This window comes from Schistocerca americana, chromosome 1 (genome assembly GCF_021461395.2).
Source record: "Schistocerca americana isolate TAMUIC-IGC-003095 chromosome 1, iqSchAmer2.1, whole genome shotgun sequence".
Lineage (NCBI taxonomy): Eukaryota > Metazoa > Arthropoda > Insecta > Orthoptera > Acrididae > Schistocerca > Schistocerca americana.
In genome coordinates this window covers 267,158,618-268,312,050 of record NC_060119.1, presented here as the reverse complement: position 1 = coordinate 268,312,050, position 1,153,433 = coordinate 267,158,618, and the positions used below count along the sequence as shown (strand labels likewise).

Below are 1,153,433 nucleotides of genomic sequence, written 5' to 3'. Positions count from 1 at the left end.
GATGTAGGACTTTGGATATGACTGAAACTAATATGGTAAAGAGGGTTTTGGTGGAACATTAGCAACAGTGTTCAGAAAGGTTTCAGCTCTATATTTTGTGGGGCATTGGTTTGGTGTCTTGGGAGATGAGGCAAGATGAAAAGGTCAGCTAGGGCTTGGGTGAGGAAAACTGGGGTTTTGGATAGTGCTGCCCTGAAGCAGCAGTAGGATGTCAGCATTTTGAAAATCTGTGGATTTTTGTCTGAAATGCTCCTCCAGATGTTAGAGAGCAAGGGACTCAGTTTCAGAGATGTAATATTTGAAGCAGGTCTTGCACAGTAGCTATCTCCTTCAGAGCTCTTGACACAGTCACATTGATTAAGTATTTGGCCGTAACATTGCAGAGCGATATGAAGTGGGACAAGCATGTAATGGCAGTTGTGGGGAGGTATTAGTGCTTATACAACACTAATACGACCTATTCTTGAGTACTGCTCGAGTGTTTGGGATCCCTATCAGGTCGGATTGAGGGAGGACATAGAAGCAATTCAGAGGCAGGCTGCTAGATTTGTTACTGGTAGGTTTGATCATCACGCGAGTGTTACGGAAATGCTTCAGGAATGTGAGTGGGAGTCTCTAGAGGAAAGGAGGCGTTCTTTTCGTGAAGCTACTGAGGAAATTTAGAGAACCAGCATTTGAGGCTGACTGCAGTACAATTTTACTGCCGCCAACTTACATTTCGTGGAAAGACCACAAAGATAAGATAGAGAGATTAGGGCTCGTACAGAGGCATATAGGCAGTCATTTTTCCCTCATTCTGTTTGGGATTGGAACAGGGAGAGAAGATGCTAGTTGTTGTACGAGGTACCCTCCGCCACGCACCGTATGGTAGATTGCGGAGTATGTATGTAGATGTAGATGTAGATGAAAGGAACGGACAAGGTATGGGAGTATATGTGTGTTGGGGGTGAGGGAAGAGAGGGGATCGGGGTCGGTTAGGTTGATGATCACAAGTTCGTATGGCACAGGTGGGTGTGGACAATATAATGCTTTAAAAAAAATATATATATATATATATGCTGCGCCAACAATCCAAGCAGTAACATAGCTATGTATTGTGTGCAGACAATCGTAGATACCTTGTAGCTCTGAAGTGTATGCGGTTTGGAAGGCGGTGAATAAATTCAGGAAGAAGAAGAGAAACAATGGACACTGAGAAGAATAATGCTATAGGAATGGTAACAAAGAAAAACTTCACTGGGTTGTGTGATGGAATAAAAGTTGTTAGGTGAAATCAAACAATGGAAGCTCCAAGTTGTAATATGAACAATGTAAAAAAGATATATAGATTGTTCTTACCACAGAGATGGCACGTTAACCAAGAGCAGCATCGGGAGGCTGTGGGGCAGGGAGGTCGAGAGGGAAAGGGAGTGAAAATGTAGAGGAATGGGGAAAGATGGGTGGGTATGTTGGCAGAGGACAGCAAAGAAAGAGGGTATGAATCAAGAAATTGGAGGAGGTGATAGGAGAGAGAGGGTGGTACCTGTTGGGTGCAGGGTGTTGGGACAGTATGTTACAGCAGATTGAGGCCAGGATAATTTTGGTAGCAGAGAATGTGTTGTAAGGATAACTTCCATCTGTGCAGTTCCATAAAGCTGATGGTGGAGGGGAGGAGCCAGATGGCTTAGGTGGTGAAGCAGCCATTTATGTTCTGCTGCATGTTGTGCCACAGGGTGGTCTACTTAACACTTGGCCACAGTTTGGTGGTGGTCATTTATTCAGGAGGACAGCTGGTTGGTAGTCACAGAAATACGAAACGCTGTGCAATGATTGCAGGAGAACTGGTAAATGACATGGATGCTTTCACAGATGGCCTTGCCTCTGATGAGCCTGTGACAGGACTGGAATAGGAAGTGCTGGGTGAGAGGATTGGGTAGGTCTTGCACCTGGGTCTTCCTTATGGATTTGATCCTTGTGGCAAGGGGTTGAAATTAGGAATGGCATATGGATAGACTAGGAAGTTTTGGTTGTTGGGTGTGCAGTGGAACACCATTTTATGGGATGGATCTTGGGCACATTTCAGGGCTTGATGGTAAGTAGTAATCAAAGCCCTGGTGAAGGAAGTGGTTCAGTCGTTACCGTCTGGGGTCATACTGTGTGATGGAGGGGGCATTCTTTTGTGGCTGGTTCTTTGAGGAGGGGGGGGGGGCCGGAAATGAAGATTACGGGGTGTGAGAGGGAAATAGCACGAGAGATCTGTTTGCACACTAGGTCTGGGGGATAGTGCCGTTCTGTGAAGGCTCCAGTGAGACCCTCAACATACTGGGCAAGAGAGTTCTTATCACTGCAGATATGCCATCTCCAGTTGGCCAAGCCATATGGGAGGTATTTTTTTGGTGTGGAGGGGTGATGTTGTTGGTAGTTAATGGGTTTAATTTTGTGAGCGGAGGTGTGGATAGAGCCATTAGAGAAGAGGATGTCAACGTCCATGAATGTGGCACCCTGGGCTGAGGAAGACCAAGTGAAGTGGACTGGAGAGAAGGTGATGAAGTTGTGAAGGAATGAAGAAAGGGTATCTTGGCCCTGAGTCCAGATCATGAAGATATCATAAGTGAACCTGAACCAGACTAGGGGATTGACATTTTGGGAAACTTAGAAGATCTCCTCTAGATGGCCCATAAACAGGTTGTCATAGGACAGTGCCCATGTCTGTGCCATGAATTTGTTTGTATAGCTTCCACATCCAAAGAAGTAGTTGTGAGTTAGGATAAAGTTAGTAAGGCGCATGAGGACTGAGGTAGTGGGTTTGTAGTCTGAAGGACATTGAGTAAGGTAGTGTTTAATAGCAGTAAGACCAAGGACACGAGGGATGTTGGTGTGTAGGGAGGTGGTATCAACAGTGCTGAGTAGGGATGCAGGAGCTAAAGAGGGTGGGGATGGTGGACAGTCAGTGAAGGAAGTGGTTTGTGTCTTTGATATTTGAGGCTAGATTATGGGCAGTTACTTGGAAGTATAGATCAAAGAGGGCTGAAATTGCTTCAGTGGGGGCACAGTAACCAGCCACAAGGGATGTTCAGGATTGTTGGGTTTGTGAAGCATGTAAAAGGTGGGTGTGTAGGGTGTCTTAGGGGTGAGGGGGAAACGTATTCTGGGAAAGGAATAAGGCTTTAAAAAGGGATTGGAGGTTATGTTGAATTTCAGGGATGGGTTCACTGTGGGAGAGTTTATAGCTGGAGGAGTTGGATCATAGGCAGAGGCCTTCCGTGAGGCAGTCACTGTCTGAAGGTGGGATGACTAGATCAGGATTTGTTTTGAGGTTGTGTGTGGCTGTTCTTTCATCTGCTGAAAGGTTGGAGTTCTGAGGAAGGAACATGGGCAAGAATAGTAAATAATTCCTAGGTGACCAACGGGTGGTCAGGTGGGAAGGGGGATCGTGGGGGAGGCTGTCGGGGGGGATCACAATTTGATGGTGCTATGAATTGGGAGGGGCACATGGGAGTTATCCTTAGAACTCATTCTTTGCTCCCAAAATTATCCCAGAGTCAGCCTATGGTAACGTACTGACCCCACAACCTCTGCCCAACAGTTTCCACCCCTCTGTCTTATGACCGCCTCCCTATCCTTGTCTCATACCCTGTATGTGTACCACAGTTGCCCAAATGTCTCTCCTTTTACACTGACTTTTCCTCTGCCCTGAGGGATGTTGGTGTGTAGGGAGGTGGTATCAACAGTGCTGAGTAGGGATGCAGGAGCTAAAGAGGGTGGGGATGGTGGACAGTCAGTGAAGGAAGTGGTTTGTGTCTTTGATATTTGAGGCTAGATTATGGGCAGTTACTTGGAAGTATAGATCAAAGAGGGCTGAAATTGCTTCAGTGGGGGCACAGTAACCAGCCACAAGGGATGTTCAGGATTGTTGGGTTTGTGAAGCATGTAAAAGGTGGGTGTGTAGGGTGTCTTAGGGGTGAGGGGGAAACGTATTCTGGGAAAGGAATAAGGCTTTAAAAAGGGATTGGAGGTTATGTTGAATTTCAGGGATGGGTTCACTGTGGGAGAGTTTATAGCTGGAGGAGTTGGATCATAGGCAGAGGCCTTCCGTGAGGCAGTCACTGTCTGAAGGTGGGATGACTAGATCAGGATTTGTTTTGAGGTTGTGTGTGGCTGTTCTTTCATCTGCTGAAAGGTTGGAGTTCTGAGGAAGGAACATGGGCAAGAATAGTAAATAATTCCTAGGTGACCAACGGGTGGTCAGGTGGGAAGGGGGATCGTGGGGGAGGCTGTCGGGGGGGATCACAATTTGATGGTGCTATGAATTGGGAGGGGCACATGGGAGTTATCCTTAGAACTCATTCTTTGCTCCCAAAATTATCCCAGAGTCAGCCTATGGTAACGTACTGACCCCACAACCTCTGCCCAACAGTTTCCACCCCTCTGTCTTATGACCGCCTCCCTATCCTTGTCTCATACCCTGTATGTGTACCACAGTTGCCCAAATGTCTCTCCTTTTACACTGACTTTTCCTCTGCCCTCCCCCCCCCCCCTTCTCCATCTCCCTGCCCCACACCATCCTGACACTGTACCCGTTGATAGTCTAGTCACTGCACACTATACCAGGTAGCACTCTTTTCTTCCCCCACCCGTACACTGCTATCCCTTCCTCTTCCAAGCCTTCTCCTGATTGTTCCTTCACTCTAAATGACATTTACATTTTGGTCCAAGCTGCCAGAGATGGTGGTCTTGTGTTGTGTGAGGTGTGCTGGCTTGTGTGAATGGATGTGTGTGTTTCCTTTCCTGGTGGAAGGCTGTGGCCAAAAGCTCATGTGTAAGAGTCCTTTAGTTGTGCCTGTTTGCAATTTAATGAGTAACCTTTGTGGCAAGTAGAAATCTTATCTTTTCCTTACATTATAAATACATTATATAAACAGAGGAGGAGAGAAGGGGGCAGACAGGCACAAGAGTATTACAATCAACATAATAAAATGAAGCAAATATGAAATGCAGTCTACATTAGGTAACGACAAGGCTAGATATACAAAAGTGGGTCATTCAGTGATGAGACACTGTCAAACAAACCAATGTAGGCATTGGGTACAAAATCTCTGTGCCTAGCGAGCTCTCCTGGTGGGCTTTGTTCTTTTGCTTTATAAATTTCAAGCTCTTCTAACATGACAAGAACATAGCCTTTTTGCACCCTGTGGAGAATACCTATATATGACCAGCATCTGCTAATTGCAATGCTAAGACAGTTTTGCTATATGACTGCAAATGCTCCTCAAGTTCTACATTAAAAGAGGGTCAGGTTTGGCCAGTATAATATTTATCACAATTATTACAGTATACCTCAGAGCCATCAAATGTGTCATATGCACTTTTCATCTAATGCATATGTTTTGTGTGAAGGTTTAGGGTGTTGTTAACTTGAAAAATACATCTAATCTTAGATTTTCTTAAATATTTCTCTATTTGGTTAGACATATTGTGAAATTTCATTGGAATGGTTTTCATTCTTTCTTTATTATTTCTGTTTCTGGATGAGTGTGCATTTGCTTTCTATTTGTTTCTTTAGCATATTGTATTGTGCATAACATTGGCTACAGAAAAATCATTGGCAATTATAATTTGCTTTAAATGCTGGGTTCATTACATATTTCAAAGTTGGCCAAAGGTGCACAAAAGAGGCAGTGAAGCATTGAGATGAAAAAGTTTTTTTTTTATATCATGTTGTATAGCAAGAGCTGGCATTGTTGATGACATCTGTACATGTATGTCTTCTGAAAATGGAAAATGAATGTTTGTTGTCAACTTTGTTAACAGTAATGTAAAGGAAGTTTGTGGACTTCCTTTCTTCTAATTCCATAATAAAAGTTATTTTTGGGTGCATGCTGCCTACCGTTCGGGCAAATGCGTTAATCTCACTGGTGTCACCCTCTAACAGTTAACATTTATCCTAAATAGTTTTTTCTTTTAGATGTGGAAATTTGGCAAACAAATTCCATTCTAAATTGCTCACAAAAATATCTTCTAAAGTACAAGCCAGACTATTAGCCATCTTGTTGATAATATATTTCGTCACTAAATTTAAAAAAAAATTTAAAAATTCAATTAGTTGTGAACATTCTGCAGTGCTAATCATGTTTTTGCATATATTACTATTTTCTATGTAAAATCATTACAAGAATTCCTCAGAATGATATATAGTCCTTACCCATTTCATTGTTAATAATTTTAAAATTTAATTTTATACATGTTTTTAATTTTTTCCATTTTATCACTGTCATGACTTATACACATTATAAGACCACTACTGTATTTCTTGATTTTATTGAATTCTACAAAATTATGTAATTGGAGAATACATATTTTGTGGCTACTCTAACTCAGTTTGTTGTGAACAGTAGCAATGTTAACAGGATGACTCTTCCAGTACTGTCACCTAGTTTAGAACATATTTTAAATTGTGCAACAATGTTAGCTGATTTTGTGTGTATTTTTTGATGCTGCTATTATAGCTGCATTACATTATGATTGTTTTAAAACCTGTATGCCTTATCAGATTTTAAGTGCATGTCTTCCACATATATGAAAACAGTAATTTTCATTTTGGCATATTTCATTGTTTTAAGAAACAGACTGTCCATTAATTGTTTTGGTTGTTCCATGTTTTGCTGCAGATCCGAAGATAGTCATCACTGATAAAAACCAATATTCAAAACACCCAAAAGTTTTGTGATCACAGGTGTAAGTAAAAGGAATTTATTGTACACTTTCTGGATAACTGTTCCATTCGCGACTGTGTCGCAGCTTGTGAAAGAAGTGCTTGGTGTGGCCTACAACAGAGTCTAAAGGCTCTTGAAATTGAACTAGCAAATCAGTATTGAGGCAATATGTTACGTAAATAAACATTACGTTCAATAAGCAGTCTTTTGTAGGAGGCGTCACACCAAACTATGCGAAAGTGAAAATTAAACAGTGATCAGCCCTTGCCTTATCAATAAAAACCACAAGTGAGATCAGCTGGACTGGGGCCCAGTTAGTGAACTTATAAATACCTGCTAAGCAGAAAAGCTTTTGAATTATGTTTGGAAATAAGTAACAAATTTCGCAGCACTCAGTTTCAATTTGTATGCCAAGAGATTTCTAATAGGGTCAGAAATGATGTTGAAAAACTGAAAAAGACCCATAATAAAAATTTAGGTAAATTGATCAAACCTGAGAATCCAAAGATGGCGAAACGCAAGTTTGGCATTGGACAATATTGCTGTAATGGCAAGATAGCTGACTTAACTGACACATAATTGAATGATGAAAATTTTTTGCTCAGTAATGCACAATTAGAAAAATATTAAGTCAGTCATAGTTGAGACTAAAGTGGCATGTGAAGCAGTGAAGATGACAAAACTCCAAAAAGTTTCTTAACAGTAACCTTAGATCAGTTTACATGTTCAGTACCTACTTTGAGGTCAGAAACAATGCAAAAGCAGCTAAGGATATACACATACCAAATCATGCGACACTAGCATCCAAGGGTGTCAAAAGCCTCTAGTAACATGCCGATAAAAGAAACTATTGATATTATTAGATTTAATCTGCTAACCCATAATGAGGTTAGTACTGCAGAATGTATACAATTAATTGGATTTTTAGATTCTGTTTTAGCTTACAGTTTTTTTATGGTTAATGGCAAAATACATTACAAAAAAAAGATGGTTTTGGGATGGCTAATGGTCTGCCCTGTACTTTAGCAGATATTTTTGTGAATGAATTAAAATGTAAATTTTTGCCAAGTTACCACCAAAGTAAAAACTAGTTATTATAAATGTTATGTTGATGATGATTTAGTACTGGTAGAGGGTGACTCCAATGAGGTTAACGCATTTGCCCAAGCTATAGGCAGCATGCAGCCAAACATAACTTTTACTTGGAAATTAGAAGGGAACACCATGAACTACCTAGACCTTGCTATTAATAAAACTCATAACAAATATAAATTTTCATTTTTCGGAAGACGTACATGTGCTGATAGTATCATTACTGCTAGTTTATGCAATCCACAACAATGTAAGAGGCATCACCTTTGGCTGACAGTACAATAGTAATGAACTCAATATTTTAAAGAAAATTGCAATAGCCAATGCTTTTTCTGTAAATTATGACATGCCGAAGTACAAAAGACTCAAAAAAGAAAAGAAACAAATAGTAGCAAATGCACTCTCACCCAGAAAACAGAACTAATAAAAAAAGAATGAGAACCATTTCAACGAAATTTCATGGAATATATCTCAGCAAGCAGAGAAATGTTTCGGAAAATCTAAGGTTATATATGGGTTTCCAGTTAACAACACCCTAAAACTTGGCGTAAAACGGAAGTTGAAAAGTGAACATGAAAAATTTGGTGGCTCTGGGGTGTACAGGATCGACTTTAATGACTGTGATAAATATTATATCAGCTAAACCAGCCATTCCTTTAATGTAGAGTTTAACGAGCATTTGCAGCCACATAAAAAACTGCCTTAGGTTTGCATTTAGCAGAAACTGGTCACATTGTAGGGAGCATTGAGAATGGTTAATGTATTCTCCATAGGGTGCAAAAAGACCTTGCTCTCATCACGTTAGAAGAGCTTGACATTTATAAAACCAAAAAACAAGAGGCAGGAAGAGTGCTAAATGTCACAATGATTTTGTACCTAATGCAAACTTCTATTTGTTTGACATCTTAGTCGTTGAACACCTCACTTGTGGAAATCTTGCCTTGTTGTTACCTAGTATAGAGTGCATGTTGACAATTGTACTCTTATGTCTGACTGTCCCTTCTTTGTTTATATAACATACTTCATTGACTATATAATCTTCATAATTGACTCGTACTATGTTTTACTATCCTTTTCTTGGCGTGGGGTATGAGAGGCTCTCTGGTGGTTATGTTCCTCTGACCACTTGTCGTCTATGCTCCATTATGGTAGCTGCATCAACAGAGGGAGCTGATTACTTACTTCAGTCTTTTCTTTCATACATTTGGCTTTTTCCCTCATTATTTTATTATTCTTATTTTATTTTGTTAGCTCAGTAAGCTTGTTCTTTTGTATATTATTATCTTTTATCTGAAATCATCACAAGAATTTCTCAGAATCACATAGTGTCATGTAACCATTTCCTTTCAAGTAACTTTAAATTTTAAACTTTATTCATGTTTTCAATTTATTACATTTTATCACTTATAAACCTTTTGAGACCCTCCCTTGATTTTACCTACTGTATTTTCTCATTTTATTGCATTTTGTAATATTATATAATTGATGAATGTCTATAAGCTTGCAGTAGTGACAACATATTTTAAATATGTCCAATGATACTAAGCCGATTTTGTGTGTGGTTTTTGATGATGCCATTCTGGCTGTGTTATATTGTGACATATTTTTGAAACAGGTATGCCCCATCTGTTTTAAGTGCATGTTTAAATACTAAATAATACTTTGCATTATGGCATATTTTATTGTTTAAGATGTTTACTGTCCACTAGTCATTTTGGTTTTCCTTTGTTTCTCCACAGACCTTAACATGGTCCTAGCTGAGTGAAGCCAGTCATCTAAAGGATCAAAAAGTTTTGCGACCAAAGGCTGAAATAAAAGGAATATTTTCTTTTCTAATTATCTTGAGAAAGGAGCTTATTAAATGAATTGCTTATGTTACTGATATTTTAACCATGGGGAAAGATTTGGAGGAACATATTGGAGTGTTAAGGGAAGTATATGAAAATTTACAGTAAGGGGGTGTATCATTAAAAATTGAAAAATTTACATTTTCTGTGACAAACTTAAATTTTTGGGTCACAGCATAGAGGATGATATTTTAAGTGATAGGAAAAAAAGGGGCAATTGTAAAATTTCACATTTCAAAAACTAAAAAGCAATTGAAATAATTCTTTGGACCCCGTGGCTTTTATATGAAATTCGTTAACACTTACAGTTTAAATGCACCTTCTTTGAATAATTTGTTAAAGAAAAATATTATCTGGAGTAGGGGTAATAATTGCCAGGAGGCTTTCGAGAAGGTTAATAAATAGCTTTGTGACAGTAGAATTTTACACAAACTGGATTTAGCAATTCTCTTTTGTCTTACGACAGGTACAAGTGACATTTGTTTCAGGAGCAAGTAGTTGATGTGAATGTTGAACATAGATCCACAGTATTTGCCCATAGGAAGGGATGGGAAAATGTCCACTACTACAGTAAAAGAAATCTTAGCTTAACATTGGGCTTGCAGTTAATTTAGGATTTTTTTATTGTTTCTCAAAGTCTTGGTTTACTTAGATTACAAAGCACTGAGTCATCTTCAGGAGTGTAAACTCTATCATAGCAGACTGACTAGGTAGTCATTATTTGTCCAGCAATTTGACTGTACTTTTAAATACATAAAGTGGGAGTAAAATATAACTGCAAAATTACGCTTTGCCTAGGTTACCAATGAGGGGTGAAGAAGAAAATGACAGTGAGGACAGTGAAAAGAGACTCAAAATTATGTGCTTAAAAGCATTAAAGATGAGAACAAAGTTAGAAATATTTGCAAATCTATAAAGAGAAATCCGAACTTGACCAAAACTGGCAGTTAGTAAAATGTTACACGCAAAAGAATAGACACAAAAAGGCTGATCAATAATACAAAGTGTACAAGGGAATTCTTTTTGGAATAACCAATGTTGATAGTGATAATTGTAAATTCTGCTGACCCCTGACTTTGTTTAAGTACTTATATGACAGTTTTGTCATTGTGGGGCTCAACTAATCTGACAGAAAGATATATGAGATTGGCAGATTATGTAGAACTTAAAAACAATTCAAACTGGAACAAATTTGTTAACAACTTTGAAGATATCTTGAATAGTTACAACACACTTCCACTGGGTTTTTCCCATATGAGGTTTTGTTTGACAAAAATCCAACTGATCTTATCTGAACTAGCTGAGTATCCTGCATGCAAAAGCATTACACCACGGGACAGAGTTATGCCAAAGTTATGAAGTCATGTGTAAGAGTCATTTCTTTGGTAGAGCAGAAGTGTTTTCAAACTTACTGGAAGTATAGATTATGTAGAAAAGCTTTTACTGATTAACCTGCTCATACTTTGAGGTATTTGTTAGCTGTTGGAAGAGGAGGGAAGTTCTGTGTATAGCAAGACCATGCAAAGCAGTCAAAATATTGAGTGAAATAATGTTTATTTTTTTCATGGTCAGGATAAAATATTATCGGAAATACATTATTAATGACGGTGAGAATGATCTGTCTGTAGTGAAGCTTAGATGAGATGGATATTGATGCCCCAATGATATCATGATCTTGCTATAGGTGATAGGTATTACGTATGTTACTGAAGTATTGTGAGGAATACAATAAAGAGTGACATGTATGATGGATAATAAATTTGTGGAAATGACTGATCCAGCAACAGACTGTAATGTGTGTTACCTCTCATAGAAGGGTATGTGAAGTGTAAGCATTATCCAGATAATTGCTGAACTCAACAATGAAGGAACAGGTATATGCTTAGACAGTTTATTTTGTGGGCAGTTAAAGTAACTGCTTGCCATCAACAATGAGATTCAAGAAATTTGCTATGAAATCCAGTTTTTGGAGCTCTTCCTCCCTGCAATGCAAAAAGTGGACACAGTGTAGTGTAAAGAAACAAATACTGAAACAGTACACAACCCCACACTGGTTCAGATAACAATGCCAATTACAGGCCAGTGTGCAGTTGGTCTTTTGCTACCTCAGGAGGTCATTTTAAAACAGGTTTGAAGTGATGAATTTTCTGGTGATGTATTCTACATCAGAACTGCACTTAGGAGCAGTGAACTGTCTGCCAGATGAAGTGGTTCTTCCATGTGACATCTGTAGATACAGGCCCTATCGTTTACGCTTGACTTAACACAAATCTGGTTCGTGAATGCGGCAAATATTTTCATACATCAACAAGTTACTGCTGATCGTGAACAATTTACACCAGAGATCAGCAATTTAGACCTGTGGTCAGTAGCATTTGTGTCGGACATTATTTTGCACCCATCACATCATAAAGCTTACCTTGCTTTAAAAACTGATGTAACTGCTCACTGCACAAATCGCCAGAAAAAATACTCAAACAAGTGATTTATCAAGAAAAATGACGTTACAAAACCCTTCAGAATTTATCGGCACCTACAAAGTGTAAAAGACAAAATGACAGTTGTGCTCAAACAATGGCAAATCCAGGATAGAATGTAACAATACCAGAGAAGGAAAGTTGCTACTCACCATATAGCGGAGACACTGAGTCGCGAAAGGCACAATAAAAAGATTCTCACAATCATAGCTTTCGGCCATTAAGGCCTTTGCCAGCTGTAGACACACATACAAATAATTTATGGTCAAAACACTTAAGTCTCTGCCACAACTGCAAGAATTTAAACTTTTAATTATATGAGCTGGTATTTCATATAAAGGCTATGCATTAATTGCTTTCAGTTTGTGTAGGTTAAAATTGATAATGTAAAAGTGTTGTAGTTTTAAAATCCTAAGAAGCACTCATCACTATGGGGGCGGGGTGGCGCGGGGCATGTGATGTAAGATATGTCTTTTGATAAAGTAATGTGTTACCCAACATCTGCCTAGCTGACGAATGATGATTGCCACAGTGAAAGTATTTTTTATTAGTTGAGCAGTTTAGAAATATAAACTGTTCCAATATTTGTTACTGCCTGTGCATGTACTCCAGCCCAGATGGATGTCATGCATCCTCAAGGCAAGACGATGATGGGCCAGCTGGGAGAAGTGGAGCACACCACTGAATAAAGGTACCTTGACAATGGTGCTGTCATCATGGAGGATATACAACAATTCAGCCCGTTTGTCAGATTCATACAGAACAGTCATTGGTACTGTCAGATTTAGTTTATGTATCATCAGATTGAATGTATGAACATTTGTTGTAGATGTGGTGTTCCTTTATACCATTAATTATAACAAAAGACATACTGTAACTGTTCTAGGAAGAAATTCTTCCTATTATTTTGCAGAAACTGAGAACATATTAAAGCTTCCAGATTCTAGCACAAGAACAGTAGGAGCAGTGGAGAGATCCATATTGATAATATTAAGAATAATTTCAAGATTTGTTCAAATAGCAAAATAGCATTTCAAGAGGCAGCAACTGACAGCAACGGAGTTTGTAATCTGAATATGTATGAGACGTGTTCAAAAAGTAAGGTGATTTTATTTTTTTGTGAAAAAATGTTGTTTATTCATCAATATTCATGTTGTCCCATTCAAAGTAATCCCCCTCAGATACAATACACTTGTGCCAATGCCTCTTCCAATCCTTGAAGCACTTCTCACAAGCACTTTTTGTTACAGCCTTGAGTACTTACAGCAATGCAGTTTTTATTTCATCATTCGTTGAAAATCTTCGTCCTTTCGTAGCTCTCTTCAGTTTTGGGAACAGGAAAAAAAGGCTGGGGGCCAAATCCAGTGAAAATGGTGGCTGAGGCATGATTATCGTGTTGTTTTTGGCCAAAAAATCTCTCACAAGCAATGATGAATGAGCAGGTGGATTGTCATGATGCAAAAGCCATGAACTGTTTTTCCACAATACTGGACTTTTTTGTGTATTGCTTCTTGCAAAAAGCACATAACATCAAGTTAATACTCGTTACTGACAGTAAGACCAACAGGCAAAAATTCATGATGCACTATGCCACGGTAATTCAGAAAGCAGTGAGCAAAACTTTGACATTTGATCAAACTTGGCAAGCTTTTTTCGGTCTTGGCTCTCCAGGATGCTTCCATTGGGACGACTGGGCTTTGGTTTTGACACCATAAACAGTAAATCCATGTTTTGTCACCAGTTATGACCTGTTTTGAGCTAATCAGGACCATCATTGATGTCATTTAAGAGTTCCTGAGCGATGCTCATGCAATGATTCTTCTGATCAAAATTGAGAAGTTTTAGAACGAACTTCACTGACACACGTCTCATGCCCAAAACATCCGAAAAAATTACATGACATGAGCCGACGTATATGCCTACATCCTCAGCAACTTCTTTTATGGTAATTCGACAATTTTTTTCACAACTTCGAATTTGTCATCTGTTGTTGATGTGCTGGGGGTCGACAGCAAGGTTGTGTTTTTGAATCTTCTCAGCCATCTTGGAAGAGCTTGTACCACTTGTAAACTTACTTTTTTTTTACTTAGAGCAGACTCACTGTATGCCAATGTCAACATTTTAAGAGTTTTAGAGTACTTTATTCCATTTTCTACACAAAATTTGGTGCAAACTCTTTGCTCCAATTTTTATAATAATCAAAAATCACCGAGCATACTAAAATACATCTAACCTTTCTATATATAAAAGACAAATGAAGTATGCTGTACACTTGAAACTGTGAACATATATTCGGGACATGTGCACCAACATAACAAAAAAAAGATCGATAATTGAATGTATGTTGCCTGTGCAACAATTTCAAAAGTCACCTTACGTTTTGAACAGCCCTTGTACACTCTCTTTCAGACATACGACATACTATCTGAATTTCTATTTATGCCATTTGGTCTCAAAAATGCTACAAAGACATGGCAATGCAGCAAGATGATGTATTAAAGGAGCTTCCATTTTGCTTTGCACACCTTCATGACATACTAGTGTCCTCACCAAATGCCTGGCTACATGAACAACACGTACAGGAGCTTGTCAGCGGCGCCGGCCGAAGTGGCCGAGCGGTTCTAGGCGCTACAGTCTGGAACTTCGCAACCACTACAGTCGCAGGTTCGAATCCTGCCTCGGGCATGGATGTGTGTGATGTCCTTAGGTTAGTTAGGTTTAAGTAGTTCTAAGTTCTAGGGGACTGATGACCACAGCAGTTAAGTCCCATAGTGCTCAGAACCTTGTCAGCGGCTGAATAACTGCGGCATATTCAGCAGAGTGGAAGTGATCTTCCTAGGACACACTGTTTCGGCAGATGGTATTTGTCCATTACCAGAGAAGACAGCAGCTCTACCAGTGCTGAAGCCCAGAAGACTACCATAAATTATGTTGTTTTGTAGGAATGGTCAACTTTTATTGCCACCATCTCCAAGCAATGGTGGCTATACAAACACCACTTCCAGATACAATCACAGGGCACAACACCACAAGCTGATGGTGTCTCAAGTGAGGCATGGAAATGGAATAAGTTTTCTGTGATCTTCATGCCAGTCTAACTAGCGCATCACTCCTTGCTCACCCAGTACCATCTGCACCTATGGCAATAGTTGTAGACACTACACACACTAACAAATAACTCAAACAACACTGGGAACCATTAACTTTTTTTCCAAAAAGTTGCAACGACCACAACATCAGTAGGGCACATCTGACACAGAACTGCTTGCAATTTATGAAGCCATTAAGCATTTTTGACGACAAATTGAAGCTTGCCTTGTGACAATGTACACCAACGACGAAACGATAGCCCTGCCTTTCTTGGAAGGTTCTACTGACTACAAACAATGCATCACAACTCAGCAGTCCGTAAATGTGTCGGCCATCAAACCAATTTTCAGTTTCCTTACATTCCAGGCACTCCATGCTCCACTCTATATGTGGAGGGAGGGAGGGAGGGTGGGGGGTGGCAGGATGTATGGGAATAATCAGTCCAACAACCAACTGTAGTGTGTGTTACCTATGGTACAAGAGGTGTCTTTGATGTTACTCTCAATATCCAGTTATCTGTGGTCTTTTACAGACTTGTATTTGTATTGCTAGAAATAAAAAGTAGTTCTGCATATGTAGCATTGTGTGGTATGTAAGCCTTACCCAGAAAGTAATGAACATGAGATGTTGATGTTTGTTGTAAAAAAAAAAAAAAAAAAAAAAAAAAAAAAAAAAAAAAAAAAAAGAACAGGGTGTTTATTTTAACATGAGGAAACTAAATATCTCGAAAACACATTGTACAAAAGAAACGTTCTATGTAAAAAGTTGATATTAGTAAAGGGGGCCTCTGTCTGTACTACAAATGACTTCCTTCTAACCACCTCTCCTGTGTGGGTGGGGTCAACTTTGTATTTTCAAATGGGGATGCCCCATTTTTCCTGCATATTTACATTCTGCACCAAAAAAATATCTATGGTTTACTCAAACCATTGTTTCTAATTTGTGGTAGATGGTGCTGTAATTGACAAATATCAAGGGTGCCTTTTTTGCAATTAAGAACTGGTGCATTTCAGTCTACATTTCATTTATGATGTAAATGTAAACTCATGTGTTCTAACAGTTGATATTTATGTTCAAAATTTACTTTAGAGCTGCAGCTTTGATTGTACAGTACAATTTGGTTAATCGTTCCAGTGTCTCATTGAAAGTATGTTTAGTGTGATCCAGGAACAACGATGTTGATGTATTGGGATGCTTGATATTGGTGAGTCACCTTGCCTGTCACCACTGGTGTGCTTGATTTTGGTGTTTTCCCGTGCCTATCACCATTGTGGTGGTTGATTTCAGAGAGTATCCATGGCAAGTGCACCCATCGCTATAACTTTGCGCATATTCTGTCTTATTACAATGGTTGTGGTTTGCATTCTCCTGTAGCTGCATAGCAACCATCCCTAGAGTTGTGAAGGTTGGCTGGAAACACACTGAAATCAACCGCACTGATGGCGGCCACTGAAATCGAGCATCTCAATGGTTTTGGGGCTGACAACAATCATCCCTTTAGGGAGCAGAAAACTATGTTACCATAAAAATAGCTTATTTTTCAGAAATTAGAATGTCTACTTTGTACTATACAATCATACTTGTAACACTAAAGTAATGTCTGAACATCAGAATCAACTTGAACACGAAGATTTACATTTACATCGTAAATGAAATGTAGAATCGATGCATTGGGTCTTAATTGCAAAAACAGGCACACTTGATATTTGTCAATCACAGTGCCATCTACCACAAATGGGAAACAAAGATCTGAGTAAACCATACATATTTTTTGGTGCACAATCCAATATGCAGTAAAATGGGGGGTTACCATTTGAAAATACAAGATTGACCCCACTCATGCAGCAGGGGTGGTTAGGAGATGGCCAGCTGCAGCACTGACAGATGTTCCCTTTACTAATATTAACTTTTTGTGTAGAAATTTTTTTGTGCACTCCAAAATTTTTGAGATATTTAATTGTCTGTATATGAGCACTTAGTCACTATTTCTAGGATTATTTTTGCTCAAGAACATTTCATTTTGTTGACACAATAGCCCGTAAGAGACACATGGAGATTTTTAGACTCTGTTTTAGTATATTATAGAAACCACTATTGTTTGTTAATGCTGTGAAGAATGGACTTGCATACACAAAGATATAGGAGAGAACATTTCTGAAAGGTAATGTAGAGAGCTACAAGGGCTGTCAACTAATTTATTTCTTATGACTAAAGTAATGAACATTTTCTTTCTTTGTCAGTAATGAACACACTCATCAGCTATTTTATTTCAGTCAGATAATACATTTAATTTAACACACTGAGACTCGCCTATTGAACATTAATATATATACTACTAATTTACATCACAATACAACAGTTGTGTTATGTAAACATATGTGATTGATGATGTTTTAATTGTTCAGTTTACACTAGTCTTTGTATTTCCTAAAAGAAAGTAACTCAATGAAATTCTATGTATTGATGAAACTGATTGTTCATAACGTAAAAGTTTTTTAATGTATTTGTTGTCAGCAGAGATTGGAGTACTGTATTTTGCATAAAAAACTTTAGCATTAGATTCACCGCTATTGTAGGTTAGTAAAATTTCATTTATTTTTAATGATACTTTACATGTTGCAATGTTAATTGCAAAACATATTCACATTACAAAATTCAACATTAGAAAGCTCTCCATTTAATGAAACAATTTATTTAAATTATGTTTTTATTCTTTGGTGACCTTGATGTCACATGTGAAATGACTCGTTTGGGGTGTGTCAGGAAAGTAAGTACTGTTTTGGATCAAAACTCAAATTTTTTTTTCAAACCAAAATTTGTTTTTACAACAAAGAGCATTTCTTAAAATATTTTTCTGCATAGAGCCACCAGTGTTCAGACATTTTTCATAGCAGCAAACTAACTTTTCTATGTCCTCTTCATAGAAAGATGCTGCAAGTGAAAACAGCTATTCGGGGACACCATTTCTTGCTTTGTCATCTTTGTCGAGCACCTTACTCCAAAATCATGCTTCAAGTGGTAATCAGAAGGAGTGAGATCAGGGCAGGCCAAAATAAAAGGTGTGGAATGCTCAGTCAAGGCAATGTGTGTTGCTTCATGACAGTGTCTCCATTCTGCTGGTGTCACTAAAACCTTATTCAACAATTTGTTTGGGAGCACTGTGATCACCCACTGCACAGCCCTGATCTTGCACCTTCTCACTACCACTTATTCTTGAACTTGAAGCTTGATTTTGAAGGAAGGTGCTCTGACCATAATGACGACGCAAAAATGGTGTTCAGCAGTGGCTGTCTTCACTGACAGCATCTGTCTATGAAGACGACACACAAAAGTTGGTATCGATTATGATAAATGTCTGAGCAATGTGACAACTATGTAGAAAAATAGCTTAATAAAAGCACTTTCTAGTAATTTTTTAAAAATTTTTTATGAGTTCTGTTCCAAAATGGTACTTATTTTCTGGACTCGTTTTTCATTGTAATTTTCACATAACTTAAATTGCAATAATATCTAAAACTGAAAGCACTTTTGAGATGTTATATATGTGACTGTGGCTGCAACCACATGGGCAATTCAGGTTGTGACAGATTTTGCTCAATTTTTTCACTGTTTGACATGGTTATGTCTCAGTTTGACTTTTAATGAAAATTTTTGTAATGGAGAAATGAGAAGGAAAGAAACTACAAATAAATTATGGATGTCTGAAAATTTTGGTTAAGGAAACATTGTTTGTAATGGCATAAGGATGCAACATGCTCCAAGAGAATCATACCAATACTACCTCCAGTGAACAAAAAGGATGTGGCAACATGATGAACAATCCTCAACACTTCTAATTCATCAAAATAAATACACTGCCAGAAAAATATGGTACATCTGGAAAGACAACATCAGTTTCGATCCGATGATGCCACCTGGGGGGATAGTAGATATACTGATAATCATCTGCCAACTAGTGTAGTGGCATAGCTACCAGAGTGCCGTCCATGTCTACCCTTTAATAGGGAGTGGTCACAGCCAGGTGGCTCAGTGTGGTGCAAATATATGAAGTAAGTGGGCAACCATGCCACTGAGATGCACTCATATTTCCTACAGCCAACTGAGTGAGTTTGAAAGGGATCAAATTGGTGGGCTTCTGAGGGGTGGGATGATCTTTTTGAAGAATTGGCACACAAGTTGGACGTGTTGCACCAGCTGCAAAATGATGCTGGTATCAGTGGTCACATGAACATTCTCACACCTGTGGAGAAGGTTTTGAATGCCCACATGGCACAGACACCCACAAGAATTTTTGTTGTATTGAAAGGGCAGCAGTGGCAAGTCATACTACAGGACAGATAAGAGGGCTTGTGAGTGCAGACGTGTCAACACACATGCACATCTCTAGCCATCTTCCAGTCACACCACTGTACTGACATGCACAGCTAAACTGGTTCCATTAAAGGATCATTTGAAAGATGGACTGGTATGCCATGGTCTTCAGTGATGCAAACAGATTCTGCTTGCAAGTGATGGTTGTTTGAGCATACGACATAGACCTGGTGAGGAGGGCTGTCTCATAGGGTGCATTTGTCCAAGACACTGTGCCCCCACCCCAGGCCTTATAGTCTGCGGGGGCGATAAGCTACAACATTCATTCACATTTGGTGTTCTTGGAGGGGACACCAACAGTACATGCACAATGTTGTTAGACCTGTTCTTTTGCCATTATTGCAACAGGAAGGAGCTGTATTGTTCCAACAGGATAATGGTCGCCCACACACTGCCTGTGAAACTCAATGTGCTCTACAAGATGTGCGGCAACTTCTTTGGCCAGCATGATCTTTGGGCATGTCTCCCGTTGAGCACATGTGGGGTATGATGGTATGTGGCATAACATATCCCAGGACAGTATTCACCATTTGTGTGATCAACTGGATGCCAGAGTCAGCAACTGTACTGCTGCCCATCAAGGCTACACCACATACTGATACAGATATTTCAGCCTGGGTCAATACTTGGTAACTCAGAATCACTTGTGCTATTGATCTATAAATGTAATCCTTTCATGTAATCCATACACACTGTTGCAGCAGTAACTCATGAGTGAACCAAAAACTTTTAGAAGGGTGTACTGATTGTTTTCCAGCAGTGTATTTGGATATTATTGACTCATTACCTGTTCCAAAACATTTTTATCTTTTGCAACAATCTCTGTCAGTTAAGAAGACGACTGCAATTTTTGAACTTAAATTTACAAGCAGTTACATCTTAGTTGTGAGCAGGGATGTTTCACTGAGGAACAGTTTATGATTTCATCCTACATGCTAACGCTCAACCACAACGCACAACAGACTGTGAATCTCACAGAGCATGTGTAGAATGCTCTCAGGATGCATAATGCTGCTTGAAATTCTCCTACCCAGAGCCTTGCTACACTGAGAACAGCTTTGCAGTAGGAATGGAATTCACTTCCTACGGAGCTCATACACATTGTCATGAACAACACTGCCCATCAAAGACAGCATGATCACACTCAATATTGATATTTCTTGCGCTACACTCAACAACTTTATTGAATGCTCTTAAAACATGTTCTCACTTCAAACATAAATTGTCCGTCTGAAATTATTCACGAATAGTTGATATGTACATGATATATGGTGCTTGAGAGAGAGAGAGAGAGAGAGAGAGAGAGAGAGAGAGAGAGAGCTGTGATTACACTATAGGCTGAATGAAAACGGTGTTAGCGGAGTTTCAGAATAGGGGGATTGCAGGAATGATTTATACGCTGCACAGACAGTTCCTACCTGTGTAATTCAAAGGAACTTAGTACTGAGAGAGGTGGATCGAGAGCTCAAAGAGCGCTTGTACCGAAGCAACTGTTGAGGTCATTGGTGTTGTGTGTAACATGTTGAGCCACTTCAATGTCAAGTTTGCAGTTAGCAACAGTTGGCATTGACTATTTATATTTGACATACTCTTGTAACACACCAAAGTTGCTACATTACACACCAAAGTTGCTACATTACAGATATATTTAATAGCTGACTTTAAATGTGGCCTTCTGTCTGGTATACAGGAAATTGTGGGTGGATGTAGGGGACAGGGCTTGCACCTGGGTTGTCCACAGATGAATGACATGTGAGATGCAATGCTGGGACAGAGATGACACTGAAATGGGAAAAGATATTGGTGTACTGCATTGTTTGATGGACAGCAGATCATTATTTTGTGTGATGAAGGTGAGATAATACCTCATCCCATAGCACAATAAGAGTAATTGAAGCCCTAGCAAAGGATATGGTTTTTCACAAGCTGGCTGATGTTGGATCAGAAGAGAGTACTTTCAAGAAGAGCTTTTCACACAGGAAACAGCAGATGGGAAATCAAACTTATTTAACTATGGAAATTTATCACACATTCTGCCTTTATTTGCAATTACCACTAATACTGGAGGTCAGCTTTAAAAGAAATATGGCATGCACAGTGAAAGATATAACAATCTTTTTCACACTGCCTCAATTTCACACTCAGTAATTTGTAACACACTAATTCCCATTTCATGTAAATATGCAGGAATTCTCCATAGACAGTTACAATTTTTGGCAGTAGTTTGAGATGGGAACAGATAAAATTCTTTTCATGTAGCACTTATAATTGATGTACTGATAAAAACCAGTTTAACTACTCTCCAAATAGCCAGAAAACATAACTCAGAGTAACCATTACATTCTAATTTTTCAATAACTCCAAAGAATAGTAATTTTTGTGCCCTCCACACATTCCTCAGATATATTAGTACAACATTGCTCATTTGTCTCTTAATACTCATTGGAGAGTGTCATATTACAGGATGTAATTTAAAAACTTCAAAACGTGTGTTAAGTAATTCAAACTTAGAACATTACTCCCTCACAGTATTGATGGGAGAATTAGTCTCATTTAGGCACACATTAAGCTCAGTGTATGTCTGAGTAACAGGTTTTAACACTGTACCAAAAGGAAAATCCACTTGAGAAAACAATAAAATTATGAGTCATTACTTACCTTCATGAGGTGGAATATTAGTACTGCCAATAGCCCCCCGCCCCCTTCATCTTTCCCTCCCTTTGTCCTCACAACAGGTGAGCCCCTATCATCTGGGGTCTGAGTGACATGCCCTTCCTTTTGTACCTTCCCCAACCTATCCCTCTCTCTTCCCCTAAGAAAGAACTAATAGTACCAAAAACAAGGATATTTCATGAATATTTTTATATGTGGCTGTCAGTAGTACAAGTATTTTCCATCCCAAAATATTGTAGTACTGCATAATAATTTAATGATAGCACTGAGAACAAATAAAAACAGACTTCCAGTCATTCAAGAAACAAATTCCACTTTCAGACCACACCACAGGTGATTATTTTTAATAGTGACTTTATTCTACACACTGCAAGGTATATAGATAAATAAGATATATATAAAATGACATTACTAAAATGCAACAGAATATATCCAAAAGATAAAACAGTCAAAAATAAAATAACAAAGTTTAAAAAAATCTTAATTAACATTCAGTCTTTACATTCCATTAATATTTCATTTCTGCTGTTGGTTCCTTATTTGTCTTGATCCGTATGGAAATTCTGGGTTGTTTCTCCAATTTAATTCTTCCTATATATGTATTGTATGGGGATCCAAAATAGAGGGCGTCTTCAAACTCAACAACATCACTGATTCCTGAGAGAGTACCATCCAAGCAATGCATGCTCTCTAATACTTTTCCATCCTTACCTAGTCTCAATAAGGTAAACCGTTTTGGTTCCATAAATCGTACAGATTCAAAATGTCCAATCTGAAAAATAATTTTTATTAATAAATTAATCATCTTTAACTGACCATTTGAAAAGTTGTTATTTCAATGAAACAAACTACATCTTTTTAAATGACATTTATGTCAAATGCAACTTAATTACACCAAAATGCATGCACTATAGATGCATTTTAAGTAATTCCTTGTGGCTTCAGATTTAACACTGTTGTTAGAGCAACATGAACACACAAGAGTAGCAAGAGATCTACATGTTTGTAGTCTTTTTGTAGAACAACACTAAGACAGTACTTATTTTTCAGCACTGGTACGAAAGAAAGAATATCCCACCACCATCTCCTTGCAAGTGCAAATGTGTCCCAAAGTCTGATTTTTAAAAGCTGTGAATTAACTCTGGCAAAGAGACTGTAAGTCAAACATCATGACCACTAAGTTCTCTTAACTTATGTGAAACTCTCATCAATTGTTTATATTTCCACAGGATGCCTAGAAAACAAGCAACTAAATATAGAATACAAAGTTAAACATAGAGCAGCAGCATTAACACTCTTCTAGCAATATACTGATGATGATGATGATGATGATGATGCACTTTTTTTACCATGTTACCACCTGAGAGAATATAGGGGGATCGAATCTCATGCAAAAAAATTGAAGACTGTGGCAACTAAATACAGGCAAATGGTGTCCACCAACAAGATAGTATACATAAATTCCAGGATGGTACTTTTTATGTAAACCAATGTAGTAGACACATACTATGAGATTTTGTGGCAAACATTAGTGACCTCTGACTAAATAGTATTTAACACTTCCACGTGTATTGGTAGCAATGGTGATTCACTACAGTATGGACCACACAAGGTACTAGACATCATCAATGTCAAATTATTCCTGTCACAGACAACTCATGAACATGGTACATGGTGTGGTACTGTCTCCAACATTTGGAGACTGTTGAAGGAAATCCTGAGATTTTCCATTGGTTTCAAATCTTGAGACACTCAGGCCAGTCCAGATGTGTGATTGCTGCAGAATTTTCCTCATACCATACTGCTACAGTTTCAACTTGGTAGATAATGTTACAGTCCTCACTAAGGTGTTGAGAAAATAGCAGAAGAAAAATTTGGTTGTTTAACACCTCAATGTTCCCATTTGACTTCAGGTACCTCAAAAATCAACAAAAGAAGATTAAACCATTCCTAGAATATCAAAAATCCTCCATCAGCATACACCAACCTTTGAACTTAAGCCCTTCCAGTAGGCTTGCTGAGATTCATGAACTTCACAAATGTATTTTGTATGTCAAGGTAAGATGTTTTCAGTTCATAAAGGTTCACTTTTGGTTTCTCTCTCTTCAGTCCAATCACAAAAGTTAGTGATCAGGTGTAAGCAAGAGTTTCTATCATTCAACTCTGATTCACACCTCAATGCATAATGTTCATATCAGATAGCATTCTTTGATAGAATTCTTGAATACAGAAGATGAAACACTCATTCACATTCATGAAAGTTTGAAAAATTTGTACATTGATGCAACAGTGGATATCAGCTCTGTCAGATGATGGGTTCATCACTGTAATGGAGCTGAAGGGCAAACACCTTTGGCTGATGAAATGCGAAATGGCAGGCTGGTTACTGCAGTCACTCCAAACAACATTCAGTGGGTCAATGACATCATTTGTGGAGACGACTGTGTGACTGCAGATGATTTGTGTTGCATTAACTCCCTCAATAAGGGCAATGTTATGATGATTCTTCAACAACTGGGATACTCAAAGTTTTGTGCAACTTGCATACCAAGAATGTTAACCAACCAAAATAAAAAGAGGCAAGAAAAACAATTGACTCCCAACTCTTGCAGCACTTCTGTTTGAAGGAAGAGGAGTTTCTGGAAAAAATTTGACCAGAGATAAAACATGGGTTCATTTTTTAAAAATCAGAATCAGAGAGGCAGTCAACGGAATGACGTCACAGAAACTCACCAAAGAGGAAAAAATTCAAAACTGTGCCGTGGGCATGGAAAGTTAAGGGGGAAGAAAAAGAAACAGAAATAGGAGGCATTACTTTTTTACTGAAATTTGTACAACATGCATTAGACAAGTAAATGCTGAACGAGGTGTGAGGGATAATAAAGGACCACCACTGAAGAGATTATCGGAACTGTGTTTCTCCAAACTAGCTCGAATGCTTCTTTAAGGATTTGGGAGATTCCATAAAATTTTGAAACTTGAAATTGTCATCATATAGAATAAATAAGTCAACAAACCAAGCATTTCACTCAGAGATAGAGGAGCAGAGGAGATAATATCAGTGTCAGCAGCACATGATGCAGCAATTTGTCCATATTACCTGGTGTAGGTGGGACTTCATGGCAGACTGCATCTTTAAGAGTGCTTCCACAGGAAAATAAATCAAGATGAGTCAAATTGAAGGACCTGGCAGGCCATTTTACAGCATCCTGCCCAGTAGTCAGAGAATTTCTCATTAGTGGTGTTTACACCAAAGTCACACATTCTGGCTCCCTTACATCTCAGTTTAGCACATTCTTTAGATACTTTTGTGAAAATGTGACTTGGCTCACCCTGTATACAGTTCTCTTTCAAAATGTAACTACACAAACAATAAGCAAGTAGTAGCAGTATATAAGCAGCTATTACTCAATATACCTGAGAAAAAAGAAGCAGTATTTTTGTTCATTTTATTATGCTAAATTGAGCCTGATTAAGCAGAACAGAATTTATTACTGATTGATGATACTTAATTATTAATTACATGAAACAAGGGAAATGCAACCATTTATGTATAGAGGACACATGCGTTTTGCACAGGAACACATAATAGAAAACAGATGACACTAGCTTTCGAGCTCTACCTAGCTAGCACAAGTGTGTACGTTTGGCTGTCTGTGTGGTTGTTTGTGTGAATGTGTTTACTCTCAACAGAAAAAAAGAAAGAGCTCAAAAATTAGTGTTAATTGTTTTCTATTACATGTTTCTTTGTGCCATGCACCAGTCCTCTATATGTAAGTGGTTGTCTGTCCCCTGTTTTACGTAATTTTCCATCCATAAATTTCTGTTATTAATTTTGAACAGCTGCGTGTGTCTGTTAATGTGAACCTTAATTTGGGCCATATTTCTGAAAGTTTTTCACCACGACGGAATTTGTACACTACCACTGAATGAAAGGGCTGTTGATCTTCAAATAGTTAATACAAAATGCTTACATAAAGAGTGTACAGCTATAAAAAAACATACCCAGTGAGTGGCTCTCTTGACGTAATAGTTAGGATAAAAACGTTCAATGAACTGAAATGGCATCTCCAGCAAAGCCAGCAACCTGGCAAGAAATTTTCTTAGGACAGGATATTCACTAATGATGTGGTTAAATGCTGGATGGTCTTTATCTGCTGGAAATGCTAGTGCAACAAAGTAGCTTCCTTTACCATCATGGCTCAAGTTGTCAGGAAAACCCGGTAATTTATCCACAAATATATCATTTGACCCTTTCTTTGCACCTTTAAGATAGTATCTGAAAAAGAAGGAAAAAATTAGCACACAGTAGCACCTAAAAAAGAAGGAAAAAAGTATATAATCAACATTTCATGCCTGCAAGTAGAACAGAATAGGAAAAAATCAATATTAACTGAGTGTAGCAAGCCTTCTATATTGCATCTGGTAACACCTCACAATTCTCTCTGTGCCATCATTATGGTGTTTTTTATTATCACACAAAAAATACCTTTTAGGTTCTCTGTTCCTTGGGCTGTTTACCTGATATTTAAACAATGAAAACTCCACATAGTTTGCTACTTACCATAAAGGAGATACAGGAAATTGCAGACAGGCACAACTAAAAGACATTTACACAAAGCTTTCAGCCACTACTTTCATCAGCAAAAGAGAAAAACAGAAACACACACCATCTGTATGCACAAACAAGCACACCTCGTACACTCGTGAACCCCAATTCCAGCAGCTCAGGCCAGGATGCAGCTATCTGTGAATGGCAGCCAGCTATCTGTGGATGGCAGCAACAATCTGGAGGGACCAGGGAAGGTTAAGGGGAAGGGATAGTAGTGCACTGGTAGGGGCAGGGTGGGGGGATGGAGGACCACTGTCTGGCAGAGTGTACAGGGACTAGAATGCCAACAGGTGCAGTGTCAGGAGGTTGTGAGGTAGGGAAATGGAGAAAGAAAGGAGCTAAAAGGAGAGGGGTGAAGAAAGATGGGTGGGTGCATTAACAGAGGGCAGCAAACAGAAAGGCTAGGAGACGAGAATGGGGAGGAGATGATATGACAGGAGGGGTGGAAACTGTTGGGTGGAGGGTGTGAGGACAGTATGTAATTGTAGGTTGAGGCCAGGATAATTATGGGAGAAGAGGATGTGTTGTAAGGATAACTCCCATCAGCACAGTTCAGAAAACTGGGTGGTGTGTGAGAAATCCAAGTGACTTTGGTAGTGAAGCAACCAGTAAACAAGCACGTTATGCTCAGCTGCATGTTGTCCCACAGGATGGTCTACTTTGCTCTTGGCCACAGTTTGGCAGTGGCCGTCATCCTGATGGACAGCTGATTGGTAGTCATACCAGTATAATAAGCTGTGCAGTGGTTGCAGCAGAGTTGGTAAATGACATAGCTGGTTTCTAGCCTGATCCCTGATGGGGTACAATAAAACTGTGACAGGACTGTAATAGGAAGTGTTGGATGAGTAGAATGGGCAGGTCTTGCACCTGGGTCTTCCACAGAGATATGATCCTTGTGCCAAGAGGTGGCATGGGAAGGTATATAAACAAATCCGCAGCACTGCCATTGGCACCACATGGTATCCTCATATGCCATCCTGTTTATGAGCTATCTACTGGAGACCTTCCTAGGCCCCCAAAACGCCAAACCTTTGGCCTGGTACATGTCCACTGATGATATCTTCATGATCTGGACTCAGAGCCAAGACATCCTATCTAGATTCCTTCAAAACCCCAACACCTTCCCTCCCATCCGTTTCACCTGGTCTGGGGCTTGTGGTCTATGTCAAGCCTTGCTACTTCTGGATCATGGGGTCCTGGGTTCGATTCCCGGCTGCGTTGGGGATTTTTCTCTGCCTGGGGACTGGGTATTTGTGTTGTCATCACCATTCCATCATCATTCATGAATGTGGCAAGATTGGACGGTGTACAGATTGAGAATGTGTATGGGTGCTGATGACTGTGCAGTTGAGTGTCCCACAAACCAAACATCATCATCATCATCATCATCATCATCATCAGCTGCTTCACCTGGACCTCCTCTACACAGTGTTCCATGTGCCTAGACGTTGACCTCCTCCTCTCTGGTGATTGGCTCCAACTGCACCACTGTCCACATGAAAACCACCAAGCGTACCTGCATTTTAACATCTGTCATCCCTTTTGCACTAAAAAATCCCCCTCCCATATAGCATGGCCACCCAGGTGTGGTGTATCTGCAGTGACAAGAACTCCCTTGCTCAGAGTGCTGAGGGTTTCACCAAGGCCTTCACAGAAAGGCACTATCCCCCAGACCTGATTTGCAACCAGATCTCCCATGCTGTTTCCCCCTTGCATCCCCAGTCCTTCAACCACCCCCACGAACTGGCCACAAAGGAGTGCCCTCTTCATCACCCAGTACCATCCCAAACTGGAACAAATGAACCACATCCTCCACCAGGGGTTTGATCATCTATAATCATACCCTGAAATGAGGGACATCCTATCCCAGATCATTCTCACCGCTCCTAAAGTAGTGTTCCAGCGCCCACCCAACATCCGCAACATCCTGCTCCATCCCTATGTCACTCCCAATCCCACAAGGATCATATCCCTGTGGAAGACCCACGTGCAATACCTGCCCAATCCACCCATCCAGCACTTCTTATTCCAGTCGTGTCACAGGTTTATCCTACCCTATCAAAGGATGGGCCAGCTGGGAAACTATCCATGCCATACACCAGCTCTGCTGCAACCACTGCACAGTGTTTTATAGTGATATGGATACCAATCAGCTGTCCACCAGAATGAATGGCTACCACCAAACTGTGGCCAATGTGTGTTTCTCTGTTTCTGTTTTGCCGTTGAAGACTATGACCAAAAGCTTTTTTACAAATGTCTTTTAGTTGTGCCTATCTGCATCTCAACATTTCTTCTATACAGTAAGTAGCAATATTTACCTGATATTTATTTTTATTTGTTTATTTAGTAGTGCACTATGGGTGTACAAAAGGGGTGAGGTTTCAAATCTCTTGCGCCATCACGCCCCCCCCCCCCCCCCCCCACCCTGCAGTATTATAAGTAAGAGCTGGATTTTCCATTACATTAGCATAGGTCCAGCAGAACAGTGACACCATTGGATGTGTAGAACCAGCAGCCCCAGGTAACAGACAAATGCATTAAGGAATCTTCTTAGTGTGCACACACAAAAGATGCGGGCTATGTGCATACTGACAGCAGGTGGCCAATGACACAGACCATCATTACAAATGAGGCTTTGCTGTCACAAAGAACAGCATGTGAGCACTTGCGGTTGTGCCCACAGGTGGTGGTCAGGCTGCAGGAATGAGTGATTCATTCTTTGCACTATGACTCCTCCAACCACACTTGAGGCCATTGCTCTAGATACTGCAAGCAAGAACAAATTTGTCTTGTTGTCTCAGAACATGCTTTTCTAAAACCGAGAGAGAGAATGGATCACCAGAAGCAGAACCATTAGATTTACTTAGACAAACACTGCATACTGCACCAGCAGACATAGTTTGGCAAAATCAGCTGTAAAATTATTCTCAAAAATCATTAGGTCACAAAGAGAAGAAACTCTTCTTTTTATGTTGGTATTTCAAACAAAGTACTAAAAAGACTGAAGAACATGGGATAAACAAGTGACCTCTAATTATAAAACTGTTTCCTTCTTTTCTTGTTCACAAACATTTCTGAGTAGGTGACTTCCAACAAATTACTTTCCTGAGAATAACTCATTAACAACAGCAAGCTTAGTGGTCAATGCAATAACCTTTTGACAACAGAATCCTTATAAGTGGTCAATGTATAATGCAAGAATGGCAAGATCAATTTATGAGGCAGAACTGCTGGCCTTCACATACCTTCAGGAGGTGAAATGTGTCCTATTGTCAAAAGACACACATAAAAGTAAAAGAAGAACTAACAGATCCTTCTTCTGGAAGAAAAGAGGAATTGGTTATAGAAGGATAAAATGAGAGATAGGTCACACAGATCCAGAATGAGAATGATCCACCTGTAGTGAGAACAAGGGTGTACATAGATGAAGGGGAGTGGCAAAGGTCATACACAATGACATGTGTGAAAAACTGCCATGTCTTGCATGGTGTTTATATGTGTTACTTCTGTGCTGCTAACTTTATTTGCAATAAATTTTGCACCCAGTATCCACATGTGCTGCTAAATGTACCTATAAACATATATCATGGTACCACACACAGTTAAGGAAATATGACATCATAAGCACTGAGATGCATTTAAAACTGCTGCATTGTGCATGGTGTTTAAATTTATTACTTCTTTTCAACTGTGTTTGCAACAAATTTTGCATACAGTAGCCACACATTCTGCTGAATGTACATACAAAATTATATCATTGGATTGAGAGATATGAAGTCATAAACGCTAAGATGGATCGAAAACTGCCACATCGTATGTGACATACTTCTTTGCTACTAACTATGTTCATAACATATTTTGCCGACAGTGACCACAGATGCTGCTGAACGTACCTACATAAATTTATAATTGTGTGACATACAGTTCAAGAGATATAATATCATAAACACTGACATATGTAAAAAAATACCACATCGTCCATAAGGTTTTAATACATTTATTCTTTACTACTAAGACACGCCTAATGTTGAGTCAGCTTAAGAAAATCCCTGTCATCTGGCAGCACTTTCGACAGCTTTTAACTGTGAAGCACAAATGGCTGTAGGTGCAAATGATGATCTATGAAGAGGCATTGTCGTAGAGATGCTTATAAAATCGCATTGTAACAAGCAAAGAAGCTGAAATGGAATCATGTTCCTTAATATCGATACTGTACTTAAATTTATGCACATTTATTTCTGCAGCTGTTTCATAATTTAAACCCTGTTCTCACAAATACATGGAAAACTGTCAGGAGAGCAGTGTACTGATCATATGCCTCTCTATACCACATCCACATGACAATGCAAGGCGGAGGATGACATGGCAACTGGCAGACATCTCTTGGGCCTTCAAGGCCCCTTAAGGAGCTCATTTCAAAGTGTTACATAGTCTGGTGCTACAAGGTTATATACTTGTCACTGCAGTTTATTTGTCTACTGGATTTTAAATTAACATCCAGGGTTCCTAAGGCATTTTCAATACATCACTAACCTGAGCTTTGTTTGGAGAGATACTGCCTACAAAAATCGTATGTACATGTGGTCGGAGTCGTCTTAGGTCTTGTTGACTTCTGAGTGGTTTCTGCTCCTGGGATAGCAACCCATGTGACTGCCTCATTAGTGCTATCATTGTTGGTTTTTTGCACCCCCATCATTTCTACAGATTTCCTTAGCTTTCTTACGATTGTATGGTATCTAGTGAAACTGATGAGGTGTTTCCAGAATATAATTTTCTCTCTGCTGAAGAGTGTGCACTGTTATGAAACTTCCTGGCAGATTAAAACTGTGTGGTGGACCAAGACTAAAACTCGAACTCAAATCTTGGTCCAGCACACAATTTTAATCTGCCAGGATTTTCATATTGGTGCACACTCCACTGCAGAGTGAAAATTTCATTCTGGAAATATACACCCCGCTGTGTCTCAGCCATGTGTCTGCTCCTTTCTTCCAGGAATGTCTGTCCCTCAAGTTTCACAGGAGAACTTCTGTGAAGTGTGGAAGGTAGAGGATGAGGAAATGGTAGAAGTAAAGCCATGAGGATGGGCTGTGAGTCTCGATTTGGTAGCTTAATTGGCAGAGCCTAATTGGCAGAGCACTTCCCTGCGAAACGTAAAGGTCCCAAGTTTGAATCTTGGTCCTCCGGCACACAGTTTCAATCTGCCATGGAGTGTGATGATGTATTGTTTACGATTTGGTTTTGAATGTTGTAATGAGGATGATTTTGTTTCAGCAACAATAAATTTCTTTTAACCACAAAGCAATGCTAATGTGAATCAGAGCAGCCATCAAAATATAAAAATGTGGAACTGCTTAAATGTAACACTAAAGATCTAATGTATTCGACTAATATGTTGAGCCAGTAGGAATTTGTGCAGCAGCAGAAGTACAGAAAGACAGAACATTATGAATAAATGGTTTAGCACTATTCAGGATAACATATAAAAGTTTTGTGCTCAGTGCAATTATTTATGGAAATGTTCAACCTTAGTCAAATGTGTTATGCTATAGCCCATTCAGCCACTAGTAAAATGGATTAAAGTTAAGATACAGTTGGCTACAGTAAAGTGTGTGAAAGAATCAAGCGAGGTTTATAATTGCACTGCCCTCAGTCCTAAAAGGAAGTAATGATTTTAGCTAGTGATTTTTGTCAGTTGTGTAATGAGAGTAAAGTTTTCATATAATAATAGGATTTATTATTGAAGAAAGGTTATTCTGTAGATTCCTTATTTGAATATCAAGATCAAAGTAAGTTTATTTTTTAGTTAATGGAATAATGAAGTAAGTAAAGAAGCAAGGATAGATGGTAGTAATGATGCATTGATGAAATAACGAAGCAATAATGAGAAGTAATGAAAAATATGTTAGATAGGACACCAGTGGTTAAGAAGCCTGACTTTGCGTTAGGGTAATTTTGGTGAATGCACTCCTCTAGCTCACAAAGTTCATAAAGAAATTCTATGATGAAAATGGAGACTTGAGTAAATATGACATGGTAAATATGTACAGACACATATCATTTTTGTGTAGTAGGACCTTTTTGTCAGTTAGGAAGCACATTAAGTATTTGTTATGTGAAGTGTGACACTCAAAAGAAAAAGTTAAATGAAAGAGTAATGATCTGAAAACATAACAGCTAGGTGCAATATAAACTGCTGCTTATTTTGTTTTACATGATATTGACTTTGTTAATTAATGATATGAATATAATAGAAAGAAACATTCCACATGGGAAAAATATATCAAAAAACAAAGATGCTGTGACTTACCACACGAGAAAGCGCTGGTAGATAGACACACACACACACACACACACACACACACACACACCTGCAGATATACAGACACAGGCAGACATACGTAAAGGCAAAGAGTTTGGGCAGAGATGTCAGTCGAGGCGGAAGTACAGAGGCAAAGATGTTGTTGAGTGACAAGTGATGTACGAGGGGCGGCAACTTGAAATTAGCGGAGCTTGAGGCCTGGTGGGTAACGGGAAGAGAGGATATATTGAAGGGCAAGTTCCCATCTCCGGAGTTCTGATAGGTTGATGTCGGTGGGAAGTATCCAGATAACCCGGACGGTGTAACACTGTGCCAAGATGTGCTGGTCGTGCACCAAGGCATGTTTAGCCACCATCCTCATTACCAACAAACACTGTCTGCCTGTGTAGTTCATGCGAATGGACAGTTTGTTGCAACCATTACACCAACAACCTGAAAACAGCTTTCGCATCCCGCAACTGCCCTTCCGAGCTGGTACAAGAGCAAATAACCAGAGCCATTTCCTCATCCCCTCAAACCCAGAACCTCCCACAGAAGAAACCCAGAAGTGCCCCACTTGTGACAGGATACTTTCCGGGACTGGATCAGACTTTGAATGTGGCTCTCCAGCAGGGATATGACTTCCTCAAATCCTGGCCTGAAATGAAATCCATCTTTCATGAAATCCTCCCCACTCCAGCAAGAGTGTCTTTCCGCCATCCACCTAACCTTTGTAACCTCTTGGTTCATCCCTATGAAATCCCCAAACCACCTTCCCTACCCTCTGGCTCCTACCCTTGTAACCACCCCCGGTGTAAAACCTGTCCCGTGCACCCTCCTACCACCACCTACTCCAGTCCTGTAACCCGGAAGGTGTACACGATCAAATCAGAGCCACGTGTGAAAGCACCCACGTGATTTACCAACTGACCTGCCTACACTGTGAAGCCCTCTATGTGGGAATGACCAGCAACAAACTGTCCATTCGCATGAACGGACACAGGCAGACAGTGTTTGTCGATAATGAGGATCACCCAGTGGCTAAACATGCCTTGGTGCACAGTCAGCACATCTTGGCACAGTGTTACACCGTCCGGATTATCTGGATACTTCCCACTGACACCAACCTATCAGAACTCCAGAGATGGTGGGAACTTGCCCTTCAATATATTCTCTCTTCCTGTTACCCACCAGGCCTCAACCTCCGCTAATTTCAAGTTGCCATCCCTCGTACATCACTTGTCACCCAACAACATCTTTGCCTCTGTACTTCTGCCTCGACTGACATCTCTGCCCAAACTCATTGCCTTTACATATGTCTGCCTGTGTATGTATATGTGCGGATGGATATGTGTGTGTGTGTGAGTGTATACCTGTCCCTTTTTCCCCCTAAGGTAAGTCTTTCCGCTCCCGGGATTGGAATGACTCCTTACCCTCTCCCTTAAAACCCACATCCTTTGGTCTTTCCGTCTCTTTCCATCTTTCCTGATGAAGCAACCGTGGGTTGCGAAAGCTTGAAATTTGTGTGTGTGTTTGTGTGTTTTTTTATTGTGTCTATCTACCAGTGCTTTCTCGTTTGGTAAGTCACAGCATCTTTGTTTTTTAATATATGACTTTGTTAATTGTATTTTTTGGAACTGATAGCTTAAGGTAAAGATGATACAATAAAAGAAGAATATTTTTGATAATTAAATTGATAACAGCAACTCGAAATTAATATGAATATTCTGACAAGATCAAATGGTAATTGATAATTTGGGAATTTTGTGAGAATTTATATTTCAGGTTTTACGGAGGTAGTAATCAAATTTCAGTGAAGTAATGTAATAATTTGAGACAGTTTCCATCCCCTTCTCTTATTATAAGCAGTAATTATGTAACAATGTTATGATAAGTAAAAATATATGTTTTGTCATGTTGAAAAGTGAACTGGATCAAACTGTTGGTTATACGGGCACAATTTCTATTGTTTTTGTATTATTTTAGGTAATTTTGTATGTCAGTTTGAGAAGTAAGTACTGGGTCTCCATAAATAAAAGTTCCAGTTTCAAAATGTGGGGCTGTAGGGGGAGGGGAGGGGGGGGGCAGGAGTGGAGAGGAAATTGAGGGAGAATGGGAGGAGTTGGGGTGGAAAGAGGATTTAGAGGTGGGCATGGGTACTGGGTTGAGAGAGGGGGCGGATATAACATGGTACACCACCAAGCTACGCTGAAGTGCAGGTATGGGTATTGAAATACAGAGACATGTACACAGGCAGAATATGGCGCTGTGGTCGGCAAAGCCTATATAAGACAAGAAGTGTCTGGCGCAGTTATTACATCAGTTACTGCTATTACAATGACAGGTTGTCAAGATTTACGTGAGTTTGAACGTGGTGTTATAGTCGGTGCATGAGCAATGGGACACAGCATCTCCAAGGCAGTGATAAAGTGGGGATTTTTCCCATACCACCATTTCGTGAGTGTACTGTGAATATCAGGAATCTGGTAAAACATCAAATCCCCAACATTGCTGTGGCCAGAAAAACATTATGCAAGAACGGGAACAACGATGACTGAAGAGAATCGTTCAATATGACAAAAGTGCAACACTTCCACAAATTGCTGCAGATTTCAATGCTGGGCCATCAACAAGTTTCAGCGTGTAAACCATTCAATGAAACATCATCGATATGGGCTTTCGGAGTCGAAGGCCCACTCATGTACCCTTGATGACTGCACAACATTAAGCATTACGCCTTGCCTGGGCCATCAACACTGACATTGGACTGTTGATGACTGGAAACATTTTGCCTGGTCAGACGAGTCTCATTTCAAATTGTATCGAGGAGATGGATGTTTACGGGTATGCTGATAACCTAGCCCGTCCAGCTAGCTGTGCAGTCTAATGCGCTGCTTCCCAAGCAGGAGGGCATGCTGGTCCCCGGCACAAATCCGCTCGGCGGATTAGTGTCAAGGTCCAGTGTGCCCGCCAGCCTGTGGATGGTTTTTAAGGTGGTTTTCCATCTACCTCAGCGAATGCAGGCTGGTTCTCCTTATTCCACCTCAGTTACACTATGTCAGCAACTGCTGTGCTAACACTGTCTCCACATACGTGTACACCGTAATTACTCTGCCACACAAACATTTGGGGTTACACTCATCTGGTATGAGACGTCCCCAGGGGGAGGGAGGGGGTGAGGGGTCTGAAGGGGGCCGAACCACACAATAACCCTGGGGTTGGTGTGGGGTGGCGGTGGAGTGGGTGCACTGCTGTGAACTGATTTGGGTTTTGAACCACTGAGGGCTACAGCGGGACGAAGGCTCTCTATCGTTTCTAGGTCCCCTGTTTAATACACAATACAATGATGATAACCTCATGAATCCATGGACCCTGCATGTCAGCAGGGGACTGTTCAAACTGGTGAAGGCTTTGTAATGGTGTGGTGCATGTGCAGTTGGAGTGATATGGGACCCCTGACACACACGTAAGCATCCTGTCTGATCACCTGCATCCATTCATGTCCATTGTGCCTTCCAACAAATGTGGGCAATTCCGGATGTGGGCAATTCCAGCAGGACAATGCAACACCACACACATCCAGAATAGCTACAGAGTGGCTCCGGGAACACTCTTATGTGTTGAAATATTTCTGCTTGAGCATATCTGGGACATCTTCCGATGTGCTGTTCAGAAGAGATCTCCACCCCCTCGTACCCTTACGGGTTTATGGACAGCTCCGCAGGATTAATGTGTTAGCTCTCTCCAGCACTGTTTCAGACATTAGTTGAGTCCATGCCATGTCGTGTTGCGGCACTTCTGCGTGCTTGCGGGGCTCTACATGATATTAGGCAGGTGTACCAGTTCCTTTGGCTCTTCAGCGTATATTATGTACTTAACCAAATACTTCAATATTACATGAATATCCATTAAATTCATATTAATGTAGTCTAACTGCTCATAGCATGTGAATATCTGAACCAAACATAATACATTCTATATACATTTTCAAGTATGGCACATGAGTGAACTATATTATGTACCTAAACTACATATTGCAGTATTACACAAATAACATTAATTTCATATTTCTGTACTTTTATTAAAGACAGTGTGTGAATATCCGAACCAAAATATAATGGGTTCTACATAGATTTTCAAAGTGACTTACCTGTACAGTTATTTTACAGATAATGAAATATTACATCCATCAAAGACTATTAGACATTATTAAAAATGACAAAATTACTATCTATTGTTGAAAGGCCCTATGAGACACATCTACACGGTCATTTTTGAGTTCAAATTTTGCCGTACATCCAAAAATATTTTATTTGTATTCTGTTTTCAGAGTACTAAATTGTATCTCTGTATGAGAGTGTTATGAATGTGTATTTGTGGATATGTTAAGCACCTAGCCAAATAAATATCCACCTTCCTTTCCTGGTAATGCCCTGGTAATCCAAAAATCATGTGGCTCACACAATAGTGCCAGTTTGTTACAATCTCTGCCACTGTTATGACAAGTGTTAACATCTTTTGATGCAAGAGTGTGATAACTGCAGGTCACAGCAATGTATCGGCTGCTAAATATGTCCTACTGTGTGTTAATGGTTATTCACTGAGCACAGTGTCAGATATAGTGAAAGTAATGTTTTCAAATACTCAATGACTTATTGTTCCTTTGCCCTGCACTGCATGATAACAAGTTTTATTAATTTTCAGTGCAACACGCACTTGAGAATGATTATAAAGCAAAAGTCATGATTGTGTGAATTAAATGAACAGTAATTTACATTCAAATGGCAGAAATTTCTTTCAAAAAGTTCTAAATCACTAGTTCAAAAAATGTTCAAATGTGTGTGAAATCTTATGGGCCTTAACTGCTAAGGTCATCAGTCCCTAAGGTTACACACTACTTAACCTAAATTATCCTAAGGACAAACACACACATCCATGCCCAAGGGAGGACTCGAACCTCCGCCGGGACCAGCCGCATCACTAGTTCCCCATGAAGGAAAAATGGATAGTGCTTTCACCAGCATTGTGCTCTTTCAGCAGAGATGCTATGGACCGCTGTCCATCCTACTTTACAAAGCAGAGAAGCCTCTGAACCCTGTGTTCTGTGAAGAGTCATCGACATCCATTCATTTAGCACATAGTGGTAGTTTCACTGTCCTTCTGCCTCTTTCTGTAGAAGCTCACAACAGAACCACATGAACATTCAACCAAATTCATCGTTTTCAAGATAATCGTTCATAGGGTCTCCTTAATAATAATCTGCCCTTTGTCAAAGTTGCTTAGCTCAATGGATTTCCCATTTGCAATCCATATCCTCACTAGGGTGATCACCTGCCCATGTCTGCTCCACTTACATACTTTTGTTACTGTGTCAAGTGCCAGCAATGCCACCAGGTGACATGCAAGGTCATAGTGAGCACTGGTCATCATGTTTTGGCTGATCAGTGTTGACAGTGTACATAACAGAAATAAACTTGGGGACAATATTATATAAAGACAAGAGCACGTAGATGAAGATAAGATGGCAAAAATGATATTGGGAGAAGAATTTATCAAAGCACTGATTGACCTGAGTACAAACAAAGCCCCTGGAGTAACTCATATTCCTTCAGAATTGTTGAGATCCTTGGGAGAGTTAGCCTGGTGTGTAATCTATATGAGACAGGCAAAATCTTCTCAGACTACATGGAGAACACTCATTCTAATTCCAGAGAAACCAAGTGCTGTCAGGTATGAATACTACCAAACCATCTGTTTAATAAGTCATGATTGCAAAATGTTGACACAAATGTTTAAGGAAGAATGGGATTTTCATAACACCAGCAGGAGCTCTGCTCACTTTGTACACATGTAGTCAAAAGCTGTCATTATGTTACCAAGGAAAACACGTATGAGCTAAATCACAGTTTAATTTTAGTTTATTTAAACAACAATATGAGAAACTTATATTACATTGCCAATTTACTATTTGATTAAACAAATCAGAAACTTTCATGTCATTTTATTACTGCAGCTGACATATCAATATATTACAACACTTTTTTAAATACATACTGAACAAAAACACTCTTTCATTGCAATATATCAGTTATCACAAAGTTCCTTCCATCTACACAGTTAGTTGTTTTGCACATTTTCGGAAAATGCTTCACACTTCTCACTGTATGCACTGTTTTTACATGTCCTTTGCAAACAAAGCTATGGCATGAATTACACCTTAAGGTAGTAGATGTGTTTCTTGCTTGTCCACATGTCACACACAGACCTCTTTTCTTGGTGGTAGGCTCCTCAGTTCTTTCCAACACATTTATCTTTGTATTCCACAAGGAAAGTTGCAGTGTTGGCAGGAAGTGAAGGTATGTCAGCTCTTACCACTAGTTGAGACTTCATAAGAGACTGCTAAATCTTTAAAAAAAAAAATCCTCTCTTCTTTTTTGGATTTGCCTCATTTGCAAGAAAAATCATTTGAGCATTGATTCTTGCTATATCCATAAGAGCATAGGATACAACCAATCACCAGCTTCTTGTCACCCGTGCGATAGTACACGCACCTCCCAGTTGATCGGCTGTGTCGACTCCTTCCTTTGTTATATTTCAATCCAAATCTATCTCTGGTTTATGTGTAACTTCATCAGTGGTTCCAAAATTGTGTATAGTTGAAAGTAATATAACTGCCTTGTTTTGTTTCAGCACATTCAAAACTAGTGTCATATCATTCTGAAAACCAAATAAAAAGGAGTGGTTAGCCCTACATTTCCCAGGTAAATATTCTTGTCAGATCTTGCATTTGTTTTTTCTCAATGTGTTAATGCATGTTAGTCGCTTATTCAAAAGGGAGTTGGCTAAGGAATAGCTAGTGTACCAATTATCCATTGTAACACTTCTTCCTCAGCCTTCAGTGTGGGTAACTAGCCTTCCTACAATACCACGGACCTTTAGGTTGACTTCCACAATATACTTCAAAATTACTAGTGAAGAATGTTTTAGCATCTTCTAAAGCAAAACTCTTTATCCCGTACTTCACTGGTTTGTTTGGGATATACTAAACAAAAGAACAGCGACCTCGAAAAGCTTGCACCTTTTTGTCTACTGTCACAAATTGTCCTACATTATAAGCGTTCTTGCAATTCACCATAGAGGCATCCAATATTTGCCTTATTGCAGCAAGTCTATTAGTTACTCTTCTTTCTTGCCTTGTACTCTTGTCGTCAAAACAGATACGTCATAAAAGGAACAGAAATCTTCTGTGCCTCATCACAGCTCTCATAATCTCCATGCCAGTAGCATCTGCTGTCCACAGTTCAATGACATTTGTGTGGTTTGTTTTTTTAGTCCTATTGAGATACAGCAATCCCAACGATGCCATTATTTCACACCTTGTAGTTTTTTAGCATCTCTTTCTCTGGAATATTGGACACATTCTTTCTTAGATTCAATGTATATGTTCGTGTATTTTACAATTTCATCAATCATTTCCAGGCTAAGTATAGTTCATAGAGCCTCTGTTTCACTTGTGACCCCTCTGGTAAAACGTGCAGGCCCATGGAATATTTTCACAATATTTTTCTTTCTGTTTTTGAAGTCACAGTAGGACATATTTTATTCCATTTACATGTTCTGTCCCTCCTAATAAAAATATCACCAGTGGAGAGTGTCTCTTCACAGTCATCATCTCAATTGTGGACTTGATCAGAATCTGAATCGTGGTCACTTTGTGTGATAAATTCCTCTTCTTCTTCAGAGTTGTCACCGTTTTTGTTGTCTGACACAAGGCTGAACTCTGGATCCCCAATGAGTAACCAATCAAACTCATTGTCTGTCAGCTTTGATCTCACCCTGCACAGTGATATACCTGCTTGTTATGTGTGACCGTTTGATTCAGTTAAAAAGGAACAAAATAGAAGTGAAGGAAAAATTACTTACATGACTTGGAATGTGGCATACTTTGTACACTAAGATGACACACTCGCAGTTTATTTTAAATAACTGTAACTCACGAGAACCTATAACAACACAACTTCTCACTGTGCTATCTGAAATAATAATGCAGGAATAGGTAGGGGCTTGCTATTGTAAAACAACAATGGAACCGTGCACGACAATGTTCTTTGCGGTTGGCGCACTTTATACAGAGGCGCGCCTGCTTGAGAGTTAAATTCACTCTTGTTATTAACCACAAATACAGTTAAGGGTAAATGTATTGGTACATAACTGTGGAGAATCCCAAGGTCCCAGAAGAGGCTACAATAAGATGTATGGTTATAAATTTTACATGCTATCCTTACCAAGCAACTTTACAGAATAAACACTTCTTTGACCTTTGTTGTGTTGTCTCACAAGACTATGCCACAGCAAAGAACTGTGTAAAAGTATGCTAGCAAGCCCAACGGGAGGTCCACACAATGACTGAGACTTCTAAGTGTAAAGCTGTCAGAAGTGAGCTTTTTGGTTAGGTCATCCACATGCTGGTGTCACCGCAGTTTACTACACATCTGTATGCCAAGGGAATTTACACATCGAGACTTATCCAATGTGTGCCCATTGATCACTACTTCAGGTATGTGTATGTCATTTTATTTGTTTGTAATTGCATACTATAGGTCTTTGTAGGATTATAGATCAACTATTTGCTGTGAGCCAGTTGTAAATTTGCCCCATTATTCCCCTGGCTCTGTCTGCTATGGGTGTGCAAACATCAGACATTTTCAAGAGTTGTCCACCATACTGGGCAAATCACTGTCTTAATATATATGCAGCTTAGACTATGTTTATATACCTGAAAACTCCTGCCAGGCCCCTAGACCAAAGTGGACCAAACTCATTTCCCCCAAGGAGACCAACACAGGGGCATTTATAACGCTCTAGCTCTAATACTTGCAGAGATACAGACATATAATAGCATCGACCGGCATTATCCACCTACTCTGCAGGGTAGCCTACACGTCAGGTCCCTTATGGGTAATCAGGTAGGTAATCTGCCATATGTGGATGTATTGCCTCCCCCCTAGCATATGCCCATCAATTCCCTTCCTTCCGCAGCAAATAATGTGTCGTTTCCAAGTTGATGACCATCAGTACATCATAGTAAGAATACTAAATGCAATGTGATTATACACCCAGAGCATGCCCCACATTGTGTGGTCGCTGGACGTACACCATGCTCTTAGTGCAGGTGTAGACCGCTGTATTAACCCAGTTTGAAACACTGTATCATTATATTCATCCAGTATGAAATAGCTATTTGCTTCCATCACCATTATACTTATGTACAAATACTGCATTCATTATGTATCTGACAAGGATGTGCGACATGGCTGAATAGCGTTAATACGTTCCAACAATAGACATGTAGTTGACAATGCCTGGGTGAAGGGTGAGATGGAGAGAGAGAGAGAGAGAGAGAGAGAGAGAGAGAGAGAGAGAGAGAGAGAGGGGGGGGGGGGGGAGGTAGGAGGGGATGAGAAGGGACAGCGGGGGCAGGAGGGGATGTACAGAGAGGAACTGGGAAGAGGAGATGGACAGAGAGAGGAGAGGACGAGATGGGCAGAGAGAGGGGGGAGGTGTAGATGGACAGAAAAGAGGGAGGGAAGAGCATATGGGCTGAGAGGTGGGAGGGAATGATGGGCTCATAGGAGTTGTGCACTTTGTATAATACATACGTGTACGCAGGTAGAGCAGGGGAAAAGTCTACTGTAGATATGAACAGGAGTAAGCCAATCACTAAAACTTTTGAGATCTTGCATTTAATTTATTCTCTACTCCTAATTTAGTCTTATACCTGTAGCACCATTTGTTTATGTGGTCATCTCTTATGTATGGTTATGACATTACTCCAAAAATGCCTTTAACACCAAAACACTTTAGTTTTGCTGGTATAATTTTTAAGGTACACAGCTGAAGGCCTTGGCAAGATCACAAAAAAGATCAACAGGGCAATTTTTATTGTTGAGTTCTATCAGAATTGCATTTGTGAGATTAGATATTGCTTTCTCAGTAGAAAATATTTATGGAAGCCAAACTCTTGTTTCACATACTTGCATTGACTACTGATAAGGATACTATTAGAGCTACATACTTAGGGTACTTTCATGCAATTTGTAATATCACATCATTCGTTGGGGAAAATGACTATTTCTTGTTGCTTAGAAATGAGTAATCTGAATTCTTCGTGGAGTATGTCCACAACATTCATGCGAGATTCTCTTCTGAAAATTAGAGATTCTTATAACAATATCACAATAAATGTTTCCCCTTAAGTAGTAATCAGAATTATTCCCTAAAAAATAGTGCCTATAAAAAGTCACGATACAAGATCAAAAGATGGCTTGCACAACATTTCAAAAAAACAAATGTGAGACTTGTACACTTCTACATCTACATCTGTGCTCTGCAAACAGCTGTTAAGTGCATGGCAGAGGGCATGTAGCATCGTACCAGTTTTTAGGATTTTTACCCATTCCATTTACGTGTGAAGTGCAGGTTATCAAAAGTGTTGTTAATGCAACACCTCAATTTGACAGCCAATTGAAGAAACATGTTTTTGAAGAATCTATTTTTACTTGGTTAATATTTAAGGTAAATAATTAAGCAGATGGAGTTCAATGTATTACAGAAATGACACATTAGCTAAAACTTCATCCAATCTAGCATGTAACATAACTTGATGAAGTGCTTAATTTTCAATTGTAAGATATTTTAATTTATTGCAATTGAGATATGCATGAATTATAATAAGTCATTTCATGTTCATATCACTTCATTGGAGTCTGCTACATGGTCTTTTGTTTACAGCATTGTAATTCTGCCATGTAAAACTTCGCTCATTCCACATTTTAGGAATTCATTGCATCAATGGACTGGATATAAAAATAAATAAAATAAAACTGAATGATGTCTATAAAATTTTTCTGTATGTTGCTTTTAAGTAACACCCGGTATGAACCTTATTCCTGTTTCCAGATTACATCTGGTTTGTGACAGTTTCTAGCAATTAGTATGCACTCTACAGGATATTAGCCTGATCAGATCACAGAGATGAATCACATAATAATCTTAACAGTGTTTATTTATATGCCTAATTTTGGTTCTTCCGCCTTCAGCATTGTTTAGTTCCATTTTAAGTGGACTTAAAAACGTGAAAACAATAATCTCATGCTGTGTGCACTCTTTTTTTTTTTAATTTCTAGATATACTAGTTACAATATAAAAAAGCATATTGTTTCCTTTTACCTGCGAATTTGGGAACTGGGTGTCTCAGAAACCAACACAAAATCTTCATCGTCTGATAAAAGTACACCATTGGCAAAATGCAGCTTTTCAAGCAATACTTCACTTGTATTCGTTGTGGGGCTATACTTCAGCAACCTGTATTAAGAAGAGACAAGTGAAAATGTATCTGACATCACAATTAAAAGACTCATTGAAATAATTATGTGGAAAAATAATGAACATGGCCTTATCTTACACAGAATGGTTATTACTGCCACTGGTGAAACATAGACTACACTCATTTAAAATGGGAAAAATATATCTAAAAACAAAGATGATGTGACTTACCAAACAAAAGCGCTGGCACGTCGATAGACACACAAACAAACACAAACATACACACAAAATTCAAGATTTCGCAACAAACTGTTGCCTCATCAGGAAAGAGGGAAGGAGACGGAAGGACGAAAGGATGTGTCTGTATATGTGTGGATGGATATGTGTGTGTGTACGAGTGTATACCCATCCTTTTCTCCCCCTAAGGTAAGTCTTTCCGCTCCCGGGATTGGAATGACTCCTTACCCTCTCCCTTAAAACCCACATCCTTTCGTCCTTCCCTCTCCTTCCCTCTTTCCTGATGAGGCAACAGTTTATTGCGAAAGCTTGAATTTTGTGTGTATGTTTGTGTGTCTGGCACGCTTTCGTTTGGTAAGTCACATCATCTTTGTATATATATATATATATATATATATATATAGTTATAATAGAGGGAAACATTCCACTTAGGAAATATATATCTAAAAACAAAGATGATGTGACTTACCAAATGAAAGTGCTGGCAGGTCGACAGACACACAAACAAACATAAACATACACACAAAATTCAAGCTTTCGCAACAAACTGTTGCCTCATCAGGAAAGAGGGAAGGAGAGGGAAAGACGAAAGGAAGTGGGTTTTAAGGGAGAGGGTAAGGAGTCATTCCAATCCCGGGAGCGGGAAGACTTACCTTAGGGGGAAAAAAGGACGGGTATACACTCGCACACACATACATATCCATCCACACATATACAGACACAAGCAGACATATTTAAAGACCAGACTTTAAATATGTCTGCTTGTGTCTGTATATGTGTGGATGGATATGTGTGTGTGTGCGAGTGTATACCCGTCCTTTTTTCCCCCTAAGGTAAGTCTTTCCGCTCCCGGGATTGGAATGACTCCTTACCCTCTCCCTTAAAACCCACTTCCTTTCGTCTTTCCCTCTCCTTCCCTCTTTCCTGATGAGGCAACAGTTTGTTGCGAAAGCTTGAATTTTGTGTGTATGTTTGTGTTTGTTTTGTTTGTTTGTGTGTCTGTCGACCTGCCAGCACTTTCATTTGGTAAGTCACATCATCTTTGTTTTTAGATATATATATATATATATATATATATATATATATATATATATATATATATATATATATATATATATATAATGGAAGGAAACATTCCACGTTGGTCTTTAAATATGTCTGCTTGTGTCTGTATGTGTGGATGGATATGTGCGTGTGTGCGAGTGTATACCTGTCCTTGTTTCCCCCTAAGGTAAGTCTTTCCGCTCCCGGGATTGGAATGACTCCTTACCCTCTCCCTTAAAACCCACTTCCTTTCGTCTTCCCCTCTCCTTCCCTCTTTCCTGATGAGGCAACAGTTTGTTGCGAAAGCTTGAATTTTGTGTGTATGTTTGTGTTTGTTTGTGTGTCTATCGACCTGCCAGCGCTTTTGTTCGGTAAGTCACCTCATCTTTGTTTTTATATATATATATATATACAAAAAACAAAGATGAGGTGACTTACCGACGAAAGTGCTGGCAGGTCGATAGACACACAAACAAACACAAACATACACACAAAATTCAAGCTTTCGCAACAAACTGTTGCCTCATCAGGAAAGAGGGAAGGAGAGGGAAAGACGAAAGGAAGTGGGTTTTAAGGGAGAGGGTAAGGAGTCATTCCAATCCCGGGAGCGGAAAGACTTACCTTAGGGGGGAAAAAGAACAGGTATACACTCGCACACACACACATATCCATCCACACATACATGTGTGTTTGTTTGTGTGTCTATCGACCTGCCAGCACTTTCATTTGCTAAGTCACATCATCTTTGTTTTTAGATATATTTTTCTCCTACGTGGAATGTTTCCCTCTATTTTTATATATATATATATATATATATATATATATATATATATATATATATATATATATATATATACACACACACACTCCTGGAAATTGAAATAAGAACACCGTGAATTCATTGTCCCAGGAAGGGGAAACTTTATTGACACATTCCTGGGGTCAGATACATCACATGATCACACTGACAGAACCACAGGCACATAGACACAGGCAACAGAGCATGCACAATGTCGGCACTAGCACAGTGTATATCCACCTTTCGCAGCAATGCAGGCTGCTATTCTCCCATGGAGACGATCGTAGAGATGCTGGATGTAGTCCTGTGGAACGGCTTGCCATGCCATTTCCACCTGGCGCCTCAGTTGGACCAGCGTTCGTGCTGGACGTGCAGACCGCGTGAGACGACGCTTCATCCAGTCCCAAACATGCTCAATGGGGGACAGATCCGGAGATCTTGCTGGCCAGGGTAGTTGACTTACACCTTCTAGAGCACGTTGGGTGGCACGGGATACATGCAGACGTGCATTGTCCTGTTGGAACAGCAAGTTCCCTTGCCGGTCTAGGAATGGTAGGCCGATGGGTTCGATGACGGTTTGGATGTACCATGCACTATTCAGTGTCCCCTCGACGATCACCAGTGGTGTACGACCAGTGTAGGAGATTGCTCCCCACACCATGATGCCGGGTGTTGGCCCTGTGTGCCTCGGTCGTATGCAGTCCTGATTGTGGCGCTCACCTGCACGGCGCCAAACACGCATACGACCATCATTGGCACCAAGGCAGAAGCGGCTCTCATCGCTGAAGACGACACGTCTCCATTCGTCCCTCCATTCACGCCTGTCACGACACCACTGGAGGCGGGCTGCACGATGTTGGGGCGTGAGCGGAAGACGGCCTAACGGTGTGCGGGACTGTAGCCCAGCTTCATGGAGACGGTTGCGAATGCTCCTCGCCGATACCCCAGGAGCAACAGTGTCCCTAATTTGCTGGGAAGTGGTGGTGCGGTCCCCTACGGCACTGCGTAGGATCCTACGGTCTTGGCGTGCATCCGTGCGTCGCTGCGGTCCGGTCCCAGGTCGACGGGCACGTGCACCTTCCGCCGACCACTGGCGACAACATCGATGTACTGTGGAGACCTCACGCCCCACGTGTTGAGCAATTCGGCGGTACGTCCACCCGGCCTCCCGCATGCCCACTATACGCCCTCGCTCAAAGTCCGTCAACTGCACATACGGTTCACGTCCACACTGTCACGGCATGCTACCAGTGTTAAAGACTGCGATGGAGCTCCGTATGCCACGGCAAACTGGCAGACACTGACGGCGGCGGTGCACAAATGCTGCGCAGCTAGCGCCATTCGACGGCCAACACCGCAGTTCCTGGTGTGTCCGCTGTGCCGTGCGTGTGATCATTGCTTGTACAGCCCTCTCGCAGTGTCCGGAGCAAGTATGGTGGGTCTGACACACCGGTGTCAATGTGTTCTTTTTTCCATTTCCAGGAGTGTATATATATAATAGAGGGAAACATTCCACACACACACACACACACACACACACACACACACACACACACACACACACACATATATAATAGAGGGAAACATTCCACACACACACACACACACACACACACACACACACACACACACACACACAGATATATATATATATATATATGACATCACTAAATCAGCAATAACTGTTTTGTGTAGGTGATCTATGGTCATCAGAAACTTTACAACTACAACTCATTTTAAATGCAGTTGACAATGGCAAACACAGTGGGATGTAATTATAACTCATATTTGATTATTCATAACATATCGCCAAGTCAGGATCATTACTTTTCTATAAATGCTATAAATTCTTCAGAAACTGTACCACTGAAATATAAATATTTACCTAAAGGGAACATCAAACTAACAAAACCATACTGTATCCAAAAAATTGAGTATTTGCAGAAAACTGCTGGTCTGTCAAGGACAAAGAAAGAAAGTACAACTGTAGGGTAATGAAGAACTGACAATGAGTTGAAGGCTAAGGGAAAAAAAATATGCACTCGGCTTATTGAAGGAACTATCCCTACATTTTCATTATGTGATTTAAGCCTGCCATGGAAAAATCAAGGTAGGTACACAGGTATTGGAAACTCACTTACCCCAAGTGGTGTCCAGTGTCTTAATCACTTTGCCTCATCGCTTACTATGATACAATAGAAACAAAACCAATATCTGAATCAAAATGAAAACTCTCAAATTCAAAGAGATGCCTGTGTAATGTATAGTTGCTATACTATGTAATCTTGATGCAGCTATAGTTTCACCTTGAATGTGTTAATAAGAAGAAATGTTTGTTTTCATTTGTATTAATCATAATTTGCGTGAGTTAGATCTGTTTCACCAGCAAAGTGACATAGAAAGTTAAATGTGCATTCAGGTACATGTGCTCTTACTGGTATGAGTGGTAGCAGCAGCTACACGGACCCTTATAGATACAAGTCCATAATTTAAAGCTATCTGAATGTAAAGATTTCCTTTGTCTGGAGAAGCCAAGTAAAAATAGAATATAAAACTTCAGTAATAATTGTATAAAACAGAAAATTCAGTTAAAATGGTTACAATTACACAGAGATGGAAAGGGTGACAAGCACTTAATATCAAGAAACATAACTCACAGCACAGGCAACAGATACGCTTACAATAGATAATAATAATACTCCTATTTTGCAACTACACAGTTCTTTTTCTTCAGGGATGAAAGAGGGATTGACAAGAGAGGGTTGAAAAGGGAGGACAAAAGGGGGCAGAGGAAGTGATGAGGCACACATCAATCAGCCTCTCTTGAGGAGCTAATTCCTAAGTCTAGAAGTATTATTTTCTATTTTAAATTATTCTATTAGGTGTAATGTGAGTTACTCCTTCTTGAGGTAAATACTGGTCAGCCTTTTTGTTGATTTGCAATTTTAACCTCAGTATTAATCAAGACACTTTCATATGATTTGTTGACTCAAAAAAAGTGTTCTACAATGTAGAATGATACAAGATGTTTGAAATTCTCAGGAAAAATGAGTATAAGCTATAGGGAAACATGGGTAATATACAGAGGAAACAACACGAATAGAAGACCAACTGAGGGTGCTCAGATTAAAAAGTAAGATCAGGGCGCAATTTTGGCTCCTGTTGTTCAATCCATTCATTGAAGAAGCTATAATAAATAAAAGGAAGGTTCAGGAATGGAATTAAAATTCAAGGTGAAAGGATGTCAATGATAAGATTCATTTATGACATTGATTGTCTGAATGTAAAGATTTCCTTTGTCTGGAGAAGCCAAGTACAAATAGAATATAAAACTTAAGTAACTGTCAGTGAAATTGAAGAAGAAATACAGCACATGTTGAATGATAGAAACAGTCTAAAGAACACATTATATGGGTTGAGAATACATCAAAGAAAGGCAACAGTAATGAGGAGTGACAGAAATGAGATCGTAATAGGGATCAGTTAAACTGCCAGCTACTGCTGAGGGGTATATCAGTTCCTTCACACCTCCCCTTCCTTTCATTCAAGTGCCAATGAGAAGCCTTTGGGCTAGTCAGCTTGGTCCTTAAAGTTTTGCCATCATGCCATTTCTGTCACAAATGCCTTTCAGGCAGCATTGTAAGAAGCAAAAGCTACTGAAGAGACACTTATTGTTAACAGCTTTGTTGGTAACCATTGCTTGCTTACACATTTTCTGTATGGAACTGTTATACAGTTGGGAAGAGAGCTGTAATTTTCATCACATAATGTAGCTATTCTTGTGTGCAAATTAAAACGAATAAGTTACAAGACACATGCAACCAAACATAGGGAGTCATGCATAAATTTCTTCATGACCTTAAAGAAGAAATGAAATCTAATCAACACTGTAGACTGCAATGGCAAATGTGTGTGGTATTTTACTCCTAACAGTACAGAGAATATGTGCAGCAGCACAGGGAATGGAAAACTGCAGATATGAAATGAATTTTCAATCTCCAACAAATCCAAGACTGCCATTGATTTGGAACACATCCAGAAATGTTGTTCATTGAACTGTATTGGAATTTTGTGACTATGATAAGGAACCCAAAAGGCAAAATAGGCAGCTGATGTTTTACACAGCAAGACTGCTTTCACAGGTGGTCACTTCCAAACTGGCAAACCAAGAACTTGACCATCCAATTGCTGAACATGCTGTGGTCCACAACATGAATGACATCAGCAGCTACTTCATTGCATGAGACATTTTGATGCTTCCTTCCAGCACTAGTTTCTATGAACTAGCAGGTGGGATTTGTCTCTACAGCATATCCTGTGCTCTTGCAATCCTGCTGACCTAAACATCCACCACCTTGTTTCCCATTGCCTCACCTTTTTCCTTCTCTCTTCTGCTCCCACCAGTCCTTCCCCATTTAGATTGTGTAATGTCTTCTCCTACACCCCCCCCCCCCCCCTTCCAAAGGGCAGATTTTCTCTCTCTCTCCCATACTCTCCTTAACCTCTCCCTCCGCCTCTCTCCTCCATTTTCCATCCTCTCTCCTCCCACATCCCTCACTGTTTCCCCCTTCATCTGCACCCTCATCTCTTCCCCCCATCCTTTCCCCACCCCTCCCTCTCTCTACCTTCTATATGCTATACCCTCTGAACTCATTCTGTCTTGTTGTGCAGCCACTGATTCATCTGTTAAAAGGCCTGCCTTGTACCATTCCGATGCCCCCCCCCCCCCTCGACTTGTGCATCCTTCCCTACCCCCTCCCCAACCCCAACAACCAAGCAACTACCCTCAATAACCGATAACCAACAGTCAGTTTCATCATGGCTGCAGGCATTATGGGTGTCATTGAGCTAGTGTGTTTGAATGTGAATGTGTACACTTTTACTACAGATAGAGCACCAGCTCGAAATCTAATGTAAATACTACATTCTGTTGAGTGTTTCTAAGCACCATCCATTATTCAGCTATAGTTGAGTGGTTGCCTTTCCTCTATTTTATATAAAAATAGTAGTATATAAGTCAATCACTTCATCTCTAAGACAGTACGTCATTTTTTCCAGACAGGCTACTATTTCACTGCAGTATTTTCTAAATACTTTCTTGGCACACAGTTTCGTAGCCATCATAAACTGTTTAAAAGAAGTCATCATACTCTTCTGACTGTAAGACCTTTATTGCTATTCACTGTCTGTCGATCTAGGTTATCCTGTCATCTTCAAATGAGTGCCTTGTAATGCATTATGTATACAGGTACCAGACAGCATTGTTTGATGGCATAGTTTCTAGGTTTGGCTCGACATGCATGATACTTTGGACTGAAGCCTTATAATTTGGGACAGCTGAAGTACATGACAGGGACACGAGTGGGGGGGGGGGGGGGGGGGGAGAAGTATGCAGAAAATGTTGAGGGGCGGCTTTCTATACTTGACTCACTAGCCACCAGTTTTGCTACTCTACATCTACATCTCCGCAAGCCACCCAACGGTGTGTGGCGGAGGGCACTTTACGTGCCACTGTCATTACCTCCCTTTCCTGTTCCAGTCGCGTATGGTTCGCGGGAAGAACGGCTGTCTGAAAGCCTCCGTGCGCGCTCTAATCTCTCTAATTTTACATTCGTGATCTCCTCGGGAGGTATAAGTAGGGGGAAGCAATATATTTGATACCTCATCCAGAAACGCACCCTCTCAAAACCTGGCGAGCAAGCTACACCGCGATGCAGAGCGCCTCTCTTGCAGAGTCTGCCACTTGAGTTTATTAAACATCTCCGTAACGCTATCACGGTTACCAAATAACCTTGTGACGAAACGCGCCGCTCTTCTTTGGATCTTCTCTATCTCCTCCGTCAGACCGATCTGGTACGGATCCCACACTGATGAGCAATACTCAAGTATAGGTCGAACGAGTGTTTTGTAAGCCACCTCCTTTGTTGATGGACTGCATTTTCTAAGCACTCTCCCAATGAATCTCAACCTGGTACCCGCCTTAGTACAATGATAAAATTAACATAAAAACTGATGACCACGAAGTAGACAATGTAAAGAAATTATGCTACCTGGAAAGCAAAGTAATGCATGACAGAAGAAGTAAAAAAAAAAAAAAAAAAAAAAAAAAAAAAAAGGGGGGTGGGGGGGGGGGGCAGACTAGCAATGGCAAAGAGGACACTACTTGCTAAAAGAAGTCTATTATTATTAAACATAGGCATTAATTTTAGGAAAAATTTCTGAGGATATACATATGGAGAACAGGATTATATAAAGTAAATCATGGACCATGGGAAAATTAGAAAAGCATTTGAGATATGGTGCTATAGAAGGATGTTGAAAATTAAGTGGATTCATAAGATAAGAAATGATGTGATTCTCTGCAGAACTGGCAAAGAAAAAGTATGTGGAAGCCACTGGATAGAAGAACGGACTGGATGATGTGACATACTTAAGACATCAGGCAATAGCTGCATTTGTACTAGAGGGAGCTAAAGACAGTAAAAACTGAAGGCTGAAGGGGAACATATTTTAAGAAATGTCACCAAAGATGCATCATGATAGTGTAAAAAAGAAATTAAATATAGAATGCAACACATATCATTCAAAAACCTGAGAATACAGAAAATTGCTTTGACACTGAGTGCATTTCACAAGTCAGGGATAAAGACTGAAGAAAACAGGAACAAAAATGTAAACAGACAATCACAGACTGTAAAAGAAACAAGAGAAGAGAATATAAAAGAGAAGAACGTATATAAAAATACTAAGGCATGTTAGGGAAGTGAGGAGACTTGAAAAACAAGTGATAAAATTTAGCAGAAGGTGAAGCCGGATGTATAATGGGAAATACATGCTTGTGAGAGAGCAGGTTTACAGATGCAAAAGCACTGGAGGAGAGGATCCTAGGTGTCATCATGATCCTAGTTAAAGTGTTGTAGAGCTTCATTGCTGACTGGCTAATACCGATTAATACTTGTGCTATCATTTTTGCTGGCAATTGTTATTCATGTCAATATAATATTGCAGGGTATTTGTCATTCCATGGAGTCTGGAGCTTCAGATGCCTCCTCTTTCTCGTGGTAATTCCTCCCATCAATGATTTCAATGTGATATTCCACAAGATTCCACAAGGTACATGTAGTGAAGGGTAAAATTGCAAGAACAATGTGACAAAAAATTGATTCTGATGGCATACGAAATCCATCTGCATGCCAAATTGGGGGAACAGTTGGGAAGCATTAAGAGTGAGATAAGTTTGGTCCTTTATTAGTACAGAATTTGTGTGATGATGACAACAAGTCTTTACGGAACATAGCACTCAACATAGAAGGGATGGTATTTATTTATTTACATAGTTTACACCCACATTGGAGCACTAAAATCAAATGTAATACAATAGAGTCTACCATTAAGTTTGGGTCTTAGCAGTCAGCAATTTCTTTGTTTCCCAAAATTTCTTTATTCACTGTGATCTGCTTGCTTGTTCTTCTGAAGATATGACATACTTTTTCCATTCTGATGGCTTGAATGTCAGCCATATGAATTTGTTCTTCAGAAGCAGTTTCTCTTCTCTGTGTTGAATTTGGTCTGTAGTGATGTTCAATTCATCCAGATCACTTTGTACTTCTTTAAACCAGATGTTTTTGGTTTTACTGTTCCAGAAGTAGTCAAAAAGTTGCTTCAAGATCCTAGTATTTGGTAAGCAAGATATGTGGCCGAAAAATGCAATTCTTCTTTTCCGCTTTGTATCAATAATGGATTCACTTTCTTTGTACACTACTGAATTGGGCAAAAGTTTCCACTGCCCATTAACTTGATGTTTTTTACTGATAATTGTTCGGAGTACTCTTCTATCAACTTTCTGCAATTTGTCAGTTTTTGCTTGAGTATTTAGTCTGAATAGTGTTTCACTTGCATATGTTGCTTCCGGTTTAACGATGGAGGAGTAATGTCGAAATTTAGCATTTATTGAGAGAGACTGTTTTTTGTAGGTTGGCCATGTGGTTCTCTGTGCTCACTGTAGTTTTAATGTTCTACTACCTATTGGTGCTCTTTCATTATCATTCCACCTAATAATCTCTCCAAGATATTTAAACTTTTTTACTACTTTAATTTTTTGATCATTATGGAGTATGATATGGAATATGTCAACTGGGAAGCTGGACATCATTTCTGTTTTCTCAAATAAGATTTGCAATCCAACCTTTGCCATTAATTGTTCTAGTTGTTCTATCTGAACCTTTGCTTCATCAATATTGTTTACTAACAACACCAAACCATCTGCAAATGGAAGACAGTTAAGTCGAATCTTTCTTCCAATCTTACCAGATGGTGGGCATATCTTGTTCCATTCACGGATGATTTTCTCCAGCACACAACTGAACAATAATGAAGACAATCATCCGTCATCTTTTTGAAGGTCAATATGAATCTCAAAAGGTTCAGAGAATTCATCTCTGAACCATACTCTATTGTAGCCTTTTTTTAAATCGACAAAGGTGATCACTAGCTTCTTGCTCCTGACCCTTTGATGTTTAATTACCCATTTGAGACTAATAATTTGATCAGGACAGCTTTGTCCTGGATGAAAGCCTCCTTGATATTCACCTAGTTCACCATCAAGCTGTTCATGAACTCTGAAATATAGAACCCTGGAAAAATTTTTACAAGTAATAGCCAGCAGGAATTGTAGAGAGTAAAATAAATGGTGGTTATAATTAAAGTTCCAGTTTCAAAACAAAGTAAAAAAGAACCACTACTCAGCATGCTGTGAAATTTGAATGGAATATTATAAAAGTAGGGGGAAACATTACAGTGACAAAAAAAAACTTAATGAAAATTTTACCACTAGACAGAACTGTAAGCAGCACAATAGGCACAACAAAAGCTGCAGGGTACATAGCTTTTCTTCAGTTTGCATCTGAGATGCTTAGCATAACTGTCTGAATGCAGGATCACGTGCTGCAGGTAAAGGCCTTGTACAAGAAGGGCGACTGTGTTATAGTAGCTCTGCAGAAGTTCCAGATGGGTATAAATAAAGGTGTCGGTCTGATGTCTGCTACGGGTCTGGAGAAAATGTTAACAAAACTTAAAAAGACATGTTCTTTTCAAGTGTAATGTGGAAGAGGGAGAAAAACAACTGATACAGCATCAGTAGAAGATGTAGCCACAGCACTACAGGAGGGGTCGAGCGGAGGTGTGCAATCATGCAGCGCATGGGGAATTGCCTGAACTTTGGATATGCTTATGAACATGTGCATAAAATTCTCTGAAACATCCTGCATTATTATCCATACAAAATTACCCATGTTCAGGACCTGCCAATAAGACAAATGTTTGCTCTAGAGTTTCTTGTTTGCATGGAAGTGGATAATGAATGGCCATGGACATTCTGTGGACAGAAAAAGCCCATTTCCATCTCTAGGGACATGTAAACATGCAGAATTGCAGGATATGGCTAACAGAAAATCTGCTCACACATCAACTGGTACCCCTTCATCTGCAAAGGATGGTGTGGGTTGATGTCATCAGTATCATAGGGCCATATTTTTCATGGATGTGCAGGTGGGATCATTTTTATGTAAGATGGCATTCCTCCACACATTGCACAGCCAGTGAAGCAGCTGCTACAGATGCATTTAAAAAATGCTAGAATTATCAGCCACCATTTCCCTACAGCCTGACCGCCCAGATCACCTGATCTCAATCCGTGTAACTTCTGGCTTTGGAGTTACCTGAAGGATTTTGCATTCGGTGCTCTGATTACAAACATAGCTGAACTGAAGACACACATTGCACAACACATTCTGAACAGGACCCCTGAGACACTCCGATCTGTTGTGGAAGATGCTGTTCCTGAATTTCAACTTATGGCAGAAAATGGTGGACAACGTACAGAACATGTCTTGGGCCAATCTCATGATAATTAAAAACTGATTTCATTGTTGCTTTTTATGTGGTTTCTTACCTCTGTACAATTAAAAACTGCTTTGGTAGATGAGCTTACCTAGCTAACAGTGCTACAACTACTGAATGCCAAACCTGTGCTGTCATACACATTGCACAGTATGGTTGGTTTAAGGTGCAGCTCATACCATAGCTGAACCTTATGATGCTTACACCACCATCTAGTGGGAAAATTTTCATTAATTTCCCCACCATGTGACATTTCCCCCTTCTTCATAACATTCCATTCAAATTTGACATCATTCTGAGCAGTGGTTCTTTTTTCCCAGTGTTTTCAAACTGGAACTTTAATTATAATCACCCTGTATTACCATTTACTGTTATGAGGGCTTTCAGTAAGAAATGCAACAAATTTTCCTGCTTGGCCAATTTTGGATGAAAAAAATGTCAAACTTGATGGACATCATGGAATATACCTGCTTTTAACCCCATAGTTTCATGAAGTTCCTGCATGTAGTGGCACTATACATAGCCTTCAAAATGATGTCTGTAACGGGAGGTGAGCAGAAAGCTGTCATTGAGTTTCTTTTGGTAGAAAACCAGAGCATCACACTGGCAGAATGTCTACACAGATCTGGAAGTGAACAAATGCATGGTGAGGCTTTGAGCGAGGCATCTATCATCACAGCAACAAAGTCTTGCAAACCTTTTCTCTCTCTGTATGCAGCCAGCCACACACAGCTGTGATACCTGCACTGTTAGAATGTACAGACACTCTCATTCAATATGACTGATGGATCACAATGAAACACCTCACTGCTCAGCTGGACATCTCTGTTGGTAATGCTGACACACTCGTCCACCAGTTGGGGTACTCAAAGGTGTGTGCCAGCTGGGTTCCTCTCCACCTGACAGAAGGCCATAGAGAGTAATGAAGGTACATCTGTTTGGCCCAATGAAGGATGCACTCCATGGGAAGCACTACATGGATTAGATGGAGGTTATTGAGGAAGCAAGACATTGGCTCTAACATCGACTAATTGTGTGGTACCATGCAGGCGTACAGGCCTTCCCAGTAAGGTGCCATATGGCCATCGCATTAAATGGAGATCAAGTTGAAAAATAGGTGTATTGGACTCCTGAATAAAACCAAACTGCTTTCAGAAAAAAATGTGTTACATCACTTATTGAACTCATAGGTCACTCACTTACAGACTTATCCATCAGTTACAAAAACCTCAATCTCAAGGAAAATGGTTAAGAGCTTCACATAAGATCAAAGAGCTTTGCACTCTATATGTAAAGCATTTTTAGAGATAAGTTAAGATTTCAGGTTTACAATGGTTCCAGATGACAAAGAATACACTGGAGTAGGAAGACGAATGTCGATGGTGCCCACAACAGCAGGGGGGGGGGGGGGGGGGGGGGGGGAGCTTATAATTCATTTGTTGGTTGTTGGATACAGGCTAGGTAAACATGGATTTGCTGAGCTGGACTGGTTAGTGCCGCCAGCCCTCTGTCACTGTAACTTCTGGGCATGCTTCACTGACCACCACGTGATGCTGCAGTGGAATATAAGGTGTTACATGGACCAGGGATCTTGGATTAACCATTTCACTTGGGAAGATGAAATGAACCTCGCTAAAAACCCTTCAGTCTTAAGGTGTGCTGCGTGCCTGACATGATGCGTGGCTGTTGAGGGAGAACAGTGGTTGTATGGCCATCCATGCTGAAGGAACTACTTCTGGCTCCTATAAACTTTGTGTCATTGCTCAGGTCTGCATTTAACTTGGAGCAGAGAGTGTAGGATATTCAAAGAAGAAAAGAAAGTCCAGAAATTGAAGGTGACTAAATGTTTCCACAAAGACATCACATACAGATTCTGATACCAAGAAATGCTCTTGCAAACACACATGCAAAATAGCAATGCTGATGAAACTGCAGCTGTCTCCATGCAAACTCCAATGGCAAGCACTGCTTTTGCACTGACATGGATGCCACATTGGAAGGCCAATTGCTGAACATTAATTTACCACAGCCAAAATCAGTGTCATCAAATCTCAAGGAGAAGACTAAGGAGAATCGTGCTGTCCAGAAAGTGGAATCAAAGCAGGTGGACCTTCAGATCCAGAAACACTCAGAGGATGATGACTCAATCATGGACTTTGATGTTTGGTTCAATGAAGCCTTGATACCTTTTAGTTCTCCCTCTTCTGAAGTGGGCTCTCTTACTTGAAGAAGAGCATGGGAAAAGCATGAACCTCCCAGATAAATGACTCCTGTGCTTCAATAGGACATTAAAGGGTACAGAACACATATGGAGGAGCTGAAACTGTTGGCGCAGGAGAGACCCCTCCATATGTGTCCACAGCAAACACATTTTAAACACAGCAACACCGTTGTGCTCAGGGGATACAAACTCCATCAAAAGAATGACCTCAGTGGACAGAGGGATAAAGATGGAGTGACTGCCTTTGTGAACAACACTTACCACTCCACCTCTGTCTTTCTCAGAACATATATTCAGGCAGTTGCTGTCACTGTGTATATTTCATTCAATGTTACAATTTGTAATGTGAAAACTGTCACTCAAAAAAATTTTGGGTAGAGTGGCTCGTTCTGAGCTGATTTCACAATGTCTGCAATCTTGCAAGAGATTTTAATGCACACAATGTGCTATAGGGATCTACACTGACCTGCTGCAGGGGTCAAGTTATCGAAAACATCATTGTGTCAGAAAAGTTATGCCATTTTAATGCTGGTGGTAGTGCACAATTTAGCAGTGTCATGGGGTCATTTTGCCCATAGATCTTGCTTCCTGTTCTCCTGCCCTTATAGATCCTGCTCACTGGGAAATGGTCAATGACATGGCATTCAAGTGACCACTTCCCTATCTGGATCCACCTTTCAGACACAGGTGTCTCTGAAAGGAAGCAAGTAGGTGGCTGATGTTATAAAATATAGGAAATAAAATGAGTTATTGCACCACATGTTGTTTGAAATTAAGTGAAAAGTAGAATTCCCCTTCCAATTTATATTGTATAGGAAGGGTAACACTTTCTGAACTGAGCAAGCATTGTTTTACTATACTAGTGTTGTGTTCTGTGACTACTTTGAATGTTATATAGCATCTGTCAAAACAATGATGCTTTGGAGAGTCTGATTCTTCAGTTTTAGAACATAGTCTCTACACCACTACTTTGAATATTCATTCATGAGTAGTGCTCTTTTCATAATTTTGTGACATCTTAATGCGATGCCTGGGCTCTGTGGTCCACATTCACTAGTATTCTCCCCTGTTTTTGCAATGTTTTTTTTTTTTTTTTTTTTTTCGTTCTGTTATTTAGCTACCACTCTATCTCTCCCTCTTTCTCTTACTTTGTAGGACCATAATTTCTTTTGTTTTCTTCTCATCACAGGATCTGTGTGTGTGCGTGTGCGTGTGTGTGTGTGTGTGTGTGTGTGTGTGTGTGTGTGTGTACATGATGTGGATGAGATTTGATAAAATGTGTGTTTAAAAGCTAAGTTTAACACTTTTGTATATTTTGTATATGAGCACGTGGGCTACTCAACAGGGCTTACAGGGAGAGTGATTGTCTCCTCTTGTGACATTTTATAGGCACTTATACTAGTTAATCTGGCAGTAATTAAACAAAGTGAAATGCTAAAGTGCACAGAAAATAATAAGAAATCTACATAATAAACAACCATATATATTTATAGGGCATAACACATAAATAAAAATAGCACACTGCCATATGTGAGCTGCCCCTAAATGTTTATTATGATGACTTCTGACACTTCAGAAACACACTGTCATGATACCCCATTCTCACATGAACCTTACACTATCAGTCAGTACTCCAATGTTGCATTCAAGACGTTGAAATGCATATAAATGAATACAAAATAAACTCTTGCAAATCACTTGGTTGTACCGTGATATTATTTGGCTTCATCCTTTGTCACTACTCAAAGAGAAGCCTACATTTAATGAAGGAATACCTGCCACTCCCATCTCCTAACAAAGTATATACACCATCTTGGAGAGTTACATCTGATGAAGAATGGCTCCAGTAGACAGTACCATCACGGGCAACATCAACACTATTTATTATTAATGGTTTTTTCCCATTTATAGGAATATCTGCAGATACCAGTTTAGTAACCAAACCTGCAAAAAAGTTAATAGAAACATAATACAATAACACTTCATACTTGACAGAAAGTGACATTACAGTCTCTGGTATAGGGAGGAAAAAATTTCCAAAGAATATGCAATACCTACATGTTGACTGCACCTAAATCTTTGTGTCTTTTATCAGATTCCAACCACAGGCATGTGCTACAAAGTCAGTCAGTAAGAAGGTAATAAGGGTCTTTTTCAATAAATGTACTCTCTACGTGGCCATTTCAGAACATTTCACTGTAATTTTTATATTTTATTTATTTATTTATTTTTTAACAAAAGGTTTGAAAGGAAGAATGGTACCAGGTTTATTCTGAGAGCACTTGATGAAATAATAGTACACGCACTATTCTCTATGAACTACAAGGGGCAGACAGAATTATCTGAGTTCTTGGCTCATACCAGCTCATGCCATGAGAACATATGAAGACAGGTCATTTGCATGGTCTTCTAGCAAGATGTAAAAAGGCATCCAATAAAACCTTTGAATGTAGCCTATGTAAATAAAGAAGCTTCAGCTTGGAGGTAAATTGTCTAACGTTAACCTCAGACTTAAAATGTGGTCAATAGAAGTGCTTCTAGACAGACATTTACTCTCATTGGTTTCCGTCATCAGATTGGTAATGTATGCTTGTCTATTCATTTAAGGACTTTCTGAAAAATGCACTGTGAAGAAAAGTTAACTTTACGTTTTGAGTATACTAAGCTTTGAAATGTTACATTACATGAAGTTTCCATTAATATTCAAAAACAAAAAAGCACTCCGTCTTCGGGCCACAAGTGGCCCATCGGGACCATCGGACCGCCGTGTCATCCTCAGTTGAGGATGCAGATAGGAGGGGCGTGTGGTCAGCACACCGCTCTCCCGGTCGTTATGATGGTTTTCTTTGACCAGAGCCACTACTATTCGGTCGAGTAGCTCCTCAATTGGCATCACGAGGCTGAGTGCACCCCGAAAAATGGTAACAGCGCATGGCGGCTGGATGGTCACCCATCCGAGTGCCGGCCACGCCCAACAGCAGTTAACTTTGGTGATCTCACGGGAAGCGGTGTATCCACTGCGGCAAGGCCATTACCAATATTCAAGAACAGCAATCAAAAATTAAAAGTGGGCATTATTTGTTTCCATTTTGCTACTACTTCAGGCAGTCTTGCAGATATGAAGTTTTCTTTTTCAAATGATGATATGGAAAGGATAGATTCCTTTTCACTGCATGCAGGAAGTGTTGAGTTGCAAACAAGCACATTGAAACATAGTGTTGTTCATGACACTGGTCATGTTTATGTGTGTTGTTTTTGTGTTTGTGTGATTTGTGCCTGTGTAAATGTCCGCTTGTTTTCTGGTTTGCAAGAAGGACTTCATCCAAAAGCTATATCTATTTCTTTCATTGGGCCTGTCTGCAATTCAATAACTCCTCTATGTGGTGAGCAACTATCTATCCTTTCCATATTGTAGTTATTCCATCCTGGTCTTTCCAGTGTTTCTTTTCAAAACAAAATATTTCATATAAAATCTTGTTTCATTTCATAATTAAACTTTCCTTGAATGTCAGCCAATTTTCAATATGTGACAGATAACAGACATTCTGTTTTTTGTTAAATGAGAAGGCTGTTTTGTTTTTTTTGGGAGGCATGGAAGGGGATGATTATTTTTGAACTGTTTTGATCACTGTCATGAAGTCCACAGCTAAAGCATTAGGAGTTTGTGCTGTGTTCAGATCAGAAGCTACAGATAAAATTTTCGTAATCTACAAAATTTTCATTACTGGACTAGTAATACTGCTTTCACTTGGCTCAGTAACAATATCAGTGAACCATTGGACAGCTTAGCACTGTTAAAAGTAATAAAAGTGACAGATTTGGCAGAGAGAAAACACAAATGAAGTTTTGTAGTACAGGAATCATTATGAGAAGGTTTTTCTTATAGGCTGAGCACTTATTCACTATTATTACTGAGATCATAAGTAGCATTGCAGAATATCAGCTTTACATATTTTGGCTAATTCTCCAAGGGTGCCACAAACATGAACTAAAGGTTGCTACACTACACTTTACATACGAATGAAGTATGATTCTGTCACAAAACAAGATGAATTCTGTCACAAAACAAGATGAAATCTGCCGAGCGGTTCTGGCGCTACAGTCTGGAACCGGGCGACCGCTACGGTCGCAGGTTCGAATCCTGCCTCAGGCATGGATGTGTGTGTTGTCCTTAGGTTAGTTAGGTTTAAGTAGTTCTAAGTTCTAGGGGACTTATGACCTCATCAGTTGAGTCCCATAGTGCTCAGAGCCATTTGAACCATTTTTGAAGATGAAATCTAACCATGGGTTCATGTTTAGAGACAAAAAGTAGTAAATAATTTAGGAATAAAGGTAATGAATCACCAAACTGTAAAGTTCTTGAGTTCATTGAGTTGTCAACAGCTCGTAAATGTGACTGAAAACTTAGCTAGTTGTCAGGCATACACACACACACTCTGGTATGGCTACATTATGCTGGCTGAATACACTCTGTGAATACTTAGGTCTACATTTTTGACTGAGGCTACAGGTAGTGTTTGTTGGAGAAAGTGAGGGAGTGAAGAGGCAGGGACTGGGAGGGAGGGCAGCAGGTGCACATAATAATAGTGCAATAAGGCCACCAGCACCAGTGAGTTTGTGCAGTGCACAATGATGATGACATGCGTTGGGAGGCAAGGTGATAGAGCAGAGGAAAGAAAGACTGCAGGGAAGAGGATGTGGGTTGAGGATAATTGAAGTTAGGATTCTGGTGCAGGGTGGAGGTGGTTGTGGTACTGGGTGTTGATGGAGACTGAGACCAGGATGGTTACATTAATGAAGAACATGCTGCAAGAAAAACTCCCACCTATGTAATTCAGAGAAGATGATGCTTGGGGGAAGGACCTAGATGCCATGGGCTGTGAGGGAGCCAATGAAATCAAGCATGTTGTGCTCTGCAGTATGATCTGCCATTGAGTGGTTCACCGGCACAGTTTGGCAATTTAGCATTCTATTGATTTTACTTACATTATTAAACCAAAAAATATATTCTGTACAAGTTGCCCATTTGGTACCTTACATGATGATAAAGCAAACATAAGAGTGCTTCTTATAAAGGTCCTGTTCATGATATCATGCTGTGATGTAGAATGATTCAAGTAATTTACAAAATAACACTTTTTTCCTGTACAATTCTCTACTGTCAATTTACATGAGTGGCTCATACTTTTATTTTGTTGTTGTTGTTGTTGTTGTTATTGTTGTGGTCTTCAGTCCTGCGACTGGTTTGCTGCAGCTCTCCATGCTACTCTACCCTGTGCAAGCTTCTTCATCTCCCTGTACCTACTGCAACCTACATCCTTCTAAATCTGCTAAGTGTATTCATCTCTTGGTCTCTCTCTACGATTTTTACCCTCAATAGTGCCCTCCAATACGAAATTGGTGATCCCTTGATGCCTCACTCAGAACATGTCCTACCAACCGAACCCTTCTTCTAGTCAAGTTGTGCCACAAACTTCTCTTCTTCCCAATTCTATTCAATACCTCCTCATTAGTTATGTGATTTACCCAGCTAATCTTCAGCATTCTTCTGTAGCACCATATTTCGAATGCTTCTATACTCTTCTTGTCTAAACTAATTATTGTCCATGTTTCACTTCCATACATGGCAACACTCCATACAATTACTTTCAGAAACGACTTCCTCACACTTAAATCTATACTCGATGTTAACAAATTTCTCTTCTTCAGAAACGCTTTCCTTGCCATTGCCAATCTACATTTTATATCCTCTCTACTTTGATCATCATCAGTTATATTGCTCCCCTAATAGCAAAACTCCTTTACTACATTAAGTGTCTCATTTCCTAATCTAATTCCCTCAGCATCAACCGACTTATTCGAATACATTCCATTATCCTCATTTTGCTTTTGTTGATGTCCATCTTATATCCTTCTTTCAAGACACTATCCATTCCGTTCAACTGCTCTGACAGAATTACAATGTCATAGGCGAACCTCAAAGTTTTTATTTCTTCTCCATGGATTTTAATACCTACTCCGAACTTTCCTTTTGTTTTCTTTACTGCTTGCTCAATATACAGATTGAATAACATCGTGGAGAGGCTACAACCCTGTCTCACTCCCTTCCCAACCGCTGCTTCCCTTTCATGCCCCTCGATTCTTATAACTGCCATCTGGTTTCTGTACAAATTGTAAATAGCCTTTCGCTCCTTGTATTTTACCCCTGCCACCTTCAGAATTTGAAAGAGAGTATTCCAGTCAACATTGTCAAAAGCTTTCTCTAAGTCTACAAATGCTAGAAACATAGGTTTGCCTTTCCTTAATCTATCTTCTAAGATAAGTCGTAGAGTCAGTATTGCCTCATGTATTCCAATATTTCTACGGAATTCACACTGATCTTCCCCGAGGTCGATTTCTACAGGTTTTTCCATTCGTCTGTAAAGAATTCGTGTTAGTATTTTGCAGCCGTGACTTATTAAACTGATGGTTTGGTAATTTTCATATCTGTCAACACCTGCTTTCTTTGGGATTGGAATTATTATAATCTTCTTTAAGTCTGAGGGTATTTCGCCTGTCTCATACATCTTGCTCACCAGATGGTAGAGTTTTGTCAGGACTGGCTCACCCAAGGCTGTCAGTAGTTCTAATGGAATGTTGTCTACTCCACGGGCCTTGTTTCGACTTAGGTTTTTCAGTGCTCTGTCAAACTCTTCACGCAGTATCGTATCTCCCATTTCATCTTCATCTACATCCTCTTCCGTTTCCATAATATTGTCCTCAAGTACATCGCCCTTGTATAGACCCTCTATATACTCCTTCCACCTTTCTGCTTTCCCTTCTTTGCTTACAACTGGGTTTCCATTTGAGCTCTTGATATTCATACAAGTGGTTCTCTTTTCACCAAAGGTCTCTGTAATTTTCCTGTAGGCAGTGTCTATCTTACCCCTAGTGATATGTGCCTCTACATCCTTACATTTGTCCTCTAGCCATCCCTGCTTAGCCATTTTGCACTTCCTGTCAATCTCATTTTTGAGACGTTTGTATTCCTTTTTGCCTGCTTCATTTACTGCATTTTTATATTTTCTCCTTTCATCAATTAAATTCAGTATTTCTTCTGTTACCCAAGGATTTCTACTAGCCCTCGTCGTTTTACCTATTTGATCCTCTGCTGTCTTAACTATTTCATCCCTCAAAGCTACCCATTCTTCTTCTACTGTTTTTCTTTCCCCCATTCCTGTCAATTGTTCCTTTATGCTCTCCCTGAAACTCTGTACAACCTCTGGTTTAGTCAGTTTATCCAGGTCCCATCTCCTTAAATTCTCATCTTTTTGCAGTTTCTTCAGTTTTAATCTACAGTTCATAACCAATAGATTGTGGCCAGAATCCACATCTGCCCCTGGAAATGTCTTACAATTTAAAACCTGGTTCCTAAATCTCTGTCTTACCATTATATAATCTATCTGATACCTTCTAGTATCTTCAGCCTTCTTACATGTATACAACCTTCTTTCATGATTCTTGAACCAAGTGTTAGCTATGATTAAGTTATGCTCTGTGCAAAATTCTACCAGGCGGCTTCCTCTTTCATTTGTTACCCCCAATCCATATTCACCTACTATGTTTCCTTCTCTTCCTTTTCCTACTATTTAGTTCTAGTCACTCATGACTATTAAATTTTCATCTCTCTTCACTATCTGAATAATTTCTTTTATTTCATTATACATTTCATCAATTTCTTCATCATCTGCAGAGCTAGTTGGCATATAAACTTGTACCACTGTAGAAGGCGTGGGCTTCGTGTCTATCTTGGCCACAATAATGAGTTCACTATGCTGTTTGTAGCAGCTTACCCACACTCCTATTTTTTTATTCATTATTAAACCTACTCCTGCATTACCGCTATTTGATTTTGTCTTTATAACCCTGTATTCACCTGACCAAAAGTCTTGTTCCTCCCGCCACCGAACTTCACTAATTCCCACTATATCTAACCTTAACTTATCCATTTCTTTTATTTTATCAATCTGAATTAAATGAAAAATTATTAACTGGAACTTGCACATACAAAATTGTCTTCAAATGAGGTGTGCTATGACCTGAGTTGGTGATGATGCTGATAATTATTTATTTTTACAGCACAATTATCAGTGCCCAAATGTCATGAGTTGATATATCAAACTCATCAAAACTGGCGGGTCCTCTCATTCTAGGGTCTGAGTGACTTGCACTTCATTTCTATCCTCCCAAATCTATTCCTCTCTTCTTCTTCCCAAAGAAAGAACTATTAATTCCAAAGCTATGATAGTGTATGTACTTTTATATGTGTTTATTGGCAGTTCAGAAACTTCTCCTGAAGATAATTCTGTCTCATAGTTTTATAACTACCTTCTTCTAAGCTGTCTGCCTCTGTAGTTGGAGGTTGATGCAGTTGACTGTCATGTGGAGCTCCTGGTTTGATTCTCGGTATTTCCAAGGATTTTTCCTTGGTAGGAGGACTGGTAGGGGTACTCTCAGCCTCCTGAAGCCAACTGTGGAGCTACTTAACAGATTAGTAGTGGTTCCAAGGCCAAGACAATGACACATAGTGTTGTGCGCTGACCATATCCCTCTGCATAACAAATCCAATGATGCTACTGGAAGAGGATGGTGTGGCGGTCGGTCAGGCCCAATTGGCTTGTCTAGGGCTAGAATGCAGAATGTCTAAGCTGTTTGCTGTTGCTGTTTTAGGAGACTTTAAAGTCTGTTGATGGTGATCATTACCAACCATTGAGTCCTTATTTTGTTTATTCATTTTGTAGAACTACAAACATGAGAGTATTGCACAAATATATCAATGAGACCAACACATCGTTAACAATTTGGTATGGCTGAGAGTGGTATAGAGGGTTGGAATCTCTGTCAGCTGCATACTTGTCTTTGCTTACCTCACACAGTACTTCTGCTTGTTAGCAGGGGAGGAGAGGAGGAAGTACTGACAAGTGCAGAGTCAGCTAAATTGTGCTGTTTTGGTAGAGTAACTGCTAAGGCTGTTTGACAACAAAACACTTTTATATTATATTTGTAATGCTGTTAAGTAAATACAGCTGTCCTCAGCCTAAATATTGGTTTGAACACTGAAGTACTAAATTAGACATGGCCCTGTTGGAGTTGTACATGCTTGCATTCCTGTGACTTTTGAACTGCCTTACACAGCCAATTTTAGGGGTACCTATAGTTTTAAGGTAAACTGTGAACCACGCTGCAACTTGACATCTTTCATTAACAAATCAAGAACTGAAAAAAACTATCAGTGAAAAAAACAGTCCAAAGAATAATGGGAAATTGAGTTCTATACCTCTCAATTTGTAGTGTGGAACTTACCTACTATGTAAAGCATTAATAAGTTATTCATCAAATAGAAACTGAATCACAGGAAAAATATTGGTTATATGTGAGAGAGTGCTGATCAAGAAATATACAAATAAAATATGGTGATACTTTATGTCATTTGTTAGTTAAGTTATGATTATGAGTAACATACTGAAGAGCCAAAGAAACTGGTATACCCATCTAATATAGTGCAGGACCCCTCCCAGCATGCAGAAGTGCCACAACACGATGTGGCATGGACTCGACTAATGTCTGAGGTAGTGTGGTGGGAAGTGACATCATGAATCCTGCAGGGCTGTCCATAAACCTGTAAGAGTACGAGGAGGTGGAGATCTCTTCTGAACAGCACGTTGCAAGGCAGCCCAGATATGCTCAAGCGGAAGTGTTTAAACTCCAAAGAGTGTTCCTGGAGCCACTCTGTAGCAATTCTGGACATATGTGGTGTTGCACTGTCCTGCTGGAACTGCTGAAGTCCGTCGGAATGCACATTGGACATGAATGGATGCAGATGATCAGACAGGATGCATACATATGTTTCACCTGTCAAGAGTCATATCTATATGTATCAGGGGTCCCATACCCCTCCAACTGCACACGCCCTACATCATTACAGAGCCTCCATCAGCTTGAACAATCCCCTGACGACATGCAGTGTCCATGGACTCATGCAGTTGTCCCATACCTGTACATGTCCGTCTGCTTGATACAATTTGAAACAAAACTTGTCTGACCAGGCAACATGTTTCCAGTCATCAACAGTCCAAAGTTGGCATTGACAGGCCCAGGTGAGGTGTAAAGACTTGTGTCGTGCAGTCATCAAGGTTACATGAGCGGACCTTCGGCTCTGAAAGCCCATATCAATTATGTTTCATTGAATGGTTCACACACTGACATTTGTTGATGGCCCAGCATTGAATCTGCACCAATTTGTGGAAGTGTTGCACTTCTATCACACTGAATGATTCTCTTCAGTCACCGTTGGTCCGATTGTTGCAGAATCTCGTTCTGGCTGCAGTGATGTCAGAGATTTGATGTTTTACCAGATTCCTGATAGTCACAGTACACTCGTAAAATGGTCATATGGGAAAAATCCCCACTTCATTGCTACCTTGGAGATGCTGTGCCCCACACTCACGCGCCGACTATAACATCATGTTCAAACTCACAAAAATCTTAACAACCTGTCAGTGTAGCTGCAGTAACCAATCTAACAACTGCACCAGACACACGTTGTCTTACACAGGGTGTATCATAATTAATGGCGTAAATGCATACAGTTGAAAGTACATGATACTAGAAGGAAAAAAGTTTCAGTAAACATAGGGTCAAAAATGCATACCTCAAGAACATAGGGTCGAAAATGCATACCTTAAGAGCTACTAGCAATTTTTCATCTTCGATACTGTGGAACAGATCTCTTCTACTGCAAATTCTTTGCTTTCCATATTTTTGGAAGTGGTAGTATGGACCAAAATTCGAAAAAAATGTCCAGCGACATGTGCTCTAAAACGCATACCTTAAAAGTTACAAGCACTTGATCATTAGAAGAGTTGTGTTCCAAAGTAGCAAAGATGATCAAGTGCTCATAACTCTTAGGGAATGCATTTTAGAGCACATGTTTGCTGGACTTTTTTTCTTGTTTTGGTCCATACTACCAGTTCCCAAAATATGGAAAGCAAAGAACTTGCAGAAAAGGAGATTTGTTTCACAGTATCGAAGATGAAAAATTGCTTGTAGCTCTTAAGACGTGCATTTTTGACCCTATGTTTACTGAGAATTTTAAGCTCTAATATTGTGTACTTTCAATTGTATGCATTTATGCCATTAATTGTGATACACCCTGTACAGGCACTGCCGAACCCAGTGCCATATTCTGCACTTTTACATATCTCTATATTTGAATATACATGCCTAGTCCAATTTCTTTGGCACTTCAGTGCATATGTTAACTGAATTTTCTGCCAGTGCTTGGCAAACATGATAGTAATATTAAAAAGGATAACATTTCCTAATGTTCTGCAAAATTATATTTATTTGATCACAAATAAAGATGGCCTGAAAAGCTGAAAACTGGTTCATGACCAAATAAAAACAGTTCTGCATATTATTAGGAAGTGTTATCCTTGTCTCAACTTGTCGCCTGAAGATAGCCTGAGAACCCGAAAGCAGGTTGTGACTGAACAAATATAATTTTGCTGAGCATTAAGCAGTGTTATCCTTTTTAATATTAATAATATATTAATATATTTGCAGTGAGGAATAATCCTTTCACCTGAGAATGATTTATCCACAATTAATTTTTTGTCTATTTATTTGAAAAAATACCCAAATGTAAATTTATTTGAATAATGCCCGTCTCTGGACTGTAACAGTAAAACTTGAAGGTCTGTAACAAGAAGGCCTTCAAGAAGACTGGTATATGTCATCTACAAACATACACTCTTCAACTTTGGCAGAAGCTATCCATTACAATTGGGGGAATCAGTAGGGCTGTAACGAGAGGGCCTTCAAGAAGAATGGTGAGTGTCATCTGCAAACACACACTCTTCATCTTTGTCGTAGGCTATCCATAATGACTGGGGGCATCAGTAGGTCTAAAATGTATTTTTTGTAAACACAACACAAGGGGCTTCCCCATGACAGAAGTTGGGTTCTTCCACATATCCAGAATCCGTTAACACATCGCTGAAGCATGCGATCCATCTTAGGCGTGAGGTTTTTCCTTTTCCCTTCCCTTTTGTCTCCATTTATTTGGGGAGCCTGTGATGCGGAAATAACATGAGGATAGATTTGCTGCCTTCCTCTGGTAGATTCTACTTCCAAGGACTGTGTGGAAAGACTGACATTCAGTCAATCAGCCAAATGAAATATGGCATGCGTTGATGGCTTTAGGGACATACTCTTAGTTTTGATATTGTTTATTATTGTATATTCACTACAAACTGCTTGCCCATTTTCATCATGAGCCATTTCTTAGCCATGTAACTGGAGGAACTCAAAAGTGTTGGGCTGGTTCACTTCTGCAGCTACACTTGTTACACACAGTGGAAAGTCAAGTATGGAATAACAACAGTATGGAAAGTATAGAATACTACTCAACACACAGAGGAGGTGGTGAATCGCAGACACGCACAATGAAAAGAACACTAGAAGTATTTAAGCTATCACACAAAGTCCTTCCTCAGCTGTAGAGCTCTCACACATTCACACAGTAACTCACACACCTAGTATTCTTTCAACTGTGCCTGTCTGCTATGTGACGCCTTCTCTATGTGGGGCACAAAAGTAACTTGTGTTATACCACAGAGTAGTGAAGGGGAAAGAATTAAAATTTTACTATAGTTCACACAAGCACTGACACACACAACTCCAGGAAGACGTGGTTGATATAGCTATGGAGCTGAAAGAAACAATCAACACTGTAAGTCAGTGTTGTATGTGTGTACACCATGCTACAATGGCATCAATCACCAGGCACAAGTTACACATTCAGCAAAATGTCCACTGAGAGAGAGAGAGAGAGAGAGAGAGAGAGAGAGAGAGAGACAGACAGAGAGAAAGAGAGTTCACCTAACTGTCTCCCTCCTGTCTCCATTAAAACTGCAGTTCTTCACATCTGAATTCAGTTGGTCACTAGGATCGATGGCATTTGTACCGAACTACTTTGATTATTGTTGCACAGTGACATATATGTGTTAGATGTTCCAGAACTTCATTTGAACACACTGCTTGCTGTTCCTGAGATGGCAACATGCAAGTAACCATAACTTGCAGCTCTTGGGACTTTGCACTGGCCGCTCACATTGGCGATGGAGAGCTTCAGGGTCTTCCAACACCAGTACATCTTTGTCACTTTAACATCATCATCATTGCTGGGTGAGAGGGCCATCCAGTGCCTCTGTTACTGATCATCACTACAATCACTTCCAGGTGCCAAGATCTGCCTGTCCCATGGGGTGCAGTACAGCCAAGAATGCTCTGCACTGTGTGGAGGCATAATCTCATGCTACAGTTACTTCTTGTCATCAGTCTTCTGACTGGTTTGATGTGGCCCGTCATGAATTCCTCTCCTGTGCTAACCACTTCATAACAGAGTAGTACTTGCAACCTATGTCCTCAATTATTTGCTGGATGTATTCCAATCCCTGTCTTCCTCTACAGTTTTTGCCCTTTACAGTTCCCTCTAGTACCATGGAAGTCATTCCCTCATGTCTTAACAGATGTCCTATCGTCCTGTCCCTTCTCCTTATCAGTGTTTTCCACATATTCCTTTCCTCTCCAATTCTGTGTAGAACCTCCTCATTCCTTACCTTATTTGTCCACCTAATTTTCAACACTCATCTGTAGCACCACATCTCAAATGCTTCGATTCTATTCTGTTCCGGTTTTCCCACAGTCCATGTTTCACTACCATACAGTGCTGTGCTCCAGACGTACATTCTCTGAAATTTCTTTCTCAGACTAAGGCTGATATTTGACATTAGTAGACTTCTCTTGGCCAGTCATGCCCTTTTTGCCATAGATAGTCTGCTTTTGATGTCCTCCTTGCTCTGTCCATCATTGGTTATTTTTCTGCCTAGGTAGGAGAATCCCTTAACTTCATGTACTTCATGACCATCAATCCTGTTGTTAAATTTCTCACTGTTCTCATTTCTACTGCTTCTCATTACCTTCATTTTTCTTCGATTTACTCTCAGTCCATACTGTGTGCTCATTAGACTGTTCGTTCCATTCAGTAGATCACGTAAGTCTTGAAACTTCCCGGCAGATTAAAACTGTGTGCCAGACCGAGACTCGAACTCGAGTCTCGAGTTCGAGTCTCGGTCCAGCACACAGTTTTAATCTGCCAGGAAAATTCATATCAGCGCACACTCCACTGCAGAGTGAAAATCTTATTCTGGCATGTAATTCTTCTTCACTTTCACTCCGGATAGCAATGTCATCAGCAAATCGTATCATTGATATCCTTTCACCTTGAATTTTAATTCCACTCCTGAACCTTTCTTTTATTTCCATCATCGCTTCCTTGATGTACAGACTGAGCAGTAGGGGCAAAAGGCTACATCCTTGTCTTACACCATTTTTAGTATGAGCACTTCATTCTTATTATTATTCTTATTCTTATTATTCCCTCTTGGCTGTTGTACATATTGTATATGACCCGTCTCTCCCTATAGCTTGCCCCTCCTTTTTCAGAATTTCGAACATCTTGCACGACTTTTACATTGTTGAACGCTTTTCCCAGGTCAACAAATCCTAGGAACGTGTCTTGATTTTTCTTTAGTCTTGTTTCCAATATTAACCACAATGTCAGAATTGCCTCTCTCTGGCCTTTACTTTTCCTAAAGTCAAACCGATCGTCATACAGCGCATCCTCAATTTTCTTTTCCATTCTTCTGTATATTATTCTTGTAAGCAACTTGGATGCATGGGCTGTTAAGCTGATCGTGCGATAATTCTTGCACTTGTCAGCTCTTGCCCTCTTTGGAATTTTGTGGATGATGCTTTTCCGAAAGTCAGATGGTATGTAGCCAGACTCATACATTCTACATACCAACATGAATAGTCCTTTTGTTGCCACTTCTTCCAATGATTTTAGAAATTCTGATGGAATATTATCTATCCCTTCTGCCTTACCTGACTTTAAGTCCTCCAAAGCTCTTTTAAATTCTGACTCAAATACTAGATCCCCTATCTCTTCTACATCGACTCCTTCTTCTATCACATCCGACAAATATTTCCTCTCATAGAGGGTTTCAGTGTATTCTTTCCATTTATCTGCTCCCTCCTCTGCATTTAACAGTGGAATTCCCATTGCACTCTTAATGTTACCACACTTGCTTTTAATGCCACTGAATGTTGTTTTGACTTTCCTGTATGTTGAGTCTGTCCTTTCGACAATAATTTCTTTTTCGATGTCTTCACATTTTTCCTGCAGCCATTTCATCTTAGCTTCCCTGCACTTCCTATTTATTTCATTCCTCAGCGACTTGTATTTCTGTATTCCTGAGTGTCCCGGAACATTTATGTACTTTCACCTTTCATCAATCAACTGAAGTATTTCTTCTGTTACCCATAGTTTCTTTGCAGTTACCTTCTTTGTACCTATGTTTTCCATCCCAACTTCTGTGATGGCCCTTTTTAGAGATGTCCATTCCTCTTCAACTGTACTGCCTACTGAGCTATTCCTTATTGCTGTATCTAAAGCCTTAGAGAACTTCAAGCATATCTCGTCATTCCTTAGTACTTCCGTACCTCTCTCCTTTGCATATTGATTCTTCCTGACTAATGTCTTAAACTTCAGCCTACTCTTCATCACTACTATATTGTGATCTGAGTCTATAGCTGCTCCTGGGTACACCTTACAATCCAGTATCTGGTTTTGGAATCTCTGTCTGACCATGATGTAATCTAACTATAATCTTCCCATATCACCCAGCCTTTTCCAAGTATACCTCCTCCTCTTGTGATACTTGAAAAGGTTATTCACTATTACTAGCTGAAACTAGTTACGGAACTCAATTAGTCTTTCTCCTCTCTCATTCCTTGTCCCAAACCCATATTCTCCTGTAACCTTTTCTTCTATTCCTTCCCCTACAGTTGCAGTCCCCCATGACTATTAGATTTTCATCCCCCTTTATATCCTGTATCACCCTTTCAATATCCTCATACACTTTCTCTTCATCTTCAGCTTGCAGTGTTGGCATGTATACCTGAACTATCATTGTCGGTGTTGGTTTGCTGTCGATTTGGATAAGAATGATCCTGTCACTGAACTGTTCCCAGAAACCCACTCCCTGCCCTACCTTCCTATTCATAATGAATCCTACTCCTGTTACACCATTTTCTGCTGCTGCTGGTATTACCCTATATTCATCTGACCAGAAATCCTTGTCTTCTATCTGCTTCACTTCACTGACCCCTACTATATCTAGATTCAGCCTTTGCATTTCCCTTTTCAGATTTTCTAGTTTCCTTACCACATTCAAGCTTCTGACATTCCATGCCCTGACTCATAGAATGTTATCCTTCCATTGATTAGTCAATCTTTTTCTCATGGTAACCTCCCCCTTGGCAGTCCCCTCCTGTAGATCCGAATGGGGGACTATTCCGCAATGGAGAGATCATCATGACACTTCTTCAATTACAGGCCAAATGTCCTGTGGATACACATTATGTGTCTTTAACGCAGTGGTTTCCATTGCCTTCTGTATCCTCATGCTGTTGATCATTGCTGATTCTTCTGCCTTTAGGGGCAGTTTCCCACCCTTAGAACAAGACAGTGCACTGAACCTTTGTCTACTCCTCCACACTCTTTGACAAGGCCATTGGCAGAATGTGGGTGACTTCTTATGCCGGAAGTCTTCAACTCTCAATGCTGATTATTAATCAAAATTTACATGTTGGTAGGATTCGAATCTGGGACCGGAGACGTTTTGATTATGATTCAAAGACACTACCCTTAGACCACGCATGCTGACAGTTAGAAACATCAAAATCCCTCCATTTCACTAGCGTGAGACGTCAGCTGAGGCTGACAACAAAATGCAGAACTGTAAATCTGAAAAAATAAATATTTACTTGCTAATCATGTTTGAATAGTGCTACAAGATACTCTACAGGTTCCACAACACCATCCTGACAACATAGAGGTGTCTCCATTTGGTGCCCTCACACTGGTCATGACATGCTTGTGAAAATATTATTAAGTGGATATACGGAACAGCAATTTCTGAATGATTAAATGATTAATCCAGAATGTACATTACACTGTTACATTACTGCCCCCTCCTCTCCACCCCAAAAAAGTCATTAGTTGTTTAGCTTTCAGAAAATTTCTAAATTTAAAACATATCTAGTAGTGAAACAAGCAAAAGTAATTTCACAGATATAGACTTTGTATTTTCATTTTTTTATATTATTTTATGCAATTTTTGCTGACAAACAATATTGTAACAGGCTGTAAATTCATGTGAGAGGTGTGTAACTGTCAAAGAACACAACACAATATAATTCATTTTTAAAATGACATTTTGTAACCCTCACACAAGAGAAACTGCTGCACCAAAAGCTTACATAAAGAGATCAAAAATATTTAATACAGTCAGATTTTTCATCACTGAGAAGTGGCATAAAGTTAACTTCAAAGAAAATTTAAAATCACCATATTTTCAGTATTGAATTCAGATTTAGTTTAGTTTGCAGAACACTTACCAGTTTCAACGTTAACTTTGAACAGTCCATAATAAGTATCGGCAACATAAAGATTGCCATGTTTGTCAAATTTTAAGCCAAGTGGGCGTCCACAAATACTCTCTTCCCAGTAACCACCTGAAATGCAGCAAACTAATAAGAGTAACAATAATTTTAAAAAAATTAAATCATTTTTTCTACCGACTTTACCACTTGCACTTAAGTTACTGACCAGTGAAAGAAACTGGTTTCTTGGCACAAATCCTTTGCCTCTGTTTCACTCAATGCATACACTATAAGGTTAAAATCATCTGGATACCTATATCTGTTTGCCACAACTGTGCAGCTAAAAGAATACACAACTTACTCAATTCTTCACGAAACACTAAACATTGATATAATGAAGACAAATTTCATTTCTGTTTTTTCTTAAGCATTTTGGTTAATTGCTGCCAGGGTTCTGGGTGAATTGACTTATCATGTAACAAGTTCTACTTCATACCAAAGATGCTTACATATCTACAGTTGTAAATTCTTCCATAGTGTGGGGAAACATACTGTTGTGTAAAACGGTTTTATAAATTATTTTATTCGTTTTACGACTGACTTAAATTAACGATATGGTATTGAACAGGAAAAAGCTCCAGTTTATCACATCACTGTCATGAAACTTTCCAGTTAGCCCTTATATGCTTTAAGGAAGCGTTCCTGCTACACCTTACACAGTTTAAGAAAGTTTTCCTGCTAATCTTTTCACACTTTAAGGAAGCTTTCCTGTTACCCATTAGACTCTTTAAAGAAGCTTTCCTGTTACCCATTCCACACCTTAAGAAAGCATTCATGTCAACTGTTACACACTTTACAAAATGTTTTCACTACTCTATATGCTAAAGGAAAGTTTTGCTAACACAATGCACTCTTATAGGAAACTTCCATCCTGCTGAGATGAGTATCTGTCTTTGGGGCTATCTTCTTTCCTTCTTCAGTGTTATCATTGCTGATTTTTTCTTTCTTCTCACTTCCCTCTTTTGGGTACCATTTCTATCATCCCCTCGTTTCATATTCAATAGTCCTCATTGTGAGACTATTCTCTTTGTGTTACAATTTTATTTCCAATTTTTTGGGAATTAGTCAGGATTACAAGAGCACTGAGAAAAATGTTTCCTTAGCCACTCATTGAGTCATTATTCACAGGATTATAACAATACTGTATCACAATATTTTTCTGTATGAAGATAATAATTATGACTGATTTATTGTGCACTTCTGTTCAAGGATGCTAGCAATGCCAGTTTTATGACAGGAAGAACAGGTGCATACATTACAAAAAGCATAATTTATGGCTTGCTAGCATCAATGTAATATTAGACAATAATTATATGCTTTCACAGCAGCAAAAGTAACATTATGGTAACGTAACATAAATTTATATTGAGTGCTAGCTAAAATAATATAACTGCAATTTATATGCAAGGGCTGCTGGCTACAGTGGTACAAATGGGTACTTAGAAAATGGATATAGGATAAACTATGCATAAAACCAACCAACTAAGTGTGTTAGCTGATAAAGTAGGAGTAAGGATACAGATATTTGTATGTGTATCAATGAAGGAGGAGCTACACCTTTGACAAGGAAAGGGAGGAAGAATGTGAATCTGTAGAAACATTTGATTAAACAGGAGAAATGTGTATGAGAAAGGAGGTGTAAATGATAGTTTCTACAGAAGTCCAACATTTAATATTTTGAGACTTACTTCAATGTTGTGTGGAAATAAATTTATCTAACAAGGGGTGGCCACAATATTGGGACCATGGATTTACTTCAAACTTTGTACACCCTTAGAAGGCCATTAAAACAACATAATGTGCAAGTAGTAAGGTGCACTAGCCTGGCAATTCTGAGAAAATTTCAGGAAAGGTTTATGTGTCTATTATGTAACTGATGTATCTGTGCGAAGGTGTCGGTCATAAGAATTAATTGTGGTCAAACAGTTAGTGTTCACGCCTTACAAGAGAGCCGTGGTCAAGGCAATGGTTTGAATCCAGCTAACACTTACTTTGTAATCTATTTTTTTCATCACTGGCCCCTTTAATCAATTTATATGACATTTGACCCCCCATGAACCATGGACCTTGACGTTGGTGGGGAGGCTTGCGTGCCACAGCAATACAGATAGCCGTACCGTAGGTGCAACCACAACGGAGGGGTATCTGTTGAGAGGCCAGACAAACATGTGGTTCCTGAAGAGGGGCAGCAGCCTTTTCAGTAGTTGCAAGGGCAACAGTCTGGATGATTGACTGATCTGGCCTTATAACACTAACCAAAACGGCCTTGCTGTGCTGGTACTGTGAACGGCTGAAAGCAAGGGGAAACTATGGCCGTAATTTTTCCCAAGGGTATGCAGCTTTACTGTATGATTAAATGATAATGGCGTCCTCTTGAGTAAAATATTCTGGAGGTAAAATAGTCCCCCATTCGGATCTCCGGGTGGGGACTACTCAAGAGGATGTCGTTATCAGGAGAAAGAAAACTGGCGCTCTACGGATCGGAGTGTGGAATGTCAGATCCCTTAATTGGGCAGGTAGGTTAGAAAATTTAAAAAGGGAAATGGATAGGTTAAAGTTAGATATAGTGGGAATTAGTGAAGTTCAGTGGCAGGAGGAACAAGACTTCTGGTCAGGTGACTACAGGGTTATAAACATAAAATGAAATAGGGGTAATGCAGGAGTAGGTTTAAAAAAAGAATAGGAAAATAGGAATGTTGGTAAGCTACTACAAACAGCATAGTGAACGCATTATTGTGGCCAAGATAGACACGAAGCCCATGGCTACCACAGTAGTACAAGTTTATATGCCAACTAGCTCTGCAGATGACGAAGAAATTGAAGAAATGTATAATGAAATAAAAGAAATTATTCAGATAGTGAAGGGAGATGAAAATTTAATAGTCATGGGTGACTGGAATTCGATAGTAGGAAAAGGGAGAGAAGGAAACGTAGTAGGTGAATATGGATTGGGAGTAAGAAATGAAACAGGAAGCCGTCTGGTAGAATTTTGCACAGAGCACAACTTAATCATAGCTAACACTTGATTCAAGACTCATAAAAGAAGGTTGTATACATGGAAGAAGCCTGGAGATACTGACAGGTTTCAGATAGATTATATAATGGTAAGACAGAGATTTAGGAACCAGGTTTTAAATTGTAAGACATTTCCAGGGGCAGATGTGGACTCTGACCACAATCTATTGGTTATGAACTGTAGATTAAAACTGAAGAAACTGCAAAAAGGTGAGAATTTAACGAGATGGGACCTGGATAAACTGACTAAACGAGAGGTTGTACAGAGTTTCAGGGAGAGCATAAGGGAACAATTGACAGGAATGGGGGAAAGAAATACAGTAGAAGAAGAATGGGTAGCTTTGAGGGATGAAATAGTGAAGGCAGCGGAGGATCAAATAGGTAAAAAGACGAGGGCCAGTAGAAATCCTTGGGTAACAGAAGAAATACTGAATTTAATTGATGAAAGGAGAAAATATAAAAATGCAGTAAATGAAGCAGGCAAAAAGGAATACAAATGTCTCAAAAATGAGATAGACAGGAAGTGCAAAATGGCTAAGCAGGGATGGCTAGAGGACAAATGTAAGGATGTAGAGGCTTATTTCACTAGGGGTGAGATAGATACTGCCTACAGGAAAATTAAAGAGACCTTTGGAGATAAGAGAACCACATGTATGAACATCAAGAGTTCAGATGGAAACCCAGTTGTAAGCAAAGAAGGGAAAGCAGAAAGGTGGAAGGAGTATATAGAGGGTCTATACAAGGGCGATGTACTTGAGGACAATATTATGGGAATGGAAGAGGATGTAGATTAAGATGAAATGGGAGAAACGATACTGCGTGAAGAGTTTGACAGAGCACTGAAAGACCTGAGTCGAAACAAGGCCCCCGGAGTAGACAAAATTCCATTGGAACTACTGACGGCCTTGGGTGAGCCAGTCCTGACAAAACTCTACCATCTGGTGAACAAGATGTATGAAACAGGCGAAATACCCTCAGACTTCAAGAAGAATATAATAATTCCAATCCCAAAGAAAGCAGGTGTTGACAGATGTGAAAATTACCGAACTATCAGTTTAATAAGTCACGGCTGCAAAATACTAACACGAATTCTTTACAGACGAATGGAAAAACTAGTAGAAGCCGACCTCGGGGAAGATCAGTTTGGATTCCGTAGAAATGTTGGAACACGTGAGGCAATATTGCCCCTATGACTTATCTTAGAAACTAGATTAAGGAAGGGCAAACCTACGTTTCTAACATTTGTAGAATTAGAGAAAGCTTTTGACAATGTTGACTGGAATACTCTCTTTCAAATTCTGAAGGTGGCAGGGATAAAATACAGGGAGCAAAAGGCTATTTACAAATCGTACAGAAACCAGATGGCAGTTATAAGAGTCGAGGGACATGAAAGGGAAGCAGTGGTTGGGAAGGGAGTGAGACAGGGTTGTAGTCTCCCCCAATGTTATTCAATCTGTATATTGAGCAAGCAGTGAAGGAAACAAAAGAAAAATTTGGAGTAGGTATTAAAATCCATGGAGAAGAAATAAAAACTTTGAGGTTCGCCGATGACATCGTAATTCTGTCAGAGACAGCAAAGGACTTGGAAGAGCAGTTGAACAGAATGGATAGAGTCTTGAAAGGAGGATATAAGATGAACATCAACAAAAGCAAAACAAGGATAATGGAATGTAGTCCAATTAAGTTGAGTGATGCTGAGGGAATTAGATTAGGAAATGAAACACTTAAAGTAGTAAAGGAGTTTTGCTATTTGGGGAGCAAAATAACTGATGATGGTCGAAGTAGAGAGGATATAAAATGTAGACTGGCAATGGCAAGGAAAGCGTTTCTGAAGAAGAGAAATTTGTTAACATCGAGTATAGATTTAAGTGTCAGGAAGTCATTTCTGAAAGTATTTGTATGGAGTGTAGCCATGTATGGAACTGAAATGTGGACGATAAATAGTTTAGACAAGAAGAGAATAGAAGCTTTCGAAATATGGTGCTACAGAAGAATGCTGAAGATTAGATGGGTAGATCACATAACTAATGAGGAAGTATTGAATAGGATTGGGGAGAAGAGAAGTTTGTGGCAAAACTTGACCAGAAGAAGGGATCGGTTGGTAGGACGTGTTCTGAGGCATCACGGGATCACCAATTTAGTATTGGAAGGCAGCGTGGAGGGTAAAAATCGTAGAGGGAGACCAAGAGATGAATACACTAAGCAGATTCAGAAGGATGTAGGTTGCAGTAGGTATTGGGAGATGAAGAAGCTTGCACAGGATAGAGCAGCATGGAGAGCTGCATCAAACCAGTCTCAGGACTGAAGACCACAATAACAACAACCTGACATTTGAGAGGTATTATAATTTTTTTTAAAAAAAGTGCTTTTTCACAAAGCTGTAGTAAATTTCATATGTTATTTGATTATTTACTCTTCGTAATTAAATTTTCAAGGATGAGGGACACGCCTGGAAAGCCCACATCAAATCTCGATAAATAATTATGCGAGTGACATTGTTCACAATCAATAATACAGTATGTCACTATGTGCCACACCACATGAGTAATGTACAATTACTTGTCGGATGTACTCTCGATATCACACATTGCAGGATGGTATTTGTCATACAGACATGGAAAACATAAACTGAAACTTCATGCAAATACATGTGTTTTTTTGCATTGTATTATCTCTCAAGTGTCATATCAACTAAATAATATAACTAGTAATGAAAAACAAGATTAATAATTAAGTTTGAGTGGTAATTTAACCGTCACCTGGCAGACATTCATTTTACAAAGCTCGAATGGTTATCAGTTGACCACAATGAACTGTAACGTCTGGTACCTATGCACAGATACATAAGTCAATTAATAGATTTTTTTCAAATTGTGCATCTTCCTATTCCCACATTATGTTGTTTTAATGACATACTGAAGGTGTACAAGGTTTGAAGTAAATCTGTGATTCCAGTGTCATGGCCTCCCCTTGTGAGTTGTCATAGTACAATGAGATAATTGAATAAGATATTTTTGCAGGAGTAAAAAGTGTCAAGTTTGTACGGTGGAAATAATGAATGTTGAATTACAATACACACATGTTAAGAAAGCAAAAGGTTTCTAAGTACTACATGTCTATTACAGAAACTTATGGTAGCCAGAATCTGTTGTGTTAAAAAAAATAAAACCAACTTGCATTTCTTAAATTATTACAACTTTATTACAACAGCACTACAAGGAAAATACAATGAAGATAAAGTAGGACTAAACAAAAAACACAAGCACATTGCTTGCAACAAGTTTGTTTTAGTAAATATTAAGGTTATATACTAGTCACATTCAAAAAATGTTATGTGCATTAATAAAGGCACATTACTTTAATTACAACAGAGACATAATCACTGGAGTATTGTAAATCACAGCAAGACATCCAGCAAGGAGAAACACAATCTTAATATGATACTGATAAGATGAAAGTTGTTAACTTTATACAATGTTCAAATGTGTGTGAATTCCTCAGGGACCAATCCGCTGAGGTCATCAGACCGTAGACATACACACTACTTAAACTAGCTTATGCTAAGAAAACACACACACCCATGCCCGAGGGAGGACTCGAAACTCCGGTGGGAGGGACAGCGCAGGCCATGGCATGGTGCCCCAAACTGCGCGGCCACTCTGTGCGGCTATTAACTTTATAATGTAGCAGTAGGCAGAGATTCGTATATAAAGGATTTATTGCAAATATAAAAGGCATTGATCCTTCACAGAAATTGACACCTGAGTTAAGTAAAGTAGCTGAATGTGTCATGAGATCATTCGTCTAAGCAGGGGTCTTTAAGCTGTTACATATCATTCTGAAAGAGTGATGTGTATGCCTATGTATTTCTCACTGACAAATGATACTCATGAATGAAAGAATGATAAAACTGAAACTTCCTGGCAGATTAAAACTGTGTGCCCGACCGAGACTCGAACTCGGGACCTTTGCCTTTCGCGGGCAAGTGCTCTACCATCTGAGCTACCGAAGCACGACTCACGCCCGGTACTCACAGCCTTACTTCTGCCAGTATCTCGTCTCCTACCTTCCAAACTTCACAGAAGCTCTCCTGCGAACCTTGCAGAACTAGCACTCCTGAAAGAAAGGATATAGCGGAGACATGGCTTAGCCACAGCCTGGGGGATGTTTCCAGAATGAGATTTTCACTCTGCAGCAGAGTGTGCGCTGATATGAAACTGATATGGAAGTTTCATATCAGCGCACACTCCACTGCAGAGTGAAAATCTCATTCTGGAAACATCCCCCAGGCTGTGGCTAAGCCATGTCTCCGCTATATCCTTTCTTTCAGGAGTGCTAGTTCTGCAAGGTTCGCAGGAGAGCTTCTGTAAAGTTTGGAAGGTAGGAGACGAGATACTGGCAGAAGGAAGTTTCATATCAGTTATTTTGTTGTGATTTTACATTTTATGGACATTGTAGGACCATCTTTATGGTGTCCTGCAGGGATAGCTTAACAACTGCAAACCAAACGATGCAAATGTGAATTTCATCAGTGAGATAACACATCCCTTGATTTATAAAAAATGTGATTTTGCCGTGTCAAAAGTTTTTGCGTATATATTTGTTATTATTCCTGTTTTGTTGTGACAGATCATTCTTTTGCATTCTGAGGGCACTGCACACACATATTAATGTATTTTGTATAATTTTGTTCTTTATAAATGGCTTTTCAATTTGCAAAATGCAGTGAGCACTTTGTTGTTGTGTTCCCTAATCCCGTTGCGTTCATTTGTTTCCAAGAGAATTTGGTGACAAATCTGAATTTGGTTTACTTTTTGTCTCCATTTCTATGTATGTATGTGTGTTTGTGTGTGTGTGTGTGTGTGTGTGTGTGTGTGAGAGAGAGAGAGAGAGAGAGAGAGAGAGAGAGAGAGAATGTGTGTGTAAGCTCCTTTGGCGTTCATTTGTTCCCGAGAGAGTTTCCTGCCAAATATGAATTTTGTTTACTTTTTCTCTCTTTTTCTGTGAGTGTATGTGTGTGTAAACTCCTTTACTTGTTTGTGTTGCCTTTTCTGTGAAGTTCTTTTAATGTGTTAAATAATGTGCCTTTACAGAGTGTAGTGTTTTCATTTAAAACTTGTTTGCCTTGTGCTATTGCCTTCTGTATGTAGAAGTTATCTTCTATTGTCAGTTTGTGGTACAGTACATTTGCTGATCACTTAACAGCCAATAACCACCACCCAACTACAATAGCAACAGATTTAAAAATAATGAAATCCAGCCACAGCCTCTGTTCTTCAGTATGTTGCCTATTCTGTGGATAATTTTGTTATTGTAGGTGATGACGAGCCATTTTGTTTTGTGTGTGTGTTGTTGTACTGTTGTGTCTTGCATGTGGTCATTGTTTGTATGTTGTGTTGATACGTGATGTGTAAGGTTTTGTATGTGTGTGTGTTTTGTGTTCATTCATTTTCTGTTTACAGATTTGTTGGTTTAATTTCTCTATCATATGGGGCTTGTAACCATTTTTCTCTGCTACCTGTTTTATTGAATTTAGCTCTTGTGTATAATTCTGTTTGCTCACAGGTGTTCTGTTCAATCTGTGGAGCACGAATCTGAAGCTTGCTTGCTTGTGTGCCACCAGGTGGTTTGACAGGTTGTGAATGGTGATGCTTGTGGCTGTCGGTTTCCAGAATATAGTGAAGTAATGGGTGTTGATTGTTTTTCGTATGGTGAGGTCCTGAAAATTTAGTGTATTGTCTGTTTCTGTTTCTAACATGAAGTGAATTTTTGGGTGTAAGTAGTTTGTTTCATTGTGTAGCTGTGCGCGGTTCATCATTCAGTCATATTATGTCACCAACCTAAAAGTAGCAGTATATGACTTTGTAATTTTTAGATGTTATTACGTGTGTGAACATCCTTTCTGTAAGTTGTTTATGAATATATTGGCTAGGATTACCAATTAGTGGCCCCCTAGTCAACATATCTATGAACAAATTATAGAACAGTATATTCACACACATAAAAAGACCAAAAAGAAAAACAAGTACAACAACACACACAAATCAAAATGGCACATACTCACCCACAATAACAAAATTATCCACTGAATAGGCAACATATTAAAGAAACAGGGAATTCAAATAGGATACAGGACAGCCAACACAACACAGAAAAAACTCAAAACATAGGAGACTTCATTTCACATTTGCACTTGGCAGTTTTTGCTGTTTTGTAGTATTTCCTGTGCTGCATTATTTGCAGTTCACTTTCTTTAACTGTTTCTCATTCTGCATTCTGCAGAATGGCAAGAACTGCCATGTGCAAATGTGAAATGAAGCCCTTTGAGGCCAACACTTCTAGCAAGGAGGTAAGGAGCAGAATATGTAAAGAAACACCAATAACTACGGAGGATGCTTTATAAATAAAAGCGAAACACTTCTGTGTAGTTCTCTTAGTTAAATTGCAGTCAGTGCAAGATCACATTAAAGGAACTTCACATAAAAGGCAACATGAACAGCTAAAGGAGATTACACACACACACACACACACACACACACACACACACACACAGAAAGAGAGAGAGCAAGTACGCAAAATTCAAATTTGGCGCAAAACGCTCTTGGGAACAAATGAACACCAATGGGATTAGGAAACACAACAATGTAGTGTTCACCGCATTTTGCGAAGTGAAAAGGATTTTATAAAATATTAAATTACACAAAGTAAATTAACATGTGTGTGCAGTGCCCTCAGAATGCAAAAGAAGAAGGCTCAATCACAACAAAACATGATTAATAACAAACATATACGCAAAACAGTTTGACACGCCAAAATCACATTTTTTATAAATCAAAGGATGTGTTAACTCACCGATGAAATTCACATTTACATTGTTTGGTTTGCAGATGTCAAACTATCAGTGCAGAACACCACAGAGATTGTCCTGCAAAACCATATAATGTAAAATCACAGTAAGAAGCAAACTGAACAAAAATTCATTTGGGCCCCACTTTTTAGAGGGGTTACAAACTAAAATATTTTCACTTTTTATGGTTTTCAATAAACAAAACCTACACAGGCACAGATGAGCCGAAACATGTTTGGGAGAAAAGAAAAAAAGTGTTCTTGCTAAAAGGAAAACTCTATATCCTATAATTTAACTGCAAATACAGAAAGAAAGACAAGACCTGTAGATCCAAAAGATGAATATGATAGAAATTGATTGGAAATGGTGCACTGACCTTTTTCGGTGCTCATTTTCAAATCCCGTGGTTGGATCTGAGAGTTTATTGAAAGTAGTTACATTGCTACAGGGTAGTGATTAGTGGTATAGAAGAAGTGGCTATATTAACTGTGTCTCATGAGTCAAACCAAGGCTGATGACCCTTATTTAGCATGATAGTATATTTTTAGCAATGCACAGAATTAATATGAGTCCACCAATAAATGTTTGGGAGGAATGTTACAGAGGAATAGAGGAATACATTGCTTCATTTCTCTTGCACTGCACAGAATATTTGCACTGTACATAATTAAGAATATGTGGACTTCATCTGCACTCACAACTGGGACATCACCAGACACTATGGCAGCTCTCTGCGCAAGAAAAGGTGGAACATTTCACTTGCCATAGCCTTTCAGGATTGGAACCACCATCCAGAATTTCACCTTCACCGGGCCCCGGCATTGACCATTGGCTGCACAATGCAGAAAACTCCAAAGGTAAATCCTATGGTTCAGCATACTGCAGTTTTCAGCAAGCTTTGGGTGCAGTTGATTCCTTTTGTGTTTGGGTTTGCTGTTTCTCTTAAGCGTGCCGGACTGCTGCAATGTATTTCTAGGGTACAACATTTAGATGAGAAATGTTGGAATAAGTAGCTAGGGATATCTATTCTGACTAATTTTGAGAAATGTGAAACAAGGACAATGGAAGAAAATCAGTTAAATATTCGGGAAGTAAGCCAAAAGAAATTAGTGGAGATAAAATGGATCTACGAGCAAAATAGTTGGCACAATTGGAGGCAGATCAGAAATAGAGGAAGGTAGAAAAGAAAGAAGAAGTAGCTGGGAGAGCACAGAATGAGGCCAAAAGATAAGGGACAGAGAATAGGAGAAGACTGAGAAAGAACATAAGAGGAAGTAACTGAAAGAAGAGAAAAAGAAGTGGCTTGAAGTTGTATCCAAGCAGTTTAGATTAGAGCATGAAACATGAAAGAGATATGGAGGGAACAAGTTAAGAGATGAAACAGAGAATTTGAAGAAGGGAGTTCATCACCAGATGGTCATGACTATGACTGAAAAGTAGATGTCCGCCTCGATAGCTGCGTGGTCAGCGCGATGTAATGCTAGGCAAAGGGGCCCGAGTTCAATTCCTGGCTGAGTTGGAGACTTTCTCCACTCAGGAACCGGGTGTTTTGTTGTCTTCATCATTGTCATCATATCATCCCCATCAATACGCAAAGTCACCAAAGTGGCATCAACTCGAAAGACTTGTTCCAGGCGACAGGTCTACCCGACGGGAGGCCCTAGCCTCATGACATTTCATTTCACTGAAAAGTAGATGATCGTTCCCAAAACAATTGGGAGAAGGATTATGGTTTTTTTCACGAAGGAAGTGAAAGAAGCCTTGGTCTTGCCTCTAAAAGCAAAGGAATGGAAACTGAGGGAGGGAGAGGTTGTCCCAATATACACCTGAAAAGAGGATGCCAGATTCTAAAATTATTGGGAGATAATCAGACATTACTAAGGAGTTGGCAACAGCAGTTAATAATAACCCCTGATAAATATATTCTCTACTGAAGCCAGAATTACAAAATGAATTGGAGATCTGGGGCAAAAAAGCTGTCAACTTGTTATCAGGTATGGAAGAGTCTTACAGAAATAGTCCAGAACGAAAAACAAGTAGGAAGAAGAAACAAAGAAAATGGATGAAAGGGGATCAACATTTTCCAGTAATGCAGGTACCACAGGAAAACAAAATGAAACTCAGGAATCACTATAATTCCAGTATTGCAAGAGTGCTGAGAATGCCCAACAGGAATTGCAGTCACAAGCACTAATGCAATTTTTTGTCATGGCTGTGACATCAGTGACATAGAGAGCAGGGATCACAGCTAAGTCAGTGGTGAAGCAAGATGAACCTTTAGCAAGTTTCTCATTGGTGCATCATCTATCAAAGAAATTGTAACGTGAAATATCAAATCTTCCCCGATGGCCTTTGTGGCCTCCACTACATCAGACACTGTGGCTCTCGAATCCTCCATAGTGATCCCATTTAGTGACTTCAACGTGCAGTAAGTTTGCATATATTATATCAGTGATACATGTATCCAAATAAATGTTCCAAATGCAGACACATATTGTATTTAAAGTTTTTAGTGAAAGTGCATGTGGATCACGAATATCATGTGTGTTCAGGTGGCCTCTGGGTGCCAACATATTCATGCTGGAAAGCTGCTTGGTGAGTGATGTTCAATAATGAGCATTTTTCTTTGTGGTACTGGTACATTTACGTGTTGCTGAATGGACTGACAGCTACAGTATCCATTTTTAACACACATGTAGACTTAATTTTAATGTTGTCTTCATTAAACACAGTAATTTATTTGTACTGAAATCTCTGTCTACTCACTTCATATGCATTTGGCTTGCAGTAATGTGGAGGACAGGCAGATCTGTAAATTTCACACTCTAGTTACTTATTGTTTCTTTTTTAGTGTTCTGTGGATGTTAATTTATCTGAAAGCTTTCAGAAATAGCTGCAATTAGTCACCTTTTATGATGGTTCAATTTCTGTTTTTGACAGACTGATTTCAAGTTGCCTAGTGACTCATCATCAGATGGTTCACAGTTTTTAGTGACTGTTTGCAGTATTGTGGAGGTCACTATATAGAGTTATTATCATCCATGGGTTTAATCCTGGTTAGTTACATTGAGTACACAAAATTACATAAACTTTGCTATGCATAACAATTCCCATGTGTTTTTAGTTTGCTGGAATTTTTTGTCAGTTTTACTTATCAACGTGAAGGTGCAGTAAAACTCTGTTTGCTTCTTTGGTTAAGTGAAAATTGTTTTGTTTATTATGGCACTTAATGACTCTTGTGTGTATGGACTTCAGAAAGTTAGTCTTCCCAAGCTAAGGCCATTGTACAACAAGAGTGGCATATTATCACAAGAGAGCACATGTTGTGGTTTTCCTGGGGGGTGCAGTTCTGATGTGGTAAATATAATGGGTGCCTCACAGTAGATGACTAAAATGACATGAAACTGAAAATATACTCCAAGATTGAACTGTGTGGAGCAACACAAGTTTTGTAAGATAATCATCTAAACCCATACAGATTCACCACAAAATTCTGGTGGTATATGGATCTAATGCAATGTCATGTCAAGGGGAGCAGAAAAGGAGAGAAGTAAAAAGACTGTGGGTGGGTTTGTGGAACATAGGGCTGTGTAATGATGGACAATGGCTAAAGAAGGGTTTTGACTACCTTTTGCCATGCCCTGAAAAGAGGAATGTCCTACCCACTATCCTTCCCACCCTCCCACAGTGGTATTCCGCTACTCACTGAACCAACACAATATCCTCATCCATCTCTATACAAACCCTGTTCCAAACCGCTTGTTCATGGCTCATATCCCTGTAATACACCTAGATACAAGACCTGTCCCGTACTTCCTCCCACTATCACCAACTCTAGTTCAGTGATAAGCATCATCTTATCCATCAAAGGCAGGGCTTCATTTGAAACCAGTCATGTGATCTACAAGCTAAGCTGCAACCACTGTGCTGCATTCTACCTTTGCATAACTACCAATAAGCTGTCTGTCTGCATGGATGACCACTGACAAACTGTGGTCAAGAAGCAGCTGGAACATCCAATTGCTGGGTATGCTGCTTCATTTTAATGACTGCTTCACAGCCTGTGCCATCTGCATTCCTCTGTATCAGCTTTTCTGGACTGTGCAGGTGGGAACTCTCTCTGCAACATATCCTACTGGTCTCAATCTCTATTGTCATTGTCCGTCACCCACCTATCCCCTTCCCTGTTTCCACTCCAGAATTACACAGCCCTCTATTCCACCAACCCACCCACAGTCTTTTTACTTCCCTCCTTTACTGCACCCCCACCCCCACCCCACCCCTCCCACCCTCTGTTCAACCTCCTGACTGCACCTAGCTGCCCTACCCTCTCTCCAGCTTGTCCTCGTATGCTCCCACAAGCAGCACTTTACCGCCCCCCCCCCCCCATACCCTGCTATCCCTCCCTCTCCCTGCTCAAGCCTCCTCCTTAGTCCCACCACCTACATTGCTTCTCCCATCATGCACAGCTGCTCGCAGTCTGACCTTGGCAGTCAGAGACAATGGTCATGAATGCATGCACACATTTGCATGAATGTGTGTGTGTGTGTGTGTGTGTGTGTGTGTGTGTGTGTGTTGTGTTGTGTTGTGTTGTGTTGTCTAATTCAGAAGAAAGCCTTTCGCCCTGAAAGCTTACTTGTTGTGCCTATTTGTGACTGAACATCTGTACTATATGGTGGGCAGCAATCTATCCTTTTCATACTATCATCATTATTCCATCTTGGGTTTTCCAAGGAGAGTTTTTTCTATTTCCGAATTTTCAATTCTTCATGAGTAATGATTGCTTATTAATTACAATGTATAGTTTAGTTCAATTATATTGCACTGATTTGCTGTTTTCTTTGTTCCTTTCTTGTTTTATAGATGACTGGTTTTAAGAAGTACTATAATTTTTACTTTTTCAAGTATTTTACCTTTACTTACTTTTCTTAGAAAGATCAGGCATCTGATGAAAATCTTTTTTGTTCAATATAGAACTGCATGTCCACTTTGACTGTGGTTCTAGGGATGACCAAATATCTGCAGTTCTACTGCTAATGCTGCAGTTAAATCGGGTGGCCCGGCCTAACCCAACTACTTTCAAAGATGACTGACTTCCACAGAATGGCTGGTGTTTCCTAATACCCTTCCAGAAGAAACTTCTGAAATGTCAGCAGGCAACAGCACTTGACAGCTGTACTATGTGAGTTAACAGTAATGGCCAAAGGGTCTACATGGTGCTCTGGAGAGTGATTGGCCAGAACAGTCTTCATGTAAAAATATTTCATGGAGCAGTTTGGAGGATGCAAATTCGAGGAGATGGCCAGCAGCCATTTTGGGTTGCACAAGGCTATTTTTCTGCCTCCTGGGGCAGAAGCTGTGTCGTGGTAAGTATTTCACAAGTGTAATAAGTGATCAATAAAGTTATTCACTCTGTCTGGAAAGTTGTGAAATTATCTGGAAGTGTGTTCCTATACGTGGGCTCAGGAATTGGTCCGGTGAATTGGCATTGTTGTTACAGAATTTATTTATGTTCAATAAACATTGTGGGCCAAAGTGAGGGTTACAATGTTGGCAGTAAGACAGTTGTAGTACTTATTTAACAAGTGCTACCGTGGACGTTTGTGATTTATAGACCTACTGCAGCAACAGCTGTCGCAACGGAAAAAAGATAAACTAGCAACATCAACAGCAGCAGGGGGTGTTACTACTCAGTGATAATATATGGACTCTCTAAGAAGAGGCAGCCTAGTCAGAGAAATGAAAAATTCATACAGTACAGATATTTTTAATATGTCAAACAATGTATTGAAAGAAATCATATGTTACATTGCAGCACCATTAACATATTCTATAAACCTATGTCTCATAGAAGGGTTTTTTCCTGATCCTCTCAAACTATCCAAGGTAACTCCAGTCTTTAAGAAGGGTATCAAATCAGATCCTGCAAACTACAGACCAATTTCACTAATTCCAGTACTAGGAAAAGTCTTTGAAGGCATAATATATCGGCAGATGTATGAGTACCTGGAACTAAATGGTATGCTAAATGCATCACAGTTTGGTTACAGAAAAGGAAGGTCAGCTATACATGCCATAGAGCTCTTAGTCAGAGACATTTTAGCAGCGTTCAAGGACCATGCTCACACACAGGTAACCTTATGTGATCTGAGCAAAGCTTTTGACTGTGTTGACCACTCACTTTTGTTCTCTAAACTTGAGTACTATGGAATATGTGATAAAAGCTTAAAACTCATCAAAGCATAACTCAATAAAGGGAAACAGGTGGTGAGTTCAGGGAGTCATCTGTCAAACACACTCAATGTTCAACACGGAGTGCCACAGGGATCTAAATTGGGACCACTTCTTTTCCTTGTACACATAAATGACTTACCAGGAAATATAGATGTAAAGACATATATGTATGCAGATGATACAACTTTTCTATCTGTAAACCATGTACTTGATAACCTTGTAAGTGATATGAAATTGGCAAAAGAAAATGTAACAGCATGGTTTAATGCAAATGGTCCACTATTAAATGAGGAAAAGACTCAGAATATGTGGTTCAGTCTATCAAAGACTACAAAAATAGAAAAACAAAAGGCAAAGTTTTTCGGTATCGTACTTGACAACAGTCTAACATGGAACTCTCATGTTGATCACATAGTGGTTAGGTTGTCAAGAGTTATATATTTGTTGAAGAGACTAATGTGTTGTGTGACATTTGAGTACATAAGGACAGCGTACTTTGCCTTTTTTCAATCTATTTTAAGGTATGGGTTAATACTCTGAGGAAACAGCAGAAAAATAAATGAGATTATGGTGATCCAGAAGAAAGCAATCAGAGTAATGGCTAAGGTAGATAATAGAACACATTGTAAACCATTGTTCATTAAATATAGAATTTTAACAGTTATTAATTTATATATTCTTGACAGCATTAACTACATACTTGCTGAACTACCTAATTTAAATAAGTCTAACAAATGAAAGGCATGACTACTATGCAAGAACCTGTACTTCTCTGCTGTTGCCATAAAATAGATTAGCTAAAACTAACGATAGTCATAAGTATATGGCAATTAAAATATATAACATACTGTCTAAAAATGCATCAATAAAGCCTGATAGATTATTTAAAGAAAATGTACATAAATTCTTGTTAACTAATCCATTCTATTCATTAGAAGAATTTTTAGAAATGCCCAATTTCAACTTAAATATGCAAAAATTTATTTTGTAAAATTAATAGGTTAAGTGAACTGACGAAGTCTATTGCATGTAATAATGCTGAATGACTAATAAAGAATCTGAATCTGTGGAGTAGTTAGTTAGCTGGTGGTGTTGCCTGATCACAATAAGGGACTTGGCAAGGTTTATTAGAGGATAATAAAATCCATTTGGCTCCAGGGGAAATTTGAAGTGTAGACTTCTTATGTGTGTTCTTATCTCTTTTAACTGTTATCCTTTATAGTTTATAGAGTAGAAAATAGATGCTAGAAATAGGGTGGAGATGGTGAAGAGTCTGTTTGCGGTGTTTTTCTTCCAAATTGGTTGGAGATGGTGAAGAGACTGTTTGTAGTGCTTTTCTTCCAATCACGTGGCCACATCTGAAAGGTTTTTGAAAGTGTTTTGATAGCTAAGGGGCAAGGAAAAATGGCATGGAAAAATGACTATTTTAAAACTTGTCTTGCTGGTCAAAGTGAGGTTGGTGGGTCTTACTTAGCTTGATAGTATATGTGTAGCAGTGAAAAGACATAGACTGGGTCCACCATTTTGGGAAAAATCTACAAAACAATACATCACATGACTTATTTTGCACAATGCACACTGGTAAGAACATATAAACTTTGGCCATGGTCACATATGGGACTTCACCAGGTGCTACAGAAACTCTGGAGACAAGACAAAGGAATGTTTAATTAATTACTTAATTAGTTAGTTAGGTATTTCAGGGCTCATTTGAATCATTCTTTTCTTGAGACGATGTGGAACAAGTCAGCTTATACGATATGTATACATAATTAGTGATAACACTGATAAACGTATTATTTTTCCATGGACCAGAAGGAGTTGTTCAGGAAAAATGATTTTAGGTTAGATTTGGAGCAGATCTTCATAACAGAGTGTGCAACCCACATTCTGATGATGACAAATGGTTCTCAGTTCGCAGCTGGTCATTCCAATAGTTTTTCCACTCACAGTTGTATTATGCAGCTGACCATGCCCCCTCTCCATCAATTCACAAATAGTGTAGCAGAACAGTTTGTTCGCACCTTTAATGTGCAAATGTTGAAAGCTTTAGGGTTTGTTAAATTGGCTTCAGCTCTAGACTTCTTCTGGCTTCTTGCAAGTCCACATCTATCAATGGTCAAAACCCAGCAGAATTCCTATAGGTGCCCTCACTGGATCTTTCTGGTTTTCCAGTGTGCACTCCCATAGTATGAAGTGGGTGCAGCTACACCATTCTATGTGGATGCCCAGGTGTGGTCATGCACATTTGGACAGAGTTGTTGGTGGATCCAGGGGCCATGGCAGAACAAGAGGGGCTCCAAATGGTGTGAGTAACCAGATTGCAGTACGTTGTGGTGTGAGGATGTAAGGGACATGTCATCTAGGTCTATCCCTCCTTTTCTACCCTCTCCCCTCCAAACATCTGAACTACACTTAGCAACCCTTTCCTGCCCCACCAAGTCCCCACACACTCGCACAAGCAGTAGTACACCTCCCCTCACTCTCAGGCAGCCTTCCTTCCCCCTCCCCAACCTAGCACCCACCCTACCCCCACCACCCACACCAGGTTGCTCCTCACATCAGGCACAGCTGCAGTCCACGTCTGGCCATGATGGCCAGAGGCAGTGGTCATTTGTGTGTGAGTTGTGTTTAAGTGAATGTATATGAGTTTCCTACTTCAGAAGAAGGCCTTTAAGCTGAAAGCTTAATGGGCAGCAGTTTTTTGTTGTGCCTAGCATGACTCGAGGTCTCCTTTATATGGTGAGTTTCAATCTATCCTTCTTTTAATATTGTTATTATTCCATCCAGGGCTTTCAATTGTTTGTTACAATTTATAAATTACTTACACTGAGTTTACATCCAGGCCTGAACAAAACAGAAAATATCAGCAATACTTCAGTAATGCATTAATCAGTATTTATTTTAGTATCAGTTAAGACTGAATAATATAAATAGTATAAAGAGAGAGAAACATTATACAAATGGCAATAATGGTTGATTCTATCAATGTGAAGCAAACAGTTTATTCACAGGTTTAACGTATTTTCAATAAAATTATGATCTATCTCCAGTGATTATTCAAAACAGGAATGTAATTTGTGACAGCAATGAAGCATACAAACATTTGATCCTAAAAGCACTGCAACACAGTTTACAAATACTGTAATTCCAATCCTTCAAGACCTGTTTGAAAGCAAAAGCAAAAACTAAAACATAATAAGTTTAAGTCTATTGGGGATATTTAGATGGTGTCATCTAAAGAGCAAGGTGGTAAAGTAACCACAAGAAAAGATAACCTCTGGAAGCTACATTGACAGATAAGTAACAATGGTGTAGCCACATCCAGAAACATTTTGCTACAAGTACACTGCTGCAACAGATCTTCTACTTACAACCGCGCAAAGTACCGCTCACTCTAGTCCGTGGTCACTGACTAAGATTACAGTTTTGTCTTCTAGAAGGCCAACTGTGTGATCAATGTATTAAGCAGGCTACTACATTAAAATTATTGTCAAATGTACTCTGAGTGAGAGACTTGTATTTTGTCTGTATCAAGTGGTACGTTAATGTTCAGACAGTTGTAAATACTCATAACATCCCTGGGGAAATGGGTTTACAAAGTTAAGTAGTTCTTCTTATTCATGTTGTAATAAAGCAAACTAATATTTTATGTGTTATAGTATCCACTTGGTCACCTCCCAGAGCAAGCCAAAGAACCCACCGTTTTACAGATGAGTGTATTTTCATCCAGTACAACAATTTTGTTGTCCTCAAATTATTCTTACAAGTTAACTTTATTTCGTTCTGAGCACTTCACTGTAATTGTTTGTCCTTATCTGTGCTACATATTCTGCTTCATATTCTTCCAGCACAAATTTCTCACATAAGAATGGAAACAAAGGGAGTAGATAAAATCTTAAATCAGAATATTAGTTACCATGAAAAATACATGCAGCAAGAACAGTGACGGTACTCAAATGGTATTAATATTAAATTTTTCCATTCCCACACTGCAACTGGTAACAAATCAGTACAGTAAGAAAAAACTGCAGGATTCAATGATGATTTTTATTCTTTTGTTGCCAATTACAATATTGATTACAATTTGGAATGTACGTACCACATGGTTTTCCAAACTTTGCTACATGCACTAAACTGTTGTTTACAATTTTAACTACTTCTCCTCCATGTATTCCTGTATAAATTTCTCCATTGTGTACAGCAAATGCTTCAGGCCCCTTAAGAAGATCAACAAATAAATGTTCTGCATTGTTTAATCTATCATTTAGCTGTAATGGTCCTTCAAATGGCATGTAAGTAGGAGCACTGCAAAAAAAAGTAACAAAGCTTTGTAAATGACAAATTAGAGCAATTTCTTCACTAGCAATTTAACTCATAAATAGACTCATTTTAACACTTCTGGTAACATCTTGTGTTCATTCCATATCTCTATTCATTTACCTTATTTGGCTTTTTTACCATGAAACAAAACAAAATTTTCAGTTGTACATTCAGTAAAAAAACTGCTCACTGCTGGTTTAGATGTTGTAATGAATTAATTTCCTGCTTCTGAACCCCACGGTTTTTATTTTATTAGTTATAATGTGAAGCTGCCAACTGCCTTGCCACCATGGTAACACCGGTTCCCATCACATCACTGAAGTAAAGTGCTTTTGCACTTGGTTAACACTTGGATGGGTGACCATCTGGATGTGCTGAGCACTGTTGGAAAGCCAATTGAGGAGCTACTTGACTGAGAAGTAGAGGCTTCAGTCATAAAAAATGACAACGGTTGGGAGAGCAGTGTGACCACATACCTCTCCATATCCACATCCAGTGATATCTATTCGCCAAGGATGAAATGGCGTCCGGTCAGTACCATTAGGCCTTTTGAGGCCTGTTCAGATAGTAAAGTAGTAAGTGGGTCAAAAACATCCACACACTGAGATACAACATGCATGAAGTTGCTATCATGAGTACACTATATGGCCACAGTACCAGGGTTATATCTGGTCACATTCTCAAACTAGGTGCTGCCTTAGTTTCCACTGAGTACATACAAAATGAAGCAGTAAAACCATGTAACAAATTTGTATTTTATTATTGACTTATTTTCAAAGCATAAACAGACTGAAGCATACAGTCATTAAGGGTATTTAAAAATTCATTAAGTTCCCTTTTATTCTGTTCATTGTTTGTGAAACAGGCTGTTCCAGCACCAAATTTGTAAGCAACCAGTAATTTTCTTTTCTGTAAAGAGTAATGACCATTATGTATTTGGCACCTTACTTATTTCTTTTATTATTTTTTATTTACTTTTTTTTTTCTTCCTTGGGAAGTGTAGATGGTACATGGTGAGCTGTAAAGCAGTAAGTCACAACACTGGTCAAGACTGCTTCCAGCTGTCACTGCCCAACCAGTGGAAATGATGTATTACTTGCAATTGCATAATAAAGTGTTAAGGAACATGCTACTGCAAGATCTGCTCTATGCACCCAACCAGTATTCCATCCAGCATATCCTATTCCAATCTCGTCATAGGCATATCTTACCCTATCAGAAGAGGGGACATTTGTGAAAGTAGTCATATCACACAACTTCCACTGTAACTTTTCTGTATTCTTGGGATTGGGCCACTGATTATCTCTATAATTTACATGTGAGTCTTGATGTGAAAAAACATTTGCTGTCAAGAGCATATGACACCACTTACACCAGAAATAAGAGATCCATCATTCATAGTGCTGTACACTGCTTCTTGATCATTTGAATTTCAAAATAGATATTCACCATCATAACTGATGACAAAATGTGGCTGTTATAATCTGATTCAAGGAAAAATCAGTATCAATGCATCTGGATCATCTGTGATGGTTTTTCCCCAGCATGAGAGGAGTGTGTGGAAAATGAGTGTGCAATTTCTTGATTGTAGGAGGACACATTGCTATATTCACATTCAAAGAAAGTACAACAATAACAACAAATTGGAATACCATGGAGTTCCTTTGAAAAGTTCTTGAAAGAATTCGTGAGAAGTGATTAACGAATGGGCTTGCGTCATATCTTGTCTCACTATGGCTACAGGACAGTACCCAAGACATTCAAAATACGAGCATTTCTTGGCTAGTCCTAAATCTGGACAATTCTATGACCAATTTAGGGCTGTGACGGGCCCCAAATAATTTCTTCCTTTTGCCAAAAATTAAAGAAACTTGCTATTGGCATCATTTAGAATTTACTCACATGAATGTATCTGCATATGTAGCATTTTTGACCAATGTTCCTAAGCATACATTGTGAAGTTTTTGCAGAATGGTTTAGGATGAAGAATTAGTGTGTACAACCATAAGTAATGTACACTGAAAAGAAGTGCAGAAACGTTTGTGAGAAAGTGAGATTGTGTATTACTTCCTTCAAACTATCAGAGTCTCTTTATATAGCATTATATAGCACATTTAAATTGATGAGAGCTGAACTACAATGTAATATGATGAGAGCACTAACAAGTCTAATATGGCATTTACAAGATGCTGAATAGAAGATTGATAACTCTAGTACCCTTTAAAGAAAAGGCCATTGTTTACTGGTAGCTATCTTAAGAGAGTAGTGTCATATGTTCCATGGAAATGGGTACAAATGAATATCATTCAGTGACAAACGATTTTTGTTAAAATGTTGAACTGCACTCCACTATGCTGAGAAAAGTTCAAAGAGATACTGCAACAGCACTCAACACAAATTATTACTGGTTACATGAATTTAAATGTGATTGTATGAGCAATGCATAGGTGGCACATTCCATACACCCTATTGAGCTTTCTTATCTATAACTGATACATGAACCATTTCCACCCAGTCCATTCCCCATATTGCAAGCTATTGTTTGTATAGTCCTTATGTTAGCTTCATGGGTACTTTTGTGAAACCAGCTCTAGGCTGACTTACTGCAACAAGAGTTGATTTTTATTTAAATTTATATGGTGTATCGTAATTACTAACCTGCTCTTCATTATGTTTCCAACTGTTAAATAAGCAGTAAAATATATATGGCAGCTAAACAATTTAACCAGAAAATCAGCAGTATTTTTTTTTTTTTTTCAAAGTAGAACCTTTACTGTTGATCATTAAATACATTATATGAGTCAATGATGACAAATGTCCTTCAAAAATAACATTAAACAACATCCTGATACTTAGCTTTTTGCTAGAATGTGGGATTAGTCCATCATTATATTTTATTTTGATATTTCCCACATCCTTGAGAAATTTCCTCACAACTGGATCTACATAGGTAAGTAAATATTGCAGAGTTCAAAACAGAACAGCTGTCAACATGAGTCACTTAATAGCAGCAAAGCAATTTAATCAATTAATAAAAACAAGTCTTCCAGTCCAGAATGTATACAAACTGGGTTCTTTTCAGAGTAAGCTGACATAATAGCTCCATACTTAGCAGTCATACACAACTGCTCACTTGGTGGAAGATTCACACATATAGACTGGAAAGTTGTACAGGTCACATCAACACACAAGAAAGGAAATAGGATTAAGCTGCTGAAATACAGACCCATATCCTAAAACAAAAATAGAGGGGTATTATGTGAATGCTTAATAAACTAGTAGAAGGCTACGTATGTAGTATGTAGATCAAATTTAAAAAGTTTTGGCTGTAGCTCCTCTACACAGAAATGAAGATGGCAGAAAAATGTGAAGACTGGAGGTTTGCTATTATTGGTACTGCTGCCAACCTGACTACTGTTGACCTGTCCTTGGACTGAGTGCAAGAGCAAACTATCTTTGTTTCATGTATCACAATTGGCCATGAAATAACTTGTTTAAAAAATGCTGACTACAAAAATATCATCAGTGAATATATATAATAATACATGTGCATAAATATCCTGACTGTCCTGAAGAGGCAATAATTGCAAGGTTTGTAACTTACAGTTCTTCATTGTAGTCTCGAAGCTCTTTTGTACAATATAAAAATTTTGTCATTTATTGCAATATTTCCTCAGGTTATCCTGTAGGACAGCACAAAAAGAATTCACACAAAAATACAGATGTACCCCACACTTGTCACCAACATGAATTTCGCATTTACCAGCGCCAGAGACAAGGAAATGAACACACTGACCTCCAGAGTAATTACAGTGAAATTGATTTGTGATGGCAATAGTTTGCTTTATGCCCTCGAAGATCACTGTACATCACAGCAACATGGTGTGAGATGGGCAGCACCTCTTGCTATTTAAGCAGAGCACCAGCCACAGTCAAGCAGATCTTTGTACTCTATTAAGCTGTGTGTTTTGCTGAATTCATTGTTTGCTTTACTGACTTTCCTGATGTATTTTGATTTCTCTTGTTTTGGATTATTCACAATAGCTCACAATTTCTTGGATATTCCCACACTTCTTTGAAGTAAGAGAATCATACCTGGTTTTCTCGAGCTTTTTGTAAAAGTATGAAATTGTGACCTTAGTGGCAGCTTTATTGCACTTCTATATGTCATATGCTTGAACAGTGTGTGTGTGCATCTGAAGGAATACAAAAGTGATCATAATAGTTCCTGCAATGTTTCATAGTTATAACTGGTGATAGCTTGATTGAGATTCCTTAAAATTGTGTTCATATATAATAAACATAGCTCAAATTGATGAAGACTACATAAGAATTCTATATCTGCCGAAGATTTATTTTCTTCTGGCATACCAAAACTGTTGTTTGTTTATTTGTTATGTATTGTGGTGATCCTTGTGCAGGCTGCCATTATACAATGATGGGAAAAAAAAACAGAAAAAGAAAGCCTCTCCAACATTCGTGAAGATAAAAGAAGTTATCAGTCAGCTACTACAACAAAATGTCAGACAAACATAATCAAAATTAAAATGGTAACTTAAATATAATATCGTGAAATATAGTAATATACAGAAAGGTTGAGCCAACAGATGACTAAAATGGAGTCCAGAACTATTTAACATAACATTATATTAGTAGCCATAGCAAGTACATGTGAAATGATTAATAACAGATCAGAAAATTCATTGCAGATAAAAAATGTTATCAAAGCACATGGTTTCTTAAGTAGCCCATTATTTAGAAATGAGTTTATAATACAGTCTTCATATAAAAATAGTTAAATAACAATCCTAAACACAGTCCTCTTAAATAAGCACCCAACTGTTACTAAAACAATTCTTGATATCTCATACATTCCTTTTAGTTTATTTAACTTTTTTATTTTTATTTTTTACTTGAATGGGAACCCCAATTACAAGAAGTTACACAAGTATCTACTACCTTGTTGTTTACTATCTGGTCCTCTCAATATCAATTTTGATAATTCACTACTAAATAAACTTCCTCTAAGTCTCACCACTATAAGAAGTTTGAGTGAAGCTGATATACAGTATAGATTTACAGTTCTTAAGACAAACCTGTAGGCCGTAAATTCCATGTAAGGTGGCAGAGGCAGCACTGTAATAAGTATGAAGCAAATAGTGGCTTCAAATAGTCTGGCACCAATGAATTTTATAAAACCCATTTCCTGAAAAGCAGATTATGCAAAAATTACACATTCGTGTAAGAAAACATTGCATTACACCCAAAATTCATACAGATTTTATTTCTCACTGGTTTATATGTCTGTGGATAAATAATCATCAAAGGAATTGCTACAACATGCTATAATGTTCTACAAATGCATGCTTCACAAGAGTAACCACATTGTTTATATGCAATATGAAGGTAAAAATTAATACTAATCATATTTATTTATTAATCTTTATATCAGATACAACTACATTCAGGCAAAACAACAATAAAAAATTAAGAATATGACTGAGCATCCAGAGTTCAGATATCTTTTAAAATTACTTCAACAGGAGCAATATAAATTATTTAGAATAAAGGAATAATCAAGAGCAGGGAAAGGACTCCCAGAGTCCAACCCCTCGTCCAAGTAGTGGGACATGGGCAATGGCAAGAAGTCGTGCACTACCAGCTGGAGTGCAATACAGTGGTGACATGTGCCCCATTATCATTCCAATTGCTGGAAAGACCTCACAGAAATCTTGGGAAGTGATGGCAGGGCCACCCATATGAGGGAGGGGAGGGGGACAGGGGAGGGGGGGATTCTGACAAGTTCGGGAGGGGGGGCCATTGAAAAAAATTATCTCTCTATATCTATTTTCGCTCACTATTCAACTGTGATTCTCTTTAATATTGAAATTTTCATCAAGCTGTCTGTGCTGGGCAATTGTACAATCATGTAAAGTCAATGTTGCTAGTGATGCTTTTGCTAGTTTATAAATTTAAAATAACAGAAAATCAACACAACAAAAAGATATTATACTTTTCTTGGGGCAATGCCCCCTAGTACTGCTTGACACTTGTCAATGGGATTCATGAGTTTTTGTGATGCTTAACACTGCTGCCAATTTATGCATTTTATGCAATTTATGCATTTGTACTTCTGTGTGTTACTTTCTGTATGGCAAATGGTCACAATAGAGCGTGAGCTGCAAATGTTGTCACCACTGCCAGAGACATCCCTGCACAACACTTCTGGCCTTGCAGCCACCAAACTGCTTACCTCTTTTTTCCCCATACTGGCATCTGACACGACTCAAGAAAAGTAGAAGAAGTGATAGTCAACTAACTATCAAACTCAATTTTACAACACATATTAATAATGAAGTATGGCAACGACTGAACACCCCCTACTGCGAAATTAAATAATAAATCCCCACAGCCATCATTTGGCTCATTTGTGAGCAAGAAATAATCGAAACTTTTCTGGAGATTAAATTTATTTAAATATGGACTGACTGATTTTCTTTCGATAGCTATTACTACTATTATTATTATTATTATGTTATATTAAAATTTGTAACTATTTAAAGACAGTACATTCAATCAATAAATAAATAATTGACAGAGGACTGTGCAGGCAGCATTTATTTACCACTGATGTGTAAAACAACATACTGAAGAATTAATATTTGTGATAATTAACTGCTTTGGGCTGAGATGGCCTAGGGACCCCCACAAAAATTTGTCTAGGGGCCCATGAAATCTATGGCGACCCTACGTGTCAGTAAATCATTGAAAGGTGAACGTGACTATGGAAGGTAAAAAGAAAGAAAGGTTGTTGTTGTTGTTGTTGTGGTCTTCAGTCCTGAGACTGGTTTGACGCAGCTCTCCATGCTACGTTATCCTGTGCAAGCTTCTTCATCTCCCAATACCCACTGCAACCTACATCCTTCCGAATCTGCTTAGTGTATTCATCTCTTAGTCTCCCTCTACAATTTTTACCCTCCACACTGCCCTACAATACTAAATTGGTGATCCCTTGATGCCTCAGAACATGACCTATGAACCGAGCCCTTCTCCTAGTCAAGTTGTGCCACAAACTTCTCTTCTCCCCAATTCTATTCAATACTTCCTCATTAGTTATGTGATCTACCCATCTAATCTTCAGCATTCTTCTGTAGCACCATATTTCGAAAGCTTCTATTCTCTTCTTGTCCAAACTAAAGATCGTCCATGTTTCACTTCCATACATGGCTACACTCCATACAAATACCTTCATAAACGACTTCCTGACACTTAAATTAATACTCGATGTTAACAGATTTCTCTTCTTCAGAAATGCTTTCCTTGCCATTGCCAGTCTACATTTTATATCTTCTCTGCTTCGACCATCATCAGTTATTTTGCTCCCCAAATAGCAAAACTCCTTTACTACGTTAAGTGTCTCATTTCCTAATCTAATTCCCTCAGCATCACCCGATTCAATTCGACTACATTCCATTATCCTCATTTTGCTTTTTTTGATGTTCATCCTATATCCTCCTTTCAAGACACTATCCATTCCATTCAACTGCTCTTCCAAGTCCTTTGCTGTCTCTGACAGAATTACAATGTCATCGGCGAACCTCAAAGTTTTTATTTCTTCTCCATGGATTTTAATACCTACTCCGAATTTTTCTTTTGTTTCCTTCAAAATGGTTCAAATGGCTCTGAGCACTATGGGACTCAACTGCTGAGGTCATAAGTCCCCTAGAACTTAGAACTACTTAAACCTAACTAACCTAAGGACAACACACACATCCATGCCCGAGGCAGGATTCGAACCTGCGACCGTAGCGGTCGCGCGGTTCCAGACTGTAGTGCCAGAACCGCTCGGCCACCAGCGGCCGGCTTTGTTTCCTTCACTGCTTGCTCAATATTCAGATTGAATAACATCGAGGACAGGCTACAACCCTGTCTCACTCCCTTCCCAACCACTGCTTCCCTTTGATGTACCTCGACTCTTATAACTGCCATCTGGTTTCTGTACAAATTGTAAATAGCTTTTCGCTCCCTGTATTTTACCCCTGCCACCATCAGAATTTGAAAGAGAGTATTCCAGTCAACATCGTCAAAAGCTTTCTCTAAGTCTACAAATGCTAGAAACGTAGGTTTGCCTTTCCTTAATCTAGCTTCTAAGATAAGTCGTAGGGTCAGTATTGCCTCACGTGTTCCGATATTTCTACAGAATCCAAACTGATCCTCCCTGAGGTCGGCTTCTACCAGTTTTTCCACTCGTCTGTAAAGAATTCACGTTAGTATTTTGCAGCCTTGACTTATTAAACTGATAGTTTGGTAACTTTCACATTTGGCAACACCTGCTTACTTTGGGATTGGAATTATTATATTCTTCTTGTAGTCTGAGGGTATTTCGCCTGTCTCATACATCTTGCTCACCAGATGGTGGAGTTTTGTCAGGACTGGCTCACCCAAGGCTGTCAGTAGTTCTAATGGAATGTTGTCAACTCCCGGGGCCTTGTTTTGACTCAGGTCTTTCAGTGCTCTGTCAAACTCTTCACGCAGCATCATACCTCCCCTTTCATCTTCATCTACATCGTCTTCCATTTCCATAATATTGTCCTCAAGTATATAATTTCCATAATATTGTCCTCAAGTACATCGCCCTTGTATAGACCCTCTATATACTCCTTCCACCTTTCTGCTTTCCCTTCTTTGCTTAGAACTGGTTTCCATCTGAGCTCTTGATATTCATACAAGTGGTTCTCTTTTCTCCAAAGGTCTCTTTAATTTTCCTGTAGGCAGTATCTATCTTACCCCTAGTGAGATAAGCCTCTACATCCTTACATTTGTCCTCTAGCCATCCCTGCTTAGCCATTTTGCACTTCCTGTCGATCTCATTTTTGAGACATTTGTATTTCTTTTTGCCTGCTTCATTTACTGGATATTTATATTTTCTCCTTTCATCAATTAAATTAAATATTCCTTCTGTTACCCAAGGATTTCTACTAGCCCTCGTCTTTTTACCTACTTGATCCTCTGCTGCCTTCACTACCTCATCCCTCAAAGCTACCCATTCTTCTTCTACTGTATTTCTTTCCCCCATTCCTGTCAATTGTTCCCTTATGCTCTCCCTGAAACTCTGTACAACCTCTGGTTTAGTCAGTTTATCCAGGTCCCATCTCCTTAAATTACCACCTTTTTGTAGTTTCTTCAGTTTTAATCTACAGTTCATAACCAACAGATTGTGGTCAGAGTCCACATCTGCCCCTGGAAATGTCTTACAATTTAAAACCTGGTTCCTAAATCTCTGTCTTACCATTATATAATCTATATGAAACCTTTTAGTATCTCCAGGCTTCTTCCATATATACAACCTTCTTTTATGATTCTTGAACCAAGTGTTAGCTATGATTAAGTTGTGCTCTGTGCAAAGTTATACCAGGCGGCTTCCTCTTTCATTTCTTACTCCCAATCCATATTCACCTACTACATTTCCTTCTCTCCCTTTTCCGACTGACGAATTCCAGTCACCCATGACTATTAAATTTTCATCTCCATTCACTATCTGAATAATTTCTTTTATCTCATCATACATTTCATAAACCTCTTTGTCATCTGCAGGGCTAGTTGGCATATAAACTTGTACTACTGTGATAGGCGTGGGCTTCATATCTATCTTGGCCACAGTAATGCGTTCACTATGCTATTTGTAGTAGCTTACCCGCATTCCTATTTTCCTATTCATTATTAAACCTACTCCTGCATTACCCCTATTTGATTTTGTGTTTATAGCCCTGTAGTCACCTGACCAGAAGTCTTGTTCCTCCTACCACCGAACTTTACTAATTCCCATTATATCTAACTTTAACCTATCCATTTCCCTTTTTAAATTTTCTAACCTACCTGCCCGATTAAGGGATCTGACATTATACGCTCCGATCCGTAGAACGCCAGTTTTCTTTCTCCTGATAACGACATCCTCTTGAGTAGCCCCCGCCCGGAGATCCAAATGGCCAAATGGGAGACTATTTTACCTCCGGAATATTTTACCCAAGAGGACGTCATCATCATTTAACCATACAGTAAAGCTGCATGCCCTCAGGAAAAATTATGCCTGTAGTTTCCCCTTGCTTTCAGCCATTCGCAGTACCAGCACAGCAAGGTCGTTTTGGTTAGTGTTACAAGGCCAGATCAGACAATCATCCAGACTGTTGCCCCTGCAACTACTGAAAAGGCTGCTGCACCTCTTCAGGAACCACACTTTTGGATGGCCTCTCAACAGATACCCCTCCGTTGTGATTGCACCTACAGTACGGGTATCTGTATCGCTGAGGCACGCAAGCCTCCCCACCAACGGCAAGGTCCATGGTTCATGGAAAAGCTAAACGGACAATATCAGCAACAGAAGAGCTAAAAGAACAATATCAGCAGAAAGTAAGAAGAAAAAAGCCCTAGGTGAGTTGCAAACTGTGGAAGAAGAATGCAGGAGTTTTAAAGAGCACACTGGTAGAAGCATCATAGGAGGTGCATGGCAGAACTAATTAACAAGAGAAGATACAAGAAGTTAACTTGGTGAAATTCTCAAGTTAAAGAAGTGCTTTTCAATAACAATAAGGTGTTTAGAATATGGATTTTAATAAAGGATGTCAGAAGCAAGTGAAAAATATGAGGGCTATCCACAAAGTACGTTTTGGAATTAAAAATAAATAAAGTATTGGAATTTTTTTTATTATATACAGATGAAAGCCACACTTAAATACTACTTTTCTACATAGTTGCCATTTAAATTAAGACACTTATCGTAGCGATGGACGAGCTTGGAAATTCTTTCGTCATAAAATTCGGCCGCCTGCGCCTTCAACCACGTGGTTACCTCTTCTTTTGGGACAGAAAAGGTGTGATTTTTGTGGATTTCCTGGAAAGAGGCACTACAATAAACTCTCAAAGGTAGTGCCAAACTCTGCACAACGTCAGAAGAGCAATACAAAACGAGCGCAGGGGAAAGTTGGGCTCAAAGATATTGCTGATTCACGACAATGCCCGGGCCCACACGGCAAATGCCACTCGTGAAGTTCTCGAATCTTTTAAGTGGGAGTTGTTTCCTCATCCGCCGTACAGTCCCGACCTGGCACTGAGCGACTTCCACTTATTCACAGCAATGAAGTGGTTGGCTATGCAGCGTTTTGATGATGACGCACAGCTTCAAGAAGAGGGAGTGGAGGCAAAATTTTCAGAAGCCAAAGAGAAGACAAAGTCATTTGAAGCTGTAAATTAGGAGATACACAAGTCAGAGGAAAAGATTAGGACATATCATTAAGTAAAACCTAATTAATTCTTCAAGAACTACAGATTTTAAAGGTCCAAATGTAAATGAAATGAAAAGAAGGAAGATTACCATTTATCATCTCATTACAATCAAATTCATTTGAACTGGGGCCCTATCTTAGCTGGCGAAGAAATTGGCAATAGCCTTTTCAAACAATCATCTCAGTACTTGTCTGAAGCAATTTAGAAAGGCCGCAGAAAACATACCTTTGGATGTACAGATAGTGATTTGCACCCTCCCACCACAAACATGAGTAGAGAGGAAAGTAAATCACAGTTAAGCTTTGAGGATAAAAGTGGAGGAAGATGAAGAACAGACATAAGTAATGTATAGTATATTGCCACCAGATGAGTGACAGGGCTGAAGCACACAATGGAAATCAGTTCCCACTTCATGAGCTCACAGCAAGTGCTGCTGAAATAGATACCCAGATAGTAAATAATCAAATATCCAGAGCCCTGCTGTTATGATCTGCAGAATTATCAGCAACAGGGTAATAGAATATTGCCACTTACAGCAATTTGTATATAGTTATGCATTATGACTTGACAATGCCCACTCAAAACAAAACCTTGAACAGAACTTACATTTCAGATATGCTTCAATAGTTTGCCTTTCCTTTAGTAACCTTCACTCTGTTAGAAACGGAATATGAGTATGCCTGCATGTGGTAACAATAGAGTACACTGACCATGTTTTACTATAAGGCAGCTCACACAGGTAGCTTCCATAGTGGTAAGGTATATAATTATGGGTAGCACAGGACCTAAGATGTATACTGCAGTTGATGCCTAGGAAAATTATTTTGGAAATTTAGGATATATTTATGGCATAACCTAAAGATTTCATACCTCTAGCACGTAACCTGATTAAAAGATCATTGTCCACAATGTTTTAGTGCAATAAGACTAATACTTATTTTATTTGGACAAAGCCTCAGTTACATAATAGATCCACTTTCCACTGCTCCAAGTCTTTCTGTTTTAATTTTAACTGTAGCTGCTAAGTGGATATTTCTCTTCCGAAAACCTGTTTCATCCCTTTCTCTTGACTTTCATTTCAAAAGTAAGTCACACATACTGATTTCCAATGTTAAGGGTTTAGTGCAAAAATTTTGCAGTATTATCCTTAAAAAATATAAACAATTTCTTAAGTTGGCTATTTGAACTGGTGCCCTCATTATAAATGGAGTGAATAGTTTGTTATCAATAAGAAGTGTGAGCATTATCGTTGAAATGTGCCCAGCTAGTATTCTAGTATAATACTGAGAAGCTTTCTCATGTCAATTCTGTCATTTCTAATTGCTCTTCTGGGAAGAAAAGGTAACCACTAACTGTGAATACCAAACCCAGTTTCAGGACAAAAATAATGGCAGTGGAAGAATTGTAAATACCTTGTTCAAATAACTTTCGGGAATATATCTGGGTGATGTCATCAACGGCTGCTGATATTTGGACAGGAGCGTGCCCTGCCATTTCCAGTGCATAACTGCTGCTAGTAAGCACTGTGCAACGGAACTACTTGCTGCAGTTATGCCTTGAAAATAGTAGGATCTGCTCCTGTCAAAATTTCGGCAGCTGTCGATGGTGTCATCCGACTGTATTTGCGTAAGTTCTTTGAACATTGTACAAACATTCATTGCTTCACTATCATGAACAACAAATTTAAATGAGAAGATCAATTAATAAGATCAGACATAATCAATATGGGAATAAACTGGCATACCTGATTGAATAATCCTTGTGCATACTACCTTCCGCTACTTGTATGATCTTGCAAAGATTGTAAGATAGGAATAGTATGACAGAAATTCCTAAAAAGAGTTGACTTTTGGAGAATCTTCTTTGCAGATTCAATGGAGTTCTCCAATTGAGACCTTTTTCAGAGTTCCAGAATTGCGGACCATGTGCATTGAATTGAACATAAATCTATCACAGACTAATGAATAAACAGAGGAATGTCACATTATTTGTGAGGCGATTCTACATCTACATCTACATCTACATCCATACTCCGCAAGCCACCTGACGGTGTGTGGCAGAGGGTACTCTGAGTACCTCTATCGGTTCACCCTTCTATTCCAGTCTCGTATTGTTCGTGGAAAGAAGGATTGTCAGTTTGCTTCTGTGTGGGCTCTAATCTCTCTGATTTTATCCTCATGGTCTCTTCGCGAGATATACGTAGGAGGGAGCAATATACTGCTTGACTCTTCGGTGAAGGTATGTTCTCGAAACATTAACAAAAGCCCGTACCGAGCTACTGAGCGTCTCTCCTGCAGAGTCTTCCACTGGAGTTTATCTATCATCTCCATATTGCTTTCGCGATTACTAAATGATCCTGTAATGAAGCACGCTGCTCTCCGTTGGATCTTCTCTATCTCTTCTATCAACCCTATCTGGTACGGATCCCACACTGCTGACCAGTATTCAAGCAGTGGGTGAACAAGCGTACTATAACCTACTTCCTTTGTTTTCGGATTGCATTTCCTTAGGATTCTTCCAATGAATCTCAGTCTGGCATCTGCTTTACCGACGATCAACTTTATATGATCATTCCATTTAAATCACCCCTAATGCGTACTCCTAGATAATTTATGGAATTAACTGCTTCCAGTTGCTGACCTGCTATTTTGTATCTAAATGATAAGGGATCTATCTTTCTATGTATTTGCAGCACATTACACTTGTCTACATTGAGATTCAATTGCCATTCCCTGCACCATGCGTCAATTCGCTGCAGATCCTCCTGCATTTCAGTACAATTTTGCATTGTTACAACCTCTCGATACACCACAGCATCATCTGCAAAAAGCCTCAGTGAATTTCTGATGTCATCCACCAGGTCATTTATGTATATTGTGAATAGCAATGGTCCTATGACACTCCCCTGCGGCACACCTGAAATCACTCTTACTTCGGAAGACTTCTCTCCATTGAGAATGACATGCTGCGTTCTGTTATCTAGGAACTCCTCAATCCAATCACACAATTGGTCTGATAGTCCATATGCTCTTACTTTGTTCATTAAACGACTATGGGGAACTGTATCGAACGCCTTGCGGAAGTCAAGAAACATGGCATCTACCTGTGAACCCGTGTCTACGGCCCTCTGTGTCTCGTGGACGAATAGCGCGAGCTGGGTTTCACATGACCGTCTTTTTCGAAACCCATGCTGATTCCTACAGAGTAGATTTATAGTCTCCAGAAAAGTCATTATACTCGAACATAATACGTGTTCCAAAATTCTACGACTGATCGACGTTAGAGATATAGGTCTATAGTTTTGCACATCTGTTCGACATCCCTTCTTGAAAACGGGGATGACCTGTGCCCTTTTCCAATCCTTTGGAACGCTACGCTCTTCTAGAGACCTACGGTACACCGCTGCAAGAAGGGGGGCAAGTTCCTTCGCGTACTCTGTGTAAAATCGAACTGGTATCCCATCAGGTCCAGCGGCCTTTCCTCTTTTGAGCGATTTTAGTTGTTTCTCTATCCCTCTGTCGTCTATTTCAATATCTACCATTTTGTCATCTGTGCAACAATCTAGAGAAGGGACTGCAGTACAGTCTTCCTCTGTGAAACGGCTTTGGAAAAAGACATTTAGTATTTCGGCCTTTAGTCTGTCATCCTCTGTTTCAGTGCCATTTTGGTCACAGAGTGTCTGGACATTTTGTTTTGATCCACATATCGCTTTGATGTAAGACCAAAATTTCTTAGGATTTTCTGCCAAGCCAGTACATAGAACTTTACTTTCGAATTCATTGAACGCCTCTCGCATAGCCCTCCTCACACTACATTTTGCTTCGCCTAATTTTTGTTTGTCTGCAAGGCTTTGGCTATGTTTATGTTTGCTGTGAAGTTTCCTTTGCTTCCGCAGCAGTTTTCTGACTCAGTTGTTGTACCACGGTGGCTCTTTTCCACCTCTTACGATCTTGCTTGGCACATACTCATCTAACGCATATTGTACGATGGTTTTGAACTTTGTCCACTGATCCTCAACACTATCTGTACTTGAGACAAAACTTTTGTGTTGAGCCGTCAGGTACTTTGAAATCTGCTTTTTGTCACTTTTGCTAAACAGAAAAATCTTCCTACCTTTTTTAATATTTCTATTTACGGCTAAAATCATCGATGTCGTAACTGCTTTATGATCGCTGATTCCCTGTTCTGCGTTACCTGTTTCAAATAGTTCGGGTCTGTTTGTCACCAGAAGGACTAATATGTTATTGCCACGAGTCGGTTCTCTGTTTAACTGCTCACGGTAGTTTTCAGATAAAGCACCTAAAAAAATTTCACTGGATTCTTTATCCCTGCCACCCGTTATGAACGTTTGAGTCTCCCAGTCTATATCCGGCAAATTAAAATCTCCACCCAGAACTATAACATGGTGGGGAAATCTACTCAAAATATTTTCCAAATTATCCTTCTGGTGCTCAGCCACAACAGCTGCTGAGCCAGGGGTCCCAGAGAGACATCCAATTACCATGTCTGAGCCTGCTTTAACCATGACCTTCACCCAAATCATTTCACATTTCGGATCTCCATCAATTTCCTTCGATACTACTGCACTTCTTATTGCTATAAACACGCCTCCCCCTTCACTGTCCAGTCTGTCTCTGCAGTATACATTCCAATCTGAGTTTAGGATTTCATTACTGTTTATGTCTGGTTTCAGCCAACTTTCTGTCCCTAGTACTATATGGGCGTTGTGACTGTTTATTAATGAGAGCAGTTCTGGGACCTTTCTATAGACGCTCCTGCAGTTTACTATTAGCACATTAATATTGTTATTCCCTGTTGCATTTTGCCTACTCCTACCTTGTCTCAGGAGGCGTCTTTTCGGGCCTAGGGAGGGAATTCTCTAACCTAAAAAACCCCCATGTGCACTGCACACGTACTCTGCTACCCTTGTAGCCGCTTCCGGCATGTAGTGCACGCCTGACATATTCAGGAGGGCCCTACATTTCTCCACCCAATAGCAGAGGTCGAGAAATTTGCACCCCAGATCTCCGCAGAATCATCTGAGCCTCTGGTTTAAGCCTTCCACTCGGCTCCAAACCAGAGGACCGCGATCGGTTCTGGGAACGATACTACAAATAGTTAGCTCTGATTCCACCCTGCGAGCGAGGCTTTCCGCCTTCACCAATTCCGCCAACCGCCTGTACAAACTGAGGATGACCTCTGAACCCAGACGGCAGGAGTCATTGGTGCCGACATGAGCAACAATTTGCAGTCGGGTGCACCCAGTGCTCTCTATCGCCGCCGGTAGGGCCTCCTCCACATCTCGGATGAGACCCCCCGGCAAGCAGACAGAGTGAACACTGGCCTTCTTCCCCGACCTTTTCGCTATTTCCCTAAGGTGCTCCACCACCCGCCTAATGTTGGACCTCCCAATAACTAATAAACTCCTCCCCCCGTGTGCCTGCTCGGACCTTGCTGAAGGTCCACTGGACCTGACGGGATTCCAATTCGATTCTACACAGAGTACGCGAAAGAACTTGCCCCCCTTCTAACAGCCGTGTACCGCAAGTCTCTAGAGGAACGGAGGGTTCCAAATGATTGGAAAAGAGCACAGATAGTCCCAGTCTTCAAGAAGGGTCGTCGAGCAGATGCGCAAAACTATAGACCTATATCTCTTACGTCGATCTCTTGTAGAATTTTAGAACATGTTTTTTGCTCGCGTATCATGTCATTTCTGGAAACCCAGAATCTACTATGTAGGAATCAACATGGATTCCGGAAACAGCGATCGTGTGAGACCCAACTCGCCTTATTTGTTCATGAGACCCAGAAAATATTAGATACAGGCTCCCAGGTAGATGCTATTTTTCTTGACTTCCGGAAGGCGTTCGATACAGTTCCGCACTGTCGCCTGATAAACAAAGTAAGAGCCTACGGAATATCAGACCAGCTGTGTGGCTGGATTGAAGAGTTTTTAGCAAACAGAACACAGCATGTTGTTATCAATGGAGAGACGTCTACAGACGTTAAAGTAACCTCTGGCGTGCCACAGGGGAGTGTTATGGGACCATTGCTTTTCACAATATATATAAATGACTTAGTAGATAGTGTCGGAAGTTCCATGCGGCTTTTCGCGGATGATGCTGTAGTATACAGAGAAGTTGCTGCATTAGAAAATTGTAGCGAAATACAGGAAGATCTGCAGCGGATAGGCACTTGGTGCAGGGAGTGGCAATTGACCCTTAACATAGACAAATGTAATGTATTGCGAATACATAGAAAGAAGGATCCTTTATTGTATGATTATATGATAGCGGAACAAACACTGGTAGCAGTTACTTCTGTAAAATATCTGGGAGTATGCGTACGGAACGATTTGAAGTGGAATGATCACATAAAATTAATTGTTGGTAAGGCGGGTACCAGGTTGAGATTCATTGGGAGAGTGCTTAGAAAATGTAGTCCATCAACAAAGGAGGTGGCTTACAAAACACTCGTTCGACCTATACTTGAGTATTGCTCATCAGTGTGGGATCCGTACCAGGTCGGGTTGACGGAGGAGATAGAGAAGATCCAAAGAAGAGCGGCGCGTTTCGTCACTGGGTTATTTGGTAACCGTGATAGCGTTACGGAGATGATTAATAAACTCAAGTGGCAGACTCTGCAAGAGAGGCGCTCTGCATCGCGGTGTAGCTTGCTCGCCAGGTTTCGAGAGGGTGCGTTTCTGGATGAGGTATCGAATATATTGCTTCCCCCTACTTATACTTCCCGAGGAGATCACGAATGTAAAATTAGAGAGATTAGAGCGCGCACGGAGGCTTTCAGACAGTCGTTCTTCCCGCGAACCATACGCGACTGGAACAGGAAAGGGAGGTAATGACAGTGGCACGTAAAGTGCCCTCCGCCACACACCGTTGGGTGGCTTGCGGAGTATCAATGTAGATGTAGATGAGCAGCCACATGTCCACTCACAGGCAGGGCGGGCGATGCCACACGGCCAGCCTCCACATTTACCCTCCACCTTGTGCACCGCGAACGCCGCTGAACCCGCCACTCCCCTTGGGGAGAGGGTGGCCCAACTGCGCCCGGTACCCGCGAAGATGTCTCGACAGCAGGGACAGTGGGTGAAGCATGTAACACCTGGGGTGTACCTTGCGACGCACCAGACTCCCCACTGCCGCTACACACCGAGGCAGCAGCCTGAAGACGGCTGACTGCGGCCATCAACACGTTCAGCTGTTCGCGAACAGTGGCCAGCTCCTCCTACGTCCGTACACAGCAGTCACACGTACTATCCATCCTAAGGAATCAGTTTACTGAAGAGAGTTAATCAACCTTTAACTAGACTGCTAATTCACTAAAGGCGGCTGATTATTGACTAAACTGTGATTGCCAGCCACTTCTTGTAAAAAACAATGAAAATAGCACTACCTGTCTCTCGACTGTATTGAAAACAAACACTAGCACTACTGGCACTATGGTTGACTAAAGGGACTCTCTCTGACTGTATTCAAAACAAACACAAAATCTATGGAACACTATTAATGGCACTCAACAATTAAAGCTTTCTAAAAGCAAAAACACACATGTGAAAATAAACCGAAAAAATTCTGTGAAGAAACATGCGTCCGATTTTTTATCATTACAAAACTAGAGCAGGTGGAAGATTACACACATCCACGAATGAGTATGGAGAAAAGTGTGAATATTACTTACCAAAATGCTGTGCAGGCATTGTGGCGGACAGAATAATGTTGGGACAGATGACTGATCCTTCCTAGAAGTTTGGGGTTTCTCCAACAGATGGCAGAACTGTGACATCGCACCAAGGCAACAGACGCAATCATACCCAGTGTGCAGTCACAGGTTGGATCAGCGAGCAGTCGTGAGGCTGTGTACATGTTGTGCCTGAGTGTTGTTTAACTGAGTAAGTCCAACAAGTTGAAAAGCGCATTGAGATGGGTAGACGACTTCTTGAACACCTCTTGCACGATGGATTGATTGCCTGTCCCACCACTATACTGCCCACCACAGTGCTTCCACAGCATTTCAGTAATATTCACAGTCACACTTGTCTTCATACTCATGCATGGATTGTGTAGTCTTCAACACCCTCCAGATCCATAATGATTGAAAATCGGACACATGTTCATAGGATTTTTGCGGTTTATTTTCACAAGTAGAATCACCTCACAAATTATGTGACATTCCTTCTCAGTCACCTTGCACACAGTATAAATCATACAAAATATCTTTTACTCTCTAGTTTACCAGATAGCAAAAAAGGTGGTCATTCCCTGATATAAATTTTGTACTGCAGATAAGTTTATCATATTAGTGTTCAACTCTTTTATTTTTTATTGGAAGCATCTACATTCATATAATTTACAAAAATACTGTTTAATTTTGGCAGTACATTTGGTCACATCTAAGAATAGGGTTGCAATGTTTTACATAATTAAAACATTCCTTTTGTCATGCCACTAGCTCAAAGAATTTGAGCACCCCACATGGAAAAATTTTTGTTTGGATTTAAAATTTGCTTTACTATTTGTCAGAATAATAATGAATAAAAAAAATAGGAGTGCGGGTAAGCTACTACAAACAGCATAGTGAACGCATTATTGTGGCTAAGACAGACACGAAGCCCATGCCTACTACAGCAGTACAAGTTTATATGCCAACTAGCTCTGCAGATGATGAAGAAATTGATGAAATGTATGATGAGATAAAAGAAATTATTCAGGTAGTGAAGGGAGACAAAAATTTAATAGTCATGGGTTACTGGAATTCAACAGTAGGAAAAGGAAGAGAAGGAAATGTAGTAGGTGAATATAGATTGGGGCTAAGAAATGAAAGAGGAAGCCGCCTGGTAGAATTTTGCACAGAGCATAACTTAATCATAGCTAACACTTGGTTCAAGAATCATAAAAGAAGGTTGTATACATGGAAGAACCCTGGAGATACTAAAAGGTTTCAGATAGATTATATAATGGTAAGACAGAGATTTAGGAACCAGATTTTAAATTGTAAGACATTTCCAGGGGCAGATGTGCACTCTGACCACAATCTATCGGTTATGAACCGTAGATTAAAACTGAAGAAACTGCAAAAAGGTGAGAATTTAAGGAGATGGGACCTGGATAAACTGAAAGAACCAGAGGTTGTACAGAGTTCCAGGGAGGGCATAAGGGAACAATTGACAGGAATGGGGGAAAGAAATACAGTAGAAAAAGAATGGGTAGCTTTGAGGAATGAAATAGTGAAGGCAGCAGAGGATCAAATAGGTAAAAAGACGAGGGCTAGTAGAAATCCTTGGATAACAGAAGAGATATTGAATTTAATTCATTAAAGGAGAAAATACAAAAATGCAGTAAATGAAGCAGGCAAAAAGGAATACAAACGTCTCAAAAATGAGATTGACAGGAAGTGCAAAATGGCTAAGCAGGGATGGCTAGAGAACAAATGTAAGGATGTAGAGGCTTATCTCACTAGGGGTAAGGTAGATACTGCCTAAAGGAAAATTAAACAGACTTTTGGAGAAAAGAGAACCACTTGCATGAATATCAAGAGCTCAGATGGAAACCAGTTCTAAGCAAAGAAGGGAAAGCAGAAAGGTGGAAGGAGTATATAGAGGGTCTATACAGGGGCGATGTTCTTGAGGACAATATTATGGAAATGGAAGAGGAGGTAGATGAAGATGAAATTGGTGATGTGATACTGCGTGACGAGTTTGACAGAGCACTGAAAGACCTGAGTCGAAACAAAGCCCCCGGGAGTAGACAACATTCCATTAGAACTACTGACAGCCTTGGGTGAGCCAGTCCTGACAAAACTCTACCATCTGGTGAGCAAGATGTATGAGACAGGCGAAATACCCTCAGATTTCAAGAAGAATATAGTAATTCCAATCCCAAAGAAAGCAGTGTTGGCAGATGTGAAAATTACTGAATTATCAGTTTAATAAGTCACAGCTGCAAAATACTAACATGAATTCTTTACAGACGAATGGAAAAACTGGTAGAAGCTGACCTCGGGGAAGTTCAGTTTGGATTCCGTAGAAATGTTGGAACACGTGATGCAACACTGACCCTACGACATATCTTAGAAGCTAGATTAAGGAAAGGCAAACCGATGTTTCTAGCATTTGTAGACTTAGAGAAAGCTTTTGACATTGTTGACTGGAATACTCTCTTTCAAATTCTGAAGGTGGCAGGGGTAAAATACAGGGAGCGAAAGGCTATTTACAATTTGTACAGAAACCAGATGGCAGTTATAAGAGTCGAGGGACATGAAAGGGAAGCAGTGGTTGGGAAGGGAGTGAGACAGGGTTCTAGCCTCTCACCAATGCTATTCAATCAGTATATTGAGCAAGCAGTAAAGAAAACAAAAGGAAAGTTCAGAGTAGGTATTAAAATCCATGGAGAAGAAATAAAAACTTTGAGGTTCGCCGATGACATTGTAATTCTGTCAGAGACAGCAAAGGACTTGGAAGAGCAGTTGAGCGGAATGGACAGTGTCTTGAAAGGAGGGTATAAGATGAACATCAACATAAGCAAAATGAGGATAATGGAATGTAGTCCAATTAAATCAGGTGATGCTGAGGGAATTAGATTAGGAAATGAAACACTTAAAGTAGTAAAGGAGTTTTGCTATCTGGGGAGCAAAAAAACTAATGATGGTCGAAGTAGAGAGGATATAAAATGTAGACTGGCAATGGCAAGGAAAGTGTTTCTGAAGAAGAGAAATTTGTTAACATCGAGTATTAATTTAAGTGTCAGGAAGTCATTTCTGAATGTATTTGTATGGAGTGTAGCCATGTATGGAAGTGAAACATGGATGATAAATAGTTTAGACAAGAAGAGAATAGAAGCTTTCAAAATGTGGTGCTACAGAAGAATGCTGAAGATTAGATGGGTAGATCACATAACTAATGAATAGAATTGGGAAGAAGAGGAGTTTGTGGCACAACTTGACTAGAAGAAGGGATCGGTTGGTAGGACATTTTCTGAGGCATCAAGGGATCACCAATTTGGTACTGGAGGGCAGCGTGGAGGGTAAAAATCGTAGAGGGAGACCAAGAAATGAATACAGTAAGCAGATTCAGAAGGATGTAGGCTGCAGTAGGTACTAGGAGACGAAGAAGCTTGCACAGGATAGAGTAGCATGGAGCGCTGCATCAAACCAGTCTGAGGACTGAAGACCACAACAACAACATTTGTCAGGCCTTTTACGATATTGGGCAAATGAGCAAAGATTTTTTGCAGCATATCAATCACCTTTCTTATGGCATTAATAACTTTAATACCAAGCAACTATGGTACATGTTCTTATAGACATGTACATCATTATTCTTTTAGAATAGTATTTGAACTAGCTATTACCCATAGCTATACTCATGTGTCAGTAGTTTTGTTATAAAGAGTGATGGTGAGTAAGTAAGCAAGCTATTGTACGTGCAATAATGTCAGCTGGCTTCACATATCTGCCTCTTCGGGTAAGCATAGTTCTTGATGGGAGTCCCCTCGGCCCCCCTCGATGCATGACGACATGGTGCATGCAGCGTCATTGCCAAGCAGAGCATGCAGAGGGGCTTGGGCATCTATAAATTATACAACAGGTGTACATTAACAGATTTAATAATTTTTTTGACATGGTTCATGTTCACTCAAGAAAAAAAAAGATGTTCCATTCCTTACTTCTTACTTCGTCCTCTTAGGGGGTCGGCTTCTTTCTTTTTACATCCTAAAGTAGCCTGATTTCTTTCACAAAGTTCAAGCTACCTCCATAGCAAATTTCATCAAAATTGGCTCAGCAATTTGGTTGTGAAAATGTAACTGACAGAATTACTTTCACATTTAACAATATTAGCATGGAAATATAGATAAACACACTGAGGATTGTGTAAGAATTGTACTCTAGCTGTTACATGCAATTGTGCTCCCACACCAGCAAAATGAAATGAAATGTGCCTATGGCTTTATTGGCAGGAAGATTTCGGATGTTCAGCTGCTTGGTGCAAGTCTTTTATTTAATGTCACTTTGCTGCCTTGCATGTCCATCATGATAAAACGATGATGAGGACAACACGCACATACCCATTCCCCAGAGGGGAAAATCCAACCCAGCCAGGAATCAAACCCGGGACTCCATAATTGAGGGGTAGAAACTGTAACCACAACACCAAGACCTCTTGATCAACATCAGTAGTTTTGTCATGAAGAGTGATGTGACTAACATAAAATTGGACTTTCTAAAATTATTAAGTAGCTTTAAACTGACAACAACAGAAAATAAATAATTTGTAGTTTGGTGCAGTGCAAATTTTATAATATTTGTTCATGCAATAAAGAAAGCTACCCCCACATGTATGCCTGTTACCCATGGCTACGTTCACATATCATAATCGAATACAGTCTCACTAAAAGTCCCCCATGTTCTACATCTAAGGACACAACATTTCTCTGTTTGTCATACAGCAATTCAAACGATGCTGTTGTTGTGAGTCCGCAATCATCTCAGAAACTAAAAGGTGCGGCACCGTTCATAGTAGGATATTAAAAACACACCATCAGGCAGTAACTGTAATTTATTTATTACCTCTTATGTCAATTAATAATTAAAGGTATGCCATTTACTAACATGTAAGTCACTGTCCATTCCATGGATTACTTTTTGAATATGACTCCTGTCAAATGATGCCCCCTCTGCACAACACTTTCATCTAGGTGGTGTTGGAAGCTTTCCATAACTCGGCATAACGTATTCCCTGGGACATTGCCAACGGCAGTTCTGATGTGATCCTTCAACTCAGGAATAGTGGCACAACGTGTTCAGAACACTTCTTGCTTCAGGTAGCCCCAAAGGAAAAAGTCTGCACATGGAAGGTCAGGTGAGTGAGGTGGCCATGAAATGTCACCAAAATGGGAAATTACTCTACCGGGAAATGTCTGTCACATTCTGGCTGATGCGAGGTGACTCTGTCTTGTTGAAACCATAATTGTTCCACATTCACATCGACCATACCTAACTGGGGAAGAACAAAGTATAGCAGCATCTTTAGGTAGCATTCACTGGTGATAGTTACAGCCACACCGCTGTCATCCTCAAAGAAGTAAGAGCCAATAATCCCAGAGGACACAACTACACACCACACTGTGACACGAGAACTGTGCAAGGGCTTGATGTGCAGTTCATGTGGGTTTACATCACTCCAATAACACATATTCTGTTTATTCACTGAACCACATAACTCAAAATGAGCTTCATCTGCTATCAGGATGGTGTGCAACATTTGTGAATTTTGGCTATGGAGATCACACATGGTTAAGCAGAATGTTTCATGTAAAACCCAATCATGAGGCCTAATTTCCTGAACAATCTGCAGCTTATATGGGTGAAAATGGAGATCTTCGTGCAATATTCTCCTGAATGAGCGATCGGATGCACAGTTTGTGCATGATGACAAGCGGTGCACGTACCCACCTCACAATGGTCTGTCCATCTGCAACTTTCCCATGATGTCCCTAAGTTGAAATGTTGCTGAAACAGATGCTGGGTAGCAATAACAGAGTCATTATTCTTGAAATAACTTTCAACAGCAAAGGCACGATGCTGTGCACTCCACTGCTCCATATCACTGTCACATTCGAAATGGCAGCTCTTTAGTGCACAAATGCGGCACAAGCTAGCATGCATTCCTGCAGTACATCATTGTACTATGCAAGTCAAATTATGCAATGAACACTGCCATACCCTGTATAAGAGGCACCTGACACTCAGCGGCTAAAATGTGATGGGCATGTGACTGGTTTTAGGATGGAAATGTGGACTAAACACATTCAAGAGTGTATAAGCTTTGTATTCATTATGCTGAATCTTATTATGTAGAACATATCAAACACGAAAAGCAGTCATGATAAAGTTCGAAAATCATAAGTCAAAACTTTCTCAATGAGTAATTATTGTTCCATGTTTCGCTGTACATCTTCAAATCAATAAATATGTCACACTACACATTTTCTAAAGCAACCTATTTTCTTCCTCAGTGTTCAAATTATCGCCAAAGCAAATTTCATCAAAACCAATTCAGCAGTTTAGTCATGAAGTGTAACAGAGTTACTTTCACATTTATAATATTAGTGTGGAAGTATGGATTTCATTGGTGAATGTGTGTGTGTGTGTGTGTGTGTGTGTGTGTTTTGTTTGGATGTAATTAGGATAGCCTAATTAAATCCTTGAAGAGGTTCAAATGGCTCTGAGCACTATGCGACTTAACTTCTGAGGTCATCAGTCCCTCCCTGAAGAGGTATATTGCGTTATGGAACAATACATAAAATAAGACAAAAGCAATCACTCACCTATAGTAGAATGATGTGTGGTGCAAGACAAATGTAACAGAGAACAGTGTTCACTTTGAGTTCTGGCTCTAGTTCTATAAAGTGGATACATTCACACATATAGCCACATTGAAAAAAAAAAAAAAAAAAAAAAAAAAAAAAAAAAAAAAAACACTATTACATCATGATGTAAGATGTTAATGAGTCTAAATACCCAAGCACGTTAAGGTGATTCTTTTGTTTCAGATACAAGCAGTTATGCGTGGATCAAAAGATGAATTTGACAGCTTGAGCAGCTTAATCTGTTTCCCCTTGCTCAAATACCCGCCAATACATAGTTCCAAAAATTGGAACATTCTGTTCTATTTGGTGATTCTCATTCATCATGTACTACATTTATTGTTGTTTTTACTCCACTGAATATACTTTTAAAAAAATTGCAGTACAGACCATTTTCTGAGAACCACAATGCAACTCCATGAGAAACGTGTGTAACAGTTTCTTCTGTTTCTGTAATTCCAAAATTAAATATGTTTGTGTCATCTTCAGAGAGTACTGAATCTGCTTGATGTATTTTAAGTGGATAGTGGTTCACCTAAACAATGAATAAGAGGGGACGCAACACTGAACCCTGTTAGATGCCACTCATGACTTCTACCCAGTCATTAAAATTTTCCCATCTCTATCTCTGATTCTATTTTCTCATAAGAGTCACTAGGTGCATCTTGTCCTTTGTTTTGCCAGGTAACTGTAATGGGTAGATGGAGTCAGCTTAAACAAATACTGCTCATACTATGTTTCATGAGATGCTCAGTGCCAACACGAAACACGTTTCTATCTTGTTACAATTCCCCACCCCCCACCCAATGCAGTTTTATGTTCCATTTGACAGAACAGTACCAAATCACACTCATCTAATGCAATATTGCACTATTTGGTTTAATAGTACAAGGCCTATCTTAAAAAGTATCTGACCTTTGGCCCTAATCCCCTTTAAAGTAGGCCCCTTGTGCTTGCACACACTGCCAGAAACACCTCTGCAAGGTTTCTTTTGGAATGGTGTTCAGCTCCGTCAGCATGTTCCGTATTATCTCTTCTCTACTCTCAAAATGGGATCCTTTCAGTGGCATCTTCAATTTTGGAAACAACCAGAAGTCACATGGAGCCATGTCTGGAGAGTAGGGAGGATGGCGAACGGCTGTAATTCCATGTTTGGCAAAGAAATTTTGGATCAATTGGGATGAATGTGTGGGAGCGTTGTCGTGATGCAGTTGCCAGTTTTTCGCCATCATCTCCAGTTATCATGGTGTTCAGAAACCCAGGATTAGTGTTGGCAGTGTCCATAAAGTCCTGTGCAACGTCAAAATGGAGGTCTTTTTATTCCAGCGACAACAACTTGGGCACGAATTTCACAGTCACTCAGTGCATGTTCAAATCATCATGCAAAATTGCATGTGCAGAATCTTTACTCACTCCAACCTCTTGGGCAATCTCCCGCACGGTCAAAAGACGATCTGCCATCACCAAATTTTACACACTCTCAACAACAGCTGCACTCTGAGCAGTTTGGGGCCTGCCAGAATGCTGGTCACTCTCCGCTGATGTGCGGCCATTTTTGAATTGGTTGAACCACTCCTTAATTTGTGTTCACCCATCACATCTTCTCCAAACACCTGCTGAATCTTACAAATTGTTTTGCTTTGAGAATCACCAAGCTTTTGACAAAATTTTATGCAGTATCTTTGCTCAACACGTTCAGTCATCTCGAGAGAATTGGTAATCCAATGAACACGTTGTGTAGCACCTCCCTCAGTGACCGACAGGCAACGACTGGCACGCTAGAAGGCGTGGACAAAATTCATGCATGTGCATAAAGGTCTCTTCCTTTACTGTGTACAGTGGCACTGCACTATTGTCTCTATTTTATGCGGGAAAATCAAAGGTCAGAAACTTTTTAGACAGTCGTATGTGCCAGTAGGGCAGCAAAACAAGGAGAGTAACTATTACTCCAGCCATGAATGAGTAACCCTGTTACATGGTGGCAACAGATAGTATGTTGCAAGCTGGCACATGTGACATATCAAGTTGAGGAAGGAAAACATGGCAAATGAGTTTTAACCAATCCTTCACTGTCTGTTGTTATCAACTATTTTAGATACTGACTGAGAATTAGCCATATAGGCACCATACTAGCAAAGTCTGGTAAAGTATTCAGTCGATGCTGGAGTACTAAGTTATGATAAAACTATGCCTAGATAATACCCTTTTAAACTGTCATACAAATTCAGTCCTAGGAAACAAGGCGCCTCCTGTTGTCATCTGCAGTGTTGTGACAGTGACAATTCACCAGCCTGGTGTATAATACTTGTGATGAGATCTACTACGTTCATGATGCTGCCTCATAAACATGAAAAGGGTTTAATATGCCAGGAATTCTGAGGTCATTAAAAATGAAAGGGAGTCCAATTGCAGAAATAAGAGGGAGAAACTGATTGCAGCTCAAGTAAAGGAAGCACCTCAGCACTTTTCTGAAATCATTTTCAGAAGTCACAGGATACAGAAATCAGGAACATCAGTCACAGAGATCCTATTCACAAAAAAGCAATTTGCTGTTCAGTGTGCAGTTTGCTCTGCTAGCTATCCATCTCTATAGCTTTCTCTCATGAACTACTCTGACCAAATAGACAAATTCTGACTGGAGAATGGTTAATGGAATGAAAATCATTAAAAACTTCCCACTACGAAGAACCTACAATGATGGGGAAACAAAATTGTGGCAGAGGAAGATTCTGTAGCAACACCAAATTGCATGTTGTGTCACCTATTGCACATACATAGCTTATAGGACATCATGGGAATTTCATCAACTTGACACCTGAGAAAATCAGATGTTGGGTCTCCTAGCATATCAAATACATTAAAGGATGCGAGAAAGAGTAATAGAAGGCACAGATGTGTTACAAGGTCATTGATTAATTCATAATCTGTAGCCTCTTGTGTTGTAAACTAACTGAGATATACTTTGATCCCAAAAAAAAATACAAGCATTAGCAGCCACTGTTTGGATGCCTACGACATGTAAGGGGCATTAAATGTTTTTTTTTATACAGGAAGCCATTCCACATTTAGACATATTCTCTGTGAGGTCAACCTTTAAGTAGTGATAGCAGCCTCTTAGCTCAAGTGTGTTACATGATTAAAAATGCACTTATTCTAGAGAAGCAAACATACTTGTAGGTCTTCCTTGAGTTTCAGTTTTTTGAGATGTGTGCTGAACCTGCTCATTTCCCACTGCAATGTGAGATCTATTTCACAGATGATTTTTTTATCCTGTCCACTTACTTTCCTGTTGAGTTTGGGTCCTCTGATAACCTTGTGTTACTTGAGGAACCAGATTATTCTTTTATGCATACTAGATACTTCATTGTTTCTGTACAATGGCTGTCACATAGAGTACCTGATGAATAAGTTTTGTCTGATGTTTTACACCCGTTTTTGTTTTAATCTCTGCCTGACCTATAGCAACACAGTGGAAACTTTATAACTGGTTGCAAACCAGTTGATTTCTCCACATGAAAACTTCCATTTTGCAGCAGACTGGCCACTGTTGGGAAACTTTCTCTCAGAATAAAACAGTGTGCCAGAATGGGACTCACATGTGAGCCCTATCCTTCTGCAGGGATTCTTCTTACCAACTAAACTGTCCAGACATTTCTCACGAGCTGCCTTAAAGCTTCCCTACACACATCAAAAAAAGTTTTGCATCACTTCAGTTCCAAGAGTTCCGGAACCTGTATGGAAAATTGGAATAGAGATCTGTGGTGTCACCACCAGACACCACACTTGCTAGGTGGTAGTTTTAAATCGGCCGCGGTCCATTAGTACATGTCGGACCCGCGTGTCGCCACTGTGTGATCGCAGACCGAGCGCCACCACAAGGCAGGTCTCGAGATACGGACTAGCACTCGCCCCAGTTGTACGGACAACGTAGCTAGCGATGCACACTGACGAAGCCTCGCTCATTAGACTAGCAGATAGTTAGAATAGCCTTCAGCTAAGTCAATGGCTACGACCTAGCAAGGCGCCATTAGTAACCTTGCATGTATCTAAAGAGTCTCACTTGTATCGCCACAATCTCCAGATGTACCAAAAGGATGGATTAAAGTTAAGTATTCCAGAAGCTACGTACTTTTCTTTATAGCATTTCCTCTCATTGTGTCTAGGCTATCTTGTCTAGACACAACAATTTTTGGCGACGAGTCAACGGAAAGGGTCTTGTTCTTTCTAATTGCTTACATTTACTTGTGTCATGGCGTCACCAGATGTACTGTCCGAATTTTATCGCTTGCAGAATCAGCAGACGCAGGCGTTATTGGATGCCCTTGGACAGCTCGTCCAGGGTCAATGTGCACTGCAAAACGATGCGGCCGCCGCCGCTTCACCACTACCGCAGCCACAACATGCAGTTGCACCACCATTCCGTAATTTTCAAGCAGACGTGGAATCCTGGACGGAGTGGTCACGCCAGTTTGGATTTCATCTCGCCGCCTACAGAATTCAAGGTAATGAGTGGCAGCCTCATTTATTGGCGTGTGTAGGGGTGCAAACGTACCGTGTGATAGTGAAATTATTTCCCCGACGCGACATAGCAACTCTGTCCTACGACGAAATTTTGTCGGCATTGGACGCCTCTTTCAAGGAAACAGTTAATGTAGTTGCAAAAAGGTATACTTTCTTTCGTACCACACGTACGGCCGGTCAAACTAATAGGGAGTGGGTTGCAACATTGCAAGGCCTTACAAGGGATTGTGCTTTTGAGTGTGAATGTGGACTCCCTTATTCAGATACTATGGTACGTGATGCAATAGCACAGAACGTTTCTGATGTTCGCATACGGGAACAGATTTTGAAACTCGTCAATCCCTCCCTTCAACAAGTGATAGACATATTGGATAGACAAGACACACTTGACTTTGCTCAGGAATCATTTGCAACTTCGCCAGCCGTGTGTAACATTAACCGGCCCGCCGGGCGCGCTGCAAGGCCTGGTAAACTGCCCTCGCACACGTCCACGCAGCTGCCGCCACGCTCTAAACCAGGTGTGCCGCGCCAGCATACAAATGCAGTGAAATCATGCCCGCGGTGTGCTACTAGACATTCGCGTGAAAATTGCCCGTCACGCGAAGCTATTTGCTTTTTCTGTAATAAGAAAGGACATGTTCAAAGTGTTTGCCAGAAATAGCTCAGATCAGACAATCACAACCATTCCAGGCCCTTTGCTTCACGCCGGAATCGAACCTTGATGTCTTTGCTGCATCCGCCGCATCAGGTTCCAGTGCAGCGGCAGACTTCTGCTTTTGCTCCAGGCGACGTTGTATTCTATCGCAACTATCGAGGTTCACGGCGTTGGCTCGCAGGGCGCATTCTTCGCTGCCTCGGCCGCGCGATGTATTTGGTTTTGGGGGCCTCTGGTGAGGTGCGTCGGCATCTCAATCAGCTGCGCCTCTGTCGTCGCACGGGTTCTGCCACTCCCCGTCTGCTTTCAGCGATGGTGCCGTCCGGTCAGTGCCCTGGGGACCCATCTACTGGCTCGCCTCATCCCCAGGTGTTACCGGCGATGCCTTCCATTTTGCCCCATGGCGACGTGCCGCCGCCGCCACCTGTCCTCCAGCCGGCGCCACCCGCAGTGGACGCTTCGCTGCAGCCGCCAAGCGCCTCCCTGGGTCACGCGCCGCCGATCGCTTCCCGTGACCAGCTGTCCTCCGCCATGGAACTCTTCCCCGCTCCGGACCACATGACGTCATCGCGCGTCGGATACCTCGACGCAATGGAGGTCGACCCTTCGGCCCCTCCTGTCTCTTTACAGGAGCATACACCGCATGTTGACGTGCACCCTGGACTAGGTTTTCAGGCGTTTCCTAGATCCTCTCGGACCGAATGGCCAGGCGCGGGTGGCACAGCCTCGCCTGTTGTTAGGCTCCCCACCTCATCGCATACGTCAACATGGGGTCCTCCCCACGGCGGGCGGAAGCCTTATTACACAACCGTTCGCCGATTTGCGGGGGAGGAATGTGGTGTCACCGCCAGACACCACACTTGCTAGGTGGTAGTTTTAAATCGGCCGCGGTCCATTAGTACATGTCGGACCCGCATGTCGCCACTGTGTGATCGCAGACCGAGCGCCATCACAAGGCAGGTCTCGAGATACGGACTAGCACTCGCCCCAGTTGTACGGACGACGTAGCTAGCGATGCACACTGACGAAGCCTCGCTCATTAGCCTAGCAGATAGTTAGAATAGCCTTCAGCTAAGTCAATGGCTACGACCTAGCAAGGCGCCATTAGTAACATTGCATGTATCTAAAGAGTCTCACTTGTATCGCCACAATCTCCAGATGTACCAAAAGGATGGATTAAAGTTAAGTATTCCAGAAGCTACGTACTTTTCTTTATAGCATTCATTACGTATCCTGTTTCAGACCTCACGCAATCCTGCTTTAACTTGGCGTGTGCCTTTCGGCTTCCTCTCATTGTGTCTAGGCTGTCTTGTCTAGACACAACAAGATCAACATAAAAATCATTTTTTCCATTTTTATTGCTGATGAAAACCACACATTGCATGTTGTACCACCATACAGCTAGATCTTCAGAGGTGGTGGTCCAGGTTGCTGTACACACTGGTATCTCTAATACCCAGTAGTAAGTCCTCATGCACTGATGCATGCCTGTATTCATCGTGGCATACTGTCCAGAAGTTCATCAAGCCACTGTTCATCCAAATTGTCCCACTCCTCAACAGCGATTCGGCGTAGATCCCTCAGAGTGGCTGGTGGGTCATGTCGTCCATAAACACGCCTTTTCAAACCATCCCAGGCGTGTTTGATAGGGTTCATGTCTGGAGAACATGCTGGCCACTCTAGTCGAGCAATGTCATTATCCTGAAGGAAGTCATTCAGAAGATGTGCACAATGGGGGCGCAAACTCTCATCCATGAAGACGAATGCCTCGCCAATATGCTGCCGATATGGTTGCACTATCGGTCGAAGGATGGCATTCACATATCATATAGCCGTTACAGCACCTTCCATGACCACCAGCAGTGACGTCAGCCCCACATAATGCCACCCCAAAACAGCAGGGAACCTCCACCTTGCTGCACTTGCTGGACAAAGTGTCTATGGTGTTTAGCCTGACGGGGTTGCCTCAGAACATGTCTCCGACGATTGGCTGAAGGCTTATGCAATGCTCATTGGTGAGGAGAATGTGAGGCCAATCCTGAGCTGTCCATTCGGCATGTTGTTGGGCCCATCTCTACTGCGCTGCATGGTGTCATGGTTGCAAAAATGGACCTCACCATGAATGTCGGGAGTGAAGTTGTGCATCATGCAGCCTATTGCGCACAGTTTGAGTCGTAACATGACATCCTGTGGCTGCACGGAAAGCATTAATCAACATGGTCACGTTGCTGTCAGTGTTCCTTCGAGCCATACTCCATAGGTAGCGGTCATCCACTGCAGTAGTAGCCCTTGGTCAGTCTGAGCGAGGCATGTCATCAACAGTTCCTGTACCTCCAAGTCTGAACAACATCACTTTGGTTCACTCCAAGACACCTGGACAATTCCCTAGTTGAGAGCCCTTCCTGGCACAAAGTAACTACGCGGACGCGATCGAACCATGGTATTGACCATCTAGGCATGGCTGAACTACAGACAACACAAACCATGTACCTCCTTCCTGGTGGAATGACTGGAACTGATCGGCCGTCGGACTCCCTCCGTCTAATAGGCACTGCTCGTGCATGGTTGTTTACATCTTTGGATGGGTTTAGTGACATCTCTGAACAGTCAAGGGAACTGTGTCTGTGATATAATATCCACAGTCAACATCTATGTTCAGGAGTTCTGGGAACCGGGGAGATGCAAAACTTTTTTTGATGTGTGTATTTCCACTTTCCAAACTCCAGAGAAGCTCTCCTGCATTCTACACTGAACTTACGAGCCCTATGAAATAGGATATGGCTATAAATGCTTTGCCAAAAGCCTCTGTGGTTGTATCAGTATATAAAATTTGGCCTTGCAGCAGAATTCACACTATTAGGAAGGCTCCTCAGAGATTAGTGCAGTGTGTTGGACCACAGGGCATAAACTTCAAGGCAGATCATAGTATGTGGATGGATAGTTCCGTAGAGGATGTATATGACCCCTACTGTGGTAGATGGATTAGTTGCTACTGTGTTGTGATGGAGTGCTATTTCCCCTACCTGGACCTGGGTGCAGTTGTGGCAGTGAGCTGGAGTTGAACAGTAAACTGTCAGTAAAACATACATGGTTAAGACAGACATTAATTCATGACAGTTATACATACAGAATTGTAGCTGGAGAGGAGATAGCTGCCATCGGTGATACTTGTTGGCCACAGTCGCTGAAGTGCGCCAGCTTAGAAGTAGTCTGCCAGGAACGTGATGCATGCTTGGGTCATCATATGTTAGTAGTAGCACAGTAGCAGAGAGCTGACGTAAGGTGGCGCAATTGTTGGCAACACATGAGAGAGAACAGCTCATGCAGCTGACCGCTCCCATAGTGGCAGTGTGCTAGATTGGGCAATGCTAACTGAATCCAGGCTCACCAGGCATGTGGCCATCAACAGGAGGTAACCACCCAGCAGATGACACAATGGTACAAAGGCACAATATTGACTACATGCAGACTTCACCTGAGGCATATGCCTGCAGCTGCTGACATCTAAGAAGTAAGCCAACTGGCTAGTGTTTCTCCTACAGTGGGACTCCCACTCTAGAATGCATAGCAGGTTGGAGTGCCTGGACATCACCGTTGGGCAATGATTACTACATTTCTTCCAGTTTTTCTACCTAGTCAGCTCATTCAGAAGTACAACCAGAGCTGTAAGATTTAACAACTTCAGCTTTCAGAGGTGCTGGATTACACCTATATTGTCAGCATCCAGAATGAATGTTCTTGGTACTAAACATGTCCTGCTGTTACATAGCGCAAGCTTGGTCATCAGGCTGATGAGCACCTCTCCTCTACGACGTCATTCTGCTAATCAACACAGGAACAGTTCATCGACCCAGCAAAGCCATGGTCCAACAGTTCAAGTGGCAAGAACAATGTCCTCAAAAAGCAATGTTATCTGTTTAAAATAAAGTTTGATTTTGTCATGTCTTCTCTCAACAGAACTAAACCAGCATTGTCTGCAGAAGGATCTCTGCGGAACATGGAAAAGAGGATAGCTATTCCAGTGGACAACTTTTCAGGCTGGCTGAAGGAGAGAGTAGTATGGAAGCAAGTGTACCTTTGTAGCGGCACTTGCAAATACAGATATTTGTGCTACTGTTACTTACCTGCCTCTGTCAATGCAATACAGCTAAACCTGTGGTATTTCTTCATAATATATCATATTACTTTGAGACATAAGCCAGTCTTAATATGGTCTGGGAGAAGTAGCTTATTATATGTCAAAATGAAGACACCTATTTTCATCAACTCCTAATTTTCTTCACATTTTTAAGCTTAGTCATACACTTCTCCTGTAATTGATTGACAGCCATTTCTTTGACATCTTTATATGAAAGAAAATCCCACCTAAAATCTAGGGTATTGACCAGCAAATGACAGTTAGATATAAGCCACACAATTTTGCATTTCAGAGGTTTCTGAATTTTTCCTATTAAACAGTTGCATTTCATAACTTTGGCACAGATTTCTAAATTGCACCTGGTACTTGAAAAATCTTCTGGGTATAGCAGGTTTCCGCTCCTTAAAAGTTCAATCATCTCATTTAACAATGATAAATACATTTGGCAGTTTGCCTGTTCTCTTAATATCAGTACTGTAATTCTTGCCATTTGCTTATCCGAAACATAAGTCGGGGTGAACGCTCGTGGGAGTGTTGTACAGTTGAACTTCAGTCTCCATGGAGTAACTACAAAAAGATAATGAGGCGAAAACAGAGTCCACACAAACAGTGCATCATGTGCCTGAATAGACTTAATAGGACACTGCTGCCTCAGGAACATCTACATCTAAAACAGAGGTCAGGTAACATGTTTCGCCTCAACACTCCTTCATCTGCCAGCATGTAGCTAAATCTAAGCTTGAGGAATTTTTCTGCCTTAATATAGTTGTTTTTGCAATCTTTTCCATTAATTTAAGCCAAGGTCCCAATTCACTGAAACAGAAACTGATCAATAAGAATACAGTGGTGGGCACAGAAGTATGTACGGAGCTCACAGTAATACAGGAGCATTAGCCAGTCCCAGTTCAGCAATTCCACATTTGGTAACCCATACCAGCCTCTGCTGACAAGGTCGATGAGTCTTTAATACTTCTTCACTACTTTCCGCTCCCAGTAGCTGAATGGTCAACATGACGGATTGTCAATCCTCTGGGCCCGGGTTCAGTTCCCAGCTGGGACGGGGAATTTTCTCCGCCCAAGGACTGGGTGTTGTGCTGTCCTCATCATCATCCTATCACCCTCATTGACTGCAGGTCACTGAAATGGCATCAAATTGAAAGACGGGCACCCGGGGACCGGCCTGCCCAATGGGGGGGTCCTAGCCATATGGTTAAATAAAGAAAAAAATAAACTACTTTAGTGCTTTTGGTAACTCTGAGTCTGAGATTTCTTCAGTAAGTGAGCATGTATGAAACTGTTAACCATTCTATGAAATTAGAGGCCGGCCTGAGATCTGTAGTTGAGGTTCCGCACAGAAAAGTCAGTCTTCATGTCTTCTCATTCAACACCATCAATTTTTTACGTTCTTATTTTTACAATATACAATGTTCAGTAAATTAGTGTATTACACAATAAACAACCCACTCGTGAACTTTAATAAAGCATATGTCTGTATCCATGTCTGCTTCCTTCAATGTTAAAAATCTTAAGAAATTTTGGGCTCCATATAAAATTAATCAAATTGATAGAACTCACCTTAACCAACACTGTACCAAAGTCAAGTTCAGGGGGGAACTCTCTGAGCCATTCATCATAAAAACAGGTTTAAGACAAGGAGATTGTTTGGCACCCCTGCTGTTCAACTGTGCTTTAGAATAAATAATGAGGGAATGGTACAAGATTAACCCAAAGAACATCCAAACTGGAAGAACCAAAGACAACAAAAGTTTAAATTGTCTAGGATTTGCTGATGACCTTGCTCTCTTGTCCAACAATATTCAGGAAACCAAACAATTTATCTCACTACAGGAAATAGCACAGAAAATTGGTCTTGGAATATCCTCTGAAAAAACAGTCATCATGTTAACTGACCCACCAATCATAAACAAAACTGCCTTAGGAAACCAAGAAATGAAAATTGTAGATAAATTTAAATATCTGGGAGAAATCATAACATATAACCTCAATGAAAAGCCAACATGGCATAACAGAATAAACAAATTTATTAGAGCACAATATATCACCAAGAACACCTACAACAAAAAGAGCCTGTCAATAGCAACAAAATTAAAACACTACAAAACAGTCACTCAACCAGAAACAATGTACGCAAGTGAAACCATCTTCAAAACAACTAACACTGCACAAATAGAAAAAATACTCAAAACAGAGAGAAGAATCATCAGAATGCGCATCAACAAATTGTACCAGAAAGACGGACACTGGAGAGTAGCTACAATTGAAACAGTCTGCAAGGAAATAGAACCAGTAATGAGAACAATCAGGAAGAAAAGCATTTCACTTTTCGGACATCTAATCAGAACACCAGAGAAAAGGATCATCACGAGATTTATAGAAAAATTGTGGAATAGTAAGTGCAACATTAAATGGATTACAGAAATCAAGGAAGGTATGGATGAGCTACAGGTTACGTTGGAAGATCTAAGAAATAAAACTGACAAAATCAGGAAACTCACAGACAAACAAACCAGATTGAAAACAAGAATCAACAAACAGACAATAGGAAGGGTGATTTCCGATGAAGAAGGAAGGATGAGATCCGAAAGAATTAAGAAGTACTGGGCCGACAGGAAACTGAAAAATTCTTTGTATAAATTTGGCTAGAGTGGACCAATGGAGGCCGTAAAATGTAAATAAATAAATAAAAACAATCCACTACCTGTTTTAATAAATCAGTCTTTTGAACAAGTTTGTTTTCCTGATTTCATGAAATGTCCAGGAATAAAGTCATTCTTCAAGAAGGGGTCTGTGGGAGATAGGGTAATTTATTACTCAAACACTTTTCCTCCTGTCTGATCACAGGTGTTTGGGGAAGTAATTGCAAGTAACATACAACATTTTATTGGAAAACACAAGATTAGTTTGAACAAACGAAACTGATTTCCAGAGCAGAAACAGTACTGTAGATGTCTTTTTATGACTTCTTTCTCAAGATCAGCAACTCACTAGTAAAGTGGAAGGTATCTTCTGAGACCTCGAAAAGGCTTTCAACTCAGGAAATCATAACTTGCTAATACAAAGGTTTAGGGGGCAGTGTGCTACAGTTCTTATATTGTACCTACATGACACAAGACAAAGAGTAATTCCCTCTTCAAAAGCAGCAAATTATCCTTCAAAATTAAGAAAAGTGACCATAATGTATCTCAAGGCTCTATTCCATCCTACTCTCTTCTGGTTCTTTGTTAATGTCAACTCTCCATCAGTTCCATTTCCAGATGAAGCATTTGTTTTAATGAAAATTGTGAAGCAGAAATAATCTGACTGCATCATTAATATTTTCTGTAACATGGTAACAGTTAAACAGATTGTCTCTGAACACCTCAAAAATGCATATGGTACTTATAGCTCAGGGTGCAACTATTAACTATTGAAATCACAAAATTAAAATAAGTCATAAAAAAGGGTACAGCAGAAGTGGAACTAGTCACGTTACTGGGTCTAAATCTGGATAAAAATGTATACTGGAATATGCAAAGGGAGTACATATCAACTAAATATGTTAGCTTTGCATTTGCAATGCAATTACCCAGTGCCACTGACATTGTCACAAAGACAATTGAAAAATAGACTTATTTTGAATCAGTGCTGGTATGGCATTGTATTTTTGGGAAATGCTGGTAATATATCATATATATTTAAGTTCCAGAGAACATGTCATCAGAAATACATGTGCTGCATGTCTAAGAGAATCCTGTTGCTCATTTACTCGCAAACCTGGTAGTTTTAACAGTCCCTTGCCACCCCTCCCCCGCAACAACTACAAAACAATAATCTTTTAATGTAACAAACCAGAATTATTAATGAAAAATCATTTTGATTATTCATATAATACAATAAATAAAGATAAATTTATACTTTCTACCCAAGGATTAAAATTATATAACAAGACTCTCCAGTACTTGAGACTGAAAACTTTCAGTAGAATAAAAGGCAAGAATATTCTGAACATGCATCAAGTCTAGTGAAAAAGAAACTGTGTCACTCAGTGCAGGAGTTTATGAAAGATGAATTGATAATTTAGGCTCAATGTCACTGATCATTAGCCTTATTATGCAACTATAGTTGTACATACTCATAAAAAATTTTAAAAAATAGAATACGACTCCATAGCACTAGCTATTATCTTTCATAAGGCTTAAGGAATTAAATAACTATTTTTTGACATTTTTCCTGTATCCTGATCATATGATTAATAAGTGTATGTTATGTGATGTATAAATCACTAATCATTGTAACGTGAAAGAACATGCAGCTATGCTGACATTTTCTGCGTTCCAAACTATTGCTTTCCTAAATCAAAAACAAAACGCAACTTAAAAATTAGGATTTGAGCATTGTCCAGGAGAATTCGGGATGAGCAGGGTGTCCAGCTGCCATGACTTAATTTTGTAATGATTTCCATAAACAACACAGGCAAATGTTAGGTGGTTCTCCAACAAGACCATGCATGATTATGCCTAATTTTCTCCACATTCTTGTCCATTCCATGCAGAAAATTAAAACCTGAAACTTCCTTTGTTCCGTCTTTATATAATAGTTGGCTAACCTTCTGCATAATTCTGCTCGTTATACAACAATATGAATGACTGCATTCACAGTGCAGCAGTTCAGTTTGCATGCTTCAAGTATAACACAGAGGATGCAAGGCAAAGGGAAACCATGTGACGAATACTACAAAGATAGCAATAGCTTTTACATAGGATGATGAATGAAGAGGAAAGTGCATGCACACAAGCATATGCTTACATATGTGTGCGTGCGCACATACGAAACCGGGTGCCCCTTTGCGCGAAGTTTTAAAAGACTGTGAACATTCTTTGAAGCTGGGAAGCAACTGTCTAATAATAGGAGGTGCTAATGATGTTTATAGGAACGAGGGCAAACTCGCCACAAGAGCTCTAAGAAGTACATTACAGAAAATTACAGATGTCAACTTCTTCATTGCCAGTATCCCACAAAAACATGATCTTATAGAAGAATCCTGTGTCAACAAAGAAATCACAGTTACTAATAGGAAATTTGAGAAAATCTGCCGAAGCCTCCCAAATGCCACATATGTGGACGTACCATCCGCAGAGAGAAGTCATTTTACAAGGCATGGGCTTCACAGAAATAAACTCGGAAAATCATTCATTAGTCGAGAAATCCTTAATGCAGTGAAGGCAGTTAAGGACAATAATAGCACAACCATACCACTTCCACCACCAAACACAGCAACTGAAAATTTCCAACAAGAAAATGAAACTGAATCACTGACAACAGGTCCAGCACTAGAATCTCCACTTTCTTCAAAAACAGTTGAGATAAATGATTCAACTAGCACTGAAGTTTCCAAAGCAACTTCAGCAGATGCAGCTACATACTACGCAACTGCATCATTAACAAGAAAAAAATGCCTGATGTGCCAACAGCCAATGACCTTTCATCAGTATTGGCCGCTCCTCAGTCTTCAACAGTGAAAGACTTTTCACCAGCTTCTCCATCATCAGCAGTAACAGAAGCAAACAGAAGAAGCACAAGAACCAGGAAACTTACAACTCTGCAGGATTTTTGGTACCCGGCCTCAGTTACAAGACTAACATAAGGCAGATACCTTCAGATACACGAACTTCCAAGTCAAACTGGCAACAGACTCACCTCCACTGTCATCAACAGAAGAATAACCATGCCACCAGCTCATCTAAAGGATTGTTTAGCATCAGGTCTAAAGGGAAAGGCGCCACCAAGATAAGTGAAAACAAATGCCTAACAGTGTTTCACCAAAACATTCAAGCCATAAAGAACAAAGCACAACAGCTAGAAGTAGAATTGGAAAAATTTGATAGCCAAATTTTGTGTATCACTGAACACTGGTGCAAAGGGAAGCAAATTGAACACATTGCATTAGCCTCATTTGACCTAGCATGTTACTATAGCAGAAACTCAATGAATGGGGGAGGTTCATGTATCTATGTAAAAAAAAGGTATGTCATTTAAAGTAAGATATGATCTTTTAGATCTAGGTGAGGACAAACATTTCGAACTTTCCGCTGTTAAAATAATAGGACCTGGCATAGCAAAAAAATTTGTCATATTTTGTGTGTACCGCTCTTCCAGTGGAGACATTGATATATTCTTCTCAAAACTGAATCAAAGCTTAGACAAGGTTTCTGGACCAAAAGCAAATGTAATTATCTGTGGTGACTTAAACATTAATATGATGAAGCCTGATAAGGCTAGCAACATATACGTGAATATTCTAAGCTGTTATGGAATAGCCTCCCTTGTTAATTGTCCAACTAGAATAACGAAAGAATCCTCCTCATCTATAGATCATGTAGCTACAGATATTGATAGTAAAAAATGTCATATTGTTGTCCAAAACCTGGGCCTAGCAGACCACCTCTGCCAGATCTTAAAAACTAACATTCATGTAGAAACTCCTCCTAAACTTTGTACATATATCTACATCTACATTTATACTCCGCAAGCCACCCAACGGTGTGTGGCGGAGGGCACTCTACGTGCCACTGTCATTACCTCCCTTTCCTGTTCCAGTCGCGTATGGTTCGCGGGAAGAACGACTGTCTGAAAGCCTCCGTGCGCGCTCTAATCTCTCTAATTTTACATTCGTGATCTCCTCGGGAGGTATAAGTAGGGGGAAGCAAAATATTCGATACCTCATCCAGAAACGCACCCTCTCGAAACCTGGCGAGCAAGCTACACCGAGATGCAGAGCGCCTCTCTTGCAGAGTCTGCCATTTGAGTTTATTAAACATCTCCGTAACGCTATCACAGTTACCAAATAACCCTGTGACGAAACGCGCCACTCTTCTTTGGATCTTCTCTATCTCCTCCGTCAGACCGATCTGGTACGGATCCCACACTGATGAGCAATACGCAAGTATAGGTCGAACGAGTGTTTTGTAAGCCACCTCCTTTGTTGATGGACTACATTTTCTAAGCACTCTCCCAATGAATCTCAACCTGGTACCCGCCTTACCAACAATTAATTTTATATGATCATTCCACTTCAAATCGTTCCGCACGCATACTCCCAGATATTTTACAGAAGTAACTGCTACCAGTGTTTGTTCCGCTATCATATAATCATACAATAAAGGATCCTTCTTTCTATGTATTCGCAATACATTACATTTGTCTATGTTAAGGGTCAGTTGCCACTCCCTGCACCAAGTGCCTATCCGCTGCAGATCTTCCTGCATTTCGCTACAATTTTCTAATGCTGCAACTTCTCTGTATACTACAGCATCATCCGCGAAAAGCCGCAAAAGAATGTTTTCCAAATCAGCCCTGCATCAGTTTAAATCCCAGCTAGAATATGAAGATTGGAGGGAAGTCTATGCAGAAACCAATGCAAATCAGAAATTTATCAAGTTCATGTCAATTTTCAAACTCAGATTTGAAGAGATGTTTCCCAAAACTCTTCATCAAATTAAAACTACAAAGAGAAATCAGTGGGTGACTACAGGTATCAAAAAATCCTCAGAAACTCTTAGATATCTCAACTCCATAAAAAATAATCAATCTAACCCAGAAGTTCTGCAATCCTACAAAAAGTACAGGAAAATTTACAGAAAGGTGTTGCTAGCCGCAAAAAAACTTTCAAACAACAAAATTTTTACTTGAAGCTGAAAACAAGAGCAAAGCAGCCTGGAACATCGTCAAACAGGAAACATCTAACTCTGCTAAAAAGGACCTCAATTCACATATTAAAAACAAAGATGTACCAGTAGGTAACCCTAAAAAATTAGCTGATTTTGTAAACTCATATTTCAGTAGTATTGCAAAAAAATTACAGCAGAAATTTCCAGATACGTATGATTTACCTACTTAGAACCAGCCAACAAACTCAATGGTGCTCTTGCCAACTACAGAAAGGGAAGTGGCACTAGTAGTACACCAAATAAAAAATAAAACTTCAGTAGGACTTGATGAAATCCCAGTCTGCGTAATTAAAGATTGTATAGACTCCATAAAGGGCCCATTAACAGACATAATTAATGAATCTTTCGAATCTGGATACTTTCCGGAGTACCTAAACAAGTAAAAGTTATACCTATCCTTAAAAACGGAGATGTGGAAAATGTAGAGAACTACAGGCCGATCTCTATACTGTCTATCATTTCTAAAATAATAGAAATACTAGTCGAAAAGAGACTGCTAAATTACCTGAATAAATATAATCTTCTTTCAAATGACCAATTTGGTTTTAGGCCCGGAAAAGGCACACAATATGCTATAGCACAGTTCACTAAAGTAATTTTAGAAGCACTGGACAAAGGTAAAAATGTAAGTGGTATCTTTTTAGACTTGTCCAAGGCCTTTGATACAGTTGACCACAAAATCTTACTTCATAAATTAGGGCAAATAGGAATAAGAGGTGTGACAAAGAAGTGGTTCAAATCATACTTGGAAAACAGAGTTCAACGAGTTGAGATATCACAAGTTTCAAACAATTCCCTTATAAAAGACCTGTCTGACCCAGAAAATGTGAATATAGGTGCCCCACAGGGAAGTGTATTAGGCCCAATATTGTTTCTTATATACATTAACGATTTCCCACAAAGTATCAGACATGGCGAAAAAATACTTTTTGCTGATGACAGCAACATAGTAATAACAGGTGAAAATCCAACACAACTGTCAGAAAGAGCAAACGAGGCTCTCAATGATGTCCACAACTGGTCATTAAAAAATAAAGTAACCCTAAATGTAAAGAAAACTAACTATATTAACTTCCAATTGAACAAAAAACACAATGCCACTAGAATAAAAGTTAATAATAATGAATTAGAATGTGTAACAAGTACCAAATTCTTAGGGATGAATGTAGACAGCCAACTGAAATGGACAAACCATGTCAACATTTTGGCAAAGAAATTATCCACAGCATGCTATGCTCTTAGAATCCTTGCACCGGTATGCAATAATACCTGTCTTAAAATAACATATTACGGATATCTACACTCAGTCCTCAGCTATGGGATCATGTTTTGGGGAACAAGTGCCAGTAACATACAAACTGTGTTCAAAGTACAAAAAAGAGCCATAAGGATAATAACAAATAGCAACAACAGGGCCCACTGTCTAGAATTATTTAGAAAGCTAGGAATTCTAACTGTTTCTTGTGAGTATATCTTTCAGAACATAATGTTCATTAAGAAAAATCTCAACATGTACAACACAAACAGCCTAATACATGACCATGAAACAAGAGCTTGTCACCACCTCCATCTAGATAGCAATAACAAGGCAAAGACACAAAAAAGTATATTTTATAATGGGATAAAACTGTATAACAAATTACCACAAGAAATTAAAGAAATAAATGAGCCCCTCACTTTCAGACAAAAGCTTAAAACCTTTTTAGTAAGTAAAAGTTGTTATACTGTAAAAGAATATTTAACATAGATGTAGATTATTAGCAACATATGACATTATCGCCAAAATATTATGAAACTATAAATATGTGTATGACTAGTTATAAAAACTACACAAAATATGAGAAACCTGTTTAATTGCAAATGTATGTGTGCTCATGTGTTGTAATCTGACGACATCCATACAATATTTATTGTTCCACGGATGAATAAATACGCATGCCCCCCCCCCTCCCTCCCACACACACACACACACACACACACACACACACACACACACACACACACAAAACAGAGTAGAAGGGGATTGCAGCAGGACTAAAGAAGAATGCTAAGAAAATACTGTGGATGGTGGCTAGAAACCACAATATTGATAAAAATATGGAAGTTGCGTTAAATGGACAGCAAGCATAGTCTGTCATGACATGAAAATTTTTCTTCTTTTTACAGAGTATATATTAAGTTGATTACATGTAACGAATTAGAAACTATGTACAGAGTGGGGTTAAAACACAAATGTTTGTATTTCATGGATAGTGTACTACCATTTGTGCTATCCATGTATACCTCAAGGGTCAATTCAAAGATTCAACCGTCCACTATAGTGTAATAAGACATCCTCTGCAGTGTTTGCAAAGGCATGCCTCTGGCTTTCTGTCAGTCCATCACGCACACTTGAATAGTGCAAAAAATTGCACACTCCTTACAGATGGGAGAAACCATCTCCGTTAAAGCAGTCTTACAGCCACATATAACCAAAACTCTAATGTTTAATCTCTTGGGAAAACACTATACTTTTAACGTAAAATAGTATGAAGAGCTTTCTAACAGCAGCCTATTTAATTCCATAAGACAGTCCACACTTTTTTTTATTGTAACCCAGCACTGTGAGTGACTACTTCTGGATATAGGGCTATGTGTCATCAAGAAATTGGTTCTTCTTTGCAGCAACGAGTGGCTACACAATCCAACACTGAACATACTGCACTCACAGAAAGCCTTTTGCAGTCTTGGTATGTCATCTCAGTAGTTTTTAACACCAACAGATTCAAAAAATTTAAATACTTGAGCAATAATTGATTGGTGTGTATGTCTATCATAAATTAACCCCCACTGGCATATGACCTCTCTTCAGCAAAGGAAATCGTAAAGTTTTAAAAGAGAGAGTAAGAGGATGAGTGTCCACAGAATGTAAACAGCATGTGAAACTCTTAATAGGGGTGGGTTACTAAGTTATTTTGACAAGTTCTAAATTCGAATTAATGATCTGAAGTGCTGAAGGGACGTTGTCTGTTCCTAGGTGCTATTTTTATTTCTTTGTGTTTAAGGGTTTGTTAAAACACTGACAGCTCAGTTATATACATATTGGGGAAATTCATCACAACTGGTTTTGTTAAAGAACCAGCCTTGGCAAATGCTTGAACATCTTCAGATGAAATGGTGATAAAGATCTGCAACAGTTCTTGGTATTTGTAGATCATTTATAAAATGGAGTGGAAACAATTCTGCAAAACGAATTCATTCTGGAACATGTAACAATCTGCTGCTTGCCTTCCTCGAAAATGCGTTCGAAATGTTACAGATGTTTAAAGATACCGCTATACGATCGGTTAACAACACAGCAAATAAATGAAAGTGAAAACTTTTAAATGATTTTTTTTAAGATTGCAGTTATTTCACTAGACAATACTGTAAATTGTTGCGACGTAATGTGTGGCTGTCTGAAGACAATTAAGAGGGTGCTTCCATACCCAAAAGCTTTTAACAGCAGTTTCAGGCTCGTATGTGGCATTCCGATAATATATTTCTGGCAAACACGCCATTAAGAATTCGTTGTTACATTTGGGATGAAAAGTCTGCTCAGATAATCAAGTTGCAATAACAAGAGTGATCTAACTCCTATATAGGTACACTGCTTTCGCACTTTCGCAATTGTTGTCCCATGGACTAGTGATCTCGGCGTTCTTGTTAAGAGCTGACATGTAAATAATACATTACTATATGAAGCGTCTAACCTTTGGATGAAGTACTGCGAAAGGAGGCAGATAAACATTCAAAATCTTTTCGCCGCACGCACTACCTCCGCACTTCCACGTAACTAAATACTCGTTAACAGGAGCGTGACTTTCCAATTCTCCGTATGGCCCGATGACAAACAAGTTCTTACATTGCTTCTGCTGTATCTCATTAACAACTCGTGTTGACAGGAGAGCTAATCTAATGCAGACGACGACGATTTAGTCACGCTGTGATTATATACATTTAATTGATAATTTCGTATTGAGATAGTGTTAAACAATGTCGTCAATTTGTGACTTATGTTCCGAAGTCCATGCTGATGTTAAAGGGCAGATCGTCGACTTCATCAGCTAGTTAAGTGTCCATTACAATAACTACTATTGAGCGATGCCTGTTTCGTCGCAGTTTCGCTACACTTCTTTTTTTTTAAATTCGACAGATACGGTACACCTGTCTTAACTGCTTGTTATCTCCCTATGAAGCATCCACGAAACCAACAGGTCGGCAAATTAACAATTCGGTAACACATTCCTCTTTCGTAGTTATTTTTAATTCCATGTTACGCACGCGAGTGCTTCTGCGTTTTCTGCTATTTCCAGCACGTAACAGCTGGTGGTGACTTAGTACTATCGAAAATTGAAAATATCCACCCAACCAGTAATAACGCGACCATACACATAGATCGATAATATCGACGAATCGAACTGGTCAACCATGGGTAAATCTCTTCGTTTATTTCAAGAGCAGTTCACAGTTCACACACTATGACTTTCTGCGCAAAAATTCTGAGAAGGCAAATCATAGGGTTTACACGGAAATTTTCGCAAGTTGGAGCAAATGCACTCTAATTTATGGGCGCAGTTTACATCTATGCAGACAAATCGTCGCGTATGGTCAGGAAATTGCCGCTAAACTGGTGAGCGAAATGTTTTTGAAGCCTGGTTTCCACACACTCACATGTCCATGCCCCCCATCACCGCTTGCGTAAAGCCGGGTGTACACTGAATTTGAAACATGTTTTGCAACAATGTTTGCAACGTTGTTTGCGGCCACTAACGGGTTGTCGATGATTGCAACGTGTTGCAAACCCAAAACAGTCTTCCATGGCTGTGTCGGAACAGATAAAAGGAAACACTGTTTCTGAACTGTTAGAACTAAATGCAGCTATACTGCGATAATGTTCATTTATGTTCTGTCTTCTTTATGTAGTGTTGTGTGATCCGTTTATTCTTCATCAACGTCACTATAAGTTCTTCAGTTAAAAGTTACATAACTCCCGTATAAATAATGTCACACCTCGCCATTTTGAAAAACACGTACAAAGAAAATAGGCTCTCTAAGGTAGGACATTCGAGGTGGGCCCGCTGACAAGGTTCCCACGGTGCCCCTCACGCTGTGACATCATTCAGCAGACAGCCGGCTGCGTGCGAATGGCGTGTGCACAATCAAGACGCAACGCGAGGCGCAGTCTGCGAGCTCTACGCTATGAAAACAGAGATGGGCGAAAGAGGCAGTTGGTGTCTTGGAATCTGTATCGCAAAAGAAGAGGAAATTAGCCCAAGTAACAAATGCAGTGCCCAACTGTGAACCCAGTGATTTAAGACTTAAGGTTCAAGAAATCAAAAGACTGAATAAAAAAAACAGAAGTTTTTATTAGAGTCGACTCAGGTGAATAAGTAATAGTGAGAAAAATACATTTAGTGCCAGTAACTATATTTGCATTTCCAGGTAAAATACATTGAACACAACAACCAAGGAACATTTAATTACATATGTAAAACTGCGAGCGTACAATAGCACCAGAGAGGTCTATTACATTCCACATGATGCACTTTGCTGCCATTTCATACGAAATATATTATTCACACAATTCCAACATCCCCCTTTGAACATATATTTTGTGGTTTGCCTTCACAAGGTAAACCAAATAGTCCTACAATCTTTTCAAACTTCTCTATGTCTAAGGGTTTTGTCAGATCAGCCAACACGTCTTCTGTGTGCAGGTATTACACGGCGATGTTCTGTCGCTCTATGTGGTCCTGAATAAAATGGTGCCTTATATCAATATGTTTTGTTCTAGCACTAGTGCCATCATTTTTAGCTAGGTTAATGGCTCCTTTATTGTCACAGAAGGTCGTTATGGATTCCACTATTAAATTGGGTTCTATTTCACATATTAATGTTCTTAGCCACAATGCTTCTTGTAAGGTGTAAGACAGCGCCATATACTCGGCCTCTACGGTACTCAATGGAACAGTTTTTTGCTTTTGACAGGACCATGAAATGAGGCCTCTCATTAATTTAAAGCAGCAACCCGTAGTGGAGTGCCTATCTCCCAATTCACTCTCCCAGTTTGCATCGCTGTAGCCTTCTAGTTTTGCATTACCTCCTCTATGGTATCTTAATTCGTTGTTTGAAGTTCGTCTTACGTAATTTCCTTTTCACGGCTTTCCAGTGTTTTTCCTTTGGGTCTCTGCAATATCTGCTCACTGCACTAGTAGCAAAAGCAATGTCGGGTCGTGACATTTGAGACAAATATAACAGACCCCCTACTCCTTCCAAATATGGAACATTTTTATCACATTCCAATCTGTCTCATTATATTTAGCTTCACTTCTACTTCCATTGGAGAAGTTATGGGTTTACAATCACTCATGCCAAATTTATTTAAGATTTTTTTCTGTATATGATAATTGATTTATTCTCAATTTTTGTCTCTCTTCATCCTTAGAAATCTGCATACCTAAATAACGTTTATTTTTTCCCAAGTCATGCACCTTAAACTTGGTTTGCCTCTGTTTCTTAAATATTCTCATTTGACTTTAATTTTTAGCCAGGATAAAGAAATCGTCCACCCATATTGCCATTATTATTATCTCTTCTCGTTCACTTTTATGGTATATACTGATCTGCCTTAGATTGTTGCATATTCATATTGATTAGAGTTTTATGTAGACATCGATTCCAACAATGTGCACTCTGTTAAAGTCCATAAATACTTTTCAGCAAACGCCAAATCTTTTCCCTTTCCGATCTGGGTTTCATAGCTTCTCTTGGTGGAATGTGGAATGACATATATCTCCTCCTCCAGTTTCCCATTTAAATATGCTGCTTTTACATCCATGTCAAATTTCGTTTTGCTGCCAAGGCTAAAAGATATCTCAACGAGGCATACTTGACTACGGGTGAAAAAGTTTCTTTGTAATCTACCCCCTATTTTTGCGAATATCCTTTTATTACAAGACGTGCTTTATATCTTGGTAATTAGTTTTCAGAGCTCTTCAAAGTGAATACCCATCTTCCCTGTAATGGCTTCTTATCTGCTGGCATAATTACCCATTCAAAGGTTTCGTTCAGAGATAAAGATTCCAATTCTCTCTCCATCGCTTCTTTCCTTTCTTGAGAGTTTGGACTGCTCATTACTCCTTCTACTGTTTCTAGTTCATCATTAAAAGATTGGGCTGCATACATTTAAAAATCTGGATATTCTTTCGGTGTTGGTACGCGATACGAACGCCTTAGATTGTTCACTCTATTTTGTTTGTCCTCAAACTAATTGTCATCATAAATGGTCTCCATTTGCCTTTGACTGTCCTCTTCCTGTTCTTCACTTTTTCTTTCTTCACATAAGGTTTCACTCTTGGAACTAGGTGCAGTTACTTGGTAGTCTTGCCCTCTTCAGAGTCCTTTCTATTTTCAAAGAATGCTACATCTCTGCTTGTAACGATCCTTTTATTCAATGGATCCATTAATCGGTAGCCCTTTGAATTCTCATAATAGCCTACAAAAATATACTTTTCAGCTTTTGGGTCCCATTTTCCTCTTAGCTGTTATCGAATGTACGCCATTGCACCACACCAAAAAACCCTTATATTGCTTAGGTCAGGTTTCCTTCCTATCCATATCTCATAGGGGGTTTTATTCCTTAATTCTTTTGTTGGTGATCTGTTTTTCAGGTATATGGCCACTGATATCGACTCTGCCAAAAAATCTTTTGATAATCCAGCATCAGTTATCATGCTACTTGCTTTTTCGATAATGGTCCTATTAGTCCTCCAGCAACCCCATTTTGAGATGGGGTGTACCTTATCGTAGTTTGATGCCTGATTGCCATTTTTGCCAGAAGTGCCTTGAATTTCTGGTTAATGTATTCTCTCTCATATCAGACCTGATGATCTTATTCTTCTGTCCCGTCCACCTTTCGACCGTATTTCAATATTCCTCAAAAATGTCACTGACTTAGTCTTTGGAACTAAGGAAATAAACAAGAGTATATCATGAATAATCATCAACAATCGTAAGAAAATAATGGCTCCCACATATGAATTCGCACTCTATCGGGCCACATACATCTGTATGGATTAACTGCAAGATATCCATAGATTTACTTTTACTAGTCTTAAAAGGTAGTCTCGCTTGTTTTCCTTTTATGCATATCTCACAAGGGTCCTTGGTTACACTATAATTCTGTGTTCTCTTCACACTATCCCTCATTAAAGACATACTCTTTCTATTTAGGTGTCCAGGTCTGTGGTACCATAAAAAACCTTCTGCTGAGTATACTGAATGACTAACATTTCTATGTTTACTGTCAATGGTATCCAACTTAAAAATACCCCTTTTGTTACTGGCTGTAGTTATAACTTCACCATTTTCGTCGATTACTCTAGCTCCGTACATGTCAAAAATGACTGTATTTCCCTTCTTGACAATTTCCCCTACAGACAGTAGGTCAGTTGCAACATTTTTACATAATGAACATCATGTGCTGTAACTATATCGGGTTCACCATTTACACTTACATGTAGGTCTAGTTGCCCAGCCAAATGTAGTAGTAGTAGTATCTTTATTCATCCTTAGATCTCTTTTTACGAGGATATAGGAGATGTCAAAGTATTTACAAATTTAGATTAATTTAAAATAAGCTAATTCGTCTACACATACATTTACAGACTTCTAGTTAGAGAAAATCATTAGTTTTACTTCTGATATACAATATTTTTTTTACAAATAACTTATTAAGTAATGTAATGCCACATTGTTCACTCATATATCACTATCAGTCTCTGTACACACTGTACACACATTGTTTCATAACACTTCACTCACTACAACACCAATACACACACACACACACACACACACACACACACACACACACACACACACACACACACACACTGGTGATCTCTGGGGCATTTTCTGTACCTCAACTTCTCATTTGCTATTCTGAAAAACTGAGTCAGCATCCTTCCATATTGAGTGAGATGTTGAACTCAGAAAGAGGAAGAGGTGTTAGTATTGTGCACCATAGTTTGGGGGTAAGTATTTCTAGGAAAGAAAAAAAGAAGAAAATAACATAAAGTGAAGGTGTTATGTGGAATGCTGAATATTTTATAATCATTATTATTTATTTGTATAACATTTTTTATCAAATCCCTACTTTGTTTCAGCTAAGTAATCCTTCAATGTATAAAATGTATTGCATAATAGATATTTTTTAGCTGCATTTTTAAATAATTGTATTTTTGCGATTTATTTATTCTCTCATGGTATTTTATTGTACAGTTTTATTCCCTGGTAGAAAAAGCTGTTTTGAGTTGTATGTTTATTTTTTCTTGGTAAATGTAAGTTGAGTCTATCTCTTGTTGTATGGTCATGGACAGAGCTGCTTGTGCAGTAATTACCAATGTTATTTTTGATGTGTACAACTGACTGACCGTAAATGTATTCACATGGAGCAGTTAAAATCCCCAGTGTTATGAACAGATCTTTAGAATGAGCTCGACTAGTATTTTTGGTTATTATTCTTATGGCTCTTTTCTGGACCTTGAAAATTGTGTTCCTATTTCGTGCATTTGTTCCCCAAAAAATAATGCCATAGCTAAGATTTGAGTGTATATATGAATAATATGTAACTAAAAGACACTGCATGTTACACACTGATGATAGGTTTCTAAGGGCATAACATGCTGATGACATTCTATGTGCAAGTACCTTTGTGTGTTCACACCAGTTCAACTGAGAATCAATATTCATTCCTAGAAATTTTGCATTTGTTACTAGTCTAGAGAGGTGACACCTACATTTAATTTAACTTTGCTAACATTCCTTATATTAATGCATTTCGTTTCTGATAAGTGTTTTACTAAATGTTTAGATCTATTTGAAGTATGTGTTATCTCTACTCTTTGACCCTATCTGTTAGTTATGATCGGAACCACTCATCAAGTACAACTTTAGTGAATTCTACTATGGCTGACTCTGTATTTTTGCCACTTCGGAAACCAAACTGTGATTTGCTTAAAAGATTGTTTTTATTCAGGTAATTCATTAATCTGTCTTTCATAATTGCTTCTATCATTTTTGAGAATCCTGACAGCAGGGAAATGGGCTGGTAATTTCCTATGTCTTCTGCATTACGTTTCTTAAGCAAAGGTATAACTCTTGCCTGTTTTAACTGCTCTGGAAATGTCCCTGATGTGAAGGATTCATTTATTATATTTGTTAAGGGACCTTGTATAGCCCCTATGCATTGTTTCAGTACACACATTGGTATTTCATCTAAGCCTACTGACTTTTTAGTTTTTGAATTGTTTTACTGACTTCATTCTCTGTGGCTGGAAATAACATCATTGTATTTAGTGCAACAGTATTTACAGGCATTATACTTGTTTCTCTGCAATACTTGAAAAATGCTCGTTTACATAGTTTGCCAAGTGTTGTGGATCATTTATTACTTTATCCCCCTCCCTTAGCAACAGAAGCGTCTGATTCCACCCATTGGTTTTGACCTGTGATGAAAGGCTGTTGTGTTGTGTGATGTCATGGCAACGCAGAGTTTAGTTTGTGAGAGTGGTGTGTTTGTAGTTGTCGTTTTGATGTGAATGGTGGTGCTCTCTGGTGGTGTGTTTATGGTTAGCGTGTTATGTGGCATATGGGGTTCATTTGCGTGGTAGCATTGCACGTGTGTGATATCAGTGGTGTCTGTGCTTTCAGTGGAATATTTTTCAGTGAGTTAACGATTTTGATTTTGTTATGTCGACGTTATAGTAGTTTTTTTCTGTTTGTCGTGTGAATTTTGGTACATTGTTTTGTTTATGTCTTTGGTAGGTATGGATATGACTGACAAGGTCAACAGTTTTCGTTTGTCGGCAATGATGGGGGACAGTACGTCGTCTCTAATAAAATTTCTTCAACTATTCGGATGTTTGGATGAAGTCGTGAAGTGTGCAGTGTGTCGTGAAGAAATGAGGCTTACTAAAGTTCTAGAGTTTCAGACCAGGGACGGCTATTTGTGGAGATGTCGTAAGGATAACCGCTCAAGGGAATTGTTCGATTCCAATGTGAGGTTGTTGTGAGTGTTCCGGTATCGGTTTTTTTCGTCGTTTTGTGTAGGTTGGTATGGTGGTGTGTGTCTAATGGCTCTGAGCACTATGGGACTTAACTGCTGTGGTCATCAGTCCACTAGAACTTACAACTACTTAAGCCTAACTAGCCTAAGGACATCACACACATCCATGCCCGAGGCAGGATTCGAACCTGCGACCGTAGCGGTTCCGCGGTTCTAGACTGTAGCGCCTAGAAACGCTCGGCCACTCCTGCCGGCGGTGTGTGTCTAAATTTGTTTATATTTACTTTGTCTCCACTCAAAAACCCCCATTTTCCCACTCTTGTCCCGTTAGTTTCATTAGGTTTTTGTGGAATGTGTGTAAGCTGGTTTTTCAATGTATTTTCGTGTTTGTGGTCATGTTTACGTATTGACGTCATAGGCGCCATATTGGAGTCGCAGTATATGGTCCTTTCCGCCATATTTGTGATGTCATGGGAAAAGCAGACGGGTGGAATTGGAGGCTTCTGTATTTCCGTATGTTACTCTGTGCCTGTTTGCCTCTCCCCATTTCCTTTTTTATAACATTCCAGACTGCTTTGCTTTTATTCTCTGCATTATATATTATTTTGTCATTAAATGACTTTTTTGCATCAATCAGCACCTTCTCATAAATTTTTTGTATCTGTGATAGAAATTTAAGAATTCAGGATCATTGCGCATCTTCTTCATGGAGCTGAGTTGTTTAATTGTTTGGGAGGACTTCTTAATACCTGCTGTTAGCCATCTGTTTTTCTGAGATGTTGATAGAGACGTGCACTGACACTGAAGCTTGCTGCCATCAACATTAGATATTCCCACACGAGTCTTATCTTTAACATCATAAAGAAGAGATTTTTCTTTAACAATATGCAGAGATACACCTGAGTTTAAAATCCATTCCAGTTGACGATTATCCACATCTCCAAAAGAATAAAAACATGAGAATGCCTTACCTTTTCATTGGTCCCTCTCTCTAGGCTATCAGCAACATACTTCTTTTGCTGCGTGTCTGGCCTTGGGTTTACTTTTTCTCTGCACTGAGATGCAATACGCCCTTTCTTCTGACATCTATAGCACCTCACTGATTTCTTTCTCCAATACATGATAGCTTGAAGTACTCTTTACATCCTGTACGATTTTCACTTTAACACTGTCACCTGTGATCGGACCGAGCGAGGTGGCGCAGTGATTAAACACTGGACTCGCACTCGGGAGGACGACGGTTCAATCCCACGTCCGGCCATACTGATTTAGGTTTTCCGTGATTTCCCTAAATAGCTCCAGGCAAATGCCGGGATGGTTCCTTTCAAAGGGCACGGCCGACTTCCTTCCCCGTCCTTCCATAATCTGATGAGACCGATGACCTTGCTGTCTGGTCTCCTTCCCCAAAACAACCCAACCTGTGATCGGTATACCTGTGCTTTCCAGCCCTATAATCATAGGCTTACACCACTCGGGCAGTCCTGCCAACAGTAGTTTCCCTAACCATTCGTCAGCGATCGCAAATCCAATGTTTCTCAGTCTGTTCGATTTGGCTATTATTTTGTTGACGTATTCGTCTGCGGTCTTGCATTTGTCCAGCTGGGTGGTAATTAACTAACGTAATAATTCTTCTTTCCTTGTAAGACCTCCATCCTCAAACACACGTCGTAATTTGTCCCAGACTTCTTCCACCGTTGCTGCTTTTTAACGTGAACATATTTCACTGGGTCAGCTAGTAATATCAACATTCATTTTGCTTTCCTATCCTTACTTGAATAATTATGATCTGTGGATTTCATTGCCCCATTCACCACATCCCATAGATCGTCTAAACGTAAAAATGTTTCTACTACAAATTTCCACTATGCATAGTTTTCGCGCCCCTTAAATCTTTCAGTCTGCAGAATTTGTACCACGCTCATTTTAACGTTTCTTTCATGCTGAAAAGAATAATACCGAAGAATAATACACAAGAGTTGCGTTCGTCTTGTAAGGATAGCTCGCACTTCACGCAAGTGCACTACATGGAACTTTTCCAATACTTTCTCACTACAATGTTATGTATATACTTATTCCAAATGCATCGCTGGGCTCATAACCTAATAGAGTCGACACAGGTGGAGAAGTAATAGTGAATAAAACACACTTAGTGCCAGTAACTATATTTGCACTTCCAGGTAAAATACATTAAACACAACAACCAAGGAACATTTAATTACATATGTAAAACTCAGAGCATAAAATGGCACCAGACAGGTCTATTATATTCCACATAATGCACTTTGCCCCAGCTTCACACGAAATATATTGTTCACACAATTCCAACAGTTTTGAAGAAGAAAAATGCAGTGTTAGAAATTACCTTAAAAGAACTCGATGCAGCCCCGAGAAAAATCAACACTGTAAGCTGCGTCTTGTTGAAAAACCGAGAATTAAGTAGAAATTTTAAAGAAAGTGTGGTGATCAAGAGGGTAGAAAATTGTTTTCTAAATGTTTCACTCTGGGACAAATTCTCTGTTTGTTACATAGCAACATACGGTTTAAATGAAGTTCCCAGGATGTTGGCAACAGACTAACTATAAAGTTCTTTTCTCGAAGACCTTGTACGTATTTCAGAAAGCACAACATTCCATTGCCCTGTCGTGCAACGCTCCAGAATTAGACTACAGAATTTAAGTGCAATCCAGGTGTTTCCGAAGAAGTTATGACTATTTTGAGAGCAAAGACTCATACATTTATTATGTTAGAAAAAAAAACAGTGCTATGTTTTGACGAGATGAACACTGACGGCTGCATCTGCTACGATGTGATGGAAGACAAGATTTTAGGACGTCACAGCAATATAATAGTTGTGATGATTCGTGGTTTATGTAAATCTTGGATACAACTATTTTATCGTGATTTTGATGTGACAATGAACAGTAACCTACTGCAAGATATAATAATGAAAGCTGAATGTTCAGGGCTACATGCTGTAGCCATAACGTGTTGTGTGGGAGGAACAATATCAATAGAGTGTGGAATGAGCTTTGTGTTGACACATCCAAAACATTTTCCACAAATCCAGCGGACAATAAAAGGAAGATCGTGGTTTTCTACGATGCGCCTCACTTCCTGAAGCTTCTTAAAAACAAGTAATTCTACCTAACGTTCGTTGAGAGTCTTTTAGACAGTCAGAAAAGTGGCCTGAATATAACATGTCTCTTATCAGCGCGATAAACCGTTAGCATGGCTGCTCGTTATTTTCACACTACTCGGCTAAAGCTCTGTTGTATGTTCTAGGAAAAGAACGTGAATGTATTTTTTTTAAATTAGTCAATGATGTGTTCGACGTTTTGAATTCTAGAGTTCCCTTTGAGCATGGCACCCCTCTATGCTGTGGGCTCATTGTAAATCTTCCAAACCTAGAGAACATTTTAAGAAAGTTTCTAGACGTTTGTCATGATATACGCTTTGGAAACAGAAAGGGGTTTATCATATCTCCATCACATCGCCTCTAGGACTGTTTGAAGAAGAAAGGAAAGATAAAGGAAGGTAATACCTTAACATCCCGACTAAATGAAGACTGTCTCGAAAATTTTTCGAGAATTCGAGATCTTAGTGCTTTCTATAAAGAGCCTTCAGCAGTCGAGATCAAGCACAGAATTGGGCTTCTTGTTTTAACAGGAAATGCAGACGATGTGCATCGGTTGCTGATGAGATAATCAGTACAACTGCTATGGGCATCGAAACGCATGGTGATGAATTGACGAAATTCATTACCAGAGAACTTTGTATTGACGTGATAGAGGAAAACCAAGTGAAAGCCAGTGTACAAGTATGTGTTATATTGCGCACATTATGGAAGAGGAAGAAGAAATCTTGAGAACAATCCACGAAATAGAGGAAATAAATTCTGATGCAGAAGACGTTTCGTCTGACTTTGTCCGCTACATGGCAGGCTATCTTGCATTTCCCAAGTGTTGAGCCACTGACAAATCCTTGGGATTGCGAGCTTAAAAGTGCTCAATTCCTGGAGTAGGTTCTGATTCCTGGATATCTAGTGTTTCTCAAGGAGGTCTTCTAAATCTGACAAAAGACTGGGTGAACACAGTAAAACAGTTTGAAATTATATTTTTTGAGTCTTATGAACATGGTACACGAAGATGTAATCAGTTTGTCTGCAATAATGAGAACATTAATTTGCATTAGGCATTTGACGAAAGAGCGTGGAAGAAGAATGTGGCATAGAAGAATTTAATGCGGACAGCACCTTGACCATGTAAAAATTGAAGATTGTCCTTTTACTCACGACAGGAAATTCACACACTTACAATTACAGAATGAAGACATGTTCGTTTTCCGAACTGAAATATTGCATCTAGTGCAAAATTATTTTTATTATGCACTTTTTTGGGCCTAATATTTATTTGTGTTTCTTTAACACCTTTCATAAGCACTTCATTTACAAAGGGCACATTCTATGTAAACCTTCCCTCAACCCTCATACAGCGAGCTGCCTGCCACAGTTTGTTGACGTCACGTGAGAGCAACAAATCACAGTTCCTTTTTTGGACTGGCCCCCCTTGGAAACGTAAGTAATATTTCCAACTTCAGCGTGTGGAAACGCTATGAGTAGTGAAGGTGATTGAGGAGTCGGTGGGGAGGGGGTACAACTGTACATAGGGTGAATCACCTAAAACTTGCACGGCACGTATTGTAGAAATGGAAAGTGCTTTTGATGTGCAGTTTTCATTGAATGGATTGGTAGTCAGCGGCTCGTATTGTTAACCAATCAAACAGATTGTAATAATATTAAGAAAGTGTATTTTTTGTGAAAACATACACTTTTTAAATTGAACAATGTCTATTGAGATTAACATATTAAAAGTAGGGTAAATTAGAATGTCAGTGGTGTTTATTGCAGGGTTCTAGTGACAGTCTTCTAAATCGGACAGCAGACTGTGCGAACACAGTAAACCAGTTTGAAATTAGTTTCTTCCAGTTTTATCGACATACCACTCCTCTGGTACATGAAGATGCAATGCGTTTGTTTAGGAGATACCGTATTTTGAAAAGTTTGTGCTTGTTTGAGCCATTCAACCTGCATTGTTGCTAGGTACGATTTTGTTATATTTGCTTACAGTGTGCTGGTTTGTCCCTTGAATGTATTGCGACTTGCTTGTCAGTGAGTCGTGAGTAGGTGATGGGATTTACCAATTCAGAAAAAGCTGACATGCTCGTCGAGTATTGAGAGTGTACGGAAAATGCAGTCCATTCTTGTACAGCGTAAGTAGCAAGATAGCCCAATAGACATCAACCATGTCGGCAATTATGTATCAGCCTCTTTAAACAATTATGTGAAAGTGGTAATACCTAGACAACGTGACAGAAGGAAACAATTGACAACCAAAGAGAGGGAAATTAATGTTGTTGCTGCTGTTGCAGTTACCTGCACATTATCTCCTGCACTATCACATGAAGAAGTAGTATAAATCAGGCAGGTGGCCTATGCAGTCACCAATGACATAGGTTCCATCCATATCACATCTCTCGCCATTTAGATCTGCATGGAAATGATTATGAGAATCGTGTTAACTTCTCTACATGACTATTAACACAGGATATGCCAGATGTATCACGTGTCTTGTTTAGTGATGAAGGCACATTTTCCAATCATGGCCAGGTAAGCCACCGAAACTTGCACTATTGCCCTGTTGACAACTCCCGGTGGAACATCAGTGTCGACAGAGTGTAAACGTGTGGCATGGGATGGTGAACCATCAGCTTATAGGCTTGTTTCTCATAGATGGAGCACTGAAAGTGCACAAGCATCACAGCCTACTAACAGGGCATCTTCCACAGACGCTAGAACATGTTCCTCTGCAGACTGGGAGGAACCTGTAGTATCAACATATTGGCTGTCCAGCCCATAGTGCTTGAAGTACTACAGCATGTCTTCACCAATTGCTTTCTGATCGTTGGATTGGACTCAGAGGATCTGTATCTTGGATGACTTGTTCCCAGATTTAACACCTGTAGAGTTTCTTATGGGGGAAAAGCTAAAAGACGCTGTCTATAAGGACATACCAGCTATACTCAATGATACACAACGATGTATTAGTGAAGCCTGCTCGTATATCTCCGTTGAGATACTAACATGTATGCAGCAGTCAGGCTGTACCAGATTGGAAGTGTGTATTGCCACTGCCAGTGGTCATTTTGAACACTACCTGTGATGGCCAGTTGTCTTGTTAATGGCCAGAATCCATATAACTAGTGTATGCAACTGTGTTGTTCTTTGCTTTGTGCAAACACAGGTACAGGTGTCAGTGTGGGAACAGTACAAAATATATCTCGTCAACGACTTGCACTAGAATCTTGCAACAAACACCACTAACATTCTAATTTACCCTGCTTTCAGTTTGTTACTGTCAGTGGGAATTGTTCCATTTTAAAAAATGTGTGTCTGCAGAAAATATACACTTTCTAAGAATTATTAAAATCTGTTGATTGGCTGATAATACAAGCCACTGACTGCAAATCCAATCTGTGGAAACTGCACATCAGTAGGACTTTCCATGTACACAATATTTGCACTGTACTGCATTACAAGATCCCACAAAACTGGAGACCAATGAGACTGTTCATTCTCACAACACAAGGAACAGAAAACAATTGTGATGCATTTCATGTAGTTTTCAGATTTATGAAAGAAGACCTAAATACTGTGGTATAAAGTTAATACATGCATTGCCAAGGAACTTAAAAACCCTCAAAACTGAGATGTTTTCTGCATCCCTAAAAAAGTTTTTAATAGCAGAGGAATTCCAAAGTGTGACTGAGTACACGAGCAGATGGCGAGAAAAAGTTAATACCGTGAATTAAAAATGTCATGTTCAACATTAAGAGAAACTAGAATTACAAATTAGTGCAAGAAACTAAACTAGAATTCAAACTACTCTGGTGTATGTATTGTAAACCGTTAATATATACTGTGCTAGCTGTTGTATGTTTTTATTGTGTAACCTATTATATGTATATTGTTTAGGTGTAAGCAAAATGATGTGTCCTATATTACAGGTAAGTAATAGCATTTGCATGGACCCTGGACTACCAGGCGAAGTCATAGATGTATCTGCAGTCTGCTCTTGTGCTTTGGCCCTTTCTAGCAGGCCTCCACACATGACAGTTGGATTGCAATAATCTGTCACGTGTAGATATGATGGCTTTGTAGATCACACGATGTAAATTGTATTGATCAGGCACTGACTGCATAGAAAACCCAGGCAATCTGATGGATCACATGTGACTCATGCAAGGAATATGGTTGCTTGGCTGTGCCCCATTTGTATAGTTACTAAGCATGATGGTGTGGTTTTATTTTGTTTCACTTTAAACTAAAATTTACACCTATTCAGAGACGATCTCCACTCTGAGAAGTGTAGTTAGTGTGGAGTTTCCATTTAAATTAATAAGAAATGCAAATGCCAAAAAAATCGACACCATCTAATTTTGCAAAGGTTAGCATTTTGAATTGATGAGGATTTCTAATTATAAAACATCTACATGGATTAATAAACTTTTAAACTTCTACACAGAATGATGTAACGGTACTATAATGTTAAATGAATAATTTAATTTGAATGTTGAGGGCATGTCTATTACAGCTATACTCAAGTCCCCTTTCATAACATATAATCTAACTCTTCCTTACACAATTTACAACAAGAGTTATGGAAATCAGCAGTGCTACTATTGACAACATTTCTGATTATTAAACAAATTGTGTACATACTTGCAGTTAAACTATATGACAAATTGATGGAAAACTAAATGAGGACTAATAAATAAAAAACCAAACTGTTAGTACAATGAAAAGATGTGCACAACTTACATAGCATGTACACTGTTGTCCAAAATTAAAGCAGCAAATTCAATTTCCTCACCCTGAATTTAATTCACATTATAGTCATACAAACTGTCAACAGATCTCTTTGCGATCGTGTTCTTCATGGAAGATGGCATACCAACCAATGGACAGCCACACCAGCAATGACGTCGGGGCACCTATCAAGCGGGGTAGACGTTGCAGGATAGTCCCACATCCATAATCACTGTGTAAACACTCACAGATGGTGCAGCATGGCACAGAGAAGACGCCTACAGACTTCCTGCTGTGGAGGGCCATAGGAAGGGTAGAAGCAGTAGAGACACAAACTGATGTGGTCTGGTGGCTTAATGTGAATCGTTCTGTCATTTCTTGCATGAGGCGACACTTTATAGAAACCGAAACTGTATTTCACACAATGGTGAAATGATCACAGTTCATCACATCTGCAGTTATCAAGTACACTAACGTGGTTTGGTGTGGATTAAAGGCTTTAAATGACCTTCATCAAACCCTGAAGGTTTCTCTGAATGTGATAAGTCACTAAGTCAGCACGATCCTCCTTAAAATGAGAAAAACAGTTCCTTACCATACTCTGTCCAATGGCATTACCCCCACACATGGTGCAAATATTGCTGGCTCCTTCCACTGCTGTCAATCGTCTACTGAATTCAAACATAAGAATATGATGGAAATGTTCTGATTTCTCTACTTGGCACACCCTTTCCTAGTGTTCACAGCTTCACTCACTATATCCAAATGGCAATAAGTAAACTCAAATAGCAACAGTGAACTACAAATAAAAAATGACAGTCGATAAATAAACCTTCAGCAACTGAATACAAACATGGAGAACGAAAACGCTATGAATTTATGCACCAACCTAATACAAACAAGGTTTAAACTATGTGCATACCTCGAGAAGATTATAAAAGACTGTGGAAAACACTACATTTATGTTAAGAATAGACAACAGTATTATGGTTGAAGAAGACTGATAACTGCAATCTTTGTGTTAAAGAACAAGTCCACAAAATCCTGAGAATTGTACTAAATTTAAGCCACATCATTTATTTATTTACTTATTTTTTATAGAGCCATCAAAGAGATAGGATTTTGCAAATGTGAGTTTAAAAAATAGTAATATTAAAAATTATAACCCATGTTGCAATATGTTGTACAATTTTTATGCGTTCTATGTGTAGTACTATGTCACAGTTGAAAAGCTGCTCCTCTTGCATTGTAGACAATAAATCATCAGTTATATTTTATTTTTGTGTTAATTCTTTGATTATTGATTTTGTTTCTGGATTTCGAACATGTGAATCAATGATGTTACAATAAATATAAATTTTAACAGTAGTGTCTTTCCAAGGACAGGCACAGAAAGATGTTTCTATGGACCGAGTATTGTGATCCTACATGGCAGAAGCATTTCTAGCAGACAAGGTAAATCAATAGCTCATTATAACTTCAAGTAGGACTTTTGGAAACTATTGCTGTCTTTTCTTCCTTCATAAATCACAACCTGCTGACTTCATTCTTACAAGTTACACGTTTTTTATGAAAAGTAACTAGAAGTTCACAACTAGTAAACGACTTTATAAATATGTTTAGATAGCAGGAATTGTTGGGCTCTGTCACTCAGTCGACATGCTAAACCTTTAACCTAAAGCTCTGGGGTTCAATCGCACTTTGGTGCAAGGAGTTTTTTTCACTCCATCGTCTCTGACAAGGATTTGTTAATGTGAACAATTCCAAGCTACACCATGACATAGAATCTTTGTTAAACTGAATGAGACAAATCTAAGGTTGGAAGAAGGCAAAGGCATACCCGAGGCAACAGGCTCATTCTGGTGGTGGCAATATTCACTTATTTGAGTGACCTCTGCAAACCACACTCACATACATGGGAAATTGTTCTTCCCATTGTGAAACATATTAGGATTTTTTCCTTTCCATTCACATATAGTGCATATAAATAATGGCTGCTGGAATACCTCTGTATGCACTGTAATTAGACTAAAACTCATTGGCACCATTCCTACAGGAAAATGCATAGGGGCAGTGGTATATTCGTAAATTTGCTAATCTGCACCCACAAATTGAGCAAAATTCAGTTATTTCAAATGTGTTGTCCTTCCAACACACTGAAAAAGAGAAAAATATCATATTGATTCTAATTAATTCTATAAAGAAAACCTTCACTACAAATGATGCTCTGATAGCAACGAAGAATATCGTGGATCTGTTTAATATGCGACATAGTTGTTTGAAAAGTTGTCAAACTCTTTCAGCACTTCTCACTCTTAGTTTTGTAACCCATTTTGAATGTTAAGTAATCTGTCGCAAGTGATTATTGTGCAATCAGCTGCTCATTTCAACCCTGCCATGCACAAGCGATTTTCCAAGCAATTTCAGCCAGTATTATGAAAACCATTGTACTGAGAATTTCTCCTATAAAAAAATAAACTGCTGTATTTAACACCAGAGGAAATTGACGTCTGTATCTGCATGATTACTTGCAAAAGCTAGAAATTCTGACATTTCTGTGTTAATTCATATATAACCACATAATTTATATAAAAAAGAAGTCTTAATCTGTAAACCACAAATATCACAATATTGACCATGGAACCAAATCCAGACACTATTTACATCTAAACAGAAGAAACAAGTCAAAAACTCAAAATAGTTTATTACATAATGGAATAAAATTGTTCAAAAGACTGCCACATGAAGTAAAAGTTGTAAAAGTTCGCCACACTTTTAGCCAGATGTTAAAAACACTGTAAATGAATTCTTAAAATAGCTACAAATAGTGGCTTCATGTTTATGAACATTATACTATGTAACAATTTATCACATGATTAGAAAAGTTGGACTCAGTATAAGAGCTATAAACACTGTAAGAGACATGTTTATTTTAGTAAGTAATATTGTACAAACATTTTAAAACATTCATACAAAGTGTATTGCTCAAAAAAATGAATAGATCAATAAATCAAAGCATCAGTCAAAATATATATTTAAGAATATCGGAGCTGTAATTTATCAAACTTGTTTTGAAATGTACTTTTTGGGAATTCTGTTTTACTTTACAGAAATGTTATACTGGTGTCCAAAATTAAAGCAACAAACGGAAATTTTGTAAGGTTGCGTTTATTTTGCCATGAAACAGTATAAACAGGTGACAGTAAACCAGAAACAATGTAAAGAGTACAGGACATAATCAACTGCAATATGCGTAATGGTAGACGAAAATGTTCTTCGTTTTTTCAGCTTAACCGATTTTTTGTGCGCTCAGGTTGGGGTGTGACCACCTCTATTAGCAATATAAGCCTGACAACGATGGGCTGTGCTGTGAATCATGTCATCAGTTGTAAGGTGTCAGGCAAATCCAACATCTTCCATGAAAACCCTGACATGATAGCAAATCCGGCAGTATGTTACATAGCTCCAAATATATCCTGACATTAAATCAACCAAAGTAATACGTTCAACGAGTGAGCAAATGGAATACCACAGACTAACACAAGAGCGCCTAAATGCATGTTATACCTTCCCACCATGAAACAGACGCAGTTCCGAGGGGAGAAACGAGAACAGAAGCCAAGAGCAGAGTCGTGTAAGTTAGAAGGCCCTACGATAAAGGACACCCACATCGCCGGCCAACCCCCAAGAGCAGCCCCCACCCCATGTTAAAAGATAGAGCCCTCCAGAAGAACAGTATAGATCTTACGATAACACCAAAAGGGCCACACTAGCTGCAAGTTTTAGCGTGAGACTATACGCGTTTCTGTTACGTTGCAAACATTAAAAACATTGCCCCACCACGAAAAGTATAACGTTTCTCATTGGATAGACGGAATTTTTGTAGGCAGAGCTTAAGGTTAACATTGAGACCCTGATTGGTCAGTTGGAAACACAGCCAGATACCTTTTTCTTAAACCAACTTCGGTAAATTCTAGTAAAGAGAGGTTAGAAAGAGTTGCTTCCGAGACGGCGAGGTGTGTGGAGGTCCGCTGCCCCCTAACGCTGCCTAACCACAGACAAGGTAATGAACGCACGTCATGCCGCATAAGAGCGCACAAGGCTTCACTCAGAACTGCAAAAGTCTCATCTGTTACATCCCCATTCTGCGTAATACTAGTGTCGATCGTCAATTAAAGCTCATGGTATTCACATTTGCTAATTGAAGTTAAAATCTGAAACGCGATGATTTTTCTGTTATATAATTATTGAGAATCCACTTCAGCTACTGTAATTTACGACAAGTTAAATAAGTAATTAAAGATAATTGAGGGTAACTGTAGACCATTTTGATAGTTTTCTCTTTTATGAAACTTAACTTAAACCTAGATTATAGATGTCATATGGCATAGGTCATCCTTCAATCCATTATAGATCTTGGAAACCCATTCAGGGAATATTCGTTCACATTTTTGTTGAACGCAGTTGGATTTTATCATCCTGTATTAAAATATTTCCTTTCATCAATAGTGCAATTTATAAACAATGTTTTGTGAGTAGAATAAAAATTCCAGTGGTAAAATTAACTGCTTTTGTCGACGATATTTTACCAGCTAACTAAAAATAGGAAAGCCTTGAACCACTTCCACTAAATTTAGTTAGTATTAAGCTTCTTTTACAGGGAGTGCAGTGGAGCTGACGCTGAAATCATTAAGTATTTGATTATATCATCGCTAGTCTCACTGAACTCTTCTGAACTCTACATGTCATGTGTGGTCTGACGTCTCCTTACCAGCAACAGGTCCCAGGTTCAAACTAGTCAATTCCCTAAAAACACGCTCAGAGCGTCGTTGCGCGAAAGTGGTAGGGAGGCACGACTTAGAACAAACAGACACCATGCAGAATGTTAGACAGTCTCATAGTGAGACAATAACGCACATTCTTCCTACAGAGGTGCTCGCCATTCTTATAAAGTGGTTGGTGGAAGCTGACGTGATGCAATCTTTCTCCTTAGTGCATCCCAGACATACTCTATAGGATTCAAATCGGGAGAGTGAGCAGGCCACACCATGGATGCAAGATCTTCCATTTCAAAGAAAAAAACCACGAGATCGAGCTTTATCATTCCTCAGTACGAAGTCTGGGCCAACAGCACATCGCAACAAGCATGCATGATATCCCAAGATCTCCTCATGGTAACTGACAGCAGTTAAATCTTGTCGATTCACCTGTAAAATTTCATAAAGAGGTGTTCGAGTGGTCAACATAATCGCTTCCCACATCATTAAGGATCCTCCTCGATATTGGTCTCTTGCCTCAATGTTTGGGTCCCAAAGTTATGTTCCACACGCCCTCCAGATGCGAATCCGTCGAGAATCACTCGCCAGATCAAATTGGAACTCATCTGTGAAAAGAATATTGGCCCACCATTTGAACACCCAGGTGGCGTGTTTGCGGCTCCACTCTAGACGTTCTTTTCTGTGAATACACAGCAAAGGTAAACGGACAGCGGGTCTCCAACAATAAAGGCCACTCTGCTGACGCCTTCTGTTTAGTGACTGCCTCAACATGACACGTCCAGGGGATGCTGTGAGGTCAGATGCCAGTTACAGTGCAGTATTAGTACCGTTGTGCCCTTACAGCCAAATAACGGTCCGCTCTTCCTGATGTCACATGTGGTCAGCCCTGTTCCAAAATCGGGTAATCGGTACTGCACCAACCATTTTATCCCGTATTGTTACTGGTGACGAGAAATTGTGTTTTTATGCTAACATGAGGAAAAGAAGGAATGGTTGACTCCAAACAAAGCAGCAACTCCTCACACATAGACCTGCGTACACCCGTAGAAGATAATATTATGCATCTGATGGAACAGCGATGGTCTGTTATATCACATCTTTCTGCTGATTGTTAACTTAGCAGACACTTTTTTCATTTGATGATCACTTTGTATAGGGGAAGCAAGTTAAGAGCTGGCAAACAAAAAAAGCGATTTTTCACACCTGTCTTTCGAAGTCTTATTTGTTTGCTTTCTTTCTCTTTTTTCCTCATTTTTTTCGTCCTGTTAGCTAGCTCTGGAAGAATATGAGACTGTCTGTTTCATGAAGTGGTTCCTTTCGTGTTGTGTGATTGAGTTTCTGGTTCATGTGTAAACAGAGTCTCAGACAAAAGTATAAACTTCGAAGCTGGTAAAAAAGGGGTTACTGTGATTACTGTCGTAACCAGCTGAAATAGTTGTAAATACTTTTTACTTCAAATAAAATCAAGTTCATTTGCTTCACTAACTGGAATGAAAATTAAATTCAGGATAAAATGGTCAGTGTTAGTTAACAGCGCACTTGTTGATGAATGACCGTGTACACAGTTAATGTTTATACAGAAGAGATTATTTCGAAAAAAGATAAGGGTTAACACCACTGCAATAGCCTAAAAGAGCGTTTTCTTGACAATTTTTTGGATGGAAGGAATGTTTGTAGGCAAATAATACCTGGAGTAGTTACTGAGCAGATATTTAAGTTTATCACAAAAACTTTTTGTCAGAAAGTGTTTCAGTGTGGTGACACTACAGCAATTTCCCTGATGTATGTTGAATTTGAGACAATCTGCAGCACACTCTGTAACTAGTGACAATTTTATGCAGATAAAAGAAGAAAACAATGTTATCTGCATGAGTGCAGCTAGTGAACCACTTAAAGAATTTTAGAAATATTGATTTTTATTCAATTGTGCAGTGTATGGGTAAAGTCGTTCAATTTTCACCAAAAAGGATAGTCATTTGTTTATAAATATAGTTTAAAGTAACTAACTGGAAATTCCTTAGGTGGATTACTTTGGAATGTTGTTTCAAAACTGATGTTAAATTTTCAAATAAAAAGAGTGAAAATTGTTGGAATTATGCTGTGTGACATTTTGAAAAATCACATTCTCAGAAAATCTCTTTTTGAAATGTGTCACAAATAGGAACAAATGAAAAAATTCAACTTTTAGAAAACTCTTACCATTACCCTATTATCTCAGGACTGACCTATCATATTGGGGTCATTTCGATTGAAAATAGTAGTTCATCAGATAACGATTGAAATATCAGAAGTGATAATTCTATGAACGCACAAACTAAACAACATACCTCCTGCTGAAAAGGCACCTAATAAGATATCCTGAACTAAAATTAAGTGATGTGACTATTAGGAGAAGCACAATAACGAGATATCTAGGGGTATTTCTGGACGAACATCGTAACTTTGCACATAATGTAGAGGAAGCAGCCAGAAACGGTACAAACCTGATGAATATAATTATAACCATTGCAAATAGGCAATTTCGGCTTGCCTTGAAGACAGTCAGAGTATACCACCAATCTATACTAGCATCAGTCGCATGATGTGGTGTGAGCGTTTGGGCTCATAGACTGCAGTTAGTGAAGCCAGCCTCAGTAGTGAGAAGAGTTCAACAAGGCGAGCTACTGAGATTAACGGACGCCTACTGCACTACCCCAAATGATGTTTGGTTAGTAATTCTAGGAATATGACTAATGGACTTGGAAATTAGGAAAAGGGGAGCTTTCTACTAGTTAAAGAAAGGTAATCAAATGGAAGTACGAAGGGTGCTTGAAGCTGAGGCCAGTTCGAAAATGGCAGTAAAAGGTCGCATATAACAAATGTGGCAAAATAAATGGAACATTTCAGTTACAGGCAGGAGAAAATACGAATTTCTCCCTAACATCAGGGAGAGATTAAAAATGAAATTTCTTAATTCATTGTGGATTGATACATTACCTGACTGGTCATGGCCTTATGCCACGTACCTGTACAAAATCAGAAAACAGATGATTGATAGCTGCGCCTGCAGCAATGTGGGCCCATCAGAACACACATTGTGGGACTGTGCACTCTAAGAAGATGCAGCTGGTAATACACGACATGTATTAAGAATATTGGATCCCAAAGCAGCACTAAGGAGTGAGTCGACCTGGCACATCTCGGACGATACTGCAGCCGCAGTATCCAGAAAGGCCATGGAAGACTTTATGAGGTATTCGACCCTAAGGCATCATGGTGCCATCCACGCTAGACAACATATCTTGTAGATGGAGAGAAGATAGCTGAAGTCAGTGACTACCAAGTGAAATACTATCCCAAGAATCTACATTGCGTCAGTGCAAGAGATCGTGCAAGTGTGGAGTTTAAGAAGTAACAGTGAAGTGTGGAATTACTTGCAATATTGGAAATCCTGCTGATGTGCTGCTCAATGCCTGAGGAATCTAGAAGATTATGGCTGTTACCCAGGGCAGTAAGGGTGGATCCAGTCGCAGAAACAACCATTTACAAGTTAAATGCATCAAAATAAATAAACAAACAGAGAACTCGTCCTGTAATGTATGTAGTAAATTAGTAACTGGGTAATTGGTTAAAGCTTTAATGTAGTTTTGTAGTAGGAGATGTAGTTGTAGTTTTTTTATATCTATGCATATTTTTAATTATGTATCAGAAATAAATAATTAATACATAATTTGTTACTATCCAAGGAAATGTGGTTTGTATGGCATATTTTGGGTTTTCAGATAATAGGCCGTAATTATGAAATAAATAAAAATAATGCACAAAAATTTGCAATTCCGTTTAGCCCTACTCCATGCAGGTGCATTACTAGGACGATTCGATGATTTATGTCATTTGCATTCTATATAAAAATACTACTTGGTATAACAACTTCTGGACAGATTGGACAAGCCCGGTCCACACGCAACGATCTGTCTGCGCAGACATCGGCGCAGATGTCTGTACATGCAAAAGATCGCTGCAAATGTGGTGTGTTCACACGACACAAACCCCAATCTACTACTCGCCCGCCATCTGTCGGTGTAGAAAAGAAATATCAGTGGCAAGCGACTACGCTCCCCGAAAACGTCAAAATTTAATTCAGTTATTTTGAAAAATAGAAATGGAGGAAGTTCTGTTGTGGTCTGTGTTCGCAACTTGTGTTGCAAAAAACATTCAGACCAACCGCAGCAAACAGAGAAAGCGGTCAAAATGGTGCAGACAGTGGCTGCTAAAGCGAAAGCAGTTTTGTCACGTAAATTTACTGCGAGAGTTGCAGGGCGAACCTGTTTTGTTTTACATAACCTCGTGTTCCATTTCCTCGCACATTGGCACTCCAATTTCATCTTCAATTGTACTCCTGCTTGGTCTTGGCGTTTCTTGATCACGAAGAAAGCCAAGTAGATCAAAATACCATAACGTTGGCTGGTATACTTGATCTACTCCTACACCAGATCTTCTAGATTTCTGAACTTTGGATGACTCTTTTCGGTAAACAGTTCGCTGACAGACTAATTTACTTGACTTGCCTTCATGAACTCATCTTTCAGGAAAGCGTAAATAGCTTCACATGTGTTGGGTATTATTTCACTCAATGCTTGTTTCGACATTGCAGATGAAAATTCCAAATCATTGTAGCTCCTTCCTGTTGCTAGAAATCTTAATGTTACTGCCAGGCGTTCATGAGGAGAAATTTCCCTTCTCATACAAGTATTTTTCTCATAATATGAGGGGTTACATGCTTTAAGAGATAATTATAAGTTTCGACATCCATCCGCAAATAATTTCGCCAGTTCGCAACGAAATTATTTTTTTATTACCGTTTCTCTATTTGCTGAGGCGCCAACTGCCCGCAATTTTTCAATTAGAGCATTGTATGCTGCTGTCTTTTTGTCTCGGTCACTATATTCTTTACTTTTAATCTTCCACAAACATGGGTGGTTTCTGTATATTTCAATGAATTCACTTACAAACTCTCGAGAACACTGACGAGTATCAGCCATTTTAATGCCCTGTGCACACAAATACAAACACTAGACTGAGCAAACAGCTGTTTCGCGCCAGATTTGCGACGATCTCCTGTCCACACGCTCCAACTTGTCTGCGCAGATGTGGTTTGAACCGACAGATTTGAGAGGTTTCGCTCAAACCTCCAACTCCAACTTCCAGGTTTGCACACACCTCAGGTTGGTGCAAATCTTCTGTTCACACGCAACGATCTGTCTGCGCAGATGTGATGTGCGCAGACATTTGCGCAGACAGATCGTTGCGTGTGGACGGGCCTTAAGCCTTTAGAACTTAGTACATGCGAATTGTGATATCTGCTTTGTACGTTTTACATTTTGTGTGTGAGAAAAAACAGTGCAAGAATAAAAATGGCAAGAAAAATTACAACTCTTCAGCTCAACCCATAATTCACAATGGACTCACATTTGTGAGGAAGATTATTCAAACCTGCATCTGGCATCATGATTTAGGTTTTATGTGATTTTCCTTAATAGCTTCAGGCAAACGTGAGGATGGTTCCTCTGAAAGGGCATGGCCGACTTCCTTCCCCATTCTTCCTTAAGCTGATGGAACCAGTAACCTCGCTGTTTGCCCCCCCCCCCCTCCCCCAAATCAACTAACCAATCAACCAATCATAATTCACATCAAAATCCTTGTTACTGTCTTTCAGTTTCTTCACAGACACATTGACTCGTTTCAAAATGCTGTCAGGTTCATATCTATGCTTTAGACGCTTTGATGACTTACTGCTTTGGCACCGCATTGGATATGCCGCTTTCGTACTTTTTCTGCCAGAGTAAACTTTCTCACCATTCATTCTTACTTGAAAGATAGAACTATGTACAATAAGATCACAAATAAACTATCAAAAGACAATACCGCAAACAAAAACAAATATGTGAAGTGAAAGAATTGTCTTTTTCGTACACATATTGACGCTTGAGGCCTCCAATCTAATGTATTATATTTTTAAAATGCTTCTGACTATCCTCAGACACTAAAGGGGGTATCAAAGTGGCGCAGGTAGGATCATCCGAAGCGCTAAATGAGCTCGAAATTCCATAGAACAATTTTTTTCAGGGATTTGACTTTTCGCCTCATATTTCAGAAGTTTCAATGCATCTTTTAAGTCAATAAAACAAACTATTTTTTGCAGATTCTACAGTGGTTTTAGCCCTTAATTTAGAAGCAAGTTCGACTTTTTTATACAAAATAAATAACAGTAGAGGGTAGATATAAACGACCAGGAATTACTTGGATTACATACTTAAAACAGAAGAACAAAGAGGTTGTTCATTTTACAAGATAAAACTAAGTTTGAAACGTAATCATACAATTATTATTGGCAACACCTTTGAATGAAGAAACATCCCTATCATGTCACTGCCAGAAAGGGAAGAAGGAAAATTCTAATGTCGCTTTTTTCATTGTTGAAACAGGTACAGGTTTGTAAAATAAAGAGTAGCATAACAAAAGGGTTTTAGAGGTGTTACATTTCTGAAGACTTTGCTTTTTATAAATGTAGATAAAAGAAATACTTTTTCTGTTCATTCAATGTAGTTGCCGTGATTCCACAAACATTTTAACTGAAAGAAACACTAGGAATTATTATGTAGACGTCTATAAGCTGGAATATCAGTTGCCATTATTATTATTATTGTCATGACCCTTAAGGTATGAATCCAGCACAGCAATTCACCTCTGTGGTTTTATCAAAAGATATGTTATACAGCACAGACAAGATCTTTTGCTTTGTGCAAAGTTGCTCTCTTCTTTATAAAAGAAATTGGTGGCCATCAAAATTAGCGTAGCTTTAATAGGAAATGTTTGTACACTAGAAATAGTTTCAGCTAGTCAGAGATGAAGCTTTACCACTTTTCCGTGTTGCTGCATTCCTAACAACTGAAAAAAGCTTCACATCGGTAAGTTCGGCATGAGTCAGACTCCACTGCGGGGTTGCTGCATGCTCTCTCGACTTTTCAGAGTTAGTAATCCTGCAAATACGGTGTGTGCTTCGACCAGTTAGTGGCGTTGCAGTTATGGGATCGCCTGATGTCACTAGATCTCACGTCAATTTGTGGTGCAGCGAGTTCAGTGCTGGCAGTCGACTGTGGTGAACAAGATGCATAACCGACTGGCACTTCAGCCTCTTCAGGCAGAGACTACATCACTGCTCAGTAGGCAGCTGGTGGGTAAGTGGTGGGCACTGCAGTATCACGTCAGTTCGTGACTGTGTAAGCGAATAATATGCAGATGCATTTTATAAAGTAAATAAACGTTCCTATCCTACTGCACATGCTTTGGCGGTTTGACTCAGCTGTGGGGAGAATTGTTCAAATCTGAGCAGCACAGGGGACAGCAGTGGTGGTGTAGGGGGCGACATGTAGGTGGAGTGGGTACAGTGCCAAACTGCCTGGAGTGGTGTTGGCAGTTGTTTAAACGAATAAAATACTGATGAAATTTTTCGTATACTACCCTACTCCAGTGGTGGTCCAGTTGTTTAAAGACCACAAGTATCCTGGCAGTGTTGTGGGAAAACTCTTTAAACATTAAATATGAGGATTTTTGAATTTGGAGGCTTTTACACTTAGGACAATTGGTCTTGCAGAGATCTAGTGGAGTTTTTGAATTCCCACCATTTTTTATATTTCTCGCCATTTTACACTGAAGACCCACATCTGACATGTAGAACTGTGACATCAAAGCAATGGAAGGAAGAGGAGGGAGAAATCTGGCAACGTTACATGACATTATCAGGTGATGTGATCGGTAATGTAATTGGAAATCCGGCAATTACCTAGGTTGCGCCAGTACTCCCTGGGTTAGTCGTAAGCTTTTAATTATCACCTCAAAAAAATTAAGTTGTGATCACAAAAATCCATATGGGAGCCTATGCGATCGTCAAGCGCCGATATGTTTGGGCGATTCTCCTGTGTGGAAGATATCTTGAATGTGAAATTTAAAACTTTGGCTTTACTTTTGCTATCTTCAGCTGTTGTACCAGACTGTTAACTTTCGCTCGTCATAATTTGCGAGTTTTCTTTTGAACTGAAAGTGTAATAGCCACTGCTTCCTCAGCATGTTTCGAATTTCATTTTTAAACCATAGTGGACCTTGTCCATCCTTAATCCACTTACTCATCACCTACTTCTCTATCATACGATTTACAATCCATTTCAACTTTGCCTATATTCCTATTTTCAATCGCACTAGCACTAAATGATCTCAATTCATTGTGTAAGTGAGATGCTACCAACTATCTATCTGCTCTTTCTAGCAGAAGCATTCTGCTATCTTTCTTGATTTATTAACTTTAGTAACCAAAGACTTATCAAGAAGCGTCCTACAATTCCTGAGGTGTTAATGCATGTCCATTAATCTGCAACTAAGACCATCACAGACTCGATGAAGCATTTGGCTGAGACTCTCCACGTTGCTCCAAAACCAAAGGACCCGATCGACTATGGAAACATTGCTGCAAACTGCGAACTGCACTTGTACCCTGCCTGCAATGCCAGCAGCCCTTTCTGCCTCTGCCAGCTGCCCGTATGAAATGAGGATTTCCTTAGAACCCAAACAACAGGCATCATTGATACCAAAGTGTGCCACAACTTGCGGATGACTGCACCTTCCACACTCAATAGCCATAGGCTCCTCCACGCCTCAGATGAGACCCCTTGGCAGACTTACCACACTGGCTTTCTTTCCAGCCCTAAATGCTTTTTGCCTAAGGTACTCAATAACACACCTAATGCTGGAGCTTCGAATAACTAGTAACGCTTTCCCCCCCCCCCCCCCCTTGTGCCTACTTGGACCATGCTGAAGAAGTGGTCAGCTGTCCAGTCACAGGGTGAATGGGCCAGGTCAGATGGCCAGCCACCACATTTGCCCTCTGGTTCAAGGAATGCAAACACATTACCACCAGCCACTCATCCTCCAGTGACGGTAGATCCACCACATCAGGTACAGAGGGAAGTCATTTGTCAGCAAAGCCCATGGGTGGATTAAGTGACACCTGACGTGTCTCACTCGACATACCAGATTTTCCGCCATCGTTACATCCTGAGGCATCACTCTGAAGACAACTGACCACAGCCAAACAATATTCACCTGTTCGCAAACTGTGACCAGCTCCTCCTGCACCCACACACGGCGTGCACATATCCTGCCCATACCACTATTACTTACTTGAGAACTGACTATTAAAGCATAGACAGAAAACCAGGTATGCAACTTGCTAACCGCCTGACGTGTCGCAAGTGGAGGTAAATTCCTTATGAGCTGCGAAGCTTACTGTTCAGCAGAAATGAAAACTGCACTACAGAATACTGGACAACACATTACAGTTTCAAAAACGCTAGAATAGCCCTTTTAAATAGAAGAAAAAATGTCCACGAAGTTAAAGAACTATACTACAAAGAAAACATAAAAGAAGCTATATATAACTTGCCATTTCCATGTGTGTACCAGGCGACAGCAGGAGCCTGACTGACGCTTGCTATGCTGTAACGGACGGTCCCTATCTCTTCAAAACAAACGAGTAACTAGAGTGCTACTGACTGCCTGAACTTACACCTAATTACAAAACGCGAGAATAAATCTCTTGAATAGAGAAAAACATGCGCGAAACACAGACGAACCTAAATATGTAACCTACCCTTTCCAGATGTGTACCAGGCGGCAGTAGGAGCCTGACTGCATTCTTACAGTCAGCCTTCTTGATAATTTTTTACTTTAGAAAGTTTAATGATCTGCTATACTCACCGTATAACTGATACAAGCAAGATTTGTGTTTTACAAGAGGAACATATCAAAACCCAGCTTTCCTTAGTTAAAAGGTAAATTTGATTTCCATTCCAAGTGATACTGCATATATGAATGCCTAAGTGATACTCACTGAAATAGACTTTCAGAGAGATGGAATCTGATAATAATCCAAGAGCCTGCATACAGTCAAAATTTTCCTGGGAGAACTTTATTCACGACAAGATCGTTTTCCACCTTTTTAAGTTTTTAGTAGGACGGAAAGTGCTTACCAGAAACCACTCCCGATTCTTCTCTCTGCATGGAAAACGTCTAAATGGTCTGTCACGAGCATTCGAATATATTTATGTGCTGTAGTCTATGACGAACTGACCAGCGAGACGTCGGGAAGCCAAAGCTGCAGGGTTCTTGATAGCAACTTTCAACAACAAACAAAAGTGACACTTCATAAGGACAGTACTTCATACAATAAACTTAACATAAATGCTTTTCTAATTTCTCAACGAGTATTTACAGCATTATCACAATCATTAATTACAGAATTAATTCTTTAATCTTTCAGAACATTATTGTGATTCAGATTTCACATTTTAAAGTAAATAGTAAAGAACATTGCATTTTCAGTCAGATCAATTTACAATTTACTCACACAGAGATTCTCTTTGAGACTTCAAGATCAGCAATTCAATTAAATAAAAAATCACAACAATACAATTTAGTCAGACAGTTTATATCCAATGAATCAGAACATAAAATTGTATGGTAAGTTAATAATAACATTTCAAAAATAAAATCTCCCTTCATACCTCAACTGAATCAAAATTTAATTCAGCAATCAGATCACAATAAAATTTCAAAGGTGTGCAAAGATTTGCAACTTGCTTTCAATGTTTGAGAAAGTAGAACATTGCAATCCACAAAAAGCAAAGATGCAATTTCCAGTGACTACGATATCGGGGGCAACTGGAATAGTTGACTAATACAAATACTTAGGTGTTACAATTTGTGGGATGAAATGTAATAATTACAGAGGCCCTGTTGTATTTGCAGAGAGTAGCAGACATCATTGATAGAATACTGGGAAGAACATTGTTTGCAAAACACTTGTGTGATCCAGTGTAGAACATTCCTTAAGCCTTTGACATTCATACAAAACAGAACTGACAGGGATATTGAATTGTACAAAGAGGATCAGCACGAATGTTCTCATGTTTGCTTGACCCATGTGAAAGCCTCGCTGAAATGCTGCAAAATTTGAACTGAAGGACGCTTGGAGAGAGACGCAAATTATCCAAGAAAGTCAACTTACAAAGCTCAGGGTCCAGTATTATATGAAATGTACCACAGGCACTTATCTATCGTTCCCATAGGGACCACAAAGCTAAGATTAGGCTAATTACAGTGCACACAGAGATGTTCAAGCAACTATTCTATCCATGAGCTATATGAGAACGGAACAGGCTGAAATCCTAATAATTAGTTGAATGAGTACACTCTGCCATGTACATCACAATGATTTGTAGAGTATAGAAGTAGAAGTAGATGTAGAACAGAAGGAAAGAATGAACATCATAACTACATTGCAAAATAGCGTGATCTTTTTTCAGCATGAGTATAGGAATAAAAATATTTCATTCACTTAAAAAAAGGGTATATGCGTTCAAGAGAAACGTTTGGTAATGACAGAACCCAGAGGTTATCCAAAATCAGAAGAAGAGATGGGGCTTCTTGTATAAAAGGCTGTTATTCCGTCTATCCCGTAGCCCAGTGTGAAAAGAGTTAGTGAAAACATTAAATTACATAAAAATGGTAGGAAAAAGAAACATAGAAAATTGTTGGGATAGGCTAGAGAATTTTCTGAGAAAGGTTAGGGCTAGAAGAAAGGAAAACTTTTATTTAAAAAAAAGAAGCATGTGATCCAGGTGTCGAGTGCGAAAGGAATATGTGAAACATACGATAATTCTGTACCCTGTAAACTGCTATGAACTGTATGGCGAAAGGACTTTCATTTGTACCACTTATGGATTCTTCTTACGGGCGTCCACGGAAATTTTCACTACAGAGGGCAAGTTTTTAAAACTGCAAGTTTTAATACAACTGGTTCTGTGGATGTGGAAAACGTGATGTCCCAAGCTAGCAGTGGAAACACATGCATTCACTACCAACAAACAAGACGCAAAATAACTCCACATTTTCAATGGAAATTAATTGGGGGTAACAAACATTCCACAAGTGTTCATGCACGTGTGACATCATTTACACGTCCAACACTCCTCATTAGGAACTATTTCTAGTCGACTGTGGACGTGACATGCAATATCGAATACAGCATGAGCTCCAATCAACTTTCCCTTGCGTTCGATGTGGGGTGCTTGGGACTTGCCATATCGGATATCATATAATACTTTGCAGGTTGTAAAAGTGTGCAGTTTCAAAATAATGGAAAAGAGAAGATTTATAAAAACATGTCGTTCTTGGTTCGATTTGTTTAATTAAACACTGCATAATGACATATCAGCACTTAAAGCTTTCATGAGCTCTTAAGTTATAGGCTGATCTTCCATTAGGTCCTCATGGTATAATGGATGAAATTGTGGACATATGAAAGCATTGATTAAAGCGTAAATTGGCGGCTTCGCCCAGCTGTTCTCAATTTTTTTTTAACCTTCTGAAATATTTTGTGACTTTCTTAGTAATTTAATAAGAGTATGTTGGTGTTACATACATTATATGTAAGAGTGTTCTCTCAGGAGTAAGTTGTCACTGGCAGTACCTTATAAATTAAGTGTGAAACACAAAAATGCTAATAAATTGTTCAAAACACGATGATAATCTGGCAAACCAAACTATCAGCCTGAATAAGAAGCACAGAAAAGACTGACACATCTGCAAAAGAATTGAGAGGTTACTTAATCTCAGCTATCTACAAAGTGCAGAACAAAATTTACAAGCTAGTTCTTTTAGGACACTTCCAGCCGCTCTTATAATGTAAGGTACACAACCTTGTAACAAAATTACTTTGGGACAGCATTTATCAGAAACTAGTCATTGAATTAGTAACACTGAGAACAGTGTTCTAACTTGTTAGAAGAGCTTCAAATTAGTAATTAAGCGAAAAAACAAGAGCCAACAAAAGTACTAATTGGTAAAGAGATTTTGTACAAAATGCCTACTTTTCTTTGTTTGACAATTCCACTGTAAGCACTGAACGCCTCTGTTCTATATATCTTGCTTATGGCTTCACCTAGTATAGAATGCTTTACACATATACTTCGTTTTCTTACATTGTGCATGCAACTATAGTGTTTTCTTGTCTCTTCTCTGTTTATATACACTAAAGCGCCAAAGAAACTGGCATATGCATGGGTATTCAAGTGCAGAGATATGTAAACATGCAGAATAGGGCGCTGCGGTCGGCAACGCCTATGTAAGATAACAAGTGTCGGCGCACTAGCGGTGGGACATAGCATCTTCAAGGTAGCGATTAAGTGGCGATATTCCATACGACCATTTCAAGAGTGTATCTTGAACATCAGAAATCCGGTAAAACATCAAATCTCACACATCGCTGCATGTCAGCAAGGGACTGCTCAAGTTGGTGGAGGCTCTATAATGGTGTGGGGTGTGTGTAGTTGGAGTGATATGGGACCCCTGATACGTCTAGATACGACTCTGACAGGTGACAAGTACCTAAGCACTCTGTCTGATCACCTGCATCATTCATGTCCATTGTGCATTCCGACGGACTTGGGCAACTCCAGCATGACAATGCGACCCCACACGACCAGAATCGCTGCAGACTGTCTCCAGGAACACTCTTCTGAGTTTAAACACCTCCGCTGGCCACCAAACTCCCCAGATGTGAACATTATTGAGCATATCTGGGATGCCTTGCAACGTGGTGTTCAGAAGAGATTTCCCCCTTTCGTGCTTTTACCGATTAATGAACAGCAGGATTCATGGTGTGAGTTCCCTCCAGCACTACTTCAGACATTAGTCGAGTTCATGCCATGTCGTGTTGCAGCACTTCTGTGTGCTCGCAGGGGCCCTGCATGATATTAAGCAGGCGTACCAGTTTCTTTTTCTCTTCAGTGTAACACCCTTCATTAACTAGGTGATCTTGCTCATGCACTGGTAAGGTGTTTTATCATTCATGTTACGAGGGGCCCTCTGGCGGTTACGTTCCTCTAACCACTTCCTGCCTATACACTATACAGCGTTCTGACAGTAGTGCCAACAGAGGGCACTGATTACGTGCTGCTGTCTGTTTTTATTCATTGGGCTTCTTTAGCTATTCATTTTGTAATTTTTATATTATTTTGTGTACTCAGAAAGCCGTTTATTACTTACATCATTATCTAAAATATCGCCACTTGAGCGTGTCTAAATTACTGTCACTTAATCTTTTTCCTTTTTAACAATCTGGCTTTTGTCGTGTGTTAATTTTTGACATTTTATTACTGTAATGACTTTTACAGCTTATAAGTTCTCTACAGACCTTACTGATTGTTCCCTCTTTTTATTTTACATCGTACAATTATCACTGAAGAATATGTGTACGCCTACAGTAGCAACACCTTGCGAGCTCACAGCACAAACATTTCGTGGCTACTGTATGGCAGTTTGCCTTGAATAATCGTGCTGCTACCAAGCTGACGCCTGTGTTTACTAATGTTTATAAATGTGTGACGATGCTGTGTTTAGCTTTTAAAGACGTCACTATGGCTCCAGTATATTAGGACATGTTTTTATAAAACAGGAATGCTTCATTATATTTAAAGCGCATAATTTTCATATGTGTGTCAGTAATACTTTTCATCGTTGTCTATTTTATTGTTTTAAGCTGTAGGCAAAGTGCTAGTTGTAATTTTTCCCATACTTGGCTACAGATCTGAAGATGATTATTGCTGACTGAAACTGAAACTAGATTTGGTACTGGTAGGCTTGATCATCACGCGAGTGTTGCGGAAATGCTTCAGGAACTCGGGTGGGAGTCTCTGGAGGAAAGGAGGCGTTCTTTTCGTGAATCGCTACTGAGGAAATTTAGAGAACCAGCATATGAGGCAGACTGCAGTACAATTTTACTGCCGCCAACTTATATTTCGAGGAAAGACCACAAAGATAAGATAAGAGAGATTAGGGCTTGTACACAGGCATATAGGCAGTCATTTTTCCCTCGTGCTGTTTGGGAGTGGAACAGCGAGAGATGCTAGTTGTGGTACGAGGTACCCTCCGCCACGCACCGTATGGTGGATTCCGGAGTATGTATGTAGATGTAAATGTAGAGCTACAAGTTTGTGACCATAGACGCGATTTAAAAGAAATTTATTCTGCGTTTTACATAGGCCTCAACATGTTCATGTTTTGGAACAGCATTTATACATAAATCGTAAGTTAAATTAGCCACCTCTTTAATTCGTCTGCTAGAATGGCTGTCCACCCTTTTTAATTAGGAACAAACTCGTGAAACCAGTTTTCATAGTTGTAAAAATAAATTAACATTGTTGAGACACCTTAATAAAATTTGTTGAATATATATGGTATGTCAAATGGATTCATTGTTGGCTGTCTTCAGCTTGTTTTTTGCTTGTAAGTCAGATAGTTGTCTAACATTTGGGGTTGATGTAGGCATATTAGAAAAAATAGTTAGTACAACTTTTTCAGCAGGTTTTAGAATTAATTCTCGCAAACACTCTCCCTTATCCGTAGCCTGGTCCACATGAATGCAGAACTTGAGACATTTACAAACAATGTAAGTCATAGGATCAGTATCTCCACGTGTGGGTCTATATTTCTTAGGAACCCAGACTGATCTTCCCTGAGGTCTCTTATAGAGATGATAACTTCATGTAAATTTTTATTCTTTGCAGTCCCATACTTCAGAGATCAGTTTTAAAGTGAGTATAAAATATAAGCGAAAAGGTATGCTTCAGCTGTTGACTTTACTTCCAGGACATATATATATATATATAACATTTGAAATTCTATGCATGCCTTTATAATATATATCTTCTCTTTTTCATGTTCAGACATATAAAATATCATGGAGGAATCTACAATGCCTGGAGGAAAATTAAATGAAGTAGGATCGTGTTAAACATACTGTCAAGAAACAGCAGAAACCTCAGAAGAAGATTTTAAATCATAAAAAAATCATTGACTCAAAAAAGAAATTACATCACTACAACAGAGGTAAGATCATCATTGTTCGACTTCATATATTTGTGTTACACAAATCTTAAGGCATTTCAGTAGATGGTTATTTACCCATATTAATTAGTTCAGTTCTAATTTTGGAAATTTAAATGCATTAATTACATTTTACTTGAAAATCACATACATAATACAGCGAACTTCACGTAGTGCAAAGCAAAGATGGTGTGTCATTGTTAGCTTGTTTTGTAATGTTCCACAGTCCATGTTACATACTTATTTCTTGAACTGCTATTATTGAGTATATTCTTTTTGCATTGTTATAAGGAAAGTGAAGTTTTAACATAAATTTTAATTATTGTCTGTGGTATTGTAAAATCTGGAAAGTGCGCAAAATGGATCCTGTTGATAACAGTGAGATTGAATCCTTTGTTAATCGCAACCACACAGTTGATCTGACTACTGAAAATATAGGACCCTTCTCAATGGAAAAATGAAACACCAGTACAGTCAGAGATCAACAAAGATGTTTTGCAAATGAGTGAAATATCTAACCCACCGACACTACTGTATCGAAAATTTTCAGCTATCGAATTGCATCTGACAAGGACATGTGAATGAATGAGTACAACAGAAATGTAAATACACACATGAAGGATCTAGCTGCACAAATGAATGAGTGTAATAAAGATTCAGCTACACAAATGGAGGAACATGATAAAAAATTTGCTACTCAAATAGACAGTAGTATTTCGAATACTTAAACAGAAATTTCTAGACTAAAAGAAGCTTATAAAGGTATTGTAGAAGTGATTACAAAATTGTCAACTGATGTGTAGTCTCTTCAGGCAGCACAGGCGACAATACAAAGTATTGTTCAGCAGTTATCAGCTCTGGTTAGCAGTATGGCCCTTGGGCAAGATACAATGTTACATATGCGTGTTGAGGCTCAAGGAAAAAGATTATCTGATGACTTTAGAGAGTGGATAAATGATAACTATGTGCAAATTTGCGAGAAATTATACAGAATTGAAATGTGCAGTACAACGAGTTAGCATGAAAGTGTCATGGGAATGAAGCACTACCAGTGAAGAAGTTAACCATGATTTAAGTCAGGTAAAACTGTTTTAACGAAGGACATCCCTGAGTGGCCAGGAAACACAGCTGCACAGATGAATGATTTGTATGGAGAGTTATTCACAGTTAAAAACAATGTTATGGCGCAATGCCCTTAATTACTTAACCAAGTGAGATGTATACAGCCACAGGTCAGTACAATAGTAGGTACAGAGACAATATAGGTAAGTTTAGCTCACTAACTAATCACTTAGCTTGTAGTAGGGAGCTGTATCCATTATATCATCAATACTTCTGGAGAAAATCTTGCTGGAATAACGGAAATTTCAGGTCTTTTCTCCTGAAAAGAAGTCACCATATACCAACGTACTTATAAGAAAACTTTGTAGGTATACTTCCTAAAACTTGTACTGAGCAATAAATGGTTCAATTTACTACAGCTCACATCCGAGGAGAGTCTACCTGACGAGTCTGCAAAATGAATCATCAATTCAAAAGAGCTTTCCTGGCGAAATTTTCATCATCTTGCGTTCAGGAATGACTTAGTCAAGAGGTTTTTAATCCTGAACAATATAACAGTTGATTGCTGAGGGCAGTAGTTTGTCACTGTAATCAACTGTAGCCACATTTGAGTTGTAATCTACAATACATTGGGGTTTATTGATCGTTTCACCTATATTTCTGCTAGTCTTCGCTGTTTCAACCATTCGTGTTGTGGTTCGTGAGATCAACTTCACACTTCTCTTTCATCGCCCCACTTAATAGCAAGCATTTTGTCAATCGACTGAAACTCAGTTCTCCTTTTTTCAATTTCCTCTGCAGTTTTGGCATGTTGCACCAATTAATATGGACAGTGCCATATGTTGTTGTTCTGTGACTGTGAAGCCAAGGAATCGGTCTGAACTGAAATACCAGTTGTCATCACATAGTAAATGTCCTGTTCCAAGTATGGTCTCATTAGTGTTGATATTACACACCACTTTTTCATAAATAATCGAACCCAATTTCGCTTCTTGTGCCTTCATACTGTATTCAATGAAATCCCAAATGATACTCGTGTGACATCACATACCACAAATGTCTTTATTCCGAATCTATTTCACTTACATGGAATAAACTGTTTAAAAGATAATCAGCTTTTTAACTAGAAGCTACTATTGCCAACACAATGCTTCTGATGTGCACTGGTAAGCTGCAAAACGTTGTATGAACTTTGTCAACAATGTTCCTAGTTGTAAAAAAACTGTTGCCTCCAATACTCACTTGGTTATAACTAAAGTGTATCATTTTCACAAGTAAAATAAAGTCGTCTCTAGACATAACTCCACTGATAACTGAAGTGTATAAAAGGATATCCCGAAATCAACTTTTAGAAGATAAATAGCAAGAAAACAATATAGCTACTTTCCACTTTGAATGTATGGATTATGGAACATTTGTCCTGGTATATACACGAAATCTATTCTTTTCGTTGGCTATAAATTGAAACAGATCTCCTAACAGAAGTATCATAAAATAGGACACTATACTTGAGTTATTAACCAGGTGACATTCGTGGACTGATATCAACTCATCAAACACATGTTTAGTGGCTGCAAATCGGTTTGGTTACAATCAAAAGTACCAGTAACGCATGCTCTTTCCTGAAGAGTTTTATTATCACTTTCTGATTCCTCGGATTTTGAATATCTGCCAACATGTCCTATTGTAGAAGTATCAAACTAATATACTGTACCAGCCAATGAACAGGGCTACTACTTTGAGAATCCACTAAAGACCTATAACAGCTACAGACATCAGAGAATTCACACTCACTGTCGTTCCTTTTGAGTATTTCCACGATCACTTTACTTGTGTAACCATGGCGACATGACATTTCTCTCATAGTACAGAAAAATGCAAAGCTAATAATGTCGAAAACGTACAAAGCAATGTCAAAATTTGCAACGTGTAAGGAGGGACCACAACGGTAAACATGGATGCACACTATATCTATGCAGGTGGATCTCTGAACAGTTCTGGATGAAAGATGTGGAAATTGAATTCAATATGTTAACGTTCTAGAGCACACTGGTATCTATGGATCACGTGCTTAATCTCGTCCACCGTAGTGAGTGGGGCAGTGGGACTGGATATGTAAGCATATCAGCAGCCCTTCAGGAAAATTCGAGGCTGTGATTGAGCTTGTCCACAGCACCTGAAGAGGGACAGAACATGACAAGTTAATTCATTTACAGTCAAAGTGCTAAGACAAGTATGTTATGAAGATATTATCAGTATCTTCATTATCGTGGTATGTAGGTGCAAACCAATGACTCAGTAATTTTATTTGAAATTTTCATTTTAAGGTTGTTATTTTTAAGAAGTTTGTATTTAGTTAAGTATTTGTTATTTTAAATTTAAATGATTGTTATCTAGCATCTACCTAACAAACATGATTGTTAACAGATTCAATATGTTATTTTTAATGATGAAATACTGATTTGAAATTTTCATTTTAAGGTTGTTATTTTTAAGAAGTTTGTATTTAGTTAAGTATTTCTTATTTTAAATTTAAATGTTTGTTATCTAGCATCTACCTAACAAACATGATTGTTAACAGATTCAATATGTTATTTTTAATGATGAAATACTGATTTTTGGATGGATATTTATTTCATATTATTGTGTTTAAAAATTGTTCTTCACGTCACTTTTAATGAACTGATTTGAATATATTTGTGATTTCAATTCTTTAAATTTTTTGATCTCATAAGTTTATTAAATAATACATTAGGGAGGTTCCATGCCCTCTTTTGCATGTCCCCTCTAATTTTCATCAATTTTATTAATGCTCTATGTCATTGCATTGTAGTAACAAACCGCATAAGGTTATTGTAGTGAGAGTATTTGTACTGATAGCTCAAAAAATTACTTTTCACTTGATTCCTAAACAAGTTGTTTTACTTCCGTGGGTGGCCTGGGCGAGGCGAGCATCGTAGGACGCTGCACGCTGCGTTTCCGGTAGGGAGCTGCACTTCCCTGAATTCTGAGAGGTTCGTACTTTAGGCTTAAGCGCGTGGCGGAACGACTGACGTCGGTGGAGTTTCGAGTATTGTATGCAGGGCGAAACGACCTGCGAGACGTCTGAGTGTCGCCGCAGTTTATGTGTTTACCACTCCGGCGCGTCCGGAACGAAGATTCCTGGCACCAACTGACTGCATTGTCCTCATGATTCTGAGAATACTTGTGGACTGTGCTCTGCTGGGTGCGACTGTCTGGCAATGGATGGTCTGTGGTCTAGGCAGGTTGTTTTGTAGCTGGTCAAATGACAACTTAAGTGCCCTCAGCTGAATAGCAGAGGCATGATTGGTCAACTTAAACTGAGGCTAGTTGACGTCATAAAGCCCTGCTCGAAATTGGAGAGAACGGTCGCTATTGGTGCGAATGGTGTTCTGAGACAGTGTGGGGGAATTTTGGAATCAGAACTGAATGCTGATTCGCGGTTTTCGAGGAGGGTAGGGAGTTGAGCAATGCTGGCTTCGTTCTTGGATCGCATCCCAGAGGGGATTCGGGATTTGATCTTCGTCGGAGTCGGACGGTCTTGCGACTTGGTCGCTTTTTTTCGGAAGAACTTGGAATTCTCGGATAGCCTTTGAGGCCAGGGGTTGACATAGAGTTGCTGCACAGCAGAAGTCGGCGCCTACATCATCAGGGCGCTGCCTACCGACGACATGCTGCAGATTTCAGTACTGGTACAGTATTTTTGTGGCTCCAGCATTGTAGGACCTTATTAATTTTATACTGAATCCCTCAACAGCACGCGCGTTTGCTTTGCTACAACTTCACCTTGCTTGTTTCTCCATGTGATCCCATTTGAGCTCTCACTACTAATTACAATACTGCTATATACTTGGGAGATTAATATTTGATTCATTAGGGCCTCCGGTCATTATCGTCAATCGTTTGTATCACAAAGAGTAGGAGCCCTTGTTCTCGAGACAACTCTTATTCTCATAATATTTCAGTATACCTTGTCCTTTAACCCACTGTTTGTGTCAATAATCATGTACATTTATGTTGTGATGTGTAATAAATTTCATTGTAATATTTATTCTGCATATCATTTCATAATGTTGTTTATTATCATAAAGTTCTCTTTTTTCTGTGTAGATCACGATTTTTGTTAAATTATTGTGAGTGTGCACTCCATATTTTACCATTTAGCAGGGTCCACCATCATTTCCTTCCATTACCATTGCGCACATAATCAGTTAGGTGGTATGTAAGGAGGGGGTCGAGTGCATGTCCAGTTCTCATGCGAAATTCGTCTGAATTAAAGAGGTACAAACTCTTCTCCACCCCCGTCTGTTGATGGTTTTTAGGCGGTTTTCCATCTGCCTCAGCGAATGCGGACTGGTTGCCCTTATTCCACCTCAGCTACTCTATGTCGGCGATTGCTGCACAAACAAGTTCTCCACATATGCGTACACCACCATTACTCTACCACACAAACATAGGGGTTACACTTGTTACAATGGGGGTTTGGTCTGGGGCGGCGGAGGGGTGAAGTGGACTGCGGTAGCCGTCGTGAGGTTGTGGACCACTGTGGCTGTGGCGGGGATGGAGCATCTCAATCGTTTCTGGGCCCCTCGTTAACATACAATACAATCGTCCAAAGACTTCAGCAACTGTCCTAGTCAGATTTTTTTTCATTTTACATTTGTCAATTTGGCAGTATGCATCCTGAATCGTTTGCTCCATGAAGAGTTGGTATCATGACCTAAATAAATGAACTTTGTATTCTTTGTAAATAAAGGCTTTGGAAAGCAGTAAGATGTTCTTAATTTTTGTGACAGAATCTTAATTCAACACTGAGCATTTCCCTTTAGTCACCGAGTAGCATTAAAGTATCATAGTAGCATCTGCAGGGTGCAATGTGTTCAAAAAAATTTTGTAATACAGAGTATGGACTTTCTGAGGTTTGCATTATTTTTTGTAATAGCTAAATTTTTTTTTATTTCAATTAAATGATAGCAAATTTTTACTTTGATCTCTGAGTGTAAATACTACTAACAGCCGGAAATAGAAAATGTATTTGTGCCTTCATTGATTTGAAGCTACAATTGATCTGAAACAAAATCCAGTTCTAACACAATGGAAATCTTATTGGTACAACCACTGAATGATGACTGGTTCTGCACAATGGTACGAAGAATGTTTTTCATAATATATGCACGAATATACATTTATTTTAGATGGAGTCGGTTGGTCAATAATGCCATAAATCATTTCCATTTATTTTATATTTACATCAACAGAAACCTCTCAGAAATTTAACTAAGGAAAAAACAAATCAGAACTGTAGAGATAAGAGATTTGTTTTATGATGTACCTCCATAGAATTGTAAATAAGACGCGAAAACTCAGAAATAGTGATTTTAGGAATGTGGGAAGTATGGAACAGAGTTATTAAGAGCGTTTGCAGTTGTCAAATACATAATGTTTCTTGTAACTTAACTTAACCTAACATGACATATCACATAATATTTATGTAAAGAGGAGTAAACAAAACACAAAAGCAATTCAAAATTAGTTTTACACATTGGAAAGTGGTTTTCAGACGTCACTTTTTACTTCCTTCCCTGTTGGTAACTTTTTTATTAGTGTCTTTGATTTCCATAAATAATTTTTAAGGGGATTCTATTTTCCTACCCAGTATTTAGGGGTGCGTTTCTCTTTCTCTTCGTTTAAAACGTCTATGACAGCTCTTGAGCTCAAATCTGCCCATCTGTGTTAATCGCGTCCACGAGCTACTGCAGGTTACGCTACCGCGAAAAATAGAAATTCATACTGCCCATGGAAATAGTTCCTTGTGGCTGAAGACAATACGGGTGCTATTTGTACAAGTTTTCATTGCCTGTGGAAGCTTAGATTTTCTTTATGGTTTAGAAAACCACAGGTAGTAATATGGAAAGCAAATCCACCAAATCTTCAACCCATGGAGGTAAGAATAAGGAGAGATGGCGCTACGTATCCCAGCCGTACTACGATTTTGAAGCCATGGGGGCGTGGCTCGCTGTAATGACACTCTGACCAAAACATTGCCAGTGTGCTATAGCGCTGCGTGTATTAAAGTCGCTAATTGCACCATATACGCATGTAACGTCATCAGATTGGTTGTTTCAAATAAAATCTCGTAAACGCGAAATTCCGCGTTTCTTCTGATTAAAAATAGTTTTGAATGTAATATTACGAATGGCTAGTCTTCAATGTAAACGATACAATTTGGCTAATTCATTAATCAACGTGTATCACAAACTAGGGTTCTTTCTTTACTTATTCTTACGATCATCTTATTGGACGAAGCAATGCCAGATTTCCGAAAAGTGACGACGTCTTTTCCGATTTTCGTGACATACCGTACAAACCAAAACTATTCAGTTGCTTGAGTTCAGAATGATGTATTGTAGCAGCTATTTACTAATGTGTAACAGACTAATTGCGGTTCTGACCACCACCTATATCTGAAGAGGTAACCAAATGATCTGTCTTTGTTGTTAATTATTTAAACAATGAAGCAGCAGATAAAGAAGTCTGATAAAATAACTCAATGTGAGTTAATGTTTAGCCAACAATGTGTCACATTGTGCTCAACTTCATTCAGTTGTCAAGTGGAATATAGCTGCGGATAATTCCAAGAAATATAAATTAGGTGTTTGTTATACACAAAACAGTTACTTTCAGTTTGGATAACATTGACCCTGAGGAAGAAAACAAAACACTTTGCCAAACAGTTCATACATACCCACATTTCTTCTCATAAGTGATATGCAGCAGCTCTAATATGAGACTACGTCACTTTTTTTAGTAACTAACAAATCAACTGCAGCAGCAGCACTTAAATGACATGTCTGTTACCCAAGGCAGTATTGAAACGTCCCCTTTGAACAATTCTACATGACTGTGCTTAAACTGACACACGATATTTTGTTCGCGCAACGCAATCTGACTTTCAAAATTCCCTACAAAAGAATGGCCCTGACTAACATTAAACTATACCTTTCACAAATCACTTACCTCACAAAAATCTTCGCTGCTCAAGCTACTGCAATACAGCGAGCGCCACTACTGCCAGCTAAATAAAAGATTCAAACTATGGAAGGCACTAACTACTGATAGGGATAGTTAGCAAATGAAAGATATTAATAGAGAACAAACAATGTATTTACCTTGATATCATCATATATAAATATAGCAGTTCATGACAAATTTCAAAACTCCACCATCTCTCTCCCCACATCCACCACTGCTGGCGGCTCACCTCCAACTGCGCAACGCTACGCGCTGTTAACATCCAGCTGCCCCTCTACAATGGCAGACAACAATGCAAACTAGCCACAGACTGCACACAGCACAGCCAGTGATTTCATTTTCATACAGAGAGCGCTACGTGGCGGCGGCGTTACCAATATAAGAACCTAAACAGCCTACTTACATAAAGAAAACATAAACAGCCTACTTACATAGCCCCCATGCTCCCCACAAAAAATTTTTACAAATGGTGGTGGGCACTGGCCAATACAGATTTGACAAAAAATTTTCACAATTACAGTAACAAAGATATAAAATGCACACACTTATTGATACAATGTTGGTCAAAAGCTAAAATTTTCTCACAGTCCATAAAGATAGTCCTGATCATTCATCATAATAGTAATTACAGTTTCTCATTAGTAAAAGAAATTGCACATAGAAGTAGTGGATTTCCATACAGTCTTGAAGAAGTAGTGTTGTCCTTCCAATGGAAAGACAGTGCTGACTCTCGACATGCAGACAGGTAATGGGCCACAACAGAGCAAACCCACAGCAGAGTCAGTCGAAATTTTGAAGAGTATTGGTAGGTAGGTCATCACAGAGCAGACCCACTGTAGTCCTGGTAGAGATTACGGTATTGGTGGGCCACCAGAGGTGCAGACCCACTGCAGTCCTTGTAGAAATAATGGTATTGATGGATCATCAAAGATGTAGACCCACTGTAGTCCTTGTAGGGATAATGGTACTGGTGAGTCATCAAAGATGCAGACCCACTGTAGTCCTTGTAGAGATAGCCAGCAGCCATCTGTTGTGACTATGCAGGTGCACAATCACCATTGAAGAGTCTTGCGGATAATATAGCAAGTCCATAACCACCACTTGTGCACTCACAAAGTTTTTGGAATTGTCCTTAGAACCAGCAATGCTGTTATCCAGTCCCTTGCTGAATTATTAACACACGTGCAAACACTAACAGTCCCAACTTCTCACATATTGTCCATATACTATGACCAACAGAAACGTGTGCAGTGAAATGTAACTAACAAGTTAATAATATCATGAACTGGTGACAATTACAATTTTATAACATAAGAATACAATAAAGGTACAAAATACATCATTAAAAACATAACAATATAGATAACATTTGTAGTACAGGCTTTACGAAAGAATAGAAATAGACATATACGTCAGTGTTACAGGAATTATGACATGAGTACATACATAGAAGATCAGAATAACTTGCGAAACATCAACTTCACACATGAGCATTTAAACAGAATGAATAATGTCTAACATCTTTACAAAGTAAATAACATATTATTAATGGCAATTATATTTGAGGATAACAGTATTCCTCATCATAGTGAATGTAGCTTAATATTAAAAGAAGAAAAAATTCTATGAAACTACACAGAGACAGGAAGAAAACAAATACACAAGGGTACACAAACACATAGTGGGATAACACCAATAGGAAAGGACAGGGTTCGTTTTCGGTGTAACATGTGGTACTGCAGTCCAACCCAAAACTTCATATATCTTTCCTCTTATTTCATCCTTTGTTTCCACCAAAAAAAATTCTATCTAAGCATGCTTTCTGTATTTATATGTTCACACATTTCTTACCTCAACATTTATTTCCAAGAAAATCCTACCTAAACCTGTTTTCTGTACTTTTTTTTCGTATAACTTCTCAATGCATTCTTTACCTATTCTCCATAGTCAGTTTCTTATATAGTCTACCCCCTCTTAAGCTAACTTAAATCTACTGAGCTCAGATGCTAAACTAAGGGACGAGGCAATGCAGCAGCACATAAAACAATTAATATAAACAGCAATGGAAAAAAATGGAAAATAGCAAAGCAAGCTACAGTAAATCTAAATTACTAAGCAATTCAACATTACAACTAATATGAGGCAATGCGCAGCAAACAAAAAAATAAATCTGGCTTAGCAGAGTAACACAAATTAAAGTTCAGTAGCACTATGCCTGGCAAACAGCAGCTTATATCTAAACATGACATAGCTCAAGCAAAAAAAATAGTACACTAAAGATAACAATGCAGATAAGGGAAATGTATAATCACATCTTAATGTGTAAGTAATTAAAGTGGTGCAGCACAACAACTTATTGTAAAAGAAATATTACCATGTACTTGAAAAGAATATTATGTATGCAGTTACTGTTACTAGTCCCTTCTTATTGTTCTTTCCTTTCCAAGTGCTCCTTTTTTAAAGAATGTGGATCATAAAATAATTATTTAATAGATCTGTTGACAGAAAGTGTTCACATTAGCAAATGCATTTCATTTTATAAAAGCAATGCTGCAACACAGCTGGAAACCAAATATCAAATGAAATAAGCAATTACGCAAACCAAAGCATAAAAACATCCTTCAATAGTCATGTGGCATTTCGTAAGTCAGTAGCTCTCAACTCTCATAGAAAGACACTTGTCATAATCAGGTGTGCAGATGTACGAATATTTCCCATCAATTCATAAGCATTGCAGTAATTAGCACAAAGTACGAGTAATCATATGTTTTCAGGTAATGAGCGTGTAATATTTGCGATGCTTTCTACAAAGGAATGTCAATAGCAAGGTTAATGGAAGTAATGAGGGTGTCGCATTTGCAATATTTTCTCTAAAGGAATGTCAATGGCGAGGATAAAGGCCTGCCTTTTTTTTTTCTACCTGTGCTTCCGGAAAGGCACACCCTAATGGCTTGTTCTCCAGGTGTTTGACACAGCTGCGTGCCCACAACGCATTACGTGCAGGTGGTCACTTAACTTTCTTACGGAAATATTTACGACACCAGTTTCCGCTACAGTGACAGTCTCACATAAAAATATTTCACAGGTCAAGAATTAGTGTTGCAAATCTGTAGAAAGAAAATCCTATAAATATAAGTGTCCAAATAAAATATTCGTCAGTATTGTGATACAGTCACGCATTTACGCACATTTCATAACTCTTAAAGTACGATTCTTGGTTTCCAACATACTTCTTATTCCTCATATATGGTAGCATCATCTTATTGATCATAAACATATCTCAACAGCATAGTACACATCGTCGTCGTAATAACAACATCATAACACCTCAGTCAAATCTCAAAAACGTCGTAGCTTTCTGCAATAATTTCAAAACCTAAAAAAAATTCTCTGCTCATTTCAATAGTGTCATCTACCTCAAACGTACTTTAAAATCATGCTCCCTTACCAAATATATCATTCAAAGCTCTCATAGTATCACAACGGTTCCGAAAAAATATGAACAGATCACACAGTACAGACAAAATACAATTTCGTAAGTGTGAAGTAATCCAACTCTGTAATTGCGTAAACATATGTCACTGATGTAATAAAAAAAGTTTATCTCTCAGTTACATGATCAGATAGCTGTGTAATTTGTGTGTTAGAGAAATATGGTACCGATGTGTAAAGTTGTATAAGCAAATACCATAATAGCTAGGGTTCCTTGTGGTTGCCACACACATGGTACACAAAGTAAGCATGTACCCCCCTGAGGATAAATGTAATTATACTCCCAGGTGTTACAAATTACAGCAATGGAATAAAATGTATCACGGAAAACTTTCTTTGTAATTAAAAAAAATCTTTAAAAATAAGTGTTTTAAGTATAAGATTAGTCACTCAAATGCGTGTACTGTAGCGCTAAACTGTGCATCTTGTCGCAACATAATCTCTGTGGAAGTGTCGTAGTTATCGTCCTCCGAAAGCTAAGTTCTGCAGAAGTCAATGTACTTACCACATGATAAACAAAAGTGAAATGCTTTGCGTATAGATATCGTAGTTATTATGCTTGTTGGCGTGATGAAGAAAGTACTGTACAGTAACGTATTGTTATGCCACGAAAGAGGCTGTCTCATTGTTGCTATACCACAAAAGTTACGACTAAAACATGTTTTTCTTCCTAGAAGAATTCAGAAAACTGTGCAGATATAAAACAGATACGCTGCAAAAGCAACATTGTGAATTGTCACTCATTAGTAGCGTCGTGATAACATCATGTAGCTGTCACATAAACTAACCACTGTGTCCTCTGGTATCTCACAGAAAGTACTTTAAACCCAGAATGTATTTTCAAGTAAACCAAAAGTTGCATTAAAATCTCATTAGCAGTACCAGTATGTGTCCTAAGTATGTAAGCCTGATAGTCGTTACGTAATCGTGCAACTAACAAGCAAGAATGTACAATTAACAACACTGTGTCGTCTGTTCATTATAACAATGCATTCGTAATTTCTGTTTACATAAGTTCTCTTGGTTCTTGACTGGATATTTCACTTCAAACATTGTTACATGTTAACAGATTCTAAATCTGACAAAGCATACTAGAAATGTGAAGTGAAAAGTTTTATGGCAAAGACAAAGTTAAAAAGCAGATTATCTTTCAATAAACGGTTTTACATGTGAAATGTGGTGTAAACCGTTACTCTTCCTAGTACGCAGAGTTTCAACTTCAACGCAATTATCATGTGGTATACGTCGGATTCTGTAAGGTCCATTGTAAACTAGAAAGAATTTGTGACTCAAGTGTTTCTTCTTATGTGACAATGAATGAGCTTTAATGAGAACTTTCTGACCAATATACAATTTCTTTGCATTTGCTTTACCGTGTAGTTTTCTCCTTTTGTCTGCTGCAGATTTTATATTTTTAAGAGCCAAATCAATTATGTCTTTGTGTCGAAGTTTACGGGTATTTGGGAAAGGTACAAGCTCTCTGATTCTGTTCGGTGGTTCTTCATTCTTTAGTACAAGAGTAGGTGGTAAAGCAGTGGAATCATGAGGCATTTCATTCAGCACATTTTGAAATAAGTGTAAATATCTGTCCCAATGCTGATGCTTTCTGTGACAATAAAGTCTGCAAAGCTTATTGATTTCTTTCATAATCCGTTCAGACGGGTTACAATGTGGTGAGTACAATGAAATAAAAACAGGTTTGACTTTATGGTTGCGAAGCATGCGTGACCAAACAGCAGATCTGAATTGCGGTCCGTTATCTGAAATGACTTTACTAACGTGTCCAACTTCACGTAAGAAATTTTTAAGAAAGGCGTTGGATACAGACCGTCCAGTGGCTTTACGTAACGGTGTGAAAGAAACAAATTTTGAAGTAAGTTCAACAGCGACTAGAACGTACTAAAATCCATTAGATGTTCTGACAAGCCGTCCCAAGAGATCAACAGCAGCAAATTCTTTTAATTTAGAAGGAATGATAGGAAACAGCGGAGCACTATGGGAGATAGTAGATGGTTTCGCCTTTTGACAAAGTTTACAAATAGACAATACTCTTCGAATTCTCTTTTCCATATTGTTAAAATAACAAGTCGTTCGAAGAATATGATAACATTTTCGTGGGCCAAAATGTGCGTAGCTGAAATGAATGTACCAAATGAGCTTATTAACAAAATCGTCTGGAATGCAAAGTACCCATAGCTTGTCATCAACAGTGCAGCGTTTGAAGAGTATGTTGTTTCTAACCAGGTAATAATGCCAAATCTGAGTGTGTGTCTTTTCATGCCATTTACTTTTGATGTCTTTCCAAATCGGATCTTTATCTTGTTCATGAGCAATGTCCTTTAAAGATGTGGTGATGAAATTTTCAAAGGCGACTTTCTGAATGTAAAGAATACTGAAATTTTTCTCGAGGTTGCCTTCTTTGTTACTTTTCTCAAGCCCAGCCGGTGCGCGTGACAGCGCGTCCGCAACAATGTTCTCCTTGCCGGGAATGTAGACTATTGTGAAGCGGAATTCTTGCAGAAACAATGCCCAACATTTTAACCTGTCATGATTTAATTTTGAAGACATAAGAAATTGTAATGCACGATGATCACTGTATACTTTTACGTGCTTACCAGAAAGAAAGAAACGGAATTTGTTAAATGCCCAAACGATAGCTAAAGCTTCTAATTCAGTAACGGAATAATTTTTTTCAGATTTTGTTAGCACTCGGCTAGCAAAAGCAATGGTTTTCTGAACGGTAGTGTCATTTTCTATGGCTTCTTGAAATAAATGGGCACCAAGACCGACTTTAGAAGAATCCGTGCTAAGGCAGAAATCTTGTCACAGATCTGGGTGAGCTAGTATTGGCGCGTTAAGTAGCGATTCTTTCAAAGAATTGAATTCCAACTGTGCTTGTTCGTCCCAGTTCCAAATAGTATTTTTTCCAGTGAGAGAACAAAGTTTTGGTGTAACAAGAATTTGCATATTCAGAAAACGACGGTAAAAATTTACGAGACCTAGAAAACTGCGGACTTGTCTTTTTGTAGATGGAACTGGAATGGCTCTGATTGCTTCTAACTTTTCAGGATCCGGCTGAATGCCTTCAGAAGAAATAATATGTCCCAAAAACCTCACCTTTGACCTACCGAATTCAGACTTTTCCAAGTTAACTGTAATTCCAGATTCTGCAAAAATATGTAACACGCTGTTGAGGATGCGATTGTGTTGTTCCCATGAGGCTTCTGCTATCAGAATATCGTCTACATATAAGGTGATGTGACGTTTTAAGAATTCAGGTAATATGGAATTTAGCCCGCGAATGAATGCTGCTGAAGAAATGTTCAAACCAAAAGGAAGTTTCCGAAACTGATAACAAATGCCGAAACAAAGGAAAGCTGAGTATTTTCTACATTCTGGATGAAGTTCGATCTGATAAAAGCTGGATCTGAGATCAATGGAAGACAACACTTTTACACCATTAAAATTTTGAAGAAGTTCTTCCATCGTCTGCGGCCTGTCTGTTTCAGGAATAATGATAGTATTGATTTGTCTCGAATCTAAGACAAGCCTGATCGATCCATTTTTCTTCTCAACAACATGTAACGGATTGTTGTATGAGCTTACTGCAGGCTCAATAATGCCCTCGTCAAGCATAGATTGTATTTCTGTTCTAACACGTTCCCTATAATGCGCCAGAATTACGTATGGTCTAACACAAAATTTAGTATGCTCACGAACACGAAATTGGTATTGAAATCCCTTGATTGTTCCTGTTTTGTGAGTAAAAACTGTGGAATGTGCTTGTAAAATTTCAAAAAGGTCTTGCCTATCATTGTCATTACAATTCTCAATTGTTTGAATTTTATTCTGAATTAACTCATTAGTATCAAATGCGCCGTCGATATCACCCCTGTCAGTACTTGCAGAGTGATTGTTAGTGTCTAGTTCCGTAGAAAATTCCGAACTGTTGTCTAACAGAACGTAAAGCCGATTAATTTCCTCATCATGGTTTGAGAGCCAGTCTTCAAATTTCAAAGCTATTGACTTACCTTCTTTCTCTAAACTTATTTCAGCATCGTGAAAGTTTAAGATTGCTTTGTATTCATTCAAAAAGTCTACTCCCAATATAATTTCCGTCGACAATAATGGAACAATGAGAAAGTTCATAGAGAAGCTGTGGCTTTGACAAAAGAATTCTAAATTGGTTTGTTGGCGTACATCTACACTTTTTCCAAAGATTGCACCTTGTAATTTAATCTTACGTAACGGAAGTGTGGGGCAATCGTTCGATTTGTTGCATTTGTTAAAGGCTGTTTCACTGATTACTGAAATGGGACTGCCAGAGTCAAGTACTGCCGTAAATTTTACGTCATTTACAGTAATGTGAATCACAGGATATGCAATGTTGTTAAGTTTTACGCCGTGTTCCTGGAGTAAGATGTCCCTAATGTCTTCCATTTTTACGTAATTACTAGCTACGGCAGCTGCGTCATCAGTTTCATAAGTACGTTTTGTTGCTGCCAGCGGTGGGAGTCATTGCCTATTGTCTCTTTGTTGGCGAGCGTCGTTATTGGGATTTGGAGACCTAACTTCTACAAATTCACCGTGACGAGAGGGCCCTGCTCTGTTTGAATCCCGCCAGTTCTGATGCAATTCAGGTCTGTCGTTACGATCATATCGTCTGTCGTCATGTCGGTAGATTCCATAGTTTCTTTCTTGTCGGTCACGTGGTGGAGAATTTCTCCCTGAATCGTAACTGCGCGCTGGTCCGTTGCGTCTAAAGTTATTCTGTCTCCCTTGATAGTATTTATTTTGGTTCCCATATTGTCTGTTTCTCTTATTGTCTCTGTGATAGTCATTACCACGAAGAGGTGATCTTTCCCTGTAGTTATTACTACTCTGCCAACGGTTGTCATACGGGTGGTGTCTGTTTTGGTCACGATTTGTGTTGTGAGAATAGCCTTGTCGTGTCAAGCTATTACTTCTTTCATCGCGGAATTGCGACGGATGTGACCTGTAATTGTTGTGTTCCTGGTTTCGCGTTCCGCGATTGTCAGTGTCAATTTCTAATTCTTGTAAAAGTCCCTGAAATGCTTCAATGTCGTCTTTGCAACGTCCTGCCAAAATAATATGCCGTAAATGTTCAGGCAGTTTGATTAAGCAAATGCGGATGAGTTCTGAGGGGCTGTATGGGTTTGAAAGATACTGATTCTTATGCAACATGTCTTCAAAATATTTCATAAGACTGGAAAATTCAGATTGTTCGAAACGTTTCATCATTATGATGCTATGTTTTACTCGGTCTTGTGTGGCTTGAGACCAATATGCTGAGAGGAAGGCATGGTAAAACTCTCCTTCACTGTGGCAATCGTGAATTACCGATCGCATTCTTACAGCTGGTTCATTCTCCAAGTAGCCACACATAAATTCTAATCTGTGTTCTAACGACCAGTTGGGAGGAAAACAATGCGAGGATTGATGGAGCCATGCTTGTGGATGAATGTCGTTGCCAGAATTCTTAAATGTTTTGAATTTACGTGTTGTAATGAACAGCTTATAGTCAAAATCATCATGTCGGCGAGTTGCATATCGGTCATTGTTAGGTCGTGTCGGCCGTTCCATATCAAAATTCGGTGCACATTGCCAATTTCTTTCATAACTTCCGAAATGCCCTGTGTTATTATTTTGTGGCTGTTCCGTATTTCTGTGTCCCTCTTCCCGTATTGGGGCGCGAGTATCCTCTGAAATACGTAATTCTTGAATTACCTGTATCAGCTGATCTTGTACTTCCCGGATTTCTCTTTTGTACTGTGTATTGATTTGATTTTGATTCTGTTTGAATTTTCTAATTTGTTCATACTCTTCTGTGTCAGTGAAGGCTACAGGTCTTGTGTCATTCAGATCATCCTCTACCTTTGTAGATAAGTTAGTGACCTGATCCGAAAGTTCGGCTACTTTCTCCGATAGTGAACACATTTCCTCAGTGTGTTTTTCTGAACCAAGTTTCAGAGTGTCCATTTGTGTTGAAATCGAATCTACTGTGTCCTTTAAGTTTTCCTGAGTTATTGCAAGTTGCGTAACCGAATCGGTAGATGCAACTGAGTCAATTTTAGCCCACAAGGTCTCATGATTTTCATGAACAATGGCTTGCAGTTTTTATGGCTGCTTCGTGATTCTGTAATGCATTTTCATTCCGCGAAAAAATAGGTTGAAAATGCTCACAAATTTGTGTTTTTACGTCATTACAGACTTTTTGACATTTCGATTCAATGTTATGTAACTCAGTAGTTAAATCTTCACGTGTTTGTTCAAGTGTTTGTTCCAATGAGTCTAACTTTTTAAGATTTTGTTCCATTGTGTCTAACTTTTGAAGCTTTTGCTGTGTTTGTCTCTGATTTTGTTCCATTTGTTGCATTAATTGCAATAATAATGTATTAGTGTCTGGAATCTGTTTCTCTACGCTTTTCGGCAGTGCATTTGCACCGGCAACATTCACATTTTGACAAGCAGAAAATGTGTCTTGACTTAATTGAGAAAACGGTGAGGACGCAAAACCTGAATCTACAGTATTTGTAAAATTGTGTCCTGTCATTTCGGATTCCTGAGGCGAGCTGTTGCCGACCGATCGATCGATAATGCTTCCCTGTTCACTACCTGTTTCACTGTCTACACCATTATTTGCCGCCCGCTCCATTTCCCTATGCGCAATTACCAAATTACTACTTTGAACATTAGTTAATTTATTACTCTGCTTCGGTAACACACTGCTTTCGTCTTCACTGTCATTTCTCAGTTTACTTTGGAGCCTAGTATTACGTTTTTCACACGCCATAATTGTCACAATATTTCACACGATAACACAGAAAAGCACAATTTGAAGAGCAAAATAAAATAACATAGCAATGGAAATAATGTCTACTTAATTGCCAGCGCAGCTGCGAAATACTTGGTGCAAATCTACATGCATGCCACAAGTGTTTTACTGTACAACAATGAAAAACTACAACTACAAAGGAAATTCTCTCTATGATTACGCGCTATCAATAAACAATAGCTACACCAATTACACAAACTACAAGAAAAAAATCAAAAGATTCCAGTGAGGTATCCTCGGCTAAGGGTCGACATATGAAACGTCCCCTTTGAACAATTCTACATGACTGTGCTTAAACTGACACACAATATTTTGTTCGCGCAACGCAATCTGACTTTCAAAATTCCCTACAAAAGAATGGCCCTGACTAACATTAAACTATACCTATCACAAATCACTTACCTCACAAAAATCTTCGCTGCTCAAGCTACTGCAATACAGCGAGCGCCACTACTGCCAGCTAAATAAAAGATTCAAACTATGGAAGGCACTAACTACTGATAGGGATAGTTAGCAAATGAAAGATATTAATAGAGAACAAACAATGTATTTACCTTGATATCATCATATATAAATATAGCAGTTCATGACAAATTTCAAAACTCCGCCATCTCTCTCCCCACATCCACCATTGCTGGCGGCTCACCTCCAACTGCGCAACGCTACGCGCTGTTAACATCCAGCTGCCCCTCTACAATGGCAGACAACAATGCAAACTAGCCACAGACTGCACACAGCACAGCCAGTGATTTCATTTTCATACAGAGAGCGCTACGTGGCGGCGGCGTTACCAATATAAGAACCTAAACAGCCTACTTACATAAAGAAAACAAACAGCCTACTTACAGTATAACAGTGTTCCAATTTTCATCTGCTATGGGACTCATTTTAATATTAGTAAGGAGTTCTACTTATTGTTTACTTACCTTAGGTTCCAATTTCTTATTTTGGTATGGAAGAGATTTCTTAACAGGGCAACAATGCCCCAGTGTTTTTAGGTAGCTTAGGCATAAACCATTCTACATTGAACTTTGTTTATGTCATTCCGTATTTTATAATTTTCATTCTTTTAAATGCAAGCCTTTCTTGTCAAGCTGACAGGTATTTACAGTGGTACAAAATGAAATGATGAAGGGATTGAGACAGATCATGCAGCAAAACTTTACATCATAGTTTGAGAAGTGTGGAATGTCTCAATCAATAAGCAGAAGCTTCATTGCTTGCCAATGACAAAGTTTTACTAACATTGAAACTAGGATTTGCTTTTGAAATCATTGTTCTAATAAAAATACAGGCTATATATTCCTTATTCATTCATAAAAAGTATGGGAACTGGGAATGAAATAAAGCATAAATATTAGGTACTGTATTCAGAATTTTATCCCAGCAAAAAAGCTTTTCTTGATCTGTTATCCACTTTGTTGAACTGCTTGTTACAGGTATACAGAAAAATTATTACAATGTGACTTTTCAGTTAACTGCCTTTTTCACAAGATTGTGGAATTTAAAAATAACAGTTCTATGTAAAAAAAATATTATATGAAATTGTAACAAAGTCCACATCATTGCTTGTTGAGAATGAAAGAAATGTCTCAGTCTCCTGACTGATACAAATGTAATGCTATTTACCATTCCACATACATATGATTTATCACAGTGGTCTTGCACAAACCAGGAAAGTAGTCAAGCAAACAAACATTAGAAAATATGCATTCATTTATAAAATATGTCTTACTACAGGTATAAATGTTGTGGGCTGTAGTTTCTGTGCAACACATGGGTTACATTTCAATGGATTAGGGGAGAGACTGCTAGAAAATTTAGTGCCCAATGAAGTAGTGAAAAACCAATAACGCTCACCTGTGAACACTACTATCTCGCATTTTTTGAGGGTAAACCACTGTTGGACTAGATCACAAAAAAATATAATTTGTAATGACACACAAGCAAAAACCATAACATACCACACAATGATGGGAATGTATTTCAATGTGCCAAAAATGAGGCAATTCTATTTCTCATTAATATGTTGTCACTTGTGGAAACTTAATTAACAACACTGGCCAGAACATACTACAGCATACTCTGCCAAACAATGGCTAAATATTTCAAAAAGAAATGTATGTCCCATTTGGAAGCACACAGATCACAAGCTATTGCAGAACTAGTACTGCATACTGGTATGGTGGAGTATCAATCACTTGGAAACACTCTACATATAATGTAGTTCCAAATGTTGGGTTGAGGAAGATATATTTGGAAGGTATTACACACACACATAAAATTATAATTGTCTGAATCCATCACACACCAGGAACAAATTTTCCTAGATACCCTGAATATGCTAGTACTAATAGTTTTAAGATACAGACGTCACAAACATTTTTTAGCTGGTTATAACAACATAGACATAATGGAAAAGGAAGAATGTGCATCATTTATTAATTACAATAAGGTTACATTCCCAGTTTGCCTCAATATAATGAGGCAATGGCTAAATATTTCAAAAAGAAATGTATGTCCCATTTGGAAGCACACAGATCACAAGCTATTGCAGAACTAGTACTGCATACTGGTATGGTGGAGTATCAATCACTTGGAAACACTCTACATATAATGTAGTTCCAAATGTTGGGTTGAGGAAGATATATTTGGAAGGTATTACACACACACATAAAATTATAATTGTCTGAATCCATCACACACCAGGAACAAATTTTCCTAGATACCCTGAATATGCTAGTACTAATAGTTTTAAGATACAGACGTCACAAACATTTTTTAGCTGGTTATAACAACATAGACATAATGGAAAAGGAAGAATGTGCATCATTTATTAATTACAATAAGGTTACATTCCCAGTTTGCCTCAATATAATGAGTGCTTTATACAAGATGCCTCACACACTAGACCTCTGTGTACAATTATCAGTTACTGACCTTTAAAGAGTACCAGTTTTGTATAGGTTGTCCTGATTTTATTTTCATGCAATGCATCACTTATTCTCGTGGCTGCATGTTTTTGCCGTGTCATGAGGTATCGTGTGGCAATTGCTTTAATCAGCAGTACCATACGATTGTCAACGGGATGCTGATTTTTCATGTGGTCTGCTAACTCCTTAAACACTGGCTTGAATATGAATTCACTAAGCACCTCAGACACACATTTGGAAAACTGATTTTTCAAAGGAACTTTAGAATTACCTGTAGTATAGCACCTGAACACTTTTTCTGCACACACACACACACGTCAACAACATCATTCGATGGTAAAACCAACCACCCCCTACTCTTTCTATGAATGAGAGAATAAGCAACATGGCTACCATCCCCTCTCAACACAGATAAACATGGTTCACATTTTAAGGTTTTCTCTAAGTGACGCACCACAAATCCAGCTATATATACTACAATATGGACTGCCACTTCAGAGAGATAAATTCCAGTAGCAAAGTAATCGTGGTCGTTGTCAGTTGTCGCTGCACTATTTTCCATGCTTAGTAACTGCCACCGTTCCGAAGTGTTAGCCACTTTTTTCTCAAATCGTCGCTTAGACTGCTGAAGAGTTTTAATTTGTTTTTTGTACTGATCAGTTTTTCTTATGAGGTGTTCACACTTTGTCTTCAGTTCCTCACTTTCAGAGGATGTCTGACTATGTTCTGGTGGTCCTGCAGTGTACTCAGGAACAAGAGCAGGAACTACTTCATCCTGCACTCTTGTGACGGCAGCCAAAACTGAAGATGGAAAGGAAGAGCTCTCCTTCCGCAATGGTGGCTTTCTCTTCTTGTCTCCCTAAATGAAATAAACGGATGGAAAACACTAAGAACTGTTTTTAACAGATGGTTGAAGGTGTTACAGTCTTTGTCATCAACAGCATGTTACAGCCTACTAATTACTCCTATTCTTAGTCCTTTCCAGAAATATAAATTCTATTTTTCCAGCAACTATTTATCTTGTTCATAAAATACTCATTACTCTAACAAAAACCGTTGTTGTGTTCAGCAGACAACTTGAAATGCCTCCAATGTGCGAAGCTACAATTAATACACACTTATTGAAAAAACATAAACTTTGAACATGTAAAATATTTCTGCTGGGGTGTCTTGTTTAACTATCACACTGTATCGCTATGGGTGCAGTCAGTTAACAAGTTCTCGATACAACTGGTCCAACAGTTAATGATATAAAATTGTGTGTTATATCTAATTTTTCATTAGTTGTTGGTGCATATTCAATGTTCCACAGTAGTGGATAATGTTAACAAGAAGGTACAGCCAGAGCTTTTTAATCAATGATATCTTTCAATGGAGAATGTCAATGATTTGTGCATCAAACAAAAGAAATGTTCATTTGCTGTGCTTAACCCAAATACAGAGTTATATTTAACACAGCCCAAGTGTTAATTTCTGTGACTTCACTAAATAATTATACCAGACAAACTTGTTAGCTTCAGTAGTCTCAATCTAAACAGCGAACCTGAATTTTCTTCTCAAATATTCCCTTGTGTGCAGAGGCTGATGCTCATCAAAAAGGAGTTTCATAAATTTGCTTCTACATGACAATGTGGAGAAACAGATTATCTCTTTATAACATATTGTGTAGCTGCAGAAACACTTCAGTGTTAAAGCACCTCCCCTCTTAAATTCTATATACAGCATGGAATCATTCCTAGGCAAAAGCTATGTGTAAGGACCTAATCAGGTGGAAAGTGAAATTAATGTGTTCAAATGACCTGAAGGAATCCTCCCAAAATCAACATATATAAGTAAAACTAGAGCTGTATCAATTACTCCTAAAACATAACTGCCATTAACTAGCAAAGACAGTGCAATAAAAATGTTGTACAACACAGTAGACCAGACAAAGTGAGATGTTCACAAACTACTGCCTTAAATATTCATATAACTGATATAATTTACTTCACACGTGTATTCCATTACTTTCGGAGTTAGAGCTAAATAATAGAAACTGAAAACTAAGTTAGCTATACCCTCCCTCCAAAGCCCCATAAATACATCTTGTTTGTAATACGTACTGGGACATTTCAGTTACGTTACACTACTGGGAAACACTGTTCATTACCACCAATATTTACTGAAATACGGTACATAGAATGGCAAATCTACACAGTGTTCTGTTTAGGCCTATACTTTACGCCAGTTAATGTAGTGTTAGCTTTTAATTTGGTACATGACGAAGACAAAGTGAGTTACTCAACACTTCGATTATCGACGATTCGTACATATTATACTGAAACGTGAACTTGAAAACTAAGAATTTAATTCTTTGAATCAACATACCTTTTGCAAATGTTTTGGGTGTGTAGGGAAAACTGATGGTACAGCATTTTCTCCGAGCCTTACTGTTGAAAGGGAAGTTCGGTCTATGTCCTCTTCTCGGAAATGCTGAGAACATATAGTGCTCCATTTAGACGCACGCCAATTCTTCCTCCTCACGGCATTCTCCCACAGAGCTTTCCGACTTTCATTTTTAGGAAATCTAAAATCATACAGGAGAAAAACACGCTATAGTACAAGTACCGATGTAGCACACGTTCATTCACAATGAAGTTGTAAAATCACACTTAAAGGGACAACTTACACATGAAATGTTATTCCCTTCGATTTCTCATCACAATCAGAGCGATTCGTACATCCGAACACCACACAAGTCACCATAATAGCGCAAAATCCTTCCAAAAGCGAGCGACAAGCCTACGCACACAAGCTTACAGCATCAATGTTTTGGTCGGACTGAGATGGCTACCCTCGGCTTCACATAGCTTCGCAGCTGTGACGTCACGCCGTCTCCCTCTATTCTTCCTCCATGCTTCAACCAAACGATAATAGTATCTGTGGAGTGTGGTCGAAGTGTGTATACAATGCTGTAACTAGTGTTTTTCTGAATGTTTTCGACAGGCGTCTAAAGCTAGCAAAATGAGGGATGCTCAACTACCGGACCTACCGATAGATGGCTCTAGCGCGTGCCGCCAAGAGATTATATCATTGAGTGTCCGCCATATCTGAATTTGGCAAAAAAACGAAGTGTCAAAACACGGATGAAAATGTTTTTCCTTCTGCGCCCTCATAAGTATTTTATATTGGATGTTCTAGATACCTACACATCAACATAATGAAGTGTTTCTAATCTAGCGAGAAAAAACAGTGACAGTTCTGCTATGAAATTCCTAAATTCGAGTGTGTTTTGAAAGTTTGACAAGCTGACCTATAAATTGTTTACTATTTTATGAGTGCTTTACTTATTTGCCCGTTTTAAAACACTATTTAAGATTCAATGGAGGTCAACAAATTACCTTACTTGCCGAAGCTTTTAACTACTGGTATAATTCGGAAAATCAAGTGTGGACAACAGTGAAGACGTCTCTTGAAAAAAAGTTGACATCGTGTGCTTAGGGGTATCTTTACTGACAACAGAAATTACAACTGAACTATTAAAGTATTACTTACGTATAAACAGAAAAAATCGTTATTTTTTCTTTATCTGAAGTGATGCATTACCGATCTGCATATATGCTGACACTGTAATTGCAACATGCACTTACGAATTTGGCACTCTCTTTGGTCAGTAATTTAAATGCCATGATTTTATTAACGCCTGTACATGACACGGTGTATTTAAACTGAGTGATATGGTAGAAGCACCAGTTTTTAACAGTGCTACAGTCTTTGATACGAGACAAGAAATACATTTAAATGAGATAAACACAAAGCCCAACGTTAAGGCTCCTCTTAAATGCTTGACTTGTATCATTTGGAAGTTAAGTCTAGTAATAATATTATATTGGACTGATCCATGATGATGTAGGAAGTGAAGGAACTTGTTGAAAATAACCTCGATCACAGCTGTTAATTTTAAGGTTGGGGTGTCTTAAAACTGTAATTTTCCAGTCTGACACCCAAACAATTTTAAAATTGAATTCAAAACATGTCAGTGAGCAAAATTAATTACACTTTGAATTACAACCATAGAATTCTATTTCTGTGAATCTTGGCTCCAGTCTTTGACATGGTGTCAATCACTGGAATGACTGGTTGTCAGTATACGGCCCAAGCAAAAAACAAACCTGAAAGTGAAAGCTGCAGAAGCTGGCCAGACAGGCACCCCAATGGCTGCTACAATCTGTGTGAGACAAGGGTGACATTATATTGCAAATTTAGTGTAAGAAGTTCCATATTGTCTGAATTTGTCATATACTGACAGGACAATCTAGTCCAGTCGATTTTCTTATCTGCAAAAGTACACTAGCCAATACCAGTGGCACGAAGGTAGTGCCACATTACAAACTATCTGGTAATAACAGAAGTATTGGTGGACAATGTACAGTAAATAATATGTAATAACCTGAGAAATTCAAAATTGGTTTGAAGAAATCGGACAGTATTTGGAAAGAGAGTAACATTTTGAAAATAACAAATGACGCAAGTAGAGTTTTCAGTTATGAAGGCTCGCTTAAATTTTTTTTTCCCCCCTCTCTCTTTTCAATTATCAAGGGAAAAAATGTGATAACATAAAAGTGCAAGAAAGTTGTGTACAATGTTGGAAATGATGAAAAAGAAAATTTCACTATGCTTCCTCCTCCATGTGAAGAGTATTCCTGTAATAATAGGTAATAGCATACCAAGAACATAAGAGTGTCACAGTGGAGATTTGTTTTCTGGTACAGACATCTGATACAACTATTCCACAACAAAACGTACTTTCAATAGGTGTGGTACCAGTGCACTCCCATGGGATAACAGAATATTATGTCCTCCAGGAATCACATTGGGTACACCACATACAGCATAAACTGTACAGCAACTACAATGCTTTGTGAGCAAGTAATAACAGTCAGTATCTTTAATTTTAACATAACTCTTGACTCCCATAATTATCTGCTTATACGTGTGCTTGTACTACAGGTTATTGGTAAAGCAAATACTAATTGAATACGTCTTCACACTTTTAATACTTAGCAGAAATTCTGAAAAAAGTAAATTGTTTTATTACTGTATCACCTCTATGGCGAATTAAGAGGTACTGACTGGTTTCTTTGAACATTTAATAGAAGCCTTCTTTTTTACCTGCTATTGATAAAGAGCCATTCCAAGTTCTGTACAGAACAATCTCTCGCATTTTTCATGAGGTTTGTTATTCTGTATACTAATATTTCTTCTTCTAAATGGTAAATAATGCATTCAGGCAGTGCTGGTATTAAAGGTAATTCATGAAATAAATTATATTTAAACCAGAAAATTAAAGGTTCCACATGGCACATGAAAAGTACCTTGATACACGCATGTATGTACAGATTCCAGAATGTCTGTGAATTTTGAGTTACAAACTTTTTTAAATAGAAATATGAAGATCACAATACTTTGGGTCTGCAATAACTCAAACGTAAAATACTTTAGTTTCCTATGGGAAACTTTGTTCTTTACGTGACTTGTGCAACTGCTTTCACTCTTAATGGAAAACTAAATGGTTTATGTTAAAGTTAACTAGCAAAAAGTGTAACGATTGTTACATAATTTCTGTGAAGTAAGATTCCTTAATGTTATTTCCTTCCTTTGTCATCATAACTCGATAATTTCAGTTCCGTATGGGACATATGAACTAACAAAATGATGCTTTTATTACTATGACCAAACAAAATCTTTTTAACATGTAGTACACAGTTCAAATCAGCAAAAAGTGTAACCGTATAATTAAGGTAAATGTTAATGAAAATTAGGCATGTAACATTACTGAAATTTCCTAGATTTCCACGTGTACCTGTAATCACTGTATTCTGCACTTTGTAGTGCTAGAAAGATAATTCTATATGATTATTTGCATTCTCTTCTCCCCCCTCAACACAGGAAAATATAATAGAAAGACATCCTAGCAAAATAAAGACAAAATTCAGAAAATTAGGTTTTGCCTGACTCAGGTCCCCTTATTCTAGAATGGTTATAAAGTAATAAGAATGCTTATGATCAACTGGAACATTGTGTTCATTATAGGAAGTATTAAAACAACTGTTTTCTTAAAGTGAAACATTCAAGTTAACATAGTTATTGAGGGACATATTTTCTCACACTGAAAGCCATCTGTCAAATAAGTCCCAGAACATTTTTTTTTTTCATTAATTTTACACAAATCACCCGTTTTTAATGCAAGTGCATATTTTGTAACACCAAACACCTTAAAATAAGCTTATATAATGAACAATTATAATTTTGTTACGATATCTACACAGGATGTAAAGACTTAATTTTACTTCAATGTGATTCATCTTTTGAAGTTCATCATCACACAACAACAAATCTATGGACAAAATAGTTTTAAAAAATCTGTCAAAATGTCACACCCATCTGCATGGAATGTCCCATTACATAATTTTTCCAATTTGAGCACTATACATGATTAAACAATATGAGTTTATTTAACTTCTGCCTTATACTTGATTTGTTGTTTAAAATTTTCTCAGCAGGCTTTTTTTCCACATGTTTTTAAGCGTATGCAGGAGTATAGGGATGCAATCTTACAAGCAAGCTGAGTCTGATGTAAGTCCTCAATCCTAATTTCATAACGGTAATCATGACCAAGAGCTCCTCTACTTCATTTTCTGCAGCACTTTCATCACTTTCTACTACATGCTTTCTTGCATGAAAATCATAAACAGGTGGCAAACAACACACATTAAAATTTGAGCAATTCCCATTCATTGCAGTGACACTGTTACCCAAGAGCAACTTTCTCATGGCACATTTGAACTGGTATGCATTTGGATTGTTGTTCCAACCACATCTGGACCGAATGCAGGGGAAAAAAAGCTCTATGTGGTCTTGTGACAGTTTATATGATAGCAAATACTTCAAAGGAGATTCAACACGAAGCATACTTGTCAGAGCTATGTGCCTTATTGATTGCATATTGAAAATTATCCCAAAAGCAAAAGTATTTCTTGCATGGAGCAGCAATGGAACACCAATGATTTTTAAGCTTTTGATATAATTTTCAGTGTGTCTGAAAATACTAACGTGTTGAATGGGTGTTGTGTGATGTCCTTAGGTTAGTTAGGTTTAAGTAGTTCTAAGTTCTAGGGGACTGATGATCATAGATGCTAAGTTCCATAGTGCTCAGAGCCATTTGAACCATTTTTTTTTAAAATTTAATTTTTTTTTTTAAATACCAAGCCAATAAGATTTGTTGTCAAGTCTCAGGGGGCTCTTATACCCTTTACCTAATGGATTTCTGGAGTTCAGAATATCAAAAATCCTATCAGTATTATACAAAAATTCTACTGTTGCTTCGCTTCCTTTAATATTTGGATCAACAACCCTCCTCAAAAACCCTATACTATCTGCCACACTAGAACTCAAAGTCTGTGGAGCTAATGAAACATTCATTTTTCTATTTACATAACTTATATGTTGTCCTGATAGTTTGTTGGCAAATGTCATACCTTCTTCTTGTTGTACCTTGTTCAATTGCTCAATGAAATGCCATCTAATAATGCCAGTTGGAGACTCAATAGCAGATACTTCTGCTAGAGCATTTCTGGCAAACTTCATCATATGACATGTCCAACATACAATAAACATTGTAGCTCTTAAAATCACCCTTGGAAAAATTTAAAGTACAGCCAAGTGTACATAAAGTGCTTATATTTACCTTCCAAACCCTAATGCCAGAACTATGCAGCCTCTCTAAAGCAGATTTCATCAGTGTGGCCTGATTATTTGCCTGTACACCGTTGATAAAGAAATATGCAATCGGGCATATAAATTTGCCTTTAATAGAGACAAGCATGAAAACCAGAGCCTCAGATGCCTCTATTACCTCTTTTGACTGAGGCACTTCCCCACCAAACTCTAAAAAACCTGTGTATTGCTTAGTTCCTTGGTCCCAAACTACTTGCTTCCTAAGTGCCACACTGTCTACAATTAGACATGAATCGCTGAACTGGTCCCTTACGATTGGGTTCGAATCAACGTACTTAAAAACATCTTTTAAGAAGCCAGTTTCACAGTCGACACTTGCCACCCATTTGGAAATCAATGATTTATGGGTCAGAGGCATTAATTTTTGCAGGTATTCATATGCTGCTGGTGAATAAAAGTACACAGTCATTGCAAACATTTTCACATTTGTTGTGTATCTATTACCCTTTGACGAGAGAGAGTTGTCCACTAAATTGCACACTAATTCCACTTGTGTTCCTTTCTGATGATTGAAGAAGTTATGTAACTTCTCAGGAAGATGCCCCTTCTCCTTCAATGAACTTATGATGTCATCCATGGAAAACACTTTCTTCTCTCTTCTTCGAAGTTTTTCACGGACACACTTCACATTTCAGTTAACGTTTTAATTCGTGCACAATGTCTGAGAAAAAGTTTTGGTCGCCTTGTCTTCCATTTCTACTTTCGACTGTATACCACATCAATTACTTGAGAACCAACTGCACTCTGAAATAAAGAAATAATTTCCTTATATATGATTGAAATAACTCAAGGCTTGATGAGAAAATATTATAAGAAAACTTTAGGGGTGTGAAAACATCCTTATACAAACGAATTCGACACAATTCGCAGCTTCTGCATTGGATAAATGGGAAATGCTTTCCACGGAAGAATTCTCATTGACAAAATTCTCCACGCAATCAGTAGCTTCTGCAGAGGGCAAATCAAGCACGGATTCCAGGACAGAACGCTAAAAACAAAACTATGGAACTGTATTACAACATTGCTTAGACCTATGTAGCCCATTTGTGTCCGCACGAAATAAATTCACAAAAGTCAAAACCACACACATAGCAAGGAAATTAATTAGCTACCTCAAATGGAGAAGCATCGTTGTCACTCAAAATCCTAACATGTCGTCGTGGCTGTTTATTTGGTGGCATCAAATGTGTCGGAAAGTCAAAAATTGATGGCACTGCTTCGCGTCTGAGACGTTTCTTCCACGTTCCAGGGCTCACTACGTAATCATCTTGCCGGAAAAGGTTTCCGCAAAGAAAACTGCAAGACGTAGGTTTAAAATCTTTCCGCTTCACGGAAGTAATCCACTTCTTTAGTAGCTCTGGGTGCTTTAGAGGAAACCTGTTCAAAAACATCGAATTAGCAAACGCACTAAGTCTGTATTGTTGTCGTATTGTATCGGTAGTCCTATTACCTGTGAAATGGTAAGTCACTTTCCTTACTCCATCGCTTCGTACGCTTGAAAGCGGAACAAGAAATCACCATTTCGATAATCCTTAATTCCTTATACACCGTACAGACCGAAAGAAACTTCTTGCCAAATTCGAATATGGCGGGCAATACAGACGACAGTAATCAGCTGGTAGAGCCATCTATCGGTAGGTCCGGTAGTTGAGCATCCCTCATTTCGCTAGCTTTAGACGCCTGTATGTTTTCGGATTATGTGCATGTAATTACAGTGGAATGAATGGATCCAGAAATACTTGCTCGACTTATACCACAGGGAAAGGAGACGGTACGCCCCGCGTGCAAGAAATGTGGCTACGCAGGACATTTGACGTATCAGTGTAGAAATTTTCTTAAGGTTGATCCAAACAAGGAAATTGTCCTCGACATTAGTAGTACGAGTAGCGACAGTGCTGATGATTACTTGACACCGTTAACGGAATTACGTGAGAAGGAACTAAAGAAAAAGCTGAAGAAAGCCAAGAAAAGTGCTAAGAAGAAAAAGAGGAAGAAAAAGAAAACAAAGAAAAAATCGAAAGAACGTGACAGATCCCGGTCTCGTTCTAGATCAGAGAGTGACACCGATAGTGAATCAGAAAGTGACAGTGATAAGAAACACAAAAGACATAAAAGAAAGAAGCATAAAAAACATAAGAAATCAACGCACCCCTCAGATGACAGTGCAAATGAATCCGACTGATTTACACCATTAGCGTCGTGCAAACTGCCTTTGAGACTTATCGACGCAGTGAAGCATGGTGTTAAATTATTTTTTGTTCAGTTTGGTTGTTGCATGCAACGCTTTCATTTCGAAGAACCAGGTGTGTTTAGTTCACGAATGACAGACGAAAAACCTACACGGTTAGATTACTAATGAATGGTGCAGAACTTGTGTGCAAATTTATTTAGATTTTTTTAAAATTTACCTCGTTCAACAAAGTATGATGTGCCTTTTTTGTATTGATCAGTGTTTTTGAAAACAAACCTGGTTTTGAATGTATCTTGAACGCAAATTACTGGCCTTTTTTAATCATCTCCGTACTTCACCCATTTTCATTTACAAATTGATTCAATGGGAGAGTTTTTTTAAAACGAGCTATTTTGTTGTTTCTAAAACATTTTTGATGCGATGTGGTACATACGTCGCATAGCTGAAGTTTGGCATAAATTCCGTACTGTTTCCTATGATTTATAAATGTGAATTTCACGTAAACGGTACTTTTACTATGTTTAACGGTACTATGGATCCGTTTTTACATTCATTTGTAGTTGCCCATCTAGCTGAGTGAACAGTTGATGCAGAGGGAAGATAAGATCATAGCAACTCCAACAGGACAATTGCAAATGTGTCATTGTGAGCCAACGAGGACCTTATAGATAATTAGTCAGATGTCGCTGTTTTTTTATATTTTTCTTGCATACTGTTTGAAGGAGAATGGCTACTTTTGTATCGTAATAAAGTAGTATAAACTACCATTTGTTACCAATCCAGTGTCATTAACTAGTTAGGGCTGAATACTGAATGAGGTGGCACAGTGGTTAACACACGATACTCGCATCCAGGACAATGACGGTTCAGTTCCCTGTCTGACCATCCAGATTTAGCTTTACTGTGAGTGTTGTAGATGGGTTATGGAAAATGCCAGGATGGTTCTTTTGAAAAAGACACGGCTAACTCCCTAGCACATTCTTGCCTAACTCGAGCGTGTGTTCTTTCTCTAATGAACTCATTGTCACCAGGATGTTAAAACTCTGGAGTTCCATTTTAGTTAGGATTGCATGGACTGTGTCGGTATTATGTATAAAATCTAAGATAATACAACAATAAAATGAACTGTGTTACAACATAAAGTACAATATCAGTCAGTGTTGGTGCTTGTGTCTCAGCAATGAGTTGCAAGTTAAGTACTCATTGTTTGCTACCATTAGGGGAAGAAAGTTCATCCATAGAATGGAAAGAATTCATCCATATACAGGGTGATTCAAAAAGAATACCACAACTTTAAAAATGTGTATTTAATGAAAGAAACATAATATAACCTTCTGTTATACATCATTACAAAGAGTATTTAAAAAGGTTTTTTTTCACTCAAAAACAAGTTCAGAGATGTTCAATATGGCCCCCTCCAGACACACGAGCAATATCAACCCGATACTCCAACTCGTTCCACACTCTCTGTAGCATATCAGGCATAACAGTTTGGATAGCTGCTGTTATTTCTCGTTTCAAATCATCAATGGTGGCTGGGAGAGGTGGCCGAAACACCATATCCTTAACATACCCCCATAAGAAAAAATCGCAGGGGGTAAGATCAGGGGTTCTTGGAGGCCAGTGATGAAGTGCTCTGTCACGGGCTGCCTCGGGTAGTTTGGTTTTCAGCCTAGTCAACAGCGCCTCAAGCGAACAAATGTACAACTAAATGAAACTTTATAGCTCCCTTAATTCGCCGACAGATAGTGCTTAGCTCTGCCTTTTGTTGTTGCAGAGTTTTAAATTCCTAAAGTTGTGGTATTCTTTTTGAATCACCCTGTATTGTAATGTTCTTGTAGGTCTTGTAACATTTTTGCTTTAAACAGCTCCACTGGTGAGGAATGGTAGTGGTCACTGTTAGGATACTATTGTGTGTTTTGTTCAGTTGATATCTTGGACTGTCTAGACTGTTGCGATTGCAGATGTGATGGCGAATTTGCTGTGTATTGCTGTACATATTATAATTCGGCTCCATTTACTACTTTTTTCCAAAAGTTTTTAGGTTCCTCAGAAAATAGAATGAACAAAAAAGCTTGACACACGCAAGTGCAGTGTACTGTTTCCAGGTTAGTATAATGTCAAAGAAAAAGATCCGAAAGCTTAACAGTGCCAATATTACCAAACACTCTAGTGTCACTGATGCTTCATGCAATCTTCTGTGACCTTTTTTTCCCCATCTTCTTTGCATTAAACCACTCCTTGCCTCACTAAACAGAACATCTGCTTATTGTACACCCTGCATATTACTAATGATCAATGTTGTCATCTGTGAATTGTAGGATGTGTCCATTTGATCGTAAATCTTCAACAAAAATGAGAGAGAATAGTCCCAGTATGGATTCTTGGAGTACACAATGTTGCAAATTCTTTCTGCGTGAGTCTGTTCAATGAACTGACACCAGTTTGACATTTGTTAGATATCAGATATGATCTAAGGGTTGCTGGGGCACCTCCCCCAGTTCCGTAGGATTTTAATTGGGAAGCAGAACCTTATGTGGGGTGCGAACAAGGGCCTCACTAAGGTCATAAACTACCAGTGCTGTCTCATCAAAAGCTTGATTTACATTTGTAATTAGATCCAGAACTGCTGCCATAAAAGAATTGCCCTCCTAAAAACCATTTTTGCATCACAAGAGAGGTTATTAATGAAAACTTGTTGGGTTTCAAGCCGCGTCAAGTGGTTTACTGCCCACGAGCTTTCCTCTACCGAAAGCTCGTGGGCACTAAACCACCTGACGCGGCTTGAAACCCGAGAATGTTTTATTAACAGATATCACCGCGAAAGCATGCATTCGTACATAAGAGAGGTTATTGTCTTCAAAATCACCTAAATCAGTACTAAGATTATGGAAATAGGCCTGTAGTATGAGAGTCCACTGGGTCTCCGTTTTTTGAAAGTGGAGCTGTGCATAATAGCTCTAGTAACTTAGGTATGGGGATTTGCCAGTAGAGAAGTACTCATTATTTATTCAGTTAGTGATTGATCAATTATCCTTAAATATCAGGGCTCATTGAATATTGTGCCCTCTTTTTTTTTCTTTCTTTTTTTTTTTTACATTATCATTTGCAATTTTGCTTGCTGCACTGGTTTTTAGGATTCATGGAAATTGCAGGACATTTTCCTAAGTTGGGAACTCCACCTACATTTTTTTCAATTACCCTGATAAAATCGTGATTAAATTAACATGTATTTGATAAAGAGATGTTTTTTTTCTGTATCCGTTGACGAGGTCCCATGCTGAGTCAATATATATGGCAAATAGTGTATACAAGGGGCGTATAAGCAGCCTACGGTAATCATACCACTTGACAAAGGCCAAGGAATAATTGGCTGAAAGCTCAAGTAGTTTTAATTACTTGTTGTGGTTTGAAGCCTGAGATCTTTTATATTCAGGTCCTATGCTGCCTTGCAGGGATTGTGAGTGCTTTCAATAAAGCAGTGCCATGCTTTGTTTTTTCCACTTCCTCTCTGCGGGTCCTTCTGTCTGTAGGTAACTGAAATATAGTGCACTCTTTAAAGTCAAAATTTGCATTTAACCCAGTATTCAGTATCCAAACAGTGCATGTCATGCTTGCCAGTCTAGGGAAGTACCATGACTTTTTCTTGAATTTTTTAGGATATTTATTTTTTAAAATTTTGTTTCAGTGGCAACATCTCACCAGATCTTTTTAAGGCTCTGAAGCAAGCAACTGAAATGGTATATGCGATGTTTTCAAATATGTATTACCATTCAGTAACAGAAATGCAGTTTCGAAAGCATCTGATTTTTTCTGTTTGATAACTCTGCTACAGAACATACAGTTTAGGTGTTGGTTACTTACACTCTATAGCTCCTGATAACTACTCTGTAGTCTGTTGATATTGGTTCATCTACACTTATTGTGTAGTCTCAACTACTTAAATTTGTTAGAACAGCGTCAAGGCAGGCGTCACCCCAAGTTGGTAAACAATTTGCCACAGTCCATAACTGCTTATTAGGCTCCTGAAGGCTGCTCTGGGAAAAGGAGGTGGGGCTTATCTCGGCAGCCAATGTACTATGAGCTGATTGTAAGCTTCCATTCCCAGCACGCTCTTCACAGAGGCCAAGTAAAAATGTGAGATCAGTACTTCTTTTGATCCCAAAACACAGTTGCCATGACATTACTGGTAGACCATGTTTTTATTTTCATGACTTGGGTGAAGAAGAATGATGCCACTCACTTGATTGTTTAGATCTCTGGTGTAAAGTGGAATGCCTAGATTTTGCTCCCCTTGAGAATCAAGCTCAAAAATTTAGCCTTTCATCTGCATAGTGGTGAAGCATCAACTCATTGTAGTTTGTGAGCTTCCATCAGCATTTGTGGTAACCATCTACGTAGCACAAATCTTGTGATACTGCAGTTTTCTGTTAAAATGCTGTGAATGATGTTTCAGGAAATCTCAGGAAGAAAAGTGCAGAAATCATTCGGAGTGATTTGATGATCAACATTCATGACCGTCTTGGAAATAGTCTCCTACTCCTTTATTTGTTATGAATTTTTGTACAACCGGCTGTAAACTCTCTACATCACTTGTGAACGCTTTGCACCTCCGTTAATGACTGTCCGTGCACTTCCATCGTTTAGTGATGAAGTTCAGTTAGTTCAATGCCTTTTGTGTTTAAAAACCTAGTAACTGCACCGGCTTAGGACTTGGCGTACGTGCAGTCAAAATGACTACAGTACCACCAATTTGATCTGAAATCAACCTGTTAAATATGGTGTGAACATAAGTATTAGGCCATGCTACGTATCCGTCTCTTACAACAACCTTTAGTTGGAATTCACATTTGTTGGCTTCGCCAACTCAACATAACCTGCTACAGATTAGACTGTCGCCACAGGCAAATGGATTAATTTGAGCTGAATGTCAGTTTTTACATACTCATTTTAGGGACTCATCTTGGTTGTAGATTCCAGTGGGAGCTCCATTCTGAAACCCTGCTCCCCTTGGAGACTGAGCGATTAGTGAGGTGTGCATGCTTTCTTGGGGAGGCACCAATGACAAAAGTGTGGCCAACAGTGACACAGTTTCTCTTCATTTCCAATGCTTGGAGACCTTCCTTTTGGGATTACCTCATGTGTAACACATCTGGCCTCACTTATGTAACCAGTTGCATTGAATCAAACTTGTTTGTGAGACACTGTACATTTGAGTTGGCGGGTCAATGGAGGCGTCCGATCCCACCCATCAGCTTTGGCCTGTTGATGTAAGGGTGTTGTGTTGTGTGACATCATGACAGTGCGGAGTTTAGTTTATGAGTGTGTTGTGTTTGTAGATGTCATCTTGTTGTGGTTGGTGGTGTCCTCTGGTGCTGTGTGTATGGTCCGCGTGTTATGTGGTGTATTAGGTTCATTCGGGTGTCAGTGTTTGAAGTGTGCGTTTATCGGTCGTGACTGTTATAGAAGAACAGAAATTAGTTTCAGTGAGTTAAGAATTAAGTTTCCATTGTCTTTATGTTATTGCGGTGTCATTTGATGTTATTGGTTTGCCGTTTGTTGCACAGTAAGTCGTTTAATTCAATTTGTGGCTTCTTTTGTTAGATATGGATATGACTTGTAAATTTAATAGTGCACTTCTGCGGGCTGAAATGGGAGATGACATGTTGTCCACCATTAAGTTTCTGCAACTTTTTGGGCTTGTGACGGAGATAGTGAAATGTGGCGTATGCACGCAGAATATTCGAGTTCGGGGTTAGTCTGTAGCGCCGGAAGTTTTTTATGGTAAGTAGTCGTTATTTGTGTCTATTGTTCGCGTCATATGATGTTCGGTGGGGTTTTTGTGTGTTGTTGGGTCGTTGATGGTTTGGTATCGGCACTTGTGGTTCATTTATATATCTTAAGGGAAGTACTCAATTTCAATTTCTTTGGTATAGTCAGTTGTATTTGAGCTGTATAGGTCAAGGGAAGTGTTCGATTCCAATGTGTTCTCGTAGCTATGTGTTTTGGTATTGTGAGCTGCTGTTGACCTATATACATCAAGGGAAGTGTCTGATTCCAATTATTGTTGTTTTAGGTGTTGGTTTTGTGGTATCAATAGTTGCGGTCTGATCATAATTTTTGCAGTAGTGGGTTTTTATTTTGTGGTATCGACAATTACGGTTGAGTTATGTAGGTGAAGGGAAGTGACCGATTCCTGTTGATATTGTAAGTGTAGCGGAATTTGGGAATTTTGTGGTGGTTTTATGTCGTCGTTTTGTGTGGTTTGGGATTGTCGTGTGTGTCTGTATGTGTTTATATTTAATTTGTCCCCACCCAAAAACCCATAATTTCCTGTGCTGGTCCTGTTAGTTTGATTATATTTTTGGAGAGAGGTGTGTTGGTTTTATATGTATTTTCGTGTTTATTTAATGACGTCATAGGCACCATATTGGTGACTTCATGGGTCAAAGCGGGCAGGTGGAATCGGACCCTTCTGTAATCCTGAGTTGGCCATAACTGAGACTGAACTCATAACAAGGGCCCTAGAGTAGACGAAATTCCGTGAGAGTTATTGAGATGCGTAGGGGTGTCAGCCGTGACAAAACTATTCCCTGGTATGAAAGACTTGTGAGACAGACAAAATACCCTCAGATTCAGGAAGAAAAATATTTCCAATAACAAAGACCGTAAGTGCTGACAGATGTGAATATTACCGCACTATCAGTCATACTGACATGAATGAGTTTCAAATAAATGGAAAAACTGTTAGAAGCAACTCTTGGGGAAGATCATTGTGCATTATGAAGGGATGTTGAAACATGAGGCAATATTGTCTCTACAATATACCTTAAGAAACAGAATTTAAAAAATGGCGAAGTTTATAGTGTAAGGTATGGAGAAAGCTTTTGACAATGTTGCCTGAAGCAAACTCTCTGAGTTTTCTACAAGTTGTACAAATACCAGACTGTGGTTAATGGTAATCTAATGCTGCTGACAGTTTCAAACATGGCTGTTACTCAACAACCGTATACTAGTTCATGCAGCCAACTGGTTACACATAACCAGGGTTTTGACGGCTATTAGGGTGTCTTAATTAGATTAAAATTTTGATAAATCTTATAAAATAATATGTAGAAAATTAGGTATGACCAAAAAAAAAAAAACACATTAACAAAGATGACAATTTTCATGACGTACAAAGGTTACTTATGTAAAATTACATTGCTAAAAAGCAGTGATCAGAGTTTAGAACAGCTGTGCTCAAGTCAAGAGTGAAATAAAACATTCTAGCCTTTGCCCACGTGTGCCCAACTGGGAACATCATCAGACTGATTGGCCTAGTGGTTTACATTCCTGCCATGAAAACAATATGAGTTGCACTGCCTGTCAGGCATGGACAGTGACATGTGCCCACTTGAAACATTATAACAGAAATAATTGAATAAAATAACAATGTACCTACCAGTTAAGTGCAACTGGTTGTCTGTATAATCCTCTGTTGATAATGCTGTTGAATAATTAATTCAGGTGATGGTGAAGGAATTAAATTAAAACGTAAGATACTAAAAGTAATAGATGAGTTTTGCTCTAACACAGAAAACTGTCTAATGACAGAAGTAGAAAGGATATGAAATACACACTGTAGCAAGAAAATCATTTCTGAAAAAGAAATTTGTCAAATTTATGTGTTACGAAGTTTTTCCTGAAGGTATGTGTATGAAGTGAAATTTGGGTGATAAAAAGTACAGACATGAAGAGAATAGAAGCCTTTGAAATGTGGTCTACAGAACAACTGATGATGTTATACAGGATCAAACTGTGAAAAAAAGAAATTTTTGGCACAGACTGCAGTCTGTTGACTGAAGACAACAACAGCAATAATAACCACAACATGGTTATATTTTTTTCCAGTAGTATCTATTGCTTTTCTGATGGGATGTTCTTTTAAATGAACGCTTATAGCACAAGGATTTTCTTGAATAAACAACATTGTAAAACAACACACTTGAGCCATATATTGTTGACCATTATTTTATCTTTTAGGGAGAAATCAATTCCAATTTTGAAGCTGTTATTCAGTTCATTTCCAGCTTTTTGTATGCAACATTTTTGGGACATAGGAAGCTCTTTTGTAAAAAATGAATTACTTTTTCAGTTTTGGGGTAGCATTTTCATTTTCTATGGTGGAACTAGGCTCTTTTCTCAGTTTACAGCATTCCTTTCTCATCACGAGTTCCTGTTGTTAGTGTAAGTTGGTTTTTTGTGCTGTTTGCATAGTACAATTCTGAGGATACTTTTCAGCAGCTGTTTCATATCACCATGTTTTATGACTGTATTACCTTTTGCTGTGCTCAAAAAGGTTCAGATGGCTCTAAGCACTGTGGGACTTAACATCTGAGGTCACACACATCCATGCACGAGGCAGGATTCGAACCTGTGACTGTAGCAGTAGCATGGTTCCGGACTGAAGTGTCTAGAACCGCTCGGCCTCAGCGACTGGCTTTTGCTGTGCCTGTAGTTGTTTTGACAAGTTCATCACTTTGTTTTACTGCAGCCAAGTATACTCTGTTTCCCTGTTTGTTGCTTATTTTCTGACAGTTTCTAATTATGCTTTCTGGAGAGTTTTGTTATATAAGCTAATAACGTTAACGTTGGGTTTCTGTTTCAATATTGGATTTTGTTGTTCTAATGCATTGGTCGTTTGCACTTGGAATGGGCATCATAGTGGTGATGTTTGGAACTTCACCATTTTACTAAGAGAAACTAATAGTGAAAGATGGAAGTACTCTCTCCAAAGTGCCTGCATACACTGTGTTTCAGTAGGAATTTATAAACATTGTGTACTGTTTACTAGCTAAGCTGAGATTACACTGACCCATATAAGTTCTGATATTAACCAATTCATCGTTTCATTTGATCTGGCATTCAAGATAAAAGGTTAGCAAATGTTTCCTTTGTATTTCACATTTTTCAAACTGACTGTAATAAGGAATGTAAATGGAATCATCAGATAGCTTAATACAAGATGAGAACTAGATTGAGAATGTTATTTGAAAAGTACACAGTAAATTTGTTTTTATTTTTTAATATCATACACTGGCAAATCATAATAAACCATGCACTCTGTATAATATATTAATTTAATTGTGTTGGTGAATGGTCAGGACTAGATTCCAGTAGCAGACAATGACTTGAAATACACAATTGTATTGCACTTTGGTTTAAGAATCTCTGCATCAAAAACTACTGGCATTTATTTTTCAGTGAGCATTCTTTTTACATCAATATGCAACCATTTGGTTCAGTTGGACACCTAATCTCAAGTATTTGCTGTGCATTTCTAAAAGACAGTCAGTTTGCAGGTGCAAAGCATAATTGATTTTTCCCTTGTCGTCCTACAAAGTACACTGGTTGCATGATAAAACCATGTAAATTATGGCTGCTGTACTTAATAAGGAATTGGCAGAATATGATATGTTAGCTACACACCTTTCCTCTACGTTTTAGTTTCATAGTTCTCTGTCAAGAGAAACTGAAATATTTTGGCAATATGTATTTGATGCACCTTTACTCATGAAGCTCTCACCACCACTCACAATCAAGCGGCATCTGCGTGCTTGCGGTGGGTTACTCCTCTGTCAGTGCAACCATTGCCCTTTCCAGCCTATGACAAATCGGCTGAAGATTGGGACTCATACAAGACAAGGTTACACCAACATTTCCAGGTTTTTCGTGTGGGCAATGCAAACCTGTGTAGGGCTTTCTTTTTTTCCTGGCTTTCACGACTCGTGTATCAGTTGTGGTGCCAAGTTGCCCCTTTGCAAGAACTGACCAGCTTATCATTTGATGAAATGTGCAAGCTCCTGTTTAACATATTACTGTGACAGAATGCATGTCGTTACAACTTGTGTAGAATTTTGCTATTGTCATAAATGTCCAAACCAGTCTTACAAAGCCTGGGCTGCAGATTTGTATGGTTTGAGCCATCGGCGTAAATTTGTCACTAGTACCCATCACGTATCCTAGGCCAATCACATGGTGTGTGATGTTATTAGTCTGGCACTGGATAGGGAAGTCCATGAAAAAACACTTCAGTGTGACATTCCCATGCATACAGATGTGCTCAATATACCACAATACTTTGAAGTGTCATGGGCCGGAGGCAATCAGATTGCTGCATGGGGGAGGTATCAGAAGTTGCTCAGTCAACCTGTTAGGCACGCTGCAAGTGTTTAGTACAACAGGGAAACTGTTGCAGCAGTACAACCTTTGACTCTGCGTTGCGTGGGGCCATGTCGGTTACAGCCACAGCAGCAACAGCCCATGTCACAACAGTGGCCGCATGTCCTCCTTTTGTCTTGCCCGTAGTGCTCCATCCATAATGCACATACTGCGTACCCAATGCGTTGGGCCATTTGCAGCAAGTGTCTAAAGTAAGGACACTTCGCATTAGTGCGTAACCCCTCTTCAAACGTGCCAGACACAGTAGTACCAACGGACATAAACAGTATGTCTGCAGTGACTGTCTCCCCCAAACAAATTGTTTATTGACGTGTGTGTGTTTAATAAACTGCTAAAAATGCAAATGGACACAGGAGATGCAGTGACTTTAGTTGATGCACAAACGTATGTGGACTTGTGCTCCTCACCCCTCACATAGGTTTCATAGAAGTTCGTAAGCTACAATAAACAGCAGATTCCAATTGTGGGTCAGTTCTCCATTCCTATATCTTATAAATCTATTGTTCACCCCCTCATCTTCCTTGTTGTGGATCATTCCCATACTGCTGACCTAACATTTTTGGTTTCTCCATTGCCATTGCGATAAATTTAGTATCAGATCAAGTACTCTTATCAGCAACTGGAGTCCCTCTGCTCTGAGTTTTCATTGCTGTTTGCCCCTGGGCTGGGTTGTGCAATCAGTTTCCATGCCCTCATTACCGTGAAAGAGTCCCCTGCCCTTTCTTTTGGGTGCACCAGGTACCTGTTGCGCTGCATGACTTGGTCAAAGCCAAAGTAAGACCATTTGATGTCACTTGGAGTCATTTGACCTACTTCTTCCAGGAAATGGGCTGCACCACTGGTCTTCGTTAACAAGCTGACAAGTAAGCTTCACCTCTGGGGCGACTATAGTGTCATGATTAATGCACAGTCCATGATAGACACTTACCCTTTGCCCTGCCCTGATAAGTTCCTCACAAAATTATCAGGTAGCCACTACTTTTCCAAGATTGATTTGTTGGAAGCATACCTCCAGCGCCTCTTGGGTGAGGCCACTAGGTGCCTTCTCATTGTCAATACACCTATTGGCATATACCGATATCAGCACTTGCCTTTTGATGTCGCTAGTGTGCCTGCAATTTATCAGTGTTTTCTAGATCAGTTGATAGCTTCTGTGCTTGGCTGCATCAATTACCTTGACAATATCATTGTTGTCAGTTCTTCCACCAAAGACCATCTTAACAATCTTCAATCGTTGTTTTCTGTTTTGCAGATTTTGAGTCTCAAGTGCAATCTTGCCGAGTCTCAGTTTTTTAGCCGTCAATGGAGTACCTAGGTTTTGAGATTTCTCGCACAGGGGCCAGTTATGTTGACACAATTGCGACTATGCTACAGCTGACCTCTGTTAATGAGCTGCAAGTGTTTCCACTTAAAGTTGTGTACTACCATTGGTTTTTACCAGACTCATGCACTGTTGCTCAGCCCCTGTGATGCACTTTTGTGTAAAATGTGCCTATTTCTGGTCTCCAGCTTGTGACCGAGTGTTTGCCTTACATCTAAGCTTCAATCTGCCTCGTGTCTGGCAACTTTTCAGCCAGGGCAGCATCTCGTGTTGGCTACAGAGCCTTTCAGCATGGTCTTGGTGCACAAATACAAGGACAGGTCTGGACGACCCATTGCTTACACTTTTCAGACTTTAACTCCCGCTCTGCAGCAGTATTCTCAGACTGAAAAGGCGGCTCTAGTAATTGTGTTTGCCCTCAAGAAATTTCACATCATCTTGTTCAGTTTCGGGTTCCCGTTAATCACAGATAACAAGCTGTTGGTTGCTCTTTTTAACCCTTTGGCTTCCATGCCAGACAAGGCTGCGCATCATTTTCAGTGGTGAGCTCTCTTCCTTTCCCGTTATAAAGATCAGATCCATTATCCACCTATGGTGCAACATGCCAACACCAAAGCCTTATGTCACCTTCCGATCGGGCTGGACCTGGTGTTCAATCAGGATGAGTTGCTTTGTTTCTCTTTAGATACTGAGAACCAGAATGCGATTGATAGTTTCCCCATCACTAGTGCCACAATAGCATTGGCCATCATTGCAGATCCTGTACTCAGTCAGGTCCTCTCTTTCGTGCAGCACGGGGGGCCAGAAAAACCCCTGGGCTGTGCCACAGATTCCTTGTGTAATTATTTCTTCCTTGAGCACTGCTTTTCTGTGTTTGAGGGGTTCCTTTATTAGCTATAGAGGACGCTGCTCCTTGGGTTGTGATTCGCTTCCTTATGCTGTGGCTTTGCATGTCGGTCATTGGGGGACCTCTCACACCAAAGCTTTGACCCACCTGCACGTGTATTGGCCAGGCAGAGATGGGGACATTATGCAGCTTATCACGGCTTTACTCACTGGCCGACCCCACAGCACCCGTGGGAGCGTCTACATGTCGATTTTGCTGGCCCCTTCCTAAATCAGTATTGGCTAATTATAGTGGATGCCTATGCCAAGTTTCCCTCATGGCATGTTGTCCATCCACATCTGCAGCAGCCAATATTTCGGCTTTGTCTAAGATTTTTGCAATTGAAGGACTTCTGTATACCGTGGTTACCAATAATGGACACCAGTTTGTTTCATAAGAATTTGCATCTTTTGTCAGGCTAATGGTGTTGCCATCTCACAGCTCCCCTGTTTCTTCCTCAACCTAATGATGAAGCTGAATGCATGGTTTGGACATTTAAAACATGGATGCGGTCATATGTATCTGGTATATTCCATGAAGCTGCTTTAGAGAGTTTTTTGAGCTTGTACCATTTTACTCTGGTGGTGTACAAGAGCCAGAGATCTATACTACATGGACACCACCCATAGACCCTCCTTTACTTGCTGCATTCAACACCGCATCTGCTGGCGCTGCCAGCTTCGCGATGGTTCTGGCCAGGTGTGCCTATCTGGGCTCGTGATTTTGGCTGCAGCCTGCACTGAATTTCTGCCATCATTGAGTGTCGCCGGGGCTGATGCCTGAGAGTCACCCACACTCTTGACTGGCAGGCATTCCGTGACTTTGATCAGCTGTGGCCGTGCATGGCGGGGTCTGTTCTGGAGGGCCCATCACCTCAACTAACCTCACTGCCGCCAATGCCTGTTCCTGTGTCCCAGACAGTGCGGTTCACGCCGCAGTGGGGGAGCTGCCTGGTTTTCTGCCTCTGCCCCCATTCGTTGTCTGCCATTTCCCGGCAGCACCTGACGCCGTGGCCTCCTCTGTCATGTCTGACACTCCCACTGGTGCCTCTGGCGCCGACTGCTGACTTCGATGAGGATGTCGCTATGGAGATGCCATCCCTGGTCCTGCTGTGTGGCCTCTCATGAGAGGGGGGGCGGGCAGAGTGCCAAACTGCCCACCCCATCACTTCTGCCCCTACTCGCCAGTGCCTGCGTGCCACATGCTGCAGCAGCAGCAGCCATCATTGGCTGATGAAACGGACTTCAGCACCATCGTTGGTGTATTCCGTGACTAGTAATCTGTGCCTTATGAGATCAGTACTTTTTCGGTACTGTGCATTTTTCAGTACCATGCATTTTTCTGTGTCTAGTGTTTTTATGTGTGTATGTGATCTTCCCACCCCTACAAGGGAGGAGCGATATACCTTCACTCATGAAACGTACAATTTCAGAGATCACATGTACATGCATTTCACAGGCCCACTTATCGAGGCCACCTGGGCCAGCTCCTGGCATGCTCTGGTGAGCCGCCATAGAAACAGCATTGTTTAAGCGATATCAAACAGTTCCTCAGCCTATTCTGTATTACTGTTATCCATTCAATGTGTTCAGTGCTACACACAACCAGTACTTCATCGTATGTTATGCTGGCTCTATAAAGTACTACGTTCCATAAATCATGCTTGTTCTTGCTATAACAGTATTCACCAACCATTGTATCAGAAGTACATTAATTTGTAGCAGCTGTTGTTGGATATCTCTATGTTCAGTGTTGTATTTTATGAAAACTGTTGTATATACAATATATACTGATAATTACTGGCCAGTCTCACTGCTTACTACATCTGCTACGGTAGCAGTGAAGATATGTACGCACCTACCTCAAATTGGATTCCAAAGGTGTTTTTCATAAATCTTTACAGTTCGCAAATTAACAAAATATTGTCAAACTAATGTTTTCGGTGACATATCAAAAACATTCATTTGTGCAGTTAACAACATTTTCTTAGATAAGATCAAATATCACGGTATCTGAAAGTCAGAGCTGCAAAATAAATATAACAAATTAAAACAGCTACTAGCAGAACAAATTCTGCAGTTTGTCCAAAGTCACTGATATTACAGAAAACATATTAAGTAGCTAAAGAAGCTGCAGTACCTAAGAGAATGAATTTCTCCTACTGAAAGAGGCAAATGAAACGGCAGACAAAATATCAGTATATGAGTTTGTGTATCAGAACATTATATAGAAATCACTGAAATCGAACAGGATTATGTTAATGGGATGAGCTAGTATTGTACTACTAAAGAGCCAAAGAAACTGGTACACCTGCCTAATATCATGTAGGGCCCCCGCGAGCACGCAGATGTGTTGCAACACGATGTGTCATGGACGCTATCTTTCTGAAGTAGTGCGGGGGAACTGACACCATGAATCCCACAGGGCTGTCCATAAATCCATGAGAGTACAAGGAGGTTGAGATCTCTTCTGAACAGCACATTGTAAGGCATCCCAGATATGTTCATAATTTTCTTGTCTGGGGAGTTTGGTGGTCAGTGGAAGTGTTTAAACTCAGAAGAGTGTTCCTGGAGCCACTCTGTAGCAATTCTGGACGTATGGGGTGCTGCATTGTAATGCTGGAATTGCCTGAGTCTGTTGGAATGCACAATGGACATGAATGGATGTTAGTGATCAGAGAGGATACTTTCGTACGTGTCGCCTGTCAGAGTCGTAACTACACATATCAGGGGTCCCATATCACTCCAACTGCACAAGTCCCACACCATTACAGAGCCTCCACCAGCCTGAACAGTCCCCTGCTGACATGCAGGGTCCGTGGATTCATGAGGTTGTCTCCACACTCGTACATGTCCATCTGCTCGATACAATTTGAAACGAGACTCGTCCGACCAGGCTACATGTTTCCAGTCATCAACAGCCCAATGTCAATGTTGACAGGCCCAGGCAAGACATAAAGCTTTGTGTCGTGCAGTCATCAAGGGTGCAGGAGTGGACTTTTGGCTCCAAAAGACCATGTCTATGATGTTTCGGTGAATGGTTCGCATGCTGAAACTTGTTGATGGCCCAGCATTGAAATCGGCAGCAATTCACAGAAGGGTTACATTTCTGTCACATTGAACAGTTCTCTTCAGTTGTAGTTGATCCCATTCTTGTAGGATCTTTTTCCGGCCGCAGCGATGTCGGAGATTACCCGAACTCACTTAAATCTTGATAACCTGCCATTGTCACAGCAGCAACCAGTGTGACAAGCGCCCCAGACACTTGTTGTCTTATTTAGGCATTGCTGACCGCGGCGCCGTATTCTGTCGTTTTACGTATCTCTTTATTTGAACATGCATGCCTATACCAGTTTCTTTGGCCTTCAATGTATAAACACGTATTGTACAGCTCACATAATGTTATGGCACTTGTGGGAAATGAGAACATGCAGCAAATGCAATATTACATCACCAACAGTTTTGATTATTTTTGTGGTTTCAAATAGTGAAGAGGAGAAACATTTGATGAAAATGATTTAGAGTCCTTGATAAGTCTATAGATTATGAAAATAAACTATTTGATGAGGATTCTGATTACAGTTCTTCTGAAAATTGTAGTAATTCTAGTCTTTTTTGAAGATGAGTTGCTAATATACTTATTGCATTATTTTCACAGATTGTGTTTTTATGAAGGATTCTCCTTCAGGTACATCAGGAAAAGTTTGTAAGCATAAGATAAAGTGTGTTCTGAATTTAACGTTGGACTGTGTATCTCTCCATGTTTCTGTTTGTCTTGCACTGTACTTCACTATGAGTGCAAAAAAATTTGCTTTGATCTTGTGTTTTGTGTGTTCCTTTAGATGTAAATCAGCAGCAAAAGAAACATAAAACAGAAAGATGACATGTTTGAATACCAGAACTTCTTTTCAATTTTTTTCCTGTGATGATTAAGGTTAAACCAAAGTTTCATCTGCATATTCAAGATTTAATGCTAGCAATACCAAAATATGTGTATTTAAAGTAGAAAGTCTAGTAATAAATCAAAAAATGTTTTGAAATTCCAACTACATGCTTGTACAAACAATTATAACTTTAAAAACAGCTTTTTGTCTGCTGTGCCACAGTAGATGATTGGGAAACACACAAGCTTGTAGTACTGACAGTGTACAGGCCACCAGTAAGAAATATCTGAAGCTTTAAGAGGACATGCCCCTGAATCGGCTGCATTTTTAGCATTATCTTCACCCTCATAGTGCAACTGATCTATAAATGAGACATAGTTCAAAATTCTTACACACAATTATGGTCATTAGTCAAAGCATTTCCCAGAAAATCATTGAGATAATTATTATATTTTTGTACTGACAACAATATTTATAATAGTGTAGAAAACAGAACTCAATTTCACTCCGGTACCATTTTCTTTGGAACCACTGACTGCACGGCTTTTAAAAAGTGTCAAGAGTACAGACAACATTCACATAAGTGTTTTATGCCTCCAGTTTCCTTCCCTGATGCTGATCTGTGAAAAAGACAAGTAATTTATTTTACTACAACAAAAATATTTAAAGATGTAGCTCAAATATCACCACCATCATCATGATGTTGTAAATTTTTCAGAAAATAGTAGGCAAGGGAGGTAGAGGTGGTCTTTCTAAATATCTGTACCAATTTTTGTAAGTTTAACTTAAATCTTTTAGGAGAAAAGTGTGCCTGTATGATGAAAATTCAAGTTTTCAGTAAATCGCTAAAGAAGATTTAGATTTATTAATTCACTATGCTCATTTAGAACATTCCAGATGCATACTCCAGTTGTCCCCATGTTTCCTTATCCTCAAAAATACTCTTTCTCTTCATTCTTTTCTTTATCCTTGACTCCTTGGTAGCAGCTTCTACAGCTGTCTCTGCTTCGCTTACCTGCCACTTATCAATAGCAGTTAGAGCCGAAGCCATATTCCTTCCCATCTGGATGTTCAAGTTCTTTGAAATTGCACCATCATTGAATGTTGTTATTGCATCCATTACACCAATCTTCAGCTCTGTCAGCCCAACAAATACAGTTTTGGATTTCTCTCCCATATACAGCTTAGAAGCTTTCATTTGCATTCTTAGAGAGACCATGCACACATTTCCTAAGTAGATTTTTATTTGCCAGATCCCTATATATAAGTCTAACTGCCTCCATTACAGCAAGTGGTAAAGAATGCCTGTAGCATTGCTCAACCAGTACTTGCACTATGAATCTTCCCCTTTTGGACACAAACCATGATGAGGGGTTTTATCTGTTGACACTCTGTGAAACCACGTTCTCCAAATCTCCTTATTGCTAGTCCATAATATTGAGTCAAAGAATCAATTTCACTTTTTGTAAGATGACCTGGGCCACCTATGTGTGTTTCGTCTGACAGTTTTTTTTCCAGTTAAGTATTTACATAGTTTTCATAGCCGAGCTCCCATTCTTTTTTTTGTATGTGCCCAACACATTCAAGCTTTTCTATCAGAGTGTCCCCATATGGTCTGTCATTAACAACAGCAATGTGCCCTTTAGAGTCTCCATCCCCAAGGTAGCCTACATACCTCACACCACGGCTGACCTCTGATCTTCTAAAAATGTTTAGAATGCCTTTTGTTTCCATATGGGCCATCGTCTTTACACAAACATAGGTGCCAATAAATTTACTTGAACAACCCTGGCAGTGCTTTGTTAGACATTCATAATCTAGTATCTTACCAGTTTCAATAAATGTGGCAGTTACAACCCCATTCAGAGAAGTATGACTTCTCTTCTGCCAAGATCCACCAAATGCTGCTACAATGTCTGGATTCTCAGACAAGGCTACTGCTTCTTCTGCTGCTCTTTTCATTGAATGTTCACTTACACCACATGAAGCATTATGTATTGATTTATTGTATCTGTCTGTTAGTGGAGGTAGATTCCTCTGTACAAAAAGTCTGGGCACCTATCCTTCCCCTTTCAATACTGAACAGTCCAATACATCACATTGCATAAGCAAGGTGAATATTTACACTGTAATGTCGACTATCAGTTACTGGCACTGTCAAAGAGCATCTTTCATGAGTTACAGGCAATTAATAACCAACTAGAAAGACCCTTCCTTGCTGAAATGTCCTCAGAAACGTCAATACTACCTTCACAATTGCAGTACTTACACAGTTGTGTTTGGAACTGGGTGCCAAGAAACTTTTGTTTGGGGCTAAATTTCTTTACTCTCAGCATTTGCAGCACAGGACACACACACACACACACACACACACAAAAGCACAATAACTACAACACCACACGCATATGAAATTCCGAAACCATATATTCTCAGATCTTTGTTTACATTCGAATCATAGCCTTCTAGACATACCTGTACTTTGGTTCCGGGAATCAGTGCCTTCTAGAATACACCTGTGTTAATGATCCGTAACTAAAGATGGAAAAAAACGGAAGAACAAAATAATGCATCATGTATTCTGACTCACTTCAAACTGACAGATGGGCGTGGCCCTGTGCGACATTACGTTCAATGTCAATTTTAGAATGAACGAAAAATGATAATGCCTATAAACCATACATTTTTGAAATCAGCATGAAAAATGCTCTTTTCTATAGACCAAGAAATTTTTTCCAAAAGTTTTGGTCATTTCACGAGCATGTCCCCTTAAAATGCAACTAGATATGTCAATAAGATAATTCAGACTGGAGAATCATTGTTTGTGGCATTTTTATGTTGCTTTTCTATCAGACAGTACTGATGGAGGATGTTTAACGGTATCACTGCTCAGCTCAGTAAAATTCCAAAGAACTGAAAAACATAGTGCAACTACCATAGACATAATTTTTTTTTCAAATGAGCAAATCTGGCGATGATGAGTAAATGTTGCTAAAATGTAGTGACCTGTTACGTATGGACATAATAGAAGGTAAGTACTGTATCATGAATAATGACTCACTTAAGAGACTTAGAGAGAATTTATAGGAGAATGGTGCTGGGATGGAAAATTTAAAACTTTCTTAAATATATTCCTACAGAACTTTGAGTCTGGATTCCTCTAAAATGGACAAGTGTTAAACTGATCAGAAGCAAGGATAAGGGATGGATAACTCCTGGGATTAAAGTGACTTGTGCTATGAATAGGGAATTCTACCTAAGTAATTCTATCTAAGTAAGAAGACAAGCTAATGCGAATCACTTGCACTAAGCTAAAACATAAAACCCCCAAGAATGAAGAAAAAACAATTTAGAGCATCATTATAACAAGAACAGCAATAAAAGTGAGCACCCCTCCCACATTCATATCATTCACCACCAAATTATGTTATTACTTTCACATAGTGGCTTCATAAGTTTCACCCAATAATAAAGTAACAAATACAGATGCATTAGATTTATTTCACCTCATCACACACTGAATGCAGGACCAACAGAAATTAGTTTCAAGAGTACAACTTCTATGGAGATTACAAAATTCATCAGGTCACTAAGAAGTTTTAATTTTGCTACCCATGATAATGTCTCTTGCATAATATTGAAATTTTGTGCTGGCCTGACAGGATTACCCATAAGGATATAGGGTACTTTTCTGGCTCAATATTATGTAAAAATCAACACCTATTTCTTTCAGGCACCATTTATAATGTATATGTTTTACAGATTTTTTGTTGATACCAGGTAATGCAGCAAACTTTCTAAACAGATTAGAAGTATTTTGAATATTTTTGAACCTGCTGAGGGTTATTTAAAAAAAAACTACAAAGAAACTGATGCACTTTTTTCCCAAAATGCTTCCTCAAATTGAGGTACCATTTAATCCAATGTTATATATTTGAAGGAGACCAAATTTTCACCAGACATGCGTGACATGATGGCTGAGGTACTAGACGTATTTAATTCTGCCTATTATGTATAATACAAGGATAAAAAAAAAAAATCACACCTTACATTTTAATTTTTATATTTTTTTTCCTAATACAAATGTAATTTTACCTATAATTTAGTTGATTCTGCACTAAAGCTTAGGTCTACTACATAAGTATGGACTATTGCAAGTTAAAGAAAAAAATTAGAGCAATGCCTTATAAACTTTAGGAAAAATTTGTACCTGATTTCTGAAAAATACAACTTGCAGGAAATTGCGAATGAAGATATGGAGTCCAATTAAACTGTGCCGCAGAACATTCCTGAAGCATAGTCTTCATCCTGCTGCTTTTCTTCATTTTCAAGGTTCCTCTTGGCATTTTTTTTTAGCATTTCTTGCTTCTTTGGTAACTTCAAGAGTGAATCTTTCAGCAATTGATCTTCCATATTAGAGCCACATTTTATGCCTAAATTTCTCATGATGTCCAACCTTCCTATCACTCTATCATTGAAACATATCACTGCATCTAGTACACCAACTTTTAATGTATTTAGTCCTACAAAAACATTCTTGGGTAATCTTTCCCACATGCAATGGTTGAAACTTTCATTTGTATTCTGAGTGCCCCCATGAAGACATTTACTAAGCAAACAGGGTCACTCAGGTCTCTAAAAAATTGGTTTTATTTCATTCAGAACAGGCTCAGGAAGAGAATGCTTATGATGGTATATTTGACCACTTTCTTTTACTTTCTGGCAACCACACCAAGAATCTGCTCCTTTAGGGCAAAGTCCGTGAACAGGGTGGTCATCTGTGGACAACTTATGACAGCAGGTGGCCCATACAGCTTTTCTCATTGCTGTAACATCTTTCACAGGTGCAGTTCGTCTAATGGCCGGACCATAATAATTCTGAAGGAGGTCTATTTCAGTTTCTGCCAATCTGCCTTGGCCAGACAGAGATCTTCCCTCAGATAGCAACTTTCCTTTCGTTTCTCTTTGTACCTTCCTCAGTCTAGCACATGTCCACAACACTCCAGTTTTGTTACCAAGGTATCACCATAAACATTGAACTCATTAATTTTATTGAAAGCTTTAGAGTCCCCATCGTCTAGGTACTTCATATATCTAACGTTATAAATGGGCACTGACCTCTGAAATATTTGTAGAGCTCCATCACACTCCACACCTCCACTGTCACCATCATAATTCCTAGAACACTGATGTTCAGTATGTCCTTCAGTGTTACCATGGCAGTACTTAGATTAGCACTCAACATCAACAACTTCTCCATTCTCCAGAGTAGTAGTACTTACAACACCATTGAAGGAACGATGTCCTCGACGTTGCCATGTCCCTTCAAGTGCAACAGCAATGTCCCTGGTTCCACTAATATATGCAGTTTCTTCTACTGCACATTTCATGGATGCTTTAGACACAACCATCAAGGCACCTAAAAGTATTTTTATGTACTTGCTGAACCTACTGGGAGGAGGAGGAAAGTCTGGCAAACCACAAAACATTTGAGCAGTCTTTTTTCCTTTTCCTATTACAAGCATTGCATACACTAAATTCAAATTCACATCATATGAATAATGCACAATGTTCGAAGTCATTTTTGAGGTAGATTTACTGCAGGACCTACACAGAACATCTAATTTTGATGCTAAACCCTTCCTGCTACTTTGTTGTTCAGTTATTTCCAGACAAACTACATCATCATATTGTTTACATTTTGCCACTTCCTTTGTCAAAGAAGATAAGATGCCTACATCAACAACAACAGATCCGTTACAAACAGCGACATTGTCAACAGAAAAATTTAAATCACCACCAACAATAGTGGGGAATTCTTACAGTCTCATCCCAATACACTTAACTCCTTGATGATTTTTGTTGCTCACAAACTGGCTTCAGCTGAACTGTGATCTATGATCTACACGATAACAAAATGTAAGACAGAGACAATTTATATGACTTCAATCATATATACTCAGTTAACATCTACTCGATAACTTCCAAGCAGATATGAGGATTTGATCTCCCAGGTGTTAATGGAGGATCATGAACCAGATTCAAACCATGCAAAGTAGATGTGGTTATTTAACCCTCAAGTTGGGATGGGCAAGTTCTGCACATTGTGACTGTGGTGTCTTCTTACAGTCAATCCGCCATATTTTTGCTGAATACCTTGGAGTGTACATAGGAAAATGTATGGTAATTCACCATATATCAGATGACATGACTGAATGAATCAGGGAACTAGATCTGGAGATGTCAGATTGTTGAGCTTGTGATTTGTCCACAAATGTTGTATATATGTATTTGTTTTTGTCATAAGATGTACAAAAAATTTATATGTAGTCATTGCCTCCTTATGTAGGGTTCAGAGTGGAGTTGTGTCCAGTGGTGCAAAGATATTCAGCATGCACCCATATAATTTAAGCAAGAAATTTGCAATCTGTCAATTCAAAATAAAATTAAAAGCATACTTCATTAGGAACTACTACTACAAACTAAATATCTAGATTCAAGGACTGAAAAGTTCTAAATAGCAAGTCGCAGTTTTTGTTAAGTTGCATGATAAGCAGTAATGCATTCTAAACAGAACTCTGCATTTACAAATAGAGGCACATATTTTCTTTGAAAAATACCAATGCAATCAAATAATTATTAAACTAGCTATAGGAGATAAACAACTCATCATATGGTAGGGAGGAGGGGCACATAAAATGGAATAAATTATGAAGCTTTTGGACACCGTTATTCAGAACTAACAGCAGCTCAACCGTGGTGAGAGGTTGTTTTGTGAGATATGGGTGACAGAAAAAAGTATGTGGGCTTGTTGAGTAAGGGGTGGAAGGGAACATAGCTGATGGCTGGGAGGGAGAAAAAGAGAGGGACAGGACAGGACAGGACAGGACAGGAATATGGCACCAGTGGGTTCACACTAGTCAGGCAGAGAGAGAGATGTGTGTGTGGCATACAGAGAAGTGTGGGAACATAGAAAGGAGATTGCACAGAAAAAGAGTTGGACTATGGAGAAGAGTGTGCAAGTGTATAAACAGTGAAGTGGGGGTCACACACAGGCAGGGGTAAAGATGGAAGTGAGATGGAGGATATTGGAAACTGTGGCTAGAAGTTTTGCAGGACTGAAGGATAACTGCAAGGGCTATTCCCAATTATGTAATTCAAAGTAGCTGGTACCTGAGGGGGAGGGGAGATGCAACTTACAATGGCATGGGCATAAAGCAACCATTGCAAGTTTGAGTACGTTTTGTGCTCAGCAATGTGTTCTGTTGATGGAGTCACATGGATCCTTTCAGTTTTGTATGTGATGGGTGTGACTAGACTTTCTGCTCAAGAGACAATTATATTAGACCTAATGGCAACAAATAGATCTGACCATGAGCAGTTGCAGAAAAACGATTACCAAATATAAAGGACAACTAAGCAAGATGAACTTGAAACATTTAAGTCTGGGTAGGGGCATGTACAGGAACTACGGCTCAAGTGTAGAAAAATAGTTCAACCAAGCACCTGATAATGTGTACCTAGTAGAACAATTAATGACAGAAGGAGCACTTCATGGTATGCAGTCTCTGTGATGAAACTTTTTAAAGGGCAGTGACTACTGCACAACAGATGACACAGGTACTGAAACTGAGGGTAGTAAAGAACACCCAGCACTATTGCACCACTGCAAAGATGAGTAATATTTTGTGGCAGCAGCACTGAAACTAAACAATACTTGTCGATGAAGCTGATGCAGACTTAAATTTATCAATAGGATACTGGGAAAATGTAGACAGTCTACAAAGGAGATTGCTTGAAAGGCACTCATGTGACCCATCCTAGATATTGCTCAAGTGTGTAGGTCCCTTACCAAACAGGAACATACTAGGTGTGGAAAAAAAATACGCCATATTTTAAGAGGTGGTAGTATGGATAGAAACAAGACAAAAATGCCCAGTAAACATGGGCTCTAAAATGCATACCTTAAGAATTATGAGCAATTGTTTGGCTTTACTACTGTGAGACACATCTCTTCTGCTGCGAGTATTGCAAGATCTTTGTGATTACAAATGACCTACCACAATGCAGTAAACAAAAGAGGACACATTCAATGGATACAGCATGCAGTAAATGTCTGTTAATATTATTACTTTAAACTATAGACACAGTCCTGGGTAAGTGCAGTGTTTTGATCAGTCTATGAAATGCTTTTATAGTATATTTTTATCTTCGCACTTCCCATTATAATGGAAGCCTAATATTCCACATGGAAAAATGACAGACATAATATACTGTTACTGTGTGGCAAATGGCAGCAAGTGTCAAGTCTGTATCATGCATGCTGAAAAATATTCAGAAGATAGGGCAACATTTGCACAATTATTCAGCTATCTTTTCCAGTGACTAGCAGACTCTCGCCCTGTAGCTCCAACAACGGCAGATTGTGGTACACTCACACCATTCGAACTCCTGTTGTGGAGGAGCAAGTATCACTATGAGTGAAAGAAGACCCTGGAACTACTGTACCGATACATAGAGTTTCAATATCTAGGGGTGCGTTAGTCAATCTCTACCGTAGACAATCCTATATGAACAGTTGCTATACTGATATTCTGTACAAAGTTTCCAAGCCCTCTGACAAAAGATCAGCCAGTCTGAATACAGTTCTGCCAATGGCTGTTCCAAAGGTGTGCTGAAGGTCCACTTTTCACAACAAAGATGCTGTTCACAGAGGAAACTGGTTTCACATGAGTTGGGATTGTCAATTTTCATAACCAATGTTGTGGACTGTTGCAAAACCACATACAGTTGAAGAAGCAAGGTGTCAAGCACTGATTTTCAGTTAATGTATGGGCAGGAATTATTGACAATAGACTGATAGGATATTACTTACTATCAAACAGATTGACTAATGCAAGGAACACCAGTTCACATCAAACTACTTGTCTGTCCTACTAGAGGAGTTCCCATTCCAACAATGGCTGAAAACAGGGTTCACATATGTTGGAGCACTAGCTCGCTTTCTCCAAAATGTCTGAGAACACTTCACAGAGACATTTACTGGGGAACAGATAGATTGGGGATGTCAAATATGTTGTCCTGCTCATTTCCTTGTTCTTAAACCTTCTGGGGGTTTTTGGTTGTGGGTATACTTGAAATCTTTTGTATATGCAAGCCCCACTAATGATGTGCAGGCACTACGAGAACACATCATCAATCCTGGCCATGCACCTGTGATGAACCTGGAGTTATTCAGAGAGTGTGTGATTCCCTGAGATGTTGGAGAGAAGTATGGCTTACTATGATGACACCACACTGAGCACTATTGTAGCGAAGGCTCACAAGTGCAGAGCATTTGTAATAGCAAACAGTTTCTGTTAGAAGCTCTGCTGTTTCGCAGTAACAGTATAATATGTTTTCACTCATTTACTACAGTCTGCAGGTTGTTCATAACAGCAAAGGGATTGCAGTAGAAAAGATGTATTTCACAGTAACGAAGATGAACAAGTGCTTATAGCTCTTAAGGTTTGCATTTTAGAGCTCCTGTTAAGTAGATATTTTTCCTTCTTTTTTAAAACACTGTATACAAAGGACAGATTGAATGGTCACAGGTTTGTCTGACCCACAGAAGAGGCTCAAAAAAATGCTGAAAATCCTAAAGTGGCAGACAGTATTAAGTGAAGAATTTATTACAATATGCTGGCCCCCTAAGTATCACTCCCATAGGGACTATGATGACAAGACTAGACTATTTTCAGTGCATGCAAAGGCATTTAAGCTATCATTCTTCCTGCCCACCATTTGTGAATATAACATGAAGAAATTTTAATATGCAGTTGAAAGATAAGTACCCTCTACCAAACACTTCAATGTTTTTCAGCGTTTGGATGTAGATGTAGCAATGAATCAATCTTTCCTCCGTGATGAATGAACATCTAGTTTTAAGAGCTAAAAGTGTTGTATCCAATTTTAAGCATTTCTGTCCGCATGCCTATCATTGTGCCACATGAAGGGAAATATTGGCCAGCCATTCTCTCTCTCTCTCTCTCTCTCTCTCTCTCTCTCTCTCTCTCTCTATGTCCTGTATGTACTTGCCTTAAGTAGGGTTGTATGCTTTGGAATTAGGTTGATGGTACCTTACAATTAAGGTGAGTTTCAAACATTCCATTACTTAGCATTTACAATTTTCTGAGAAAAAAATGCAATCTTGATATCGCCAGACCACAAGAAATAACCACTACAGGACTTAAGTACAGGTAGACAGATGTAACTAATATTTACTATTTATTAAGAAGTAGAGCCCAAATTAAGCAGAAGAACTATTTCTGTTGAGAAAATGTATGCAAATGATTACAAAGTATAAAAAATGTTCACCATTAATTCCATTAATGATGTGAAAATTCTTGTTATTTTATGAACTAAATCAAATATTCAAGAATCACAAAGCTCTCTGGTGGCAGTTTTCAAAAGTAAGAAAATCAAAATTTGTCATGAGACAAAAGACTATAATTAAGCTTCAGTCACGTAGTTCAACAATCTGCCAATGACGAGGTCATTAGACATGGAGTAAACACATATTCATATTCAGTGTATGTCCTTTCTTTGGTAACATTTCAAAAATTGAAACTAATTTTGTTTTTGTTGTCTAGTGATCAATTTGGTCTACAAGTAACAAAACATAGCTTTTGCCCAATACATGATTTTGCACAAGGTTGTAACATTGGGGATTATTCTTTTTTTTCGTCTTCTTCAGCCGATGTGGATAAAGTTCTAGACTTCTCCATCTGTTACAGTTTTTAGCTACACACATCTACATTGCTCTTGCATACTTTTAGTGTCATTTAACTACCTTCTTTTAGGCAGTCGTCTTAGAATTTCTTATCTGTTGGAATCCAGAAAATTACTTCACTGGTCAGTCTACCATTTATTCACCCTACTCTCTCTAACTCAGTAATTATTTGCTCTTAAACTAGATAATTGTCACAAATAGCTTCCTTTGTGCTTGTTTTGCTTTTATTCAACATCCCCCTGGCCACAACCTTATACTTTCCTCCTAACCTCTAATGCAGCTAACTCTCCATCCTCAGCAGTTTCATTTTATTAACCATAATGTATTTCTACCATTATTCATTAAAAATATTCATCATTTCTGGGGCAGTAGCTATAGTTCCTTTTAATATTACACATAAACCCTGCTAAAGGTTCTACCTGAATGACAAGGGAATGGTCCTACCCAATGTGTTGAAACCCACTATGAAATTTTTACAGAAAGAATACACCAAAATAAATGCACTGTCATAATTTTAGCTGCTAAGGGCACTGCACATATTCAAAAAAGTTAAAGCTACTCTTTTTGCTACATGAAGAACTGTTTCTAAAGGCGGTTTGTTCAGCCCTTCCTGCCTAGCATGAGATCGGCAAATAAGCAGATGCAGCAGTGACATGAGAACGTAGCGCCACATAGCGTGAAGTCCATAGTGCACATATGCAAATTGAAACCATACTGATCGTGTCTCCGACTGTTAGTTTTTTCACACCTATTCCCTTGATATTAGCAAATAAACTGTTGCAGATGTATTTCTTACACCAGTGTATGACATTTCATTACAAATGACTTCTGTCAATCAAGATTTCACAACTATTTCATAATAATTCCTTTAGCACCATTCCTTGTGTATTCCCTGTAATCATCACAAAAATGCAAAGCATCTATTGGATGATGAAAACAAACATTTTCCTTACACCAGGCACACCTGACAAAAAATTTATGTTGTCAGGCACTTAATAATATAATAATTAATAGTTTTATTTATACAGAACTGGTTAATAATAATTACTAGTTTTAATTTATACAGAACTGGAATGGAGTAAGTTAGATGAGATTAGATGATATTCGATTCGTTCCGTAGACCCAAAAATGAGATGACTCTTGCAGGTGTGGAACAAGTCAGAAACTATAACATAAAACATCTGAATATAATACTAACTACCCTGATCATTTGTCAGGAGATTGTCAAAATAGGTGAAAACATTACAATAAACTGGACCTGCTATTATTTACAGAATTAACAATGTCAGAATGAAACATTGTTATGCAATTTTTATAAGTTTATCACACACAAAACACCTAATCTCAACCGCTGTGTTATCAAAACTGAAATCTAACACATTTTTACTTAAGCTGGTCTATCAGCAGGCTATGGGGGATATACTTCCCACTAAACGTACTTCTTCACAGCATTTAAGGAAATATATGTTATCACTTATGTACGCACCTGGCATATAGTGACAGTCGTTGCCTATCAGAAAGTCTTCAAACTCTGTTTAGACTGTGCTTTACCTGAAACAAAGTTTTTTTATGGTTGCTGGCAATTTATTGAAAACGTGCATTCCTGAATACTGGATACCTTTCTGGACCAATGTAAGTGATTTTAGGTCTTTGTGTAGATTGTTCTTATTCCTAGTATTGATACTATGTATTGAGCTATTGGTTGGAGATGGAGATATATACTTACAACACATTTCATGATGGAATAAATACACTGAGAAGCAGTGGTTAGAACACAAAGTTCCTTGAACAGGTTTCTGTATGATGTTCTTGAATTTGCACATTAAAATATTTTGCTCGGTTTGACGAGTTACCCCAGAATATGATACCGTTTGACATAATATAATGAAAGTAAGCAAAGTATGGAAGTTTTTTTATATTTATATCTCCTACACCTGACGTCATTTCACTGCAAATACAGACTCGTTTAAGCCCCCCCCCCCCCAACTGAATTTATTATTGAGTTGTAATGGCAGAAATTTAACACTGTCAATCTCTTCAATCTGCTTGTCTTCATACGTTATGCAAATGTTGGAATGAAATCTCTTACAGATTCAGAGCTGCCTCTAGTGAGTCTTTTCAAAGTTTAATGACAGTGAATTAGCTTTAAACCATTTATCAATGTCAGTGAAATTTTGATAATAAGCAGCCATTTCTAAATCTGTACCTGACTTGCTGCATAGCAGGCATATTTGATCAAATTCGTAAAGTGTGGTGATGGAAATTGACAGTGAGAACTGTCTCAAGTTTAACAACTCTTCCACTAATAAACCTGGAATGACAAAGAGCTATCGGAAATTATATTATTATATTAAGTCGTTTTGTTGTCATCCTAAACAGAGGTGTCATTATGTCCAGGCCAAGAATCCAACAAAAACAATGAATTAATTTCTGCAACTGATACGAAGACTTTTCGGATATAGTATTAGAAATTATTTTCTCCAATTTTTTCAAATTTTGCTATGTCAGCTCCAAGATTTTTGCAAGTAAACTGTCTTTTTGCCCTGATGTTTCTGAAGACAGAGACAAAGCAGCAGAAACAGTAATCACTGGCATTGTTGAATATGAATATGTCATAGCATTCAGCAACTGCAGGTAACTCTTGTCTTTTTTTCGCTCAAAATGATAAACTTCTTCAGATGAGGCCAGTGATTTCAATTCTACACCATTCTTCATATTTCATCTTTGCAGGGTTGGATTCCACATTCTGCAAAACTCTGCAACTTGCACAAAGACTGATGCTGTTAGCAACCACTGCTAATTATTATGGATATTAAATAAGTTGCAAATTGAAGCAAATAGTAACTGTGAACAATTGTGTCAGAGGAACTACCAATGGAAACTGAAATTCGCTTTACAAGTTATGGCTGGATCATGCCATGTTATCTGTTTACCAATGTGCAATCAACTAGAGCCCCTATTACATCATGTGTGTAAACTGTACACCTATGCACCAGCACCTCAAACATGCATATCTGTAACTACAGGCTGGTTCACATAGACTTATTACACCATCCACGTGGGATATACCCGGCACTCATGCACAGTAGAAGGTAATAACGCGCGAAATTCAAATAGAAGCAGCTGATCTCTTGTAAAGTCATTCGTTCTACCGTGCGAAACACAAGGGGGAACCATATGATATATTGGAATGTCATTCGTTCAAATTATTTATGTAAGCTAAAGGTTCCTATTTAAAAGAAATTGTTTATCATGATTATTTATTAAGTAATTGTAATCTATTATGTAGGTTATTACTGTTCTGAATTACAGACTCAACAGTTAGTTTTATATTACGACACTTGGTTACACAGGTACACGTATATCATATATCGAAATTTACATTTTACACATGGACGACCTACTTGTTTTTGGAGATATTGCCCTGGCAGTGACAGTAAATCTTTGGATTAGGGCAGGACAACAACAACAAAAACGAAAAGCCAGACGTTGTTGAGTTCGAACCTGGCTGAAAAGAAGGAACAAAGGCAGGGGATCATAAAGAACCAAGGCCCTAAGATCCGCAAGAATTTCGGAACTTCATGAGGGTGGACATGGCCTGTTTCTAGAAGCTGCTGTCTATAATAGAAGGTGGAATTAGCAAGAGTGACAGTGTCATGAGGGAAGCTCTCACCTTCTTGAAAGTAAGAATTAAATCATATGTTTTATGATCATACCAGCCTAGATCACTGATAAAATACCAGTACATGCCCTGTTATGTTGCAGGCTGGTTGTAACATTATGTTTCCAGGTGAGTGGGAAATCATTTAAGAATGTGGCTTTTAGCCACAGAATAGCACAGCCCACCATTTCAAAAGTAGTTGTGGGTGTATGCACTGCAATTTGCAAAACTTTGAAGGACCAGTACTTAAAGGTGCACTTGTGTTATTTTTCCAAGTTTGGAAAATGGAATGCAATGTGCTACTGAGAGTTTTTCAGTCATCATCTGTCGCACTGGGCGAAACTGCACGGACTTTCTCACTATCACTGCCAGTTTCTCTTTTCTGGCATGCTGAAATAAAGCAAGAGATGCAATCAAATCAAACATGAACATTTGTAAGCTAAGGCATTACGATACAAACCTAAAATCGCCATGTAACTATCTATCGCTTACGCCTTAGTTCCACAGCGATCACAGGGTCGGCATGGTTACAATGGAGTTGGCAAGGTTAGTTTTTAGGCGTGGCCGGATGCCCTTCCTGCCACTACCCCGTAAACCCCCCCCCTCCTTTCCCCAGGGCGGAATCAGTGTACCCCAATTGTCTGTATCTAGTGTAAATTGTAAAATAGTGTGAACGTGTATCAAATGTCTGCAACGCATGTAACTGAGGTGGAACATGGGGACCAGCCTGGTATTCACCTAGGGGGATGTGGAAAACCTCCTAAAAAACCACATCCAGGCTGGCAGGCACACCGGCCATCGTCGTTAATCTGCTGGGCAGATTCGATCCAGGGCTGGCGCACCTACCAGAGTCCAGGAAGCAGCGCGTTAGTGCTCTTGGCTACCCTACCCTGGTGGGTGAAAAATCACCATGTAACATTAAACGCATATTACTCAGAAAGAAACAATTGAACGATTGCCAACGTACCATATTATGATACAATGGGTCGTATGGACACCTTTCCTCGCTGTATGCCTGAATTAAGACACTTAACACGTCTTTCCACAATTTCATTTCTATAATGCAAAGTAATTAAAAGAAAAAAAATGCTTTCACAAACAGCTAGTATTAGTCTCCTGGCATAAAAAAATCTGCATTTATGAAAACGTAATTATTGAAAAAAACACGGAAAATCCCCAACACAAAAGCTGAAAATAACTACTAGCCATCGAACAATAAGCAAATAACAAGCAGAAAGCACCTGGTTAACGTGTCTGGTAATTTTCGTAGTTTCGCCCATTCTACCATTAGACGGCTGTAGCGCTAGACCAGCACCCTTTGTGGCAGATCGTTGTGTAATACCTGCTTAAGGATATGTGCCTGCTGTGTTGCACATGTGCAGTCTGCTACATCCACGGCAGGGGCATATATTTCTCCAGATACTTGGTGAGCTAAAAAATTTGGCAATTTTCAACATTTTTAAGAAATATTTGCAATGTGTAGTAGCAGCTAAAATCTTGGCCTTGTGTTACTTTTGGTGTATTCTTCCTACATAAAAATATTCTGGGGCAGGTTTCGACATGTCAGATTGGACCGTTCCCTTGTGGGTGTTGTTGTACGTAATATAATGCTGAATGACGGCAACTCTTAGAAGAACAATCAACATTTAATTGTACATTTTTAACATATGGATATTCATAATCTTAAATTTATATTATGATGAACTTCACAGCTCTCACTTATAACAATAAGTACAGTATTCAAGTTTTATTAATCACTTGTGTCGAGGCCCATAAATTTGTTGCTATATCCAACTGCACCAACAGACTCTTCTTCTTCATCATCATCTTCCTCCTCTGAATCACCCTCACTTTTTTCTCCTGTATTTTCATGACTAATCTGCTTCTCAGATGTATCACTTTCTTCATCAGATGACTCAGTTCCATCCTTCAGCTCTGTGTTCTTCTCTTGTCCTTTTGCCTGAACCCAGTGCACAGTTTCAACATACTCATGGTTTTCCCATAATTCTAAAAGAAAGAAAAGTTATTCGTTACTTTAGAAATGATGTTACTTACTATCAGAAATAGAACAGAACACAATGTTACAGAGGAATAGCGGCTTAACATGCATAAAAATAAGTTAAAATACTATCAACCAATTGTAGAAAACTAAGGCCAGGCTAACAGCAACTGAAACAAAACAAGGGAATTACCAGATATTATCTGCTAGGGTCTACAGTTGAGAACTTCAGAAATATTAGACAACAGAAAAGAAGACTGACACAGTTCTGCAGATATGAGAGGATGAAGATCACCCATTAACACACATGTTGGGTCAACATGACTTGTGTGGCTTTTTTTCTTTTTCTTCATTGGGTGTGATCACCTTTGTTGTCTAGCATCTACTTTTCTCCCAGTTTTAGCACATCACCCAACAGGGTATGTGAGTGCAAGAAAATTTATGATGTGTTACACATGCATGAGCTTCTAGGAAAATTCTTCAGTATTAATATCCTGAGAAGCTATTGTTTCCTTAATATCTGCATAAGAATGCAGTAAATGAAGCAGGCAAAAAGGAATACAAACATCTCAAAAAGGAGATCAACAGGGAGTGCAAAATGGTTAAGCAGGGATGGCTAGAGGACAAATGTAAGGATGTAGAGGCACATATCAGTAAGGGTAAGATAGATATTGCCTACAGGAAACTTAAAGAGACCTTTGGAGAAAAGAGAACCACTTGTATGAATATCTAGAGCTCAGATGGAAATCCAGTTCTAAGCAAAGAAGGGAAAGCAGAAAGGTGGAAGGAGTATATAGAGGGTCTATACAAGAGTGATGTTCTTGAGGACAATATGATGGAAATGGAATAGGATGGAGGTGAAGATGAAATGGGAGATATGATACTGCGTGAGGAGTTTGACAGAGCACTGAAAGACCCCAGGAGTAGACAACATTCCATCAGAACTACTGACAGCCTTGGGAGAGCCAGGCCTGACAAAACTCTACCATCTAATGAGCAAGATGTATGAGACAGGCAAAATATCCTCAGACTTCAAGAAGAATATAATAATTCCAATCCCAAAGAAAGCAGGTGTTGACAGATGTGAAAGTTACCGAACTATCAGTTTAATAAGTCACGGCTCCAATATACTAACATGAATTCTTTACAGACGAATGGAAAAACTGGTAGAAGCCGACCTCGGGGAAAATCAGTTTGGATTCCGTAGAAATATTGGAACATGTGAGGCAATACTGACCCTACGACTTATCTAAGAAGATAGATTAAGGAAAGGCAAACCTACATTTCTAGCATTTGTAGACTTAGAGAAGCTTTTGACAATGTTGACTGGAATACTCTCTTTCAAATTCTGAAGGTGGCAGGAGTAAAACACAGGGAGCGAAAGGCTATTTACAATTTGTACACAAACCGGATGGCAGAAATAAGAGTCGAGGGGCATGAAAGGGAAGCAGTGGTTGGAGTGAGAGAGGGTTGTAGCCTATCCCCAATGTTATTCAATATGTATATTGAGCAAGCATTAAAGGAAACAAAAGAAAAAGTCAGAGTAGGTATTAAAATCCATGGAGAAGAAATAAAAACTTTGAGGTTCCCCGATGACGTAGTTCTGTCAGAGACAGCAAAGGACGTGGAAGAGCAGTTGAACGGAATGGACAGTGTCTTGAAAGGAGGATATAAGATGAACATCAACAAAAGCAAAACGAGTATAATGGAATGTAATCGAACTAAGTCGGGTGATACTGAGGGAATTAGATTAGGAAATGAGACACTTCATGTAGTAAATGAGTTTTGCTATTTGGGAAGCAAAATAACTGATGATGGTCGAAGTAGAGAGGAAATAAAATGCAGACTGGCAATGGCAAGGAAAGCGTTTCTGAAGAAGAGGAATTTGTTAACATTGTGTATAGATTTAAGTGTCAGGAAGTCGTTTATGAAAGTATTTGTATGAAGTGTAGCCATGTATGGAAGTGAAACATGGACGATAAATAGTTTGGACAAGAAGAGAATAGAAGCTTTCGAAATGTGGTGCTACAGAAGAATGCTGAAGATTAGATGGGTAGATCACATAACTAATGAGGAGGTATTGAATAGAATTGGGGAGAAGAGAAATTTGTGGCACAACTTGACTAGAAGAAGGAATTGGTTGGTAGGACATATTCTGCAGCATCAAGGGATCACCAATTTAGTATTGGAAGGCAGCATGGAGGGTAAAAATCGTAGAGGGAGACCAAGAGATGAATACAATAAACAGATTCAGAAAGATGTAGGTTGCAGTAGGTACTGGGAGATGAAGAAGCTTGCATAGGATAGAGTAGCATGAAGAGCTGCATCAAACCAGTCTCTAGACTGAAGACAACAACAACAACAACAACAACAACAACAACAGGAAGATACAAGATGACTTGGACAAGATTTATGATTGGTGTAAAGAATGGCAGCTAACTCTAAATATAGATAAATGTAAATTAATGCAGATGAATAGGAAAAAGAATCGTGTAATGTTTGAATACTCCATTAGTAGTGTAGCGCTTGACACAGTCACAGTCATGTAATGTTTGAATACTCCATTTGTAGTGTAGCACTTGACACAGTCACGTTGATTAAATATTTGGGCGTAACATTGCAGAGCGATATAAAGTGGGACAAGCATGTAATGGCAGTTGTGGGAAAGGCGGATAGTCGTCTTCAGTTCATTGATAGAATTTTAGGAAGATGTGGTTCATCTGTAAAGGAGACCACTTATAAAACACTAATACGACCTATTCTTGAGTACTGCTCGAGCGTTTGGGATCCCTATCAGGTCGGATTGAGGGAGGACATAGAAGCAATTCAGAGGCAGGCTGCTAGATTTGTTACTGGTAGGTTTGATCATCATGCGAGTGTTACAGAAATGCTTCAGGAACTCGGGTGGGAGTCTCCAGAGGAAAGGAGGCGTTCTTTTCGTGAATCGCTACTGAGGAAATTTAGAGAACCAGCATTTCAGGCTGACTGCAGTACATTTTTACTGCCGCCAACTTACATTTCGCGGAAAGACCACAAAGATAAGATAAGAGAGATTAGGGTTCGTACAGAGGCATATAGGCAGTCATTTTTCCGTCGTTCTGTTTGGGATTGGAACAGGGAGAGAAGATGCTAGTTGTGGTATGAGGTACCCTCTGCCACACACCATTTGGTGGATTGCGGAGTATGTATGTAGATGTAGATGTAAAATGTGTAGATGAAGATCCAACACTGTTACTTAATTATTTCAAGAAAATCACTGTGTTGTTAAAAGTGAGGACATAATGTTTGGCAAACAGTCCATCTGAGGAAATTCAGAGGATGATGACACTGTTGACTTATGGAAACCAATGAATGTGTTGTGTAGCAAGCAAGAGGTACACAACAAATACACCGAGAGGCCACCACCACACAGGTGCAACAGCAACCTTTCATTTGGTACCTCTCAGTTCCATGCAGCAGCCTCCAGATGACACTCACATACCTGGACATCTTTCTGCTTCTGCATCACGTTTTTCTCTGTGTCACACATGTCCGCCAAAAGTGTGGACAGACAAAAAAGAGAGTGCCGCCAATCGTGGTAACATTGTACCTGCAGCCAGCTCCATATAGTTCCCGCAAGGCTGCTGTACATCCCGACTTAGCAGTCAATATTTACAGAGTAATAAGATGATGAAGAATGTCTGCAATATTACTTTCAGATGGAGTGACAATATCAGACACTGCAAAGTTACCTAAATTTCACTGAATTAGTGACAGGACATCAAGGGCCATACATTAAACTGTACTAAAGTAAAGTACCATTTTGTAACACTTTCTTAACAGATGTTATTGGTTATTTCTAGGGAGAGGAAAGAATTGTTTTATTTTATGCCCAAATTCAGTGCTATTTTGTTGCCTAATTCATTTTTTACACTTTTAATATCTTTTTGGTCAATTTCAATATTATTTCATTCCAATTGTAATGTTATTTTTTCCAATTTCCATGTGTTTTTTTTTACCAAATTTGTTATTATTGTTCGCCAACTTTGCTGCAGTTTTATGGCAAATCTGGTGCAATTCTTCTGCCAAATGCAGTGCTATTTTTTGCCAAATTCAGTACTTTTTTGCAGAATACAGTGTTAGTTTCTTACAAGATTTGATTATATTTTTTGTCAAATATGGTGTTACTTCTTTGCCAAATTCAAAGTTTTTTGTCAATGTTTCTGTTATTTTTGCTAATTTTGGCATTTTCCCGATTTTGGCACTGTTTTTCAACATTGCATCGTAGTTTGTTACCCGGGAAATAAAATGTCACTTTAAGATTATGCATGAACCTTGGTTTCGAGGAAAAAGGAGGCCAAATGCATGTTTTAGCATTCAATAACTACCAGTTAAAGCAACAAATTCCACAATATTTCATAAAAATCAATGGCTTTGGAATGTCTGCTGTAAATGGTGTAAAACTGATACAAGTAGTTAATGCAACCCTCCACTTCAAAAGTAATTCATGACAGTGAAGTAGTTTGTATGTGACAGTCAGTTATATGGAATCAGCACAATAAGACGGGTTGACATGGAGATGTGACAGGATGGCAAAAAGAAGCTACTGTGTTTGACATCCTAATGACAACATATTGACTGAAGCTGCTCCATTTGTTGATGTATCAATGCAGACTGCTCAACAAGGAAAGATATATCACTCACAGACATGTAACACAGTAACAGTAGTCATAAAAAGACCCTAGCTGTTATGCCTCATCACTTACTATCATTTTCAAATGCAACATGAATTGCTGCTGTCAGTGAATGCAGGTTCACCTCAACAAGTTTTCAAAGGAACATTACAGAGGAACTGCATGTAGTGGTCATATGCAGTCAGTTAATTGGCATAAGGCCACTGCTCACTGTGGCAAATACAGCTGTATGTCTTCACTGGGTGGACGATGCACAAACTGGAAAGTAACTGACTGGAGTTGTGTAGTCTCACAAGTTGAGATTTTGCCTCTTTTCAAACTACACAAGTTTCGGCGGCATGAATAACCCAATGAGTTATTTATTCTGTGGTGTGTGGAGGGTGTAGTTCAAGCTGGAGGTTGTCGTGTGGCATTTTGGGGACATTTACATATCATATCTTATAGGCCTACCTGGATCAGAATTTAAAAAAGTGATAAGATGGCTCATTACTTACAAGACACTACCATAGCAATAACCAATCAGAGTACAAGTTTGGTCACACCTTCTGTGCACAGCTGTCATATTGATCTGCAGTCACAACTGCATATAACAATTGTGATCTGCGACATCATGTGAAATTTCTTCGAAAAGTGCTAAGACTATTAAGATGCTACAACGTGAACTCAGTACTACACGATAACACGGGAAGCATAAATACTTTAAATAGAACTGCGCGGCTGCTGCTGTACTGGAGCCATATGGCGCTTTGGTGTAATGGCAAAATGATAACATCCGCTCCTTTCCTGCTGTAGATTACTTTGTTATTCTGACCCAGGTATAGGCCCACTCATTGAGGTTACTGTGAACATGAGCCAGGATGCTTATTTCAACACTGTAGGTGCCCAAGTGTAGCCCTTTCTTCTGTATCTTCATGATGAGTATGCTGTGTACCCTACTGTCTTCCAGTAAGTCAATAGCCATGTTCAAAGGGCTGCACACATACAATCCTGATTTGACAAACACTTAGCCACCATATCTCATCTTGACTAGCCCATTAAATCACCCAATCTTAATCCAATAGAAAATGTCTTGTACCATTTGTAACAGTGAATGAAATGTATGAGCAACACTGCATGATGAATTAAACCAAAAACATCACAACAGCCAAGTGGTGTTAAACCATAAGCATAAATGCGGACATCAGTTTCATGACACTGTTTGTCACCATTGCTATTATTGTTTAATATGAGCTGCACTTCATATGCTCACCACAGTTAAAATGTTATTTTAGGCTTTTTGAGAGCAACAGAGACATGCAAAAATGAGTTCACTTCCCCAATTCATGTCACAAGCTTATTAGAAGTGGACTCAGTTAATTCTCTACACTGTGTGAAATGTAAATTTTAAAGAATGCTCATGTGCTACAGTTTCGCTTCATGCTATCTATCACTGCTGCCAATCTTTGTGATCTACAGTGTGTGGTGCAAAGTACATACATGAGTGGTGTACATAGTTGCTGCGACTGTATCATGTCAGATTTGAACATGAAAGTCTTTAAAATGAACTATTGCGAAACCCTCGTTCTGTTTCCATATCACATCTCTGTCATAGCACATCATCTGCATGAAAAGTACATTTTCAGCACTTTACAAAATGCTTTCACCCCCACCTGCAATCACATCAACAACAGGTAACTCCCACCCTACACGTATTCAGTAGCCCATTTTACTTGTGTTAGTGTGGTGTAGTGACTTCGCTGGCTATTGGGTGACTTAACAAGTCGCCAGCCAATAACACTTCACTAATCAGAAATGGGCGATGTTTCCTCGATCATGATTAAGCATATTCTTTGAGACTCAGCATTTGAATTTACAATGTTGACAATTGCTATTGTTGCAGAATGTAGTACATCGGATATACATGTAAAAAGATGAGACTTAGTTATAAGTGGCACAAAAAAAAGGTGGTAGTTGGACCCCTTCCTCATTTATTGGTTCAGTCTGAACACTATGCATCAACTGTCTTGTTTTACCATTATCACTGCAACCTAGCAGTAATTGTATCATAGTTCCGCAGTGAAGTTAAATGTTGCAACTTGTGTTGGCAATACCGATCGAGGATTACATCAGCATTCCCTCTCTCACATCTCTTCTCTCCACAATTGCCTAAAAGATTTCCTGCATTCCACCACCAACCGTGGTGCAAACCATCTGTCTTTTGAGCCATGAATTTATGGTGTAGAATTGCAAAAAACATAAAATCAGAGAATGTAAAATTGAAGTTTCACTGTATATGGAAAATACTATGTGCCTTACTCATAAAAGGTGAAATTGTTTAGAATCATTATTTTTGCTGATTACAAATGAATATTCCTAAGAACTGTCTTAAGTGGCAAACCAGTTCTTTTTCTTGCTATACTGAACTAACTTTAGTTGTCAGTGGGATTCAGACAATGGGGAAATTACCTTTATAATGTATAGGATATGATATGCCCATTTAGTTTATAACTGATCCTTTTTTCTCCCCAATACCTACTGATTTAAAAATACATGTCTCTAAATCATGCAACTGTTACAAATATTTATAGAATCCTTACCTTTATTGTTGCTGTAGCCTGCTGGCCGCATGCAAAGACATATTTTTCCATCAAGTGCCATACGTAACAGATGATTTGCTGCTCGATATGAATCGAGGCGTGATGTCCTTGCTGTGAAAAAACCACGTTTCTGAGCCCACCCTGAAACATGAAAAATAAGACCATAATGTAAGCAAGGAGTAATTCAGTCACATCTGTTAAAACCTTTAATAATACACTACTGAAAACAATTCTCATTTGCATCAAATTACATTGGTAGAATGAATTAACTACAGCCATTCACATAACAAAAACAGAAAAATTACGCAAACACAGCACTGTTTCATGTTTGGGTCTTGTCATTTTAGTTATTTTATTCTGTAATAACACAGCAAATTGCCAAAAGATATGACATTTCATGACACTCAATAAATAATAATGTAGCTGCAAAAGATTAATACAGAGCATGGACTATGAATGTAAATTGGAATTCATGGCTGTTAAAAAGCTGTATAGATCCATCTCATCTATCAGCCATTCAAGATTTTCTTTTTTATAGGAGGAGTGCCAGGGATAGTTTTCAGGAGCACTGGTATATCGTAGTAGATTCTTACCATCACAGATGTCCACTGCAGACCACTCCTCATCTCCCTCAGGATGCTTAATTTGTAGTAAATGTGGTAAATCCATTCTCTCCCCAAGAAACTGAATTGCTGAATATGGTTCTCGGAGCTGAGCAATTGGGTAACTCCCCATTAGCACCTTAAAAGAACAAACATAAAGAATTGATTGGCGACTCCATGTTGTCTTGTGCACTACGACCAGGTAACAGGTATACTTGAAAAAAGAGACAGCATTGGTCGTATATTTTTTACTATTGCAAAATCGATTTTCTGTCACTGAGTGCCCATTTTCAGTGCTATATTGTATAACTTAAATTGGGATGCACTGTTGTCACTAAGCTTACGGCAATCACATAGACTATGTGATTGCCGTAAGCTTAGTGACAACAGTGCATCCCAATTTAAGTTATACAATATAGCACTGAAGATGGTCACTCAGTGACAGAAAATCGATTTTGCAATAGTAAAAAATATACGACCAATGCTGACTCTTTTTTCAAGTAAACATAAAGAAGTTATTAAAGAAATTGAACTTCATCAAGCTCATTACTAAGTTAAGCATCTTCAAATGCAGTTAACTCTTGACAAGTTTGAAAACAAGTAATTAAGGTACCCACAGTTCAAGCAATTGATTATCATGGCAAAATGGAGAAATCAGGCAGAATTGTGGATATCAAATTACTGAATAGAACCAGTCTTTACAGTTTACTGAAAACAAGCTATCCTGTGTTATACACCCTAAGTTCAGAAAAAAGTTCAGTAATTAAACACACACACACACACACACACACACACACACACACACACACACAACAGCAGACACTCTTGCTACAGCAAAACGAAACAAAAGAAATTCATTCCGCACATAAAAACGAATTGCAAGAATATATTTAGTATTAGCGAGTGTGCTTTGTACTTGAATCTACCATATAAGTGTAGAAGAATGTAAAGAATGGTGCAGCAAACAAAAACTGTGAGTAATGATAATAGTTAATACTGCTTACAAATGCAAGGTAAAGCATGAGAACTGTTCACGATCCCTAGCCCAAAATTATAAGAAAAACTATTGGGTTGGTGCATAAGTTTGTAACATTTTTCTGTGAGTTTAATGAACACAACAGATATACATCACAGAGACTTTTAAGTCATCAATTTTCCTTGCCTATTTATAACAGTCTGCTGACGTAGGATAACTTTTCAATTCAGTGACAGTAGAAATCACATGGTTTTGAGGTGAAGAACTCATCGAATCATGTTCGGAGCGCATTTTCATCAAGAAAGGAAACCCCTGAAGGTTGTTTAATAGGCGAAAATCTGAGGGTGAAAGATCAGGTGAATAAGGTGAATGGAGGAAGATTTCCCAACCCAACTCCTGTATAGTGTTTTTTGTCACTCTAGCACAATGTGGGCACACCTTATCATGGAGCAGCATCAACTCACAAGGTCTTCCTTGTCATTGTTCTTGGATTGCTTCTGCTTCTGCTGTTGACAATACAGGCCAGTAGTCATGGTCACATCTTGGTGAAACCATTTATAGTACAGCACACTGTCGCTGTCCCACCAGATGCATAACTATCTTTTGTGGATGTGCACAGGTCATTGTACAGGGAGTTGTTGCTTTGTTTTGTCTCAACCATTCCTTTCTTTTCCTTATGCTAGCATAAAGATACAATTTCTCGTCACCAGTAGCAATACACGATAGGAATGGTTGGAGTTTTCACAAGCCAATTGATGGCAAGCAAGCAGAGATGCATATACGGCCACCCGCTGATGCGGTATGCACACACCCGATATTTGAATCTACCCTAGAACATGCAAAACAAAAACCCTCCATACTTATGCACCAACCTAATATATTGTTATACTGGCTACTAACGATAATTTACAATAAAGGCTTTATTGCAGTCACAATTGATGGTATTTAACCTGTATCACTTGTAACTCCAAATGTACACAGTTTTTTTATGAAACTACCACTATTCTCCCAAAACATACATGTAATATCAGGACAAACAATACCTCTGTGGAAAAATGAATCCTTTAAAGCATCCTCCTTCACCAATTGTCTTTCTGAACTAATCTAGAACAGCATGTTTCAATTTCACTCACCACTGCACTCAACGCATCTCCTCGCCCTTAAAAACTACTCCTCAAACAATTTATTTTCCCCACACGCCTTCTGAAAACTAGGCACGCTCACTGCCTCAGGCCTGCATAAGTTCTTCAACTTCAGTTGTGCAAGACAGGTAATGTCATATGAGAGTGGCTGCTCAATAACTCTGAAGCTTATTGCTGCTGAAAAATCACTACAAATTTTGTCTATGTCTTCGAACAATAATGTAATGAAAGATCCTTCATCAGTGTTTTGACTTGAAACATATTAAAGTGTCTCTGCATCTTGAGCAAGGCTTTATTCTATATACTTTTTCTGAATGGATATCTGCTGAAATCTGAATGCCAGTACATACTAACACACATCTTATAGTGAAGAAAATTAATGTCATTTTAACTTTACAGTCGGGGCTTTCAGATTAGTTTTTTGACTTGCTTAAAAATTACAAAAATAAAGCCAAGTTCTGTTGCTTGTTTGGTGATATAGTGGTGAAGTGGCAGAGTGCATATCAAAGATCACAGGTTCGGTACCCGGTCAATCCTAGGATTTTTATCTGTCACTTGTCACTTTTTTCACCTCTTGCAGCGTTTGCTGATGTGTAAAATGTTAGTTGCACAGTAGTTTGGGATCCATGTTAAATAGTAAGTGTCCCTGTAACTGGCTAAGTTGGTTCAAAGGCCAGAGGAAGACAGCAGCCAACAGGACTAAAGCACTGCAGTGTTCAAAAAAATCTTCAGGTTGATGACTGCTTGACTCATTTTGAAAATAAAGCTGTTTTGTTGCTCGTAACAACAGTATTCACATAGTGAGATGTATCATTTCCACACTGTTTGAGGATTTCTTTGCACCACATGATACAATGTGCCATTTAATCCTCTAGTAATGAGTTTGGTACCAATAAAAGACAAAGACTTGCCATTTCAATGTGTTCTTGCTGACTTGTGTGAACTGCTGGTACAGAAAGTGTTAAGAACTTCTCTTTATGGTGGTATGAAGTACCCTGGCCCTCGTTTCCTGATTCCATAAACAGTAACATTTTCCTCTGTAATATATGAAGGAAGTTAGCCTACTAAAGAGCAACACTCGGAATGAAGTTAATAGTCACGAGCACTCTGTAAATTGTCTACATAGCATGGACATGTGAACAGCCTCCTCCTCCAAGCACTGAAGGTTGCTGTGGTATGTTTTTATATAGGCTAGCATTAGTCTTCATGCTTTACATAAATTCAACATAAATATACAAGAGAAGTGATGTAACTACCAATAATTATTCTGGCACATATATAATGGTTATGAACGTGCAGTATCTGAAATTGTGCAGCCCAGCTAATTACGGCAAACTCTCGAATCTGATGATGGTCCATTCCAAGACTGTAAGTACTAGTTAATAGAGAGAATCTTGACATACAACTAAGGAATTAAATCATCAACTTCATAAAATTTTAATAAAGTATGAGTCCACTATCAACTTCTAACAATTTATTCAATTGAGAGTCAATTAGTGAAGCTCAGCACTCTGGAAGTTAAGTTTTAGTGAAACATGTCTCTGATTTGGTCTGTATATTTTAAGTAAACATTTTTACTCTGGTGCAAGTTGCTAAACCTATATGTCCTCAACATCAATGAATGCAAATTGGCTTTGGCTGGTGGGAAAGTGAAGGAATCAGGAGTGAAATAAGGTATATTTAGTGCAATGTTGTATCAAACACCAAACAGATGTTAATTATTGCAAAACTGTTTATTGTGTCCCCCCCCCCCCCCCCCCCCCAGTCGAAGGAGATCATTGTTCATACATACAGTGCAGGTCAGTCTGATTCAGTACTATATATATATATATATATATATATATATATATATATATATATAATGGAAGGAAACATTCCACGTGGGAAAAATTATATATAATTATATATAAAAACAAAGATGTCTGCTTGTGTCTGTATGTGTGGATGGATATGTGCGTGTGTGCGAATGTATACCTGTCCTTTTTTCCCCCTAAGGTAAGTCTTTCCGCTCCCGGGATTGGAATGACTCCTTACCCTCTCCCTTAAAACCCACTTCCTTTCGTCTTCCCCTCTCCTTCCCTCTTCCCTGATGAGGCAACAGTTTGTTGCGAAAGCTTGAATTTTGTGTGTATGTTTGTGTTTGTTTGTGTGTCTATCGACCTGCCATCTTTGTTTTATATATATATATATATATATATATATATATATATATATATATATATATATTAAAAAAAACAAAGATGAGGTGACTTACCGAACAAAAGCGCTGGCAGGTCGATAGATACACAAACAAACACAAACATACACACAAAATTCAAGCTTTCGCAACAAACTGTTGCCTCATCAGGAAAGAGGGAAGGAGAGGGGAAGACGGAAGGAAGTGGGTTTTAAGAGAGAGGGTAAGGAGTCATTCCAATCCCGGGAGCGGAAAGACTTACCTTAGGGGGAAAAAAGGACAGGTATACACTAGCACACACGCACATATCCATCCACACATACAGACACAAGCCATTTGTCTGTATGTGTGGATGGATACGTGCGTGTGTGCTAGTGTATACCTGTCCTTTTTTCCCCCTAAGGTAAGTCTTTCCGCTCCCGGGATTGGAATGACTCCTTACCCTCTCTCTTAAAACCCACTTCCTTCCGTCTTCCCCTCTCCTTCCCTCTTTCCTGATGAGGCAACAGTTTGTTGCGAAAGCTTGAATTTTGTGTGTATGTTTGTGTTTGTTTGTGTATCTATCGACCTGCCAGCGCTTTTGTTCGGTAAGTCACCTCATCTTTGTTTTTATATATAATTTTTCCCACGTGGAATGTTTCCTTCCATTATATATATATATATATATATATATATATATATATATATATATATATATATATAGAGAGAGAGAGAGAGAGAGAGAGAGAGAGAGAGAATGTCTTGCAGTACACCTTGCAGGAGCGTACCAGTCACTTAAAGTAATATTCTGAACAAGAGATTTCCTTGTACAAAACATAACCTCCAAATTTTAACAGAGGCAGTGCTTATGGCTCATACTATTTAAGAGCATATCTTAATGGTGTTATCTTTAAACCACTGAAACTCAAAGATGGAAATTATTTACTCTACATTGTGACAAAATTAATGAATCTGTTGACAGACTTTTTTGTCAGGTCTGAAAATATGTACAGTTCTTACAAACCTTAACTTGAATGAAGAAAATCATTGTGTCCATGAATTCATTTAGGAAAGGTATAACTTATTAAAAATTCAAACAACAATTTTGCTTTATCTGAATGAGTGAGGAGAAACCCGAACAAAAGCATATGTTACACAATGTACTGTATATGAGAGATTAACTTTTGCTTTGGGACATTATACACTTTTGTCTTCTTCAGCTCATGTTATAATCCATCAATTAAAAATAACCAATTTCTGAAAATGTAATATGATTGGATGGTTAAAAAATCTATTCACCAAGCAGTGGCAGCAGAAAACACACGTAAAAGTTATAGAAATGTTCAAGCTTTTGGAGCCAGTGGCTCTTTGTTCTGGCAGAAGGGCTGGAGGGGAAAGAAGAGGGGTGAAAGGAAAGGACTGGTCATATTTAGGAAATGGGGAGAGTTACAGAAAAGTCACGAGAACCCTGGGTTAGGGGAGACTTGTCGGATGTGACTTTTTCATAACTCTCCTGATTTCCTAAAACCTACCAGTCCTCTTTCTTTTCCGCTTCAACCCTTCTGCCAGAAGAAGAAACCACCGGCTCCGAAACCTTGCACATTTTTGTAACGTTTGTTTGTGTTTCCTCCCGCCGCAGCTTCGTTAGTAGATTTTTTATCCATCCAATTATATGATAATCTGTTATTCATCTCACTTCAACTAACTAACTTGTCTAGATACTCCGGCGTGCAAATCCAACTAACTTGTCTTCCTCTCAGTATCTCCATTTGCCTACGCCTGTTATGGTTTCATAAATTCCTGTTTCTTAACATTCTCTTTTCTTCATTATCTTCTTAAGAGGTTATTCTTTCCACTTCCGGCATACATTTCTCTCCCCATCAACCACATTCATAGGAAATTATACTTAGTTGAACTGTAAAAATAAGTTTAGTATCATAAGAATGGTTTAAATGTAAATCCGAATATTTTTGGTTGTGCTTTACTGCAACTTATTGATATTGAATGAAACAAAAAGTTTACTGTTACCAGTCACTGTTTATTTATTACCACAATGTGTTTTGACGGTTTAAATATATGAAATGTATGAGTTCTGTTACGACTTTGGACTAACCAGTGATACTGTCTAGCGTAGAGAGAGAGAGAGAGAGAGAGAGTGGGGGGGGGGGGGGGGGGGCAATATTTCAGTGTGGAATAACACAACACATACCTGCCGTATTAAGACACATAAATTGATCTGATGATGGAAGTTTAAACCTTCAAACACGTTGTAATAAATAAACAGAGACAGGCAACAGTGAACTTGATGTTTCATTCAATAAGAATGGATTATTTTACACTACCCAGAGAAAGGAGTTGAGGCATGACAAATTGATGCTTTGAGTCTGCCTGTCACGCATGCACACAAGGCATAATTAGCATTGCATTGTAATCGAGAGAAAGAAATCCAAGTTCAAGTCTCAGACTGGTACACAGAACTTCACTGCAACATACAACTGTCGCGTCCCGGCACAGGTCCCGGATACCAATACAGAGTTGGGCGAACCTGTGTGGCGCAATCGGTATGTTGACGAGAATTATGGGTTTGTGGTTCCCTTTAACTAGCCTTTATTACGGAGGTGAGAGGGAGTACAATCTCCTGGACTGTCTAAGGGCATGTAGGAGGTGTAGATACATTAGACAATACTTTCAATAGGTAGTGGGTATGAGGGGGGAATTGGCAGCACTGAACTGTCAAAACAGGAAGGTGAGATTTCTCCTTTAACGCAATTTATTGAACTAATATCACAAAGGACATGTGAGGTGTCAGACCCTTCCCCTTACTCTGTACACTTCTATAGATTCAGCCAGAATCTCCACTTCTCACTCTATGTCGGAAACGACTACTCACGAGAACTACAACCTTTGAATTCACTCTTCGTATAAATAATGGACCCTTGTCCTATCTCACAGGAGACAAGCACCAGCCAGTGGCTTGTTCCTTCTATTGCTGAAACTAACTGTAGAGGCTACTTGAGGCAGAGACAAACTGTCCCTGTTCAAAACTATTCCAATGCAAAACTTCTACTTAGCTGACAGTTGTAGTTGCTTCCACCAGAGCATCACCGTCTTCTCGTAGTTGCAGTTCCTATAGACTCATCAGTAGCGGCTGCTACCTTCTCGATGCTGCCGGGCCTCGTCTGCTTGTGCCCTCTTCAACTTCTGCGATGACTCTGCTTCTTGCTGCTTGTGGATGCCCTTAAATACCCATTTTGAAGGTCTGCCCTGCTCGGACGCAGCCCTCGCATCCTCTTTCTCTAACTTATTTTTCGGTCTTCCTGGACATTTCGTCGCTGTGGACCTATATTGGTTTCGATATGTCCGACAGAGTCCCAGGGCAGAAAGCTCCTTCTCGCCCTCCAAGGTCTGGGAGACGGGCTGTCCGTATCCTCGACGTGTTTACTAGCTGAGGCTATTTGTACTGTGTGACACTTTCCCTTCCGTGTCTGCGGAACTCCGGGTTTCGCTGTGCGGCATCCGCATAAGATATACTGGCTGAACCTTTACATTATGCGTTGCTAAGAATTGCTATGTCATTTTGTTAATTAAATCCTATGGGAACATGACACCTCCTCCCAAAAGTACATTAATGTGCACTACTCAAAGTGCTGTTAATACACCAAATTGTTACAATTATTATTTTTTTTTATCTGGAGGAGAAACAACTTTACATCACAGTATTACAAAAAATTGTCCTTATACTACCCTGAAAGAAAATGACTACTTGCTATGTTCTATCGCTTATTCTTTATAAATACTCTGTCATCTGCATCTCGTGGATGCCTTTCATAGATTACTATTTCTTCGTCTCTGTCTCCTGATCTTACAGGTAGTCTAGATGTTTCAGTTGCATTAACTACAGTTGTCCTTACACAAATTGAGTGACAACAGCTCCCTCCTCCCTTCTCATCAAACAACTTCTTGTATAAATATTTACAACAATTACACTTCACACAACACAGAAATACAATGACTATGATAATTAAACTTATACTGATATACATAGTAATTGAATATGTTTGGACTCTTTTCTCTCTCTCTCTCTAATTCAATTTGTTCCTTGTCTATGAATTTACTAATTTCGTCCAGTCTTTTACCTGCTACTCTTAAATCATCTAGATTGGAAGTGACGTGCTTCAAAGGTAAATCAAATCTTATTTCCATCTCATTAATTTTCGTTTTCACTTCCTCACAACAATCTAAATTAATATCTACATTAGGTATAATATCTTTCTTAGTATAATTGCTTTGAATCACTTTGTCTGAATGGATGTGTGTCCCATATCCTTCACAATTCTTTTTGAATTTTATTATTCCTCTCCCAAGAAGTTTTACATCCTGTGACGGATGCGAACTGCATAAAATCGTCATGTCTTCCTCCTTAGGTACTATATACAACCATTCATTGGTACTTAACCGAGTCCATAAACTTTGTTCAAAGGAAATCATTTTCTTAACACAATTAGTTGGGATCTGTGTATCTTGTAGTAACTTCACAGTCCTCTTGGTCATACATTGATATTAGGCCAAACGTGTGTTTACATATTTTCCTATTCTTATCTATTTCCTTACATTCTAAATGCTCATAGGATACCTTAGCATAAAACTTTTTAGAGCTATCTAACAGTAAATATTCTTTTTCCAGCTGTATGTAAGTAAACTGTCCTGTGCCAGCTGTTACTTCCACTTATTTTCAATTAGGGGTATATTAATCACATAACCTAATACTTCCTTGGTTACAAATACATCCAGATTCATAACTTTTAAAAGTATATATCCATATTCCTCTACTAGAGGGATGGGAAATCATACGTCTCTTCAGTTGTCTTGAATTAATCTTAAATTCTGAACCATTTCCACTGGATTCACAATAAGAGGTGCAAGGATACCCTTCTGTGCATTAACTATGGCACTTACTAATTGTTCATATTGCACACCTATCTCATTAAACAAGCCTTGCAACTGTAGGAGCTGCTCATTGATCGTCATGAATGCTGCCATCCATCTCAAACCATGATCAGTTGTTTTCAATGAATAAGTGATAAATTGTTCCAGCTTGGCCATTCCGTTCTTGAGCAATTGCTCATTCGAACTGATTGATTCTACCGTTCTATTTAGACCGGTCAGCGTGGCTCTGACTACAGCCAGCCTTTATCGGGTGAATTTCTATGACATTGTCTGCTTCTCCAAGCGCTTGAAAACAGTATGACCACCCCACGCAGATGACAATCCAAATCCAAAACGTCACTGGTCTGGGCACCCTGCTGGGTCTGTAAGCGAAATTTTATAGCCTAATAATATGGCTTCAGCCTGTTAGCATGTACTTTTAATTATTCCTTTCTATGCGTTTTCAATACTACATTAGGTAAATCTACTTCCACTACTTTGTAGGGACCTCTAAATTGGATATCTAGTTTCTTTGATTTCCCATGTCTTACAGTCTCGTCATGTACCAGCACTCTGTCACCTATCTTTTAAAGTTTCGGGAATTCTCTGTCTTGTCATAGTAAGCCTTGTTGGTTAATTTTGCCTCTTTTATTTTCTCTCGTGCTATCCTATGTGCTTCCTGCATTCTTGTTTTGAACTGGTCTACATAATTGTCATAATTGTACCCTATTGTGGCTGTCTCTTTCTGTAAGATTCCTGGTACATTCACAATTCTCCCAAACAGTAACTCGAATGGGGTATACCCGGTGCTGCTATGAGGGGTAGTATTAAAAACAAATGTACTGTAAGGAACCCACTTATCCCAATTGCTGTGGTCCTCGTTTATAAAGTGCCTTAAGTATTCCACTAGCGTTCGACGCATCCTTTCTAACGCTCCATTAGTCTGGGGACAAAAAGCAGTGGTCTGGATCTTTTTGATTCTCGATATTTTACATAATATCTTAAACACTTGACTCAGAAAGTTTGATCCTTGGTCTGTTAACAATAGTGATGGAATTCCATATTGTAATATAATTTCTTTAACGAATTTCTCAGCTACTGTATCTGTGTCTTGCCTCTCCACTGGAATAGCTACTGTGAACTTACTCGAATCATCCTGAAATGTTAAAATATATTTATTACCTCCTGTTGTTACAACTAGAGGACCAACTATGTCCATATAACACTTCCCAAACACAGTTTCTGCCATGTCTGTAAAACTAATGGCATCTTTATCTTACTCTGCGTAAACTTATTTCGCTGACATTTATCACGTGTTCTAATGTATTGCTCAACATCACCTTTCATTCCTTTCCATGAACCGTATTTCTTTAAATGTTCTACAGTTCGGTGAATACCTTGGTGTCCGCCTAGTGGATTATCATGTACCTCCTTCAAAATTTTGGCTTTCTGTTCCTCACTTAGCTCTGCCTCCTCTTCCTCTAACTTATTAGTCTCGGTTGTCATTCTTATTAGCTCTTGGCTTTCCTTCGCCTGTGCCTCTTCGTCACTTTGTCTCAGTCTGCTTTTTTTTTATATATATATATATATATATATATATATATATATATATATATATATATATATATATATATATATATATATATAAAAAGCAGACTGAGACAAAGTGACGAAGATATATATATATATATATATATATATATATATATATATATATTTTTTTTTTTTAGCCTCCATTTTAATAAACACGATGATGGGTCTTTCACACTGAAAATCCAAGTTAGTGGCTTATGGTCTGTGACAATTGCAAATTTTCTCCCATATACATATGGTCTGAATTGTTTTGTTGCCCATACTAACGCTAAACACTCTAGCTCAGTTGCTGAGTAATTCCTCTCTGCTTTATTTCATGATCTTGAAGCATATGCTATTGGCAAATCGCTTCCAATCTTCCCCTGAGATAAAACTGCTCCAATCGTGTCACCACTAGCATCTGTGGTAATAACGAACGGTTTCTCAAAATCTGGATATTGTAATATGGGGGGATTGATTAACTTCTCTTTTAACTGTTCAAACGCATCTTGCTGCTGTCCTCCCCATTCATAACTTTCATTTCCCTTCAGCAATTTGTGCAAGGGTGCTGCAATCTTACTGAAGTCCTTCAGAAATTTCCTATAGTAGCCTATTAATCCTAGGAATCCTTTTAACTCTTTTTTGGTTTTTGGTACTGGGAACTTCTTCACTTTTTCTATGTTCCTTTCATCCAGCTGTACCCCTCTGTCTGTGATTTTATGTCCAAGAAATACTACTTCTTTACGCAAAAATTCACACTTAGCTGGCTGCAACTTTAGCCTGTGTTCCCTTAGTCGATCGAAAATTTCCCTCAATTTTTCATTGTGTTCCACCAATGAGCTTCCATTAACAAATTATATCGTCTAAATACACCAAGCACTTGGTTCCTAGTAACCCCGTTAGTGCAACATTCATTAATCTCTGAAATGTACTGGGTGCCCCTTTTATTCCCATTGGCAGTCTCTTGTACTAATAGTGCTGATAATTGGCACTGAAAGCTGTTTTCTCTCTGTCCCGAGGGTCCATTAATATCTGATGGTAGCCACTTGCCAAGTCTAACGTGGAAAAATACTTGGCCTTTCCTAACTGGTCCAGTATTTCCAATATATTCGGTATTGGGAATGCTTCCTCTACTGAAATCTCATTTAACTTTATGTAATCCGTCACCAACCTGTACTTCATTTGCCCACTAGCATCAATCTTCTTTGGAACTAACAATACTGGTGCGTTCCAGGGACTCTGACTTTCCACAATAATACCATCAGCCAACATTTTCTCTATATGTTCCCTCAATATCAGTTTCTGTGCTTCTGGAATCCGATACGGTCGAACACTGATAACTTCGCCTTTGTGCTCAGGCAGTATCGGAAGGATATGCTTTACTGTTTCTGTAAAGAATAACCTGTCCCCCTTTAAATGAAACACATCACACACAATTTCTGCAACTCATGCTTTTCTTCTTCGTTTAAATGCTCCATTCGTAAAGCTTCTCGGACCTGTAAGCTGTGATTCCTATAACTTTTTGCCTGTTCGGCGTGTCTTGCACTCTTCGTACTGCGGCTTTATTGCATATCTTTTCTGCCACTAATTGTATGGAACTTAAACCACATTATTCCTTTCTTGTATTCAGTACACTAATGATACACTTCCCTTGTACGTTTCATACTATCGCTTCTGGAACATAAATACCTTGTGTTATCTCTTGTTTCGGTACAATAATCTCTTCACCTTCTGAAATAGCTTCATGTCCCTTGACGCAAATTCTCATAACTTTCTCCTCCCTTGGTCCGATTGTTCCACTTCTGTCACGACTTAAGCGCTCCTGGCTTTGCGTCATCCCGCCTGATCGCTGTCTCGGCCCGATACTATAACCGACGACACTCTGCTCCTTTAAATTTTTGTGGTACGGCCTATAACATCGTTTCTTCCCACACTTTCCATTTGTCGGGTCCTTACCCTTCTGATGCGCATTTACCTCTCGCATGCTTTGTACTTCTCTTGGTTCCTTTGTTGCTTCCTCTTTGGGCACTGCTAATAATGGTGTTGTCCATCCATTTATTTCTAACTTTCTGTTTCTGTAATCAATGACTGCTCTTTGCTTTTGTAGAAAATCTGTGATTACCAAAACATTATAAGGAACATCTATTCCTTTCCTTAACACGTGAAATGTGTGTTTCCACAACACAGTTTCGACTATTCTCAAAGTTAATATCACAGTGCCAAGTGTACTTACTGTACCATTTGTTACCCCTTTTAACCTCCGCACTTGTGCTCTGTCAACTGGTAATCCTGGGATCATAGCTTCTTTCTTAATTAGACTAATATGTGCTCCTGTATCTATTAAAAACTTCAATCCTCTACCAATTTCTTTGCAATGAGTCGTCGTAACATTGTTTTCTGCCTCGCAGTCTATCACCCTAACCTTGGGTCATTTGATGGTGGTAACATGTGACTGCTCCGTATCCCACCTCCTTAGTTTCCCGAAACCACTTTCTTTTTTCCCGAGGCTACTCCTAATTTTTCCATACATCGGTATGTGGTATGTCCATATTTATTACATATAAAACACTTGGGGGTTCGGCAGTCTGTCGCCTTATGCCCACGTCTCTGACATTTCTCACCAGTTATAATTTTACTACACTTAGTATCTGTATGCCCTGACTCATCACAATTATAACAAAAATTCTGGAACCTCCTAGCTTCCTCTGCCCTAGTGGGTGTCTTTACCCATAGTACTTTACTAATCATCTTTGGTTTCCTACATTCTCTAGCAATGTGACCCTTTTTCCCACAATTATAGCATTTTTCTCCCTAGTTATTTCTAATTTCTGTCTATCTACGAGCCCCTTTATGAAATCGTCCCTTTTCTTTCATCGATAGCAGTGCACTTTCCTCTGGCTGTGCTATTTCTACTGCATCCCCAAGACTTATTTCTTCCCCTCTGCTGTGAACAATTGTCTGTATTCTATCATTTACTAGTCCCTGAATAAAGCATGCACAACCTAGTGCATAAACCAATTCTAATGCACCTTTCAGCTGTGCCTTTTCTGTTACTCGTGTTATGGCAACTCTGAACGATTTGGATAGCTCGTCTATCCTATTACCCCAAGATGCTACAGATTCTCCCAGATATTGCCTTGCTTGGAACATGCAACATGCATAGAAATCTATGGTTCTCTTATCCGAATAATTCTCTTCCAATATGCTTCGAACCTCCGGCCAATTATTTGTTTGATCCCTCACTAATAGTTTCGACCTGGCCTCCCCTGTTATTTTGGACTTTACATATTGGACCAATAACTTCTCATCCTCACTTTTAACAACATCGAATGAAGCATTCAAATTCTCAATGAACTCTTGCAATTCCATTTGGTTATCCTCAAAAACCTTAGGAACTAAAACTAACGCATCTTTCGCACTTATGCCACTCTTATCACTACTGGAGGATGTCATTGTTTATAATTACAAAGGACCTTATTACTACTTCGACACGCTGTCTTGCCTGTGTCTGCTGCTAGCTGCTGGGCCACTCGTCCCGTCCACTGGGCTCTGCTAGGCCTCCCTATTGCTGGCTCTGCTGCTCGATCTCTCGCTGGGCTGCTGGGCTCCTCTCTGGTCTGCCGGGTCTTGGGCGCTGGTACTCATACGAGCCTCTTCTTCTTGCGGTGATACTCGGTGGTACAACTGTCTGCTGCTCCTTATCTTTCCCCCACTCTGGTATTATGGATCTACACATATAAGGCACCACTCCACATCTGATATCAATTTTTTTTTTTGCGTCCTGGCAGGGGTCCCGGATACCAATATAGAGTTGGGTGAGCCTGCGTGGCGCAATCGACACGTTGATGACAATTATGGGTTTGTGGTTCCCTTTAACTAGCCTTTATTACGGAGGTGAGAAGGAGTAGAATCTCCTGGACTGTCTAAGGGCGTGTAGGAGGTGTAGATACATTAGACAATACTTTCAATAGGTAGTGGGTATGAGGGGGGGAATTGGCAGCACTGAACTGTCAAAACAGTAAGGTGAGATTTCTCCTTTAACGCAATTTATTGAACTAATATCACAAAGGACATGTGAGGTGTCAGACCCTTCCCCTTACTCTGTACACTTCTATAGATTCAGCCAGAATCTCCACTTCTCACTCTATGTCGGAAACGACTACTCACGAGAACTACAACCTTTGAATTCACTCTTCGTATAAATAATGGACCCTTGTCCTATCTCACAGGAGACAAGCACCAGCCAGTGGCTTGTTCCTTCTATTGCTGAAACTAACTGTAGAGGCTACTTGAGGCAGAGACAAACTGTCCCTGTTCAAAACTATTCCAATGCAAAACTTCTACTTAGCTGACAGTTGTAGTTGCTTCCACCAGAGCATCACCGTCTTCTCGTAGTTGCAGTTCCTATAGACTCATCAGTAGCGGCTGCTACCTTCTCGATGCTGCCGGGCCTCGTCTGCTTGTGCCCTCTTCAACTTCTGCGATGACTCTGCTTCCTGTTGCTCGTGGACACCCTTAAATACTCATTTTGAAGGTCTGCTCTGCTCGGACGCAGCCCTTACATCCGCTTTCTCTAACTTATTTTTCGGTCTTCCTGGACATTTCGTTGCTGTGGACCTATATTGGTTTCAATATGTTTGGCAGAGTCCCAGGGCAGAAAGTTCCTTCTCGCCCTCCAAGGTCCGGGAGATGCACTGTCCGTATCCTCGATGTGTTTACTAGCTGAGGCTATTTGTACTGTGTGACACTTTCCCTTCCGTATCTGCGGAACTCCGGGTTTTACGGCGCGGCGTCCGCATAAGAAATACTGGCTGAACCTTTACATTATGCGTTGCTAGAATAGCTTTGTCATTTCGTTAATTAAATCCTCTGGGGACCTGACACAACCATCTGAGACTTAGACCTTTGTTTTCTAAGGAATTCTTTAACTGTCCTGAGATTCAGTCAGCTGTGTTAACACAATAGTGTGTTGTGTGAACATTAGTGCACAGATACACAGTTCGCACGATAAATACAGTAAACTGCATTTGTAACTGTGCCAATGAACTGATGTAAATGTTTCACAATTCAAGCCCATGTGTCCTCTAAAATGAACACAACAATTACTCTTAGGTGAATGAGTGTTGTTATCAGGTGTTACAGAACAAGTAGTAGTATAATCCTGAAAAGAATGAAATTACAATGACTTACTTGCAATGTCTTTGGGACTTTTGATGGAAAAACCAGACCTGGACAATCACAAAGTCTGACATTTGATGTGAGGTAAATAGTTTGGAAGTGTTTCGTGTGACCCGGGGTCCTAGAAACACTCACCACCTGAAATATTATACAAGTAGTTTATTTTACACAATCTGCACTGTTACTTACATTACATGAGATCATTATCAATATAGAAAATACAGTAAGATAATTATTACTTTACCTTTTTTCCCATTATGGCATTCATTAATGATGATTTCCCAACATTTGGTTGCCCTATACAGCCAATAGTAAGAGCTCCCTCTCGATACCTTACATGTTCAATATAGCTCGTGTCTACCTTTTTCATCTGGGGGAGAAAAAAGGAAAAATATCATTTATTAGATTTATTTATTTCAGTTGTAGGATATGGATTGCAACAGGATTTCATGTGGAAAAACAATATTTTCATCAACTTACTTCCACAGTTTCTTCTATTTCTAAATCATCACATTCGTACTCTGTTTCCATCTCCTCGGAGATTTTACTTTGCCAGGAACTAAGGTCAACTACAAAGAAATACAACAGAATCTGATACTGATCCAGAACTGTGACAAAAATTGTCATTGTACATTAATATGATTCATTTCTATTTCGCTCCAAGCTCTGCATACCAGAAACTACCACCTCATTCTGTTATGTGAGTAATATTGTATCATCCCCAAGTGTTGCTGAAATAACATGAGGAGCCTAGATTCCAATCTAAGTGGAAAACTGTGGATGCAATATTTAATAACAAATGATTTTAGGAAAGACAACAATTCCTCTTGTACAGGCAGCAATAAGCATTCTGAGCTCCTGAGAGCTTGCTAAAGATGCAAGATTTCAAATTCATAGTAAATTGCAATGTTCAGATATACAGTTATTGACTATTTACAATATCTCTAAATGTCTTAATGGTGTCAAATAATGCTTACAACTGAAAAAAGTGTCAGAAACTCACATACTTAATTATCTCACAAAGCAATACGCATATCACCATGCATTTCTAACATACTAATTAGCTTCATTATTAAATTATTAATTATATTCATATTTTGTGAGCAGTCACTACGAAAGGAAAAATAAGTGAGGTATAATGAGACAACACAGACGTAATTATTGTCTTGGCATCTCCAAATAATGAAATGAACAATAGACTATTTAGCCAACAAGTACATTTTATTCTGCCACTGAGCAGTTTTTCTTACTGAGGATGCTTACCAGCATTACTGGATTCTTACGAACTGGAACAGTAATGGTTAAATTAAGATTCATATTGTGACCAATGTGATTAGGAGTTTAATGTCTGACTTCACAATGAACCACCTATCTACATAATTGCGTTAATACTTCAAAACTGTTCCACCAGTTTCCTGCCACAATTTGGAGTTTCAACGTAAGTCAAACAAAAGATGTTTCAAACCAAATATACTACTTCAAATTTGTTAATAAAATTAATTTTATTTTATAGCACCACTGAAACACAACAGTTATTAATTCAGTGTATTGATAACTGCTGTGTTTCAGTGGTGCTATAACACTTATATTTCATAATTAATTTTATTACCTGACAGTACAAGGTATAGTTCAAGCCAAAAAGATAACTGAACTTGTCTCATATTTTACAGCTTTGAATAAGATACTCAGGAAAGCAAACTCTGATTGTAATAAGAGCTCAGTCAACAGATCTGTGTTGAGTGCAAACTTTTCACCAAGAGCAGCTTCACTAGCTATCAGCTGCTGAATAGTTTTGGGCCTCAAAAGTAGGATGAGTAACAGAGTTAGAGACCAATCACATACTGAACCTCTTACCGAGCTGTATTACCTAATGCATCTTTCTCCTCCAGTATGAGTTTCCTCCTACTTATAAATCTAGATACTATCTTTTTAGTCCATGCACCCTTATTATCAACTACATCTTTTGTTACTATACATTTCAGTGCCCAGGACGCAATAACAGCACCATAGCAAGAGAATGGAAAGGAAAGGAGGAGAAAAAAAGGAGAAGCATTCAACCTGAATTTAACTGTTTCCAGAACTGAGCACTTCTTCCATGTCCACTGATTCCTTTTTCTTTGTAAGTAAGTTTGTTTTACACTGCAGAGCCGCATCACACTTAGCAAAATGAGGGGGCACCCAAGTGAATTTTACGTATTGGGAAGTAAAAATGGAAGACTAAGGTTTATCATTCTGTCAATAACAAGGTAATGAGATATGGAAAACGAGCTTGGTTTTCTTTCGAACTGAAACACCCCAAAATTTTTCCCCCTGCTGAAACTTTCAGTCATTGCTTCTTTGCTGTAAAGATGGCATTGTAGGTGTGTGTGTGTGTGTGTGTGTGTGTGTGTGTGTGTGTGTGTGTGGAGGTAGATTGCATCCCTGCCCTGTTTTATGCCCTTTTTAATCCAGGCACTTTGTTCTTGGTCTTCCAGTCTTACTCTTTCTTCTTGCACATATCGCATATTACCTGCCTTTCTCTATAACTCACTACTATTTTTCTCAGAATTTCAGACATCTTGCACCACTTTACACTGTCAAATGCTTTTCCTGGGTCAACAAATCCTATAAATGTGTCTTGATTTTTGTTCAGTCTTGCTTCCATTATCAACTGCATCGTCATGAATGTCTCTCTGGTGCCTGTATCTTTCCTGAAGCCAAGACGATTGTCATCTAACAGATCCTCAATTTTCTTTCCCATTCTCCTGCATATTATTCTTATCAGCAACTTGGAAACATGAGCTGTTAAGTTAATTATGTGATACTTCTAATGCTTATCTGCTCTTGCTATCTTCGGAATTGTGCAGATTCTGATAATCTGATGGTGCATCCTGAGTCTCATAGATTCTACACACTAACTCAAAAAGTTTTTTGATTACCATTTCCCCCAATGATTTTAGGAATTCTGATGGAAAGTTATCCATCCCTTCTGCCTTATGTGATCTCAAATCTTCCAAAGCTCTTTTAAATTCTGACTCTAGTACTATCATGTCATCAGATAATTCCTCCCCTCACACACGCCTTCAATGTACTCTCTTTACCTTTCCACTAGCTCCCTCTGCACTTAACAGTGAAATCGCCATTGAATTCTAAATGTTGCTGCCTTTGCTTTTAATTTTACCAAAGGTTGTTTTGACTTTTCAGTAAGCTGAGTCAGTTCTTCCAACAACCATTTCTTTCTCAATTTCTTCACATTTTTCCTTCAACCATTTCATCTTGGGTTCTCTGTATTTCCTATTACTACGTTCCTAAGTGTCTTATATTAGAGTATTCCTGAATCTCCATGAACATTTTTATACTATCTTCTTTTGTCAATCAACTACAGTATCTCTTCTATTACCCAAAGTTTCTTCACAAATTACCTTTCTTGTATCAATGTTTGTCTGTATGGCATCTGTGATTGGTCTTTTTGGAGATACCTATTCCTCTTCCAATGAACTGCCTGGTTGGTACCCCTTATAGCAGTATCCATATCTTGGGCGAACTTCAAATGTATCTCATCATTCCTCAATACTTCCACGTCCCACTTCATTCCACAGTTATGTTCAGGACAATTCTCTTGAAATTCAGTATACTCTTCACCATACCTAAATTGTGAGCTGAGTTTATATCTACTCCTGCATATACCTTACAATCCAATATATGATTTTGAAATTTCTGTCTGGCCATGATGTAATCCACCTGGAATTTTCCCATGTGTCTGTGACTTTTTCATGTGTAACTACTCCTCTTGTGATTTGAGAGTATTCACTGGAATTTACTGCAGACTCACTCCTACTATCAAGCCCATATTCTCCTGTAATCAATTCTTCTACTCCTTCCCCTACAACCACATTCCAAGCCCCTATTACTAGTAGATTTTGATCTTCCTTTACATACTGAATCATCTGTTCAATATCCTCCGTCTCTTCCTCTTCTGCTTGTGATGTTGGCATATTTACCTGAGCTACTATTGTCAGCACTGGATCCTATTGAATCTGACGAGAACAACCCTGTCACTTACCTGTTCACAGTAACACAGTCTCTGCTCTACCTTCCTATTCATAATGAATGCTACTTCCGTTATGCCATTTTCTGCTGCTGCTGATATTATATTATATTATATTCATCCGACCAGCAATCCTTATCTTCTTTCCATTTAAATTCACTGACCCCCTCTATATATAGATTGAGCCTTTGCATTTCTCTTTTCATATTTTGTAGCTTCCCTACCATATTCAAACTTGTGACATTTGACACTCCAACTCATACAATGTTGCCCTTTCATTGGTTAATCCGTATTTTTCTCATGGTCGCTTCTTCCTTGGCAGTCCCCTACCAGAGACCCAATTGGCAGACTAATCTGGAATCTTTTGCCAAATGTAACATGCCGGGCTGAATCCTTGTATTAGCGCCACTTAAAGTTCACGTCACAACCAGATGTAGTGAAACATTTCGTCACCCAGTAGATAGTGTGCAGTGTTCCTGACCTACCTTGCTTTGCTTATTCAATATTGTCTTCTCGGCAGCCGCGTCCGTCTCACCTAAATCACACTGCAAATAAGAAGCCAGGATCCTAGATTATGTTTTCCACAATCAAAAGTCAAGACTGTATTCATTGTTGAACACTTATGACAACCACAGTGCGATTTATTTGTTATCATTCACACACACAATATTCATGTGACTAGACCTCTTACACTTAATAATCGTCACATTAGGAAGGTCAAAAACCTCCAGTCTTTAACAATGTTCACAATACGCGTTACATGTTCAAAGCCGAATACAATTACACTTTTTTGGCACGGACCGGAAATGTTAAGTTTCTGTTTCAAGTATTGTCACATCACATTCTGGCACCGACTTGACGCACTATGAGGCTGAAGGCCACAGAATCTGTAGTCGGAATCTGAGAAGTGACAATGAAAAAAAAAAGTTCATTGCTTAACTAAGTTACTGAAAGAGTGTAAAACCAAAACAGGATAGCAGTGGACAACCCTGCTTCATTACACAATGGAGAGGACACTTTTCTTAATTACAGTGCAGAAGTTCTGTGGGTACACCGGATGTTGTGTCTTTAATACAGCGGTTTCCATTGCCTTATTCATCCTTATGCTGTTAATCATCGCAGATTCTTCCACCTTTTAGGGGCAGTTTCCCACCTGAAGGGCAAGAGGGTGTCCAGAACCTCTATCAGCTCCTCTCATCGCTGATGATTTTTCTCAAAGTTTCAGCTGTGGTGAAGGTGAACCTGGGACCCAGGACATTTGATTACTAGTCAAAGATGCTATTCCCTGGACTACAAGTACCAACTTACGATCCCGGCAAAGGCAAAGGCTCCACTGCTGTGGTTATGAACTACCGGAATACGTCCATTTACAAGTCCTGCCACAGAGACCCCTTTTCAGAAATCCAGCAGGAGCTCCAGTCCCTCTACAGACCCCAAAGCCCATCCCAGAACCTCTCCCTCCTCACCCCCATATTCTGACATTCTACACGCTTCCTGAAGTACGTAAACCCAACCACACAGGATGTCCCATTGTGGTTGGTTACTGTATGCCCACAGGGAGAGTCTGTGCCCTGTGGACCAACACCTTCAGCATATTAACCATAACCTATCCTCCTACACAAAAGACACTAAGAATTTCCTCAACTGATTCTTCACATGTCCTATTCTTCTATCATCCAGCACCCAGCTCATCACTATCAATTCCACTTCCCTCTACACTATGTCCCGAATGCCTAAAGCTTGCCACTATTGACAATACCTTTCCCATTGCCTGATTCCAAACCTACAACCTTCTTCCTGGTCACCACAACCAACCACTTCCTCATCACAATTACTTCTCCTTTGAAGGCACCATCTACAAACAAATTACTGGCACAGCAATGGGCACCAACTTGATGTGATCCTATGCCAACCTATTCATGTGTCAACTAGAGGAATCCTTCCTAACCACTCAGACTCCCTAACCACTCACTTGGTTTGGATACATTGACAACACCTTCACGATGTGGACTGAGGGTCAGGCCACCCTATCCCATTTCTCGAGAACCTCAACATCATCTCCCCCATCTGCTTCACCTTTTTCCTCCTCAGCTCAATGATCCACTTCCTTGATGTCAACCTCCACCTCGAGGATGGCTACATCTGTACCTATGTCCATATCAAATCTACTAACCACCAACAATATCTCCACTTCGACAGCTTTCACCTGTACGACACCTAGCAGTCCCTTCCATACAGCCTAGCAACCCATGCTGACTGCATCTATAGTGACAAGCTGTCCCTCTCGAAATGTGCGGAGAGTCTCACTGAGACCTCTACAGAGTGAAATTACTCTCCCCAACCCGCCCCGAAACAGATCTCCCACATCTTGTCCAATTACCCACTGTAGAGCTCCAAAGGAACACTCCCCTTGTGACTCGGTACCATCCAAGACTGAAGCAACTGAGTCAAATTCTCTGCCCGAGTTTTTATTCTCTCTCGTCTGGCCCTGAAATAAGAAATATCGTCCCTACTATCCTCCTCATCACTCCCACAGTGCTACTCCGTCTGCTACCCAAACTACACAACAGCCTTTCTGTCCCTACTCAAACCCTGTTCTCAACACCTTACCCCATGGTACACCTGTGATAGACCTAGATTCAAAATCTGTCCCATACATTCCTTCACAACCACCTCCATCATTCCTGTCATAGGCATCTCCTCCCTCATCAAAGGCAGACCCACCTGTGAAAGCTGCAACCAATGTGCCACATCCAAAGTGAGCATGACCACTAACAAGCTTTCTGTCCACATGAACAGGCACTGCTAAACTGGGGCCAAGAGACAGATGGAACACCCGACTGCTGAGCATGCTGCCCACCACAGTGCACTTGCTAATGACTGCTTCACAGTCTGTGCCACCTGAATTCTTCCCACTAACACCAGATTTTCTGAACAGTGCAGGTGAGAAATCTCCCTGCAACATATTCTTCATTCCCATAACCCACTGGCCTTAACTTTCACTAGTCTCTGTCCTGATCCTGCACGTCCCCTTCCCCCTCCCAAGAAAGCCCTACATACACCTTCTATTCCATCAGCACACCTGCATAATCTTTTACTTTTCTCTACTCTACTCTCCCCTTGTCTCTCCCTCCCCCCTGCCCCCTCCCCATGCAAGTGGATAGGCCTTGAAAAACTGAACACAGATCAATCGAGAAAACAGGAAGAAGTTGTGTGGAACTATGAAAAAAATAAGCAAAATATACAAAGTGAGTAGTCCATGTGCGACATATGTAACATCAAGGAAAACATGAGGTCAGGAGCTCTGTGGTCCCGTGGTCAGCGTGAGCAGCTGTGGAACAAGAGGTCCTTGGTTCAAATCTTCCCTCAAGTAAAAAATTTATTTTCTTTATTTATGATCTGTCCGTTCGTTCATTGACGTCTCTGTTCACTGTAATAAGTTTATTGTCTGTTTTTTGCGACCGCACCGCAAAACGCTGCGATTAGTAGACAAAAGGACGTCCCTCTCCAATGGGAACCGAAAACATTTGATCGCAAGGTCATAGGTCAACCGATTCCTCCGCGGGAAAACACGTCTGATATATTCTATACGACACTGGTGACAGATAATAATTGTCTGAAAATGAAAAATTAAACTCTTCACTCAAGGGAAGACTAGAACCCAGGACCTCTCGTTCCACAGCTGCTCACGCTAACCACGAGACCACGGCGTTCCTGAGCTCGCATTTTCCTTGATGTTGCCTATCTTGCGCATGGACTACTCAGTTTGTATATTTTGCTTATTTTTTTCATAGTTCCACACAACTTCTTCCTGTTTTCTCGATAGATCTGTGTTCAGTTTTTCAACTTATAACTAAATCTGAGGTAGGGTGCGATAGGGAGGTTCCCTTGTTAGTACCCAGAGACCACAATGGCCATGAGTGTGCGAGTTATGGAATTATGCACATGTCTGAGTGGTTCTCTTTCCTTTTCTTTTCACCATGTGTGATGAAATATTTGTCTGATAGCTAATAATATGATTTTTTTCTGAGTCATTAGTCATCAGACTGGTCTGATGCGTCCCATCACAAACTCCTCTCCTGTGCCAAACTTTTCATCTCAGAGTAGCACTTGCAACCTACATCCTCAGTTATTTGCTGGATCTATCCCACACTTTATACAACTACATAGTTTTTACAGCTCCCTCTAGTACCATGCCAGTTATTCCCCTACGTCTTAAGAGATGTTGTATCATCCTGTCTTTTCCTCCTGTCAGTGTTTTCGGTGTATTCCTTTCCTCGGTGATTCTGCGGAGGACCTCCTTATTCGTTAGCTTATGAGTCCACCTAATTTTCAACATTCTTCTACAGCACCACATCTCAAATGCTTTGATTCACCACATCTCAAATGCTTTGATTCTCCTCTGTTCCAATTTTCCTGCGGTCCATGTCTCAGTGCCATAAAATGCTGTGCTCCAAATGTACTTTTTCAGAAATTTCTTCCTCATAACCTTTGTTTGACACTAGTAGACTTCCCCTGGCCAGGAATGCCCTTTTTGTCATTACTAGTCCACTTTTTATGTCCCTCTTGGTACATCCGTCATGGCTTATTTTGCTACCTAGGTTGCAGAATTCCTTAACTTCATCTACCTTGTGATAATGAATTATGATGTTAAGTTTCTCACTTTCCCATTTCTGTTACTTCTCTTTACTTTTGCCTTTCTTCAATTTACTCTCAGTCCATATTCTGTACTCATCAGACTGTTCATTCCATTTAACAGACACAGTAATCCTTTTCCATAAGCAAATCTTAACATTAAAATTCTTTCACCTTGAATTTTAATCCCACTTTTGAATTTCTCTTATTTTCATCACTGCTTCGTCAACGTATAGATTGAACAGCAGGGGCAAAAGACTACATTCCAAACTTACATCCCTTTTAATCCATGTGCTTCATTCTTTGTCTTCCACTCCTACTGTTCCCTCTTGGCTCTTGTACTTATTGTATATCATCCATCATTCCCTATAGCTAAACATATTTTTATCAGGATTTCAAATATCTTGGACCATTTTACACTGTTGGACACTTTTTCCAGGTCAACAAATCCTATGAACATGTCTTGATTTTTCTTCAGCCTTGCTTCCATTACCAATCGCAATGTCAGAACTGCCTCTCTGGTACCTTTACCTTTTCTAAAGTCAAACTCATCACGATGTAACAGTTCCTTAGTTTTCTCTTCCATTCTTCTGTGTGTTATTCTTGTCAGCAACTTGGATGTATGAGCTATTAAGCTGCTTTTGCGGCAATTCTCGCACTTGTCAGCTCATGCAATCTTCGGAACTGTGAGGATGATGTTTCTCCGAAAGTCTGATGGTATGTCGTCAGTCTCATACATTTTACATAACAATGTGAATAATCTTTCTGTTGTCACTTCTCACAATGGTCTTAGAAATTCTGATGGTAAGTTATCAATCTCTTCTGCCTTATTTTATTTTAAGTCTTCTAAAGCTCTTCTAAATTCTGATTCTAATACTAGATCCGCTATCGTGTCCCTAGTGAACACATTATTGTGGCCACGATAGACACAAAGCCCACGCCTACCACAGTAGTAGAAGTTTATATGCCAACTAGCTCTGCTGATCACGAAGAGATTGATGAAATGTATGACGAGACAAAAGAAATTATTCAGATAGTCAAGGGAGACGAAAATTTAATAGTCATGGGTGACTGGAATTCGATAGTAGGAAAAGGACGAGTAGGAAACGTAGTAGGGGAATATGGAATGGGGGTAAGAAATGAAAGCGGCAGCTGCATGGTAGAATTTTGCACAGAGCATAACTTAATTATAGCTAACACTTGGTTCAAGAATCATGAAAAGAGGTTGTATACATCGAAGAGGCCTGGAGATACTGGAAGGTTTCAGATGGCTTATATAATGGTAAGACAGAGATTTAGGAACCAGGTTTTAAATTGTAAGACATTTCCAGGGGCAGATGTGGACTCTAGCCACAATCTATTGGTTATGGACTGTAGGGTAAAACTGAAGAAACTGCAAAAAGGTGGGAAATTAAGGAGATGGGATCTGGATAAAATGACAGAACCAGAGGCTGTAGAGAGTTTCAGGGAGAGCATTAGGGAATGATTGACAGGAATGGGGGAAAGAAATACAGTAGAAGAAGAATGGGTAGCTTTGAGGGATGAAATAGTGAAGGCAGCAGAGGATCAAGTAGGTAAAAAGACGAGGGCTAGTAGAAATCCTTGGGTAACAGAAGAGATACTGAATTTAATTGATGAAAGGAGAAAATATAAAAATAAATGAATGAAGCAGGCAAAAAGGAATACAAATGTCTCAAAAATGAGATTGAAAGGAAGTGTAAAATGGCTAAGCAGGGATGGCTAGAGGACAAATGTAAGGATGTAGAGGCATATATCACTGGGAGTAAGATAGATACTGCCTACAGGAAAATTAAAGAGACCTTTGGAAAAAAGAGAATCACCAGTATGAATATCAAGAGCTCAGATGGAAACCCAGTTATGAGCAAAGAAGGGAAAGCAGAAAGGCGAAAGGAGTATATAGAGGGTCTGTATGAGGACATTGTACTTGAGGACAATATTACGGAAATGGAAGAGGATGTAGATGAAGATAAAATGGGAGATATGATACTGCGTGAAGAGTTTGACAGAGCACTGAAGGACCTAAGTTGAAACAAGACCCCAGGAGTAGACAACATTCCATCAGAACTACTGACAGCCTTGGGAGAGCCAGGCCTGACAAAACTCTACCATCTAATGAGCAAGATGTATGAGACAGGCGAAATATCCTCAGACTTCAAGAAGAATATAATAATTCCAATCCCAAAGAAAGCAGGTGTTGACAGATGTGAAAGTTACCGAACTATCAGTCTAATAAGTCACGGCTCCAATATACTAACATGAATTCTTTACAGACGAATGGAAAAACTGGTAGAAGCCGACTCGGGGAAAATCAGTTTGGATTCCGTAGAAATATTGGAACATGTGAGGCAATACTGACCCTACGACTTATCTAAGAAGATAGATTAAGGAACGGCAAACCTACATTTCTAACATTTGTAGACTTAGAGAAGCTTTTGACAATGTTGACTGGAATACTCTCTTTCAAATTCTGAAGGTGGCAGGAGTAAAATACAGGGAGTGAAAGGCTATTTACAATTTGTACACAAACCGGATGGCAGAAATAAGAGTCGAGGGGCATGAAAGGGAAGCAGTGGTTGGAGTGAGAGAGGGTTGTTGCCTATCCCCAATGTTATTCAATATGTATATTGAGGAAGCATTGAAGGAAACACAAGAAAAAAATCAGAGTAGGTATTAAAATCCATGGAGAAGAAATAAAAACTTTGAGGTTCGCCGATGACGTAGTTCTGTCAGAGACAGCAAAGGACGTGGAAGAGCAGTTGAACGGTATGGACAGTGTCTTGAAAGGAGGATATAAGATGAACATCAACAAAAGCAAAATGAGTATAATGGAATGTAATCGAATTAAGTCGGGTGATGCTGAGGGAATTAGATTAGGAAATGAGACACTTCATGTAGTAAATGAGTTTTGCTATTTGGGAAGCAAAGTAAGTGATGATGCTCAAAGTAGAGAGGAAATAAAATGTAGACTGGCAATGGCAAGGAAAGCGTTTCTGAAGAAGAGGAATTTGTTAACATTGTGTATAGATTTAAGTGTCAGGAAGTCGTTTCTGAAAGTATTTGTGTGGAGTATAGCCATGTATGGAAGTGAAACATGAATGATAAATAGATTGGACAAGAAGAGAGTAGAAGCTCACGAAATGTGGTACTAAAGATTAATGCTGAAGATTAGATCGGTAGATCACATAACTAATGAGGAGGTATTGAATAGAATTGGGGAGAAAAGAAATTTGTAGCACAACTTGACTAGAAGAAGGATTCGGTTGGTAGGACATGTTCTGAGGCATCAAGGGATCATCAATTTAGTATTGGAGGGCAGTGTGGAGGGTAAAAATCGTAGAGGGAGACCAAGAGATGAATACAATAAACAGATTCAGAAGGATCTAGGTAGCAGTAGGTACTGGGAGATGAAGAAGCTTGCACAGGATAAAGTAGCATGGAGAGCTGCATCAAACCAGTCTCTGGACTGAAGACCACAATAACAACAACATCTCTTCCCTATTGACTCTGGTTTCTTATTCTATCATGTCATCAGATAAGTCCTCCCCCTCGAAGAGGCCCTCATTGAATTCGTTCCACCTATTCACTCTCTCCTCTGCATTTAACAGTGGAATTTTCAACGTGTATGTCTGTCACTAAACATCTCCTCTGTGTAGCAAGTCTCAGCATTTATCCTTTTCAAATTGTTGTTAATCATCCATATGACATATAAAAACTTTTTAGTCTTAGATGTGGATCTTCTTTGACAGCGTCTATCATCCTCTCTACATAAGGATATCAAATAGTGGAGCAGCACTGTGGAACAAGTTGTACAAGTATCTTATATGCATTCACTGCCCTTTTCTGTACACCTCTAAAAAAACAGATTACACAATCTTTCGGTAGAAAATATTCCACCAGGTGGCTGGAGGGAACAAAACTATTCACAGTTCAGATAGCAAGTTACTTACAAACACCAAGTAACACTAATTATGATTACTATTACAATTATTTCTAGCCTGCTCTGGTTGCTGGTGTATTTTAAACTCCTGTTCGAATTCTTTCCCCCAAAATCTCACATCTTGTTTTATTTGGGATTTTTGTCAAGTTTGTATTCTGTCACCAGACAATGAGCCCCACTATCTTGGTCTTGAATAAGTTCTTTGTTCTACGCCCCCCCCCCCTTTTTCACCACCTACTGCAAGATCTAGTGTTTTCCCATTACTTCATATTCATGTCTCTTCATTTGCTCTTCAACTCTGCAACATTATGGCCTTTTAATTCATGATTTTAATTTAATTCATGTGTGTTTTTATTAATCAGAACACACTTACTGGTGGATGTGCTTATTTAATTCACTACATTCTTAGTGATATGAGCTACTTCCTACATTTCCAGTTTTATTTTATTTGTGCAACCAGTTTCAGTATTACCTTATGCCATCTTCAGGTCCCCTGACCAAAGTGCAGGAAGAATCCCACCTCTGTACAAAAGGTGGAATTCTTCCTACATATCGATCATGGGGCCTGAAGATGGCACAATATAACAAAAAACTGGTTGCACAAATAAAATAAAAATGGGAATTTAGATGACTGAAGGTGTTTTGATATGACCTTTCATTCCTTATACATCTTACTGACTATTCTCACACCTAACTACATTTCCTTTGAGGGGGAGATATCCAAACAAATCTGCCACACTCCCATGGGCAGCAGCATGGCACCCTCCTATGCTAACCTGTTTATGAACCATTTAGAGGGAAGCTTCCTAATGTACCTCCGTTATCTGAACCAAGGGTCAAAATACCATAATCTCTTTCTCTGTAGCCTCAACACTTCTCCCATTCACTTCAACTGAACCTTCTCAGCTAAATGAGCAACCTTCCTGGACATTGACCTCCACCTCTCTCATGGCTCCATCCATACTTCTGTCCACACTAGTCATCAACAATGCCGACAGCCGTAATCCCTTCTATAACAAAAATTCACTCCCATATAGTCTGGCCAACTGTGGATGGTTTATTTGGAGTGACAAAAAAATAATTCCCTTTCCCAGTAGGCTGAAGGTCTCACAAAGGCCTTTACAGGCAGGCTAGCCCCCAAACTTATTCCGCAAACAGATTTCCCATGCCATGTCTCCAAACACCCCTAATCCTCCCGTCACACCCTAAGAACAAGCTGCAAATGACCACCCTGCTGCCCCCCTCCAATATCAACATGCAGTGGAGCAATTTAACCATGTCTTTTGCCAGGTCTTTGAGTATCTATCAGCGAGCCCAGAAATGAAGGACATGCCACCCATACTCCTTCCCACCCATTTTAAAGTGGTATTCTCCTGTCCACTCAACTAACCCAATGTACTGGTCCATCCCAATGCCACTCACACTCTCAATCATATGTCATGAGTCAGACTCCTTTGGGAGACCCAACTGCAAGACCTACAAGCACATTCTATTCTGGTCCCATCACAGGATTATCCTATCTCATCTCGGCACGAGAACCTGTGAAAGTAGTCATGTCATGCGCTTGCTCTCCTGCAATTTCTGTACAGCTTTTTATGTGGTCAATACCACTTGAATGAATGGCCACTGCCAAATTGTAGCAACGAGCAGAGTTGGCCACCTAATAGTAAAACACACTGCTGAGTGCAGCATGCTTGATTACAATGGCTGCTTCACAGCCTGTGGCATTTGGATCCTTCCCCCCAGCACCAACTTTTCTAACTGTGTAGATGCAAGTCATCCTTGCAACTCATCCTTCATTATTATAATCCTTCTGGCCTCAATACCTGCTAATCTCCTGCCCCATACCCTCTCCCTATAGTTCTTCCTCTCTTCTGTCACCCCGCTCCCAATCCACTCACTCACAGCATCATCAATGTGTGCTGTACGAACTCAGAAGCCGTGGTGCCCATGTCTCTCATTTCTGTCCTGTGCACCAGCTACCTCTCCCTCCCACATTTGTATCTTGCATACCTGCTGCCTCTCTCCAAGCTGTCACCCACACCTTCCCAATTCCTCCTCCCTCTCCCACTACACCAAATTCAATCCTTCACCACAGTCCACCTGCAGTCCCAGTATTGTGTGTTTGGCCAGCAAAATGGTGTGTGTGTGTGTGTGTGTGTGTGTGTGTGTGTGTGTGTGTGTGTGTGTGTGTCAGCCAGCAGCACTGACTGTGTATTTGGCTGGCACAATGTATTGGGTTGGCACATATGTTCGTAGCGTTTTCCGTAAGTTTCATAAACACAACCAACACACATAACACATAACTTCAGTGATCAGTGATATATTCTCCTTCACTATTTACAACAGTCTGCCAATGCTGGGGTAACTTTTCAATTCCGCAACTGTAGAAATCTGTGGACTGCTGAGGTGAAGAACCTGTCGAGCCATGTTTGGAGTGCATTTTCATCAGGAAAGGAAGGCCCTGAAGGCTCTTTGATAGACTGTGGAAGAGGTGAAAATCTGAGGGTGATAAGGTGGGTGCAGAATGACTTCCTAACCCAACTCCTGTATCGTGTTCTTTCTCAGTCTAGCAGAATGCGGGCGGGCATTATCATGTATCATGGAGTAGCATCACTTCCTTGTCAATATTCTTGGACTGTGTCTGCAAGACATCTCGATTGTTGACAACAAATATCAACATCATGGTTACGCCTCAGGGAAGCAATTCATAGTACACCACATTGTCACCGTTTCACCAGATGCGTAACTTTATCTTTTGTGAATATGCACAAGTCATTGTACAGGAAGTTGCTGCTTTGTTTGGGCTCAACCATTCCTTTTTTTTTCCTCGTGTTAGCATAAAGACACTTTTTGTCATCACCTGTAATGACACAGGACATGAATGGTCAGTGTTGTTCATAAGCAGAGATGCCTAAATGGCCATCTGCTGATGTGGCACCTATAATACAATACTTGAATCTTCCCCTGTGCATGCAAATGTCACACAATGGTGTGACAAATCTCGAAGATCCTTCTAAATGTGGAGAGTCACTAATGTCACAACAATCCTCCTTAAAACAAGAAAAACATTTTACTTCTGTGCTCTATCCAATGCCATTATCTCCGTACATGACACAAATGTTTCTGGCTGCCTCCCTCTATTGAACTCAAACAAAAGAATATGTTGAAAATGTTCAGATTTCTCCACTTGGCACTCCACTGTCTAGTGTCCACAGCTCCACTCACTATCTCCAAATGACAAAATGACAATATGTAACTCAAACAGCAACAGTGGACTATAAATAAGAAATGGCAATCAATAAATAAAGCCACTGCACCCAGAATACAAATACGCAAAACAAAAACACTATGAACTTATGCCCCAAACTATTAGGCACGTGTGTGTGTGTGTGTGTGTGTGTGTGTGTGTGTGTGTGTGTGTGTGTGTGTGCACGCGCACGTGCGCACACACTCTTGCTCAAAAACAGGAGACACACAAAAGCTAATTCTTTTATATGTATCTATCTGTGGCTGAATGACTCTACTATTTGATGAGTTGTTATCTTTACTTTTAAATTATTCATCTGTTACTTCAGCAATGGAAGCACCAGGTAGGAATATCAACAATATATGAAAAGACAGATTGCTACTTACTGCAAAGAAGAAATGTTATGCTGCAGAAAGGCACAATTAATTGAGCTTGTCTGCAACTTAACGTGTCCTCTTTACGGTAAGTAGCAATCTGTCTTTTCCTACATTGTTCATCTGTTACTTCTAAAATTTTAATATTTAGCTGTGAAAATAATACGGTCACAAGCCCAAGATTGGTCTTAAAACAATATGCTTCATTAGGTATGGTTCTTTAGCTTCTTGTACGTACTGAAGTTATTCCAATCAAAGGACTAATTTATGTATCCAGGTACAAAAGGATATACAATTAAAACTGTCTATAGTCATAGTGCTGCTTGAGTTTTTCATACACATAAGCCACAGGCAGAGACCAACGACATACTAAGTATCAGAAAATTTCCTAAGACTTTTTGGAATCAATGTACCTAATCATTGGATTTGGGGGTCCGATACATACCAACTTAGTCATCATGCCATCTATGGGAAATGCAACCATTCATCTATAACTTACTGTCATGTGTCACATAGACACATGTAACAGCATTAAGACTTAACTAATTTTTGATTTACCACCCATTTTTTTAGTATTAAGTACATTCACTCATCTGGATGGCTACAAGCTAATACCATACTACTACAGAATCAATAAGAAAAAAGGAGGAGCGACTAAATATACCAAAAATTGAGTTACATCCCAGACCCTTCACTTTACCAAATGTGTTGAACAGCTTTCTCATACACATGCTACAACTGTGGATAAGAAAATAAGCAGCTTGTAATATTGGGAGTTTACGAGCAGGAAGTATCATATGCTTCATAAAGAAGCTAGAAACAATTTTAATAAGTTTATGTAAACTTAACCTGAGAGTCACTGTTTGTGGTATATATAATGCTGATTTTCTACCAGTTGGTACTGAATGAGGGCACCTACAGTTGTTGACTTCCAGCTCTGGATTTGTCCACAGCAAAATTCCATATGATACTCGGTGGATATAGGGCAACAGCCGCTGACAATTTGTTTTAGCCCCCAACAACCTAGACTAATTTAACTGTAAAACCAATAGTCAATGGTTTATCTGACCAGGATGGTCAAATGTTAACAATAAAAATTACTGACCATTTAGGTCCAAATCAGTGAAGTATATCTCAGAATCATAAGCAATGACTTGGTATTTAGAGAGAAATTATGGGAAGAACACATAGGAGACATTTATAAAGCAGATGCCATTAATGGAAAATTTAATTCTCTCTTAAAACTAATTTCTACAGCACTTTGGAGTCTTGTTTCCCCCTAAAGCAAATAAGGACAAAATTGAACAGAGACATGTACAAGGGATGGATAACTCCTGGTGTAAAAGTGCCGTGTGCTTGGGAGAGACAGTTCTACAGTAGTCAAGGCTTGAAACTCCATTACAACCAGTATTGCAAAATCCTCCAGCAAAACTATGTACTATACTCAAAAATACAACATTCAAGAACAAGGCAAAACCTGTTTGGAAATTTATTAGACCAGAAACAAAGTAAAACAGAGATGCAAATGAAACTGAACTCCCAGAAAATAGCTCTGGCAGAAATGGTGCACTTTCAAGTCACTGGCCACCAAATTCAATGATTACTTTCTAGCAGTGGCAACAAACACTGCAACTAATAATGAACAAGCAAATAAAAGTGCATTAGACTTACTTGTGCAGAAATTGTATGCACCACCAGCAGACATTAGTTTCAAAAATACAATGCTTGAGTAAAAAATGAAGTACCCTTAATGGGACAAGAAAATGAAATGAAATTTTATGCGTTGAGAGGCTATGTGCCATTATTTCAGTGATTACAAAACCAAGTTAAAATTACAAAGAACTTCACAGTATGAGCCCATTTATCAGTACGGTGTTGCATCTTCTGTGGCCTGGGTGTCTACACTGATTCCATTATGAAAGATGTCAAAAAGCCTTTGGATCTTGTCCTGAGGCAAACTAGGAGTTAACGTCCAAGCTGGTGCTATACATATTCTATCTAGAACAGATCTGGGAATCTTGGTGAACAAGAGAGTGTCTCAACATCAAGTATACAGTTGATAGTCATGTACCGTGAGCGGACAACTGTTGTCCTGTTGAAAAATGGCACAATTATACTAGAAGATGAGATGTTTGTTTCATACCAATGAGCTGTCAGAGTTCCCTCCACCACTACCAGCTGTGACCTGAAATCACGCCCAATGGCTCCCCACACCATAATGCCAGGAATAACACGCCTCCAGTTCTCCAAAACACTGGAAGAAAGGGACCTCTCCCAGGTCACCACCACACTCGTCAACGATGGTCATCCACTGTATTGCAGGACTGCAATTCATCACTGAACAGAATGAAATGTCATTCATCAGCAGTTTGTGGTGCTTCTTGGTCATGGCAGCACTCCAGGTGCAGCTGTTAGTGCTGTGGTGTTAATGGCAGCCCACATGTGGGATGGCAATTCCCTAATCCAGCTGCTGATAGTTTCCGATTAATGGTGTAGGGCGACACAAAATGGGAAGAGCTGATATGAAGGGAGTGCAAAATAAAGTGATACTCTATTGTGGTGGTCAGACATGGTTGACCAGAACCTTGATGATGAATATGCCTGTTCTCATGTTCTCACACAGTAAACATGGGGCCACTGTCACATCCAAAGATCCCACAAATTTGGATATTGTGCAATTCAACCAGCCACCTAAATGGGGACCACAATGAGGCTTCCCTCAAACGGTCTGATGCTGATGATGCTGTCGCATACTAGTGCACAGCATCTCTATGTCCTTCACAGCATTCATGAGTCAACCAAATGTCAGCTGTGGCCTAAAGGCTACAAATTAACAGAGTTTGCCATTCTGAGGAAGGCCAGACACACTGGTCAAAACCAGCCAATAATAAAGTGCTTACTGCATCCTGGTTGCTGGCCTTGTTTCAAACATAGCATAAAGATGGACAATGACAATATGCGAAGCCATTTCACTGTCACTTGGATATGAAAGTACTAACCTCCTCATTTTATTCCATCATTTCCACTCATATCTTATATATTCTCTGTAAACACACTTTTTGAAATCAATAATGGAAATAGTGTGTCTGGTAGTTGTATCAGCTGACCGCTTTGCATGTGGGGCACTGTGCACACTGTGGTGCACCGTGCCAGGTGCGCTATCATCATGTGTCTGCCGCTGTAGTCACTTGTTTTCGATTGGCTGGTGTGAGGAAAGAAGGCAACATGGCCCGGGTACCTCAGGAGCCAAAACAACTCACTTATGGAATTTCATGGAGGCTCGATTGTGGTAACCTTACTGTTCAGTGCACTCACTAACTGAACCGATTGGAAGAGCGAGCGAATGACACAGAATAGGTCTACTGGTAGCATTAAACATACACAACATTAATGAACTGCGATGGCTGTTTACTTCAATTTCAACTCAAATTATTTACATATCCACCAATGGTGTGCAACTTTCCAAAGTTACATTGACATTCAACAATATTTTCTGGGGGCTTCAATTTTCTTGTCAACCAGCGAACAACCTCTTAAGCAAATGGCGGAATTCATCACGCCATTAAAAAGTATTAATTCCACTGGCTAAGATGGTGTTTCCAGCAGAATATTAAAATCTTAGGCTGATTTGGTGTGATTATGCTTAACCTTCATTTGTACTCAATATATTTCCCGACAGACCTAGGTGATACTAAGTTAAGAGTGGAGTACTCTTCACTTACTAGTTCGCAGTGGTTACATATTTGTTTTATTTTCAGTCTGGGAGACGGTGATTTGATAATTCAAAAGTCTCTGGCTGTTAAATGTGTCTATGTGCCACATATCAATTGTCAGTAATTGTGTGGTTGCCTCTCCTCATTAAAATTCATTTAATCATTGAATAAATTATACACTTGTAAAATGACACTGTGATCAAAGCTGTCATTCAAGAAGATGGTTCATCTGCCAAACAAAGAGAAGGGTTACAGGAAATGTAATTTGTTTTCCCTTATCAATGACCCTTCCATTTTGTCTTTGTACGCCCCCCCCCCCCCCCCTTGAGCAACAGCATTGGGTGATCTTTTCCTACTTTATTTCTCCAACAATTTTTTCTCTTTTGGCAGATGGAAGAGCCTCTGATTACAAAAGATAACATTTGTATTACCTACTTTTCATACCCACACCTGATTCTGTCCAGCAAGCAACAATTTTTATCTGCCTTTGAAGTTCGGATGTACATTTTATAGGATCTTTCCTTTATACACTGGAAAACATTTCCATATGTTTAATATAAAATGTGAGCACTAATTAAATATTAAAACATTGGCTCTATAAATATTCAAATCTTAAACCATTTTGACATGCTGAGTGAAAATAATACCTTCATCTTTAACAATGTCTTTGCATGCCTCAAGGAGTTTCTGTGCACCTTCTGCTGCCATACGTAGTTTGCCACGTCTACGGCGTGTCTGTAATCCTGTAAAGTTTGTTGTACAATTTATGTTAAAGACAAACAGCTAAACCACTCTAAGTGGTCAATGAAATTCATTTAACATATTACAAATAAATGTTACTTACCTGTTCTATTTTCTTGATTTCCACGAATATTGTAACTTGGAAAAGATGTAAATATCAAAATGTGCAAAGAAGGATACCTTTCTTTGAAATAATGCATCCATGCTGCTACAACAGGAGCAGGACACAGATCAATTTTGTTCAGTACTAGTATCATACTTTTGTCAACTTTCTGAACATGATGGTACAATGATGGTGGGAACATTAATGCCTGTAATAAGAAGAAATATAGTAGCACAAATCTGTATAGTCAATTACAGGAATCTGATAAAGCATAAGGTAACAAATCATTATCAAACGTAAAGCAAAACTCACAGCATATCGGATATCCACAATTATCAGGATAATATCAGACATTTCAAGAACCCTCCACAGCTGTCTCCAGGTTTCCAAATTCAGTTCAAAATAGCTCAGCTCCTTCCTATCATATTTCTTCTCAAGATCTGAGAGATATTCCTGAAATCGTGAGTCCTTGTTACTGTTAGGACTGTTACAGGATTAAGTACAATAGAGCTTCTCTATTTTTAAAAATTAGGACATGAAATTTACACCAGTTATCACTGAAAAATAACAAGCAATTTGTAGATTAGAACAATTCACACCAGTACTCAACAGCTTGTAGGGGAGTGTTACGCGTATGCAGACATCTACCTCTACACCTACAGAGATACTCCACAAGCACTGTATCACTACCAGTCATTTCCTTTCCTGTTCCATTCGCAGACAGAGTGAGGGAAAAATGACGGTCTCTCTGCCTCCGTATGGGCCCTTTCTTGTATCTTATTGTCATGGTCCTTAAGTGCAATGTATGTGGGGTGGGTGGCAGCGGAATCATTTGAGTCAGCTTTAAAAGCAGGTTCTCTAAATTTTCTCAATAATGTTTCTCCAAAAGAACTTCATCTTTCCTCCAGGGATTCTCACTTCAATTACTGAAGCATTGTTGTTCGAACCCCTTCGATGTCTTCCTTCAATCTGACCAGGCATGGATACCACACACTCGAGCAGTACTCAAGAATAGGTTACACCAGCATCCTACATGTGGTCTCCTTTACAGGTGAACCACTCTTTCCTAAAATGATCTCAATGAACCGAAGTCAACATTTTCCTTCTCTACCACAAATCTCACATGCTCGTTCCATTTCATACCCTTTTGCAATGTTACGCCCAATATTTAAACAACTTCACTGTGTCAAGCAGGGCACTACTAATACTGTATCCACACATTACAGGTTTATTCTTCCTACTCATCCACATCAACTTACATTTTTCTGCTTTTAGAGATAGCTCCCATTCATCACAATAACATTACGTTTTTCCCAATTATTTTATCGTGTTGCTCTGCTTTAGATTGCGATAATTGTCAACTGCTGGCCTACGCAGTAAGTTTTCATCATCTGCACGACTTTCTATGTCTTATCCTTATTATGTGACTGAAATTCTGTTGATACTTCAATAAATAAACTTTGTAGAATTTATTTAGTTATTTTTATACTTAGAGGAAGTTGACTATTCAGCACTGACAGCTATGTGATGTAGCATCTGCATCTGAAGAGCAGTCAGTCAGCCAGTCAGTCAGTTACATGTTCCATAGACCATCAAATGATTCTTTCATCAAAACGATGTGGAACAAATCAGTTTACAGAATAGGTATACCTGATTAGTGTTAACACTAGTGAACACACTACTTTTTAGTTCTACTCATTCACCTGCAATTAAAAACAATCACTTTTTCCTAGGATACTAGTTTTTGAATAGACATTTGTCCATGAACAGAAGAAGTCATCCAGGGGAAATGATTGTGGGTTACATTTAAAACTTGATTTCCTATCTGTCAGACATCTTATGTTATTGGGCACTTGATGAAACATTTTGTTTTGCATACTGAACTCTTTTCTGAGCCACTGAAAGCTTTAATAATGGGCAATAAAAAGTAATTTTTTCCTCCAGTATTGTAGGTATGAACATCACTTTCTTCTCAAATTACGATGGATTATTTATGACACATTTCATTAGCAAATACATTTATTGTGATGGAGCAGTTAAGATGCCTAACTCCTTCAAGAGGACCTACATGATGACTGCGGATGAACACCCAATACTAGTCTTACTGCTCACTGTTTTGAAATCATGTTTTCTTTTAAAGGGGGTCAAAGGGGTAATATGTGCATTTTTCAACTATAGTCTTACATGTGGTCATGCCCCATCTGAAGAGAAGAATGACGAAGAGGATGGTTTTTATGATGAGTTAAATGAAGTATACACTGAATGTCCTAGAGGAGACTACACGATAATTGTTTGGGGATATGAATGCTAAAACATGAAAAGAAAATGAATGTCAGTCTAACACTGGAAAATACAGCCTACATGATAACACAAATGACAATGGGATCAGACTTGTACGCTCTGCCTCTTCAAGAAATAAGGTAGTGGACAGTACAACTTTTAACCACAAAGATATACATAAAATGATATAGAAATCTCCAGGTGAAAATATTTTAACCAAAATGACCATCTCTTAATAGATGCAAGACATCTGTCCAGTCTAATGGGTGTTATAAGTTATAAGGGTGCTAATGTTGACCCTGACCATTACTTTGTAATAGCAACAATCAGAAGTCAAATATCTAATGCAAGGCACGTACATGGATCTCGTCCAAGAAACTTTCATATTGATAAGCTCAAGAAGCCCAGGTTTGCTCAAAGATTCTCTGACTCACTCAAGGAAGACCTGTCACACTTTCTTGACAGTGAGAGTATTGAGGAAATATGGAAAAACCTAAACAACACCCTTACAAAAACTGGTGGTTAAGGTCTAGGAACAGTAGATTACAATGGCTGGTTTGATGAAGAGTGAACACAAGTAACAAGAATTAAAAATGAAGCCTACAGGAGAATGCATGAAGTAAACCATACCCTAAGAAAAAGAGAGGGCATGAAAGAATAGCTTTTAACTGGATGTTAAATTAGAGCTTGAAGGATTTTGAACCACGGGTGAATTTATGTAGAAACACAGGTGGTTCAGTTTTGAGTAGTGATGAAGCAATATTAGACTATAGCCTCCACCCTTTGATGAACTGATGAATGATGGTACAGTGAGACAAATTAATCTTACACTCTATAAACACAAATAACTCAGAAACAAAGGAACCAGTACCAACTACTGGGGAAGTGGATGCAGCCATCAAGAATCTGAAGAACAATAAGGCACAAGGAATGCATCTAATACAAGCAGAACTCATTAAAAATGCAAGGTAGGAGTTTGTTAAACATTTCCACAGGCTTGTAGTTAAGATCTGGGTGATGAACTTATACCTGATGATTGGACCATAGGTATCATATACCCAATACACAAGAAAGGTTATAAAATGGTGTGCTGTTACCTACAGCATATAATGTCCTTTTTAACAGACTTACACACTACGTTGAACAAGCTGTTGGTGACTATCAGTGTGGTTTTAATTGGGGAAGATCTACTGTTGATCACATCTTCCTGCCTTCTGTTTAATGATGCCTTAGAAAAGGTTATAAGAGACGTGGGTGTCGTATTGGCCCCTTATTGTTAGAGGGCCCACACAACCGACACACAAGATGGGTTTGTATTTGTATTTGTATTTATTTATTTATCCCGTGGATCACATATTGTACAAAGTACACATGATATAGGACAAGTCATTTTTCTTAACAAGTATGTAGTTTGGAGAAAAAATTAGGCAATGGACTGCCATTTAAAAAAATGTATACAAAATTGTTCATCGATGAATATAGTAACTTCACATACAGAGAATACAAACAATTTACATGGGGAAGTAAGAAACATGTAGGCAATGTAGTGCTACTTTAATTTTACACAAATAATCACTGAGATTACAGAATAGTGAAATGTCAACTGGAAACACAACAGAATGACAATGTCATTTAAAAACTACATTAAACATGAAATTAACATTGAGATTTAACAGACAATTAAGTTCTAATACTAATAGAATGTGTACTTGTACATTCAAAAAGCGAGTTAAAAAAATTTTGGGAAGTGAAACTGAAACATAGTTGTGTATAGTAGAAATTAGGTTATTATTTTGCCTACAGAATGTTTTACTCTAATAACAGTATTTTACAAAGGAACTTTATAATTTTTCATTTCCAGGAATTCTTGTACTGAATAGAAACAATGCTTTGTCAGAAATGCCGACCCCCTTACAGGAGTGCGCAGAGAAACATCGCCAGTGGACAGAAACACTAACAAACTTTCAGAATACACATGGAACTACTTTGCCAGACAACATGTGACAGTGTTCCACCAATTGGAACTCATATAACTCATGTAGCACTCTGCCGACCTGGCTTTATAATCATGCCTAGACCGTCAGACTGGCAGTGTTTACCAACCACTAGGAACAGTTCTGGCTAGTACTTACGCCAGCCCAGACTTTGTATTCATTCGCCGTAGCACTGTAGTAGTACATTGTATTTTGCACAGTACATTTTGGTCAGTATTTTCTTCCACTGTCTTGTTTCCTTATCTGGTTTGCCACCACAAGAGTGGTGGGGTTTTTCAGTTCATTCTTGAGTTTACCACTTAGTATATGCCAAGACGGCATTTTTCTTTAATTATAATAAAGTGTGTTCAAATTGACTGTTAGTTCTTTCCTGCCAACTGCAGGACACTACAGTGGGCATCAATCCTGTATAATCGGTTCAGGTCCTGGCATGTGCGGATGATATTGATATAATTGCAAGAACGCCAAGAGCAATGAAAGAAGCCCTTACAAGTCTTGAAAGGGCTGCTAGAAAGATTAACCAACAGATAAATGAAGGAAAAACTAAGTGTATGCCTGTAACTAAGAAAAAATTATCCAAATGAGTCCCTACCCATAGAAATTTGTTCATGTTTTTGATATGTATAGTTTCATTTACACTGGATCAGAAGTAAACTGCAAGAACAATGTCAGCTCTAAAGTGCTACCATGGCCTCAGAAAACATCTGAAATCCAAGTTGCTCTTTGTGAAAACTAATGTTATAATGTATAAAGTTTTAGTAAGGCCAGTGTTAACATGCAGTGCAGGGTCCAGAACATGGGCATCAGCAAAATTTGATGAAAGGCAACTGGGTGTATTTGAAAGAAACATCTTAAAGACAAATTCTTGGGCCAGTGGAAGAAAATGGTGTCTGGAGGAGGAGATTCAACTATAAATTATATAATCTGTGTACTGAACCAGACTTTGCCAGCCACATTAAGATTAAAAGGCTGGAATGGGCAAGACATGTACCGACAGCAAACCACAGAATAATTACATGAAAATATTCAGTGCAGTGCCTGAAGGAAGATCAAAGCTAACATGGGAGGAAGGTGTGAGAGAGGTCATAAGGAAAATTGGAGGAGTTCGGCACTAAACAGGGAAGAATGGAATAATCTTCTACAGAAGGCCAAGGCTTACAGATGGCTATTGTGCCAATGATGAAAACGATGATGATGATGATCACTTTCTAAGCAGTGAGCTATTCCATATGATATTATTAAGTAGAAATGTGAAAAAAAAGTCAGGAGCTTGATTCATCTGTTTCCGAGACTAGCAATAATACAAAGACCAAAAATAGCAGTACTTAACTACTGAATAGACACAATAGGCATGTTTCCTCTCAGAATGCATCAATGAGGAGATGTGAATGAATAAAATGGGGTCTGACTGAAAGGTTTCACAAATTCAGACATTTCATCAGAAAATTATCTTTTCAGCTTGTAGGGCAGGTACAAATGTCAATGACAGATTTATTAACCATGAACCCTGGGGTTCATGCTTGTCCTGTTGTCCAAAAGTCACTGACGAGGTAAGAATGTCTGCTTGACGTCACTTACAGCAACACAAACAAAGCCTCATTTGTCTGTGGAACAGCAGATGAAAGTTTAAAAGTTATGGATCACAGTAAATGCTAATGTACTCGGTTCAGTGTGACTAAAATGGAGAAATTTTTCCGTTCTGGCATTTACAGGCCACATGAAAAGGGGTTACACTACGAGTACTCATAATCAAAGACCATACATAATCAAAATCTGAATCAGTTTATATTTACACAGATATTACTATCTCGTAAAATACTTTATGTAGGTTATTACATTGAAATATCTGTGTTCTCGTGCTTCCAGTTCTTCACGGGACATATCAAAGTTCCATGGTGGTCTCTTAGGAAAATCTAAATCTGGTGGAAAGTAAGTGTTACCATCTATTTCCAATGAAGTTTCAGGAAGAGATAATAGAGCATGGCGTGCAGCTTCCTTCCTCTCACGAATTTCAGCTTCAGTTTCCCGATGGAATTGCAGTGCATACCTAGGACAGAAATAATAATAATAATAATAATAATAATAATAATAATAATATGTGGCATAAACTATGAATGTAAATATTTAAGGCTATAAAAGAAGATTATTTACATATAACCATCATTGCTGAGAGACATGCTGTGACATCAACACACTTATACTGAATCTCAAAGTTCTAAATCAACTTTTTTGCTTAGGGGAGTTAAACAGACATTTAAAAATAGAGAGACAAATGACACTCTTTTACACTTTTTGGTGACATTTCTACACAGAACTAATAATAAGGGCACTTCAGATAGCATATCAAACTAGGACAGACTGTCAAAGAGATACCTCAGCTTTACTGGACTGATTAAAGAAACCATAAGGAAGCAATGAGAGAAATATTTCCCTAGGATTTGAACTGTACTTACTTCTCCAGTATCTTACCACTGAACTTCTTTGAAGTTTGAAGCTGTTTAGGTAGAGGGAACAATAAACATTTCACATTAACTTATAGGTGAAGCAATGTAGCTACTTTACACAAACTTTACGATTATTTTCATTGTGCGTAACCAAATTTATACTTACAATGGCCTGCTACTACCTAGAGTCTGCAAATATGACACCTACAATAAGAAGACAACTTACAACAGTGCATGCATTTTCTGTTGAGTGCTCAGCCCCATATTTGTGGATTTCAAATTTCAATTTCAGCTTTTGTTACGTCTTATGCTTTCATGGATACCTGGCTTGAATATTAAGCATACATAAAGTAAATGCACTTCAAAGGCAGCACATGCTCCCTTCACATTGTTCCTCTCTCACTGGTAGTCTAGGTGTGAGACGCAGCTTGCTCCCTCTTTTCCTCACACTGCACTCTAACTTGGATTACAAGATCCTTTTTTCCATGTAGAACATTCCTTCCCAATCAGTATAACATATTTCTGGTCTGACACTGAGTCTCAGCAGCACAACTGAACTCTGCAACTTGAACAGCAGACTTTTGGCCATTCACAGCTAACCAAGCCTTGGCAAATCTAGCATCAAGTTATCAGAGCAGCATTGTTCTTGAAACCCAACATCCTGCAACCATGCTTTTCCCTCATAATGTTAAATTAATGTAATTCAGTTAAATCTATGGTATTTTTCCAGATGGGGCCAGATCAACAGATACTGTATATGATGACCAAAAACATTTTGGACAGGACATCTTCTATCAGATATTTCAAAATTACATAAATACCTACACTCTACAATGCCAGCAAAATGTCTTTTCTTACATCACACTTTACATGCAATTGATGAGTATGAGCAGATGTCATATTCGCAAAATCATTCACACTCACATACTCTAAATGTTTCAATAGCAAGAGTTCTGCACCTAGCTTACAGCCGATACGAGAACAGCAACCTGAGTTAAGCCCACATGAAAAAAGCTTTGTACTGACCAAAAATGATGGCACTGGGGTTATATTACTGGTCATATAGTTTGGAAAAACCATGGTAAAAACCCATCCAGATTTAATTTTTCTGTAACATTTCTAATTCCTTCCAGTGAATACAGGTGTGGTTCATTTAAGTAAGACATAGCCAATTTCATTTCTCATCTTTACCGAATAAATAAATAAATGTATAAGAATATAATAGAGGGAAACATTCCACGTGGGAAAAATATATCTAAAAACACAGATGATGTGACTTACCGAACGAAAGTGCTCGCAGGTCGATAGACACACAAACAAACACAAACATACACATGAAATTCAAGCTTTCGCAACAAACTGTTGCCTCATCAGGAAAGAAGGAAGGAGAGGGAAAGATGAAAGGATGTGGGTTTTAAGGGAGAGGGTAAGGAGTCATTCCAATCCCGGGAGTGGAAAGACTTACCTTAGGGGGAAAAAAGGGGTATACACTCGCGCGCGCGCGCACACACACACACACACACACACACACACACACACACACATCCATCCGCACATACACCAGGTGAACTAGAAAGCAATTGGAGATCTGGTGTGAAAAAAGGCGAAAAGGTGTTGGTTATAGCTGGGCTATGTTGATCCTGTGGTGAACTGGGGTTGGTAGACAACGATGTGCACAAAGATTATGTGGTTGTGTTGCCGCCAAAACACGTTAAAGGGTGGAGCAATTCGGGAAAATTTCGAAAAAACTGCGTGTAAATGTATTAAAAGGAGTGGTTTTGTGGTGGCAGATTGTGAAAATGAAGCTAACAATTGTCTGACGAAGAAATAATGACGTTAAAACCTGTGGGAAGCGGCTAAAAAAGATCAGTGATGTGGGAAAAACGGAAATGGAAAAAAAGCGAAAGTTATAAGAATATAATAGAGGGAAACATTCCACGTGGGAAAAATATATCTAAAACACAGATGATGTGACTTACCGAACGAAAGTGCTGGCAGGTCGATAGACACACAAACAAACACAAACATACACATGAAATTCAAGCTTTCGCAACAAACTGTTGTCTCATCAGGAAAGAGGGAAGGAGAGGGAAAGACGAAAGGATGTGGGTTTTAAGGGAGAGGGTAAGGAGTCATTCCAATCCCGGGAGCGGAAAGACTTATCTTAGGAGGAAAAATGGGGTATACACTCGCACACACACACACACACACACACACACACACACACACACATCCATCCGCACATACGGATGGATGTGTGTGTGTGTGTGTGTGTGTGTGTGTGTGTGTGTGTGTGCGCGAGTGTATATCCCTTTTTTCCCCCCAAGGTAAGTCTTTCCGCTCCCGGGATTGGAATGACTCCTTACCCTCTCCCTTAAAACCCACATCCTTTCGTCTTTCCCTCTCCTTCCCTCTTTCCTGATGAGGCAACAGTTTGTTGCGAAAGCTTGAATTTCATGTGTATGTTTGTGTTTGTTTGTGTGTCTATCGACCTGCCAGCACTTTCGTTCGGTAAGTCAAATAAATGTATAAGAAAACACATGTGCTATAAAATGATCATGTGTTGATTTGGGCACGTAACAGCCATGTCGTACATGCATAACATTACGTACATGGAGGAATGAAGAAACATGTTGAAGTGTTCATGGTGCCATGGATTCAGAGACCCCTGTGTTTGCAGTCAGATATTTCTTTAATGATGAAGAATCCACAGTGAGTATCGAACATCGCTTCAGGCAACATTTGTTCTTGTACAACACTCAGCAGTATTCAATGTACAACAATGAGCAGTATTCAATAACAACACTCAACTAGGATTGGATGACATGTTCCCAATGACATCAAACATTGTTGTTGTTGTTGTTGTTGTTGTTGTGGTCTTCAGTCCTGAGACTGGTTTGATGCAGCTCTCCATGCTACTCTATCCTGTGCAAGCTTCTTCATCTCCCAGTACCTACTGCAACCTACATCCTTCTGAATCTGCTTAGTGTATTCATCTCTTGGTCTCCCTCTACGATTTTTACCCTCCACGCTGCCCTCCAATGCTAAATTTGTGATCCCTTGATGCCTTAAAACATGTCCTACCAACCGATCCCTTCTTCTAGTCAAGTTGTGCCACAAACTTCTCTTCTCCCCAATCCTATTCAATACCTCCTCATTAGTTACGTGATCTACCCACCTTATCTTCAGCATTCTTCTGTAGCACCACATTTCAAAAGCTTCTATTCTCTTCTTGTCCATACTAGTTATCGTCCATGTTTCACTTCCATACATGGCTACACTCCATACAAATACTTTCAGAAACGACTTCCTGACACTTAAATCTATACTCGATGTTAACAAATTTCTCTTCTCCAGAAACAATTTCCTTGCCATTGCCAGTCTACATTTTATATCCTCTCTACTACGACCATCATCAGTTATTTTACTCCCTAAATAGCAAAACTCCTTTACTACTTAAGTGTCTCATTTCCTAATCTAATTCCCTCAGCATCACCCGATTTAATTTGACTACATTCCATTATACTCGTTTTGCTTTTGTTGATGTTCATCTTATATCCTCCTTTTAAGACACTGTCCATTCCGTTCAACTGCTCTTCCAAGTCCTTTGCTGTCTCTGACAGAATTACAATGTCATTACATTCTGTAATACATTACAGAATTACATCAAACATTATTAAAGTGAAATCACACAGCTACCTTAAAACATACAGACGCACAGAAAAATGGAGGCAGTGTAGGGCAAGTCCACAATATTCTGTGCACCACTATGCAGCAACACTCTCAACGTTAAATTGGTCCTTAAGGTTAAAATTTCAAACTAAACTGAACTTTCATATTTGTAAGTAGTGCTTTTGTTAAAGCTGAATGTCAGGGACTTCACAAAACACAGACTGTTCCACCAGAAACGGCTTACCATTGGGACCAAAGATGATAATTCTAGAGTAGTGATGTGTGGAAAAGCACATTAATGTTGTAGCTAACTGAGAGAGTCTTAGGTAATGAGAGACAGATAACCAACAATCACTGCATAACAGCTTTGTGCTCACTGTATGTTGCAGTGTGTTTACATCACAAATCTGAATTTATTTTAATGAGGTGGTTACTATTTTAGTTACATATCATCTGCTACTCAAATCCAGCTGTTGAATTGTGGATTTATCTTTCAACTATAACTTGGATCAGTTGTCGCCAAAACTGTAGTAACAATTCTGGCTACAATACAAAAGCATGGGTGTCATAGCCCACTACTTTTTACATTTTAAAAGCAGTAGATAATTACAAATAGAGCTCCATATGTCATACAAAATTATCAATTACCTTTTGTTTGTCTGCACAAATTCTTATTTTGGTAGTGAGTCCTATATCTGCCAGTGATCATATACAAATTTATTTCATTGTACAATTTTATCCCTTCTCTTCACTTTGTTATTCTGTATTCCTCCACATCTCACATTCTTGTTACATTCCTCCTTACTTTTAGTTTTATTTCTATATTCCTCTTCAATTTTATTTATCTAATATTTCACAATGTAGTCTTGTTCTAAGATCTGCTACAAGATGTGCCCCAGCAGTGAGCATCAAACCAAATTAGTTGTAATATCTAATAAAAATAACAATATCCAACAATACATGGAAAAGAAAGGATGAATTATCTGAGGATAAAATTCACACTGATGCAGTCTTTTAGAAATGTGAAATATATGCCTCTCAAAGTTGTTCACACACTTCCAGATTAATGTAGTAATGAAACTAATTCACCAAACTACAGCACTGACAGTAACGATCAAAAACTTAGTGAGGAGAATACTTTTGCTGCTTGGCATTTAAGTCAGACCACATACACACTCAGCATATGACTAAGGCATCAACATTTTGAAAAAGTTAATTAAATAGTTCTCAGTTTTCATTATGGCCAAGTCATGAAGCTATACACAATCAATATGAGATAAGCTAGATGGGTAGAAATTTATTCAGGGCAGAGACAGCTGATCCAGCCACAGTGTACATTGTTACACCCACACTGTTAACATAAATAATATCATATGATTGATAACCAAATGAACACTGCAATAAATTACCTATTTGCATTTCCTCGGCCTTTCTGGCTTGATGGCTGCTTGTTTATTGTATTTATACCAGAAGTTTCATCCTCAGAGTCACCTCGGACAACAAAATTTGGAACACCTCCTAGATTAAAGAAAGAAAACTTTGGCATAGCATTTGGTTAAAATCAACTACTGTACAGCACTTTTATTTGTACAGTGGCATCCATAAAAAGTAAAATTTCAGTTTTCAACAACACAGTAAATCTACAGGGTAAATTCTCTTATACAATTACAGAAAATATTTCTGATGTCAGACTCCAAATGCAGTCAACTGGCAATGCCCAAGTCAATTACCAGCTGTTGTGAAAATTGACTTGAACAAAAAACATTTCTATGTCACAGTGGACCCAGTCTTATTACTAAATGCAACAAAAGCTTTCAATTATTTTCACAGCCTATTTCTTCAGATTCTTGTACTTTATAGTACTTGAAAAGTAATTGAAAAGTCTTCTGACCAGGTGGTTATAAATAAAACGTAGCTATTCATGGAGGTCCAGTGTTGGCTTTAATTATTGTATTGCAGCAAAATTTAGTAGATATCTTAATGTGTTAATGTGGTTACACTGGAAAAAAACTAGTTCAAATTTTGGTCACCAGGTGCAAATGTGAAGATGTACACTGTTTCTATGATGGTATGACAGCCATAAAGTCATTTGACATGCCATAATGTGAGTGAATACCATGGCTACCGAGAAGAGAGACCGTGCGCTGTTAGTAAAACTCTTTTATGTGAACACCAGCAAATACAGTGCTGCACTGACAGATTATCACCAACTGAAATGTCTAAGGAGAGGCCTGACATCATTAAATGGTGTAAAGAAGATAATAATGAAATTAAACAAAAAACATGGGTGAGCTTTGTGTGGCGCCTGGAAGAGAAACGTGTCCTATCCTGGTGGAAGTTATTGATGAGGTTGCTAGTGCTGAAAGTGACCATACAGCATGTGCCCCGGTTAGTGCTAGTGCTCATGCAGTGTCCAAGAACTGTTCATCCCATGGTCAACAGTGTGGAAATTTCTGTGGTCTATTTTACAGTGGTTCCCATATAAAATCCAGACAGTGAGGCAGCTGAACCTGATGATCTGCAACAACATTCTAAAGTTGCTCTTAAATTTCTGGCGTGGATGGAAATGGCCGGGCAATATTCTATGTAGTGACGAGGTACATTTTACACTACAGTGTGGAGTGAATACACAGAACTGCTGAATTTGGTGTACTGTTAAACCGAGTGTTATGCACAAATTACCATTGCACTCACTGTATGGGAATGTGTGTTATGGATTCACAAGCACCTTTGTTCTGGGTCAATTCTTCTTTGAAGAGAATACACACAGAGGGGCAGTGATGTGTACCGTAATGTCTGCATGTTAACGAGATCATCTTGTACAGCATGTGATACCTCACCTGAAAGAGCACGACTGATGTAAACCACTGTTTTCATGCAACATGGGCAACAGCTCATGTCACTCATTCAGTGAAAGATCTGATTAACGCAATAGTCCACGAATGTGTTATCTCCAGAGGTTTTCAGATGTATAGCCTGCAAGATCACCTGATCTGAATCCATGTGACTTTTGGCTCTGGTGGTTCTAAAAGAATGTTTACCATGGACACATTTTGTGTCTACCTGATACGAAGGCCCAGTATACAGCAACACATTGCTCAGATTCCACTGGAACTGCTCCGAGCAACTGTTGATCATGTCGTTTTACGGATACAGCATCTTTTTTTATGTCTCTGGTGCTAATTTCGAGCAAACTGAGCAAACAGTGGTTAATGATAAGATCAACATTGCGCCTTCCTCAGTTGTTTGACCTATCTGCCCACATCCCGTTCCTAATCCATTACATATAGAAATATTTCCATACGTCTTTATTTCATTCATAGTCCCAGATTTGCACCTGGTGGCCAAAACTGGAACTATTTTTTTTCCCAGCGTACATTAGTTTCACATTAACACACTAGAAAATCTACCAAGTTTCACAGCCATATGAAAATTACAGCCCACACTGGACCACTCTGAGTAGCTGCTCTTTAGTTTTAGCCACACGGTACTAGCACTGCAATGGACCTCCACAAGAATTTCTTCATGTTATAAATTAACAACTCAAGAAGCGTGAGGTCATGAGAAGCAGACCAGAAATGGGGAACTATACATTAAGGAAAAGTAAACACTCATCGAACTTGACTGGTGTGTGGCACATACAGATGCGCAACAGAAAATAATATTCACACTAGCTTCTGAGTTCTTGCTCTTTTTCCAGCCAAAGTTCACTTGTTCACTCACACAACCGCACAGACTCCCAAGCGCACAATTTTATATTTCTGTACATTTAAAGTGAGTTGCCAATCTTGGCACAACTTTAAACCCTTATCAAGATTTGATTGGATATTTGTGCAGATTTTTTCCCCAGAGGGTACTTCATTATAGACAAAGCACCATCTGTAAAATGTCTGAGATTTCAATTAACATTGCCTGCCAGATCATTAATGAACAAAATGAACAGTAAAGGTCATAACACACACATGAAGTCACCTCAATGTCTGTTGATGATTCTCCCTACAAGATAACATATTGCAACTTTTGTACCAAGAAATGATATTTGTTCTTCCATATGGTCCTACTTCATTAATAAGTGTCGATATGGTATTGAGACAAAAGTTTTTTGGGAGACAAGAAATAACTTATTGTATCTACCTTTTTGCCTTTCAGGGTTCCACATGAGAAGTGAATAAGTTCTCTTTTGTACGACTTATGTTTTCAGAATCCACTCTGCTTGGCAGAGAGCGGGTCACTGTGAGTTATTGCTTTATCCTTTAGCTCCAATTATGTCTGAAATTCTGAAGCAGATGGACACCAATGAGACTGGATGGTATTTTTTTGGATCACTTTTCCTGCTCTTCTTGTAGGCATGTGTGACCACCACTCTCCTTCAACCCCCAGAGACATATTTCTTTTCAAGGAACCTATGGTACATAATGGGCAAGAGTGAGGGTACCAGCTGCAAATTCTGTACAGAATCTGACAAGTATTGTAACAGGCCCTAGGGTCTTTGTAATTTCAGCTGTTTCTCTATGCAACTAACATCTATGTAAGTTCTCTCTGTGCTGGCACAAGAATTAAAGTAGGACATTACTCTTGGATCTTCCTTTGGAATGAAAATTTTAAAAATGGAGTTTAGCATTTCTGCATTTGCTTTGCTAGTTCCCATTTCAATTTCTGTTTATCCATGAGTACCTAGATATTAATTTATATGCCACTGATAATCTTAACACGTGACCTCAAGTTCTTTTGACAGTGAAATGCATTTAATTCAGCATCTTTAGAGGTATAACCATGTGCTTTGTTTCACCTTGTCAATGTTTCTTTATAGAGACTGAGTACCATGGAGGGTCTGTACCATTACTACGTACTGATCTGTTTGGCTACATAACCATCCAGCACTTAGTCAACTGTTCTTCTTACTTGAGCCACAATTCCTGCACATACTCCTGTAACAAGCTAAACATTCCAAATTCCTCATTGAGATAAGACTCTATTGCTTCTTTATCAAATTTATTGAACATGTATATTTTTATACTTGCTTTTTTCGATCTTTGTAATTTGGTGATCATTGTTGCTACAACTGCAGCACGATCACCGAAGCCAAGTTCAACTTCAAAGAATTTTAGTCTATTTGTTGATTGGTTAATTTTTATTTTGTCCCATTTGATTACATTATGTACAGAGTGTGTACTTGTAATATAGGAGAGGGCAATGTAATCTAATATCTTAAAATATTTACCAGACTTATTACAATATAAAATGATGTACTACAAGTTATTTACATACAACCTACTACAACATTTTCATCTGATTACAGTATACATATGCAAGTAGTAAAAGCACTTCTCATTCTGTACACATATACTCCTCTACACTATATGATTATTTTTTCCATTACATAATTCCTTAGGTCTACAAGTTTCTGAAATGTCTTTTCACTCGTACTGTCCTGTAGACTCTTCAGAAGATGCATTACTGATTGGATGCCCAAGTATCAAGGACCTTTTCCAGCAGCTCTTAAGTTTTGTGTGGTATGCTTCTCAGCTGACCTTTATTTCTTGCGTCATAAGAATGCCATCTTTTTCCAGCAATGTATTGTGTTTGATTAATGAAATTATTGTTCTGTATATGTACATCTATGGAAAAGTCAATATATTTTTAAATTGTGAAAGGCAGTTCTGCACGAGTATATTTTTTCATTCAAAATGGTTCTAATGGCCTCTTTTTGCAAGACAAAAATTATTTTTGTACTACTGCTGCTGCTGCTCATGTTTCCCAAGCAATAATTCCATACTGAAAGTATAGATCAAATAGAGCATGGTACACTGCTGTACATAGAAGTTCTTTGTCAGTATAATGTGCTAGATGTGACATAATAAACATTACTGTGATTAATTTACAACAGACACTGTTTACATGTTGTGTCCACTGGAACTTATTGCCACCAGTAATTTCCAAAAAGTTTATAGAAATAACTTCTTCCAGCTTTGTTCCACCTATGACTATATCTATGTGGCCTTCCTTTTCTCTATTTGTGAACACCATGCACACTGTTTATTTACTTATAATTACATCAGTTAGTATGAGCAACTGTAATGTATTGTTTGTTCACATAAATGCGCTTATTTCCACATAATCTACTGCAGTCAATAATGTCGTGTTGTCAGCATATGAGGGGTGGCAGCAGACACTTACAAGCGACACACCCTTTTCGACTATTACATAAAAGGCGCAACATACATACAACTGAAAAACAAACATGAAACTAACAGCTCCTGCAACTTCTTTTAGACAAACATGTACACCTTTTCTCCCTACCTCTAGAAAAAAACTTCAGCAGTCTTGTTTCTCGTTTTTTACAGTCGTCAAACTACATTGCTCAAAGTATTTACCTGAAACTTTGGCAACAGAACTCCCCATAAGTGCACGCATGCTTGTGTGAGACAAGATTGTCCCTAATTATTGGTGCCCCGAAGTAAACTATCAACATGTCATACGTTGTTAAATGACTGCGAACACAACACGAGTAAAGAACAAACACACGGTCTGTGAAAATAAAAACTGTATCACCAGGCTTGCAATCAGAACTAAAATAGATTAAAAAGTCATTAGGATAGCTAGCGCACAAAACTGTGGCAGTTACATGCATTCTCATTGAGTCCTTTCTTTAGTGAATTAAATAAGTTATCCATTTTTTCTTATAATAATAAATAACATTGTTTTCAAACACATATAATGTCATTATGACATTAGATGACTACAAAATACTGACTTCATGAATATGGCAACACACCTTTCATCTTCCTCTTGTTCTGCAGCTGCATTTTCTTGGCTTTCGCGCTAAAAGGAACCTTCCTCCTTCCTTGCGGCATGTTACTTTTTTTTTTAAATTATTTTTGCAAACGCGAAGTGTAAACAATCAACACCACCACGCGCGACTCAAAATACACCACAGATAACACACACGTAAATACAACAGAGGCGCCTCGTGACTTGAAATAATATCAATGTTTCTCTGTTGACAGTCTTAAAAGTAGATTTTGGTTTGCTTTAATTACAGTTTCACACACGTTCAAGGGGGAAACAGTACTTTCGTTCCCCAGCTTAGTTTGCAATAACCCTTACGGCCTCTGCGCCAAAGTTGAACAAAAACAATTACGCTGAATAGTGCCGTATGAATTTAATTAATTACAGTTTGTAGATATTGCGTCGCGTTCTTCTAAGAACTGCTGTTGGAGACTGTTTCTCAGTCTTCCATAGACATGAGTTATACAAAATAAAATATATAATATGTTCATGCGCAGACCTAGTAGTCATCATCACCCTTATACAAAACCTATGTACGTCTCGTCTTTTTCTTTTTGCTCGAAATATTATTTTGAGTATCAGCTACAGCAAGATTTGTTTTTCACTTCATTTTTATTTTACGTCAGCGTTATTGCAACTGGCAGTTAGAACTTAATTTCCTCTTGTTCACTTCCCAGTGTAACAAAAAAAACCATACGTGTGATTCTTGAAGCTTTCACGGGGTACTGAATGTTCGACGAGGTTTCGGGATTGCAGCCGGATTATGTTGAGTTCTTGCCACGATATTTCGGCTGGAAATTGTCCAGACATCTTCAGGTGAGTGTCCGTCACTAAAAAAAAAAAAAAAAACTTTCTGTCTCCAGTGATGGACACTCACCTGAAGATGGGTGGACGATTTCCAGCCAAATATCGTGGCAAGAAGTCATCATGATCCGGCTGCAATCCCGAAGCCTCATCGAACAAACCTATATGTGCTTGTTTGTACTGATTACAGGATGACTTACTCTTAAAAATAATTACATGTTTTTCCATTTCCAGAAGCAATACCGATGGAATAAAATCGAACACTTAATAGTTGCCAGGTGACTAGCTCAAACGAATTGTTGCTGTAACAGTATAACAGAATAGGACATCTTAGTAACATGTTGATTTTTTTATATTTAGATTTATGTATTATCTGACTTTAAACATTAAAAAATGTAATCGATGTCGTGTTTTGTGCACCTACATACACACTTGCAAATATAATTTCATAAATAACAAACACCATGAAACTTATATTTGTGATAATTGTTGTTTATAATAACACTAAACTGTCCATCATACTGCACATGATACACTAACGCTCATAAATTATGGATAATGCTGATATATGGTGAAACAACGCTCTAGTGGGCGGTTTGCGGGTTCAAAACACCTCAGGGTATGACCATGCTGTGCATTTGATCTGCGGTCGTCGCACGATAGCGCTGGTAGCAGTCCACATACACAGAGGTGTGTTGGTCCATGTCAAAATACGGTGCAGCGAGTAAGTGTGCAGACGTTTTCAGACATGCTAATGGTGACTGTGTGTTGAAAATGGCTCAAAGAACACATATTGATGACGTTATGAGGGGTAGAATGCGAAGGCGACTGGAGGCTGCTCAAACACAGCAGGTCGTAGCACAGGCCCTCTGTGTGTCAGAAAGTGTGATCTCAAGATTATGGCAACGATTCCAGCAGGCGCTACAGTACGGGACGTCCACTGTGTACAACACCACAAGAAGACCGATATCTCACCATCAGTGCCCACAGATGGCCATGGTTATTGCAGGTAACCTTGCTCGGGACCTTACCGCAGCCACTGGAACAGTTGTCTCCAGACACACAGTCTACAGACGACTGAACAGACATGGTTTAGTCGCCTGGAGACCTGCAAGGTGCATTCCACTGACCCCTGGTCACAGGTGAGCCCGTAAAGCCTGTGTCAAGAACACAGTACATGGTCATTGGAACAGTGGTCCCAGGCTATGTTCACGGACAAGTCCAGGTGTAGTCTGAACAGTGATTCTTGCAAGGTTTTCATCTGGGGTGAACCAGGAACAAGATAATAACCCCTCAATGCCCTTGAAAGGGACCTGTATGGAGGTCATGGTTTAATGATGTGAGGTGGGATTATGACTGGTGCACATACAGTCCTGCATGTCTTTGACAGAGGAAATGTAAGAGGTCAGGTGTATCGGGACGTCATTTTGCACCAGTATGTCTGCCTTTTCAGGGGTGCAGTGGGTCCCACCTTCCACTGAGCTGCCATCGTGGAGGAGTACCTTGAAACAGAAGATATCAGGCGAATGGAGTGGCCTGCCTATTCTCCAGGCCTAAACCCCGTCGAGTACGTCTGGGATGCTCTCAGTTGATGTGTTGCTGCACATTTTCAAACCCCTAGGACACTTCAGAAGCTCCGACAGGCACTAGCAACTGTTCGACCACCTGATCCAGAGTATGCCAACACGTCGTGTGGCCTGTGTACGTGTGCATGGTGATCATATCCCGTATTGATGTTGGGATACATGCACAGGAAACAGTGGCGTTTTGTAGCATATGTGTTTCGGGATGGTTTTCAGAACTTATCAACAATACTGTGGACTTACAGGTCTGTATCGTGTGTGTTCCTTATGTGCCTATGCTCTCAGTGCCAGTTTTGTGCAGTGTCACGTTGTGTGGCACCACATTCTGCAATTATCCTTAATTTATAAGCATGAATGTATATTCAGTATATTCACATACATAAGTTTAATTTAAACGAAACTATATTAGCACTTAGGACTATCTTCAGGGCAAGTTTTGAATCCTATTGTATAAAATGCTTTTTCTCCAAGTCATCTCTGTGTGGTGTTTTTAAACATGCTCAGTGACACATTGTTTGCCAATAGTGGCAATACGTTAAATGCTTTTACCACCATGTGCCTGTAACTATCTTGAGTTTTCTTAAGTCTAGTAACTGTGATGTCAATCTGCCGTTTTGGGCTTTGGGATTGTCATAACTTGTGCCTGTCTTGGTTTTCTTTTGTATATCTAATGACAACTCTGTATAAAGAGGGATGCAACTGTTGATATTTGTAGTTTCTGGATCATGGTCTACAAAACACTATTTCTGACTCCACACATTTATCTGATTGCATTCTTTTACCAAATCAGGGCTTTTTTGCTCCAGGGGAATTGCTCACAACAAAATGGCATATGTCAATTAGATGTGGAAAATTGCTTAGTTTGCTCTGAGCAATAACTTACCACTAGTACAAGACCTTACTTTACCTAACAAATATGTCAAATGTGCAATCCTAGTATAGATATAATTGGTATGATTCTTCATTCTTAATTCTGAGTCAAAATGGGTCCCAAGTAGTTTAGCTGAAGCACAGTCGTTGCTATCAGCTTCAGTACACAAACCAAAGACGATATTTACGATTTTTTCATGATTAATAAGCAACTCACTGATTTGGAATCACTTACTGACTGTTACGAGATGATTCCTACTTTCCTGATTTCACATTCCTAAGTCTTTTCCAGCAGTAACAGAAGTGGTATCATCTGCAGAGAGTATGGATTTACACAATGTAGTGTCAGGTATGTCATTTACATATATTATAGAGAGTAAATGTCCAAACACAGAACATTGGGACACACCCTGCATGATTTTCAAGACATTTGATCTCATACTGTTGAACTGCAGAATTTGTTTTCTGACACTCAGGTAGGACCCGATCAGAGATAGTTCTGAGCCTCTAAAACTATAACAGTAGAATTTTTCTACAAGAATGCTATGTTCGGTAGAGTCAAATGGCTTGCTGATATCCACAAAGGTAGCATTAACAGATAATACTGAGTCAACTGACTGTACTATAAATGACACAATATTTTGAACTACTTTTTCTGTTGACAAACCAGATCTGAAGCCATACTAAGAGTCACTAAGAATATTATTCACAGACAGATATGGATTGATTTGGAGCTGTACACAGTATTCCACTGCTTTCAAAATAGTATGTACAAGAGTGATTAGGCAATAATTATCAGTGCTCCTAGTCTTTGTATTTAGGGAACTTTGCAATATCGTTTATATCTTCACAACTTTTTATAAGCTGAATCTAACAACTTTAATGCTGTTGAACAATATATCTATTCCATAGGCACTACAATAGCAAACCAGAAAGGGCTGCCTTCAGTGATGAAAGAGGAATGTACCTTGAAAAGAGAATAATTTTAGTTCTAATGGTATTGTAGCTATGATATGGATGGACAACAAACCTGTCACTATTTTGATAACTTCAGTTAACCCTAGAGACACCATAGATGTCTCAAGGAAGAATAAGGATGGCACCACCAGTATTATTACTTGTCCAATGGCTGTAGTAGCATACGGTAATATGATGACAGGTGTAGATCACTCTGATCAACTTACAGAACATTATGCATTAGGTCGACATTCATGTAAGAGGTGCACTGGATTCTCAATATCCTACTGGACATGAGTATTGGTACCAGGCCAGTTCTGGCAAAAAGTACCATTATCAAAGATGGCGACGATGATGTCATCCAAGATGCCAGCATGACGTCATCCAAGATGACAGCCATGATGTCAGCTGATGACGCAAGTACCATTATCCAAGATGTCGGCTTTTGGTGGGAAAGTGCCATGCCCCCCTCCTCTCCTCCAGAAAAATGGCGGGAAGTTCAAATTCCAACAGGATAAGGCATCACACCACAGTTATCTCTATTAACCTAAGAAAAACGCGAGAAGATAGGTCACTTGGGCTACCCCCACTAACCTAAGTCACCCGACCGCCACCTCCTCCGAGGAACTGGGGCCAAGTTTGAATTTTGGTGGTAAAGAAAGGACAATTTGCATATCTCTGCTAAGCTAAGAAAATGCCGCGAAAGAAAGGAGTCTTGGACTAACCTCAGTCACCCGTCCGCCACCTCCTCCTAGCGATTTGTGGGAAAAGGACTCTACTTATTTTGGAACAATTTATTTAGGGATGGGGTACATTTATCACAGAGATACAGAACACACGCTCTGACATACCACACAACATACTGAACTGCAAACTACTCCTAAATAACTCATGTATAATGCTCTACACACATGCTTGCTAATTGTAAAGTGTCAAAATAACGCATTGCACAGCCTACAGACCTGCAAAACACTCGTAAACAATGCACTACATCTACACCCAGAGAGCCAAACAACTCGTAAATTGTCAAAATAATGATCCATCTAAAGGACTCTGCAAAGATGCTTGCTAATCATCAACTGTCAAAATCAACACCAGTCTTTATTTAAACAATTAGAGACAGCACCACCATCCAGTGTGCTGGCCAGGGGATCCGCACTCCAACTGACCTAGTACACAGTACTGCCACCAAAGGATACTGTCATCCCTCCTGTGACGAAATCCAAGATGGTGGTCTGGAGGGTGAAAATGGCGTGAAAACTCACTCAGACTGCGCAGGGCTGCTGGGGAGAGTAAGGAAGGAGTGTACTCTATTTATTTTGGAACATTTTGTATAGGGATGGAGTATATTTATCACAATGACACAAAACACTCGCCCTGGTGTGCTTGGGGTCACAGTCTGCAGACCTGTAAACTACTTCTAAATAACGCTCTCCAGACACACAAACAACTCCTAATTTACCAAAATAATTTCAGCACAGACATGCAAATTCCTCCTAAATAATGCAGTGCACTGATGTGCAGACAAGAACTGTCCAAATAATGCATAGCACAGCCTACACACCCACTCTCAAAATATTTGAACAGACACACAATCAACATGTACAAGCACCTTCCGCCACCCCCTGTCCACCGGACTGCACAGGAGCTTAGCAGCAGCCCCCCCGAGTGACGTGGCTGTCAGCTGTCAAACTACACACAGGTGCCCTCAAGCATGAGGTGGCGACATCCCTTTCATACTTGACACCTGAGAAATTCCTCTCGAAATACATGTTCACCTAGACACCATTGCTGACACAACTGGATGGGGGCGCAGACGCTCCAGGGGGGAGTGCGCCCGCTGTCACAACTGCGAGCCGCTGCTGGACGCAGGTGAAAGCTGCCTCTATTTTCGGGTATACAGTCAGCGTTATAGTGACGTAACAGAACTCCAAGGCACACTCACGCAGCTCCCATATGCGAGACGCCTCTGGCCAGCACGTGTCTTTACCATTTATGACAGTGTAGCACAGGGTACATTGTTCCTAGTGCGACATGAGAGAAGTATCTAACCATACTTAACTGTCCAGTGTGACTGATACAACACTGTGCGTAGCTACATACCCTCGTAAGTGCATCTAGCAACATTCCCACTGCTATACTGAAGCCAAATGGCTATCTAAAATAATAACCAAGTCGACCTCACGGAAATTGTATAGTGTACCAGAAATAGTTAACGCTCTCTTTCTTGATGTCTCAGCTTCTACACACAGAAATTCTTGCTCTGACAGAACCTGTTTACGAAAATAGCGCAGAATAACGTCGAATGCAGTCTTCCTCGTGGACCTAACATGGTACTCAGTCCATCCCGTGTTACCATTCCTTCTTTCAACACACACAAACGTTCCCACCGCTACGTAGAGGCTCCAATATCCCATCACAAAGGATATGAATGAATCGAGCATTATGATTGGCTCTTACCGAATTCATTCACCTGATGAATTACTGACGCTGCCGGTATTGGAGCACCATCCACTTTTTCTTTCTTTCTTCAGACAGGACTTGCAGCAGTAAAATTATTTTGCAGAGATCGTTAAATTGCTTTCACAGGTAAACACGCAAAGTTGTCTACAGATCATCGAATGCATATGAGACTCACAAGAACATTGGAAACCAGGAACATATTTACCATTGTAACTACAACTAAATACTACGATTGCTGCTACAGTCTGACACCGATTGATATACAGGTAATGGCTCCTCTTGACGACTGTGCATCTGGAATGGATCTCAGTATCTATAGCACATATCATTTTCCACATACAAAATCTCTCTCATACCCTCATGGTTATCGATGTGCTGATATATATGTCCCTCATGTTAGGACACACAGTCATCCTCCCTAGTCATGCCACAACATAAACCGCAGTAACTTTACAATGCAATATATACATATTTTACACAACATAAGTCACAGTAACTTTACAATACAATATATACACATTTTACACGAACAGTGCAGTTATCTTTTATATCTGTACAGCACCCAAAAAAGTTATGGTATGCCTACACTCAGACCGGCTGTATGTCACGATGCTCCTCAGTCCTAGGGAAGAACTGTCAGCCTTTTCTTTCTTTCTGCAGATGTGACATTCAGCAGCAATTAACTATTTTACGCTGATCACCATATTGCACTGACAACTAAACCTCGCAAAGTGCTATACATATCGTCAAATACGGAAAGACTCTTACTCAATTACACTGCTGTCCAACTGAGGACAGGAGATTGAACATTAGAGTGTGAAACCGGTCTCCAACCCAGCAATATATCTTCACGTACTGTGTCGATGTAGTAAACATACAATTCATATCCACCACCACACGCCGGCCGGAGTGGCCGAGCGGTTAAAGGCGCTTCAGTCTGGAACCGCACGACCGGTACGGTCGCAGGTTCGAATCCTGCCTCAGGCATGGATGTGTGTGATGTCCTTAGGTTAGTTAGGTTTAAGTAGTTCTAAGTTCTAGGGGACTTATGACCACAGCAGTTGAGTCCCATAGTGCTCAGAGCCATTTTTGAACCACCACACAAAATCACCCCTTTTACATCAAAAAGCCATCAGTGGATCGAAGTCACTCTCAGAACTGTTGTGCAAAGACTGGCTCGTTTCCCCCCCCCCCCCTCCCCCCCTCCCCCCCCCCCTCGGTACAAACGCATTACTGTTTCTGGTCCAGACCTGCCTACAGACTCTGGGATTACAAGAACATATCTAATTTCACATGGTTCGCACACAGCACAGGTTCCGAAGATATAGACTGAGAATTATTTCTATAGAATCTTGAAACCTTAGCTAGGTGGAGTGTGCTCTAGACCACTGAGTACCTAGAAACAAACCGACGAAAAATGATATTTCCACCCGTGAATACTGATCTTGGTGATGTAACAGATTTGAAATCATCCCTATAATTTATAAGCTCAACTAAGGTATTTCTCATATCTAGAGAACCGGCAAACATGTCTTCCACATGCTAGAAGCACACCCCACAGACGATCTTCTCTCAGCTAAATAAAGATGCGAAATGTGCAGAAGCAGTCAACCAAACAATTTACATGGGAGGGAATAATGGTCCAGCGCAAATGCACCTCCATATTCATTCTCAAATTTCCACGCAATCACGAAAGCTATCCAACGCACACTAAGTATTAGTTCGCTATTCGGTAATCTAGAGAACAACAACTCATCTACTTTCCTACACTCCAAGAGGCCTCTCCATTCTGACAGCTCCTACCGTTAAAGGGAAACGTGAATCACCCCCACACAGGTCACCAGCGCTGCAGGCCGAGCATGCACAGGTAGAATCAATCATCCTAAGAAATCAGTCACATATACATTTCATCCCTGTACTTACAACTAAATGTAATGATCGCAGTCTCAGTTGAACGGACATTCGACAATGAGCGAAGTATCGGAAATACACTCTGTTGATGGCTATGGCTCTAGAAATAGAAATATCACTACCATTCTTATGACTTGACATACTACTGAGCGAGGTGGCACAGTGACTAGGACACTGGACTTGCATTCGGAAGGACGACGGTTCTCCAGCCGGTGTGGCTGAGCGGTTCTAGGCGCCTCAGTCTGGAACCGCGCGACCGCTATGGTTGCAGGTTCAAATCCTGCCTCAGGCATGGATGTGTGTGATGTCCTTAGGTTAGTTAGGTTTAAGTAGTTCTAAGTTCTGGGGGACTGATGACCTCAGATGTTAAGTCCCATAGTGCTCAGAGCCATTTGAACCATTTGAATGACGGTTAAATCCTGCATCTGGCCATCCTGATTTAGGTTTTCCATGATTTCCCTTAAAAATGAGGTACGACATTACATCTGAATGAAGTGGTTTTTCTATCTGGACAAATACCGTGACAGTGATCGCCAGAGTGTATATTATCAGACCAACACGTTGGCGATGGTGCAACCTCGTAATAAAATTACCGTCCCAGCTAGATATTTCTATAGTACTTGTAATGTATTCTGGCTTGATACCATATCAGAGGTTACGCGATATAACCACTCAGTTAAAGGCGATGACTGATTGAGACGGAACACAAATAGTAGTGGTAGACGATGTGCTGATTTAAGTTGTAAGAAAATGTACACTAGCTTCTCAGATCTCTAGTGTTACACTATCTGCTAGAAATGATGTCCATTATTTGGAATTGGGCCTTTCCATTCAAGCACATATCTGCGTTGGATCCTATAGGCAATTCCTTTAATGATTAGAACCACCACTCAATCACATTTCAGGCACTCCCATATCTCAAAACAAGTAACCCTTCCCGAACCTTGCTGCTACAGTAAAATTCCAATGTGGTTTTATTCACCCCCTACGCATCTTGCAACTGATCCCATTTCTACAGCTTTCCACATGTGATCGTTCCAATTTAAATCTGAACTGAGCAGAAGTCGGAGAAAGACATATCCACCATCTTCTGCAGCCAGCGTGGAAACAGAACGACCTGAGTTAGTGCAACAGGACCATGTTTTGACCATTCGGCGGAAATGCGCGCAACTGTGTGGTACATCTCCAAACTAGATACAGATACTACAGTCTGAAGCAGATCCGTGTCCATTCAAATCAATCAACCCAACATGCTATCATCATTATTCTTTACCTCCCATCAGAGAAAAAATTACGAACTACAAAAGCTCCACTAACTTCACCTTTCACCTAGGCACCAATGCTCTCGCAAAGACGCATAGCTGCAGTGTGGTCCAACGCGGAGAAAGATGTTTCGCAATGCTACCCAGAATAGTGCAGTGTGCAGCCCTCCAAGCATTCCTCATGCTATACCCCGTCCGTCACCGAATTTACACCTCAAACTGCTGCTGGTACTGCTGCCTGTGAGGCACAATTCTATTAAATATACACACACTGTAGAGGCCGCTTTAAATTTTGATCACCTATACTCTAGGTGAATGATCGTGTCCCACAGACTACACTAACAAGGGGAGGCCGCCAATTGTGAAATTCAGATTCGATTCATACTGCGCATAATAAAAGCTCATGGCCAGAGGTGTAATGTGGCAAAGCACTAAGAAGCACTTCTCAGCCGTTGTCGAGACAACCGACTGTTAAAAAGAAACCGTTGCGGTGAAATACTCTCTACGATTTACAAATTTCTACAGCGTTGTGGCGCAGCGGTAAACGCTGGGGTTTGTAATCCGAAAGTCGCCGGATCGAATCTCGCGCCATGCAACTTTTTTTTTAGTATTTGTTTTTTGTAATTCAAATGTGTATATATATACACACACACATATATATAATTCCCGGCAATCAGTTGCAACAATTATGCATATAATAAGTTGTTGAAAGTCGTTTGTCGTGGAAAAACTGGCGACTTCGAACATCATTATGTTTTCCGCAAACAGAGTTGTATTTCACAAATGTTATTAATTGTCTTCATAATGTTTACCACATATAGTTAACGGAAGACGTAGAAACGATATTCCGAAACGAATACGTATAGCGTAAGTCAAACGTTCGAATTAGAATAGAGACCCCACGAACACAAATTTGCTGTGGCAGGTATGAAATATAAACTCCGTTACTCGCTCGTTACACATGATGGACAGATGTTGAATGGGCCGAAACGAGCCGCCGCATAACAGCGTAGTTGCCTGCTAACTTCGAAAGAAGGTAGATGCGGTCCCTAGCGCAACTTACAACATCGTCGAAAATCAGTGCGGGCGTGAGAGCTTTGGTACACCCTGTTAAACAAACGGAAAAATGGAGGCGGTACAATTGGAGAGCGATCCGCCTTCACCAACATGCATAAGCAATTCATTAATTCGCGGCTTGCAACTTATATATATATATATATATATATTTGAATTACAAAAAACTAATAATAAAAAAAAAATTGCACGTCGCGGGATTCGATCCGGCGACCTTCGGATTACAAACCCGAGCGCTTACCGCTGCGCCACGACGCTGTGAAAAATTATTAACCGTGGAGAGTATTTCACCACAACGGTTTCTTTTAACTGTCGATTTTCTCGACAACGGCTGTGAAGTGCATCTTGGTGCTTTGCCACATTACATATCTGGCCATGAGCTATTGTTATGCGCAGTATGAATCGAATCTGAATTTCACAATTGGCGGCCTCCCCTTGTAAGTCGCAAAAGACGCTTCCTCTGGTCCTGTTTAGTTGTTTGAAACACTGTTTTCTAACACGATTTTGTACAATGCCAAACATTTTGTTTTTCTGCCACGACTTTGAGGCCTGTGCCAGGTTCTACACTGACATTAAGAAGTTATGATCCACGGCCTTTCTCAGGAAACTAGACATTGCACAGTGTAAATCATGTTCTTATGGTGGATACCATAACACGCCACACATCGGCTGATTTTAAATAAAAGACAGTTACAACATAAGGAAACCGGAAGAGTTTGCTTGCGTTGTGTAGAGTCTCCAAACCGATGTCCGAAAGTGATTGACGACCTCTACATTTAGACTCATTTGTCACAGTGACGGAATAGATGATGGCTCTGCGTTCCCTTTCGACTGATTCCTTATATTGCACTTATGTACGTGATCACTGTTTCTGTGCTATGCACCTCAGAAGGTATAGCCCAGCCGTCAAAACTCTCTCTCCAACTCAAACAAGCGATGTCAGTCAATCATTATGTGATAACCAACAGCGCGCCAATGCACAGTTGGGGTGGAAAAGACACCACCGATGTACTGTAATAATAAGCGTCACAGTTGATAGCGTGAACAATTTTAGCAATTTTACAGTAATTTCAACACCAGCCATTGATATGGTAGGATGTTTCCCCAATTTCAGTATCATAGCTAAACCGCTCCTTCTATACTTTGCTAGCATCATTGCAAATGCAGATAGATGACTGCGCAGTATGTCCATTCCGTGTCAATTCTCGAATACATAAATCATCAAAGTGCACCAGCAGCGCTCTACATATTTCCAACACTTTGAGCACAGTGCTTAATTTACCATTTATCTCTCTGGGGATGAGAGTCACAGAGAATTCTCGCTGTCTAAGGGTAAAATTAGAGTTTGAAAGACCCTCATCACACTGTCACTGACCAACCCGACTTGCAGCACCGTTACCGAATTAATCTGCAACCGATCAGAAGTATACTACTACACTCCACGTCTCGTGAATGAATAGAGCTTTCCGAGTCCTCAGCCATCCAAGTACATGAGATTTCTCGAGATGTGCGCATGTTGATGAGCCTAGCACTCCTTGTCGATGGATGGTAACAGATTTCAAAGTGTCGTGATGTAATAGCAGACAGTTAAGAAGAACAAGAAACGAATGAAACTTCCTGGCAGATTAAAACTGTGTGCCCAACCGAGACTCGAACTCGGGACCATTGCCTTTCGCGGGCAAGTGCTCTACCAACTGAGCTACCGAAGCACGACTCACGCCCGGTACTCACAGCTTTACTTCTACCAGTACCTCGTCTCCTACCTTCCAAACTTTACAGAAGCTCTCCTGCAAACCTTGCAGAACAGCACTCCTGAAAGAAAGGATATTGCGGAGACATGGCTTAGCCACAGCCTGGGGGATGTTTCCAGAATGAGATTTTCACTCTGCAGCGGAGTGTGCACTGATATGAAACTTCCTGGCAGATTAAAACTGTGTGCCCGACCGAGACTCGAACTCGGGACCTTTGCCTTTCGCGGGCAAGTGCTCTACCAACTGAGCTACCGAAGCACGACTCACGCCCGGTACTCACAGCTTTACTTCTACCAGTACCTCGTCTCCTACCTTAGAAACTTTACAGAAGCTCTCCTGCAAACCTTGCAGAACAGCACTCCTGAAAGAAAGGATATTGCGGAGACATGGCTTAGCCACAGCCTGGGGGATGTTTCCAGAATGAGATTTTCACTCTGCAGCGGAGTGTGCGCTGATTTGAAACTTCCTGGCAGATTAAAACTGTGTGCCCGACCGAGACTCGAACTCATTCTGGAAACATCCCCCAGGCTGTGGCTAAGCCATGCCTCCGCAATATCCTTTCTTTCAGGAGTGCTAGTTCTGCAAGGTTCGCAGGAGAGCTTCTGTAAAGTTTGGAAGGTAGGAGACGAGGTACTGGTAGAAGTAAAGCTGCGAGTACCGGCCGTGAGTCGTGCTTCGGTAGCTCAGTTGGTAGAGCACTTGTCAGCGAAAGGCAAAGGACCTGAGTTCGAGTCTCGGTCGGGCACGCAGTTTTAATCTGCCAGGAAGTTTCATATCAGTGCACACTCCGCTGCAGAGTGAAAATCTCATTCTGAAGAAACGAATGATTTTTATACACAATGGATCTCTTGACGGATGGAGTTCGACGCATTTTTACGTAAATTAACCAAGCTATCAACTCTAAAGTATTGTTCTAGAGTCTAGGATCGGTACCTGGAAGATATTGGTAAGAGAGAACATGAACATACGCACTCCTAAGGCTACAATGCTGCGCACTTAAAACGGGCTATAATGTTAGATCGCTTGCGTTTCCAACCTATCAGTCGTATGGAATGTAGCGCTGTCAATATTCCAATGTAAGAAATGTATTTCAAGCACAGGACATACATCCTTCTTCCCGGTTTAAGCTATGCTATCGAACTGTAAAACGAAAAAAACTACTTCTTAAAACTTCAGCTCTGTGTGATACGAGTACAATACAGCTTTCCAGATATGTATAGCGCCCACTGTTCACATCCGATCACGGTTCGGAAGTTATACTGTACCTACATCATCCCGATATAAAATGATAGTTGGTAATGACGAATACCTCTTACAAGGAAACAGATAAACGCATAGCAGCAGCGTCCGACATGCGAAAATGACAAGTCAATACGTCACTAACTCTGTAAACAGCACGCCTGTCAGGCAAATGTGCACATGGGGATTGCACTCCCTCACAAGCACCTTTCGCTAACTTAGTTATGACGCTGAAGTCTCGATTTTACATCCAAGATGCGACGGAGGGGATGGAGTACATCACATAAATCAAAGTTCGTTTAGAGGAATGCGCCATGTTTCCTCACAAATGAGATGGAAGTCCTCTGATGACCGACAGGTTTACTGTTAACGATAGCAAGTAGACAGTGCTTCAAACCACATACAGAACACTTGGCTGTATAAGAGCAGAATGCAGGCTATGTCACGCGACTGATGCATCCTGACAGAACAGTGGAAAAATTGACCTCCAGCAACTTCTCCTTCTCCAGAATGCATCATCAGTCAACCATTAAAAGAATCGTACCTCGTTACAGCTCCATCTGAATCTATCACCCCCTCCACTCTCTGTTATCCTTTAACGCAGATGCAAGTAAGTTTAGAGGCGAATGGTTCTCTGTCTTCCTGAAAAGCATCAAATACAGTGGTCAACTCGCATGTAACACTGCTACCTCAATAGACATACAGTATAACGCTGCCTCGACAGAGAAAAATTGAGTGCCTCCCTGATTCCCTTAGTTTAGATGTCGACGTTTTCTCGGATTCCTCTTACTGCTGCATACTTTTTCACATGTACAAATTGTTCTGCGCGAACTAGAAGATACGCAAGTACTTCCCCAATTTCTCCGCATTTCGATGTATATTCAGTCAATTTATATCTATTCACCCATCATTTTTCGCAATTCTATCGATTTTATGTCAGATCTATTCACGCGATCATGACATAACCTCTCGTTCTGTGTTTTAATATTGCTTGTAAATGTAGCACACCTGCCAACACCTAGCCCAAATGCACTGATCAGGAGGTGTAATATGGCACTGTACTCGACTGTATGCAGTCACCTCCACTTTTGGAGAGCGTTTGCTCTGTTTTCTGTGTGTCTGTGTATATGCGTGCCTCACGGAAGGCTCCCAGGAACCAGTCTCCTCCGCTGGTGGACCAAACTTTGAACATAGAATATGTGTCATGACATAATGTGTGGTTGGTCCACCCACGAGGTCAACTCGGTTATTATTTCAGATAGCCATGTGGTTTCAGTGTAACATTGGGAAACTTGCTAGATGCGGTTGCGAGGGTCACGCTAGTTAGTTAAGTACAGTTAGGCTAGGCGCAAATTGAGACGTGTATAGTGCGTGTGGCGCGATGCAGCGCAGCGCGCGTTTTTGTAACATCACAGGTTCGAAAGGGACCGCGCAAATTGCGACGCGACGCGACTGGAACGCGACACACGCCTGCGCCAGGTCGCGCGGCGTTAGACGCTTCTCTCATGTCGCGCTAGGAACAATGCACCCTGTGCTACACTGTCATCAATGGTAAAGACACGTGCTGGCCAGAGGCGTCTCGCATATGGGAGCTGCGTGAGTGCGCCTTGGAGTTCTGTGACGTCACTATAACGCTGACTGTATACCCGAAAATAGAGGCAGCTTCCACCTGCGTCCGGCGGCGGCTCGCAGTTGTGACAGTGCGCGCACTCCCCCCTGGAGCGTCTGCGCCCCCATCCAGTCGTGTCAGCAATGGTGTCTAGGTGAACATATACACTCCTGGAAATGGAAAAAAGAACACATTGACACCGGTGTGTCAGACCCACCATACTTGCTCCGGACACTGCGAGAGGGCTGTACAAGCAATGATCACACGCACGGCACAGCGGACACACCAGGAACCGCGGTGTTGGCCGTCGAATGGCGCTAGCTGCGCAGCATTTGTGCACCGCCGCCGTCAGTGTCAGCCAGTTTGCCGTGGCATACGGAGCTCCATCGCAGTCTTTAACACTGGTAGCATGCCGCGACAGCGTGGACGTGAACCGTATGTGCAGTTGACGGACTTTGAGCGAGGGCGTATAGTGGGCATGCGGGAGGCCGGGTGGACGTACCGCCGAATTGCTCAACACGTGGGGCGTGAGGTCTCCACAGTACATCGATGTTGTCGCCAGTGGTCGGCGGAAGGTGCACGTGCCCGTCGACCTGGGACCGGACCGCAGCGACGCACGGATGCACGCCAAGACCGTAGGATCCTACGCAGTGCCGTAGGGGACCGCACCGCCACTTCCCAGCAAATTAGGGACACTGTTGCTCCTGGGGTATCGGCGAGGACCATTCGCAACCGTCTCCATGAAGCTGGGCTACGGTCCCGCACACCGTTAGGCCGTCTTCCGCTCACACCCCAACATCGTGCAGCCCGCCTCCAGTGGTGTCGCGACAGGCGTGAGTGGAGGGACGAATGGAGACGTGTCGTCTTCAGCGATGAGAGTCGCTTCTGCCTTGGTGCCAATGATGGTCGTATGCGTGTTTGGCGCCGTGCAGGTGAGCGCCACAATCAGGACTGCATACGACCGAGGCACACAGGGCCAACACCCGGCATCATGGTGTGGGGAGCGATCTCCTACACTGGCCGTACACCACTGGTGATCGTCGAGGGGACACTGAATAGTGCACGGTACATCCAAACCGTCATCGAACCCATCGTTCTACCATTCCTAGACCGGCAAGGGAACTTGCTGTTCCAACAGGACAATGCACGTCCGCATGTATCCCGTGCCACCCAACGTGCTCTAGAAGCTGTAAGTCAACTACCCTGGCCAGCAAGATCTCCGGATCTGTCCGCCATTGAGCATGTTTGGGACTGGACGAAGTGTCGTCTCACGCGGTCTGCACGTCCAGCACGAACGCTGGTCCAACTGAGGCGCCAGGTGGAAATGGCACGGCAAGCCGTTCCACAGGACTACATCCAGCATCTCTACGATCGGCTCCATGGGAGAATAGCAGCCTGCATTGCTGCGAAAGGTGGATATACACTGTACTAGTGCCGACATTGTGCATGCTCTGTTGCCTGAGTCTATGTGCCTGTGGTTCTGTCAGTGTGATCATGTGATGTATCTGACCCCAGGAATGTGTCAATAAAGTTTCCCCTTCCTGGGACAATGAATTCACGGTGTTCTTATTTCAATTTCCAGGAGTGTATTTTGAGACGAATTTCTCAGGTGTCTGGAGAGCGTTATTTAGAAGTAATTTACAGGTCTGCAGACTGTGTATTGTGACCCCAAGCACATCAGGGCGAGTGTTTTGTGTCATTGTGATAAATATACTCCATCCCTATATAAAATGTTCCAAAATAAATAGAGTACACTCCTTCCTTACTCTCCCCAGCAGCCCTGCCCAGGCTGAGTGATTTTTCACGCCATTTTCACCCTCCAGACCACCATCTTGGATTTCGTCACAGGAGGGATGACAGTATCCTTTGGTGGCAGTACTGTGTACTAGGTCAGTTGGAGTGCGGATCTCCTGGCCAGCACACTGGATGGTGGTGCTGTCTCTAATTGTTTAAATAAAGACTGGTGTCGATTTTGACAGTTGATGATTAGCAAGCATCTTTGCAGAGTCCTTTAGATGGATCATTATTTTGACAATTTACGAGTTGTTTGGCTCTCTGGGTGTAGATGTAGTGCATTATTTACGAGTGTTTTGCAGGTCTGTAGGCTGTGCAATGCGTTATTTTGACACTTTACAATTAGCAAGCATGTGTGTAGAGCATTATACATGAGTCATTTAGGAGTAGTTTTGCAGGTCATTATGCTGTGTGGTATGTCAGAGCGTGTGTTCTGTACCTCTGTGATAAATGCACCCCATCCCTAAATAAATTGTTCCAAAATAAATAGAGTACATTCCTTCCTCTCTCCAGCAGCCCAGTGCAGGCTGAGTCCTTTTCCCACAAGTCCCTAGGAGGAGGTGGCGGACGGGTGACTGAGATTAGTCCAAGACTCCTTTCTTTCGTGGCATTTTCTTACCTTAGCAGAGATATGCAAATTGTCCTTTCTTTACCACCAAAATTCAAACTTGGCCCCAGTTCCTAGGAGGAGGTGGCGGTCGGGTGACTTAGGTTAATGGGGGTAGCCCAAGTGACCTATCTTCTCACGATTTTTTTAGGTTAGTAGAGATAACTGTGGTGTGATGCATTATTCTGTTGGAATTTGAACTTCCCGCTATTTTCCTGGGGGAGGGCAGGGGATCGTGACACTTTCGCCTCCAAAATCCGCCATCATGGATAACAATACTTGCATCATCAGCTGATGTCATGGCCGTCATCTTGGATGACATCATCGCCGCCATCTTGGATAATGGTACTTTGCGCCAGAAACGGCCCAGTACCAATAGTGACAAGGCAATTGTAAATGCTTTATTACTATGCAAAATGAGTAAATGGCAAGAAGAATACAAAGATCAAGTGAATTTTCTGTTATGATTCGCAAAACACTTAATTGATGGTTTCACATCCTGCTCAGAGAAAATTCATCTAGCAACCATTCTAATCAAGAAGAAATTCGCTCCAAATGATGATAGACTGGCAAAAGTTGGGGATCATATACCTGTTTTGGAAAAAAACATACAGATGGTGCCGAAAGTGTTCCACAAAAGCTCAAGGCAAGAGAACAAAATAGATATGTTGCTCCTGCAAAGTGCCTCCGTGTACTGAACAATGTTTGCTCCAATTTCATGGAAAGTAGAAAAAATGTGACAATCATTTGAACACTTGTTTTCGAAAGAAATATTACTTGTATGCAGGCGCCAAATTGTTCACACAGTATATAAACCATATAAATAAGAACCGTACATTTTTTAAAAACAAAGTAAAATAAAAACGGAAAACACTTTCTTTTGTTTTTACGTGTAATGGCAACACACGACAGCTCACAAAAGGGAACTGGGAACTCCATATACCAGAGCAGTTTAATAGCTCAGAAATGTGGCATGATGATATATGTAGCCCATACGTTTTGGTCCTAAGTCAAAAAAATAAAATTAGAAAAAAATATCTGTAATGAATTTATCATAATTCATATGAGATAAAAAATTGTCTTGGCTGAGTCGCTAGAAAGAGATACACCCACAAATGGGTTGAATCTAAAAAGTAAATAAAACCAGCGGTTAAAACCATTAAATCTCTACACAAGTTAATTTTCAGAGAAGCTCCACATGACAGAAAAAATCGGAAACGCGTGACAGAATTTTCTGATTTTACCTTTCAATCAATAACTGGTGAACTTGAAGCTAAGAAGTCATTCACTGAAGTATAATTTTTCAGACATGGTGTTGAGAGGAATCTGCAATATATTGCGCATAGATAGCAAGACGAGAAACGAAATGACTACCAAAATTTGATATTTATGCAATATTGTCAAACTTGCACATACAAATTAACGACAATATAGAACATGAAGAGTATGGTAATGATACTGATGATGAAAAAGAGGATGCATCCCAAAGGGGTAGCATTAAGAGATTGACTTTAGTCGAAAAGAAGGTGGAAAAAGGTTCTGATTTATAAACAGATGACAAAAGAGAAAAACGATTCTAATTACATCCAAAAGATCAGTTGTAAATTTTCTCTATCATTTCGTGACATTGAGGGTGGTCTTGAGTCATTTAGCGGCAGTGATGGATATCGAGTTAAAAAGTGGATCATGCATTTAGAGGAAACAGCGTATTTAATGTTTTCGTTCAAAAATCTATTTAAGATTTGGCTAAGCTTTTTATTCAAGGTAAGAATGGCATTGCGGTGTGGGCTGCACTGTATAATGCTTTGCAGGAAGAATTCGGCATGGAAACAAGTGCTGTGGAGATCCACCAAATGCTGTCTCGATGAAAAAGAAACAGGAAGAATCTCTTCCAGAATATTTTTTCTTAATGAAAGAAATTGCTAGGCGTGCTGGTACTGGTAACGACTCGCTATTTCAGTTTGTGATTGATGGGATAGAACATAATTCAGGTTCATAACTTCTACTTTTTGACCCTGGAAGTATGAAAGAGTTTAAGGAAAAAATGAGATGATATGAAAGAGCTGCGAAGTCAGTGCCGAAAGAAAAAATTAGAGTTGCAACAACGAAAATTTCGGAAACTCCAGTAGGTAAGATGCTAAAGGCTTCAGTAAAAAAAGTGCTAAAAGTGTAGCTTCGGATCCAAACAAGAAGTGTTTCAATTGTGGTGTCATTGGACACAGGTTAACTAATTGCAGCCACAAGGGCAAGGACAAAGAGATGCTGTAATTACAATACATTTTTTAATATATCTCATCTGTACGCATAATGTAGAGCAACGATCAATAGGCAACGATTAATGCAAACCCATTTAAGAAGAGTATTAACAATGGCAAATTAAAAAATATACAGATAAGTAGCAGAGAGGTGAGGGCGCTAATTGGGGTGGAAGCCGACTTAATAACTTTATTATGACAAGATTATGAAGTTTGCAAGACACATATGTAGTTCTGACAGGATTTGGGAAAAAATTCATCTCTCTAAAAGGGTATTTTACAAGCATTGTTGAGACTGACGATTGAAAATTGAAACAGATATTTATGAACTTAGAAAGGGCAGTCTAGACCAATCTGAAATTCTAATAAACAAGGACAAAATCACTATTAGGAAGCCAGAAGGGGAAACTCGTGTGTACCCATATAGCAGAAAAACCGGAGTTAGATTCTGAAACCTCTGTTAGTGATGAAACAACGGAACATATCGAAGGTCTAGCGAGTAATTGCACCCCAACAGAGACAATGTCCACTGATGTCAGAACGAAAATTTAAGTATTTTTGGAAGTGACTATTAACACCTGTCAAGTAATGTATTAACTGCATGTTTGACCATCAGTTGCTTTTTTATTTAAAACCCAAATATCGACTGGTTTCAATCACAGACTAACTTCATGGCTTAGGGTTAAAACAGTTTTAGCCACATCATGTCTGTCATTACTTAAATAATGGCTACATCTCATATGTAGAACATGTCATGAAGTCCAGTATGCCCCACAGAACTGTTAAAGGGAAACGTACTAATCATTAGTATGACTGCATTAATATCCTTGAATTTAAAAAGTCTTGTGTGGTATACTGGAAATCACGACATGATCTACATATGAGATGTTACAATTATTTAAGTAATGACAAACGTGTCATTGTGGCTTAAACTGTTTTAACCATAATCTCAGAATATGACCTGTGACTGAAACCAGTCGATATTATGGTTTTAAATAAAAAAAGCAGCTGATGGTCGAACATGCATTTTATACAAAATGAAGATTGTGGTGAGAGAAGAGCAACCAACATGTAGGTGACCCGGAAGACTCCCACCAGGAGAGAAAGAAATTGTTCATAACCAAGTCCCGATGTGGCTTGATCAAAAAATGTTACAACAAATTTCATCTGAATATGCTACTCGTTTTGCAATAGCAAAAAAAAAAAAAAAGACATAGAGAGTACCACATCTGTATAGTGTGATACTACAACTGATTAATCCCTGATCTACTCTGCAACGTAACGTCTACTTCTTTAAAAGAAAATGACTTTATGAGCACTTGGTACAGTTGAAATGATATAAACTCGCTTCAGTTTTAAACTCGATAAAATGTGAACAGTCTATATGGTTTGGTGCATCTGAGGACATTTGTATCAGCTCTTTGTCCTGGAGTCCTTTCTGAGAACTGGATTCATATCTTAGAACTATTAAACATGCTACGTGGATTTAGAAACACTTACGTTTTTATGTTTTTCATTGCATTTTTATTGCACAAAGAGCACAAAACCTCTGATCAACAATGATGCCCAGTGAGCCTACTTTCACTCTTATGTAGCGTTTTAAATAATTCTTTCACTGTGAACGTTACGTTTTTGAATACTATAATTAAAAAGTACCACATCAAATCGATCTCACATACGTACAAAATAGTTTACAATACTCTTGTTAGTTTTAGACATACAATTCCACTAAATAACAATGTTATCACTTGAGTTTACATAAAATATGATGGACGTTCAATAAGTAACGCAAGAGATTTTTTTTTCTGAAGGTACGTTGGCTTTATTCAGGATTCCAATACACCATATAATTCTGTCTATTTTTGCTGCAAAACTCTATTTTTCAACGTAATCTCAACTGAATGTGACAGCCTTATGCCATTTTACTGGGAGGGTGTGTCGCCCACATGGTACCATTCTACTGGACGACATCAGAGCTGCATCAATAACCTTCCCGTCACCTACGTGCTGCTTCCCGCAGAGTGGGCGAAACATGTGTGAGACGAAAGGTGCGAGATGCGGGTGGTAAAGTGGGTGTGGAAGAACAGTCCAATGGTGTTCTGTCATCTCTCGGGTGCTCAGAGTTGTCTGAAGCCTTGCGCTGTCACGGAGGAGGAGAAGTTAGTTTGCATTTTCTTGGTGACGAACACGCTGAAGTCCTTGCTTAAATTTCTGAGGGTAGCACAATACGTTTCAGAGTTGATCGTTGCACCATGAGGAAGGACATCAAATAAAATAACTCCTTCAGAGCGCAGAAGAACATTGTCATGAATTTGCTGTCTGAGACAGCGCCTTTGAGCTTTTTGTTTTCTTCAATTTCTGAGGGTAACACAATACGTTTCAGAGTTGATCGTTGTACCATGAGGAAGGACATCAAACAGAATAACCCCTTCAGAGCGCAGAAGAACATTGTCACGAATTTACTGTCTGAGACTGCGCCTTTGAGCTTTTTGTTTGGCACAGAGGTCGAGTTGCGCCACTTCATGGATTGCCATTTTGTTTCCATTTCGAAGTGACGAACGCATTTTTCATCGCCTGTGACGACGTTTGACAAAAAATTATCACCATCAGCCTCATAATGTGCAAGAAACTCCGCACAAGTGGTCCTTAATTGCTCTTTATTGTCTTCTGTTGGACGGCGAGGGACCGCACTCGTGGTCTTGAGGTAGCGTTCTCGTTACCCGCGCACAGGTTCCCGGGTTCCCTGCTACGAGATGACTGGGTGTTGCTGTGTCGTGTTCATCATCATCATTCATCCCCATTATGGGCGGAGGAAGGCAATGGCAAACCACCTCCTAGCGGAGGTGCATAGTACGGCGGTGCTGGTCTTCCGCATCGTCCCCTCCGCTCCTCGGAGTATGGGACATCATCATCATCAGGCAGCGAGGAAGCCACCTGCACACATTTTTGGGTACCGCAACTCGTGGACAAGTGTGTCACCACTGCCAACACAGGCGTCACTGCAGCGAGTGTGTCATTATGATCCACCGATCACCTCAAATGAGACTGTCTTCACGTTCCAACACTGCATGAGCCACAACAGTGTGAGGCCGGCTGGCACACAGGAGACTGAACAGGTTTGTGCAACCTTATTGCATTGATGATAGGCGACTCGGCCAACGACACATCATGCTTCAGGTCTCTGCAGACATTCTGCAAGCGCCCTTGAATATCTGTGCTGCTCTTGTTTTCCGCCAAAATAGACTCAATATCAGCTCTCTGCTTGGGACGCACTTCTGTTACAGACGCCATTTTGAAGCCTATGTTTAGTGTCGTCACCTATCGGAACTTCAAGAAACCATAGGCTGAAGCAAGAATATTTCACGACGTTCTCTAACAAATTCCGCATTTTTTCATCCGAAATTAGCCGAGAAAAGTTGTGTTGCAGTACTTATTAAACACATCTAGTATGTAAAATAAACAATGAACTGATTTTCCTAGTGTGCTTAATTATATGACGATGAAATTAGATTTGGCTTTCTATCATGTGTCTTATATATATATATATATATATATATATATATATATATATATATATATATGATGACAGGCGACTAGACCATATATATATTATTGGATATTGGATCTTACTATTAGAATAAACAGTAATTCTGTCCTTCAGACTAAAGTACCTTTTTATAATTTTTTGACATATTTTAGGCTGTATTATTTGACAAATTACTTTCATTATACTGAAAATTAAAGACTTTGGTTACCTACATTTGTTTTACAGATTGACATTAGGAGTTCACATGCTATTTTTGGCTAACAGGCGACAATAAGCAACATTCTATAAAATAATTTTATTTCATGTCAGTTACAGCTGAATACGATACTTTCCATTGTTCCTACCAACTAAAGAAATTCTATAGATTAGATTGCAAAACCCCAAATAAGATCTACCTTTTAAATTTCAGTTGTACACGAAGTTAGGCGGATATCATGAAATTGTGGTCATCAACGTAATCCTCAATTTGAGGAATTTGGATTAATCTCATTCTGGGTGACGCTGTCTGACAGGAGTAATTTATTTGCATATGATTTACTATGACTGAAAGTATCTCCCTGAACACTGTTTATTTGCATCTAAATTGAGTTACTGAAGGTACCAAACAGAAACACTAATTAGTTGAATACCCAAATTTATTCACAAAGATATCAATTTACAATATATATAAATTTTACTGTGAAAATCGTGCAATTCTGTTTTGGATAGCAGTGTTACTTGCCCATCTAGGTATTATTACTTGTCCACTTGTCCACTTGTCCACTTGAGAATTTACACTTAAATAAAGTACAACGATAATTCCGCTCTGTATAGCCCTGCAAATTCTCGACTAAAACATTGACTGGAAGAAGGAGGTTATCCCCAAAATTCCGCACTTTCACATACGTGTGGTGAGCTTGAGACAGGCGATCGTCCTAGATTCCACAAGTGTGAAATCGCATTGAACTACTCCGCCGGTATTGCATACTACGCTCACAATGAGTACTGATGTGATGCGCCATGCTGTACGCTGCAGAGGAGCTGGTCCTTCGTGAAGACAAGGTCATCAGCACCCAGTCGCAGCTCGAAGACGTTGCAGGCCCAACCGTGATGCAATGCCTAGTTGATTGGTCCTCCGTAGCTACCATCTACGGATTCGATCCGGACACTTCCATGACCAAAGAGCAAGAAGATGCAGATATTGCCATGACCAAAGGCCTAGTTTCTTCGTTGTGGCGTTCACGCCCTCCCAATTCCTCCCGCCAAAACACTGCTAGTTGACAATCGCGAAGTTAAGAAGCACTGCCGCCCAATCTCGAGTATTCCCTTCCAATAGTGAACCCCGCCAAAATAGCTCGTCTCTTTCAGACGCCAATCATAACGAGAACATCCCCCCTACTACCAAAAAACACCGATTTCAGAGGTGAGTTCTTGACATCACACATTACTAGGTGAATCGCGCGTTCTGCTGCCTACACCGTTAGCTCGCACCTCACGGCTCGAGAAATAGAGCAATAGATACTATGAGGCCAGATTTTGTTTCCTGTAGGACACACTTTCTACAATTGGCAGTGGGTTACCTTCAAAGGAGGTCTACAAAACATGGAAAGGCGCTCCCATCTCCTGCAACTGGCACCACACTGCTAGCATGTGCAGCCGTATGGATGGAGAATAGCCTGCTGTCCCTCCTCCTCTGGAAAGACGTTCCGTCTTTCATTCTAGACGCAGAACACGTACCTTATAGACTAGACGGCCAACCATTCATTAGCCGAAGGTTATGTTTGTATGAAAATCGAGTAATGTGATCTGTGGCAGACAGCAATTAGGAAGTTCTCTGTGAGAAAGTATAGGTTATAATGATGATGTTGGTTAGCACAGAAATATTTGGTAACGGAAACTGGCTGCAATATATTGAGTTTCACCAGAGGAAGCGGATATTAGGGTGTCATGTTGCAGCTGACTCATTCTATCCTGATTGCCGACTACAGCAGGGTTATGTGTGGCAATGTACCAGCATACCAGCGCAAACAGGACATGAGGGTTGTAGGAATCCCTTTGACGCCACACTACGCCATTGCAGATCGGAGTATGTCTTGGCCATCACATCAGTCACCTGCTGGTCACCAGCATGTCCAAAGGGACCGCTCTATTGTGTGTTGTTCCACCCCTTCTGGTTCAGCACCCACTGCAGGATGTACTGTGGCGTGTGACATCTGGCCACACCCCCAGCTCGCCTGCTGCTGTGATGCCACTGCCTTCTTCTGCATTTCCCTTCTATTGCGACCAGCACTGTGAAGCCAAAGGCTCCTCTACATTGCCACATGATCCAACACAATCCTTTCCTACCAGACTCGCTACATGGAGTGTCTTAATATCTAACACATATTCATAAATATCTTTTCTCAATGATTTCTACTAGGAGTAACCGATGAGAGGAAATTATGGCTTGAAAAGACCACATTTGGTCCAAGACTGTTAAGTTAAATTGTCTATTTAAATTGAGATATATAAATTTTTAGGTGAACTGATTTGCATGTCTTGGCAGTTCTAAAATCGCACCCTATATCTCTTTAAGTTAATGGTCTTAATTATTAATTGATTTCTGCACAGTGTGCCACTGATGGCGACAAAATTTATCATTAATTATTTAATGACCATGTTCCTAAATAAGGATCAGCTAGTCCCATGTTAATTCTCTCCATATATCATGATTAGATATGATGACAGGCAACTTACATTGATGAGCCAAAACATTATGACCGCTGTCCACTGCGAGTCTGAATGCATCCTGGTGGTTTTGTGGGCACGTGATGCAGTAAGGAAACAATGTAAGCGGAGGAGAGACGAGTGGGCAGTGATTATGGCGAAGATACGGGTCGCAAATGCGCAAATTCACTGATATAAGCGGTTTTGACTAATGCATATTGTTGTGGCGCTGCAACCGGAAACGACGATCTCTGAAACGGCGAAGCAGGTTGCCTGTTGGCGCACTACTGTCGTGAGCACGTTGATATAGGGGTTGAAGGATGGCGAAATGACGAATAGGCCGTGTGGTATTGGAATTCATGACAAAACGTAGAGGTCGGAGGATCCCCCAACTGTGTAATCCAGGACAGGGAGCGATCTGTTACAAATCTGACGACAGAGTACAATGCTGGTGCAGACACAAGTGTTTTGCAGCACACTGTTCAAAGGCCGTTTTTGAACATGGAGCTCAACATTACATGTTCCTATGTTGACCAATCGACGTCGTCAGTCATGATTACAGCAGGCACACCATCACTGAGTTGTCACTGTGGATCAATAGAAACATGTTGCTGTCGAATGAATCGCATTTCTTGTTGCACCACATCGATGGTTGGGTCCTTACTCGTCGTCATCCATGAGAATGGCTGCACGAAACATGCACCACGTGCAGATGCAGGCCTGTGAGGGCAGAATTATTCTATAGGATGCATTGAGTTGGGTTTTCATGGGATCTGTGGCGGTAATCGAAGGCATCATGACATCAGTGAACTACGTGGACATTGGCTTGGACCACCTGCATTGCCCCATGCTTCCAGCAGGATACCTTCCTGTGTTGCAAGGTCACACTCGTGCTCCAGTGATTTGAGAAGCGTTATAATGAACTCACATTGATGTCTTGGGCTGCAAATATGCCTAATTTGTACCCATTGGAACACATATTGGGCGCCTTCCGCGTTCCCATGAATCACCATCCCATAATTTGTTGGAATTGCTTGATCTGTGCCACATACTTCTGGAATCCTATCAAGGAACTATAGAATCTATGCCAAGCAGAATCTCTGTTATATTGTTTGAAAAGTGGAACAACATGCTGTTAAACAAACGGCAATAATGTTTTGTGTCATCAGTGTACATCTTACATCTAAATTATTCAGGATGGTTTCCATACACAGTCTCTAGGTAACAGCAATTATGCAAATAATCCTAAGCAACCTAAACACGCTAGTAATCTTACATAATTCTCGCATGTAAAATACCTAATAAACCTTAACATGCAAATACACTAATCTGAATGCATAAAATGTCTTCCATTATATCGGCTACCCACAAATCTTACTCGACCTTCCAACTGAGGCTCTCTTTCTGCCACAAAGTTCTTGTATCTCTTATGGGCAAAAAAAATCTCAGGCACAACTATTTATCATATTTTAGTTTATACACACTGATTTCTTTTACATTGCGTAGTTTGCAAAGTCGTGTGCAGATCCTATAATTACCTCCTGTCCATAATATTCCCATACCATTATGCCCCTAATTGGCCATTATTATCTTCCTTTACTGCTGAAATAAATTTCACAGTTATTAATCAATGCATCACCCCCTCCTCCGTCATCTGTTGGCTCCTGGGGTCTCCAATCTTCTGAATGCTATTAACAGATAATATGAATTAAGAACAACACATCATAAACATTATTACATGCTGTCATGACTATGGAAGATCTGTTGACTGGTCATCAATTAAAAGTTCTTCCTGTTATCATTCTTGTCCATGTTATCCTTCAATTGGTATCAACTAACAACCTCGTTTGCCACTCCAACATGGCGCCATGTGATTCTATAAACAACAAAAAGTTTTTCATTTCGAACATACACTACCTTTGTATGTTATCTGATGTCAGACCAATATAACAAACTGACCACCTCAGCTACATCAGTTCGCATGAGTGGCGAGGACAACAGTAAATGAAACAATCGTCATCTATGAAGCAGGTCTGCCTCAATACAATAAACAAGAGCAAAAATGCCAGTCACAAGTTCCCCAACTACGAATTGATAACTAGACAGTGTTAATGACCACAGAAGAATGTGTGCATCACAAGAGGAACAGTCCTCACGTTTTCAACCCATACACCAGTCCTCCAATATTGTCAACTTCAGATGTATAAAATATTTTGTGACTACCCTCTCCTCCTATAATGGATCTGTTCACATGTGTGGTTGTTCGCTGTTTCTAACATACACCTATTCTTATCTAATCCCTTTTCCATGCTATTTGTTGATGTTTTATAAATAGTTGTTCTTCTTGCATAGCATGTATTAATTACATTACATGGTCTTCTATTCCCAGTCCATAGTACTTACTCCACCTTTTCTCGCTTTGACTGCAATTATCTGCCTATTTATTCAATTAAGGATTTGATGTGTCAGATACGATGCACACTTACCGACTTTTTGGATTTTGTTGCCTCTAATTTATATACATTTGCATGTGCGATCCTGCATATACACAAAGGTCCGCCATAGACAGAACAGGCCTTGAACAGACAGAGAGACTTGTCCAGGACATTCTGTCCTAGATAGTATTCCCTCACTAGAGCCTTCTTGTGTGCCCTCTCTTTCCTCCTTGTTGCATCGTCATACGTTCTGTCCAGAGCCTGCTTGATGACACCCTAATGATGTGCCCTCGTACATGATGGGAAGTCAATCAACTCTTGAATCTTTTCAGGAGGCCTTCAATTTCTTAAAACTGTTAATGGTGGCAACAGGATAGAGCTAAATGGCATCTCATGTAGCACATCCTGAAATTCCCTGAGAGGAATGTCCCATACAGGGTGATCAAAAAGTCAGTATAAATTTGAAAACTTAATAAACCACGGAATAATGTAGATAGAGTGGTAAAAATTGACACACATACTTGGAATGACATGGGGTTTTATTACAAAAAAAAAACAGTTCACAAAATGTCCGACAGATGGCGCGTGAAAGATCTCTTGCTCGCGTCCTTTGGTGATGATCGTGTGCGCAGCCGCCACTTTCGTCATGCTTGGCCTCTCAGGTTCCCAGACCTCAGTTCGTGCGATTATTGTCTTTGGGGTTACCTGAAGTCGCAAGTGTATCGTGACCGACCGACATCGCTAGGGATGCTGAAAGACAATGTCCGACGCCAATGCCTCACCATAACTCCGGACATGCTTTACAGTGCTGTTCACAACATTATTCCTCGACTACAGCTATTGTTGAGGAATGATGGTGGACATATTGAGTATTTGATGTAAAGAACATCATCTTTGCTTTGGCTTACTTTGTTATCCTAATTATTGCTATTCTGATCAGATGAAGCGCCATCTGTCAGACATTTTTTGAGCTTTTGTATTTTTGTGGTTCTAATAAAACCCCATGCTATTCCAAGCATGTGTGTCAATTTGTACCTCTCTATGTAGATTATTCTGTGGTTTATTAAGTTTTCAAATTTATACCGAATTTTTGATCACCCAGTATATATATAAAAGTACAACCTAACTTCTGCACCATTTCAGTGTAGTAATGTGTTCATTGTAAACAAGTATTGTAGTAGTTCTATTATACATTTATTACCTTATAAATAAAAAACAACATTTTTTTAAATTTTAAATTCAGTGCATTAATGCGATCTTAGTAAATGAGTGTTTGTAAAATGATTCTTTCATATAATGTTCATTAAAAAAAATGACGATCATTCCACATGGGACCTCTGGAAGGTCCATTAGCTTATTTGTTTCAGTTGTAAATATTTGTCATGTATTATTCTTTTTCTGACATGGTCTACATCCTGGAGGACCTCCTCACTACAGATCAATTGGAATGAAAGTAAATCTAATCTAATCTAATCTCGGTGCTGCTTGTGGCAGTGTATATGACATAAATTTCCGATTTCCCTCATGATCCATTCGGGGGAGTTCGAACTCTGATGATACACCAATATGTAAAGGGGCTCCATTCTGAGTCTTCGTGGTGTGGCCCTCCATTGTTCTGATTTCAACTGCAGTTCATTGTCAGATATAATTCTGTCCACACGTCGTACTTTTGAGAGGAAATCCTTGTGCCTTGGACACAGTGTGTATAGTATTACCACTCTCCTGCTCAACATGATGAGAGTCGTGTAGTTAGCTGTTAGCTCTAAGACAATGAGAAATGAACCGATGTCCTTGCCTTGTTATGGGTAATGGTCCCATTAAATCATCTGTGGCTATATATCGTAATTTCCTTGGTACTATATAGTAAAGTGGTGCCTGCGTAGTCTGGGTGCTTGGTTTAGCCCTCTGACAAGTGTTGCAGACAGAAAGGACTTTCCAGATTCTGCCCTCCATGTTGTTGAAATGGCATAACGTTTTCACAATATTTTTTGTTTATTAGCTCTTTGGGATGCAGAGTGCCCACAATGAATCTGTAACACTCCTCCAGTGAAACAAGATTCCCTTCCAGACCAGGTAGAACAACTGGGTTGATGCATCTTCGTGTTTCACCATTTTTCCTTCAGTTGTTGGAGAACTGTGTCGTTATCTTGTTCCTAGTCCGTGTCCAGTAATATTACCATTATGTAATTTCAAATGCCCCATTACTCAGATAGTATAGTCTTAAATGGTAGTCTTTGATGTCCTCTGCTATTTCATGTTTCTTCCCTACCAGCAAGCATGACAGTGGGTCAGCAATGATATTCGCTGTCCCAGTACGTGCATAATGGATGCATGATGGAGAAGTCAAACTCTTGCAGATAGAGTACCTATCGTGGTAGTCTGTCGGGCTTAATTTACGTGTGAGTAGAAATTCTAATGCTCGGTAATCAGTGTATACCCGCATCTTTTATCCAAAGAGGAAGTATCGGTGAGCCGGGCGACGTCGTTATTTTTATGGGTCGTGTGAGTGGGTCAGTTCGGTTGGGGACTCAGGAGGAGCCAGGTCCACACAGTGCGAAAACACACCGGGACCGGTGGTGGCACGTATGGACTGCCGGATGGAAGAACTGTGCTCACCAGGGTGCGCGAACTCGTCGTAAACCGGATCCCGCAAGCCTTAAGATGAGTGCATTTCAATCCAAGTAGAGAAACCTCCACCATAGTGATATCTCGCGATTCTCCAGTGACTTGGGTTCGTGTTCCTGCTCGTAGTGTCGCCAAGGCGAAGAGCAGCGAGTGGAGTGCTTGGGAAAGGCGGATCTGATTAGCTTTCCTCGACTTCTTATTACTGTTTACTGCGTTCAACTTGTTACAATTTGTTAAGTTTAGCCAGCGGTAATTTTTCTTGCATGGTGGCCGCTAACACCCCAGTTACCTGCCCTGGGGGGTTAGTGTATGTAACGGAAGTGTGCGTTTCCTAAGCGATCGGTAGGTTATCGATGTAATACATGATGTCCTCCCCTACTGCCTCATTGAGAATCTAATTCAGTCCACAGATAAATGCATAACTGCGCCAAAAGATTTTTTAGGCCAACGGTCACCCATGAAATTTGTAACAGCGCCCAAAATGAGGAACGCCGTGTACTACTGACAGAATGGGTGTATCTCTGTTTACCAGAAGCTCGATCAAAGGAATACGGACAAAAAGACCTTGACACTATGAAACATCGATAACAGTTCCTCCAGCTGTTCAAGTCTGCCTGTTTCCGATTGTATTATCATATTAATTTGTCTGGTGTCCAATACCAGGCGTAAAGGTCCATCATTTTTCTCGACAACGCGTACTGGGCTGTTGTACATCGAACCAGCATGTTCTATTATCCCCCTTCTAACATTCCTTTCTCATCTTTGACCAGTAGACCAGTGAGGTAGTGCTCGAAGGTACAACAAAGATGTACCGTTCTTTCATTCTGAAGCTGTATTGGAAGTCGTCAACTGCGCGTTTTTTCGTCAGGAACACAACACATTTATCTTTCAGGAGTCTGCGGAACTCTTCTCTGTCTTCTGCTCCTATGTTTGTGATTTGATTCACATGTTCTTGGATGGTTAGTCGAGTTCCCTTCTCTATCATCATATTCTTCCTCCCCATAGGTATTCTCGTTCTGCCTATTTCCATGGTCCACATATAACCCCAAACTCCCGAAATCCCTTATTCTCAGATCGAAGATGCATCCTCATTTCCTTCACCATTTCCCAGGTCTAATAGGGCACCACAATCATTCAGCAGGTCCATCCCTATTATAAGCTCCGTTGCCAATTTTGGAACTACCAGCAAACTTACTATCAAAACGTGTCCTCGACACATTAATTCAAGTCTGACTTGTCTATGTACCTCAGTGATTTTTCCTATTGCGCCCTTACTTCTGATTATCGATAATGATACTTCCAGCTAACTTCTTACATCTGTTGAACATGGTTTCTAACATCACAGAAATTTGGCTTCCACTTTCCCGAATTCCGAATGTTTCCAACTCACTAATGGTCATTTTTAGTACTGCATGGATGTCACTTGTACTAGTTTCCCATCCATCTAGTAAGGCTTCCAAAATGTCATCATACTGAATAACATTAATGAAGATGGGTCCAATTGCTGATGTGTGTTTCAAATTTGGCTTCACCGGGCCTTCCAAACGTCAGCGTCATTATTTCGCTTTTCCTCCGTTCCAATCCCCATTATTTGGCCAATGATTGTTTCCGAAGCCTGAGTGTCCTTTTATTCGCTGCTCCCTTCGTGACTGTGCTGCGTATTAAACGTTAATTCCACTTCATGTAGCATGTATCGGAAAGTATTGATATCCGCGTCGCATCTCCCTCAAAATATTTGCTCGTAGTGAGGCGCAAGTTTCGAGTAGCAGTACGTGATTATCTCCCCTAGCGTGCATGGCTCGTCTATAAACTGATTTTGTTTCCATTTTTCTCGAAAAATTTTACTAGGCTCTTGAATCCTACTCCTTCATCACCTTTTGCGACAATAATCCCACGTTTTATTTGTACTCGTGTCTTCCGAGAGCAGTAGCTCTCCAGAAATGCAGCATTAAACTCTTGGTAAGAGGGGCACGTTGTCGCAGTTACGCGCATCTTTTCGACTGCTATTCCTTCTAACTGTCTGCAGATGAAATCAAATGCATAACGTAATGGCCAAGACTGTGGTGAATTCCCTTCGGAAATTTTTGAGCTGCAGAAAATGTTTGAAATCGAACTGTACTTCTGATGTTACATTTGTCCGGTCACTCGCATCTATCCTTTACACATCTTCTTGCCTCTACCCGACTTCCGATCTTTTCCTGTTGTCAATTCCGAAGAATTCACTAGTGGTCTCATCGTGCCTCCTACAAAATGGTACACAATTGCGTGAATCGATTGATACTCCATCTGCACTGACCGTCCTATAGTTCTCATGCCGTTGAGCATATTTCCTGAACTCCTCTTCTGTCTTCCTCTCCATCCCCAAACTGCTTGCTTTTTAAACTTTAGTAGCACACGCATCTCCTCTGTTTGAGCTAGTGGTATCGGGGTTTTATGTCCGATCCCACGACAAGTTCCTGAATCGTGTTGTTGATTCTGTCCTGGGTTCCGTTCGCAAGAGATTCGTAGTTTCTTCTAATGTCACGTCGATGAGCCACTCTGCACTCTCGACTCTTTCGTCCATTTTTGATATGTCCCCACGACTGTTCTTATCGGTTTGTTTACTTTCTATTAGCGCCTCATTTGCCAACCTTTTGCCGGACGAAGTGGCCGTGCGGTTAAAGGCGCTGCAGTCTGGAACCGCAAGACCGCTACGGGCACAGGTTCGAATCCTGCCTCGGGCATGGATGTTTGTGATGTCCTTAGGTTAGTTAGGTTTAACTAGTTCTAAGTTCTAGGGGACTAATGACCTCAGCAGTTGTGTCCCATAGTGCTCAGAGCCATTTTTTTGCCATCCTTTTTGCTTCCTTGGATTTGTCCATCGCCTGATCAGATTCCTCCGCCACTTTGACAAACTTCTTGGTTTCTTGCCTTATCTCCCGAATTTCATTCCATAAACTCTCCCCCATGTCTTTATTTTCTTGTCTGATCTTATCCCCATGACATTTCCTTTCCTCATGTCTATACTTCCATTTCTGATCTGCTCCCCCAAGGCCTTAATTTATTTCCCCATGTCTTTGTTTTCTTTTCGCATTGCTCTTCAAAAGTCTATTATGTTAAATTCGTTAGCTCCTCACTCACTGTCTTCATCTGGCGATGTTACTCTTGAATGTGTTGGGTCAATTGCTCCTTCATTCTAGTTCGATCCTCGTCTCTCTTCCGAATTATGGATGACTGTCAACTGCCCCGACGTGTTGAGGTCAGACCTCCGCTGTTTCCTCTGGCGTACTTCCACTCGTCGACCTGATATTATTCGCAGATTGTCTGTTGTTCGCTACGCTATTGTCCCGTCACGTTCGTCACCTATCGGGCTTGATTGCTACATGTGGTTAATTACCTGTTCCTCTTGAGACTGACCAGAACCCACTGTCTCATGTAACCCCATAAAACTGACAATTTCAACGCATTTCCGTTCTGATTCGTGTTGTACCTTGCTCCAAAGTGAAATTACAGGTGCCCACAAACTACGTTAAGTGTACCATTACTGTCACTGACTACTTTCCAGAGATCAGAAACTCGATCCTGACACGGGTTGGCAAAATTACGCAAAAATTCCAGTGAAGGTTATATTCCCAGCACTTCGATATTAACTGCAGGCAGATCACTCCATTAAGCTCCACCTTTTGAATTACAACTGTGGGCAAAGTTAAATGGATAACGCGAAATTATATTAATCGGCGTAGACCTTAAAGTAGGGAATATGAATAAATCTCAGTATGATTGATGCTATCTGACTGGAATAATTTATTTGCATATCATTTACAATGACTGAAAATATCTCCCTGAACACTGGTTAATTGCATCTAAATTGACTTGCTGAAGCTACCAAACAGAAACACTGACTAGTTGAATACCCAGATTTATTCACAAACATATCAATTAACAATATATAAAAATTTAACTTCTATCGTCACTTGTTTACCACTGTTAAGTTGTCTAGGTGTTGCACTACCACTTTACGTAACTGACTGAAGAGGTTGACAAAGAATTGGCTCCTAGCACTATGGGACTTAACATCTGAGGTCATCAGTCCCCTAGACTTAGAACTACTTAAACCTAACTAACCTAAGGACATCACACACAGCCATACTCAAGGCAGGATTCGAACCTGCGACCGTAGCAGCAGCGCGGTTCCGGACTGAAGCTCCTAGAAACGCTTGGCCACAGCGGCCGGCTACCAAATAGGGTTAACAGGGGATATTGGACGTATACAGAGAAGAGCAGCACGAGTAGTTACGGGTTTGTTTAAGCTATGGGAGGGTACCACCGAGATGCGAAAGAATGTGTCTCAGCAAACACTTGGAGATAGATGTAAACTTTCCTGAGAAAGCCTATTTACAAAATTTCAAGAATTGGCTTTAAATGATGACTCCAGAAGCACACTACAACCTCCTACATGTCACTCCCATGGGGATCGTGAGGGCAAGATTGTAGTAATTGCAACACGCTCAGAAGCATTTAAACAATCATTCTTCCCACACTTCATACGTGAGTGGAACAGGAAAAACCCTTATAACTGCTACTGAGACGTACCCTCTGCACTGCACTTCACTCTGGTTTGCAGAGTATAGATGTAGATGTAGATTTAGATCAAGCTAGGCTCACTCAGGTAAAGTTTCGTACACAATGGCTTTCGATATACATAAAGACCAAAACGTCCAAATGCCTTCCCTTCAACCAATATGTCTAAGAAACGTAACTTCCCGTCCTTCTCCATCTCTGATGTGAGTCTTATGTTGGGATGTATACAATCAACGGTCAATGGACTGAACATCTTGCTTAGGCCACGGTCAACAGCAAGTACAAATTTCACAAAATGAATGACACTGTGCCATCTGTAATTATGCTATTTATTCTGCTACCGGTTTCGGTTCTAAACCATCATCAACAGCAAAAAATTTATCACAGATGTATCATATGCCATACATGCTTTGACATAAGTTACCACTGAAAAACGTAATTGCTAATAAGAATAAAAAACGCTGACAAGATTAAAATATGATGGTACATTGACAGAAGGACAACATGTGATAGTAATACAACAGGTCGAATCACCAGTTTGACGTACAATTCTGCACTCAGGGTGTGTGGGATAACCACGAGAGTGCTCCTGGTGTCATACGAAATCGCACTGCGGACCATAACTCCAGCATAGGTTCAGTGTGTCTAGCTTGCAGACATATTGGTTGCAGACCCACAACTGTCCTCCTTCTAAACAACACTTGGCCATCACTGGCACCGAGGCAGTACCAGCTTTCATCAGAAAGCACAACAGACCTCCACCCTGTCCTCTAATGGGCTCTCGCTTGATACCACTGAAGTCACAAATGATGGTGGTTTGGGCTCCACAGAATGCACGTTACAGGGCTTCTGGTTTGGAGCTGTCCTTGAAATAACCTACTTGTGACAGTTCATTGTGTCACTGTGGTGCCAACTGCTGCTAAAATTGATGCTACAGGTGCAGTACAATGCATCAGAGCCATATGTCGAACACGATGGTCTTCCCTCACAGCAGTGCCACATGGCTGTCCAGAGCCGGATCTTCTTGCAACTGTACATTCTCGAACCGGCCGCAGTGGCCGAGCGGATCTAGGCGCTTCATTCCGGAACCGCGCTGCTGCTATGGTCGCAGTTTCGAATCCTGCCTCGGGTATGGATATGTGTGATGTCCTTAGGTTAGTTAGGTTTAAGTAGTTCTAAGTCTAGGGGACTGATGACCTCAGATGTTAAGTCCCATAGTGCTCAGAGCCATTTGAACCATTTTGTACATTCTCGTGACCTCTGCTACTAGCAATCAAGTATAGTGGTTGCATTCCTGCCAAGTCTTCTTTCGGTATCGCAGAAGGAACAACCAGCTTCTTGTAGACATGTTACAAGAGCTTGTTCAAATGCAGTGAGGTGTTGATAATGACGTCTTTGTCGCCTTAAAGGTATCAACTCACCATGTCCAATCTCAAAGATAACTAACGCTCACGACTGTTGCAGCGTGTGTTTAAAGCAAACCTGATTTGCATCCTCACTGTGGCGCTACTAGCGCCACTCTTTATGCGACTGGCTCGATATCTGAATAGACATCATCTTTCAGATGTAGAAACATATCACTTTTTCAAACCAACAGCTCAATTCATGGAATCAATACTAGAAATAAGAATAATCTTCACAAGGATTTAAAGTCCCTTACTCTTGTACAAAAAGGTGTGCATTATTCAGAAACACACATTTTCAATAATTTGCCAGCAGCCATAAAAAGCCTAATAACCAGTGAACTTCAATGTATGAGAAGCCTAAAGGATTTATTGGTGGCCAACTCCTTCTACTCCATTGATGAATTTCTCAGTAGAACCAACTGATTTGTGTGTGTGTGTGTGTGTGTGTGTGTGTAAGTACAATCTAACTTCTGCACTATTTCAGTGCAGTAATGTGTTCATTGTAAATAAGTATTGTAGTAGTTCTTTTATTATTGTAACTATTGTTCCCCTTTAGGAGAGCGATTGAACTTGAATTCATAATTTCATCTTCGGATGTTTTTCTTCTTTGCTTCCTAAAACCTCCTCATCCTCTCAGAACGCTCCTTCTTCCGTTCCTCTGACCATTTTTTACCAGGCTGACGCGATGTTCTTTCCCCAAACTTCACACTTGTGATTTTATGCCGGCGCTCGGTGCGATCTTCGAGATTTTTTATGTTGATCTGCTGTAGGTCCCTCTGGACTTCTTTCAGCCATTCCGTGCCACATTTACTCCTTGTTATAATATTGAATAATTTCTTTGCTGTTCTGGAGTCTTCATCCTGTAGATGTGTGTATAAAATTTGGCTCGGCGCTTTCTGATTTCATCTGTTACTATGCTGATCTTTCTATAGAGCTCGTTTTGTGGTCTCTTCATCCAAATGCAATTTTTGTTGATTGGACCGTAAATCTTCCCGAGAATTTTTCTTTCCTGCTTTTCTATTTCCTTAATTTTAGAATGACCATCAATCACCATTGTTTCAGCTGCATAGATTGCTTCTGGAAGACTCACTGTTGTATAGTGCCTTACTTTTGCGTCTGTCGAAATGCACTTCTTGTTGCAATGCGTCCATGTTAGCTTGTAGGCTTTCTGGAGCTTGGTGATTCTTTGTTCATTGGCAATTCGGTTTAATCCTGAGGACTGTATAGTTTCACCGAGGTATTTAAAATGGCAGACTTGTGCAATTTTACCATATTTTGTTATTAAAGGGGATTTATTTTCTGGCTGCCTTTCCATATATTGGGTTTTTTCATAAGATATCTGTAGTCCGGTTTTTTGTGAAATTTCATGTAGTTTTTCCACTGCGTGAATCGCTTCTGTTCTGTTATTGGTGATAATTGCAATATCGTCAGCGAAAGCAAGGCACTTGACTTTAATTCGGTTCTCTTTCTTGATACCAATTTGGATACCCTTTACGTGAGGTTCCCATTCCCTGATTATCTTTTCTAGAACAATATTGAAAAGGATTGGGGATAGTCCGTCCCCCTGTCGGACTCCAGATTTGATTTCGAAGGGTTCTGATACTTCGCCCATGAATTTCACTTTGGCCGTTGTTCCTGTAAGTGTCTGTTCTGTGATTTTTCGTGTCTTTCGGTCGATCCCAAATCCTTCCACGATTTTAAACAGGGTTTCACGGTCCACTGAATCATATGCTTTCCTGAAGTCGATGAATGTAACTACTGTGTTTCTGCATTTCCTCATTTGTAATATGGTCTTTAAGCACCAGATCTGTTCCGCACATGACCGTCCTTTGCTGAATCCGGCCTGGTATTCACCAATTAGTGTATCTGCTTGGGATTCTATCCTGTTTAAAAGCGCTTTGGAAAGGATTTTGTAAGCGACTGGGAGCAGGGAAATTTCTCTGTAATTGTTCATGTCTGTCTTGTCGCCCTTTTTGTGTAGCGGGTTAATTAGAGAGCATTTCCAGTCCTCTGGTATCTGCTCCGTTATCCATATGTCTGATATTATACGGTGTAATTTCTGCATAAGTATAGGATCGTTTAGTTTCCAGAACTCAGCAATGATCCCATCTTCTCCTGGTGCTTTGTTATTTTTCAACTGCTTGACTATCTCCATAATTTCTTCAAGATCCGGGGCATGTGAGTCTGGGTGTGTGAATACTGGAGAAGAGAAGACAAGTTTTTCTTGGGGTGGTTCGCAGTTGTGGAGGGAACTGAAATATTGGGCTAAGATTTTGCAGTTATTTTTCGTGTTGGTTTCCAAAGAGCCATCGTGTTTCTTGAAGCACACGCTAGGCGCTTGATATCCCTGTAAGTTTTCTCTGAAAGTCTTATAAAAATTTCTTGTATTATTTTTGATGAAATCCTGCTGGATTTCAGAGAGTCTGTTGTTGTCATATCCCCGTTTTTCTTTTCTAATTATTTTTGAGGTCTGTTTTTGGGTTTTAAGAAAGTTCTCCCAGTTTTCTTCAGTTTTGTGACTGCTAAATTTTTTCCATGCAGTTATTCGGTTGTCAACTGCCTCATCACAGGTTGCATTCCACCAGCGATGTTTCCTGTTGCGAGGGGGTTGTACTAATTTGAGGGCTTCCTGAATTTTCTCTGTTAGTTTCTTCCAGTCTGTTGATTTTTCCTGATTAATTTGCATGATGATTTTTTCTTTGTTCAGTTGCAGATATTCCGGATCTGGTTTGGTACTTTTGGGTGGCCTTTTTAGCATTCTGTTGGGTTGGAATTTTGTTTTTATTTGGAGAAGATGATGATCTGATTCAAAGACACCTTTGCGGGTTCTGATGTTTTGAATTTCTTTTATCTTTTCTTTGGAAATTGCGACATGGTCTATTTGGTATTCACCCTGTCTAAGACTGGGTGATCTCCATGTGGTTAATTTATGTGCAGGTTTTTGAAACTGGGTACTCATTATTTTAAGTCCAAAGTTTCTGCAGAAGTCGATTAGTTTTTCACCATTCTTGTTGGTACGTTTGTGTTTGGTGTGGGGTCCAGTGGTATCTCTGAATTTTTTTTCCTTCCCTAATTGTGCATTTCACGTGGTGCTTAGGTACTTTATTTGTTGTTTCTTCTAGTGTTTCCCAGAAATTGTCCACTGTTTCAGGGTAGATTTTATTGTGGTGATTTGTGGGGGCGTGCACATTGATCAGAGTGTATGCTTTATTAGCTGATTTTACTGATAACAGGGAGACTCTTTCATTGGGAGACGTGAAGTCAATAACTGAGTCGAGTACGGAAATGTGTACGGCGAATCCTGTTCCGAAAAGTGGTAGTTTGTCTCTTACTTTTATGGCACGTTTGCCCTTGTAGATCCTGTAATTCTCTGTGTTAAAGTGTCTTTCATCTGTGAATCTTGTCTTTTGCAGTGCAGTGATTTTCAGGTTAAATTTTCCCATTGCGTTGGTGAGTTGCTTTAATTTGCCTGTTTTAGTGAGGGTGTTCACATTAATTGTACCAATAAAATTTTTACGTTTCGTTTTGAGAGTGTGACGAGTTTTTGAGAAGTTCCGATTCTTCTCCGCATGGTGTCCCTGATCCCCCAGAATCTGATGATCAGGTGAATCCAGTCTATCGACTGGTGCCTGGGGTAGTGACTCTGTGGTCACCTTTTCCATCATGCGTTCAAGTTGAATTTTAGTTTTTGTGGTGATCTCTGTTGAGACCACAGGTATACGACTCGACTTTTGAGTTCGAGAAGATTTTGTACAACCGCCTCAACTAGAGGAACAGACGCTGACCACTGGCCGCCAGATGCTGAACAGACACCACTGGGTTTATTGGTTTTTGGTCCGCCCTGGGTATTTCATTTCCCCAGTACCACCTATATCTAGGAAGCTTTCCCCTATCCGCCACCCGGGGAGGCGCCCGATGGGGGTACCAACAACCCCACACGGGGTTTATTACCTTATAAATAAAAAGACCATTTTTTTAAATTGTAAATTCAGTACATTAATGCGATCTTAGTTAATGAGCGTTTGTAAAATGATTCTTTCATATAGTGTTCATTAAACAAATCACGATCATTCCATTTGGGACCTGTGGAAGGTACATTAGCTTCTTTGTTTCAGTTGTAAATATTTGTCACGTATTATTGTTTTTCTGACATGTTCTACATGCTGGAGGACTACCTCACTACGGATAAATTGAAGTGAAAGTAAATCGAATCGAATTTTTTTTTAAAAAAAAACACGTCTACCAACTTTAGTTTATCTCGCGCAACTCCTTCTTGGTGTTGTGATTATTTTCCCGTCAGTGTAAATGCATAATTTTGTAAATGCCTGTACATGTTAATTACCTTTTTGATTCTTATATTGCAATACCATGACGTGTTGAGTATCTGTGTGAATTTAATCCACAAATGAATAGAACTGCATAACTACCGCTAAACTCACCAGATAACACATTAGTCAATCCCTTAAAATGGCACGTTGGTCACTTTGGAGCACTATAAATGGCGTAGAACTGGTACCATATTGCCATGTGACCCTCCACCTCTGACTTAAGTCATGACAGTGAAGTGATCTACAGGTGCCAGTCGGTTGTGGGGTACAATTGCAATCAGATGGTCCGAGGCAGAAACATTACAGAATGGAAGAAAGATGCTGTCGTGCTTGCCCTTGTCCATGATTGCATCATGAATGAAGCTGTCCGATTTGTTATTATCTACCTTGACGTGCCTATTACATATTTGTGTAATATGGTGTAAGAACAGTTGGCATATGAAGATCCTAATCAACAGAGATCGGAAATGAGAGTCACGTTTTGTCAATGGCAACCGGTTTTAAACCATACAGGAACTCATGTTCACTGATTCTCCGTCGCTTCTTGGTAGAGCAATACAATAATAAATGAAAAGCACTATATTGCGTGTATTCTACAGAATTAATTTATTCAGGTTAAGTGGTTTTCGGCTTACATATGGATTGCCAGTGTACTTGAAATATTCTGTTGTTACAATAATATTGTTAATTCTTTCTTTTACTTGATTTCTGTATGACGTTTCATGTGTAATGCCTCTTGAAGTAGTCTTGTCAAGTACTCATTTTATTTTACTTCACTGGTCTCGTTTATTTAACGCAAACTATTATATAGGCTCTGTTTTTTTTTAGTTTAGTGTTAATGTTTTTCTTGACTTGCTCTCTTTATATTTATTTATTTTTCAACTTTTTACGTTTTAAATTACATTACCACTATTCTGTCAAAGATAACATTTACTGTGTGTTTCTGTCCGTGGAAGTATAATAAGGGGAACTGTCATAATGTGAAAAACTCTGCCTTATTAGTAGGGTCAAACATTAGCTTTGGGTGAAAGTGTTTTGATAAAAAATGCCAGCCTGCATCATTTACAGGTGTTCTAATCGTTCTGACTATAATGTAAAGTGTAAAGGAATCATATTTCATTCAAAAGTGGACTTGTTCAAGTGATGTTTCCTTTTGTGTACATGAGATTTAGTTTACTTTTACTATGGTACCTTTATTTCATTAATTTGACTTTAGCGCTCTGACTAAACGCTGTGAGGAGGGAATACTGTAAACCGTCCACGTGTAGCAAAATATGTTCTCAGCTTTTTTGGGAAGACGGCATAGAGAACATCACTTTCATCATTCTGTATTATGGAAACTGCTGGATTACGAAAGCAGCCTTTTTACAATACATACGACGCTCCTTGGTTATTCGAAACGTGTAACAAAAAGAAAGATACATCAACAAGGCTAAATGCGTCGTAGTACAACATCATCGAATGTGCCTTTAAGCTCAGAAAAACGTCTCAAAATGTCTTCCTGACACTGTGCTATCTACAAAAGCGCCGTAATATTTACTGTTTAAAGGAACTGTTACTTGGGATGTCAGAAATTAAGAACAAGAAACAACTGTAAACAGTAGTCTGCTAATGTTTAGTTGCTACTAACATAGCGGCATCGCATTCAAACCAATGCACAAAGTAAGTCTGCAGCACCACCTCCTCTTCCCCCAGGGTGCTGATCACTCTTTGGTGAGTCCGTGCTTAGCTACCAAAGGGGCCCCAGCCTTTGCAAGCGCCTTTCCCTTCTGTGCTGCATGTCTATCCTCCTGTTATTCTTTTTTTCCTCCGTTGGGAACATGTCTGGAATATTTTTGGGAATAAATATTGAATTTCCAGTACTTTGACATCAGAACAGTTCCTTCTCTATTTTTTCATTATTTTTTTTTTCTTTCTGCACTTTCCTTCTCCTTCCCTTCCTTCACTTCGGCTTTTGAAGTTCCTCTTTTTCTTCTTCCTCCCTGTCCGTTCCTGAAGGCTGGCCCATGCATCTGACGCATAACAGGTAACTGACTAACTCGTAATTCCCAGGACGGGGGTTGACAGGTAGAGATCGCCCATATCCCTTGGAGCACCCAGGGAGGGGTGATTGCCTGTTTCCTTCCTAAATTGCCAATTGGCCTCTCTGTCAGGAGTTTGGGAGATGTGAACAATCACCTAAGGAGGGTAGCCCCCCTCTGAGGGGGGACCTCAGTTGGAAAGAGCGCGCCATCGGAGTCGCTGGCTATCATGGGGGATTTTCTCACAATGAGCTATCCGCTTTTTCACCATCAACGTCTACTAAACATAAACGAAATGAGGTTAACGATTCAAAGACCCTTCCAGCTGCACACTAGTTCCTCATGATTTCAGGTAGTGAAGATGGTCAGTTCTTTGCTGCAGTTAATCCATTTATTGTTGAGAAAGATGTTGTGTTGATGGAATTGCTGGCGCTGTGAAATCCTGCTCTCGTTTACACAGTGGCATTTTGCTTTTGGAGACTAACTGTGATTTTCGAGCACATCAACTGCTTGCAGTCTCGCTGCTACACTGCTATCTTGTTAGGTTCGAAGCCTATAGAACGCTAAATTCTTCACATGATGCTATTTACACTAGGCTGCTCGACGATCTGACCGAGGCAGAAATTCAAACTTACCTGTCTGATCAAGGCTTCACTGCAGCTCATCGAGTGATGAAAAAGGTTGATGCATCCTTAGCGCCCACGCATGCTTTTTCTCACATTTGATAGAGTTGTGCTTCCGTTGAAGTTCAAAGCAGGCTATAAAGTCATCACAGTCCGACCTTACATACCAAACCCGATTAGCTGTTACCAGTGTCATCATTACTACCACACTCCAATGTACTGTGGAAACATAACCCAGTGTGTACTTGTGGTAGGGATGTTCATGAGGGCGATTGCCCAGCTCCTTCTCCCTGTTGCATCAACTGCAGTGGCGACCATACAGCCTCCTCTCGCGAATATATCGTGTATCTCGATGAGCAGGCCATCCAAGAGATCTGGATGAAGGAAAAAGTGTCTCATCCTGCGTCCACAAGTTGTTGGCTAGTCGGTAGCCCTGTGTTTTAACATCTGGCATTTACAGTACCATTCCTGCTGCATCTCGATCCACGAAAGACTTGGCCACGCAAGTGCGACCTCAAATTCAGCACTGCAGTTGTAAAATTGGCCAGTGTCCGACTTCTTCTCCACCAGCTGTGCAACAAGCCATTACATTTCGCCTCACGTGGCGAAATCACCTGATACACAACCAACAGGTTGAATAGGACAGAAAGAATACTATTGTGAAGACTTTTTACGTCTCTCCAGTCAACAACCATTTGAATCTTCATCTGCCAACCGCAAAGGTTCCAAGAAATCAAATAAAGGCAACCGGTCTTCTCCGTCACTAACTCGGAGATCCTCTTCAGTGGTGTCGCCGCGTGATAACCTCAACCGCCCGACCTCTATGTCGGCAGTGCGCATCGCCAACCGTTTTTCCGCCTGAAATCCGCAGGCCAATCGAGGGTGAATGCTAACGTCTTTCAAGATCTAATGGAGCAGGATCCTCCAGCCTCTGCGCCTTGTAGCAGGGAGTCTTTAAAGGCTGGCACTTGGCAGCCACCGAGATGACACTCCTTCAGTTTTTCCCTTCTCCCCTTTCCCCATCTCGACTCTCCTCCAATGGAACGTTTGCGGCCTTAGCTCCAAGAAGGAGAAATTATGGCTGCTTTTGAGATTGCAGCATCCACTTCTTCTCTGCCTCCAGGAAACAAAATTGTGTTCCCACGACTGCTTTGACCTCTCGAATTTCTTTCTGTTATCTTTGACCTCGCCGTCCCTCCCTGAGGATGGCATTCCATCTCATGTGAGAGTCATGCTGCTCATCTAGGATAATGTTCACAGTCAAACCATCTCGATGAACACCCAACTGCAAGCTGATGCAGTCAGCATTTATCCTTCCTCACTTCACCTTTACTCTTTGAACCATTTACATCCCTCCATCGTTTAGTTTCACCAGGGCAAACTTTCTCTAGCTTATTGAGCAACTCCCTAACCCCATTTTTGCCGCTCAGTGACTTTAACGCTCACCATCCCCTTTGGGACTCTCCTAGAATCTGTCAGAGAGGTGCCCTCTTGGCTGATATTCTCAATCACTTAACCTTATCTGCCTTAATAATGGAGCATCGACATTCGTTTCAGACTCCACACACTCCCATTTGGACCTCTCGTTCTGCACTGCTCAGCTTTCCCGTCATCTCGAGGGTCCATTCTCTCTGACATGTACTCGAGCGACCATTTCCCATGTGTTGTCCATTTGCTGACTCCTACCCTACCTATGTGCAAACCAAAATGGCAGCTTTCTAAGGCTGACTGGAGGCTTTACTCCTTCCTGGCGACCTACGATGAACATTTCCCCGGTTGTGATGACTGGTTGAATACCTTACAAACGTTATCCTTACCGCCGCAGAAAGTTCCATTCCTTGCACTTCATCTTTGCTGCGTCGTGTCCTGGTCCCCTGGTGGACTGAGGAGTGCCACGAGGCAATTCACGAGCGGTGACGTGCTCTCAACGTTTTTAATCGTCATCCTACATTGGCGAACTGCATTAGTTATTCACAGCTGCGTGCAGAGTGTCGTCGCATTCTTCTGGATAGCAAAAAAGCTAGCTCGATTTCATTTACTAATTCTTTTAACAGCTCCACTCCCTCTTCTATAGTGTGGGCCAACCTCCGACGGCTCTCTTGGTCCAAGATCCATTCCCCAATTGCCAGCCAGACCATAGCATATGATGCCATAGTGGACCCTACTGCTATCTGCAACACCTTTGGGCCGCTATTTTGCGGAGGTTTCGAGCTCCACCCACTATTGGCCTACCTTTCTCCGTCAGAAATGAGTGGAAGAGGCTTGGGCATACCCTTCTCCTCTCAGAATCATGAGTGCTACAATGACGCTTTTACTGTGATAGAGCTAGATCATGCTCTCACTTCATCCTGATCCCCTGACCCAGGGCTGGATGATGTTCACATTCAGATGTTGCAGCACCTTTCTCCTACGGGCAGGCACTTTCTCCTTCATAAGTATAATGACGTCTGGCAGACAGCACGTTTCCTAGACGCTGGCGTGAAACCACTGTCATAGCCTTTTTTCTCACCAGCTATTTTTGCAAGATGATGGAATGTTTACCGGGCTGGTATGGTGGATCGAGTATTTGTATTAATGTGATGACTTCCAAGGAATAGTTCACACCAGTTTATTTGTTATTTTCATCTCTGTGAGTCAACTATGTGGTATCTCGCCTGCTCTCACTACTCATCAAATTTACTTGCGACAGTAACATATTCTAACAACATGACTCATATTCTTTAACTAGTGTATAGCATGACAACTGCCAAGACTACAGAATGAGCACAAACAGTTCAATCACTGGATGGACAGTTCATAACATTGTGAAAAATAAATAAACGGTGAGAGGACGTTTTGAACACGGGACGCCCGTTTGGCAGTCCACACCATGACCACTTACCCACCACACCGATGCCATTTGAGGATGCTCTGTATTGCACTTCTTGTTCTTCGACATTCACTGCTTCTATTTCGCTTTTTTTCATAGTTCAGTACACCTGCTTCCTGTTTTCATGCTTGATCTGTGTTCAGTTTTTTGACGGGCTATCCATTAGTCAATCTTACCGCTAAATCTGACGGGGTACGATAAGTGAGAACTGAAAGTTGTGCACACAGTCTGTTTTTACTTTATGCTTGCGAGTTCTGTTTCTGTGAAGATGTTCTGGTATATACCTAAGTGGGGGCGGGAAACTGACAAATGCCCACATAAAGGCTGGTCGGTGTATCAGATCGCCCGTCATTAATTCACCGCGTATGTACAGAGTGGCACACATAAAACCGGCCCCTAAGCTGAAAGGAATATGAATGAAGAAAATCAACGTACATCATCGCTTTCTTACATTTTTATTGTACAGTTTCATTATTAACTATGTAATTAACAGTTTAAGTAACAGATTAACTTTTATTAGTTTAATAAGCATACTTTAGAAAAGAATTTAAAGTCTGTGTTCAAAATGTTCTCCGTCAACACCCGAGCAAAGTTGTGCACGTCGAAGCATGTTAAGGAAAACACTTTTCAGTACTCTTTGAGGAATATTCGAAATTTCTTCACATGTGTAGTTTTTTAATGTGTCAAGTGTTATGGGATTGTTGTGGTAGACTCTAGCCTTTAGAAATCCCCAGACGTAAAAGTCACAGGGTGTCAAGACGGGAGAGTGGGGTGGCCACAAGCCCTTACTAATGGTCCTCTCTTCTGTAAAATCATTATGTATACGAGCGAAGGACAAATCCGACGTATGAGAAGTTGTCCCATATTGCTGGAAATACGCACAACATTTTTCGTTTGGAGTTAACAGAGCCGAAAATTCATTGTAGACTTACAAGTAAACATGTGTGTTGACAGTTTTGTTGAAGAACAAAGGCCCGATAATTCTGTTACCAGAGACAGCACACCATACACCAATTTTTAAATCGTGTAATGGCTTCTGCTGTATGCCATGGGGATTCTCTGTGGCCCTGTGTCTTGGGTTTTGTGAATTAACGTAACCCGACAGATGAAAAGGAGGAAAGGATCAAGATGTCTCCCAGCGACATTTTCCAGTAACCAATTACAGTAATGTGTACGCTTACTCTTGTCCGCTTCTTTTATTTGTTGAACAACACGCACACGGTAAGGTTTCATTTTTAAGCCATGAAGGATGCGTCGACATGACCCGCGAGACATTCCACATTGATGTGATAATCGTCGTGTTGACCTGTAGGGACTTCTTTGAATGTTCTCTGAATGTGTGCCGTCATGTTTACCACAACTTCAGGTGTACGTAAAGTCGGTGCCTTATTTCTCTTTGAATTAACAACACTGCCTGTCGAAGGCCACTTTCTCACTAGACCCTGAATCGTTGATTTTGCAGGAATATTACTTTCAGGAAACTTTTCAAATAAAGTGTCACAAACAACTTTAATGGATTCAGACCACATTTTTTTCAACAATGAACACACATTCTTAAATGGAGTAAGGCATAACAATGAAGTACACTACTTTCCGTAGAACTACCCACACGCTACTGCTGTTGGAAGGTGGCAAAGAAACTGACAAGCTACTAATGCTACTCACGCGCGTTCGCAGTCCGGTTCGGGCCGGTTTCACGTGTGCCACTCTGTATAATCCGTGTCTGGATCGTCTTCGTTCTCGAAAGATAAAGTTATACTGATTAAGCTTCGACGGCTTATTGTTAACTCAGGTGAACAAATATGAAAGCCCGGGATGTTTTTCCAAACCGCACTAGTATTGATGTGAATGATTCTGACAATGCTTTCGTATGAAGCATCCTAGGAGGTTAGAATATACGGGAGAAGGCGTTGTCAGTGCCGAGCACAGTTATCAGTTGAAGCCTATCCGCCGTCTTGGTGGGTCTTAGAAGTCGGTTTCTCCATTAAAGCCCTGTGTTAAAACTTACCTTCTTAGCATTAATGCGCTGACCTGACAGTCAGTTCTGAACATGCGCTTTGAAACAATATGCTTTCGTGGATGAATATTCATCTTGAGACAGGTGAAAACAATTCGCACACAACGTGCACGGTGTACATAGCGGTAAAACAGCGGAACGTTTAATTGCTGTTATAAGTGAGAGCGATGGGCAGCTCTGCTGTATGAACACTTCACCAAGACTCAGCAATATGGCGGAAGCAGGCTTCACTTTTACGGCCTAAGGGCATCTCCCTATATTTGGAAAAATCAAATGGGTTCTAGCACCGCCGTCTGAATTTTGACGAAAACAATGAAAGAAACACAAATATTTCGGTATTAATCGTTTGAGTTATGTCGGTATATTACGCAGGTAAGAGTATTAACACTCGTTTTCATTGTTTCTCAACATATTCTTAGTTAAAATTGACACATTTTTGCTTGCGTTTGAATAATTCTGGGAAGTTTTATTTTTGTTGTACACCATTAAGCATGGTTTCTTTCGACGATCTAAAACAGTATTGGTAACATGTACAGAGTAACCAAAGGAAGAAAGTTCTTTACGAGGGAACATCTTTTACGGTTTCAGTACATCTTGGAACACCTAGATAGGTGACTGCAGCTTATTTCCGGCTCACATGAATAAATGCAAGTTTTGTCTCACCATGTCATATGGATGTAGCAGTTCCTCGTTAGTATTTTTTAAACATTTCCCAACACCGTTCGACGTGAGCCTCATTTTAAACTTAGGACCAGTAGTGAGGACTCCGTCGGGAATATCGCAAGTATTCGGACACACTATGTAAAGCGGAATCGACCGCTATAGGTCACTACATGCCGACTCGTCAGTATAAAAGGAGGTGGGAAGTTTAATTGGGTTCAGATCGGGACCCTGGGCAGACCAGTCCGTTCGAGGTGCGTTATTGTCCACAAATCATTGTCTCACAGAGCTGCTTTATGACAGGCTGCGTTATCATGCTAATACAAACTGTCGTCGTCTAAGATCTGTTCTTCTACTATATACAGTACACAATGCTGTAAGACATGTTCATATCCTTCCGCATTTAGCGTTTTCTTGAGAGTAATAAGGGACCGTAACCATAATCACGGTGGCTGAGCGGTTCTAGGCGCTTCAGTCCGGAACCGCGCTGCTGCTACGGTCGCAGGTTCGAATCCTGCCTCGGGCATGGATGTCCGTGATGTCCTTAGGTTAGTTAGGTTTAAGTAGTTCTAAGTTCTAGGGAACTGATGACCTCAGATGTTAAGTCCCATAGTGCTTAGAGCCATTTGAGCCATACGGGTAATCACGGAAAACACCCTGCTAGGGAAACAACACCTCCTCCATACTTCCCTGTTGGCATAACACATGATGGCGAGTAACGTTTTCCAGGCTTTTGCCTCACCCAGACGCTTCCATCGGATTGCCACAGGGTATAGTGTAATTTTCGCTCCATATAACACGTTTCCAGTCACCCATTGAGCAATGGCCTCGCTCTTACATTTCCTCAAACGTCACCTAACACTGGCTACAGATATGGGTGGCTTTCGAGGAGCTGCTTGACCTTCCACACCCCCCCCCCACCCCCCCTCATTCTTTTTAAGTCCCTACTCACAGTCATTGTGCTAACTGGACTACTGGTAGGTCGTTGGAACGCCGAGCGATTCTTTCTGCTGATTTCATGTTTGCACACCCTCCGCAATCTTCGATAGACCGCGTCTGTCGTTACATGAAGCCTGCATAGTCGTGGTTTAGCTGCGGTTGTTTCTTCGCGTTTCGACTCTACAATGACGTCACCAACAGTCGACTTGGGCAGCTTTAGAAGCGTTTAAATGTACCTGATGAATTCGTTACTCAGGAGATATTCAATGACTGGTTCACAAATCACGTCTCAAGTCACTGAGCTCTCCTGACCTAGCCATTCTGCTGTTACTGCTGCTCTAGTGATAACACAATAATCCTCGGCGTTTTTTTTATACTGGCGAGTCCATATCTCGTGGCATGTAATTCCACGTTACATGGGAAGGAATCTGGATTCTTTTGACCAGATAGTATATATCTCGTGTAGGTATGCTTGGACGTATCGGCATGTGGAGTCTCCGAGGAGAACGAATATTGCTAGATTGCATTCCGTCATACCCAGAGGAACCCACCATCTCCACTAATGGTACAGGGTGCCATTGAGCACACAATAAGTTCACCTCTGCTTCGCACAGCTGGTAATTTAGATAACAGCCGTTACATTCCTGACGTGATAAGGCCTCAGGCTATTCCCTACTTCCTAGGAATCTGTAATGCTACCTTTTAACAAGACAATGCAGTACAGTGAACGAAAAATTTGTTTTATGCCGTGAGCCGTGGTGCGCCTTTTCTGGCACACTAGCTCTTTGGCAGTACTATCGATTACCCGGCTGTAGTACAATCTTTGCCTCTGTTGTGGTCTGGCGGCGGGTTTTTGCGGTAGGGGAGTTGGTCGTGGGACTCGCTACGACGCGCTAGGACGTGCTTCAGGGGACCAAGGAGCAAAACACGCGGGCTCGGCTAGCAGCACTTATTGGTTTTCTTAAAATTATTGTTTATTGGTTCTTAACTTATATTGATTGATGTTTGCTTGGTGTTTGCCGTGTTTTCTGTGGTCTGTTTGTGTTCCAGTTTTTCTGCGAGTTGGGGCGTGTGGGTGCGGCGCCACGTCCCGCTTCGGTGCACAGAAGCTGTGACGTGCCATCTAATGGGAAATGACTCCTGGTTGGGCCCCGGCGTTTAGGTGTTGTTTGGACTGCTGGTCTGCTGCTTCCGGCATTTTAAGTTAAGTCATCTTTCGCCCAGGTCAGCCTGGCGTCACTGCCCGTTTGATAAAGTCGCATGTATAATTTAAAAAAATTAATTTGCTTGCCAATGAATTATATTAACTGTAACGTCTTACTTGTGTTATTGCTGCTATATATATGTTTGGTGCCACATTTCAACACATTTATCAATGTGCTCTAAAATAAATTGTTAATTTATTTCTTGGATTGCTAGTTGTTGTGTTTAAGGAGTGACTCTACAGAGGCCTTGTTGACTTTCCATCCCAAGTATACCCTTCACCCCCACTTCCTACGTTACATGTCAGAATCCGTCCTTTGTTAAGCTTACGTAATTTCGTACAAGGGTATGTCTTACACTTATGTATACATGGTAATGTTAAAACCAACTGTTGTGTAACAATCCAATGTTGAGATGGCTATATGAACACATTCCGAAAGGCAATAATTTAAAAATAAATAAAGAAAAATATGAAAAAAATAAAATACAGTGCAATGTGAAGTATTGCTAATAACGTTGAAAATTAATTTCGTACATCCGAAAGCTGCCACATTGGCCGCTATAACTCGAAGTATTTACTCGTTCTGGATGTATTTGCTCTGTTTGCCGTTTCGCGTTAAGTAGGACGATGCTTCAAAAATCTCATTACGTTTGATTTTATACTGTTAAGAGTAGATGTTTTCGATGTAACACCACACGGCCAACGAATCCCAGTGGCTTTTATGAGACTGACTGCGTGTACTCGCTTCTGGTCAATCTGGTTTCATGATAATTGATAGGTACTACAGATATACTAAGCTTAGAGAGGATAATAATTATGGATGTAGAATGTGCCACATTTATCCGGTGAAGCCTAACACACTTTGGTTGTGGTTCAAATGGTTCAAATGGCTCTGAGCACTATGCGACTTAACTTCTGAGGTCATCAGTCGCCTAGAACTTAGAACTAATTGAACCTAACTAACCTAAGGACATCACACACATCCATGCCCGAGGCAGGATTCGAACCTGCGACCGTAGCGGTCGCTCGGCTCCAGACTGTAGCGCCTAGAACCGCACGGCCACTCCGGCCGGCCTTTGGTTGTGGCAGGGCCTCAGAGGTCGTTCGCTGACAGCTGTTATCATATCAACAGCCAATCATTCCATTAGTCAGCAGTTCAGCTTGAGAGAATTTTGGGCACCAACTGTACTACATGCTTGGATGTGCGACACCACACAACGAAGGTGATACTGACGCCGTCTACATTGTGTATGTAAGGAAAGATTACACAGTGAGTTTCTTATTCAGAAATCACATCTGAATGTTGCCTGTTTGTGAGAAGGCCGTGTTTTGTCTCAGGTAAGAAGGATAAATGTCTGTCAACTCTTGTGGGAACTCGCTAGCAGTAAGATCGTGGCGTACTGAAACTTCCGTCGTAGTATCATGGAAGTGTTGTCAATAGGTCTCGTGTGCTGACCGCTACTGACGAGCCTTCGCTTCTGTGTTGCTGTGCCGACACTCACAGTCATTAATCCAGAAATAATCCTAAATACCTCTGCAGAGTTCACATAATATTAGTCCAATGTGATTTGATCTGTGTCTATGTAAATATGCCACAAGTTGCCGTACAATGCACGGCGGAGGATACAGCGTACCAGTATTATCAGATTTCTTCCTTATTTCCATACGCTTATTGAGCAAGAGAAAAATTGCTGCCTATATGACTTTGTGTGCGCTCTAATTTCTTTTACATCTTTTGACGTTTGTTGCAAGACATCTTCAGTATCGTAATCGTAATGGCCAACAGTAACTGCTCGGTCTCCCCAAAACACCGACAATGCGGGAAGGCACGTTGATCGATTCTGAGGAAGGAACCCATATCCGAAAACACACGGCATGGGCGGTGGAGAGTGTCAGGCAGGTGTCCGTTCCAAATTACGTCAATAAAATCAACTTGAGTAGCACATCCCGCTGTCTACATTAAAAACACGCTTCAAACTACATACGTCCTATGTCAGTGCAGAGCTTACATCGGCATTGCTGATCCTCATTTTCGTGAGCCAATACGTGCTGCTGTCTTTGAAGTATTTCAATAGCTCCGTGGACTCGAACAATAATGTGCTCCGCTGACGTTATATGTGTGGCATACACCATAATCTTCACAGTGCCCCACGGAAAACAGAAGAGAGGTGTCAGATCTGGCGACAGTGGTGGCCTTGGAATTGGTCCACCTCTAGCAGCACATCGATTGGGACATGCGACGTTGAGGTGTTTCTGCACATCGACATTGAAGTGTCCTAAAGCCACATGTCCGTCCGAATATTTTGTGGCACTACATCCAATAGGGTAAGCAAAACATCTCTAATAAATGTAAGGTAGATCAGTGTTGCCACTCTGTCTGACAGTAGATATAGTCCAGTGGTATGGCCACCAGTTATCCGGGCCCATACGTTAATACCGACACTGTGTCGGGATTCTGAAAAACTTGCGCACGCTGATTTTCATCCTCCCGAACATGCATGGTGTGCAAGTTTAATATGCCGTCTCTAGTAAACGTACATTCATCCGTGAATATCACCAGGCTTGGGATTGTGGCTGGAGTATTAATTATTGTAAATACTACTGCACAAACAGTTCCCGTTGTGGGGCGTCCTCGTCCCGTAATGCCTGAACCGCCTGCAGATGATATGCACGGAGCCGGTGTACGTGGGCAACATGCCACATGACACTTTCACCTGTGTGCAGTGTCTGTAGCTGGGTCGTCTTCTAATATATTCAGCACATCCTCCTCCAGTTGTAGAGCTGGAGCCGAACGTGGACGACCCGCATCACGTTTCGGCACATATCAGAGGACCAACAGTAGACTGGGGGGTAGTGTTCGCAAGTACCAATCACGAAATGCTACTACTTTACTGTGCAGTGGGCATACCTCAGGCAGAAAATACCTACGTTCAACTTTCTGGCTTCTCTGAGGCGTCTCTCGATGGCCGCCAACGTGGAATGATAAGGCGTACGTCTTTTGAAAAACATTCTACATATAATCTTACAGCAGCTCTCCCATTAAATCCACTTTGCCGTTCATTTCCGCAGCTGTGCTCTGGTGTATGTCGCACTGCTGTCAACAACTTTACTGCACTCGCAGAACACACAAGGTCCGCAGTAGCATGCGCACAAAAGCTGTGTAGGAGAGTGGAGCACATTCGCAGAAACGTTATTGGGCTCAGATCCTCCATACGCAGTACATAGATGGCTGATGGGTTGCAAACCTTCTGCATTCAGACCCGAAGAGGAATAGGAACAACCCGTCATAACCGCTCGTTCTCAGACTTCGACGTACTCCAGCGCCCAAGCCGTCCGTTTCCGGATAAGGATTCCTTCCCGCACAACATACTAAGCGTGGTGGATATTTTTTTGGGACACACTGAATATACTCTTCTTCGTGTAATTCTTAAAATTTACCTTATGCTGTTTGTCATGCGACATTATTAAAGACCAGTACACCCCCGAGTCTTTAAAAAATCGAACTCCCTTGTGTACAACAGCTCCAAACTCCCGATTGTCTTACAAATGAGTTTTTACGTATTAAATGTATAACGTAAAGCATGCAAGCCAGAAAAAGCTTAGAAACGATTCGAGATTACATTAAAATTTCGTTGGAAGTCGCTAAGTGGTCTCATTATGAAGGATTGGATGAATATAGCCGGCCGAGGTGGCAGAGCCATTCGAGGCGCTACAGTCTGGAACCGCGCGACCGCTACGGTCGCAGGTTCGAATCCTGCCTCGGGCATGGATGTATATGCTGTCCTTAGGTTAGTTAGGTTTAAGTAGTTCTAAGTTCTAGAGAACTGATGACCTCAGAAGTTAAGTCCCATAGTGCTCAGAGCCATTTGAACCATTTGATGAATATAGCTTGGATACTTCGCTCACCATTTTAAGGAAAACTTAGTTTTCAACGCTTCTCAATGTTCGTGTCTTCATAACTCCTGAACTACGAGTAGAGTATGTCGTACAGTGATTTAATGCAGGTAAATTCGGTGACATATATGGTTACTATCTGCAAAATATGGTGCAAATAGAGTCGGTAGTAAAGGAGTAATAAATTAAAACGTCATTCATGGTGCTAAAGTTTTAGTGCATGAACAGCGAAAATGTAGTAAGCGATACTCATTTTTCCTTAAATCGTTTTGTAGGACGTCAAGAAGACAAAGCTTTGTAAAGGATTGAAATTGTATGTTAACTTTGTTGGAAGTCTCTATATGCACTTAGTCTCAAAACCTGATGACTATAGTCTGGGTAATTTGTGCACCGTAAGTTATGTTACATCACACAAGATACACAAAGTTCCATACTGTATTATTTGTATAATTGCGTTAAACCTTTCAACACAACATTATACATTGTAATGAGCAGTTTAGTACAGGATCTTAAGTTCTCAAATTTGCGCAATAATTACACGAAACATTCAAAATCATTTGTGTAAATTATCTTCCGTGAGCCCCTCGTTCAGAGATGTCGTGTGGCCAATGGGCAAGAGTTGCCTCTGGTCAGTGAGGTGCGCCCTAGTTTGTCCATGTGTAATTTCTCGTGCCCCGTTATGCTCTTGCTTTTTAAAGATGTAGCGCTCCATTTGTTGCTCAGGTGTGAGTTTATTCAGAAAACTGGATTAGTTCTCGACTTTTGGAGCCGCACCTTCTCTTTTAGGTTTTCGCCTCGTGACAAGATGGCGTTTTATTCTTTTCATTGTGTGAGGGATTCGGTAAATTGTAGCTCTGGAGAATTTGGTGTGGCCTATCTTGAGCCGGATCAGGCAGGGCAGCTGTTGAAATCATTAGGGGAATTTCCCTGGTTTTCTCTAATAAGTTTGGAGTCACTAACGACATACAAACCCACATGCGCTTGGCTGGCGATATTCCGGTGCGACAGTCTCCTTATCTACTCTCGCCACCCAAAATAAAAATCTTAAGACAGAAATTGGCGAGTATGTTGAAGGAGGGGGTAATTAGGCCGTCTACATCTCCCTACGCGTCACCGACTTTTCTCGTTACTAAAGCTCAGGGCCAGGACTACAGGTCAGTGGTTGATTATAGACTCCTTAATAAAAATGTTATCTTAGAATCTGCCCTTTGCCGGATCTTCTCAAGTGCTTCACCTGGATTTCGGGGGCTAAGTGGTTCATGGTGCTTGACCTCAATCAAGCTTATTATTAGAGTCTAAATGAAACAGGTGTCACTTTATGGGCCATTTAATTTATGCGGGTGGCATTACGATTGACCAGAAACGAACTAAGTTGTTGAAGCAATTTCCTCAGCCTCGAATTAGGAAGGAGGTAGCCAGATTTACTGGGATGGTGAATTATTTTCGCTGTTTTGTCCCTGATCTTGTCCAGATGGCCGCTCGCCTGAATAAATTACGAAGAAGACGGAGAAATTTGTCTGGGGTGAGAGCCAACAGGCGGCTTCTGAAGCTATGAAGCCCTCTCTCATGCATCCGCCGGTCTTAGTCGTCCTGGATTTCGGCAAAAGATTTGTCGTTCAAACTGATGCCCCCAATGCTGGTATTGCTACAGTGTTGTTGCAGGAGGAGCAAGGTATAAGACGTCCATTATCTTTCGCGTCTAGAAGGTTGTGTGGTTTCGAGATGATCAGTGCGAGGCGCTAGCTACGCCTTTCTCCTTAGTGAAGGTTCTCAGACAGGCAACCTACAACTAGGATCGTGCACCATGAACCACTAACCATGAATCGAGTTAGCTGTTTAGTACTGTACACTGCACAACATAGTGAAAGGGTCACTTTTCCCGAACAGCGTAATTGACTCCCTTTGTGACGCAGAAGTTTGAAATTTGGGTCAAATCTGCCAACAATTATTCTCTGTAACGGTGCAAAAACATGGCTCCCTGCAACGTCGCCTTTGGACTCGGCGACACTTCAAGCAGAAGGTATCACTATGTGCGGAAAAAAGACCAGAGCTCAGAAGTTCATATGAGATGTAAGGTGTATTAATGATGTCACACTGGCACCAAATTTCACCACGGATCTGCCCAACGTTACTGCGGACGTGTCACACAATGGGAAGGTCGTCAGACCCTTTCTTACTTACATTTCACCATTTCTTTGACGCCTCTGGGATGGAGGTCAGAACCTTGAAGACCAGCGTTGAAATCACGCAGTTTTCGCTCAGAATCGACTCGAAAAAGCCTAAGGGGTGGCATAAAGGGCGCCACTGAAAGCTCCCCCTCCCTTGAGGCGTTGATTACCACGCAGTTCGCGGCCGTAAAAGATAGTTCACAGTGCGATTAGAAACAGGACGACGTTCTTGACAACTTTTGAAACCGCTGACCCTCCACCCCCCCCCCCCCTCCAACCCACACCCACCTCCACCGCCACGGACGAGCCAATCCTTCTCTGACATCGTGGGTCTGCAACCCTACAGAATGTCATTGCACGCCTTTGAAGTGTAGTATGATCGCAATACAGTGTGGAACATCTGGGGACCATTCCAAACCATTCGACGAAATTTGAATGTGGTCCGAAGCAGCAAAGGGTTTTTAGCTTTTTCAGCCATCCTGATTGGCGCCATCCTGCGGCATGATCACAGGGGGATGCGACATTCACACATGCGTGAATAAAACGGCAAAGGGTCCTTCTAAGAAACTCCAGTTCGGCAGCAACGTCGGTGTCACCTGCACACATTTGTTGGGGACTTTAAAAATGTCGCTCAACGGAGACACCCATTCTCTCATTCCCAAGCGCAGGTGGGGCGGCAAACCATTTCGACAAACCTCAACTGAGTGACACTACGTCAGTGAACTACCGCCTGCTGGTGTTCGAAAGGGATGGCTGTCACGCCGGCGCCTAGGAGTCAGTGACTGGCTGTCTCTGTGCAGCGACATTTCTAAAGTGTCCGACAAAACTGCGCGGATTGCATCGAGGGTGCTGCCGAAATAGTGGGTCTTAGAGGACCCTTTTGCCGTTTTATTCACGCATGTGTCAATGTTGCATCCCTCTGTGACCATATCGCAGGCGGACGCGAATCAGGAGGGCTGAAAATGCACAGACACCCTTTGCTGCTTTAGATCACTTTCAAGTTTCGTCGAATGATTTTGAATGCTCCCTAGTGGTTCCACACTGTACATCAGGTCAAAAATTGCAGATGCGCTACCCTTCAAACGGGTGCAATTCTCTCAATAGGGTACAGGCCCACGATGTCCTTATAGAAGGATGAATCGTCTGGGAGTGTGGGGGAGTCAGCAGACTCAAAGAACGTCAAGAACCTCTTCCTGTTGCGAATCGCATTGTCAACTATCGTTTTCGACGATGAAACGTATGGTAATCAACGTCCTAAGGGAGGGGATGGTTTCATTTACGCCATTTATGCCACCCCATTAGGCCTTTTCCTGTTGATCCTATTGTGTTGGTGTCTGAAACATTTTCGTCGAAAAACCATAAGAGAACCGCTGGATTTCAACGCTGTGCTTCGGGTTCTGACTTCCGTCCCAGACGCTCAAGAGAAGGGATGCAATGTGGGTAAGGGAGGGTGTGATGACCTTACTATACGACCTTACCATAGCGTGACATGTTGTTAGTGGCGTTGGGCAGAAATGTGGTGGAATTTGGTGCTAATGTGACGTCAGTAACAAGCAGTACACGTCAAATGAACTTCTGAGCTCTGGGCTTTCTTTCGCAAGTATCGACACATTGCTCTTTGAAGCATCTTCAAGCCCGAGGGCAAAGTCGCAGTGCGCCAGACTTTCGCACCACTACAGAAGAAGGTTGCACAAGTAAGCTCCTCTGAGCCAAATATCAAACTTCTACGTTGCAATGGGAGACAATTAGGTGCTTTCGAAATGTGGCTCTTTAATCATTTTGTGCAGTGTAGATCGTTATATTCAACTCATGGCTCTACACCTCTGGTTACTTTGCATTAAGAATTAATTATTTAACTTATGTGTAAAGAATCTCTGGCGTTCATTGCTTAATGCCAAGTATGTACTTTTTCTTATTTCCCTTTATTAGTTGTCTTATAATCTTCCCCATTGTCATTTGTATAAAAAATCTTCCCACATGTTACCGTCTTAGGTATATTCTCGTGACAGTTTTCATCAAATCAGTTACTGTTACAACCCTCCATATTCTCTGTAGCTGTGCTAATATCCATTGACTTGCGTAATCTCCTTATTCTTTTAACAAACTTTTCATATAGCCTTTTTTGTTATCCTGTTGACACACGAATACGGAGCACCTAGACTTACATTAATATATTTATAGACATTATAATTCTGGGATGCAATGAACTACTGCATGTAGTACAGAATTAAATTAACACGACAGCAAAATGTTTCGGTATGCATCTTTAGGAAGGAGCAGCAGTGGTCATCAAAGCCTCACACAATATCCCAATCAGATTAAAGCTGAACAAATTGCAAAAAGGCAACAATTTAAGGACATGGGACCTGGATAAACTGAAAGAGCCAGAGGTTGTAGAGAGTTTCGGGGAAGCATTAGGGAACGATTGACAAGAACAGGGCAAAGGAATATAGAAGAAGAATGGGTAGCTTTGAGAGATGAAATAGTGAAGGCAGCAGAGGATCAAGTAGATAAGAAGACGAGGACTAGTAGAAATCCTTGGGTAACACAAGAGATATCGAATTTAATCGATGAAAGGAGAAAATGTAAAAATGCAATAAATGAAACAGGCGAAAGGGAATACAAACTTCTAAAAAATGAGATTGACAGGAAGTGCAAAATGGCTAAGCAGGAATAGCTAAAGAACAAATGTAAAGATGTAGAAACTCATATCTCTAGGGGTAAGATAGATACTGCCTACAGGAAAATTAAAGGGAACTTTGGAGAATAGAGAACCGCCTGTATGAATAGCAAGAGCCCAGATGAAAAACAAGTCCTAAGCAAAGAAGGGAAAGCAGAAATGTAGAAGGAGTATGTAGAGGGTCTATACAGGGGAGATGCACTTGAGGGCAATATTATGGCAATGGAAGAGGATGTAGAGGAAAATGAGAAGAGAGATATGATACTGCGCAAAGATCTTGACAAAACACTGAAAGACCTAAGTCGAAACAAGGCCCCGGGAGTAGACAACATTCCTTAGAGCTACTGATAGCCTTGGGAGAGCCGACCATGACAAAACCCTTCTGTCTGGTGAGCAAGATGTACAAGACAGGCGAAATACCATTAGACTTAAAGAAGAATGTCATAATCCCATTTCCAAAGAAAGCGGGCGCTGACAGGTGTGAAAATTACCGAACTATCAGTTTAATAAGTCACGGCGGCAAAATATTAACACGAATCATTTACAGAAGAATGGAAAAACTCGTAGAAGCCGACCTCGGGGAAGATCAGTTTGGATTCAGAAGAAATGTGGGAACACGCGAGGTAATACTGACCCTACGACTTCTCATAGAAGGTAGGCTAAGGAAAGACAAACCTACGTTCCTAGCATTTGTAGATTTAGAGAAAGCTATTGAGAATGTTGACTGGAATACTCTCTTTAAAATTATGAAAGTGGTAGGTGTAAAATACAGGGAGCGAAAGGCTATTTACAATTTGTCCAGAAACCATATGACAGTTATAAGAGTAGAGGGGCATGAAAGGGAAACAGTGATTGAGAAGGGAGTGAGGCAGGGTTGCAGCCTATCCCCGATGTTATTCAGTCTGTATATTCAGCAAGCAGTAAAGGAAAAAAAAAAGAAAAATTTGGAGTAGGAATTAAAATCCACGGAGAAGAAATAAAAACTTTGAGGTTTGCCGATGACATTGTAATTTTGTCAGAGACAGCAATGGACCTGGAAGAGCAGGTGAACGAAGTAGACAGCGTCTTGAAAGGAGGTAATAAGATGAACATCAACAAAAGCAAAACGAGCATAATCGAATTTAATTGCATTAAATCAAGTGATGCTGAGGGTATTAGATTAGGAAATGAGATACTTAAAGTAGTACATTAGTTTTGTTATTTGGGGAGTAAAATAACTGATAACGGTCAAAGTAGGGAGGACATAAAATGCAAACTGGCAATGGAAAGAAAAGCGTTTCGGAAGAAGATAAATGTGTTAACGTCGAGTGTGTCGGAGTCCCTTCTGAAAGTACTTGTATGGAGTGTGGCCATGTATGGAAGTGAAACATGGACGATAAGTAGTTTAGACAAGAAGAAGCTTTTGAAATGTGGTGCTAAAGAAGAATGCTGAAGATTAGATGGGTAGATCACGTAACTAATGAGGAGATACTGAATAGAATTGGGGAGAAGAGAAATTTGTAGCACAACCTGACCAAAAGAAGGGATCAGTTGGTAAAACCCATTCTGAGACATCAAGGGACCACCGGTTTAGTACTGGAGGGAGCGTGTGGGGTAAACATCGTAGAGGGAGACCAAGAGATGAATACAGTAAGAATATTCAGAGGGCTGAGGGTAGCATGGAGAGCTGCATCAAACCAGTCTTCGGACTGAAGACCACAACAAAAACAACAACCGATACATCGATAAACGCAGTGATGACACTATTTAAAGTGGCAGAGATACCAGTCACAACATATTTAACAGGGATCATATGGGAACAACTTAAGATTGGTGATATGAAAAGAATAGATAACGTCCAGACGATGTTCATGAAGCAGATCCTAGGACTACAACTAATGCATGAACTCATGAAAGAGAATTATTTCGTAGATGACGTCAGATTACAACACTGGCTATCTGCAACAGAACGGTATCAGGAGCTAATCGAAATGATGGAGTTCTACAGCACATCAATCACATCGTGCTGGATAACAACTGGGCTAGAGAATGTAGGAACCAGTGACATGTCACAACTAGGCATTCAATACTTGAGTTTCATCATAAAATACGTATTAACAACAAATTTCACGAACCGAGAGAATGTCATAAATGTGTGTTATGTGGAGAAGGGTGCAAAAAATACCGCATTAAAATTGTACGAAAAGGGCAAAAACTATAACAAACTATAGTGAGTACTAAAAGAATTTGTAAAAGACTTGTAAAAATATTGTGTAAGCTTGTATATTAATGCTCAGTTTGAGCGCATTTTTCTCATTAATAATAATAACAATAATATTTATAGAAATATGAAAAATAAGGAAAAGGGAAATGAAAAAGGAAAAGCAGAATTCACTCTTCGTTTCATTTATCACTTAAGATCTTTCTCGTTATGGAACCCAATTACAACAGAATCTAAAGGAATCTCTCGTTCCTTGCACTCACTTGATACACACATAAAAAGACAAAACTACTTGATAGTCTTCTCCATTCACGTACTACTTCTATGAGCTTTTAGTGGTCTTTTTTTCTTCAACTTAATAATTTGGTACTGGAGCTTTCTGATAATAAGCGTCGTCCTTTTAAGATTCCAGCTGATAACTTCTTTTAACGGATCATCATTCCCAGTGACTTCCCTTGCGCCACTTAATTTTCAAAATGGTACACATTCGACTCTGCCTTTTATCACTTTCTTTGGTGAAACTTGAGTTCCTTTTTTTTCATTCTCGGTTGACATATACTGGATGTACCATAATTACTAGCGAGAACTGACATGTGTGAACGAACACGATAATAACGACAAATGATTCCAGTAAATACAGTCCCAAAAATGAGCCATATGTAATACAAAAGCCAACATGTGGTTACGAGTCGCCATTTGCTTCAGTATAAAGTATTGTCCTAGCTAGTACAAATATATCTCAAATGTAAACTTTTCGATTAATTCATTTGGTCGTCCTGTGTCTTCTCTCATGAGAGTATACTTGATCTGCCTACCATCTAGTCGCCTGGCTACTTGTCCTGCCTATCTCCATGCACTCATAATTGTATCTACCACTTCAGTGACCTATTCGTTTGTTTTTATATCTCTCCTAATAATTCCCAACATGCATCTCTTCTTTGCCTTCTAGGCAGTCTTCAGTTTTGTATAATTTTCTCAATAAAAGCTCCAAGTCTCAAGACAAAACAAATTACACACATTGATTATAAACTTTCCTTCTCAAGCGATCGAGAGGTTAATTTTTGTAAACTCTATTTAGTTTTATCGAAAACGCTCTTGGCAATTCGTACTCTTGCTTTCACTTTGCTGTCCATCCAAATATCTTCATCTGCCCCCTACAAAAATACTCGACAACTGATTCTACGAATTCATTGTTCATTTGTTCTACTTAATTTCTGATATGCTGGCCGATTGTTATCTTAGTCTTATTGTAATTGATTTTCACACATGCTTTAAAAATGGTTCAAATACCTCTAAGTACTATGGGACTTAATATCTGAGGTCATCAGTCCCCTAGACTTAGAACTTGTTAAACCTAACTAACCTAAGGACATCACACACATCCATGTCCGAGGCAGGATACGAACCTGAGACCGTAGCAGCAGCGCGGTTCCGGACTGAAGCGCCTAGAACCGCTCGGCCACAGCGGCCGGCACACATGCTTTCATATTTGCTTTATTACGTGTTGCTTAGTATAACATTTTGTGCTAATTGTATTTTAATGCCTGTGTGCAGGTATAGTCTTTGTGGTTTTAGTGAATTTGATGTACTTTTATCTTCGGCGCTTCTGTCCGACAGACTGTCTTTTATTCGTTTACGTACTCTATCCCTATCATCATTATTAACTGTAAGTTTTCTGTGTTTTGTACTTAAGTGCCTTCTTTTTATCGAAGAAATAAAACCAGTTCATCGCAAGGCGTTAATATTTGTTCACAGTCTGCTCAACACAAAGTTTTCCCATTCTTTACTGAAGTTCATACGAACTAGAGACATAAAGTAAAATGTTATTCGAAAAGTGAAGGCATTTCTGTCGTGATCCGTTAACACGCAATCCTTCTTCCTTCCCATATCTGGAAACTTCCTTAGGACTGCTGGGGATAGTTTTGACGATCAGGAGACTCATTGCCAGACTCCTCTTTATATACCGGATTTCTCACGATGCTATTTCAGGCTAATGGAAGTTTAATATTGCTGCATATATTCTTCGATATACTAACAGAGGTTGAGTTAACACTCCCTTTCTCGAGCGCTGTCAATACAGATTTTGTGTTAACTGTGTCGAAAGTTTCCTTGAAATCTCTGAAACCGAAACACAGCTTGCCTACTCTTTGCTCCGTTCTATAAATTTATCCACGACGTCCATTAGTCAATTCTGATGTAACCATTTCTGGGGCCACCTTTTTACCTTTGCCCTTTTTTTGCTTCAGAATGGTCAAACAAGGACCACGTACCAATTTTTATCCCTTATTAATTGTTCTCTTCTTTTCTTCCAGTGCTCTCTTAAGTGTTCACTAAATTTTTCTTCCTGTCTTCTGACCACTTCGAACCAGTTTTCATACAATATATGACATAGCTCCATTCAGCAATACTAAACAGTCCTTCGAAGTAGTACGTTCAGTCAACAATTTAACAATTGCAAATTTCAGGGAAAGCCTACAGCAGTTAGACTGGGATGAGGTGTACCGTGAACCTGATGCCAATTTAAAATATAATTTATTTCATGACATTTTTGTGAATGCATTTGAAAACTGCTTCCCCAAGAAAATAGTTAAATATACTCGTAAGAAACCTTGTAACAAACCATGGCTTACTAAGGGTATAAAAATATCTTGTAACCGGAAAAGGGAAATGTATCTGACAGCAAGAAAGAGTAGTGAACCAGAAACTATAAAAAATTATAAAAACTACTGTGTTATATTAAGAAAAGTTATTAAAAAATCCAGGAGTATGTGTATCATGTCTGAAATCAGCAACTCTGATAATAAAATTAAAACAATTTGGAATATTATTAAAAGAGAAACAGGTCAACCAAGAGCAGAGGAAGACAGTATTACCATCAAATTGAATGAAAACTTTACGAACAAAAAGTCAGAAGTTGAAAATATTTTTAATAATCATTTTCTAAATGTTGTGGATATAGTAGGATCCAGGTGTTCATTAGAAGATGCTAGGCTGTTAATGGAAGAGGCCATACCTATGCAATTTGATACAATTGAAATCTCACCCACTTCTCCCTCTGAAATTAGGAAAATAATAAACTTGCTTAAAAGCAAAAACTCACATGGAATTGATGGCATTTCCAGCAAAATACTAAAAGCTTGTTCTCAACAGATAAGTAAGATTCTCAGCCACCTGTGTAATAGCTCTCTGGAACAGGGCATTTTCCCTGATAGACTGAAATATGCTATTGTTATACCTTTGCATAAAAAGGGGGATAGATCTGATGTCAACAATTACCGTCCAATCTCCCTTCTAACAGCTTTATCCAAAATTTTTGAGAAAGTAATGTATTCAAGAGTCTGTAAAAATGAAGTACTAACAAAATGTCAGTTTGGTTTCCAGAAGGGTTTCTCAACAGAAAATGCCATATATGCTTTCACCAGTCAAATTTTGAATGATCTGAATAACCGAACACCACCCATTGGGATTTTTTGTGATCTCTCAAAGGCTTTTGATTGTGTAAATCATGAAATTCTGCTAGACAAGCTCAAGTATTGTGGCATGAGTGGGACAGTGCACAAATGGTTTAATTCGTACCTAACTGGAAGAGTGCAGAAAGTTGAAATAAGTAGTTCTCGTAACATGCAAAGATCAGCACATTCCTCAAACTGGGGAACTATCAAGAATGGGGTTCCACAAGGGTCAGTCTTGGGTCCTTTGTTGTTCTTATTATATATTAATGACTTGCCATTCTATATTCATGAAGAGGCAAAGTTAGTTCTCTTCGCTGATGATACAAGTATAGTAATCACACCTGAGAAACAAGAATTAACTGATGAAATTGTCAATACTGTCTTTCAGAAAATTACTAAGTGGTTCCTTGTAAACGGACTCTCACTGAATTTTGATAAGACACAGTACATACAGTTCCGTACAGTGAATGGTATGACGCCATTAATAAATATAGACCTTAATCAGAATCATATAGCTAAGGTAGAATATTCCAAATTTTTAGGGATGTCCATTGATGAGAGATTAAATTGGAAGAAACACATTGATGATCTGCTGAAACGTTTGAGTTCAGCTACTTATGCAATAAGGGTCATTGCAAATTTTGGTGATAAACATCTTAGTAAATTAGCTTGCTACGCCTATTTTCACTCATTGCTTTCATATGGCATCATATTTTGGGGTAATTCATCACTGAGGAATAAAGTATTTATTGCACAAAAGCATGTAATCAGAATAATAGCTGGAGTCCACCCAAGATCATCCTGCAGACATTTATTTAAGGATCTAGGGATATTCACAGTAGCTTCTCAGTATATATACTCTCTTATGAAATTTGTTATTAACAACCAAACCCAATTCAAAAGTAATAGCAGTGTACATAACTACAATACTAGGAGAAAGGACGACCTTCACTATTCAAGATTAAATCTAACTTTGGCACAGAAAGGGGTGAATTATACTGGCACTAAAGTATTTGGTCACTTACCAAATAGTATCAAAAGTCTGACAGATAACCAACAAGTATTTAAGAAGAAATTAAAAGAATTTCTGAATGACAACTCCTTCTACTCCATAGAGGAATTTTTAGATATAAATTAAGAAAAAAAAGAAAAAAAAAACAAAAATATTTAAAAAAATAAAAAAAAATAAAAAAATAAAAATAAAAAATAAAGAAAAACAAAAAACACAAAAAATAAAATTGTTATATTAACTTAAGTATGTTGTTAAATTAACCTAATTATGTCATGTATTGGAAAATTCGACTCGTTCCACATCATTACGAAATATCGTATTCATGATCCATGGAACTAGAATTAATCTAATCTAATCTAATCTCCCACCTTGGAATCCTTCCATATTTTGTACATTCCCCCTAAACGATTCTCTGTCTTCAGCTTAACCTTACAAACATTCGAAAGTCTTTTAGGTTAATCTACTGTCTTTTATCTGGTATAAACTACAAAAAAACACGTCTTCTTTTTCTATGTTTCGATACATTTCATCATTATTACGTGATCTCCAACATTCCAGTCTTAAAGTCCTAATATTTTCCTGACCATTCGCCTTTCCAGTGCTTCCCATTTTCCTAATTTACAGTTTAATTAATGCTGGATTAAGTCCTAATATTTTCCTGACCATTCGCCTTTCCAGTGCTTCCCATTTTCCTAATTTACAGTTTAATTAATGCTGGATATTCGCTTGCATATAAACTTTCTAACATCATTATTGTGTTGCAATGTCTTATATTTGCATTTATAGATAGGTATTTTTTGTTGTTGTAAAAGGCTTTAGTGATACCATATGGCCTTCTCATTTTCCATATCCTTTCATATATAGCAACTTTTCCCAAACCAGTTGTTTGGATTTTCTCCTCAATACAAACGAAGTTTTAACCTTTTCAATTTGGCGAATATCTGTTTTCATAAATTTCGATGCATTTCTAATGTTTATAGAGCATTTATTTTTTCTGTCGAAACTGTTAAGCCCATCCTGGAAATGTCTTCTGAAAGATCAATTTTTGTTTCAGCATATGTCCAGAAAATAAAGCGTTGTCATCTGCAAATGCGTGACAGTTTATTGGTGACGTTATCTGTTCGTTCAGTTTTCCATTCTACATTCTCACCGTCTTTTCCATAACCCAGTGACAAGAATTGGGAAAGGGCCATCACATTGGCGTACAGCTGTGTTTATTTCGAGAGCTGAGATATTTCTCCCATAAATTTCACTTTAGATACGGTGTCTGTAAGTATTCCACGAATTAGATTTGCTAATTTAGACTTTACACCAAATTCTCGGATTATTTTATCTATAGTTTATCTACCAATAGAATCAACGATCTCTTTGAAATTAACAGACTTACTACAATATCCTTTGAATTCAATAATCTGTGGCGAATGGTTGGTTTCAGATTAAATGTTTGCTCAGAAAATGATGTGATATTCAGCTAAATGATTGCCAGCTGTTGTTTCCACTCAACGTAGTAAAATCTTGGAAAATATTTTATATGCAACTTCTAGCAAAGAAAGTCCTCTGTAGTTGTTAGCATTTTTAGTACCATGGAAGTTACTTCCTCGATGTCTTAACACATGATCTATCATCCAGTCCTTCCATCTATTCAGAGCTTTTCCGCATATTCTTTCCTTCGCCGTTTCTCTGGAATAGCTCCTAATTTCTTATTTTGCTTCATTTTCAGCATCACATCTTAAACGCTTCTATTCTGTTTTCGGTTCTCCCACAATCTTTAATTCTCTCACACACAACGCTACGGTCCAGACGTATATTGTTCATACTACACTCCTGGAAATTGAAATAAGAACACCGTGAATTCATTGTCCCAGGAAGGGGAAACTTTATTGACACATTCCTGGGGTCAGATACATCACATGATCACACTGACAGAACCACAGCCACATAGACACAGGCAACAGAACATGCACAATGTCGGCACTAGTACAGTGTATATCCACCTTTCGCAGCAATGCAGGCTGCTATTCTCCCATGGAGACGATCGTAGAGATGCTGGATGTAGTCCTGTGGAACGGCTTGCCATGCCATTTCCACCTGGCGCCTCAGTTGGACCACTGTTCGTGCTGGACGTGCAGACCGCGTGAGACGACGCTTCATCCAGTCCCAAACATGCTCAATGGGGGGCAGATCCGGAGATCTTGCTGGCCAGGGTAGTTGACTTACACCTTCTAGAGCACGTTGGGTGGCACGGGATACATGCGGACGTGCATTGTCCTGTTGGAACAGCAAGTTCCCTTGCCGGTCTAGGAATGGTAGAACGATGGGTTCGATGACGGTTTGGATGTACCGTGCACTATTCAGTGTCCCCTCGACGATCACCAGTGGTGTACGGCCAGTGTAGGAGATCGCTCCCCACACCATGATGCCGGGTGTTGGCCCTGTGTGCCTCGGTCGTATGCAGTCCTGATTGTGGCGCTCACCTGCACGGCGCCAAACACGCATACGACCATCATTGGCACCAAGGCAGAAGCGACTCTCATCGCTGAAGACGACACGTCTCCATTCGTCCCTCCATTCACGCCTGTCGCGACACCACTGGAGGCGGGCTGCACGATGTTGGGGCGTGAGCGGAAGACGGCCTAACGGTGTACGGGACCGTAGCCCAGCTTCATGGAGACGGTTGCGAATGGTCCTCGCCGATACCCCAGGAGCAACAGTGTCCCTAATTTGCTGGGAAGTGGCGGTGCGGTCCCCTACGGCACTGCGTAGGATCCTACGGTCTTGGCGTGCATCCGTGCGTCGCTGCGGTCCGGTCCCAGGTCGACGGGCACGTGCACCTTCCGCCGACCACTGGCGACAACATCGATGTACTGTGGAGACCTCACGCCCCACGTGTTGAGCAATTCGGCGGTACGTCCACCCGGCCTCCCGCATGCCCACTATACGCCCTCGCTCAAAGTCCGTCAACTGCACATACGGTTCACGTCCACGCTGTCGCGGCATGCTACCAGTGTTAAAGACTGCGATGGAGCTCCGTATGCCATGGCAAACTGGTTGACACTGACGGCGGCGGTGCACAAATGCTGCGCAGCTAGCGCCATTCGGCGGCCAACACCGCGGTTCCTGGTGTGTCCGCTGTGCCGTGCGTGTGATCATTGCTTGTACAGCCCTCTCGCAGTGTCCGGAGCAAGTATGGTGGGTCTGACACACCGGTGTCAATGTGTTCTTTTTTCCATTTCCAGGAGTGTATATTGTTGTGCTGTGCGTTGTGGGATCCGCATCAGGTGGGGCTGGCGGATGATATCGAAAAAGTACAAAGAAGGGCAGCTCGTTTTGTACTATCGCAAAATAGGGGAGATAATGCCACAGACATGATACGTGAATTGGAGTGGCAGTCGTTAAAACAAAGGCGTTTTTCGTTGCGACGGCATCTTCTCATGAAATTTCAATCACCAGTTTTCTCCTCCGATTGCGAAAACATTCTGTTGGCACCCACCTACATAGGGAGAAATGATCATCACGATAAAATAAGAGAAATCAGGGCTCGCACGGAAAAAATTTAAGAGCTCGTTTTTCCCGCGTGCCGTTCGAGAGTGGAACGGTAGAGAGACAGCATGAAGGTGCTTCATTGAACTCTCTGCCAGGCACTTTATTGTGAATAGCAGAGTAATCACGTAGATGTAGATGCATTTGATACTAACAGAGTTCTTTGCTCTCTTTGCTTTTGTCTGTTTGCTCCTTATATCCTTGCTTCCTTCGCGCGTGAAGCGTTATTTTGTTACCAGGGTAACAGAATTCCCTCTCTTTGCCTACTACATAGTCTCTAATTTTTCTGGTAACTTAATCACTCATGTCTTTTCTGCAGCTTGTCATTACTTTCGTCTTTCTTCGGATTACTCTCAACCCATATTCTGTACTCATCAGATTGTTGATTCCATTCAACAGATCCTGTAATTCTTCTTCATATTCACTAAGGATAACAGCGTCGTCAGCGAATCTTATCATTGATATCACTTCATCCCGCGCTTTAATCCCACTTCTGACCTTTCCTTTATTTCCTCTGCCTACTAAAGTCTAAAGTTTTTGATATGCATCTGGCGACTATTTAGCGAATATCTTGCATGTTACGGTAAGTTTCTGTGATTTTCCTAAATCGCTTAAGGCGAATGCCGGCTGGTTCGTTTCAAAGGGCACGGCTGATTTCCTTCCGCACCTATCCCCAATCCGAACCTGAGCTGCATCTCTGAAGACTGTGTCGTCGAAGGGACATTAAACTCGTATCTTCTTTCTTATTATATTTTTAGTGTCCTGTCAGTCTCCTTCCTTGTGAAGTACAAGTGGCGATCAAAATTTTTCCGTTCGAAGACCGTACAGTCCAGAATCTGTATGCCAATCAGGAAAAATCGCGTGTGCATTTGAGACAATCATCCCAAAGACGGGGGACTGATGACCTCAGATGTAAAGTCCCATAGTGCTCAGAGCCATCCCAAAGACGCACCAGGCAGGAGGTACCCGTTTGGAAAGACACTGTGTCCTGCTGCGTGAAGAAGTTCGCAACTGCCTGCAGCACATCCTCGTCCGATAGGAATCGTAGATCCATCAAGGCCTTCTTTAAGGTACCGAAGGCGAGATAAGCGCATGGGGAGAGATCGGGTCTAAAGAGCGGGTACTCGAGTGTCTCCCACTTGAGTTGCGCAACCTCTGCGTTACATTTGCGAAATCGTAAGTGCGTTATTATGAAGCAGCAGTACTCCTTCGCGCTCCCTTTCACAGTGATGGTTTTTGACAGACATTCTGCCACATAAACGTTCTTCATTCTCCTATGAACGCCTTCCAGCGTTTGTCCTTCAGCAGCCAAGAAAAGAATAACAGCACGTTGGTCCTGTTTGGAGGCATTTGGTAATAACATCACCATAGTTCACGTTTCCGCATTTACCGCATCCTCGCGTGAAAGACGCAAATGCCACACTAATCCCTTGCCTACTTGTCGGTGCTTATACAGGGTGTTACAAAAAGGTACGGCCAAACTTTCAGGAAACATTCCTCACACACAAAGAAAGAAAATATGTTATGTGGACATGTGTCCGGAAACGCTTACTTTCCATGTTAGAGCTCATTTTATTACTTCTCTTCAAATCACATTAATCATGGAATGGAAACACACAGCAACAGAACGTATCAGCGTGACTTCAAACGCTTTGTTACAGGAAATGTTCAAAATGTCCTCCGTTGGCGAGGATACATGCATCCAACCTCCGTCGCATGGAATCCCTGATGCGCTGATGCAGCCCTGGAGAATGGCGTATTGTATCACAGCCGTCCACAATACGAGCACGAAGAGTCTCTACATTTGGTACCGGGGTTGCGTAGACAAGAGCTTTCAAATGCCACCATAAATGAAAGTCAAGAGGGTTGAGGTCAGGAGAGGGTGGCGGCCATGGAATTGGTCCGCCTCTACCAATCCATCGGTCACCGAATCTGTTGTTGAGAAGCGTACGAACACTTCGACTGAAATGTGCAGGAACTCCATCGTGCATGAACCACATGTTGTGTCATACTTGTAAAGGCACATGTTCTAGCAGCACAGGTAGAGTATCCCGTATGAAACCATGATAACGTGCTCCATTGAGCGTAGGTGGAAGAACATGGGGCCCAATCAAGACATCACCAACAATGCCTGCCCAAATGTTCACAGAAAATCTGTGTTGATGACGTGATTGCACAATTGCGTGCGGATTCTCGTCACATTGTGAAAATTTACAATTTGATCACGTTGGAATGAAGCCTCATCCGTAAAGAGAACATCTGCACTGAAATGAGGATTAACACATTGTTGGATGAACCATTCGCAGAAGTGTACCCGTGGAGGCCAATCAGCTGCTGATAGTGGCTGCACACACTGTACATGGTAGGGAAACAACTGGTTCTCCCGTAGCACTTTCCATACAGTGACGTGGTCAACGTTACCTTGTACAGCAGCAACTTCTCTGACGCTGACATTAGGGTTATCGTCAACTGCACGAAGATTTGCCTCGTTCATTGCAGGTGTCCTCGTCGTTCTAGGTCTTCCCCAGTCGCGAGTCATAGGCTCCCTAAGACGCCGATCAATAGCTTCGAACGTCTTCCTGTCGGGACACCTTCGTTCTGGAAATCTGTCTCGATACAAACGTACCGCGCAACGGCTATTGCCCCGTGCTAATCCATACATCAAATGGGCATCTGCCATCTTCGCATTTGTAAACATTGCACTGACTGCAAAACCACGTTCGTGATGAACACTAACCTATTGGTGCTGCGTACTGATGTGCTTGATGCTAGTACTGTAGAGCAATGAGTCGCATGTCAACACAAGCACCGAAGTCAACATTACCTTCCTTCAACTGGGCCAACTGGCGGTGAATCGAGGAAGTACAGTACATACTGACGAAACTAAATGGAAATTAAGCGTTTCCGGACACATGTCCACATAACGTCTTTTCTTTATTTGTGTGTGATGAATGTTTCCTGAAAGTTTGGCCGTACCTTTTTGTAACACCCTGTATACACGCATCGCAGTCGCGCTACGTTGCAATATTGGCTGCAGCAGCGCCTTCAAACTGGAACTTTCTGTTCGCCCCTTGTACAACAGTTACAACATTGTTCCAGTTCTCGGAAGTTGTTTTTACCCACACAATTTCTGCATAAGGTTTTGCAATTACATTTGTTTATTTTTCTTCCAGCCTTAACCATTTCTAACGGGGCATCGTAGATACTGTGAGTAACTGAAGTTATGTGGAGGACTGTGCCGTCGTCGTGTGGGAGCCAATGCGCGCGCGTTGCGTTGGCTGCACTGCACGTCAGCACATTGCTCAGTGATTGCTGAACCGACAACGGGGAACGGCGCCAGCAATACGGGCAGTCGGTATGCATACGCAATGTGGTTGGCCGCTCTCTGCCTGTATGCCACGAGTACTGGTCCTGAACAATTCGAAGGGCAGCCAACGACGAGCAATGTTTCACACCCAGCTGCGTCAATACATATCAAAATCAAGAGCGAACTTTGTAAAATAACAATATTAGCTAAAAACGTAGCACCCTAGCTTTTATGACAAGGAGGCGAGCCAGAATAGGGGCGAATCCGCACCGGAAGATTAACTACCGTTGTAGCTGAAACGAAAGCTTGTTTGATGGTGCTAACGACAGCTTGCACTAGACGATGTTCTCGTTTCAGAATTATCTTTAAAGTGTTTTTACAACGAATTCACGCATGACTTTAAGTCGAAAGTTTTGCGATCGCTCGCCGTATACCGATGGTTTGATGACTTGGTAGCTTGTGGTCATGCACGCCAGTTGCCACTTGACAATGGCGTAACAGCCGAAAGTGGGCACTTGTGGAAAATAAATAAAAATTTCATTCCAAGACGGAAAATGTTGTGATTTCATAGATTGGAGGACGCCCATTAATTACTTGGGTTCAAATGGCGGGGTTAGGGAGGTCTGGCAAAATCTAACCAAATCTCATTTAACGGTGGGGAACAATAAAAATCTCACGTCGAGTTTTTAATTAAGAGAACGTACATTATTCTAACGAATAACATTTTGTTTTATAAAATTAAGTCCAAGCATCGACAATACTACAGTGAGCACGAATCTTATGGCCTCTCTGAACTGAGCTGAGTGCTTTACATGTGTGCATGCCCGGGATTCCCTCATTTTGAAAAAAAAGTTTCGCATAAGTGTCAGATTTCACTCGGGCAGTTCTCTACTGCGCAGTCGAAATCACTTATCTATCCTTCAGCGAGTCAGTCGTCATATTCTGCAACACTTTTAAAGCCAATGTTACTGTGTTCTGCAAGAATTTGTATCAAAACTTGAACAAAATGCATGTTAAGCGGCATGCCGACAGGTCGAAACGAAGATGCCGGCAAGTTAATCGCTTGTTAAAAAAAGGTAAGTTGAACTTCACCGGCAATAATTCTCTTAGTGATCATATAAATCAAGAGATTGAAAAGCTACATAATCATACGATTTAAAGGAACAAACAATGATTTCTTTCATCTGCAAAGTGAGTAAACGTTCAATGAAATTTAATGTTAATGATTACCGAAAACTACCTCAGCTCTGTCATTACACATTTATTGTGTTACTACCGGTTTCCTTCGTTGGAAATCTTCACTTTGCCGAGTTGTGTTGAAGTCATGACTCAAATGGTCTGGTTGTCGCATGTAATGTTAAAGGTCAAATTCAAAATCAGTGATCATGAATATCCCGCTGAGCGCCTGACGGAATTGTGGCGAGCAGACAATTATTTTAACTAAAGTTGTTATAGGTCACCTTAAACACACTTATCATTTCCATCTTTAATTTCATAGAAAAAATGCATTACATAGAAGATATGCTTTAAATATTTCTATGGGTGTGAAGCAAAAGCATGAACATATTATATAAATTTAATAATTTAAAAAATATAGGGTAAACCTCACGAGCGAATAGAGATGCATCTCACCAAATCTCACTAAGAGGGGACAAGGGGTCCAAATTAAAAATAATCGTCACATAATTAATGGACGTTTCCTTAGTTAAAACGTCTATAGGCGTGTATAAAGACACATGGAGGAGAAACTGAAAATTTTAAGGTATACACTAGACTGAGAGAGGATGGGATTTTATCTATTTTATTTAACCTCGTGTTAGAGAAAAGGGATAGAGACCTCATTAAAACTGATCCACGAGGGATCTAACTGCAGGGGTGAGCATTACTAGACTTGCCTACGGAAATGATGTAGCATTAATAAGCAGTACTAAAACAGAATTAACCTCAATGATGCAAAATTATCACAAAATCGCTGAGAAAACAGGATTACATGCTAATGAAGAAAAGCCAGAGTATCTGGTCATAAGCAAGTAAATCCGAAGAGATTCCTTTGGCTGTAGATGGATTCGCTTTCAAAACAGTTGAAACTAAGGAGCCTTTATACTGACAGCAATAGAACAGATGCAGAAACGGATGCCCGTCTAGCAACAGCTAACGAAAGGCGTTTTAGTTTATCAGTATCTTAAGGAAAAGATCTCTCAGTACTAACTTCAAAATACGCCTGTATCAATCGACTTCTGCACCGTCAACATTATACGTGTGTGAAGCGTTAATATTTAGAAAGAAAGAAGAAGGGAAATTGTTAATATTCGAAAGAGAAATAATAAAGAAAATTTTGACATGTGTGTGATGAAAATAACGTGAAACAGAATAAGAAAAACTGGATAATTACGAGAGCTGCGCAGACGCCGTAACATCGTCCAAGTGCCAACGGAGAGAAAGTCGAATTGGGCCGACCATATAGTAAGAATGACGAAGAATATAATACCTAGAATAGCATTCTGTAGGACAGTAGATGGAACGAGAGGAAGTTACGAGATAACATTTGGTAGGACACAGCTAGAATGAACAACACCAAATGGACAAGCAAAGCGCTGGATGCTAACAAGGGAACCTCCCCGTCTCACCCCCCTCAGATTTAGTTATAAGTTGGCACAGTGGATAGGCCTTGATAAACTGAACACAGATCAATTGAGAAAACAGGAAGAAGTTGTGTGGAACTGTAAAAAAATAAGCAAAATATACAAACTGAGTAGTCCATGGGCGACATAGGCAACATCATGGAAACCGTGTGGTCAGGAGCGCCGTGTTCCCGTGGTAGCGTGAGCAGCTGCCGAAGGAGAGGTCCTTGGTTCAAGTCTTCCCTCGAGTGAAAATTTTACTTTCTTTATTTTTGCATAGTTATTATCTGTCCGTTCGTTCATTGACGTCTCTGTTCACTGTAATAAGTTTCGTGTCTGTGTTTTGCGACCGCATCGCAAAACCGTGCGATTAGTAGACGAAAGGACGTGCCTCTCCAATGGGAACCGAAAACATTTGATCGCAAGGTCATAGGTCAACCGATTCCTCCACAGGAAAACACATCTGATATATTCTATACGACACTGGTGACGACATGTGCGTCACATGACAGGAATATGTTGTCGACCCACCTAACATGTACACTAGGCGAATGGGTAAAAAGATTCTTCTACCTTGCCCGATTTAGGTTTTCTTGTGAATGTGATAATCACTCCCAAAAAAGTGATGAAAACATAAGAGTTTGTCACATAAACTGAAAATAAAAAATTAAACTTTTTACTCGATGGAATATTTGAACCAAGGACCTTTCGTTCCGCAGCTGCTCAAGTTACTACGAGACCACAGCGCTTCTGCGTTTCCAGTGTCCTTGATGTTGCATATCTTCCCATGAACTACTCAGTTTGTATATTTTGCTTATTTTTTCACAGTTCCACACAACTTCTTCCTGTTTTCTCAATTGATCTGTGTTCAGTTTTTCAAGGCCTATCCACTGTGCCAACTTATAACTGAATCTGAGGGGGGTGCGATGGGGAGGTTCCCTTGTAAGAAATGCAAGAGGCTCGTATGGTCGATAAGGCCTTTGCTACATGTAAAGAAAGTAAGTGGTTTCGTCCAGAGAAAAGTGATCGAAAGACAGTTCTATTGTGGGCGACAAATTCAGAAAGATGTTAGATTGTTTGACAACGATCTCGCTGAACACACAGAGTTACGGTTGAAGAAGAAAGGACACTGCTACGCGAAAAATTCTGGACGTTTAGCTGGTCACTCACAATAGTTAGAGGGGACAAAGATATTCAGGTTCAAAAATGGTTCAAATGGCTCTGAGCACTATGCGACTTAACTTCTGTGGTCATCAGTCGCCTAGAACTTAGAACTAATTAAACCTAACTAACCTAAGGACATCACAACCATCCATGCATGAGGCAGGATTCGAACCTGCGACCGTAGCAGTCGCTCGGTTTCAGACTGTAGCGCCTAGAACCGCACGGCCACTCCGGCCGGCAAAGATATTCAGGTCTGAGTTAAGGAAACTGAGCACACTGTCTCACGCCCGCCTCATGAAAGCATACCTGCGTGTGGTAAACAAAGTAAATCTACTTGTGTCTTATTTAATAATTTGGAAGGAGAATTAAAGTTCAGCGAGAAGAAATAAAAAACTGAGGTTCACTGACGACACTGCAATCCCGTCAGAGACGCAGATGGCTAGGGAGATCAGGTGCACGTGATGAATAGTATCTTGAGAAAAGATATATGATGAGCATCAACTAAAGTAAGTCAAAGGAAATGGAATGCAGTTGATTGCATTCAGGCGATGTTGAATGAATTGCATTAGGAAATGAGACACTACAGGTAGAAAATAAGTTTTTTTTTATTTTGGTAGCAAAATAAGCAGCAACAATAAAAAAAAGTTCAAATGTGTGTGAAATCTTATGGGACTTAACTGCTAAGGTCATCAGTCCCTAAGCTTACACACTACTTAACCTAAATTATCCTAAGGACAAACACACACACCCTTGACCGAGGGAGGACTCGAACCTCCGACGGGACCAGCCGCAGCAACAATCGAAGTGGATATAAAATGAGACAGGAAATAGCAGGAAAATATTTTGATACAAATTTTGATGAAAAGAGAAATTCGTTAACATCCAATATAAATTTAAGTGATCTGAAGTATAAGTATTTTTCTGGAGTTTAGCTTCGTATGGAAGTGAAACATGAATGATTAACAGTTTGGACAAGAGAACACAAGCTTCTGGAATGGTATTACAGAAGAATACTGGATTAGACGGTTATATTGGGTAATTAATGAGGAAATACTGAATGGAATTGGGGAGAAAAGAAATTTATGGCTCATCTTCACGAAAATAAGGGATCGATTAATACGACACAGCCTGAAGTAACAAAGAACCGCCAATCTCGAAATGGAGGGATGTGTTGGAGACAAACAATTGTAGCTGGAGGCAAAGACTTGTGTGCAGTAAGCAGAATGAGGTTCCAGTAGTTAACAAGAGATGAAGAGTCTTGCACCAGCCTGGAGAGCTGCATCAAACCGGTCTTCGGACTGAAAACGACAAAAACAACAGCAATGACTCCTAGAATATGCAATAGAACAAACGTGATTTTTCATTTTGCTATACGTGTTTTATCTTTCTTTACTGAGGCATCTTCGATGGCCTGAAATACATACACAATTTCACTTAAACGCAGCACTTTTACTTTACGTATTTTGGTATTGTTCTTATTATATCACATGCTATTAAAGTTGCCTCAATAAAGTAAGGCGAAACTCTCCTTTATTCAGTTTCATACAAACGCAGGTATCTAGGAACCACAAATATAATATTGCTAGAAATTGATACAGAGAAACTAACAACAGTTAAGATGATACTTTTATTCTACTGCTGTCACATTACATTAATATTTTTATTTTATTACTTAGTGAGGGACCGGCCGTTGTGGCCGAGCGGTTCTAGGCGCTTCAGTCTGGAACCGCGCGACTACTACGGTCGCAGGTTCGAATCCTGCCTCGGACATGGATGTGTGTGATGTCCTTAGGTTAGTTAGGTTTAAGTGGTTCTAAGTTCTAGGGGACTGATGACCTCAGATGTTAAGTCCCATAGTGCTCAGAGGCATTTAAACCATTTGAACTTAGTGATGTTTTGCGTATTCTTAATCCTTTCCTGGTTACCATCTGTGATTTTTTGTGACGGGAAGTTCTGAAACGGGATATACTTAACCTCGTGAAGCTAAATGAGTAGCTGAAACTTCTTAACAGATTAAAATTGTGTGCCGGACCGAGACTCAAACTCTGGACCTTTGCCTTTCTCGGGTAAGTGCTCTGCTGACGGAGCTACCCAAGCATGATTCAAGACCCGGCCTCAGAGCTTTCCACAAATACATCATCGCCTATGAGGACGGATCGTGAATCATTCTTGGATAGCTCGGTAATTAGAGCACTTGCCCGAGAAAGACAAAGGTCCCGAATTCGAATCTTGTTCTGGCACACAGTTTTAATCTGCCAAGAAGTTTCATATGGCGTACACTCCGCTGGAGAGTGACAATCTCGTTCTGGAAGTGAGAAGCTGCCTGATAAAATAAACATCGAAACTTGACACTCGAGCGACCTAAATGACGCTAAATCAAAAGGCTGGCAACGTGACGCTGTTATTATTACAAGTACTTCAATAAACTACGGTTAAGGGTCACAGTTTCGATAACTAATATGGCACACATCTTTAATTAAGTTTCTCAACAGCGAACATTTTTCTACAGAGTGGAACTGGAAGCTACTAATAATTATGACATTATGGAACATAAACTATGTCATATATTCGGTAGACACAATGATATGTTTCGCAACTGCATAATTAGTGGTCTTATGGTGTAGCTTGCAATGGGCATGCATTGCCCTCTGAAGATAAACAGTACACACTCTAAACACTTCGCTATGCAATAAAACAAAACATAGCATAAACATAATGTAACTAGTAACATTTGAACACAAATGGTTCATAGCATTCACGGTCTTCTATAAACAGATGCTTGTACATGTAAAGTTTGCTCCGCGGTATCTCTTTTTCTAACTCTGCATTGAAGAGTTTTCAGAATAGCGGCTTCTCTAGCATTAGGGAGACTACTTTCTTGTACCCTATTCGGTCTAGAATTAGAAAAAGTAATGCATGAAAGCTAACGGCACAGGTAACATAAACTGTATTTTCATAAGCACACAAAATTCTAGTTTTTGCATACACCAATATTTATGCCAAAATACACAACTGGCTATTGCTGGACGATGTGCCAGGAAGACTGCATTATTTATCAAATGAAATAAAACCAAGTACTTAAAACTTTCGTGGACGAGAAGGTGATACAAAGCCAATTGAAAAATGCACATAATCCAACAGTGTTGAACAGCGCAAGTATCTCAGTCTAGTTTAGCAACAAAAATCGAATAATGCGTGTAACTGAGAACACAATTAACACACGATTAAATCAAATGAGGAGGCTCGAAGGGTGAGATATCAAAACTTGCACCGTAGGGGAGAGGTATTCCAAACCCCACGTGGGCGTTTCGATTTAGGTTTCTCGCGTTATCTTTGTTTCGCTTAATGAAAATGATGTGTGTTGTATTTTTTAAAACTGTTGAGAAATACTTTTTTTCCGCTTCATTGCCTAATCCGAGCTTGCAAACCGTTTGTAATGTCGATGAGACAAGAAACTGTATCTTTTTGTCTTTTAGCAGTATGAAGTTGAATTTCCGATCATAACGGTTCTCTTCTCTCGCAAGCTTTGTCTATTGCTATCAGAATTAGACTATAATGTACAACTCTCTGCTGATATTGCACTAATGTCCAAAAGTTTTGACAGCTGTCATACGTGACAAGTTTTGTGTTTTCGGAAGAAGAGTAACGGGACGTATCACGGTACCAGTACTAGATATATGCGTATTAAAAATTAGAAGGAACAGAGAGATCTGTGCTATGAATTTATGAAATCACCTTAAGAGAGTTGAAAAATTAGAAAGCGAAAGTCTGGAGCGAGCAGCACAGTAAAAAAAAAAAATCTATAAAACGGGATTCCTAGCACCTTGTTTAACGATACATTTGCCACTGCACGACGACTAAGTGGGCTATGAACACGAGAAGGGGATGAAATAACCAGAGATTACTCTTTATGTGCGATTGTGCACATCAACAGGCACGCAGGAAAAAGCCTCCAAAAAGAGTCAGTGAAGGCGAATCGTTGGTGTGGCATGTGATCACTAGGTTCTAGACAAATAAATCAGATAGAAAAGTAACACAGAAATTTAATTGCCATTGTTAACAACTCACAAGCGTAACTTTGGTAAAGCAAGTCCACAAGACAAGGAACATAGCAGTTATGAAACTTAATCAGTGAAAGAGTGGTATTAAAATAGCAGAGCACCACGGAACCGAACGAGCGCCCAACAGGTTAGGTAGCTGCAAACAGCATTGCGCAGTTACAGTACGCCAGTACTTAACATCTTTACGTAGTCAAATAATTTGGTCAGTTCCTTTCAGCGAAGCTGCGGAACCTACTGCAGCCTTCATTTTATCTCAGTGCCCATAATTAAAGCTAACGAACCGAATAAGCATCTATCTACGTCAGACACTAACGTAACTCTCAGTTTGGATGCTACACTACAACCGTAACGACTTGTTCCGATAGTCATTTTAGGCACACGTGTCGCGTTTATATTTATTTGACCCAGAAAAATACTAATGAAACAGATTTTATTTTTTCTTCTAACGTCATTGAACAAGTGTTTAGAACAACTTACATTACAGTTTCTAGTAAAATTCGATGGGTATGTGCCTAAACTATTTATGTTTATATACACTAAAATAATGTATGATTCCAAAAACAGATACACAAATAATCAAGAAAAATATACGGAATATGGGAGATGGGGCTTTTACCTTAAAATTAAATAGATTTACGTGGTTACGATGACAGCCCAGTTTACCCACATGTCGCTCCTGTGGTTTCCTGTGAAATAAATCTCACCAAAATGAGTCGAGGCATTCCCTTTAAAGTTCTTACTAATGACGCAAAGGAAGAGGTAGATATACGTGTAATGTATTTGATGGGAAGCTCATTCCTCTGTCCGCTAGTATTATATAGAGCTCTAATAAAATCAGTACTGGGTTATGAAAGCTTTCTTTATGGCAATGTATAAAAAAACCCTGTCTGATCTCGGTAGGTTACAATATCGTTGTCTGCAGATATGTCTCGAAGGAATGCGATTTGCATCTACAAATTCATTGTTAGTCGAAGCAGTGGAAAAGCCTCTCTCAACCGGAAGACAGCGGTTAGCAAAGGAGTACCTCCTAAGGAAGATTCAAGACTCAAGTCATATTTTACAATGACTCCTCTGTCAATTTCAGTCAATGTATAACGTCAACAGTCGAAACTCAAATCAGTTTCCTACGAGGTTTTTACTATTATTAGCAGCATCCCCACTTATCAGATGCAATGTAGTATCAACACTACTGATGTGGGTAATACCATTTCAATTCCCATTCAGTTGTCAATTGAGCAATATTATGAATCATTATTTCATCTTGATTAGGCATTCTTTCTATTCTTGGAACAAGGAAGTTACGAATTGGATCTTTGAAGTTTCGTCTAAGGCATTATTAATATTTACAAATGGTTAAAAAATTGGACCAAATTTATTGGTTGCATGTGCCTTTATATGTCCTCAACTACTCCATTTTCACAGCGGAAATGACATCCACCCCCGGTAGCTGAGTGGTCAGCGCGACAGAATGTCAATCCTAAGAGCCCGCGTTCGTTTCCCGGCTGGGAAGGAGACTTTCTTCTCTCAGGGACTGGGAGTTGTGTTGTCCTAATCATCATTATTTCATCCCCATCGACGCTCAAGTCGTCGAAGTGGCGTACGGTGTACCCGACGGGAGGCCCTAGTCACACGACATCTTTTTAGCGGAAGCGACAGCCATATTAGAAGCAATAATATTTGGCAGAAGTGCAGGACATCGCAACATAACAGTTATATCAGATTCCAGAATGGTTATTCAGTGTACTGAAAGTCCATACTGGAATGACAGTACAAACATATTCATAGCCGAAATTGTTCACATGGTGATACGAAGCAATGATGAAGGAATCGTCTTTTCTCTCATTTGGATCCTTGCTCACTCGAACATCACTTACAATGATCAGCTAGGCCAGTTAGTGAAGTCAGCCGTTACATAGTAAATTTTCTATCACACACCAGTCCCTAAACCAGATCTTAATCCATGGATCGAGGAGAAAATTAATATGTATTGCAAAGAACATTCGAATTTTTCTGTATCTAGCAAGGGTAAATGGTATGCCTCGATAGAAATAATTATGCCATCTAAACCTCGTTTCTATAATAAAAGATTCTCAAGGGAGTTAATAACATGTGTAATACGGATGCGTTTTAATCCTAGATGTTTCCCAGCATATCTTCACCGAATAGTAAACGTGAATTCTCTTTGTTGTGATTCTGATAATACGTCCTATGCTCTTCTCAATCATATTTTCTTCACTTGTGCCAAACACAGCGGGTACATACACGTTTTTATGGTAGATTTGAGAAAAGCTGGCGTCCTCTACCTTATCGTTTTCCCAGAATACTTTACAGGAGTGATTGTCAAACTGCGGCCCTGCGATCCCAATGAAGTATTTGTGCGGCCTGCTATTGTCAGCCGTATTTTATAATACAATAATATGCATATAGCAACTAAGAGCCTAATCCAAATGCGTCAACTTACGATAAGAGCTCCAAAGGGGTATAATTTTCCAGCTCAGCAACAAACAAAAATACGTATAGAGACAGTAATATTTTAAGATATGCTTAATTCTAATTGACGTTGGTGAACAGGGGCGATTCTAGATGTCGGTCAAGGTGGGGGGGGGGGAGGGGGGCTAATGGGGGGAGAGTGGAGAGGGGTTTTGGGGGAACGTAATATAGCTTAAGAAAAGGAGGGCTGGGGCCCTCCACCGACAAATTGGTAAAATTTGGTTTTGCTTAAAGTAGTTTCATGCAACTGTTTTGGAGTTCAGGGTAAAAAATATGTATTAATAAATAATAAGACTCCCATTTTAAGTTAAATGATATTTCTTGGTTTAGATAATAAGCTATTTACTGCTCTTATTCTTTTGTTAAAATGTGTTTGATATACATTGCAATCTATATTGCTACATAATTATAAAAAATGAATGAATCTGCTGGAGTAATATATTCGCTGATTTCTGAAGTCATTTTATCCAGTGTAATATGATGCTCCATTTGGGGGACGGGGAGCTATAGCCCCCATAGCCCCCCCACCCCCCTTGCCCCATCCCTGTTGGTGAATTCGGCCGCGAGCTAAGTAAAGATGGCCATTTACCTTAGGAGCAGAGATGTAAATAGCGCTGCCACTGTGTGGTTAGAGGATCTGAAAATGGGAATGTTTTATTGTGTGTTTTCCAGTACTGACAATACGCGCGCGTGTGCGAAACGTACCGGTCAGATACAATGGCATAAATTTTGACACGGAAGTGACATGGATTCGTGAATGTGCATTACGGAGACAGTCACTTTCAAATTCGATACATGAAACTAAATAAGACTTCTGCAGTACAACATATTCAATAGAAGCAAAATGACATCCAAAACATGTAGTACAAATTTCTGATGGTGTCTGATATTGCACAATACGTTTAGAAGTAAGTACAATTACTGTTATCAACCAGTTGATCATTTGTCTGCACAAACAACACAACAACATCGTCAGGCAATTACAGTGTCACAACTTTCGAATCGCTGAGGGTGGCACCAATCTGAAACAGAGAACAGACGACACGAAGTGTTCCGAATGGTACCGACTTTTAACGGTGAGTAGCTAAGGGCCGGCGGTCAACTTACCACGCCATTACTATAGCTAGACGGTTGGGGGCTCGTAACATACTAATATTAGTCCGTTACCAATTAACAATAAAATAAGTACGTTTGCGGCCCGAGATGCCGCTCCACGATGTCAGTACTGGCTCTTGACCAAAAAAGCTTGATGTGCAGTGCTTTACAGCAACTACGTTCACATACGAGACGGCGCAAGAATCGTCCGTTTGTATGCCAGGAGAAGGTGCCACTTCCTCCCCGGGGCGTAGGTTGCAGGGGTGCGCCAACTCGGCAGCTAGCACAGCACGTGGGCAAAGTTGCCACAAAGTGTCTCAGATGCAGCTTCTGGGAACCTGACTAATTTGTGGGCGCCGTGTACCATTCTGGGATTGACAATGCTTCAACCGTAACTACGAGCACAGGCAAAGATGAAGGCGTGGCCCACACTGGGTGGCGTTCAGCGACGACGGAGACACTCAGGAACTGGTGTACAGCAACAGAGAGACTGGGCTGCCCTAGCCCAGGCGCGAACATACATCCCACTAGGGAGGTGGACGCCAGCAGAAAGTAGTCACCCAGCAGGAGGTACCGTGGCGCGAATGCGCCAAGGCATTGCATGGGGTTACCAGACCAGGCGGAGGCTGTTGACGCTGGAGACGAAGTCCCTGGTAGGTGACTGCGTGCTTCAACTGGCACTGCAGTGGCCGCTACCTCGAACTCAGCATCTGCTGGAGATGGCAATAGTCGGCCTCACGTCCGCACTTCTACATAGTCATGTACATCAAACGTAGACGAGCATATGAGAACATCTGAGGATGAGCGTCTGATTTTTTTGTGTGTGTGTGGCGGGGGGGGGGGGGGGCGGTAGTGATTTATGAGAGTCTCCTGTCAAGTACTTCTCCAACAGCAGTACTCCTGGCACGGAAGGGACAAGAGGCAGTAGCAGTCGAGAGTCCCCATTCGGTGGCGATAACAGTTCAACTTGCCTTGTTTAGCCATCTCCCACAAGAGTCTAGCACGAGCTGTAGAATTGCCCCTCAGAGACTCTGGATAGCTTCCTCCGCTTCGTCGGCTTCCTGAATAAGCGCTCTTTTGTTTTGAGTACGTCTTCTTGTGAAACTGTGTCTGGGCTTGAGGATGGCACTGGCTTCCCTCTGTATGACGTTTTGTTGGGCGTCGCAAGAGCACTTCATCACGTGGTGTGTAACATATGCACTGTAGCGACAAAAGTCATGGAATAACAGTATGAACATACGGAGCTGGCCGTAGTATCGCGTACACAAGGTACACAAGGACAGGGCATTGGCGCAGCTGTCATTCGAACTCAGGAGATTCATCTGAAAAGGTTTCCGACGTCATTACGGTCGCGCTACGGATATTAACGGACTTCGAACGCGGAATGGTGGTAGGAGCTAGACGCATGGGACACTACATTTCGGATTTCGTTAGGGAATTCAGTATTCCAAGATCCACAGTGTCAAGAGAGTGCCAAGAATATCAAATTTAGAAATTACCTTTCTTCCGGATACTGCATTGGCTGACGGTCTTCACTTAACAACCGAGAACAGCGGCGTTTGCTGAGAGTTGTAAGTGTTAACAGACAAGCAGCACCGCGTGAAATGACCGTACGATCGTACGACCGTACGACGAATGTATCCGTTAGGACAGTGTGGCGAAATTTGGCGTCAGCGGGCTTTGGCAGCAGACGACTATCGCGAGTGCCTTTGCTAACAGCACGACATCGCATGAGGCGGCTCTTCTGTGCTCGAAACCATATCGGTTGGATTCTACACGACTGGAAAGCCTTGGTCTGGTCAGATGAGTCCCGATTTCAATTGGGAAGAACAGATGGTAGGGTTCGAATGTGGCGCACACACCACGAAGCAAGCTGGTGGCGGCTGCCTAGTGCTGTGAGGTGTCTTTGCATGGAATGGACAGGATCGTCTGGATGTTCGGCTACTTGTAGACCATTTCCAGCCATTCATGGATGTCATGCTCCCAAACAACGATGGAATTTTTATGGATGACATGACAGCAGACCACAATTGCTCGCGATTAGTTTGAAGAACGTTCTGGACATTTCTAGCGAATGGTTTGCTCACCCAAATCGCTCGACGTGAACCCCATCGAACATTTATGGGACACAATCGAGAGGTCAGTTCATGCGCAAAATCCTGCACCGGCAACACATTCCCAATTATGGGCAGCTATTAAGGCTGTGTGACTCAGTATTTATGCAGAGGACTTGTTGAGTCCATGCCGCGTCGCTGCACTACGCCGGGCAATAGGAGGTCCGACGCGATATTAGGAGGTATCTCGTGACTTTTGTCATCTCATTATATAAGATAGTATCTCCATTCTTGAAATCTTCTCAAGTTACAGTGTAGCTTATATCTGCAATACTTAAATGTTATAGAAATTAATGTTTAAGATAATATTTGTAGTAACTATTTGCAATGTGTTGTATTTGTAATATGTGTGGCTGTGCTACCTTTCCACCAAATGAGAAGTAAAATAATTAAAAATGTAGTATATAGTACTCGGTTGATACGGGCGACGCATTACCCTCTAGTGTACATTAGTAGTTGTCAGTTAAAGTGCATTGAAACCATCTATTGGCATTTTAAGATAACGTAAAAGTTCTCATTCTGTGAAAGAAGTATAAAAATAAACTTACTTTAAAAAAGTTGGGTTACGAAAATTTTATCTTTTGCTCAGCGTCTGTTTTATCTCCTAGCTAGAGAGAACTTGTAGAGACTATCGAGAATAAACTTTGTATAAAATATCGGAAAAACACAAAATTCCTTGGCTTGAACACAAAAGAAAATCAGAATTATTATACTATAGATTTTTCCTTGGATTTAGGACAAAAGTAATTTGTCGTAAGACAGAAGAGCCGACAATAGCCACTCCACACAAAAGTAACATCTTGACGTATTTGATATTATACACAGGCATCCCGTGTTTATACCGTCAGATGCATTAGAATTGACTGGTATGTTCTCAGGTGACTGGAATACAAGAAGAATATTTTGAAGCCAGCCGAGTAACACAGCAAAGGTGAAGCTGCTCATATAATGACTATTTCCCGGTAAGGAGTATGGTCACCATAAACGACAAAACCGCTTCACATGAAATGATTCAAGAACCCCTAAGAAACACTTTGTACATCTTCCTATGGCAAATGATTGTGCTGGAATGTCCAATTGATATCTCTCTTACAAAAGCATCACATTGATGTTCAGTGGGGTTTAAGTTCGGAAAACATGCTAAATGTGGGTTAGAATCGTATATGTGCCGTGTAGCATAGCGTCTAGCAACCGCTAAGCCCTATCGAACGACTATCGTCTTCTATTAAAAATGTAGAATTACCAACAGGGCAAATTTACTGCAGTATAAATGGTCAAGGAATCTTTTGCCTTTAACTTCGAGTAGTCAGTCCATCGTTTGTGATGACCTGGAAGTTCGGAGGTCCTCCAATGCCGATTCTCGCCACTGGAATCTTATAATTGTAATTAACTAGTGTATAAACTATAAATTATGACTTCCTTTGAATGAAATATGGAGTAGTAAAATTTACGATGGTTCAGTAACAATGTAACATTATTCCCCCTTTAGTGTTCTGGGGTTAACTGGATCACGAAACATCAAAAACTAAACCGTGGCTCCACTGTGTGAGCCCCGGTTCGCCAGCTTTTGCAAAGACGCCTACGCGCGGATTGGCTTGCTAGTCTGACTTGTCTGTTCGAAGATTCACTGAAATTAATTTTAATCTGTCACATAGTCCAAAGCGTTGTGATCAAAACCATGACTCCAAGATTATTGCAGCTCGTTGACTAACTTCATTTCACATTGTTTGAAGATGAATTTAGATCACTGATGAAGAGAAATAATTCAAAGAACAGTACAAACACAGTATGGCTACACAATGGTTTCCATAAGGTAAACATTAAGCAATACGTTGATACGGCACGATTACCTGACAGACAGCCCTGCTTCTCGGCAGAATTGCAGGTATGCCCTATTATCGTAGTACCAACAGCTGCTTCCATGTCTGAGTCGGTCCCGTTGCGTTTGGATTGACAGCTGCCGTTTATTCAATTATCAAAAACTTCCGCAAGGTGACATGAATGCTTTTCTTGGACATTCCATCCACTGGAACCTTCGAGCAATTTTTTGACTCCTGCTTATGTCTCACATAACACGTAAGTAAAGTTCGGTATAAAATCAGTGCATGTCTCACTGTTTCTTTTCAGTTTTGTTTACAGGTACCCAATGAAACACTTATTACATTGGGAAGTGTAGCACGTTAACGTGATTGAGTATTGTGATGAGCCGGCCGATGTGACCGAGCGGTTCTAGACACTTCAGTCTGGAACCGCGCGACGCTACGGTCGCAGTTTCGAATCTTGCCTCGGGCATGGATGTGTGTCATGTCCTTAGGTTGGTTAGGTTTAAGTAATTCTAAGTTCTAGGGGACTGATGACCTCAGATGTTAAGTCCCATAGTGCTCAGAGCCCTTTGAACCATTTTTTTTAATGTTCCGCACAAAAATTTACAAAATTGGTTTCATTAGTTGTGACAGAAACATTAATTTGTGGAACGTTTCAAGAATGTGCCAAGCTATGTTATACTAAAATATGGCCACGATCGCCTTCTATGTCCCTAGGCAATGTAATGTGACTTACGATGTACGACTTCAACAGAGGAAAAAGCGCAAGCTGTTTAGAACTCCGTCGTACCGAACAGAATAAAGTAGTTTAAAAAATTTTAATATTCGCTTATGAGGATAAAAGATTTGCAGATGAAAATAAGGGGCTTGTCTACCCACCCAGACGTCTAACTTTCAACGGCTCGTCATGTCCGAGACCCGGAAAATCACTTTATTGACACATTGCATAAGCTTTCCTCCTATCGAAGTCAACGCTCGCACCGGGCACTAAAGATTCTTGGAGCTCGAACATTTGTGTAACGTTATCGGTTATGTGTCCAGTTGAAGAGTCTGTGTGAACTTCACGACTTTTCCTGCTTCCTGTAGTAACGTTCAATCGTAATTTTTCAAGGTGTCCGAGGCACAACCATCTGCTTTCGGAGTAACAGAATATACTGAGAGATCATCTAATTACTTTGTCTTCCCTGTCACAACTTCTACACCACAAACTTAATGAGTAATTACGCCACCCTCTATTTTGTTTTAGGACATATCTGAATTTTCTTTTTCAATAGTTGTACTTTCTTGTTACTACGTTTTTATCCCCACAACAGAAGTGAAACTTAAGTTGTCAAAAGGGAGCGAGGTAATACAAAAGTTGATGATGATGATGATGTTTGGTTTATGGGGCGCTCAACTGCGCGGTATTCAGCGCCCGTACAAAGTCCCAATTTTTACACAATCCCATGTAGCCACTGTCACGAATGAGGATGATGAAATAATGACAGGCCGGCCGAAGTGTCCGCGCGGTTCTGGCGCTGCAGTCTGGAACCGCGAGACCGCTACGGTCGCAGGTTCGAATCCTGCTTCGGGCATGAATGTGTGTGATGTCCTTAGGTTAGTTAGGTTTAACTAGTTCTAAGTTCTAGGGGACTAATGACCTCAGCAGTTGAGTCCCATAGTGCTCAGAGCCTTTTGAACCATTTTTTCTGAAATAATGACAACACAAACACCCAGTCCCCGAACAGAGAGCAATACAAAAGTAATCATACCATTTGGTAGGAGCGAAGTTCAAACCCCCATCTGGGAATCCAGTGTCAGGATTTCTCTATGTAACTTAATGAAAATATGACACGAACGATTTCTTTCCCCATACTCGTCTAATTTGATTTTTGTGCACCGTCCATTATGACAATGGTTTCTCTGAGACGTCAGTCTACATTATTGCTTTTCCTTTTCCAGAGCTACTGAGCCATACAGAATCGATTTTCCGTATCTAGATTTGCATTCATAATCTGCAAACCAACGTGAATGCTTTGCACAGGATACTTCCTTCTGTACCAGTTATTAAACGTTCTCCCTTCCATTCACATACGGAGAGCGGGGAGAATGATAACAGAAACACTTCTGTGCGCGCAGTGAGTAATCTTATCTCGTCTTCGTGACGCCTATACGAGCGATACTTGAGGATGTCGTAGGTTTTTTTTTTTTTTTTTTTTTTAAGATTTATTCTTGAAACTTAGTAAGTATGCTTTCACGGTTTAGCTTTCGTCTACCAAGTGTTTACCAGTTCCGCACTATCAGCACCTACGTGACGTTCTCTCATGCGTCAAACAAACCTGCGAACTTGCATGCTGCCCGTCTTTGCACCAGGTCAGTATCTCCTGTCAGTCCTGTGTGGTACAGGTACCACAATCTCGAGTAGCGTTTTAAGATGGATCGCACGAGTGTTGTGTAAGCTCTCGCTTCCCACGCCAGGGTTCCCGGGTTCGGTTCCCGGCGGGGTCAGGGGTTTTCTCTGCCTCGTGATGACTGGGTGTTGGGTGATGTCCTTAGGTTAGTTAGGTTTAAGTAGTTCTAAGTTCTAGGGGACTGATGACCATAGATGTTAAGTCCCATAGTGCTCAGAGCCATTTGAACCATTTTGTTGTGTAAGCAGTCTCCTTCGATTGAACACTCTAAGACAGAAACAAAGACGCACCACGAAGGAATTATTTGAAAGGGACGGAAATCGGTAGATGTGATGTATACGTCCAGACAAACATGATTACCATTTCAGAAAACTGGATTAAAAAAATGGTTCAAATGGCTCTGAGCACTATGGGCCTCAACTGCTGTGTCACAAGTCCCCTAGAACTTAGAACTACTTAAACCTAACTAACCTAAGGACAGCACACAACACCCAGCCATCACGAGGCAGAGAAAATCCCTGACCCCGCCGGGAATCGAACCCGGTAACCCGGGCGTGGGAAGCGAGAACGCTACCGCACTACCACGAGATGCAAAACTGGATTATTTAATCAACGGAAAGAGCTGCACAGGTTGAGCAAGTCAACAACGCTTTGGTCCATTTTGGTATCCTACAGCTGTTTGGGGCGTCTCCAGATACGTCTTTGTTAGTCATCGGGACTCAGTTCGAAGCGGGACTCATCACTCAAGACAATTCTACTCCAGTCAATGAGATTCCAGGCCGGTGACGCGTCTGGAGACGCATCTGACTGTCACCCGCCATACGGCCCTAGAACCAGGATGGTCCGGGGAGCCGTTTCATTTCATAGCAGGACCTCTTTCGTTGATATCCGCAGTACCCTTACAGTACAGTGATACCTCACCGGTATTCTATGCATCGTTTTGTTACCCTTAATGCAAGCCATCTTGGGCTTACGTTTCAGCAAGAAAATGCCCGCCTGCAGACTGCGAGAGTTTCTACTGCATGCCTCCGTGTTTGCCAACCCCTACCTTGGCCAGCAAGGTCGTCGGATCTCTCGCCAATTGAGAACGTTTGTGGCATTATGGGCAGGGTCCTCCAACCATCTCGGTATTTTGACGATCCAACGCGCCACTTGGACAGAATTTGGCACGATATCCCTCGAATGGACATCCAACAACTCTATCCATGAATGCCAAGCCGAATAAAAGCTCGCATAAGGGCCAGAGGTGGACCAACGCGTTACTGACTTGCTCAATTTGTGAAACTCTTTCTCTTGAATAAATCACCCAGTTTTTCTAAAATTGTAATAATGTTTGTCTGTACATGTACATCACTTGTACCGATTTCTGTCCCATTCGGATAATCCCTTCGTGGTGTGTCGTTTATTTTTTTCTTATAGTTTATTTTCCTGGTCTTCTGCCAATGAACCGAAGTCCGCCACCTACTTTACCTATGGCTGAGCTTATGTGATCGTTCCATTTCATATTTCTACAAATAGTGACAGGTGATGTATGACCCAATCAATCGTGACTCGTTAATATTGTAGCTGTAGAACGTTACGCTTTTTTCCCATTTTGTGCAGTGCAAACGTAAATGTTTTCGAACATGTAACGCAAGCTGTCAATGTGACATCCCTGGCTTTCCCGGCGGATTTGTCGTAAATAAAGTTCCCGGTTTTGCCACCAGGTATCATTGTGAAAGTCTCACAATATTTCGCCGGAACAGTTGTTCGCCATCATCGGGTCTTGCAGCAGCGACGACAGCAGTTAACAGCACCTAAGTAAATGAAATTTAATGTCATTGTCAGCTTCATCCCACGGGGTGGGCTCAGCCGCCTGTCGGAAAGAATGTTCGTCCTCCGCGTACACTTGCCCCTTTCCTTGTGGATCTGTGAGTTGTGACGTATGCGTATTTTTGGAATGTAGATGCGTGTAACGGATAGATGTATAGTGTAGTGTTACGTTTGTGTCGTACAGTGTGATGACGATGAGAAAGGGAGAGTATGACACCTGGTGCTGGTACGTAGCCTTGTCCTCTCGAATAACACCAAGGAGGCCACCGAGTTTAATGTCTCCATCCAACGGATGTAACGTACCCACACATCACGAGACACTGCTGAGAGGCTCAGAATTTAATTGAAGACATTTTCACAAATATAATCAGGAACTTTATTCGACCACACCTCCGCCATTTGTCCCCCATATACTGGCAGCGAAAATTTCACCAACTGCTAGGATTCGAATCGACGTACCTTCGAGTCTGGTGTCACCGAACAGCGACCTCAGCTATGGAGGCGGGTACCACTACTTGATAATGAAATCTTGAACAGTGTTATCCTTTGGTAAATCCAAGAAGAGTTTTTTCAAGTTACCAATTTCTGCTACATCTTGACGTCTTATAAAGATCTAACTGAATATTTGTGCAGTTTTTTTTCAGACAGTGCATCATTATAGCTACATGTATCATCAGCGAAAAGTCTGAGGTTACTACTAATGTAATACAATCTGCATCACGATTAATCAGTGGACAGTGGTTCATTGCTAAAAGCGCGATGCCGAACGTGGGTGGCTTCTACAGTAGAGAATAAGTGTTTGCACTGTCTGTCGTGTTCTGGGTATCAGATGCGACCGAGTACTTACATTTTGCTTTACAGGAACAGTTCAGAAATACTGGCGTGATGCTAATGATGGAATTGCGATTAATATAAAAATGTTATTACCAGAAGGAAGTCGAGTTTTGTTAACTGTCTCTGTCTGATTCTAAGTAAACGGCAGTCGCGTGTCTAGTTTGGAGAACTATTCATTCATGGGTCCTCACATCACACATTGAATGTCAGTGTTGTACAAGCAACGCCAGTTTCAATGGTAACATTCTTTTCTTGTACATCATTCCTTCACTTAATTTTATCTTAATGAGTGTTTGTCTCAATGAATTGCTCGGTTCTGAATTCGAGACGTATTGTTTCCTGAGCAGCACAGAATCATTTGACACGGTGCCCCACTGCAGGCTTTTAACGAAGGCACGAGCATATGGAACCGGTTCACAGATATTTGAGTGGCTCGAAGACATCTTCAGTAATAGAACCCAGTATATTGTCGTCGACGGCGAGTGTTCATCGGAGACGAGGGTATCTTCAGGAGTGCCCCAGGGGAGTGTCATAGGACAGATGTTGTTCTCTATATACATAAATGATTTGGCGGACAGGGTGGGCAGCAATCTGCGGTTGTTTGCTGATGATGCTGTAGTGGACGATGACGTGTCGAAGTTGAGTGACTGTAGGAGGATACAAGCTGACTTAGACAAAATTTCTAGTTGGTGTGATGAATAGCAGCTAGCTTTAAATGTACAGAATAATGTAAGCTAATGAGTATGTGTGGGAAAAACAAACTCGTAATGTTTGGATAAAGCATTAGTAGTGACCTCCTTGACACAGTCACTACGTTAAAATATATGAGCGCAACTGTCCAAAGTGACATGAAATGGAACAAGCATGTGAGGACTGTGGTAGGGAAGGCGAATGGTCGACTTAGTTTTATCGGGGAAATTTTAGGAAAGTGTGGTTCACTTATAAAGGAAACTGCATATAGGATGCTGGTGCGACCTGTTCTTGAGTATGCTCGAGTGTTTGGGATCCGCACCAGGTCGGATTAAAGGAAGACATCGAAGTATTCAGAGGCAGGCTGCTAGATTTGTTACCGGTTTGGTTCGAACGACGCGTAAATGTTACGGAGATTCTTCGGGAACTCCAATGGGAATCCCTGGAGGAAGGCGTAGTTCTTTTCGCGGAACACTACTGAGAAAATTTAGAGAACCGACATTTGCAGCTGACCGGCGAACGATTCCTCTACTGCCAACATATATTGCGCGTAAGGACCACGAAGATAAGATACGAGAAATTAGTGTTCTTACGGATGTATAGACAGTCGTTTTTCCCTCGCTCTATTTGCGAGTGGAACAAGAAAGGAAGTGACTAGTAGTGATACAGGGTACCCGCGTCTCGCGCCGTACGGTGGCTCGCGGAGTATTGTGTAGATGTAGATCTATGTAGATATTTCATAGAGTTTCCTTAGTATTTTAGTTTACGGTTTACTGTATTCATTTGTCTGTGTTGATAATTGTGCAATCACCGCTCAGGCCAACTGTTTTGAGAAGGTGGAGCAAATCATGTTTAAGGCTCTGGAAGAATTTACCATCTGCTATAAGGAAACACGCGTGTAGCCGAATCTTTCCAAAACTCGGACCTATGTATTCCACCTCGGGAAAAAAACAAGCAACTAAAACTCTTCACGTCATCTCAGAAGGAATTTCCCTTGAACGCTCTCCGACTCCGAAATATCTGACAATGACTGTGGACTGTGCGCGTACATTGAGAAACTCTGTCTAAGCATGAAACTGAAAATGTCTATTAGAAACACAAGAAACTGGGAGATACAATAGGGAATGCATTCAGCACTGGCAAATATTTCCGTAACTGGAGGTTACAGTCAAGGGCTGCCAAAACAGTAGCCACCAGCTTCCAGCTGAACAACAAGTTCTCAAACAAGAAAATAATTCAATACTCCGAGATCCACAGTGTCCAGAGAGTGCTGAGAACCCAAATTTCATTAATTATCTTTCACCATGGGCAGCGCAGTGGCCGATGGCCTTCACTTAACGATCGAGAGCAGTGGCGTTTGCGTACAGTTGTCAGTGCTCATTCACTAGCAACACTGCTTGAAATAACCACAGAAATCAGTGGGGGACGTAAGACGAACATACCCGTATGGACAGTGCGACGTTACGGGCTATGGCAACAGCCAACTGACGCGAGTGCCTTTGTTAATAGCGCAACTTCGCCTGCAGCGCCTTTTCTGTTTTACGTGAGAACAAATCAGTTATCTTTCATGGAGGCTACAAAGAGAATGGAAGGTATGAGCATGGAGCAAGATTTGTGGTGAGTGACCGTATGATAAGGCAAGTCAAGAGCTTCAGTGCCAAACAGCAACAGGCTAACATGTCTCACTACAAGGCATATGTGTGGAGAAATGCACCAACAAATGTAAGTGACAAGGAGGAGAAAGTGAGTTTTATGAAGAACTAGACAGAACAGCGAGAAGCATTGGTACCAGAAATATAAACATCGTTTTGGGGCACTTCAATGCTAAAGCTGGACAGGAAAACATGTATAGGCCAACAATTGGGACAGAAAGAATATGGGGTGTGGCAGAACCGACTAAGCAGTTTTAAGGAGCAATAAAAAGTAAATGTGGATGTATAGAGAAAACATGCTTTTATTTTCTAAATTAGTACAATATACCATTTTACAGTCATTTAGTTTTGAAAATAATGTTCTCAAGATGGCGGCCGTTAGCATCAATACATTGTTGTAGACGATCCCTGAAGTTTAGAGCAGCCCTTGCACACATATCGCGGGGTATGGCATTTGCTTCGTCAATAATCCGCTCTTTTAGCTCTGGTAGAGCTTATGGGCGGCTTTTCCTTCAGATATCCCCAAAGAAACGAGTCACAAATGCTGAAATCTAGTGACCGTGCAGGCCACCCAACATTACCCCCCCCCCCCCCCCCCCGAAGAGACGAGGCGTCTCCGAAACATTTCTCTCAAAACATCAAGTGAAATTCGAGCTGTGTGAGCACTAGCTCCATCCTATTAAAACCACAATTCCCCTAGTCGATGTTCTTCAAGAATCTCGTCCATTCTGGGTTGCAGAAAATTTTGCAACATTGAAAAATAACGTGTGGGATTCACTGTCACGGTCACTCCTTCCTCCTCAAAAACGTAACGGCCTACCACGCCAAATTGTGATATGGCATAACAGAATGTCACTTTAGGGGAATGTTGCAGTCTTTTATGAATAATTCACGGGTTATTTTCAGCCCAGTAGCGAAAGTTTTGCTTATTGACGCACCCACTAAGATGAAAATGTGCCTCGCCACTACTCAAGAATGCTGCATTTGGAGGGATCTGAGCAAGCATTTGCTCACACAGATTTTGACGGTTGGCGTAGTCTGCTGGGCGTAATTCTTGAGCAATCATTGTTTTGAAAGGATGGAACTTTAAATCGCATTGCAGAATCCTTCTCAAACTGTGGTCTGAAATCCTCAATGCAACAGCATGTCATTGAGCAGAACGTTGCGGCGATTGTTGAACTGCTGTTCTCACCCCCTGTACATGTTATGGCGTTCTGATGGATCTGCGTCGGCCATGTGTATCTATTCTTAGTGTGCTACCAGTTGCCTCCAACTACTGAAACCAGGGCCGAATTGTGTTTGCATTAGGAATGGCATTGTTGCATGGAATGTTGACCTGTCGCCAAAAAGCTCGTTGTGCAGCGATAACAGATCTGTTGTTTTCATAATAAGCGCGAACGGCAAAACCATGATGTGCACCGGTCCAGACCACGTTGGCTACTGAAATGAGGTCAACGACTGAACAAAGGCAGACCACGTGCAACTGCATACCCCCACCCCAGCCCCAGCGGTAATCGATAGAAACTGCTTAGTCGGTTCTGCCACCATGTATATGCGAAATCAAATGACAATGGGCTGTGTCTCATTCAGTTTTGCGCTAAGCTAAAGACTTGTGGTGAGCTCCAACTCCTTCTCCCACAAACAGATGCACTAAGGGACCTGCACTTCCCTAGGTAGTTATACAATCAATCAGATTGATCATATACTTATAGATGAAAGGTACAAGAAGTACATGACAGATATCAGATCTTATAGAGAGACTGATGTGGACACAGCCCACTACCTAGTAATCATAAACTATAACTACAGCTGTATTATAAAATGAAGAGGAACAACATGGCCAAGAAACAGACTTATGTTCAAGCTTAAGGATCCAGAGTTGTGTCACCAGTACAGTATCAGAGTCGGTAACAAATTTGAAGTCCTGGGATTAAATAACAGTGATGAAAGGAGTGTTAATGATCAGTGAGATGGTATAAAGACCACTGGAAATAAAACATCAAAAGAAATTCTAAGCAAGAGAAAAAACAACAAAGAAGAAATGGATTAATAATAAATGTGAACAAGTTGTGAGTCGAGGAAGAGAGTTATGGAAACAGTCATGTTGTAGTTGTTGTGGTCTTCAGTCCTGGGACTGGTTTGATGCAGCTCTCCATGCTACTCTATCCTGTGCAAGCTTTTTCATCTCCCAGTACCTACTGCAACCTACATCCTTCAGAATCTGCTTAGTGTATTCATCTCTTGGTCTCCCTCTACGATTTTTACCCTCCACGCTGCCCTCCAATACTAAATTGGTGATCCCTTGATGCCTCAGAACATGTCCTACCAACCGATCCCTTCTTCTGGTCAAGTTGTGCCACAAACTTCTCTTCTCCCCAATCCTATTCAATACTTCCTCAATAGTTATGTGATCTACCCATCTAATCTTCAGCATTCTTCTGTAGCACCACATTTCGAATGCTTCTATTCTCTTCTTGTCCAAACTATTTATCGTCCATGTTTCACTTCCATACATGGCTACACTCCATACGAATACTTTCAGAAATGACTTCCTGACACTTAAATCAATACTCGATGTTAACAAATTTCTCTTCTTCAGAAACGCTTTCCTTGCCATTGCCAGCCTACATTTTATATCCTCTCTACTTCGACCATCATCAGTTATTTTGCTCCCCAAATAGCATAACTCCTTTACTACTTTAAGTGCCTCATTTCCTAATCTAATTCCCTCAGCATCACCTGACTTAATTTGACTACATTCCATTATCCTTGTTTTGCTTTTGTTGATGTTCATCTTATATCCTCCTTTCAAGACACTGTCCATTCCATTCAACTGCTCTTCCAAGTCCTTTGCTGTCTCTGACAGAATTACAATGTCATCGGCGAACCTCAAAGTTTTTATTTCTTCTCCATGAATTTTAATACCTACTCCGAATTTTTCTTTTGTTTCCTTTACTGCTTGCTCAATATACAGATTGAACAACATCGGGGAGAGGCTACAACCCTGTCTTACTCCCTTCCCAACCACTGCTTCCCTTTCATGTCCCTCGACTCTTATAACTGCCATCTGGTTTCTGTACAAATTGTAAATAGCCTTTCGCTCCCTGTATTTTACCCCTGCCACCTTTAGAATTTGAAAGAGAGTATTCCAGTCAACATTGTCAAAAGCTTTCTCTAAGTAACGAATATTCATGACTAATATGATTAATTAAATGGAGAGAATGAATATAATCATTGACAGCAGAAAAATGTTTCAGAGGTTGAAACATGTGACGAACGCTCAAAGAAATGAGGCATTAGTTATTAATGACCAGACAAGTAAAAAATTCTGAATAGGTTTTTGGGAATATTTTGAGCAGCTGCTGAATGCTGAAAACCCTGAAAATGTCTTCCCAGTAGGAAGAATTGCAGAAGTTGTAGAGGTAGAAGAAATTGCAGTAACTCAACAGGATATAGATAGAGTGATAAGAAACTGAAGAATGGTAAGGTACCAGGAGAAGCTGGATAATGGCAGAGACACTGAAGGGACTAGATAGAAAACTTCAGAAAGGGATATACACTCTCATAAGTGAAGTATAGAGAAAGGAGGAGATCCCAAAAGCGTCTACTATACAATGTGTTATCATTAATAATTTTTGAGAAGCATAAGTCTTTTGCAGAAGATATGTCGGAGAGTACCAAGTAAGAAGATCAACCATGGCTGAAATGTTCATCATGAGACAAATCTGGGAGAAGGTCTGGAAATTCAACTATCGGTTGCTGGTAATATTTGTAAATTTCTCAGAGGTGTATGATAGTATACAAAGAGTAAGTATGTACAAGATCTTGAGGGAGACTGGCATACCAGGGAAATTAATTAACTTGATAAAGGTGTGCACAGCAGGGACAAAAGCCAATGTCAAATACCTTGGGGAGCTAGCCAAGGAATTCAACATCAGAACAGATGTGATACAAGGTGACGCCATTTCACTGTTGCATTTTAATTTAGTATTGGAGAAAATAATTTGGGAAACTAAAAGAGAAGGTAAAGGGATGACGCTAAATGGAAGAACATCGCTATTGGGTTATGCAGACGACAATGTAACCATAGTGGAGTCAAATGAAGAGGTGGCAGAAACAGTAGAAAACTCAGAAAAGCATGCCAGTAAGACAGGACTGAGGATTAATATGGATAAGGCTGAAATGAGAAGTATCCAAAGAAGTCCCTAATAATGTCCCATTAGAGGTTATAATATGGAATGCAACCAGAGTTGAACATTTTAATACTTTGCTCATGGTTCGACAGGCATAATAACCTTAAATATGGGAAATAATCAAAGTATTGTCAATAGATCCAAAACTTATTTCTGACTGAAGCAGATAATGTCGCAAAATAATTTTCCAATTTAGATCAAACTTAATGACTGTAACTCAGTGATAGTATCAGTGTTGTTAAATGGGACAGAAACGTTAACCACCACAAAAAAGATGAAGAGAACCTGGTTATCTTTGAACAGAAAATCATGAGAAAAACCTTTGGCCCAATCTGTGAAAAGAACACATGGAGCCGTAGACAAAACCATGAACCGTACAATCTAATGAAACAACCAAACATCAAGCAGAAAATGAAAGCACTGGGAATAAGCCTAACAGGACACATTGCCAGAAGGCCAGAAGTGTGCTGTCCTAAAGCTATGCTTATTGGGAAGCCTGATGGAACTTGTCCAGTTAGAAGATCTAGGAAACTATGAGAAGATGAACTGGAGAGAGACCTACAGCAGGTCTGTGTCCATGGCAAATAGATCCAAAGTGCACAAGATTGACATCTATGAAGGAACACTATAAGATCGATGCACGATCTTCAGGGCTCGTGATTGCCAATATGTATGTATTTAGAGAAGAAGTAAGACGTTCATATAGTGCGACGCCGTGTTTCAATGTATTCCACGTATGTTAGTTGTAGTATTTGAAAGATATATTTGTACTGATTACGTTATTTTAGGACTTCATTCTGTATCGTGTATTTTTCACTGTTAAGGGACAGATGGTGTTGCATTACCTTGATGTATCTGCGCCATTTCGCTGGTGTACCCATTTGAACGATCAGTATACTTGAAACAATATACATGGTGTGGAAAAAAGTAAGCTAGCTTTATCTTATCTACTTCTCCCCATCCTTCGGCACTAATGATAGTTATTGTATTTTTTTATATTATATTTACCTTTGGGACAATGACTACATGTAACACTTATATCCAGACACCAAGATACATTCTGTTAATTTCTTATCCATGTTAACAATGACCTCGCTGAAGACTTTTATTTCTACAGCCATGTACTTTTCTACAAGACCCCATTGCTGAAGAGATCGATTCTCTATGTAATTCCTATGTTCTCTCATGATTGATTCTTATGGGTAAGGGTAATTACAAGAGGATGTTCTGGCTACTATGATATCTCTAGTAGGAAATCTCTCCCCTTTTTATCAGTTAAGTTCTGAAAGTAAGATTGACCATTTTGCTGTGTTTACACATGCAAAATATATGAAAGAGCTCAGTCTAATGCCCACTTGTTCCTTTAATCTAGTCTAAAGCAGTAATTTTAAAACTGAATGAAACACTGGGGATATGTAGCTATTCAGGTGACTTTGTGTGCAACATTATGACAAATTAATTATATTTACTTTGTGCTAATCTTCCACAGTTCCCAGAAAGAGACACCAATTTCATGACTTCCATGTTTTCATTGCTCTTCTTAATGCAGTTACTGTATCAACAAAAAATCTTAGATTATCATATTCCATAGCCCTCGCTGTATGATGATAATGTAGTACATCCCCAGTCACTATGTTCATACAAGTTGTAGAAATTTTGGCTCACCTCCATGTAGCTATCAGCCAATACCAGCCTAACGGCTACTCTGTCTTGTCTATCATATCTTTTGCACTGCCACACTACAGCCAGTACTCATTGGAAGGCCAGTCACTTAAATGTTATTCTTATTGTTCTCTTTGTGGCTGTCAAAAGTTTCTTATTGTAATGTAGCACCTTTAAACTTTTCATCTTCTTTCATAATCTCTCCAAAAGTTATTAGATCCCAGTCGGAGAAAAATCACCATATCATGATGACGTTTGTGAAGGGGGAGGAAACTAAAACGTATAATTATTATTACGTATTCTAACAGTCTAGATATCTTTGATTCTTCTTCTGAGGCTTGTGCAGGGAAGCAGGTGTTCATGTGCCATGCAGCCAGGTCTGACACTGTGGAGTCAGCACTGATGTTATGGTACTTCCCATGCGACCAGTCAGCTTCTACCAATCAGATGAGGAAAGTTTCGTTTATAGCGGACCTGGTAGACAGCTCTCTCCCTCAATTACTGGTCTTGGCATGCATCAGATCAGTTTTGGAGAGACTGAAGTTTTTCACAACGCCTCGCCCGTATTTCTTTTCAGTAAATCACTTGGATGTTATTACCCCTAAATTCACAGCTCGTCCTGTTGTTCACACTACCTTACATTGTGTCTAAAGTTTCACTGACTTTGTCCATCATTGTCTTCATGTACCTCTTAGTTCAGTAGTTAATTGCTGTACCATCCAAGCAGTGTTCAATATGCTCTGCTCTATATTTGCCAGTTCTGTGGTATGTGACTCCAAAGTGGCCTTGTTGCTGTTCACTATTTCTCGCATTTGGTCCAATTTGATATTTAATTCCCTTTCATCACTACCCTTTATTCTCAATACTATCTTGAATAATTTTCCATCTGCATCCAGCCATCACCTCTTTTATTCAGCAATGTGCACAGGGCCCTTTGGATCTCCTCCAATACTCTTTCTCTCCCTGGCTTCAAGATACAATCTGGTAAACGTCTCCTCCAGCATCCATACATCATTCCTCACCTCCCATGTGTTGTAAATTCATTCTTTCAAGACGTTCTTTAACATTTTTCACAATTTCGTATTGATTTTTCCGAATGTTAGTTTTATTGGCTTTGAAAGGTGACAGCATCTTTTCACTACATACCACCTCATGTGGCCAGAGCCATAGACCATCACACACTTTTGAGTTGCATGTGGCTGTGGCATAGTGCAGATAAACGTCCCAGTCGTTTTGGTGACTATTCATATAATAACTTAACATTTTTCTCATAGTACATTGAACACACTCAGTCCTCCCATTTCCTGGGGGTGGGAGGAACTGGTTCTTAGGTTTCAGATATGCAGTACATGACATAATTGCTTAATTAGTTTGGATTTGAATTTGATGTCCTGATCCATGATTAATTGTCAGGTATGCAAAAATTTAATAAAATTTAATAACCATTGCTAGTGTGCTCACTTTTAATTCAGGAATGCAAACTCTGTAACAGTAGATGGAAAATGGACTGTAATGGTAAACATGTAGCAGTGACGTACTGGTGTCTGGTTAAATGGGCACAAAATGACCATACCAACCATTTCAAATAGCTTAGACAGTCCCATAATCTCTGAAGTGATATTTGATGAGGACTCAAATTGGTATGTTGTGCACGTGGCACACATGCTGCTCAACATTGTGCCTTCACATTCCACACATCCACAAAAATTGTTCAGCTATTCTATAATCTATTGTCCTTCACTCTTCATGTCCTGCTTGCATATGATCATGGACATCTTTTAATACTACTTCTTTCCATAATGTTGCAGATACAATGATGTGTGGCCCAAACTTCAATTGTGGTTGTGTTTTGAATAGCTCACAGTCTGCTGCATCGTCAGTCTGTGTCTCTGTCCATTCTACAAGGCTTCAGATAAGTGCTCTCGCGACTCTGATTTTCTTGCTCAACTCATTTGCATTGCTGTGCTTCCTGATGGACTTATACACTACTTCCAAATCAAATTCGATTTATTTTAATGCCCAAGTCAATCTGCTTGATAAATATTTTAGTTCTAACAGCCACTTTAATGCTGCAAGGTTCATTAAAACTTAGAATTTCTTATGGTAAAGGTAACAGTTAAGTAAGTAATACCATAGATTAAGCTCAACATCTCCTTCTTCATAGCTGAATAATTGTGTTCTGTTTTATTACATTGCCTTGAAGCATATACTATCATCTACTTTCTTTTCTAAAAAGCATCTTACCATCCAGTCGCTAACATCGGGGGAGAAGATAACCTGTTTCTCGTAATTCTGAAATACTAACACAGCTAGTTGTTAAGCCTTTTTCAAACTCTCAGTTTTGACTGATAGTCATTGGTTCACTGAAATTTCGCACCTGCCTTTAACACAAGCATTAATGGTCTCACAGTGTCAGCAATTCCTTTAACAAATTTTATACAACCATTACACAACCCTAAAAATTATAGTAATTGTTTCACAGTATGTGGCAGTGAGGAATCATGGATTACACGTACTAATCTCTGGCTCGTTTTCACGCCATTGTGGCTAATTACATCGCCTCAATAGCTCTCTTCCACCTCCACCAATGCAAAGTGACACATTTCAGTACTTAACGTTAAGCAGGTCAAATGCAATTTCTTGAACATTTATTCCACCCACTGTGTGTGCTCTTTCAGATCCTTATAGTAAACAATAATATCACGTTCTAACATTCTGCGTGGTGTCTGATTGTTCTAAGTCGTGTCTCCCTACCACTTTCGCGCAACGACGCTCTGAGCGTGTTTTTTAGGGAATTGACGAGTTTGAACCTGGGACCTGTTGCTGGTAAGGAGACGCCAGACCACACGTGACATGTAGAGTTCAGAAGAGTTCAGTGAGACTAGTGATGATATAATCAAATACTTAATGATTTCAGTGTCAGCTCCACTGCACTCCCTGTAAAAGAGTCTTAATACTAACTAAATTTAGTGGAAGGGGTTCAAGGCTTTCCTATTTTTAGTTAGCTGGTAAAATAATGTCGAAGAAGCAGTTAAGTTTACGACTGGAAATTTTATTCTACTCACAAAACATTGTTTATAAATTGCACTATTGATAAAAGGAAATATTTTAATACAGGATGATAAAAACCAACTGTGTTCAACAAAAATGTGAACGAATATTCCCTGAATGGGTTTCCAAGTTCTACAATGGATCGAAGGATGACCTATGCCATATCACATCTATAACCTAGATTTAAGTTAAGTTTCATAAAAGAGAAAACTATCAAAATGGTCTACAGTGACCCTCAATTATCTTTAATTACTTATCAAACTTGTCGTAAATTACAGTGGCTGATGTGGCTTCTCAATAATTATATAACAGAAAAATCATCGTGTTTCAGATTTTTACTTCAAGTAGCAAATGTGAACACCATGAGATTTAATTGACGATCGACACTAGTATTATGTAAAAAGGGGATGTAACAGATGAGACTTCTGCAGTTCTGAGTGAAGCGTTATGCGGTGTTATGCGGCATCACGTGCGTTCATTACCTTGATGGTGTTTAGGCAGCCTCAGGGGGCGGCGGTCGGCGCAGCTCCACCCAGCTCACCATCTCGGAAGCAACTCCTTCTAACTTCTCCTTTCTACAATTTACCGAAGTTGGTTTAAAAAAAGCTATCTGGCTGTGTTTTCAACTGACCAATCAGGGTCTCAATGTTAACCTTAAGCTCTGCCTACAAAAATTCTGTCTATCCAATGAGAAAAGTTATACTTTTCGTGGTGGGGCAATGTTTTTAACATTTGCAACGTAACAGAGACGCGAAAAAGTCTCACGCTAAAACTTGCAGCTGGTGTGGCCCTTTTAGTGTTATTGTAAGATCTACACTGTTCTTCTGGAGGGCTCTAGCTTTTAACAAGGGATGAGGGTGGTCCTAGCAGTCAGCCGGCGATGTGGGTGTCTGTCCCTTATTGTAGGGCCTTCTAGTTTATCACGGTTCTGCTCTCGGCTTGTGTTCTCGTTTCTTCCCTCGCAACTGCGTCTGTTTCACGGTGGGGAGGTATGACATGCATTTAGGCGTTCTTGTGTTAGTCTGTGGTATTCCATTTGCTCACTCGTTGATCGTATTACTTTGGTTAATTTAATGTCAGGATTTATTCGGAGCTATGTGACATATTGCCGGATTTGCTTATCATGACAGGGTTTTCATGGAAGGTGTTGGATTTGCCTAACACCTTACAATGTAAGCAGACCATACGCTGCAGTGGTTTTAATCCCCTCAACATTCCATCCAGTAATGCCTTGAATGTGGGCAGTGCATTCTTGAGCCCAAAAGGCATCTAGTGATATCGGTAATGCTCTAATGGGATGTTAATTTCGTCTTTCGCACTATTTCTAAATTGTGGTAGTTGTTGAAAAATACTTGCACTAATGTCCATGTGCCTTTGATATTTGGTACTTGCTTTGCATCCATCAGAGTTATCACAACAGAATATGTATTTCCTCAGCCCACCCAAAGATTTTTTTTAATGCCATGACAACTTGTGTTCCCCAGGGGCAATCACTGTCTTCAATAATGCCACCCTTCAAATGTTGACTGATGAATTCATTCATTATCAGTTGAACTCATTCATTATCAGTATTCTGAGTGGCTTCTTATAGACAGGAAGATTATCCCTCCTTGGGATCCTGCAAAGCATCATGGACATTGCTGGTAATGGTCCAGTACAATTGAACAAAGTCATGAACTGTATGAATAACATTTCTATGGCCACCTTATTTTTCTCTTTCAAAGACTGTGTTTTTTCGTGTAATGCAGCTGCAATGGCAAAACTCCACACTGGACCTGTCTAAATTGTCCTCATCCTGGACATCCAGATTGACTATTAACAACCACTTTGGCAAAACTACTTTGTCAGTGCCAAAACTGTCCACACTAAGCAGAACCATGTGTTCTCCATTCACTTCCTACACACATGCCACGCCCCTTCCTATACAACACTGTGACATGTCAAATTAGTCATCATGTTCCAAAGGCTCTATAAAACACTCAGTATGTCAGTACCTGCACTTACCGAGAGTAGTTTTCCTACAATTTTCAGCACTTTATCATGCGAACTGAGCCTCAATGATGCTCTATGTATTTTAATCGGTCTCACCTTCTTGCTAGGAGAACCTTACACCAAAATATCTTTCGCAGTGGTGCCTCTCAGTTGGAATAACGTTCCTCCAATTTCGACAGTGTGCTGTAACAGATCAGTTTTTGCATGATACTAATTCAAGAACACAATTTCAGGATTGCGAAGTATCCCTCAACGACATATGGCAATGAATCCATATGCCGACCGAGGTGGCCGAGCGGTTCTAGGTGCTACAGTCTGGAACCGCGTGACCGCTACAGTCGAAGGTTCGAATCCTACCTAGGGCATGGATGTGTGTGATGTCCTTAGGTTAGTTAGGTTTAAGTGGTTCTAAGTTCGAGGGGACTGATGAGCTTAGAAGTTAAGTCCCATAGTGCTCGGAGCCGTTTGAACCATTTGAATCCATATGCTCCCAAAAGTACTTCACTTCATTAAAAAGCCTGAGCAATTTTGTCCCCAATGATGCCACTTCATTGCCTCTAACTCCACATACTGTATCATATAATGTGAGGAATTCCTCCGCGAATAGGTTTCAAACAGATTTTTCGAATCAATCACAGGATCCACGAAATGATAGGTTCCACCAAGGATGTGGTCAACATTCTTAACACTACAGGTGTTTACGAACTACGGTGTGAGTGCAGAGCTACTGCAGGAGAAACAGGGCGACCTGTCAGCTTACGAGTAGCAGAACACGAACGCTATGTACGATTACAACAACATAACAAATCGGCGTTAGCGGAACACCACAGTGACTGTGGACAACCTATCAGGTTCCAGGAGGCCCGAGTACTGGCGAAAGAATCGTGTATGCGAGAACGCAAAATACGGGAGGCGATCGAAATTATTAAACAGCCTGACAACATCAACAGAGAAGATGGCTACAAACTCCCGGCGTCCTGGCTGCCGGCCATCCCAATTCAACGGGCCGCGAGCGGTCGCGGGGCAGAAGCTACACGGGACACGGACGTATCTGCACAAACAGCTGTAGAGCAACTGTCAGTCCACTTCTGCGCACACCAGGAGGAAAACTTGCCGACCAGAAGCCGAACGCTGATTGACAGACAGCTACCTATCGTTGACGACATGGACATCCACGAATAGCCTCTTTCTGTCAATCTTCCCTTACGTCATGACTAGCCAATCATATTAGAGGGCCAATTAAAGGTTTTACAACAATGACATCACACATCGATAGTCTGTAATAAATAGAAGCACCTAACCCCATGCAAAATCAGGCGTACCCTGCGGAAGGCTTTTGCAATTCGGCCGAAACGTCGGTTTTAGTTTATTATTGTTGTTAGTTTTTTAACAATGACGGGCCATAATTCCCAGAAGAATTTTAATCACTATTACACCGGCAGCGGAAGCCTACGTTCTTATATTTGGGACAGTACTTGGTCGTTTATGTTTACAATAGAAGAAAAATATTCAATAAAGTGTAAATGATGTTTTGGTCCAATAGTACAAATTAAAAGTTAATGTTGTTCAAAAAATTCAGGATTGTATGCTGTTTTTTAAATAAAATATTACAGAGATTTTGAGCGTGCCCTTCTGCGTGCGGTATATCTTGAAGTTGGTCCTGTATATCCGCTTGTTACCGACAACAATAGCAAAGAGGGAACAATTCTTGAAACACGGTATGCGTCCCCATTTTGCAAATTGTTCTAAAATACTCCCAGAAAGGACCCCTTCCTGACCGCTACCAGAAAGTATTCAGAAAGTGATATCAGCGTTCTAAATGTACCGATTTTTCGCGTGGCCGGCGCTCTTCCTTGTAACTGACATGCAAAGGTTCGACTTTGAGATACAATGCACGCAGTAACTACCATGTTTTTATTATTATTTGATCTTGCATATTTCGACACTTTTCATGGCTTTTAAGCATTTTTCATGCATATTTGCATGCATATTTTAAGATTTTTATATGCATATAAACCGGTCTCTATTCATGAGTAACCTCCTCGTCGTCCACATACTGATTCTGGCAAAGTGAACCCTTAATTGGCTAAACAGTTGGAAGTCGCAACGTGAGAGCTCCAAGTCGTAGGGTGGATGACGAAGAACAGTCCAGTGAAGTTTTGTGGCCTCCTCTCAGGTACACAGACTTGAGTGAGGCCTGCCACTGTCATGGAGAAGGAGACGTTCATTTGCATTTTTGTGGTGACAAACAGTTCCAACAAAGCAGAAGTCACAGCTGTGAGCAGCTGGCTGACATGCGAGAGATCGGACATGTTTGAGCGACTTTGTTGTGATGATGACAGACGCCTCATCCAATACCTCACCATGCTTTTATTCACTTCCAGTTCTCCATCGACATTCTGTAAGCGCCTAACCGGAAGAAACTCAATGACAGCTCTCTGCTTGGAATGGAGCTCTGTTTCACACACCATATTGAAGTCTTCATTTAGCGCCGCCATCCATCAGAAATTCATGGAAGCAGCAGGAATATTGCACGATTTCCAATAGAGCAAATTGCGTATTTATTCAAGTAAAATACGCTAAGAAAAAAAGTGTTGCATTACTTGTTAAACACCCCTTAAACATTATGTTGGAGGTTAATTTTGAGGGAGGTACCTCCAAAAAAAGTACAAAATAATTATAGAAAATAGTAATAAGTATGATAGCTAATGCTGAATGAATAAAATCATGTAGAGCAGCATTTCTAGCATTTAAAATACTCACACTGTTTCATCAAGTGGTATAACGAGTGTAGGATTCGTTATGAATAGGAAGATAGAGCAGAGAGTGTGTTACTGTGAAAAGTTCAGTGATAGGGTTATTCTTATCAGAACTGACATCAAAACAACAACGACAACGATAGTTTGGGTATACATGCCTACGTCGCAAGCTAAAGATGAAGAGACAGAGAAAGTATACGAGGATATTGAAAGGGTATTGTAATACAATACGAAAAGGGAGATGAAAATCTAATAGTCATGGGGAACTGGAATGCAGTTGCAGGGGAATTAGTAGAAGAAAAGGTTACAGGAAAATATGGGCCTGGGACAAAGATTGGGATAGGAGAAAGACTAATTGAGTTTTGTAATAAATTTCAGTAATAACAGCGAATACTCTGTTCAAGAATCACAAGAGGCAGAGGTATACCTGGAAAAGGCCGAGTGATGCAGGAAGATTTCAGTTAGATTACATCATTGTTAGAGATTCCTAAATCAGATTCTGGATTGTAAGATGCACCCAGAAGAAGATGTAGACTCAGATCACAGTGTAGTAGTAATGAAGAGTAGGCTGAAGTTTAAGAGATTAATCAGCAAGAATCAATAAGCAAACAAGTGGGGTATGGAAGTACTAAGGAATGACAAGATACACTTGAAGTTCTCTAAGGCTGCACATACAGCAGTAAAGAACAGTCCAGTAGTCAGTACAATTTAAGAGGAATGAACATCTCTAAAAACGGCAATCACAGAAGTTGGAAAGAAAGACATAGATACAAAAAAGGTAACTGCAAAGAAACCATAACCAACAGAAGATATACTACAGCTAATTAATGGAAGAAGGAAGTATTGGTTCTGGGAAACTCAGGAATACAGAAATACAAGTCGCTGAGGAATGAAATAAATAGGAAGTGAGGGGAAGCTAAGATGAAATGGCTTCATGAAAAATGTGAAGAACTCGAAAAAGAAATGATAGTCGGAAGTACTGACTCAGCACAGAGGAAAGTCAAAGCGCACTTAGATGAAATTAAAGGCAAGGAAGGTAACATTAGGAGTGCAACTGGACTTCCACTGTTAAAAGCAGTGGAGAGAGCGAATAGGTTGAAAGAGTACATTGAAAGGTTCTGTGAGGGGGAAGATTTGTATGATGTGGTAGAAGAGGAAACAGGAGTCGATTTAGAAGAGGTAGGGGATCCAGTTCTACAACCAGAATTTAAGAGAGCTTTGGAGGACTTAAGATGAAATAAGGCAGAAGGGATCGATAACATTCCATCAGAATTTCTAAAATCATTAGGGGAAGTGGCAACAAAACGACTATTGACTTTGGTTTCTAGAATGTATGAATCTGGAGACATACCGTCTGATTTTCGGAAAAATATCATCCACACAATTCCGACAACTGCAAGAGCGGAAAAATGCGAGAATTATCGTACAAACAGCTTAACACCTCATGCATACAAGTTGCTGAGAAAAATAATATACAGAAGAATGGAAAAGAAAACTGAAGATGTGTTTGTTAGATGATGTTCAGATCGGCTTTACGAAAAGTAAAGCCACCAGAGAGGCAATTCTGACGTCGCAGTTGACAATGGAAGTAAGATCAAAGAAAACTCAAGGCACATTTATACCATTTGTCGACTAGAAAAAGCTTTCGACAATGTTCGAAATTCTGAGAAAAATAGGGGTAAGCTATAGGGACAGACGGGTAATAAACAGTAAGTACAAGAACCAAGAGGGAATAATAAGAGTGGACGACCAAGAACGAAATGCTCTGATTGAAAAGAGTGTAAGACAAGCATGCAGTCTTTTGCTCTTACTGTTTTATTTGTACAGCGAAGAAGCAATGATGGAAATAAAAGAAAGCTTCAGCAATGGAAATGAAATTCAAGGTGAATGGGTACCAATGATATGATTCGATGATGACATTGCTATCCTGAGTGAAAGTGAAGAAGAATTTAATTATCTGCTGAATGGTATGGACAGTCTAATGAGTAAAGAATGTGGATTGAGAGTAAATCGAAGAAAGACGAAAGTAATGAGAAGTAGCAGAAATGAGAACAGTGACAAACTTAACATCAGGATTGACAGACACAAAGTAGATGAAGTTAAGGAATTTTCCCAGGTATACACATTCTGTAGACACGTTTTTACTCTAAACTCCAAAACAGTTACCAAAAACTAATTTGTCGGTGGAGGACCCCATTTCTCTTTCCTTAAGCGATATTTCATTCCACCAAATCCCCTGCCCCCCCCCCCCCCCCCCTTGACCGACTTCCAGAATCACCCCTGCTAGGCAGAAAAAAACTTACAATGGACAGAGCAAGGAGGACACCAATAGCAGACTAGCACTGGCAAAAAGGGCACTCATGGCCAAGAGAAGTCTACTAGTACCAATCATAGGCCTTAATTTGAGGTAGAAATTTTTGTGAGTGTACGTCTGGAGTACAGCATTGTATGGTAGTGAAATGTGGAACAGAAGAGAATCGAAGCAGTTGAGATGTGGTGCTACAGACGAATGTTGAAAATTAGGCGGACTGATAAGGTAAGGAATGAGAAGTTTCAGAGCAAAATCAGAGAGGAAAGGAGTAAGTGGAAAACACTGACAAGGAGAAGGGACAGGATGATAGGACATTCGTTAAGACATCAGGGAATGGTTTCCATCAGTGGCGTAGTGTGAGGGGAGACTTTGAGACTTAGTCTCCCCTGTATTCCTGCTTAAAAAAGATGAAATAATAATTCATAACAAAAATATAAAAAACTTTCTGCTAAGAGCTCTAAATGTGCGAAGACATCAGTTTTGTAGCCCGCACCGCACCCTGAGTATTGGTGCATTTGCCTGCTTCAGACTCGACTGCTCCCAGTCTCTGCCTCCCTTCCCTTACCTGGGTGTGTGCGCCTGCGCGCTTTAGTGGCTTTCTCAGCTACCCCCCACTTTCCCTCTTCCACGAAGGTTGGTGCCCTACAGTTGCTAGCAGGTATCGAGACTAGTCTCTGCCGCTTCTATGCTGGCTTTTAACACGGAAGTGAACAGTAGCACGGTTTGTGTTCATAGTAATTCTTGTGTGATTTTAGCGCATATTTTCGTTGCGTCGCCAACATGAGTGAGCCAGCAACTGAAGACCTTATAGAACTTTTATTAAAAACGCCTTTTTACACATTAACGAACGAAAAAAGTGCGAGTTGAAGGACAAACGACCTATTCCTATACTCAGTGTAGTTTTAAGTGAAGCCAAACAAAAATGCACTTTTCAGACAGCCTGGTACGACAAGTATACTTGGCTGACTGCGAATGCAGTTAATGACAGAATATATTGTTATATATGTGTTCTGTCCGGCGGTGAAAAGCAATGGTGCAGTGAGCGCATTTGTACAATAAAGAACTTTGACAGGAAAGCACAAAAGCATCAGATATCAAAACGTCACCTGCAGAACAAAGAATCATTTCAGTTATTGGGAAAAAGTAGACTTGAGCACGCCCTTTCTGAAACCGCTCGTCTGATGGCTACAAAATAAAATGAACAAGTTGCATCCAACAGGAGAGTATTGGCTCGTCTTATTCAGGCAATTGTATTTATTTGTAAACAAGAACTATCCTTTTGCGGCCATCGAGAAGAGTAATCCTCTCGCAACTATGGATTGAATTTGCAAATTGTTCAGATGGAAAGAAGACTTAAAGAGTTTATCCCAAATTCAGTTTGTTGAACTTCTGATCGAGAAGTGTTTCCCAAACTATCAAAAAGAATTCCCAAAGTTGAAACTGCTTCAGTTATTAGAACAGTATCCATTTTACGAACAAGAACAACTTGAGCATGTACTGTGTAACATATATGCTGATGAGAAAAAACACTTATCTCCAAGAATCCTCTTAAAGTACATTGTCAGCAATGATTTAAATTCAGTTTATGAAGAAACAACGAAGTTCTTGCTTTTGGTTTTGACCCTTCCCGCAATTATAGCAAGCATAGAACGGAGCATGAGTACTCTTAAACGAGTGAAGAATTATTTAAGGAATTCAATGTCCAACACCCGGCTGTCGTGTTTGAGCACGTTAGCAATAGAAAAGACACTACTTGGAGAGCTATCCAGTGGTCAGATCTTTGTAGACCGAGTTATAGACTTATTTGTGTAAAGAAAAGACAGGCGCATTGAACTTGTGTACAAGAAAATGTAAGTGCTTCTTCTCTTGCTGCTAGAGTTCTACAAATTTGTCATCCTTTCTTGAACAAGTTAGTTATTATTATTATTAATATTATTATTATAAGTGGCGGTGGTAGTGGTATTGGTAGTAGTAGTAGTAGTTGTTGTTGTTTTATTTGATGCATTTTGTTTCATTTGTTTAAATTATTGTTTATTGTACTATTTTGTCTCCCTATAATAACTGTAGAGTCTCCCCAACCTTTACAACTACGCTACACCACTGGTTTCCATGGTACTAGAGGGAAATGTAGAGGCAAAAATTATAAAGGAAGACAGAGATTGGAATACATTCAGCAGATAATTGAGGACATAGATTGCCTGAGATGCAGATGTTTGCACAGGAGAGTAATTCATGGCGGGACTGCAACAAACCAGTCAGAAGACTCATGACTCACAAGGAAAAGAAAGCCTACAATATTGATGTATATGATGATATTAACCCTTTCACTGCTTTGGACGTGAATACACGTCCCGCTCCACTGTTCCCCAGTCGCTGTGGACGTGCACACGGACGCCAAGTGGCATTACCTATGGTGCTATTGATGTCTGTATGCATCCTGAGCTGCCAACTTCTCTCTCTCTTCTAAGGACAAGTTACTTCTGTAACAAAGCAGTGCGCAGGACAGAAGCAAGTTTACAGCAGCGAAAGGGTTAATTTGAAACGAATGTCTTGGCATCAGCTGCGTTAGGCATAGATGTACTAGCTATTAGTGACATATGAAAATTTATGCTGGGCTGTGACTGAAGCCCGTATTTCCCAGTTATTGCGCACAGTCGCCTTAACTACTTCAACAACCCATGCAGGCCTCACAAACTTCCATATCTACATCTACATTTATATCTATACTCTGCAATCCACCATGAGGTGTATGGCAGACGGTACATTACATTGTCCTGGTTATTGAGGTTTCTTCCCTTTCCATTCATGTATGGAGCTCTAGAAGAATGATTGTCTGAATGCCCCTGTGCATGCTGCCTTGTCCTCATAATCCCTGTGTGAGCAATAAGCAGCTGTAGTGTCTTCCTAGAGTCATGATTTAAAGATGGCTCTTTAAGCATTGCTAGCAGACTTCTTGGGTTAGTTTATGTCTATCGTCAAGATTCTGCTAGTTCTGTTTCTATACCATCTCTCTGACACTCATCCACAGATCAAAAAAACCTGTGACCATTCATATTGCCCTTCTCTGTATACATTCATTATCACCTGTTAGTCCTATTGGTATGGGTCCCATATACGCCATACGTCATGCAGTCTACATCCCTACACCATACTGAACAGATCTTCATGATCAGTTTTGTATGAGGAATTGCTGTGAAGTGAAACAACATTTCAAAACACCAACATTTATTTGCTAGCAAAACAACATTTATATGGGAAGACAAAACTCCTGTTCAGTATCCTTGACATATATTTGTTGCAAAATCTTAGAACATATTCTCAGCTCAAGCAACCAGACAACCAGGTAGATGCAGATTTCTGAAAAGCGTTTGATTCAGTACCACCTCTACATTTGTTGTTGAAAGTATGATCATATGAGGTATCAAGTGAAATTTCTGACTAGATTGAGAACTTTTTGGTGGGGATGACACAGCATATTGCCTTGAATGGAGAGTCATCGCCAGATGAAGGAATGTGCCCCAGGGAAGTGTGTTGGGACCCTTGCTGTTCATGTTACATGTTAATTATCTTGCAGACAGTATTAGTAGTAAAATAAGGCTTTGCAGATGATGCAGTTATATTTAATGAAGCACTATCTGAAAGAAGTTGCATAAATAGTCAGTCAGATCTTGATAAGTTTTCAATGTGGCGTAAAGATTGGCACCTTGCTATAGATGTTCAAAAATGTAAAATTTTGCACTTAACAAAACGAAAAAACGCAGTATCCTATGACTATAGTATCAAAGAGTAAGTGTTGGAATAGGCTAACTCGTACAAATACATGGATATAACACTTTGTGGGGCTATGAAATTGGAGAGTGTCCCGAAGATACTAAAGGAACTGAGCTGGCAGACTCTTGAAGACAGACGTAAACTACCGTGAGAAAGTCTACTAACAAAGTTTCAACAATGGACTTTAAATGATTAGTCTAGTAACATACTACAATCCCCTACTTATCACTCACATAGGGATCATGTTGATAAGATTATAATAATTACTGCATGCACAGAGGCATTCAAACAATTATTCTTCCCACGCTCCATACGTGAATAAACAAGAGGAAAACCTAATAACTGGTACAATAGGACGTACCCTCTGCCATGCACCTCATTGTGGTTTGCAGAGTATGGATGTGGATGGATATGTAGACATCTATTGAGGTTTTTTATTTTACATAGCAAATGACGTCACAGACAACTGTATTTTTCCCCTTCAGTAGAGATGCATTTTCCACATTATAAGAGGTAACTTAATGAAAACAGCTTCGTCAGTTTATGTTCTTATTTATACACAGTGCAGGTGTGAGCTCAGTTTTGTTACTGTAAAATCTAAATCAGTTTTCGCTTTCAGATGTCAGTCGTCACTTATAGAAGAACACGCAATGGGAAAAATTTCCAGGTTATCAAGGGCTATTCGCAATTTGTAACGATAACACAGCAAATTAATAAAATAAAGATTAAAAAGATAGAAAAGTGCAAAATTCACTACTATAACTCAAATGAGCGAGGCGAAAATAGGTTAACGCCCTTTGTCAGTAAACGACGCCACAGTAAAAACCTGCTTCCCGAAAAACTTTGAACGTGATATGACGCTGATAATATGGGAGAGTGCCGCCCTTTGAAATGCACTGTGGAATATTTTGACATGACTTGGTGGCCAGGGTGAATTGGTCTTAACTGTTTTCTAGCAAATGCATGAAACTAGTTGCATAGTCATATCTTCCATCCAGCCCTGATTTTACATTTTTTTTTCTTTTGGTACTAGTTTGTCATTGCGCTGATCACTCAGGTCCAAATTTCGACCAACTTAAACGCAGAACTAGCGATTTTGAGTTTTCAGTCGCTGATATCGAATCAGCCTACGTCGAAAGATCGCTGAAATGATGCGTAGCTTTGTAAACATGTTTACTTCGCACCTATGCAGTGTTTATGCAATGTGATCTGTGTGCATGGAGACCGTAGGCACTAGGCAGTACAAGGGAGTGTGACACAATTTTACAGAAACACATCTTGATTTAATATGCAATATGGACATTAATAAGTGCAAACAACCATTTCTGCAGTAAAATGAGGGAGTACGTGAGGTATCAAGCTACTGCATCAAGGGATCCCATTTGGACGAGAGTATCAGACGACCCTCAACGCGAACAGTTGTCAGATGGTAACCGAAACCGCAAGGTACGTGGTGACAGGGGAAGCTGAATTCCGTAAATGACACCCACTGAGTCCGATAACATTGTTTAATTGCGAACAGTAAGCTGTTAAGTTTTCCATGACTATGACCAGTTAGTGTCACAGAACCGCCGTACTTGACATATTGAGGAATATTATTCGAGTATGCCTCAAGAAAAGTGCGTCATGCGTAACAACAGAGGGCAGACGTTACCAGATAACCTTGGAAACTGGAGCGAGACCATCAGTAGATACGGTTGCATGACAGGTCAGGGTGCGGGCTAGAGTCGGAGAAGAGTACGAAAGGGAAGTTCAGTATATGCCATGAGTGTCTCGCGAGTGGACCACACGGATGAGGAAATAAACATTAATAATAAACTTGGTTTTGGGGTTAGTATTGCTTGCTAATTTTCATTTCGAAGCTATCGACAGCACACAGTGCTGCAGATATAAATTTTTGGCATTGTCATGGATCGTTATATCTCGGTCTTACAGTGTTCCGCGGTAATGACCCCAGTGGTGTGCCTGTAATATAATTATGTTACAGTGAATAACAAAATAATTTATCTCGTTACTGTGTGGTTTATGCATCGAATACCATCTACAAATTGAACAGTAAGATTATGTCATTTTATATTAGACTGTAAAAGTTAAACTACTCGTAGCAACAAACAGTATGAAGTTTGTAAGTAAACTTAAAAGGTACATTACCAGGAGTTTGTCACTGAAATTTTTGACGATGAAGTAACTTGGAATAAGGCAGTTCTTAAAAAACAAAAAGAAACAGTTTCCTTTGTAGTCACCAGTCATGCACATTTTTAATCTAATTGTGTAAAATATATAATGGCACTCGAAAAAAGAGATTGAAATAAATACTATGAAAAAATTTCAGCCAGCCATTTAGTGGGATAATGTATAATTCTCTTATTAATACTTGTTAATATGAAATTTTCCATATGGGTATACAAAGAATTCTTCTAAATGAAGAAAATGGGTTTGCTGACATGAGGTTGTGCAGATTTTTTACAACCTGCCTGGCATACTGTAACCTGTGTTGGGTGTATTAAAAAAGTGTGTTTTACACTTTATTTCCTATAAAAACTTGGCTAATGCTAGTTTATGCTAATCAGTTGTGTGGTAAGGCTTAGAGGTATACAGTTTCTAGTACTTTACATGTCATTGATTTGCTACACTTACGCTACGTCATTCACTAGGCATGTAATAATAATAAGAAACATTTCGTAGAAAAAGACGTTTTCTCTGTGTATATTGTCAGTTGTTGAGAGACTGAACGTGTGTGTCACTTTTCATTTTATAGTAAATTATTGTGTTAAACCAAGTAACTGCACTTTCTATCAAATTCATGTTTTTGAGATCCCCCAATACAAGATTTACAGGAAGGATGTTTCATCTGCATATATACATATATGTTTACATCAGTACTTTCTGATTGTCCCTAAGTCATTTATTTGTGCAGGGAATAGAATAGGTCCTAATTTTGAATTCATTCATAATCCGTTTCCACCTCAAGTGGGTTTTATAGCTGACCTCTCAACATAACAAGCTGTTTTATTTTAGATGTAATCTGACTAGTTTCAAACTGTCCCCGCATATTCCTCAGTGCTACTTTTTAAAGAACAAACCAGAATGGTACAGAGGGAAAGCCCTTGCTAAGATACCAAAAGGTGATCTTTGTGTGCTATTGGTTTTCACATGCTGATGAAAAGTCTCTCAAGATGATTTTTGTGGCAGATACAGTTGACCTTTCCTTCCTTCTAAACAAACAGTAGGGTGTGCATCCATAAAGGGTACTAAGTGATCAATGTGATCATCAATTCAAACTCCAATCATTTGGTCACCTTCAAATAAATTTCATACTTTCAAGCTGAGATACTTCTGTATCTCACAATCTCCATTGCAAGTAATATACTGTTGCCCCAACTACCTTCAGTTTGATTCTCTCATTGTATTTCTTTTGTTATTAATTTCTTCAGTTTTGTTTTTATCAAAATTTAAAATATTTGACTTGCCTTCTTATTATGTTCATTTGACAGGCCTACAACACACTGTTCTTGCTACCATTGCCATCATTACTCTTCCATTAGGCCTATCTGACATATGCTCTGTCAACTACATATGGTATCATTTCTTTTATTGCACTGTATCAACTTTTACATGAAGTTGTGTATTACTTCGTTGTAACCTAATTTACTGGTTGCTTTGTGATCTGTAGCGTTGTTCTTCCCAAACTGCCACCCTCTCCTCCACCCCTCCGTATATTAATGAATAATTTGATTGGTTTTCCTCTTTCACATAGTGTCCTGGAATCATGGTTTTCAAAGTAAATATTGCCTGCTAAAGATCCCATGTCATTTTCACTATTGACTTACCCTCCTTTCTGTTTTAGAAGTCTGATCTAGCCTTTCATTCAGCCTATGTATTTATATTTCTTATGGGAAACATTGAACCCACTATCTACTGTGATCCTTGGTACCATCAAAATGGTCTACATAAGCAACTTATTGAAATCCAGTAAGCCTTTGTGTAACATAGCCCCATAATAGAATCAGTTATTCTCATTACACTGAATTTGTTGGGTCTGACAACTCGAAACCAAACTTTCGCCTTTTGATGTAACCCAAGCCTCAGGCTGCAGATCGGTCGGGATTATAAAAGTGTCCGATTCCACCCATCTGCTTTGAAAACATGACATTATCAGAACGAGATTTTCACTCTGCCAGAGTGTGCGCTAATGTGAAACTTCCTGGTAGATTAAAACTGTGTGCCGGACCGAGAGTCGAACTCGGAACCTTTGCCTTTCGCGGGCAAGTGCTCTTCCAACTGAGCTACCCAAGCATGACTCACGCCCCGTCCTCACAGCTTTATTTCTGCCAGTACCTCGTCTCCTACCTTCCAAACTTTGCAGAAACTCTCCTGCGTACCTTGCAGAACTAGCACTCCTGAAAGAAAGGATATTGCGGAGACATGGCTTAGCCACAGCTTTGGGGATATTCCCAGAAAGAGGTTTTCACTTTGCAGCGGAGTGTGCGCTGATATGAAACTTCCTGGCAGATTAAAACTGTGTGCCAGACCGAGACTCAAACTAGGGACCTTTGCCTTTCGTGGGCAAGTGCTCTTGGAAGGTAGGAGACGAGGTACTGGCAGAAGTAAAGCTGTGAGGACAGGGCGTGAGTCGTGCTTGGGTAGCTCAGTTGGTAGAGCACTTGCCCGCGAAAGGCAAAGGTTCGAGTCTCGGTCCGGTACACAGTTTTAATCTGGCAGGAAGTTTCATGACATCATCAGTATGGCAGAAATGGCTATTCTAAGTGTCTCCAATGTGGTGCCTGTTATGTCACTACATACACACGGCAACAAAAACGAAAATACATACAAATAACACAGTAACATCTCCCTCCAAAAATACAGTCAAACTGATGGGAAAACCACGGGAAATTGGGGGTTTGAGGGTGGGGAAAACCCAAATATAACATTTTAAAGAAAAGAAAAACCGCAATCTCAAATCACACAAAATTACGAACAAAAAAAACTGGGTAATGCATAATTCCCAGCCTCGGGTCGACAAGTAGGGGGTCGCATGTGCCACCTGGTATAGGCCAGGCCCAGGGAGGGGTGATTGCCTGAGCTGCTGCCTTCCCAAATTGCCAGTTAGTCCCTCTGTCAGATGTTCAGGAGGTGTGACCTGAGGTGTGTACAATCACCTAAGGTAGGTGCGGCCCCTTATGAAGGGGACCTCCAGTTGGAAGGAGCATGCCATCAGAGCCACTGACAATCATGGGCAATTTTCTCGCATTGAGCCAATCATCTTCACAATCAATGTCTATGAAATGTAAACAAATGAGGCTACTGATTCAAAGACCCTTCCAGCTGCACCACAGTTCCTTGTGGTTTCATGTACTGAAGATTTTCAGTCCTTCGCAATGGTAAATCTGTTTATTATTCAGAAAGGTGTTGATGCAATTGCCAGCTCTTTGAAATCCTGCTCTCGGTTGTGGAATGGCACTTTTCTTTTGGAGACTACTTCTGATTCTCAAGCACAACTTCTGCTTGCCACTATGCTTCTCCACGGCTATCCAGTTCGTGTCGAGGCCCATATAAATCTGAATTCTTGCCAGAGTGTTATTTACACTCAGTTGCTCAACGGTCTGACTGAGGCCGAAATTCAATCATTTTTCTCTCATCTGGATGTCATTGCCATCCATCAGGTGATGAAAAAGGTAGATTCCTCCTTAGTGCCCACAGGCACTCTTTTTCTCACCTTTGATAGAGTGATGCCTCTGTCCAAGATGAAACCAGGCTATGAAATTATCACTGTCCGACCATACAGTCCGAACCCAATGCACTGCTACCAGCGTCTTTGTTGCAACCACACTAGACTATCTTGTCAACACCCAGTTAAATGTGTAACCTGTGGTCGGGATGTGCACGACGGCAATTGTCCACCTCCTTCTCTCCTCTCAATCAACTGCTATGGAGGCCATGCCGTCTCACCTCGAGTTTGTCTCATGTATCTTGATGAGAGGGCTGGCTAGGAGATCCAGGTAAAGGAAAAAGTGCCTTGCCCAGGTGTTCGCAAGTTATTGGCTAGTTACAACCCTGCATTCTACTGTCTGGCACTTACAGTTCTGTTCTTGCTACATCTCGCTCCATGAAGGACATGGCCACATACACATGCGACCTCAAATTCAGCTCTGAGGTTGGGAAGTCCCCCAGTGTTAAGGTAGTATCGCCACCCCTCGTCCAGCTGTGCAACAAGGCATCAAAAACTCGTCTCAGTGGGCAAAGCCATCAGCTACACTACTGGCAGGCTGGAAAGGACAGAAGGAGTACTCCTGTGAAGACTTCCTACATCCCTCCAGCCAACCAACACCTGAGTCTTACTCTGTTAACAAGAAAGGCTTGAAGATGTCAAACAAAGGCAAACGGTCTTCTCCTTCGTCGACTCGAAGATCCTCTTTGATGGTGTCACCATGTGATACCTTCGCCTGCCCAGCCTCTGTGTTGCCGGAGCACACCACCAACTGTTTTTCTGTGTTGGACTCCACAGAGCAACAGCACAAGAAAGCCGATGCTTCTGTGGAGCTCATGGAGCAGGATCTTCGTACCTCTATGCCCTGTAGCAGCGAGTCTTCGCAGGCTGGCACTTGGTAGCTGCCGAGGTGACATCTCTTCATTTTTTCCTCATCATGACTCTCCTCCAATGGACAGTTCATGGCCTTCAGGAAACAAAATTGCATCCTCAAGACCGCTTTGAACTTTTGCATTTCTTCCTGGTCCATTGTGACCGTCACCATGACATCAGCATTCCATGTCATGGTGAAGTCATGATGCTCATACAGGATGACGTTCATAGTCAGCTCATCTCCCTGACTACCCACCTTCAAGCTGTTGCAGTTCGCCTTTTCCTCCCTCACCTGATTTCTACCCTTTGTACCATTTATTCCCTACGTCACTAGATGTCAGCAGGGCCGACTTCCTCCACCCTACTGGACAGACACCTCAACCATTTCTATTACTCTGTGACTTTAATGTACATCATCCCCTTTGGGATTCTCCCAGAACCTGTCAGAGAGGTGCCCTTTTGACTGACCTCCTTAATCAATTAACCTCTTCTGCCTTAACACAGGAGTACCCACATTACTTTTCGACTCCTTGCGCACCTATTCCCTTTTGGATCTTTCCTTCTGCATTTCCCAGCTTTCCCATCATCTCGAGTGACCATTTTCCATGTGGTGTCAGTTTGCTGACTCTTACCCCCACCTGCATGCTCACCCAAATGTCAGCTTACTAAGGCTAACTGGTGGCTTTGCTTCTCCCTGGTGACCTTTGAAGAAGAAGATTTCCCCAGTTGTGATGACCAGGTGGAATATGTTATAAATGTTATCCTTACCACATTCCTTGCACTTCCCTGTTACCATGCTGTGTTCCAGTCCCTTGATACACTGAGGCATGCCGCGATGCAATACACGTGCTGAGGCATGCTCTCTGCAGTTTTCACCGTCATCCTACGATGGAAAACTGCATTCATTGTAAAACAGATGTGTGCACAGTGTTGTCACGTTCTTTGGGATAGTGAAAAAAGCTAACTGGATTTCATTCACTAGTTCTTTTAACAGTTCCACCCCTTTGTCTGTCATGTGGGCCAACCTCCGACTGCTCTCTGGGACCAATATCCGTTCCCCAATTTCTGGTCTGACAGTAGCATACGATGTCATTGTGGACCCTACTGCTATCTCCAATACCTTGGGCTGCCATTTTGCAGAAATTTTGAGCTCTTCCCCCTATCATCCTGCTGTCCTCCACTGGAAATGAGTGGAGGCAGCTCGGGCGATACCCATCTCTTCTCAAAATCATGAGTGCTACAATGCTTTCAGTTCATTGTGATCCTCTGCCTAAGGGCCAGATGCTGTCCACACACAGATGTTGCAGCAGCTTTCTCTTGTGGGCAAGCTGTTTCTGCTTAATATGTACAACTGCATCTGGGCAGAGTGCGCGTTACCTGGACACTGGTGTGGTGCCCCTGTCGCTCCCATACATAAGCCTGGTAAGGACAGACACCGTCCTTCTAGCTGCCACCCCATCTCTCTCTCTCTCTCTCTCACTCTCTCTCTCTCTCTCCAGCTGTGTTTGTAAGGTGTTGGAATGTATGACTCGTGCCCAGTTGGTGTGGCAGCACAAGTCTTCCAGTTTACTATCCACTGCATAGTGTGGACTTTGAGCATGCCATTCTGCATTTGACCACCTCATCACCTTGCCCACCCATGTCATGAGTGGTTTTGGAAATCCCAAACTGTGGCTGTGATCTTTGATTTTGGGATGGTCTACGGCACCTGCTGGAGAACCAGTATCCTCCGTACTCTCTACACGTGGGGCTTCCGTGGCCGCCTGTCCCATTTCCTTGATGAATTTTTAAAAGACAGAGTTCTCAAGATGCATGTGGGTTCTGCCCTGTCAGACACTTTTACCCAGGAAAACAGTGTGCCTCAGGGTTCTGTCCTGAGTGTTGTCTTCCACCTGGTGTCTTCGGCTCCCTTTTCGTTGACAATTTTGTCATGTATTGCAGTTCTCCATGGATCTGTCTTATTGAGCAGCGTCTTCAATAATGTCTCGATCATCTTTACTCATGGAGCATCGACAGTTGCTTTAGTTTTTCCTCTGGAAAACCATTTGTATGAATATCTGGTGGCGCAGTTGGTTTCTCCCACCATCTTTACATCTTGGGCATGTTGCTCTTCCGTACATTGAAACTATGAAATTCCTGGGGCTCATGCTTGATAGAAAATTCTCTTGGTCATCCCACATGTCTTACCTGGCCGCCCACTGTATGCGGTCTCTCAGTGTCCTACATGTCCTTGATGGTAGTTCCTGGGGTGCAGACAAAAGTATTCTCAAATAGAATAAGAAGATTTGGCCATTATTTATGTTCTTCATAAGTTTTGTGTTTTTCTTTATGGATCCAAATTTCATCTTGTTACGGATCATAGACCACTTGTTTCCTTGTTTCATCCATCAACGTCACTTCCCGACAAGGCTGCACTCCGCCTCCAGTGTTGGGCTCTTTACTTGTCTCGTTTCAATTATGAGATTCATTTCCGGTCGACGGCTCAACGTGCAAATGCTGATGCACTGTCTCGCCTTCCCATGGGTCCTGATCTGGCATTCGATAGGGACGAACTTTTGTGTTTCCACCTGGATGTTGCCGAGTAGCGGGTTGTGGACAGGTTCCCCATCACCGGGGACCAGCTGGCAGCTGCTACGGGTTCTGACCCTACCCTCTCCCGGGTTTTAAGCTGTATTCAGAAGGGTTGGCCAGATCGTCCGTCCGCTAAGACTTCTGATCCATTGCGGAACTACTACGCTTTGCGTTACCGCCTCACGGCTAGGGATGGTGTTATCCTCCTTTCCACCGAAAATGCTTCGCTGCGTGTTGTGGTACCTGCATCTTTGCGTGCTTCGGTCTTGCACCTTATTCACCAAGGGCACTGGGGTGTCTCTCGCACAAAATCTCTGGCGCGCTGTCATGTGTACTGGCCCAGCATCGACTCTGAAATCGCACACATGGTCGCTGCTTGCGGCCCTTGTGCGTCACAGGCCGCCACCCCGGAGTCATCTTTGTCACAATGGCCTTCGCCTGAGAAGCCCTGGGAGCGTATTCATGCTGACTTTGCGGAACCTTTTTTAGTTACTTATTGGCTTCTTGTTATTGGCAGCTACTCTAACTTTCCTTTCATTGTCCGTTGCACGTCGCCTACCACTGCGGCAATCACCAATGCTCTAGCTCGCATTTTCTCTTTGGAAGGCCTTCCCTCTACTCTTGTTACTGATAATGGTCCGCAATTTGCCTCTTCCGATTTTGCGGATTTTTGTGCCCGTCACGGCGTCATGCATGTCACAGCCCCTCCGTTCCGTCCACAGTCAAGTGGTGAGGCTGAACGACTGGTCCGCACATTTAAGGCTCAGATGAGGAAACTCTTGACTTCTTCTGCTGCTAATGATGCGCTTCTCCAATTTCTGGCTTCTTAGCGTTTCATCCCCATGGGCGACCACAGCCCGGCTGAGCTCATACATGGCCGACAGCCCCACATACTACTTCATCTTCTGCGGCCTTCCACCTCACGGCCGCGAGTGCCTTCGCTTGGCCGGTTCACCGCCGACGACTTTGTATGGGTACAGCGATATGGCAGGTGGCCAAAATGGAGTCATGGCCACATCTTACGGCACCGTGGCCGATGCCTGTATGAAATCCAGACGGACACAGGTGTTGCAGTGCATCATTCCGACCAGCTTTAGCCTCGTGTGCTGGCAACACCTGTTCCAGATGCCGCTACACCACCTTCAGCTCTACCTGACACTCCAGATACTGGAATCTCTCATTACTCACAACGCAGTCCTCTCACCATCATATCGGTGCCAGCACAAGAACTGACATCACCAGGAGATGTGCCCATGCAGGAACCAGATGACCATCATCTGTCGGAGCAACTCTACTCGCCTCCTTCTCCTATGGGCACCAACACATCGCTCATGTCTTCTGTTATAACAACCGGACTTACGGCAATGGGCAGATTGGCTCACGAGGCCCCAGCAGATTCGACCCCCACGTCTCCTGTCATCTCGATCCGTTATCATCGGGGACACTTCTGTCCGTACGGGAAGCCTCCTCCTCGAGACTTTACGACCAGTCAAACACCACCTATGGACGTTAGTAATCTACAGGCCACCTCCATCAAGACCTGTGCAAAAAATTTAAAGGGGGGAAAAGTATTGTGACTCGCCAATCTTTCAAAGTGCCGCCACACAGTTACGCGCGTTCTCTACATGCGGCACTGTCTGCCAGCCATGCAGCAGCAGCGCCACCTAAACAGCCAGCCAGCCAGCGGCCACTAGACTTGGACCCAGTTGTGATTTGACTGTTAAAGTGTACACACGTCTTACTCTGTTTACTTGGTCTGTGACTTTCATGTATTGCGTCTTCCTTGAAATAATTTTGTTCAACTTGAAGTTATAACAGTACCCTGGTCTAATGATGCCATAAAGTAGAGATAAAATCATCATATAATGAGAAACCAAGCTGAAGTAGACCAACTAATCATTTTATATACCACCAACCATCTCTGTCCCATATTTAAGTTCTGTGTCAACACACACAGAATTATTGAAACTTCTGTGATAAATTGTGCAAGATAATGACATATTTCTTTAAACTTAAGTATTTTTGACTCATATTTTATGTCTTTAAATGGATAACTTACAAATATACATTGTATTAACTATGTTAAATAATATGTATCATGTCAGTGTGACATGTAAATGGTTTAAGATGTAACTAATGCACTAAACACTACACTATATCTTTTTCTGCTTTGGTATTCACTGCAAGCAGCTGTGCTTCTAGGCCATTCTCAACTAGCAAAAATCATTTCTGCAGTCCTCTGAAATAGTTTCATTTTGATAATCATTTATTTTTTTCCTTAGCATGTTCTTGTGTGTTCTGGGAGCTTGTTCTGTGAAGAATTCACCAGCTGTGGTATTCACGTGCAAGTAATTGTTATAATTGAAAATTTAATTAAAAAATTTCAAATTGTATGATTGAATACAGGACAAACAATGAATTTCAGGAGGAGATGTGATAGTTGATTCAGCTTATCCCTATCTATTTTGCCTCTCAGTAGTCACATGAAATGGTGCTTTTACAAATGCAATCTGATACAGTCACATAACACTGTATGTTTGGATCTACCCTAATGTGAATACTGCAGATTCAGAGTAGTTTTCAATTTTATACTTTCTCTTGCAGAATACACCCTCAGAGGATAGATATGGCTCAACAGGTGTATCAGATGGTGCAAAGAAAGGCCTTACGGTGCTTTCAACTGCGATTTTTATTGCTGGGGAAATGGCTGGCAGTGGAGTCTTAGCATTGCCAAGAGCTGTTGTGGATTCAGGTATGTTTTGATCAATGCATGTATCACAATAAACTTACTGCATTCTCAGCAATGCTGTGCATAATTTGCATGGGTTAGACTCACCAAATAGAAGCAGTGATTCTGTTTGATGAATCGTGATCCATCCTGATATACCTACTACAAGGGTCAGTAAAATGAAAACGAGACAGATGGGAAAAAGTAAATAAACTGTTGATTATTTTGAAAGTACAGTAGAGCGTCGATTATCCGAAGTAATTGGGGGACATGGGTGTTCGGAAAACTGGTTTGTTCGGATAATCGAACTGAACATGCTTATTGGCCAAAAAGAAGTACTGTACAGTAAATTTATTTGTAAAAACAGGCATCTCTTTTAGTATTACAAAATAACATACAAAGGCAACTTCAGTAGTAATATGTAGTATGTGGCACAGTTGATTAAACAAAAATATATACATATTACATACACATTTTGCATGAACAATAAACACAGTATACAAAATTAAAATTGGGTAAAGTGGTTGCAGATTCACCTTCTTCTAACCTTTTGATAATCTTGTACTTGTCCCTCATAGAAAGGACAATACGTTTACGTTTAAGCATTTTGTATCGTGAAGTTCACTTCTTCACGCAGCAGCACACAAGTGGTCGTAACAGAGAACAGAAGGTGACTGTTTGCACCGTGAGAAGCTCTTCTTGGGGGCGCGCAATCCTTCAAACTGCGTGTTGCCAGTGCCAAGCCAACAGAAGTGTGCTGATTGTTGAAACACAGCGACTGGCGGCTTGGCCGGTCAGCAGCGCCTTGTGAAGGCCCCATTAGAAGCAATGTTCCGCCAGCGGTGGCCCAGTGCGGTGACTACTGTGGGAAACTTGATTTGGGAGTGAGGGGGATGATGGACGGTAGGGTGGGAGAGTAACAGGTACAAGCAAGTACACAGTTCGGTTAAGCGGTCGTTCGGTTGATCGACGTTCGGATAATCGACGCTCTACTGTAATCACTATAACTGTTGATACATTTATCCCACTGTGAGACAAAATGGTCAATGCCTTCATCTAAAAACCTTTGCAATTGACTATGGATCCATGATTATACTCAGGTGTGCACCTCTTCGGCTGACGCAAATCAGTGGCCACAAATGTTTTTATTCAGACCTCTAAAAATATGTAAATCACCTGGGGAGAGATTGGAGCTGTATGGGAGACCTGTAAGGGCATCCCATTCTAACTTCTGCAGCATAATCGAGATAACTGTGGCAACACGTGGGCCCACATTATACTATTAAAAAAAATTATGTGGTGTTAGGTTGATGGATCCGTTAGTAGCACTGTTTGCATGACTCATGATGCAAGAAGCTACTGCCTGCATGTAATCTTAACCCTATGTCTGCTTGCTGCAGATATGCTTGATAAATATTGAGCTGAGTGCTGTGTCATTATTGCCAAATGTATATACCTGTATTAAATAGCCTATATTTGGATTTTTACCTAGGCTGGGATTACTTGAGTGGCCTGCTTCATCCTGTGCTGAAAATTTCTGGAGTGCTTTATGCCTTATCCCCATCTGTAACTTTAAAATTTGTCATTGTTGAGATGAAAATTATTGCTTTTATTGAAAATAACATAAACATAAAAGTGCTGCATCTGCTGATTTAGACAGGTTAGGGCTGTTGCTTTCAGGATCTGTGGAGGAGCACTACCATTGACATCAAGTAATTGGTACTCAGTGTCGATCTTTGAGTATCTCTGCAATCTCTTCCTCAGTGCAGCCATGGCACCTTGTTGTTTTCTTCTTAGGTTAGATGGTGAGAAAAATACTGTGAAGCCAATCTTGAGGATCAGTAAGATATAAAGCAAAATCAACTTCTAATCAACCTGTCCTCTCCTGGTTGTGAAAGCTTTACAATAAGAAAAAGTGTCAAGTTCAAATTCTTAAACACTTTTGTGTCAGAATAACCTGACATCGGAGGTGCTAGGCAAAATAGCTGAGAATTTCATTGTACCGGTCAAACCAGCAGCAGTACAACATTCTGCACTAGCAGCCTCGAGACACACTTCTTGCTACTGCAGCAGAAAGTTGTGTTATCTTCAGTGCATGCAGTTGTGAGTTGCATTGGTGTTTGTTTCAGGGCGTGTTTCAGTGCTTCTGCAAATTGTAAATGGATAACATGAAGGAGGAACAGATTTGCATCAGTTCTGTTTCAAATTGAAGAAACCTGCAGCTGAAACCCACCGCATGCTGAGAGAGGCATTTTTTGAGAGTGAACTAAGTCAAACAACATCATTTGAGTGGTTCCGGTCCAGATGGTATACCAGTCAGGTTCCTCTCAGAGTATGCAGACACAATAGCGCCCTTCTTAGCCATCATATACAACCGCTCACTTGACGAAAGATCTGTTGCTAAAGACTGGAAAGTAACACAGGCCACACCAGTATTCAAGAAAGGAAATAGGAGTAACTCATTGAATTACAGACCCATATTACTGACCTCAATTTGCAGTAGGATTTTGGAGCATATACTTTACTCGAACATTATGAATCACCTTGAAGAAAATGACTTATTGATACATAACCAAAACGGATTCAGAAAATATCGTTCTTGTGCAACAAAGCTAGCTCTTCATTCCCATGAAGTAATGAGTGCTGTTTACAAGGGATCTCAGATTGATTCCATATTCCTAGATTTACAGAAGGCTTTTGAGACCATTCCTCAAAAGCAACTATTAATCAAATTGCGTGCATATGGAGTATTGTCTCAGTTGTGTGACTGTATTTGTGATTTCCTCTCAGAGAGGTCACAGTTCATAGTGATAGACGGTAAATCTTCGAGTAGAACAGAAGTGATATCTGGCATTCCTCAAGGTAGTGTCATAGGCCCTCTGCTGTTCCTGATTTACGTAAATGATCTAGGTGATAATCTGAGCAGCCCTCTTAGATTGTTTGCAGATGACGCTGTAATTTACCATCTAGTAAAATCATCAGATGACCAATTCCAATTACAAAACGATCTAAAGAGAATTTCTGTATGGTATGAAAAGTGGCAGCTGGCACTAAATAAAGAAAAGTGCGAGGTCATCCACATGAGTACTAAAAGAAATCTGATAAATTTTGGGTATACGATAAATCCCACAAATCTAAGGACTGTCAGTTCGACTAAATACGTAGGAATTACAGTTACAAGGAACTTAAATTGGAAAGACCACATAGATAATATTGTGGGGAAGGTGAAACAAAGACTGCGCTTTGTTGGCAGAACACTTAGAAGATGCGACAAACCCACTAAAGAGACAACCTGCATTATACTTGTCTGTCCTCTGCTGGAATATTGCTGCATGGTATGGGATCCTTACCAGGTAGGATTTACGGAGGACATCTAAAAAGTGCAAAGAAGGGCAGCTCGTTACGTGTTATTGCACAATAAGGGTGAGAGTGTCACTGGTATGATATGCGAATTGGGGTGGCAGTCACTGAAACGAAGGCGGTTTTCTTTGCGGTGAGATCTATTTACGAAATTTCAATCACCAGCTTTCTCTTCCTAATGTGTAAATATTTTGTTGACACCCACTTATGTAGGGAGAAATGATTATCATAATAAAATAAGAGAAATCAGAGCTCGAACAGAAAGATTTAGGTGTTCCTTTTTTCCACATACCATTTTAGAGTGAAATGGTAGAGAAGTAGTGTGAAAATGGTTCGATGAACCCTTTGCCAGGCACTTAAGTGTGAATTGCAGAGTAACCATGTAGATGTAGATGTTAAAGTGCATCGAAGAAGACCGAGAATCTGTGGGAGATGACATTCTGGTCAACTGTCATGCACAGAACCAGAAATGTTCATGAAAGTATGTGACATGGTTCCCAAAGACCATAGGCAGATAATTCATGATGTTTGAAACACCTTCTGTGTCAACAAATTCTAGCCGATGCAATGAACATGAGATGAATTGCAGTAAAGTTTGTCTCTTGCTTCCTTACCACCAGTCGATGAAACTTCAGGGTTCAGACTTGCACTGTTCTGCAAGAAACAGTTTGAGGGTGCCCACAATTCTTATCCAGAGTAATGACCAGTGATGAATCTTTGGTTTACATTACGACCCAGAAACAAAGCAGCAATAATCACATTGGAAAACACCATCTTTTCCAAGGCCAGAAAAAGTTCATCAAGTTTGCAGCCACATGAATTCAGTGATCATCATTTTTTTCTGCGTTCAGATAATAGTACATAAGGAGTTTGTTCCAACTGGTCAGACTGCCAACAGGCAATTTTACTGCAAGGTTTTGAGGTGACTGAGGGAAAATGTTTGATGTAAACAGCCAGAGTTGAGGGAAAAGAAAGACTGGTTGCTGCACCATGCCAACACATCTGTGCACACCTCACTCATTGTGAAAGAATTCCTGGCCAAAAGCGACGTGGTAACGGTCTTTCATCCTTCCTACTTGCCAGACCTAGCCCGTTGTGACTTACACCTGTTCCTGGAGATGAAAATCACATTGATAGGGTGATGTTTTGATTCTATTGAAGACATCCAAGTGGAATCGCAATGGGTCCTGAACACCATTCAATCTGCGGACTTCCAGGAGTGCTTTCAAAAACGGAAACAAAGCTGGGATCATTGCATAGGTGCCCAAGGTGACTACTTTGAAGATAATGGAGGACATTAGGAAGTAACTATAGTTTTCTGATTTTTTTCAATGAAATTCTTGGATATTTTTGATGAGCACATCATGTAAAAATGTGCCTAATGATATTTAGTAGGGAATGAAGTTGTAGATTTTCTGTAAACTGGTTGTTATGTGATGGGGCAAAAATGTGTATACACATCTTAATTTCATGTTGAAACAATGGCTCAGCTCTTCATCCAGTTTTTCTGTGGGGGTGGGGGGAGAGGGGTGGGAGGGGGTGAATGCAGAGAGGCCCAGATTTTTTATCACATTTCTATGAAGACACTTAGTTATAGAAAATAATCATGATCAGTGTAAGTGCCATTCTTGGTCATGTACAGTCAGGATGAAAATGATGATGACCAAAAATTAAGCTCTTGCTTTCCATCTCATATAAAGTATTCTTTCCAAAATTGATGGGGAACATGCGTACAATACAAACTTCCTTTCACAAGATAAAGTTCCACTTTTACATTAATGGATGCCATTGTTGGCCATTCCAAATCACATCAGACTTCTCCCAGTACCAAACACAGACATATTGACTTCCTTAGACTACTTAACAACTTCACTGGTTGTCAAAGCAAAGACGATACATTACTAGCTACAAAGAAATTAATACTTGATGGAAATATTTATCTGTGATAACATTTATGTAAATGACAGTATTTGAGTTGTAAACATGTTTTGTAAAATACAAAAGATTAGGTAAAATTTTTTATTACTTCCATGTAACCAAAATTTTAAACTTTCTGTCAAAGCATGTGACTGCAGTAACAAGCTCAGAGTTCAAGTACAGAAAATATAGACAAACATGGATATTTAAACAGAGGTAATGAAAGTCATGGAATAGTGATATGCACATTTGAAGACAGTGATAGTATCACACACACAAGGTGTAAAAGGGCTGTGCATTAACTGAGCAATCATTTGCACACACATGATTCATGTGAAAAGATTTGCTATGTAATTATGATGGCGTGATGAGAATTAACTGACTTAGACTGCGGAATGGTAGTTGGAGCTAGACAAAGGGGCATTCCATTTTGGAAATCATTAGGGAAAACACAGTGGCCAATAGAGCAGCAGCACTTGTATATAGTTGTCAATGCTAACATTCAAGCAACACTGCATGAAATTACCACAGAAATAAATGTAGGACATAAAATGTACATATCTGTTAGGACAGTATGGCAAAATTTGGCATTAATGGGCTTCAATAGCAGACGACCAATGCGAGTGCCTTTGCTAGCAGCACGGCATCGCCTGCCGTGCCTCTACTGGGCTCATGACCATATCGGTTGGATTCTAGAGGACTGAAAACCATGGCCTGGTCAGATGAGTTCTGACTTCAGTTGGTAAGAGCTGAGCTTGTTACTGCAGTCACGTGCTTTGACAAAATGTTTAAAATTTTGGCTACATGGAAGTAATAAAACATTTTACCTAATCTTTTGTATTTTACAAAACATCTTTACAACTCAAATACTGTGATTTACATAAATGTTATCACAGATAAATATTTCGAGAGTGGTGCAAACCCCAAGAAACCATGGACCCAAGTTGTCAACAACACACTGTGCAAGCTTGTGGCAGCTCCATAATGGTGTGATCTGTGTTTGCTTGGAATGGACTTGCCTCTCTGGTCCAACTGAGCCAATCATTGACTGGAAATGGTGGTGTTTGGCTACTTGGAGACCATTTACAGCCATTCATGGACTTCATTTTCCCAAACGATGACTGAATTTTTATGGGTGCTATGCCACCAGGTCACTGTTGTTCACAATCATTTGAAGAACATTAAGGACAATTTGTACGAATGATTTGACCACCTAGATTGCCCTTCATGAATTCCATTGAACATTTATGGAACATAACTGAGAGGTCAGTGCATACACGACATCCTGCAACGGCAACACTTTTGCAATTATGGACAGCTTCAGAAACAGCATGGCTCAATATTTCAGCAGGGAACTTGCAAGAACTTGTTGACTCTATGCCACATCAAGGTGCAGGGCCAAAGGAAGTCCGACATTATGTTAGGGCGTATCACATGACTTTTGTCACTCCAGTGTAATTCATAAAATGATAACAAACAATGGAAAATCCAGAATGTAACAATATTATGAGAAGGAAAGTTGTTACTCACCATACAGCACAGATGTTGCGTCGCAGATAGGCACAACGAAAAGACTCTCACAATTAAAGCTTTCGACCATTTAGGCCTTTGTCAACAATACACACACACACACACACACACACACACACACAGCTCATATACACGACTGGAGCCTTGGGCAACTGAAACCCCTGAAACACACACCAGTGTGTTGTCTCTGTTGCCTGAGACTGCAGTTGTATGTGCGAGTTGCATTTGCGTGCAACTTCCCTTCTCATAATATTGTTGCATAAAATTATAATACAGACAGAATTTCAATTGGTTGTTGTGAAGCATCATAATATACATGAAAACTTGCTTCCTGCACGTAAGTCGTGCAGATATCGAAGACACAGTAACAAAACAGAGATGGTACCAAGAGACTATAAACACACATCTGCATCATCATCCAACACTAAACAGAAGTCACAAATGTAAAGCAGCATGTCAGACTGCAGCAAAATGAGATGACAACAACGGATACATGTAGTGGCAAGAATTGTGAAAAGCTACTGAAATACCACTGTACACTAAACACATCCCTAACACTCATGTATGTGAGTAGTGGTGCGTATATACTTATCATTGGCAATCACGATTGCCAAGAAATCTTGAGTTAACTCATCAATAGTGCTCAGGGGAAGCCCAAATCAGTTGCTTAAACTTTTCAACATCACCTAGGGACTGGAAGAGTGTGATGAGTTAGCTCATCAACAGCACTCAAAAAGGTTAATGTCATTAGTTCTGAAACTAAATCTTCAGAATCTACTATCAAAAAGGGATGAACTGACATATTATAGGAAGGTAGTAAAGTGAGATGAAATGGCTTACAGCCACAGTCAGTTGTATTTAGAGCTAATATGTGGATCAGTTGAATGACAAGTATGTGGGAGTTCCTGAGTACTATGCGACCTTTGGTTATCTCCAGTATTATCATGGGAGGTGACAAGCAAGTCCGATGCCAGTTCATGTAAAATGAGAAGGCATTCTTTTGACCAGAACAAATGCTGCAATCAGATTCGGGGCTAACAACTAGTGCATTCCCAAACAGTATTTTTAAATAAAAGTAAAAATGATCACACTCATTCGAGAAAAATGAACAAATTACCTTCCTCATTGAGTGTTGTACTGTTCCGCATAGAGCAGGATTTTGTGTGAGAATACTTCTGCATGTGAAGGCACTGGTGCAACAGCCAGATACATCCACTTTTGACCAAAAATGAGATTTTACTATCATTATGTAGTTTGAAAATTGCTCTGTCATGTCACACAAGAATGAAACTGCCCATAGTACCAATTTAGAATAACATAGGAAATGGACTTGTTAACATCAGGAGTTTGGAGCATGAACTGGACATTTTCAGAGCTTGCTCTGTCATTGCGCCAAACACTAGTCAAATTCTGACATCTGGGTCCGCCCCCGGTAGCTGAGTGGTCAGCGTGACAGACTGTCAATCCAAAGGGCCCGGGTTCGATTCCCGGCTGGGTCGGAGATTTTATCCGCTCAGGGACTGGGTGTTGTGTTGTCCTAATTGTCATTATTTCATCCCCATCGACGCGTAAGTCGCCGAAGTGGCATCAAATCGAAAGACTTGCACCAGGCGAACGGTCTACCCGACGGGAGGCCTTCGTCACACGACATTTCCATTTCCATTTCTGACATCTGAAATACATCCAAGTAGTTCACTGTGGCTGATGTTACACAGGATTTATTTTTAGATTTCTTGTTCCACCTAAGAAAGCTACTGCAGCCTAACATGAAGAGTGCTGATAGTAAAAAGTTTACTGTTTCAAAGTGCAGGTTCTTTGAGTACTCCATTGCACACAAGCACGTAGTTTGCTGTAGTACACTATTATCACAACTTATCTAATATGATTTGATCATTCAGAAAGCCTCAACTACAATGACTTTTCCTGAGCTTGCCTAGAAGTATGTGTCAGCATCAGACATGGAATTTTATAATAAGATGGCCTGTGACAGGATTGTTACGGATGGTATATACAGTTCATTAGAAGGAGAAGCACAGGAAACTTCTTATTTAACCTCCACACCTACAACTTTTACTAGGGCATCCATTTTTAAAAATAATTGTCAGGCTCATCATATTCAGTAACCTGTAAATTGCTATTACTTGTTGTTTTTATTTTAGTTACTTGTTTATTTTTGGACACCATAACCATAAAGGAAAGTTGCTTGGTGCAAGAGCAAGAAAAGCCCATTTTTAAAAAAGAAATCAATAAATGCCATAGTAAATCTTCATTTGGGTATATAATAAGTTATTAGGATGTGTTGGTGGCTTAATGAAACGCTGGGAAAAGTCAAGACTCATTAATAAAGTTTTCCAATTTCTTGACAGTTTTTTGGGTTTACTAAAAAATATGTTAATATGATTTATGTGGTTATTGTACTAATGCCTTCATTTGTAATCGTGCAGTATGAGTGCTTAGAGGTAGTGCTGTAAAATTCCCAGAATTTAAAATTGAAGAAATATTCCCAGAGAATATTGCCAGCAGTATTCCCAAAATTCATTAATTCCTAGTAATTTATGATTAAGTAGCATCATAGCTCAAAAAGCTGTTAATTGATAGTTAAAAGCAGTAATCGTATTGTTAAATCAAACTCAGAAACTGAAATATATTTTAAGATAAAATTATAATTGACTAAAATTCCTGGGAATTTATAATTTTAAAAATGAAATTGCTTAAATTAATAGGTCAATGTGGTAATAGTGTGATTTAAAAAAAAAACACCACAAACGCTCTTATATGTTCAAAATATATTATAATTTAATAAAAATATCAGAAAAATAACCAGAATGTAAAACATTATGCTTGTTGTTAGAAATAAACTCATTTTTTTTGTTTTCATTGTTTTAAATATCAAAGAATTAGCCCTAGAACTGCCAAGTGTAGAAATTTACGACTCTTGCGTTTTCCTAGAACTGCCAATGTCAAAGTAATCAACCTTTAGAAAAACTGAGTTTATAATATTGATATGCCATCTAGTGAGTAACTAAAGTTACTAAAATACACAGAGAAGTTTGTTTATCTAATTTGTTAAATTTTCTGTCAGTGTTAGAGATATTTTAGGCCATGAAGTTTATTTTAAACTCGTGTGAACTTTGTAAACATTAGTAGTTGAAAATGACATTTTGCGGAAAAATTATGCGAATAAACCAGCCAATATTTGTGATTTACTTGAAAATACAAGTGATTTTATCAAAAGAGTACATGGTAAAATATTAATTAATGATTCTAAAAGTGAAAGTGATAGTGATATTTCAGAAAATAAATTTATAAATCATAATTCATTGCAGGAAATGAGGAGTCTTTGAGTTCTGAAAGTGAAACACCTCTAATAATTTGTTTGGAAAAATTAAAAAATACTACAGATGACAGCCGGTTGAGAATTATGCCTCCAGAGAAATATTTTGTAAGTTAGGTTTCATTCAGAGAAATGTGGGGTTTCAACTTGCCTAAAAATAGGAGGCCTAGTGAATATTTTAAATTATTTTTCCCGTCAGAGTTATAATAAATGATGTTTTGCATGGAATTTGCAAGGAAATTAATGCAAGGAATGCTAAATCTTGGATTAAAATGTATGAATTTACTTAGTTAACCTAGTTTTAAGGTTCTTTAACTGTTAATAAGTGTCGAAACATTCAAAATCTAAAAATTTTCATAAATTCCCAATATTTGGGAATCTTCCCCGGCCAAAAAAATATTCCCGACAATTTTCCATTTTATAAGTTCCCTCTGACAGGGAATGTACCCAGCCCACACCACTAGTTAGAGGTAAGTGGTTGGAATCAATGGGCAAGTGCTAAACTTCAATCGAAAGGTCAGAGGTAAGGTTCCCAGTCACTCCTGGAATTTATTTTTTCATCAGTTATCACTTCATTTACCTCTGGCAGTAATTTGTTAATGTGAAAAATGCTAATTTGCACTGTGTAACTGGATAACCCAGTTCTAAGATGGCAAAGACATACCAGATGCAATGGGGCCATTCCTAGTAAAGCAGTGCAGTGCTCAGACCATCAGGATGAGGACAGCTTTACTTTATTACACTGCCTGACGAAAAACATGAAAGTCCCCAGTAAAAGAGGAGAAACTTTATTTAATAAAATTGCAGCCGAATAGCCATATACAGTTACTTTGCTTAACATTTTACATTTTTGTATGTTAATTTATAAATTTCACTCTTTTACTACACAGTTCACACACACATGTGGTTGAGTCATGATAATTTTTGTTTTTGCAAATTAGATGATGAAAGCCATGAACAGATAATCTAGTTACGACATGTCGCATTTCGAGGTTTGGAGCTGTCCATGAGCGGTTCGTCATTGCTTCGGTGCCATAGAACACAGGCCATACTTTTTCTTGTTTATCCTTGATGACCTTCAGGTGATTTCTGGAAGCCCTGGTGTGTGGCATCATAGATCAAAGTTTGATATCTTTGATTAGAAATGTCTCTCGCTAGCAGGTACACTAGTCTAGATCTTGTTGTCCTTGAGAGGCCTAGTGCTCTTTTTAGATAAGTCGATTTTACCTTTTCTAGTGTTTCTAGATTTTTTTCTGCCAGGTAGTCCCATATAACCTCCATCCCGTAGGCCGGGATTAGCAATATTTTTGCACATTGAATAATTTCATGGCTGTTTTTAGACTGAGTAGGCTGATGTTTTTTATGTCCTGTATTGCTATTATTGCTTGGGCTGCACATTCTGTTGTATGTTTTGTGAAGCATTTGGCTGTTGGTTGCAACGTCACCCCTAGGTATTTAAAGTCTGATGAGATTTTTATTTTTTGCACTCTGATGTTGATTTCCGCATTCTTGGGTGTTTTGCCTCCCTTTCTGAAAAAAATTCGGTCTTTGAAATGAAGCATAATGGCTTGGGAAGGTTTGTGAAGTTATTCCAGTGATCACAAAACTGAATCAAATTTACAAAGAACTTGGCAATATGATTTCATTTATCAGTATGAAGTTGTACCTCCTCTGGCCTGGATGCATGTCACTGATTTGGCTGGCAGCTACATTGTATCCTCCCCTAAGGAAGCTGCCGCACAATGGTTGTAATTGATCCTTGATACCATGTATACTGACACCAGGACAGAGTTGACGCCCATGCTGATCCCAAACTTTCTGTCAAGGACAGATCTGGGGATCTTGGTAGTCACAGGAGTACATAAACATCATGAATGAAGTTCACAGAGCCATGGGATGTGTGCCAACTAGCATTATCTTGTTGAAAAATGACGTCACAACATTTTTGCATGAGATTGTTATTCCCAATTCCAGCTGCTGCTAATCCCAGTCCAATGGTGTGGGATGCCACAGAATATCACAGAAGGTCCATTACTTGTAATGGAATGGCAGGTGCTACTGTGAAGGGGTTACAATGTGCTTGGTGCACAATATGGCTATCCTCCATTGTGCTGGTCAGAAGTGGTCAGCAGGAACCCTGATTACAAGTAATCCACATGTTTGCATGTACTGGACCACTCTCTCATCCAAATGCCCACAAATCTGTATATTGCAAGGTTCAACCAGGTGGCCAAATGGAGGCCCACAACAAGACTCCTCTCAAACTCTGTCAGGTGCTGATAATGCTGTATCACACATGTTCACCAATTCCACATGATCTTCACAATGATCACTCGACATCTGGTACTATTCGTGACCCTTATATACCCTACCAGGAACACTAATCGTGAAAAACACTAATGCTCTCTGGTGGTCATATTACTTGTCAAGGTATTGCAACTGTATTCATTTATATACCCACCGATGTGTGTATGTGTATAATGTCTTCTGTTTGCTTGACTTTTTTTGTCAGGCATTGTACATCAAAGTAAAGATCAGATGTATAGCACTTGTTCCAAAAAGTCTAATTTTTTAATGATCTTTTTTTATTTGTGGAAATGTAGATTGCATGTGAATCATTGCAAGTTTAATCACAGTAAAACATTTTCTTTAATGCAGTTGGCCAGAACAAATAATTTTTTCTTGCTACTTTGAAAAACGGGTATTTCATTGTACTTGATTTATTTTTTGTGCTTATTACATCGAAACTAACAATATTACTGCTACTTTAAATTAAGTTGAAATCATCAAACATTTTTATACTTTCCAACAGTATGAGCCTCTTAGAAGACATCATCTGCTTATATCTTTTTAACCACAAAGCTAGTTTTATACATAATTTTTTATTGTGAATTTGTATATTTTATTCTCTTGCGATCAAAATATAACAGTGAATTTTAAACAATTTTCCCACTGAAACAAACACAAATATGATACTTGCTGAATATTTTTGTATCAAAATGTATAAAAAACTACTGATGAAAACAGAAGGCAGTCAGCTCGATCCACTTATTTAAACATTCCATGCTTTTTGTCAGATGGGAGCAAGTCAGAGTCTCCATGGGAAATGATGCAGAACTTACGGCTCTGGTAGGTCTACTGTCTGACTGGCACCAACAGTAATGAAAATAACTATATATGACCTAAAAAGCAAGTAACTGAAAATATTCAGCCATCAGTATTCAATCAATAACATGCTTATTTTCATGAATCTGTGTCTTTGGTTTGCAGTCTTTTCCACTCATTCTTTCTTTCTCATTCTCTGTCAGTAGTGACCAAGATATTGTAAGGAATCTTGTTTGTGGATAGTAATTTGTTTATGCAATATCCACATTTTGCAAGTAATTTTCATATTAAATTACTTGTTATTTAAAACTGCATGTCTTTGTTTTAGGATGGATTGGCCCCATACTTGTCATAATATTCTGCATTAATTCTGCATATGGTGGTGCTCGCCTTGGAGATTGTTGGGCAATTTTAGAAGAAAGGTATCCAGAGTACAGAACACCTGTCAGGAATCCCTATGCTACTATTGCTTACAGAGCTGTTGGCCGGAAGACAAGGTTTGTATATTTCCTTCACATAGGAAAGCATCAGGTATTCGTTAAAGGAGAACCACTATTATTACTTGTAACTGAGTGCCACATTTCCACTACGGAACATGATTTACCCTGTCTCATCTTGACTGCTGCATGTGACCCTTCAGAAAGCTCTATTTAAATACTAAGATGCCATGTCATGGATCATTCTACAGTCTGGAAAAAAAAGAAAAAAATCCAAACATACTGGGAAAATTCACTGTATGTAAACCATGCACTGCAATTCTTTTGCCCTTACTACAAATATGTCTATCTGGGATCTGTTTATAGAAAAATCAACACTTAATTTGACACTGGGAAGCTGATTTCATATTACAACAGTATAATTACATGAATCCTAATTTACATAGAAAGTTGATAAATATTGTCTTTGCACTGACATTGCATCACACATTTGATTTGTAAATCCTACTTATGATAGTGAAATAAAACATCATTAACTGCATTCTAGAGCAACCACTGAACCGTGTATTTGTTGATCTTCACTGCCTGAAGGCTATTCAGCTGAATATGTATTTCACATCAATGAACTCACTTGGAAGCCTATAAACCAACAAAAACACTAATGTGATCTCTCACGTTATATTGGCATGACTGATTAATGGTGTACTTGTGGGTGTTCTGCTAAGTCGTTGTTTTTTCATTTTATGCACACTACTTTGAAGACCAGTACAGCTGTCTTCTTCAGGTGCTACGAATTCTGCTGTTATGTGTACTTGGTACCAGAAGTCCTACCAGTTGGAGCCAGGCAGCAGATACAAATAACAGCAAAACTCGTAGCACCTGAAGAAGACAGCTATATTGGTCTTCGAAATATTATGCACAAAATGGAAACACCTTAACCATGTCACAACATTTGCATTTAAGTAAATTTGAAGACTATATAACATGAAATCATTTTGATGTAATATTTTCTGACTGATTTGAAGTGTGTGACTGTAAGTGTGCATATTAAAATACCCAAAGACAGTGGATTAATCCTATGAAAGTAGTTGCATTATTAATAAGATACACCATATCAGGGATAGAATTTTACTTACTACATTTGTGTTTTTTTTAGCCGTAAATATAATTATATTCCAAACTGAAAATAAAATAGAAAACTTACTATTATTTTTAACAGTAAAGAAAAAATTAATTTCAGCTTGCTGGTATCAGGATGCATACAGTTCACCCTTTTTGGTGCTGGTACAGTATACTTGTTACTTGCATCACAAATGGTGCAGGAACTGCTGGAAGATTTTGTAACAAGCATCAACTTCTGTGTCTGGTTCCTGGTTATTTGCATCATACTAACTCCAGCGATGTGGTTGGAATCGCCAAAAGATTTTAGGTAAGGTCATTACATCTTGCTGTTGTGGTCTTAAGTGCAAAGACTGGTTTCATGCATCAGGTCTACCCTGCGTAAGCCTCGTCATCGCTGTGTAGATATTGTAACCTACATCCACTTGAATCTGTCTGCTGTAGTTAAGCCTTGGCCATCATCTACAATAATTATCCTCAAGCTTTCCTCCATAATCAAATTAAAAATTCGTTCATGTCAGCATGTGTCCTATGAAACAACTTTTAGCCAATTTTTGTTGTAAGTTCATTTTCTCTACGATTCCATTCAGTACCTCTTCATAAATTATCTGATCTACTCATTTAGTCTCCAGAATTCTTCTGTAGCCCCACATTTAAAAAGCTTCTGTTCTTTTCTTATCTGCACTAGCATTGTCTGACTTTCACTTCCATATAAGGCTGCACTCCAAGAAATACTTTCAGCAAAGACTTTCTTCTAACTCATAAATTTATTTCCAATGTTAATATATTTCCATTTTTGAGAAAAGCTTTTGTCACAGTTGACACTCTGTATTTTGTATCTTCTTTACATCTGCCACCATGTTTTCAAGTCCTCCGACCAACCAACAAGGTTAATGAGTCCTAGATTCTACACTCCAACTGATAGAAAGCCAGATTTTTTTTCTATCTGATTACATCATCTCCCTGAATAGTCTCCACTCAGAGAACTGATTGGAGGACTATTTTATCTCCAAAACATTTTACACAAGAGGAAGGACAAAATGACACATAATTCTTGCATAAAATGATTGTTAATAGAGGAATATCAATGGAAAAATGAAAAAGACAGAGGTATCACCAAACTCTGTTCTAATCGAAACATAAGAACGTGTTGTGAATCAGCTTTAAATGGTGACTCTAGGAATATACTACATTCCCCAAGCTATCATCTGCACAGGGATCATGAGAATAAGATTAGAATAATTACTGCTCACAGAGGCATTCAGTCAGTCATTCTTCTGGCACTCCATACGTGAATGGAACAGGGAGAAACTGTAATAACTGATACAATGGGACATACCCTCTGTCATGCACTTCATGGTGGTTTGCAGAGTATAGATGTAGATCTAGATGCAAAAATTGTGAGGTATGGGGAATGCTGAAAGGTGGAAGGGGTGGCTAATGAGAGTGTGTGGGTGGGAAGGGAAGGAGAGGGAGAGTACAGAGGATGATAACAATATATGAGAAAAGGAGCAGCTCCAGTACTTGCAATGCTGCACATGGGAGTCAGAGGGGGCAAATTATAGTAAAAAGAAGACAGTAAATAGTATGTTGAAGCAGCAGTAGTCCAAAGAGGGCAGTAAGATGTGTTCTCTTAGGCTGAGAGAATTTTAGAATATGTATGCAGTTGGGAGTCATGTGAAATGAAACTTATTGAGAGGAGGAAACCGGGGGGGGGGGGGGGGGGGGGGGGGGGTAGAATGAAGATAAACAAGGCTCCAGTTGCCATGATTTGTAAAGCAGCTGCTAACATTGCTCACTTTGTGCTGAGCAGCATATTCTACAACTAGGTGATATGTTACTCCTGGCCACATTGTCATGATAGCGATTATTTGCTTAAGTTCACGGTCACCACCACACAGAAAGTTATGCAGTGGTTACAGCAAATTTGGTAAAGAATATGATGTCTATCACATGTTCCTCTGCCTCTTTTGTTATTAAATGTGCTGCTGTCCTCATGACATGACTGGAGTAGTTGTTGTTGATGGATATAAGTATGAATGGATGTACCAGTGGATGGGTGGGAGATGAATCATTTCAGTTGTGTATTTTACAGGTATGTGACTAAGGGTTAAAGAGCCAGAGAGGGGCAATAACTTGAGACCTCCAAAGAGTTCAGTAATTATGAATTCAACGATAGTACATGGATAAGACTGTACCAGCTTCAGTCCATAAATGATGAGTGTAATCAATAGAAATGCTAAATTGTTTGTAACTATCACATTGTGTTCAGTTTCTTTACTATCTGATACAGTATAATTATATTGTTTAATTTTTAGTTGCACTACAGCAGTGTCATTTGAAATTAGTTGTGAGATACTTTTTTTGAGAGGCTAGCATGGCAATAATGTCTTACCTGTACAGTAACTCATCATTAAATAATTCACTCTGTACATTCTAACTTGTGGTAATATATAACATTTTTCCTTGCAGCAGCTGCATTGTAATAAATGCTCTTTCTTTTTCAGCATTGTAGGTGTTGGTGCTCTGCTTACCACAGCATTTGCATGTGTCTTCATCTTCTCTCAGATAGTAATAGAGGGAATGGATAATAAATATCCAGTGCTCCACAAACCTCATAGTTTCCACAGGTTTTTCCTTGCGTTTGGCACAATTTTGTTTTCATTTGGTGGAGCATCAACATTTCCTACTATTCAAAATGACATGATAAATAAAAGCAAATTTTCCACGAGCATTGTAGTTGGTTTTTCTGGTAAGAACAATAATTATTTATCACACCAGAAGTTTTTTATGAATGCATTTCAATGTCATTAAGTTTTACTGTGCACCTTCATGTGAGCTACACTGGCTAATTATTTTCTCTGAACATTTGGTAGAGTGGGAGGAGATTACCTCCATCCAGTAGAGATTCTTTTGACTTGTTGCTGAGAAGTCAGAGCTTCTTTGCAGCTCTCATACCTTCTATGACAAAGTTATCAATTCAAATACTGGTTGGAAGCCCACTGTGCTTTACTAGATGCAGTATTTTTGGTGAAGGTTTTGGTGTCAGTGGTGATGAGGTCTCCAGTGATCCTTCAACTAAAAAACTGGCCCTCTTAGCCCACAGTGCAATTTGATTTGGGGGCAAGACACAGCTGTGAGTAGAGTTGTGCTCTACCAAAACTACAGTTGGATAGTTTAGGTACAGTACATAAATGATGTGGTAAATGGTAAGATTTCTGTTAGTGTTGGTAGCATTGGTAGGGAAACAAATGTTAACAGAGAAACTGTGAGCCGATGGCATCTGTCTTGTTTTGGACCTAATTAGAACTGGACGTCATTCAGTGTTAGTCCATTGCACGTTTTATATCCATATAGAGTGTAAATTGCATTTTATAAGTAATAAAAATTAGTTGATCATGTAGCTTATGCACTTTTATGTCACCAGAGCAGTTACTTTTGATACGAGCACAGTTCACAGGCTCATATATAAAAAAATATATACGTAATTATTGTTGTTATCTTGTACTCAATAGAACTTTTTCATCATGATCAAAAACTAAAGTTCCCTCTTGTTATTGATAAATACAAAAATTGTTACAAATAATAAAAACCTATTTTATGTAAGTTCGACAAAGTATTGAAGCAATCAAGCAACCACTGATGCATCTGTATTGTTTTCTTTATTTTTACTGCAATGTATCTCTGTTGAATGTTACAGATCATCAGATTTTCAGATAAAACCTGAATTAAACAGTGAAAATGTCAATTTTGCTATAAACACTGTTTATTTTTTCATAATAGACAGGTGTATATGATATAGCAGTGCAATGCATGTCCAAAGCTGCTATGAAATACATGAAATGTATTTGCAGTTGCAAATATGGACAACCTTCAGCTATATAATGAAATGACGACATTGGAAATATGTATTGAACTGTATGAATGTATGAGGTTGTAGGTAGATGGACAATGACATATGGAAGCGTGGGCCTGGCTGTCGATCATGCTCGGATAGCCCGCTCAGATAGCCTAAGTTGTTATGGTGACTGCTCACAACAAGCAGGAAATAGGGGTTCGAGTCTCACAAGGGGAAGGCCTCAGACACGGCCAACCGATTCGGTTCAAATTTGGCAGGTCGCTTGTGTACAACCTAAAACGAAGGAATCCAAAATATTTTGGGTCAACACCCCCGCGTTTTTGAGAAAATGACCCCTAAAAGTTATGAAGAGCAATCGACTCAAAATTGGCTGGATCAATAGATAATTGTAAATAGAGCATTTTTCATAATCAGGTATGGGGTCTGCAAACGCATACTATTCCAGAAATCGAGGAAAGAAACTTTTACAACTGTCGCTTCTGTACCCATGTGGTAAACACTTTTTGCCGACAGCACTGATAGCCCAATGGCTAAGGTAACTGGCTGGGAATCGGAGAACCCGGGTTCGAATCTCGAAGAAACCTAGTGGATGTTATTATTTTCGTTTGTATTTTTCCATATATCAATTGATAGGGATAGGAGGGTTAATGAGGTAAGTAAATCAATAAGGAATGATGATAATAAGGTAGGCAAATAAATTTCTCAAACCTCTTGGGGTAGTAAACAACTAAAATGTTACTCCAGGTCACTTTACAATGGCTCTTCCAGTCACTGTTACGTGTCCTCACTGTTCGTCGAACTACTAGATGGATGGTACTTGTCATATAAAAATTTGAAACAAATATACTCACGGCACCAAGAACATCTAGTGAATGCAATCTTTCGAAAGCTACACTGTTCCTTCCAAAGAGTCGGCGGAAAACAAACTTGATTTACATTTAAAAATATGTCTTTTTCAGGGATTAATTTTGATGCGTACCATGCATATGATATCATTGCCTGAAAAATCGGTGCTGAAAGTTGGTTATGAATTATGCTGTAAATAGTTATTGCATCTGTGCGGTTGTGCAATTCCCGCTGGGTTTGCAGAAGCACACTGCAATTCTGAAGCCTGGAAATAAAGTTTTTAACCTGATGATAGAAATAAACATCACACGGCTGGCACACAGGTGTGCAGTTTGGCGGTAGTACTTTTACTGTGCATGTCGGCTGACCCTCGCCATCTATAAACATTGTGTCATATATTGTAGTATTACTTTGTCCACTCCAGGAATCCAATACTTGACAAAACTTGTTATCAGAAACATATGGTTTTAAAACATTCTCAAGAATTGTTCTGTAAATCGCATTCGTCAGTTTCCCGGATTTGGAGCAGGTAATGTAAACATTTTTCAACTAGTCTGTTAAAGATTGACGTCTTCTATAACCTGAGGACCAAATGTAACATTTGTTTCTTGTAAACACAGGAAAACCTTAGGCAACACTTTTTAAGAGGCAGTAGTGGCATATTGCGCCGTGTACGAATGTGTTAGTATGTTTTTACTACCAACTGCCACAAGGGTTCGTTTTTCTCTGTTATGCGATAGCGTGCGTCAAATGTTCGCCCGATACTCGCATCATGTTTGATCGGTGTTGATCACCGCTATTTGCGTGTTGAAAAGAGTCGCCACTTTCTGTATATCTTCTATATTTTGTACCTCTGTATGAGAGACGTATTTAGTGACGTGCCGTTGACGAATTTTATACTCTGATTTGAAATTTCTTGCCCAAGATAATGATGCAGCAAACGTAAAATCTTTGTTGGGCGTATACTGAAGAGCTGCACCTGCAGCCCACTTCTGAAGTATTCTGGTTGTTACATTCTCGTTATGTCAATGAGATATGACAAATCGGTCGTATGTCCACTTATTTATCGCCTGGTATTTGTCGCATCTTGTCCCTCCTTTAACGATATCATTTTCCCACAATTTCAAGTCCTCCTTCCTTTTCAGGGCTGTTGTTGCTCCATTCTTTTGCAGTGTTTGTAAGTTCCTATTTGGATGATTCCTGCTAGCGCTACTGCATTAACTTTTACTTCAAGGGGTATAGCACTGTAGTTAAATCGTTTAGTAAACGGTTCGTAATACTCATCGGGAACAGATGAAGCACATATTCCCAGTGACGTAGAGATTTCCGAAGTGTTATGACCATTTTGCAATTCACTAGTCGGGATATCTTCCACTGAATCACTTGCTTCGTCTTCATGGTATAGTACTTCAGTATCAAGAAAAGACATTTCATTCGTCAGCTCCAAAAATCTCTCGGTGATAGCTGCTCCTATTAATCTGGAATGCCGAGAAACAGACCTGGCTGCTTCCGGTAGGCACTGATAATGCATCTGTATTGAAACACTTTTACAAACCAAAACACAGCGATGGTAACTTCCCGCTTGCCATCGTCTGTGACAGGCTCCCAACTATATATTACAGCACTAGTCGAAGGGTGTACATCCTCCATTACTCAGATTATGCACCTGAAAGATATGACAACAAATAATAACTAGTTACTACGGCATAAACAGACAAGCTAATTACTACAAACTACATACAGTACTCATCATATGTTACTTACGGAATAACACTGTATTCATTCACAAAACTTATTTCATTCGGCACATTAATGATGGAAAAATCACTACATGTATCTGCGAGGTTCGCAGCAGCCTAATGACGGAAACCAACTCTTTCTGATTGACTTCTATAAGAATCGTGCTGGACACCTTCTCTCTTCCAGATTCACAACTATGATAAGGCGAAGATGCAACCGGGACAACATAACTCTCCCCGCGTGCATTCTGTCCCAAGCCTTGCTGTAAACAAGCGTCGTGCGTTTGGCTATCTGTGATCCCTCATGAGGAATTCGAAGCACTCTTATTCGTAGTTGTTTTCATGTGACAAGGCTTAAAAGTTTAATACTTTACTAACTCACGGCGTTTGGGAAATTAGTTTGCCTACCTTATTATCATCATTCCTTATTGATTTACTTACCTTATTAACCCTCCTATCCCTATCAATTGAGATATGGAAAAATACAAACGAAAAGAATAACATCCACTAGGTTTCTGTGAGATTCGTACACTGGTTCTCTGATTCCCAGCCAGTTACCTTAGCCGTTGTGCTATCGGCGCTGTCGGCGAAAAGCGTTTACTGTGTGGGTACAGAAGTGTTTGCGGATCCCATACCTGATGATGAAAAGTGCTCTATGTACAATTATCTATCAATCCCTCCAATTTTGAGTCCATTGCTTGTCATAAGTTTTAGGGGTGATTTTCTCAAAATTGCTGGGGTGTTGACCCAAAATATCTTAGAGTCCTTCGTTTTAGATTGTACACAAGCAACCTGCCAAATTTGAGCCGAATCAGTTGGACGTGTCTCAGGCTTTCCCCTTGTCAGCTCTACACAAATGTTCAATTTCGTAATTCCATTATGCTGTAGGTTTCCCATGTTTGCAACTGGAAATGTGTTTCATGAAAACAAGAGGATAACTATCTAGAACAAAAATTTTATGTAAGTTACATGGCCCATATCCTCAGTTCCTAGACAGTTCACCACTCCTGGTTTATAGGGGAATCTAGTAAGACACTGATTGCATACGTAAAGAGAGTGATAGTTACAAGGTAATACCCGATAGGTATGCAGCACACCTAACATACAGGTAAAATGGTATGATCTTAACTGACAAAAGCTACTAGGAAAACTGCAGTAGTCTACACTCACTTATGATAGTCTGATGTAGCCTAAAGTAGTTTTACAACTCTAGTTGTGAGACAAAAAAGGCTGACCACTCTGCCATCAGTGGCAGGTACTGAAAGGTCAGAGAACAGTGAGAACTGTCAGACAAGTGTGGGTCCTGAATCCTTACAGACAATGTTGCATTGGTAGACAGACTCAAGATGGTGTCCAAGGGAGCAGGATGTGGCCTTGGTATGAAGTACATGTGTCTCTCACCTTCCTTCCGTATTGATACTCAGGCTAGGCAGCAATTCAAATCACTTTTGGATACTAAAGCATTCTAAATATTTCATATATAAATGATTTGACAGACAATGTTTCTTATTGTGACTAGGCGAAACTACTTTTGTCCAACCTTAACTGAGGGTTCTTAGATTGCTTGGTGAGACGGCATATCAAACTAGAACACAAGAAATATTAGTTCCCTTTATTAAGTAAATGAATAAAACATGCACCTAACTTTGACACACTTCTTTGCAACAGGAGTATTGGATAATTTACCCGCAAAGCATCACTTGATGCACTAGTTAAAAAACTGTTCTCTTAAAGTACAATGTTCAACATTGACAAAAGTATATATTCATCTGAAACTTTTATCTCTCACTGTCCTACTCAATAATGTTGAGTGCTGTAGCTGATGTCTCAAAATGAGGAGAGCTCTTTCTAGCTCAATTCTGTATTGACCTCAGCATGAGTGTGCTGTTATGCTGAAAGAGGAGGCGGGGCCTGCAAGAGCACCTCCCATACTTTGTTGCGGGTGGCAGTGAGCCCTCGCTAATGTCTAATGTCCATGGTGTCAATTCACCCACCGTTGATGTGGCAACGTGATCTCTGTATGATACCACATTTCTAGCTCTTAGATCTCATTTGCAGACAGCATAGTCATATGCTGGGAGACTTGGTGATCATTAGCACAGGATGAGAATACTGAAAACTGATCTTTAACATATATAAAAGTAATGAAATGCATGCAGAATGATGGAAACACTTGCAGACTTTAAAGTACACATTAGCAATAAATCACAAACTTAAAGTATCTAGGAGAGGAAAGAATTGTGACAGTAGGAAGAAGGGGAAGATAAATGGTAAAATGCGGTCACAAGGAAGTATTGGAAAGTTTGAGAATATCAATTAGACGGCGCACACAATAGTAGTGAAACAGTAGATTACTGGTGGTAACAAGAGTGAGGGGGCAGTGTGCAAAAAAGAAGGAAAAAATGTAGATAGAACATCAGAATGGGAAAGGTTTGGGGAAAGAACTTAAAACCAACATGAGAGGACACAGTGAAAGGCAAAAATGCGAGTAGATGGTTGGCGAAATTAGGGGACTAGTGAATATCTACGTTAGAGTAATTGCTGTAACAGTGGAGTAATTGCAACAATGAGAAGATATAGTGCTGGAGTGGAGGACCCTAATGGAGCAGATGTTGAAACAATTGTTGTAGGCTTTCTCTGCTATAGAAAGAAAGAAATCTGTAGATTACAATCCTTCAATGAAAGAAATCTGCAAATTACTGCACAGATTTTATGAATGTGTGAAATTAATTCCAGTTATAGCCGAAATTTTTAAAAAGTTTGTCTCATCTTTTTTTTCCACAGTGATTTTGATGCTGTACTTTCCTGTGGCACTTGCTGGATATATTGTTTATGGTGATCTTGTCAGCGCTAATATCACTCTGTCTGTCAACAAGTCCTATCTGATCATATGTGCAAATATCCTTATGGGTATCCATTTGATATTGGCGTTTCTCATTGTTATCAATCCTGTGTGTCAAGAGCTGGAGGAAGCATTCCAGGTACCTCATAGTAAGTAAATCTTAATATTCATGCTACTTGTACTGTATAGAGTTTAACCTGTGTTGGTACGAGGGTGGTTTGAAAAGTTCTGGAACGGAATAGAAAAAAATACCTACATCACTGAAACTATTTTTAGTTTTCAATGTAGTCTCCTTGTAGATTAATGCACTTGGTCCAACAATGTTCCAGTGTTTGATCCCATCTTGAAAATGAATTACCTCCAGGCCTGCAAAATAGTTGTCAACTCTGATCATCAATTCTTCATTTGAAGTGAATCTTTGCCCACCAAGAAAAATTTTCAGTTTTGGTAAGAGATAGAAGTCTGATGGAGCCATATCAAGTGAATAAGGCAGGTGTGGCAACAATTCATACCTTAGTTCAGGTCATTTTTCCATGGCAACGGCATGTGTGCGGGTGCGCATCAAGAGTCGCGGCATTCATCTTGCAGATAATTTTTTCATTTCTAATTCTTCAGTTAAAATGTGATATACCCTGTCAGATGATATCAGGCAAGTGTGAGCAATTTCACTTACTTTCAATCAACGATCATCCATGACCATTTTGATTTCTAGAGTAGTGAGACTGCTTTGATACCTTTCTTCACGTAGTACTTAATCACTGCACGAATCTTTATATATTTTCTTTTTCCATCTTCGCAAATCACTATGCAGGAGCAACAACAGAGCCATGTCACTGCCACAGCTCTCTTCCAAGTGCACTGACTTGGCACTTCTTTACAGGCAACAGTCCAATGAATATCATGTGAACAACTAGTTGCGCTAGCTCTGACCTCTTGTGGTGATTCCGAGAACTTTTCAAACAACCCTCATAGTGTATATTACAATATTCAGATTATAAGCTGCACCTCTGGAAGACAATCTTTTTCTGTACACCAGTGGATTTACAACTACTAATTTAAATGAGGAAAATACAAGTCAGAGAAAAATAGTTTCAAGGTACACCAATGTGCAAGCACAATATGTTAACTGTAATACATTTTCTCCATTAAGATTCAGTGGCATCTATGAGATCACAGTTTGGGAATTTATTTCTAAATGCTTGTTTGGCCAGTTAATTAGACATAACTATTACTATTTTTCTGGTTTCACTTCAGTACTGTGCGTTTACATGTAATCACATTCTTAGTGATACAAAGCTAATATCTAAACTACAAGACACCCACTGGAGCACAACTTTGTGTGTGTGTGTGTGTGTGTGTGTGTGTGTGTGTGTGCGCGCATTCGTGTGTGTGTGTGTGTGTGTGTGTGTGTGTGTGTGTTTGTTTGTTTTACAGAGCTATGAATTACCTCTGGCATTCTTATATCTCTTCCCACTTTGTGAAACATCCAACACCCCTTTAGTACTACTCCTCAGGGAGGTCAAAATTCTTTCATGAGTTTGTGCATGGCAACCACAGGATCCCAGGCTATTGACATATCCTGTCAGATGGAAGTAGGCTTCATCTGTGCACAAAATCTTCCACGGCCGATCATTGTCCACTTCCAAGCGAGTAAGAAATTCTAAAGCAAAGATCTCTCTTGCTGGCAGGAGCAACTCATGCACATGGGTAATTTTGAATGGATGGCAAAGAAGGATGTTTCATAGAATTTTAAGCACGATACTCACGGATATGTCCAAAGTTCGGGCAATTCTCCGTGGGCTACACGTTTGCACACCACCACTCGTCTCCTCCTGCCTTGCTGTGGCCACTGCTTCCACTGACATTGAATCAATTCGTTTCCTCCCTCTGTCAGTTTGCACACCAGAAGAACCTGTCTTTTTGAATTTCCAAATCATTTTCTCCAGACCCACAGCAGGCATCAGACCAACGCCTTTTTTCAAACCCCTCAGTGTCCGGAACTTCTGCAGAGCAACGTGTACATAGTCATCATTCTTGTAATACGTCTTTACAAGCAGGGCGCGATCCTGCATTGAGACAGTCGTGGTGAACGTCACGTGAAAGGAAGAAAAGCCGTGCACCTGGTGTGTTTGTACAAACTTCAGTGGGTCGTGTGCATGACAGGTGTTTTCATTTACATATTCTGACACATACAGTGCCATCTATTGACCAGTTTTCATGCTATTTTTTTTTTTTCTTCTGCCATACGTTTTCCTCCTCCAGTAATATTCCATTGCAGTTTGTCTTGATTCTGACCAGTGGTGTTATTTCTACAGCATTTTGAAAGTTAAACTTTAATTATAGTCACCCTGTTCTTAACCAGACCCACAAGTTTATGGATTTTGCTGTGTTATACATGGAAATCAAGCAGCTCACGAGTAACCATGGGGTCTCCCTTTAGTTACTATGCAAAGACTTGTGCAGTAAGATACTGTAATATGGAGAAGTTTATCTTAATTTTATTTTGACTATTTAAGTACCTGATTTAGGTGACTGCTCTTTTCGCTGGTCTGTATTTAATGCAGGAGAACATACTCAACGTACAACTCTGACTGGTACTTTATAATTTGGTAATAGAAAGTAATTTTTCATCCACATTCTCTTTTTAAATTAATTGATGCTGCTACTCAAGAATCAGGGGCATTTCACGAGATATTTTCTAATCAAATAATATGATTGCTTGGCTTTTCTTGGAACATACATTCTCTGAATTTTAATAGTGAGCCTTCATGTGGTATACAGAGCCAGTCTGGTAGCGTCTGCCACTGAACTAGGATCTCTGGGACACTTTTGCAGCAACTGAACGAATCCCTGATAGTACTCACAACTTTTGTTTTAATGTTGTGTACCTTCTATATTAATCCTGCCTAGTTAGATCCCTATTTGACAAGCAATATTAAGGATCCAGAATGAAATTTTCACTCTGCAGTGGAGTGTGTGCTGATATGAAACTTCCTGGCAGATTAAAACTGTGTGCAGGACCGAGACTCGAACTTGGGACCTTTGCCTTACGCAGGCAATTGCACTACCAAGCCAGGAAGTTTTAATATTAAGGATCATTTGACTGATGTTTTGTATTATATCTCGTATTATATAATGTAGTTTCCTTTTATTACGATGGATATGTAATGAGACGCGGATGACAGATGTTGATATGTTGCCCTAGCTTTTAATATTTGTGGCCCTGTGTAATTTGAAAAAAGATAGTGCGTGATACAGCCTTTGGGGGGGGGGGGGGCAGCTACTACAACTTTAGACAGTTAAATAAAAGTTCTACCATTCTAAACTCACAGCCATCATCAAGTAATAATTACTTGGCAAATAGATTGCAATTTTTAACCTCAAAAATATCTCAGCAGAGTTTGCATGCTAATGATTTTTTATTAGGCAACTAGCTGCCATAGTATTACCTGTACTTCAGATATATCACAGCACAGCCAGTTACTTGAAAGAAATTGAAAAAGAATAGTAAAAAAACAGAGCAAATCCTACACATCTCCACCACTTTTCAACCCAAAAAGAAAAAAAACAACAACAAGAAAAACAAACTTATTTCCTTCTTGGGCATTGCCTTCTACCTTGCATTGAACTGTCCCACTATAACTTTATACAATATTTTGCAAATTATACTCAAACAGCCCTGCTGACTTAAGAGAATCAAAGCACATCTCTTATCTTATGGTCTGTTAGCATATAAGTCAGTACCTTATATTTCACCATGTTCATTGTTCCTGGTCCAGGCTTAACTACCTCAATAAATCAAAAAAGACTCTCCAGTCTAAGGAGCAGTGCTTTGATTCTTTACATTAGTCGTAATAATAATGACCTTCAAAATTTCAGTGATAGCTCTGTACAGAATGCCTACATTGGTGCCTGACAGCATCTGTGATGTTGGTGTCATTGGTAGTTGGCTATGATGTTGCCACATCTTTCTCAAGTGACATAATATACATACAACATAATTATTACCATCATAATTAAAATACATTGTGCTGATAACCTCGCAATTGAGTGCCCAAAAGCTCCTAAAATACATTCCAATACAAATTTGTCCTTTACACAGCTCTTAAAAAATATATTTAATCGCTGACTTGATATTCTGGTGGGTGAAAATTGTGTGTGTGTGTGTGGGGGGGGGGGGGGGGGAGGGGGGAGGGGGGGGGGATGCACTGAGATGTGCAGATCAATTTGACATCTCATACTCATTCTGGGAGCTGCCTTTCCTAAAATTAGTGTAGTGTGCTCATTGCAACCTTAAATCAATCCAAGTGCATAATGCTACGAGCTGTACTGCAAGCAGTGTGGCATTGCGGGTAGTGTCAGTACTTGGTATGCTGGAGGTTACCAGTTGAAACCCAAGTACCAGCAGTTGTTTAGTATTTATCATTCCTGGGGGATTCTCAAAATTTCTTATGTTCACAAAGTTTGCATATTCTGCTAGCAACACTCTCCATCCAGGAGTTGTGTTTTGTTTGCTCTGTGCAGTGTTTGTTAAATAAACACGCTTTGAGTGCTGTGCTTCATTAATGACCCTGCATTTGGATTTGATTGTGGTTTCATGTATACTTTTACTTGGACTGTACAGCCTAGTAGTGATTTGAGAAAAATGAAGAAAAGCTTGATAGTTGGAACTAATCCCAGTCTGTACTGAAGAAAACATTTCACTTCAATCAGCAAGTCTGCTTAGCAGAGCAGTAGTTGAAGAGCAGGGACCAATGAAATGAGGAAATGACACATTCTTACATACAAAATGTTTTGTCGCTGTCCCACATTGTGAATTTGAATACCACACCTATCCTAAATCTAATGTTTGATGAAAGGAGTCACAGAAGACATGTACCAAGTCCTTCTCATAAAGGATGTCACAATAGCACAAGTGGAGCCAGTGCATCAAAGAGCTACAGAAAAAGAGTTAGACGAAAAAGTATGACTAACTCCTGAATGTGATTCTAATGGCAGTTGTGGAAGACCGCCACAGTCTCGCCTCTCTCACGTGCCAGTTGGTAAGAGTAGAGATGCAGCAGTTTATGGCAGTGAGAACTGTCAGCCTGAATAAGCAAGAGGTAGCAGCTGTGAATGTCGACTCCATACTTCAGGAGGTAATAGAGAATGCTGAAGATAATCTCCAGCACCAGTCGAATATGCCAAGAAGAATGAACTCTGCCAACTCAGACTTCTGCAGCAACTGTCAAACCCCAACCACCATCTGACCAATGCAGGTACAACAAATTCCTCTGCCAAGTATAGTGCCCCACATAATAGCAGACCTTTGGGTGATAGAGGACAACATGCCAGTATGTTTCCAATGTAGAGACCCTGCACACATTCTACGCTACTGCAGAGAAAGGAGGTGAGTGTTCGATGACTATTGTGCTGCCAGACATCAACTATTACAATGGTCCTATTCACACCAGTCAACTGCAGATGATTATAGTTGATCTATAGGATGAAGCCCATCGTCATTCCCTGGACAAGGTTGCTTCCCAGCATGACCTAGCCAGTTGCTGTACAAGAACCAGCCACTCACCTAGCCACTGAATTCAGAAACACTAAATGAGGTGACCATATATGGAGGTGAGGATGCCACAGATGAAAATGGGCAACAGTCACAAAGATGCCATGAAATTGCATTGACGTTGTCATTGTCCAGGTGCGAGTTGACATGGGCTTCTTTTTCTGTAATGTCATATGCTTATTATTACTAGTTAAAGAATACTATGATCTGTGATATGCAAGTAATTGTACTGAAGGTCACAGATGGAAAATACATCCATCGGACATAAGCATGTACTGCAAGAATAAAATAATAACTATCAATGAGAAAGCACTGCCCTTTGAACTTTTTTAAAAAGCTGAATGTTGTCATAATATTCTTCTCAAATGGGACTTCTTGCAGGTTTCACCAACAGTCGTAACTCCAGATTGACAAAGTGAGTCTAACACGATCAGATTACAGAGATTGCTCTGAGCAGTTGGAAACGTTATACCCCCATTATCACGACATGTTCCAGTTGTCTAACTAAATGCAGGGAAATTGTGAGGCTTCTGTTGATTGTAAAAAGCAACCCAGGCTCTCAAAATAAATCTACATACCAATGATCATAAGTGCTAAAAGTGATCAAGGAGAACTCTGGATCACTAATCATCAGGAGCAGCCATGACTGATCCTTAAAGGTATGTGCATAGGAACAACCACAGCAATAAACGACTACCACTACAGACAACACAGTGGATGCAGCTATTACCAAACTGTCAATAGGATCTGGTCTGACTGAGGAGTGACAGCAGTGAATGTTAGCCGTCCCCACTAGTTTTCAGGTGCTTCCAAATCTAGGATGGAGAAAAGACTGGCCAAGTGGCCCAGTGTAAAACATTAAACTGGGGATCATCCACTAACTAGCCAGCACTCATAAGGGTGTCACTTGCTGAACAAAGCATAATTTGGGCGGAAGTTGAGAAGATACTACCAGGTAGATTAAAACTGTGTGCCGGTCCGAGTCTTGAACTTGGGACCTTTGCCTTTCGCTGGTAAGTGCTCTGCCATCTGAGCTACCCAAGCATGACTCACGCCCCGTCCTCTCAGCCAGTACCTCGTCTCCTACTTTCCAAACTTCACAGAAGCTCTCCTGTGAACCTTGCCTAGTTTGAGTCTCGGTCCGGCACACTGTTTTAATCTGCCAGGAAGTTTCATATCAGCGCACACTCTGCTGCAGAGTGAAAATCTCATTCTGGAAGATACTACCAGTTGATATCATTGAATCTTCAGAGTGTCTTTCATCCTCTCTGGTAGTCCTGTAGTCCTCGGCACATGGTGTTTCTGCGTCAACAACCAAGTACCAATGACTGAACAATACCACGTAGAAGATGTCTATCCATTGCCACGCATTGAGACCCATTGCTTGAAAGGAATACAGCACTTCTAAATTATGGAAATGCAGAGCCACTGGCAGATCAATGTTGATGAGCATGACTGGAAAAAGATTGCCTTCACAACTTCTGATGGCCTCTAAGATACAGAGTTAGGCTCTGTGGACTATGTAATTCTCCAGCCACATATGATGGACAACTTCCTCTGACACAAAACTGATGACATGTTTTTGCTATCTTGATCACATTGTTGTTTTCTCAAAGACATTTCAAGAACATCTAAACCATCTGACAATTGTGTAGAAATGTATTCAGACTACAGATCTCCATCTGAATCCATAAAAGTGCACCTAGTTGATAGCGATGGAGGCTGTCCTATTTAGAGAAAATAAGAGCATGCACAGATTTTCTGACTCCTTGACACATTTGTGATGGGAGGAATTTTCTTGGAGTGCGTTCATTCTACCAGTGATTCATAAAAGACTTCTGTAACAACACATGTCTCTTGCAAGAACTATTGCAGGGAAATGCCTAATTTTCCTGGAACTTGGTGCAAGAAGGATCTTTTCTTGTCTGTACAGAGGCACTAACTTCTCTAGTTGTAACACTGTATGATGAAAATGCAGAGATTGAACTCCACATTGACAGTACTGGTAAAGGGAGTGGTGCAGTTAGTACAATTCAGGAAGATGGTGAAAAGGTGATAGTTCATGGTTCCAGAGTACTCTCAAACTTCAAGGTGAACTACTGTACAATCTATAAAGAGTGCCTCATAGTTGTTTGGCCTTTCAACAAGTTTGGGCCATATTTATTTGGCAAGCTACTTACCATCGTGATGGACCAGCATTCTCTTGGTGACTGAGTAACCTGAAAGATGTACAACAACAGCTACATACATAATCCACAAGCCACCTTACAGTACATGGCTGAGCATACCTTGTACCAATACTAGTCATTTCCTTTAATGTTCCAGTCACAAATGAAGCAAGGAAAGAACTACTGCGTACATGCCTCTGTATGATTTGAGCTCTAATTTCTGTTATATTTTTTGTATTCTTGCGAAATGTATGTTGACATCAGTAGAATCATCCTGTAGTCAGCCTCAGATGCCAGTTCTCTGAAGTTTCTCAGATGCGCATTGCAAAAAGAATGTCATCTTCCCTCCAGGGATTCCCATTTGAGTTCACAAAGTGTGTGCTGACTGGTCCTATTAATAATAAATTGGGCCAGGTTAACTAATCAGGTGGGTGCTGAGACTTCTCCTGCTGAATACCTTTCAAGGAATCCTTTGGCATAACATGCAAGTGTGGACAAAATCTGTCATCGCTGCACTGAATGTCATTGCTGCTGAACAGGAGGAACTGCTGAAAACCATAGACCATAAAAGCATTGAAGAAGGAAGAACCATTTGAAGAAGCATTCAAACAAATAAATGGAACATTGTATAAGAGAAACTATAATCTGAAGGGACAGAAATGGTTGCTCATCTGTGGCCAGCTATCCTGAAGTTTTTCCATGAAATGTCAATATATGGTCACCTGGGATTCATGAAGACTGTAAAGGAATCAGATGCAGATAATACAGGGCAGGTCTCTACCAATCTATTGGACACTAAGTGAGCCACTGCAATGACGTCAGTGACGGAAGCACATGCCCAGTTACCTCCAGGGCATCCAGTACCTATCCCGTCTGCAGCAGCACTGTTCCGCTGAATTGATCTCTTGGGTAGGCTCCCAAACTTGACAAACAGGAGTCAGTAGATAATAGCATGCACAGACTAGCCCACCTACTGTGCTGTCACCAAAGCTGTGCTGCTGCTAAAGCTTCAGAAATTGCGAGGTCCATTGTAGAAGGCATCATTTTAAAGCACACAGCACCCCATGTGAAGATTTCTGATCATGAAAATGTTTTCCAGCCAAGACTAGTATCAGAGGTAATTTCGTATTGTGACATCACCTCCAGGACAACGATTGGCAATCACTCACAGATGAATGACCTCAGAGGATGATTTAGTAAGACATTGGTGGATATGCCCTCATACGTTGAGGTCAGAGAGCCTGGAGTACAATACTGCCTGTCATGATATTCGCATGTAACACAACTAAACAAGACACTACAGGCTTCACACTGTTCTTTGTGCTCCATGGTCACAGGCTGAAACAACAATGGATACACTGTTCCTGTTTCATCCGGACAATACTCAGGATGACTGCATGAAATTTCTCGTCACCAGGACCGATGAAGCAAAGCAAGGCAGCTGGCTTGCATGTAGACCTTGGACAACCAGGAGTGGACTGAGAATGTTATAATACCAAGTACCAACTGATGAGATACCACCCAGGGATATGGTATGGGTTTATATGCCATGCAGTAAATGATACTATCAGGAAAGTTACTAAGTAGCTACTGTAGGCTGTATCCTACCCTTCATTGCTTGTCGGATGTATACATACAAAGTCAAGGATTACAACCCTTCAAAAGAAGACAAAAGCACAGAGACATCGTTAATGTCCAACATATGAAAGCCACTACAGTCCTGAGGCACAGATCGTTGATGGTGGCTTCTTGTTCAAGGGAAGTCAAGACTTGCTTGATAGCTGTGAAGTTTCAATGGGAGGGGCTGCCTTCGATGCTCATCATAGTGAAGAGGATATAACAACATGAGCAGAGTGCGAGGATCTGCCAATGTTGCTATACAGAGGACCATTGATAAGATCTAGAGCCTGGAGGTTGCAATTGGCTCCAATGAGAAGTTCTGAAACAATGGTTCAATGTTTCTCAAGGAGACGGGAAAGTACCGCAAGCTATGTTCTACGCAATGTGGCATAGCAGTTGACATCACTGGCGGACTTGCTGTGGGTCACCAGTTCAAACCCAACAACTATCAGTTATATGTTATTTTGAATTCATAATTTTTGGAAGGTTCTTGAAATGTCTTATGTTTGTTATGTTCGTACATTCTGAAACATGCAATATTTGTACAGATAGCAGCATTCTCTGTCCAGGAGTTGAATTCTGTTCTGTCTGTACATTGATGTTTGTAATAATGTGCTTTCAGTGCTAAGTACTGTACTTCATTGACAACCCTGCTTTTGGATTTGTACATGGTTGTGGTTACAACTTTAACATTGTTCAAGGCTGTAATTGTAAAAGCGTTTGAAACTAATGTACAACTCCTCTCCTTCCGAGGAATATGTTTTAATTTTTTGACTGTTGTCAGTGGTTATGTAATAGAGCAATTTTACCACACATTTCTAGTGTTGCTATTTCTCTACATTCAACAGCCTCAATGAACGCATTCACAAATGTGAAATTTCTCTGTATTAAAAAAAATCTATGCGGTAATTTAATCAAAAGCTATGTAAAAAATTCAAGGAACAAGACTTCCAGTCAGGTGAATAATACAGGGTTATAAATACAAAATCAAATGCAGGAGTAGGTTTAATAATGAATAGGAAAATTGGAATGTGGGTAAGCTACTACAAACAGCATAGTGAACGCATTATTGTGGCCAAGATAGATACGAAGTCCACACCTACGACAGTAGTGCAAGTTTATATGCCAACTAGCTCCGCAGATGCCGAAGAGATTGATGAAATGTATGATGAGAGAAAAAAAAAAAATTCAAATAGTGAAGGGAGATGAAAATTTAGTAGTCATGGGTGACTGGAATTCGATTGTAGGAAAACGGAGAGAAGGAAACGTAGTAGGTGAATATGGACTGGGGGGAAGAAATGAAAGAGGAAGCCGCCTGGTAGAATTTTGCACAGAGCGTAACTTAATCATAGCTAAGACTTGGTTCAAGTATCATGAAAGAAGGTTGTATACATGGAAGAAGCCTGAAGATACTAGAAAGTGTCAGATTCTATAATGGTAAGACAGAGATTCAGGAACCAGGTTTTAAATTGTAAGACATTTCCAGGGGCAGATGTGGTCTCTGACCACAATCTATTGGTTATGAACTGTAGATTAAAACTGAAGAAACTGCAAAAAGGTGGGAATTTGAGGAGATGGGACCTGGATAAAATGAAAGAACCAGAGGTTGTAGAGAGCTTCAGGGAGCGCATTAGGGAACGATTGACAAGAATGGGGGAAAGAAATACAGTAGAAGAAGAATGCGTACCTTTGAGAGATGAAATAGTGAAGGTAGCAGAGGATCAAGTAGGTAAAAAGATGAGGGGTGATAGAAATTCTTGGGTAACAGAAGAATTATTGAATTTAAATGATGAAAGGAGAAAATATAAAAATGCAGTAAATGAAGCAGGCAAAAAGGAATACAAACATCTCAAAAATGAGATCGACAGGAAGTGCAAAGTGGCTAAGCAGGAATGGCTAGAGGACAAATGTAAGGATGTAGAGGCACATATCACTAGGGGTAAGATAGATAGTTCGTACAGGAAAATTAAAAAGACCTTTGGAGAAAAGAGAACCACTTGCATGAATATAAAGAGCTCTGATGGAAAACCAGTTCCAAGCAAAGAAGGGAAATCAGAAAGGTGGAAGGAGTATATAGAGGGTTTATACAGGGGCAATGTTCTTGAGGACAATATTATAGAAATGGAAGAGAATGTAGATGAAGATGAAATAGGAGATATGATACTGCGTGAAGAGTTTGACAGAGCACTGAAAGACCTAAATTGAAACAAGGCCCCGGGAGTAGACAACATTCCATCAGAACTACTGACAGCCTTGGGAGAGCCAGGCCTGACAAAACTCTACCATCTAATGAGCAAGATGTATGAGACTGGCGAAATAACCTCAGACTTCAAGAAGAATATAATAATTCCAATCCCAAAGAAAGCAGGTGTTGACAGATGTGAAAGTTACCGAACTATCAGTTTAATAAGTCACGGCTCCAATATACTAACATGAATTCTTTACAGACGAATGGAAAAACTGGTAGAAGCTGACCTCGGGGAAGCTCAGTATGGATTCCGTAGAAATATTGGAACACGTTAGGCAATACTGACCCTACGACTTATCTTAGAAAATAGATTAAGGAAAGGCAAACCTACATTTCTAGCATTTGTAGACTTAGAGAAAGCTTTTGACAATGTTGACTGGAATACTCTCTTTCAAATTCTGAAGGTGGCAGGGGTAAAATACAGGGAGCGAAAGGCTATTTACAATTTGTACAGAAAGCAGATGGCAGAAATAAGAGTCGAAGGACATGAAAGGGAAGCAGTGGTTGGAGTGAGATAGGGTTGTAGCCTATCCCCGATGTTATTCAATCTGTATATTGAGCAAGCAGTGAAGCAAACAAAAGAAACATTTGGAGTAGGTATTAAAATCCATGGAGAAGAAATAAAAACTTTGAGGTTCGCCGATGACATTGTAATTCTGTTAGGCAGCAAAGGACCTGGAAGAGCAGCTGAATGGAATGGGCAGTGTATTGAAAGGAGGATATAAGATGAACATCAACAAAAGCAAAGTGGTGATAATGGAATGTAGTCGAATTAACTCGGGTGATGCTGCGGGAATTAGATTAGGAAATGAGATGCTTAAAGTAGTAAATGAGTTTTGCTATTTGGGGAGCAAAATAACTAATAATGGTCAAAGTAGAGAGGATATAAAATGTAGACTGGCAATGGCAAGGAAAGCATTTCTGAAGAAGAGAAATTTGTTAACATCAAGTATAGATTTAAGTGTCAGGAAGTCGTTTCTGAAAGTATTTGTATGGAGTGTAGCCATGTATGGAAGTGAAACATGGACGATAAATAGTTTGGACAAGAAGAGAATAGAAGCTTTCGAAATGTGGTGCTGCAGAAGAATGCTGAAGATGAGATGGGTAGATCACATAACTAACGAGGAGGTATTAAATAGAATTGGAGAGAAGAGAAATTTGTGGCACTACTTGACTAGAAGAAGGGATCAGTTGGTAGGGCATATTCTGAGGCATCAGGGGATCACCAATATAGTATTTGAGGGCAGCATGGAGGGTAAAAATCGTAGAGGGAGACCAAGAGATGAATACACTAAGCAGATTCAGAAGGATGTAGGTTTGCAGTAGGTACTGGGAGATGAAGAAGCTTGCACAGGATAGAGTAGCATGGAGAGCTGCATCAAACCAGTCTCTGGACTGAAGACCACACCACCACCGTGTAAAAAATTATCTTTTAGGGAGCAGCATTTCATAGCTGAAAATGCTGTGTAAAAAATAAATAGGTGTCCACTGTACCTGTATGCACATTATATTTATACAGGGTGGAGAAAAATTGTCATAAAATTTTAACCCTGGATAGCTGATGCCAGTAGGAACTAAAATTACTAATGTTTTGTAGGTCAACAATGCAAAATTTTTAAACTACGGAAATTTGGTGCCACACACTCCAATTGCCCTGTTGCCAGATGCTGTGGCCAATGCATGACCTTGAATGCTTTGCCAGCCAGAGATCGTGATGTATCAAAGGTGGCCTGCAAGCTCGGTGGTAGCACACCAGTCTTCCACTCTGGGGGCGAATCCGCCAGGGTCCTGACACATCCATTGTAGTTTTGTGATAAGACATACTGGGACCAAACCCATCAACAGCTGTTAGTTCGCATACAGAAAGTCTTTTACAAATTGTACCGGCCCTGAAGAAGGCCTTTTTTTGTACCAAGGACGTTGTTTACTTAAATCACATGCTCGAACTGGTGGCCATATAACACAACACAAGCTTGGTAACGTCAAACAGTGTTTTGACGAACTCTTTTAATGATTCCTGGCATTGCCCTGATGTGATTGGCGGCATGTTGAATGCGATCCATTAATTCCTCTTCATTGCTACGTGGTTTGCGTCTGTGTGGGTGAACTAGAACCTTGAAGAATCCCCACAGGAAAAAGTTCGGTGGCATGAGGTCTGGTGATCGTGGGGGCCATGTCCTAGGAGCACCTCTGCCAATTACCTAGCCGTCAAAGAGTTCATCTAAATATCCGCACACAGCACGACTGTTATGTGCGGGCGCCCCATCATGCTGCAACCACATGCATTGCCGTATGTCCAGGGGAACAACTTCCAGCAGGGTGGGTAGAGTTTCTTGCAAAAAGTGAAGGTAATTTGCCCCGGTAAGTCGAGGAGGTAGATGGAATGGCCGAATCAGATGATCACCCACAATGCTTGCACAGATGTTGAGCGAAAATCGTTCCTGGTGTTCATGGACGTATGTGACATGAGGATTTCCCCTTGACCAGTAATGAATCTTTCGAGTGTTGGAAAGGCCATCCCCATGGAAGGTGCTCTCATTGGTAAACAACACAATGGTGGGGAAGTCAGGATCTATGCAGCACATCACAGAAACCACTGGGAAAACCCTAGCCTGTGTTCATAGCCTGCCACATGATTTAGGTGTTGGACAGGGTGGAAACTAAATGGATGCTTGCCGTCATCTCTCAAAACCTCCCAGACGAACCAACGAGTGACCACCATGACGTGTGCAACCGCTCAAGTACTTTTCGTAGGTGCTTCCTCGAAGCGCTCGAGAGCAGCCTCTTCAAATGCAGCATCCCATCATGTTAGAGGTCTTTCAGCACTGCCATGATATCCTGCTAACGAGCCTGTTTTGCCAAGTCCCTGGTAAATTGCTGTAAATGTTTGTGGGTGTGGATGGTGTCTTTCTGTGTACCGTTCCTCATACAACTATTGATCTTCTTGTGCATGACCGTCAGCTGGTCCATAAACAAAAACCATATCTCGTTGTTCTTCAAACAAATTCTGTGCCGCAATGCTTACTACATTACTAAATCGTAGGTGACGTGTATGTGTTCCAAAGTGAAGCTTACATGCGAATACCCTTGACATAAGGTGGGGACAAACAGCAAGATCTATTTGACTCGTCTGTGTATCATGTTGGGGCAATGATACGGCGAGGGACGGTCGTACGTGTGAATCGCCAGCCATAGCGCTGCCTGTCAACTGACGAACGGCAACAGGGCAATCCCATGGCCAATCGGAGTGCACGGCGCCAAGTTTCTGTAGTTTAAAAATGGTGCGTTGTCGACCTACACAACATTAGAAATTTTGGTTCCTACTGGCATCAGCTATCCAGTATTAAAATTTCATGACACAATTTTTCTCCACATTTTACTTACTTGGACACTGTACACCAAAGTGTGACTGATATAAATGATAAATATATTGTCTTCTATTTTCAGAATACAATTGGAAACGGTGTTTATTGCGGAGCATCATGATGCTGACAATGCTTTTTATTGGAGAAAGCATACCAAAATTTGGAAAGATCTTATCTCTTGTGGGAGGTTCAACTATAACGCTAATGACATTTGTTTTCCCATCATTCTTTTATATGAAGCTTTGTGACCAAAAATCAGTGGAATGGACTGAAAGGTATAGTAGTTGAAAACTGCAAAATAAATACGTAAAATAGAAGTGTTTCTGCTATTTGTGATTTGAAGTGCTGTAACTTCCTCAAAAGTTGGAGGTAAGTGGTGAGACATTCCATTTGATTGTTTCTGTCAGTATACTCTACAGTTTATCACATCAGGGATGTTCCATAATATATAATTATTACTTATTTATTCTTGCAAATGTAAATACCTGTTGATGCTATAGTACCGTGAACTTTCTGCTGCTGCTTCGACATTTGTTACACATCAAATTGATCACCATATCCTACAGTTGAGGTTTATGAATGTTGTGGTGGCCTGTTATACTAAGTTTTTAACAATATTTTAAATTAAATTAAATTTTTATAAAGCTCTGAAGCTTTTTGTTGTAAAGAAGTGCATTAACTGAACTATGTGTAATGAAGCTGAGCTATATATTCTTAACCCTACTTACTGCAAATAAGAATTGTAGATGCTCAAATGTTGGAAGTTCAACACTATAATTTTAAAAGGGGTGCAAGAGTAATGTATGACTGCTCTCCTCCTACGGCTTGTCATATTTGCCACAGATGTGACTCTTAGACCATTATATTACATGTACAACATGAGAAAGTAGACCTCAGAGCCATGTATGCCTCAAAATTGATTAATTGTGAACCTGTACATAACTTTGTTAATAATTGTAAATGTTGTACTGAAATTAGGTGAACGAATAATAGTTACTAATTCGTTGTTAATAGCTTATAAATGTGAATGGTGGCCTTAAAATAAATGCTGAAGAACAGTCAACTGATTTGGGTCACAGTGAGGTCCCATAACACATATTGAGCTCAAAAATGTAAGTAAAAGACCGATTGCTGCTTACTATAAAAATTATACGTAAAGTTGCAGACAGGCAAAATTAAAGGCACTTGCACAAAGATTTCAGACAACTTCAGGTGTCATCTTTATGGTAAGTAGCAATCTTATCTTTTCTTCACATTGTTGATATTCCAACCTGGAGTTTCCATTGTTTTGACATATCGAGCTCAAAAAGACAAAAAGTTGTAAGCATACAAAATTTAACTGAAATTTGTTACAGTTCCACTAATACCACTGCTACCTGTCTGCCAAAATGCTGAAAAATTCTGTTGCACCTTAATAATGCGAGAATCAAACTCCGAGCTGATCTTAATCATGGAAATATTAAAAATCCAGTGAAAATTTCAATTACTGGCTGTGCATTCTGACTGACAACAGTTCTGAATCAGAAATATTTCACAAATGAATAGTCCAACACTTGAAATTAAAACAAGACACCAACAAGTCACATTGTTCAGAAAATGTGAAAAACTGTTAATTCCAAAAATTCCTAAGTACTGATGCTTAGTTACACCAGCTGCACTGTCAAAAAACATAAATTATCAGTCATTCAAGTTTTTATATATTTATACAGAGAGTAACAAGCCAAATTACTCCCATTTTTGAGCTAGTCGTTTTGAGACTTTGCAAGGAAATTTTTGTTTAATGATTCATTCTTAAACAATAAAAAACATAGAATGAAATTTTCGCTCTGCAGTGGAGTGTGCACAGGTATGAAAGTTCCAAACAGATTCAACTGTGTGCTGGACCAAACTCGAACTTGGGAGCTTTGCCTTTCACAGGCAAGTGCTCTTCTGATTGGGCTACCCAAACATAACTCATGCTCCTTGCTCACAGCTTTACCTCCACCAGTCCTGAGTTCGTCTCGGTCGGACATATAGTTTTAATCTGCGAGGAAGTTTCAGATCAGCACAGTGAAAATTTCATTCTGGAAACATCCCCCTGGCAGGTTCTTAGTAGAGTTTCTGTGAAGTTTGGGACATAGGAGATGTGGTACTGGTGGAAATAAAGCTCTGAGGACAGGGTCCGAGTTGTGCTTGGATAGTTCAGTTGGTGGAGCATTACACTGAAAAAGGCAAAGGTCTAGAGGTTGAGTCTTGGTCCAACACACAGTTGTAGTTTGCCAGGAAGTTTTAATAAAAAAACATGTTTGTTGTTGTTGTTGTGGTCTTCAGTCCTGAGACTGGTTTGATGCAGCTCTCCATGCTACTCTATCCTGTGCAAGCTTCTTCATCTCCCAGTACCTACTGCAACCTACAACCTTCTGAATCTGCTTAGTGTATTCATCTCTTGGTCTCCCTCTACGATTTTTACCCTCCACGGTGCCCTCCAATGCTAAATTTGTGATCCCTTGATGCCTCAAAACATGTCCTACCAACCAATCCCTTCTTCTGGTCAAGTTGTGCCACAAACTTCTCTTCTCCCCAATCCTATTCAATACCTCCTCATTAGTTACGTGTTCTACCCACCTTATCTTCAGCATTCTTCTGTAGCACCACATTTCGAAAGCTTCTATTCTCTTCTTGTCCACACTAGTTAACGTCCATGTTTCACTTCCATGCATGGCTACACTCCATACAAATACTTTCAGAAACGACTTCCTGACACTTAAATCTCTCCCCCCAGGGGATCCACAACTCTTTTGTGGATACGTGCGTAGCGAGCACGGGGCCCCGAGCTAATGTGGCCTTCCTTCCTTTCCGGGCTGCATCCCTTCCCTTTCCGCATCCTTCCCCATCCCCTGTCTTCACCCCCCCCCCTCACCTCTTGCTCTTTCCTTCACTTCTCCCCCTCTGGGAGTATGGTTTGCGCCTACGTCCGGAGACGGACGCTTGTAAATGTACCGCATTCTTCTTCTTCCTTGCTTGTATGTCTTCTTCCTTCCTTTGTCCATCTCCTTTCCTTACCTCTTCTCTTTACCCTTTTCTCCGCTGCGGCGTTTGAGACCCCCTCTTCTTTCCTTTCCCTTTCTCTTTCTTCCTCCCTGTGCGTGTCTGAAGGCCGACCCACGCACTTCCATGCGTAGCCGGTGACGGGGGTAACGCGTAATTCCCCGCCCCGGGTAGACAGGTAGGACACGTACGTACCCCCTGGTAAAGGCCAGGCCCAGGGAGGGGTGATTACCCGAGCTGATACCTTCCGAAAGTGCCGATTGGTCCCTCCGTCCGTATGTCGGGAGGTGTGACCTGAGGTGTGAACAATCACCTAAGGCGGGTGTGCCCTCGGTGAGGGCCCCCACAAGGGAGGAGCGCGCCATCGGAGACGCCGGTAATCATGGGGGATTCTTCCGCAATGGTTTCCTCACCTTCCACTATGTCTGCTCACAAACGTAAGTTCACTGAGTCTCAGCCACAGACGGTTCTTCCATCGTTGCCACAGTTTCTTGTTGTTTCTCGGTCTGACGAAGGTCACGACTTTTCCACGGTCAACCCTTTCATTATTCAGAAAGGTGTCGACGCAATTGCGGGTCCTGTAAAGTCTTGTTCCAGATTACGGAATGGTACCCTGTTGTTAGAAACACACAGTGCCCTCCAGGCTCAAAAATTGCTGCGTACTTCTCTGCTCCACACCTTCCCTGTCCGGGTGGAACCGCACCGTACCTTAAATTCCTCACGTGGAGTCGTTTATACACGCTCCCTCGATGGATTGTCTGACGAAGAAATTCAGCACTACCTGTCTGACCAGGGCGTCACCGCTGTTCATCGGGTTATGAAAAGGGTTGACTCGAACATCATTCCAACCCGCACTGTCTTCTTGACTTTTGACAAAGTTCAACTCCCATCAAAAATCAAAGCAGGCTATGAGATAATTTCCGTTCGCCCTTATGTCCCAAACCCTACGCGTTGCTATCGATGTCAGCGGTTTAATCACACCAGCCAGTCCTGTTCCAATCCGGCCAAATGTGTTACGTGTGGCAGGGATGCCCATGAGGGTGCTTGTCCACCTCCATCCCCTCGCTGCATCAACTGTATGGGTGACCACGCTGCTTCCTCTCGAGATTGCCCTGTTTTTAAGGACGAAAAGCTGATCCAGGAAATAAGAGTGAAGGAAAAGGTGTCGACCTTTGCTGCTCGAAAGTTACTCGCCAGTCGACAGCCCACCGTGCCTCAGAAAGGAAAATACAGCGCTGTCCTTGCTTCTTCTCGGCCAACAAAGGAGGCGGCCACGCAGACTTGCGACCTCACATTTAGTACCACGGTCGTCAGATCGGCCAGCGCAAAGATCGCCCGTTCAACCTCACCTCTTTCGCCTGCCCACTCTCTGGCTCACCCTTCGTCGGGTTCTGCTAAATCTCGAGCCCAAAAGTCAGACGCCAAGTCTTCGAAAAAAGAGCATTCTCGTGAAGAGTTTTTACGTACTGCAACTTCACAACCATCGGTTCCTCCTTCATCTAAACATACCTCCAAGAAGGCTACGAAGAAACACAGTTCCTCTCCTTCTCCGCCAAGGCGTGTCCCATCTACAGCACCACCTGGCGGAAATCGCCCTCGGCCATCTTCTGTGTCGCCGAGGCGCACTGTTGGTGGCCGGTCAACTGGCCGATCGTTGGTGGCAGGAGCTGCTCCTGACCAACCTATGGATCAGGATCTTCTGCCTTCGACTGAATGCCATTCCCTGCTGTCGGTCGCAAGCTCTGAGCAGTCGTTGAGTTGACAGCACCCTTGGTGCCGTTCCTCCATTTTCTGTTCACCCTATGTCCATTATCCACTGGAATATCCGCGGCATTCGCGCCAATCGGGAGGAATTGTCGATCCTCTTACGATCCTACTCGCCGGTCATCTTCTGTCTTCAGGAAACAAAGCTGCGTCCCCATGACCGCTTTGTTCTCCCTCATTTTCAGTCCGTCCGATATGACCTCCCCTCAGTTGAAGGCACTCCAGCCCATGGAGGACTCATGATTCTGCTCCATGATACTCTCCATTATCACCCAATCCCCTTAAACACTTCCTTCCAAGCTGTCGCCGTCCGTCTTTCCCTTTCTGGATACACGTTCTCTCTTTGTACGCTATACATTCCATCGTCTACACCAATGGCACGAGCTGATCTCCTTCATCTTCTTGATCAGCTTCCACCCCCCTATTTGCTGGTTGGGGACTTCAATGCCCACCACCCGCTTTGGGGATCTCCACATCCTTGTCCACGTGGCTCACTATTGCTAGACGTCTTCCACCAAGCGGATCTAGTCTGCCTCAACACTGGGGTCCCTACATTTTTGTCTGCCTCCACGGCAAATTTATCCCATTTGGACCTTGCGGTCGGTACTGTTCCGCTAGCTCGGCGCTTCGAATGGTTCGCCCTTGACGATACACACTCGAGTGACCACTTTCCATGTGTTCTTCGACTGCAGCCTCAACTGCCATATATGCGCTCGCGACGCTGGAAGTTTGCCCAAGCCGATTGGACACTTTTTTCGTCTCTAGCGACATTCGATGACCGTCGCTTTCCCAGCGTCGACGATGAGGTCACACATTTTACCGACGTTATTCTCACAGCTGCGGAACGTTCAATACCACGCACCTCCGAATTGCCCCGGCGCCCTCCAGTTCCTTGGTGGAACGAGGCCTGCCGTGACGCAATACGTGAGCGGCGACGTGCTCTTCGCATTTTCCGTCACCATCCAACTTTGGCCAACTGTATCCGATATAAGCAGCTCCGTGCGCGATGCCGTCGCGTCATCCGCGATAGCAAGAAGGCAAGCTGGAAATTCTTTACTAGCTCATTTAACAACTTCACTCCCTCCTCGGAAGTTTGGAGTCGGCTTCGACGGTTCTCAGGCGCGCCTAGTTTCTCCCCGGTCTCTGGGCTCACTGTCGCGCATGATACCTTAGTGGACCCCGTCGCAATTTCTAACTCATTGGGTCAGCACTTTGCTGAGATTTCGAGCTCTTCAAATTACCCGCCAGCGTTTCTCCCGAAGAAACGTGCAGCAGAAGTGCGGCATCTTGCTTTCTCCTCTCAAAATCGCGAAAGCTACAATACTGTTTTCTCCATGCGCGAACTCCAACATGCACTCTCTACTTCTCGCTCATCCGCCCCAGGACCGGATGGTATCCATGTCCAAATGTTGCTGCATTTATCAACCCATAGCCTGCGTCACCTCCTTCGCCTTTATAATCGAATTTGGACCGACAGTACCTTTCCCAGGCGATGGCGGGAAGCTATTGTCGTTCCCGTTCCGAAACCTGGAAAAGACAAACATCTCCCCTCTAGCTATCGCCCCATTTCTCTCACGAGTAGTGTCTGTAAGGTTTTGGAGCGTATGGTGAATTACCGTTTAGCTTGGTGGCTGGAGTCCCGCAGTCTTTTAACACCAGCCCAATGCGGATTCCGAAAGCATCGTTCTGCTGTTGACCATCTTGTTGCTCTCTCCACTTATATCATGAACAATTTTCTCCGGAAACGCCAAACGGTAGCAATATTTTTTGATCTGGAGAGAGCGTACGATACCTGTTGGAGGACAGGCATCCTCCGCACGCTGTTCTCTTGGGGCTTTCGAGGCCGGCTGCCCCTTTTTCTTCGCGAATTTATGGCAGAGCGCACATTTAGGGTGCGGGTGAACACTACTCTCTCCCGTACTTTCTCCCAAGAAAACGGGGTACCCCAGGGCTCCGTGCTGAGTGTTGTACTGTTTGCCATCGCCATTAATCCAATTATGGATTGTCTCCTTCCTGATGTCTCGGGCTCCCTCTTTGTGGACGATTTTGCGATCTACTACAGTTCTCAAAGGACCAGCCTTCTTGAAAGACGTCTTCAAGGATGTCTCGATCGCCTCTACTCGTGGAGCATCGAAACCGGCTTCCGTTTCTCATCCAGTAAGACCGTTTGTGTTAATTTTTGGCGACGTAAGGAGTTTCTTCCGCCCTCCTTACATCTAGGTCCTGTCAACCTTCCGTTTTCCGACGTCGCTAAATTCTTGGGTCTTATGTTTGACAGAAAACTGTGCTGGTCCTCCCACGTTTCCTATCTTTCGGCTCGCTGTCTGCGTTCCCTTAACACCCTCCGTGTCCTGAATGGTACCTCTTGGGGAGCGGACCGGGTGGTCCTTCTCCGCCTCTATCGCGCCTTAGTGCGCTCGAAATTGGATTATGGAAGCATAGTCTACTCCTCTGCTCGGCCGTCTATTCTTCGGCGTCTCGACTCTATCCACCACCGTGGATTACGTTTAGTGTCTGGAGCTTTTTACACTAGCCCTGTGGAAAGCCTTTATGCTGAGACTGCTGAACCTCCGCTGTCCAATCGGCGGGCAGTCCTTCTGAGTCGTTATGCTAGCCATCTGTCTTCCATGCCTGCTAATCCAGCCCATAACCTTTTTTTCGACGCCTCCTTTGATGTCGGGTATGCAGGCCGCTCCTCCTCCCTACTACCCCCGGGAGTCCGCTTCCGTCAACTGCTCCATTCTCTTTCCTTCCGCTTTCCTAAAACCTTCTTGACAACTTGGGGTACAGCACCGCCTTGGCACCGTCCCCGGATCGACTTGCTCAGAGAGCTATGTCAGTTTCCCAAAGATGGTACCCCTACACTTGTTTACCGTCGGGCATTTGCTGCTCTATGTGCACAAATGACGGAAGCCACATTTATTTACACCGATGGCTCGAAAACATCGTTAGGTGTAGGGAGTGCCTATTGTGTTGGCGACACCCCAAATCACTTTCGGCTTCCCGACCAGTGTTCGGTTTATACTGCAGAGCTTTACGCTGTTCTCCAGGCTGTCCACTACATCCGCCGCCATCAGCGGATACAGTACGTAATCTGCTCAGATTCTCTCAGCTCTCTCCTAAGTCTCCAAGCTCTTTACCCTGTGCACCCTCTGGTCCACCGGATTCAGGACTGTCTGCGCTTGCTCCACCTGGGGGGCGTCTCAGTGGCGTTCCTCTGGCTCCCGGGACACGCTGGTATCTGTGGAAATGAGGCGGCCGATATAGCGGCCAAGGCTGCAGTATCTCTTCCTCGGCCAGCTCTTCAGTCTCTTCCGTTTACCGATCTACGGAGCGGTTTATGTCGCCAAGTTACTCATTTATGGCATGCGCATTGGTCAACACTTCCCCACAATAAATTGCGGGAAGTGAAAGCCGTTCCTTGCGCTTGGACCTCTTCCTCCCGAACGCGTCGTCGGGAGGAGGTAATTTTAGCTCGACTCCGGATAGGGCACTGTCTTTTTAGTCATCGACATCTTTTAAGCGGTGATCCTCCCCCACTCTGTCCCCACTGCTCTCAGCTGTGGACGGTCAGACACCTTTTAATTGAGTGCCCCTACTTTAATCCATTACGCTCCCGTCTACAGCTATCGCCTGATCTATCGTCGATTTTAGCAGATGACACGCGCTCAGCTGACCGCGTTCTACAGTTTATTAGTGACAGTGAAATGACGTCAGTCATTTGAAGCTTTTTTTTTGTGGACAACCAACCCCTTTCTATAGTGGACTTTTAAGCATTCCTTCTGCCTTTAGTTTCTCCAATTTTCTGACTATGTTTCCATTGCTGCTGATTTTAAATTTCGTTTTTTTCCTGTTTTCTACGTCACGGGCTGGGCGCTAATGACCATAGAAGTTTTGCGCCCTAAAACCACAAACAAAAAAAAAAAAAAAAAAAACTTAAATCTCTACTAGATGTTAACAAATTTCTCTTCTTGAGGAATGCTTTCCTTGCCATTGCCAGTCTACATATTATATCCTCTCTACTTCGACCATCATTAGTTATTTTACTCCCTAAGTAGCAAAACTCCTTTACTACTTTGTGTCTCATTTCCCAATCTAATCCCTCAGCATCAGCCGAGTTAATTTGACTACATTCCATTATCCTCGTTTTGCTTTTGTTGATGTTCATCTTATATCCTCCTTTCAAGACACTGTCCATTCCGTTCAACTGCTCTTCCAAGTCCTTTGCTGTCTCAGACAGAATTACAATGTCATCGGCGAACCTCAAAGTTTTTACTTCTTCTCCATGAATTTTAATACCTACTCCGAATTTTTCTTTTGTTTCCTTTACTGCTTGCTCAATATACAGATTGAATAACATCGGGGAGAGGCTACAACCCTGTCTCACTCCTTTCCCAACCACTGCTTCCCTTTCATGCCCCTCGACTCTTATAACTGCCATCTGGTTTCTGTACAAATTGTAAATAGCCTTTCGCTCCCTGTATTTTACCCCTGCCACCTTCAGAATTTGAAAAAGAGTATTCCAGTTAACATTGTCAAAAGCTTTCTCTAAGTCTACAAATGCTAGAAACATAGGTTTGCCTTTTCTTAATCTCTCTTCTAAGATAAGTCGTAAGGTTAGTATTGCCTCACGTGTTCCAACATTTCTACGGAATCCAAACTGATCTTCCCCTAGGACCGCTTCTACCAGTTTTTCCATTCGTCTGTAAAGAATTTGTGTTAGTATTTTGCAGCTGTGACTTATTAAACTGATAGTTCGGTAATTTTCACATCTGTCAACACCTGCTTTCTTTGGGATTGGAATTATTATATTCTTCTTGAAGTCTGAGGGTATTTCGCCTGTCTCATACATCGTGCTCACCAGATGGTAGAGTTTTGTCATGACTGGCTAGTAGTTCTAATGGAATGTTGTCTACTCCCGGGGGCCTTGTTTCGACTCAGGTCTTTCAGTGCTCTGTCAAACTCTTCACGCAGTATCTTATCTCCCATTTCGTCTTCATCTACATTCTCTTCCATTTCCATAATATTGTCCTCAAGTGCATCGCCCTTGTATAAACCCTCTATATACTCCTTCCACCTTTCTGCCTTCCCTTCTTTGCGTAGAACTGGGTTGCCATCTGAGCTCTTGATATTCATAAAAGTGGTTCTCTTCTCTCCAAAGGTCTCTTTAATTTTCCTGTAGGCAGTATCTATCTTACCCCTAGTGAGACAAACCTCTACATCCTTACATTTGTCCTCTAGCCATCCCTGCTTAGCCATTTTGCACTTCCTGTCGATATCATTTTTGAGACGTTTGTATTCCTTTTTGCCTACTTCATTTACTGCATTTTTATATTTTCTCCTTTCATCAATTAAATTCAATATTTCTTCTGTTACCCAAGGATTTCTATTAGCCCTCGTCTTTTTACCTACTTGATCGTCTGCTGCCTTCACTACTTCATCCCTCAGAGCTACCCATTCTTCTTCTACTGTATTTCTTTCCCCCATTCCTGTCAATTGTTCCCTTATGCTCTCCCTGAAACTATCTACAACCTCTGGTTCTTTCAGTTTATCCAGGTCCCATCTCCTTAAATTCCCACCTTTTTGCAGTTTCTTCAGTTTCAATCTGCAGTTCATAACCAATAGATTGTGGTCAGAATCCACATCTGCCCCAGGAAATGTCTTACAATTTAAAACCTGGTTCCTAAATCTCTGTCTTACCATTATATAATCTATCCGATACCTTTTAGTATCTCCAGGATTCTTCCAGGTATACAACCTTCTTTTATGATTCTTGAACTAAGTGTTAGCTATGATTAAGTTATGCTCTGTGCAAAATTCTACGAGGCGGCTTCCTCTTTCTTTCCTTCCCCCCAATCCATATTCACCTACTATGTTTTCTTCTCTCCCTTTTCCTACTGACGAATTCCAGTCACCCATGACTATTAAATTTTCGTCTCCCTTCACTACCTGAATAATTTCTTTTATCTCGTCATACATTTCATCTATTTCTTCATCATCTGCAGAGCTAGTTGGCATATAAACTTGTACTACTGTAGTAGGCATGTGCTTTGTGTCTACCTTGGCCACAATAATGCGTTCACTATGCTGTTTGTAGTAGCTAACCCGCACTCCTATTTTTTTTGTTCTTTATTAAACCTACTCCTGCATTACCCCTATTTCATTTTGTGTTTATAACCCTGTAGTCACCTGACCAGAAGTCTTGTTCCTCCTGCCACCGAACTTCACTAATTCCCACTATATCTAACTTTAACCTATCCATTTCCCTTTTTAAATTTTCTAACCTACCTGCCCGATTAAGGGATCTGACATTCCACGCTCCGATCCGTAGAACACCAGTTTCCTTTCTCCTGATAATGACGTCGTCCTGAGTAGTCCCCGCCCGGAGATCCGAATGGGGGACTATTTTACCTCCGGAATATTTTACCCAAGAGGACGCCATCATCATTTAATCATACAGTAAAGCTGCATGTCCTCGGGAAAAATTACGGCTGTAGTTTCCCCTTGCTTTCAGCCGTTCGCAGTACCAGCACAGCAAGGCCGTTTTGGTTAATGTTACAAGGCCAGATCAGTCAATCATCCAGACCGTCGCCCCTGCAACTACTGAAAAGGCTGCTGCCCCTCTTCAGGAACCACATGTTTGTCTGGCCTCTCAACAGATACACCTCCGTTGTGGTTGCACCTATGGTACGGCCATCTGTATCGCTGAGGCACGCAAGCCTCCCCACCAACGGCAAGGTCCATGGTTCATGGGGGGGATAAAAAACATATTCAGTCGTAATGTATATAAAGTACTTTGGTGAAAGAAAACATACATCAAAATGTTGTTTCTAGCTGGAATGACAAGTGAATATTAAGTGTCCCCGCACTTTTGGGTGGTACCCGTAAATGTAAATGCTTCTTGCATCAATTTCAGTGATAAATAATTTTATTTAGTGCAATTTTCATTGATCTCTAATTTATCTGCTTAAGAAATCTTAACAAATAAACGTTACCTGTATGGATGGTGTTGGAGAAACAACTGGCTGTCATCAGGCTGAACGTTGATGTACAGAATTCGATAATTTTTCTGAATTTGCATTGCACAAAGTATTCGTTTCTACTGTAGCATATGAATCAGACTGTAAAAATATGTTAATCACATCAATACATTTTTCATGGTGAATGAATTTTTCTAGGTGCTGACACAATTATTTCATGAAATCCGCACAAAAACCCCTGTAACTAGTGTGCTGGTCCAATCATTGTCCTAAGGGAGGTGGCAAGGACGCTTAAGAAAGAAAGCTGGCAGTCCGTGTGCTGACACAGTCAGGCTGTCAAGTGCTGCTATTCACACAGAGAGAGAGAGTGCTGTTTAGCGTGCTAGTCAAAGTGCAACAGTGTCATTATTAGTAAACCATCATGTGTGCTCTGTTAACCACGTAGTTTTTTTCATACGATTTTACAATAAGTAAAGTAAAAAAAAAAAGATTTTTATGTTACTTATAGCGTTATATGTCGGCGTCATGGCAAATTACCCATCATTTCAGAATGGTCATAGTTGTTCTGATTTTTCACATGTAAGTAGCATAGTGCCCAAAATTTGAAAACGTTGCAATGAAAAGTAGGGATCACCATAAGTTTGTATTTGGTGCATGTTGTACAAACTGCTGTGAAGGAAATGGAGCTAACATTTTGAATTTTTTCTTAACTGTAGGAGGGGATCAGTATCTCCCTCCAATGTCGGGAAAATACGTAGCACATTCACTTCTGATCGCGCACACAAGAATGAAATATTCATAACATAAAGGGAACACCAATTTAGTACAGGAGTGAAAGGGGGGGGGGGGGGGGGGGGTAGAATTCATAGAGAAAAAGCAAGAGATATACAATACACATATTCAGAAGGATGTAGATTGCAGTAGTTTCTCAGAGATGTATACACTTGCACAGGATAAAGTAGCACGGAGAGCTGCATCAAACCAGTCTTTAGCCTGAAAACCACAATAACAACAATATGTGTTCCAGCTACTGTGCCCTTGCTTCTTGGTTGGTGCCACTTAATTATTTTGTCATCTGACGTTCTGTTCCACCTCAAAGTCATACTAAGTGTCCAATCTTCTGATTGCCGTCATTTAAGCTTCCGGCGGAATCTGCTGTTCTCTTACTATAGCTGGCCATGTCGGGTGCTCTATCCGAGGTACGCATCCAATAAAGCGGCTATTGGATTATTTTCTGGCCACTAATGTTAAAATTGCTTAAATGATGACAGTCTGATCAAAACATGAAGCTAAAACAGAACATCATGTGCCAAAATTAGTAATGTGCAACAGCTGAAGTGTGTACAGCAGTTGGAACAGCTATGGCTATAAAATACAATAGTTGCTGCTATCCTGGCATGTACCTGGGATGGAGCACCTGGCATGGCGAGGACCGATGACTGCGCACCTAGCCCCGCATAGGCATAAATACAGGACCTGTTCCACACTGACCTTAGCCTCAGGGAGCACCTGATAAAGATTGCGAGCCACGCAACTGAAATATTGTGCAAGCGCAATTTTTCAAGGAGATGACATCTCACTGGGAAAGCCCGAAGACCTACACCTGAAGATTCTACAGGGAGGAAACGTATCTGTGTGTAAGAAAGGTGGATCAGCTGTGTCAAACTAGAGGGAGAATGCTCAGTTCTCTCATTTCCTGCTGAGATGCCGAGAAGGGTATGTTATTTCAGTATTTGCTCAGACTAAATATCATGTAAATCCCAGAGGAGCCAACAGGATTAAGCACCAGGCGAGTCGAGCTTCAGTAAGGGAGAGAAAATATATTATGCACCACCATTTAGATGTCACTACCAGGGAATTACTATCTCAACACCTGAATATTGCTACTGCCTTAACCAGCCAAAACTGAGACAGACTGGATGGCACTTTATGGTTTCTTTTCAGAAGGCATGAAGAAAAGATCAGCGGCTTCTCAACTAGTCAGGTTTGAATGTCTCAACAACAAGGTGAAGCAGAATGAGAATATTTGTATGGTTGTCAACTTTAGTACGAAGTACTCGACAAGACAACATTGAAGGTACTTAGCAAGGATATCAGTTTTGTGTTGTTGCCCAGAAATATCCCTGTCACAGCCTTCATCAGTGCTTTTGAGCATGTGGCTCTTAAACATTTGTCCTCTTAAACAACCTCCAAGTGAAACGAAAGAAATCCAATAAGAGACATGCAGGACACTCACGAAGACCAAGCTGCCTAAATCCGACACCACAGGTGATGTGAGGCTGGCTGTCGGACAACTCCGAGAAGATGACAGCATTGTTATGTTACCAGCAGATAAGGGAAATGCTACCATCATCCTTCAGAAGGCTGACTACAGCAGCAAAGTTTGACAATTTCTGGATGACCCAGCACACAGGCCAAAAGAAAGGGACCACACAAAGGAAGAAGAAGCCTCTTCTAAAGGAAAATGGGATACTGGAAAACGGTGTGAAGCAGCTGTGGCTGAAAGCTCCAGTATCACCCAGGCTTTATGGCTTGCCCAAGGTGCACAAAGAAGGGGTTCCTCTGCGTCCAATAGTTAGTAACAGTGGTGAGGCCGCCTACCCCATCACTCAGCATCTGCAGAAGATGCTCTCGCCACAGGTGTGTGTGTGTGTGTGTGTGTGTGTGTGTGTGTGTGTGTGTATATATATATATATTGTCAACAGTGGCATGGGAGATCAGCTTCGTTCTGCCAGGAATCCAGCACTAGATCTCCTAAAGACGCAACGGCAGCACCATCCAAACTCTGGCGAAAATAGATTTGGAAATGATGATAGAACATATATATATAAGGACGGGTATACACTCGCGCGCGCGCGCACACACACACACACACACACACACACACACATATCCATCAACCACAGAATCTTGTCAACAGTGACATGGGAGATCAGCTTCGTTCTGCCAGGAATCCAGCACTAGATCTCCTAAAGACGCAACGTCAGCACCATCCAAACTCTGGCGAAAATAGATTTGGAAATGATGATAGAACAAATAACCCAGCACAACCAGTACATGGTGCACAGTACCTGAGGATGATCATTTTGAGAGCAAAAAGACATTTGAACTCCAGTTGCCAGAAAATAATCAGATGGCTGCCATAGCCGGTACGTACCTCGGGTTGGAGCACCTGATGTGTCTGGCTACAGTAGCAGAAAAGCCGAGTCCCCAGGAAAATTAAAATGACAGCAGTCAGAATACATTATGCCCAGTACAACTAGGAAGTGGAACAGAATGACAGATGACAGAATTATTAACTGACAACAGCCAAGAAATATCTGCGCAGCAGTTGGAACAGCTACAGTTAGAAAATATAAGGATTGTGCTGCTACTGTCTGGTGTGGTCCAGTGACTGAGTGACTAGCCCCACACAAGCATAAATAATGGACCCTTCCCACACTGATTTGGGCCATAAGGAGCACCTGATGAAGACTGCAAGTCACACTGTCGAAATATCGTGCAAGTATTACCAGCAGAAAACACAATTTTCCAAGACGACAACACTTTGTCGGAAAAGCCTGAAGATCTGCAAAAGAAATTTCAAGTTTATTATCATGTTCTCTTTTTACTAGCTGAAATTATAGTATGGATTGGAAAAAAAAAAATTTAGCTTCTGCTGTATCATCATAGATAAGAAAGTTCTGTATGTTAACCAGATGGTAAAATATTCTTCTCATTGTGTACTGTCATTTGCCAAAATCTTGTTTTAGTGTCTATAAAGGCTTAGGAGATTTGAAGGCTGTGAATATTTCACTCTCTTTTATATGTGGTCAAAAGTGAACGACTGCATAAAATCTGTCTTCTCCAGATTGGAGGAAGATATTGATCCCCTCCCAAGTTTAAAAAAGAATTCAAAATGTTAGTTATGTTTTATATGCAGCATTATATGGTCTAATATGCACCAAATACATTTTCATAGCAACCCCAATTTTTCATTACATCATTATTAAATTTCATGCTGTGTGGTATTGACACTTCAAATATCACAATAATTATGACTATTAACAAAATGATGGGCACTTCACCATGAAACTGACATATAAAGCTACAAGAAATGTAAAAACCGATCTTTTTTTACCAAAGAATTTCTGTACAGTTGTTTGAGAAAGACAGCGGGATGTGCACCTCAGTTCTGTCAGTGCAGCACACAGCTATTTGTCACGCCAAAAACAGGCAAAGAATGTCTTGCAAATTGTGGCTCGCCATTGGGTGTGGGTCTGCATTAGTTGGCGCCACCAACCTGCAGCCATTGTGTGCTGTCTCATTGTATAACAAGGAAATATTTTTCACACTTGTTCAAGCCACCTTATGTTGGTCCCTGCTATGCAAGTAACCCTCTATCTTTTTGTGCTCACCCTAAAGTACAAACTCAGATACAGGAGGGTTGAGCTCTGTTTTGTCTGTGTATAACATAAACTTTGCATGCTCTCCAGTTACTTCAGTTTCCACATGATGTTACCACTAATGATTGAAGAGACTGTAATGCAGATTTGGATTTCGAATTTTTAAGATTTGTATTTGCCGTTTGATGGATAAGGTTAAGACTAATCCTTAGTGCACTTATTATCATAGACTTTCTGCAGCCTTATCTCTGGTGAGTATTGCAGACATGCTTTCAGTAGAGCACTGAGACCATCCGCTATAGAAACATCAATAAATCGGAGAGACAAAAGCTCTTGCATGAAATTGTCAGGCTTTCAGAGAGAGCAGAAATATGTGCACTTCGTGTTTGAGCAATGTAGATAGGTAGTGCTTACCTGAATAACAGTCATAAATTCTCATTAATCCACTGTCACTTATGATTCTCAAAGTAGGGTAGAGCATGGCAATTTTTTTTTTTTTTTCCCCAGTTTACAAGGACTCGAAAGTTCAAAAACTCTTTGCCCTACACAGTCTTTCTGTGCCAATATAACATGTTAGTAAATGACCAAGTGTCAAACATTTCTTGTGAAGAAAGTAATTTATGCACATTTTGGAATTCTTCATAATATAAACTTGGAGAAAAATGTCGTGTCTATTCAGTTGTGGCGGTGGTGGTCGCAGTGGGCGGTGATAGTTTCTGCCACTGTAAAATGCACACATAGTGTTTCACAGTTTTCAGTAATCCATGAGATAAAGCCAAAATACTGCAATTCACTGAATTTGCACAATTTGTGAAAATTTTATGACGTCTATAGCAGAAAGGGTCAACTGTCTCTTGGCGTAAATCTTTTTAGCATATCGCTGTTCTCATGACAATGGTTATTGCATTAAATTTTGTGTTGATCAACAGTCACTGCCTAGAAGTCTGATATACACGTTATTGAAAAGGTTTCCATGCTGTACATTCTTATGTAAATTTTCTTTCGCATTGTGTGTACTGCTGTTGTTACTTGCTTTATCAGTTAAACAATAATCTTTTGGGTGAAACAGGCATTTCCAATTATTTCAAGTCAGAATGGTCATACTAATGAAGATATTTTACATAATCTAGGGTAATTAGATGGTGAATCGGAAAGTGAGTAATCAGATTCTGTTGGTGTCTTTCTGCCAGAGACAATTGACAATGATGAAAACAAGACTGAGGAGGAATTACTGTCAGACGGTCTCCCCATCTCAATTCTTTCCCCAACAGCCTGTGGAGTTGGCTGCCACAATAGTAAAAATGGAAGCTAAAAATGGAAAGTCGCTAATGTGCAATTGACTGGAAATACTCGCTAATACGCAGTTGTCTAGAAGAAGGGCTGTTTCGAACATCCTGAAGGAAAGAGGAGGTCACATTGCATATGCCTGCCACACAGAGAACATCTCTCATATAAGTGCCATCTGCCATAGTTTTGATGAAGTGTTTTGATGAAACAATGCTGGGTATCATAAAAATACCACAGAGACTCAGGTGTATGGAATACATACAAAATACCACTTGGACCATATTGTTAGAGGAATTGGAGATAATAATTGGTATCATGTATGCCAGAGGTGATTTTTGTGAAAAAGGTGTTTTCTTGAATGACCTTTGGCCATGTTCATGGATCCCTGATTATATTAGGGACCGAATGACAATGAACAGGTTCCATGAACTTGTCAAATACCTATACTTTAATGAGAGATCATCCTGACCTCATTACACCCCTACAGACAAATTCTCTTTCAGTCCTGAAATGGGTTGTGCAAAACTGTTTCTGTTGTTGCCAGCCTGGTTAAGAAGAAGAAGGAAAAAATGCAGGAAGTTGCCCTACGCTGTTTGAATAGCACAAAGAGGGACACCACATAGTGTACACAGTGAGAAAATTATGAAGATCATTTCACAGGGTCCTCTTGATCTAGTATACCAGTAGAAGGGTATTCTTAGGTGTGGTTATTGATGAAAATTTAAACCATATAGTAGGTGTGCAAAAATGTTTATTTTCAGCTACTTATACCATTAGAATAATTACTAACTTTGGGGATACAGAAGTCAGTAAGTTAACATACAAGGGATACCATTTGACTCATCATTACAGTTGTATGTGTGTAGTACTTTGGTCTAATGGTAGAAAGCAGGAAAATCACTAGCATTGTAATCCCTGCACAGAACAGCCCATTTTGGCATCTACAGTCATAGCTTGGAAGAACAACGCTGAGTGTGATCATCAAGGACGGTGCTGGATGGTGTGGTTTCTGTGGATATTCACAGACAGTTGGTGGCAGTGTGTGAAGAATGTGAACCATTGCGAAAAGTGCCTTTGCAACATGACAACGCTCATCCCAATATGAGTCGGAAAACTATGGCTGCCATGCTGTAATGGGGTTCCTGGTGCTGTCACAACAACTGGTTTCTCCTGACTTGGCCTCTTTGTGGCTATGAAGAGACCTCTGCACTGATATCATTTTGCAGACTCTAGGAACTGTGAGCAGCTGTCCTGTGGTGGGTGTGAAAGATTCCAGAAAAGTTTTATGAGGAGGGCCTACAAAAGTTAAAAGGAACAAGTCAGGTGAATACAGTGGGTATAGCAGTACCTGTAATCCCATTTCAGCAATGGCAGCTGTGATTTTCTGACATGTGTGGGGGTTGCATTGTCATGTTACAAGAGCACTTTTCATGATGGTCCACAATCGCCTGTGAATATCCACAGTGTTTGCACATTCTTTACACAGAAACCGCATCATCCAGTGCTCTCCTTGATGTTCACACTCCATGTTGCCCTCAAATAATGACAGCAGTTGGGGAAAATGGGCTGTACATTGCAGAGATTGCACTTCTAGTGATCTTCCTGTCACCTATGGTCAGACAAAAGTATTACATACTTGCAATTGTAACGATGAGTCAAATGACACAACATGAACGATGGAAAAAATAAAGTGGAAATCAATATGGAACACCCTTTGTATTTCTACAATATGGATGACTGTGGTGTTTGCATGATGTCACGTATCCTGAGCTGTAATTGACTTATAAGTAGATAACCAGACAGACACCATATTGATTTACATATTTGCAGTTCCAAAATGTTGTACATGGTGGTTTTCAGATTTATGCTTACATACTATGAAAATATGTAGTTTACTTTATGTGCTGCATCCAAGATCTTTTGACAAGATTTGTGGTGCAGAAGTGTTGGGAAATGTGACAGCGACAGTTAAAATTGTACTGGTGCAAGGTTCGTTGGAGATAGGGCATTTTTGTTTGCAGTGGCAACCAGACCTATAGCACTTTACAAGGTAAATGAACTGTCATTTTGAGATTATATGCAAATCCCTGCCTTGGAAAACCTGTCAAAATACAATTTCGACATTCAGTAACTATCTGTTACCAATATTTGCAAATAGTTCAGATTTTTGACAGTTTTATACAGGAATAGGGAAAATGACGAATTTTGTTGGTTGGTTTGTTGATTTGGGGAAAGGGACCAAGAATTTTGTGACATTTTATAAAAGAGTTTCACATTATCATTACAAAAAATTTTCCTGTCCTTAACTGTATGTTAGTATGGTAATTTGTTCGTTAATTTGACTCATTCTACATCCTAATGTTTGTCAAAAATAAGATCTCTGGAGCACATAATTGACTGACTTACTTTTACGCCAATTTCTGCTTCATTCCGTGCAATATCATTTTTACTAGTAATACAAGCAGTGTTGTTATGTCCATCCTAAATTTTGTGTTTTAGCCCAATCTCTTCTAATATACTAATAGTTATGACACCAGGCTTTATCATACTGCTCACTTGCATGCGTTCCTTTGTGTCTTGCGAATATGTGCTAATCTTCTGCCATGGCTCTTCACGAGTGTAAGTACACTGCACTTTTTGCCTGTTGTTTTTTATCCATTGTTACTATTCATTCACACCTTGAAGACAGTTGGTGCACTGGCTGATCTCCCCCCACCCCACCCCCACCCCTAATGTGTCTTCAAGGAGAATGCGAATAGTAAAAATGAATCAATACAAAGTAAAGATCCTCCGTTGGCACTGACAGCTGACCCTCATTGCCACTCTGACGTTGTTCCCAGATAACATTGAACTTAAGATGCCTTCACACTAAATGGAACAGAAATTACAGCAAAGACAACAACAATGCCAGTGTAAACTGCATTATATGTTGGACTAATTTTATGCATCCAGGCCCGAGCTGCTGGAGTTGGTGGTGATGTGTGTGTGAGGTGTGCTTGCTTGTGTGAATGAATGGTTGTATTTCCCTTTTTCTGACCAAGGCTGTGGCCAAAAGTTTATGTGTAAGTGTCTGCAACTTAACATGTTGTGTTTACAGTTCCCTACATTGTTGATATTGATACCTGGAGTTTCATTGTTTCATAACTTCCTGTTCGTCTGAGGTACCAGTGCATACTGTCACAAATCAAGCACTGGAGTTACAGCTCTCTTGGTGATAAAACCAACTTCACCTTATTATAGTAGTATGTCCCAGGAAACAATTGTACTCATGATAAAGGCCTACAATTACAGGGTAAATTGTTGAAAAGTATTTCTAGACATGAAATGGAGAAATATTTGTAAGGACGCAAAGTACTATTTAGTATCGCACAGGACGAAAACGTGAAATTTGAGTATTTCAGTTTACTATTATTGGTAGAATGAGGGCTGCTTTAAGGCAAAAGTGACAAGCCGTATCTTGGGGCAACCACAACAATAAGATTTCTGTACACAATGTTCCACAGTTATTAGTACTTGTCTTAGGTGTGACAAACTCAGGTAGGTGCACTACTGCAAGATTTGTATACAGTGCCTATCACAATTAGTAGCAGAAACTGGCACGTATGAAATTGTATGAGGGGAAAAGGGGGCACCAAATGATCAGTCACTTGTGTGGAAGAATGTTCTCAAATCAGCCCTGGCTATATTGTCATCTTAGGTATGAGACCAATTTAGGAAAATATAGTTCAAAGAATGGGCTCCTGATTACTTCCTTTAAAATGTGAACTGAATTTTCCTTGAGACTATAGATCATGCAGTTTCTGTTGTTTGTTGTACTGTTGCTGCTTCTTCTATTGCTTACTGTAATGTCTTTTTACAGGTATATCCCGATACATCATCGTATTTATATGTGGGAGCTAATTCTCATAGGAGTGCTAGGTGGAGCTGCTGCCACATACAGTGCCATCGTGGACATATTTGGGGCAGGTTCTATGACAAAACCATGCTATGTTTCTTGGAAACATTAATGTTTGAGTGTTGAATATCTGGATGTCTGTTGTGAAAAGAATACAACAAAGCTTATTAAGAATTTACTATTACTCAGTTAAAAATATATTTATTTGTTAGAGGAAATTTCTGCAATTTTTCCCCAAAGAGTGAGTTTAGTGCAGCTTTTTGTCATATGCAACAGTGTTTTCTGTGATTGAGCTTATAGTTATGGAAGTTTGTTCATGAATTTTGGTATCTCTCATGGCTTTAAAGAATGATAATGAAAATGTTTTGTAATTTGTTGTGTTACTGATGAGTGTTGTAACACTGACTGGCTTGTTATGAAAATGTTGTGTTATAAAAAATGTAAATACTATCTTTTCCTGTTAATTCAGAAGCCAAAATTGAAAGTTTTGTATCTGAAGTTACATTGTGCATTCCACAGGCTGTGATCTGTTGCTACTATGTGCCTGAGTAAGGCTGTGTATTTTGCGTAGAATTCCACGATTTTAGTAGATTTCTTTCTGCTAAGGAAGGGAGGAATTTAATGCCGTATTTCTGACAATTAACCAAAAATTAAACCTCATTGAAGAAAATATATTTAAGTTTATTCTTACTGTATTGCATGCAACTGTATGTTATTTGTCATAAAAGACACAAGCATCTTTCCAGGTATGGAAGGTAAGAAATAAAAAATGTTTAACCATACATCATTTGATAGTATTTATTGAATTTATAATGAAAATGTCATACATAAGATTTGTCTATGCACATAATTTATAAATGGCATTGACAAGATGTGTGGTCTATATGTAGAATTTGCTGAACATGATTGGAAGTATTGTCAGTTTTGGAACTAACTGATTCTTTCTCATATATGAGAAAATGATACAACCAAATACAAATTTGGTGGCTTTGCAAGCATGTTCTCTTTTGAGCAGTGACTTAATATACAACGAGAAATAATTTATCTTTCATAAAATTATACATTTCATGTCAATGTCTACTTTTTGAAACAGGAAACAAAAATTTATGAAGTGTGTTAATTTTTAAGCCCAACGAAAATGTACATAAATTATTATAACCGGTGATCTGAAAAGTCATTATCAACTACCTCTTCATGTATGTGATTTGCATTTTTATAATTTATTTACTGTGCATGCAAGAGTGTATTTAAGTGCACAATTTTACTGTATTGCTACATTTTATACACAACTGTCAGTAACTAAATGTAGACTATTTTTGTAATAATGCAGCTTACACTTGAACAGTAACTAAAAAGTATTGTTTAAGGTGAAATTGTGATCATTATTTGTATTGTTTTAATATATTTAAATTGGTGTTTTATACCTGCTTGAGTTTAATATTTGAATTTCCTTTGTATTGTATCCCTCTGAATTAAGGATGTTTGAAAGTGATCCTGAAATGGAGCTATTGTGAACTTCATGTCTACATGTCAGAGGAAATTGAGCTGATTATGCAAGTACATGTACATAACCTCTAATATTACAGAACATGCCTCTATTAAATCAATAAGAAAGTCTCAGGATCTTATCAAAAAAATGTGAAAGTGAATAAAAAAAAACTGTAGAGGGCAGGAGATGACCCATGAACTTAAACTCTGTGGTCCACAGCTATATCCACTACACTGGCGTGATCCAGCAAGCTTAGGTGTCTTATATTGTATGATGCCCAAATCACTAATAAGTCATTAACTGAATTTTAATTATAACAAATCATACCAGTAACAACATCTTTGTGATATGTCATAAATGCAGCATTGCCTTGAAACATGATGCTGCAATAAAGGCAAGTTAAAATATCAAAACAACAAAAATTCTATAACCATTGACAGGAGCTTTCCTGTCACTTTCTTACAACAAATTTTACTAATAGTGGTGTGTTTTCAAGAGATGCTTGATGTGCTAGTGCTTTGAAACTACATCTATTTATAGGATGTAAGTTGTTGGTGTTATCTTAGTTCTGCTTGTGACGCACATGACGTACAAGTGATGTATGATGGCTAACCTAAAATGACTGAGCCTTCGAAAGACTCATAAGAGCTGCACTCTGTTGAAGGCAAACCACCAAACCTTTGCTACATAAGAACTCGACCGACAATTCAAGATGAGACTTAATTACTATCTGTAAGAAAAACAGTCAATATCAAAAGTTCAAAAAACAAAGACTGTCTGTATGTAAATTCATTTGAAATGCCTGCTGATAACTTGAACTCTGTAATACATTTTTGAGAAACATATTTTAATACTTATTTCAAAGCAGCTCTGCCTCTTATCCTTTAGTTACAAGCCATGTCTGCTTCTAACTAAACTAAAACAAACTGCTACAGTTATTAGTCCTGCCAAGTATTTACGAATCTAATATATTTCAACATGTCCCAAAGAATGAAAATTACGATAACTTGAGACAACCATAAATTCTTGTACAAAATAGGACAACATTTGGTTGTTTGTTCCTATGAGTCCCCTTATTCCCAGTCAGGGTGCATTCAGCCAGTTAATTGGAATCCTTTTTAGAAACTGTGTTGTTCTTCATTTGATCACTGGACACACTTATAACTCTCCTCACATATGTAGTATTTTATCATCAACCCACAATTCTAATTCAAGATGTAATAGATCCACATTATTTGACATACCTATGTGTAACTCTAATATCTGTCTCCTGCTCCATTACAGGCAAATGTCAGAGAACAAACTATCAATAATCTGTATGAAATCCAAAATCATACTGCACTCGAGAGGAGATTAAATGTTTGCCACTTATGTTTGGGAATACATCATTTGTCTGCTTCCTATCAATAAACCAACCTCTCCCCCTTCCTTTTGCCTCTGTTGCTTTTTCTTTCATTTTCTATCCCTGTTGTTTCTCATTCTTCTTCATATCAACTAACTTCTGTTGCAAGTTTGATTCTTGTCATACTGCCGCAATCAGCGTCTTCCTCTTCGTATATCATTATTCCCTTTTGATGAAACACTATATTAGGAGAAACATGTCAACAGCATGTTATTGTAATTGTAGTATCTCATAACGTATTTTTTTTATATGTAACACTTTCTATACGTGATATGTAATCATATCTGTAAACACACTATGTGAGAATGTTCCTGGTTAAGGGAGCACTCAAGACCTTATCACTGCCAGATAAAATAGTTACATAAATAAATATGATTACAATTGGAAGTGTTATCAAAGCAAAACACTGTAGCTGGTACATTACATTTTGGATCACCTAGAACCCTCATTTTGTATTCTCCACCAAAACATTAATTTTCAAATGTTTAATGTTAGTGCTAGTAATGTAATATCAATACAGGAGTATTAAAGGGCAAGTGGAATATCAGACATGGTATGCTTATCATAAATGAAACCAAACAGAAACTGTGGGTAAAAGCTAACACTGTACTGCCATAGATTCATAAACTGAAGCAGATGTGCTCTGGCTACAATCTACTGATTAAAAAATAAATAAATAAACAAGTAATGGTATTCGCAGGAGAACACTGTCATAGACACATCATAATTATTGGTAATAAGTCAGTCAAACAGTTTTCTCATTTTGACTATTTATGCTGGGCAATCAGTTATGTCTGACTGTGATAAGCAGATAATACACACATCAAAAAAAGGTTTGCATTACCCCAGTTCCCAGAACAACTGAAGATAGACGTTGACTGTGGATATTGTATCACAGACACAGCCTCTTTGACTGTTCGGAGATGTCACTAAAACCACCTAAAGATGTAAACAACCATGCATGAGCATCACCTATTAAATGGAGGGGGTCTGATAGCTGATCAGTTCCAGTCATTCCACTAGGAATCAGGTACACTGCTTGTGTCGTCTGTAGTTCAACCATGCCTAGACAGTCAATGCCAAGGTTCGATCACATCCGCATTGTTACTTTGTGCCAGAAAGGGCTCTCAACAAGGGAAGTGTCCAGGCATCTCGGAGTGAAACAAAGCAATGTTGTTCGGACACGAAGGAGATAGAGAGAGACAGGAACTGTCGATAACGTTCCTCGCTCAGGCTGCCCTGGGGCTACTACTGCAGTGGATGACTGTTACCTACGGATTATGGCTCGGAGGAACCCTGGCGGCAATGCCACGATGTTGAATAATGCTTTTTGTGCAGCCACAGGACGTCATGTTACGACTCAAACTGTGCGCAATAGGCTGCATTGTGCACAACTTCACTCCTGACATTAATGGCAAGGTCCATCTTTGCAAGCACGACACCATGCAGCGCAGTACAGATGGGCCCAACAACATATCGAATGGACCACTCAGGATTGGCATTACTTTCTCCTCACCGATGAGCGCCGCATATGCCTTCAACCAGACAATTGTAGGAGACATGTTTGGGAGCAACCCGGTCAGGCTGAACAAGTTTAGACACACTGTCCAGTGAGTGCAGCAAGGTGGAGGTTCCCTGCTGTTTTGGGGTGGCATTATGTGAGGCTGACGTATGCCGCTGGCGCTCATGGGAGGCGGTGTAACGGCTATATGATACGTGAATGCCATCATCTGACCGACACTGCAACCATATTGGCGAGGCATTGATCTTCATGGACGACAATTCGCGCCCCCATCATGCACATCTTGTGAATGACTTCCTTCAGGACAACAACATCGCTTGACTAGAGTGGCCAGCATGTTCTCCAGACATGAACCCTATCATACATGCCTGGGATAGATTGAAAAGGGCTGTTTATGGATGATGTGACCCACCAATCACTCTGAGGGATCTACGCCGAATCTCCGTTGAGGAATGGGACAATCTGAACCAACAGTGCCTTTATGAACTTGTCGGTAGTATGCCACGATGAATACAAGCACACATCAATGCAAGAGGACGTGCTACTGGGTATTAGAGGTACCGATGTGTACAACAATCTGGACCACCCCCTCTGAAGGTCTCACTGTATGGTGGTACAACATGCAATGTGTGGTTTTCAGGAGCAATAAAAAGGGTGGAAGTGATGTTTATGTTGATCTCTCTTCCAATTTTCTGAATAGGTTCCGGAACTCTCTGAACTGAGGTGATGCAAAACTTTTTTGATGTGTGTATTAAAAAGTGACCATTGTATGTGCAGATCAGTTAAACGCAGTCTAAAGTGGAAAAATGATATAAATTCAGTTTAAATTTATGAAGTTACAGCTGTGCAATGCCACATCGATCATATTTTATTTAGGGACAATAAATTCCAAACCCATATTATTTGAAGTTATGTTGTGGACTTAGAAGAGGTGTCAAATAATGTCAAGTAGTGTACAGAAATACGGGGAAGAAATGAAGGCCATATGGAATTACAATGAAGTTGTGTGTTTTATTATATAAGGTAGGACAAGGGCTGTCTAATTGTTAACTTTACTATAAACCAGAAAATTAAACTGTGTGCCAAGCTTGGGCTTGAATCTGGAAACTTGCCTTTCACAGACAGTGCTCTTATCAGTTGAGTTAGCTAGGTATGACTTGTGACCAGTCCTCACAGTTACGATTCTGCCGTAACTGTTATTCTAGATGCCACTGGAGTTTGTTAAGAGTCTCCATATAGATCTTGTAGCAGTTAAGCATTTCTGTGACAAAACACTTAGCTTTTCAGTGGATCTTGTCAATTTCTTCAATTAATAGAACATGGTAAGAGTCCCAGAGTGCTGAGAAAGATTCAAGAATAGTTCAAACCAATGTTTTGTAAGCCACTTCGTTTGTGGATAAATTACATTACCTTAAGATTCTTCCTGTGAATCAAAGCCTGATATCTGCTTTTTCTCCTAATTGTTTTATGTGTTTAAATCACTCTGGATTGTTACTGTTTTCACCCATTGTGTAACTGTACTGCAGTAGATTATTTTCTTCTACATATGGACGATCTGTTACATTTATTTACATTCAAGGTCAACTGTCAGTTCCTGGAACTTTCATCAATCCTCTGCAGGTCTTCTTGTCATTTGCTACAGTCTTCTGACAATCCTATCTTCCTACGGATAATTACATCATCTACAAATGACCTTATGGAGCTTCTGACATTTTCTGCTAGATGATTGGTATCTATTGTAAGAACTATTCAACAACACTTCTTGAGTTACCCCTGAAATAACCTTTATATCTGTTGATTGTGTTCTGTTAAGAGCAATGTGTTGAGTTCTGTGTGCAAGAAGTCTTTTTTTGTTGTTGTTGTTCATTTGACAACAGTAAAAAACTTTATCAAATCCCTTCTTGAAGTCAAGAAACACAGCATCAACTTGAGCACTGGATGTCTATGGCATTTTGGCGTGCGAGTATTGTGGTTTGATTGCGTGTTGTACAATTTCAGCAAGATTACATAAAACTGGCTACTTATTATCAATGTAACATGAGGTTTTATTTAAACACTGTTTTTCCTGGCTAATGATCATTATTTTGTAAAAGAAACCTCCACCTGGGAATGTGTAGCAGTGTTGACTGTCAAGCAGCGTAAATGGCACTAAGGTACAGATTGTTTAACGAATTTAACGCTACTATTATTTGAGGTGGCAGCACTTTTCTTTGACGAAAATGAACAGTTTTGTCACACAATACTACACTCGCACAACACTAATGTATTTTTCCTGTCAAAATATGGCATAAAAGTTTTTACGAAATAACCAGGCTTCATACATCATCAGATAAGAATTTATATCACGTAAGATTCTGTTTGCACTATACTTAAAGATTATTCACAATCTACATCGAACTTACTTCCTCAGAGTGGGTTCTGGGCCACCAATACACAATTATTATCTCAATTTTGACTAACAACATTTATTTCCTTATAGAAAATCAATTTAAAACTGCTGCTGCAATATTTCACTAAGATGGCAGCTAACATAAGACAATCAATTATCGATTCTGCTTCAGGCCCTGTTTTACTACTAACAAATAACATACATTAAATCTTTTTGTACTTTCATTATATACATTAACATTTGAAAATATTTCTCAATGATAATCATTTATCATTCAGCAATAAACTGTGCTGTAGATCAACAGCTCTAATGGCTGCGCTCCTTTGTAGCTGAGCAGAAAACTTAAAATTTATATAGAACGAGAATTACAATGAAATAAAAGTTTAAATAAAGAAGATTCATTTCAATCACACAGAAACTCTATTTATCAAATATTAATTAACAATATAATAAAGTTTCTTATAGACCTCTATATTACGAGACATCAATCATGTCCGGTCGTTAAAACAGTTCAAACAAGAAGAAGAATTATTCTAGAAGAATCACAGATAACAAAAGATTAAGACTTCCATTATCGTTTTCCATGAGTATTGTCTGAGATATGATTTTCACAAAAATTTAAATTATGTCACTGACAATAATTATTTATTATTATTTTAGTATCGATGAAGTCCTTTGTTATTAATATGACGATAATGTTTGCTCAAATTCCACACACAATGCTGTCGTGAATAATGTTTCCCATTAAAATATAGTCATGGATATTACAGCATTCTGGATCTCATGGAGGAACAGAGTGAGCTAAGTTTTATAAGATCTCTGTTTATTATACTGGAAATTGTCTTTATCGTTAATGCCATAATATGTGAGCATAAAACATGTTCCATAATTCAAGAGATAGGCATCATTTGCTTTAGTTGTATAATTATGTGCATCTGTTCTATGAACCTTACTGAGAACAGGAATGACATGCACTCTTTTCTTGTCGCTAGGTACCCTCCATTGATCCAGTTACCTGCAATCAACTTCTACTAGATGGGGAGCAAGTTCTTTCACAAAATCTTTTTAGAATTCTGCACATGCCTCATCTGGTCCAGATGTCTTTCCTTTACTAAGCCATTGTAGTTGCATGATCACTTATCTAAATATCTGACATTTCAACATTCATGTGATGATTGAGAGGAGGGACCATATTACAGTCTTCCGCAGTGAAACGATTTCAGAAGACCAACTTCAGTATTTTGACCTTCTTGCTGTCATCTTCCATTTTGGTGTAAGTTCGGTCATTGAGCAACTGAATAGATGATTTCAATCTGTTTGTTGTTTCTAAATAAAACAAAAACTTCTTAGGTCTTCAGTCAGATCAAGGGGCAAAATTTTACTTTTTAATTCATTGAACATGCCTGTCATTGCCCTCCTTATGTTTATTTAAGCTTTGTTCAGCATTTGTCTGTCAGCTAGGTTTTGATTTAACTTAAATCGGTGGATGAAACTCTCTGCACTTCTATAGCAACTTTCCAGCATGGCTATTAAAACCATGATGGGTGTTGTGACTTGGCAAGACAGCCAAGTCACTAGGCGAGGAAGCCGAAATGCACGCGTTTACGCTCACGCAGACTGGCGTGAGGTCTGGAACATTACAAGGAATTAGAGTAGCCAAAAATAGTACATAGCTTCTGGAATACTTAACTTTAATTCATAATTGTAGAACATCGCTCTTGATTGTACAGAAGTATAATAGCAATATAACAAAGGATAATGGCGCCTTGCTAGGTCATAGCAGATGACGTAGCTGAAGGCTATGCTAACTATCGTCTCGGCAAATGAGAACGTATTTGTCAGTCATCCATCTCTGGCAAAGTCGGCTGTACAACTGGGGCGAGTGCTAGTACGTCTCACTAGACCTGCCGTGTGGCAGCGCTCGGTCTGCGATCACTGACAGTGGCGACACGCGGGTCCGACGTATACTACCGGACCGTGGCCGATTTAAAAGCTACCACCTAGCAAGTGTGGTGTCTGGCGGTGACACCACATTGGGTCTTTTCCATCTCTTAAAATCTTACTCAGAACATACTTGTATGAGGCATGTTTGACGATGCTTTTGAATTTCATGCATTTGTGCTCCACATTTTTATTTTCAGAACTGAACACTTGATGTCGACTACTCAGATACCCTTGAACTTGTATGATGTCTCTCTTTCCAAACAAAAATATTTTACTTCCGTTGCAACATTTCTTACAATACTTATAGTCACTGGTGTTACCTCAGCCTCCTGTACATTAACTGAATCAATTGATTCAGGTCTGTTCTTTGTAGGAGGTTTAAGACATCACCATCATGAAGTAGTTCTCCATCTGCTCAAAGTAGTTTTTGGACAGGACATTTGGAATAATGTCACACAAATCCCTGTTTCTGGCACTAGTTTTGACTGGATGATTATCCCATTGTGTAGATGGCAAATTGAAGTCTCCCTCTATTACGATAGCATGATCAGCAAACAGTCACGATATTCAGTAATGTCTCTGTGAGGTGCCCTGCCATTACAGCTTCTGATGCAGTCTGTCTATAAAAGCTTCCAGTTACCATGTTTGACCCACCTATGATGCTTAACTTCATCCAAATTAATTCACATTAAAGATTTATAATAACCTCACTAGATATTATCGAATTCTATACTGCAACAAATATGCCACCATGATTGCCATCTAATCTCTACGTGTGAGATATATTTCAATTTGTATTTGCGGATTTTGTTGCTGTTCAATTCAGTTTCAAGCAACTTCCTGCTCATAATACTATATGGGAATTATTAACTTTAATAAACCTGCCTGGATAGCCGAGTACCTCTAGGATTAGGGGAGTTGAAAGCAGGACAGGCAGCTAACTGTGACAGAACTGACATCAGACTTGAATGCTCAGCAGAGTACACCTGTGTCTGAACACAAGGTGCACCGAACTCTCCTAATGATGGACCTCCGCAGCTGAAGCCCCTTGCATATGCCAATATTAACATCCCGATATTGGCAACTATGACTGGAATGGGCACATGACAATCAGCACTAGCTGCTGGCACAGTGGCAGTGTGTTGCATGGTCTATGAATCCTGATACTTTCATCATCATGCTGATGGGAATCAATTCATCTCCCAGGGGAATAGCTCCTAGATACCTGTACTGCAGGACAGATACAAGCCAGCAGCAGCTCCATTACGCTCTGGGGAGTATTCATGTGAACATCCATGGGTCCAGTGAAGCTTGTGCAAGACACCATGAGGACCGAAAAGTGTTGTAAACTGGTTGTAGACCATGTACACCTTTCATGATGATTATGTTCCTGATGGCAGTGGCACTTTTCAACAAGATAAAGGGCCTGTCACAAGGCCAGGAGTGTGATGGAGTGGCTTGAACACTGTGATGAATACCAATTGATATAATGGAACCCCAGTTCGCAAGATCTGGACCTGATCGAACACATCTGGGATGCAATTGAAAGTGGCGTCATAGCTCATTGCTGCCTCCCCAGAATTTAAGGGCATTAGTTCACTTGTGTGTGCAGGTGTGGTGCCAACTCCCTCCAGCAACCTACCGAGGCCTCATGGCTTCCATGCCATGCTGCATCGCCACTGTTATCTGTGCCAAAAGTGTACTTTTGGGATATTACGTAGGTGGTCATAATCTTTTGGCTGATCAGTGCGTATTTGATCTTAACAAATTTCTCTTAATCAGAAAAGTTTTGCTTGCCATTACCAGTTTACATTTTATAGCTTCTCTGCTTTGACCATCATCAGTTATTTTACTGCCCAAATAGCAAAACTTTTCCGCTACCATTAGCGTCTCATTTCTTAATATAATTCGCTCAGCATTGCCTTATTTAATTTAACAATGTTCCATTACTCTTGTTTTGTTTTTGTTAATGTACATCTTATATCCTCCTTTATTCCATTCAACTGCTCTTCTTCCAAATCCTTTGGCAATGCACAACAGAAAGACTGTCAAACAAGGAAGCCTTTGGCCAAAAAGTCTTTTACGGGAATTAGACAGTACACACACACACACACACACACACACACACACACACAAACCACAGTCCCCTGCTGCTGAGGCCAGACCGCAAGCAGCAGCACATGATGGAAGAAGCAGTTTTGGTGGCGGGGGTAAGGAGGAGGAGACTGGGGCAGGGGGGAGAGATAACAGGGTAAGGGTGGGGAGTAGAAAGTGCTGATTGTGGGAGCTTACAGGGGCAACATGGAGAGATGGTAGCGCAGCTAGGTGCAGTCAGGAGGTTAGACGAGGTCGGGTGATGGGGAGGGGGGCAGCGATAATGGATAGAAGTAAAAAGAATGTGGGTGCATTGGTGGAATAGAGAGCTGTGTTGTGCTGGAGTGGGAACATGGAAGGGGATAGGTGGGTGTAGGACAATGACTAACGAAAGTTAAGGCCAGGAGGGTTATGGGAAACATAATATACTGCAGGGAGAGTTCTCAGCTGTGCAATCCAGAAAAGCTGGTGTGGGTAGTAATGATCCAGATAGTACAGGCTGTGAAGCAGTCATTAAAATGGAGAACATTGTGTTGGGCAGCATGCTCAGCAACTGGGAGCTGCAGCTGTTTCTGAGCCACAGCCAACAGACTGTTGGTGGTCATTCATCCAGACAGACAGCTTGTTGGTTGTCATGCCTGCACAGAGTGCAGCACAGTGGTTGCAACTTAGCTTATAGGGATGCTTGTGACCAGACTGGAGCATGTGGTGGTGGTGGTGGGAGGAGGATGTATGGAACAGGTCTTGCATTATGGTCTATTTCATGATTATGAGCCATGAGAGAAGGGGTTAGGAGCAAGGGTCATGTAGGGATGAATGAGGCTATTGCACAGGTTTGGTGGGCGGTGGAATACCACTGTGGGAGGGTTGGGAAGAATAATGGGTAGGACATTCCTCATTTCAGGGCACAATGAGAGGTACTTTAAACCCTGGTGGAGAATGTGATTCAGTTGCTCCAGTCCTGGGTAGTACTGAGTCAAGAGGGGAATGCTCCTCTGCAGTCAAACGGTGGGACTTTGGAAGGTGGGGGGGGGGGGGGGGGGGTTAACTGGAGAGATAAGGCATGGAACATCTGTATCTGTAAAGGTTGGAAGTGTAATTACAGTCTGTGAAGGCCCAGTGAGACCCTTGCTGTATTTCAAAAGGGACTGCTTGTCACTTAGGATGTGACGACCATTGGTGGCCAGGCTGTATGGAAGGCACTTTTTGGTATGGAATGTGTAGCAGGTGTTGAAGGGGGGTATTGCTGGTGGTTGGTAGGTTTGATATGGGTAGAGGTAATGAGGTAGCCATCTTTGATATGGAAGTCAACATTGAGGAAGGTGGCTTGTCGAGTTGAAGGGGACCAGGGAAGTGAATGGGGGAGAATGTGTTGAGGTTCTGGAGGATTGTGGATAGGATGTCCTCACTCTCGATCCAGACCACGAAGATGTCATCAATGAATTTAGAGCAGGTGAGTGGTTTGGGATTCTGGGTGATTAGAAAGAATTCCTCTAGACAGCCCATGAATAGGTTGGCATAGGATTGTGCCCACTGCCTTACCCCGGATTTGTTTGTGGGTGATGCCTTCAAAGAAGTAATTGTAAGTTAGGATATGGTGGGCCATGATGACTAGGAAGGAAGTTGTACATTAGGAAGCCATAAGGTGTTGGGAAAGGTAGTGTTCAATAGCAGCAATGACATTGGGCATTAGGGATGTTAGTGTAAAGGGAGGTGACATCAATAGTGATGAGCATTACACTATGTGCTAAAGGAACAGGAACTCTGGAGAGTCACTGGTGGAAATGGCTGGTATCTTTTGTAAAAGAGGGTAGGTTGCGGGTAATAGGCTGAAGGTGTTGGTCTACGAGGCACAATAACTAGCCACAATGCGGCATCTTGGGTGGTTGGGTTTATGGAGTTTAGGTCCCATGTTGAAAGTAGGAGTGTGGGGAGTGGCAAGGGTGAGAACGGAGATGGACTCTTGGGAGAGGTTATGGGATGAGCCAAAGGATTTAAGGAAGGACTGTAGATTCTGCTGGATTTCTTGAATGAGGTCACTGTGGCAAGGTTTTGTACGTGAATGAGTCTGGCAGCCGGTGGAGTCTTTCTGCCAGATAATCCTTACAGTTCAAAACAATAGTGCTGGAACTTTTTTCAGCAGGAAGGACTGATCATAACATTGGGATCAGTTTTTAGGATGGTTTTATGGTTCTATCTGCAGATGTAAGGTTAGCCTGCTTATTGAGTATTTGGGGAATGATGGTGAGACAAGGTAAGAGGTTAAGAAATTCAATAAAGTTGACACGGTGGGACTTGGGAGCACTAGGGGTGGATCACAGTTGGTTGTGAACTGAGTCGAGCAGGGTTCAACATTGGTCTCTGGTTGAGTCTGATTGGTAGGGTTGGTGGCCATAAAGTGTTCCCACTGTAAGGACAGTGAGAAGGAGAGGAAGTCCTGCATGACTGAATTTGGGAGTGAGGCAATAGGTGAGGCCTTTGGAAAAGACATAACACTTCTGTGGGGCTAAGGCTCTTGGAGGAGAGGCTCATGACTATGTTTTGGGTCTGTTTAGATTCTATATGGTGGTGGGAGGGAGTTTTTGATGGTGGGGTGAACGTAGTAGGCCTGCGAGGCAGGATTTGTCTGCTATGAGGGGATGTGGACGATGTTTGGAGGTTGTTGCAGAGTTGGAGGATAATGGTAGTCCTAGCCAGAAGTAGAAAGTGAACAGGCCACAGAGTTTTTTGAGATAGCAGTGTACATGCTACTCTAGTTCCTAGAGGGTAAGAGTTTCAGTGTGTGATATGGGACCCAGGAATTCGGGATTGCATAGCAGGAGAATTTTACGGATGGAGAGGAGGTATTGCTAGGAAGTTTGGGCCTGATTGACATGGCTCTGTAGGACTATGTTGGTGAGGGCCCCTTCCATCTATGTCAATACAGAAAAGTTTTCTTATCCCTAGCCAGAACCCAGTGCACATACTTTTCCTGCATTGTCATTTGGTTCATGGAATTACCCCCCCCCCCCCCCCCCCCAAAAATAGCCTTACCATCGCATTTCCCATCTCCAGCTGCAACCCCTACCTCCACAGTGACCTCCGTCTGCTCAGATACCGTCCGTCCTTAATTGTTACCGACATAGTCCTGCAAAACCATGCCAACCAGGCCCAAACTTCCTAGCAATATCTCCTCACCATCTGTAAAATTCTTCTTCTATGCAATCCCAAATTCCTGGACCCATATCACACATCGAAATTCTTGCCCTCCAGGTACTAGAGCAGCAAGCACAATGCCATCTCAAAAAACTCTCCAATCTGTTCACTTCCTACTCCTGCCTAGGATTACCACTATCCATCGCCTCCAACAACCTCCAAACCTCCTCCACATTCCTTCATAGCTTACAAGTCCTTTCTTGCATATCTCATATATTCACCCCACCCTCAAAAACTCCCATCCACCACCATATAGAGCCCAGGACATAAACAGACCCGGAACACACTCATGAACCTTTCCTCCGAAAGCCTTAGCCACACAGAAATATTAGTCCTTTCCAAAGGCTTCACCTTTTGCCCTACTCCCAAATTCAATCATGCAGGACTTATTAAAGACCTTCTCCCAATCCCTACAGTGGAAGTACTTTATTGCCACCAACCCTACCAGTCAGACTCAACCAAAGACCAATGTTGAACCTCATTGGACTTAGTTCACTCCTCCATCTATCTGTGTTCCACCTCCACTACCCCCAAATCTCACACTGTTAACTTTCTTGAAATTCTTAATCTCAAAGCTTGCTTTATCATCATTCTCCAAATCCTCAACGTGCCAGCTAAACTTACATGTGCAGAAAGAACCACAACCAACCACCTAAAAACTGATCCCAACCTTACATCAATCCTAAGTGCTGAAAAAGGTTCCACCACTGTTATATTGAACTGCAAGGATCACCTGGCAGAAAGACTCCACCAGCTGTCAGATTTATCCACCTGCAAACCCTGCCACAGTGATCCCATCGAAAAATCCAGCAGGCTCTACTGTCTCTCCTCAAATCCTTAGGCCCATCCCAGAACCTATCCCAAGAGTCCATCTCTCTTCTCACCCCTACCACTCCCAATACTCCAACTTTCTAAGCAGTTCCTATAGTCTGTAAACCCAACCACCCAGAACACCCTGTTGTGGCCAGTTACTAAGATAGCAGCCATTTCCTCTAGCGACTCTCCACAGTTTCTGTTCCTTTACAACATGGTGCACTGTTCGTCACTGTTAATGCCACCCCCATTTACACTAACATTCTTATTGCCCATGGCCTTGCCACTAATGAACACTACCTTTCCCAGTGCTGACAGATTCCAAACCTACAATCTCCTTCCTAGTTGCTGTGGTCAATTGCTTCTCCTTTGAAGGTATCACCTACAAAAAAATCCAGGGTATGGTCATAGGCACCCACACGGCACCATTCTATGCCAAACTACTCAAGGGCCATCTAAAGGAGTCCTTTCTAACCATCCAGAATCCCAAACCCCTCACCTACTTCAGATTCACTGATAGCATCTTCATGATCTGGATTTAGGGCGAGGACATTCCATCCACATTCCTCCAGAACCACGAAACCTTCTCCCCATTTGCTTGATTGGTCTTGTCCAACCCAATAAGCCACCTTCCTCGATGTTGTCCTCCATCTCAAAAATGGTTACATTGGTACCTCCATCCATATCGTACCTACCAACCACCAGCAATACCTCCACTTCAACACCTGCCACTCATTGCATACCAAGAAGTCTTTTCCATACAGCCTACCACCTGTGGTTGTCGCATCTTTAGTGATGAGCAGTCCCTATCAAAACACACAATGAGTCTAACTGAGGCCTTCACATACCATATTTACCCTCCCAACCTTGTACAGATACAGATTTCCCATGCCTTATCTCTCCAGTTGCAACATACCTCCTAAGTCCCGCCATCTGGCTGCAGAGGAACAGTCCCCTCGAGACTCAATACGACCCAGGACTGATGCAACTGAATCACATTTTATCTCTCATCATGTTCTACCCATTATCCTTTCCACCCCTACCACAGTGGTATTCCACCACAAGCTAAGCTGCAACCACTGTGCTGCACTCTGCATGGGCATGACAACCAATAAGCTGTTTCCCCACATGAATGCCCACCAACAGCCTATGGCCCAGAAACAGCTGGAACACCCAATTGCTGAGCATGCTGCCCAACACAATGTTCTTCATTTTAATGAATGATTCATAGTCTGTCCCATCTGGATCCTTACAACCAGCTTTTCTGAATTGCACAGGTGGAAACTCTCCCTGCAGTATATCCTATGTTCCCGTAACCCTCCTGGCCTCAACTTTCGTTAGTCATTGTCCTACACTCACCTATGCCCTTTCCGGTTCCCCATCCAGCTCTACACAGCTCTTTATTCCATCAACACATTCACAGTATTTTTACTTCTGTCCTTTTCCACTCCTCTGATGCCCCTCTCCATCCCCTCCTATCCTCCTAACTGCACCTAGCTGCCCTCCCCTCTCTCCTCCTCGTCCCTGTAAGCTCCTACAAGCCCCACTTTACTGTTCCCCACCCCTACTCTGCAGTCCCTCCCTTTCCTTGCCCCAGCCTGCTCCTTACCCCCACTAGCCAGATTAATTCTCCCATCATGTACTGCTGCTTTCAATCTGGCCCCAACAGCCAGAGACTATGGTTGTGTGTGTGTGAGTTATGTCTGTGTGAGTATCTGTTGTCTAATTCCAATGAAGGCCTTTTTGGCTGAAAGCTTACTTGTTTGACAGTCTTCGTTATGCCTATCTGCAACTCAGCTATATGGTGAGTAGCAATCTACCTTTTTCATAGTATTCTCATTATTCCATCCTTAATTTTATCCTTCAAAGAACTTTGCTGTCTCTGACAGAATTACAATATCAGCAGTAAACCTCAAAGTTTTTATTTCTTCTCCCTCTACCTTAATTCCTTCTCTAAATTTGTGTATGTCTCCCTTTGCTGCTTTATCAATGTACAGATTGAATAGCATCCGGGATAGGCTACAACCCTGTCTCACTCAATTATCAACCACCGCTTCCCTTCCATGTCCCTTGACACTTATGACTGCCATCTGGTTTCTGTAAAAGTTGTAAATAGCCTTTCACTCCACATATTTTACCCCTGCTAGCTTCAGAATTTCAAAGAGAGTATTCCAGTCAACACCATCAAAAGCTTTCTCTAAGTCTACAAATGCTATAAACCTTAACCTACCTTCTAAGAGAGGTTGTTGGGTCTGTATTGCCTCACTTGTTCCTACATTTCTCTGAAACAAAACAGGTCTTCCCCAAGGTCAGTGTCTACCATACTTCTGTAAGTAATCTGTATCAGTATTTTGCAGCCATCTCTTATCAAACTGATAGTTTGATAACATTCACACCTGTCAGCACTTGGTTTCTTTTGGAATTGGAAATATTGCTTTCTTCTTGAAGTCTGGTGGTAATTTGCCTGTGTCATTTGACTTGCACACCAGGTGGAAGAATTCTGTCATGGCTGGCTCTTCCACAGCTATTAGTAGCTTTGACAGAATGTTGTCTACTGCAGGAGCCTTGTTTCAACTTAAGTTTTTTAGTGCTGTGCCAAATTCTCCTCGCAGTATCATAGCTCCCATCTCATCTTCATCTACATCCTCTTTTGTTTCTATAATATTGTCTTCAAGTTCATCTCTCTTGTATTGGCTCCTCTGTATACCCCTTCTACATTTCAGCTTTCCTTCTTTGATTAATACTGATTTTTCCATCTGAGATTGTGATTTTCATCCAGCTTCTTTTCTTTTTCTCCAAAGGGCTTTTTAACTTTCCTGTAGGTTGTATCTATCTTTCCCCTTATGGTATATGCTTCTACATTTTTGTCCTCTAGTTATTCCCACTTAGCAGTTTTTCACTTCCTGTCAATCTCATCTTTTAGATGTTTGTATTCCTTTTCACCTTCTTCATTTGCTGCATTTTTATATTTTCTCCTTTCATCAATCAAATTCAACATCTCCTGTGATATCCAAGGATCTGTTCTAGGCCTTACATTTTTATGCATCTGATGCTCTGCTGCCTTCACTATTTCATCTCTCACAGTTATCCATTTCATCTTCTGCCATCTTCCTTTCCCTTGTTGTATTTTTTGTTGCCTAATGCTCCCTCAGAAACTCTCACAAACCTTTAGTTCTTTTTTTATCCAGGTCTGTCTCCTTAATTTCCTATCTTTTTGCAATTTCTTCAGTCTGAATCTGTAGTTCATAACCAAGAGATTGTGGTCAGAGTCTGCATCTGCACCTGGAAATTTCTTACAGTTTAAAATCTAGTTCCTAAATCCCTGTCTTACCATTATATAACCAGTCTGCAGCCTTCCGGTGTTCCAGATGTCTCTCACATACAACCTTCTTTCATGATTCTTAGACCAAGTGTTAGCAATGATAAAGTTAAGTATTTATATTTAATTATAAACTATAGGTTCAAAAAATGAATTTTTCCTGAAATTCGACATAACTTAATAGGTAGAAGATGAACTAGCTAAAGCAACATATAAAAATTTGTGCCACACCAGGTCTCGGACTTGGATTTTCAGCTAATCATGAACAGTCACCTTACCACTTAGGCTATCCAAGCACACTTCCCAGACCGACCTTAACTTCCAAATGTCACACACTTGTTAATTTCTTATTATGAATTATTGGCTCATTTGTCCACACTGGCACATCTCCTGATCCACATTCAGGTTTTGGAATCAAGGCAACAGAAAGCCGTACGCAGTCATTGTCATTCTCATCACAGCCCATCTTCATCTTGTGTATTTTATCAAACCACAGAAACTCCAGATAGGAACACCAACAATGTAGGAAAAGACAGATTGCTACTTAGTGTAAAGAAAACTTGTCATGTGGCAAACAGGCACAATTAAAGACGCTCAGACCGATGGCCTTTGTAGTCTGGTCCCTTCAACCCCCACAAACCAACCAAAGACATTACATAAAGCTTCATCAGTAAAACACACACACAGACACACACACACACACACACACACACACACACACAAGCAAGCACATCTCATGCATACATGACCACCAATTCCAGCATCTCGGGGCAGAATGAAACATCATGTGGGATGCGAGAAGCAGTCTGGAGGGGTGGGGAAGAGGAAAGGGAAGCAATAGTAGTGTATGGGTGGGGAGAGAGATGAGCACTGTCTGGTGGAGTGTGCAGGGCTAGACTGCCAACAGGTGCAGTGTCAGGAGGTTGTGGGGCAGGGAGGTCGGGAAAAAAAGGACAGAAGCAGGCAAATACAGGCAGATGCATCGGCTAAGGGCTGCAAGTAAATGGTGTGAGAGACAAGAATGGGGAGGAGGTGACAGGACAGAAGGGGTGGAAACTGTTGAGTGGAGGGTGTGGGGACAGTATGTTACATAGGCTGAGGCCGGGATAATTATGGGAGTTGAGATTGTGTTGCAAGGATAACTTTCATCTGCATACTTCAGAAAAGCTGGTGGTGGAGGGAAGGATCCAGATGGCTCGGGTAGTGAGGTAGCGATTGAAATCAAGTGTGCTATGTTCACTTGCATGCTGTGCCATAGGATGGCCTACTTTGCTCTTGGCCACAGTTTGGTGGTGGCTGTTCATCCTGGTGGACTGTTGGTTGGTAGTCATACCAATATGAACGGCTGTGCAATGATTGCAGGAGAGCTGGTAAATGACATGGTTGCTTTCACATGTCGCCTGGCCCCTGATGGGGTAGGATAAACCTGTGACAAGACTGGAATAGGAAGTACTGGGTGGATGGACTGGACAGGGTTTGCGTCTGGGTCTTCCACAGGGATATGATCATTGCGGCAAGAGGTTGGGATATGGAGTAGCATAGGGATGGACTGGGATGTTTTGAATGTTGGGTGGGTGATGGAACACCACTTCAGGAGTGGTGGGAAGTATCTCGGGTAGGATGTTTCTCATTTCAGGGCACTGTGATAGGTAATCAAAGTTCTAGTGAGGAATGCAGTTCAGTTTTTCCAGTCCAGGGTGGTACTGGATGATGAAGGGGACATTTCTTTGTGGGTGGTTCTTGGGGGTGGTGGGAGGTTTGTGGGTGTGAGAGGAAATGGCACGGGAGATCTGTTTGCAGACTAGCTGTGTTCCGTCACCCACCCAACCTCCACAACATCTTAGTCCATCCCTATGCAATTCCCAATCCCAACACTTTGCCACACGGATCATATCCCTGTGAAAGACCCAGGTACAAAACATGCCCATTCCACCCACCTAGCACTTTCTATTCTAGTCCTGTCACAGGTTTATTCCACCCCATCAGGGGCCAGGCCACCTGTAAAAGCAGCCATGTCATTTATCAGTTCTGCTGCAATCATTGCATAGCATTTTATATTGGTATGACTACCAATCAGCTGTCCACCAAGATGAACAGTCCCTGCCAAACGGTTGGCAAGAGCAAAGTAGACCATCCTGTGACACAGCATGCAGCTGAACATAATGCACTTGATTTCAAGGGTTGCTTTACTACCTGAAACATCTGGATCCTTCCCTCCACCAGCAGCTTTTCTGAACTGTGAAGATGGGAGGTATCCTTACAACACATTCTCCACTCTCAGGATTATCCCGGCCTCAACCTGCAGTAACATCTGTCCCTACACCCTGCACCCAACAGTTTCCACCCCTTCTGTCATATCATATCCTCCCCATTCTTGTCCCCCACCCTGTTTATTTGCAGCCCTCTGCCAATGCATCCGCTCATCTTTTCTGCTCCTCTTTTCTTTTCTTTTTTTTTTTTTTTTTTTTGCTCCTTTTCTCCCCACCTCCCTGCACTACAACCTCCTGACATTGTGCCTGTTGGCAGTCATAGTCCCTGCACACTCCACCAGACAGTGTTTCTCTCCCCACCCTTATGCTACTATCCCTTCCCCTTCCCCTCCCCTTCCTCAACCTGCCTCCTCAGCTTGCTGCTGTTGGCAAGAGCAAAGTAGACCATCCTGTGACACAGCATGCAGCTGAACATAATGCACTTGATTTCAAGGGTTGCTTTACTACCTGAAACATCTGGATCCTTCCCTCCACCAGCAGCTTTTCTGAACTGCGAAGATGGGAGGTATCCTTACAACACATTCTCCACTCTCAGGATTATCCCGGCCTCAACCTGCAGTAACATCTGTCCCTACACCCTGCACCCAACAGTTTCCACCCCTTCTGTCATATCATATCCTCCCCATTCTTGTCCCCCACCCTGTTTATTTGCAGCCCTCTGCCAATGCATCCGCTCATCTTTTCTGCTCCTCTTTTCTTTTCTTTTTTTTTTTTTTTTTTTTTGCTCCTTTTCTCCCCACCTCCCTGCACTACAACCTCCTAACATTGTGCCTGTTGGCAGTCATAGTCCCTGCACACTCCACCAGACAGTGTTTCTCTCCCCACCCTTATGCTACTATCCCTTCCCCTTCCCCTCCCCTTCCTCAACCTGCCTCCTCAGCTTGCTGCTTGCAGCCCATGTGATGCATTCTGGCCCAAGACGCTGGAGTTGATGGTCGTGTGTACATGAGGTGTGCTTGGTTGCTTGCTTGCTTGCATGCCTGTGTGTGTGTGTGTATGTGTGTGTGTGTGTGTGTGTGTGTTCATCTTTACTGATGAAGACTGTGGCTGAAAGTTTTTTGTGACGGTTTTTAATTGTGCCTGTCTGCAACTTGACATTACTTTTTCGTACATTCTTATATGTATTTATATTTGATGATGAACTGCAGTATCAAGTTGATTCTCAAACAAGCATGAGATGTGTGAGTGTGGGAAAAAGAATTAATAATCTATGATAAGAAATAGATTGTTGCGTGACATATGGAGGGTGCTCAGATAGCCTAAGTGGTAAGGCGGGAAATCTGGGTTTGAGTCCCAGTTTGACACAAATTTTTGTATGTCGCTTTAGGTAGAACATCTATACGTATTACAGTTCAGTTGCATTTCAGGAATAATTTGAAGATTAAATTATGCTCTATGGAATATTCTACCATGCAGCTTCCTCTTTCACTACTTCCCCCAGTCCACATTCACCTACAATTTTTTCCTTCTCTCCTTTTCCTGCTATCAAATTCCAGACTCTAATAAATCTGAATTTTCATCTCCCTTAACTATCTGAATAATATCTTTTATCTCGTCATATGTTTCTTTAATCTTTTCATCATCTGTGGAGCTCGTAGGCACATAAACTTGTACTCCTGCAGTGGATGTTATCTTCTTGTCTGTGTTGCTTATGATAATGTGTTTGCTATGCTATTCACAGTAACTTACCCACATCCCTATTCCCTTATTCATTATTACACCTACTCCTGCTTTATCCCTATTTGATTTTGTATTTATAACTCTGTACTTACCTGACCCGAAGCCCTGTTCCTCCTGCCACTGCACTTTCCTAACTTCTAACTTCAGCCTATCCATTTCTATTTTTAAATTCTCACATACCTGCTCCACTAAGGCATCTAACATTCTTCCCTCCAACTCATAGAATACCAGTTTTATTTCTCCCAATGACAACATCCTCATGAGTAGAGCCTGCCCAGGGACCCTAAAGGGGACTATGACTGTAGTTTTCCCTTGCTTTCAGCCATTCACAGCAGCAGAACAGCGAGGCCATTATTGACTGATGTTACAAGGCCACAAGGCCAGAGCAGTCAATCAGTTTGCCCCTGAAACTACTGAAATGCCGCTGCTTCTCTTCTGAAACCACACATTATTCTGGCCTCATGAGAGATTATTACTTTTAATAAGTGACACTAATTCAGGTACCTTACCACGGATCCCCCCCATGAACCATGGACCTTGTCGTTGGTGGGGAGGCTTGCGTGCCTCAGCGATACAGATGGCCATACCGTAAGTGTAACGACAACGGAGGGGTATCTGTTGAGAGGCCAGACAAATGTGTGTTTCCTGAAGAGGGGCAGCAGCCTTTTCTGTAGTTGCAGGGGCAACAGTCTGGATGTTTGACTGATCTGGCCTTGTAACGCTAACCAAAATGGCCTTGCTGTGCTGGTACTGCGAACGGCTGAAAGCAAGGGGAAACTACAGCCGTAGTTTTTCCCGAGGGCGTGCAGCTTTACTGTATGGTTAAATGATGATGGCATCCTCTTGGGTAAAATATTCCGGAGGTAAAATAGTCCCCCATTCGGATCTCCATGCGGGGACTACTCAAGAGGATGTCATTATCAGGAGAAAGAAAACTGGCGTTCTATGGATTTGAGCGTGGAATGTCGGATCCCTTAATCGGGCAGGTAGGTTAGAAAATTTAAAAATGGAAATTGATAGGTTAAAGCTAGATATAGTGGGAATTAGTGAAGTTCAGTGGCAGGAGGAACAAGACTTTTGGTTAGGTGAATACAGGGGTATAAATACAAAATCAAAGAGGGGTAATGCAGGAGTAGGTTTAATAATGAATAAAAAAATAGGAGTGCGGGTAAGCTACTACAAACAGCATAGTGAACGCATTATTGTAGCCAAGATAGATACGAAGCCCATGCCTACCACAGTAGTACAAGTTTATATGCCAACTAGCTCTGCAGATGATGAAGAAATTAATGAAATGTATGATGAGATAAAAGAAATTGTTCAGGTAGTGAAGGGAGACAAAAATTTAATAGTCGTGGGTGACTGGAATTCAAGAGTAGGAAAAGGGAGAGAGGGAAACATAGTGGGTGAATATGGGTTGGGGGATAGAAATGAAAGAGGAAGCCGTCTGGTAGAATTTTGCACAGAGCATAACTTAATCATAGCTAACACTTGGTTCAAGAATCATAAAAGAAGGTTGTATACATGGAAGAATCCTGGAGATACTAGAAGGTATCAGATAGATTATATAATGGTAAGGCAGAGATTTAGGAACCAGGTTTCAAGTTGTTAGACATTTCCAGGGCAGATGTGGACTCTGACCACAATCTATTGGTTATGAAATGTAGATTAAAACTGAAGAAACTGCAAAAAGGTGGGAATTTAAGGAGATGGAACCTGGATAAACTGAGTAAACCAGAGGTTTTACAGAGTTTCAGGGAGATCATAAGGGAACAATTGACAGGAATGGGGGAAAGAAATACAGTAGAAGAAGAGTGAGTGGCTCTGAGGGATGAAGCAGTGAAGGCAGCAGAGGATGAAGTAGGTAAAAAGATGAGGGCTAGTAGAAATCCTTGGGTAACAGAAGAAATATTGAATTTAATTGATGAAAGGAGAAAATATAAAAATGCAGTAAATGAAGCAGCCAAAAGGGAATACAAACATCTCAAAAATGAGATCGACAGGAAGTGCAAAATGGCTAAGCAGGGATGGCTAGAGGACAAATGTAAAGATGTAGAGGCTTTTCTCACTAGGGGCAAGATAGATACTGCCTACAGGAAAATTAAAGAGACCTTTGGAGAAAAGAGAGCCACTTGTATGAATATCAAGAGCTCAGTTGGAAACCCAGTTCTTAGCAAATTAGGGAAAGCAGAAAGGTGGAAGGAGTATATAGAGGATCTATACAAAGATGATGTACTTGAGAACAATATTATGGAAATGGAAGAGGATGTAGATGAAGATGAAATGGGAGATACGATACTGCGTGAAGAGTTTGACAGAGCACTGAAAGACCTGAGTCGAAACAAGACCCCGGGAGTAGACAACATTCCATTGGAACTACTGACAGCCTTGGGAGAGCCAGTCCTGTCAAAACTCTATCATCTAGTGAGCAAAATGTATGAGACAGGTGAAATACCCTCAGGCTTCAAGAAGAATATAATAATTCCAATCCCAAAGAAAGCAGGTGTTGACAGATGTGAAAGTTACTGAACTATCAGTTTAATAAATCACAGCTGCAAAATACTAACGCAAATTCTGTACAGGTGAATGGAAAAACTGGTAGAAGCCGACCTCGGGGAAGATCAGTATGGATTTCGTAGAAATGTTGGAACACGTGAGGTAATACTGACCCTACAGCTTATCTTAGAAAATATATTAAGGAAAGGCAAACCTACATTTCTAGCATTTATAGACTTAGAGAAATCTTTTGACAATGTTGACTGGAATACTCTCTTTCAAACTCTGAAGGTGGCAGGGGTAAAATACAGGGAGCGAAAGGCTATTTACAATTTGTACAGAAACCAGATGGCAGTTATAAGAGTCGAGGGTCATGAAAGGGAAGCAGTGGTTGGGAAGGGAGTGAGACAGGTTTGTAGCCTCTCCCCAATGTTTTTCAATCTGTATATTGAGCAAGCAGTAAAGGAAACAAAAGAAAAATTCAGAGTAGGTATTAAAATTCATGGAGAAGAAGTAAAAACTTTGAGGTTTGCCGATGACACTGTAATTCTGTCTGAGACAGCAAAGGACTTGGAAGAGCAGTTGAACGGAATGGACAGTGTCTTGAAAGGAGGATATAAGATGAACATCAACAAAAGCAAAACGAGGATAATGGGAGTGTGGTCAAATTAAGTCGGGTGATGCTGAGAGAATTAGATTAGGAAATGAGACACTTAAATTAGTAAAGGAGTTTTGCTATTTGGGGAGCAAAATAACTGATGATAGTCGAAGTAAGGATATAAAATGTAAACTGGCAATGGCAAGGAAAGCATTTCTGAAGAGGAGAAATTTGTTAACATCGAGTATAGATTTAAGTGTCAGGAAGTCGTTTCTGAAAGTATTTGTATGGAGTGTAGCCATGTATGGAAGTGAATTATGGACGATAAATAGTTTGGACAAGAAGAGAATAGAAGCCTTCGAAATGTGGTGCTGCAGAAGAATTCTGAAGATTAGATGGGTAGATCACATAACTAATGAGAAGGTATTGAATAGGATTGGGGAGAAGAGGAGTTTGTGGCACAACTTGACAAGAAGAAGGGACCGTTTGGTAGGACATGTTCTGAGGCATCAAGGGATCACAAATTTAGCTTGGTGGGCAGCGCGGAGGGTAAAAATTGTAGAGGGCGACCAAGAGATGAATACACTAAACAGATTCAGAAGGATGTAGGTTGCAATAAGTACTGGGAGATGAAGAAGCTTGCACAGGATAGAGTAGCATGGAGAGCTGCATCAAACCAGTCTCAGGACTGAAGACCACAACAACAACAACATACCATGGATGCTTCTTAAGTTTACTAAGACTATGTTCACCTTTTCTTTTCTACTGTATGAGGATGAACGTTCACTGAGACTAAGGTAAGTGATGTAGCATTGAATTTGGTAAGCCATTCATCGCTGAACCCAAGGGGATTTCTTTTATCCTAAGACTTCCTCACATGCATACAACACACATTCTATTACATGTAGTCCTTTACCTTAGTAACTGTTTTCTATATCTAGTGCACACCTAACTACTGTACTTAGTGTGGTCCTACAATTCTCCAACCGAAAGCAGAGGTAAAGAAATTTGTATTTGATGTCTTCATAGAATCATCTGAGCCTGTGATTTAGACTTCCCACTCTGGTCAACATCAGATAACCACAATGGACTCTGGGTATGATGCTACAAAAAGTGAGCTGAGCTTACTTGCCACAAGCATACCACTTGTAATGTCAGATGATGTGTATAAAGCCATACAGGTTGTGAAGAAAGAAAAGCACCTGCAGTTGTGTTTCCAAAGAAGTGGTTTAAGAGAAAGGAAAAGTAACAGATAATGAACTTGCAAAATTATGTACAGAATATTTGGGGGAAGAAAACAGTTCCTCAATGACAGAGCATTGCTACAATTGTTGTTCATCACAAGGATGTGGAAAAACAAGACAAGACAATCAATTTAGTTATACATTCATCAGTCCCCTTACTGTAATATATAAGATAATTATTGAAATCATCTCTAGCCTCAAATTAAAACATTCTGCAGAGAAACCATTAGAGTTGAACCAGTGACATCCCCCTCCCCCCTTTCCTTTGAAGAATTAAACTCCTCTCTATAAAACAGTTTCAAAACTCTCAATACTTCACAATTGAGTTAAAATGTTAAGTATGTAATGTAAGCATATAAATCCTTTATGGTTGAAGATAAAAGACCCACATTATGTTAGTTTTATTAATTTCAGATTATTCGCCCAAAGACTAATGAAAATGTCAAAATCAAAATTGGTACACCACAAAAGTAATAACCCCATTATATGTTCTTGTAAGATCTTTTTGGTGAATAGTTTGTAGTTGTTGAACCATTTATTTTAGGCATGACCATATAAAAAGTAAATTATAAGAGTTAAGACATTAAATTGCAATTTTACAATATAATTTTGTGCATATATTATGGTATCAATCTTGTATTTTAAATGATGGGTATCTTACAAAATACATTGTTCAAAATAATTGCGTGAACACACTTATCAATGTCCTGTATGTTTGGATCTATTTTGATACAAGTGGAATTTGTGGCCTTATTGCATGGCTCAAGACCTTCTCTTTCAGTGTAGGCAATAATAAAAATCAGTCACGATCTATTGGCTGTGGTACATATCATAGTGTCACCTGACCCCTCGGAAGGAAGTGAGAACCTTTGTTTCATTGTTTTCTAGAGAGTTACACAGATGGTTGTTGTCATTGAGGACATTGTATTCAACCAAGCACATGCAATGTGACATCCTAATGCAGTGAAAGTTGCAAGGGCAGTCTGTTTGATCCCAAAAGGTTAGACTTTCAGTCACGTCATTGCAGATGCCAATGTCTCCTTGTGCGTTGTTCATTGGTTGTCGATGCGCTTCAGGGAGATGGGCCAGTAGAGAAGGCAAGTTGGAAAAGGTCACTCATGCAGTACAATCCCACATGAAGACTGATATCTGGTCATTTCTGCGTATCAGTGTCATACAGATACCACTGGAGAACTCCAAGGTGATCTCTGAAGGACCACTGGAGCCACTGTGTCCAATCAGACAGTAATGAACAGGTTATGTGAAAGTACCTTATGACTCAGATGCCCTGTTCAAGTACCCTGCTTGACATAACAACATCTTACAGATTGCCTTCTGTTCTGCTGTTCCAGTGTCAACTGGCAACTGTGTCACTGGCAAAACTTGTTATTCACAGACAAGGCCAGATATCCTCTGATGCAAGGTGATGACCGTGTTTGTGTGCCAGACCTGTGGTGAGTGGTAACTGCCAAATATTGTCCAGGAAATTGACAGATATCCAAGGTTCTGTGATATGGGGAGGCTTCAGTGTTGACAGCCACCTGTTGTCCACAGTTGCCTTACTGCCAGGAAGTACACAAAGCAATTTCTTTTGGACCATGTGATGGATGCTGCATATGGTGGTGGCTTGGCTCTGAATTCCTTCTAATGCCAAGGCCTATGTGGCAGTCATTAGCCGGGATGTCTTGTGTAGCCTGGACATTGAAGTAATGGAGTAGCTGATGGTGAGTCTTGACCTAATTCCCATCATGCATATGTGGGACTTGCTTGGTGGACGTGTTTGTGGGTCATCCTGTTCCGCCACAGACACTTCAAGAACTGTCTTTGAAGAATGGGAATGGATGCTACAGGGTGATCTCTGTAGACTTACATGTAGCATGACTCATAGGTGTTGGGCAGTGATGAACACTCACAGAAAGCATAGATATTATTGAAGCTCTCAAAGTCCAACAAAAGTACACAGGGTGATGGGACGAATCATTGTTTCCCCTTTGTTTTTGATACCTATCAGACATTTCAGTTCTGTTTATGAAAACGATCAATGATGTAATGATGTTTTGTGTACTGAGACCATCCAGTGAGTTCTGTGGTTTTGTGAGGAATTTGCCATTCGACACAGTTGCAGTGTGCTTTGTGAAAAGGACTGTTTGAAATGTCTTTTGACTGGGACCACAGTAGAGTGAAGTGTGCTGACTATTTGCATATCTACAATAGAGTGACAAACAAAAAAACAGAATTTGTTGAGGCTGCGAATAAGTGTTCTCATTTGAAGACTCTGTTTCAAGGTGAATATGTTTCCAGTGACAACTTTTTGTATTCTAAATGTTTTGACAGTATAATAACAATGATAGAATCTGAACAAGGTGAAGCCTCCCATGGTGCAGAATTTGCATCAATATATGAAGAATTAAATACCCTGAATCAGTCAACTACAGAGGTAGGTGTTGGTCCTGTTAAGAAACCGTGGTCAGTGAAGTCGAGTCATAAGCTCTGTGCATCAAGAAAGTGTAGAGAAATTACTAAAGCTGTGGATGAATACGCAACAGCAAAACTGATGACACTCTCCAAAGCAGAAATTTGATCTTCAGAGGAAAATGAACCAAAGCACTCTTGCCAGGAATATTGTGCATCCAACAGTGAAAAGGTGCAAGTTTTAACTATTATTCCAGAGACATTTTCAAACGAAACAATTTTGACCCCCATTCCATGGTAGACAAATCAAGAAATGTGAGGTCTGTAAAAGGAGTCTTCAGAAGACCAGATCCCTCTTATAGTCATCCTATAGTAGCACCTCAAGTTCAAATAGTGCAGTCATTTTATCTGGAAGATAAATGGGACTGTTCTCACTAGAGTGCCAACAAAAAAGACTGTAACTGTAACAGTTGAAGGACAAAGGGTTGGGAAAGTGAAGAGGTACATGACTTGCAGTATTAAATAAAAAACTATTGCAATTTATAAGAGCAACTATACAACTTTACACATTGGAAGATTTTTATGCACTACAACCTAAGTGGGTAGTTCCACACCCACCTAGAGATGTCTGTTTATGTGTTTACTGTGCGAATTTTGAACTTTGTGTGGTAACTTTGAAGAACCTACTGGAACATGTGACATACAACACCTCAGTTGGGCTTGTGATGTCATTAGTAGTCTGTGATGTAAAGCAAAAGACTTCTTTGTTTCAAGAATGTGGTGACTGTGCTGGAAAGGGAGGACTGTCTTTCCAGACACTTGACCTGGAAGATGTAGCAGATAACTCTGCAGAAATTACATATGCGACATGGGAGGAAAATAAACTAGTTAAGGAAACTGTTGCCTTTGACAGTTTTATTGATGAACTCGGTAAATGTTCAGTTAAAGCAGTAACACACCAACATATGAAGAAATTGCAACAACAACACATTGCAGAAGTGACAGGGTGTGTACAGGCTGAAGAACTATGTTCAGTGTTTCACTGTGATTTTGCTGAGAACTGGTCTGTAATTCTCCCACTAGAAGTACAAGGCTATCATTGGATTAATGACCAGGTTTCAATATTTACAGAAGTGACGTATTTTCTAAACAAGACCACAAGTGTTGCAGTTATAAGTGATGGCACAGGACATGACTCAGCACATCCTTTGCTAGCAATGCGCAAAATTCTTCAACTGCAAACAGGGGCAGAGAAGATCACAATTATTTCTGATGGAGTTCCTAGTCATTTTAAAAATCGTTACCTACTATTTGAATTGAAATGAAATGTCGTGTGACGAGGGCCTCCCGTTGGGTAGACCGTTCGCCTGGTGCAAGTCTTTCAATTTGACGCCACTTCGGCAACTTGCGCATCGATGGGGATGAAATGATGATGATTAGGACAACACAACACCCAGTCCCTGAGCGGAGAAAATCTCTGACCCAGCCGGGAATCGAACCCGGGCCCTTTGGATTGACAGTCTGTCGCGCTGACCATTCAGCTACCAGGGGCGGTTGAATTGAGTAAGTCACTTGTGCCAACTGACTGGGTATACAGTGCTACTGGTCACGGGAAGGGGATGAAGCACCATGCTACAAAACATAATGTTTCCAGACAAAATACAGCTGTGATTCAGAATGCTGAGGATTTTACGAGAGTTGTGAAATCTTACACATCCACGACGCTCATTCTTTTGTTCAAAAAGGAAGTCGAAGAATTCCATGAGCAGAAAAAAGAAGAATGGACCAAACAATCTACTCCTGTGAAAGGAATTCAGAAGGCACATTTTTGGACTCAAAGTGATGGGTGAACTCATACTGCTCGCACTTTAAAGGGCAAGGAAGAAGAAATTTTGTTTGTTCGGAAAACATCTGAGAAACATCAGGATAATATTCAGATTCACAACCTGAGAAGGGGGATGTTGTGATGTGTTTGTGTGTGTGTGTGTGTGTGTGTGTGTGTGTATGACTGTGACTGGTGGATTTCAGAGATTATAGACACCAGTTATAAGTTAAACAAAACTGTAGTGAACTTCATGCTACCACCTGGACTAGCTGCTGGATATAGGTTTCCAGCTGAAGGACAGCAACAATGCCATCAGTGCTCACTACCTGTTCACAATGTTTTGAAGATTGGGAGTGCTCCAGTTGCTATTGGTTCAACAGGAAGGCATCACTCTGTATGAAAGGAAAATACTGAAGCAGTGGTACACATTTTTAGTTCATTGACTGGCTAATTTCAGTATGAAACAAAGTGTACAGAAATTGTATAAATTGAAACCTTTAGGTCTTTAAACCTTTCACGTACATTTTGGAACCATTTAAAGTGCTTTAAAAATAAGTCTCTGACTCATTTTTCAAAACTACAGTTATGTTAAGTAAGGCTAGGCTTTGATTTTTATGAGCCTATTTTGTGATAATATGGTAATAAAACAGGTTTTATGTATGGCAACAATTCCAATTGTTTATAAAACCTGTTCAACCTAAAAGTGGTAGCTCTCTTTTTCAAGGAATGTAGAACTATATGGTACTAATCAAAAGAAAAAACTCTAAATTTTGTGGATTAGCATTTTTGAAAAAAAAAAAAAAAAAAAAAAAAAAATCCATAAATTATAGAAAAAAGTTCAGAATGCTATAGTAAAAACTTTGACAGGTAAGTCCAAATGGAGGATTTCTTTGTAATCATAAAGCAATTATCTGTCAAATAAAAAAACCAACAAAATATCTAAAAGTGTTCCAGAGATACAGCATTTTAAAATTTTTTCCAAAAACTGCATCTTAAAAATGGTGTTCACAGTGTCGTCTCTGGAGGGCTGTATCTCAGGGCAGAAATGTTTTTAGAGGAAACAAAAAAGTACATGTTTCTTAGTTACTCCTGCATTTTAACATATACTAAATTCAATACCAACCGAGACTATGAAGGTAAGATTTTTTCCTAGCCTGCCTGAATTGATACGGACTATGCCAACACATGAGTTTAGTTCACAGAGCAGGGCCTCACCTGGGATACAATTGAATGCCTTATGAAGGCTGAAAGTGCCAGTTCTATGGACTCCTTGTCTTAAAAGAAAACTGACTTGTGTTTTTACTAAGTCAAATACTACTGTTTTTGTTCACTTGCCCTTCCAAAATCCTTCATAAAATAGTATATTTCCTTCAAAATAAATTTGTTGCTGTTCTTTCATTATGTAGGCCAACACCCTAGTAACACTGGTATTATAGATATGGGCCTGTAACTTGACCCTTCAAGTGTATTACCTTCTATGTAAACTGATACTGTGTGCTACTTGCAGGAAGACTGAAAATTCCGTGGCATGGAGGCATTTGTTTATTGCTACTGTCGGAGATTGAGCAACTTCACAGGTTGTAGCTATTAATTTTGTCGCAGAAGAAACTGAGTAGCACAGTACCTGTACTGTAGTGGTCATGAAACCAGACTGTTGCATGGAGGTATGTGAGTTCAAACCTCGCCTGAACTGCAAAATTTTAATTTCTGTATTCGGTTCGAGTAAATTCTAGAAGTATCCACAAATGTCAAGGATCATTGAAATGGAATGTTCTGTAGCTGTATATATACCGTATGCGTTCTGGTCAGAGGCAGTTCACTTCACACTCTTATATGTGCAAGTGCTGAATAAACCTTCGTTAAGTGAAGTTAGTGTTTGTCATTCATCTACTTACACCTTCCTCTGTGTGACATTATTCTGGTGGAAGCACTTGGTATTGGAATTTATGATACCACCCATTATCGATGACACAGTGGTTCCCATCAGGCCACGACAGAGCCGCCGTTTATGTGGCAAGAAACCTGAGTTCGAGTCATAGTCAACAGATCGCAATCTATCAGAGACAGAAGAAGAAGATGACATTACAATGACAGCAACTGTGTGCCACCACATGAGACATCCTTCCGGGTTCTCTAGTGATGATGGCCAAGATCCAAACAAGTGGCTGAAGGTATATGAGCGTATAGCCAAATTTAACAAATGGGGTGACACCGTGTGTTTGGCTAACGTATTTTTCTACTTGGAGGGCACTGCCAAGCAATGGTATGAGAACAATAAGGAGAAGTTCACAAGCTGGGAAGTATTCCAGGCGGAACTGTGCCATTATTTCGGCGACACACAATGATAGAAGTGCAAGGCTGAAGATAAATTAAAGTGCAGGACACAGCGCCCAGGAGAAACAGCAGCATCCTACAGTCAAGACACCTTGGAGCTGTGTAAAATAGTGGATCCTAGAATGGAGGAGGAAGATAAAGTTGCACATCTCATGAAGTATGTTGCTGAGGACATGTATCAATCCCTACTCTTGAAGGAGGTTTTGACAGCAGACGACTTCATAAAATGGTGCCAGTATATCGAGACAATGCATCTAAAAAGAATTACATGCAAGAAGTTTGAATGGCTTCCAAATGTCGTATTGATGTCTGTGATGGAGGAAGAAACTGATTTCACAATTGTTTTTCGTCAGATAGTGAGAGAGGAAGTTCAGCAAGCACTTGGAATGCACTGCGAGCAAATAACAGAGACGCATCAAGAGGTCATAGGGGAGGAAGTGGAACAGACATTGAACCCAAATTCCCGTCCTTCATTTCCCTTTCAAACGGTAAAAAAGTCGAGATCAAGGTGAAGTTATGTTCCTACAATGCCGCATGAGGAACCTGTTAGGGCACCAAGGAAGACTGATGTCTGGGTGGACCCAGGATAACCAAACAGAATGTTTCCGCTGCGGACGACCAGGACATGTGGTGCGCTATTGTCGATAAAGGCAGCAGATATCTGATGATGCCCACACCAGAAGACAGCAGACCGATCTTAGCCAATGCCAACTCCGGGATGATGAAGGTGAACTAGAAAATGTTGGTGCAGGACTACGTAGGTCACCATCGCCGCAAGCTAGCCACTGGTGAGGACGCTCCCTAACATGCCAATCTAGGTCTTCATCGCTGTTTAGAAGCTCCAGCCAATCACCTAGCTGCCGCAACCTGGAAAACTAAAGGGTGCGACCTTCCTTGGAAGTAAGGCTGCCAAAGAGAAAAATCCTCCACCGTCAATCACTACAAAAATGATAGGAAACTACGTCGATATCCTCATTGATAGCCGACCAGCCCAAGCTCTTGTGGACTCTGGAGCATCACATTCAGTCATTTTGGAGACGTACTGTCGCCAGTTGTAGAAAACTGTGTTCGTTGACGACAAAAGATCTCTGCTGAAGATTGCTAATGGGATATATGTAAAACCTACAGGAAGATGTGTCATTCGTGTGAGTATAAGTGACCATACACAGCCCTTAGAATTCATCATCTTACAAGAATGTAGTCATGACGTCATTCTTGGAAGGGATGTTTTGAAAGCTTGTCAGGCAATTATAGATTGTGGTTGCTCGAAGATTATGCTAGACAATATGAGATACTGTGGACAGGATCATGCGCATCCGAGTGTGTGGAGACTATGTGTGCTGGATGAAGTGATCATTCCTGCAGTCAGCGCTAGAAAGGTAGCTGTCATGTGTCATGCCATGCATCAACCCATGGATCTTTTGGTGGAATGTAAGAGAAACATACCACTGAAGAATAACTTGGTCAGCCTAGCCTCTGTCGTCTCGTTTAAGAATGGATTTGGTGAACTGTGGATAGTTAACTGTTGCCGAGAACCCCAGATCCTTCCAAGACGCATGTGTGTAGCAAACACTGAACCGTTAATTGCAGAACAGCTGAGCGTCATAGAAACCTCCCATGCCGAGCCTGTGGGCGAAATTAGCGCTACTACTACGAGACAAGATCTTCTAGCTCGACTATCACCAGATCTCACTAAGGAACAACCGAAGAAGCTACTTGCCATTCTTCAAGAGCTCTCGGAATACTTCAATCCACAGGTGAAGAGCAAATTAGACAAATCGATGGTGAAGCATCGGATTAGCACTGGAGACCATCAACTAATAAGCCAGAGAGCATACCGTGTGTCAGCAATGGGAAGTCAAATAATTCGCAACGAGGTAGAGAAAATGATGAAGAATGACACCATTCAGCCTTCGCAGAGCCCATGGTCGTCAGCAGTGGTTCTCGTCAGGAAGAAGAATGGCAGTTGGCGCTTTTGTGTTGATTACAGGGAGTTTACTAAGATAACTAAAAAGGATGGTTACCCTCTTCCACAAATTGACAGTACACTAGATTGTCTGAAGGGGGCTAAGTTTTTCTCAGCCATGGACATGTACTCGGGATACTGTCAAATCGAAGTAGATGAGACTGATCGTGAGAAAACTGCATTCATCACTCCTGAGGGCCTGTATGAGTTTAAGGTAATGCTGTTTGGTTAGTGTACTGCACCAGAAACTTTTGAACGAATGCTGGATAATTTTCTAAGGCACCTGAAGTGGACAATGTGTCTTTGTTATTTAGATGACATTGTAGTGTTCTCAGAGACATTTGGTGAACACATGAAAAGACTGAGGGCTGTTCTTTAGTGTCTCTAACAAGCCGGACCAAAACTTAATCCAAGAAAGTGTCTCTTTGGAGCAAAAGAAATCGAAATACTTGAGCACCTGGTGTTAAACGAATTTGTGCGGCCAGACCCAGAAAAGATGAGAGCTATACCGGAATGTCCTATTGCTAAAAGTATGAGAGATGTGAGAAGCTTCCTCAGATTGTGTTCTTATTACCGCCATTTTATCAAAGAATTTTGTATCAAAGTCAAGCCACTCCAAGAGTTGATAAAAGCCGATGCTAAATTTATCTGGGGTGGTGCTCAACAAGATTCTTTCGATGTACTGCGGAAAGCTCTGACGACTGACCCTGTACTTGGTCTGTATGATGAGAGAGCACCTACAGAACTACACACACATGCCAATGGGTATGTGATTGTTGCTGTTCTGGTGCAGATTTTGGGATGGAAAAGAGAAGGCTATAGCCTCTGCTTGCAGGACAGAAGCTGAGAGAAACTACTCAACTACAGAAAGAGAATGTCTTGCTGTGATCTGGGCCATGTGCAGATTTCGACAGTATCTCTATGGAAGGCCATTCACAGTTGTTACAGACAATCATTCACTTTGTTGGTTGACAGGTCTTAAGGATCCAACAGGAAGACTTGCCAGGTGGGCACTATGTCTTCAAGAGTATGACATTACCATAGTGTATAAAAGTGGAAGGAAACACCAAGATGCCAACTGTCTCTCAAGAAACCCTGTGCAAGACCATCAAGACATTGATGAAGATAGTGATTATCTCGCTGCACTCCAGGATCTCTCTGCTGAGCAGTAGAAGGACGCCAAGATATCTCAAATTATGTTTGCCTTAAATCGGTCAGAGGATGTGAAAGGACAATTTAAGGTAGTTAATGGACTACTTTGCAAGAAAACGTTTGAGCCGTTTGGAAAGACGTGGCTACCAGTGAATCCTAAAAACATGTCCTTAGATGTTCAACAGAAATTCCATGACACACCTGAGGCCAGACATTTAGGATTTTTTAAGACATTATGTGTTGCATTGTCAAGAGTGCCAGAGGAGAAATATAGTTCCTCAGAAACCACCTGGCCGACTCATACCAATTCCACCAGCCGAAACTCCTTTCCAGCGTGTTGGGATTGACCTCCTCGGACGATTTCCAACGTCTGCAAGTGGCAATAGATGGATTATTGTTTGCACTGATTATCTGACGCACTATGCCATTACAAAAGGCTTGAAAACAGCCGAAGCATTCGAGGTAGCCACATTCATCGTAGAAGACATTGTATTAAAACACGGTGCCCCAAGGTCGTTAATTGCGGATTGAGGTAAAGTTTTTCAATCGAATCTTGTGACAGAGATAAACTGTCTGTGTAACGTTACTCATCACATGACGACTGCCTATCATCCGCAAACTAACAGGCTTACTGAACACCTTAATAAGACCTTGGTCGACATGCTATCAATGTTCATCAATGTTGAGCAGAGCAACTGGGATGAGGTGCTACCTTTCGTGACGTTTGCCTACAATACCCCCAACAAGACACAACAGGATTTATGACTTTTTTGCGGTGCATGGGCGTGAGGCGACGACGACGATGGACACTGTGTTTTCGTTACATCCTGATGTCGTGGCCGATGACTACATCGGACATGTGTTAGCCAGAACTGAGGAAGCTTGGCAGTTAGCTCGACTCTGCACACTGCAGGCTCAGGAAAACGATCGCCAAAGGTATGACGCGAGCCACCACCCTGTTGTCTACCAGCCTGGTGACCTCGTCTGGATCTTACCTCCTGTTCTGAAGGTTGGTCTCTCTAGGAAGGTCCTCAGGAGCTACTTTGGACCTTATAAGGTTGTAAGACAGTTGTCTAATGTTACTTATGAAGTTGAAGATTTCGACCCCAACACAAGACAACGAAAGAGCAGAGATATAGTCCACGTCCTTCGAATGAATCCCTATAACGATCCTGCAACCCAGGGTAAATTCGAAGCTCCAGTGACAGGTAACAAACGGAAAGGTAATGAAGAACATAGCAGCAAGGGAAGTTCTAAGATCACCGCCAGGGCGAACATCAGTCATCGGCAGTTGGAGTATGCAGGACCAATGACTCGTTCCCGGAGTAGGAGGACGTAACACCGAGATGCTGTTCTCTTAAGGAGGAAGCAATGTCACAGAAGATGCCGAGTTGTGCAGTCGCTGTAGTGTAGTGGGTATGATACTAGATTAATTGGCGGCTCATAGGTATAGAATCTGGGTGTTCACAAATTTTTAAATTCACATCAATATGAGAGTGCGAAATTAATACGGATCTGCTGTGTAACAGTTATGCTTAACATATTTGTGCAGCTTCAGCCACTGTCAATAATAATATGTGTACCACATCTAAAAAAAGGAAGAGCTCTTTTTGTGGAGTTCTGTTGTTTTGTACATAATTAAGTACAGATTATGGCAAGGACGAAATAATGTTTAAGCTTTCTCTACTCTCCATTTCAAATTTTTGTGAGTGGGTGTTTTCACACTTTTCTTTTTTTTCGGCCAAATGTACAAGATACCTAGGTCATGTATTAGTTAACGAATTGACCATTGGGCTGAAAATCAGTCATTTTTACGTTCCACCCAAACAAGATCTTGCTCTTACTAACAATTATTTGCTAAATGTTCGCTTGTAGTTATGCTTATTTAATTTTGTCGCTTTCTCAGACAATGGATCTAGTCTCAAAAGCCCTATCTTCTATGCAACTAAATTTTCCTGTTAATTTTCTTTTCCATTAGCGCTTAATATGACATAGACCGCAGTGGGCTCAGCTTGCAGTTTGAAATCGATAAAACTGTTTTTCTCAAAAGGAGAGAATGTAGTTCAGGCTGTTCAACAAGCAGAAGTTCTATTCAGTGAGAGGCAAGAGTGACACAGCAGCTGTCTATACCAATTTAACCTGGGACAGCACGCTAAACATGCGTGCTCTAAACATTCATGGGTTCTATAACTCTAGTGGAAACTAAAAAGTGTAATATTAAAACACTACCTACTAATAATGTACAGGGTGTCTCATAAAGACGTCTGTGAGAGCTTCACGCCGCGCGGGATTAGCCGAGCGATGCCGGCACGGTAACTCAGAGTGTTCGGCCAGAGGGCTAGCTGCCATCTGTAATAAAAAAAACTGGGTTAATGGATCAACGACGAACTGAAACGGGTGTCTTGCGACGTCCGCCCCGAGCTGATACAACGATCAAAAACGAACAAAACGAGATTTAAAAAAAAGCGGTCTAAGGCGCTGCAGTCATAGACTGTGCGGCTGGTCCCGGTGGGGTGGAGGTTCGAGTCCTCCCTCGGGCATGGGTGTGTGTGTTTGTTCACAGGTCAAGTGGCGCACTTGCCGGGTGTTGCCACTGCATCCGCGGTTGTCATTTCGACTAGTTCTCGGACCCAAGTACTTCGCGTGTGCAACCTACACTGTGCGACTGAATGTACTGGTGTTTTCTTTTGAGTTTTTTTTTTTTTGTCAGGTTTAATCGCTTCAAATATTTTTGCTAGACGTTATTATTGCAACTGCTCCAAGTCTGGCGCTTTTTGTGACTGCATGTTGCTCCGCCCAATCCTCAGACAGAAACATTGTGCATATGTCTTCCATACTATGCGACTGACTGTGTAGGTATTTTGTTTTGAGTTTCCTGCTGAGTTCCATTCGTTATGGTATACACCTGCGAAGGATCAACGAGTGTTTCTTGTGTTGAACAGTGCAAAAACAGAACCATGTGGGCTGAAATTCACACGAAAATTTCTCAGTGTGCATGTTCCATATGATTCCGCAATAAAGGCCCGTCCACACGTTACGATCTGTCTGCGCAAATGTCTGCGCACATCACATCTGCGCAGACAGATCGTTGCGTGTGTACAGAAGATTTGCACCAACCTGAGGTGTGCGCAAACCTGGAAGTTGAAGTTGGAGGTTTGAGCGAAACCTCTCAAATCTGTGGGTTCAAACCACATCTGCGCAGACAAGTTGGAGCGTGTGGACAGGAGATTGCCGCAAATCTGGCGCGAAACAGCTGTTTGCTCAGTCTAGTGTTTGCGTGCACAGGGCATTAAATTGGCTGATACTCGTCAGTGTTCTCAAGAATTTGTAAGTGAATTCATTGAAATATGTAGAAACCACCAATGTTTGTGGAAGATTAAAAGTAAAGAATATAGTGACCGAGACAAAAAGACTGCAGCATACAATGCTCTAATTGAGTTATCCAAAGTTCAGAAATCTAGATCTGGTGTAGGAGTAGATCAAGTATACCAGCCAACGTTATGGTATTTTGATCTGCTTGGCTTTCTTAGTGATCAAGAAACGCTAAGACCAAGCAGGAGTACAACTGAAGATGAAATTGGAGTGTCAATGTTACCGCCAGCCGTTCATGAGGAGAAATTGCCCTTCTTATACAAGTATTTTTTCTCATAATATGAAGGGTTACAAGCTTTAAGAGATAATTATAAGTTTCGACATCCATCCGCAAATAATTTCGCCAGTCGTTAGGTTCGTGCTGCAACTCTCTCAGTAAATTTACGTGAGAAAACTGCTTTCGCTATAGCAGCCACTGTCTACACCATTTTGCCCGCTTTCTCTGTTTCCCGCGGTTGGTCCGAATGTTTTTTGCAACACAAGTTGCGAACACAGACCACAACAGAACTTCCTCCATTTCTATATTTCAAAATAACTGAATTAAATGTTTGACGTTTACGGGGAGCGTAGTCGCTTGCCACTGATATTTCTTTTCTACACCGACAGATGGCGGGCGAGTAGTAGATTGGGGTTTGTGTCGTGTGAACACACCACATTTGCAACGATCTTTTGCATGTACAGACATCTGCACCGATGTATGCGCAGACAGATCGTTGCGTGTGGACCGGGCTTAAGCAGATTAGCGAAGAAATTTCAAGAGACTGGATCTGTGTTACACAAACGAAGGCCTAGGGAAGCTAGGGCTTAAACCAAAAATAAAGTAGACGAGGTAGGTGAGGCCTTGGAAAGAAGCCTGAAAAAATTTCCGTGCCATTTGGCACTTCAGACAGGTGTGTCGAGAGCGTCTGCTTACAGAGCTGTGCACAAACTGAAATTGAAACCACACAAAATAACGGTAGAACATCAAGTAAGGAACTTAGATACTGTTGCTCGATATCGTTACTGTCACTGGCTGTTACAGCCTATGCACGATGGAGAAGTTCTCCTAAGATGCTTGTTTTCTGATGAAGCATGCCTGCATTTGTCAGGCTACGCAAATTCTCAGAAAAATCGACGATGGAGCTCCGAAAATCCACGTGAATTACAACAACCTTTGCATGATGTGAAAACAGGAGTGTGGTGTGTATTTAGTGCAAGACAAAATATTGGACAAATCTTTTTCCATAAAATGACATGTTCTGCCAGCTATATGAACAATATGCTGCATACTTTTTGTCGAGAACTAACACCTAACGAAAAGATGTATGATTATTTTATGAAGGATAATGCATCGCCAATGGATCTATGACAGCCGTACGAAGTGTGTTTGATGACAGGATAGTTGACAAGCCTCCTCGTTGTCCACATCCAAATCCATGTGATTTTTATCTTTGGGGAATGTTAAAATACAGAGAGTATGCAACCAGCCCCACACGCTTGAAGAGTCGGAAGTCAGGGTTTAGCTACTCATTTCCCAGATTAAGGCAGCCGAAATTCATTGAATATTTGCTAATGTGTTTAGGAACTGTCATGATTCTCTTACGACAGAGGGTAATCATTTTGATCACCTAGTATAAATGAAGGTAAGCTTAAGTTAATCAGATGGCAGCGTTGTGTATGCTTAACTCAAGGGAAGCGCGCTCGCGGCCGACTGACACCAGAGTCGGGCGCGGCGGCAGCCAGCGGTTGCGTTGGCGACAGCCAGTGACAGTGCCTCGCGACCTGTGGACCCCTCAGAGCATCTTCCGTGAGATACTCTGTACTATGTTATGTTCCACAGCGAAATCAGCTATTGGCTTTTACCTTTGAGACAGGCTGTTCTGCAAGCTGAAGAAATGTGCATTTTGTGCAAAAGAAAGCAAAAGAGGGTTATTACCTGAAGGGTAAAAACTGATCGTGATAAACCAACTTTTTCCAGATTAGTATTTCTGACTGTTTTCAGCCAATATATTTTCACCTGCCTCATTCACACAAAGAGAATCATGAGACCTAAAAGTTCATCAACACAAAACATACAATAAAGACAGACAAACCAAGCTGTTGACTAACAAAGACACAGGACAGCTTCAAGGATATTCAGTCATTACCAGTAGAGCACTTTAGAGAAAAGTTCTGTGTAAATTAAAAGAGCAGCCTTTGTACAAAACTGAAAAATACTTGTCTCATGTAACTGAGCTGCAACTCATTGCCACGAAAACAGCAGTAACTTTACGATTTGACTGTTTTCTAGTATGTTTTTATAGTTGACTTATTATTATAAGATATAGGTACATTGTTATCTAGTTCTAAACTGTAATATGTTCTGTAGTGTCCATTTTAGTATCATTGTATTCAGCGCTGTTTTTTTCTGGGGGAACGCTGGAGGATGCGTACCCCTAAACTTTTTCGTGGACGAAGTAATTTTTCTACGATGTTGAAAACTTGGAAGAGTGCCAAAGATTTATTTCACGGACGTAAATTTTTTATTTCATTTTTTTGTCTTAGTAATTGCAATACGAACGATACCAGTGCAGTTTTTGGTGGGAAAATCGATGTCATTGACCGTTTCAAGCATTTCGAAGCTGCTGCAACCTTTCTCGACAACTGAATCGCTGGCAGCCAGTTCGACAAGCATATAGTGCCCTCGCCCGCTAATAGTGGGCGATGGTAGTGCTAAACAGATATGCGTATGCTCAAACTGCATGCTTCATTTGAGGTGATGTAAACTGAAGTGTTCGATACCACATTCTCTTGTATGTTTGTGTGTTTCTCGATATTGCCTGCTTCATTTGAGCTGTAGTAAAGTCAACTCAAGAGCGCTATACCTTTTTTTTTGTACTTCGACATGTTGATGACTTCATGGCTAAAAGCAGATGAGTGGTAGCCCATGCTTCACTTATAACTAATTTTCGCTGCACTATATCCCATGTCGGAGTACCTTCAAACTTTTTTTTTAGAAAAAAAGCACTGATTGTGTTCATTTTATTGTAGTACTATTACGGTAATTTTGACACTGTCTGTCCAGCCATAGATAGTGAATGATCTGGAATTGGTAATAAACGGTGATTACCTCACTGCGTTTATCAAACAAACCCTAAATTTCTTTTATGCGTTAAAGAAGTGTAAATTGTTTTATACTCACAGTAGAGCCCAGTACATTTACACAGTTACTTGATGGAAAACCAGTGGTGTACTACTTTGTGAATTCTGCAATCCATAGACCTACATTTAAATATAGGGCACAAGCTAATGGCAGACATGAGCAATTTAGTCTTATCTCTGATGTGCTATCTATTTTCAGTCATATGTCAAATGAAAATTTATTCTTATAGAACAATCAAATGAATAGTAGGCCTAAAAGCGAACATTTTAAATTCTTAGGACTACAGATAGATGAAATGCTTTGTCGAAGTAATGATTCAGAATCTTGTGCAGAAACTGAGCAGCTCTATTCCTATCACCACTATGACAGTAATCCTCAGTTATATACATTGACATGTGTAAAATCATTTGCTTAAGGCCCGTCCACACGCAACGATCTGTCTGCGCAAATGTCTGCGCACATCACATCTGCGCAGACAGATCGTTGCGTGTGAACAGAAGATTTGCACCAACCTGAGGTGTGTGCAAACCTGGAAGTTGGAGTTGGAGGTTTGAGCGAAACCTCTCAAATCTGTCGGTTCAAACCACATCTGCGCAGACAAGTTGGAGCGTGTGGACAGGAGATCGTCGCAAATCTGGCGCGAAACAGCTGTTTGCTCAGTCTAGTGTTTGCGTGCACAGGGCATTAAATTGGCTGATACTCGTCAGTGTTCTCAAGAATTTGTAAGTGAATTCATTGAAATATGTAGAAACCACCAATGTTTGTGGAAGATTAAAAGTAAAGAATATAGTGACCGAGACAAAAAGACTGCAGCATACAATGCTCTAATTGAGTTATCCAAAGTTCAGAAATCTAGATCTGGTGTAGGAGTAGATCAAGTATACCAGCCAACGTTATGGTATTTTGATCTGCTTGGCTTTCTTAGTGATCAAGAAACGCTAAGACCAAGCAGGAGTACAATTGAAGATGAAATTGGAGTGTCAATGTTACCGCCAGCCGTTCATGAGGAGAAATTGCCCTTCTTATACAAGTATTTTTTCTCATAATATGAAGGGTTACAAGCTTTAAGAGATAATTATAAGTTTCGACATCCATCCGCAAATAATTTCGCCAGTCGTTAGGTTCGTGCTGCAACTCTCTCAGTAAATTTACGTGAGAAAACTGCTTTCGCTATAGCAGCCACTGTCTACACCATTTTGCCCGCTTTCTCTGTTTCCCGCGGTTGGTCCGAATGTTTTTTGCAACACAAGTTGCGAACACAGACCACAACAGAACTTCCTCCATTTCTATATTTCAAAATAACTGAATTAAATGTTTGACATTTACGGGGAGCGTAGTCGCTTGCCACTGATATTTCTTTTCTACACCGACAGATGGCGGGCGAGTAGTAGATTGGGGTTTGTGTCGTGTGAACACACCACATTTGCAGCGATCTTTTGCATGTACAGACATCTGCACCGATGTATGCGCAGACAGATCGTTGCGTGTGGACCGGGCTTAAGCAGATTAGCGAAGAAATTTCAAGAGACTGGATCTGTGTTACACAAACGAAGGCCTAGGGAAGCTAGGGCTTAAACCAAAAATAAAGTAGACGAGGTAGGTGAGGCCTCGGAAAGAAGCCTGAGAAATCTCCGTGCCATTTGGCACTTCAGACAGGTATGTCGAGAGCGTCTGCTTACAGAGCTGTGCACAAACTGAAATTGAAACCACACAAAATTACGGTAGAACATCAAGTAAGGAACTTAGATACTGTTGCTCGATATCGTTACTGTCACTGGCTGTTACAGCCTATGCACGATGGAGAAGTTCTCCTAAGATGCTTGTTTTCTGATGAAGCATGCCTGCATTTGTCAGGCTACGCAAATTCTCAGAAAAATCGACGATGGAGCTCCGAAAATCCACGTGAATTACAACAACCTTTGCATGATGTGAAAACAGGAGTGTGGTGTGTATTTAGTGCAAGACAAAGTATTGGACAAATCTTTTTCCATAAAATGACATGTTCTGCCAGCTATGTGAACAATATGCTGCATACTTTTTGTCGAGAACTAACACCTAACGAAAAGATGTATGATTATTTTATGAAGGATAATGCATCGCCAATGCATCTATGACAGCCGTACGAAGTGTGTTTGATGACAGGATAGTTGACAAGCCTCCTCGTTGTCCACATCCAAATCCATGTGATTTTTATCTTTGGGGAATGTTAAAATACAGAGAGTATGCAACCAGCCCCACACGCTTGAAGAGTCGGAAGTCAGGGTTTAGCTACTCATTTCCCAGATTAAGGCAGCCGAAATTCATTGAATATTTGCTAATGTGTTTAGGAACTGTCATGATTCTCTTACGACAGAGGGTAATCATTTTGATCACCTAGTATAAATGAAGGTAAGCTTAAGTTAATCAGATGGCAGCGTTGTGTATGCTTAACTCAAGGGAAGCGCGCTCGCGGCCGACTGACACCAGAGTCGGGCGCGGCGGCAGCCAGCGGTTGCGTTGGCGACAGCCAGTGACAGTGCCTCGCGACCTGTGGACCCCTCAGAGCATCTTCCGTGAGATACTCTGTACTATGTTATGTTCCACAGCGAAATCAGCTATTGGCTTTTACCTTTGAGACAGGCTGTTCTGCAAGCTGAAGAAATGTGCATTTTGTGCAAAAGAAAGCAAAAGAGGGTTATTACCTGAAGGGTAAAAACTGATCGTGATAAACCAACTTTTTCCAGATTAGTATTTCTGACTGTTTTCAGCCAATATATTTTCACCTGCCTCATTCACACAAAGAGAATCATGAGACCTAAAAGTTCATCAACACAAAACATACAATAAAGACAGACAAACCAAGCTGTTGACTAACAAAGACACAGGACAGCTTCAAGGATATTCAGTCATTACCAGTAGAGCACTTTAGAGAAAAGTTCTGTGTAAATTAAAAGAGCAGCCTTTGTACAAAACTGAAAAATACTTGTCTCATGTAACTGAGCTGCAACTCATTGCCACGAAAACAGCAGTAACTTTACGATTTGACTGTTTTCTAGTATGTTTTTATAGTTGACTTATTATTATAAGATATAGGTACATTGTTATCTAGTTCTAAACTGTAATATGTTCTGTAGTGTCCATTTTAGTATCATTGTATTCAGCGCTGTTTTTTTCTGGGGGAACGCTGGAGGATGCGTACCCCTAAACTTTTTCGTGGACGAAGTAATTTTTCTACGATGTTGAAAACTTGGAAGAGTGCCAAAGATTTATTTCACGGACGTAAATTTTTTATTTCATTTTTTTGTCTTAGTAATTGCAATACGAACGATACCAGTGCAGTCTTTGGTGGGAATATCGATGTCATTGACCGTTTCAAGCATTTCGAAGCTGCTGCAACCTTTCTCGACAACTGAATCGCTGGCAGCCAGTTCGACAAGCATGTAGTGCCCTCGCCCGCTAATAGTGGGCGATGGTAGTGCTAAACAGATATGCGTATGCTCAAACTGCATGCTTCATTTGAGGTGATGTAAACTGAAGTGTTCGATACCACATTCTCTTGTATGTTTGTGTGTTTCTCGATATTGCCTGCTTCATTTGAGCTGTAGTAAAGTCAACTCAAGAGCGCTATACCTTTTTTTTTTGTACTTCGACATGTTGATGACTTCATGGCTAAAAGCAGATGAGTGGTAGCCCATGCTTCACTTATAACTAATTTTCGCTGCACTATATCCCATGTCGGAGTACCTTCAAACTTTTTTTTTAGAAAAAAAGCACTGATTGTGTTCATTTTATTGTAGTACTATTACGGTAATTTTGACACTGTCTGTCCAGCCATAGATAGTGAATGATCTGGAATTGGTAATAAACGGTGATTACCTCACTGCGTTTATCAAACAAACCCTAAATTTCTTTTATGCGTTAAAGAAGTGTAAATTGTTTTATACTCACAGTAGAGCCCAGTACATTTACACAGTTACTTGATGGAAAACCAGTGGTGTACTACTTTGTGAATTCTGCAATCCATAGACCTACATTTAAATATAGGGCACAAGCTAATGGCAGACATGAGCAATTTAGTCTTATCTCTGATGTGCTATCTATTTTCAGTCATATGTCAAATGAAAATTTATTCTTATAGAACAATCAAATGAATAGTAGGCCTAAAAGCGAACATTTTAAATTCTTAGGACTACAGATAGATGAAATGCTTTGTCGAAGTAATGATTCAGAATCTTGTGCAGAAACTGAGCAGCTCTATTCCTATCACCACTATGACAGTAATCCTCAGTTATATACATTGACATGTGTAAAATCATTTGCTAAAGGCCCGTCCACACGCAACGATCTGTCTGCGCAAATGTCTGCGCACATCACATCTGCGCAGACAGATCGTTGCGTGTGAACAGAAGATTTGCACCAACCTGAGGTGTGTGCAAACCTGGAAGTTGGAGTTGGAGGTTTGAGCGAAACCTCTCAAATCTGTCGGTTCAAACCACATCTGCGCAGACAAGTTGGAGCGTGTGGACAGGAGATCGTCGCAAATCTGGCGCGAAACAGCTGTTTGCTCAGTCTAGTGTTTGCGTGCACAGGGCATTAAATTGGCTGATACTCGTCAGTGTTCTCAAGAGTTTGTAAGTGAATTCATTGAAATATGTAGAAACCACCCATGTTTGTGGAAGATTAAAAGTAAAGAATATAGTGACCGAGACAAAAAGACAGCAGCATACAATGCTCTAATTGAAAAATTGCGGGCAGTTGGCGCCTCGGCAAACAGAGAAACGGTAATAAAAAAATAATTTCGTTGCGAACTGGCGAAATTATTTGCGGATTGATGTCGAAACTTATAATTATCTCTTAAAGCATGTAACCCCTCATATTATGAGAAAAATACTTGTATGAGAAGGGAAATTTCTCCTCATGAACGCCTGGCAGTAAAATTAAGATTCCTAGCAACAGGAAGGAGATACAATGATTTGGAATTTTCATCTGCAATATCGAAACAAGCATTGAGTGAAATAATACCCAACACATGTGAAGCTATTTACGCTTTCCTGAAAGATGAGTTCATGAAGGCAAGTCAAGTAAATTAGTCTGTCAGCGAACTGTTTACCGAAAAGAGTTATCCAAAGTTCAGAAATCTAGAAGATCTGGTGTAGGAGTAGATCAAGTATACCAGCCAACGTTATGGTATTTTGATCTACTTGGCTTTCTTAGTGATCAAGAAACGCCAAGACCAAGCAGGAGTACAATTGAAGATGAAATTGGAGTGCCAATGTGCGAGGAAATGCAACACGAGGTTATGTAAAACAAAACAGGTTCGCCCTGCAACTCTCGCAGTAAATTTACGTGACAAAACTGCTTTCGCTTTAGCAGCCACTGTCTGCACCATTTTGACCGCTTTCTCTGTTTCTTGCGGTTGGTCTGAATGTTTTTTGCAACACAAGTTGCGAACACAGACCACAACAGAACTTCCTCCATTTCTATTTTTCAAAATAACTGAATTAAATTTTGACGTTTTCGGGGAGCGTAGTCGCTTGCCACTGATATTTCTTTTCTACACCGACAGATGGCGGGCGAGTAGTAGATTGGGGTTTGTGTCGTGTGAACACACCACATTTGCAGCGATCTTTTGCATGTACAGACATCTGCGCCGATGTCTGCGCAGACAGATCGTTGCGTGTGGACCGGGCTTTACTGGAACTTTCATTGTTATTATTTCCTGCAGTGGGGCCTATCTGTGCATTAACAGAGAATACCTGTAGCATATGAAAGGGCAGAAAAAGATCTATTACGACGATTTGTGAAATGCTCAATAGTTCGTGAGTCTGAACAGGCTACCGGGATGTACTACCATACTATTTGTAGCTAATATTAGAGGCTCGATTCAAAAGAAGTCTACGTAACAAGGCGTACTTAGGGCTCAGTTTTTCCATAGTAGAGTTCCTCGCAGTAGTTTATATTCCTTTGCCGAAATGTGTTACAAGAGTCCTACTGTTCACAAGTTTTTTAAATTTCTTGTTCGCTCTTCGAGGAAGGAACCTTAACTAACGTGGTTCGACGATAGGTGTGGGAAAATAATAGTGAAATATATTATGACCAAATTTCTTTAGGACAGCATTGCTAACTCACTTGTTGAAGCAACGCAAGATTTTCAGTTTATTATGACAATGAATAGACAACGTAGCAAAGTGTGCGGAAGTGAAATGAAAATGGAAATTGAAAAAGTCGTGGCAGATACTTTGAATACAGTGGGATCTATAGAATAAAAAATATAATATTTTGTTCCAATGACTTTTATTGTAATCTTGCAGGTTAGCATTCAAGTTTTGAAATCCCCATCGTTGGTAATACTTTGCCGAGCGGTATCTCGAGACAAAACACGGTCGATTTACGTCTGCTTTGTTGATATACTAAATGCGTGTCAAGTGTATAGAAATAACAATAAAAAAATGAACTCTGTGATATATAGTTAAAAACTGGAGATAAATTGTGACAAATAAGAGTAAATTCTTAGCGATAAACACTAGTGACATCCGTTGTGAACTGACGTGTCCGATAATGGCTTTTCGAGGCAACTGAAGCTGTCAAGCGTTGAATGTTTTTTCTGATACGCGTTTATAACGCGGAGCGCTTTTTGAGCCTTCTAAAGTATTTGCAACGTTTACTTGAAATAGTAAGTAAATTTCTTGTTTTTTTCCCCTCTCTTATTTTCGTAATGAAATTTTCTTCGCTTTAGTAATTGGAAATAGCTGTTAGTGTCTCATATTTAATAATTGTTGAACTTACACCTGCGTAAATGACAATAGTGCGTTGTATTTAGGAACTTGTCAGTGTCTCTAAATTTTGTCATTAGCAAAAATGTGTCATTATTTTGTATTCCGAGCGTTATTTACATGATGTCGGTACTAAATGTGGTATCAGTTGGTAACAACTAATAGTTATCGATGTTTTAAGTTAATGTACAAATTGATATTTCAGAGTAGTAAGAAGAAAATGCATGATTTTATTCGGCGTGAAATCTCTGTAACAATCTGTCAAATTTGCTCCGATAGCAAATATTCTTCGTTTATTTGCCAAACACTGTCATTTAGCAATGAAAGGGACGATTTTTTCGTCGGTATTGTAGTGTATTTCCTAGCGTACCCATGTTGTTTTAGCGTCTCTCAACATTTTCTGCAGTACTGTTGAAATTATATAATGGCGCGAGTTTTCGCTGACTAATGAGATAGATCTCATTAATTCGCTCATTGGAGCTTATTTTTCAACTATAATAGTAAATCTTAAGTATGGCATCGGTTCGGAGTCACGCAAGCCGTACTAGCAGGACAACATTAAAATTCATTGTTGACAGTCCTAACCTGTTTTCTGTTGCATTAGTAAAGTATTTAAAAATAACAGCTTTTATGCAAACATTCCCACAGCAAAAAGTCTGTGGTCATCGAAGAGATCTGATTACACAAGCCTATGTGTTGTAAAATCTTGTTTGTAGAACAGTAAGCCTAATGAGTAGTATAGTTTTTGGATTGTAATGCCAAGGTAATTAAAATGAGAATGTGTGCATGTGACCACAGAGAAGAGAAGAAATAGACACAGTTGTAATGTACATTCTGAAATCTTAAATATGAATATTGAAAGTATTTGATGCATTTTTAATAACTTTGGAAGAGATGGAAAACTCCACTATATGATGTACATCTGTCAGCATGCTGTTTCTCTCTTTTTTTTTTTTTTTTAACTGCTTAAAGTTTACTACTAAACATAGTTATTCCAGTGCTCATGTCTATTGTATAGCATGTAGCAGGGGGTACAGTATGTAACAGCATTATTACTTTGCCTTACTATTTCACTTCCAAGTGGTGGCAGTTGAGAATGATTAGCTGTTTGCTTCTATGTATGAACTTAACACTTTGGTTCCATTGTTGTCATTGTATGGGATAGATGGTAATGTATTTCACGACCACTTATGTATCACACGTCTCTGAAATTTTCAAATTATACTGTGTGTGATGTACATAAAATTTCGACATTTTCAACCATTTCTCACTGGGGCAATTTCAACATATAGTTGACATTCTCAATGTGATCAACTAAATCTCTGACACACTAATGAAATGTACAGTTCTTCTTTGTACCTCCTCTATTTTGTCTGTTAACCTATAAATAATCACTGACAAAATAGCACCACTCCAGAATGAGTTGGCTGAGGGTTTTGTAAATATTCATTCAGTTAATCTTCCCTGCCATCTATTTCCCCATCTAGTTAAACTAATATCGTAAATAAATATGGATGTGACATCCAAGTATTTAACTGTTTGGCAGTTGTAGATGATAGTCTTATATAGTAAAGTTGGGTCTAGCAAGTAACGTGAGCCATTATTATATTTGTAAGCATGGCGACATGTGTTATGTAAATGGCATATGGGATGTTTTTCTTTGTGTGCTTATGTTGTAGAAGTTAGTACTGTCTTGTTTATAATATGTAATTTATTTCTTGCTTGTGGCTTATATTTTGTTCTTCACTGTATGGTTCTTACAGAGTGACCCGTTGAGGAGAATAATGTTTTGAATTTTATTATATATTAAATCTGTATATTTTGTTTTGTGTATGAGATCGTGATGACAGCCAGAACTGTGGCTTAGCCTGAGATCTAGGTTGGGTTGTGACTTCGAATGAGAGTGTCATGCCAAAAATATGTTTTTATTATTTTTTATCACACACTGACCTGTACTGCAGCTGAATCTAGGTTAGGTTGAAGTAACAGTTTTATTTTGAGTTGGCAAAACCAAAGAATTGATCACGACTTTTTTTTTTTAATATACATTTCACAATCCATTGTTACGTTCACAATCCTGACCAAAACCACTACTTTCCCACTGTAATCTTACAGCTGCAAGTTTTTGTTGTCTTGAAATATGTGCATAACAAGACTATTGACAATCCAAATTCCCTACTCCCGTCATGTTAGTTTACCTGATTTTGTCTCGCTAATATATTTGTGTTACTAGTGATGTTAACTGTACGTCATTTCTTAAGGCTTATATGTCTGCCATGTTAATGCTGTCATTGGTCTCTCAGGTGGTATCACATTGCTAACTAATCCCATGTCGAAACTATTATAATATTTCTCATACACATATATTCATAATTGGCAGTTTGCCTTTTGCACCATGGTTGTCTTACATTTTACATTTCGTATGTCTTCCATTTTACAGTAATTACCTGCCAATTCTCTATCTAAGTCGATACTCTGCAGACCACTGACAGCTGCATGAAATATGGTAGGGTACTTCCATTATGCTTCATATTAGGGTTTCTTCCATTCCTTTTGCTTGTGGAGTGTGGAAAGAATATTACTTAAATACTACTATGCATGGTGTGATTAGTCAAATATTGTTTTCTCAGTTCCAATGGGATTAGTACACAGGTTGTTTTTTAGTGTATTCTTAAATTCCTCATGTAATACTGGTTAATGAAACTTTGTAAGTAGACCTTCATGTAAGTAGACCTTCACAGGATAGTTTGTGTATGTTTTTTAGGGTACATTAGTTTAGATCTCTCTCTCTCTCTCTCTCTCTCTCTCTCTCTCTCTCTCTCTCTCTCTCTCTCTCTCTCTCCCCCCCCCCCTTGATGTTCTCCCAACAGTCAGACAAACTTGACTGCTCATGTTGCCCCTCTTTGTATACATTCTGTATCCCCTCTTAGTCTTATTTAGTATGAGTCTCATACACTTAAGAAATATTCTAGAATTGGGCATGAAAATTTTTTTGTTAGCGTTCTTCTTCATAGATTTGTCGCATTTTCCTAGTATCCTACCAGTGAACCAGCAAGGTGTTACGTTGGGCGGTGTAGGTGAGGTGAACTTGAAAGATTCAAGGGGAAGTGGAGGGCTCTGGGTAGAAGGCAGAAAGGGGAGAAAGACGTAGTACCAGAGAAAACTTAACTCTGGTGCTCACTGAGATAACAATGTGTTATATATGGAGATGGAGTGGACAAGTTTTGGTGTGGAGATAAAAACAGTTAATACACTCTGAGGAATATGAAGGGTAATCATAAAGTTTTAACTGTCACGTCAGAAAACGAATTATTTTTTTATTTGTTTTCAGGTACATGTCTTGTCTTCAGTATTGATACACACTGACAACCCAGAGCCACAGTAACACAATACACTATTAATTGAGCTAAAACGAATTTCACAGCTGTTTGAGAAAGCAGAGTGCTGTGCGGTAATTTGTTTTAGCAGTAGCAAAAATGTTGCAGCTATGCCAGGCCAGTTGAGAATATTGAAGAAGTAATATGGATTGGCTGTGCACAGTTGCAGTATTTTGCAAAAATGTTGCAGCTATGCCAGGCCAGTTGAGACTATTAAAGAAGTAATCTGGATTGGCTTTACACAGTTGCAATATTTTGCTACTGCTGAAAACGAATTAGCACATGGCACTTCTCTTCATCAATGACCTGTGACATTGGCTCTGTTACCAGCATGCTGCAGTTCTGTGGCACTGGGATTTCAGTATGTACCAATACTGCCGACATGTACCTGCAAACAAACAAAAAATTCATTACTTTCTTTTGAAGTGGTGATTAAAACCTTTATCGCTGTCCTTCACATAAACCTGCATAACAATGAGACCAGAGTGTATTAGAGGAGAGAGGAGTAAGAAACTGAATCGGAGAGGGTGGGACAAGAAAAGAATAGTTGCATAGATGGATGTTTGCAGGGGGAGTTTGAGTCTATTGGTACTATAGAAGTGTATTATATGATGGAATGCAGTTTCTAGCTACACAATTCAGAGTAGCTTGTGTTAATTGGTACTGCTTTTAGGAAATATGATATACGATTGACATGAATGATGTATAGTTTACGAGATAGGCACATGAAGCAGTGCTTTCACGTGTGTGTTTGAATCAGATGTAATGATTGCGACAAGAAGTTGGAAATAGATGTGGCTTAGAGACAGATCAGACTGTCTTGAAGGTTGTTTGGGCCATGGAATAACACTTTTTGCAAAGTGGGAAGGAGTTGGTGGCAGATATTTCTCAACTCAAGTCATGGTGACAGATAATCTTCATAATACTGAGTTATGGGATAAGCTGGACACACTACTTTGTGGTTGGCTAGTGAGTATAGTTAGAGTTTTAGGAGTAGAAGGGAATACAGTGTAAAAGATCCAGTTGTAAACTAGGCTTGGGACTGTAGCTTCTCAGTGTACACGTGCAGGTGCTGAAATCGTGTAAGAGACAGTTTTGATTGAAGAAGAAGATTGGTTATTTATCAAATTAGCATCACAACACAGATTGTGGAGGAGGTGCGAATATTCAGGACGAATGAGAATGACAAGTCTAGGTCCTGAGTTTGCAATATGAAACCAGGGTATCTGCTGTCAGGAAGGGATTCCTGTTTGTGGCCTTTTTAGTTGTAGGTGAGAAAATAAGTGTTATCTATGTAAGAGTTGAAGTAGGTTTGAAGTCTGCAGAATATTAGGAGTGTTAGTTTGCAGTGGCAACCAGGTCCTGGCAGATGTCATTACACAGATTGTTTGTGTGAACAGTTACAAACAGGATGCCGAGTGGTAATGGGGTGCAAAATGTGTAGAGGCAGTGTAGGAAATGCTTGGTGTGTTGATGGTGGAATTAAGTTGTGGGAAATAAATTGAAGGTGTTATATTTCAAAGAGGAAATTTGTGAGACTGGTCATAATTGGAGGTTATGTTGGACTACTGGAATGAATTCATGCAGCAACAGTTACAAACAGGATGCCGAGTGGTAATGGGGTGCAAAATGTGTAGAGGCAGTGTAGGAAATGCTTGGTGTGTTGATGGTGGAATTAAGTTGTGGGAAATAAATTGAAGGTGTTATATTTCAAAGAGGAAATTTACGAGACTGGTCATAATTGGAGGTTATGTTGGACTACTGGAATGAATTCATGCAGCAAGATGTGTAGATACAGGTGTCTCACTGTTGCTGAAGACACTTTCCATAGAAATATTATGGAAAACCCAGGTATGACACCTGTTTTATGCACTACCTAGCACATCCTGTTGCAGTTCCTTCACTAGGATATCCCATTTCCTCAGTGGCTGAACTATATGTAATAGCAGTCACACCAGATGTCCTAACTCCAGCACAATAAAAGACACTGTTGTGGGAAACCAACAGCTATTTAATCAGGTTGTGGCACAGTACATTTTAGTGAGGTTTACAAGACTGTCAGCCGGTGACAGTGCATGGCAGGGGTTCTGGCTATTGGCGGCAGGCTATTGAAGCACCGTCCCTGGTTGGCAGCCTCAAGTGGTGACTTGGAGCAGCCAAATGGCATGATACTCATTACACAGACTGTTTGTGTGAACAGTTACAAACAGGATGCCGAGCAGTAATGGGGTGCAAAATGTGTAAAGGCAGTGTAGGAAATGCTTGGTGTGTTGATGGTGGAATTAAGTTGTGGTAAATAAATTGCCCCGGTAGTGATGGTGGAGGTGTACTAATGAGTGGGTTACTACATCAGATATGAAATTTAATGAAAGAAGTACATGCTTTTTTGTGCAGTTATGGCACTAACGAACTGTTCATCCATATAAAATGAAAGTTGACCGTTCAGAAGTAGAAAATACTGCTGATCACAGTATGGTCAACTTAAGTGGCACTTCATGACCGATACTATAGATGTGTTAACCTCTTCCTCCATCCCTTTCCAGTTCAGATTCTGGAATATTTACTTTCCCTTATTTTGTGAAAGAATTTCAGAAGGCTGTGTTTAGTGAAAGAATTTCCGAAGGTTTTGTTTAGCAACAAGGGGGTAACCCTTGCAGGTTTGGGGGTTAGAATAGGCCCGAGGTATTCCTGCCCGTCATAAGAGGCAACTGAAAGGAGTCTCACACATTGTGGCCTTTATGTGGTGGTCCCCTATCAGGTTTGACCTCCATTTTTCTAAATTTTCTCGAAGAATGAGCCAATTGGGGAAGGGCGCCTTACGTGGTGCATCGTGTCCATCATGCGCTGAGACCTCTCACATCATCCTTTGTCAATGTGGATCTGCACTTCTGCTCATTCTCCAGCTGTTGGACGAGGTCACCCTCCTGGATGCATTTTCCTCCATCCTGTATGCAGTATCGCTTTCTGCACTGTCAATGATAATTGACTTTGTAGCTCATTTGCACCTGATACCCAGCACTGTAGCCAGTCCGTTGTGGTGGGGCTGCCATGTACCCTGTTGGTTGGAGCTCCCTGACCACAAAGGGATCACTCTGCTGATGCCTGTGCCGTTAACTCCCCACATATGCTAAGGAGTAGATGCCCATCCCCTGGGGAATTGGGACTCCCGGCAACCCCTGCGGACCTGGGGGTTAGAATAGGCCTGAGGTATTCCTGCCTGTCATAAGAGGCAACTGAAAGGAGCCTCACACCTTTTGGCCTTTATGTGATGGTCCCTTGTAGGGTTTGACCTCCTTGTTTCAAAATTTTCCCAAAGAGCGAGCCGATCGGGGAAGGGTGCCCTACATGGTGCGTCTATCGGGCATTGAGATCTTTAGCCCACTTTCTCATCGTGACATTGCAGTCCTGCTCATCCTCCATCCCTTGAGTGAGGACGTGGTGTGTTTTCTGCGCCGACGATGACCATGGAATTCTTTGCACCTGATATCCAGCACGGTAGCCAGTCCGTTGTGGTGGGGCCAAAATATACCCTGTTGGTTGTAGCCCCCTGACTACAGAGGGATCGCTTTGCTGATGCCTGCACCGTTAACTCCTCACCTATGCCAAGGTGTAGATGCCTGTCACCCTGGAGCACTGGGACTCCCGGCAATGGCCATCCTGCCAGGTGGCCTTTGGTGCAACTGGGTGGCGCCTGTGGGGAGGGCCCCTGGTCAAAGTGGGTGGCATCAGGGTGGATGACCTGCGATGAAGCAGACCACATCATCACTTGCTGGTGATCAAATGCCAGCAGTCTCTAAGCGTTCCAAGTCTCAGTACACTGCAAGGAAGTATGATCCTAAATCGTTCCCCTCCCTGGCCACACCATGGGAGGAACATCAGGTTAAGGATGGCAGCAAACCTTATTCGCTCCGGTACCTCGTATGGATGAGAGGTGATGGGGACTCCTTTGTCTCGATGAAGCCTCAGTTTTTCGTAGAGCATTTAGAGGACAAGTTTGGGGAGGTGGAGGACTTGTCCAAAATGTGGTCAGGGTCAGTCTTGATAAAATGGCATCCCTTGCCCAGTCACAGGCATTACTTGCTTGTGACAAACTGGGGGATGTTTCCGTTATCCTCACATGGCCCAGGTATTATATTCCACAGGGACCTTCTTTTGCAGCCTGACGACGAGCTGGCCACCAATTTAGAGCGACGAGGAGTTCATTTTGTCCGGCACATCCATCGAGGTCTGAGGGATAATCAAGTTGCCACCGGTGCCTTCATCTTGGCCTTCGAGGGTGACACATTGCTCGGGAAGGTCTACCGCTGTGATATCAAGCCATATATCTTTCCCCCAATGTGGTGCTTTAATTGCTGGAAGTTCGGCCATATGTCTTCCGGCTGTACTTCCAGCATCATATGTTGAGATTGTGGACATCCATCCCATCCCAATACTCCATGTGCCCTGCCTCCCATCTGTGTCAACTGCGGAGAGCATCATTACCCTTGCTCACCAGACTGCAGGATTTTACAGGGAGAAAGGAAAATCATGGAATACAAGATGCTGGATTGACCGACTTACACTGAGGCCAATAGGAAATTTGAGCATCTACATCCTGTGGCTGCAACCTCTTCTTATGCCGCCACTACGAGAACAGTTATAACACCATCAGTTCCGTGAGTTTCAGTCGGCTCTCAGAGCCAGAAGACTACACCTGCCCCTTTGATGGTGGGGGACACTTTCCTCCCTGTTGCTCCCGCACCACCTACCTTGGAAGCACTGTACCCCAACCATCGGGGGGCGCTAGTCCCCACTTCTCAGCTGGAGAAGCGTAAGTCTTCTTCGGCTTATCTCGCTAGGAAGGGGTACCTTGGGTCACTCCTATCCCGGGTTTCTGCCAGTGGGAAAGATGACACCTGCCAGTGGCTGAAGTGCCCAAAAGCAGCTGGTCGTAGGGCTTCACGATCATCCTCAACCCTGTAGACTGAATCAGTGAAGCCTTCCCATCCAGAAAAACCCAAGGATCAGTGAGAGAAATCCAGAAAGAAGACCCTCAAGACAAAGGGAGTTGAGGTGGTACCCACACCACCGCTACCTACAAGCTCTGCATCTGAGGATGAGGTGAAGATTCGGGTGTCCGCAATATTACAAGAACCATAGCAAATATAATTGTGTCAGGTGGAGTTCACATTTATGTCCTGAGCTCAGTATGTAGTGTAGTGTACCTGTGCCCCTTCAAACTCCTCTTGAAGCTGTGGCTGTGAGGAAATGGCTGACACAGGAAATAACTGTCTGCAACGTATATCTCCCTCCAGATGGTGTGGTATCCCTGAGGATGAGGTGAAGATTCGGGTGTCCGCAATATTACAAGAACCATAGCAAATATAATTGTGTCAGGTGGAGTTCACATTTATGTCCTGAGCTCAGTATGTAGTGTAGTGTACCTGTGCCCCTTCAAACTCCTCTTGAAGCTGTGGCTGTGAGGAAATGGCTGACACAGGAAATAACTGTCTGCAACGTATATCTCCCTCCAGATGGTGTGGTATCCCTGAATGTATTGACTGCACTGACTGATCAGCTCCCTAAACCTTTCCCACTTTTGGTAGATTGTAACGACCTTAACCTGTTGCGGGGTAACACCATGCTTGCTGACCATGACAGAGTCGTCGAAAATTTACTGTCCCAACTCGACCTCTTCCTCTTAAATACTTGGGCCGCCACGTATTTCAGTGTGGCTCATGGTATTACTTGGCCATTGATTTATCAATTTGCAGCCCAAGACTCCTCCCATCTATCCATTGGAGAGGACATGACAACCTGTGTGGTAGTGACCACTTCCCCATCTTCCTGTCACTCCCCTGGGCTTTAAACAAGGCAGACTGGGCAGCCTTCACCTCTGCTGTCACCATTGAGTCTCCCCCACGTGGTACCATCGATGTTGTGATTGAGCAGGTCACTACAACAATAATTTCTGCGGTGGAAAACGCGATCCGGTACTCTCTAGGGTGCCCCTGGGCTTTAAACAAGGCAGACTGGGTAGCCTTCACCTCTGCTGTCACCATTGAGTCTCCCCCATGTGGTGCCATTGATGTTGTGATTGAGCAGGTCACTACAACAATAATTTCTGTGGTGGAAAACGTGATCCGTCATTCTCTAGGGTGTCCCCGGCGAAAGGCAGTCCCTTGGTGGTCGCCGGAAGTTGCTGAGGCAATTAAAGAGCATCTGTGAGCTCTACAGCAACATAAGCAGCACCCTTCCCTAGAGCTCCTAACAGCCTTTAAGCGGCTCAGTGCCTGCGTTCGCCTGCTTATAGAACACCGGAAACAGGAATGTTGGGAGAGGTATGTGCCGGCTACTGGGTGCCATAAGTCACCTTCCCAAGTCTGGACAAAGATCAGACGTCTTTTTGGGTACCAGGCACCAACAGGTGTACCTGGCATTGACATCAATGGCGTGCTGTGTAATGATGCAAACATGATTGCCGAGCACTTTGCTGAACACTATGCTTGAGCCTCTGCATCAAAGAACTACCCCCCCAGCCTTTCGCACCCTACAGCAGACGGAAAGGAAAGTCCTTTTGTTCACTACACACCACAGTGAACCCTGTGATACCCCATTTACAGAGTGGGAGCTCCTCAGCACCCTTTCACATTGCCCTGACACAGCTCCTGGGCTGGATCGGATACACAGTCAGATGATTAAACATCTCTGATCTGACTACATGCGATATCTCCTTATCACCTTCAATCGGATCTGTTGTGATAGTGTCTTTCCATCACAATGGCGGGAGAGCACCATCATTTCCATGCTAAGATCTGGTAAAAATCTGCTTGATGTGGGTAGCTGTCAGCCCATCAGCCTGACCAACGTTCTCTGTAAGCTGCTGGGACGTATGGTGTGTCGGCGGTTGAGTTGCGTCCTGGAGTCATGTGGCCTACTAGCTCCATGTCAGGGCGGCTTCCGCCAGGGTCGCTCTACCACTGATAATCTTGTGTCCCTCAAGTGTGCCATCCGAACAGCCTTTTCCAGGCGCCAACACCTAGTTGCTGTCTTTTTTGACTTACGTAAAGCATTCGACGCGACCTGGCGATATCATATCCTTGCCACATTGTATGAGTGGAGTCTCCGGGGCCCACTCCCAATTTTTATCCAAAACTTCATGTTGCTCCGTACTATCCGTGTCCAAGTTGGTGCCCCCCCCCCCCTCCCCCCCCCCCCCCCCCCCCCCCCCCCCCCCCCTATTCAGGAGAATGGCGTTTCACAGGATTCCGTATTGAGTGTATCTCTATTTTTACTGGCCATTAACGGCCTAGCAGCAGCTGTAGTGCTGTCGGTCTCCCCTTCTTTGTATGCAGATGACTTCTGCATTTTGTTTTGCTCCTCCATTACTGGTATTGCTGAGTAGCGCCAACATGGAGCCATTCACAAGGCACAGTCATGGGCTCTAGCTCATGGCTTCCAGTTATCAGCCGCGAAGTCATGTGCCATGCAGTTCTGCCGGTGTCGTACCGTTCATCTGGAACCTGAACTTACTTTAATGATGATCCACTCATGCTACTGGAGATATATCGATTTTTAGGACTGGTTTTCGTCGCCTTGTGACTTGAGCTTTTAGCACGGGTCTGGTGATCAGTGTCCTCGTGGAGGCTGGAGTCTCTCCATTGATGGTTAGGCATGCACAACTGCTCGCCAGTTACGTTGCACATGTTCATAGTTCTCCTATACATCCGAATTACCGTCTCCTTTTCCCAACCACGGCGGTTCATCTCTCGCATCGGTGGCCCAGTCAAGGCTTACGATTTCGGTTTGCGTCGGGTCCCTTCTGTCTGAACTGGAGTCCTTCCCGTTACCATGTCTCTTCGAGGTCCATTCACGTACACCTCTATGGTGTACACCTAGGCCGCAGATTCTTGTGGACCTTTCGCATGGCCCTAAGGACTCCGTTAACATTGCGGATGTCCACTATCACTTCCTCTCGATTCTCGACATGTACTGGGGCCGTGAAGTGGTTTACACCGAAGGCTCGATGGCTGATGGTCACATAGGCTTTGCGTATGTCTATGGAGGACATATTGAACAGCACTCCTTGCCAGATGGCTGCAGTGTTTTCACTGCAGAGCTGGCGGCCATATCTCGTGCTCTTGAGCACATCTGCTCATGCCCTAGTGAGTTATTTCTCTTGTGTACTGACTTCTTGAGCAGCCTATAAGCTATCAGCCAGTGCTACCCTTGCCATCCTTTGATAGTGTCCATTCAGGAGTCCATCTATGCCCTGGAATGGTCCCATCGTTCAGTGGTGTTTGTGTGGACCCCAGGGCACGTCGGAATCCCAGTAACGAACTTGCTGACAGGCTGGCCAAACAGGCTACGCGGAAGGTGCTTCCTGAGATGGGTATCTCCGAAACTGACCTGTGTTCTGTCTTACGCTGCAGGGTTGTTTGGCTTTGGGAGATGGAATGGCATAATAGTGCGCACAACAAACTGCGTGTCATTAAGGAGACTACGAATGTGTGGAAGTCTACCATGCGGTCCTCTCGCAGGGAATCAGTTGTCCTCTGCCAGCTCTGCAGTGGCCATACGTGGGTAACACGTGGTTACCTTGTCAATCTTGAGGACCCACCTGGGTGTCGCTGTGGCTCACAAATGATAGTCGTACACCTCTTGCTGGACTGCCCATTTTTAGCCGCTAAGCAGTGGACTTTTAACTTTCACAGCACCCTACCTTCGGTGTTGGGCGACAATATCTCAACAGCAGCTTTTGTTTTATGTTTTATTCTTGAGGGTGGGTTTTATCATTTGACCTAAGTTTTAGCGCTCGTCCTGTGTCCCTCTGTGTCCTCCACCCTAGTGCTTTTAGGGTGGAGGTTTTAATGTGTTGCACAGTGGCTGGCTTTTCCTTTTTATTCTCATGGTCAGCCAGTCATGATAATCTGCTCTCTTGTTTTGATCTCTTCTACATGTTTCTTGAATCTCTCTGTGGTTTTCTTGTCTGATTTTGTCCATTTTAGTGTTTGTTGCCGTTCAGTCATTCTTGTGGTCTTCTCCTTTCTTCCAGCTGTGTTTTGTATGTTTTGATTATTTTACTCCGACCCTTGTGGAATTATTTTAATCGTAACGAGGGACTGATGATCTGGCAGTTTGGTTCCTCCCCCCTTTTTTAAACCAACCAACCAACCAACCAAAGCTTTAGCAGCACCGTCATTAATAATATTTCCATTACAGTCAGGCAGGAAAGGCATTGATTGTGTCGTGGCACTAGCATGCTTTACATACAACTAGAATCTCTTTAAAGTAAGGTAGGTGATATATGTGGCAGAGTTGATGACAAAGTACAATGCTGGTGCAGGCAGAAATGTTTTGGAGTACATTGGAAGTTAACTGTTATACCTAGTAACTAAATCAGCAGTCACAGTGGCATCAACATAGGGGGGATTCCATCAACAACTGACATCGGCTAAAGACGCCCGATCTTTTCAAACCAGTACACCAATGTTTGTGTGGTCTCAGTGCAACTGATCTGAATGGCTGAACATACAGATTTTGGAAGTTGATAAATAGAATTCAAATCAGTTTGTTTTCTTTAGTCGAATCAGCTGAATTTACCACTTGAAAAACAAACATACAACTTCGAACAATGGTTGGTGGAATTCAGATCTGTTTGTTTTCTTTGGTCAATATTCTCACATGAATTTTGAAAAATTTTTATGTGTAGGACAAAAAGGAGGAGAAAAATAACAACAGAGATGTGTCTTGTAAATTTATGGTCTGAAATTGCTAGATTTTGGAAACCACAAGTTACTAACAACTTGAAAATATAATAATAATTTCTCGAATGTTACCTTTTATTACATAATGTCTTTTCAGTGGCTGTGTAGCCATTTTAGCCTCATGTCTATACATAATACTATGTGTTTCTTCTACATAGGCAAAAGCTGTGTTAGAAATTTTAGGCACAGATTATGACCTCTAGAAATTGTTTATTCACATGAGAAAAGTGATGCTTAAAGTTTCTGTATTGGATCTTTTTTGTAACAGCTATTGTTCATTGCTGCTTATTTGCATTTTCATGCCAGTAGAAAATGTGGTGTGTGTTTTTCCACTTTTCATTGCTTGAGGTGCTCAGAGTATTTTATTCTAATATGAATGTTTGTCTTTCATGCTATGCTGAATGACAATCGTTGAAGGATGATAACTAATCTGACCTATGTCCGTTTTGCTGAATTTTTTTTGAAGTTGTTCAGAGTGTTCATAATCTTGCTTTTTGATGTCACTGCAAAGTGTCTCAACTATGGAATAGAACTTTTCTGTTCATCTCTATATTTGTAAAACTTGTCGGTTATTCCAATAATTGCGGAAAGAGAGTCTAATCTCCACAGTAGAACAGATACTAACTTAACCTCCTTGATGAGGAGACCAGATGCATTGTGACCAAGCTGTCAGTCAGCATAATTGTACGACCTTTGGCTATGGTGTCTGCTGACTGCTTTTTCCTCTTTTAGACATGATTTTCTTTTTGGTGTGTGTGTGTGTGTGTGTGTGTGTGTGTGTGTGTGTGTGTGTGTGTGTGTCATATGTGCATTTTGAGCTCAGAACTTCACTCCTGATACGCTAATGACAGCCATTGTCAGTACTTAAATTTTGCATTCTTCCAACAATTGCACCTCATCTACAAAGAAGATTGTGCTTCCATTTCTGAGATAAAACAATAACCTAAACCTAATCCAAACTAACATAACCTTGGCACCTGTCTGCCCTATTTGCTCATTTTACTTCCTTCTTCCTTCTTTTATCCCTTTGCTTCTCCTCCTCCTCCTCCTCCTCATCATCATCTTCTTCTTCCAGTTCCTCACCCCCTCTCCAGCACAAGCTGGTGGTCGCACGGCCACCAGTGTCTCTAAGCGTGGTAGAGTCGACTTCGATGCTGCACAATATGACCCTCAGTCGTTCCCCTCGTTGGCTGTGCCATGGGAGGGACGCCGATCTAGTGCCAAGCGGGAGCCTTACGTACCGCAATACCTTGTCTGCAGCAGGACTGATGGTGACTCCTTTCTTATGACGAAGCCTCTGTTTTTTGTGGAACACCTGGAGGATAAGTTTGGGGAAGTGGCGGGGTGGTCTAAAATGAGGAATGGGTCCATCCTTCTCAAGACGTCTTCCCCAGCCCAGTCACGAGCGTTGCTCGTGTGCGATAAGCTGGGTGACGTCCCTGTTACCGTCACTCCCCACAGTAGCTTAAATATGGTCAAGGGGATTATTTACCATCGTGACCTCCTGTTACAATCCGATGAGCTGAGAGCCGACTTGGAACGACGTGGTGTCCGTTTTGTCCGTCGTGTACATAGAGGACCCAAGACTAACAGGGTGGCCACCGGTGCCTTTATCTTGGCCTTCGAGGGTGATGTCTTGCCCGAGAAGGTCAAGGTGATGGTTTACCGTTGCGACGTCAAGCCATACGTCCCTCCCCCGATGCGGTGCTTCCAGTGCTGGAAGTTTGGGCATATGTCCTCCCGTTGCCCATCCAGCGCTACATGTCGCGACTGCGGACGCCCCTCTCATCCCGATTCTCCATGTGCGCCTCCGCCTGTATGTGTTAACTGTGGGGAGCACCACTCTCCATGCTCGCCGGATTGCCCCGTTCTTCATAAGGAGCGGAAGATCATGGAATTTAAGACTCTGGACCGGCTTACTTATCGAGAGGCAAAACTGAAATATGAAAGGTTGTATCCTGCTTCCATTCGAACATCTTATGCTGCAGCAACGTTATCGTCGCCCACGCGAGCGACGGTTGTCGCCTCATCTGTGCCGCCTTCAGTGGGCCCTCGGGGCCGTGTATCTCTGTCTGCCCCCCTCGTGTCTGGGGGCAAGCCTTCCTCTGTTGCCCCCTTAGCAGTTGGGGGCAAACCCTCTTCTGTCGCTCCCCCCACGCTTACTTCGGGAGTGACATCTGCTCCACAACCGGGAGGCTCGATTCCTCCCCCTCCTCCTCCGCCGGCGTTGCCTCCGCCGGTTCCTCTCTCGCGGAAGGGGTCCCTCGGGGCTCTCCCTTCCTCCGTTTCTTCTCCTTCCCAGCCAGATGTCAGCCAGTGGCTGAAGGTTCCGCCACCTGCTGGTCGTAGGGCTTCTGCGTCGTCGTCAGCCTCCGACGCTCCTTCAGAGAAGCTCCCCCAGCCCTCTCACCCTAAGGGCCGACGTGAGAAGAAGGAACGGCATGTGTCCAAGAAGAAGGACGTTCCGGCGGTTTCAGCACCGCCTGCTGTACATAGTCCTGGCTCCGGGGATGAGGTGGAGATCCTCGCCTCTGCCGCGGATCTCGCCCTCACGGAACCCTTGGGGGCCTCTCCTATGGACTCAGCTGACTCTCCCCCGGTGGCGGCAGTTGGCTCTGAAGCGCTGTCTGCCTCTTAGTCGCATTCACGCCCTCCCAGTCCCTTCCTGCTTCCATTCTCCAATGGAACTGCGGCGGTTATTTCCGCCACCTGCCTGAGCTCCGGATGCTTCTGAGTGATTCCCCTGTTCTCTGCATTGCTCTGCAGGAAACTTGGTTTCCTGCACTGTGGACCCCCGCCCTTTGCGGTTATCGGGGATACTATAAGAACCGTGCTGCCTGTCAACGAGCGTCAGGTGGGGTTTGCCTCTTTGTTCACCACTTGTCTGTAGCTCGCCAGTACCCCTTCAGATGCCTTTAGAGGCAGTTGCTGCCAGGGTTGAGCTCTCGCCGGCTATTACTGTTTGCTCTGTTTACATTCCTCCGGATGGGGAGCTCCCCCGACGTGTCTTGGCTGCGCTGCTAGCTCAACTCCCGCCACCATTGCTGCTTCTGGGCGATTTCAATGCCCACAACCCTCTATGGGGTGGGACTGTCTCTGATGACCGTGGTCGGGCCGTGGAGCATTTGTTGGCTCAGCACGACCTTAGCCTCTTGAACACTGGTGCTCCCACGCATTTCAGTGTTGCCCATGGCTCGTTCTCGGCCATCGATCTCTCTCTTTGCAGCCCCGGACTTGTCCCATCCCTCCACTGGAGGGTGCACCCTGACCTGTGCGGTAGTGACCATTTTCTCATCTATTTGTCACTACCCCAGTGTCGTTGTTCTGGGCGCCTGCCCCGCTGGGCTCTCCACAGGGCAGACTGGCTGGCTTTTACTTCTGCTGCAGCCATTGCATCTCCCCCACAGGGTGACATTGACGAGGTGGTCCATGTTTTAACCACGTCCATCATTTCAGCGGCCGAATCTGCCATCCCCCGATCTTCTGGCCTCCCTCGGAGGAAGGCTGTACCCTGGTGGTCGCCGGAGATTGCTGAGGCTATTCGCGACCGTCGGCGGGCTCTCCAGCGTCATAGGCGGCACCCGTCTCTCGAGACCCTCATCGCCTTTAAGAGGCTCCGTGCCTTCGCCCGTCGTCTTATTGCACGGCGTAAGCAGGAGTGCTGGGAGAGGTATGTCTCATCCTTGGGCTCCCATGTCTCCCCCTCACTCGTGTGGTCCCGGATCCGGCGGATTTATGGATACCAGACCCCTACGGGTGTCCCTGGGCTCTCCTTGGACGGCGCTGTCTGCACGAATGCTGCCGCCATTGCTGAACGGCTTGCCGCGCACTTTGCTCAGAGCTCTGCGACTGCATCTTATCCCCCCGCCTTTCGCTCTCTAAAGGAGCAAGCCGAGCGGACGCCGTTCTCATTCCACACGCGTCGTTCTGAAACATACAATGCTCCTTTCAGCGAGAGGGAATTCCTCGCTGCCCTCGCCGATTGCCCTGATACGGCACCAGGCCCAGACTGCATCCACGCGCAGATGCTGAAGCATCTCTCCAGGGACTGCCAGAGACACATTCTCGCGATATTTAATCGCATTTGGAGCGAAGGCGTGTTCCCGTCGCAATGGCGAGAGGGTGTTATTGTCCCCATCTTGAAGCCCGGTGCGGACCCACTGGCGGTGGACAGCTATCGTCCCATTACCCTCACCAACGTTTTGTGCAAATTGCTCGAACGTATGGTGGGGCGGCGTTTGTGTTGGGTCCTTGAGTCGCGTGGTCTCCTCACTCCATCCCAGGGTGGCTTCCGTCGGGGCCGGTCTGCCACGGACAATTTGGTGCGGCTGGAATCTGCTATTCGTACGGCCTTTGCCCGACGTCAGCATCTCGTTGCTGTATTTTTCGATCTGCGGAAGGCGTATGACACCACATGGAGGCATCACATCCTCGCTACGTTGCATGAGTGGGGTCTTCGTGGTCGGCTCCCGGCTTTTCTTCAAAGCTTTTTATTGCGCCGCTCTTTCCGGGTGCAAGTCGGTGCCATCTCTAGTTCCTCTTATAAACAGGAAAATGGGGTCCCGCAGGGCTCGGTGTGGAGCGTCTCCTTATTTCTAGTGGCCATTAATGGTCTGGCTGCAGCAGTGGGGTCGTCGGTGTCCCCTTCTTTGTGTGTCGACGATTTCTGCATCTCATTTAGCTCCACGACTACGGGAGTCGCCGAACGCAGGCTGCAAGTCGCCGTTTGCAAGGCAGCATCATGGGCTCTGACTCATGGTTTTCAATTCTCCGCTGCCAAGACTCGAGTTATGCACTTCTGCAGGTGTCGGATGGTCCACCCTCATCTTGAACTTTACCTCGACGGCCACCTGCTTGAAGTGGTGGACACTTGCCGCTTCTTGGGACTCGTGTTTGATGCCCGGCTCACATGGGTTCCTCATGTTACTCAGCTGAAGCAAAAATGCTGGCAGCACCTCAATGCCCTCCGCTGCCTTAGCCACACGTCTTGGGGTGCAGATCGCTGCACGCTGCTGCGATTGTACAGAGCCCTTGTGCAGTCCCGGCTTGATTATGGGAGCCTGGCCTATGGGTCTGCGTCACCCTCAGTGTTGAAATTGTTAGACCCCATACACCACTGTGGGGTTCGGCTTGCCACTGGCGCTTTTCGCACTAGCCCCGTGGATAGTCTACTGGTGGAGGCCGGGGTTCCCCCGCTGCGGATTCGCCGCCATCGTCTGCTCGCCGACTATGCTGTCCACGTGCATTGCTCACCAGGCCATCCCAATCGTCACCTGCTTTTCCCTGCCATGGTCCTCCATCTGCCCGAATGGCGACCTAGGTCTGGGCTTTCCGTAGCTGTCCGCGTCCGGTCCCTGCTGTCGGAACTGGGGTCATTCCCGCTTCTGCCTCCCTTCCGGGTCCGTACACCTACGCCTCCCTGGTGTTTGTCCCGGCCGTCTGTCCTTCTGGATTTGGCATGGGGACCTAAGGACTCGGTTCCGCCTGTGGCCCTCCGTCGCCGTTTTCTTGCGCTCCTCGCCTCATTTCCGGCCTGTGAGCCTGTCTACACTGATGGTTCCCTGGTTGATGGTCACACTGCCTACGCTTTTGCTCACGCTGCCCATGTTGAGCAGCGCTCCTTGCCGGCTGGCTGCAGTATTTTTACTGCAGAGCTGGTGGCCATCTTGCGCGCTCTTGAGCATATGCGTTTCTGCTCAGGTAGGTCCATCGTCATCTGCAGTGACTCCCTGAGCAGCCTTCAGGCCATCGACCGCTGCTATCCCTCTTCTCCTCTGGTGTCCTCTATTCAGGAGTCTGTTTCCGCCATTGCCCGTTCTGATCGTTCGGTGGTCTTGGTTTGGACGCCAGGTCATGTTGGCATCCTGGGGAACGAACGTGTTGACAGGCTGGCCAAAGGGGCGATCGACGCCCCAGCTTTGGAGATCGGCCTCACAGCTCGCGACCTGCAGCTGGTGTTGCGCCGTAAGGTGCTTGGGGTGTGGTCTGCTGAGTGGCGAGGCATGACGGCGCCTAATAAACTGCGGGCTGTCAAGGAGACGACCGATGTGTTGCGCTCCTCCCTGCGGTCTTCTCGCAGGGACTCTGTCATCCTGTGTCGGCTGCGCATCGGCCATACATACCTGACGCACGGCCATCTTTTGCGTCAGAAGGATCCCCCCCCCCTGTGTCAGTGTGGGTCCCGGCTGACCGTCGCCCACATTTTATTGGAGTGTCCCCGACTGCGCACCCTCCGGCAGTCTTTTAATCTCCCGGGCACTTTGCCTTTGGTTTTAAGCGACAATGCCTCCGTGGCTGATGACGTTTTAAATTTTATCCGTGGTAGTCCTTTTTATTGTTCCATTTAGGGAGGTCCTGCTCCTTTCCCTTTGTGTGTCTCTTGTCCTCGAGTCTCTCATATTTGGTTGCAGATTTTAGTGTGTAGTCGGTTGGTTGACTCTTTCCCTTTTTTGTTGTCATGGTCAGTCAACCAGTCTCCGGTCATCTTCTTTTGTTCTGTTTCCTTTTGTCTGGTGTCTTCGTGTCTGTAGTGTTCGTTACCGCATTTGTGTTCTTTTAGGGCCTGGGGGGGAGTCTCCTTCCCCTTGGAGTTTCACCTGCTTCGTGCATTTCCGTCTCGCCTTTTTTTTTTTTTTTTTTTTTTTTTTTTTTTGGTCCCCCTTAAACATCCCAACAACCACCATCTCCAGCACATGTTCTCTTTTCCATTTTCCTCTTTCTTTTCCAGGTATATAGAGGGGAAAAGTTACTGCAATTGATGCAGTACTCCAACTTGAGCTAATACTCATTAGCATATTCTGTAACGTAAAAGATGGTTCTTGACTGTGAGAGATTGCTATCAGTAGCTAACACTTTTCGTCAGTTAGTAATAGGAATACCAGCTGTAAATTTCGTATAATTCGGTGATTGAAATTATTTCCATTTTACTGCTTTTACACTGTCACTGCTTTCAAAGAAGCTTTGAAATTCCCTTAATGTTTCAGATAAAATGAGGATACGTAAATTAACGGCACTAGTTTGTGCTGTTCTTATCTTTGGGGGCTGCATGCTGCTGTACCTTATGATGGATGTGACTTTATTGCCTCATGAATTTCAAGAGGTATGTTAATTCAGATATATTTTGCAATGAGAGTTAATACAAAACTCTTTTATTTGTTAAACAAGCACCAACGTAAAATTATTTTCATTGAAATTTATTGAAAATGTGTTCTAAATTTTTAAGTACCATAATTTTTCCTTAAAAGTTTTATGTAATAGGTTTTTAGATTAGCATAATATGAAACTGAGCAAGGTTTTCAATCCCTTATTCAGGTTTCCATAAATCATTTTTGGCAAATGTCAGGATGATGCCTTTGAAAAGAACATGTTCAGTGTTGTTTCCCTCATAGTCATATCTGATCTAATACTTAATCGTAACAACTTCAACATTGTTGACATACACATTTAACCTTTATTATTATTTTAGTTCCAACTTCTAGTAATGTTACTTCATAATGTTTGTTATCTTTGTGTTCAACAAATTAGATGAAGATGATGATTATTATTTCTGGTATTGCCTGACGTAAAAGTACAAAATTATCAAAGAAAAGTCGAGTATTGTGACACAGTTGCCGATTTTTTGGCATAGTGCTGTTAAAGAATATATCGAAATAAAGGGCCCAGAAAAACTGAATATAGGTAGATACTTTAAGTTAATCATTGTAAGTGCACCCTGTTTGATAATGAAGAAGAACAATGGAGTAATAATGCTACATTATCTCGAAACATTGACTGTATATTCTAACAGAGAGCATAAGGGTTACCAATTAGTTTAAATCAAGTACAATGAAGCAAACTGAAATGGAAGAGCTCCGTAATTTATGGGAAGAAATGCTGAGCTGGCCGTTTGTGCTATACAGTCAGTATGGCTGAATGCACAAGTGATTTGTAAGTAGCATCCTTTGCAGGCTGACTGCACTTTCTCAGTAACCTGCAAGAACGAAAGTCTGCCACTTGCCTTACCCACAACTGAGCCTTTTGTGATCATTTCATTTCATATTTGTTGTAGGTCTGCTTCTTCAACAACATAGATTTTATTGAGCACAACTCATTTACGATTAATTTACAGAAAGTATAGTTCCTGACTCACTGGAAATACAAAAAGCAAAGAACTTCTCGAGGTGATTCCCTCGTGGTCACTTCGGTACTCCGAATGTTTGTTGAATAAGTCACGTCAGTGCTGGATTACATTGTTTGTTGGTTTGAATGTGGAGTACTCTAATATGAACCATGCTTTTGGTGCAGCCATACACCATCAGTTTTTTGACTGAAAACACAAGTCGGTTAAATTAGGAGTCAAGACAGTCCAACATTAAGCAGACAGGCAAATCTGTGCACAAGCCAAACCTTATTGATGGGTAATGACGAAGCCTAATTCACAGTCCAGGAGAAACTACTGAGCACAGGGTTGTCATCGGTAGACACACCGGAGAGTTTGCTGTAAACATTGGCTGGCTGATGAAGTTAGTGTGTGGTGATCTGCAGCAGTCCTAAAATGTGCCTCTGGCATTTTACAGCTACCCTAGCTGGAGCAGATGATTCCTTCCACCCTCTGTCTGGCAAACATGCTGGAGAGACACCTGATTATATTGAGTGATCCACTGATACATGGGTATATTGAGTGATCCATTGATACATCTAGCAGAATTACAAGAATATCAATGCAAAATATTGCACCTGGGTATCTGTATGAGACAGTTGATTTGTCCAAGTGTGACTCATTGAGTCAGTAGCAGTAATGTTAGGCTGGAGTGAATTATTCTGCTTTACATTGTGAACTCTGAAACAGACACAGATTTTCACAAGGAACAAACTTATTAGTAAATTTGCTCAGATAGTAATTGCATGATCTTTTCAGAGTGATTTGCTCTTCAGGCTGTCTGTTTCACTATCTTTCTATGTCAGCTGTAGTGTACTTGTAGGGATCAAAGAATGAGACGTAGGGAGCAAAGAATGAGACATTGGTTTTTGAACATGATTTCACCTTCAAGACAACTTATTGAGGCCTCGTTTTTTTATACCGGAGTTAAGCATTTCAAGATTTATGAAATATAAGTAATAAAATTTTTTCAGTTTATTCTGTGTTACACACATCTTGAACCTTAGGCCAAGTTTTTTTCACAGGCATCACTAATGTGACCTATGAGGATGTCCTATTGCCTCCTTAAATTGATATGAATTGGCTCTTAAATTTACGTGACTATGGTGCAGCTTAGATGGAACATACAAACACAGCAAATTATTTGAGGAATGGTGCAGTGAGCTGATGCATGAGTTAAGCCTCTGGACTGACATTTAACATCAAAGTACCCATCCAGCCAACCTTATTTAGGCTTCAATTGTTTCCCAAAATTGATTAAAACAAATAACAGGCTGTTTTTCCGAAAAGGGCACGATCGATTTCCTTCTCCATCTTTATACTGTCCAAGCTTGTTCTTCATCTTCAGTAACATTGCCATCAATGGAACATCAAACCGTAATCTTCCTCCTCTTGACTTGTGGAGGGGCTAATGCTCTGTGTGACTGTCTGTTGCTGAATGGAGCCCCTCTAGTTGAGTTGGTTGCTCATTGTACTGTTTGTACTGGGTACTCATTTCTTTCATTATTCACCCTTGGCACATCAAACTTACAAGAATTTCTGTACTGACAGTAATTTGACCAATGATGTAATTAAAGGTACTTTTGTTGACTATCTAATGTTCTCCCAGCCATGATAATATTTGTCTTGAATAGAATATGAGCAGTGGTTTGGGAGAATTTGACCCTGCATCTTTTGTAATATTAATCAAACAGTAGTGTTTGGAAATATCTGATAAGTGATCCAAAACTTGACTAATTATCAATCAATATCTCTAATGAATGGGTTTGTGAATTATAAATGGTCAACCAGGAACTCTGTTGGTGCCTGGAAGCCAGAGGACATTTATCACAATTTCAAAGTGGCTTTCGGGCATTCTGGTCCACCACAAACTAACTGATTCATCCTGAATCTGCAGTGTGCCATGCTGTCTCCCATAGTCAACATTTGATCACTGTTTGTTTGATCTATGGAAGGTGTTTGATACCATATGGCACCATCACATCATGTCAGCACTGCATGGGTGGAGTTTCCAGGGCTATCCCATTTTTATTCAGAATTTCCTATCTCTCCAACTTTTGGGGTCAGGATAGGTTCGATCCTCAGCAACCAACAGGTACAGGAAACTTAGATCTCTCCTTTGTCATCACATTCAGTGGTATCGCGACTGCAAGAGATCTATGGTCTCACTGTTGTTGTATTTGCCTGCACTATAGCTCTCCATCATCGCACAGCCCAAAGTGCCAATTTCAAGGGACATAGCAGAAATATAGCCAACCCCTGGGGGTGACATGGGGCTGCTGCATTATTAGGAGGCTGGGTGGGTGAGGGCTGAGACTGGATAGCAGGCTGATGAACTAGGAAGATGTGGCTGTTGAAATTAACATTTTATTTCCAACTTGTACATTGAGTCTGCAGTGTGGTGGGATGGCAGTTGGTCAAGGCCTGTGGCAAGAAGTGTGCCCACAATGTTGTCAGAAGGTGGCTGCTGTGCCTGGGGTGTGACCTGTTGCCTCGTGGTAGGAGTCCAGCTGCTGCTTGAGTGGACTGTCAGTTCTGTAGCACTGTGGCACCAAATCCAGTGGGCGGACTTAGTGCAGGAAGCAGGTACCCCGACAGGGACTTGAACCTGTGACTGTGGCAGGTGGCTCCGTATGTGCTACTCTTGGTCACATGTCTGACAGCACTACCAAAACCTCAATTATGGAGACGTCACCCTGCCTGCACTGCAAATTACTGCTGTTTTGGCAAGCTTTGCTGAGCAAGACTAGCCCTTCTCGCAATAATGTCTCATACTTGTTGTCTTACCACATATGCCAACATCCTTCGTTCACCAGCCACTGGCACCTAATACAGTGTTTCACAGCATGTCTCACAAATTTTACTCTTAATCTGGTAGCAGAAAAGACATGGGCCATCAGGTCTTCTTCAGAATCAGTTCCACAACAAGTGTCACATATACACCATAAGTTTTCCTTACAAAACATCTGGTGGCACAATTTTCTGAGTTCAAAGTATGCTTTTGATGTCAACATGTAGATGCCAAATGTGCCATTTACTTTTGCTATTTAGTTGCTTACATCTACCCCACCTAACAGTCCATTAATTTCTCCTCAACTTTCATCACTTTGTGCTTCCGTACTGCATGAGTGCAGGTTTAAGGGCTATTCCCTGTTTATTCAGAATTTCCTATCTCGCCTCTCCCCTCTCCCCTCTCCCTCTCCCTCTCCCCCCCTCACCCGGCAATGACAATCACCTTCCTTCTAGTTATTGCCCCATTTCTCTCACCAGCTGTGTTTGCAACGTGATGGAATGTATAATTGATGCCTGGCTGGTGGCTCGAGTTTTGCTATTTACTAACCGTTGCACAGTGTTTATTTCTTGCATGCCGTTATGTGGTTGACGATCACGAATGGTTTTCTGTGAAATGCCAGACTGTGGCTGTGTTTTTCGATTTGGAGAAAGCCTATGAAACCTGCTGGAGGACTGGTATTCTCCGTACTCTCTACACGTGGGGCTTCCGTGGCTGCATGCCCAGTTTCCTTCAGGAATTCTTAAAAGACCAAGTTTTCAAAGTATGGTTGGATTCTCCCTTGTCGGACACCTTTATTCAGGAAAACTGTGTGTCTCAGGGTTCTGTCCTAGTGTCATCCTCTGTGCTATCACTATTAACCCCATTACGGCCTGTCTCCTGCTGAGCACCTCCGACTCCCTTTTCGTTGATGATTTTGCCATCTATTGCAGTTCTCCACAGACTTACCTCCTTGAGCGGCATCTTCAGCGATATCTCGATTGTCTTTGCTCATGGAGCATTGACAATGGCTTTCTCTTTTCCACTGACAAAATTGTTTATATGAATTTCTGGCGGCACAATTGGTTTCTTCCACCGTTGTTACATCTTGAGCCTTTTGCTGTTTCATTTGTTAAAACTACGAAATTCCTGGGGCTCATGTTCAATAGGAAACTTTCTTGGTCCTCCCACATGTCTTACCTGGCCCCCCACTGTACACGGTCCCTCAATGTACTACGGCTCCTTAGCAGTACTTCCTCAGGAGCGGATCGAACCATCCTCCTCTGTTTGTACTGGTCCCTTGTCCGTTTAAAACTAGACTATGGGTGTTTCATTTATGCAGCTGCACATCTGTCCCTTTTATGCTGTCTCAGTACTATCCCCCATCGTGACATCCGTTTGGCCATTGGTGCCTTTTACACTAGCCCGGTTGAGAGTCTGTATGCTGAAGCAACCAAACTACCACTGTCATACTGCCATGACTTTCTCTTTGGCAGATACGCAGGCCGTTTTTCTGCCATGCCTGGCCACCTATCCTACGCCTACTTCTTTGATGACTCCTTTGATCGCCAGTATGGGGCGCATCCCTCTTGTGTTACCTCCTGGAGTTCGCTTTCGGTTCTTGCTCTGGCAGCGTAACATCATGCTAACTCCCACTTCCCCAAAGTTTGTGACTTCTTCACCACCTTGGTTTTGTGTGGTGGCCTGTGTTCACCTTGGGCTTCATTTGCTTCCTAAAGACACTACTCCAGCCTTGCTCTGTCGCCGTAAGTTTCACGACCTTCGCATGGAACTTCACGCTTGTGCCTTTGTGTACACTGATGGCTCTCAGACTGACTGTGGTGTCAGGTGTGTCTTTGTCATTGTCACCATCAATTTTCAGTATCAGCTTCTGGAACACCGCTCAGTATTTACAGCAGAGCTCTTCGCCCTGTATCAGACCATGCAGTACATCCAGCGACACAGGCTTTTCAATTGTGTCATTTGCTCCGATTCTGTCTGTGCCCTTGATAGCCTCAGTGTGCTGTACACCGTCCATCCCTTAGTGCAACAGGTACAGGAAAGCTGTCACTTGCTCACTCCTGATGGAGTCACTGTGATGTTTATGTGGGTTCCTGGTCACATCATTCTGACGGGAAACAAAGCTGCTGATGCTGCTGCCAAGGCTGCAGTCTTTGTACCTCAGCCTGCTAGTTCTTCCACTCCTTCCGATGATCTCTGTGTTGCCGTCTGTCAGAAGATGGTGTCACTCTGGCATCACTACTGGTCCTCCCTTCATGGGAGCAAGCTCTGAGGAGTTAAACCTCTCCCATCAGTTTGGACAACCTCTCGGCCCTCTCACCACAAGGAGATCATTTTAGCTAGGTTGCGTATTGAGCACTATCTTTTTAGCCATTGCCATTTGTTAAATGGTGTTCCCCTACTACCGTGTGCTCATTGCCCTCAACCTCTGATGGTTTGCCATTTCCTGACTGAATGCCATTTTTTAATCACTTACGATCTCATTTATGTTTTCCATCCCAATTATCAGCTATTTTAGTGAACAACCTGCAGGCTGCCGACTGTGTTTTACTTTTTATCTGTTGTAGCAATGTTTCAGAGGACATTTAAGCTTTAGTTCAGGACCTCCGTTTCTCTATGGCATATTTTATGGACCTTCCTCAAAGTCCCTATTTTTAGCTGTCTCTGCTTCCATCACTTGTACTTAACGTGTATTAATTTTTAATTCCTTTTTTTCCCCCTCTCTTAGTGTTCTACAGTTCTGACATGGGGGCATATTAACCTAGTTGTTTTTGCACCCTAAAACAAAAGTCAGACCATACAAAATTCATAAATTCACCCTTAACATACTCTTCACAGTACCCAACACATTGTATCCTAAATAATCAACAACAACAACAAAACACACACACACACACACACACACACACACACACACACACACACACACACACAAACAAACAGCTGCTTCCATGATATCAAGGCATATGGTACTTCTTGCATGTGTTCATTTACAGTTCCCTGTGTGCTTCTCCATTTCCTCTTTTTTTACTGTTTGCTCTCGTTCCAGTCTCTCTGCACCTGGGATCGACTCTGGAGCGCCTCTGAGCAGCTGTAGGCATCCAACATGCACTATTGTCGATCTTTTTAGCAACTGTAGCCTAACATTGACAGATGATACTTCATCACAGATTTCTTTGTCACACCTTTTCAATGCTTTCGGTGTGTAAGAACTAGACATCACCACCCACTGCCCCACTCTATACTGTGGTATGTCTCCCACGCATTTGACAACTTCCTCCTGTCCACCCCTACTATCATTACCATAATGCTATTGATAAGCCATACCACACCTATTCCACCAAGTCTGGTGGCACTCCTTGTGCATATGCCCTGTACTCTCACAATTTCAACACTTCAGATTTGCAGAGAATACATCATGCCCTTCCCTCACACCCATTAACACATCTGTCTCCCCACACTCCAACACCCATCTCACAGCCGAATGGAAATCCTTAGGTGCCCCTGTGCACATCATCCTTAACATATCTGGTAGCAAACCCTTTAGGAAAGTATTGACCACGCTCTGCTTGGCCTCTTGCAAGAAAACTTAATTCGCTTCATCAGTTGGAGTCAGCTCATATAGTCATACATTCACTTTTCTTTCTCTGTTGGCAAAAATCTTCCATGGTCTCCACTTGCCACTTTGTAATAGCGCTCAGCTACACCAAAAAGAATCTCATACTATTCTGCTTCTTATACCTCTGCAGATGCTCCTGTTCCAACTACTCAAGCATTTCTTCCTTACCTGACACTTCCGTGCTTCTCACAAAAGTCTCTGCCTTTCCTGCTAAACTAACTTTGCTACCTGCAACTTGTTATGGGTGGACTTCCAGTATTTACTGATGTTGTCATGTCCTCCACTAACAAAATTACATCCTCAGATAAGCTTTCTGAAAAGGGACAGACTAGGTTTGTGGAAGCTGGATCTGTTACAAGCCTCTCTAGCTGCAAGCTTATTAAGCAAGATCTATTTTCTGCTCTCCATTGTGCTACCTCATTAACTAATGCCTGAACTGCCACTAGCCCATTGATGCCCTGTGCCTCTGACTCTGCCATTGCTGCACCTTTACCCTTCATTATAGTTCAATTCTTTTATCTTGGCGGCTCGCGCATGCCCGCCCAGACGCTGGAGATTGCTGCGTTGCCAGTTGCACACGACGCACGCGCCAATAGAAGCAGCGCCATAGTATAGCATAGTTCGCAAGCTTACGTGTAGGGGGGAGCACGCAGTTCATGAAGTAAAGCCACCACGGCCACATTAACCCTTTCGCTGCTACAAAGACGTGCTCCCTGCATTCCGCGCTGTGGGCGATAATGTCACTGCACTGCTCGCCTGTGCAGACACATTGTGTTCCGACTGCTTTGACACTCTTTATCATTCGATTCCACAAAAACTATTTGGCTCAAAAATTAGATTTTTACCTATCTTCTTGACTGATCCCTTCCCCCCATAAATGACTTAATTTTGTTTCGATGTTCAACGCAGTTATTATGCAGCATTAAATATAGTAAACCTTTGCACGAAATTTTGAAGAGTTTGCAGAGGTAAAAGTCCATAGAGTATACTTTCCGTATGGTCGATTTTAGTTGCCACAATGTTGAGAATGAAATGTGGAGAAGATACCTATATATTTCATTTAATTTAAGTACCACATAAGTGTCGTATGTAATATTGAGAAATATTCCACCTTTCGCGACTGTAACAAAAGTTTTACTTACACTGGGCATGTTTGGCTTTATTTTAAAGCACTTCAATCAATCAAAAGGAAGTAGACAAAATACATTAAACAAAACTGTGGACTTACAAAAACATTAGGACTTGAATATGCCGTCTGTCGGTGAAGTGCTCAGAGCTATGTCTAATATATAATTTTGTGTGTGGCACACACAAAAAGCATTTATTTGCTAAAACACTGATGAGCCAACACAAACGTTGAATATTGTGCTACCGCAGCACAAAACTACGAAAGGTGACTTGGCAATGGAGGACACAAAATACAGTCTTCTTATGATGCTTCAAAAGAGAGAAACGCGTCTGGTCTAAATAAGTCGCTTATTACAGTTGCAGAAGAGGGATATATTTCAATACCATTGGTAAAACTGCGACTGTGGAACAAAAACAAGAAATAGAACATGAATACCATTGTGTATGTGCCATACCTTTCACCGATGGAAGTGCTTTAAAATAAAGCCAAACGCGCCCTGTGTATATAAAACTTTTATTACAGTCGCGAAAGACGGAATATTTCTCAATATTACATACAACACCTACGTGGTACTTAAATTAAATGATATATTGTTATACAGTAAATATTATATGAAATTTAGGTATCTTGTCCACATTTCATTCTCAACATTGTGGCAACTAAAATCGACCATACGGAAAGTATACGCTATGGACTTTTACCTCTGCAAACTCTTCAAAATTTCGTGCAATGGTTTACTACATTTAATACTGCACATCAAAACAAAATTAAGTCATTTATGGGGGGAAGGTACAGGCAAGAAGACGTGAAAAAATCAAATTTTTTGGCCAAATAGTTTTTGTGAAATTGAATGATAAGTGTGTCAAAGCAGTGGGAACACCATGTGTCTGCACAGGCGAGAAGTGCAGTGATGACAAAATCGCGCACAGCGCGGAATGCGGGGAGCACGTGTCTGCAGCAGCGAAAAAGTTAATGAAGAGGCAAAGCACTAGAAATTTCATTCAAACGAAAAAATTCGTGAAGTAAGGCACTCCAATATTGTTTAAAAATAAAGAAAATATTAAGCACCGCACAAGGTTTGAACTCATAACCTTTCACTTGGCAGCCCAACACCTTAACCGTTCCACTACCTCAGCTCATCGAACACTGTGACTCCATAAGGACTCTAACACCTCACGCAACTACTTATAAACACTGTTGGTATGACTATGAATTACTCACGCTTCGTCGAAGTACAATAGGAAATAAACAATTACCGCTGTTCTTTATTGCGAAAAAGCAGTTCGTGAGATTGAAACAAACCCCTTTCCTTGCTATCGCCTGAATTAGGAGTCTTATTGCTTGTTTGGTTTAATTAATTAATAGAATATGAAGCAATTGGTATAAAGAATGCTTTTTCCAAACTTTCTGTAAAAGAAAGTGTGCTATCAAGACATTGCTTTTGTTCTATTACTTTATTTATGACTGAACGTTTCTAAAACTGAAGACACTCGTCCGTGCTCTGCACTACTGTCGAGATCTGGCAACGTCGTTCTCTGTTCATTGGCTGACTGTGTTTTGTGACGTCAGATGCGCAGAACGAACCTAAACTCGGCCGCCAAGATATATGACGCGCACTTTAATACACAATCAAATGTGCAGTAATTACCAAATGACAAAAAGAAAGGGGTTCTCTACAGTGCTTTGCAACATGACCAAATTGATGGCAAGTAAAACAAGTTACATATACAGAAACAGCACACGGTGTGGGGTGCCCAAGCAGATTACACTGTGGACACCTCATAGGGTCTAAATACTGCTCTTTACTGTTGCCACAAAATTCCCGCACATTCTGCTCTAAACAAATTAACCCTCACATTACAGTAGTGCTCCCTCTTAGATCACCTGCCAGTCACACATATAAAAAATAAGTTTCTCCATGCACTCCACTGTGTTGATAGTGCAGATTGTGTTCCTGCACAGGTGTTGTACCCTGTGCTGCCCACTGAAGACGGTATCAGTACTTGTGACACCACTTTATAGCTGCCCCTGGGGATAATACGGGGTGGCTGCAATGTCAGGGGGCTGGATTGCAGGCCAATGAGGCCCAGGAAGAAGTGGCTGTTTAAATTAACATTTTATTTCCAATTTATACGTTGGTTCACTGGTGTGGTGGAAAGGTGATCATGCTCCTGCCCACAGGAGTGGACTGGTAGTTGTTCAACCAGTGGCTAGCCTCCATCCAATTGGCTGCAACACGCACTGGCACCCTGCTTTGCTGACATCTGCGGTTGTGTCGTGCACAGTTATATTGCGTGTGCCACATCACTGATGGCAGCTGTAAGTACTGGAATCTTGCAGAGGTAGTCTGTCTTTATTGAATGACCACACCCAGGCAGCCAAGGCAAGCAGTAAGAGGCTCACCCAATACATTGTTGAAAGTGGCTATGGTGCCTGAGATGCAACACGTTACCTCCTGGCAGGAGAGCAGCTGCTGCTGGAATGGCCAGGTAGGCCTGCTGTACTGTGACACCAAGTCTGGTGGACAAACTTAGTGCAGGGAGCAGGTACCCCAGCAGGGACTCAAACCCAAGGCTATGGCTGGCAGCTCTGTATTATCTCCTCATCTGGCATTGACCATCTGTCCTGTTGGTGCTGCTGTGCTGAGAATGAATCTGCTGCAAAATGGATTGTTATTTACAGCAGATAGCATCCCACTTGGGGTGCCAATGCACCTCTCCTGGTCACATACCTGGCAATACCACCAAGACCCCGATGATTGAGACACTGCCTTGCCTATGCCCTGCACTACTGCTGCATTGGCAAGTTACGCTGAGTGAGGCTAGCCCGTCTTTCAATAATTTCATATGCTTGTTGTCTTAACCCAAACATCAACATGCCACGCTCACTGTCCAATGGCAGCTTGCCACGCTCACTGGCCAATGGCAGCTAATGCAATGTTCCACTGCGCCTTTTCACGTTTTACTCTGCCGGTAGTGGCACTACAGAAAGTTCATAAATGGGCTGTGAGTCTTGGGTATCGCTCTCCTCCCATGAAGACTTTTGTTTTGCACTTTTGTTAACTCAAGACTATGCAGTCACATCCTGGACGTTATCTGGGTAAGCAGTTACTTGAAGTCATTGAAACTTTCAAAGTCTTTTATTTGACAGTCAACTTGGTTACTGTATGTACATCAGCTAAATGCAAATTGGCTATGGAAATGTAATTCCCCTAGTATCCCCTGGGATGCAGACCACACATTTCTTCTGTGTATTTATAAAGCTTTTATTTCTTCCAGCTGGATGATGAATGTGTTCCCTGTGGGTCGGCTGCATTATCAGTATTGAGTTTGTTATACTGTGTCCAACAGTGTGGTGTACAGTTGGAAACTAGAACCTGCCATGTAAGCCCTGTGGGCAGCATCGTGGCAAAAGCTGGTGACCCACAACTGCCAGCAACTCTTGATGAACTATGTGATCACAATCTGTCAAGAAGCTTACCCACCTGTGTTGCTCAACTTTTTTTTACAACTAGCACTTCAGACCTTTTACAGATCACCCAAAACTAGGTGGATCAGCTGGGATACAAATGGACACTCTATGCAAGGCCCTCCCAATTGCCCAATCTTATATGTGTGCATAGAGATCCCTCTCACACCTGCTGTGGTGTGTATTTCAGTCCTCTGATTTGAATGAACCTATTCTGTAGCCCTAAGAAAAATGTTGATCCCACTGTTCTCAGATCCCTATTATGTTCAGCTCTCAACAGTCACCCAAATTTGACATGCATATATCTACATAGCTGGATCAAAATTCAACAATAGTTTTGGTTTTGTTTTTGCATTAGCAGGGGGCAGGAGAAGTTCTTTTTGCTGAGTGCATGCAGTGTGTACACTACAGAATTGGTCACCATATCACAGGCTCCGTAGTACAACAAAACACTCTCCACAAACAACTTCTTGGTTTGCAGTGACTCCATGAGCTGCTTATTGACCTCCACAGCTCTGGTACCACTGTAATGTCTCTCTGGACTCTGAGCGATGTGGATATTCTGGGAAATTAAATCACTATAGACTGGCTAAAGAAGCAACCACAAGACAAGCTTGGAGTACTGGGCATAGACCTATGACTGCATCTGCGACGTCAAATTTTGAAAACCTGGGATGTGAAATTACAGGCTACCACAACTCTCAGCAAGCTGAGGGCAATCAAAGACGTGGCATACTTTGTTCCAAACCTCCCGGAGAAAAGCCATTGTGTTGAGCTGTCTGCGTATAGGCCACAAGTCCCTTTTATGTCAAGAGGACTCCCCCTCCCCTCCAATACAGCTATGGTAATCGTCTCACAATTGTTCATATTCTCACAGATTTTATCCTTCTGGCTGATATGAGATGAGCCATCAACCTGTTTACCACCCAGACCCAGATACTGGCAGATGAAGGGATAGTAGCTGACAGTCGTACATTTCCTGAAGGGATTGGATTTTATAACAAAATTAGTGGATCCCAAAGTTTGATGTCAATGGTGGCTGTGGGATGAGGATATCTTGAAGTTGTGTGTGTCCAGGGTGGCCTTCAGTTACTTTCTCCAATTTTATATGTAGTGTGTAGAGTCTTCTTTTTATACCCCCTATTAGTAGTACTTATTGTGATGGTACATCTTGGAACATCCTTCAGCAACCAGTTACAGTTTTTAGCTACCTGCGATTTATCTCACTTTTGACTATTTGACTTGACCCCTTAACATAAAACCCCAAATTATCTCACTTTTGTTATTTTGGCAGAAACTTAAGATCCAAAGTATACTTGGGCAACTTAAGAACAGACTTTCGAAAAAATAAAATTCAGCTCATGTCCATTTCAACAATTATAGTTAAATCTTTGGCCACTAGAGAGCATCTGGCCCTACATCTGTAACCTGGCTGTTGTAGTTTGGTCGAGGTGGTTGCCCCTAGATATCGTCTTTACTGTTTGCAGCTTTGGATGCTTGACGACAAAATGTTTGCTTTCAGTCTCTCTCGTGTATTGTTGTTTAGGCAGTGCTTTAAGAAAAGGTGCCTATATCCTGAGTTTGACACTGAATTTAGTGGCTCAGAAAGTGAAGCAGAATGTGATGTTGCCTCATTAGAGACTATAAACGTGACAACACTTCATCAGTTGAGTGACAAGTGTTCGCCAATGGTATGAGGTAAATACATCCACTGTGCTCCAGCCAGCTCCTACATGATTTATGTTCACAGGGAACAGTTGTGAAATACATAGTTAGACTTCATAGCTGAACAGAAACTAAAAAATGAATTCAAGTTTTAGTATATGTCCAGCATAGTCCAGTGCACAAGTGGATTCAGGGTTTTGTTAATGGTGATCTTCAAAATTTTGTAACTCATTGTTTTGAGCTTTAAGAGCTATCTTTATATGTCTGTGTGTAATGTCATTCATGGTGGGATTTTTTTCATGTATATAATTTTTTTAACATAATTTGAAATATAAATGATTAAGTTAAGGGGTTAAAATACTTTTATGCAAATTTTCAATCATGACAAAAAGGTCACAGACCGTGGATCTGCCAGTTCTCCTTTTCTCGTTCCACATCATTTTACATGAACTTTCAGTGCAACGAGGGGCAGATAATGAAGATGTTTAGTCCTATTAAACACATATCATCATCTAATATGTGGCTCCCAATTTTCAAAGGAACTGCCATGTATCATACTGCACACCCAGCAGTACAAAAAGGCTGAAGCTGAAATTTGTACTACTACTACTACTACTACTACTACTACTACTATTCTCTTTATTGCACAGGAGTCTGCTACAGTAAGCACTGTATAAAAATGCTCATAAAAGTCACCTTGCAATTGTGACTGTGATTGATGGAGGTATACCTTCTTGACACTCACTTTTTAGGATGCACCATTGAATTACACCCAAGAAAACCTGAACTGTTTGAATAATTAGAATTGGCATTCAATGTGTTGAGGTGAACTCAATGCTGGAATAATGGCAAGAAATACTGAATTGTTGGTCAGATTAATATGATATATTGATAGTTACATGTAGTATGAAGAGAGGCAATCTTGTGATGATGCTTTATTTAATTGAATCCCGCTTTAAGTGAATTTCATTGTATTATTGTATATCTAAAAACAAAGATGATGTGACTTACCATACAAAAGCGCTGGCAGGTTGATAGACACACAAACACAAACATACACACAAAATTCAAGCTTTCGCAACCAACGGTTGCTTCATCAGGAAACAGGGAAGGAGAGGGAAAGATGAAAGGATGTGGGTTTTAAGGGAGAGGGTAAGGAGTCATTCCAATCCCGGGAGCGGAAAGACTTACCTTAAGGCGAAAAAAGGACAGGTATACACTCGCACACACACCCATATCCAACCGCACATACACAGACACAAGCAGACATTTGTAAAGGCAAAGAGTTTCGGCAGAGATGTCAGTCGAGGCAGAAGTACAGAGGCAAAGATGTTGTTGAAAGACAGGTGAGGTATGAGCGGCGGCAACTTGAAATTAGCGGACGTTGAGGCCTGGTGGATAACGAGAAGAGAGGATATACTGAAGGGCAAGTTCCCATCTCCGGAGTTCTGACAGGTGGTGTTAGTGGGAAGTATCCAGATAACCCGGACGGTGTAACACAGTGCCAAGATGTGCTGGCCGTGCACCAAGGCATGTTTAGCCACAGGGTGATCCTCATTACCAACAAACACTGTCTGCCTGTGTCCATTCATGCGAATGGACAGTTTGTTGCTGGTCATTCCCACATAGAAAGCTTCACAGTGTAGGCAGGTCAGTTGGTAAATCACATGGGTGCTTTCACACGTGGCTCTGCCTTTGATCGTGTACACCTTCCGGGTTACAGGACTGGAGTAGGTGGTGGTGGGAGGGTGCATTGGACAGGTTTTACACCAGGGGCAGTTACAAGGGTAGGAGCCAGAAGGTAGGGAAGGTGGTTTGGGGATTTCATAGGGATGAACTAAGAGGTTACGAAGGTTAGGTGGATGGCGGAAAGACACTCTTGGTGGAGTGGGGAGGATTTCATGAAGGATGGATCTCATTTCAGGGCAGGATTTGAGGAAGTCGTATCCCTGCTGGAGAGCCACATTCAGAGTCTGATCCAGTCCCGGAAAGTATCCTGTCACAAGTGAGGCACTTTTGGGGTTCTTCTGTGGGAGGTTCTGGGTTTGAGGGTATGAGGAAGTGGCTCTGGTTATTTGCTTCTGTACCAGGTCGGGAGGGTAATTGCAGGATGGGAAAGCTGTTTTCAGGTTGTTGGTGTAATGGTTCAGGGATTCCGGACTGGAGCAGATTCGTTTGCCACGAAGACCTAGGCTGTATGGAAGGGACCGTTTGATGTGGAAACCTCTTACCTCATTACCTTAGCCACCTTCATCCTGACCCACAACTTCTTCACTTTTGAAGGCCTGACATACCAACAATTAAAGGGAACAGCCATGGGTACCAGGATGGCCCCTTCGTACACCAACCTATTCATGGGTCGCTTAGAGGAAGCCTTCTTGGTTACCCAGGCCTGCCAACCCAAAGTTTGGTACAGATTTATTGATGACATCTTCATGATCTGGACTTACAGTGAAGAAGAACTCCAGAATTTTCTCTCCAACCTCAACTCCTTTGGTTCCATCAGATTCACCTGGTCCTACTCCAAATCCCATGCCACCTTCCTTGATGTTGACCTCCATCTGTCCAATGGCCAGCTTCACACGTCCGTCCACATCAAACCCACCAACAAGCAATAGTACCTCCATTATGACAGTTGCCACCCATTCCACATCAAACGGTCCCTTCCATACGGCCTAGGTCTTCGTGGCAAACGAATCTGCTCCAGTCCGGAATCCCTGAACCATTACACCAACAACCTGAAAACAGCTTTCCCATCCCGCAATTACCCTCCCGACCTGGTACAGAAGCAAATAACCAGAGCCACTTCCTCATACCCTCAAACACAGAACCTCCCACAGAAGAACCCCAAAAGTGCCCCCACTTGTGACAGGATACTTTCCGGGACTGGATCAGACTCTGAATGTGGCTCTCCAGCAGGGATACGACTTCCTCAAATCCTGCCCTGAAATGAGATCCATCCTTCACGAAATCCTCCCCACTCCACCAAGAGTGTCTTTCCACCGTCCACCTAACCTTCGTAACCTCTGAGTTCATCCTATGATATCCCCAAACCAACTTCCCTACCCTCTGGCTCCTACCCTTGTAACTGCCCCTGGTATAAAACCTGTCCAATGCACCCTCCCACCACCACCTACTCCAGTCCTGTAACCCGGAAGGTGTACACGATCAAAGGCAGAGCCACGTGTGAAAGCACCCATGTGATTTACCAACTGACCTGCCAACACTGTGAAGCTTTCTATGTGGGAATGACCAGCAACAAACTGTCCATTCGCATGAATGGACACAGGCAGACAGTGTTTGTTGGTAATGAGGATCACCCTGTGGCTAAACATGCCTTGGTGCACGGCCAGCACATCTTGGCACAGTGTTACACGGTCCGGGTTATCTGGATACTTCCCACTAACACCACCTGTCAGAACTCCGGAGATGGGAACTTGCCCTTCAGTATATCCTCTCTTCTCGTTATCCACCAGGCCTCAACCTCCGTTAATTTCAAGTTGCCGCCGCTCATACCTCACCTGTCTTTCAACAACATCTTTGCCTCTGTACTTCTCCCTCGACTGACATCTCTGCCGAAACTCTTTGCCTTTACAAATGTCTGCTTGTGTCTGTGTATGTGCGGTTGGATATGGGTGTGTGTGCGAGTGTATACCTGTCCTTTTTTCGCCTTAAGGTAAGTCTTTCCGCTCCCGGGATTGGAATGACTCCTTACCCTCTCCCGTAAAACCCACATCCTTTCGTCTTTCCCTCTCCTTCCCTGTTTCCTGATGAAGCAACCGTTGGTTGCGAAAGCTTGAATTTTGTGTGTATGTTTGTGTTTGTTTGTGTGTCTATCGACCTGCCAGCACTTTTGTATGGTAAGTCACATCATCTTTGTTTTTAGATATATTTTTCCCTCATGGAATGTTTCCCTCTATTATATTCATTGTATTATTGTTTTAATATGTATTGTTGTAGATAATGTGAAGTTAACAGAGTAAAGAGATTACATTTCTGGGCCTCAAAGGGGTGAATTTGTGGATCCACTACTTAGTGTATTGCTTAAGAGTCATGAAATTTAATAACCATCTACAGTTTTTAGAAAAATAGGGAAAGATGTGGGCAACAAATTGATAATTTGCTGTCACTTTATCACCTGAGTCGAAACAAGGCCCCGGGAGTAGACAACATTCCATTAGAACTACTGACGACCTTGGGAGAGCCAGTCCTGATAAAACTCTACCATCTGGTGAGCAAGATGTATGAGACAGGCGAAATACCCTTAGACTTCAAGAAGAATATAATAATTCCGATCCCAAAGAATGCAGGTGCTGACAGATGTGAAAATTACCGAACTATCAGTTTAATAAGTCACGGATGCAAAATACTAACGCGTATTCTCTACAGACGAATGGAAAAACTGGTAGAACCTGACCTCGGGGAAGATCAGTTTGGATTCCGTAGAAATATTGGAATACGCGAGGCAATACTGACCCTACGACTTATCTTAGAAGCTAGATTAAGGAAAGGCAAACCTACGTTTCTAGCATTTGTGGACTTAGAGAAAGCTTTTCACAATGTTGACTAGAATACTCTCTTTCAAATTCTGAAGGTGGCAGGGGTAAAATACAGGGAGCAAAAGGCTACTTACAATTTGTACAGAAACCAGATGGCAGTTATAGGAGTCGAGGGGCATGAAAGGGAAGCAGTGGTTGGGAAGGGAGTGAGACAGGGTTGTAGCCTATCCCTGATGTTATTCAATCTGTATATTGAGCAAGCAGTAAAGGAAACAAAAGAAAAATTCAGAGTAGGTATTAAAATCCATGGAGAAGAAATAAAAACTTTGAGGTTCGCCGATGACATTGTAATTATGTCAGAGACAGCAAAGGACTTGGAAGAGCAGTTGAACAGAATAGACAGTGTCATGAAAGGAGGGTATAAGATGAACATCAACAAAAGCAAAACGAGGATAATGGAATGTAGTCGAATTAAGTCAGGTGATGCTGAGGGAATTAGATTAGGAAATGAGACACTTAAAGTAGTAAAGGAGTTTTGCTATTTGGGGTGCAAAATAACTGATGATGGTCGAAGTAGAGAGGATATCAAATGTAGACTGGCAATGGCAAGGAAAGCGTTTCTGAAGAAGAGAAATTTGTTAACATCGAGTATAGATTTAAGTGTCAGGAAGTCGTTTCTGAAAGTATTTGTTTGGAGCGTAGCCATATATGGAAGTGAAACATGGACGATAACTAGTTTGGACAAGAAGAGAATAGAAGCTTTCGAAATGTGGTACTACAGAAGAATGCTGAAGATGAGATGGGTAGATCATATAACTAATGAGGAATTATTGAATAGGATTGGGGAGAAGAGAAGTTTGTGGCACAACTTAACTAGAAGAAGGGATCGGTTGGTAGGACATGTTCTGAGGCATGAAGGGATCACCAATTTAGCATTGGAGGGCAGCATGGAGGGTAAAAATCGTAGAGGGAGACCAAGAGATGAATACACTAAGCAGATTCAGAAGGATGTAGGTTGCAGTAGGTACTGGGAGATGAAGAAGCTTGCACAGGATCGAGTAGCATGGAGAGCTGCATCAAACCAGTCTCAGGACTGAAGACCACAACAACAACAAACTTTATCACAGGTATCTAAGATCTACTTTTTGCATTGTCTGTTTTATCTTCACCCATACTATCTATTACCATAAAATGGAGGAAGGTGCAGGCTTGTTATCAAATACACTCCTGGAAATGGAAAAAAGAACACATTGACACCGGTGTGTCAGACCCACCATACTTGCTCCGGACACTGCGAGAGGGCTGTACAAGCAATGATCACACGCACGGCACAGCGGACACACCAGGAACCGCGGTGTTGGCCGTCGAATGGCGCTAGCTGCGCAGCATTTGTGCATCGCCTCCGTCAGTGTCAGCCAGTTTGCCGTGGCATACGGAGCTCCATCGCAGTCTTTAACACTGGTAGCATGCCGCGACAGCGTGGACGTGAACCGTATGTGCAGTTGACGGACTTTGAGCGAGGGCGTATAGTGGGCATGCGGGAGGCCGGGTGGATGTACCGCTGAATTGCTCAACACGTGGGGCGTGAGGTCTCCACACTACATCGATGTTGTCGCCAGTGGTCGGCGGAAGGTGCACGTGCCCGTCGACCTGGGACCGGACCGCAGCGACGCACGGATGCACGCCAAGACCGTAGGATCCTACGCAGTGCCGTAGGGGACCGCACCGCCACTTCCCAGCAAATTAGGGACACCTCCAGTGGTGTCGCGACAGGCGTGAATGGAGGGACGAATGGAGACGTGTCGTCTTCAGCGATGAGAGTCGCTTCTGCCTTGGTGCCAATGATGGTCGTATGCGTGTTTGGCGCCGTGCAGGTGAGCGCCACAATCAGGACTGCATACGACCGAGGCACACAGGGCCAACACCCGGCATCATGGTGTGGGGAGCGATCTCCTACACTGGCCGTACACCACTGGTGATCGTCGAGGGGACACTGAATAGTGCACGGTACATCCAAACCGTCATCGAACCCATCGTTCTACCATTCCTAGACCGGCAAGGGAACTTGCTGTTCCAACAGGACAATGCACGTCCGCATGTATCCCGTGCCACCCAACGTGCTCTAGAAGGTGTAAGTCAACTACCCTGGCCAGCAAGATCTCCGGATCTGTCCCCCATTGAGCATGTTTGGGACTGGATGAAGCGTCGTCTCACGCGGTCTGCACGTCCAGCACGAACGCTGGTCCAACTGAGGCGCCAGGTGGAAATGGCATGGCAAGCCGTTCCACAGGACTACATCCAGCATCTCTACGATCGTCTCCATGGGAGAATAGCAGCCTGCATTGCTGCGAAAGGTGGATATACACTGTACTAGTGCCGACATTGTGCATGCTCTGTTGCCTGTGTCTATGTGCCTGTGGTTCTGTCAGTGTGATCATGTGATGTATCTGACCCCAGGAATGTGTCAATAAAGTTTCCCCTTCCTGGGACAATGAATTCACGGTGTTCTTATTTCAATTTCCAGGAGTGTATATTAAGTCTGAGTCAGTTACTGGCATCATAAAAAACTTGGGTACTCTTAGAATTCAGAGTCCAGTATTTGCCAAGATTGTAGGTTGTGCAGTTTGTAGAAATAGTCTTCTACCATTGGAACAGCTGTTATCATATGTGCCAGTGAACTGCAGGTAAATAGGTGCAGTATAAACCCACAACTTCAGTGTTTGAGGCCATACAATCTGCAAATTTTTTGTACCAGATTTGTCTGTATACAAAGACATTTTCTGAATGTACAAAACATGAAATGGCTTGTGGCGCTTCATTTGCATCTGTGGTGTACACTACATCTAGTTTTTGTGCTTTAAGTTAAATAGCATGAATGATCAGTTATTTTTGCCTAAAACATCAATTTTGAAAACATCTGAAAACACTTAAAATCTTAAACAAAGTCACATGGAAAGAGAAACGTTTTGAGTTTACATAATGGATGGGGTTTTAAAGGTGCTGCCTGATAATGCAGTAGTGACCAGTTTTATTCCAATATGTCTATTATTTGTGTTCCTAGATACCTAAAGTGGAGACAGAGATATAGATCCCTACTAGTCTATCAAAACAGTTGTGAAATACATAGTTAGACTTGATAGCTGAACAGAAACTAAAAAATGTATTCAAGTTTCAGTATATGTCCAGCATAGTCCAGTGCACAAGTGCACTCTGGATTTTGTTAGTGGTGATCTTCAAAATTTTGTAACTCATTGTTTTGACCTTTAAGAGCTATCTTTATGTCTGTGTGTAATGTCATCCATGATAGGATCTTTGTAATGTATATAAATTATTTGAACATAATTTGAAATAATGCTTCGTGATTACTATTCTATTGTTTGTGATTACTATTTTATTATTTGTATAATCTTTCAGTGGTAGACTAGTTTGTGATAAAGAACAGTACACTTTCTCAAATAGAAGTCATGTGTTTTTTGTAAGAATGTTAGTAAATTTTCAAACATGATTTCAGAAATAGTCGCAATAACTTGTTGAATGGTACTGCCATTGCACAATAATTGACCACTACACTGTACTTTAATTTTCAGAATAAGTGGATAAGAATTGGAGATCGTTTGAAAGAGCTTGAAGATGGTTTAAACAGGCATCATGAAACAGTTAGTAAGATAAGAGATTCAATTAAAAATCTAATTCAGAGCAATCCACAGACACCTGTAATGTCTGAGAATGTACAACAGTTAATGAACAAAGATTCAGATTCGGGTGATTATTGTGCCTTCGAAATTAATGAAGTTCCAAACACGGATGTTCAGGTATCGTAGCATATTACTGTGGCTTTTCTTGTAAAACCATATTTTTTAGATGACTGGTTTTGTAATTATAATTTCAGAATATCTTAATTTAAATATGGTTTTGTAATTATAATTTCAGAATATCTTAATTTAAATATGTCTTACATACTATCTTTATTTGCAGTTGTTACAGTATGTTGTAGCAATTCATAGCGTCGTCCTCGTGGTGTACCTTCTTCCCTTCAGTGTGATTTCTTTTCTTTTCTTTTATTGTCTTTTAGTGTCCTGTGCATTGCAGCATTTTTATGTGCAGTGTATATGTTATGCAGACATACTTTTGCTTATAGATATGTTCGTGATTGTGTAAGTCAGCAGACAAGTAGGCAACAAATCACACTGTGTTATAGAGTATGTACTATAATGAGTGTGACATTGAAATATGTGCTGCAAAGAAGAAAGGAAGATCCTTCCAACACTCTTTTGGTAACAGCATATTTCTAAAGGATAAAAGAGAGAACACATAAATCTGAGTTAAGGGAATGATACCGAATGTAGCTTTCTTAGTTTCTTTGCATCCTGAATTTAAATGTTGGTAGTCAAGTTTTTCTGCTTCATTGTAATTTTCTGTGTTTCCAAAGTCTTTTATTTTTAGTGAATTGGAGCCTTTATTAATGTTTTAATTTTGACTTTTTTCCTGTAAATAATTTACTCTGTGGTTGAAATAAAGAAGCATTGACTATTGGAATATAGAAATTTTCAGAGTAAACCCTTGTATCGAAATATTTGACAAAAGCTTGGAACGCTGCATCCCATTTCTTATAAATTCATCATCTCGCTGGCGAAACTTTTGATCCGGTGAATTGTGTCATCACTTGGTACAAGGCATTTCGAAACTTAATCGAAGATAGGTTGTTCTGATTCAGATTTCTTTTATTGATCTTGTTACTGTTACACTTCTGCAGTAAAAATTCCAATTCCACAGATCTGTAGTCCTGCGTTTTGACACAGTGATGTGACAGCAAGTGACACACTTTGTTCAATTTTAAATTTGCTGAAAGCTTTACTGTTTGTTAGTAATGATAATGCTCTATTACTATCTCATTTCTTCTGTGTTTTCTTGGTAAACATTTGATTGAACAGTACAAGTCGTACACAAATAAGCAACTCATGAGAGTTGTGCAAACCACCAAGAAGTGCGTGACAGAGGGTGTGGCCCATTGTACTAGTTACTAGGGTTTCTTCACATTCAGTTCATATATGGATTGTGGGAACAGTGATTGTTTGAATGCCTTTGTGCACACTGTAATTATTCTAATCATATCCTCATAATCCCTATGTGAACGATAAATAGGGGGTTGTAGTATATCTGGGGTAAACTTTGTTAGTGAACTTTCTCAGGGTAGTTTACATCTATCTTCAAGAGTCTGCCAGATCAGCTTCTTCAGTATCTCTATGACACTCTCCCATGGACCAAACAAACCTGTGGCCATTTGTACTGCCCTCCTCTGTATATGCTCAATATCCCCAGTTAGTCCTATTTGGTACAGGCCCCACATATTCGAGCAACATTGTAGAATGTCTCACACGAGTGAGTTTTGAGCAATCTTCTTTGTAGACTTTTTGCATTTTGCTTGTATTCTTCTAATAAACTGATGTCTACTACCTGCTTCACCCACGACTGAGCCTATGTGATCATTGCATTCCATATACCTACCTACAAAGTGTTACACCCAGGTATATGTATGAGCTGACCGAATCCAACAATGACTCATTGATCATCATCGTAATCATAATCATCATCATCATTTAACAGTTCCAGTTTCCCGGGTACTGGTAATGAGCTTCTTCCTCTTTGTCCTGTCCAAATACATGTGTTCATGGAGAACATCATTGACTGCCCATCCTGTGGTCACTAGATCAGCCTTAATCAAGTCCATCCATTGGATTCGAGGTCTTCCTTGAGGTCTTTTCCCATCCATCTGTCTTTCCAAATTTATTTTGGTTGTTCTAGTTGGCTCCATTCACATCAGCCCGTGCCATAGAAGTCTAGATGCACTGATTCGATCTAATAGGGATGTCTTTATTCCAGCTTCTTTCCTCACCTCCTCATTCCTTAACTTGTCCATCTTAGTCTTCTGGATGGTGGAAGTAAGAAATTTCATCTCTGAATGATTCTCTTTTTGTGAGGGTACATTTTTCAATACCATAGGTCAGTATTGGTATGAAATAGACATTAAACATCAGTTTGGCTGGTTTTGGAATCAAGTCATCCCATAAAAGTGATCTTACTTGTTGGTAGAATTCAGATCCTTTTTGCACTCTGTTGGTGATTTCATTTCTGACCAAATTATCACTGGAGATTACAATTCCAAGGTAAGGAAAACAGTCCACACACTCTAATTGGTGGTCTCCTAGTTTTACACATGCTGGTTGTCCTTCTCTGTTGACTGCCATCACCCCTGTCATGTTCTTGCTGATGTTGTGGTTATATTTCTGGAACCAAGATTTCCATTCATCGAGTCTGATCTGTACTTCCTCTTCAGTTTCGCCCCACATCGTGATGGCATCACATTCAGTTCTCCTGATTTCTCCTCGACTTTCTTCATTATAATATCCATAACGGTGATGAATAGTAGTGGTGACAGTGCACTTTCTTGCTTAACTCCACTCTTGGTCTCAAACCATGATGATCGTCCTTCCCCAATTTGTGCACAGCTGGTACAGTCTTTGTACAACATCTGAATTTTTCTTATTAGTCCTTCAGGCACGTTCTTTTTCCTCGGACATTCCCAGATCTTATCTCTTAAACACTATCATAGGCTTTTTCTATATCCGGGAATACAATGACCAGATTCATGCCTTTCTCCCAATACTTTTCAATTAATATGCGGATGCTAAAAATTAGATCTATTGTTGATCTGTTACTTCTGAAGCCATATTGTTCCTCCTCCAGCTGTGGTTCTATGATAGATGTGGTTCTCAGTCTCTTTTCTATGATCTTCTCAAGTATTTGCAGCCCACGAGACAATAGGGTTACTCTTCTATAGTTCGTGGGTTTCCACCTGCTACTTTTCTTGAACAGGGGAATTATTACACCATTGCTCCAGTCCGTATGTATTTTGTTATCTGCCCATATGGCATTAAGTACTCGGCACAGCCACTGTATGCCTCGGATACTTTCTGACTTTATCATGTCTGCGTTCACTTCATCTGCACCTGAAGATTTTCCTTTAGGCATAGATTTTAAGGTTGCCTCTGTTTCTGTCCAGGTGATGGGAGTTTCCTCATTGTAAGTGTGGATTTCCAGTTCTGTATTTGGTTCTTCAACTGATCTATTTAATAGGTGGTCAGAATGGTTTTTTCAGGACCTCTCTCATGTCACTTTCTGTCCTAACCATATTTCCATTTCCGTCTTCAAGTGCTTTCATGGTATCCATTGGTTTCCTTTTACCTCTGCTAACCATATGCAACAGTTTCTTACTGCCTCCACTGTCCTCCTCCAACTCCTAAGTGAATATCTTCCATGCCTTGGTCTTTTCTTCTGCAACCATTCTTTTAACTTCCAGTTTCTTGATTCGGTACATTTGTTCGAGGTTTCTGATCTTTGCCTCATCTCTGATAAGTTCTGGTTTATTTTTCTCCCGATCCCTCATTTTTCCTGAAGAGATCTCTTTCCCTGATTATTGTTCTCACACTTTCATTCCACCAAGGTGTTTCCTTCTCGCTTGTCTTCATCTTGTCTTTCCACAAACTTCAGTGGCTTCCTTTACTAATGTGTACCTTAGTCTGGTCCATTCTGCCTCTCCGATTTTCCTTTCATCTCTTGGTAATGGGGATTTTATCCAGTTCTGATATTCAGCTCTCTTCTCTGTTTTCTGGAGTTCCCATACTTTGATTTTTTGCATTTTCTTGTTCTGTACTTTTGGCACATGACAGTGATTACTGTCAAGGCTCTCACTAGGGATTACTCTGACATCAGTTACCATTCTACTCATTTCTTCATCTGTGATGACATAATCAATTAGTCTTTTGTAATCCATTCCAACTGTATCGTATTATCTTATGGCTCTCTCTCTTCTCAAACCAACTACTTTTCACCACTAACCCATTCCTCATACAGAAGTCAAGGGGATGCTCACCTTCTATATTTCTTCTACCACATCCATGCGGTCCCATTACATTCTCATATCCTGTTCTATCTGTCCCAATCTGTGCATAGGTCTCCTATAATGATCTTTACTAATGACTTTTTCCAAATCTTCAAGAAACTGGTTCTTATCCTCTTACCAACATCCAGTTTGAGGCGCATACACCTGTACTAAAGTTAGTTTCTCCTTCCCTAAATGTACAGTCATCTTTATTATTCTCTCACTAATGTACTGAATGTCAGTGACTCCTCCTAGATCTTCATTCATGATGAAACCTACACCATTCTTCACCTCTTTGTTATTTCCATGGCAATACAGTCTGTGCTGTTTCCATAATTTCTTCATGCCTTTCTATTTTGTTTCACACATCTCCAGTGTCATTAATTTTCTCCTTTCCATAGGGTCCACTAGTTCTTCACATTTTCCTGTGAGGTTGAGTAAGTTGATAATCCCAATCCGTGTAAGTCTTCTCCGGGATTTTTGCAAGACTCTGTCTATCATCAGGCCGTAAACCATCATCCCTGACATGAGCATGCTCATGCTGGTATCTTAATCGAGTTGATCGCGTTCTGAGGCTCTTATGTGTCTTGAAAGCAACTGCAAATAAGCTCTTTTACTGGCTTGCTAGGCCTAATGTAATTGAGGATTTTCTTTCAGGGTTAACTCCCTCAGCTTTCGATAAGCCAGTATCATACTACAAGACAGCAGTTGCTGGTTTTGGTCCACCTTGGGTATTTTATTTCCCCAGTACCCATCAATCTGGTGAGCATTCCCCTATCCGCCACCTGGGGAGGCACCTGATGGGAGACCAGCATACTCCACACTCATTGATATACTCATGGGATACTATGTTGTTTTTTGTTAATTGCTCAATTTTGCTTTTTTGTACAGTTAAAGCAAGTTGCCAAGTTTTGCACCACTTTGAAATTTTATCAAGATCTGACAGAATATATATACAGGATCTTTCACAAAGTACTTAATTATAGATGCAACATCTGCAAAATGTCTATGGTTACTATTAATGTTGTATGCAAGGTCGTTAATATACAACATGAACAGCAAGGGTCCCAACAAACTTTCCTGGGACAAAGCTGAAGTTACTTCTACAGCTGAAGATGACTATTCATCTTAGGTGACGTGCTGTGCTCTCCGTAGCAAGTCCAGCCACAAATTTCATTTGATACCCAATATGGTCATACTTTTGAATATAAGCATAGCTGTTGTACTGAGTCAAATGGTTTTCAGAAATCGAGAAATACTACATTTATCTATCTGCCATGATCCAAAACCTTCAGTATGTCATGTAAGAAAAGTGTGAGTTATGTTTCACATAATCATTGTTTTTGGAATCCGTGCTGTTTGACATGGAGGTGGTCATTCTGATAAAGATATCTCATTATGCTTAAGCTCAGAATGTGTTATAAGATTCTACAGCACATCGATGTTGAGGAGGATATTGGATGGTAGTTTTGTGGATCTCTTCTACTACTCTTCTTATACACACCTGTGCTTCTTCCAGCTACTGGGCACAGTTTTTTGTTCAAGGTATCTATAATAGATTATAGTTAGAACAGGGGCTAACTCAGTCACAAATCCATTAAAGAATCTGCTAGGGATTCTATTGCGTCCTGGGGCTTCATTCAATTTTAACAATTTTAGCTGTGTCTCAACACAACTGACACTAACACTTATTTCACTCATCTTTTCAGTGGTACGAGGATTAAATTAGGGAAATCCTCCTGGGTTTTCCTATGTAAAGGACCATTTGAAAGCAGAATGAAGCACTTCAGTCATTGGTTTGCTACCTTCAATTTCAGTTCCTCTCTCGTTCTTTTGTGAAAAATCATTTGACAATATTCTGCTAGGGTAGTCATTGAAGGCTTCACGCACTGCTCTCTTGACAGCCAAATGTGTTTCATTCAACGTCTTTCTATCTATAGTCATCTGCTTTGTATTACACCATTATGCAGCAGGCTCTGTTTATTTAGAAGTTCTTTACAGTGACTGTATACCGTGGAGGATATCTCCCATTATGAACTGATGATCTATTGGGTACATATCTATCCAGTGCATGGTCAATTATTATCTTAAAGTTGAATCATAGTTCTCCTACATGCACATGCCCTGTGCTGAAAGTTTCAGGTTCCTCATTGAGATAAGATACTACTGATTTCTTACCTAGTTTACTGAACAAGTTTATCTTTCTACTTGTTTTAGATGGTCTTTGTACTTTGTTGCTGCAACTGCCTTGTGGTCACTGATACCAGTTCAGATGTGGATTTCTCAAAGAGCTCAGGTTTATTTGTTGCCATTAGATTCAATATATTTCCGTGATGAGTGGGGTTCCAAACTATCTCTTGTAGGTAGTTTTCAGAATAGGCATTTAGTATTGTTCCACAGGATTTCTTATTACTTACAACACTAACAAAACTATAATTTTCCCAACTGATTGTTGGATGATTAAAGTCTCCACCGATGATTACACTATGCGAACATTTCGAGTACAAAAAACATCATAGAGAAGCTTGCAGTGACAACATAGCATATTCGCTTCAATAGAAATTGTCTTAAAAATAACGTCATTCCAAATTATGGTAAGATTAATGTCAAAACAAACACAACAACCGGAAAAAAACCACACTGGAAAATGCACAGAAGCTCTGGGTGAAAAATGAACTAAAAGTACCTTATATTAAAAAGCAAATGTTCAGTGCACAGGTTTATAATGCAGAATTACAACTGGGAAAATTGCTTCCTAGACCAGAATAAGATTCCATAACCGAAAAAGTCAGAAAGTACAGGGTTATTACAAATGATTGAAGCGATTTCACAGCTCTACAATAACTTTATTATTTGAGATATTTTCACAATGCTTTGCACACACATACAAAAACTCAAAAAGTTTTTTTAGGCATTCACAAATGTTCGATATGTGCCCCTTTAGTGATTCGGCAGACATCAAGCCGATAATCAAATTCCTCCCACACTCGGCGCAGCATGTCCCCATCAATGAGTTCGAAAGCATCGTTGATGCGAGCTCGCAGTTTTGGCACGTTTCTTGGTAGAGGAGGTTTAAACACTGAATCTTTCACATAACCTCACAGAAAGAAATCGCATGGGGTTAAGTCGGGAGAGCGTGGAGGCCATGACATGAATTGCTGATCATGATCTCCACCACGACCGATCCATCGGTTTTCCAATCTCCTGTTTAAGAAATGCCGAACATCATGATGGAAGTGCGGTGGAGCACCATCCTGTTGAAAGATGAAGTCGGCGCTGTCGGTCTCCAGTTGTGGCATGAGCCAATTTTCCAGCATGTCCAGATACACGTGTCCTGTAACGTTTTTTTCGCAGAAGAAAAAGGGGCCGTAAACTTTAAACCGTGAGATTGCACAAAACACATTAACTTTTGGTGAATTGCGAATTTGCTGCACGAATGCGTGAGGATTCTCTACCGCCCAGATTCGCACATTGTGTCTGTTCACTTCACCATTAAGAAAAAATGTTGCTTCATCACTGAAAACAAGTTTTGCACTGAACGCATCCTCTTCCATGAGGTGTTGCAACCGCGCCGAAAATTCAAAGCGTTTGACTTTGTCATCGGGTGTAAGGGCTTGTAGCAATTGTAAACGGTAAGGCTTCTGCTTTAGCCTTTTCCATAAGATTTTCCAAACCGTTGGCTGTGGTACGTTTAGCTCCCTGCTTGCTTTATTCGTCGACTTCTACCGTGGGCTACGCGTGAGACTTGCCAGCACGCGTTCAACCGTTTCTTCGCTCACTGCAGGCTGACCCATTGATTTCCCCTTACAGAGGCATCCAGAAGCTTTAAACTGTGCATACCATCGCCGAATGGAGTTAGCAGTTGGTGGATCTTTGTTGAACTTCGTCCTGAAGTGTCGTTGCACCGTTATGACTGACTGATGTGAGTGCATTTCAAGCACGACATACACTTTCTCGGCTCCTGTCGCCATTTTGTCTAACTGTGCTCTCGAGTGCTCTGGCGGCAGAATCCTGAAGTGCGGCTTCAGCCGAACAAAACTTTGAGTTTTTCTACGTGTCTGTAGTGTGTCGTGACCATATGTCAATGAATGGAGTTACAGTGAATTTATGAAATCGCTTCAATCATTTGTAATAGCCCTGTACACAGAGTTCATCATACAGAAAACAAAAGCCACACAGAAGAAAAAGCTAGTTTATCTTATAAAACAACAGTTGCCCCCTCAAATTATACCAAAAAAGTTGTAGGAAACACACATCCTACACACCTTTCTTCACCAATACCAACATAGTATTCACTGCAGAAGAAAAGACACTACTCTGCAAAGCATCAAAACACAACATTCAAGCTCCACAGGACCATAAGACCAAGAGAAGCTCATCACTAGTGTCACACAGATTTCAACCATCGCCTTTAAGAAACAAAACTATGGAATAGCAGCCTGCCACAAAATTAATGAAATTATTGAGAAGGAAACTGTAAAACTACTCCCAGTATACAAGAAAAGAGAAGAAGCTCTTACACGTACCATTAAGACTAAATTAAACATGAGTAATGCTATAATTGTAAGAGCTGACAAGGGTAATACAACTGTTGTAATGAACCAAGCAACATACACAGAAAAAGCTTTAGACTTCTTCCAAGCCAACAACGCAACAGAAATACATAGAGATCAAACAGCCAGAATACAAAAAAAATTACACTCATTTCAAATAACATGAACTTCCTACTCCCCATCCAAGAATCACAAGAAACCTTGTAACAATAAGCCCACATGCACCCTGTCTTGGATCACAATCAAAAATACACAAAAATGCGACCTCCATCAGGCCTATAGTGAACTGTAGGAACAGCTCAACATTCAAACTCAACAAAATGTACTTCAAAATTCTCAAAAACAGCTCAACATTCAAACTCAACAAAATGTACTTCAAAATTCTCAAAGAAGCATACACATTCAGTAATAAGAGAACACTTAAAAACACATAAGGAATTCACATAACATGACAAAAGCATAGAAGTTCCTGATGGAGCCACACTTGCCTCATTTGACATACAAAACCTTTTACTCATCTGTGCAAATAGATCCCACACTACAGATAATTACAGCCAAGCTGCAAAAGCACAAAAACATAATCCCTACAACTCACATTACTGAACTAATGGACCTGCTCAAATTAACTCTTTCACAAAACTATTTCAAATTTACTCATAAAAATCTACAAACAAACATATGGCTTGGTAGTGGGCTCAAACCTTTCTGGATTGTTAACTGAAATATTTTTAAGTAATTTGGAAGACTCCCGAATTCCAATCACCACCTCCTCAAAAATATCATGTACTACTACAGATATGTAGGTGATACCATCATTTTAATCAATGACACAGAAGGTGACATCAGTGAGTTGAACCAATTATTCAACAACTCCCATGAAAACATAAAATTCTCAGTTGATCACCAAGCAGGTGTCAGTATAAATTTTTTAGACCATACCATTAAAATAAAGAATAACAGAATAAGTTTGAAATTTATCGGGAGCCTACCACAACACATACCACAGTCCACAACTACTGTCATCCCACAGCCACATAATGGCAACATTCCGATACATGATCAGTATAGCTATCCAACTACCACTCTATGAAGATAAATGCGTACAAGAAATTGAAATAATAAAACAAGTAGCTATTGCAAATGATTATAAGAGCTCCAGAGTAGACACCCTAAAACACTCGATAGTGGCAACACGATCATATCACAAAAAAAAAAAAAGACAACATCTTCCATACAATCCCCTTTCTAGGTATATTTGATATCAGATTGCCAATGTCTTAGACTGAAAAAGCATAAGTGTATTCTTTATCACAGACAAGATTGGATGGAAGCTACCTCACAACATCAACACACTTCATCACACAGGTGTGTACAAAATTAATGTTTGGACTGTGACTGCTTCTACATAGGCCAGACAGTTAGATCATTTGAGATTAGGTTTAAAGAACACATGGCAGCACTAAAAAACAAAAAAATGCCACACTTCAGCAATAGCCATCAACCTGCGTGAAACAAAACACCATGTTAACAACACAAGTATCAGCATCCTACATATCCAGCCTAAAGGCAAAAAACTAGACATCCTGGAAACACTCCAAATATACGAACACCAATCAAAACAACATGAGTCCATCTAAAATGACAAAAATGACAATATTTGCAATAGTATCATCCTTGTTTTCAAAAAGTCTGAATATTATTGTTGTCTGCAAAGTCCTTAATTAGCAATATGAGCAGCAAGATAACTAGCTGTGTTCTCTCTACCAAAAACAGTCAATCCAGTCACAAATTTCACTTGATACTCCATACAATCATATTTTTTATAATCATTTGGAAATCCAGAAATGCTGCATTTACTGTCTTGATTGAAAGCTTTCAGTATGTTATATGAGAAAAGTGCGAGTTTGGTTTCACAAGGTCTAAGTTTTCAGAATCTATGCCGGTTGGCATCAAGAAGATAATTCTATGGGAGATACCTTATTATGTTTGACTTGAGAATATGCACTAAGATTCAACAACATATCAGTGTCAAACATAAACTGGATGGAAGTTTGTGGATCACATCTACTACCCTTCTTGTAAATGTGTGTGACTTGTGCTGTTTTCCAAATACTGGGCATTGTGTTTTGTTCAAAGGTTCTGCAACTGATTATAGTTGACAAAGGGGCTTGCTCAACTGCAAATTTTAGTATAAATCTGATAGGGATTTCACCAGCCCCTGTAGCTTCAGTTTTAATTATTTCAGCTGTTTCTCAATGTCGCCGACAGTGAAATTTACTTAACTCATCTTGTCAGTGCTATGTGGCCTAAATTGGGGCAGTAGTCTGGAGATTTCCTTTGTAAAGGAATATTTAAAAACAGAGTTAAGCATTTCTGCTTTTTGCTTTGCTATGCTAAATTTCAGTTCCTGTCTCATCCATGAGTGACTGGATGCTAACTAAGTTGCTACAAACAGCCTTTACATGTGACCAGAGGAGGAAAGCATTAATTAGCGCATTAAATGTTTGAAGGAAACACTGTCACAAGTACAGTTGACTGAAGTCTTCATGTAAAGTCATCTTTAGCTCGTGACAAAGTGAAAAACAATGTGACTCACTATCAGTGTGTCACTTTGCAACATGACAAATTCAAGTTTATATGTTATCTATGGAACAGGTGTTACCATTGATAACTATGATTCTGAGTATTAATCTCAATTGATTTTCAATATTTAATGTCATGTGCTGTATTGCTTTGTGACTGCCATGTGTTTTGGTCTCCCAAAGAGACTAGGGAGGGGGGGGGGATATGTTTGTTTGTTTGTTGTCTTCAGTCCTGAGACTGGTTTGATGCAGCTCTCCATGCTACTCTATCCTGTGCAAGCTTCTTCATCTCCCAGTACTTACTGCAACCTACGTCCTTCTGAACCTGCTTAGTGTATTCATCTCTTGGTCTCCCTCTACGATTTTTACCCTCCGCGCTGCCCTCCAATACTAAATTGGTGATCCCTTGAAGCCTCAGAATATGTCCTACCAACCGATCCCTTCTTCTTGTCAAGTTGTGCCACAAACTCCTCTTCTCCCCTATTCTATTCAATACCTCCTCATTAGTTACGTGATCTACCCATCTAATCTTCAGCATTCTTCTGTAGCACCACATTTCAAAAGCTTCTATTCTCTTCTTGTCCAAACTATTTATCGTCCATGTCTCACTTCCATACATGGCTACACTCCATACAAATACTTTCAGAAACTACTTCCTGACACTTAAATCAATACTCGATGTTAGCAAATTTCTCTTCTTCAGAAACGCTCTCCTTGCCATTGCCAGTCTGCTTTTGATATCCTCTCTACTTCGACCATCATCAGTTATTTTGCTCCTCAAATAGCAAAACTCCTTTACTACTTTAAGTGTCTCATTTCCTAATCTAATTCCCTCAGCATCACCCGACTCAATTCGACTACATTCCATTATCCTTGTTTTGCTTTTGTTGATGTTCGTCTTATATCCTCCTTTCAAGACACTGTCCATTCCGTTCAACTGCTCTTCCAGGTCCTTTGCTGTCTCTGACAGAATTACAATGTCATCGGCGAACCTCAACGTTTTTATTTCTTCTCCATGGACTTTAATACCTACTCTGAATTTTTCTTTTGTTTGCTTTACTGTGTGCTCAATATACAGATTGAATAACATTGGGGACAGGCTACAACCCTGTCTCACTCCCTTCCCAACCGCTATATAACAAACAAATAAATTAAGTAGAGTAAATCGTGTATTATCAATCACGGGGTAGGTTCCTCTGAATGGAATGAGATACCGCCAAATTCTTTGGGTTTAAAGACCTTAACTAATAGTACCCTGGTAAATATGATTAACATTTAAAATTATAACTAAGAAAACAGATGCCAGGTGTCCTTTGCAAATCTGCAGTATTTCTATTCAGTGATAGTGAGACTACATTGAATGAAATTTGACACAGCAAATAATATTTCATAAAATACTTAAGATTCTCATTTTACTGACTTTCTTACCAGTTTATACTCTCAAATCTGCACAGTCTCAGTCCATTAGCGTACAGCACCTCCACTATTGCTGTTTCTTATGTAACTGATAAACTTTATTGTGTAACTGATAAACTGTGTTGGGATTATCAGTGATCAGACCACGCAATCCCATTTTCTTTCCAGGCTCTGTCTCCCTTTAATTTTTTGCAATATGAGTATTGTGTGAACTTACGCGAGATGGCACGAAATATGTTGGGAAAGCACACAACATCCAAAGGAGGCTATTGGATGACATTATTTCCTCTGTACTGTTATCTACACTCCTGGAAATTGAAATAAGAACACCGTGAATTCATTGTCCCAGGAAGGGGAAACTTTATTGACACATTCCTGGGGTCAGATACATCACATGATCACACTGACAGAACCACAGGCACATAGACACAGGCAACAGAGCATGCACAATGTCGGCACTAGTACAGTGTATATCCACCTTTCGCAGCAATGCAGGTTGCTATTCTCCCATGGAGACGATCGTAGAGATGCTGGATGTAGTCCTGTGGAACGGCTTGCCATGCCATTTCCACCTGGCGCCTCAGTTGAACCAGCGTTCGTGCTGGACGTGCAGACCGCGTGAGACGACGCTTCATCCAGTCCCAAACATGCTCAATGGGGGACAGATCCGGAGATCTTGCTGGCCAGGGTAGTTGACTTACACCTTCTAGAGCACGTTGGGTGGCACGGGATACATGCGGACGTGCATTGTCCTGTTGGAACAGCAAGTTCCCTTGCCGGTCTAGGAATGGTAGAACGATGGGTTCGATGACGGTTTGGATGTACCGTGCACTATTCAGTGTCCCCTCGACGATCACCAGTGGTGTACGGCCAGTGTAGGAGATCGCTCCCCACACCATGATGCCGGGTGTTGGCCCTGTGTGCCTCGGTCGTATGCAGTCCTGATTGTGGCGCTCACCTGCACGGCGCCAAACACGCATACGACCATCATTGGCACCAAGGCAGAAGCGACTCTCATCGCTGAAGACGACACGTCTCCATTCGTCCCTCCATTCACGCCTGTCGCGACACCACTGGAGGCGGGCTGCACGATGTTGGGGCGTGAGCGGAAGACGGCCTAACGGTGTGCGGGACCGTAGCCCAGCTTCATGGCGACGGTTGCGAATGGTCCTCGCCGATACCCCAGGAGCAACAGCGTCCCTAATTTGCTGGGAAGTGGCGGTGCGGTCCCCTACGGCACTGCGTAGGATCCTACGGTCTTGGCGTGCATCCGTGCGTCGCTGCGGTCCGGTCCCAGGTCAACGGGCACGTGCACCTTCAGCCGACCACTGGCGACAACATTGATGTACTGTGGAGACCTCATGCCCCACGTGTTGAGCAATTCGGCGGTACGTCCACCCGGCCTCCCGCATGCCCACTATACGCCCTCGCTCAAAGTCCGTCAACTGCACATACGGTTCACGTCCACGCTGTCGCGGCATGCTACCAGTGTTAAAGACTGCGATGGAGCTCCTTATGCCACGGCAAACTGGCTGACACTGACGGCGGCGGTGTACAAATGCTGCGCAGCTAGCGCCATTCGACGGCCAACACCGCGGTTCCTGGTGTATCCACTGTGCCGTGCGTGTGATCATTGCTTGTACAGCCCTCTCGCAGTGTCCGGAGCAAGTATGGTGGGTCTGACACACCGGTGTCAATGTGTTCTTTTTTCCATTTCCAGGAGTGTATTTTCACCAGATGACAACTGTGTGCAATTAACTGACAGATACTATAATTTTTTGTGAACATGTAGCCGAAATATACTCGCCATTTTGCCCTTTGCTGATAGTGTTAATGATCACTTTTCTTACATCTTGACATTTTTGCCACAGGGCTTAGAGTGTACCATTTCAGTGTCTGCATTGCACATCTTACTTGTCAGCCTACGAGCAGAACTAGGGCTATCCAGGAATATGCTGGCACTCTAGACACTAAAAGCATGAAAGTCTGAATGCGAGTAATTAATATGTAACATAATAAATCCTGCTTTGGTTTCTTAGGTAATAAATTTGGTATTTTTTAAATGGTTTTCACTGCATGTTAGCATAACTTTTCCTTTTCTGGGGATCAACTTGTTGTTGTTTTAAAAAAGAGTAATTAGCATGATCTAAGATGACTCCTAAATGTGAAATTTCCTTTTTTATTTTTGATGCATGCCTTAAGGCCCCCTGACACGACAAACAATTTGTCAAACTTTACTATGTTTGCCAAACATTTGACCATGTACAGTGCTGTTTGACTTGCTGGTCAAGCACAGATCATGTTAGATGTGTTTGAGAGAAATTTTGATTGATCAAAAATTTGACAAGATGGTGAATGTTTTTTGTGTTGATGTTTTCCCACATATGTTTAGTTAAAAATAGTTTTATTGCAGCTTATCTCAGTGTATCATGAGTTTCACAACTATGGAAACTATGATCAAGGGTAAGAACAGAATAGCACTGGCAATTACCAAAATGTTAGCTGTGTTGCATCTTTCCCAGCTATATTTTATACAGGAAGAGGTTAAGGAGAAAATTGATATTCTACTCATAACCTACAAGTGAGAGTGCAATGGGTTTGCATGCTGTGGTATTTTATTGAACTGTTATAGGAGGACCAAGTGGAAGAGGAAAAAATTTCGCATACTTCATCTGCTTTTTTATTGTGAGAACAAATTAACTCTAAAGTAGTTATTGAAAGTTTCACTGTTCATCCACATAAAGTTTGTGTAATCATCAAGTTCTGAGTGTAACGTTTTCTTTAACAGGTTTTCATGTGTCTGTACTTTTCTCTCGTTTTAAACTATTCTCTGGACCAGTGTCTTTTTTACTACTTATTCCTTAAATGAAGTGCCAGAGTCAGTGTTAGAAATGCTTCATCTGCATTTGTTGCAATTCCCACTACTGGCCTGCACAAAAAGCATCTGCTTCAAAAGTAGGGTTAAATTGACAAACTTTGTGGGTAAGTGTACAGGTGTGCTTGACACACGTGGCTAGATGAGACCAAATTTCACAAACAAGTTTGCTCATTTGCAAGACCTTCAACAAGTTATTAAAGGTTTTGTTGTTCATTTGAAGAAAGTTGTGATCGTTGGGTTCTAAGACTAATATTTTCTTTAGCGGAGTTTTGTGGCTAAACCTGTCTCCCATTCTAAGCAATTCCCTGGATCAGCATATTTTCTTCTCCTTCTCCTTCTCCTTCTCCTTCTTCTTCTTCTTCTTCTTCTTCTTCCTCCTCTTCCTCCTCAATCACTGTGCCAAAGTCAATGTCATAACTGCTTTGTCTGCATTTGTGGCCATTCTCAGTACTGTAAAAATATTCAAGAACACTAAGAGGGCCTACTTCAGAGTGAAATTAAACTGATAAACTTTGTTTATACGTGTATGGGCTCGTCTGGCAAATCCACAGCTAGGAAAATGCGAATTTGACCAACAAGGTTTCTCATTTAAGGGTCTTTATGGTTTGATTTCTAAATTCCTATACCCCTCTCCAGAGCTTATATCTTAATTTTTATTCCCCAGTTCCTCAATTTCCTTCTTCCTTCTAACCACTTCAGAAAATTAAATCAGATGCAAATGAAGGCTTTTATTATTCAAATGAAGTATTTAATATGATACCAAGTATCATCCATTGCATTCTTCGATACTCCCTTCGGTCTTTTATTTCTCATGTACCATCTCAAATTACACAGTAGCTTAGGATCTGGAGCAGTATTCTGTAAGTGTGGGGCCCCATTCCTTTAGTTTTTCTGTGGTTTCCCAGTATCACTGCAGGTAAATATTTGGATGGTTTGTAAATTGATCATGCTCGATACCTTCTTGTATGCTTCTCAAATTGAACTAGTGCTCCTTCTATAAAGATATTGATGTAAGATGAACTTTAATGTGAACTTGAACCTTCTGTCCTTTTTATCAATTTTTGGAGTGATGTTAATTGTATTTGATCAATAAGTAGTTGCAAAATTGAAACCTGAAGAGAGCATTGTGATTGGCATTCACCCAACTGTGGGCACTAACAACAGCAACAACAACAACAACGACAACATGAATCTACTCATTTTGAAGCCTGCCATTAATTTGCAATGCGTTTTTCCAATCCATTTCCTTAATTTTGTGCTTTTGTTACCTACTTTATACAAGTTAAGTTTAGTTGTATGGATAGAATTAAAAAATAATGTGGTCATCAATGTTAACAATAACATGTATACATATCCTGTAAACTGACTTGTTTCACATCATTTCCACAAAAAAAACCATTCAAATGATAAATGGATTATGTAACTAAATCACTAACATACCCGCTATACTGTTAAACGTATGTGCTGTTATTAATGGACTTCTGGCTTTGGGCCGTACAATTTTATTTACATTTGCCGACCCATACAGAGAACCCACTTAGAGCAGCTGCAACTGCTAATGACACCCAGCAATGTCCCATACTTTTCAAGCCAACCCTCTTTTGTTTGATATGAGATAATGTGCTGTGGCTGTTGGCATTCACTTCAAATGAGAGACATGACAACATCCCAAGAACAGGAAAACATTACTGTTCAGTTAAATGGAAGGGCTGTAGATGTTGAGTCACAGGTGAAAAATGTGTGTAAACATCAAGCAGGTACGCCTATGTACAAACTGCGCCAACCACAAATGACATTGTCTTGTAGCATAACTTTGTTGTTTTATGATTGTGAGCCCATACCTATTCCTTCATTATGGCTTTAGCTAAGACAGTGGTAAGTTGTGTTGTTATATGTCCAAGTTAGCAGCCATAATATAAAATAAAAAAAAAAAAATTCCAACCAGATTATAAGCTATGAGCATAATCCCAGTTGTTTACGGGATAATTAGTGATCGAATGAGCAGTTGACTGGGATCTGATGCTGCTGTGCTGTTTAATGCTTTGAGTGAGTCATTACTGTGAGGTAACACTTGTATGTGGCAACAGAGTTATATATTGAAAGTTTCCCACAACGTAGGGGTATCTGTTGAGAGACCAGACAAATGTGTGGTTCCTGAAGAGGTGCAGCAGCCTTTTCAGTAGTTGCAGGGGCAACAGTCTGAATGATTGTCTGATCTGGCCTTGTAACACTAACCAAAGCCGCCTTGCTGTGCTGGTACTGCGAATGGCTGAAAGCAAGGGGAAACTACAGCCGTAAATTTTCCCGAGGGCATGCAGCTTTACTGTAAGGTTAAATGATGATGGCGTCCTCTTGGGTAAAATATTCTGGAGGTAAAATAGTCCCCCTTTCAGATCTCCGGGCGGGGACTACTCAGGAGAAAGAAAACTGGTGTTCTACGGATCGGAGCTTGGAATGTCAGATCCCTTAATCGGGCAGGTAGGTTAGAAAATTTAAAAAGGGAAATGGATAGGTAAAAGTTAGATATAGTGGGAATTAGTGAAGTTCGGTGGCAGGAGGAACAAGACTTTTGGTCAGGTGAATACAGGGTTATAAGTACAAAATCAAATAGGGGTAATGCAGGAGTAGGTTTAATAATGAACCAAAAAAATAGGAGTGCAGGTAAGCTACTACAAACAGCATAGTGAATGCATTATTGCGGCCAAGATAGACACGAAGCCCATGCCTACTACAATAGTACAAGTTTATATGCCAACTAGCTCTGCAGATGAAAATTGATGAAATGTGTGATGAGATAAAAGAAATTATTCAGATTGTGAAGGGAGACGAAAATTTAATAGTCACGGGTGACTGGAACTCGATAGTAGGAAAAGGGAGAGAAGGAAACATAGTAGGTGAATATGGATTGGGGGTAAGAAATGAAAGAGGAAGCCGTCTGGTAGAATTTTGCACAGAGCATAACTTAATCATAGCTAAGACTTGGTTCAAGAATCATGAAAGAAGGTTGTATACATGCAAGAATCCTGGAGATACTAGAAGGTATCAGATAGATTTTATAATGATAAGACAGAGATTTAGGAACCAGGTTTTAAATTGTAAGACATTTCCCAGGGCAGATGTGGACTCTGACCACAATCTATTGGTTATGAACTGTAGAAACTGCAAAAAGGTGGGAATTGAAGGAGATGGGACCTGGATAAACTGACGAAACCAGATGTTGTACAGGGTTTCAGGGAGATCATAAGGGAACAATTGACAGGAATGGGGGAAAGAAATACAGTGGAAGAAGAGTGGGTGGCTCTGAGGGATGAAGCAGTGAATTCAGCAGAGGATCAAGTAGGTAAAAAGACAAAAGGCTAGTAGAAATCCTTGGGTAACAGAAGAAATATTGAATTTAATTGATGAAAGGAGAAAATATAAAGATGCAGTAAATGAAGCAGGCAAAAAGGAATACAAACGTCTCAAAAATGAGATCGACAGGAAGTGCAGAATGGCTAAGCAGGGATGGCTAGAGGACAAATGTAAGGATGTAGAGGCTAGGGGTAAGATAGATACTGCCTACCGGAAAATTAAAGAGACCTTTGGAGAAAAGAGAGCCACTTTTATGAATATCAAGAGCTCAGTTGGAAAACCAGTTATAAGCAAAGAAGGGAAAGCAGAAAGGTGGAAGGAGTATATAGAGGGTCTATACAACGGCAATGTTCTTGAGGACAATATAATGGAAATGGAAGAGGATGTAGGTGAAGATGAAATGGGGGATTTGATACTGCGTGAAGAGCTTGACAGAGCACTGAAAGACGTGAGGCGAAACAAGGCCCCGGGAGTAGACAACATTCCATTAAAACTACTGACAGCCTTGGGAGTGCCAGGCCTGACAAAACTCTACCATCTGGTGAGAAAGATGTATGAGACAATCGAAATACCCTCAGACTTCAAGAAGAACATAATAATTCCAAACCCAATGAAAGCAGGTGTTGACAGATGTGAAAACTACCGAACTATCAGTTTAATAAGTCACAGCTGAAAAATACTAATGCGATTTCTTTACAGATGAATGAAAAAACTGGTAGAAGCCGACCTCGGGGAAGATCAGTATGGATTCCGTAGAAATGTTGGAACATGTGAGGCAATACTGACCTTATGACTTATCTTAGAAGAAAGATTAAGGAAAGGCAACTTAGAGAAAGCTTTTGACAATGTTGACTGGAATACTCTCTTTCTAATTCTAAAGGTGGCAGGGGTAAAATACAGGGAGTGAAAGGCTATTTACAATTTGTACAGAAACCAGATGGCAGTTATAAGAGTCGCGGGTCATGAAAGGGAAGCAGTGGTTGGGAAGGGAGTGAGACAGGTTTGTAGCCTCTCCCCAATGTTTTTCAATCTGTATATTGAGCAAACAGTAAAGGAAACAAATGAAAAATTCAGAGTAGGTATTAAAATCCATGGAGAAGAAATAAAAATTTTGAGGTTCGCCGACGACATTGTAATTCTGTCAGACACAGCAAAGGACTTGGAAGAGCAGTTGAACGGAATGGAGTGTCTTGAAATGAGAATATAAGATGAACATCAACAAAAGCGAAATGAGGATAATGGAATGTGGTCGAATTAAGTTGGGTGATGCTGAGGGAATTAGATTAGGAAATGAGACACTTAAAGTAGTAAAGGAGTTTTGCTATTTGGGGAGCAAAATAACTGATGATGGTCAAAGTAGAGAGGATATCAAATGTAGACTGGCAATGGCAAGGAAAGCGTTTCTGAAGAAGAGAAATTTGTTAACATAGAGTATAGATTTAAGTGTCAGGAAGTCACTTCTGAATGTATTTATATGGAGTGTAGCCATGTATGAAAGTGAAATGTGGACGATAAATAGTTTAGACAAGAAGAGAATAGAAGCTTTTGAAATGTGGTGCTACAGAAGAATGCTGAAGATTAGATGGGTAGAACACATACCTAATGAGGAGGTATTGAATAGAATTGGGGAGAAGAGAAATTTGTGGCACGACTTGACAAGAAGAAGGGACCGGTTGGTAGGACATGTTCTGAGGCATGAAGGGATCACAAATTTAGCATTGGAGGGCAGCGTGGAGGGTAAAAATCATAGTGGGAAACCAAAAGATGAAAACACTAAACAGATTCAAAAGGATGTAGGTTGCAGTAAGTACTGGGAGATGAAGATGCTTGCACAGGATAGAGTAGCATGGAGAGCTGCATCAAACCAGGCTCAGGACTGAAGACCACAACATCAACAACAACAACATTTTATTATTGTTTAATTGAACAGTGCTTCAGCTCATATAATGCATGTTTATTGTATCGCGTTGAACTACATTGTGATTTTGCTTATACATATTTGCTTTTGTAACATAAAGGCAGCTATCCTGTACCTGTGTACAGGGTATGCCATGCTCCTGCTTTTGTTATAAAAAATGTTGTGCCCACTTGTGGATTAATCATAATTTCTGAAATATACTAGAAAATGTTGGGGCAATCAAGTCAAGAGAAACTCTCATAAAAGCAACTCTCATAAAATGAATGTATCACCAACTTCTCCCTCTGAAATTGAGAAAATTATATACTCCTTTATTTGATGGTGTTCCCAACAGAGTACTGTTTGTTCCAAATAACTGCTGGCACAGGTATGACACTAGAAACAAAGCAAGTTTCATGCTTCCTACACAGATTCACTCTTTTTGCACAGATCCCATAATATATGGGAATGAAAATAGGCAATATCACTCTGGTACAGAAATGCTGTTACTCTGTTGATGAATGTTTTGATGACCTGACCATTTGAGCAGGGTAATATAATTATATTCCATATATAATCTGTTATAATTATAATCTGATGAGTCTCCTGTACACTAAATCAGTGATTTAACATATATGTTATGAGACAATATAATTCCGATTTGTTCTCATATACATGGAGTGGATAAAAAGTAGTGGCAACATTCCTATAATTCATACCAGACTTTAGCAACAGACACTCACTGTATTGCAGGCCCTCATTATAATCGCTCCACATCTTGATCACCTTCCCCCACACAAACAGAAGGTGGTGTACACCATTAGCATGCCCATCTCTGTTTATATCTTGCAAGGACTGCCCCATGGCATGGATGATGTCTTCTCTTGTGTTGTAGGATATGTCACGACGAGGTTCCTTCATTTTGGCGAGCAGGTCGTTATTGCATGAACTCATATCTGGTCAGTACAGTGGATCTTCCGGTACCTCACGTCTTCATGTATGGAGGAGCCCCTGCACAAGGTTCACCATGTGATGATGTGCATTGTCGTGTAGGGTGATGGGATGCAGTACCAGAAGGAGGTGTTAATTTCTTCTCGGTGTGGGACAAAAAGGATGTTGCAAGAAACGGCAGTAATAGGCTGCAGTGAACACCTGCCCCCATGGTGCAGCACTGTTTTGTGGCACACGCCTACCTATTTGGCTGACTCACATTGGTGATCCACATTCAGTGGGGAGCCAAGGATCCGAATTGTCATGTAGTTCGTGGGGGATCATCCCAAACAGGGCTGACCTTTGGTAACATCCCTGCCATCATGAAACACTTCAACCCATCATGCCACTTTACAGTTTGCCAATGTTGTATCACCACATGTGTCATGAAGTCCCTGAAAACATTGCTGTGCACTCTGATCATGTGCCACTGCAATATTTTTCCACTCATGTTGTTCATGTTTTCCTAACATACTATTGGGACACTTGAATTGGCTTCCTCCACTTTCAAACAGTACGCACTGCAACTGACTCAAAAATAACCGTTGCCACCCACTGCAATATGTCAACTGACCTTCTGCTATCAGCTGCAGGCAGCACGCATGCCATTTGACACATATCCTTCATATTATGGCAGAGTTTCCATTACTTTTTATCCAAACCTCGTAATAAGCTGTGTTATCAGAAATATGTAATACATCGATAACTCAAGGCGTTTGTACAGAGAGTTTGAAATACTGCATTGTTATACCGCTCTGTAAGAAAGGTGCTAGGAGAGATGTCAGCTACTACCGACATGTTTCACTACCGACATCATTTCCTAAGATTTTTCTGAAGGTGGTGTATTTTAGAATAGTATCTCATCTGAGCAATGCTACCATCCTCAGTAAATCACAGTTTGTGTTTCAGAGGAGTTGCTCTACCGAGAATGCCATTTACATGCTCAATCGTTAACTTTTACAGGTGCTACATAATAAAATAACACTGGTTTGCACAATATGTGATCTATTTAAGGCATTTGACTTTGTGAATCACAATATTTTCCTAGGTAAACTGAGGTTTTGTGGAATTGATGGTGTAGCCAACCAGTGGATAGTATCTTTTCTAACCAAAAGGATGCTGGGAGTTTTGCTTAGTGATTCAACCAATGTAATCAAGGCTGAGATGTCTGATTGGGGAGTAATCATGTTTGGGATTCCACAATGCTCAATCTGAGGTCTGGTGTTGTTTCTAATATATGTAAACAGTTTCTGCCTGGTATACAACAAGCAGAATTAGTTCTTTTTGCAGATTACACCAGTATTGTAATGAATTTGAGCATACATGCAGCAGCAGAAGAAATGGCAAACAATTTTCTTAAGTGTCATTGCCTGTTTTTCTGCGAATGGACTCACTCTCAGATTTAAAAAAGATGTAACATATTCAGTTCTGCACATTTAGAGGTACTATGCTAACAATAAGTGTAACGCATGGTGAGGAAATAATAAATGGGATGGAAACTTAAGAATTTTTTGATATCCATATTGATGATAATTTAAACTGGGGGGTGGGGGGGAAACAGCTCAGTTCAGTCACACTTGCACTAAGAATCATTGCAAATCTCGGGGAGAGACAAGTCAGTATGCTGACATATTTTACATATTTTCGTTTACTAATATCATATGAAATAATGTTCGAGAGTAACCTGTCTTTAAGGGAAAAAAAATCTTCATTGCTCAAAATGTGCTGTGAAAATAATATGTGGTGCTCACCTACAATAATCTCGTAGACATCTGTTTAAGGAGTTGGGCATTCTGCTTTACAGTATAGTAATTCCTTCATGAAGTTTTTTGTGAATAATCCACCACAGTTCAAAAGGAACAATTATGTACAGCGTTACAATACAAGAAGAAAAAATGACACTCATTACTCCACATTAAGTTTGTATGTAGCATAAAAATGGGTGCCAATGCTGCAGCTAAAATTTTGAACACTTATAAAATGTCTGGCAGACAACAAAGTAAGATTTGAAAACAAACTGAATAAGTCTCCTCTTGACAACTTGTTCCTTTCTGTAGAAGAATTTTTATTATTGTAATATGTAAAAGGTGGTGGGTACTACTATGTACTAAAATACACACACACACACACACACACACACACACACACACACACACACACACACACACTTTTTTATGTTTAGCATGTTGTTGTATTTACAAATTAATTTGTGATGTGAATCTAAAATGACTCATTCCACATTATGATGATTTATCATGCAAATGATCCATGGGACATAAAGCAATCACCTCCATACTTATACTGGGCATCCACATATAGCAAATTTAAGTGGTGTTTATTGGAATTTTTTGTTTTATTGTCAACTGCAATTTATGTTGTGATGATTTATCTACATACATCCCCTGTTAGTAATATTGTGTCCTCTGTGGGTTGAGAGGACTGAAATCTTATGACAGAACAGACTATATTTACAAAGGCTGACCATTTGTACCTGTTCCAACTCTGTAAGTGATTTAAATGATGTCTTTTGGGTTAAAGGAAAGATCGTGATATCACAGTAGTTTCTATCACTGACAGATAATGATAAACCTTGGTCAAGTTTCTGCTATAGATCTTTAGATGCATCCTTAATGTGACTGTTCAAATGGGCAATCTATCATTTTAACACTTTAAATGTTTTGTCATGATTTTAAAATAATGTAAAAATGATGTAACCTTCATGCTTCTTCCTTGTTCTTGCACTGAGATAGGTGGTTGTGTAGCTAAGGCACTGAAATTGATCTTGAGAGGAAATTGACTTAAATGCATTTCTACCGATCCTTGTTAAGGTTTCGTGTGGTTACCATAAATCAGTTAATGCAAATGCCAATGTGATTCTCATGAATGGGCTGTAGCTAACTTCATGCACTGTCCTTGCACATTCTGAGCTAGTGTTCTGTCTTGAGGCTCATCATTGATGGGATGCTAAATCATTTCATTCCTTTTTTGATTCCTATTGGTACAGTTTTTGTATAATACTGTATTTATGTCGTACTTCTGTGCGTTTTTTAAATAAGTTGACTATTATATGAGTCTAGTGATGTAAGTTCTTTTGTTTTAGCTTTTGGATCTGTATGAAAAACTGCCTTTTGATAATGTGGATGGAGGAGCGTGGAAACAAGGTTGGAATATAGTGTATGATCCAACTCAGTGGACTGAGTCAAAGAAACTGAAAGTTTTTGTCGTTCCTCACTCACACAATGATCCAGGTAAGTTCAGGCCTTTATTTTAAGTGATACAATAAATGACCTGAGGAGGACTCTGCTAAAGCAACCTCTGACAATAGCTTCTGTGTATTCTTCCAGTGCTGTCTAATTTCTTAGAATATATAGTCCATGACCAGCTTAACAACTGCATAGAAATGAATAAATTACTAGACAAATACTAACCATTATTCCACAATCACAATCATGCACCCTCTACAATAATAAAAAGAGCAGACGACCTGTGAAAAGACACGTGATGGCTTTCATACTATTTCAGGGTTGCCACAAGGTCTGGAAATCAGGGAATGTCAGGGAATTTCAAATGTATCAGGAAAATTTGAAAGAAACACTTGAATAATCTTGTTTTTGTCTCAGTAAATGAAATGGTTTAGTTACTGAGATGTTGTCCATTGTTGCTGGCTGGGCGCAGCTGAGTACTTGCACTGCTTCCTGACTCCCTCATTCTTACTGCTTCTACCATTCCTACCACTCCCCTCAGCTTGTAGTCAGTGCAGGTGTGAGCAGTGGTTTGTTTGGATCTCATTCTTAGAGATTGTTGACGGTGACTGGAGACGGTGGACATGTGTGCATGAGTAATATCTGATTGATTGTGTAAATGTGTCTGATTGATTGTATGAATGTGTGTGCTCTCATTTTCTGACAAAGGCTATGGCCGAAAATTTTGTTGTGAGAGTGTGAGTGTCTTTTCTACATGCCTGTCTGCAGCTCAGGAGTCATCTTTACAGTGAGTTGCTACCTATCCTCACTAGTACTGATTCTCAGAGTATTTCCGCAAGTTATCTGTTACATGAATTGATCAGTGCGGCCTCATTTCATCAACGTGCTATATGTGACACGTGAATAGCCGGCCACATGAATGGACTTCCATGATGGGCCGAAACCACAGGCCATTTCTTTGGGTTTCTCTAATGGATCGGGCCTGCTGATTTGAAGCCCATTGTTTTCCACTAATGTGCAAGCCTTGCCTTTCGAACCTAGTCTCACAGATATGCCTGCAGGCTGGGTCTGTTCGTGTGTGGCATGATGTGGTGGATTTTCGTTGTTTATCCAAGGACCCACGACTGCAGTGCTTCTCAGCAGGTCAGAGGCCACGGGTGATGGATTTCAGGAATTGTGACTGTCTCACGACAAGTATGTTGTACAGTGCAGCATTTTATGGACTTTTTTATTCTAGTACATTTTGACACTTCAAAAATAATTTATATATTAGACAGTATGGACATAATAATAATAATAATAATAATAATAAATAATAAAGATTTTATTGTCTTTAGGCCATTACAGCAATTGACAATTGACAATAAGAAGAAGAAAATTGTTGCAGTTGCTGGTGGTTTGTACGCTATGTACTCACATATTTCTTGAAAGAAAAATCACACAATACCTTTAAAATAGTGGACATAATGCAGTGAATAGTAACTGACAATAACGAACATAGTAGAACCATCATTTTATTGGTGCTCGCTGATAGTGCTGGTTTACACGACTCTTCCCTTCCTTACACGCTTCTTCAAGAGGCCTTCCTTTTTCTGAGGTTATTTCTGAAATCAGTGAAGGTATATTAAATCTGTCTTGCTACTCCAAGGAAATGCATATTTTTGTCTCCAAATGTGTTTTATTTTATTGAAATAAAATAGCAACAGTGGTATAATGAAACACCTATACCATTTGGCTTGCCTTCTCCATATAAAAACAGTTCATTACAAAAGCTGTTGATGTTAGTACTTAAGATTTTTGCTCACATGGTGGAGCAATACAGTAGTTCTTATTTTTTTTGTCATATCATGTCTTTACTTACCCTTGAGATCTCAAAATTTGCCAGAGAAAAATGCTAAGAAGCTTGTCTGGAAATCAGGGCAATATCAGAGAATTTCACTTGGGAAAGATTGTGGCAACCCTATATTTAAATATTAGTGAAGACTTTGATATTGTTGACTTTTTTGCTTGCCAGAATTGATGGGCTAAATTTGTCTCTGACTGCAGTAAAATGATTTTTCTCGTATTTGAAACTCTTCCAATAGTACGTGATGTCTGGGTGTACAAAATCACAGTGTAGGCAGATAGTATCAGGTGTCCCCCAGGGTTTGTTGTTGGAATTAATACTCTTCTATTTGTTGCTCAATGAACAGTCATCAGTTATATCATACTCTAAAATACCTACCACATGTGTACATTGATCTCTAGTTGTATTTAAGTGCAAAATCTAGTTAACTACAGAATATCCATGTTGACCAGTATAAATTTTTGCAATTGGTACAGACTACAGTGTTGAAAAAACAGTCCATCCCAATCCCAGATGGTTCCAGTTGGTCATTGTATGCTTTTTGATGCAAAATATTTAGGAATCCATCCCATCTATAGTCCTAAATGAGACAAACATAAATTTATTTCCTTCAGTGAAGACTAGATTTTTTTGTCTGATATATTCCTAAAGTGGGCTGACCTTGTAAGAGAGCATCTGCATTTCTGCATGCAGTGAAAAAGATGTGAAAAGCTCTTCATTTTGGACCTGAAAAAACAAAAACAAAACAAAAAATAAGAAATTTGTACAATTTCTTCTGTTTCCATCTGTTGGTTACAGCAATCCTATCCTATGAAGTCTTTCCCTGGAGAACTTAGAGGGCTAAAAATTCCTGATGAATGCCTGCGTACAGTACATTTATGAATTTACCGCCTTGGTTATATTTCACCATTGAAAGCGCAGTTATCCTTGCTAAATTCTGAAAGTTATCACAGGGTCTGTCCTCTTTACCATCGGATCAGTGAGTACTGTTGCTATTTCTTCTCATGGGTTGTAACACTCTTATTTGAATAACACAGCGGAATACAAATTCCCATCAAAGCAGGATCCTTTCTGTCTGTTTCTGCCACACAACTATCTTCTCTAAATCCTTTTCTGTTGTAGGTATTGAAGGAACGTGAATTAGAAACTATCTCCTTCACAATATCAGAGAAGTGAGCCACATCTGTAGCTTCAAAAGGCAGTGTATGACTTATCTCCTAAAGCAACAATAATGTACGCCCTTCATTTTGATTACATTCTTAACATTACCTTTCTTTTGATTGCATTCTTAACACCATCTTCCCTCCTTCCATGTCAAACCTATTCAAGGTGGTGTGGTGTGAAGTAGCAAGGGCCAGTTTACTATGTGACACACCAGCCAGTAGCATCTGTCTGTAGCATGTACTTGAGGTTGTGAGTAAAGCGTTATCATTGATTTTCATGTTAGTTATGTTGACAACGTGCAACTGTTATAGTGAAGTGATAGTGAGAGTTTTCTGAGCATATAAATTTTTCTAGGAACAGGCAGAAGCAGAAACAGTGGCCCAATGTGGTGCTTAACCTATCATTTCTAATTGCCACAGGAGTCAGTGGCTGTGGTGTTGGACACACACACACACACACACACACACACACACACACACACACATATCTCACACATCCAACTGCAGTCTCAAGCAACTGCAACCACACTGTTTGCAGCAGCAGCAGTGCGTGATGGGAGTGGCGATAGGGTGAAGCTAAGGAGGAGGCAGGGGTGGGGAGGGGGAGGGATAGTGATAGGGGTGGCAGACACTCCTCCTCTACCATTCTGCCCACTCCACCCTTCTCCTTATCGCCACCCTGTCGCCACTCTAATCATGCACTGGTGCTGCTGTTCGCAGTGTGATTTCAGTTGACCGTGGCTGCAGTTGTCTGTGTGAGGTGCGTTCGTGCACGTGCATGGTTTGCAGGAGAGCTTCTGTAAAGTTTGGAAGGTAGGAGACGAGGTACTGGCAGAAGTAGAGCTGTGAGGAGGGGACGTGAGTTGTGCTTGGGTAGCTCAGATGGTAGAGCACTTGCCCGCGAAAGGCAAAGATCCCGAGTTTGAGTCTCGGTCCAGCACACAGTTTTAATCAGCCAGGAAGTTTCGTATCAGCACACACTCTGCTGCAGAGTGAAAATTTCATTCTGACGCATGGTGTGTGTGTGTGTGTGTGTGTGTGTGTGTGTATTTTTGGCGAAGGCCTTACTGGCTGAAAGCTTTATTTAATTGTGACAGTCTTTTTGTTGTGCCTATCTGTGGCTCAGCAACTCCACTATACAGTGAGTGGCAACTTTCCTTTTCATAATATTGTTACATTCCATCCTGGATTTTCCATTATCTAAATTTTGGCAACATAGATATGAACTTAAAGTGGACTCCGTTACATAAATACACAGACAGACAGAAATTTGTACACCACCACAACTTTTAATAAATGAGTGGCAACTTTCCTTTTCATAATACTGCCAACATGTACAGCTCTTTCATAAAACACAAGGGTGGATGTTATGATTCTTATATTCTGGTATTCTAAAAGTGTGTGACATTCCCAGTCAGGTTCCCCAGAGGGTCATTCCATATCAAATCACCCAATAAAAAATAAATTTTACACCCACCTCCTTAGATTTTCATGAAATTTGGCTCAAATGGTTCTAATACCATCCTGAAAACACCTGCAAATTTTTTTTGCTGTATCTCTTATAGTTTTTTTTATAAATTTTTAAAGCTTTTTATGTTTTGCGTTTCCCGAACCTTCGGAAATGGTAAATTTAATTTGTATTCAAAACTTTAAAACTGCTTATCTTAAAAACTCTTTTAGATAACATCATGAATTTTTGCAGCAAGTTTATTTATTATACATATTTGAAGATAAAATTGATACTATTAAAATATATTAATATTTTCTATGAAAAAAATATATATACAGGACTATTACAAATGATTGAAGCGATTTCATAAATTCACTGTAGCTCCATTCATTGACATATGGTCACGACACACTACAGACATGTAGAAAAACTCATAAAGTTTTGTTTGACTGAAGCTGCACTTCAGGTTTCTGCCACCAGAGCGCTCGAGAGCGCAGTGAGACAAAATGGCGACAGGAGCCGAGAAAGCGTATGTCGTGCTTGAAATGCACTCACATCAGTCAGTCATAACAGTGCAACGACACTTCAGGACGAAGTTCAACAAAGATCCACCAACTGCTAACTCCATTCGGCGATGGTATGCGCAGTTTATAGCTTCTGGATGCCTCTGTAAGGGGAAATCAACGGGTTGGCCTGCAGTGAGTGAAGAAACGGTTGAACGCGTGCTGGCAAGTCTCACGCGTAGCCCGCAGAAGTCGACGAATAAAGCAAGCAGGGAGCTAAACGTACCACAGCCGATGGTTTGGAAAATCTTATGGAAAAGGCTAAAGCAGAAGCCTTACCGTTTACAATTGCTACAAGCCCTGACACCTGATGACAAAGTCAAACGCTTTGAATTTTCGGCGCGGTTGCAACAGCTCATGGAAGAGGATGTGTTCAGTGCGAAACTTGTTTTCAGTGATGAAGCAACATTTTTTCTTAATGGTGAAGTGAACAGACACAATGTGCGAATCTGGGCGGTAGAGAATCCTCACGCATTCGTGCATCAAATTCGCAATTCACCAAAAGTTAACGTGTTTTGTGCAATCTCACGGTTTAAAGTTTACGGCCCCTTTTTCTTCTGCGAAAAAAACGTTACAGGACACGTGTATCTGGACATGCTGGAAAATTGGCTCATGCCACAACTGGAGACCGACAGCGCCGACTTCATCTTTCAACAGGATGGTGCTCCACCGCACTTCCATCATGATGTTCGGGATTTCTTAAACAGGAGATTGGAAAACCGATGGATCGGTCGTGGTGGAGATCATGATCAGCAATTCATGTCATGGCCTCCACGCTCTCCAACTTAACCCCATGCGATTTCTTTCTGTGGGGTTATGTGACAGATTCAGTGTTTAAACCTCCTCTACCAAGAAACGTGCCAGAACTGCGAGCTCGCATCAACGATGCTTTCGAACTCATTGATGGGGACATGCTGCGCCGAGTGTGGGAGGAACTTGATTATCGGCTTGATGTCTGCCGAATCACTAAAGGGACAGATATCGAACATTTGTGAATGCCTAAAAAAACTTTTTGAGTTTTTGTATGTGTGTGCAAAGCATTGTGAAAATATCTCAAATAATAAAGTTATTGTAGAGCTGTGAAATCGCTTCAATCATTTGTAATAACCCTGTATATGTATCTTTTTTTCTTTTTTTTTTTTTTTTTTTTTAACGGATGTTTTGTTTTATAAGAATTGCAATATCTAGAGTCTCAGACCTGGTAGAATGCTCAAATTTGTTTTAATTTACTCTTAAACATATAGGCTACTTGATAAAACAAAAATAATGATGGCTTTTTAATTATAGTAGATTAATTTATTTAATTATAGTAGATTTAATTATAGTAGATTACATTAGAATTATGTACAAAGATAGTGTACTTACGACACTTATGTGTAACCCAACTGATTGCTTGAAACATTGAATTTTTTGAGTAGTTTTGTCTTTTTTATAAACATTAATGCTGATTCAAACTGTTTTTCCACTTCATCCAAGAGCTTTCAGTTCTTTTTTGAAGTAATACTTTCTTCCAGTGCCTCTTGATTGAGGTGCGTCTACTACACAGACTATGTGCTCCAAAGGCACTATGCAAGAATCTTCTCTTTCAGGCCAATAAAATGATGCAGCTGGTCCTGAAGGATGTAGAAATAGAATTTCTGCATCTTCTTCATCATTGAATATTGTTTTTACCAGTCCAAAGTACCAGTTACCATCATAATTTGCAGCCACACAGCTATTTATGGATGGTTCAACACGAACCCAATCAGAAGAAGAATGGAAAGAAAAGATTAACGAGGGTTTTACACTATCTGTAGTCCTTCTAATTTCAAGGTTGCTTGTTGGAAGTGGTTTGAAGTTATGAAAACTTCTTGTTCCAGGAATGGTTCGGGTTGCTGAAAAACGTTTTTCTAGTTTTAACCGTAGCAAATCAGCTTCTTTTTTGTCAATAAAGTGAAAATGAATGTTTTCAATATTTTTTTCACAAAACTTGTACACATCGATTGCTGTCATTATTTGTTCTTCGTCTGCAAGCTGTGGACTGGCTTTCCTTAAAATTCTTTTAATAGTTCCTCCTAGGCCATCACAAATTGACTTCCCATGACTTGTTCCAAAAAAAGAGTGTTGGGCCTTCAAATTAAAGTCTCTCAAGTGTTCAGTCAAATTTTTAAAACTGTTTCTATTTTTGTACTGCCCAGCACAACCATCTGTAAAGTAGTGAACTGAGTCAATGTCAGTATGATGTAATGACAGCCACTTTGTAATTTCTTTTTGTACAAAGTTAGCAAAACCAGTGTCATGTTCTTGGTCATCACTAATAAAACAGTGGTTGGAAACAAAAACATTTGTTTTCCTCATTTCTTAGAAAAACTCCAACTGGGTGTAGAGTACAACCACCTCTATTCCAGTGGTAACTTTGGATCTCATTTTGTATAACAAAGGAATAATTTTCACTGAAATCCATCACAATAATTGCTGTTTTGGGTGGTGGGTCTTCTTTCAGTCTTTTAAAGGCTGCTGATTGGGATTTTGCTATAAATAAGTGCGGGTGAACTTTTCCAATGACCTAACCAATAAAGAAATGTAGTCTTCAACACTGATAAACTGTTTGATCATTTCTGCACTGTCTGTGTTAACCCACTGACTGATTACAATTTCTTCTTCTAAATCATAATCTTCACTTAGTTTTTCAGTTAAGTACTCAGTTAGTGCAGTATTTGCAGGACAACTGTCGCAATGATGTAGCATGCAGTTTTGGTTTCCCGTGTTGCACACAAGCATCTTAATTAGGTCTTTATAAGATTCTTCAATTTTCACAGCATCCAGTAATAGTTTAACATTCTGGTGGATACTGCATACACATACAGTGTGTGTGCACACCTGCAGCACCAGCAAGGATACACCATTTAGGTCTCAAGAAGCAAAATTTTGAAAATCCTACTTCTACCTCGGGATTCTCCCATTTGAAAGAATAATAGAGTTCTCTCAAGTTACACAAAATGAGTCTTTTTTGCATGTACACATTTTTCTGAACACTTACTTTGTCTTTTGTTCCAGGTAGCACTCTGGAACTTTCATCCTTTTCATAAAAATCTGTTACAAGTCTTACTGTATTTTCAGAAAGAGTTTTACCTTTTTTTGGACCAGGAGTTTCCAAAATACCCTTTTCAGATTGTAGCTTTCTAGCTTGTCGCACCATGTACTCACTTACATTAAATTATTTCATCACTTTATTTCGACTCCAATAATCTGAAGCCAAGGTCAGAATCTGGATTTTTCTAGACCTCCCAACAGATGAAATCTTCTCTTTCATAAGAGAAATCATTACATCAAAATCCTTTGCTTTCTCAACCATACTTGTATCTTCTTCGTCATCATCAGAACTTGGTGCATCATATCTTAATGCTTTTGAAACTGCCTTTTTTGTAGTCTTTTCAATACTGCTAACCTTCCTTTTAAAATAAGACCCTTTACTTTGTTCTGACAAGCCATGAAGCTTTATCGGTGTTAAACCTCAATTATCAAGAGCAATGTTTGTTTGTACGAGGGATTCATTTCTGGATTCCAATGATTCTAATTCAACCATGACTTCATCATCTGTTTCACTTTCATTGACTTCAACTCTTAATTTTTCCTCACAAAAGTTACGGCATGTTGAGCAAAGCTTTTATCCAGGTTTTATGCAAATATTTTTTGTCAGTAATTGTTTAGAAAGATCCAAGCCTACACTTCTCAACGATTTTTTGATGGGCTTTTTGTGTTTTTTTAGTGGGTCTACACATGTTGTTTGATACTTTTCAAAAACATTTAAAACGTAATAGCTGTGGTGGGAACATATATTCTTAAATTCACACAGATTAATTCCAGATCGTAAGTGGATCAAATCTTTTTCTTCCTCACTCAATTCAGATACTGGTTGTAACTTTTTTGAAGGTGTGTAGGTTGTTTGGAAACAATCAGAGTTTTTAAATAACCCTACGCTACAGGTTTGAATATCTGACATACTGATTTCACTTTTGGTCTGATTACTGTTCTGGTTACTTTTATAGGATGTTGGAAAAGAATCTCTGTAAACTAAGTAACAGTAGTTACTGAAAGTTCGAATAAACTTAATAAAATACTATCCAAGCACTATTTAACACTGTAATAATTATTTACTTCAAAACACAGGAGTAACAAAACAAAATCCAAGCGTACATTGTTACTCCAAGAAGACAAAAACTTATTCTCGGTGTCTAAGCCACTTGGTACTTTTTATTTTTAAAATATAATGAATATTATTTTAAAAATTAGATAACTATTAAACAGGTTAAAAAACTTGTAAATTTTTTTTCACATGGAAGATTTTAATATATTTTTATGGTAATTTTTTTTAACGTTTAGATATAATACACAAACTTATTCCAAAATTTCATACTGATATCTTGAGTATTCTGTAATATACAAATTTTTTTAGTTGTGAGGACACGTTTAAGTTACGATTTCCGACTGCTGAAACAATGCCAAATCTAAAAACTTTAAAAATTTATTAAAAAAAACTATAAGAGATAGAGCAAAAAAATTTTACAAGTGCTTTCAGGATGATAAAAGAAGTAATTGTACCAAGTTTCATCAAAATCTGACATGGTTGGTGTCAAGGCCTGGGTGACTTGACATGGAATGACCCCAAACAGTGTTCATGGGAAAGTCAGGGGTGCCATCACATTGTTCTTATCTGAATACCGGCAACAGCAAGAGTTGTTGATCTATCGGTGGCAGCAGTTGACCCATGTGAAGGGAGACATTTTATAGTCACTATGTAGATTATGGCAGAATGGCTTGCTGTCAAAATAATGTGAAATTACAAACAAAGAAATGATTTCCAGGAATCTTCCTTCCTGCTCAAAAGAGTTGCCAGCCTTTATGTAACTATGCCTTTATTTGAAATTGTAATTGCTACTTGCTCAGTTTTAAGAACCAAGAATGGAATCTATCTAGTTTCACATATATCTGTCTCTCATGAACACTCTAAATTTCACATATATCTGTGACTCATGAAAACTCAAAACAACTTAATTATCATGTTTTATTATTTTTTACTATAAGCTGTTCATCATAAGAATAAACCTGATGTAAACATTGCACTATGTGTCCTTTTGCGTTTGCTGGAACCTCATTGGATTTCTGTTTGACGTGGGACTGCAGCCAGGCTGTCTCAAGTACTGTCAGGTATGATAATAAGGGTACATTTTGTGCTGTGCGTTACGCGCACATTGACTTAGCGAAAATATGGGACAACAGCTTTACCGCCGTATTTAACTTGGACAGCACTGACTGATCAGCTGGTACAGCTAACCTGCAGCGATGTGGCCAGCTGCACTTCACACATAAAAAGAGATGAGCAGGGGAGCAATACAGCTTCAAATGTCATTTAATTTTTAAGCAGAATGAAATAATACACTGCAGATCTCCCACAATACGCTCCTTAGATGACTAGATGAAAACCTCAACACGTTATCATTTTTAGCTAACGTACTATTATAATTAAAAACAAGAGTGATGAAAATTCCTGACTTAACCACAGGGTAATTTTTCTGCTTAAACTGTGTGTAACGTAAGAGAGTATTGAAGGATTTCACCATATAGTTAAATATTGAAGCCACTGAAGGTATTACTTACAGTCAGTCATCTGGTAATCTCTTAGCTCTTTGCTTATCTGAATCTGAGAAATACATTTCAGTTCTGGAAGTGTCACCTGCTACATTGATAATGAGCCTATCAACAGAATCCATGAAGCCAGCCAGGCGCAGTATTTTATTTTCTTCCTTTATGACAAACCATTCTGTATCCCGCCAGCATTCGGCAGTGATGTGTGAAAAAGCTGCGTTCGTTATTTCCAGTATGTCTGTCAGCTTAACAGTCTTGTTACTTCTTGGGCCAAATCCGCAGCATGGCTGTGGATCAGTTCTGTTGGGTTCATATTGTAATGGTACAGTAGCAAATGTATAAATACAGCATTTGTATGATGTGCTTGATGCTGTGAAAATGATTATTTTTCATGTTTCTAAGATACTTATCTACCTCTCTGATATAAAACAATGGACATAATCCAAATAAAGAGCATTGGGTTTTTCATTTTTGCCTTAACAAATTAAATTATTATATTTTCTTAATTTAAACAACTTTTATAAACAGTGTTTCATAAAACGTTGATAATTAAGAATTTGTATTTGAAATGGAAACAGGAAATTCGCATCCAGTATGTAATTAGAAACAAGAAGACGTGCATTATTCATAAAAATGATGATGAGTTTTATAGTTATGAGATGTAGGTATTTCAAATTGAACAGGGGGAAGGGGGGGGGGGGGGGGGGGGACAGGGGAACGATACTGAGGAGATTTGAACCAACGCACAAATAACTGCATTCGGTTCGTATTCCATTACACTACTAACTGTGCTACTCATTCAGTGCTGGTTTATCGACTGCAGTAAATAAGTGCAGAGAAAACTTCAAAGCTGGTTATCTCCATAAATTTATGAAAAACATTAAGAACAGCCTATTTCTCGGCACTTTTTACCATGTTCCACTACGGAATAGAAAGCGGCCTCAGCCATTTTCATACTGCACATTAACAGCGCGACAATCAGAGCACAATGCTGCAGAGGCTGTGACTGTACACGATTTTTGAAATAAAAACTACATACCTGAACCGTAATTGAGAAAAATGTTGATGGTTGTTAATACATTTGAGTATCTTAAAGTTCCATTCAACGTAACTTAGTAATAAGATATCTAATAAGTAAGTAGGACCTACTATCAAGAGCGTAACAATCCCAGTGTACGTGTGCTACGGCTTCTGAGCAATCATCGCATTTGTGTTTGTTTACATCAGGTTGATTCTTATGATGAACGGATCATAGTACAATGAGTATTTGAGATCTGAAATACTTTTATCAATTCAGAACATGCTTAAAAGAGTACTGAAAAACTTGATAAAGATAGACAGAAAGAATGTACAGTGATTAGTCTGCAGACTTTGGTCTTTCTTATATGGAGCAGATGTATCAGCTGTCTATAATTTTCCTGATATTCTAACCAAGTATCATAGTTCTTGCAAAATTCTTGATTCTTATATAATTGCATTTGGTGTTTCAGGATGGATTAAAACGTTTGAAGATTATTATCAGGGACAGACTCGAAGCATTTTAAACAACATGGTGAAAAAACTGGGAGAAGATAAGCGCCGTAAATTTATATGGGCTGAAGTTTCATTTTTCCAATTGTGGTGGAATGAAATAACGCCTGATATACAAGAAGAAGTGAAAAGGTATGTTTTTAGTGTTTTAGTATTGCATTTTGAAACTTAAGTTACAAATTACATTTGGCCTCTCTTTCTCTTTCAGACTGATTGAAAATGGTCAACTAGAAATTGTGACTGGTGGATGGGTTATGAATGATGAAGCCAATACCCATTATTTTTCTATGTTGGGGCAGATGATTGATGGGCATAATTGGCTGGAATATAATCTTAACATAAAACCCAAGTAAGTGATATTTATTATATGGTCAATACCCAAAGACTTGTGTGTTGGATGCATACACTGTATCACTATCATAAGCCATTCAGTATCTGCTTCTGGACAAAGCTCTTTAAACTTTTCCATCTGTCAGTATTTATGTTGCTCCTGCTCATTGTAAATTATTTTAGTCACAGTATAATTTAGTTTCACCTGTACATTCATGCCTACTCTTCCATTTGGTTTTGAAATGTATCCCCAATCTAGGCAAGCAGTACAGTGCAAAATTATAATTTAAGTTTGTTTCATTAACAAGTTTTCCGTATTTGTTTTCCCAGGGTAAGGATATGAAAATTGCTGAGAACAGTTTATTTTATAAGGAGTGTTATTGCTTGAGATGCTTCTTTCAATTCTGATTTTTTTTCTTGCTCTGGGTGAGGTATAATAGAAGCTGTAGCAATGATGTATGTACTAATGCAGATTCAAAAAATGTCGTGTTTCTCAAGAGCAATTAGCACAGGTTTGGTTGAAGCACAGTCAACAGATTTTTTAAAGTGCTAGAACCCCAGATAAAATGGTAATTTATATCCACAACTTGGAACTGGTCTGTGCTTTGCAAATGTCTAAATCAAGTTTTCAGTGGCCTGATTAAGATATTTTTTTATACTACATTGGTGATAAGTTTAGTGAGTCACAGAGAAGAGACTTTTATGTCTATAACTCTTTCACACTAGTCTGTCTCCTTTCTTCTGAAGTAAAATAAGTATAGCATTGATGCAGTTCTGGGGACGTGCTTCCTCCAGTGTTACAAAGGTGACTTCAAAAACTAAGTTACACGATATTATGCCAGGCTAACTAACTTTTATTCACTGCTGTCCTAACTACAAAGTGACTCACATACGTGATGCTATTTTTCAACAATGTCATTATGTCTCTGTAAACAGTGGTTGGAACATTCCTCCCACATGCCAGCACTATTTTGACAAATTTAAGCAGAATCTCAAGGAAACTTTATGTCAAAGTAATCTTCTACCCACCTACAGAGACTTGTGCTCTTCTCAGTTTGCTGGAGGACGATCTGGGATTGTGGAGGGGTGGAATCTACAAGTACCTTGCCAGCGTGGCAAAGTCTACATGGATCAGACCATGCACACCATGCATGGAAGGTGCGTTGAATGTGATTTCACAGCCCTGCAAGTCAGCAGTAGCCAACCATAGTATCTCCACAGGGCATTCCATGGATTATTATGCCACAGGAATCTTGACCCCGATGAGATCCTTCTGGGATGCACTTAAAGAAAAGAATCTGTGGAAATAAGTGTGGTGGAAGAGCTTATTAATCATGATGGTGGGTTTCTTCTGGGTTCTTCTATGAACCATGAACCATGGACCTTGCCATTGGTGGGGAGGCTTGCGTGCCTCAGCAATACAGATAGCCGTACCGTAGGTGCAACCACAACGGAGGGGTATCTGTTGAGAGGCCAGACAAACGTGTGGTTCCTGAAGAGGGGCAGCAGCCTTTTCAGTAGTTGGAAGGGCAACAGTCTGGATGATTGACTGATCTGGCCTTGTAACAATAACCAAAACGGCCTTGCTGTGCTGGTACTGCGAATGGCTGAAAGCAAGGGGAAACTACAGCCGTAATTTTTCCTGAGGGCATGCAGCTTTACTGTATGATTAAATGATGATGGCGTCCTCTTGGGTAAAATATTCCGGAGGTAAAATAGTCCACCATTCGGATCTCCGGGCGGGGACTACTCAAGAGGACGTTGTTATCAGGAGAAAGAAAACTGGCGTTCTACGGATCGGAGCGTGGAATGTCAGACCCCTAAATCGGGCAGGTAGGTTAGAAAATTTTTAAAAAGGGAAATGGATAGGTTGAAGTTAGATACAGTGGGAATTAGTGAAGTTCGGTGGCAGGAGGAACAAGACTTCTGGTCAGGTGACTACAGGGTTATAAACACAAAATCAAATAGGGGTAATGCAGGAGTAGGTTTAATAATGAATAGAAAAATAGGAATGCGGGTAAGCTACTACAAACAGCATAGTAAACGCATTATTGTGGCGAAGATAGACACGAAGCCCACACCTACTACAGTAGTACAAGTTTATATGCCAGCTAGCTCTGCAGATGACGAAGAAATTGAAGAAATGTATGATGACATAAAAGAAATTATTCAGATTGTGAAGGGAGACGAAAATTTAATAGTCATGGGTGACTGGAATTCGAGTGTAGGAAAAGGGAGAGAAGGAAACATAGTAGGTGAATATGGATTGGGGCTAAGAAATGAAAGAGGAAGCCGCCTGGTAGAATTTTGCACAGAGCACAACATAATCATAACTAACACCTGGTTTAAGAATCATGAAAGAAGGTTGTATACATGGAAGAACCCTGGAGATACTAAAAGGTATCAGATAGATTATATAATGGTAAGACAGAGATTTAGGAACCAGGTTTTAAATTGTAAGACATTTCCAGGGGCAGATGTGGACTCTGACCACAATCTATTGGTTATGACCTGTAGATTAAAACTGAAGAAACTGCAAAAAGGTGGGAATTTAAGGAAATGGGACCTGGATAAACTGAAAGAACCAGAGGTTGTACAGAGTTTCAGGGAGAGCATAAGGGAACAATTGGCAGGAATGGGGGAAAGAAATACAGTATAAGAAGAATGGGTAGTTTTGAGGGATGAAGTAGCGAAGGCAGCAGAGGATCAAGTAGGTAAAAAGACGAGGGCTAGTAGAAATCCTTGGGTAACAGAAGAAATATTGAATTTAATTAATGAAAGGAGAAAATATAAAAATGCAGTAAATGAAGCAGGTAAAAAGAAATACAAACGTCTCAAAAATGAGATCGACAGGAAGTGCAAAATGGCTAAGCAGGGATGGCTAGAGGACAAATGTAAGGATGTAGAGGCCTATCTCACTAGGGGTAAGACAGATCCTGCCTACAGGAAAATTAGAGAGACCTTTGGAGATAAGAGAACGACTTTCATGAATATGAAGAGCTCAGATGGAAACCCAGTTCTAAGCAAAGAAGGGAAAGTAGAAAGGTGGAAGGAGTATATAGAGGGTCTATACAAGGACGATGTACTTCAGGACAATATTATGGAAATGGAAGAGGATGTAGATGAAGATGAAATGGGAGATATGATACTGTGTGAAGAGTTTGACAGAGCACTGAAAGACCTGAGTCGAAACAAGGCCCCCGGATTAGACAACATTCCATTGGAACTACTGACGGCCTTAGGAGAGCCAGTCCTGACAAAACTCTACCATCTGGTGAGCAAGATGTATGAAACAGGCGAAATACCCTCAGACTTCAAGAAGAATATAATAATTCCAATCCCAAAGAAAGCAGGTGTTGATAGATGTGAAAATTACCGAACTATTAGTTTAATAAGTCACAGCTGCAAAATACTAACACAAATTCTTTACAGACGAATGGAAAAACTAGTAGAAGCCAACCTCGGGGAAGATCAGTTTGGATTCCGTAGAAACACTGGAACACGTGAGGCAATACTGACCTTATGACTTATCTTAGAAGAAAGATTAAGGAAAGGCAAACCTATGTTTCTAGCATTTGTAGACTTAGAGAAAGCTTTTGACAATGTTGACTGGAATACTCTCTTTCAAATTGTAAAGGTGGCAGGGAGCGAAAGGCTATTTACAATTTGTACAGAAACCAGATGGCATTTATAAGAGTCGAGGGACATGAAAGAGAAGCAGTGGTTGGGAAGGGAGAAGACAGGGCTGTAGCCTCTCCCCGATGTTGTTCAATCTGTATATTGAGCAAGCAGTAAAGGAAACAAAAGAAAAGTTCGGAGTAGGTGTTAAAATTCATGGAGAAGAAATAAAAACTTTGAGGTTCGCCGATGACATTGTAATTCTGTCAGAACTTGGAAGAGCAGTTGAATGGAATGGACAGTGTCTTGAAAGGAGGATATAAGATGAACATCAACAAAAGCAAAATGATGATAATGGAATGTAGTTGAATTAACTCGGGTGATGCTGCGGGAATTAGATTAGGAAATGAGACACTTAAAGTAGTAAAGGAGTTTTGCTATTTGGGGAGCAAAATAACTGATGATGGTCGAAGTAGAGAGGATATAAAATGTAGACTGGCAATGGCAAGGAAAACGTTTCTGAAGAAGAGAAATTTGTTAACATCCAGTATTGATTTAAGTGTCAGGAAGTCATTTCTGAAAGTATTCGTATGGAGTGTAGCCATGTATGGAAGTGAAACATGGACGATAAATAGTTTGGACAAGAAGAGAATAGAAGCTTTTGAAATGTGATGCTACAGAAGAATGCTGAAGATTAGATGGGTAGATCACATAACTAATGAGGAAGTATTGAATAGGACTGGGGAGAAGAGAAGTTTGTGGCACAACTTGACCAGAAGAAGGGATCGGTTGGTAGGACATGTTCTGAGGCATCAAGGGATCACCAATTTAGTATTGGAGGGCACCGTGGAGGGTAAAAATCGTAGAGGGAGACCAAGAGATGAATACACTAAGCAGATTCAGAAGGATGTAGGTTGCAGTAGGTACTGGGAGATGAAGAAGCTTGCACAGGATAGAGTAGCATGGAGAGCTGCATCAAACCAGTCTCAGGACTGAAGACCACAACAACAACAACAAGGTGTGGGATGTTGTGATTGCTCTATCTTCGGAAAGAAAACATTTTATAGCAGATGACATGCCCAGTGAAAGTTAATTTTAAGAATGTGACATCTGAATTTTAACTCTACGGGCCTGCATTCTGACAGAGAGGATACATGTAGGATCACCATTATGCATGCACCTATGTGCCAATCTGGAGCAATACTTGGAGGGAGCCTGAAACTTGACAGAGGCCACTCATGTAGTGGCTGCCTTCTTGCATTTGTGTCCGCTTTCCTGAAGATGGGTAGCTGCCTGTTCAGTAATTTCATTCCAACAGTCTGGATGGTTGACTGATATGTCCATGTAACATCACTCACAATGGCATTGCTACGTTGGTACTGCGAATAGTTGAACTAGCCATCTCCAGTGCAAAAAGCTTACCTGATGATGGCTGAATGGTTAACTCCACACTAGTGTATGGGATTGTTCCTATATCTAGGTCTATTACCAGGAATCTGAGCCATGAGTGAGGCAAGGGTTTGGGAGCAGGGGTAGAGTGGGGATGGACAAGGACATTGCGTAGGTTCGTGGGAAGGGTGGGCAAGATAGTGGATATATTATTCAGGGCATGACGAGAGGTAGTTAGAACCCTGGCAGAGAATATGACTCAGCTGCTGCAGTACCCTGGTGTCATTGAGTCGTGAGAGGAGGGCTCCTTCATGGCTGCACAGTGGGTATGTGGGAGATGGCAGGGGACTGAAGAGACAAGGTAAGGGAGATTGGTTTTTCAACAAGGTTGGGAGGTACTGCTGAGGCCTCAGTGAAACCTTTGGTATATTTAGAGGGTGACTACTCATCACTACAGATAAGATTACCATGGGTAGCTAGGATGTATGGAATGGACTTCTTTGTGTGGACTGGGTGGCAGCTGTTGAAGTGGAGGTATTGTTAGTGGGTGGTATGTTTCATGTGGACGGAGGTACAGATGTAACCATCCTTGAGGTGGAGGTGAACATCATAGAAGGTGATTTGTTGATTTGAGGAGGACCAGGTGAAGTGAATGGAAGAGATGATGTTGAGGTTCTAGAGAAAAGTGGATAGTGTGTCCTCATCCTTGGTCCAGGTCACAAAGATACCATCAGTGAATCTGAACTACATGAGGGGTTTGGGATTCATGGTGGTTAGTAAGGATTCCCCTAGATCGCACATGAATAGATTGGTGTAGGATGCTGCCAATCAGGTGCCCATTGTTGTACCATGGATTTGTTTGCAGGATATTCCTTCAAAGAAGAAGTAATTGTTGGCGAGGATGTAGTTGGTCATGGTGACTAGGAAGGTGCTTGTAGGCTTGGAGTCATCTGGGCATTGGGAAAGGTAGTGTTCAGCAGTGGCAAAGCCATGGGCATTGGGGATGTTAATGTAGAGGGAGGTGGAACAGTAGTGAATTACGGGGTGGCAGGTGGTAATGGAACAGGAATTGTGGAGAGTCTGTGGAGGAAATGGTTGGCATCTTTTATATAGGATGGAAGGTCATGGGTAACAGGCTGAAGTTGTTGGTCCACGAGAGCAGAGATTTCCTGAGTGGGGCACAGTAACCCATCACGGTGTGGTGTCTGAGGTTGGTTGGGTTTATGGATTTCAGGAAACATGTGGAAGATAGGAGTGTGGTGAGTGGTAGGGGTTAGGAAAGAGATAGATTCAGGGGAGAGGTTCTGGGATGGGCCTGAGGATTTGAGGAGAGGCTGCACATCCTACTGGATTTTTGGTATGGTGTCACTGTTTCAGAGCTTGTAGATAGACGAATCACTTACTAGTAAAACAAGAGTTGAAGAGAGCCAATAAGAATCACAAAATAAACAGGTGTGTGTTGAAATGTTTCTCCAAGTAACTTGAATATAATGGGGGGTCATGTAAACTTTAAATAGTGATCGTCGTTCATATTACTTCTTCAATTTATGTGCACTGACAGTAGACTGTGTGTAGTTCATTTCTTCTTCTAACACATAACATGCAGTAACTTAAAATAAGTTCTTGGGAATTAGCTCTTCCTTGCACCAGTCCCTTCTCTTTTTATTATTTTTCATATTAAGTCTTGCAACAACTGTACACAAATGAGTTTGTGACTGTGGATTATTATTTATAGCAACAGCTGGTCCATTGATCCATTTGGACACTCTCCGGTCATGGCCTACCTCTTAAAGAAAATGGGGTTTTCAAATCTCCTCATCCAGCGTGTCCATTACTCTGTCAAGAAACATTTAGCACGCAACAAACAATTGGAATTTCGCTGGAGGCAACTATGGGGTATGTTACAGTGTTAATATTTATTCAATACTTGAATAATGTAATTAGCAGTAAGTGATGTCTTCTCTGCTTTCACCATCTGCATACAAAGACTGATAATTTTTGTGTAAGCTATGTGCAATGAAAATTGCTTCTATTTACAGAAAAGCAGAATGATTTGTAGCTAATTTTTGTGGTGGGTTATGCCAGAACTAATTTATTTGACGTAATGCTGCCAAGAGTGACTGATTTAGTAGAAATGAGATTGTTTGTAAACAGTTTTTGATGTTGCTGAGCAACAGTCATACAATAACTTTTTTAAATGAACACAACACTATTTGACTGTACTGACGTTTATTTAATTACGACCCAGGTTTCGGCCTTTGGTGCCATTTCCAAGTGATTGAGTTTATGTCATTAACATATATTGAAGGACATCAAGCTCAAATCCTGTTTTTATTAAATATGACATGCTCCCACTGTTATTTACTGATTTTACATGATAATGATTTTACATGTGTGGGGAGGAGTATTTTCCTTAATTTATAGCCAATTTTGATCTTGATGTCCAGCAATGTATGTTAATGGCATAAACTCAGTCACTTGAAACTGGCATAAAAGGCTGCAACCTGGGCTGTAATGAAATGAACAACAGCACAGTCAAATTGTGGTGAGTTCATTTAAAATATATAAAAAAGAGATTGTTTGTTTGTATTCTTTGAAGTAATGTTCATTTCCTAAAAAGAGCATATAAATCAGTAGAAAAAAGAAATAGACAGGTTGAGGAAATTTACAAATTCTAGTTATATTCCAGACCTTGAAGCCTAGAAAGATTTTCTTGTAGTGATTATCTAATGGGGACACCACAAAAATGTGAAATCAAATGGAGCAGATGACATTAGTATACACAGTGAAGTATCCACTTTATTTGTGTGTGCGGTGTTAGATTTAATTGTTTCCAGTTGACCTAATGCAGAAGTTTATGAAAAAGTTTGTTTGGTTGGTCATCTGCATGATTTTCATTCAAAGATGAACGTATCATACATGATATTTTTGTGAATATGGTACATGGCACCCATTCACACATTACTGAGTAGCACACGAGCTTAAATTTGATAAGAATGAGTATTTTATTGTGAATTCACTCTGAGAAAACTCTTCATGGATTGAATCATTGGGATGGCTGAATTGATGAAAATCAAATGACTAGTATTGAATCCTATCAGGCCACTGCTAATGTTAAATAATAGACAACACCGTTTCAGGGTTTCTCCATCTATAAAAGTGGAAGTAATTTTTGCTAAGTTAATGAGCACTGATATGCTGTGTGAAATTAAATTTGAAAGTGTTTTGTAAGGGATTACCAAATGAAAACAAGACAGTTGGATGAAAGTAATCTACCTATTATTTCAAAAGTAATTGCCATAGTTGTCAACACATTTATCTCACTGTAAGACAAGATGGTAAGTGACTTCATGGAAAACTGTTGCGTATGGAACAGTGATTGTACCTAAGCATGCACCGCTTTGTCTGAATTAAATCCAAGCCATGACTATCTCTCCTCAGGGCTTAAAAAAGTATGAAATTGCATGGAGAGAGATAGGACTGCATGGGGGAAGTGTATGGGCTTCCCAGCAAAACTTCTGCAGTTTAGTCAAAAACACCTTGGCAACATGTTAACACATTAAGAAGTCAGTTGCCTGTTGCCTTAACTGATAGCAACTTGATAGCATTTAAATCTGGTGAACATATATAGATTTACATAGATTCTGCTAGTTCCATCAGCCACTACACTGAGAGTCATCTTAGAGTGTGCATGTAATAGTCTTTGACACTTTGGGGATTGTTTGGTTTCATAACACAGAACACATTCCAAGTGTTGCATTGTAAGTGCTGTAGCTCACATATTCATTTGAGAATGTTACGAGCATATTAATCATACCTCTTTTGTAGCTTTGGGGATGATTTGACAGATTATGGAAATACAAGTTTGTGTTTCTTGGTTTTTGATACACGTACAGTTTCTCATCACTCCCCAGAACTAGAACATCTCGGAAGGGTAGCTGTTGGTCCTTTTCTAGCTCGGTAGTAAATTTTAAGTTGGCATGGAGACTGTTTGAATGTCATAGGAAGTTGTCATGCTGTTAACCACACCACAAAGGTGTCGTAGAATTGGGTGTCGCCTTGTAAATCTAAGATGGATACAAGTCCTGTACCTGCCTTCTGAAATGCTCAATGAGGAAATTGTCAACCTCTGGACTAAGCAGACTCTCATGGTGATGCCTTCCAGGTGTTTGCAGAAATTGCCACTCCACATAATGTAGCTTGTGGGAAGGCAGGCATGAAAGAACTTGGTGATGTCTTGCTCAAAAAAGGAGGCGATATGCTTCTACTTAGTTTGGCAGTTAAACATATGTACAAGATGGCAGTAAAAGTCAATCAGAGTGGTTTGGTGAAAAACAAACACACAAAATTGTGAAAGAATTGTGTATAAACAAAGGTAAGTGGATGGTGAGAAAGGAAATAGATGTCAAATTTGCAAATAAATCAGTGAAAGATGATCGGGAGAAGGCCCTGCAGTGTAGTGAATGGTAAATTGTTGTAGGCAAATTCATAAATAAGCATGGAATTGTTATATGCAAATAAAAATGGACCCATCTACATCTATGGAAACCAGTGCTGGAAAAGATATAGGGACAAGGTGTTGATTAATCGTGGTGATACAGATAATATTTCAGGCTGTTAAGCCGTGGTCGAATGGATCCATTCAACCACAGCTTAACAGCCCAGAATATTTTATTAACTGTGACAATTCCAGTAATGAAAGTTTACATTTTACAGAAAACAGATGACAGTTTGAACAAGACAGACAAGAACAAAGACTGACAAGAGGGTTACATAAGAAGGAATGTTAGCCACATGGGCTAACATAGCAACAAAACGAATCAATTTTTGACAATCTAATGTAATTGGATAGATAAAATGTACTCACAAAATGGCAGCAGAACACACATATAAAAGAAGGTTATAATTAGGCAAGCTTTCAAAGCCAGTGGCTCCTCCTGCACACATAATGTCAACTGGAAATATCACTTTGCAGTCCAATCCCAAATCTTTTGCAACAGCAAACCTGACATTGAACACTGCCTGGAACAGTTCTGGTGACGATCCCAACATGATGCACCACCACTACCTCAAAATAATCCCTTACAAGCCTTCCAACGATTCCTCACATTTCTTCACAACTCTTCCTTAGGTCCCTACAACATGAATCTAACCTGTCTTCTGCAGAACTCCAGGCTTTATGTGCCCTAAAAGCTGATGACTCCATCATTATCCTCCCAGCAACGGATCTACCATTGTGGTATTTGACCAAAATTAGTATGTTTGTGAAGGTCTAGGCCAGTTGTCTGACACATCTACATACACCGCTGCCATCAGGATCCCATCCTTGTGATTTTAGCTGACCTGCAGTCCCGCCTTAAAACCTCAGGCCCTTCACAAGGGCTAACACCTCAATCTATAGAACTTTTCACCCCACCCAAACCACATCCAATACACAAATCCAATCATCGTGGCTGTTCTATAGTTGCTGGCTCCAAAGCACCCACCAAGTATATATCTGCCTTAGTTGATCAGCATCTGCAACCCACACTACATAGACTTCCCTCCTATATCAAAGAACCAACCATTTCCTAGATTCTCTGAAATCTGTGCACTTCCCACTCCCACCACACATCCTGCTTGTCACCATAGATGCCACCTCCCTCTACACCAACATCCGCCATGTACATGGTCTGTCTGCTGCTGAACATTTTCTCAGTCCGTACCAACCTGATTCAAAAACTAAGACATCATTCCTACTCACCTTAATCAACTTCACCTTTGAGGGGCAGACATACAAACAGATCAGGGTATGACCATGGGGTTCAGGATGGCTTCTTCCAAATGTCATCCTTTTCATGGGTTGCTTGGAAAGGGCTTTTCTGGGATCTATAAGTCTTCAGCCCCTGGTTTGGTTTAAATACATTGATAATATCTTTACGATATGGACTCATGATGATGCTGGCTCTTTCAAATTCCTGTAATTTCTGAATACCTTCTCCCAGTTAACTTTCATGTGGTCCTATTCTGAGTCTCATGCCACTTTCCTGATGTTGTCTTTGTCCTCACCAAAGGCCAACTACACACTTCTGTCCAACATGCTAACAAATAACAGTACATACATTTTGACAGTTGCCATCCTTTCCATGTCAAACGTTACCTCCCATACAGCCTTGGCATTCAAGGCAAACTTATTTGTTTGGATGCAAACTCTTTACAGCAATACACCATCATTCTCACCTCAGTCTTCACTGAATGTAATTACACCACCAGCCTAGATTGAAAGCAGTTTTCCTGGGCCATCACATTCAATCTTGGTACTGCTGATCCCTCCAAAAACCAACTTCGAAGCACACCACTAATCACTCAGTATTATCCTGGTCTGGAATGTATTAATCAGCTATTTTGACGAGGCCATGACTTCCTAAAGTCATGCCCTTAAATGCCATCCATTCTGTCTGAGATTTTGCCCACCACACTTAGAATAACTTTCTTTTTGCCTTCCAAATTTCTGCAATATTCTTGTCAGACCCTATGCTCCTTCTGCACCAATCTCCCTATCCTATGGCTCCTATTCCAGAGACTGTCCTTGCTGCAAGACTTGCCATATGCACCCTCCCACCATCACCTAGACTGACCCTGTAACTGGCAAAACACATACTATCAAAGGGAGAGCCACCTATGAAATTACACATGTCATATACCAGCTGTTACACATATACTTTTTGGCCTTTTACATCGGCGTGACTACCACCAAACTATCAGTCTGCTTGGAATAAGTACCTCCATTAGAGAGACCATTTTGAAGGCTATATATAGTGCCGCCACCTGTTGGAACTTCATGAAACTACAGGGGCTTATGCGCTAATATTATGTGATGTCTCTCAACAAATTCTGCATTTTTTCAAGCAAATTTGGCTAAGAAAAAAAGCGTTGCATTGTTTATTGAAGCCTGTTGTACTTTCTTGAGGTAGCCTTTATGGTTGAAAATATCGGGAGCTCATAGCAGCCAAGATGGTGAGGCAACTGACTAGGGCCCAACATTATTATGTCTACTGTTTGGTGTAGTCTACAGTGCTCCCTAAGTTACAATGCACTGTAATTATCACCATAATACTATCCAGTTTACCTGCAACTATTACCTTTCTCCATCCCAAAGTGAAATGTTTGAAATAGTAAGCTAAGGTATTATTTTTTACTTTTGACACAGACACTTTCATATGTTACAATCATTACCAGTTTTGGCCTACAAAGACCATCTTCAGATGCAATGGGCTGCCAATACCACAAATCCAGTCCGTGGGCCTGGACCGCTGTCTGTACTGAAATCTCACCAAGGGCTATGCCAACTCCACATTTATACTGCACAGCAGGCTATGCCACCCTTTCCACATTGGTGTTTCCAGGCTCTGCCCTGCGGGACCTCGTGTATGACCATATATCGTAGCTGCCAATGCACTGCCATGCCGCACAGCACAACAGTTCCCTCTGTCCTTGAAACCATGTTAGTGATTCCCTGAATCCTAATACTATGGACTATTCTCTCCGTCATTTCTCAAACTACTTCTCTTAATTTGGCGTATCTGAGAAATCTCAGGCAATTAGTAATGCCGTCATGATACTCGAATTGCATAAACTCATTTTTAGTTTCACGGTTGACTGGTAATGTCTTTCCAAATAAAGTGTAAGATGACTGCCTTCTTACACTTTTATTTAGTTTTCCTGGCTTTTATATCTCCTATGTGAATTCCATGTATGGTAAATACTTTCTGGGCAGTCTCTCGCATAATGACCATTCTGTTTGCATTTAAAACACCTTACAGACTTCAGAGGCACACATGGGCCTCTTATGACTTGGTGGGTTACATTATGAGCACCTTGCTACTCACGATTGGTCCATTTCTCTGCCTTTTCTTAGTACAACTGGCCCACCTTCCTTATTCTTTATCTGTATGACATACTCGTACTATATGGCCTGGCTTCCCACATGTGAAACATTAGGTGGTCTTCTTCTTGGTCTGTGGCACTGCACCATCACCATTGCACTCTCTTGTGTCAGATCTATCTCTATAGCCTGCTCATGTCGCACATGCACTGTTGTCTTTATCCTGTCATCATAAATCCTTTGGATAAACATTGCTTGGCTTAATATTCATATGAGAGTAAAGCTGCTTTCTAGTTCCGATTCTCGCTTGGTACCTGTTGGTTGCTTTCCTGAAATGGTGTCCCGCTGAGCTATACTTTCCTCATAGTCTTGCTGACTTGCAAGTATCTGACATGCATAGAAGTCAAGTGTCCTTTTACTAGCATAGTTTTCTACTAAAAAGGCATGCACATCTCGCCAAGTGACACTTAGATCTCTGACTAATAAGTTGTATGTGCTGAGCCCGCTATTTTAGTTCTAACACATTTCAAATGGGTTTCATCCTGCTCTAGGTCTGTAAGTTCAAACACAAGATCACAGTTGTCAAGGAAATCATTTAGAATGTTGTAAGTGCCATCAAACAATTGCTGTGTTAATTTTAGCAGAACTGACAAACTAATGAATTGCCTGTTTTGTGACTCAGGCGCATCAGAGTCAGCACCAGAAACCTTATCTCCATCTCATGACACACCTATTAGTCTTTTAACTCACTGTTGGACTTCTCACTGCTGCCATTGCTTTTATGCGGTGTCTGCTGCAAAGCATTGCTGTTGTGCCACTGCTGCAGCTGCTGATGTCTGCCTTTTGCTGTCTCACACCACCAGTTGCAACCTTGGGCGTCTGTTGGCCCTGCTGCTGGCTGCCCTCATGCCACGTCTTACCCATGCCGTTGTCTGTCATCACTGATGCTGCTGCACCATCTCTGCATCGTCTGTGACCCCACGCTGTATGCTGTGTCTGCCACCGCCTCTTGCACCATTGTCCGCATCTGTGACATTGCATTGCTGTCCGCAACTACCAGTGCCAATGCACCACCTCCGTGCACTGTTTGCGACCTTGCACTACCCACCATGACCACAGGATGGCCTCGCGCCATTGTCCGTATCCTTGTGCTGCCATTGACCACCCGTAGCCGTTTCCAGGATGTCCTCCTCAACTCTGGGTATGATCTGTCCACTGCTACTGTGGTTGCACTAGCCCTGTCTGCCTCCAGGGGTAACAACTCCAACTCCAGGTGTCGTCCGTCTTACCCAGGCACCATCTATTCCCTGGCGCTGAATAGGGACTGTCTTCTTCTTCTTCTTCTTCTTCTCCTTCTCGGGGACTCTTTTACACTCCTGGTTTCTGGCTCTGCTGCTGCCCTGCTTAAGAGTTATTCAAGTAATGCAAAAGGGGTTCTCAAAGCCATTCCATCATTTTGCTTGATGTCAGGCTGAGCAGGTTCAGTATTCCAAAAGGGGGGGGGGGAGGTGGGGGGATATATTCCTATAACTTGTGACATGACAACTGTGTGCTACTCCATAACCAACCCCACACCTTGCAGCAGAAAATGGAGTCCCTTTGTTGCATTCAGCGAGTGGTCTAGATGCTCAACGACATTGGAGAGTCCTATCCAGTCAGCTAATGAGGAGATGGCTCGCTGGAAGTTTGAAAGAGTTATAGAACTCGGTTGGGAAATAGTCAAACGAAGGGATGACTGGAATAACTACACTCTTCAGTTACTCATCTGAGCCAGAATTGGATAATGACTTGAATGAAATTGCACCACTCTTGATTGCAAAATCCCATGGTGGGAGATACATGGGAAATATGATCATGAGCAGAGCCAGAGTGAATACCACAAATTCAGGCCCCAGGCCTGACTTACACAGATGCCTTCTTGGACTATTGCCTGTAGCAAACTGTCCCCATAGGCTACGCCACCTCTGCCTTTACATTGTGTGGCAAGCCACACTGCACATTCAATTGCATTTTGTAGGACAGTGGTGTTGTTCACATTCATGATTCATGGCATTCAGACAGACTTGTAACTGGTTATATTCATGAAACTGTAGACGTCTATCATTTGGTGTATTCGACGATGAGAACAGTGATGTATTCTGTGAAAGATGACATTTCTCTGTTAAAGTTAATTTTTAGATTCTGCCATACACATACCAATGAATACTTGCAACTTGTATGCGTCCAAGAAAGGTGGAGGAGCTGAAGTCTTTACATTTTCGGGCTCTAATAGTAGTTGGTTCTTCTGATGCTGTTAAATTTTTGTTACACTAAAATGCATTAGAGTGTACCTTCTCATCTCTCATTTTGTGGGCGACACACTATTAATACTACAAATGCATGTTCAGTATCTGAATTGGTTCAAATTGTGATACGTGGGCTTCAACGCTCCTCATATTTTACATACAGGGTGTTTTTGCGTATGATGTCTGGGCAGGAGACCCACAGCTTGCACGGCAGATTTACTGGCTGTTGCCTATGTGGCACGGCCCGAAGTAAAACTCCCAGTAGTCAAAAACCTGGACGAAAGCTTTCAGACTGCCAGTATCTGTGTTTTGCGCGTTTTTAATTTCATATGGTTGACATGACTCAGCAATTACCGATGTGTTCATTGCACCCTTTAGGTAAAATAAACTTTCATATTGTGTTTGACATACATTAATATCAATGGTTGCTTGACATACTACATCAGTAAATTGGAAACAAATAACAATGATCATGTTATTTACATATTTCATAGAAAAATACATACATTTATGTACATATATGGAGAATATAGGTTTGCACAATTGTCCTTTTGTCTTTTTGAACATCACTTGTCTTTTTGAACATCACCGAACATTTAATACATTGAAATAGTTTGACATTTGTATTCATGGCTATGCTGTTACAATGCTTGCTACAAAAACAGCATGCTGCAATGCCTCCGCCCCACTACACAGTGGTCACATACCTGTGACAGCATGCATAGTTGCTGTGGTGAGATTGTTGGGCAAAGTTTTGTACTGTGGAGTGTTGACTGGCTATGCTTCTACCCAAAGGCTGGTGATTTGATTGACACTCCACTAAATTACAGGTGGTTTATAGCACATAATCACGTTAGTACCCCGTGAGTGAGTTCACTGTTTGTGAAGTTTCAGCTTAGTATGTTGTCCGTAGTTGCCTTTTGCTAATCTTACCAGTTCGCTTGCACGTAATGTTGCTACACAATGTTTATAAATTTTGCCAACTGGGTGTAGACGGTGTAATTATGGATGCCAAACAAAAAATTGTATTTGGTCCATCATGCATCCCACACTTCCCCATGGTCATATTTATTACACATGCACTATGATTCACTGCGCAACAAAGCATCCAGAGTCCTTATTGTCAGCGCAGTCGCTCACTGGAACATTCTGATCCGAAAGTCACCCTGCATCAGCTGATTTTTTTTGTCCATTGATGCATCACTCTATGGGAAATAACTACAGTTTTCACACACTTATGTTAGTAATGTTGTTTAGCGTACCGTAGTTCAAAGGTGTGTTAACCGCAGACTGTGACGTATGTCCTGTTGAGTTCTAATCAGGATTTGTGGTTTCAAACAGTGCTTTTTAACATAGTAACAAATTTATCTTTACATTTTCAGTTAAATTGTGCTTTTGTTTCAACCGTGAACATTATGGTGCATTACAAGATTGGCTTCTTAGCCCCATTACTTGTACACTTCACTCCTGCTGATTTGGAATTATTTACGCAATACTGTGGTCTGATTTCACAAAGACTATGTCTCTGTAACATATGTTCCATTTTGAATTACTCTGGGCACCACTGTGTGTTCCATTTTTTTATAAATGCGACAAATACTGACTCCTGCGTTCATATTTACTTTGATGTAACTTGGGTCAGTTTAGAAAAAAATGCTTCGCACAGTTGCTGAGTGATTCGCTCAGAATAAGTGGTTCTTCCACAGTTCATAGTGCATTTCCATTTACACTGAAACACATGTGGGCAGTACAGTCTGTACTTGTGTACATTGTGATACAAACATTTGGGTCTAATGGTCAAATACTAATTTCTGTTACATTTAGTACGTATAGTGAAAGGAAACATTACTTTATTATTACTACTGATGTCAAATAAACTAAATCTGCAACAGCTCCTTTCTTAGAGTCAGTATCAGAATTTTCCTAATGGTCAAATGAGACTTAATCTCGAGCACATTATTATGTAGTATTTAAGTTCACCATAAACTATAGCTTTCCCCCCAGACCTTCCAATTAATAACTCTTCACAACACTGTTATTCATATCATAAACAATACATAATATTCTCACTGCTAAAAATGATTGATGATTACTAGGTACTATTATAGACTAACCAGGATAATAAGTACTAAAAAAACATTGGACTTCAGAACTAAAGGAAAATATTAAAACCCTACATCTATACATAAAAGACAAAGAACATTATTGTAACAATGAAAATAATCAATTATTCCATTGACCCCGTCATTGTATTCTCTACTCTGAAACATTATCTCTCATGAGGTATAACCTGTTGAAGTGTTTGGTAAATTATTAAATACTTCTTCAAACAACGGAACATGCTTGACCCATTTTGTATGTTGCCTGTGAGCAAATGTTCTGATGAATCTATTAAACTCCTTGATGTTAATTCTAACTGGAACTGTAGGAAGTAACTGGAACTATAGGATGGCGTTCAGCTTTTGTAGATACATTTGTATGTTTGGCCTTCTGACATAACGCACTTCCTCACAAAATTACACCCCCTCCTTTTAAGGTTAGGGTAATAATAGTAATTGGAAATTTTCCTAGTGCACATTTGAATTTCAAAATGCCCCATGTACTGTTGGTGTACCAGATCATATTGTCCAACAACTCTGATGATATGCAAACACATCAGTTGTCACCCTGAACATTTTTTCAGTGGAATAGTATACCATTTTCTATCCTATAACGGTTGACTAACTCATCGCATGGCTGTGGAGAAAAATGTATGTTATGTTAATGGCGGGCGAGTTTTTCGCTTCCGCTAATTTTTATAAGTTAATATCACCACGTAATGGCATCGTTGGCTGCATCGGCCGCTGCGATTGTTGAACTGTAAATTACTTGAATGCAGGTTAATTCAAAGGAAGGCAGACATGAAATCGGGGTCTCCTGTTACAAATTAAAAGTGAACAGTGATATTAAATCAATATATTATCTGCTTAGTTAGTACAAATATGCTTACATTGGCCAGCACTCGCAAGATGTCCATCCACACGCAACCAAGACAAGAGAAGAAGTGAAGACGACTAAAAAATTAACGAAAGAGCGTATCTTGTCGTCTCTTTAGATCATTTTATTATATTTCTTTGCCCTCGAAACTTACACAGAGAAATTATTATAATACAGGTACATGATAAAAATGTATATTATTCAATTTTTAAATGTCTCTTCTTTATAAATACTGTTTTTTTAAGTCTTTTCGTATTATTTCACTGGGGACGCTATACCCTTCCGGCAAGTGCGATAGTGTATCTGCAGTGATATTGTCGCTGCCTTATACAGGAATAATTTCTAGGTCATACTCTGCCTCAAAAAGCCCAACTTGCTAACCTAGCAAGCAATAAGTGGCATGGTAGTAAAAAGCTTAGTGACTTGTAATCACATAAGATCCAAACCATGGGTAATGTTTCTATCTCCGTAGTTGAGTTGAATATGCGCTCTCGCTTTGTGAAAGCACTCTGCTAGCGAATCTTATAATCCTAATGTCTGTTTTCCATGCTGTTTGGCACAGTTGAAAGAGACACGTACCCTAGGCCAAATGATGACGGATCTGATGCAATACAGAAATCCTGCATCATTTCAGGATGTGTAGGATTTCTGCATTAAGCAAGGCATCCCAGATTCCTTCGAATGCCTATTGACATGCAGAAGTCCAGACCCAAGGTGTATTTTTGCTAAACAAATTTTTTAAAATAGTGTATTTTGTTAAGTGTAAGCTGCTCACCATTGATACTCTGCAAAAAGTAACTATACTATACAGTGTAATAGCAGAAAAAATATTACAGCTGATAAAGTAATCTTTCTTTGGAAAACTACTGTCCAAAAATGGAGTTTTTTTTTTTTTAATTTATGGCTGATAATTTTGAACTATTAAAAATATATTAAAGAATACATTCAGCTAAGCGATAATGATGTTAATTTGTAGCCCAGAGTGTGTTGAAGTAAATGCATTTTATCTGAAAGGCTTAGGACATTCCACTACTGAATAATTGTAAAAAATGTAGATGCTTGCAAATACAAAAAAACACATGCAGCCTGGAACAAATATGGCCGCCATTTCAAAACAATAAAAAATAAATTAAAAAAAAAAAAATTTTGTGACTACTGAACATTAGGGAATTCACTCGGCAAATACAAAATTTTTCTGAGATGGTCAAGCAACCAGTGCTGAACCAATTGGCATGGATTGGAGCTTCTATAATATTCCATTCCAACCTTTTCCGTATTTCATGGGTAACCACTTCTTTCTTTGTCCAGGGCACTGAATATGTGGCTTTGCAATAAGTTTGATGGGGATATACCTCCATATTGTAGGTATAAAACACTAATGGTTCCAGGTTACTCTACGGACACAATCTGAAAATTGACTAACAAATCTACCAGCTGTTTCTACTGGTCCATGCTTAAGCACTCTGATTACACCACTTTATTGCAGATCTGGTTAGTAATACTATTACTGATAATATTCTTCTCGGCTATGCAGCCGGATCATAACGTCTTCATGACACAATATTTCCGCAGTCCAACTGGCCGCCAACTTCAGGTGAGAGCGCTGGTGCACAATCTCGCCGGAACTGACTTCCCAGCGCAAGCGGCAGCCCCTATATAGGCCACAGAAGACCCACGACGCGTGCGCGAGAAGGTGCCGTAGCTGCCCTCTAGCGCAGTAAACATGCCGCGCTGCCAGTGGTGGAAAGAGGCGAAATCGAGATATCGCTGTCAAAAGTAAAAAAAATTTCTTTTACACCACACTCCTGTTTTTACATCATGCGAAGGCTGTTGATGCATCTGATGAGGACTTTTGAAATGCCAGAGTGATAGTTCTTCGAATTTATGTACCCTGACAAAATGCAACTGTGCTTCATCAGAAAAAAAGAGCATTTCGGGTTCGACCTCCCCATTACACACAGGCAGTAACAGCCAGTAGCAGTAATAATGTTGAGATACAGTATCTGAGTTAGACAGTCGATGCACTAGTGTTATTTTATACGGTTTCAGTTGGAGTTTGTGCATAACTCTGTGAGCACAGGCTGCTGACAAAGCAGTCTGAAGTGCAAAACCACACAGTGGCTTTCTCAGACTTCTTTCCAAGGTGTCTCCTACCTTGTGTAATTAATTTTTAGTTAAAACATTGAGTTCTCTAGATTTTTATTTGTCTAACATGGAACCATTCTCTAAAAATTTCTTCATAAATCTAACAATAGAAAGTCCAGGTTAGAAAATCAAAAATATTATGAAAAGGATATATTGCTATTCCCCATATAGATGACATGTTGGGTTGCAGACAGGTTCACTGAAAAGACTGTGACACATGTGAGCCTTTGGAAAACACCTGAACATTTAGTCGCATAGTATGGAATGCACATGCACAGTGTTACTGTCCGAGGACCAGGCTCAGTGACATTCAGCAGGGGAAACCTCAGACTCAGCGCAGGTGCCTTATGTGTAACACTCAGGGGAAGTATGAGCAGCTGTCTTATGGCAGATGCAGGCAGCAGTGACCTGTAAATCTGCAGTTCAAGCTGCAAGCTTCATTATAATCACAGTAAACACTAGTAAAATTGTCTTTCATAATTCCTACGCTTTTGATTGTACTGCATAATCAGCATTGTACTTTTGCTCATTATTTTCTGACATAAGCTGTAATGATGAATTTTGTGCAACTCTCTTTATTGTATCGCTGTATCCCATATTATTTTGCATAAACATATTAAAATAATATGTCATGTTGTTGACATATGTTGAGAGAAGGTATAAAATTTCTTCTCTTACGTAGAATATTGATGAAATTTTTTACAGATCATTCTGGAACAACAGATTTGCTGACTCACATGATGCCATTCTATAGTTATGATGTTCCACATACTTGTGGACCAGACCCGAAGGTCTGTTGTCAGTTTGATTTTCGACGATTGCCTGGGTATGGAATATCTTGCCCCTGGAAGAAGCCACCACAAGCAATCACTGATCAGAATGTAGCTCAGAGGTGAGGACCTTATTAGCTCTATTGAATTCAACACAGATACCAGGGCCAATGTATAATTTCTTTTAAATTTACTACAGCAAAAGGAGACTTTTTTGTGTAATGATAATGTGACCACATGAAGCATGAGGCACCTTGCCACTGACAACTGATGCTGTGAATAAAATCGGATATTAAGACATTCTCTTGTAGTGTGCAAAAATGCATATGAACCCCTCTCCTCCTCCAGTTGAGCAATTGGCAATAGTTTAACCCTTCTGTGACTACTCAGAGTTTACTTCTTTGTTACTCTGATATCTCAGTTTCACCATCATTTTGACCAATAGGATACAGTCCGTAGTCAGCAACACTCTACTCAGCTCACAGTAAAGTCTTTGGCATTGAATGAAGCCATGAGATATCTTCATCTGCTAGAAGGAGCAAACACCATCTCTGTCCAGTGACTTGGTGCACCAGAGTGGTTCCAGCCTTGTTACCAAAACAAAAATTATGTCACCCTTGGTGCACTGTGCCCACTCACAGGTCATCCAATCTGTGTACTGTGTTTCTACGAAAGCAGAATTGACACATAAATGTCCAGTCCCTTCTGATATTATAGCCATGCTCCAACTCCATGATGGACTAGCATTAGTCTCTTTGCTCATTCCAAAATAATGAGCTACACACAATGCAAAGCAAAATTGGAGTACACAGAGCATTTGTTAATGGTTGCCATGCAATTGCTTGCTGAGGTTCACAATGTCATAAACAAGGTAGTGCAGGTCCAGCCTTTAGCAGTGTCCTGTATAATAACAGTTCAGAACATCCCGCACATAAAATGGTCATGTTGTAATGTCTTCACTTTTGCATGATAATCAGCAAGCATTCATTGTTCTGAGATTTCAAGTGCCTTTATGTGATGTGTATCCTATAGACACCATTCAGCTGCCCACTGACTGATGTGGGACCGGGACCTGACCAACAGTTACACTGATACATTGTTGCATTTGTGAATAGGTGCGCTCTTTATTTTGCAGATACGTTCTTTAGCACATACTCTTCCCAAATTGGGCTTTACCAGTAACTAGAAATTGATTACTTTTGTGATATTTATATGCAGAAAGCAAAGTTATTTCAAACTATTTCAATTGAAATGGTTAATTTGTATACAGAAACAGCATTTATTACATAAAGTCACGTTTTCACATTTTGAGGCAGAATTTGCATCTATCTTCATATTTATTGTAAACATGAATTTTTCATGTCCCTAATCTCAGCACACTTTCCTGAGCTAAGCTTGAAGTTATTCCTACATCTGTCAATGACTCTCCATGGTGTGTCCTCCTTAACAATAAATCCTCAGTCCAGTCACAAATTTCTTTTGATACTGCATGTGATAATATTTTTGGTAATAAAATTGGTATTTCAGATTTTGCTTTGGTACCCAACTTTTGGTTCCTGTCTCATCCAGGAGTATCTAGATACTTACTCTGGTGCCTCTGACAGCCTTTATATATTATTACCAGAATTTATTTCACTTTTATGAGGGGTTCATCAGTAAAACCCTACTACAGTAGGCATTGAAAGTTTCATACATTTCTCTTTGGATGGCCAAACATGTTGCAATTAATACCTTTTTATCTGTACCATTATGCTTTGTTTCACACCTATTGTGCAGTAGTCACAGTTTCTTTGGGTGTTTGTTTATAGGTACTGTATACCATGATGAGTCCTGGCATAATAAATTATTCTACGAAGTACGTACCCATCCTGGAATTGATCAAATATGTTTCTAAACTTGACCCACAGTTCCTGTACATGCTCACACCCAAAGATAAATGTTAAGTCCTTACTTACAAGGAGGCACTGCTGCCTCTTTATTTACTGAACATATAACTCTTTCTGCTTGCATTTGTTGGCCTTTGTATTTTACTAATTGTTGCTACAACTGCCTCTCGGTCACTGATACCAGTTTCAGTGGTGACGTCTTCAAAGAGCACAGATCTCTTTGTTGCCATCGGATCTAATATACTTCTGTCATGAGTGAGTCTCCAAACTGTGTGTTCTAAGTAATTTTCAGAGAAAGCTTTTAGCATTGTTGCACAGGAAGTCTTGTCACGCTCACCACTTACAAAAGTAATTATCCAAACTGACTGAGTTTGGTGACGGATAGAGGGTCCAAATATAGCTTATGCCCCTCATTGATAGGGGGGGAGGGGGGGAGGGGAGGGGGGAAGGGGGGGGGGCTTGCCCAAATGATCGCTCATGTATTCCAATTTGTGTCTTGGCCAATTTGAGTTTCTTGTCTACTGCAATGAATATAATATCTCCATTTTCTCTTAGCATATCCTTTCAATAAATCTGTATGTTTACCACAAAAATTGCCCTGCTGACACTTTGTGGTCCAAGCCAGTTTTCTATATCTGGTTTAATGTGAGCTCCACTGCTTTTTTGGAGTGCTTTAAGCTAAGGGACATTGTTGTGAATGTTTTGGCAGTTGATTACTGACATTTTAAAATAATCGTGTGAGTAGCATTAGTAGTATTCCTTTGGCTGTTAAGCTAATATTCATGCAGCTATTTCAGTTGTGCTACTCTTATCCACATTACTTAAATATTTTAAGGTTTATCTAAGACATAAGCTATATTACATATCAGATGTTTTTCATGCTTTTTTGTGTGTGACTTCAACTTCCATCTGCTTCAGATATTCATAACAGGCAAAAAACTTACTGATATGCTGACAGGTTGAATGTTAAAAATATTTGCTACAAGCTTGTTCTTTCTTAGGAGTGTTTCAGATACTTTCCAGGAATTTTTAAACAAAGATTTGCAAAAATCTAATGTTGATTTCCATTTTTAACACATATTCAAAGTAGTATGTTTTCCAGCGAATGCTACACTGAAAATAAGGTTGCTGCATTTTATCATTCTTGCACAGTGTGCTTGTTAAAATAACTGTTAACACTTGACACCCAGCAGTATCTGTTTGTTTTCTCCTTACAGTAGTCTTAGAAACTATTATGTAACTTTGCATGTATAGCATCAGCCAAAACTTCACAAATGGATTTTTCGTGATATTAACTACATTACCAAAAATATTTACACAGAACTCAGCACAACATTAGTGGACCATTCTCTTGTAATTAATATAATCAATATCTTAAGTTCATGATGCAATATAGTACAGTTGTATTAAAATTGTAAACATTGTGTCAGTGCATACTTGTGTTGGATTATGTTGTTATTTCACTGCCAAAACAGTTGATCTTGTAGAGCTTCATTGGACTCGCATTCAGGAGGACAATGGTCGTGATTTAGGTTTTCCGTGATTTCCTTAAATTGCTTCAGGCAATTGCCGGGATGGTTCCTTTGAAAGGGCACAGCTGACTGCCTTCCCTAATCCAGTGGGCCCAATGACCTCGCTGTTTGGTCCCCTTCCCCCAAATCAGCCAATCCTAGAGCTTCGTGTGTATTGAAACTGGTTGCACCAAGGATGTAGTAATTCTCGTATCCAGCTACACGACTATGATCTCATGCTGAATCTAATCTACTTCTTAATATACTTTTTGGTAATAAAATTGGTATTTCAGATTTTGATATACTTGTTTATATCTCATTTATGGGTACAGTTGTAGTTATAACATGATTCTGTCTTGAACGTTGCCACTTGAATAAACTACTTCCCATTATAAAACCTGAGAAAAATAATAAAACTTTTTTTTCAGAGCTCAGTTGTTATTGGACCAGTACATGAAGAAAGCTCAACTGTTTCGAACAAATGTTGTTATTGCACCACTTGGTGATGATTTTAGATATGATCATGCTTCTGAATGGGATGTTCAGTTCAATAATTATCAAAGGCTCTTTGATTATATGAATCAAAACAAACATTATCATGTTCAGGTAAATCTCTATTTTTTTGTTAAAACTAAATATTTACTGTTTTCATTAGGTGATATTTCTTTATCAAGACTGCACATAAATTACAATTTCATGAATATGGTGTATCATATCTGTGAGTAGACTATAATAATTTGTAATGTTTTTAAAAATTACAAGGAGCCTGAATGGCTGGCCAGTAATTTGCTTAGCTTCAGGAGACAAAAATTCACTGCTGCCAATAGACCATTTTTAGCTTTTGAAACATTTAGTTCCTCTCCTTTTGATACATTTATCATATTTTTGTGAGCTGTAATTCTGATCACAGTTGTATGCATGTGAATGAAAAATATGCCATTTATGCCTTACAGTATATATTGCTGGATTGAAAATGGGAAATTTGTGAACGTATGAAATAATATGTAAGGAATACGATCATCAAAGTGAAACTGTAATCAGACTGACACTGCAGAGATTTTAGAATGGGTGCCTTTGCTGTTACATGTACTTGAACTAAAAAAAAAAGAACAGTAGCTTTAAAGCTTTTGTCTGATTAAAGTTGCTTGGTAGCCGACACTTCTTTCATTGGAGCTGGTTTCCTCCAGAGCACACAGCGTCAGCCTGAACCATTCGTCATTGCCAAAATGCCTAGCAATTTGTTATTTCACTTTCAGTTTCTCGTCCAGCTTTCTTTCTTGTTCAGGATTTTGAATCCTGGGTATGGCTCTTTTATTTTGTATTTCATCACACATGATAACCACACCAAAAAGAACACACCTTACAAAACAGTGCTAACAAAATACAAATGTGTCATACACAGCGTTAACCAAACACTACTGGGTCCTTCTCCACAAGATTCTACAGCTATTATAGCCACAGAGATCTTGCACAACATTGCATGAAGTTGAATTTTTGAAAGTTGCAATTCATTATAGTGATGGGGTCACCAGAATCCTAAATATAACCATCTGACGCAATTTAGCGGCGTAGCACTTGATGTAGCATGTAAACCTAATGTGTAGGAGATAATAGCAGGTAGAAGATAATAGCAGGAATTTTATTATTTCTTGATTATTGTTTTATTCAGTTAATTGGAATAAATGTAATTTTTTATTTCTAATACTTTGCCATGTTATTTTCATTGTTGCACTGACTTTTTATTTGTCATTATATCTTCCCATCATTCTTTTTTCATTTGGAATCAGCATGTCTCGCCTATAATCTGCAACCAAGTGCCAACCAGGACTGATCTTTGGTTGAAAATGCAGCAGCTCATGTAACAGTGTGATTATAGTTTCAGGTAGCCAACAATAGCAAGAAATTACAGTTTGATTTTAGGCCTGATGCTGAAATTATTCTGTCTTGAGTTTCCTAATGGAGGTTCACTTTAATCACTGTTAACAATGAGATCGTGCTTTTTGTTCTGCTGCAGATTGTTGATCGCCATTTCCTTGGGGACATTGCACATCATGAAGTTGTGGTTAGGTTAGGATATGAGTTTAAATTCAGAGCTATGAAAAATGTCTTCCACCCCAGTTCAGTCATTGGTCACTTAAAATCAGTTGCCGACAGAGCATCTTACTTTCCATCACATCTCGCAGTGGTCACTTCCAAGATTGCACCAAGTTACACATTAACAGAACTTGTGAGGTGTCCTACCATGTTTGTGTGTTGCCTTTGAGTGGTAGCTGGCAGCCGATGTGACAACACTGTAGCAGGAAGTGACAGACATCAGCTGTCAAGTAATTTTAATTGGACTGTAGTGAAGTCGCTCTGTTTTTATGTTTGTCAATGCTTTATGATGAATCATCTAATAGTCATCTTTCCTGAGTTTTGTCTGTAATTTTTTTGCGTTACCTAAGAACAGTCCACAGCTCGTGCTCTCACGGTAGCGTTCTTGCTTCCCGAGCACGGGGTCCCAGGTTCGATTCCCGGCGAGGTCAGGGATTTTCACCTGCCCTGAGATGACTGGGTGGTGTTGTGTTGTTGTCTTCTTCATCATCATCATCATTCATCCCTATTATGGTCGGAAGAAGGCAAGAGCAAACGACCTCCATTAGGACCTTGCCTAGTACTGCAGTGCGGGTCTCCCACATCGTTCCCTTACACTCTGTCAAGAAACATTGGACTTCATTTCCATTTCCACCTAAGAACATCTTCGTACCATTCAGCTGCAAACTTAGACATAGACAGAAAGTGACATTCTGTTTTATCCAAAAAATATTAGGAAGTTTTGATGAGGGAAAAGAAATTGCTGAGGAATTAAGTAGAAAAAGCTACCTAGAACTTTCACTGAATAATTGAACACCTATAATTTGATTTAAATTAGTTGGTATATGATGATTAAGGTCCAAGAGTTGCAATATTGATGAGATAAATACTGTCAGCATGCACTGCCACAGTGCTTCTCTCTCCATGCTAATAGAAAATTGCTTTAAAGACCTTAATTGTTAACAAGTATGCAGTTTGAACACACTATCTTTATAACATTCATGTAAACATTATGAAACTGATATATGATGTAGATCATTTCAAATATCTATTCTTAATTTCAATTAGGACTAGGTTTTATGAAATAAGTAAAATTTTTCTGTATGGAAAAGTTCCCACTTGAGAACTGTTAGGCAAAATTTTATGCTCCGATTGCGGCAATCCAGTGGGAGCCGACAGCACCTGGCTCCCACTGGTGTGTTGCTAGTGGAAGCATTCCAGTCAGTTAGCAGTGAACTGTCAACCACTTTAAATTGGATGATAATTTTGGAGCCATTGTAAGTTACTTTTTCCTTATTATGAAGTGTCTGCTACAACTTAGTAGGTAAAAGTTTTTTGTCTTTCTGCTTAAGCAAACTGTAGACCCCTTTACTTTACAAAAGAAACAATGTAAATGAAATAAACATGCATATTCTGAACAATTATGGGACTGTATCACATTAGAAGACGGGGGAACTGATAGTGCAGGCAGTTGCAGCTTATTTGTCAGCAGCATTTACTACCTCCACCACTTTGATACATACACATGTAGCCACTCATGCAGCAAGTCCTGATGCAACTACTGCTATTGTGATTAGATAACCTGGAAGTACACACTTAGTTTGAATTTATGTTGACAACTCCAATTTGGATCACATCCAAGAATCATGTTGGTTATTGGAGTACCTGTACCTAACACCATATATGCAATCTCTAGAAATAGTCATGTGAATCTACTCATTTTGAATGCTAGCAGATGGCCATTGTCTTAAATTTCCATTTAATGGAAAATTAATATACAAAAGCAAATTAGGGTGTAACATCCCATCAGAATTGAAATTATTAGAAATGGAACACAAGCTAGGTTTTGATGAGATTGGGGACATAATTAAGCCGTATCCTTTTCATGGGAACAATCTTGACATCCATGTTAATTAATTTAGACAAACTATGAAGAACCTAAATTAGAACACCTACCTGGGATTTGATTCTTTTTACCATGATTTTGGGTCCAGTGTTCTAACAACTTTGTCACTCTGATCAGAAATTAATACAGTCCATCAGTTAACACTCAGTATATTGCAGTAAGATGGGAACTACTTACATGTTGATGACCTATGAATTTATGATTAGAACTGTGTTTTATAAATTTTGCTGTTTTATGGGCTGCATACTGTTGTTTGAACTGTTAATCTGCACTGGGATTTTGACTAGGTAGTTTTTACTTGAGCACTAGCATGGTTGCAGTTTAGTAACCTCAAATATGAAGATAGCAATTTTGTTTTTACACTCTATTATTCACCTGTATGACCTGCATATGCCCAGAAATGACTTACATATACCCAGAAATTGCTGAAGTCAGGTTCTGTGTAAAAAAATAACTGATGGAATCTAATGTAACAAATTGCCCCACTGTGTTGTGGCTGACCAGTAGCAGTCCTCCTAGAGCAGTGTGAATGCTACAATGTAATTACTATTGGTTTAAGATCATAGCGTCTTGTATAATCAGATACTTAAGCGCATGTTAGAAATATTTAGGCTAGAAGTGAGCCAAATGAAAGCTGTGATCACATATTTTAGGAGAAGCCATTGCTGAAAGATGACAAGGTGGTTGGTAAGTACACATGGATGGAATTTATGTTTTACATATTTTAATTCATTATAAACTTCAATAAGTTGAGCAATAGACATATTTGCAGATAACTATGAATGCTTACAGGAACTCTTAAAACATTTCATGATTCATCCAGAAAGCAGATACCATTTTCTGCGTCATAGTTCCCATGTTTCAAACATTTCAGTTTGGTACATTTTGCTTTCCTTTTTCCCTTCGTAATTACCTCTTACCCTGCTTTGCAGTTACCAATGTTCTTGTCACCACTGTTAGCTAGTAGCGATGATAGAGGCCTCTGCAATTAATACAGTAACATGGAAGTCCCAATTACAGACTGTGAGCAAGGTCCGTAGTTGGCCCTGTGATAAGTTCCTAGCAACCTGCTTCCACAAATCCATGTTTGGCAGAATAGCTGAGATTAAAAATTTCCATAACTTCCTGTCTCAAATTAAACCATTTTTTGGTATCTCTAGTAGCAGTGACAAACATAATCCCAGTACTTAAAGAGTTTATCATCACAGAAGTTAATAATGTCTTGTAATGTAATAATTTAAGCAGTGAATAAGATATGATTAAGGAATTATCAAATACCGTATTTACTCAAATCTAATCCGCACTCGAATCTAAGTCACACCTGAAAAATGAGACTCGAAATCAAGCAAAAAAAAATTTTCCTGAATCTAAGCCCCACCTGAAATTTGAGACTCGAAATTCAAGGGGAGAGAGAAGTTTTAGACCGCACCTCCAAATCGAAACAAAGTTGGTCCATTGTAACATGAGACACAATTTAGGTCAAATGGATGAATATACAGCTACAGTAGTTTGGTTCGAGTCGTAAGCTTAACAGTTAAGCTTTACCAAGTAGCCATTGCTATGTGTCAAGCGCTCCGTCTTTATTTGTGCGGGTACCCTTCCTTTTTCACGTGCTTCGTCTGGTTTGAATCGATTGCTTGTTTTGCTTTGATCTGATAAGTGTCATTCTCTTTGTTATAGGTGTTTACGTCACTCTAAGCTGAATCTGCATTATTTTATTGTGTCATGCATTGTTTGTCGCATTCTGATAATGAGTTTTTATGACCTATCGCCGCTCGCGGCATGGCTTGCTTTTGTGCTTGCTACTGCCGCTTACAATAAAAAAGAAGAGAGGAATTGTCTCATAAGCGAAACAATGGAAAGAGACTGCTGCTTTCTTTGATAATGGTCAACAAGAACCAAATAATAGACTGCGTATGATAGAAGATGTTCTGAACGAGAGTTTAGCAAAAATTTTTCTCCGTTTGAAAATCTTTGCAGGCGGCTCTTTAGTACATTACATTCTGCACAGAAATTAGAGTCATCTTAGATTTAAAAATCTAGTCAGTTGCCGTGTTTCATTTCTGACTGTATCACTATTCAGCATAAGAATAATATAACTATAAACATGACATGAACATTTGTCCAGACTGTATATATAGGACTGAACAGTACGTCTTATTAACAGTAAACTGCTGTGTCAGTAGTCAATGTTCACTAAATAGTGTTCATGTAGGCATAACATAACCTGACAGCATGGTAGGGGGCAAGACGGGGTGGGTAAGATGGGAAGCTTCCCCGTCTTGCCCCTACTATTTGTCCAACCATTACGTTCTTATCGTCTCATGTGTTTATCTCGCTGCGGGTTTTGAACACGTAAATTATACGTTGAAGTTTATTCGGCAAAGCCTTCATTCATTCAGCTACAATTTCCACAGCAGTGAACGGGTTTCGGAAAACAGGCATTTGGCCTGTAAACAGAAATATGTTTCAGGAAAGTGATTACCTTCCCTGTTCAACTACAGAGATTCATCAAGCTCACACATCTGAAGTTACAGAAACAGAAGACCAAATGTTGTCTAGACATAAAACACCTGAACAATTAACAACTGACGATCAAGCCTCTGTTTCATCTAACTTTCAGGTTACCAGCCCTGAAATGGTGTTAGCTATTCCAAAGGTGGATAAAAAAACCAAAAGGAAACCATCTAACAGGCGTGGAAAACCCATTGTTTTAACCGAATCTCCTTATAGGAGTGAACTATCTGAAGAAATTAAACAAAAAGGAGTCCCCAAACGTGCTGCATGTAAATGAAAACTCTTCTCAAAGACGTTTAATGAGCCTGGGATACCACCAAAAGGATATAATGACAACGAAAAAGTGACGAACGCTACTGACGTCTTAACCACCCCTTCATGCCCAAGGGATAATAAACTGAGATCGAATGACAACGAGGAAGAGAGTGAAGAATGTTTATACTGCTATGACTTCTCTGAAGGAGGCTGGATACGGTGTATTAGCTGCGGATGCTGGGCCCACGACACTTGTGCAGGGATAGAAAGTGATGATGACGAGGCTGTTCACACCTGTGTACTATGTGAAAATAAGAAGCCTAAATAAAACGTAATACCTGGTTCTACAATTCGCAGAACCATGTTTGGAAACCTTATCGTCGCATGATATCATTATTCCAGTCCTTATTTAAGCTTTAGAGATGAATTCGTGCTAGTTCACCATCTTACCCCGCATATGGGGCAAGACGGGGAGTTGGTAGTTTGTTTCAAATTGAGATATTTCTAACTAAATGTAACAGGTTTGCAGGTTTCTTTGCATGTTATTGTAATTCAGTGGTTAAGTAAACAAATGATAATCAAACCTACTTGAATTTGTTTATTTTTGATCCTTTTGTAAGGGTTTAAAGTTAGCTTCCCCATCTTGCCCCGCTTTCCCCTATTTTCTCCTGTGTTTGCTGTTGTGTCACTAGTTTCGTAGTTTATTAGGCAGACAGAATTTAAGTGAGATATCAGCAAACATGAAAGAATACATGGCATAAAGTTTACATTCTTCTACCTTTTCTTTTAATTTATTTACTGACGCAGAGGTTTTGGCGCCAGTATTTATCTTTGTGCCTGCAAACCCTACATAAAGGGTGTTACAAAAAGGTACGGCCAAACTTTCAGGAAAAATTCCTCACACACAAACAAAGAAAATATGTTATGTGGACATGTGTCCGGAAACGCTTACTTTCCATGTTAGAGCTCATTTTATAACTTCTCTTCAAGTCACATTAATCATGGAATGGAAACACATAGCAACAGAATGTACCAGCGTGACTTCAAACAGTTTGTTACAGGAAATGTTCAAAATGTCCTCGTTAGCGAGGATACATGCATCCACCCTCCGTCGCATGGAATCCCTGATGCGCTGATGCAGCCCTGGAGAATGGCGTATTGTATCACAGCCGTCCACAATACGATCACGAAGAGTCTCTACATTTGGTACCGGGGTTGCATAGACAAGAGCTTTCAAATACCCCCATAAATGAAAGTCAAGAGGGTTCAGGTCAGGAGGGCGTGGAGGCCATGGAATTGGTCCGCCTCTACCAATCCATCGGTCACCGAATCTGTTGTTGAGAACCGTACGAACACTTCGCCTGAAATGTGCAGGAGCTCCATCGCGCATGAACCACATGTTGTGTTGAACTTGTAAAGGCACATGTTCTAGCAGCACAGGTAGAGTATCCCATATGAAATCATGATAACGTGCTCCATTGTGCGTAGGTGGAGGACACTAAAATGAACTCTAACATGGAAATTAAGCGTTTCCGGACACATGTCCACATAACATCTTTTCTTTATTTGTGTGTGAAGAATGTTTCCTGAAAGTTGGCCGTACCTTTTTGTAACACCCTGTATATCTGACGGCAGAAGTTAGTTGTGGCGGTACATACCGACATTTTTCAAAACTTCCTCTTACTTTGCACTCGATTCTAATCCGCAGGCGGCTTTTTGGATTACAAAAACTGGGAAAAAAGTGTAGCTTAGATTCGAGTAAATACGCTAATATTGAGGAAAAGAAATATCAAATAAGAATGAGGAAAAGCAATCACTCATGTTCAGATGATTTATGGATCTAATGACAAGCATAACAGCTCAGAATTTGTGTTTACCTTTGAGCTTTTCCTCTTTTCCGAGTCTAATTGCATTCTCTTCTGTCTTGTGATGTTGATTAAACCTGTGATGTGCTACTATAACGAGATGATGATAACCTTCAGGTGGCAGTTTCCTACTGAAATCTGTAATTTTTATTTGTAACTATACAGTAAAGATGAATAAATAAGCCTTGATCATCAAAAATCAAAAGTGATTGCTGTACACTCCAATATGACTGTGTCAAGTTGCACCACATTTTCATCTTGGAGATATATTTATTGGAGCTTGCTGATACTGTTTCTTTAATTTGGCGACATTAATGTTACGTGATGATGATGATGATGATGATCAGTGTTTAAAGCTTACTTTGTTAAAACAAATGACATTTTTCCATAGGCACAATTTGGAACTCTTCAAGACTATTTTAAAGCTGTACGTGAAGAAAGTTCCTTCCAAAACTTCCCAACTTTGTCAGGGGATTTTTTTACATATGCAGACAGAGATGATCACTACTGGAGTGGGTACTACACATCAAGGCCATTTTATAAACGAATGGACCGTGTCCTAGTATATTACTTACGGTAAGGTTGATAGCAGTTGAACAAATGCATGCTTCCTGATTCTGCTAAACAGCAGATAAAAAAATTGATAGTCTCTTTCTTGTTACTATTTTGCCAAAGATTTTGTAAACCATGTATTGGAACTCTGCCATTCTTTCAGAGCAGCAGAAATAATATTTGGACTAGCATGGGGCAGTAAGAAAGATTCATCAGACTGGCCAAGTACTGCGCATACCCAACTAATTACTGATGCTCGACATAGTTTGAGCTTGTTCCAGCATCATGATGGGATCACTGGAACTGCCAAGGACCATGTTGTTGAAGATTATGCAAAGAAGTGAGTAAAAAATATAGTGGAGGTTAAATTTTAATTTAAGGCTGTGTTTCTCGGGTACAGAGTTCCTTTAAATGAGGGCATAAAAACTGTGTGTGTGTGTGTGTGTGTGTGTGGGGGGGGGGGGGGGGGGGGCAGTCATGTGCGTGCATGCACAAAATTTCACAATTTCAGCATTGCAGTACTGAGGTGCACTTTGATAATGACATTCGCACTAGCTTATTTGTTTCTCTTTATAGAACGGAGCCAGTATTTGAACCTAAATTTGAATGTTTATATGTCTTTATGCAATGCAGACTTATTAGACACAGGAGGGATAATGGATTAGGACAATAATCTGTCTTATTGGCTATTACATTAATAATCCCTGTTGATTTTTCATTCCTTGTTTTAGTTATTGCTGTTTCCATCTCATAGAATTGTGTCGAGTAGAGAAGTTATATGAGAAACCAATCCTACTATGCGTGTCAACAGGGTGCTTGAAATGTTTTTCTGTTTTCAGGTCTGGCGAACTACTAAAAGAGAGAAAGTAATTGAAGAAAATTCTAACGTGTTGTCACTCCTTGAACACACTTCCAACTACCAAGCCCACACTTTTTTATAAAGTTTAGAGTACAATGCCAGCTTATGGTATTAACTTTAACCTGTTAATGGAAAATTACACACAGTTTGTTGTGGGTTGTACACCCACTCAGTACTTTGCAAATTGTTCACTTTGCACTATTACTTTACGGTACACCAACGTGGATTTAACTTATTCAGAAAAAAGTCAGAGCTTACATTTGTCTTCACAGTTCGTCCGTTAACACTCTCAGACACTCTGTGATCATTTTAAGGCCACAATTCCTCAAAATTAAAACATCTTTTCAGAGTTCAGTGGTAACACATCTGGCAACTATGATGGCCCTTTGCCGCACATTGGTTTTGACAGTTCCATATGTTCATAGCTTGCTAGGACCATCTTCTAAGACAGTGAGTTTCCTTCTTTGTGCACCTACTTCCACCCCAAGCTTTTTATTCTCCTGTTTGACAGGATATCTACCTTTTACAGTCACTGGCTACTGTTACAGGAAAATAGTTTTGTTCCTAGCAAGACTTCCGCTGATGTAGCCTTTCCTCGTTCCTGGTCGTGTAAATCAGTGTTTCACACTGTAAGACATTCCGAATGGCAAGCGTTAGTGCCCAAGTGCATAATGTCAAAATTCCGAGCTGCTCCTTCACTGCTGGTACAATTGTGTGATAGCCTTGTGTATTTTGCTTGGATCTTGGCCTGGCCATATCTCTCATGAGAGATGATTAATCCTGCACCATGCATTGGTAAAATTGATGTTTTGCCAGTGACACACTACGACAATGTAGTGACTTCATGTGCTGTCCACTGTTGTTACCACACTGCTCTTTCAACTAAGTTCCATCACATCTGCAAGTTATTTTCTCCTATAAGTCTCAATTTTGACACCATTTCTTGTTTTGTCTATAGTAGTTTAGTCGTTTTAATAAAAATGTTATTTTCTTAATCATGTGCGGCCATTGATCTTTCTGCAGTACCCACTTGCCTCATTTTACAATTTTGTAATTAGCTTAGTGAGTTAGATGGGGAGACATTCCCACACCAGTGACCTGATGATAAATTCAGATAACGTAATTTACAAATTTGGCATGTTGTTGGGCATCTTGTTCCATTAGGCATGTGTGCCGACTTCCGCGCTTGCACCATACCATCAGCTTCTGTATCTGTATTATGGACACTACTGTGCTTCATGCCACAACCTAGTTCCCTCGTGTGTTCCTTGTGTTCACCCCTTGTGCAGCCTAGTTACCATGGCTTTCAACACCGGTCCAGCCAACACCTCACTGCACACTGTTTCCGTTCCAGGGCCTCATAAGAGCATCGCCAACCTGACTGTGTGCCTCATGGCACTAGAACACTGTAATGCCAACCTGCGTGTGCAAGTCACTGCAATGTGACCACTGGTGGCCAAGGCCCTGTTACTGGACTCCACACCGATGCCCACATTGGCTCTTGCATCTGCATATGCCACCACCGCTGTTCCTCCCTGCACTGACGTGCTGATACCCAATTCCTTGCCTGCTGCTTGCTCTCGCTCTGACCACGCTGCAACTCACATGCCGCCTTTCAACCCCCGACCAGCACTTGTGCTTTTCCTTAGTTTACGTCATCTTTGCTGGCTGTGGCATCACCCAGGATGCCACCAAGTTCGCTGTGGTCAGGAGCCATCGTGAGGTGACACATGCAGTGGAGGTCTGCGATATTGTCTCGTTGACCCCAACCCCTGACCACTACTAGACACTTCAGCACTGCTTCGTGACACAACTCATGTTGTCTGATATAACAATTCCAGCACACATTGTGTTGGACAGTTTCCTGTGCAAGATCTGGTTGGCTCACCTCCCAGCCATGATACAGCCAGCTGTGGCGTTGCACGCTGACCTCTCCTTGACCGACAGCATCAGCCTGCCAACAGGGGACACGAGATGCTGCCCTCTTGCGTGCAACTGCTGCTGCCGTGTGCCAACTGCACTCCCATGCAGTGCTGTCAGGGGTTCTTGGGAGGTCCATCATTTAATTGTCGACTACGTTCACACCACTCTGGGACCATCTATCTTCTGCCGGCCACAGGCCTTACCATCAGACAGATTCAGGATAGCCAAGGCAGAGCTCGATGAGCTGCTCATCGCCATTGTACTGTGACCTTTCAAGAGTCTTTGGGCATCTACCCTTCACCTAGCCAAGAAGAAGTACGAAGTGCTTACCAGAAACTAAACACCCATACCTTCCATGATTGGTGCCACTCCTACAACAATGCGCTGGATGGGGCTACAATCCTCAGCACAATTGACAATGCCAGTGCTTTCAACCAGATTCTGGTTGCACCTGAGGACATGCAGAAGACCATCATCATCATGACATTCAGCTTCTATGAGAAGCCTGCATGACATTATAGCTTCCGTAATGCTGCCAAAACGTGGCAGTGTTTCGTGGCCAGCATCTTGCGAGGCCTGTCGTGTTGTATCAAATACTTGGATTTCATAATCATTTTCTCCACGACACCAGAGGAACACTGTGAGCACCTCCGTGTGATTTTTAACACCTCCAGGACACCGGCATAGTTGTCAGCACAGCAAAGTCCATTTTTTTATGCCAGTGAGGTGATATTCCTGGATCATCCTCTATCTGCCATAGGCTCACATCCTTGCCCTGATGAGCCCAACATGGAGACCATAGCTCTTTAGGGGATACGTGTGTGTTGTGCATGAAACCTCAAGCTATTGCAGCCTTTCTTCTCTCCCAAACTGCATTCCCTTCCCCATGTGCACTCCTTCCCATCCTGACTACTCCTCTTCCTGTCCTGCCCCTTCCCCACCTCTTTCTCCCTCAGTGTTTCCTTTATGATGACCCAGCTATTCTCTTTGTTCTGCTATTCTTTTTCAGTCTTGCATCTCATGTTTCCACTCTCCCATTTCTGTTTTGTTTTTTCAGGTCTCCCATGGGATATGACCTCTCTTTTTAAATTCTGTTTCCATAGTTTGAGCCATTTGGGGAAGAACTCTCTCCCAAGCATCTTGGTCTTTCATTAAAAAAGTCAGTATTAGTGGAATAATACAGTAGATGATGAAGTTTTGAATAATAAATATATGGCAAAATACTATCCTCTTTGTGTATCATTTGCCAAAATCTCATTTCAATATCACAAATTGTTTATGAAATATGAGGAATGTTGTGGATATTTCATTCTGATTTTATTGCTTGCATGACGTTATCGCAAATAAGTGTTCTACATCAGATCGATTTTCTCAAGATTGGTGACATTTTGAGACCTTTACTCAAGACTAAAAGAAATTGATATGTTTACTAAATTTCATATGCAGCAATGTGTTATGTAATATGCACCATATGCAAAATTGTAGTGACTCCTATTTTTCATTGACAACTTTTTTGAATTTCTCGCAGTGTTCTACTTCCCTTTCAATATCACAGTAACTATGACCGTTAATGAAATGGTCTTCACATCATCATGAAGCTGACATATAAATCTGTATGTAAGGGGGGTGGGGGAAGAAGAGATAATAGTTTCTGTAAAATTATTTGAGAAAGATTGCAGGGTGTGTGCCTAGATTCTGTCACCACCAACCGGCTGAAAGGTGGCAAACACTCTCCCCTTCCAAACAAATGAATGAACTCACCCAGCACTTTGGAAGAAAACTGGTCACTGTGCATTGGCCACCGTATCCTGCGTGGACTCTTATCATGGTGGATGCTCTGCACATAAAGCATGCTGAGCTCCATATTTCTGGCTGCTTTTCTGTGGCTGTCTCCCTCTGAGTTCCTAGTTTTGCCTTCCTTGACCTTCCCCTCCATGGCCACCTCTTCGGAGGAGGACCAGGTCTACTGGCTTGGGATGAAACCCTCTCTCCATTACTTGGTTTGTTTCATGACAGACAAGGAGACTTTCACTGCCACTAAACCACTTTTTTTTCAGCATCTCCAGAACAGGAAACCTGTTAACTTGCGTTGGTTGTAGGACACATGCTCTGCGGACCTCAATGCTGCTCATTCTCTTTTGATCCTGATGTTGCTGTGACTTGCTCTCTTCCTTATCACACTTTCTCTTGCCATCTGAAGGAGAAGAAGAAGATGCATAAGTCTCGGGACGAGGCACCTGACATTTCACGTGTCGCCCCTCCTTCTCAATCGGGATCTGATCTTACATTCATGGATGTCATCCGTCTTTACCAGTGATGGACACTGACTGGGCACAATGACTGATTCTGGCCCATTCGACATCCATCTGACCTCTTGTACTACTCACCCCCAATGGAAGTAATATTTACTATTGTCACTTTCCAGAATGGCAGTCTCTTCTTTCTTTCTACTCTGTGGCTTGTGTTGTACTGCAGGGTTCTCATTTTGTCGATACTCATTTGCTGACTTTTCATGGTTTTCCAGTCCTTCTGCCAGAACTGGGTCGGCCCTTTACGAGCCTCTGGTAGTGTCTGTACGTTGGTCTGCATGGACATTGTTAGTGCCTGGATTCCTTTTCATACTGCACTGGAAGCAGTGGCTGTTTGCATCTGTTTAGGCTCTGTGGTAAAATATGCAAATGTTACCTCACCCCAGACCAGCCTCCTATTCATCCTGCAGTTCTTTCCCTCTTTCGACAGCTCCCTTCCCCCTTCCTTCTCCTCTGTGGGGTGGTACGGCGAGCATTGACCGGGCCAAGATTGTTGAAGACCGGCTGGCAGGGATTGATCTCCACCTGCTCAATGCTGGAGCCTCGAAACACTTTAGTGTGCTGCATGGCACTTTCTTGGCCAGTGATCTTTCCATCTGTAACCCTGTATTCTTTGCCTCTGTTCAGTAGGGAGTCAGGATGATTTGCACAATAGCAATCATTTTGTAATCATCTTATCTTTTCTTCAGCATCATTCGCCTGGTCATACTCCCACGTGGGCCTTTACTGATGTGGATTGGGATGAGTTTTGCTCAGTTGCCATCCCAACCACTCCACCACACAATGGCGTTGTTGAGTACGAATGGAGTTTGATTGACATTATCCTTTCATCAGCTGCTTCAATGGAAATTGCTGTAGTTATTAAAGACCACCATCTTGTCCTCCAACTCTACAAACAGCATCCATCTCTTGACCACCTCCTGGCCTTTAAATGGCTTCTTGCCTGGACTCATTGCCTTCTTAAATGCCAGAAACAGATTTTATGGGAATATAGGGCTGCATACTCCCTCGCCGTAGGTATAGGCAAAGATCAGGTGCATTTTTGGCAACCATCACCCTTTAGGTGTCTCAGAAATTCTCCTGAATGGTACTGTCTTCACCAGCCTGGCCTCTATTGCTGAGCATTTTGCTTGGCATTTCGCCCAGATTAGAGCATTGGTCCAATATCCACTCGTGGTCTGTCTTCTCAAACAGTGTCTGGGATGACTCCCTTTGTTTCATTCCCTGCTGCCTGGAGCATTGTAAAGCACTTTTTAGCAAATGGGCATTCACCATTGGTCTTACTATCTGTCCCAACACAGTTCCTGCGCTGGACTGGGTGCATAACCAAATACTTCAACAAGTAGCAGTTGGTAGCCAGCGTCATATACCCACCCTTTTTAATTGTCTTTGGAGTGAAGGGGAACTCCCTTTCCAGTGGCGAGAAAGTTTCACTATTCCAGTTTTGAAATTGAGTGAATTGCTTCTTCAGATGGACAGCTATTGTCTGTTCAGTTTAACCAATGTACTCTGCAAGTTACTGAATGTATGAAAGTCTACGAGTGTATTGGGTCCTTGAATCCCTGGACGTTTTGGATTCGACTCAAGGTGGTTTTCACCAAGACCGCTCTATTGCAGTTAATTTAGTTCACCTGGAGTCTTGCTATCCGAATGGCTTTTGCCCACATCAACACCTTGTTATATTCTTCTTAAATGTGCATAAATCTTATGATACCATTTGGCTTTATCACATGCTTGCCACCTTACATGAGTGGGGCCTCTGTGGGCCCACTCCTCATTTTTATCTGGAACTTCCTTTTGTGTTTCACTTTTCAGGCACAGACTGGCACCTCCCATAGTGCCTCCCATATACAGGAGAATGGTGTTCTTCAGGGTTCTGTTTTGAATGTCCCTCCCTGTTTGTTGTTGTTGTTGTTGTTGTTGTCTTTAGTCCTGAGACTGGTTTGATGCAGCTCTCCATGCTACTCTATCCTGTGCAAGCTTCTTCATCTCCCAGTACTTACTGCAATGTACATCCTTCTGAATCTGCTTAGTGTATTCATCTCTTGGTCTCCCTCTACAATTTTTACCCTCCATGCTGCCCTCCAATGCTAAATTTGTGATCCCTTGATGCCTCAGAACATGTCCTACCAACCGGTCCCTTCTTCTTGTCAAGTTGTGCCACAAGCTCCTCTTCTCCCCAATTCTATTCAATACCTCCTCATCAGTTATGTGATCTACCCATCTAATCTTCAGCATTCTTCTGTAGCACCACATTTCGAAAGGTTCTATTCTCCTCTTGTCTAAACTATTTATCGTCCATGTTTCACTTCCATACATGGCTACACTCCATACAAATACTTTCAGAAACGACTTCCTGACACTTAAATCTAAACTCGATGTTAATAAATTTCTCTTCTTCAGAAACGCTTTCCTTGCCATTGCCAGTCTACATTTTATATCCTCCCTACTTTGACCATCGTCAGTTATTTTGCTCCCCAAATAGCAAAACTCCTTTACTACTTTAAGTGTCTCATTTCCTAATCTAATTCCCTCAGCATCACCCAACTTAATTCGACTACATTCCATTATCCTCGTTTTACTTTTGTTGATGTTCATCTTATATCCTCCTTTCAAGACACTGTCCATTCCGTTCAGCTGTTCTTCCAAGTCCTTTGTTGTCTCTGACAGAATTACAATGTCATCGGCGAACCTCAGCGTTTTTATTTCTTCTCCATGGACTTTAATACCTACTCTGAATTTTTCTTTTGTTTCCTTTACTGCTTGCTCAATATACAGTTTGAATAACATCGGGGACAGGCTACAACCCTGTCTCACTCCCTTCCCAACCGCTGCTTCCCTTTCATGCCCCTCGACTCTTATAACTGCCGTCTGGTTTCTGTACAAATTGTAAATAGCCTTTTGCTCCCTGTATTTTACCCCTGCCACCTTTAGAATTTGAAAGAGAATATTCCAGTCAACATTGTCAAAAGCTTTCTCTAAGTGTACAAATGCTAGAAATGTGGGGTTGCCTTTCCTTAATCTATTTTCTAAGATAAGTCGTAGGGTCAGTATTGCCTCACGTGTTCCAACCTTTCTGCAGAATCCAAACTGATCTTCGCCGAGGTCGGCTTCTACGAGTTTTTCCATTTGCCTGTAAAGAATTCACGTTAGTATTTTGTAGCTGTGACTTATTAAACTGATAGTTCGGTAATTTTCACATCTGTCAACACCTGCTTTATTATATTCTTCTTGAAGTCTGAGGGTATTTCACCTGTCTCATACATCTTTCTCACCAATTGGTAGAGTTTTGTCAGGACTGGCTCTCCCATCGCCGTCAGTAGTTCCAATGGAATGTTGTCTACTCCCGGGGCCTTGTTTCGACTCAGGTCTTTCAGTGCTCTGTCAAACTCTTCACGCAGTATCATATCTCCCATTTCATCTTCATCTACATCCTCTTCCATTTCCATAATATTGTCCTCAAGTACATCGCCCTTGTATAGACCCTCTATATACTCCTTCCACCTTTCTGCTTTCCCTTCTTTGCTTAGAACTGGGTTTCCATCTGAGCTCTTGATATTCATACAAGTGGTTCTCCAAAGGTCTCTTTAATTTTCCTGTGGGCAGGATCTATCTCACCCCTAGTGAGATAAGCCTCTACATCCTTACATTTGTCCTCTAGCCATCCCTGCTTAGCCATTTTGAACTTCCTGTCGATCTCATTTTTGAGACGTTTGTATTCCTTTTTGCCTGCTTCATTTACTGCGTTTTTATATTTTCTCCTCTCATCAATTAAATTCAATATTTCTTCTGTTACCCAAGGATTGATCCTCTGCTGCCTTCACTACTTCATCCCTCAGAGCTATCCATTCTTCTTCTACTGTATTTCTTTCCCCCATTCCTGTCAATCGTTCCCTTACGCTCTCCCTGAAACTCTGTGCAACCTCTGGTTTAGTCAGTTTATCCAGGTCCCATCTCCTTAAATTCCCACCTTTTTGCAGTTTCTTCAGTTTTAATCTACAGTTCGTAACCAATAGATTGTGGTCAGAGTCCACATCTGCCCCTGGAAATGTCTTACATTTTAAAACCTGGTTCCTAAATCTCTGTCTTACCATTCTATAATCTATGTGATACCTTCTAGTATCTCCAGGATTCTTCCATGTATACAACCTTCTTTTATGATTCTTGAACCAAGTGTTAGCTATGATTAAGTTATGCTCTGTGCAAAATTTTACCAGACGGCTTCCTCTTTCATTTCTCTCCCCCAATCCATATTCACCTACTACATTTCCTTCTCTCCCTTTTCCTACTCTCAAATTCCAGCCACCCATGACTATTAAATTTTCGTCTCCCTTCACTACCTGAATAATTTCTTCTATCTCATCATACATTTCATCAATTTCATCATCATCTGCAGAGCTAGTTGGCATCCCTCCCTGTTTAGTGGCTACCAATGGTCTGGTGGTGGCTGTGAGGTCTATGGTCCCCCCTCTTTGTATGCTGATGATTTTTGCATTTACATTTGTTCGTTGATAAAGGGCATTCCTGAATGCAGATTGCAAGGAGCTATACACTGAGTACAATCTTGGGCTCTCACCCATGGCATCTGTTTTTCAGCTTCCAAGAGATGCCTTTTGCATTTCTGTTGTCACCTTACAGTCAAACCCCATCTTGGTCTGTACCTTGATGGCCAGTACCTCAATGTGGTGGACTCTCATCATTTTTTGGGCGTGGTCTTTGATGCCTCGTTGACATGGCTTCCCCATCTTCGTCAACTCAAGCAGGCATGTTGGTCGCACATTGATGCTCTTTGATGCCTCAGCAACACCAATTGGGGCATGGACTGCTCCTCTCTGATATGGCTCTGCACAGAATTTGTCCAATCTAGCCTAGATTACGGGAGTCTCACATATGGCCCCGACAACATATTTGACATTACAAATGCTAGACCTGATACATACTCGTGGGGTACGACTGGCAACTGGTGCCTTTCATACTAGCTCTGTGATCAACCTCCTAGCAGAGGGAAGAGTTCAACTGATGTGGGTTCTGCGCCAACAACAGTCGATCGCTTATATGTTACACATCAGCTACTCTCCGGAGCACTCAAACTATCGTGTCTTCTTCCCAGATATGGAGATCCACCTCCCACAGTGGCGGCCCAGGTCTGGGATTATGATTGCCATCTGCGTCCAGTTCCTTTTCTCTTAACTACAGCTTTTTCGCTCTACCACCTCTTCTCCGGGCTCACTCACGTACACCTCTGTGGTGCATCCCCTGTCCACATCTGTGTCTTGGCTTATCACAATATCTGAAAGATTCGCCTCATCTAGAGGCCCTCCACTGCCAGTTCTTCTCCATTTTCAGGGAATTTTGGTGTTCAGACTTAGTACATATTGATGGCTCAATGGTTGCCTCTCTTGTGCTCTGGAGCATATCTGTTCCTGCACTGCTAAGCCCTTCCACATCTGTAGTGACTCTTTGAGCTGTTTACAAGCTATTGGCAATTTTTGCCCTCGCCATCCCTTGGTCTTGACTCCAGGATTCCCTTTTTGCCCTCTTACATTGTGGACTCGTTGATTGTCTTTGTCTGGATCCCGGGTCGTGTTAGGATCCCGGGGGATGAAATCTCTGACATGCTGGCCAAATTGGCTAATGGCAAGCCGTCTCTTGAGATTGCTATTCTGGAATTGGATTTTTGATTGGTATTATGCCGTCAAGTTCTAAGGATTTGGAATACGGAATGGTGTACTCTGACTTTGCTGACAAACTATGGACAGTAAAGGAGACCATGAGTTTTCAGAGGTCCTCCACATGATTCTCTCCTAAGGAATCCATCGTCCTTTGCCAGCTCTTCATTGGCTGTACTTGGCTGACTCATGGTCAACTCCTCCATCATGAGAATCTGCCCCACTGTTGTTGTGGTGCTTGTTTGACTGTGGTCCACATTTTGCTGGACTGTCCTAACCTAGCTGCCCTGCGACAGACTCTTAATCTTCCTGAATCACTACACTGGTGTTAGTGGACAATCTCTCAGCAGCTGACCTTCCCCTTCTCATGTGTTCTGTTTGGCTAGATGTTCCTTCTGTGTTTTCTTGTGCTTCTATTGCCCTGTCCATGTTACTAGTCTTTTCTGGGTATTGTTGGGTGCGGTACCTCTGGTAAGTGACAGAGTGTATGTTACCCATTGTACTTTCTGCCTTTGGAGGCGTCTGGCTGCTCCCTGGACAGGGCACCATGCCCTCCCTTCTTCCTTGTTCCTTTCTTTAGGATTTGTTGACCTTTGGTAGACCTCAGGGTTTTCTTCCCTTGGGGTTTGCGCTCTATGCCCATCTTTGCTGTGTAAGTTTGTTGACATATGAGAGGCACTAAAATATTTTCAGCCATCACTGGAGGCCTGTCACTTCACGGTCTTTACCGACCACAAGTCTATAACGTTTGCCCTCTCGAAAGACTACGATGAGTGCTCCTCATGTCAGTTCCGGCAACAGTTCTTCATCTCCCAATTTACTGTTGCCATATGTCAAGTCTCTGAAATTGACAACTTCATTGCTGACTACCTCTACATGTACATCTGCACTGTGCAAACCACTGTGAGGTGTGTGGCAGAGGGTACGTTCCGACCCTGCTAACGACGATGGTACACACAAATTTCGTCGCGATTCAATACATCGTCCTCCAGCCGAATTGTCTCCAAGGGTCTATTGCTGCCTCGGGCACCTTATGGATTGAATGCCTCTGTGCATGCCGTAGTTATTCTAATCTTATCCTCATGATCCGAATGTGAGTAATATGTAGGGGGTTGTAGTATATTCCTAGAGTCATCATTTAAAGCCGGTTCTTGAAATTTTGTTACTAGACTTTCTTTGTAGATTTTTTTTGGAGAGGATCCAACATCAGCAAAACACAATTTTTCTTTTTATTCCCGAGATATGTTTCCAGAAGTTTCAGCATCATCACTGTTTTGTTTATTCTCCTCTTCACAGAATGTGGATTTCCTGGATTATGTGTAACTCATTGTAGTTATTTTGTTTCGCATTTTTGATGGTTTCCCCATTTTCTTCACTGTGAAGGCCCGCACTAAGTGACTTTTCATGTCACTGTTTGCAAACTACAGACTTACTGTCCAGCCCAGTGTGTAAAGCAGTGTTTTGCATGCGTTTCACGCAGATCTTGCTCTGATCATATATTTTGAGTGACTCTTAATCCTGTGCCTTGGGTTGGAAAAATTGGTTTTGTGCAAGTGCTCTGGGACAAGGTAGTGACTTTTTTTGCTGTCCACTATTCTTACTGCACCGCTCTTTTACCTAATGACATGACATTTGTAAGTGACTTTCTCCTATAACTGTCAATTTTGAGACCATTTCATGTTTTGTGTGTAGTAGTTCAGTCATTTAATAAACATGTTGTTTTATTAAACTTGAGTGGCCATTGATCTTCGTGCAGTATGTACTATGCTGTATTTCACAGTTTTGTGCTTATTTTAGTAAGTTAGGTAGGGAAACATTCCTACACTCTCACAATATCCAAGCCCCAAATATTATAGCCTCTAGAATGCAGTCCATTTTGCTGTACAAAATGCACGTGGAGGGGCTCTCTATTGGTTGGCTAGGTCCTATCATAGTCTGCAATTCTCACGGTCCTACATCTTCTACTTTGCCAAAACACACCATCACCTCTTTAGATCAATTGATTAAATAACTAATGAACACAGCAATATTTTACTGTTGCTAAATTTTTATGGGGAGTGGTTATATGTTCTAATCTGGGGTATCCTTGGGAATTATGTTTGGATGCGAATTTCGGCTCCTTGTTGAGACTTCATCCCCTTTGAAGGTATAGAACTCAAAATTGTAATGAATCCTATGGGGTATAAATGAAAAAGTCTCCTTTGTTTTTGGTTGTTATTGTTTTCAAGTTTTCTAAAAAAAAGTTGTGCAAAATACATTTACAAAACTTAACAATATAGAACATATTTGTTTTGAAGACCTTGTAGTTATCAAAACTCTTCTTAGGTGACTGACTGTCCATGGCTGTGAAGATTTAGAAAAATTATATTTTCACCATCAGCTGTACAATTGTACATTTATTTATTAAAAATTTCTTACTTTGGTCATAGCAGTTCTAAAAGTAAGTCTACTACACCATTTTACATAAATTTAATTTGAGAATCTTCACAAAAATCATGCTGTATATGAAGTTCATTCCAAGTAACAAGCTTATGTCATTTTAAAATACTTCAAATTATTTATAAAAACTTTATTTGTGCACAACATTAAAGGTTTTTAAATCCACCTGCATGAACCATGGACCTTGCTGTTGGTGGGGAGGCATGCACACCTCAGCGATACAGATAGCTGTATCGTAGGTGCAACCACAATGGAGGGTTACATGTTGAGGGGCCAGACAAACATGTGGTTCCTGAAGAGGGGCAGCAGCCTTTTCAGTAGTTGCAGGGGCCACAGTCTGGATGATTGACTGATCTGGCCTTGTAACATCAACCAACATGTCCTTGCTGTTCTGGTACTGCAAATGGCTGAAAGTAAGGAGAAACTACAGCCTTAATTTTTCCTGAGGGCATGCAGCTTTACTGTATGGTTAAATGATGATTGTGTCTTCTTGGATAAAATATTTCGGAGGTAAAATAATCCCCCTTTGGATATCTGGGTGGGACTACTAAGGAGGATGTCATTATCCGGAGAAACAAAACTTGCGTTATACGGATTGGAGTGTGGAATGTCAGATCCCATAATTGGGCAGGTAGGTTAGAAAATTTAAAAACAGAAATGGATAGGTTAAAGTTACATATAGTAGGTATTAGTGAAGTTTGGTGTTAGGAGGAACAAGACCTCTTGTCAGGTGAACACAGGGTTATAAATACAAAGTCAAGTAATGGTAATGCAGGAGTAGGTTTATTAATGAATAAGAAAATAGGAGTGTGGATAAGCTACTACTAATAGAATAGTGAACGCATTATTTTAGACAAGATAGACACGAAGCCCACACCTACCACAGTAATACAAGTTTGTAGCCAACTAGCTCTCCAGATGATGAAGTGATTGAGTAGACGACAAATGGGCAGCTTAGAGAGATGAAATAGTGAAGGCACCAGAGGATCAAGAAGGTGAGGGTTAGTAGAAATCCTTGGGGAAGATCAGTTTGGGTTCCGTAGAAGTGTTGGAACACACAGGGTAATACTGACCCTACGACTTACCTTAGAAGATAGTTTAAGGAAAGGTAAACCTAAATTAGTTTAAGGAAAGGTAAACCTAAATTTCTAGCATTTGTAGACTTAGAGAAAGCTTTTGACAATGTTGATTGGAATGCTCTCTTTCAAATTATGAAGGTGGCAGGTGTAAAATACAGGGAACGAAAGGCTATTTACAATTTTTACAGAAACCACATGGCAGTTATAGGAGTCGAGAGGCATGAAAGGGAAGCATTGGTTGGGAAAGGAGTGAGACAGGGTTGTAACCTATCCCCGATGTTATTCAGTCTGTGTATTGAGCAAGCAGTAAAGGAAACAAAAGAAAAATTGGGAGTAGCAATTAAAATCTACAGAGAAGATACAAAAACTCTGAAGTTTGCCAACAACATTTTAATTCTGTCAGAGACAGCAAAGGACCTGGAAGAGCAGCTGAATGGAATGGACGAGCAGCTGAATGGAATGGATGAGCAGCGGAATGGAATGGACGAGCAGCGGAATAGAATGGACGAGCAGCTGAATGGAATGGACAAGCAGCTGAACGGAATGGACAGTGCCTTGAAAGGGTGATACAAGATGAACATCAACAAAAGCAAAACAGGGATAATGGAGTGTAGTCAAATTAAATGAGATGATGCTGATGGATTTATATTAGGAAATGAGAGACCTAAAGTAGTAGATGAGTTCTGCTATTTGGGGAGCAATATAACTGATGATGGTCGAAGTAGAGAGGATGTAAAATGTAGACAGGCAATGGCGAGTAAGGTGTTCCTGAAGAAGAGAAATTTGTGAACATTGAGGATAGATTTAAGTGTCAGGAAGTCTTTTCTTTAAGTATTTTTATGGAGTGTATCCTTGTATGGTATTAAAACATGGACGATAAACAGTGTAGACAAGAAGAGAATAGATGCTTTTGAAATATGGTGCTACAGAAGAATGCTGAAGATTTGATGGGTAGATCGTGTAACTAATGAGGAGGTATAGATGGGTAGATCATGTAACTAATGAGGAGGTACTGAATGGAATTGGGGAGAAGAGGAATTTGTGGTACAACTTGACTAGAAGAAGGGATCGGTTGATAGGACAAGTTCTGAGGCATCAAGGGATCACCAGTTTCGTATTGGAAGGAAGTGTAGAGGGTAAAAATCATATAGGGAGACCAAAAGATGAATACACTAAGCAATTCAGAAGGATGCAGGTCGCAGTAGTTATTCAGAGATGAAGAGGCTTGTACAGGATAGAGTAGCATGGGGAGCTACATCAAACCAATCTCTGGACCGAAGACCACAACAGCAACAACATCAAGAAGTTGTTTTATCTCATCAACTGAGTAGAGTGTGTGCTTTTATAACATAAATCACTGCCCTTCAAAAGTCTTCCTATTCTTTTCGTTTTGTTGTAAATTTGTGGTACAAATATGAATCCATTTCTACCTCACATTTCACACGTTGAGCAATTTTCGTCACATCATTATGGCACCTTAGTTGTGTGGCATCCATAACACTCCACCTTCCTTTCAGATAATTTAAGAAAGTAATTATTTTACTAAATTTACAATATAACTTAGTTACCACTGTTTATCAATATCTTCTCTTAAGGTTGTGTACAGTCACTATATTGTAGGCAAGCAGTAGTGCCACTCAGACTTCTTTACAATATAAAACTTTTTTGGCCAAAAACAAATTAGGTTACACCCAAAATCATGATTTTATTTACAAAACTCTTTACATCACTCTCTTCTAGTCTTACTCTCTCCAGCTTTTAAGATTAGTTCCACATTCCTACCAGAACCTCAAAGTCACTGTCTGTTTCTATAAACAGTATCTTCTCTGCTTATGGAAACAAAATACTTTTGTTCCCCACCACCATGTGTTGTACTTCAAAATATGGCGACTACCTCAGATTTGGCCACTCGCTATTCTTCCAGCACATCTTATATCATTCGCATTATTTCTTCTCATATTGCATCCACAGTTAGTATCAACATACTGATAATGTCTTTTACGTGTCACATCTGGTATTATTTACTTCATTGCTTCCAAGCTCCTATATATATTGACCATCAAAACACTACACCTCTCTGCATCAGTAATCTCTTACAACTTCACTATATAGTCAGTTACTTTTTGCTCAAACTGTAGTCTTTACTTATTCTCTTTCACAAAACCTGATACTATCTTCTTGCATCAGATTAGACTTTCTTTTTATAATCTATTTTTCGTTGTTGTACCCCCAGATAATGAAGAGTATTAAAAATGATAGATGTAGCTCAGAAGAGGAAGACTGACAACTCTAAAAAAAAGTTAGGTGGTATTGTCAATAATTGGAGCACCTGGAAATCATCAGTCACCTAGCATTGCATAGAGTACCGTGCCCTCTGGGGTCTTGCCCTCAGCTTCTATTCTTGATGCACATACCTCTTTAGGTCAGTGTTATTTTGTAATAAAATATGTTTTTGTGATTTCCAGGTATCCAAACTGTATGTATTTGGTTATGGTTTTTCAACTACTGTGTATGGTTCTCATCAGTCAAGTTTTTTGTTTCTCAAGTACTCTTTTTAGATTTTTCTCTTGTTTTTGCCCTATCACTCTTCTGTTCCACCTTTCTAATGCCTTTTTTAAAAAAAATTCCCAAGTTATTTTTTCTTTTTGAGCATGAGCTGCATCAGCAGTAGCCAGAAATTCAATCAGGTCAAACAATAAGTTATTTGACACATCAACTTACACAGAGCAAAGCCTGTTGTTTCATGCTTCAGGCAGTTGAAACTTCCTCAGAATATTCTAAATATTGCGCCCATGTAGCGTGTTTTCAAAGGCAATATATGTGACATAAACTGTTAAGTTCATTCATGATTCTGATCCAAGCTGCTGGACTTATGATCATGTGTATATGAAGTGGGCTAGCTTGTGTGAATGTGTGTGTGTGTGTGTGTGTGTGTGTGTGTGTGTGTGTGTGTGTGTGTGTGTCCTTCTGATGAAGGCTTTGGGTGAAAGCTAATGTGTAAGTATCTTTTCATTGTGTGTGTCTGCAACTTAATGTGTCATCTTTACAGGAAGTAGCAATATACCTTTCCCTTATGTTGTTGATATTCAAACTTGGAGTTTTCATTGTTTCATTCATGATTCTCTCACATGTATTACCTTGCGGAGGGGAGATACATGGAAAATTTAATGTGTTCTGTATTTTGCTTTCCAAGCATTCCTAGGACTACTTCGAAAGAAACTCGAGACCATTGTCTGATAATATTGCTTTTGATACACCTGTTTTAACAAAATAATCCACTCAACATTTATCTATCAGCACTTTAGCTGAAGATTTTCTAATAGAGTACAATGTCACAAATTTTGTCAAATCTTCCGCCAGAGCAAAAACATTTTCACACCCTCCTCTAGATACTGGCAATGGTCCAAAGAGATTAGCAGTCACCAAGTCAAGTAGTCTGTTTTGTGGCTCTACACTGTACATTTGTCCTTGCATTATCTTATTATTTGTTCTAACCTTCTGACATCTGTTGCACATTTGTGCGCTTTTTTCATAGGCCACCACATGTTGTTGAATATGGCTGTTTCACATAGTTTTGCTATACATTTCCTTGCCCTGTAATGACCAAACTTATTGTGTACATAGTCAATACGCAGATCACTTGTTAACCAGGAAAGCAAATTTTCCATTGGCTTTTAATTTTTTTTACTCCAGCCAAGGAAAATGCCTTTGTGTATGTGATAATCACTATATATACACTGAGTGACCTTTAAGTTATATCTGACTTAAGTGTGTTTTGAATCAAAATCCTCACAGCTTCTTTATGCTTTTCAGCAATTCATACTGGTTTTTAGAAAAATTGTGTCTCTTCCTTGGTAATCAAATGACATTCAAAGTTGCTTACTAAACCTGGTTGAACTGAAAAATAGTTTTTGTGCAGAAACAATACTCTTTTTAATTCTATCTTCTGGGTTTTGTCCAATTCATGAATGTCTACCACTTTTTTGTATATTTTATTTTTGTCTGCCAGCAATTCTTGTAGATCCATCCTTATTTCCTCACCACATTCATTATCTCTCCCTCCAACTCTTCCTTTTTTCTACAGTGCCTTATAAGAATATTAACCCTCCTGTTAGTTGTCAGTTACTTTTCCTTGAAAGTGGTACAATTACTTTTCTCCCACTTGTTTCCAAAACACAGAATTCTCATTAAAATTCAATATTCTTTGAAAAACTCGACATCCATTAACATATCAACAATTAAACCCAGAATTATAGGATAGTTCTGATATAGCTGGATATCGTTTATTTTTACAGGCAACATTACTTCATGCTAACAAGTTTCTTTACCTTTCCTGTGGCAACAATTATTTGAATACGTAAAACAAGTGTTATACCTTATCGGGTAAAGTATCTAGCCATTTCTAATGGAACAAAGATCATTGCCATTATCATGGCAACACTGCACTTAGTCACCCTTTACCAACAATTTTATCACTGGATGGCTGGACTTTTTGCCACTATTATTGATATCAGATTCTTCCAGTAAATCATGCACAATTTTTCTTCTCTCAAAATCTTCTCCATGTCTGGAGATTACACATATGTTTGTAGGATTGCTGTCACTACTCACTTGCTTGACAGGAATCAGTTGTCCCACTAATGACAAATTAGATGCTTGAAGAAATCTGTCATCTCTCTCCGAATTTCCTCAAATTCATTTTTGACTTTATCCTCCTACACATTTCCACTTGTTAGCTACCATGATTATGGTCGTCCCCTATCTGCACTTTTCCCTCTCACACATGTAAATCATTCTTAACTGCCTTCAATGCTTCCTTCCTATTTCCCTCATGTAGATACTGCAACCTTTAATTCTCTGTGCTGTCCCCTGTTTCTCAGTAAGATTCTTTGACCGTCACACTGCACACGTTTTCCCATTTATCAGAGTCTTCATCATTCTCAGTAAAACCATCTAACAAATTCTCTGTACTGCAGTGTTTACTTCATCCCTTTTTATTCAGGAACTCTGCTGAGCTCTCATTAAACATGATGATGATGATGATGATGATGATGAAGTCCCATACTCCTTGACAGAGCGTAGGGGACGATGCGGGAGACCCGAACCGCTGTACTAGGCAAGGTCCTAGCGGAGGTGGTTTGCCATTGCCTTCCTCGCATACTGTAATTTTACTGGTCTTATTTACTTAATTTGTATCCCTTCCATTATCATTTTTTGAATGGCATTACTGTATTATTACTGTGTTTAAATGGATTCATTGCAGGGTGTACAAACAGGGAGTCATACGAAATAATTTTGAACTCATTTTCTGAAAACTGTTTTGAACAGCTAGCTCATCAGCCCACATGTAATGGAGATATCTTCGACATCTACATCTACATCTACATCTACATCTACATCTACATCGATACTCTGCAAATCACATTTAAGTGCCTAGCAGAGAATTCATCGAACCCCCTTCACAACTCTCTATTGTTCCAATCTCGTATAGTGCCCAGAAAGAATGAACTCCTATATCTTTCTGTATGAGCTCTGATTTCCCTTATTTTATCATGGTGATCATTTCTCCCTATGTAGGTCGGCATCAACAAATTATTTTCGCATTCGGAGGAGAAAGTTGGTGGTTGGAATTTCGTGAGAAGATTCCATAGCAATGAAAAACTCCTTTATTTTATGATGTCCAGCTCAAATCCTGTATATTTCAGTGACCATCTCTCCCATATTTCGCAATAATGCAAAAGTGCTGCCCTTTTTTGAACTTTTTTGATGCACTCCCCAGTCCCTGAGGGGAGAAAATCTCCGACCCAGCCGGGAATCGAACCCGGGTCCTTAGGATTGACAGTCTGTCACGCTGACCACTCAGCTACCGGGGCGGACTACCTGGTAAGGATCCCATACTGCACAGCAGTATTCTAAGAGAGGATGGCCAAGTATAGTGTAGATTGTCTCCTTAGTAGATCTGTTACATTTTCTAAGTGCCCTCCAATAAAATGCAGTCTCTGATTAGTCTTCCCCACAACATCTTCTAAGTGTTCCTTTCAATTTAAGTTGTATGTAATTGTAATTGCTAGGTATTTAGTTGAATTTACGGCCTTTACATTTGAGTAATTGAGTAATTTATCATGTAACCAAAGTTTAATGGATTCCTTTTAGCACTCACATGGATGACCTCACACTTTTCGTTATTTAGGGTCAACTGCCAATTTTCACACCATTCAGATATCTTTTCGAAATCTTTTTGCAATTGGTTTTGATCTTCTGATGACTTTATTAGTCAATAAACGACAGCGTCATCTGCAAACAACCTAAGATGGCTGCTCATATTGTCTCCCAAATCATTTATAAAGATAAGGAACAGCAAGGGACCTATAACAGCACCTTGGGGAACACCAGAAATCACATCTGTTTTACTCGATGACTTCCCATCTGTTACTACAAACTGTGACCTCTCTGACAGGAAATCACAAATCCAGTCACATAACTGAGACAACATTCCATAAGCATAGTTTCACTACAAGCCGCTTGTGTGGTACAGTATCAGAGCCTTCTGGAAATCCAGAAATACGGAATCAATCTGAAATCCCTTGACAATACCGCTCAACACTTCATGTGAATAAAGAGCTAGTTGTGTTTCACAAGAATGATGCTTTCTAAATCCATGTTGACTGTGTGTCAATAAACTGTTTTCTTTGAGGTAATTCGTAATGTCCAAACACAATATATGTTCCAAAATCCTGCTGCATATCAGTGTTAGTGATTTGGGCCTGTAATTTAGTGGATTACTCCTACTACCTTTCTTGAATATTGATGTGACCTATGCAACTTCCCAGTCTTTGGGTACGGATCTATTGTCAAACGAATGGTTTTTTTTTATGATTGTTAAGTATGGAGCTAATGCATCAGCATACTCTGAAAGGAACCTGATTGGCATACAGTGTGGACAAGAAGACTTGCTTTTATTAAGTGATTTATGATGCTTCACTACACTACACTACACTAGACCTTACAGCCACAAACAGACCAGACCTTACTGAGAGCGTCAGTATAGAAATGAGCATTAGTGTTCATGATGTCATTATAGTAGTTACGATTACAAAAGTTCTCAGTCAAGAAGGCAAGGAGTGTGTGCCTCCTAGAAATAGCAGATAAGCAGCTGTCAGCATCTCCCTTAGACAAAGAACTGATATCACTTAGTTCCTGTGAGATGGATGTAGAGGAATTATGGGCAGAGTTTAAGCAGATTGTAAATCATGGCCTGGAGAATTGTGTGCCAAGTAAGTTAATTAAGGACGGGAAAGACCCACCATGGTTTAACAATGAACTTTGGAAAATGCTGAGGAAGTAAAGGCTGTTGCACTCTCAGTTCAAAAGAGAACATACAAATGATGACAAGCAAAGGTTGGTAGAGATTCTTATATCTGTGAGAAGATCTATGTGTGAAGCATATAACATCTACCACCATCATACCTTAGCAAAAGATCTGGCAGAGGACCCGAAGGAATTCTCATCCTATGTAAACCTGCTAAGCAGATCTAAGGCTACCATGCAGTCACTCATTGACCAGTTAAGTGTGGCATTTGAAGATAGCAAAACAAAAGCAGAAGTTTCAAATTTCATGTTCAAGTTTTAAATTTTGGGATTAAGAAATTGTTCACACAGGAGAATTGTACAAAAATACCGTCATTTGACTATCAAACAGGCTACCCCATGAAAGACAGTAATAAGCATCCCTGGCATTGAGAAATAACCGGAAGAGTTGATAACAAATAAGTCACTAGGTCGGGATGGAATCCTAGTTCAGTTTTATGAAGAGTACTCTCCAATATTGGCACCTTATGTAGCTTGCATTTATTGGAAATCTCTTGCCCAGTGCAAAGTCCCTAGTGACTCCGGTATATAAGAAAGCTAAAAGAATGGACCCACAAAATTACAGACCAATATCCGTAACTTAAGTTTCCTGCAGAATCCTTGAACATACCGTATTTACTCGAATCTAAGCCGCACTTTTTTCCGGTTTTTGTAATCTAAAAAACCGCCTGCGGCTTAGAATCGAGTGCAAAGTAAGCGGAAGTTCTGAAAAATGTTGGTACGTACCGCCACAACTTGCCGTCGAATATATGTAGCGCTATACAGGCATGCTTTGCGGGCACAAAGATAAATACTGGCGCCAAAACTTCTGCGTCAATAAATAAATAAAAAAAGTGGAAGACAAGCTTTGTTTCCTCCGCCCCGAGTTTCGACCACTGCATTTTCATACATTATCCATCGAAGTAAATACAAATTCTGTATTGTTCATCTTCGAATGTTGCAATGTTTCAATGTACTACTTAAATCCGACTGGCAAGACTGTTAGGGATGTTTGTCAATATGGCCAACTCTACATTCTGAATTTTTTCCTACCTGTGAGAAGAGATGGTTGCCAATAGGAACTTTTAAGAATTTTGAATCACATGCAGTATTCTCTTCACCATAAGAATAATACGAATATAAACATTTTGCCATGTATTCTTTCGTGTTTGCTGCTATCTCAATTAAATTCTGCCTGCCTAATAAACTACGAAACTAGAGTGAGACAACAGCAAATGCGGAAGAATATACACTCCTGGAAATGGAAAAAAGAACACATTGACACCGGTGTGTCAGACCCACCATACTTGCTCCGGACACTGTGAGAGGGCTGTACAAGCAATGATCACACGCACGGCACAGCGGACACACCAGGAACCGCGGTGTTGGCCGTCGAATGGCGCTAGCTGCGCAGCATTTGTGCACCGCCGCCGTCAGTGTCAGCCAGTTTGCCGTGGCATACGGAGCTCCATCGCAGTCTTTAACACTGGTAGCATGCCCCGACAGCGTGGACGTGAACCGTATGTGCAGTTGACGGACTTTGAGCGAGGGCGTATAGTGGGCATGCGGGAGGCCGGGTGGACGTACCGCCGAATTGCTCAACACGTGGGGCGTGAGGTCTCCACAGTACATCGATGTTGTCGCCAGTGGTCGGCGGAAGGTGCACGTGCCCGTTGACCTGGGACCGGACCGCAGCGACGCACGGATGCACGCCAAGACCGTAGGATCCTACGCAGTGCCGTAGGGGACCGCACCACCACTTCCCAGCAAATTAGAGACACTGTTGCTCCTGGGGTATCGGCGAGGACCATTCGCAACCGTCTCCATGAAGCTGGGCTACGGTCCCGCACACCGTTAGGCCGTCTTCCGCTCACGCCCCAACATCGTGCAGCCCGCCTCCAGTGGTGTCGCGACAGGCGTGAATGGAGGGACGAATGGAGACGTGTCGTCTTCAGCGATGAGAGTCGCTTCTGCCTTGGTGCCAATGATGGTCGTATGCGTGTTTGGCGCCGTGCAGGTGAGCGCCACAATCAGGACTGCATACGACCGAGGCACACAGGGCCAACACCCGGCATCATGGTGTGGGGAGCGATCTCCTACACTGGCCGTACACCACTGGTGATCGTCGAGGGGACACTGAATAGTGCACGGTACATCCAAACCGTCATCGAACCCATTGTTCTACCATTCCTAGACCGGCAAGGGAACTTGCTGTTCCAACAGGACAATGCACGTCCACATGTATCCCGTGCCACTCAACGTGCTCTAGAAGGTGTAAGTCAACTACCCTGGCCAGCAAGATCTCCGGATCTGTCCCCCATTGAGCATGTTTGGGACTGGATGAAGCGTCGTCTCACGCGGTCTGCACGTCCAGCACGAACGCTGGTCCAACTGAGGCGCCAGGTGGAAATGGCATGGCAAGCCGTTCCACAGGACTACATCCAGCATCTCTACGATCGTCTCCATGGGAGAATAGCAGCCTGCATTGCTGCAAAAGGTGGGTATACACTGTACTAGTGCCGACATTGTGCATGCTCTGTTGCCTGTGTCTATGTGCCTGTGGTTCTGTCAGTGTGATCATGTGATTTATCTGACCCCAGGAATGTGTCAATAAAGTTTCCCCTTCCTGGGACAATGAATTCACGGTGTTCTTATTTCAATTTCCAGGAGTGTACATGTCATGTTTATATTCGTATTATTCTTATGCGTACTAGTGATACAGTCAGAAATGAAGCACGGCAATTGACTAGATTTTTAAATCTAAGATGGCTCTAATTTCTGCGCAGAATGTAATGTACTAAAGAGGCATCTGCAAAGATTTTCAAACGGAGAATTTTCACTAAACTCTCGTTCAGATCTTCTATCTATCATATGCAGTCTATTATTTGGTTCTTGTCGATCATTATCAAAGAACGCAGCAGTGTAAGTAACAACAAATAGCAGTCTCTTGCCATTGTTTCGCTAATGAGACGATTCCACTACATTTAAAAAAAAAAAAAAAAAAAAAAAAAGGGGGGGGGGGGGGGTGGGGGGGCGGCGGTAGCACGCACAAAACAAGCCATGACGCGAGCGGCGACAGGCCGTAAACATTATCAGAATGCGACAAAGCATCTTCAGCTTAGAGTGACGTCAACACCTATAACAAAGAGAACGGCACTTATCAGATCAAAGAAAAATAAGCAATCAGTTCAAACCAGACAAAGCATGTGAAAAAGGAAGGGTACCCGTATAAATACGGATGGAGCGCCTGACACATAGCAGTGGCTACCTGGGAATGCTTAGCTGCTAAGCTTACGACTCGAACCAAACTACTGTAGCTGTATCGTCATTCATTCTACCTAAATTGTGTATCATATTACAATGGACCAACATTGTTTCGATTTGAAGGTGCGGCCTAAAACTTTTCTCCCTCCTTTAATTTCGAGTCTCAAATTTTAGGTGCGGCTTAGATTCGGGAAAATTTTTTTTCCTTGATTTCAGTCTCATTTTTCAGGTGCGGCTTAGATTCGAGTGCGGCTTAGATTCGAGTAAATACGGTATTCTCAGTTATATATAATTAATTTTCTTGAGGCTGAGAAGCTTGTGTCCACAAATTAGCGTGGTCTTAGAAAGCATCACTCCTGCGAAATGCATCTTGCCCATTTCTCACATTATATGTTGTGAACTATGGATGAAGGGCAGCAGGCATATTCCACATTTTTAGATTTCTGGAAAGCATTCTGCATGGTGCGCCATTGCAAACTGTTAACAAAGGTAAAAGTGTATGGAATAGGTTCCCACCTGTGTGAGTGGCTCGAAGACTTATTGAGTAAAAAATTATGGTTGTTTCTTGATGATGCTTTGATGTACAGGAAGGTATCAAAGTTGAGTATACAAGAGTAGTTCTAGTTAATGTGATAAACGGCAGCTGGCTCTAAATGTCGGAAAAGTGTAAGTTACTGCAACTGAGTAGGAAAAACAAACCCATAATGTTTGGATACTGCATTAGTAGAGTTCTGCTTGACACAGCCATGTCATTTAAATATCTGGGTGTAACATTGCTAAGTGATATGAAATGGAATGAGCATGTGAAGATTGCGGTAGGGAAGGTGGATGGTCGACTTATGTTTATTGGGAGAATGTCGGGAAAGTGTGGTTCTTCTGTAAAGGAGACTGCATACACCTGTAGGGTCCTAGTGCAACCTGTTCTTGGGTACTGCTCAAGTGTGTGGGATCCACACCAGGTCAGTTTAAAGGAAGACATTGAAGTAGTTTGTAGTTTATTGCTAGGTTCGAACAACACACAAGTGTTACAGAGATGCTTCGAGACCGTGAATGGAAGTCCCTGGAGAGAAGGATACGTTCTTGTCGAGGAACACTTCTGAGGAAGTTTAGGGAACTGGCATTTGAATCTGACTGCAGAACGATTATGATGCCCATGCATCACCATAAGATACGAGAAATTAGGGCTCCTGTAGAACCACATAGACAGTCTTTTTTCCTTGCTCTATTTGCAAGTGGAACAGGATAGGAAATAGCTAATAGTGGTATAGGGCACCCTTTGCCATGCACCGTGTGGTGGCTTGCGGAATATGTATGTATACATAGATGTGGATGTAGTTATAAAAGGCGTAGCCAATGGATTCATATTACAGCTCCCTGTTCTGCAAACACTAGTATCTTTACAGATGAGATCTAGTTTCCCATAATCTGTGATCTCACATTATTTCCTACTTGCACCTTCATGTGCTGCCTATTGTGCAAATCATCATCTTCATGCATTGGTGAGTGTGATCTATAAATAGGTTCTTTCTGTCTGTTAGTCTAGCTATTATTTGCTGTTACATTGTGCCTGCTTCTTGTTCCCCTTCCATGATTGTTTTGGAACATGCCCAATCTGTCTACATTTACCTTTTGATGGTTTTTTATGTTTTCCTGGGGCAGAAAATTATTGTTCGCTTTCTTCTCTTCCTGCAGCATTTATGTCTTTTACATATAATTAATATAAACTTATTAGTATAATCTCTGGGAGCAGCAATAATTTTGTTATGCCCATTCATCAGCTACTGTCCATCCAAACCCGTAAGAATGCTCTGGCTCCAGTATATTCATTATATATGACAACTTTGTAACCCACTTTAAAGCAAATATTATTACACTTTCATTCTTGGACTGAACGTTTCTTTTGTCCTGGAGGTGTTTTGTAATTTCTTCTGTTTTCTTCTGACCCCAAATTAATTTTTTTAAAATGCATCCTTAAATTTTGCTAATTTTGCGTACTGCTGAGTAGTTGTTACACCCCACTTTCTAGTTTCTCCCAAAAATTTTGATCTAATGAAACTGATTGTTTGCTACCAGCCCATAATTTCGGCAAAACATTTTCAAAATCATTCAAAAATTCCTTTTTATGCACATTTATGGATGGATAAAAACGTAAAAACTGCCTGTTTGTAATATAATCGACTTCATGTGATTCAGTAACAAGAATACATTCAACACTGTTAGTACCTATTCTCATGTTATTCTCTACCTTAGGCAATGTATTGTCATGCCCATGCAGTCTACTTTGTACTGTCTCATCTTGGTTAGTCAGCAAATCTACATTAGATTCTACAGGGTGTCCGAAAAGTCTTTCCCTGGTTACACACATTTATAACTCAGGCTAGAAGGAAGATACAAATAGGAAACCGGTGTCTAATTGTTTACTATCAAAGTTTTTTCACACATCAGTAAACTTCCACATGAGCACCCTTGGTAGCACGTAGCACATCTAGGTGATATTCAGTTTCCGTCCACACATTAGCCAACATGATGGGCCAACGGTTTGGCCTCCACGCTCTCCTGACATAACCCCTTAGACTTCTTTTTATGGGGTTATGTCAAGGACGAGGTCTACCGAACACGCGTACCAGATCTTGAAACCCTGCGGCAACGGATAACCACAGTTGTTGAATCGATCCCTCCAGTGATGTTGGCTAATGTGTGGACGGAAATTGAATATTGCCTAGATGTGCTACCAAAGGTGCTCATGTGGAAGTTTACTGATGTGTGAAAAAAACTTTGATAGTTTGTAAACAATTAGACACCAGTTTCATATTACTTCTAGCCTGAGTTATCAATTTATGTAATCAGGGAAAGACTTTTCGGATACCCTGTACTACTTCCACACGATCAGCTTTATTTTTTATAGATTTCAAATTTTCTTCACTTTTAGCAGAAATTTTGCTAACCAAATTTTCATTTTCACAAACATATTCAACAGCAGCAACTTTCTGCTCAACTTAGTGTACATTCTGTGTTAGCTGATCTACACTCTTTACTTCCATTAGCTATCTTTTTAATTACCCCTGGTAATTCACTTTTCATACTCATTTTTTCTCAATTTGGGAAACTCTTTCCACAGTTGTAGTGTTAAACAAGTACAAATCAGATTACTGGTGCTCTGTTTTTTCATTAATTTCAAATTTGCACGTTTTAAACTCACCTGCCAAACTACTGGCTCTACCAGATTATTGTTTAAACTCACTAGATTGTTGTTTAAGTTCACTAGACAGTCTTTTGTTTGCTCATGTCTTTTTTTCAAATCCTTACTGATCCATAGATATTTCTCATTACTAAAACATCAATGATGCAGATCTCTCTTGGAAACATTCTGGTTAACTTTTCTTCTGTACAACTCCCTATTCGCTTTGTTTTACAGGCAGTAAATCAAATTTGGCATCTGTTTCCATAATTTTCTGTTCATTTACGGTACACCAGCCTGATTAATATTAGCAGAATCAGAAGAAATTAAAATCATGCAACTGCTCATTGCCAAAATTGGCAATGTCTCCCAAAGTTGCATTTATTGCAACATTACATTTCAGTTCCACTTTACAGTTGGAGGTAACAACTGAAACATCATTATTTTCTAATTCCCTTGTTTGTCTTTGTCGTAAGTGCTTGCTTGCCTGGCACTCTCACTAAACTTGACCACATCCCTTTTTTCATAACTACAGAACAGTCACTCTCTTCCATCAAGACAAGTTTTTTAATACCAGCCAATACCAAACCAAAAAATAACTTGCCTTCAGTTGTTTACCATATCCACTGCATGTCATCTCTGCACATCCAACCTACACCTACTGCTATGCCACTTACCAAGTCCTCATCTACTGCAGTCACCATCAACAGTGGTCTGCTGCACCAGTCATTAACTGCAAAATATGCTGCCTCCTCTGTTATGTGGATGGTATCTGCCATCCACTTCCCATCATAGTGATCCAGTGTTTGCTACGTTGGTCTTCTTTTCTCACTTTTTATTCACTATATCATGTCTTTTGCTCAGTATGCTACATTGCCCTTCTTCAGAATTACTCTTGGTCGCAGTTTTAACCTACTACATCTTTTCAGTACCCCATGTCTGTTATTTTTTACCAACTGCATTATCAACCCTTCTTTAGATGAGTTTATTAAATACTGTAATTAGTTTAGGAAAATCCAGTAATAATGCGTTAATCTCTTCTTTGCAAAACAGAACTACTGGAGGACATTTCTCATTTTTCCAAGGCTGTAAGCTAGTGTATTTGAAATCACATATTTCCCCATTGTATATGACTCACTCGTACAATCCAGATACATTGTCCCCACAGTCTCGTAATACCCTCAGTTATTCACAGTTATAAGAGTCTGCTGAAAAGTAATGCCTCTGAATTTTTTATGTGAAAACTCTAAACGATTTTTAAATAAAACAAATTTCATTAACATTTTGCACCTTTATTCTTCATGTCTACTTATTTGTTTCTCAATACAGTCAGCCTGGCAATGAACACAATTTTTTCAGCGAAAGACCATTTTGTCAATACTGTCACTGTAAAGTCTTTGACTTTGTTGTCAGAGTCACAACCTCAACTCTGTGTGTGAACTTGTTCATCGCTATCAAATTGAAGTCCTCAAAGGTGTTCTTTAAGTTTTGGAAACTTGAAAATCAGATGAGGCCACATTTGGACTGTATGGAGGATGATATGAGACAGTGAGTCCAAGATGTTTGGATGTTGCAGTGTTCTTGTGTGGTCTGCCATTGTCATGCTGAAGAAGAAGGTGGTTCATGTGTGGACAATCTCTTTGAATTGATGGTTTTAGTTTTTTTGGAGGATTTCAGCACGGTGTATCTCATGCATCGACGTATTTGCATTATACACCACCATGTTGTACACTACAATTCAAAGCCCTGTAGCAGCAGAAGGTTGCAAATTGCATCAGCGAAGTGGGAAAATTGACTGTGTAATGTGCATGACTTGTAGTATCTCAACTGATATTGAGAACAGAATTTAAAAAAATTCAGAGCCCTCGGACAGAAATTCATAAGTAGCATACACCTCATAGTTATACCTTTACTGACTCAATAAGAAATCAAAGGCAATCAATATTATTTACTACACAGGTATGCCGAAGAAACTAGTATAGGCATACACATTCAAATACAGAGATATGTTGACAGGTGGAATACGGCACTGCAGTCAGCAATGCCTGTATAAGACAACATGTTTCTGGCACAGTTGTTAGATTGGTTACTGCCGCTACAATGGCAGATTATCGAAATTTAAGTGAGTTGAAACGTGGTGTTATAGTCAGCGCATGAGCGAGGGGACACAGAATTTCCAAGGTAGCAATGAGGTGGGGATTTTCCTGTATGACCATTCCACGAGTGTACCGTGAATATCAGGAATTTGGTAAAATGTCAAATCTCTGACATTGCTACAGCTGCAAAAATATCCTGCGAAAACATGACCACTGACAACTGAAGAGAATTGTTCAGAGTGACAGGAGTGCAACCCTTCTACAAACTGCCGCAGATTTCAATGCCAGGCCATCAACAAGTGTCGGTGTACGAACCATTCAATGAAACAACATCGAAATGGGATTTCGGAGCCAAAGGCCCGCTCGTGTACTCTTGATGTCTGCACAACACAAAGCTTTACGCCTCCTCAGGGCCTGTAAATGCTGACATTGGACTGTTGATGACTGGAAACATTTTGCCTGATCAGATGAGTCTCTTTTCAGATTGTATCGAGCAGATTGACATGTACGGATATGGAGACAACCACATGAATTCATGGACCGTCCATGTCAGCAGGGAACTGTTCAAGCTTGCGAAGGCTCTATAATGGTGTGAAGCATGTGCAGTTGGAGTGATATGGGACCCCTGATATGTCTAGATATGACTCGTGACAGATGACACGTACGTAGGCATTCTATCTGATCACCTGCAACCATTCATGTCCATAGTGCATTCCGCCAGACTTCGGAAATTCCAGCAGGACAATGTGACACCCTACACATCCAGAATTGTTACAGAGTGGCTCCAGAAACACTCTTCTGAGTTTAAATGCTTCCGCTGGCCAGCAAACTCCCCAGACACAAACATTATTGAGCATATGTGGGAATTCTTGCAATGTGCTGTTCAGAAGAGATCTCCACCCCCTCGTACTCTTATGGATTTATGGACAGCTGTGCAGGATTCATGGTGTCAGTTCCCTCCAGCAGTACTTCAGACATTAGTTGAATCCATGCCATGTCATGTTGCGGCATTTCTGTGTGCTCGCGGGGGCGCTACACGATATTAGACAGGTATACCAGTTTACTTGGCTCTTCGATGTATGAAGTATAAGGTTAATGACCAACAAACATTCTTATATAAAATCAAATAATTTACAGAAAACCATTTTTCGTTGTTGCTGAGAAGCTAGTGATACCATCAGATTTCTTTATGAATGGCTAGGCAAAACATACTTACGTACTTGATGGGAAGTTGCTAATTTCATGTAAGGTTTAAATTTTAATGAGTTACAAGTATTAGACATATATTTACACTGCTGTTAGCTATTTACATGGGAAATATTATATAAAGTTTGTTCCATTTAGTACATGGCAAATGTATTTAATTTTACAATAGCTTAAGTAATATTTAGTTACCTATACAGAGCGAGACTCCTTGGCAAGAGCTGCATGCTGTCAGATAGCTGACTCACATGAATGAACATCTGCCACAGAGAAGCCATGACACACCATTATTATGAATGTAACTTAAGACTTATTCTATATGAGTGATGCATTGTGCTGTAGCAAATGTTTGTTATTATACCTGTATTTATAATTTAGGCTTTTGACATTATTACAGATAAGAAGCCAAGGCCTTCTGTAAATCGTGTCATTTCCTATTTACAGGACAAATGTTGCGTTGCCTTCCCAGATGTGTAATTCTGTTCTGATGTTTGACAGAAATACTTGTCTGTGGCATAAGAGAAAAGCTTTTCTGGTGTTTAATGCTGTCATTCAATAGAATTTAAGCTGAAGACGGCTTCTCCATAATTTTGTGGTACCTATTTGTGCAGAACTTCAAAATGTGCTGTACCCTCAACAGTTGTTATGTCTTTAAAAATATCTAGGGCTTCCTTTGTTTTAAATGAAATGACAGCATGCTGACCACTGTTTCATAGAACTCTATGACAACATTCAAAAACTAGTCATAAATGGTTGGAAAAGTTCACACTGTAAAAGAGATTTTATGCTTTGCTATGTAGTTGTAAATGTGAAGTTCGTAGTGCAAGTGTAAATTTTAGTGTGAATAGACATAGTTTAAGTTTTCTGATTATCTGTGATTTTTGTCAGCTGCACATGTGTGCTACACATCTCTAATAAACTATCTCATACAGGATGCATGATGCTATTACTGGGCTGCAACATGTAATTCAACAGTCTGCGCATTATCTTCTATCTCCACAACAGGTAAGAAGTAGTAGCAATATTTTTATGTGTCAGTTACGTTGTGTTCTGATATAATTTTATTTTTATTATTTTTTTAATGAAATTTTAAACCATTTAATGGAATTCACTTGTAAATCATACAAAGAGATAGATGGGCTCGCCAATACTTAGCTTAGCTCAGTACATTTGACAGTCACACAAGACTCATGAAAATAAATAACATCTAGCTGTTTGAAACTTGTTCCATCATCAGAGAAGAGAGAGGAGGGGGAAAAACTCATACATATACATCTATATACATGTGACACACACACACACACACACACACACACACACACAGGGGGATCAAAGAGGAGACAGCAGTAGAGATTAACACAGGTTGTGTCTAGGGGTGTGGCTGAACTTAATCATTATTATATTATTTTTTTGCTTTCTCTGAACCTCACCTGTGTCTTTGTCAAATCTTCATATATACCTCTCATGTATCCATTCTGTATCATAATCTTATACCACAGTACTTACATTCCTTCCTCAAACATGCTTTCACCATAACCGGACTGCAATCCACATACTTTTTCTCCAGTCCTGCCTGACCCTTGGAATTGCCCCAGAGACTACCTTTAAAATTTCGTATCTCTGTGGATGCAACCCTTCTTTCCACCAGTCTCTCCTTGTTCAAAATCTTCAGTCATTAGCAATTACCCACCTTATCCTTTAATTATATATTGTTTCATGCAACCATCACACCTAACAACTCCTATCTCTTTTCAAAATCACCAGCTCATTTAACACACTTAGGAACATCATTCTAGAAGTTAGCTGTAAACTTGAGCTTAATGCCACACACCACCCAAAAAAACTGTCCACCATGCTTGTCCAACGCCAAAAAAGTGGTGTCCCTGCCCACTCCCCCCCCCCCCCCCCCCCCCCCCCCCTCCCGCTTCCCAAGTAGCCAACAAATCCAGTCTGGCATCCTTACTTGGAATTCCAATCACAGCACATGTTCCACCCAGATGCAGCCACAACTATAACTATGCTCAAATGCCACACAACACCAGTTCCAATTCACTTCTAACCCTCTCACCAAGGTTCCTCCCTGCTCCTGAGACATGTGCCCTGTCAAAAGGCTTAACCTTTAGTCACACACCTAAATTCAGTGATACTACCATGGTCAAAGATCTCCTCCCTTTACTGGAAAACCCAACTGAAAATATCATTCCACCACCAAGTCACAACCCCCAAGTTGCAGAGCCAGCATTGACCCTTGCATGGAACAACTCTGACCAATGGCCCAAAGTGACCTTCCTCCTCTCCCCAAAAATTATGCCTTGCTGCTGTATCAGGAATTACTGACATCCAATATTGCCTCCTAGTCTTTCCTGTAGAGCACCCAAACAACTTTCAACATCAGTCTAGCTGAAACCCATACCATTTGGAAGCTGAGTGCAGACCGTTCTGTCATCTTCCCAGTGAGTAAAGGCTCCACAACTGTGGTACTTGTCCATGGGGAGTATGAGTCAGAGGGATTGAATCAATTGTGACACCTCAACCTACAAAGCTGTTCCACATGACCCCATCCCCTCCATTCAGGCAGAACTGCAGAAAGTATTAAAAACTGTAGGTCCCTTACAAGGTCTCACAACTGCCTCCACAGACCTACTGAACCCAACTGAGCCACATACCCCTGCTTGCTACATAGTACCCAAAATCAACAAAGAAAACCATCCACTCTGTCACATAGTAGCAAACTTCAAAGCTTCAGTGGAAAGGATCTCAGCTCTGGTTGACCAGCACTTCCAATCTGTCAACAGCAACCTTCCAGTCAACAGCAACTTTCCATCCTACATCAAATCTACCCCACACCTCTCCTGCCTGAACCTTCCTGGTCACCATGTATACTACATTTATCCACACAAACATGTAACATACTCATGGTCTCTTTGCCGTTGAGCACTACCTCTCCCAGAACCCACTCGAAAGCCTCCCAAAAACCTTGTTCCTTCTCACTTGCTGACTTTATTCTCACCCATAATTACTGAGCGAGGTGGCGCAGTGGTTAGCACACTGGACTCGCATTCGGGAGGACGACGGTTCAATCCCGCGTCCGGCCATCCTGATTTAGGTTTTCCGTGATTTCCCTAGATCACTCCAGGCAAATGCCGCGATGGTTCCTTTGAAAGGGCACAGCCGACTTCCTTCCCCATCCTTCCGTAATCCGAGCTTGTGCTCCGTCTCTAATGACCTCGTTGTCGACGGGACGTTGAACACCAATATCCTCCTCCTCCTCACCCATAATTAGTTCATTTTTGAGGGCCAGAACTACAAACAAATCACGAGCACAGCAATGGGAACAAGGACAGTCCCATCCCATGCCAGCCTTTCCACGGGCCACATGGAAGAGGCATTTCGCAAGACCCAGCATCTGCTCCCCCTGTTTTGGTATAGGTTTTTCTTGATGACATCATTTTGGACTCTTGGTGAAGCAGAACTTCTTAACTTCATTCAAAATCGCAACTCAGACAAACTGTCCACCTGGGGGTTCCCAACACCTCATAATGGAGCATGTCCTCCAGCATAACTGGGGTCCTAGGCACATGCTACATTGCACGAGTCATTTAGATTGTTCCACCCAACACCAGTCCCTCAGAACTGTGCAGATGGGAACTTTCACTACAAAACGTTCTTTCAGCCTGCCAACTCCCTGGACTCAGCCTATATTAATCTATACTCCTGTCTCTTCTTTGATCCTCCACTCTTTATTTTTTCACACTGTGCAGCACTGTGTATATGTGTGTGTGTGTGACCTGTTTCACTCTGCATTTTCTCCTTTTAATCAATCACTCTGCATTTTACATCATTTTTTATTTGTTATCTTTTTCTTCATAGTTAGTATCATTAATCTTATTCATCTCACATATACCTCTTTAATTCTCAATCTATCTTCTTTTTTCTTTGAAGCTGGCATAGTATCTATGATGCACTGTCTTTGACTTCCGTTTGGTACCCTTACTCCAGCTATGCTTACCTCACCCTTGTTACTTCATAATCTAAATTGTGAGTGATCTGCATCCTCTTACCCTTTTTTCACCCATTTTTCCCCACTCCTTTCTACTCGGTATTGAAGGAACAAGTTCTCAATAACTAGACTTTATTTATTTTCATCAGTTCTGTGTGACTGTCAGCTGTATGATCTAAGGTAAGATCTGGCCACCCCGTCTGTGTCTTTGTATATTTTTGACATTTCTGTATGAGATTCTCCTTTTAATCAATCACTCTTAATTTAATTCAACAAAAGTAGTAACAGAGTAGTAAATTTTCCTTCTTATTTTACATTATCTCTCGCAGCAGCTGTGGACAATTTGTAATGCATGAGTACACAGTACATCTTATTTACAGTACTTTATATATGTGTGAATTTCATTCACAGAATGTAAGTGTGAACTGATATAACACTTTCATCTAGAGATTCCAATGTTGAAGCAAATATTTTCAATTACACACACAAATTAGAATATGTTCTTATGATACTCACTTATAAAATGTGCCTCAATCTTTACATGCTGTAGCCTTAAAAGACTTGTATGTATATTTTTCTTCTGCCTTTTATGTATGAAATGTTGAAATGTAACAATCTGAAGAAGTGTGATCTCTCTCTCTCCCCCCCCCTCCCTCCCTCCCTCTCCCCCTCCCCTCCCCTCCCTCCCTCCCTCCCCTCCCCTTCCCTTTCCCCCTCAGTCCGGAACCGCGGGACTGCTACGGTCGCAGGTTCGAATCCTGCCTCGGGCATGGGTGTGTGTGATGTCCTTAGGTTAGTTAGGTTTAAGTAGTTCTAAGTTCTAGGGGACTTATGACCTAAGATGTTGAGTCCCATAGTGCTCAGAGCCTTTCCCCCTCCCCTTCTTCCCTTCCCCTTCCCCCCTCCCCTTCCCCTTTCCTCCCTCTCCCCCCCTCTCTGTTGAGACCTACATTTTATCACCAGAAAATTATTTATCAGTAAAGGTGACTTCATAATGTTTTCTCACTCAGTACATCAAAAGATGCAAAATGACAGGTCCCCAACTTTATTTGCAGTGGCATGCGTATGTGAATACTTGACGTGTGATAGTCACCTTGGTTACAGAGAGCAGCAGTACAATGGACTGCAGGGTCACATTGTGTGGGTTGCTAAACACAGTGCAGAGGAAGACTGTACACACAGCAGCCTGTGGTGCTCCTGTTAGTCAGAAGTTTCGTGTCATTTGATGATGAGATGGATGAGTAAAATTGTGCATGGCATGTGATTTGTAGAAGATGAAGCAGCGTCAAACTTGTATCAATGATCCAGAGTCCTGGAATTTTCTCATAGAACTGCTGATTGCTGACAAGGGGCTGTTTGCATTTGCATTTCTAGAGTTTGCCATGGATAGCGTTCTTTACTCCTGATGATCATTATCTTGCCCTCTGTGGATGACGATGCCATCCATTACTTAGGGGAAGGGATGGGGAAGAGGTGAGGGGAGTACAGCATTTCATTATTGTTGCATGAGAAAGGCAGTATATCATGCTCCAGCAATACCAAATCCCTTACCATACAGGGTAAGTGCAGATAAGGCTGGAAACTATCCCAGCACTGTGGTGGATGGGATCTTCAGATTCCAGGACAAAATGTGTCATATAACATTTTGATGTTTGGAAGTCCAGAGGGTATCCTGCATCACTCAAGAATCATCTCCTCTGGAACATGGGAAAAACAGCTCTGCTGAGTTGAGTACTGTTGGTTTGGATTACAGATTGTGTAGTGGATGTCCTATCTTGAAAGCATTGTTTGATGATTGTGGTTATTCCTCCCAGAAATTGGAAGCAATGATTGATTCATACAGAACAGGAAAAACTGGCACTTATCAGGGAACTGGAGTGCCCTAAGAAGTGTGATAGTACCACTCTTGTCCTCTATACACATAATTGATCTTATGGGTAGTGTGAACAATAATCTGTGAGTGTGTGCTGATGGTGCTGTAGTGTATGGGAAACTGTGGTCATTGAATGTAGGAGGATACAAGATGACTTGGATAAGATCTCTATTTGGTGTGATGAATAGCAATGTGCTGTAAATGTGGAAACATGTAAGTTTATGCAGAGGAGTAGGAAAACAATCTTGTAATATTTGAATACAGAATTAGTGGTGTGCTGCTTTATAAAGTCACATTGATTAAATGTGTAGATGTAACTTTGCAAACCAATAGGAAATGGGATGAGAACATATGATTGGCTGTAGAGAAGGCAAAGGGTCGACTTCCATTTATTGGGAGAATTTATGAAAGAGTAGTTCATCTATAAAGGACACTGCATACAGAACACTTATGCTACCTATTCTTGAGTACCCCTTGAGTGTGTGGGATCCCCACCATGTTGGATTAAAGGAAAATATTGAAATAATTCAAAGGCATGCTGCCATATCTATTACTGGTTGGTTCGGTGAACATGGGAGTAATAAGGAAATGCTCCATGAACTTAAATGGGAATCCCTAGAAGGAAGAAACTACTCTTTTTGCAGAACATTATTGAAACAGATAAGAGAAATGGCAGATGTGATAGACTGCGGAATGATACTACTGGCCCCCAGCATACATCTTGTTGACACTCGTTGTTTTCCTTGCTCCATTTGTGAGTGGAACAGAAAAAGGAAAGACAAATAATGGTCCAAGAAGCCCTCCGCAGTGCAACATATGGTGGCTTACAGAGTGTGCATGTAGGTGTAGATCTACATCCACACCTTCTCCATCAGTCATGGTACAATAATGGGACAATAGCATGTAGGTAAAGATTAGTAAGCAACAATTTACACATAAATTTGATTTTAGATAGTTACAATATGTCAAACCATGCATTTCTTATGTTTTATTTTTTAAGAACAAGTTATGTCGTGTACTGGAAGATGCCTTGCTTGGTGTTAGGTAACATGTGAGTTAGGATGTTCCTTATTTGTCAGCTAAGCTGCAGTTTCTAGTTTACACTAGTTCAGATGTATGTGTATTGTCAGGGACACTCTCATACCAGTGACATTGCAGCAGTTTTAATTACATGGTAGCAAACCGTTAACTTGCAACACATTCTTTATTACACAGAACATATGGATACATGGAAATCACTAGGTAGTTCAAGTTCCAGTCCATGCTGGTCACTGTACATTATACAACCCACCAAGAAAATAATCCAGATAGTCTAGGGTCCATCCAGTCCATCAATAATCCATGAAACAGAAATCCAACGTAGTCCGGTCGAAGTCCAGTAAACAGCCAGGTCACAAAAGTATGGTGTAAGGAAGGTAGAGACTTAAGCACAGCATGGTTCGAAATATTCGGCAGAGGCCCAGTGGCATGTTTAGTTGTCATTAATAGTGGATATCACAGGGTGTCAATGTCACTGTGTGATAACAAAAATAAGCTTCCCTCATCGCATTAACAGGTGCATGGGCGGAAGTGTCCATGTCGATATTGTGATCATTGTACAGTAAGCAGAGGTGTGAGCTTGAAATAGTACTGAGCTGGCATGGGGGGTGGTGTTGGTTGTCTTGAGATGGAAGCCGCCAAGCTGGTTGGAGTATCGTATGAACATGGCTCCACGGGCAACCACTGGATATTTTTTGTCCCTAGGTAGCTGGTATCCATCCTGGGATCTGCCTTAAAGTGCGTGTCCGAACTTATGAGGCTATCAGGGTCGATGGTTGGGCTACCATGGGTATATTGTAGCCCTCAGATGGTCCCAGGGGGTCCGGTGTTGGCAGCTGTGTGGCAGTTCTGCTGAAGTGTGACCCCTTTTGTCTGTGTGGTCCTGTAGGAGGCCAAGAACTGGGTCAGGACCTTGGTCTTTGGTGCAACTGACAGCATATTCCATATCTGCACCTTACAAGGTGTAGATGAACCAATAGGCTCCGCCATTGGAGGCTGGGTGGAATAGTGCTGTTGTCAGGTGCCTTATGCTTCTCCGAGAGCAGAAATCCTGAAACATACCAGATGAAATTTGTAGGGCATTGTCCAGAATATTGTAACTGGCATTTCTTCAATGGCTAATATTTTCTGCAAGATGCTTATTGTCTCCCTTGCTGTGTTATATGACATTCAAGCTGTGTAAGAAAACTTAGAAAATGAAATTACAGTGAAATCCAGGCCTTTGTAGCTGCTTCCAGGCATTTATAAATATCAACAGGGGCAGTGAAAATGTGTGCCCTAAACGGGACTCGAACCCGGGATCTCCTGCTTTTATGGCAGATGCTCTATCTGACTGAGTCATCGAAGGCACAGAGGACAGTGTGACTACAGGGACTTCTCTCTGCCAAGCTTCCCATGAGACCCACATGTAAGCAGGAGATCCTGGATTTGAATCCCTCTTGGGGCACACATTTTCAACTGTCCCCATTGATATTTACCAACGCCTGTAAGCAGCTACAAAGGTCTGGATTTCACTGTAATTTCATTCTTCGAGAGCTGCAAGATCACCAATGGTGTCTGTTTTTTCAGACACGATCTTCACTTACAAAATGAGTCTATGACTACGAGTCACATCTTTCCAAAGAAGGGACTGGTTAAGTCCACCTGAATGCTATGCCATGATCAGTCCTGGAACTGCAGGCTGTCCTCTTCATGTTCTGTGTGATGCCAGGCCAAAAGGTGTGCTGCTTTGTGAGCACCTTCATGCATGCCATCCCCCGTGGTCAGGGTGTGGGAAGTTTATGACATTGTGATACAGTGGCAGAGGTTGATCACACAACAGTCACTGTTGTATATGTTGTACCACCTGGATCCTGGTGAAAATATTTGCAGAGTTCCGGAAGGGAATGGCATGGGAGACATTCTGACCAACTGTGACAAACATATTTCATAACTTGTTTAACAAAAAGGTCCTCAGCTATCCTGTGCAGTTACAGAAGGTGTATTAGGACTCTTGTAGGTGGTCGTGTAAGATGTCATCTGTTCCAAAGCACAGTGTTTCACAAGAGTCTGGTGTGGCCCATGATTCTTTGGGTAGTGTAGATAGAGCATCAGCAGTAGCATGTTGTGCTATCTGCCCATAGTGAATTGAGTAAATGTTGTTCATGAGGAAGAGGGCCCAGCATTTTAGTCATTGTGTATTTTTTCTGGAAGGCAGTTCTTAGGACTGAATAAGGAAATGAAGTTAATGTTCTGTTATAGGTGAAGTTCGGTGCCGTAAAGAAATGGTCAGAAATTTTAGGTGCCAAATATAATAGCCAGTGCTTCTTTTCTGATTTGTAAGTAATTTATGTCGGCCGAAGTGAGTGTTTTAGAAGTGTATGTGATAGGTTTTCCGTAAACATCATTACTTTTGTGTAAAAGAATGGCCCTGGTGCCATGTTAGATGCATCAATGCCCATGATAAGGCATTGTAATGGGTCATAGGCTGCCAGACTGTAGGTAATGTTGAGACTGACAATTCATGTTTTCCAACTTTCTTGTGTAGAGTCCGGTGATCTCGGCAGCATTTGGTATAAATTTAGCATAATAAATTTAGCATAATAAGATGATAGATTTCTTCAGCTTTTATCATTATCGTAGATAAAGTTGAGACCTATATGTCTCAAAGAAAATTTAATTCCATCAGATCTATAGATCACATAATAATTTATTTTGCTGAGAAATGACTGATGATCTGTGAAGTTCATAAGCACTTGGGTTTCTTCTATGGCTTCCATGTATGTTAAGTTGATTAATGTCCTGTATGACTTGATCTTGAAAGAATTCACACTATAGTCCATTTTGTTGTATTGTGTGAAATAGTAGTTTTGAGTTAACAAGATTTTGTAGCACCACTTATTAAAATATCATCCAGGTAACTGACTATGCTCAGAGTCTTTTGACTCACTGCCAGCACACTGGATGGCATTAGGCAGCAACTTGCTACAATTCAGTGAAATTATGAAATTGTCAAAGTTGCACAGAAGTTTGTTTTTATTTAAATGATGACCAACTTCTGATCTTAGTCCATTATCAAGCCATCCTAATGCTACCACAATGTCTGTGTGCTTGCCACATTGCCTGTGTGAGTGGGTTAGTGCAAGGTACTATTTGCATATGACAGTTCAATTTTGGATGTGCGGGATGGGGGTGGGGGGTGAGGGGAAGACAGCACTGGAGTGTCGTGTGCAAATATTACCTTACACTTAGCCACTCACACAAGCAATGGGGCCTGTATACATGCATAATGGTAGCACTTATATGAGTTGCTTTGTAATGGAGTAAAGTCCTAAACTGGTTGTCATTTAAATAAAAGCAAACTTCTATCCAACTTTAATGGTTATGTAATTTCATTCAATCTTTTGAATTGACTTTTCCAGGAAAAGGTGGAAAATCACTGTTACACTAGAAGTTCTGAAAATCAGTCTGATATACCTGTACAGAGCAGTAATTGTATATAAGCCTTGGATAGATCAGTTTTAGATAAGTACAGCTCACCGGATAGCCATGACATGAACTCTTCTTACCTATGACTGGAGTAGATGTCAATCTGTTATAGTGCATTTATAGTTGATTTAAAGTCACCACAAGTATATAGGGAGCTATTTAGTTTTCATAATACTATCAGTAGTATTTTCCATTGACAGGATGTGATAGTTGTGAGGAGGTCTTGTTGCAACAGACGATATAATTAGGATTTAATGTCATCTCACAATGCTACTGCTGCTGGCATAGCTCTCTAAAATAATGAGATGCCACAGAAGACTTTAGCAGAATGTGAGCTCCATAATTATTTGCACCTTCTAAGCCTGCTGGAGATAGGTCTGAAAATTGAGTGCATAGTGATTCAAGGTCATTGAATGAAACACTGTTGATGTCATCTACTGTTTTAAAACTAAAAGATAAAAAAGTGTCCATCCCAAAAATATTTTGTGCCTGACAGATGGCACAACTAAGAATTTAATTGGATAGCTGACTTTCTTGTGTAACACCAGCATTGTTCTTTTACTGTGCATGAGTATGCAGTGTTTGCTGTAGATTGTACTCTTTTTGATCTATGCTGAAGAGATGGCAGACCCATTAGAGCCTAGGCATCCTTCATTTATAACAGAAACGGAACCAATGTCAACAGAAAATTTTACTTGTTTGTTGTTGACCGTTAGTGGACAGTCAAATACTGCAACTGTGGCTGTAACATGTTTACACTGTTGCTGCATTGTGGGTGCAATGTGGTGCTGCTTTTGCAAACCTGCAACCCCTGTCCTTGTTTGCAATAATGTGCACAGTGTGTTTCCCTGTCAGGGCACTGAGTGGGGCATGTATTTGTTCTCGTTGTTGTGCCTACAGTTTTATTTATTGTCACAATTGTTGCTTTTGTTGTTCTTATTGTTGGGTCTGCTGTCACATTTGAAGTTGCAGGCATTGCAGCCATCCTCATACTCACACTGAATTCGAGTCCTTGTCACCTATATTACACCTGTAGTACTGTGTGACACTCTTTATTACACAGAAAATATGGATACACTCTTATTGCTTCATGATTCCAGTCTGCATTGGTTATTGTAATTTGTAGAATACACAAAGAGAATAATCCAAATAGTCCAGGGTCTGGCCACTACATCAATATCCATGGAGCAACAATCTAACTTGATTCAACAGAAGTCCAATAAACAGCCAGGTTATGGAAGTACAGTCTAAGCAAGATAGAGACTTTAACACAGCATGATTCTAAGTGTATTAAGTGGCCTGGTGACTGGGTTTTATCTCTGGCTTCATGTCAGTGGCCAGCTCCATTTGATGGCTTGCTGGTGCCCCTAACAGGCCACCAGCAGAGTCATTGGTAGCAGACATTGTAGGGTATTGACCTTGCTGTTGGATGCCAGACATATAACACAAATGATTTCCTCACAGCAACTCATGGCTGGGCAACATTAAATCTAAACCTACACTTGTGGAGAGCTCCTGAGGGCCCTTTATTGTCACCAATTTAACTTGCCGAATTATAGGCCGTATTTCTCTGTTTTTCTATGACCTCGCACTTGATGTGTGGCATAGTTGTGTTCTAGACTGAACAAATGCAATGGGAATGATGGGCCAGCAAATTCAGTGTGTAGTGATCTGACTGCATTTTGTTACAAGACTGTGTCCACTCTTCCACCGTCAATCACACATACAGTGAATGTGCTGCATCTCCCACACCACACAACGGTGTGCCCTGTATCTGCCACAGTTAGCTCTCCTTTCTTCCCCCCACTGCAGCATCCCAACAAAATGTGATTTGCCATGGTAGAATTTGATGCAACATTTCAGGCAGGCACAGCACGGCCATCAGAAAGCATATGGGCATCACTACTGCACTTGATGCCAAAGAAGCTAGTTGGCTGCCAGCTGTGCAGTAATTATAGAACACCGAATAATTTTGCAATTCTTAATCACTACCTGGTGCAATACCTTCTAGCTTTTACATATAATCTTTCTTGTTGAAATCCCGCCGCTGATGAATGTGATGTCACAACTGTTTACGTTAGTTTCAATTGAACAGTTGCCATTGAGCTCACACATGCGCAGTTGAGTTGCATATGAGCAGTACCCTCTATCGCTTCTGGGTACTTGAAGTGTGGTGTTAGTTGTATCAGCAGTAGCAGCAAGCAGTGAGATGCTAATCAGAAAAAAATTTCTGACGCGCCCAAGCTGCCAGATTCGCACACGTGCAAAGCAATCAGTGTGTTTGTGGCTTGGGGGGATAGTCTCCATGTGACCCATATTTACATTTAGTGATTTTGCTGTTTCCTCTTCATTTACAGTTCCCACGTTAAATGAAAACAGTGGCTGGGAGCTATCAGGTGAATTAAAATACGATCACATAATTATGGAAGGCTAAAACATATTATTAGTTTGTTTTCTGATTTTATTTTATTTCCACATTTTTGGCAGTCAAGCATCAGTTGGCTTGCAGAACAATGAAACTATTTTTGTCAGTTTGATAAGGAAATTTGGCCTTTATTAATATTTTCCACTGAGGCAGTCAATTATTTAAAACAAAGTGTTTCATTCCACAGTATTGGCTAGTTCCAAATGTTCACTGAATTTCAAGTGTATGTTTTCATCTTCTGTCACACATGTCAGTAAGCCATAATAAAGAACCAAACATGAGGTAGTACAGTACTGGTACTCAAAGAAAATTTACTTTCTGAAAACCAAATTAAAAAGCTTAATATCAGGTTGGGGCCTACTTCATTGTGAATCTGGTCATACGAATGTGCACTTCAAGCCAAATTATGTGTTTTAGTATGGTTTACAAAATTCCAATGCTCTTGGAGTATCCTCTGGTGTCCTGTTTCTTTTATGGTGTAATGTAAGATATCTTAATGCTTTATGCGTATAAATATACGGGCTTCCTATGTCATCGTAGCTGCACACATGCCTGCTTTTTGGCGCTTTCTGGCAACTGTTGAAACAAACCTATTCCCACCCGCACTCAGGAAAATATTGTGAGTGGTTGTTTGAAAAGCACTACTTTCAAAGTAAATTACCTTTTACACAAGATGAACTATGTTTCGTGTTGTGAGAATTTCTTAAATCACAGGCTGCTTGACTCTCATTTCAAACTTAACGCTTTGAGGACCAGACACTTAGAAGAATTTTGGGCCGAGAAGACCAGACATTTAGGTCATTATTTTAAATTTTACTGGAACACATAGGTGATATATCTTAAAGTGTAACACACACAAAAAAGACCAATATTACATGTGAAAGCTTAGCTTCTCTTATAGCTTATGAATCTTCGAGACCAAGATTATATGCGAAAGCTTAGCTTTTCTTATAGCTACACTATACATATTAATTCAAACCATTAACTTTTCCTATTTGCGTTTTCACGCTACTTAATAGTGATGTTGGCACTGCCTCTGAATATCTGTAGTCATCAGCTGTCAAGATCACGTGACATGAGCAATGATTGGCTTAGAAAAGTGCATCGCAATCCCTATTTCAATGCTTCAGAAACTAGAGTGCTGTGTTTGGTGGAATTCTGATTTTTACTTTCATAATACGAAGATATGCAGCGTACATATTGCCACACATCAAAGAGCTTTCCAAAACTTTTTTCTCTGGATTCCATTTGTTAAAGTGCTGGAAAGTTCTAGACTAGTGTATAGAACGTTAATCTTTCAAAGGACTGATAAGTTTTACAGTTTTGAGGGAATGTATACTGTCACTTAACATGGAGAAAGTGTGTTTTCGCTCCAGAAAAACTATATTTTTTAATTGGGACATCCGGGAAAAATCTGGGAATTTCTTTTCCTTGTCGTTGTATACACCCTGTTGAAGGCCACATCTTCACAATGTATACTGACTATTGGCCCACTGATGTGTTCGCACTTTCCCAGCCCTAGATCAGCTATGTGCCATTTCAACTTAATGCCCTCAATTTCATTGCCTAGTTCTTGACTTGACATTTGATTCATCAGTGACATTGAAAATGTGTGTATTTACACTCTGTTCAGAGTCTGTGCCAAATCTCAAGCAATATATTGAAATGAGATGGCAGTGTCACAGAAGGACACAGAACTGAAGGACCTGCTGCCTTGAACATTAGGCCTCCAATTGCGGCATGTGCCACTGCCAGGTATCAGTGCAACAATGTATTGCGACTTAAGCCACAGGCTGGATGTAGCCATATGTACCTACATCACTTCGCTGCTGTCCTTGCATGGACTAAGTCATCCAGGTATCCACCCTACAATACCAGAATATTTTATATGGTCTGACATACAAAAAGACTGTTTGCCATGGACCAAGAAATGCGTCCCCTGCCAGAAGTGCAATGTCACATGCCATGTACAGGCACTGCTCAGAAACTTCGTTACTCCCATTGCATGTTTTATTTTAAGACCTTGCGAGGCCTTAAACTTCCAACCTGGGGAACCCACAACATTGGGATGGGCTTTACTGAGTGCTACTACGACTACGGCTATAACAACAACAACAACAACTACTACTACTACTACTACTACTACTGCTACTACCACCACTACCACTACCACTACCACCACCTGTGGTAAGAATGCCATTGTACACCTATGTGCTGATTTGGCCAGATACTTTTTGTAATTATGTATAAAATTATGCAAAACTGTGTTTGCTACCATATACAGACTATGTAGATTTGCAGCTCATACTGAGAACGAATGCCTTGAATTCTCCAAAATCAGCACTTGAGCTCTTTCAGTGACTTCAGTGGTCTTCATGACATCTAGCAAGTGATGCTTCCTCAGTGGTGCAGTCGAATCTCTGTTTGACTTTTCTGAAGCTCAATACTTCTTCACAACTTCATAAACTGTCGATTTTTTATATTTAAAGAAGCAAATTGCATCTGCAGCTTAGCCCCCCAGTGCGAATGCCTTCGGCAGTCATGGCTCTCTCGTCATACTCTGAATTTTGTTTCAAAATCTTAGCCATCTTGTGATTATAACTGATCACTAGAAACAGTTGGCAGTGCAGAGTGTCAACAATGACCTCTGGCAGTGGAGTAATGAGAAAGGAAATCTATAGATTTACCTGGATTTTGTATTCTTTAGGTATGGTATCACTTTCAGGTCAGTTGTAACATGAATAAATTGTATCATTGCAGCATCAGAAAGTGAAACAACTGGGAAATGAAGCAAAGTGGTACTTACATTTTATAGACTTCGTATTAGTTTTTCTGGCACCTGTCTGATGATGGCAGGGATCCTCATATTAAGGACCACTCAGAGCATAATACATGACTTACCATCTGCAAGTCAGAAATGGTTGGGTTCAGTCCTGAATAATTCACAAAGTGCATGCCTTATGTGATATTAGACATAACGTATGTTACCAAAGTACAGGAGACTATTGTGTTAGTGACTCAGTACCATGGAGTCTTCAAAGAAATACTGAGCCATATCATTTCAATAATTGTTATGGTTTCTTAGGAGCGAATTAGTGTTGTTTGGTACAAGCAGACAGACCTCTGTGGAGGAAAAAATCCATTACATATATACGGCACACAAGTGACGGCTAGGTCAATGTTTGGTGTTTTTTCAGTGTGTTGATTACTTGTTTACGTTCTTCGTTTATTCTCATGAACTTCCTAGAATAGAATTTCCGTTAGCTAGAATGCACATTACTGCTGTTTGCTGCCAGATTAGTTCCTGTTTTCTTTTACTGTGTATAACTTTTAAACTTAATTTAGAACAATGTCACTTGGAGTTTGTTTATGAGTTTTATTAAAATATGAGCATTCGTCAGTCTTCTTGTGCTTATTTTTATTGAGAGCTGTGTAGTATGAATGAAATTTAGATTACTTTGTCTAAATTCTGTCATAAATGGGAAATGAAACATCTTGTCTTTGTTTTCTGAACAGCTTTGTAATATTTAAAACTGTATACTATGCTAAAATCGAGATCACTAATATCCTATAAAATGTTGACCTTCATATTGTACACAGACTTAGGACAAAATTAATCATCATAAAATTTGTGCTTCTCTCTAAACAATTTACTATGAAAGTTAGTATATTATTAAATGCTTGAAAATCATTATTTGTTATCCTTGGTTTTTGTTGTGGACTTCAGTCCAAAGACTGGTTTGATGCAGCTCTTTGCACTATTAGGTCCATCATGAAAATAGGGACCTCAAGGTCATCTCACTGTTCTACAGCATTGCCAGTTAGTGGTAATTTCAGCTGTTTGTAAAACTCCTGAAAAAATGTGAGACAAATCTATTTCTTGTCCAAAAAAATACGAGACATATCTATTTTTAGTCTAGAATATGATGAAGTACTTTCCAACAGAAAATTCTTGCAAGCAGCTAAGAAAAAGAATAAAAACTAAAAGTTACAAGAATTTTGAAGAAAAATATTATTTTATTTCAACTTGTGGGGAAACAGAGCTACTGACATATTTGGACTGAAAATAATATATGAACATTTTTAAAGTTTGTAGATGATTATTATACCTATTATATAATGAAAATGTAAAAGTATTCCAAGATAAAAAATAAAACACTGTAAGACGTGTGAAATACACTTATGTATTGAAAAGTGTTGTCACTGACAAATTTGTGTTCTTTGGAACTTTCAGCGAGAAAGTTGTTAAGGAAACTATGAATTAATTTTGGTAACATCTGAGACATCATTTGCGAGAGACTCCATGTGTAACAGCATACGAGTATTTGTGTGCCGCCACCAGGATTTCAGTTCTGATGGCTTGCCTTGATAGGACAGAGAATATTCCCTATCTCCCAAAAATTTATTTGCAGCCCTTACTGACTCTTTGTCACTGCACACCGCCTCTGCAGGTTCGGGTATTAGAATAGGCCCGAGGTATTCCTGCCTATCATAAGATGCGACTTAAAGGAGTCTCATATATTTTGGCCTTTATGTTATGGTCCCCTGTGGGGTTTGACCACCATTCTTCTTAATTTTCCTGAAGAGTGAGCCAATTGGGGAAGGGCACCTTAAATGGTGCATCGTGTCCATTGTGCGCTGAGACGTTTAGCATCCTTCGTCGACATGGATCTGCACTTCCACTCATTCTCGGACTGGTTGGCAAGATCACCCTTCTGGGTGCATTTTCCTCCTTCCACTGTGCAGTATCGTTTTCTGCGTTGACAGTGATAATGGACTTGTTTACTTGTTTGCACCTGATATCCAGCATGGTAGCCAGTCCATTGTGGTGGGGCCACCGTGTACCCTGTTAGTTGGAGCCCCCTGACCACACAGGGGTTGCTCTGTTAATGCCTGCACCATTAACTCCCCATGTATACCAAGGAGTAGATGTCCGTCACCCTGGGGAATCAGGACTCCCATCCTGCCAGATGGCCTTTGCTGCGGTTGGGTGGTGCCTGTGGGGAGGGCCCCTGGTCAGAGTGGGTGGCATCAGGGTGGATGATACGCTACGAACTGTAGTACGTCATCTCTTACTGGTAGTCAACCGCCAGCAGTTGCTGAGCGTTCAAGGACTCAATTCAATGCATAGAAGTATGACCCCAAATCGTTCCCCTCCCTGGCTACTCCATGGGAGGAATGCCAGGCTAAGGATGGCAGTGAACCATATTCATCCCGGCACCTAGTATGTACGAGAGCTGATGGGGAATCCTTTGTGTTGATGAAGCCTCAGCTTTCTGTAGAGCATTTAGAGGACAAGTTTGGGGAGGTGGAGGGATTGTCCAAAATGCGATCAGGGTCAGTCTTGATAAAAACAGCATCCTCTGCCCAGTCACGGGCATTACTTGCTTGTGACAAGCTGGACGATGTTTCTTTTACTGTCACGCCCCATAAGAGCTTAAATATGGTCCAGGGTATTATATTCCACAGGACCCTCTTTTGCAGTCTGATGACGAGCTGCATGCCAATTTAGAGTGGTGAGGTGTTCATTTCCCCCTTCTTGTCCATAGGGGTCCGAATGATAATCAGGTTGCCACCGGTGCCTTCATCTTGACCTTCGAGGGTGATGATCTACCGCTGTGTTGTCAAGCCATATATCCCTCCCCTGATGCGCTGCTTTTAAATGCTGGAAGTTCAGGCATATGTCTTCCTACTGCACTTCCAGTGCCTTCCATCTGTGTCAACTGTGGAGAGCACCTTTCACCTTGCTCACTGAACTGCAGGATTCTCCAGAAAGAACGGAAAATCATGGAATACAAGACCCTGGACCGACTAACCTACACTGAGGCTAAGAGGAAGTTTGAACACCTACATCCTGTGCCTATGACATCTTCTTACGCCACTGCTATGAGAACAGTTATTGCCCCATCAGTTCCGCCAATTCCAGTCGGCTCTGGTGGGCACTTCCCTCCCTGTTGTTCCTGCACCACCTACTTTGGGAGCAACACCCTCCCAAACCATCAGGGACATCAGTCCCACGTTCTCAGCCAGAGAAGCGTAAGTCTTCTTCAGCTCCTCTCACTAGGAAGGGTTCCCTAGGGACACTCCCTTCCCAGGTTCCTATCAGTGGTAAAGCGGACACCCGCCAGTGGCTGAAGCACCCACAGGTAGTAGGTCGTAGGGCTTCACAGTCCTCCTCAGTCCCTGAGACTGAATCAGTGAAGCCCTCCCAGCCGGAAAAACCCAAGGAGCAGAAAGAGAAACCAAAAAGAAAAAGACCCCCAAGAACCAACGCACTACAGTGGCACCCACTCCACTGCTATATACAAGCTCTGTGTCTGAGTGTGAAGTGGAGATTCTGGAGTCCACCGAGGACCTAGATCTCACTTGGACCTCGGACACAAAGTATGTTGATCACACAGGTACTCAGTCGGTGGCAGCAGGTGACCCTGAGGCGTAGACTGCCTCGTTGAGTGTTTCATGCCTTCCCAGTCTCACAATAACATCATCCTCCAGTGGAATTGCAATGGTTTTTTCCACCACCTGGCTGAGCTACGGTAACTGTTAGCTTTACAGCTGCTTTGTGCTCCATGCCAGGGTTGCCTCCAGCAAGGTCGCTCTACCACTGATAATGTTGTGTGCCTTGAGTCTGCCATCCAGACTGCCTTTTCCAGGCACCAACACCTGGTTGCCTTCTTCTTTGATGTACAGAAAGTGTATGACACAACCTGGCGACATCATATGCTTGCCACTTTATATGAGTGGGGTCTTCGGGGCCCACTCCTGATTTTAATCCAAAACTTCCTGTTGCTCCATAATTTCTGTGTCCAAGTTGGTGCCTCCCATAGTTCCCTCCATATCCAGGAGAATGGAGTCCCATAGGGCTCTGTATTGAGTGTTTCTCTATTTTTAGTGACCGTAAACGGTCTAGCAGCTGCTGTAGGGCCGTCGGTCTCACCTTCTCTGTATGCAGATGGCTTCTGCATTTCGTACTGTTCCTCCAGTAGTAGTGTTGATGTGGCGTCTACAGGGAGCCATTCACAAGGTGCAGCCATGGCTTCCAGATTTCAGCCGCAAAGTCGTGTGTCATGTACTTCCATCGGCATCGTACTCCTCATCCGAGACCAGAATTTTACCTTAATGATGATCCACTCACGGTACTGGAGATATATCGATTCTTAGGACTGGTTTTCAGTGCTTGATTGATTTGGCTTTCTCATCTTCCTCAGCTTAAGCGGCAGCACCTCAATGCCCTCCGGGGCCTCCGCTGCCTGAGCAACACCAACTGGGGAGCAGATCACTCTACGCTGCTGCAGCTCTACAGAGCCCTTGTTCAATCCCACCTTGCTTATGGGAGTGTGGCTTTTGGTTTGGCGGCACCCTCAGCATTGCATCTACTTGACCCAGTGTTCCACTGCAGAGTTCGACTAGTGACAGGAGCTTTTAGGATGAGTCTGGTGACCAGCGTACTGACAGAGGTTGGAATTCCTCAATTACCATGTCCTTTTCCCAACCATGGCTGTTCAACTCCCGCATCGGCAGCCCATGTCATGGCCTATGACTGCACTTCATGTCTAGTCCCTTCTGTCTGAACTGGAGTTCTTCCATTTACCACCTCTACTCAAGGTCCATTCATGTACACCTCAATGGTGTAAACCTAGGCTGAAGCTTCGCCTGGACCTTTCCCATGGCCCTAAGGACTCAGTCAACTTTGCGGCTCTCCACTGTCACTTCCTGTCGATTCTTGACATGTACCAGGGCCATGAAGTGATTTACACGGACAGCTCGATGGCTGATGGTCACATTGGTTTCGCATATGTTCATGGAGGACATATTGAACAGCACTCCTTGGCTGATGGCTGCAGTGTTTTCACGGCAGAGCTGGTGGCCATATCTTGTGCTCTTCAGCACATCCGCTCATGCCCTGGCGAGTCGTTTCTTGTCTGTAATGACTCCTTGAGCAGCCTACAAGCTGTAATGAAGCAATGAGACAGGTGAATCACAATGCTTAGTGCTGACACACTTCAGGGTGTTGGTGTGACCTTGAGGTGTCTAATTTCGTGAAAGCCACTCTATTCCATCTTCTGCAAATTTCTTCATTTGTAGTCCGTAGAATATAAATTTTATAATTAAAAATTGTCTAAAGTAATATCTTCTGATGACAAGGATAATTTATTGTTGGGATACATAAATTTTGTAGTACATAGATGACAATTGGTGCACACTATATTTATTTGATGATGTCATGACAAATTAACTTATACTAATTTTTTAAAAATATAGGGTAATTAAGAAACTTTTTATGTTAGTTTTCAAGATATTGTGATGTAATTTTAGAGTTACTTGCAAAACTTTTAATAAATGCACCTTATATGCGGTATAGGAGACCTATCAGGACGATCCACAATTTACCTATTTTGATTTGGATGATGTTCGGAAACACCACTATAGTCTTCCAGAGAAAACAACTCTAACATTTGGAGATGGTCATGAATACAGAAAAATTGTTATTTTTAATTCTCTGACCTGGAAAAGACGTGAACTTATTACAATACGTGTTTCTACTCCATATGTTAAGGTAATGTGTAGGTTTTTACTTTCCTGATTTTTTTGAAAATAGCGGTTGTGTTTTCAGAATGTGTAGTTATATATAATTTTATGTTTTTGTAGGTAACTCATAACAATGGATCCCAAATAATATGCCAGGTTACTCCAACATTTCTTCAGAATGGAAATATGATTGATTCACATTATGATGTTTCATTCATAGCAGATGTGCCAGCCTTATCTTTGGTTTCGTACTTCATTAATGTTTTACCTTCAGGCACTCAACTCCTGTAAGTAATGAAGTATATTCCAGAGAATGACTTAATTACTTTCTTTGTGAAAATAAGTGTACATTGTTTCATGACATACATTAAAAATTATAGGTTGATTTTATTTGTTTATACGAAACGTGGATTTGAGATAGACCATGTCAATAAAGCTACAGAGAATCACCCAAGAAATGTGCTCACTTATATGTAATTGATTTAGCTTTTAACTCAGCACTTGAAATTTATAACAAAAATATTTTGTGAAGTACAAGATTTATTTTGTAAATATTTGTGCACTGTGCAAGAAAGATCAAATTCAGCTGAAATAGTTAAAGAAGCTTTTTGTCCTTAAAAAATTCTTAATCTTTTGTACTTGTAAGTATAAAAGGAAAGCAGTGACCAGTTGTGTAAAGTAATCTTATATGAAGATGTAATCCATGTTCCAAATTATTAAATTCTTCTCTTTTTTTTATTGCAGTTCAGATTCACTTTCCCAAATAAAGCTTTTGAACACTCCTAATAACTTCCTGAAAGTTGATGGCTTTGAGAATGTTCAGGTTTTTAATGATGCACACGAATTTTCAATAAAAAATAAGTTCTTATCTGCTGCTTTTGGTGTAGATGGACTCCTTAAAGCTATAACAATCAGAAGTTCTGGCATCACTGTTCCCGTCAGTCTAGATTTTGCCAGGTAAGATTCGTAGGCATTATTTTACAGACTTTTTTCCACCTTAAAATATCTGCAGTTTGAATATAAAAGTGAGATTTGTTATTTAGGTATTGTTTTCTGATTTCTTTCTTATATTATTTTAATAAAGGACGTACTAATAATTTTGTACTCTGCTCAATATTAAGAATGGTTTTGTATTTAACTTTTGTATGTAGTGGGTGACATTGTTAGTTGGCAGTGAAGTCATGAAAGAAATGTTTGAAGTCTTGAAAGAAACGTGACCAACCACACCTACTGTTTCTGTGCCTGTGTGTGAATGTTTATTATAATTGTATCAAAAGGAACATTAACTTGAGAAAACTATAAAATTATGTGACAATTGTCAGCCAATATTTATTTACAAGAGGAGAAATTTTTAGTACTGCCAATAGACACAAATAAAGGCACGTAAAACAATCCTAAATTTCAGAACTATTTGTTCTCTACTTTAAAAGGCTAAAAAGGATTGGTATATCAATAGACCCCAAGATGAGAGGGACCCCCTGTTGTGAGAACGAGGGGAGACAAATATGAAGGAGGTGTCTGAGGGAGTAGTACATTGGTAAGCACTGTGTCAACTTCAGTCCAGAGATAATAAAGATAGAATGAAAAGAAAATATGGATTAAATGGAAGAGAAATGAAATGGAGAAGATTAGTTTTTAACGTCCCATGAACAACGAGGCCTTTAGAGATGGAGCACAAGCTCGGATTAGGGAGGGATGTGGAAGGAAATTGGCTGTGCCCTTTCAAAGGAACCATCCCGGCAATTGCCTGAAACGATTTTAGGTAAATCATGGAAAACCCAAATCAGGATGGCCGGACATGGATTTGAACTGTCGTCCTCCCGAATGCGAGTCCAGTGTGCTAATCACTGCGCCATCCCGCTCAGTTAGAAGAAATGAATTGAATAGAGAATTTAAGAACCAGAAGGAAGAAGAGACTGGGTGAAGACATTTATATAATATACACTATACGATGAAAAGTATCCAGATATGCTCAGGTAATTGGAATTGACAAGAGGCACGTTTGACAGTGTGAAAGGAGGTGGGAGTATTGTATTATCAGTAGAGAAGCAGTTATTGTAGAATGGGTCAGTCAGTAGTGCTCAGTGACTTCAAATTTGGGCTATTCATTGGATGTCATTAGCGTAAAAAATCCATCGGGAACATTTTAACCCTTCTAAAGCTACCCAAGTTGATTGTTGGTGATGTAATTGTGAAGTGAAATGTTACGGAACACTCACAGATAAACTAAGATCAGGCACACATTATCAACTGAGAGACAATGGCTATCGAGCATTGCAGAGAGTGATTGTAAAAAAATCATGGATTAGGAGAAGGAATCATCTGTGAGTTCCAAAGGACAACCAGCAGTCCACCTTGCGCTTTGACTGTGCATAGGGAGTTGGAAAGAACAGTGTGCAACGTTCGAGCAGCTCTTCATAAACCATACATTTCTGTAGTCGGTTCTAAGTGAGTCACAAAGTTGTGTAAAGAATGATGTCACTGGACAGTGAATGACTGCAAATGAGTGACTTGATGTGATAAATCATGATATGTCCTGTGACAGTCCAATGATAGGGTTTGGGTTTGCTGAATGCCTGCTCAAAGGTTTCCTGCTATCATGTGCATTGCCAACTGAAGTACGGAGGAGATGGTCTTATGACATGGCTATGTACTTAGTAGTTAGGATTGGTCACCTTATTGCATTTCAGAAAACACTAAATGCAGAAGAATATGAACACATATTACACATTGTTTACTGTGTAAAGTAGAGGAACAGTTTGGTAATGATGATTGTATCACATGACAGTACAACCTGTCTTAAAGGAGCATCTGAGAGACAATGGTTTGTGTACAGTAACATTCCTGAAATGAACCAACCTACCCAGAGTCCTGACCTGAAGCCAAAAGGCCATCTTTGGGATGATTTAGAATATCGACATCACTACAGATCCCCGTGTCCAACATTATGATCTTCTCTGGTTTCAGCTCTTGAGGAAGAATAGGCTGCCATTCTTCCACAGACATCCAGACACCTCACTGAAAGTGTTGCCAGCAGAGTTGAAGCTGTCAGTAAGGCAGAGGGTGGCCACATTTCATATTAATGTCTGGAAACTTTTGATCAGATAGTGTATATCAGGCCTTTGTACTTAAGTAATGCAGAGAGTATTTCAGTGGTTAGAGAACCCGTGCCCTTCTTCTTTTTCTGCCCTTAAAGAAACAGTGTGTTGAACCATCTCTTTGGCTATGCAGTATGTTAGGATTTGTTATTTCATAATGGTATTTATAACATCAACTGAATTTTATGCCAGTGCATGGCAGAACATGATAATACAGGGTGCCCAGGCTAGAGGTATGCACAAACAAATGCATGTAACAAAATAACTTGACATTTTATGCTGTTGGGTAAATACTCAATCGACAGAGACATTCTCCACGATATGATCCTCACTATTTATGCTGTTGAGTAAATACTCAATCGACAGAGACATTCTCCACGATATGATCCTCACTGTTTCGTGAACAGTACTGAGACATATGGCACATGTGCACAAATGTTTATGTGCAGCAGGCACAGGTACGCCTGACAGTCAACATGTGGACACCTTAACGAAAGGTGCAGTATGTGCTATGGTTAGCAGAGTTAAAATCTGTTACACCTGTACAGCAGCAGGCAAGAAAAGAATAGAATGTGGATCCTCCCATATTTAAATCCATTATCAGTGGGACAGAACTTTTACAGTCATGGTAAGTTTGATTTCATATGCTGGAAAACATTGTAAAAGGTATGTGAATGAAGAGACCATAGAATTTGGTGCGCAAAAGCATTTTTCAGAAGCCCACTTAAATCCGTTAGACAAGTTAGTAGGGAGCTGGCCATCCCATGTATAACGGAGCAAACCATTGCGCGCAAGGTTCTTCAGTTGCGTGCTTACAAACTCCAACTTTTGCACCACATTAAGCTTGAGGATCACTGCAATTGATGTGATTTTGCAGTTGAAATGTTGCATCGTTTAAACAGAAACAACAACTAACTTGGTGCAATGCTGTTCAGTGATGAATCTACCTTCCATGTCTGTGGAAAAGTTGACAGATGTAACTGTCAAAGTAGTGGGAAGAAAGACTGCAGGAGAAGTATTGAGTATGGACGGGACACACCAAAAGTTGATGATTGGGTGATCAGTTTTTTTTTTTTTTAAAGGAGTCTACAGCAACAGTGCACATCTATCTCGACATGTTGGTGAACTAGGCAGTTCCACAGATGCCTCCTAGTGTTATTTTCCAGTGGTATGGTGCCCCTTTCCACTGTCATGAAGATGTTACTACATTTCTCCATGAGACGTTTCCTGAGCATTGGATCGGAAGGGAGGGTCCCATTGTCTGGCCCTCTTGGTGTCCTGATCTGACTTGCTCAATTTCAGTGCATGGGGGTTTAATGAGGACATTGGTTACAGAACAAAGGTTTGATATGTGGAACATCTGAGATGATGAATCTGCGGTGCAGTAGATGCCATGCTTGTGAACATGTGATGAGTACTGTTTCAGTATCTGTCGAGCTACAAATGGGGTTCACATTTAACTGTACCAACATGCATAAAAATATTTGAGCTCCTGTGTACAATATTGGATAAATAAAAATGTAAATCTGGATCAGTATTGAAAAGTAAACAAATGATATAAGAACGTAGGCTTCCACGGCCGGTGTCATAGTGATTAAAATTCTTCTGGGTATTATGCCGCGTCATTGCTAAAAACTAACAACAATAATAAAGTACCTGCACGCGGAGAGCCACCACCACCCAGCTCAAAAGTATTCTGTTCTCCATACGTTAACTGCCTGAGCGATGAAAATAACATTAAAGAAGAATTAAAGGAGCTACAACACACGATTTGTGCCAACGGCTATGATGACAACATCATAAGAAAGGTAGCTAAAACCAAAGGGAGCAGAACACGAGAAGAAGGCAAAGAAGAGAAGCTTCCACTGGTACACTTACCATATGTAAAAGGCGTCAGTGAACGGCTAGGCAACTTTCTCCGCTGACAAGGTTTCAAACCGAGTTTTTGAAGCAGTTACAGGATCCACGAAATGATAGGTTCCACCAAGGATGTAATCAACAATCTTAACACTGCAGGTGTTTACGAACTGCAGTGTGAGTGCAGAGCTGCCTACATAGGAGAAACAGGGAGACCTGTCAGCGTACGAGTAACAGAACAAGAATGCTATGTACAATTACAACAACATGATAAATCGGTGATAGTGGAACACCATCGTGACTATGGACAATCTATCAGGTTCCAGGAAGCTCGAGTACTGGCGAAAGAATCATGGATGTGAGAACGCAAAATACGGGAGGCGATCGAAATTATCAAGCAGCCTGACAACATTAACAGGGAAGATGGCTTCAAACTCCCGGCGTCCTGGCTGCCGGCCATCCCAGCGAGTAGTCGCGGGGCAGAAGCTACATGGGATACGGACGTATCTGCACAACCAGCTTAGAGCAACTGTCAGTCCACTTCTGCGCACACCTGGAGGAAAACTTGCCGACCAGAAGCCGAATGCTGATTGGCGGACAGCTACCAATCGTTGATGACATGGACATTCACGAATAGCCTCTTTCCTTTAACCTTCCTTTATGTCATGACTAGCCAATCATATTAGAGGGCCAATTAAAAGTTTTACAACAGTGATGTCAGACATCGATAGTCTGTAATAAATAGAAGCACGTATCCCCATGCAAAACCAGTCACGCCCTGCGGTAGGCCGTTGCAATTCGGCCGAAATGTCGGTTTTAGTTTATTATTGTTGTTAGTTTTTAGAAGTGATGCAGCATAATACTCAGAAGAATTTTAATCACTAAGTAAACAAATGTTTTTGTATAACTCTAGCACAGACACCCTGTATTAAATAGAAAACACTTCCTACTGCTCTGCTAAGTTATATTTATTTTGTCAAAAACCATCTCTCAGCATCCTAGGCCACCTTCAGCTGTCACCTGAAGATGGACTAAGAAGCTGAAAGTAAGTGCGCAACGAAATAAATATAATTTTGTACAGTGTTAGGAAGTGGTTTCCTGTTTAGTATAATTCTATTTCTCCTAATTCAAAAGAGTGTTTAGATTGGACAAATAAATGAAATAAATTGCTTAATAAATACTTTTGCAAGTGACTGCTAAATTGATGTTATAGATGTTCCTCAGACTCACAGTAAATAGGATCAGGAATGAGTGAACTGAAGTTGAACAGGATGATGCACTTTGTCATAGGCCATGATGTAAACAGACCTAGGTGGACAGTGTTGTCACCAAAAAATATGAGTCCTGTAGGCATTATTGAGATATGTAGAGGGCCGCCCATACTCCACTTGGCAATACCAGGAAGCTGCAGGAAGCTATTGGTACAGAATGATTGAGTGTTTCTCTTCTCACCTTCCTGGACCGTTTTAAGTTGATTCTGTATCAAACTGATACACTATATAATACCAGTGGGAGTTATGCACAGTACTAGTACATATTGCGTGACTCCTGTCTCCCCGTTGTAATAATTATGTGTACAATTATCTCTTTTAATTATAACAACTTTTCTGAGCTCTATTTGGGGTTTCATGCTCTATACTCTCCATAAAATTGGGATTGCAGTAATTTTATAATCTACTGTAGAAATTTTCCATCCACTCCAGGTTGGTAATAGTTGTATGATGAGTTGGTCTTGATTTAACAGCTTGTTCTGTAGTTAGTTTTTGGCCCATTCGTTTTAAATCATTAGATTTTTGTACATATTTGAACTTTATCTGTTTTTAATTTAGGTACCTTGCCAGAGAAGGAAAAGAAAGGAGTGGTGCTTATCTATTTTTACCAGATGGTGCTGCTGAAACTGTGAGAATTGTATCTCCCATGATAAGGATTATAGAAGGACCGCTTTTCTCACAAGTTGATGTTGTTGTGCCATTTGTCCAGCACACTGTTAAAGTGTATAATACACCAGGTAATAAACATTGTAATGTATTTGGTTGTAATAGAAATATGATCATTATCCTATGTTGCTCACTGCTTCTTTTCATGTTCATTGTACCTGTAAAGGAGTCAGAACCTAGTCATAAAAACTAGGTGTTTTCTTGTTTCACCCATGACAGTTAGTTTATATATATTAATATATATTTGTCAAACTTGATAAAGATTCTCATTTTTCATATTTCTGTTTGTTTGTTGCAGTAGTATGACTTTCATGGAGCCCAGTTAGGACACATATATCTTGTTTTTGGAAAAAAATTTGTCATGATTATCCAATGTTTTTAATGCTCACTTGTGGCTTGTTTGTGAATAAATGAATAAACAGGGGCAAGTTTAGCCAAGGCATTTTCTGTAGAAATAACAATAACACCTGTAACAAAAGTCAGGGGATAGCGATATGCATGTATACTGATGGCAGTAATATCACTTACAGAAGTTATAAAGGGGCAGTGCAGTGGTGGAGTTAACCTTCGTACTTAGGTGATTCATGTGAAAAGGTTTCTGACATGATAATGGTCACATAATGGGAATTAACAGACTTCAAGTGTGGAAAACTAGGCATGTGAGACATTCAATTTCAGAAATTGGTAGGAGATCCACAGTGTCAAGAGTGTGCCAAGAATACAAAATTTCAGGCACTACCTCTTACCACAGGGACAATGCAGTGGCTGACAGCTTTCACTTAACAACTGAAAGCAGCAGTGTTTGTGTAAAGTTGTCAGTGCTAACAGACAAGCAGCACTTCATGAAATAACCCAGAAATCAATGTAAAACATATGAGAAACATATCCATTATGACAGTGTGATGAAATTCTGCGTAAGTGGGCTATGGCAGTAGACGACCGATGTGAGCGCCTTTACTAACAGCATGACATCGCCTGCAGTGCCTCTCCTGGCTTGTGAACATATCTGTTGGAAACTGGATGACTGGGAAACCATGACCTGATCAGATGAGTACCAATTGTAGATGGTAAATGCTGATGGTAGGATTTGGGTGTGGTACAGACCCCACAAAGCTATGGCAAGGTATTGTGGGGCTGGTTGTGGCTACACAATGGCGTGGGCTGTGTTTACATGGAATGTAATCGTTTACTGGAAATGGTTATCTTCAGCTACTTGGAGATCATTTGCAACCAGTCATGGACTTAATTTTCCCAAACAATGGCAGAATTTTTATGGATGACAACACTTCGTGTCACTGGGACACTGTTGTTTGTAATTAGTTTGAAGAATATTCTGGACAATTTGAGTGATAGATTGGCCACCCAGATCACCTGACTTGAATCCCATTGAATGTTTATGCGAGATAAACTCTTTGCTTTTATGTATATCTGCTTGTGTCTGTATATGTGCGGATGGATATATATATATATATGTGTGTGTGTGTGTGTGTGTGTGTGTGTGTGTGTGTGTGTGTGTGTGCGCGTGTGTAAACGTGTTCCTTTTTCCCCCCAAGGTAAGTCTTTCTGCTCCCGTGATTGGAATGAGTCCTTACCCTCTCCCTTAAAACCCACATCCTTTCGTCTTTCCCTCTCCTTCCCTCTTTCCTGATTGAAGCAACCGTGGGTTGCGAAAGCTTGAAATTTGTGTGTGTGTGTGTGTGTGTGTTTGTGTTTGTTATTGTTTCTATCAACGTGCCAACGCTTTCGTTTGGTAAGTTACAGAATCTTTGTTTTTATATATATAAATAATAGAAACATTCCAGATGGGAAAAATATATTTAAAAAAATGCTGTGACTTACCAAGCGGGAAATTCGCTGGTAGATAGACACAATAAAGAACACACAAACACACACAAATAGCAAGCTTTCGCAACCCACGGTTGCTTCATCAGGAAACAGGGAAGGAGAGGGAAAGATGAAAGGATGTGGGTTTTACGGGAGAGGGTAAGGAGTCATTCCAATCCCGGGAGCGGAAAGACTTACCTTAGGGGGAAAAGGGACAGGTATACACTCGCACACACACACATATCAATCCGCACATAACAGACACAAGCAGACATTTGTAAAGGCAAAGAGTTTTGGCAGAGATGTCAGTCGAGGCAGAAGTACAGAGGCAAAGATGTTGTTGAAAGACAGGTGAGGTATGAGCGGCGGCAACTTGAAATTAGCGGACGTTGAGGCCTGGTGGATAACGAGAAGAGAGGATATACTGAAGGGCAAGTTCCCATCTCCGGAGTTCTGACAGGTGGTGTTAGTGGGAAGTATCCAGATAACCCGGACGGTGTAACACTGTGCCAAGATGTGCTGGCCGTGCACCAAGGCATGTTTAGCCACAGGGTGATCCTCATTACCAACGAACACTGTCTGCCTGTGTCCATTCATGTGAATGGACAGTTTGTTGCTGGTCATTCCCACATAGAAAGCTTCACAGTGTAGGCAGGTCAGTTGGTAAATCACATGGGTGCTTTCACACGTGGCTCTGTCTTTTATCGTGTACACCTTCCGGGTTACAGGACTGGAGTAGGTGGTGGTGGGAGGGTGCATTGGACAGGTTTTAGACAGGGGGCAGTTACAAGGGTAGGAGCCAGAGGGTAGGGAAGGTGGTTTGGGGATTTCATAGGGATGAACCAAGAGGTTACAAAGGTTAGGTGGACGGCGGAAAGACACTCTTGGTGGAGTGGGGAGGATTTCATGAAGGATGGATCTCATTTCAGGGCAGGATTTGAGGAAGTCGTATCCCTGCTGGAGAGCCACATTCAGAGTCTGATCCAGTCCCGGAAAGTATCCCGTCACAAGTGAGGCACTTTTGGGGTTCTTCTGTGGGAGGTTCTGGGTTTGAGGGGATGAGGAAGTGGCTCTGGTTATTTGCTTCTATACCAGGTCGAGAGGGTAGTTGCGGGATGTGAAAGCTGTTTCCAGGTTTTTGGTGTAATGGTTCAGGGATTCGGAATTGGTGCAGATTCGTTTGCCATGAAGACCTAGGCTGTAGGGAAGGGACCGTTTGATGTGGAATGGGTGGCAGCTGTCATAATGGAGGTACTGTTGCTTGTTGGTGGGTTTGATGTGGACGGATGTGTGAAGCTGGCCATTGGACAGATGGAGGTCAACATTGAGGAAAGTGGCATGGGATTTGGAGTAGGACCAGGTGAATCTGATGGAATCAAAGGAGTTGAGGTTGGAGAGGAAATTCTGGAGTTCTTCTTCACTGTGAGTCCAGATCATGAAGATGTCGTCAATAAATCTGTACCAAACTTTGGGTTGGCAGGCCTGGGTAACCAAGAAGGCTTCCTCTAAGTGAAAAAGTATTGTATACCAGGAGTAAATCTAATGATTGTCTCTAACTAGAAGCCTGTAAATGTATGTGTATACAAATTAGCTTATTTTAAATTGGTCTAAACTTGTGAATACTTTGACATGTCCTATATTGTTGTAAAAAGAGATCTACGGATGAATAAAGCTGCTGCTACTACTAGCAACACTTGAGGGAAATTATGGATGGTGACAAAAGAACAACTGATGTGTACGATGACAGATAAAAAGTTAAAAGGCAGCTTGATTTCTAGCTCCAGGAAACTTTTAAATAATTATCTCTGTTGAGCAAGTTAAATATCAGAAATAGGATGAAAGGTTAAAATGTGTGTGTGTGTGTGTGTGTGTGTGTGTGTGTGTGTGTGTGTGTGTTGCAAGCTAAGAAATGTTGCTCCAAATTCTGGACTGTGAGTCACAACAGCTAGAAAAATAATCTAAAGCAACAATCAGCAAATACTTGTTAATTTGTCTATCATTTATGTTACTTTTTTTTCTCTCTTTTTTCCATTTTCACCCTGTAGATTGTTTTGAATTTATTCATTGTTCTTCATTCCCTCCTGGCTAATCCCTCTGTTTCTGGAGTGACTTTTCTTTCTCTCAGGTATCTGCAAATTATGTATTCTTATTTTTTTGGTTTCTGTCACTCTTGTTTCTCTTGGCGAAAACATTTTTAAAAGTCCCTAGAAGGTAAAGATACTTCTAGGTGAAGAAGAATATCAAACTTATGAAAACTAACATTAATGAAAATAAAAACTTTTCGCTCATAGAAATAGTTTCATGTAGTAGTTTAGACTTAACAGAAATTAATATTGGAAAGCTATGGATGGCATACACTATTTTGATTACTCCGCTCTTAGACATTTGTTATAATCTGTGATTCGGTTTACTCATATTTAAATTTCAAATGTTTAGGAGCTGATTCATTTGGAATTGAAATCCACAACTTGGTTGATATTACAGACCAAGCTAATTATGAACTAGTTATGCGGTTCTCGAGTGGTATACAAAATGGTGATGAATTCTTCACTGATCTAAATGGTTTACAGGTATGGTACATGTATGATAAACATTAAATCTTGCATATAAATGTTAATCATTAGAGTAGAAATTTACAAATTGAAATAAATGTATTGTACTACGTTTACAGATATTTGTGGCTGGTGATGTTGAAAAATATTGATGACAATTAACTCCCACTGTCTGTTATTTTATAGTAAGTGTTGTAAAAGGAATTAAGATGTGTCCAAAAATATTTGTCTAGAAAAGATATTATTTTCTGTTAATTTTTGCACAAATTTTTAGTGAACAAAAATGGATTAAACTTGATAGGGTGTTGCGATATTCCAGAGTGGAAGTACTTTGATGTATATTTAGGTGTTACGTAATGGAGATACCTTCTTTTGATGTACGGTTGGGTAACATAATTGTGTGAATGCTACTCACTTAATGAGTACTGAAATCTACTTGATAAAATGTTTTGTGGACTATTTGTTAAAACTGTTGATGCTTTCTTCAGATATTAATTAATAGTAACAACTGCTATTCAATATGCAGTCTATTCTTGATGTTTGTGCTTTAATGGATTATGACAGTAATTGTGTATGCAGCATACAGAATGTCTAATTATACAGGGTGATTATAATTAAAGTTAAACTTTCAAAATGCTGTAAAAATAACACCACTGTTCAGAATGATGTCAAATTGCAACGGAATATTATCGGAGAAGGGGGAAAACGTATGGCAGAAGAAAAAAAATACTGTGAAAATTGATCAATAGATGGCGTTGCATGTCAGAATACTTATATGAAAACACTTGTCATGTGCACGACCCATTGAAGTTGGTATAAACACGCCGGGTACACTGGTTTTCCTCCTTTCATGTCTGCGACGTTTGCCATGACTATCTCAATGCAGGATTGCACCCTGCTTGTAAAGCTGCTTTAAAAGAATGATGACTATGCACACTTTGCTCTGCAGAAGTTCTGGACACTGAAGGGTTTGAGAAAAGGCATTGGTCCGACGACTGTTGTGGGTCTGGAGAAAAGGTTCCAAAATTCGGAAAGACGGGTTCTTCTAGTGAGCAATCTGGTAGAGGAAGGAAACAAATTGATTCAACATCAGTGGAAGCAGTGGCCACAGCACTGCAAGAGGACATGAGTGGTGATGTGCAAATGTGTACTGCACAGAGAATTGCCCGAACATTGGACATACCCATGAGCACGGTGCGTAAAATCCTACGAAACATCCTTATTTGCTATCCATTCAAAATTAGCCACTTGCACAAGTTGCTTCTTGTTGACCTGCCAGCAAGAGAGACCTTTGCTTTAGAATTTCTTGCTCGCGCGGAAGTGGACAATGATTGGCTGTGGAAGACTTTGTGGACAGACAAAGCCCACTTTTATCTGACGGGATACGTCAATACACAGAATTGTTGAATGTGGGGAACAAAAAATCCACGCGCAAATCAACCAGTAACACTTCATCCTGAAAAGGTCACTGTGTGGTGTGGGTTTACATCATCATTTATCATAGGGCCATATTTTTTCGAAGAGACATGTTCTTCCAGTCCTGGCACCTGTCCCGCCACTGGTAAGCGCTTTGAGAGTGTTTTGCGCAACCACGTCTTTCCAGCTCCCCAACAGCGTGGATGTGTGGATGGGATCATTTTTATGTGAGATGGTGCACCTCCGCACATTGCAAATCCATTAAGCAGCTGCCCAAGTGCCATTTCATTATCAGCCGCCATTTCTCTACAGCCTGGCCATCCCAACCACCTGATCTTAATCTGTGTGACTTCTGGCTGTGGGGTTGTCTGAAACATGTTGCGTTCTGTGTTCTGATTGCAAACTCACCTGCATTGAAGGCACACATTGCGCAACACATTGTGAATGTCATCATGGGATCAGTTATAGAATGTGATGTTTCTCGACTTCAGCTTGTTGCACAAAACGGTGGACAGCATATTGAACACGTTTTGCGCCAGCCACACGGAAATTAATAATCCAATTTGATTTTGACTGATGCTTTTTATGCGGTTTTTCACCTCCGGACAATTAAAAACTGATGCGATTTATGATTTTCATGCGGTTTTTGGCCTTTGAACAATTAAAAACCGATGTGAATGATGCTTTTTATGCAGTTTTTGGCCTCACGACAATTCAAAACCAATTTTTCCCATCCGATGTGATATGACTTTGCTGTGGTGGATGGGCTTATGAAACTAACAATATCACACTTGTACAATGATGCACACTGAGTGTTACAGTTTGTTTAACGTCAAACGAACACTTTAGGCATTGTTGTATGATTCATTTGTCATTTGTAGTGGACCACTATTAAATTATGATGATTACAGCACTATCTATTGCTATATTTTCTAACTATTTATTTTTTGAAAGTTTAACTTCAATTATAATCACCCTGTATCTGAAAGATTCGTTGTAGATTATGAGGAGATGAAATATTGTTGGTGGGTTGCATGTCCACTTATTTGAGCTCATGCAGGTTTAGGTGTTTAGTGACTATTGTTCTCTCTTCACTGGAACATCAGTACTATTGGCACTTATACACTGTACCTACTTGATCGGTACTACACCTGCTTGTTTCATTTACTAGGTTTCTGTGTGTGTGTGTGTGTGTGTGTGTGTGTGTGTGTGTGTGGGGCACAACCTCGGAAGATGCTGGGAGAGTGTGTAATGTTGAATCTTGAGTTAAATTGTACCCTGTGTGCAGTTAATTTCTTATCTTCTGTTCTTTATCAACAGGGCTTGTATGCAAATGGCATGTCCACATTACTTCATCACCGAATACAAAATATTGCTCAGATGGTGGCCTGTGGCCACTTTTCTAACACTGTTTGATTCTGTCCTGGGGTTTTAGTTTCACTATATTGCTTGGTGATCTCACAAGCTCATTATTCGCAACAGCTGACTTACATTACTGTGCCAGATAAATGTTCAATTTGGATATAAAGTATGGAACTTTTGCAAGGTCCCATAATGACATTGAAGCTGTAGGTCCATGGCTTCCGTAAGCCCCTATACTATATTTAACGCTACAAAAGTCATACTGTAATTGGTCAGTATGGCAGCTTGAAAAGATGAATTTCCTAATTTTTTTTAACGTATTTGGAACTAGATATGTTCACTACATTTTGATCTGAACTCCTAAGGACATGTGTCATCTTTCTTTCATTTCCAGATTCTGTGTTTCATATAAATATTTTAAGAGAGTAGTTGTCTGTTATAACTCTATTGTTCATGTGTAAGGGACACAGAAGTTCTTTATTCAGCATGTTTGTTTAATGCGGATGCCACTGTCTTTTGAAGTTTGTTTATGCTAGACATAGTGTTGAAGGTTGTTTCATTCTACAACAGTTTCCATGTTTGTATGCAGCCTTCTTGTATTCAAGTATGGGTAAAAACATGTGAAACAGTGAATTTCTGGTAACGAGGCTCACAGATGTTTCTTGTTACACTTGGAAGTTTAAGAACTCTTTAATAATGGTGCAGAACTAGATGTTCTTTTGGATGAAAATGATAAATTTTTGTAAAATGAAGAGTATGCACATGAGCTGGAAAGTGAAACTTTGTTCTAGATAAAACATATGGATGTGATTATGGTCAACAGATGGAAATACCAAAAGCTGATGAACAGGTATTAATACTTGACTAAATTTAGTGTCATATCATCAAGTCATTAAGAGAGTACTAGATTCTGCATATAAATCTGTTGACACAGAATAGAAATGCAGCATTGAGCTAAATACAGGATCTTATTGGTGTAAAGGACTGTGTCTGTCAACATTACATGAGAAATAGTACCCCTACTCCCTCACTGTAAGCTCAGATACTTCATGACTTTAGCTAGAGGACGTATCCTAGATTGATGATTGACCTCAGCCTCATACAGTGCTACAAGGAGACAGCCTGTAGAAATTTAGGAGATGTTCCTGTGTATAGCACATCATAAAGTGCTTGGTATTGAAGAATAAAAATAATGTTTTTGTAATAAAAAACTAAAAAAGAGAAATGAGTTCAATATGGCTGTGTGCCCCAAGATTCACCAGAGAAGTACAATGATGTCAAGAAACCCTGCACATGCAGATCAGTGTGTTGTTGCCTTGCATGTTCAGGAAGGGCACAGAGTTTCCTTTCAACCAGTTTTGAGTCCATGCATAAATCTTCCTGCACAGTTAACAGGCAGAGTTTCCACTTTCTTGACTAGATACCTACCTAAAATTCATCAGTTAATATCAAGCGTTATTCTAATGGCTTCCTTTTGTGCTGCAGATTTTAATGCCCCTAAGAGAATTATCTTTGAATTATAATATGATTTGCTTAGTTTTCATTGTCTCAATGAAGGTGGCATGCTGGGTATGCTGCTGAAAAACCCTGAATATTTGACTTTTTAAGAACAGCTACATAATTTAATGATGCCCCAAGAAAAGAATAATTTAAGTTGCTTTTAAGAAAAGCAACAACAAAAAAAAACTCATATTACAATCAAATAAATGCGCTAGATACTCCAGAATAGGGTGGACAAGTGTAGTGTAAGCAGCGTCTTTACTTGACCTGTTGCATCTTCAAGTGTTCTGCCAATGAATCACAGTCTTTGGTTTGCTCTCCCCACAACATTATCTATGTGATCATTACAATTTAGGTTATTTGTAATTGTAATCCCTAAGTATTTAATTAAATTTACAGCCTTCAGATTTGTATGATTTATTGCATTTTAGCAGATTTCTTTTAGTACTCATGTAAATAACTTCACACTTTTCTTTATTCAGGGTCAATTGCAACTTTTTCCACCATGCAGATATCTTATCTAAATAATTTTGCAATTCATTTTGGTCATCTGATGACTTTAGAAGATGGTAAATGACAGCATCATCTGCAAACAATCTAAGACGGCTACTAAGATTATCTCCTATATCGTTAATGTAGATAAGGAACAATAGAGGGTCTATAACACTTCCTTGGGGAACGGCGGATATTACTTCTGTTTTACTCAATGACTTTCCGTCTATTACTACGAACTGTGACCTTTCTGACAGGAAATCACGAATCCAGTCGCACAACTGGGGCGATATTCCATAGGCATGCAGTTTGGTTAGAAGACACCTGTGAGGAACGGTGTCGAAAGCCTTCTGGAAATCAAAAAATATGGAATCAATTTGACACCCCCTGTCGATAGCATTCATTACTTCATGAATATAAAGAGATAGTTGTGTTTTGCAAGAACGATATTTTGTGAATCCGTGCTGACTGTATGTCAATAAATTGTTTTCTTCGAGGTACTTCATAAAGTTCGAATACAGTTTATGTTCCAAAACCCTACTGCAAATCGATGTTAGTGATATGGGCCTGTAATTCAACAGATTATTCTTACTTTCCTTTTTGGGTATTGGTATGACATGAGCATATTTCCAGTCTGTAGGCCATGACATATGATGGGAATGAAAGAGGGGATGATGTTAGCTGGTTCTATACAGCCAGTGAGAGAGCGATGGGAGCGATGGACAGGCAATATGTCTGGAAGCAAGAGTCATTATAACATTCTCACATCAATATAGAAGCAGCATCCAATATGTGTTCGGAGGGGTGGGGGGGTGGGGATGACTGCTGTGTTCTGAGGTCGCCACATATCGACAGCCCCAGTGATAGCAACATGTTAGGGAGAAACAGCCAAATATTTATGATGACGAAGACACAGATTTCACAGCTATGCTATAACGACAATGGCAATGATGATCAAAAATAGTGATGCCATTGACTACAGGGTTAGTATGCAAAAAAGGTAGAAAAGAAAACTGTCTCAAAATTAATGTAAATTTTTTTTGGTGTCATTCTATTCCTCCTGGTATTATCAAAATTTAGGCAATCAATAGATGGCATAAGTTTGGAATAGTTACAATGTTAGCTTTTTGACACGTACTTTGTCAGTAAAACAGTTTGTAATTTTGATTAGTCAGAATATGTTTAATTTCTTTTTCAAGGATCCTCTTAAAAATGCGCCGGTTGTCTTATATTTAGGGTCATTGCCATTTATGCAGCGATGGCACACTTTGGTAAATGACAGGAGATATCCTTGCATTCATGTATTTTGTGCTGACTGTCGTTACACTCTGACAAAAAATATTGTTTTCTCTTATATTCAGTAATCTACACACAAAAAGTGTGTTATTGATCATCAATTGGCTGGCTATGTTGCTAAGAGCATTACTCACAAAACAGAAAAGCCTCTATTTTTGGGCTGCGTAAACTGTTTTATTCAGTCATAAATGTAGTTTAACATGGTTTACATTCTGCTGCAGAGTGAAAAATTCATACTCAAAGAAAACTGCATTTGGAATATTTTGTGTAGGTGGTGCTGAATAGCTTCTAGGAAGGTTAAGAATTGTGTTGTAAAGTGCACAGCTGTACTACTACTTTTATTGAAGGCATTTTATTCCAGTCCAATGATGTACTGACAACATCAAAGACAGCTATGTCCAACCTTTTCTCACATTTTGAACTGAATTCAGTGTGGAGTAATGGTCAAAAAGGCAAAATTACTGGTTCATGGGGTGGATTGATGTGGATGTAAATGCAGTGACTCATGTGGAAGGCAATCTTGACAGATTTGGTTACAGATTCATACTCAAAAATAAAGTTTTATCACCACCTGATGATCCTTTACTCTGGAGAGGAAGAGATCTTTCAGTAATATAATGCTTCTTGTTCCAAGACTATGGGTGTATACAAGTGGCTTGAAGTGCATGTCAAAGTCTTCAGTGTACTTCTCCAGCCTGGAATTTTCCTGAATTGAACTCAACTGGAATGATTGTGGAACCATCCATTACATGCTGTTTATTTGTCTTATATTTAAGTACTGACTTACGTTAATGATATTTCTGCTTACATGTTACCAAGGGCGTTTTGTTTGCTTTCATCAGTTCCTGTTAACAGTGACTAAAAAACGTCTGCTGCTTTCACAGTCATACATTTTGACTATTGTTCACTAATGTGTACTTTCTTTTATATTGGTACTCATTGGAGATAAATAATTATTTCAGAATCCTGATATAACTTAATGTAAAAATAAGGGGCATATTTGTAATCCTTTATCTTATTTTTGAATTTTGACTGATACCGAATATACTATGTCTGGGAGCATCTTGTTTAAAATTTTTCATCAGTAAGTAGAACATGCACATGGAATGATAGAAAGGGTTCAGAATACAGTTGGAACATGTGTTTTTTTTGTCTCTCTTACAGTTCACCTGAAATGAACTTCAGGGCTGTTTTTATTTATCATGGGCATAGTTAATGGGTAAAGTAACTGGCACACACTTATGGACGTGCCAAGACCCATGAAAAAACTTCAGCACAATGTTTAGTTTTGGTTTTAACCATTATTCATGTTTCTTTGCAAAATAAATACAGTTGTGTGTCATTACACCAAAAATTATTCAATAATAATAATAATAATAATAATAAGTCAGATAATAGAAAATGTGTTAACATTTTCATGCAGCTGACAGTAATGCGAAGTACTTAAAAGTGGTAGGGGTGCTATTAGTGAAGGAGCAACAACTTTGTGTATGTAAAAATGGGTTGCGATGAAATTATTGTAATCCTGTGTTTTAACTCCTGTTAACATGTTTTGAAATAATTGGCTGGCAGTATTTGCTGTTTAAAACAACAGTTTTTGATGATTTGAAGAAAGTTTACTGCAGCAAAAGTATCACAGAGATATTTAATAACTTCTGGCCCTACTCTGTAGCATACTACATCTGTATGTCGTATGACACATGGCTCATATTATGGATGATACGAGCAGCAACAGTTTTCATTATTCCCGGAGAAAAGCTCTGTTTCTCGTAACACCAGGATACAATTAGTGTTTCAGATTTTGAGCATAGTAGCCTACATTTGCATTTATCATCTGTGGATCTGTTGTTGTACAAAGATGTACTCTGCAGAATTGTTTAGTGGCTGTATCACGGCATTCCTGTAATGTCCTTGTCTACTGTGCAGTGCTGCAGTATAGTATAGCCACACAATCCCAAGTAAATTGCAATCCCATGTGAGTTTATCACATCCTTTTCTCATGTTTTACTTGTAACGTAATGAATGTTTGTTGTTCCCACCATGACAACATTTTTAAAATTTTCAATTATTTCTAATTCACGAACTCCATGCAATAAACAACAGGCACTATGAACAGTCATACAAGTCTCAGAAACACAATTCATCTGTCGTACTTGTCACGGATCCAGTTTATGAGCAGTTTCAGACAGTGTTGCTGCTTAATGAGAAATAAACCTGCTGCTTTTTGGGTTACTGATTCAGTTTTAATTTGTTATCTTTATGGGTATTAAGAAAAAAATGAAGTTTCATTTTGTATTAGATGCACAAATAGAAGTCTACTAGAAAATTAACATTATTTCTGCGTCCTGGATCTCATTATTGTTTGTTTTACATTACGTAATATGAGTTTGTGCAATGTTAATATCTTAGTGCGCGTATATATGTGTGTGTGTGTGTGTGTGTGTGTGTGTGTGTGTGTGTGGGGAGGGAAGGGCAGAGGGGGGGGGGGGGGGCATGCATGTGCGTGCATGTTCCACATTGTTACCTTTTAGTAGTGATTAAGTGTGTCTCACCTCCTCCTACCAATTTTTTTACGTATTGGTTTGTTATTGTCGCATTGCTTCTCTATTTGTTTCCATACAAGTAATTATGTGTAATGTTTAGTTTTTAATGTCGTTAACTAGCTCAGCTGCTATTCTCATTAGTTCTACTGATTTATGGCCAGATTTTTTACATTGTTATCGAATAAGTTGGTCACTCTAAACCCCATTTGTACATATTATATCAACTGAAAAATTATGTATTTTTTTGCATAATTTTGCCAGATTTGATTCTGTTTTTTGGGAGGGGGGTTATAAAGTATAACAGGGTGTATATGACCCGGGACAACCGGGAAAAACCCGGGAACTTTTTCATCCGGGAGAAAACCGGGAATTTTTCGAAATCCTGGGAATTTTTCGTTGTTTTAGCTTTCAGTTAAATTTTTGTAATTTTGACTTTTAGGAATTGATTCTCCAGGAAAGAATGTTACTGTATCCTACTACTGGAGAATGATACTGCAGCAATAAAATATACACGAGAGGAAAAAATAAAACTTTAGTGGCAAAGGAAATTTGCAATTCACAACAACAAAACACCGTGCATGCACAAGCATTTGCAAATAGCAAAAATATGTCAAAGGCGAAGACTTCGTAACAATAAACTGCTTGCTATGAGCATGACGTCACAACTGTTCACATTAGGTTCGTTTGACCAGTTGCCAGCGGGCTGTTGCGCATGCGCAGTTCACTCGCGTATAAACAGTACCTTCGCCTGCTTTCCGCTACTTGAAGTTTGGCTATTAGCTGTATCGGCAGAAGCAGCAAGCAGCCAGATGCAAACGAGAAAAATTTTTCTCATGCGCCCTAGCTGCCAGATTCGCACAGACACAGAGTTGTCTGAGTTGTAGTGGGGAGGGGGTTAGTCTCCACGTGACCTGTGTTTATGTTAAGTGATTTTGCCGCTTCTCTTCATTTACAGCTCCCACATAAAATGAAAATAAAACGGATTTCTGTGGCCGGGAGCTATCACGTAAATTAAAATACATTCACATAATTGCGGAGGGCAAAAATATATTATTAGTTTCAGTTTTCTGATTTTATTTTATTTCCAAGTTAGTAGCAGTCAAGCATTAATCGCTTTGCAGAACAATGAAGTTATTTTTGCAAGTTTGCTAATGAAATTTGGCTTTATTAATCTTTCCGCTGAGGCAATCATTTTATTTGAAACGAAGTGTTTCATTCTACAGTATTGGCTAGTTCCAACTGTTTGCTGAATTTCAAGTGCAATTTCAAGTGCACGTTATCATCTTCTGCCATGTATGGCATTATGCCACAATAAAGAACCAAAAATGAGTTCATAGAATACTGGTACTCCAAGAAAATTTACATCCCAAAATCCACACTGAAATGCTTAATATCAGATGGGACCTACTTCATAGTGAATCTGGAAAAAGCCAATTTGCACTTGAAGTCGAATTATGCATTTTAGTATGGTTTACGAAATTCCTATGCTCTTTGGAGTATCCTCTGATGCCCTGTTTCTTTTATGGTGTAATGTAAGCTGTCTTAGTGCTTTATACACACGAACATGCAGGCTTCCTACACCACTGCAGTTGCACACGCACAATAATTCCTGTTTTCTGGCGCTCTCTAGCAACTGGTAAATCGAACCTATTTCTAACAGTCTCCTGATAGTATTGCGAACAGTGGTTGCAAAAGCATTACTTTCAAAGTAAATTTCCTTTTACGCAAGATAAATTATGTTACGTGTGAGAAAGTGGGATGGATTTCTAAATCACAGAGCGTTCGAAACTGAACAGTTTGAGGACCACCCACTTACAAGAATTTCGAGCCAAGACATGTATGTCATAATTTTAAATTTATTGGCACGTTTGTGTGATGTATCTTAAAGTATAACACACGCAAAAAAAGATCAATATTTGATGTGAAACTTAGCTTCTGTTGTAGCATGTTAATCTTAGAGACCAATATTATACATGAAAGCTTAGCTTTTCTTGTAGATATACGGTACCGTGTACATTAATGTAAACCGTTAACTTTTCCTCTTGTGTGTTCGCGCTATGTAACCAGTGATCTTGCTATTGGCTGACTATAACACGTGTCATATGCTCTGAATAGCTGCTGTCATTGGCTGGCGAGATCTCGTGGCTTGAGATATGACTGGCTTACAGAAGAACAAGCAACCTCGGTTTCAACACTCCGGAAACTAATGTGCTGTGTTTGGTGCAGTTCGAATTTATACTTTCATAATACGAAAATATGCAGCGTATATGTTGCTGCAAATCAAAGGTCTTTCCAAAACTTCTCTACTTTTTTATTAAAAGTCTCTCCAAAACTTCTTTCACGCGTCTTTTTTTTCTGGGAAGTTCTATGCGATTGTATAAAACGTAACCGATTCAAAGAATTGATAAGTTTTACAGTTCCAAGGGAAAATCTATGGAAAACCTACTATCTGTGAATTTTTTTTCCTTCTTAAAAATAGTAGCTATGGCATTGGACATAATCTTAAATTATGGTTGATAATGTGGAAAAGAATGTGGCTATTATTTCACTGTATTACAAGTATTATTAGTAAAATGTTGGTGAAATTACTTTCAGGGGGTAGTTAAATAGATATTGTTTGAGCCGTTATAGGCTAAAAAGTGTTTCATCAAGTTCTTCTTTTACTTTCATATGTGCTATTACAATCTTATTAATGTTAGATTTGCAATAAATTTTTATAAGTGATTAGGATGAGACTGACACATAAGTGGAAAGCTTTTTTTTTTTAAATAAAGGGAGGATGTTCTTTAGAGGAAATATCTTGCCGCTGTACTTGACGTAAGGAAGACATGGAGTATGTAGAGTTGTTAGTCTTGATGTTACAGCCAAGTATTTCACTGAGTAAAGAAGGTTGCCATTATTATGAGTGTTGAATGAAAAGTAATGCCTCTAATTTCTGCCAACGATGAACAAGTTTTCTGAAGCCGTCATAGAAGAAGTTGACACTCTTGTTTCCACAACCACAGTCTCACAGTTCTCTCAAGGTCTTCATCAGAAGCATAACGATGTCCCCACAGACCATCTTATATTATTGGGAACAGATGGAAGTAAGAGGGTGCTAAATCTGACTGTATGGAGGATGCCGTACGGTGGTGGGGTTCAGTCTCTGAAGTTCTGCTGTGGTGGCACGTGAAGAGTGCAGTTTGGCATTGTCATGCTGCACAAAAATATTTCCCTTTTCCTTTAAGACCCTTGTTAGCCATCATTCCAGAGTTCACAGCATTGTGATGTAACACTCCGAATTTATTGTTGTTCCACGATCAAGGAATCAACAAGGATAACACCATCTGTGTCCCAGAACACTGTGGCCATGATATTTCCAGCTGAGGGCTGAGGCTTGAATTTTTTTCTGGGGCGAGTCTTTGTGTCGATATTCCATAGACTGATGTTTCATCTCCTGTCACAATTGAATGGAGAAAGCTGTCACCTTCATTCTCATAACGTGAGAGGAATTCCTGGCAAATTTCACGTCTGTGAGCTTTCATTTCAGGAGTCGGCATCCAGGGTACGCATAATGCACAGATCTTCCGATAGCCAAGCAAAGCAATAATGTGACCCACACGTTCTTGTGAAATGCCAGTTGTGCTTGCAGTTTCTCTCTGAGTGATACGATGATCGTCCTGAATCAATCTGTCAACATTTTGCTTGTGGAACTTGGTGGTTGCTGTCACAAGACATCCAACTCTTTGTTTGTCATGCAGGTCACATGTTCCCACCTCAACATCTTTAAACTTACTTTGGCCAATGATGCACAGTACTCACATCAACACAACCACCATAAACTACTTTCATTTTCTGATGAACCTCCTTTGGAGTGACACCTTCTGCTGTCAAGAATTCAATGACTGTGCATTGCTTAAATCACATTGACCGATCGTCTGCGCAGGGTTCCATACTTTACACTGTAACAACACAACTGTTTAATGCTAAGGCTTCGTGCCAACTGGAGCTGTAGAGGAGAGGCTACAGAACAAGCCACTACCTGCTGTATACAAATGCTGCCAACTGTTGAAGGGTTACGAAGGTGGAGGCATTACTTTCCAGTCAACCCTTGTACATCTGAGGCTACTAATAGAAACTGGACTAAAAACTTCAAGTTCCTGTATCTTCCACAATGATCTCATTCATTTAATTCACGAACCGATTTTCCATCACCCTTCTACTCCATGCACTGAAAAGACTTACGAATGTTGTTGTAGCATTCTTTTCTATAATCAGCTTTTGCTGCAGCCTAATATGGTAACATTTCAATGTTGCCTTCCTGGCACCTTATGTCTACATATTTGCAAAAGTGGATATATTATTCCAGTATTCTGTTAAAAACTTAGTTTTCAGTAGACCTTTGTACAGTCAGTTTTATGTTAAATGAATTTTTCCACTTACTCAGTATGTATTTAAACTTCCAAAATGAGTTCCAGCTCTTAAGGCTATTATTCAATTTTTAGCTAGAGAAAGGTGTCATACATATAAAAGCTGCAGTGAATTCATGTTATGTCCTTCCATTCACTTTTTTTACAAATTTAACTGTGTTTGTGGTTTAAAAGATAATTGATTATGTAAAAAAAATGTCCCATTCTTATAATAAATTTATGGCTGTGGTACCCACAGTGAAGAAAATGTGGTCACAGTATGTTTGCTTTTGCAGGTTATACGTAGAAAGCGACTTCCAAGATTGCCACTTCAAGGAAATTACTATCCAATGCCAAGCTTGGCATATATTCAAGATAAGAAAGTTCGCCTTACATTATTATCTTCTCAGCCAGCTGGATTTGCATCCCTTAAAGGAGGTCAGATTGAGGTTAGTTCTCTTTTTATATTAATCTGTGTGAGAAAGAAAAGGAGATAAGTAATTTTGTGTGGTGATGTACTATAAATCATCTCCTTTATGTGAGACTGGAGAAAATCTTGCGGAGAGAGACTAGCACATCCAGATATTGATAATTTGAGAATTGGTGGGATACTGCCCAAAAAAAAAAAAAAAAGACAGAGATCCATGTTCTTTACTCAGCTATAGAGTAAAAATACCTCATCAGTAACTTTCTGTAGTTTGTTCTTCAAAGTGCTTCTTGTTCCCCAGCATTAAGGGAAGTCTGTGAGGTTTGGGAGAGGAGCTAAAGGCAGATAGTAGCTTCAAGTCAGTATGTGATATATGCTTGGATAATGCAGTTGGTAGCGTGGTTAGGGAATTTGGTCAGTAATTCTGTGCATCCCTTCTATGATACCCTCTTACAAATATGGCTTGCACTCTTTTCCATCATGATGGAAGTATCTGCTGCAAGTCTGGTCACTGTAAGATATTATTTGTAGAAATTGCTCACACCATCTGCCGTTTTGTGTGAATGTTGCAAAATAGGATGACAATTTGTCATCAGTTGTTTGGGATAGTCTATTATAAATAACATTTTCAAGAAATTTACGCCATATACTAAGAGTACAAATTTGTTAGCAGCATACTGGATCAACTGTTTTCTAGCACTCAGGGAGTTTGGGCTCAGTCTCCATCCAACCATGCAGATTCATGTTTTATATTCTTTCTCTAAATCACATAACTCAGGATGGTTCCTTTGAAACTTTGCATACTTCCACTCAATACTGTCATCTGGCAAAATCTGGGGCAGTTCCTGCAGCAGCTCAAGTTTTTTCCAAACTCAAATTCTTGGGGCTGTTTTCCAGATCCAAAGTTGTTTTCCTTGATTTTGACCTCCATCTCATTCAAGCTCACATCCGAAACTCATAACATGTAATAACCAACCAATAAGCAACAATACCATCACTTCAGCATCTGCCACCCCTTCCTCATCAATTGCTTTCTCCTTTCCAGCCTAGGCATCTCAGGCAACCACACCTGCTCCAAAACAAAATCTGTCGATACCTATACCAATAACTTTCATGCTGTCTTCTCTTGCATACCCCACATAGATTTTGTCCATAAAAAATATCCCAGACAGTTTCCTTCTCTGACCTTCCAAATCAGCTTCCAAGTCAAATATACAGAAGCAGCCCCTTTGTCATACAGGCCTCAAATGGTTCCAAATGTTACTTTGTCAAAGCTTTGACTTCCCCAGATCCAGCCCTGAAAGGAGATCATTTCTTTCTGACATCCTTCCTACACCTATCACTGTCATCTTCCATTGCCTTCTAATCCTTGTCAGACGGTATGTCATTACCAAACTATTAATCTTATCCCCAGGTTCTTAGCCTTGCAATTATTATCACCGCAAAATGTATCTCATGCACGTGTACATTACCATTTACTCCAGCCCCACTGCTGCTAAATCCTACAACATCAAAGTCAGAGCCACAAGTGAAACCATGTATGTTGGTTATGTGGTTATCAACTAACATGTTTTTACACTACAAGGTTGTTATATACATATATAGGAATAACCAGCACTAAACTGGTTGAATGGATGTGCAAAAAGAACAACTGTCCATCGTGGGGATGCCCAGTACCCAGTTTGTGAGCAAGCTCAGCAATGTAACACGTAGAGATCTGTGTGCCTGCTCCATCAAATGGGTATTTGTGATTCTCCCACACATTACTGAACTGTGGAAATGGGAACTGGTTGTCCAACATATTTTTGCATCCTGCCACCTTCCTGAAGTTAACCTGCGGTACTCTCTCTCTCTCTCTCTCTCTCCAATCATAGAACCTGTATCTTCTTTCGCCCGTTCATAACCCAACCCAAGCAATTCCTCCCTGAGGGAGGAACATACAGTTCTGAAAGCTAGGAGTAGTATTTTCTACTTTGAAGTGTTTTTATTGGCAGTACTTGGAATACTGTCACTGACATTTAGTATTCTCTTCATCTTTTGTTGCTGTTTATCTTGCTGGTGCTAAAAATGTATGAAGTGGAACGTAATGTTTTAAATGAGATTATCACATTTAGTGCATGTAATCACATTTAATATGACTTTTATTCATTCATAGTTTTGAGAAAATGTAAATAATTGATAAGTAACAATATTATGAAAAGGAAAGTTGCCACTCACCATATAGCGGGGATGCTGAGTCGCAGATAGGCACAACAAAAAGACACTCACAATTAAAGCTTTTGGCCATTAAGGCCTTCGTCAACAATAGACAACACACACACACACACACACACACACACACACACGTGTGTGTGCGTGCGCACTCACTCCTCACTTACTCACTCATTCACGCAAATGCAGCTCGCACACGCGACTGAAGTCTCAGGCAATTGGCAGTGTTGTTTCAGTTGCCCGAGACTGCAGTTGGGTGCATGAGTATGTGTTGCATTTGTGTGTGTGTGTGTGTGTGTGTGTGTGTGTGTGTGTGTGTGTGGAGGGGGGGGGGGCATGCGTGCGCATGTGTCTGTTGTCTATTTTTGATGAAGGCTTTATGACCACAAGCTTTATTTGTGAGAGTCTGTTTGTTGTGCCTATCCGTGACTCAGGATCCCGCGATATGGTGAGTAGCAACTCTCCTGTTCATAATATTTTTGCATTCCACCCTGGATTTTCCACTGTTAAATAATTGAGAAGTATTTGTTGTATTTCATAATATGTATTGTATTGTCTGTGAATTCTGACTGTCCTACAATTGGATACTAGGTTATGCAAGATCGGCGACTTAATCAGGATGACAATAGAGGTCTAGGACAGGGGGTACTGGACAATAAGCCTACACCTTCGACATACAGGATAATACTCGAGGAAAGGCAGATACCATGCCAGGTGAGTTATAATTACAGAGAATTCACAGTGAAGTTGGATTGTGTGTAAGAGAGTATTGCGTGTTTGATTATGTGTAAGAGAGTATTGCGTGTTTGATTATATGTAAGAGAGTATTGCGTGAAATAATAAAATCAATTCTGCCATACTAGACATTAAGTCAGTTTTTAAACTTTGTTTTCATTATTTTTCAGCAATCCTTTGATAGTTACACTGGAGGATTTGTCTCAGCCGCTGCTCATATTGCATTGCACACTATGGCAAATCCTTTGATGAGGTTACTGTTAGTCGACAGTCGCCCAGATAACTTGGAGAGCAATTTCGGCCTTGCTCAGGATACTGGTTATGACATTCACTTAGTTAAGCTTCATTCTTTCTTCCCACCATCAGCAGCCAAAGTTGGTGTTATATTTTTCAGACAGCATATTGATACTTGCTTTAATAGTCCACAGCTACAGGGCATGCAGCCAAGTAAAGGGGTGGTAAGTACCAAACAACCCTTGATGTTCTTTAATAAAATTGTAACTGATTTATTGAGTTTGATTTATTATTTGAAGCTATGGACATGTCTGTATATGGTGTTTGATTTATAGAAAAAATGACATCTATGTGACTCCTTCAGAAGGTTAACTATTTTTTTCAACTGTGTGTCATGATTAGGTATTGGAAACACTATTCCTTTTAATTTAGTGTCATAGTTTCCTCGGGTGATTATCAATTTTAGCACTACTTGAAGATATTTCTGTTGCAGTCTGTAGAACTTTTTACTGTATACATTTTTCAGTATGCTAAATATGATTTCAAGACATATGTTTCCAGTAGCCATTACATTAAATGTATCAAGTCAATCCATGTGGTCTCCATGTACATTGTTAGGTGATGGGATTATTTTGTTATCTAACTGTTAATGTCATAGTAGTAGTAGTAGTAGCAGCAGCAGCAGCAGCAGCAGCAGCACTGAGCGGTATGGTGCAGGGGACTCTCTTTTTGTTAGAGCTGGCTTCAAATCCGTCTGTCCATCTACAACTAGGTTACTTTGGTTTTCCTAAATTATTTAATGTGTGTGATTCCTTTGAACAGGACGCAAACAGTTTCCTTCCCAAGCCTTATCCAGTCCAAGCTTGTCTCCTCCATCTCTAAGGACTATGTCATAAATGGGATTAAGTACTATTCTTCCTTCTTGTTACCTGCCATAGTTTGTTGTTGATTTTCTTGAAAATCATTAAAGAGTATAAAATCATATTGTTTCTTACAATAATAAACAAAATATAAACTTGTGGCGGGTGGTGGTAGCAGCAGCTTGTTTTGACTCTGTTAGTGATAAAGTAAACATATAGAAACAACAGGAGAGGTCTTGCTAATGAGCTGTCCTACATGATGACTTACTAGTGAGTGGTTGGACAGTTTATTTGTAGAAATTAATTTATACTGTTGACACCACTTCAGTGCAGTTAATTATATAACACATGCAGATTTGTAGTACATGAAATTTCGCATGGCAAGTTACTGCGAGTTTGAAGACATCTAAGGATCAGTGTCGGTAACATACAATTGTATTCTGAACATGCCTAGGCAGTGAATGACTGTACAGCTGCCCAATAAATGACCAGATGGCAGATTGTGTAGCATTCTCCCTTAACTACTGACAGTGTGAAACTGAGGAAGATGTCGTAGTGTTTAGTATGCTATATCTGACTTTGAGTAGAGTGAGATTAAATACCTCTCCAGACATCCTCATTATGATTTTCCGTGATTTATCCAAATTATTTGACATAATAACAATTTACTACCGTAAATAAGGCCAGAATCAGTTTCCTTACCTCTGTGTGAAGCATTCAGATTGTGAATTAGGCATTGTTGAATAATAAACTAATGGAGCTGCATAAAGCTGGAGAGATCATACTGTAGTGTTCATGTTATTGTTATATTAAGCTGATAAATTGAATTGTTCTATTGAGTCAATAAGGCAACTAGCAAGAATGTCTGGTCGCAATGAAAAATGTTATTTGCCAGGCAGTCAGGAGGTGTAGTATGTGCTATGTATGCATTATTGCAGTAATCAAGGCTTACGTATCTTTCCTATACTTCTCTCGAAGTACAGGTAATATCTATATGGTGAACAGAAATGTACAAAAATTTAAGAAAAGAATTTTGTGAAGAATACACAAATAAATGTGTGTCTTTGTGAATCAACTGTGGAATACAGAATCACAGTAATTACAGCTTGTGACCAAGAGGTTGGGATGTGGTCCCACCATCCAAATTTAGTCTTCTCTCGAGTTTTTCTTAATCATATCAAGTGAATCATACCATGGTGCTTTCAATACCTACTAAACTCAGAGAAATACTGGCTAATAAAATTATTACTGGGGGCATTGAGGTTATGGAACATGCAAAATTCAGAATGTGAGCATTAAACATAATATAAAGGATGGCAACTCACAGTGCATAGCCATCCAGCGAACACCCAACAGCAGTCACTTTTTCTCTTCAACCTGTTGTGGAGTTTAATAATTGTCTGTCATATATCAAAACTTTAGTCATTTCCGCTCTTTCTGACACAGTTACTACTTCTTTGCAGATTAATTATTACAGTTATTGTGGAAATGTAATTAATACATTTTCCTAAATTTTCAACATTTACACAAAACATATTAAAAAGTTAAAACAAACAGAGAGTGTCACTCCCTCCCCATCCTCCACCTCTCTTTCTCTACCTACCTCCAACTCCTCCTTTCCTTCTCCCTGTCCTGCCTTTCATTTTCTGCAACATACCTGCATACCTGCTGTTAATTAATCTGTTGTAGATTCTCTGTTTCGTCCTCTTCAGTTTTCCTTCTGCTGCTCCTTTCAGTACCAAGATAACATATTTCTATATGTCTCAACTAGAGTTGTAAAATTGCTGCATGCTAGGGTAAACTGTCTTGAGCAGGTGTTGACTACAGTAGTAGCTTTTGTCAGTTAAGAAACTTCCTGGCAGGTTAAAACTGTGTGCCAGACCGAGACTCGAACTCGGGACCTTTGCCTTTTGCAGGCAAGGGTTCGCCGGAGAGCTTCTGTAAACTTTGGAAGGTAGGAGGCGAGGTATTGGCGGAAGTAAAGTTGTGAGGACGGGGCGTGAGTCGTGCTTGGGTAGCTCAGTTGGTAGAGCACTTGCCCGCGAAAGGCAAAGGTCCCGAGTTCAAGTCTCGGTCCGGCACACAGTTTTAATCTACCTGGAAGTTTCATATCAGCGCACACTCCGCTGCAGAGTGAAAATCTCATTTTGGTCAGTTAAGATCGCAACTGCATCATCTGTACCATAGGTGTGTTGCCTAACAATTAGGTGTTACATCGTTTCAGTTGCTTTCTCTGCATATGCGATTAGTGTCTCCTAGATTTCCCTAGGAACCAGAAACGCTGAACTGTCCAGAAAATGAGTGAGGATATATAAAGGGCCATGTGTAAAGATTCATGTAGCCTATGGAACATTTTTGTTCTATGCAGTTATCCTGCTGTATGTTACTTAAAAAGAAATAATATTTATAGCAATATTGAAATTGTCAATGTGTAATTCAAGTTTTATTCAAAAATTGGTTTGTAATATGAAACAGAGGGATGCTGTAACAATAATAAATAAATAAATAAATAAAAAAGTTGCTTCAGTACTTTGTTAAGCTTACATAAAACATCTTTTTGTTATTGCCAAACAGCTTTCATGCTTATCAATAAAAACAGGAAATTCATGCCTTTGATCATGATGAAGAAAGTTCTGTTGAGTACTATATATATATAATGTTGTGTTTATGCATTAAACTGTGCATGTATCAAAAGTAATTGCTTTGGTCACATAAAAGCCCAGAAGATATGTGAGCAGCTAATTTTTATAACTCGTAAAAAGCAATTTATATTTTTAAGAATATGAAACACACAATGGACTAACACTGACTGATGTCCAAAACAAACAAACAAACAAGCAAAAAGCTAAGAGAAGCCATTGGCTCTCAGTGCCTGTTCCACACATTGATTTATTTTTGTTTCCCTACTAATGTTGCTAATACTACTGGTAATCACACCATTCACTACATCATTTATGTACTGTACTAAAACTACTGAACCATAGTTTTGGTAGAGTGAAGCCATAGTATCAATACATTATTTAAATAAGTTTTATAAGTCTGTTCATTTTATTTATTTATTTTATTTTACTTTTCCCAGGTGAAACTCAGCAGCATTTTTCCATCTCAGTTTGGGGATGTGATGACAGAGTCGTCATTATCATTCCTACATTTACGGAAGACTATGCCAAAGCAAACACCTCGTCCAATTTGTCCAATGGAGTTAGCGGCATACGTGTTGCCACGGTAGCCGTATTGTATGTTGGTGAAGTAAAATGGTGTGACAGAAATGCTCAATAAACATTGACTGCAGAGTATGCGTGTTTTGCCTGGCAGTGAAATGTGCAAGGACTTTGGTGTTAAGCCTGCATCAGCTGTCAGAAAACCTCTTTTATGGTTTTCTTTTTCCTACAAGATGAACAAATTTTATATTTAATGGGCATATTGCTACCTTTTAGTTTTTTATGTGTGTTTTTGTTATTGGAACTGGTGCATTATACTTACTATTTTAAGTTACTACTTCCAAAGAGAACCATTGCACTTAATTTGGTTTGCTGAAAAACTGAATTGTGTTTAGGAGGGCAGAATAATTTATTTCAGTAGTACCTGTGTTTAAATGACTCTAGTCTCATTATTTCATTACCTAAATGACTGGATATATTATATTGTATTTAGTGTTGAAAATTGTGATGCATATTTCACCAAGAGGGACCATTTCATTTTATTGTCACAGATTTTCACACTTTTATGAATAAGGTTTTGTAGACCTTTGTGTCTCAAGTGGACTGACTGCCTTTTGCTATTAATGGTCCCATTGGGCTTCAGCTCATAAAGGGTGCCCTTAATGGATGAAAAGATTTTATTTCCCCTTTGGTTCAAATATTTGTCCTTTTTGGGTGGTTTTAAATTTCACATATTTTATTATGTGTGACTTTTTTTTGAATGCATTGTGATTTATAAATATTTGTATATATATTATTGGTTGTGATGTCAAAAGCAGTGTCAAAATAAATAATGCTAGCTGCAGTGTCATTGTATCATTAAATGTTATAGGTGAATAAAAATAAGTTTCATTTTATGCATTATCCATTCATAAACCTAATTTAATTTGGCAGAATACTGAAACTCGCTGTCCATTATGACATGTTGATGTGTGAGATTTAATCTTTTGAAGAGTACTGTCCTTTACACGTGTACCGTAAAACACATTATTTTCTGTTGGTTTTATGTTTATTTTGCAGCACATTTTGGTAACAGTCAGGCTCACATAAACTGCACTGTTACACTTCATTCAGGACACTACTTCATTTTCACCTTAAAAATAATCACATACATGTCATGAACTTGAGAATCGTACCTATTTCTATCATTCTCACACCTGCTCAAATCTCAAATAGTTTCTGGTTTTTGGTTTTACTATCTCATGTATTTATTTTTTATCTGTGTGTACTTCCAGCATTTTTTCAGGACTATGTTTTCAGTGTACCTTTTGATTTTCATGACCATTGTTTATCTCAGTTCATTATATTTCCTTTTTCTATCTGTACCTCAATGTCAATTCTAACACGGTAATGAGTCCTTGCTCCATCTATGACTTTAATTTCAGGACAAAGCCCATGTCACTAACCAAAACTCAGCCCCAGATCCTGTTCCTGAAATACTGCTGAGCGCCTAGGTTGGCAAACTATTGCCTGCAGGCTGGGCCCTGTGTACGGATGTCCATCCTTAGGCTAGCCCATCCCATACACAAAACGTGGAATATACCAGTTTTAAGAATTTCTTTATTTAATATGGGTAAACAGTACCATAGTGGTAATCACTGGTGATGAGAAATTTCAGTAAAGCAGTGTTCTCATTACATGAACACACCTTTCTGTTTTTACGCAAGACTGTAACATGACTGAATTAAATAAGAAACAAATAATGTAAGTGGTGGTCTTAGTGTGGTGGTATTTGCATCCAAAGTCGAGCCATACCTGTGATTCATTGTGTTGTTTAGTTCATGTTTACACACCCCCCCCTTTTTTTTTTTTTTTTTTGCTGTGAACTGTTATCATAACATTCCAATGTGACACAAAAAAGAAATTTGATAGTGTGGGAAATAAAAATGAATGAACAACACAGTGCTTCCTTTTCCCCCTCCTCTCTCTCTCTCTCTCTCTCTCTCTCTCTCTCTCTCTCTCTCTCTCTCTCCCCCCCCCCTCCCCCCTTTGCCTTCTTCCCCCCTCTGCTCCAGATGAAACTAACACTGTACTGTTAATGATGACTTCAATATAATGTAACACAGGAACTGTTTACAGTGAAGCCAGCAAAAGATACCCTAGCAGGAGCACTTTTGTTAATGGAAATAGAAAGGTGCATCTGGAAATGTCACCTTAAAATGTTTCAGTTTCATTCCTGGACTATTGTTGCATGTAGTGCAGTCAGTGAAAGACACCACATCAGCAGCAGTTTTGTTCATGAAAATAGAAGGGTGCATCTAGAAATGTACCCTTCAGACGTTTGTTACATTCCTGCACTGTTGTTGCATGTATCATATGGAGAAGTGCTTGTGACCACTTCTCCTTGCAGACCTCAAGAAACTGCTCATACGCTATGACAAATTCTTATTTTCAAACTTAAAAAAACTGCAGATTTAAATGATGTCATATGTGGTTCTCTGATGTGAAAGGAGTTAACTTCTAAAATATTATTTTGCCATATTATTTACAGTTAACACGAAGTAATGATGGTGATATGGAGGCAGTGGTTTAGCAGTGATGGAAGTAAATGATTCAGAAAACGCTGACAGTTGTGTTAAAACAGTAAAAAAAATTCTATGTATTTATTAAAAATTGTGTAACAATCAACAACTAACATAGTTTTTATAAAACTGTTTCACCTTAGAATTAGGAGAAATTTTCATGCAGACGAAAGAATTACTGTGTCTTTAAAAAGACATGCACATAACACAACACAGTATAGTAAAGTGTTCCCACAACCATCCATTTCTCTCTCTCTCTCTCTCTCTCTCTCTCTCTCTCTCTCTCTCTGTGTGTGTGTGTGTGTGTGTGTGTGTGTGTGTGTGTGTGTGTGTTTTATGCTAATATTTAACTTATCTTTTATGGAACTGGATATTTTAAAATTTTCATGTTTTTTAATTCCATCAAAATGCAGTTATTTAATTTACATAGTAGTAGAGCGGTAACATTATCTTCATAGTCTTCACAGCATATAAAACATTAAAAATATTTCACTGCTACATTATTTTATTGTTTCCCTATTGTCTCCTTTAAAATTGTGCTGATTGCTTCAGCATTATATATATTTCAATTTTTTACATGAAGATCTGCAATAGTGGTCTTAACTGTTGTTGATACTAAGATTAGAGTACAAAAAACTTAACAGTCTAAATATAATGTGACATCCACAACAAACTTACATTAAATAAGGTAAAAAAATCATAAGGAGGGGACAAAAATGATACTGTAGCCTAAGTTTGAAGCACTATAAGGATTTTCAGTCGCACTAAATAATTATCAGTCTTGATGCCATGGAATTACTTCATCATATCACAAGCATCCACAACTTAAAAACCTCTGTAAATCTCCAGTATCAAAGTTATGATTTATGATTAATATTCTAGTTGTCTCTCTGCATTTTCTTGATTTTTTGTCCAGCATCCTGAGCAGCATCAGTTTATTGCAGCAGCCTGTAAATGAGATTCATGACCAGATTAAATGTGCCAAGTATACAATTTGTGATGAGTGATAGTGGTGTGTAACATATATAAAAGTTAAGCATTCTTGGAAATTTAGTAGAAATATGGGGTAATTTATTTTCATTACAGAAATGTGGTGATACGGAATACCTTGATTATGAGGGATTTATAAACAGACGCTTAGTGAGATTTCTTTTATTTGAGTCAAAGTCATTTTACACAAAGAAAAAAAAAACAATAATAATATACTGTCTGTGCAGTAAAACAGGACAACTTAATTTATGCATTAATTCTGGAAGATGATCCTGTGTGCATGGTACTGCATTTCAGTTTCCTGTGTGAATCATCTCTTAATATATATTTATATTGCCTGTACTTTCTTATTACCTTATTGACTGAAGTATAGTAGTGTACAGTGGGGTTCAGCTAAGCTGTTCACATCAAATACACTGATGGAAAAAAAGCAGTACCAAAACATAATTAATGTAGAATAGTGAAATTTTGGGAATACATTTGTCTAGGTAACATATTTAAGTAATTAACACTGCTAGATCACAGGTTAAGGTAAGTGCGAGATAAGCTACTGCAGATGTGAAATGCTGGTACATTAATAAGTGGTGTAACTGCCAGAATGTTGAATACATGCATGCAAATGTGCCTGCATTGTGTTGTACAGGTGCCAGATGTCAGTTTGTGGGATAGTCAGTCAGTACAGGGATGGCTAGTACTGTTAGTGAATGATGTTGGGGTTGCTGTCTGATGGTGTCCTGTATGTGCTTGATTGAAGACGTACTTGGTTATTGAGCAGGCCAAAGCAACGTGATGACACTCTGTAGAGCTTGTTGGGTTTACTACAGTGATGTGTGGGCAAGCATTATCCTATTGGAAAATGTCCCTTGGAATGCTGTTCGTGAATGGCAGCAGAAAAGGTCAAATCACCAGACTGATGTGTAGATTTGCAGTCAGGGCATGTGGAATAACACAAGAGTGCTCCTACTGTCATACAAAATTGCACTCCAGGCAAAAACTCAAGGTGTGGATCCACTGTTTCTAGCATGCGGACAGGCTGGGTGCAGGCCCTTAACTGGCCTCCTCCTAAGCAATACACGGCCATCACTTGCAGAACCAGCATTCATCAGAAAACACAACAGACCTCCACCCTGCCCTCCAAAGAGCTCTTGCTTGACACCACTGAGGTCGCAAATGGTGGTGCTTTGGGGTTAGTGGAATGCACACTACAGAACATCTGGTTGAGAGATGTCCTTGAAGTATTGATTTGGAACAGTTCACTGGGTCACTGTAGTGTCAGCTGCTGCTCGGATTGCTGCTGCAGATGCAGTATGATGCACCAGAGCCTTACGCTGAACACGGTGGTCTTCCCTGTCAGTAGTACTATGTGGCTGTCCAGAGCCCGGTCTTCTTGGGACTGTATGTTCCATGGCCACCATTGCCAGCATACATGTACAGTGGCTACATTCCTGCCAAGTCTTTCTACAATACCGCAGAGGGAACATTCAGCTTCTCATATCCTATTACAAGGCCTCATCCAGACTTGGCAAAGTGTTGTCACCTTAAGGGCATTCTTGATTGACCAACTCACCTTATCAAATCTCAAAGGTAATTAATATTCACAACCATTACAGCATGCATTTATAGCAAACTTGACTAGCATTCTCGTAGTAGTGCTACTAGTGCCGCTCTTGTGTGACTGGTGTAAAATTTGAAACGCACTTACCAACTTTCATTTGTGTTGCACAACTCTTTCTTGGTGTTGTGACTTTTTTTGCCATCAGTGTATATCTGGAACCATTTCTGTTTTCACCTTGATGAAATTCGAGAAATTACTTGCTAAAAGATATATAGTCTACTTACAGAGCTATATTAATTACGTGGATGTTGGTATTAACATTGCATTTTTAAATCAAACTATTTATTTCTGCAGATAGCACCATATTTCTAAAACAGAGAGATTCAACAGTTTTCACTCTTCAGAATCTGCTTACTAGTTTTTAGGTAATTACAATATTTAGAACTTGAAACTTACTTGTGAACATGAAACCAATAGTTTTCTTATGCGAAGTTCATGATTTCATACCCAAATAAGGAAATACTTCGCATCGGACATTGAGGAAACATTGGGTTGCACTGCCACAGTACCTGTAAAATAGGGGCACAGTGGAATTTTGTTTTTATTCTGTGTTGTACACATGCTAGTTAGTTTGAAAAAAATAAATTTCTTTCACAAACCAAGAGAAAAAACTGGATATGCTTCCTTTTTTACAGTGAGCACTGAAGAAACGCAAAGACAACAGTTGAGTTCTATGCGAAAAGGTATCCAGGCAGATGGTTGCCAACAAGAATGACACTGCCTTAATGTGCAAAAAATTGTTATTGAAAGGGCATTGGAATATTATGCAAAAGGTAAGGAGCTAACTTGCAATGAGCAGAACAAATGAAACAGATGTTCTGGTAGTTGTTTACAATGCACAAGTTAACTTCAGGGAAATTGCCACTGTCTCTGGAATGTCAGCCTAGCAATGTTCAGATTCTATGTGAAAGCACCTTTCATCTGTACCATGTACCACTTCACCAGCAGATTAACCAGGAGGATTGTGGAAGACACATGGAATTCTATCACCTGGTTTTCCTGGTTTCGTCCCCTTCGTCAAGGAATTTTCTTCACTGATGAAGCTACCACTACAAATTATGGAAAGTTGAATATAAGAAATATGCTTCATAGGGCCACAGTGAATCTGCACTGGCTGAAACACATTGAACGTCAGAGACAGCATAGTGTGAACATTTCGTGTGGGCAGTATTGGAGACCACACGATTTATCCTTACGTCACTAAAGAAATCCTAATGCATAAAAGATACTCACAGTTTCTTACCAAAGTGCTGTTGGCTCTCCTACAGGAATTATCACTTGAAATACATAGATGTATTTGGTAACAGCATGATGTTTACCTGTATCACTACTCAGTTGTGGCTACGAGATCATACACCCAGCCCTTTCCTGTTTGCTGGATAGTACATGAAAGTGTAATTGAATTTTCTGACACTAGGCTAATTTGGTCCCATTGGCTTTTCTCTCTTGGGGTAAACTCAAATGTGAAGTCTGTGTACGAGGTTTGGTAAAAAGTAATGGAATTTTTTTAATTTTGCAGGCTTTATGCACTTGGTTTCCCCAGAAAAATTGTTACCTTGTTGGTATACACGTTCCTGATATGTGTTTGCATTTCCAGCTATTTTGAATATTTATTTTATTGTTGACAGTCGAAAAGCTTATACATGCTTTCCGGTGCTTTGTGAATTTTTACTTTTGAAAAAGATGGATCAAAGAATTTGCATTACACTTTGTTTGATAAATGGAATAAAGCACAGCACCATGTTTGAAATGTTGACTGGCTTTTGGTGAATCTACTTGGAAAATAAGACAAGTGGTATAAAAGTTTCAGAGAGGTTCGAGAAGACATTGAAGATGACAATCACCCTTGATACCCTAGCATGTCTGTTACTGACATCAATGGGGGAGAAGTAAAGAAAATGGTTCTGAAAAAATAGCCGAATCACCATCAGAGAGGTTTCTGATGACGACAGCATATCTTTTGGCTCATGACAAGCAATTTGTTTGGATGTTTTGGGCATGAAATGTCTAGCAGCGAAGTTTGTTCTGAAATTGTTCAATTTTGACTAAAAATGAAATTGCGTAGCTATCGCTCAGGAATTGCTGAATGAATTCAATGAAACAGAACTTCTAAAGAAAGCTATTATTGGTGATGAAACAAAGGTATATGGATGTGAGGAAACTTAAGGCCCAATCATCCCAATAGGAGGAACTGCCCGAAGAACCTAGACTGAAAAACAATTTGATGAAATTCGATCACATATGAAGGTTCTTCTTGCTGCTTTCTTCAATTACAATTGGATAATGCATCCTGATTTCCTGTCTTATGGTTCACACGAAGCAGTTTGATGAAAATGACCAGAATTGTGGCAAAACAACTTGTGGAAATTGCATGTCCCCCCTCACATATCACTGCTTGTTCATGATTTTTTGGCAAAACAACAAAACGAGAACCATGAAACAATGTTGTTTCGCCATCACTGAAGAGATAAAAACAAATTTTCTGAAGGAACTGAACACAATAATGAAAAGTGAGTTCCAGAAGTGCTTACAAGTGTGGAAGAAGCATTGGCACATGTGTTATATCTGAAGGGAATTATTTTGAAGGGGACGATGTTGATGTTGAATAAACAAAAAATCTTTAAGAAAAAAAACAGCTCTCATTACTTTTTGATCACACTTGGACAAGCTCTAATGACCCAGGAGGATTTAAAACATCACTTGTTGCTGAATGTGCAGTGATATCAGAGGAATATCTTCGGTTTGTCCATAAATCATGCCTGCAAACATGTACTGACGTGGGCACTTGATATTTCAAAAACTTGAAAACATAAATGAAATTTGAAGGAAGTGTTTATGATCTTACCGCATTGTTCTGTGGTTGCCTTTTTGTTGCTGTTGTTGATTTAAATTTACAGCATAAGTGTATCCTGACATTAAACTCATGATGCGAAGTATTGTTTAGGAATCTTTATATGTCAATCCCGTTTTACAAATCTGTTCAATTTTTGATGAGCACCTTTCTTTCAGGGCTCTTACAGAAACACGAGCATAACTGTTACTGTAGTTCACTGGTGAATCATCCTTAGATGCCATATCTGTTCCCTTCCATCTGGTATGACAGTCCCACCACATGTAGCTCTGTATGATTATTATCAGGTTTTCTCCACTGTTCCACTTTTGTAAGAAGATCTCTAAGCTGCGTAAAGCTGGATTGCCTGCTCACAATGAAGCAACAGTTCCATATAACAAGAACTTCCTAATAAGACATCAATCATTTTCAAGTTCAAAATGAATAAATCTTGGCTGAGTGTTAGAATTTTTCCAAAAGAACTATTAGAATTTTGAAGAGTGATATGCTGTTAAATTTGTCTCATTTATAACTCTGATACTAGCAGGAGAAATTACTGTAGCTGTATATGAAAAGCAAAGATGATAGCAATATATGTGCTATTGATGTAGCTATGGAAAGAGACTATGTTATCTAGTGAGGACTTTTTCACAAGTAATTTGAGTGGAAATAGAATTACAATATTTTAAACATGAGGATAACAGCATAGCTGAATCTCTCTGTATATAAATACAAACTAGTAACAAAATAGTATAAATGACTTGTGGACTCATTACTCTTCAAACTAATGTCCACATTCACATTTTTGTAATTAGTTCATTGTGGTTTTATCATTTTTGGGAACAATATTCATTATGTGTGAAATATAACATGATGTTATCTCAACAAGAAAAATAAGATAAAGAGAAATAAATCTGAACAGGAATTAAAACCAGTCCTTCCCCTGCATACAAAGTGTTGTCTTTCCTCTTTCAGTTATTTATTCATTCATTCAGTTATAAATTAGGAGCAATTGCAAGCTACTTTTGTAAAGTATACTAACAAGCAATAACTACTAGTGTTAATCTGCTCACACTTGTTTGATATGTTATAAATCAGGTTGTGTGTGTTAGTAGAAAATCAATTTCTGTGAAGTAAAAGCCATGCGCTTCCTCTTTAACTTCTCAAGTGTTGTTTTTATCTACCACTTTATTCCAAGTGATAACTTTACTAATTTCAGAGTAGGCCTATGCTATCACTTGTATGTACTCCTCTACTAGAAAACTTAGAGCCTATTTCATATGAAAATTAATGTTTACCTGAATTTAAGTTCCACAGTCCAAATAATTTGATGATATGAAAATATTCTAGAGGAAACAGGACTGATAAAAACGTGAAGTAGAAGAGATCATTAGTTTTTAAAAGTGGGTTCTTTGGGGTAATTTATGTTGTTATAGCTTTCATTTTTATCTCAAAAGACAAACAGTTGATTCAGTCCTGTATCCGAAGCTGTAAGTAATTTTACAACCCCCAGCTGCTGCATGGCTTAAGTTGTGTGATGAGGCTGCCACATTTAGATATTGCTATCTGCCCGATTTTCTTCTACTCAATTGAAGAATGCAAACTCACCCCCACCACTGCAGGTGCCTTCATCTTGGAGGGAACAACTATGAAATTCTGTATAAAGTAATGGCAGTTCCTGTCTTATCTTATGAAAGTGAAAGCCAGGTTACTACTGCTACTACTACTACTACTACTACTACTACTAACAACAACAACAACAACAACAATAATAATAATAATAATAATAATAATAATAATTCAGAGAGCAGAAAAGAAAATCATGAGAAGAACAAAAGGCTGCATAAAAAGAGGAATGATTAGAAATGGAGATATTAGGACAGAATTAAATATTTTCAACATGAATGAAAAAGTTCAAAAATATGAAAATTTGAGACAATTCCTCATGAGATTGCTAAGTCAAAGAATTCCTCAGAAGATCCTGAACTACAAAGTGGGAGAAGAGATGTTGGAAGACCTCGGTAAAGATGGGAGTAATTTTGTTTGTGAGTTCTGAATGGGCAATGCTTGAAAGGAAGATAATGATGAAAGACAGTCAGTCAATTCTAAATTGGAATATTTTTTTCTTTTCATTCTTAGCCACTGTTTTTGGGTTTGTTGTCCTGGAAAAATAGGATGTAAGCTGTAAAAGGTTTATGTATTCATCAAATTCAGCCACTGGTAAGCTGAAATTTGTTAATGTATTATTGTATTTTATACTCTTAAACTACATCATATTAACTTTTTTTGCTTTGCATCTAATTGTTACTGCTGCCAATTTACTTCAGTTTGTCTTTTATGTCATGCAATCCCTCCTGACAGTATACATTTATATGCAGTACTGGTGTCAGCGTCAAACAATACAGGGTTATTCCAAATGATGGACCCATTTTCAAAAATTTGTATGTATTCAAGTACAAATTGAAAATGAACAAACTATATCCCAATGAAAAGAGGAAGTTTCAAAGTTTTTGGTGGGTGGCGGCAGGTGGGAAGTGATGGTTTCAGAAGTGGCCGGTAGAGTTCACACGGCAGGAGGGCCGTCATTCTGTTTCACTGTCAGTTGTGAGTGAGATGGCAACTGTGGAGCCCAAGCTTTTCTGTGTTTATGAGTTTGCAAAAAGTGAGTCACAAATTGTAGTGCAGCATGCATTTCGTACCAAATTTGGTATTCCAGCACCAACTCGCAGAAGTATTATCCATTAGTTTAAGCAATTTAAACAGACTGGGAATGTGTGCAAAGGAAAAAGCACATGCCAGCCGTGTGTGTCAGAGGATGATGTCCAATGAATTCAAGAAAGTTTTGTGTGCAGCCCCATTAAGTCTACCAGCAGAGCCAGACAAGAACTTGGATTACCCCAGCCAACTGTATGGAAAGTTCTGAGTTGGCATTTGCTGTACAAACCCTACCGATTACAACTTGTGCAGGCTGTCAACCCCAATGATAAAGAGAATCATCTCACATTTTGTGGTTATGTCCTAGCAAAGATGGAGGATGACGTGTTTCTATAGCGTGTAAATTTTGGTGATGAAGCGATATTCAACCTTAATGTAAAAGTCAACAGACACAATGTTCGCATATGGGGTTTGGAAAATCCACATTCACTGTTGCAACATGCAAGAGGCTCACCGAAGATCAACGTGTCCTGTGCCATATCTCATACAAAGGTTTATGGACCATTTTTCTTTGCGGAAAGAACTGTAACAGGAATCACATACCTGGACATGATGGAACAATGGCTGTTCCCTCAAGTTATGGAACATTCCCAGGACTTCATTTTCCAACAGGATGGAGCTCTGCCCCATTGACACCATAATGTACAAGGCTTTTTGAATGACTGCCTCCCTCAGCACTGGATTGGTCACACAAGACTTGAGGACCTGGCTCTGCACTTCTGGCCACCGAGATCTCCTGATCTCACACCCTGCGACTATTTCTTATGAGGTTATGTGTAGGAAGCAGTTTATGTCCCACCTGTACCAACCACTATGAACAATCTGCGGAACCTGATCACTGCTGCCATGCACTCAGTAACAGCACATACGCTTTCGCTTGTGTGGGACGAATTTGGCTACTACTTCGATGTTTGCCGTGCAGCCAATGGTGGCCACATTGAACATTCATAATATTTATCACATTTCTAATTATTAAATAATTTTTAAAAACTAATTAATTACAGTTTCTTAAATTGATTTCAAACATTATGAAAAAAACTTTGAAACTTCCTCTTTTTATTGGCATAAAGCTTGTTCAGTTTGATTTGTACTTGAATAAATACAACATTTTGAAAATGGGTCCATCATTTAGAATAACTCTTTATAAACATCTAAAAATTTATGTTGATAAATGTCCTAACCACTGTCACTGTATTCGTACCCTGTATAGGACTCTCTTAAATAACAGTGACTGTAATTCTAGGGGATCATTTATGTATGTACTTACATATATTTACATGTCTGCATCATCCAAAATACAGGTTATGATGTAATTATATGGACAAAAATATGCTCAACAAGTGGTGGCAGAACACACACATATAAAGGGTAAAGAAATTTGCAAGGTTTTTGGGCAAGTGGCTCCTTGTGGTAGGGGGGTTTAAAGAGAAAGAAGAGGGATGAAGGAAAAAGGACTGGCAAGGTTTAGGAAATGGGGAAAGTTTGAAGAAGTCACTCAGTACCCCAGGTCAGGGGAGACCTACTGGACAGGATGGGATGAAAAGCTTGGAGTGGATGAGATTAGAAAACCTGAGAGCTTAGAGGTGTAAGATAGGGTAATAAGCAAGACATAAACTGCTGACAGAAGATCATGCAAAAGTAAATAAGAGCAGAAAGCTGAGTGTGTTGTATGTGATGGAGATTGGTGGTGGGGATGGGGATGGGGGTGGGGGAGGGGGAGTTTCAGACAGGTCAGAAAATAAAAGATATAGAAAATTAAAATGGAATGAAGAAAGGAATAGTTACTGAGAAGAAATGGTGAGGAAGAAAACCTAAATTAAGGCCAAGTAAGTGGCGAGAAATAAGGACATGTTGTAATGCCAGTTCCCACTTCTGAGAAGCTAGTGTGTGGAGGAAGAATCCAGATGGGATATGTGGTGAAATAGGCACAAGGGTCATGACTGTCATGTTGTAGAACATGCTCTGCAACAGGATATTGAGTGTTGCCAGTGTACACCCTCTGTCTGTGTCCATTCATCCTGACTGACAACTCTGTGGTAGTCATATCAATGTAAAATGTTTGCATAGATGTCTCAGATATCTCAGCCTTTGGTAGTGTAAGTTTTGCCACTTGCAGGGCTGGTAGGAGGGTGCATAGTGCAAATCTTACAGTGGGGATGGTCATAGGGGTAGGAGCAATAGGGTAGGGAAATGGGTGTAGAAGGAGTATTGGATCTGATTAGGATATTGTGGTGATTTGGGGATGGGGGGACGAAAAGCTGTTCTGTGGTGGGAAAAATGGACCTTATTTCAGGAAATGACTGCAGTGTTGAAGTAGCTGTATTAAAGACCAGTATAATACTGAATGACAAGAGATGTAATCATAAGTTGTTTTTTGGAGGCATCAGCAGTACCAGGATTGCATGTGATAGCCTGAGAAATATGATTTTAAACAAGTGTGTGAGGTAAGTATGTAATGCCAAGGCTGATTGAGAGGGAATGTTTGACATCGAAAATATGGCAACTGACAGAATGTAAGTACTGTTGTTTGTTAGTACGCTTATGTGAACAGATGTGTATATTTGACCCTCAATAAGGATGAAGTCAGCATCAAGGGAAATGGCATGGGACGTGGAATAGGACCATTTGAAATTTAATTTGAAGAATGTATTTAGAGATTCCAAGAATTTCCATATTGCAAATGTGACATCATTGTATCTAAACAAACCCAGGGCCTGATGTCCTATGGATATCAGAAAAGCTCCTCCAAGTAAACAATTGAAAGGTTGGCATCGGAAGGAGCCATCCTGGTTCACAGGGCTGTGCCCCTGATCTGTTTGTATGCCTGCTGTCAAAGGTAAAGTAGTTGTTGGTAAGTATGATGTTAATTAAATTGAGCAGGAAGGATGTCATAGATTTGGAATCAGGTGGGCACTGGGTGAGGTAATGTTCGGCAGCCGACTGACAGAGCACATAGGGGATGTTGTTATAGAGGGAGTGACAAGCAAGGTGTGTGATGGGAGTGGGATGGACACAGATTTAAGATGATATAGGAAATGGTCAGTGTCTTTAAGAAGGGAAGTAAGTCTTAGCTATAGTTTGCAGGTGTAGACCAACTAAGGCAGATACACATTGGTTTGGTGCTTTGAACCCAGCAACTGTGGGAGGGCAAGGGTGACTGAGTTTGTGGATCTTAGGTAGAAGGTAGGGGTACTTGATTTGTGTGGCATAAGATGTTCTATGGATTGAGGCATTAGTCCTTGTGAGGGGCGTGAGGTTTTTAGGAGGGACTGTCAGTCAGTTTGTATTACAGGGCTGGGATACTGATGGCAGATGCTGTATGTTGAGGTGTTGGACAGTTGACATAGACCCTCACTCACAACTCCTGTCAGTCAAGTACCACAGTGGTAGATCCCTTGTCCACTGGGAGGATAATGAGAGTGTCATCAGTTTTTAGGGAATCAAGAGCCTGGAGTTCTGCAGAAGACAGCTTGGAGTTATGTTGTAGGGACCTGAGAGAGGATTGTGAAGCAATGCTGGATGTTAGAGATTCTTGGAAGGCTTGTAAGAGATTATTTTGAGGTAGTGTTGATGGACCAAATTGGGTTCTTTGATTTCTTTGGTCTTAGCATTTCTTCTCAATAACTGTTCATTTCATCTCTTCCATTTACATTTCTATATCTTTAATTTTCTGATCAGCCTTTTTCCCCACACCTCTACCACATATGATGCACTTCGCTTTCAGTTCTTAATAAATCTTGTATGATCTCTTGTCAGTAATTATCTCTTGCTTATAACCCTGTCTTCCACCTCTAAGCTCTCATATTTTCAAATATAATTCAGTGCAGTCCCCAACAATCGGTCTTTCTGTTACATCCCATCCGGTAGGTTGAAATGTTCAAATCTGTGTGGATTCCTAAAGGACCAAACTGCTGAAGTCATTGTTCCCCAGACTTGCACACTACTTACACTAAAACATATGCAAAGAACAACACACACATCCATGCCTGAGGGAGGATTTGAACCTACAGTGGGAGAGCCCGCGCAATCCGTGACGTGGTGACTCAAACCGCACGGGCACTCTGCGTGGCATCCAGTAGGTCTCCACTGACCTGGTGTTCCTACTCACTTCTCATTTCCTTAACCTCGCCAGTCCTTTGTCTTCATCCCTCTTCCTTCTCCTTAAAAACACTCTGCCAGAAGAAGGAGCCACTGGCTCTGAAAGCTTGCAAATTTCCTTAACCTTTATATGTGTGTGCTCTGTTGCTGCTGCTTGGTGAGCAGATTTTTTATCTATCCACTTATATTTTATTTGCAAACACAAGTTGTGCTGGTTGGATGACTTAATAAGACATTGTTTTTAGATTCAACGTGATGCTGTAGGTGTTAAACAGAAAAAAATTGATGTGCCATAAATATGTACTCCTCTTACTTAATTCTATTGTGGAATATACTCATTTCTTTACAGAGGATTCCTTGTGGAAACTGTCTCAAAACAAGATCTACAAAATGATGAACAGCATGGAATTATTTTGGGCTCTTTCTTACCACTTTATGTAGCCAGTTGTTCAGATGCTGTCTGGTTCATTGTTGTGTGCGGAACAGGTGGACTTGAAACCAATGATGTCAGATTGCTGGTGATGTTACTGCTAGCTTCCACTTGCTGATGCAGTGGTTGAAATTGTGGAGAACTTCCATCTGTAACAAAAGAATTTATGCATAAATGCATTAAAATAAATCAACAACTGACGTGCAAAATTACTACGCTGTGGCAGTGATAAGCCAATCCTTTACACGACGGCTGTTGGGAGAGGCAGGAGTCTGCCTTGCCCCCCACATCAAGAGTGCTTAGGAGAAAGGAGTGGTGAGCACATAGCAGTACTGACTCCTTCAGCAGTCCTGGTGCCATACTCGTGTTTATGCATATATGAAATCAGAGGTGACATGCGGAAATATTGGCAGCACGTGGGGATAAAGTAATATGCTCCAATTAGTGCTAATTTTCTCCAGTAGTGACAGTGCCAGTAAAAATGGTAAACTTATCATGGCAAAACATTAATATGGTCAATATTATCTATGACTGTTCTGTATATTCTTCAAAGAGTTGTTACATATATATTTTTTAATTTTTTTTTTTACAAATCCGTCTTTAATTACAAGGGAATAAATTTGTCAAGCTGTATTCATTACGATTGTTTGTGAAATTTCTTGTAAGGAAGATAACGGAGTGACAGTGCCAGATAATTGGCATCAAAATTATACACAGTATTAAAATCTAATTCAAACTTCATTATCATTAGGTTGTGTTTGTAATCACCCAATGACTCAGGACATATTTTCTGACAGATTTAAGTGTGCTGTAGTAACACCCAGCTATAAAACTGTAGATAGGTCAACTCATCTCTAAGTACAGACCCATTTAATTCTCTCCAGCCTTTGGGGCATCGCAACTAAAAGAAAAAAAAATTATTTGTTCAGCAACAGGGAGCTATAAGAATAGCAGATTATGTAAAGTAGATAACTGAATATCTTGCATAGACCTCTCTATGATTCCTGTAATACTTACATTTGTTCATCAGCACATTTACTCCTGAAGGGTCAGTGTTAATAATAAAAGCTATTTTAGCTGAACTGGAATTTGTACAATGGAGGGGATAAAATTAATCTTAATGTAAACTTTACCTTCTTGTCTAGGGTCCAGATTTAAATTACATATTCTGGTGCAAAGTTATTCAACAAAGCCCCATCAAATGAAAAACAAGAAATTGCATATCTGTGCCAATTCAGGACAAAGTAAAAAAATTCTGCATTATTTACCAGTACAATTTGTCCAGTTATCCAGATTCAATTTATATACTTGTTTATTCCTCCAAGAATCACCTCAGAATGATAGGATTGAGAATTCCTGATGGCTACACAGCCAGTAGAAGTGTTCATTATGAAGTTGCATGACTAGTAGCAATGTAGCATAAATATTCATGTTTTGCTACAGATGATGGAAACTATTTTCTTTGAAAAGTACCCATGTAAGAGGTTTGTCCACAAAATTCCTGAACTTTGTCCACAAAATTTTTTTATGCTTACCTTTTATTTTTGTGCATGGTCTTTGTTGAAATATTCTCCTCCACAATTAAGGCACCATTCCAAACACTGCTTCCACTTCTGGAAGCAGTCTTGGTAGGCCACTTGATGGATTTTGTGAAGTGCCATCTGTGAATTTTATATCATCTATCATTACAAATCTTCGTCCTTTCAGTGGGGCTTTCAACTTTGAAAACAAAAAATGTCCATAGGGGCCAGGTCTGGAGAGTACGGAGGATGAGACAGCACAGTGATTTCAATTTTTGTGCAATAGTCATGCACCAACGGGTTGAATGTGTGGGTGTGTTATTGTGATGCAAGAGCCATGAATTGTCTTGCCACATTTCAGGCTGTTTTCTTCTCACATTTTTTTGCAGACTTCGCAACTCATCCCAATAGTACCATCTGTTAACAGTTTGACAGTTTGACCCTTTCAGAAAAATGGGATGAGTTACTCAAGAGAAAGAGCTTCACGAGTTGAGCAAGTCAAGAAAGCATTGATCGATCTATGAGCCTTATAAAGCACTTATTCAAGTTGGCGTTGATTGATAAAGTTGTTGGATGTCCTCCGAAGGTATATCGTATCAAATTCCGCCCAATTGGCGAGTTAGATCGTCAGTGCTAGTTCTGCAAGGTTCGCAGGAGAGCTTCTGTAAAGTTTGGAAGGTAGGAGACAAGGTACTGGCAGAAGTAACGCTGTGAGGACGGGGCGTGAGTCGTGCTTGGGTAGCTCAGTTGGTAGAGCACTTGCCCGCGAAAGGCAAAGGTCCCGAGTTCGAGTCTCGGTCCGGCACACAGTTTTAATCTGCCAGGATGTTTCATATCAGCGCACACTCTGCTGCAGAGTGAAAATCTCATTCTGGGAATTATCCAGCAGTTATTCAGCTTGGCATTGATTGATAAAGATGTTGGATGTCCTTCTAATGGATATTGCGCCAAATTCTGTCCAATTGGCGAGTTAGATCGTCAAAATGCCGAGGTGGTGTGGGAGGACCGTCCCCATAATGCTCCAAACTTTCTCAGTTGGAGGTTAGGCCCGGCGACCTTGTTGGCCTAGAGCCGGCCACAGTGGCCGAGCTGTCCTAGGCGCTTCAGTCTGGAACCGCGCGACCGCTACGGTCGCAGGTTCGAATGTTGCCTTGGGCATGGATGTGTGCGATGTCCTTAGGTTGGTTAGGTTTAAGTAGTTCTAAGTTCTAGGGGACTGATGACCTCAGATGTTAAGTCCCATAGTGCTCAGAGCCATTTGAACCATTTTGTTGGCTTAGGTAGGATTTGGCAAGCGTGAAGACAAGCAGTAGACACTCTTGCCACGTATGAATGGGCATTACCTTGCTAAAATGTAAGACAAGGATGACTTGACATGGAGTGCAACAAAATGGGGCAAAAAATATCATCGATGTATTGCTGTGCTGTAAAAATGCCACAGATGACAACCAATGGGGTCATGCTATGAAAAGAAATGGAACCCCAGACCACTACTTCCGCTTGTCATGCCGTATGGCGGGTGACAGTCGGGTTGGTATCCCGCCATTGTCCAGGGCGTCTTCAGACACGTCTTTGGCCTGGAATCTCATTGTCTGAGGTAGAATAGTCTTCAGTTATGAGTTCGTCTTCGAACTGAGCCCCGATGGTCAGGGAATATGTGTCTGGAGATGTGGAATATCAACCTGACTGTCGCCAACCATAAAACCTGACAACCAAGAATGGTCTGTGGTACCATTAATTTTCATAGCAGGAATTCGTTGGTTGTCATCTGTGGCACCCTTACAGCACACCGGTATGTCGACAATATTCTATGCCACGCCTTGTTGCCCTTCATTGCAAGCCATTCTGGGCTTACATTTTAGCAATATAATGTCTGCTCACACATAGGAAGTGTGTCTACCGTTTGTCTTCATGCTTACCAAACCCTGCCTTGGCCACCAAGCTCACCGGATCTCTCCCCAACAGAGAAAATTTGGAGCATTATGGGCAGGACCCTCCAACATCACCTCGGAATTTTGACGATCTAACTTGCCAATTGGACAGAATTTGGCGCAATATCCATTAGAAGGACATCCGACATCTTTATCAATCAATGCCAAGCTGAATAACTGCTGGATAATTTCCAGAATGAGATTTTCACTCTGCAGCGGAGTGTGCGTTGATATGAAACTTCCTGGCAGATTAAAACTGTGTACCGGACCGAGACTCGAACTCGGGACCTTTGCCTTTCACGGGCAAGTGCTCTACCAACTAAGCTACCCAAGCACGACTCACGCCCCGTCCTCACAGCGTTACTTCTGCCAGTACCTTGTCTCCTACCTTCCAAACTTTACACAAGCTCTCCTGCGAACCTTGCAGAACTAGCACTCCTGAAAGAAAGGATATTGCGGAGACATGGCTTAGCCACAGCCTGGGGGATGTTTCCAGAACGAGATTTTCACTCTGCAGCGGAGTGTGCGCTGATATGAAACTTCCTGGTAGATTAAAACTGTGTGCCGGACCGAGACTCGAACTCGGGACCTTTGCCTTTCGCGGGCAAGTGCTCTACCAACTAAGCTACCCAAGCACGACTCACGCCCCGTCCTCACAGCTTTACTTCTGCCAGTACCTCGTCTCCTTTCTTTCAGGAGTGATAGTTCTGCAAGGTTCGCAGGAGAGCTTCTGTAAAGTTTGGAAGGTAGGAGACGAGGTAGTGGCAGAAGTAAAGCTGTGAGGACGGGGCCTGAGTCGTGCTTGGGTAGCTCAGTTGGTAGAACACTTGTCCGCGAAAGGCAAAGGTCCCGAGTTCGAGTCTCGGTCCGGCACACAGTTTTAATCTGCCAGGAAGTTTCATGCTGGATAATTCCTCCGTGGGGCGACGCTTTTTTTTTTTTTTTTTTTTTTTTAATTTTAGAGTGTAACTGAGGACGTTGGGGTTATATGTTTCTCTGAGTCGAAGACATTGCGACAGGATAGGAAATAGTAGCGTGCCGCACCAGACCAGTCAGAAAGCTGGTGATAACATAGGATGTAGCAATCAGTTTGAGGAGGCCTGTCATCCTACCTTTTGAGGTTGCAAGGTAGTATGTGGCTGAGTAACCTCAATCGTAAAAATCAATGAAAAACAGTGACAAGTTCTCACATACTTTCGGTGCTCCATTTGAGTAATAATTATCCTGCAGAGGAGTGAGTTTTTTTCCTTGAATGAAACGATAACTGTAGCGAAATTTCAGAGAAAGAGGTATGTGATCCTTTATTGAGAACCCTCTTGAGAGCGGCAGGCAACGCAGAATAGGCGCAAACTGCGAGGTGCAGCAGTGCTGCTAGCGGTGCTGTAGCGTCCACCGCTGTTTCCGGAAATAGCCCAGCGTTTGCATAGGGCGACTGCCGGCAGCCACGCTGGCTCAGTCAGATAATCATTGGGGAGGGCTAGCCGACAAATCACACAGATGCGGCCCCCTGCTCTCTGCGATCTTTCGAATAGTACAATTATTCAACTACTGCTGTTTCGTTAATCATTGAAACGTAAACAGGAACACATGGCTGCAGCAGAACATCTGGAGTTTCTGAGAAAAGATCCTGGAATATAGCAACAACTGGTAGAACTATGTAATGAGGGTGCCCAGTAATATATCATGTCAAGAGAGTTTATTTTCTTTCAGGATTACATCCATCACTAGGATGCGTCTAGGACAGGCATGTTTTCCGAGCCATTTCCGCAGGACAAAAGTTAAGGGTAATATGGAAAAACTGGTAGAAGCCGACCTCGGGGAAAATCAGTTTGGATTCCGTAGAAATGTTGGAACACGTGATGCAATACTGACCCTACGACTTATCTTGGAAGAAATATTAAGGAAAGGCAAACCTACGTTTCTAGCATTTGTAGACTTAGAGAAAGCTTTTGACAATGTTGACTGGAATACTCTCTTTCAAATTCTGAAGGTGGCAGGGGTAAAATACAGGGAGCGAAAGGCTATTTACAATTTGTACGGAAAGCAGATGGCAGTTATAAGAGTCGATGGACATGAAAGGGAACCAGTGGTTGGGAAGGGAGTGAGACAGGGTTGTAGCCTCTCCCCGATGCTATTCAATCTGTATATTGAGCAAGCAGTAAAGGAAACAAAAGAAAAGTTCGGAGTAGGTATTAAAATTCATGGAGAAGAAATAAAAACTTTGAGGTTCGCCGATGACACTGTAATTCTGTCAGAGACAGCAAAGGACTTGGAAGAGCAGTTGAACGGAATGGACAGTGTCTTGAAAGGAGGGTACGAGATGAACATCAACAAAAGCAAAACAAGGACAATGGAATGTAGTCGAATTAAGTCGGGTAATGCTGAGGGAATTAGATTAGAAAATGAGACACTTAAAGTAGTAAGGGAGTTTTGCTATTTAGGGAGCAATATAACTGATGATGGTCGAAGTAGAGAGGATATAAAATGTAGACTGGCAATGGCAAGGAAAGCGTTTCTGAAGAAGAGAAATTTGTTAACATCGAGTATAGATTTAAGTGTCAGGAAGTCATTTCTGAAAGTATTTGTATGGAGTGTAGCCATGTATGAAAGTGAAACGTGGACGATAAATAGTTTAGACAAGAATAGAATGGAAGCTTTCGAAATATGGTGCTACAGAAGAATGCTGAAGATTAGATGGGTAGATCACATAACTAATGAGGAGGTATTGAATAGAATTGGTGAGAAGAGGAGTTTGTGGCACAACTCGACCAGAAGATGGGATCGGTTGGTAGGACATGTTCTGAGGCATCAAGGGATCACCAGTTTAGTACTGGAGGGCAGTGTGGAGGGTAAAAATCGTAGAGGGAGACCAAGAGATGAATACACTAAGCAGATTCAGAAGGATGTAGGCTGCAGTAGGTACTGGGAGGTGAAGAAGCTTGCACAGGATGGAGTAGCATGGAGAGCTGCATCAAACCAGACCGAAGACCACAACAACAACAATCTGATTTACCCCGAGGAAACTTTTAAAGTAGCCGACTTCAACCACATGATTCTGGTGGCGGTACGTGAAAAGTACAGGAAAGAAGAGCGAGGGGTATTGTACAACGAATTTGGGAAACAAGTAGTCGTATTTCCCAATTAAGTGGCTGACTTATTACACAGAAATAATAGTAGTTTACATGTCCCAGGTAAACGTTATTTTAGAAAATAGTAAATGATCTGACACTATTCAAATATCAAACCACAGAAATGAATGTAAATGAACTTCGCGGAGCGTTACTGCACACGCAGTGAGGCCTGCTATCTCTTAAATGCCGACCCTGGACAAAGACTTCGGGAAACCAGGGCATCTGGGTCAAATCGGATTATTTTCCCGGACACACAACCTCCATCGACCACAAGTTGGGTGATGGCTGGCGGGCGGCGTGATGTATGTGATCGACGATTGTCGGCGGTTTCTTTTGTTCTTAATAAAGTAGTATGGAAAATATATGCACAGGAGAGTATATAAGAGTGTTTGCTGCTCTTCTTTTTTTAAATAAAAAACGCACGAAACTACTGACGTGTCAGCCTTCATTTAGTGAATTTTAACTAAGATTTATTAAAATTTATTTATTGCCAATCAATCGAATTTCTCTTGGCGCAAAAAGAAGATCGGGGTTTCCTCCAGGAAGTTGTATAGCTGCCCTCATACATCTCGCACAGACGCCCTCAAAACCAGAACAAATCCAGGGAAAGCCAGACGTATGACAGCCCTATGTGAAGCACCGTATCTTAACGCATCACTGTAGTTTTACACAGTATTCAGTCATTCTTACATACTATGCCTATTGCTTCACAAGAAAAAAAGTTTTATATTCGCAAACCGAATTCCGATCATTCCCTAGCATACACAGAGGCGTATTAATTCAGTATTAGTTTGTAGAAAGCCAGGACATGTAGTGGACGCGCGTATTGATGAGTAGCAAATCTACCTAGAGCAATCTCAACATTATTTCGCCGTTCGCCGCTCTTCCCCTTGCAAACTGAAAACGTAAAACGGCTCTGGAAATTTTTTTTTACATTGGATGTAGTACTCACGTCCTGACGCTGTAAAAGTAAATCTAAAGTTTAAATTAAAGCGGTTGTTTGCATATGTACTGATGAATTCAATAAAGCTGGTATAAGCTTATACGCAACAATACAGTATCAAGCCGTATAATGACTGCTTATTCTCTGTTGTCTTTCGTTTAGGCACATTGAGGGTGTAATGGAACCACGTTTCTTCGGCCATCTTCGAGCTGGAGTTCAGAAAGCTTTTCTCTGAGGGAGCACTTTATAATCCTGGTACTTTGATGGAACACCTTGTTTATTTTAAAGGTCAATAAAATTTAAAAAAATGATAAAAACTTGCTTTATTCAGGGATTACTTCAATTTCAAACCGACCGTAGCTAATTACACGGAAATCATAATAATATTTTTAAAAATAATCTGTATCGTCAAAAGTAAAAAAAAAAAAACAAACATGTTATTAATAGTTTTTTGCGGAGCACTTATGCACTTCCCCAGAACAGCAGTTTCGGAAATCCTGCTGTAGAGTATTTGATATTCCGGAAGGAATAGTGCAATCATTTCATTTAAGATCAGGCAACCGCCTTTAACGGATTCTGTCAAAGTGTCAGCTGACAAATTAACGTTGAGTTTTACAGTACTGTATTGGCTTCACTTGTTGCGAAATGTCGCCAAGTAGAAAGGAGGTGCAAGTGTCCAAGGACCAAGAAATAGAAGCTCTATGGCCAGCCATTCATCATACGCCTTCGACCGAAACAATGCTGGTGACTGTGCGACACACCAACCACATACGAATATGGCTCAAGAAAAACTTACTGCAGTGTATAAAAGTCGCTGTGTTCTTTTTCAGTAACTCTACCAGATTACGTAAAAGTAATGCCACTCCAATTTTTTTTCTGGATTTCAGGATTATCCGGATTTTCGATAATCCGGACGAGCAACGGTCCCACACCGTATAAACGAGCTTCCAGTGTAGTAGGTACTTATAAAGTAGTAGCACTGACACATTTTATTACTAAACATTGTTTTTCAATAGTTTTGAATTTCATATAGTAAGAAATTGCGCTCCGTTTTGTCTGCTGTCTGCCCCTCCACCTCCCATGAACCTAATATGAGCCGCCTCCCCCCTCCCCCTCTAGCACGTTCTTGTCCAAACACATAACAGCGGATTACTTCCGCCGTTGTTCTCCGGAGCTGGTGCTCCGTCTGCAGTGACGTCGAAGTGCCCGGTGTGTTAACCAATAACCAACCTTGCTTTGCACTCTTTATTAAATAGGGCAGGCAGGTACCATCACGCTTAGAGCGCAGTTCAGTAGCTTGCGAGACTAGGAGGTGAGTACCCCGGTCAGCCTGGCTGTGGTTTTCAGACGTTTTAGGTTGGGCTGATTCCCGATCTCCGCCACAGAAGGTACGACAGACAAACAGTTAAAACACGGTAATATACCGACAAAGTTTCACAAGATCAACAGATAAATTGCACACACGATTTCTCTACCTTACTTATTTATTGCTGTTAAAAGTGACTCCGTCGTCTTGTGATTCTAAGGCGCATCGCTGTGTTCTATACATTCTCTGTTTCATTCGACATGACAGTGAATATACGACCACCTCTAAAACGCAATAACACAAATGAAAGCACAAGACAACACTGATAAAAATGCGAACATCCACAAAGAAATTTCATAAGTTGCGAATAACATATTGTTTCAAACTATAAAAGCGAAATATGCAAGGAAATCTTGCGTAGTGATCGAAATATTGAACTCAAAGCCGTGAATAAAATGAACAAGTGAATGAGTGCAGTGAATGTTCGATTCCAGCTTCCGATAATGTGAACGAAGAGGCACTTTTGATAATAATGTAGAACAAGGAACACAAAATGACTACAGGAATATCTCGAAAATATCATCCCTAAGTTAAACTGACATTATGCCTATAAAAACCAAAGGAACGGGAAGTGTCATCTATTTGCAACAGTTACAATATAATTGATGGTTATGCTTTTCCAACAAAAACGAAAAGCACCTGGTGAAGAAGCTTTTCAATTTTTGCACAGCTTAGTAAGACAGAGAGGTTTACGTAGGCCGGTGTGAAACGGAATTTCTATGCAGCTACTCGCAGTTGGCCCATTTTGTTTGTATTTTATTTTCTAGCTATTTCACACTAACGACGCCTATAAGCTGTCAGTACATTCATATTTGAATCATTGAAGTGTAATTGCTAGAACACACTGCTATGTTAAATACTACAGTAGTTGTGGCCAAATCTAGCTCAGTGGACAACGCTAATTGTAATCTGATCTTGGTGGCTACTGAAAAAAAAATCTGTGGCTCATATAAATAGGGCAAAACCAGAATGACAAATACTCATTGAGACTAGAAACATTAACATTGGCATCACCGTGGAATAACTTGAAAAATGCGAAAATTGGCAACACAACAATTTTAAATGGAATAAAGTTTATCCAATAAATTAAACATTTAGAAATCAAACCTAACTGATTGCTCCCATAAGTATTCCCCTTTTCAATCGCCCGTACACTGCCAACAAACGTCAAATACCTGTAACTGTAGATGCTTTCGATTCGTTTTAGACATATGCTTTGGTAATTTGAAACCGTGGTAGGGGGAGTTCGCCAGCCACTGCCATCATCATCGCAGTCTTCATGCGATGCGGGAAGCTATCTCACTTCGGAAAGCAATTATGGTAATAGGGGAAAAATTTATCGTCAGACTCAGATCAGCTTCCAAGCTCCAAATTGGTACTACTAAAATGGAAACATGCACCACTTCCAGTCTCTGGATAACGCCCAACTATCATCCCGCAATTTCTTAGGAAGCTTAATAGTGCCGGAAAAAAAATTTAGTGCACCTAGAACCTGGAAAGACAAGTCGATTTTGATCCAATGAAGACGCATTCCACCTGGGAGATGTCCGCCCCCGGTAGCTGAGTGGTCAGCGCGACAGAATGTCAATCTTAAGGGCCCGGATTCGATTCCAGGCTGGGTCGGAGATTTTCTCCGCTCAGGGACTGGGTGTTGTGTTGTCCTAATCGTCACCATTTCATCCCCATCGACGCGCAAGGCTCCGAAGTGACGTCAAATCGAAAGACTTGCACCCAGCGAACGGTCTACCCGACGGCAGACCCTAGTCACACATTTATTTACCTGGGAGATAATAGATGTACTGATAATGGTTTCAAAATCGTTCGCCAACGGGTAGCGTTGGCGTAGTGGCATAACTACCAGAGTGTCATTTGTGTCTACCCTTAAACAGGGAATGCTCACAGCCGGAAGCCTCAGTGTGGTGCACCAGACGTGTGAAGCAAGCAGCCAGCCATCCCATGGAGACACAGTCGTGCTTCCTACAGTCAACTGAACGATTTTAAAAGGAGTCAAATTGTGGTCTTTCGAGTTGCGTGAGGTCCTTTCGGAAAATTACAAGTTGGACGTGCTGCGTCAGTTTCGCAACGATACAGGTACTAGTGGTCACGTGAACATCCTGACACCCATAGACGAGGTTCTGGAGGTCCACACAGCACAGGCGGTCGCCGGGATCGTCGTATTGTAAGGGCAGCACTGACGTACAGCTACCACAGCTCAGATAAGAGGGCTTGTGAGCCTAGACGTGTGAACATGAACTGTTGCGAACTGGTTATTACAAATGGGAATATGGGCAAGCACACCTCTAGCCCGTCTTCCACTCACGTCACAGCATCGATGTGCACAGTCAGACATGTGCCGCCAGAGGATCACTTGGAAGATGCAATGGGCACCATGGTCTTCAGCGATGAAAGCAGGTTCTGCCTGCATGCAAGTGCCAGTCGTCTGCGCTTAAGGTCTAGATCTTGGTTTTTCTGAAGGAGACGCTAACCAGCGCTCGGTACATGCACAATGTTACCAGACCCGTTCTTTTGCCTTTCTTGTAATAGGAAGGTGATGTGTTGTTCCAACAGAATAATGCTCGCCCACGCGCTGCTAATTAAATACAACGTGCTCTACAAGACGAGCAGCAGCTTCCCTGGTCAGCACAATCTCTGGACTTGTCCCCAGTCGACCACATTTGGGATATGACGGGACGAGAAATGACCGTGCGACTCGTCAACCAACAACTCTTACAAAATTACGTGAACAGGTCTAGCAGGCGTGGCATAACGTATCCCAGGAGATAATTCACTGCCTGTATTGTCGACCACATGCCAGAGTCAGCGCCTGCATTGCTGCCCTGGACACAGCATCAAGCTGGGTGTTTCAGCATGGGTCGATACCTGGAACCTCAGAACAACTTGTGTTATTGATCTGCAAATGTAATACACTACTGACCATTAAAATTACTGCACCAAGAAGAAATGCTGATGATAAGCAGGTATTCATTGGACAAATATACTAGAACTGACATGTGATTACGTTTTCACGCAATTTGGGTGCATAGATCCCGAGAAATCAGTACCCAGAACAACTACCTCTGGCCGTAATAACGGCATTGAGTCAAACAGAGCTTGGATGGCGTGTGCAGGTACAGCTGCCCATGCAGCTTCAACACGATACCACAGTTCATTAAGAGTAGTGACTGGCGTATTGTGACGAGCCAGTTGCTCGGCCACCATTGACCAGACGTTTCCAATTGGTGAGAGATCTGGAGAATGTGCTGGCCAGGGCAGCAGTCGAACATTTTCTGTATCCAGAAAGGCCCGTACAGGACCTGCAACATGCGGTCGTGCTTTATCCTGCTGAAATGTAGGGTTTCGCAGGGCTCGGATGATGGGTAGAGCCACGGGTCGTAACACATCTGAAATGTAACGTCCACTGTTCAAAGTGCCGTCAATGCGAAGTGACCGAGACGTGTAACCAATGGCACCCCATGGCATCACGCCGGGTGATACGCCAGTATGGCGATGACGAATACACGCTTCCAATGTACGTTCACCGCAATGTCGCCAAACACGGATGCGACCATCATGATACTGTAAACACAACCTGGATTCATCCGAAAATATGACGTTTTGCCATTCGTGCACCCGGGTTAGTCGTTGAGTACACCATCGCAGGCGCTCTTGTCTGTGATGCAGCGTCGATGGTAACCGCAGCCATGGTGTCCGAGCTGATAGTCCATGCTGCTACAAACCTCGTCGAACTGTTCGTGCAGATGCTTGTTGTCTTGCAAACGTCCCCATCTGTAGACTCAGGGATCGATCCGTTACAGCCATGCGGATAAGATGCCTATCATCTCGACTGCTAGTGATACGAGGCCGTTGGGATCCAGCACGGCGTTACGCGTTACCCTCCTGAACCCACCGATTCCATATTCTGCTAACAGTCATTGGATCTCGACCAACGCGAGCAGCAATGTCGCGATACGATAAACCGCAATCGCGATAGGCTACAATCCGACCTTTATCAAAGTCGGAAACGTGATGGTACGCATTTCTCCTCCTTATAAGAGGCATCACAGCAACGTTTCACCAGGCAACGGCGGTCAACTGCTGTTTATGTATGAGAAATCGGTTGGAAACTGTCCTCGTGTCAGCACGTTGTAGGTATCGCCACCGGCGCCAACCTTGTGTGAATACTCTGAAAAGCTAATCATTTGCATATCACAGCATCTTCTTCCTGATGGTTAAATTGCACGTCTGTAGCACGTCATCTTCGTGGTGTAGCAATTTTAATAGCTAGTAGTGTAATTTCATGTACTACATATTCAAATGGTTCAAATGGACTTAACATCTGAGGTCATCGGTCCCCTAGACTTAGAACTACTTAAATCTAACTAGCCTAAGGACATCACACACGTCCATGCCCGAGGCAGGATTCGAATCTGCGATCGTAGCAGCAGCGCGGTTCCGGACACTCCGTATTCACTGTTGATGCAATAAATCGTGAGTGAATTGGAAAGCTCTAAAACGGTGTGTTAACTGTTTTCCGGCAATGTAGATTCAGGAAGGCAATCAGAAAGAGAGTAGAAAATAGTCAACAAATCACAGGAAATGAAACACGTCAATTCCCATGAAAACACCACGCTGACAACGAGATAGATCGAGCACTCCATCCCAGAAGAAGTCTGACAACATTCAGCAACAACAACTGTCAGCTGGAAAAATTTTTCTTCCATTTATTCGCAATATTACCGACCGTATTGGGAAAGTTCTGGCCAAGTTACAAGTGTAGCTGTGGGAAGGTTTATTTTGGAACAACGAAAAGATGTGTCAATATCCGTTTAACCGAAAATAAAAGGAACTGTCGACTGGGACATACCGTCAATCAGCTATAAGCGGAACGTGTTTTTAAAGACGGTGATCATGAAATAAAATGTAGTGAGACGAGCTTGCTAGCCAGGACATCGCATTACTACGCACGCATTTATAGAGAGGCTATGGAGATTTAGAACACCACAATATTTTTAATAGAAAAGAGGAAGGCTTAAAGTTAGATAAGATATAGTGATCGACTTGTCACCAACGATATGACAATCGATTACCTTCAATCGAGAATAAGAATAATGACGTTAGTCAGAGATAGACTTACAGTCGGCCCCACGTGACGTATGATGGTGCCCTCTATGCGCTCTATATATGCGGCCTGGCAGCCAATCACTGACTCACCTCGCAGTTGGCAACAGAACGTTAGGAATGAGAAGTTTTACAGATCGACCACGACCTCTCAGCCCGGAAGTTTTAACCATTGAAGAAGCCGGCCGTGAAAGTGTACACGTTATGTTTTTTAGTGTGTAGGGTTAAAAATTATGGTATTTATTTATAATGCAAAAAGCATCTACTGATGCTAAAGAAAGCGAATCACTTCCAGTGAATGAGCTTTCGGTTTGCGTTACGGTTAAGCAGGTACCAGACGTCAGAACTGCCCGAATAATTCCTTCTGCTTCTTATTTGTGATTTTTGAGTCGCAGTCAGTGCACCTGTAAATTATTGTAACTACGTTGTAGACCAGTGTCATAGTTATAGAAACTGGAAGGAACTCAAAGGCATACAATGTAGGTATTTCGATACGTAGTCAACACGGTGCCGTGTCGGCCGGTGTCATGTCTTTGATGCGTGAGTTTTACCAGTATCAGCCAGTTCAGAAAATCCATCGGTTGAAAGAATGTATTATTCCTGTCACCACTCTAATGGAGAACAGACAACTTTGCGGAATACATTTGGCAACTATGTGACCATCAACATACTTCCTGGGGTCGTTCAGAATTATTCTGCTGGTTTACTGAATATAATGGATAAACAGAAGAGGAAAATTAATCATCAACAATATACAGGGTGATTCAAAAAGAATACCACAACTTTAGGAATTTAAAACTCTGCAACGACAAAAGGCAGAGCTAAGCACTATCTGTCAGCGAATTAAGGGAGCTATAAAGTTTCATTTAGTTGTACATTTGTTCGCTTGAGGCGCTGTTGACTAGGCGTCAGCGTCACTTGATGCTAAGATGGCGACCGCTCAACAGAAAGCTTTTTGTGTTATTGAGTACGGCAGAAGTGAATCGACGACAGTTGTTCAGCGTGCATTTCGAACGAAGTATGGTGTTAAACCTCCTGATAGGTGGTGTATTAAACGTTGGTATAAACAGTTTACAGAGAATGGGTGTTTGTGCAAAGGGAAAAGTTCTGGACGGCCGAGAACGAGTGATGAAAATGTAGCACGCATCCAGCAAGCATTTGTTCGCAGCCCAGGAAAATCGACTCGCAGAGCTAGCAGAGTGCTGCAAATTCCGCAATCAACTGTATGGAGAGTCCTACGAAAAAGGTTAGTTATGAAACCTTATCGTCAACTACCCGAGGCGATGGATCGGCCGCCAGGCAGCCCGTGACAGAGCACTTCATCACTGGCCTCCAAGAAGCCCTGATATTACCCCCTGCGATTTTTTCTTATGGGGGCATGTTAAGGATATGGTGTTTCAGCCACCTCTCCCAGCCACCATTGATGATCTGAAACGAGAAATAACAGCAGCTATCCAAACTGTTACGCCTGATATGCTACAGAGAGTGTGGAACAAGTTGGAGTATCGGGTTGATATTGCTCGAGTGTCTGGAGGGGGCCATATTGAACATCTCTGAACTTGTTTTTGAGTGAAAAAAAACCTTTTTAAATACTCTTTGTAATGATGTATAACAGAAGGTTATATTATGTTTCTTTCATTAAATACACATTTTTAAAGTTGTGGTATTCTTTTTGAATCACCCTGTATTTGCTCACTCTAACTAAAACAGTCTGATGATGCTCTTGCAAATGCCAAATGTGATGGACACACCCCTGGGATGCAGTTAATAATAAAAAAAAAGCACCTTCCTTGCGCCACAAGATGCATACCGTTACCTTTTGAAGACTCACACTGGCCTTTGCTTCAGATATATCTTTTGTTAGAGCAAATTATTATTTTCTTTTTATTGAGTTAATACACGGCAGTACAAATATCAGTCTAACCATTCTGATTTAAGTTCTCCATTATATCCGTAAATCGACGAAGGCAAATGCTGGGACCTTTCTACTGAAAGTGCATGGTCAACTTAACTTCCCATGATTCCCAATTGTAGCTTATGATTCGTCTCTAAAGACCTAGTAGTCGATGGGACGTTTTGCCCTTGAATGCACGAGTCTCACGAAGGCTAAACGATAGAAGTCCATCACATTTGCAATAATCGGATGGACCACTGTAATAAACTGGAAAAACATCATTCGTCAAAATCTGTTAGTCTTATTGCATGTGGCTACTAATTCACGTCGAAATGATGCTACTTATAACGAGGAAACTATTTTCTGAAAGATTTCTCCGATGCGCTTACCCCATACATGGCAGAACTGTTTCCAGCTACCTCCACTGCCTACAGTTCTCTGCTAAATCTAAAGAGAACAAAATGTCACAAATATGATAATCTTTTTCCATTTCATTCTCAATTTTCTAACGCTTAAACAAGGATCCTCTAACCTTCAAATGTGAAACAGTCAATACGTCACGCGAAGAAAAATTCTAGAACTTTCAATAAAAATGACGATTGGTAAATATACTTATAGCATCCTGAGAGACAAAACATCCAACAAAATCTTCGTGAAAGTATGCGCTATCTTACTTTTTTCAGGTATGTTTTGTCCTGGTTGACTAATTATGTCACTGCCCTCACATCATACACTGGATGAGAAAAGGTCGAAACGCCCTTGCCTATGTAATTACATGAGAAGAAATTCGGTTTAAAAAAATAAGGAGAAAAAGTGCCCGAGTTCTAGGCTATGCGTTTAGAGTGCGCAGATTTACCACTACATTATAAATGTACACAACATTACACTGACCAAATAGAAAGCAGAAATTCCTGCAGAAATTTCCACATCCTCCCACGTTACCAACTCGTGCGGATGGCAGTTATGTGATTTTATTTCACTGATTGGGCATTGGATAGCGAGGAAGTTGGTAAATGATGATGCGGCAGAACCAGGAAATGAATATTTTATACAGCCTATAATCCGCCTCCAGAGAGTCAGAATTATCACCCTGTGTGGAGCATACTTCGTTATAAAATCATGATCCAGCCATATGTGTAGTTTGGTAGAGACTTGGATGATTATAGTTTCGTGCGTCTCAGATCTGGGTTCGATTCATACTTCAGGCAACCATTTTTAACGTGCTCAAACAGAACCTCTTCACCTCTGGTGATGCCAATTGAACAACATAAGGTTGCATAGCAGTTCCAAATCCACATTAAACATGATGTGCCTCGCTACCAGCTGAAAGAGTGTCGGTCTAGGTTGGACCATGACTGGAGTCGCAAGTCGCACCAAGTGAAAACTCTGTCATCAGTAAGCTTTCCGACACCAGAAATTTTATATTATTAGTGAACCAATCGTTATGAAAGGTCACGGGGCACTTATTTATTATTTTGTTTGAACTTCAGATGTTGAAATATTGGTGCTGGACTGGGATTTGAACCCAGATCTCCCCTTTCAGGGATTTGACTCTCACAGGAGGATATACCTCCATCATTTCGTTTCTTCCTCAAGATACAAAACTCCTCGAGGTCTTCACGAAAGCCATGTCTCTGCGTTCGAATCCTGGTCCGACATAGAAATCATGGGCCAGCCATATGTGTAGTTTGGTGGTGTGTTGGCTGATTGCAGCTTCGTCTGTTTCAGGTCTGGGTTCGATTCATGCTTCAGGTAACTATTTTTAACACATCATTTCAAGCATTAGCAGGGGCACAACAACTACAGTAGAAAAAATTGTGATTTTTAACGCCACTTCATGCACTGTCAACAATAAACAGGTGCCTGTTTCGACTCCCAGTCAGACACAGAACTTTTCATCATATAATTTCAGATTCGAACATGCCACTCTTAGCTACTGACCACTCTCACCCGCTGATAAAAAAGCAGTTCTGTAGTTAATGTCTCTTCGTGTGTAGTCAACAATAAGAGGTCTGGAGTCGACCCACAATCTACACACAAGTTTTCGTCACGTTATTTCAATTTCCAATGTGCTCACAGGTCTTTACTGGTGGAATAAACCGATAGTTGGCGTCTTTTCGTGACTAGAAAACAACGATGATAGCTGCCGGATATGAATCACGGTAAGTCAATTTTTTTCGTCTCGTCGTTTCAGTTCCAGTCATCTCATTATTGGTGAAAATATTCGATGTCTAACATTTGATTACTTTAGTTAAAAATCCGATTGGGTACTGGGCTTGATCCCAATCAACACAAATTTTACGCTAAGCCATTTCAAGTTGAAACATGCGCTTACTTTGTTACTAGTGACTGAAACATTATTTGAGTTTTTCGTGGTTAGTTAACAGGGACTGTAGTTACTCGATAGAAGTCCTGGGTCGCAGTCCAGTACAAAAATTTTCGTTCTGTAGTGTCAAGTTGAAACTTGCTTTTCGAAATGTCATTTATTGCAATAAATTTTTAATTTACACATGTTAAAACTGTGTAATCTCTAATAACGTGTTTCCTGACATTTGCAGTATCATGACATTGATTTTCATGTGGATTGATAGCCATGCACAGCATTGTTCTCTAATGGTCTCTTGTAGTAATCATTTTGTATAGTCAGATAACTGTACCGAAAAGCGATTAGAGGATCTGCAAGAACGTTACGTTGTGTGGCCTGCATATAAATCAGGTGTAAAGCAATTCAGGTGCTACGGATACTTTTGAGGATGATAGTACAAAGTAGTGCGGTGATAGGGTAGAGATGGCGTTCATTACTGGGCATAAGGCAGTGATGCGACCGACAACTTTGTGGAGGAAGTCCACGGTGAGCTGGTGCCATGTGGGACATTTGTCGAGCGCGATGCTGAGGTAACGTGTGGTGTCATTCCATGGAATAGCGCTCCTGCTGATGTAGATTAGTAGCAAACAGGTTCACAGGTACAGGAGACTTAGCTGCCACTCGAGACCCAGACAGTTATTTTATAGCAAGTGTATTGGAGGTGAGGTTGCATATGGTGTGATGACGTACTGTACGTGAAGACTGCAGAACCATCAGTGTAGAAAGCAAGCTGTACACGATCGGCTTTTGGGACCTGAGAGGACAGACCCGTGAAATACATCTGTAAAAATATGTCAAAATGTGGGGAGCCCACAGTGTGCCCACGTGTAGCGTTGTTGTCTTTGGGGGAGGAGACCAAACAGCGAGGTCATTAGGGAAGGACGGGGAAGGAAGTCGGCCGTGCCCTTGCAAAGGAACCATCCCGGCATTTGCCTGGAGCGATTTAGGGAGATCACGGAAAACCTATTAGGATGGCTGGACACGGGATTGAACCGTCGTCCTCCCGAATGCGAGTCCAGTGTGCACTGATCCACCTCGCCCGGTCCCCACGTGTGGAATGTCCACTCGGCAAGGTAGCTTTAAAGAAAGAGGAAGTGCAACATTGAAATCCCCTGTAAAGGAGTCTACACAGGAGACCGCTGTGCTACACAATGCGAACGCCCTGGAGATGTCCGAGAACACCGATCCAATATATTCCCGACGTTTCAATGTGTCGAAAACGTCCTCCGTAAGTCTGAGGAGTTGCTGCTCAGTCGAATACCCTCGGAGAGACCCGAACTTCTCCTTGGTTACTGTCGTCACCAATTCGGTCTGTTGGAATAACCTGTGTAGGTAAATCCACTCGGAGAGTTTTGAGGGGGCTGGAAGTAGGCTATGGATTGGTAACTTCCAGCTAGCTTGATCTCCTTGCCCTTCTTAGGGCCAGCCACTATCTTGGCGTGTTTTCAGGCAGCGAAATAGTAGGCAGTCCGTAAAATCTAATTAAAGTTGCCAGATGTTCGACAGGAATACAGGGGAGCTGCTTGAGTAGAGGGTCGGTGACTCCGTCTGATCCGCCGGCCTTCTTGTGCTGTAGGTGGCAGTGAACATCTTCAGACACGTGTAGTGTTACCGAGTGAATCTTGTCTCAATTTTCCCTGTCGGGACGATATTGTAGCAGCTTGATTACCGCTGTACGGATGAGTTTGTGGTGCACAGGATCTTCAGCTGAATTTATACTGGCAGCGGTGTCTACCAACGTATTCGCTTTTTGGTCGGGTACACGTATGATGCACTGATCGACCTGGAGCGGTGGCATACACTGAGAACACTGCAGGAACATCTTCGCAGTTCACCAGGCGATACCGGTACCTTGTCTAGACGGAGTATGGCGAGTTTGTGGCCCATTCGCGGTTGCGGAGTTCCTCTTCTGCGGATATGACGTCACGGCAGAGGCTGTTGAGGCACCGTTTGGTCTGTGGCTGCCTCGTGCGCTGCCTCTCACAGAAGATGGCATTGAGGATGTGCAGCGGTAACGGCCGCGAGTAGTCGCGTTGTGTTTGGGTATGAAAGGGCATTACTGCGTGGTCTGCTTGTAGTGTCGTTGTGATGGGATGCTGTAGCGTATGCTCAGCGCCGGCGTCCTCAAAATCTGGAGCTGTCGTCACTGCTTCCGCAACTGTGGCTTGGAAGTGCAGCCAGTAGGTGCCCTGGAAATTGTGCCGCGACTTGGTGGCAGTGCAGGGATAGCATCAATGTCAAACACCACGGCCAGGTGGCCTGAGGATAACGCTTTTCTAGTGGAGCAAAGATGCGCTGCCCGATGCCTGTTATGACGACGATTTCGAGCTGGCCGGTTTGGCTTCTGTTGTATGGGTAAACAGTCAGCTCATAGAGCTCCACAGTGATGCCATCGTGGTGCTCAATAATGCTTAACAGACGGCGGCAAATGGCTTTGGTGGCCCTGGACTTCCCCACCACATGTTTCGCAGTGAAATATCCTGCACGAAACCCTTGACATGGTGTGAAAGGAGAGATGGCGAAATCAGCAGAGTTCAGGATTCCTCTGGGCGGTATGCAGGTAATGATGAAGAACACGCGAACGATTAATGTGTCCACCGTGACTCCACTTGCCTCCAGGATCGTTAATGCAAGCACAGGTAGGGGCGGAGGGACTGGCATATGTAGACTACCGTATCACCACCAGCCGTCAGTCTATCTGTGTGGTAGCACAAGCAGTTCGATGCTGTATAAAGAAACCCAGTTTAAGTGTGTCCCGCGCATCTGGCAGAAGATCACTGATTCATGCGAGAGAAAGTGGCGGACTGGCTAGCGTGGTTGTGGAGGCCATTGGCATTCCACAGGAAGATAATGCGTTCGCTAGGAAAGCTAAAGGTGCTGTGGCGGACGCTGGTATACATCTCTGAGCTGTCACAGGTATCTGATGTCAGCAGGCGTCGCTGATCAGTTTCTCCAGGTATGAAACAGCGTGGTGAGTTGAACAGTGCGGTGCGATGCGATATCTCTCGGCGGTTCAAGGAGCAGGCAGTCTTCGTCACTTAGTACGTTCGACGATGTTGTTGTGTTGATACGGTGAAGGTGATTTGCTGGTGTTGATGGCTGAGCTTCTTCTGTCTGGGGTTTGGTTCTATGTCCATACGTGGTGGCGTTCGTGTGAGTGGACGTCTTGTGCGTTGCCTCAGACACCGCGTCGCAGGAGGCATGACTGGTGATGGTGCCGTTATAGGTACACTTCGTTACCAACGTAGGATGTCGACAAGGAATGCTGAGATGTCGCTTTTGTCTACATCTATAGCTGCATACGAGTACATGCTCAGCAAACCAGCGTATGGTGGATGCACCACTACTAGTCATATGATTTCCTGTTCCACTCGCAAACTGTCTGTATGTTCCCGTATGAGGCCTAATTTCTCTTATCTTTGTGACTCTTATGCGAAATATACATTGGTGGCGGTAGAATCGTTCTACAATCAACTTCAAATGCCAGTTCTCTAAATTTTCTCAATAATGTTTCCCTAAGAGAACGTTATCTTCCCTCCAGGGATTCCCGTTTGAGTTCACGAAGCATCTCTGGAACACTCGCGTGATGATCGAACCTACCGGTAACAAATGTAGCAGCAAGATTCTGAATTGCTTCGACGTTTTTTCTTTAATCCGACGTGGTGGGGATCACAGACACTCGAGTATTTCTCAAGATTGGATCGCACTGGTGTTTTACACGCGGTCTCTTTCACAAATGAACGACACTTTCCTAAAGATCGCCCAATAAACCGAATTGACTATTCGCCTTCCCTACTGCCGTCCTTACGTGCTCATTAAATTTCATATAAAAAAAATGGTTCAAATGGCTCTGAGTACTATGGGACTTAACTTCTGAGGTCATCAGTCCCCTAGACTTAGAACTACTTAAACCTAACTAACCTAAGGACGTCATACACATCCATGCCCGAGGCAGGATTCGAACCTGCGACCGTAGCGGTCGCGCGGCTCCAGACTGAAGCGCCTAGAACCGCTCGGCCACTAAGGCCGGCAAATTTCATATCACTTTGCAACGTTACGCGCAGACATGTAACCGATGTGACTGTGACAGGCAGTACATTGATAATGCTGTATTCGAACATCACGAGATTGTTTTTCCTGCTCATCTGTTTTAACTTAGATTTTTCTGCATGTAGAGCAAACTGCCAGTCACCACGCCAACTATAAATTTTGTCTAAGTGATTTTGTACCCTCCTACACTCGGTCGACGACGATACCTTCCCGTTCCCCTCAGCATCGGGTGGCCGAGCGGTTCTAGGCGCTGCAGCCTGGAACCGCGCGACTGCTACGGTCGCAGGTTCGAATCCTGCCTCGGGCATGGGTGTGTGTGATGTCCTTAGGTTAGTTAGATTTAAGTAGTTCTAGGGGACTGATGACCTCAGAAGTTAAGTCCCATAGTGCTCAGAGCCATTTGAACCATTTGAACCCTCAGCATTATTAGCAAACAGCCGCAGATTGCCACGCACCCAGTCCATCAGATCAGTTATGTACATAGAAGGTAAGAGCGGTCGTATCGCACTTCTCTGAGCCGCTCCTGACGATACTCTTGTCTCTGACGAACACTCGCCGTCGAGGACAATGTAATGGGTTCTACAAGTTAAGAAATCTTCGAACCACTTGCCCGTCTTGGAACCTAATCCGTATGCTCGAACCTTCATTAACAGTCAGTTGTGGGGCACAGAGTCAAAAACTTTCTGGAACTCTAGGAATTGGAACCCACCTGTTACCATTCATTCATGGTCAGCAGGATATCATGTGAGAGAAGGGAAAGTCGAGTTTCGCACGAGCGTTGTTTTGTTAACGCGTGCTAATTTGAAGACAGAAATTTTTGTCTCACAGAAGTTTACTGTATTTTAGATAAAATGTTCAAGAATTCTGCAACTGTACGGTATTAAGGGTAGTGGTCTGTAATTCTGTGGGTCTGTTCTTTATCTCTCTTAGATACTGGAGTCACCTGCTCTTTTTTCGTCACTTGTGGCTTTGCGTTGAGCAAGAGATTCGCATTAAATACAAGCTAAGTAATGTGCCGGTCCGCCTTTGGATGGTTTTTAAGGTGGTTTTCCATCTGTCTCGGCGAATGTGGGCTGATTTCCCTTATTTCGCCTCAGTTACACTATACCGCAAACACTGTCTCGCCAGCCGGGGTGGCCGAGCGGTTCTAGGCGCTTCAGTCTGGAACCGCGTGACCGCTACGGTCGCAGGTTCGAATCCTGCCTCGGGCATGGATTTGTGTGTGATGTCCTTAGGTTAGTTAGGTTTAAGTAGTTCTAAGTCTAGGGGACTGATGACCTCAGAAGTTAAGTCCCATAGTGCTCAGAGCCATTTGAACCATTTTGAACCAAACACTGTCTCACATACGCGTGCATTATCTTTACTCTACCACGCAAACATTCGGGTTTATACTCGTCTGATATGAGACGTTCCCGGGGGATGTCCATTGGAGACCGAACCGCACAATAGCCCTGGGTTCGGTGTGGGGTGGCGGTGGGGTGGGTAGACTGCTGTGGCCTGTTGTGGGGCTGTGAACCACTGAGGGCTACGGCGGGACGAAGCCTCTCCGTCGTTTCTAGGTCTCCAGTTTCAATACACAATACAGAAGGGGCCTGTACCAAGGAATATTCCCTGTAAAACCGAATTGGGATCCCATCCAGCCCTGGCCACTTATTTGTTTCCAACTCTTTCAGTTGCTTCTCTACGCCAGAGATGCGTATTACTACGTCCTTCATGCGGGAGGCCGTGCGACCGTCAAACGACGGTATGTTTATACGATCTTCTTGCGTGAATGATCTCTTAAACGCGAAATTTAAAGCTTCAGATTTCCTTTTGCTGTCTTCTATTGTCACACCAGACTGGTCAACGAGTGACGGAACAGACGCTTCAACCTGCTTGGATGTTATACTTAGGACCAGAATTTTCTCGTATCTCGGCAAGATATTTTGTCAGTGCATAGTGGTGATACTTATTTTATGCTTTGCGGTCGATCTTTTTACAATCCACGAACTTCTGCTAACTTTCGCCTGTTGTCATTTGCTATTTCGTTTTTGAACCGAGCATAAAACAGTCCCTGCTTTCTGAGTGTCAATGTAAACTTAATCACGAGCAACCATCAGCACGCATACCTATAAACATAGGTATTGAAATGACTACTGTTCTATTCTATTTACAAAACATACATTTATTCATAGGCACGCAAATGCTCAACTTCAAGATATCGTTGTACAATATTCCTAACCAGTGACAGTCCTGATCTGAGACTAAGAACTATTGGTGCACAGTAAAGTCCCCTGCCCGACACAGGCACTGCTGTGGCAATGTCGTGCATTGTCTAAGAGCGGCGGATCTTCTATTGACATGTGAGCTGCGATGGCTGAAGTTGTGGCAATGACTGCGACTGGGACTGGAAGTGAAACTGGCTCTCACTCAAAATCTCATTGATACTCCGTAACACTGTTGAATAATCGCTCTTGAACACTCACTGCAGAAACTATCCCCGTTAAAACACGGAGCATTACTTGTATCCTAGTGTGCAGCAATATTAATCTCCGCAATATTTGTACCATGTATGCGAGGCATGAAACATACACTACTGGCCATTAAAATTGCTACAGCGCGAGGATGACGTGCTACAGAGGCGAAATTTAACCGACAGGAAGAAGATGCTGTGATATGCAAATGATTAGCTTTTCAGAGCATTCACACAAGGTTGGCGCCGGTGGCGATACCTGCAACGTGCTGACATGAGGAAAGTTTCCAATCGATTTCTCATACACAAACAGCAGTTGACCGGCGTTGCCTGGTGAAACGTTGTTGTGATGGCTCGTGTAAGGAGGAAAAATGCGTACCATCACTTTTCGGGCTTTGAAAAAGGTCGGATTGTAGCCTATCGCGATTGCGGTTTATCGTATCGCGACAATGCTGCTCGCGTTCGTCGAGATCCAAAGACTGTTACCAGAATATGGAATCGGTGGGTTCAGGAGGGTAATACGGAACGCCGTGCTGGATCCCAACGGCCTCGTATCACTAGCAGTCGAGATGACAGGCATCTTATCTGCATGGCTGTAACGGATCGTGCAGCCACGTCTCGATCCCTGAGTCAACAGATGGGGACGTTTGCAAGACAACAACCATCTGCACGAACAGTTCGACGTTTGCAGCATCATGGACTATCAGCTCGGAGACTATGGCTGCGGTTACCCTCGACGCTGCATCACAGACAGGAGCGTCGGCGATGGTGTACTCAACGACGAACCTGGGTGCACGAATGGCAAAACGTCATTTTTTCGGATGAATCCAGGTTCTGTTTACAGCATCATGATGGTCGCATCCGTGTTTGGCGACATCGCGGTGAACGCACATTGGAAGCGTGTATTCGTCATCGCCATATTGGTGTATCACCCGGCGTGATGGCATGGGGTGCCATTGGTTACACGTCTCGGTCACCTCTTGTTCACATTGACGGCACTTTGAACAGTGGACGTTACATTTCAGATGTGGTACGACCCGTGGCTCTACCCTTCATTCGATCCCTGCGAAACCCTACATTTCAGCAGGATAATGCACGACCGCATGTTGCATGTCCTGTACGGGTCTTTCTGGATACAGAAAATGGTCGACTGCTGCCCTGGCCAGCACATTCTCCAGTTCTGTCACCAACTGAAAACGTCTGGTCAATGGTGGCCGAACAACTGGCTCGTCACAATATGCCAGTCACTACTCTTGATGAACTGTGGTATCGTGTTGAAGTTGCATGGGCAGCTGTACCTGTACACGCCATCCAAGCTCTGTTTGACTCAATGCCCAGGCGTACCAAGGTCGTTATTACGGCCAGAGGTGGTTGTTCTGGGTACTGATTTCTCAGGATCTATGCACCCAAATTGCGTGAAAATGTAATCACATGTTAGTTCTAGTATAATATATTTGGCCAATGAATACCCGTTTACCATCTGCATTTCTTCTTGGTGTAGCAATTTTAATGGCCAGTAGTGTAATTCAGTGCTGCTAACGGACCTATGCGGCTGGCCGTTAGTGTTTGCTGGCGGAGTAGCTTCGCCTGGACCTGTAGGCAGTCCCGTTCACCCTCCATTACTGGAGGGAAGTCTAAAGACCAGGAGCTCTGCTTCCAGGGCACAACAGGTACAGCAGGTGAAATGGTCTGCTTTTCACTGCTCATCCCTTGGGTGACAGTTGCAGACTTGGACTCTGTTGGTTAGCGCTACGTCCCTTCGGTGGCGATGCTGGCAACATAAGAGATCCCAGCGCGTCTTGTGACTCTTTTCCGTTATAGCCCAGTAGATTGGCGAGGTTGCCCAACAATTGTGCGCTTTAATATGTTCCAAGGTGTGTAGTTGGAGGCGTGGTCACCGTTTCTGGATTTGAAGAAGTGTTTTTGTGATTTTTCGAGACAGATTTCCTTGGTTGGATTGTTTCTAGAGCGCCCTGGCAGCGAAAACACAGCGGTGGTCCTCCCTTGGGTCTCAAGTATTCTGTAGTGATTTTCACTGCTGCAAGTGTCGCCATTTGGTAGAGCTTCCTGTTCTTGTCCACAGCAACGATCCGTACAAATGGTGTTTACTGGCTGGTATGGAGTGATACAAGTAGTCTAACAAGATGTTGAACGGCGCTTTCTTGATTTATATCTTCAAATGCTTCCCTTGTCTGGTAGAGCGCGCAATCTTAAATGCTGACACTTCTTACGTCGCCTTACTGAACTGTTCAGTGCACTAGCGTCTAAGCTATGGTACAGTGTTCGACGGTCTTCTTAGTATTCCATTACCAAGGGCGGTGGAGGTGGTTCTCTTCTGAGTATCGCTGGCATATCAGAATCATCATTTGCAGAACTAGCGAGTGGAGCAATCGTGTTTTAAGTTAGCTGCGCAGCCGATGCTGTGTAGCTTTCCGTGACGTTCTGTTGGTGCCAGAAAGGGGGGGGGGAGGGTCTTCGAGATGCGATTTCTTGAGGGAGCATTCTTCTTACGCCTCCCATCCTCCGTGGCCGCGTTACATCTTTTGTCAGATATAGTGTCGCGTTGCGCCGTCTCTGTTGGATAAGGCGTCTGATGAAGATGCGCGCAGAAGCAGAGATCTGTTCGTCCCAATTTGTATACTATATAGTTCTACCAAGAAGCTACGGAAGAATCAGTTAACATAAAAAGATTGGCAGTTTGAGCATAGATGATAGGAATAGATCCTCTTGTGTTCAGAGACTGGCAGGCGAAATATCCTGCACACATTTCAGATCATATGGTTGCGTGAACTGACTCGGGAATACACTCCTTCTTATAAACCAACAAAGATAGAATGACTCGCCTTTTTTCTGTCACGAAATGTGTTTTCATATATCCCCACCCCATTGCCATTCACCATATATCCCCACCCCATTGCCATTCACATGGCCATATATGTTACCACCTTACCGGCAGTGTCCAAAACCCGGGATTATATTGTTCATGGTCTACCGACAGAACTTTTACGTAAATTCTAATTTTATGACAAAGATCAGTCTGGTTTTAGTTAACACCATTTCAAAAACACTGCACTAATTAAGGTGATTACCTGAAACGTAACCTGAGCCTACTACACTCTCACTGCTAGATTCAGCAAAGCGAGTGATAACATTGGCTTTGATACAATACTCATAAAAATGGCACAGGTAAAATTCCAGAAGCTTCGGAATATAGTCCCACAGGCTGTGAAACGTAAACTTGTGAAATCACTCGTTTCTGATGTGATTGTGGCCGTACGACGGGAATTAACAGACTTTGAACGCGGAATGGTAGTTGGGGCTAGACGCATGGGACATTACATTTCGGAAATCGTTGAGAAATTCAAAATTCCGAATCCACAGAGCCAGGAGTGTGCTGAGAATACCAAATTTCTGGTATTACCTCTCACCACGGAAAACGCAGTCGCCGACGGCCTTCACCATAACGACCAAGAGCAGCGGCGTTTTCGTAGAGTTGTCAGTGCTAACACACAAGCAGCACTGCATGAGGTAAACGCAGCAATCAATGTGGGACGTACGACGAACGTCCCCGTTAGGGCAGAGCGGCGAAATCTGGCGTTAATTGGCTGTGGCAGCAGACGACCCCGACGCGAGTGCCTTTGATAACAGCACGACATCACCTGCAGCGCCTCTCCTGGGCTCGTGATTTTGTCAGTTGGACCCTAGACGGCTGGAAACTGTCGCCCGGTCAGATGACTTCCGAATTCAGTTGGTAAGGGCTGATGGTAGGGTTTGAGTGTGACGCAGACCCTACTAAGCCATGAACCCAAGTTGTCAACAAGGCATTGCGCAAGTTCGTGACGGTGGCTGTGCTTACGTGGAATGGGCTGGTCATCTGGTCCAAATGAATCGGTCATTGACTGGAAATACACTCCTGGAAATGGAAAAAAGAACACATTGACACCGGTGTGTCAGACCCACCATACTTGCTCCGGACACTGCGAGAGGGCTGTACAAGCAATGATCACACGCACGGCACAGAGGACACACCAGGAACCGTGGTGTTGGCCGTCGAATGGCGCTAGCTGCGCAGCATTTGTGCACCGCCACCGTCAGTGTCAGCCAGTTTGCCGTGGCATACGGAGCTCCATCGCAGTCTTTAACACTGGTAGCATGCCGCGACAGCGTGGACGTGAACCGTATGTGCAGTTGACGGACTTTGAGCGAGGGCGTATAGTGGGCATGCGGGAGGCCGGGTGGACGTACCGCCGAATTGCTCAACACGTGGGGCGTGAGGTCTCCACAGCACATCGATGTTGTCGCCAGTGGTCGGCGGAAGGTGCACGTGCCCGTCGACCTGGGACCGGACCGCAGCGACGCACGGATGCACGCCAAGACCGTAGGATCCTACGCAGTGCCGTAGGGGACCGCACCGCCACTTCCCAGCAAATTAGGGACACTGTTGCTCCTGGGGTATCGGCGAGGACCATTCGCAGCCGTCTCCATGAAGCTGGGCTACGGTCCCGCACACCGTTAGGCCGTCTTCCGCTCACGCCCCAACATCGTGCAGCCCGCCTCCAGTGGTGTCGCGACAGGCGTGAATGGAGGGACGAATGGAGACGTGTCGTCTTCAGCGATGAGAGTCGCTTCTGCCTTGGTGCCAATGATGGTCGTATGCGTGTTTGGCGCCGTGCAGGTGAGCGCCACAATCAGGACTGCATACGACCGAGGCACACAGGGCCAACACCGAGCATCATGGTGTGGGGAGCGATCTCCTACACTGGCCGTACACCACTGGTGATCGTCGATGGGACACTGAATAGTGCACGGTACATCCAAACCGTCATCGAACCCATCGTTCTACCATTCCTAGACCGGCAAGGGAACTTGCTGTTCCAACAGGACAATGCACGTCCGCATGTATCCCGTGCCACCCAACGTGCTCTAGAAGGTGTACGTCAACTACCCTGGCCAGCAAGATCTCCGGATCTGTCCCCCATTGAGCATGTTTGGGACTGGATGAAGCGTCGTCTCACGCGGTCTGCACGTTCAGCACGAACACTGGTCCAACTGAGGCGCCAGGTGGAAATGGCATGGCAAGCCGTTCCACAGGACTACATCCAGCATCTCTACGATCGTCTCCATGGGAGAATAGCAGCCTGCATTGCTGCGAAAGGTGGATATACACTGTACTAGTGCCGACATTGTGCATGCTCTGTTGCCTGTGTCTATGTGCCTGTGGTTCTGTCAGTGTGATCATGTGATGTATCTGACCCCAGGAATGTGTGAATAAAGTTTCCCCTTCCTGGGACAATGAATTCACGGTGTTCTTATTTCAATTTCCAGGAGCGTAGTTACGTTCGGTTACTGAGAGACCATTTGCAGCCATTTATGGACTTCATGTTCATGCGCCATGTTACTGTTCCCGACTGGTTTGAAGAATATTTTGGACAATTCGAGCGAATGGTTTGGCCACCCAGATCGCCCGACCTTAATCCCATCGAACGTATATGGGACATAGTCGAGAGGTCAGTTCGTGCACAAAATGCTGCACCGGCAAGGTTTTCACAAATATGTACAGCTATAGAGGCAGTGTGGCTCAGTATTTCTGCAGGGGACTTCCAACAACTTGTTGAGTCCATGCCATGTCGAGTTACTGCACTAAGGCGGGGAAAAGATGGTCTGACACGAAATCATGAGGTATCCCGTATATCTTGCCACCTTAGTGTATGTCTAATTAAGGTAGCTGCAGCAAGATAAGTTACCTGGCTAACATACTCTTCAACTTCATCGGCTCCTTAATGTGTTTGCGCCCCACCACTTCGCATCCAGATCAAGTATCTGTCACTTCATCATAATCACGAAGCAAGGTCTCACTTATCTAACGTAACATAGATGTGCCAATCCATACAACGAAAGTATTCAAAATATTGCCAAATTCCTCTGTTACTGCTGCTCTCCTCTGGATCAAACTCACCTGCACTCTGTGCACCATGCAATGTCCTGGTGCCCCTTTTTTCTTTTACAAAAAGGTTAAAACACTTCCTTTAGACGAATTGCTAACTTTTCCCTAGAAAATTAATATATGTGACCAGGTGCTGCCAAACATTAAAGCAAATGCCCCTAACTTCTACCAGTAATGCTGCTTTCTCTTTTCTTTTCTCAATTTGTCACCCCAATTTCTATCCCTCTCTGAGTCGGAAGTTTAGTTATTGGGACTGTAATCTGGCTACATAAAGGACTATTGTTGCGTCTGTGAGGGGGATAGCTGTACTAGGAAAGATATTATTGGCAGAAAAAGTTGGCCGAAGAGATATTAGCTCCTGAGCCAGTGTTAAAAAAAAAAGTGGCTCTGAGCACTATGGGACTTAACTTTTGAGGTCATCAGTCCCCTAGAACTTAGAACTACTTAAACCTAACTAACCTAAGGACATCACACACATCCGTGCCCGAGGCAGGATTCGAACCTGCGACCGTAGCGGTCGCGCGGCTCCAGACAGTGTTAAAAAGTTTTCCGCTTCAGCACTATATTGAAAATTAGGGTTTATAAATATATAACGGCTTTAAATGTAGATCCACTACCTGAAAAAAGAAAGGGAAGCGCCTGGATGGGTAGGAGGAAACGAAATGAAAATTCACAGGTTGAGAGGGTAAGTATACCCGGCTGGTGTGGCCGTGCGGTTGTAGGCGCTAGAGTCTGGAACCGAGCGACCGCTGCGGTCGCAGGTTCGAATCGTGCCTCGGGCATGGATGTGTGTGATGTCCTTAGGTTAGTTACGTTTAATTAGTTCTAAGTTCTAGGCGACTGATGACCTCAGAAGTTAAGTCGCATAGTGCTCAGAGCCTTTTGATCCATTTTTTAAGTGATATTATTTCACTTATTACAAAATCGAGTCAAATTTATAAAATACTTGGAAGCCTAGCACACATATCAGTATGATGTTGCACCCAGTATGACCTAGATACAAGTACTGATTCAGTTGGGAAGGTTTCATAAAGCCATTGTAACCTCTCCTCAGGCAAGGTGTCACAGTAGTTGTGGCTGGTCCTTAATACTGGCACTGTGACGGGGATGTCGTCAGAGACGGTCCTGCACGTACTATAGGGAATAGATCCGGGGTTTTGCTTACCTCATCGTCACACAGGCAGTACATAGATATGTTCCACGTGTGGATGAGCATTTTCCGGTTGAAAATGGCATTACGACACTGTTGAATGGGAGGTAACACATGACGCAGATGGAGATGTCATCAGAGATGGTAGCGCATGTTATATCGGGAACAGAATTGGGATATTGCTGGCCACGTGACTACCTCAGCATTACGCAGACATTTAATAGACATGTTCCACGTGTGGATGAACATTATCCGGTTGAAAATGGCATTAAGACACTGTTGAATGCGAGGTAACACAGCGGGGATGGAGATGTCATCAAAGGTGGTAGTGCATGTGCTATCGGGAACAGAATGGGGGTATTGCTGGCCACGGGACGACCTCAACTTTACGCAGACATTTCATTGACGTGTTCCATGTGTGGACGAGCATTATCCTGTCGAAAACGTCACCGTGTTGCTGTTGAATGGGAGGTAACACATGAGGACGCAGGATATTCGTGACATGCGACTGCGCGCTCAAAATTCCCTCAGTCACTACCAGACATAGCCTGAAGTCAACCACAATTGACTCTCACGCAATGGTGCCAGGAGGAACACTGTTGGGTCTCGACAAAACATTGGCAGAATGAGTCCTCTCCCCAGGTCGTCACCACACTCGCCGTCGATGGTCCTCCAGAGTAGTACAGGACCGCAGTTCATTGGTAAACACAGAGTGACACTATTAATCAGCAGTCCATGCCTCCCAGTCGCGGTAGCTCTCCAAACGCTGGCCTTTGTGCTGTGCTAGTAACGGCAGTCTACCCTAGGGGCGGTAATCCCTAGTTTGGCTGCTGCTAGACTCCAACCAATGGTGCAGGATGACACAGAATGTTTCATGTTGTCCATTACTTGTTCTCGGATGGCAGGCACAGATGCGAAGGGGTTACGATGTGACTGGAGCACAATATGGCTATCCACCCTTGTTGTCGTCAGATGTGTCGAGCAGAATCTTGACAAGTAGTATGTCTGCCCTCACATTCCCATGCAGTCCAACATCTGGGCACTCTCACATCCGACTACCTCACAAATCTGGATACTGATTCAACCATCCAGCCTGAGGGAGACCCACAATAAGGCAATTTTCAAACTCTGAGGTGATGATAGCATTGTCTGACACAAATACGGGGCATCTCCATCTCTTTCACTGCGATCACTCAACATCTGACGCTATTCACGTCCCGTATATAGCTTACCAGGCCTGGTAACAAACACGAACAATACTACTGAAATCCAGTGGACGCTCTACCTATTGCAGGAAATTGCAACTCTAATCATTTACATAACCACCAGTGGTGTATAGGTGTGTGAAGTTCCACTGACGTCTGACCATGTCTCATGGATGCTTAATTTTTTATTTTTTGTCAGTCAGTGTAACTCTGCATCAATTTACGTAAGCCAAAAGTTTTCCAGGTCCAGTTCCGAAAAATTGAATGCAGATGTTTTTGTCGATTCACAGATCTGAGAACGTCTAAGGACACTCTGTTTGAATTAGTGCTAAAAGATAAGGAGGAAGCAGCATGGCAACGCAGTATATATACGAGGCGCGTTTTTTTAAAGTAGGTACCGTTTTGAAATAAAAAAAGACGTGCTAAAATATCTCAATAATTTTATTTTTACGTGAAAGCCTGTACCTTAATCTACTTTTCTACATAATTTCCGTCAATATTGTGGCACTTGTCATAACGTTGTACCAGTTTTTGAATACCCTCCTCAAAGAAGTCTGCTGCCTGACTTGTTAACCATTGCATCACCACTGTTTTGACTTCGTCATCGTCTTCAAGACGCTGACCGCCCAGGTGTTTCTTCAAGTGCAGGAACAGATGGTATTCACCACAATCTGCGCCGTTCAATTCAGAACAAAAGACGTGGCAAGTTGAGCAAGGGCACCCCCACAATGCCCGTCCGTATGTGGCGAATCAGACCAAAGATCTCATCACATCTTTTCGATGGGAAACTCTAGATCATCCTCCGTACAGCCCCGATCTTGCGCCCAGTGACTACCATCTGTTCCTGCTCTTGAAGAAACACGTGGGCGGTCAGCGTCTTGAAGACGATGACGAAGTCAAAACAGTGGTGATGCAGTGGTTAACAAGTCAGGCGATAGACTTCTGTGAGGAAGTTATTCAAAAACTGGTACAACGTTATGAAAAGAGCCTCAATATTGACGGAAATTATGTAGAAAAGTAGATTAAGGTACAGGCTTTCATGAAAAAATAAAATTATTGAGATATCTTAGCACGTCTTTTTTTAATTTCAAAACGGTACTTACTTAAAAAACACGCCTCGTACTTCGAATAGTTTCCTTGCAAACTTCTTGCATTTCATATCAACGCACACCCCTCTGCAGAGGGAGAAATACATTCTGGAAACATCCCTCAGGCTATGACTAAGCCTTGTTTCCTAAATATCCTTTCTTCCAGCAGTGCTAGTCCCGCAAGTTTCGTGGAGAACTTCTGTGAAATTTGGAAGGTGGGAGATGAGGTACTGGCAGAAGTAGGACTGTGAGAACGTGTCGTGAGCCGTGCTTGGATAGCTCAATATGTAGAGCACTTGCCCGCAAAAGGCAAAGGTCCCGAGTTCGAGTTTCGGTCCAGTACACAGTTTTGATCTACCAGAAAATTTCAGCTTCTAAATTATCTCAAACGCTACTATGAATACTGCAAGATAGGATGTGACTAAAAATGAACTTTTTTCTATACCACTTTCCCGGCCAAATTGTGGTGATGTGAGCGATAAATGTGGTGAACGTTCAGCTGGATATTTCACTCACAGAGCAAAAGTTACGGAGGGAGATGAAGTGCTGCCATGTTGTCATGGTGGAAAGCGACGCTCTCGCAATACAGCAGCAGAGGCAGGCCAAAAAGAGACGCTCCATTTTATCCAAATTGAGAGGTAATCAAAATATTTAAGCTTCGTTTCCAGTTTATGTGGTCCAAAACACGTAAGGGAATAAATTTGTCGCCGAGCGGTCTAAGGCGCTACAGTCATGTACTATGCGGCTGGTCCTGGCGGAGGTTCGAGTCCTCCCTCGGGCATGGGTGTGTGTGTTTACCCTTAGGATAATTTAGGTTAAGTAGTGTGTAAGCTTGGGGAATGATGACCTTAGCAGTTAAGTCCCATAAGATTTCACACACATTTGAACATTTTTTGAATAAATTTGTCTTAACCGTAGCATTACAATTTTCAAATTCTGAATAAAAGTTCAACAATTTAAATACTTAAGCTTCCACACTGAGGGGCAATCTCATCAAAATCCTCCTCGTTGTGCAGCCGTGTTATAAAGTACTTAAAACGCTAAAATACTAAAACCTTTCGGACGTGTTGCAGCGACCTTCATCAGGTCGTAAACTGCACCTTGAGGAAGACAGTTCCAACATGGCCGAAAAGTTGGACATTTCGGTGTTTAGCATTTTAAGTATTCGATGAGACGACGTGGCAGTATATCCACGAGCCACGAGTCTTTTAATGAGCATTATCAATGTTTTCAAAGTGCCAAAAGGTTTTTAATGTCATTCAGTGGCCCAGGGGAGGGGGGGGGGGGGGAGGGGTCATATGGGTTTTGACAATCCTCCCCTCTCACCAAAACAACATTTTGCTAAAACTGTTTATATTTTTACATGCATTCACTTCTGTATTTCTCACATAACTTGTTGAGGGTACAGTATAGTGGGAACTCAGTTTTGAATATGGCAATACGTTTGCTGCAGGATGCTATTCAGTTGTGTGCATTGGATTGCGGCCTGACCGATGATAGAAAACATATCGGACACGAAAAGGCGGCCTTTCACAGCCTCACCATACCGGCATACAACAACAATTCTCGCACCGTTCATGAGTCCTCAAGTGGAAGTGTCAAACCAAAGGAAGTTGAGAAAAGGCAAGACAGTAGGGAAAAGATGCCCCCCCCCCCCCCTAAGCAAAAATTACAGAATCACTGAGTTTCCCGAACACAGGTACAAACGAGAAATAAGCACAGCATCCCGCTCCCCCCCCCCCCCCCCCCCCCCCCCTAGCATTATATCATCGCATAGCTGTAGTATGCAGATCTGTGTTCACAGTTCTAGAGGTAAGTGAAATACTTAAAATGGTGAGCAGGCACTTCAATTTTACACCTTTTAAATAATGAAATTTACGAAGTTAGAAAAGTTTGTTGCTATGTAGTTCTTAAAACAGCTGCATGACGCAAGTACTTCCCAACTTTTTGGATAAATTCTTTTCCGATGATATGTTGGTCTGAACTGCAGTTTCTTGGATGTTCCGCTGCACCGATGTACTAAACAACAATAAATTATATAAATTGTGTTAGTACAATAGTAATGATATACTGTTATTATGTTTAAAATCGTAGGGCTCTGTGGCTGATTAAGAAGGGCGAGGGCAAGTTACGAGTGTCATTCTAACAGTAAAGAACGTTTTGATATGACGAGCCATGCAATGCTCTCCCCACCGGCACGTCATAGACATTCCTAATCGTTGGTGCCAGTATGGCGCAATGAGTAAGAACGGTGGTGACTCTTTATTTGTGTCATTGCAAAAATGTAATTAACGACTCCCTCTCCTCCCTCCACGAAGCGTGTGGGGATTATTAGCGTAATACGGTTTCTTAAGGCAAAGAAAGATCACCCCAGACAGATAACCGAGTTTTATGCAAATTTGACGAATGAAATCTCAGTTTGCAAGTGGCGTATCACATCCAACAGCGGACGAACGAATGCTCATGACGGAGAATTATCTGTCCAACGTTCTGTTGTGACTGACAAACTCAAATCAAGGACTGACATTTAACACTCAGTTCTTTAGCAAATTCTTAATGGTGATTTGGGCTATAGAAATGTGTGTGCCGAATGGGTTCCTCGGTATGCGGCAAAAGAATACAAAAAACAACGAATAGGAATTGTACTGACTTTCCTCATTTGGTACAACAAGAATGGTGAGGTGTTTTTGAACTACACTGTTATTATTACGTTCTGTAATACAATGAGGCCAACGAATACATCTATCTTTTTCCTTTACATCAGAAGCCTTTGTATTCGACGGGCTTGGAATTTCTGTTACTTTCTAGTACTAGTAGTATTGCATAAAAGTCCTCCTGCAACAAAACACCAGAAATAGGAGTGGCTCGCTCATATCCCTAAAAATCAAAAACAGCCAAACAAACTGTGAACATCAAAATGATTATGGCGACAGAATAAAAAAGACGGAGTGGATGGTTGTCCAGCGACTGTTGTTGCGATAACGCTCGCCTGCATTGTGCTGCGTTGACGAAGGGATGACTAGTGTCAACTTTTTCTCAAAAAATGTTCAAATGTGTGTGAAATCTTATGGGACTTTACTGTTAAGGTCATCAATCCCTAAGCGTACACACTACTTAACTTAAATTATCCTAAGGACAAACACACACACCCATGCCCGAGGGAGGACTCGAACCTACGCCAGGACCAGTCGCGCAGTTCATGACTGTAGTGTCTTAGACCAACTTTTTTTCAAACTGATGGATTTTTAGAATGGAAAGCACTGTGGAAATGACAATGAATTGAAAGAGAATGTTAGTGACTGGTTCAAGAAGTTGACAAGGTGACAAAATACGTTTTTCTTTCTTCATTCTGGAGAAAAATGTCTCAAGAAACGATTCTCTTTTCTTTTAGAATGACCATCGTATATTTAAGGAATAGGATTGGGGCAGGGAGGCAGTAACAGTTGGTGGCCCAGTCCCTCAGAACGGAATCTACATCAGCACGTGTCTGATGTCAAAGCCTCACTCTACGTACGAAAGAGAAGGCTACCGCGAGTGACAAACGACGATCGGCGCGGCACAGTCTCACCTTGTGCCGCAGCATTGGACTGCTGCTCCAGCTGCTGGTGGTGTTGTATCAAGTGCTGGCGGAAGATCTGCAGGTCCTGCTGGTACTGCACGGGGGGGTGGCGACAGCTGGCAGCTGGGGGTGGAGGAGGAGGCCGGTCGGGGCCCAACGGGCGGGTCGCGCGGGTTCCACAGGAAGACGTAGTAGACGGAGAGCATGATGGCCGCCAGCGACACCGAGAACATGTACGCCACCACGGTGAGCACGCGCACCAGCTTCTTGGAGTGCTTCGGCTCGTACAGCTTGTCCTTGGACTCCTCGCCCGCCAGCTTGACGGGGTTGCTGCCGCCTCCGGACCCGTTCGTGGAGCCACCACCCTCGCGGGCTCCCCCACTTGCCGTCCTCGTCAGCATCGGGGCTTTTCGGCCGCTCATCTTCTCTGTTATCTTAAAGGATCCGTCCTCAGGTCACGCGTTCACTTGCTCAAAGCCAGTTTACCCTTGTTCTCCCAGACTGTGACGCTACAGTATCTAATAGCAAGTCTCTCACTGCTGTGCTTAGTTTGCAGTCATTATTCAATCATTCACTATGTAGCTCTTCCAATGCACTTCACAGGCTTTTTAATTACCTTTACTCACGTCGTACACCGCGCACCTAGCAACGTGCAGCATTATTATTATTACGTTCTGTAATACGCTGAGACCAACGAATACATCTCTCTTTTCCCTTTACATCAGAAGCCTTTGTATTCGACGGACCTGGAATTTCTGTTACTTTCTAGTACTTTTCGAATGTCACACATCTACGTAGCGTCCTCTATTACATATCTGTACGCAACTTCACGTCATGCAAGCACTGCAAAAATGAGTTGGCAGGTAACAACACAGCTTTATTTTCCAGAGCGAAACGGGATCACTCTGACACTACAGTGCACCTGGTCCAAATCTGCACAGACTTTGCGAACTAAAATTGTAGTTTTGCTGTTAAACCAACCCTCACTTTATGCCATATAAAAACAAATGTTTATTTTCTTAGCAATATTCAGAATGGCAATATGTCTAAAATCGTAGAACCATGTAGCCTAAAATTTGTCGAACGTAACTGGTTTACATAAATGTGTAAAATCGTCGATATGTATACAAAAAACACAATTTGTCGATGTGTAGGCTTCGCTAAATGACTTCACCGCGGAAATGTACACTGTCACTACAAACAATCGCTACAACACAATTTTCCTGTATTTACTCATCTTCTTATCAATATGTAGCTGAGCGTCTTCCAATTTGATGTTTATGTTCCACTGCAGCACACAGCACTTGAGACACGACCTTACCGCCACCTACATTTTGGTCTTCTGGTGTTGACAGAAGCGATGTTGTTCTTATTACAGTTCAATTCTCACTTTTCACTGAGATGAGTCGACTGTCTTTCGTTCTGCTAAATATCCTGTGATGCACTTACACTAGCTATAGTTACTTTATCTGTGTATTCAGTCACAGGTTCGGCGCACACATCCAAAAATAACGGTGACTGGAAAACGCCGCGGCACTTAGCGCGGTTAGCCGGGATAGCAGCGCCCTGGTGCAGGCGCCGAAGGCCCACAGATGTCAGCACAGGTCGTTCGCCGAAGAAATGTTGGCTTCTTCTCTACGGAACATCCCAAACCAGCCCACTCGTGGCCCCTCTCGCCGCCACGACGATAAACAGGCGCCAGCAGATCGTCAGATAAACAGCTGAGCCGTCCCGTTTCGTTCTCGTCGGTAGGGGAGAGCAAACTTAATTTTCGTTGCGCGTTATTCCACGTGAAAGTTATTAACAACACTTAGAAAGACGTATGACGCTCGTTAGGACGCTTTCGGAACCAGAAAAGATCATCTGAACGTCGCAAATCGCATCTCTGCAGAGATGCAGTATTTTGTGCGGACGCACAGCTTCCGTTGCACGTTGGACACAGGCAACGCTCGATCAATAGCGGTTCAACAGCGCCGCGTAGCGGCTCCAATTCCAAATAGTATTGCAATGCGTAAACTGGCCCTGAGATGTCTCTACGTAGCTTCAAGTCAGGCTCTTAACAGCAGAAACGCGTCGGTAGCCAACAACAGAGCTTCGTTTTCTGAACAAAATGAAACCGCTCCGTAGCGGCGATATATTCAGCTCAGATTTTCAGAAGACAATTAAAGCTTTTCTGAAATTAATTTATTTTATAGCAGCTCACAGCTTCCCATGTACTTTACACCTACTACCAAACGTTCCTACGCTACAGAGGTTTATACCGAACTCCACCGACGAAATTTCGAAGGTTGTCTAAGAATAAATTATGAGTATTTAGGTATCATGGTCTCTAAGTCTCAGCAGTAATTTAATTATGATATATTCGTTATGTTGCCCCAGTTACTTTTCTTTCTGTGAAAATATTTCCACTACAGTGAAAAACCGTATGCTGTCAACAAAACGTACAACTCAAAACCAAGAGTATAGTGACAACCCTCAGACGTTAAAGAACTATTATGTTCAGGCCTGTAACTACAGCTAGCGTAGCCTTATGGCACGTTGTAACATCTCGTATGCTTTCCGCCTTCTATCCTGGCTACAAATTGTGTCATAAATTTTTAATAAAATGTTAAAGCAGTAATTCAATGAGCAATCTCGAACTGAGACAACGTACAGTAAGAATCAAATGTACCTCTCTGTTTCTTATGTTTGCCCCATCCACAGAGGAAGACAATACGTATCCACTTTTTTTTGGAGAAAGAACTCGTTTCAGCCACTAGAAAGAAGCGCTTACAAACGGTGTATAGTCGCCATATAAATAATTTACATTAAATAATTTACATTAACCTAAAAAGATAAAGTTCTGAAGAGTCAAAAGGTTAAAACGTCGCACATTCGAGTGTTATTATGTGAGTTTTAGAAAAAAGAATAAACAAAAGATATATAAACATTTTATTATTGTTTTACAGTCGGTATTAATCACATTGTGTTTCCAGATTCTTTCTCTACATCTACATCTACATTTATACTCCGCAAGCCACCCAACGGTGTGTGGCGGAGAGCACTTTACGTGCCACTGTCATTACCCCCCTTTCCTGTTCCAGTCGCGTATGGTTCGCGGGATGAACGACTGCCGAAAAGCCTCCGTGCGCGCTCGAATCTATCTAATTTCACATTCGTGATCTCCTCGGGAGGTATAAGTAGGGGGAAGCAATATATTCGATACCTCATCCAGAAACGCACCCTCTCTAAAACTGGACAGCAAGCTACACCGCGATGCAGAGCGCCTCTCTTGCAGAGTCTGCGACTTGAGTTTGCTAAGCTTCTCCGTAACGCTATCACGCTTACCAAATAACCCTGTGACGAAACGCGCCGCTCTTCTTTGGATCTTCTCTGTCCCGTCAACCCGACCTGGTACGGATCCCTCACTGATGGGCAATACTCAAGTATATGTCGAACGAGTGTTTTGTAAGCCACCTCCTTTATTGATGGACTACATTTTCTAAGGACTGTCCCAATGAATCTCAGCCTGGCACCCGCCATACCAACAATTAATTTTATATGATCACTCCACTTCAAATCATTCCGTACCGTAATGGTACTTGAATTACGCAACCATTACGGCACCTCACCTGAACCTCTCGATACCAGCAATATTCTACTGTGTTTCTGTTAACTACTTAACATATTTCTGAGACAACATTCAGATTTGATTTCATTTGTGATACATCGATACGTTTATATTGCAATGATATTATTCTTATGTGTATTCTTTCTTCTGTCACTATGATCTTTGACGTACTTGTAACTCTGATTTTTGGGCGCGTAAGCGATTATTAGTTAGTTAGTTGTTAGAGAGCCGGACCTTGAAAAAGTTAAGTCTTGGACGTCATGTTGGAAAGACGCATATTGTAGTCAGCTTATAAAATGTGAACTTTAACAGTGACTGTGAGGAAGATGTTTTCAAGTATGTTTTGTATTGTGAAGTGATGTTTTGTGTGTTACGTGATATTGCAATAAAAGCAATTAAAAGGAAGTGTAACTTAAATTCGGAGTGCTGATTATTTTTTTACACCACTATTGTGGTAACTTTGAAAGGTTTAATCTTCAAGAATGGTTTGTGAAGCGCATCTACAAAACTTTTGAATATAGCAGAATAAAACCTAGGCCTCTTTGCATCCGAGCTTGGAATCATCACCACCTAGATTTTCGACGAGACCAGCGTGGGAAACAAGAAAGATGAGTGCCTAGTTTATTCATTATTACATGAAATGACTTTATTAACTGTGCTCTAATGACACCTGCCACATAATAACTTTGTTGTTGCCCGAAAATGCAGTATTTAGCAGCGTGAGCAACACCACATTCATTAAATTTTGACCTTTGTTGTGGTAGGGTTGTTAGAGTACGCATACTCCCAGATATTTTACAGAAGTAACTGATACCAGTGTTTGTTCCGATATCACATAATCATACAATAAAGGATCCTTCTTTCTATGTATTCGCAATACATTACCGCCTATCCGCTGCAGATCTCCTCCGGAGATCAAATTATTTTTATAAGATCTGCTTCACAGTTAATTGCTTTCCTGGGGCACACGGATCGTAAACAAAAAAAGCAGGAGCTCCTCCCCGTCCTCCATCCAAATGCTAGCCCCCATCCCACTTCCAACTCAACAAAACGTCGGGCACACATCGTATCTCGCAGTCAGCTACCCCCTCCACCCCTCGCACACACACACACACACACACACACACACACACACACACACACACACACACACAAACATGCTACATTACCCCAATCCCCAGCTGCTCTCTTCCTACTTGAAATAACTAAGATAAACTTAAAAAAAAAAAAAAACAGGCCAGCTGAGAGAAGATGTCGCGCTCTGAGGGTTCCGTACAAACTGAATTGCAAATATGTATATAGACAGTTAATCTACTCCGGGAATCGAGAATCTCGACAGTTTTTACCTGTTATCGACATTGATACTGCCAGCATATCGGTCCTGGGAACTCCAAGACATTCGAGAATGTTTTAATCTTAAGTTTGAAGGAGGACAAGAAATGACAAAAGAAATGTTTTTAAAATAAAATATACTGCTTTTCGGCCAACGGCTTTGCCGCAGTGCTAACTCCGGTTATCGTCAGATCACCGAAGTTAAGGGCTGTCGGGCTGGGCTAGCACTTGGATACGTGACCATCCGGTCTGCCGAGCGCTGTTGGCAAGCGGGGTGCACTCAACCCTTGCGAGGTAAACTGAGGAGCTACTTGATTGAGAAGTAACGGTTCCGATCTCGTAAACTGCCATACGGCCGGGAGAGCGGTGTGCTGACTACACGCCCCTCCGTATCCGCATCCAGTGACGCCTGTGTGCTGAGGATGACACGGCAGCCGGTCGGTACCGTTGGGCCTTCCAAGGCCTCTTCGGTCGGAGTTTAGTTTAGTTTACTGCTTTTAGAGTTCACTACTTCATTCGGTAGAAACGAAACCCTTACAGGATCACTTCGTTGTCTGTCTGTCTGTCTGTCCGAGTGCTAAAAATCGTTTTCCTCAGGAAGGGGCAGACGTGTCAAGTTGAAATTTATGTCACATGCTATGCTCTGTGGGTCTCTTGCATTGCAAATCGCGTAACCTACTAAACCAGTGCACTCAAAAGATACGGGCATTTATGTCACATATTTTGACACTCACCCATCAAAATCTACAGGGTGCTTGCCGATGACCCAGAATCATGAAATATGGCAAGTAAAGATAAAAATCAGAATATTTTTTATTTGTAATGATGTCAGAGTCGCATCCCACCGTGATCACCCCATATGAGAACACAAGATAAAAGCACACCGTCTTCAGGCCACAAGTGGCCCATCGGGACCATCCGACCGCCGTGTCATCCTGAGCTGAGGATGCGGATAGGAGGGGCGTGTGGTCAGCACACCGCTCTCCCAGTCGTTACGATGGGTTTTCTGTGGCTGGAACCGCTACTATTCGGTCGAGTAGCTCCTCAATTAGCATTACGAGGCTGAGTGCACCCCGAAAAATGGCAACAGCGCATGGCCGCCTGGACGGTCTCCCATCCAAGTGCTGGCCACTCCCAACAGCGCCTAACTTCGGTGATCTGATGGGAACTGGTGTATCCACTGCGGCAAGGCTGTTGCCAGAACACAAGATAGGAGGGCTGAAAAAGCATAAGCACCCGTAGATGCTTTGAATCACGTTAAAATTTCGCCGGATCGTTCGGTCCCTAGTGATTCCAACCTGTACACGAGAGCAAAAATCGCTTGCACTGCGTTCCAAACGGACGTGATCACATTCGATGGGGATACAGTCCCGCAATGACCTCAGGGAAGCTATCATCGGTGTCAAAGGTTGTGAAGAACGTTTTACAGTAGCTCATCACACTGCAAACCGTCGTTTTCGGTCGCGAAATGTGTGGGAATCAACGCACCAGGGAAAGGCGTGATTTCACTAAGATCGTTTATGTCACCCCCAGTGGCCTTTTCGTGCCTGTACTAAGCGGCTATGTATCTGGAATGTTTTCCTTGGGCTCTCATAACAAAATCGCGTTATTTCAACAATAAGCGTCGCGTTTCCGGCCTCCATCTCGGAGGCGTCAAAAGAAGGAATGAGGGGTGAAATGTGTGTCTGAAGACAGTCCTATCGTGTGACACTTCCACGGTGACATTGGGCAGAACTGAGGTGAAATTTGGTGCCAATGTGACGTTATTAACTCAGCTTACGCGTCACATGAACTTCTGAGTTGTAGCTTTTTTTTTTTTTTTTTTTTTTTGCATTTTGTCGGCACCTTGCTTTTTTCAGCGTCGTCGAGCCCGAGGGTGATGTTGCAAAAAAATGGCTCTGAGCACTATGGGACTTAACATCTATGGTCATCAGTCCCCTAGAACTTAGAACTACTTAACCCTAACTAACCTAAGGACGTCACACAACACCCAGTCATCACGAGACAGAGAAAATCCCTGACCCCGCCGGGAATCGAACCCGGGAACCCGGGGGTGGGAAGCGAGAACGCTACCGCACGACCACGAGCTGTGGACGGTGATGTTGCAGTGCCCCACGCTTTTGCACCATTACAGAAGAAGGTTGTATGCACCTTTGAGCCAAATTTCAAACTTAAGCATCTCAATGTGAGAATTATGGGCTTTCGAAAAAGTTATCCTTTAATTCTGTTGGACAGTGAATTTAATTTACTGATCTTTTATTTTGAAAATGGCGTAAGTCCATTGTTCTAAGCCAACGAGAGACCATAGAATAATTTCCACTTTATTTATAACGAAGAATGGGATATCTTATTTATTTAGAAAACTGTCTTGTTGAAGAGTCACGCAAAATTATATTCACAGTTGTTCATTGCCTCTGGCCAATAGATAATACGAGGGGCGTTTGAAACGTCCGTGCAGAGTCCGAGAGATGGCACCACCGGCGCGTAACAAGGTCATGTTTAGTTAGTAGCATCTTTGGAAAGAACGCACACCAAGTTTCAGCCATATTGGTCTATTTATTTGTGTTTGGCATTCGAGTGAATCAAGGAAGTCGAGTGATTGTCAGAAAATGGACGGAAAAGAATTTCGTGTGGTGATTAAACATTAATTTATGAAAGGCAAAACGCCTCTGGAGACTAAAGAGAAGCTTGATAAACATTACGGTGACTCTGCACCTTCGATTAGAACAGTTTGTAAGTGGTTCCAAAATTTTCGGAGTGGCCATATGGGCACAAGTGATGCTGAACGTTCTGGACGCCCTGTGGAGGTTACGGCTCCATAAATCATTGATAAAATCCATGATATGGTGATGGATGACACAAGAGTTAAGATGTGTGAGATTGCTAGTGCTGTGGGCATCTCGAATAAACGGTTACATAGTATTTTGCATAAACATTTGGGGATGAGAAAGCTATCGGCTAGATAGGTTCCGCGATTGCTCACGCTTGACCAAAAACGGAATGGTCTTAGTGTTGCAAGGATGGTTTGCAGCTGTTCAGGAAGAATCCGTAGGACTTTAAACGTCGTTTCGTCACTGTGGAAGAAACATGAATACATTACTATACTCCTGAGACCAAAGAACAATCTAAACAATGGGTTACCAAGGGAGAATCTGCACCAAAAAAGGCGAAAACCATCCCTTCTGCCGGAAAGGTTATGGCGACTGTCTTTTGGTATTCGCCATGGATAATTCTCATCGACTATCTGGAAAAGGGTAAAACTAATACAGGTGCATATTATTCATCGTTATTGGAGCGTTTTAAAACCGAGCTGCAAGAAAAACGCCGGCGATTGGACCGCAAAAAACTCCTTTCCCATCACGATAATGCACCAGCACACACCTCAGCAATTGTGGTCGCAAAATTAATGGAAATAGGATTCCAACTCGGTTTTACATCCCCCCTATTCTCCAGACTTGGCTCCCTCGGACTACAATTTGTTCCCCAATGTGAAGAAATGGCTGGCAGGACAAAGATTTTATTCAAACGAGGAGGCGATTGCGGCAACTGTTAGCTATTTTGCAGACTTGGACAATTCCTATTATTCGGAAATGATCAACAAATTAGAACAGCGTTGGACGAAGTGTATAAGTCTAAAAGGAGACTATGTCGAAAAATAAGGAAGGTTTACCCCAATCACGTGAATAGTTTTTATTTTTGCACGGACTTTTCAAACGCCCCTCGTACGTCACACATTAATGTGTTGCAGGTAGCATAATTGGTAGAGTAGAGTGTTAGCCACCGGTGTACATGCCACTCAGTGGTAGGGTCTATCGGGACTTACCGGTGGTAGATGTTAGCGTGAACGTGTTGAAGTCTGTTCCTTTTCCATTCATGGTTGGAGTGTGTGAAGAATGACTGCTTCTATGCCTCTGTGAGGGCTTAATTCTCCGATCGGGACAATTCCATAGTGGGCCGAAGATCATTTGTGGTTTCTGCGTTGAAAGATGGCGTCTTGGAGTTTATCAAACACGTTCTACAGAAATGTGCGCCGTCTTGCTTCTAGTTCTGCTATTTAACATTTTTCAATATTTCTGGTACACTCTCTCACCAATCAAAAAAACCTATGACCATTTGCACCACGTTTCTCTTATTGGTGGTACTACCAAACTGGATAACTATGCCTTAGAATGTAAGCATTTTTCAAAAATATATTTAACTTGAATAAAGAATGCTCAGTTTCTGCAAGAGCTATAGCTTTGGTTAGATATATCGGGACAGGTATGCATGCGCCGAGCGACATCAGATTTTTTAAAATATTTGTACTTTAAGGAAAGTTCTTAACAACATCAGATTGGCTGGTTGATTTGGGGCAGGGGACCGAACAGCGACATCATCGGTCCATAGGGGAGGATGGGGAAGGAAGCTGGCAGTGCCCTTTCGAAGGAGCGATCCCCGCATTTACCAGAAGCGATTTAGGGAAATCACGGAAAATCTAATTCAGGGTGGTCGGACGTATGTTTGAACTGCCGTCCTCCCGAGTGCGAGTCCAGTGTGCTAACCACTGTGCCACCTTGCTTATTTAACAACATTAGAATTGCTTTAAACAGAAATGACGTTAGGAAACGTTAAGGAAAAACTGTGCTGAAAGCTGGGTCTCGTGCGTCATTTTTAAAATCTTCGTCATGGACGTTAGATATGAAAAAAAGGTTGTATTACTATGTAGACGTCTGTAAGATATATAAGCTCTTAGTTCCAGGTATTTAGTTGTGAATGAGTGTTAATCATCGGATACTCCAGATTCACAGCATCGGGGTGTGAGGAAAAGGTGGAATGGAACCTGAGGCAGTGACTTATAATTATCTTCATTACTTTAGATCGCCAGCATCGAAGTGTGAGAAGATGGTAGAATGGAACCTGAGTCAGTGACTTATGATTCTCTTCACTGACGAATGCAGGATTTGTCTGACGCCTAATGATAGCCGTAAAAGAGTGTGGAGGCGGCCAGGTACCAATATACGTTCCGGGCGGGCAGTCCCACGGGGATGTTGCTCAGTCACTGTCTGAGTCGACATCCTGCACGTATGTCGGACTCTCGTTTCGCTATCGAGGCTAGTTTGAGGGCTGTGCTATATCGCGGCAGGGTCCTCCAACCTGTTGGCCAGCCTTTACAGCGATGAATTCTGTTTCCAGGGCGATAGTGCACGAGCACACCTCGCCCACCTCGTGAATATCTTGCTCCAAGAAGCAGGAACAACCGAATGGAATGGCCTGCTGCATCTGCCAAAATGAACCAGACTTATCACGCTTGGGACCAGCTGATACTCGCAAAACCGGACAATCTCAGGAGGGCTGCCGTCAAAGAGCGAGACAGACTTGTGTACCAACGTCTCGACGACCTTGTGGCCAGCTTGCCAAGAGGGAACCATGTATATTACAATACAGAGGGCTGAGTAACCCTTAACTTGAAAGTGACATTCATACGGGCCGCCATAAGAATGAAGAATCCCAAATCCACAACTCTGGCGGATAAACTTATCTTGTGGTTGTTGTCCAGGGTTGCAATTGTACTGGTCCAGTTTTTTGTTGCTATTAATGCTGAATCAGTGTTGGTACATTCACAGTGCACAAAAACAAACAGGGCGACATTTTGAAAAGTACACACATGATGGTCAAAGCTTCCGCTTGATAAACCCGCCAGTATCATGTCAAGACTCTGACCAAAACTGCGCACCTTCGGTTGAGGCTGCTTTCTTATTGTGGTGGTTTGTGACGTCATCATGAGGAGTGTCAAGCAAGGCGATCCCATCTCCCCAAAACTGTTCTCTGCTGTATTGGAAATGGCTATGTCAAAGCTGAGCTGGGAAGGTAAGGGAATTAGAGTTAATGGAAGAAGGCTTACCAACTTGAGATTTGCTGATGATATTGCCTTACTGGCCAAAGACTTCGCAGAGCTCCAAAACTTAGTTACAGATCTTGCATCGGAATGTCAGCTGGTTGGCTTGAACATCAACCTTTCCAAAACAAAAGTAATGTCCAACAAATGGGTCCCAGCTGGAGATGTGAAAGTCAAGGACAGTCTACTAGAAGAGGTCAGTGAATATGTCTACCTTGGCCAGATTATAAATATGAAGGGAGACATAAGGCCAGAAATCTATCGACGCATCAAGCTTGGCTGGCAAGCATTTGGGAAGAATTCAAAAGTATTCAGATCAAAAATGTCAGTAAATTTGAAGAAAGCAGTATTTGATCAATGCATTCTTTCTGTGATGACGTATGGCTGCGAGACATGGACACTGAACTCATTTACTAAAGGGAAACTTAGGACAGCACAGAGAGCCATGGAGAGATCAATGCTGGGCTGTACAAGAAAGGACAGGAAAAGGGCAGATGACATCCGGTCTGTGACGAAGGTTAATGACATCTTAGAGACAGTAGGTTCCTTGAAATGGCAGTGGGTTGACCACGTCGCAAGAAGAAAAGACAACAGATGGCCGAAGCTAGTACTGGAGTGGAGTCCGAGAGAGCACCGGAGGCCTAGAGGAAGACCGCCAGACAGATGGGACAAAGACATCAAGAAGATCGCTGGTAACACCTGGCAGAGAACTGCCCAAGACTGTCCCACTTGGAGAAGACTGCTGAAACCCTGCCTGAATCCACGACTCGAAGAGACCACATCATTTAATGATTGAATTGGCTGATGATGATGATCATGATGATGGTGACGTCATTCCCATGGCATCAAACGAGCCCTATTTCAGAATTACGACGTGCTTTATGAAACAAATTAAGTCTCATATAATTTTAAGGTTATGCTGACGGCTAGTTATATGGATACCTCAGTGCTTCTAAATGACATTCGGTGTGCCTCACAAATTGCTGGGTCTGTTCGTATGCAACTCGCGTTTCTAATACAGGGTGTTTATAAATGAACATCGGGGTTTTAACGCTTTATAATATTTATTATATTAAACTTACAGTTATAAATGATATGTCAAATGAAAGAGCAAATCAAACAGTTTTACGAAGAGCCTTACAAATGTTCAATGTGAGCACAATTTGTCACACGGCACACATCAAGTCTATAGCCGAGTTCTTCCGAAACGTTGATAAGTGTCTCTTCAGTGATTGTAGCAACAGCTGCTTCAATCCGGTTTCTTCCAGGGAGGTCTGCTGGTAGCGGAGGCACGTACACACGGTCCTTGACGAAGCTCCAAAGGAAAAATCGCATGGCGTTAGGTCGGGTGAACGGAGACGCCATGCAAAGCAAGCATTGTCATTGGGCCCTTTCCGGCCTATCCAGCGCATGGGTGCAGTGAAGTTCAACCAATGGCGTACTTCGCTATGCCAGTGAACATTTATAAGGTTCTTGGTAAAACTGTTTGAGTTGCTCTTTCATTTGACATATCATTTATAACTGTAAGTTTAATGTAATAAAAATTATAGTGTTAAAACCCCGATATTCATTTATAAACAGCATGTATATGGAGACGAGGTACTGGCAGAAGTAAAGCTGTGAGTACCGGTCGTGAGTCGTGCTTCGGTAGCTCAGTTGGTAGAGCACTTGCCCGCGAAAGGCGAAGGTCCCGAGTTCGAGTCTCGGTCGGGCACACAGTTTTAATCTGCCAGGAAGTTTCAGCATGTATATTGATTGAAGTGGGTTGAAGGGAATGTGGAAGGGCTAGGCAGATACAACAACCAAAATTACTTGACATATGATAAAATAAAAATCAAACATAATGTTATTGTGATGTTTATCAAACGGTTCCGTTTGGTCACAGAATTACGAAACTGAAACTGATTTTTCTAGACAAAGTATTACGAGAGTCATCAGAGAATGTTTACCATTGATTTGTTAAATATTAGTAATTAAAACTCCATCTGTTGAGGTCAACTGTTTATCATAGTCGAGGTATTTTGACCTCGTGCTACAATTGTTTTAAAAGGATTTACTAGAAAAGTATCAAAATTGAGATGAATAGTGCTCCCACATCAGGCTTTGTAGGATTAGTTCACCTATAGCAACCTATTACGTCACTGCGAATAAAATACAATTTTGATTTTCAATACATGTCAATAAAGCTGGATGTAATTTGTAAAAGATAAACAAAATACTGAAAGTTGAACAATAAGAAGTAAGTTGACAAGCGCAGTAATCGTCGGAAGGCTTCAGGTTTGGAGGACGGAGCGTTAGCTCTGGGGAATGTTTCCATGGCTTTGTCTGGGTGATCTCGTCAGTCTCGGAGGCACAATGGATTAACGCAAGTTTTCCTTGGGGACCATGTTACATCCCTACATGCAGTTTGTTTCTCCTCAGCATAATGCCATCTACCATTAGGATAATGCAACGTGTCACACAGCGCGGTTTGCAGAGCACCAGGATGAATTTACCGTACTCCCCTGATCACTAAACTCTACAGATTTAAAGTAATTTGAGAACCTGTGGCACCACCTTGATCGGAATGTATGGGGCATGGTTTCTCAACGGAGACACCTATCTTAGCTGGCCTGGGTGAGGGGGTCAGCAGGGCTCCACATAACTGTCGATACTTTCCAAAACCACGACTCCCTGCGTGTTCAAATGTTTTTTATTCCAGTCTTTGATCACAATATCAGTTCTTTTGACGATGACCGGTTTCAGTTCGTGATGACCATCCTCACGTCTTTTTTACACCTTGTCGTAAAGTGATAAGGCCATAATGGCATCGTTCGTTTCGCAGCGATCCGAATTGCAAAAATTTATATTTACATCCTTCCGTTTCGCATTCATGTAAACAGCACTTGCATAAAAAACAATTCCTTTGGTTACTCAAAAGCTCAGAAGTTACGCGATGACTAATTTATATTACTCATAAAATTAAATCTGTATTTTGTAAGGATATAAAATACACAGTGGACTAATGATGTGCGAATTTTGCGCAAAACGAACAGAAAACAAAGAGAAGTCATCGACTCGCATCTCGTCTCACACACATTCATTTAGGTGTCTTTCCTTGCCAATGTTACCAACACTACGGGTAGTATACCAAGTACAGCGTCATTTATATACACTACTGGCCATTAAAATTGCTACACCAAGCAGAAATGCAGATGATAAACGGGTATTCATTGGACAAATATATTATACTAGAACTGACATGTGATTACATTTTCACGTAATTTGGGTGCATAGATCCTGGGAAATCAGTACCCAGAACAACCACCTCTGGCCGTAATAACGGCCTCAATAAGCCTGGGCATTGAGGAAAACAGAGCTTGGATGGCGTGTACAGGTACAGCTACCCATGCAGCTTCAACACAATACCACAGTTCATCAAGAGTAGTGACTGGCGTATTGTGACGAGGCAGTTGCTCGGCTACCATTGACCAAACGTTTTCAGTTGATGAGAAATCTGGAGAATGTGCTGGCCAGGGTAGCAGTCGAACATTTTCTGTATCCAGAAAGACCCGTACAGGACCTACAACATGCGGTCGTGCATTATCCTGCTGAAATGTAGGGTTTCGCAGGGATCGAATGAAGGATAGATCCACGGGTCGTAACACATCTGAAATGTAACGTCCTCTGTTCAAAGTGCCGTCAATGCGAACGAGAGGTGACCGAGACGTGTAACCAATGGCACCCCATACCATCACTCCGGGTGGTACGCCAGTATGTCGATGACGAATGCACGCTTCCAATGTGCGTTCACCGCGATGTCGCCAAACACGGATGCGACCATAGTGATGCTGTAAACAGAACCTTGATTCATCCGAAAAATGTCGTTTTGCCATTCGTCCATCCAGGTTCGTCATTGAGTACACCATCGCAGGCGCTCCTCTCTGTGATGCAGCGTCAAGGGTAGCCGCAGCCATGGTCTCCGAGTTGATAGTCCATGCTGCTGCATACATCGTCGAACTGTTCGTGCAGATGGTTGTTGTCTTGCAAACATCCCCATCTGTTGACTCAGGGATCGAGACGTGGCTGCACGATCCGTTACAGCCGTGCGGATAAGATGCCTGTCATCTCGACTGCTAGTGATACGAGGCCGTTGGGATCCAGCTCGGCGTTCCGTATTAGCCTCCTGAACGCACCGATTCCATATTCTGCTAACAATCATTGGATCTCGACCAACGCGAGCAGCAATGTCGCGATACGATAAACCTCAATCGCGATAGGCTACAATCCGACATTTATCAAAGTCGGAAACCCCGATGGTACGCATTTCTCCTCCTTACACGAGTCATCACAACAACGTTTCACCAGGCAACGCCGATCAACTGCTGTTTGTGTATGAGAAATCGGTTGGAAACTTCCCTTCTGTCAGCACGTTGTAGGTGTTGCCACCGGCTCCAGCCTTGTGTGAATGCTCTGAAAAGCAAATCATTTGCATATCACAGCATCTTCTTCCTGTAGGTTAAATTTCGCTTCTGTGGCACGTCATCTTCGTGGTGTAGCAATTTTAATGGCCAGTAGTGTGCTACACTAAAACTACAGGAACGTTGTTTTGGTAGTGCGCAACTCTACAGTGCAGTGTAACTTGTTGTCGCCTGTCAATAAGTTCTCAGACCAGTCGCACATGCTGATTACATATTCCGTACGAATTTACACCGATGAGCCAAAGCATTACGACCACACAAAAAAATGGTTCAAATGTCTCTGAGCACTATGGGACTTAACATCTATGGTCATCAGTCCCCTAGAACTTAGAACTACTTAAACTTAACTAACCTAAGGACAGCACACAACACCCAGTCATCACGAGGCAGAGAAAATCCCCGACCCCGCCGGGAATCGAACCCGGGACCCCGGGCGTGGGAAGCGAGAACGCTACTGCACGACCACGAGGTGCGGACACGACCACACATCACCTCGAGACTCAATGATGCCTGGTGGTGTTGTGGGCAAGTGACAAGGCAATAAAAGTACAGAAGTAGAGCGAAGGCGAATAGGGGATCATTTTAGCGGTGATACAGGCCGGAAATGGGGAAATTCACTAACGTAAGTGACTTAGAAAAAGGGCAAATTGCTACTCCTTGGCACCCGTAAATAGTATATCGGAAACGGTGAATGCTTTGGGCTGCTCGCGTACTACTGACATGAGCATCTATGGAAAGTAGTTGAAGGACGGTGAAATAAGAATTAGGTGACAAGATGTTGGATGTCCACACGATATCAAAAAATGTGGACGCCAAAGGGCTGACCGTTCCGTAAAACACAATATGTAGCAATTTGGGGGAGATCTAATGGCAAATCTTGTGGCAGAGTACAACGCTTGTGCAGGTGTTTCGGAGCACACCACTTAATTTTTAACATATAGCTTCGTAGCGGACGTTATCTATGTGTCCCCATGTTGACCCAACGACATCGTTAATTACTATTGCAGTGGGCATGGGGTAAGCGAGCCTGGAACCATGGATCAATGGAAACGTGTCTCCTGGCCGGATAATATGTGTTTCGTTTTACACCATATGGATGGTCCTTTCCGAGAATGCGGTCATCCAGGCGAACTGCTCCTCGAAACGTGCGCCGCGCCACTGACGCAGGCCGCTAAGGACAGCATTATGCTATGGAGGACATTCACCTTGGGTTCCATGGGATTTATTGTAGTAGTCCAAGGCTCCATGATAACTGTGGACTACAACAGTACTGCGAGCCACCAGCATCCCTTCGTCCTTGATGTTTTTCCCTGCACCGATGTGATCTTCCAGCCCATAAGTATCCGTCTCACAAGGACAGACTCGTGCTACAGTGGTTCGAGGTATACGATTTTTTTTGGTCATCAGTCTTCCGACTGGTTTGATGAGACCAGCCACGAATGCCTCTTCTGTGCTAACATCTCAGAGTAGCACTTGCAGCCTACGTCCTCAATTCTTTGCTGGATATATTCCAATCTCTTTCTTCCTCTACAGATTCTGCCCTCTACAGCTCCTTCTAGTACCATGGAAGTCATTCCCTCATGTCTTAACAGATTTCCTATCATCCTGTTCCTTCTCCTTATCAGTGTTTTCCACATATTCCTTTCCTCTCCGCTTCCACGCACAACCTCCCCATTCCTTACCTTATCAGTCCACCTACTTTTCAACATTCGTCTTTAGCACCATATCTCAAATGCTTCGATTCTCTTCTGTTCGGGTTTTTCCACAGTCCATGTTTCACTACCATCCAATGCTGTATTCCAGACGTACATTCTTAAAAATTTCTTCCTCAAATTAAGGCCGATATTTGATATTAGTAGACTTCTCTTGGCCAGGAATGTCTTTTTTGCTATAGCTAGTCTTCTTTTGATGTCCTCATTGCTCTGTCTGCCATTGGTTATTTTACTGCCTAGGGAGCAGAATTCCTTAACTTCATCTACTTCGTGACCATCAATCCCGATGTTAAATTTCTCGCCGTTCTCATTTCTAATAATTCTCATTACCTTCGTCTTTCTTCTATTTACTCTCAATCTATACTCTGTTATCATTAGACTGTTCATTCCGTTCAGCAGATCATGTAATTCTTCTTCACTTTCACTCAGGATAGCAATGTCATCAACGAATCGTATCATTGATATCCTTTCACCATGAATTTTAATTCCGCTCCTGAACTTTTCTTTTATTTCCATCATTGCTTCCTCGATGTACAGATTGGACAGTAGGGGCGAAAGACTACATCTTTGTCTTACTCCCTTTTTAATACGAGCAATTCGTTCTTGGTCGTCCACACTTATTATTCCCTCTTGGCTGTTGTATATATTGTATATGACCCGTCTCTCTCTATAGCTCACCGTTCCTTTTTTCAGAATTTCGAACATCTTACACCGTTTTGCATTGTCGAACGCTTTTTCCAGGTCGACAAATTCTATGAACGTCTCTTGATTTTTCTTTAGTCTTGCTTCCATTATTAACCACAACGTCAGAACTGCCTCTCTCGTGCCTTTACTTTTCCTAAAGCCAAACTGATCGTCATCTAGCGCATTCTCAATTTACTTTTCCATTCTTCTGTACATTATTCTTGTAAGCAACTTGGATGCATGAGCTGTTGAGTTGATTGTGCGATACTTCTCGCACTTGTCAGCTCTTGCCGTCTTCGGGATTGGGTGGATGATGCTTTTTCGAAAGTCAGATGGTATGTCTCCAACGTGAATAGTCGTTATGTTGCCACTTCCCCCAATTATTTTAGAAATTCTGATGGAATGTTATCTACCCCTTCTGCCTTATTTGACCTTAAGTCCTCCAAAGCTCTTTTAAATTCTGATTCTAATACTGGATCCCCTGTCTCTTCTAAATCGAATCCTGTTTCTTCTTCTGTCACGTCAGACAAATCTTCGCCCTCATAGAGGATTTCAATGTATTCTTTCCACCTACCCGCTCTCTCTTCTGCATTTAACAGTGGAATTCCCGTTGCACTCTAAATGTTACCACCCTTGCTTTTAATGTCACCGAAGGTTTTTTGACTTTCCTGTATGCTGAGTCCTTCCGACAATCATTTCTTTTTCAGTGTCTTCACATTTTTCCTGCAGCCATTTCGTCTTATCTTTCCTGCAATTCCTATTTATTTCATTCCTCAGAGACTTGTATTTCCGTATTCCTGAGTTTCCTAGAAGATTTTTGTACTCCCTCCTTTCATCAATCAGCTGAAGTATTTCTTCTCTTACCTACGGTTTCTTCGCAGTTACCTGCTTTGTACCTACGATTTCCGTTACAACTTCTGTGATGGCCCTTTAAAAAGAGATGTCCATTCCTCTTCAACTGTACTGCTACTGAGCTGTTCCCTATTGCTGTATCTATAGCCTTAGAGAACTTCAAGCGTATCTCTTCATTCCTTATTACATCCGTATCCCACTTCTTTGTGTATTGATTCTTCCTGACTAATGTCTTGAACTTCAGCCTACTCTTCATCACCACTATATTGTGATCTGAGTCTATATCTGCTCCTGGGTACGCCTTACAATCTAGTATTTGAATTCGGAATCTCTGTCTGACCATGATGTAATCTAACTGAAATCTTCCCGTATCACACGGCCTTTTCCAAGTATACCTCCTCCTCTTGTGATTCTTGAACAGGGTATTCGCTATTACTGGCTGAAACTTGTTACAGAACTCAATCAGTCTTTCTCCTCTCTCATTCCTTGTCCCAAGCCCATATTCTCCTGTAACCTTTTCGACTACGTCTTCCCCTACAACTCCATTCCAGTCCCCCATGACTATTAGATTTTCATCCCCCTTTACATGCTCTATTAACCTTTCAATATCCTCATATACTTTCTCATCTTCAGCTTGCGACTCGGCATGTATACCTACAAAGTATCGTTGTCGGTGTTGGTTTGCTGTCGATTCTGGTAAGAACGATCCTGTCACTGAACTGTTCACAGAAACACACTCTCTGCCCTACCTTCCTATTCATAACGAATCCTACTCCTGTTGTACCATTTTCTGCTACTGCTGATATTACCCTGTATTCATCTGACCATAAATACTTGTCTTCTTCCTAGTTTACTTCACTGACCCTTACTATATCTAGATTGAGCCTTTGCATTTCCCTTTTCAGATTTTCTAGTTTCCTTTCCGCGTTCAAGCTTCTGACATTCCACGCCCCGACTCGTTATGAGCAATTGTTCATTAGAAGAGCTGTGTTTCCAAGTAGCGAAGATGAGCACGTCCTCACAGCTCTTAAGGTATGCATTTTAAAGCACATGTTTACTGGACATTTTTTTCTTGTTTTGATCCACATTACCATTTCCCAAAATATGGAAAGCAAAGAGCTTTCAGTAGAAGAGATTTGCTTCACAGTATCGAAGATAAAAAATTGCTCGTAGCTCTTAAGGTATGCATTTTCGACCCTATGTTTACTGAGACTTTTTTGCTTCTAGTACCGTGTACTGTCAACTGTATGCGTTTTCGCCATTAATTATGATACACCCTATACAGAAAGATTTATTCAGAAAAAACTCAGATGTATTTCTGGAACGTGCGAGGTTTGCATTGCTAGTAAGACCACGTTCAAATTCATAATAATAATAATATAATAATAATAAACGCCCCTGTTGCGTATGCAAGGTTCCTGTGTATTTTCTTCAGCTCACTTCGTATCTGGGCCGCAGTCCATTTAACAAAAATTCATTTGGTCGAACATGTGATGCCGAACACTTAAAAAAATAGATTGCCTACGAAGAGTAATAAGGGTAGCAAAATCTACGCTTATTTCTATGAAATATTTTGTATCGCAGTTGTAAATCTTGGCTCATAAATGAGGATTGCACATGTCACCGATAGTCGGAAACGTTAAATGGAGCGTAATAAACGATTAGCATAGCGGATATCATGAATGACAAATGTACCATATTGTTTCTGCGCCAGCAAAACAGTGTCTGAATGGTAAATGTGTAATTTTGAGACTCGCTTGTACATCACCCATTCACTTCGAAACGGGGATGTTACAGCGTTATGTACGCTGTGTACTACGCTCTTTATTTTTATCGCCACATGATGATCTAGTTTACTTTCGCCGCTAATGCTGAATCTGTATTGATTATATTGTCGAAACAAGAGGTTTAGAAATCGATTATTAGCTTTAAAAATTATAAGAAGGAGAATGCAGGCTACTACAAAGTTAGAAGTATAAACCTAAATATCTTGATGCGATAATATAAACGAATGGCCTTGATGTAGTGCCTAATAATCGCAAAGCAATAAAGATGGTAAAGGATAATCAGTTGACTACAGATGTATGTAACAACAGATCTGTTCCCTCTGAAGGAAAGTTGCAACTTCACATTGCTATGATAAATTTGTAATTTGTCCACGAAGCTAGATACATGGAGTTGAGCGAATCAGAGGAATAGATTGCACGAAAAACAAAGAGGCGAAACAACAGAGCGAGATGTTGGGGCTCGTAAGACACAACGGTAAGTAGGGGAAGACAATTCTAAAAAAATTAAGCATACGATTGTAACCAAGAGAAACGCAGTGTGATATTTTACGGATATCAGGCATTGGCGAATGAAAACAGCTGATGCAAGAACATCTCTAACGTGTCAGGAGAAAGTGATAAACGGCTGCAAGAAACCAGAAATGGTCTGAAAGAGATGAAGAACGAAGACCATATGAAATTTCGAAAGTGTCCTGGTCAAAGGTATTCGGACATATATTACTAGATATTATGGGGTTCATTCAAATGAAACGTGGTCAGTGCGTCTATCTTCGCCTTACGCGTAAGGTGGCACCACGTAACTGCTGGTATAGTGGCGGCATCTATTGGTAGAGAGACTGACGCGTGCGCACCGTTTCATGTTCCATAGCGCCAGTGTGGTTCCACGCCGAAGAGGGGGGTGGTCACACAGGTTATCGTCCACTACCGAACTTGCAGGCGAGTAAGCAGGAACAACGAGGAGTGATTCGAGTTTTGGCGGCGGAGGGAGTTGGAAGCCGTGAAATGTATCTAAGGCTGTGTACGGTGAGTACAGTCTGAGTCGTTCAAGTGTTGTGAATGGCGCAAACGATTCCTTGAGGGGCGCGAGTCACTGGAAGACGACGTTGCAGCAGTTTCGGGTGGGAAACGCTGGAACATGCACCGAACAGGCCCGACCTTACAACGTGTGACTTCCATGTGTTTGGACCTCTAACACAAGCTACTCGCGGACATCGATTCGCAACGGACGACGAAGTGCGTGACTGGGTCCAGGCCTGGTTCCGACAGAAGCCTACTAGCTTCTTCAAGGACGAAATCGTGTCGCAGTGGGATAAATGTCCCAACAGTTTGGCGACTAATTTTGAGTATGTGTAATGTGTATAAGTACATTTATGAGTTAATAAAATCGTTATCGTTACTTTACATTAGTGACTGGGTTTCATTTGAATGCTCCTTATAATATGGCATGTATTCACCCTTTGCCTTTATGATCGTTTGAATTCTGCTGGAAACAGTTTCAACGATATGTACGAATGTCTGGAGGAAGGGAAGCCCATTCTACGTCAAGAGCCGAAACCAGTGAAGGCAGTGACGACCGATGCTGGGATGTGGGACGTAGTCGACGTTCTAAGTCAACCCAATAGTTTTCTATTGTATTCAGCTTTGGATTCTAGGCAGGATAGTTTATTTTACCACTGTTACAGTCTACAGACGCTGCTTTAGCACAGGGTGCCATGCTATACTGTAAAGTTTCGTATGCTTCCGAATATACTATTTTCTTAAGCAAAGTATGGGGCCGCAGTCCATTTAACAAAAATTCATTTGGTCGAACATGTGATGCCGAACACTTAAAAAAATAGATTGCCTACGAAGAGTAATAAGGGTAGCAAAATCTACGCTTATTTCTATGAAATATTTTGTATCGCAGTTGTAAATCTTGGCTCATAAATGAGGATTGCACATGTCACCGATAGTCGGAAACGTTAAATGGAGCGTAATAAACGATTAGCATAGCGGATATCATGAATGACAAATGTACCATATTGTTTCTGCGCCAGCAAAACAGTGTCTGAATGGTAAATGTGTAATTTTGAGACTCGCTTGTACATCACCCATTCACTTCGAAACGGGGATGTTACAGCGTTATGTACGCTGTGTACTACGCTCTTTATTTTTATCGCCACATGATGATCTAGTTTACTTTCGCCGCTAATGCTGAATCTGTATTGATTATATTGTCGAAACAAGAGGTTTAGAAATCGATTATTAGCTTTAAAAATTATAAGAAGGAGAATGCAGGTTACTACAAAGTTAGAAGTATAAACCTAAATATCTTGATGCGATAATATAAACGAATGGCCTTGATGTAGTGCCTAATAATCGCAAAGCAATAAAGATGGTAAAGGATAATCAGTTGACTACAGATGTATGTAACAACAGATCTGTTCCCTCTGAAGGAAAGTTGCAACTTCACATTGCTATGATAAATTTGTAATTTGTCCACGAAGCTAGATACATGGAGTTGAGCGAATCAGAGGAATAGATTGCACGAAAAACAAAGAGGCGAAACAACAGAGCGAGATGTTGGGGCTCGTAAAACACAACGGTAAGTAGGGGAAGACAATTCTAAAAAAATTAAGCATACGATTGTAACCAAGAGAAACGCAGTGTGATATTTTACGGATATCAGGCATTGGCGAATGAAAACAGCTGATGCAAGAACATCTCTAACGTGTCAGGAGAAAGTGATAAACGGCTGCAAGAAACCAGAAATGGTCTGAAAGAGATGAAGAACGAAGACCATATGAAATTTCGAAAGTGTCCTGGTCAAAGGTATTCGGACATATATTACTAGATATTATGGGGTTCATTCAAATGAAACGTGGTCAGTGCGTCTATCTTCGCCTTACGCGTAAGGTGGCACCACGTAACTGCTGGTATAGTGGCGGCATCTATTGGTAGAGAGACTGACGCGTGCGCACCGTTTCATGTTCCATAGCGCCAGTGTGGTTCCACGCCGAAGAGGGGGGTGGTCACACAGGTTATCGTCCACTACCGAACTTGCAGGCGAGTAAGCAGGAACAACGAGGAGTGATTCGAGTTTTGGCGGCGGAGGGAGTTGGAAGCCGTGAAATGTATCTAAGGCTGTGTACGGTGAGTACAGTCTGAGTCGTTCAAGTGTTGTGAATGGCGCAAACGATTCCTTGAGGGGCGCGAGTCACTGGAAGACGACGTTGCAGCAGTTTCGGGTGGGAAACGCTGGAACATGCACCGAACAGGCCCGACCTTACAACGTGTGACTTCCATGTGTTTGGACCTCTAACACAAGCTACTCGCGGACATCGATTCGCAACGGACGACGAAGTGCGTGACTGGGTCCAGGCCTGGTTCCGACAGAAGCCTACTAGCTTCTTCAAGGACGAAATCGTGTCGCAGTGGGATAAATGTCCCAACAGTTTGGCGACTAATTTTGAGTATGTGTAATGTGTATAAGTACATTTATGAGTTAATAAAATCGTTATCGTTACTTTACATTAGTGACTGGGTTTCATTTGAATGCTCCTTATAATATGGCATGTATTCACCCTTTGCCTTTATGATCGTTTGAATTCTGCTGGAAACAGTTTCAACGATATGTACGAATGTCTGGAGGAAGGGAAGCCCATTCTACGTCAAGAGCCGAAACCAGTGAAGGCAGTGACGACCGATGCTGGGATGTGGGACGTAGTCGACGTTCTAAGTCAACCCAATAGTTTTCTATTGTATTCAGCTTTGGATTCTAGGCAGGATAGTTTATTTTACCACTGTTACAGTCTACAGACGCTGCTTTAGCACAGGGTGCCATGCTATACTGTAAAGTTTCGTATGCTTCCGAATATACTATTTTCTTAAGCAAAGTATGGGACCACAGACTAACCACGAACCCCCGCCCACCCTTCCGACGTAATGCCGCCTTTATCTTCCTTTCGCTGTTGGTACTACATATGATGACAGGTAACGGTCTCCAGGCATTTTACAAACCCAGACCCTTCGATCAGACAGCCACACCTCATAGCGTGATTCATCTCTCCAAATCCCACCTTTACCATTTACTGTCCAATGTCGTCACCGTTTACACCGCTTCAAGCGCCATTCAGCACTGACTGCAGAAATGTGTGACATACAAGGAGTTTCTCGACCACTGTACCCTGTTCTTTTTTCTTCCATATCCCCAGTCATTGTGTAGCTGGACTGCTGACAGCGATTGGGAACTCACGAGTGATTCTTTCCGCTGATTTTATCCAATTTTTTTTACGATCACCATCCAAAGCGCTCAGCGGTCCCAGTACGTCAGCACACGACACGTGTCTGGTCTTGGTTTAGCTGCGATTGCTGCTTCGTGTTTCCACTTCACATTCACGTCACCAATAGGAGACGTGGGCAGCTCTAGAAGGATTGCAATGTCCCTGAAGTATTTGTTCCTTAAGTAAAAAAATGTGAATGTCGTGTGACTAGGGCCTCCCGGCGGGTAGACCGTTCGCCTGGTGCAAATCTTCAGATTTGACGCCACTTCGCGCGACTTGCGCGTCGATAATGATGATTAGGACAACACAACACCCAGTTCCTGAGCGGACAAAATCTCCGGCCCACCCGGGAATCGAACCCGGGCCCTTGGGATTGACATCCTGTCGCGCTGACCACTCTTTTTTTAAAATTTTGTTCGGTATTGTTCGGTGCGTATGGTCTGGCCGGACGTCACAAGACATCCGTTCAAGTTGACCGTTGAGTGCTTTACTCAGTTTTTTTATTACAGAGGACGAGCAGCCCTCTGACCGAACACGCTAGCTACCGTGCCGGCGCTCATCTACCGGGGGCGGACGTTCCTCAAGTGACATTCAACGACGACACGTTCGAAGCCACTGATCTCCAATCTGCTGTTACTGCTTCTCTATTGACAACACAGATTTCTCCTACTTCTTTTACAATAGCGGGACCGCCTCCAGTGACATCTTTCGCATTCAGAGGTGTTTCCGGATACTTTGGATCACATAGTATACAGGGTGTTTCAAAAATGCTTTTAAAAATTTTGGGGAATGAATAGGATTGAGATCAGGCAACGTGCAGGCCGCCTCTACCTATCCATGTGTTAATGATGAGTGAATTTACTTAAAAAAGTCAGAAAATGATGACCAGGAACCAATAAATTACACTCCTGGAAATTGAAATAAGAACACCGTGAATTCATTGTCCCAGGAAGGGGAAACTTTATTGACACATTCCTGGGGTCAGATACATCACATGATCACACTGACAGAACCACAGGCACATAGACACAGGCAACAGAGCATGCACAACGTCGGCACTAGTACAGTGTATATCCACCTTTCGCAGCAATGCAGGCTGCTATTCTCCCATGGAGACGATCGTAGAGATGCTGGATGTAGTCCTGTGGAACGGCTTGCCATGCCATTTCCACCTGGCGCCTCAGTTGGACCAGCGTTCGTGCTGGACGTGCAGACCGCGTGAGACGACGCTTCATCCAGTCCCAAACATGCTCAATGGGGGACAGATCCGGAGATCTTGCTGGCCAGGGTAGTTGACTTACACCTTCTAGAGCACGTTGGGTGGCACGGGATACATGCGGACGTGCATTGTCCTGTTGGAACAGCAAGTTCCCTTGCCGGTCTAGGAATGGTAGAACGATGGGTTCGATGACGGTTTGGATGTACCGTGCACTATTCAGTGTCCCCTCGACGATCACCAGTGGTGTACGGCCAGTGTAGGAGATCGCTCCCCACACCATGATGCCGGGTGTTGGCCCTGTGTGCCTCGGTCGTATGCAGTCCTGATTGTGGCGCTCACCTGCACGGCGCCAAACACGCATACGACCATCATTGGCACCAAGGCAGAAGCGACTTTCATCGCTGAAGACGACACGTCTCCATTCGTCCCTCCATTCACGCCTGTCGCGACACCACTGTAGGCGGGCTGCACGATGTTGGGGCGTGAGCGGAAGACGGCCTAACGGTGTGCGGGACCGTAGCCCAGCTTCATGGAGACGGTTGCGAATGGTCCTCGCCGATACCCCAGGAGCAACAGTGTCCCTAATTTGCTGGGAAGTGGCGGTGCGGTCCCCTACGGCACTGCGTAGGATCCTACGGTCTTGGCGTGCATCCGTGCGTCGCTGCGGTCCGGTCCCAGGTCGACGGGCACGTGCACCTTCCGCCGACCACTGGCGACAACATCGATGTACTGTGGAGACCTCACGCCCCACGTGTTGAGCAATTCGGCGGTACGTCCACCCGGCCTCCCGCATGCCCACTATAAGCCCTCGCTCAAAGTCCGTCAACTGCACATACGGTTCACGTCCACGCTGTCGCGGCATGCTACCAGTGTTAAAGACTGCGATGGAGCTCCGTATGCCACGGCAAACTGGCTGACACTGACGGCGGCGGTGCACAAATGCTGCGCAGCTAGCGCCATTCGACGGCCAACACCGCGGTTCCTGGTTTGTCCGCTGTGCCGTGCGTGTGATCATTGCTTGTACAGCCCTCTCGCAGTGTCCGGAGCAAGTATGGTGGGTCTGACACACCGGTGTCAATGTGTTCTTTTTTCCATTTCCAGGAGTGTATTTGCAAAAGCTTTATGTTAATTGCGCCATTAGTTTTTCCAACATAAAATCGTAAAAATCACTTATTTTATAGGCTGACTGAGGAGAATGGATCCTTAATGTTGCCATCAGTAAATGAAGCTGAAATCCTGTATTTTGATCAAATGTTGAGCTCGAGTAGCTGATATAGAAAGGTTTTACAATGCACAGTTTCTGTAACGTGAAAAAGTATGTTTATTTAATTATTCAAAGTATAATGAAGTTGACACTAAATTTATAATCAACAAACTGCAATTATGTACGAAAATAGCTGTCATTAGTAAAGTGGAAAAATACAAAAAGGAGAATGGTGAGCTCTATATCGATCTATGCAAATTTTTGACACTTGCGGTAGGAATTCTTTCATGTTTGTCACCACGTGGCATTGAACAATCTTAATCTCAGCAGTAACAGATAAAAGTCACGATATAATGTACCTAGCAATGAAAAAGCTATTTATTGGTGCACAAGCAGCAGATATAACCATAATTGTATTGGGTGCCTACAAGTTCACGCTACCATTTCAAAAAAACCGAACTTGCAAGCCGTTAGAGATAGAGAAGTGTGGTCTGTTGTAAAACGTATAGCAGCTTTCAAAGATTTTCTTTCTTTGTCTTGTGTTGCAGATTTGTCTAACAGACTAGGAGAATGAGCAGCGTGTCATCTGCTATGCAGAATCCAAATGTATGACAACGGTTTTACGGAACTATTGACGTCAGTATGGGAGGGCACCACTGGCAAAGACAAGCATAGCGACGCCGTTCGAAATCCTTAAAGAGACAAACTTTGGTATAAAGCTTCCTCGAAGTGGACGCTCCCTTGTGTCTCAAGCACGTGATGACAGAACGCAAATTGCATTTTAGCGCAGCTTTTTGAAGTGTATTTGTCGTGCATCGCACGAATTGCAGGAAGCAAGATCAACTGCCCGTGAAGAGTTACACAAGCAGTTACGCATTTTTGCTCACGAAATCCATATGGTCCAATCGTTTCATCCAAACAAGTCTCCTTTGCGGTACGCATTTACGTGTTCCTTGCTTTTCTCAATGAATGTTGACAATAACTACCTAGAAAGGTACCTGTTTTCAGATGAAGCAACATTCCACAATTCTGAACATTCACATTTGGGGCTTCGAAACAAACACAAAAAACCCGTGAATATATCCGTGATAGCCAGAAGATTGTATTGTATGTTGTGGAACTGAGGACCTAGAAACGACGGAGAGGCTTCGTCCCCGCCATAGCCCTCAGTGGTACACAAATCCACAACAGGCTACAGCAGCAGTCCATACACCCTCCGCCGTCCCACGCCGAACCCAGGATTATGCGGTTCGGCCCCCAGTGGAACCTCCCCCCCACCCCTTCCCCACGCGGGAACGTCTCACACCAGATAAGTGTAACCCCAATGTTTGCTTGGTAGAGTAATTATGGCGTACCCAGATGTGGAGAAAGTGTTTGCGCAGCAATTGCCGACATAGTGTAACAGAGAGGAAATTAAAGGAATCAAACCACATTCACCGAGGCAGATGTAAAACCGCCTTAAAAACAATCCACAGACTGGCCGGCACACCGGATCTCGACACTAATCCGCCAGGTGGATTTGTGGCGGGGACTGGCACGCCTTCCCACCCGGCAGGCAGTGCGTTAGACCACACAGATGACCGGGCAGGCAGCGGAAGCTTAATGTTTGGTGTGGGAATGTTTACGTGCTCTTGCGCGAACAGTTCCTGGTACCACAAATTGAAGAGTTGCAGCCGTCCATCGTCTTCCAGCATGACGGTGCACCCTCACAGTGGAGTTTGAACGTGCGGGATATGCTGAATGACACACATCGGGAGAGGTGGATGAGTTGAGACGGTGCCATCGCATGGCCCTCACGCCATTATACTGGCAGGCTATAATTAAAGTGTAGCTGCTCACAGAGGTACAGTGCGGCCTGTAATTATCGCATGGCAGAGAAACTGTGTAGATATGATAATGCGTTAATGCGGAATCGATTTACGCTGGGAAAAATAAGTTCCATTTTTGACCACCAGGTGCAAATCTGGCTCTGTACACTGTTTGCGTGACGGTATGTCAAATCTGGCACTGAGAATGCAAGATATAAGTACAGTAATGTTTCTATATGTAATGGGTTAGGAATTGGATGTGAGCAGAAAATCTCGAACAAGTGAGAAAGTCATAATGTTGATTTTATTATTAACCGCTGATTACACAGCTTTTTCAGTATAAGCACCGGAGGCGTCTACGAGACGCAGCATCCGTGAAACTTCGTGATCAACAGTTGCTTGCAGGAGTAGAATCTGAGCAACGTGTTCCCAGTCTTCAGATCAGGTAGAGACCGAACATGGCTCTGATAAACACCTTCTTTTCTGTATCCCCAGACCCAAACGTCACATGGATTCAAATCAGGTAATCTTGCAGGTATCTGGAAAACCTCTGGAGATAACACGCTCGTGGAAGGTTGCATTAAGCAGCTCTTTCACTGACCGAGCGACATGAAATGATGTCCTCTTTTGCTTGAAAATAGTGGTTTTCACACGGTTGCGCCCTTCCAAACCAAGAATCACATGCTGCACAATTCGAGAGTAACGGTGTTGTGTATTCACAACACAGAGTCACATATTGCGAGTGCAATGGTTCTTCGGATAACACGTCGTTTTACAGTAGCCCAAATTCGGCAGTTCTGTGTATTCACCCACAGTGTAAATGTTCGTCGTCATTCAATAGATTGCTCAGTCACATGTCAGCAACTTCGATACGTGCTAGAAACCGAAGAGCAAATTCAGAGCGTTGTAGTGGATCATGAGATTTCAGTTGCTGCACCGTCTGGATCTTGTAAGGATACCAATGTAAAATACATCGCAAAACTTTCCGTTCTGTTGACAGTGGTATGGACAATTCTCGTATCACTGTACAAGCATTTGCACAACCCAGGGCACGAGCTGAATGATCACAGCAACAGCAGCCCCATCAATAACTTCCATCGGGATAGGACGCCTCCCTCTTACAGGTGCCACCCCTAGCTCACCCACGTTTTCGTATTTGGTTATCATCATCTTTAAACCATTTAATGACACGGGACTCTTCTTAGACCTTTCAGTCGCCGATACTCTCACCACGCAGCACTGTAATTGCTGCCTTTCACATAAAACAGTTGCACTAACAGCGCACGGTTTCTTTTCCCAATAGCCAAATTGTTCACCCACGTTTTGGCTTGTCAAATGACAACATGAATGACATACCGTCATAGTAACAGTGTATAGCGCCATATTTTAACGTGGTGGTACAACTGGAACTAACTTCTTTCCCAGCATAAATCGGTTCCGCATTAACGCATTAGCATATATACCAAGTTCCACTGTCGCAGTATAATTACCCCTCCACCCAGGAACCATGGACCTTGCCATTGGTGTGGAGGCTCACCACAGCGGAGGGGTATCTGTTGAGAGGCCAAACAAACATGTGGTTCCTGAAGATGCCTTTTCAGTAATTGTAGGGGAGACAGTCTGGATGACTGACTGATCGGGCATTGTAACATTAACCAAAACGGTCTTGCTGTGCTGGTATTGCGAGCGGCTTAAATGATGATGACGTCTTCTTGGTTAAAATTTTTCGGACTTAAAGTAGGTCCGCAGCTCGTGGTCGTGTGGTAGCGTTCCCGGGTTCGATTCCCGGTGGGGTCAGGGATTTCCTCTGCCTTGTGATGACTGGGTGTTGTGTGATGTCCTTAGGTTAGTTAGGTTTAAGTAGTTCTAAGTTCTAGGGGACTCATGACCATAGCTGTTAAGTCCCATAGTGCTCAGAGCCATTTGAACCATTTTGAACTTTTAGTAGTCCTCCATTCGGATCTCCAGGAAGGGACTACTCAGGAAGTCGTTATCAGGAGAAACAAAGCTGGTGTTCTACCGATCGGTGTGTGGAATGTCAGATTATTTAATCAGGCAGGTAGGTTAGATAATTTAAAAAGGGAAATGGATAGCTGAAAGTTAGATATAGTGGGAATGAGTGAAGTTCGGTGGCAGGAGGAACAGGTGAATACAGGGTCATGAATGCAAAATCAAACAGGAGCAATGCGGGAGTAGGTTTAATAATGAATAAAAAATAGGAGCGCGGGTAAGCTACTGCGAACAGCATAGTGAACGCATTATTGTAGCTAACATAGATCGAATCCCACGCCTACCACAGTAGTACAAGTTTATATGCCACCTAGCTCCGCAGATGACGAGGAGATTGAAGAAATGTACGATGAGATAAAAGAAATTATTCATACAGTGAAGGAGACGAAAATTTAATAGTCATGGGGGACTGGAATTCGATAATAGGAAAAGGAACAGAAGGAAAAGTAGTACGTGAATATGGAATGGGGATAAGGAGTGAAAGAGAAAGCTGCTTGGTAGAATTTTCCATGGAGCATAACTTAATCATAGCTAACACTTGGCTTAAGATCATGAAAGAAGGTTGTGTACGTGGAAGAGGCCTCCAGACCCTCGGAGGTTTCAGATAGATTATATAATGGTAAGACAGAGATTTAGGGACCAAGTTTTAAATTGTAAGAATTTCCAGGGTCAGATGTGGACACTGACTATAATTTATTAGTTGTGAACTGTAGATTAAATCTGTAGAAAGTGCAAAAAGGCGGGAATTTAAGGAGATGGGGCCTGGATAGACTGAAAGAACCAGAGGTTGTAGAGAGTTTCAGGGAGAGCATTAGGGATCGATTGACAAGAACGAGGGAAGGAAATACAGTAGAAGAAAAATGCTTAGCTTTGAGAGATAAAACAGTGAAAGCACCAGAGGATCAAGTAGGTAAACAGATGAGGGCTAGCAGAAATTCTTTGTTGACAAAAAAGACATTGAATTTAATTGATGAAAGGAGAAAAATATAAAAATGCAGTGAATGAAGCAGGCAAAAAGGTATACAAACGTCTCAAAAATCAGACCGACAGGAAGTGCAAATGGCTAAGCAGGGATGGCTAGGTGACAAATGTAAGGATGTAGAAGCATATATCTCTAGGGATAAGATAGATACTGCCTACTGGAAAATTAAAGAGACCTTTGGAGAAAAGAGAACCACTCGTATGAATGTCAAGAGCTCAAATGGAAAACCAGTTCTAAGAAAAGAAGAGGAAACAGAAAGGTGGAAGGAGTATATAGAGCATCTATACAAGGGCGATGTACTTGAGGGGAATATTATGGAAATGGAAGAGAACATAGATGGAGATGAAATGGGAGATACGATACTGCGTGAAGAATTTGACAGAGCACTGAAAGACCTAAGTCGAAACAAGGTCCCAGGAGTAGATAACATTCCATTGGAACTAGTGATAGCTCTGGGAGAGCCAGCAATGACAAAACTCTACCATCTGGTGAGCAAGATGCTTGAGACAGGCGAAGTACCCTCAGACTTGAAGAAGAATGTAATAATTCCAATCCCAAAGAAAGCAGGTGTTGACAGGTGTAAAAATTACCGAAGTATCAGTTTAATAAGACACGGCTGCAAAATACTAACACGAATTCTTTACAGACGAATGGGAAAACTGGTAGAAGCCGACCTCGAGAAAGATCAGTTTGGATTCCGTAGAAATGTTGGAACATGTGAGGCAATACTGACCCTACGACTTACCTTAGAAGATAGATTAAGGAAAGCTTTTGAAATTGTTCACTGGAATATTCTCTTTCAAATTCTGAAGGTGGCAGGGGTAAAATACAGGGAGTGAAAGGCTATTTACAATTTGTACAGAAACCAGATGGCAGTTATAATAGTCGAGGGGCACGAAAGGGAAGCAGTGGTTGAGAAGTGAGTGAGACAAGGTTGTAGCCTATCCCAGATGTTATTCAATCTATATATTGACCAAGCAGTAAATGAAACAACAGAAAAATTTGGAGTAGGAATTAAAATCCATGAAGATGAAATAAAAACTTTGAGGTTTTCCGACGACATTGTAATTCTGTCAGAGACAAGAAAGGACGTGGAAAAGCAGCTGAATGGAATGGACAGTGTCTTGACAGGAGGATATATGATGAACATCAAGAAAAGCAAAACAAGTATAATGGAATGTAGTCGAATTACGTGAGGTGATGCTGAGGGATTTAGATTAGGAAATGAGACACTTAGAGTAGTAGATGAGTTTTGCTATTTGTGGAGAAAAATAACTGATGATGGTCGAAGTAGATAGGATATAAATTGTAGACTGGCTATGACAAAGAAAGTGTTTCTGAAGAAGAGAAATTTGTTAACATCGAGTATAAATTTAAGTGTCAGGAAGTCTTTTCTGAAAGTATTTGTACGAAGTGTAGCTATATATGGAAGTTAAACATGGACGATAAACAGTGTAGACAAGAGGAGAACAGAGGCTTTCGAAATGTGGTGCTGTAGAAGGCTGCTGAAGAAGGGTAGATCATAAAACTAATGAGAAGATACTGAATAGAATTGGGGAGTGAGTATAAGAAGAGATCAGTTGGTAGGATATGTTCTGAGACATCAAGGGATCACCAATTTAATATTGGAGGGCAGCGTGGAGGGTAAATGTCGTAGAGGGAGACCAAGAGATGAATACACTAAACAGATTCAGAAGGATGTAGGGTGCAGTAGTTACTTAGAGATGAAGAAGCTTGCACAGAATAGAGTAGCATGGACAGCTGCATCAAACCAGTCTCTGGACTGTAGACCACAACAACAACAACAATAACAACAACTATAATTATAACCGACACTGGTCCTCCACCAGTAGCTGCTTTGTAATTATAATCACCCGGCACTTCTTTTTCTGAGGTTTTGACAAGGATCACGTATACACAACATCAGAGAATGATTGCTGCCCTTGGCGCACGAATCAGTGAAGCAGACAGAACTATTGATGCTGCAATGCTGACACCTACATAGGGAGAACTCGAGTATCACCTTTGTGCCCTACGAACGACGAGTGGGTCAGACATTAAATTCTGATGCAACAGCAAAAAAAGTTGCTAAATGTTTTACCACAAATCATGGTGCTCTATTTCCAATAGCTTTGTAGTTATGATTTTTGGAAATGGTAGCGGGACTTTGTGGACAACATTTAGAAAAGAGATCATGCAATGCTCTGAGGTTTAAGTGTAGTGTAAAACGGAATATAGGCGCTCAGTGCCTTAATGTTTACTGCTATGAATCAAGCTTCATATTCTGCAGCATTCGATATCACAGAGAAAACTTATGAAAGCCATGCGTGCAACTAGAACAAAAATATCAGGGAATCTAAACTTCCTATTAGCTGCAATTGTAATGTCTAAGAAACGACCATGCTTTTCGTTGTAATTATGTCTTTGAGGTGAGACGTACCGTCTATCTCTGAACATAGAGGCGTCGACTCCGAAACCTCTGTAAAGAAGATAAAGAGACTGTTAAACACATCAACATTTGTTTTTTTAAGATATTAGACAGAAATTGAGTCTTGTGCCTGATTCGATCACTGTCTACTCCAAACCAGTTTCGTCTTTGGGAATACTTGAAAAGTAAATCCTTCTTGTAAAGGTTCATTTGCAAGTATCATACAAATTGCGTATTTTTGATGATATTTCCCGACTAATTTACTCGCCACACTTCCGTTCTCAAGAGTACTAGCCACACTCTGGGAGACGTCGGTCATCGTTGCTCGGCAATGTTTGCGCCTCTTGATTACCGAACCAGACCTTCTCCTTAAAGGTGCATTCACATGGGTCATATTTTACGGCAATATGTGGTCGTAATAGTGTTGCTGTTAACATTGCCGTAATGTGGCTGCTGTACACGGCAATGCTGCAGTTTTGCCGTCAGTATTACAGATGAAGCAGGCTACTGCAAGCAGTTACCGAGGAGTGACTGAGACGTTGTCGACATTGAAACTTACTGGCAGATTAAAACTGTGTGCCGGACCGAGACTCGAACTCGGGACCTTTACCTTTGGCAGGGAAGTTCTCTACCATCTGAGCTACCCAGGCACGACTCACGCCCCGTCCTCGCAGCTTTAATTCTGCCAGTGCCTCGCCTCTTACCTTCTAAACATCACAGAAGCTCTCCTGAGAACCTTGCAGAACTAGTACTCCTGGAAGAAAGGATATTGCGGGGACATGGCTTAGCCATAGCCTGGGGGTCGTTTCTAGAATGAATTTTTCACTCTGCAACGGAGTGTGCGCTGATATGAAACTTCCTGGCAGATTAAAACTGTGTGCCGGGCCGATACTCGAACTCGGGACCTTTGCCTTTCGCGGGCAAGTGCTCTACCAACTGAGCTACCCAAGCACGACTCACGCCCCGTCCTCGCAGCTTTAATTCCGCCAGTACCTGCAAGGCTCGTAGGAGAGCTTCTGTGAAGTTTGGAAGGTAGGAGGCGAGGTACTGGCGGAATTAAAGCTGCGAGGACGGGGCGTGAGTCGTGCCTGGGTAGCTCAGATGGTAGAGAACTTCCCTGCCAAAGGTAAAGGTCCCGAGTTCGAGTCTCGGTCCGGCACACAGTTTTAATCTGCCAGGAAGTTTTATATCAGCAACACTCCGCTGTAGAGTGAAAATTTCATTCTAATTGTTGACATTGTCCAACAAGGGTGGAGAATATTTAGTATGGCCGGTCCATATATGTCTCTATCCTTCTCTGTAAATGCTACCCTCATAGCCTTGCTTCTTCCTTTTCACGCCGACAGTGCTTTTGTAGCTAGTCACGTAATCGGATCGCTGAAACAATTTCATTTTACTTCACTTCGAAAGTAGATGGGCGTACGTAGAGGCAAGCAGAATATACAAGTCAGCAAGCGAGACAACCATGAATATTATATAAGTTTGAGACGTGCGTCTACGGCCAGAAATGTGGAACATGGTACGAGGGCGAGCCCAAAAGTAATTTTTTATGTCATAACTCTTCAAGCTTTCTAAATTAAGCAAAAGTACTACGTCTTTATTTTTCGTGTTTACATATTTATTTCTAACATCTTCACCTGGCGACGAACACATTTATCTTGACGAGAAGCAGTTCATTGGTACCGTCACTGTAGAATGTTTGGCTTTGTTGACGGAACCACAACCACACCCATGCTTGTATCGCTTCATCACTAACGCAGTCAAGTACTCCAAGGTATTCTTTAAGTTTTTGAAACAGATGAAAATCGGATAGGGTCAAGCCGGGACTGCATGGAGGATGATCGATGACAGTGAAACCAAAGCGTCGGATTGTTGTAGATGTCGCAGTGCTCATGGTTAGTTGGGCACTGTCATGCTGAAGGAGTGTGTGCTCCATGTGTTGACGAACTTTACGGATTCAAAACTCGATCACAGCACGTTTTTCTGACGCAGCGATATAGTTACGTTACGCACTGTCATGTTATACGCTACAATTCGGAGCCCTGCCGCGCGTGATTAGCCGAACTGTCTAGGGCGCTGCAGTCATGGACTGTGCGGTTGGTCCCGGCGGAGGTTCGGATCCTCCCTCGGGTATGGGTGTGTGTGTTTGTCCTTAGGATAATTTAGGTTAAGTAGTGTGTAAGCTTAGGGACTAATGACCTTAGCAGTTAAGTCCCATAAGATTTCACACACATTTGAAATTCGGAGCCCTTTAGCAGCAAAGGGCTGCAAATACGTAAACATGAAGCATAAAGATAGAGAATGTTAATAATATTTGTTTTATTTGAAACATTTAAGAGTTTTCACATAAAAATTCGGATGCGTTACTTTTAACACGCCCTCCTAATTTGTACACAGACTGAAATCTGAAATAGGACATTCTCGCTGCCACCGTCGCAGTATACACTCCTGGAAATGGAAAAAAGAACACATTGACACCGGTGTGTCAGACCCACCATACTTGCTCCGGACACTGCGAGAGGGCTGTACAAGCAATGATCACACGCACGGCACAGCGGACACACCAGGAACCGCGGTGTTGGCCGTCGAATGGCGCTAGCTGCGCAGCATTTGTGCACCGCCGCCGTCAGTGTCAGCTAGTTTGCCGTGGCATACGGAGCTCCATCGCAGTCTTTAACACTGGTAGCATGCCGCGACAGCGTGGACGTGAACCGTATGTGCAGTTGACGGACTTTGAGCGAGGGCGTATAGTGGGCATGCGGGAGGCCGGGTGGACGTACCGCCGAATTGCTCAACACGTGGGGCGTGAGGTCTCCACAGTACATCGATGTTGTCGCCAGTGGTCGGCGGAAGGTGCACGTGCCCGTCGACCTGGGACCGGACCGCAGCGACGCACGGATGCACGCAAAGACCGTAGGATCCTACGCAGTGCCGTAGGGGACCGCACCGCCACTTCCCAGCAAATGAGGGACACTGTTGCTCCTGGGGTATCGGCGAGGACCATTCGCAACCGTCTCCATGAAGCTGGGCTACGGTCCCGCACACCGTTAGGCCGTCTTCCGCTCACGCCCCAACATCGTGCAGCCCGCCTCCAGTGGTGTCGCGACAGGCGTGAATGGAGGGACGAATGGAGACGTGTCGTCTTCAGCGATAAGAGTCGCTTCTGCCTTGGTGCCAATGATGGTCGTATGCGTGTTTGGCGCCGTGCAGGTGAGCGCCACAATCAGGACTGCATACGACCGAGGCACACAGGGCCAACACCCAGCATCATGGTGTGGGGAGCGATCTCCTACACTGGCCGTACACCACTGGTGATCGTCGAGGGGACACAGAATAGTGCACGGTACATCCAAACCGTCATCGAACCCATCGTTCTACCATTCCTAGACCGGCAAGGGAACTTGCTGTTCCAACAGGACAATGCACGTCCGCATGTATCCCGTGCCACCCAACGTGCTCTAGAAGGTGTAAGTCAACTACCCTGGCCAGCAAGATCTCCGGATCTGTCCCCCATTGAGCATGTTTGGGACTGGATGAAGCGTCGTCTCACGCGGTCTGCACGTCCAGCACGAACACTGGTCCAACTGAGGCGCCAGGTGGAAATGGCATGGCAAGCCGTTCCACAGGACTACATCCAGCATCTCTACGATCGTCTCCATGGGAGAATAGCAGCCTGCATTGCTGCGAAAGGTGGATATACACTGTACTAGTGCCGACATTGTGCATGCTCTGTTGCCTGTGTCTATGTGCCTGTGGTTCTGTCAGTGTGATCATGTGATGTATCTGACCCCAGGAATGTGTCAATAAAGTTTCCCCTTCCTGGGACAATGAATTCACGGTGTTCTTATTTCAATTTCCAGGAGTGTACATCGAAAATTTCGAAAGCTTTTCTTAAAACTTCATAACGTCAGTTTCCGTGTTCATTGGCACGAACCCGCCCAGTTGTTCTTTTTTTCAACTACGCTCTTTGTATACATTAATTTTCACATCCAATAATAGTGGCTGAAAATGTCTCCCATTCATGCAACTTAAAGTTATCGAAATGTACTGGTTAACTACAATGAAGTATTAACATAAACATCTGACATTTATTTCGTACTGCGTTAACGAATTACTAGAGTCTTCAAGCTAGAGCGTTGCAAATGTTTGATACTAAGAGTCATATTGATGAAAAGTGCACTTTGGGGCAATGCATTAGATTTCTATATGAATCGCCAGTAGTTAAAATCCGAAGAATGTTCGACAAACTGATTGCAGACTGGTATACAGTCTTTAATAACGGTACTGGTCTTAGCAATTCTCGGGTCGACACCTTTTATGATATATTCGAAATTAAATTCCAACGTTCTGTAAGAGTTCTGTATATGACATCAGTTCTCGAGTTGAAGTTTCGGAAGCAGTTGACTTACTTATAAAAGAGCGCATCCACACAGCCCAATTTATCTTCTTTTTGCCAACATTTTTCCTCGTGGAATACAAAAGCAGGAGAGCCGCACTCGCTTTCGCTACCTCGCTTTCGTCTATTTCGTGTCCATACTTTGGCCCCTTGTCAACACTTGTGGCCCGGAATTGTAATGCCGCAAACACTGCTGGTCAACAATGGCCAGCGGTACTGTCTGACATGTGGTTGCAATCGTGTTGACGGCAATGAGAGATATGCAGTTTCTATGACCTGTGGAAACAAAATACGACGTAAGCAGCAAAAATGCCCTTTTTCAGGTTGCAGGACTGGTATGCATTACTTTCTACGTCCCATAGCTCGGGTCGAAAATGTATCGCGTTTATGAATCTTGTTTGTCTTCGTCTTCGCACTTGCAGACAAGGACCAGATCAAGTGCGTCTACGACCGCACTCTTAAATTTGGAACCCAGGCGGAATCATATAACACAGATCACGTGACTTGTGATATGGAAATACGGGGTGCGCCACAAGTCAATTTTCACTAGCAATCCTTAGAATTTGTTTTGCCTGGCGTAAACTTTCCTAGTGCATAGTACCCGTAAGCCAGTCGGCACTATCTGTTTGAAGTTATGCTGTTTTTGATATCAGCTAAACGCTGAGCGGAAAGTTAACTACAGGACGCCGTGTATTCGTGTTTTGCAAAGATGTTGTTGGAAACATGATCATAATTAGAGTGATGTTTGTGATTTGTTGGCGGAATGTTTTCCAAACATCGAACTTCCATCTTCGCGAGTTATTCGCAGGTTAAATTTAAGATTAGAACAGACTGGGTCGGTAGCGGAGCTCCCTCTTTCAGGCAGTCCAAAGTCTATTACTAAAGAAGAGAATCTAAAGAAAATCGTCCAAAAGGTATGGAATACAAAGAACAAGCCCACGAAGGATTCAGAAGAAGCTGAAATTAAGACCATACTGGTCTCTTTTACTTCAAAGCCTAAAGAAGGGTACCGAGCGGGGTGGCGCAGTGGTTAAGACACTGGACTCGCATTCGGGAGGACGACGGTTCAATCCCGCGTCCGGCCATCCTGATTTAGGTTTTCCGTGATTTCCCTAAATCACTCCAGGCAAATGCCGGGATGGTTCCTCTGAAAGGGCACGGCCGACTTCCTTCCCAATCCTTCCCTAATCCGATGAGACCGTGACCACGCTGTCTGGTCTCCTTCCCCGAAAACCAACCAACCAACCTAAAGAAGGTTCTACGAGCTGTAGACAGTCCGATAACAAGCCGATCCCAAGTTTTACAAAAGCACTGTCTGGAGAGACTTTTCAGGTAGAGCGAACAGACACAATTGTGTGTAGTGCGACACTACGAATCCCCATGTGGCGATGTGGACAGAAACTTTCGTGGCGTGAGTTCATCGGCAGGGATTTTCAGTGGTGAGCTAATTGGGCCTAATTTTTTCAACGGTACTGCCTGTTCTGTAAATTACCTAGATGTACTTCGAAAAGTGTTGACAGAACTGCAGAACAGCCCACTTTTTGAAAATCTGCAGCCGGTTAAGAAAAAGTTGACATGGCATAAAGATGCACTACTCCTGCATTATGTACTTATTGTGAGAGATTTGGCTAACGAAAACTCTGATGAATGGATTGGCAGACGGGATACTACTGAATGTCCTCCACGATCTGCAGATATCACACCCGTGGATTTTTCAGTCTGGACCGTTCCGAAAAATGAGGTTATTCCGCCAAGAGTCGGGTGATTAAAGAAACGAATGCAGTTACAATTTGAAAACCTACAATTCCAGAATGGCAACGGCCTTGCCGCAGTGGATACACCGGTTCCCGTGAGATCACCGAAGTTAAGCGCTGTTGGGCGTGGCCGGCGCTTGGATGGGTAACCATCCAGCCGCCATGCGCTGTTGCCATTTTTCGGGGTGCACTCAGCCTTGTGATGCCAATTGAGGAGCTACTCGACCGAATAGTAGCGGCTTCGGTCAAGAATACCATCTTACGACCGGGAGAGCGGTGTGCTGGTATGCTGACCCCACGCCCCTCCTATCCGCATCCTCTTCTGAGGATGACACGGCGGTCGGATGGTCCCGGTACGCCACTCGTGGCCTGAAGACGGAGTGTAAAAAAATAAAAAAAATAATAAAAAAAAATTCCAGAATGTTTTCGACAAAATTTGTAAATGAGTGTTGAAAAGTTGCAATGTTTGATTAGAGCAGCATGGAAACCACTCTGAGCATCTTTCGTAGATTCTTTGAACATTGATAATAAATTTGTATTTTCATTTTTTAGTATTGTTGTACCAGAAGCGTTTTTGACAAGTGACGGCTGACAACTGACTTACGGACCACTCAGTAGTAACAAAGACAAAAGCAGGTGTGGCCCGAGACAGCTATGGCTCTGCGATACGAGAGATTCTGCACTCCTGACGGACAACACCGGTAAGACCTGCTGAACTGCCGCGACTGTCTTCAAAGTGCACAGTACGCACAGTTAGAGTGAGTGCCATCAGCCTCGTTGGCTGCCGGGGAGGAGGGTCCACTAGAGCTGTCAGTCCGCTCTGCTCGATGGGTGCTTATGCATGCCCACGCCGCCAACTTTCAAGGGTCGCGCCGCCCAATCGACCCGCCGCAGTGGCCCAGCTGCACTCTAGCTCTAACCGAGAGATAGTCGTCTGGCATCCTATTGGTGGTACAAATTTCCATTGTCTGTGTCTGAAAAGTAAGAGAAGAGGGGTGATGCGAAATTCCTTGTTAAGTATCCTGTGTAAAATCTCAATCCTGTCTGGTCTGACTTATGGAATGCGGATATGTGATACTGCCGTCCGTCATATGGGTCCGTTGGGCTCATTAGCGTTCTTGCTGCTTTTGGCTACGCTCTAGCACCGGCTTTTAGTTCATTTTTCGTTCCATGGCCGTAACACAAGTCAAAAAGTTTGAATCTGGTGTGTGACATATCAATTTCCATGTATTTTTGGTTGAAGGAGAATCAAGTTGTACTCTTAGAAATTGGTATCATGTAACGTTTACGAGATATTTAAAATTATGATTTTTTTGCATTTTTGTTAATATTGTTATTTTATCTATCCTCTAAACTATTATATAAAGACAAGTTGTAGTTTAAAGTTGTTACTAAAAATCTCGAAAAGTTCTTTACCGATTTACTTCCGATTTTTACACGATACTATAATAAATGTTCTTACGAACATAGACTACACACTTTTCAATATACGCCATATAAATGTGAAAGGTCAACAAAAATACTGAAAACTTCTCTACGAAATTACTTCAGATTTTCGCATGTTTCTCTAATAACAAAATTTCCCAAAAGTTCTTCCCCGGATCCACTTCAAATTTTTACATGACATTCTAATATACGTTCGGACAGACATAGGCCAAACATTTTTGAATATGTGTACTATATAAATATATATGCATTATATAAAATCAACAAAAGCAAAACGAGGATAATGGAATGTAGTCGAATTAAGTCGGGTGATGCTGAGGGAATCAGATTAGGAAATGAGACACTTAAAGTAGTAAAGGAGTTTTGCTATTTAGGGAGTAAAATAACTTATGATGGTCGAAGTAGAGAGGATATAAAATGTAGACTGGCAATGGCAAGGAAATCGTTTCTGAAGAAGAGAAATTTGTTAACATCGAGTATAGATTTAAGTGTCAGGAAGTCGTTTCTGAAAGTTTTTGTATGGAGGGTAGCCATGTATGGAAGTGAAACATGGACGATAACTAGTATGGACAAGAAGAGAATAGAAGCTTTCGAAATGTGGTGCTACAGAAGAATGCTGAAGATAAGGTGGGTAGATCACATAACTAATGAGGAGGTATTGAATAGAATTGGGGAGAAGAGAAGTTTGTGGCACAACTTGACTAGAAGAAGGGATCGGTTGGTAGGACATGTTTTGAGGCATCAAGGGATCACAAATTTAGCATTGGAAGGCAGCGTGGAGGGTAAAAATCGTAGAGGGAGACCAAGAGATGAATACACTAAGCAGATTCAGAAGGATGTAGGTTGCAGTAGGTACTGGGAGATGAAGAAGCTTGCACAGGATAGAATAGCATGGAGAGCTGCATCAAACCAGTCTCAGGACTGAAGACTACAACGACAACAACAACATAAAATGGAAACTTTTTAGCAAAAGTCTTCAAAACGTTCTTTACCGATTTACTTTAAGCATTTTCACGATGCTGTAATTAATGTTTCAACGGACACTGACTACACGTTTTTAAATGTATACACTATGCGATCAAAAGCATCCGAACACGTGGCTCAAAATGACTTACAACTTCGAGCCGCCCTCCATCGGTAATGCTGGAATTCAATATGGTGTTGGCCCACCCTTAGCCTTGATGACAGCTTCCACTCTCGCAGGCATGCGATCAATCAGGTGCTGGAAGGTTTCTTGGGGAATAGCAGTCCAGTCTTCACGGGGTGCTGCAATGAGGAGAGGTATGGATGTCGGTCGGCGAGGCCTGGCATGAACTCGGCATTCCAAAACATCCCAAAGGTATTATATAGGATTCAGGTCAGGACTCTGTGCGGGCCAGTCCATTACAGGCCATGCATTATGAACAGGTGCCCGATCGTGTTGAAAGATGCAACCGCCATCCCCGAATTGCTATTCAACAATGGGTAGTAAGAAGGTGCTTAAAACATCAATGTAGGCCTGTGCAGTGATGTTATAGTGCCACGCGAAATAACCAGAGGTGCAAGCCCCCTCCATGAAAAACAGGAGCACACCATAACATCACCGCTTCCGAATTTTACTGTTGGCTCTACACACGCTTGCAGATGACTTTCACCGGGCATTCGTCATATACAACCGCTCGCTCACCGATAGATCTGTACCTACAGATTGGAAAATTGCGCAGGTCGCACCAGTGTTTAAGAAGGGTAGTAGGATTAATCCACCGAACTACAGACCTATATCATTGACGTCGGTTTGCAGTAGGGTTTTGGAGCATATACTGTATTCAAACATTATCAATCACCTCGAAGGGAACGATCTATTGATACGTAATCAGCATGGTTTCAGAAAACATCGTTCTTGTGCAACGCAGCTAGCTCTTTATTCGCACGAAGTAATGGCCGCTATCGACAGGGGATCTCAAGTTGATTCCGTATTTCTAGATTTCCGGAAAGCTTTTGACACTGTTCCTCACAAGCGACTTCTAATCAAGTTGCGGGCCTATGGGGTATCGTCTCAGTTGTGCGACTGGATTCGTGATTTCCTGTCAGGAAGGTCCCAGTTCATAGTAATAGACGGCAAATCATCGAGTAAAACTGAAGTGATATCAGGTGTTCCCCAGGGAAGCGTCCTGGGACCTTTGCTGTTCCTGATCTATATAAATGACTTGGGTGACAATCTGAGCAGTTCTCTTAGGTTGTTCGCAGATGATGCTGTAATTTACCGTCTAGTAAGGTCATCCGAAGACCAGTGTCAGTTGCAAAGCGATTTAGAAAAGATTGCTGTATGGTGTGGCAGGTGGCAGCTGACGCTAAATAACGAATAGTGTGAGGTGATCCACATGAGTTCCAAAAGAAATCCGTCGGAATTCGATTACTCGATAAATAGTACAATTCTGAAGGCTGTCAATTCAACTAAGTACCTGGGTGTAAAAATTACGATCAACTTCAGTTGGAAAGACCATATAGATAATATTGTGGGGAAGGCGAGCCAAAGGTTGCGTTTCATTGGCAGGACACTTAGAAGATGCAACAAGTCCACTAAAGAGACAGCTTACACTACACTCGTTCGTCCTCTGTTAGAATATTGCTGCGCGGTGTGGGATCCTTACCAGGTGGGATTGACGGAGGACATCGAAAGGGTGCAAAAAAGGGCAGCTCGTTTTGTATTATCACGTAATAGGGGAGAGAGTGTGGCAGATATGATACGCGAATTGGGATGGAAGTCATTAAAGGAAAGACGTTTTTCGTCGCGGCGAGATCTATTTACGAAATTTCAGTCACCAACTTTCTCTTCCGAATGCGAAAATATTTTGTTGAGCCCCACCTACATAGGTAGGAATGATCATCAAAATAAAATAAGAGAAATCAGAGCTCGAACAGAAAGGTTTAGGTGTTCGTTTTTCCCGCGCGCTGTTCGGGAGTGGAATGGTAGAGATATAGTATGATTGTGGTTCGATGAACCCTCTGCCAAGCACTTAAATGTGAATTGCAGAGTAGTCATGTAGATGTAGATGCAGATGTAGATACCCACACCATACCGTCGGATCGTCACATTGACTACCGTGTTTCGTCACTCCAAACAACGTTTTTCCACAGTACAATCGTCCAATGTTTACGCTTCTTATACCAAGTGAGGCGTCGTTTGGCATTTACCGGCGTGATGTGTTGCTTATGGGCAGCCTCACGACCATGAAATCCAAGTTTTGTCACCTCCCGTCTAACTGTCACAGTACTTGCAGTGGATCCTGGTACAGTTTGGAATCCCTGTGTGATGGTCTGGATAGATGTCTGCCTCTTCAACTGTCGGCGGTCTCTGTCAGTGAACAGAGGAGGTCGGCCTGTACGCTTTTGTGCTCTACGTGTCCCTTCAAGTTTCCACTTCACTGTCACATCGGAAACAGTGGACCTAGGGATGTTGAGGAGTGTAGAAATCTCGCGTACAGACATATGACACAAGTGACACCAATCACCTGACCACATTCGAAGTCCGTGAGTTCCGCGGAGCGCCCCATTCTGCTCTCTCACGATGTCTAATGGTTTCTGAGATCGCTGATGTGGAGTACCTGGCAGTAGGTGGCAGCAGAATCCACCTCATATGAAAAACGTATATTTTTGGGGGTTTCCTGATACTTTTGATCATATAGTGGATATGGTATGTAAAAAGCTATATCTGTACTACTTTATAAAAATAAGTCGTTGTTTAACATTGCTAGCGAAAATCTCGAATTGTTCTCGACCGATTTATTTCAAATTTTTACGCGTTGCCTTAATAAACTTTAGAACGAATCTAGGCTACATACTTTTTAAATATATACAGTATGTAAATATTTATGTAATACATAAATTGCAAACGTTGTTAGCAAAAATCTCGAAAAGATCTTCTCTAATTTACTTAAAATTTTTACACGATAATCTAATAAAAGTATGTACGGACAGACATACAGGATGCTTCCGAAGAATTGATGGTCAATATTCTAAGATATGTCAGGAATGATCATTCGAAGCTAAAATGTCAAATAATCATGGGTTCTAAAATGTATACCTTAAGAGCTATGAGCAATTCTTGATCTTCTACTGCAAGCTCTTTGCTTTCCGTATTTTGGGTTGTTTAGTATGGACCACAACAAGATAAAATATCCAGTAAACATGTGCTCTAAAATGCATATCTTAAAAGTTATGAGCACTTGTTCATCAGAAGCAGCCAAGAAATTATGAGCACTTGCTCATTGGAAAAGTTGTGTTTCAAAGCAGTGAAGATCAAGAATTGCTCATAACTCTTAAAGTGTGCGTTTTAGATCCCATGTTTATTTGACTTTTTTCGAATGATTATTCCTGTCATGTCCCTGATTGTTGACCATAGCTTGTGAAACAGCATGTATATACAGAAATAAGTAACCTATGTTTGTCGGAACTTAATCATTTGAATTATATTGTGTACATGCACACATCAAGAGGAAATGTAGGTTAGCAAAAATCTCGAAATATTCTTGTCCATTTTAATTCAAATGTTTATGTTCAGAGAGGCATAGATTACTTATTTTTTAAAATATACGGTACACAAATATGTTCCTAATACATAATGGGAACGTTGTTATTAAAGATCTCGAAAAGTTTTTCACCGATGTATTTCCTGTTTTTACATGTACTCTAATAAATTTTCGGACGGATTTACGCTACATATTTTAAAATATATGTGGTAAATAACTACATATGTAAGGGGAGCTTTATTAGCAAAAACCTCGAAAAGTTCTTGACCATTTTATTTCAGATTTTTACACGATGTCTAATAAAGGGACGGGCATAAGCTGTATACTTTTTAAATGTACGTAATATGTAAATAAGCCCGCCCAGCTAGCCGCGCGGTCTAACGCGCTGCTTCCCGAATGGGAAGGCTTGGCGGTCCCTGGTACGAATCCGCCCGGCGAGTAAGTGTCGAGGTCCGGTGTGTCGGCCAGCCTGTGGATGATTTTGAAGGCGATATTCCATGTACCTCGGCGTATGCCGGCTGGTTCCCCTTATTCCGCCTCAGTTACACTATGTCGGCGATTGCTGCGCAAACACTTTTTTCCACCATAATTACTCTACCACGCAAACATCTGGGGTGACACTGGTCTGGTATGAGACGTTCATAGGGGGGTGGGGGTACTGGGGGTAGAACCGCACAATGACCGTCGGCTCGGTGTGGGGCGGCAGTGGGGTGGGTGGACTGCTGTGGCCTGTTGTGGGATTGTGAACCACTGAGGGCTATGGCGGGACGAAGGCTCTCCGTCGTTTCTAGGTCTGCAGTTTAGTGCAATGCAGTATTTAAATATGTATGTAATGTATGAAGAAGAAACATTGTTAGTAAAAATCTCGAAAAGTTCTTGACCGTTTTATTTCGAGTTGTTACTCAATATTGTAGTAACATCCAGATGGACATAGGCTATGCATTTTTTTTAACAATAACGGACAGATTTTCCACCAAAACCGAGTGGGCGAGAAAGAAAGTGCTGTACTGTGAGAATTTGTGATTTCGTTTTCTTTCTCGCAGTCAGTTTTTAACTTAGATGTCAGGGCATTTAAATCATTAAACACATTGTTTCTTCCACATATATTGTCCCCCTTATATAGATTTAAAAAAAAATATTAGACACAACAGTTAGCTGTTTTGTTTTCTTCGTTGTAGCCAGTTTTAAGAGGAAAGAGGAATGTTGTATTTATGGCTTATCGACTTATGATTAGAATACTGTTGTCCTATGGAATACGAATAATCAAAAACTTTGCATTCCTATCTGACCACGGATTAAAACTGTGAGAAATACTCTCACTGAAGCTATTATATTCACAGATCCAACAGCTGAAGAGGTCTCTCCTTTATCATAACCCTTTTACTCATTCATTTCAAGTGACTTCATTTCCCAGTCGAGGTTTCGTTTGTAGTAACAACAAACTGGACACAAGGTCAGAGAGAAAGTGGGAGAGGGGATGGACAGAGAGAGTGAGGGGGAGAAAATGGACAGAGAAAGAGAGAAGGAGGAGATGGACAGAGAGAGAGGTGAGGAGGAGATGAACAGTGAAGGGGGAAGGAGAAAGACATGGACAAAAGAGGGGGAAAGAGGAAAAGATTGATAAAAAGAGATGGTGGTGAAAATGGACATAGAGAGAGTGGAGAAGGAGATTGGGATGTAAGAGAGGGGAGGAGATGGATAAAGAGAGAGGGGGAGAAGGAGATTGGGAAGTATACACAATTCCTATACAAACTCAGCAATTACGAAGCATTGCTGGCTTCACTTGTTATTTTATATATTCAAAATATAATTGGCAATAAACGTCCACCAATACCTTCGGCTCATTCAATGGATAAGAAGGAAACACGTGAAACCGTGGTCATCAAACATAAAAAGCATAAATGGATGATCTGAAGTCATTTTAAAGCTGTTGCAATACTTTCTGACTTCAGGAGTATTTCATAAAGTATTCCAATTTTCTGTATTTTTGCGGCAGTCGATACATCAGAAACTACGACAATGTCAGGGAATGGCCATGGAATAATGGATATTGCAGTAAATGAATATGAGTAAATTCGCACTACTTCCACTTTATATTGAGCCCAATGAAGAATTTTGCAGAACTTAATAAACAGGGCGAGGCTTGCAATCATCAAGAGACCAAGTTGATAGAAGGACCAAAAATCAGAAAATTATTGATCGATAAGACTTTTGACGCGAAAGTCACATATGTCGAGTTGCATGAATTTAGGCGGTAGATGAGAACTACGCTTCTACAGTGAATGAGCTGCTTGACAGCTACAAAAAATAGGTTTTAAAATATCACTACGTTATAGCTTTTTACATTCGCACCTTGACTTTTTCCTGCAAAACTTGGATGCTGTTGGCGGTGAACAGATTGAATGCTTCTTCGAAGACATTCTTAGCATGGGACATCGTAATCAAGGAAGCTGGGACCCTTCAGTTATGAGCGATTATCGCTAGCTTTTGTTTAGAGTTACTGATCAGAATTTTTCGGAAAGCAAAACTTTCTCATCCTATTTCTCCAAACAATCTTACATTATATTGTGTATCACATTAAAATTGGTAATAATGATAACCTTTATGATTATATATGTAACTTTTTGTGTACTATGATGATTGTTTTAATGTTTTACGTAGGAATTTGAATAATTTCCACGTTAAGGATATCATACTTCGATTTTATTAATATCCAGTACATACTGGAAATAAAATCGATACGATTTTATTTAGAAAAAAGTTTCAATTCGTTGACTCCAACACAAACGCCAATATCACACTGCTCAACCACTGGTGACAGGCGCAGTGATAAATGTTTGGCTCACTTAGATGAGGAATGTGTAGAGACCTAATCCTAGTATTTCAGTATATCCCATGAACACCGATGAAAGTTAATGTCTGCGCAGGCCAATGAGGGTAGGTTTTACGGGAGCAGAATATATTTGTGGCCATCCCGTGCTCGTTTAATTTGCTGTACCGAGACACAGCGCTGTGCTAAGGTGTTAACGTTAATAGCATTCTGGACGAGTGTGAATTAAAGAAGAATTAAATGGACATATCTGATTTACATTCATTGTATCGAGCTATGCTGACATAGCATGCCAATGGCCCGCACACTCACTGTGAACGAGGTAATTCGTGCATTTCGGAACGTCCAAATTGTGCTAAAAAGAAATCACATATCGGAAGTGCAAAAGTGCAACAAACTTTTACATTCTTTTTATTCATGCGTTACTGACATGTGTAGGGCGGGGCATTGTGGAAGTCTTAATTCCTTTCAGTCAAACCTCAGCAAGCTGTGAGTAGAGCAAAGTGGATTAGATTAGATTAGATTAGATTAGTACTAGTTCCATGGATCATGAATACAATATTTCGTAATGACGTGGAACGACTCAAATTTTCCAATACATGACATAATTAAGTTAATTTAACAACATAATTAAGTTAATATAACAACTTTTTATTTTTTTGTTTTTTTATTTTTTTTATAATTTAAAAAAAATTTTTAAATAAAATTTTTTTTTTGGTTTTTTCTTTTTTTTCTTAATTAATATTTAAAAATTCTTCTTGGAGTAGAAGGAGATGTCATTCAGAAATTCTTTTAATTTCTCCTTAAATACTTGTTGGTTATCTGTCAGACTTTTGATACTATTTGGTAAGTGACCAAAGACTTCAGTGGCAGTATAATTCACCCCTTTCTGTGCCAAAGTTAGATTTAATCTTGAATAGTGAAGATCATCCTTTCTCCTAGTATTGCAGTTATGCACACTGTTATTACTTTTGAATTGGGTTTGGTTGTTAATAACAAATTTCATAAGAGAATATATATACTGAGAAGCTACTGTGAATATTCCTAGATCCTTAAATAAATGTCTGCAGGTTGATCTTGGGTGGACTCCAGCTATTATTCTGATTACACGCTTTTGTGCAATAAATACTTTATTCCTCAGTGATGAATTACCCCAAAATATGATGCCATATGCAAGCAATGAGTGAAAATAGGCGTAGTAAGCTAATTTACTAAGATGTTTATCACCAAAATTTGTAATGACCCTATTGCATAAGTAGCTGAACTCAAACGTTTCAGCAGATCATCAATGTGTTTCTTCCAATTTAATCTCTCATCAATGGACACATCTAAAAATTTTGAATATTGTACCTTAGCTATATGCTTCTGATTAAGGTCTATGTTTACTAAGGACGTCATACCATTTACTGTACGGAACTGTATGTACTGTGTCTTATCAAAATTCAGTGAGAGTCCATTTACAAGGAACCACTTAGTAATTTTCTGAAAGACATTATTGACAATTTCATCAGTTAATTCTTGTTTGTCAGGTGTGATTACTATACTTGTATCATCAGCAAAGAGAACTAACTTTGCCTCTTCATGAATATAGAATGGCAAGTCATTAATATGTATTAAGAAGAACATAGGACCCAAGACAGACCTTTGTGGAACCCCATTCTTGATAGTTCCCCTGTTTGAGGAATGTGCTGATCTTTGCATATTATGAGAACTGCTTATTTCAACTTTCTGCACTCTTCCAGTTAGGTAAGAATTAAACCATTTGTTCACTGTCCCACTCATGCCACAATACTTGAGCTTGTGTAGCAGAATTTCATGATTTACACAATCAAAAGCCTTTGAGAGATCACAAAAAATCCCAATGGGTGGTGTTCGGTTATTCAGATCATTCAAAATTTGATTGGTGAAAGCATATATGGCATTTTCTGTTGAAAAACATTTCTGGAAACCAGACTGACAGTTTGTTAGTACTTCATTTTTACAGATATATGAAGCTACTCTTGAATACATTACTTTCTCAAAAATTTTGGATAAAGCTGTTAGAATGGAGATTGGACGGTAATTGTTGACATCAGATATATCCCCTTTTTTATGCAAAGGTATAACAATAGCATATTTCAATCTATCAGGGAAAACGCCCTGTTCCAGAGAGCTATTACGCAGGTGGCTGAGAATCTTACTGATCTGTTGAGAACAAGCTTTTAGTATTTTTATGGAAATGCCATCAATTCCATGTGAGTTTTTGCTTTTAAGCAAGTTTATTATTTTCCTAATTTCAGAGGGAGAAGTGGGTGAGATTTCAATTGTATCAAATTGCATAGGTGTGCCTCTTCCATTAATAGCCTAGCATCTTCTAATGAACACCTGGTTCCTACTGTATCCACAACATTTAGAAAATGATTATTAAAAATATTTTCAACTTCTGACTTTTTGTTCGTAAAGTTTTCATTCAATTTGATGGTAATACTGTCTTCCTGTGCTCTTGGTTGATCTATTTATCTTTTAATAATATTCCAAATTGTTTTAATTTTGTTATTAGAGTTGCTGATTTCAGACATTTCAGTGGGAATATTTGGGATGGCACGCCAGATTTTGCATTTGTCTGATCTCCTGAAAACCAAAGATAGATGTGTGTGTGTGTGTGTGTGTGTGTGTGATAGTAGCACTATGTTATTGTGGTTTCAGTAAAATAAAGACAAAACAAAGAACATTACATAACAGGAAAATAGCTCCAGATTTGCACGACTGTATGGGTAGTTTACTAAGCAAATAAAGGCAGTAGACAGCCAGTATTATATAAGTCATTCATTTTAAGAAAACAAGTGTGTTACTGGTTTCTAATCTCAAGGTTTCGTCCTCAGACGGCAGAATAGGTCTCATGCTATTTCTTCTACGCTGACTTGGTGAAGATGAAATTGGCGTTCACGCTTTGTTGCAATCAAAGTATTGTGGAGTGGCAGTGGTGAGGAAAACTGTGACGTTTATGAAGAATTAAAAGTTTTGCTGTTTATGCTCTCGTTGAACAAAAACTTATTAGTTCAATGTACTTTTCGAAGTAAACTGATGTAAAAATCATACAAATAAACAAGTAGTCGAATTGTGGAAGGCTGCATGTGGTAATTTTATCTCACATACTTCGGAAGGCATTACGAAATCTTTTGCTTTCGTTTAATTTTACATCACTACGATCACTATAGAGCATTAGGACGCGAGTCGTCAGTACATCTGCGACGTTACCGAATTTTTCCGTGCTATCACCACTGAGAAACGTTGTGACTAGAAATGCACTGAACTATTACTGAACGTAGTCCCATTGTCAAAAGTATAATGGACAGTAAGTATAAATGTGAACTGAATTCCAAGGAAATGTTTTGAATTTCGACAACCAAAAGGGATCTATTTGCTTATAATACACTCCTGGAAATTGAAATAAGAACACCGTGAATTCATTGTCCCAGGAAGGGGAAACTTTATTGACACATTCCTGGGGTCAGATACATCACATGATCACACTGACAGAACCACAGGCACATAGACACAGGCAACAGAGCATGCACAATGTCGGCACCAGTACAGTGTATATCCACCTTTCGCAGCAATGCAGGCTGCTATTCTCCCATGGAGACGATCGTAGAGATGCTGGATGTAGTCCTGTGGAACGGCTTGCCATGCCATTTCCACCTGGCGCCTCAGTTGAACCAGCGTTCGTGCTGGACGTGCAGACCGCGTGAGACGACGCTTCATCCAGTCCCAAACATGCTCAATGGGGGACAGATTCGGAGATCTTGCTGGCCAGGGTAGTTGACTTACACCTTCTAGAGCACGTTGGGTGGCACGGGATACATGCGGACGTGCATTGTCCTGTTGGAACAGCAAGTTCCCTTGCCGGTCTAGGAATGGTAGAACGATGGGTTCGATGACGGTTTGGATGTACCGTGCACTATTCAGTGTCCCCTCGACGATCACCAGTGGTGTACGGCCAGTGTAGGAGATCGCTCCCCACACCATGATGCCGGGTGTTGGCCCTGTGTGCCTCGGTCGTATGCAGTCCTGATTGTGGCACTCACCTGCACGGCGCCAAACACGCATACGACCATCATTGGCACCAAGGCAGAAGCGACTCTCATCGCTGAAGACGACACGTCTCCATTCGTCCCTCCATTCACGCCTGTCGCGACACCACTGGAGGCGGGCTGCACGATGTTGGGGCGTGAGCGGAAGACGGCCTAACGGTGTGCGGGACCGTAGCCCAACTTCATGGAGACGGTTGCGAATGGTCCTCGCCGATACCCCAGGAGCAACAGTGTCCCTAATCTGCTGGGAAGTGGCGGTGCGGTCCCCTACGGCACTGCGTAGGATAGGATCCTACGGTCTTGGCGTGTATCCGTGCGTCGCTGCGGTCCGGTCCCAGGTCGACGGGCACGTGCACCTTCCGCCGACCACTGGCGACAACATCGATGTACTGTGGAGACCTCACGCCCCACGTGTTGAGCAATTCGGCAGTACGTCCACCCGGCCTCCCGCATGCCCACTATACGCCCTCGCTCAAAGTCCGTCAACTGCACATACGGTTCACGTCCACGCTGTCGCGGCATGCTACCAGTGTTAAAGACTGCGATGGAGCTCCGTATGCCACGGCAAACTGGCTCACACTGACGGCGGCGGTGCACAAATGCTGCGCAGCTAGCGCCATTCGACGGCCAACACCTCGGTTCCTGGTGTGTCCGCTGTGCCGTGCGTGTGATCATTGCTTGTACAGCCCTCTCGCAGTGTCCGGAGCAAGTATGGTGGGTCTGACACACCGGTGTCAATGTGTTCTTTTTTCCATTTCCAGGAGTGTATATTTAGTAAATAGTAGTGCTCCGATTGCTGTTTTAAGATCAGTAGAAATTATCTGCATTTCTACAAGTCAATGGTTCTATAATGTTAGTCTTTGACAAGATAGCGTTTTATGTGTCTATTGAAAAAAAGTAGCACAAATTTAACTATAACACATTGTCTTTTTTAAAGTCGGTAGCACATTATCTCGAGGTACCTTTCGCGCCAACAGGCGTCAGAAACGTGCAATTTTTTTGGGTATGGAGAAGTAAACCAGGTGTTAGAAATGTGCATACCGAAAGAGGATTCCAATCGAGGAAATGGCCTGTCTCCACCCGTAATCTGTCTCCGCTCTTAACTCTTGGGATAACGGCTTGCTCTTTTCGAGACTTCGCGGGCCCTGCTGTCTGCATAGGAGATTTCTGTGTAAATGTGTAATGAATATTCAGAGTTACTTTGAATCGAAGAAGACATCTGCAACTCCACGCCCCTGTTTGCATGGAGCTGCTAACTTTACAGCCGCTTCGAAATTTTGAATCCCGATAAATATTGTTTCCAAACTTGATGTTGTTCGTACATGTAATTGTTTATATTGTATGGCACAAAATAAACATAGCTAAAAGCTGCCGATTAGTAAGTAAGTCGTCGTGAAATCTGTGCTTATGGAGAAAATAAAGCATGTAATCAACGACGCCCTTCATTTAATAAATTTTAGCCAAGAAAACGTTTTTCAGTACCTTTCTCCTACATTGAAAATTTTACCATAGTATCTCCTTGATTAGCGGTACTGGGAGAAATCACATTTCTTAGAATAATTTAGTGGCGACATATGAAGTATTTCTGGAATGAATCTTTTATTCCTTAGCAGAGTGTACAATGCCGTGAAACTTCCCTGCATTCACTGTCTGGCCAAAAAGTCCCAGAAGACATAGTCGATTGTCAGTGTAACGTCTCACACGCAGATACCATCAGTAGTATTTGAAAGAGTAGGGTTCCAATTACGTCAGCTGCCTACTGATTGCTTCTGGTGGCTTTGTGGGCAAGTGATGTGGTAAGGAAAGAGGCGAATGGCAGGGCGAAGGTGTAAGGGGGGGGGGGGGGGGGAGAAGCGGAGGGGATCATTCTAGCGACAATATGGGCCACGAATGGAAATCCACTAACATAAGTGACTTTAACAAAGGGCAGACTGTTAAGGTGGAGCGCCAGGGAGCGAGAACCTCGGTAATGGCGAATCAAGCTGGTCTTCTGTTCACGTGCCACTGTCGTGAGTGCTACGGAAATTGGCTGAATGACTGTGAAATCACGAGTTGGCGACAAGGTGTGCATCACAGAACGTGAAACTGCGAGGTTTTCCCACTCTTTAAGGCCGGATAGGTGGCGATCTGTGGCAGGTCTGACAGTAGTTTACAATGATAGGTCCGGCCTAAGTGTTCCGGAGATAACCGTTCAGCGCACATTCTTGGACACAGGGCTCGACAGCAGAATTGATTGCCTGCGTTTTCCCGTGTTGACACAACGACAATATCAATTAAGATTACAGTGGGCACGGGATCATCGAGATTGGATAGTGAATCAATGGAAACATGTGGCCTGGTCGAATGAACCATGTTGCTGTTATATCAAGTCGAGGGTCGTGGCAGGACACGCCATACATCACCCAGGCGAACAGCTGCATGAAAACATGCACTACATCACGCACGCAGGTATGTAGGTGTAATATTATGCCACAAGAGACATTTAACTGGAGGCAATGGGATCCTTGGCTGTAACCGAAGGCACTATTACAGCTGCGGACCCTACATGAGCAGTGTTGTGCACCACCTGCATCCTATCATTCCTGAAGTCCCCTCCATTGGCGATGACATTTTCCAGCAGGTTCAAATGGTTCAAAAGGCTCTGAGCACTATGGAGCTTAACTGCTGAGGTCATCAGTCCCCTAGAACTTAGAACTATTTAAACCTAACTAACCTAAGGACGTCACACACATCCATGCCCGAGGCAGGATTCGAACCTGCGACCATAGCGGTCACGCGGTTCCAGACTGTAGCGCCTAGAACCGATCGGCCACCCCGGCCGACTTTCCAGCAGGATAACTGTCTGTGTCACATGGCTAGAATCGTGATACAGTGGTTTGAGCAGCATTCTCGTGGGCTCACATTGATGTTATAGCCACCTAGTTCACCTGATCTGAACCTAACTGAACACACGTGGAGCGCTTTCGAGCGCCAGCTCCCCTGTCCTCAAACTGCCATCACGTAATTCACGGCAGTTTTGTGTCCTGTCGCAGATGTCTGCTGCCACTATAACCGGAAACCTAACAAGGATTTCGCTGCTGTATTACATGGAGGGATAACTCCTAATTTGTGTCGGATCTCCTTTCGCCCGGCGTAGTTCACCAACTCGACGTGGCATGCAATCAACTAGAAGTCCCCCTGCAGCCATACTGCCTTTATAGCCACCGATAATTGCGAAAGTGTCGCCGGTCTCCTATTTTGGTTACGAACTGACCTCTCGATTATGTCCCATAAATGTTCGACGAGATTCATGTCGGGCCATCTAACTGGGCAAACCATTTGCTCGACTTGTCCAGAATGTTCATCAAACCAGTTGCGAACAATTGTGGCCCTGTGGCATGACACATTGTCTTTGTTTAGGAACATTAAGTCCGTGAATGGCTGCAAATGGTCTCCAAGTAGCCGAAGATAATAATTTGCAGTCAGTGATCATTCAGTGGACCAGAGCACCCAGTCCATTCTATGTAAACGCAGCGCACCCCATTACGACGAAGCCGCTACCAGCATGGACAGTGCCTTGTTAACAGCGTGGGTCCATGGCTTCGTGGAGTCTGCTCCACGTTCGGACCCTACCATCATCTCTTGTCAACTGAAAGTGGGACTCATCTGACCAGTTCAGATTTTCCAGTCGTGTACGGTACAACCATTATGGTCATGAGGCCTGGAGAGGCACTGCAGGCGATGTCGTGCTGTTAGCAAAAGTACTCGCGTCGGTCGCCTGCTGACATAGCCCATTAACTCCAAATTTCGCTGTACTGTCCTAAGATAAGTTAGTCGTAATCACACTCCCCCCCCCCCCCCCCCGCCCGACCGGTTGGCCGTGCGGTCTAACGCACGGCTTTCAGGGCGGGAAGGAGAGTGTGGTCCCCGCCACCAATCAGCCCGGCTGATTTGTGTCGAGGTCCGGCGAGCCGGCCACTCTGTGGATGGTTTTTATGCGGTTTTCCGTCTGCCTCGGCAAATGCGGGCTGGTTACCCATATTCCGCCTCAGCTACACTATGTCGGCGATTGCTGCGCAAACACGTTCTCCACGTACGCGTACACTACCATTACTCTACCACGCAAACATAGGGGTTACACTTGTCTGGTGTGAGACTTTCCCTGGGGGGGGGGGGGGGCACTGGGGGCCGAACCGCACAATAACCCTAGGTTCGGTGTGGGGCGGCAGAGGGGTGAAGTGGTCTGCGGTATTCGTCGTGGGGTTGCGGACCACTGCGGCTGCGGCGGGGACGGAGCCTCCCCGTCGTTTCTAGGTCCCCAGTTAACATAACATAGCATAACATAACTCCCCCCCCCCCCCTCTCCGCAATTGATTTCTGCAGTACTTCTTGTCTGTTAGCACTGACAACTTGACAACCGTGCGCTAGCACCGCTGCTCTCGGTCGGTAAGTGGAGGCCGTAGGCCACTGCTTTGTCCGTGATGAGAGATAATGCCTGAAATTTGGTATTCTTGGCACACTCTGCATACTGTAGATTTCGGAATATTGATTTCCCTAACAATTTTCCAAGTGGAATGTTTCATGCGTCCAGCTTCAACTACCATTCAACGTTCAGATTTCTTAATTCCTTTCGTGCGGCCAAAATCACGCCGGAAACCTTTTGTGTGCTTCTCCTTAGGATAATATACGTTACGTAGTGTGTAAGCTTAGGGACTGATGACCTTAGCAGTTAAGTTCCATAAGATTTCACACACATTTGGACATTTTACAAACAATAGTTCCGCCAATGCCCTTTTTATACCTTGTGTAAAACGATACTACCGCTATCTGTACAGGTTCATATCGCTGTTCCATCACTTTTGATCATCTCAATGCACACTGCAAATGTGTATCAACAGACGATTATCCACATGGTCATAATGTTTTGGCTCAGTGCAGGTGAGGCACGGCGGTCTATGAACACTCGCCTAATGGAACAGAAGAGGCACATACGTCGCGGACAACACAGCAAGACTGTGGTGACAGAATGCCATAACAAGTGCGACAAATCTATACTACTCTGGGAATCTCGTCTACGAGCTAGGAAAACTCTGGCCTTCAGGAGAAGCGTCCGACAGACGACTGAGATCGTCAACTAGCCTCCGATCTGTGTCACGATGACGGAGGCCGTCTTCCACAGTCTTGAATGCCAGCAGTAGCCGCAGGCGCTGTAGGGAATATAGCGCTAGTGGGGCTGCGCACTCAGAAGCGGCAGTAAACATCGCGGTCGTAGGGTCGTAACGTCCTGTGTCGTCTCGCCGGCTACCAGGCGCCACGGGAGCAAAGTAGCGTGTCGCTGCAGTGGAATTCACCACAGTCGCTGACATCAGAGAACAGGAATTAAAATGAAAGATACAGACGACAACGAATTGTCAGTCGTCGCCTCCCCACTCCTGCCATGCAGTCGACAGCACAGTTCAGTGAAGTTCTTGAAAAACTGACAGCAGGGTCGGATATATTTTTCATTACAAAATTTTCACGGAATTCAGTACATCGCGACCACCTCAGTCGTTGTGGCTACGTTGTGAATCTTACACCACTCATCCTTCATACCAAGTGCAGGAGGCACAACAGGTATTGCGTAGCCGGATAGTCGTGGAGACGTATTAGCATCCGACTGAGACACGTCCCATTGTGGTGATTACCCGCAGCAAGTAGTACTTATTTTTGATACTACCATTGGCAGTGTGAATGGACAGTGTTCGTGAGACATTCAGATTAAAATAAACAGAATAGAAGCGGAGTCGAAGATACGATTCCGTCGAAACTGCGAGTGAGATGACGTAATGTACGACGATCTCATAGTTACTTGAATATTATATTCTTTAATTAGGGAATATTTCACGTCAGGGAATTATTTGGTGCTTGGTTCATGTGAAATCTACATTCATGAGCAACTGGGTTATACTGCTATGTTGGAACAGTTCGGCTTGTCAGGTGACCTGGATGCTGTCAACCATTTAATGGCTGTCAGCGAATGTAGCATGTCTCAGCCAAGGGCCATCAGCGCGTTTGAGCTCCATCTGATCAACTACGACGGACAATAAGACACTTATGGTCCATCAAGACGCGCAGCAACCTCAAATGGGTCTGCAAAAGTCACTAAGCTAGAGTGCATTCATGGCACGTGAGATTTTTAACATGCTCTCGCGCTCTAAAGTGACTGCCATAGTCGTCCACTTACAGATTGTAAAACTGAGGTGTATGGAAACGTTATCTAACAATTTTCGGAACTGTAACAATTTTGCCAACGGCCTTGCCGTAGTGGTAACTCCGGTTCCCATTAGATCACTGAAGTTAAGCGCTGTCGGGCTTCGCCTGCACTTGGATCGATGATCGACCGGTCTGCTGAGCGCTGTTGGCAAGCAGGGTGCGCCGACCGAGGTGGCTGAGCGGTTCTAGGCGCTACAGTCTGGAGCCGCGCGACGGCTACGGTCGCAGGTTCGAATCCTGCCTCGGGCATGGATGTGTGTGATGTCCTTAGGTTAATTAGGTTTAAGTAGTTCTAAGTTCTAGGGGACTGATGACCTCAGAAGTTAAGTCCCATAGTGCTCAGAGCCATTTGAATCAGCCAAGCAGGGTGCACACAGCGCTTGTGAGGCAAATGGAGGAGCTACTTGATTGAGAAGTAGGGGCTCCGGTCACAAAAACTGACAACGGCCGGGGAGCGTTGTGATGACCGCATGCCCCTCGAAATTCACATCCAACGTCACCTATCAACTTAGGATGACACGACGATCGGTCGATCTCGTTGGGCCTTCAAGGCCTTTTCGGGCGGAGAAAGAACAATGTGAAATGAACAACTGAATCGTTTTGTTCCTCTGATCTTCTTAGTACGAGACTACTGTGCTTGTAAGGGTTAAACTTATATAGAATTGGAAACTTTATTAGTTTTTGGATAACTTGGCCAAAAGTCTTTCCCTTTCATTATCTTCACGGGAGAGGTTAGCTTACTAATGCTAACGAAAGCTTTTCGTATAAAAGGGCGACACGATATTGAAAATCTCGCGCGGTGCGGATGCACCGTGGGTTAGGTGGTTTGTGAATGCCAATTTGAGGTTATCTCCCAGTTCGATTGACCCCAAGTGTCTTGTACCAAATAGTTCGTCTTGCCTTCCCCTACACCACTGTGGTCCGTTGTAAAGAACTACTGTTTGCACCATATATATATAAGGTTAACACGAGTGTGTACACAAAAAAATCGAGTTATGGTTTCTGCAAAGGTTAAATCTCAATCGAAATTTAGACCACATACTCTCATTTATTACAGTGATCTGCTCGTATAGCTTAACAGGCAGCACATGATGACAGGAGACAAGGATGCCAGCCAGATGCGGACGTATTAACAACTATTGCTCAGTCATGCCGTAACTTTTAAGTGCTATCCAGGTGTGTTGCGGCAAACTCTGGATCGGCCCTCGATCTTCACCTCAGATGCGAAGTTAAAATACATAACGTTTAACGTTTGTAGCTGAAGATGAGTGAACCTCCAGAATCACAATCACCCTCTGCCAGTAACTGGTTTTTGTTTCTGGTGTCGCCGATGGTTCCATTGTTCTGCGCTGTAGTGGTTGCGTGGTAGTACAATGTGATTGCCGAGATATGAGTGTGGTCACCGTTATATCTTGTTCTACCCACCGTCTTTTTACATACTAAAACGGAGTTTTTTTTACGAAATAGAAGTAGTTGTCAACGACAAACTTTTTCAGTTTGTTTTCAAATTTAATTTGCTGCCTGTCAGACATTTTATGTCATTAGGTAAGTCGAAACAAGGCCCCGGGAGTAGACAACATTCCATTAGAACTACTGATGGCCTTGGGAGAGCCAGTCATGACAAAACTCTATCATCTGGTGAGCAAGATGTATGAGACAGGCGAAATACCCACAGACTTCAAGAAGAATATAATAATTCCAATCCCAAAGAAAGCAGGTGTTGACAGATGTGAAAATTACCGAACTATCAGTTTAATAAGTCACAGCTGCAAAATACTAACGAGAATTCTTTACAGACGAATGGAAAAACTGGTAGAAGCGGACCTCGGGGAAGATCAGTTTGGATTCCGTAGAAATGTTGGAACACGTGAGGCAATACTAACCTTACGACTTATCTTAGAAGAAAGATTAAGAAAAGGCAAACCTACGTTTCTAGCATTTGTAGACTTAGAGAAAGCTTTTGACAACGTTAACTGGAATACTCTCTTTCTAATTCTGAAGGTGGCAGGGGTAAAATACAGGGAGCGAAAGGCTATTTACAATTTGTACAGAAACCAGATGGCAGTTATAAGAGTCGAGGGGCATGAAAGGGAAGCAGTGGTTGGGAAACGAGTGAGACAGGGTTGTAGCCTCTCCCCGATGTTATTCAATCAGTATATTGAGCAAGCAGTAAAGGAAACAAAAGAAAAATTCGGAGTAGGTATTAAAATTCATGGAGAAGAAGTAAAAACTTTGAGGTTCGCCGATGACATTGTAATTCTGTCAGAGACAGCAAAGGACTTGGAAGAGCAGTTGAACGGAATGGACAGTGTCTTGAAAGGAGGATATAAGATGAACATCAACAAATGCAAAACGAGGATAATGGAATGTAGTCAAATTAAATCGGGTGATGCTGAGGGGATTAGATTAGGAAATGAGACACTTAAAGTAGTAAAAGAGTTTTGCTATTTAGGGAGTAAAATAACTGATGATGGTCGAAGTAGAGAGGATATAAAATGTAGACTGGCAATGGCAAGGAAATCGTTTCTGAAGAAGAGAAATTTGTTAACATCGAGTATAGATTAAGTGTCAGGAAGTCGTTTCTGAAAGTATTTGTATGGAGTGTAGAAATGTATGGACAAGAAGAGAATAGAAGCTTTCGAAATGTGGTGCTACAGAAGAATGCTGAAGATAAGGTGGGTAGATCGCGTAACTAATGAGGAGGTATTGAATAGGATTGGGGAGAAGAGAAGTTTGTGGCACAACTTGACTAGAAGAAGGGATCGGTTGGTAGGACATGTTTTGAGGCATCAAGGGATCACAAATTTAGCATTGGAGGGCAGCGTGGAGGGTAAAAATCGTAGAGGGAGACCAAGAGATGAATACACTAAGCAGATTCAGAAGGATGTAGGTTGCAGTAGGTACTGGGAGATGAAGAAGCTTGCACAGGATAGAGTAGCATGGAGAGCTGCATCAAACCAGTCTCAGGACTGAAGACCACAACAACAACAACAGGTAAGTGATCAAAAATTATAGTTGCACCGTGGTGCACGCCTTTTTGTGCTAAAGACACTCTTAATGTGGAATAATAAAACATTTTTGGCATTGAAATTGTGGACATAATTGTTCTTTTTGAATTGCGGTGGATTATTTAGAATAAACTTAGCGAGAATAAATATACTGTGAAGCAGTAATCAAAATGCCTAACTCCATAAGCTGATATCCACAAGATGTTCGTGGGTGGTTGCCATATATTATTCTTACAACACGTTTTTCAACATTGAAAAGTTTGTTTCTCAAAGATGAGTTACCCACAACAATACTCCACATGATATTACTGAATTAAAGTACGTAAAATATTTTAACTTGCTCATTTGTCTTCCTCCCCCCCCCCCCTCCCCCAGAGATATGGAATGATTTGAAGTGCGAAGTGGCTGAACTAAGTTGTTTTAGGAATCCCAAAATGTGTTTTCTTTCAGTTTAAATTCTCGTCAAATAAAAATATAAAATTTTGAAATTTCCACCCTAAAATTTTCTCAGCATGTGTTACACTTATCATTGATGTAGTATCTCCAGAGTTGCTCAACTGAATATGTTACGTTTTTTTTGTTTTTTTTTTTCAAACTTATATTGAGATAATTTGAAGAAAACCACTCAATAGTACAAGTCGTAAATGTTGACTTTCATTTCTTCTACTATCAAGTCACTTCGTAGAGGCCTTCAATAAACTCTTTCTTCCTATCTGCTTTTTACTCTGCGTTTAACGATGGGATTCCTGTTGCACTCTTAATGTTTACACCTTTACTATTTCTAACTACACCATAGGTTGTTTCGGCGTTTCTATATCCTGAATCTGTCTTTTCCACCATCATACCTTTTTCGATTTCTTCACATCTTTTCTGCAACCATTTTCCTTTAACTTTCATGCAACTTCTACTTACTTCGTTTCTAAGAGACTTCTGTTACTTTAGGCCTGTATTGCTTTGAGCATTTCTGAATATCCTTGTTTCGTCGATCAATTGAAGTATTCCTTCAGTCATGAACGGTTTCTTTGCAGTTGCCTTATTAGTACCTCCATCTGTCTGTTCAACTTCAGTGATTGCTCTTTTTAGAGATGTCCATTCCTTTTGAACTGAATTGTTTAGTGTGGTATTCAATATCTTCAGCCTTAAAGGATTTCAAATGCACATCATCATTCCTCAGTACTTGCATATCCTACTTTTTACACACTGGTTCTTTCAGACGATTCTCTTAAACTTTAGTCTACTCTTTATCGTTGCTAAATTATGATATGAATCTACATCTTCTCTTGGCTATGCCTTACAATCTATTACTTGATTTCGGAATCTCTGTCTAATCATGATGTAATCTATCCGGTATCGTCTCATGTCTCAAGGCTTCTTCAAGTATATCTCCTCCTCTTATGATTTTTGGACTGTCGGTTTGCTATTGCAAATTAAATTTACTGTAGAACTTAGTACTTTCCCTCACTCATTAGTACTACCGAGCTCATATTCACATGGAACTTTTTTTCTGTTCGTTCCCCTACTTTAGCATTCCCATCCTCCACGATAGCTAAAGTCTAGACAAAGGCGAGCGGTAGACACAGCGGTGTTTCGCTACTGCTCATGGGTTGACAACGCATCAGTTTCGCGTACCCAGTGGGATAATACTTTCACGTAACGGATGAGAGGCGAGAGAAGAGGCAATAAATATCTTTCGCCGAAATAGAAACCATTTTCTACTTCGCTGTTGTCAGAAATATCTGTTTTTCCGAGGCTATTAGGTTGGAATGTGATTGGTTGAGGGCTGGCGAAGCCAACGAATGTGAAAGCTAAAAAACCTGGTTGCTATAACAAACTGAGGCGTAGTTTAGCCCGAGGCCTAGGTTGGGATGAAATACGACAGTTTTACTCGAAAAAGTTAAATTTATGATCTTTGTTATCACATATACCTGATTGTTCCGAATAAGCCATGAATTACGGGGTTATGGTTGGCATTGTAGCTTAAATGGATTTAATACCCTCGGTTCTCAAAATATTTGTCGATTTATTCTGAATTTGTTATGCTTCTGGAGGTTGCGATATACTGACTGCAGAATGCGACAATATTCATTCGAAACACGTCGTCTGTCAGCTGCTCTCACTGGCTCACCAACTCTTTTCTTCCCATCATACGTCATGGCCAGCGCTGACGACATTGCTGCACCAGACACGTAAGTATGCCACTCGTCCTGATCCTGACATGATTATTAGATTTTTATCTCCGTTTGCATATCGAATTACTCGTCCAGTCTAATCGTGCTCTGTCTTCAGCTCTTCATCTTCTACTCGTGACAGCAAAAAGTGGGACTATTAACCCGGAAAGAAAAAGGTAAGTCGGTTTTCATACCCATTTCAGCTAACTTGCCATTCAGCTTTAAAAGGCTCCAGTTCGCAATAAGATCAGCGTACAGTACGACAATCAATGAAACATCAAATGTAGTTTATAAGAATATGCTTTAAGTTGGATGCCAGTGAATTAAAAAATTAAAGAAAAAATTTTGAAAATTTTTTATTTCGTACAAATGAGGTGATTAATTGCACATTTTCCAATCCAGAAAACAAATGGAAGAGAGACGAAACGCAGTTGGTTATCTTCAGTAGTAATAAAAATAAATTTACTAACTCATAAACACATCACAAGCTGCCCGACGAAATAAGCGCTAGGAAACAGACTGTCACTATTGAAAGAAAACATGCCCTAGAATGCAATATTAAGGATCGAACAAACCGTTTCGAGAAAAAAAATGCCGCATAAAACGCTGTCACGTCAAGTGTCTGCCAAAGTAGCAGAGTGGGCAGAGTTGCTGCCTGCCAAACAGAGGTCCCGAATTCTATTCCCGTAACTGCCAGGGATGTTTTCCTCGGCGAGAGGACTTAAAAGGGTCCACTCTGCCTCGTGATACCGATTGAGAAACTACCCGAATGAGAAGTAGGGACTTCAAGGCCGGGAGAACGGTGTGCTGTCCCTTCTCTTCTCCATACCGCATCCTAGTGACGCCATTGGTGAGGACGTCACAGCGGTCGTTCGGACCTGATTGACCTGTCCGATGCCAGAATGACACGCATTCACGTAGAGTCATATTATGCACTAATATGATATTACAGCATGTTCTAAAACAATGAGACTCGTTTCCGATTCCAGGATGACGTTACATATATACAGGGTGGTCAGAAAATGTCTGAAACGCTTGTAGTGATGTTGTAGGGAAAGTTGTACTGAGACATAAATGTTAAGAAAAAAATTCGATACGTTGCGCCGTTTCCGGGTTATTTAGCATTGAAGTTAGCGAATCAGTTCGTCGCGCGCCTGAATTCAAGTTTCAGCTAACGAGACAAAGCACTCGTTGGGCAACACCACCCGTCGCTGGCCGCTTGAGTGCGAGCGTGCGACGCCCCGATTGGCTAAATTCTACACTAAATAACTAGGAAACGGAGCAACGTATCGAATTTTTATCTTAATATTTATGTCTCAGTACAACCTGCCCTGTAATATCCCTACAAGCATTTCACACATTTTCTGACCACCCTGTGTATATAAGGCCCCCTGGAACTACAAGACAATAAGTAGTGATGAAAACAACGTTAAATCTCTGCCGCCGTATTAATTTATTCTTACACAACATGTTTCAGAAGCCCGGCTTCCATCAGCAGGTTTGGTAAGACAAACAGACGCTAAACATTCCTTTTATCGGTGCTGACTCTCAGGCTACCACTGTCGCCACCATTCTAGATGGCTAAGTTTATATTCCAGATAATACGTCCCATTAATACCAATTTGGTAATTCGGAATAACTTCCTAAACGAACAACGTTATACAAAAAATAAACTATATGAGCTAAGAATAACAAATGAATCGTATGAAAAATCTGAAAATGGAAAATCCAGGAAGGTGTGTAACAATATTATGAAAAGGATAGCTGCTACTAACAATATAGCGGAGATTCTCAGTCGCAGATAGGCACAACAAAAAGATTGTAACAAAATAAGATTTCGGCCAACAACGTCTTTCTTAAAAACAGACCAGTCATGTGTGTGTGTGTGAATTGCGGTTGCGTGAATGTGTGTGTGTGTGGTCTATTTTTGAGAAATACGTTGTTGGCCGAAGGATTATTTTATTACCGTCTTTTTGTTATGCCTATCTACGACTCAGCATCTCTGCTATATGGTGAGCAGAAATTATCCTTTTCATAATACTGAAAAATCTGAAAATGGAGAAATGTGTATATAGACGATTTTATTTAGAAAAAAGTTTCAATTCGTTGACTACAACACAAACGCCAATATCACACTGCTCAATAGCCAGTGACAGGCGTAGTGATAAATGTTTGGCTCACTTAGATGAGGAATGTGTAGAGACCTAATCCTAGTATTTCAGTATATCCCATGAACACCGATGAAACGTTCAGGATTAAGTTAATGACTGCGCAGGCCAATGAGGGTAGGTTTTACGGGAACAGAATATATTTGTTGCCATCCCGTGCTCGTTTAATTTGCTGTACCGAGACACAACGCTGCGCTAAGGTGTTAACGTTAATAGCATTCTGGACGAGTGTGAATTAAAGAAGAATTAAATGGGCGTATCTGATTTACATTCATTGTATCGAGCTATGCTGACGTAGCATACCAATGGCCGCACGCTCACTGTGAATGAGGTAGTTTGTGCATTTCGGAACATCCGACTTGTGTTAAAAAGAAATCACATGTCGGAAGTGCAAAAGTGCGACAAACTTATACATTCTTTTTATTCATGCGTCTAAATTCCTTTCAGTCAAAACTCAGCATGCTGTGAGTAGAGGAAAGTGGGAATATTTGGGATGGCATTTGTCTGATCTCCTGAAAACCAAAGGTAGATGTGTATGCGCGCGCGTGTGTGTGTGTGTTAGTAGCACTATATTATTGTGGTTTCAGTAAAATAAAGACAAAACAAAAAACATTACGTAACAGGAAAATAGCTCCAGATTTGTATGACTGTATGGGTAATTTAGTGAGCAAATAAAGACATTAGACAGCCAATATTATATAAGTCATTCATTTTAAGAAAACATATGTATTGCTGGATTCTAATCTCAAGGTTCCGTCCTCAGACGGCAGAATAGGTCTCGTGCTATTTCTTCTACGCTGACTTGGTGGAGATGAAATTGGTGTTCACGCTTTTTTTGCAATCAAAGTATTGTGCATTGGCAATGGTGTGGAAAACTGTGACGTTTATGAAGAATTAAAAGTTTCGATGTTTATGCTCTCGTTGAACAAAAACTGATTAGTTCAATATACTTTCGAAGTACACTGATGCAAAAATCATACAAATAAACAAGTAGTCGAGTTGCGGAAGGTTGCATGTGGTAATTTTACCACGCATACTTCGGAAAGCACAACGAAATCTTTTGCTTTCGTTTAATTTTACATCACTACGATCACTATAGAGCATTAGGACGCGAGTCGTCAGTACATCTGCGACGTCACCGAATTTTTCCGTGCCATCACCACTGAGAAACGTTGTGACTAGAAAATCAGTAAACTATTACTGAACGTAGTCCCATTGCCAAAAGTATAATGGACAGTAAGTATAAATATGAGCTGCTTTCCAAGGAAATGTTTTGAAGTTCGACAACCAAAAGGGATCTATTTGCTTATAATATATTTAGTAAATAGTAGTGCTCCGACTGCTGTTTTAAGATCAGTATAAATTATCTGCATTTCTACAAGTCAATGGTTCTATAATGTTAGTCTTTGACAAGATAGCGTTTTATGTGTCTACTGAAAAAAGTAGCACAAATTTAACTATAACACATTTTCTTTTTTAAAGTCGGTAGCACATTATCTCGAGGTACTTTTGCGGTAACAGGCGTCAGAAACGTGCAATTTTATTGGTTATGGAGAAGTAAACCAGGTGTTAAAAAGCGCATACCGAAAGAGGATTCCAATCGAGGAAATGGCCTGTCTCCACCCGTAATCTGTCTCCGCCCTTAACTCTTGGGATAACGGGTTGCTCTCTTCGAGACTTCGCGGGCCCTGCTGTCTGCATAGGAGATTTCTGTGTAAATGTGTAATGAATATTCAGAGTTACTTTGAATCGAAGAAGACATCTGCAACTCCACGCCCCTGTTTGCATGGAGCTGCTAACGTTACAGCCGCTTCCAATTTTTGTATCCCGATAAATATTGTTTCCAAACTTGATATTGTTCGTGTAAGTAATGGTTCATATTGTACGGCGCAAAATAAACATAGCTAAAAGCTTCCGATTGGTAACATAAGTCGTCGAGAAATCTGTGCTTATGGAGAAAATAAAGCATATAATAAACGATGCTCTTCATTTTAGCCGAGAATACTTTTTTCAGTACCTTTCTCCTACACTGAAAATTTTACCATAGTTCTCCTTGGTATCTCCTTGATTAGCTGTACTGGGAGAAATCACATTTCTGAGAATAATTTAGTGGCGACATATGCAGTATTTCTGGAATGAATCTTTTATTCCTTAGCGGAGTGTACAATGCGGTGAAACTTCCTTGCATTCACTGTCTGGCCAGGAAAGTCCCAGAAGATATAGTCGATTGTCAGTGTAACGTCTCACACGCAGATACCATCATCAGTATGAAAAAAGTGTAGGGTTCCAATTACGTCTTCTGCCTACTGATTGCTTCTGGTGGCTTTGTGGGCAAATGATGTGGTAAGGAAAGAGGCCAATGGCGTGGCAAAGGTGGGAGGGGGGGGGGGGGTCAGACTTTTAAGGCGGAGGGCCAGAGAGCGAGAACCTCGGTAACGGCGAGTCAAGCTGGTCTTCTGTTCACGTGCCACTGTCGTGAGTGCTACGGAAATTGGCTGAATGACTGTGAAATCATGCTACGGAAATTGGCTGGATGACTGTGGAATCACGAATAGGCGACAAGGTGTTACACGTCGGTGCATCACAGAACGTGAAACTGCGATGTCTTCCCGCTCTTTAAGGCCGGATAGGTGGCGGTCTATGGCAGGTGTGGCAGTAGTTTACAATGATAGGTCCGGCCCAAATGTTCCGTAGCTTACCGTTCAGCGCACATTCTTGGACACAGGGCTCGACAGCAGAATTTATTGCCTATATTTTCCCATTTTGACACAGCGACGATATCATTGAAGATTACAGTGGGCACGGCAGCATCGAGACTGAATCGTGAATCAATGGAAACATGTGGCCTGGGCGAATGAATCATATTTCTGTTATCAAGTCGAGGGTCGTTTCAGGACACACCATCCACCACCCAGGCGAACAGCTGCATGTAAACATGCACCACATCATGCACGCAGGTCGGTAGGGGTAGTGTTATGCCACAAGAAACATTTAGCTGTAGTCCATGGGATCTTTGGTTGTAACCGAAGGCACTGTTACAGCTGCGGACTACGTGAGCAGTGTTGTGCACCATCTGCATTCTATCATTCTTGAAATCCTCTCCATTGGAGATGACATTTACTAGCAGGAATTGTCTGTGGCACATGGCTAGAATCGTGATACAGTGGTTTGAGCAGCATTCTCGTGTGCTCACATTGATGTCTTAGCCACCCAATTCGCCTAATCTGAACCTAACTGAACACACGTGGGGCGCTTTCGAGCGCCAGCTCCCCTGTCCTCAAGCTACCATCACGTAATTCACGGCAGTTTTGTCTCCTTGTTCATAGATGTCTGCTGCCACTATAACCGGAACCTAACAAGGGCTTCGCTGCTGTATTACGCCGAGGTGACAAAAAGTCAAGGGATACCTCCTAACTCGCGCGGATCTCTTGTTGCCCGGCGTAGTTCACCAACTCGACGTTGCATGGAATCAACAAGTTGCTGGAAGTCCCCCTGCAGCCATGCTGCCTTTATAGCCGTCGATAATTGCGAAAGGGTCGCCGGTCCAGGATTTTGGTTACGAACTGACCTCTCGACTATGTCCCATAAATGTTTGATGGGATTCATGTCGGGCCATCTAGCTGGCCAACCCATTCGCTCGAACTGTCCAGAATGTTCTTCAAACCAGTCGCGAACAATTGTGGCGCTGTGACATGACGCTTTGTCATCTACAAAAATTTTATCTTTGTTTAGGAACATAAAGTCCATGAATGGTTGCAAATGTTCTCCGAGTAGTCGAAGATAATCATTTCCAGTCAGTGATCATTCAGTGGACCATATGACCCAGTACATTCCATCTAAACGCAGCGCACCCCATTACGATGGAGCAACTAACAGCATGGACAATGCCTTGTTAACAACCTGGCTCCATGGTTTCGTGGAGTCTGCGCCACGTTTGGATCCTACCATCATCTCTTGCCAACTGAAAGTGGGACTCAGTTGACCAGGTCAGATATTCCAGTCTTCCATGGTACTACCGATATGGTCATGAGTTCTGGAGAGGCGATGCAGGCGATGTCGTGCTGTTAGCAAAAGTACTCGCGTCGGTCGCCTGCTGTCATAGCCCATTGATGCCAAATTTCGCTGTACTTTCCTAAGATAAGTTAGTCGTAATTCCCCTCCCCCCCGCCCGCCTGGTTGGCCGTGCGGTCTAACGCACGGCTTTCCGAGCGGGAAGGATCGCCGGTCCCCGGCACGAATCCGCCCGGCGGATTTGTGTAGAGGTCCGGTGAGCCGGCCAGTTTGTGGATGGTTTTTAGGCGGTTTTCCATCTGCCTCGGCAAATGCGGGCTGGTTCCCCTTATTCCACCTCAGCTACACTATGTCGGCGATTGCTGCGCAAACAAGTTCTCCACGTACGCGTCCACCACCGTTACTCTACCACACAAACATCGGGGTTACACTCGTCTGGTGTGAGACTTTCCCCGGGGGGTCCACCGGGGACCGAACCGCACTATAACCCTGGGTTCGGTGTGGGGTGGTGGAGGGGTGAAATGGACTGCGGTAGTCGTTGTGGGGTTGCGGACCACTGCGGCTGCGGCGGGGACGGAGCCTCTCCATCGTTTCTAGGTCCCTGGTTAAGATGACGTAACATAACATAACATAACATAACATAACCCCCCCCCCTCCGCAGTTGATTTCTGCAGTGCTTCCTGTCTGTCAGCACTGACAACTTGACAACTGTACGCTGGCGCCGCAGCTATCGGATGTTAAGTAAATGCCGTAGGCCACTGCTTTGTCCGCGGCGAGAGGTAATGACTGAAATTTGGTATTCTTGGCACACTCCGGACACTGTAGATTTCGGAATATAGAATTCCCTAACGATGTCCGAAGTGGAATGTTCCATGCGTCCAGCTTCAACTATTATTCAGCGTTCAGCATTTCTTAATTCCCGTCGTGCAGCCATAGTCACGCCGGAAACCTTTTCGCACGAATTACCTGAGTACAAACGACAGTACCGCCAATGCCCTTTTATACGTAGTGTTCAAGGATACTGCAGCTATCAGTACAGGTGCATATCGCTGTTCCCTCAATTTTGATCATCTCAGTGTACGTTGCAAATGTGTATCACCACACGACTATCCAGATTGTCATAATGTTTTGGCTCAGTGTAGGCACGGCGGTCTATGAACACTCGCCTAACGGAACAGAACAGGCACATACTGCACGGACAACAAAGCAAGACTGCGGTGACAGGACACCATAACGAGTGCAACAAATCTATACTACTCCGGGAAGATCGTCTACATACTAGGAAGACTCTGACCTTCAGGAGAAGGGTCCGACAGACGACTGAGATCGTCAGCTAGCCTCCGATCTGTGTCACGATGACGGAGGCCGTCTCCCACAGTCTTGAATGCAAGCAGTAGCCGCAGCCGCCGTAGGGTATATAGCGCTAGTGGGGCTGCGCACTCAGGAGCGGCAGTAAACATCGCGGTCGAAGGGTCGTAACGTCCTGTGTCGTCTCGGCCGCTACCAGGCGCCACGGGAGCAAAGTAGCGTGTCGCTGCAGTGGAATTCACCACAGTCGCTGACATCAGAGAACAGGAATTAAAATGAAAGATTTCTACGATTACGAATTGTCGGTCGTCGCCTCCCCACTCCTGCCACGCAGTCGTCAGCACAGTTCAGTGAAGTTCTTGAAAAACTGACAGCAGGGTCGGATATATTTTTCGTTACAAAATTTTCGCGGAACTCAGTATATCGCGACCACCTCAGTCGTTGTGGCTACGTCGTGAATCTTACACCATTCATCAACTCAATGTAGCGCGACCACCTCGATCGTTGTGTCTACGTTGTGAATCTTACACCACTCATCTTTCATACCAAGTGCAGGATGCACAACAGGTACTGCGTAGCCAGATAGTCGTGGAGGCGTATTAGCACCCGACTGCGACACTTCCCAGTGTACTGATTACGCGCAGCAAGTAGTATTTACTTTTGATACTACCATTGGTAATGTGAATGGACAGTGTTCGTGAGACATTCAGATTAAAATAAACAGAATAGCAGCGGAGTAGAAGATACGATTTCCGTCGAAACTGCGAGTAAGCTGACGTAATGTTCAGCGATCTCATAGCTACCGGGGGATCAAAAAGTCAGTATAAATTTGAAAACTGAATAAATCACGGAATAATGTAGATAGAGAGGCACAAATTGACACACATGCTTGGAATGACATGGGGTTTTATTAGAACCAAAAAAATACAAAAGTTCAAAAATGTCCGACGGATGGCGCTTCATCTGATCAAAATAGCAGTAATTAGCATAACAATGTAAGACAAAGCAAAGGTGTTCTTTACAGGAAATGCTCAATATGTCAACCATCATTCCTCAACAATGGCTGTAGTCGAGGAATAATGTTGTGAACAGCACTGTAAAGCATGTCCGGAGTTATGGTGAGGCATTGGCGTCGGATGTTGTCTTTCAGCATCCCTAGAGATATCGGTTGATAACGATACACTTGCGACTTCAGGTAACCCCAACGCCAATAATCGCACGGACTGAGGTTTGGGGACCTGGGAGGCCAAGCATGACGAAAGTGGCGGCCGAGCACGCGATCATCACCAAACGACGCGCGCAAGAGAGCTTTCACGCGTCTACCAATATGGGGTGGAGCGCCATCCTGCAAAAACATCGTACGTTCCAGCAGCTGTTTATCAGCCAGGCTGGGGATGATGCGATTCTGTAACACATCGGCGTACCTCTCACCCGTCACGGTAGCAGTTACTGACGTTTTGCTGTCCAGCGCCATCTGTCGAATATTTTGTGAACTTTTTTTTGTTCTAATAAAACCCCATGTCATTCCAAGCATGTGTGTCAGTTTTTACCTCTCTATCTACATTATTCCGTGATTTATTAAGTTTTCAAATTTATACTGACTTCTTGATCACCCAGTACTTGAATATTATATTCTTTAATTATAACGCCGGCGAATTATTTGGGGCTTGGTTCACGTGAAAACTGCATTCGTGAGCAACTCGGTTACACTGCTGTGTTGGAACAGTTCGGATTGTCATGTGAGCTGTATGCTGTCAACCTTTTAATGGCTGGCAGCGAATGTAGCATGCGTCAGCCGCGGGACATCAGCGCGTTTGAACTCGATCTGATCAACTATGGCGCATCGTAAGACACTTGTGGTCCATCAAGACATGCAGCAACCTCAAATGGGTCTGCAAAAGTCACTAATCTATAGTGCATGCGTAGCACGCGAGATTTTGAACATTCTCTCCCCCTGTGAAGTGACTGACATAGTCGTCCACTTAGAGATTTTAAAACTGAGGTTTATGCTTAACGTTATCTAACAATTTTCTGAACTGTAACAATTTTGCCAACGGCCTTGTCGCAGTGCCAACTTCGGTTCCCGTTAGATCACCGAAGTTAAGCGCTGTCGGGCTTGGCCTGTACTTGGATCGATGACCGTCCGGTCTGCTGAGCGCTGTTGGCAAGTAGGGTGCACTCATCGCTTGTGAGGCAAATGGAGGAGCTACTTGATTGAGAAGTAGGGGCTCCGATCACAAAAACTGACAACGGCCGGGGAGCGTTGTGATGACCGCATGCCCCTCGAAATTCACATCCAACGTCACCTATCAACTGAGGATGACACGACGATCGGTCGATCTCGTTGGGCCTTCAAGGCCATTTCGGGCGGAGAAAGAACAATGTAAATGAACAACTAAATCGTTTTGTTCCTCTGATCTTCTTAGTACGAGACTACTGTGCTTGTAAGGGTTAAACTTATATAGAATTGGAAACTTTATTAGTTTTTGGATAACTTGGCCAAAAGTCTTTCCCTTTCATTATCTTCACAAGAGAGGTTAGCTTACTAATGCTAACGAAAGCTTTTCGTATAACAGGGCGACACGATATTGAAAATCTCGCGCGGTGCGCATGCGCCGTGGGTTGGGTGCTTTGTGTGAGCCAATTTGAGGTTATCTCCCAGTTCGATTGACCCCCAAGTGTCTTGTACCAAATAGTTCGTCTTGACTTCCCCTACACCACTGTGGTCTGTTGTAAAGAAGTACTGTTTGCACCACATATATACGGTTAACACGAGTGTGTACACAAAAAATCCAGTTACGGTTTCTGCAAAGGTTAATTCTCTATCGAATTTTAGGCCACGTACTCTCATTTATTACAGTGATCTGCTCGTATAGCTTAACACTCAGTGCACGATCATACGAGGCAAGGATACCAGCCAGATGCGGACGTATTAACAACTATTGCTCAGTCATGCGGTAACTTTTAAGTGCTATCCATGCGCGTTGCGGCAAACTCTGGATCGGCCCTCGATCTTCACCTCAGAAAATAGGCGAATGTGAGTGTGGTCACCGTCATATCCGATTCTACCCACAGTCTTTTTACATATTACAAAAACAGAGATTTTTTTTACGAAATAGAAGTAGTGGTCAACAACAAACTTTTTCAGTTTGTTTTCCAATTTTACTTTGTCGTGTCAGACATTTTATGTCATTAGGTAAGTGATAAAAAATTATAGTTGCACGGTGGTGCACGCCTTTTTGTGCTAAAGACAATCTTAATGTAGAATAATAAAACATTTTTGGCATTGAAATTGTGGACATAATTGTTCTTTTTGAACTGTGGTGGATTGTTTACAATAAACTTAACGAGAATAAATATACTGTGAAGCAGTAATCAAAATGCCTAACTCCATAAGCTGATATCCACAAGATGTTCGTGGGTGAGTACCATATATTATTCTTACAACATGTTTTTCAACAATGAGAAGTTTGTTTCTCGAAAATGAGTTACCCACCACAATATTCCACATTATATTACTGAATTAAAGTACGTAAAATATTTTAACTTGCTCATTTGTCTCCTCTCCCCCCCCCCCTCCCCCCCGTCGCCCAGAGATATGGAGTGATTTGAAGTGCGAAATGGGTGAATTATGTTTTAGGGATCCCAAAATGTGTTTTTCTTTCAGTTTAAATTCTCGCCAATATGAAAAGTTAAAATTTTGAAATTTCCACCCTATAATTTTATCAGTATGTGTTACGCTTGTCATTGATGTAGTACCTCTAGACTTGCTCAACTGTATATGTTACTTTTTTTTTAATTGATATTGAGATCATTTGCAGAAAACCACTCAATAGCACAAGTCGTAAATGTTGACATTCATTTCATCTACTATCAAGGCACTTCGTAGAGACCTTCAATGAACTCTTTCTTCCTCTCTGCTCTTTGCTCTGCGTTTAACGATGGAATTCCTGTTGCACTCTTAATGTTTACGCCTTTACTTTTTCTAACTACACCTAAGGTTGTTTCGACGTTTCTATAGCCTGAATATGCCTTTTGCACCATCATATCTTTTTCGATTTCTTCACATCTTTACTGCAACCGTTTTCCTTTAACGTTCATACAACTTCTACTTATTTCATTTCTAAGAGACATCTGTTACTTTATGCCTGTATTCCTTTGAGCATTTCTGAACATCCTTCTTTCGTCGTTCAATTGAAGTATTCCTTCTATCATTCATGGTTCCTTTGCAGTTGCCTTATTTGTACCTACATCTGTCTGTTCAACTTCAGTGATTGCTCTTTTTAGAGATGTCCATTCCTTTTGAACTGAATTTTACTCACTTCAACTAACTTGCCATTCAGCTTTAAAAGGCTCCAGTTCGCAATAAGATCAGCGTACAGTACGACAATCAATAAAACATCAAATGTAGCTTATAAGAATATGCTTTGATTAAGTTAGTTGCAAGTGTATTAAAAAATTTTGAAAGTCTTTTGTTTCATACAAATGAGGTGATTAATTGCACATTTTCCAATCCAGAGAACAACTTTTAATGAGACCAAACGCAGTTGGTCATCTTCATTAGTTATAAAAATAAATTTACTAACTCATAAAACAGTGCAAGCTGCGAGACGAAATAAGCGCTAGGAAACAGACTGTCACTCATTGAACGAAAACATGCCATAGAATGCAATATTAGGGATCGAACCAACCGTTTCGAGAAAAAACTGCTGCGTAAAACGCTGTCACGTCAAGTGTCTGCCAAGGTAGCAGAGTGGTCAGGGTTGCTGCCTGCCAAGCAGAGGACCCGAATTCTATTCCAGTAACTGCCAGGGATTTTTTCCTCAGTGAGAGGACTGAAGGAGGATCCACTCCGCCTCGTGGTGCCGATTGAGAAACTACCCGAATGAGAAGTAGGGACTTCAAGGCCGGGAGAACGGCGTGCTGTCCCTTCTCTTCTCCATACGGCATCCTAGTGACGCCATTGGTGAGGATGTCACAGCGGTCGTTCGGACCTGACTGACCCGTCTAAGGCCAGAATGACACGCATTCACGTAGAGTCATATTATGCACTAATATGATATTACAGGATGTCCTAAAACAATGAAACTCGTTTCCGATTTCAGGATGACGTTTGATATATATAAGGCCCCCTAGAACTAAAAAACAAGAAGTAGTGATGAAAACAATGTTAAATCTCTGCCACTGAATTAATTTTTTCTTACACAACATGTTTCAGAAGCCCGGCTAAACATTCCCTTTATCGATGCTGACTCTCAGGCTACCACTATCGCCACCATTCTAGATGGCTAAGTTTATATTCCAGATAATGCGTCCCATTAACACCAATTTGGTAAGTCGGAGTAACTTCCTAAACGAACAACATTATACAAAAAATAAAGTATATGATCAAAGAATAACAAAGGAATTGTATGAAAAATCTGAAAATTGAAAATCCAGGAAGGGGTGTAACAGTATTACGAAAAGGATAGCTGCTACTCACCATATAGCGGAGATGCTGAGTCGCAGATAGGCACAACAAAAAGATTGTAACAAAATAAGATTTCGGCCAACAGTGTCTTTCTTAAAAACAGACCACACACGCACACACAGAGACACAGACACACAGACACACACACACACACACACACACACACACACACGCAAACTTCGTTACGTTAGAACAGACGCCAAATGTTCGTTTTTAATGTTTACTTTCTCTACATCGACATCCACATCTACTAGAGTACTCTTCAGTTCACACTTGCGTGTCTGGAAAAGCGTTCCTAGAACCACGATCAGACTGCTTCGCGACCGTTCCACTCTCGAATAGCACGTGGGAAAAGTGGAGACCTAAATATTTCTGCACGAGCTGCGATTTCTCTTACTTTATTACAATGGTCGTTTCTATCTATGTAAGTGAGAATTAACAAATATTTCGGTATTCTAAGGAGAAATTTGGTGATTGAAATTTCGTGAAAAAGCCTCGCCGCAATGAAAAACACCTTTGTTTTAATGACTGCCACCCCAAATCGCTTATTATATTCGACACTATCTCCCCTGTTTCGCGATGATACAAAACGACGTGCTCTACTTTGAATTTCTTCCATGGACTCCGTCAATCATATCTGGTAAGGATCCCATACCACTTAACATTATGCCAGAAGAGGACTGACACGCATAGTGTAGGCGGTCTCTTTAGTACGTTCCATCTCCTAATTGTTCTGCCTATAAAATACAGTCTTTGGTTTGCCTTCACCACAACATTAACTGGACTCACATCCGGCCCTCCAGATTTAAGTTTTCTATGATTTCCCTAAACCGCTCCAAGCAAATGCCGGGACGGTTCCTTTGAAAGGGCACGGCCGATTTCCTTCCCCATTCCTGACAAAATCCGAGCGTGTGCTCCGTCTGTAAGGACCTCTATATCCATGGGACGTTAAACCAAGTCTTCCTTTTACAATATTAATTAGGTGCAAGTTCCAATTTATAGTCTTCGTAACCTAGGTATTTAGTCGAGACGATGACCTTTAAGTTTGTGTGATTTATAGTGTAACCGAAATTTAATGGATTTTTTTGTAGTGCACATGTGGAGGACCTAACACTTTTGTTGCTTAGGACAACTGGCACTTTTCGCACACTGCAGGTATTTGTATAAAACATTTTGTAATTCTTTTTGATCTTCTGATGACTTGCCTAGACGGTTAGCGACAGCATCATATGCAATGTAAGAAGACTCCTGAGATTAAAAACAGCAGGGGACCTATAACACTTGCTTAGGGAACAACAGACGTCACTTCAGTTTCACACGATGTCTTCCCGTCAGTTACAGGGAACTGTGGCCTTTCTAATCGCGAATCCAGTCGCACAACTGTGAAGGTACTCGATGGGCAAAAAATTTGACTAGAAGCCATCTAAGAGGGAGTCTGTCAAAAGCCGTCTGGAAATTTAGAATTATGGAATGAACTTGAGATCCTCTGTCGATAACATTCATTACTTCGTGTGTGTAAAGAGCTGTCTGTATTTCATAAGAACAGTTTTTCTGAATCCGTGATGGTTATTTGTGAATACATCATTTTCTTTGACGTATTTCATAATGTTGGAACACTTTCTTTCTTACGCTTACGCCATAGTCCCACAACGATCGCAGGCTGGACGCGGTTAGAACGGATTTGGCAAGGTTAGTTTTAGGGGGTGGCCGGATGCCCTTTCTGCTGCCGCCCCGTACCCCCAGGAATGGGATCAGTGTTCCCCAGCTGTCTGCATCTAATGGAAATTGTGAAATAGTGCGAACGTGTTTCAAATGTCTGTGACGCATGTAACTGATGCGTAACGTGGGGACCAGCCCGGTATTCACCTAGCGGGATGTGGGAAACCGCCTAAAAACCACATCCAGGCTGGCTGGCACACCGGCCCTCGTCGTTAATCCGCCGAGTGGATTCGATCCGGGGCCGGCGCGCCTACCCGAGTCCAGGAAGCAGCGCGTTAGCGCTCTCGGCTACCCTGGCGGGTGCCAATGTTGGAACACGTACACTACAATTCGATGGAATATCAGTGGGTCACTTCTGTTTCCTTACTTAAGACTCAAAAGAATTGGTTTCACATTTTATTCTTTTTTATGGATTTGAGGTAGGGGTTTTTACCTTTAAATTTTCTAGTTTAGCTGCGATCAAGACACTTTATGGCAATTTATGGGTGTCCATCTTATTGCATTTCCTCAGACACTCAAATACACTTTGTGGCAATTTTAACATAATACAGCAACGCTTGTCGAGATCCAAGACACTTATGATAGTGCTGTAAATGCTCAAAACATCTCGTCAAAACTACTGGAGCTCAAATAGCTGTCGTCACAATATAGAATATGTTGAACAAAAAGTCGTTCTGTCACTTTATAATCGTCTACTTCTTTGCTCTTTATTACTCACGCGACGTTGTTACTCACAACACGTTTGGAAGTGGTTGCAGAGCTGGACCAGTGCGAAGATCAGCATGGCTCAAATTTTCTTCCAACCATTCTCATGTACCTTTTTTCCCTTTCAGAGCAGCACCAACGCTCAACATCCTCGACTATTTGTTGTCTTCCCGTTCACTTTTCGTCCTCAAAGGGAACCTCAGGTATCTTATGTCTTAACGCATGTGCCGTGATCCTATTCCTTGTAGGCAGTATTTTCCACAGATTGCTTTCCTTGTCGATTCTGCGAAGGACCACCGCAGTTCCTATCTTACCAATCCACCTATTTCCTCATCGTTTCGAAATACCGTATCTCAATCGCTTTGCTGCTCTAGTTTTGCCCTCCAGTTCACCCGTAATCAATGATTTACTTTCACCCGTAGTCAATGATTTACTTCCGTACAATACTCTGCTCCAGAGGTACGTTTTCAGAATTTTCTTCCTAATGGGATAGCTTATTTTTGATACTCTTAGCGTTTTATTATCAAGGAGTGCCTGTTTTTTCTCTGCTGTTCTGCTTGTCACATCCTCCCTGCCTCGTCCGTCAAGTGCTATTTTGCTTCCCAGGTTGCAAAATTCCTTCACTCTGTGTATGCAGTAGTCCCCAATTTACGTTACGTTTATCGCTTATCTCATTTCTGCTGCTCCTCATCACTTTCGCCTTTCTTTGACTTACTTTGAAACAATAATCTGAGCTCATTAGACTGTTAATTCCGTTCAGCTGGTTCTCTAATCCTTCCTCAATTACTCCGAATATACAAATGTCACGCGTAAACCTTGTCATTTATCTCTTTTCACAATGGGTTTTAATCCCACTCCCGAACCTTTCTTTTATTTCCGTCTTCTTCGATTCACAGGTTGAATAATAGGAGAGGAAGATTACATCCCGGCAGTGTGCCCTTTTGAACTTAGAACGTCTTTCTTGACCTACCCTTCTTATTGTTCCCTCTTGTTTCCTTTACATATTGTGTAGCGCCCGTCTTTCCCAATAGATTATATAAATTTTTCTTAGAATTGTAACATCTTGTACCATTTCACGTTGCCATACGCCTTCTGTAGGTCGACACATCTATAAAAGAGTTTCTGTTTGTCGTTAAGTCCTGCCCATCTGGTGCCTTTGCCTTTCCTATAACCAAATGGATTCTCAAACTCTTCTAACAGATCCTCAGTTATCCATTATTCTGGATATTATTGTTAACAGCAAACTGAGTGTATGAGCTGTTAAGAACTTTGCATGTGACATTCTTCCGAAAGCTATACTACGGTGTAAATCTCTACGAGCATATTCCTGGCTGGTTCCTTTAACATGGCTACTGCCGAGTTCCCGCTCTATTCCTGTGGCAATATCTCTTCTGTAATGACCTCGCTGTCTTTCCCCGCCTACGCCTACCTACCGGGAAATGACGGTGCGAGCACAGCTGAGGGAGGGAGGAGGGGAGGGGGCAGTCCGATGAAAGCTATCAGAGGGAAATAGTGTCACCGTGGGCACCGAGCCCCGTATAAACAGCAGAGACGCGCTACAAAGTGAGCAGCTGCTGTGGGCATGACCCACACAGCCCGGCGGCCGGCGGCTAGCGGTTGGTGCTTGAGCACGCGCCGCTTTGCCGCCGGCCAATCGATGAGCAGCGCTGTCTACACACACCACACCACACGGGGGTTCCCCTAGTCCCTCGTGTTCCGCGGCGCTGGCTCACCAAGGACCCGGCGCCAGACAGCCTTCGCGGCTCCCGACACCTGCCTTTGATCTCCACTCTAGATAGAACACACTTGTTAACTGTATTTCCGCAAATGTACTAGCTTCGAACAATTAACGAATTCACGTTATCACCATAAGGTGCTTTTTAATGCTTTATTGGCTAGTTTCCGTAGGAAGTAAGATTTTCAAGTCAAACTAAAAGTACATCGTAATACAAAGTGGTTAGAGAATGGAGGGAGGCCATAAATGCTACAGGTACACAAGAAGAAATCCAAATAAGATCACTGTAGATTTCGTAGCTTTTGCAGATGACATAGCGCTTATTGCAGACGCACTTGAAAATGCACAAGAACAGATCACGGAAATACAACGACAAGTAGTGAAAGTAGGATTGCAAATATCATTTAAAAAATGCAGTTCGTGGGAAACGTCAGTAGGCCCAATGCACCTCAAACGCTGAAAATAAATAAGAACACAGTATCTTAAGAAGCAGACCATTTTTGAGTATCTAGGAGAAAGGACATCAAACAACACGAAGGGAAGGACAGCAATAGACACTAGAATATGTAAAATGGATAGCGTCTTTCAACTAACAAGAAGAGTTTACACTAAAACATCAACATCCTGGTACACAAAACTGTTACTATGAAAAAGTGGTAAGACCAGAAATACTCTCAGAAACTCTGAATTTTTTCGAGTTTTTCAAGCTCTAGTTTAAGAGTAAGTAGAATCATCAGAAAAATACTAGGATGCAAAATCAGCAGTGAATCACGTTACAGATAAACTTCTAATACAGAACTTTATCTGAAAGTAGAAAAGGTAACAGATGTAATGAAAAAGAGGAGATTAAACTTTTATGGCCACACATGCAGGATGAATAGCTAAACAAAACTTTGACTTACTAAACAATTACGAATCCAAAATCACATTGATGGGAGAAGTAGTAAGAGGTATCGAAAATGGAGACGCAATAAGAAAAAGAACATTTTTTAACAAAGCGATAGAAAAGGCAGGCCTTCCGGACTGAAGAAAAACAAGAACTGGCAGAAAGTGGGGATAAGAAGAGAAGGAATAACATTCTCGAAGAATGAAAGAAGTGTGGATCCAAAGAAAACTGCGGATGAAGACAAAGAAGCAGAAACGATGTTGACTTATTGTACCATCCAAAACGGTCATTCGAAATACATGATGGGGAGAACGTATGGCAAAACTATAGAAGATTTTGATGTAAATTTTCTTGGCCAAGACAACTGTTAACTTGGTATAACGTTTTCCATGTTAATCTATTCTACGAAGAAATATTTAATATATTGTATTTTTACGTCGAGCTGAAAATCGTACTTACTACCGAAACTAGACAACAGTAAAGCATTATTCAGCAAAAGCAGCTTATAGCAGTAACATGAATTTCTTCATACGCCATGCCCAATCTAAAAAGGGAAGCACCTAGAAGACATACCAATGTAACAGACACCAATGTAACAGACACCAAAGTAACTTCGTACACGTAAACATCATCGGCGGGTATGTAAATGATTTAGAATTGCACTTCACTGTGGCAGGTAGAACGGCCAGCAGAATGTAATAGTGTTGTTCGTGTTGTGTTGTTACCAAGCCTGGTTGAGTATATAAAGGGCGTCAACAAAGTCAGATGTTGAGTATCGCCGGCCGGGGTGGCCGAGCGGTTCTAGGCGCTACAGTCACTAGGTCGCAGGTTCGAATCCTGCCTCGGGCATGAATGTGTGTGATGTCCTTAGGTTAGTTAGGTTTAAGTAGATCTAAGTTCTAGGGGACTGATGACCTTAGAAGTTAAGTCCCATAGTGCTCAGAGCCATTTGAACCAATTGTTGAGTATCACTGTGAAGAATATGGAGATGCTGCGTACTGGTGTGAGACAGCGTCATCAGGACGTGGCAGAGTTTGTTAGGTGGCTCATTGTGGGTCTATGTTTGGCCTGCTGGCCGAGTCGTGCCATGTCCACATCTATTGGGCATTCGGATGTTGGATTTCGTGGGTATGGGAGTTAGGTATACTCGAAGTCAAGGTTCTAGTTGACTACGTATGACCACGATAAGGGAGGATTGCTCTATTGTGAACCAAGAACATCGTAACCTCTTCACAAGTGCTCCTACTACTCTGGAGCGCCAGAGAAACTGGTATAGGCATGCGTATTCAAATTCAGAGATATGTAAACAGGCAGAAAACGGTACTGCGGTCGTCAACGCCTATGTAAGACAACAAGAGTCTGACGCAGTTGTTAGATCGGTTACTGCTACTACAATGACATGTTATCGAGATTTAAGTGAGGTGTTATAGTCAGCGCACCAGCGGTTGGACACAGCATCTCCGAGGCAGCGATGAAGTGGGGTTTTCCCGTACGAGCATTTCACGAGTGTACCGTGAATATCAGGAATACGATAAAGCATTACATCTCCGACATCGCTGCAGACGGAAAAAGATCCCGCAAGAACGGGACCGACGGCGACTGAAAAGAATCGTTCAACGTGTCAGAAGTCCAACCCTTCTGCAAATTGCTGCAGATTTCATTGCTGGGCCATCAACAAGTTTCAGCGTGCGAATCTTTCAACCAAACATCATCGATATGGACTTTCGGAGTCGAAAGTCCACTCGTGTACCCTTGATGACTGCACAACACAAAACTTTACGCCTTGTCTGGGCCCATCAACACCGACGTACTGTTGATGGCTGAAAACATGTTGCCTGGTCGGACGAGTCTCGTTTCAAATTGCATCGAGCGGATGGACGTGTACAGGTATGGAGACAACCTCACGGCTCCATGGACCCTGCATGCCAGTACGGGAGTGTCCAAGCTGGTGGAGGCTCTGTAATGGTGTGAGGCGCTTGCAATTGAAGTGATATAGGATCCCTGACACGTCCAGATACGACTCTGACAGGTGGCACGTTCGTAAGCATCCTGTCTGATCACTTGCATCCATTCATGTCAATTGTGCATTCCGACGGACTTGGGCAATTCCATCCGGGCAATGCGATTCCCCACACGTCCAGAATTGCTACATAGTGGCTTCAGGAACACTCTTCTGAGTTAAAACACTTCCGCTGACCATCAGACTCCCCAGACACGAACATTATTGAGCATATATGGGATGCCTTGCAACGTGGTCTTCAGAAGAGCTCGCCAACCACTCGTACTCTGCCGGATTTATCGACAGCCTTGCAAGATTCGTGGTGTCAACTCTCTCCAGCGCTACTTCAGAGATTAGTCGAATCCATGTCACGTCGTGTTCCGGCACTTCTGCGTGCTCGCGGGGGCCCTACACGATATTAGGCAGGTGTACCAGTTTCTTTGGCTCTTCAGTGCATATGCGATCAAGGAATGGTCTCCCTGCAACGTTCTGTGTCATCGCGCGCCACTGGTCGGAGACTAGCAGCAGCCGGAGTAGGGAATTACAGTCGTATCTGTAGACACACTACTTGCTCATATGTGTGCATTGATGCCTACACTTTCAATTATAGTATAATATACTGGACTATCTTGGAGTAAGTAGTGGTACCCCTTCCCTATAAGAGTCAGAACATTGTAAAAGAAGTTTTTCACCGTCATCAGGCAACGTAGACGTAAGTGCGCTGTATCTTAAATGTTAGTAGATAGTAGTAAATGACTATGCTTTATATCTTCTTATTATGACTCCTCCAACAGAGCATATTTCAAGCTCTTGAGCAGACGCGGTAGGTGGTCCTAGACCAATATGATTTTCACTCGATCCCCAGATGGTTTCGATACAAGCCCGGAAACGCCAATCGTTATTGATAACAAATTGGACATAATCGCCAGTGCCACGAGCATACAGCGGAACAAAGCGGAGAATCTCGGCGCAACATGTTTGATATGTCAAAGAACCGTTTTAGATACTGGTGGTGTCATAGCACATCAGTGTTGAGCATACCATCAGTCCAACACCACGATATTAGGACGCAGCGCACACAGTTGTCGACTCGTTATAAGTTGCTCACTACCTTCAAAAATAAAGGCATCGGTTTTTAGGTTCTATTGCTAACGCAGTCTACTTCTAGACCAAAAAATGACTGCATTCCTGTGTTACCTTCCTCGTATAGCAAACTGCCGCATAATTAATCAAACATAAGCCATGGGCGCCCGGGTGTAGAGACTGGTCTCACAAAGTTTAGTACAGTTTGCGATATCAGTCTGCTCCCCTTGCTGTTTATAAGCTTCTCTTAATTTGGTTCGCGCTCTTCCGTCTATTCGAGATTGCATTAAGCATTAAACAAGAAGTAACGACCTTCCGTAGCTGTAGCTGGAGTACTTTGCCCTCGTCCTCTTGGACTACATCTCGTTACACGAATGTGCGTTTATAGCGCGATGACTCTCCTCTGTATTACAGGACTTTCTTTCATTTTCAATCTCTTAGTGCTTTGGGGTGAATGTATGAATTCTCCGCCCTGCGAACTTTCCGCCCCACTAGAAATCTGCGAACTCTCCGCCTCGTACCTGCGTCCGTTGTGTCCCGTCCTACCTGCAGCCGGACCGTCCTATTCACCTTGCTCTACCTGTTCCCTGGACTCAACTGAACTCCGCCCCGCCGTCCGCTGAAGACAATCGGTTCTAGGCGCTACAGTCTGGAACCACGCGACCACTACGGTCGCAGGTTTGAATCCTGCCTCGGGCATTGATGTGTGTGATGCCCTTAGATTAGTTAGGTTTAAGTAGTTCTAAGTTCTAGGGGACTGATGACCTCAGATGCTAAGTCCCATAATGCTCAGAGCCATTTGAACCATTTGAACCCCGCCCGCACAGACCCGTCTGCCTGTTAGTATCGCTCTGGTTTTCGTAGACTTCACATGATGCCACTTGGACATTACCATCTCAGTAGTTGTGATATGGAAGTTTCAACGACAATTCTTGGCAAGCCTAGTTGACACTATGAAGGTTATTCTGACACAATGAAGAAAACGAAGGAAGATGGGACTGTGATTTGGCACTGTTCAAAACAGAAAGAGAAGCATTGCCGAGGAAAGCTTAAAACCAAGGTTTCTACAGTGCTCTTTTCGCACGAGCATCAATGTGGAGCTCCGGATGACGCAAGGTTGGAAGTACAGAGGATCTGAACCAGGCAAAGAAGAGGGCACGAGAGGAAAACAGAATTGTATTAATTTCCTGTTTTGTTACCTACACGTCGAATATTTTGTTCTAGTGCAGACTGACATTTACGCAGTGGTTTAGCTATGTATTTTGGAACCCAACGCGGACTTCTGTCGTCCCTAGCAATTACCATCCTCACAAAATCATTTATTTATTTACTAATTCCGATAGGACCATTCTTTCGTTCGAGGTGCTGCCTAGGTAAGGTAGTTCTGTTTACAGTTAGACTTGTTCCACGCTTGAAAACTTTTAACAAATTTATATGCGTTGTTCAAATTCGAGCCTGTGGTAAAGAGACTACAACAAGAATAGTACAAACTGTAATTTTTAGTTGAATGTGCCATCCAAGTTCTAAAAACATTCGCACGCTTTGGCTGATATAGAAGGAGTCAGACTGTAATTGTTAGTTAACACTCTTTTTTAACTCATTGTCTGTTAAACAGGAACGAATGAGTAATGTTTGTTTTTAAATTTTTGTCACTAAAAAAAAATGGTTCAAATGGCTCTGAGCACTATGGGACTCAACTTCTGAGGTCATTAGTCCCCTAGAACTTAGAACTAGTTAAACCTAACTAACCTAAGGACATCACAAACATCCATGCCCGAGGCAGGATTCGAACCTGCGACCGTAGCGGTCTTGCGGTTCCAGACTGCAGCGCCTTTAACCGCACGGCCACTTCGGCCGGCACTTTTGTTACTATTTTGATGATTCAACTGTTAGATTTCCAAGACAGTCAAAGGTCACTGACAGGTGTCAGAAAAGAAAATATTACTACTACTTTCATTGGATTCTTCTTCATTTGCTCTTTCTTCAACTAATACACTGTCTTCTTTTGCATGACAGTTATGTGCAAGATTTTCTACGTTTTCTTTAAGTCCTTCAATTTTATCAAGAAAGAATTCCTTAACAGGTTCTTCATTTTTGTTAGTCTCGTCAATTTTTGATCATCTACAAATGCACTCTTGAACTATAATATTTTTGGGCCTTCTTTCATATCCTTTGGGTCGAGTGCTTCTCTGACGTAAGTTTAACAAATTTCAGCATTGAACTAGCCAACAAATGGACTTTCAAAAACCTGACCGTAATTTACTTGTTTATTTATTTACTTATTTTGTGCTCCACTTGGGCAACGTCGCTGTGTATTTGTTGTAAACCAAATTTCTGCATAAATTAATACAATATTTTTTTTTACTTTTAATCAGTAAGAACTCTCTACGTAAAAACATATACATATCAGAACTAACAACACTGAAATTGTTACATGCAACATATAGTATGACTTGTACCGTACGGCTTGAGCATGCTAGCTCGCGTCCCCAGGGGATTAGTGGGCCCTTGCTCGACCTTTTCTGGGCGGAAATTTCACAGGGCGGAGAACACACGGGGGATTAGTGGACCCTTCCTCGACGTTCTCTGGGCGGAAGTTTCACAGGGCGGAAAATTCACAGGGCGGAGAATACACGACACCCTTTGGGGCATCCCGGAGTGTATCTAAAGACAAAGAGGCTCATACTCAAAAAAGTCGCCAGTTAAGCAGTGATTAATATGTTTATTAGTAGTCGCCGAGGTTCAGCTGTTGTCAGATCTACATAAGTTCTTAAAGAAATTGCCAATAAATGTTTTCTGGCTATGGCGCCTCGTTACAGCGTAAAATCTCTGTCACCAAATAAAACCGATCTTTCGACCATGGTTGCCTTTCGCGGTCCATTGATGTTTGCTATAGTGGGAAATTTTATTGAACTAGTAACCTGGCCTAGCTTCGCACAGGAACAGTGGAATCTTATAAGGTGTAAATAAACGACGTTGAAGAAACTTGTCGCGTATGTAGGGGTCAAAATAACGCAATATGGCCGGTCGGAGTGGCCAAGCGGGTCTAGGCGCTACAGTCTGGAACCACGAGACCGCTACGGTCGCAGGTTCGAATCCTGCCTCGGGCATGGATGTGTGTGATGTCCTTAGGTTAGTTAGGTTTAAGTAGTTCTAAGTTCTAGGGGACTCATGACCTCAGAAGTTAAGTCCCATAGTGCTCAGAGCCATTTGAACCAGCCAACACAATATGTATTTCATTTTATTTTGTCCAGTTTCACTTTAAAGGGGTAAATACAAACTCCGAATAGGTAATTTGACATTATATATATAAGAGTGAAGGAATTTTGCTACCTTGGAACACAACGTGACGTCATTCCTCAGCAGTATATGCATCCCAGTGCACCACATCAAACCCAGCTGTTGTGTAACGTCCAGTGCCACTACGATACTGATTCTATATGCATTCTGTACAGAATTCGCTATCACTACTATCCCTATCCGCCTCCTGTTCGCCTATTCCAACATCGGCTAAGTACTACCGTGGACCACGACGTGTGTCACTTTATGCTTTGAGCTTCGTTTCTGCGCAGCTGTTCATCTCTGTGTCACGTCTGTGTGTACTCAAGAGAAGGATTCCGTTCCTCATGAAAAGGAGATGGTTCTGGATAATTTGACCGCTCACCAACTGATGTTGATTACCTTTGATTTAGCGAATGGTTTGCTCCACTGTGGCCCGTGCATCCGCTTTCGCAATCGGTGACTGTCGTTGGCGCCCCCTGTCATCAACAGGTTGTAATCACACTTGCCTTTGACGGCGGTGGCTGTCCCGAATTAACACACTCACGGTATCTCCTGATACGGTGATAAGTGGCAAGATCCACGGTCTGTGGTACAAAATTTTTGATGTTGTTTTTAACTTGTTACATGCGTAATGCGGAGATTTGGCGTAAGCAGAGGATCCTTATTGATGTGTTGCGGAGTTATTTCGAGTCGTTGGATCGCATTAAGTCCGAGTCGACAGCCGTTCCTCGGAAGAGCTTGCGGTAGCTTTGTCAAGAAATCCGCTGTTCTTTGTTAAATTTCAGAGCCACGAAACATCTATGTAATACAGGGTGGTTGTAACTAAACTTTCGCTACTTGAAAAGGCTCTCATCAAAAATGTGTGATCATAGGGCAATGAAACTTCTTGAAAACATTTGTAAGGACTTGTAGAAGAGAAATAACGAATAAACCATTGAAAGAAACACATTTTAATTTCCGCATGAGAGGGTCACATTTATTAACTGCGTGCCATGTTTACGTTCCGGGCTACAAACGTTGCTCGATGTGCTGACCATCTGCATCCACAACAGACTGGAACCACACTACTGGTGACCGACACAAGAGTGGACCATGAAATCTTCAGCTGTTGCGACACAGTTCGTGCACTTCTTGAAGATCGGATGTTGCGTCCGGCATTCTCAGCCATGGTTATAGTAACTTATTCAACAACAAAAAAAAAAAAGATTGTATGTCATTGTTGGCCGGGAGGCCCCATTCGGGGGAGTTCGGCTGCCGTATTGCAAGTCCTTTTTAGTTGACGCCACTTCGGCGACTTGCGAGTCAATGATGATGAACGATACACAACACCCAGTCCCCTGCCGGGAATCGAACTCGGGCTCCCTTCGTGGTAGGTGGTAACGCTACCGCTGCACTACGGAGGTGGACACTTATTCAACCATTTGTGGCGCAATAGGCTGTCGGTCTCTCCCAGTAGCCATTACCAAACCGCCAGGTAACTCTAACTTACAAATCAACTTCCTCAACCCCAGGGCGGAAAGAGGACCTCTCCGTATTCCTTTAACGCATCCATACTCCCAAAGAGCAGTAACAATATTGCTGTTGTTTTGATGAAAAAGCTTTACGAGTAAAACCCTGCTCACATTGTCCAGACCCACCTAACTGTCTGCAAACTGTAATGCACACTGATTCATGTGAACCCTTCGTCGCCATACCAATAGAAGCGCCTAACGGCATATCATGACACTAACGCGCGGCTCCCCCCGTCGGCGGTTCGATTCCTCCCTCGTGCGTGGGTGTCTGTGTGTTCTCCTTAGCGTAAGTTAGTTCAAGTTAGAGCAAGTAGTGTGTAAGCTTAGGGACCGAACACCTCAGCAGTTTGGTCCCATAAGATTTTATCTCAAGTTTCCAATTTTCGTGACACTAACACTGCTAAAAATGCAAATCCTGCATCGAAGTGTGAATGCCGTCCCTATGAAATTGGGTACCCGTGGTGTAAATAGTTTTCAATCTACTCATGTTCAAATATCGAAAGTTTAATTATATCTACCCTTTCTTTGTGTCAGTTCTTATGGAGCCACGAATGCTTTTGCATACATATCATAACCTGACTTAAAGTTTTCTAATACGTGGTGCATGTTGTACGCTGTGATGAAAAAATGAACTTATTTTAGTAATTTTAGTGAAGAAAAAAATTTCTGGCGTTGTGGATTTCGAAAATAGATAACATTGCGAAACACTGTTTTCATTGGTGCTGTCAAGATGATTCAAATGACGATTGTTCGTTTCGGAAAAATTAAAGTGAGAGCAACCAAAAAATTCTTCGCAAACAAACCTCACAAATGTGCTTACGATGTTTACAAGGACCGTAGCACTTTAAACTGATTCTTAGTCACATTCGTGATTAAAACATCCGCTACAGATCCACCGTTATTTATTGACTGAACTCTTTACCAGGGACTCAGCAGCATCTCTAAGTGTATCTATGAATAGTAGGCCGAAGCGTCCATGTCAAAGCTAAATTACTAGGTAACACATTTGCAGTACGTGGCTCATCAGAGGACACAGAGGATAGGGCGACTGCAGGGATGTAAATTTAGTTTTTTACTTACTGCGATAGTATGGGCGGCTTTTTCCGTTAGTGTCCATCTGTCTGCCTCCATTTTGAGGTCCAGTTGTTATATCACTACACACACTTTCACACAAACTACATTACTTTACACTCTGACAGCCAGACTTTGCCAGCATCCCATATGCTCTTTACAACTGTTGCTTGTAACAAAGATCTTGACGAAAAGATATGGCGGAGGCCTACTTTGCATAGAGTTGTAATTTGTTATTTGCATTCATTGAAGTCGATATAAGGGCAAATATTTTAATCAGACCGGCTATAACATGAGAGCACAAAATAAAATAAATAAATAAATTACTACAAGAACAAACTCCAGGTGATATGATGTTTTATTTCTATTTGTACATTAATGTCTAATGCAGGCAGTTTATAGCAAATATTTTAATCATGATTGGGATTAACATGAACGCCCAGGAATCAATAATACAGAGTTATTGTGTATACAGTGAGATACAGCTGTTTGTATGACTAGGACCCTTACATTTAAATTTAAATTTTTAAATTAATGCCAAACCTTCAAATGAACTGTTGACTTACTTCTGTTATTACGTTAACATGATCTGGGATATTAGTAAAAGTAGATTCTGTTTGTTTTAGCTAAAGGTACATGTATAAAATTTATCGTGTTTGTAATGGACTAAAGCTGTTTGTGTGATCGTAAACTTTATATTTAAAAACCAAGAACAAAAGTTAAAGTGATCTGTTGTCTTATTTTTGTTCTTACATTAAAGTGATCTGGAATATTAGTAAAGGGAGCTTCTGTTTGTTCCAGATAGAAGTAATATGTATAAAAGTACTGATTTATGTTAACAGTAGAAGGCTTTGCCATTTAGACATATAGTAAAGGTTTTATTCTCTGGTAGTATATTACATTGACACCAGCGTAGTTAGGATGCAAGGAGAGGGATTTTTGGGGGGGGGGGGGTTGTAGGAAGGCGGTGTAGGGTTGGTTGAGTGCTTACTTGTTTTGAACTAGTAGATCTTCAAAGTTCTGAAGGAAAATTTTGTTTCTCAGTTCAATTTAGTCATTGAGTAGGTAGTCAGGTGCTGTCGGCAAAATGGAGTATTTGGAGACGTCGTTCTATGTTGTTTGCAGAACGATTGTTCGCGCAAGATGTAAGGCAAAAATGGATTTATGCAAGTTGTTAAAGCGGAGTGCATATATGTGTTCTTTAAATGTTGTTGTGAAGCTTCTACCAGTTTGTCCAATGTAGAAGTTGGACATGAATTGCAAATGAGTTTGTATACACCTGGCTTTTGATACTGTTGTATAATGGTTTTGGTGCTGTATATGATTTTATTTTGCATTTTGTTGTTGGTGAAGAAGCTTATTTTTATGTTGTATGTCTTGAAGAGGTTGGCAATTTGGTGAGAAATGTTCCCTAGGAAAGGAGGCAGACACTAACGGAAAAAAACCGCCCATACTGTCGCAGTAAGTAGAAAACTAAATTTACACCCATATCGACAGATAAGCAATAGTCATGGCGATACATTAAAGCGTATTCCGTATTTGTGTCATAGAACCAACATCCGGCATCATGGTAGAAATAATGATGTAACTTCCAGAAACCATCTGAAGATAAACCTGAAAAGGTTCGAAAACCGGTTCATGGAATAAAACATAATCATTCAAAAAGTGACTGGTTGCAGTTTTATATAACTTATTTACATTTAATTAATAGTCACGGTTCTAAAATATCCGTAATGGATAAGCATAATAGGTTTCTGTGGTACAGCCGTTTGAAAACTTGTTTGGTAGGTAGGTATACAACAGTGTAGTGATGTTAGGAAGTGCTTACGTTGGATCGGCTGATGTCATTTGACGTCTATCCCACCTCTCTGACATGGTTCGAGCCTCATCCACGGGTCTGTGAGTTTTAGAGCATTATGACTGAGTATACTTTTGCAGAATACACCAGCATGATCCTTCTGTATGACCAAGCTCACGGTCGTGGTAGAGCTGCTCCTCGCCTTTATCAAGATCATCTTCCAAAACATTCGACTATCGCACACCCGTTTCGTCAAAATTACGTAACAACTGCGAGAAAGGGGTACCGTCAGCAGGCGTGACTGTGGCGCTCCGGGGAGACGCCGCCCACCCGAACTGGAAGAGACCGTACTGCATCGTGTTTCCGTTCTGTTTCTTTGGTTGTCAACGAGCGAGATGGTAAAACAAGTGATGTACCGGGTCACCCTAGTAAACTCCTTGTAAAAGGGGTGACGTTACCAACATGTTTTGAAATGACTGAAGCGCGGAAACCGTACGTTTCTGAACATGGATTTCAATTCAAAGTATTATCTACTCTGTCGCCTCTGCAAGTCCTAGAAATGTCCAATGGGAATTTACAAACACTCTGCATACAACATCCGCGAACAGCTGCATGGAGCTTCTGACCTTGTCCACTACGTCATTTATACTGGGTGGTCCATTGATCGTGACCGGGCCAAATATCTCACGAAATAAGGGTCAAACGAAAAGACTACAAAGAACGAAACTTGTCTAGCTTGAAGGGGGAAACCAGATGGCACTATGATTGGCCCGCTAGATGGCGCTGCCATAGGTCAAACGGATATCAACTGCGTTTTTTAAAAATAGAAACCCCCATTTTTATTACATATCGTGCAGTGCGTAAATAAATATGAATGTTTTAGTTGGACCTCTTTTTTCCGCTTCGCGATAGATGGCGCTGTAATAGTCACAAACATATGGCTCACAATTTTAGACGAACAGTTGGTAACAGCTAGGTTTTTTAAATTAAAATACAGAAATCAGGTACGTTTAAACATTTTATTTCGGTTGTTCCAATCTGATACATGTACCTTTGTGAACTTATCATCTCTGAGAACGCATGCTGTTACAACGTGATTACCTGTAAATACCACATTAATGCAATAAATGCTCAAAATGGTGTCCGTCAACCTCAATGCATTTGGCAATATGTGTAACGACATTCCTCTCAACAGCGATTAGTTCGCCTTCCGTAATAGTCGCACGTGCATTGACAATGCGCAGACGCATGTTGTCAGGCTTTGTCGGTGGCTCACGATAGCAAATACCCTTCACCTTTCCCCACAGAAAGAAATCCGGGGTCGTCAGAACCGGTGAACGTGCGGGCCATGGTATAGTGCTTCGACGACCAATCCACCTGTCATGAAATATGCTGTTCAATACCGCTTCAACCGCACGCGAGCTATGCGCCGGACATCCATCATGTTGGAAGTACATCGCCATGCTGTCATGCAGAGAAACATCTTGTAGTAACATCGGTAGAACATTACGTAGGAAATCAGCATACATGCACCATTTAGATTGCCATCGATAAAATGGGGGCCAGTTATCCTTCCTCCCATAATGTCGCACCATACATTAATCCGCCAAGGTCGCTGATGTTGCACTTGTCGCAGTCATCGTGGATTTTCCGTTACCCAAAGTACATACGAGGGTTATTCCAAAAGTAAGGTCCGATCGGTCGCGAAATGGAAACGACTATGAAAATCCGATAAAGCTTTGCACAGATGTGTTGGGTAGTGTCTCTAGTATAACCCCAGTTAGCATCACGTCGCTCTTCTCATTTCTGAGCTCGCAGTGAGTGCGTAAAGATGTCTAGAAAATAGTGTCTGCCGCCAAGTACGAGGGCCTGGTGAGAAATTTCGCCTGAAGCTATGCAGCCAACATTACATAACTGTCGTGCTGTTTCGTCTTCACAACAATTCTCAGCCGCATTCTGCAGGGGCAATGAAGATGCTCCTGCATCGTTTTCAAATGGAAATGTGAGATTACCCACAATACAGTCCGCAATTGTCTCCCCCTGAGTTTCATCTCTGGTCACATGAACCGCTGTCGTTGAAGACAACATTTTGACACAGACAACGAGGTGTAGGCCAGCGTGGAGAATTGGCGGAAAGCACTGGCGGCTGCCTTCTATGATGAGGCTATTGAAAAGTTGGTACAACGCTATGACAAAAGTCTAAGTCAGAACGGCGACTACGTAGAGAAGTAGCTGAAAGGTGTAGCTAATTGTTACAAGTAAAACATTTCTGATGTTCACTGTGGTTTCAATTTGGCAATCAATCTGACCTTACTTTTGGAATAACCCTCGTATTATGCCGGTTTACGTTACCGCTGTTGGCGAATGACGCTTCGTCGCTAAATAGAACGCGTGCAAAAAATCTGTCATCGTCCCGTAATTTCTCTTGTGCCCAGTGGCAGAACTGTGCACTGCGTTCAAAATCGTCGCCATGCAATTCCTCGTGCATAGAAATATGGTACGGGTGCAATCGATGTTAATGTAGCATTCTCAACACCGACGTTTTTGAGATTCCCGATTTGTCTGCTACTGATGTGCGGATTAGCCGCGACAGCAGCTAAAACACCTACTTGTGTATTATCATTTGTTGCAGGTCGTGGTTGACGTTTCACACGTGGCTGAATACTTCCTGTTTCCTTAAATAACTTAACTATCCGGCGAACGGATGATGTCGTCCAGGATGCCGAGCAGCATACATAGCACACGCCCGTTGGGCATTTTGATCACAATAGCCATGCATCAACATGATATCAATCTTTTCCGCAACTGGTAAAGGTACTATTTCGCTGCAACTGCCGGCCGTAGCGACCGGCAGTGACTGCGGGAGGTTGACTAATGCTCTTAGGCAAAGCAACGGAACATATGTCGTTGTAACTGCTCGGCCGTAGCGACCGGCAGTGACTGCGGGCGGTTGACTACTGCTCTTAGGCAAAGCAACGGAACATATGTCGTTGTAACTGCTCGGCAGTCAGCGGTCGTGACGTCATTGCGACTGCCGCCTCTCGGCCGCTGCAGAAGCAGTCAAGCAGTTGGGCCGCGACTGCCAGGTGTGTGACGACTGCAGAAATCAACGACGCGCTATGTCGAAGAAAGGTTTTCACGATGACGACGACGAACAATTAGTGGAGTATGTGAGCAGATACTCTATACTGTATGATCATAAACATACAGATTTCAGAAATGTGATGGCAAAGGATAAGGTGTGGAAGAAGATAGGAGAAGCAATGAAAAAAGATGGTAAGTGTTTTGCATATAGACATTCATTTATTTATGTTTTTTTCCCTACTGTGACAAATTGTACAATATGGAACTACAACAATGCTTCCATTCTTTCTGTCACCAAACGATTACAACAATAGTCGTTACGAGTAGTAACAATAATTTATTTCCTTTATTTGAGCCTTAGTTCTTTTCCAGGTTGTAATAATTGATTTGTAGGTTCACAGAAGTAGAATCCCCCTGTTCGGGGCAGTGGTAAACTCACGTCATGGTCAAGTTCATAAAAATCTCGTCCTCTTTTTTCTAAATAGGCGTTCCTGAGGAGATTGTGTAGATAGCAACAAGCTGTAACGAGTTTATCACATGTGTTAGGTTGAAGATTCAGATTTGTGTAGAAAACTCGAAATACCTGACACAAAAGTCCTAAAGCGTTTTCAGAAACTCGGCGCGCTCGTGACAGTTTATAGTTGAAGGTCGCTTTTGCTGGGCAGACGAGCGAGTGTAAGTCTTGAGAATATGCTTTCACAAGCGGAATGCCTCGTCGCCTACTATAACAAATGGCATCTTGATGTCAGTTAATGGAAGCTTTTCATCTGCTGGAAACACGTCTCCTTTCATGATCATTTTCCCCATTGCTGACTTATTAAATATGCCACTGTCTCCTTCCTTCCCATATGAACCTACGTCTATCGCAACGAATTTACAGTTCGCATCAACCAATGCCAAAAGTACTATGGAGAAGTACCCTTTGTAATTCCAGAAAAGGGAACCACTTTTTACAGGACACCGTGTCCTTATATATTTCCCATCAATCACAGCACAGCAGTTAGGGAAACCCCAAAGAGTGTAAAATTCTTTCGCGCCTTCCCTGAAAGATTCTCGAGATGGAGGAGGCAGAAAGATAGGTGCCAAGCGTTGGCACATAGCTTCTACTGTTTCACGAACTATGATGCTCACGTAGCTTGGTGATATCCGGAAACCATATCCAAGGGACACGAAACACTCCCCTGTAGCTAGAAACCTGTAACACAAACCATAATTATTATTAATACATGAAATATAAATAATATGTCTTGTCCTAATTACACAGCTAAACAAATATCGTTCCGTTTTAGGTAACCAGTGTAAGAAGAGATGGAAAGACATCAGAGATAACTACTGGAAAACTGTTCGAAAAGAACAACTGCAAACACGTTCTGCAGCACCAAGTTCAACAACAAAATGGGCGTTGTTCAACAGACTAGACTTTTTGAGAGATGTAGAAAGGGAGCGGTCGTCTTTTTGTAGTGTCCCGCCAAAGGAGCCAACAAGTGTTGGACTACTATCTGATGAAGACGGACAAAATGCCAATGAAACAGGGCCTGACACTCTACAAGCCATTGCTTCCTTGTCCTGTAGTGACGCAGCTGCTGCCAACTCTTCCATCTCAGCTCGCAGATCGAGGAAAACACACTGGGATTCAATCACCAAAGGGGCCAACAACGATTGGAATTGCTGCAGCTCTTGGATAATAATCGGGAGCCGGAAGATGATGTGGGGCTGTTCATGAGAAGCATCGCAGCGTCCATTAGGAAACTACCACGTCACCTAATTAATAAAGCGAAAATTGACATTTTAAGCTATGTTACGAGACTTGACAGTTCTTCAGAATCATCTCTTGTGCCACTACCTGTCATCATCAGTCCTTCCGGCTCGTCTTCCCTTTCATCCCCTTTCGAACGAACTTCATCGGTTGGAGACGATACGTACACTTTCACCCCATTAATAAACGTCGATCCACAAGCAGGTGATACTACTTTTGAAAATAATTACTAATCATAATGTAAACACAGTGTAAAGATAATGCAAAAATAAACAACAAACTGTACAGGCCCTGAGTCGTTTCCAAATAAACCTATTATTTTAATAGAAATTTATGTTATTTCATAGAGATACAAAATTATCCATTTTAAACCATTGTTGATGAATACGTATGTTTTTCTACAGCCACTTACTGTAAAGTCACTGCCATTTTTTTCGTCGGCTTCTATTGGAGTTTGTACTGCACTGGCAGCTGTTCCTACTATTATCTTCTTTCACCAGACTTAAAACAAAATCGAACTGAGTCTACAGAAATTTCTGAACTTCTCTTCATCGTTTCGCAAGCGACCGGTTACTAAGTTAGCATAAATTCCTTCACTTTTCCGTGTTTGGAAAATGCTGTGGGGAGAAGATCTTGTAAGCATTGCAATAATTTCCTCATCTTCTTCCTCGTCCACCAAAAACCTAGAACGGTGATAGCATCCACGTTGCGAACTCGTGTGCGTGTTCCTTTCACAGAGGTAACTCACTGAGTTCAAAAATGGTTCAAATGGCTCTGAGCACTATGGGACTTAACTTCTGAGGTCATCAGTCCCCTACAACTTAGAACTAATTAAACCTAACTAACCTAAGGACATCACACACATCCATGCCCGAGGCAAGATTCGAACTTGCGACCGTAGCGGTCACGCGGTTCCAGACTGTAGCGCCTAGAACCGCACGGCTACTCCGGCCGGCCACTCACTGAGTGGCGTTGGCGCTGCGGTCAGCAGTCTCAACGAAATACACAGCCAGTGACGGTCGGCAGTTACGACTGGCTGTTACTGCCCGCCGCTACGGCGGACAGTCGCAGCGAAATAGTACCTTTAAGGTCCATTTTAACACGGGTAATGTATCACGAAGCAAATACCGTCCGCACTGGCGGAATGTTACGTGATACCACGTACTTATACGTTTGCGACTGTTACAGCGCCATCTATCACAAAGCGAAAAATGTGCTCCAACTAGAACATTCATACTTCTTTACGTACTACACGAATATGTAATAAAAATAGGGGTTCCTATTTAAAAAAACGCAGTTGATATCCGTTTGACCTATGGCAGCGCCATCTAGCGGGCCAACCATATCACCATCTGGTTTCCCCCTTCAAGCTAGACGAGTTTCGTTCTTTGTAGTTTTTTCGTTTGATGCTTATTTCATGAGATATTTGGCCCGGTCAGTATCAATGGAGCAACCTGTATACGTTGTGAAAAGTAATGGTCTTTTAACTCGACCTTCGATTATACAGGGTATTACAAAAAGGGACGGCCAAACTTTCAGGAAACATTCCTCACACAAAAATAAAGAAAAGGTGTTATGTGGACATGTGTCCGGAAGCGCTTAATTTCCATGAGAGATCTTTTTAGTTTCGTCAGTATGTACTGTACGGTATCATGATTTCATACGGGATACTCTACCTGTGCTGCTAGAACATGTGCCTTTACAAGTACGACACAACATGTGGTTCATGCACGATGGAGCTCCTGCACATTTCAGTCGAAGTGTTCCTACGCTTCTCAACAACAGATTCGGTGACCGATGGATTGGTGGAGGCGGACCAATTCCATGGCCTCCACGCTCTCCTGACCTCAACCGTCTTGACTTTCATTTATGGGGGCATTTGAAAGCTCTTTTCTACGCAACCCCGGTACCAAATGTAGAGACTCTTCGTGCTCGTATTGTGGACGGCTGTGATACAATACGCCATTCTCCAGGGCTTCATCAACGCATCAGGGATTCCATGCGACGGAGGGTGGATGCATGTATCCTCGCTAACGGAGGACATTTTGAACATTTCCTGTAACAAAGTGTTTGAAGTCACGCTGGTACGTTCTGTTGCTGTGTATTTCCATTCCATGATTAATGTGATGTGAAGAGAAGTAATAAAATGAGCTCTAACATGGAAAGTAAGCGTTTCCGGACACATGTCCACATAACATATTTTCTTTCTTTGTGTGTGAGGAATGTTTCCTGAAAGTTTGGCCGTACCTTTTTGTAACACCCTGTATATGTTGTCAAAAGTAATGATCCTATAATACTACCTTCGGATACGCCGATAGTTCCTTTTACGTCTGAATATTTCTCTCCTACTCTAACATACTCGTCATCGACAGATCGGTAAAACCTTAAGACCGTTTTCTTCCTTTTCGAGACAGCGAGTAAGATCTAATCCCCGATTTATTTGTGCCACTCTGTAGTGCAATTATAATATTTCTACGTAAGCTGCAATTCATTATTTGATTCTTATTTCCACCCTAATCATGGGGTCTGTTATCTATGATACGCAATTCCCGGAGTAAGTCTCGGTAATGTTTTGTCGGAAGACTAGACTAAAGTGACTTGGCCACGTATGGATTGAGGGTGGCGTCCGTTTGGCGGATTTGAGCTTTGGCGCTTGTGACGCCCAGATTACCGCGATGCAGGTAGGCTGGCTTTATTGCCCGCGCTGTCGATGGCGCGCTAAGCCAGTTAAGCCTACCTGATGGATGGAATGCTGTTTGCTCAGTTAGCGAGCGTCCCGCCTCTCACTGACATCAGTGGTACCGGCTGAGAGGACGCGGAGAACGGCGGACAGCAGTGGTTTGAAAGTTACAAAGCGGCAAAAAAGCAGAAGCACAGGCAGCGTACGAATGCTAGTCGGTCAGAAGCGCGTAGTCTGCCATCAGTAGGCTGACAGGGACGTGTGGCAGTGACGCTACTGTCGTTTGTAACCGCGCGAGACAAAAACTTCGTCATCCTAAGGAGATATCATGCTAATAACGTGTAACGCCAATTCTAGATTTGATTTCGATCTGAATCGGGTGAGGAAGAGTGTTCTCAAGTTTGTTCTGGTATACCATATCCAACTGAAACCTTTAGGTCCATTAGAGGCATCACATATTGTGGAGTTGTTGACTGCTACGTTCCACCCGCTGTTCCAAAGAGTACCAGAAATTTTCTATGATGTGGCGATTTGCGGGCCACATGAGGTGCGATAAAGTGCCTTAGAGTTCGTCAGACCAGGAATACAGAGGGCATTAGGAGTATAAGGGCAGATATTGTGATTTTTGGTACCTTCAGTCTGTTAATTGTTTTCCCTCTGCGTCTCGTAGCCTTCCCACAAACACGTCGCATAATTTACTATCTGATGTAGTGTGCAAAGGGTGAAATATGAGAAATCTTGACAAAACATGATGTTCCTGTGTAATTAAAAAAGTTCAGACACCCTGTGAAGGGTGTGCAAGTAGAAGGTGGAAGATGAAAATGGTTTAACACCAAGGGAGACGTTCAGGAAGTCGGATCGCTTCCCCCATTACTATTCATTACATTTAAGAGCGCAACCACAAAAGAAATGAAGAAAATAAAAAATGAAGATATCTATACTTTTGCTGATGACATCGGCGTTTGGAGAGAGACGGAAATGGAGGTTCACAGGAGACTAGCTACAGAAATAAATAATTTAAAGAATTCGTGTTGACTGAGTAAGAGCGACAATGTAGATGAGCAGATACCCACGCTTTGTAACATCATACTGGAAGAGAGAAGACTGAATGTATGAAAAGTTTCTATTATCTGAGATGTGCCATATTAAGTGATGGAAGTGTCAAATTAGAAATTTTAAGGAGAGTAGCCAAAGGATCCACCTTTATATAAAGTATGAAACCTAATTTGCGACAAGGGAGTCCCTCTAAGAGCTAAACAGACAACCTATAAAACCTATCTCCTGCCAATCATGACGTACATTGTGAGAGCTTTACCATAAACAAGAGAGAAGAGAGTCGAATACAACCATGTGAGAGGAAGTTTCTTATGTCAGCTTCACAGAACACCAAGAAAGAGGGAGTCAGGAACGAATATGTAAGGAGAGACCTGCAGGGCCGGCCGGTGCGGCCGAGGGGTTCTAGGCGCTTCAGTCTGGAACCGCGCGACCGCAACGGTCGCAGGTTCGAATCCTGCCTCGGGCATGGATGTGTGTGATGTCCTTAGGTTAGTAAGTTTTAGGGGACTGATGACCTCAGATGTTAAGTCCCATAGTGCTCAGAACCACTTGAACCATTTGAAGACCTGGAGGTAACCTTGACCATTGGTGAAAGAACGAGTACTGCGAGACTGAAGTGGTTAGCTCATGTCAAGCGAATGTAAACGACTCGAACTCAACGTCAGTTTTTGTAGATGAACTTACCAGGAAGAAGGCCGATTGTGCGGCCTAGGAAAAGATGAGCAGAACAGGTTCATGGTCTCAAGAAGAGAGGCAAATCGTTCAGGAAGTTCTTAACCAGCTGGCTGGAAGAAAATGCTGATGATGATATTTTTTGTACAGTCGTAGCTGCACCTCTAAGTGGACTACGCATGTCAATGTAGACTAATCATTTTGCGTCCACGCGTCCCCACTTCAATACCTGACTTGCTGCACAGAGAAGATAAGCACTAATGGCTTCTCTTGCCACATTTACTTCGAAGTACTAACCAACCTAGAACAATACTTGTCATAATAGCCAAACTTATTAGTCCAAATAAAGTAAATACTGATGTCCTGAGTCACCATGAACATATATCTTGACGGGAGTGTCCACAACATACTCATTATTTATGTAGAAGAAAAAGCAACATTTGGTCACCGAAAATCTTGAAATAAACCTGAATGAGTGATACCACGGCATGGTACGAAGAAGACCTCTAAAACACCATAGTACGATCTTCGGATTGAACTGCATCCTCCTCCTGCCGATTAAACTTCCCATTGGGCTTTCGGTGCAGTGGACATCTTGTATTATTTGAAAAGAGGTAAAGTCGTGAGACGTCAGACCATACTATACGCAACCAGTCATCTAGTGTCCATTTTATGTGTTTTTTGTGCCACTGAAGACGTGGAGCCTTACGTGCAGCTACGAGCAATGGCCATTTGCGAGGCACTCCACCCACATGTCCATTGCAAGCAGTTTGCTTCGCAATATTCGCTCGGAAACTGACAGAGACAGACCTGCATTCATCAACAGCGACATCCACCATTCACCATACTCCGGACTTAAGTCTTTGTGAGTTTGATTTGATTCCGAAGATGAAGGAAGCACTTCGTGGCATTCGCTTCAGAACTGTTCCACAGATTCGACAGGCAGAAGGCCGCTCCATTCGCACCTTCAAAAGAACAGGCTCTGCTAACGGTATACTACGCCTTCCACATCGCTGGCAACGGGTTCTACAAAACGCTGGTGACTACTTTGAAGGACAGTAACAGGTGCAAACATGCAACTCTTTTGTGTCGGTTGTGAATAAATAGTTGCCACTATTTAAGTTCCAACCCCAGTATGTGCACTGCCTGACCTGAACTGATTTACCGAACGTAAGTGGAAACGATTGAAAGACACAGCGTTCCCCTCCTTTACAAGCTCGTGTGACCATGATTTGCTTGACAGTGTTCACAATAATTGTAGCGCGTGGTAAAATGCTGATAATTGTGAGTGCACACATCGATTTTACAAGGTCTCGTGTCAATGTAACTGCCGCCTATGTTCGACGTCAGACTGCAATAACCACTCACAGACGACAGATGGCAGTACTAGCAGTGGATGGTATCCAAGGCGGGTCCACGGGACGCAGAAACTGTGCAGTCGTAGCTGTAATGTGGAAACGGAGCGATTTATCTTCCAAAAGAGCTTGATCATTGGCTTTTGGGGCGAGGGTAGTAGCATTTCCGAAACATCTAAGTTTGTAAACTGTTCGTGTGCTGCTATGGTTAAAATATAGCCTACCGTGCATGGTAAAATGGCGCTACCCAAACGCAGCGCCGAGGCAACTGTGGTGCACCACAAGCGTTAGATGACAGGGGTGCACGACGCCTCCTGAGCTGTGTACAGGCGAACAGATGTGCAACTGTTGAGCAAGTGGCGGCCCAGATGAGCCAACGGGCTATCAAAAGCGTCTCCTCAACGACACTGAGGTCTCTGCTGCAGGAGTCAACTGTTCAGCAAGTGGCTGCCCAGATGAGCCAAGGGGATACCAACAGCGTCTCCTCAACGACACTGAGGCCTCTGCTGCAAGAGTCAACTGTTGAGCAAGTGGCTACCAACAGTGTCTCCTCAACGACACTGATGTCTCTGTTGCAGAAGTCAACTGTTGAGCAAGTGGCCACCCAGATGAGCCAAGGGGCTACCAACAGCGTCTCCTCAACGACACTGAGGCCTCTGCTGCAGGAGTCTGGTTCAAACACCCATGCTGACTGCTGTTCATTGGGAAGGGTGGTATTTGCGCGCTAGTATCGCAACTGTATGTCCACTATCGACAGGTGGCCTTTTCAGATGAATCAGCTTTTATGCTCCATAAGACTGATGGCTGTTGGTGTGTACGGCGTGAAACCTCTGAAAGCAAACATTCTACAACCATCGTCGGAAGGATTAAGACTGGACGTTATTCTGTGGTTGATCTCACCATTCAGGAAGGCACAGGGACTCAGTACAAGTACGCATCTAGCCTTGGGGACCATGTCCAACCCAACATGCAGTTTGTTTTTCCTCATCGCGATGGCATCTACCAACAGGACAAAGCTATGTGTCACGCAGCCCGCAGAGCACGTGAGTGGTTCGAAGAGCAGCTAAATTAGTTAATCGTACTCCTCTAGCCACCAAACTTCCCGGATTTAAGCCCAATCGAGAATCTGTGGGACCACCAAATCGAGCTGTCTGCGCCGTGGATTCTCAACCGAGAATCCTAGCGCAGCTCGCCACGACACTGGAGTCCGCATGGCACAGTTGGTGCCTTCCAGAGCCTTATTGACCCTCTTCCTGCCAGTCATGGACTGTGCGGCTGATCCCGGCGGAGGTTCGAGTCCTCCCTCGGGCATGGTTGTGTGTGTTTGTCCTTAGGATAATTTAGGTTAAGGAGTGTGTAAGCTTAGGGACTGATGACCTTAGCAGTTAAGTTCCATAAGATTTCACACACACACTTTCTTCCTGCACGTCTCGCAGCGGTCCATTCTGGAAAAGCTGGTTATTCATGCTCTTGACAGGTGGTCGCAGTAATGTGACTGTAGAGCATATATTGCATAAATTATGAAGTTGGCATACTTGTGAGAGCTCATCAAGTCAATTACATGTCTCATTTATCCATTGAATTGTTGAATGTATGCTTTCCTTCTTTTTCGTTAGCGTTTAGCGTGTTTAGCTGCCTAAAACCGCCTAAAAATCATACTCAGGGAGGCTGGTACACCAGTCACAGTCATTAATCCACCGCGTGGATTTAATTCGGGTGTGTCTCAACCTGTCTCGCAAACTAGCGCGCTGCGTGTTTATCTGCGGGGTCCGTTGTAATCAAGTTTTGGCAAATTTCTTTTTTATTTAACTTTGTTGTCGGATGCCCTTTACGTCACCGCAGTCGTTAGCTACGCAAGGGAGGGCAGCTGTATGCGCCACCTGCCCGCGAACTGTGTAAACGTTATACGTGGGTTCGTATTTTAACTCTTTGTGTATCACATTTTCTTTGGAAAAAAGTGGGGAATAACTCAGTATTTGCCTAAAACCGCATAAAAATCACACTCAGGGAGGCTGGCGCACCAGTCACGGTCATTAATCCGCCGCGTGGATTTAATTTGGGTGCGTCTCAACCTGCCTCGCAAGCTAGAGCGGTGCTTCTACGCTATACGAACAGATGGATGCGTGCTTTTTCAAAGGTAATGTTGGTCTATCGATAAATAAAAGAAGAAATACTGGATTGTAGTTTTCTCTGCATTACAATTCCTTCTGCATGACCAGTTCAACTAACAGTAGACTACGCAATTTTTTAAAAAATGAATAAAGGATAAGTAAAATATGTACTGCTCCTCACTTGCCAGAGTCTTTTGAAAACAGACGTTGTGATTAATAGGCGCTTACATGTGGGAAGATGAACTGAATCCCTCCTCCGCTACTCCTCCTCTGGTGCTGCCATTAATACCATTTCATTTCTGTTCTTCCTGACTCGCATCTCTGAATTAATTTTGTTCTGATTTGTCTATAACTTATTTAATTTTTCCCTCATTTCCTTTTTTTTCTCGGTGTTTAAGTCATGGTCAGTAGAATTATTAATAATAAGGTCATACTGAAAAATTGGACCAAACCTTATTTTGGAGCTGAAGCAGCTAATCTGTTCTGCACGAACTGTGTATCAAGTATCGTCGTATTTCAAACTGTTTGCATTCCATCAACTTTATTTATCGTAAAACAATCTGTGGTACGTTAAAAGTGAGGGTGGCAGCAAATGAACTCACCGCCTTCCCCGAACCCAGGATCCTCGACTGCTTCAACTTCCTGTGTACACTGAACAGCCAAAACATTATAAACACTGCCCACTGCAACGTTGGATGTCACCTGGCGACATTACCGGCTCGTGATGCGGTAATAAAAGTAAGTAGGCGGAGTAGACAAGGACGGGGGATCACCCTACCGAAGATATGGGCTGCAAATAGGGAAGTCCATTGAGATAAGCGACTTTGACAAAGGGCAGATTATTATTACGCAGAGCATGTGAACGATATCTCGAAACAGCGAAGCTGGTCGAACGTTCACGCGCAACTCTCGTGAGGATCTACGGAAAGAGGCACTAGGCGCTAGGCGCTAAATGGTTGGACGTCCACGACTCTTCACAGAACGTGGGTTTCGGAGGCTTGTGTGCTCGGTAAAGTAGGATAGATGATGATCTGTGGCATCTCTGCCGAAGGAGCACAATTCTGGTGCACGCACTATTGTTTCGGAGGACACCGCTCATCGTACATCGTTGAATATAGAGCTCCGCAGCAGACCACCCTTACGTGTTCACATGTTGACCCAACGACAACGTTAGTTACGATTGCAGTGGGCACGGGACAATCGGGATTCGACAGTGATCAGTGGAAATGTGTCGGCTCTTCGGGTGAACCACATTTTTGCTACACTAGGTCGATGAATATCTTCACAAACGCCATCATCGAAATGAATGGCAGCTCGAAACGCGCAGTGCGATAACTAAGCAGGCTGATGGGAGCAGTATATTCTTTGAGAGACATTCTCCTGCGTTTGCATGGGACCTATGGTAGTAATTGAAGATACGCTGACAGCTGCGAACCACCTGAATCTCTTCATGCTTGATGTCTTCCCTGACTGTGATGTCATCTTCCAGCAGTATAGCTGTTCGTGTCTCGGCGCCAGAAACGTGTTACAGCGGTTTGAGGGGCACTGTTGTAAAGTCATGTTGAAGTCTCGGCGACCAGATTCGCCTAATGTAAATCCTATGGAACACATCTGGGTTGCTATCTGGAGCCATAACCGCGTACACAAATCAGCGGCCTGTTATTTACGCAAATTACACGACCTGTTCATAGATTTCTAATGCCACATACCTCCACAAACGTACAAACAAACTGTCGGATCCCTGAAACGCAAATGGAATTGCGTTCCAAACTCGGACAAACAAGCTGTTAAGCATGTGGTCATAATGTTCGGGCTCATCAGTGTATCTATCCCTCAGAGATTGTGTAGATGATGTTAAGCATGTAGCAGCGCTACTACGTAGTTAGTACATAATAGTAGGCTACCCTCTGCTACGCGCTTCAGAGTGATACCCTCAATATAAATGTAAATTCATCGTATCTTTGAGAAGGCTGTTACTGCTGCGGTTCTGGGCAATAACACATAACGACCGAGAACAGGTCGTTCAGAATTCAGCGAAGTGGAACAATCTGGAAATGTGTATTCCAAACACAACAGCGTGGCCAATGTTGATACGTGACATTAGGTTATGACCGTATAACATTCGGTCATACAGTAGCTTACAACGGAGAGGCTATGTTTTTCACATGTGGACACGTGAACTGGCGGAGAAATTTTAGGTTGCGGAGAAAACACTCTTCTTACGTTAGCATGAACTGTGCATCGTTAGTAATGAATGGAAGCATGCTTAGTGACCAATGGCCATGTGATTCGCCCATAATTTTTGTAATAAGGTTAGTTATCTATCTACAGATGTTGGAGCAGATTGCTCTCGATGAACAGGCATCAGAGAAGGCATTGCTGGCCAAGGCATTACGGTATATTGATAATTTTTGTTTATGGACCGTCTGACAGCAACTGAATAAAACACAATTTTAGTGCCATACATGTTTCGCCTTTATTTTCTGCAAGGCGTTATCAGTGGCAGATTGCGTGGACATTTTCTTACATATTACGTTCCTGTTGCATTTTTGGTGTTGTTGTTCTTCTTATGAATGCCAATTTGCGGTTTTTTCCAACATTCCACAGCACTATGAACTGAACGATTGTTTCAATGCAATGTTTTGGTATCTGTTGCTTATTATGCAGAGTCTGTGTTTTATTCAGTTGCTATCAGACGGTCCATAAGTAAAAATTATCAATATACCGTAATATTACACGTAACTGAGGAAGACAGGACTACAAAAGTTGAAGATGGGCGAGGCATGCCTGCTAGTACGAAACATTGATCTTTATCTTAGCAAGAAATTTTCAAGAATGCATGTTTGGAGCACAGCACTGTAACATAGTGAATTAAGGATTGTGGTAAAGCCGGAAGAAAGAGAATCTAACCGTTTGAGATGTGGTGTCGTAGAAGGATGTTACAAAATAGATGGGCTGATAAGACGAGGAACGAGGAAATTCTCCACAGGATCAGCGAAGAGAGGAACATATGGAAAACACTGACGAGAAGAAGAGACAGAATAATGGGGTGTGTTTCAATGTTTCAGAAATAACTTCCATGGTATTAGAGACAGCCGTAGAAGTTTAATTGTGTAGCGGAAGGCAGACTGTGGAATATATATAGCAAATCTGATACAACGAGGTTGGCGCAGGAGAGAAATTCATGGCGAGCCGCATCGAAATCGTCAGAAACCTGATGGCAAAGAAAAGAGATTTACCTTTAACCGATCACGATAAACTAAATCGGAAAAAGCAGGCAGGGTCTTTGGCAGAATCCTAAAAAAGCAAAAGTATAGCGATCCTTTGGGTCCCATATGAAGTACTAGTAAATAGAGGAAATAAGAGACGAACAAGAGCAGCGCTATTCTTCGCCGAATTACCACAGGGGTGCTCATCCAATTCCATTGGAAGGCATTACAAGAGTGTAACGGATATATTTACTTTAAAATTCCGAGAGTTTCTCACGATGGACAGTATATCTCCGAGATTAATAACCATATGGTTGCCCGCAGGTTCATATGCCGTCCAAAATTGGGCCACAGTCACTTCCGAATGCTCCGCAAATCTGGATTTCACATGATTCGAGCAATTGGCTAAAAGGAGACCCATAAGGAGGCCCATTTCAAATTCCGTCAGATGCTGATGAGGCTGTCTCACATGAATAAGACGTGATGGGTGTCGCATTGTCCTGTTGGAATTATCGAAGTCCGTCGGTATGCACAATGCACATGAATGGATGCAGGTGATTAGACAGGATTCTTTCGTAAGTGTCACTTGTCTGAGTCATATCTAGATGTATGAGGGAGCCCATATCACTCCAACTGCAAACACCCCACACCATTACAGAACCTCCACCAGCTTCAACAGTCCCCTGGTGACATGTAGGGTCCATGGATTCATGAGGTTGTCCCCATACGTGTACACATCCATCTGTTCGATGCAATTTGAAAAGAGACTCGTGCAACAAGCAACATGTTTTCAGTCATCAACAGTCCGTCGGTGTTGATGAGTCCAGACCAGGCATAAAGCTATGTGGCGCGCAGTCATCAAGGGTACACCACGTTCAAACTGACTTAAATCTTGGTAACCTGCCATTGTAGCAGCAGCAACCGCTCCAACAACTGCACCAGACACTTGTTGTCTTATATAGCCGTTGTCGACCGCAGCGGCGTGTACTGCCCATTTACATATCTCTGTGTTAGAATATGCATGCCTATAGAAGTTTCTTTGGCGCTTCATTGTATATAGTAGAGTAGGAAGCACTATTATCTCAAAAATATAAAAAAAGGTGATTCACGTAACCAAGGAAAGGAACAGTACAATTTCATTATTAAAGTTATAACTATAAACATAAGAAAATTTGAATGACGAGCAAATAAATAATCTGGACCTATCACAGTAATTATAGTGGGGCAAATACGAAAAAAATAAAAGAAACTGAAAGAGAAATAGTCAATCAAATATGACATAGGGATATACATAATCATATTCAGATCAGCATATGGATGTACAAAAATAATAAGAATCGGACCAGACAGAAACACGAAGCATTGAAACAATCGCCAAGAATAATTTAGTAGATAAGGAAGAATCAAAAGTCATTATAAATAGACAATTTTTTTACACAAAAATAAGCCAAAAGAATTTTAAATAATCAATATCATGACAACAGAGTACAGAAAATAAGGAGGCCTAAATGCCTTCAAAACCGAAAAAACTAAAGAAAACACAAGGTAAATATTGATAAATTCTTTGTCTGTATTTTCAGACCTTGAATCCAATGTTTTTCCAGGGGAGCTGATATGAGAACACACGATTTTGCTACTAGAACGTTGACTATATAGTTCCCTCTGCGCTGTGGAGTGTGATACAAGTTCAAAAAGAGCTCCGTCCTCCATTACGCTGATGGAGCACCAGCGAGCATCAAGCGAGATCCGTTGCGTCAGCCTTGCATATTAAAGGGATCGTTCTGGAGGAGCAGCGAGATGGACAATTCGCTGTAGGTGTACCAGCCGTAGGGGAACATGTGCCGATATGCCAGAAAACAGAACGTGACTTTAGGCGAGTTTTGATAAATACATGATAAGGTGAATTCGCAGGTAAAGGTCATTCTTATTTCCAAAACGATTTTCGGCTGAAACTGAGTGATGCATGCGCACTGCATTAGTGTGTCTCAAGTATTTTATGTGAACGTACAAGAACGTAGGCGAGTATGAACAATAATTCAGTTTCCTCTACAAAGTAGCAGGCACAAGTTTGTTGAAAGACAGAGCAACGGACAATCCTGTGAAAAACTGCTGCTGAATAGTCTAATAGGATCAGTACCCAGCTAACAGCAAAGCATGAAAGTTTCAGTTGCAGCATCAGGTTCACATATTTTGTGAAATTCAGAGTTCACGGGTTGTGTGACTTGCAGATTGTGTCTGAGATCGCTACTTGAAGTAATAGATACCAACAATCAGTACTGTAAATTATTTAAAGAAAATGTAGTTCAAGCTGCCACTCTACTCACCTTAATAATCGGATGTGCCTCATGCTAATCACCATCTGTAAAACTGAGACTGTTTTTACTGTCGCAGCATCTCGTCTAATTGATGAAGTAAAATGAAACTCTCTGTATCAGAGCAGCATCATGGAGAATTTGTAGGAGTCACTAAGTTGCAACTGTCCGTCAACTTTTGACACTGACAATAATTTTATTTGACAAACCTGAAACTAAAATTTCAGAAACAAATCGTTCTAATGCCGAGTAATGTACGAGCTAGTAGGATCTACTTTTCATCTATAGGACATAATCTGATCGTCTGAAAGACTGCAACCAACCTCTCATTCAATATTAAACAGGAACGTTTAAGAAACGTACAAGTGAGGCACTTTTATTATTGAGCGAAAATGTGAACTGTTTGCGCTTGGAACAACAGAAAAAAGAACAATTCGTCGGTAATTAGAGTACAATTACAGAAGTCGGCAAGGAATCCACAGACCAAATAGGAAGAGACTAATTTGGAGCAGAAAACTTTTATGAAATCACCCAGTGGCTATTAAAGGGGATATTGCACATATCTTACTATCTCATACCAGCATTTTCTCATCTTCGTGGCTGCAGAACGAAAGTCCTCGACATTTCTTTCTGTGTATGCTAAGTGTCGTCTTTCCTTTCAATTTTTGGCGTTCAGTGCTGCTTCCAGAACGGAGCTAATTATTCTTGAGTTCCTCTTGTTTTGACAAGGGAATTCGACAGATTTCCTTCCTTGCCCGTTGTTTAAGGCATCTCTTGTTTTCCCATTTTTTTTATTTCCACTTAATTTTAACAGTTCTTTTTATCATCTTATAACGTTTTAAATTTCATCTCCTCTGATTTCTTGACATTCCATATTTCATGTCCACAGAAGCTGTGCTCCATTGGTTATATTTTAGAAATGCCTTCCTAATTTCCTTGCCAATATTTGATACCTATGCAACTATTTTGAAGTTTATTTAATATCCTTCAAATGTTTTCTTTGATTTGCCCTTCACTTACTAATATGAACATAGTGTTAAGATTAAAAAGAAGTCATTGAGTTAACATGTCCTATAATTGATGCAATTTGATTATATATAACGTACAGGTGCGAAAAAATACAGTGTCTGCCGCTCACGTTCCCTGTTTGATTGTCGATCATAACGCAAAACGGTATTGTATGTGTGCTTAGAAATCAATTAGTTAGGGTACCTGTGTTGATAACCTCTAAGTAATGAGCAGCATGATATTTGTCCGAGAAAAAAAGACCATCAATACTTTGCTAACTGTTTTTATTCTCTATATGACTATAGTTTTCCTCGTGGTTTCTCAGTGTTGATGGAATGCTGAGAGGTATTTTAGGCCACAATCCTCAGATGAGCATTATATGATATATCCATGCTGTCCTACATACTTGTTCTTCAGACATTGATTACATAATGGTTTTTATCACTAATCTATTGATCCAATAGAGGTGACGTTGGTGAATACACTTTAATTGGTACTTACTGTCTTTGTTGTTATTTTAAGTCAGTACAAACGAATACCTGATTGGTTACTTGAGTTAATGCAATAGCTGATTTTGTCGTCAATGCTCTATCTGTAATAAACTAAATGCGACGGGACTTGGAACAAGAAGCTCCCTTTTTATTTATTGCTTCCACTTTTGCAACAATTCTATGTACAGAGATATTTATATATCACGTAGCGATCTTCTTTAATGACCATGTTATTGAAGGAACGTAAACCCTAATCTTCCTTGTATCTCTTTGTAGTACATATACAGTACAGCACCAACACCCCATACAACAAGTAAAATGTATTAATTATATCAATGAAAAAGTTTAATTGCATCAAAGTTGCAAGTAAGTTAAAAATAATTGTTACTTTCTAATTACAAACCTAATAACTAAAGATATTAGTAGAGTTTCACTCCCCAGTCGACCCTAAAATGGTTCAGAGATTAACCACATGAGATTCTTTTTAAGTACGCTACTGCTTTGTGCAAGAATACTTAATACATGTCAGGTAGTATGATTTTTGACGTTTCAGCTAATACTGTTATTACGCAGCGAGCATGTTTTTGGTATTGCACCCAGTAGTTCATTTTATGTGCAACAACCATTTTCTCAGGTTCAGCTTGTCGTAAGACAGCGATCAGATTATGTATTAAGTGATATGGACAACATTTTAGAAATATTAAAAATATATAGAATTTTTTTAACACCTTCATTTGTGCAAGCTTCCAGACTTAAAATATATTGTCACCATGCTTTATTTGTTATATCCTTCTTTTCCCTACTGCTTCCTTAGTTTTTACGCATTGCTGGTTATGTAAGTGGAATATTGTTACACAAGACCGGTAGATTTTTAATATTACGTTCACAATGTTGGCAAGAGATCTGCTAGGAGAAGGAGATTTTCAGATAGTTTTACTATTGGTGTTTGTAATAGATATGACCAACTGTCAGAGTCTAGTGGAGAGGAATCTCTAGTAGCTGTAGATGTAGGAAGTATGCAGCAGACCTCAGCAGTTACGGTGGCTAGGACAGTTGCAAAGTCTAAGAGAAAGAAGAAGGTTCTGCTGTTAGGTAGTTCTCATGGTAGAGGTGTAGGCCAGCAGTTGCAGGAAGTTTTGGGGAGTGAGTACCAGGTCACCAGCATTGTGAAGCCTAATGCAGGATTGGCTCAGGTGACTTTTAACATGGGGGGGTTATGTAGGGATTTTACTAAAGAGGATCAGGTAGTGATTGTGGGTGGGGCTGGTAATAGTATTGATAGGGATGGGGAGTATGACGTAGATGGTGACCTGGAAAAGATAGCCACTCAGACTGGCAACACGAATGTGCATTTCGTGGAACTGTTTCAGCGTCACGATCGGCCTCATCTTAATACAGCCGTCAGGCGTAATAACATGAGACTTGGGGGTGCGCTGATGACAGAAGGCATGAGTCACATTTCAGTGGTGTCGGTGGAGTCTATCAGTAGGACGGGTTTCACTAGACATGGCCTGCACCTCAACAGGTATGGGAAGGGGAGGTTGGCAAAACTTATAGGTGACAGCATAGGTGGGGGTGTCGGGATCAGTCATGGGAAAATTCCGGTAGTTGTGGGTGTTAGAGCTGTACCTTTTTTAGATTGAAGTCAGCTGATAGGTATTCCTGCTTAAGGGAAGTCTCTCTAACAAAGAAACCACTTTCTACAAAGCTTGGGTATTCGATTAATGAGGGAATTAGTATATTTCATCAAAATATACAAGGTATTAGAGATAAAGTTAGTGAACTGCTTATAGATGTTGATTCTGAAATTATTGGTATATCTGAACACTTCTTAAATAAGGAGATAATTCAGAGGCTTCCTTTACCAGGATACAGGTTGGCTGGCAGCTTTTCTAGGAGCTCTTTGCGGTGTGGGGGAGTAGCCATGTATGTGAAAAACGGTATCCCATTTGAGTCAATTGATGTTTCAAAGTACTGCACTGAAAAGGTGTTTGAATGTTGTGCAGGTGTGGTTAAATTTAGTGGAGCTAAACTTCTTACTGTTGTTATTTATAGATCCCCAGACTCCGATTTCACAACATTTTTGCTAAAGCTAGAGGAGGTTCTTGGTTCACTTTATAGGAAATACAAAAAGTTAGTTATATGTGGTGACTTCAATATTAATTGTATAAGTGATTGTGCAAGGAAAATGATGCTGGTAGACCTCCTTAATTCATATAATCTTATGCAAACCGTATTCTTTCCAACGAGAGTGCAAGGGAACAGTAGAACAACCATAGACAATATTTTTGTTCATTCGTCATTATTAGAAGGGCATTCTGTTAGCAAAAAGGTGAATGGCCTTTCAGATCATGATGCACAAATTTTAAGTCTAAAAGATTTTTTTGCTGCAACATATGTTAAATATAGTTACCAACTTTTTAGGAAAGCTGATCCAGTTGCTGTACAGACTTTTGTAAACCTTATCAAGGAACAAGAGTGGCAAGATGTTTATAGTGCTGATACAGTAGACGATAAATATAACGCTTTCCTCAAGACTTTTCTCGTGCTCTTTGAAAGTTGCTTTCCGTTAGAACGTTCAAAACAGGGTACTAGCACAAACAGGCAGCCTGGGTGGCTGACTAAAGGGATAAGAATATCTTGTAGAACAAAGTGGCAATTATATCAAAACGTTAGAAACAGTCAAAATCTAAATGCAGCAGCCCATTACAAACAGTATTGTAAGGTGCTTAAAAAAGTTATTAGGAAGGCAAAAAGTATGTGGTATGCAGATAGAATAGCTAAGTCTCAGGATAAAATTAAAACCATATGGTCAGTCGTAAAGGAAGTGGCTGGTCTGCAGAGACAGGTCGAGAATATAGAATCAGTGCGTAGTGGGGATGTCCGTGTTACTGATAAGTCGCAAATATGTACAATACTTAATAATCACTTTCTGAATATAGCAGGTGAACTAAATAGAAACCTAGTCCCAACAGGGAATCATATAGCGCTCTTAGAAAAAAGTGTTCCGAGACTGTTACCTGAAATGCTCCTCCATGATACTGACAAGAGGGAGATTGAGTTAATAATTAAATCACTAAAGACCAAGAACTCTCGTGGATATGACGGGGTATCTAGCAGAATACTGAAGTATTGTTCCACGTATGTTAGCTCAGTACTTAGCCATATCTGTAACTTTTCCTTTAGGAGTGGTCGGTTTCCTGACCGATTAAAGTACTCGGTAGTGAAGCCACTTTATAAAAAGGGAGACAGGGATAATGTTGACAATTATAGACCTATTTCTATGCCATCGGTGTTTGCTAAAGTTGTCGAGAGGGTTGTATATACAAGGTTACTGCAGCATTTAAATTCACATAATTTGCTGTCAAATGTACAGTTTGGTTTTAGAAATGGCTTAACAACTGAAAATGCTATAGTCTCTTTTCTCTCTGAGGTTTTGGAAGGATTAAATAAAAGGTTGCGAACGTTAGGTGTTTTCTTTGATTTAACGAAGGCTTTTGACTGTGTTGACCAAAAAATATTACTGCAGAAGTTGGAACATTATGGAGTAAGGGGAGTAGCTTACAATTGGTTCGCCTCCTACTTTAAGAACAGAAAGCAGAAGGTAATCCTCCACAATATTGAGAGTGGTAATGATGTTCAGTCCCAATGGGGCACTGTTAAATGGGGCGTTCCCCAAGGGTCGGTGCTGGGGCCACTGCTGTTTCTTATTTATGTAAATGATATGCCTTCTAGTATTAGAGGTGATTCAAAAATATTTCTGTTTGCTGATGACACCACCTTGGTAGTGAAGGATCTTGTGTGTAATATTGAAACATTATCAAACAATGTAGTTCATGATATAAGTTCGTGGCTTGTGGAAAATAATTTGATGCTAAATCACAGTAAGACTCAGTTTTTACAGTTTCTAACCCACAATTCAACAAGAACTGACATTTTAATCAGACAGAATGGGCATGTTATAAGCGAGACGGAACAGTTCAAGTTCCTAGGCGTACGGATAGATAGTAAGCTGTTGTGGAAAGCCCATGTTCAGGATCTTGTTCAGAAACTAAATGCCGCTTTATTTACCATTAGAACAGTATCTGAAATAAGTGACATTTCAACACGAAAAGTAGTATACTTCGCATATTTTCATACGCTTATGTCATATGGTATTATTTTTTGGGGTAATTCTTCTGATTCAAAAAGGGTATTTTTGGCTCAAAAACGGGCTGTTCGAGCTATGTATGGTGTAAGTTCGAAAACCTCTTGTCGACCCCTATTCAATAGTGTGGGAATTTTGACATTACCCTCACAGTATGTATTTTCTTTAATGTCGTTTGTTGTTAGCAATATTAGCTTATTCCCAAGAGTTAGCAGCTTTCACTCAGTTAATACTAGGCAGAAATCAAATCTGCATGTGGAATGCACTTCCTTGACTCTTGTGCAGAAAGGAGTGCAGTATTCTGCTGCATCCATTTTCAATAAGCTACCACAAGAACTCAAAAATCTTAGCAGTAGCCCAAACACTTTTAAGTCTAAACTGAAGAGTTTCCTCATGGCTCACTCCTTCTATTCTGTCGAGGAGCTCCTGGAAGAGCTAAAAAATTAAGCAAATTCCAGTGTTACATTCTTGATTTCTTTATTTAAACTAACGACTTGTCGCCTGAATATGTTTCTTATATTTCATTTTATCTGTTTCTACAATCCTGTTATAATTTCATGTATTGACTCGTTCCATGACCATGGAGACTTCTCCTAAATGTGGTCCCACGGAACAATAAATAAATAAATAAATAAATGTGCTATAGCTCACAACCTGTGAAGCTGCTTGCACTTTGTGCATGATCACATGATTTGACAGATGTGAATTTTTTAACATTTATCTTGAGATGTGTACAAATACACATTCATCTTCTGTAGTTCTGTCCTTAGATACATTACGTTTGGTATTACATTTGATTCACTGATACTTGTCTTTGGAAAATTGTTACATATTGAATACACTTTCTGCCATTTTGAGTGTAACTTTGTAAATTTTGTTTCATCTTAAGGCTGGCATACCAATATACCTATTGCAACGTTTTTATATATGCATTTATGGATACTAAATTATCTATCTGTATCAATTTATTATTTTATTGAACAGCTAGATGTTCACTTATTTTAATTACATTTTCATACATTAACGCAATCTTGCGGTGATAATTTTCGTCAGTCTCCTTGCAAGAGATGGTTAGAAAATAAAATGGGTGGTGTAATAGATACAGCAAGATATTATTTGTCATTTACAAGTACATAGTATCAATCAATTGTATCAGTACTTCTGTATTTCAAAACAAATACTTTTCGTAAACATCGTATAATATTGCCATCTGGCGATCTTCTTCACCTAATACTTCGCTGTGTACAGTCATCAAGTAATGTAGACCAGATATTTTGTATCCATGATGAGAAATTCAGTTCCGTTTTACCCAAGAATGTGTTACAGGTATTTTAGTTACTTCTACCTCCCTTCGTTTTTTTCGATGTGTTTCTCATGCATTTTATCAATGTTTCTTCACTTAGTGCTTGCTTCTTCCGTTTTTAGGTTATGTAACTGTGCCAATATTTCTTTTCTGATACCCTTTAATGTATTTCTCTTATAGAAGCTTTGAAAATGGCCGAAGTACGCAATGCATGAGACAGCGTAGAATTAATAGATACAGTGGCCAAGACTAATACTAATTTTTTGTGAAGTAAAAAATGTTCTCAGCATCTCACAAAGGATTTATGCATTTTGCTGCTGTAATATGGTTGTTAGGTACGGCAGACCTCTAAACAGTCATCTAAATGTAGAACAACACCACATTTTTTACACTGTGACGCGCTTTCACTTCTGTTTTTTTTCCATGACTGCAACTCGTCGTTTGACGCAACTGGGTTAAGTATTATGTTCATGTTGGACGCTTGAATGTGCTCTTTTTTTATCTGGCAAGATACGAACAGAAATCTTTCGTTAACAACTGATTCGCGCAGAACGATGTTTGAGTCAAGTCTAGGAATTAACGAAAACTGATTCATTCATTGAAGAACACTCAGCACAATGAAGCTGTGGTAATGCACAAAATTGGTACAGGCCCGTATATGGGTGCGAGCTATTTCACGTGGGAAGTTGCGGGTCTGTCTATCCGTGAACATGAACGTTGTGAGCGAAGTACTGAGAGTCCAAATTGTGACCAAGCCGAAATCCGTTAACACGGCAAAATCAGCAACTCAGTACTACTACACTGTGCAACTATTAAGTTTCATGGCGTATGAGAACTGGTAAATGCAGAACTGGCTGTTAGAATCTGGATCCATTGTAGAGTCAAAGTCATTTCAGCCAAATTCCAGGCGAATTGGTAGTGTGGAAACGCAGTTGTGAGTATTTAGGACGGGATGTGCACTTCCAGCATTAGCTTAACAACTAAGAAAAACCGTCAAAAAACTTTTGTCAGTATTGGGTTATGAGTAATATTTTTTAATGTAATTTTAGGACAATGTGCGTCAGACAAAAATATGAAGTCCTAGTGTCTGTTTAAGGTGTTAGTTAGTGTGTAGACAAAGTAAAGAGGAGAAATTGCTCGAAATTTACAGTATACTTACGACAGTGATGGTTACAGGGTTACATGCATGACTGATATCAGTGGTGAAAATCTTGTGATCTGTCATGTGTTGGCAGGGGATTAATGAAACCACAAACCACTGCTAGTTTCGGGTAAAATGATTTGCTTTACCAAGCGAAAACGAAAGTAGGTCAGCACACAGAACATGAAGAGGAAATATTGAGCAGAGGATCATTAACGTAAGTAGTGATGGAATCGAGTAAAATGAATACAGTGTCTCAAACTATGATTTTATGTTAAGGCGTGATGTCCATATCGACCATACATAAAAAGGAAATGCATCAATTATCATGTTGAAAGTGATTTTGTAAATGGCAGATAACTCACACGTAGGGGTAAAGAAGATCACTGATAGAGAAGGTGGACGTGGTGGATTGCCAGCGATGTCGACCGCGCCCGCTTTCCGAGAAGCCAGAGGCGTCGGCTACTGTTCACGTAACGCAGGTAAGCCGCTTAGCCAGGGGCTGCATGTTACGTGAGCGTCTGTTGCGTCACTAGGACGAAGCTATAAGAACGTTACAAATACGATGCTCCTGTGGATCACGGTTCCAACCACGAGACCATTAGCTAATTTCATTACCGCTGCCTCTATGCCTACCGAATCAACTACACTTTATATTTTTCTCGTAAATTGTAACTAATTAAATCGACCGAAGAAAAGAAACAACATAATGTTTAAATGCGTTTCAACTTTTTCTTGTTATTTGATTGTATTATTTATTTTTAGCGCCTTTTATTCGGTTTTTAGTTTCTTTACCAAAACGCTTCGCAAGTAAAAGAAACAAATTTTCCCTTTGGTTAGCAGCTAACGAATTTTGAAAAGAAACAGATGTGTTTTGTTCTGTCATTGTTCATGGTCAAACTTGATTTGTTACAGGTATATGCATATTCTTGAGGTATATGTGTGTTCTGTCACTGTTCACAGTAGGCATTTTTGAGCCAAATTTCAAACGTACGATCAGAATGGAAGATAATTATGGGGTTTCTAGAAAGAGATGCTTTGATTTTCTTGCGCAGTGCATAAGGGGCGATTAAAATGTTTCAGTTTGAAGACATTGCTGCAGCATTTATTCGCAACCAGGCGACATGGCAATGTTGCCGGCCGCTGTGCCCGAGCGTTCTAGGCGCTTCAGTCCGGAGCCGCGCTGCTGCTACGGTCGCAGGTTCGAATCCTGCCTCGGGCATGGATGTGTGTGATGTCCTTAGGTTAGTTAGGTTAAGTAGTTCTACATCCAGGGGACTGATCACCTCAGATGTTAAGTCCCTTAGTGCTTAGAGCCATTTTTGAACCATGGCGACGTGGTGTATAAACATCTATATCTAAGCAAGGCCTTAGTGTGGCCTTCGAACGGAAGCTTTTTGATCGCCGCTTACAGATAGCGAAATGGCCAGGTTGTTAAAATCAGGGAAATTCTGAGAATTATTGCCATGCTTTCTGCACACCAACCTTGAAAGTGAGTTGAAAGAGACGATGTGACTGTGGTACGTTCATCCACACGCTGTAATGTCACTTGCGAAATGAACATATATGTAGAAACTTTTGAAAGAAAGTTGCACATGTCGTTCCATACTACAACAAAAGTTTGGCATTGTCAGGAAATAATACATGTTATGGGTTTCTTGCAGCCGCGGTTCTGCTGCGGTACGGTTAGCAGGGAATAAAGATTAAATAAGGCAGAAGAGATAGACAGCGTTCCGTCAGAATTTCTAAAATCACTGAGGGAAGTGGCAACAAAACTACTATTCGCGTTTGTGTGTAGAATGGATAATTCTGGCGACAGACCATATGATTTTCGGAAAAATATCATCCTCTCAATTCCGAAGACTGCAAGAGCTGACAAATGCGAGAATTATCGCACAATAAGCTTAACAGCTCATGCATCCAAGTTGCTGACAAGAATAATGTATAGGAGAAAGGAAAAGGAAATTGAGAATGTGTTACATGCCGATCAGTTTGGTTTTAGGAAAGATAAAGGCACCAGACAGGCAATTCTGACACTGCGGTTGATATTGGAAGCAAGACTAAAGAAAAACCAAGATACGTTCGTAGGATTTGTCGACCTGAAAAATGCGTTCGACAATCTCAATGATGCAAGATGTTCGAAATTCTAAGAAAAATATGGGTAAGCTGTAGGGTAAGACGGATAATGTACAATATGTTCAATATCCAAGAGGGAATAACGAGAGTGGACGACCAAGAACGAAGTGCTCGGATTAAAAAGGGTCTAAGGCAGGGGTGTAGTCTTTCATCCCTACTGTCCAATCTGTACATCGAAGAAGCAGTGATGGAAATAAAAGGAAAGTTCAGGAGTGGAATTAAAATTCAAGATGAAAGGATATCAATGAATCGATGCGCTGATGATATTGCTATCCTGAGTGCAAGTGGAGACGAATTACATGGTATAGTGAATGAAATGAACAATTTAATGAGTACAGGATATGGATTGAGAGTAAAACGAAGAAAGACGAAATTAATGAGAAGTAGCAGAAATGAGAACAGCGGGAAACTTAACATTAGGATTGGTGGTCACAAAGTAGATCCAGTTAAGGACTTCTACTATCTAGGCAGCAAAATAACCAATGACAGACGGAGCAAATAGGACATCGAAAGCAGACTATCACTGCCAGAAAGGGCATTGGTAGCCAAGAGAAATGTGCTAGTGCCAAGCACAGGTCTCAGTTTGAGGAAGAAATTTCTGAGAATACGTTTGGAGCACAGCGTTGTATGTTAGTGAAACATGTACTGTGGGAAAACCAGAACAGAAGAGACTCGAAGAATTTAAGATGTGGTGCTACAGGCAAATGTTGAAAATCAGGTGGACTGATAAGGTAAGAAATGAGGAGGTTCTATGCAGAATCGGAGAGGAAAGGGATTTGTAGGAAAAATTGACAAGGAGAAGGGACAGGATGATAAGACATCTGTTAAGACATCAGGGAACGACTTCCATTGTACTATAAGGAGCTGTAAAGGGCAAAAGCTGTAGAGGAAGACAGACAGGAATACATCCAGCAAATAATGGTGGACGCATGTTGCAAATGCTACTCTGAGATGAAGAGCCTGGCACAGGAGAGGCATTCGTGGCGGGCCGCATAAAACCAGTCAGAAGAGTGAAGACTCGAAAAAAAAAAAAAAAAAAGAAAAGAAAAGAAACAACAGAGTGGGAGTGAGAAAGGGTGGAAACTGGAAACATAAGCCCCAGATGAAGTTCGCGGGACATTACGATTTTTGTGGACAAAACGTCTAAACTGCATAGACATTCACCGTGAAGTCCCAGCGGTATGTGGGTCAAATACAGTGTGGCGTCCAGCCGTAGAGGAATGGTGCCGACAATTTGACCAACGCCAACGAGATAGGAAGGAAGGCTATCGACATCGACCGCAGACGACAATGTCCAGCTAATCGAGGAACTGGTTTGTAGCAATTTCAGATTGTCCAACTATGAGGAGCCGGTCGGGGTGGCCGAGTGTTTCTAGGAGCTACAGTCTGGAACCGCGCTACCGGTTCGGTTGTAGGTTCGAATCCTGCCTCGGGCATGGGTGTGTATGATGTCCTTAGGTTAGTTAGGTTTAAGTAGTTTTAAGTTCTAGGAGACTGATGACCTCAGAAGTTAAGTCCTATAGTGCTCAGAGCCATTTGAACCATTTGAATTATGAGGACGTTTACACAATGGTTGTCAAATGGCTCCGCGGCCAAGGAATTCTATCGATGTGGCACTGAATAATTGGCAGAACATTCTGACTATTGTTTAAAGATACTTGGTAGCTACACTGAAAAATAGTACCATGTATCTAAGTCACATTGAAATTTAATGCAGCAGTCAATAAAAGTTATAAATACACTTTTTAATTTATTTTCTATTGTTCCTTTGTAAACGTAGATGGTGGTCTGAAAGACAAGAGCTGTTATTGCATCTTAATTAAGGGCAGAAGTAAGGCCCTCTCTCCATTATAGAAGACATTGTCGAATGATTGGCTGTGAGGTTTATTGTCAGGTCACCTGGAACTGTCGACGTCTGACGGACAGTGAAGACCGAACAGCGCTGGCGGGACTGGTACACGTGGCTACTTCTGCCGAAAGGAGCATTTAATTTTCCTCTGGAGGAGATTACGTTCGATCGCTCGAAGGCCGTGCAGCAGGGCTGGCGATAAGACGAAGCCTGTTTTGCCAAGGAGTAAAGAGGCAATCGAAGTCTGACAAAAGCATTATGCAGGAAGAAGATTGCACAGGTTCTACCGCAACAGGTCGTGAGATAATCCTGGGACTAAAGAGTCTTTCTTACTTTCAGAGAGAAATTACTCAGGCTAAGAGCAGACAATAAAGAACTGTAAAATGTACTCAAATTACTGCTACAAAAGTGTTGAAATTTTTGTAATTGGGGGTACAAGAATCTTCATACAGAATTCAACTGAAGTTAGTATATTATGTGTCATATAATCATTTTCTTTCCAAAAGAAAATAGTGGAGTCTTTTAAGGTCAGCGGCGAATGAATCGTTTCTGGTAAATCTTAAATGACATCTACATCACCATTAGATAACATGACCAGCGCTACGTGATTCAGAACTAAGCAATATGTTATGTTCTTTGAAGCACAGTCTTTACTAAAACATGAAGAATGTTACCGTAAGACGTCAGTATTGGGATGAATACTACTATCGTTGACAGTGCGGAAGCGCTGTAAGAAGTATGTCTGAGAAGATCGCAAGCAGAACTGCGTTTTGGGAGCGGGGGAGGCCTTCGTGGTGATCGGTTCCTATTTGGGCCAGGAACATGGGGTAAAAAGTTCTTGATTTATCCCGGACCAGCAGTTATTGATATAGCCTTTATAACATCTGTCTTTCAGTAGCTATGTTACAGTATATTAACCAAGATTTGAACGACGAACCGGATCTGACATACAGCCAAATTGTGTCAATCCATTAATTCCTTTTGTAAAAGATTTTAACTGGGCTGAAATTAATGCTCAGCTAATGGCATTGTTCGGATTTTACGTGCAAAAACAATCACAAATTACACCGAACTGGAGAGAGACCGTCGGTGTACCGGACCTCGGTTTAAGATAGGTTTAAAAAAATCTTGCTTCGTTTGGATTTTACGTGTAAAAAACACATTCTTCTAGGAGGTTTCTGATGCGCGCCACTCCTATTCTTTAAAATAGTACCAATCGGTTCAAATTTTGCACAAAAGTAGATAAATGGATAAAGCCAAAACGAAATTTTTAGTCCACTAATTTTTATCCGTTGTCGAGATACGGTGGTTAATGCTTTTCTCTGAGGTTTTCGAAGCGAGTCACTTTTATATTTTAAATTTGTACGAGTCTCTTCAAACTTTGCACGAAGCAAATAAATATATAAAGTAAAAAAAAAACATTAACTTTTTTTGGGATACTATGATTTATAGTCGAGCTTAATGTAACATGGAAGATTCCTTCTTACGTGAATTAAATGTACGGAAACGGTTTAAAGAAAATCTAATAAATAAAAATATGCATTATTACGATAAAACTGAAAACTCGGTTTCAAAAGTATAACTTAATTGAGATTTTATGGGCAAAAAACAAGGTTTTTGTGAGTTTTCTTCGCGTGCCACTTCCATATTTCAAACTTGTATGATTCCGTTCAAATATAGTGAAAAGGTAGACAACCACATGTAACGAATGACTGTCTTGTTGTTTTATGAAAGCTTTACCCGTTGTCACGATATAAGCAACATGGTTCGACAGATAATTAAAAACCTACCTTCTCAGTCGTCGTCCGAGTCAGCAAAAATTTTCATCGGCTGCCGGGTTGTGGCGGTCTAATATCAAAATTGTGGTAGAGCTGAAGTTCGGAATCAGAATGAAAAATGCTCCTATCGTAACACAAAAAAGGAAATATGTCCTGGACAGTATGAGGGATGTAAAACAAGATAACTAGCTTTTCGACTTACATGGCAGCTTCAGAGACATTTAAATCAAACTATCTTGATACGCCTGCGCTTTTCTAAGAGTTAACCGTATTTCCCCAGCACCATGAGCTTTCTTAGACCCATCCCTGTAAACAGGTACGGTGAGAGGTGTAAGAACAAATAGACACAGATTTACGTGCTTCTAAAGAGTGAAATACATCTATAAATTATACGAGAGTCGGGATGCATGCATCCTGAAGTTTAATGACACGTTTTATCACACTGGACGACAAGACAAATGCCATGTTGGTTGACATGAAGGCATATGTCATGTTATACGACAGGTTGCTATGAATTATATTACATGACATAGGTACTAATACTAATAAGTAAAAGCGCGAATATGTCAAGATGTTTTGATTTATATGTCTTTGAAGCTCCAAGATAAGTCGGAAAGCTACTCTGTCCAGGACATAAGCAAAAGCGCGAATATGTCAAGATGTTTTGATTTATATGTCTATGAAGGTGCAAGATAAGTCGGAAAGCTACTCTGTCGAGGACATATTGGCCTTTTTGTTCTACAATAGGAGAACTTTTTATTCTGGTAATTTAATCTTTGAATTAGAAGGCACATTTCTGACTTCTTACCATATCGTTTTCAAGGAGTAAGCAGCATACTGTGATATAATGCTTTATTATGTAACTTTGTAGGCGTATGTTTACAGCACATGATTGACTTGGTATCTACCACTGCCTAAACTTGTTTTCACGTATTACTATGATACACCTAGGTTTCCTGTACACTATTTTTCGTCACTAGACTTCCAGCTGATTTCATGTGGCCCTTCACGACTTTTTTCCCTGTATCAGACTCTTCATCTTAAAGTAGCGTTTGTACACAATGGCCATGGATATTTTTGGATATATTGAAATACCCACCTTCCAATAATGTTTTGCCCTCTGCGGTTGTCGCTAATGTCATGGAACTCATTCTGCAATTTCTTAGCTCGAGTGAGATCTTCCCATTCCTTCTTATTCGTCGATTCTGGAGAGAATTTTCTCATTTCTTTTCTTTTGAGTCCATTTGATTTTCAGCATCCTGTGTATATCACCACATTCATATGCTTCGATTTTCCTGTCTTCAAACGCTTCATGATTTACTTTCATACGATATTGTCTCTCAGATGTACATCCTGAGAAATTTAAGTTAAGACCTATGATTGTAACTAGCGGACCTCTTTTGGCGCGGAGAGATCTATATGCTTTTACTCGTCTGGTTCTTATATTCTCCTTGCTTCTTCCTTCATACATTATTTTGCTTCAAAGACAACAGAATCATTCGTTTCATCTACGACATGGTCCTCAGTTTTGATGTTAAATGTATCTCCGATTTCACTTATACTACTTCTCAAACTTTTTGCCTTTTCTTGGTTTTCTTTCAGTCCATATTCTGTCGTTCTGTACACTGTCCAATACAAACTTCTTCCACAGACGCAAAAATGAAACTTGCAGAAACGACGGAAAGAAGGCGGGAAGGATTACATGTCTCGTTGGCATAATGGTCATTCGACAAAAAGAAACATTAAGATTTAACTGCTCGCCACGGACGAAACAGAGGTTAAGCATCGAGAAGAAATAATCCCATCATTCACATAGTCGATTTAAAGAAACCACGTTTTGTATCTGACAATGATTCAGATTACCCATCCAGTTCGAGCAACGACAGCGACGTGCGGTGAGAGATCACAGGGCTTTCTGTCCGTTGAGTCGACCCAGAGTCTCTGGAGGGTGCAGTTGGCATGTGAGGTGGGCGTGGCTGGTGACGCGACACCGCTGATAAATGGCAACGTCTCGGCAACTCTCTCGTTTGGTCTATGTGTCAAACGATCATTCTTAGTTCCACTATGCCTGTTTACGTTTTTCGCTTTTAATTTTCTTTAGGAGGCTTTAATTCACTGTTCGACAACCTTCGGTGTATTGTGGGCCACATATCTGGTCAGCCTTTCACTACGTGGACTCTGCTATGAGGAGTAGCCTGTTTGCTCCACCGGACCCTTGGACTCCAAGTCTCCGTCTGTGTGAGTGATCCCTATTCCGTTTCTACCTACTATACAGCTGCCCCTTACTGAGATACCCGTACCAATGCCATGTTATGCAACCCGCAGTTCTGTATCTGGTCTTCATAAACCACACGCGAGATTTTTATATTCTCTCTCTTAGTACGCGCAACCTATTAGTCTTGCACGAAAAATAAACATTTTTTATTGGAAATTGTTTTCCCGAGAGGCTCTTGTTTTCGAGTTACTAAAAAAAACGTATAAAAGTGACTTTAAACGCACCCCCACGCCCACACGCACCTCCCAGACATGTTAGGATATCGTCTGCATTGAATTTTCGTTTATAATCTGACCATTAAAATACATGTTCCGGTAAAAATCGTGGTCTATACCCGTTTCTGTTCATACCATTGCAGTATCTGGCTAGACCTGAGCGGTGGCTGGTTTGTATTTTTATACCAAACAAGTTTTTCGATGTTTTTGTGTAGCTGACTGACCTGTAAACATGAGTGAAATTTTTTGCGAAGCTTTGGTGTGGAGAACTATTAGGTAGTATTCATTGATTATATTTCGTATTTTGACAATGTTTACTCACGTTATCTATCTATATTTGCTAAATTAAATTGCCTACAAAAAGATGTTGTTCATTTTTTCTGTAAAACTAGTACATTACTGGTCATTAAAATTCTACACCACGAAGATGACGTGCTACAGACACGAAATTTAACCGACAGGAAGAAGATGCTGTCATATGCAAATGATTAGCTTTTCGGAGCATTCACACAAGGTTGGCACCGGTGGCGACACCTACAACGTCCTGACATGAGGAAAGTTTTCAACAAATTCCTCATACACAAGCAGCAGTTGATCGGCGATGTCTGGTGAAACGTTGTTGCGATGCCTCGTGTAAGGAGGAGAAATGCTTGCCATCACGTTTCAGACTTTGATAAAGGTCGGATTGTAGCATACCGCGATTGCGGTTTATCGTATCGCGACATTGCTGCTCGCGTTAGTCGGGATCAAATCACTGTTAGCAGAATATGGAACCGGTGGGTTCAGGAGGGTAATGCGGAACGCCGTGCTGGGTCCCAACGGCCTTGTATCACTACCAGTCGAGATGACAGGAATCTTATCCGAATGGCTGTAACGGATCGTGCAGCGACGTCTCGATCCCTGAGTCAACAGATGGGGACGTTTAAAGGACAACAACCACCTGCACCAACAGTCCGACGACGTTTGCAGCAGCATGGACTATCAGCTCGGAGACCATGGCTGCAGTTACCCATGACGCTGCATCACAGACAGGAGCGCCTGCGATGGTGTACTCAACGACGAACCTGGGTGCACGAATGGCAAAACGTCATTTTTTCGGATGAATCCAGGTTCTGTTTACAGCATCATGATGGTCGCATCCGTGTTTGGCGACATCGCGGTGAACGCACATTGGAAGCGTGTATTCGTCATCGCCATACTGGTGTATCACCCGACGTTATGGTATGGAGTGCCATTGGTTACACGTCTCGGTCACCTCTTGTTCGCATTGACGGCACTTTGAATAGTGGGCGTTACGTTTCAGATGTGTTACGACCCGTGGCTCTACCCTTCATTCGAGCCCAGCGAAACCGTATATTTCAGCAGGATAATGCACGACCGCATGTTGCAGGTCCTGTACGGGCCTTTCTGGATACAGAAAATGTTCGACTGCTGCCCTGGGCAGCACATTCTCCAGATCTCTCACCAATTGAAAAGTCTGGTCAATGGTGGCGGAGCAACTGGCTCGTCACAATACGCCAGTGACTACTCTTGATGAACTGTGGTATCGTGTTGAAGCTGCATGGGCAGCTGTACCTGTACACGCCATCCAAACTCTGTTTGACTCAATGCCCAGGCGTATGAAGGCCGTTATTACAGCCAGATGTGGTTGTTCTGGATACTGATTTCTCAGGATGTATGCACCGAAATTGCGTGAAAATGTAATCACATGTCAGTTCTAGTATAATATATTTGTACAATGAATACCCGTTTATCATCCGCATTTCTTCTTGTTGTAACAGTTTTAATGGCCATCAGTGTAGTTTCCATGTACAGAGTGAGAGAATATGAAAGGCAAGGCATTAAAGTTTATTTTCCCCTGGACGGCATTTCTGGTATTGAAGTGTGGATGCATGGAGGAAACGGGATAATCTATGCTGACAGGCGTAGTCCACTTCACGGTGTGCTTATCAGGCCGTGCTGAAACATCAGGTAGTAAATTAAGTGATGTGTTAGTGGGAAGACAGTTACACACAAAGAAGAAAGAACTTACACAGTACAGATGGTACATATTAAGATAACAATGATCAAAATATCTGTACCTATACCTCTAACACCACACGTATACATAGTGTGAACATTAATAAAACTGACAATCGGAAGTGACAGACTTCTGAGTGGAAATGGAGGAAAAAAGATCCTACGAACAAGTGTCTAGAAATGCATTGTTGTCACAGTATACGGCGCTGACGAATGTAAGTTCCTCTGACCATGTACCGTCAGTGCCTTGAGTTTTTCAGGCTATGTGAAAGGCGCATCGTACTTTAAGCAGTAGAATGGCCCAGTATACATCTCGGGGACGAGCCGAGATGGGGTTTGTGTACAGCTAAGCAGATGGAAACAGTCGAGAGGCAACACGGCTATACCAAAACAGGTAACTTCAGAGACACCAAGCAGATCGACAACATTTCAAGCCCTTTTTGGACGTTTATATGATCTTGGGTCCTTTCAGACATACGAACGAGCGGGAAGGCGGCGACTGTGCGTACACCAGATTTGGAAAATCGGGTTCTACAGGATTTTGAGACGAACCCTAGTACAAGCTCCAGGGAAGTGCCCCGCCAACATGATGTAAGCTAAAGTACGAATATGCGAATTCTGCATGACAATCGCTACTATTCCAGTCACATGCAATCCAATAGAGGGCACTCTGGACACTGTTGTGGAGTGGATGAGATGCAGCTCTTTACTGTGTTCACCCTGTGTGTGTATGTGTGTGTGTGTGTGTGTGTGTGTGAGAGAGAGAGAGAGAGAGAGAGAGAGAGAGAGAAAGAGAGAGAGAAAGAGAGACGAGGCGTCCTGAAAAATAATGCCTCCGAATTTTTTATGTGAAAACTCTTAGAGCTTTTGTAGTAAAACAAACGTTGTTAACATTCTATATCTTTCTTCTTCGTGTCTACACACTTGCAAACCTCTGCCTCTGGAGGGTTCTGGATTTTAGCATCTAACATGGCGGCGTATAACTTAACTATGTCGATGCGATAGAAACAGCGCGCTGTAACAGAGTTTAGAATTCGAAGATTTTGTCGACAACGGAGCACATTCTCCTTCAACATGATAATGGCAGACCACAGATGAGTGTTGCGACATCTATAACAATCCGATGCTTTGGGTTCACTGTCACTTATCATCCTCTAAGCAGTGCCGATTTCGCCCCATTCAGTTTACATTTGTTCCCAGTACAAAAGGAACACCTTCAACGACTTCACTTTGATAGTCATGAAGCGGTGCAAGCGGAGGTGATGTTGTGGCTCCATCAACAAATTCATACCTTAGACAAGGTATCCAGGAACCAGTCTGTGGTTGGGCAAAAAGTGTCCGTCATTAGGAAGGCTATGTTGAGAAATAAATATGTAGGCACTGAAGAATAAAGATGTAGAACGTTAATAACTCTAGTTTTATTAAAAAATCTTTAAGAATGTTATTATCAGAAATTTGGAGGCATTACTTTTCAGACGCCCTAGTATTATACGCTACTGGCAATTACAATTGCTACACCACGAAGATGACGTGCTACAGACGCGAAATTTAACCGACAGGAAGAAGATGCTATGATATGCAAATGATTAGCTTTTCAGAGCATTCAAACAAGATTGGCGCCGGTGCCGACACCTACAACGAGCTGACATTAGCAAAGTTCCCAAGCGATTTCTCATAAACAAACAGTAGTTGACAGGCGTTGCCTGGTGAAAAGTTGTTTTGATGTCTCGTGTAAGGAGGAGAAATGCGTACCATCACGTTTCCGACTTTGATAAAGGTCGGATTGTAACATATCGCGATTGCGGTTTATCGTATCGCGACATTGCTGCTCGCGTTGATCGAGATCCAATGACTGTTAGCAGAATATGGAATCTGTGGGTTCAGGAGGGTAATACGGAACGCCGTGCTGAATCCCAACGGCCTCGTATCACTAGCAGTCGAGATGACAGGCATCTTATCCGCATGGCTGTAACGGATCGTGCAGCCACGTCTCGATCCCTGAGTCAAAAGATGGGGACGTTTGCAAGACAACAACCACCTGTACGAACAGTTCGACGACGTTTGCAGCAGCGTGGAATATCAACTCGGAGACCATAGCTGCGGTTACCTTGACGCTGCATCACAGACAGGAGCGCCTGCGATGGTGTACTCAGCGACGAACCTGGGTGCACGAATGGCAAAACGTCATTTTTTCGGATGAATCCAGGTACTGTTTACAGCATCATGATGGTCGCATCCGTGTTTGGCGACATCACGGTGAACGCACGTTGGAATCGTGTATTCGTCATCGCCATACTGGTGTATCACCCGGCGTGATGGTATGGGGTGCCATTGGTTACACGTCTCGGTCACCTCTTGTTCACATTAACGGCACTTTGAACAGTGAACGTTTCAGATGTGTTACGATCCGTGGCTCTACCCTTCATTCGATCCCCTGCGAAACCCTATATTTCAGCAGGATAACGCACGACCGCATGTTACAGGTCCTGTACGGGCCTTTCTGGATACAGAAAATGTTCGACTGCTGCCCAGGCCAGCATATTCTCCTGATCTCTCACCAACTGAAAACTTCTGGTCAATGGTGGCGGAGCAACTGGCTCGTCAAAATACGCCAGACACTACTCTTGATGAAATGTGGTATCGTGTTGAAGCTGCGTGGGCAGCTGTACCTGAACATGCCATCCAAACTCTGACTCAATGCCCAGGCGTATGAAGGCCGTTATTACAGCCAGAAGTGGTTGTTCTGGGTACTGATTTCTCAGGATCTATGCACCCAAATTGCGTGAAAATGTAATCACATGTCAATTCTAGTATAATATATTTGTCCAATGAATACCCGTTTATCATCTGCATTTCTTCTTGGTGTAGCAATTTTAATGGCCAGTAGTGTATATTGTTTTATATAAAGACGAGTCCCGTTTCTTGTGCTGTATTTCTTAAGTTGTATAGCGAAAGCAAAAAGCAAAGTAAAGCTCCACATTCTGGCCCTTAGAAGCCATTCAGGCCGCAGGTCATCCTCCGCCAATGGCGTCACTGGATGCACACCGCTGTCCCGGCCGTTGTCACTTTTCTTGATCTTGGAGCCGGTATTTCTCAATCAGGCAGCTCGTCAATTGGCATCACGAGGCTGAGGGTACTTCGTTCCATACCTCCCACCAAGGGAAACGCACTGGCAGCAGCAGGAGTCGAATCCGGGTTCTCTACACAATAGTACCATCCCTTGAATATAAAATACTGTTTAGTCTACACCGCCGTGAGAGCGTCATAGCACACTTGACAGTCTTGCTGTGACCTTGTCCACATAAGTGTTAAAAAGTTTTAGGGATAGACAGTAACCCTGTATAACCCTGTTTTTAGTGGTACATTTAGTTGCCTGGTATTTCGATATGGACATCTGATCGCTTTTGCTAGGTTGTCTGGAAAACCTTTTCTGATCAAAATTTCCCCGAGCAAGTCTCTGTTCAAATGCCTTTTGAAAAATCTATCAAGGCGATGTGAATTCTCGCTGATGATAATGTCTGTTACACCGTTAAGCCTATAAAAATGTTGATGATGCATATTTTCTTCCACATTGTCTGATACTACTAGTATAAGTTTGTGGTATCACGTATCAATACAACCACACGGGCGTCACAGTTGGGAATGGATCTGCAAGTTTCCGTCAAACGCTGACAGCGGGCGCGCGAGATCTGGTGGACCCAATAGTGTGTGCCTGCTGAGCCACAGCTCCATTGGGCCTGGACTAAGAGCGTCCTCTACCGCCGCAGTATAGGACAGCAGGCGGCAGCCAACCACACCACTTACACTTGCACTTGGAAATGGTTATGTTTCCAGCCATTCATGAAATCCATGTTCCCAAACAACGATGGGATTTTTATAGATGACATTGCGCTGTGTCACCGAGCCATAATTGTTCGCGATTCGTTTGAAGGACATTCTGGACAGTTCGGGCGAATGATTTGGCTACCCAAATCGTCCGACATGAATCCTCTCGAACATTTATGGGCTGTAATCGGAACGTCAGTTCGTGTACAAAATCCTGCACCGACAACACTTTGGCATTTAAGGACCTATATAGAGGCAACATGACCCAATATTTCTGCTGGGGACTTCCAAAGACTTTCTGAGTTCTTTCTACGTCAATTTGCTGCACTACGCCGGGCAAAAAGAGCTCCGACACGATATTAGGAGACATCCCATGACTTTTGGCACTTCAGTGCATGTAAAAAAAGGAAAATACGTCCAGTATGAAAGATTCAGTCTTAGCTCAAAATGTAAACAAACAACGTTGTAAATAAATCACGTGACAATTTGCGTTTGATGTTGGCGACCTGTGCAGTACACTATGCTCACTCTATAGAGATTCCTGCGCCACCGTAATTTACATAGAAACACTTGTTGAGTTATGATCAGTTGAGGATGTCTGATTCACACAAAGCGAAGTGACTGTGATGACGTGGTGCAGTCCCAGAAGGGGGTGCATATCTACAGTCGTAAAAGAGTAAGTCCGTCTCCTGCGCGCGTTGCAGTCTGTGACTGCAGTGGAAAAGAGCGAGGCAGCGCCTGCTTTCATAACGTGCAAGTGTTACCGGGAAACAGATGAGGGCGCATGAAGGCGTGGGCGCCGAATTCGTGACGTCCGAATCTGTCCGCTAAGCGCTAGTTTATATGCGCATTTTTATGGCCTGCCTCCGGCTTACATACGTAGAGCACAGGAGTTCACCATCGGCTTCCAGCGTTTTCCAATGGAATGAGAAGGCATTTCAGGGTTTGTTCTAAAGTGTGCGATTTGATTTAAGTTTATGCGGCTACCACTAGCAGGAGAAATGTGAAATAATAAAATCCGATGTTGCAGTTTCTTCTTTTGTTAACGTGTGTTCTATGGTAGAGTCATACTAGAATTTGGAGAACATACTAAATTGATTTATGTTATATGAGGGACATCTCATAAATAATGTTCAGGTTGGTATTACTGTGGACTGTTTGATGCGACAACAACGAAAATTATGTCAGATGTAGTTGGAAGCCTGGGAAGAAGCACGTGTTTTTTTTTTCGCTGTGTACCCTAACATGAAATTGGCGGGAGACAGAAATGGATCCTGAAGGGATCTCGAGTACTGTGACTGTTGAAGACCAGAGCTCGCACATCAAGATCGAAACATTACGTAGATGAAACCCGACAGATGAAGATCCACCGTTTGTGATGAGATTACAGCGGACCGTAGTGCAGTTTCATGCTAGGTTAATCGTTTTCACCGTGGAGGCATGAGAATGGACAATAAACCAAGCCACGGTAGCCGAAAAACGTCAACAGATAAGCGAAGTGCGAAACTTGGGGCAGATGCTCTCGAAGAAGATTGCAAAAATGGCTCTGAGCACTATGGAACTGAACTTCTGAGGTCACCAGTCCCCTAGAACTTAGAACTACTTAAACCTAACTAACCTAAGGACATCACACACACCCATGCCCGAGGCAGGATTCGATGAAGATTGCAGTGTGACTTGCGAGGAACTCTCTGAAGCAACGGAATTCCCTTAACATCGGTATTCCGTATTCCGGCAAAAGATTTGAAGAAGAGAAAAATTTCTGCTAGATGGGTCCGAAGCTATTTGACTGCTGAAGAGAAGCAGAAAAGCCTGAACATTGCAGCCTTGCTCAAACATCGATTCGACTGTGAAGGTCAAGGATTCCTCTACCCAATTTCGCTACTGGTGAAATGTGGATTAGAGACTTAGAACCGGAATTGAACTCATAGTCCAATGAGTGGGGAGCTTCAGATTCTCCACGTCCAAAAAATATTTCGCCGCGCTCAATCAATGCTCAAGCAAATGATGATTTTTGCTTAAGATCACCAGGGAATCATCATAACAGACACAGTCCCATGTGGAACAAGTGTCACAGCAGTGTACTGTCGCAACTTCATGCAAAACCGGCGCAGAAAAATGCACAAAATCCGACCTCAGTTGCTCGAGGCTGGGCCACTCATTCTCCACTACAATGCTTGCTCCCATATCGACAATATCATAGCCCAAAAACTGAAAGAATACGGATGGTAAATATTGCCGCATCCTCCCTACAGCCTAGACATGAGTCCGCCCGAAATTGAGAAAACCTATTCATGGACGCAGTTATCGTTCTCTGGAAAAGCTTTCAACCGCTGTTACTCGAGCCATTGGACAAATGGAAAGAAGTGGTGTCCTCGATGGAATAACAGAGCTCCCAAGTCGTTGGGATTCAGTCATAGGGAAGCAGGGAGACTTTACTGAAGGACTGGAAAGGAATATTGAAAAAAATAGTGTGAATTATTTATGAAATGTCCCTCGTTCAACAGGTATTCGTTACCATGGATAGGCACACGAGAACGAAGTCTATGAAGCTACACTTTGAACAATATCGTGCGACGACATGAAATGCAATGTAGTCCCCAAGACTAAGGTCATGGTAAGAAATTTCTGCTCTATTGTGTAAATAAATTCGGTATATTACCATGCCTGCTGTAAGAAAAAATACTCCAGAGGGAGAGGCCAGGACTGTGATGTACAATAATCATCAATCCAGTTGCCGAGAAAGCGCTATGGCGATGGAAATACTAAATATTTGTTTATGGTTCCATTTCACCCCTCCGCTGTCCCACACCGAACCCAGGGTTACTGTGCGGTTCGGCCCCCGGTGGACCCCCAGGGAACGTCTCACACCAGACGACTGTAACTCCTATGTTTGCGTGGTAGAGTAATGGTGGTGTACGCATACGTGGAGGACTTGTTTGCGCAGCAATCGCCGACATAGTGTAACTGAGTCGGAATAATGGGAACCATCCCTCATTCGCCGAGGCCGATGGAAAACCGCCTAATAACCATCCACAGACTGGCCGGTTCACCGGCCCTGGACACAAATCGCCGGGCGGATTCGTGCCGGGGACCAGGCGCTCCTTCCCGCCCGGAAAGCCGTGCGTTAGACCGCACGGGCAACTGGGCGGGCATGGTTATATGTACTCATTGTGCTACCCATATCAGTGCTGATGTGAAGCACGAATTGCTTTTACGTTCATTCGGTTCGAAACATTTGACATCTATTTACCTTCTTATTAGTCTCAAAAGTGAAGAATGTTGTAGCTTGGAAATGTTTTGAATGCAATGAAAATGTCATGACAGAGACGGATATTGATCAGAACTTCGAGAATAGCACTTCTGTGGCCAATAGAAGCAATTTTTAGGCATAGTGCATTAACCTATTGGGAAATTACATAAAAAATGCACATGTGAACAAAAAGCACATTTTTTACTCACAATTGCCACGACAACGGCCTTGCCACAATGGTAACACTTACTCCCATCAGACCACCGAAGTTAAGGGCTGTCAGGCTTGGCCAACACTTAGTCCAGGTCTGCCGAGTGCTTTGGCAAGCAAGGTGCACCCAGGCCTTGTGGGGTCAATTGAGGAGGTACTTTTCTGACAAGTAGGGGCTCCGGTCACGAAAACTGACAACGGCCGGAAGAGCATTGTTGTGCTGATTATATGCTTCTCCATATCTGCAGCCAGTGACAACTATCGGCTGAGCCTCCCGAAGCCTACTCTATCAGAGATAGTTTCATTTTGTTCTCATATGTTTCGTTGATGCCTAAAAATTTGAAACAGTTTAATGATCAATGTCGAAGAAGGTCATTGTAGGCTACTTTGAAAAGCTGTTAGGAAACTTGTGCTGGCGTTAGCTGTCGCCAGCACATCGGTCGGCAAAGATGTAGCGCGAAGATCGATAGTAGGCGCTGGATAAAGCGCGCCTATCATGAAAGAGGCCAGAGACACACCGACAAGCAACAAGCCGCCAACGCCTTCTCGATCGCAAGTATTTAGGCCGCTGCCGCTGACTAGAGGGCCTCAGTTACTCAGTCACTAGCTCACTGACTCGGACTTATTCGCATCCCAGTTGACATCTGTTAGTTCACACCACAGATTACGACAGTGCATAGTGTCCAGATTAGTTGTAATAGCAAGTATACCGATATTGTCTGCAAGAGGACTATTAACGGATGAGCTTGTATCTCAACATATAGACCCTATTAAAGTTATGTAGTAGCTATCCGTTCATCTAAATAAAGAACCGTGTCAATTCACCTGTGCATTTGTGTTGTAAGAAGAGAATACTGGCCACCCATAATAAAATACTCTTCCTGGCTTCCTACAGTACAAGACACTACAAAACTAACTGTCAGTTCTGTCAAGATTAGAAACTACAATTCTTGTTCTACTCTGGAGGAGATGCCTTGCTTTCATGCTGAAATACATTTGTATAGCATAATGAATACATATAACCAAAATAAAGATGTACTATCAGTAAGCATTCTAATAAATGCAAATAGATAAGCTGCATGGAAATGGAGTAAAATAAAAAGACAAACAAGAAGGGAAAGTATAGCCAAAATTCGTAACTAATTCTTAGAATGAGAGTGTGTGAAAAATTACGAATAATATTGCACAGCTCACGTGAAACTGAAGTACTGTTACTTCAAGAGAGAAAAAAAAAGGATGATTAAAGCATATGAGTAAAGATGTGAGTTCACGAACATTCAACACTTTATTCAAAACTTTTTTGCTTTTTTGTTTTACAAAGCAAGAGGACTTGGAATAGACGAGTCTGTCATAAGGAGGAAGTGCGAATATTTTTCAGTAAATGAATTGAACATGTCACGCATTTTATTCATGAAGAAAGATGACGGCTGTTCATAATATGTATTCTACATTGGCATCGCAGATCGTTTATTTTTCTGTTGAGATTCGTTATTTGTGAGAGGCAGTTTTATGAAAAGTGTTCAGCAGTGCAGCATCTAGTGGTCACCGTGTGAGAAGAGAAATGGGCCGTGGCACTTGTGGGAACGACAACCTTTCTCCTTGTAGCGCAGCCAGCCTCAGTGTGCCTTTCAAGCGGTATACCACATTCGTCTGAGTGAATGTCGGGCTAATTCCCATAATTGACTCAGAAAATTTTTATAAATTATACAAATGTTTAAAATTTTTTTCGATTAACACAAATGTGTAGAAAATTGTCCTTCCGTATTTGGGTAGCGGATGGAAATAATTTCCAAATTTATGGAGGACAGCAAACTTGTGTTAATCACATTGATGAAGAAAACAGCCGAAGTAAAGAGATTCAATTTTTTATTTAATTGACGTCTAGTTTCGGGTTAACTGAACCCGTTTCAAATCATTCAAACCGGCAGTATAGTATAGACTATGCCGTAATATTGTGCAGCCGCGCGGGATTAGCCGAGCTGTCTAGGGCCTGCAGTCATGGACTGTGCGGCTGGTCCCGGCGGAGATTCGAATCCTCCCTCGGGAATGGGTGTGTGTGTGTTTGTCCTTAGGATAATTTAGATTAAGTAGTGTGTAAGCTTAGGGACTGATGACCTTAGCAGTTAAGTACCATAAGATTTCACACACATTTGAACAATGAACGCTGTTGAGATTCTACATACATGTATATCAAAGTCAAGTTTCTGTATGAACATTGGCAGGACGAGTATACATCTAATATGAGTTTGTACTGCGAGAAATCTGTAACGCCCTCCTCATTCAATTTCAGTTGTCATTCACATATCCATACCATATTCACAACCGAAATGCTAGCCATATCGCTAACGAATTCAAGCTGCAACCGATGGAGCTGAAGAAGCTAAATTTTACATCCTCTTTCAGAAGTCAGGGATACTTGTCAGTCGGATACACTGCTATGAATTAAAGTTTTTTCAGGCGTTGCTGATAGGATATAGCTGGCGAAAGCGTTTGCAGCGAAGATAATTTCCATATACCGTACAAAATTATTGAACACGTCTTTCACATTACGCTAAAGTCTCGTGGAATTCTCTTGCTCACTTTATCACCGTTATAAATTGTGGAACTTTTAGTTTCGGTGTAGTGCTGCTTCATTATAAGTTTCGGTTTTCCAGGAGACTTACAGCACACGAGCCATTTATTCTGCTCTGTCACATCTAAGAGTTTCGCGATTATGGGATTTATTTGCATACTTCCCGTTGGCGTAAATCGGAGTGTGCTTACTGCCTGTCACGAGACCAGATGAATTTTTACTGCTCTCACCCACTGTAAATTAAGTCTTTCACTGATTTTTATGTGAGCTGAGGAGAGAAAACAGCGAACTCCACAGTATTTAAACTTAAAAATCAACAGTCGAGATCGCAATAATATTTCTTTATTAACCGGTTACGGCTTATCTACAACTTGTTTGGCCCCCTATGGCTGGTGCTGGTGCCTCCTCGGATTTTTCGTGATAACAAGATAGTAGTGTACGATCGAGGAATCACGAAAAATCCGAGGAGACACCAGCACCAGCCATAGGGGGCCAAACAAGTTGTAGATAAGCCGTAACCGGTTAATAAAGAAATATTATTGCGATCTCGGCTGTTGATTTTTAAATACAGAATCAGGTCGCTGCTCTCCGTGGACTATGTTGTCAAAATTTATGAGTATCTAAATGCTGTTGTCTTCAGTTCGTAGACTATTTTTATTGAGCTCTACATCCTCTTTAACCTGTTTACTACTATCACTCTTTCGTGTCCGTATACAATTTTTGTCCCTCAAATTTTGGTCCATAACAAAACTAACTATTCCCTGACGTATCAGGGTATGTTTCATCAATGTTTTTCTTCTTTTAGTCATGAAGCAACAAATTTCTTTTCTCCTCGTTTCGGTCCCATACCTCCTCATTACTCATCCAATCAACTCACCTAATATTCAGCGCACCTCTGTAGTACCACGTTTCTATTCTCTTCCTCTTTGTACAACTTATTGACGTACAAGTTTCTAAATACCATCGTTCGATTATTTCTTTTGATTTGATCCATTAGGTTCAGAGGATGAGGCACTGGACTTGTATACACTAGGAGAGGTGAGAGAGGTTGCAAATTCTCCTGCGCCCCCCTACAGTTCAGATTTACGTTTTGCAAAAAACCTATTAACGTGAATGTGGGAATGGCTCATTTTGAAACGATATCCGATTTCTTTGCACGTCGTTGTCGTATCCTAAACGGTCCTTCTAAGATGACCGCGTTGTCGATGATGCCAATAGCCATGTATAATAATAGAGGTTTGTTTACGAAATATTACTACTTGTCATGCAATTCCACTCAGGAACGTAAACAACGAGATAAACTCTAATGAGAATTAAGAAATGATTCGCAAATTGCGATTGTGGTTCCGCATCAAAATATTTCAAAACAAACGAAAATGTGTGCTATACCAGGACTCGATTAGGGATAGTCCGCTTGTCGCGAGCGTTTACCTTAACAACTAAAGCTATATGAGCGCGCTTCCAAGAGCCGCCAAAACTTACATTTTCCCTATTTCCCACACTATACAACCGTGATTCCCGCACAAGTTGTTTTTCGTTCGTCACATTGCTCTGGTAGGGTGTGAAATGCTACACTGTAGAGCACTGTCTGTGTTACTCTGTATAGATCGAAGCTGTGTTGCTTCGGACATGCATGCACGTCTCCTTTGCAGCAGGCAGCCAAATATCTCATTCTGAATGGTCTTAGAAACGCCTTTGAAGACAGCGCTGATTTATAAGTTAGTCTTGAAATATGAATATAGTTTAGATGCAAAAAATGCACGATAAAGGCGACCGCCCACAGCAAGCGCGAAATCTGGTTTGCGTTCTGCTCCAGTATAAATTTTTATTTGTTGTGAAATATTCTACAGCTGATGCGGAATCATAATGGCAATTTTCGAATCATTTCTTAATTGAAATGCGGCTGTTGACCGTCAAAGCAGCGTTGCTTCGAGCTATATAGTGCAACACAGGTACTGCACTACAATACTGTAACTTTGTGTCATGTATTGAGAATATCCAAATCACAGTTCTTACGAACAATATGTGTAATTAACAAATATATGTACCAGAAGTTGAATGTAATCATTCCAGTTTCCTCTATACTGGGGCAATCAAAACGACGTTTCGATTTCAAATTAGTAATTGTTACTGATAATCTAGCACATTAGATTAAAAGCGGTATTGGAGTACAGAAAGCATTGAATTTGCACGTCCCCTGACGCACGACACACATAATACCGCTAATTAGACAAGTCCCGGTCCAGCTCAGTGCGACATTTCATCTGGTGTGACAGCGGTTGCTCACCCGTGCTGCAATTATAGAAGAAGGAGAACAGCATCAACTTCACATTTTAACAGGACAGCATGCGTCCACACTTTCGTCACAAACTACAATGCTCGCATAATCCTATGACCGCTACGCTGACATCCGTGCCTTGGAGGCGTATGCTGAGACCTGTGGGATCGGACCTCCGGTACTGCGGCCAGCTTGGAGTCAGGAATGCTACTTAACGACAGTATTCTTTATTCCAGAACGAGATTTTAACTCTGCAGCGGAGTGTGCGCTGATATGAAACTTCCCGGCAGATTAAAACTGTGTGCCGGACCGAGACTCGGACTCGGGACCTTTGCCTTTCGCGGGCAAGTGCTCTACCAATTGAGCTACCCAAGCACGACTCACGACCCGTCCTCACAGCTTTTCTTCTGCCAGTACCTCGTCTCCTACCTTCCAAACTTTACAGAAGCTCTCCTGCGGAACTTGCAGAACTAGCACTCCTGAAAGAAAGGATATTGCGGAGACATGGCTTAGCCACAACCTGGTGGTTGTTTCTAGAATGAAATTTTCACTCTACAGCGGAGTGTGCGCTGATATGAAACTTCCTGGCAGATTAAAACTGTGTGCCAGACTGAGACTCGAACTCGGGACCTTTGTCTTTCGCGGGAAGGGTAGGAGACGAGGTACTGGCGGAAGCAAAGCTGTGAGAACGGGCCGCGAGTCGTGCTTGGGTAGCTCAGATGGTAGAGCACTTGCCCGCGAAAGGCAAAGGTCCCGAGTTTGAGTCTCGGTCCGGCATACAGTTTTAATCTGCCAAGAAGTTTCAGTATTCTTAGTCGTTCAATGCTTACATACAAGAGGTCTACGACTGCAGCTCAGGAGCTGGGAGTGGCTAGTGGGCAGTGGGTGAGTAGGTGAGTGCACCGAGGCAGCGGACTGCTGTCGTAGCGCAACAGCGGCCGGCGGCGACGGCGCCTTGCTCACGGAACTCAGCTGTTGGCTCCGCAGTTAGAAACGTTAGGTGGCTGGCACGGCGTACACTGCCCGCGGCCAAAGGTGGATGTCAGGGGCGTGCACACGCACCCAGTCGAACCTAGGACTCTCGGAATCTGGCTGGATCGTCAGGTGATAACACCCAATGGGTAGCCTCACCGCGGCAGATTCAGTTCGAATCCCGGAACCATCAGGGCTATCTGGCAGCTGGCAGACCAGAGATTTCGCCTGTTTAATGACGCTGTTCAATCACGCTGTAGCTACTTGCCTATACATTCTATCAATGACTTTTATAGAGAAAATGAGCGTAAAGAGAGCAATAGGAGAAGCGTTCAGTGACTTTCAAAATAAATTTTTGTCAGCCGACCTGAGTAAAACCCTAAGATGTTCGACATCCTCATTCACTCAGTGACCTTACTGGCACCGAAAGTCGTGCGGTAGTGTTCTCGCTTCCCACGCCCAGGTTCCCGGGTTCGATTCCCGACGGGGTCAGGGATTTTCTCTGCCTCGTGATGACTGGGTGTTGTGTGATGTCCTTAGGTTAGATAGGTTTAAGTAGTTCTAAGTTCTAGGGGACTGATGACCATAGATGTGAAGTCCCATAGCGCTCAGAGCCATATTTATTTATTTATTTATTTATTTATTTTTGCACCGAAACGGATGATAACAGAGAGAAGACCGAAACACTCAATTGGGTTTTTCCAAATTTTTTCGCCGCAGAAGATTGTAACACAATACCTCCTTTCAGTCATTGTACGCCCGTTGAAATGGCAAATATTGAGACAAGCGATCACGAAACAGAAAAGAAGCTACAATCGCTTAGTAGTGGAAAGGCATCAGGGGCAAGTGAGATACTTAAAACATTCTACAATGGTTATGCAAAAGAACTTGCTTCCCTTCTGGCAGCAGTCTAGCGCTGGAGCACCGAAGGGTACCTAGAAACAAGAAAAAAGCGCAACTCATTTCATTTTTCAAGAAGGTTCTTAGGACAGATTCACACAATTATAGACGTATATCGTTGCCGCCAATCAGTTGTAGAATTATGGAACATGTTTTATGCTCAAGAATTATAACATCTTTGAAGAACGAAAATTATAAAAATCAACCTGGATTTCGCAAACAGAGGTCTTGCGAAATGCAGCTCGCTCTTTTCCTTCGTGAGATCCATCGCGCTGCTGACAACAGCGCTCATGTTGATGCCATGTTCTTTGAAGGAAGGTAATCGACAGCGTCCCGAAACTACCGCTTAGCGAAAAAAACCGCATGTTGGGAGTTGAAAGCAATTGGCGGCGAGCCCATCCCTCAGTAAATCTTGCCAGACAGGCCCACAGCCGTACAGGGCAGACAGGGCAGCCCTCTCGACACAGGTCTCCAGCAGAACAATGCTGAGCCACCTGCAGTGGTGCCAGCGGAAGCCTGGGCTAGGGGCAGTGGACTGAAGGAAAGTGTCTACACAGTGGTGTTATAAATTGGGCATTGTGTGCAGAGCCAAGCGTAATAAAAATTCAAAAGTTTTCGTGTTTGCCAATCCTGCAAATAGGTCTGTGAACCACTTCCATTGCCCACCTCAGCTGTATAAGAAACTCTGGCGTCTGAGAAACATTTGGAAATAGAACCTTTATTACACTTCATAGCAAGGACTAACAACCTCCAATGAACAGGAGATTTAGATAAAGATCTTTAATATCATATCTGTTTACTTGTTGGCATTGGAATCAACACGAGTTTGGAGAAAATCATCTTCCCCCTCTGCAAAAACTTATAAAAACCAGTAATTGGCTGTTTCTTTTTTTTCCAGAGATCCAAGTCTCTTTAACTCTTGCCCTGGTTCGACATGAGCTTGTGCTGTCGTGAGGGAGGGGAGATTTAGTGCCTGTAGAGCTCTGTGATTGGCTCAAGACGGCGTGAAGGCGGTGTCGTTTGTGCGCTTTGCGGGAAAACAGATTTTTTTTTTCTCTGAAGAAGTGGGGGGCACACGGGTGCTGGACTTTGGACTGGTAAGACTTCTGGTCGATGCTCTGGCGTGTGTGGTCTGTACTTAGGACCTGTCCTGAGACTGACTTCACTTTCGAGTAGTTTGGACAGGGGAGCCTGTGGTGAAGTTCTTACTGTACAGACAGTGTGACTTCAAATGTCTCTGACTACTCGTTTGCCGAGGGCACACTTATTCGTTTTGGTTTACCAGTCTTGGTGTTTGGTATTCTTGTGCGCTCTGTCGTATAAGTGAGCCAAATTGGTCCTTGGTACGACCAGTGAATGAGTGTGCCATACAGTGAATTCTACCGTGCTTTCAGGACTCTGGTAGAGAGTAAATTGCGGTCCGTCTGCCTGATCGCTAGACCGTGAGATTTTCGCATTTCTTTCATGGCCGCGATCGATTCACAGGCGCCACCTCACGTCTCGCTTCCACTGCACACATTTCGCCAGCTGCAAGTTACATTACTGCACGAAGCAAACAGGGTAACGTACTGCCGCTCCGACATTGTCAAGGCCTACAGATCTCAATCGCCACTTGCTTTCAGCTGCACCTATATAGCAACTTCTGTAGATCTGCTCAGTCAAAGTCTGCTCAGCATAAGATCAATTCAGATTGCGTTATCCACATTTTTAGGGCCAGAGTACTTGACTCACTTCTGCCACCCAGGATACTTGTCCATTGTACACTTAAACCACCTGTTAGTTGTTTACAGGATTCAATCAGTAACTTGTTTAGCATAATTTATGTCTGTTTTTTCGGGGTTAACTTTCTATATCTAAGAGCAACTATCCACAGTGGCCTTAAGCGGAATGACTACATCAACCAAATAGTATGAAAAAGCAGATACCAGACTCAGATTCATTGGAAGAATTGTAAGGAAATATAACTTATTCACGAAGGCAGTGGTCTGCGAGGCACCTGTTAAACCGATTCGTGAGTGTTGTTCACTAGTCTGGGATTCTCACTAGGTAGGAGTGGTAGAAGGTGTAGAGAATATTCAACGAAGAGTGGCACGTTTCGTGACAGGTTCGTTCAGTCAGCACGAGAGCGATACAGAGATGCTCATCAAAGTCCAGTGGCAGGCGTTACAAGAGAGGCGCTGTGCACCACAGAGAGGATAAGTATTGAAATTTCTACAGAGTAGTTTCCGAGAAGAGTTGGACAACATTTTACCTTCTCCCACATGTTGTTACTGTGATCTTCAGTCTGAAGTCTAGTGTGGTGCAACTCCCCGTGCTACTCTATCTTGTGCAAGCTTCTTCATCTCCAAATGACTACAGCAGCTTACATCCTTCTGAATCTGCTTAGCGTATTCATCTCTATGTCCCTGCCTACGATTTTTATCCCACACACTTCTCTCCAATATCAAATTTGTGATCCTTTGATATCTCAGAATGTGTCCTACAAATCTATCGCTACTTTTGGTCAAGTTGTGCCAGTTCTTCCTTGACCAATCTAATCTTCAGCATTCTTCTGGAGCACCATATTTAGAAAGCTTCTACTCTTTTTTTACCTATTCTGTTCATCGTCCATGTTTCACTTCCATACATTGTTACACTCCAGACAAATACCTTCAGAAATGACTTCCTAACACTTAAATCTATATTCGCTGTTAACAAGTTTCTCTTGTTCAGAAATGTTTTTCTGGCCATTGCGAGTCTGCTTTTTATATCCTCTCTACTTCGACCATCATCAGTTATATTGCTCCCCAAATAGCAAAACTCCTTTACTACTTTAAGTGTCTCATTTCCTAATCTAATTCCCTCAGCATCACCCGACTTAATTCGACTACATTCCATTATCCTTGTTTTGCTTTTGTTGATGTTCATCTTGTACCCTCCTTTCAAGACACTGTCCATTCCGTTCAACTGCTCTTCCAAGTCCTTTGCTGTCTCTGACAGAATTACAATGTCATCGGCAATCCTCAAAGTTTTTATTTCTTCTCCATGAATTTTAATACCTACTCCGAATTTTTCTTTTGTTTCCTTTACTGCTTGCTCAATATACAGATTGAATAACATCGGAGATAGGCTACAACCCTGTCTCACTCCCTTCGCAACCACTGCTTCCCCTTCATACCCCTCGACTCTTATAGCTACCATCTGCTTTCTGTACAAATTGTAAACAGCCTTTCGCTCCCTGTATTTTACCCCTGCCACCTTCAGAATTTGAAAGAGAGTACTCCAATCAACATTATCAAAAGCTTTCTCTAAGTCTACAAATGCTAGAAATGTAGGTTTGCCTTTTCTTAATCTTTCTTCTAAGATAAGTCGTAGGGTCAGTATTGCGTGTTCTAACATTTCTACGGAATCCAAACTGATCTTCCCCGAGGTCAGCATCTATCAGTTTTTCCATTCGTCTGTAAAGAATTCGTGTTAGTATTTTGCAGCTATGACTTATTAAACTGATAGTTCGGTAATTTTCCCTTAGCATCACTTAATTCAGTTCCACTAGATTCCATTATCCTTGTTTTGCTTTTTGTTGATGCTTCTTATACCCTCTTTTCAAGACACTGTCCATTCCGTTCAACTGCTCTACCAAGTCCTTTGCTTTCTCTGACAGAATTACGATGTGAGCGGCAAACCTCGAAGCTTTTATTTCTTCTCCCTGAATTTTAGTTCCTGCTCCAAATTTTTCTTCAATTTCCTTTACTGGTTGTTCTGTGTACATACTGAATAACATCGGGAATGGGATGCAACTCTGTCCCACTCCCTTTTCAACCACTCCTTCCCTTTTCCTTTTCATGCCTTTCGACTGTATAGGCCACAAGGGATAGCCGCCCGGTCTAGGGCGCCTTGCCACGGTTCGCAGCACTCCCCCTGTCGGAGGTCCGAGTCCTCCCTCGTGCATGTGTGTGTGTGTGTGTGTTGTCCTTAGCGGAAGTTAGTTTAGATTAAGTGGTGTATAAGCCTAGGGACCGCTGACCTCAGCAGTTTGGTCCCAAAGGAACTTACCACAAATCTCCTAATCTCGACTGTACATGCTGTAAATAGCCTTGCGCTCTCTGTATTTTCCCTCAGCTACATTCAGAATTTCAAAGAAAATCTTCCAGTCAACATTGTCAAAAGGTTCTCTAAGTCTACAAATGCTATAAATGTAGGTTTGTCTATCCTTAGCCGTCTAAGATAAGTCGTAGGGTCAATATTGCCTCATGTTTTCCAACGTTTCTATGGAATCCAAACTCATCTTCCCCGAGATAGCTTTCTACCAATTTTTCCGTTCTTTTGTAAAGAATTCGTGTTAGTATTTTGTTACCATGACTTATTAAACTGATACTTCTGCATTCTTCAAACCGGTAAACAACTGATTCTTTAGAATTGGAAGTAGTACATTATTCTTGAATTCTCAAGATATTTCGCCTGTCTCGTACATCTTGCTCACCAGATGGAAGAGTTTTGTCATGGCTGGCTCTCAGTATGCTAACAGTTCTGCCGGAATGTCGTCTACTTCTAGAGTCTTTTTTCGACTTATATGTTTCAGAGCTGTGTCAAATTCTTCTCGCAGTATCACATCTCCCAACTCATCTTCATCTACGTCCACTTCCCGTTCTGTAATATAGCTTTCAAGCTGATCATCTTTGTATATACCCTCTATATACCCCTTCTACTTTTCAGCTTCCCTTTTTTGCTTAGGACTCCCTTACCATCCAGGTTCTTGATATTCATACAGCTGCTTCTCTTTTCCCGAAATACCTCTTTAAGTTTCCTGTAGGCGGTATCTATCTTTCCTCTAGTGAAATATGTTTCTATATCCTCACATTTGTCCTCTAGCCATTCCTGTTTAGCAATTTTGCACTTCCTGTCACATCATTTTTTAAACGTTTATTCCTTTTCGACTGTTTCGTTTGCTGCATTTTTAAATTTTCTCCAGTTAAATTAAATATCTCTCGTATTATCCAAGGATTTCTACAAGGCTTTGTCTTTTTTGCCTGTCTGATCCTCTTCTGCCTTCACTATTTCATCTCTTAAAGCTACGCATTCGTCTTCTACTGCATTCCTTTCCACTGTTCTAGTCAACTGTTGCCTAATGCTCCCTCTAGAACTCTCTACAATCTCTGGCTCTTTCACTTAGTCAGGCGCCATCTCCTTAATTTCGTTCTTTTTTGCAACTTTTTCAGTTTTAATCTACAATTCTTAACCAATAAATTGTGGTCAGTCCACATCTACCCCTGGAAATGTCCTACAATTTAAAACCTGATTTCTAAATCTCTGTCTAGCCATTATATAATCAATCTGAAACCTTACAGTATCTCCAGGTCTCATCCACGTATACAACCTTCTATTATGACTTTCAAGCCAAGTGTTAGCGATGATTTAATTATGCTGCACGAAAATTCTACCAAACGGCTTTCCCCAGTCCATATTTAATTACAATTTTTCCTACTCTTCCCTTTTCCATTATCGAATCCCAGTCCCTCATCACAACTAAATTTTCGTCTTCTTTAACTATCTGAATAATTTTTTTTATCTCATCATACATTTCTGCAATCTGTTCATCGTCTGCGTAGCTAGCTGGCATTTAAATTTGTACTACTGTGGTAAAGGTGAGCTTCGTGTCCATCTTTGCTAGGATAAGGCGTTCACTATGTTGTTTATAGTACCTTATCCGCAGTCCTATTTTGTTATTCATTATTAAACCCACTTCTGTATTATCCCTATTTGACTTTGTATTTATAATCCTGTATTCATCTGACCAGAAGCCCTGTTCCTCCTGTCACCACCGAGCGAGGTGGCGCAGTGGTTAGCACACTGGACTCGCATTCGGGAGGACGACGGTTCAATCCCGTCTCCAGCCATCCTGATTTAAGTTTTCCGTGATTTCCCTAAATCGTTTCAGGCAAATGCTGGGATGGTTCCTTTCAAAGGGCACGGCCGATTTCCTTCCCCATCCTTCCCTAACCCGAGCTAGCGCTCCGTCTCTAATGACCTCGTTGTCGACGGGACGTTAAACAACACTAACCTAACCTAACCCTCCTGTCACCGAACTTCACTAATTCCCACTATATATAACTTCAATCTATCCATTTCCTTTTGAAAATTATCTTACCTACCTTCCCGATTGAGAGATCTAACAATCCACACTCCATCAGTAGAATTCCAGTTTCGTTTCTCTTGATGAAGACATCCTCCTGAGTAGTTCCCGCCCGGAGATCCGATTGGGGGAAATATTACCTCCGGAATATTTTACCCAAGAGGACGCTATCATCATTTAATCATACAGCAGCTGTACATCCTCCGGGAAAATTACGGCTGTAGTTTCCCCCTGCTTTCAGCCTTTCGCAGTACCATCACAGCAAGGCCGTTTTGGCTGATGTTACGAAACCAGATCAGTCAATCACCCAGACTGTTGCTCCTGCAGCTACTAGATAGGTTGCTGCCCTCTACAGGAACTACACGGTTGTCTGACGTCTCAACAAATACCCCTTTGTTATAGTTACACCTACAGGATGTTTATCTGCATCGCTGAGGCATTCGAGCCACCCCACCAAAGGGAAGGTACTCATGAAATTACCACGACAAGAAAATTCGAGAAATTAGAGCTAATACAGTGGCTTACGGACATTCGTTCATTCCATCCGCTATTCGCGAGTGTTAGAGGGAAAGGGGGATCAGTTAGAAAAAACCAGAGATATCCTCCACCAAACACCGTTAGGTGGTTTGATCAGTTTGATGTAGATGTACCGGGTGCTTATAACTAAAGCACAAGTACTCAAAGTGTCAGGTCTATCGTATGGCAGCGAAACTTGGTAGATATTGTAACGCGTTAATACGGAACCGATTTACGCTGGAAAAAAATTAGTTCCAATTTTGGCCACCAGGTGCAAATCTGGCGCTGTAAATATAAGAAAGACGTATAGAAAAATTTATATATTTAATAATTAGGAATGGAACGCAGGCACAAAATGTCAAACATGAGAGAAAGGCATAATGTTGATTTTATTATATCCGACACTTACACAATTTGGTCAATGTAAGCACCAGAGACGTCGACGAGATGATGCATCCCGAAAATGCATCCGTTGCTAGCAGCAGTCCCGATGGAATCTGAGCAACATATTCCTGTACAGTGGCCTTCAGACCAGGTCCAGATTGAACATGTCCATGGAAACGCGTTCTTGTAGATAATCCCGGAGCCAAAAGACACATGAATTCCGATTAGGTAACCTTGCAGGGAACGCATTTGGAAAACATCCGGGGTTAATACATCCGTGGAAGGTTAGATTAAGTAGACCTTTCACTGGGTGAAAGACATGATGTGTTGCCCCACTTTTCTTGAAAACAGTGGTTTCGACACAGCTGTGCTCCTCAAAAGCAGGAGAATCTCTTGCTGTGGAGGGAGAGCTGGGTAACGTGCAGATGTTAAGATACTCGTACATCTGATAGGCCCTCCGGGTGCCTCCTCTTCAAGCACTCCACACAGTGACACATGGTAAGTGCAACGGCTCTTTGTGCACGATACGCTGTTTAATACACTCCTCGAAATTGAAATAAGAACACCGTGAATTAATTGTCCCAGGAAGGGGAAACTTTATTGACACATTCCTGGGGTCAGATACATCACATGATCACACTGACAGAACCACAGGCACATAGACACAGGCAACAGAGCATGCACAATGTCGGCACTAGTACAGTGTATATCCACCTTTCGCAGCAATGCAGGCTGCTATTCTCCCATGGAGACGATCGTAGAGATGCTGGATGTAGTCCTGTGGAACGGCTTGCCATGCCATTTCCACCTGGCGCCTCAGTTGGACCAGCGCTCGTGCTGGACGTGCAGACCGCGTGAGACGACGCTTCGTCCAGTCCCAAACACGCTCAATGGGGGACAGATCCGGAGGTCTTGCTGGCCAGGGTGGTTGACTTACACCTTCTAGAGCACGTTGGGTGGCACGGGATACATGCGGACGTGCATTGTCCTGTTGGAACAGCAAGTTCCCTTGCCGGTCTAGGAATGGTAGAACGATGGGTTCGATGACGGTTTGGATGTACCGTGCACTATTCAGTGTCCCCTCGACGATCACCAGTGGTGTACGGTCAGTGTAGGAGATCGCTCCCCACACCATGATGCCGGGTGTTGGCCCTGTGTGCCTCGGTCGTATGCAGTCCTGATTGTGGCGCTCACCTGCACGGCGCCAAACACGCATACGACCATCATTGGCACCAAGGCAGAAGCGACTCTCATCGCTGAAGACGACACGTCTCCATTCGTCCCTCCATTCACGCCTGTCGCGACACCACTGGAGGCGGGCTGCACGATGTTGGGGCGTGAGCGGAAGACGGCCTAACGGTGTGCGGGACCGTAGCCCAGCTTCATGGAGACGGTTGCGAATGGTCCTCGCCGATACCCCAGGAGCAACAGGTCCTCTCTTACATCGGACTAGGGTTTCAAACATACAGTAACTTTTTTACATCATAGTAACCTAAGAAATAAAAAATTTAAAATGACAAATAGAGTTAAAATGATTTGAGTGTCTGAAGCGGTAATTTGGGTAAATTATATTGACTATGAACTAATTAAGTTAATACCGGAAATCTTATACTAATGCAGTTCCTGCCACAAATAGTGGTAATAATAATAATAATAAGAACAATAATGATAGTGCCAGATACAAGAAGACTTTATACGTGTACAAAACAGATGTTTTCTGGTATAGCGAATTCCGGGTACAGGAAATTTAAGGAGACTACTTCGGATAAGAATACTGGAAAATGAGGAAGATCAAGTTGGAAAGAGGAATGTACAGGATACATACGATAGTAGTCAATATTTTTGCTTTAGCAGATAATTCATTAACTGTCCTCCTAAGTTGGATATGTTATTCAGTTATCTAATACGATGCGGGAGGCTATTCAAGAGTCGGTTCTTGTCATTAAGAAGGACTTGGAGAAAGTGGATGAACGATGGAGTGGGACAGAAGGATTTTGCTCTGATGGGAGCGGATGTTTCTGCCATGTTGTTCAGGCAAGAGCGTAAAGGTCAGCGGATATGTAAGGGACAGTGTTAATTGATAAGGCAGTAGAGAAGACCGAGGGTATGACAATCTCTGTGCTGTCTGCACACAGCGATGTTAGTTGTGCATATGATGCTGGAATGTGATCAAAATGTAGAACATTACAGACATAACGAACACAGGTAGTGTGAGCTTTCTTGAGAAAAGTTATAGGAAAAGTGAAATTGCGTTGTTTACCTTTTATGCGGGATAGTAGAGTATTTTAACTACAGAGGAAGTGGAAGAAAGATGTGTTCCTCCGATCAAACAGAACAGAACGCAGTGGAATGAAGCGACTACTATCCTACTGAAGGTACGTATGTATCGCCACGACACTTGCGAAACAAGGCAAGAATTTTGATGGGAGATTATAGCCCCGTGAAGAGTTGCACATCGCCAGAATAAAAAGCAATGCGTATTTGATGTGTAAGAACACTTGGCAAGGCTCGCCATAAGAGTTGTTACTAAACATTTCACTGTGTGGAACAGTGTCTAATTTTTGTTGCTTCATTTGACTGCCTGTTGTACATTTGACTGTCACAGAACGGATCGTGAAAATCTTTCGTGATACACCGTCAAGAACCATTTCATCTTTGTCCTAGATCTCAAGCGAGCTGTTAAATGGGGAATGATTGAAAGTTTTTCTGATATATAAGTGTAATTTGTGTTTAAGCATTTGTAATTGGAAAAGGATAGACACTAGATCATTTTTCCAAACAAAAAGAGAAAGTAGGTTAATCAACAAATCTGTTCCTTTTCAATTGTGCTCTTGTCGTAGCTATTTCGTGGAATCTACTTACGACTCGTAAGAATGCTGAATAAGTATAGAGGCTCTCAGCTTTGTCAGAAGGAGGCTGTTGATAGCAGTGCGCATCAGTAATTCTCAGCTCTTCGAATGATACCTAAAATGGGGACATAATTTCAATGAAGTATTAAAAAAAAGTGGAAGTTGTTCATTTCAGCACAGTGTTGGCCAAAATTTTACATCTGTGACATAGAATGGAAGTTCATAGGACTTTATGAAGAACAACAGATTAAGCAAAAGAATATCGTTGAAGCAATACAAGGTATTTAAAGAAGTATAAAAGAGATCTGAATAGTTTTAGCGTTAGCAAAAAGTGGCAGGTTTACTCTACTGGTGTTATCGTCCATCACAACGCGACAATCGACAATACGATGTCACATCTGATCTGATGAAGTAATCAACAAATACTATTTCGGCTCAGAGCAATGCAAATTATAATTAGTTTACTAATACTGAAAAGAAAATGCTCATTCATACACACATTCTACTCATCTCATACACACGGTACATAAAATTATGATGCTGCAATAATTAAAGCAAAACAAAATCTGCTGCAGTGAATGTAATTTCTACAGCATAGTGCGATGTTGTCTACACAGTAAAGCCGATATACTGTAAAAAGCTTAGTACACTGTAGCAAGAATGGTGGAAATACGAGGGGCGTTCAATAAGTAACGCAACACATTTTTTTTCTGAAATCAGGTTGACTTTATTCAGGATTTCGATACACCATATTATAACCCACTCTCTTGGCTACAACACCCCATTTCTCAACATGGTTTCCGTTCGTTTCGACGGCCTTACGCCACCTTACTGGGAGGACCTGTCTGCCAGCATGGTAGCACTCTACTGGATGACGTCGGAGCCAACTTCTTGCCCATCAATAACCTCCACGATCAGCCTCGTAACACACTTGCAATTCCGCACAGATGGTCCTTCGTTGCTCCTTATAGTCTTCCGTATGGCGGCGATGAATCCAGTAGGTACACACCTTTGAGTACCCCAACTGGTGGATGAGTATGTCAGCACTAGCAACAGGGACGTCCAGTTGAGCAGCGAGGTGTTTCACTGTGATCCGTCGATCATATCGAATGAGAGTGTCCGCACGTTCCAGCATTACAGGAGTCACAGCTATGCGCGGCCGAGCGGCACACGAGATATCGGTGGTCCCGGCGGAGGTTCGAGTCCTCCCTCGGGCATAGGTGTGTGTGTTTGTCCTTAGGATAGCTTAGGTTAAGTAGTGTGTAAGCTTAGGGACTGATGACCTTAGCAGTTAAGTCCCATAAGATTTCACACACAATTGGACATTTGAACGAGAGATCGAACGAGTTTGCACGACCTTGTTGCGATGATGACAGACGCTTCATCCAACGACTCACAGCGCTTTTGTTGACTGCCAGGTCTTCGTACATGTTCTGCTAGCTCCTATGAAACGTACGATGCTACGGTTTTCCGTCAAAAGCAACTCAGTGACAGCCCTCTGCTTGGGACGCACCTACATTATAGACCTCATTTGAAGTCTACGTATAGCGCAGCCACCTATCGAACTTCATGAAACTATAAGGGCTAAAGTGGGAACATTCCATATGACCCATAACAAATTCCGCATTTTTTCAACCACAATTACCCACACAGAAAATGTGCTGTACTACTCATTGAACGCCCCTCGCACATGTATGAATATTTGAAATTGGCTGACAGTAGCATACCTGATACTACAAACAATATAGGTGCTGCAATCACTACCAATCAACGTGTGTTGCACATCCGATGAACGGGACGATTATCTGGGAGAATGTTCATGTGACTGCTGAATTATCATTTAAAACTATTAAAGTAAGAGGATGGTTTTGCGTATGGTCCAGCTATGCTTGTTTGGAGAGACTATAAAGCAGCACTTAGATAAAACTAGGCAACTCAGCTTACTTCAGTTATACATAAAGAGAGAATTGGAGCGGCGGTGAAAGCACCAGTGACATTTTCGAAAAGAGAAAGATTCAAGTCTACATCTACGTACATACTCCGCAAGCCACCATGCACTGCAATGCGGAAATTACTTTGCAGCACTACAAGTAATTTTCTTTCCTGCTCCACTCGTAAATAGAGCGTGAGAAAAACGTCAATAAGCTTCCGTACGAGTCCCAATTTATTTCATTTTATCTTCGTGATCCGGACGTGGAATGTACGCTGGCGGCGTAGAAACGATCTTCAGTTGGCCTCAAATTCCAGTTCTCTAAATTTCCACGATACTGCCTAGCGAAAAGAGCTTCGCCCTCACATAATGGATTCCAGTCGGAGTGCATGAAGCATCTCAGTAATACTTGCATGGTTATCGAATCCAACCGTAACAATTGTAGCAGTACACGTCTGAATTGCTCCGATGTCTTTCTTTCATCCGACCCGGTGGGGATTCCAAACTCTCGAGCAGTACTCAAAAACGCGTCACATTAGCGTTCTACATGCCGTGTCCTTCATAGATGAGTTACACTTTCCCAAAAATTCTCTCAGTAAAACTAGGTGGAGCATTCGCTTTCCATTTCATTGTATTTGATTTCGCTTTGCAGCGTTAGGGCAAGATATTTAACCAAAGTGACTGGGTCAAGCAGCACAGTGTTAAAGCTCTATTCGAATGTTACATGATTGTTTTTCCTACTCATTCGCATTCTGTATTTAGAGGAAACTGCCGTTCACACCAACTAGAAATTCTGCCTAATTCTCCTTGTTTACTCATCCGCGTTCTACATTTAGAACAAGCTGCTTTCATTACACCCACTGGAAATTCTGAGTCAGCTTGTATCCTCCTACAGTCAGTTAACGACGACATTTACCTGTACTACACGGTTCTATCAGCAAACAACCGTAAATTGCTCTTCATCCCATCTGTCAGATCATTTGTGTATGTAGAGAATAAGAGCCGTCCTATCACACTTCCCTGGGGCGCTCCTGACGACACCATTATCTCTGATGCACACCCGCCGTGGATGAGAACGTATTGGATCCTATAACTTAAGACGTCTTCAAGCCACTCATATATCTGGGAACTTAATTCGGAAGCTCGGATCTTCGTCAACAGTCTACAATGGGACACTGGGTGAAACGCAATTTGAAAATCACTGCCCGTTCGGCTGTCCAGATTACGGTTTTCCGTAGTTCCTCTAACTCGATAAAGACAAATTTGTTGGAATGGTAGCCATATAGATGAAGTGTTTCACAACCCTTTCCACCCCACTCTCCCAAAAAAGGCATGCCGTGACATCAGACGAGGTTGTAGGCCAATGCTGTAATGTGAGATTTGTAGTAGTAGTAGTTGTAGTAGCTTTATTCACTCGTAGATCTCTTTTTACAAGGATATAGGGCATGTCAAAGTATTTACAAGTTTAGACCAATTTAAAATAAGCTAATTCGTATACACACACATTTACAGACCTCTAGTTAGACATAATCATTAGATTTACTCCTGATATACAATACTTTTTTTTACAAATAACTTATTAAATAATGTAATGCCACACCGTTTACTCATATCTCACTATCCGTCACTGCACACGCACTATACACACATCGTTTCATAATACTTCGCTCACTACACACACACAAACGGCCGTGGTGTAGCTCAGTGTTAAGAAATACACCAGCGCAAATACACACACGACGAATAGCAGTCTCATGGCTGGCACGTTCGCCCCCACCCCCTCCCCCCCCCTCCCCCCCCCTCCCCCCCCCGCCTCCCGGTAGCTGAGAGGTCAGCGCAACAGAACGTCAATCCTAAGGGCCCGGGTTCGATTCCCGGCTGGGTCGGAGATGTTCTCCGCTCACGGACAGGGTGTTGTGTTGTCCTAATCATCATCATTTCATCCCCATCGACGCGCAAGTCGCCGAAGTGGCGTCAAACCGACAGAATTGCACCCGGCGAACGGTCTATCCAACGGGAGTCCCTAATCACACGACATTTTATGGCTGGCACGACGAGTAGACTTCTGTGACATGAAAAATTCAGTGAATGCGTTTCACGTCTTAAACGAATACACGAGGGCGACCTGTGTATTTTTCCTTAAATAAATAACCATTGCTTTGAAATTGCTGATGCCATCGTAGAACGCTTTGAGTTATAGGAGGTGAAACCTCATACTATCGACGAAAATCATGCAGCACATTTGTAACTGGGGCGATCTAGGTGCAGCAAGAAACCATTACCGAAACCAATCGAACTGTCAACTCAGATCTGGCGCCGAGGTAAACACTTAGTCCCAGTGGGTAAGTTAAAAACCTATCCTCACTTTGTATCTTCTTCTAATCTCAGAAGCTTCAGTTTTGCGAGAATGGAAGAGTCTTGTTGAGACAACCCCTGTGGTGTTTGCACAGTGCGTAGAATGTGGGCTTGTCACGGACGCGTTGCCCAACCTGTAGAAACGGGAGCCTTCCGCTGCCGCGCTAGACGGATCATCTGTCCACTTGAAATGTCGCTGAGAGCACCAAGAGGGAATTAGCGGTTAGTGTGGGGGAAGACCGTGGCCATTAAGCGGGGCGACCCGTTCCGGCCGGGAAATGCGTCAACGGTGCTAATGGCCGCCGACGCCAGTGCAGGGTCGGAGGCGCCATCGTTTAGTTCGAGGCGTCGCCACAGCGTCTGGCGCGCTCCAGTCGGACCTGGCAATCACACTGACCGCCCTACTGACGGTATCTGCCTGTCAGATGGCAAAGTACGTCAGATTCCGTAACAGTTTATTTACGATATAAGAGGAAAATATAGTACATCTTCATACATGGAGCGCAAGCTACTATGCGAAGCATGGCGGAGGGTACCTTGTGCATTGTTAGTCATTCCCCATCCTTTGCCACTCGCAAATGGAACGAGCGAAAAACGAGTTTTTACAAACTTCCGTACAAGCCCTGATTCTCTTGCCTTCGAGGTCCTTGGACGAGATGTATGTCGGTGGTGCTAGGGTCGTTCTGCAATCTGTTGCGAATTATGGTTCTCTAAACTTTCCGCGAAAATAACATCTTCCCTCCAAGCGGTCCCGTTTGAGTTCACGGAGCATTTCTGTTATACTCAAGTGTTCATCGAACTTTCGGTAACAAGCTTCTACGTCTTTTTTTAATCCAACACAGTGAGTACTTTAAAAGTTCGAGTAGTACTCAGGAATGGGTCGCACTAGTGTTCTGTACGTGCTCTCCTATGTGGATGAGCTATACTAACCTATAATTTCCCAATAAAATAGTAGACCAGTCCATTTGCCGTCTCTGTGACTTATATTATATGACCGTTCAACTTAAGTGCTCTTTGCAATGTTGCTCCTAGATATTTAATAGATGTGGTGGTGTCAAGCTGCACACTACTAACACTATATTCGAACTTTATAGGATTATTTTTCTTAGTCATGTTCAATAATTTACATTTTTCCACATTAAGAGTAAACTACTATAAGTCATACCACATGGAAATTCTATCTAATCCTTCTACAGTTACCCATAGACGACACATTCCTGTACACTACAGCGTCATCAGCAAACAGTCGGAGGTCGCTCCTACCTTGTCTATCAGACAGTTTAAGTACACAGAGAACAAGAGCGACAATGTCATATTTACATGCTGCAGTCCTGACGATACCATGGCCGCCGATGAACACTCGGCATCCAGAACAACGTACTGGGTTGTATTACTTAAAAAGTCTCCAGCAATATCTGGGAACCTATTCCGTAGGCTCGAATATCTGATAACAGTCTGCAGTGTGGCACTATGTCAGATGCACCATTTGTATTGCTATATAATGAGGATCAAATTTTAGTATACAAAACAATAATATACAGGGTGTTACAAAAAGGTACGGCCAAACTTTCAGGAAACATTCCTCACACACAAAGAAAGAAAATACGTTATGTGAACATGTGTCCGGAAACGCTTACTTTCCATGTTAGAGCTCATTTTATTACTTCTCTTCAAATCACATTAATCATGGGATGGAAACACACAGCAACAGAGCGTACCAGCGTGACTTCAATCACTTTGTTACAGTAAATGATCAAAATGTCCTCGTTAGCGAGGATACATGCATCCACCCTCCGTCGCATGGAATCCCAGATGCGCTGATGCAGCCCTGGAGAATGGCGTATTATATCACAGCCGAGCACGAAGAGTCTCTACATTTGGTACCGGGGTTGCGTAGACAAGAGCTTTCAAATGCCTCCATAAATGAAAGTCAAGAGGGTTGAGATCAGGAGAGCGTGGAGGCCATGGAATTGGTTCGCCTCTACCAATCCATCGGTCACCGAATATGTTGTTGAGAAGCGTAGGAACACTTCGACTGAAATGTGCGGGAGCTCCATCGCGCATGAACCACATGTTGTGTCGTACACACAAACGCGCGCGCGCGCTCGCGAGCGCGCGGGCGCGGAGAGAGAGAGAGAGAAAGAGAACGCAGAAGCCCGTTTAAGGCAAGGATGACGAAGAAAAGTGCCCGTATTCTTTTCAGAGGACCAAAACGGCATTCCGTTTGATCGATTTAGACAACTCACAGAGACGTCCTTCTGGATGGTCTCCTCTGAAATGCCGGTTAGATGCATAGACATCAACCATGGAGTCTAGGTTAGGAGCGTTTCCGTTTACACTACGCCGACCTTCACAATTGAAATGGAAATGAAGTCCCATGCTTCTTGCTAGAGTGTAGGGGAACGATGCGGGAGACCCGCACCGCCGTACTAGGCAAGTTTCTAATGGAGGTGATTTTCCGTTGCCCTCCTCCGACCGTAATGGCGATGAATGGTGATGAAGACGACACAACAACACCCAAGACATCTCGGGGCAGGTGAAAATCCCTGACCCCGCCGGAAATCGAACCCGGGACCCCGTGCTCGGGAAGCGAGAACGTACCGCGAGGCCACGAGTGGCAAACCCTCACAAGCAGTGATTAATAAAAGTCATCTCTGCTGTATTATTACACATTTGTTGTCCTACGAATGATTTCGTTTGTAGAACATCTTCAGGTTGCCGAGTTGTGCTAAAGTCATGACATTAATGGTCTGGTAGTCGTAGGTAACGTTGAAGACCAGATCCAAAAACACGGAGCACAAACATTCTGCTGACTGCCTAGCCGAAGTATGCTGAGCAAACACGGCATGCTACGGGCGGTTTAGGCGCGACATGCTGTGTACAGTTTAGACACCGTACGCTGCGTACAGTTTGCTGTAAGGTTTTCGCTACTTGTTCTGCTCCGACATTTACTTTTGTTGGGAAGTAGAAGACATCAGCTACTGAAATATCTCGATATAATGGTAGTCGACATATTGGTAGTACGCCCAAATGATAGCATATGTTGGTGTTCTTCGGAGTTTAGGTAGAACGACCTTTAAATCTATGGAGCTTGTATTTAATTCTGGTTTTAGGGTAGTATTTATTCTCCGTCTATTCATATGTTCGTGATATACTGTCCAGTTACATTAATGTGATTACCTGTCAAAAGCCTGAATAAGCATGTTTCGAAGTGCCGACTGTTGTGTGACGTGCAGGAAGAGAGTCAGTGAAGTTCTGATAGGTGTCGACAGGGATGCGGAGCCATACTGACTCCAGTGCCGTGACAGCTGCGACAAGTTTCTCGGTTCGGGTCGATAACAGCCCAATTGATGTGGTCGCACATATTCTTGATTGTTTTAAATCCGGGTAGTTTGGCGGCCAGGGGACTAAGGTAATGTACTGCATTTATCAAGAAATACGCGTTAATTTTTCTTTATGGCTAGTTTGCAGATGACATGTTGTTAGAAAAAGTCGAAAACTAGCACAAAAACAGGTGTGTAATAATGCAGTTAATTTAGCGATGTAAAATGTTCAAATGTGTATGAAATCTTATGGGACTTAATTGCTAAGGTCATCAGTCCCTAAGCTTACACACTACTTAACCTAAATTATCCTAAGGACAAACACACACACCCATGCCCGAGGGTGGACTCGAACCTCCGCCGGGACCAGCCGCACAGTCCATGACTGCAACGCCTCGGACCGCTCGGCTAATCCCGCGCGGCTTTAAATCACAAACACAGAAGAACATCAAGAGGACCTTCAAGCCTTAGTAAAATGAATATGCAAAGATGAATCTCCAGGGCTCAAAATGAATCTTGTATTGAAATAAAAATCACGATTCGTGGCTGAATGCGTTTGGTTTTAATTTCTAAAACCATTAACTTGATAAATAATTTAATTGTGGTCAGAGGCGTACATTATGTAATTTCTCTCGATATCTGTGAAACCACCTATCTCTCTCCTTTTTTTTTTTTTTCCTGTGACATTTAACGTCATCTTCGATGCAGGTTTCTTATGATCATATATGATGCGATGCTCCTCTCTTCATGTTATACATAATTACTGAAAAACATTTTATTTCTGGATTTCAATAACGAAAAGGCGTGAATACATTTTTTTTGTGAAATATTTGATTGTTCTAGACAAACAGAAACACATAACGCTATGCAACGTATAATACTTGAGACAAATATAGCATCGTGTGTCAATTTTTCAGAGTGCTTGCTCTGTCTTGTAACAGTGGCCCTCTCAAATTTATTACTCGAGCCGGCCAGAGTGGCCGAGCGGTTCTAGGCGCTACAGTCTGGAACCGCGCGACCGCTGCGGTCACAGGTTCGAATCCCGCCTCGGGCATGGATGTGTGTGATGTCCTTAGGTTTATTAGGTTTAAGTAGTTCTAAGTTCTAGGGGACTGATGACCACAGAAGTCCCATAGTGCTCAGAGCCATTTGAACCATTTAGGTTGAGGTTAGGATCTGTATTTGGCCGATAAGGATTAACTAGCTATACTGTATGATTAATGTGATCTCGTGTGTCTCTCTTTGCGATTGGTAGGTGAAAAACTACTACCACCAAAAACAAGAATAGCAAAGTTTGTATTAACATAGTCGTCATATAATCGACCACACTAACGTCGTAACACTCTCTATCGACTTAGACAGATTTACTTCGCATGAACTGCAAGCTTTTTTTCTTTGCAATAAAGATTTGCAAATTAAATTCGATTTCTGTAGCTATCGTTCAAGACGTTGAAGGCAATATCAATGAAATCAGAATACAGCTACAAAATGAAGCGTAATGTTCGCTACCTTGTGCTTTGGTTACTGAAAATCATATAATCTTACAATTTTCCAGTTTTTCAGCAGAAATTTAAATTCTGTTTTGCTGCTGTGAAATTTTTTTTGTATGAGTCACATAGTGGTTTTTAAGAAACCACAAGCTACGAAGCCTCGTCTAGAAGATTGTGCATCAGTTGAGGAATTTCGTGAAGAAAAGAAGCCTTGCTGATTGTGAGCGAGAAACCGTAGCGTCCCGTTTCACTGTCTCCTCCTCTACCGCTATTCAGGCTGAAGCTTAACAGCAGTCCCCGGAGCAGATGGAAATCCGTGTGGTTTCCGAAAATAACTTTCAATACCGGGAACTGTAACAACAGAACTGCATTTCCTGTGCCCCTGCATTCGTCCCTAGCCTAGCAGCTGAGGTCATTTGAGTGCCGACTCGGCGAAACAACATCCCTTTTCTTTTCCTTTGTTTCTCTGTTTTTTGTTCCTCGCTTCGCTGTTGCGCTTCAGGTGACTTTGTTATCGGACTAACACTGGGTCGTCCACGCTATGTTTCTTTCTTACTTTTAAGCCGTCCTAGGAATATGGAAAAAGTTATCTTACAGTTGGATATATGTTTGGAAACAACGCAGAGAATGCGCCAGGGTTTTTCTTTGGTAGAAATCTAACACACTTAGATATAATTATAAACTGAAACGGAGTAATAAATAGTGCATTTTTAACCACAGAGCAAATAAATAGGGTGACACTAACTAATACTATATGGGTTCGAAATTTTACTTCAATATGTTAAATATACGTACAAAAAGCGTAGAAAATTTCATTTAAAATTTTGTGATTATAGAAAACATTGGCTCCCTTAAGTTGGTAGAAAAGAGGATGATTGCAATCACAGACTATAGCTGAAAGATATAGATGAACGACGAATAACTGCACACCTCCAAAAGTTCTTTCCTGCCTTAAACAGAAAAAATTCTCCAGGTGCCAGTACGTCTTGTGCACAATGGTTCCGAACAAACTTAATTGCTACGCGGTGTAGCCGCGTGGTCTTAGACGCCTTGCCACGGTTCGCGCGTCTCCTGTCGTCGGATGTTCGAGTCGTCCCTCGGCCATGAGTGTTAATGTTGATGATGATGTTTGGTTTGTGGAGCGCTCAACTCCGCGGTCATCAGCGCCCGTACAAAGTCCAATCTAGCCACTATCACGAGTGATTATGATGATGAAATGATGAGGACAACACAAACACCTAGTGCCAGGACAGAGAAAATCCTCAACCTAGTTGGGAATCGAACCTGAGACCCGGTGATCCAGAGGCAGCAACGCTAGCCACTAGACCACGAACTGCGGACGGGCATGGGTGTGTGTGTGTTGTCCTTAGCGTTAAGTTAGTTCAAGTCAGGTTAAGTAGTGCGTAAGCCTAGGGGCCGATGATCTCAGCAGCTTGGTCTTACAGGAACTTACCATAAATTTCCAAACTTAATTATATGTGTAGACAGTTCATTCATTCCGGCAATCGATGTCTCGACGATTTTTGCCTGTTATCAACGTTGATACTGGCAAGATTCGGTCCCAAGTACTCAAAGACTTTCGAGGTTGTTTTAATTTCAAGTTTGTTCAAATTGTTTGAAATGGCTGTGAGCACTATGGGACTTAACATCTGAGGTCATCAGTCTCCTAGAACTGAGAACTACTTAAACTTAACTAACCTGACATCACACACATCCATGCCCGAGGCAGGATTTGAACCTGCGACCGTAGCAGTCGCGCGGTTCCGGACTGAAGCGCCTAGAACCGCTCGGCCACCACGGCCGGCTCAAGTATGTTGTCAATAACAAATGACAAAAGAAATATCTTTTGAATTACAAAATTACAAATTTACAAGTTTATGTTGTTTTTTTTTTTTCGTTGCTTGTACTGTGAAATCTTTCTTCTTGCCAAATTTCGTGATTCTACGTCAAGGGGAAGTACTCTATAGGTTTTAGTGGGTGAGCTTGCGAGTATCAAAATGTGTGACACACATAGCCGTCTCTGTTGATTGCATTGACTTAATAGCTTAACATTTTTATACCACCAAAGGATCATAGACCTCAGTACGTTATATAAACTTCAAGGTGTTACGCATACCTATTCCTGAGAAAAAAAGGGTCATAAAAGACGGAGGCACAGACAGTCTGATAACAAATGATAAAAATTTCGTATAATATAAATATAAATTAACAATTTTCCGAATTTTTCCTTTGGCTGTGATGTGAAATCTTGCTCCTTGATAAATTTCATGATTCTAGGTAAATGGAAAGTACGCTGTAGGTTTTGATGACTGAGTTTGTGAGTACCAAAATACACTGAAGGCAAAAATATCGCAACACCAAAAAGGAGTTGTTCGACATAAACGAGAGTTGATGAGCGTGTTTCCACATCTGAGAGATGATGTCTATTCAGATTTCGAGCCAATCACATAAGAATAGCGCTAGTTGCGCCATTATGAGGCTGCAAATCAGGTTTGCATTAAATAAACGCTGTAACGGTCGAGAACGTTAGTTACCTTACAGGCAGGACGTGGTGAAGAATGCCTTTAAGGCGACAAAGACGCCATTATCAACACCTCGCCGAGTTTGGGCGAGGTTGTGTGATAAGGCTACGAGAATCTAGTATTTTCCTTCTGCGATACTGCAGAAAGACTTGGCAGGAATGTATCCGCTATGATGATTGCTGGCAGCGGTGATCTCGGGAATGTACGGTCGGAAGAAGACCGAGCTCCGGACGGCCACGTCGCATTACCGAGAGGGGAGACCATTGTGTTTGGCGTATGGCTCTGGTTCATCGTACTGCATCTGCAGCAGCATTTTGAGCAGCAGTTGGCGTCACAGTAACACGACGAAGTGTTACAATTCGGTTACTTTAAGGGCAGCTCCGAGCTGGACGCCGTGTAGTGTGCATTACATTGACCCCAAACCATCTCCGTTTGCAACTTCAGTGGTATCAGGCGAAAAGGTGGAGGTCCGTTGTGTCTTATGATGAAAGCTGGTTCTGCCTCGGTGCCAATGATGGACGTCTGTTGGTTAGGAGGCCAGTTGAGGACCTGCAACTAACCTGCCTGCGTGCTAGACGTACTGGACCTACACCTAGAATTGTGGCCTGGGCTGCTATTTCTGATGATAGCAGGAGTACCCTTGTGGGTATTCCGCACAACATGACTAGAAATTTGTACATCAGTATTGTGATTCAACCTGTTGTGTTGCCATTCATGAAGAGCATGCCCGAGGGTATTTTCCGACAGGATAACGGTCGTCCATATACCGCTGTTGCAACCCAATTTGCTCTACAGAGTGTCGACATGTCGACTTGGCCTGCTAGATCACCAGATCCGTCTCCAATCGAGCATGTAAAGGACATTTCTGGATGCCAACTGCAGCGTCATCTACAAACAGCATTAACCGTCCCTGTGTTGACCGATCAAGTACAACAGACATGAAACTCTTTCCATAACGTGACATCCGGCACCGGTACGACACAAGGCATGCACGTTTGGGTGCTTGCAGTAACAATGTGGGGGCTACACTGGTTACTAATGTATCAGCATTTTACATTTGCAATGGCTTCGCTTACATTAACCTTCCAATGTTAATCACTTTAAAATGTTACCTAGACAAATCTATTCCAGAAATATCGTTACTCTATGTTAATTATTTTTTGGTGTTTCGATTTTTTTTCAGTCAGTGTGTGTGACACAAATGGCTGTATCTTTTGATTGCATTGACTTAAATGCCTCACATCTTTACATCGCCAAAGGACTGTAGACCTTAGTATTTCACACAAATGTCAACTCGATAGCCAACCCGTTCCCGAGAGAAAGGATTTTGAAGAGTCGGACAGATAGACAGACATAGACAACAAAATAATCCTATGAGTGTTCCGTTTTTACCGACTGAGGCACGGAAACCAAACAAGAAGTTAAAGGAAACAGAGCTCTGAGGAGCCGTCACGAATTTTAAAAGGGGGATTTGTCTAGTAAGTGACAGAGCAAAATGGCAAAACAATTTTGCAAATGATTTTTGAAGTGGGCTGTGAATTTTGCTATAAAACCCGATCTTCTGAATCGACTCAAGGATTCTATTTTGTCACTAGTTCCTCTCCGTACCATCCAGGTTCGCCAGTGAGGCGTGCTGAGTTACTACATTTTGTGTCGTGTTCTCTGCGAAAGGAATACTGATTTGTTGGAAGCATTCGTCAAAGAGTATACTCCACTAAAAAGCAGAAATTTAATTTATTCGGCGTGGGCAACGTAGTAGTTGAAATTTAATTTCTTCCGCGTTGACAGCCTCGATAAATACACTGAAGCGCCAAAGAAACTAGTATAGGCATGCGTATTCAAGTACCGAGACATGTAAACAGGCAGAATACGATGCTGCGTTTGGCAACTCTTATATAAGACAGCAAGTGTCTGGCACAGTTGATAGATCGGTTACTGTTGCTACAATGGTAGGTTATCAAGATTTAAGTGAATTTGAACGTGGTGTTATAGTCGGCGCACGAGCTATTGGGCACAGCGTCTCCAAGGTAGCGATGAAGTGGGGATTTTCCCGTACGACCATTTCACGAGTGTACCGTGAACATCAGGAATCCGGTAAGACAGCAAATCCTGCAAGAACGGGATCAACGACGACTGAAGAGAATCGTTCAAGGTAACAGAAGTGCAACTCAACCGCAGATTGCTGCAGATTTCAATGCTGGGCCATCAACAAGTGTCAGTGTATTGAACCATTCAGCCAAAAATTATCGGTATGGGCTTTCGGAGCCGAAGGCCCACTCGTGTACGCTTGATGACTGCACCACACAAAGCTTTACGTCTCGCCTGAGCCCCTTCAACACCGACATTGGACTGTTGATGACTGGGAACTTGTTGCATGGTCGGACGGGTCTCGTTTCAAATTGTATCGAGCGAATAGACGTGTACGGGTATGGAGATAACCACATGAATCCATGGATACTGCATGTCAGCAGGGGACTGTTGAAGCTGGTGGAGGCTCTGTAATGGTGTGGGCGTGTACAGATGGAGTGATATGGGACCCCTGATACGTCTAGATATGACACTGACAGGTGACGCGTACGTAAGCATCCTGTCTCATAACCTGCATCCATTCGTGTTCGTTGTGCATTCCGACGGACTTGGACAATTCCAGCAGAACAATGCGACACGCACACGTCCATAATTGCTACAGCGTGACTCCAGGAACACTCTTCTGGGTTTAAACACTTCGGCTGGCCACGAAACTCCCCAGACGTGAACATTGTTGAGCGTATCTGGGATACCTTGCAACGTGCTGTTCAGAAGAGATCTCCACCCCCTTGAGCGCTCGATTAGTTCTGCTGCTTGGGCAGCGAAATTACTAACGGCGGCCGACGTGTAAAGGATATTAGATGCGGATCGCCAATAACAAGAAAACTATTTGTGGACAAGAGACATTTATCAACATAAATCTCGCATCTGAGTCGAAGCCCATTTATTCTTTGCGATCATTGGTCGAATGGCCGAAAGTCCTCAATATTGAATCAGGTTTGGATGTTGGTTGAAGACTGCAAACTGTACCATTGGATCGGGTGGCCATCCCGTTCGCAGAAGGTGAGTCATTCTATGGGGCTGGGTCAATGTGATGCACAGTGCGCTGACATTTTCAAGATTTATCGTATGCATTCTCAAGCGTGGGCTGGTTTTCTAGCGAGTGTTGGGATTTCTGCGTGCCTACATGACAGGCCGGCTGTGGTCTTGTACCAGATCGTGGAAAGCTGGAGCAGTTGTTGGAAGGAAAGGTGCGCTTGTAGAGGTTTGCTCAAAGTCAATAAGCGGCACTTGTTTGTGTGTGTTGTTGGTGTATTTCGATTTTGACCTACATCACTTGCAACTGTTGTTCTGTTTTGGGTCTGAAGAGACTTCTGCGGAAGTTACGAGGAACCTGTTGGGGGACTGTATGTTGGTTGTTGGAAGCGCTCGTTTTCCAGTGCACAGATATTGATACAGATCTCACATCTTTGGTTAGTAGTTGTGATTATTTTCCCGTTGTCTCGCGGATAAAATCGTGACTGACGACTATTTAAGACTGTTTCGTAAGTAAATCAAACCCTCGAATTGATCTCAGTTCATCGATAACCCGTTTCCTTTGCTAAGAATGGTGTAGCACGTCGCATAAAGTTAATCGGGCACCGCTCGTTGTCAGAGGTACGTGAATTACCACCGCGGGTGCGCAAGGGACTGCGCACAAGTATATCATGAAAAACGACAGAAGGACGTTGCAGTAAACATGGTGGATATTTGTTCGTCTATTAATCGTACGGACACGACAGAACAACCAAAGGCTCCGAAATACACGTAGATTACGAAGGCTGAGAGAAGGATGTTGTAGTACACAACATGGATATTTCTTCGTCTATTAGTCGTATGGCCACGACAGAACAATCAAAGGGAAGTTTAGCATTTCTGATGCAATACGGTCCTTCCCACCTCGTCAGGTACAGAGTAGATAATACTGTGTAGAATAATTTCATCCTGCAATGGAGATCATTAGCTTAACAATTACAGGATAGAAATGAAGAGTGTCAGTGGACCAAAATCTTTGTCGCTTATTGTGAATAGCATGCTAGACAATATACTCGATACTTAGTAATTAACAGTGAAAACATGGGTCAAATTGTGTGATAATAGAAGCAAAAAGTTCCAGTGAATGTGTGTCTGTAAACGAGGTAGTGGAGCGTGTATGGTTACGAGCCGCACGTGACTTCAGTGTGAAATATTGTCCTAGTTATCTAAAAATGTTTTTGTAACGTGAACTCTTTGATTAAGCCTCATATAATTAGGTTCAAAATTTCATGTATGGCCTACTTCGACAGGAAATACAATATCACTTCAGCACATTATGTATTATATAGAGTGGCCCAGAAAATTGTCACAAACTTCGAAGGGTTGTAGAGGGTGCCTCGAGGAACAAATTGAGGATAGGAACCCACATCCGGAAACGTCATCCAAAGACACTACAGGGCATCGAAGATATAGGCTCTGGCACCTTTCATAGGCCTCCCCTTCGGTAGAAAACGTGACTTTGTATGCTGACGGACCATAAGTGGAATGTCTCGCAATGTTTTTAGCTATTCAGTGTGCGGGACTAATCGCCATGATCGCCAGTGGAGAAGAAAGGCCTTGTCTCCTATGAATGCGATGCGCTGTTGCCTTGGTGGGTGATGGCTCTGGACACGTGTTCCCATCTGCAGTTTATTTTTCTCCCGGAATCCTGTAAAACTTCCAATGTTTTTCGTGCATAGTAGAAAAATGAACTGCAGAGGGAAAAGCATGTCCGAAATTGCCAACAGAGCGCCACATTCATAGGAGATGAGGCCTCTCTCAGCAGCAGTGATCGGGGCAATCAGTCACTGAATAACGCCTACAGTCCGTCAGTGTACGAAGTCACGTTTGCTGCTCAAGGGGTGGCCTACTGGCAGGCGGGCAGGCGCCGACGCCAATAACTTCGACGCTCTGTAGCGTCGTTGGGTGACGTTTCCGGACACAGGTTCCTATCCTCAATTTGCTCATGAGGACACCGTCTACAATCCGTTCCCTTTTGTAGCTACATTTCTGGGGCAGTCTGTAATTTACTGAACACTTTCACCCGCTAAAGAAGTTGTTCCACTTGGCACCCACGCAGTACAGCAGTGGTTTATACGAATTCTTTCAAATACCTATGGATCATTTCGCTAATCCCATTTCAATGTTGTTTGTTGGTGAGAAGACCGTGTTAGGGCTCATGACAGAAGGGCGAACTTCTACCACCATGTGTCGGAACTCGAACGTGGCAGTATCGTCACTGATTGAGACAGCGGTTAATAGTTCCACAGTATTTTGGCTTGTCATGATCTGATCAAACTGCTGCCGTCAGTTATAGAATCGATGGGTTCAGGAGGACCATACTCAACGTCATTCAGTATCTCCACGACCCAACGCAACTAGTGCACGAGAGAATATGCATATTGTTCACTCGGTCGTGCGTGCCCGTTCAACCACGTCATCTGCAGCGGTTGGAAAAAAATATAGAAACATGGCGAGAAATGCACGTTTGAACATAAATGCTGATGCTAGCCAAGCCTACAGCTGCGTTATTGTATTTCATCACGACCGGCACCTGTGCAAAGTCCTCAAGTGTCAGCCGTCGTCAGAATAGTGTTATTGGAGTGGCTTCTCTTGGCGAGGCAGCAGAAAGAAATACTCCCACAGTGGTGCACCCATTGCCAACAGCCGTCACACTTCGTCTTTCTACAATGTAGCCAGCTTTTAAGATTGCTGAAATGAGGTACAGAGTTGAAACAACATTGAATGACGTACTTGTATCTGTCATTCTTGTTCATGTCGATGCAATTCCCAGCTGGGTTAAAGCACTTGTTGATGATAAAGTTGGTAGCTCTGTGCACTAAATTTCGCATCCTGTATGCCTTTAACCGACCTAGAAATGTTAATCATGTATTCTACCTATTATGCAGTCTACGCGAAACAAATAATACAAGCTGTTACTTGTAAATCAGTAATTCCGTTACGACTAGCCTTAGTGAGTAAATATGCTACTGTATGTGGAATAACGTCAGCTGTCCTCACGTGTCACCTGTTCAAATAAGCATAGCTTGTGATGTGCACTCAACCCCACTCGAGCAGTGTGGAGGGTCATGGGCAAGAGCGTGTCACTATCCACTGTGCTACTGAAGTAGCTATAATTGGTGCAATGAGCACATTATTCAACAAGTGAAATGATTTTTTACTTGGTTTATGTTCACTGATATAAAAAAAAAATGTGTTCTACTCGCTATTTCACCGTCTCACAAGTCGATTTTTTTGTTTTACTTTTTAAAGTCCGCTATGTTCTTCTTCAGGTTTCAAGCTACCTTCATGATAAATTTCATCAAAATCGGTTCAGCGATTCAGTCGTGAAAACCTAACAGGCAGACTTACTTTCACATTTATGAGCTTCAATGGATTAGAAAATACAGCCACCCAGTTTGTAAATACAGGTTTATTAAACCTTGACAATAGTTTCTATAATTTTAAAACTGTCTTCTACAGAAGGTATTGTATGTAGAATCACATATTATCTGCAGCGTGTTTTACATGGGAACCCATGTCCGGAAATGTCATGCAGTGACATTACGGAGTGTCAAAGTTATTGGTGCCGGCGGCTGTAAATGTGTGTACATACAGGATGATCCCGTGACGATGTTACAAACTTTCTAGAATGATGGAGAAGGATAAATGTAGCAATTTGAGGTAAAGTCCCTGTACCGGAAACGAACGAGTCGAAAAGTAAAAACGAAAATCGTTCTGCTACATCTGACAGTTGAATACATGTACTGATACTGTTGTTACTAAGATTGTAAGGAAGGCAAATTTCAGAGGTGCTAGTATGGACGCAAACAAGAGTAAATGTCCAGTAAATATGGCCTCTAAACTGCATACCTTAACAGCTATGAGCACTTGCAGATTAGAGAAGACAGGTTTCACAGTAGCGAAGGTGATGAACAAGTGGTTATACCTCCTCCGGCATGCATTTTAGAGCCTATTTTTTCCTTATTTTGATATGAAAGTTGCCTAACCTACAATCGTAGCGACAACAGTACCATTTCATGTATTCCGCTGTCAGAGATATCAGAAGGGTTTTCGCTTTTACTTTTCGACTCGTTCGTTTCCACTGCAGGGACCCTTACCTAAAATTGATATATTTATCCTTCTCTATCATCCAACAGTCTGTAACATCATCACGGAATCACCCTTTATATACGCACATTTACAGCCGTCGGCGCCTGTAGCTTTGACGCTCTGTAGAGTCGTTGGATGACATTTCCGGACATTGGTTTCTATGTAGAACTTGTTCTACAAGGCCCCTATACAACCCCTAGAAGAGTGTAACATGAATTGTGAAACACCTTGTGTATACGATGTGGGAGTCCTTGACTCTATCCAGCACAAGCACCTGTCATCCACATAATCACTACGTAACGTACGTGGTTTAAACGTAGTAGCTCTCTATTGTAGAGCTTCGTCTTGAAACTATTTGAAAAGGTTTAAGGCAAAGCTCTACAACAGAGAGCTACTACTATTAAATTATGTATTTTAAATGGTAATTAAGTGGTACTGAACAAATCAACGACTCCCACATCGGATATAGGCAATATGTGATTCTACGTACAATATTTTCCGAAGAAGACAGTTCAAAACTACCGAAACCATGGCCAAGATTTAATAAACATGTATTTTACAACTGGTTTGCCCTTATTTCCAATTCACCGAAGCTCTTGCATGCACAGTTGCTGAAATACAGCCATGTTCAAAATCTTTTATAATTATAACATCAGTATGGATTTTATTACTTGTTATCCTACTCGATCAGCAGATCTGTCTCGAATTAAGCATATATGGCACATCATCGGACAAAAAACCCAGTGTCATCCATAGATACCATTAACTGTCTCTGTACTGACCGAGCAAGTACAACATGCATGGGACTCCATCCCACAGACTGACATTCAGCACCAGTACGACAGCATGCAGACATGTTTGCATGCTTGCATTCAGAATTCTGGTAGTTACATCGGTTATTGATGTACTTGTGTTTCACATTTACAACGGCTTATCTCGCGATTACATTAACCTATGATGTTGCAATGTTAATCACTAGAACTTGTTACCAAGACAAATGTATTCCCGAAATTTCATTACTGTAAATTAATTATATTTTTGTGTAGCATTTTCTCTTCCGTCAGTACATTAGTATGGCATTGGCTCTAAAAGTGCCACCAAATGGTGGAAAAAAAGAAAAAAGACCTGCTACCTGCTAAATATTGAACGATTAAAACATAGAGAGATCCAAAAGAATTTCCAGAACATTATGAAGCAAAAGTTGCCTGCTGAGTATCCTGACAATGTTGAAAAACACTGGTCAGTGCTGAAAACCGTCATGTTTTCGGTTTTCCAAGAATAAACTGGATTCATCGAAAGAAAACATGGAGGCTGGTTTGACGAAAATGATGACGGAATTCAAAGCACGTTAGATTAAAAAGAAAGGACTACAATGCCTGGTAAAATGATCCAAAATCAGTCGACAAAAAGCAACCTTATCTCCATACCAAAGTTGACGTTCAAAGGAAAGTAGAGCTCTCAAAAACCAATGGTGGACTATAAAATCAACCGAAATACAAAATTTAGCAGCAACCAACAACTCCAGAGTCTTCTCCATAGCCATAGAAGCAATCTATGCCCCACAAAAAGGGTTAAACCCCCTTCGATCGGAAGACGGTACACAACCTTTTAAAGACTCGGCATCTATCGGATCTCGGTGGAAGGAACAGGAGGACGTTTCCACAAAAATACTACAAAACCTATTCCAGACCATATGAGTGATGCCCCTTCCCTTCAAATGGTTGAAGAAGGTATCCACAAACCGAAAAATGACAAAGCCCCTGGACTGGATGGAATCCCAGCTGAACTATTTAAAAATGGAGGGACCGAATGAAACAAAAACTTTCACATCCTTATTACCAAGATATGAAACACTGAGACAGAACGTACAGATCTGCGTGACGCCGCTATTGTTACTATATTCAAAAAAAGCGGTAAGACCCTATGGAAACTAACGAGGAATATCACTACTTTCAACAGCTGGTAAGACCCTTTCTAGGATTCTCTCCAAGCGACTACTTCCTCTGGCTGAAAAAACCCTACCTGAAACTCAGTGTGGCTTTAGAGCTAATCGAGGGACGGTGGATATGATTTTCAGTGTAAGGCAAATGCAAGAAAAATCTAATGAACAGAACCAACGCCTGTACGTGGTATTCATAGACCTTGTTAAAGCTTTTGACTCTGTTAATCCAGAAGCACTCTGGAAAATTCTGGCATCAAATGGATGTCCTAGAAAATACATGAAAATACTTCGGCTTCTACGTGACAACACGAATGCCGCTGTCCTTGCCAGCAATGGATCCGGAGAAATGTTTAAGATTGCCACAGGAGTCAAGCAGGGATGTGTTATTGCACGTAGCCTATTCTTGATATTTGTGTGGAACCATGCTTGACCTTGGTAAGGAAAACCTACTGTTGGGCTATAGGAGTGATGGCAACCTATTCAACCTTAGCAGAGTCTGAGCTAAAAACCAAATAACCACAACTGCTGTCATCGAACTTCAGTACGCTGATGATGACGTAATCTTGGCAAACACAGAGGAGGATCTACAAACTACCCTAAATGCATTCAGTCCGGCATACAAACGAAAGACCTCTATCAGCTAGCTCCAAATTCCACTGCAGCAGAGATTGTAGAGTATTTTCTATAACTCGAAAGTCATCTTTCTGTAAATTCAAACATAGATGCAGAAATTCAACACCGACTGAAGTGTGCAAGTACTGCATGTGGTCGTCATTTGAAAAGGGTGTTTGATAACCATGATTTGAGAGTTAAAACTAAGCTTACAGTGCTATTATCATGCCTACGCTTTTGTATGGATGTGAAACCTGAACCACCTACAGGCGTCACTCAAAGTCCTTAGCAAACTACCACCAACGATGCCTAAGGAGAAGTGGGAGGATCGCTGAACAAACAACAGCATTTTGGAAGAAAGCAACACCACCAGCATTAAAGCAAAAATTGTCATACACCAACTTCGCTGGGCTGGTCATATCATCCGCATGCCAGACTTCCGTCTTCCTAAGCAAATCATGTTCTCCCAATTGAACAATGGTCATTGCAATCGGGGAGGGCAAACAAAACAATATAAAGCCGTCCTCAAGTCAAATATGACAAAATGTCAAATAAGCAGAAATGATTGGTAAACTGCAGCCCTAGAAAGATCCAAATGGTGACAAATTGTTCACCAAGGAACACTTAATTTTGAAAAGCAGGAGGATAGAAAGAAATACTGTGTGTGAAATCTTATGGGATTTAACTGCTAAGGTCATCTGTCCCTAAGCTTACACACTACTTATCCTAAATTATCCTAAGGACAAACACACACACACCCATGCGCGAGGGAGGACTCGAACCTCCGCCGGGATCAGGAAAGGAAGAGAGAACGTAGAAGAGAAGAAGAGCTCTTGAGAGGAAGAAACCTGTTACACCAGTCAACACCAACTGGGTATGCCATTACTGCGGGAGAATCTGCAGGTCTGAAATAGGACTATTTAGCCACCGAAGAATCCACAGATCGAACAGATGCCTATGATCATGATGTTAATGATGGAATTCGTCATTTGCTGTCCTTCCTAGCTGTGCAGTGCCCAGCAGTGTACAACCTGGCCACTTTATTGCGTACTGTTATCGAGAGGAAGTGGCTGGACACGTCGTCTGGAGGTTTCCGCAGAATGATTAGATCTTGCGGTGAATGTGTCTCACGAGGTGTCACTGTTTTTTGTTTTCAGAATAAGTGAACCGAAGTAACCTAAAAATTTCAGTGGATTCTTTGCATTTGGCATCAACATAGTAAAGACAGCTGCATATTATACAAATTATTTCCTTGCATACACTCTAGTTACCGAGAAACAAATGGCCGGACCAAGAGGCAGCCATCCGTTAGACGGACAAAAGTCGCAGCAAGTTTGAATGGAAATACCTAAGCTGCCTCGGAGGGCGGGCGCGCCTGTTTGCTGCGCATTCAGGGTGGCGCTCGGCGTCGCTGCGGAGAACAAAGGCGCTGCAGCCGGCCGTCCAATCAGCGCAACGCTTTTCAGGTCCGCCGGCCGCTTCTGCTCTCAGCCCCGTTCTCGCTGCCTATTGTCGTATCGCAGCCGACACGCTACTGGTGCCGGCAAAGATAACGCAACACTGACATTCGGGATGTTTATTCGTCCGTCGTCCATTTGACATCGCGCTGTCGGATTAATGGCGCTGAACAGATTTGTTTGATGGAAAATCTGGTGTCGTCCGCAGAGCGAGGTCCCATGCAAAATTTGGTACATCATGGTGGCACCGCAAGTATAGACGGCCGCTTCGAGAATCTGTGACACCGGTGTAGACGCGCCTCCGACTGCGTCCTTAAGATGCCGCAGTGACGCTCAGCCCGGTCTCAGCGACCACTTGTAATCATCGCTTACGACGACAGTATTGCCTTGGCACAGATCCGGTTGCGTGCTAACAGGACAGTTGTGCAGGATTTTATATCAAGTTATAAACAATTGTACTTCGATGTGAAACCATCATTCAACAATGAACGTAGTGCTAAATGTTATAAGTATCAGCGACAGTATCAAATACGTCATCTGTGAGGATATAATTGCTTCCAAAGTTAAGTATTTGGCATTCAAAAAATGGTTCAAATGGCTCTGAGCACTATGGGACTTAACTTCTGAGGTCATCAGTCCCATAGAACTTAGAACTACTTAAACCTAACTAACCTAAGGACATCACACACATCCATGCCCGAGTCATGTTCGCGCGGTTCCAGACTGTAGCGCCTAGAACCGCTCGGCCACCCCGGCCGGCTATTTGGCATTCTCAAGTTTTAGTAGATTACTAACAATTTGTGTGTGTGTTGTAGAGTCTGCTCGACTTCCTCTTGAAGTAACATAGACTTGCTACAATACACCGCAAAAACAGCATGCATTAGTCATAGACGTATGTTCTGTCTTTGAAATTGAATGAAAGGCTTGCATCTTGCTTTTAGCTATTAGAATTTCGGCATTTAGCCATTTTCAAGCGTAAGATTTTGATATAAGGGCAGAAATAACAGCTCAGTATCTCTGCCTATATCTCAAAAGCTTAGGCTTGAAAATGGCTTAATGCCGATGTTGCCATCGGACAGTAAAATTCTAATAGTTGAAAACAATCTGAAATCCTCTACCAAATTTATAGAAGCTTGACAGTGAAGAAGATGACGAAAAAAGAAAACTTGCATATGACAAACTGTAAAGGAAAACAGACACTGTAAAAACGTAACACAGCAGGAAAACCACACCATGTGGTAAGAAACCATAAACAAAAAAACCCACTGATGATGCTACAACTGCAGTGAAACATGTGTGCGACAAAAAACGAAATTGCCGGCTAGGGTGGCCGAGCGGTTCTAGGCGCTACAGTCTGGAACCGCGCGACTGCTACGGTCGCAGGTTCGAATCCTGCCTCGGGAATGGATGTGTGTAATGTCCTTAGGTTAGTTGGGTTTAAGTAGTTCTAAGGGAGTGATGACCTCAGAAGTTAAGTCCCATAGTGTTCAGACCACTTGAACCACTTGAAAAAACGAAATTGCGTTTTGCTAAAGGCGGACCCCACCCAAAAACGTATGTTATTGAGTCAAGTATTTACTTGCATTTCTGAGTTGTCAAGAAGGCGCCCAACAAACAATAAACTTGCTTGTTTGTAACGGGAATGTTCGTGCTTCGCTTAAACTTCGCCAGGTACTAGTGACTTGGCGGCATTCCTCTTGCTGTCTGTCAAACTTTACACTAGGCAACCCTTTTCGAGCGAGGCAAACGCTTTCGTTTTCTGGCTTTCGGGGAAGTCTCACGTACTGTTTCTGACGTACTGTTTAGTCAGTACGTGAATCAGCTTTCAGAATATGAACGACTGTGTTAATACTTTTACCAAAACACAGGAACAGCTCACACCGCCTTGACAACTTCGTTATGATTGCATGAGGTGTTCAATAGTGAAGAGAGGAGAAACAGCAGAGGCAGTACAGTCTTCTGGCCACTGTCGCCCGATAACTCTCCATGTGATTTTCAGCTGTGGGGCAAATTGAAGGGTGAAGTGTACTCAAATAATCCTCAAGTAATGGAAGAGCTGCAGCTCAACGATGAAAACGCTCAGGTAGAGCCACTGTACTACAATTTGATGCAATGAACACAGCGGTGCATCAGTCTCAACAGTGGCTATTTCCAGCATCATCTGTGACGCTCATAAATTAGTATCAGTACTGTGTCAGTTTTATTGTAAACATATTCCGGGCCACTTTCATTTTGACCACCCAGAACATTCCGAGGTGACAGAATGCGAAATACGAGGTACTCCTGAGTGTACTAAGCTAGCTATAATAATTTGGGTTGGAGTCCAATGAATTAAAAAGATGAACTCGACACATATGACCATAATTTACACATTTCATTACCTAGTTTTACTGTAGTAATTTCGTGCTCTTAGATTTATGAAACGTTTTACATTCTTACGAATTCATTGTCTCTGAAGTGAGATGCCATCAGATATGCTAAATCATTTAAACAAGATAATGGAACCCAGACTGAAAAATTAGTGTGACAAGAAATATGAAAGATTACTATGGTGACTCTACTTGGGTCGAATTGGTGGGAGTGAGGTATTACACAGTAAACTACGACAGTCGCTTCCAGATGTGTTTTTCGTTTTCTTGCTGGCAACTGAAACTGAGGAGATAGCAGGGATAAGATTGCAAAAGCGTGCTTCTAATCGATGCACTCTGACGAAAAAATTCAAACGCTACTCTGATTACGAAACTAAATGCTTTATTTCTCAGTTAGGGGAGATGTGATCGATTTCCAAGTTTAGCTGAAAATTAACTGTAGTTTTCGTTTGTGCCTGGCATAACATGATAATAATATTAAATAGGAAGCACTTCCTAATGTTCTGCAAAATTATATTTATTTGGTCACGAAGCGGCTTTCGGCTTCTTAGGCCATCATCAGGTAACATCCGAGAGTCGCAAACACAGATAAAATGATGTGCGACTTACATAGATATTATTTGTACATACGATACAAAAATTTTTTGTCATATAAAAATAAAAACAGTAAATAAAAAAGCAGGAAGGAAAGTATTTATGCGGAGATACATTTAACAACTGACGAGATATATGTTAAAACTTCTTATTCTATACCATATGAATGGTTTTCTGTTAAGATATGACCGAGAAATAATGACCCTTTCTTTCTTAACCTCCAGCTTCTCTTGTGTTCAGATTATCTAATTGCCACAGCTCTGTCTGATTCACCGGTATATACTTTTCCATATTTTTTGCAAACGATTTTATGCATATGACTCTGTGGTGCAAGTGGTGTGGAAAAGCGTGAAGTTTTACATTCCATTAGGGAAAGCAGGAAGACCATACTGGTAGTACTGGAAATCAAGAGCTATATGACAAGAATGACAGCTTATTTTTAAATGATCAGACTCAGTTTCCTTTTTCCCTTTTGTTAAAGTAAGTTTCCGCTACAGATACTATATTCATATGGGGAACTCAACTTATTTCTCATCAGTTGTCAAATTCATCTCTACACAAAAGCTTTGTTTTCCCCATTTTTAGTTAACTGATTATTTATATGTGACAAAAAGTAACATTTCTATGTAAACACTCTTCGTCATTTTTGTATCTTCTGTACAAATAACGTCTAAGTCGTACATCATTTTATCTCTTTTTGCGACACTCAGCAGTCGTTTGAAGATGGCCTAAGAAGCCGACAGCTGGTTCGTGATCACAAAAATATCATTTTGCAGAATATTAGGAAGGCTTTCCCATTTAATATTTATATTTTCTCCATGATGTTGTAAGACTATTCTATTGTTTTTCCATGGCGAATTTCTTATACATTGTTTCTGCCATTAGCACATACACGTTGCAATAACTGGCGGTCTCAGTCTTCAACTGATGCTATTCTTGCCTACTGGTCATAATTAACTCTAATTTTGTATCTGCGCCGGACACAGACATTAATAGCGAGATGGATGCACCAGGGTTGGGTGGCCAGACCTGATTGGTTACGCGACCGCACCATGGACGACGTGGATTTCATGTCAGCTGGCAGCTGCCTACAGGTGTTGTTGATATACCTCGATGGGGACAGCCGAAAATGTGTGTCCCAACCGGATCTCGAACCCGGGATATCCTGCTTACATGGCACGGGCTTTATCCATCTGAGCTACCGAGGACACAAACGAATAGCGCGACTGCAGGGACTTATCGCTTGCACGCTTCCTGTGAGACCTACATTCCCAACTGTTCACAATACTACATATATAATGTACCTAATAGATATTTGCCCATCCACTCATTACTCGCGCACACTTTGGCGATGCCCGTTAGAGTTCGGGCAACCTCTGCGCATTACGTATGTAGTATTGTGGACAGTTGGGAATGTGGATCTCACGGGAAGCGTGCAAGAGATAAGTCCCTGCAATCGCTATATTCATCTGTGTGCTCGGTGGCTCAGATGGATAGAGCGTCTGCCATGAAAGCAAGAGATCCCGGGTTCGGGTACCGGTCGAGGCACATGTTTACAGCTGTCCCCATCGAGGTATACCAACAACACCTGTCGGCGGCTGAGGGTTTCAATTAATTATCATTTATTCTAAAGAAAGTTGCACGGTCATCAATAGTATCCGTTCTTTCGAGAACAGTTACTGTCTTCATATGTAAGCCATTATATGGCCCAATTGTGTTGATGTTCCCGATGCTTGGTCTTTTTCTATGTCTGGTATTGTGGCTTTTTTTGGATGCTGTTGGCGATGCTTGGCTTTCACGTTTTGGATTACTCTCGGTTCGTCCTTTTGGATTTGTGTACGGTTTTTGGCATCCATCGCTCGGTCCTTTCGGCGACTCACCGTTTTATCAGAAACCGGCTCGTGGCACCCCTGTACCCGGTTAGTGCTATACTATACCTAAGATATCAGCGGAAATCTCCCATGTAATATGACTGACAATTTGTCAAGTGTTTATAAGTTTTAATCGTTCGCGTGTTGTGGCTTTGGATATCAGCCAGTCATTCGCCTAGACAGCTCTCTAAAAGCACCTAAAAGTCACATTCAAGTTGCCAGAGAATCAGACAACCATTAATGCTGTGCTTGATATGGTCGGACTCCAGCAGCGTGCAAGAAGCGTCTTCAGCAACCTGATCATCCACTGCCATTCAGCTGACTGATTTTGATGAAACTTATCGCAGCTAGAGGACACAGTTCGGGTCGAAAAATCGTCACACACTATTGCCATTGGTTTGATCGTGGTCTTTAGCCTGAAGGTTCGTTTCGGACAGTTCTCCACGCTAGTCTAACCTGTGCATGTTTCCTCATCTCCACGAAATTGCTGCAACACACACACATTTGAATATATTTTCATTGTAGTTAAACGTTTGTCCCCTTTACAATTTTACCCCACCCCCCTGTCCCGTCCACCGCATTTCCAAACTGAATATTCCTTGATGCTTCAGATTGTGTCATATCAACCGATTAGTCCTTTTAGTCAAGTTTTAGCACAACGTTCTTTTCTCCCCAGTTCTACTCAGTATCCTTATTTTATTATTCCATCTGCATATCTAACATTCAGCATTCTTATTTAGTGCTTTATTCCGAATACAATTGATCTCTTTTCGTCTGAACAATGTGTCGTCAACTTTTCACTTGCGTACAAGGTTGCACTCCATACAAATAAAAGAATTCAGAACACTTAAATTTATATTGGATTTTAACGAATTCCCGTTTTTCAGAATTTCATTTTTCGCTATTCGCGTACTAATATAATACGATAAACGATTTGTTTTCATTAGAGCACTGCCATTTCTTTTTTGTCAGCCTTGATGCCTATTTTTAGTTTTATATGTAACAGCAAAACATTAAGAAAGATCTGTATTCTCCACGACTCATAAGTTAATGAATACGACGTATTTTTCTTTGTAACTTATAAGGGGGGATCAAAAAGTTATCGTCTGAGGGTGTTGCTGCAGCCTGTATACAACGTACTGCGACTACGATGCGGGTATACAAGTACCGACATAAGCAAGGGATCAAAGTGGCTTTCGTATCTTTCCGACGTACGTGTAGCAAATGTGGAAACGTGAACTATGACGACGTTATTACCTAATGCATCCAGACAGGGTGCAGAAGGACAAACACGGTTAGACATCCATCGGGGAATGAAGAATGTGTATGGGGCGGCATGTCTGTCGGAGACAGTCGTTGAGGAATGGTGCGCCAAGGTCCGTGCTGATCACGATGCGACACTAGAAGCCGGTAGATCTGCGAGGACAGCCTCATCCATTACGGACAAGTGGGAGACATTCGAGCAGCCGCCCTGCAGTCCTCATCTCTCCTCATGCGATATGCACGTCTTCGTTTCTACAAAAAAAAGCCTTGAACAGTCGACGATTCCCTGCCGGACGAGGATGTGCTGCAGGCAGTTATGTTCACGCAGCAGGACACAGTATTTTACGAAACTGGAATCCTCAACCTGGTTTGTCAGTGGGATGATTGTCTCAGTGCTCACTGCGATTTTGCCTGAGTGGCATAACGATTCTGGTATGCACGGCCTTCGAACGGAAGCAGTTTGGTTGCCCCTTACAGCTATAACATAAAAGTTCCCTGTTTTAGTGAAATTTAGGTATTGGAGAAAAACGTTTCTATTTGTAAAATTACCCTCACCTTTGGAGCATTGTGAGTGAAAGTAAAAATTTTGGTCGGGTAAGACAACGACAGACTTCTTTTGATGGTAGGAATGTAAAAACAAGGTGTGAACTGTGATCAACTGCGGATGACGATTCGCTATAGTTCGCCGTTTTTGGACAGAAATTCGACAGACTAGAGCAGCGGTAATTAGACCTTTCCCTGTAGCACACTAGTGGGCGTTGCAGCTTTCTTGATGGGCTGCAGGTGGTAGAGGTTTTAAGAATATTTACATTTGTTCTTCGTAAAATTTTGACATAAAGTATTTGGTAAGTAATTATTATTATGTGGTTTAACTTGCTATAACTCTGCCTTACAAATTTTGTAAATTAATGCCCCCCATATAAAACGCCATTACTATGGAACTGGTGGGAGGTTAGAAAATGTTACTGATAACAGTGATAGAAAAGTCGGCGCAGGTGAAAAACGTTGACTACCCCTGCACTAGAGGGTGGGACTGTGCATTACGTATATTCTAAAGTCAATAGATAGAAGCTTTAGTTTGCAAAACGATAATTGCCTCACTTACACATTCATTGCTTCTAAATATGTAACTGTTTCATGGCGGGTTACATACATCATTGGATCACAAGGTTGTCTCAGATGTAAGGCGTAAAGACAGCAGGTGACTATATTATTTTTCGTTCATATACGAGAAGAATTTGTTGCGAGAGTGTTTTGGAGGCTTCTAAGTAAATGTGACCATTTTAGCAGTTGCTTGTAGTTGTGGGATATGCTCCACTATCTCCATGTCCTCCTGATAGGACACACATCAAAAAAAGTTTTGCATCACCTCGGTTCCGAGAGTTCCGAAACCTGTACAGAAAATGGAATAGAGATCAACCATAATCATCATTTCAGCCCTTTTTGTTGCTCATGAAAATCACGCATTGCATGTTGTACTACCATACAGCAAGACCTTCAGTGATGGTGGTCCAGATTCCTGTAGACACTGGTACCTCTAATACGCAATAGCACGTCCTCTTGCATTGATGCAGGCCTGTATTCGTCATGGCGTACTATCCACATGTTCTTCAAGACACTGTTGGTCTAGATTGTCCCAGTCCTCAACGGCGATTTGGCGTAGATCCCTCAGAGTGGTCGGTGGGTCACGTCGTCCATGAACAGCCCTTTTCAATCTATACCAGGCCTGTTCGATAGGGTTCATGTCTGGAGAACATAGTGGCCACTCTAGTCGAGCGATGTCGTGATCCTGAAGGAAGTCATTAACAACATGGCCACGATGGGGACGGGAATTGTCGTCCATGATGACGGATGCATCGCCAATATGCTGCCCATATGGTTGCACTATCGGTCGGAGGATGGCATTCACGTATCGCACAGCCGTTACGGCGTCTTCCATGACCACCAGCGGCGTAGGTCGGCCCGACATAATGCCATCCCAAAACAGTAGGGAACCTCCATCTTGCTGTCTCCAAACACGTCTCCAACAATTGTCTGGTTGAAGGCATATGCGACAGTCACTGGTGAAGAGAACGTGATGTCATTCCTGAGCGGTCCGTTCGGCATGTTGTTGGGCCCATCTGTACCGCGCTGCATGGTGTCGTGGTTGCGAAGAAAGACCTCGTCATGGACGTCGGGGGTGAAGTTGCACATCATGCAGCCTATTGCACACAGTTAGAGTCGTAACACGACGTCCTGTGTCTGCACGAAAAGCATTATTCAACATTGTGGCGTTGGTGTCAGGGTTCCTCCCGGCCACAATGCGCAGGGAGCAAGTCATCCACTGCAGAAGTTGCCCTTGGGCGGCCTGAGAGAGGCATGTCATCGACAGTTCCTGTCTCTCTCCTCCATGTCCGAACAACATCGCTTTGGTTCACTCCAAGACGCATGGACACTTCCCTTGTTGAGAGTCCTTCCTGGCGCCAAGTAACAATGCGGACGAGATCGAACCGCGGTATTGACCGTCTAGGCATGGTTGAACTATAGACAACACGAGCCGTGTATCTCCTTCCTGGTGGAATAACTATAACTGTTCGTCTGTCGGACCCCCTCCGTCTCATATGCGCTGCTCATGTATGGTTGTTTACATCTTTGGGCGGGTTTACTGACATCTCTGAACAGTCAAAGGGGCAGTGTCTGTCATACAATATCCATAGTCAACGTCTATCTTCAGGAGTTGATGAGTGTGTATTTTCTTGTAGGTATAACGTATACAACCCCCTTTGCCCGTCGGGTAATGCGTAGAAGTTCACTGAATGCCGGACGCAACAGTCGTTTGTCCTTTGCTTTTATCCCGTACGTACACGGGGTCGGCATGGTTATTACCGGATTTAGAGAGTGATTGGACGCCCTTTCTGTCGCCATCCACACGAGGTAGTCAGTGTTGGTAAACTTCACGCGTAACTTCTGTACAAGATCGATGTGTTTTGCATTTGTTAAGAGACAGATTCTGGCTCGCTGAACGGTTTTGCGTGAATAAAGAGTTTTATTGGTGTGCCATGACTTGGTGAGCTGTAGTTGAAAGGAAGAGGCCAACTGCCGTCTAGCCTGTTGTTCGCAGTAGCTATCACATACGGAATGGCACTGCAGCGCTTCCGCACCAAACCGTTAGAGGGCAGTAGCTATGTGATTAGGGGGCAGTGTTGAAACCATCTGCAATCTTTGCATAGCCTTCATTCATCTTCCAACGGTTCAGAAATTCGTTCAAACCAACAAAGGAAATAAAATGTTTCGATAACTAAGAAGGAAGAGTTCTTCATTAAAAAGTGTTGTATCGTGAAGCTCAGAAGCAAATTTGTGCTTTAACAAGCATCAGTTCATGATATTTATGCTTACAGAGACCTCATTAGAACTTCTTTTTTGTGGGGCTTCGCTACAGTTATGTAATAATGTACTTTTGGGGAAACAATTGACATGTATCATTAGAATAGTATTTTTTGTCTTAGTTTTTAACATAATTGCCTTTCCCGAACTCTGGCATTTACTTCGTAGGGCATCGGGGGATAAAACTTCCACTGGAAACGAGGAAGAGGAGATAACTCTAGAATTTATGGAATTAAAAGGATTGTGGGAACTTAGGTGAATGTTTTAATCATTTGTAAAATATTATCTATAGGAAAAAAAGAACTGTAGCGTCTTAGACAGTGTGAGGGAAATCAACAGCTTATGTTATAGAATATTAAAATAGCATAAAATACTGTGATTCCGGAGACTTTCACGACGTAATAACTGCTGATATTCTTCACAGGTTTGCCGTCGTCCAGACACGATATTTCGGCGGATCATCTGGCCGCCATCTTCAGGTGAGTTAATGCTCGTGCACTGCCTCGCCGGAACTGAATTCCAGCCACAACGACGGAAACCTTTATACACCACGGACAGAGCACCGCGCGCGCGTGAGATGATGGACATCGCCTCCTGGTGGCAAGTAGGCACGCAGCGCGCCGGTGGGAGAAGACGACAGAAACGATAAATCGCGACAGCACTAGTTGAAAGAATCCAGAGATCGAAAAGAAGACCGTTGTTTAATGTCGGACAAAATCGGATTCCATATCTTACTTAAAGGAAAACCTTCATCCCTGTTAAAAATATTACTTGATAATCTAACTTCAATGGATTCTTTAAGAATACATTTCCAATAGCGAGAAGCAGGACAGATCAATTGTGTCTTGTCATACATCGTCCTGTGTCCTGTGTTAAGGCAGTGATCCGCCACTGCGGACTTCTCGGGCTGGAACAACCGAGTATGCCGATGATGTTCCACACACCGGTCCTGAAAAGTCCGAATAGTTTGAACAATATACTTCTTTCCACAGTGACACGGAATTTCATAAACCCCGGGCTTTCTCAAGCCCAAATTATCTTTAACTGAGCCAAGAAGGGCTCTAGTCTTGGCCACCGGGGTAAAAACACTTTTAATATCATATATTCTTAAAATTCTTGAAATGTTGGATGATATACTTCCCGCAAAGGCTAAATAAGGAACAGCTTCAAAAGTATCCTCTATTGGCTCGCGTGACGGACCAAACTGAAGAGCACAGCATATGTGTTGTTCCGTATATCCATTCTGTTTAAAAACAATCTTCAAATGATCAAGTTCTTCTTTCAAATGTTTCTCGTCAGAAATGGCATAAGCTCTTTTCCCTAGAGTCCGCAAAACTCCAGTGCGTACTGCCTGAGAAGTCGGTAGTGGCGGAACACTGCCTTAACGAAGGACACAGGATGATGTATGACAAGACACAATTGATTTCTCCTACTTCTCGCTATTGGAAATGTGTTCTTAAAGAATCCATTGAAATTAGATTATCAAGTAATATTATTAACAGGGATAAAGTTTTACTCTAGTAAGAAGGCACGTCGCGTGGTGATCAAGGCAGTGTGAGGATTGACAATATGTTTCGACTGATTTATTAGAATATTATAACTCGATATTTTCGAGAGAGAAAAACTTGCTGTTGCTACGACTGGTCTATTCGGCTACCTTTCTTTGAAATTTTGTTTCGAAGTGCAGTAACATACGGTTGTGAGATGGTAAAGTGGAAGAATAAAGATACAGGAAAGTGAATCGGCAGAATCGGCTTGTTGTTGAGGCCAAACACTTGCGGATACTCCTTAGTCACAAAGAGAACACAGGCCAGATGAAGCCTGTTGTTTCAAATAACATGCTGTGGAAGACTGCCGCTTGGTACCAGACATCTTTAGTTCTTGTATTCTCAGCAACGATCTGAATGTGACATGACTCATCTGTGTTTGTAACGAGTATCCTCAGGATTTATGTTCCTGATTTGGCTCAATTAGGTTTCTAATTTTCTAATGAATTCTTATTGACTTTCAGCATTTTGTACTTGATATAGAATCATTTCCTAATCTTCCACTTGCGAGGTACGTACGAGGTGTGTTCAAAAAGTATCGGAAATTGTGGAATTTAGCGGGCTGTATTAGTCCGATCCGCGCTGTTTTTCATTGAAGTGTTGGTAATCATGAGTGAAACAACACTGATAGCCATATTGAATGTTTAGTCTGTCGTCAGTTGTAAGGAATGTTATATGTATTTGCTTACGAATGGCCGTTTTAGAATTGTTTTAAAAATCGAGCAGAAAATTTACATTACATTTTGCTATGAAAATGGAATAGGATGTAACGAAGTTTTATAAACGTTGAATATTGCTTCAGGTGAGACTGCAATGAATAAAATAATGGCTTACTAGTGGTAGAAGCTTTCCCAAGATGGCCGTGAAGACGTTGAAGACGCTGGACGCTCCATCACTTCAACAACCGATAAAGAAGTGGAAAAAATGAAATAAATGATAATGAACGATCGTCGAATCACAATCATAGCAGTTGATGATGTTGGTATATCGATTGGCTCATGCCATGAAATACATTGTATTTTCGGATGTTTTGGGTATGAAACATGTGAATTTTTTCATGGCTTTTGCACTACGATGATTCATTTGATCACACTTCATTGCTTGTTCGTGAATTTTTGGCAAAAAACAACAACGTAATGTGGCACAGCCTCCATATTCAACATATATGGCACCGTGTGTGTCTTTTCTGGTTCTAAAAATAAAGAGAATCTTAAAGGGATGTCAGTTTAGAAGCACACATGAGATTAAAAGCTCATCGCTTGAAAAGCTGAGTGCTGTACCAAAGATCGAGGTCGAGAGGTGTTGCGGAGATCGGAAGAAGCCCTTGCATTAATCTACAATATGCAATGGAGACTACTTTGAAGAAAATAATATTAATGTAGATGAATAAATGAAATTATTTCCAAAAAATGTAAAATCCCAAACCTTTTTGAAATGTCACATGACTTCCTTTCCGTTTGTAAATTATGAACTGCATCCAAGATGGCGGCTTCCAGGTTCCCCTCCGTGTTAGTAACGTAGCTTCAGAGGTTTTCCTCTCACCCGTATCGTAATACTTGATTTTAAATTTCTTTTTAACCAGCTACTTTTGTTTTATAAAGGTGGTTAGACACCTTTACCTCTCGATCAGAGTTATCGTAGATGTGAAGTCACTGTGTGGCTCTTCGTTATACGTTCCAACGACAGGTACATCTTGCTGCTAATTGGTCAATAGCCAATCAATTTTTTTTCATTCTGATCTTGCTATTATATTGGGACTGTGCTATCCATAAATAATGTCGTTTTTGATGCACATATTTCTTACGTATTATATTATTTGTTGTAGTGGGAAGAGAGTCATAATAGGATGAAAAATCGCCACCATTATATGTAGCAATACATGAAGAAATATTGTTGGAGAAAGATAAGTATGTTACAAACGGAGCGGCGACACATCGTTAACCTCACAAAAGGGATACTCGGAATAAACAATTATTTGAGATACGCCTTCATTATCACCATCATCTACGTACATGGATTAGGTTCGAGGAACCTGTTCCGTGGCTTTAGCTTCTTAGCGTAATCGATTCCTGGGCCGACTTGCGTTTCTTACCCCTTTCGGTATGTGCTGTAAAGCTTTTTTTAGTATATGTGCCTTGTCGTATTCTGTTTGCATGTTATATTTATGGCTGAACGTATTGCATTCTTCTTTTATTACAAATATGTTATGCTCATTTCTAATAACTTCGTTTCTTAATCTATCTTCGTCACTATTCAATTTATGTCTTTCTTGTTTGTTATCCAAGTGTCATATCCGTAAAGTATCAAAATTCTAAAGACAAAATTTTATTTCCTAAAGAAAAGTTTAATAAAAGTGTTGTCTTTATAAACTGTGTATGTTGCTTATGTGGCGCGACCCTCCCGCTCAACAGTAATTGCCTGATTAGGGTGGATTGACCACCACACGACAGTTGATGGTTTTATGGAATTTCAATGGCGTTTCTTCAGTTGTCTCTTTGTTTAATATTCTTTTTACTGTTCCACAGATGAGCTGAAATTTTGCTGTTTTACTCCTTTATATGTTCGTTAAGATGAAAGGAAATGTCACAGCTCCAATAGATAAAACCACTTACTTAGCCGACTATATTGTTTTCTATATTTTATCGCACCTGTTCTCTTCCTCGGAACGCCATTTCTTTTGTCTTTCCCATAGCCAGCAATTTAATCAAGTGAGTCGATACAGCTGTCACAAATTCGAATAATTTCATGTTTGCCATCAACTGTGCTGTAGTGGTCAATCCACCCTAATCAGGCAATTACTGTTGAGCGGGAGTCGGGCCACATAAGCAACATTCACGGTTTATAACAACAACATTTTTATTAAACTTTTATTTAGGAAATAAAATTTTATCTTTAGAATTTTTGTGATAAGGTATGTTAGCTAAGAATCCTTACAAGCATAGGCAAGCGCCCTATTCAAACAACAACATTAATCTTTAAACAGGCATTAAGTGATTCGCAAGTTATTCTGTACACAGTAAAGCTCGCAAAACGAGACTACAATAATGAGATAAAGTTTAACTATCATGGATATCACAATTTTTTAAAATAAATACAAACAGATACACCCCTTCGTGACACATTTTCAAAACATGTGACGTCACATGGGCACGGGCTAATTCAAGTAGCAGAAAGGGGGGAGGGGGGGCTCCACTGGACCCAGACCAGAGGCGGCTAGACCCAGAACCCACAGCAAGCGGGCGAACTGGACAGGGTGCCGCACACAGTACACTATAACACACTGAAAAAAGGTCTTCAGAGCCTGTGCTACTACACAGTTTCAGAGGAAAGGGGGGGGGGGGATAAAACGACAAACATTAATTGCTCAAACGTAAAATAACTACGATGTATAAAATAATAGTCTATTTCACGAACATTAAGATAAAATAATCAAGGGTGAATAAGTAACTAATGCCCTTGACGTAACATTAAAGGACGAGGGCGAATAGCATAATACCAAGTCAGCTTAGAAATTTAAACTACACTAGTAGGTTAACATAAGCTCACCGAAACTGGGGAGCTCATTTAAATGACCCCTTAACAGGATATTGATAAACTTAAACAGTCAAGTAAGACTGCCATTTCACTGTTTACGAGTGACCAAGTAATGCAATTAGATAACACAGAACGTACAGATTCAATGTTAAGCCTGTGCTTTGAAGCAACTATAACAACGTCCACACAGCTTAGTGTACCAGGAAAGATATTACAGTTTCACCATACTGGCTTATGCCGTCCGTCACTCCGAACAGCAATAGTACCAATTAATACACCTCGCTTACGCGGACAGTATCACATCACAAAATCCAGATAAATCTTTAACCGAACACAATAACACGTGTTTACTTAAACAGCACTAAATAGAGGGGACGTTTTGGTTGTCAAGACAACAGTTTCCAGTCATGGTGCCGATACTTGGGAAGCAAGGATAAGTATAACATGCGCACCAAAATTACAAGCAATTCTGACCAAATCTTTTTTTAAATCCTTTACAGATCCAAATCAGGGCCGCACGATTCGATTCGGGTAATGTGGCCGAGTCCAGTTCCCACACTACAAGCCAGGTTCGGTCTTGCAAACGTGTCAAACACACTACAACCTCTCCGTCGTGCCCCGGCCTGCTCAACCTCGCTCCCTCTGATTCTCCAGCGCCGCGCGACTCTCCGGCTGTCCCCTTTCTAGCTCCCACGCCCGTCGCGGCCAAAAGCGGCGTCAAACGGCCGAGCCCAAAGATCACACCTTGCCGAACCGATCGATCAATCGATACCAGCCGGCACGGCTCATGTACAAATGTATTATTTACCTTCTACCGGTTTCAGTGGTAGCGATACAAAAAAAAAAAAAAAAAAAAAAAACGAATAATGTAGACACAAAATAAAGCGAATAAGTTAACAAGTTGATCAAGATAAACGTGTGGAAGAACTTGGAAAAAAAAAGCAATTTGAATATGTGATGAGATATGGCAATTGGAATTTTCATGTTGCTAATAAACTTGTACAACTTTCAACTATAAATGATATATATATATATATATATATATATATATATATATATATATATAGTAGTTAGTTATTAACTATAAGGCACGAAGTCATAGTAGAGTGGTACCTTAAACCCACACAGTATAATTTCTGCGATCTAAGTGAGACATTGGCCGAGTTCTAGGTCACGAAGTGCCTGAGGTCCAGGTTATTTTAAAACCGTGATCTAGGTTGTAAGGTGCTTGTGGCTGAGGTCTAGGTTGTGCGAGGCCAGAGGTGTAGATTTGTGTTGTTCGTCTCTTACGCATTCTTGCAGAGCTAGATGCTTAGGTCAGTTTTGTGCTGGTATCGACATCATGACTTATTATATGCGATCTGTAAACATTTTATAGCTGTGATGGTTTTCAGTTTATCCAGTGTAAAGATAAAATGCATATCCAGTTACTGTACGGCTTGCTTGTCCGAAAGAACAGACACCACGCAGAATCGGCAGCTGTGAAACATCATATGAAAATTGAAGGGTGTCACTAGTGCCAGCTGCAGCGAGACATTACGCGGCATGGGTACCGTAATGGGATCTCCTGCCTAATAGACAGAAGTGTTAACCACAGAGCCATCCGGGACACAGCGTTATAGGAACAGCAAGGAATATTTCGCCATGCCTCACGGCTGATCCATATTCCTACGGAGCGCTACCTATCCGCAGTCCGTGTCCATTTTACTCACTGTTCGCTACTCTGAGAATTCCGCAGGAGGTAGGACGTATTTGTGCATGCGCACTGAAGAAAGAGGATCCATTGCCCGGCTGAGCGTATCAATTATATGATCGCGTGGTGTCTGTTCCTTCGGAGATGTCCTACATTGATTGAAAAAAAGCGCACGTATAGATTAACCCTACCAGTTCCGACAGGAACACGAACGGTAAAACAGGTCGGTCTCAAACCTTCTGAACGGCGGATCAAATCTCCACACGGGTATCCATTATTCACATTTAAGTTTTCAGTGGTTTCCGTAAGTCGTTTAAAACAAACGTCTTTCAAAAGGACACGGCGGATTTCCTTCGCCAAGTTTCTCTTACCCGAGCTTGTGCTCCACCTGTAGTGTCCTAGACGTCAACGGGACATTAAGGGCAGAAGGTATCTCGGAAATGATGAAAATACGAACTTCATTTTTATTAGTGATTATGACCATTTAAAGTATGCTTTGTGAGAGTATAAAAGTATTTTGTACCAAATCCTTATTTAAAGAACCCAAACGTCAGTTTAAATGGCAGCTTGCACCGCGAGAGGCGACCACTTGTTGCTCTGTGGCTTCTCTTTTTTGAATTTATAAGCCTAGGGACTTTTTTCCATTTATTTGAGCTTTCAGCTATTAGCTACACGGATTGTTGTATTGCATTTCCTATAGCAATAAAGCAACATGCGTTTTTTTATGTTCTGAGCAAAGAAATGCCGAGGTCGACCTCCAGAACTGTCAAGGAAAGGTCTGGAGCACCTGGAAGATCGAAAACGGTGAATATGAGGAAAAAATGTTAGATCTGTATATGGCACAGATACTATTGGAAATGGGTTAACAGTAGAGAAAGTCTTATTTACCATTATAAACTTAGCAAGCTCTCCACATAAAAATTCATAAATATAATGCTTTGCTGCATGCTGCTTGCAAATCAGTGGCAGAATAATCTATGACAAATGCTGTCAATGTATTAAAGACTCAGTGAGTGCAATGAAACTTCCGGCTGTTTCCCGTAACTTTTGTTTATTCTAGCCTAATGTACTCTTCCTCTGAAACCATTTATCCCATAGTAATATTCTAACAGTCAGTTGTCTTAGTACACGTACATGAAGTGACACCTTTTAGCTTTCTAGCTATATTATAAAGGAAACTTAAAATTGCAATTTTCATATACTAATTTGAAAAAGAATGTCAGATTGTTATCGAATAGTGTATATGTATGTGAAAAAATTTCAGTGTTCCACTGAGAAAAGGAACATTGGAAATAGTTAGTTTCATATGGCGGAGACACAAGATACGTTCTTCTCTGAAACTCTAATTAAGCTACCTTCCACTAAACTTTCTAACGCGTAAATATCATCATTTGAAGAACAAGACGAGATTTGAAAAGGATAGACGTATGAAGCAAGGAAGGAAAAGTCACTCATAGCTTGTAAGCGGTCTCAAACTCCCACTGTTTCTTTGCTTACGTGCTGTCGGCGGGGTGCTTGCTGAAAGGCGTTATTTTCGTGGCAGGAAAAGGCGAGTGTACAGGTAAAAGGCGAGACGTCTTGCTTGAAAAGTTTATTTAAGAGAGGACGACCGTTCAGTAGTACCACCGTTACAATGCACAGCGTTTAAGAGTCCGGGCACAGCTTGTGGTCAGTGAGCAAGATCTGAAAAACTGTGCGATGATTGTAGTCCACAAACTTTGTTTAAAATCGCGGGGACCGACCGAGGTGGCGCAGTGGTTACCACACTGGACTGGCATTCGGGAGGAGGAGAATTTGCAGAATGGCCTGTAGAGAATTGATGAATGGTGCAGACTCTGGCAGTTGACCCTTAACGTAAATAAATGCAACATATTGCGCATACATAGGAAAAGAAATCCACTACTGTTCAGCTACAGTACTGATGAAAAACAGCTGGAGACAGCGTCTGCCATAAAATATATTGCCGTAACTATCCAGAGCGTCCTTAAGTTGAATGATCATACAAAACAGATAGTGGGAAAAGCAGACACCAGACTCAGATTCATCGGAAGAATCTTAAGGAAATGTAACTCATCCACGAAAGAAGTGGCTTATAAGGCGCTTGTTCGCTCGATTCTTGAGTATTGTTCATCTATCTGGGATCCCTATCAGGTAGAACTGATAGAGGAGATAGAGAAGATCCAATGAAGAGGGGCGCTTTTCGTCACGGGATCGCTTAGCTGACGAGAGAGCGTTAAGGAGATGCTAAACAAACTACACTGGCAGACGTCACAAGAGAGGCGTTGTGCATCACGGAGGGTTTTATATTGAAATTTTGGGACAGCACTTTTCAGGAGGGGTCAGACAACATATTACTTGCACCCACATCCATCTCGCGTATAACAGCCAATACAGAGGATTACCGACAATCATTCTTCTCACGCACTATTCGCGAGTGGAACAGGGTTGGAGGGATCAGATAGTGGTACCGAAGGTACCCTCCGCCACACACCATTAGGTGGTTTTCTGAGTATGATGTAGATATAGATGTAGAGGACGGTTCGCACCCGCATCCGGCCATCCTCATTTAGGTTTTCCGTGATTTCCCTAAATCGCTTCAGGTAGATGTCTGTATGTTTCCTGCGAAAGGGCACGGCTGCCTTCCTCCCCCATCTGTCCCTACTCCGATCGCACCGATGACCTCGCTGTTTGGTCCCATCCCCCGAATCAACCAATCAACCTGAAACTTCGCAGTCTCATTGCACTCTTTCGCAGTTGCAAAGGAACATTCACAACTGTGCTGAAGTGCTTGTTAACAAATTAAATGATCACATGAACGTCTAGAGAAATAGCCAGCTGTACTTAAGCAATACAGAAAGAATTGCTGAATTGAGAAAAACAAGAAATAGAAAGCTACATTAAGGCCATATCGTGCAATTACAATTATTAATCTTTACACCCAACGGATCAGTACGTATGTATTATACCAAGTTCTGGTATCTGTTTCTGATAATCATGCATAGCCGGCCGCGGTGGCCGAGCGGTTCTAGGTGCCTTAGTCCGGAACCGCGCGACTACTACGGTCGCAGGCTCGAATCCTGCCTCGGGCATGGATGCGTGTGATGTCCTTAGGTTTGTTAGGTTTAAGTAGTTCTAAGTTCTAGGGGACTGATGACCTCAGATGTTAAGTCCCATAGTGCTCAGAGCCATTTGAACGAAGCCAATCACGCGTAAGTAGATCAGTTCTGTATGTATATTGTAGAGTTGCTCTCTGCAGTTTGCACAAACATATTTCATGAGAAAAGTGTGGCACAGTTGATTTGTAGGTTTCTGGTCTACCGAATATGCAAAAATATCGAGTGTGTTGATACCACTGATGTCATCGATATGGCGGACAGGAAATACTCACCAAAACCTAATACGCGTATAATAATTGGCATAAGAGAGCTATAGCTATGCTCGTGATAGCGTTTCATTTTCATGTTCTCATCACACATTGACAGTAAACACCGTCTCCTATTTTGCAACTTGCAGAGCACTAGTTTGTGAACAGAAAGGGAAGTCAGACCCGGATCAAATCCTCGCGGTGGTTAGGACAGCAGTCCGTTCGCCGACCAAGTGGATGTTAACCATTTTGCCATACCCGTTTAGGCTAATTCTGGACTACTCTCACATCTCCAGCCCCACAAAAAATGACATACGAACTGTTAAAATATGATCACATGGAGAACAAAATTTGCACAATTCATAGACAAACGGCGCACACGAGTTCCCTCCGTTAGATATCTGATGATTACGACAAAGGTAAATAAAATAAATTTACAAATTTTGAATACAGCGGCGCCCATACGAGACGGGATTAAGGCTAAGAAGCAAATCATACAGTGACATTAAAATCCGTCGTTCTCTGCAGACGGGAGTTGTTGTCTATTGTCGGACAAGACATACTGCTCTGTGGAAATACTGAACATACGTCTCCACTATATCAGAACAGAAGCATTTCTACACGATCCAGTCACGTTAGTGACTAACGTCACACCGCCTGTGTTAGACGTCAAACGACCATTGGTACCACTAGTAGTGGAAGTTACATAAAGCATGTGAGGGGGACGCCGTAATGCGGAAATGCCCGAATTTATTAGGCGTACGAAAGGGTATGATCATTGAATTTGGGGCCAAGAGTGGAAGCATTACAGAAACGGTTAAGTTTGTAAACCGTTCGCGTGCCGCCTTGGTTAAAGTATACCTCGCGTGGCAAAATGGCACTACCCAAATCGGCGTCGAGGCAACTGCGATAAACAGAGGGCCATACAAGATAGTTGTGAACGATGGTTGCGGAGATGTGTACGGGCCAATAGATGTGCAGCTAATGAGCAACTAACCACCCAGATGAGCCAAGCGGCTACCAACAGCACCTCCTGAACGACATTTCACCGAACATTGCGGCGTGTGGGCCTCCGCAGCAGACACCTGAACCATGCGCCCATACTGACTGCGGTTCATCGGCGATGAAGACTTGAAGTTGTGCTCCAATAACGCAACTGGACGTCCACTCAGTGGCGACAGCTGGCCTTTTCAAATGAATCAGGTTTGATGCACCATCGGACAGATGGCCCTTGGCGTGCACGGCATGAAACACCTGAAAGGAAACATCCTGCAACCAGGTTGGAGCGTTATGATCTGGGTAACGATTTCATGGCATTCCCTGTTTGATCTCGACATTCTGGAAGCACAGTGGATCAATATAAGCATGCATCTACCCTTGGGGATCAGTTCCACCCTTACATGCATTTTGTTTCTCCTCGCAAGGTGGTATCTACCAGCGGGACATTGCAATGTATCATGCAGATCGCAGTATACGTGCGTAGCTCGAAGAGCATAAGGATGATTCACCGTACTTTAGTAGCCACCAAGTTCCCCGGATTTAAAGACAATCAAGAATCTGGTGGACCATCTCGATCGGCCTGTTCGCGCCATGGATCCTTAACCGAGGAACCTCGCGCAGCTGGTCACGGCGTTATCGGCACCTTTCAGAAGCTCACGACACTCTTCCTGCAGCCTCGTGCTGTTATTCAGGTTGTGGCAGGTGATCAAATGAGTATGACTGGACAGTGTATGTGATCCACCCTACTGGGAAGATATGCGCCGATCTTATAGCGCTGATAGCGACCTTCACAATATCCACCCACAGTTTTTTCTTTGCATGCAGCAACACTTACCTCGGGCTCCTAAAATCGAGGTATCATCTCTCCGATAGGGACGAGAAGCAGTTGTGGTCCTGTGGATGATCGGAGCTGCGCCGCTGCCAAGTAGCCGTCTTTTGTCTTCACCACTCCCGCAATATGGTAAGAGAACCCATCACCGACACTGAGCCGTCGAAAGCGCATGTTCCGCATGAACACTGTACGTGTCAATTATGCGAACTCACGAGCAAATTTTTCTTTCCCAAGGAATTTTTCATTCTACAGCTTAGTGCGCGGTTTTTGAGGCTTCATGTCAAATTAAAACTGTGTGCCTGACCGGGTCTCGAACTTTTGTCCTTGACTTTTGCGCGCATTACTTCAACCGACAGTCACTCAGACACGTCTCTCGGCCAATCCTTACAGACCGAGCTCCGCCAGTACCTCCTCCCTACTTTCCAAACTTCGAGGATGTCAATTATTATAAGGCTACCAGTTTCGGTGCTTGAGTGCATCATCTTCAGGCCTTAGCTGACGCCGAAGGGAGTTGAAGTTAACCCCCTCAGCGTCAGTTAGGGCCTGAAGATGACTCACCGCAGCACCGAAACTGGTAGTCACAAAATCAATCACATCGTAAAGACGGGTGTAGGTGTTCCAGTTTATTAGACACGGAGAAATTTATTTAATATTTATTTATTATGGTTTGTTAATTTTTGGAATGAGATTTGCACTCTGCAGCGGAGTGTGTGCTGATATGAAACTTCGTGGCATATTAAAACTGTGTGCCGGACCGAGACTCGAAATCGGGACCCTTGCCTTACGCGGGCTAGTGCTCTACCATCTTTTTTCCCCTTCTTTTAGTTGATCTCAATTTGTTCTATATTGTTCGTTGAATTTGTTCGGGGCGGACGTCCGATGACACCCGTCCAGGTTCTTCGTTGATCCGTTCACTCAGTTTCTTTATTACAGATGGTAACTAACACTCTGGCCGAACACGCTGAGCTACCGTGCCGGCACCAGCTGAGCTACCAGAGCACGACTCACGACTTCAATTCTGCCAGTACCTCGCCTCCCACTTTCCAAACTTCACAGAAGCTCTTGCGAACCATGCAGAAGGTCCCGAGTTCGAGTCTCGGTCCGGCACACAGTTTTAATCTGCCAGGAAGTTCCAAATGTATTTTTGTTTATCTTTGTACTGAATCATGGATCATTTTGAAAAAGAGAAAAAAACTGTATTAAAATTCGAACTTACTTCGTTTGCGTATTTTCCATTCTTCAAGTATGTCTAGCTTCATTTTTTGAGGTGCCACGTGCAAAATTCTTGTAATACTCTCACTACCATCCGCTGCATGTTTTGTGCTTCGCAAATGGTGGTAAAAAGCAGTATTGTAATTTGGGATGATACGCGAAGAACAAAACATGCAACTGATGGTGTTGAGAATACAACGAAAATTCTGGACTTCACACCTAAACGGACGAAGTACATACTTGCAGAATGGGAAATTTGTAATCGGAAGGTAAGGGAGCCTGGTCTATTGATGAACGAACAGCCCAAATTTAAATACAATAATTATTTTGCTCTTTTTAAAAATGATCCAGGATTCAGTAAAGCAGTTAGCTTATGATACACCAGTAATTTATAAAGTAGGGCGACAATGTCGGATACCTTTATCAGTACATCATCTATGTATTGAGTTACGAGATTATGATCTCTGAGAGACAGAGCATATGGAAACATGATAAATAATTGCAGGCGCCTGTCAGGTTTTTACGTATAGACAACTCAAGACACCTATCGAATATTGACTGTACCACGACAACGATAATACTGTTAAGTAACATTTGAGATGTTGATCTATTGTAAAATCAAACGTGTTATGCACAGTAAATATTACAAATGCATGTACGTCATAAGTGATTTATAGCACTGCTGTAATCTGTGCACACAAAATGTTTGAAAATACTGTATTTCATGTTTTGTTAATAACATTGTACCTTCTAACATAAGTAGTTGTTTGGGAATCAACGAAAATGTTCCAGACAACTCACTCGAAAAAAAAAATTTTTTTTATGCTCTGACGGAAATCTTAATTAATAAATTACAAAGCCGACATTTTGTCGATGGACTTAGTGTCCACTTCGTGTGCAACGTACTGGTTGGTTGTAATTAAAATGTTACGGTGGTCCAGCGTGAGCTGTAATTGTCGTATGGCAGAGAAACGTGGCAGATATTCTATTGCGTTATTGCAGGACCGATTCACGTTGGAAAAACCGAGCGAGGTGGCGCAGTGGTTAGACACTGGACTCGCATTCGGGAGGACGGCGGTTCAATCCCGCGTCCGGCCATCCTGATTTAGGTTTTCCGTGATTTCCCTAAATCAGTCCAGGCAAATGCCGGGATGGTTCCTCTGAAAGGGCACGGCCGACTTCCTTCCCCATTCTTCCCTAATCCGATGAGACCGATGACCACGCAGTCTGGTCTCCTTCCCTAAACCAACCAACCACGTTGGAAAAAATTAGTAACAGTTTTGGCCACCAGGTGCAAATCTGGCACTGTAAATGCAAGAAAGACGTACAGAAATGTTTCTACATGGGACGTGAGCAGAAAAGATCACACAAATGAGAAAGGCATAATCCAGATTTTATTACACTACTGGCCATTAAAATTGCTACACCACGAAGATGACGTTCTACAGACGTGAAATTTAACTGACAGGAAGAAGATGCTGTGATATGGAAATGATTAGCTTTTCAGAGCATTCACACAAAGTTGGCGCCGATGGCGACACCTACATCGTGCTGACATGAGGAAAGTTTCCAACCGATTCTCATACACAAACAGCAGTTGACTGGCGTTGCTGGTGAAACGTTGTTGTGATGCCTCGTGTAAGGAGGAGAAATGCGTACCATCACGTTTCCGTCTTTGATAAAGGTCAGATTGTAGCCTATCGCAATTGCGGTTTATCGTATCGCGACATTGCTGCTCACGTTGGTCGAGATCCAATGATTGTTAGCAGAATATGGAATCGGTGGGTTCAGGACGGTAACGCCTTGCTGGATCTAAACGGCCTCGTATCATTGGCAGTCGAGATGACAGGCATCTTATCCGCATGGCTGTAACGGATCGTGAAGCTACGTCTCGATCACTGAGTCAACAGATGGGGACGTAACACCCGACGTGATGGTATGGGGTGCCATTGGTTACACGTCTCGGCCACCTCTTGTTCGCAATTACGGAGCTTTGAACAGTGGACGTTACATTTCAGATGTGTTACGACCCGTGGCTCTACCCTTCATTCGATCCCTGTGAAACCCTACATTTCAGCAGGATAATGCACGACCGCATGTTGCAGGTCCTGTACGGGCCTTTCTGGATACAGAAAATGTTCGACTGCTGCCCTGGCCAGCACAGTCTCCAGATCTCTCACCAATTGAAAACCTCCGGTCAATGGTGGCCGAGCAACTGGCTCGTCACAATACGCCAGTCACTACTCTTGATGAACTGTTGTATCGTGTTGAACCTGCATGGGCAGCTGTACCTGTACACGCCATCCAAGCTCTGACCCAATGCCCAGGCGTATCAAGGCCGTTATTACAGCCTGAGGTGGTTTTTCTGGGTGCTAGTTTCTCAGGATCTATGCACCCAAATTGCGTGAAAATGTAATCAAATGCCAGTTGTAGTATAATATATTTGTCCAATGAATACCCGTGTATCATCTTCATTTCTTCTTGGTGTAGCAATTTTAATGGCCAACATTGTGTTAAGGGCGGCTTACACAGTCGTCGCCTAGATGCTGTACAGCGCCAGATATGCACTTGGCTGCCAAAATTGGAACTTATTTTTTTCCGGTGTAAATCGGTTCCTCATTAATTCATTAGCATGTCTGCCACGTTTCGCTGTTATAGGATAAATACAGCCCAGACTGGACCTCGGGACTAGCTGCACTTTAATTATAACCACCTGGTACGAAGCTGCTGGTGTATTTGTGGCAAAGCACAGCTCTGGCATCTACCGAAGAGGCGATGGCGCGGTGAATTTCCTCGCACAGAGAGGCGACTGCGGAAGAGCAGCCAGAGTCAGGCCTCACCTTGGGTATAGTTGAGGCGCGGTTGCGGGCCGGCCGCCAGGTGGCCGTAGCGCGGGCCCGTGCCGTGCGGGTCCCAAAGGAAGACGTAGTAGAGCGACAGCATGATGGCCGCCATGGACACGGACATGACGTAGGCGAGTACGGTGAGCAGGCGCAGCAGCTTCTTCTTGCCGCCGCTGGGCTTCTCGTACAGCTTGCTGTCCTTGTTGCCGGGCGCGCCGCCCGCGCCGCCTCCGCCGCCTCCGCTGGCGGAGCCCTCGCCCCCAGACGAAGGGTCCTCGCTCGATGGCTCGCTCATGATCCTGCGGCAAGTGAAGGCCCTCAATCAGTTTCTCGATTACGAGTGGCAGTCACGAGGTTTTATTTATCACACAGAAAAAAATGAAATCTCCAATCCCAAAGAAAGCAGGTGTTGACAGATGTGAAAATTACCGAACTATCAGTTTAACAAGCTACGGCTGCAAAATACTAACACGAATTCTTTACAGACGAATGGAAAAACTGGTAGAAGCCGACCTCGGTGCAGATGAGTTTGGATTCCGTAGAAATGTTGGAACACGTGAGGCAATACTGACCCTACGACTTATCTTAGAAGCTAGATTAAGGAAAGGCAAACCTACGTTTCTAGCGTTTGTAGACGTTGACTGGAATACTCTCTTTCAAATTCTGAAGGTGGCAGGGGTAAAATACAGGGAGTGAAAGGCTGTTTATAATTTTACAGAAACCAGATGGCAGTTATAAGAGTCGAGGGGCATGAAAGCGAAGCAGTGGTTGGGAAGGGAGTGAGACAGGTTTGCAGCTTATCCCCGAAGTTATTTCGTCTGTATATTGAAGAAGCAGTACAGGAATCATCATCATCATCGTTTAAGACTGATTATGCCTTTCAGCGTTCAGTCTGGAGCATAGTCCCGCTTATAAACCTACCGTCTTTTTTTTTTTTTTTTTTTTTTTTTTTTTTAATAATGTGTGAGAGTGGTAGAAATATTGAGGCGATAAACAACTTTTGAAAGGCAGAAGACTTTGTATTCAGGGCAGCCACAGCCTGGATATATCATTTTGAAGATAAAACCGCTTGAGCTGTACGTACTTTATTTATGAGCACGACCGCTTTTGTTGCATTATAGCTGCATCATCAGCTGCAGTAAAATGAAGTCATGTTCTGATAAAAAAGAAAATGGGATGTCCAGAGTTTATAGTCAGCAGTAAAGGAAACAAAATAAAAATTCGGAGTAGGAATTAAAATCCATGGAGAAGAAATAAAAGGTTTGAGGTTCGCCGATGACACTGTAATTCTGTCAGAGGACAGCAAAGGACCCGGAAAAAAATGTTCAAATGTGTGTGAAATCTTATGGGACTTTTTTTTTTTTTTTAATCTCATTTTGTTCGCTTTTGTTCGTTGCATCTGCTCGGGGCGGACGTCATAAGACGTCAATTAAAGTTCGTTGTTGATCGATTAACTCAGTTTTTTTTATTACAGAGGGCAGCTAACCCTCTGGCCGAACACGCTGAGCTACCGTGCCGGCAATGGGACTTAACTGCTAAGGTCATCAGTCCCTAAGCTTACACAGTACTTAACCTAAATTATCCTAAGGACAAACACACACACCCATGCCCGAGGGAGGATTCGAACCTCCGCCGGGACCAGCGGCACAGTCCATGATTGCAGCGCCCCAGACCGCTCGGCTAATCCCACGCGGCACCCGGAAAAGCAGCTGAACGGAATGGACAGTGTCTTGAAAGGAGGATATAAGATGAACATCAACAAAAGCAAAACGAGGATAATGGAATGTAGTCGAATTAAATCGGGTGATGCTGCGGGAATTAGATTAGGAAATGAGACGCTTAAAGTAGCAAATGAGTTTTGCTATTTGGGGAGCAAAATAACTGATGATGGTCGAAGTAGAGATGATATAAAATGTAGACTGGCAATGGCAAGGAAAGCGTTTCTGAAGAAGAGAAATTTGTTAACATCGAGTATAGATTTAAGTGTCAGGAAGTCGTTCCTGAAAGTATTTGTATGGTGTGTAGCCTTGTATGGAAGTGAAACGTGGACGATAAATAGTTTAGACAAGATGAGAATAGAAACTTTCGAAATGTGGTGCTACAGAAGAATACTGAAGATCAGATGGGTAGATCACATAACTAATGAGGAGGTATTGAATAGAATTGGAAAGAAGAGAAATTTGTGGCACAACTTAACCAGAAGAAGGGATCGGTTGGTAGGGCATATTCTGAGGCATCAAGGGGTCACCAATTTATTATTGGAGGGCAGCGTGGAGGGTAAAAATGGTAGAGGGAGACCAAGAGATGAATACACTAAACAGATTCAGAAGGATGTAGGTTGCAGTAAGTACTGGGAGAGGAAGAAGCTTGCACAGGATAGAGTAGCATGGAGAGCTGCATCAAACCCATCTCTGGACTGAAGACCACAACAACAACAATTACTTTTATGCTTCCAGAATGACGTTTCCACTCTGCAGCGGAGTGTGCGCTGATATGAAACTTCCTTGCAGATTAAAACTTCGTCCCGGACGGAGACTCGAACTCGAGACCTTCGCCCATCGCGGGCGAGTGCTCTACCGTCTTTTTTTTTTTTTTTTTTTTTTTTTTTTTTTTTTTTTTTTTTTTTAGTGATGTGTGAGAGCGGTAGAAATAGAAGTACTGAGGCGATAAACAACTTTTGTAGCATTATAGCTGCATTATCAGGTGCAGTAAAATCAAGTCATGTTCTGACAAAAAAGAGAATGGGATGATCCAGGGTTTATTGTCAGCAATTTTTCGGCTATGTTCCGGACGTCAGTTATAAAATAACATTAATCAACATGGACGCTCCCGACATGCCAGTACCTGGTGAGTTAGCTGGTCCCCATATACCGAAAAAGTGGCTGTATATGATCATCTATGGGATTATTTAAAATTAATCGGCACCGGCCCTTCATTTATCATCGCAAGCGCTCGCACTAGATGTGTAGTAACAGGCGCCTATTATTACACTCAGAAACCTCAATATATTCAGATTATGAATCCCACCGTAATTCAATAAATGTGTAGTAATACAAATGAGGTGGTTTTCATTAATCTTTAACTCCATAACTGCTGATCTCTTATTACATGTAATCATTTGCCTAAGAATCGATATCTAGAAAAGTTCGATGTTCTCAAACGGAGCTCACCATCATTTTGAGGGTAACACGGACCATATTATGCGCATGTGTAGAGGAATACTTTTTCAGAAATAGAAGATACAGCAGAGCACTGGTTCAAGTTAAAATCTCGGGATTTCAAGGATCAGCATTGAAGTTTGCGTGTCACTGCAACTAGGTTTCATAATATCAGCACGTATAGAACATCGATTGGGCAATAAACATTTAAAAATTAACATCTAAGAGTTAAAAATCAGAAAGTTTCGGAAGGTGGCATAACGAAATCTTTGGGCGTCGGTGGTCACTTCCGCAGTCAGGAGGGTTGCAGCCGCGGCGTTTAGTGTACAATGTATCTCCTGGGCAACCTCGGCGATGATCTCCGGAACCGGCAGGTACTTCTTGATAGAGAAGTCTGTAGTGCGTTGTGAAGGCATCCGCAATGGAAACTTGCGAAGTCAATCGTCGTCCATTAAATAGGTCTAAAGTTATCATTAACGCCCATCGGCGTCGGCGAACATTTTGAAAAGTATGATGCATTGAATGTTCACCACCGTTAATCTTATCTTGGCCGCGTGTTCGTATAATGGCTCCTTCCAGACGGTACCTGGTCAAGGTTAAAATATTTTCCTTGGAGCTTTGAGCTTCTTTTAGACGGTCCGGGGACGGGGGATGAGCCGTGAACTCGCCTAGAGCGCTTTAGTAGAAATCTGTTGTGTGGTGATTCCACCTGGCTTTGGCTCTGTCATAGTGTGCCAAGGTGCGTCGGATGGCCGGTTTGGCGCACAGTAACCACCACTGCAGTGTGGTCTCGCAACGCATGATGCATGTTAGTGACCTGCTGCCAACATTCAGGGTCCTGCAGTAGTGTAACGTTGAGTTTCCAAGCTCCTGCACTCGCCATATGGATTGTCTACGTAGGTTGATGGTACAGATGTAGATTTCATGATCCGAAGAGGCAGACGGCCAACGTTCCTCGTCGAGAAGAAAGGGTTTTAGAGCGTCAGAGATGTATATTCCATCGAGTCGGCTGGCGAAGTGGCTCGTGATGTGTGTATGCCCCGGGCGGTCGCCGTGTACCGCTCTCCAAGTGTCGAGGAGACGAAGGCGGCGGACGAGGAAGCGAAGTTCCGGACTTGTCGTGAAATGGGGGTATTGGTCTGTACGCTCGAGAACACAGTTTAAATCTCCATTTACGATGAGGTGATCGTATCTGCCGAAGAATAAAGGTGTCATATCTCCTGCGTAGAGCAGGGAGATATCCCCCCGTTGATCTGTGCCCGATGGGGCGTAGAGATTGAAGATTTTGATTCCCTCACCTGTTATGGCCACCCCTCGCGTCGTTGGGAAATATGCGACATTGGAAACTGCAATCTCTTCTCGGAGGGGGATGGCTGCGCCTGTGTGTTCCATAGCCGGCGGGGCAGCATACGTCTCGGATCCATAGCACCGGGACCAAGTTGCTGACCTTAGTTCTTGCAGTAGGGCGATGTCGATGTCCGCTGCTCTTAGCATGTCACGGAGCAGTTGAAATTTAACGTGGGAACCGATACTATTGGTGTTGATGGTAGCTATTCAGTATGCCTGGTGGGGGATCCGTGCTGTGGATATGTTCGTAGCTGATGAAGGATGCTGTGGTGGATTATGGAAGTCCATAGTAGTCGCAGGAGTCGTCGTAGAAATATCCTCTATTTTCCTCCTGGTCTAACGGAGGAACAGATCTCATTTCCACATCAGTTGGAGATGGTAAATCCCTGTCATCCGCCCATAAATATGTCCTTCAGTTTCAACATTGGTAAGAGGTGGCAGCGCTGGCCGAGTCGGCTCAATGGCTTCGGTGACGACGGGCATGCTATGTTCATGGTTTCTGGGCGCGGGTCTTGGTTACGATCTCTGTTGGACGGCTCACCGTCTTGTGGATGACGCGTCTCTGTGGCAGAGGAAAAAGAGTTATCGTGTACTTCGTCAGATTTACACGTCACCTCTTAGTCCTGCGGAGGGGACTCAGTGGCCGATTCTGATGTCTTGCGGCGTTTCTTTTTTTTTTTTTTTTTTTTTTTTGTCGTCGTTTGCGTGACTTTTACTTCCGGCAATTTGTATCAGTGTCCCAGCAAGGAAGAGATTCGCGTCGTTCCGGTACAAAAGCGGCGGGTGTTATGATGCGGTCTTCAGTCTCTAGTCGCAGGTATCCTTGTGATCTTCTAGCGTGGGTGTGTCCGGCTGTAAGTCATGTTCGCGGGTGGCACTGCCGGTGGCAAGGTGCTGCGCCGCCTCCGGGTGTATCGGTCCAGAGAGACGCTCATGAACTGCGTCTTGTGAGGGCTGGACGTGCGGTGTCGAAGCATAGGTGATTGGAAGGGCGGTTGTGGTTCGGTCGGTGTTCGTATTGTCGTTCAGTAGTTGTGTGATGCGGCGTTGCAGGCATTCATTACAAACATTCTTGGCTACGACCGGACATGTTCGAGGTTGTCCGTCGTAAATGACCACCGCGCGGCTGCCGTCTTTAGAAATGTACGATGGGACGTGCCGTTTGAGATCTATGCTAAGCACCGGACACGTCGTAAACTGTGCCCATGTTTCAGCTACGTGGCTGTGGACTTTTCCGTACCTGCTTAGCGCCGCGATGACTTCATCTTCATTCACCTCGAAAGGTAGTTCGAATACACGGATCATTCGGAGCCCAAGTCCTGCATGGTCCACACAGGCCCGACGTTGCCTACGGAGTGTTGAAATTTAAGTCCACGTCGCGTAGTTGAGTAATTTCGTTGCAGGCAGCGTCGAAAGTCATCTAACATAAACGACGCTGCTAACGGTGTATGCCGACGAGATCGTCACGGGGCATCTTCACATTTTCGCATAGGAAGCGTTCGACGGCCACTCATTTGGGTCGTGCGTATTCATTTGAAAAGGTGAACTTAAGAGTGTTCTTCCTGTAAGAGTTGGTCATTATAGCTTGTTCGACTGAAAAACGCAGTGACGTAGAAGTAAACAAACACTCCACGCGTGCAGCGGCGTGGACGGCCGAGGTGGTCCGCACGGCTGCCCTGCCAAAGGCAGACTGCCGTCTGAGCTACCCAAGCACGACTCACGCCCCATCCTCACCGCTTTACTTCTACCAGTACCTCGATTCCTACCTTCCAAACTTCGCAGAAGCTCTCCTGAGAAGCTCTCAGAACTAGCACTCCTGGGGGAAAGGATACTGCGAAGACCGGGCTTAGCCACAGCCCGGAGAATGTTTCCAGAATGAGATTTTCACTCTGCAGCGGAGTGTGCGCTGATATGAAACTTCCTGGCAGATTAAAACTGTGTGCCGGACCGAGACTTGAACTCTGGACCTTTTGCGGGCAAGTGCTTCATGTCAGCGCACACTTCGCTCCAGAGTGAAAACCTCATTCTGAAAACATTCGCCAGGCTGTGGCTAAGCCATGTCTTCGCAACATCCTTTCTTCCAAGGGTGCTAGTTCTGCAAGGTTCGCAGGAGAGCTTTTGTGAAGTCTATAATGTAGGAAACGAGGTACTGACAGAAGTAAATCTGTGAGGACGGGTCGTGAGTCGTTCTTGTGTAGCTCAGATGGTAGTGCACTTGCCTGCGAAAGGCAAAGGTCCCGAGCTCGAGTCCTGGTGCAGCACACAGTTTTAATCTGCGAGAAAGTTCCACTTTTATATTTGTTTGCAGGTATATGCCTGCAATCACTGAACACACTGAAATCCGAGCGCCATAATATGCCGTTAGAGGAGCAAAAGCAAAATAGGCAGCCTATTGAAAAAGTGAAGTATTGTGGGGAAACTTTTTTTTTTTCAATTTTATGGGTAACAATGGTGCTGCAACTCATACAAGGTTCTAGAAGTGTAGCCGGCCGGGGTGGCCGAGCGGTTCTAGGCGCTACAGTCTGGAATCGCGCGACCGCTACGGTCGCAGGTTCGAATCCTCCCTCGGGCATGGATGTGTGTGATGTCCTTAGGTTAGTTAGGTTTGAGTAGTTCTAAGTTGTAGGGGACTGATGACCACAGCAGTTAAGTCCCATAGTGCTCAGAGCCATTTGAACCATTTTTATAGAAGTGTACAGTAACAATGCATCATATGACACCTTAGTTAAGTGGGCACTGATGATGTCAGTGTGGCCAAACCAGTCCGAATGACGAAGACGAAAGTGGCAGACTTTCTCTTTGTGAAAACTCGGGAATCTTGGAAAAAGTGGTGCTGCTCGGAAATCGGCATTTCATAATCGACACGGTAGTGGAAAAAGGTGTAAATCAGCTATGGGTTCTGCGACTGTTCACTCCAATTTAAACAGTTCACCGAAATAAGGCACCAGCGGAAATGTTACTGCTGTTGAGGCCAGTGCAGGTGACTTCTTTAGCTACGCAATACTCTAGGATGTGTGCTGGATGTAGTAACTGTTATCCTAAGGCAAATGAGAAAAGCAAGCAGTGTCAGTATGTGGATTCACCATTGCCGAAAAAGGCAAACATACTACGATCGTCGGGAAAGGTGGTGCTGAGTATTCCTTGGGACTGCTATGGTGTAGCAGTAATAGATTATGCAAAAAGTCACCGGGGCATTTCATTACAATCTTCTGACGATGTTACGGGAGACAAAGCGTCGCAGGGAGCTGTCCAAGGGGTGGTTTCGCTCTCCACGACACCGTCCCAGCCCATTCTGCGCAAGATCAATCACACACTCTCAGATTTTGCCTTGTCTCTCCTCCTCCCCTATCCCCTCCCCCCTCCCCCCCCCCCCCCCCCCCCTCCGTATCAACCAGACATCGGACCTCATTATTTCTTCCTCTCCCCTTAAACGAAGAAATAGCCAAAATGCTACCTTCGTTGGGAAAATATATGGGGCAGTGAAATTAAAACAGAAAACCAGCTACAACGGGCCATGGAATGGGTCCATACTGAACACGACGTACACGCAAGTCTTTCTTCAGGTAGCCAAAGACGTGAAAATCACACGGAGAAAGGTCCGGGCTGTAAGGAGGATGTTACTATGTTTCCCAACGAAATCGATGAATCGTAGCCTTCTTCCAATTAACAATATGGGCAGGGCGTTATCGTGCAATAGGATGATTACATCCGACAACAGTGTTGGGCGTTTTGACTTCATGGCGCGTGGCAGCTTCTGCAGAGTTTCTTCATAGCGCTTCGCACTGGTTGTCGTTCGATGCTAGAGGAATTCGACGAGCATAGACCCCCAGCAGTCGAAGACGAAGGTGAGATGCCCCTACCGGTACTAGTGTGAACAGCTCTGGATGTCTTTGGGTGGAGAGAAGTGGTATGTTTCCATTGTTGCCTTTTCCGTTTGCCCTCTGGCTGTTGGAATGCTGTCAAACGGATTCATCCTATTGCGCGATAACTCTCGCTCCCACACTGCCAGTGCTTACTTTTGAATGGAGTCATTCCATGGTTCCTTTGTAGAGGGTGCCCAGTTTTCATTTGACTTTCCATCATATGTCCCACTGAAGTATGAATATGCAGAGAGCAATTAGCGTCACTACCAAGTTTCATGATAGCCATTTGATATAATTAAAACTTGATGACTGCTCTCGTAGTGGTTTTGATCTATAAATTTTTTTCCGTGAAGCAAACAGGAAAAACCTAGATCAGTATGACAGATGCAGATTTCGCGATCTAGAGAAGCTTACTGTCTTTTTATTATATTCTGTTTATTCAGTCCGTTTGCAATCGAGTTGTGGATAGTTAAACCGCATCCTCAGGCATCTTCTAGGGAACGGCCATCAATAATTATACCCCTTCTACTTTGTAAACAATTGCGACTACAGAAATTTTTCCCCTATTAGATCTTTATTGGTCTTCGTTGACTGAGCTAAAGAGCAGGTAGACTTCTGCGACGGCGCTACGGTATTAAACCACGAGACAGGAATATGCCGCCATGAGCGGACCATGTGTTAACCTATTCCTTCACCCTCCCACCTGCACACCATGTCATAAACCAACCCGTCATCTACAACCAACCAACCAGTATAACCAATTTGTTGATCAGGAACGCTCAAGTTTGATGCACACACGTAAGGTAAAGACGCAAGCGAAGGGGGGATTCGTGACTGTAACATGCCGATTAAGAATACTTTTGTTTCTAATATGCCGTACTCGCCATCAAAATGTTATTTTTTTGTTTTAGTACAACACGTTTCGGTCCTACAGCTCTATTCTCTAGCACTACTGTGACGATTTTTGGGCGTTACACCTGCTAAGACAAATGTATCACATTATTTCAAGTACAAACTATGTGGAAATGTGTAAGTTTTTCACCTATACAGAAGATAATTTCGTACACAAATAAAGGTGATAAGCGGAAGCCCTAAAACGTCATCGTAGTTCTTGTATCATGTAGCTCTAGCTCCTAAACGCGTTGGACTTAAACAGAAAAATAAAATACTGTGACCGATGACGAGACGTCAGCGTATCCATAAACAAAAATACTCGCAAGAAAGACACTTTGACCAGTGATGCTGATATATGGATATAATTAGCTTAGCGGCGCTTTGCGAGACTTTCGTCTACCTCCATGATACGCTTAAGAGAGTGAAAGTTGCTAGTCACAATTTCAACTTTGAAAATTATCCTTTATTCAGCGTATTCTCAATCACAACCGTATTTCAAAGATGTTACGCAACCAGTGGTCGATAACTAAACGTATCGCAGCCTTCGACTAGTTCAGACGGCCTCTCTGTCAAGAGGAGAGATGCGAAGCAATAGGAAGCCAGAACAGGCGCTTAGTCTCATCGTATGACTTTTTGGAACGACACAAAACAGTTTAGTCTGTTACTGACTGTACTTGCGGCTGGTCTTCCGCGAAAAGCTGTGACTGTCACTTCAACGTTTTGCCTATGAACGACTGATGTAGTGACTTGCTTTGAAACTCTCTTCTAATGGTCATTCTCATGCTGAGAATTAAAAACGTATAGTGAGACTATGGGTTGCCGTTTGGTATCTTATTGGCTCAGCTGTTCAGTCGCATAGTGCTTAGAGCCATTTGAATTTTTACTTGTGTTCAAACTTAACGTTCCTTGTTCAGTGAGGTAGTGACGTTTCGATAAACGTGGTACAGAATCGGGTTTTCATTAATTCATCTGAATAGCAGGGGTGTTGAGTAAATCACACGCGAGTTTATTTAAATGATTCCAGGGTTTTCTAGTGTATTTAAAATTCTTTTTTGTGCAGTTCATTATGGTTGTCCGAGCGCCACGTACGGACGGACAATTTTATCCATTTTTGAATCAGTGATTATGATTTGAGTGAAAGTAGTTACAAATTGAACAGAATATTCTATGATTTATTTAAATCCGAGTGTTATTGATGAGATCTTCTTTAAAAAATACGACTAATTACGATTGAACTTAACTTTCAGTATGAACACTCAATCGTATTCTGCCTTCAGCAGGAATATTAGCTACGCGAGGCATAATTTCAATCAATATAAACTTTTTTTCATAATTGCAAACACCAGAAGCTTTTTGATAGTCTTTGCATGCTTTGGGGGCTAGAAGGTGACGATGTAGAGGTTTCGGGACTGCTTGCTGTTTATCATATTTATATTTCAGGTTTTGTACGGAAAGGTGTTAGGTATGCAGACTGGGCCTCGTATGCTCATTGGGCATAATTCATCAATAAGGCAGATTATGGAACTGGTTGAAGTGACTGTGATCACAAATTCACTCAAACATGAAATTTTTTCCGTTGTGTAAGGTAAATGCTAAGTACCCTTTTGAAGTATGGCCAGACTGCGTCATAAATAATTTTTAGCTCAAACTTTTATGCAGAAAGGAGTGCATATTCAGCGTGTTCTTTCTGAATACATACTCTCATGTAGTCAGAGAATTCCACAAAGTAGTAGTTGGCTTACTAGCTTCTGGATTATTGATTTTACGAAATGTACTGAAGTTTGCAGTCAGTGCTGTAGTTCAAATGGCTCTGAGCACTATGGGACTTAACTTTTGAGGTCATCAGTCTCCTAGAACATAGAACTAGTTAAACCTAACTAACCTAAGGACATCACACACATTCATGCCCGAGGCAGGATTCAAACCTGCGACCGTAGCGGTCACGCGGTTCCGGACTGTAGCGCCTAGAACCACTCGGCCACCCCGGACGGCGCTGTAGTTCAGATCTAGGATCTTATATGTTTACGAGATACTAGTGATGAGTCATTTATGCTCACAGTAATTGCAGATTTACAAAGAGCTTTGGATATAAAAAACATAAAAAGTCATAAAGCGAGTCGCATGAATGACGTCAGGTTTACTTCTAGATAATGTCAACATAAGTACTTCAAAATTATTTTGAAAATGTTGCAACCGACATTTGTTGGTTTTTCGAGAGTGAATATTTCTAGGATACTGTTTAATTCTTTATTAAATTTGCATATTTGACCATTTGGTACGTTTCTATAGGTTTAAGTAGTCTACATTTGCAATAAGCTCACGCTATATGACGCATAGAATCAATTCAGAAAAATAAATGATTTAAATAAACAATATCTTGAGGGGAGAACGGGAGACTGTTCGGCCGGCCGGAGTGGCCGAGTGGTTAAAGGCGCTACAGTCTGGAACCGCACGACCGCTACGGTCGCAGGTTCGAATCCTGCCTCGGGCATGGATGTGTAAGATGTCCTTACGTTAGTTAGGTTTAAGTAGTTCTAAGTTCTAGGGAACTTATGACCACAGCAGTTGAGTCCCATAGTGCTCAGAGCCATTTGAACCATTTTTTGGGAGGTTGTTTTTCACTACTGTGGAATTAATATTCAAATCTTCAACGGGTTGGGCTCTGCTTTGACATTTTGTGACAAATAACAAGTGTGTGAGCGGTCGCGTCTCAACCCTGACCGAGCGAGGTGGCGCAGTGGTTAGCACACTGGACTCGCATTTGGGAGGACGACGGTTCAAACCCGTATCCGGCCATCCTGATTTAGGTTTTCCGTGATTTCACTAAATCGTTTCAGACAAATGCCGGGATGGTTCCTTTGTGGGGGCACAGCCGATTTCCTTCCCCATTCTTCCCTAATCCGAGCTTGTGCTCCGTCTCTAATGACCGCGTTATCGACGGGACGTTAATCACTAATCTCCTCCTTCTCGACCCTGGAACATTGCGTTTCTCCCACGTCCTCTGGAAAACAGGAGACTGGCAGAATGGATGCTTTGAGGGTGGGTGGTGAGTTATACTTAGATAGGTGCTTTCATATTTTTCGATAACACTCAAATCCCGTCCAACGCAACTGTCGTTATATTCCCTGCAAACTTACGGAAAGGAATGAATGTTTTTAGTTTAAATTTCTTTTTAGAAACTTTTGTTTTAGACACGAACATTTCAACGGCCGTCACTCGGGGATTTTGTATCAAGAGAGCTTTTGTCGTATTTTGTTTTCTTCATTTACGAGATTGTACTGTAAAGTTGAATGACGATAATTGTCAGTATTATTCTATTGTGCCAGTAGTAAGACAGTTCAGTGTATTTTGGGTGTGACAGAGGACAGATTAACAAGCAGTTTTTAGACGCTATTAGCCCACTCGGATCACCCACTTTGTAGAATCTTGAAATTTTCTGATGACATTGCGCAGATCTACAGATTGTCTCAAAATTTAACAAATTGAAACAGGTGATAGCGTGTCCTCAACCGATTGTACTGAGATAGGGGACCAATGGTCGGAATTGCATATTTATTGTGTTACGGCCATACACAACGTTCACCGCATAGCAACATAGCTCATACTAACTGTTCAAAGTGACGACAGCCAGTCCCAATGCATGTACTGCAATGGTGCGTGCAGACTGTACCCCTTATTGTCCTTGAAAGTACGTGATTTCAACACGATGGTGCGCCAGACCACTTCGATGCTAACGGCCGCGAGGACCTGAACAGTACCTCCCTCATCATTGAATTGGAACGGGAAACCCTGTTCCACTGCAAGCACGAAAGCCGGACCTCACACCTCCGGAGTGTTTCAGCTGGAGTTATGTCAAGACGTTGGTGTATGGAAACCCCCGTAGAAGACCTGCTTGCTAAATTCAAGCCGCCTGTCTCCTTGTACAATAGAGACAGGGATCTTTGAGAGAGTGCCGCAGAATTTCATGTCCTGTTGCTAAGCAACTATGCACTGAGCATGGCGGTCGACACTTTGAACAATTTGTATGAGCTATGTTGCTGATAAGCGGTGTACGCTGTGTATGTCCGTAATACAATAAATATGCGTTTCCGTCCATGGTTACTTACCTCAATATAATCGGTTGTGGACACACTATCATCTAGTGCAATCTGACCCAAAAACTGTGAGATATCCTATATATACAGGTACCAGACTAGATGACGCACTTGCAGCTCCCGAATGTATTCATCTAGACTTAGAACCACTGTTCGTCAATTTATAGACTGGTTTTCCACCTAAGATCGCTAGTATAGCTTTTCGTCAATAAACAGTTGCATGGAACTGCGTGTTTAAGTAACTCAGAAAGTAGTAATCCATATCGAGTTCTGAACAGTCGACCAACCTGAGTGATCCTTATTAACACTGAAACCACTTAAGTCTTAGAGGTAAAATTTCAGAGTACAGGATGTAATTATAGGGTGCAGACCATAGGGTTCTGTTGCTGATAAGGATGGTGGTGGTTGACTACTGGTGTATCGCACTGGTTGCTTATCTAGAAAACCATCTGCAAGCGAAGTGTGGACTACATTAAAAGTTTCTAATCCTCTTACACCGCAAGACACAATAGACAGAGTGACATTAATAAAGGGCAACGGCATAAAATCGTGATCTGAACACCCTCTTCTTCTCGTGCTAGGATATTTGTGGTGATGACAATTCTTCCTAACGACAAGGATTTGAATCAGCTACCTCCGCGCAGTATGAAGCTGCAACACCGCTGAACTCGGAGGGACGTACAGGAAGACATCACTCGTTACAACTTCCACCAGGGACGACGAATGAGACTGCATTAAGTTTCAGTGGCAATGTTTTACGTTTGGGACAGATAAATGAGATACTAAACTGTTTGCATGGTTACAGCGTAGGATATTCTCGTTTGATTATTCTGTGCCCCTGTGATCGACTTATGTAAACTGAAAAACTCAGTAATTCTGGACTGAATAACAAACTTCCTAACTGTAAACAATAAAAAACCTTGGCGCCAGTAACGACGCATTTTGCAGTATCTGTGTCCTCACTTTCGTAACATCAGAGGTTCCCTCATACAACTACGTGCCAACAGTTGCTGGAAGAATTCTTAACTTTCGTACTATCCAATACAGTAGTTCGGAAGTGTGAATACAGATTTATAGCCCGAACTGAAGTTCGTTGCTGTGTAAATTAACCGTTGTTTCTCGTTGCGCATGGTGCGATAAACATTTCTGGCGTTTTAACTGGTACTGAATTTACTGACAAGAGGGCGTCATATCCCACAAATATAGACTCGTGTTTCAGTCTACCACCCAGACAGCGAATGTGCAACGCACTGATTTCGGTGACATTCTGATAGAATTTCAAAGTCGTTCAAAGATTGGCAACGAGGAGAACATGATAAATGCCATAATCATATTTCCCAGTGAAAGAGGGATCAAAATAACCGAACGCGTGTCTCGGTTTATCTGTAGGTGCTCGATCGTTTCTGAAAAGGCGAAGGTCAATAATTTTGCGGCAAACCGTATATACCCATAATTTTTCCAAAAACTGGCGCTTGCCGTGTAGTAATCTTCTACGGATATGTGTAGATAAAAACAAAAATAAAAACAATAATCTGGTTGCGAACACGGAGCGCAAACGTCTAAAGCCGCGACGCTAGGCACTGTGCTACCGCTTCGGTTAAAGTTATTGCGCGCTAAAATGCAGATACATAAGCCTTATAATAGACGTGTAAAAGGTCTCTTGCAATTTTCTCAGAATTACCAAATTAGAGCACCTTAATACTTGCGCATTATGTTGTTTGAATTGCCTACTAAGGGTGTACGTAGTCTGAAGTAAATCTGTCATCCCAACGTCGTGGCCTCCTTTTGCAAGAGAGACAGGAAGCAACTGAATGAATCAGAGAACAGACTGGAAGAAAGGAATGACGATTAGTGGTTAACGACCCGTCGACAGCGAGGTCATTAGAGACGGAACAAAGTGGAGAGCGAGATATATTTATTATACTACCGAAAATGAAATAAAGATGGGCAGGACAAGCAGAATGAATGGTATATGGTAGATCGCAGGAAAAGCTGGTCAAAATTTTCGCATAGTGTAATGAGTGGTAGCTCTCTTAATTTTGGGTAAATGTTAGATAACGCCCGTAACAAAGAGAAGGAACCCGATGCTACAGGATTAGTGGTGAACATCTTGAGCAAATCGCATAGTATAAATATTTAGAATATAATGTAAATATATAGGGATAATACTAATGAAACGGGGAGATCGCGTAAAATCGGTTTGAAGGAAGGCGAATGGAAAGACTTAGATTTGTCGTTAGGGTTCTGGAGAAATGTAACGCATCTGTTAAGGAAATCATGTAGGTATAGTGCGACCAGTTCTAGAATATTGTTCCAATATTTGGTGACTTTGTCAAGTAATGACATCTAACGAATTCAAAGACTCAATGCTAAGTTTTTTACATATTGGCATAACCATACTTAAGTGTAACAGGTACGTTTGGGGAACTTCAGAGGCAATCCATGGACGAAAGATGACGTAGTTTCCGCGGAAGGGTTTTGGGTAAATTTAGAGAAGCTCTATTCAAAGAAGGTTGTGCGACCATTGTGTTGTCACCCTCGTATGTCTGGTGTAGACGTCACGAAAATGAGCGTGTTTAGGGCGCGTACAGACAGTCAAAACGCGAATGAGTTTGCAAAAAATCGCTTAAGCAGGTATGATGTACCCTTCACCATGCACTGTACAGTTGTTTGTGGAGTCTGTTTGAAGAAGCAGAATAGCACCAAGGAAGGATTGCGCTGGATTGCAATAGACAAGGACCGAGACAGCGACCAAATGTAAGGTGGTCCTGGAGAATAGAAAACAATCAGGAGCAACGTAAATGAAGAACACAATGTATGGAAAATTATACAGTAGCACAGATGATAAATTGTGAAAATGACGTTTCAGAAATCAGAAGACTTCTCTAGCGTAAGACTGAATGAAACATCTTTCAGTTAGGTACATATTTTAAGAACTTTTTTAAGAGCTGAGGGTCATTCCATTATTTACTTCTCATAAACTCCACGTAATAATAGAGGGCCATCCTAGTTTACATAATGCTAACCGTGAGAATTTTTTACTCAATAATAATAGCTGACACAAAAAATATCTTGTCTCCCTCGTGTTAGTGATGATAAATGCAAATCCGTAGAACGGAGCATCAGCTTAGGTTACTGTTTGTGGCCTCTGCAGGCAAGCAACTCTGCACTACAACTCACGCCGCAACCACTAAACTAAACTGATACTGGGGCGGTGAAGGTGGAGCATGAGGAGAAGGAGGTGGGGCAGTGCATCGTGGTCGATGGCAGAATACTATTCTGCCAGACCATTCCAGCGTGTTGTTCTTAGTGTGTGCCACAATTAGAAAGAAAATAAATGCCTCATGTGAGTCTGATCACACTCAACTTCGTGAATAATAGTACTGGATCGCTTAAGAACTTTTAGTACATTGTTGCATGCATCATTTTCGTCCATTGCCACCTTCACGCCCAAAATTTGAAAATTCCAATATAAATTTCGTACCCGATTTACAGGAAATCATAAGTCATTTGTCTGCAGTATACGATTTACTGCATACTGACACTGGACTATCATCTACATCTACATCTACATGATTACTCTGCAATTAACATTTAAGTGCTTGGCAGAGGGTTCATCGAACCACAATCATACTATCTCCCTACCATTCCACTCCCGAACAGCGCGCGGGAAAAACGAACACCTAAATCCTTCTGTTCGAGCTCTAATTTCTCTTATTTTATTTTGATGATCATTCCTACCTATGTAGGTTGGGCTCAACAAAATATTATCGCATTCGGAAGAGAAAGTTGGTGACTGAAATTTCGTAAATAGATTTCGCCGCGACGAAAAACGTCTTTGCTTTAATGACTTCCATCCCAACTCGCGTATCATATCTGCCACACTCTCTCCCCTATTACGTGATAATACAAAACGAGCTGCCCTTTTTTGCACCCTTTCGATGTCCTCCGTCAATCCCACCTGGTAAGGATCCCACACCGCGCAGCAATATTCTAACAGAGGACGAACGAGTATTGTGTAAGCTGTCTCTTTAGTGGACTTGTTGCATCTTCTAAGTGTCCTGCCAATGAAACGCAACCTTTGGCTCGCCTTCCCCACAATATCATCTATGTGGTATTTCCAACTGAAGTTGTTCGTAATTTTAACACCCAGGCACTTAGTTGAATTGACAGCCTTGAGAATTGTACTATTTATCGAGTAATCGAATTCCAACGGATTTCTTTTGGAACTCATGTGGATCACCTCACACTTTTCGTTATTTAGCGTCAACTACCACCTGCCACTCCATACAGCAATCTTTTCTAAATCGCTTTGCAACTGATACTGGTCTTCGGATGAACTTACTAGACGGTAAATTACAGCATCATCTACGAACAACCTAAGAGAACTGCTCAGATTGTCACCCAGGTCATTTATATAGATCAGGAACAGCAGAGGTCCCAGGACGCTTCCCTGGGGAACACCTGATATCACTTCAGTTAATTCCGGAAGTTCCATATTATGGACACTAACATGGCAAATGATGAAAATATGATATATAGAATAGACAATAGAGATTATTATTGGCCTTCAGAAAATGAACCAGGTTCGTGAATTTCCAATGTTTTGTAACACTTAAATTGGAACAAATAAGCTGGGTTCAGCGTGTATGCAAAGTAGTTCTAAACATGCTTGGTAACACCGTTATACCAATTATCGATACGATTATCGCAATTCGATCGCAGGTGCTGATCGTACATCATGGATACGCAGTGATTGTTATAGGCAGTTTCATGATGCAAAGACGGAGGGGAGTAAGCATAAGAAGGTGCGCTCGTTAAACTTATCCGCAGCTAAAAAAGATTTATTGATAGAAATCGTCTTGAGCCAGTATGAGGGCACAAAGAATCTAAATGAAGTCAATAAGACTGACAAATTAATTACAGTCAACAAAGATTAGCTTGGAAAGATGTTACTGTTGACTTTAATGTAGTAAACATAAGAACGAATCCGAAATGAAAAAAAAAATTAAAAATAAATTTCGATAATTTAAACAAAATTGTCTGAAGCAAACAACCGTGCATGATGAGGTATTGTTTTAAGAGGCACTTTAAATGCAGAGAATACATCGTACGACAGCAGACAGATCACAGCCATTTGCGTTTGTCTGTAAAATGGTGTAGCCAATTTGGCTTCAACCGCAAACTATAGTCGACTTGATAGTGTCAGGCTCTCAACTGTTTTTACGCGGGTTTTAGAGTGGACGAAAGACCCTGCTTATTGGCTGATGAAAACGTCGTTAATGATTGACCTACACGAACGTCTGCACACTGTTTCGGTTCATTAACGCGCGCGCAGTTGTCAGAATCATCCAGCTATTTGCCTTAAGCTTTTTAGGGAAATCACGGAAAACCTAGATCCGGATGGCCGAACGAGAATTTCAACCGTCGTCCTCTCGAATGCAAGCCCATTTTGCTAACCACTGCGCCACCTTTCTCGGTAAGATGTGGGCGTTCGGTAATTAAAGTGTAGCCATCTTGTGAACACCGGCTTGCGAAGCAGTTAATACGAAGTGTACAGTTACTGCTATTCAATCTTAGAAAGTATTTTTGAGGCATGTCCAGTCTTTATTGCCTGCTGTAGAACTTAAGCTGTATAATGATAACTGAAAATACCCTGCCTGACAACAAAAATGAAACACCCAAAAGTCGTGGTCAGATATCAACGTAACTTTGTACAAGTACGCACAATTGCAGGAAATATACAGAAGTGCAACATCCTGTGACAGAACGGCCACCAGAATGCACTGGTGTTCTTCTTCTTTAGTGTTGTTACCAGGTGCGGTACTGTATAATGGGCGTGAACAGCGACAGATACTGAGTAATCATTATGAAGGAGACAGAGATGCCGCGTACTCGTATGCGATAGTGTTATCAGCGCCTAACAGAGTTTGAAAGGAACATTGTTATGGGTCTTCATTTGGCAGGCTAGCCGAAACATGCGACATCCAGACTTTTGGGGTATTCGGTTATGACTGTGGCCCGGTGTCGGACTGCAAGGGAACGTAAGAAATAGCATACTCGCTGTGAATGTTTCAGTGGACCACGTCTGAGCGCCACTATGCAAGAGCTCAATATTGCGCATCAGGCACATCGTCACTTCTTAACTACGCCTTCCAACCGACAACAAGTAAGGGAGTCGCTGTAGTATTCTGTGCCATTCCGCACCATTGGTCGGAGACTAACAGGTGAATTACCATCTTATGCGAGGGCTGCCGTTGACATCACAGCATTAACGGCTGAATTTGGAGCAGTGTGGTGCCGTGACCGGAAAGTGCAGACTAGTGATGAATGGCGTCGCACTGTGATCGGCGAAGAATCATTCTCTTGAACTATCCTGGATGACCCTCGTCGACGAATCCTTGGCTTCCTGGGGAAAGGTCCCATTTTTGCAATGCTTTGGAGAGACAGTGCGGCGTTATTCCTGGCGTTATGATGTGGGAAGTCACGATAAGTTCAGATTACAGCGGACAATAACAACTCTGACGGCACCTCATGTATTATCACTCACACGACCGAATCGTTGTACCATTTTTCAGCAGTACAATGCTCGTCTACTCTCGGAATGTGTTTCTGAGGTACTCTTGGGGCCAGCAAGGTCTCCAGATCCGTCCCCAACATAACATGTGTGGGACCAGTTCGGACTGGTACTCTGTCCCAGAGTCAGTATCCTGGATATCAAGGACCAGTAACAGTAATTGTGGGCCAATTTATCTCAAGAGAAAATACAACTGCCTTATGACACTCTTCCCAACCGAATCAGTGCGTGCATTAAGGTCATAGGGGGTGCAACGTCATATTGGTAGGTGGTCTTATACTGTCCAATTCTTTGAAAACTGTAATCAATGAAATAACATCACATACCCTCTCAACCTGTGAAGTTTCATTTTGTTTCCTCCTCCTCTTTTGGGTGCTTCACGTTTTTTATCTGGCGGTGTAGTTCGATGTTGCTCCCTTAGTCTCGCGCTAAATTTTTACAAAATGCCTTTAAATTAAGGTAGCAAAAAAAGAAAAAAAATTCGTTCTTCAGTTGTGTGTGAGCAATGTATTCACATATTTATTTGCTGTATTACAGTATCAACAATTATTCTTTTTTTTATTAATGATAGAATCTGAAGAAATGAATTAAAATTTGTACCATGGCCGGGACTAGAGCCTCCTTGCTTACTAGGCACAAATTTTAATTCATTTCTTCAGCTTCCGTCATTATCATGGATGAAGATGAGACTCAAATATCTCGAGGAAAATTTAATTGTGTTTTTATTGTTTATAGAATACGTTCTATTGTAGCGTCACAAGGTTGTGATACGACGACTACAATTGAATTTAAATAGCTCCACGAGAAGATGCCAGTCACAGTTAATCCCTTTTTACGGCTACATGAAGTGCGATAAACGTTTGTACAACTCAGATTTCCGAGTTTAGCATGATCGTTGTTTATCTGTGTGCTTATTCAGGATCAACTGCTTTGTACAGATGATCCATAACAGTCTTCAAGCGATCTATAGGTAGACATCTTTGTTCACAAAGAAAGCACGAAGGTATTACTTTGCTATATACAATTGCTTTTATTTTCTGATGACGGAATTCAAGATGCTTCATGATGTGTTTCATGGGGGAAGTCTTGCGATCACTAGATTAGATTATGCTTGTTGACGCCTACGTTGTGTCACTTGGTCGGCCGTGACGATACATCTCTTTTATGCTCCCATCACCGGCCGGGGTGGCCGAGCGGTTCTAGGCGCTTCAGTCTGGAACCGCGCGACCGCTACGGTCGCAGGTTCGAATCCTGCCTCGGGCATGGATGTGTGTGATGTCGTTAGGTTAGTTAGGTTTAAGTAGTTCTAAGTTCTAGGTGACTGATGACCTAAGAAGTTAAGTCCCATAGTGCTCAGAGCCATTTGAACCATTTTATACTCCCATTATAGTCGTCGACGGGATATTAAACAATTGTCTTTCGTCCCTGCTTTTCAACGTAACAAGTGTCGTATTACTACCTACGTTATATCAATTTCAACAGGATACCAAATAAAATTTGAGTGAGCTACATAGACTAAGGCGCCTTGTTACGGTTCGCGTGTCTCCCCCTGTGGGAGGTTCGAGTCCTCCCTCGGGCATGGGTATGTGTTTTGTTAGCGTAAGTAAGTTTAAGTTACATTATGTAGTGTGTAAGCTTAGGGACCGATGACCTCAGCAGTTTGGTCCCATAAGACTTTACGACATATTTCCAAATTTTTCATAGTCTGACACAACTTCCCATTTATTTATTTTCAATTGTTATTTTACACCTAGTAGTTCTAATTGCGATGACGAAAATCCAATCGACGTTATGGAATATATCATATCACACCAAGGATACGCGGACATTAGAAACGACGTAAGAAACTTCAGTTAAATAAATGTTACACAATATAAAAATTTGAAAGAATAAAAGTTCGACCAGAGACTATGATAAATTTTAGCAAAACAGTGGAAATTCCTATTCCGCTGTTTGGAAGTGAGGGGTGGGATGTAATGAAAGAGAAAGAATGATTACGGGCAGTAGAAATGAGGGGCTTAAGAATCCGCACAATAAGAGACGAGAAATGAAGAAAGAAGGACAGAATTACAAGACAGAACAGTTGTGTAGCACGGGCAGTACTCACAATCCCCCCTCCCCCCCCCCCCCCCCCCCCCCCAAAAAAAAATCTTGAAGTGTATCCAGGTGTACGAAGGTAATTGGAATGACAAAAAAAGACCAACACGGCCACTAACATGGTGAACTAACGAACTTGAATAGTCTAATATTTCATGAAACGAAAAGAACTCTGACAAAGGCTTCAGTCTGGAGCCGCGCGACCGTTACGGTCGCAGGTTCGAATCCTGCCGCGGGCATGGATGTGTGTGATGTGCTTAGGTTAGTTAAGTTTAAGTAGTTGTGAGTTCTAGGGGACTCATGACCTCCGATGTTAAGTCCCATAGTGCTCAGAGCCATTTGAGCCATTTGAACTCTGACAAAGGTGGCAACACATTGTTTTCTTTTGTAAAGTGGAGGGCCACGAAAATAAAACTCATGAGACAGGATGAAATCCGTAACAGTCGTTCATACTGTAATTATCAGGAGCATGAAAAGCTGAATTTTCCGTAAGTCTATTGCCGGCCGAAGTGGCCGTGCGGTTAAAGGCGCTGCAGCCTGGAACCGCAAGACCGCTACGGTCGCAGGTTCGAATCCTGCCTCGGGCATGGATGTTTGTGGTGTCCTTAGGTTAGTTCGGTTTAACTAGTTCTAAGTTCTAGGGGACTAATGACCTCAGCAGTTGAGTCCCATAGTGCTCAGAGCCATTTGAACCATTTGAACCGTAAGTCTATTGTTTGTGTCTTTTTCAAGGAGCAGAAAGTTTACACGCTGCACTTAGGGTATTTTAAAGGACTATAATTTACGCTCCTCATTAATGCTGAACATAAAATATCTGCATGATCTCAGAAAAACTGACTTGGAATTGCTCTCCGAAAATCGGACCCAGGATATCAACCGTATTGGCCTTCAGAATGAAATTTTCACTCTGCAGCGGAGTGTGCGCTGATATAAAACTTCCTGGCAGATTTAAAGTGTGTGCCATACCGAGACTCGAACTCGGGACCTTTCACTTTCGCGGGCAAGTGCTCTACCAACTGAGCTAGCCAAGCACAACTCACGACCCGTCATCACAGCTTTAATTTTTCTCTGCCTCGTGATGACTGGGTGTTGTGTGATGTCCTTAGGTTAGTTAGGTTTAAGTAGTTCTAAGTTCTAGGGGACTGATGACCATAGATGTTAAGTCCCATGGAGCTCAGAGCCATTTGAACCATTTTTGAACACCTTTAATTCCGCCAGTACCTCGTCTCATACCTTCCAAACTTCTCAGAAGCTTGATACTCATGAGTAGTGTTTTTATTTACAGTGTTTCAGTGTACCACCGATGCTCTTGTAACTGAGACTAAGCGAGCATTCATTCTGTTGCGCTCTCCGAAAAGTTTCAAATGATGTCTGACGAAGACGTAACGAAATAGGCTGAGTTTATATTCGGAGAGACCTCTATACTCTATAGTGTGTTTAAAATTAGTTGCGCCCTCTGACAGGTCAGTACGGACCGAGTGGAGGTAAGCGTAGTTTTCCAGCGTGTGCTGACGGTAACGCCATGTCTTCTCGGCGCGTAGCCCGTCAGCCGCACAAGCCGGCCGATCTGCGACCTTTCTCAAACTGTTTTAAAGAAACCATATGGTGATAAACTCTGAGGCTCGCACATCTTAAATCTTCATTCGTCAGCCTCATGATCAATTACGTATGATTTCGTTGAAGGTCATAGTTATTGTGATATTTCAGTATTAGCTAAACTACTGCAAGAACATTCTTACAGTTTGCAGTAAAAGATAGGCGTCGCTATGAATTTGCGTTTGGTGTGTTAGGTTATATATAGTTACATATTACATTTAGACAACATATTGAATTATTACTTAAACCTCTAATGATCTGGCTTTGTACCTCTAACGTCGAGGAAATTGAATGCATGTAAAGGTCTCTTCCACGAACGCACACGTCAGTGAAAAAGCCTGAATGGAATATTCATAATTTCCCCGTATCTCATAAACGGTCTGAGACATCGAAACAGGATTTTGGCAAATGATAGCAAGCAAAGAGGAGAGTATTTTGCCGAATAATTAATATGCGAAGCTTCCATATCTACCGCGAAATTCAAGCAACTTCAAATTTTTTACAATGAAATAATGAAATTTTTAAGGACCACCAACAGTCTCTGAAACGAGAATAGTTGTGGATTTTGCAACAATATAATACTTTTAGTTTTATACTGAGAATGGGCTTTCTCATAAGTATTGATATGTCAGTTTAATAATTCGGCGTTTTAGGATTCTGTCACGATTTCAACTGCATTAGAATGTTAGTGGGATGTATATCTGTAAACTCCGCTGCTTTTACGGACAAGAAGCAGGTGTTAACACAGCAACAACAGAAGTAACGTATTACTCAAACCTCGACACAGTCCTTCATGAATCCTCGCCTCAACTACATTCTTGGTGTTGCTGACCACCTGAGACCAGTCTTATGATGTAACATTTGCAGTGACTTCTTCTGTCAGCATTTCAAGCTCACTGAGGGTAAATATCTTGTTGTTTTTTGCCACATTACTTTTCACCTAGGCCCATATGTTCTCAGTCGGATTTAAATGAGCATAATACAGAGAGAGCCTGATTAAACTATGCCAGTTCGTCGACTTGGCAGCATAGAGTTTTTGGCTTGTACAATACTAAAAGTTCCATTAACTTCGCCTTACACAGGCTAGGTTCAACTTTACCCCACTGAACATTTCTTTCTACCCAGAGGAAAATAGCCGCTTTCCTCTGCTGCATTGTTGGAACTTTATCCATCACAACCGAGTGGTATTGTCCATTGCTGTTGTCGAATTCGAAGGAATATTTTCGAGCAGAACACGGTAAACGTGTTCTTGGACGACCACCTTTATTTCGAATCTCGTTTTCAGACGTGCTGCACTGTTGTTGTCAATGCAGCCCGAACACGAAACACTCGTTCACAATACCTGGCGACTGTAGAACACTTCAACGCCAGGAAATACCACTTTACAACGAGACACACTGTGGTTCTGTTTATCCATGGAGTGGCAACAGAGGCGCTTTACCAACCAAACTGCTGGTGGCTTGGTGGAGAAAGCCGGCTCGCCATTGGTGTTACCTGGACAACGGCGTCATTTCCTTCCGGTGAACCAAATGTCAAAAGTCGCAACTAATTTTAAACGCACTACAAAATTATTACTGGTTTCCGCGTTTTGTTGTCGGGTTTCATAACTCTTCGTGTCTTGGCAATGTCACATGATTATATTGCTGTCGTACAGATTTCTTTAAAGGACCCAGAAAATTATTTATTTAACGACCTATGGTACTGCTTTGCGTATTCTACTGATTTGTATCTTTCTCTTCTACACGGATCGATTAGTTATGGCCAAAGGACTGGTCACATTTCGCGGATCGATCACACACATATGGTGGCGTCATCTCCGTGGAGATGGCTGACGTATGTTAGCGACCCTCAAAGGAATTTCCATCAGCGATGAATGCGGAACGGAGCGATGAACAGTCGAGCTAAACTGATGGCGGTAAACTCGTGTTGAAAGTTATCGGACAAGTATATTGATGGTTTCCTGGAACGGTGCTGCAGTTAGCCTCATCCATTTCCTTGTCAGTCTTCTCTCCGCTATATAGTGTTTCGCTGACGGATCCTGGCTAGAATGAGTGACGGCCTTTAAGCCGGGTCTAATCTGTGAGTACTTACAAGCTAATAAATGGATAAAAGCGTCCCTACAAATCTCCCACAAAAGAGCTGTCGTGGTAGTAAGACATTGGTTGTACTGCTCTGAGGAAGGTGGTTCAAATCCCTGTCCGACAATCTATAATTTCACGCTTTCTGTGGTATTTATAAATAGCTTATGGAGAATGTCAAGACGGTACCTTGTAAAATGACACAGGTGGTTTCCTTTCTCAATTCGACCTTGCAACTCAGTCCCTAATCATCTCATCGTGACTGGACGTTAAAATTCTTGTCTACCTCGATATACTACCAAAAAACGAAAATGAATTTGAAGTAATCAAGCAGTACAGAATACCACCTTCAGGAATCATCTGCAACGTACGTAAATTATCCAATTAAAATATTTCTCAGCTTAAAATAACAGAATTAACTTGACCTTACTGCGTTTGTTTTTGTTGTAATAGTTGTGGTTTTCCGTCTGAAGGACTGGTTAGACGCAGTTTGCTACCATAGTCTGTCCTGTGCAAGCTTGTTGATCTCTACATAATAGTTGCAGCGTATATTCATTTGAACGTACTTACCGAAGTCAAACTTTGTTCTCCCTTACAATTTTTACCGAAATTACTATTCCTCGGTGCATCAGGATGTGTCCCGTCAGCTGATTTTTTAGTGAAACTGTCCTATAAATTTCTTTTTTTTTTTTCAGTTCGGTTCAGTACCACGTCGTTAGTTACCCAACCTAATCTTCAGAATTCCTCTGCAGCACCATATTTCAAAAGATACTTTTCTCCTCGCGTCTAAGTAGTTTATTGTATACGTTTCACTTCCGTCAAAGTCCACAGTCCATTCAAATATATTCAGAAAAATCTTCCAAATACTTGTGTTTATAAAATTCATCATCTATTAGAGCTTTCCAAGTTTGTTTTTTATGAGAAACGCAATTTAGTGCTATTTCCATTCTCCATTTTATCTCTTCTCTACTTCTGCTGTTGTTTTAACGCCAAAATTTTAAAATTAATCTACTGCTCTCGGTTTCTTATCCACTAATCCATTTTCCTCAGTGTTACATGTTTATTCGCCTACATTTCACAACCTTTTTTTTACTATTCACTCCAGTCAACGCTTTCCTAAGTCGTTTGCTGTCTCTGATAGAATTACATTGTCATTGGCGAAACTTAAAGTTTTTATTTATTCTCCTTGAAATATAGATCACTTTCGATATTTCTCCTTGGTTTCCTTAGCAGCTTGCTGTATGCTTTACATTTTATTGTTACCAAGGTCCCCATTTATATGAAAATTTTTGTGTGTTGGATAACACATCAAGTGCAAACATTTTATTAAACCTAATGTTCGCTACTGCTCTTGCAAGAGATTTCTAGAAATTCAAATATTTACCCAAATCCTCTTTTTACCGAGCCTGGCAGTCTTGAACATAAGTTGAAAATTGAATTTTCCGAGTTCCGCCAAAGGAGAAATTCTATAAATTGTTAATTTTTTATCATAGTAGCGAAATCATAGTAGCGAAACAATAGTGAAGTGATCAGTGCAGAAAAAGTCAAAGAGAGTTCCATTGGCAGAGAGTGAGCATACGGAACATCTAGGGATTCCGCTTTTAAAAGATGATGATGTAAGCCAGTATTAGCAAACAGACAACTCGTTTCAAGTACTGTCAAGGGGCACACATTCGTCAGACGAATTTCCATCGACGATGTCATGTGCCCTCATCCCATGAAAAGTTTGAAAGAGGTGTGAACGTGGTGTTGACACACGGCTTAAGACCAGATATTTATCAATAGAAACTTACGAGGAGAAACCGAGATTTGAAACAGGTGAGCGCGATCTTGCTAGTGTGTTCATGTATATAGTGATGAGAAATGACTGCTGAGAAAAAAAATCGATACGTTTCCGAGTTGATTAGCATTGAAGTAAGCCAATCACGCCGCTGAGATCCCAAATTGAAGCGGTCCTCCAGAGACAGTGTCGCCAAACGTGTCCTTCATTTGGTTCCCTAAAAGCGAACAAGGGAGCGATACAAAAATTGGACATGGGATGGTTGTAAGGACTTTGATTTGATTTCGAAGATGAAGGAACCACTTTGTGGCATTCGCTTCAGAACTGTTCCAGAGATTCGACAGGCAGTAGACCGCTCCATTCGCACCATCAACAGAACAGGCTCTGCTAACGGTATCTACGCATTCCACATTGCTGGCAACGGGTTTCACACAACGCTGGTGACTACTATGAAGGACAGTAACAGATTCAAACATGTAACTCTTTTGTATTGGCTGTGAATAAATAGTTGCCACTATTTAAGTTTCAACTCTCGTATTAGTAACATTAATCATAATAATTATTAACATTATTGCCTTCCGCACAGCTTCAATTTAAAGATAATGGTCTTTTTATTTACTCACTTATGTTATTGCTTCCTTTAGACTTGCTTTCTGTTTTTGCGTAACAGATGGTGTTTTAATATTTTTTTGAAGTTGTTACTTTATTTTATAGTTAGAAAGGGAAATATATATCGTACATTCATTGAGCCGGTCCTGATAGATTGTCCCCACGATCTCGTTAGGACGCGTTAGAGTCGTAACTCCGCGAAAATAGAGCACGCACGGCCTGGCGAGGTAGTCTCTGAGTCAGGTCTGAGAGCAGTGTTCTATCTGACGGTGGACAACTAGTGTCTGCACCACCGAGTCTGCTGTTGTGAGTTGTGCGGTGGCGCTTTAGCAGTTGGATGCGTGGTGTCGTTCCTAGACCGACGTAGTGTACCTTGCAGTGGAGTTAACGTGGTAGCCGTAGTGGATGGTTTGCCAGATACGGCCTACTAATAGAGGTGCTGCACGTGGGCTAACAGAAACACTAGAAACAGTTTATTAGTCGCCTGCTGTGGATGCTTTCCGAGTTATGTTTGCTGATGAAGAACCAAGCAATACTCCAGTGTATGACGAGCGTAATGTTTGCATGCAAATAGTTTTGCACTGGAATGGGGACAAAAGGCTCATTTGTGGTCTGAGAGTTCTGATGTGCGCCAGGGCTTTGAAATTCCTGAATTCGACTCGCCCTAAGGCTTTTGTTGGTTTATGAATTTGTTACTTTAAGAATGGACGTTAAACTGTTTGAAATTCATTATGAGCTTGCTCAGACAGTGCCTTTTAAACGTTATTAGGTGGTGGCCCACTTATTTTAGTGCCGTTATACCTTCTGTAGTTCATTTTGAATTTAAATGGTTATTATAGTTGAATGAAGTTACGAAAAATTACATAACTTGTGCTGCCTTCTGACTCTCCGTCAGCTGAGTGTACTAAACCAAAATCGAATTTACATAAGTTGGAAATGTTAAAACTCTACCTTGAGACAGAGCGCGTTTTTTGTTAAAAAGTGCTTAGCTCTCGTGGGCACAAAGTTTTTAGTGGATATTTAGTTCCATTACTGCTTCGTGTTGTTGCTGTTGTGGTCTTCAGTCCTGAGACTGGTTTGATGCACCTCTCCGTGCTACTCTATCCTGTGCAAGCTTCTTCATCTCCCAGTACTTACTGCAACCTACATCCTTCTGAATCTGCTTAGTGTATTCATCTCTTGGTCTCCCTCTACGATTTTTACCCTCCACGCTGCCCTCCAATGCTAAATTGGTGATCCCGTGATGCCTCAGAACATGTCCTCCTACCAACCGGTCCCTTCTTCTTGTCAAGTTGTGCCACAAACTCCTCTTCTCCCCAATTCTGTTCAATACCTCCTCATTAGTTATGTGATCTACCCATCTAATCTGCAGCATTCTTCTGTAGCACCACATTTCGAAAGCTTCTATTCTCTTCTTGTCCAAACTATTTATCGTCCATGTTTCACTTCCATACATGGCTACACTCCATACAAATACCTTCAGAAACTACATCCTGACACGTAAATCTATACTCGATGTTAACAAATTTTTCTTCTTCAGAAACGCTTTCCTTGCTATTGCCAGTCTACATTTTATATCCTCTCTACTTCGACCATCATCAGTTATTTTGCTCCACAAATAGCAAAACTCCTTTACTACTTTAAGTGTCTCATTTCCTACTCTAATTCCCTCAGCATCACCCGATTTAATTCGACTCCATTCCATTATCCTCGTTTTGCTTTTGTTGACGTTCATCTTATATCCTCCTTTCAAGACACTGTCCATTCCGTTCAACTGCTCTTCCAAGTCCTTTGCTGTCTCTGACGAAATTACAACGTCATCGGCGAACCTCAAAGTTTTTATTTCTTCTCCATGAATTTTAATACCTACTCCGAACTTTTCTTTTGTTTCCTTTACTGCTTGCTCAATATATAGATTGAATAACGTCGGGGAGAGGCTACAGCCCTGTCTCACTCCCTTCCCTACCACTGCTTCCCTTTCATGTCCCTCGTCTCTTATAACTGCCATCTGGTTTCTGTACAAATTGTAAATTGCCTTTCGCTCCCTGTATTTTACCCCTGCCACCTTCAGAATTTGAAAGAGAGTATTCCAGTCAACATTGTCAAAAGCTTTCTCTAAGTCTACAAATGCTAGAAACGTAGGTTTGCCTTTCCTTAATCTTTCTTCTGAGATAAGTCGTAAGGTCAGTATTGCCTCACGTGTTCCAACATTTCTACGGAATCCAAACTGATCTTCCCCGAGGTCGGCCTCTACCAGTTTTTTCATTCGTCTGTAAAGAATTCGTGTTAGTATTTGCAGCTGTGACTTATTAAACTTAGAGTTCGGTAATTTTCACATCTGTCAACACCTGCTTTCTTTGGGATTGGAATTATTGTATTCTTCTTGAAGTCTGAGGGTATTTCGCCTGTCTCATACATCTTGGTTACCAGATGGTAGAGTTTTGTCAGGACTGGCTCTCCCAAGACCGTCAGTAATTCTAATGGAATGTTGTCTACTCCCGGGGCCTTGTTTCGACTTAGGTCTTTCAGTGCTCTGTCAAACTCTTCAAGCAGTATCGAAAATCCCATTTCGCCTTCATCTACGTTCTCTTCCATTTCCAGAATATTGTCCTCAAGTAAATCGCCCTTGTATAGACCCTCTATATACTTCTTCCACCTTTCTGCTTTCCCTTCTTTGCTTAGAACTGGGTTTCCATCTGAGCTCTTGATATTCGTACAAGTGGTTCTCTTTTCTCCAAAGGTCTCTTTAATTTTCCTGTAGGCAGTATCTATCTTACCCCTAGTGAGATAAGCCTCTACATGCTTACATTTGTCCTATAGCCATCCCTGCTTAGCCATTTTGCACTTCCTGTCGATCTCATTTTTGAGACGTTTGTATTCCTTTTTGCCTGCTTCATTTACTGCATTTTTATATTTTCTCCTTTCATCAGTTAAATTCAATATTTCTTCTATGACCCAAGGATTTCTACTAGCCCTCGTGTTTTTACCTATTTGATCCTCTGCTGCCTTCACTACTTCATCCCTCAGAGCTACCCATTCTTCTTCTACTGTGTTTCTTTCCCCCATTTGTGACAATTGTTCCCTTATGCTCTCCCTGAAACTCTGTACAACCTCTGGTTTAGTCAGTTTATCCAGGTCCCACCTCCTTAAATTCCTACCTTTTTGCAGTTTCTTCAGTTTTAATCTACAGTTCATAACAAATAGATGGGTCAGAGTCCACATCTGCCCCGGAAATGTCTTACAATTTAATACCTGGTTTCTAAATCTCTGTCTTACCATTATATAATCTATCTAATACCTTCTAGTATCTCCAGGATTCTTCCAAGTGTACATCCTTCTTTTATGATTCTTGAACCAAGTGTTGGCTATGATTAAGTTATGCTCTGTGCAAAATTCTACCAGATGGCTTCCTCTATCATTTTTTTCCCCCAATCCATATTCACCTACTATGTTTCCTTCTCTCCCTTTCGCTACTTTCGAATTCCAGTGACCCATGACTATTAAATTTTCGTCTCCCTTCACTACCTGAATAATTTCTTTTATCTCATCATACATTTCATCAATTTCTTCATCATCTGCAGAGCTAGTTGGCATATAAACTTGTACTACTGTAGTAGGTGTGGGTTTCGTGTGTATCTTGGCTACAATAATGCGTTCACTATGTTGTTTGTAGTAGCTTACCCGCACTCCAATTTTTTTTATTCATTATTAAACCTACTCCTGCAATACCCCTATTTGATTTTGTATTTACAACCCTGTATTCACCTGACCAAAAGTCTTGTTCCTACTGCCACCGAACGTCACTAATTCCCACTATATCTAACTTTAATCGATCCATTTCCCTTTTTAAGTTTTCTAAGCTACCTACCCGATTAAGGGATCTGACATTTCACGCTCCGATCCGCAGAATGCCAGTTTTCTTTCTCCTGATAATAACGTCTTCTTGAGTAGTCCCCGCCCGGAGATCCGAATGGGGGACTATTTTACCTCCGGAATATTTTACCCAGGAGGACGCAATCATCATTTAACCATACAGTAAAGCTGCATGCCCTCGGGAAAAATTACGGCTGTAGTTTCCCCTTGCTTTCAGCCGTTCGCAGTACCAGCACAGCAAGGCCGTTTTGGTTAATGTTACAAGGCAAGATCAGTAAGTCATCCAGACTGTTGCCCCTGCAACTTCTGAAAAGGCTGCTGCCCCCCTTCAGGAACCACACGCTTGTCTGGCCTCTCAACAGATACCCCTCCGTTGTGGTTGCACCTACGGTACGGCCATCTGTATCGCTGAGGCACCCAAGCCTCCCCACCAAAGGCAAGGTCCATGGTTCATGGGGGGGACTGCTTCGTAAACTCACCTAATTTAATTTCCATTTTCACCCCAAGATTGGCTACGTAAGTGCCACGCAGGTTTCCTTTAACTAATGTTGAATGATTATTTCCCGGATTAAGTTTTGTAATATTTCAATATATGCATGTTTTAGGTTTTGCCTTTACCATACATGTATAAATGTATTCGTTGGAGGCAGCGGTTAACAAGGTCGAAGAGGCTGTTTGTTTGAGGGCTATGCCGTTCGTTGCGTGCCAAGGTCACTGTCATTTGAAAATATTTTAAACTATTCAGGGTGTTTTTATTGGTAATTTATTGTCAGTATATACACACACACACACACAATGTGTGTCCAATGTCCTAGCACGACAAAACAGAGCGTGCTTAGGTTTTTTGTCCAGTAGCTCGAATTAGCATTGCGCATTCACGAAAGTATTATGTTCAGTAGCGTATTAGTTGAGTGATTATAAGCATTTGTATTTGCTAAAAGCATGAAATGAAAGTTTAATAATGTTTAGAGTCGATAGCTGCGCTGCTTTTACCAGTCGTTTCGTCAAGATAGGTAGACGACTAGGCTGAGACCTCCGGTGGAATAGCATTCCTGGCACCAGAAAGACTCTGAGCAGTATCATTCCATTAATTTTCTTCATTTTCGTTTCGCTTCCGCTGATATGCTATAATTTCATCTTCCTGAGAACTTCACTTTTGTGACGGTTTAAGTACAACATCTGGTCTGGTACTAAAGTCATCTTGATGACTTCAGACTTACGCCGCACCATAGCTAGTGTCCATTTATCTTGAACGTAAGACCATTCTGGAGAGAAAATACCCAATAGACACGTGCTCTACTCTCAACGATTAGAAAGATATGGTTGTCTGAAACTGTAGTGAATAAGAACGGTACTGGTGTTGGAACATTTATATCTTTGCTTTGCAATCCACATTATGGCTTGTGGCATTGTACTACCCCGTTCCCTGTTGCAGATGCGAATGGTATGTGGGAAGAATGGCTGCCGTTTAGCCTTCGTATGAGGACGATTCTCTCTACTGTTACCTAGATGACCTTTCCGCGTGATATACGTATGAGTAAATAATATATTTATTGATCTTATATGAACGTACTCGTGTCTTACAGCTTTTGCCACTGGAGTTGAATGTTCAACTCCTTGTCACTTTAGCATTTGTTGAAAGGACGTTAGGATAAAAGCGCTGCTCCTCTTTGGTTCTTTCCCACTTCCTCTATCAATCCTATTTAGTGCGGCTCCGTGACTGACGAGCGATACTGAAATATCGATCCAAAGCGGGTATTGTATCATGCTTCCTTCCTGGGTGGATTGCACACCCTGAAAATTCTTCCAGAGAATCTCAATCTGGGGTTTGCCGTTCCTTCGATTAATTTTATGTGGACGTTCCACTTTCAGTCGCTCCATACCCATATTCTAGTGATTATTCGGCAATCGCAGAATCAGCTGATCTTTCCGCCTATACAGAGCATTTCAGAAGTGATGGTCAATGTTCAGGGATATGACGGGAATGATCATTCGAAACAAAAAAAGTCAAGTAAACATGGGTTCTGCGGACCAAAACAACAAAAAATGTCTAGTAAAGATGTGCTCTAATATGCATACCTTAAGAGCTATGAGCAAGTCTTGATCTTAGATACTGTGAAACAAATCTCTTCTACTGCAAGCTCTTTGCTTTCCATATTTTGGGAAATGGTAGTATGGACCAAAACAAAAAAGTCTTGTAAACACGTGCTCTGAAATGCATGTCTTAAGAGTTAAAAGTATTTGTTCATTAGAAGAGTTGTGTTTCAAAGTAGCGAAGAAGAAACCAAGTGCTCATAGCTCTTAAGATATGTGTATTAGAGTAGATGTGTACTAGACATTTTTTTGTTGTTTTGGTCCGCACTACCACCTCCCAAAATACAGGAAGCAAAGAGCTTAAGTGGAAGAGATTTGTTTCATAGTATCGAAGATCAAGAGCCCATGTTTACTTGACTTCTTTGTTTCGAATAATAATTCCTGTCATATCCCTGAATATTGCCCATCACTTATGAAATACCCTGTATGTATGTAACACGTTACATCAGTTACCGTTCAGAATTCACTGCCGGTCTCTGTGTCAAGCGTCATCTTGCGCTTCTTCATGCATTTCGGTAAAACTTTCTAAAAAAGAAAAAAAAACGCACCTTGAAGGAAAAATGATTACAATTTCAGAATAATTAGACGGTAAATTCAAGAGAAAGAGCTTCACAAATTGATCAAGTCAAAAACACGACGGCCGCTGTGGCCGAGCGGTTCTAGGCGCTTCAGTGCGGAACCGCGCTGCTGCTACAGTCGCATGTTCGAATCCTGCCTCGGGCATGGATGTGTGTGCTGTCCTTAGGTTAGTTAGCTTTAAGTAGTTCTAAGTCTAGGGGACTGAGGACCTCAGACGTTAAGTCCCACAGTGCTCAGATCCATTTGAACCTTTTTTTTTTTAAAAAAAAACGCGTTGGCCTACCTCTGACCCTTACGCAAGCAGTTATTCGGTTTGGCACTGATTGACAGAGTTGTTGAATGTCCTCCTGAGGGATATAGTGCCAAATTCTCTCCAATCGGTGCGTTAGATCGTCAAAATCCCGAGCTGGTTGGAGGGCTCTGCTCGAAAAACTCAAAACTTTGTTAACTGGGGAGAGATTCGGCGACCTCACTGGCCGAGGCAGCGTTTGGCAGGCACAAAGACAAGCGGTAGAAACTCTCGCCGTGTGCCGGTGGACATTATTTTGCTGAAAAGTAAGCTTAGGGTAGCCCCCCGTGAAGGCCAACAAAACGCGGCGTAGAATATCGTCGCCGCGGATGGCATCGAAAGGAGTCCTGCTACGGAAAGAGATAGCCTCAGGCCCTCACTCATGGCTGTCAGTCTGTATGGCGGGCTACAGTCAAGTTGACATGCCGCTGCTGTCTCGAGTCACGTCTTCACTAATCATCGGAGCTCAGTTCGAAGTGAAACTCAACACTGAATACAATTCTACTCGAGACAATAAGATTCCAGGCCAAAGACGTGTCTGGAGACGCCTTGGACCGTGGTGGAATACCAACCTGACTGTCATCCATTGTACTGCCAGACAATAATGAGTGCTGCGCGGGGTCGCCGCGCGGTCCTAGGGCGTCTTGCTACGGTTCATGCGGCTCCCCCCGACGGAGGTTCGGGTCCTTCCTCGGGCATGGGTATGTGTGTTGTCCTTAGCGTAATTTGAGTTTAAGTTAGTTTAATTAGTGTGTAAGCGTAGAGACCGATGACCTCAGCAGTTTGGTCCCATAGGAATTTACCACAAATTTCCAATTTCCGCAATAATGAGTGGTTTTCTGGAGTGCCATTTCTTTTCATAGCAGAATCCATTCGTACGTCATCTGCGGCACCCGTACAGCTCAGCGTTAGGTCAACGATATTCTACGCCCTGTTTGTTGCCCTTCATGGTTACATTTCAGCGAAATAATGCCCGCCCGCACACTGCGAAAGTTTTTACTTTTTGTCTTCGCGCTTGCCAAACACTACCTTGGCCTGTAGCTTCGTCGGATCTCTCCCTAACTGAGGACGTTTGGAGCATTATGGCCAGGGTCCTCCAAGCAGGATTATTCCTTCGTGATGTATCGTTCCCGATATTAGCCCTTGTTAATGAACGAAAGAAGTGCTTGTGGCAGAAAATATTGGAAACCGTCATGTCGACGCACAAATCAGTTGCTCTCGCATGTCTGCGCATACACATCTCCAGCGTGATTTCTCCCGAGTACTTTGCTGTTTCATAATGTTAGAGTGAGTGAGAGGAGCAGACGTGATCAGTGAGTAGATGAATGCAGCACAAAATGGTGCTTACTATAACACAGTGTATGTTCATTGCCGAGGGTTGTGCGAAACACACTTCGTGGCAAACCTGCGGAGAACTGTCTGCGCAAGTGATTAAGGCTGAAAGTATTTTGGAAAAACCATCAGCAAAGTGGGCAGTGCGAAATTTAGTGCCAAAATATCGCGAAACGGGTGCTGTAGAAAACGAAAACCATAACAATTCGAAACATTGCTGAGCCGTGCTGCGGGTCGCGTTGGTGCTGTAGTAGGTTTCTGTGCTCCGTTGGAGGCCAAACTGTATCGTTTAGTTGACATGGTTGCGGTTGTTTCTATTCTTCTTATGTTGACTGGCGCCACTCGGTTTCGCAAACGTTACCTGTCCGCTAGTGGCAGCAGCGGCATTATCGATATGTAGTAACTGTGGCCCTATCTTTGGAGTGACGCCGTTGTTCTTCCGGATCGTGTGGGTGAGCAGTTCGGTTGGGGACTCAGGAGGAGACAGGAGGGGAGTGTGAGAACATTCCGGGACCACTGACGGCACGCATACACTGCCGAATGGAAGGGCTGTGGTCGCGAGGGTACACGACATAGTCGTCAACCGGATCCAACAAGCTTTAAGTTGAGTAGATTTTAATCCTAGAAGTGAAACCTCCACCATTGTGAGATGTCGCAATTCTCCTGTGAGTTGGGTTCGTTTTGCTGCTCGCAGCGTCGCCGAGACGAAGAGCAGCGAGTGGAGTGCTTGCGGAAGGCGGATATAATTAGCTTTGCTCGACTTCTTGTTACTAATTGCTGCATTCTATGTGTTGCTATTCGTTAAGTTCAACCAGGGGTATTTTTCCTGCCTGGTAGCCGATAACGGCCCAGTGACCTGGCCTGGAGGTTAGTGTAAGTAACAGCAGTGTATGTTTCCTCGCCTTGCCGCTACTGTCCGGTAAGGCGTGTAGTTTTCACAGTTTCCTTGATTTGTAGGTCGGTTGGTGTTTCTTCTCCTCTGGTAGTAGTGGTTCCTTTCTCATTTCGGACGCTCTAAACACAGCATTCAGAAGATGTAGTGCTGACCGCCGGTTCTGGCTCTGGCGTGCTGTTGCATCCTTGCATTGGTTATCGGACGTTAGGTAGCTTCAGCAGATTATCATTAGTCACGGATAGTGTCTTGAAATGAGGATATAAGATGAACATCAAAAAAAGCAAAACGAGGATAATGGAATGTAGTCGAGTTAACTCGGGTGATGCTGAGGGAATTAGATTAGGAAATGAGACACTTAAAGTAGTAAAGGAGTTTTGCTATTTGGGGAGTAAAATAACTGATGATGGTCGAAGTAGAGAGGATATAAAATGTAGACTGGCAATGGCATGGAAAGCGTTTCTGAAGAAGAGATATTTGTTAACATCGAGTATAGATTTAAGTGTCAGGAAGCCGTTTTTGAAAGTATTTGTGTGGAGTATAGCCATGTATGGAAGTGAAACATGGACGATAAATAGTTTGGACAAGAAGAGAATAGAAGCTTTCGAAATGTGGTGCTACAGAAGAATGCTGAAGATTAGATGGGTAGACCATATAACTAATGATTAGGTATTTAATAGAATTGGAGAGAAGAGTTTGTGGCACAACTTGACAAGAAGAAGGGACCGGTTGGTAGGACATGTTCTGAGGCATCAAGCGATCACCATTTTAGTATTGGAGGGCAGCGTGGAGAGTAAAAATCGTAGAGGGAGACCAAGAGATGAATACACTAAGCAGATTCAGAAGGATGTAGGTTGCAGTAGTTACTCAGAGATGAGGAAGCTTGCACAGGATAGAGTAGCATGGAGAGCTGCATAAAACCAGTCTCAGGACTGAAGACCACAGCAGAATCATCATTAGCCATTCATTAGACTGCCACTAGTCTGAGTTAAAATCTTGTGAAGTGAATGCAGCTCTTTGCTGCCTTTCTCATCACTCGCGAAAGTGTTTTTGGCCTGACCTACTCAAAGGTCGTTTCCTGTAGCACCGTCTGTGACTAGCACTTGTGATTATTTATTGTGTTATTATTTTATTATTGTATTACCAAAATACCATCATTTGTGTCACCTATTTGGTGATCAGTTGCCTGTCTTTTAAATTAACTTTTGCTATTGCCTTGCTGTTTGACAGTACGTTTTTTAAATTTTTTTAATAATTGCCATTCTTGGCGTTAAAGGCTTTCAGCCATGACTGTCGCTACTTGTCTTAAAATTCTAAAGTGGCAATTGTATTTTAGCAGTTAACCTTTAAGACCTTGGTGATTTGTTTTCAGTATTGTAATAACTGTAGTTTGTAAGTTGCAACACGTTAAATAATTCTTAATTTATTGCCATTAAGGCCTTCAGCTATGAGTGTCGTTAATTGTCTTAAAATTTTAATTTGGCAGTTGGATTTTTGCAACGAATTTTAAGGCCTTGGTCATTTGTCTTTCATATGTTAATAACTTTATCGTAAGCTGCAGCAAGTTTAATCAATTCTTAATTTATTGCCATTAAGGCCTTCAACCGTGAAACAATTCTTAAATTATTGCCATTATTTTAATTTGTTGTTGATTTTAAATAAATGGTGTGTGATTAAAAGAAAAGCCAACCAATAGTACCTGATAACGGCCCCGTCCACAATCGTAACCGAATCCTGCCTTCCTTGACCACCAGGTCTGAATTGCTCAAGTGAAGGAAATCTTGCAAGTAAGTTCGACGAAATCCCATAGCTGTTTAGCTGGTTGGAATTGAGACACTGTCGTGTCGAGGCATTAGCAAAAAGGATTTGCATCTGTGTTCTTATAGATTTAATGTTGGACATGAATTAAAGCGTCCAGAGGGAACTTTCTGTGTTGGGTTCTGCCTGTGGTTTCTGAGTGAAGTACAATTAGGAGTACTGGATCATCAGTTTTCCAACTTTTGAGATGATACCTGGTTCAGCCTGTCATGGTATGTGAACTCACAAAACACAGTTTATTACTCACGAGAGAATCAAAATCAGTACACCGAAGAGGTGTTGCATAATCTCAAGATTGGCGGTTGGTACGTACTGTTTGGCGTCCACATCGTAACACGATATTTTGACCAAAATGTTAATGACAACGGGTGTCCAGTAACTGTTTAATCCATATGTGACTGTATGGATATTTTCGGTAAGCACACACTGCGTGAACTACTTGTCACGTCTGCATGAGGTGTTGGATGAGGAGAGGACAATTATGACCACTCGGATCGCATGATGGGTTGCTGTGATTTTTATCTGTGGGTCAAACTGAAGGCTCAGGTGTACTCAGACAATCCCCACACACTAGCATCTTCCGTGATATTCACAAACAAGGGTCAATCCTGCGTTAATCTTACTGGAAATGTATCCCAGGCCAGTTTTTTTTCCACCCTATATATCGTGAACGATGGTGATCCTCTAACGGTCTTTTGACGTATGCCCCAAGCGACGTCTACGTCTAGAGATATCGTACTCTCCGCACTTTATTGCAAATACGGGTTGTCCCATAAATATTACAACAGACTTATAGGGGAGATGGGGCACATCATAAGGATGGAGAATGAGTTAATAACCCACGGCCGCAAAATTAAGGGATAAGCGGTAGCAGAAGTCTAAGATCCGAAAGGAAAGAACAGAGTGATTAATTTGAAACATTTATTGGGATCAATGAGTATATCTGGTGTACGACAGAATAAAATTCTAACGTTAAACATATGCTCTAAGTTTGTACCATTAGATGCCACACATGTCTGACACTGACAGAGCAATAAACACAAAGAGAGTTTCTTTGTTTGTAGCAGCTGCGCAGATGATTCTTGCGACGAGATCTATTTCAGATTCCTTTGGATCGCGGTACATGAGAGATTCATGGCTCCTCACAGAAAGAAAATAAAGACTCGATAAATCTGATGATAGTGGGAACCAAGGAATCGGTCCACTAAGTCCATTCATTCGATGCGGGAATGACTTGTTGAAACGCCTACAAAGAGACCGTCCAAAATGAGCAGAAGCCACATCATGTTGGAACGACATCCTCCACCTAATACTTGCTGGAACATGTTCTAGTAAGCCGCGAAGAATCTGTTCCAAAAAAGTCTGGTAATTCCCGGCGGTCAGACTGGATAGAAGAAGGTATGGATAAAAGGTATGAACCGACTAAGCAGTCGCCGACCAAACCCGGCCACACATTAACAGTGAAACAATGTTTTGCCACGTGGGCTACACACCGTGCGGTTTCTTGGTGCCCACAAATGCTCATCTTGGTGACTGAATACGCAATGAATGCAGCCTCATCAGTGAAGAACACATTAGCTGGGAAGTGCAAGATTTCCAGAATGCTTTCGACACCGTTCCTCACAAGCGTCTTCTAGCCAAACTGCGTGCCTATGGAGTATCGCATCAGTTGTGCGACTGGATTCGTGATTTCATGTCAGAAAGTCAACAGTTCGTAGTAATAGACGGAAAGTGATCGAGTAAAACAGAAGTGATATCCGGCGTTCCCCAAGAAAGTGTTACAGTCTCTCTATTGTTCCTGATCTATATTAACGACATAGGAGGCAATCTCAGTAGCCGTCTTTGTGGTGTCACCGCCAGACACCACACTTGCTAGGTGGTAGCTTTAAATCGGCCGCGGTCCATTAGTTCATGTTGGACCCGCGTGTCGCCACTGTCAGTGATCGCTGACCGAGCGCCACCAGGCGGCAGGTCTCGAGAGACGGACTAGCACTCGCCCCAGTTGTACGGACGACTTAGCTAGCGATGCAACACTGACGAAGCCTCGTTTATTTGCAGAGAAGATAGAATAGCCTTCAGCTAAGTCAATGGCTACGACCTAGCAAGGCGCCATAGCAATTGATAGTTATCGTATGAAGCATGTCTCATCAAGAACGATGTATACAAATGATGGATTAAAGTTAAGTATTCCAGAAGCTACGTACTTTCCTTTATAGCATTCATTACGTATCCTGTTTCAGACCTCACGCCATTCTGCGTGAGCTTATAGCGTGCATTTCGGCTTCCTCAAATAACACGGTGTTGGCATTTCTGCCGACACTTCAGTCTTAGATTGTTTGCATTTACCGTCTTGTAAAGTCATCAGATGAGCAAAACGAATTGAAAAATGATGTAGATAAGATATCTGTATGGTGCGAAAAGTGGCAATTGACCCTGAATAAAGAAAAGTGTGAAGTTATTCACACGAGTACTAAAAGAAATCCGATAAATTTCGATTGCGCAATAAGTCACACAGATCCGATGGCTGTAAATTCAACTAAATTCTTAGGGATTACAATTACCCTAAATTGGAACTATCACATAGATTATGTTGTGGGTAGAGAAAACCAAAGATTACGATTCATTGGCAGAACACTTAGAAGGTGTTACAGGTCTACTAAAGAGAGCCCATACACCACGCTTGTCCGCCTTTTTCTGGAGTATTGCTGTGCGGTGTGAGATCCGCATCAGATGGGACTGACTGATGACATCGATAAAGTACAAAGAAGGGCAGCCCGTTTCGTATTATCGCGAAATAGAGGAGATAGTGCCACAGGCATGATGTGTGAATTGGAGTGGCAATCATTAAAACAAAAGCGTTTTTCGTTGCGACGGGATCTTCTCATGAAATTTCAGTCACCAGTTTTCTCCTGCGATTGCGAAAACATTCTGTTGGCACCCACCTACATAAGGAGAAATGATCATCACGATAAAATAACAGAAACCAGGGTTCGCACAGAAAAATTTAAGTGCTCGTTTTTCCTACGCGCCGTTCGAGAGTGGAACGGTAGAGAGACAGCTTGAAGGTGGGTCACTGAACCTTCTACCAGGCACTTAATTGTGAATAGAGGAGTAATCACGTAGATGTAGATAAGTCTCGGCCACTTTGTTGTAGATACCACTGTACGAAATACACACATGCAAGATGATCGTAGGAGTACAATAACCGCCTTTGGAAATGAAAGGCGTGGAAGGACTCGGCGGTCAAAACCCGTTGGTCTGTGCCACGAGACAATCGTAAGTGGGTCCGAGGCAATGATACGCATGTTGGTGCTTGGATTAGTCTCCACGGCATACAAATACAACACATTTTCTTCCCTAACGACTGAAAGCGAAAATCGTCGCCTGCTTTCACTAGCCCTGCCTCTTCCTAATGGCCCGTACTCACACAAACTTCGATGCAGACGAGCAAACATACTGTGGTGTTCAAAAATGGCTCTGAGCTCTATGGGACTTAACATCTGAGGTCATCAGTCCCCTAGAACTTAGAACTACTTAAACCTAACTAACCTAAGGACATCACACACATCCATGCCCGAGGCAGGATTCGAACCTGCGACCGTAGCGGTAGCGCGGTTCCAGACTGAAGCGTCTTGAACCGCTCGGCCACACGGCCGGCTACTGTGGTGTGTCCAGAGGCTAGTCCACTGCTCTCAGCTGTTCCATACAGTAAGTGCATGTCTGCAAGTTCGCTATTCATATACTGCTCCATACTCCTCATATGCTGGCTAAAAGCGTTCCAATAAGGAAATCCTCACATTACTCTCCAGTACCTATGTGTACAGCATGACCTAGAGGCGTACGGCGACGCTTGTGGCCGTGGGTTGCTGTGCAGTTCTCAATCCTTATGATATTCTCTGTCTCGCCTAGAAGTTGGTTTTAACATTTCTGGAACACCCTGTGTAAAGCTCAATTTTTAAAATTCTACCGCTAATAGGAGACGCAGTTAAAGTCGTTGCTAGCATATTAAACGACTGTGTGCTCATTTTAACGGAAAGTAGACATTAATTAGAAAAACTGTATCCCTCTAAAGTAGTTGATAAACGCAGTGGCGATAACGTGGAATTCTTGATCATTGTGTAAAGCTCATTTTTAAAAATTCGACCTCTAATAGGAGACGCAGTTAAAGTCGTTGCTAACTTTTTAAACGACTCTGTGCTCATTTTAACAGAAAGTAGACATTAATTAGAAAAACTGTATCTCAGAATGAGGTTTTCACTCTGCAGCGGAGTGTGCGCTGATATGAAAAATTTCTGGCAGATTAAAACTATATGCCGGACCGAGACTCGAACTCGGGACCGCTGCCTTTCGCGGGCAAGTGCTCTACCAACTGAGCTACCCAAGCACGACTCACATCCACTCCTCACAGGTTTAATTCCGCCAGTACCTCGTCTCCTACCTTCCAAACTTTACAGAAGCTCTCCTGCGAACCTTGCAGAGCTAGCACTCCTGGAAGAAAGGACATTGCGGAGACTTGCCCGCGAAAGGCAAAGGTCCCGAGTTCGAGTCTCGGTCCGGCACACAGTTGTAATCTGCCAGGAAGTTTCATATCAGCGCACACTCCGCTGCAGAGTGAAAATCTCATTCTGGAAACATCCCCCAGGCTGTGGATAAGCCATTTCCGCAATATTCTTTCTTCCAGGAGTGCTAGTTCTGCAAGGTTCGCAGGAGAGCTTCTGTAAAGGTTGGAAGGTAGGAGACGAGGTACTGGCGGAATTAAAGCTGTGAGGACAGGATGTGTGTCGTGCTTGGGTAGCTCAGTTGGTAGAGCACTTGCCCGCGAGAGGCAAAGCTCCCGAGTTCGAGTCTCGGTCCGGCACACAGTTTTAATCTGCCGGGAAGTTTCAAAACTGTATCTCTCTAAAATAGTTCATAAAAGCAGTGGCGATAACGTGACATTTTTGATCATGGACTGTGAAAGAAAACTGACAATGAAACACAGCAAGTAATACTAATTCATGACAGTTTCTGATAGCTACATGTCTCAAAGTGACGAGAATAGCTCATAAGTTGATATTTTGTTTTCTCCCCCACAACCTTACAACTTCCCTGTTTCAATGTATCTCTGTTCCCTGAAGAAACTCTTTGTCTGTGAGTGAATTACTTTCTAGGTAGAAGAACCTTGATAACTATCATGGAGTGCTGAAAGCATAATTCAGACTATTTTTAAAAATTTCGGGATTTGAAGTTTTGAATAAAATCTTAAGACTTTTATATGAAATAATCCTAGTGGTTTGTTACTGCAGCGCATGTTCTATTCCAGAATTGGACTGTTCGTATAGAGGCACTGATGAAGATTACAACATATCAAATGTTTGTTTAATTATTTCGACAGAATTCGGACGGAACGCATATGAGCAGATGGTTTCTATTCGTGACATGAAAGGTAAAGTCGCAATGTCAACATACTTCATTATCTCCCACTCTGGAACGTTCGCCCGGTCTTTACTACAGAATCGGTTTTCATACAAATGCTTCGTACGCTTAGGAGGAGGTGATGTTGAAAGAATCAACCCATGGCACTAGACTACTCACATTTGATGTTAATTTTTTACTCTGACAAAGAAAACGAATAACTAGGTTTATTGTTCATGGAAGTGAAGAATCATTTTTGATGCAATTTCGCGTTGTTTAATTTTTGTTGTATAGACTGTGAATTCATTGAATTATCTTATCTCCTTACAGAACGCACTTGTAACGTTAACGGTTGTAGCAATCTTGAATTCAGCTAGGAAACACTGTTCATGAATCAGTTACTGTGCCTCTTCGCAGCTTGTGAAGAGATTCTTTGTGAGGGACAACACTTGATGGTATGTCTATCGATTGAAATTCGACTCATAGGTCTCCCATTCATGTCTTCAGAAATATGTGTTAATGCAAATTGTCTGCTTTGTACAATAATAGATTTCAGGTTATAAAATTTTCATCTTATGAAAGTGACAGAAAAGTTAATTTATATCTCGGTGCTCCACTATATACAAAACGAAATATTTTTGTCAATAAAGACACAAATCTGATTGCTCTACATCATTTAGAAATTTATTTTTACGTTTTTGAATCTCAAATATGACCGTATGACAAAAAATATGAAAAATTATAATTCATTATATTCGTGTATAGTAATGCACACCATAGTGATAATAAAGTGTAAGATCCTGGTCGTATTTTAATAAATGTTGATATAAATAAATGATATACGTGCCATCTCTTTACAGAAAAGTGGTAGATGCCGTTTGCAACACATTTAACAAGCAGTGGAAGTGATGCGAGTATAGAAATCGCGGATAGAAAAGAACCTTTACTGATCTCTATAACAGTACTATATGGACAAGTTTTAAATGTCATGCTGACGTTTTGAAAAGACTAGAAGTGTAAGTTACGGCGCTAAGTTACGCAATATACGGTCAGCAGTAAAACAAACTTTCATATTTTAATTGTATTAATTTAAGAAAAAACATTCCGGTGAACCACTTTATGCTGATTATGGATTAACGGACGTAAAACATCGACTCACTAGCACTTTATGTCAGATAATGGGTGGATAAGAATTTAGGACAAAACATTCTGTGTTTTACTATGATAAGGTGAATAAATTATAATCGGTCGCGGCTTAAGCTTTTTAGCGAAACTTGCGCATAAATTTTGTATTTTGCTAGAAGTATATGACGTGTTCTCTCGATAGTTACTTTCCATTGTGTATACGTCCAGGGAGAAGGATCTGATAAAAGTATAATTACATCGACATTATTTTCAGAGAACAATTCCATTTCTGTCAGTTCTTCTGTTGATTAGTTAAATCGTGTCACTGAAGCAGCTGTTAATATAATCATTTACGTAACTTTCAACTAAGATTAAACTGAAATGCCAACGAAATGACTGCTCCGTGGAACCACTCTAGAGCCTTCAGTAATGTTGTGAGTTCATGTTCTGTGCCAAAACAATGCAACGAATAAATTATAATTAAGTATTTATCGTTCACGTGCCGTTTTGGTATGATAGAGGCCACTACCAACTGACAAACAGATGGATATGCTTTTCTTTAAAAGACTCTGACAGAAAAGCGGGGAACCAGCTGCCTCAAAATGGTTCAAATGTCTCTAAGCAGTATGGGACTTAACGTTTGAGGTCGTCAGTCCCCTAGACTTAGAACTACTTAAACCTAACTAACCTAAGGACATCATACACATCCATGCCCGAGACAGGATTTGAACCTGCGAGCGTAGCAGCTGCGCGGTTCCGGACTGAGACACCTAGGACCGCTCGGTCACAGCGCCCGGCCCAGCTGCCTCAGTCTTCGTTCCATCCATATGAACAATTTTGCTCTCTTTTAATACAGAACAATCTAAATTTTTTACCCAATCCCTTTTTGTAGTGAACCCTTCATACGCAGCAACTCCCTCTCAATGCAACTGTCTACATATGTCTCTTTCCACTGTCTCCTTTTTCTGCCATTGTCACTTTCTCCTATCTCTCTCTCCCACAGTCACTGTCTTTACCCATTTCTCTCACTGTTCCTTGCTACTGTCTCCTTGTCTGTCACTTTCACTGTCTCTCTGTCTCACTGCCATTGCCTTTGTCTCATTGTTTTCTCTCCCATTGCCATTGTCTCTTCCTTTCTTGCTTACAGTCTGCTCTCTTTTTCTTAAACTACCATTGTCTCCTTTCCACACATGTCGATGGTTTGCTCAGGGTTTTGAACCATAGACTGGGAAACTTCAATATGTGGGTACAGGAGTTGGGGGAAGGTGGGGAAATTTTTTCGTGTTCAAGTTCGCAGTTCGACGGTCTGGGAGAGGCAGAGTGTCTCCACTCATCTCTCTTGTTCATTTCCACTGTCTCCTCTCTCTTTCGCTCCCACTGTTACTGTCTCTATCCGCTATCTCTTTTACTCCCTTTGTCTCACTGACCATCACTATCCCCTACCTGTTTGGCCACCACTGCTATTATCTTCATCCATCTATCTTTCTCTATCACTGTCACTTTCTCTCTCCCACCACCACTGTCTCCTCTGTCTCTCCTCTGTCTCCTCCCTCTTCCACCACTACTGTCTCACTGCTATTCTTTCAATTAAATTCTTCATTTGTGTGGCCATGTTGTCCGTAGTTGCCTTACAATTCTTGAGGGTATTTTTGTTCTGTCGTTGCAACTACAAAAATGCGTGTTCCTTTTTTACCAGACGCGTTTCGCTTTATTGAGGTAAAGCATCATCAGTGATCCGTAAAATTAATTACAGACCACTGACAAAACTTTACCACAATAAAGCGAAACGCGTTTGGTGAAAAAAATACGCATTTTTGTAGTTGCAACAACAGAACAAACATACTCTTTCAGCACAAAAAAGCTTGAATATGTTCGCATGCCAAAATGTTTGGTGAGGAAGGCAGAATGGGGATTGAGGCAGCTGCTTCCCCACTTTGTCAGAGTTTTTTTCCCTCTGAAAGAAGCGTTTTTCAGCAGGTTCCCTCCTTTTCCCTGTTACAGCGGAGCTTGCTGTTTATATAATACGAATTCTGTAGGTCAGTAAAATGTTGACAGTTCTTTTATGTACTTCGACATTTTTACATACTTTGACACATATAAACAACAAATAAGTATGCATAATATAAGGTTAGCACAAAATCGTCTCCCATTCAACGCAAGTTCACTTTACACTACTTCGCATAGGGTTTTCAGGCTACACCTGTAGTACGCAAAGTGAAAGGATCTCGTACGACAAAATAATTTTTTCTGAGGTTTTTACACCACCAAGTGGCACCATCGAATATTTTCCAGATCAAGAAAGCCTGTATAGGTGTGAAATGCCCATTATTCGGAGATTGATGAAAAAATGACGTCTAAAGTATAGTTTGGTGACCACAGAACCCTTGTGATGAACTCAGAAGCCTTGCCATGTGTTCACTGTACTAATATAAACTACGTTTGTGGCCCAACCCGGTTTTTAAGTGCTTGTTTTACCTGCATAATTACGCTAAATTTGAACCTTTGGTATCGGTAACGGATCATATTATCGAAAAAAGATTCGATATTCCTCAAGAACATCATCTTAAGAATATATGATAAAAATTTCGACGAAGTACCATGAACAGGAGTTTTAGAAGTGGTCATCCCCAGTATTGGTACCTTTGATATCTGACTGGTACATTTGATATCTGAAAATCAAGCTTTGTCGCGGTTTTTTCAGGAACTGCCCATGAAAAGAAGATGCTTTTATAAGCCGTCTAAGGCCCACTCTAGACCACACGTAATGCAAAAGAACCAACGGACTTGCACAATTTTATTGGTCTGGAGAAAGTGTGTAACGTTTAAATTCTGATCCTGTATCGAAAGATACCTACAACATGCCCGTTCTTCCGAAAGGTATACCAATGATCCCTAGGCCAAGAGCTGTCCGAAACACTTGACTCCATACATCCGCGATCAATAGAAGACGAGATATGATCCGCTGAGAAATCGCATTTCGGGCGCAGCTTTTTGCGACATTTTAGCGCCGTGCACTGTCGTGCACGGACTGATTCCACACACGGATTCCGAAACACGTATCAGATCAACATGCGAAATTATCGCTAGATGTACTTAGCAATGTTATCAATGTTGCTGTTCTTAATGACGTTCACAATAAAGAAATGTAACTGTGCCGTAGGTCCCACCACACGTTGCAGGTTTTATGCTGATACTCTCAATTTTTATGTTTTGAATGTTATCACTCTGAGGAATGCACTGGTTATTTTGAAGTATAAAAGTAAAAAAAAAAAAATCAAAGAATTCATGCATTGTTCATTTTCAGTTACTGTTAATCGTATAAGTTTATACAAGATTTGTGACAATTAAATCTATTTCAATGAGATTTGAATTACTTATTTCTTTTATCAATAATCCTATTGTATTTTACGACCTCACAAAAAGTTTTTGTCATTGTTGTTACATACATCCGCAACAAAAAAAAGAGAAAACAGCAACATACGATTTGATTTGAACACAGAGCGAAAAATGCGAAACTGTACTCTTAGTCACTATGCTACCTACTCGCTTGGTTCAATGACTTGCGCGTGAATTGATGAAGCGGCATCAAAACCTAGGCTCTTATTTTTCTCAGAAACTATTAAGTGTTGGCATCTGAGACAAACTAGGTATCCCTTCATTTTCGCCCTTCTTTCATCAAGGCAAGTTTCGACTGTGTGAGAGAGCATCTGACGGCGGGTTCCATTCGTGAGCGAGTAATCCAGTGTAAAAAAACGGTACTCCCTGGTAAGGCGTCCTATGGGCTAACAGGAAGATAGCCGAGCACATCGCTCCGGAAATTCTGCATATTTTATGGCTGTTTTACTGGCGTCTTAAGCAAGCAAGTTTCGCTCGAATACTGCAGAGTCGAAGAACGTCGCTTTAAGCGCTGTAAGCCATTTCCGGAACATAACGGAAACGGCTGAAACTATAATGCAGATGTACACGATCCTGCAGGGTGTTTTTCTGCACAAAGTCAGTAAAACGTAGCAGAAACGGCAAGAGAAGTAAGGAAATAGCGACTTACATTCTTAAGTAATGTTGTTCTCCACCTTTGTCTGTTTTTACTCATCTTTAATGTATACGAAATCACTGTAGCGCACATTCTGTGTATCTTCTTTGCATTTTCTAGTCGTTTCTCCAATACTGTTCCCTCTGCTGCTCCTTCTACTGCCAATTTAACCATTTCTAGACACCATAAGAGATGTCCCTTTCTTCTGATAAAAGGTCTTAAATAAACTGAAATCCTCACCTATCTTTAGTAGTACTTTTTCATTTCGCACTTTATCTGCATACTTAATGTTTGACGTTTTTCGGTAAAACCGCATTTCGAATTCTTTCAGTTCCTTCTTCTTCGGTTTTCCTATGATCTACACTATCTAATCAAAAGTATCCGAACGCCCCTGCGTAATACGGAATTGACCACCAGATCCCACAAGAAGCGGACGCGCCAATATTGTCAGAAGAGACGCAGCAGCAGCCGAATGGGTCGACGAAGACAGCGTAGTGACTTCGGACGTGGGCTAGTCGTTGAATTTAATCTGAGTAACAAATCCGTAAGGTTCAAACTTGCTAAAGATGTCCTGCCGACAGTTGGTGGTGTTATTCTGAAATGGAAATGCGAAGGAATATCTCCAAGTCAACCAAGACCAGTTAGACCTCACATATTGACGGACAGGTACCGCCGAACATTGTGAGGGTGGCTGATAAAAATCGCATGAAATCAGCACAGGGATCACTCGTGAGTTTGAAAGTGTTGCCAGCAGTGCACCTTGCACAGTAACCGTGAATATGAAGTTAAAAAAGAACAGGACACAATGGGCGAGCAGCCCCTCATAAGTAGCAAATTTCTGTCGTCATTCATAAGCGAGGCTTGAGGTGATGTAAGGAACGACGCTTCTTTACAGTGGATATCTAAAAACGAATGATTTGGAGTGAATCACGCTTTAACTTGTGACAGTCCACTGAAAGGGTTCTCATTTGGGTTTGGCGAATGTCTGGTGAACGGTACCTGATATCGTGTGTAGTGGAAACAGTGAAATACGTAGGAGGTGGTTTTACGGTATGGGGATGTTATTTTCTTCATGGTTAGAATTGCGCTTAGGGAAAAGCTACATGCGAGAGGATAAGGAATCATATTACAGCTTTGTATACTGCGTGCAGCAGAGGAACAATTCGCACATGATGACTGTAGCAGAATGACAAGGTACATGTCATAAAGTAACATTAGTGAGCCGATGGTTTCTGGACAATAGCATTCATGAAACAGACCAGCCTGCCCAGAGTCCCAACCTCAGTAGAATGGAACTCGTTTGAAATGAGTTAGAACGGTGACCTCGTTCCAGAGCCAAGCCTCCAGCATCACTACCTTCCCTCGTTTCGGAATGGCCTGCTCTTCCTCCACAGACATTCAGGTACTTTACTGAAAGTATCCCCAGCGGAGCTGAAGCCGCCATAAAAGCGAAGGGTGCACCTACGTCACTAGTAATGAGACCTGATACGTTTGAGCGGATGGTCTACCAACATCTGGCTATAATATCAATGGGATCACGGTTTCCTGACAATATTCTGTCGATCGTTCAATCTTGTAATGTCTCGACTACCTTAAGGAATACGTTTTCCGAATCTGTTCATAAGAAACCATCAGAGTCAAAAGTATCATCCAATATTTCTGTAAAGTGTGTAACGTGTATGCGGTTAAGTCACACACACTTTCATAGTAAATCATTTAAACAAACTATTGAATATGCAAAAAACATGGCGAGAAAAATAGCTAGCTTAATACTGGATCGAAATAGGTGGTATTCGACAAAGGGCATTAGCGTAATTGGAGAAGACGTGCTTCTTTGTGCTCTACGATCCTCGCTGTTTCTGATACGATGAACTGACCCTTTAGTATTCATACTGAAGTAGAAGGTGTCAAGAAATCAGCAAAGTGCCAAATCTTTGTATTTTACCTCAATAGGCTCAAAAAATCTTCAAATGTGTGTGAATTCCTAAGGGACCAAACAGCTGAGGTCATCAGTCCCTAAAGGTACACACTACTTAAACTAACTTATGCTAAGAACAACCCACATACCCATGCCCGAGGGAGGACTCGAACCTCCGGCGGGAGGGACCACGAAATCCGTGACATGGCGCATCTATAAGCCAACATTCCGTTTTTCGTTGCCAGATTAACTTCGTTAGATTCTAACATTTTACGAGTGAACAAATCGTACTGTTTGTGCCGTTTCCCTGTTATCATTCAACACATTGAAGACTCATTCTGGAATCATTCCAGCGAACGGCAGAAAATGTGTACTCATGGAGGGTTAGTGTAAACTTCAAAGAAAATCCATTCACAGATGATAGATAGATATTCAGCGATCACAGGCCCTGCAGACCACGCGCTGCTTCCACAAACTGCCTCCATTCCTTCCTGCTTTGTGCCTGGTTTTTCCAGGTGTCTACCATTCCCAGGGCTGCTAGGTCCTTCGCCAGGTGGTCCATCCGGCGCTGCCTCGGTCGTCCAATGGGGCGTTTGCTGTTTGGTTTCTCCGCTGGTGCCATCTTCGCCTGCCTTCTATCTGGCATAAGGGCTACATGGCCCTTCCATTGTATTCTTTTGCTCTTTATCTTCTGTAGGATAGATGGATGTCGCATCAGAAGGTAGATTTCCTCGTTTTTCCTCCTCCTCCATTCTCCGTTATCTAACACTGGTCCCTATATATTCCTCATTACTCTTCTTTCAAATATTAATAGTTTTTCCCTTTCTCGCTTAGTCATGCTCCATGTTTCTTAACCGCACGTTACTGCTGGGCATATCACCGTGTCGTAGATCTTCATCTTGTTGTTCGCTGAGATCGATTTAGAGCCAAGCGTCTCTCTGAGGGAATGCATACATTTCATTCCCACTGCTATTCTTTCCTTGATGTCCATTTTTATGTTATTGTCCGTTGTAAACCAATATCCCAAGTATTTGAACTGGTGTACTCTCTTGAACCTCTTGCCACCTATCTCAAGAAATTCTTCCTGCTCTTGTCTTCTTCCTAATTGCATGAGAAAAGACTATTAAAATCCTAGAGATTAATTGCCGTAACATACACAACAAAGGGTCAGAATGAAGCAGTTCTAACAAACAGTGGAGCTCACGGAATACTGGGTTGAAAAAGCTGGCTAAAACCAGAAATTGAGAACGGTGAGATCTTTGGTGTAAATTTAAATAGATATTGACAGGATAGGCTAACAGGAAATGGAGGTTGTGTATTTGTTGCAGTACACAAGAAAACTAAATTCAGCGAGAAAGAAATTGAAATTGCACGGGAGATTGTGTAGGCAAGATTCAGTAAAAAGTACGGGTATAAACTTATAATTAGCCTCTTCTGTCGACAACTAGACTGACCCCAAGATGTAGCCTCAACTGCGACACCAGCCTCCAGTGTTATAGTGGGAGAACCGATACGTTTGAACAAACAGTGGAAACGCAGACGCTGTATCGGTGGGTCCCTCCGCGTACTGTTTCATCCCTGGAACTGCCCGGCTGTATCTGTCAGCCGGAGATACTGTTGACAGCGGCTGTCGTGTCTTAAATGATAGGTCTCTGTTGGTCACGTAGAGATTTCCAGTGACACAGCTGTATCGGGAGTGCTGTGAGCACGTGGTTGCTTCCTTTCACTCGTGCGAACTCATAACCCAGTGGTCTTCTAAGCTTGGGAACGCTGAGCAAAGGCATTGAAGCAGAGGGTCCGCAGTTCGACAAAATAAAAGTAACAATAGTCAGCATGCCGCCCCCCTCCCCCCCCCCCCCCCGCTCCCTCGCCTCTAAACGCCGTACAGGAAATACTTATTTATACTAAAAAGACTGGGAACACACGAAGGGAGACGAGGCATACTTCGGACGAGACATGCTCTTGGAAATCCGTAGCTCTGGACTGGCCGCCTGCGCCTGTCCGTATCTCAGAGGAAAGCGGTAAACAGAGATTATAGTGCACAATACTGTATTTTGTTTGACATACGATTCTCTCTGCGTCAGTCACAGGGGGCGCGAACTTGTAACAGTCAATTTTCGACTAGTGGTGTGCAACAGCAGCCCCTGAGCACCACCTACACCCTTCAGCTATAGTTTGTCACGTCAAATACAGAAAATACGTAACTATCGAACTGCTGCATAGGTTCTTTACGATTTTCCTTTCTCCGAAGATTTTCTCAATTCGTCGAGTTCGATACAGGTTTCTCTAGCGTAGCACATATAGCCAACTCAATTCCCAACGTTAACCTCGAAGAAGATTGATGTTGAACACTTGCAACGCTTGAAGATGACGCTCGGACCTTCCAGTCGCTGCTCCCCATCCAGACTGCGAACATTTTAATACAGGGTCGTGATGAAAAGTAACGGCTTTGAATTTTTTATTCTTTTCTGAATATTGATTGAGTTATCATGCCATCCGCATCATTCGGTCGACTTTTCTGCTTCGCTGACTCATGTTGCAACCCTCTGCCACTAGACGGCTCCGAATTGTAGCTTGTAACATGGGAATGTGTTATGTAACTCTGTCGGTGCCTGAGAAACAGCGTTCAGCAATACCTCTGAAAACTGAAAGCACCAGTTCGAAGAGTTCGTTCACACATGGAGTACCCTCTCCTTGAGCATGACAATGCCAGACCCCACATGAGCGCTTCGACTTGTACAACAATCCGACGGCTGGGTCACTGTCATCGATAATCTTCCATACAGTCCCGATTCGCCTCCATCCAATTTTCATCTGTTCTAGACTTAGAAAAAACACCTTCGAGGACTTCAATTTGATAGTGATGAAGGGCTGCAAGCAGTGATGAGGTTTTGGCTCTGTCAACAAAGTCAAACATTCTACAGTGATGGTATCATCAACATGATCTCTCGTTGAAAGAAACAAGAAACGTGAAAGAAAAAGAAGGGTGACTATGTAGAAAAATAAATATGTAGACATGAAGGATAAACATGTAGAAAGTTAATAAACTTTGTTTTATTTAAAAAGTCTTAAGAGATTGTCACAAAAAAATTCGGAGGCATTACTTTAGAGCACGACCTTAGACTTAGACCTGTTCTCTTTTTGCATTTCCACACATGAAGGCAGTTGTGGAAACAATGATTACCAAATAACAAAGGGAAGCTAAAACAAGTAGAAAGATGTATACATTCCGCAAACTATTTAAAGAGAAAGAATGGCCTTGAAACATTTACTCTGAGCAGGAACATATAGGGAAATTTAGTGGATAGGAGAATAGGGGCCCAACTATTGTTTTAGACATGGAGACTTAGTTGAAGAGTTTATCATAGGAGAGTATATCCACGTCATACAGTCACAGTAAGTACACTGATGAGCCAAAACATTGTGACCACCTGCTTGATGGCTTGTTTGTCCGCCTTTCGAACGAAATACATTTCTGATTCTGCGTGTCGAGAATCTAACAGTTTGTTGGAAATTTGTGGCAAGGGTTTTGGGTTATTTGGGGAAGGAGACCAGAAAGCGAGGTCATCGGTCTCATCGGATTAGGGAAGGATGGGGAAGGAAGTCGGCCGTGCCCTTTCAAAGGAACCATCCCGGCATTTGCCTGGAGCGATTTAGGGAAATCACGGAAAACCTAAGTCAGGATGGCCGGACGTGGGATTGAACCGTCGTCCTCCCGAATGCGAGTCCAGTGTCTAACCACTGGGCCACCTCGCTCGGTTTGTGGCAAGGACTTTGGGACCAAACTGCTGAGGTTATCGGTCCCTAGACTTATGCACTACTTGATGTAACTTAAACTAACTTACTCTAAGGACAACACACACACCCATGCCCGAGGGAGGACTCGAACATCCGACGGGGGGAGCCGCGCGAACCGTGACAAAGCACTCCAGACCGCACGGCTACCCCGCGCGGCACATAGTTTGTTGGTAGGCTTGTGGAAGTATGTGGCATTAGATGTCTGCGCACAGGTCACATAATTCGTGTAAATAACAGGCCACTGATTTGCGTACGCGGCGATGGCACCCGATAGCGACCCAGATGGGTTCCATAGGATTTACGTCAGGCGAATTTGATAGCCGAGACATCTACATGGGACCTCTATGATGCTTCTCAAACCACTGTAGCACCGGTCCGGCTCAGAGACGGGTTCAAATGGGTCTGAGCACTATGGGACTTAACATCTGAGGTCATCAGTCCCATAGAACTTAGAACTACTTAAACCTAACTAACCTAAGGACATCACACACATCCATGCCCGAGACATGATTCGAACCTGCGACCGTAGCAGTCGCGCGGTTCCGGACTGAAGCGCCTAGAACCACTCGGCCACAACGGCCGGCTTTCAGAGACAGCGACAATTATACTGTTGAAAGACGGCATCACCTCCGGGGAAGACATCAAGCATGATGGGCGGCAGGTGATGCACAGTTGACAGCTTGTCTTCGATTACAACGACAGGTCCCATGCAAGCCCAGGAAAATGTCTCCCATAGCATAACACTGCTCCCACCAGCCCAGTCCGTAGCGCGCTGCATGTTTTGGGCCGCCATTCATCTCGATGACGGCGGTTGTGGAGACGACCATCGACTTAATGTAGCAAAAATGTGATTCACGCGAAGAACTGACATATTTTCACTGCTCTACGGTCGGATACCGATGGTCCCGTGCCCACTGCAACCGTTATCGACCATGTCATTGGGTCAACATGTGAACACATTGGGGTGGTCTGCTGGTGTGCTCGATGTTCAACATGTACCATGAACGGTGTGCTCCGAAACAATTGTGCTCTTTTGGCACAGGTGTCGCAGGTCACAATCTGTCCTACTTTACAGAGCAGATAAAAGTTCTATGAAGAGTTGTGGAAGTCCAACCATTTAACGTCAAGTGGTAGTTTCACTGTCCTTCTGTCTCTTCCCGTAGATGCTCACAACAGTAGCATGCAAACATTCGACCAGCTTCGCCCATTCCGAGATACTTGTTGACAGACCCTGCGTAACAATAACCTGTCCTTTATCAGAGTCACTTATCTCAATGGACTTCCCCATTTACAGCCAATACCTTCACTAGGGTGATTCCCGTTCGTGTGTGCTCCGCATACATGCTTTTGTTACAATGTCACAGGCGCGACGCCACCAGGGGCATCTAATGTCGCAAAGGTTAGTTTTTGTAATGTTCTAACTTATGTGTAATTATAATGCTATAGGCGGGTGATTATATCGTACATTTCATACAGAAAAGCATACGTTCGTGTGTTCTCTAATTCCAATGGTGAGATGTGGTTTGGTTGCTGTTAGCTTTCTTCTATTTGGTTAAAATCAGTGATTTATCGTAGAGATTTTTCTTGAAGTTTATTTACATTACAACAGAATAATGTAGTTCCATTAAAAAACAAATCTGGTATCATAATTCGGTAGCTACGACAGTTAAAAATTAGTTGAGCACGTCAGAAAATTAACTAACTAGCTAATTAGCGATAAAGGCATCTCAGCCTACAGTGTGTGGACAAAAATATGAAAAGATCAAAAACACACACATTACCATGGCTGGTATTCAAAAGAGGTTCCAGTCGTCTTGGAATGGATAAATACAGCTCCTGTACGATTTTCAAAGGAATCTTATATCGATGATGGTGGATAGCGATCACCACGCTCTCCCCCCTCCCCCCTCCTTATTAAGTAAACTATAGAGACTCAACAAAACTGAGATCTAGTGTCTGTAGTGCCCAGGGGAGATGTGACAATTCATCCTTGTCCTCACAAAATCTGTCCTGGAGGATGCGATCTGTGTGAACAGGGGTCCTTCTGTCTTGAAACACAGTAGCACCAGTGGCGAACAATTATTGTACCAGTCTCATCAGCCAAAATGGCCTATAATCCTTGAAAATAATGCCACCTTGCAGAATCAGTAAGGGGCCGATGGAAAACCACGATGTGACTGTCCAAATCATCACTAAACTCACGCTATGTTTTACTCTTGGGACGGAACCTCGGTGAAAAGTTGGTAGCAGTGTAAAATAAGACTCATTCGATAAAATGGCAGTCAATCCGTTGCTACACAGGCCAGGTTTTGTGGCTTCGTCTCCAAGTTTTCCTGTAGCGGACATTTGCATCACGGATGAGTGGTTTTCGAATTCCAGCTCTCGCTGTAGTTTCCAGTAGCTGGAACCCTCTTTATGCTGTTTTGTTGCTGACGGGATTCAAGAGTGCAACATTCAGTTCTGCAGTGATTTTTGCATCTGCCATCCTCTTAATTTGCACCATAAACCTCTTCAACGACTGTCCGTACCATCACTCAACACGCACTTATCGGATGATGTTTTTTCGCTTTTCTTGTATGAATATAAATCTTCGACTCGGTACCTCTTGAAACATCAAAAACTTCGGCTACTTTAGTTACGGCAGCACCCACAATACGAACGCCAGCAGTATGACCACGTGGAAAGTTATATCTTTAGCTCCGACATAACGTAAACACAACTACGCAGAACACTGTTCTGACGACGACAGACACATGCGAGGTGCTGAGAACCTTGCAGAGATGCCATTCATCGTACAATACAACAGCGCAACATGCAAGCTTGGATAACATCTAAATTTATAGTCAAGCATGTATTTCTGACTGTGTTTCCATATTTTTGCCAATCACTGCTAACGCTAGTTCGTGGTATACACAGCAAGAAAAATAAAAAAAGAAAAAGAAAACTACGCACAAGGAAGTAACTGCCTGAAGGCATGGAAATAAGTAGATGTGCTATACATGTACAGACAAAGAAATGATTGTAATTTCAGAAAAACTGGATTATTTACTCAAAGAAAGAGCTTCACCAACTGAGCAAGATTATAAGGCCCTGGTCCACCTCTTTCCCTTACTCAAGCAGTTACTCGGTTTGGCATTTATTGATAGAGTTGTTGCATCTCCTCCTAAAGGATATGTTGCTGCATCTGAAATTTAAATTTTTATTTAGATTTAGGTGGGTTTCTCTATCTGTAGGTAGATGTCTTTACCTGTCACTAATCTCGAGAAAAATGATCTGACGTAGTCCACTCATTTATGATTATGAGCGGCAGCAATAAAGCCAGAGTGAAATATCCACAACATTCCTCATATTCCATAAACGGTTTGAGATACTGAAATGAGATTTTAGCAAATGATAGCATGCAAAGAGGAGAGGACTTTTCCACATGGTTATTACACAGAACTTCATTATTACCATGTTATTCCACTAACCACAAACTTTTTCAATGAAATAATGCAATTTTTAAGGGCCATTGATAGCTGGTGAAGTGAGAAATGCTATGGGTTCGGGAACTATGCAAGCGAAGACATTGCACATTTATTTTTGTACCACGACGTGCTTTTTCATAAGTTGCTGATCTTGCTTTTCCTCAGTTCCTTACTTGATAAACTATTGTTTCGGAATTCCCTCGCAATTGCGTCTGCACAACATGTTACTGAGGTGACACTGTGTAAACGTTGCTGTGTTTTAGCAAAAGAAACAAATTTTAGTGTGGCAACAAGAGAAATGTGTAGTTTTACTCAAAATTTGCCACTCATTTCGCTTTGTTAACAAGCCAAGCGAAAATAAATCACTGTTTTTCTTGCATTTTCCATGGAATTCTTTTTGGGTACTAACAAAAGCAGAGATGAGAGGTCTTTTTGAATGATCACCACGCAAGTGTGGCCGTGAGGACACAACTTATTATTTACAAAAAATGAAAAATGTGGGTGTAGACTTCAGTATGGAATGGCACTTTCCCTCTAGTGCTTGGCATTTCACCTTCAGGATCGGCCCGTAACCCCCACCACTATCGCTCTCTCCACATGCCCTGCTTATTGTGCAATTTTCCAAATGGCGGGTGACAAGTAGGTATACCACCGCCGTGTGGGACGTCCCAGACACGTGTTCCCCTATCATCGATGCCTGGAACCTCATTGACTGGAGCAGGTCTTCAGTGATGTGTGCTTCTTCGAACTGAGCCCCGATGATTAGGGAAGATGTGTCTGGAGATGCCCCAGACAGCGGTGGGACATCAAGCTGTCACCCGCCATACGGCCTGACAGCCAGGGATGATGGTCTGGAGCGTCGTTTCAGTTCATAGCAGGACGTCTATGGTAGTCATCTGCGGCACCCTTACAGCAAAGAGGGACGTCGGTAATACTGTACACCCCAATTCGTTACCCTTCATGGCAAACCATTCTGGGCTTACATCTCAGCAAGGTAATGCCTGCTCGCACACGGCGAGAGTTTCTACTCATCCTAGTGCTTGCAAAACCCTACCTTACCCAGCAAGGGCACCATATCTGTCTCCAATTGAGAACGTTTGGATATTGTGGGTACAGCCCTCCAACTAGCTCAGTATTATGACGACCTAACGCGCCAACTGAACAGAGTCTGGCACGACATCCCTCAGGAGGACGTCCAACAACTCTATGTCAGTGTCAAACCGAATAATTGCTTATAAAAGAGCCAGAGGTGGAGGAACGTGTTGTTGTCGTGCTCAACATGGTAACCTCTTTCTCTTGAGTAAGTCAACCAATTTTCTTAAATTATAATCATTTGTTCGTCTGTACATGTACATCATATCTACCGGACAATTACTTTGTGGTATGCTTTTTTGTTTTAGAGTGTACTTGAGGCAGTTTATCTATTTGCTTCATCCTACACTGTGACAAATATAGATATAGCTGAACTGGTTCATTATATCACAAGTTGTGGAATACTGCGGATACAGCATGTTTTTGTTTCACGTCCATCGTAGTTGTGCCCGCGGTTTCTCACTCTTAGTATATTTGAGGCGTTTTATAAAGTTTTTCCCTCGTACGAAGAATTTGTGTGTGTGTGTGTGTGTGTGTGTGTGTGTGTGTGTGTGTGTGACATTTTGATGATACGCATCCCCGATCAGTTTTCCAATACGTAACAAATAAACTTTCGCGTAAAAATGAAAACACGAAGAAGATATTTTCCTGCGTCGTTTACACTGTCGTTAGTGTTGACTGGAACGTAGCAGGATGAGTGATTCTGTTGCAATGGCGTCGCACGTGAACAGTGCTCGTATTCACGGAGCTGGGCTGCCGATCGGCAACCGCGCGTCCGGTGTTGACTCGTTCCGTCCAGCGAGGGGAGTCGCTCCAACGTCCCACCACTCGTGATAAGGACGACGAGCCGAGATTATGATCGATCACTCGCGTTTTCTGCTGCCGCCTCTCTTGCAAGCACAGGAAGCCCCTCTGCCGGAAAATTCTCTCTCGCTGACAAAGTAGGAGGAATGGAAACCTCTGAAGGAAACAAATATTGTTGTTTGAAACAATGACACTGGGACTCAATTACACGATACTTAGAAAAAAATCAGCTAACCTTGTCACTGTATTGTAAACTATGTAATGTAAACTTCCTCCTGTTTTTCATCGTGTGTGTTTTCAGGATTCTGTACGTTGATCGAAACCCTTTTAGGATCACTTTACTGTCCGTATGTCTGTCTGTTCGACCGTTAAGACTCCTTTTCCTCAGCAACTGGAAGAGGTATCAAATTAAAACTTATGTCGCATACTAAAGTCTACGGCCCTCAGCGGTGGATGATATTTGATCTTCAAAGTCAGTGCAATCGAAAGATACAGCCACTTTTGGATACCCTCAAACTCACTCATGAAAACCTATCATGCATTGCTTGTTGACCTAGAATCATTAAATTCGCAAGAAGCAAGGTTTCGCAGTTCAGCTAAAGGAAACAAAATCGGAAAAGTGTTACTTTGTAACTATTTATCATAAGAAATATTTTTTTTTATCCTTGCAAACATACATTGCATTAGTAAATAATAGATTTCAGCTATCAGTCGTCCCTCGCAATTTTTTATTGGCAGATCCAGATTTCAGCTAGAAACTAGCCATTCTCAATGCACTGTCATTTTTGGTCAATGCATGTAATGCCTGTTGGTCGGGCTCTGTTCACAGTTCATTGAATACTCAGAATACTGAGTATTCAATGAACTGTGAACAAAGCCCGACCAACAGGCATTACATGCATTGACCAAAAATGGTAGTGCATTGAGAGTGGCTAGTTTCTAGCTGAAATCTAGATCTGCCAATAAAAAAATTCCAAAGGACGACTGATAGCTGAAATCTATTATTTACAAATCAAAAATAACTGTCGCTGCTTGCAACAGCCTCTGAGCACTATGGGACTTAACTTCTGTGGTCATCAGTCCCCCAGAACTTAGAACTACTTAAACCTAACTAAGGACATCACACACATCCATGCCCGAGGCAGGATTCGAACCTGCGACCGTAGCGGTCGCGCGGTTCCAGACTGTAGCGCCTAGAACCGCTCGTCCACTCCGGCCGGCTGGTAACCTGATACATTGCATTAGTTATACATCAAATATCTCATGTGCTACTGTAATAATTTTGATATAGTTTTCGGTAATACGTAGAGTGATTCACGAGGGAGGTTTGTGTGCATAAGTATTTCATACTAACTGGGGGAGCTACAGTAAAGTGAAGTCCCAGTCACTGTGAAAACAACGCCTTTGCCGTCTAGGGCTGATAGATGTAAGGCCGCAAGACTATCGTGGTCGTAGGTCTTCATTGCGAACGTTTCCTGAGAGTCCATATCGGTAGATGCGCGGTCAGCGCAGGGGACTGCTAACCGAAGAGGTCTGGGTTCGACTCCCGACCGCTTCGGAGAATTTCTTTGCTTGAAGACTGGGTGTTATGTTGTCCTTACGTTCCTATCGTTATAATTGACGTTACGCTCTATAGATGGCTGTATGGGCACATCCCAAAAGCCAATAATAAAAATAATTTAAAAAATCCCAGACAGGCTATGCCTATGACACGTACAGTATTTATAATGTTTCAAAGCAAAGCAGTACTTGTAACTGACGCGGGACTGAACCTTCGTTGTTTGAGATGAGGTTTCGATATCCAATAAAATATCCTTTGAAGCATTCCACAGAACAATTAGACATTTGCATAACAACAATAGCCCTATGGTCAGCTGTACCATTTTCGTCTCTCGAGATTTCCGGCAAGTCTTACCAGTAACCGCAACAGGGACGAGAGCAGAAATTCAATACATCTGCAACTGCCAGTTAACGGAGAATGTTAATAAAAGTCGAAAATTAATAAAATAAATGAAAAATTACAACAGCGAATGAGTAATTACACAAAAAATGTAGACTTGAAATCAGAACATTCTCGAAAGTCTTGGAATTTCCAGGACCGGTATCTTGCCAATATCGATATCGACAATAGGCAAAAGCCGTAAAGATTTTCGGTTCCCTGGATGAATGAACTATCTATGTACATAACTGAGTTTGTACGGCACCTTTGGAGCGTGAGTCCTACGAGAACGCACAAGGATTTTCTTTATTTTTTCGACTTTTTGACCATGATTTTCTTACTAACGTGTATCAGACAATATTTGGACTAGAGCGATTTATCACAGCATGGAGCAGTACTGGACTGTTCCTTTCTCCAAGATAACTAACACTCTTAGAACTGCTAGTTCCCCAAGACAAGCAGTAGAACTTCCGTCGGTTATGGAAAACAGGATAGACGAGATCGCAGAAGTGAAACTGTGGGTGCCCTTAGTGATTCGTTTCTGGTTAGCCTGGACGATAAGAGCAAGTTTCAAGCTGGCAAGAAGTAACAAAAATGTACTGATGAAACCAAAGACACGTGGCAATAACCATGGTTTACTTCCCATCACGTAAGACCATCGACAAACGCAAAAATTCTTCATTTGTGTGGCCGTATTGTCCATAGTTACTTTAGCGTTTTTGATGATATTTTTGTTACAAGATGCTATGACAGAACAAAAATACCCCTATTTGCAATAGGCATTTGCTTAATGATAACTCTAAAAAGTTAATTTGACTCTTCATGAAACTTGGATATCAATAAATTCTGGTTTGCGATCCCGTGCAAGATTTTGATTATTTCTGATTGTTGTTGTTGTGGTCTTCAGTCCTGAGACTGGTTTGATGCAGCTCTCCATGCTACTCTATCCTGTGCAAGCTTCTTCATCTCCCAGTACTTACTGCAACCTACATCCTTCTGAATCTGCTTAGTGTATTCATCTCTTGGTCTCCCTCTACGATTTTTACCGTCCACGCTGCCCTCCAATGCTAAATTTGTGATCCATTGATGCCTAGATGTTTAATTTGCAACTCATTTATCTCCCTTTAAATACTACGAAGCCAAAGTTCTTGCTGCAGTGGTAAACCCGATTCCCGTCAGATAACCGAAGTTAAGCGCTGTCAGGCTGGGCTAGCACTTGGGTGGGTGACCATCTGGTCTGCCGAGCGCTGTTGGCAAGTGGAGTGCACTCAGCCCTTGTGAGGCAAACTGAGGTACTACATCATTGAGAAGTAGCGGATCCGGTCTCGTAAACTGACACAAGGCCAGTAGAGCAGTGTGCTGCCACATGCCCCACCATATCCGTATCAAATGGCGTCCATGGACTGGGGATGACGCGAAGGCCGGTCGGTACCGTTGGACCTTCATGGCCTGTTCGAACGTAGTTTAGTTTCAAATACAACGAACTTCCCTGGAAAGTATTCTCCGAATAAAGTGCGTGTTCAACTAACAGCTCAAAAATAGCATCCTCAGCAAAAGCTCCCGAATTCTAAAAGCAACAATGTTCGCTTTACATCCCTTATCCGTGTCCGAAAATCAAGCGTATCTTTCATTATGCTGCCCATGCTATACGGGCGCTATCATTTTAGTCCAATAAATCGACAATGCTTCTCCTATCTTTGCGCTCTTACCGAAACATCTTAATACACTGCTTTGCAAAACTTGAGGACAAGACAGATAAAGTAACACAGCATATTCACTACTCGGCGAAAACGAATAAAAGTGCGAGAGCATATTGCCGGAGATCTCCCAGTCGTGCACACAGACAGCAGGACGTCACATCTCTCGTGAGGTCTGCGTGGTTATAGAGCGAAACGGTGCTGGCCCCGCAAAACGAGGCATTTGAAGGAACGGGAAAAGACAGTGTGTGTGTGTCAATCAGAGGGCAGTTACGGAGCTCTGCGTTGGTGTTCCCCTATACAACAAAGCAGGGAGACAACACCTTGATGATTTCACATGGGAATGAAACATGGGGAAACTGGAAGAAGGACGAAGAGTGACGAGTGGATAGTCCAGGAGTTTGGTACTGCCCGTAGCATTGCTTAAGGTGTGGGCATCATTCCGAGGTACTGTTGCCCGAAAAAAAGGTGGTGGTCGACCACGCTGCACTGCCAGCAGGAGATGACCATTAAATTGTGCAACGGGCAAGAAGTCCCCTACGTCAAACAGCGAGTGGAATTGCAATCACGCTTAACAGGACTGCAAGTCATGCAATCTCATCCTCCACAGTGGCGCAGCTACCGCATGAGGGTGGTCTCTTTCTCCGACGACCAGTACCTTGTGTTCCGTTGACCCTCTAATATCGAAGACACCATTGGCGATGATGCCGCAAGCACAGGGACTTGACCAACGAGAGGTGGTTCGCGTATCCTCTGGGACGAGAGCAGTTTCAATCTGAATAGTGATTCAGGCCAACCCTTATACGGCGAGAGGTGGGAACACCTTGGAGCATTGTCGAACAAGGTCATTTCGCTGGTACAGATGTTATGGTCTGGGGAGGCGTAACGTTGCATGGGCATACCGACCACCAGATCTTTGAGCACTGTACACTCACCGGTCAACGATATTGTTACACTGTACCCATCCATACGTCTTTTCAGGGATTTGTTCGACCCTGGCTTCATTTTTATTGATAATTATGTGGGACCGCATCGGACAGCACAGGTAAACGAGCTCTTGGAACGAGAGGATGTCCAGCGAATGGACTGGCCCGCTACTTGTCTCGAGTTAAATCCAATCACGCACGTGAGGGACGCGGGCCGGCCCGTGTGGCCGAGCGGTTATAGGCACTTCAGTCTGGAATCGCGCGACCGATACGGTCGCAGGTTCGAATCCTACCTCGGGCATGGATGTGTGTGATGTCCTTAGGTTAGTTAGATTGAAGTAGTCCTAAGTTCTAGGGGACTGATGACCTCAGATGTTAAGTCCCATAGTACTCAGAGCCATTTGAACCATTTTGAGGGACGCGGTGGGGAGACGTACTGAAGCCAGAACGTCGACATGCACCAAACACCATCCAACAGCTGTCAATCGCACTGCTGGAGGCATGGAACGCTCTGCCACAAGAACTCCTGATCAACCTTGTGGAGCATGAGAGCACGTTACGGAGGATGCCCTGCTGTCTGTGGTGATCAAGCACCCTATTGAGAACCATGGTTCCCTTGTGGAATATCCAGAGGGTCATCATAAATCGTGTCTTTGAATAAAAGAGTCTCGTTGCGCACTTCTTTCAGTTAGGGGAACTCGGAGCGAAACGGGATACTTCATATTTAACCAGTTTTGTAAAATTAGGGAGCTCAAGGAACACTTCTTAAATGTATAAAAAAATCACATTGTCGTATTAGCTAACATCCCTTACTAGAAAATCTCTTAAGACTGCTTGTTATGTATTTCTTACACTTTTTCAAAGAAACGCTTGCGTATTTCCCGTTCTCTCCCAACGAAAACCCATACAATCAGGCACTTCTTTTTTAATTATTGCATAAACGTTGAAATTATTTGGGATATCATCTTAAAACCAAGACATAAAGCTGTTTAATGAACATTTTAGACTGAGAAATATGGAATCTTGAAAATAATCCTCAAGAATAAGAAAATATTTAGTTCTCATTTTGAAAATTGTACAATTATTATTAAAGCTGACTACAAAGTTAATGGTACTTAAATGAATTTTATCCATAGTGGATGCTGTTATAACTCCGTGATTGTTCCTTTATAGGGTGTAGAAAAATTTCAGTTTGTTTGTATGTAAACACAGTGCATTTCGCGAGTGCACATCGTAATAGTGAAACATGCAGCTAAACTTTATAAAACTCGAATATGCACCTGAAAATGATTACAAGTGTGTAACTAAATGGAAAAATGGTCACCACAGGCTATCTATAATAATGATGCTTCATCTTTATGTAAGTACAGATATATTTTCGACAAATGCTGCCTTGCCACTTACAATTGTCCCACTTGTATCTGTTTAGTCACCAGCAAATAATTTTTACATATATACAGTGACCTCCAGCATATAAACATGTACATGAATGTATAAACACCTGAAGATGGGTGCAAGCCCGAAACCGGTCGTGTGACAAATAAATAATCTTTTATTGTGACTAGTAGCGGAAATTTTTTTTAAATGTTACTGTCACTTTGTTGAATCCCGCCGCTCGTTCATAAGATTTATTTTCTGGCTGGCGAATACACAACATAGGATACCAAGAATTCCTTTGTCAAATCTGTGTGGTAAGCCGTTTCTTTCTGCTAGCTGGTAGTCTAATGATATGACAATGAGCTGTTTCCCGCTGGACCAAACAAAATCTGCTCTCCATTGGCTTAACGTAAGCTATCAGCTCGTCTTTGTTTTATCCAATGAGCACATTTTTAAATTTACCACCTGATTTGTCAACTCTGTAATTGGGATTGTCTTAGGTTTGCGGAAGTATCTTTCCAAGGTTGACCTGGGTACGTTAAGCTTCTTAGATGGTTTTAAAACTCCAATTTCAGAAGACAAAACGGCTGAAACTGCCATATCAATTGATTTAATATCCAGCTGCTGCCCATGAGCCTTTCGAATGTAAGTTCACATCATCTGATCTGGAAAAGTAAGGAAATAAAACGAAATTTGTAGTTCGAAGTGTACTTGTAGAAAAAAAAGGCCGTTCTGTCCTAAGAGCATATTTCAGGTTAACAACATTTATTGAGTATAATAAGTGACGGATTTAAACGTATTATGCAGCTAACGTGTAGCGAATGGTATGCACTTTCAGACTACGTGTAATTTAAGGGCATACAATTAAGAATTAACGCAGAAGACTCATAGAGTCAGCAACAGCTGGGATCATTTTGAAGATAAAACAGCTTCAGCTGTAATGTCTTTATTTGTAAGCACGACCGGTTTTGCAGCGTTTTAGCTTTATTATCACGTGCAATAAAATCAAGTCATGTTCTGATCAGAAACGAGAATGGGATGACTCAGCCTTCATAGTCAGAAATTTTCCGCGATTTTATAACTGACGTCCGCTACGTAGCGAGAAATCGCTGACTATGAACGCTGTGTCATCCCATTCTCTTTTCTGATCAGAACGTGACTTGATTTTATTGCACGAGATAATGCAGCTAAAATGCTTCGAAACTGCTCGCGCTAATAATAAAGTTCATAGAGCTGCAGCCGTTTTATCCTTAAAAAAAAAAAAAAAAAAAAAAAAAAAAAAAAAAAAAAAAAAAAAAAAAAAAAAAAAAAGAGTTAACGGCTTACCTCGCTTTTAAATTCATGGAAAGCTGTAAGAGCACAATCGATAACGCGACGGACAGCCATCACTTAGAAGTCTCTCTCCAAACTAACTCGAAATGGCTCTCGCATTTTCCTTTCCATTCAGAGACATAGCTACGTGCCACTACAATGGGTTGCAGCATTCTCCAGTCTAGAAACAGCACAATCCCGTTGAGTGTCGCTATGCCGTTCTGCACCGAGTACCCCTATCTTTTGTATTACACTTGTAGTAGTCCTTTGTATTCATGGTCCAAGTTACACTGAGGTACGTTACGTGGCAGTGACACGTTACGCGAAAGTTACTGGCATCCTTACGTGTTACACACCAGCGCATTCCAACTAGAAGATACGAGGGCTGTCCAGAAAGTAAGTTACGATCAGTCGCGAAATGGAAACGACTATGAAAATTCGATAAAGCTTTGCAAAGATGTGTTGGGCAGTGTCTCTAGTATGACTCTAGGTAGAATTATGTCGCTCTTTTCATTCTTGAGCTCTTAGTGAGCGCGTAAAGATGTTACAGAAAATAGTGTCTCCCGCCAAGTACGAGAGCCTGGTGAGAATTTTCCCCTGAAGCTATGCAACCAACATTACATAACTGTGGTGCGGTTTCTTCTTCAAGACAATTTTCAGCCTCATTCTGCATGGGCAATGAAGATGTTCCTGTATCGTTTCAATTGGAAATGTTTGGTTACACACATTACAGCCCTTAACTGTCTCCCACTGAGTTTCATCTCTGCTCAGACGAACCGCTGGCTATGAAGACAACATTTTGGCACAGACAACGAGCTTTAGGCCAGGGTAGAGAATTGGCGGAAAGCGCTGGCGGCTGCCTTCTATGATGAGGGTATTGGAAAGTTGGTACAACGCTACGACGAATGTCTGAGTCAGAAAGGCGACTAAGTAGAGAAGTAGCTGAAAGGTGTAGCTAACTGTTACAAATGAAACATTTCTGATTTTCACTGTGATTTTCATTTCGCGATCAATCGTAACTTACTTTCTGGACAGCCCTTGTACGTTTATTCAGACAGGGTCACAGCTAGCAGAGTGGAGGATCTGACAAAAGTTTGAGGGGCTCATACTGTGTGTGCCTTTCGCATCTCCACGTTCTTTTCTGAGAGAGAGCATTACACACATAACTCGCTAAAAAGCTAGCTGCAAGGTGGTAATCACATTAGCCAGCAGCGAGACGAAATTTCGCTCTGGTGTCGACGTCGGAGAGAGAGAGAGAGAGAGAGAGAGAGAGAGAGAGAGAGACTCACAAGGTAACGAAGTTATAGGATCTGAGCTGGGAGGGCTCTGCAGAAAACCTCTAAAGAAAGGGGCCAGAGCTGGTGAGACTCGCGTGAGCGCTATCGATTCAGCAGGGCGCGCGCCTTCAAATCCCGGCAATTTTGGGACGCATTACGGGGAACCCCCGCTGATCCCTCCAGAAGGGTCGTTCGCCGTTTCTGCGCTCGGCAGCCCAGCGGCCGCCGGCAGGCCCGTCCCCTCTACTGGCGGATCGTGCCGACAGACGGCGGCGGGCGCCACAAATAAAGCTGAAATATGACGCCCGCTGCCCGCAATAGAAATAAACCAGCCCGGCACCGCACAGCCAGCAATGACCGGCGCGGTCAGTGTGCCGCGCTGAGCCAACACATGAAGGGCGGAGCGCTGCTGCAAACGGTCAGCGCCAGAGGAAATTACACAACAGGACGGACTCCGTGCCGGTTAGATTACGGCCGTCTCTCGCCTCTATAGAGCGCTTCGGAGCACGCCTCTGTGTCCCAGGTCGATAAAGCACGACTTTACAACGGCGCTCGGTTCTGTTGTAAGTGGTTCGAACCCTGCTGATTGTACCCTTTGTCAGTGGACGACGGATGGTGTGTTAGGTTCATAATTGCCGGAGTAAGCGTCAAGTACGATGATTAGACAAAAATTTATTACTATCACCTCGAAAAAAAGGAAGCTGCTACCATAAAACTAGTTGTGATTCTTGAGTTTCTCCCGGCGTATTTGATAATCAAAACATCCACGGGTGTACTGCCGGTCTACAGTGTCCAACGGGCACAATATTTCGGCGATCATACATGTCGCCATCATCAGGTGAACTGACGGACTGAGCTCCTGTGAAGGTACCGGTACGGAGATCAGTACGCTATGGCTGCTCAGGGGGAACTGGGTTCGGTCGCCGCGGCGGCCGATTTAAATACCCTACGCCCGCGGCGCACTCCCTCCGCCGTCCGCGCCCCGCGCCACGGTCACGCGGTGGAACAGACTGCGACGGCTCGGGGAAAATCGCCCGCATTTTGAAGAAACACCGGGTCGGAACTGTGTTTTGTTCTCCGAATAAAACTCGTGCACTGGTGGGGAGCGCCAAAGATGACCTCGGTTTGAGGAAGGCCGGCGTGTACCAGATTCCGTGTCAATGTGGCAAAGTCGTATATTGGTCAGACGATGCGTACCGTAGAGGATCGATGCCGTGAACACCAGAGGCACACTTGACTGATGTATCCGAGCAAGTCGGCGGTCGCTGAACATTTTTTGTCGGAAAATCACGCTATGGAGTATGAACGCACGAGGATTCTGGTACAGACGTCGAGATACTGGGACAGCGTTGTTAGAGAGGCCATCGAAATTCGCACCAATAACGACCTCATAAACCGTGACTGTGGCTATAATTAGCAAGGCTTGGGAACCAGCGATTGGGTTAATCAAGAGTAAATCGAGCAAACGTATAGTTGTGACGACCACGGCGGACAGAGCCATCACACCGACGTCATCTCAGACGCCGTCGCAATCTGTTCCACCGCGTGACCGTGGCGCGGGGCGCGGACAGCGGAGGGAGTGCGCCGCGGGCGGAGGGTATTTAAATCGGCCACCGCCGCGACCGAACCCAGATCCCCCTGAGCAGCCATAGCTTTCGGATCTCCGTACCGGCACGTCCACAAGAGCTCAGTCCGTCAGTTCACATGATGATGGCGACATGTATGATCGCCGAAATATTGTGTCCGTTGGACACTGTAGACGGGCAGTACACCCGTGGATATTTTGATTATAAAACTAGTTGTTAGTTCTTCTCTACATTGACACCCTCCAAAGCGACACTTTTTTCCCAGCACTGGGTGATTTGGGGGAGGCTTTGGTTGTAGAAATCTTCATTTTTATACATACGTATGATTTCCACTATCAACTCTTTGTGATTCTGGAAGTAAAGGGGGTTGACAAAAATGTGGAAGTACCAAAAACACAACATATTACCATGCCTAATACAATACAGAGGGGTCCAAAAATGCATCCACTGTATAAAAGTCCATAACTGGCAAACTAATTGACGGAGTTGTCTCATCTTTGGTAGAGTAATAGTTTGTAGTTCCGACAATCGCCACACAAACGCTGTATTGCGTTGTTTTGTTTTGTCAGATGACAGTCGCCAGAGATTCAGTTTTTTTTGTTCTTAGTTGCACCTAGTTACTCGAATAAACATAGGAAACGTTAGCGACAGCCCCGGACATTTGCCCAAGCCCCGCCCATTTACCCCTCTCCACACCTATCCCCCGCCACACCAACCAAGAGCGCATCAATATGATCTTTGGTAGTTCTCGTCGCTGTCGTGTTTTTCTTCGTCGTTTTTTGTTTTACCGCGGGTATTGTGCTGTTAGTACTTCTTAGCAGTTTCTGTAATACTGTCAAAATGAAACATAGATATGCACTCTCAATAAAGTTATCATACACAAGGTACCTAATCTTCACTGTTGTGGCCAACTGCTGTCAAAACTGATATCTAACAGACATTAAAGTACGATAAGATGTGTTGGAATGACACTGACGAAATTATGTACATAGGTTTAACAATAGACAGCTCTAAAGCTCTGAAACACTGAAGAACTCAAAGTAATCTCGTGTCTGCTATAAGCAAACAGTCATAAGAGTTCACAAGTAAAAATTAACCCATTACACAGGCAAATATTAATGAAGAATGTCACTGTATAAATATCTGACTGCTTGCATTACGCATTTCTGCATTATCCCACTCTTATATTCTTTAGTCTTAATGAGGTAATCAGAAACAAACCAAGACATCGACTTTGCCATGTTTATGCACAACATTGACTTTAGACAATCGAGATAATGGACAGCATCCTTGGCGGTACTACCAATTAATATTTCCCAACAGAATTTCTTACACTACGCGAAGTGACGGAAATTTGCGCTCACTGCAGTGCAGATGAAAGCTCATGAAATAAAAAAGACAGTGTGGATGCCATATTTATTTTTCATTCTTATTGATGATTTTTCAACTCGCATATTCAATGAACATGTTTCCAATTCTATTGACAATGGTACCGGAAAAACTGTATTTCGTACTAACTACTGATTTTCCCCCTTGTTATGACTGGCATATCTGTGATACGAACAACTTTGATGTTGGAACATGGGGCAGACCATGCGCGGAGCTTAGGATATGGATTGGTGTGGAGGGGGGTGATTGGGCGGGACTTGTGCACCGTCTGGGGCTGTCGCTTACGTTACGTAATAAACATGGCTGGCGCAAGGCTTACATTCGATGAAAGGAAGTCAGTTTTGAAGTGGTATTTAGAGTACGAGAACATTAATGAGGTTCAACGGCAATGGCGAAATGAGTATCAGGCAGAGCCACCGACACGATTAACGATTCGTCGCATTCGAGACAAATTTGAAGCCGAAGGCTGTGTTAAAGATGTACACAAACAACGATCTGAACGACCTGCAACAGTAACAAGTCCAGCTAACTCCAGTCGTGTGTCACAACAATTCACTCGCTAACCACAGAAGTCTGTGAGACAGTGTGCCCGTGAAACTGGAGTGAGTCGATCAAGTGTTTGGCGAATTTTGACGACAGCAAAGTGGAAGTGCTACATCCTACGATTGCTACACGCAATGAACGAGGACGACCCAGATCGTAGAATGGAGTACTGTGAGTGGTTTACTAACATGGTGCACAACGATGAAGAGTTTGCAGAGATGATTGTGTGGTCTGATGAGGCACAGTTCAAACTCAGTGGCACAGCAAATCGCCACAATTGCGTCTACTGGGCCGCCGAAAATTCGAACGTCCATGTAGACAAAGCCATGAATTTACCAGGAGTAAATGTGTGGTGTGGGTTGTCTTGACAGGCCATTCTTCTTTGACGGCAAAGTTACTGGTGAGGTGTACCTTCAGAAGCTTCAGACAACCATTTTACCTGCCATCCGAGACTTGTATGGAGACGGAAGAGTTTTCTTTCAACAAGATGGTCCCCCAACCCACTACCAAAATCGTGTTAGGGCGTATCTCGGCGAAAATCTACCAGGAAGATGGATAGGCCGTAGAGGTGCTGTGGAGTATCTACCACTTTCCCCAGACCTAACTCCTGTGGACTTTTACCTGTGGGGAACACTAAAGGACGTCGTTTATCGACAAAAGCCACGCACATTGGATGAACTTCGAGAATCCATCGTACATTCATGTGCAAATATCCAACTGAACACGTTGCAGTCAGTAGTTCGTGCTGCAGTTTGGCGGCATCGTTTGTGTGTGGATGTTAATGGTGACCATTACGAACACCTACAGTGATATCTTTAAGTTCGACTTTAAGCTACACTTTTACCAAAAACGATTAGTTTGCAAGTTATGGACTTTTAAACAGTGGATACATTTTTTTGACTCCTCTGTGTAAGAAACCGCTGGCATACAAAACAGGTTCCTGTTATCCTATATGGTGTTCAAGGTAATCGTATTCCATGTTCCCCGCAAAAAAGAAAAAAAAAAGTGGCAAGTTGAGGAAACGATTAGGGAGGTGAATAGGGATCAAGTATGCTTGTCTCCAAAGTAGACCACAAAGGCTCAATAATACTGAGATCTGGTGACTGTAGTGGCTGTGGGAGATGTGACAATTCATCGTCGTGCTCACAAAACCACTCCTGGACGATTCGACGATATGAACTGTGTGTGCAGGGGCCGTGTCGTCTTGGAACACAGTATCACCATTGAAGAACAAGTATTGTAACATCAGGTGTAGCTGATCACCCAAAATGCTCATATACTCATTGGCAGGAACTAGACTTTGCAGAGTAACCTTTGCGCCCACGGGCTACCACGGTGTGGTTACCAAATCATCACCGAACATCTGGCAGTTTCACTCTTCACAGCAATGAGTGTGCATATTAGTTTGGGATGGCGTAGGCCAGACGTATAAACGGCCAGAAATTGGAAACAGTGTGAGACAAGATCTATCCAATCAAATGACATTCAGTCCATTGCTCCGTTGTCCAGGTTTTATGATGCATTCCGGAGGACGACGGTTCAAACCCGCAATCGGCCATTCAGATATAGCTTTTCCGTGATTTCCCTAAATCGCTCCAGGCAAATGCCGGGGTGGTTCCTTTGGAAGGGTACGGTCGATTTCCTTCGCCATCCCTGACACAATACGACCTTATACTCCGTCTCCAATGACCTCGAAGTCAACGGGACGTTAAACCCAATCTTCCTTCCTTCCTCCTTTCCTTCGATGGTTTATGGTTTCGGTACCATGTTTTTTTGTTACGAGCATTTGCATCACTTGAGACACAAAGCTATTACAGACACCAGCTGAGAGCGGCCACCGATTGAAATCAGTGGGGGAAGTAGAAACTTTGTGCCCACTAGCAACCGATGTCTGTAATTCCTTTGCTTTCGCAGTGGCTTTGTTTTTTACAAAGATATGAACAGCGGTATGACTTTTTTAAAAGGCACTCTCTATTTTTTATTCTGTAATTCATTTCCTCTCCTAAAGACCTATTCAAAAATGTATCACAGTGTACCATTCACTGAAACACAACGTTATTAATTACACAAAACAACATTGACTATGAGCCGCCCGGGATCACAAACTTGTCCACTTGCTGGAGTTGTCAGAAAACGAGTGAAAACCGAATAAAAACATAACACAAAATTGAGTTTGACTCTCCTGTACCATTGTCCACGGGTAGAACATTCAAAGGTGCTCAAAGTGGTGACCCTGGACACCGATACACTGGTGCGTTCGTTGAATGACAGAATGACTTACAGCTTCCAGTGTTGCCTACTGAAGAGAATTACAAGCAAGCACGACACGTTCCTGCATGTCCTCTGGAGTTGTTGGAATATCGCGATAGACAACGTCTTTAATGCATCCCGAAAGAAAAAGTCCGGAGGATTTAAATCAGGAGACCTAGTAGGACAAGTAACTGTTCCTCCCGACCAATCCATATGGCAGGATACCTTCGGTTCAGAACACTATGTCACGCAAGGCATTATGTCCTGAACATCCATCGTATTGATACCACATAAGCATTCTGGTTCTTAGCGGCACTTCATCCAGAAGAGGAAGAAGAATTGGTCTGAGAAAGTTGGCATACTCTGTGCCTTTTACACTATCATCGATGAAATATGGGCCAATAATTGTAGTACCAAGCATCCCACGTCAGACGTTAACTCTCCATTGTCGGTGATGTTCCACCTGTCTAAGCCATCGTGAGTTGTTGCTGGACCAATATTGCATGTTCCTTGTATTTACCTGTCCTTTGTTTGAGAAGGAACACTCATCGGTAAATTGAACACTGGAGAAGAAGTTCGGGTTGGCGAGGATTTGCTGCTGTGCTCACTGACAGAACTGTATACGATTCTGGAAATCATTCCCATGCAATTCTTGATGTAGGTGTACATAGCAAGGATGGAGCCGGTGACGTGTAAGAATAAGATGTACCCTGGTTTTAGGTATGCCAATCTCGTGTTCAAGCTGTAGTGTACTCACATGTGGATTCATAGCAACGGAAGCGAGAACAGTAACTTCGGAAGCTTCGTTTGTGTGAGTGCTACGACGATTGCGTTGTCGTTCAAAAAATGGCTCTGAGCACTATGGGACTTAACATCTATGGTCATCAGTCCCCTAGAACTCAGAACTACTGAAACCTAACTAACCTAAGGACATCACACAACACCCAGTCATCACGAGGCAGAGAAAATCCCTGACCCCGCCGGGAATCGAACCCGGGAACCCGGGCGTGGAAAGCGAGAACGCTACTATAAACTACTATACTAAATGTATCCGTACATGAGAAAATAGTATTGCAATTATTATTGTACTAACTTACATTCCCCATAGATGAGTAGCATTTCTACCTTCTCTTCGTTGGTGTACATTCTACTCAGACAAGTCTTCAACTGACGATGGTTGGCGGAATGATGGGTGTGCATTCGACTTATGTTTACATTTGTCCTCTGTCAACGTCAGCACGCGGATGGGTTCCATTACCCCGAGTACCTGCACTAAGCGCTCGGAGCGTCAACGTCAATGTTGTGTTACGTAATTAATAACGTTTTGGTTCAGTGAGTGGTACACTGTGATACATTTTTGAATAGGTCTTTAGGAGAGGAAATGAATTACAGAATAAAAAAATACAGGGTGCCATTTAAAAAAGGCATGCCGCTGTTCATATCTTTGTAAAAAACAAAGCCACAACGAAGACAATCATGCTGATTGATGTCCCCCTGATGGCTAACGAACATTTGCTTGAAACATTTTGTAATTTGCATCTGGACAAGCAGTTATTTAGGGTGGTCAAGATAAATGGGACACCCTGTATTTGAATGACAGATCCGTGGTTTTGGAAATCCAGCTCACCCTTTTGGTGCTGACGGGGTTCGGGAGTACGACATTGACTTCTGCAGAGACTTTTGCAGCTGTCGTCCTCTTGATTTTCGTCGCGATCCTCTTCAATTTGACAGATGACGTTTTCTCCGCTTTCCCTGTATGCGGTATAAATATTTGATACGGTGCCTCTTGAAAAACCAAACACTTGTGCTATCTTGGTTACGGAAGAGCCACCTTAAGAGCACCAACAAGTAGTTCACTTTCGAATTCACTTATCTCCGAAATAACGCACTAATATCTACACAGAACACCTGCAAAGTGTGGAGGTCATCACACAGGTATCGTTCGTGGTCAGATACAAGAGTGCAACCTACGGGCTTGGCTAGCACTTGAATTTATGTTAAGGCACGAATTTATCGCGTTGTTTCCGTACTTTTATCGAACCCCTTTACCTGACATTTAAAGTTTCTTCATTCGAAGAAAGAGGAAGACGTGACTGGATACCATTAGAAGCAAACGAGTTGAGGAAAAATTTGACAGCCGGAAGGAAAAGCATATGTGACTGACTTTCTGTCCACATTCAGTTGGGGAGTTGTGGAGCAAAACCATGCTCCTGGACAGGTTCCCACCGCTCTTCGTCTTCACAGGTTCCCGTAACCTCGTCAGGATATTCCGGTAGTCTGGTCTTCTGACGGTATACATCCGCTGCTGCCTAAGTTCAGTGGCGTTTTCGATTGATGTGAGCAGTCGTGAAACCCAGCGAGCGGCGAGCTGTGTCATGTTCAAAATGTCGTATAAATTGTTGGAAACTGATCCAAGACCGATTTCCAATTTCTACACTGTCACCTCGTTTGTGTTGGGCCGATCTTAGGGTCCCACTGTCACTTCTACTGCAGTTCTCGGTTCTGTAGAGAGAAATGCACTTCCACTTTGTTATTCGCCATTTAAGCTTCTCTGACCGCAGTGGAAACATCTGCACCAGACGAGTACTGTGCCATATGATGATGCATTACACTAAGATGACGAAACGCATGGGATAATACTGTGTTGGACCTCCTTTTGCCTGACGTGACATGGACTCAAGATGTCGTTGGAAGTCCCCTGCGGAAATACTGAACCATCTGCCTCTATTGTTTTCCATAATCGTGAAACTCTTGCCTGAGCAGAATGTTGTGCACGAACTGATCCCTCGATTTTATCCCATAAATGTTCCATAGGATTCATGTTGGGCGATCTGGGTACTCAAATCTTCGGCTCAAATTGTTCAGAACGTTCTTCAAATCGGTGCCGAATGATTGTAGACCGGTGACATGACATCATAGTTTGGGAATATGAAATCTATGAAAGGCTTCAAATGTCTCCAATTAGCCGAACATAACTATTTTTGCATTAATGAAATCGCAATTACGAATCAGGACAACCATCTGTTGCAGAATGGAATGACAATGAAAATTTGTGACGGACTGGGACTCGAACCCGGCTTTCCCGCTTGCCGTGATCCGTCGCCTTACCATTCGGCCATCCGTGCACGACTCGAGCCTAGACCCAAACTTCCGTATGTCGCCAACCATGCGTCTACGACCTGTACTCGTACATCCATTATGTATATTCCAACACAGGTCAGACGTTGTGCTTGAAAGTCGCATGCTCGGTATCATCACAGAAATTCGATACTGCAGTGCCACTTTTATGTTAATGCATGAATCTCCAAAGGAACTTTGGATCGTAATCAGAATAACACAGGCTCTGCAATATAATATTTATCTGCTGATACCGGGCTAGCGTCATTCCAGTACAACGTCTGACCTGCACGGGAATATATATAATGGAGGTTCGAGCACAGATCGTAAACGCATGGTTGGTGACATATGGCAGTTTGGGTCTAGCCGTGAGACGTGCACGGATAGCCAAATGGTAAGGCGACCGCTCGCGATAAGCAGGAAATCCGGGTTCGAGTCCCTGTTTGGCACAAATTTTCATTGTCGTCATTCCATCATACAGTTGATGATTACCCTTATTCGCAAATGCGAATTCATTAATGTATTTCATGTCGGCCGTAGTCGCCGCAGTGCCTATTCCCTTGGACATACATGCATGTCCAAAGGAACTTTGCATCGTAATCAGAATAACGCAGGCACTGCAATATCGTATAACTACTACTAGTCAATTATTGATTCAGTTGCACCAGACGACCCAGTCCATTCTGTATAAACACAGCTCACACCGTTATGGAGCCACTAACAGCTTGCACATTATCTTGTTGACAACATGAATCCTAGTCTTCGTAGGGTCTGCGCCACCCTACAGTCAGCTCTTAAAAACCGGACCACAGTTTTTGGGTCGTCTGCGGTATAGTCGATATGGTCACAAGCCGAGGAAAGGCGCTGCAGGTAATGTAATGCTGTTAGCAAAGGCACTCGCGTCGGTCGTCTGCTGCCATAGCACATTAACGCCAAATTTCGCCGGACTGTCCTAACGGATACGTTCGTCGTACGTCCCAGATTGACTTCTGCTGTTATTTCACTCAGTGTTGCTTGCCTGTCAGTACTGACAACTCTACGCAAACTTTAGTTTTTCGTGGTGATAATTTAACCCTACATTCCGCACTTGTTTTATAACAGAAAATAAATTTGTTTTACATTTTTATTTGTCAGAGGATGCCACAACAATACCTTCTTAATTCTGGAAATGAATTGTGCTGTACTTTTCATTAATGCAAAACTACGCGAAACTTACCACATTCACCCATACGCGACACTTTGCATACATCTACAACAGTGTGAAATTTACATCATTAACAACCATTTGTTAGGTGTAAACATATATTGTTCTAAAAACCGAATGAACAACAGTTACTAGCGAAAAGTAGATGAATGGAGTTGTAACATCTGTCGAAATAGATCATCTACTCCTGGTCCTTTGGAATTTTCCTTAAGAGACGAGCACAACGTTTTCAAATGCTCCAATATCTGGTTCATTTCTAATCTGAATTTTGGATTATTTTCTTGCCCACTGTAAATTTCAGTTTCATGTCTAAACTCCATTTATCTACACAAAACGAGAAATTTAAATCCCATTTGTATGTAATGTCTGTCATAATATACATTTTCATGTTTTGCCTTGCTTTGGTTGCACAAAATTTTTCATCAAGCGACAAACACTAACCCATTGTAGCTGAAAGACATTTTTTTATTCACGTAATCAATTAAAGTCCTAATTTTGTGCAATTTGTCATGATTTCGGCGTACTGAGTCTGGTCGCTTTGGATTGTCACTAAAGTGCAAAGTTTTCATCAGACTGTCAAAGTATATTTGAGACATTGTCTATTTTACTATATCAACACCAATAACGTAATTCCAGAGATCACGAACAGCGGGAGGAAGTGTCGGAGGAAGCGGGAAGAATAGCTAATAACGTATATGCGTATAATAATACAGTGTGAACATTAATAAAATCGACAAACTGCAGAGACTGATTCCTCACTGGAAATGGAGGGAAAAAGTCCTATGAATATGTGTCCGAAATGGACGGTGTGCGTGCAACGATAAGAAATTGTGCCGGAACACAGCACAGAGCTGTATCGCACCCGCGTCACAATAGATGTTCAAAGTGGCCTCCATGAGATGGAATGCACGCGTACACACGTCGCATCGTGGATTGCCGCAACTTTTCGCACGTTCCGGCCTCTCTCCGAATAGCGTCACAGGCGTCGCGACCAGGCTGTTGAAGGGTGTGCACATCAGGAAATGACTAAGCATACGCAATGCTTTTCCTATGCCACCTACATAAAGACCCAGGGGGTTTAAGTCCGCTGTCTAGCAGGTAATGCTACAGGGCCTCCGCGTCCTATCCAAAGACCGGAGAAGATCTACATCTACATGGATACTCTGCAAATCACCTTCACAATTTTCTATTATTCCAATCTCGTATAGCACGCCGCGCGGGATTAGCCGAGTGGTCTACGGCCCTGCAGTCATGGACTGTGGGGCTGGTCCCGGCGGAGGTTCGAGTCCTCCCTCGAGCATGGGTGTGTGTGTTTGTGCTTAGGATAATTTAGGTTAAGTAGTGTGTAAGCTTAGGGACTGATGGCCTTACCAGTTAAGTCCCATAAGGTTTCACACACATTTGATCATTTTTGTCGTATAGCGCGCGAAAAGAATGAACACCTATATCTTTCCGTTCGAGCTCTGAATTCGCTTATTTAATCGTGGTAGGTCGGTGTCAACAAAATATTTTCGCATTCGGGGGAGAAAGGTGGTGATTGGAATTTCGTGAGAAAATTCCGTTGTAACAAAAAACGCCTTTCTTTTAATGATTTCCAGCCCAAATCCTGTGTCATTTCTGTGACACTCTCTCCCATATTTCGCGATAATACAAAATGTGCTGCCTTTCTTTGAACTTTTTCGATGTACTCCGTCAGTCCTACCTGGTAAGGATCCCACACCGCGCAACAGTATTCTAAAAGAGGACGGACAAGCGTAGTGTAGGCAGTCTCCTTAGTAGGTCGGTTACATTTTCTAAGTGTCCTGCCAATAAAACGCAGTCTTTGGTTAGCCTTCCCCACAACATTTTCTATGTGTTCCTTCCAATGTAAGTTGTTCGTAATCGTAATACCTAGGTATTTAGTTGAATTTACGGCTTTTAGATTAGATTGATTTATCGTGTAAGATGTTTTCAAGGTGTCGGCGAACTGTAATGGGCAAGTGCAGCGGTGCTCCCTCATGTAGATGCCATTCGTGTTCTCAAAGGTTCATTCCGAAGCAGCCGAGGCAGAGTACTTCGCAGGAAGTACAGGTACCTAATAACCGCTCCTTGTATGCGGTCGCTGAGAACCCCTGCCCACACGAAATGCCGAACCGATGATGATGAGACCTCACAACCATTCTCGGAGGATTTTCTGTAACCCACAGATGATGATTATGCAGATTGACGATGCCAGTTCTGGTAAACCGCTGCTTCGTCGGTAAAGAGGAATGATGACAGAAACGCCATAATTGCGATGGTCCTGTGCAAAAACCATCGGCAAAATACTTCTTGTAGAGGGAAATCCGCTGCTCGTAATCTCGCTGCAGGCGATATGGAATAGTAGCGGTTGTCAAGCGGGGTACACGCAATAGTACTCTGGCTTACACGATGTCGGCGGTCCATTTGCCTGGAGCTTGTACTAGGGTTCTTCTCAACATCCTGTAGAACCCGGCCTTCCAAATCTAGAATGAGCGTAGGCTGCCGCCCGCTTGCACATTCGTCTGTCTGAAAGAACCCGTGACCACAAAAACGCCGAAAATGGGCTTGAAATGTTGTGTGATGTGGTTGGTGTCTGTGAAGGTACTTTTTTTGGTATAGACGTACTACCTCTGGACGTTTCCATGTGCTTAGCCGTATACAGACACCATCTCGGCTTGTTCCCGACATGAATGCTGGACCATTCTGCTGCTTACAGTACTCTGCATCGGCCTGCAACACACAAGGAACACGCGGCACGTGGTCAGAGGAATATTCATTCGTCGGCACCGTCTTGCGTGGCAATGATGCATTTCCGAACACATGTCCATAGCACGTTTTTTCCTCATTTCCAGCCAGGAATACGTCCCTGCGGTTTGTCGGTTTTATTAATGTTCATCCTATATATATAAAAGGCAATGTCCTGACTGACTGACTCATCCATAGTTCAGCCCAAACTGCTAAGGACAGAAACTTGAAATCTGGAGAGGCTCTTGATTCTATGCTGTAAGCGTCGTTTAAGAAAGGATTATCCGAAATTCCACTTCTAAGGGGGTGAAATATGGGATGGGAGGTTTTTTGAAAATATTGACACACTGGTTGGGTGATAGGAGATAGTGACGGTAAGATAGGGGCAGATAAGACAATGAGTTGGGCTGAATGAGTGAGTGAGAATAAAAAACTGGGGATGGATGGTTATAAACGACTTACAGCGATGGACTAGTGGGTGTGAGCGAGTTACAGTTAGGGGAGCTTGTGGGAGAGAGACTTGAATGAAGGGTATCAGACGGATGCCATATTCCTTGACTCCCGAAAAGCGTTTGACTCGGTGCCCTACTGCAGACTCCTAACTAAGGTACGAGCATACTTGGTTCCCAAGTATTGAGTGGCTCGAAGACTTCTTAAGTAATAGAACCCAGTACGTTGTCCTCGATGGTGAGTGTTCAGCGGAGATGAGGGTATCATCTGGAGTGCCCCAGGGAAGTGTGGTAGGTCCGCTGTTGTTTTCTATCTACATAAACGATCTTTTGGATAGGGTGGACAGCAATGTGCGGCTGTTTGCTGATGATGCTGTGGTGTACGGGAAGGTGTCGTCGTTGAGTCACTGTAGGAGGATACAAGATGATTTGGACAGGATTTGTGATTGGTGTAAAGAATGGCAGTTAACTCTAAATATAGATAAATGTAAATTAATGCAGATGAATAGGAAAAAGAATCCTGTAATGTTTAAATACTCCATTAGTAGCGTAGCGCTTGACACAGTCACGCCGATTAAATATTTAGGCGTAACATTGCAGACTGATATGAAGTGGGACAAGCATGTAATGGCAGTTATGGGGAAGGCGGATAGTCGTCTTCGGTTCAACGGTAGAATTTTGGGAAGATGTCATACATCTGTAAAGGAGACCGCTTATAAAACACTAATACGACCTATTCTTGAGTACTGCTCGAGCGTTTGGGATCCGTATCATGTCGGATTGAGGGAGGACATCGAAGCAATTCAGAGGCGGGCTGCTAGATTTGTTACTGGTAGGTTTGATCATCATCCGAGTGTAACGGAAATGCTTCAGGAACTCGGGTGGGAGTCTCTAGAGGAAAGGAGGCGTTTTTTTCGTGAATCGCTACTGAGGAAATTTAGAGAACCAGCATTTGAGGCTGACTGCAGTACAATTTTACTGCCGCCAACTCATATTTCGCGGAAAGACCACAAAGATAAGATGAGAGAGATTAGGGCTCGTACAGAGGCATATAGGCAGTCATTTTTCCCTCGTTCTGTTTGGGAGTGGAACAGGGAGAGAAGATGCTAGTTCTGGTACGAGGTACCCTCCGCCACGCACCGTATGGTGGATTGCGGAGTATGTATGTAGATGTAGATGTAGATGAGTAAGTTTGTCCTGTAAAAAAATCTGACTTCGATAAAAGTGTATGTACAATATTAACATGGTTTGTTTGCTAGTACAGATGCCACCATTTTGTCTGTTTGGATTGTTTGAAAATGGGTTCAGGTAACCTCAAACTAGTCATCAGTTAAATAAAAAACTGAATTTCGCAACTCTGGCTGGTTCCTGCTTCAAACCGGTCAACACAAGTTGCTGTCCCGTTATTAACCCAGAATGCTTTAAATCCGCAGCATAAACTAACCAGTTTATTGATTCATGTGACCTGTCAAGGGCCCTCTGAAATCGATTGCATGTAAAACTAATGTAGCAGAAGGAAAAAAAATTAAGGTTCTATTTTCAATAATGAGCAGGTGACGTGTCTTTAGGTTCCGTCAACGTGGAAGAAAGAAGACAAATAGAGTTTCTGCGTTCGCAGAATTGTACAGCAAGATGGTGCGATTTGCGGCTTGTGCTAGCGATTCTTTGTCCCAGTTTCTTCTTCAATTTCGACTGTCAGCAGTTAGGAGACTAATGTTTCTGTGAGACGGCTGCTGCCTTACAGTGTTTGCCTCATTTATCTCCCCGTCAGAAGTCTCTCCGTCTCAGCACAAGTAGCGCCACGGCGGGAGATGTGGCCGTTCGCACTGGACTACCGCCACACATCAAGTAGCACTTATAGCCTAGTAAACGCTAAACCTGAAATAACCTCAACATGGCGTTGGATCTAAGATACGTCTTCATGGGAGTCACTCCGGCGCCCAATGTACATCTTAATTGTCTTTGGTAGCAATGGTGATTCTACCTTCCACTACACAACTCATTATGATTAAAGAGTAATTAAGGTTGGTTAAACTTAGGAAGAGCAACTGCTATGTTCAGATTGTTATCCTGCCATTATCTGCGAATTTCTAAATAATTTGTTATTCTTACCGTAAGTCACATAGTATATTTCTCTCTCTCGTCAGGGAACCTGGTAGTATATAACTTCAGTAAAACCTTTGCTGGATAAAGACGAATAATTACATTATGTATATGTGTAAACAGGAAACATCTTGAGTGAAAACTAGAAGCCGGCTGCGGTGGTCTCGCGGTTCTAGGCGCGCAGTCCGGAACCGTGCGACTGCTACGGTCGCAGGTTCGAATCCTGCCTCGGGCATGGATGTGTGTGCTGTCCTTAGGTTAGTTAGGTTTAAGTAGTTCTAAGTTCTAGGGGACTGATGACCACAGCAGTTGAGTCCCATAGTGCTCAGAGCCATTTTGAAAACTAGAGAACGGTTATTTTGCATATGACTCGTTAGTATTTATCTGCAGCTACACATATACAGGGTGATTTTTCCCACCGTGTACAAACTCTAGGTATTGGTCCATGAGAGGGTACGGAATAAAAAAGGTCTCATGAACTTATGTTCGGAAATTCGTGGTTTCAGTGCTACAGACCATTTATCCAATCATACTTTGATAGAAAAAGCTTTTGACAATGTTGATTGGAATACTCTCTTTCATATTCTTATGGTGGCAGGGGTAAAATATAGGGAGCGAAAGGCTATTTACAATTTGTACAGAAACCAGATGGCAGTTACAAGAGTCTACACCTACATCTACATCCATACTCCGCAAGCCACCTGACGGTGTGTGGCGGAGGGTATCCTGAGTACCCTGAGTACCTCTATCGGTTCTCCCTTCTATTCCAGTCTCGTATTGTTCGTGGAAAGGAGGATTGTCTGTATGCTTCTGTGTGGGCTCTAATCTCTCTGATTTTATCCTCATGGTCTCTTCGCGAGATATACACAGGAGGGAGCAATATACTGCTGGACTCTTCGGTGAAGGTATGTTCTCCAAACTTTAACAAAAGCCCGTACCGAGCTACTGAGCGTCTCTCCTGCAGAGTCTTCCACTGGAGTTCATCTATCATCTCCGTAACGCTTTCGCGATTACTAAATGATCCTGTAACGAAGCGCGCTGCTCTCAGTTGGATCTTCTGTATCTCTTCTATCAACCCTATCTGGTACGGATCCCACACCGCTGAGCAGTATTCAAGCAGTGGGCGAACAAGCGTACTGTAACCTACTTCCTTTGTTTTCGGATTGCATTTCTTAGGATTCTTCCAATGAATCTCAGTCTGGCATCTGCTTTACCGACGATCAACTTCATATGATCATTCCATTTTAAATCACTCCTAATGCGTACTCCCAGATAATTTATGGAATTAACTGCTTCCAGTTGCTGACCTGCTATTTTATAGCTAAATGATAAGGGATCTATCTTTCTATGTATTCGCAGCACATTACACTTGTCTACATTGAGATTCAAATGCCATTCCCTGCACCATGCGTCAATTCGCTGCAGATCCTCCTGCATTTCAGTACAATTTTCCATTGTTACAACCTCTCGATACACCACAGCATCATCTGCAAAAAGACTCAGTGAACTTCCGATGTCATCCACCAGGTCATTTATATATATTGTGAACAGCAACGGTCCCATGACACTCCCCTGTGGCACACCTGAAATCACTCTTACTTCGGAAGACTTCTCTCCATTGAGAATGACATGCTGCGTTCTGTTATCTAGCAACTCCTCAATCCAATCACACAATTGGTCTGATAGTCCATATGCTCTTACTTTGTTCATTAAACGACTGTGGGGAACTGTATCGAACGCCTTGCGGAAGTCAAGAAACACGGCATCTACTTGTGAACCCGTGTCTATGGCCCTCTGAGTCTCGTGGACGAATAGCGCGAGCTGGGTTTCACACGACTGTCTTTTTCGAAACCCATCCTGATTCCTACAGAGTAGATTTCTAGTCTCCAGGAAAGTCATTATACTCGAACATAATACGTGTTCCAAAATTCTACAACTGATCGACGTTAGAGATATAGGTCTATAGTTCTGCACATCTGTTCGACGTCCCATCTTGAAAACGGGGATGACCTGTGCCCTTCTTCAATCCTTTGGAACGCTACGCTCTTCTAGAGACCTACGGTACACCGCTGCAAGAAGGGGGGCAAGTTCCTTCGCGTACTCTGTGTAAAGTAGAACTGGTATCCCATAAGGTCCAGCGGCCTTTCCTGTTTTGAGCGATTTTAATTGTTCCTCTATCCCTCTGTCGTCTATTTCGATATCTACCATTTTGTCATCTGTGCGACAATCTAGAGAAGGAACTACAGTGCAGTCTTCCTCTGTGAAACAGCTTTGGAAAAAGACATTTAGTATTTCGGCCTTTGGTCTGTCATCCTCTGTTTCAGTACCATTTTGGTCACAGAGTGTCTCGACATTTTGTTTTGATCCACCTACCGCTTTGACATAAGACCAGAATTTCTTAGGATTTTCTGCCAAGTAGGTACATAGAACTTTACTTTCGAATTCATTGAACGCCTCTCGCATAGCCCTCCTCACACTACATTTCGCTTCGCGTAATTTTTGTTTGTCTGCAAGGCTTTGGCTATGTTTATGTTTGCTGTGAAGTTCCCTTTGCTTCTGCAGCAGTTTTCTAACTCGGTTGTTGTACCACGGTGGCTCTTTTCCATCTCTTACGATCTCGCTTGGTACATACTCATCTAACGCATATTGTACGATGGTTTTGAACTTTGTCCACTGATCCTCAACACTATATGTACTTGAGACAAAACTTTTGTGTTGAGCCGTCAGGTACTCAGTAATCTGCTTTTTGTCACTTTTGCTAAACAGAAAAATCTTCCTACCTTTTTTAATATTTCTATTTACGGCTGAAATCATCGATGCCGTAACCGATTTATGATCGCTGATTCCCTGTTCTGCGTTAACTGTTTCAAATAGTTCGGGTCTGTTTGTCACCAGAAGGTCTAATATGTTATCGCCACGAGTCGGTTCTCTGTTTAACTGCTCAAGGTAGTTTTCAGATAAAGCACTTAAAAAATTTCACTGGATTCTTTGTCCCTGCCACCCGTTATGAAAGTTTGAGTCTCCCAGTCTATATCCGGTAAATTAAAATCTCCACCCAGAGCTATAACATGGTGGGGAAATGTACTCGAAATACTTTCCAAATTATCCTTCAGGTGCTCAGCCACAACAGCTGCTGAGCCAGGGGGCCTATAAAGACATCCAGTTACCATGTCTGAGCCTGCTTTAACCGTGACGTTCACCCAAATCATTTCACATTTCGGATCTCCGTCAATTTCCTTCGATACTATTGCACTTCTTATCGCTATAAACACGCCTCCCCCTTCACTGTCCAGCCTGTCTCTGCGGTATACATGAAAGGGAAGCAGTGGTTGGGAAGGGAGTGAGACAGGGTTGTGGCCTATCCCTGCTGTTATTCAATCTATATATTGAGCAAGAAGTAAAGGAAACAAAAGAAAAATTCGGAGCAGGAATTAAAATCCATGGAGAAGAAATAAAAACTTTGAGGTTCACCGATGACATTGTAATTCTGTCAGAGACAGCAAAGGACCTGGAAGAGCAGCTGAACGGAATGGACAGTGTCTTGAAAGGAGGATATAAGATGAACATCAACAAAAGCAAAACGAGGATAATGGAATGTAGTCGAATTAAATCAGGTAATGCTGAGGGAGTTAAATTAGGAAATGAGACACTTAAAATAGTAAATGAGTTTTACTATTTGAGGAGCTAAATAATTCACGGTGGTCGAAGAAGAGAGGATATAAAATGTAGACTGGCAATGGCAAGGAAAGCGTTTCTAAAGAAGAGAAATTTGTTAACATCGGGTATAGATTTAAGTGTCAGGAAGTCGTTTCTGAAAGTATTTGTATAGCCATGTATGGAAGTGAAACGCGGACGATAAATAGTTTAGACAAGAAGAGAATAAAAGCTTTAGAAATGTGGTGCTACAGAAGAATGCTGGAGATTAGATGGGTAGATCACATAACTAATGAGGAGGTATTGAACAGAATTTGGTAGAAGAGAAATTTGTGGCACAACTTGACTAGAAGAAGGGATCGGTTGGTAGGACATATTCCGAGGCATCAAGGGATCACCAATTTAGTATTGGAGGGCAGCGTGGAGGGTAAAAATCGTAGAGGGAGACCAAGAGATGAATACACTAAACAGATTCAGAAGGATGTAGGTTGCAGTAAGTTCTGGGAGATGAAGAAGCTTGCACATGATAGAGTAGCATCGAGAGCTGCATCAAACCAGTCTCTGGACTGAAGACCACAACAACAACAACTTTGTTACAGAGTCTGCGGTATAATACGCATTGTACCATTCAGCCACGGTGGCAGTATGCATGGTTTCCTCCTAGAGTTGTACTGTTCCTAATTGGTCATGTCCACGTGCCCTACCCTGCCACAGTAATTGGTAGTGTTATGTCCGATCCACTGCTCTTGCTGGCACACCTTGCTGACACAGCGTTGTACACAATGGTTCCGTATTCCAATCGAGAGCTTGTCGACGTGGTGTTTAATTACTGAAAGACAAATGGCAACTGGCGGCGGGCAGCAAGTTTGCCTCAGAGACCTGTCCCCGCCGACTACAACCACAACATTCAATGTTTGCAACAGTGTCTTGCCGTTTGTCTGAGACGGGGTCGTTGCAGGAAGCAGGAAATCATGAAGGACGCACCCGAAATGTTCGGACGCCAGACTTGGCGGAAGATGTGATGACACTGCGAAAGGCGACCGCAGTATCAGTGCCAGGCAGTTTGCCCCTCAGTACAGGGGAAGCCAGACGGCCGTGTGGAAGATTCTCCATGACAATTATTACCCTTATCACTTAAAGCGTGCGCAGAGCTTACAAGCGACAGATTATCGACATCTGGAGCAGTTTTATCACCGGTCTCTTCACCAGGCAACCATGATTCCTGGATTTGTGTCATCCATCTTATTCACAGATGAGGCCACTTGTACGAGGAGTTGTATCTTCTAGTTTCATAACAGTCATCTGTTGGATAGTATGAGAACCTTATGGTAGGGCGACAGCGAATCGTTAGCATCGATGCTACCGGAATGTGTGGGCCGCGATAATTGGCGACAGTATTTAGGGACCAGTCTTCCTTCCACTTCGCCTAACGGTCCGGAACTATTGGCGTTTCTTGCGGGTGACTTTGCCTTCCCTGCTAGAAGAGGTGCCACTGATAATTCGAAGGGTTATGTTGCTGCTACATGATGGTGCTCCAGTCTACTTCGCCGTTAACGTCCAGACGCATCTCAGTCGTGTCTTCCCTGGTTGATAGAACGGAGGAGGGGGTCTAGTTGCATGGACTGGTCGTTCACGAGGTCTCAATCCGTGCGATTTCTGGTTATGGGGTCATCTCAAAAGTATCGTGTATGCAGGGCCCATTCGAGATGTGGAGACACTGGAGCAGCGTTTTCATGCTGCCTGTGACACTGTGCGGATGCAGCCTGGCCGACGTGAACGTGTGAGACAGAACATGCTACGGCGCGTACACGCATGCGTTGAGGCACAAGGAAATTATTTTCAACACATACTGTAACTGTGGCTGCATGTTACGGCGCATATTAGACCGCAGTCTCTGTAACAATGTGTGATTGAATAAATGGTCTCTCGTGTGGAAACAGTGCATTTCCAGACATACGTTCATTATAACTTTTTTGTTCCGCGACCCTTCATCGATCAGTCCCTAGAGTTTGTACACGGCGGAAGAAATCGCCCTGTACATGCAGATACTCTGCAAACCACTGTGCAGTGCACTTCCCACTGCACCATCTATTATGTTTCTTTCGCGATCTGTTAGCATATGTGTAATGCTTGAGACGAAGTTTAAGCTATGCCTGCTTCTACATCCTTTCCCTTCAAACTGCTCTGGAGTCATGGCAGAAGGTATTCCCCACTGTACGAGGGGCATTCAATAAGTAAAGCAACACACTTTTCTTCTCGGCCTATTTCGGCCGAAAAAATGCGTAATTTGTTGTGGAACATCGTAGAATATTCCCGCTTCAGCCCCTATAATTCCACGAAGTTCTGATCAGTGGCGGCGCTATACGCAGCCTTCAAAATGGCTTCTGTTAACGGAGGTACGTTCCAAGCAGAGAGCTGCTATTGAGTTTCTTTTGACGGAAAACCAGTGCATCGCCTCCAGAATGTGTACGGAGACCTGACAATGAACAAAAGCACGGTGAACTGATAGGCGAGGTATCTGTCATCATCGAAATAAGGTCGCGCACACCTTGTAACGTTCCAGGCTTATGGTTACCACCTGTGCATTATGTATTACTAGATCAATACTCTTATATAATATACTATAATTAAATTCAATTACTTTTCGATAATAGGAAATAGGCTTTTAGAAGAATAATAGCAATACCAAACAATAGTACTTACAATACCCTTTGTACCATAAACAATCAAAATCAGATTCAGAAAATTAATATATGGAAAATGTTCAGATAAAAGATTAACGTATTTCGTTTTCATCATCTGTAAATTGTAGGAATTAAATCTCGAGCCTAATTAACAAAATATAGATAATTGATCGTTTAGCATTGTTAGAATGCTTATTTCTGCAATTTCAATATTAACGTTATTTTTATGTGTTTAGAAAATATCTAAAACTTGTTCTAGCAAAGTAGGGAATATTATGTTTCGCATTATTATAACGAGTAGTACATCGTAGTAAGAGTATAAATACTCTGCCTCGAGTATTCTTAGGCAGATGAGTGTTGGACACAATAGAGGACCGATCTGTGCGTACAGTTGAGTAAGTTCTTGGTGCACCATTCAGGTTTGGATTTACAATAGAGCAACTCTTGTGTTGGACATTGTCTAAACAGCATATTAGAGCAGTGTAGTGAGGGATTATTTCGGAGTGTTCATCTACATCTACATATACATCTACATTTATACTCCGCGAGCCACCCAACGGTATGTGGCGGAGGGCACTTTACGTGCCACTGTCATTACCTCCCTTTCCTGTTCCAGTCGCGTATGGTTCGCGGGAAGAACGACTGCCGGAAAGCCTCCGTGCGCGCTCGAATCTCTCTAATTTTACATTCGTGATCTCCTCGGGAGGTATAAGTAGGGGGAAGCAATATATTCGATACCTCATCCAGAAACGCACCCTCTCGAAACCTGGACAGCAAGCTACACCGCGATGCAGAGCGCCTCTCTTGCAGAGTCTGCCACTTGAGTTTGCTAAACATCTCCGTAACACTATCACGCTTACCAAATAACCATGTGACGAAACGTGCCGCTCTTCCCTGGATCTTCTCTATCTCCTCCGTCAAGCCGACCTGGCACGGATCCCACACTGATGAAAAATACTCAAGTATAGGTCGAACGAGTGTTTTGTAAGCCACCTCCTTTGTTGATGGACTACATTTTCTAAGGACTCTCCCAATGAATCTCAACCTGGTACCCGCCTTACCAACAATTAATTTTATATGATCATTCCACTTCAAATCGTTCCGCACGCATACTCCCACATATTTTACCGAAGTAACTGCTACCAGTGTTTGTTCCGCTATCATATAATCATACAATAAAGGATCCTTCTTTCTACGTATTCGCAATACATTACATTTGTCTATGTTAAGGGTCAGTTGCCACTCCCTGCACCAAGTGCCTATCCGCTGCAGATCTTCCTGTATTTCGCTACAATTTTCTAATGCTGCAGCTTCTCTGTATACTACAGCATCATCCGCGAAAAGCCGCATGGAACTTCCGACACTATCTACTAGGTCATTTATATATATTGTGAAAAGCAATGGTCCCATAACACTCTCCTGTGGCACGCCAGAGGTTACTTTAACGTCTGTAGACGTCTCTCCATTGAGAACAACATGCTGTGTTCTGTTTGCTAAAAGCTCTTCAATCCAGCCACACAGCTGGTCTGATATTCCGTAGGCTCTTACTTTGTTTATCAGGCGACAGTGTGGAACTGTATCGAACGTCTTCCGGAAGTCAAGGGAAATGGCATCTACGTGGGATCCTGTATCTAATATTTTCTGGGTCTCATGAACAAATAAAGCGAGTTGGGTCTCACACGATCGCTGTTTCCGGAATCCATGTTGATTCCTACATAGTAGATTCTGGGTTTCCAGAAACGACATGATACGCGAGCAAAAAACATGTTCTAAAATTCTACAACAGATCGACGTCAGAGATATAGGTCTATAGTTTTGCGCAACTGATAAACGACCCTTCTTGAAGACTGGGCTACCTGTGCTCTTTTCCGATCATTTGGAACCATCCGTTCCTCTAGAGACTTGCGGTACACGGCTGTTAGAAGGGGGCAAGTTCTTTCGCGCACTCTGTGTAGAATCGAATTGGTATCCCGTCAGGTCCAGTGGACTTTCCTCTGTTGAATGATTCAGTTGCTTTTCTATTCCTTGGACACTTATTTCGATGTCAGCCATTTTTTCGTTTGTGCGAGGATATAGAGAAGGAACTGCAGTGCGGTCTTCGTCTGTGAAACAGCTTTGGAAAAAAGTGTTCAGTATTTCAGCTTTACGCGTGTCATCCTCTGTTTCAATGCCATCATCATCCCGGAGTGTCTGGATATGCTGTTTCGAGCCACTTACTGATTTAAGGTAAGACCAGAACTTCCTAGGATTTTCTGTCAAGTCGGTACATAGAATTTTACTTTCGAATTCACTGAACGCTTCACGCAAAGCCCTCCTGACTCTAACATGGACATCGTTTAGCTTCTGTTTGTCTGAGAGGTTTTGGCTGCGTTTAAACTTGCAGTGAAGCTCTCTTTGCTTTCGCAGTAGTTTCCTAACTTTGTTGTTGAAGCACGGTGGGTTTTTCCCGTCCCTCACAGTTTTACTCGGCACGTACCTGTCTAAAACGCATTTTACGATTGCCTTGAACTTTTTCCCTAAACACTCAACATTTTCAGTGTCGGAACAGAAATTTTCGTTTCGATCTGTTAGGTAGTATGAAATCTGCCTTCTATTACTCTTGCTAAACAGATAAACCTTCCTCCCTTTTTTTATATTCCTATTTACTTCCATATTCAGGGATGCTGCAACGGCCTTATAATCACTGATTCCCTGTTCTGCGGTTACAGAGTCGAAAAGTTCGGGTCTGTTTGTCATTAGTAGGTCCAAGATGTTATCTCCACGAGTCGGTTCTCTGTTTAATTGCTCGAGGTAATTTTCGGATAGTGCACTCAGTATAATTTCACCCGATGCTCTGTCCCTACCACCCGTCCTAAACATCTGAATGTCCTAGTCTATATCTGGTAAATTGAAATCTCCACCTAAGAGGAAATTTATAAACTGTTAAATTTATAAACTGTTTGATTTAATATCGCAAAAGGCAGAGTGATATGTGACTTTATATTCGTACTTTGTTGAGTATTAGCGTTGAACAATGCAATTGACCTCACACACGCAATGCATTGACCTCACAAACGTATTTCTATGAAATTACTGCATCTGGACTATTTAATATCGGTAGTGTAGTATGTGCTTCCATCGGTTAGCTGTAGTAGTAACAAGGAGGCTTATTAAACCGAAGATTGATCATACAGGTTTTGAATTGAATAAATCTACGTACTTACTTTACTTCAGTTGTAGCCTACATCATTGTAGTGAAGTCCATTATGGTATCCTGTATTTACTGAACAAGCATACTTTAGCTCATGTATGCAGTCGTCGAGGGACACCGAAGGACAGATATTCACAAGTATTTAAACCATTTTTAACTACTCGCTAACCGGTGAGACGTTACAACCTGTCCGATCTCCTGCTGCCGGCTGGCCTCACACAGCTGTCACTTTGTCGTTCGAGATAGTCGACGGATCACAACCAGACATATCGCTGCACGACTCTGTCGGTAGGGCTGACACATTCGTCCACAAGTTGGGGTACTAAAATGTGTGTAACCGCAGGGTTCCTCGCCGCCTAACAGAAGACCATAAGGAGCGTCGAAGGACAATCTGTGTGAAACTGCTTGCACGTTCCGAAGCAAATCGTGACGATTTTTTGTCGAAAATCGTGGGTACCTCACTTCTAACGGAAACAAAACGAAAATTGATGGACTAACCCAATCCACCTTTCCTCAGAAGAAAAAGTTCAAAGCCGCACCCTCAGCCGCTATGTCACGGCGACGGTTCTTCGGGACTCTGAAAGGGTTATTCTGCTTGATGTTCTCCCTCGTGGCGCAACGATGAACTCTCAGGGGAGGCCACGACGTTTCGAGCGCGGATTTACTGCAAACTTCGTACACTCGTAGTACTCCATGAGGAAAACAAAATGTGTAAGCAGTAGTGCGTACTTCTCAAGCTTTATTGAGAAAATCGCAAGATAATTTCGGTCGTCAAATATATACCTGTGCGTGGCCATTTTTACCATGAAGCGGCGGCAGACGGGTGGTTAGCATTCAAGCCCCGTAATCACTGGTTCGAGTCCCGTTCGTCTGTTTTTTTTTATTTATTTTCAACACAGTCATTTTATTTACTATTTATATTACAGTTGCTATAATGGGGAAAATACGTGTAATCGGATGAACTTTTATTAAATTTACAATGTTATTTGGGAGTCTACTAATTTTTATTATCACAAATAATGTAATACTCATAACTATCGACTAGTAAACGACCAAACGCATGAAGTGATACTGAAAATGTATGCTTGTCCGTGATATGAGAAATTCTTTATACCTGGAAGGAGCCCGAAACGACTTGTTACCTACAGGTTTTGACCGGCACAGACGGCTTTCGAAAGATGTACAGTTAATCGTCGCTTTCGACATTACGAGTACAAGTTGCAGGATGGTATTTTTCGTAAAAACATGGAAAACATAAAGTTAAACGGCACCAGCTGCATTGAATAAAAGCTGTGTTTCCGCATACGCAAGGTCTTTTGACGTTTTACGTGGAAAATGAAACCTCGTTGAAATTTTCAAAAACCTCTCTTTTAGACGATAATTTCGAAGCAAACCATCCAAACGCAGTATTTCCTTAAAAATCGGCGCTGATAATTGGTTGTGCAGTATCGAGTGTATTTTAATAGCGTCTTCCGAGAAGAAATTTCTCTTTATTTTTCGATTCAATTCGAACAGTTTTGAAGACACGGACAAGCATACATTTTCAGTATCACTTTATGCGTTTGGTCGTTTACTAGTCGATAGCTATGAGTATTACATTATATGTGATAACAAAAATTAGTAGACTGCCAAATAACATTGTAAATTTAATAAAAGTTGAGTATTGTTTTTTATTTTTTTTATTTTTTGGAGGTGGGGGAGGGCGGGGAAGGCAGAGCGATCAGGGGTCGTAACCCGAGGCCTGGTCACAGTGTCCCTCTCGTCCGTCAAGGAATCAAGGAATCAGGGATGGTAAGGAGAAATATTTTGTGGGAATTATTATTTATTTTTATTTACTGTTTTTAATACATTCTTAATTTGGTTTTACTTTATACCACAACAAACATAAATGTATCTAGCACCACATCGTGCTCTGAGTAAAGAAAGCAATATCTCGGCGCGGTCGTACACCGAGGTAATGTATACGGGGAAACGAAAAAAAAGTGCTGCATACATGATGCAGAAGAGTGTGTCGCTCCTTACGCTTCATCATCCAGGTACGTCTTCACGTATGTCATGTTATTCCACCGAGAATCGAACTTAGTCTTGTCAGCTCACTCAATAGGTGTCTTCTCCTACCTGTTGATGATCCAGCTGCGTGGAGAGTCGCGTAGGGCACTCCCTAAGTAATTAGAAAAATACTGTCCGTATTTTGGGTTCCGTACGATCTTGCAATGACATTCTTGTAGGTAGTTCCAAAAGTCGAATGCATCTTTACGTCCATCGTGAAATAAGTAGTGTACTGCATGCGCACGGATCCACGTGACAGCGTTGGTCTTGGCGCGCGGGAAATACTGTTGGTCCGGAAATAGTACAAACCGAGGTGTAATGTGTTCCGGAGTCACTAGTAGAAAATAAGACAAAATTTGTCGCACCAAGCGCCATACGCCTTCTGCCGCGCCACATGTGAGACGGTGTTCGTCCGTGTCTGGCATTCCGCAGTCTACGCCATGTTTATCTTGTGGAGGCGTGATCGGGTGATCTGTTTACCATTGACTGTGATGTACCATGTGGATCGGACGGCTGTGTCCAGTGAAACTGCGTGAATCGTCTTTCACGCCACCTTCCAATTAACCTGAGGGCTTTTGGTCTCCACGACGTTTGGTGGGCGCCTCTGCTGTAGGACATGATATATATCCCGCGCCGACGCCTGTTTCGTCGGTGGTACTGCGATACGGACATAGCTGTGTTCAATGTAAAAGTTCCCGAAGTAGTAGAAGGGGTGGGGGTATGTCTTGCGTCGTCAGTGGGGGCATAAGGGAGGGTGGAGCTAAGGACTCCAACAGCAAACCTGTCAAACTTTCCGGGTGGTGGCGCCACAGCTTGGTGTGTGAGCTGACATACAGGACCACAGCTCTGTCGTGGACATGGACTAGACCAAGACCTCTCCTTTCTGGGGGAAGGGTCAGTGACTCATAACTGACTGTGAAGAGCATGCCTATACTACGTAAGCTCCGAATGCTGCTAATAGACGTCGAGCCATCAGTGACGGTATTGGAAGAACACGCGCTGTGTGTGGAAGGCGCGATGCGAGGTAAACATTGACGAAGCGTGTCCTTTGGAGAATATTAAGGTCCGCAGACGAAGGTTGAAGATCTGGACCCGAATTTGTTGTAATAAGCGGCGGTAGTTAAGAGCCGCAGTGCGCCGTATGTCGTTGTGAAACTCTATTCCGAGACATTTGATAGTGCCACGAAGCTGTAGGGGTTCGACACACGCTAGGGTCAACCCGTCTCCTATGGCCATGGCGACCGATTTGGCGACGTTGAGACAGCTGCCGGAAGCCACACCGTACGTGGTAATCCATTCTAGTTCTCTGATGACATCGTCGCGATTGCGGAACACGAGAACCAGGTCGTCTGCATATGCTGTACAGCGAAATGTGACGTCACGTAGGGTAAGACCGGTGAGGCGTTGACGGAGGCCACAGAGGAGCGGCTCCAGTGCCAGAGCATATAGTAACGTCGACAAGGGGCAGCCTTGACGCACGGAGCGGAAAATTGGGAGGGACTGCGAGAGACGCCCGTTAACGAGCACTTTGGAAGTTCAAATGGTTCAAATGGCTCTGAGCACTATGGAACTTAACATCTTAGGTCATCAGTCCCCTAGAACTTAGAACTAGTTAAACCTAACTAACCTAAGGACATCACAAACATCCATGCCAGAGGCAGGATTCGAACCTGCGACCGTAGCGGTCTTGCGGTTCCAGACTGCAGCGCCTTTAACCGCACGGCCACTTCGGCCGGCCTTTGGAAGTCGACCCACGGAGGAGGCGCATCACGACGTCTGTGAATTGCTGTGGGTACAGCATGTGCTGGAGAACGGACGTTAGGTACACGTGATCGACTCGATCAAAAGCTTGGCTGAAATCTAGTGATGCCAGCGCTCCCGGGATGCAGCGTGCCCTGGCTAGGGCTATTAAGTCACGGTATCGACACAGTGCTGGGTGAATGTTGTTGATACCCCCTAGGGAAGTCTGATCTGGTGAGATGACGTAAGGTAGGGTCGGTCGTAGACGGTTTGCTAATAGTCTGGTGAATATCTTTATGTCGCAGTTGACGAGTGTTAGCGGGCGGTAATCTTGTATTCGAGCCCCACCTTTAGGTTTGTGAACCGGTATAATTATTCCTTCTACGAAGGTCTCAGGGAGCGGCACCGCGGGGGACATAAGCTCCCGACAGATGTCTGTCAACTTGGGAGCCAGTAAATACTGGAAAGTTCTATAAAACTCCACAGGGAGCTCGTCGGGGCCAGGAGACTTATTCGCTGCTCCTTTACCGAAGGCGTCGATAACTTCGTCTTCCGTAATGTCGTTCAATAATTCAGTTTGTAAATCCTGTAGGACAATGCCGTAAACCAGTTGTGAGACTGCTGTCACCGTCGTCGGGTCGGAACATTGAGCAGAATGAAGTCGTGCGTAATGGTCGAAGAAGGCTGCAGCAATATCGCACTGTATGGTGTGATGACGGCCGTCCTCAGTGGTGATGGCATGTATCAGCGCCCGTCTTCGCAGTGTACGTTCTCGGATGACATGGTGGGTCGTTCCGTTGCGAGTCTGTCTTGTGTTCGCGCTCGGACGATCGTCCCTTTGAGGTGTCGGCGCATATGGGGTACGATCTGTGCTTCCACACGCTGAACTGTCAACTGTCGTTCCGGTGTGGGTGGCAAGGAGGCGCATTCGCGAAGGACGGTGAAATAAAAATCGAGGGTCTGCCGCCTCCAAGCAGCAGTCTCACGACCATACGTAATAAAGGTTCTCCGTAGGGCCGGCTTGGCGCAGGTAAACCACCAACTAATCGACGTTGGATACGTCGGGAGGCAGCGGACGCACAAACTCCACGTGTCTTCGATGGCGCGTCGACAATCCGGAGAAGCGAGATGAGCAAGGTTTAATTTCCAGGGATGTCGGCTGCGCCACACCCGTTGGCGACGAAGGGTGACGGCACATATATAGGCCTCGTGATGAGAAAAGGCTGCTGGCCACACCTCTGCGTCACTCACCGTTGCCGCGAGAGAACGGGAGACGTAAATCCTATCGATGCGACTAGACGAGTGACTCGTGAAATGGGAGTATCCCGGTCTACACTCCTGGAAATTGAAATAAGAACACCGTGAATTCATTGTCCCAGGAAGGGGAAACTTTATTGACACATTCCTGGGGTCAGATACATCACATGATCACACTGACAGAACCACAGGCACATAGACGCAGGCAACAGAGCATGCACAATGTCGGCACTAGTACAGTGTATATCCACCTTTCGCAGCAATGCAGGCTGCTATTCTCCCATGGAGACGATCGTAGAGATGCTGGATGTAGTCCTGTGGAACGGCTTGCCATGCCATTTCCACGTGGCGCCTCAGTTGGACCAGCGTTCGTGCTGGACGTGCAGACCGCGTGAGACGACGCTTCATCCAGTCCCAAACATGCTCAATGGGGGACAGATCCGGAGATCTTGCTGGCCAGGGTAGTTGACTTACACCTTCTAGAGCACGTTGGGTGGCATGGGATACATGCGGACGTGCATTGTCCTGTTGGAACAGCAAGTTCCCTTGCCGGTCTAGGAATGGTAGAACGATGGGTTCGATGACGGTTTGGATGTACCGTGCACTATTCAGTGTCCCCTCGACGATCACCAGTGGTGTACGGCCAGTGTAGGAGATCGCTCCCCACACCATGATGCCGGGTGTTGGCCCTGTGTGCCTCGGTCGTATGCAGTCCTGATTGTGGCGCTCACCTGCACGGCGCCAAACACGCATACGACCATCATTGGCACCAAGGCAGAAGCGACTCTCATCGCTGAAGACGACAGGTCTCCATTCGTTCCTCCATTCACGCCTGTCGCGACACCACTGGAGGCGGGCTGCACGATGTTGGGGCGTGAGCGGAAGACGGCCTAACGGTGTGCGGGACCGAGCCCAGCTTCATGGAGACGGTTGCGAATGGTCCTCGCCGATACCCCAGGAGCAACAGTGTCCCTAATTTGCTGGGAAGTGGCGGTGCGGTCCCCTACGGCACTGCGTAGGATCCTACGGTCTTGGCGTGCATCCGTGCGTCGCTGCGGTCCGGTCCCAGGTCGACGGGCACGTGCACCATCCGCCCACCACTGGCGACAACATCGATGTACTGTGGAGACCTCACGCCCCACGTGTTGAGCAATTCGGCGGTACGTCCACCCGGCCTCCCGCATGCCCACTATACGCCCTCGCTCAAAGTCCGTCAACTGCACATACGGTTCACGTCCACGCTGTCGCGGCATTCTACCAGTGTTAAAGACTGCGATGGAGCTCCGTATGCCACGGCAAACTGGCTGACACTGACGGCGGCGGTGCACAAATGCTGCGCAGCTAGCGCCATTCGACGGCCAACACCTCGGTTCCTGGTGTGTCCGCTGTGCCGTGCGTGTGATCATTGCTTGTACAGCCCTCTCGCAGTGTCCGGAGCAAGTATGGTGGGTCTGACACACCGGTGTCAATGTGTTCTTTTTTCCATTTCCAGGAGTGTATTTCCTCGGACATGTTCCCATGTATCTACCAGCTGGAGATCGCCGATGAGTGTCCCAAGTTCGGGGCACGGTGAATGGCGTGGCAGCTGATCTTTAGGTGCTTGGGTGCAACTGAAATCGCCCCCTAATATCAAGTCATCGTGCCTGCCCTGAAAAAGCGGTGCTATTCCTTCTGCGAAGAAGAGCGATCGGTCACGACAGCGATTCGTTCCGGAAGGGGCGTACACATGATAAATTGGACGCCTTGCACCGTTACGGCCATTCCTCTAGCGTCGGGGAGATATCGGACTTCGTCCGCCTCGAGGCCTCTCTGAGGAGAACTGCGACTCCACTGTTAGTTGGCGAGGCGTGGGACACATGAGCCGTATAACCATACATACCCGGGAAATCGGCGACGAAGACTTCTTAGAGAAAGACAATGTCAACGTCTGCTGCATTGAGCATGTCTTGGAGCAACGACAACTTCGTACGTGTCCGAATGGTGTTAATGTTGTTGGTCGTTAAGCGATAGGTCTGTAGATCTTCTCCTGCGGTGGGGGCAGCCGTCAGTGTCGCCGTAAAAGGTGGGGCCTGTGATCTGCTGGCCGCGTCCGCGCCGTCATCTGTTGCTACTCGGGAGGGGCCGAGGTGTGGGAGGAGAGACTCCTCTCCTCATCCACCACAGCGGCCGTAGAATCGTCTTCAATGTCATCCGCCCAAGGACCGTAAGTTAACGGTGGCTGCGGTAGAATACGTGTGGGCTGAGTGACTAAGGGTGAATCCGCAGTTGTTTCCGATTGTGTACCAACGGCGGGCGCAGTGCTGGCCATCTGTTTGCCCGAGAGGGCGGAATCGGGTTTGCCAAATCAGACAAATTGACAAGTGAGGGCGATCTCGTGTCATCCATTTTCCTCGTCGTTTCGTCTGCCGTCCGGTCGTCAACTGGAGAAGACGTCCGCTGGAGGCAATCGTCTGAGGGTGTGCGACGTCGCTTTTAATGTTTTCTCGGTGACCTTTGTTTGCGGATGTGGGTTTCTGTGTCCGAAAGAGTTTGTGGTTCCCGTATCGCATCCCCCTCAGGTAGAAAGGCAGAGGTCGGTACAACCCTAGCGTCGAATTCCATTCTCTCGTCCGAATCTGCATGTGGAGTCGATGGGCGGCGTTCTTCAATCTCTGCAGACGCCGTAATGGTATTGGTCAATCCAGGACTGGCGACAGGTGTGCATTCTAACGCTTCCTGTCTTCCAAGGGGTTTGTCGTCTGTCATGACGGTTGATCGTGTCACCTCTGGTAATTGAGGGGGAGGGCCGTGAGCGTAGGAGGTGATGTCGTGTCATGTAATGGAAGTTGAATACACGCCGAGCGCACATGACCCTCCTGGCCGCAACCAGAAGAAGTACGAGGTTGTCCGTCGTACATTACTATTGCTCGACAGCCACCTGTGACTAAGTAGGATGGCACGTTCCTTTAATTCAATTTTCACTTGACGGACGCCGTTGAGGACCTGGTACGTCTCTAAGGTGTTCCATTTTTTGGCCACGTGGCTAATTACCGTCCCATAAGGGCGGAAAGCTGAGGTAACGACGTCCGGTGGCACTTCGAAAGGGAGTTCGAAGACTCTTAGTGTGCGTAATCCTAGTCCAGCATGGTCAACAGTAGCCTCTCCGATCTGACCATCGGAGTGTTTGAACTTGAGAGTGTTCGCGCATCTGTTCACAACTGCGTGAAATAACTCGTCATCGACCATCTTGACGTAAACCACGCTACTTGTTATGGATAGGTGGATACCGATGATGTGCTGTGTTGGTATTTGAACTTCGTCACGGATGAATCGTTCGACTTCAAAGGCTCGTGGTCGTGCGTAGTCGGGCTGGAAGCTGATCTTGATGGTAGCTTTTCTGTACGAATGAGCCATGGCGACTCAGTGTTAACGGACGCGATTATTAGCTGCGGCGAGGAAGTAAACAAACTACGCGCGCTCGCGACTCTGCGGACGGGACGTAAACAAGACGTCCTCGCCGCTCACCGGCCGAAAAGTATTGTTCGTTGAATTTGTTCAGGGCGGATGTCCGATGACACCCGTTCAGTTTGTTCGTTGATCTGTTCGCTCAGTTCTTTTATTAGAAAGGATAGCTAACGCACTGCCCTGACACCCTGAGCTACCGTGCCGGCACCACTCGGCTGCAGCCGCTTCATGGTAAAAACGGCCACGCACAGATACATATTTGACGACCGAAATTATCCTGCGATTTTATCAGTAACGCTTGAGAAGAACGCACTACTGCTTACACATTTTGTTGTCCTCATGGAGGACTACGAGTGTACGAACTTTACAGTAAATCCGCGTTCCAAACGTTGTGGCTTCCGCTTGTGAAATGTATTGCGATACCCATAAGCGTATTCGCCGCCAGGAAAATAAAAACGAATTTCTCTTTCCCCATGCAACGCAAGGCCTCACACAAGCCTGCGCACTCGACAAGTGTTCACAAAACTTCACGGGACTGTTCTCCCTAATCCACCATGCAGCCCGGATCTCTCAATTTCCGTCTTCCATCTGTTTGGTCCGATGATGGAGGCACTCCACGGGAAGCTGCACGTGGATGATGGTGGAGCTATTGATGGAGCAAGACGTTGGCTCAGACGTCGAGCAGTAGAGTAGTACCATGCGGGGAAGCAGGCCTTGCTAGTAAGGTGGCGTAGGGCCATCGCATTGAACGAAGACTGCTAGAAAACAAGATTTTGTAGCCAAATTAGTGGGAAATATACGGCGTATTGGAATCCACAATAAAAGCAACCTGCTTTCAAAAAAAAAAAAAAAGGTCTCTTATTACTTATTGAATGCCCCTCGTACCACGTATTGAGCTTCTCCTCCTATGGAGCGCTGGAAGAACGACTGTTTAAAAGGCTCCTTGAGCGCTCTATTCGGGGTAGACAGTTGGAAACAGTACGGATAGAAAAAAAAGCAAGTAAACTTTTATTATTTCACCACAACGGCCGTGGTCGTTGATTCGCTATGGACAAAGGGGTGTACGCCTCGTTAGAATCAGTTTTTACTTAGGGCATTGACCGTCTTGTTTCACAACAGAACAACAACAACTTTCGAAGTAGTAAACAGTTTACTTACTTTTTTCCAATTATTTGTTATTTGTATGGTTGAAGTGATTCCAATAGTAGCATTGATATTGTAATGCCGTTTAAAGTGTAGAAGTTTACATTTCTAAACATTCGGTTTTTAGACGACTTTGAAGTCTTATGAAGATATACAGTCAAGAAATTGGATAATTTATTCAAGAGAAAGAGCTTCACAAATTAAGTAAGACAATAACGCGTAGGTCTACCTCTGTGCCTTATGCAAGCAGAATTCGGCTTGGGATTGATTGATGGATTTGTTGGATGTCCTAATGATGGATATCGTGCCAGATTCTGTCCAATTGGCGCGTTGGATCGCCAAAATCCCTGGCTGGTTGGAGCGCCCTGCCCATAATGTTTCTAAGGTTCTCAACTGAGGAGAGATCCGGTGACCTTGGTGGACAAGGTAAGGTCTGGCAAGCACGAAGACAACCAATAGAAAGCCGGCCGGAGTGGCCGAGCGGTTCTAGGCGCTACAGTCTGGAACCGCGCGACCGCTACGGTCGCAGGTTCGAATCCGGCCTCGGGCATGGATGTGTATGATATCATTAGGTTAGTTAGGTTTAAGTAGTTCTAAGTTCTAGGGGACTGATGACCACAGAAGTTAGTCCCATAGTGCTCAGAGCCAGTTTTGAACAACTAATATAAATTCTCGCTGTGTGTGTCTCTGATGAAAGGCAAGCCCAGAATGGCTTGCCATGAAGGTCAACGTAACGAGATGTAGAATATCTTACATGTAATGTTGTACCGTGAGAGTGCTGCGGATGACAACCAAAGGGGTTCTACTATGAAATGAAGTGGCACCCCAAATCATCATTCTTGGTTGTCGGTCTGTATGGCGGGAGGCAGTCAGGTCGGTATCCCACCGCGCCCCCAGACACGTCTGCGCTGGTCATCGAGGCTCAGTTCTAAGCAGGACTCTTCACCGAAGACATTTCGATTCCTGTCACTAAGATTCCAGGCCGAAGACTTCCCTGGAGACGTCTCAGACAGCAGTGGGATCCAGCCTGACAGTCGCCTAACATACGGCTCGACAACCAGGAGTGACTGTGTGGGGTGCTACTTCTTTCCACAGCACGTTGCTTCGGTTGTTATCGGCAGCAATCTTACAGTGCAGCGGTACGTCGACGATATCTTATTGGTTGGTTGGTTGGTTGGATTTTTAAAGAGACCACGTGGTCATCGGTTCCTTGTTCCGTTTAACCAAGGCCACGGAATAAAACGTAAAACAACAGTACAAACCACAGGAATTCTGGATGGACGAAAAAAAACACAAAGTTGAACACACTAGTGACAAAAGAAGACAAGAAAAGCATAGACATGCAAGAAACATTAGAGCAGACGTCCTGAGCTGGCTGATCACGAGGATAAAAAAAGGATAAGCCAGTCACTCTGCAACACATTAAAATCTCGAACCGAAAAGTTCTAGGGTAGAATGCACACGGAGACAGAGGACAGGAACTAAAACTTAAACCGAAGAATAAAAACAGGCGTCACGTAGAAAACGTAAAACAGAGTTAGCCATGGAGGCATCGTCTCCTAAAATCGAAGGAAGGGAGTCAGAGAGATTAAAATTCCGTCTCAGAGCGGCTAGATGTGGACAGTCTACCAAAATGAAGATCACTGTCAAACGGGAACCGCAGCCGACAACATGGTAGGGCCTCACGCCGGAGAAGATAGCCATGCGTCAGCCAAGTGTGGCCGATGCGAAGGTGGCAGAGGACCACAGAGTCCCTGCGAGAACCCCACTGAGAAGACTTCCTCTCATTTGTGCGGTCCTTGATGGCGCGGAGTTTATTGGGCGTAACTAAGTTGTGCCATGCAGCATCCCAAATTCCGAGAACTTTGCGGCCTAACACCGATCGGAGGTCAGGTTCGGGTATACCAGTCTCCAGAAGCGGCTTACGAGTGGACTGTTTGGCCAGCCTGTCAACGAGCTCATTTACCGGAATTCCGGCATGCCCCGGGTCCATACAAAGACCACTGAACGACCAGATCGTTCGAGGGCATAAACCGACTCTACCAGAGGATGGCGAGGGTAGCACTGATCAATGGCCTGTAAACCACTCAACGAATCTCTGCAGACCAGGTAGGACACACCGGGGCAGGAATGAATATGCTCTAGGGCACAAGAGATGGCCAACAGCTCGGCAGTGAAGACACTGCAGCCATCCGGCAAGGAGCGCTGTACGGTATGCGCCGAGTGATTATAGGCAAAGCCTACGCGACCATCAACCAGCGAACCGTCGGTATAGATAACTTCAGACAGAACCATGGGACGCGTCAAGGATGGATAGGAAGTTAGGAAGTGACTGCGGAGTGCCTCAGGAAGAACGGAGTCCTTATGGAAACGCCACAGATCCAGTTTCGGCCGAGGCATACACCACGGAAGTGACTGTTTTTGGACCAGCACGAGACGCTGTAAAGGAAAGGACTCGAGTTCAGACAATAGGGAATGGACGCGTACAGCGATCGTTATCCCTGACCGAAGTCGCCGATCCGGGAGATGAACCACTGTGTTCGGGAATAAAAGACAGTAATTCGGATGCTGAGGCGAGCTATGAACGTGCGCTGCATAGTTGGCGAGCAGTTGGCGGCGCCTGATGCCCCATTTTGTTGCCATTCGTAACAAGCCATCCTGGTCTTACTTTTCAGCAAGATAAAGCCCACCCGCACACGATGAGAGTTTCTACTATTTGTCTTCGCGCTTGCGAATGCTACATTGGCCAGCGAGGTCGCCGGATCGCTTCTCAATTCAGAACGTTAGGAGCATTGTCGGGAGGGATCTCCAACCACATCGGGATTTTGGCGATTTAACGCGCCAATTGGACGCCTTGCACAACATCCCTGAGGAGGAAATCCAACAACTCTACCAATCAATACCAAACTGCTCGCATAGGCGCCATAAGTGGACCAACAAGTTGTTGAATTGCACATTTTGTGAAGTTCTTTCTCTTGAATAAATCATTCAGTTTTTCTGAAACTGTTATCATTTAGTTGTCTGTACGTCTACATCAGCTTAAATACCGCTCAATTGTGCCACTGATAGTGTTTGTCTCGTTTCGCTCCGGGGAATATTTTTCGATTACTTCTGGAAAAGTGTGAACAAATTTGAGTGACAGCAAAAGAGCTTAAAGTTTATCTTTATACGTTCTGATAATTTACAAGCGATGATAACAGAGAAAGATAGTTCGAGGGACAATTTACATAAAATTAATTTCTCATAACTGGGATTCACAGTCGTGAAATTATTAGAAAGACATCATGTTTACGCCAGTGACTGTTGCGGAAATAAAAAGTTTTACAGTCACAAGCGTAAACATGATGTCACTCAATAAAGTTTACATAAACACGCGTAGCATTACGCGCTGAAGTGATTCGTGCGGTCATCCATAAGTACACTCCTACTGTGTCTTTTAGAAGGCTGCCTTTGTCTTTACATAACCTGTAGAGTTCGTATGGTGTTATCAACAACGTCACATTTATGCTCGTTGCTGTGGTACGATGTTTTTTGTGGATCTGGTAATATGCTATTTACAGTGGAGATTTGGGTTAAGAAATCAGACGATTTTTATAGAGTTTCTGACAACTCACTTTCAAATTTCAAATGACTACAACCATGTCTCACTCCCTTCTTTAGCAGACAGTAAACGAAAGCAAAGAGAAATTGGGAGAAGAAGATAAATATATGGTAGAAAAAATAAAAGCTTTAATATTTGTCAGTAACAGAGATAGTAAAGGACTTGGAAGACCAGTTAAATGAAATGGGTAGTCATTAGAACAATCGTGAACAGCTACAAAAGTAAAACAAGAGCAATGGAATGTAGCCGCATTACACGAAACGATTCTGAGGGTACTGAATTAGGCACTAAACATAGGAGATCACTTTTGTTCTTCGGGAAGCAAAATAACTGACAATGGCAGAAGTATATGGTATATAAAATGCATATTTTCAGTAACAAGAAAATATTTTCATAAAACAAGAAATATTGTAACAAACATGTACATTTAAGTGTTAGCTCATCTTTTCTGACTTTCTTTGTATTCTAGCCTTCTACGGAAGTGAAATTTGGTCGATGAAAAGTATACATGAAAAAGAAAATAAGAGGGTGTGGTGAAATGTAATGCCTATGAATTTTTTATGTGAAAACTCTCGAAGCTTTTTACATAAAGCGAACGTAATTAACATTCTACCTCTTTATGCTTCATGTCTATGTATTTGAAGCCCTCTGCCGCTAAAGGGCTACTAATTGTAGTGTATAACATGGTGGAGTGTAATGTAAGTGCCGGCCGCTGTGGCCGAGCGGTTCTAGGCTCTTCAGTCCGGAACCGCGCTGGTACTACAGTCGCAGGTTCGAATCCTGCCTCGGGCATGGATGTGTGTGATGTCCTTAGATTGGTTAGGTTTAAGTAGTTCTAGCTCTAGGGGACTGATGACCTCAAATGTTAAGTCCCATAGTGCTTAGAGCCATTTGAACCATTTGTAACGTAAGTATATCGGTGTGTGAGGAACAGTGTCCTGTAATCGAGTTTCGAATTGGAAGACATCGTCCACATATGGGGCACCCTCTCCAGCAACATGGCAATGTCAGACCCCACACGAGCGCTGCGACATCTGCAACAGTCCGACGCCTTTGTCTCCCAGTCGTCGATAATTCTCCATAAAGTCCAGAGGGGTCCCATCCGACTTTCATCTGTTTCCAGAACTTGAAGAAAACCTTCGAAGATTTCACTTTGACAGTAACGCAGCGGTGCAACCAGAGCCGAGGTTGTGGCTCCGTCGACAAAATCAGACATACTACAGTGACGGTTTCAATGAACTGGTCTCTCGTTGAGAGAAATATGTTCGTCGCCAGGGTGGCCATGTTGAAAAATCACTGTGTAGACGTGAAGAATAAAGATGTGGAACGTTGACTAAAATGAGAGTTCGGTACATGAAACCCATTCTGAGGCATCAAGGAATAGTTATAGTTAATTTAGTTAGGGAGGAAAGTATTTTTTTTGGGGGGGCGGGGTGGTAAATTTTATAGAGGGAGACCAAAGCTTCACTACAGAAGGCAGGTTTAAGTAGATGGAAGTGTCAATAGTTACACAGAAATGAAGAAACTTGCACAAGATAGACTAATGTGGAAAGCTGCATCAAACTAGTCTTTGGAATGAAGTCCTAGCAACGACATAAATGAGTAATTACAGTCAAACTTGCTCGTCACATATTTTTGAATTTCAGTGCACCGTTCATGCTATCCTCGATATAGAATCAGTGGTGGTTTGTAAACCGATAGTACGGAGAAGAAAAGTAATCAGATTCTAAGGCTACAATGAACGAACGCCAAGAAAACTAAAAATATACGTCTTTGATCCTGAAAATCTCCGTCACTTTTACAACAGTAACTTGTAGATTGTGAAATCAGGTGCCTTGTGTCGAGTGTTCCTTTGCCACATAGCGTAATTCGGCTGTTGCTGCAGTATGCAAGTACTGTAATCAGAGGAATGAAAATTCGCGTGTGTTGTGCTCCACTGACGCCCGACGTTCCGCCTGCAGTTACGGAGAACTCAATAAGGAAACCACGCACTAGATTCGCCAGCAAACTTCCGCCGTCCGTGGAGAACCGCACACCGTTAGCCGATAGGACGAGCTCCTTCGTTAATTAGTCCCTCTGATCACACGTGGATCTACTTCCCAACATGGGACAATCCATTACCGTAATTCTTCCCCGCAGCCTTCTGTAATACATCAAGCGTCATTGACCTATCGAGCAGAAGATCGCCTAAGCGATCCCCTCCCCCCCCCCCCCCCCCTCCCTCTCTCACTCTCTCTCTTTCTCTCTCTCCTTCTCTTTCTCTCTCTCTCTCTCTCTCTCTCTCTCTCACACACACACACACACACACACACACACACACACACACCCACACACACCCACACACACCAACACAGGCACGCACACGCACCAGTCCATGAGCTCTCGCGTGAGACTGTGACGGGTAAGCAGAGCGAGGTCGGGAGACTTTGACATGTAAACCGAAATGTTGTGAGACTCACACAGTGTAGTCTTTCAAGGCTAGTATTTGAGATATTGCTGATATTTGATTTAAGCGCATAAGACCGTGGTCCAAGACATAGCTCCCTGCCTAATGTATCATCTTCCACTGACTGGGTCTTCATGAGAGGCTTTAACGACTCAGAAAGCTGCTTCAGACTCGTCTGTGTTTAATGTCTAATCCGATTGCCTCAGCATCGCCTGATTTAATTCAGTTAAATTCCATTACTCTTATTTTACTTTTGTCGATGTTCATCTTAACTGTTTGTATGTATCCATCAAACATTTGGTTCGTGACTCTTCAGCCCTCTGCCCAAGATCGCAGAATCGTAGTGATGTATGCTATGTAGTTGTAGAGGGGAAGAATAGGTGTTGTTTGTTTTATTAGGCACTAGGGCCCACAAATTTTCTACTTTAATCCTTCTCCTTTTCTGTTGAAATTGTTTTTGTGCTTTGGAATTTTTATTGCCTCACTGTAGATCCTAGCACAGTAATTATTTGATCTTACTGAAACCACAGTGTCAGAGAAACGAATCTGGTGGTTTCCCGGTCCTAGTGCGTGATCTGCCTCTGATGATTTATCTTTGCCCAGGCGGCAATTGATCTTGTGTTTCTTGAGGTGGGAACTAATGCTTCTTTTTGTAACTTCTATGTACACGTGGCAGCAAGTGCATGGAATTTTATATACTCGTGCTGTGGCGAGCGACGGGCGTAGGCCCTTTGAAGTGTTCAAATATTCGCATACCTTTCCTGTTGGTTTAAGCACAGTACCAATAAACTGTTTTCTGAGTAATTTGGTGCTGCGACCTTTGACTGTTTTTACAATTTGAAGGAAAATTTTCCCTTCAGGTGGTTCTTTTTCATTGGAAGCTCTAGACGTTTCAGGATGTACGCTTCTTAGATTTGTCCGATTGACTAGCAAGGTTTCATCAACTCAGGGGCATTCCCACCACGATTGCATGGTTTACCAAAGATTCAGAAACTGGCCATACCATTGAGACCGATCGTTAGCGCCAGTGATTTCCGACATACGGGATTGCCAATGCGGCTGGTCTCGGCGAAGGTTCGAGTCCTCCCTCGGGCATGGGTGTGTGTGTCTGTCCTTATGATAATTTAGGTTAAGTAGTGTGTAAGCTTAGGGACTGATAACCTTATTAGTTAAGTCCCATAAGATTTCACACACATTTGAACATTTTTTGGATTGCCAAACACTTCGCCCCACTATTATGCTTTTTAGGAAAAAATGACTCTTACATCAAATATTCTGGCCAATTTATCGAAAACTTTAAAATTCTTGACGCTGAGTCTAAGTGATATAATGGTCGGTTTTGATGTTGTAACACAGGTTAGTAGAGTTACTCTTAATGAGGTGATATCACAGTTGGAAAGTATTTTCGCAAAGGATATGGTAGGTCTCTTGAAACACTGTCTTGCATCAACTTACTTCCAAGGGCAACAAATTTTACAAGTAAACCCATGGGGCGGCTATGGGGAAACGACTTAGCGCAGCTGTAGCGAATGTTTATATGGAAAAATTTGAAGACGCAGCTATTCAGACAATGAAGAGGATAGCACCTTGTTGACTTTGCTGTGTGTGTATGATACTTTTGTTATATGGACTCATGGAGAAAAAGGACACTCTGAATCTCTAAATTTTCTGAACATCTAAGTCTACAGAAATCCACACTCACTTACGGAAAGACACCTTCACAAAAATATCAATTACCATTCCAATCAGAAAAGAGGAGCAATCACAACCTTAATAAACCGGGCTAAAAGAATCTGTGAACCGCAGTGCTAGGAGGACGGGCTCGATCACTTCAGAACGGCCTTCAGAAGAAACGGGTACTCTGACAAAGAGATAAATAGGGCGCTATGTCCCAAAAGATCTGGAGCTTCTAACGAAAGAGTCTAGCGGTTCTAGGCGCTCAGTCAGGAACCGCGCGACTGCTACGGTCGCAGGTTCGAATCCTGCCTCGGACATGGATGTGTGTGATGTCCTTAGGTTAGTTAGGTTTAAATAGTTCTACGTTCTAGGGGACTTATGACCACAGCTGTTGAGTCCCATAGTGCTCAGAGCCATTTGAACCATTTCTAACGAAAGAAGAAACAAATTAAGGGAAAGTTTTTGTTCTATTTGTAAAAATTATCACAAATCGCATCAGCAAAGTATGTATAAAACACAGTACTGGTACGGTGTTTAAACCAACAAGAAATGTGCACGAATATTTGAACACTGCAAAGGAGCAACGCCCGCTGCTCGCCACAGCAGGAGTATATAAAATCTCTTGCCCCTGCGGCCAAGTGTAGATAGAAGCTACAAATCACGCACTAGAACCGAGAAACCACCCAGTTCATTTCTCTGACATCGTGGTTTGAACAAGATCAAATAATTACCACGCTAGGATCTACAGATAGGTGATAGAAACTCCAAGTACGAAAACAATTTCAACAGAAAAGGAGGACTGAAACGAGACACGTTGTGGGCCGTAGTGCTAAATAACACAAACGGCATCATTTCTTCCTCGTTACAGGTGCCATAGAATACGACACGGCGACGCCGCGATCTTGCACACCGGTCTGATGACGCCGCGAACAGACCGTTGCGTGGATACATAGAAACAGTTCGGCTTTCTGAGCCTGTTTTGAGTTTGTAGCAGCTTTCTGACTCGTTAAAGCATCTGAAGTCTCCAACAGTCAGACAATTAATTCGTAAGCAATATTGTGATCGTTCTCGCTAGTTGAATTTCCTTGCTCTGTTACATATTTAGTCAGTTCAAAACGGAAAAATTATCCTTACACATCTTGATACAATATGTCAAATACTGCCAGACTTTTCACATACTTAAGATTCGAAAATAAAAGAGGAAGAAAATTCGGGGTGTGCCTTCCTCTCTCCACAAATAAGTGTCTCCAATAAGCTCCATCAGCCGAAAGAAACAGAAGCTAATAGTCGTATTATAAGTATTAAGAATTGTTACATCTCTTCGTGTTTTCAAGGATCTAATTTCATCACATTCAGTGTCAGTTGCCTTGCAGGGAAAGCAACTTTATCTTATTACTGGGAAATGAATCCAGACTGAAATCCGGTGTCCAACTTTAGAATTCCTCTGTATTCCCATTCTGTTATTATTCATAATGAATAAGTCGCATTTTTCGCGAAGAGAGCAACAAAAAGTGGTTCTCCAGTCGACTGCAAACCTCCACCCTCTAAACTGCATCGCTTGCTCACGAATTACGGTTGCCAAAGATGACAAGAAGGCTGCAATCCGTCTACTATAAACAAGGATTGATCTGATGCTTGTATTAAATCCATTAATCCATGGACAATGGCGTCACGACGTTGGTAAACCTAGACTGTTGATAGCAACTCTTTTCCTCACAATATTTAACCACTGATGGTTCCCGGTGTCCTTCACCGCACTGGAATCAATCCAGTCACGTACTGTGATCGCGTCGACCCTACAGAAAATTACATTAACAACATACTATTGGCGTGTACGAGATGGGAAAGTAACAGATTACCGTTTTTGCAACAGCAATACCACCGCAATTGAAATTTGTGGTAAGTGCTACTAGCGTGCTCTCCTTGACCAACCTCGTATCAACAAGGAGTTTTGGAAGTTCTTATAAATCGATTGATATCTTTGTAGTTGCAATACACCACTGGATACTATGCTGGCAGTGAAAAAGTTTATACTCGTATAACCTAATTGTAAACAGTATTTAACTATAATTTAAGCAGTTCATCATCCTTCCTTAAACTGGTGATTTAATTAACCTCATATTATGTCAGCCAATTAATGTGGTTCATACCGAGATATTATGTCTCTGTATGTCCTGTACCTTTTAGCTGGCTGAATAACCTATACTTCCTGGATGCTAAATACATGAATAACTAAATCACGATCTATTGTTTAGGACTTCAGCCATACTAGAGAACAGAAAATTCGTTTCGTGTTGTGCCGTATCACGTTTGTGTGGAGCTTTTTGTAGACTGGCCCCAGTCTCACCGTCATGAGACTGTCTGCCTAGGCTACTGAGCGCCTGTTGTACAGAGACGGTCTGATTACTATAAAAGGAGCTGTATCTTGTGTGTGTGGTGGTGGTGAGGGGGAGGGGGATGGCTGGTGAATCACATGCGCAAATTCTGAGTGAAAATCGTTTTCTCATGCTACGTCTCTAGAGTACCTTAGCGTGGTGTGAGCTCACTCTGCGCATGTAGAGATTATGTGATATAATGTTATTAACAGTGGATGCGACGATCTCTTACGAAGTTTTGGGTGACTTTACATTAATGTTTCTTAGAGCTGTGTAAAAGGATTGACCTAGGCAGCTTGCACAAAATTCATAATGAAATGTCCTACGGTAAGGCGATCGTACACAAAAAAAAAAAAAATCCTGTGGCCTGTTGATATGAAGCACTTACCCGCGAAAGGCAAAGGTCCCGAGTTCGAGTCTCCGTCCGGCACACAGTTTTAATCTAATAGTTTTCTAAGAATCAGGTGTGCTGCCTTTTTCAATCATGGGTGTGGCCTGTGATTTCTGTCATACTCAGAGAACAGTTCCCTGCTTAAGAAATCTTCGGAAGGTTGTTGTCGTAGATGAAAATAAATCATTTTTAATTCTGTATGAAATGGAAAGGAATACCGTAGAATCCTGGGGTGATGGGGTATGGAAATTTCAGTTGCTGTTTAAGGTTATCAACTCAGTAGATTACTGTCGTTGTTTCGTCTAGCAGACAAGTTTAATATTACGTTACGAAAATTCATTCCTGCAGCACAGAAATTCCTCGTATTCAGAAATGAGTGTCTGTTTAGATCATTATGTACCCACATTGTAAGGAAGATACTTTGGCCGTTTTCCTGAATAAGCAATAGTCTCCCGACCAAATTCAGATTTTGCAAGGATGCTTTGCAAACATTTTACAGGAATATGTTTTATTTCTTCTAAATTTTGCTATATTTTGATATTTTTTTATGTATGAACTTCTAAAGACAAACTGATACGGTAGTTAGTAACGTTATTTGAATTGTAATATAATTTTCAGTGCACCTATCCACACTACCTGTAAAGTTCTGGTACTGCAGCTGATAGGGAATATTTTTGACCGTGTAGAAAAAATCTGAAAGAGTGAACTGTCTAATAATGAGCGAAGCACGTCGAGGCAGCAATGTTAAGATGATGACGCGAGCAGAGCGTAGTTTTGCGATAAATTTAGTTAGTAAAGGGGGATCAGTTTCAGTAATGGTGAAAGGAGTGCAAATTTGGAAGAAAACAATGGAAGTTTAGTGAGACGGAGAACATTGTTACTTTATTCGGAGATGAGAGTCGAGCTTGGAACATTCTAGAAGATGTTTAGGGCTCCTATGCTACCACAAATTAATATACTTCGGGTATAAGACTTTATTTTTAGGAAAATCGTGACTGAAGAGGAAGAAGTGTTGAAATCGCCGGAGAAGAAAGAATAAATCACAGGCAAGAAGATTTTACAAGATCAGCACAGAAGCAACGCCAAGAAGCAGCCAAAATATGTCAAACACTCAATATATCGGAATAATCACATCCGTAGGACGTAAATCTACCGTGACCTTTTCCAGCAAGAAACTGAATTATTTTTGTGTTATTTTGACAGCAAAGCCTGACATTTTAGCGTTCTGTGGCTTTATAAGTGGAGTCAGCCTACAGTTTTCTGTGCATAGAACTGAGAATTGTTTTGCTTACAACTATTTAACAGTTAAAGGGTAAGAGTCCGATCAATTAATTCTGAGTGAATTAGATAAACCGGCAGTTTGCTATATTAGTACACAGTTCAGCAACTGTCATTGATGGAAATACTAAATCAGTGCCCGCTAATTTTACAAATCCGACAAATTCCATCACATACCTCTTTGAAACTGTTTAAAGTTTTATTTGCAGTATCTTTTACCACGTCGCACCGGAGACGATGTGTGATTTTATTTGGATTTCATTATTAATTTACCTAATTGACGAGATCACAAGAGCCTTTTTGCAGCGGTTGAGCGGTGGCTCCATGGAATTTCATTACGAGGTATATAAATAATCATTAGACAACTTTATTATTAATTTACCTTATTAACGAGATCACAATAGCTGTTTTGCAGCAACTTAGCAATCACCGAGAAGGGTGGAGCGCTGACTCCATGGAATCACCATTAGACAATATTAGTGATACAGCAGTCAACTATCACCGGCAATCTTTGCGCGTTACGTTTTAAAACATCGCTCTGTAACTGAAAGTTTCACCTGTTAGCAATTTTTCCAATTGAATGAAGCAAGTCTTCGTTACCTTTTGTTCACATGCTATTGCCAATACTTATTGAATAGAGAATTTTGACTTGGAGTGATGGGTATGCCTATAACCTTTCAACGTTATGATTATATTTTAGACATTCCTTTTATCATTTTACTATTCACAAACTCATGACACTATACTTTTTTTTACCATGTAAGTTACACCTGATGATGCGAATTTAGGCCGCGAAACCGGTTGTATTTCAATCAACCATAATTTCATCTGCTGTTAGCGGAATTCTTCCTAACATCATACAGAGTAATAGACAAAAACTCATGTAAGGCAAGAAAACGTAACTAAAATGAAAAGATATACAGGATGAACAGTAGTGCACATCATATCATAAAATAACATAGTTCGCTCCCGTAATACCTAGAAAGAATGAAAGCTAAAAAGAAGAAACAGGCAGGTACAGTACTAATAAATACCACTCACCATGAGTGACAATATCTGATGAGATAACGGGCCCCCATATACCGAACAAGTGATCAAAAACCGACCTATATGATCATCTATGGTATTACGTAAAATTAAGAAGTCCCCGGTACAATAAATGGTTTGTCCCGGTTTCGTTTTAAGTGCTGTATTTAAAGAAAGAAAATTAAATTACTTTATTTTGTCTTTCTCATCCTTTTACTGAATTTGAAATAAAACACGATTCCTGTAAAGCGCATCACACTAGTCTAGATTCTATCCTTTTTTTATGATGTTACATCGGTTTTAACACATTGTAACGGATCACCCAGCTTTCGCATCAGCCTAGTCATCGTTCTAGATTTCTAGTTATCTGCGGATGTGCATGCGCGATCCACATGAACGTTCTCTCCAAGTCGCTAAGTGGAGTATCTGCAGCTCCGTACTGACACGCCGCCTGTTAGTATAGGTCCAGTGCGCTCCCTTCCGTTGGGAAGCGCAGCCTCTTGCCACCTGGCTTCGCAATGCGTTACTTTCTGACTTCATGTATGTTTCGTGCTAACCTTAAAATAGTGTTATACAGGATTTTTTTTAACATGAACTAAATTATACGCCTAAGATTGAATAACTGGGCTTTTTATCAAAAATTTTTCAATCCTTTTTAGCTAAAAGATGGATCGTGATCTGCTTAATTTTACTTAAGCCCTTAGATGATTAAAGGTGTTCGGTTTTTGATCACTTTTTCGGTATATAGGGATCCATTAACTCGCCAGATACTATTACTGATGGTGAGTGGAATTTATTAGTATACTACCTACCTGGTAGTTTTTTTATTAGGAATTCCTTCTTTTTAGCTTTCGTTCTTTCTAGGTATTATGGGAGCGTTATAAATTATTTTATGTTATTTTACTTAGCAAAAATCGCTGACTATGAACGTTGGGTCATCCCGTTCTCTTTACTCGATCGGATAATGACCTGATTTTGTGTTCATCCCGTACATTTTTTCATTGTAGTTACGTTTTCTTGTCTTATATGAGTTTTTGGCCATTACATTTGTATGGACTGCATCTGCTCGCAACTAAAATACTGCGAAACCGGTCGTGCCTATAAACAAAGGACTTACAGCAGAAGTGGTCTTATTTTCAAAATGAAATATCCAGGCTGTGTATGCCCTAACTATAATGTCTGCTGCATACAAATAGTATTCATCGAAATCCAACGACCTTTTTCAAGACAACAAATCATTACAATGTACCTCATTTTCAATCGACAGAAGTTGTTTGCTGCCATGCATTTTCCAATGCTGTTCTCCCGATAAATTGTTTCGAAACATTTTCTCTAATTTTTCTCCGCTGTCCTGCAAAAATAAAATCTTTTTTGCAAGTGTTTCACGTTTGCTTGGCACATTAATTGACGCATAGAATAAAATTTCTTCGAATCAGCAAAATTCATGCCGAATTTGTAAACTCAATACTCCAGATTAATAAAGACACATGTGATAAATGATGTGGCAGCGATATCATTATAATTAACCGAAAATGTTACGAATTTATGCTTCAATCTTGTACGCAGAATACTGTATTGAATATTTCGCAAAACAAGAGGCTCTGATACGAGTGAGGGTATTCGAAGGAGACCGTCACGAAAGAGGAACAATGCTAAGAGTGACGAAGCAGAAATCTTCGGTGGCTTTGCTGCGTCAGCCTTCCAGCGTTTGAATGACGCTTTCGTGGGAACTGTGCCATAAACATCGGCACGAGCGGAATGGGCGTCGTAAACAAACAAGTCCATTCTTCTCCCTTGAGAATCAATTCCCCCATGTGCACAAAGTTAATGTTAAGTGCATCTCTAGATAGAGTAGCTAATGAACGTAAGCACCAGGAAAACACAGGGTGTTTTGTTTCAACAAAATTCATTCGCATTCCGCTCGAGTATATCTTCTCTATGAACGAAGATAGACATTTGAAGTGAAATTTAACTGGCACTTAGGACTAATGACGTTTTATTTTCAGAAGAACCAACCAGTTTTACAAGTGTATGTATTTTACATACACACACAACCTTGCAATACTTTTTACAATTACGTTTAGGATAAAAGTTTTATTTACCTCTTACAAATGGTTCAAATGGCTCTAAGTACTATGGGACTTAACATCTGAGGGCATCAGTACCCTAGAACTTAGAACTACTTAAACCTAACTAACCTAGCGACGTCACACACACCCATGCCGGAGGCAGGATTCGAACCTGCGACCGTAGCGGTCGCGTGGTTCCAGACTGAAGCGCCTAGAACCGCTCGGCCACACCGGCCGGCTTTACCTCTATCATACGTTCAATGTACCCCCCAACGGTCACACGACAAACATTCAGATGATAGTCGAACTCTCTGCATACTTTTGCACAGAGACAGGAGAAAAAATGCTGTTACTAAAATGCATGCACCAGGCAATTATATTAACCAGCAGCTCACAACTGGCACCAAATTAAAGCTTTTAATTTCGATGCACAAGTTAATATTTATTCGTATAGAAAATGTAAACCTTGTGAAATCGGATAAATCTTTTTTTTTTTTTTTTTTTTTTTTTTTTTTTTTTTTTTTTTTTTTTTGTTTTAATATCGTGGTTACAACTAGCTGATAAAGCGCACGGTGTGAGGAACACATTTCTTCGTAGGCAAAGTTGTAGTTACAGTAGTGCATGACTGAATTCTGACCTCTGTTGTTCTGTCAGTTTAATGGCATTTACAAGTCTGCTTTGTAAAGCGGGTTTATACACGGTGGTCACAATTCATTTTTCGCTACTTTACCTAGTACAGACGGAAAACTATTTGCCGTATGGGTACCCAACTGTATAGGAGTGATGTTCAGACTTTCCTCTGAAAGATATGCGTTCTCAGCAGTGTTAGTATTATAACTTGCCGCTAGGCGCCGATAATGGTAGAGAGACGTAGGGTTGAAACACAAGCATCAGCGAGCATTACAGTTGCAGAGAATCACAATGGATCTGGACAAGGTGAGCAGGGCTTTACCCGTAATGCTGTTTCATCAAAGCAATAGCAATAGTGCCGCTGCTATTCGCGAGTCTCGACGAGTTACAGGAATATGAAGAGGTCGTCTTTCCGCACACGGGACGAAGAACATGATTCGGAAGTTAGAATTGACCGGCGATTTGACAACTGCTTCTGGTACAGTACGACGTTCAGGTGCAATACAAACTGTTGGTGAAGTCGCTGTTGCCATCGCTGGGAGTGCTGGAGGCAATGTGCGATCTTCAAGCAGAGCACGAGCTGTGTCACGATGGCTGAGCCATTCATGGTTCATCTTTCGAAAAGTGCTGTGAACAGTTGTGAAATGATATCTGTAATGCGGTTCCAGACCATCAGAGTGAGCAATGTTTGTAGCCTGTAACGTAAACATGGCACGCAAACAACGAATATTATTCTCTCATTTGGAAATTAAGTTTATCTTTCAATGGTTTATTCTTTCTATTCCGCACGTCCTTACAAATGCTTTCACAAAGTTTCATTATCCTACTACTATTATTCGATTTTCATGGGGACTCTGTCAAGTAGTGCAAATTTAATTATAACCACACTGTAAAACGAAAACCATTATTAGGATTTAACGTCCGGTTGAAGACGAAGTAATTAGAGATGGAGCGGGGTTGCCTTTAAGCTCTCCTTCTAAACTTTCAGCACATTAGGCAGTTCTCAAAATGGTCCTAACTTCTCTGTCTTTATCCTTCCGTCCGCTAAATAGATTTCGCTGTACTGTCACAGACAATGTCTCAATACACGCTCTCGCTGGTGAACATTTAACTCAAACGGCCACGCCCTCTATCAGATTCGATTTCGTACAGTGTGTTTTTCGATCAGAACGACTGCCTCTTTGAAATTATCCATGGACTCGCCTTTCCCTTATTACCTACCTTAGATTATTAGTGTTGCACAGGGTACACCCACAATCACAGAATATTGAAAACAATGAAATATATAGAGGTATAAAAACACAAATACTATACGATCTACTGCAGAATTGACTAAAAGTACTACATGATCTACTGTAGAATTGACTACATTGTAGCTAGCTCTTTGTTTCCATAAGTTACGTTCTAAGCGGTTGTTAACTTCCATCAACACTAGCTGACACAATTTCTTTATGTTGTTTAATGGTACAGTTGTAGGCGCAAGAGAAACTTATGTGCTGCAAAGGTATTAAGTACACTGTGGATTGGTTATTGTCTTCTCACTCATCTTGGAAAGTGGTACACTTATATGTAACATTCTCTAGGGAAGTAACGTCAAGCAACACAAAGATAACTGCACTCTAAGGTCTGCAACAAACATTCCCATTTTATCCACGCTAGTCACTGACAACGACGAATACGTATATTAACTGCAAACTACGTTGAAACGAAGCGTAACGAGCTGGAACCACATCTTACTAAATTTCTCCTTATTAGGCCAATAGAGAACAGTCTAATATTGTAGGAGATTTGTTTTGATATTACGCTCTTTTTCTAACAATAATAAAGTGATATTGGAATACGCCAGTCATGAGATATGTCAAAATCCTCATTAAAGCGTTTACCTAACTAAGGACTAAATGTAACTTCTCTTTGGTGATTTTTATCTTTATCTCACTGCAGTCTTGGTTTTATTTTCGTTTCTTTTACAGAAACTATTTTTGTCAGAAATGTTGTTCGTAGAAACATACACTATTTATTAAGTCAGTGTTTTGATAGAGTCTGTAGCAATACGCAGTAATGGGACGTGTTCTAGGACATCCAAACATGTTTGTAGTTTTAGCTTAATACGTAGGCAGTTTCATTCTACGTATTACATAGATGTTAATGAACTGTTGCTTCTTATTGTTGCAGGTGCTGACACACAGTTGAATCATGGGTAATGAGTCCCCCTTACAGCGTGGAGAAACGGATTGTAATGTGCACGCGGGTTCACGAACGACACCTTGCAAGGAAATCGATGAGAAATATTCAGCATGATTTCACATTAAGGTTCCAGAAACCTTCCCCACCTAAACCGACGACTTTAGGTGGCAGAAAAAGCTCTTTGCCACTGGTTGCATAAAAGATAAGCTCCGCTCAGGACGACCACTAACACGACTTACGTTTGTGGAGGCTTCAGCGTCTGTCGAACGTTCGCCAAAAACGTCCTCTCGTGTGCTGTCATAGTTACTGGGAGCTCCATCCTCCGCAATAGACAAACCTATTAAGAATGATTTGAAGTTAAAGGCATTCAAATCACTGTTTGTAAACTACTGAGTGACAATGGCATGCTAAAACATCATGAGACTTGTGAGCGAATGCACGATGTCTTTACTACTCTACTTTCAAGGAGGAAACAGTTTTTCTCGGACGAGTGTGCAATATATCGCAGTGAAAAAGCGAGAATCATTTATTTCTGAAGTAAAGAAAACGCATATTTTTTATGAAAAACTTGAACACAACGCACCAGATGGGCATCATCTGCGCTGCAGAAGAACATTCGTTCTTCCTCTACAGTGCTGTGAATCACATTGCGTGAGTGGTTTATTCTGCAAATCTGTAAGATCGCGAACTGCTCGGTCGCGTATGGTTCCAGAAGGATGGCGCACCAGCCCATCATACTATTGCTGTTAGAGAAGATCGCAGTGAAGTATTTCCTGGTAAATGGACTGGACTTGGTTCTGTCCAAATGCCTACAACTTCGGAGTGGCTGCCCCGAAGTCCTGAGCTATCATCTTGCGTCAACGCATTATGAGGGATCATTGAACGGAAGGTTGCTGCCGCAAGTTACGAAACAGTTGGCGAACTTAAGGACACTGTTCGATGTTCATAGCGATGTTTAGAACTTCACGTCGTACATGGAGGAAAATCAGACTCTGTTACACTACTGGCCATTAAAATTGCTACACCAAGAAGAAATGCAGATGGTAAACGGGTAATCATTGGACAAATATATTATACTGGAACTGACATGTGATTACATTTTCACGCAACTTGGCTGCATAGATCCAGAGAAATCAGTACCCAGAACAACCACCTCTGGCCGTAATAACGGTCTTGATACGCCTGGGCATTGAGTCAAACAGAGCTTGGATGGCGTGTACAGATATTCAGCTTCGTACGCAGCATCGTATGCAGCGTGTACAGGTATGCAACTTCAACACGATACCACAGTTCATCAAGAGTTGTGGCTGGCGTATTGTGACGAGCCAGTTGCTCGGCAACCATTGACCAGACGTTTTCAATTGGTGAGAGATCTGGAGAATTTGCTGGCCAGGGCAGAAGTCGAACATATTCTGTATCCAGAAAGGTCAGTACGGGACCTGCAACATGCGTCCGTGCATTATCCTGCTGAAATGTAGGGTTTCGCAGGGATCGAATGAAGGGTAGAGCCACGGGTCGTAACACATCTGAAATGTAATGTCCACTGTTCAACGTGCCGTCAATGCGAACAAGAGGTGACGGAGTCGTGTAACCAATGGCACCCCATACCATCACGCCGGGTGATACGCCAGTATGGGAATGACAAATACACGCTTCCAATGTGCGTTCACCGTGATGTCGCCAAACATAGATGCCACCATCGTGATATTGTAAACAGAATCTGGATTCATCCGAAAAAATGACGTTTTGCCATTCGTGCACCCAGGTTCGTCGTTGAGTACACCATCGCAGGCGCTCCTGTCTGTGATGCAGCGTCAAGGGTAACCGCAGCCATGGTCTCCGAGATGACAGTCCATGCTGCTGCAAACGTCGTCGAACTGTTCGTGCAGATGGTTGTTGTCTTGCACACGTCCCCATCTGTTGACTCAGGGATCGAGACGTGGCTGCACGATCCGTTACAGCCATGCGGATGAGATACCTGTCATCTCGACTGCTAGTGATACGAGGCACAGCGTTCCATATTACCCTTCTGTACCCACCGATTCCATATTCTGCTAACAGTCATTGGATCTCGACCAACGCGATACAATAAACCGCAATCGCGATAGGCTACAATCCGACCTTTATCAAAGTCGGAAACTGGATGGTACGCATTTCTCCTCCTTACACGAGGCACCACAATAACGTTTCACTAGGTAACGCCGGTCAACTGCTGTTTGTGTATGAGAAATCGGTTGGAAACATTCCTCATGTCAGCACGTTGTAGGTGTCGCCATCGGCGCCAACCTTGTGTGAATGCTCTGAAAAGCTAATCATTTGCATATCACAGCATCTTCTTCCTGTCGGTTAAATTTCGCGTCTGTAGCACGTCATCTTCGTGGTGTAGCAATATTAATGGCCAGTAGTGTATAAAAACGATGGTGTTTTCACAAACACTCTGAAATAAATAATAAAGAGTAATCACACTACCTGAAAGTTGTCCTCAGCCACTATCCCACATTAAAACAATGCGACGAGCTATGAATATAAGGACACACGATAGGGGCTAGTAGGACTTCGTTATCGCTCTGTAGGTTTTATTACATAGTCAGTGCGATGGCCTGCATCTCACACTGCTGTTTATGTTCGCTTAAAGTGCTTTGCGATTTACGTACTTCCGTTAACACTAGGTGTTAAGAGGCTGTCCAAAGGAATTTGTCAGTTTGCGCTTTCTTAACTATCAGGAACTGTAGCAGAGCAGATACCCAACACGAAACTGTCCGAATTGGAGACAATATCCCCGAGTTCATTAATGAAAAGACAGACGAACAAAGCTGTGGTTTCGAGAAGGAGGTCTTTTTCCTCTCTAGTGTGAGCCGCTTTGTGTCAAAGCGCTATTTCCTCCCGAGAAGGCGTGCGGGAAATCAGGTCACGGACGGCCGTGTTTGTAGCTCCTTCTCTAGTCGCTAAGTGGAAGCTTAGCCGGACAGCTCCAGAGGTCTTTCACTGGCGATTCATGTCGTCAGGGAGTAGACAGTGACCTAACGTAGCCAACGCTAGTTTCTAATAGATGCAACATTCTTTATTGCTTACTGTCGAGATTTTGATGTTGACAGCTATTACATTACAGTCTATGAATTGACCACCGGTGACCAAACGCAATGTACAACATGATGTTTCGATAAAAAGTCATAACAACTTTGCTTCACCGTTACAAATAGCATGTTCCTACAAGTCGTGGGTCTAGTTAAAGCAGAAGAATAGGAAACGAAATTTACTGTTAATCTAATTATTCCGCTTGTTTATGTTACGACGCAGAAATTATACACTCTAAAATGTGTGATTGTCTACCAGATTCACATATCCTCTGCTTATCCCGTGAGAGATGAGTCTGAAAGTCTCAAATGATAACGTAAAACAAATAAACAACAAACTATACGCAGCGGAATACGTATTTCACGATATTCTCCATTATTTTCGGAGGAGAACTCTATTTGCGGGTCTGTAGCTAATAAAGTATTTGTTTTGGAACTAGAAGTTTCATAGCCACACTTTCCGTTTGTGATTTACGTTTCACTACTTCGCGACTGTTTCCGGTGTCGCAGACGCATTCGCGCGTGCCTGAGGATGAAAGTGTAACCCCGAACTATTCGCAAAAAAAAAGAACATAAGAGAAATAGAACATATTACTTCAAAACGATGAATACATGTTGCCGATCTCTTAGTACGTGACAACTCTATTGGTATCTACCACTGTTTAACATATTACCCTACTTTTTCTCCAGAGAAAGCATTTTCGGGGTATTATTCCGGTTAAGTGTTCGTCCAGGTACATAGAGCTGTCCCAGAAAGCTTGTCTAACAAAGTCACACGAAAGTGAAACTACGAACCCTTAAATGCATGATTTTTTGTTTCAAACTAAAAATTACTACGTTTAGTTTATAGTGCCTACGTTACGAAACAAACATTGAAAAAATTTTAATTAAATTAACAAAGTATTATTGTTGACAATCGCTACAAACACGAATACAGACCTAATTACAAATCTATCGTAAAGACACTCGAATTAACTGTCTACACCATATCTACTTACGTTTTCAAAATAAAAAAGTTGTTTTAAAACCCGCAAATCAGTGCACAAACACCAAAAAAACGTCTATACTTTCCGCCAAAACACACGCGCGGCAGTACATCCACACAGCTGATCGTCGAACTGGTTCAGTTCATCCTGCCATTTACCGTCGCTATGATGAACTACTAGCAGCTTAGCAGCTGCAGTAGAGTGTATACACTTAACTACATAACGAATTTGTTACAAAATGTTGCTCAGTATAGGATACATCGAAGAAATGAAGTCTCTAGCTGGTCAGCTACGCTATGCATTAAAGGGTTGAGCTATAGTTTTAATCACACAAGATACTATGGAAGAAACTATTTAAATTTGATAATGTTGGAACTGAATGTTAGAAATTCTTCTTCGTATCTTATAATTTAAGCAAAATAAGTGTTACTTTTAATTTTTAGACTAGCTTCCCTTACAGTTTTCTTTATAAAGTGACATTTCCTTCTCTATAAGCTGAATTTACAACAAAACAGATTCTGTTCGCTATCAATAAATCGGTCCACTTCTGTTGCTGATACAAGCGAATCATTTGCCATTTTACACGCAAGAAATACAGTCAGTTAAATATTTGCACGTCACACCAGTATCGTATTCAGCCCTAAAAGAAATTGACGCAGGTACAAAATGAGTAAGCAAAGCGTTTCCCGCCTCGAAAGAATATTAAGAGTTCAAAGACTCTTAGTGTATGGTGTAGTACTGTGCGTTTTACATGAATTATTTTCCATTAGTATACAACAGTCATATGATAAGTAATGTAATGAAATGTATTACATATTGCCACCGCTGTAGGAGTCATAAAAGTGTTACCTGACCACGGAGAAATAGCTAATGGGGTTTTTGGATAATCCTATTCATTACTGTTCCATATACAACTTAAGTAGACAAAATTTGAGGTTGCAAAAAAAAAAAAAAAAAAAAAAAAAAAAAAAAAAAAAATGTTCGAATTGCTGAGTTTTCTGTTTCTGCTAATGTACTTCTGAAAATCTTCGGAAGAAAAAGAAAACGACAGAATAGTATGTCCACGACAAAAATGTAGAACTTCTAGAAATAAATCGTAAATGGAATTCGGAGAATTTTCCTACCTAACGCTAGTGAAATTCCGTGTGTGGGCCGTACGTAGAACGGGAGGATGGCAGAAGCAGGCGTACACCGACCTGTGGGCGAAGACGAGCTCGCCCCAGTCGCAGCAGCCGGGCGGCAGCGGCAACTTCTCGCGTGGCCGGCGACGCACGACTGACACGACGCCGCCGCCGCCGCCGCCGCCGCCGCCGCCGCCGGACGCCGGCGCAGCCCGCGGACGCCAGGCGCCGCCGCCGCCACCGGCGCGCTTCGTTCTGATTGGTCGAAGCATGCTCCCTCTGCCGCCAGCAGCAGGTGTCTGCCCGGAGCTGGTTAACGCGGCGGCAGTCTCGCTCCGACTGCCCTCCGTGGTCCCCGCCACTTCATAAGCAGCTTTGGCAATTCATATATCGATTATCTTCAAGATACCTACGTTCGTTTACATCCACAAATATGCACATCCAAAATAAATCTGACAGTTTGTCATGCGTTACACCATACTCTTCGTCCAAACATTCATCGGAAGGCCTAAGGGTTCCGACAGACCGGCGTGTCATCCTCAGCCGATAGGCGGCGCTGGATGCGGATGTCGTCGTCAGTTTTCGTGGCCAGAGCCGCTGCTTCTCAGACAAGCTCCTCAGTTGGCCTGTCCAGGGCTGAGTGCACCCCACAAGCCAACAGCACTTGGCAGACCCATAGAGTCAACCATCCAAACACGACGCGCTTAACTTCGGTGGTCTGAGGGGAACCGGTGTTACCACTGCGGCAAGACCGTTGGCCTTTACACCCTTTTAGTGACTAATATTTGTTCCGGGCACAGAAAGAGATGAATGTGTCCACAAATACGTAGCTGGGTTCGATTCCATATAGGTGTGTGGTCAGCGTCTGTGTTTATTAGAATTAAGAAATGTACGGCAGTCAGTCGCTAATAATTGTGATGTTAGTATGTGGGACAAACTGGAGGGCGACTTGAGGTAAGTAATAAATTGTAGAACAAGTAGTCTTGTTTATATAAAAACACTTTTTTTTCGTAAACTGGTGACCGGTTTCGACCCGATGCGCATCATCTTCGGACTTCCAGTGACGACGTGTGGAGGTGATGGAACGGAACAGGAACTGTAAATGCCACTCTCAGAAACCGAACAGTGGCGTCTCCGCAGGTCATCACCTGAATATGGTCCGAAGGTCCACACTTCGTCGAAACTGTTCACTACTTGTGAATAAAAGTGCCTTTATAGGTCAAGACTTTTCTACATAGTATTTTATTGTCCATTGCTATCGATGCTCCTCCCACTTTGTTTACAAAGAATATGTTCACGTTAGTTTTAACGGACATGTTGCCAGCCACCTCATTGAAAATGAACGTGGCATTCTAGTTGTGTCCCCGTGTATGAAATATAGAGAAAAGTTTCTGCCAGCAGCAGTCGCCTCGACGTACTTTGCTCAAGGAGCAGATAACAACGAAGAACTCTAATGTTTAGGAACCTTTTAAGGATTGTCTTGGGCTCGGCCGGTGCCAGCAGATACCAGCAGGCATAGCGACGCCCATGGACCCTCCTCTCCCCCCCTCCCCCCCCTTTCTTCCAGTGTTGGCCTATTATAATAGTAACTCTCCATGGTCACATATGAGAGCATGGTCCACATTAAGAAAAGTAAAATTTTTTTCTATACCAGTAGGCTGTGTACTCTAAATCTCAATGAATTTAGCGCCAAACTGAGTCAATAATTATACTGTGCTTTGGGAAATCTGGGTGTGAATGCATCGTAAAGTGTAATGTGTCTTCTGCTGGTACGTACGTAAGTTCCTAGAGCTCAAGGTGTATATTTATAATTGGAGCTGATGTTAAAATGAAGCCATTTGTGTCTCAATAATTAGTTATTAGTAAACATTTAGCCCTGTAATCAAGCGCAATTGTACATTTTTTTTCACTGCAAATAAGCCGACTGAGGACCACGTTCCAAATTCAGTTCTCCGCCCTTTCTTTTCTTTTCTTCAGGTATGCTTTCATCTGTTCATCATGTTTCTTCTTCCTGTCCTCAGGTCATCTTCAACCAGTCTTTTTAGTTACCCTTCCTTGGAATCCTTCCATTTTTAATACCTTTTCCAAAAAGGCTCCTCTGTTGTTTATATCTTCTTTTTTATATTATTTCTTTCTAAATTCTTTAGTACTTCGTTGACCCAGCTTGTTGTGGACTTTTCCCCCCCAAAATATTTGAAAATCTTTTTAGTTAATCTACTGTCCTGCATTCGAAACAAAAGTCCAAAAAGCATGAGTCTTCTTTTTCTTATTACGTTTGTGATATTTTCTATATTTTGGTAGATTTCAGCATTACTTCATAATTTCCAAACTTCTACTGTGTTTTGTGGTCCTAATATTTTCCTTATAATGCATCTTTCTAGTACTTGTAATTAATCTAAATTATAGTTTAATATCAGGAATTCGCTTGCATATAGGTATTCTGGCTTCACTACTGTGCTGTAATGCCTTATTTTTGCATTTTTGGGTAGGCGCTTTTCTTTGAAGAGGTTTTTGGTGATACCATATGCTCTCCCCATTTTATGCAACATTTCCTCTATTGCAGACTTTTCCGAAACATTTTCTTGGATTATCTCCCCTAGATCTTTGAATTTTTTTACCCTACCTATTTGACCAATATCTGTACTCGGGAATTTTGGAGCATCCTTAACGTTTGTTAATTTTTTTTTCCTGCAGGAATCCTTAAGCCAGTTCTGCTGGCTATTTTATCCAGCAGATTTATTTGCGTTGTAGCAGATGCAATATTTTACGAAAGTATAGCAAAATGGTGAGCAAATGCAAGACAGTTGACTTCGATCTTTTTCTTCCTCTTCATAACCTTATAGGTGAGCTGTTGAGTTCAATAAGTTTTCGTTCCAAATTCTCACTTTTTTCTCTATAACATTATCAAAAAGAATTGCGGATAGGCTGTCACCTTGTCGAACTCCTACTTTTAATTTGAAAGGCTGTGAAATTTCTGCCACAAATTTTACTTTACAGACTGTATCTGTCTTTCACGGATTAGATTTGCCAGCTTAGACTTTACGGTGAATTCTTTGTATGTAATACTGTTTCAATTGCAGTATGCAAAGTCCTCAAAATGAATGTACATTTTTATCATCTATTTACTTTTTTAAACATTAGTAAGTCAAAACTAGCGTTAGTTCGCACAGAAATCACCGCACAGGCCGACTGAGAAGCCAGTGGCGACTGCCTTTAGAATAATTCACAGCTACTTTTTAGCAATGTATTTATATATTGTTTGATGTGTTCCACATGTAAGCCAGCAAATCAGGCAACGTCCTTCTTATCCAGAGGCACAGGGAACTTATGGACTGCCTAAGTATGTTTTTGATCAATGCCAATCCCTTTGGAGGATACAATGTGTCCCAAAAAGAATATTTCATTGTGGGCTAAATTAAGCCTTGTAGGCTTAACTAAATGTCAAGCCTCTCTCAAATGCCCCAAAATTTGGCTCAGATGGTCCAATGCTAGTACTATCCACAACCACATCGTGCAGATAGTTGTATACAAATTTGAATTTAAGATCGCCCAGGACAGAGTCCAATAGATGAGACAAGACTGCCACACCTGTGACTAAACCAACGGCAAACCTATTAAATTCAGAAAGGTTATTATCAGTAGAAAAGACAGTTAACGGCTTGGAATCTTGTGTAAGGGGTATTTGGTAATATGCCTGGTTAAGATCTACTATGGTGATGACGTTATCCGCCGCAGACCATCTAGCTGAGGAAGTGGCACATATTCCACAACCACCTTTCTATTCAATGCCCGATATCGACAACAGGCATAACTCTTACCATTCTGCTTTGGGACCAAAAATATTGCAGCCACTTATGGTGAAACCGACAGTCTCCCTACTCCATCATGTAACAACTGATTCGCAATTTTATGCAATTTTTTTCCATTTTGTATGGTAAAAGCTTATATTTCGTCTGTCGCAGCGGATTCTGGTTGGTTATCCATTAGTTGGCTTTTGGAGTATGCTGTAGATATAAATTTGATACTTGATCTTATCAGTAACTCCCAACTGATCCGTCAGGACCTCACGAAACCCATTTAATAGCTCCACAAATTCGGAGGCCTCCTACTCAGGCAGATATCCCACCTGAAACTCAGGCCCATTAACAGAAACACTACACACCTACATGTATCTACCAGGAACAGAAAATGGATACCTTCTTTCAGGCTAGAATTTAAATTAACCCGACCCCCTGTATAGTGAAGAAGACTCTGCACAGTCTCTAAAAAACTGCCGTTCAACAACAACTTCACGGTTAACCCCCTTACATCAAAAACTTCACTGGCCGTGTTAAATAATAAAACATGAAGTGGGGCTACCCTGACATCGAACGGCAGTTCTGGTTCATGGTTTTTCGAGTCAGGAAACCTACAAACTCAGCAGTATCTACGATATCAATCGTAATCGACCAACGAAGGATTACTACCGGATTCAAGTTGAGTGCACACGGATTTAGAGTCAAGCTAGGCCCACACATATGGTAAGCGTAGTTTAGTCACTGTGCATTCCCGACGGCAGCCTAATGGCGGAGATCCGTGGTCACAAGGCGGCCACGTACCTGCTTGCCTGCTTGGTGACATCAACTCTCCTGACATCTATTGTGCGGCACGACACAGTCTCTCATGAAATACGCGCTTAAAAAAAAAAAATAAATAAATAAATAAATAAATAAATAAATAAATAAAAAGGAGAGAGAGAGAGAGAACAAAATACATGATTCAAGATCCAACAGAACGTTGTATGCCCTTTTCTGGTCAATCGATTCTACAGTATAAACTGACAGAACTGCTTTTCATCTTCATAAAGGACATTGTCCATCCGAGTTTCTAATCGTCCAGAAAGAATTTTCTTGTGGAGCGCACTTAAGGCTTTCTCATTTTGCAAGGTTTCCACAACTATCCTACTCAGTCAACCAACAGTTAAAGGGGAAATTAATTGGAAAATAACACTACACGGAACTTGCAATACGTGGGTTTGTTGTAGTTTAACAGCGAACCACAATAATTGCACCGTCTGGTCGGTACTTCCTCCTACAAATAGCCCCAGAACTTCCTGAATAATGGCAGGTAAAGGGTTACGTAATTTATAAAATTGTTTACAAGGATGAAGCCTTTGATTCATATCTCCATGTCCTGCACGTCCTACATCATCTTCATCTAGCCAGTTAAGGAAGACACTTGAGCCGGCCGGGAGTGGCCGAGCGGTTTTAGGCGCTACAGTTTGGAACCGAACGACCGCTGCGGTCGCAGGTTTGAATCCTGCCTCGGGCATGGATGTGTGTGATGTCCTTAGGTTAGTTAGGTTTAAGTAGTTCTAATTTCTAGGGGACTGATGACCTCAGAAGTAAAGTCCCATAGTGCTCAGAGCCATTTGAATCATTTGAAGACACTTGTTGTTGTATTGCTGGAACTTCCTCTTGCAACATTTGAATTTCTGACAGTCTCTGAGGATCTTTATTAATTAAACATACGTGCTCGACCCCGTTTTCTAAATGATCTAACAAGGCTTGCAATTGAAAGATTTCGGTACAGGAGAGAGACGCAACACTAAATGCAGAGGCACCCACTTGCACATCAGACAGCAGGCTGCACTTGCCTCCCCAGTAGTTGAGGGGTGATGTTTGCCTGTAAGCCCAAAGCAACCCGCAACCACTGGCACAACTCGTTAATGCTGCCCTTCTCAGACTGCTGTCTAATGTGCAATTCAAACTGGAGGTAATTTTCCCTCAAATGAATCAGACCTTCATACTCGTTGTTCTCAGGATTCTACAATCTGAAACAGCACAATATTACGAGTACAATGGATAATTTACTTGAATCATGCGACAGTGTATTAGCTACATTACACTGCTTGCTTACTACCAATATTTACAATACCACCACCTACTTGACCAAATAACTACATAACTACGCTCTGCTAGTAATTAAATTAATAAAAGGACAAGGGGATCTACGAGCGGCGGCTACTGAGCCTGCATAAAAAATATCTTTATTTCACACAACACCCAGGTGTACACACCAGTAATAAGTACACTTGACAGTAAATACCGTCAACAGAATGTATCTTAAATGAATGAGCAAGAAGCAATCAGATTTACAACTCAGTATTCCAGTTTAATCATCTTTGAAATAGCCTGTTATTTTAAGCAAAGCCTGTAATCCGCATTTATTTAAAAGGGGCCAATTGAGAAAACTATTCATACAAGTATTCTTAAACAAATACTTTTACAAGAAAATTCCAAAAACTTAAAAATTTTCAAGAACTCTTTTAAGAATACAAGAAAAATCGCGAACCATTATAAAACTAAAATGACATCACCAGTAGCTCAATTAACATTTCATGAGGAAGAACCCTATAAGAAGGTGAACCCGATGGAACAAGTACACAAGCCACAAACGTAATACCAGACATACAAGTATACTGGCCCACCAACAGCCATGCACAACAGGAACCCACTTGGCCCCATCTTAACGTTTCCACTAGTGATCAATTTACATGCAGCCAAACACGCCACAAAACAGCACATCTAACAAGAGCAAAAGACGAACTTTATGAAACAGAAAAACGTCAATCAGTTTTAAGCTTGCGACACACTGAGAAAATACTGGACACAACTAAATACACATTGTCAGAAGCTCTTTGCCTTTTATAAAAAAAACGTGACCCATAGTTACGCAGTGCACGGGTGAGAGGTGTTTGCGCAATTAAAGTTACTAAATGTAAACACGTTGCCTTTTAATAAAACATGACCATAAATGAAAGAAAATACAGTTATTCAGTACACCGGTGAGAGGTGTAGCACAGTTAAAGTTACTAACAGCAAACACTTTTCTTTTTAATAAAACATGGCCATTAATTAAAGAAAACACAGTTATTCAGTGCACCGGCGAGAGACGCTTGAACAGTTAAATTTACTATCAGCATCAAGAACTGACCAATGTATGTCCTAGTGGTACCAGAGGCCAAAAATTATTTTGAACAACTCAGTTGTAGAACAAGTCCCACAAATCCCTTATTTAAGCTGTGCTACAAGTTTTGATTTTGATTCTAATATGTAAATAAAATACGCTGTCTGTGGTATCATTAGCAGAAAATTGTGCCACAAAAAGAGACCATCATGAAATTCTACAAACTGATGGCGGTTCCTGCGCTATCCTGTGGACGCTAAATCCGCGTTCCTACAAAACATAAATAAATAAATTCTGACAACAAAGATGAAGTTCCTAAGGAAGACGAAGGGGCGTGCAAGAAGAGACGTGATTAGAAATGAAGATATTAGAACATGATGCTCTAAATGCCTTTTTAAGAGACAGTCTTCGCTCCTTCCGATCTGATCATGTAAGCGTAGAAAAGTTGTGGAATGATTTCAAAGAGATAGTATCGACAGCAATTGACAGATGTATACCACATAAATTAATATCCCCCATGGTACGCGAAAGGGGTCAGATCGCCGTTGCAGAAACAGCGAAAAATACATGCCAAATTTAGAAGAACGTAAAATCCCCAAGACAGGCGAAGTTTTGCAGACGTTCGAAATTTAGCGCGTACTTCAATGTGAGATGATTATAATAATTTCCACAACGAAATTCTGTCTCGAAATCTGGCAGAAAACCCAAAGAGATTCTGGTCATACATAAAGCATACCGCTGGCAAGACGCAATCAATACCTTCACTGCGTGATAACTACGGTGAAGTCACTGATGACAGTGCCACTAAAGCAGGGTTATTAAACACGGTATTCCGAAACTCCTCCACCAAAGAAGATGAAGTAAGTACTCCCAAATTCCAATCAAGAACAACTGACAAGATGAGAAATATAGAAGTAGATATATTCGGTGTAACAAAGCAGCTTGAATCACTTAATAAAGCCAAGGCCTGTGGTCCAGATTATATACCAGTCAGGTTACTCTCAGAGTATGCTGATACAATAGCTCCATATTTAGCAGATATATTCAACCGCTCGCTCACAGGAAGATCCGCACCTAAAGACTGGAAAATTGCTCAAGTCACACCAATACACAAAAAGGGAAGTAGGAGTCATCCGTTGAATTACAGGCCCATATCACTAACGTCGATTCCCAGTAGGGTTTTGGAATATATACTGTATTCAAACATTATGAAGTATGAAACTTTCTGGCAGATTAAAACTGTGTGCCCGACCGAGACTCGAACTCGGGACCTTTGCCTTTCGCGGGCAAGTGCTCTACCATCTGAGCTACCAAAGCACGACTCACGCCCGGTACTCACAGCTTTACTTCTGCCAGTATCTCGTCTGCCGGGCGTTAGTCGTGCTTCGGTAGCTCAGATGGTAGAGCACTTGCCCGCGAAAGGCAAAGGTCCCGAGTTCGAGTCTCGGTCGGGCACACAGTTTTAATCTGCCAGGAAGTTTCATATCAGCGCACACTCCGCTGCAGAGTGAAAATCTCATTCCGGAAACATCCCCCAGGCTGTGGCTAAGCCATGTCTCCGCAGTATCCTTTCTTTCAGGAGTGCTAGTTCTGCAAGGTTCGCAGGAGAGGTTCTGTAAAGTTTGGAAGGTAGGAGACGAGATACTTGCAGAAGTAAAGCTGTGAGTACCGGGCCTGAGTCGTGCTTCGGTAGCTCAGATGGTATCGATGGGGCTTTGATTCAAGTCTTCCCTCGGGAGAAAATTTAGCAGGCAAGGTAGCTCAGGGTGTTCGGTCAGAGGGTTAGCAGCCCTCTGTAATAAAAAAACTGAGCTAATCGATCAACAACGAACTTAAACGGATGTCTCACGACGTCCGCACCGAGCAGATGCAACGAACAAAAGCGAACAAAATAATGCCGGCACGGTAGCTCAGCGTGTTCGGTCAGAGGGCTAGCTGCCCTCTGTAATAAAAAAATAAAAAAAACTGAGTGAATGGATCAATAATGAACTTCAATGGGCGTCATGGGACGTCCGCCAAGAACGATTGCAACGAACTATAACGAACAAAATGAGATTAAAAAAAAAAAAAAAAGGTATGGTAGAGCACTTGCCCGCGAAAGGCAAAGGTCCCGAGTTCGAGTCTCGGTCGGGCACACAGTTTTAATCTGCCAGGAAGTTTCATATCAGCGCACACTCCGCTGCAGAGTGAAAATCTCATTCCGGAAACATCCCCCAGGCTGTGGCTAAGCCATGTCTCCGCAGTATCCTTTCTTTCAGGAGTGCTAGTTCTGCAAGGTTCGCAGGAGAGGTTCTGTAAAGTTTGGAAGGTAGGAGACGAGATACTTGCAGAAGTAAAGCTGTGAGTACCGGGCCTGAGTCGTGCTTCGGTAGCTCAGATGGTATCGATGGGGCTTTGATTCAAGTCTTCCCTCGGGAGAAAATTTAGCCGGCAAGGTAGCTCAGGGTGTTCGGTCAGAGGGTTAGCAGCCCTCTGTAATAAAAAAAACTGAGCTAATCGATCAACAACGAACTTAAACGGATGTCTCACGACGTCCGCACCGAGCAGATGCAACGAACAAAAGCGAACAAAATAATGCCGGCACGGTAGCTCAGCGTGTTCGGTCAGAGGGCTAGCTGCCCTCTGTAATAAAAAAATAAAAAAAAACTGAGTGAATGGATCAATAATGAACTTCAATGGGCGTCATGGGACGTCCGCCAAGAACGATTGCAACGAACTATAACGAACAAAATGAGATTAAAAAAAAAAAAAAAAAAGGTATGGTAGAGCACTTGCCCGCGAAAGGCAAAGGTCCCGAGTTCGAGTCTCGGTCGGGCACACAGTTTTAATCTGCCAGGAAGTTTCATACCAGCGCACACTCCACTGCAGAGTGAAAATCTCATTCTGGATTATGAAGTATCTCGAAGAAAACAATTTATTGACACATAGTCAGCAGGGATTCAGAAAATATCGTTCTTGCGAAACACAACTAGCTCTTTATACTCATGAAGGAATGAGTGCTATAGACATAGTATGTCAAAATGATTCAATATTTTTAGATTTCCAGAAGGTTTTCGACACAGTTCCTCACAAACGTCTTCTAATCAAACTGCGTGCCTATGGAATATCCGGCGTTCCCCAAGGAAGTGTTATAGGACCTCTGTTGTTCCTGATCTACATTAATGATGTAGGAGACAATCTGAGTAGTCGTCTTAGAGTGTTTGCAGATGATGCTGTCATTTACCGTCTTGTAAAGTCATCAGATGACCAAAACGAATTGAAAAATGATTTAGATAAGATGTCTGTAGGGCGCCGAAAGTGGCAATTGACCCTGAATAAAGAAAAGTGTGAAGTTATTCACGTGAGTACTAAAAGAAATCCATCAAATTTCGATTACACGATGAATCACACAAATCTGTAGGCTGTAAATTCAACTAAATACTTAGGATTACAATTTCAAATAACCTAAATTGGAACGATCATACAGATAATGTGGGTACAGCAAACCAAAGACTGCGATTCATTGGCAGAACACTTGGAAGGTGCAACAGATCTACTAGAGAGACTGCTTACGCTACTCTTGTCCGCCCTATTCTGGAGTATTGCTGTGCGGTGTGGGATCCGCGTCAGGTGGGACTGATGGATGACATCGAAAAAGTACAAATAAGGGCAGATCGTTTTGTATCATCGCGAAGTAGGGGAGATAGTGCCACAGACATGATACCTGAATTGGAGTGGCAATCATTAAAACAAAGGCGTTTTTGTTTCGACGGGATCTTCTCATGAAATTTCAATCACCAGTTTTCTCCTCCGGTTGCGAAAACATTCTGTTGGCACCCACCTACGTAGGGATAAATGATCATCACGATAAAATAAAAGAAATAATGGCTCGCACAGAAAAATTTAAGTGCTCATTTTTCCCGCGCGCCGTTCGAGAGTGGAACGGTAGAGAGACAGCTTGAAGGTGGTTCATTGAACCCTCTGCCAGGCACTTTATTGTGAATAGCAGAGTATGTAGATGAATTAAATATTTTCAACATGAAAGAAGAAATACAAAAACATCATATACATTAGAGACAAAACCTCATACGAACGTCAGGTCACAGAATTCTCCATGAGATCCCGAACTATATCCCGAATGGGAAAAAGAGATACTGGAAGATCTGGAAAAAAATGGGAATGATTTTGTTTGGGAGTTCGGAACCGGCAGTAGTTTGATCCTGGAAAGGAACAAGAAGAAGAAGATGATGATGATAATTTAATTCCAGTACCATGGAAAGAATAATAATGCAGTCAGATGTATGATGGAAATCATTACTTTTTTTTTGCTTCTTTCGAAAAACCTTATTTGATAGCGATCTGCAATCCGCACTTTAGTAAAAGAGGGTTATCACAGGTAAAGTAATATAAAAGTACACTGTTTCAACTGGATGTTCTTTTATATTCATAAGAACATTTGGCGACAAAGTTGAAAAAGAGACCATAATTAAATTCTATAAAGAGATGGCGGTTCCTGTGTTATCCTAAGGAGATGAAAGCTGTTTTGCCACAAAAAGCAAGAAAGATTTATCTAGTCCATTTTTCGCTGACTATGTTCTCCAAAAACAATTGTCGTTGCTTTAAGAATGGAAGGTTTGATAAACGTATCACCGATAGCGTAAGATTGTTTATTTTTTACTATTAAGAAAGAAATCCCGTATGATGCTTCAATAACATTCTCATTATCCTGCTGAAAGATCCCAGTAGAGTCCAGCTTCATGCGATTTAAAAAAATTTCTTTTCCAACAAAAAACTCTTTTGATTTGTTTTTCAACGCTGGCTGGGCTGTTGTTAGATGACGATCCAGACGCACAGGGCGCAATGGGTCGTTATTGAGGACATCATAACACACAACACACTGTGGCAATTGGACGTTACCTTCCAGAATGAGATTTTCACTCTGCAGCGGAGTGTGCGCTGATATGAAACTTCCTGGAAGATTAAAACTGTGTGCCCGACCGAGACTCGAACTCGGGACCTTTGCCTTTCGCGGGCAGTGCTCTACCAACTGAGCTACCGAAGCACGACTCACGCCCGGTACTCACAGCTTTACTTCTGCCAGTACCTCGTCTCCTACCTTCCAAACTTTACAGAAGCTCTTCTGCGAACCTTGCAGAACTAGCACTCCTGAAAGAAAGGATACTGTGGAGACATGGCTTAGCCACAGCCTGGGGGATGTTTCCAGAATGAGATTTTCACTCTGCAGCGGAGTGTGCGCTGATATGAAACTTCCTGGCAGATTAAAACTGTGTGCCCGACCGAGACTCGAACTCGGGACCTTTGACTTTCGCGGGCAAGTACTCTACCAACTGAGCTACCGAAGCACGACTCACGCCCGGTACTCTTCTGTAAAGCTTGGAAGGTAGGAGACGGGGTACTGGCAGAAGTAAAGCTGTGAGTACCGGGCGTGAGTCGTGCTTCGGTAGCTCAGCTGGTAGAGCACTTGCCCGCGAAAGGCAAAGGTCCCGAGTTCGAGTCTCGGTCGGGCACACAGTTTTAATCTGCCAGGAAGTTTCGGACGTTACCTTTTTCAGTAAACGTACATTCATACTAGTATACAGTTAGTCTACATCACACAATCTTCTTTTAGCGGACTTTTTTTCGTTTCACGTACAAAACCGATAATAATACTATTAACTTCTGTAGAGCGCAATAGGCGAAATAATGAGTTAAAAAATGTTGAGTTCTGACTGAAGAATGCGTTGTGTCAGCAGTAAGTAGGTCACGCATGAGGCAAAATTGATGCTGGCAAATCTACAGAAAATGCACTCGCTAACTATAATTTGAGCACAAATCTTTTTACAGGCCTGACCACATGTTTCTGCTGTCTGCTGATGAGTTAAAAAATGTTGAGTGCTGACTGAAGAACGCGTTGTGTCAGTAATAAGTGGATCACGAATGTGGCAAAACTGATGCTGGCAAATCTACAGAAAATGCATTCGCTAACTGTAATTTGAACACAAATCTTTTTACAGGCCTGACCACATGTTTCTGCTGTCTCTTGATATTTCTGCCTCTCCCCACCTCCTCCCCCCCCCCCCCCCCCCCCCCACCCCTCCTCGCTCCCAAGGATCCGCGTTACTCAGGTTGGAAAGGACTGCTCGCAATGATATATCACAGCTGATTTCTTGCTAATGGGTGCCAGCCATGGATCGCTGTAGAAATCGAAAGCGATATTGCCTGCAATCGTCGTTCGCTTTAGTCCTGTTTGCGCCTCATTTCTTGTAAACAACTAGTTGCAGAAACGTACACGAGAGATTTACCGAGCAATTTCACCCAGTATTACGAACGTCACTTTCGTGAATGTCCGCTGTTAGAAATTACAAGAAATCAGCGATCGGTCCCTGCGATCTGCGCACACACGTGCGATCTGTTGGGCAACCTATGCGACAGATTGGTGCGATCCGTCGTATGACGGCCCCAAAAGTTTGACTAACAAAAGGACGATAAGCGGAAAAAGGAATTTTCTCCGTAGTTTACAGAAGGACGAAATATTTCAAATAAATTCTTTAATCTGAAAATACTCAATAAAAGTTGTTTGTACATGCGGAGGCCGGCCGCTGGTGGCCGAGCGGTTCTAGGCGTTTCAGTCTGGAACCGCGCGGTCGCAGGTCGTAGGTTCGAATCCTGCCTCGGACATGGATGTGTATGATGTCCTTAGGTTAGTTAGGTTTAAGTAGTTCTAAGTTATAGGGGACTGATGACCTGAGATGTTAAGTCCCATAGTGCTCAGAGCCATTTTTTTTTTACATGCGGAGTACGTAGTTGAGTGAAGCAGAAAAAAATTAATTTTTGGTAGCTATCAGGAAATACGCCAAAGATAGGTGCGGGGAACGGAAATTCATCAGAGAACGCAGTAGTGTACGAAGAGCATTGTGTGTCCGGTGCAAGGCTCAAGGCGTGGCTGACCCAAGGAAGCCGATGGCCGATGGCCGATGGCCGATGGCGCACTATCAATAGCGCCATACAGCATTAGCTATACCATTGTCCAGTACGTGTATGCCCCCATTATTGGAGATGGGAGAGTTAACGGTGGCAGCTATTGCCCCAGAGATCGGATTGAGCGTAGGAATCGTAACCGACATGCAGCTTCTCCGCACTCTTCTGCTATTTTTCCTTGAATTTCCGTACCTCGCATTGCTTCCAATGTCACAAGACGAACTAAAATAGTTTGCTCTTCCTTTCATGCCTTCGTTTCTCTGTTTTCACCAATACTGAGTGCAGTGAACGGTCGAGTATCAAGTGCTCGCTCTGTCGTCACTTGGGTGTGCACCCATGCCCCTCTAGTGGAGAGTTTGGGGGCTCAGCGCTCTCACAGAGACCACACGGCTTTCGGTAGACAATGGTATTACGATCCCTTCAGGGGTTTTAATTTTATAGTCACTGGCTAGATTCTTTTTGAGTGCACCTTACATGTTTTGCTTACAAGGGCTGGTAATGTATTAACACCAGGGCAAGCCAGTGGAGTGTCACAGTGGATATCAGAGCTTCACAGGATAAATGACTTCCTGAACTTCGATATAATTTGAGTTTTCGATTGATGATCAACAGTTATTGACTAATATACGCAGATATTGTGCTGGCGTTTCCACACGTAAACCTGTGATTTATGATATTCATCTGACGACAAATATCGCTTGGCAGAGACGAACTTTGTTCATCTCTCGTTTGTCGGAAATTTGTCATTTCCAGTGAGGTACCACTGTAATACTGGAGTGCGGATGTTTCTCCAGATGACATTCAATACTGGAACGCATTACAGTGAGGTGCAAAGAGTCATGGGACACCTGATAATATCGTGTCGGACTTCGTTTTTCCCAGTGTAGTCTGCAGTTCGACGTGACATGATCTCAACAAGTCGCTGGAAGTCTTCTGCAGAAATAACGATCTATGTTGCGTCGACAGCCGCTCACATTTACCAAAGATTTGCCGGTGCAGGATTTTGTGCACGAACTCACTTCTCGATTATAGCCCATAAACGTTCGCTGCAATTCGCGTCGGTCGATCTGTGTGGCCAAATGATTCGCTACAGTTTTCCAGAATGTTCTTCAAACCGATCTAGAACAAGGGTGGCACGGTCACATTGTGCATTTTCATCCATAAAAATTCCATCGTTGTTTCGGAACACGACGTCCATGAATGGCTGCAAATGGCCTCCAAGTAGCCGAATATAACCAGCAAGCTGTCCACTCCACGTGAACACAGTCCACACCATGATGGAGCCACCTTAAGCTTGCAGGGTGCCTTGTTGCCAGATTGGTTCCATGGCTTCGTGGGGTCTGCGCCACACTCGAACCGTACCATCTACTCTTAGCAATTGAAATCAGGACTCATCTGATCGGCCGTGCGGTTAAAGGCGCTGCAGTCTGGAACCGAAAGACCGCTACGGTCGCAGGTTCGAATCCTGCCTCGGGCATGGATGTTTGTGATGTCCTTAGGTTAGTTAGTTTTACCTAGTTCTAAGTTGTAGGGGACTAATAACCTCAGCAGTTGAGTCCCATAGTGCTCAGAGCCATTTGAACTCATCTGATCAGGCCATGGTTTTCCAATCGTCTATGGTGCAGCCTATGTAGTCACAAGCCAGGAGAGGCGATGAAGGGATATTGTCCTGTTGAAAAAAGCACTCACGTCTGTCGTCTGCTGCCATAGCCCATTAACGCCAAATTGCCCTGATGGATACGTTCGTCGTACGTTCCACATTGATTTCCGTGGTTATTTCACGCAGTGTTGCTTGTCTGTTAGCACTGACAACTCTGCGCAAACTCCGCTGCTCTCGGTCGTTAAGTGAAGGCAGTCAGCCACTGCTTTCTCCGTGGTGCGAGGTAATGCCTAAAGTTTGGTATTTTCTGCACATTCTTGTCACTGTGGATCTCGGAATATTCAATTCCCTAATAAGGAGCGACAAAAAAGTTTTTATTTGCGGGCGTTGCGGCAGCGTATTCCAACGTAATGCGCCTCCGACGCGGGTATATAAGAATCGACATGTAGGCAAAGGATTAGTGTAAAATTCGTGTCTTTCCGACGTGCGTGAGGTAAATGCGGAAACATGAAGTTCGGTGACTTTATTTCCAAATGCATCCAAAAAGGACCAACGTGGTGTCATTCCGTTCGCGGCTAGCGAAGAACAAACACTGATAGACATCGATCGGAGAATGAAGTATCTGTGTGGGACAGCATATCAATAGAAAACCACCGTTGTGGAAAACTGCGACAAGGGATGCTGCTGCTACATGATAACTGAAGTTCCCACATCGCACATATCGTAGCGTGGAAGTTACGACAACTCAAGTAGGAGACACTCTAGCACCCGCCCTATAGTCCTGATACCCTTCGGTCTTTTAGAAAGGCCTTGAAGTGTCGACGATTGCTGTTGGACGAGTATGTGCAACAGTTACAGACTTCTTCACGAGTAGAAAAAGATGTTTTACCAAACGGTTATTTTCAACCCGGCGAGTCAGTGGAATGATTGCCTCAGTGCTCACGGCGATTTTGCCTGATTGGCATACTGATTCTAGACTATACGGCCTTAGAACGGAAATTTTTTGGTTCCTTCTCCATAGAATGGCTTCTGGATGTCACTGTCAGAAACTGTCTCTCAAAACGCCGTAGTTTTGCTTCTTGCAGTTTCATCAAAATAATTCAGTGCTAGACTGATGATTCGGCTGAACCTATACACCTCTAGCCTCACTCCGGCTTTTGTCAATGACAGGCGATGACAGACACACTCACGCACTCTTTCACACTTAGAACAGAACTTATACAGTTAGTAACATAATGATGTACTACTTGGAGGGATAAATTGGTACTCTGGATGCCACTGAATATCTGTGTAGCGATACATTTAGAGCACCTTTTAATGTATGGAACTAAGTGTACAACGATATAACTATAAATAATTACTAAGCAATCTGTACTTTTCATAATTCGAATGAAAGTTTTGATTAGCACCATTGATACACAGAGCACCATTGCCTGTGGTAGCTTATACCATCGTCAACCTCTATGTCAAAATTTTGCGATTTATAACAAGTGCTTTCTGTTTAGTTGCAGACAGACATGACATCCAGCAGTCTGCAATCACGTACGTTTGATCCTACAGTCAACTTAATGTGGCAACAACATTTAACTGTGAGAGACTTTAACTCCGAGTGGAAGACAACGAATATTGAGCCTAGCTACTATTACTTTGGAAAACTGTTTTTAATCTACACAGTCTCCACATTCGTCTAATTTTAGTTGATGTTCACATGGAGAATGTGCTACGAGATAAGAATTTCCTGGAATGCTTACAGCCACAGATAAATAACTGCAACGCCACCTTGACGCATCTGCGATACCGTTGCTGTAGCTGACAAATACTGGTGACCACATAAAAATTTGCAGGAAAAGGACAATAGGACGTGTGGTGACTTGTCAATGAAAGAATTAATATAAAAATATCAAGTATTCCCCCCCCCCACCCCCTCCCCCCCTCACTTCGATGCACCTTCCCATCATAGAACTCTCACCAGGTTTAAACCCGTGACAGCTTTTCAAAAAGGATGTGAAACTGGGATGTGCTAGGGCTGAGATACGAACTTGTTTCATGCTCCCAACTAAGGAAGCTCACATTATGATGTATTTTAGTAGTAAGGATGACGCCAATTATACTAAGACTTTAATTGTAAAAATTAGTGCACGTTTTGGTCCTCACGCCAAAGAAATTAACAGGTAGATAATCTGTTCACAGTTCACTCTTTACATACGAAATATTTACTAACTGACACTTTTCATAAAAGTCCCTAAAACAGCTGTAGCACACATTTTCATTTCAACCAAAAGAAAGCACACAACTGTTCAGTACACTGTCTCAGTAAGGTCACCGTTTACCTGCGTTTTGTGAAGATGATTTGTTCTTTCTCGTACTTTCGGTGTCTTAATTAGTTTGTTCTTCTGTGTCGGTCTCTTTTTATGTTCTTGAAGATCTTGTTTCTTATTTTCTTCTTTCCTGTAGTCTTCTCCTCACGTGACACCACTTCTTCGTTGAAATATCTAAATCGTGTTTCTCATTATTTATTTTTTTACTGCGACAAGCAGATTTTTTGGCGACTTCTGCATTCCGCCCATCTCTGCACGCTTAAACTACGTCGTATGCCTCAGTGTTATAATCTTCGTCACCTCTTTAAAGGTTCTGACTTTCACCACAACGAATACTGCCTCATTTTCCTAGACATTACCAAATTTTCATTACCTAAAAACATTTCTCATCCGTCTGCCATTACACTATCGAGTCGCAGCATCGACTGACTGTTTTAATTTGCCGCTTTCTCGATAGTTAAAGCTTAACATAGTCAAATTTTCCTACCTTACCAAAGCACTTTTAGGGTCAATTCTAGTGTCCGATACCACCCGTCGGCTTTGACCAATGACGTAATGTGTGATGTTATTTTGTTTGGGCCGCAGATTGCTGTCGATGAACGTTAAATGATTTCTCTGGATTTCCTCGTTACGTGCATATATTAAAAATTCGATATAGATTGTTTTGTTTTCATCTCGTAATTTGTTTTCGGCATCTCTTGTTAATGAAAGTAGTCGTTATTTATAAGTAGTTGTGATTTATAAGGTATTGATTTCTGACGCTGTGCGTTATGGATGAGTCAGTTGTTTTTACTGCGAAAATTCTGCTTCAGAAAATGAGTGACCGTAAATCAAGTATAAAACTTTTGCAATCATTGGGCATCATTGCTGAATTTTACAAGTGCAGTGTCTGTGGAATTTATATGGTTTTGATGAAGGATGCGTCATCACGAACATCCGACGAATTCATGTGGAGGTGCAGAAAAAATAACATATGGAGATCTATACGCAGGGGGACGTGGTTCGAAAGATAGGGGCTACTATTTTTGCTATGAATATTCTTGCAAATCTGTCATGCACGAAGCAGGGGTTTCGTGTGGCACTGTAGTGGACCGGTTCTCGTTTTGTAGAGAAGTCTGCGGGGAATTTATGAAGTATAGGGGGTCATTGGGAGGGTCAGGGGTTATAGTTGAAGTAGATGAGTCACATTTTGGAAATAGAAAGTACGAAAGGGGGCACGAGGTTGTTGGGCTTTGGGTTTTTGGAGTAGTAGTTTCCGGAGGAGATTGTGCTGATGTTGTATGTAGGGTTGTACCAAATCGGGCACAGGAAGTCTTGACATCTTTAATAGAAGAAGAATATGTGGAAGAAGGTTCTGTAGTCATGTCGGATGCGTTTGCTTCGTACAAGGGGCTGGGTGAGAGGGGTTATCATCTTTTGGTCGTGAATGACAATATTCAGTTTAAAGATTGTAAGACAGGGGCATGTACTAATACTATCGAGGGGCATTAGGGGGCTGTGAAATCTGTTGTCGGGCGGGGAAAGAGAAGGATTTCTGTGTTGCTAGGCCATTTAGATGAATACTGTTGTAGGAAGAGTATTCCTAAAGGTTATTGTTTATTTCTTGCATTTATGAAAGTAGTCAGCAAAATGTACAAGCCTCGTTTTGTTAGTTAGGTGTTGGTGGGTCTGATACTCTTTTCTTGTTTTACGTTGCGTTTTCTTTATGTTACTGTATTATGCCACTGCTACTTTTTTGGTTTCTCTGGAGGGAGGTTTTCTGCCGTTTTAATATTTTATGGTTACAATGGTGTTCCGAGGGGTATTGCTGTGTCTTTGCCGGACGGTTTATGTTGTTGACTCGTGTTTTCATTCTTTTTACTATTTTAAAATTTTTCTTCTGATTGAGGGCGGGTGGTAGGGAAGAAGTGATTTGGGTGGTACCTCATTTGTGCTTGGTAGTTTGTGTTTCTTATTATTTTGTCATAAGTTATTCTTGATTTTGCTTCTTTCGTTACAGTTTGACCTTCTAACATTATTATTTCTTGTTATGTCCTTATTTCGTTCATATCAGCCTCGATCTTGGACTCCTTTGGAAGTTCATATGCTGTAAGTTTCTTTTTATGTAGTCACTTTTATGTTTTCCTTTTCGATGTTTCTGCTACACTTCTCTTATTTTTAGTGTCACTCCTAGTGTATCGACTTTACTGAGTGTTACTTGGAGCTACTGTAGTTGGTGTGACTTTCGTGTTGTATAGTAATCGGTTGCAACGTTTGGTCATTTTTGCGTTTTATTTCTTTGCGTGTCCAGTAATGTGCTAAAGATTTTCATTTTTTGAAAGTCTAGTCGTATTCTGTAGATCACTAACAAGATCATTTTTAAGCACGTTTCTGATATGTTATAAGATTTTTGAGCAACAAGCAGCAATATTGGAATCGGTAACTAGAAAAGACGTCCTACGTAGGTTGCTTCTAGTTACCGATTCCAATTATTCAACGGTTCATTATACAGACCATTTTTGCAGTATGTGCGGAAAATGTAATATAATATATGCACTCGTAATTGGTCTGATGTTCTTATTTATTTCAGTCATCTTCAACTAGTTTAAATGAAATTCGCGCCTAAATAATAGTCGCGTTAATTGCATTATTTTATGGCACGCTACATTCGTTTGTTTAAGAGTATGATCGGTTCCATTCATAGATTGTCCATTGCAGCATCTTTGCCTTACGTATGACGTCATTGGTCAAAGCCGACGGGTGGTATCGGGCACTAGAATTTATCCCACTTTCACATATAAATCGCATACAATGTACGTAGCATGTGGCATCATATTTACAGAATATACTATGTTTAATTTACATTGAAATTAAAGAAAAGAATTAAGGACGTACAAAATATAGACTATTATTTTTACATACCTGGCTGAACAATAAAAACGTATGGCGTTGTTTTGTGTCAAAGAAAATATGCGTTATAATTCCTCTTCATTAGTTATCTAATCTACAGTCAGTTGGCTTAACTTGATCGCTGAAGGTTGCAGTGGGCCGAGCACTACAAATTCGTGGGCCTAATTCAATCAATAATGTAACGTGAATTTGTGAACGTTTCTATGGAAACACCTCAGTGTTGTCACAGCTTCGTATGCGGCTACTGTTTTCTCCTGAAGCCGTTAGCTCTCCTCAGATGTAGTAGGCTGACAATAGTGCTGCGAGCTGTCAGGTACCTCATTACGGCATCTCTACCATAGTCATCTTTACTATTGTTCTGTAGCAGGAAATTACAAAAACCTATAACCTATTTTTGATGTACTGTTTATTGTCCACGTTTCGCACCCACATAAAACTTCATTCCAAACAAATACTTTCATATAAGACTTGGTAGTCATTCAATGAGGGTCGTCCTCTTGAGTGCAGTGTCGAGTAGTACAAGACTGGAGTTTACACTCATTGCTCCGGTGGTTAACAACTAGCACATGGATACGAGACAATGAGGATTCTACTTCTAATTTTACATCTATACTCTGCAAACTGCTGTTGGATACGACAAGCTCATTTAATGGTTTTTAAAAGCACACTGACTGGTCCGAGTAGCAAAAATGGGAAGAATGGCAAGAATTATAAATCCAGTTGTCATGCCCTCCTTTACCTGAGTACCAAACAGCATACCCCAGCTGGATATCACAAGATCCTGCATTGCAGTTCACACCACAAACGCCTAGTGGAGTGTACGGGAATTTGGGTGGCCCACCCAGCCCTAGATTTTTCACCCATGGCGCATGTGTGGGATGTGACGGGAAGATGCATATACAATATCTGTTATAAAAATCGCCACAACGTGTGATAAACATCGGAGAAGCGTTTCGTAGTATAATATTTCCGGTTCCGCCAGTGTACAAATGATGTTGAATTTTGCAAGAAACCCACTTCCACTCATAGTAGATTGTGCAAAATTGTGCATTGGCTGTACGTGACATGTTTTAGCTACATTCTGGTAGAAGCAACCTTTCAAAATGTCCTTTTTCAGTGTCGAGTGGAATTTACACTGTTCAGTAGCATTAATGCGTCCACGTGTCAAATGCCTGAATAACCACCTTTTGAAGAGCAGACCGGTGCGAGATATGCAAGAAGTCAGTCAATGAGGTTCTGCAAGGCACCGACAGGGATGTGGAGCCATGCCGTCTCCAGTGCGGTGGCCAACTGTGGCAGTTTTTTCGGTTGAGGATCCGTGGCGCGTGTAATCCGATCGAGATGGCCACAAATATTCTCGATTGGGTTTAAATCCTGGAGTCTTGATGGCTAGGGGAGTACGGTGAGTTCATAGTGACACTCTTCTAACCACGTACGTGCAGTGGAGATGTGTGACACCTTGCATTGTTCTGCTGATAGATGCCGTCGTGCCGAGGAAAAATAAACTGCATCTAGTGATGGACTTGGTCCTCCAGGGTAGATACGTACTAACGTTGATCCACAGTGGCTTCCAGAATAACGAGATCACTCAGAGAATGCCACGAAAACATTCCCAGACCAAGACGCTCCATTCACCGGATTGGACCTTTTTGATGAAACGTTTCAAGCTGTACACGTCATCGGCATTCTGTCCGATGGAGCAAAAAACGTGGTTCATCTGTAGAAGCCACCTATCACCACTCAATGGACGTCCAGCTGCGGTATAACCGTTCAAATTCCAGCCTTCGTTGCCGATGAACAGCAATCAGAATGGGTGCATGAACCAGTGCCTGTGTAAGTGGGCTGCTTCTGTGTTGGCAGCGTTGTGTAGCGCTTTGCATTGGATCTCAGACTGCGCTTTCTTTGTAAGAGACTCTGTGGCTGGTTGGACTCGCTGTTGGAAGTTAATCGTCAGTAGTGTTGGGCACTTGGAAGTTAGTCGCCAGCAGTGATGGAAGTACTGTTGGGCAGTTGGAGGTGAACAGCCAACAGTGATGGATGTTAGATGTGAGAAGTTAGCATTGATGGAGGGTAGAGGTCTGGAGTGTTAGCGTAGGCTAACGATCTGGAAGTATCCGACTTGGAGACTGAAAATTGTTCATGATTATATATCCTTGTACTGGATGTCAATGGCGATTTAGATTCGTGTCTGAACTGGATGTCACATTATTAAGGTAAAAAATACATTATTTGGTTTGCAACAAAATCTTTCCTTTGCTAACCACATGCCTATTAGTAGTTAGTGGCTTTAGTAGTTGGAATATTTTATTTAGCTGGCAGTATTGACGCTCGCTGTATTGCAGTAGTTCGCGTAATGAAGATTTTTGTGAGGTAAGTGCTTAATGAAATGTATAGGTTACTGTTAAGATTTCTTTTTAGTCAGGGCCATTCTTTTGAATTAATTATTTGAAGTCAGGTTGAAATTTTTTTGAGCAGTCAGAATGCGTTGCGCTGGAATATTGTGGATCAATGTTGAAATGATAAAAAAAGGTAAAGAGAAAGGCTCAGTACGTTCAGTTTTCCTCAGCTGTTTCAGAATCAAATAACGTGGAAGTTTTATCTTCCCAGTCATTCAGAAATTTAAGTAGAGACTCACACATTTAATTAAAGAAGTTTCACCTATTGCGGAGGTCCATATACAGCAACGTTCGCTGGACGGTCGTTGAGGATACATTGTAGGTAGCCTCTTTCGTTTATTTGGGTGGCACGGTGTTCGGCAGTTGCAGGTCTATTTGCCCGTACACATCCCATCAGCCGACGTTCACTTGTGTCGTCTAAAGCCCGTGGTGCACCACAGTTGCCTAGGCGCCGGTTTCGAATAGCGTCATTTTGTCATGCAGGATACGCTTTGACCGTGACGACACGCGAACGGTTTACAAACTTAGCTGTTTCGGAAATGTTTCCACTCCTGGCCCGAAAGCTAATGATCATGCTCTTTTTCCATGTCAGATAAATCACCGTTTCCGCATTACGAGAACGATCGCACTACATTCCGCGTTCCCCCGACACGCTTTACATAGCCTCCGCGCTAGTGCTGCCAGCTGCGTTTATGAGTGGTTATTGCACACTGATGTCCGACAAAGCCAATGGTCACATTAATGCGACTGGACCGTTATTATTCACTGTTTGTTACTAGTGTCAAACTGGCAGCTGTTGCTATAGTTTCAGCTTATTAACCGATAAACTTCTCTTCATTCATAAAACACAATGACGTTTATGTGTCGCAACTGAGAAGATAGCTGCAAGTTAGGGGAATCACGAAATCGAAAGGGAACAGCTCAGAACTGGGGTCCGCAGAGCATTGTTACGTAACATTTTTAGCCATACAGTACTAATTGGGTCAGCCTTACACTTATACTTAATAGTTTCTGAATTGTACACATTGCTTTTGTGAGTTAATCAGTTCTGCGTCATGGTCTGTTATCCATTTACCACAGGGAAGGCATGTGTTAGTTTTAAATACTGTTGCTGTACAAATACATTATCTATTAGAGTGCTGAAGTCCTGAGCTATACGTGTAGGGATGTTGATACTGATTCTAAGTTATATGTCATTCACTTTTCACTTTTCCTATCAGAGCTGCTTAGAAAGTCTACATTGAGATCTTCTTTTTGTCTGACAGACAGCATAGTAGGGAGTAAAACTTTTTTTATGAATGGCATCCAATCTCCTAATGGGAACCTGTACACTGTTGCTAATATCAACACAACATTATCTAGCTGTAGTCCACATGCACAAACAGCAAAGTGCTGATCGACACAAAATTTGCTTACTTCTACAGTTTTGTACTTATACCCTTGTTTTGTGTATGCAGCAACTCCTTCTTTATCCATGTTAGATCTGCAACTGTAAGATGCTAAATTATACCCATTTATACTGACACTTTCCATCCCCACAGTTACATGGTGTTCAGACAGACAACGTATATCAGTCTCAGTCTTATTTTTGAGATCATCTAAATACACTAATAGCTCATCTACTTTATTTTTTATTCCCCTGATATTCTGATGAAGTAAATTGATACTACCCTTACTTTATCCCTATTTGGTGTACATGAAACTTCTTTTATTCTGTTTTTCTTGATTGTTGTTTGTCTGGACTTGGGCTTTAACCTAAAAAACCTCTGTGCCTGCACCCATTAACCACAGGGATCCTCCCATGTGTGACTGTGGCCCCTCTTATAGTATCCGCTAGTAGGGAAGTTAACTTATCTTTCCCCTTCCTATTTAGGCACAGGCCTTATGTAGTGTATCCCCACCTACCAATTGCATCAAGTGGAACAACTCTTATTTGAGGTTTTGCATGTGTCTGGAGCATCCCGATCAGGTCACTGTTAACATGTCTTACAGCAGTGTCTACGCAGGGCCGATCACGGTGCTGAAAGATCTCCACAAAACCCACGTTTGTGTACCCAGTTTCTGCTCCTATTTTGTCCAGGTCACTCCTAATATTATATCTTGGATTCATAGTCAGACTGTTTCCTGCTGCCTGATCTACCTTCTCAAAGTCCCTTCATTGCTGAGCTAAGTTTTCTCTCGTCTGACTAAGGCTAGCACATGGTTTCACAAAACTTGTGACCTGGTTGTTGTGGTCTTCAGTCCTGAGACTGGTTTGATGCAGCTCTCCATGCTACTCTATCCTGTGCAAGCTTCTTCATCTCCCAGTACTTACTGCAGCCTACATCCTTCTGAATCTGCTTAGTGTACTCATCTCTTGGTGTCCCTCTACGATTTTTATCCTCCAAGCTGCCCTCCAATACTGAATTGGTGATCCCTCGATGTCTCAGAACATGTCCTACCAACTGATCCCTTCTTCTAGTCAAGTTGTTCCTCAAGCTCCTCTTCTCCCCAATTCTATTCAATACCTCCTCATTAGTTATGTGATCTACCTATCTAATCTTCAGCATTCTTCTGTAGCACCACATTTCTAAAGTTTCTATTCTCTTCTTGTATAAACTATTTATCGTCCACGTTTCATTTCCATACATGGCTACACTCCATACAAATACTTTCAGAAACGACTTCCTGACATTTAAATCTATACTCGATGTTAACAAATATTTCTTCTTCAGAAACGCTTTCCTTGCCATTGCCAGTCTACATTTTATATCCTCTCTACTTCGACCATCATCAGTTATTTCGCTCCCCAAATAGCAAAACTCCTTTACTACGTTAAGTGTCTCATTTCCTAATCTAATTCCCTCAGCATCACCAGACTTAATTCGACTACATCCCATTATCCTCGATTTGTTTTTGTTGATGTTCATCTTGTACCCTCCTTTCAAGACACTGTCCATTCCGTTCAACAGCTCTTCCAAGTCCTTTGCTGTCTCTGACAGAATTACAATGACATCAGAGAACCTCAAAGTTTTTATTTCTTCTCCATGGATTTTAATACCTACTCCGAACTTTTCTTTTGTTTCCTTTATTGCTTGCTCAATATACAGATTGAATAACATCGGGGATAGGCTACAACCCTGTCTCACTCCCTTCCCAACCACTGCTTCCCTTTCATGTCCCTCGACTCTTATAACTGCCATCTGGTTTCTGTACAAATTGTAAATAGCCTTTCGCTCCCTGTATTTTACCCCTGCCACCTTCAGAATTTGAAAGAGAGTATTCCAGTCAACATTGTCAAAAGCTTTCTCTAAGTCTACAAATGCTAGAAACGTAGGTTTGCCTTTCCTTAATCTTTCTTCTAAGATAAGTCGTAGGGTCGTGACCTGGTACCCTGCACCAAATTTCTCCTGGAGCTCTGGCCTACACCCGTTCTATGGCTGCTATCTAGAAGCCGCTGCTACGTCCGCAACGGGTTATTTTGTTATCTAGGTTGCAGAGTATCTTAACTTCATCTACTTCGTGATCACCAAATTCGATGTTTAGTTTCTTGTTTATTATCGATTCTGCTACTTCTCATTACTTTCACCTTTCTTCAATATTATCAATTCGTATTCTGCACTCATTAGACCGTTCATTCCATTTGACAGATCCTTTAATTCTTCTTAACTTTCAATAAGGATAACAATGTCATCAGAGAATCTTATTATTTATATCCTTTTATCTTGAATTTTAATCACACTCTTGAACGTTTCTTTTATTTCTTTCATTACTTCGTCGATGGAAAGATTGAACAGTAGGGGTGAAAGACTACAGCCCTGTCTTAATCCTCTTTAATCCGAGCACCTCGTCCTCTTGTGTCTAGGAATCCTGCATAATCAGTTCACTAGACAAACAATCAAACAACTCATATTAATGAGTTTTATTATAACAAGACAAGTACAAATACTTAACTTTGATAGATGTGTCGCAAGCAAAGGGCGACATACAAAATAATCAGTCTTCTTCAGGATAGACAAACACAAGTCTGTGCTACATAGAGATTGCTAATGATAGAGGCTTTGATGCGTCAGCTAGCGAAGCGGTTAACATTGAAGCTGCTATCGAAGTGGGCTGCCACCAGTCGGGCGTGGCGCTTACGTCCTCTTCACCCAGGGGCCGCTGCTGTTGCGTTGTCGTCCTGGAGGGAGGCCGGTCAGTGTGCGATTGGCTGACGTCTTCTCACAGCCGTCTCACCTCTGTCGTCGCCGATTGGCGTGCCAGCGCTGTCTTTACGGCGTAACAAGTCCTTCGTCTTGCGTCTTATGGTTCGATCTTTGTTCTTATACATATTGTGTAACATATGTCTTTACCTACAGCTTAACCCTATTTTTCTCCAACTGTATAACATTTTGCACAATTTTACATTGTCGAACGCTTTTTTCATGTCGACAAATCCTATGAACATGTCTTGATTTTTCGTCAGTCTTCCATTATCAACTGCAATGTCAGAACTGACTGTCTAGCGCATTTACCTTTAGTAAAGCCAAAAAGATCGTAATCCAAAACTTCCTCAATTTTCTTTTCCGTTGTTGCCAGCAACTTGGTTGCATGTGATTTTAAACTGATTGTGCGACAGTCTCGCACTTGTCGGCTCTTGCAATCTCCAGAAATCTGTCAATGATGTATTTTCGAAAGTCTGGTGGTATATCGCCAGTCTCATACATCCTAAATAACAGCGTAAATACTCGTTTTGTTGCCACTTCCCTCAATGATTTTAGAAATTCCGATGGTTGATTGGTTGGTTGATTTTGGAGAGGACACCAAATAGCGAGGTCATTGGTCCCGTTGGATTAGAGAAGGATGGGTAAGGAAATCGGCCGTGCCCTTTCAAAGGAACCACCCCAGCATTTCCCAGAAGCGATTTAGGGAAATCACAGAAAACCTAAAACAGAATGGTCGGACGCGGAATTGAACCGTCGTCAAAAAAGAAAAATGGTTCAAATGGCTCTAAGCACTATGCGACTTATTTATTATATCTCTTTAAAAAATAATGTATACTATTTATTTAGAGGAAGCACTCTCCTAGTAAATTTGTTTGTCCTTTGATTTATCGTGATAAGTTACTGATTTTTAGTGAAGTTAGTTTTTACGTTTAGCTTTCCAAAAAAAAAAAAAAAAATACAAAAGAGATATAATAAGCAAAATAATGAATTTCGTAGGTTGCCAATTACGTATTAGATCTGGTTTTATCGAGCGCCAGGCTACCTACAAATTACTGTAAATGCAATAGCGTAGTATTACTCAACACCAATTTCACTGGATTCCTTCAAGTATTCTCACTGAATATTTTTGCGTAATTTCTTCCGCTCCGGCTATGAAAAAATATTTTTAAATGTACCGCGTAATGGCGGCTAATTGTTAACAGTCAGAGATCACTGTTACTCGCTCCGCAGCAGCTGGAAACATGCTAAATAATTTTCATTAAATATTCTTTTCATAAGATAAATGTGGCGTAGGTTCTTGAAATAACATACGGAGATCACTTTATACTAATGTATCTCCTCTTTCGAGGATCTGAATCTCTCGGAACAGTATAGTTCAGTCATTTCGTTCCTTTTCCCAAGACTGCAATCTTCTCTAGGTCTCCTCCAAAGGTAAGTATGTGGGTCTGAAACCTGATCCAGTATAAAAATATTCATAATTTCATTTCTAGCTTTATCAAGTGCACACCGACCTGCTAGTGAAAATTAACGCGCAATTTCAATGTCTGTTCACGTGTTGCCAACAATCGCAACAGGTGTCGTCATTTCTGGTCAAACACGCACACATCTTACTGTTCATGAGTAAGCAACTGATACTTACGCTATATTCGTGGATGCACGGTAGGTGTGCAGTTCGATTGTCGCTTAGGCACAAAAGTTTGTATCCTTATTTTAGATTCAGACACCTAGCGGCTCGTAAGAAAAACCGATACGTAACATTTGATTTTTCTTAGTTAACAATCGGATTACGTGTTGGGTTCGTATCTCCGTCACAGAACTTCACATCATGCACTTCATCTTTAAATGCATGCACACTTTGTTACTTCAGAATGGAGGTATATCAGACATCTTTCGTGGTTAGATAACAGGGACGAAAGGGTCTTGATAGGAGTAACGGTTTATTAGAAAAATTGTCGTCTTTTATTTTCAAGTTTAGATTTGGTTACTGGTATTGGCAAAAATTTCGGTAATTCATGACTCTTCATGGCTAATCATCAATATGATGTGATTAGATTAGATTAGATTACATTAGATTACCTCTTGTTCCATAGATTATGAATACGACATTTCGTAATGATGTGGAACGTGTCATTTTAATGAAAGATTTCTTTAAATACCATGATTCAATTTCTTTACAACAATTTTTTACACTCTCTCTCATTGCTTTTTATTTCTCTCTCGCTCTCTCTCTCTCTCTCTCTCTCTCTCTCACACACACACACACACACACACATTCTTTTTTATTTTTATTTGTTTGTTGTGCTCGACTATCGGCGAGGCACGAAAACGCCTGTGAATGACTTTCTTAGTTTTGAGTACACTTACGAAAGAAATATAAAAACAACAATGAGAGTTACTGATTTATGATGCTCAGTTTGCAGTCAGTTCTGAGTATTATTAGTAACTACGCTCCAGTCCCTAAACCTAGTTACAGAAAGCGAATCAGACGCATTACGTATTCCAGGCCGTAGCAGCCGCGACTTGGAGACACCAGCTATGGTTACTTCCCAGACCGCTGTAGGATCACATCGGTTCGTCTTCTTCCTGCTGGTACTGTAACTGAGATTTGGCAACAAGGCAACGTATGTTTGGCAACTCTGTGATCGACGAGTTACTTCCTGGTGTGCACGGAATTAAGCCTCAAAGTTCACTTGATTTTACCTGTCATTTCCATTGAATAATCTGAGTTATTATCGCTTGAAGGGTAACAAAAGACTGAAAATTTACGGTTTTCAGCCCAGGATAGTCGTTGCAGGTGGAAATCGCAACTAATCTCAACCTTTAAATAGCGGTTTACGAGTTCTAGTTACTATTGTCCTCGAAATAGGAAGCTGAGACCCATCCCTCCTCGCCAGCTCTGTGGTAACGTGCTGACCTGTGAAACAGCGTCTGTTACGGTTCGCAGTTCCAGTCGCACTGACTGTAACGTTTTTATCCCTTCTGTGAAAGAGCTACAAGCAGTCAGATCAAACATAAATAAGGAAATCGCAAGAAAACGCTTTCAGCTCATAGTACAATGTTGAAA

General features: G+C 41.4%; 6 protein-coding genes, 1 non-coding gene and 1 pseudogene across 11 annotated transcripts; 3 read left to right on the top strand and 5 right to left on the bottom strand.

Annotated features, from left to right (window-relative positions):
* Positions 1–22,602: 22,602 nt before the first annotated feature.
* LOC124621941 (adipocyte plasma membrane-associated protein-like) lies at positions 22,603–143,772 on the bottom strand. 3 transcript variants are annotated; one of them, XM_047147472.1, is made up of 8 exons: positions 143,706–143,772; positions 101,801–101,910; positions 96,484–96,689; positions 76,241–76,357; positions 60,451–60,619; positions 44,382–44,516; positions 26,248–26,521; positions 22,603–23,014 (listed from the first exon to the last, which is right to left on the bottom strand). In XM_047147472.1, the coding sequence occupies exons 2-8, from the start codon at positions 101,905–101,907 to the stop codon at positions 22,751–22,753; spliced, it is 1,272 nt and encodes a 423-aa protein (XP_047003428.1). In that variant the 5' UTR covers positions 101,908–101,910; positions 143,706–143,772; the 3' UTR covers positions 22,603–22,750. The 3 variants fall into 3 exon arrangements, with proteins under 3 accessions (XP_047003428.1, XP_047003421.1, XP_047003413.1); XM_047147465.1 differs by lacking the exon at positions 143,706–143,772 and adding an exon at positions 108,210–108,214; XM_047147457.1 differs by lacking the exon at positions 143,706–143,772 and adding an exon at positions 143,135–143,692 and having other exon boundaries at positions 22,604–23,014.
* A 59,628-nt stretch (positions 143,773–203,400) lies between these two features.
* Positions 203,401–210,766, top strand: LOC124621933 (protein SREK1IP1-like). Its single transcript, XM_047147444.1, has 2 exons — positions 203,401–203,482; positions 209,971–210,766. The coding sequence occupies exon 2, from the start codon at positions 210,008–210,010 to the stop codon at positions 210,464–210,466; it is 459 nt and encodes a 152-aa protein (XP_047003400.1). The 5' UTR covers positions 203,401–203,482; positions 209,971–210,007; the 3' UTR covers positions 210,467–210,766.
* A 32,079-nt stretch (positions 210,767–242,845) lies between these two features.
* On the bottom strand, positions 242,846–305,431 carry LOC124583376 (guanine nucleotide-binding protein-like 1). Its single transcript, XM_047131337.1, has 12 exons — positions 304,984–305,431; positions 299,618–299,726; positions 293,929–294,139; positions 288,131–288,271; positions 287,819–288,026; positions 287,622–287,717; positions 267,498–267,586; positions 267,262–267,387; positions 267,030–267,155; positions 251,060–251,207; positions 250,467–250,607; positions 242,846–243,225 (listed from the first exon to the last, which is right to left on the bottom strand). The coding sequence occupies exons 1-12, from the start codon at positions 305,060–305,062 to the stop codon at positions 242,969–242,971; spliced, it is 1,731 nt and encodes a 576-aa protein (XP_046987293.1). The 5' UTR covers positions 305,063–305,431; the 3' UTR covers positions 242,846–242,968.
* A 117,458-nt stretch (positions 305,432–422,889) lies between these two features.
* LOC124582450 (amino acid transporter AVT1H-like) lies at positions 422,890–495,525 on the top strand. 2 transcript variants are annotated; one of them, XM_047131313.1, is made up of 8 exons: positions 422,890–423,279; positions 433,589–433,736; positions 447,287–447,455; positions 448,636–448,824; positions 451,022–451,266; positions 457,743–457,949; positions 472,838–473,030; positions 494,058–495,525. In XM_047131313.1, exons 1-8 carry the CDS (start codon positions 423,169–423,171, stop codon positions 494,203–494,205), a joined length of 1,410 nt encoding a protein of 469 aa, XP_046987269.1. In that variant the 5' UTR covers positions 422,890–423,168; the 3' UTR covers positions 494,206–495,525. The 2 variants fall into 2 exon arrangements, with proteins under 2 accessions (XP_046987269.1, XP_046987274.1); XM_047131318.1 differs by lacking the exon at positions 422,890–423,279 and adding an exon at positions 423,510–423,663.
* A 47,556-nt stretch (positions 495,526–543,081) lies between these two features.
* Positions 543,082–742,329, top strand: LOC124582178 (alpha-mannosidase 2). Of its 2 annotated transcripts, none has more exons than XM_047131307.1 (21): positions 543,082–543,382; positions 563,589–563,704; positions 585,501–585,725; positions 610,620–610,767; positions 622,860–623,031; positions 623,108–623,248; positions 629,972–630,132; positions 644,212–644,398; positions 648,102–648,279; positions 656,681–656,865; positions 657,005–657,181; positions 689,140–689,212; positions 709,374–709,568; positions 709,661–709,827; positions 710,285–710,497; positions 716,325–716,503; positions 720,693–720,826; positions 734,102–734,254; positions 737,035–737,157; positions 737,349–737,636; positions 741,352–742,329. In XM_047131307.1, exons 2-21 carry the CDS (start codon positions 563,594–563,596, stop codon positions 741,499–741,501), a joined length of 3,360 nt encoding a protein of 1,119 aa, XP_046987263.1. In that variant the 5' UTR covers positions 543,082–543,382; positions 563,589–563,593; the 3' UTR covers positions 741,502–742,329. The 2 variants fall into 2 exon arrangements, with proteins under 2 accessions (XP_046987263.1, XP_046987266.1); XM_047131310.1 differs by lacking the exon at positions 543,082–543,382 and adding an exon at positions 563,490–563,507.
* A 1,713-nt stretch (positions 742,330–744,042) lies between these two features.
* On the bottom strand, positions 744,043–1,123,252 carry LOC124581857. Its single transcript, XM_047131302.1, has 6 exons — positions 1,123,153–1,123,252; positions 996,545–996,846; positions 828,626–828,664; positions 756,672–756,821; positions 746,996–747,108; positions 744,043–744,942 (listed from the first exon to the last, which is right to left on the bottom strand). The coding sequence occupies exons 2-4, from the start codon at positions 996,840–996,842 to the stop codon at positions 756,676–756,678; spliced, it is 483 nt and encodes a 160-aa protein (XP_046987258.1). The 5' UTR covers positions 996,843–996,846; positions 1,123,153–1,123,252; the 3' UTR covers positions 744,043–744,942; positions 746,996–747,108; positions 756,672–756,675.
* LOC124560602 lies at positions 800,412–800,529 on the bottom strand (annotated as a pseudogene).
* Positions 1,123,253–1,134,993: 11,741 nt separating the features above from the next.
* On the bottom strand, positions 1,134,994–1,135,067 carry Trnas-cga. Its single transcript has one exon. It is a non-coding gene; the product is annotated as a tRNA-Ser (tRNA).
* Between the last annotated feature and the right edge of the window lie 18,366 nt (positions 1,135,068–1,153,433).

Excerpts from the sequence above, each read along its gene's own strand:
- LOC124621941 (XM_047147472.1), bottom strand. The coding sequence starts at position 101,907 with ATGGGTTTTATAAAATTCATTGGTGCCAGACTATTTGAAGCCACTATT. Across the intron at positions 60,620-76,240 it reads CAAAGTTAACGTTGAAACTG|GTTTGGTTACTAAACTGGTA; the intron begins GTAAGTGTTCTG and ends ACTTTTTTGCAG. Across the intron at positions 23,015-26,247 it reads TCAAGAGAGCCACTCACTGG|ATTGGACATTTTGAATCTGT; the intron begins GTATGTTTTTTT and ends ATTATTTTTCAG.
- LOC124621933 (XM_047147444.1), top strand. The coding sequence starts at position 210,008 with ATGGATCCAGAAATACTTGCTCGACTTATACCACAGGGAAAGGAGACG.
- LOC124583376 (XM_047131337.1), bottom strand. The coding sequence starts at position 305,062 with ATGCCGCAAGGAAGGAGGAAGGTTCCTTTTAGCGCGAAAGCCAAGAAA. Across the intron at positions 267,587-287,621 it reads AGACATTGTTAAAGATGAAG|TTGACCTTAGTTCCTGGCAA; the intron begins GTATTATTTTCA and ends ATTTCTTTGTAG. Across the intron at positions 267,156-267,261 it reads ATGCCATAATGGGAAAAAAG|GTGGTGAGTGTTTCTAGGAC; the intron begins GTAAAGTAATAA and ends ATAATATTTCAG.
- LOC124582450 (XM_047131313.1), top strand. The coding sequence starts at position 423,169 with ATGAGGGAGTACGTGAGGTATCAAGCTACTGCATCAAGGGATCCCATT. Across the intron at positions 448,825-451,021 it reads GAATCGCCAAAAGATTTTAG|CATTGTAGGTGTTGGTGCTC; the intron begins GTAAGGTCATTA and ends TTTCTTTTTCAG. Across the intron at positions 451,267-457,742 it reads CATTGTAGTTGGTTTTTCTG|TGATTTTGATGCTGTACTTT; the intron begins GTAAGAACAATA and ends TTTTTTCCACAG.
- LOC124582178 (XM_047131307.1), top strand. The coding sequence starts at position 563,594 with ATGAGGATACGTAAATTAACGGCACTAGTTTGTGCTGTTCTTATCTTT. Across the intron at positions 585,726-610,619 it reads TTCCAAACACGGATGTTCAG|CTTTTGGATCTGTATGAAAA; the intron begins GTATCGTAGCAT and ends CTTTTGTTTTAG. Across the intron at positions 734,255-737,034 it reads TTAAAGGAGGTCAGATTGAG|GTTATGCAAGATCGGCGACT; the intron begins GTTAGTTCTCTT and ends ATTGGATACTAG.
- LOC124581857 (XM_047131302.1), bottom strand. The coding sequence starts at position 996,842 with ATGAGCGAGCCATCGAGCGAGGACCCTTCGTCTGGGGGCGAGGGCTCC. Across the intron at positions 828,665-996,544 it reads GCGCCTCAACTATACCCAAG|AGGTTTCGGAGTCGACGCCT; the intron begins GTGAGGCCTGAC and ends TCTTCTTTACAG. Across the intron at positions 756,822-828,625 it reads TCTATGTTCAGAGATAGACG|ATGGAAGTTCTCCACAATTT; the intron begins GTACGTCTCACC and ends CTTTTGTTACAG.